The sequence below is a fragment of the Cataglyphis hispanica genome, chromosome 5 (assembly GCF_021464435.1).
Source record: "Cataglyphis hispanica isolate Lineage 1 chromosome 5, ULB_Chis1_1.0, whole genome shotgun sequence".
Lineage (NCBI taxonomy): Eukaryota > Metazoa > Arthropoda > Insecta > Hymenoptera > Formicidae > Cataglyphis > Cataglyphis hispanica.
Window position 1 is genome coordinate 1,366,512 of NC_065958.1, and position 1,153,433 is coordinate 2,519,944.

General features: G+C 34.4%; 57 protein-coding genes, 2 long non-coding RNA genes and 1 pseudogene across 112 annotated transcripts in view; 37 read left to right on the forward strand and 23 right to left on the reverse strand.

Moving 5' to 3' along the window:
• Positions 1 to 7,118: 7,118 nt before the first annotated feature.
• On the reverse strand, positions 7,119 to 597,971 carry LOC126849779 (RNA-binding protein Musashi homolog Rbp6). Of its 3 annotated transcripts, XM_050592006.1 has the most exons (16): positions 596,994 to 597,971; positions 593,044 to 593,084; positions 366,971 to 367,052; positions 249,506 to 249,590; positions 228,253 to 228,294; positions 177,919 to 178,011; positions 116,635 to 116,683; positions 49,525 to 49,607; positions 48,734 to 48,818; positions 42,455 to 42,487; positions 41,337 to 41,420; positions 14,483 to 14,587; positions 13,389 to 13,454; positions 9,317 to 9,594; positions 8,061 to 8,125; positions 7,119 to 7,662 (listed from the first exon to the last, which is right to left on the reverse strand). In XM_050592006.1, exons 1-15 carry the CDS (start codon positions 597,056 to 597,058, stop codon positions 8,084 to 8,086), a joined length of 1,233 nt encoding a protein of 410 aa, XP_050447963.1. In that variant the 5' UTR covers positions 597,059 to 597,971; the 3' UTR covers positions 7,119 to 7,662; positions 8,061 to 8,083. The 3 variants fall into 3 exon arrangements, with proteins under 3 accessions (XP_050447963.1, XP_050447964.1, XP_050447965.1); XM_050592007.1 differs by lacking the exon at positions 14,483 to 14,587; XM_050592008.1 differs by lacking the exons at positions 228,253 to 228,294; positions 249,506 to 249,590; positions 366,971 to 367,052; positions 593,044 to 593,084; positions 596,994 to 597,971 and adding an exon at positions 194,458 to 195,363.
• A 28,551-nt stretch (positions 597,972 to 626,522) lies between these two features.
• On the reverse strand, positions 626,523 to 636,221 carry LOC126849750 (mediator of RNA polymerase II transcription subunit 12). Its single transcript, XM_050591928.1, has 12 exons — positions 635,264 to 636,221; positions 634,312 to 635,039; positions 633,414 to 634,194; positions 632,750 to 633,075; positions 632,028 to 632,559; positions 631,359 to 631,952; positions 629,536 to 631,250; positions 629,004 to 629,432; positions 628,445 to 628,925; positions 627,953 to 628,230; positions 627,659 to 627,811; positions 626,523 to 627,583 (listed from the first exon to the last, which is right to left on the reverse strand). Exons 1-12 carry the CDS (start codon positions 635,805 to 635,807, stop codon positions 627,368 to 627,370), a joined length of 6,777 nt encoding a protein of 2,258 aa, XP_050447885.1. The 5' UTR covers positions 635,808 to 636,221; the 3' UTR covers positions 626,523 to 627,367.
• Positions 636,222 to 636,611: 390 nt separating this feature from the next.
• Positions 636,612 to 641,813, forward strand: LOC126849768 (transmembrane 9 superfamily member 2). Of its 2 annotated transcripts, none has more exons than XM_050591979.1 (15): positions 636,612 to 637,033; positions 637,437 to 637,504; positions 637,613 to 637,706; positions 637,789 to 637,924; positions 638,466 to 638,587; positions 638,663 to 638,786; positions 638,876 to 639,015; positions 639,166 to 639,342; positions 640,166 to 640,322; positions 640,476 to 640,653; positions 640,778 to 640,937; positions 641,007 to 641,158; positions 641,282 to 641,393; positions 641,465 to 641,636; positions 641,713 to 641,813. In XM_050591979.1, exons 1-15 carry the CDS (start codon positions 636,899 to 636,901, stop codon positions 641,778 to 641,780), a joined length of 1,995 nt encoding a protein of 664 aa, XP_050447936.1. In that variant the 5' UTR covers positions 636,612 to 636,898; the 3' UTR covers positions 641,781 to 641,813. The 2 variants fall into 2 exon arrangements, with proteins under 2 accessions (XP_050447936.1, XP_050447938.1); XM_050591981.1 differs by having other exon boundaries at positions 640,178 to 640,322.
• A 1,057-nt stretch (positions 641,814 to 642,870) lies between these two features.
• LOC126849764 (apoptotic chromatin condensation inducer in the nucleus) lies at positions 642,871 to 648,511 on the reverse strand. Of its 2 annotated transcripts, none has more exons than XM_050591975.1 (9): positions 648,319 to 648,511; positions 646,392 to 647,772; positions 645,977 to 646,064; positions 645,783 to 645,893; positions 645,510 to 645,711; positions 645,219 to 645,424; positions 644,885 to 645,109; positions 644,519 to 644,779; positions 642,871 to 644,235 (listed from the first exon to the last, which is right to left on the reverse strand). In XM_050591975.1, exons 2-9 carry the CDS (start codon positions 647,768 to 647,770, stop codon positions 644,116 to 644,118), a joined length of 2,592 nt encoding a protein of 863 aa, XP_050447932.1. In that variant the 5' UTR covers positions 647,771 to 647,772; positions 648,319 to 648,511; the 3' UTR covers positions 642,871 to 644,115. The 2 variants fall into 2 exon arrangements, with proteins under 2 accessions (XP_050447932.1, XP_050447931.1); XM_050591974.1 differs by having other exon boundaries at positions 645,219 to 645,427.
• Positions 648,512 to 650,607: 2,096 nt separating this feature from the next.
• Positions 650,608 to 651,412, forward strand: LOC126849542 (NADH dehydrogenase [ubiquinone] 1 beta subcomplex subunit 11, mitochondrial). Its single transcript, XM_050591485.1, has one exon. It carries the CDS (start codon positions 650,837 to 650,839, stop codon positions 651,266 to 651,268), a length of 432 nt encoding a protein of 143 aa, XP_050447442.1. The 5' UTR covers positions 650,608 to 650,836; the 3' UTR covers positions 651,269 to 651,412.
• Positions 651,413 to 651,541: 129 nt separating this feature from the next.
• On the reverse strand, positions 651,542 to 654,998 carry LOC126849522 (Golgi reassembly-stacking protein 2). 3 transcript variants are annotated; one of them, XM_050591448.1, is made up of 7 exons: positions 654,786 to 654,998; positions 653,931 to 654,011; positions 653,612 to 653,815; positions 653,313 to 653,530; positions 653,132 to 653,213; positions 652,679 to 653,003; positions 651,542 to 652,332 (listed from the first exon to the last, which is right to left on the reverse strand). In XM_050591448.1, the coding sequence occupies exons 1-7, from the start codon at positions 654,846 to 654,848 to the stop codon at positions 651,911 to 651,913; spliced, it is 1,395 nt and encodes a 464-aa protein (XP_050447405.1). In that variant the 5' UTR covers positions 654,849 to 654,998; the 3' UTR covers positions 651,542 to 651,910. The 3 variants fall into 3 exon arrangements, with proteins under 3 accessions (XP_050447405.1, XP_050447404.1, XP_050447406.1); XM_050591447.1 differs by having other exon boundaries at positions 653,129 to 653,213; XM_050591449.1 differs by having other exon boundaries at positions 653,129 to 653,213; positions 654,803 to 654,995.
• Positions 654,999 to 655,299: 301 nt separating this feature from the next.
• On the forward strand, positions 655,300 to 658,973 carry LOC126849524 (golgin subfamily A member 4-like). 3 transcript variants are annotated; one of them, XM_050591453.1, is made up of 10 exons: positions 655,300 to 655,318; positions 655,786 to 655,913; positions 656,127 to 656,313; positions 656,513 to 656,654; positions 656,794 to 657,002; positions 657,100 to 657,246; positions 657,351 to 657,586; positions 657,702 to 657,884; positions 658,495 to 658,657; positions 658,837 to 658,973. In XM_050591453.1, exons 3-10 carry the CDS (start codon positions 656,152 to 656,154, stop codon positions 658,855 to 658,857), a joined length of 1,263 nt encoding a protein of 420 aa, XP_050447410.1. In that variant the 5' UTR covers positions 655,300 to 655,318; positions 655,786 to 655,913; positions 656,127 to 656,151; the 3' UTR covers positions 658,858 to 658,973. The 3 variants fall into 3 exon arrangements, with proteins under 3 accessions (XP_050447410.1, XP_050447408.1, XP_050447409.1); XM_050591451.1 differs by having other exon boundaries at positions 655,306 to 655,322; positions 655,772 to 655,913; XM_050591452.1 differs by lacking the exon at positions 655,300 to 655,318 and having other exon boundaries at positions 655,588 to 655,913.
• A 317-nt stretch (positions 658,974 to 659,290) lies between these two features.
• LOC126849539 (conserved oligomeric Golgi complex subunit 3-like) lies at positions 659,291 to 662,055 on the forward strand. Of its 2 annotated transcripts, XR_007687415.1 has the most exons (4): positions 659,291 to 659,426; positions 660,290 to 660,442; positions 660,665 to 661,703; positions 661,762 to 662,055. XR_007687415.1 is itself a non-coding variant. In XM_050591483.1 (3 exons), exons 1-3 carry the CDS (start codon positions 659,412 to 659,414, stop codon positions 661,049 to 661,051), a joined length of 555 nt encoding a protein of 184 aa, XP_050447440.1. In that variant the 5' UTR covers positions 659,291 to 659,411; the 3' UTR covers positions 661,052 to 662,055. The 2 variants fall into 2 exon arrangements, 1 of the variants encoding a protein (XP_050447440.1); XM_050591483.1 differs by having other exon boundaries at positions 660,665 to 662,055.
• Positions 662,056 to 662,406: 351 nt separating this feature from the next.
• LOC126849535 (uncharacterized) lies at positions 662,407 to 672,988 on the forward strand. Of its 2 annotated transcripts, XM_050591472.1 has the most exons (8): positions 662,407 to 662,589; positions 662,737 to 662,955; positions 670,863 to 670,939; positions 671,019 to 671,219; positions 671,678 to 671,886; positions 672,141 to 672,281; positions 672,450 to 672,549; positions 672,736 to 672,988. In XM_050591472.1, exons 2-8 carry the CDS (start codon positions 662,933 to 662,935, stop codon positions 672,825 to 672,827), a joined length of 843 nt encoding a protein of 280 aa, XP_050447429.1. In that variant the 5' UTR covers positions 662,407 to 662,589; positions 662,737 to 662,932; the 3' UTR covers positions 672,828 to 672,988. The 2 variants fall into 2 exon arrangements, with proteins under 2 accessions (XP_050447429.1, XP_050447427.1); XM_050591470.1 differs by having other exon boundaries at positions 662,407 to 662,955.
• LOC126849518 (uncharacterized) lies at positions 662,983 to 666,154 on the reverse strand. Of its 2 annotated transcripts, none has more exons than XM_050591440.1 (4): positions 665,263 to 666,154; positions 664,797 to 664,931; positions 664,404 to 664,604; positions 662,983 to 663,710 (listed from the first exon to the last, which is right to left on the reverse strand). In XM_050591440.1, exons 1-4 carry the CDS (start codon positions 666,100 to 666,102, stop codon positions 663,219 to 663,221), a joined length of 1,668 nt encoding a protein of 555 aa, XP_050447397.1. In that variant the 5' UTR covers positions 666,103 to 666,154; the 3' UTR covers positions 662,983 to 663,218. The 2 variants fall into 2 exon arrangements, with proteins under 2 accessions (XP_050447397.1, XP_050447398.1); XM_050591441.1 differs by lacking the exon at positions 662,983 to 663,710 and adding an exon at positions 663,951 to 664,126 and having other exon boundaries at positions 665,263 to 666,152.
• LOC126849515 (uncharacterized) lies at positions 668,129 to 670,745 on the reverse strand. Its single transcript, XM_050591437.1, has 2 exons — positions 670,489 to 670,745; positions 668,129 to 670,199 (listed from the first exon to the last, which is right to left on the reverse strand). Exons 1-2 carry the CDS (start codon positions 670,638 to 670,640, stop codon positions 668,423 to 668,425), a joined length of 1,929 nt encoding a protein of 642 aa, XP_050447394.1. The 5' UTR covers positions 670,641 to 670,745; the 3' UTR covers positions 668,129 to 668,422.
• A 692-nt stretch (positions 672,989 to 673,680) lies between the features above and the next one.
• On the reverse strand, positions 673,681 to 676,057 carry LOC126849534 (cytoplasmic phosphatidylinositol transfer protein 1). The gene is made up of 8 exons (XM_050591469.1): positions 675,853 to 676,057; positions 675,526 to 675,674; positions 675,318 to 675,406; positions 675,066 to 675,073; positions 674,926 to 674,997; positions 674,709 to 674,807; positions 674,446 to 674,601; positions 673,681 to 674,247 (listed from the first exon to the last, which is right to left on the reverse strand). The coding sequence occupies exons 1-8, from the start codon at positions 675,901 to 675,903 to the stop codon at positions 673,987 to 673,989; spliced, it is 885 nt and encodes a 294-aa protein (XP_050447426.1). The 5' UTR covers positions 675,904 to 676,057; the 3' UTR covers positions 673,681 to 673,986.
• Positions 676,058 to 676,177: 120 nt separating this feature from the next.
• Positions 676,178 to 678,934, forward strand: LOC126849536 (derlin-2). Its single transcript, XM_050591473.1, has 6 exons — positions 676,178 to 676,447; positions 676,965 to 677,030; positions 677,279 to 677,446; positions 677,561 to 677,683; positions 677,866 to 678,029; positions 678,245 to 678,934. The coding sequence occupies exons 1-6, from the start codon at positions 676,349 to 676,351 to the stop codon at positions 678,345 to 678,347; spliced, it is 723 nt and encodes a 240-aa protein (XP_050447430.1). The 5' UTR covers positions 676,178 to 676,348; the 3' UTR covers positions 678,348 to 678,934.
• A 1,840-nt stretch (positions 678,935 to 680,774) lies between these two features.
• Positions 680,775 to 683,508, reverse strand: LOC126849533 (protein phosphatase PTC7 homolog). The gene is made up of 5 exons (XM_050591468.1): positions 682,885 to 683,508; positions 681,931 to 682,110; positions 681,628 to 681,826; positions 681,241 to 681,497; positions 680,775 to 681,053 (listed from the first exon to the last, which is right to left on the reverse strand). Exons 1-5 carry the CDS (start codon positions 683,138 to 683,140, stop codon positions 681,004 to 681,006), a joined length of 942 nt encoding a protein of 313 aa, XP_050447425.1. The 5' UTR covers positions 683,141 to 683,508; the 3' UTR covers positions 680,775 to 681,003.
• A 461-nt stretch (positions 683,509 to 683,969) lies between these two features.
• LOC126849527 (GTP-binding protein 128up) lies at positions 683,970 to 686,171 on the forward strand. The gene is made up of 8 exons (XM_050591457.1): positions 683,970 to 684,223; positions 684,303 to 684,468; positions 684,650 to 684,780; positions 684,940 to 685,179; positions 685,268 to 685,436; positions 685,510 to 685,639; positions 685,726 to 685,848; positions 685,954 to 686,171. Exons 1-8 carry the CDS (start codon positions 684,182 to 684,184, stop codon positions 686,054 to 686,056), a joined length of 1,104 nt encoding a protein of 367 aa, XP_050447414.1. The 5' UTR covers positions 683,970 to 684,181; the 3' UTR covers positions 686,057 to 686,171.
• A 146-nt stretch (positions 686,172 to 686,317) lies between these two features.
• LOC126849516 (centrosomal protein of 131 kDa) lies at positions 686,318 to 689,698 on the reverse strand. The gene is made up of 10 exons (XM_050591438.1): positions 689,477 to 689,698; positions 689,198 to 689,291; positions 689,025 to 689,088; positions 688,500 to 688,941; positions 688,043 to 688,260; positions 687,765 to 687,924; positions 687,437 to 687,693; positions 687,192 to 687,363; positions 686,936 to 687,099; positions 686,318 to 686,761 (listed from the first exon to the last, which is right to left on the reverse strand). The coding sequence occupies exons 1-10, from the start codon at positions 689,696 to 689,698 to the stop codon at positions 686,623 to 686,625; spliced, it is 1,932 nt and encodes a 643-aa protein (XP_050447395.1). The 3' UTR covers positions 686,318 to 686,622.
• Positions 689,699 to 690,638: 940 nt separating this feature from the next.
• LOC126849520 (uncharacterized) lies at positions 690,639 to 700,870 on the forward strand. 2 transcript variants are annotated; one of them, XM_050591442.1, is made up of 5 exons: positions 690,639 to 691,495; positions 696,750 to 696,846; positions 697,683 to 697,856; positions 698,637 to 699,001; positions 699,530 to 700,870. In XM_050591442.1, the coding sequence occupies exons 1-5, from the start codon at positions 691,484 to 691,486 to the stop codon at positions 700,385 to 700,387; spliced, it is 1,506 nt and encodes a 501-aa protein (XP_050447399.1). In that variant the 5' UTR covers positions 690,639 to 691,483; the 3' UTR covers positions 700,388 to 700,870. The 2 variants fall into 2 exon arrangements, with proteins under 2 accessions (XP_050447399.1, XP_050447400.1); XM_050591443.1 differs by lacking the exons at positions 690,639 to 691,495; positions 696,750 to 696,846 and adding an exon at positions 698,196 to 698,380 and having other exon boundaries at positions 697,164 to 697,856.
• Positions 700,871 to 712,537: 11,667 nt separating this feature from the next.
• On the forward strand, positions 712,538 to 751,817 carry LOC126849513 (disintegrin and metalloproteinase domain-containing protein 11). Of its 20 annotated transcripts, none has more exons than XM_050591418.1 (26): positions 712,539 to 713,416; positions 726,653 to 726,706; positions 728,785 to 728,933; positions 729,199 to 729,255; positions 729,375 to 729,454; positions 729,619 to 729,685; positions 730,157 to 730,303; positions 730,806 to 731,009; positions 731,109 to 731,183; positions 731,258 to 731,430; positions 731,589 to 731,758; positions 731,873 to 732,036; positions 732,146 to 732,313; positions 732,599 to 732,900; positions 733,140 to 733,259; positions 733,379 to 733,463; positions 733,601 to 733,699; positions 734,055 to 734,211; positions 738,916 to 739,054; positions 741,329 to 741,481; positions 743,817 to 743,888; positions 745,628 to 745,776; positions 746,848 to 747,193; positions 747,438 to 747,554; positions 749,056 to 749,259; positions 750,988 to 751,817. In XM_050591418.1, the coding sequence occupies exons 1-26, from the start codon at positions 713,329 to 713,331 to the stop codon at positions 751,469 to 751,471; spliced, it is 4,023 nt and encodes a 1,340-aa protein (XP_050447375.1). In that variant the 5' UTR covers positions 712,539 to 713,328; the 3' UTR covers positions 751,472 to 751,817. The 20 variants fall into 20 exon arrangements, with proteins under 20 accessions (XP_050447391.1, XP_050447375.1, XP_050447374.1 ...); XM_050591417.1 differs by having other exon boundaries at positions 746,854 to 747,193; positions 749,050 to 749,259; XM_050591420.1 differs by having other exon boundaries at positions 745,628 to 745,767; positions 746,854 to 747,193; positions 749,050 to 749,259.
• Positions 751,818 to 752,488: 671 nt separating this feature from the next.
• Positions 752,489 to 754,608, forward strand: LOC126849530 (sin3 histone deacetylase corepressor complex component SDS3). 2 transcript variants are annotated; one of them, XM_050591462.1, is made up of 8 exons: positions 752,489 to 752,688; positions 752,851 to 752,920; positions 753,001 to 753,114; positions 753,202 to 753,403; positions 753,473 to 753,653; positions 754,113 to 754,227; positions 754,326 to 754,410; positions 754,470 to 754,608. In XM_050591462.1, the coding sequence occupies exons 1-8, from the start codon at positions 752,556 to 752,558 to the stop codon at positions 754,563 to 754,565; spliced, it is 996 nt and encodes a 331-aa protein (XP_050447419.1). In that variant the 5' UTR covers positions 752,489 to 752,555; the 3' UTR covers positions 754,566 to 754,608. The 2 variants fall into 2 exon arrangements, with proteins under 2 accessions (XP_050447419.1, XP_050447418.1); XM_050591461.1 differs by having other exon boundaries at positions 752,492 to 752,688; positions 754,110 to 754,227.
• Positions 754,596 to 755,598, reverse strand: LOC126849543 (E3 ubiquitin-protein ligase MARCHF3-like). Its single transcript, XM_050591486.1, has 2 exons — positions 755,356 to 755,598; positions 754,596 to 755,102 (listed from the first exon to the last, which is right to left on the reverse strand). The coding sequence occupies exons 1-2, from the start codon at positions 755,596 to 755,598 to the stop codon at positions 754,596 to 754,598; spliced, it is 750 nt and encodes a 249-aa protein (XP_050447443.1).
• Positions 755,599 to 755,676: 78 nt separating this feature from the next.
• Positions 755,677 to 757,493, reverse strand: LOC126849537 (uncharacterized). 2 transcript variants are annotated; one of them, XM_050591475.1, is made up of 6 exons: positions 757,381 to 757,493; positions 756,888 to 757,047; positions 756,624 to 756,805; positions 756,282 to 756,408; positions 756,025 to 756,197; positions 755,677 to 755,932 (listed from the first exon to the last, which is right to left on the reverse strand). In XM_050591475.1, exons 2-6 carry the CDS (start codon positions 757,032 to 757,034, stop codon positions 755,848 to 755,850), a joined length of 714 nt encoding a protein of 237 aa, XP_050447432.1. In that variant the 5' UTR covers positions 757,035 to 757,047; positions 757,381 to 757,493; the 3' UTR covers positions 755,677 to 755,847. The 2 variants fall into 2 exon arrangements, with proteins under 2 accessions (XP_050447432.1, XP_050447431.1); XM_050591474.1 differs by having other exon boundaries at positions 757,246 to 757,492.
• Positions 757,494 to 758,445: 952 nt separating this feature from the next.
• Positions 758,446 to 761,299, forward strand: LOC126849528 (popeye domain-containing protein 3-like). Its single transcript, XM_050591458.1, has 7 exons — positions 758,446 to 758,613; positions 758,914 to 759,048; positions 759,246 to 759,427; positions 759,513 to 759,752; positions 759,820 to 759,972; positions 760,157 to 760,301; positions 760,464 to 761,299. The coding sequence occupies exons 1-7, from the start codon at positions 758,559 to 758,561 to the stop codon at positions 760,634 to 760,636; spliced, it is 1,083 nt and encodes a 360-aa protein (XP_050447415.1). The 5' UTR covers positions 758,446 to 758,558; the 3' UTR covers positions 760,637 to 761,299.
• Positions 761,300 to 762,112: 813 nt separating this feature from the next.
• On the forward strand, positions 762,113 to 776,824 carry LOC126849521 (blood vessel epicardial substance-like). Of its 2 annotated transcripts, none has more exons than XM_050591444.1 (7): positions 762,113 to 762,519; positions 763,996 to 764,311; positions 770,830 to 771,177; positions 771,404 to 771,801; positions 772,158 to 772,579; positions 772,849 to 773,117; positions 774,683 to 776,824. In XM_050591444.1, the coding sequence occupies exons 3-7, from the start codon at positions 770,836 to 770,838 to the stop codon at positions 774,704 to 774,706; spliced, it is 1,455 nt and encodes a 484-aa protein (XP_050447401.1). In that variant the 5' UTR covers positions 762,113 to 762,519; positions 763,996 to 764,311; positions 770,830 to 770,835; the 3' UTR covers positions 774,707 to 776,824. The 2 variants fall into 2 exon arrangements, with proteins under 2 accessions (XP_050447401.1, XP_050447403.1); XM_050591446.1 differs by lacking the exon at positions 762,113 to 762,519 and adding an exon at positions 762,619 to 762,743.
• A 44-nt stretch (positions 776,825 to 776,868) lies between these two features.
• LOC126849541 (uncharacterized) lies at positions 776,869 to 778,342 on the reverse strand. Its single transcript, XM_050591484.1, has 3 exons — positions 777,917 to 778,342; positions 777,602 to 777,807; positions 776,869 to 777,490 (listed from the first exon to the last, which is right to left on the reverse strand). Exons 1-3 carry the CDS (start codon positions 777,926 to 777,928, stop codon positions 777,259 to 777,261), a joined length of 450 nt encoding a protein of 149 aa, XP_050447441.1. The 5' UTR covers positions 777,929 to 778,342; the 3' UTR covers positions 776,869 to 777,258.
• A 1,051-nt stretch (positions 778,343 to 779,393) lies between these two features.
• Positions 779,394 to 786,442, reverse strand: LOC126849538 (uncharacterized). 6 transcript variants are annotated; one of them, XM_050591477.1, is made up of 5 exons: positions 786,323 to 786,442; positions 782,320 to 782,498; positions 781,679 to 781,958; positions 780,618 to 780,887; positions 779,394 to 780,360 (listed from the first exon to the last, which is right to left on the reverse strand). In XM_050591477.1, the coding sequence occupies exons 1-4, from the start codon at positions 786,323 to 786,325 to the stop codon at positions 780,642 to 780,644; spliced, it is 708 nt and encodes a 235-aa protein (XP_050447434.1). In that variant the 5' UTR covers positions 786,326 to 786,442; the 3' UTR covers positions 779,394 to 780,360; positions 780,618 to 780,641. The 6 variants fall into 6 exon arrangements, with proteins under 6 accessions (XP_050447434.1, XP_050447433.1, XP_050447435.1 ...); XM_050591476.1 differs by having other exon boundaries at positions 779,394 to 780,887; XM_050591478.1 differs by lacking the exon at positions 786,323 to 786,442 and adding an exon at positions 783,162 to 783,327 and having other exon boundaries at positions 779,394 to 780,887.
• Positions 786,443 to 801,086: 14,644 nt separating this feature from the next.
• On the reverse strand, positions 801,087 to 847,404 carry LOC126849529 (protein vestigial-like). 2 transcript variants are annotated; one of them, XM_050591460.1, is made up of 6 exons: positions 844,718 to 847,404; positions 814,109 to 814,319; positions 813,862 to 814,020; positions 810,864 to 810,981; positions 809,366 to 809,592; positions 801,087 to 801,828 (listed from the first exon to the last, which is right to left on the reverse strand). In XM_050591460.1, exons 1-6 carry the CDS (start codon positions 844,916 to 844,918, stop codon positions 801,782 to 801,784), a joined length of 963 nt encoding a protein of 320 aa, XP_050447417.1. In that variant the 5' UTR covers positions 844,919 to 847,404; the 3' UTR covers positions 801,087 to 801,781. The 2 variants fall into 2 exon arrangements, with proteins under 2 accessions (XP_050447417.1, XP_050447416.1); XM_050591459.1 differs by having other exon boundaries at positions 809,362 to 809,592.
• On the forward strand, positions 830,085 to 830,941 carry LOC126849540 (uncharacterized; annotated as a pseudogene).
• Positions 847,405 to 849,607: 2,203 nt separating the features above from the next.
• Positions 849,608 to 851,859, forward strand: LOC126849526 (uncharacterized). The gene is made up of 2 exons (XM_050591456.1): positions 849,608 to 849,796; positions 850,578 to 851,859. Exons 1-2 carry the CDS (start codon positions 849,686 to 849,688, stop codon positions 851,619 to 851,621), a joined length of 1,155 nt encoding a protein of 384 aa, XP_050447413.1. The 5' UTR covers positions 849,608 to 849,685; the 3' UTR covers positions 851,622 to 851,859.
• A 1,693-nt stretch (positions 851,860 to 853,552) lies between these two features.
• On the reverse strand, positions 853,553 to 875,507 carry LOC126849523 (HIV Tat-specific factor 1 homolog). The gene is made up of 6 exons (XM_050591450.1): positions 875,336 to 875,507; positions 874,160 to 874,914; positions 857,956 to 858,122; positions 855,951 to 856,137; positions 854,461 to 854,597; positions 853,553 to 854,019 (listed from the first exon to the last, which is right to left on the reverse strand). The coding sequence occupies exons 2-6, from the start codon at positions 874,874 to 874,876 to the stop codon at positions 853,887 to 853,889; spliced, it is 1,341 nt and encodes a 446-aa protein (XP_050447407.1). The 5' UTR covers positions 874,877 to 874,914; positions 875,336 to 875,507; the 3' UTR covers positions 853,553 to 853,886.
• On the forward strand, positions 866,338 to 874,064 carry LOC126849531 (limulus clotting factor C). 3 transcript variants are annotated; one of them, XM_050591465.1, is made up of 5 exons: positions 866,338 to 866,769; positions 871,913 to 872,188; positions 872,270 to 872,503; positions 872,618 to 872,822; positions 872,955 to 874,064. In XM_050591465.1, exons 1-5 carry the CDS (start codon positions 866,733 to 866,735, stop codon positions 873,172 to 873,174), a joined length of 972 nt encoding a protein of 323 aa, XP_050447422.1. In that variant the 5' UTR covers positions 866,338 to 866,732; the 3' UTR covers positions 873,175 to 874,064. The 3 variants fall into 3 exon arrangements, with proteins under 3 accessions (XP_050447422.1, XP_050447421.1, XP_050447423.1); XM_050591464.1 differs by having other exon boundaries at positions 866,408 to 866,769; positions 872,952 to 874,064; XM_050591466.1 differs by lacking the exon at positions 866,338 to 866,769 and adding an exon at positions 871,590 to 871,657 and having other exon boundaries at positions 872,952 to 874,064.
• Positions 875,508 to 875,548: 41 nt separating the features above from the next.
• On the forward strand, positions 875,549 to 876,344 carry LOC126849544 (uncharacterized). Its single transcript, XR_007687416.1, has 3 exons — positions 875,549 to 875,697; positions 876,001 to 876,093; positions 876,172 to 876,344. It is a non-coding gene; the product is annotated as an uncharacterized LOC126849544 (long non-coding RNA).
• A 1,878-nt stretch (positions 876,345 to 878,222) lies between these two features.
• Positions 878,223 to 887,564, forward strand: LOC126849514 (X-linked retinitis pigmentosa GTPase regulator). Its single transcript, XM_050591436.1, has 12 exons — positions 878,223 to 878,293; positions 881,142 to 881,267; positions 882,940 to 883,032; positions 883,230 to 883,292; positions 883,958 to 884,281; positions 884,638 to 884,790; positions 884,945 to 885,109; positions 885,185 to 885,306; positions 885,382 to 885,459; positions 885,584 to 886,877; positions 887,069 to 887,154; positions 887,270 to 887,564. The coding sequence occupies exons 1-12, from the start codon at positions 878,263 to 878,265 to the stop codon at positions 887,291 to 887,293; spliced, it is 2,559 nt and encodes an 852-aa protein (XP_050447393.1). The 5' UTR covers positions 878,223 to 878,262; the 3' UTR covers positions 887,294 to 887,564.
• Positions 887,565 to 887,696: 132 nt separating this feature from the next.
• Positions 887,697 to 925,470, reverse strand: LOC126849517 (scavenger receptor class B member 1). Its single transcript, XM_050591439.1, has 10 exons — positions 924,506 to 925,470; positions 914,512 to 915,393; positions 893,926 to 894,017; positions 892,041 to 892,201; positions 891,641 to 891,779; positions 891,158 to 891,361; positions 890,852 to 890,996; positions 890,491 to 890,733; positions 890,276 to 890,394; positions 887,697 to 890,061 (listed from the first exon to the last, which is right to left on the reverse strand). The coding sequence occupies exons 2-10, from the start codon at positions 914,690 to 914,692 to the stop codon at positions 889,627 to 889,629; spliced, it is 1,719 nt and encodes a 572-aa protein (XP_050447396.1). The 5' UTR covers positions 914,693 to 915,393; positions 924,506 to 925,470; the 3' UTR covers positions 887,697 to 889,626.
• A 4,223-nt stretch (positions 925,471 to 929,693) lies between these two features.
• LOC126849525 (uncharacterized) lies at positions 929,694 to 935,338 on the reverse strand. The gene is given in 10 exon segments (XM_050591455.1): positions 929,694 to 931,557; positions 931,560 to 931,668; positions 932,203 to 932,498; positions 932,821 to 932,951; positions 933,286 to 933,391; positions 933,492 to 933,577; positions 933,966 to 934,119; positions 934,199 to 934,401; positions 934,870 to 934,953; positions 935,172 to 935,338. Coding segments are annotated over 9 exon segments (1,191 nt in total). The 5' UTR covers positions 934,946 to 934,953; positions 935,172 to 935,338; the 3' UTR covers positions 929,694 to 931,527.
• A 4,803-nt stretch (positions 935,339 to 940,141) lies between these two features.
• On the reverse strand, positions 940,142 to 970,538 carry LOC126849532 (transcription factor SUM-1). Its single transcript, XM_050591467.1, has 5 exons — positions 969,196 to 970,538; positions 965,326 to 965,626; positions 964,248 to 964,418; positions 956,338 to 956,416; positions 940,142 to 941,660 (listed from the first exon to the last, which is right to left on the reverse strand). Exons 1-5 carry the CDS (start codon positions 969,468 to 969,470, stop codon positions 941,527 to 941,529), a joined length of 960 nt encoding a protein of 319 aa, XP_050447424.1. The 5' UTR covers positions 969,471 to 970,538; the 3' UTR covers positions 940,142 to 941,526.
• Positions 970,539 to 978,142: 7,604 nt separating this feature from the next.
• On the forward strand, positions 978,143 to 978,799 carry LOC126849558 (growth/differentiation factor 7-like). Its single transcript, XM_050591504.1, has one exon. The coding sequence runs from the start codon at positions 978,143 to 978,145 to the stop codon at positions 978,797 to 978,799; it is 657 nt and encodes a 218-aa protein (XP_050447461.1).
• A 1,614-nt stretch (positions 978,800 to 980,413) lies between these two features.
• On the forward strand, positions 980,414 to 994,077 carry LOC126850090 (43 kDa receptor-associated protein of the synapse homolog). The gene is given in 11 exon segments (XM_050592720.1): positions 980,414 to 981,261; positions 985,467 to 985,686; positions 988,409 to 988,560; positions 989,305 to 989,451; positions 989,779 to 989,938; positions 990,489 to 990,553; positions 990,555 to 990,687; positions 991,096 to 991,194; positions 992,449 to 992,640; positions 993,338 to 993,537; positions 993,705 to 994,077. Coding segments are annotated over 11 exon segments (1,614 nt in total). The 5' UTR covers positions 980,414 to 981,223; the 3' UTR covers positions 993,913 to 994,077.
• Positions 994,078 to 995,008: 931 nt separating this feature from the next.
• On the forward strand, positions 995,009 to 1,003,431 carry LOC126850108 (protein PAT1 homolog 1). The gene is made up of 9 exons (XM_050592789.1): positions 995,009 to 995,143; positions 995,707 to 995,895; positions 996,499 to 996,922; positions 997,362 to 997,459; positions 997,553 to 998,037; positions 998,295 to 998,508; positions 998,577 to 998,777; positions 998,921 to 999,184; positions 999,346 to 1,003,431. Exons 1-9 carry the CDS (start codon positions 995,105 to 995,107, stop codon positions 999,601 to 999,603), a joined length of 2,172 nt encoding a protein of 723 aa, XP_050448746.1. The 5' UTR covers positions 995,009 to 995,104; the 3' UTR covers positions 999,604 to 1,003,431.
• Positions 1,003,432 to 1,005,035: 1,604 nt separating this feature from the next.
• Positions 1,005,036 to 1,057,374, forward strand: LOC126849739 (RING-box protein 2). 2 transcript variants are annotated; one of them, XM_050591895.1, is made up of 3 exons: positions 1,005,036 to 1,005,188; positions 1,005,696 to 1,006,024; positions 1,054,292 to 1,057,374. In XM_050591895.1, the coding sequence occupies exons 2-3, from the start codon at positions 1,005,871 to 1,005,873 to the stop codon at positions 1,054,471 to 1,054,473; spliced, it is 336 nt and encodes a 111-aa protein (XP_050447852.1). In that variant the 5' UTR covers positions 1,005,036 to 1,005,188; positions 1,005,696 to 1,005,870; the 3' UTR covers positions 1,054,474 to 1,057,374. The 2 variants fall into 2 exon arrangements, with proteins under 2 accessions (XP_050447852.1, XP_050447853.1); XM_050591896.1 differs by having other exon boundaries at positions 1,005,046 to 1,005,188; positions 1,005,701 to 1,006,024.
• LOC126849738 (facilitated trehalose transporter Tret1-like) lies at positions 1,007,169 to 1,013,009 on the reverse strand. The gene is made up of 7 exons (XM_050591894.1): positions 1,012,897 to 1,013,009; positions 1,012,393 to 1,012,607; positions 1,011,658 to 1,011,783; positions 1,009,411 to 1,009,534; positions 1,009,093 to 1,009,266; positions 1,008,288 to 1,008,673; positions 1,007,169 to 1,008,098 (listed from the first exon to the last, which is right to left on the reverse strand). Exons 2-7 carry the CDS (start codon positions 1,012,474 to 1,012,476, stop codon positions 1,007,517 to 1,007,519), a joined length of 1,476 nt encoding a protein of 491 aa, XP_050447851.1. The 5' UTR covers positions 1,012,477 to 1,012,607; positions 1,012,897 to 1,013,009; the 3' UTR covers positions 1,007,169 to 1,007,516.
• LOC126849737 (facilitated trehalose transporter Tret1) lies at positions 1,013,935 to 1,044,334 on the reverse strand. 7 transcript variants are annotated; one of them, XM_050591888.1, is made up of 7 exons: positions 1,044,311 to 1,044,334; positions 1,025,912 to 1,026,367; positions 1,020,912 to 1,021,040; positions 1,018,546 to 1,018,669; positions 1,018,212 to 1,018,385; positions 1,017,387 to 1,017,775; positions 1,013,935 to 1,017,261 (listed from the first exon to the last, which is right to left on the reverse strand). In XM_050591888.1, exons 1-7 carry the CDS (start codon positions 1,044,311 to 1,044,313, stop codon positions 1,016,680 to 1,016,682), a joined length of 1,857 nt encoding a protein of 618 aa, XP_050447845.1. In that variant the 5' UTR covers positions 1,044,314 to 1,044,334; the 3' UTR covers positions 1,013,935 to 1,016,679. The 7 variants fall into 7 exon arrangements, with proteins under 7 accessions (XP_050447845.1, XP_050447844.1, XP_050447848.1 ...); XM_050591887.1 differs by lacking the exon at positions 1,044,311 to 1,044,334 and adding an exon at positions 1,038,443 to 1,038,681; XM_050591891.1 differs by lacking the exons at positions 1,025,912 to 1,026,367; positions 1,044,311 to 1,044,334 and adding exons at positions 1,022,098 to 1,022,220; positions 1,022,651 to 1,022,796.
• LOC126849741 (uncharacterized) lies at positions 1,039,797 to 1,041,969 on the forward strand. The gene is made up of 3 exons (XR_007687446.1): positions 1,039,797 to 1,040,216; positions 1,041,253 to 1,041,364; positions 1,041,450 to 1,041,969. It is a non-coding gene; the product is annotated as an uncharacterized LOC126849741 (long non-coding RNA).
• A 9,351-nt stretch (positions 1,057,375 to 1,066,725) lies between the features above and the next one.
• Positions 1,066,726 to 1,071,046, reverse strand: LOC126850095 (serine/threonine-protein kinase PAK mbt). 4 transcript variants are annotated; one of them, XM_050592727.1, is made up of 7 exons: positions 1,070,812 to 1,071,046; positions 1,070,104 to 1,070,476; positions 1,069,513 to 1,069,903; positions 1,068,741 to 1,069,151; positions 1,067,953 to 1,068,485; positions 1,067,479 to 1,067,632; positions 1,066,726 to 1,067,379 (listed from the first exon to the last, which is right to left on the reverse strand). In XM_050592727.1, the coding sequence occupies exons 2-7, from the start codon at positions 1,070,469 to 1,070,471 to the stop codon at positions 1,067,218 to 1,067,220; spliced, it is 2,019 nt and encodes a 672-aa protein (XP_050448684.1). In that variant the 5' UTR covers positions 1,070,472 to 1,070,476; positions 1,070,812 to 1,071,046; the 3' UTR covers positions 1,066,726 to 1,067,217. The 4 variants fall into 4 exon arrangements, with proteins under 4 accessions (XP_050448684.1, XP_050448687.1, XP_050448685.1 ...); XM_050592730.1 differs by lacking the exon at positions 1,070,812 to 1,071,046 and adding an exon at positions 1,070,552 to 1,070,805; XM_050592728.1 differs by lacking the exon at positions 1,070,812 to 1,071,046 and adding an exon at positions 1,070,552 to 1,070,805 and having other exon boundaries at positions 1,070,104 to 1,070,479.
• Positions 1,071,047 to 1,075,109: 4,063 nt separating this feature from the next.
• LOC126849863 (odorant receptor 22c-like) lies at positions 1,075,110 to 1,077,820 on the forward strand. The gene is made up of 7 exons (XM_050592167.1): positions 1,075,110 to 1,075,140; positions 1,075,355 to 1,075,624; positions 1,075,883 to 1,076,351; positions 1,076,763 to 1,076,862; positions 1,076,954 to 1,077,079; positions 1,077,321 to 1,077,476; positions 1,077,767 to 1,077,820. The coding sequence occupies exons 1-7, from the start codon at positions 1,075,110 to 1,075,112 to the stop codon at positions 1,077,818 to 1,077,820; spliced, it is 1,206 nt and encodes a 401-aa protein (XP_050448124.1).
• Positions 1,077,821 to 1,078,916: 1,096 nt separating this feature from the next.
• Positions 1,078,917 to 1,081,974, forward strand: LOC126849841 (odorant receptor 13a-like). The gene is made up of 7 exons (XM_050592124.1): positions 1,078,917 to 1,078,980; positions 1,079,410 to 1,079,679; positions 1,079,937 to 1,080,405; positions 1,080,784 to 1,080,883; positions 1,081,072 to 1,081,194; positions 1,081,636 to 1,081,791; positions 1,081,914 to 1,081,974. Exons 1-7 carry the CDS (start codon positions 1,078,947 to 1,078,949, stop codon positions 1,081,965 to 1,081,967), a joined length of 1,206 nt encoding a protein of 401 aa, XP_050448081.1. The 5' UTR covers positions 1,078,917 to 1,078,946; the 3' UTR covers positions 1,081,968 to 1,081,974.
• Positions 1,081,975 to 1,084,871: 2,897 nt separating this feature from the next.
• Positions 1,084,872 to 1,087,323, forward strand: LOC126849854 (chymotrypsin-2-like). Its single transcript, XM_050592144.1, has 4 exons — positions 1,084,872 to 1,084,953; positions 1,085,254 to 1,085,570; positions 1,086,055 to 1,086,303; positions 1,086,767 to 1,087,323. The coding sequence occupies exons 1-4, from the start codon at positions 1,084,911 to 1,084,913 to the stop codon at positions 1,086,914 to 1,086,916; spliced, it is 759 nt and encodes a 252-aa protein (XP_050448101.1). The 5' UTR covers positions 1,084,872 to 1,084,910; the 3' UTR covers positions 1,086,917 to 1,087,323.
• Positions 1,087,324 to 1,089,399: 2,076 nt separating this feature from the next.
• Positions 1,089,400 to 1,091,723, forward strand: LOC126850100 (odorant receptor coreceptor-like). Its single transcript, XM_050592738.1, has 5 exons — positions 1,089,400 to 1,089,757; positions 1,090,104 to 1,090,203; positions 1,090,814 to 1,090,933; positions 1,091,081 to 1,091,236; positions 1,091,670 to 1,091,723. Exons 1-5 carry the CDS (start codon positions 1,089,414 to 1,089,416, stop codon positions 1,091,721 to 1,091,723), a joined length of 774 nt encoding a protein of 257 aa, XP_050448695.1. The 5' UTR covers positions 1,089,400 to 1,089,413.
• Positions 1,091,724 to 1,093,802: 2,079 nt separating this feature from the next.
• On the forward strand, positions 1,093,803 to 1,101,645 carry LOC126850098 (odorant receptor 43a-like). 2 transcript variants are annotated; one of them, XM_050592735.1, is made up of 6 exons: positions 1,093,803 to 1,093,897; positions 1,094,019 to 1,094,487; positions 1,094,837 to 1,094,936; positions 1,095,553 to 1,095,672; positions 1,095,809 to 1,095,964; positions 1,101,585 to 1,101,645. In XM_050592735.1, exons 1-6 carry the CDS (start codon positions 1,093,819 to 1,093,821, stop codon positions 1,101,636 to 1,101,638), a joined length of 978 nt encoding a protein of 325 aa, XP_050448692.1. In that variant the 5' UTR covers positions 1,093,803 to 1,093,818; the 3' UTR covers positions 1,101,639 to 1,101,645. The 2 variants fall into 2 exon arrangements, with proteins under 2 accessions (XP_050448692.1, XP_050448691.1); XM_050592734.1 differs by lacking the exon at positions 1,101,585 to 1,101,645 and adding an exon at positions 1,096,415 to 1,096,530.
• Positions 1,101,646 to 1,103,465: 1,820 nt separating this feature from the next.
• Positions 1,103,466 to 1,106,197, forward strand: LOC126849559 (uncharacterized). Its single transcript, XM_050591505.1, has 7 exons — positions 1,103,466 to 1,103,520; positions 1,103,719 to 1,103,988; positions 1,104,117 to 1,104,585; positions 1,104,932 to 1,105,031; positions 1,105,304 to 1,105,444; positions 1,105,593 to 1,105,748; positions 1,106,144 to 1,106,197. Exons 1-7 carry the CDS (start codon positions 1,103,490 to 1,103,492, stop codon positions 1,106,195 to 1,106,197), a joined length of 1,221 nt encoding a protein of 406 aa, XP_050447462.1. The 5' UTR covers positions 1,103,466 to 1,103,489.
• Positions 1,106,198 to 1,108,680: 2,483 nt separating this feature from the next.
• On the forward strand, positions 1,108,681 to 1,109,518 carry LOC126849560 (uncharacterized). The gene is made up of 2 exons (XM_050591506.1): positions 1,108,681 to 1,108,909; positions 1,109,025 to 1,109,518. Exons 1-2 carry the CDS (start codon positions 1,108,681 to 1,108,683, stop codon positions 1,109,516 to 1,109,518), a joined length of 723 nt encoding a protein of 240 aa, XP_050447463.1.
• LOC126850101 (uncharacterized) lies at positions 1,109,379 to 1,111,591 on the forward strand. Its single transcript, XM_050592739.1, has 5 exons — positions 1,109,379 to 1,109,493; positions 1,109,859 to 1,109,958; positions 1,110,616 to 1,110,735; positions 1,110,937 to 1,111,092; positions 1,111,526 to 1,111,591. The coding sequence occupies exons 2-5, from the start codon at positions 1,109,893 to 1,109,895 to the stop codon at positions 1,111,577 to 1,111,579; spliced, it is 396 nt and encodes a 131-aa protein (XP_050448696.1). The 5' UTR covers positions 1,109,379 to 1,109,493; positions 1,109,859 to 1,109,892; the 3' UTR covers positions 1,111,580 to 1,111,591.
• A 1,686-nt stretch (positions 1,111,592 to 1,113,277) lies between these two features.
• LOC126849561 (odorant receptor 63a-like) lies at positions 1,113,278 to 1,116,744 on the forward strand. Its single transcript, XM_050591507.1, has 7 exons — positions 1,113,278 to 1,113,287; positions 1,113,968 to 1,114,237; positions 1,114,357 to 1,114,825; positions 1,115,140 to 1,115,239; positions 1,115,825 to 1,115,944; positions 1,116,155 to 1,116,310; positions 1,116,691 to 1,116,744. Exons 1-7 carry the CDS (start codon positions 1,113,278 to 1,113,280, stop codon positions 1,116,742 to 1,116,744), a joined length of 1,179 nt encoding a protein of 392 aa, XP_050447464.1.
• A 957-nt stretch (positions 1,116,745 to 1,117,701) lies between these two features.
• LOC126850102 (chymotrypsin-1-like) lies at positions 1,117,702 to 1,119,829 on the forward strand. The gene is made up of 4 exons (XM_050592740.1): positions 1,117,702 to 1,117,756; positions 1,118,162 to 1,118,487; positions 1,118,641 to 1,118,895; positions 1,119,460 to 1,119,829. Exons 1-4 carry the CDS (start codon positions 1,117,717 to 1,117,719, stop codon positions 1,119,610 to 1,119,612), a joined length of 774 nt encoding a protein of 257 aa, XP_050448697.1. The 5' UTR covers positions 1,117,702 to 1,117,716; the 3' UTR covers positions 1,119,613 to 1,119,829.
• Positions 1,119,830 to 1,121,678: 1,849 nt separating this feature from the next.
• On the forward strand, positions 1,121,679 to 1,124,050 carry LOC126850099 (chymotrypsin-1-like). Its single transcript, XM_050592736.1, has 4 exons — positions 1,121,679 to 1,121,754; positions 1,122,130 to 1,122,446; positions 1,122,596 to 1,122,847; positions 1,123,722 to 1,124,050. The coding sequence occupies exons 1-4, from the start codon at positions 1,121,709 to 1,121,711 to the stop codon at positions 1,123,869 to 1,123,871; spliced, it is 765 nt and encodes a 254-aa protein (XP_050448693.1). The 5' UTR covers positions 1,121,679 to 1,121,708; the 3' UTR covers positions 1,123,872 to 1,124,050.
• A 2,009-nt stretch (positions 1,124,051 to 1,126,059) lies between these two features.
• LOC126849562 (odorant receptor Or2-like) lies at positions 1,126,060 to 1,129,083 on the forward strand. Its single transcript, XM_050591509.1, has 7 exons — positions 1,126,060 to 1,126,065; positions 1,126,248 to 1,126,521; positions 1,126,841 to 1,127,309; positions 1,127,429 to 1,127,528; positions 1,127,897 to 1,128,016; positions 1,128,139 to 1,128,294; positions 1,129,027 to 1,129,083. Exons 1-7 carry the CDS (start codon positions 1,126,060 to 1,126,062, stop codon positions 1,129,081 to 1,129,083), a joined length of 1,182 nt encoding a protein of 393 aa, XP_050447466.1.
• Positions 1,129,084 to 1,131,783: 2,700 nt separating this feature from the next.
• LOC126849563 (uncharacterized) lies at positions 1,131,784 to 1,140,056 on the forward strand. Its single transcript, XM_050591510.1, has 12 exons — positions 1,131,784 to 1,131,859; positions 1,132,176 to 1,132,644; positions 1,132,785 to 1,132,884; positions 1,133,701 to 1,133,820; positions 1,133,947 to 1,134,102; positions 1,135,033 to 1,135,081; positions 1,136,887 to 1,137,156; positions 1,137,479 to 1,137,944; positions 1,138,053 to 1,138,152; positions 1,138,658 to 1,138,777; positions 1,138,882 to 1,139,037; positions 1,140,000 to 1,140,056. Exons 1-12 carry the CDS (start codon positions 1,131,817 to 1,131,819, stop codon positions 1,140,054 to 1,140,056), a joined length of 2,106 nt encoding a protein of 701 aa, XP_050447467.1. The 5' UTR covers positions 1,131,784 to 1,131,816.
• A 1,103-nt stretch (positions 1,140,057 to 1,141,159) lies between these two features.
• Positions 1,141,160 to 1,142,993, reverse strand: LOC126849857 (uncharacterized). Its single transcript, XM_050592154.1, has 2 exons — positions 1,141,561 to 1,142,993; positions 1,141,160 to 1,141,451 (listed from the first exon to the last, which is right to left on the reverse strand). The coding sequence occupies exon 1, from the start codon at positions 1,142,991 to 1,142,993 to the stop codon at positions 1,141,965 to 1,141,967; it is 1,029 nt and encodes a 342-aa protein (XP_050448111.1). The 3' UTR covers positions 1,141,160 to 1,141,451; positions 1,141,561 to 1,141,964.
• Positions 1,142,994 to 1,143,366: 373 nt separating this feature from the next.
• LOC126849564 (odorant receptor 43a-like) lies at positions 1,143,367 to 1,146,318 on the forward strand. The gene is made up of 7 exons (XM_050591511.1): positions 1,143,367 to 1,143,370; positions 1,143,468 to 1,143,737; positions 1,143,889 to 1,144,360; positions 1,144,489 to 1,144,588; positions 1,145,167 to 1,145,286; positions 1,145,415 to 1,145,570; positions 1,146,193 to 1,146,318. Exons 1-7 carry the CDS (start codon positions 1,143,367 to 1,143,369, stop codon positions 1,146,247 to 1,146,249), a joined length of 1,179 nt encoding a protein of 392 aa, XP_050447468.1. The 3' UTR covers positions 1,146,250 to 1,146,318.
• Positions 1,146,319 to 1,147,353: 1,035 nt separating this feature from the next.
• On the forward strand, positions 1,147,354 to 1,149,420 carry LOC126849565 (odorant receptor 43a-like). Its single transcript, XM_050591512.1, has 5 exons — positions 1,147,354 to 1,147,658; positions 1,147,787 to 1,147,886; positions 1,148,305 to 1,148,424; positions 1,148,544 to 1,148,699; positions 1,149,188 to 1,149,420. The coding sequence occupies exons 1-5, from the start codon at positions 1,147,354 to 1,147,356 to the stop codon at positions 1,149,239 to 1,149,241; spliced, it is 735 nt and encodes a 244-aa protein (XP_050447469.1). The 3' UTR covers positions 1,149,242 to 1,149,420.
• Positions 1,149,421 to 1,150,352: 932 nt separating this feature from the next.
• LOC126849844 (chymotrypsin-2-like) overlaps positions 1,150,353 to 1,153,433 on the reverse strand; it is a 3,696-nt gene continuing 615 nt past the window's right edge. Inside the window, exons 2-5 of the mRNA XM_050592130.1 lie at positions 1,152,403 to 1,152,476; positions 1,151,935 to 1,152,248; positions 1,151,081 to 1,151,335; positions 1,150,353 to 1,150,591 (exon numbers count right to left, since the gene is read on the reverse strand). Of these exons, the coding sequence (XP_050448087.1) occupies positions 1,150,400 to 1,150,591; positions 1,151,081 to 1,151,335; positions 1,151,935 to 1,152,248; positions 1,152,403 to 1,152,466 (825 nt within the window). The 5' untranslated portion in view covers positions 1,152,467 to 1,152,476 and the 3' untranslated portion in view covers positions 1,150,353 to 1,150,399. The remainder of the gene's footprint in view (positions 1,150,592 to 1,151,080; positions 1,151,336 to 1,151,934; positions 1,152,249 to 1,152,402; positions 1,152,477 to 1,153,433) is intronic.

The following is a 1,153,433-nucleotide window of genomic DNA, read 5'->3' on the forward strand; positions in this document are numbered from 1 at the left end:
TTATATATTTTTCCCCTCACTCTTCCTCATTCGTTTACTTTCCCTTTCTCTCTCTCTCTCTCTCTCTCTCTCTCTCTCTCTCTCTCACTTTCTTTCATTCTCACTCATTTATCAACTTATTTGTATATTACGATCGCGTCTTTTTCTAATTAATAATTGATCGTAGATTTTTTTCGAATATGTATACATTTATATATATATTCTTTTTCTCTTCTTTTCAGGAAAGGTTGCCGGAAGAACTCCAATTATCTCAGAGCTATTATGTTTTTGGTGAGTGCTCTTTTGCGTTTTGATATATTGATCTCATAAAATATTATGTGAATTGTGATTTAAAGGCGTAAACCGATATAAAGCGAGAAAGATGTGAAATGAAAAGGAATTTAAATAAACTATTGTTCAAGGAAACTAGAATACTATGAAGAAATTGATAAATCCATAGATTTTAATAATGATATTATATAAAAAGATCTAAAAGAGTGGACACACTGCATGTGTTTCGTAATAAATGATTGCCTTTTCACAAATGACGTATACATGTGTGGAAGAAGAGATTTAATATGTATAATATAATATTTAATAAGAATATTTAATTTTCTTCGTAGTACTCTGTTTTCATTAAACAGTTAGTATTTTTTTTTAGATAAAATGTTTTATCAGAAAATGCATGTTTTTTTTCTGAAACTGCTAACACTACATTTTTTTTGCGAGAATATTTCCTCTTGAGTTTGATTGGCAGTAGTAAATAATTCAATAATCTTGTTCACAAAGTTAATGTTTCAAAAAACAAATTTATGAAATTTTAATTTAAGAGAATATAAATTTTATATATATATATATAATTCTATATAATAATAAAATAAATTAATTTATATTTTATATAGTTTATATATATAATAATATATAATAATATTTATATATATAAACTGTGTATGCGCGAATAAAATTCAAAACTGTAAAAGATTCTCTCTTTCTCTTCTCATCTATCTCAATGAAGTATCAAAAATAAAGTTATTAATTTTTAATCTGACTGCAAAGATATGAATAAAATTTATTTATATTTATCTGCCTGTAATTTATTATCTCATAATAAATATCATAGTTCGTGATAATATTATACATAATAATAAATTAAACAATAATGATTTATGAATTTTATTTTTTTTATTTAAGTTTTATAAAATAATATACTATATATGTAAACACATACATACATTGCAAAATATGTATGTATATGTATGTGTAATAATTAGAAGAGTGTATATATAATACAATAGATTTATAATATACTTAGCGCGCGCGTTAAAATATTTAATTAAGCGTTTCCTTTGTCTGATTGCAATCTTATAATTTTTCGAATCCATAATAAAATATTAAAAATCTTGAATTGTTGCATTGTTAACTTTTTGAACTAGATCATCGAATTGATAATTTATTGTTTAATCTCTATTCATCATAGTCATTTACAGCCACATTTCTGAATTATTCGGTATTTTTGCGAAGAGAAAAGCGTTATAAAAAATTTAATAAAATTTTTGTACAATTTTTTGCAAAAAGATTTGAACAATCGGAAACAAAACTTAGTAATTTGTCTTTGAATCAAGAATAAGATATAATAAATTTTTTTTTTCGGAGTCCGTCCAGAAAATTAAACTGTTGTCTCTCGCGGATAGATGGATATAAACAATTCCGGAATTCTCTCGGCTTTCTCTTCCTAATCGCGAAAAATTACGACTTGTATGCTTAATTGCGATCTTTTTCTCTGTTTTGCTTTTGTTTCTTTTTCCCTATTTCTTAAATATTTTTTTATCTTCTCTCTTCACGGCGCTCTCGCGCATCTTTTCTTAAGCCTATATACGACAAATTTCGCGTTTACGTTCTACATTCTGTTGAGCTGGTGTTATGTCCTTGTTTATATGTATGTGTATGTGAATGTACTTGTATTTTAATCCTTACGGCTTTCTTACAAAGCTCACCCATGTAATTTTATATTTTTATTTGTTACTGTTACGTAAAGTATGTTGTTTCGGTCAATACGGTTGTATCATATTCTTACGATTCATCTCCGCTAATCAAACAAAAGAAAAAGTAAAACAAAAATTAAATATAAATTCAAACGTATGATGAATTAAAACAACGCGAAAACTCCAGCCTGGAGACTTTTATTCAGTAATATATTTATAATTAAATTTATAATTAATTTATATTTTTAACATTATTGCGCAGCAATAAAATTAAATTAAAAACAAAGTAAAATTACTAAAATAAAACATGAAGAACGAGCAAACAAGAACGCGCGAATATACTTTTTTTTAATTTTAAAGCGAGGATATTTTGTGACTGCAAGATTGCAAAAAACATTAATAAAAGATATATGCGTATATAATATATAATAAAAAGATTCTGATGTAAATGTATAAATTAATTAATTAAAATTAATAATTTTTAACATTAATTATATGAATATAATTCAGAAATATATAGTAATCGATATATATATTAATAATTACTCAGAATTAAGTAGATACAAAAAAATCATAATATATTAATAAACAAAATATATTCAACGATTGTTATATTATGATAAATTTAACATAATTTTTGAATCATTTATTTATATGTTAACTCAATTTCAATGCAATTGAGCTATTAAAAGCCGATTAAATTTTATTTATGAACATGATATTGTGAACACATTATTCTTTTGTCTCTAATGTATATGTATAACAAGCGTATTATATTCAATTGTAAGTTTATTAACCGCATGCTTTCGTTTTTATCGGCTTTCAAAGTCAGAATGATATTGTAGTCACAAATTATCTCTACTTTATAGTATATTTAATCACATTTATATTTAGCCAAATTATTTTTTTTCCCAACAATCAACATTTTAATCTTCTATTTTTGTAAATGAAAAAAAAAAAAAAAATGTTTCGAATCTATTTTGATATTTGATTCATCACTTCCAATGCATTTAAAATATATGTTAATTTTTGTTTTTGTCATACACACAATATCAATTTTTATCAAATAATAGTTTCCAAAATAAAAAAATTATTTATACTTTTGATTAAAAAAGGCAATCGTCTGGATAAGATTAATCACTTTTTTATATCTTATGCAATATGTTTATTTTGAATATTTGAGGATATCACGCTTCTCTCTTTCACGCTTTATCAATCTCTGGGTTATAATGAGACATTTAATCATTTTGTTTTGTTCACAAGGGAATGGGCGGTATACAAAATGTGGGTGACACATGCGATAGTTCGTCCACTCCGTTCCTCTTTCCTCTTTCCTCTCTCGATGCATTGCTCCTCTCAAATCGAGTTTATACATATCGCATACATAATTTAGGAACTTAAGAATACTGTGACTTTTTGTCAATACGCCCTAGTCTCCACTATTCTGTCACTGTACGTCTCTTTGTGGTCATGAAAAAGTATTGCTAACGTTCGTTAAGAATTGACTCGTTTTGCACGCATATTATATTCTCTCTCTCTTTTTCCTCTGTTGCGTGCACATTCATCGAGAAAAAAACAAAGTGGCTGCCGTTCCACGTGACGCACGTATCTAATTTAAAGTTATTCTCTTTTTTTTGTTTACCCTGTTGTTTAATGCAATAATAATAATAACAGCACGTAATAATCGCGCGTTTATTCATCGTTTATATAATTATAATTAATCGACTGATGACTCGATTTTCTTGCGCGAATTATACTCAATTATAGTAATGATAATAAGGAACTATATTTATTTAGCGATATTAACGAAACGCGAATGTTCCAGTTATATATATATTACGCGCATAATTTATTAAGGGTGCTGTGATCTTTGTCACTAGAAAGAAGGGAGGAATCTTTCACAAATTCCTCTGTCAACATGTGGCAAGATATTTCGCGCATTCATGTACTATATATTTTAAATGCGCTATTATTTTACCACAACCATCCCACGATTGCTTTCTTTATGTCTTAAAAATCGAGAAGTTTTATAATACGATTTGTAGACGAGATGTAGACGAGATGTGTACAAAAAGAATTTAGTATCATCCATTTTTAGAATGCAATATCGTGATATGTAGAAAAAAAATACATGCGTAATAAAAATGCAAATAATTGTTCTAATGTCAGTTAATATATTAATAATTAAAATAATAAATTAAAATCAAAATTAATACAAAATTTGCATTTCTTTTGTTCATATTAGAGTTAGAATTTTAATCTAAAAACAGAGATATCAAACCAATAATTAATTGAGCATGATAGTTGATGCAATTTTAACAATGATAATTTACAAATAATAATTATGGCTCATGCTTGATAATTCATTATGATATATATACGTTAAACTTTTACAGAATTAGATTGTTCGGTTATTCAAAGAAGTATTACTAAATATCGATCACCTCTTCGTCTGAGAAGTTCGTTCTTTAAAAAGTCAATTTCATTTTTTATGTTAATTGAAAAATTCCTCTCATCTTTCCGCGTAATATTATAAGATCACGAGAAATTTAAACCTAAACCAATCACGAGTAGACCATTAAAATCTCTCAATCTTCACCTCATTCACTCGTCAATTGGACCGCATTATACAACTTAGAATGAATGATACTCTCTGAAAAAAAAAAAAGGAGTGATCAAACAGCGTTGGCTGAGAATGCAAGAAAACGACCACAGAATTCGACATTTGAATTAAAAACGTCGTTTGTTTCTGCATTGTATAGCATAGTCCAATTGAGATTTCGGGTTTCAAAAGGGGCCCACCCCTCATTTTCGTCGAGCGAATTTTGGGCCCATTTTAACATTCACAATTGTATTACTGGAAGCGCGAATGAACGCAACATCCGATGATGTCCAGCCATATTTTTGCGATATATAGATTATAATATAATATTCACTCTCACGTTTATGTCTTTCCTCGCTAGCCCGTTTAGTCCCTAGATCTAATCGCGACGCTAATTAGCGACCGCAACATTTTAATTCTAAAGTGTAACGCTTTTTTCGCACTCTCACGCACGCTCTTATCGTCTTTCTCCCTATTCCTTTCTCTCAATCTTTCTCTCGCATAATTTTAGGTTTTCTGTTTCTTTTTTTGTTTTTCTTTTTTAATACCTCCACGTCCTCCTCCTGTTAAGTTAGCATTTAAAATGTATCGTCGACCGATGCTCTGTACATCGCAGACGAAGATTACGCGATATCTCTATGTATACATTTGCTAGCTTTTTTCTTCAGCTCGATCTTTTTCTAATCGTTTGATCTCCCTCTGTATGAATTTTAAGTTTGCACCTACATTGGTTGACACCGACGCTGATTAACTTTCTCGGTCTGTCTTGTGTTATATATAAGAAGGATTAGAATCTAATAAAGGTCAAATTGCTAGACTCATACGCTAACCAGAATTAGTTAATCCAGTTTGTCGGTGTAACTCAGCCTTAGACGATTAGACGCCGGGGATGTGTTTCGTAGTTCTCGTGTGTGCGCGTGTGCGTGTGTGTTTGTGTAAAGTGTGTTGCGGTTGTTTGCCGCTGAAAAAACTCTCGTATCTTCTTCTTATTTTATCGCGTTGACTCGTCTATAGGGTCATGCATATACAGCATTATTTTAAATTAATTATAGGGTAATTCGCGTAATATATGTGTATATATAACGGGGGTTACTGCACGTAATCGGTTTTAAAGCTATACAGTGGCCGATTAGATTCATAACAGTCATCGTCCGGCGCCTCCGAAAGCGGAAGCTCCGAGCGGAACTTTTGAAGCGAGCATTCAATGTCAATTAGAATTACAAAATAGCATAAAATGCTTATTTTCATCCTTGTCATTTTGCTATTTTTTTCTTTTTCTTTTTTTCTGAAAGTAAGGACATCGTTGTCGCCGTAATATAAGTTAGTTACAATCAATATAGTAATAAAAAAATGATGAATGATGGCTTGAAAATGATTTCGATTACCACAAAATATCTTATATAATGTCGTAGATCATTGTATTTTTTTCTATAAAGTTTATTAATCATGAATCCATAATAAATTATATTCGTGCATTAAGCACATTCCTTTTGCGACATAAACAATGTAATATGGATAAAAAGCTATTTTGTAATTCTAACGATATCATCTAGTACTGTTCCTTCCTTCTTCCGAATGTCTTCCGATATTACGTCTCTCATTGTTTCGGACTTACCTCGACGGCCCGATAAATTCAACGCAGCTTTCTTGCATGTCTCTCCTTCTATCCGCAAATAATGCTAACAGCGTGACGTCAAATATATAACACGCCTACGTATGTAACTCCCTCACTCACTTGCCGCTATATCCTTCTGTTATTTCGTTGCGCACCCGGGAAAGTAAAGCTGCGACAGGATAGGAGAGAAGCACCGTTCCGCCATTTAACCAGCGAAAAGGCACGTTGGGAGAGAAGAAGGGGCTTGAATATCTGCACGCGCAGAAAGAGCAGCAAAAAGGATCTCTTGATTTATCCACTCTACTTTTTCGTCAGCCTTTATCCCTCTTCTCCTTTTCTCTCTCTTCCTTCCCCGCGCCGTCGTTTTTCTCGGCCGCCATTAAATTCCTCAGCCTTTCCCGCGCGCATACGATTAAAACTTGAAAGCCCAGAAACAAGGTCTTTCCCAGGTGTGAACGCGCATGTGTCTATTTATTATGTAATGTATTTATACGCGGACACGCGCAGTGCGCAGGGCGCTCGTTAATAATTGCAATCGCCATAATAATATCATGTAATATGTAATTAATAGTTATAATATATATTCGTGAGAGTTGGTATATATGTATTTATCTCTTCCGTTTCTTTATTTGCCTTAAATATTAAAGATTATCGTCTAATAATTATCAATTATTTATATATTTATATATATATATATATGTATATATATATTTATATCTTTATATATATATATACTATTTATATATTCTAGACTTAAATGTTTAAATATTTAGCAATTAATAATATTAATTTAATTTATTATATTATATATATGTGTATATATAGATATATATACATATATATATATATATATATATATATATATATATGTATATATATATATATATATATATATATATGTATATAATATTATATTATTATTTCTTTTATTAATGTGTCGGAGAACGGGCTGGCGTCAATACGCAGTTTCGGCCATAGTTACCTTATATTGCAGCGCGCGTTGTTCCTTCTTCCTGTTTTCGTCTGACGGTCAATCTTCCTGTCGCTTTTCTGTCATCTTTTTTTTCTATGATCTTCTCTGGACGTTTTCCCCGTTGCTTCAGCTTTCTTCTCTTGCTTTAGCAGTACTTCAGTAATTTTCCCCCTTCTATCTACAGTTGCGTCCAACTGTACTAAATTATATAACTGAACTAATGCTCTAAATTCTTTTTTAATGCGTTGTTATATATATTCGCGTAATATTTTGTCCGGTTGTTTATACACAATCTGGACTTTGAAGTTGCGATCGATTAAATCCTACTTGAACGTTCCCTCCTGTTATGCATGTTTGAATGTATCGCAACCATCGATCATCATTTAGCAGTAGACGTGTGTATATGTTTTCTTTTTCGTCCAGAGATCATTTACTATGTTTAGCTGCCTCAAGTCGTCCATGTTGCTTATTATATCAGGCGACCGTGCTGCGTTCTGCCGTCTCGTCCATTCTGTTGGAAAAGATATTAAAAATTCAACAAGTTAGATGTTTATCTTGCAACACGTCATTTTAATTAATTCAGAATTCATTTATATAGCTAACAAAAAATGTATGTATGTGAATGCAAAATCCACTTTTTAAAACATATTCGGTTTAGGTCATATAATTATCTTTTGAATACGTAAAATAAAATTTGTTTTATTTTATTGCTGTTATTAATATTTTATTATTGTCACATAGAAAAAGTCGTTTCTCATAAATTTTCGTAGCTATATTAAGTGCTATATCAAAAATTATAAAATTGAAAAAAGAAACCTAACTATTTCATACATTAGACTTGGCGAATATCTAATAATTTTACTTCAAAATAAAATCTATATTCCATTGAAATATTGATGGCTCACGTACCTGTTATTAGGTCTTAACAAGGCTCAATGGTAGCCATTAGTGAACGCCGCTGGTATTAAAGGGCCCTGAAACAGCACAAGATATCGGTCTCATCAACCTTTCCATAAAAATAATGATTATTATACAAGGGTAAGCGCCAAAGATTAACCCTTATATTTGCCTGCATATCCAAAAATTGCACCGTGCAATTGCGGTACTTGGCCTTTAAGGTTGTAGTCTCTTTCTTGTGCTACTTTTTTTTTTGCTCGAAAATATTGCACATAATATAAAGATAATAATAAATGACGATATATATGCGCGAAAGATATAATGTTACATGAAAAGTTTCAAGTAATATTGTTAAACATGTTAAAATTGTAGAGAATAGTAGATTAGAAAAATTTATAAATTTAAAAAGAGTTAAGGGTAAGGGTTAACGTATGTTTTCGATACAAGTCAGGATAATAATTATATTAAATCATACTATACCTGATTAAAGACCTATACAGACCAGAGGCACATTTATAAAATGTAGAATCAAAATATATAGGATGTATAAAGCGTAATGATATATGTACATGGAAGCAATTTGATTATAAAATTGAGAGAGATAAACCGATCGCATTAAACATAATTTACTTTTTGCAAGAGGGTATTATTTATTCATATCTTCTTATCAGATCCATGAGATGCATAAAACTGGTGAAATTGCAGTATGGAACGAAACGATAAAGAGCTTAGTCGATAGTCAAACAATTCTTTCATTTCGCAATACTTTGTCAGCGTAAAATGCATTACTCACATTCTTGCATGCGAATCTTTAAATATAAAAATGCGAATATTTTGGAATATCATTGATTTTACTAGAATAATTTATTTTATCAATCATAAAAAAAATTATTAAATTAATTAGCAAACTCCTCCATTCATCATAAAACACTGTGTAAAAGCTTCCTTTAATTATTTTTTTTTTTTCATAATTGTTTGTTTAATTTATTTAGCCTCTACTTTCTCTGATCTCTTCACTTATCTTCCTGTCAGCTACGAAATTTTATTTATTGTTAATAGCACAAAATTACATTTACGAAACGAAAGGCAACCAGATTGTTTTTTACAGAGTATAAAAAACTTTGCAGCTTATGACGTTGAACAATGAACTAGATATAAATTGATAGTAAGATAGTGCCAAATATATTGACGCTCTTCATGCTTTCGTTCCATTTATTTCGGGAAGGGCCCGATCCGATGAAGAAAGGGGGAGCATTAAGTGGACTTACGGGACTGTAGTTGAGCGGGGCACGGGATACGGCGATCGCGGGGAACGCGGTCGTGGGGGGCTGCGGGCTAGCTGCGGCCTGGACGTAGCTTGCGACTGCGGAATCCGCGGCTGCGGCTGCTGCTGCGGCGGCGGCGCTCGAGCTGTACATGTCAATCGGGCCCGGCGAATTGGCCGCCGGGAAAGACCGTCCCTGCGGCCCACCGTGTCCGCCGGCCGCGTGCGGCGACGCCGGCGGGAATCCGGCCTGCGCTGCGGCCGCCTGGTAGTTGTTCATCACTGCAATGAACCCGCGTCAATGTTCATCCTCTTAACCCGATCGCAACGGAGGTCGTCGTCATGACGAGGACGAGCCTCGGTGAGGCTCGACCTCGTCTTTCGCGGAGTGTGCGCGTTAAGAAATATCAAGGAACAATTTACGATGAAATCCTCAATTACTGTGGCAAAATTTTGATGTTATAACTGCTATAATCGATTCAACTAATGATAATTACATCATTTTATATATTAGATCATTATTATACTAAATGTCTGATGATAAATGAAACAGCTGATCACTAAAAACTTGCATATACTTTTTCACTACAATTCTTATTACAAAGCGAACGCTCGTCGGAGCTTCGATTACATCATAGTATATAGTTGAGGATTTAAAAAGATTTAAGAGGCTTTTTTTATATAAGCGTTATACAAATGATATTAAGTGAAAGATTTAAGAGACCTTCTTTACATAAGCGTTATAAATGATATTAAATCGCGTTTAACTTTCGTAATTTTTTTGTAGCTTATGACATTTCACGACAATTATAAATCTAAGTGACAATTATTGAAGGTGAATATTTTGATTAATTCATTCTACCCGTGATAGCGATATGAGCCTTTTGCATGCCTTATCCGTTTTAGGAATCTTCCATGCAAGTACCTGAGGCACGTTGTTCCGTTGGCGTTCCCCGAGTTTTTAGCTTTTTCGCCTCTTTCCGCTTACTCATATCAAACTCATTGCAGTTGTGTAACGGTATGCTTTAGCTAAATCTCATTAGAGATAAGATTCTTTAACTCATATACTATATGTAGTGTGACTGTTATAACGAGCTCACGCACATTCGTGCATAAATGAACGATGAATATCTCTGGTCTACACTTTACTTCGCGAGCTGTGTATGTGTTTCCCGCGTTTAACGATCGCGTAATTGCGTTTACATCACGATACATACACATTGAATACAAAGAAAAGGATAGAGTCTATTTAACGAATTTTCTCGCAATGCATTTCATTAACGTAAAAAAAAAAAAAGGAAGGAATAAAAGAAGACACTCATGAAGCGTATTGCAAGGCAGCCTTTACGTACGACCATAGAGACAATAAAAAAAGCGCCTTGCACATATATATATATATATATATATATATATATATATATATATTTATATGTATATGTGTGTACATATGACATACAACAGGTCACTGGGACAAGCAACGCAATCGCACGAGGCAGTGATGGCGATCGATTTGAGAAGTTTACGAGATACAACAGACTTTCGACTACGGTTACCGTTCTTGCGTTTGATCCGTACATGGATCTCACGAGAAATGCGCTAATTTTCCTTCGTGCTGTTAAATTAAAGCGGAATAAAGATTGACAAGGTTGATTCGATTAAGTAAGCCAAGCGACACAAACTAAACTTACCCAATTTCGCATTCTCATCAGCTGTCGAAGTAAAAGATCTCGCGTGAGAATATATAAATAAGGTAAGCAAGGGAAATTATTGTGATGCGGTCAATTGCGGAATTTAATGCAATAGAAAATAAATTCAAAATCAAGTGTTTGTGCCTAAATATTTTCAGAAAGCACATGTTTTTCTTTCTCTGTCTATCTGCCTTTTGATATTGAATGAATTTATTGAGAAAACTAAGAGGGTTAGAAATTTAATTAATAAGTTATTTTACTCTTCGTGCTGATTGCAATGCAAACAAGAAATTTGATAATCGATTTTCCATCTGTCATGAAGAATTTCGTAAGATAATCTTATCTTTTCTCTTGCATCAAATTCAATTATTAACAGAAGAAATTGCTAAAAATAATTTTAAACTCAAAATCTAAACTTTTTTGGATTCAAATAAATGACCATCGAATGATGCTTTCTAATATTTTTAAATTTTTTGATACTTTGATAGCAAACAATTACATACTTTACTTTCCGTAAACAATGTTAAAGAAAATACGTGTGTTAGCTTTACAAATATTTACCGCAACACTACTACTAACACTTGATTAATATTTAATATACACAATGTAATGCACAATGATACGGATTAACTACTAATGCAATTGCTGTTTATAAAAAAATTATTCTCAAACGTCTTTTTCTAAATCCTGCCAATGCAATTGTCCTGTTTCGTACAGTTTCGAATAAAAGTAACAAGGAGCGAAATCTCTTTCTCGTAGTAAAACTATTTCGTGTTACGCTCAAAGCTGTATCGCACGCGGGACAGTATCTCTGCGCGTCGTTCGCATTGCGGAACTTTAGCACTCGTAAAAACTCTGACAGATAGCCAATAAGAAGCGGCGGAGATTAATGCATCTGACTTGAACGATCCCGTATATCGCGTTCGCACGAAAGCTCGCGTAAATGTCATATGGTACGTACTTTTGGATTAACGGCGGCCACAGAAAGCAGAGATAGGAGTTAAAAGTCGACCAGAACAAGAATGAAGAAGAAGAAGAAGAAGAAGAAGAAGAAAAAGAAGAAAGAGGAAGACGTGGAGCGTGGGGGATGGGATCGTAAGCGGGCGGTACGCGAAGAATTTGAAACTCTCGACGTCGGGATGAAGGAAGAGTGGGTCCGATGGCTACGGGAAACCGAAAGCGCTCCGGCGTACAATCTAAAAACCCATTCAGCTTTTAAACTCTTGACAATGGCGGCAGGTTACAAAGTTTTGTGCCGGTGCCATGGCATAGAGAGGGCGGCGGCGCGTGGGAGGACGAGCGCGATTCAAAAGTTTGATTTATTTGAGAGGAGATTGCGGACGGCACGACGACGCGACGGCGGGCAGATCGGGGGCAGATTCTCGAGATGGGGAAAAAAGAAGGGAATAAAAGTACGAGGCGTATTTCGCTGCCGGCATCTCGGCGCCCTCGCATGTGCGACACTTCTCTTGAGGGACGCCGTCATCCCCTTCGCCTCTCTTTTACCGTTCTCCTTTTTTCCTTCCGTTTTCTCTCTCCTTGCGTGTCTTCGGCGAAGGAAGCGATCACGCGAAAATGAAGAGATGCGAAGCAACGAGAAAGTATCTTAGTTAGGATCGAAGACAATGTTTCTCCTCGCGAAGGAATATTTTAGCGAGAGAAAAATTATCGCGAAATAAAGGTGGTTTTCAACGGAAAATTATCTGACAGAATTTTAAGCAACATACATTTACTTTGTTCGCATTTCATAGATAATATTGCGAGTATAGCGACTATCGTTGATTATCAGTGACATATTTTTTGTAAATTAGTTAGAGATTTATTATATAATTAGATATTATTGTCAAAAATGATTCTACATAAAATAGTGTCATGCGAAATAATCGTGCTTACTAATAAATCAGTCATGCTTTCCGTTGCTCGCCTTAATGGTCCTCCGAAATGATGGATTTAACTGACTAAAATCTTACTGTCCGACTGTCATTGTTCCAGTAAATGAAGATTGATTCGTGAAAACTAACTACTAAGCAGCCCATTAAATAGTAAAATTGGAAACATTAAAAGAACAATTCTTCAAAATTGTCCATCTTACAAGCAGAATCCAATTTGCAAAAATACCACCGTAAAATGATATTAAAATGAGATGGCAAAAGCTGATACGAACGTAATATTGTTTTCAACATTTTATCGCAGTATTTCGTTCAAGCAATCGCAATTATTAATTGCGAACAATAGCGCACGATCTTTATTACTCGCGACCTCGCGTGACTATTTAATGAAAAAGTTATCATAGTCGAAATTGTTTGCATTTCCGGGTAAATCGATCGCAGCGCGACGAAGCGAGTAGAAAGAGCGCAGCCAAGGAGAAGAAAGATTTTTAAGACGTACCAGAAAGCGCTTGTGTAAGTAAGGGCGTGTTGTTGTTTGGGGTGAGCTGTCCATTGGTTAGATCCACTGAAACATAAAACTTCAGTCACAACTGCACTACTCTTGCAATGCATATATATGCTTTCGCTATATTCATTTCCGTCGACTATCACTCGACAATATAGTCTGGAAATATCTAATATATTGAGAAAAAAAAGATGAATAAATGAAAAAATAGAAGGAGAACAGAAATGTGATGATGGCGCGCCGTGACGATGGATGACTGAAAGGACAACAGACGTAAAGAACAGTGATTTTTCCCGAATGTGTTGCTTTGTCAATCGTCTCTCTTGTTTTCTCGAGTTTCGTCCGAGGATATCGACGGTCCTCGAGTATGCGTACCTTCTGCCACTCGTCTTCGATACTAAAGTGTGAAAAATAGCTCTTAAACACTCATGTTCTCTTCTATCGCGGAAAAATTACATTCGATGGATGAGTTCGCGCGTGTTGAAACGCGTTGAAAGGAAACACATCGAAAACGTATAACGGAAGCGCTATACGTCGCCGAAAAGTGTGTGACAGGTGTTTCCTCTAAGGCACTTAGAAAGCTTTCGCTCGTATCGACGGTATCAGCTTTCTCCATCGAGCGAGGATGCTCGAAACCGCGTTGGCGTTTACTGCCACGACTACGGTTTCGATTCGGATGCATCGACTGGCTGTGGCAATAATGGAAGTACCTACGAGTATCGATCGCCGTCGAAACTACGGCACGGGATTCCCTAGAGTAGCACTCGATGCATCGAAATGCACTTTGGTATTAATATGCATTTTCCGTACGCAACAGACGAAGGCAGAAACGTACAAAACGCGATAAACGAGGCGGGACGATTTGAGAAGAATCCTCGAGGAATGGTTATACTTCGATAGCTCGCGAAGATGGGATTTCTGTTTTAGATAGAGAAAAAAAGAATGAGAAAGGGCGAGAGAAAGAGAAAGATCGATGATGGCGGAAAAAAGTACGCGAGCATGTGTGTGCGTGCGCGTGTGAGAGATAGACAGCGAAGAAAGAGATATTTCGGTGTGTGTTTCGAGCAAAGTGAATGTCGACTTCATACATTTCTTCCGGAGTGCATTGCGTTGGACGTGTTGCATCGGCGCCTCCGTATACGCGCGGCCTGCATTCTCACTTCCTGTTCCGTGGTAGTACACCGCCGGCACTCCTGACATTAATAAAGAACAACAAGATGGCTGAGAATGATGAGAAAGAAAAACGGGGACGGGGAGTATGATCTGTAATGCGAACTGTTACCGGGGCAAAAAGGAGACGTGGATTTATATGTTAATGTGCTGCGTGAATTAATACACTCTAAGATATGTGCAGATATGTACTTCATAATCTTCTATCTCAACGCGCTTAATCTTGTGTAAATGCTATATCGTGACGTGATATAGTTAATATAGTTAACATTTCAAATTCAAATAATGCCGTACGTAAATTATTATTTAAATATAATTTAGGAAATTTATTCTTACATTATTTTCGAACTCTCTAACGTCACATTATTTTTATCTTGATCATAATAGTTACAGTTTTACCTTTATTTTCTATTTCATTGATAATTTTATTTATTAGTTTATTCTGTACATACACAAATATATTTTAATTAATTATTAGAAAAATTAACTAAACCTTATTTGCTTTTTCATGCGATTATCTGCATCTTTTTCGCTACAAATTGTTACTTGCACATTACTAAATGCTACTCCTTTTTGTTTGCATTGTTAATAGTTTAACTAGGTTATAATCTTTAAAATGAATCGTCATATCGTCACGCATTACATGAACATTTTGAGAAAAATTAAAAAAGAAAATTATATTAAATAACGTGTTTAATATCAACATATGAGTGAAAATAATCTCGCAATTTGGTAGATATTATATATGATATGTACATCATAACATATTATATATGTGGGGAGAGAAACTGGAATGCAAATAAAATGCAATGACTAGCAATAAAAGCGGAATAAAAGCTTATATGTTTTCATGTCTATGGGCGGTCATGAAATGTTAAAGATTAATTTCTCAGCGTAATAAAGCATTTTTTCCCTAGTAGCAAGACATAAGATATCCGAAAAGTCGTGAATTTTACATGAATCACACATATTAAGTCCAAAATAAGAATAACCGCGATTATGGGCAGTATTGGTAAGAAATGCAAAGCGCAAAATGTAATCGCAATATTCCGCAGTTCTAAATTAAAAAATAACGGCTTTCATATATTAGTAATTTTTGAGAATCTTCATGAATATATTTGCAAATATTATTTATGTAAAAATTTTTCATTTAAATCAGATTTTTTTTAAGCACTCAAAAATGTTGACACTTCTTGGATAGATATTCTGTAATCTAGTTAAACTATATAAATTATAGACCGAATTAAATCGTGGGTGTATTTTTATTCCTAAGCAATTTAAAATATTTAAATATTTAGAATAACATTGAGTTAAAAAAAAGATAGAAAGAGAGAAAGTGCTGGGCAATTTCTGTTTTGAAAAAATTGTATATACTTATGAATCTCGAAATAATTTTTATATATATTGTAACTACACATTAAACACTCTTGACATCTATAATCATAAGATGCAAATAAATCAAAATTTGTAAAAAATGAAGAGTAAAGTATGCATTTCCACTTATCGATAGTATACACAATCATTATATTCAATAAAATTTTGATGTTTTTAATTAAGTCACATAAAAATAAAGTTAAGTCATATAAATATAAAAAAAAAAAAAAAAAACAGAATTTTACCTTTACACGAAGCAATTCAACAAATTTTAGTACGAGTATAATCTTAATATATTTTAATTGAATTGCATATTATACTTAAGCGAATGTGCGAATTGTACTTACAATATACGTGAATAATTTGAGAATGTAATCGGCAATATATTGTTAAAGATCGAAACGCGTTTTTGATGTACCGTTAATAGGAGAGAACGGAATGTCTATACTGTCGCTTCTATACTGTCACAACAGCGTGTTTTCATGGAGAAGCCTCGTTTTGGCCACGCAATCGGTACTGATAACGCGATTGCGAGAGAGGGTGAATGGACCATAAATCGTGGATCGACGTGATTTGTATGGGGTATCAGGGAGCTTAATGGTGTGGCTTGTCTATATCGACGTGTTCTGACCGGAAGTTCCGAACTGCTATAGTTAAAGGGGAAGCACTCTATAGATCTGTCCGCCCTTACTTGACGATTTACATTGTGTTATATGAATGAATGAATGGTGTCTAGTGGGAATTGCCTAAATAAAGAAGCTGAATATGGACGCTTTTATTAAATAGTAATAAAAGAGAAATGAGATAGTAATATGGAAGAATTGTATTCCATTGGATTTCAACTTGAATATTGAATTGGAATAACGAAAATTATCTACGTATTTCCAAGCGTACACAATTCCAATTTAATAATTATTTTTATATTAAAATATTCTCTTTCGTAATTACACACACACACACACACACACCATGATTCGCATTTTTTGATTAAAAACGTAATGACGAGAAAGAGAAAAAAAATATAATAATAATACTTCTTTTTATATAAGAGAAAGAAAAAGAGAGTGTGTCGCGCATGGCCTCGGATTGGACAGGTTGACGAATGAAACGGAAATCCTTGCCAGCGGGCGTTTATCGGAAGTTTCATAAAAAGAAAGGGGCCGCACGTCCAGCCATCGAAACGGGTGCGGCTTCCGGATTTTGCGACAACCGACGGCTGTACCGATAGCTCTTGGGGTCGTATCTCGATCCGGCCAAAAATAGCGATACGTACAAACACACAGATGTGGTCCCATATGTACAGTTGAGCCAGGTATGTATATACAAGGTGCTTCCAAAGTCGCGATTTCTGATTTATAGATGTGATATATTAACCAAATAAAAAAGATATTACAAGAATACTCCATATGTAATATTATAAATTAGACAAGTGCTAATGTATGTGTGTGTGTGTATGTGTCATTTTAAAATATATTCAGAATATTATATACTTGTATAAATAATTGAACATATTAAAAATGGCAATTTAAATTGTTGTAGATAAAATTTTATTTTGCAAGTAAACTTTAAGTAAACTGCAACTTAAAACAAGAAAAAAATCGTAAAAAAAATAAACAAGTTCCAACAATTTTTCAAAAATTTTCTAACCGTGATAAAAACGTGATAAAAACTTCCACAGTATCTTATATATATATATATATATATATATATATATATATATATATATATATATATAATGTACACACACTAATGTAAGTCTGTCCGTAGAAATCCTTATTGCCCGGGTTTGGCCGTTCATCGAAACGACCGACGCGTAGGGATCTAGGCCAAGAGTTCATCTATTTCGAGTGTATCTCCAGCTGACGTAAACGCGATCGAGACTTTAGATAAGGGTTTTGCACCGCGCGAAATCTACCCAGGGGACTCCGAATAGTGTGAGTTTTGAGTCCCAAATCCTGACATAGAATCACTCGCTCAACTTAGAATTTAGTTCGTCCGAGGGCGAGGGATGAATCAAAGATTACCAAGAAGAATTATCCGACACGTAAAGGACATGCCAATACGTCTATTTCGCGATAATTCCGTCCGTTGCTTCGAAATCAAAATCTGGATCTCTCTCGAGATAATTTATCTCGATATAAGTCCCTTTCTAATTTGAAGGACTCTAGCGAGAAATTACACATAAAACTCTGCGAATGTAGAAATTATTAACAAGTTCTTGTTATCTTTAAAAAATATATTCCATATATTTCATATATCCGTACACTTTTTCTTTCTCTCTTTCTCTCTCTCTCTCTCTCTCTCTCTCTCTCTCTCTCTCTCTCACTCTCTTGAGAAAATAATATTGATCGTCTTGTAAAGTTCGTATTGCTGTAAGAATTTTATTATTAGAAATTTTTTTTCTTTCGATTTCTTTCTACCAAATTTACCGATAATTGCAAAATATAAGAACAAAAATATCTTCCTTCTATTGTGTCACCACTTTTTCGTCTAATCAAGAAAAGAATCGAGAAATACCTTATAATTAATTAAATAAATGCTATTCGAGTCATCTCTATAAATGCAAACTTTATTCCAAAATTCCTTATTAAAAATAGATGGTATGTGTGTATAGAAAGAAGTAGTTAAGTGAATATATTTAAGTATTCAACATTATTTTATAATGCAGATATCTAATATAACGGATAGGATTAGCGGAATGCAAAAATAAACATTAGTATTCTTCAGTAAATTACGACGAAAATTTGTGGAATGTCATAGTTCCTGAAAACATTTTATTCATATCCCGGTTCGTATGCGTCAAAAACGCAAGTATAGAAGAGACTGCTGTGTAAGAAGAGTCTTATAAATGATTTCCGTATGCTTAATAGTGTCGATTTGCATCATAACAGCCACATATTGAAGCGCATAGATCTTGATCACTCTCATGACGAGAAGCTGCTATTTTTCCCATAACGAAAGAGAGCGAAATGCATAGATACTTTTGACGAAGCAACACATTGAACGAGTCATGTTTGTTAATAAGTCTTGTTGTTAATAAGCATCGTACAGTTAAAGATGGTTGTCAGTGAGTCGTTAATTCGCGCATCCATGCTCGGCAACGACGGAATTGTTCAATAATATTGTGAGTAAAATAAATTATAATAAATATTTTCAGGGCGGCAGAGAATCGTTAGCATGTCCTAAACTACACACATGTGTTAAGGCTATATGTGGGCAATAATCGTAATTTATATATATATATATACATATATGTTATAAATCAGATATATAAACATATACAGATATCATTGTGACAGATCAAAGTTTCTAAACTACGTACTCATCAGTATATATCACGCTGCTAACTCTAATTAGCACTTTAATACTAGCGGTTAAATAAACGACAGAAGAAATAATGATGTTGGGGCAGTAAATTTTATGATCGGCTCTAATTCGGATACTAGTCGCGAATATAGAACGGGAGCTTGTACAATTGTACAAGGAAATATCGGAAGAGATAATGAAATTGACAGACGGACACACAACACACAGAAGAAGATAATCACTCTTATTCTATCTACATGTCTAATTTTCTATCTACTGTTCTATGAATTCTAAGTAGAAACTGTAGACGAAGCATCGCAGCAAATCGCCTTACCGCTTCTAACAATTTCTTCGAAAGAAACTACTTTATCTATAGATGTAATTTCTTTAATAAACTCAAACAACACTCAAAAAACTTTTGTCATACACGAAGATACTTGTTACGGTCGCTCGAGATACACTATTTTATAACTCGGATCTGTAACTATAGCCTATGAACATCAGCCAAAATTGCCAACTACATTTTTCTACGATAAATAAATTGACAGAGTAATATAAACAATGTCTTTTGTCTTGCGCTTAATAATGTTATCATATTAAAGTATTTGCATATAACGTCTAAACGTCGATATAGAAATAATGTATTTTCGTATCTGTAAAAATTAGCATCGAAAATTACGTGGGCAATCTTAGCGTTATCTAGATTATTTACTATCAATGTTAATTACGAAGATTAGTCAACAACGACTTATTTTATACTACAAGACTGCTTCTAACCAGAGACTATATATATAATCATTTAATTCGATTTATCTAAATCGTCTACACTCTTGTACCACTGCGGGAAGATCTGGATCTAATTTTAATCACTATTTTCTTCGTTCAATAACATCTCGCCACCGTTTCAATAAATAAATGTACCATTTTAAGTTTCTTCTTATAATCCATCAAATAAACAATCGACCCGTTGTGGTTAAACTAGACGTTTTTTACTATGAACAATATAACAATATATAATATAATTAAAATCATTTTATATATATGACGATATTTTCTATAAGATAATAAATGTAGGTAGATGATAGATTACTCGCCCCTAGGTAACTGCATCTTCAACGAAGTCTTCCTCATCGATCTCGGCAATGATTTTGTTCCGAAATTGCCTTCCCTCCTTTTTTTGCTCGAAAATACTCGAAATACTCAATTCGAATTCGTTTATTTCACGGAAAAAATGATCCATAGCCGCATAATGTAATGAGCAATTTCAAGCGTGTCGCAATATTAGAAACATAATAATAGAAAGCCCGAAAATAAAGATACTTCAGAGATTATAAAGAAAAATATATATGTATAAATCATATAATATTTGAGAAAATCCAAACAAATATTTCGTTTTTTATTTTAGATAATTCCCTTTAGAGTGCTTTTTGACACTCTCGACACGGGCTATGGATCCGCGCGGAAATACTTTCACGAAACTGATTTAAGTTTTCACTAGAACTACGTACAACCAGTCTGAATACATGCAGACGTCGCTCTGACCAACGCGCAAAATAACAATCAAAGATAAATATTAATGTAAAGAGATACTTAAAAAAAAAAAAGAATCAATATATCCATGTACTTTTTTTAATTAGGGTAGAAGTTCACATTCTCATTTCTGTGTTGCATTACCTATAATAGTAAATCTAATTATATTCATTTATATAATCACCTTTAATATTTCAGCGAGAGATGAAAATCTCATGACCTCAATTAGCTCTAAACACGATGAGAATGCGAGCCAAGTATGAGGTATCGATAGTTCTAAAACAAGCTCTGTAAATTGAGATTTTCCGGCGTTTCATGACTGGCCGTGGCTTTGCCTCGATTTTAACGAGAATCCTTTCCGTGGAAAAGATCTAACAATTCTCTTGTCATGCGACGTAATGTACACATAAATGTTTCGTATTTTTTTTTTTTTTAAACAGACCTATAGACATCAGGCTAAGTTCTAGTGAAAACTAATGTTAGAGGCTCGAGTACTCATACGGATAGTATAAAACGATAGAAATTCTGGATATAACTATGTACTATGAGCTAGGCAGTCATCCAACATCAGTACGAGATACAGGATTTAAATGTGTGTGTATATATACCCACATTGGGAACCAAATATGGTTCTTATTACGATTACTTGTAAACTATTCTAGATACTATGAAGTAAAATGACATACGATTTATTTATATGTATATGTATAGATATAGACTCCTAGACCGATCAGAGGTTATCTATATATCCATATAATTTTATGCGCTAAAAATACGAGAATTTCATAATGCACCGTAAAACATCTCGTATTTACCATATGAAACACCCAGGCGTCTCTAGCCTCTAATGGATTGAGCAATGTGTGCACCGATTCCATTTTTAGAACACAGAATTGCAATCCGCTGCTTGTTTATACGATAGATTATATATGCAGGACGCTCCGGGAAATGTGTATACCAAACAGTACGATATTATTATATCGAATAACTCTATCAATACTCCGTTGAATAACTTGACATATTTCAGAAAATAGGTTCAATACTTATGATAAGGGTATAAGTGACTCACGCGTACGGATATCACAAAAGACTTTTATCAAAAATACGTGTGAAAGTCTATCTCAGCGGATTGTTCTTCATTCGATAATAATCTGGCGGTTTATGAACGAACACAACAATCTGAGAAAAAGAAATTTGAAAATCATGATTAAACGTCTCCCCCGTGTACCCACAATCGTCAGAATTGTTTCGGGCAGGAGAATTATCGAAGAAGCGAATTAGGTTTTAAAGATCAACTTCGTAGCGTGTTAAATGGCAATAGAAAGGGCTTTGAAGTAGATTAGAAAAGGTAGATACGGTGTAACAAATGTGCAGAAAACGAATCAACTGGAGATAGAGCTAAGAAAGTAATACAAACTTTTAGTGCTGCAGCGAAATCGTACAAGGCTGCGACTTATATCGCTTCTTCGATATACCTACTCTTCGCCAATCGCATTATCCGATTGAAGAGCTAATTATTCCCGTAATTAAATTGTAATGTAATAAAATATCTCAGGTCGTTGTAATGAAATAACGCGGTTATTTTTTTATAATAATGAAACTCGGACAATCAATTAATTCATTTTAATCGCCTGTTGAAAGCATCGATTATCCGATTCCCAATTTAATGAAAGATATAATGTTAACGTAAAAAAAAACGATATATATTATTTTATATACAATCTATGCTCAACCTACACGCAAATTCATTTTAATATGACAGAACAGATCTAAAATGATGAAATTAAGAAACTGTTGATTGCCGTAAATTTTTATACTAGTTATAGAATTAATAAGATTCTTTAATTTTTATGTAAACATTTTTATAAAATTGCAGAAAAACTATAACACTTAAAACGTCGTTTTTTACGTACAAGTTACACTAAACTGTTATAAAAAAAGTGGCATTTTACGCGGATATTTTAATAATGCACATTCTATTTCCGCCACAAATATAAGCGAGTGCATTTTTCTTATGTAAATCGATGTATTTAAAAGGTAGACGAGAAAAATACAAATCGCGTAGGCGGTACAACGAACAACGGATGCACAACTAACATACGGTTCTCTGTTTCCTAAGCATTCCATAAGAATATATACGTATAAAATATATATGTGTGTATATATCTGTATACGAAAAGTTCAACCAATCCAATAATAAATACTATCGATGACAATACTTGAACTAGTGGATACCTAAAGTAACTAGATAGTAACAGAGTGACAGAGATGTTTGATATGTCAATTAAAATTAAGTAATGTAAAAAGTGTAAGAAAATGAGAGAGTAGTATATAACAAGATATCAATTCTTATTTAATATAAAAATAATTGATTTTAATTATTATGCATACAGGTATATGAAAAGAATTTATTGTAATAGCTTTAATTCCACAAATGAAATTATTGTATCATATAATGGCATTTGTCGATAAATAATGAATACGGTATGTAACAATTTTAATAAGAAAAAACTTTTAATTTCACATTTTGATATTATAATAAAAAAATTTAAGTGCTATAACAATTATATCGATTAAGAAAACAATAACTAAAATATTAGAAATATATTTAAAAAAGTGCTTTTTTTATAATCTAAATAATAATTTCACGTACATAATGCCAATTTAAAATATCAAGTTTTTCAATTAAAGGACATCAAATTATTTTTAATTATTTTTAAAGTATGGAAAATCAAAACTAGTGAGATACAATACGGCTCAGACTCGTCATCGATTTTATATAATCTAGAAAAAAATTGTTGATTTATATATAATCTTAATAATATAATTGATAATCTTAATTGGTGTTTGTTGTAAATTGAATATGTGTAATGTTTGTGTAATGTATGAGTGTGGGTATGGAATCTGGGTATGTACTACGTACTACGGATTACGGTTACCGTCAACACGAGCGAGAACACGAGAACTTGGTGGAACAACCTGGCACTTTGGGGTTGAAGCTTACCGGTGCAACCCCCGCTGGGGCTCACGGACACTCGGCCTACCCTTGGCCCCACTGCGCGGTACACGACCGCTCCTACCCAACAAGAGACATCACCGATCTTATATGATGTAGAAATTTCTGTCGAGAACGCGATAATTAAATATACGCGATAATTTTATCATCTATCGATTTGGATAACTTGGTGCTGGATTAACTTTCATGCGGTTGTGTAGTTAAATATGAATAAATTCATAAATAAATTATTAATAAATTTAAATTGTTTTCTTCTTTTATTATAATAGAATTACTCATATTTTTTATATGTATACGATAAATATGTAAAATGTAATAATTATTCATATATCTCTGTATTTATAGTTTTTTTTTGCTACTTTAAAGAAAAGTCAAGTTTTAAAATTTCCGAACTAATTATAAACATAATAACGACATATTTAATTCAGCACCGTGCATTCTATACATATCGCATTTATAAATAAAGAGTTGTTTTCTACTTCATGTTCATTTTGCGCGTTAATAAAATTGCAATTTCTGTAATCCCCTATTGGTTAAGGCATGTGGTTTCCATAGATTAAATCTTTTTATAATTACAAGTTCACAATTAAATTCAAATTATATATACATATATACATAATTTAAATTTTTAATTTTAAATTGTGTTGAAAAATATATGTGTTTGTATCAGTATATCGTTTCAAACATGAATTTAAATGTATAATATTTATAAGTATAATTTCAATGTAAATACAAATAATAATTATATATAATTTCCAAAATTTTAGAATTTTTAAATGTATGCTTTCTCCATCAATCGTTCTTTATAAAATGGCAGATCAAATTGTACTGATCGTATGAGGTGACACCTAGCTCATAGCAGAAACTCAAACATGTTACACCACTATGTCGTGCTGCAAGAAGGGCAAACAGAATATTCTCTCAAGCCTCGATAAAAGGGAACTTGGTTTACTTCGTCTTTCTTCTATCCCTTCTTCCAACACACAGTATCGAGAAAGTTTATCTACTTTTTCGTTCATTGCGTGGTACTTTTTATTTGTTACAGACATTTATTATTTATAATCCTTAATCATTATAATAATAGAGCTTTAGAGAATCGTTATATGGCGGCGTTAATACGTATACGCGCGTGCGTGCGTGAGTGAGTGAGTGAACTCTGTCATTGAGTTCCAGAGCGATCTCTGACGGGCATTAAGTGTTACGTTACTCAGTACCCATGAGACATTTACAAAACTTTAGTGGTTGCAAGTTCTCTCTTCATCGCGTCTTATCGTTGGTAGCTTAATAAATCGTCCGAGCCCTCATCGATCGCCTGATAAATTAATTACTTTCACGAGTATGTTATTGTTAAGGCGCGTATAGTAGCGCAAGCCGAGGAAAGGAGCAACGTCGGAAGCATGATTCTATACCGTACGAAATCTTACGCATTAAGAAAGAGTGGCGATTGTCGAATAAGACGATTTCGCGTGCAAGAAAACTTGAAGAGATTCTCTCAGCAAGTCGTAAAAATCTCATTTATACGATAACTTTAATTTAAAAAAAGCTTGTCTGCTTGAATTTAAGAAATATAAATATTCTAAGTGTGCGATATATTGGAATACAAAAAGATGATCATTAAATTGCCAGGCATTATCAATCTATAAGTACCATGATTGCATGCAATTTCAAACAATTTATTTATTCCACCAGATTATTCCCTCTTTTGCTAGATTAATGTATCTGAAATTATTGTAGATTTTTTTAAATAATTTTTCTTTTAAATTGAAAAATGATATAGAAATTATTTATAAATTGATTTTCGATAATTTAATTAAAAAAAAGTATGTTGCGGAAATTATTATTATATATTAAATATTGGTATATTAGAATTTTTCACCATGGTACTTAGGGATTAATAAATATATTAGAGAAGTTCCTGTTTACTTCGAAATCAATATTAAATCTCTCTCATTTTTATTCCTAATCCCTAATTGACGTTTTAATTCAATCCCAAGCATAACCCGCGAGTCAATCGGCTTCAAAATTGCGCCATATATTGCTCTCACAAACGTTGTATTATCTTGGACGGTATATTTCCTTATATTTTTTTAACGTTGTCCAATTGCTTTTTAATTTCATAATATTTTATTCATAGCGATGTTCTTCAAGTAATCTTGCGTGGCATGCGGTTCAGCATCATCAGATCATCTCTGTGAGTGCAAATGGCATTGTGAGAGTCATTCTCGGGATCAGGCCAAAGTATTATTTTTATCCACGCGCGATCATAGTGATTTAACAACAATCTTACGAATAGCAACAATCGGACCATAGCTCGATAACGTTAACCGCGCCGTTCTGGGAAAATGCAAAGAAAATTTTCACGGTTTTGTCTTAATCTTTACGCGAGAATATATCACGGTATCAGCGGATCAAGTGAAATTTGCCAAGTAAATAAGGAAGAATATATTTATATCGCGAAATTTTGTTTCCAGATAGGACGTTAACGCGAGCGAACTACAGCCGCGCATAAAAGTATCAATAATATTATTTAAGCATCCTGTCGTTAACAAATGTATAAGCTCAGGACATAAGTGTCTCCTCTTGGGTTTGGCTCACTTCCGCCACTCAATTGTCCCGCTCGCAAACTCTCAAGCTTGCATTCATATCGCGCATTTAGCGCTAAATATAACTGCCTGACATTTAGTAGATAACTGCAGGTAATGCATATTTCCTGTATAATTAAGCAAACAAATTTTAAAATTAGACGAACACAATGAAGGATTATTTAATTTTCAATTCTCGAAATAACATTAAATGCAAACTTTCTTATAAGTCATGGATTCACATCGATAAAAACACCGGTATATATTCATAACGTTAAATGTTACGGTTCATGCTAATGTTGTTAGATGCAATTTTTATATGAGGCAAAAATAACTGAAAATTAGGCAGCTACATTTACGCCTAAACGCGGCACTAAACTAAAACGTGAATGCAAACCTTTAACAATTTATGTTATCGGCCATAGTTTCAGCGAGACAATTGGCGGGAACGAGCGTAAATCTGGCTGCTCTCTTCATGAATCTCCATAACGCCTTAGGGGGACGAGGACGGACAATTCGCTCGTCGCCTTTCTGTCTCTCTTCTATGCGCGCGAGACTTATCGTAACATATATTTCGTACACACGTCTTATCTTTTTTTCATTTTCTCGCCCTGCGATCGTGCGGATACCCCCATACGTGCGGTATGGGTTCGTAGGATCTTCATTAACGACAAACTCGAGAACACACAACGGAATCCAAACTCGATCACAGCTCTCGAACGTATTATACGTTGCGGTACGGGTGGAATAATGCCAGAGGGATGCGGGCCAGCAAGGGGGTGGCAAGGGGTGGGAAACCGAGAAAGCAAGGCGAAGGAATTAGCGCGGCGACATTACCGCACACTCGCGCGTCTCCCCTATTTACCGTTAATAAATCCGCGCTATAATTAATTAATCTTAATCTTCATTACGTTGGAAGGTAAATGTATGCGTGCAATGTGCAGCAACATGAAAGCACAAAGTGTCATTGCGATTTTCGCGCGTGCATTATAATCCACTCTTCTTCTTTTTAAAGATACCTTTAATGTCCTTAAAATTAATCTCTCTTATCTTCCGTATGCGAGCGCGCGCAGTTTAAAATGTTACTTTAATTAAATAAAAGTGTTTAAAAAATGCAACGTGTAATGAGAGAGTATAATTAATACACAGAGATTTTAATGTAAATCCCCGATTATACCCGACTGTTTCTATCGCATTAAATGTATTAAACCTATTTAATTGCGTTTCGTGTCGTCCTTGCTTCCGGGCTTCCCTGACACTTTATCGAGGGACGGAAATGCGGAACTTCGGAAAGGCCTGGAATGAGTTTAACGGTGTAATAATAACAAGAAGCACAAAATGGCCAACGGTCCTTGTGCGGCTTATTTCGATGCTAATCTCTCTCCTACGAGGGTCGGTACTCTTTTTTTTTTTTTCCTGACGTTTCACTTTCGCCTAACTCGACTTATGCCTTATTCTACATTTAGCAATATGTAACTTTTTTTTTTTTCTGGTTAATAGTCACGTGCCACGACAACGGCACCTTGTTCGCGATGCATTTGAGCGATGCATTTTAATCCTCCTGTGTAATAACTTTATAGTCGACAAATATACGACGTGTGTTGTGTGGAACGTGCAAATCATTTATTTGAAATTCACTTCTCTTTCCAGTTTATTTCAACTGATTCTTCTTCTTTATCATTGCCTTAATAATTTATGTCATGATAAGCTATCTCTTGGTAAAAATTTAATTTCCTGCTGCCAAGATATTTAATCTTGAAATAGAAAAATTCATGATAAATGTCCTTGTCCCGTTTCTCTACCCGCACGTCGTTATATTTTAGCTAAAGAAAGATCGTCTGCAAGATTTGGTAACGAATCTGCGATAAAAAATATATTTGCTAGTGGCAGGATATTACTTCGCATATTAAAATACTGCGAAATTATTATTTGGAGAGAGAAAACTGTTTTAGACTACAGTGAAATATGTGTTATTTCATTTTGTTTGGTACTACTGACAATTTAATTTGTATGCAATTCAACTTTAGACGATTATTGCAACTTTAGCATCGTTACGAATCACGCGTACAATCCTTCGTTGAATAATATCGATTATAATGGTTGGCGACGAATTTCGGGGTTATTATCAAATATTGTGGTATAACTTTGACGCGCGTCGCTTCGACAAGGCGCCGTAATCGAAGCACTCGGAAACGTCTATATCGTTATACCTACGTATATATGTCCTACGCTAAGTGTTTTCGATTAAAGTGTTTAGCTTAGAGATTACATAGAACGTGGCTACATCTTGAATCGCTACGTGAGATCAACATCTACGTGAGAGAAACGCGTTAAGTTTAATGCGAATGGAAAAGAATGATGACCGACAAAGGATAGGAATATGGAAAGAAGATTGCAGGAAGGGGGGCCTTCTAAGGAAGCACGGGAGTAAAACAGACCGTGGTCTTTAATAATCGTTAATTTTCTACGAAGAGCCATAATCTGACTTGCGTTCTTATTATGGCTCATTAAAACTTCGCATTAAGACATCTTCCTTGGATATCATCAATTTATTGTTGTACCGCGTGTTTTGTGTAAGTTTAATATAGCTGCTACATCCCCTCCCCCTACACACGCACTGTGATGAAGGGGTAAGAATTATCTCGGCATGACCTCTGTGTCTAATCATATCTACGTTTTCACCACAGGCGATAGTTGTTGATGACAAGGCTACCTCACGATACGTCAATTTGACATTTGCGACAATTCCATTTTTGAAACGGTTTAGTGAAAACTTGAATTTTTATATATTATAATCGATTGTTATAATAATCATGTAAAATATTAATTAATTTATCGTTATTTCAATATATTTATTTTCGTTATATTTCCTTAATTCGATAATGCATCTATCAATGCATGGCTTTGCGCATTGATTCATTTCACAGGAATTGAATTTTACAATATTCGTTAAATTTTGCGATGCAAGTAGCCTTGCCGTTGAGCATCATCACATAGATTCGGATGAACGCTCATCTTCATTCTCAGGCGCTTTTCAAATTAACGACGAAGGAATCTGTCTACTTCTACGCGAACGAGAAGAAGAAGACAAAGTGGAGGAACAGAAAGAGAGAGAGAGAGAGAGAGAGAGAGAGAGAGAGAGAGAGAGAGAAGTTGGATAGCACTCGATTTCTATCGAAGAACCATTAAATCTTGTCGCTTGACTTCCATGTCTTTTTTTTTTTCTTCTGCATGCCCTATTTTTTTCTCTCTCTTTCCTCTTGCCTCGGCATTTACGCGTTTACCCGTTTCTTTCCTTGCCATTCCTTCATTCCTGTTTGCTTGAGAGTGAATGCTTTTGCAGGAGGGCGAGCACTTTTTCGCGCGAGATATTTCTGTCGATGGTATTCGTGTATATCGATATACGATGCGTATGTGCGTGCGTGCGTGTGTGTGTGTGTGTGTGTGTGTGTGTGTGTGTGTGTGTGTGTGTGTGTGTGTGTCGTGTTCTCTTTTCGTTTTAAAATCTTGTGTTTCGCAGTACCTAATGGAATGGGGGTAGAGGCAGGCGACGCTTTGCTTGACGAAGGACCACAGAGTTTGCCAGCCATGCGTCTGTGAACATTTTTTAATTTCCGGTCAAGCGATTCACGTGAGAACAGACTATTTCAGTGGCAAAATTCAGAATCGGCTCTCGACGGTTATCGATAATAAAAATATTTTGCTCGTTGCACACAATATCACACAGATACAGTCTCGGATTAACCTTTCGATGATAACCTTGCGGTGATGTCTCACTCTGACGTGACGTATATAAGGTGGCAAAACTTGTGCGGTTTATGTTAACAACGAAGGGTTATTCCAAGCGACAAAATTATCATCAGGCGATTTTAACAAGAATTATTCATTATGAGATAATTCAAAATACTTTCAACATATAGCAATAAATAATCAAAGAAAATACAATTAAATATTAATTTCAAGGATTTTTTAAAATGCATAAAAATGTGTTAGTTTACGCAAATATTATTTTATACAGCAATTTTTTCATTTCAATAAAAAAAACGGATATGATAGCGTGCAAATTTTTATTTCACATAAATACTCTGAGCATTATAACTCAGAATATTAGAATAAATAAAGTTTAATTTTATCACGTGATTGTAAAAATCGGAATGTATTTGCGCGTGAAAATGTCGGTTCATAATATGTCGAATTATAAATTTGTCATATACGCGCATTGAATCGTTTAGATTTAGAACGATATCGGAGAAAAATTTGTATTGAAATTGGGATTTTGCATTTAAAATTTTCAAGATGCAAACTCTTTGTTTATCGCAACTACGCAATATTTGTCGAGCCAGGTTTAGCATTTCGTGTCTATAAAGATGCTGCAAATGCATTTACAAATATTGTGAGATCCAATGGTGGTTCTAATAACGAACAATAAAAATTGACCCGACAAATAGCGCCGCGTATTATATTAATCGTAGCGATTCCATATTTATCACGAATGATCATTATACATCGTAGAAATAAATGATATTCCATTAATAATTCACAAGACAATTCTCGTATTTCAACAAATATGAGCAACATTAATTTACATCACCCGTTCCTGTATATATTATCTCTCCGCACTTTGTATACATATATATTTATATTTATTTATATTGTTTGTTTTTCTTTTTATTTATATCATGTATACATAATATGCGATGTGAATAAATGACTGTACAATTGCGCGTATTTACAAGATGTTGCCGAGAGTATTGAGATATGGAATAAAATAAATTTATACGTGAAACGGGGGATTTTCTTGCGGAAAAAAAGGAAGAAAAAAAATTAAAAAATATTAAAGAATAATAAAAAGTTATTAAATATATTATTTATACGGGAGAGGAAATATTTCCAAAAATATACAAAACTAACGTGAGATAATAATAGAATAAAGATGCTAGTTTCCACACCATTATTTTAAATATCTATTTATGTCTATTAAATTTAATGTATTTTATAAAAAATAATAAATTCACAAGAATTTAATAGAAAATACTCATAAATACATTTGCAAGAGAGAAAAATATATATTTACACAAAATATAAAATATAAAATAATTATATATGTGTAGAGTTTATCGATAAAAGATTGACGGGAGAGCATTAACGATATTTTGCTATATTTAATTTCATATATTTCTTCGTTCAATGCATTTATCTCCGAGGTTCGATTTTGTTCCTAGTGAAACATGGATACTTTTCCAAAAATGCAGGACCTTACATCAGTTCTGACACTTTCTTCAAGTTTCCTCGGATGTACGTAGACTTTCGTGACCCAGTGCATTTGCGGAGCGAAATTTCTCGTGCGCTTTTGTGTGCGCGCACATGTTTGTACGCAACTCTCGTTGCGAGAGGGCGAGTTTGCATTTGTGTTAACCCGGGCGCGAGCAGGTGCCGCCGTATATATACTGCATGTGTCTCTCTCGCATGACGGCGATATCGTAAATTTCCCGAAACGGCACGCCGTTACATATAAGCTTCGGATATTTGGGATTCTTAGCGCGGAGTTGAGGTTTTCCTTAAACTATAACGTATTACCTTAGCCTTGCCTCGCGGAACGATATGTACAACGGTTTACGTGTATATATATATTTATACTTATATATATAATACAGCGAGAGATACACGATCCGTAGAAAATAATATATCTCTCGTCGGCGCGCGAATGTAGGAGAAAGAGCAATTGGCGCCCGATATCGCGCGCTCGAAAAGACTCGGCATTAATCCTACGTTCCATAGAATCATTCCGACCACTTTTAGCAATATATTTTTTTCGTGCAAAGTTTTTGTGTTCGCAACATTCAAAATTTATGCATTCTGCGAACGGCATTGGAATAAATAACAATAAGAAGATTAAAATATAATATTTAAGTCGTTGACAATACAATATTTTCCCCTGTCGTTTTATCCAGTTATAAATATTTTTATAATTAGCATTTGTCGCACATAATCATACATGTTAATATAAAATATTAAAAAGAAAGTAGATGATTGTATATTAGAGAATTTTTTATAGATGCGAAAATATTTGCGGTAATAAACCATGCACACCACGTAGATTCACATTTAAATACACATCTACTTTCTTCTCGTTATTTCCTGTCAGCTGTTGCAAACTGTAATCGTTGTATCGGATCTGTGACTCTTTTTCGTCGTACTCGTTAAGATTTAAGACAAACCAAATCAATTCACGCGCATCCGCGAAGAAACTGTAGTATCTCGCTCGCAAGAATAATTGAAATTCAAATCATTCCCACCCTTTTACTCCCACCCGTTCGGCAGGTTTTATTTCCGGCGGTATCTACTCGCGGCTTGAATTCGCCAATGGAAGCGAGGCTGTTCGCATTGAATAAAGACCGAAACGATGGAAGAGAGCGGAAAGCGGAAAGTGTACGAGAGTTATGTGCATTGCCCGTCGATGGAACGAAACAAAGGCCAGAAGCACAAAAACGGAAATAAAAAGGGAGAAAAAAAAAAAAGAAAAATCCGTCACGGTTTCGCGATGAAATGTAACGACGCGCTCTCCAAAGTAACGCGAATCGAGATTCTCGCGGAATTAATATTATGTGAGTATTTGAGCAATCATGCAATTGCCCATACATTGCATCACAATGTTCTTAGATATACAATATATAGTGTTGAGACAAAATAAAAAAATTAGTCGATGAACGCAGATCGTAGAGAGATCTGGTCATTCTAAATAAAATATTATGGTACCATACTTATATTTCATGTGATATTTATTTAAAAAAACAATGCATATATATATATATATATATATTTTATTCAATTAATATATATACTTTTTAAATATATATTATAAGCATCTCTATATTTTAAAAATTATAAATGTTTTAAATAATTTATAAAAAATAAACATGAATAAAATTATGAAATAATATTTCCTCTATAATTGCTACACGAAAAGAAACTATTTTAATCAAAACGCGATGTGCGCGCAAGTATATTTCATTATTTGCCTTTAAATTTTAAAGAGTGACATAATTATTTTGAGCCTTTGTTATTTTAAAACAATTGTAGAGAAAATTGTGATAGAAATGTATTAATTAAATATTAAAAAAATTAAATATTAAAAGTCGTATAATTAAATATATGTATATAAACGAAAATGATTACCATCTGCAACGAAAAAAAAAGTATTCTAATGCCTCATGAATAATTACTCGGAATTTAAGAATGAAATTAGCTTGCGTTTATAAAAAGAATGGAAAAGGCAGGAAAGATTCAAGCGCAAAAAGAGTCGGAAGGAGATCGCGATTGTTGCGAGCGGTTAGTAGAAACGGCGGCAGGTTGAGGTGCCACAATAACCCCTCCCCCTCGTGTTCATCTCCCTTACCCTTCACACCCCTCACCATCACCCCCGCCCGCCCGCCCCCTACTCCTTCCATCCACTGGTATAGTAACGGTAACCGACGATTTATTGCGTGGCGCAACGAGCGCGCACGGTAACACGTTACGGTAATGACTGTGAAATACGACGGTGCGCCTCTGCTACCACCCCCTTTCTACCCACGCAACCCTTCCGCTTCGCCGCAGCTGCCCGGCCAACCCTCCCCCCTCCCCCTCCCGACTCTGAAAGGACTGAGTTTCGATTCGCGTGTATATACATACGCGAATCGCGAGCGTGTAAAACTCTCGTGTCTCTCTTTTCTCTCCTATTTTCATTCTCCCTCCCTCTAATCGAATCGAATACGAATAGAAATATTCCGCGTTTAGAGGAATGTTTTCGGAGGAGTGCCATCGATTGTCCTCGGCACTCGATATTGCTATCTAAAGTGCGCGTTGCGATACTGGGGGTAATAAATAATAAATAACGCGACGCGATGTGAATTGGAGCTCGTTGAAAATTATATAAGCTACAGTTGCAGTGAAACTGAGTTAATACTGCACTTCTATAAATTATTGTTAGATATACGCCAGTATTCATTGAAATCGAAATCTCGCGAAATAATTATAAATATTTACTATATAAATAATTTAATATATAAATTTTTACGCACTTTCTTAGAAAAATGCAAGCCGTTGGATATCTAATTTATAAAGTACTCGCAATATAGATACTTCTCGTAATACTTCTCTATACTGTTCTTTGTAGCCGGTTTCAACCTTGACACAAATTTTTCTCAACCAAAAATTGATAATTGAATAAGACCTTTAGGCCTTCTAATATGTAGCACAATCCCTACTAAGGATCTCGCACTAATACTATTTGTTTACTCAATTTATGATTCATCGGCGAGTGGTCATCAAACACTGGAGCGAGAGTTGCATTGTAATCATACACACAAGAAGGCTTGTAATTTTATTCATTTAGTTTTCAACCTTTAACCGAGAAAGATGTGTGAAAATTGAAGCAATACTACAGAGTATATACCTTGATATGATAAAGAACAGCATAATATGAGAGATACATTGTACTTCACAACACGGTTACTTGTGCCTGATTCGATATTATTCTCTTTTTTAAAAATGTATTATTTTTATTTTGTAAAAAAAATATTCTGATTATCGTATGATTAAAAGATGGACGTTGATTAGCGATGGACAGGAATGTATGATTGCTTAACATGTAGTTTAAAGCGATCATTATCATTAAATATTATCAACAAAAAATGGTCATTAGCACGTTTAAAATTACGTATTACCTAAAACAGATAAGTCTAATCTTTCATTGTATCTGCATAAACGGCGTATTGAAGTAAAAGTTTGGATGGTTTTAATTGACAATAATAAGTTTTAAGTCCCTATTCATTCTCGTTTATCGACCGTAACCCATACTCTACAAATGGCGCGCGTTGTTCGCACAATCCGGTGTGTTGAAAGGAAGAGGAAAAAAAAAAAAAAAAACAACAGGAATCTAAAAGAACAATCGCATTGATAACACATTGGCCGTCAATCGGACAATAAATGGATAACAAATATTCTCGTTAACAGCACGCGCGCCAGTTTTATCCTTTACGAGATTGTCCTCTTTCCTCTCTCCGATATTCCGCTATTCGTATAATCCAACCGGACAGAGTCGCATGAACTCAAATCGGTTCTTGTACAAGAAAATTGATCCTCGTATGATAGATTCGTTACGCGTCGAGAAAGAGCGATATGGAAAAGGAGGAGGAGGAGGAGGAGGAGGAGGAGAGCTCGATATTCTCGCAAAGTCCGTGCACGCAGACGGAGGGTGTAAGCCGACAAAAAGAAAAGGAAAAGTATCCTTTCGAGTTCCTCTGAAAAACCGACTGATGTTCAATGAGGCGTCCAGGACTACCGTCCTTCTTCAAGCAAGTAAGAGGAGAGAAGCTCGTTATATCGCGTTTGCATTCTAAGAGGAAATCGTCGTCGTTGTCGTTGCCGTCATCGTTACATTGTCTACTCAAGCGGCGTTATCCCGGGAAAAATATGGAGACGTTGCAGCTCGTTATTTTCTCGTAGAAAAAACGGGTCACAAGGCTTAAAAAAAGATTCGGCCTTTTACCTTCCTTCTCCCGAACCGAGAGAATCTAACCGACCGGCAAGTTATTTTAGCGCGTATCACAAGAACGACAGGTCGAGTACGTTCGCGAGAAATTGCTCCCCCATCGTCTCCCTCTTTCCTCGTTTTTCTTCCTTTTCTCGCATCATACGAGGATTAAGTTTTACTCTTTTTTAACATCAAACTTTTTGCGCCATCTCCATCTCATTTCTCGCACTCATTACTCGAGAATGATTCTGTATCTTCGCGTGCAACGGGCTCTCTCCTACTGATAGCAAGAGAGAAGGAAATGATAACCCCAAAGCACCTAAAACTGCTATCAACCCCCTTGTTTCTAATCTTTTTTCTTTATTAATTTTCTTTAAATTACTATTGTACAATTTCGTGATGCGCCGCTATTATCCTTTCCCGTTTTTTATCAATTTCACGATCAAATACGTCGCAGAAAACGTGACTTTGATTACTTTGACTGCTACAAAGCAATGCCACGCAAGGATAAGAAATTGGATTTAACTGCGAGATGTTTAACGTGTCATCGGACAAACTGCGAAAGCGATGCCTCTCGTTTATCGCATTTATTCAAATTTTTCATTACGAGATATCATACAATGTTTATCAAAATTATTTATCGTATCGAGAAACAAATAGAAATAACAATTCGCAACAATGTGAAATTTATGTGTGTATAAAAGAAAGAGGCTGATTGTTTTCTACGTTACATATTCTCGAATTTATATCGAAATAAAATCAACTAATTTTATGCTCGTTGATAATGTTTTATATAAATATTATCTTTTTTAGTCAATTAACTTGTGAACAGCAGTGTAGTTCCCACAATGTGTAATTGAGACACGCCAATCTCATGTCAATATTTAACAAATAAATTACCGACGGAAACTACTTTGCTCTCAGAAAACTTGCGGCGTAATTAGAGCGAATTTGTTGTATAATGTCGCGCTGACGTCCTAAATATCCCATCTTAAAATATGATTCAAATAAGAGAATCAAATCTGTTTGTGTAAATTTTGTATTATTTGAAATTTGATTGATAATCACAATAATATAGGTCGATGCCTGTGAAAATGTTATTATCCATTTATATATCTCAAGATGATTTGCATATTTTTTTTCTAAAACGCAGATAGGGAGTTGTGATAAAGTGTAAGATGTCAAAAGCACATTCAGATAAATAACAAAGTATTATTTTTCAATTAATGGGACTTCTGTAGCGAGACATTTAACTCTCAAAAATTGAAATATAAGTTTCCGCGAAAGAGAATACGAAGATCCAATGACATAATAGAAATCAATTATTTATCGGTGGAAATGCGTGACTTGACTTTCCGCGACAACAACTTTTGCGCGCGCCTCTTCATTTTTATAAGTTTCCTAAAGAATATTTATCAATATATGTAACACGAGGCCGATTCTCGAATTCAGTTCGCGTCTGTCGGCGTCTTTCGTTTCGTGACGCGAAGGTGAATGTCTAGCTACGATCGTTAAATCACGACTGCCATTTGCCTGCTCTCGGAATATTTGCAGTTCGGGAACATTCGAGCAAAAGACTTTCCCTAAAGAGAAGTTCTCCCGCGAAGCGAATATATATTCCCGAATATACATCGCCGCTCCCTCCCCCTCCTCCCCCCACCTCCTCCCCTACTCAGAAATATCTTTCCAACCCCATGTCGGATTCGTTCCTGGAAGATCGCTCCCGTTCCCGTGTTTGCGTAGAGGGTGACTTAACAGACGAATGTTTTTCGGACATTGGGAATACATTGAAGGAGACGGTCGGGAGGGGAGGGGAGGGGTGGGGAGGAAGGAGGGACGGGGGGAATACTCCTCTATAGCGATCAATCATCGGATGATATCCACTTTCCCTTCTACCACCATGCCTCGTGAACTGTACGCAATAAGACAAGTCGGGAGGAAAGGGAGGATCAAAGATATGGACGAGGAGGTTGGGAAAGGTGGCCGCGCGGAAGGGAAAGGAGTTTCCGAAAAGTTATTCAAATGCTTTAAGTAGCGGTTGCCGAAGGAAATTGGAAACGATTCTGAAAGCATCGAGCACATCCCTGGAGGAGAGCGAGGATCGATTCGAGAAAGGCCATGACGGAGGGAAGGAGGGAAACCAGGCTTTTTGAGGGATGGGTCAATGTCCGAAAAACATTATACATTATTTATGAGTTCCCTTCCCATTCGCGTGTATTGTTCTAAGAGTTGGTGTACTTGGTTGCGTAGGTCCCGGATTCCTCGACAAGAGGAACCTACGTGCGTTTCGCTCGTTCTCGAAGCGTTCTTCTCCGCGAGTATGACGCGATATCGTTATGAGCGATACTATCTCCCGCACTAATTAATCTCGATCGTGACGAGGGGCACCGGTCGCAGTTTGTCCGACGCTAACGACGTGACGCGTTATTACCGCTTTACATGCTTGACACAGAGGAGCGGTAAACCGTGGACGAGGGTTAGAATTATGGGGGAGTGCGTAACTTCGATCGCAATCACCTTTCGCGGAACACGCGGAACAAAACGTGCGTATATTTACCAGACGGGAAGTGATGATAGAGACAAGCAAGCGTAACACATGAGAGCGATAGCGTGTATATAACGTGCTGGCAGGCGTCAAGAAAGATAAAAAAGCCTTTAGAGTGCGTCCTATACGAAGTCTGCGCAACGATTTGCAACTGAAAAGTTAAAATAAACCAAGAAAACTCTTAAAAAGTTGTTTATATTTATTTGTCAAAAATCTTTAAATAAGTAATGATAATAATACTTTTTAATCAAGTTTAAATCAACTTAGAATTCAATTTTTTCGACGAAACCGTAATTTTTAAAAATAAATCTTTTGTAAATATTTATTTCAATTTAAAAAAAAAATGAATAATAATTTATTTCCTTGCTTTAAATTTCTTAAAATGAAATTCACAGACGTAATGCACTTAGATAAGTTCAAAGAAAATGTATCTTTCTTCTAATTTTTATTTGCTATTGATTAAAAAATGTTTATTTAGTTTTATTATAAAATAAAAACTTACGAAATAATAATAAATAGCAAGAAAACCTTTAATAATTAAACATCATTGGAAAAAAATAATTACAAAAATGCGGAATGAAACGAAATACACGAATAGATAGAAAGTTTGATAATCCGAGAAAACACAAGCTAATAACTTATTATTTCCGTAAAATATAAATATTTCATTATGTCAATAATATGTAGTAAAAGAGAGATGCATTCTCCTTTTCAACTTATTCAAGTGCAATGCATCTGTGATTTCCATTTTGCGAACGCAATGTGAAGAAGGCTTGACTTCGAAAGGTTCGCCAGCGAGCTCTATCACCCATTCCGATTTCAATAGATCGATATTGAAAGATGGACGTGCTCATTTTCCTTGGATACCCTATTAATCGCAGTGGCCGTACGTGCATATATGTCAATAGCTGTATGAATGTGTGTGCCAGAGTGGACCGCGATGCGGTTCCCTCGCGTATCATTGTCAATCGATATGTACTCGTTACCCCTGCCAGATATCAACAATGACATTTTACTCTGCTCCTGCCGCACATTTTATATCGCGATCGATTTCACAATCCGTTAACCAAGCCAAACAGCTTTGAACAGCTCGAACTCAATATCATTGACAATCATATTTACAAAATATATCAATGCGTATTCGCAATTATATATATATATATATATATATATATATATATATATATATATATATATATATATATATATTGGTTTTACCCACGCGCTGTACAGTTTTGGCTAATAAATGCTTTAAAAGCAAAAGTATTTTCTAATAACTTTTATCGGCTATTTCAATATTCAGTGGTATTCGCTGATGTATTCAAACATTGATTGGATATTTGCTTTTATTGAGATTGTTATTGCGATGCATTCGTTATTGGAAGGAATGATTGATTTCACATAGAGTGGCTTACCGAAACATTTTCGAACGATAATATATCAATAAATTGAATAAAATCTCGTTTGAATTGCGAGTCATTTTACACTTGGCGTAATATATTCACGCGCATTTCTTTCTCCACTTATATTCTCTGCTTTGTCATTCGTATATACAATGCGATTTTTTTGAGATTTTAAATTCTTTAAAAATTATAGCCTCAACACAAGAGAGAGAGAGAGAGAGAGAGAGAGAGAGAGAGAGAGAGAGAGAGTCAATAGTACACCGCGGCTATAACAGCTCAATAAATTCCAGATCCACGGGTAGCGCCACTTTTTCGCAAACACCCGCTGATTTATTGTCTATCGCAAAACGAGAAAGAGAATAGATTACTTATATCCTATGAAATCCATTGTTCTCTCTTTTAAAAAAAAAAAGGTCATTTAAAAATATAGTAGAAAAATAAAGTATAACAAAGTCGTACAAGATTCATTTAGCTAATTAATACGCGCAAATAAATGTAGACTAAAATATATCAAAGTAACCAATATTTCTTTAATGTTCTTAGATTAATGTGGTGGAGAAACTTTGATATAGTAAGTTTTATCGATTTGTACGATTTTCACCGCTGGCTGCTGCCCCGACGGTATGCTCGTTTTGTAAGAAAATATGCGAAGCCAACATCGCGCGCGACGAGTATCGAATAAGCACTCCAATATAATGTACAAACTTTTTCATAGAGAAGCAAGGCCGATATCGCAGCCGGAGCGAGCAGTCGTGTCGGCAAGCCGACATCCCGCTCGATATTAATAATTTATCCCCGAATATCTTGTAACAGCAGACAAAGTTTCTCACGACGCAGCATTTTTCGCGTACCCGTTCCCTTCTCGCCTGTCCTATCCCGACTTTCGCGCTGTCGAGAGTGGCGTGAAACTTTGTGAAATCGGAGCTGTCTCTGCTTTAAAGAGGAATCCTCTTCCCGCGTTTTAAGGAATTTTATCGTTCTTTTTTTTTCTTTTTCTTTTTTTGCACGAAGAGGAACAGCGCATTCAGCGGAACCTGCTAGCGTTCCGGGCTGTCGTCCTGCTCGCAGCTCCCAACGCGAAGGACCACTTGTCGTACAGTTTCCACGCGCGCATCGCGTGGTTCTGCCACGCTCTCGAATCGCTCTCGAGTCTCCTCTCGATAACACGGAGCCTATCTCCCGCCCGGCATATTAATCGCATCGCGACACGCTCTCTCATCGCGATGGGATTTGGATGGACGAAGCGACAGCATAGTCAATTAGCGTGTAGCGATGGGTTAGAGTGCGCGCACACAGCTCGGGTCGGTACCGTTAGTTCGGCGAGTTAGTTCACAGAGGCATGGCGTTGTAGAGGTCCAGATTAGGATGGTAAAAGAGCGGTGTCGGGGTGGGCGGATTATGGTGGGGCGCGGGCTGCGCCTGTATGAGGTTCAAGTTCAAGTTCAGGGGCGCGATGTGGGCCGCATTGTGGTGGTTAAGATGGTTAAGACTAAGATGGTTACCTGTCGGGTAGGGTAATCCGAAACTAGGGTACCCAGAATAGCCGCGGCCCGCCGCGTATGCCGCGTATGCTGCCGCTGGGAAACCTGCAAATATAACGAAGATTTCATTATATTCTCTTTCTCTCATTCCGAAATCATTAGATGATTTGCGCTTTCGAATGGTGTTGCAATGCTGTCAAACACCAACAGTCGTTTAATTCTTTTACATTTTTAGTGACACTATTTATTATAATTATATATATTTCGATTTTTGTAATATTCAAAAATATATTCATATATATATATATATAATTTTATCTTCAAATTCTGCTATATAAATTTTATTTTATTTTATTTCTTTCGTGTACATATATGTTTTTAGTCATGGTTTCTTAAATTTTTTAATACATTATTATTGAATTTATATTTTGAGAAGTATAATATTTAAAAAATAATGATAATATTAGGATAAAAAAAGGATAATATTTAAAAAATTTAAAAACAAACATAAAAATATAAAAACATTTTTATCCTATTTCCTAAGCCACAAATCACTAATAAAAAAAAAAAAAAATACAATGTATAATGCCATATTCAACTATCATTGTTTTTATAATAAATGGTTTAAAAAATTATTATTTTATTTTTATGAGAGAGAGAGGCAAAGAAATTACAAATTCTCAAAGATTTTCTTAGCACAATTTTGTAAGTTATTGTATAGAATGTATTAATAATAATAAGAAAATTGTAAAAAATGTATAAAAGACGCAATAAAATTTATCTAGTCTGATTCAATGGCTAAATTAAATCTATTAAGTTACGTCTATTATATAATCATATTTTTATATATAATTAATTAATAATCAAGCTAAATTTCCATTAATATAGAAGCTAATAGTTAACAGCTAATCTGGTAAATTCTAACATTTATATAATATAATTATATCAATCTGTTAAAAGATATGTTACAGTTAAAATACAACGTTAAAGCAATGAAATAGGTGATTATGTATAATATCAAGGTTGTCAAGTCGTATGATATCGCTATTATTTCAGTTATGTCCGTCAGTTATAATAATAGCAGCGGTCAGTAAGTATCGAGTTTACTAGATATAAGCTTATATATATTTCATACTTACCATCAGGTAATGCTCCCAGAGACCACATAAAATCTATAAGGAAAAATAGATTCGATTAAAATGTAGATTCGAGATAGATCAATGTGTTGCGTGAGTACAACACATTTTGTTTTCTCTTTTTTTCTTTTTTCATTCTTTTTTTTTTTTTTTTTTTTTTTCAATTCTTTTCCCTTCATTCATATTGCGTGTTCGTTAGTGCAACGATTTCTCCATCAAAATTTCTGCAACTACGTACGAAGAAAGATATTGATCGCTTGAAAACTTTAAAAGTGACTTTAACGTCGGAAATCAAGTTTTCACGTGTCAATTCAGTTAAAATTATATAGCACACAGGACCAATATTTTTCCTCGAGCAGGCGAAAGATAGGCATAGACATTTAAGAATATGTACATGGAGATAAGTTAAATATATGAAGCAAAGCGTTGCAGAAATTCGTCGGGATCAACGATTTAAGTGTAACGGATGACTAGGTCCAAACGATAAAGAGAACGTAAAAAGAAAAGAAGAGAAGAAACAGGATTAGAAGCTTTCTAGGTTAATCAGAGAATAAGAAAATATTTTTGAGAGTGAGAAAGAGAGAAAGAGAGAAAGAGAGAGAGAGAGAGAGAGAGAGAGAGAGAGAGAGAGAGAGAGAGAGAGAGAGAAAGGGAAAGAAAGATATAGAAAAAGAGTAAGAAAGAGAATGATAGAGAGATCAAGGCATTCATGAAATTTCATAATTCGATACTAATCCAAAAGACCACACAACTAAGATTCTCACTATGTATATATGTATATCGCATCGACTATATAGCGCATCGACTAAACTGTGTGACAAGGTACTAGTAACTACGCGCGGCCGAGGTGTCTCCAATCTACGACAAAATAAACCCTCCTATAAACTATGGTTATTGTAGCCTCCAAAGGTATATTGGTTAATTATTTACCGTTAAGTAATATTTGCTAGGCTGTCTATATAGCTTATTAGATATCGACTAAGGGTCGGTAGTATGTCACGCCATTCGATTGTTGCTCCGCAAACTCTAACAAATTGTTTGCGGAATAATTTGAGCAAAACACACGTGGATAGAACGTTCCAATTATTGTTCCTACCCGGCAGGTGCGTGGCATATTACCGACACCACTACCACATTTATATTGACGATACAATATTGAAAAAAAAACACCGACCACAATACTACACTACTGACTCACTATGCTAGTGTCCATATCGACGTTGCTCTCACAATATACGCAGATGGAAAAAGTATATAAGAGCGTTTATTCTAGCCATTAATAATATACACTGATACATATTAATAGTATTATTAGTAATTCCGTACCTAAAGTCTTTCTACCGGGCTGATTTTGATTACGTCAAGCGCGCTCAATGGCATTTTACTATCGTTTTGCTCTCTTTTTTTTTTTTTTTCTCTGTGTCTTAATATTGGCTTTCTAAATTCTTCCGAGCTACAATAAAATTTGCAATATATACGTCGAGTACTATCTCGCATTTATTTCAATGGAATCATTTGCAGCATAATATATATATATATATATATATATATATATATATATATATATATATGTATGTATCTTTATCACTTCATCGAAACACACGTGAATAGATCTCGACGATACTACGTTAAAATATTCTTGCGCGAATTACGCGCATGCTTTCTATATCGGCATCTACGTAATACACCCTGTGTACTTTCTCAGATGCAACATATCGATCTCACGTAGAGCAGACGTTTACGTACGACATTAACATTAACAGTCTCTCGCAGTTCCGAGGAGCGCATAAAGCCTGTCTCAGCTCGAGTTTACGATCGAGTTGCCGGTCGATTAACATTTACGTCACATCGATGGGGCTTCGGCAACGTGGAATTCATTGAGCTACTCTTACTAGAATTTTATGTTTCCCCCTTTGATGCGTTCCACTTGGGAAGGATGACAACATTCGCGAGGCCGTGTATCGGGGGTGCATTCCGTCTTGAGTCGTTCTGCGCCCCCGTTACAAATCATATGACGGATGCTCTATAATCCCGTGAAACCAAAATCCGGCCCCAGCCAAGCATCACAAAGGCCAACGAAACGAAGGCGCGTTTCGTTCAAACAAATCTCTTCAAGGTCTGGTCTACTTACGAAACTGACAGTGTTGCGCCTCTCGGGCTAAGTACGTATTGTCTAGGACACACACGACTCACGCATTATCATCAAGATAAACGATACTATGTAGTTTAAGAAGAGTTAAATACTATGTAACAAGTAGTATATATATGATTAGGTATACTGGGAGACTGAGGCATAAGTATAGACAGGTATACGCACAATATATATTTAGTATGTATCCTATATAGAGAGGTATAATATTACGTGTAACGTAATATAAATGTACTATGTAACGTAGCTCGTTAAGTAAGTAGGTACAATGTAATAGGTCTCTTTTGAAGCCGCTGTTAAAATGCGTGTTCTTTGCGGAAGACGCTCAGGCTGCTCGCTTTATATTTCATTTTTTTTTGAAAAAAAAAAGACTCATTGTGAATAAGCTTTTATAAAGCGAATGTGAGTATATACGAAAATATATACGACAGAGAAAGAGAAATTCTAGTCTCTTTCTGAGCAATTCTCTGTCGATAATCGAGCAAGCGAGCCTTCACACACGATCTTCCGCGAAGAAGTGCCTAAAGTATAATCTAAGCTAACGATATTATAATGACTTCCCAAAAGCTATAGTCCACTAGTAGTCTCAACGGTAGGAACGTGTACATAGTATATTAATTCGCTCAAAACTGATTCGCTCTAACTAATCGAACCTAGAGCGCCTAGAGTTTCAATAATATCTAAGGTCTGGTAACAACACAAATGTTTACCTAATTACCTAGATATATATAGATAGATAGATAGATATATATATATATATATATATATATAGCTTCGAGATATGTATATCTGTTTGATCTATTACAAAAAACTATAAGGTGTAATATGCGGCTCTCACAAAATATATCGATATCAATATCAAATGCTATAGTATTACCAAATAGGTAAGATGTACAAAACAATATAACTTATCGTCTGGCGTAATCTATAATGGATCGTTAGGTACATATCTATACGGGATGTCCAAAAATCACTGGCGCATATTACTCGGAATCTATTTTTTCAAGCAATAGTAAATTCAAGCAATAAATAATAATGAGGTTTTAAATGATAATTTTTTGTTCACATCTATTTAAGATTAATTTTATTAATATTTATATTCTAGAATGTCTCCTCTCATCAAATTAATTTTTTTATTTTCCGAATTCGATTTCATATGTCTATCCATAAAACACGTTACCGCTAATTTTGAGACACCCCATACAAAGTATATAGAATATAAATATATTATATATGTATACGCGGATATGTATATAGATTCACGTATGCATGTATATACATATAGATAGTGTCGAAAGTTTGTGTTTCTTTTCTTCTGAATATCTTAATATCGTTCAGAGAACACTCAAGTTCCTTTTTGCTTCGAAATTATGAAATTTCATGAAGTCACTTGCGAAAAATATTCCGGAAGGCGCGCGACAAAAAATGTGAGAATTGCACCGACCATTTGCTGCGAGCTCTCGTCGCGCTAACCGCCCCCTCGTCGCGATCGCCGACAATCTTTGTCGGCGCGTCGCCGCTAATTGATTTCCTTCAATTATCGCTCGTGTATCGCGGCGCACACGCGGCACGCCGCTACCTGGGAATGTGTGTGTGTCTTTTTTTTCCTTTTTATTTTATATCTCTGTTTTCTCATAAAATATTCGTAATCAACGGCCTCGACGAAGAGCGCGCTCGCCGATCGAGCGAACGATTGTTTTTGCCCTGATAAATATCCCGCCGTTTTTTTTATTGACGACGCTCGAAAAGATGCCACGAAAAACGCGAAACTGTTTTCTTTTCCCCGCATCTTCCACATCGCGGCTTTTAATTATCATCCGGTCTCGTCGCGCGTAACCTCGGCAGACGGCCATTTCTACGTTTAGAGATCTCTTTGTTCGCGTCGCTAAAATTTCAACTAAGTTCTATCAACGAATTGACAGCCACCGGGCCGAACATACGATCTCTCCATCGGGAAATTGTCGTTTCGTTTTCCCATCGGGGTGACCTGAAAATCGTCGCACGACAGGAGCTGCTCACCTGTCCTTCGTTTCCTGTTCTATCGTTTCTCTTTCGTTGAAGGCTCGATGTCGGCGTTAAGTTCTACAACGTTTTAATTGAAATGCTTTTAACGCCGGCCAAGCGTGATGGACGCCGAGAACTTAATTATCGATGTTGGCAGATGATCGAAACTTGATTAGACATGACTTATCTTTTCTTCGTACATTTTGCCTATCCTTTATCCTTTATTAATTAAAATATATTTTATAATTATATTTAATCTGTCAAAGTGTATATATACTTTTGAGTATATACATATATACTTTTTGATTAAACACCAGCACACCAAATACTAAATATTTTAAATCATTATTATAGCCTGAATTTTTTTATAAGCTTCTGACATGTATTATGTATTAATTTTGAATTAAAAATATTATAATGACCGTGAAATGTGTTTCACATCTAGATACATCAGAATAAACAATCTTCTAAAGGTCAAAAAGTTCCACAAATTTTGTTCTTATTCATTTATTTTGAAAAGCAATAAATTTTTAGATTTTTATATACCATAGATGAATTAATTGTTTTTGCATACTATGCATTTCATTAAATATTGCAAATTTATAAATTGAAAGACAATCCCCGAAGGAGATACGTTCAACGCGACGGCGATCTACTATTGAGCAACATTGGATCATTTCGGTCCGTTTTTTTTTCTCTACACTTTGAACACTTCGTTTTATTGTCCTACTACCTGCGTCTACTAAATTTATCTACGAAATAACTACCAGTCTTTTTTATGTGATACGTTCGTCTCGTTGTCTAAATTTTTCGCTACAAGAAAATGAGGCCACATAGGTAACTACTATACGCGTCGAGTAATTCTGCAATTTGCTACGCGTTCTGTTTTCTAAAGATCACAGTTTTGCCAAACATTGTAAACCGCGAACAGTATCGCGTCCTCGATATGTATCTCAAACCGGCAAACAAGAACGAGCTGTCTTTCTAATCTACGATATTGCACTTTTCGATTACGATATCTATCACATCCGGTCGTTCGATCACACCCCCTAATCGACATATATTAATTAATACTTTCCATTTTCTTCGTTGACTATCTACTTCAAAACGAAGTCCTAAAAAACAGTCTCAATTGAGGAATGTACAAAATATCGTTTAAAATCTAGTGTAATATTTCGTTGAATAAAATAACTCATATGCTACGAGAGAGACTAGTTCTTTATTGAAATCTATAATCTTAACAAGAAGTAAAAATCTTGAACAATATATTGGCCAATTGAGTCTTACATTAGGTAGACTCGATAAAATACTGATTTCTTTTATAAAAATATAGTCAACTTATCGAACTGTATAATTTATGCTATTCATTCTGAAGAATCTAATTTTTTTTTGGCACATATCAAAATACAATCTCTGAAGAAAATTAGAGAGACTATCGCGTTTGCATTTTGAAATCACTACTCACTATATCTTTCTTCGACACGCGCGGATTGTTAAACTTATCCGTGTTACAACGAGACCGAGAAAAAGCCTTGTTGTCGGGAGTAAGAAAGAAATCGCAGAGAAAGAAACGAGTACGGACCGATCGGAATCAAACGAAACAAACAACACAGGTCGGAACGCGCAAGGATACGAGCCCCCGGGAAAATCGCGCGGCGCGATTTATTGCGGCCGCGAAAGGGGCGTGAGTATCGTAGGTCATAGGCCGATGGTCGGTATCGGATGGTAAACGGCGCCCATGTCGAGGCCCTGCACGCCGAGCAGATCGCTCATGGAGTAGGTGAGGGCGGCGGCGCGGGACGCGGCCGCGACCGGATGCGGGCGGTAAGAGGCCGCGGCGGCGGCCGCGGCCGCGGCTGCGATCGCGCGCTTCACGTCATAGACCGCCGCCGCAGTGGTGGCTGCCGCGGCGGCCGTAGGTGCGGCGGCCGCGCCGGCCGCATATTGGTAAGTAGCGGCCGCGCTTGGTGCAGCAGCGGTAGCGACTATCGGAGTCAGCAAGTGGTGGTGAGGGGGTCCAGCGGTAGCCGCCGCGGCCGCGTGTGCAGCGGCGGCGGCCGCCGTTGGCAGGGGGTACGGCGCGTAGCGATAAGTGGCGGGGGGGGGTGTCGCGACCATCACCAACTCACCGTATGCGCCTCTGCTGGCCGCTCGCGTCTTCGCCAGATTCGCTGGGAGCATCACTTCCTTCGGCTGTGCCTTCTTGCACTCGACCTTGAAATGTCAGATAGAGATAGGTGAGGAGAGATGGGTGGAGCGCGTCCGATAGAACGAGATTTGACAGGAAGCTGATGATTGAGATAGATCTTCTAGGGAGGTATTTCGTTACGGTTTCGAATTATTAGAGTTCTAAAATGGTGTATGTATGTCGTTCATTGTGGTAAACCATCCTTGGCAATAAATTGAAAGAGAAATTATAATAGGAATTCTATTTGTATTCGGAAAGGTTTCTTCTCCGTTAATTTATCGAATAATCGTTAGCTCCTGATAAATACTAAAAGTACTTTTGCTAAAAATTTTCTAAAGAAATAAGTGATTGCTGAGGATGAGATTTGAAGAAACTTTGAACTGGATCAGAGCGCGCGAGTTTACTTTGGAATTATTACAAGATGGCATCAAGAAAATACTTAACCGACGCGTGAAAGAGCTTTTCGTTGTAATAGAAGGTAAACAGAGATTTCTCTCACTAGAGAATCCATAGCCAATTCTTTCACATCTTTTATAAGTACATAACTACTTTTGCATGTATATTCACATGCGTTATCAAATGCATATAACGAGAAGACGATGCTCGGTTATATGGAAAATTAATTCTGCTCGATGCTGCAAGCAAATATCTTTTGACGCGACTTCTGTGGACATTTAAAGTAAAGGAAACATTCTTAATTTTATGAACAGACCAACTTGACTAACGACTTACCATTTTGTTATTGATTTCATGGAAATGGATCTCGCAGACTTTGTCGACGACATCCTCGCTTTGAAACGTGACAAATCCAAAGCCTGGAAGAAAACACATAAAATCTCGTTAGAGTTATAATAAAATTTTTATATTCGATTTAGAATATAAAACATTTAAATAGAGTATAAAACATGCTAATTTAATTTTCTCTCATAGTTTTCCAATTTTATAGTAATTTCTGCCATATATCAATATCTCGTGCGTTAAATTATAAAAAAAATTATTTTATTTATCATATATTATGAGATACTTGACATTCAACCGGATCTCAGTTCGCATTAATAAATATATCTACATAATTTTGAATTGGAGCAACCGGTATTGGCGGAGAATGCGAGCTCTCCACAAGGTTCTCCTGCATATTCGCGGAAATAAGAAACCATCCAGATTTCCATTAATTTAGCTGACGGAGCAAACGAGCCTCGCTTCTTCCCTCGTACCGCTCGAACGCCGCGGTCTAAGCGAAATCTCCGCGAAATTTATCTCGGTAGCTCAAGACGAACTGCGGGAAGGAGAGACAGCGAGCCGGCGAAGAGAGAGCCGTAACTTAATCAAGCATCAAGGGTTATTAAAAACTTTGCATTGCTCTCCGGGCGATTTTAATCTCGCTCTTTCCTCGCGCCGGCGCTCCTCTCCTAGCTAGTAATTCAGACTCGAAATATCCGGCGAGCGCGAATTATACGAATTCAGCGCGCGATGTTGCTCGAGATAAGGAGTTAGTGAGTTTAGTGTTTCCATACTGAAGTAGCTGCTGAAGCTACGCTAGGTGTCCCGTAATTAAAAGGCACCCGATAGTCATTCCGGACGAATATAAGCCGTATGTATGATTCTACTTCATTTCCATGAAGTTATGTCAAAGACTACCGGGATAATTAATTTCCATATAACTAATATTTTTCCTAATACTTTCAAAACTTTTATCTCTCGTTGTGAGTTTAGAGAGAGAAAATTTTAATGCTTAATGAAACCTTCAAATATGTACTTATGTATAGGAAATAATGAAATTAGGGGAAAAAAATAAATAAATAAATAAAAGCTCTATACATTTTTTATACGGTTTTTTTTTTTTATACAATTACTTAAAAGTCCATTCACATTTATTTGAATTAGAAATTCAATTATAGGATATGTAGTCGATCAAAAGATAAATAAATGATTGAGAAAATAATTAATTATTAAGGTACATCCTTATTTATATATATCAGCTTTAAAACAAGCAGGTCGCGGAGAAAAAGAAAGACTTGCTAGTGTTGAAATATGTCCGCGACACATTCAATTATTCAACACTGACATCATTAATCGTTCGGCTCGTTCTCTGCCGGATTCTTTCTCTCTTACATCCTCTACCCTATCTGTCTCTGGCATACCCGCTCCCATCTCGAACGTTTCGTTGCGTCTCTCGCATTCTCTCATCCACCTAAGCTTCTCCTCTTGCTACGAGGTAGCACGAGTGATTAAGTTATAAACTTGGCAAGACGTCCGTTTGAGCGCGGAAGGGGCTTACTTCATTTATGTAATTTATAGTACTCTGCCAGTCTCTCTAGCCCAACTCCATGGAGCCCAAGCACTCCCCTAACACAAAGGCCATGTCCTGACACCGGTAACATTTAACTACCCTGCTTCGCGGCCCCCTGCTCCCCATCACTTTGACTGCTCTCTCCCTTACGAGCGTAATGTGGCATCGTCGACTACCATTGACATTCCTTGATAGCGTTTGTCTTTTCAAGCGGTATGAAACAAGATATCAAGAAATTGCTTTTCTTTAAACGTCAAGAATCATGATTTATTCTGTGAGAGAATAAACTTATTTTTTGAACGATATTTTAATGAATAATATTTCAAAATGTTTCTAATGTAAAATTAAGTCTTTAATCGTTCCGAAGATAAAATGCTTGTCATCTTCAAGACGCGCTTCTTTTACATCGTTGAAAACGACAGAGAATGACCGAGAGATGATGTAAGAGCACGGTCAGCGATTCACAAAAACCCCAATAAATTGCGAATAACGGGGCATCTCTTCCCCGATCGAATTCGAATTTTCATAAGGAAATTTATCTCCGTAACCAGACCTCCCTAGCCTTTCCGCAAAGCTCCATTTTCACGCCGTGGTCGTCATACAGAGGGATGTAACCGCTTTCAGCGACCAACCAACCGCCATGGAGTTGAACGAGGTGAGGAAAAAAATGCGTGCTCAGCTGGCCGAGCCATCGCTGGTCGCCGCAGATGCGCTCATTTCAATAAAAAAACTTGAGATATCCCTCGCCCGTTCTCGTGGACCATCCTCTTGACCCTCGAGAGCTCCTTAAATAATCCATAAGCTGTTTCAATGGCATGGAATTACCGTCGCGGTCTACCAGGTCGAGCGATTACAGAGTATCCTTCCCTCGTTCAACGAGGATGCAAATCGAACGGGAATATCTTACGGTTTCATAAAAGCCGCGCGAATGGGCGAATGGAGTGGTTATGGCAAAAACGATTATTTACGATCTTGCAAACACTCACTTAAATACATTATGCCGGATCGATGAGGCAAAAGCTGGTGCGCGTCTCTCATTATTAAGGATTGCTATCATTACTATGTTAAATCTTCAAACTTAAGCTAGCGCTAATTAATAATTCTCAAAGCATTTATTGATAATTGATTTTGACAAAATATATATTCCACTTATATATATAAAAATTTTGCAATTTAATCAAATGAGATAAAAATTGCGCTAATATACAAATAAATGTGCATTACACGAAATAAGATTTTTATTCCTGTCGGTGCAGCTCTATTTCGTTTTGTGCAAAGAAATCAAAGTGGCAAACGACGACGACGAGAGAACCGTTCTCTCACCGCCGTCTTCTTTCCACTTAGTAGCACGGCACTCTTCTTCGCCCCTTCGTCACCACTCGTTGACCTCTTGTTTCTTCCTATATCACTTGTTCTCCCTCCGATTCTCGAGTATAATGCGACCTCGCCGCCATTGTACCAAGCAAGCGCGTGTTAACGTTTAAAAGCTGCGCGGCTGGCGAACGCGCATTTCAGAATTTTATCGTGCATTGAGAATAAAGGTAAAAGGTTTCTTTCAAAAGGCACGCCGGCGGAACGATTTAAAACTTGTAAATGGATACGAGGAGTTAGACCTCCGCCCTCTTTCCGTCTTCTCCCTCGGTCGCACCCCCTTCCCACCTTTGCCCCAGTCGGCGCATAAAACTTCTATGAACTTTTGTTTGTTTCCCGCGACGTATTTACGATGCGGAATCTCGCTGATCGATACCGAAAGAGCTGCCAGGGAACGAGAAGCGACTATTTTATTTTTAATGTCGTTGAATTTTGATGGTCCGTTTTACGAGGAACATCGATGATAACGATAACGTTACTTCTACATCGATTTAACACTTTGTAAAGTTCCTTTTGCTTGCACTTTTTTTTTTGTTGCGATTCTGCTTCTAACGCTAAAAAGTTTTGTAATTAGTTTTTGACACATTTTTTCTAACTGAATAATTAATAATATTACAATAATTTTGATATTTTGTAATATCATTAAATATATCTTTAATAAATTCATAAATCGAGCATCGAATCGATAATAATAATAGTAGGTGCAATAATATATTACGAATCGGATTATTTTACATTGCATATATCATTATATCATAAATCATATAATTAATGCATTGATTGTACACATATTCGTTAAAAATTATATTCGATAAGTAATATCATTTGATTTTTAATTTAAACTCGTTTTAGTGATATCGATCTATAAAGACAATGATTCTTTTAACGTGATTCTAATATTATAAAAGAGATTTTGTCTCTGTTGATATTTAGAGTTAAAGCTTTATGTAATTAATTTTCTTTCATCGTAACATAATTTGCTACTTGTAATTATTCCCAACATTATTATTCGGTTTTCTGTCTAAAATTATTTCAATTTATTTACTATGACATATTTATTATAATTAAATTCTGACAAACAGATGTCTCTCTTTCTGCCATCTGTTTGTTATCAGATAAGTATATTATTTCTGTAGAGAATGTATCTTATTCGTCGACAAATGAACAAAAATAATATGATATTTATGGACAAATATATGTAACGTTATATAACGATTATTAATAATAATTGTCCTCAATATTCACTACTAAATTCGTATCAGCTCCCTCATTTCCTCCAATGTTCTATTCTGAATCGCTAGTTAGTCACCCGCGATCTCAATTCATTCGAAGGCTATCATTATAATAGATATATCATTATTCTCGGTTATCGATTAGGCATTGTACGTACAGTACAATCACTAGTTGTAACAATAAGTGGCAAGACGATGGTATACAAGCGTTGGAATTAATTTGAATCTTCTCATTTTGCCATGACCTTAATCATTTCTCTTTGAGGTGGTAATATTCTAAGTCTCAAAGTAATAAAGACGATTATAGGTATTCCTTTGTATCGCTTATTAATTCTGTCATGAAAGTTTCTCGAATACAAAATTTATGTACGCAATCAATCGTCAAGCACCATTATATCATCAGCAATACTGGATGATATCGTGTGCGTTATCTCCTCGATATCGATACCGATATCAAGCTCGAACCAACAAAGGTGGTTATCAGCTAACGCCTTACTGTGTAATTAGCTGTATATTACGTAGCGATACGGGGAAGGGAGGGGGAGTTGTCGATTGAAACAACAATAAATCAAGCAAACCACCCAAGAACCAATTTGCGCCCCACCGTACCATGAACTAATCGCTTTCTGCGAGACGACCATAATCTAAGTTTCCGAAACAACGATCAACGCGCGCCTAGATAACCACTCCAGTTCTCGAAGTGCGATTTCTCGTGCGATTCGTCGCCCAAGTCGCGATTTCACATCGCGATTATCGCGGATCGCCTTATTGACTTTTCCTTTAAGGTATAGTAATTCCTTTAACGATAAGTATTCTTATCAATACTCGTATCAGTACTCTTCGCACTCCTACGATAAATCGATCGCGTGCTCGCTTATTCCGTCACTATCAAAATCAAGAATTGAGATTTTAAAAATGATACACACATAATCCGTATTTTTAAAAAAATTATGTTGTTATAATTCCGATAATATTGCTAAAACTGTAACCAAAGAATTTCAAGAAAAATAAATTGCAAATAATAAACAGAATAAAACAATCTTATTAAATTTTATCACCAAATTGCACATGAAATATAAACCGAGATATGTTTTTAAAGCAATGCAATTTCATGCGCATTGCGAATAGTGCGTAAATAATTCGTTTATTGCTTTCATTTATATTTTATGCTTGCAGCAGTATAATAATCCCGATATAATTTTTTCAATTTTTAATTTAAAAAATTTAATTCAACTCAGAGTTAATAAAATGATAAAACGGGGACAATGAACGACGAATAATGCCATCAACCATCGTTAAATATAACGAACTTTTAAGTCTTTCCTAAAAAGATGGGGGGATCAGCAATAACGATTATTACTGATCGGTCCAGATCTATTCCGGACAGGAAGTTGGGCAGTAAATGTCTGCGGCACGCATTACTATTAGTCGTAGACCCGAGTTAGCGCGCTTTCATTACGATCTCGAACGTACTCCTCCATAATCGATTAATATGTTATCAGGTATAGGCTGTACACAGTCTATAGACTCTCCCCTTATTGACCGTTATACCGATAACTGTTCCTAAAGTTTCTCCTTGACAAACTCTAAATATCTACTACTCTTCAGTTTCTCGCGCGACATTTTCATTTGTAATGATTGTTGAATGAGGGATGTAAAGCTGATGTAAGTCTAAATGCTTGATTATTGTTCTAAAAATTTGTTACTGATTTGTTAGAATGCAATAAATAAAATCATCTTCCATTTCTTTTTTAAGGTACAATATTAAAAATGATGACTATGTATATAAATCTCGGAAAAATCTCGATTATTTTCTCAATCATCTTATAACTATAGTTTTTTTATTAACTTTAAAAAAAAAAAACCTCTTGAAATTTTCCCGTACAAATATACATATATGTATATACACACATACATATGCATATACGTACATACATATATGATGATTTAAAATCTCTCATCATATGTATGTGCATCATATATATTATGTGTGTGTGTGTGTGTATGTAAATAATATATAATCTAAAAGATAAAAAAAAAGTTGATATAATTCGCTCTCTGAATATTACATTAAACATATTAAAGTTTGGAATTATAAAAATATTTTTCCCAAAAGAAATATTTCAATAATCGCGTAACTTAGAATTCAGTAGAGAGATTATCAAGTATCGATTTGCCACGCGCGTGTATGAGTAGGCGTGTGGAGCCTATATAATTTAAAATATCTTACCGCGTCATGAGAGAACCCCTCGAGACATCAACGTCTCCAAGTTTATTAACAATTCCGAGCTGCTTGTAAAATTTGCTAGAGTAAGTTTGCTCCCAATGGATGACGCTTTTTCGACGTTGCGATTCTAAGTTATATACTATTTATATTTCGCAGATACTCTCTCTCTCTCTCTCTCTCTCTCTCTCTGTAGGAAATCGCGCCACCGGATGCGTCTTGAGAGTTAACGTGTTTGCAATATTGAACATTTATGTACTACATTATGCACTTTCAAGTCGGTTTTATCGTTTGGTATAATCATTGTGTCTAACATTTCAAATTCTTTCTCTCTCTCTCTCTCTCTCTCTCTCTCTCTCCCCGTCTTCCTGTCTCTTTAACTCTATATCTCTGTCTCTCTGGCTTTCTCATTCTCTGATGTGGTCTCAGTTGGGCCGAGTAACGGATATCAACTTGTTGATTTACCGTGCCAACCGCGAAACTGCGGTTTCGAGGCGTCCGAACTCTCTTGGCAAGCCATCACTTTCTAATAGCCGCCCTAAAACTCGAATATAGCTACACCGATCCGTTACTCCTTGACATCGATCAGCGCTACAGTCCTGCCGCATTTGAGCCACCTGGGTATTCGTCGTTATTAATCCCTGAATTATTCACGGACGGGTATTATCACACACATTTCATATGACATCCCTACATTGGGGGAATACGAGCATGCATTAGAAATACATATTCCGAGATATTCTATGTACAAAGTGTCCCGAAAGAGCTGTTTCTATATATACGAAGCATATCGTACTTTATCATAATTAAAAATTAGAGAGTAGCGAATATTTGGAGTTTATTTACTTTTCTCAAGACCATAAAATTTTTTTATCTTTAATATTCCTAATTAAACACCCACATTATTTGTTATCCTTCTTTTAAAGAAATGTCACTTAAACGTGATTGAAAAATAAGATTTCATTATTTTTATTTACACATTATATCTACAGCATACACGATTTGTCATTTTTTTTTCAATTTTTTAAATCCTTTCATTGTTAACTATAATTGGACATATATACATATAATTTTAAAAAATTAAAATTCGGTTTAAGTATTTTTCTAAAGAAAAAAATTTTAAAAATTCTGAACTTAACAAAATATATAATATTCTTGAAATTTGTTTTATGAAATCCTTTACTCTAATAACAAAGTTGATTGTTTTTATATACATAAAATTACCATATATAATTATTCACAAGCACGTTTATTATTTATCGTCAATAACGTTAAAACGCAATGATGCGGCTGTTAGGAATCTGTCAAAGTCAATGCATTAATGTACGCGCGTGCGTGAATGATGACAGGCATAGATTATCAGTCTGTATACCAAACAAAACATTTGAAATACGTTTTTGTCTCTCGCGTTTGTATGGCCGTCTCTCGCGGAGTTATGTCGCCATAAATTTTCGGAGATGTCGCGAATAAGTGCCTATATAACCGTGGGTTGTCGGAGTAAAAAGACACAGGAGAGATGTTTCGTCTGCATTTACTACTATGTTGACGAAGTTAATAATTTCAACTCAATGTAATATGTACTCTTCTTTATCACTTTATTATGAAAATTATTTCCATTCTTGCATGCTCTTTCACAATTGACTATGATTCATGCATCATAAGATATACATATATAAATAGTAATTGATGAAATCTCGAGGATTAAAAATGAAATGGAAATTTAGAAGTAACGTATTTAAAAAAAAAAATATAATAAATTATTTAAATGTTATATTTTTTTTAATTTTTCAAATAAAAAATTAGTTTTCGACATTGTTGCTTTATTCTCGCAAAAATTTCAATAAATATTTTATATTATTATTGTATTTTTAAATCATCTTTCTTGATTTATAATTACGCGTCAGAAAAAAAAGAATTTTTACGACGTCACAGTGATTTGCAAGAGAATCGCGCAAAGTACGGTAATATCTGACATACGAGAGCGCAATGGTATCTTACTGAACAGAACGATGGCAGAAACGTGGAGCGCGGTACGTTAATTAATCACTGTTAATTAGATGTAAGTTTCTTAGATGCGAGTCAGCCGCTTTTTGCGCGTCGTTGGCTGACAGGCTTCATCGGGGACGAACGGAACTGCAAACTGCACTTTACCGCATCTCGCATTTTGCTTAGCACGCAGCTGTGCTGGCGTCAGACGTCGGCCTCGTTCTATCTTCCCGCCATCTTCCCTTACTTTGTTACCCCTCTTCGAGTCTCTTGGGAAGGGGATTAAGCGAATGTACCAAATTGAGGTGCTTAAGTCGTCAAGAAGCAGAGGGAAAGGGGGTGAGAGGTTGAGAGAGTGGGCGCGACGAAGAGAGAGAGAGAGAGAGAGAGAGAGAGAGAGAGAGAGAGGGAGAGCGAGATAAAAGGAAAGAGAGCAAGGAAGTGAAGCGAGATGCAGGAAGATTAGATGAAACTGTGCTTCTCTCTCCGAGCTGGGCTGCTTTATGGATATACGTTCACTCGACCACGAAACTCCGATATCTCTTCACCGACGATCAAACCAAGCGGTAGAAAGAACTTGTGGATTTCCGCGACACACCGTAGAAGTTGAAAATTCGTTTTCTATGCGCGTCATTTTCGAGACTTGAAGAACTGTCGGAAAACTAAGTTGAAGGCTCCGCTAGAATATGGTGAATAATCTCAAGAGACTGTAGTATTCAAAGTTAAAATTACAATAACAAGATGATTCAGCGGAGATTTTTATTGAAGAAAATAGGAAATCCCAAACGATATGTATATATATTAAATAGTGTTATATTCTCGCGTACTAAAATATCACAAAAATTAAATTTAGCCATTTTCAAACTAAGTGACTCGTACTGCAACGATTAATAATATCAATACTATATTATCTCTCGGTTGATAATATCGTTGTAATCGCACGGTATACGCGACTGAAACTGCATAATGTGCTCTCTATGATTTTCCCGTTTGAAATTTAGCACCCGAGTCGGATTAAATTGCCCATACAAATTTCGATCATCCATCCTATGCATTTTCCACTTTTCATCTCTATTTTGAAAATATCTCCCATTCTCTCTTGGATGAATCTTATTGGCCATTGAAAATCACGGCGAATTGCGGGTAAAATGGAGCCATAATTGAACGAAATCCCTCTCTATTAGGAGCGCCCGTCATCCGACGAGGCTTGGTGTTTTCGGCGTTCATTTGTCGGACGATGGGAAGAGGAAGAGGCAGAGTCTCTTCGTCCTTTCGCCTCGATTTGCTTTTCGCCTCTCTTGCGTACTTTCTCCTCGGTATTTGGGTCGCACTCGAAAAGCTCTACCTACGTATCGTATTTGTCAGGTGCCTAGAAAGGAAAGTGGAGCACCATTTGGTATGTAAGTCGCACCGCGGGTTCCTTCCCGCGAAATTGTGGCGATTTATTATCGCCTGCCCTCGCTAAGAAATGCCAGCGACGTGAAACGCACCCTCGTATAGCTTTGAGAACTTGATGCGTAACGGCGTCTTCTATATTGCCTTCGGCAATCTTTTCTGAGAATCCTAAAGATACGTTTGCTGCTCACCGCGAATATTTTTGTTGTAAAATTGTTATAAAATACAATTATGTATTGCATCATTATATCACATATGTATATACGAAAATTAACAAAAGTTTATTATAATGTTAGGATGACTAAAAGAAAATATATTATGCCTTATTTTATGTGTAAGAAAAAATTAAAATATATTATATATAATAATATGTATATATATATATATACAATGTTTCTGTTAAATGTTAATTATTAATTAAAACTCGAAAAAATATACAATTTGTAAGTGTGCTTATAGAAATATTATATATCAAATAAATCGTTTCAGTTATTTCAGCGTTGTTATTTCAATTTGTTGTCAAAACATTGTCAAATCTTGCTATCATTTTTTCACGAAAAATCAGATACAATCGGATAACATCATTAAAGATGTAAATAAGATGTAAATTTCAAAAAATATCGTGAAATCATTCTCGGTATAGTTGAAGGAAATATGTAACAGATATTTGCTAGCCTTCGATACAACGCTTCCGTTTTTCTAAAAATTTGATACGGCGGTACCCAGTTAAGTGCTAAAAATAGAATATAAATTTCATGGTACAGATAAATGAATCAGTTCGTACGCAGGCTGAATATGAATATTTTGAATAGGATATTTTGAATACGCGCGAAATTTCGGTGCACGATTCTGATGGCGCTTCGTATTCTCCAAATACGTTGCATTTTCCACGTTCAATACAGTCGAAGGGAGATGAAGGAGCTAGTTTTACGAATGAACCGCCAACTCCTTAATCATAGAATGTCCCGTTTATTTTCGTATTCATTTCTTAGACGGCAAAATCTACGCCGAGGTAACTATAGTTGTCATAAAAGGATCGAGTCTTTACGTCTGGCAGATGAGAAATAGGGGCGCGGATGCTGTCGTGGCGGAACATCTTCCCGCTCGGTGACCTCTCCTTATTGTAGCGTCTTGATTATGAGCAATAATGAGAGCATCCCCTCGCCTTAATCAAGGCTGGTGGAACGGCTCGTTGGCAATGTCTTAGAGTCGTCGAATGTCGAGCGCGATTCTCGATTCGTAGCCTCGCCGAAATAATGAGTCTCGCAATCAGCGCCTGGGAAAATGTTTACGCTGCAATTACCAGCGCCCACGCTGATCCGCCTCCGAATTTACAGACGCGTCGCGCGTCGACAAAAAAAAAATATATATATATACAATATAAGTGTGTGCGTATACACATACACATCATGTATTATAGTTGATCATGTATAGTTTAAAAGAATCGCAGTAAGATTATGTTTTAGTATATTAATATTTTAAGAAACATTTAAAGAAACTAATTTTTCTTTCATTAATAATAAAATATACTTTTGTTATTGAAAAATTATTTTTAAATTCTTAAAAGAACGCATTTTAAAAAAGTTAAAAAAGCTTATCTTTTGTGCTTATAAATTTTTAAAGGATTTCCAATAGTTGTATAATTTTTAATTATTATATTTTTATTATAAAATTATAATGTATAATACATTCTTTTTATACATGATTTTTTCTTGTATTCTATATTGTATTAATAATTCCATTTGCAAGGTGAAAAAATAATCTTAAAGCAGGCTGTTTTGAAGTCACAACAGTACCTCGAGAAGAATATAATCTCAATTCAGTCTGCCATATGAAAATCCAAGGAGGAATGCTTCATCGAACTTTTCCTCTTTTCCGCCGCGAGAGATGGTGCCCATAAAGGAGCTGAATAGGGACAAAAATCGGCAGAGTATCTCCCCGTCAGATTTGTAAGATCGTAAAGCCTCCGCGCCACGTTGTTATATCTTACCCTTCTCGTTTTCCTTCGTATCGAAACTGCGCAAAGTTTTCTTATGAAATAATAAAATATGTGAAAATCAGAGCCTGTATAGGAGCTTTGATTTACAGTCCAAGTTTTATCGTATCGAGTCGGAGAAAGTGCGCGAGAAAGAAAAGGAAAGAAGGAGATGAGAGAAAGAGATGCGAATAACTGTGATCTTATCCGGTAGCATTGCGCCTTGCATTTTACATTAGAAAGTTCAAGCCATTTCCTGACTTGTCGTAAGTCGACATGAACGGAAGAGGATAGAGGGGGAAGGAGAGAGATGATGGTTTAGAAGAGAAACAATAGCACAAGACGATATCGAAGGTGTAAGGAAGCCATATTCCCTCGTTCTACTATCTTCTCGAAATCCCTCCGGCCTGACACGAGGGTCAGGTTTACACGCACCAAATTCAAGATTCGAACTCTCATGGCGATAAAAGCGAACTATGCCAGATGCGACATTTCCTCTCAAGGATCTCGATGTTACGGTATAAACGTGATAACTCGCTAGTAAAATATGAAATATTATGGTTTCTGCTCTTCGTTCTTTTTGTCTTTTTTAGACTAGACAAATCATCTCTCTCCATTCTAATAATAGTTACGTGGAGCAATTAAAATAAAATAACGCTTCCCTTCAGAATAAAAAATTAGAATTATATAGTTTGAAAATGCTACCTAGCATAATTTTCGATGTATTTATGCTAATCAAAATCTAGAGAAATTGCATTTTCCAAATAGCTTCAATAATACTAAAAATATTTATTTCTTTATTTTTAAATTCGATGCAATACATGTATAATTTAAATAATTCTTTTAAAACTTTCAGTATGCTGGTGTGTTTTTTCTAATATCAATATTTTTAATACTTTATTTGTAAATATAAAAACGAATCAATATTGATATATATATATATATTCTATGTATATATAAAAGCGCAAATCAAATGCAGAAGTTGTGTATCTTGTGATTTGAAAATAGTTTTTTCCCCCGTTATAAAAGTAATTCCCTTATTTCCTTTGATCGAATTTTCCTTCACTTTGTGGAAAGTCCCACAATATGCGCGAGTTCCAACAGTATCGCGAAGTTACACTATCTCTTTCTTTCTCTTTCTTTGTCTTTCATTGTGTCGAATCTTGTTTCCTCTTCGTTTCTTCCGAACAAGACTTTATCGTCAGGACATTACGGCTTAGCAGTGTCTTGAAAAACTTTCCAGTTTTCACCAAGCGAATGGCGAGTCGAATGCAACCCCATATAACTCGATTAGAAGACAGAGAAAGAAATGTAAGGGGAAAGATGAGGTGGGGGTATAAAGCATCAGAGTGAAGAAGAGCAAGAAGAGTATACCTAGTTCAATTATCGGTACGCGGTAGTAGTTACTTTATTTTTCTTATTTATGTGTCTCTTTTAAGTCTTCCTTGCAATTTCGCAAAAAGGATATACATATATATAAACACGCGCTTCTCCACTTTTCTTTAAATATTATATTCAACGATGTCGCAACATGATTAATATTTCTTCGTGATATATTTTGCGGCTAAGATTATTAAAATCTAAAATGAATAGCTAAGCAAAGCACGCGAAGAAATTAATTACTCTAACGACTTTACCAATCCTTATACAAAAAGATTTCCATAGCTTGGACGGTTAACCTGGATGGTTAACCAAATCACTCGGTAGGAATTAATTGTTCCATAACGTTTCTATTTTATCGCGAGAAAATATCTTTATACAGCTAAATGAAATAACCGGCAAAGATTAAAGACTGGCACAATATTACTAATTTGAAAAACGCTGTTCTTCTCAACTATTTCACGCTGCAATAATAATTGCCTCTAAATATTGCAGAAAATTGGGGATGTGTACACGTATAATAATTATTAATTACAATTAATAATCAAGAGATTCAGAAATGTGTAGCATAAATTTAATTCCACGTTCTTGGATTTCGAAGATGTGGTAACATAAAAAATTATATAAACAACTGAATGACAGATCCTCATTATTAATTTTGACTAAAGAGAAATCCGTTCCAGATTGCTGGTGGCTAGAATCTGTGTGACTAATGGAATAACCCCTACTATATACACGCATCGTCTAAGTGAAACGCGCGCGAAAGGATAGGCATGAGAAAGGAAAAATGTAACGCGCGTGGGCACGACAGGACGAGGGGATGAGAGCAAGTCCATGGGGGATTTCAAACGTAATAGAGGCGGATACTCTAGCGGCACGCATTATTCTCGTTATGGGGCTGAGGCTGAGGTTTATGGCGCGGATGGTTATAGTCCGTGATAGCGGTTTATGCTCGTCGTTGCTGGCTCCTTCCAGAGTTGACGGGTGCCGCGAGCTATTGCCTCTCTCCCGCCCGCCCCCTCCCCACCTCCATCCATCTGCCGTTTCTTTCCGTTTTTCCCTCGTCTAACTGTCCATTGTCATTTTTCTGTATTATCGCGGGACAGCTGGAGGCAATTCTTAATTTCGGGATGCATTGACAGACTCGATTAATTAATACTGCTACGATGTCTAAAGCTTTTCAGATTGTAATTCTCTCATCATAGTAATTAATATTCCCTTTTAGGAGATTTATATTAAGCTTTGCTATAAAATTCTGTATAATTTTAGCTTTAGTTTATATAATTTTTTATTATTTCTTCTTCTTAAAAAAAGCTTCTTAAAAATCCAACAAATAAGTCAATTTAAATAAAATTGATAAATATCCTCAATTTTCTCTATCTCTCTAATATAACATGCAGTGAAAATCCGCTTAGTATTTACCTTTAAACAATTCTGTAGATTTAATTACAGGCGTATTTAGTAGGCAAAGCTAATACCTTTTAACAGAAATTTCAATTAACAGGAGCGCAGCTGGAACTGGTTGTATGGTACTCCGAACTGAAGCGCTCGCAAACTGCACTATCGCGTAATAAAAGTTAATTCGCTTTATTTATTAACGCGCGCGCGCGCATCGCGATACGTCCGCCTGTGCTTGATCACCGACAATAATAATCACTATCGACCGCACTGTTACAATAGTTAATTGCTCCCCCGTTCGATGAGGCGAGCGCAGATAATAACGAATTACTATAGGAATATCGAATGAAGTGTATTCCCAAGCGCCGCTTAAGCACCGCAAATTATTAATTACCTTCGTTATAATCGGGCCGCGGGTGGATCGCGGCGCATCTATAAATCAGGGTGTTTCGCCCCGCGGCCAGTGTTTTTCCTCCCTTCGAAAACGATTAAAATGGGCAGCGATGGGTGAGGGCGAGGAAGGGATCGGCGGTGGAGGAACAAAGAGTGGTGCGATTGGTGCCTGAAATAAACTGCTCGTATAATTTCCGTACTTAACCGGAGATTCTCTCGTTTTCGAAAATATTATATCCCAAGCCGGGATGGAGGAGAAGCAGGGGATGGGGAGGCTAGAATGCCATTGCAGGGACCGATAGAACGGGTTGTTCCGCGATTGTCTACCAGCGTCTCTCACACCTCGCTGAACGTTTGAACATCCTCGACCCATCCCAAGTCCTCGCTTCCTCTCTTGATCTCACTTGTAAGCATCTTCCTGGCTGCGTCGTTGTAACGGCTACGTAGGACGGCATTACATTAGGCCATAGTGGCCGCAGTAATCTCAGCTATGTGTATCCATTTAGCCCCGGGGCACACAGTACGGCCTATCCAGTGTAATCCGAGCTTAATTGCCGGCCGAATCAATGCCGTTCGCCGTACATCCTCCCGACAACCCTCTTCTCCCGTCTTCGAAGTCGATACTTATTACGCAAGGTAGAGCGTATTGATGAAGAATTGTTGCGACGAAAAGAAAAGAATAAAAAATCGAATGATTCTGTGAAATATTTGTCTCTCTGTTTTAAAAAAGCATTCGCTGTCACACAAGTTTTGTATAAATCACTCATCCTACAATACAATAGAATGTAATTGATCAAAGTTTATTATAGATATAAAGTAACTCACTTATACGCATTTTCAACATAAAAAATTGATACTTGATAGAAATTCATACTAAAAAAAAACATGCAAATCAGAAATCATATTTTTCGTACATTAATCAAAGTCACAGTATAATGAATAATTTTCACAGAAGAAAAATTTCTTTCTCTATCTTTCTCTGTGTGAAGTAATTAATTTTCTTGATTTAATCTTAGATATAAGAGCAGGATACTTAACATGACATGTACAAGCATAGCGCGACGGTATTAAGGGCGAAAACGATCGTTGATTAAAAAGACGGTTTAAGACGACGTTAGAGACGGTCGTTAACGTCTTCCCGCAGTGCCCAAGAGAGAGACGGTTCGATGGCTTGAAGATGGTAACAACCCCTTTGGGTGATACGATCCTTTAAGCACGATAATACCCGACGATGAGCTTTCGACGTACCTGAGGGAAATTATCGAGTAGCTAGCATAAAACGAGATAATAAGGTTCGCGCGATCGCACAAAGTGCATTTTTTCGAATAGTCGAAACGTTCGAGAAAATGGAGTTACACTGCGATTGCGAACGCCATTAATAGCCTTGTCGTTTGCCTAAACCAGATTATAATGGCGTCGTTCCCGTCAAATGGTAAAGAGCGTGCGCGATAAGAAGAAAGAAAGAGGTGACTACTCTCCGCAGTTTAAATTTAGACGTGGTTTAAGGTTTTTTTTTTTTGCGGCATTTCGCAGCGTTATGGGTTCCGCCGGTTTTATCGCTCGTAAAGCGGTGGAAATGAATGAAAGTGTCAGTAAAGACGCGACCTCCACTCAACGCTACTGTGCTCTTTATCGCTTCTGGTTTGTCGCCACGATCCTGCGAACACTTACTGAGGAAACCCGCAACAGTTTCCGATCGCTAAAAATGCGGACGGATATAAGTGGTTGCGTAAAAACAACTCACGTATATTGCAACTCGCTAGATAGAGCTTGCACAATAAATGCTAACAGTACATGTCAACACATACACTGACCAAAATACAGTGGAAATAAAGCTTTTGTGGAAATAACTTTTTATTTTTTTAATCATATAAATTTTTTATAAACACGAAAAAATAACAGTTTTTTGGAATATTATTATCATATTAACTATTGTGTGTACGCGTTGAAAAAGTGAGAAAAGTTTGTAAATGTTTAAGGCCATTTATCACAAGCACGCAAAAAGCGTTGTTATAAATATTAATATTTTAATTATCAGCAATTATTTTTTCATTTGCAATGTATAAACGCGTAATCACTTCTTTTGTGACATAAAAAATAAACAAATTACATATACGAGGATCAAAGCGTAGGAGCTTTCATAATAAAATCTCACTCTCGCAATCAGTCATATAAAGTTTTATAACAACGCAAATGACGTAACTTTTTTCCCCCCTTTCTATCGTTTGTGAATTGGAAAGAATTTAAAGGCAGAGAAGCGTGAGATAAAAATTTATATCTTCATTATTCAACATGCTCTTTGTCATACACAGTGTTAATCAATGTACAATAATCTCAACAAATAATTAATATCATTCAGATACATCACGGAATTAAATATCATTTAATATATTCCGCTATATAAATCGTATTTATAATTTTCTTCTTCGTTTTTTCGCCGAGCATAAATTTCAAAGCTACATTCCTTGATGGTATTTAACAGGAAATAAAAATAAATGCCAGCTTGTATCTCGATTACGGCGCTTTTTATCATGCGACCGATATACGATAATCTAAGCACACAATTAATACATCTCGGGCATAATGCATTGTAATTTATCGTTCGTCACCACTACATTTCGCAACATTAAATATCAACCATTTTCAGTTGATATCATGTACACCAGCTTCTCTGCCATTTAATCCTCTTTGGTACGGGTAATGTGTCGAGATCGATCGGCGGAGCTTGCGAAGCGAAGGCTGGCGCACCGCGAACGCATTCAATTAATGGCACCGGCCGGCCGGTGACGAACGGGCCGAAATTCCACCCGTTTCTTGCCGCATCTTGACAAATGAGCTTTTCGTCGATCCGCTTTCGAGATGCGTTCGGCGCGTACACAACATACGGTTAATTCCTATAGCGGAGATCCAGGGATTTTCCGACGTGCCTCGTTTAGATTCGAATGAAAATTCTCGTCCACAAACGGTGTCGAAGACTTTCCATACTCGCGCAAGGATAAACCGAATAGATAATTTCATTTTTCACATAAATAAAATAATATTTGCATTACGATAAACGTACTATTCATGATTATGATAGAAAAGATTCAGTTAAATAGATTAATTTCGTGAAAAATTCACATATATATTTGCAAAGCACACAATACTTTTTTAACAAAATATCGATTATTATTGTTTATTCCTTTTATTTGCACAGTCAGATCTATAAATTGGCAAGTTCGTTTACAAATCATTGATAATTGTAATCACATCTCATAAGATTTGGCCCATTTGTTTAAAAGCTGCGTGATTAGCAAATCAATCACATCTTTTTAATTTAATTTTCTACAAAAAGCAACCAATTTAATTGTAATAGATTCTGCACAAGAGAATAAGTTATCGATTGATTTTCATTTATAATTAACAAGACGTATCAGCAATTATGTCATATCTCATAACAGGACTTGTGCCGCGTTTGAATTCTGTTCCGTCCCAAGACGCAGGAATTATTCATGCTTTCCTTACGAGGAAACAGTTTCGGAGTAGACGGAGATGACTGAAATGCTCAGCCAAATTGAAATTCGGTGAGCTAGTTTCGAATCTGGAGCATATGTCGGCGTATTTTACATCGGGTATCCCGAAGTATTCTTCTTAGAATTCTTTTACCAATTTAAAGTCGATTATTCTTTAATAGAAATGTCGAAGCATCAATCGTCTTTTGATAATCTATAAAACATGAAATAAATTTCTGAAGGAAAAATAGGTATCAAAACTTTACTCTTCGATATGAAATGTTCTATTGAAATTTTTTTATTTCTAAAGCTTGGTTATTAAAGTATTTAATCTGAAAAATAAGTTTTGAAATGATGAATTTCACAATTAATCGTGTTTTTATCAAAAAAATTCCATGACAAATGTGTCAAGGAATTTATAAGAAGAACTATTAGTTTGGAGAAATGTCAGTAGATCTAACACGCATATAACTGAAATCTTCTGCGTATTTGCATGTACATGCATCCTAGCGTTCATTCAGTATACGTAGAAATGTCAACGGCTAAATATCAGACACACCTGAATCGCGCATCCTTCTCCCGCAAGGTACATTCGGTTGCCTAGGTAAAATCCGAGATACCAACATATTCCGCGTTTTCAAAGGTGACCTCTCGTTGTACGAAGAATGTCTGACCTGAATCTGACAAGGAAAGTATCTCGGCCGGAAGAAGGCGCTTTTAAATCTTGAAAAGGTATTGCTTCGTCGCGTGGAACTCGTTAAGTTCGTACGGCTTTACAGAGAACTCGATTTCTAACGTGCTTTATACGTGCTCGAATCGTTCTACAGTAAACCTCTTATATCCAAGATCAAACAATATACGAGAAACTTTTCAATAGAAAATACTGATTCATTAGATAGATAAATCAATATATATATAGATAAAAATAGTTCTGAATAATCAATAATAAATTATTATTTTAAGCTGAAAGAATTTTAAGTGATGCCATGATAATAGAGCAACCATGTATAATAAATAATAACAGCTTGTATGTACGTCGGAAAATTCTGTGTTCGCTTTTTGCGACCTTTAGCGCTTTGTTATTTATACACAGTATGGCGGTGTTATTTGTACGATTTGTTATCATTCCTGCGGCGAGACTCGAATGGGAAGGTAACGAGGCGAGGTGCTGCGTGTGTCATTTTATTAGTTGTCGAAATATAATCGCAACAAGTATAAAAGAGATCTCTAGAATACGTGATGAAAGATTCTACAAATAATATTAAATATTATTAGTTCGCACAATTAATAAATTCTTGTGATTAACGACTCGTAAAAGTACCGAGATGACAACTACTTGTCAAAACATAATTCATGTGATATATTTATTTTAAATAAGAATCAAAAACAATCAAAATTGTAAATGATTGTTTATATTATATAAATATAAATTATATAAATTATATAAATTATTATAATATTTTATCATAAATATTTTTTTTACTTTAGATGAGCTAGGATTCAAATATATTTGACCCTCGTTTTGAATTTTTCATTAATTGCACATAATAATTATTTATGATATATTAATTATTTTACAGACCACTTTATAATTTAAATATTTGTGTTTTACAGATCAATTTGCCGCTACATATCGTATCGGTTAACAAAATAATCTCCAAAAGCGCATATCTTATATGCTTAAATTTAAATTTAAAACTTTAAAAAATATATTTGAGGTAAGCATTAAATTATTAATATAACCAAAAGTCCGAAAAAAAGTTTCTGAAAACATTAAACATCAATCAGTATATAAATGTATAGTCCACACATGTTTCTAGAATTGAAAACTCATACATCCATGTGTGCTACAAAAATTATATTTTAGTTGAAAAGATTACAAAGATATATATATATATATATATATATATATATATATATATATTTCTTGCAAATGTTATGGTTACACGTCAATAACCAATTACATCGTTGCGAGTGCGATGTTACAAAATTATATCTGACGTAATAATTGTTCCACGCGGTATTCACCTTTTTTGCTTTCATTTTTACGTTAAAATTATTTATTCGTGTTTCGCATCTCTTATATCGGGATTTCATTTTTATCCCCTGTAGCTAACGTCCGGAAAAATTACGCAAGCGGATAAATTTAAGTAACGCGTATACCATTTTTGTGTTTGGAAAAGGAAGAGAGAGAAAATGAAGGGAGAAAACAAGAAATAAATATTGACTTTTGAACAATGTTTTGTCGTCCGTTTTCCAGCGGCGATGGGAATTAATAATTCGGTTTTACATTGACGCTTATTATTTATCGCTTTGTTTCGCCGGACGATTGCGAAATTCACGTTTCGACTGATGAAATATTCACTCCATTACGTGCCAATGTAATTACGGAATTTGCGCAAGGAATTGTTTGCGTCGAAGATGACCAACGTTTATTTGGAAAACGCGCTTTCATGTATAATTTATTTCATTTCATATCGAAACCAAATCTGTCCGCGCGTCTCCGATAATAATGTCGACCCATTAAATAGCGCGAAAGTTAAATTGTTTTAATTGCATTAAAAAGTTAGAAAAGCGTACCACGCGTTAAATTCGCCGGTTATCGCGGATGTGTTTGAATTAAATGTTTGGAGCGATTATATTATTAGAGTATGCTCAACGAGTTAAATTATATCGCCAAAAACGTAACATAGTTTTCCTAAGCTACTCTCAATAAATTGAAATACGTTTTAAGCGTTGTATAATATTTTCCATATTATAAGTAGAGAAATATTCGAAATATATCACATATAAATAATTTTAAATAAACAAAAAAATTTGTAATTTAAAACCTTTGATAACATATTGCAGAAACTTTAAGGCTTACTTCTTTCTCGCTTATTTACAAGTTATTCTATGTATTTTGTAATTATTTACTCTAAGTAACATATGATCAGATTTCTTGCAAAATATAACATTATTATGATTAATATATGAAAGACTTAAAATTTTTCCGTAAATCTAAATAAAAATTTCTCCTCTTTATTTGCCTAGGTTCGATTATGTATATGAACCAAATCAAACTAGGAAACTGGATTCCTTTTAATTTCTTATAAATATAATGTGGTTAATGAGTGCGAAAGAGAAAGAGAAAAAAATTAAAAAATTGTATATCAAATCATATATTTCTATTCAATCTGAAATGAGTGATCCTAAATCAACCATCATGTCGGATGATTAAAAGGATATTTCAAATATTGTATCTAAAAGCGAGCAAAGTTTAAACGGATCTCGTAAAATCTGACAGGCCGGGATGTCTATGTCTAAATTGTAAGAGTAGTATGTAGAGATATCGAGCAAAGAGCACTTCTCTCTCTGCCCTTTACGCGTTCCCTCTCGTACGAAGGAATTGGTCGATTCGATCGTGTTTCCTGACCATGGCGTCTTCCAGATCCCGGGATTATGCCGAGCTGACACGAGACGTTACTATACGTCCGACGGCATACGTAGAACGGACACGAAGAACACTTCGACGGACAGTGCAGAGCGCTAAATCCCGGGATCACGACACTGTTCCCGAAAACCTCCGGATTCCCACCCAAGACCGCGGAAAGGACTCCCGTCGACCGTACAGGACCGACGTTGTCTCTCACTACTGGCTTTACACTAAGTACTGCCAAAAATTCTGCTCGTCCTTACTTAGTGCTTTGTCGATCACTCCCAGACGAAAGTAAAAACACCCAAGTCTGACAATTAAAAGATATGTAGAATGTGCCAAAGCCTGTAGCTATCAGATATTAAATTGAAGAGTTTTATATATGATATATGATATTTCTGCTTTCTCTTTTATCACACAAAAAAAATTTTCATCGAGAGAAGTTCAAATAATCACACGAATTGTGCATCGTATTTCATTAACTTTACGGTACGTTGCACTTCGTTTTTTTTTTTGTATAAAGATAACTTTCATTTTAATTATGTAAATCATAAAATAAATGTTGAAAATAATTTTGATAAAGATGAGAGAAAGAGAGAGAAAATATTATACTTCGAAAATAATTGTTAACAATTCAAGATATAAGATACAAAATGTGTGTCTTATCGTGAAAATGCAAATTTTCCATTCGTAACCATGAGCTGCCTACATTTTCGTGGAAATCGCGGATGTACGTATAATTTTTTTTAGCAACGAGATACTTTAGAATTTTTGAGGGATTTCTGTCTCGAAGACAGAATGGAAACCGGGTTAAGGATGCTCGACTTTGACACGGTGTGAAGAGACATCTTGTTACGCCTTCACGATATCCGAGCGAACAAAGACGGCGAAACGCGCGGCGAAGTAAGTGAATTCTACGTGGGAGGCATTTGGAAACGCGTGTAGACCTACGAGATGCCGTCTCGATATCCTCGAGAGAGAAGGGTTTGACACTGACGTATCCGCCGGAGCGTGATTGAAAGATCTGTAGCTCTATATCCCCGTAAAATTTCTAGGGTAGCGATTGCAACCCCTTATCAATCCTCCTTGCATGAAAACGTCTTATGTTGGAGGCATAACAGAATATTCTGATCACGGAAAACATGAAATAATAGAAAAATAGAAAAAGTAGTTTATATCATATATATATATACACAGACAACATTTCATTTATATAAATATAATATCTTATTGTTAGTATTTAATTATACTTTCATTAAAAATATATTGATTATAAAAAATTTTTTAATTAGAGCATCATTAAAAAAAATCAAGATCTATTATAATAAGACTTTGAATATCTCTCTCAATAATAATCTTTTTTTCCTTTGAATGCAATGACAAATATAAAAAAATGTAAAAGGTATTAATTATATATAGAATCATTTAATTACATACAATCACATGACAAATCATTTATCTATCGAGATAAAATAAACAATCGCTTTTTGCTTTCGCAGTAACGTTTTCGGGCTGATTACAGAAAAAACATGAAATAATAGAAAAATAGAAAAAATACTTTATATCATATATACACACAGACAACTTATATAAAAATATTTTTATTGTTATATAATTATACTTTCATTAAAAATATATTGACTATAAAGAACTTTTAAATTAGGATATTAAAAAAAAAAAGAAAAGATCGAAACCTATTACAATAAGACTTTGAATATCCCTTTCAAAAATAATCTTTTTTTTCCTTTGAATGCAATGACAAATATAAAAATATGTAAAAGATATTGATTATAAAGCATTGAATCAATATATAATCACGTGGCAAAGCATTTATCCATCGAGATAAGATAAACAATCGCTTTTTGCTTTCGCGTTTTCGGGCTTCTTCTCACGCCGGTGTTCGTTACCCGAATTCCAACACCGGGGTTTGTTTCAACCGCTTTGTGTGTGAGTCAGTCACGTTGCACGACGGTACCGTTTCGCTTCATGCAAATTGCTGAACTCGGCGAGATGCATACGAGCGTCAGAGTCGGGGATTCGCGCTCGTTCGTCTCTGTCAAGTCTGTGCGCGCTCTCCGGCCATGAGGTTCCGGAGAACTCCCGAAGATTGAATGTCGCGCGAATTTAACGTCAGTTTGACACTTGTCATTGCAGCGGGGATCACTTTTGATGATGGCATTAATAATCAAACCGCTCAGCGGCTTTCCGTCGTTTAAACATTTAAAGTGTTCCATTAATTAAATAACCTTAATGTTCTTTGCTCGTACATATATATATATATATATATATATATATATATATATATATATATCGATTCGCAATTAAATATTTAAACATTCTCTTGCATATAAATTTCAACGTGAATAATTATAATAGTCGAAAATCTAGAGCAATATTTAAAAGAGGAGAATTTGTTAAAAGAATTAAAAATGTAAATAAAAATTTTACTTTTGAATGCATGCCTAACAGCTATAAAGAGAAAGAGATCTTACATTTTTCAATATATATATTCTTCTGATCTATTATTATAGTATTATAGTAGATTATATGCTATTGAAACGCCAACATTTTACGGAGCATTAAACAAATCATTTTAGATCTGCTTCTGACATCAAATAATTTATATCCCGACCGACTGAAAGCGAACTGGAAAGAGGATCAGAGCGGGGAAATTAATCAATTCTAATTAACGCAGCCAATCCAAACGACTAACTTTGCGCAAAGCATTGCCTTTTTTTTATTCTGATACTTTTCAGAAAAGTTCGCGCAAATTATTTTTAACTTGCCCTCCCATTACACTTTTTTTTTGCGTGAGAATCATAAAAGAATAGTTAAAAGTTTGAATCAGATTATTTTTAATTTTTTTTAAATTTCTAAATTTTGTTTAAGTTTATATTACAAAGAAGAACTTTAGGAAAACATACACCATAATATATTAATGACTGTAAAGTTCTCGTATGCTATTTGTGCTATTTATTATGTATGCTATTTGTAATATAAAAGTTAAATTTACGAAACAATTAAGAAGAATATGGCATGTAAATTCGCATTTTATTCGAAACCGTAGATTCGTCGATTCCAGGATTACCTAGAATTATTAACCATTAAACAAGACAATGTCTGCGTTATTCGAAGCGAAAGAGACAGAGGAAGCAAGGGGTAGTAATCGGTCCCAACGTCGCAGGACAATCTGACGTCATTTAATATTGTTTGTGTCGTATAGGGTAGGCGAATACAGCGGTAACCTCGGTTATGGTTTGTATGCGAATTACAGTTAGGGGATAACGCGGGCAGTCAGCTGTTATGTCATCCCCCGGCATTATTGTACAAAGGATAGGGGATGCATGCTTCGTGATAAGACAAACGGCACCCACGAGCACGATCGAAGCATCTCCCTTGATAAGCAACCTCGCGATAAAGATTGATTGCGACTTTTTGCCGGAAAACGCGCGCCGGATTTTCCCTGCCTTTATACGAGATTATGGAGAAAAATAGTCATCAGAACGCCCCATTTCTCTTTTTATGCGCTCTGAAAATATTTCCACTAATATCCGACAAGCGGAATATACGCCGAATTGCCACGTGATCGCGCATTATTAAAACTGTTCCAGTTATTATAATGTGTTTTATATATGTTTTGTACGAGACAAAACAAAGTTGATATGTTCTAAAATATTGAAAAAATAACAAGTAACATTGCAAAAAAAGAAATTATATTAGCTAATTTATTATATAATTTTTCCATATTATTAGAACGGTTTTGATAAGTAATAAAAAAAAAAAATTATATATAAAGGTTTTAAAATCTTTATATATAAGAAAGTCTTAGAGTTTATTAAAATCTGAATGTTTTCTAATAAATCGCAGAAGCAAAAAAAGTGAATATACGTCATGTCGAAAATAAGGAGTTTCACGATGAACATTTCCAGAATCGCAGAAACGGCGATAGACAGAAAGGAAAAGAGAGAATGAAACTGCTGAAGTGAGAATTGAAAGTGTCGACGCAACTGGCGGTTTTTTTTCTCTCCGTCGACTGAAAGTGACGAGGGTAACAAGGGTGCGTTTCGAAGAATGTGTGTTCTTCCCCATGAGCTCCTTTTTCAGGATCACTACCGCTCGACTGTTTTCGGAAATTGGACGAATGTTAAAAACGTCCCCCGTGACTTGCTATCATCACGCACGAACTCGCTCGCTTTTGCGGCGAATCTGAAAAATCTGCGTGCCATAGATTTTTTTGAGGAAACCAAAAACTCGTAGATATAGCGACCGTATAAATTCAGCCAATTTGCTTTAGCGTACAACGTATTTCAATCTCGATCAAAATAATACAAACCTCATTATAAAATGATGAGGGAGAGAAACATCCACAACATAATTAAACCACATTTAAATAAGATATAATTTTAATTTTAACAAAATATAAATTATATAAATAAAAAATATCAAAAATTCACGGAAATTAAGAACTATCCGATGCTTCCATTTCTACTTGTTTCTACATGACATATCTCTGCACTAGCGATTATCGTCACGAACGACAAAACTTTTAGTAAACGATCAGTGTAGATGAATTGTACAAAAAGAAATTATTAAATACCACGTTACTACTTATTCATCAAATCTAAGATAAAAATGTCGTAATTTACAAATATGAAAAATTAATCGTACTTTTTATCGGTGAAACATTAAACGTCTGTGTCTCCTTTAACACCAAGCAAAAAAATACGATTTATTTTGCTTATCTGTGAGACATGACACATTAATTTACGCTTTTTCAGCATATCTCGTATCTCTCTCCTATGCGTAGTTGTCATTCATAATATATTTGAAAAAATGCCTCTATTACTGTAATTTTTTAATCGTTAATTTTCAATTATAATTAATTATAATTTTTTAAAGCAACAGAGGTATCTCTTCAAAAATTTATACATGGAAAACAAATATGTAAAGAGATCATAACACGTTTTATAGAGAAGCAAAATTCGATTTTTTTTTAATCGCTTAAAAAGTTTTCCTAATTATTTACATTTTCCACTTTCACATATTTCATAGAAAAAAAAATTAAATAAATTTTTCAAACAATTATTCAATATTTTTGATACTCCGTATTTTAAATAATCATAAATATATTAAATTTCACATTAATTAAATGCCATTAATATATCAAATTAATAATCATAAACATATTATTTGAATTTTGTGAAAGTTTCCGCGCGTTTTCCATTGTTTTGTGAAAAAATAGAAGAAAGCTGTAACATGGTCGAGTGGCTATAATTCAAAATTTCACGATTCTTCTCAGCTTGAAGGTGAAACTAGACGAGCGGCCGCTTTTAAGCACGGAAAAAAGTTCTCTTTCTGAGCCACTTAGAAAACGACGGCGGTCTCGTCCTCTCTCGTTTCCTTTTAAGACGCGCGAATGGCATTATCTAGGCTCTTCGGTAGAAGCCGCTCCTATCAGCGAGGCGCGTTATACCACTTTTTACCGGCGCGGATTTATCTGATCCAACCTCTGTTGAGTTCGTCTTTCTGAGAGAGAGAGAGAGAGAGAGAGAGAGAGAGAGGAGGGATTCGTGACGGCAGAGAAAATAAGCTTCACGAATACAGATTATAGCGGAAACTTTGATTAAGATTGCACAGCGTTATTGTTTTTCGCGACGAGTTCGCGGCATCCTTAATTAAGTCGTTAAAGCAAGCGAGGAGAGGAATAATGTCGTTCTTTTTTTTCTCGTTCTACCGACACGTTTCGATTTGCTTTAATTGGACACCACTGTCACTTCGGAACGATTACGATAGAAAATACTATAGCAGATTCTTTTCCAATAATTATATTCCGCAAATATCGCTGCTAATGAATCTACTTTATATATCGAGAGAATACCCCCAATTGCTTTAGTCATAAATATTGAAGGAGATGTATCAAGAGGAAAAAAAAAATTAATCTATATATCAGATATAAAAATTATTGTATTAATATAGTTTGCAATAATAATTCGTTTTAATCTTCAATATAAACAATATAAATATTATTAAACGAAATTCTCTCTATTCAAATAATATGGCTGAAATTTTAAATAGTATTTTGTTATAGTATTGATATTAAAGGTGCAATATCATGTATAATCCGATTCGCGAGTGACTGTGTTATCATCTTGAATATTTTGTCAACGAAAATTCCAATTTTTGTATGATATTGTAATTACAACGAATTAACAACAAATATTCGCGGAAATTCTTTATTTCGCAGCTAGAGTAAAATGTTGCAAAATGTTTCACGTGGGATATGACATCTTGGAATTCGACGATGAGCAATGTATTAACCGCGTATCGCGAAGAGACCCGTCCAAGATGCTCCGGAAAAAGTGTGTAATAACTCAGTGGACCCGGTATACTGCTGCAATTTTTCTCTGTCGCGCCTTCGCTCGTTCTTTTTTTTTTTTTGCGTTTGTGATACAATATCGTCTAGATAGCACGTCGTGTCTACAATAACGGAAGATATTAGATCGATAAAAGGGCGCCATATCCAGATGCAATAAAAACGTATAAACGCCTACGTAACGCATAGCAATAAAAATACAAACCCTCCCTTTTTTACCGTATTTGTTCCACATATGTGCTGGGAGAAATCTGATTTATCTTTATGGAAAACCGATTTTTACAATATTTGTAAGCAATGTGGGGTCATCTGAAGTGGTTGTGAAATATAAATCGTTCTATTTATCAAACGATAAAATTTATGATCACTGAAAAATCGTAAATAAGTCTTGACTATCCAGTTTATAATTTTTATGATGAAGAAAATGTGATTATTATTATTATTATTGATTTACATTTATTAAAGTTACCTTATTTCTTACAAAGAAAACATACTCAGATGTAAAAAAAAAATATATGCTGACACATCACATACAGTGATACAAAGATAAAGTATAATACTAAAAAAACATATTGCTATAGAAAATGTCTAGCAATTATACGATAAATTTTCCATGTTTTATTCGAAGAATAATGATTTAGTGACGCAACTTCCGTTTTAAATACGATGTCAGGATCTACATTTTTTTTTTATAAAAAAAAAGTCGGATAGTGGATGAAGCAATAAACAGGAAATTTCAAAGCATCAGCAGACACGGGAGTCAGGTCGGCCCAGATTATCGCCATTTCCGAATCGATTTTGATAATTGAATAATCAATCGAACCTCGGGATAGGACCCAGTGCCCTCGAGTAATCTCTGCCAATCAAGATTCAATTAAAAATTGATGGCCTTCGCCCTTTCCCCGTGGCTGTTACAATTTACATAGCGGCTATGTGGTGCGTGCAAAGCCGGTTGCGTACACGCGACTTTCTATCACGTGAGTAATGGCATTCGGCAGGAAATGAAGACGGATGGTTTCTACCGATTGCTGGCGTTGCCATTAAAGCGCGCAACCAAATCCCTCGTTCGATTCGCGTCTGTGATATCACCACCACGGGTTCTTCGTCAACCCTTATAAAATATACCCGACGCCGATTCAAATCTATTCGAGATACGCGCGCGCGTGCGCACAATAATCTTACAAAAATCTGTCGGATTTTAATCGAATCGATCTCTCATCGCGCTCGCCGCTTCGCCATATCTTTTTGCCTTATCTTTTTTATCTCGGATATTCTGCTCCCTATCTCTTCTATAATATCCTACCGTCCCACGTACTTTGTGATTTATTTCTACATCACTAGAGATTTGAGCCTTGTACTTGAATACACTTTTTTCTCTGTTTCAGAGAGAAAAGATATCAGAGCGATTCGCTGTTTTGAATATTTCCTTTCTTCGGTTCTTTCCTCTTTTTTAGAAGGACTCTTAACTTCGTTACTAAGAAACTCTTGTTATAACTTACTATTATCGTCTTCTAATTATATCAATATTTCACTGTAGTATCATGTGGAAATTGTATACTTATAGTATAACATTGACGTCCGCTTCTCATAAACTAACTTTCATTGCGTAACTTTCGCTCTAGTATACTCTAGGATACCTTAACAACAGGTAGTTAGCTAAATAAACTCGTTTGACTTCAACTTTTTTTCAGAAGATGAGGTACTATTATTCACAATAGAAAATTATTGTATATAATTACTAATATTAAATTAAAAAGTTAATTTATTATTCACATAATTATGCATTAAATTATGCTTTTCGACGATCTTTTTTCCATACATACATATTTAATATTTTAATAAAAATTATTTAAAAAATGTCGATTGTAGAAATTTTTCATTGCAATAAGGAGTTGCCTGTAATAATTCTTTATATTAATTCAATTTATTTGATCGTTTAATCTCTTCTCTTTCTATCTCTCTCTTTTATTCAAAATACCTTATATTATAAATATTTATTAAAATTATTTTACAATTTTTTTCTTTCATTTGCATTACAATCTTCCTTCTTTTAATATTTTATAAACATTTATTAGAGAATAATGTATACTAATGTTCGGTAAAAAAAAAGAAATAATATAAATTTTGTTATAAAAAAATAGATATAAATATAGCGGAATAATTCTCTCTCTCTCTCTCTCTCTCTCTAAAACAAAAGTCTTTTCAATTCTTTTCAAATTAAATTTACAATATAAAAGTCGGATAAATACATAAAAGCCTGCTTTAATCAAGACTAGAATTTAAAAAGAAAATCCGTTAAGACGACTTTAGAAATACACGACCTTAACCCTGTCAGCTTCCGAGTTGTTAACGAAATTACGTTATAAAACAGAGGCGAAGCGAGAGCGAAGGTTGACCTACTCGTTTGTGCTTTGAGGGTTGTGACGCGGAAAACGTTATCAACGCGCGTCGATTAACGTCGGATGATACTCTAATTGAGTTAAAGCGAAGATAATAGAAAAACCTTTGTTGTCTTGATTATCGATTCGTCTAGCAAATATACGAGCGGGCAGGACAATTGTAAAATCGATAAAACGGAATAATAAGTAAAGTGAATACAAAGTAACTTTACGAGATTTTCAACGCGCACTCGCATTTTTTTTTTTTTTGCGTTTCACGCACATGTTTACCAATTAGTTAATTTTATTGTCGATAGGATTAATTGACACAATGTCGTGTTCTGTTTTTTTATCAAGTTATCGTTTAAGCCAAAGTTTAACATCGTCACATCTTAATGTAGTCAATCTCTCGTATCTTAATGTAGCTACTTATCAAATGATTAATTAATTGATTATGTCAATTAGGCACATAGCAATTTCTTTTTAAATAGAATTCTTTAAATAGAAATCTTAGTATTAAGACTTTTTTTCCACTAAATGCAAACGTAATTAAAGCAGTTAATTGCGCTGCAATATAAGTTTTATTCATAATTTTTCAAAGACGCCTGAATCGTATTTTTTAAATGAAATATCGTGGCTATAAATTCATTTTATATGGACGAGGCAATATTCGCAATGAAGATGATTTTTATAGTATACTCTCTCTCTCTCTCTCTCTCTCTCTCTCTCTCTCTCTCTCTCTCTTCATTATCGTTACTCCCGTTAATTAGCGGCGTCTATGCACGAAGGATGTCACCGAGGTAATTGTGTTCGGATCAACTATTCCGGCGAATAGCATCTCTCCCCTCGAATAACAGCTATAGGAGATAATCGAAGGCCACAGAATTTCGTAATTAGCCTTCGGCCTCCATAAAGGAAGGTGTTGAACGATCGCGTCCACTTATCTTGTCATCACATTGTTTGATTTTATCAAGTCTTTTATATATTCGTCGTAACGAGCGAGAGTCTCATTTGGGCATATTGTAACAGCAGCCTATTAAAGTTCCTTCATTATACGATTCATACACTGAGTCTATGTGAAATCGTAGAGGGGAAAAGGTCGTCGAATTATGTTATAAAATGCGATTGGTCGGCTGGCTTCGGTGCACTAAAAGGATTGATCTGTTTCTTTGAAAGTACACATGCAATTATCGCATTATTATAAAGACGGAATGCATAAATCATTGAACCGTAATACTGACATGGAGTGGAAATGAGAGAAAATAAATTAATCTTGTGTTTCTAAATGAGCTGGAGTAATTAACTTCATTTGAAAGAGATTTATTAGATAATTTAATGCAAGAACAAAAGTTATATATTACACATAATTAAAATTTTACAGTAACAATTTCGCATAAAGCTAAAGGCAAACATTATTATCTACAAAATAAATGTCAACTTATTAAAAAATTATTAAATTTGCTAAGAGAAATTAAATTTCAATCTAATTTTAATTAATTATAATTTCATACTAGAGTAACATTATTTTGACAGCATGTACAATTTATAATTTCATAATTTTTAAAAGAACTTTAATTAATTTTAATTAAAAAAAAATTCTTAGAATTAAATTGAATAATAATTACATGATCCAAATTGTGTTGAGCACAATACATTATTGTAACTTGGCATAATAAGTTTATATGTAAAAAATATATATATATATATATATATATATATATATATTTGAAAAGTTACTTATGCATAGCATCCTCTAATTTATAATCTTCCGACGGGAGAATTTCGAAGCATTCGTCAGAATCCGGACGTTCCACGGCAAATAGCAACATTGCTAATTCTCCGATCCGACTCATCCCTGTACGCAGCGGAGAATTCGCTCCTCAAACTCGTAATTCGATTTTTCAATCGTACGAAATTTGGCTAATCCGAGATATCTCGGAATGCAAACGAATCTAGCCAGTCATGTAAACCAGGATGCGCAACTGTGTTGCCCGAAAGGATTTCGCCGCCGACTCTAATCGGGAATGAAATATCCAGAAATATACTCGGTGCTCTGCGAATCACGGTTGACCGGTATATTCAGTTTTAATCGTGGTTTAATAAGGATTAAGCAACGCATCAAGCGCAATCATCAATTACGCGCTGTGCTCTTTTCGCGCGCCGGTTAAATTTAATTTAAATCGCCGAGTTCAGTTTTAATCGAACGATCGCGCTATCGTAAATTCGGGCGCGATTGGAATCGCTCGCGCGAAATTATTTTTGTCACGCCCGTTTGAAATTATTTCCCATTTCTCGCACGGCCAGATCCGTGTTCGCCGCGTACGCTATATACATACTATCGATCGTAACGGCAAAGTGATGAGTGTACGGTATCGCATTATCGGAGAAAATATCAGGACAACATATTTATACACGTACAAGTGTAGTGTTCACGGGAGCTTGACCTATATATACTTAAGCGTTACAATATAACGCCGAAATGCTTCACTATCACAACGTACGTAACACGTGCTCTTAATCTCTCAGTATATCAGCAATAATGGGCCCCGAAACTGAACGGGGTACAGTGGCTCGGTAAATCTCTCCCGAAATCCGGTATAAACGACCAAGGCGCTCTATCCCTAGCCCTGTTTACTCGCACCGAATCGGTTATCCGACTCGCTGCTTGATGGTTTAATGACTTAGAAATACTTCCACTCGCTACCGCGGGTTACCGAGATTTTCTTCACTCGCGCTCTCGAGCTTGTAGAACACGTACGTCTAAAGCCACCAACACACAATCGTCCCGGTCTTCGTTCGTGAAATTATGTCGTTCCTTCAGAACGTTTAAATGGAACGAAATTAGCGATAGTGTACATATTTCTTTCTTTTTAGATTAATTATAAAGAAGAAATATTGAAAAACCTTATAAAGTTTTCTAAGCATAGTGAAATAATATTGCGAGGAAAAAGAAAAATCGAGCAATGTTATAAAGGAGATTTACGACTAGTAAAACTGTTGATGGATGATGTAATATGAAAATTAATGGAAACTTGAAGTAAAAAAAAAAAAGTATAAATATATCTTTACTGTGTCAGCAGTTATATTTCAGCAAATGTATTGATAGAATCAATAAGGATAGACGTGCGTTGACGTATTACGGTTTATACGTGAACAAGTCAAATACAAACCAGACTCTTTCCAAAATATTTTATTCGATCAAAATATTTCCAACATTTTGAAATCATTTTCTATTTTCCTGTGATAAAAGGTAGTGACACGTATTTAAAGTTAATTGCGTACGGAAGAATTCGCGCGCAATCGGCTTTGGACACGTTCCACTACTTTTTATTACACGAAAATAAAAAACTGCCAATCCGGCGGCAAAAAATGCTTAGATTTTAGTGGAAACTGTGTAGAAAAATAACTTGGATGTGCGTTAAAAATATTTTGATCGATTAAAATGTTTTGGAAAAAGTCAAGTTTATATTTGACTTGCTCACTGCTATACCAATATTTCTTTTGTGATGTCTCGGGAAACATATATTCTATTGTAGAAGTTATTGAACATGCAATAAAAAAATTGGCTAAAGGATGATATATACACATAATATTTAATACACTTACAAATTAAAATCGTATCTTCATTACCGTCGCAAATAAAAGAGCGCCGTTAAAAAAAGTCGCAAGCAAAAAAGATCGAAGAATAAATAGTGTTTATTCAATTATCCGACGACGTTCATTGAAGTCGCGATACCTGCGATTAATTGTGACACGCTATCGCGCGGGAATTATGACACTGTATTCGTCCTTAGGCGCGATTAAACTTGACAGAGACAAAGACGCGTATACGCGGGGACGAGAGAGAGAGAGAGAGAGACTTGAGCGGAGAGACGCACGCGATACCTCGAATGAAGTGATATATTATCGATGGCGAAGATAACCCAGATAAGCGTCCAAACGTCCCTGTATTAATCGCCAGGTGGCACGTGATGGATGCGATAGCGCTGCGGAAGGTTCGCGCGGGCCACAGACGCGCCGTGTAGCCCGGCCTTAATTACAATACCGATGGCCCCCACCCGTCTTACGTTATACCAATATTCGGCGAGGCGTGTTATTAATCGCCAATTATTCACCCTTCCAATCTAGGACGACCGAAACTGCGAAAGTCATTGGCTCAATGCTCGAGTCGCGATGAAATATAATAATAAGTACTTTCAATTTTTTCTCTTAGAAATATGATCAGCCAATATTATAGCTTCCGTAAAGTTCGAATATCTTGCCTTGTACTAGTATAGGACTGTACTCCTCGATCAAGACAGATTGACAGAACAGGCTCTAGCAACGATGATCGACATGCTCGGTCACGTTTGCTATCGGTTGTACGATTACGCTTCGATGATCACACAATTCGTCCACGTGAGCGGATAAAGCCATCCGGATTAATCGATTCGCACTCTGGAAGACGGTCGAATTCGTCAATGTGGCCGGATGAGATGGGAGAACGCAGGGGAGAGAAGAGAGATGGTTAGCGGGTCTGCTTGGCAGCGAACTGCCCTTAGCACCCCGACTAACGGGCGAGCACCGATGCACCGTCGCTGATTGGTGGCAGTAATTAACGTCCGGTCCTGATCTAGCCGGCTCTGTGCAGCGCACCAAACACGTCGACCGCCTCGTCGTGCTACATAGATCATTGTTGCGCGAGCTGCCGTGGTTAGAGGAACTCTGGCCAGAAACAGCACGAGGAGGCTGCGGTTTCAATAGATGCCCGAACGTTGTAGCGGATTAGCATACTGGCCCCAACCGCAATGGAAACTGGGTTAGGTTTTAGCAAGTGCTCTTCCTCTCTCTCTCTCTCTCTCTCTCTCTCTCTCACTATCTAATGTGGAAAGGGACCGCTCTACCACATTATTGGTTAACGAAAAGCCTTTCGTCGAAACTTCCCTTCGGATGAGTCCTACGAAATCTATCCTCGCGTTTCAACGCAGCAATTTGATTTTTGTGAAAGCTATAGGAAAATCCTCCAACAAACACGCTCCTACAGTTGCTATTTAATAAAAGTCAATTCTACGCCCTTGGCCTTTTCCATACCGCGTGTAAGAGCAAAGTTACATTACACGCTGTTCGTGGTTATCGCTAGTGAGCAATCACTTCAATTTACGTTTCACTTGTGATCACTTGTTTCGGAAAATATCATTTTTATAATACGATTTTTCATACAGAATTAAATTATTCAATCTTTCATTCTTTAAAAAATTTTCAGATAAACCGATAATTTACGTTACCTTAAATAGACAACAGAAAATTCTAATTTCATTAATTCGAATTAAATGTAAATTTTATCGCTTTCAGTCATCGTTAAATAATGCATATTAAAAAATTCGATCAACAAGGAAAGCAATTAAAAACTTAAATGTGTCAACAGTTAAACATTGCGTGGTCCGCTTGCATTCGTAAGAGACATATCGTTCATTCGAAAGAATGGAAAACTATGCGACCGACGAGCTAACAGAATGCGCCCCAGAACGATTTAACACCGTCGTTTACAACGCGGATGGTGATTCTCGTCGTTCGAGAGTCAACCTCGCCGTCGGAAAAACAGCCGTTTTCGAGTCGCGATCACGGGGGGATTCAAGCAGTCTCGCACTAACGAGCAAACACAGCTTCTCTCGTTGGTATGCAATTGCCCGATTCACCGACAAGCGACGGGGATGGTCGTGGACGGGTGTTGGTGCAGTGGGTTGCACGGCAGATTGCAGGCGAGTGGCGGTTGAGGAGGGGGGAAAGGGGAGATTGGAAGGGTGCTGCGCTTCGCAGTAATGACGGCAGTACTTAGGGAAGCGGGCTTAAACCAGTACCCCCTGATATCGAACGAGTTAGCGATACGTTAACGATTCCCGACCCCGGTTGTCACACATCCGCGCCACGGTAGCACCGGAACGAGAAACGGAGATGGCGTGTGCGCTGCGACTGATAACGACGTACGTGAGGATTAGCGCCCTTTCGATGTAATCAACTAGAACAGATGACATCGTGCCATGTTTCACAGTACTTGAATTTTTTAATGACACTCAAATACGTTCATAGAATTTTCAAAATAAAAAGAGCAATGTATATTTTTGCGATTTATGAAATCTGACAATAAACGTTCGATTTCTTTAAAGTGAGATAAATGTAATTATTTGATTTTTAATGTATTACATATAAAATTTAACAATTATTTAATTACAGAATTTAATAATAAATATAATAAATATATACAATTATAATATAATAAATATAAACAATTTAAAATATTGAAACTTTAATTATATTAACTTTAAAAAATGATTATTTGAGATTTTTAATTTAGAGATCAAATTAAATAGCTTATGTTCGAAAAACTTTTAAGATATTGTATAAATAGTTAAGAAATATTTTACGTATTTATTTGAATATTAAATATGTTTAACGTAATTTTTCTTTCACTCTCTCCTTTTTTTTCTCTTTCTCTCTCTCTCTCTCTCTAGAAAATAGTTTTGAATGCATGTTGGTAACATGAATATTTAACTCGCATCAAGGTTTGATGAATAGTTTTGCAACGGAGAGAGTTTCATTTCGGTAAGTAAAACTTTGAATTTATCTCACTGTATGTCTCTCCTCAAAAATTCGTTTACTGTTTGAAGGATTAAACTCTCCCGCGCGAGAAATATATCACTCCATTCTCCTTTCAGATACTCATTAATTTTATTTAACACATTATCTGGTGTTATTACAATTTCCACTACAGAGCATATTTGTTTTGAAAAATATAATGAATAAGAACAGAGAAAGAGAGAGAGAGAGAGAGAGAGAGAGAGAGAGAGAGAGAGAGAGAATCTCGGAAAACTCGGTAATTATCAAAGAATTCTTCAATTTTATTTCATTCGCTCAACACATAATGACAGAATATTTCAAATATCGTGCCTCACTAGCTCGCGTGGAAGAACGTATGTGAGAGGAGAATGTGCGTAGGTGTAATCCTTCGGCTTGGCGGGTGAGGTCAAAGCGGATCTCGTAGAGGACACAGGGTGGCCTCTTATAGATAATCGAAACAACAATCACCGATGCTACCAATTTCATCCACCAAATGTTAACGGTTGATTCTTTACACCGCAAAGCATTCCCATAACTTTCGGTTTTCTCCATCCTTTTCTGATCGTTCTCGGGATATACCACTGATGTATATTGATCTATGCTGCGCGTTAAATCGTCCGTGAAAACAAGATTTTTCCCAATCGATAAGCTGGATTTATGGTTTCATGTGCCAAGCAGAACTGATTTTATCATTGCCGTGTTGCTATCACATAGTCATTATTATTTATATAATTAAAATTGATTTAATCAATTTGAAAGTAATATGTCTGATAATAATTTACAATAAACAGTTTCGTAAGCAGTAGAGAAAATTAATATTTAACACTTCGTTTTTTTCTTTTGATATGCAAAGAAAAAAAGAATCTTAAAAATATATTCTTATCTAATTTAATAATCCCACGAATAAATTTAATAACACTATTAAATTTTGCCTGAAAAATGTTTTGATTCAAGCTCGTTTTCATACTCGTTCCCAAAAATAATAAATGTCATTCTTGTTGTGATTGTCGCAGAAAAATTTAAATATCTTTTTTTTCGGGGTTAGAGCCGTTACACAAACGGCTTTAAATTGTTGAAATCGCGCAAAGCGCGGAAAACAAAGTCAACCAACAAGAGATTGATACGATCGGTTGAATCAATGGTCGAGGAATTGTCCGCCGATCGGATCACGCCGTGTACGATTAAGCACGATATTCCGCGAGGCAGAGTGGGACGCCAGGTGCGTACATAGGCTTAATACCGCGTTTCCAAGCAATAGGAACCGATCAATAGCGTTTAACCGCCCTTCGGACTGGTTAAACCGATTCCGTTTTCGACGGATTCGACGTTTGCGCTCGGCAACGCCGAAATTCGATTATGGTCGCACCCTTTTACGTTACAATCGTATTACACGTGAATGTATAAAACGCGCGTTTTTTGTCACAATTCCGTCGATTTTTTTTTGTCGCCGCTTCTGTATGTGTGCGATAGTTAGTGTTACGCGGAATACGACGAATTGCACAGGCAGAATAAATGGTAATTAAATCAGCGATATCTGTGGAATAGAGAGAGACGGCGGTTTCAACTGAACTTTCGCCGAATGCCCACTGCGACAGAGGGATGAGAAACAGCCGGAAGTCACGACCCCATTGTTGGGTCGGCATTAACATATAAATAAACTCGGTCGTCGAGCTCCACTCGGTGTTAGACAGCTTTGCAACTTTTTTAATAAAAGAAAGCTCCTCAACGTCCGGTTGCTCGAACTGTCCGAATGGCGATTAATTATACGTTATGCAGGTCGCATATCTTATTATTAATTAAAATTGCCGAACGTAAGCGCGTTTCTCTTAACTCTTTGCTTCTCAAGTGCCATGCCGATGCTGTTTCGCATATACTTTTAAAAAGTCTAAGTTGCTCCTGTACAATTACTATAAAAAATAATTATATATATATATATATATATATATATATATATATATATATATAATTTGCGATAATTTAATAATTTACTGTTCTGTCTTAAAAACATAAAATTTGTTTTAATAAAAATTTATAAAATTTTAGATACACATTTGCTTTTCATTGTAAAATAAATTAAAACGTGTTTCGGAAATGTATTTGCGAAATGTTTAAATATCAAACCGCTTTCAATAGATCGTACATAGCACACTATGTATCACATCAGCTTCTCCACTATCTAATCCTCTTTGAGCCACATCTACCTCGCTACACGAGACGGCAGCATCCCTTATCGCGATAGATGCGCCTGAACATGCACATTTAGCTTAGTGCTGCTCGCGAACGTAATGCGTGCAACACGTGCGAAAGTGACACGTACGCGGCTGCGATCAGATGCACGCACACGTGACACGCACTAGCAAGCTGCTAATTATTTTATCAGCGTTTCTCTTTGATAAATCCTTCCTTACATTTATACTAGAAATAAAATTGCTGTGCGAGATATCGCAAGAGTAGATTGTTAGTCGATCTTAAGCTGTTTAAAGTTTCTTCGTAAATTATAAAGCATACGGATGTAGAGAATAAACAGTTTTCGCGAATTTAACATCCATCGTTATAATCCTTCAAAAATTGTTACATGATATTTAATTTCGTCATTAATTTTGATTATTAATTTCTATTGCAAATAAGATTTAACTTATCGATAATAGATTAGTAACAAATATTGATGCATTAATCTAAAATTTAAAGCGAAATAATGAAAAGATTTCTTTTTAAATAACTATCTATATATATAATGCGCTATAAAATAAACGAGATTGTTTAATATAATATATTGCAACAATAGCAGGAGTGTATTAAGGACATTTATCCGATTAACAATGGCGCTTCGATTGATACAACAGTTAATATAATATTTCCGCGTGGAGAAATTACCAATGGATATTTTTAAAGTTTTTACTGTCGAGAAAATTGGAGCGAGAATGAATTAGTTTCGCCGTCATTTAGTGCTTTTGGCCTTTGATTAAAAGCTCCTTTCTCTTTGTCTCTGTTCCGCTTTTCGTAAATTTCGCCAACCACCGCAATTTTTAATCGTCCTCCGGCAACGGCGAAAGGACGGAAAGAACACGAAGGGGAGGGTACGTCGAGGACAATTTGTGTTACAAATAGACGGAGGACAGCGTAATAGGTAACAAGAAGAAAACTAAGCGATCGCATTAATTGTGTCCGAGGGAAGAAGTTCTCCCGCATGTCCCCTTCGTCTCTCTGACGATTCTCGGAAGGGCGGCAATAGAAAAAGAGTTATTTCGGTCGGCTGCTGATTCCGCTAAAATCCGCCGTAACACAAAACGAGCTAAATGCGAAGAAAATAACCGCGCTCCAGTAAGTCGTAAAGAAGCTTATAAAATACGTGTGTTCTCCAAACTGTCCTTTTTAAGATCTACCAATCATTTTCGCGATGCGTCACATCTATCTTTTTATAAAATTTAAAACTGTTATTTTAATTTATTTTAATGTATTACTACATACTAGAAGTTATAATAATCTATTAATTAGCAAAATTCAACTCACTATCAATTAAGTACAAACATGATACCAATAGTAAAGTACTAGTCTTTATTGATTAAGACTCTTTGCCAAATGTGCTAATTAGCGTTGATATATGGCGTATTTCGCCCACGATAACATGGCCAGACTCATATCTGAAAAGCAGAATGATATCAAGTTTCAATCCGCATCTGGGCAAATCGATACGCGTTTCGTATTCAATCAGGCAATTAACGTACACGCAGCCTCGCATTGGCGGCTTCTAGGAATGGACGAGCGCCTCCATTCGCTCAGGTTTAGGCATTACTGTTGGGCTATTTCCTACTAAAATATTAATTGCAACGCGATAGGATAGCCAACGTCCATCGCGATATACATCGCGTGATTGCTATGACGAATTACGAACGAGTTCTTGCGTAACGATCGATTCACATTAAAACGTGATCCGCGTCCGATTTTGCCGTTACAATAGAGACATCGATTTGTCATAGACTATTCAAATAGAGAAAGAAATAATTGATTAACAAGGCAAATGCGATCTGATAAGACAGCATACACGTACGTTTATTTTCATAAATTATTTATTAAAAGAGAATGCACGCGATTCTATACGAGATGTGTGTTAAATATATTCAACATGATTATTATAATATTAATATTAATAAAAATAATGTCATTACTTCAATAATATATTATTAGCAAAATTAAATTTATTGTACAAATTATATAAATGTATGCGAAAAGTATGATCGAAAGCTCATCTAAATAAAATATTATTCCATTTTATATTATAAAATTTTATTTTTAATCTAATGAAAATAAAAATAGTCTTAAAATTTTGTAAAAGATTTAATACTATAGAATTTGTAGAATTTATCTGAATTATCAATAAAAAGAATAGATATTATTCGTTCAAACTGCCTGATAAAATATTAATTTAAGTGTAAATCGATATGTCATATGTCAGTTAACTATAAAAAAAATATACAATACACTGAGTTTTAAGTCGACAAGAATGATGCTATGACATTGAGAGAAATTTCTACCTACGAGTCGTTTACCCCGGGACCATAACCCTTTTATGACGACCATTGTTACGAGCAACAGTTTCGTTCTCCTCGACTCTCGAGTTCCATCGCGATAATAATCCAAGGCGCCGCGAGGAAGTCGATGATGGAAGCGAAGGGGAAAGGGAAGACGGAGGAGTCGTGCAGCAGCCCGTGCTCTCGCGCGGTGCTGCCGCTAGGGAGGGTGGTGGCGTGGGAGGATGAGATCGGGCGAATTGTTTTAATAAAGCGGCCGCGGAACGTAGGACGGTGGTTGAATCCGGTAATTGGCTTGGAAGCTCGTGCGCCGGGGGAGTGGCGCGCGAGGGAAATATTCAAATTCCTTCATTACTCGCTTAAAGAATCACTAATGCTAGACGGAATGGCGTGGAATATTATTATTCTACTATTTTAGCAACTCTTTCACCGACCGTTGTGACGTTTGTCGGGATCGAAGAGATGATTGGGAATAGAGCTAGCAAGAGATAAAAAGTACATCCTTCTGTTATTTTTTTCTTTAATTGCCTGCAATGTTAATAATCAATTAATAATCAATTAATTTTTAGTCTTCTATTATAAAATATGTTTCTCCTCTCTCTCTAAAAAAAAAAATTAATTTTTTCTTGTATATTTATATATACTATACACACACATTTTTTATATATAATATACGTTATATTTTTTTAAATTTATATTTATTTTTATAACTATTTTTACTTATACATATGGTGTAATTTCGTTTCTAGGAAACTTTTTTTAGCATATAGTAAATTCTTAATCTCTGCTCTTTTCTCTTCTTTTCTCTCTCTCTTTATCTGTCTCTCTAATTCTTCCTGTTCTTTTATTTCTACTTCTGTCTCTGTTGCTTTTCTTTCTCCTTACTCGTGAGAAGTTTCGGTGGGATGATGACGCTTGAAATGCTCGACAAAACTAGGTTATTGTAAGCACCAGCACTCGAGCATCTTACACTCGTCTTCGAGCAAAGGCAAATTGTTGGCGTTAATTGAATACGAAATAAATCTGTCCTCTTTATCTCTCTCTCTCTCTCTCTCTCTTTCCTCGTTTTCCTTGGCACTATTATATCACTGACGATTCTCGAAGGGCAAGAGGCTTTTGAAAGGTCGCTTCGAACGTATACGCTTCAAGGAGAGATCGGACTTTTCCGCCCGCAGACAATCCACGCGACAATCTTATTATCCCTGCAAATATCCGTATGAGTGCCACTCGTGAAAACTCTGAGAAACCTCAAGCCGAATAACACTCTGGAAGAGAATTCGACATTGCCTGGTGTTTCCGGGAAAGAAGAACCTTTTGACCTATAGACTCGTTCAGGTATTGCGACATAATCTTTAATTCCTTTTTTCCTCGCGTATTAATTCGCAAATGAAAAAGCACGCAACAAGAATAATTTGATAAATTGCGTTGCTCTTATAACCATCGCAATATTGATGTAATGAAGTGCTGTTTAACTGAATCAATCTGCTGCTGTACATTTTCAACAAATATGAATAAATGGCACTTCTGTTTACAAATTTGCCAAACTGCCGCTAAAAGTTTAGAAATTATTGACCATTTCTCAGCACTACATATCATGCGCCATAATCAATGTTTGTTGTATTATGTTGTTTGCAATATTTCGGGGCAATAACGTTGTTATTAATTTAGCGTAAAATGTGTACGTCTACTCATACCTTAACACGCATGATGCGTATAAAATCAAATTTCCGCTTGCAACCTACAGAGTAGATTGGATTTTATGAAAATAATTGTGATATTGTGGCAAAAAAATATTATGTTTCAAGATTTATATCAAAATTTTCATTTTTTAACGTAGAGAAAAGTTATATTTGAGTAAAAAATTATATTCGTGTAAAATAATACTTTACGTGTAACTGCGTGCGTGATAAAACGGACTATTAAACTAAACATGCTAGTATTCTCGAATTCCCAATTTTATTTTTTTCCAACAGAAATCTGTTGGATATTGAAGAGACAGATGCATGAATGTTTTATATTTAATAATGTATTATCAACAATGAATGATTATTATATAATATGATATAAATTAATTGTTATTAATACTAAACTACTTGATACTACACTCATCAAACTTATATTTTGCATGTATATACTCTTTCTCTTTATTCTTTATCTATAAAATAAAAATATTTCTCGTATAAAATTGATAAAAAATAAATAATGACGAAAATAAATAAGAAACAATAAAAACTAGTACTATAAAAAATAGAACAGATATATATAATACAAAATTAATATATAAAAAAAAGAAAATATAGACAAGAAAAAAATAATATATGCTTAACATAACACATATTTGCAATACAAAATTAAGTAAGTCGTATAATAAATAGAAAAAGTTCAAATTCATATGTGCATTTTAATTTTGCTAAATATTAGTTGTATATCTAAAATTAAAAAATATATATATATATATATATATATATATATATATATATATATAGAGTTTATAATTATATTATATTTAATATATATATATATATATATATATATATATATATATTATATTTTTATATTTAATATAGTATATATTAATACATTATATTTAATATGAAAACATTGATGCATTATATTTAATATAGTATATATTATATTTAATATATTATCTATTACATTATTCGTGAGAAAATAAAAAAAAAAAAAAAGAGAAAAAATAAAAATTACTACATATGTAATAAATTATCGCGCGTTCGCCTTTTAATCAAACTCGCGAAATCATAACAGGGAGTTTTCGTTACAGTATGCGGCTAATCGAGAATTGTATCGTGGTTACGTGTATTTGGTAGCGCAGAGAAAATAATTATTATGACGCACGAGAAAATTGAGCAAACGGTACGCGGTCATGGTTGAGCGAAAAGAGGGAGAGAGAAGTAGTAGTAAAGCTCGGGCAGGAACGGGTTGTAACGATCGATGAAAATCTATTACCGACGAAATCCGACGTGAGCGCGACAAATTAGAGAATTAATTGTATAAATCCCTCGGCCTGCAAAGCACAGTAGGGGGAGAGGCTTTGAAAATAGGAGAGCGGTGGGTGGGGAGAGGGGAGGGGAAGGAAAAGCGGAAGGCGAGAGACGAATTGGGGTAGAACCGCGGGGACAGGGGCTGATGTTGGTTAATCCCTTTTCGAATTTCCACGGACGCTCTCTCGGCCGCAAATTGCCGTACAAACCGTCGGAAATCGTTCGCGAAGCGTTAATAATGCAATTTAATTTTAATAACGAGCGATATCGGAACGTCGGCTAGCCGGAAAGACGAGTCGCGCATCACTTCGACAAGAAAGCGCTGAATCGCGTCCCTTTGTGACATTACGTTGCATGCGTCAATCAACACACACACACACCAGCATAAAATTAATATTATTTTAGTAAGCCAAATAGTAACGTTCTCCTATCGATTTCTCTAATTAATGCAAAAATTCCTCCTTTTTCATTAATCATTTACTGATAAATAAATTGATTTATGCTATCAACATATACTTTTTCTTGCCATTCTCTTATTATTCAGCTTATTTATTACATTTTCTCTGCTCATTATATCATTCTCTTTGCTATATTTCTCCTAATTATTATTAATTGTCGGTTCTCATTACAATATTTATTGTCTTTATTTCATTTATTTATGTTGTATACTATACCTTCTAAATCTCTTGCAAGGAAATTCTTTCTCGTATATAAACAAATAAGATAGAAGCAGAATTATGGGACAAAATTGTAAAATTGGAACACTATCGCGCCATTTCAATGTAATCACAATTTCTCATCTGTGTGATTTCCAGTAATGTAAATTAATCATCTGTATAGACCCTACAGTGGTAAACAGAAGCGAGAATTAACGTGACACACCTTCAAAGGCTGGCGTTTCGACTTTCAGTTTGCGGTAAGCGCAGGGAGGTCTCACCAATCTTCGGTAATCAGTGCGCGTCGCGTCCGAATTAACAAGGGGTTTCAAACCGGAATGGAGCCAGGTCAAACGAACCACGGAGTTAATTCGCGTTAATTTATATAATTAGTTCGCATAATTAAAGTCCATGTTTTCATATGGAGAGAGAAATGTACATATATAAAGAGAGAAAAAAAAGAGAAAAGTTAATTCAATCAACATTTTGTATACTCCAGTCAGAGACGGTCTTCAGTTTCATATTTCTTTCTATCAAGAATTCTTTCAATAAATTGTCCTCAATGATCGATGAATTTGTCAAATTAATTTTTTCAGTAAACAAAATTTTTTTTTTAATCTTATTTATAAACATTATAAACAATTTTACAAAATTCAAGAATTAAAAAGTAGATATACATTCCTTTATGATTTTTAAGCGTAGACATATAATTCAAAAATTATTAATTAAATGCGCTTTTGTAAGAAATTATTAAAAATAACTTGATATATATAATAAAATGCAAAAGTATCAACCTTAAAAAAATGTTTTAAAAGTTAAATTATATTTCGTACAGATAAAAATTAATTAAGATAATAATCGCCTTAGAATAATGTTATTCTACGCTTCTCATTAAGAGCAAAAATTTTATTATCATCTTAATTCTTCATTTTGTTGAACAGTGTGTATTTCTACTTTTTTTTTATTATAATAAAAGTCCAAAGATCAACACTGTCGATGGAAGCCTCGAAATTTGCTGGCTCGACGAATAATCCTCTCACTTTCGGATTTCCTTCGCTCTCGACACGGCAAGATAGAAAGAAATGTTATTGAGATGCTAAGAATTGCTCCTTTTGAGTAATATACTTTCCTTAGCGCGAATTTCGTTCTTAATACAAGCACACCGAGTCGTGCAGACGCTCGTAAAGCGGCATTATGAGTTACGAGCCAGTAAGATTAAGGCCGATCAAGCTTTCGTAATTCTATCGGCGGCGCGTACCGTGCTTTATAACCTCCCGTCGTACGCTATCAGAATTTTTCATTGTCACTTGAAATGTATTTGGCAGATATTTGCGGTATGAAAGTATACAGCTGACTGACATAAAAGAAAATTTCATTTTAGATAAAGCCTCAAAAAAATAAGATCTGTTACAATCCCTCGTCTATCTGATAGACATATACTTTAATTTTTCCCATTTAAGTAATAAATTAATAAAATTGAATAAGAGAGATAAATACCAAATTTAAAAAATTAAAAAGCCTACATTTTTGCATATATGCCAACGCATTTTATTTTAAGACAATTTTAACACACACACACACACACACACACACACATATATATATATATATATATATATATATATATATATATATATATATTTCAATTGCCAATATTTCTAATGTTAAAAATTATAATACAAGATTCTATAATAAATTGCATCATTCTAATAATAATATTATGATTAAAAAAAAAACTGATGCAATTAAAATGTTGAATATTATAATCCTATAATGTCGCTTCAAAATTATCGTGAAAAATAAAGCATGTATATCGGAATAATAGCATGTGATGCAGGATTAACAACATCGCCTACGGTAATTGAGTTTGTACATATAAATCGTAAGTCGGATCGCCGTTTTCATGATTTTAATAAATTATCGAAAACATAATAACAACAACAAAAATACGATCTCTTTCTACAGAATAATTTGCAATTGTAAAATATATATGTAATTATGACAGTATCTTATTTTTAATTATATTTATTTTTTTTTAATCAAACAAATAGAAACAAATTATTTACAATTAATTTACAGACATTATTAGGATTTTATATGGATATTAGATTCGGAGATATGATTTATAATGTGATACACTTAAAAAAGTTTACATTTAAATTAGCTACAAAAAAAAATGTTTGCCTTGTATAACTGATTTATCATTAAGTCAGACATTGTCAACATAATCTTATATTTTTGAATAAACTACAGTATCGCATATAAAAAAAAAAAAAATTTTATTTGTGCAATAAACTTTGAATCGAAAATTATTTTTCATCAAATAATTTAGCATTGTCGCAAGAAATTTTTAGAGTCTTTTCAACCTCGGATTAATATAAAACTCATAACTGTTAGAGATGTGATTTTCTTGCAGTGTTTCCTTTTTTCTAAGAAATATCTCCTTTGCTCAAGCACATGGCGCAGGTGAGCAGCAGGCGAGATCAAAAGATTTCGGCGGCAGTGGGGGATAGAATCAGAAAGGTGGAAGGAAAACGTTGGACGGATAAGGGTTGAACAGTGAAGCGGAATGAATTGCTTCCGTGCAGACGGCGTTCTGTAACTGATAGCTCTGTCTTCATTTCTTTCTGACACGACAGACTCGTTTCCTCCTCTCTTATTGTCTCCTTTGATTCTTGCCAGTACTCCATATCGTCTGCTCGCGTTTCGCGTTTCTGGAAGCAGTCGAGCAGAGAGTGGAAAGAGAACGCAAAAGAGACGGCACAGGATTGTGCACGCGCGAAGGGTCAAAACCTATTCAATCGCATGTGAGTGATTTTATCTAAGAATCGATTATTGATGAATATTTTACGGTACGTTTCTTTGTAAAATCTTTTGATATTTGGCCCGCCGTATCAAGAGATTTTATAAAAAAATCGTATCGTAGAATATTATATAATATGATTACCATCTATTAATTATTATTAATATTTTACGCCTATCATATAAGAAGAATAAGCTGATAAAATTATAAAATGCTCACAAATGGATATGAAATAAATATTTAAAAAAAAAACTGTAAAATTTTTATTATTTTTATTATATCTTTAGTAAAAAAATCAGCATGGAATGAATATATTCGTGGAATAAATATCTCAATTTAAGTTCTCCCGTGACATTTTTTTAGTTTCATCAAATAGCAATAAGCATAAATCTAAATATAAATTATTTCAAATCTATGTCATACTTATTTTATGTTAAAGACCAAATTAAAAGCACAGCGTTTTATACTATACGGTTATTAACTAAAGCAACGCATATATAATTACAATGTAATCACACCAAGCGGGTCGCACGAACGCAAAGCCGAGGATCATCCGACGTAATGAACAATTTTCTTGTTTAACGAATTCTCCGGTGAGAACCTGAATTTTTTGTTCTTTCCGCTCTTGTATGTTCGCGCGAATACTATATGTGAAAGTGAGCTCATAGAATCCAGGATGAATCCACGGATACATATACAATAAATATGTGTCGAGGGGTTTAAAGGGAGGATGGCGAGGAGAGAAATAGAGAAAGAGAGAGAGAGAGAGAGAGAGAGAATGGGGGCTCGAATTTGTATTTAATATGCAAATTAAAGAAATGGGATTATGCCATGCGGAATGTGGCGTGTGATATTTCGAAGCTGGCCGCCCCTGAGGATTATATCCTTGCGGTCCACCTGTATCGGTATTATGTAAATCTATGCGCGCGCGCGTGATAACTTTAAGATACATTTCCAATTGTGTTGATGTCCAATTTTTTTTAGTTGTATATCAGATAAATTTTTGACTGTAAATCTTTCAAAAAAATATATGCCTAAGCTATTTGAAATCCTTATTCAATGTCTAATGATTTAAGAAATTTTTAAGAAGCTCTAATCACTTTATAGTATTTTTGCTAAAATCGATTAACATTATCCTGCCGCATTTTTATAAGAATATCATATATTTATTCGCAGCAAGCAATATATAGATTGCCCCTACCATTAAGTTCGTTCGTTATAGTTTGACTTCGATGATAAGCGATAAAATTTAACTGAAAATGGCAGTTGATAAGCTCGAGATGCGTGTTAGCTCACAAGTTAGCGATGAATTTGTTTATAATAATGGATTTTAATAACACGTGAAAACGCATAATGTTCATTAGGAATCGTAAACGAAATGGGCGTGATGGTCGTTGAGCTGGGCTGAATTATGCACTTTAGATTTACGACCTCTAAGTAAAGCGTGTGAAAGCGTCCTTTTAACAGTAGTAAAGCCTGTGACTCTAAATCGCCGCAAATGCAACGTTTTATCTTGATTCGCGGAGGATCGAGAGCCAAATACGGTGGTCGATGCTTGCTTGAAATTCGTTCTGGAATCAATTCGCGTTTTTCTGTAATCGTTTATGTCGAACACGAAAATGGCCGAAAAAAGTTTCAACACACGTGGAATAAAGCTGTCTGTTTTGCGAAATGTTATGAATTTAGAGTGCGAAAAATGAATAAAACATATCATCGCTCGTCGAACGCGACGGTATTCCGCGAACATCCGGCAGCGGTGGAAATGCGGCGAGCGTCGAAATCGCATATCGATTTCGCGGGGAGATATACACGTGTCGAGAGCGTGGAAGCCGGGCGATAAATTCTTTCTACTCAAAACACTTATTTGCGATATACGTTCTCTCATGCGAACATCGCGAAAATCTATTCGCCGTTCAACGATGGAAATTTAGGAACTTTATTCAATGAATCCTTTCCAATACATTTTCTCCCTCTATCGAACTCGGATCGAACGCGATCGGCGCGTGACAGAATCGCATGATTTATGCTCGTGATTTCCATCGGCCGTGACAAATGGAGGGCGCATGGCAATAACGATCAAGAACCATTTAGAAACGTATCGAGAAAAATTTATTTTCATGTTCAAACGCATAAAATGTACATAATAACAATTTATTAGAGATCTAAAATATCAATTGAAATAAGTAAAACACGATTTTTAGCGTGAATTAAAAAAAAAAAAAAACATATCTCAAATATAAAATACAGCAATAAAACAGTGGTTGTACAGAAAAATTGTTTTTCATTCTTTGTAAGAGAAAATAATTTCTTTCATCGTTAAATTCATCATTTAATTATTATTAAATTTAATCATTAAATTATTATTAAATTTTAGTCGTTAAATTATATAGAATATTATTTTTACGCATATTTTACTACTTGTTTCGTTTCTTGCTTTATAACATTTAGCCAATGCTAAATTATCTTTTATTTCCGGTGAATCTGGCTCGTAATTGCTATGTACTGTTTAAATATTGTTGGACGTATAGAAAGACGAAATGGCTGTCTTATTAGTAGGAGAAACCTAATCCGTGAGGATCCGTCTTTGTCACGAGGCGGTTTATTTCGGAGCACGCAGGCGACGAGGCGAATCACGCACGCGAGAGCGCTGTGCTGACTTATGCCGAAATTACGCACGATATCATTTATATTCGACGATTCGAGGCGAGGCAATTCGAGCATCAGAGGTAAATGGGATTATTCCATGTCCCTGGAAATTATGGCAACCCTTACCTACGCTTTGTAGGACGTTGATTATTTATACGGCATTATTCCACTTCCCATTAAAGTGAACTAGGATGTTAAGCTTAGACGACATGTAAATATATAATAGAGATAAAAATATATAATAGAGATACACTATATATGTTTTACTAGCCAAATTATTCAAATTACTCAAAAAAATATAAATTATCATACAAAAAAATTCTAACATAATATATTTTTAATATAACATTTTATCATACAATGAATATTTATTGTACAAAACGATTAATTAATGAGATATATAATGTAAACATATTTATAGGATTTTATATATTAAATAAAACATTAAAAAGTGACAGAAGGGTTAGGAAGTCTCTATGTTTTATTTTAGGGTGAGCAAAATATCTCATAAATCTTGTGTCTTTGAACGCTCTAATTGCTATCGTAATTTCTGTTGTACGCTTCATTATGTTCTTACGGGAGGGAATGTTTGTGCGGCGAATCGCACTCTGGGGAATAATTAGACGTGCGTGACAAAGACCCTCTTCTACCCGTTAAATGATCTTGATAAATACCGGCCGCGTGTGCGCGTGGTTAAAAGTTGACGCTTGTCGCCACTTGTCCCGGACGCGATTTGCTGGCGACTGTACTATAGTGGAAAACCACGACGAGACAGTTAATGAGACGATAACGCAAACTTTCGAGAGAGAGAGAGAGAGAAAGAAAGACTGCTTACATAAAATATTCGCCAGAAAACAATTATTTTGATCTTTCTCAGCAGTTGCTATTGAAAACAGAATTGCATTTCTCACTGCTATTATTATTATCATTATTGTTAATGAGACGACAACACAAATTTCCGTTGTTTGTGCAAATGTTGCCAGAAAATTATGTGCTGCAATTACTATGATAATAAAATTATATCTCTCATTGAAGCTACCACTATTATCATTGTTAATGAGACAACAGTGCAAATTTCAGTCGTATGGCAGGTATCATTATCATTGTTAATAGAATATAATACAGTGAGTAATTACATCGGACCATCACGCGCGGAAAAAATCGAAACAGTAATTACATTAATCGTAATCGCGATCATTGTGGAAATGCGGTTTGTATTTCATTATGTTATTATTGTCGCTATATTATAATTATATTGTCGTCGCGGCGAGTACGTCAAGAAAACGCTCTCCGTCTAAAATTACTCGTTATTGGTCGTTGCATCGCGGAAAGCGCCGTTCACTTAACCCGAACACGAAGAAGAAGGTCCGCCGCCACTTGCGCCGCTACGACGAAGACAGGCTGCACTTGTAAACTTAATTACTCGCGAGAGCCAGGCAGCACTTGAGGGAGGCCATCAACCAGGATGCGCAACGCGAGCCGACTGCTCGTAAAACTCGTAATCAAGCCTTATTAAAACCGTAGGGGCGTGAAGAGTAGAAGGGGAACGAAAAGGGCTGTTGCAACTAGATTTAACCCTTTTAAGACTCTAGGAACATATTATGCTTCAAAGAATGTTTAATGCGAAAAGTAATGCTTTCCTACATATTTCATTCTGCTTCAATGAAATCATCAAATGTTATTTACAAAATAAAAATTTCCGAAAGAAATATATCTTGAAATTTATAAAAAAATGCAGATAAAAGATATTTCATCAAAGATAAAAGTTTTATTAGAAAGAAAAAGAAAAAGAGAGAAGAGAGAAAGTATTAAACCGAAATTATTTATTATTAGTATAAATATAAACAATATTTGCTTATTATATTTGCAAAATCATCATATACCGGTATACTACATTATGAAAATACCGAAAGACGATATATTATAATTTCAATACAAAAAAAATTTTCAGGAAAATACACGCACATTTTAATCATCTTCATTATTCTCATCTAATAATAAGAATCTCATCTAACCGTACAAAAAACAATGTTCGACATCATATATATGTATGTAGCACATATAATGTGAAAAGTATGACTATCTTTTTCAAATAAATACGATAACAAATTCTCGTAATATCGCAGATATTTTATAAAGTGTTGACTTAATTCTATTACAAGTCGTGCGTGCTTACTACAGTTTTAATATTCATCCTTCGTGGAACAATTTTCTAAGTTTGTCGTATAAGTCCTTTTACGTTCACGCCAAGTGTAAGAAATGTAATACATCGATAAGAGATGTGTTTTCGCGAATGTTACGATCATCCACAGAGACTCATAATCCCGGAAGATCATAAAGCGGAATCAAGCGTAATTAAATCGTAACGTTCTGCTCGCGTTTAGCTTCCGGATACTCAACTCCCGCGAGTATTAAGTGTTCAGTCGAGGAAGGTAAAGTGCAATGTTTTTTTATGGACTCTCGTAAAATTCCTTCTATCGATAAACGTTCTTCGATCCGTTCAAACAGGTTGCGAAGACGAATAGTAGAAAGAGCCGCGATCGAAGAGATCAGAAAGACGAATTAAGATGCGTTTGTGGTTTTTAATGATCATTAAAGCAAAGTGCTCAAGTTGTAAAACAAATACTACACCATCATGTGCCTTTGTGTTGCACGTGTACGTTTGCTCTTAATTTTACGAAATATTTGGTTGATTCGATCGCATTGTTATCATCATTAATTCCATATAACTATCATCCTTACTATCATTATTATTATTATCGATTATTATTCAATCTTTATTTTTTTCACACAAAATTTTTTTTCTAATATTTTCCATTTAATTTAATGTTTAATTTGAATTTATATATAAATCTTTTTCCCTAAAATCTTAATCTTATTCATCAAGTGCCATTTCTTCTCTTTGCACTAGAAACAATAGCGTTTTAATTCTCTCTTGTTAGTATAATCCATACATATAATGACGCAATTAATTCCATTTGCATAATACTATCTATTTTAATTTCTGTTTAATTCGATACTTTAAATTGTATCCGCGTTATATATAAATAAAATAATATAAGTGCGTGTATATACGCTTGTAAAACTGGAACAACAATTTTTCATGTCGTGTGTACTGATATTTGTAAACGCGAAAAAAAGCTCTTAACCGAAAAAAATCTCGCAGCCCACGAAGTGCAGAAATGAAATGTCGGGTTTGCAGTTGGTAGTTGTTGAACAAACATTGAAAATAACGAGCGGTGTCTGAACGATACGCGATATGTGTATAAAAAAAACGACGAATCCCGAAAACCGGACATAACGATTGATCGACGAGTATCGTTATGGAATATCTTATCGTTATTTGCTTGCGCAGAAATAAACTTGGTAATAAATCAATTTTTTTAACAAATCTGCATTTTATATAATTTTCTATATAAAATAAAAATAAAATATATATATATATATATATATATATATATATATATATATATATGTATATGTATATGACGCAACATTCTATCGAGTAGACTAGCCGAGAATTTCAATGTTTCGAGCTGAAGGTTTCTCGTCTTTCTTCTTCTCACTCGTCCCATTCAACAACGTCCGTCTTCTTTCTCCCTCCATTCTTCTTGCATTCGCTTCAACCCTCGCCTTTCTCTCCATCCGTCTCGCTTCCACTCTCGTGCGCCAGTCTGGTAATCCAGGAATAATGAACAGCCAGCTGTCACTCGCAATACCCGCCCTTCCAGCAAATACGACCCTCCACGAGTTTGCGCAACTTCTGGCCTGGCTGTTTTCTGATGGAAAGTGTGCGTGGGAGAGAGAAGGAGAGAGGAAAATAAAAATGAGAGAAAGGGCGTGAGTTAGAAGAGCTATATCAGGAAAAAATGCTGACTCGGCACATTACACATGCGGAAATATGATTTGCCTCGTATAGACTCATCAAGCATCTGCGATGGCGCAGTTATTCCATCGCGATGATAACTTACATTCTACACGCGACAACGAGAGTTGTCCGACATGATCGCGCGCGGGAGTTTCTAAAAGCCTTGTCGTTAATTATGCCCGGGGAATCGATACGGTAGCAGAAACAAACGTGAATAATAAATCACCCGCAAATCCGGCTTAATCGTACGCGACGTATGGCAATTCGATAATAAATGGAAATAGCATGCGTAGTTGTGGGCCACAACGCTCCGACCTTCTATTGCAAAATATCAAGTATCGGGAAAATCCAATCTCGCGGGGATGCAGTCCTATAAGCTGGGAATGATTGAACAGCGGTCGTATATTGCTTTCATTTCGAGCGAGGACGCACTGTCACAGACAGTTAGACATTGCTCCGAACTATTCGTGAAATTCATCGTAATGAAACGATGATGTGCGGTAGAATGATGACGAAAGATGTTCTATCCTGCGGGATGAAAAGAAAACCAGGATGCATTGTTAGTCGCGTATTTTTCTCAACGTTGCAAATTTTTCGATAACTCCGAGATCAATCTCCTCTCATTTGAGCAATATTTGATTTCAATGTCTTGATGATGCATAAATTGTATCTTTTTTTTTTTTTTTTTTGTACGTTTGATATAAAATCTATAAAAATCTGTCATTTTTTTTATAAAAGTAGCAAAGACAAAAAATCGGTCTTGCCAAAAAATTCGGTATTTTCACGCCCGATCCAATGGACCAATAATAGATTTACTTTGAACAATAGATAAATCCCGTCAGTTGATCGGTATACACAGCGTGCCGGAAATTGTTCCGCTGGATTCGCGAGTTAAACGAATTACGTTGGAATAACTACACGCCGAAAAGAGCCGGTAATTATTTCAGCGGAAGAACCAATCGGACGAAAAGCGAGATAAATCACGTGGCGTCGCGAGCTAAAGGGCTCGGATGCGCAACGACAAAAAGAACGCGCGCGTGCATAGACGCATTCCGCTTGTTTACTCGTCCCCCCCCCCATCCCACCATCCCACCATCCCTCATCGTCATTCCTTTTCATTCGCGCTACCGTGGTCGCTTCGATATCCCGACGACGGATGACTCTGCCCTTTCTGCGCTTGACACAGATGCGAGCGACCGACACACTTTTAATTCTCTTTTAATCCCCCGGTTATTGCTACTCCCCTTTCCCGGCGCGCCACGCCGGCGGCTGCCCCCGCCATTCATCTTCCCTGTATTCCGAACACTCGACTCGTGAGGGAACACATGACTCTGCGAGGGATGAATAATGGCCGGCGCGCTAGACGAGCACCGGCGCATAATAGAGTCATCGGTTGCCATCGATTGCTACAGGTGCTCGCACCTCTGCTCTCTTATTCATAATACCCAGTAACGAGTATTGTCCCGGTTCGTGTCACCTATTACGCGAAGGCATTCAAGTTTTCAACCCAAATACCGAAACGCAGATGCTGGAAGCTAAACTGAGAATAATGACGGTTGTTACTACGCATAGAGGACTGTAATGGCATTTTAGTTTCATACTAGTCATTGAAAATTAGAGGATTAAATGAAGATCTGGAAAAGCAAACAAGCGTGTCATTTTATTAATTTCAATTGAAATTAAGTTTAATTTTTGTATACACGAGATATATTAGGCAGAAGGCACTTTATATGCGTAGAAGTAACAATAATTGGACTTTCTCAATATTAAAATATTTTCATATATTGTTAGCTTGAAATTATTTTTATAAATTACGATTTACAAGTTCCACTGAAAAATTGTAAAAATTTGAAAATTTAATACCGGATATGTATATTTTAACAAAAATGATCAAAATAAATTCAATAATAATGTATGAAATTTATTGCAATAATAAAAATTTATTTTTAAAATAATATTTCCACAAAGATTTGTAGATTTTTTTATGATATACAGTTTTACACATGTCAGTCATCTAACAAAAATATAAAAGACTATTCTCTCTTGCAAATAAAAAAAATAAATCGATTTCCAATTCGCTGAAAAATTTAGAATGAAAAATGCGCTACATCCGAGTCATTGCGTAATCATTATCAACCTGCATTACGACTTTTCCACTCAACGGAATTAAACGCATTGCATTTGGTGTGGTCGCGTGCAATTCATCCTCAGAACAGCTAGCAAGAATTAGGCCGTAGGGTGATTCACAGATTTGACAGAACGAGGTGTTTAAATGGGAAATGCGATCGGTCAAGTACACCAATCAAATCAGGACGCTAGATAGAATATGCGAGGGAGTTTATAAATTCGCCTGCCACTTCATCAGGACGTTATTAGTGATGATAATCTGAAAAATAGAGAGGGAGAGATATCGGACAAGGCGGAGTCTTGTTTGATTTTCGCACATAAAATTTTCCATTTTTATCGCTGCACCATCTTTGGCGAATTGGTCGTTATATTTGTTGTTCTCCTGTTCTCGAGCAAATAGCATTTTGTCGAGTGCATCGGTGATGTTATTTAAATTTATGAAACGCGTTTTAGTATACGGCGTCACTGCAAATCCTGTCTATAGAAGAATAATGCGACGATGTTCTTCAGCTTACTAACGGAAATATTTCGAATATCGCAACTTTCGTTTTCCTTAAAATTCACGTTTTTCCATGTTTTTTTTTTTTTTTTGTAAATTTAGTGATTCTTCATTGCAAACATTTTTTTGAAGTTCTTTTATTTGAATCATCATTGCGTCAAAAGCTTGGATAAAAAAGTAACAAATAGTAGATGAAAAAGCTTTTAGATTAACTATAATATAACTCTTTCAAAAGATACCATAATATATATGTATATATCTGTACAACCATTTTATCATATGCTTAAAAATACCGTTCATTGATTATATGAAAATATTTCTGTAAAGAACATCAAAATCTGTACTTATTATAAACCTCATATTTACACTATGTCGTTAATTAATCCAATTATATCGAGCTTGACTTTTCGCTAAATGCTGGAAAACATTTTTTCCTTTATCGATCACTCGCGGATATTGCGAATCATCAGAGATTTATTCCGGAGCCGCGAGTATTACTTGCGGCTCTTAAATTAGCTATTGGAGAAACGTTAGCGTGGAGAAGAGGAAGGGGAGATGCAAACGCGAACGACATTCCCGATAACGACGCCTCTGTCGACGCGCGGAAATCCCGATGTAGCTGCGCCGGAAGCGCATTCGCGCTCTCGCAACCGCGGTGTCCCGGAGATTAATGAATATTCATTGTTTCGTAACTCAAACTTGACGAGAGACGCATCCAGCGGCAACCCGGATCTGGAATGCGACGTTTGTACGGCATTTCTCTCTCTCTCTCTCTCTCTCTCTCTCTTCTTCCTCTCTCTCCCTTCCTTTATTTCCTGCAAATTACTAAAAACTATTCGAACCAAAAGATTAATAGAATATTATTATAATTTCATATTTTTATTTCAAAACATTTTTATTTTCGTTTGTTAAAGATATTTATTATACAATGACTTCTCAAATTTTAAAGTTAAGAATTACTTTGTAATTACGCAAATATTTAATACATATCGTATATTAAGACAAATATATAATAATAGATGTGAATAAATCATTTTAGTTTGTTATTCTTGAAAAGTGAATTGCTGAACAATCTGCAACGGTACAATGTTTGAAATTAATATACAAAAGAACATGTGTGTATAGAGTGAGTTACTTTAAAGTCACAAAGGGTAACCTGACAACTCCCTCCTCCTATTACAAGCGCATTTCTATCCACTTTGATAATGTACAACCGCGTTTCGCCCGTCGATCATTCTCCTTCTGTTCGAGCGCTCGCTTCGTGCAAGCCACGCCAGGGAGTTACAGCTCGAAATTCATGCATCTGGAACGACCGCGCCTCGAGGGTGTACAAGGTTGCAAGAGAAGAGAGACAGGGAGAGGAAGAGAGACAGAGAGAGAGAGAGAGATAAGAGAAGAGAGACGCGCGTGATGCGGAACGATGGCGTCGACATCGACAACGACGACAACGACGACGACTCGAAAGAGAGCCACTTACGTTTGAATTTTAAATTTTCCCCTTCGAACGAAAGATTCTCCGATGATGGCAAATGAGAGACGGAAGTGCGCGGGATTGAGAAGATAGGAACACCTAAGCGAGAGAAATTAAATTCGTCGAAGCACGAACGAGTCGAAAGGGTCAAGTTGTCTCTGATAAGATCAGCATTTTGCAGACCAGGGTACACAAATAAAAAAAGGAAAATGTAGAAGGAAAGAGCGAAGAAAAAGTGATGAGAAACGAGAGGCACGAGACACTTTGAGTATTTCATGCTTGGATGATGAACCGCTCTACTCATCCTTCTCCTTCTCTCTAACTGCGGGATATCGCGAGTTTCCGTCCCAAAAGATGAATTTACCTTCTTCTTAACGCGCAATTACCATTCGCATTCTTATCTTTACGAAGTTCTGTGCGATAAGGAGAGTCTTGTCTTGACAAATGGTTTGTATATGAAAGACCTTTCGTTTGGAATTGCCTCAAACTTCGTGATGTTGTTCTTTGACAAATGTCGAGGCAGAGAATTCGGACAAATTAAACTTTAGAGATGTAGATAGGCAACAGCATCTTGTTTATTTTCACCCAAGTGAGCTTTATTTCAACAGAATTTTAATTAAAAATTTAGTTATCAAGCAATATTCTCTCAATGTTAAAAGGTGAAATGATTTTTTTGGATGTTTCTCGAGGTATCCTTTCGTTCTATCTTTCTTCTCACTATTGGGATCTTTTTTCCTCTTTTCAGCTTTGGCAGCGCATCAGCGGAGGTCGATTCTCGATTCAAAACGGATCCATAAAATCGCAGGGCCCAGTTCAATCGCTCGCAGAAGCTGGATCTGAACGAACCATAGGAAAGAAAGTAGAAGGAAAACGCCGACAGAATGGCGGCAAACGAGCGCGGGACGAAAAGCGCTTCCTTGCCCATGGAATCCGGGATTATCCGCGAGACGAAGCAGATTCGATAATAAGTATATGCGCCTATATGAGACCATTGTGCACCGCGTTCGAAATCGACTCTATATGTTGTATAGAAGAAAGCATAAAAGAGAAAATAAAAAAACCGCTGAATGCCGTATCGATATGTCCAATCGAGCGCGATATCGATTCCTCTAAACGAGAGAGATTGATAAAAGTAAGTATAAAGAGAAATAAAAAATAGGATTATAAAAGGTTCAGGTAGTTTTCAAAAATATCATCAGGATATATGATATTTACAACATGGTAATAAATGATATAATATTTAATTAAAAATCTAAAAATGTGTTAAAAAAAGTATCAATTTCGTAATCGTTAAATATTTCTTGTAATCTGGACAGTATAAAAGATATATGTATATCTGATTTCAAAATATATTTCTTCTCTATTTTATTTTTATTTTGACATTATGAGCCAACTATGTAAGATGCAAATCATATATTGTTTTGAATAAAAAGTCACATCTCGAAAAGTTAAAAAATGAAGGTATTTAAAAAAAGTTTTTAGCTATAAAAATAATAAAATAAAAAAATTCAAAATCGGAATATATATTTCTTTTTGATTACATAAATATATTGTATTCTATGTTTTTAATATATTTTTTAAAAATATGTTACGAGTATCGTTTTACTTGAGATCCGAAAAAATTCCATTTACAGACGCGAGGGAAAGATCGAAAATGCATTCAAGAATAAAAATTGGACAAACATGACGAAATGTCGAAATAGGACATTTCTTCACGACTGCCAACTCAGTGGAGATGCGGTTGTTTAAGTTTAAGCGAAGTCTGAATGAAGGAAGAACGAAAGACGTGGCGAAAGAGCAAGGCCGAAGATGAAACGCGGTTAAGAACGAAAAGCAAAGTACCGGGAACAACCGCCCGCATTTCAATATTTTAGAGTCTCCGCCACCGTTGCCGCCGCGAAGGATTCTCCACTCGGAGTGTAGCATCGTAATGCAGGTGACAATTGGAGCGTGTCGATACCGCCGCACCCCGAGATTCCTATAATGGAATGGATAGAACGTCTCTCCCTATCCTCCGGATTCCGGTTTCCTTTTATACCGAGATTTGCCCGGAGAACTTTACGCGCCGCGACGGAACCGTACCGGAAAATCGCTCGCCATCTCCTCGATAAAGATCAGCAACCGTGATCTTAACCCTTCCGCTACGTATAGCGATATTGTAGTCACCAGCCGTCGAGAGCGTGTTCCTAACTATAATGCGACTGGTTGAACAGTCCACGATAGTAAAGTATTATGGAGACCATATACAAAATAAAAAAGAAAAATCTGTTAAAAAACAAATACATATTAAATGCTATATTCTTTTTACAATAATATATCAATGTTGAAGATAATAATATCGATAGTAAAGAAAAGATAATAATAATTTATAAATATGTAAATACATATATTAATATGTAGGTAAGGAAAAAAATATAAATATATTAATAATAAAAAAATTAAACTATTTCCCCTCCCCAATATAAATATCAAAATTTAAATAAAATATTTATATATATATATATATTAAAATTATGTAAAAAATATGTTTAGGCTGCTGTAACGAATTTGATACATTAAAGTATTTTTAAACCTAAAATAATAATGTGATAGATAATATAAGCATTATTTCTGTATGACGTAGAAAATAATGATAGTTATAAGCTTGTAGGTCAATAAAAGTGAAACACGCAACGAAGTAAACAGAAAATACAGGTTTTTTAAGTAGGTAAATGTAAAATTGTATAAAATAAAATATTTCTAAGCGTAATATAATAGTAAATTATATAGTAATATTTTAGATACTGAATATAGAGAAAAAGATTATATACGCGATACACATCGGCAGTAGGGATAGAACGGAACGAGTCAGACGCGCGATACACCTTATACCTTGACGATCGGATCTAGCAATCAATGACGAGGAAGAATGTTGGATCCGTGACAAATCGATCGTTTACGGTAATCCCAGGATGAGAAAGACCTGATAAGACCGGGTCGGCCAAAACCGATGGCACATTCAAGCGTACTCGACGTTCTACCACGAGCGCGTTTGTGATCCTTTACGTAACTTCCCCGAACCATCCATCGTTCAGAAGTTTCCAGGCCGCGGCTGGATGAGTTTTCCTCCAAAGAACTTTTCGAAACTCGCAACGACGCGCGAAACCTTCCAATATGCCGTCGGCAAGCGTAGAAGATACCCGGACGCCATTGCTAGCCGTTCCCAAAAGACGCCCACCGTCGGAGTTTCTTTACTCGACTGAGATCCATTCGAGAGGAAAAAATTCTTGTCGAGATATTTCCGAAAGGATAGCGATATGTATCTCTTTTCAAAATTAAATATTAATTTCACTACGATTGAGTAGAAATTATTAAGAAAAAAGATCCCACTAAAAGAATAAATTGTTTAACATGCAAGCTATTAGTATTAAAATTAATTCACGATATTCGATAAACGTACGCCATCTTTAATTGACTACGCTTTTAATTTGCAGAAAATTACCTTTATTGTATTTTAAAATAACAATAATCAATAAGAGAATTGCTTATAAATTCCAGGGAATTTGATCTCGTTATATTCGAATAGCATTATATAAATATATAATGATTTCCTTAATCAATAACGAGAGAATATGCAAAATATCTGTTAAATGTCAGATTATAATAATACAAACTTCGATTCTCGCTTCGTGACAAATATTCATTACATGGAAATTCTAATTCGGTACATCGAGAATTAGGCACGCGCGTTATTACGCGCGCGTTTTGCCCGTCTAATCAGAGAGCGACAGAACATCCATCGCGAAATCAATCCGGCTTCTCCGCACGAGCGATCGCTTCTGAAGACTCATATGAATGGCGCGCCGTAATCTTGCGAATTCCCCGTACGTATTCTGTTGCGCTCTTCGGATGGAAGCGCCAGAAATGGTAGAAGGGAAACTATCTCGGACCGGTGTGGAACTTTCCGCGGAGGCGCAGCAACTATTCGAAGCGGGATGAGTCGGAACGGGATTCATACACACGCACCTGGAAGTTGGTCAGATTCGTCGCGCGCCTGTCATGCGAATCGCTTCGTGCCCCCCCCCGAGAAACGCGCGAGATTCGCGCGCGCGCGAGCAGGACACGAGAAAGAGATGGGGGGGGGTTGGGGGGGGGAAAGGAGTGAAGGGGAGAATCTTACTGGCTGGGTTCCGGGCGCCGTCTGATGCGCCGGATTACATCAAACTGGCAAACACACACACATCCGCCTCGGCTAGCTGACTGGCGAACTTGCCGCTCTTGAGACTTCACCCGGAAATTCTCCTCGCTCGCTCGAGAGGAAACGTGGCTAGGGTAATTGCATCTATCCAAGCATGCCGTCGGAGACGGCAGATTGCGACTTGGTCAACTTCGGACCACGATGACGCGAGACTCGTTCGTTGTTTCTCTCTCTTTATTTTTTTTTTTGTTACCAAAGATAATGCTAAGTGTGTAATCGGGATTAGTCGCAATTCTCATGTTAATTCAATAGAAAATCAGAAACGGTTCATTACACGATTGCGAGAGAAAGACAGTAGGCTTTTAGCGTACATGAATAGAAAAACAGTCTCCACAAAAACAAATCGTTGAGCAAATTTAATTTGTAAACATTTAATCTATTTTTCTGGTTAATCAATGAAAATGTCGCATCTATATTATTTTACATATTTTTAGAAAACTGTTATGTATTGAGATTACTTTCTGCTTGAGAATAATCGAAGGTGCAAATCTTCTGTGAGTTAAAGTCAGTTATAAGATTAAGCGAGGGATAAGTCGACGAGAATCGTACGAGCAATCGACCGTTTCTTGACGGAAGGACAGTCTCTTTCTCGACATGTTCCGAGTCTTCCTTCTACTTCGTGGAAGACATTCCGATTTCCATAAGCGACGTCCGGCGGAGACGTTAAACGATGCCAGGCCAAACGCGGGTAATCCACCGTCAAAGCGCACGCGAGCATACGATCCAATAAACGATCGACAGTAGAGCTGTCCCTTTGACGTGTCTTCATACATGGCTAGGCGAAGTCCTCCTTTTGGAGCCGGGTCGCCGAGAAGACCGACTTGTCGTCGGACAAGTAAGAACACACAGGTCAGTGTATAATACATACGCGTCATGAAACGCACACACACACACACATACACGCACAGCCACGTTGAACCGAAGAACGCACACTCTCGCCAGGAGCAATGTGGTCGCAACTTATGAGCATTCCCGCCGTACATTCACCATCGTGACGAGCTCACATGTGCAAGCCACGTGTACAAACACACGCGCTATGAGCTCTCCTTCCTCCTTATCATCCCACACAAACGTAGACTTTGCGCAGGGAGGGAAAATCCTTTGGCCAGCGAAGCTTGGATAATCGCGCTCCGAGCTATAGACGCCTCTTCTCTCCGTCGCGATAAGAACGCCGACAAGGAGGGAAAAGAGGATGGAAAGATGAGAGGGAGAAAATGGGAAAGTAGGGGGGAGGAAAAGCTCGCTTTGCTGCAATCGCAGCCTGCCCATCCACGTGGAAATCATAGCTCGCTGCGGGAGCCATCGGCACTGGAAATTGTCCGGAAACGTTTGCCGGGCTGTTCTCGGTGGAGTCTTCTTTCCTCCCTCCGTAGCGAGGAGGGATAAGAGGCGACAGCCAGCCGACTGCCTCTTCGGGGATTTGGGCCTCCCGGAAGATTGTCTGAGGATCTCTTTATAATTCGATGGCAACGCTCGAGAAGACGTGTAATGTCAATCGAACGCAAATCGAAAGCGGACGTGTTTAAAAGAAGTGTTACGATCACGGAGGAAGAAGTTTGAGATTGTATTGGTATTAAAAAAAATTGATAATGTTAAAAATACGTTTCAACGATTTAATCACAATTGATTCTGGAACTCAGAAAAATGTAAATAATTATATATAATAGCTATAGATTTTTTCAAAGAACGCAATAGAACAAAAAAATTTTTAATAAAAGGTTCGTGAAAAAATATTATATTAATTATTGAAATTAATCAAACTTATTTAAATAATATCTATAAAGTTATGATACAATATTTAAAACATAATGAAAAGAAGATTTATCTTGAAAAACACAAAGATAATCAAAGAACAATTAAATAATAGTTTCTTCAATTAAATCTGAAAAGGTATAAGCTGTATGACATTAGAGAAAAATAAATTATATTTGTTTACTTAAAAAATTAATATTTAAAAAATACATCTGTATATCATTTTCAATATATTAACGAGTTTATAAAACTAGCAGCATATGATTATAATTTTATATTTTTTAAAATAAGGCTACATAAATGTAACAAAATTTATTATTCGAAATCGAAAATAGCAGACATACCTAGAAGGAAGGCATTTTCAAAATGTGTTTTAAAGAACGTAAAGATTTATATATGTGTAAGTTCTCGATCGATGAACGCGTAGCCGGCCCGAATGAGAAATATCAAATGCGCCGCAATAAATATCCTCGTCGCTTCCGCGCGTATTTCGTCTGAAATTTCTCACGGTATGTCTACGGGAGGATCCGAGAATGATCCCCTTAGGGGTCAGGAACCCTGCGTGGAAGTGCCATATCGCGGAATCTGCCGGCAAGCAGCAGCAGCAACAGCCGAGCGCGAGGTTTGAGGTTCGCAGACTCGCGTCGTACGAGGATGTCGGTATTGGATGTCATCACGAGAGAGATTACGGGCTTTGAAAGAGCCCTCTATCTCACTTGCACTTCCAGTCATTCTTCCTTCTCCATCCACCATCGTCATCCCGTGCGCGTCGCTATTTCAGTTACTCCTACAACCCCTTCGTTCGTTGTACGATGTGCGACGCACATTCGAAGCGTCTCTCTGTTCCTCCCCTTCCAACAACTCTCACGGGATGGAAAGAACCTAACCCCCCGTGGTACTAAAGGGAGAGCCAGCTCTCATATCCCATTTGCCCCTATTTTTCATAAGCGATATTAGAATCTATCATCGAGGAGGCCCGGGCACAGGCGCTCGCCTTCGCTCTAGGATCGAGAGCTATAGAAAAGGTGGTAGGTACCGATAAAAAAGATAGAGGGACTCTGTCCCGATTATGGGAGGGGTGGGATACCGCGATCGCTGACGATTATCGACCCTATTGAAAGAGCGATGTGAATGGATCCGGCGAGATCGCAAGGTACCGGCTATGTGCTCCCGACGAGCGGAGCGGAAGAGAGCACAGAAGGCTAAGGGAGTCGAGAGACCTGCCCTATATATTATCGCGGCCGCGCGATATTTCATTCATCGCCACCACCTCTCGATCTCCACCGCCCTTCTCTCAGTTCAGTCGATTTTCAATTGGGCATGCGCGCTCCTCGCGCGATCTCAATAACGTTTTCATCCCGTTCCTCTCCTTCTCGTCGTTATGGCTAGCAAAGTGCCGTCAGTAAAAATTTCTTGGTCACGCACGTCTTGTCGAGGATCGAGGGCTTTTAATCCCAATAACTTTCTAATTCTACAATATATCAAGTTATAGCAAGAGAATATAAAAAATGTAAAATAAAGAGAAGATGATTGAGCAAAGGTGAAGTATATTTTCTACTGCAAGCATTTAAAATTCTTTGATACTTTTATAAGTTTACATTATCATGACGAAATAATTTTGAGCGATTGAATGGACATTGGCACATTGAGCTACTAGAACACTTTTATAGATAAATCAATGAGAAATATAAAAATGTAAGAAATTTTTTGCAAAGAGATTAATTTTTAATCACTCGTAATATTTATCTTACAAGTAATTAAAAATTAATCTCTGCAAAAAATTGCTTACATTTTTATATTTTTTATTAATTTATCTGAAAAAATGTTCTATTATATATTATTATCAAGTTGCCAAGTTTTATGCAAAACAGGATAAATAAACAATAAAAAAGGCTAACAATAAGATATAATGCCTACCATCATTTTTCAAATATTGGTAACATTTATAAATATTGTACAAAAATTCCTAAATCACACGATGTTTTGTTCTCTTCAAGTTTCAAGGGCAAACAGAATAATTTTTTTAATGATGATCTCTTGTTATTCTGTGCTTTGTACTTCGCGATAATTTCTCCTTCGTAATTATCATCCTGTGAGCCGTAAATTCCAAATGCCGTGACGATTTGCGTACGCAGCATATTCCGAATTTTGTTTTATTTATCTTTCCTCGTATTTATCGCGGCTTTACCGTGATTACTAATTACAGCCTTTCAGCTCGGGTCGTTAATTACCTCATCGGCGAGCATTATTGACTCGTTAAATAGAATAGCTCAAATTTTCGGCGTGTTTATACGCAACAAAGTTGTAATAAGTCCTCCGCAATATTTTCGAAAAAACAAAATAATAAATATACTCACCTCTATGCCTATTAGTTTGCTTATCGAACATCAGCATAGCATCCTCGATCTGAAATATAAAAAGAATGACATCGTTATAAAAAGATTATTTCATTTCAATATAAAACTTAATCTAATTAAGTTAATTAAAATTATTAAAATAGTTTTTTATTATAAAAATATCATTTTTTTATTATTTTATCAATACTACTTTTTTATTAAATTATGTTATTAATTCTTTTTAATTTAAATGTTATTTACTATAGCACGCGCACACATATACATACATATAATATTTTTAACACGTGATTATTATATCTTCACTATTAATGATTCATAAGCGTATTAGAGCAATTATTTATAATATTTGAAATATATCGCGCGATTTATTTATTTAAAGTAGAAATTACAAAAATAAAAAAAAGAATAAAAATTAATATTTATTATATCGTGGCATTTATGTGGCCAATAATTATTTCTTTCAATATTTATTGATATATTATGCTCGAATATATTTCGTATCATGCTTTAGATTTTTCACCAATATATAGTTTATTACCATTACATTTTTAAACTAAAAGAAGAAGCATATACGAATCAAATAATTAAGACGATTAAAAACCGTTGTGTCTCTCAATCCGTTCATTATCAATCAAAAATTTAGAAGAAAAAGAATAGAATATTCAGCGAAAAATTATTTTATAAAGCATTAAATATTTGATATAATGTAATGTATCGCGGGATGACAACAAATCAATGTTTATTTACGCAACGTACAGCACGCGTCGCTGCGTATACTTATACCTATACAAGGTTGGTATGTTGTCATTCGCGCGGCAAGTCTCGAGTTGATAAGTAATAATTTAAGTCGCTCTGTGTGCCTCGCGAGCATTTTCTACAAACAAATAACAATTATCACAGTCATATAACTGCACAATTAAAAATTCGCGTGACAAGCAGTTGTTAACCAAAACAAGTACTCGTCATAATTAATTTAGTCGAAGTAAAAATCGAAGCAATAAAAGATGCAAACATTCCGTTATGACATATGTATACATACACACATCCAATAATTAGTTTCTTAATAATTCGTATATATACAATTCCTATATTCCAAATAAGTCTCACTTCAAAATTAACAATCAATCGAATGATCGAAATAACAGAGAGCCATTATGTATAAACCGTTTATAAATATTTATTAATACTGCGATACATTGAACAAAATATTCAGCATATTTATATTATATAATTTATATTATATATTATATTTATATTATATAATTTTATATAATTATATTATATAAAATGCGATATTTTTTATGCTCTTATAATTTGTTTTTATTAAAAAATATTTTTTAAAGACAAAGCAAATATTAGCCGGCGTTTGATATTCTTGGTATTCTTTTGAAACATATGCTTATATTGCATCACCAATTTTTTATCGACAAAATCCTCCCTGGAAGTACACTTTGACGTTGATGGGAGGGCTCCGTATCTGGAGGGTTTATCTTGAAAGGGAAACTAAGTACTCAAAACATAGCATTGCCACGAATCATAAATGACTCCTATGCGTGAACATCAATGCATCGATTTTCACTACGAATGATTGGCCGCGTTTTCGCGTGATATCCCGATTTCATTATTGTCATCAAAGATTGTACTTATTTTTAATCGCGGAATTCGGAAGTGCTGTCTAAAGTTTCGTGCATTTAAGTGCGGGAGTGTCATTAAAAGTGTCGTACATGTGAGTCAACAGATTCTGATGACCCCGACAATCTGAGAGGATGAAGAGGCTTAAGAAAAGCATCAAGCGCCAGCAGAGAAACCGTGAGGTATTTATTATTTATATATTACTTGATATAAATCGCGCACGTGCATTAATTAACTGTTCGATTCATTTATTTGAAAAGAATTAGAGAAAAAAACTTTTATATAAATCTTTTAAAAGTTCCTATTAAAAAACATGGCCTTTTTAGAAATAAATTTTTCTAAATTCAACGATTTTTTATATTGTATACATCGGATATAAAAATCGGCGCGCTATAATATTTTTTTTGAAATATTAATTAATTTTTGAATGCTGTTATATAATTTGGGTTTTATATTTATATATTACAATTCAACATAGTTTCAATATCATCAACTCCGCTGTTGAGCAACGGGATCGATGAGTCATAAACTTTAATTTATCTGTTACTTTGAAAAGAAGAAGCTAGAACACATTAAGTCGAATAATCTTTAATAAATTCTTTCAATATACATCTATTGCAAAAATAAATTGAAATATAAATTAAAGAAAAAGAAGATTATATATATATATTAGGTTGGGGAAAAAGAAATCCATTATTTTTTCGGTAGATGGCACGCAAAAATAATGGATTTCTTTCTCAACCTATATATATATATATATATATATATATATATATATATATATATATATATACATTTTTTCAATTAGAAAATTTTATCCAATTTATTTAAAAACACTAATAATTTTATTAATTGTATGATAATAACTTATTTTTATAACACGCGCCGATCTTATCTTAATTTTTTATAACCCATCCGTCTATGTAGAACTTGGTTTAGTAACTTGTTACTTGTTTTGTTTGCTTTAACTGTTGTAAAACCAAACGATCAATCAATTGAATTACTTGTAATGTGATAATAAGTAATACATAAATGTCGAATTAATTTTATTTTATTATAAATTAAATTTTATTATAAATTATATATTATTACAAAAATTTCAATCAATCAATTTTTGATTGATAACTTTATCTCAGTTAAAATAAAGTATATAAAAGTATATAAAATGAACAAACAATTAAGTAAAGTTCGCACGATTATCAGCATACATGAAATATATACGCTCCGGTAATTAACCAGCAATAGAAAAATAAATTTTCGTATGAACGACAGACAGCTAGTATCTCCGTAAACAGAATCTATATAGCTACATAGCGTGATGTATAAGTAGCTACATAAAGTAATATTCGTTTTCAATATAAAATCTTTTACAGTTGACATCACTCTTTTTTTACAAATTAAAAAAGTAAAGCTTTCAAAATAAATTTTCCTCGAAATAATTCTATTCATCTGATACATTCATGATGTTATACGATCAATTCGCATAATGTATAATCATCATACATTCATCATATATTCAATGCGATTGTACTATAAATAAATAAATTATTAACTGTATATGCAACTAAAATTAATTATGGGACTATAGTACATGATTATTATATAATATAATTATATAAAATAATTATATATATATATATACAGTCAACCCTCCTATAACGCGGTACTCTCAGAACGCGGTTTCCATATAACGCGGAGCTGAAAATGCGACAGCCCTCCTATAACGCGGTACTCTCAGAACGCAGTTTCCATATAACGCGAAGCTGAAAATTCGAAGCCCTCCTATAACACGATACTCTTACAGCGCGATTTCCGTCAACAGCATCCCATAAGTTCCTTCCGCGTAGCCTAAGAATGTTTAGCCTATGTTTAGTTCGTTAGGGCCTATTTGAATTATAAGGGAAAAGATGGCGCCAGTTTCATGTAGGTCCAGGCAGTCGGAAGCTACAATCGAAAACCAATGTGAAGATGAGCCAAGTGAGGAAGACATTTTGCCTATTAAAAGAAGACGAGTTAGGCGACTCATATTATCTGACAGCGAGGATGAGTGTTGAAAGATTAAATTTTACAAAAGTCTTTCTTGTTTTTGTTGGAAAACAGTTTTTCAGTTTAGTTTTGGTATCATTTCTTTATATAAACTCTTCAATTCAATAAAAATAATTTATAATTTATCTTGTCCTTATTGGTCTCCATATAACGCGGTACGAATAATGTGATTTGTACTAATTCTGCGTTTCTTATAGCGCGGTTTCCATACAACGCGGTAGACGGTTTCCATAGAACGCGCTACGAATTAGCCTGGTTTGTACGGTTAAATCCGAGTTTCTTATAGCGCGGTTTCCATACAACGCGGTACGCACTCACCGCGTTATAGGAGGGTTGACTGTATATATATATATATATATATATATATATATATATATATATAATATAATTGCGCGCACATCATAAATTATTAACATACTTCAATTAACAGTCCAATCTAAAAAAATTGTCTACTTCAAACTGCGTTAAAAATAAAAATATAGATAAATAAATTTAGCAGTACAATATGAAATAATATCTGAATCAATTAAAAAGAGTCAGAATCGTCCTTGGAATAACAAGTAAGTTTCAACAATGTTACAAACTGATCTTACATAAAGATAAAATTTGCTCATGTGAAAGGAGAAGGGTGATTGATTTTTAAGCGATTTCCAAGAATCGAATGACGAATAAAATCCTTTGTATCCTTATGAGGACTAGTACGTGTCGTAAAGCACAGCTGGCCAGAGATTTACGGAGCATGTTGTTGAGAAAGGTGAAGAAGGGATGGCGGGAGTAACTCTGTATATGACCAAAGCGCGAACGGAGCTCGGAAGAGGCGTAGGAAGAGCTAGTAGGATTTATGGGACAAGAGAAACAATAGAGGATTACCCTTATCTTCTTCATTCCTTCTCGTTTTCTCGCACAGTTCAGTAACTATCGATAGTCTTTAACGCTAAAATTGCGAGCCATATTCTTTTCGTGACATTTGAGCAATTGAGCATGTAAACTGTCTTATATTGAATAGATGTTTTATTTATTATATACATGTATATACATATATTATTCGCGTAAAGTATATGTTATTGTTTTAAATGTTGCAAAAATTAAATTTGACAAGACCAAAAAGAAAACAAACAAATACAAACAGCAACACATACATACACAAAGTAAAATAAAGCAAACTAAGGATGATAGGGAAATCTGTACCTTTTACATCGATAGAAATTAATTTCGTTATCATCTATAATTTTGAAACATTTTTTTGATATACATGAAAAAAAAAATATAAAATATATGAAGCAGAAAAATTAAATACAAAGCAAAAAACAAACAACTGTATTTAAATATAACAATTAATATTCTTTAATGATGGAAGCCAACTTGGTCAACTCCAGTTTTTTTGTAAATTTATTAATTTTACAAGCGCACTAATCATGTATTTTAGTATTAAGATTAAGAGATTATAAAAAATGGCATTAATCAGATGGTGTCTGAAAGGCTCGATTACTAGTAAATATGAATGTCCAAATATTTTAAAATACACGCAGCAACAACAGTCGTCACGTTCTCATTTTATTTTCTCGTCAGACAATGTAATAAAATTTTAATGAATTTCGTGTGACGATCGTGCCATTGCGGCGAGGAAGTCGCGGAAAAATGCCAAGGGAATCGGATGTCTTAGCTGACATTTGTTGCGACTTTTATTTTTCGAGAGGTGATATGCCTTTTACGAGGGGGTTGACGGCAACGGACAAAACGAAGGGACGGACGGGCTTTTAATGAAAACGCAAGAAGCGTCACGGCGTAAGACAAGACTGCCACCGGAAAAGCCATCGTTGCTTATGCTTTTCCATCCTCCCTTCTCATAAAGTACATGTAAAGTACATCCTTTCATTATTCCTTAATGCTGCAGCCTTTGTTGCGGCTGTTATACCGATGCACTCCCGGCGGTTGAATCAGTCTGACAATGAGTCTGTCGATGTTTCTAACGTTTCTCGTATCAGTGACAATGGCTTCGATCAAGAACGTGATTTTTTTTTTTAATCCAATAAGTACATGAGATTTCTATTTTGTTAGAATTATGCTTTATGACATCTCCCTGAATCTTTATTTCAATCAATATCGTAAGCTTTCTTTACTAATGCAATAATAAATTTAATAATAAATATAATAATCAATTTAATAATAAATTAATTATCCTTAAGCCAAAATGTAAATAAAATTATTTTTTTTTCAGTAAAAACAATAAATTTATTTCAGTCATCAAAATGTATTCGATGTTTGACAATGGTGCCCTTCTTTTTTTTTTGGCGCGGGATTCTTCGCAAACAGGCAATCGTGTATTTCCCTCATTATCTCGAATAATTATCGCGAATCGCAATGCATTTTTGCGGGTTTCATGTATATCGTTGCAATGCGAGTATCTATTTCCTGCGATATGTAATATTCAGTGCTCGACGCATTATGCATCCACGTATTTACTTCATTAAAAATACATTGCCTGGATATGTTTAATATTGATTCGATATAAATTAATATAATTATCGTACGCAGTGCATTACCAGTAACATCGTGCACGAGAGATAACCGAATATTATAGGAAACGCTTGTTATTCTACTGACGTTTACGTGCGAGCTAATTTTATGCACGATAAATATCTTTCCTCCAATAATTTTCTGTATGCTCTTTTAAATAAAAAGTAATCTGAAATACAGTAATAATATGTCAAAATAAATAACGATAATGTGGATTTATGTATTAAAAGACTAACAGTAAATTTAACCGTATTAAAAATTATTGCGTTTAGCCATTTCAATTATTACAATCTTATTTTATAAGCAAACTTAAAAGAAGAATTGTTATGTAAAGAATTTTTTTCTATCATAAATAATAAACATTGGAAGCTTTCAAAAAAAAAAAAAAAAATTATGCAAATAATTCTTTTGAAAATTTATAGCTATGCAGTTTCGATACTTTTCGAATTAATATTGATTTATGCTCATATTAAAATTTTCCAAAATATCTAAATTCGCGCAAGTAAGTACATTTCCTGGATATCAATTCACTTTTGTAAAGTAAAATCAGCACTCTGTTCCAAACAGAGAATAATTTCGCCGAGAACGAGAGAATTTTAGTTCGCACGCAAATTGAAATTCTGAAGACACGTCGGTGTAGCCTTAAGGCGATAACGGAAAAAGAATGTAACGCGAATTGGCCTTGTAACTTGCCAAAAATTTCTTCCCTTTACGTGAGCTCGGAAAATACGTAGCAAAGGTTATCGAAGACGAGAGGAGGAGGAGGAGGAAGCGAAGGGAAGACAGGAGTCGGCGTCGTCGTCTCCAGAGAGCAATCGAGTTCTGGTGAGTGGGCGAGACGTACCTTATTACAAGTTCGATTCCACCGGTGTTACAGCTCTCGGTGGACCGAGCTGTAGATTGCTGTCTTACTGCCCTCGCCCTTTATATCGCGAGTCCCTCCCCTCCGAGGCAAGGCCGTGTCATTTTCTCGGCACCCTTCTACTAGATTCATACTGTGTGTGTGTGTTCGTATGCGTGTGTGTGTACGTGACACTCGCTTCAGCCTTTCCGTTTGATCAACTACTTTAAAGAGGACGCGTAAAAGTGGGACAAGAGGACATCTTTACGAGCCACTTTTTATACCCGATTTTCCGCGATTTTCTTGCGGACAAAGTGTTCCGACTTGCTTAAAATAGCATTTCGTTCAAAAAATATGATGTAAAAAAAAACACATTTATTTATCAATTATCGTGCGTTTAAATTATTATTGTCACAATTCGCTTCATTGATATTGCATATTGTAAAATAACAGCCACGAATGTGCAGCCGGTTCGAATTTCCGATGCGCGCAATTACGTGCAATAAAGAGATAGCCAAAATAACGTTCTGAAAATGCTCATTTTTCCGCGCTAATAATTATTATTAATAAGCATTGTCGAGAAGGAAATGCAGCTGACTCTTTGCAATAAACGCAATACAAATAAAATTGCATTGCACAAATATAAGGATAAATCGTTGGAACGTCGAAATGATAAATTAATATATCACATTTGTTCACATGCATAAATATTTTCGTTTCTGTTCTCTCAGGAGAATATTTTTAAGCTTTTATTTATCTCCGAAATATTGTAAGAAGTGCCCCTCCCCATAAAAAAAAAAAAAAAAACACTCGCTGCTGTTGCCAATAACGCCGCACAACAAACTTTACAGTCTCTATTTGCAATTCATCTGTTGATTTTATCCTGCGTTTTCTATTGGATTTCGCTTTGCAACATTTTTCGGTTTGCTTTTACATTTTGCGATAATCCCTGGAGATGCAGAATAAAAAATTGTCATCGTTACATATTTGCATTAAGAAGAGAGCCATCAGAGAGCTTGTTAAGACAACTATTACAATTTTTTATAGTTATAACTCTAATTTGCCTTGTTAAAATTTAAAATTTAAATAAGTATTTCACCGCTTAATTTGGAACAATCGCTGAATATTTATAAAAAGAGAATGTAAATCATTTTTTATTTTTTTTCTCATTATAAAGATATCTATGTAATAACTATCATGAAACTCTAAGGAGTTTTAAATTTACAAATCTTAAAAAAAAAGAATTAACGTCTGAGAATATATATATTTAAAAATTTGTAATTTACAAATTTTTCTCTCTTTTCTGGTGATGTATAAATCAAAATATCTGAAAATATGAGAGAGATATTCGTAACAAATACGATTTATAAAGAAGCTCAAGTTTTGAATCGGAAAAAGCGAACGATCCGTTTCGAAGTGAGTACACTCTCTCTCTCCTCAATCAATTTATCATATTACAATACTCCACAATTCATATATTCTGAACTCGTATACTGTGCGACTAAACTGCGAATCTGCGCGTGAAAGCTAGAAGTTATCTCAATCGATCGCGACATCGAATCGAATGCAACGAGCCGAAACGGTGATTCCCACTTGAATTTGTTTCCGATTCGCGTTGCAATACAATACGCATTTCGAGTGCGCAAACGTGCATCCACGTACCGCCATCCCAAGTGCACTTCATGAAACTTATCACCAAAGTTCACAGAACCGGATACTTTGGCAACACACGGGCTTCGACGTGCTTAAATTCATTTTCGAACGCGGGGCATCGAGTTTCCACAGCCCCGTCCTGCGTATGACTCGCATTGTGTACGCGTGTGGGTGCGTACGTGTGCGTGCGCGTGTGCATGTGATGTTCGCGTGGGCGCGCGCACCCTTTTCATTTTGTTTCGCTTCTCCGTTCCTCGCTTGTCCCGAGCTCCCTTTTCGAAGATAAACGAGAACGAAACGCGCTCTCCGCTTCGAGAACGCTCTCCATCGAGATTTTATTTTTCTTTTTTTTCCCGAGTTGATTAAAGGCCGCGCCGCGCGCGTCCCCCAAGCGCGAGAGTTACAAAGTCGGATTCTATTACTTGTATATGCGGTAAAACAATTTACGGTTGCGGCTCATTTGCGGCGAAATTGCGCGGTTCGTGACATCGTTGACGCACATTTTGAATTAATGCACTCTCGTTGCGAAAATATATGTAAGTGTGTGAAAAACGTGGCTCAAGTTACTTTAAAAAAATGTGTCATTGTCATGTAAAAATATATTAATATAATATAAAGTTTCTGTCATAAAGTGGAATATCAAATCTTGTCTCTCTCATTCTCTCTCATTCTTATTAATAGCTGAAAAGATTAATGATGCCATCTGAATGTCATACTAAAGTCGCCGCCGCCAAGTCCATTACATTTTACCACGTTACTCATTCAGAGTTAATATCCTAATCCTAGTGTGAGAGGGAGCAGGGAAGCTATTTTGTTGCAATGTCACCAACTTAATCAAGGTGTTTTCGACCGCTTCAATTTCACCGTCGTGTTCCTCCGTGACTCATGCGATTTCGCCTCGTCGGTCGCCCCGGGGGCTGAATAATGATCCGAGAAGGGCGAGATAGAGGGCGAGGAACTTGAGTAGCTCGCGAGCGGACACGCGGCGAGGGTCGATCCGGTTATTCGACAACACGTAAGTCGACTCCGCCTATGTCGGTGTTCCCGGGACGAAGGAGGGAAAACTTGCCGGGAAAACTCCGGAGCGCATCCGACAAACAAATCGGCTGTCGTTTGCTCTGCTCGATACTCGATCGATATCGGGAGCCGGCCTGTACTCCGGAGGGATGCACGGAGTAGGTCGAGACTCGCAAGTAGAAAGGGCGGTTGTGTTCCCGCGGGGATAACTTTCGCGAAAAAAAAAAAAAAAAGGAGAACTCTCCTCTTTTTGGATCTTCGCTAACGGAGGCTTCTTCCTCCCTCTTCCTTCAACGCGGATGGATATATAACACTTCTCTCAGGGATAATGATAGTTCTCAGCCCGACATCTGCTTGTTATTTTCAGATAAAACCGAGCCGCATTTACACACATCATATCGTTGGAAAAATATCAATAACACACGCTGCAGGCATATTAATATCGCCGAGAGAGAGTCTCGTTCTCGCAAGAGCATCAAATAAGTATCAGCGTATCGGATAAATGTTTGGTATCGGAATCGCGATGTGTTCTCACACGATCAAACCACTCGATACGACCATAAGTAATTGCGCGTTCGATATTCCTTTTTACATATGTGGCACATGTGAATATAGCGTACGACTTATGAATAACTGACGAACGTTCATGTTACATACTCGTCGCTAAATATGACCGAGATCATATTCAGCTCTAGATAAAACCCACGAGCAAACTCTGTATGTAGCCTTAAATGTCAAATGTGAATGCGATCCCATTTAGCACGCTAATTGTACGAATATGGGCCATAGACATATGGGCGACATTTTTTTTTTTTTTTTCCGATACAACTCTCTTAATATTCGACGTATCCTATTCGATATTTAATATTTTACAAACTCAATTTTAATTTATATAGGTTTAATGTTTTGATATAAAATTTTCTATATAATTTTTTTAAGCTTGCTACATAATTGATATCTCAAAGAATCGATGTCTCGATCATTCAAACAATTATAGAGAATGACGATAACTTGTAAAATAGAAGATTACTACAAGTGTCTGATATTTCGCGCGAGAATGGCAGCGTCATATCATTCCTAAGACTATTTGCGTAATTATTCAAATATAATTCTGAAAGTTTATACAAATGTTCAAAGCTGCGAGAGTTCACGCTTGAAAAAACTGTTTGATTATTTTCTTCGTCTTCTAAGTTTGTCAAATATATTTTCGGCGTTCATGCCATTCGAACAAGCATCGATTGCCTGCCAATGGTTGCTCCCAAAGAAAGTCTACTTAAGTCCACCATCTACCTAATCTCCGACCAAAGTAAGTTTGCCTTTTGCCCTCCGGTTACATCTTACCGACCTCTTTCTTACGTGCGTCATTTGTAACTTCCAACCCTTTTCCTTTCAAATGCCATAACGTCCCGAGGGTCGTTTTGCTCCTCAAACACATTCAAATAAAAAAACGGCAAAAATTACCTTCTGGTACATTAATAAGATAAGAAAATACAAAAATTTCAATAAATAAAAATATTTTTGTAAAGAATAATATAATTTCTGCATACACATATATACATATCTTTTTCATTAATATCGTTATTGGATAAAATATGATATCCTTCATTTCAATGGAAACTTGAAGATTTTCTTGCACAAGACATTTCTTATATAATTGCGTGCAAAAGAGATGTCCTTACGTAATCAAAAAAAGTTTATATTCCAAAAATTATAAATCTGTTGTAACATCGCATGAAAGGCATGAAATAAATGCACGAGGTTGTAGTGCAATAAGATTTTAATATCGTAGCTTTTAGAACTCATTGTTAAGGAAAGAAACGAGATGAAAACAATCTGCTCTCATCGTATGTATGTAAATAATAACAAGCCAATTTTTTTGCCTAATAGCAGCTGATATAGCGTGAAACCTTATCATATTTTGACATATAGTAGAATCGTCATTCGACAACTATCGTTTAATATCAAGCTTTTGCGAAGGAATATAGTAAGATTTAAATCGCCATTTATTATTGCTAAAACGAAATAAATTTCAAATTGAAATAAAGTAATTCTATTCGTAAATCCTTAAATATTTAAATGTTTGGCATTAAAGTAAATTTTAATTTAGAAATGTGCGATAATCAATATTTGTCAGCTACACATATCTGTGTGATTCAGAAGTGCATTATTTTTAAAATCCTTGAAGACACGTGTGCTCTTAATTAATGCACGCTATCAATTTCTCCAAACCCATTAAGTACGATGAAAAGCATTTTTTGTATTAAAGGTAAAAATTGTTTGGTGTCAATTTTCCGATTGCAAATTGAATGAAATATATACGCCAATTTTTTTTTCTGGTTCGACTAAACCCCGGTTTGAAGCGTCGAAACGTGCAATACGAGTAACGCGATCGTCCATGGTCGCATTGTAAACATCAAAGATCAATGTTACTCCGACGATGACTGGCGATGAATAGTTCCGGGCTTAATCCGTTTAGTCTCGCACAAAATTCATATTTCGCCGATCAATTTTTGCGCGCGTGATGCATGCCTATATACGCTCCGTTCAGATATTTATACGTCACGCTGATGAAACCGGATGGGCGATCCGCGAATTCTCGCGTCGGTAATGAAAAGCATTGTAAACGCGAAACTTCCGTATGTGAGTTGGACGAGATAGAGCTCACAAATCGTGATCGATCGCGATTCGAGCCGTGAACGGGCAAACATAACATGGTACTTCCGATCGCTGGACGAAATAACGGCCGACCGGAAGCTGCTCGTGCAAACAAATCGTTTACAGTTGGTACACTGAGACGCGCGTTTATCGATGGACGATGTGAAAAAACAAGCGGCCACCTCCCCGACCCGTCCCTATTATTCTTTGACTCTCTCGTGCTTGTCGCGGCGTCGCTTTGCGTAATTTCCAACGCGAGCGTTCCCATCAATCGCGACGCACTAACGCTTGCTGTATATTCGCATGTATATCGTGGCGCGAGCAAATAAAAACCGAATCGGGAAGGGGATACGGAAAATAGTTTCATTCGTCCGGGAAAATGATCGGAGGTCCATTTACAAAACGCGATGCGGCCTCTTTCCGCGTCCGCCATCAAGCCTTTTGGCATCACCCCGGATTGCTCGACCAGGTAGATAGGTAGGCAGGTACCGGTTCGTGACCCGCGATGTGCCAGGCACGGCTGAAGCCATCGCGGCCCGGCGGTATCAACGTTGGTATCTTATGTATTTCTCCGCGCCTTTCGCCTCCGCACGATAATTCATCGCGCTGCATGTTCCGACCGTGACGTTGGAAGTGATACAGGGTGGTCATAGAATGATAATCAAGCTTTACTGGAGAGAAGCTTTAGGATTTAGAACATCTGCAATACTTACAATACTAAATGTAGGCTAACTGTATAAATCATTATAAAGAGAAGATACATTATACTAAAAAAAAATATTATATTAAAAAAATTTTTTAAGATTATAATACAAAAAGTTTATATATATGTATATATATAAAATTACATGTTTATTATTAAACGTTGCTTTTTTCATAAATGTTTTCTAAAAAAAATAATGATTTATGAATTAACACATGAGAGATGATATCATGATTGATCTCGCTTATATACAATGGCATGAAAAAAAAGAAAAGTAATACGCATCTGTAATTTGAACTAATCCATTGTTTTTTTGGATTATTTTTGTCAAAAAATATTGCAGGAAAGAGAGAAGAGTAACGGATTTTTAAAAAAATGCATGTGGGTATCCGGCCAGCCAAACAAAATAATGCAGGCGCTATAACGTTTTTATTCGTTCGTAAAATGCATGTCCGACTATACCATTGTTTAAAAAATATGTGGCTGCACTGTATTCATGGTGCTCTGTACTGATGTCAAAATTGGCGCCGGATCATCACTCATAGTATTCAGAATAACTTTAGCAAGAACTGTTTTTTCGTTGTTAATTAATTTTTTATCGTTATTATAAATCAAATTACAATTATATAGAAACCGTAAAAAAATTCTACAACTTTTTATCTTGAAGATTTATTTCGTGTATTACATAATAAAATATTAAAAATATTAAAAATATGAAAGAATACAACACATACATTTTTTTATTAAAGTTAGTAATAAAATATTGTCTGAATAGAATAAAGTATCATAGATATTCGATCTCTATGCATTAAGTGAATAGTCATGCTCGATTTGATTTAGTAATGATTCAATTATCTGTCATATAAAAAGCTCATGTCTCGTAATCTTATTTCAAATGTAAGAATTACAAGATGTAATTTGAAACAATCGCTGGATTTTGTCTGCCGATTAATTAGTTATGCGAAAAGTTTCGCTACGGTTTTGCAGGATTAGTTATGGACTTTGGAATATATGGTGCGCATAGTGGACCGACGAAGCAGCGCGAGCACCGCACACAAACTTCGGTAAACAGTTTAGCCAATGTATATTAAGACGCTAACTTTACCACCAATTTGCACAAAGTGCTCGTAAACTGAACTGGCGTACCACGTGCTGCGCGGCCCCCGAAACTATCGCGGCTGATTTCGTCGTGAGAGCTTCGACAAGATGCTGAGATGAGAACCATACGAGAACTCTCTTAGCTTAAACCGTGATTAAAATTTTCACGTCTCGGCATTTTCTCGCAAGATAATCTCATAATAAAATAGTAACTAATATTTTAATTATCATAAATTAATATTGTTTTTTCTTTGTTTAGGAAAATCTTGTTATGCCTATATTCGCATTTAAAGAGAAAAAAAAGAGAGAGAAAGAAACAGAAATGATTGATTTGATTGAAATTGTTTACATAATAGTATGAATGTGTTTTCAATATTTGTACATTTTTCACTAATTTCTCTTTTATCAAATTGAATTTTTTTGTCTTTATACAATATAATTTTTTTTATAATATTTAAATATAATTTTTACAGAAAATATGAGATTACAGAAACTTTCTCTTCTCTTTCTTTGTGTGTCCTTCTTTTTCTCTATTTTTAATGGAAAATCTCTTTAAAAAACTACAAAAATCGTAAATTTTTGGCAAATTAATATAAAATTATCACATAAAAAAAAAATATTAGAAGAGAGAATCCCCTCTTTATGTATATTTTGTAGTAATTTTATATTAATAAAAATTCATAAGAAAATTTAACACATATGAGTGAATAAAGTTTATTTAATCTGATATAATATAATTTTCATTTTTTTAATGCTAGCTATTATTTAATTAGCACAAACATATCTGACAAATTTTCAAGTCTATAATAATTATATCGATCACATAAACATTACAACAAAAATGTTATTTTAAATTCTCATAAAAAGTTGCTTTAAAAAATGCTCCCACGATCTTTAGATAAAGGGGTGTTGAATCTGGTTAGGATAAAGTCAGTAATGCTATAGCGTGATTGTCTTCATTGTTACCGCGAGAGGTAGCGCGATCAGATATGGAAGCGACAGTTAGGGGGCTGCGTTCCATAACTTTCAAGGGCTTCTTAATGCCATTACTTCTGTCTGATTTTGTCTCATTGTCAGTAGAAATAGTGATAGCTTTAGTTAGCTCACGTCTCTATTAAATACATAGTATATATGTATGAACGTAATATATTTATCCAAATATTCCAATTCTTCTATAAAAATAATGATACAGTGATGCGTTAGCAATTAATGAACAAAATAATTACGAAATCGAAATAATCGCATCGTTTATCGAATTTACTATGTAATAGCTTTAAACCATTGTTATCCCGACAATGAGTATTTCGTAAAAGGAGGGTATGCATTTGCCTCAAACTTGGGGAATATTATTCTCTGATGAATATGTAGGCGATTTCCGCTTAACGAAGAATCGATCGGATGCCATTTCTCTCTCTCTTTGTCTGTACAACTTTTTAATTATAAAGTTTAAATATCCTGCTAATTAAGTCTCGCATTAAACTTCTTAAAGTAAAATCCTCTTAAAGCTGCCTAAAGAATAAGATTTTATCATACATTTGCAGGATTGAAGCTTAATTTCTATAGGAGGCTTTTTAATTTTCAAGGCTAATCAACGCTCTCTAATTATGCCGCAATTTCAATTTAAAAAAAAAAAAAAGGGATACCAGGATGTGTCTTTTCGTCGTCATCCTCGCGGACCCCACAGGGAAATACCCGGTGTACTCGTTACATTCTAATCGATCGACGCCGAAGTTGAGACAATCCGGACAGGTCGTTTCTTCCGCGTTTTCATTTCCGCGCCAGAATGGTTTATTCAGTATACGTCAACCTCGTTTCGCGTCGGCCGTAAAAGGATAATCGCGTCCTTCCAGACCGATCCGCGCAGATACGGGGTGGACTCGAGCGCGCATTCTTCGGAGTGACATGAAGTATTCAACGTGCGACGGAGCCGTATGTCGGCCGGAGCATCGTCGCTTAAGTAAAGAGTATTACAGACACAAGGGCGTCTCGTGAGAGAAAATGTAAAAAAATGCACCTGCATCTTTTTAAATCTTCAAGAGAAGAACGCTTAATCGAAAACCATTGTTTTATTTACTTAAACCGCAACATCGTAAATTGTTTATCGTAAATTTCCCAACATTTTTTTTATTGTAATTATAATAAGAAACTGTAAATTTTTAAATGATCTAAACTTTCTTTGCGTTTGATTTAATATTCGTATATCGAATTATTTTCATAGATCTTCGAATTCTATTTTTGTCCAGATTTCTTTCTTTCTTTCTCTTCTGTTTCTTATAAGCATCATTATTTCTATTTTTCAAATTTATCTTTATTCTTCTTTTTATTACGTATAAATGTGACTAAATTTTATCACAATAATATCGGCTTTGGGTGTTAAGTTCGAAGACAATCACTAAAGTCAGCAGCCTAAAGTCGCGACAGGTCAATAATTTGTAGCGCACGCGTTTCCCGACTTGTGCGTATGTATGTATGTATGTGTGTCTGCTACCGTGACTTTGCATTAAACACCAAGCTCAACCTGACCGAGCGGGAACCCAGCAGCGCTAATAATGATAGCGATAGCAGCCGGTCCTATATGATCGTAGGTGTATAATTGAATGCGTGTACACACGTGCACGAGCATATTTGTACTCTACCTCGTCTAACTGTAAGACTAGTGTATTACCTTGCTAGGCAATCTCTATGAATATTTCTGACCATTCTGATGATAAACGCCATCATAGCAGTCAACATGATCAATCATTCTTAATTTATCAGAAAAAATTAAAATAATTGCTTACAATGATGCATCACGTAATAAAGACAAAGAGAAAACTTTATAAAAAATATATAATCTGTTGTGCATATAAAAGAGATATATTTAGATTTTTATAGCAAAATATAGTGTAATGTTTTTTATATTAAATTATTAATAAAAGTTTGAAAAAATTCAAAGAAACTATTTTTCGTCTTTCTTTATAGTTTTTTATGTCAAAATAAATATAAAGCAACAAACATGTGGAGAAAGCATTAAAAATCATATATTATTTTTCCATTATAAATTCTCTGGGGCATATTTGAAATTAATTTCGTCCTATTAGGGAATAAATGAAAAAACTAATAATGAAAATATTAAACATTAACATTCAAGAAATTTTGAATTAATTTTTAGAAGATTAAGTAGAGAGAAAAAACAGAAAACAGATAATAGAATTTGTCAGATTTAATCACCGCTTACTGTTTATTTTAATTTACGGAATATTTAATGGCAAAAATAAAAAAATTGCGAGTTTTATGAAGATTTTTGTAACTAATAAAATATTTCTACATACAAAAAGTCTCATTTTATTCAATCAAAAGTGTAAACGCCAATTAAATATTATTACGTATAAAAAGATTATAATTCGAAGAACAAGAAAATTAGGAAAAACGTGATTTGGGCCAAGATAACAGATCGGAATGTTTTACGAAAATAATTTCTTCGATATTCCAGCGAGTGCGATATATATCGACCTTCGCGAAGAATCGTAAGAACGCGATATTCGAATTCCGCTGAGGTAACGGAAATAAGGGCAGCAAAAATTTAGAAAGGATAGATTATGGCGCAGGGTAAACGATCGGCCTATATAGGGGAACAGTCGAGTATAAGTGGACTCCGGGGGATGGTACAAACGGGAATTTGGTCTGGCTCTACACCTCATAAATTTGAGTTATTCTCACAGCCTCGTTTTCCTTCTCCCCTCCCCTTCTCCAAGCTTCGTTCCACCTTAGTCCCTTCCCAATCCGACTTTACCGTCGCGTTCTTAAGGATTCTCTAGGAAGTGAGTTATTGTCGCCCTTAGCACCGATCTCGCAAAGGGCTCGCTTTTACTAGGGAAAAATATTAGCAATGATACCGATATTTCATTCGCGGCTTCCGAGACATTCTGCGCGTTTTCGACGCATGAACGTCACTCTCTCGTAAACAACGAGAAACGTGACTGGAATATTTCCAAAAAGAAGAGGAAGAGAAAGTAATTTTGTGTGTGTGTGTGTGTGTGTATTGTGAAAAATCCCTCAGAGACATAAACATATATAAAGATTCCAGAGCAATGTACAAACATATGACAGATATCAAGATACGAAATTAATTAAATAAAGATTCAAAATTATGCAAAATTTTAATATATACTGATAAACTTTTTACGTGAATATTGAACAATGATTATAAATTTGATAAAACAAGATATTAGTTAAAATTATATCGTGTTCCATATTTAATAGATGACAGTTTAATATGACACTGAACATCTTTGGACGTTAAAGACAAGAAAATGATAATACAATTATAGTAACTTTTTAAAATAATATAAAATATGTTATTTATTAGGCTAAAACTGATAAATTCAAAATAATTATTTTTCTTATATTATAGTTCTTATTCTTCTTATTTAAAAGTTTTTTTTTCTTTATCTTAATAATAATAATCATAATAATAATATTAGTTAATAATTAATAATAAAATTTTTTTACAACAGCTAGTTAAGACAGGCTAAAACGAGTTAACACGTTAACTATTAATGAACCAATATGTAGAGCAAGTAAGTTATCTACTTGATCTAAGTAAATAGCACCTTGGGCTAATCGCCTTGATCGAGGCGATCAAGCTATAGATGATCGAAGAGAAATTGATCGATTTATAACTGATAATTTGGCCTAATTATTCAGCAAAATTCAGGTCGGATTAAAAATATCTAAACGTAATACAATTCTTTACATCAAAATATCTAAGTTCACAATTCGTCTCTCAAAATTCTCGCAAATGCATAAAAAAGAAAAGAAACAAACGAAAGAGAGCGAGAGAGGAAATTTTCCTCGATCCGCGAGACAAACAAACCACTGGAAAAGGATTGCAATATTGAAAGCATAAGAAGGCGCTTGCTGAAAAAGTCCCTACGATATAGGATTCTATTCGAGTGTTCTGTTCACCGATTGGTGGACAAACAGTTGCCGTTGACGAGGTAAGCGTAAGACGACAACGACGAGAACACGACGACGATGACGACTAAGAAGTACCTTCTCTTTTTTCTTCTTCTCTTCCTCTTTTTCTCAATCGGCGGAAAAGGCTAACTTCGTGCGAGTAGCAGTTCTCGCGAGTGCCACGGACTTTCTTTGGCAATCTTTTTAATTGTATTGTCGCGAAAGTCGGTGATAGAAAAGTTCGTCCGGCTGCTCGCTCGTGGAGAATCCGTTCTCGCCGATTCCTTCTCTCCACGTCTTCCTCTTTGAGTACTCTTCCATCGCGGCTTTTTCCGCTTTTCTCTTTACTTAGTTTTTACTTCTTATCCGGACCCGCACTAACTAAAGTAAACAGAGATATGTCGCGCTAATTTTCTGAGTGCATCCCGTGAGATCCGATTTGTTGGTCGTTGTCATTATGAACTGTAGATTAGATACATTCCCATTGACTTTGCAAATGGTGTGATAAATACTACTGTAATGAACTATTCAACATTGTTTCATCATGCATAAAAATTATTACATAAATCATTATTAAAATAATATAGGTGTATTTGTATGTAAATCTAGATAAATTATTTTAAAATAAAAATAAATGATATGTGCACCATATGTATAAAAGTCTTATTTTAAATAAACAATTATCTTACAGAAAAATATATGGATATTTTTGAATTGATATTTTCTATCAAAATTGATTTATATTAAATTAGATAAAAAGAATACATTATATCTATCAAGGCATTCATAAAAACGGGATATGCTAATAATTTTAATTAATTTCAATCTTACTTAACATTCTATGCAATTTGTCGATAGTTTCGAGTCACCATATGTAAGTTAGTTTTATGGTATCTACTTAAATGAGAGTAGCGCGTTCACCCTATATGCATTCCGAGGTTAATTCAGTTTATGTTCTCTACCTCGAAGTCTTTTCGAAGCTTTGCAATCTGCAAAAGTTTCGCTCGTGAAGCCGCGCGGGGATGATGGCAACGAAGTACAGAGTGTCGGCTCGAAGAAGATGCAGAAGCGAAACTGAGAAGAAACGAGAGAGAAGGAGAATAGGTGGAGGGGGGGAGGGAGGGGAGGAGGAGGGCAAAGAGTTAGGCGAGGATGCTTTTATCCTCCCCACGGGGCAACAATCCCCCTAACAACACCTGTATCTCGTCGACACCTGTAGCGCACCGACTCTCTTCGAAAGGAACGAGGAAAGGGAGTTGTCGAGCAAGAGCGAGCGAAGCCAGAGGGATGAAGAGGGATGGGCAAAGGAAGGAGAGAGGTATAATAAATTACGCGGCCACGAGTGCAGAAACAACGGGATAATAGGAATCGATGGATTATGTGATACATCGGAGAGGCAAAGCGAAAAGCCATTCTTACACCTTTTTCGATATCGCGTTCTTCTCGCGGTACACGCGTCCTCAATCTCCTTCCTCTCTTCTCTTCTCGCACGTGTATTTCCGACCTGAACGATAAGCACGTCACATGACGTAACATTCTCGCGTGTGCTATGAAATTACATTTATAGAGAACTCACTAGATTAAACCGATAAATCGTTATTGGGTTTCGCTAAAACGCAATAAACGCAAATTCGCGGATTGCTTCGAGACTTCATTTATGAGAAACTCACTTTGGCAATTTTCTATACAGGTACGACTGACTCCACGAAATCAAATGGTGAATCGAATTTTTGCAATCGAGATATCGCTCTCTGAATTGCTCCCATTCGCTTTGTAATTTATTCTTGTCATTTTCCCTGGGAGCAGCAATTCTTATATTGATGTCTAACCCCTGTACTTCTTGTTTGAATTTCTGATTTTGATCTGATTCAGCCTTCAATTTTGTTCAATCAAATTTATTAATGATTGATAGGTACTTGAGATTATGTTTTGACAACTGCTTCTGCTTTAAATATTTAAATATTTTTGCATTATTTTCAAAAATAAATTACATCACTATATTACTGTTACGCAACAATATTTTTTTCAACTTTTAAGAACAATTTGCAGAGCAATCTCACATTAGTTACACATAAGATCATCTTTGAATCATTACTAGTTCCCTTCGAAAAGTAACAAGTAGACATCGATTCTCCGAAAAGTATCAATAGAGATAATACTCAATGGGCGCGAACGATAAAGCGTGCAAGAGCGATGCACGAGGGATATTGAAAGAAATTGGAGAGAGAGAGAGAGAGAGAGAGAGACGGCGAGAAAAAATGAGCAAAAGAGAGAAAGAGACGAGGAGGAGAGAATACATCGGACGGTCGCCGCAACATACGTCGAAAACAGAGTAACAAATCATAAGCGGGTATAGCCGGCGATGCCAGTGACCATTGGCCGCAACGAATAATAGACGGGTATAGCCGATGTCGAGTATCGATACATCGGACAATCGAAATGAAGGGCTGCACACGGACCATGAAAGCGGAGCTGGTAACCATCCCCCCGACGAGCGGAGCGGCAGGGCCGGGATTGCTGTCCCCCTCGATACCAACCAATCCTCCTTCGCCCCCTCCTCCCTCCCCCGCCTCTTCCCATCCCCGTCCCTTTACCTCGCTATCGACCCCCGTGCTCCCCCTCCATGTCTCACCCACATGGGACGCGATTCGATTGCGAAGCGCTATCCGTACCGACCGACCTTCTCTATCAGTTAGTAACCACCTCTTGCCAACTCCCCCGCTCGCTCGTATTTCGCTTTTTTTACCCTCTTCCTCACGAATGTGTTCTCTATAGGGTGTTCCGGACTTATCGCGTAACCTTTATCGTAGATAGTAAGAACCGAGCTGAGTAGAAGTACGTTTCATAGTCGAGATGTCGATACTCCTTGAGTTATATCACTTTCGGATAAGGTAAAGGTCGTGTCTCCCAATTATATCTTAAAGTCTATAATCTTGGTCTTAATTTCGTCGTAACTTATATGTTAAACTTGTATTCATACACACACACACACACACACACACAACTTATTGATCTTTCATTCTTTAAAGTTTCCTTAATCCTTATCCGCGTGAAATAATAATCGGTACGATATCACATGATAAATGATATTAAGATAAACGATCTGCCCGACACGAGTGGACTATAAAGTGAACACCCGCGGATATTCGCATATTTTACTGCGGTATGAAATACCGTATTCCGGTAGCGTGATAAAAATCATTTCGAGTGCAAGGAGTTAATATCGCATCACACGTGCTCATATGCGCGCACCGGAATATGCAGATGCTGCACATGGGGCGGGAATTGCGAGCATAACCTTGGTCGGTTACGTCGACGGCGGAGAGTCTAGCGGGAGCGATTTCCCGCGGAACCGGTTATATACATGTCATTCGTTGCATGATTAATCGTTTAATTAGCGGCAGTGTTATGGCAGCACGGTTCCAGTCAGCTACTCCCTCTCCTCCTCACCTCACCCACCCCCCCACCCTCTCCCCCCGTGCCCTTCCGCTAGTCTACCGGGTTGCAGAGCGCAGCCACCGTGTCACCAACGAAGCATCCCCCCCCTTGCCGCTGCTACCGCGCCGGAGGGCTGAGCTTGGGTTGGCTTGGGTTCGGGTTCTCGAACTGACTATTAATCGTACCGCGACGGCTATAGTCGCTTCCGGGCCGGAAGTTTCGCCCGCGTGAACGTAGGCAACGAACTTTCCAGAGAGAGGAAACGCCTCGCGCCGAGGAAGCCGATGAGCGGAGGACGGGATTTATAGTCACCCTGTGTGTAGAGTATATAGCGTTAGGTGCTTTCTTTCTACGCTAGAATGTGGGGGACCGTTATCGGTAATATACTTCGTCTCGCGTACTTTTGTTCCCTATAGTGGCAACGGGAATCATAACTCCTAACAATAGATTCTAGTTGTACTTTGGAACGTTAAACATAAATGTCATTTATTGTGTAATATCTACATACAAATTACAATATATTAAATCTAATTTCCCTTCCTAATTCTAATTTTTATGAATTTTCTTTTAAAAAACAACACGTTATGCATCTAGTACTTCAGAAATTATGTAGAAAAAAGAACTCATGAATAAAGCTTTCCTCTGGAAATAGCACTGAACACGAAAATAATCCACGAGACACTTTACTAACTTCCAAGAACAACATAATTCTTTACGCAAGCTTTAACAGCTCGCTGCGATGAAAATTATCGCGCGCGACGACGAGATAGAAGAAGATTTCGAAACTAGAAGCGCATATAAAACGAGACGTGGGGAAAGAGAGCGCGAGAGGTGCCGAGATATTTAGCGGCTGTAAAAATGCGCGCAAACGCTCGGTCCGCTGTCGCATAAAAGTTTAATCTACTTAACGTTTTACCTTAACCGTCGAATCACGCGAGCGTCGAACGGCGTAATTTTCGCGCGGGTTCGCGATAATAACCGCGGGCGCGATTACGCTCCCCGCTATGGCACACACCAATCGACCGACCGCCCGTAAAAATGTCGAGGGTGCGGTCATTCGCAGTTAGGCAATCCGTCGAAAGCGATATTAATGAAAAAGTGTCTGCTACTCCGAATGAGTAATTTCTCGCTCACTATTATGTTGATACGCAAGCTCACGCATCTTTTCCTGCAGCTGCATATCGATTTCTGAAACGATATTATCGAATATCTCGCTCTCTTTTCGTTCCGTATAGTTTCTTTGAAGTCTCAATCTTTTCATAACGAAAATGTCATTATTTTTTTTGTTTCTATTTTTCAGCAATATTTAATTTCTTTTAATATTATTTTCTGATGTAATAATTTTAAAAGATCGTGTAATCCATCTAGTTTATATTAACAGATAAGAAAAAAATATATATGTATAAAGAGTAAATCAAAGACCAGCAGAAGAGCAGTGAACGTTATTTGGAATTTTTTAAAGAAATATAAAATTGTCAAATTTTCTTTATTTGTAGAGCATCAAAATTTAGGCACACATACAGTTGCAACTGTAACTGAAACCTTTGCCGCAATTTCACCGTTAAATAGCACTTTGCATTTCGCGGAGTCATGCGAATTGATGTTACGGCAGAATGGTCGTAATTCATGCATGCATCCCCCTGCCGTATGGCAAACCAAATCGCCATTTTTGCTCCCATCCCTCTCCGACTAATTGCCGACGTTTTAATTAATATGCTACAAGTGCGTCCCGCACGCGAGCATTTCTATTTGACGTATCGATTTTTGATTGGCAAAGGGTGGCGAATCAACGCTCTCATAGGGAGTGAAGCTCGGTGACGCCAAATTTTTTTGTCGCGGGATACGATCGCGTTCAAAGGATATCACACGCCGCAACTGCCGCGGAATTTTGTAATTAATATCGTTTTTCTATGGTGTAAAATAACGACGTGGGAAGCGATGCGGAAACGCGCAACGATGCGTCGTTTTCGTTCATTTTGATATTCGGAACGTCTGAATCCTATTACATTGACTTGTGTCAATATGGCACATTCAAATAAACGGATCTCAAATAAAATTTTCTACAGCAAAGGCGCACACATAAGTTCATTTATTCAATATGAAAATATAATATATTTTAAAGAAGGAAAAATTTTTGGAATTTGTGTGTGTGTGTGTGTGTGTGTGTATCACTTATATATCAATAAAAATAATCTATAATCATTTTTTTATATTTTTTATTTTATATTTTCATTTAGAAAGATTCTTAGAAATTATATATCGACAAATATATTTCTATAATTGTGAAAAATTTATGTAAACGAGAATCTGTAGATAAAATTTATAATATAAAATATTTATTTTCATTATTCATGTAATGAGATGTATTGAAATGGTATTCTATTGCAAGAGAAAAGTAATTTTATCAATAAAAAGTTTGATCAAATAAATTAAAATAAGCCAAAAATGAATATTTCAATAACTTTTAAATTTAAGAAAAAAATACGTTGGAAATAGATCAGCTTCGTTGTTAGAATTTATCTAGTTAAGAATTTATATAGTTAATAAATATACATATATAACCTTTCTCAAAAAAATACTAGATAATTCATGGAAAGTTGAATACTCACACACGTTAAATTGACCGAAATCAGCAAAACGTTTTTAGATCTCTTCTAAATTTAATTTAAATTTTATTTTTTTTCCATCTGAATAACGCATTATAAATCTTAAATATAAAAAAGTGTTTATTACAATCACATTTGACTCTGTCACGAGTAAAACGTAGAAAATTATACGAGAGTATATATTTCACGTCGACGTTGCAGAGTGTTGAAAAACCAACTACGGGGTTGTTTGGCGGTAGCTTCGTGGTTTGGCCAACCGGAAATTCAATCGACTTTAAAATTTGTCTACGAGAGAAAGCGAGCGGGCAAAAAGGAGGGGAGTCGGACGAGGGTGGCGGGAAAAGAGCGGAAAACTTTCCGAGGGCGACGATCGATGCACCATAGAGAGGGGTAGAAGATGGCGGGCGAGTACGGCTTCGAAAACGTGCGGGCCATTTTTCCGGCACAAGTCCATCGTGTCCGACGACAATAATGAGAATCGCGGCACAATCGCGATCGCCGTAGCCATTGTGCCCGTCGTTTCGCATTCGCGGAATCGTCCAATTTTTGTGCTTCGCTCAATTTCCCAGCATTCTCTCTATTTAGGAAAAGTAAATTCCCACTCAACACTTTACACCGCCGATGTTCACACTGACGTAATGTCGCGTTGATGAAATATGGATTCGAGGTAGATGCGAGTACGAATGATTATGACGGAAAAAATAAAAAATATAAAAATTAAGATTTTAAATTGTTTTTACAAAAGCTCATTCTGTCAATTCCTGAAATTTCTACCTCTATGCAAGCCAATAATTCACAATGTGTTTTTGTAATAGAATCTATGCGCGCGTGTTCAGATATTTTCTAAAAGTTATATATATTTTTTCTATCAAATCTTTATTTTTCATTATGAAAGAGCTGCTTGCGTTCACAAAATGGATTAAAATAGCCTTGAATCGTCCTTGACTCATATCGTGGCTTCCTGCCATTACTCAAATTAACAGTCACTCATTACGCGTGACATGTCACGTTATCACCCACGATCTAATCTCACAGGCGCATATTGATACGGATGCGAAATTCCCGCGAGTGAGATATTTGCGAGGTGAACTTTTATCGTTTGTCCGACGGGATTCCCCTCGAGGAAGCAAAGGCGACTGTGACAAAAACAGAATGTGAATCCTAGAGGAAAATGGTCACGACCAGTTGATAAAAGATTAAAAAAAAAAATAAAGAAGTAAAATAAAGTAGAATTTATATCCTGTTCACTATATTTGCTTCGGATATATATGGAATACATGATAGTAAACCAGAGCGATGATAGACAAATAAAAAGCATGTAACAAGAGAAATGTTTAAGCATTATAAGTCGGAAAAGAATAAAAGAAAAGATAAAAAAATAAACTGCAAGTATTAATAGTATAAAAATAAATTATTAAAAGTGCATTATGTAATAATATATTACATTTATTATTATACCACTGTTTAGTGAAGTGGAAAATGTTATTACTTGATTATAAGCAACCATATAAAGAATATAAAATTATATAAAGATTATTGGTATATTCAATTTTAAACAAATTGCAATCGATAAAATTTTAATTCCATGTGTCGAGAAAAACATATGTGATCCACAATTTTTGCTAATAAAAAATATATTGCTTTTAAATTTCAAAAAGTCTAGAGTCGGCAGTGTTTGGACACTGCACACTTTATCCTGTCGTCCGATTAAGCTTCTGAATTCGAAACAAATAATGGAAATGGAAGAAAGTTGCTGTTTTTTTAGCAAAGTAAAAACAAAACAAAACAAAAAACAGATGCACCCCGTACGTATTGCTATGCGCTTCTCTCGCGAACCAATAAGCGCATCCATGCGAGTTGCCTGCAATTTATGTCGAGAGCCGTACGAGCCGAACTAATTTCAGTAACAACCGCGGCGGGTCAGATCGGATGTAACGCCGGTCTCCCGCGGGATTCCCCGTCGCTGTCCCGGCACGCATAACCGGAAACGGTACGTTTCCAATGCACTACGGCCGTCCCCCTTTCGCCCCCTTCCTCCCTCCACCCCGGCCGCTCTCTTTCTCCCTCGACGTCCATCGCTTTTTTAAACTCTTGCGCGCTCGCAGTCAGTCGAACACGGACATGGCGGCAGACACAGTCCAATTTTCCGCCCTTTATTGTATTTTATCGGCAGCAGCGGATATCTTTAATCCGGTTACCGCGCGAATTTTTATTCTTCCGCAAAAAATATTTGGTTTTAGAAACATAAAACCGGTATAAAATCGTGAAGCCTGATTATATAATACGAGTATATGCATAGATAATGTAACTTTATGCTATGAAAATCGTAACATTAATTGAATTATCTCTATCAGAGAATTTAAAAAATAAGATTTTTTTAGCTTTTTTAGCTTTAAAAACCGAAAAATTATGACTAGTGAGACGATATCGTCAAATGTTAAAGAGAAATCGACTTCAAATTAATTAAAATGGCTAGAAAATCATGCGAATATGATATTTATGTGATCCATGATGCGCCATTCGTCCATTCCCAACTGAAATCGACTCGATCGAGCGAGAAATATTTTCGGAAACGAAACGATATCAAAGCGACGATATTGCAGCGCGCTGTTTTCGATGGAGTTGACTGCTGGTGAATCCGTCGGGGAATTTTCATCCGGGTAAAAAATACTTTTTTACTTTATTACCACGATGCAGCCGCGATGAACTTTGGGCGTTTAATCTCGAAGGGCCGGACTCGAACAAACAAGCGAACGTATATATACGTTCGCGCTTTTATTTACGAGTGTGCCAATCGCGCGTAATCGAGCTCGCACAATCATCGTCCGATTGGTTCGTTAGGTGTGTATTTATGTAAAATCGCTTATCATAATTTACACCATTGGGCGTTAATATTCAGCCGGCGCTGTGTCCGTAATTCGCAGTTTTCAACCGGGATTTATATTTAATTATGCGCATCTCTTTCCCTAAAAGCGCTCGCGATCGGAGTAACAATTAGACTGAATATCAAACTATCATACATATAACTTACGGAAAATAATTGTACACACAGTATGAGTATATATGAACTTCTCTCTTTAATGTCAATTTTCTAAAATCTTAAAAGAATAAAAAAAAAACTAAGTTCTAACTTTAATTAATAATAAAATGAATATTGTTTCATAAATTTAATTTCAGATATATCGGTTTCGTACTACTTCCGTAAGTATCAAAATGTCCGAGTGATTTCTCTTGGCGTGCTTAATAAAATTACGTCAGAGCCGAGCGGCATTATCTTTAAGCCGCGTATGCATTTATGAGGGAATAAATAAAGAGAGCAGTGCTATCGGGGGCGCCCCTCGGAAGGTGCATACTGCTTGAGATTTAATTACAAGCGCTCCGAAGGCTGCGCTGAGCAAAAGGAGTTTGTAAGAACTCATGAATATACGAGGGCTTTTACGAGACGACGTTAACAGAAAGGTTCCTGCCGACCCGCAAAAACGCAGCTAAGCTGCGCCCTGTTCGCTTGCAGTTTACCAAACTCCCCCTCCCTCCCCTCCTCCCTCCAGCCCTCCTCCCTCCCCGCCAGCCCCTCCCCCGGGCCTTTCGAAGTATCGAACGACCAAGTTCAATCGGGAGCGCGATATTAATATGCGCAAAGCGCCCTTTGGCGAAGCCTTCTCATACTTGACCTCGAAACGAATAATTCCATTTGCCAAGCACGGAAACTATCGTACCAGAGGCAGTTAGACTTTGGTAGAATATTACCGCGCGTTCCACGTGCTTGTGTATGCGTGTGCATGAGTATTATGATAATACAACGGCGAACTAATTCTATTAATCGGAGAGCACATAAAGCGTTACTAAATTTGCTTTACATTTATTTTATCTTTTAATATATACAACAAACTCGGAATAAATTAATATCAAGCTTATATGTACTCAAAGGAGCATAAAAAAATGTTTTTTAATTATAAGAATTAATAATGTCATGCGCGAAAAATTTTTATATAATTATCGTACATCATGGATGAGTCAGCTAATCAAGCTTTTTCATTAAATCTCCCGATGAAAATGGCCAGATTTTTTTCTATAAATACCTAATAAAATCGAAAGCTTTTTTTATCATGTTAACCTTTTTACAGGCTATATTGTAAAAAATTTATATTCAATGATAATGAAAAACTGCGTTATAAAATTCTAATAAATGCCATTTAACCGAATTCATTTCTTCTCTTCTCTCGAAAAAAAAATCCACTACATTCTTACGCGCTTCTGACGTGGTCAAAACTCGAAATGTCGCGAACGGGACACTCGCGAAGGGGTGGAGGCCGAGAATTAATAGCCGGCGGCACAAATTGGACGAGGAGAGGGATGGTGGGGGCATCCAACGCCGCGGAACGACTACGTGATTACGGGTTAATCAGAATTAATTAAGTACCGTGGCATGCGCGTCACTACTTCGTTACTGTGCCGTGTCAAGTGCCACCCTCCGTCCTCCCTCTGTCCTCCCTCTCCACCCACCCCGTTGTACGTTGGTTCGGTCCCCACCGACGCTACCGGCGAACCTAATGTGCAGGTGTGCGCGTCTGTGTGATCCTAATGAATGATATGCGCCCGCATACGCCCGCATATTGTAAACCCTCCGGGATTTAAGCGCGACAAACCTCCGACAGAACAAGGAGTTAAATCAGACGCGAGATGCAACCGAGAATGTTAAGCGAACGATGCTCGCGTTTCACATCTTAACCCTCTGAAACCTGCGCGCATATCTAACGAGACATGAAAGAGCTGGTTTATCTATGGCAGCTATCATTTCTCAATAAGAAGTAAAGGAATATCAAACTATTAAGAAGAATTCATTCTCGAATCAGCTAAAAATTAGAAGAAACGGTATCATAAATAGCATTCAAAATTTTATATTTATTAGTATTTAAATTTTTTTAATTAGCATAAAGTATGACTTGTATTGAATCCAATGTCAATAAATGTTCATTAATCAATTTAATGTTAAATGTAACATAATGATCTATAAATGTAACACAAAAGGAATTTAATTGCATATACATATATATATATATATATATATATATATATATATATATATATATAGAGAGAGAGAGAGAGAGAAGATTAATTTAAATTAGGTATACATAAATTAGTAATTAATTTATAAATTTTAGAAATACAAAAAAAAAATTTTTTTTAATTATTATCAACTGGCAATTAATAAAGCTTGTTCTTTCTGGACAAAGCACACCGTTTAATTATTCGCAGCGTTTACCACGAAAGCAGATTGTTCCCAAGTGTTGCATAAGGAGCCACAAATTTGCGGCGTTGAACTTTGTTGCGTGTATCGGCGCGAATAAATGTTACCGCAACGAGATAAACTCGGCGGTTTATATACGCGAGCGTGCGCACGCGGCTTTTCTGCCGCAGCATGCGGCCGTCGCCGCAGAAGTTCGTCTGATATTCGCCAACTCGAAAGTATGCCGGGGACGAGTGTACGCGGACGAGGAAACGCAATGAACGCGCGCGAGAATATCCCCATGTAACGGAAATTCCTGAGCGGCGAAGTTGGTCCGAAGGAGGGCGGCGGCGCTAAATGCATCGTGGTACTGCACTCTTGGAGGATGATGATCGGCCGCAGCATCTCGTGAACTTGCGGCAAACAAGTTCCTTACATCTCTGTGCTACGTGTTACTAGCCTACGTGCTAATAACACGTGACGTAGAAACGTCTAGTGGTGAACAAAATTCCAATCGGTTATTATAGTTTCGAAATTAACGCGTAATCAATCATTTAATTACAATCGATCATTTGATCATTGCCGATGATAAACCTAAAAGTCAATGATGATAAGAAAGTGTAAGCAAAAAAGGAAATAAAAGAGATGGATATTTTATTTTTAAAAAAATCTCTAATATACACTCTAAGAACATTTTTATTTTGCAGCACTAATATTATATTTCAATATTAAATTAAAAAAGCATTATGTATACACATATCACTTTATTCTCTTAATATTTCTTCTATGAGAGTGCAATATAGCGTTAGCAGAATTTTGTAAAATTATTAAATTAACAGTAAACTTCTTTAAGTATAGCATTATGGATGCACGAGGCGCTAAACTGGTTTGTATGATTCCCTGTTTTGAATACATATATATGTAGAAAACCGTAATATTCAATAAGCCTTAGAGAACCTGTAATAAACTAGGATGCAAAGCTTCTTGCTAAAGAAATATTACACGACACTCTTTCATTATTTCCTACTTCTTCGTTTTCGCAACATTCTCTCCAGCAATTCCACTAAAACATCCATGCTTAGCGATCGATAATTCGGATCGGATACGGAAGAGAGGGGTTGGGATTTGAGGCTGAAGTCTTTTTAGAAGCTTTGATTCCTCCGACACTCGTAACAACGTTGCGCGAGAGTCCATTTTCCCTTCGCGTGGACGGAGATTTTCTTCGAATCCACGAGTGCAATAAAAGCGCGAGTGAGCGGAAAGTACCTGATCGACGCTGAATAGACGGAAGAAAAGAAAGGGGAAGGCGGAGGAAAAAGAGCGTAGGGGGACGACGGGGGGATGACGCGGGAGAATCTTGAAGAGAACCGTAATTTCGAGCGGTTCGCTGGCCGTAGGCCAACTTGAACACGTACACAGACAGCGACACGGTAATGCCCTGCGCCTAACAATGCCGTCGAAAGGCGTCTAATTAAATAAGACGTCGCGAGACACATGCGCGGGATACATCGCGGCGCTAACAAGCTCCGGGAAAATACGCGTCCGTGGTATCGTCATCATCGTTGTTGACGAAAGAGAAAGCTCGAGTACCATCCAGGAGGGAAACCAGCAACCACGTATAATTGTAGTGCTTTCTACATACACATATCACGTCACTTCAGAATTACACAAGATGTTGCAAGAAAAAAAGAAATCTGATATAAATCTAAATAGTAAGATTTTACATTCTAGGCTTTCGGATTTATTAATTTCAATCTCAATTTTCTCCCTAATCCTTTGAATCGAAGATAATTGAAAACAATTCTGTATAAAATATTTTCCTCTATTTGTTTTAGACGACTATGCATAAGACAGAAAAAGAATCATTATTCGAGCTTGATAAGTTGAATTGTGACAAAATGCGATAATCAGCGCGGTATGATGATGTTGGCATGCGCGAGCGTATTTCGCCTTTAATAACACCATCATCACGTTGATGTTGAGAGAGCCGAGGGGGCAATACAATCCTCCAGGGGGTAGTTCGTCTTGCACGATGCGATATTCTTACCCTTCGCTTGCTACTGTAAGCACCGCGCCATTTACTTCACATTACGTGCCGTGACACTAGCCGTGCACGCGATCACACACATACACGCATACACGTGCGATTGGCGTGTTCGTTGGAAGTAAAATCACGGTCATGTGGAAAATTTAGTTGCGCACGAGAATACATTTTCCATTGTTCGTTGTCACACATTTTCCCATTTTTCTCAGGGCGAGATATTATCCCGGAAAACGTATACAACTATACATTTTCAAAGCAAATGGGAATGACTATTTCGCAAGAGTGGTTTATAATCCACATGTAAAAATGTATCTATCAAATAAATCTAGACATTTCTGCTTCCTCAAAATGTTTACTTGCATTTTTCTATTTTTAAAGTTTTGTATTCTGAAATAAAAAGTGCTGAAAAAAGTCCGTTCCAAAATAATCATATCATGCGTAAATTAACTGAATATCGTTGCTACTCTAGTGATACATTTAATGCGATTAACTAGTCAGAATCTCCTTTTAGAAAGACATTTTTAAAATGTACAATGTGCCACAAGATAACGGGAAACTGCTATCCAATCTCTTAATAGATATGTCAGAATTTTTCAGAGAGAGTTGAGTAAGAATCTTAAAGAGACGCTCGCTACTTTTGAAAGGCAGTGCTGCGTGATGGCTCACTTCGGATGCTGAAAAAGCGGGAATATTACGGGCATTTCGCGGCATCTAATTCCGCAGAGTGACGACTAAGCCTGCTATATGCAGTGGCAAAGCCGAAACTCGATACCGTCCAAGCGAAAAGAGGAAGAAAATGGTTGCGGAAAAACGTTTTGTCTCTTCGATAATTTAAACGATAGTACGTCAACATTGAAAATATCTTTTACAGAAAATTCCTTGGGATAAGATGTTGAATAAACTTCAATCGCAATATCAAATTTTCATCAAATATTTTTCAACTGCATGTAAACATTCTATATAAACTATGTATTTTAAAAATTGACTCTTAGACTAATATTAACTTTTACTTAATTTCCGGAAATATAAATCAAGATATATTATAAAAATTTGTATTTTTTTATTTCTCTGTTACACATTTAAGGCTAAATATAATTCTATGCTTCCAAAAATTATCTTTAAAATCATAAATCAAATATAAAATAAAAAATAATCATACTCAATAATTCGAATCAAACTGGAATGGAAAAGAGAGAGAGAGAGAGAGAGAGAGAGAGAGAGAGAGAAATTGATAATAATTAAAAAGGATAAACTAGTGAATAAAATAAGCATAAATAAATAACAATAAAATATAAATGAAAATAATTAAGAATATCAAATTGACGACAAGAAAATTACTGTACAAAAAGTATGTCCTTTTAATATCTTTCAACGTCAAATGGAAAATTCATCAGCGCACAACATCGATTCATTATCTGCGTTAACAGCGCTTCCTTTGAACGCCGACAATAATAAAGCGACGATAAAGTAATCCGAATAAATTCCTCGCGGCGCGATGAAAAACGGCGTCGGGAAAGAGCGGAGGGAATCAAAGCTCCCCAAGAGGCCGTGAAACGAAACTGTCCCTCGCGGCGAGGAATTCCTTCGCGCCCCCGTCGAAATTCCGTGCATCCGGTAAATACGCGGAAGGCGCCACGCTGGAATTCAATCATTATGCGAGCCGGCCTGCCGCCCGACGCTCCGCGCACGCCGCTATACTTCCCGCATCACCCCGCATCTCGCCGCATTGTTGGTCAGCTTGTGACACACAACTGCAGAATATTCCTACGAGCCTTCTCTCCAAACCATCTGTCCCGTGTCCCTTTCGGCATTCGCCTTACATTGTCGTATGAAATGCGTTCGATAGAGGGGCAACGTATCTTTTGTTGTAATTCGTTACAATGTGTGGGGAAGATCAACGTTCAGTATAATTTTGTGCTTTCAAGGAATCAATTTTAAACCATAAATCAAATATGAAATAATGAATAATCACATTAAGCTTAATAAACCGAATCAAATTGGAAGAGAAAGAAATTGCAAATAATTAAAAAAGACGAAGTAGTATATAAAATAGGCATAAATAAATAAAATAGATAAATAGAAATAATTAAGAAGGACAGATTAATGATAGGAAAATTACTATACGAAAGACTAACACGCTTAGCGAATGCAGTCCAAATGTGAGATTAATTTATGTGCGCATAAAGAAAGAAACTGTGTAAGAAAAGAGAAATACAGTTTTTAAGATGCTTTAGCACTGATGCGCTTCTCGCACATTTCGATGTATGTCACGCAATACATCATTCTACGCTAAGAACGTCAAGATTATGGATTGGTCTATAAATCAAGTAGAAAGAAGGCGTGCGCGACTCTATTTCACATTCGAAATGAAATTTCCGCAAGATGGTATCCATCCGTTTCATACGAAACTGATTAAGCCTGAAATTACGTTTAAATCTGGAATACGTAATTTGAATGAATTTCATTAATAATAAATGATAAATAATGATATAACATAATATTTTATATCGATAAACTTCTTAACGTGAAGCAAATTCAAATTTTACTTTTATTCTTTAATTTTTAAAATGTATATGTGAAAAACTTTATACAGATTTTAGCATTATATCTTATTGATGAGATGATAGAAATAAATTGCAAAAATTATAAATTTCTGATATGCATTGGATTATCAGAAAGTCATCTCCATTCAAATTTTATACCGACATAATAATCGAGTCTTGATAGCGGTTATGGCGCTTAATTTCAATTACAAACGTAATTTTTTTTTTTTTTTTGCACATCTCATTAGTATGCTAACAAGAATACAATGATTGCGCCTATACAAAGGCCTTGTTAAAGTGCCGATTATCCGAGTTCTGCCAGATGTTTCAGTTTCCTTTTTTTTTTCCTGACCTACCGCGGATGGGATATTTTCAAACGAAATTCAGCAGAGAGCGGCGCGAAAATTATAGTAACATACACTGATATCGCGCTATAAAGCGGCAGCTATATGGAAAATTTATTTTTACGAGGCGATAAATAAGTCGCCAAGTTTGCGGCACCAACGGGAACGTTTTCGGCGTTCGCCGCTGTAGATCTCGCATTATCCCCCGGCGCGACATTTATGTTCTTGAAGAACGGTGGACCGCCGACTTCCAAACTTGAATCTCTAACTGAACTAAACTTTGTTAATTTCGGTATGATTTTACGATCATATAAGGAGACAATGTTATACTGTCTCGAGGAACGCACACAAGTTAGTATCTTATATGAAGCCCGTAAAAATATATTTCTCTTTTTTTATATGTCATAACAATCTTTCTCAATATATAGCTCTTTGATTATTTTAGCATCAGCTGATGTAATATTGCAACTGTCATATAATACGTATAAAAAAAGTGTGTTTGTTTAAATGCGCATATTTAATAGATGTACGCCTACAGTTGAACCGAACCGAAGCCGAGAATACGCAAGATTGACGAGTACGTGGAACAGTAGCGACGATATCAGTCTCTAGGGGTGTTAGGCCGTTCCCCTAGGAAGCAGTCGATATCTCGCTATCGAAGCACCGATGTGTACAAGGGTAAATCATGGCACCGTCCGCCTCTATTGGTGCTGATGGGGTGACGAGCGAGCGTGATAGCAAGCGAGCAACCTGTCTCCGTCATCGTCGTAGACGACGTCGTCGTAGGTAGTATTAGTAGTAGTGGTTAACGGGGATAAGGGAGGAAATGGAGGGTGTTGCCGAGTCCCGACATGCCTCGCTTCGATTAATCAATGGGAATGGCATTTCGGAGAGGTGCTAGGCGTAGGTGATGGCGGAGATGGTGCGGGTGTGTGTGCCCTTCGAGGATGCCAACAGAAGTGAGTACCGTCACGCGGATTGAAGGCCGGGGAGCAGAAACGGGAAAGAGAAGAGGTGATGGCAGGGTGGACACTTTTGATGAATGGTGCCCACGAACGGAGCCAGTAGACTTCCGGTTTGCTGACTCTCGGCTCTCTCTCTCTCTCTTTCCCTCCTTTGCTCTATCTCTGTCTCTTCCTTCTATTCACAGTCAAGTGGCGAAACCACCGAGACGTCGAGAGGCTAAGAAGGCATGACGTGAATTATCGTTCCGCTCCTCGCGCGCGTCGACAAACAGCAGGATCGGCTTGGCAAGAGGCGCCGACGGAAAATTATAATGCCGCATGAGAGAGAAAGAGAGAAGAGGTACCGCTTATGCCGATATGTATGACGTCAAGTTTCGACGACGCAACCACAAAGCTTGCGAAAATTTTCAAAGCATACCCAACGACATTTAAAAGACAAAGTATTAAAGATTATAATACTTCATTTATACCTTTAATTTTCATTTAATAAAAGGTATTTGATAAAAGGTAAGTATATTTTAGTACTTTAGGACTTCTGAATTGTCATTTCTACTGACTTTGTCATTTCGACTGACAGATGCTTATATTATACATTATTTATTTAAATATTTATATAATTTATATTTATTCATATAAATCGTTAGAATTTCAAAAGCGTCATTCTTGATTCCATTAAATGAATGAAAGCACAAGGTATTTTTATAAAAATCATTAAAATTATGTTTTACCTTATATTCTCTATTTACATGAAATATGTCGATACTCGACGTTCTTGTAAAATTACTGATTGGTTTTTTCGTTGCGCTCCACTCTCGCGGGAACGATTCTAATTCCACGTTAATTAATGGAACGACGGTCGTCGGACGTCGTCCGAAAGTACGTAAGAAAGGAGAAGGGTACTTTGCTGCGAGAGAGTTCGCTGAAAGCCGTCCTCCATCCGTCACTGTCTAGGACAGAAGTAGACGGTGGGAGAATCGATCCCCCTGCGTGTCATCCTCCTCTCCTTTCCCGTCACTCCTGTCTTAGCGAGACCAAAGACGAGAAACTGTCACGCATCGATACGCATCATATCCCATAATATTACTCCAACGTAATGATAATTATGCTTCTTTTACTTTCGATTACTATTTCGATTCGATCATTTTTCTATATCAAATATATTCGCACATTTTAGATTTCAGTTTATTTCTTATAAGATTATTGAAAGATTTTCAGAGTCTTTAAATCTTCCTAAAGATTTAAAGAAATAAATCTGAAGCTTTTAACACAGTTATGTAAACAAATATAAGTTTATATAAATATATATATTATATACATATATGTGTGTGTTATGCAAATATAAATTTATATAAAATCATGTTTTTTATTCATTCATTAATAACTTTCCAAATTAGGAATATATTATTAATTAATTAACTGCTTAGATGTTGATAAAAATCAATTTATGAATTTTTTTACGTTATATATAAGTTAAAAGAAATTTAACAATGATTATATAAAAATCTTTTCTCACATTTCTCCAAAATTATAAAATTCTTCTCTATTAAAATTTAATTTCGCTCACTTTCAATGTAAGTTGCGATATATCACACTCAATGGAAATGATGTGCGTTGTATGGCATGCAGGTATATACAGGAAAGGTTAAACTGATATTTTCGAGCAGCAAAATGCTCCAAATAACAATAATAAACTTGACTTCCGACGCTCACTTGGAAGGGGAAGTTTTGCCTATATATTGTATAGATAACTACTCACGCGCACTCATTTCTCGATTTTCCCCCCATTTTTCATAAATACGTGCACTCGTGAGAGCAAAATGTGCGAAAGAGGTAGCTAGATCCTAAAGTCCATTTTCTGCTGAATACAACTCGCGGTTACGAATTATGTCGGCTAACCGAGCGGCGGCGGCGGCAGGCTGATAGAACAAGCGGATAGAGAGAAGAAGAGATCGTAAAACGAGGAGAGGAGATATATAGAGAAAGAGAGAGAGGGATGAGAGCGAAAGCACGTGGGAAAGCAGTCGGAGAACGCTATCGCGCGTTTTCCTACTAGTTTTCCAGGAGTTACTCGAGCGGAGAGGGTAGGAGGGAGGGAGAGGGAAGGTGGAGTGTTAATTACCAGCTGGCTCTGAGCATGGGGTAACAGCACCCCGCAAGCCACCGCCGCCGCCATGCGGCGCGGCAGGGTGCACAACCGGCAGATAGGAGAGGGAACGGGGGCAGCCGGGTGCGAGATAACGTTTTCAATTACCTGCAGGATGTGACGTAGTTATGAGTTAGCTACCCGGGGAGAGAGAGAGAGAGAGAGAGAGAGAGAGAGAGAGCGGAGTTACACCTATAGCGCGCGCTCGCCGACCTATCCAACTGCTTCCAGAAGATGATGAGCCAAGATGGTCGGTGCGACGGGCGGTCTGCGGTAGAAACACGGGAGAGAGACAGAGAGGGGAAGGGACAGGAGCGATGGGAACGGATGCAGGTATCTAATACTTGTACAGCGCGTGTCTTCGCGAGATAAACTAAACCCGATTAGAGTCTCCCGGCTGCATCATGGTGGTGCGCGCTCGTGTCGCGGACGATTATGGATCGCGTTTTTCGTCCCCCCGTCTCCGCGAAAGCCGCACCCTCGCTCTGCCATGGGAAAACTCTTTCCATCCCTCATCCCTCACGCCGGGAAGAAAAGGACCGAATGGTTCGAGGAACGGCGTGCGGATTGGAAGCGGGAATCGAGGAGAAGTCGGAAGAAAAATGAGAGGGAAGGAAACGGGAACCGATCCAATTAGCGGACGACTTTAATGCACGAAGGGCAGATGTGGGTGGGCCAGCAGCTTCTAATAATCCCTCGGAACTCTTATCCCCCAGCGCTCGCGTTTTATCCCTTCCATACGAATCTCATTCAAGTTTCCTCGCTATGAAAATCCGATATCGAGAGTCATTTTTTTTTAACGGAGACTTTTCGCGTTGACTAAGCTTTCAAACCCTTTCTTTCACGCGACACACGTGTTATTAATAGATGTTTTTCGCGTACAACAACAAGAAACAACTGCGAACAAGAACGCTTTGAACAATTCGACAACTTAAATATTCTTGTAATTAACGTATGCGCATATTTAATCCTTTTAATACACGCTTCCTTAAATTGCTTTTTACTCGAGCATCCTTTTAATATTTTTCGTCTTCCTACCTCGTGCAGTGTCGTTATTTGTACCTTCTAGCGTGGCTAGAAACTCGCAGCCGCTGGGTAAACAGCGGCTTAGTGGGCGCGAAAGATATACTTTTTCCTAATGTGCGCACCACATTGCTGGCTTCTGCCACTGACGTCATATTTATCTCCTTAACTGTGTGATTATGGCGTAAAAACTGGCGGGAGAAGAACCGCGCGGCTCCACTCTGCTCCCGCCCGCATAATATATTATAATGCATGCGATAGGAAGTTGCGGTTATTTATAAAACCGCGAACCAAAATGACGTGCAACGACAACGCCGTAAATCTTATTAATGTATTCGTCTAACGCGAATGTATTAAGGAATCGTTTAGCATTCTTTTATCCGCGTAACGACCACCGAGTTAAGCTCAACTGAATACATACTGAATACATACTGAACGTTCCATCACTTTTTACATTTTCCTCGCTCAAAGCGAAAAATCATTACAACCACGCACTGCGATGTTTTTCAGAACTTCCGAAAGTCGACATTTAACACATTACGCATATAATGTTGACAACAAAACATTTATGACATTTAATAATGATGTACAAAATTTAAGATATTATATATTTGCCATTAAAAAAAAAAAAATAACGCGCTCCCTAAGAGGATAAATTGTCAGAGATGAAACAAATATTTATTTATTTTCAGGAAAGTTAATCGAAGAGATTCGTCGTAAACAAACGAGAACTGAATAAATGGCATTAGCAAAACTATTTTTTTTTTTTTAAAGCAGCCCAAAGCCCGTTAAGACCCTTACGAAAATTCAGACGCAAAGAACCGCAAGCAAACTCTGCGAAACGCGCGCTACTACTGCTATTCGCGTTTCGTGAAACTCCTCGCATCACCTTAATCAGAGAAAAAGCGGCTGGACTACGGGACGGAGGGTAGGAGGGGACGGAGGAAGCTGATGTACGAGGGTGCTCTTTTCCGTTTTCCGGAGCCGCGCGAGTTTCGAGTTACTAGCGGAGCGCCAACGGAAAACTTTCCTCCGCCCTTTCCTCCGACTTTGGTGCTCGCAGGCACTCGTAATTTATAACCTGTCTAACTGAATCCAACGTCGCGAGCTGCGTTCTCAATTTTGCCGTACGCGTCCGGTGCTTCTGACCTTCCGACACAGAGTTCGAAGATCAAAATAACCATACTGCAGATTTTTCTCATTGTATATTTATTAATATTTCTCTGCCCAAAAAATGTAGATGGTCGAAATTTATGCTCTGATGCATATTAAAAAAAAAATTCTAATTATATAATAATTAACAATTGTTGGATATTTTCGATAGCAATGGAAATCATTGATTAACGATTGATATATATCTGTAAAATATTTTAAAATATAATATTTTAAAAAACCTAATGAGATATTTATTCTCATTATATTTATCGGCTTGTATTACAAAAATCTCTCTGATTATTATTCCAAATCACGTTTGTTTCAAAATAATTCAACATATAATTGTCTGTAAAAACTCACCGCCTTCGGATAACGTAATATAAACAAACTTCTGAATTTACAGTAATCATTTTTGTTGAATGTTACAAATTACTCTGCCAACACATCGCGTAGAATCTCGACTTTGTTCACCTTTCGTCACCAGCATATTTCGCCCACCGCATCCTGTTACGGCGATGCGCGTAAATGCGCTTCCGCTGGTCCGTCGGACGTGCATTAAAGTCGGGACGGACTCTGCGAAGGAGTTCGCGCACGTAGATGTGTTTCGCCGCGTTAAAGAGCTCCAGGATTTAGGGAAGGATGAATCGCGAAAGGGAAAGGAAGAGCGAGAGAGAGAGAGAGAGAGAGAGAGAGAGAGAGAGAGAGAGAGAGACGATGATGACAACGGTGAACGCGAAGGAGAACTCGCGAGCTCTTCGCATCTGCATAGCCAAGGCAATTGGAATTGCAAAATCGCAAATTGGACTTGTTCGCGGCTAACCACCATCGCTCTTCCATGCACTCGTGACAGCGCTGTACCCCCGTCAAACTTTTCGAATTAAGTCGCGATAGTATAATCTACGCCGCGATCGTATAACCTTTATAGGCAGGTCAATTCAAGAGAGAGAGAGAGAGAGATTGCTTAAAGCAAGTTAATCATTTTTATCCCTCTTAATTTTTGCAGTGCAAGCTCAATGTATTCCAGAAAAAAAAAAGAGGATGAACAGCGATTTTGCTTCAAATTTTTATAATAAAAAAATATAGAAAAGATCTCGTACATATTCCTTTCGCTAATATCCTTTGTGAGAGCCATACATAGCCGCGAGGTGCATCGCAAGGGGGTCGTCAACACTTCTGCCAGGATTTATTGAAAACTTTCTAGCGGAAAGACGGCCCTCACCCCACGGAGAAACGGAAGTGCGCGCTCCGCGAGGCGAACGAAGTTACGTATCGACTCCGAACAAAAACTCGTTTGATATACAAATAGCATCAGCCTTCTTTCGCCGACTCGTCTTTGTTCAAGAGGATTGCGCTGATTTTGCATCGTGTGGATTGTCTCAAAGAGAGGAGAATCTATAAACGAATCAAGAACACTACCTTGAAGAAGAAATGCGAGGTAATACGATTCTGTGTATTGTTATAGAAAACCACGATGGTTAATTATATTTTAATAAGAACTTACTTTTGGTAATTTAAATTTCCTAAATTCAGTATAAGAGATTGAAGAAGAGATTAATTTTAAATTATAGAAATAATGTTTGAAAATTAATATTTTAAAATCTTTAATTGTAAAAATTCCTAATATGTCATATGATATAAAAATAAATGTGCGAAAAAAAAACTAGAAATAAAAGATGCAAAATTATGCAGAATACCAAGAGTTAATTAATTCTATACCTAGATTTATTTTTGAACAATATTTATCGCCTGGCATATTTCAAATATTTAAAAATATTGATTAAAACATCGAAAATCTTATATCTCCACTTCAACGGTGCGAAGCGAGTTTGCAAAAGTAAATTAAAAACCGACCACGTAAGCGAGAGGAAAATTTTCCCGCCAATATATTGATCTCTACCACATATACTATAACATGTCAGTTATTGAAGTTAAATGATACTGCATATCGAATCAATCGTATCTGAAGTAACGTCGGTATCGAGCGAGTAGTGCGCACTCACCGGTACAAGCCCAGGCACGTCATTCGTCTTTATTTTCACACACAAAAATCGAATCCAATTCCCGATGAAGGCGAACGGTGATCGAGTGGGCGCGCACACGCGAACGAACGTAGCACGGTAAGCTTCTCGCTTTTCCTCTTTCGAAACCTAGCAGGCAAGAGGCTTTAGCTCTCTTGAGGCGGACCTCTCGATTTAATATACCACAATATCTCCGGAGCCTTCCCCGAGAGCCGCCGGCGTGGAGTATCAAAATATCTCGATATTATGCAACATATGTCGACATTTACCGACCCCGCGATCTGGACGCGGGTAGGACAGCTCGCTCGTCGAAAAGGCGGTTACAGGCAAAAGAAAAAAAAAAGGAAGGAGGAGGTGAGGAGAGAGGGCGAGAGAGGGAGGTTACGAAAAGCGCGAAAGGTCGACCGGGAATTGGGCAGAGCGCATGCAAATGGAAAGTTATGTCGCGCAGGAACGAATATTGAATCAGCAGCTGGTTCGATAGAGACCCCCCGAAGTCGATGCGCGGCGTTCGCTTTTCGTCCTCGCCGCTGCGAAAACGATTCCTGCATGCCGGGATACGCTTCGCGACTTCCATCCACGACGCCGCGCGACCATCCATCCTCCCTCGGGGCAAAGTGAGTGAGTGAGTGCAGCCTCGCCACGAGACGCCCAAGTTGGCGACGTTCCCTCCGACAAGCGACGACGGACGGTTGGTCGTCGGTCGGTCGGTCGGACGAGGAAGAGATTGGAAAACGTGGCCGCCGGCGAATTGTAGTCTTTCTTACTCGGAATGAAAATCGAACTAAGCTCCCTCGAGACCGCCCGAGTCGACGACTTTCTCGACTAGGTGCGCCGTGAAGGGCGTCAAAGAGACGCGTTTGCAGCCTCAACTTTAATTTTTAGGATCAAAGTCTGGGAAGAAAACAATGTCTGATACATTACTCGTTAGAACTACTCAAACCGTTGTACAATTTCCTTCTCCGAGACTAATGTTCTCTAAGCTTAATTAATAGTTTTTGTTTTTTTATATTGATCGCTTATATTTATGTATCATATATTTATTAGAATATATGAGATATATTATAAGAAATATATTAGAGCCAGTATACAATTTTATTTCAACCGTACTTTTCTCTTCTTTCTCTCTCCTTCTCATATAATTTTATTAAAGCTTGATTATTATTGATCAATTAAATCTTAATTCTATCGCGTCGTTATTGATCAAATATTCATTTGTTCACTTTATTATTTTTGTCTGCATGATTTTGATTTGTAAATTTAGAGCTGAATTATGTATTAGAATGTTCCATATGGATTCGCGTTCCTGGGACACGAAATAAATTCTATTCTATTCTATCCTATTCACTCTCGAGCGACGAGGGTGAAGATAAGAAAAGCGAAGCATGAAAAATGAGAAAGAAATGTACGAGAGCAATGATAGAGCGCACACGTGCAAGGAATGAAGGGAAAAGGGAGGGAGGGAGGGAGGGAGGAAGGGAGAGGGAGAGGGAGAGAGAGAGATATGGTCATTCCGTGAAAAACAATAGTCGTAACTACTCTCGTCCGTTCGATCGATCGAAAGATCGAACAAACGTGCATAAGCCAACCACACGAGCGGATGAGTATTGTAAAACCAGGCCGAGTTTCGCAAACGCGTGAATAATGGACACCCGTTTGATAAAGGAAGAAGCGCTCGCGTGAGTCCGCTCGATTCATCCATTGGGCGGCGAGTATGATAAAGGAAGAAGTGGAAGAGTGGGGGAGAGAGAGAGAGAGAGAGAGGGAGGATTCGCGGAGAGTCGAATTATTTATTGGCGAGAAGGTCGAAGCTAAATAAACGTCGGATTTTCCACGGAGCTTATCCGCCGCATTGGCGATGCGCGGTCGCAATTCCTCGACCCATGAATCACCATTATCGCTAGCCTTCAAAGCGTTATAGTCGCAGCGCGATGCTTCCTCAAGATGAAGAAGCTAATCCGTTTGGCCAATATTAATGGACTCATCACGCCGCATTGTAATAATTTTTTGGAAATTTTAAAATAATAAAATATTATTATTATTAATAATAATTTAATCAATTGATTAACAAATAAATTATTTCAGCACATACTTATTTTTTTATTAATTTTTTATATAATTGAAAAATTTCTATCATGTTTCTTTTATGTAAAATAATGTAAAATGGATGTAATATAAAATTAATAATCGAGATTACACGCATGGCAAAAAATCTTTATTAAATTCAGATTTATTTTTAGGACCTTTATGCAGTTTGTTTAAATATATATGCTAATCTTGACATTTATTGACAGGAAAAGAAAAGAAAGAGTTAGTAGCTAGATTACTTCTACTTTGCATTCCCCAATTTTATTATATATTTTATATCGCGTACGCATACCATTTGTACCACAACATAAGTTTTACTTTCTATAGAATATTTATCTGGACACGTCGTGGGTCGAGCAAGCTGGTGTTTGTTGCATGGCAAACATTAACGAGACACGCTACCGTGTCCGTGAAATGTTACCAGCGTAGTCTAACCAAAATATATGACGTTTTAAAAATGCATTGCATGTGTTTGCAACGACGATGCAACACCGACCTTTTCGCCGCATTCTGTCTGCGAATCAACTCTCACGAGATCCACTAACGTTATTTGAAATGCCCCTCTCTCGCTTTCATGTATTTATACTTCAATATATAAATCTCTTTAATGTAAGAGATTTGATCAAAATTAATAGCTACATGATTGTTAAGAGGCACAATAATTATTGCTTTCTATCATTTTCTACGAATAACATATCTTTATAATACATAGACACGCTATTTTAAATTTTATACTCTTGTTACAAATATTATATGCCTAATATTCTCATTGCACATTCAATAAGCTGTCTATATTAACCCAAATTCACATTAAAAAAAAAATAAAATAATATTATACAATCAAATGACAAATTTATGTCTGAACAATTCATCTTTTAGAAGAGCGGACATTTTCTTCTGACATTTTAATCTTCTTTAAGATGGTCTGATTTCTTCTCCCATAAAAATACTCTATCCGCTTGTTTCTGCCTCTCTTCTCGTTCTTCATAAAATTTTCATCGTTAGCAATGCTGTATGCATTTCGCGCGATGAAGCACGAGGTGTCAAGATGAATGTAGAGCCTACGACCATGTGGATGCTCACTTCAGGCGGAACAAAAGTATGGCTGGCAAGGCGTCCAGCCGCGACTGATATTGGTGCCATCAGAGAATTGAGGAAGAGGGGAAAAAGATTTTCCGAAATTTCCCGGGAGCCCAGTATCCGCGTCCCTCTATCCCCCCTCCCCAGGGCTCCCCCTCGGTACCAGCTTTTCCGCTAATATTTCATCACGGCTGCGTCGGCGCCGGCCATCTTGCTTCCGGACCCGGGCGCACCGGAAGCGGCCGGATGTGCCGCGACAAAGCGCCGTTGCGGAAAAATCCCGGGACTATGAAGCGTGGATAAATAGAGAAGAAACAGGCTGCCGTTCGTTCGTTTCGAAACTATGGGCACTGAAAGATTAACGTTTGCCCGACTGTGTTCAAATCTAAAGAAGGAGATGGGAGCTTTTCTAATTCTAATATAGCGACGTATAAATTTTTCCATATATATTGTATTTTCTCTCAATTTCTCTCAATAAATAGCAAAAAATTTTGTATAGAATAAATGATCCAAATTATATCTTTCAATAAATTCTGTTTTAAGCTACTACAAATTAATACGTTTAATTACACATCTGTTATATTTGATTCATATATTCGATAAAATATAAATTTGAAAGATAATTTCTCGATTGAAAGATAATTTCGAAAAACACAATCAGCAAGTAAGAGACTTAATTGATGCAGTATTTTGCTGTGCTGAATAAATAAAATCGCGCATCGAGCAGTGGTGGAGTGGTTAAATAATTTAACTGTTTATTGTTTTTCCGTTTGTTTACTGCAGCTTTTATATACGTAATGCGCGGAAACAAGTAATGACTGTACAGATATTTTTGTTGATAATTAATGTGTTGAATCTAAAAGCTGAGTAGCAAGTGACAATTTCTCGATTTTACTCAAATCTTTGACAGAAAAGTTATTAATAAAGACAGATAAATGGATTTCTCAAATTAATCTTACGTAGCAAAAAAGATATACAAATGTTTTCTTTTATCAATTATTATACATAGTTATTTAATAATGCAAAAATAATTATTTTTACCTTTTCAAGAAATGTGATTAAATATGAAGTAAAGATGTATATGCAATTTGAAGTATTTGTCGTACAAATTAGCATATTTTGCGCTATGTAATTACGCATGTAATGTAATTTGTGCATTTATAATATGCATCTTCCAAGATATAAGTCCTATAAATATTCTCTGCCGACAGTTATTTACGCTAAACAAGTAAAACACTTTAATCAACGACAAGTACGGAAGACCGCTTTGTTTGTAGGCTGAAACTTAACCCACCAAACAACTAATCTTAAGAAGATCCTGCTGCGGGCTCGTACTCAAAGGATTTCGGCATCAGAAGCCCGTACAGATCCCCGAGAGACAAAATTGCAGACTGCAAGACGCCCATATATATCCTTAATACAGCCAACCTAACGTCAGCTAAATTAAATGACATTTCTGTGTCAGCATCGCGAATAGAGAAAATAATTATTAATATCTTATTACTGCAGTATGTTATTTTCACAATATCTTTCAAAAAAACATCACATTATCTTTTAGTTCAACATTTCTTCACAATCTAATATCTATTTTTTGAATAAAATAAAAATATTAATATTTTTGGAATTATAATTTTTTGAAGGAAAATAAGAATTTTAGTTTTAACAGTAATTAATTTTCAGAAAATTGGAAACAGATAGTCAAACTCATTCTTCATTAAATTTAGCCAAATTTTGTTTTTAAAAAGACTCTCTTTTATACATATAATATAATGTATTATATTGTAATATATATTATATTATATTGTATAATATTATATAATAATATTATGTTGTATAATATTTGGGACACTAAAGCTTTGGTAGTTAAATATAATTACGTGCAAAATTACTCCATCATGTTTTATTAATTATATAATATTCTTTAGTTTATACATTTGCTTTACACATAAAAGATTAAATATGTTGTGTAAATATTCGTATTATTTCGTATTTCAGTGCAAAATCATTGTTGACGGAATCGTTAAATCTTTCAAAACGATAAAATTCTTCGACATTACAGTTACGCTAAAAGACCGAAAACAGTAAAAGAAAGGCCGCGTGGAAAGCAATGAAAGAAGTAAGAGATTTCGTAGAGAAACATTTTCTCGTACATTCCCTGCACGAAATTGAGGGAAGGAGTTAGTCAGCGACGAGATAGTCAGCGAAGGGTCGCAAGGGTCGCCTTGTCGTGGTTTAAAATCAAATAAACGGATGAAGCGTGGCGGAGCGAGGGCAAGAAAATCAAAATTTCGTCATCCGCTCATAATTCGAAGGGTGCCGCCTCGCGTACAAACCCCTGCGCTGAACCCCTGTCACCTTGATCGCCCCCTGAGGGCTACGCCGGACTATTGGATTTTAACCTCATCTTCCGACGATGGCTTCGATTTCGATCAACGAATGTCGCTACATTTCGAATGAAAACACTTATTTGCCGAGGGATGTCTCTCGAACGCAAACTTGCGTGCACTCTCGTCAAGAAATATCACGGAATATTTTTTGTAGCTTTCATGGCGAGTTTGTATCATTGATTCTTCCTATTGAAAATATTGATATTTCATGTTTCTTTAAAATTTCTTTAATTTTTATCATAAAATCTTCGTGTCTTCTCTAATTCATATAAAACTATTTCTCTATTCAAATAAGACTTTTGAAACTAATTCGTAAGTAAGGTCTAACATTTATGCACGTTGAAACAAATCATGTGTTTTACAAAAAAAAAAAAAAGATAAAATTTTTTATATAATAGAACTAATTTTATCAAAAAAAAATTTATTTTAATTATTTACTCAATAAAATCTTTTCTAAAAATTAAAATTTTTCTCAAACTATTTTTTTTCTCATTCTCGTTTCCCATTTTAATAGCATTTTTATTTGCAGATTACATTCAATTAATAATAATAACAATTTGCTATTATATATAATATAGCCAGAGACACAAGAATTTCTCAGAAATTCTCCCGTCCGAAGAGAGATTTATCCGAAAACACAATTTTTTCCTGTCACAAAACCATAAACATCCCGTGGCTCAGCTAGGGCTGCTCGTCCTATAATCGCCACTCTAGCGTGATTGCCGTGTTTTAGGGAGATCATTTAGATAAACTCGTAATCTAGACGCCGTTTTCCTTGCTGAAATATTCCCCCGTGGGCGCTACGAAAGATCTCAGTCAGTTGAATCTGGATTACGTAGGGTGCGAAAACACTTTCACGCCGTGTTGGTCCGTATCAAATTTGAAATCGATCTTAACTCAAAACAACAAGAGCGGAAAATATTAACGTTCGAAGAATGCCGCGCAAATGTACGAAGGCCAAAAATGCGATGTTTTTGTAAAACTAACATCTAAGAAGAATAAGTGTCACGTAATATAATGAAATAAAATTAAAGAAAAACTAATTTCAAACAACAATCATTAAATTAAATATTTTTTATGCAATTAGGAAAATATTAATCAAAATATTCTATTAGCGTGATAAAGTCAGTAGAAAAATGAAAATGTATTATATCATTAACATATTATATCAAGATGTATCAGCATCAATTATCTTAATTTTAATCTTCTTGGGCATCGTGCTTCGCGTAACAATATAATTCGTTTTGGGTAACTTTGTGATTGGAAAACAGAAGAAAGTTATACTTGCACTCGTGTATAAGACATTTGTCTTTCGATTTCCATATTGTAAAATAATATTGATTATTTCAAAATATTGATACAATTCTGGGCATTGCATTTTTTAAATAAAACTACACAGAATACTGATTTATTTTCTAAAAAATCATTATTTCGAGATAATGCTGTCAGTTTCAAATAACCGAGACACTTCAGCTCGGCAATGTAAGAGATGGACGAAGAAAGTCAGATTATAAAAGCAGCTGTACTACTTGAAATACAGAAATAAACGACGAGTGAGAACGGAAGGAAAAGGAGAGCAGTGCTACAGCTTTGACGGTTCTCCATAACTGTAGCGAATTATTTGCATAAACAAATTTCAGCAGAAGTGAATCCAACATGCCGGTAACGCTACGCGTCGCTCTATCTGTCTCTATATATGCAGAGTAGCCTCGCTTATATTCCTCTCTCGCAACTATATTTCTCTCCCGTTCTCGCTTCTGCGCCATCGCGATTTTCGACTAATTAAATTAATTCGAGTGGATTATTTTCGACGAATATGCAAATCCGCAACGGGCGCGTGTAGAATTTGACGCAGAGTAGATGCAAGAAAAGCGACTGATTGCAAGCGGAACAATTCAATTAATCTTTTATTTCATCTATTCCATTTACATTCGCAATTACCGCTAATCCGATAATAATTATTGATGCAATTAATATAACTTTGCCAAGTTCTTTATATCCTAAATTCTCTCTTTTTCTCTCACAATAAGAGTGGCAATTCTGGTAAATATAATGAGGTCCAAAAAGAAAGGGGGAAACGTTTGACAGATCTAGAATAATTTTTTTTTTTTTTTTCAACGAGGGTGTGTGAGCTATTAAAATTAGATTAGGAAACATTACGATGTATGGACGATGTATTGTAGATCGTACAGCGGAATTTTGGTACGGAAGCTCATAGTTATATCCCTTTTCGGAGGGTTGTGGGGGAGGAGGGAGAGGGGAAACGATGTCGGGGCGGTCAAACGCAGCGAGTGTCCGGGCCAGACGGCCGAATGGGCAATCAACGATCGAATGCCTCATGCGGACGAACCATTATTCTCGTCCAATCGGCATTGCAACATGAAACACCGGCAATTGCCCGATAAAATCATTATACGCCTCATTACTTGTCAGCTGCAAATGCTCGTTGTCTGCCTTTTAATTTACAACTCACCGCGATGATTGCAATTTCAGCGATGCTATGTCCTTCTTTGCTCAGCCGCGAAACGCATCCTTGCGAAAATAGTTTGCATACGATAAAAAATGCGATTCGATGACGCTCGTTTTTAAGAGACTCGCGTTACTCGCGAATAATTGTCAAACCATTGACATTGATAGGAAACTTATGGAGAAAATTAAACGGCCGTAAACGAAATTTGAGGACGCTCTTTTGCTTCATATCCACGATATAAAAGTTATTTAACAGTGATAATTGGTTTCGCGCAAAAGTCTAATCGACGCATTAGCACCATTAGCGATTCGGCATGCAGAACAATGCGGATACTATGCCGCGGACAATAAAATAGTAGCTGATGGCCACCATCCGAGACGATGGCTCCGAGGTGTTTCGAGCGCCGATAAAGCGCGGGTTAAACAGCAGTTAAAGCTTCGAGTCTTGAGTAATTATAAGAAGTTATAAGATGCCTCCTGTATTCCAACCTTTCCTCTTCCTCCCTCCATACCTCCTCCTTTCCTCTAACGTCCTTCTCCCCTACCACCTTCTTGCGCGCTCTCCTTCATCAACCCGTTCTACCCTCCCACGCGCAACCCTCGTCCTATCCTGACTCTCTCTCTTAAACGTACTATCCCCGGGGGCCGTTAGCTGCAATCAAAGTTAACCTGGAGTTATAGGGGAAAACTGCAGAACGGCAGTTAATGTTTAACGGGACTGTTAACTGCAGCCTCCCCTCTCGCTTTTCAGCGCTTTCTCCCTCATGCGTCTGATCTTTAATGTAGGTCCTGTTATCACTACGTGGATTTAGTGATAAATAACAACGAGACAAATACATTGTCTACCATGAATTTAATGACGAATAACATGGATAAATGTAAGAGGAATCTATAGTTGATACAATGTTTCTCTTTATTTCATCAATTTCAATCTTGTTGATATAATCTTGAATGCGAGCTTATTATATTTATATAAAATATCTAATGTATGAAAAGGAGAAATATAATATTAATATTAATATAAATTAAATATTTAATATCAACTTGATGTAATATGTGCGTTTTCACAAATTTGTAAATGTTGATAGAGAAAATATATGACTAAATAAATATTAAAATCCCCAAAATAATATATCTTTTAACTTGTATAAAGGGTTTAAATCCTTGATATTTGTTTCATGTAAATTTCGTTTTATTGGTCTCTCCACAATGCATACATTTGCAACATGAATATTTTCGAGCTCGAATAATTGCAACAAAAGAAGCAAACGTTCATGAAACGTTACTGTGCTCGCTGTAGTAGAGCACATTGAAAATCTTCCTCCGTGCATTACTTCGACAACTTTCGCTTGACGACAATAATTACGATAATTACGAGAACACTGACAAACGAGCGGCCTCGTCTCTCGCTTGTAGTTAACGCCGAAATAAGGGAACAAAACATGCGGGTTTAAAATGGTATGAGTTCGACATTAAAGCAGCACTTTGCCTGGAATTGTTCGTGTCTGTTTCACGTTACGAAACGGCCAGGCAAATACTTGCGCAACACGAACCGCGTTGTCTGAGAATGTAAATGGCCGCTGGTTTACACTCCATTCAAATCTGCTGCGAAAATTAGGCTCAGATTTAAATCAATTCTAAACAGATTTTCCAAAATCGCCGAGTAAAACGAAATGTAACAGTTCGTTTCAAATCTATGATAAACATATAGTGTGTGTGTGCATGTATAATTCCGCAATTAATAATCTTCTTAAATCAAAGGTGTTTATCGAATGAGCAAAACATATGCACGAAAGCAGCATTAATTTTAAAAATTCCAAATGCGATATATAATATAACTTCTAATATTGCTTTTCGTTCAATTTCAATTCGTTTAGTCCGTACAAATTGCTGATACAAAATTCAATTTCCAATAGCAGACTAGCAGAAAACGATGAAAAACGAATAGAATAGTTTCAGTAATAAAATAGGTATCTGAAAGTTCTGAAACATTTTTTTCTCACTTTCGATATGTTTACATTTGTCGCAATCAACAATCTGAGATAACATCAAATAATGAGAATCGACAATGAGAGTTATATGTCTAATATAGAATGAGATTTCAAGATAAATGATTCTAGATAAGGATTGTGCACAAATTAATTATAATAATCAACGTAGTTAAATGAATAGTGGCGTATTTACATTTACGTAATTACCGAAATAATTAATGCCTTATTTAACGTGACTAATGAATTAAATCCTAAAGCTCTCTTTCTCCCTTTCTCTCTCTCTCTCTCTCTCTCTCTTTCTCTTGAAACAGATGCAATTGTAAATCGGAATCGCGATAATTAGGCAGCACTCAATCTCCTTCCGAACAAAGAGAATCGATAAATCAGTGAAACAATATTCGTTATATAATGATCGTTATATCAATGCTCTTCTGAGTAATGCATACCCACCTATATTGATGTTATCAATACCTTATATTTCTTCACATATAACAATTGTTGTACATAACATGCATACATAATCTTGAATTGTAAAACATACAGCTTTATAATTCGATGTTGCGTGTGATAGTGAAATTTAAAATAACTCATTCATTCTCTAATAATTATGTTTATTTTCTTAAATAACTCTTTCTTATATTATCCTTTCAATCTCTTTGTTGTTTTGTTCTTTGGTTTCCCTCTTTATTATTAAAGTTAAAATAATTAAAGTATGATATAAATAATAAAAATAAGCCAATAATAATAATAATTATCGTACATACATTTTATGAACTTTTTGTAAAATTTTAACAGTTAAAAAGATTTATAGAAAGCAATTCTATTTCTCCCTCATACGCACAAACACACACGCATAAAACACGCGTATATTTCGAATGCACGTTCGTTCTAGCTTCTACACGTGTTCCACCATGTAGTTCTTTTTTTTTCTCTCTCCAGGATGCTCCAGTACACAGCGCGCGCGCACAGTCTGCTGATGATTAGCGTGCTCGTTATGCTCGCTAATGATGCTTGCATCGCTAGACAAAAACTACGTGTAGCAATCATGCAACGGGCTTACAGGAGAAGAAGGAAAGCGTCTCCTAACAGATATATATATATATATATATATATATATATATATATATATATATATGTCTCCTCGACAAATATATACAAAATGAAACATGACAACTAAATTGGCACAATTGCCATCAAGTGAATGACATAACAACTTGGCTTATTGCAATAAGAAAAATCAGAATTTACAAAACAGAATTTACTAGTTTAACAAACTTAAAATTAATAAAATACTAGAATGTGCGTTATCAAAATAGTGATATACCAAATTCTGCGCCAAAGTATGACGTCATCTATCTAAATGCAAATTAGATTGCTCTAAATACTGAATAAATGCGCATGCGCGTGATGATAAGTTCCGAATGTAATTAATATTAATTATTGTAAATGTTAATTTAATACGAAAGTAGCATCGCTATCGTGATACGATATCATAAAAGAGAATGACGCAACAAAATAATAAATTATCATCTGCCCGAAAAGGGGACTTGAGAATTTCTCGACTAGGAGGAGCATAAAAATGCGCGCGGTACGATTTGTGGGCGACGTTAAACTTCTTCTCGTGACACGCGCGTGATGTACGATTTGCCCATGAAACGGTCTTGAGGAAAGAGGCGCGCATTCGAGACGGGGGTGGGGGGGGGAGGGGGAGAGGAAGAGCGTGATCTCTTTTTCAAGGGGCGGAACACGAGACGCGTCGTCCGTGCCGAAATACGGGGAAATTAATAAATTGCTCAAACTTAAGTCGAGGCTTCTGCCTCCCTCCCTCCCTCCCTTCTTCCCTTTAAGTGCCGGAATAAAGGACCCTCATAAATTTCATTCCGCACGCCCGAGCGAGAACGGGAACGGCGATGATTCCCTTCATCCCCGAAAAAGGAATGTTCTCTCGCGCGCGAGAGCGGCATCGCGTCGAGCTGGCTCCCGCCATTCGAGCCTGAGAAATTTCGAACGAAGAAGCGAGGAATTACGCTTTCTCCTCTCTCTCTCTCTCTCTCCTTCTCTCTTCCGATCCCTTCCTTCCCCGTTCTCTCGTCGCCACGGCGAAATGCTCGAGATATACGCCCGTCTGATAAGCGCCATAACGTGATATACGGCGGTTACGTCGCGACGACGGGAAAAAAGCGCCCGCGAGGTGCTGTTACGCGACTATTTTGCCCGTTTTCCCTCTCTCGAAACGGGCGCGCGACTAATCCTCGGGCATTTGCGCGAGCTTGAAAATCTGTTCCGCGAAAATCGAGTCAAACTTTACGCGACTTTTTTTTCGGTCGAATGTCCGTAAAAAAGAAAATAACTGCTTTTGGAATCTGGTAACGGTGAATATTGGGTTAAGCGCGTTAGACAGACACCATTTCATCTCGACGTGTACTCTATTCAAATGATCTTAATAAAAATGTATACGTATATATGTTAATAAAAGATAACGTTACATAAGAGATATGTATATTTGTTTGGGGAAAAATTTATACATGTAAATAATAAATTACTTAAAATGTTACTCAATTTTTCTATAAACTTCTTTTATCAATAAATGCATACACATATAATATTCTCTTTGATATATAATAAAAAATGCCAAATTTAACTATCGTAAAAATAACAAGAATGATAATGAGATATATTTCTCTATTATATTCCTTATTATTATTAAAAAAAAAAAAAAAGATTTTTGAAGCTGGAGAGAAAATATAATCAAATCTAGAAATAAATAAAAATAAATATCCCTATATGATTCATCAATGACATATTCGGATAGAATTCGCATCTGAAGAGGTCGTTGACATTTTACGGTAAGCGATCTTTCCGTGCAAATAATGAGCGCTGCATTTCCAACCGGTCAGGATGAATGGGATCGGGATATATAAGGTTGAGAAAGGGGTACAATGGGCACGACTCGAGCCTTATCAAAGAGCCTTAATTGCATTTTTATCGGGGATAAAAAATGAAGCATGAATCCGACAGCGCGATCCGCGCTATCAACGTGCCGGCGCGGCTTTCCTGGTTCGCGGATTGGTCGAACGATGGTGACGTCGGCGGATATAGAATAGGTGACGCTGGCAGTGGTGGCGCGAGAGGCACGGTACGGGGGTTCGCAGGGGAATGAATAGCAACGTGAAACAAAAGCACCGGGTTACAAATGGCGTGTATTCGCGACGGCATTGTTTTAAATGGCTGTCAGACGCCCGGAATTTATCCCGTTTTGCTACGTGACAAGCGCCATTAAATTTATTTATTCAGCCACGCAGCCGCGCAGGGTCGCAGACGCAGGAGAACTCCCAGAAGTCCCCGGAGCCCACCGCCTCCTCCTCCTCCTCCTCCCCCCCCTTCTCTCCCCCCCTCCCTCCCTCCATCATCCTCTCCCCCTCTTCCTGTATCCGCGTGTTCTACAGGTGAAAACGAAACGGCGAACGAATATTGGGAAGCGTGGGCGCGATGGCAAGTGATGTATTGTAGACCGCGGTAATATTCTACGCGAAAAGAAACAAAACGGGAATGTGCTCGAACGCTGGAAATATTATTTACCGACGAATATATAGAAATCGGCGTGAGAAATGTGCGAGCGGGCCCAACGCAAAACTGTTTACTTTCGCTTCGATCATATCGATGTGCTCTCGAACATCATTGCAATTGGATTTGACGTAAAAAAACACAAAGGACTATAAAATATTGTTCTTACATTGAGGGCACTTTAAAAAAGTATTGATCGGTTTGAAGATGCAATCTCAAAATTCTCTTGCTTTCATTAAAAATAAAATATTCAACTTTTGAAACGTACGCATTAATGAGGAAAACAAATATCTCTTTTATTTTATTATACATGTAATGCTTATACCTTCATTATCCTATCTTCAAAAAAATTATTTTTAGATAATTATTAAATGTTAAATTTTTTTATACAAGTATGCAAAAAAAACTGATGACTTTTTAGTTCGCATAAGCCTTAGGTACAACAGCGTAAAATTTTGCCCGAGCAACAAAATTAGTAACAAATGACTATGTAAAAATTCGTTCGACGCTTTCGAAATAGAACAATCATCAAGGCCCTCGAAGCTGTCACTCGCGATCACAAGAGCGCAGTGATTACCGAGCACTCCTCGATATCTGAACGAGCAAACTTCATCGGCGGCGGATCAATGGACCGTTCCTGTGAAAAATTCGTTTCCCGATGTGAGAATCAAATTCAGCGACCGACGGTGAAAGACGAATCAAACGGTTCTCCAAGATTTGTATTAATTCTTAATTTTTTAATTTCAAGTCGACCGTTAAGCACAGCGTCAAAAAGCCCTTCCATCGACAACCACCGTTTCCTCTCCCTTATCTTCCTGCCGCTTCATCCATCCTCGTTTCCGACTGTCGAAGGAGGCAGGGCCGGAAAGGAGGAAGAGGAGAAGGTCTGAGAGCAAGAACAATTAAGCTCTCGCTCTCTTCGCAGATCCATTCATTTTTCAGGTAACGTCGCCAGACGGCCTCATCTAAGTTTTAAATCGCGTGCTGGCGGCGATCTGCGATATACGACCGTCCCAACGAGAGGGACGGAGGGAAGGTACGGCAGAGTTCGCAACCCATGTATATCGAAATTTGCATTCACACGCTAACTATTACACTCGATTCTTTGTAAATTTTAATGACAGCAGGAAGTCCCTGTTATGTAACTAGATATTTACTAAAGTGGTATGTGTAATCGCGTCTATAATAGTGTGTGTAGAAACTTTTATATTTTGGTTAAACATATCTCACATAATTATATGTGTTGGAGATGTCAGATTGAAAGCCAAGATTGAAACAATGAAAATTGTCAAACAATCTTCCTCGCAGAACATTTGAGTTATTCTAAAAGCATCAAGACTATGTTTTGAAATCATTACTCTACTACGTTTAAGTCTATGTCACTTAATGGTCCAAAAATTCCTCACGTTGACTTTACAAAGCTCACAAAAAAAAAAAGTTTTACCAAAAAGAAAAAAGATTAAAAGAATTATCCTTCTCTTTTTAAAATAAATAATCGATAGCTTCAATATTTATCCTCGGACAAAACGCTCTCTCTTTTGAATATAATCTAATTAAATTTAAATCGCTTCATTGGAATCGGGAAAATTCACGCATGCTCAACTCATGAAATATGTAAAGCGAAATTAAAATATTTGAGTAGCGCGTTATTTAAACAGGAATTGTATGTATGCAGGAAATATGTCCGAATCCTTCGGCCATGAATACGCATGGAAATGTTTGTGAGAACGAAATGGTCGTTCCTGAAAAGTTTCATAAGCCGGAACGCAATGAGTATAACGCATTTCCCGGCAATGCCATTAGCTTTATCAGCTACCTCGTCTAGCTATTTCGTCGACAGAGATCTCCCACTTGCACGCTTCCTTTTTCCCTCGTGTTTCCGTGGAGCAAAAGTGGGATCAGATACGTATCAGCGAGATGGAACATCGGATTGAGTGAGCCGCAAAGACCAGCGAGCGATAGAAATTTACGGCGGGACTCGCCTCTCACACTTGTATCTTCACATTCCAAACATGAGTTATCTCGTAGCAGACATTTATGATCGCACAAAGCACATCAGAACGTTAATATCTTATTTTATATTACAATGTCGTTGATAGTCGTACCAAAAACGGAAGCTTTTTTATGCGGTTATCGAATTTAAAAATACGTAGACGACAATGTTTCGCGTAATAACGTCATATGTTACACGCGGACATATGCGTGTCAAATATATTACCAACGTGAAGGTGTAAGTGAAATAAAAATAAAGCCCGTAATAAAATAGCCGTAAAATAGCCAGATGTACGTACATAAGAAAACAGATTCTGATTACTTTACAAATGGCATGGCTCCAAATTTCCGCCCTTCACTTTTATTCAACCCGTTAGTCATCTGGTGTGAATACGGAGCGCCGATCGTGCATGCTCGCCGTTAGTAGTACGTGGGCGTAGACACAAACTTGTGTATACTCATGTGTGTGTGTGTGTTTACGTACCTATGTGTGTGTGTGTCATCATACGTAGGAGTCGAATTCTGAAATGGCGTCGGGTACGTTCGCCAACGCGCGCGCACGTCCGATCGTATCTCCGATGTGGGTCACACACATATAGACGAAGTCGAGCCGCTACGAGCCGGAAACTCTGCATTCAAAGCCGGACGAGGGACTTTCGGCGGAGAACGGGAGTATGTAAGGGAGAAAGAGAGAGATGGAGGGAGGGATAAGGGAGAGAGTTAGGCCGACGGAGATAGCGGCAGACTCTCTGATATCTCGAGTCCATTTCTGGCTCGTGCCGCGACAAACGTCGTCGTGCTCGCCCCAACTTTCCTTGCTCCTTCCTTTTCTTCCTCTTCCCCTTTCCCTCCCCCTCCCCTTTCACCCCCTTTCTCCGGTCATATTCCACTACTATCCTCGACCCTTCGAAACTACATCGTGTCACCTGAGAGCCGAGCATATATCCTCCGCCGCGGCTGGAATCGACCAAGTTTTCCAATAAATTTCTATATCCGCCGGCTGTGCATCTGCAACGGACGACCCGGGGACTGCCTTATTATGCGGCCGTTCGGCGCTGCCGAATTCCCTCCGTATCTCGATTCCCGTTCGTCGATGATAAGCGGCGTCGGTTCTTCCGAGCGATCCGCTGCACAGCCAGGAGAGCTCTAACCGTTTCGATGCATGGTATGCATGTCTGACCGTGACAAGGAATCTGATTCACTACAACGGAAGAACGCTATCGCGATTTTCGTGCATGATATACTGTGTGACTTTTTATTGTGACCTAAGAATGACAGATCGATGCGTCGAGTCTAAAATATGCTCGTTACACGCAATTCAAATTCACTTTTCAAAAAATGACGAAATAATTATCGTATTTGTTATTCTCATATTCCTGATTTGATTATTATTAGAGACGTCGAAACTTATTTACGTCGAAAAGAAAAGCAATTTTGAAGATTGCCATTGATATTTTATAAAATATAAATATATACGTTCATTAAGAATCATAATGATAACGTTGAAGGAGTATAAGCAAAATAATTGACACACATACAAATACATATATACATTTTCGGCTCGTTTGCCCCCTGAAAATGATGCTCTCGTAAATGTTAAATAATAATAATAATAATACTCAACCGGGACGCTTTAACTTTAACAATTCTACTAATTTTATGATATCGTTCGAAAACGGAAACGAGATAGCCGAAAACTTTTCACATAATAATTATTCTAGTCTGCCCATTAGAATCGTTTATTATTACTGCCTCGTGGAAAGCCATTTAGAGCATTTTCGTGCTGGAATTGGAATTGGGTTGAAGATCGCGCGTGCGTTCAATTCGATCGCAATCGAACTCGATGAATAGCCGAATAAGTCCGCACAATAACGTATTCTAAAGATATTCCGTGGATCGATAGACGCTAATTAGCTAAACTTTTTCCCCCAACTAGTAGTGCCTAATCACTCGATCTGTTACCTCACAGATTCTCTCAGCAGCATTCCTTTTTAAACAGATCTTCTGATAAGTACAATGCTCTTAATTGCCAAAATAAATTAAATTATTGATCAATATTATAATTTTACTGAACGGATTGCTTATAATTATATCGAAAATCATGTTTATTATCCAATGTCTCAGATTTTGACATTGATTATAAAAACAAAATCAGTTCATATAAAGTATTAAATTTTATGACAACTTTGATTTTTCGATAGATACTTCTTTTGCGCGAGTCAATTTCTTTTTAGCAGAAATAATTTTTTTCTCTAATCGTTTGAACATATAAAACTTTTCGAAATAATTTTCAGTTCATGAAGAACAATCTAAATATGAATAAGCAAAACATATACAATTTTCTGATAACGTTAAAGTTAATTTCTCTGTAATCCATGAACAAGTTAGGCCGCTAGATTAAATGAGATCATTCGCACGCGAATAATATTGTATTATATTGCGCATTTTGAAACAATCCAAATAAAGCGATATACCTCGATATCACCGTTATGAGACATAACGATCAAAATTCATGGGAGCTCACAGCGAGGCAGAATTGTCGTCGCGCGCCGTTGACGTCGTGTAAATGGAAATGAGTGCACTTGTTCGTCCAAAAATCAATAGCGTTCCGCGCGAAATGGCCAATAAAATATGCAAAAGTACTAAACAATGTAAATCCCATGAATCACAGTCGTCGACAGTGCCGCTCGATTTTGCGACGCGAGAGGAAATGGTGAGGATGTGCGATACATCGATAATGTAACCAACCGAAATGATAGTCAATGATATCGCGTTCATGATTCCAGCGAATAGCAATGTAACAATATGTTGCATAATATTTGCCAGTTTTATAAAAATTCGAAATGATATAAAATTTTATAAAAAGATATTGAAAACTTATTTTATAATAAGATCTTAATCCTACATTATAAATATGACATTTATTTAAAAAAATAAAGATGACCAAATATATTAATAATAAAGAAAATCGATTATCTCTCTTTCTAAATTTGCGCGCAAGATTTGCAATTTTGTTGAAACAAAGTTCATCGAATTGGACAGTTTTAGCTCCACTATGCAGACCAACGTAATAATGTTGTAAATTTGATATTGATATTTATACTTACCGGACCAAATTGTTCGAAGTAGTTTTTGACGTCCTCCAGCGTCGTTGGCGCCGATAATCCCCCGACGAATATCTTCTTTGTCCTTGTCACCATCTAGAAAAAAAAAAGAAAAAACAAATATTAAATTCAAGACTTTCAACTAAAATAAAATATAATTTTCTTTTGAAAAAAAAAAGCATTTCTAAAATAAATTTTTTACTAATTCAAAAATAAATGTTTTACTAATTAAAATAATATTAACTAAAATATGACTCCTGTCTTTCTTTACAGACATAATAAAAACATGAAAAGCGAAACTAATAATGTTCGAAGAAAAGGAAATAAAGTTTCCAGTATACGACTGTGCCAGCGAAATTGATAAAGAATTTATTAAATATGAATACGGTTTGTGTCTGGATGTGCTACGACATTTCCAGGGAGAGTCTATTGGCGGTTTTTGCCGTTGCTTCTAGCCTTTCATACTGCCCTATCTACCTGGGTTATCGACGGCAAGTTGTAAATAATCGATACGCAGGTACATTATTAATAGCCAAACTTACTTCGATATAACGTATCAATATGTAAACACGGAGAAAACACTCGCACGATATTCAATTTTCTATGAAATTTGAAAAACACCTCCGAAAATAAAACGTACACGATTTTTTCTTCCACGTGAAATATCCATAAAAAAAAAAGAAGCAGAAGAGTGAAAAAGGACAGCTGTTGCCAGAGAATGTTACCAGATAATGCTTTAAAGAATGGAATTTTAGAACGATGCGACAAAAGGTCACGGTCGAAATCGTAAGAAATGCTATTGGATGTGCATTCGTTGTAGATACGTCGCAAATGTGCGGATCGCGAATTGAAAGGAACGCGAAGAAGCATAGCGATGTCGGAACAAGCAGCACGGCATCGTTTCTTAAGATTGTTCATTGGCGAATCCGAAGCGCGACATCGAATCTTGTATCGGATGCGGCTACATACGAATACTAGATCAATTCGACGTCTCCCATCTCCGATATTCCCCTCGCGTCTTCCGTAGATAGCGGATGTTATCCAGACATTGCCCAGACATCGAGAGCTACATCAAGTTTGCGGATATCTCAGTATGGTATGATAATGTAATCGAGATGAATTATAGAAATAGAAATCGCGAAAAAATCTGTCAGTATTTAAGAATCATTTAATCGATGGCATAAAGATGAAAAACCACGAAACATATCAAAAAATTTAATTTAATTTCAACAAGTATATAACAAAAAACTCTCATCCCTTATTTTTTAATGAATTAAGATAAGTTTACATGATTGTATTTTACAATTATTTGTATAATAAATAAGAATTAAAGATACACAATTTAAATAGCATTTAAATTCGGACAGAGTAAGCAAACAATAATGACAGTAATAACAGTTGTATAAACACTGCAAAATAATTTGATAAAGAAGACTCATCGATCTCCCCGTAAAATCAGCCACTTCGCCACTGGCAAGGTAGATTAATGAAGAGCTTAAAGAAGCTGAGAGATGTCGGAGAAAAACCGATACTTCTAGTCTTGAAATCTTGATAATACAATCGCATTGTAATAAAGCCATGGGCGGGCAAGCTGGAGAGAATGAAAGGCAAGAGTCGAATATTTTATACGGGCGGAAACTCCATGCTGAGAAAACGAAAGCTCGATCGGGATAGAAGAAGTGGTAGAGGAGGGAGGGTATGCGGCGAAAAGGGCGGAAGAGGTAAACTCTGGCAATTTCAGTGATGGCTGGGCTTAGACATCTCTATATCCGGTGAGTAACGCTAGCCCCTTCCATCCTCCTACGCTCCTGAATTCAACTCCCTCTCTTTCTTCGTGTCCCTAACTCTTCTCCAACCCCATGCAAACTCGCAGTGCGCGTTTCTTCGTTTCGATGTTCTCCATTGAAGGGGAATGAGGGAGGTAAGGTTTCTCGCGAGGTGGGTTAATCAGCGAAGTGTATAAAGTCTCGGGGATAAAAATAAAATGGCAGGGGATCTCGAAAATTAAATAAACGGACTCACCCCGGTTTCGTCGGCGAGAAGTTCATCGTAAGAAAATAACAAAGAGAAGGAGACACACTCGGGGATAAAGAAGGATGATATCATGGATGGATAGGATGAAGAGGAAGGAAACAATGGAAGAAGGCGAATCTAAACTAAGGAGGCCACTTATTCGAATAAAGCCGCTGCAGCTTCTACTTCTTCCCTTGAGTGTCGAAAGCGGGAATTCAACTACTTTCATGTTCTTCATCGATAAACGAGAATTTCAGTCTGAAATCTTTTTACATTTTGCTATTGCCGATCGCGTAATGAGCACATTATCGTACAAACTAGAAAGAAATTTTTGCAGCGTTTCCCATAGCGACGCTCGTGACCAAAAGTTTTTGTTCAGAGATGGAAAGGGAACATGGGAAAAAAATGGAATATGTAAGATAAAGTATAACATCTATACCAAAAAAATAACTTTTTTGTATAAATTGTTTGTTAAAGTGTTTTTTACCGCTTAGTAAAATATTACTTTAAACCAATTCACAAGATAAATCTCAAAAGTTTCATTTGTATACGAGTGTCATAAATGCAAATTTATTTTTCGTGTAAAATGTAAAAAAGAATAAAACTCCAAAAAAAAAATATTCGCCATAGAATATAGCTGAAAAGATACTTGATTTGTCAATTACTATATCTCTTTTTATGGCAAAATAAAATCCGCGCTTTAAAGGGCTTGACGAAAAGAGGAGAAAATCAACTAACAAAATAAATGGTCGAATTTTCGTCGTAAAGACGCAACACGAACAAAAGATGAGGTTTGGGGTTTGGATCGCGGTTTTCGTCACGGTTAACCCGGCGAAGAATAAGGTGGAAAAATATAAGTCACGAGAGAAACAAGGAGGCGAGCGGGGCCCCTCGGGTCGTTAGCGGAGATAAGAGCGGATAGCGGCAGGATGGTAATGGAAACTCGCCGAGTTCCACTTATTACGCCGTAGCATTATGTAAATACCGGAAAGCTATTACAATTTTACAACTTACTAGGAGTGGCTTTATAGTTTCATCGCTTGAGGGGGAAGGGGTGGGGAGAGGGCCGCCTCATCCCTCTTTACCAAACTCGTGCTTTTCCCACCCGATATGACCGCGTACATATTTCTGGCTCGCCTTTAACGCTTTCACATCTACGAAAATGAAATCGCCCCGGAGAAAGGAGGAAGGAAGATGTAGAAGCAACTTCTCTATTTACGGAAATTTAATATTCATCTATAATATATATTAAAACGCTCTGTAGTTTAATATAAGTTCATAATATGACGTAAGTTATTTTATATTAATTTAAATATTGCGCTCTTTGCGCTTCTAAGGGTATTGCAATTTGTTTTGATAAACGCGAAAATTGCGCAAATAAAATAAAAAAAATAAAAGCGTATTAGCTACTATTGTAGCGCACAGTGTAGAGTCTTTATATTTTATTACAACGATTGGCTTGTGATTGTGGAATAAAAATTTCATTCCCAAACAAATCAAAATTATTGTGTAACGCAAATGACGAGCGGGAACGCAAAGTTCGTAATAAAAGGCGCGCGTTTAATGACAAAGCGCAATTTCATAAAGAATGAAAAAAAAAGGACAAAGAAAAACAAGGACAATAGTCAGCGTGTCTTTTATGACTATCGGGCATTATCGTTCCACATTATTGCGATGTATTCGTAAATGTCATAATCAGTCCCGCGTTTTCATCGTTCCTACCTCTTCGATGAATGCACGAAGGGTGGGAACGGCAAGAAAAATATTGGAATAAACGTTAATCGGCGGTCTCGCGTTAGCGCTTTGCTACGGCAAATTTGCTTTTACCTCCGTTCGCGATCATTTTGCGAGTTTAATCGTGCGTTTTGCCGATTCTACGCGAATGTACGCAACTGAGAGAAACATCCGAGATCACGCAATTCGCTGAGAGTGTAGAGGATTTTTGAACGAGTAAATCCGTGTCATTAAATAACAGATATGAGATGTAAGTCGCAATTACTTTGCTTTATATAAAAAGTAACGCCGTAATTGCCTGTCCTAAACTATAAAAAAAAATTTCATGTTTTTGTCAAAGAACATTAACGCGCTTTGCGACAACACAGAAAGACACAATGTGGTGTGCAAGGTGCGTTATCTATCGTAACGAATAAATTATCGTTTTCCATTGTATCATGTATACTATCAATTTAGCGACGCAATAGCTTTTGGTAACGTGTGTCCATGGTTGAATGGGCCATCTGTATTATTATATCGCAATACCCTGTGCCAATCAACTCAACTTTAAAATCGATAACCTCAACGCATTGCGAATATCACTCTGTCCACTCTGTCCCTTTAGCGATCATATAGAATGTATCGATAATATTACATTGACAGGAATGCGTAAACATGATAAGATAAAATATGAATTTTAACCTATTTCATAAAAATATTAGCTTTTTTAACTTGATTTTTTAAAATACGTTTGCTCACAACTTTAACTGATTTTTGAGACATTGCGAATATACTTGTGAGTATCTCTTAATACTTGTAAATTGATCATTATTTTCACAATTTTTAATATATGTCAAGTCATAGTAAGCATCTTCAAATCGGGACAAAAGTAATCAAAATTGCGTAGATAATTGCGCATTGTCGCGAATCCAGGTCATAGGGACAAATAGGGCGAGGATAAGGTCGGGAGAGAAGGATATAGAGGAGATAGAGGAGAAAAAAAATGGGAGAGAGGAAAGAAAGAAAAAGCGACGATGGAATCCCGGGACGAAGCTCGCAACCCTCGGGATGATAACCGATTCGCCCGTTCTGTCCCTCGCCCTTTCGCCCTACTTTTTCTCCAGCTAGCCCAGTGCCGCAGAATCCATAGTCTTTCTTCCAACCCTTCTGTCTTTCCGAGCAATCCATCCCGGCGTCCTGAACCTCGCTCGGAAAGAATTAATCCTGGCCTGGCTCTGACGACTCTAGCCCCCATCCGTCGCGGATAATGTCACTCGCTTTTGTTCTTTGACGTTTCTCCTCTTCTTTTAACGAGCCATCTTGGTTTTGCCTTGTCTTAACGAAATCATTTAGACGCAAAATATAAAGCAAAGAGAAACATTTATTGCTAACTAAGATAAGATAAAGTAATGTATACAGTTCACCCGATATATAAACCGCAACGTCGATCGTATAATTGTTCAGTATCCAACATTTTGTAAACCTTTTCTTACTTTAGAATAGAGAAGCTATCTATCGCTTTTTATCTATCGCGGATGGCATGGCAGCCATGCTGCAACAATCTCTCACGATCGCGACGTCCCACGATTTAAGTTACCGGTCATAAATAGCAAAAGAGGTTACGGGGCGGTGGTGGTGCAGGAAGGAAGAAGGGAGGTTATCAGTAACCGAGCGGTAGGATAGGTAAGGCGCTCAACGTCGCTCGGAACATCGCTATCGCGCTGTCCAGCCCTGACCCTACCTTGCTCTAACTCCGTTCTCGCTCTAGCTTCACGCGCTATAGCACGATTCGAGGTGCTCGCCACAGAACGTGCCCTCACGTAAATTATACGCGCATGCCTCATCCTACGTTTACCGCAGTCGGGGAATATTCCGAAAATTCCACCTCGCCTGTATCAACCTTCGTACGCGTCGATTTTGCGAATTTAAAGGAAGCGAATGAGAGGCTTTCATGACTGAAATTTGTAATTTTTTTTTTTTTAACGTGTAAAAAAAGCCTGTAAAATATAGCGGCGCGGTAAAAGCAGCTATAATTTATTCGATTCTTTAATTACTACTTCAAAAAATATTCACAAATTTTTAGAATTAAGATTCTTACAAAAAAAAAATAATCTAGAAAAATATATTGATGCGTGCCCATGATTATGCATGCAACTATTATTAAAGAATATATCGATTGACAATCGTTAAAAATGGAAGGTCAAACCGATAAATTGCTAGACCGAACGTTACATACACTTGCACTCGTAATCCTAAATCCCACCCATTACACCCTCTGAACGACCGCAACCTACCACCCTTCGGCCACTATTCTGACTTAAACTGTTTGAGTTGCGACTTTACCGGATTACCACGGAATCTGCCAAACCCCTTCGTCGTTCGAGAAGTTCCAACCCTAGGTGATTATTTCGAGATCTCCGTGTCTTCGTGCGACAATATTCAAGATAATGCCCGGAATATCGAACGCTTAAATGTGATGTTAATAAAAGAATATATCGTAAATATCAGAATACGTAAATAACTAATAAAAAATTAATTAAGATCAAAAAATGTCACAACCATGTCAAAAATTCTTTTTGCAGGAAATATACAAGAAATGTATAGATCAATATTAATAGATCCTTTTGAGTGCACAAACAATAATTAGTTGATAATAGAACTTATGTAGGTAATTATTCAAATAAATATTAACATTATTCAATTCTTTAAACTGATCATTTCATTACAAATTTAATTATAATTTGCTAAATATCAAATAATAGTGAAGTAATAAAGGTGATAAAAAACATTATTTCTTATAAATGTTTATTAAGAATTAGTCAAGATAAAAATCATATATAAGATTTTAGTAAGAAGTTAACAGCTTTTTCCACAACCATTTGCGCCGTCAGCAAATTCAAGCGGAATCTTGAAGAAAGCAAGTGCTGTAAAAAAATTCGAACGAGAGCAAACTCCCATAAAAGAGTTTCCATAGTAGCCACTCGAATTTCTTTACAACGTTTCCAAGCTTCGCGGTAAATCCGGTGCTTTCGTTATGCATTTCGTTATAGGCCACATAATATTTTACACATTATTTTAACTAAGTATATACGTCTAACATATTTGTAAAAAAAAGTTGATTTATTAAAAAAGTTACTTTGTCTGTAAAAAAGCAGAAAAAAATTGTCAAACTCAAAGACCTTATAACTTCAAACGTAAAAGTATGTTTGCTTGAAATATGTATACCTCAGTAAGATAGATGATTGAAGCAAAAAATCTAGTAAAATTGATGTTTTATTTAGAGTATTTACTCAAATCTTGTAAAAAAGTTCTCTAAAAATTCCTTGAGCTTTCAAATATTTTTATTCAAAATTCCAAAAAACAAGAATATTTCAAAGAATTTTTTTTTTTATGCAACTTTTTAAAATAAGTTTTTATCGTATGCGTTTTCTAATGCTTTTCACAAAGAAAAAATAGAACCACAATTCAAGTATTATATTTGCAAATGTACTGTGAAAAACTGAACTTTGAAGAAGTTAAAGATGTTTATTTTGAAATATTTAATATTTTCAATATATTCAATATTTTGTTAAAATATTTTAACAAAATATTGAATATGTGAAAAGATATAGGATATATATTTGTAATATATTTTAAACATATATGTAATTTACAATTTGGCTTATCGACGAATTGCCGATTACTTACAATATAAGAATAAAATTATCAAAGTGAGAATTTTATAAAAAATTCTCAATAAAATTTCATAAAAATTCCCTGATTTTTTCCAGGTACAAAAAATCTCTGAGAATTCAAGGTTTTTCATATTTTCCCAATAGACACTCCGTATTTCTCTTTTTCATGATATCGTGACTGCGTTTCATCATTCTCGTGGTTTCCCGCGGAAAGCAGAGACGCGAAAAACAGGCGGAGATTTCATTCTTCCGATGAAAGCCGATGCTGATGTGCATTGGTCCGCGCATGATACATTTATTGATCCTGTGGCATCAAACGTTTACGAGTTGCTCTTTGAGAGCGAAGATGAAAGCGCTGACGCTCGACAAGTGCATGCCGGCTTAAGCGCTTCTCTATTTCTGCCCGTGCCTTTGATGCGCATTATCAGGCCTTCTTGTTTTATTCGGGCGCCCGATATATCCACAATCCTTTTAGATTCAACGGCATGCCGATGCTACGGTTGGTGCCACCCGCATTTTTAATCTGTTTCATAACTGTTTGCGACACATTGTTGTGTTACGCCTCACGGAATCTCGACGGCAAGATTCGATAAATTAAATATTTAGACGCGTACACTCACAGCAGGTTTTGAACAAAGTAATTCCCGTTTTATTCTATTCTTTCTAACTGGGAAATTATTATAACAAAATAATGCATGTTTTACAGCAAAAAGATGAAGTGAAATATTATATTTTTGATTATATATAATTTTTTTTTTTATTTTTAAAAGCTAAACACGTTGTTAAAATTATTTGACATATTCTATATTTGACAAATTTCAATAATTTTCAATATCTATCTTAATTTCTAAATAGAATGGCTCTCACATTTATTGGTTTACTAATACGGATATATAACGTCATCACATTTTTTTCTGGTATTTTGATTCTAGTGGTTTGGTATATATCGGGAAATTCTCGTGAAATTCGCCAAAGTCAAAATCCGAATCGAGGAAAATGGAATGGATCCTGCGATATCCCCGTGACCGATTCTGTCACACGAGCATAGGAACGATAAAAGGGGGGGGACCGGCTTCTGCGGGTCCCGCAGGGTGCTTTTTATCGAGTCATGCCCGAGATTTCGGGGACGCTCGTAAACCTCATCCTCCGGGACATCATTCCCTTCCGGTAGAGCTTTGCGAAATAACCGGCATTCAACGGCACGACGTTGAACTCGTCCGCGTAATGCAGTTTCGTCGACACGCTGACTATGAACATTGGCTGTGGGCGCGCGCAAACCGGTGACCATAAATTGTGCACCGAAACGGCCCGACCACCCTCGTGGGATCGTATTTAGAACTAAGCGGCTTACGGGCTTTCTTCCGTTTTGATTTAACGATGGAAAAATGGTTTAAACTCCATTCGTACTTTCGAGCTGTGAAAAATTGTGGCAAGACCCGATAACCAACTTAGTTTGCAGCCCAATAAAATTTCAAACTTATCTATCTCGTCGCAACATATTGCGAGGCAGGCATCTTTTCGCGTTCGACGTTGCTAGAGAGAATACGATGAAAAGAATATTTTTGATCTCTCCAAAAAATAGCGATCACAAGCAATAATTTTGTCAAAGCAAAAAATTCAATAAAGTGTAAATTATAATAGCAAAATATTAAATATACATTCGGCAAATTTATATATAATATACAATACATATTTTGTAATAATCTATCTATTATTATTTATAAATATAATATGGACAAATTATATTATCATTAAAATGCAAATCATGAAGATTTTAATTTGGCAAATTCTTATAAAAAAAGAATCAACGGTGAATACAGCGATAAAGTCCTTTCAAGAATAATATTATACGCAACTATTCTTTAATCTTCATTTCTTTTATGATTCTATTCTTTCTAAAAATTTTCGAAATGATCGCGCATCTCTTTGAAGAAGCTCTCTCTTTGAAGAAGGAGCAGGGATGTAAAAGGACATAATCACGCATCTAAGCCGTCCGAGCACGTAGAAATTCAATAGCGATCTAAACTCAATCGCCACGGCCACGAGTTAGCACATTCATAGTAGTTTACCCTCCAGCTCCGCCCGTCCATGCTATCCTCGCGGAAGGGCTGAATAGGACATAAAGGCGGCTATTGTGAGACGCTATTCAATCGCCGACAACAGAAACACCATTAGGGGCAATGTACGGCGCTGCCAATTAAAATGTAGAGCGACAGCCGGAACGACCTTGTCGTTCGATTCACGTCACTCGGTCGTTGAATGTCTATGGATCCAAGCGCTAAATCAGCTGATAACGCGATTCTTACAAGAATATATGCTAGTAAAATACGCGCGAAAATTATTTAATATCTTCTTTTTTTATTATTGTGCTCTTGTCTTTGATTTAAAAGAGAAATCTTCAAAAATTATTAGCAAGCCTAATAATAGTACTAAATATACAGTATTATAAAATTTAACAAACAATTATAATTACAATATAAAAAAATAGAAATTCATAAAAAAAATAAATAGCTTTTATAATTTAATAATTTATACTCTTCTTTGACGCTCTGAAAAAATATTTTTTATTAATCCTTATTATCCGTTATAAATTCCTAATCTTTATTTTTACGAAGAAATTGGTCGAATCGAGTTTTCTTGTTTTTTTTTTTTTTCTGGAATCATTATTGTTTCCCGAATCGTTCGAGTTTCAACAAATTCCGGTATGGACATGTTCGAGCAAAATGAAAATTGCATTATGAACAACTGCGGTGCGCGGGATGAGACTCAGCGAGGCATAGCGAATCCGGTTGGCCGCGAACGGTTAAATCACTGTCGTAAACCGCAATTCGCGTATTATGCGAACGCGATTCAACGGTCGAATGAGGTCGGAGGTCTCTTAGTGCGGATCTTGGGTGTACCGCACGTGCGCCGACGAGGGATTAATTAACGAATCGCGTACCGTGCGCGGTCACGATGCATGTTGAGCGATGTCTACGCCCGTCGAAGCGGAAGCCTCAATTCTCGTCGGATTCATTCCGGTATAATATACATACACGCGCATGTATGTACATACGCGGTAGGTATTACTTTCCTATTCGACTCTGTATAACGCAATAAATTCCTCCCGGCATAATTTCCCGCGCAAAAGAGATCGATATTTTGATAGCCGTCTCATAACAATAATTCAGTTCTGTAATCTTTGCGCATGATTCATCTCGGCATAAGACAGTCCAATTATTCTATAGTCCCTTCAATTTATCTTGCTTAGTGTTAAATTCCTACAATTTCACAAAAGAAATTTCAACAACACATTAGTCGCGGTTACCTGTTATCAAATATCATTAGCATAAATCTGTCTGTTCGCGTCTGTCAACATTATTAGTCAAATTCTTTGAAAATGTTTTATAATTTAAAAAAAAAAAACTCAGTTTGAAAAGAAGTTAGAGAAGTTAAAGAATAAATATAGATATCGATATAATAATAGCAGAGACGATATTTCCATGCACGGATAAATCTAAATTACATGAACAATATTGACATAAACATTGTCCCTATATGCTGAGAGAGAGAGAGAGAGAGAGAGAGAGAAAGACAGAGGGAGAAAGAAAGAGAAATTAATAACAGTTAAATTTATTAAAAATGTAATAATAATAACATATGTGTATATGTGTTTAGCTTATATACACTTGTTTCTCTCATCAAAATTTATTCGATTTAAGTAATTCTGATAATATATTAAAATTATTTTCAATTTTTCTCAAATAAAATTTTATCAAGTAATTTGAATCTCTCTCTTACATTTCATCGAAATCTCATGAGAGAAACTTTGAGAATCTCCGACCGATACAATTTTCCAGATTGCAATCAAGGTTAGCATGTGAAAGTGCATACTTCATAACGGTGCGCCCGCAAGAGGGTGAGTATTAATTAATAACGCCAATATATTTACGAGCGTGTTAAATATCGAATACGTGCGTGAGTAGAATCATTCCGAAGCGTGCGCAGGTGCAAATTGGCAAAACGCTCGCAAAGAAATTAAAAAAAAAAATAAAAAAAAACGAAGATCGATTGAAAGGACGAGAGATGAAACGAGCTAGAAAAAAAAAAAAAGAGAAAATAGCTGAGGCAAAAAAATGTGATGCAGTTTGCACAAACGCAAAATATACATGTTGCGCGCAAACATTCACACATACGAATACGCGTGTGCACAGCGTGATGATAAAGTAATCTGCTATCGTTATTGTTCGACTTCTATCTCTCTACGCAGACCGCTCTGCTCTCTCCAGTCCAGACCACTTCCGGATTACATTGTTAATAATTACCGCGAGATTCGCGTAACCGCGGAATGCGCGCCGCAACCATTCCCTTCTAACGCATCGCTACGTGTTGTTGATTCCATTATTTATCGCATAACTCGCGGCGAAACACGACTTTTTAAATTCTCACTGAAACATAATTGCAATCATATACAATTAAAGTATCGCAACATTGTCGACGATCGAATTGCTTTACGTCAAATGGAACTTAACGTAAAATAAACGTCCAAATTAAGCAAAAATAAAAAGTAAAATATATTTAAATTAAATTATTATGTATGTGTGACAGTATGTGCAAAAGTATAATTATAATTTATATATTTTCAATATATTACGATATTATTTAAAAGATATAAAAAATATGAATAATGTCTATGACAAAAATCAATTGTCGAGAAATCGAAATTTTAAATTTAACGTTTTTGTTTTTCTTTTATTTATTTGAATACGTTGCACTAACATCTGACTAATTCTGCATTTTCTCTCTCTCTCTCTCTTATTTGCACATAGAAGCATAAAGTGTTCGGAAATACAGATACGTGGACATTAGCACTTCATGGCATATATCGAAAGTAGTTTAAAGCAGTTCGGCGAGTCACCTATTGTATTTTTACATCTCGGCCGTTTGTTGGCGGCAGGAGAGAGGGATTGTGGCCATGCATTTGTATAGAAAATCCTGAGAATCGCGAGGGCTGTTTGCTTGTGCTGCCATCCCGGATTTAAAAGCATTTCGATGTAAACAACCGTGCCTTTCGCGGCAACCATTTAATTTTTTCTTCATCGATGCACTTATCTTCCATTCTCTTTTTACTGTATACTTTTATTCCAAACTAGTTTGCGAAAAATATATTTTTACAATAGGTCACGTATTCTGTTATGTTACTTGCAATACAATATTACAAAAAATTGCAATTTCTTTAAGAATGTGTGCTAAAATAATAAAAATATATAGGCATAATTTTTTTCTGTTTTCATAAAATTACCACGTTTTTCCACAATTTTTAAATTAAATATCTCCTGTAAGAGTTCTTGTCTAAGGTTTTTCATTGTCTTCTTCTTCTCCTCGTCGCTTCATGTTTTCAAAAATGAAATCAGAGCGACTATCAAATCCGCTTACTTCCTTTGCCATTCACGAAACGAGTAACTCGGACTTTCCTCGGGAAGCGATGCTGCTGGACAATATAAAGAGTGCATCGTCATAGTCGTCAAACCGGAAACTTTGGCATTTTGCTATATATCTCGAAGAAGAAGAAGACTCTACATCGTCTTCAAGAAAAGGCGAAGAGCAATCAAATCCTGTCTCCGAAGAAGCGCATCGCTATGGGGTGCTCAACGGAAAATGACCCTCTGCCATCCTAACGCGTCAAACTTTAAAGGGGCGCAGTTTAGGCTTTCGTTCGCGTAATAACGCGTTTCGTTATTGCCGCTTTAAATCCAAAATCTCTTCCATATGAAACGCTAGCGTTTGTCAACTGCACAACATTTACGCGGAAAAATGAAAACACATCGTTCTATCTCTCAAAGATACGTTATGTCATTTTTCACACGTTAAAAACTGCAAAACAATTAAAAATAACAGAGGAGAGGGAATATCGATATTCCAAAAATATGAATAATTGATACAAAAGAGTTGCATTTGTGATGATGGTTGTTTTTCCGAAACATTATCGATTTTTATCATCCATCTTGTCAAAACTCACATTTTTATTAGAAAATATCGGTTCCTCGTCAAAGAGATGGAAATGTAATAACTATGTTTAACAAAAAAAAAAAATATATACATATATATAATTGACTGCTATAAAATATATTTATCTTTCCTGTTTCGCGAGTCTCACGTTGCAGATCTACGCCCACGATATTAAAAAGATATTAGACGTCTCGAGTGAGGTTGTAAAATCGCGCCACACACATTTTGAAGTGGAGATTGTATTTCAGATAACGATGAATTTTACAACGCAATGCGATATATGGGTCAGCGAAAGGGGAGAGTGTGAAGGCGGTGGAGATAAGGGTAGAACTGGGTAGATGGATCGTCCGTGTGACGATTATCTCGCGTGACAATGTGTTGCCGCAATTTCCGTCTACGTGGCAGGAAGTTTTAAGAACTCTATTTAAATGCCTGGCTATAATCGAATAGGAAAAGATAAGCTCAAATAGAATTTATCCTGTGCATTCCACAACACAATTTTTTATAGAACATAATATCATACAATATAATATAATATCAGGAAGTTAACTGGAAAAACTCTGACTTGACAATTTACATAATAGAAAGTATATAATTATAGGATGTACTACTGCTTTCTAGATAATTGAAAAAATCAGAATTAGTATAAGTAGCATAAATAGAAGTAAGTAAAGTGAAACAAATAGTAGTACTAACTTTAATTTAAAATTTAATGCTTCTTCCGATTCCATTTATTCGCAATTACGATACTTGTTGCAAATCTTGTATCTATACAACTAAATTAAATACGAGACGTATTTATGAAAAAACGATGATTCATAAAAATAATGATTACAAAGAGGAAGAAAAGAAAATATAAAGGACAAAAGAACCTAGTTCGAAAGTAATACAGATATTTGATAATATCAATTTGTGGATGTATGCGATTGATATCGAATAATCATAAAGAGACATTTCGAAACTAGGAATGACAGAAGGATCAATGCGAATAGCTATAGAGATGAACACAGATAAATGACAGACGGCAAGAAAGAGAGAAAGAGAGAGAAAGAGAGAGAGAGAGAGAGAGAGAGAGAGAGAGAAGAAGAGAAGAAAAAAAAGAGACGAAGGCAAGTCCTGCTGGACGGTTGCCACAAGGCGCTTCGAAAGTAACGATCTCGTTATCGTTCTGCCTCGAGAAGCGAAGGACTTAAGATAATAAGTTTGTATGGGAGGGTGGAGAGTCCTTAATAAGAAACCGGAGCGCTCGCGCGCGCAAGAGGGAAATAGCGCTCGCTTACCTTTCCCCCCCCCTCTCTCTCTCTCTCTAGTTCTCTCTCTTACCATCATCCGCGTTAGACTACTCAACTTATTAATTCCATTAATATTTCTTTCATGCGATTTGACGCACCGACGCGGCGAGATTATTAAAAGCGCGCGAAGAAGCCGTAATACCCTCGGAAACTTCATCTTTATTACTACGCGCGCTACTTATTTAAAGAATTAACCGACCCTTTCGGATATCGCTCGAAATGCCACTAGCAGTCAAGCATAAAAGAGCTTGTTCATTTATTTCGCAACATTATTCTTAGAAATATCGCTTTCGAATAAATAATATTCTTCATTGGAAAAGTTTCATTACAATCATCTTACTAGCATGACATTATTTATGATTATTTTCTACGAGGCAGTTTCTCTGCTTTTCATACGGAATATTTCTCTTAATCATCAACAGAAAAAACAAATTCTTATATTCTCTTACCATTTAATATTAAATGTTAAAAATTAAAAAATTAAAATATTTTTAATAAAATGGGGATAATGTTCGATAGCTTCATTTCTAATAATAAAAAAAAAGAAATAATTTCTTTCAGATTTAACGTAGTTGTGATCCATATGCAAGAATCCCAAGACAGCAATTAAATTTGACGAGTTTGAATGATATAAATCAAAAATTAATTTTGCAAAAATAATATATTCCTGAGTCAATATAAATAAAAATTAATATGAACGAAAATTTGGTTCACTTTCGGTGAAGACATTGAATATATTATTTAAAGTGACAGAAAAATGTGTACTATATATATAAAGGTGGCTTTTGTAAAAGATTATTCGTATCAAATATTCAAGAAAATTAATTGTTCTATTTTTTTTTTTTTTTTTTTTGCACCGAACATTCAAGTTAGCCAGCTAAACATGAAAATAAAAATTGTATTTTTTCCCGCAAAGATCTTAAAGTAAGAAGTTGGTTGACTATGTGATTTTCGAGTGATAAAAGCTTCGTACTTCATTAATCTTGTGACATTTTAAAAAGTCAATGAAAAGAACGATTTGAATTGCATTTAGTAGTGGACAGGTAACGATGTATCTAAATGGAAACCCAATTCGTCCATACGAGCCGTCTGTACGAGTGAACCGTGGAAATTTGTCTCGAGTATCGTAGGAGTACATATATATCCGCGAGGAAAAATAAACGTCATCTACGTATCGCCGTGGATAGAACGGAAGTCGACAAAGATTTCGAGAACAACGCGGCCGAATCGCAAGAGAGGCGAAGTTGCTCGCTGTCATCTCCGTGAAATATTTCGGTCACTGCACATTGTTGCGAGAAATGCACACAGGAACCAGGAGAGATGAAGTGTGAGAAAGGGGTAAAAGGAAGAAGAGGCGGAAGGGGAAGTGGAAGACAGAGAGAGAGAGAGAGAGAGAGAGAGAGAGAGAGAAGGGTGGGTGGGGGGAGGGAGAGAAAATATCCGACACCCCGGTTGGTTGGTCCGCCTCTGTCCGACGGATGACGTCCACGATCAAGCTCCACCCACACACATGCCCCCAGCCAACGCACACACGTACTTACACACACACACACACACACACACACACACACACACACACACACACACTCATATATATCATACACACATTCGTACTTGCGCCTACGCATAACACACGTATACGCACAATGAGACGGTTCTGTACCATCCGGCGTAGTATACACACATACACGCACATAACACATTAAAAGCCGACACACAAATACACACACGCGCGCGCGCGATATCCGCGACACTTGCATGAGCTCCGCGAGCCCTTCAACGGGGCTCGACGAGGAGAAGATAGGCTGCTTTGCGCTCGAAATTGACGAGAAGGATTTGCGAAATATAGTTGCGCATCGTACCTTCTCGGGGGTGATGAGCGGCGTGATGTACGTGGTGACCGCCGTCGTGTACACCTTGCGATGATCACCGGGTGAAAGGAAGCTTGCAGGTCACTCAGTACCACCGTGTACTGGTGTACCGAGTGCCGTGCGATCGGCGCGGTGCTCTTCCTCCGCGAAAGAGGAACGAAGATGAAACGTTTCGATCAAATCGTTTGATCGAACCAGCTGACAGCGATGATTTCGCGCCTCTGTCGAGCACAACACGCGCGTGTACCTGTTGTCCGTGTTGCGAGAGGTCGATCGTGCAACACGTACGAGGTTGATTTCACACTTTCGTGGATCTTGCTATATTCTCACTAATTAGAATGTATCCTGAAGAATCTGCCGAACGAATGTCTCACGATGATGCTTTTTACAACGGACTAGATGAGTAGACGGTTCAGTAGACCATTGATCCGGAAGATCTAATCTCGATTCTCTCTCTCGGTGGCTTTCACAAATCTTTCTCACACTGAAAATTGGACTTGACAGATAATCCAGACGTATGATCGGTACTCGCGCCAAACGTACACTTTTTTCGCGATGCGGAAGACACTAGAAACGATCGTCGAATCTTCGGCGTTACGCGCGAACGTGACGGGACCACTGGAGTAAAATCGAATGTTTTCCCTCTGCTGACAGATTTTTCCTCAATCAGCGATCGACTTCTGTCTGCTCGAAATGCTACCGGTAATCTTGTTTCAGACGAATCGTGTACTCTTCGCTCTGCTACCACGTCACGAGGAGGATACGGTGTGAGACGGATGGATAAACACCCAGGACAGACAGAGAGAAAGAGAGAAAAAGAGGGAGAGAGATTGACTTGCGAGCACACAGGCAGGTGGTCGTCGTCGCGCTCTTCGTCGCCGTACGTCGGATTTAACGCTGCACGCTATGACGCCGAGAACAGAATGGGGCGATCGTGGAGGCCCGGGCGAGTGAAGCCGTAGCGAGGGGAGGTGGAGAGAAGCCGCGCGGGTGGCAGCGTAGTGGGGCGTCTTCATAGAGGGGGCGAGTGAGTATTCCGGGAAGGGGCCCCTTCATCCCGCTCTTTCGCGTCCTCCGCCCTCGAGCGACCGCTACCCCTCCGAGGCGCGCAGGCGCCCCCGGGGTGCTACCGTCGCTCGAGGGGAGTACGTTTTCAGAGGAAGACGAAGGGAGAGCTATCTGAAGAGAAGAGAGAGAGAGAGAGAGAGAGAGAGAAGGACGGAGGAGCGCGAGAGTAAGAGAAAGAGAGAGGAAAGAGCTTCCCTTTTCCCCCTCCGAGCTCCTCTCCTTCTCGTTCGCTTCCTTCCTTCCTTCACCAGCAAGCACACCCCAGCATCGACCGACGCGCCACGCTGCTCCGAGCCGCTTTCGTTCCCTCTCCCCTCCCGCAATCCTCCCCCTCTGCCCACAAAACCTTCTCGCCACGCCGACCCAACGGGAATACTTAATGCCAGGAGGAGAGGCTGACTGTCTGACTGCCTGCGCCAAGCCACGCTCGCTTGACGGCGGGATGGTAGGCGAGGGAGATCAGCAATACGGAAGTTGAAGAGGCTCGCACGAGCCGCCGGATGTTGCTTGCGAACCTTGCGACTACTTGTTACGCGTCCGCGAGTTGACTCCCTGCTAATGACGAGACTTTCTATACAAACTATAATATCATGGATGATATTTTATCGTGCGTCATTTCTATTTATTCCTACTAAATTGTGTGTCACTGTCAATTTTTATCTACTTTTTCTTCGTTTCTTAAAAGTCATATATATTAAATTTTTATTAATTATACCCATTGGCCAGTAGATTTCGTTATATCATTACATATAATATATATTATATATATATATTTAATTTGAAGCATAAAAACTTTTCCAATTACAGTACGGAATTTGAATTGAGATGGAGAGACAGAAATTCTGATAGAAAATTATTTAAAAATTCGACAACGAGCTGACACAGCCGCAATGAAGGTGCAAGGGGCATTCCGTCCGTTCGATATTCTATCGACAGCTGCCAAGATAACGCAACAGCGATGACCCGTCGTCCAAGTAGTTCGAGACCTCGCTCGAGAACGCGGGAGCCCGGTCCGGCCAATATTGACCACTACTACTACTCCCGTCGGATACCAAAGTCAACTGTTTCCTCGGCTCCGCTGCATGGCTGGCCGGAAGCCAGGACCGCCTCTCTCGCACGTCTAACGTCTCGGTGTGAACGTATCCTACGCTTAACGCGGAAGGAAGGAACTAACCTAACCCAGAAAGATTTCATTGAGCCGCAACGTGACTTGGCCGACTGCCAGTACTATGGTCTCTCTACGCGGACTCTCGCAATGATCGGCGCTCGCGCTGAGAAAAGCTGCCATAAGAATCGCCATTTTTTTAGAGAAATATCGCCACTATGGAATGTGCCGTCGAAGCTCCTCGGATATGGTCGAATGGTTCCCGTTATCGCACGAGAGGACCGTTTGATCGTAAGAACCTGGGTGAAGGGAAGTGGCTTCTAGGGAAGTACGTGTACCGATATCGATATTACGGTTTTTTTTTTTCGTTATCACCGGGGAAGATAAGAATGTTTTGTTTGGTTTGTTTGTCTGTCATGCCGGGAGAGAGAGACGTCGAAAACACTAGCGAGAACGGGATATCCTAATACTTGGATGGCGGCGCTTCCAGAGAGAGTCGAAGGGGAAAGGGAAAAGGCGGGCGTTGCTTGCTCGCGTGCATTTGGCTTGCATCCAAAGCGAGACGCTGAATGAACTTGGCGGGAAAACCGCATTGGCGCGTGTTTCCTTCTGTCGTACGACAGACGCGACTACAATGGCTGGCAATATCCTTGCACCGGCTGCGTACAGACGTCTCTATGTTGGAAGATAACGCTGAAGATAACCTCGGAATTTATCGACTTTGTCACGTTAGTATATAAATTTATATTGTCTCAGTATCTTATTTTACGTAATATATATATATATATATATATATATAGTTGAAAAAGTTATTCAATATTATTATGTCACGTAAATACATGTAAAAAAAAATCGGTTTCATCGACATTAATTATCATCAACAATAATTTTATTCACATTCTTATTTTCTTTCCACATTTATCTACGAATATGACAGAAAAATGCATTATTTATTTTTGAAATAATATAACTCAAATGTTAAAACATTTAATCAATTATATTATAGTATAATTGATTAAATGTTTTAACACGCGCGTGTGTGTATGTGAGTATGTTGACACAGATATATTGATTTCAATTACATAATTATAAACTTGTCACTTTTAAATATGATAATTTTCGATACAAAGAATTACAAAAATTAATTTCGAAACTTGGGACTACAATGAATAGCAAATTAATAAATAATCACGTTAATAATTTTCAATTGAAAATTTGAAATTTATTTCTAACTCCATTATCATATCATTGCGGTCCATATTTATGATGTAATAACAGTGCATTACCGCGAAAACGGTTAGCAGTGGGCGAATGACGGATTATTCACTGGCCTCGAGATTTCGGCCAGTCAATGTGATCCCGTAACCGCTTCGATGATCCCACAATAATCATTACTCTAGAGGCTGTCGACTGCCAAGGATGACATGTAATCATGATATTGGCACGTAACTGAGTTATCGCGCCACACGGGAGGGTCCGCCCTTTCCTGGGGTGCTATACGGTCAATGTATATTCCTCTCGGTGACCAGATCGACGAGATGTTAACGCAATTGAATGTACGAGTTGCGTGAATCTCTCTAAGTGAAATGCTTCTCGCTCTTATCACGATGAGAAATGAAAAGTCTGCTTCATATGGTTAATTTCAAACTTTCAAATAACATACGTAATTATTGACATTTAATATTGATGACAAAAATATTGATATTTTCATAATATATCTTAACAAATATTATCTTAGCATATACTATGAATATTTCTTTTAACAAATTTAACCAAATTTTTTTTTTATATTGTATACAACATTTTTAATATAAAATATTTAGTTAACAATTTTTTCATATTTAAATTCTATAATAAATATTTGTAACAATTATTTTACGTTGATTCTTTTATAATATTTGCAGTATCTTTTAAATGTCTATTTCTTTAATCGTTTGTGTTATATAAAAATAATTTGCCTTTCCATTTTGCAAATAAATTTTCAAATCTAATTAACTAAATGATCAAGTAAAAAATAAAATTGCTAAAAAAAATTTAGTTTCATTGTCTACACTTTAGTTCAAAATTCTCAGATATTCAGGATTGCAACATTGAAACTGATTAAATAAAAAAGTACCATTAATTCGATCGCGGAATCGATGAGTGAATTCGTATTCTCGATATCGAAGAAAGAAAATGCCGATGCAGCCTTCAATCCCTTTTAACCCGCCTCTCACAATCGGTATTTGTTTCGGTGACAGTACAAGGGCAACGTGTTTTCGAACAGCAGCCGAGTTTCAGAGACTCGCATGCAAGATGCGCACTGTGGAGGGAAAGGGAGTCGGAAGAGAGAGGAGGGGATCGCTCGATTACGCCGTTCGACCGCAGTAGGAACTCTTCCACGACCCAGTTCGCTCTTTCCCGCATGACGTCGCCGGGATTTTTGGTCGCGATTCTCGGGAGCTCGATATACTTATTCCCCGCAATATGGCTCATCCCGGACGACCCACCTCGCCTGTCTATCTCAAAACCGCTTCTCGATATTCTCTCGACGCATCCTCCTCCATCTCCTTCCTCACCTCCGCAAAACCTGAGAAGCCGAGAATGAGGAACTCAAAACTTTTCTAAAATATTAGACGTTCGACGTGTTCGAAGGGCGTGAGGACTTTTATCCCTTCTCCGCTCGTAGGTCTTTTCCTCGTCTCAATTTTTCTCCCCGTCCCCCCTATTAAATACTTATTCACTCCGAACTCACATCAGTTGCTCACAATTCGTTCAAAGAATTTTCCAAAGTCAGACATAGAGAATGAGAGAAAAAGAGAGAAAAAAAGATGAAGAAGAAGAATCGAAGGGAGAAGAAACGCGAATGGCTGGGATCAAGAAAGCCAGGGGTGGATGGGCAAATAGCTCGAATCACGCGAGCCGTTGCCTCGTAATTAATAGGGCGCACGAAAACGAGCTACTGCGCCATCAGCGACCCTCAAGATCCTCCCAGCGGCTACACATCACCGAGAAGAGCTTGTCCGCCGTAGAGTCTTAGAGTCTCCAGAGATAAGTCTTAATCGATATTGACAATGTTTTACGCGCCCTCCTTTTTCTTAAGGCGATGATAAAATCTGTGGATGTGACCTTAACCACTTACAAAATAATAAATAGTCACAATTACATTACAATCAAAATAAACTTTAATTAGAAGTAAATACTCTGGGCAGTCTGATTAGGAAAAAAAAAATGATAGAACATATGATCGTAAAAGTTGTGAAAAATGAGAGAAAGCAAAAAAGAAAAAGAGAAAGAGAGAGAGAGAGAGAAAATGTTCCACGTAAAAAATATATATGTGCCTACAAAATATCACATCACAATAAAATAAAAATCTATATTTTATTTCTTTACTTTTCAAGTTTGCAAACTATGTGTATTAAACAATTTATTTTTAATTTACTAATTTCAAAAGTATTAAAACCATTTTTTTAATTAATTTTCTTACGTAATCTTAATAAATAATTATAAAAAAAGGATGTAGTGTTAATTAAAAATAATACTAATAGAAAACTACATATAACGATGAAAAAAGAATACAATATTCTTCCAAAATTATCTTTATCGTTTCCAAAAAGTTATTATTTTTTTCAATAATAATAACAGATTTTCGACTAAGCCTGCTTACTGTTTGTTGAGTCTTATTCTTGGCGACTTCGCATTTCGTCAAGATTTCATGCCCTAGAAAATTCAGCTTGTAAGACTGAAATCGCCTTTCGCCAAAATCTTACTCGCAAATCTCGCGCAAAAATTTATATCCTCGTATTAGGTCGTAAGAACGTCTCGCGTTTCCCAAGCATTTATCTCATTCACTTCACGAGGACGACGAGAAGAAAGTGAAGGCAAGGACGAGAGGGAAAGGGCCGCGTCTTGCAAAATTGGCCGAGGTACTTGGCGTAAATCAAAGGAAGGAAATGAATTTTTATCGAGGACAGAAGGCCCCGGATTCGCTTCGGTAGCAGCGCTAGTTCCTTGCTCGATCGTGAGAACCGAGTAAAATCTGCAAAAAAATCGCCGAGAAACTGCGGCGAAACGATACGATGCGATGCTCAGTAGCGTTTTACTCTCGCCTTCGCGAAAAAGTACTCGGAAAAATTCGCCAGCGCGATAAATTTACGAGATTCTCCTCCCTTTTTCCAGCGCGCCCTTATTTTTCTCTTCCCGATGGTCGGTTTTTCATCCAGTGATTAATGACATTAATAAGACAGAGTTACCATCTTCATACCAATACCAAGATGTAAGACTTCTTATCGATAAAAATTATGCTTAGCGGTTTCATTGAATGAGAAGGCATTTAGCGACTATGTGAAAAACTATTTTAATGTAGAATTAACATAAATGAAGCCTTCTTTTATTTTATAAAAAAATAATAAATATTAGGATTTATGAAAAATAGCATATTTACATAACTTATATAATAAACATAATAAAGGTTATTTAATAATATTTCTATTCATTTCTATTTTAATTCATTTTACGATATTCCAGAGAAAAATTACTAGAAAAACTCTATTATACAGTTTTGTATTGAATTAACACGAAATTCATTATGCACTAGTCAATTTAATAGAGAAGTAAATTTTCCTAATAAATTTGACATAATTATCTATATGATTATCATCGATAATAATCTTAATCACTAGGCTATTAAACAATTCATATTTATGTATATAATACCCATATAATATGATTCTTGTTGATGAATTAGTGTTTATTAAAACTAAATAATTCTATCGCTCTGGTGTATAAATATAGAATTTGAAATTGAAATAATGCGTATATATATTTAGCAGTAAAATGTATTTATAAATTTATCCAAAAATATTATGTATTTATTCTTTCATTTTCATGAACTTGTTTACAATTTTTTTTAAACTTTCTTTTACTTTGCAAAAATTGCACAAAGCGAGATCCTCTTTCTCGGCAAAGAGGAAGGAATTACGACCGATCCATCGCATCCGAATGCTGGAGAAATAGCGAATGATTGTAGTTGGCAAACACGTGATTAGTAGAACGCGTCAGAAGCATTTATGTAGGACAGAGTTTAGCAACGTCGCTCGCGCGTTTGCTTAAAGACAGGATGAGAAGGAGGAGGTGTCGTTGAAGGGAGGAAGGGTGGAGAAGGTAACTCTGCGCAAATGTACACGCAGGTGTGTGCCCATAGTATCTCGGTTCTCTGAAGCTCGGTAATGACTCTCGGTCGTTAGATTGGTTTGCGCGTAATATGCCCACCGATGCGACGCTATGTGCTCGATTAATCCGACGACGTCGCTTACTCGCGTGATATTAAGATCCACGTGTACGGAAGAAAATTATCCAGAATATGTAAACAGTTGTAGCATTCGTCTGCGCAAATTAATCTGCATTTTGCAGCGTGTATTTAATAGTGTTTAGAAGGAAACGTAACGTTTTATATTAACTAATAAAATATTTTATATTAATTAATAAAATATATACTTTTCTTAAGTATTTAATTATATTAGATTATATAACGTATTAATTAAAATTAGTATATTTATAATAAAATCTAATAAATGTAGAATTTACGTACTTCATTATATGACATAACGCGATATGACATATTTTAGTTGTCAAGATTTGCAAAGTTTGGATTATTACGCTGCGCGGTGAGAATCCAAAAAGAAAAAAAATCTATTACAGAAATGTTACGCTCGTGCAGATACTGTTGCAAGAAAGCGAAATTCCTTCTATTCGTGTAAACCTTTAAGAAGTGGATATTGCTCGTTTCGCACCTCTTATGACGTTGATCGTAAGAGGATCAGACTCGGGGGATTTACGGTTCTTTCGACAAAAGTACGACAGAGTATAAAATAGCGCACTCTCGGAATAGTCGTGGAACGTAGGTACAAAATGCAATCTTTGTCATCAGATTCCATTCTAAGTACACTTACTCGCGTTTGACCAAGAGAACAATTTTTTTTTGTATGATTATTTACGTAGGAACGTATAAAATATTTCACTTACATCTTGATAATAAATCATGTGAAATCGACACTTTACATAAACTTTCAAAATTGCATCGCTCGCTACATCTATCTTGCAACAAAATATTATATATTGCAAATCTAGTCTTCGACGCGATATACAAAGTATCTTATAAATGCTTTCAATAATGCATCAAACGCGAATAATTAAAAGCGCCGATCAATAAAGACAAATTGAAACCGTTCATCACATTAAAATAACATAACATCAATAATGAAAATACACAAATAGAGTCCGTCATATACGTATTGATAGCGCGAACTGTGTATATCTTTCGCTCGGAAGCAATCAAATTCAAGACATGTGATTACACGTACAATTTTCAGCTATCCCGTCAATCAAGAATGAAATTCGATCGTAGATGGAAATCTGATTGGTCAGATGTATTTTGATGCGTAAGCAATCTCAAAAAAAAAAAAAAGAAGAGGAAAGTAACACGCGTGCGATAGAATCCCGCGTTCGTTACACGGTATCGACTCTATTTCACGCTCATCAGCCGCGCGAGCGTCTAGAAAACTTCAGAGGGTGAAGAGAGGAAATCTCGTCTCGGTTCTTCGCCGGGTGCTCTCGTCTCCGGTCTTGATGTCGACTATGGTCGCGAGCTCTCGAGGGCCTCTCCGCGCGACACAAAGACGAAAGAGACCGTGAATACGGAGATGGAGCGGGATCGACGTCAAGTCGAAGAGAGGGGTGGGAGGGGAGGGAGAGTAAAAAAAGGGGATACCACGATGATACACGGAGGAAACGGCACGGCATGGCACGGCACGGTGACTTTTCGTAAACATAATGAAACTGCCTGGTAATCTTAGAAGCGCCGCTCGTCTCGCGCTAGTCGGCCGACTTAAATATCTCGAAATGGATCTTGCCTTCACTCTGGTAGCAGAGGCGCTGGATTTGGCGGCCGACAACATGCGCGTGGTTGCGGTTTCAGATATTACATCGCAGCCGCGCGCGCGTCTGAGGCCCCCGCGTGAATTTCCTGACACGAAAGAGCCTCACAGCCGCTGCGTATGATGGTTTTCACATTCGAGAAGATCAGGACTTTGAGCGCGATTTCTCTCAATCTCCCAGCGACGATAGGGAGGGAATTTAATATTCTCATCTCAATTGTAGAAATAGCGAATCGGACTTTTTGCAAAATGTGCACCGCGGAATATATTATGAGAAATGTACAGTGTATTATTAATACTTTCAAAAATATCAATTAGTAACTAAGTCTACGATTATGTATACATTGTGTAACATTATACTCGCACTGTTGCACCAATTTCATATTTCGATGTGTAACTCGATATTATAATACGCGCTTAGTAGTATAATAATGACAAAACATTGGTTGCTATAATGGCACCGATATATTATGTATTTCGGTGCCAATTAAAAGAAAAACGCAAAGAGAACGCATCGTCTGATTGCACTACTTATGACAGCGCGCAGATTGGCGCTTTTTTACTTTTGAGATTAAGAATTATTAATTGATGTTATATTTTCTTTTCAGAATATATCGCTGATCGTCAACAAAGAGAAAACGCGAAGAAAGATAAAATCGTCACGCAAAACATTAGTCCGTATTGTCAGTTTCATTTAGCGTCACTTATATCAAGTGAAGTTTATATCAAATGCAGTTGAAATTTATTAAAGATCGCATCCAATTTCTAACTTGATATTAAATTCACGCTGAAAATACGAACATGAATAATAGATATTATATATAATGTACGAATTATAATGTCGAATAATACTAAAATATGATTTCCAGAAATTTAATTTTAATTTTCTAATTACATTAAGGTGATCATTATTTGTGTATACATTTTTTAAACTCGTTGCTGTACTTAAAGAAGAAAGATATCGATTGCTTTAAATTCCTCTTCGCGAAAGCTCCGTCATGCAAAGTTAAAATTTAATGTAATAATGTCTAGCTGGTGACATTTTTCAGATTTGATATCGACTCTCGCCATCGTGATATCAGAACTGCTGATTTCCCAACCTCTCGCGTATTTTCAAACGATAATTTTTAGGTCGGGCGCAACCTCGATCGACGCGTTGTAATCAACCGCTCTGTAATTAAGAGCGTCTCCCTCGAAACGCGACTTCGCGATCGGCAATGAGCGAGATAAATACGAGAGCGAGACAGTTGCTTTAATTTAGAATTTCTCCTTGCTGCTTTCTCACGGGAGAGACTCACCGATTAAATGCGCGATACGAGCCGCCGACAGAAAATGCCTCTTCGATTCTTACCTGCAACAAAAAGGCAACGAGCATTTTAATCAAACTGTCGTCGGGTGAGATAAGAATAGGGAGCGTCTTGCGTTGGCATTTAGAAAGCGATTTCTTTCATTCTATCTCGTCCTTCGAGCCCCTCCCTCTTTCATGTTTCAGCGATATAAGTCTTGTAAAGAAAATGTGTAAAATAATTCAATTATAAAATAAACCAATATGTATTAATCACATTCTTTCGCATAAATTCTACTCAAACGATTAAAAGTATTGCGGGGCATGTCGGAATAGAGGGTTAAATTTGGAACGGTCGACGATCATGATGAACTTAACTAAGTTTATATTCGGTGCAACAACGGTGAAAGAGCGCACTGGATCGTAGCCAGTCTCGCCAAAGCGTCCTGTACACAATCAATCTGTTAAACGCACTTATTTATCCTTGCCCGTCGGGACGACGAGGCAACGTTGGAACGTCGGGACGTCGATGTAGCTATTAACCACGGAGATATATTTGGCGATGGTCGAGCGAGCGTCTGTAAAACTTATTTTATCGGAATTAATTAAGGTACATCCGCTAAATAATCGAATAATCTATTTGGATCGTTCATCGATAAAAAATTATAAATTATCGAACATAAATTATCGTAATTATCTTTTTCTTTTTATTTACGTGTTTTATGTTTTAAAAGCATAATGGAAATTTTCTCCATTTCCTGGACAAATGACTTGTCGACAAATTGACAAAGCGAACGTCTCGGCTCAACGAATCAGTTAGTCAGTTCTGACGCTGCCTATCCGCCGAGTGGACACAAAGCGTGTCAGGGGTGGCTATAAATCTCAACGGGCTCTTGATCAAACGATCAACTAATACCGGATCGTGAGAGGCTCGCTCTTTCCCCCGGAGTCGTGTCAGTGCTCCTTGCCCCTTCGTCAGGAACCTACTCGGTTACGGGATAATCCCAGCTGCATTACCTTGATGAGCTCCGGAACTCCGCCTCCTTCCTGCCTCCTCTCCCAATCTCTCTTTCTATCTCACCAAGAGATTCCGGCTTATTCTCGGCGTTAGGCAAACGCGTGATTAAAGATCGCGAGTTGCATTGCTACAACCTCTATTCGCACGTGCGTAAATATATACTTATACAGACGCGAATTACAGGCACGTGCCGTAATTCCGTATCGGCGTAGAGTGGATGGATATTCATTCGATGGATTGTTGCCGCTTAAAGACGTAGCCTGGTGGCAAAGCTAGAGGACGTTGCGATACATCGCGTGAGGTGGAAAGAGATCCCCGGGAGAGGCACCTTCCATTCAGAGACCGAAGGGAAAGATCGCCTGAGCCGGATCTCGCGGAGAATTTCTGACGTAGCTAATATATCCTACATCACTCTACTCAGCTCGGGCTATCCAGATCTCGGTATCGCGAGAGCTGATTTCCGGTCGGACAACCTCCCCCGAGAATTCCCCACACAAGATTGCTCACGGTCAGATAACGCGACTAATTTACTCGTAGTATTTTTCGTCGAGATAAGAGTGTAATGGCGGGTCGAAGAAATTCCCGCGGGATATCAAGAATAAAACATTCATTGTGTATTATACAGCGAAAAATTAATAAAATAAGCTTTTTAAAAAGGATAGAAATGAAAATCACAACAAACGAGTTTTTAATTTTAATTCAACCCTTAATCCCCCGTCCAATTGCTCTCCCGCGTTTAAAACACTTGGGATAAAATGAAACGCGATAGCAACAAACCGACGGAAGTCAACCGCGGCATTTCGCAAATTTCATCACAAGAACGCAGCCGTCGAAGTTCTGAGCGCGAGACTTCTAATCTCGACGAAGAAGGAGAATAAGATGGCAGTGAGCGGGAGGGGGTGCGAGATTAAAGCAGGGGAGATTGTTCGGAGGCACCGAGCTCATCTTAGTTGCTCGTCTAAATCTCTCCCTGAACGGACTAAACAGACTCCAGTGGCAATACGTAACAACTATTAGCGAACCGACATTCATCTCGTTTAACTCGAGTTAGCGGCCGCGTTATAAACCAGGAGCCCGTGTTAGCAAACCATGTTGCTTAATACAAATGTTGATAGCGAAAATCGTTTCGCTAATTTATACAAAATGATACAGCCTATTCAAACGCATTAATCAATATTAATTTATTTGTCGCGTATTATCTTCTTTCGAAAAGATACAAACAAATTTTTATGCTAACTCAATCTTTCTTTTTCTCTCTCTCTCTCTCTCTCTTTCTCTTCGAGATAAAATTTAAAGATAAAATTATTTACAACAAAATTTAATTAATGTAATAATTAAAGATAATAAAGTTCTCATATCATTACTAATACTAGTAACAATTTTGCTATAATAAATTTTAGAAAATTTTAAGAACGCACACAACTGAATTTTTGTTCTGAAAAAAAAAAAAAAAATAAACATCCAAATACTTTTTCGCATACAAAGACAGAGAGAAATGAGGAAAAGGCTAATTTAACCTGAAATGTTTCGCTTTAGCAGACGAGATGTCAAAGGCCAACAATATCGCGGTTTACACATTCCAAGAGTATTCGGCATTCATTCCAAACACGTCCGCGACATATTATGTTATTAGCCAAGTCAACGAGCGTAAAGCGGTGAGAAGCGGTTAGGAAGCACACCTGGAGAAACTGTCCCGAGGACCGAGTACAGAAAAGCCGGAGGGCATAGGGGACGTAAGCTTGTTAACGAATATGCGGGATGCGGGGCGACTCGCGGGACAAACCCCGCGCAAAATGAACGAGTAAACGTCAAACGACTTTTCACACATTAATCATCCGAAAGCACGCCTCTTGATAAGCGAACTTCCCTCGGCAATTAACGCTAACGGCATTAATTCCTTTCGACAAAGCGATCGCTTAACCAAATACGGAAAATGCGGTTTTTGTACCGGGTCCCTATTAAATTTTTCCTCATTAAAGTGACCGTTACCGCTAACGTAACTGAATAAGCGGAGATGATGAAAATTAAGTTTTTTCTACCCATTCCCTTTATTATCGTCTTTTTCTTCGGTCTTTATCGATTCTTTTACGCAAAAACATAGCGTGAGGAATTCGATGAGAAAAAGATTCTCATCTAGGCGTTTCTCTTTATTTGTCTCGCTGTATAAATCTCTCACCTCCGCTCACAAGCCTCTTCTCCAGTCCCTCAATCCTTTTCCATTTCGCTCTTCTGACAGAAACTCCGTCGATCCCCAAAGGAGACACAAGTAATGCCGGGATTATGTAAACGTCATTCCAGCGAAACACGCATCTGTTCGGACGTATTCAAATTATTCGACTGACATACAATTGTAAACGTCTCTCGTATAGCTCGTGAATATCTCTGATTAATGCAAGCATATCTCTAAATGATATTGTTATGAAAAAATTGTTTCATCAGCTTTGATCTAGCCCTAAAGCTATAATTAATTATATAACATTTTTTTATATTTTGATTGATTTCACATGCTCTTCACTCGATTATTCCAATCAAATTTATAGATTATTTAAATCATTTACAGATTTTGTTTTTACACAGATATATTTATCTTTATATCTGATTTTATATTCCATCATGTCAGTCACAAATACTTGAGAACTTCTCAACTTTCAGCACGTTGTTACGCGCATTCAATCAGCGTAACGATGTTACATGAAAAGGCGCTAATTTACGCTACTTAGCGATTCCGTTTCGCACAAGTGCGTTGCAAATCTTTTACAAGCCTGTACTAACAAACTACTATTAACTAACCGCTCTCATTGGCGTAAAATAATATAACATGAATATATGATATCCCTGCGGCATATCTTTATGCTCTCCCGAATCTCTTCTAATCCATTTCTTGTTCACGTTCACGCCGGAAAGTCGAAGTCTATTCAAGTCCTTGTAATTGGTATCCACTATCCTCGCCGTCTTCGCTGATGCACCATACACTTGGTGTCCCAATTTAATATGACTTATGCATATTCAACGGTTTTCCGTCTACATCTATACAGGAGAACGGTGCGCGCACTACCTATCGTAAAATGAGGAACAAAAGCTAGTCAAATTTTGTGATTTTCCAGTTCTTACCTAACACGTGCTAAAATTAAGTGATTAAGAAAATTCTGGAATAAAGATAGAAAAAAAGATTCTCAATCTTGACATATATAAATGCAAATTTGAAAAAAGAGATTTTTTTCTTTTGATTGGGCTATACTATTATCTTTGATAATTTTCAATTTGTATATGATTGTAATTTGTAATAACAAACGATAAAATAACGAGGAAAAATCAAGTTACAAGTTATTAAAATTATAAATTAAAAAAAGAGCAATATTAAAACGTCTTATTTCTATAAAAACATTAATTTGTCTCTCTCTCTCTTATTGAGTAAAAATTGTATAACAGATAATTGCGTGTCATCAAAGAAGATCTCGCGATGTCATAAAAGATTGCGACGCTATCGACTTCCGCGAGGTTACACGCGGCGAAATAATATTCCGCGAATCCGAATGACGTAGGGAAGAGGAGCGGGACGAAGAGACAGACAGATATAGCGCGTTCCGTAACTTTTCCCTTTATCCGCTCATCCCGACGTCGTCTGCCGGGACCCGACAATGAATGGATGTCAAAAACGCAGCAATTAATTCAGCCCTGCGGGGAACAAAGGCGTAAGAATACCGTCGACCGTCGTCTCGTACTCCAGAGAAGTTCTTCCTCGACCGGGGGGACTCGCCTCGCCGAGGAGAGATGAGATGAGAAGAGGATGAGAAAGAGAGAGGGGGAGGAGGAGTAAGAAGGACGGATAAGAGGGATGGGAAAGGGAGAGGAGGAGGGGAGGGGAGTATAACTGGCAGTGAGGTAGCAACGAGCGGCGGTGCACAATAGTCGGATCATCCAACTTTACTTTGCTTATTGTAATTCAATTTCACGGGGCGTCCGCCTGTTCCTCTCCCGGCGTACTCGCTTGCTCGCGACCTCTTCCTTATTTCTCTCTCTTTCCGTCCCTGACGTCTTCCTCACCGCGTGATTCTCGTCGGATTATAGCGAGAGGGATAGGGAGGGGGAGGGGGAGGGAAGAGAGTGGAAGCCGAGCGTCTACCAACTGACGCGAGAGATGGACTTGACAACTGTTTAACATCCTTGCTTACAATGCCGATCTCGCAAGACGGTCGTGATCGCATCGCATCGCTAGTACCTAGGTGCGCTACTCTCGACAGAGTTTCGCGGTTTAACTCGGTTTCCCCACATTCTATAATTTACGACGGCGTGTAACGCGCGCGAGGCGTTTCTTCCGCCTCTCTTCCATTGTCGCGAGCGTTTTACTTGTCCGACGTGATTTTCAACGAGACTATTCAGAACGTAACTGTTAAATATATGGTTTAATTTAGTTTATTGTCTTTGTAAATTACGCTAACATAACTCAACGTAACTACCAATCTCTTCCACCGTTTTGGTTTTCTCGCAAAGTAGCGCGTGTTTTCCTGGAATGCCTCCAACTACCAATCGATTATACGATGTAAATTGATATAAATTTATTCTCCGGTTTGAAGAATATAATCTCCGCAAGCCTCTCTGTCAAGATTAGTGAACGTACCAGTAGTGATCCTGCTCGATTAAGATAGCTAGAATCAAAAACAGACGCATGAATCCCTCGCGGTGGTGCTGTCAAGCATACAAGGTAAACATCGGTAACTGCTTGGGCGGTGAAGAGTAAGAGGGTTGCATTCCCGAGCAATATCTTGCACCAAATTGTGCACGGCACGAGACACTCCCTCCTTTCCTCTTCCAACCTCTTCCACTCACGTCCGCCGTTCCTCGCGTTCTCCGTCCGTCTCTTTCTCCCATAGCTCCTCGTCTTCATCTCCCTCTCTCTCTCTCTTTCTCCTTTACCTGATTCACCGGCTGTGCTTCAACCGGATGGCTTCCTAGCAATGCCACGGCAAATACGTGAATGTTGACTTAGCCAGCTATCAGACCTGGTACCGGCGCGCTTTATTCGAGCTGACTAAACATGCCAACTTAGATTGCCATAACACTGCGCGAGCTACCCGTCACCAAGATTTCCCATTTCCACCCCGGTAATGCACGCGACTTCGATCTCTCGATCCGCGAAGACTCGAACGATAATATCCCGATCATCGTAATACAGAAATTACGCATGCAACATCATGTCAACATTCATCGAGATAATCTTTGTTTGCGAATAACGATTCTAAGAGACTCTAGAGTGTAAATTATTTTATATCTTTTCAAACAAGATCGACGGCATTTCAAGATCATTCTGAATCTCTCTCTCTATTCAATGTCAATTAAATATAAAAATTCTAAATCTTATTTATAAATGTTATAATTAATTTAAAATTCATATAATGATAACAATACAATTCTCACGTACAATAACCATTGAAAAATAAATATTATTCACTAAAATGTCACTTCTACATAAAATTAAAACAATTTAACAAATGAGACAAATATTTGCGCATTGAGTGAATTGCAGAGCCTTATCTTAAAATTGTAATTAACTCAGGTTTTAATGCAGGCAACGAGCGATCCATGCTACGCGAACAAAAGAGAGATTAACATTAAATTAGCTGATATAAATGGCGCGCGCGCACTCGTTCCTGATTTATTCTCTCGCACTTATCAGGCGCGACTTTGATCGAGCGCGACGCAAACGGTTATCGCCATCGGACACGGTTGGCTGGACTCCAGCGCGAGCGCGGCGGCTATTACGTAAACAAAGGCAAGACGAGGAGCCCGATGTAAATCACGTGGCGAGCATTATATCAGGAATTAGCCGGGCGCGGCACGTGGCCACGCCGGAAGATCGAACCGGTCCAGCGACGGCGGACCGGTTCCAACGGAGCCGGTGATCCTTTTTGAGTTACCGCCTAACTCCATTACACGCCCTTTCGCTAATCTCTGCCCGTCTGCACTCGCGCGAGCAGGTGCATCCGCGCTCCGTTACCCACAACTCCAGTTATCTCCGTTACACTTCAATCAACATCGAGAGCGATCTGCGCATTCAGGACTACGTGCAGGTTCCATTTTGACGCGGTACGCGACGTATCTCTTAATTGCGTTCTCCTTATCCGTTGCGCTTACCGCCAAAAGCCACTTCGTGGCGTACAACACGTACAACGTAAATAAGCGTACGAGAATACAGCATCCCCGGTCGATCGCATCTTCTTCTAATGAAAGATAATATAGTATTGAGTAGAAGCTTAGTAATATTGCGACGTGTAACATTGCGAAAACTGAGATATTAGAGACAACTATTGCAAAATGTTTTTATTATAACAATGTGAAATGTAATATAGCTGGGAAAATGTCAAAAGCGATTGCAGCAAAAAATGCGTGACAGAAGCAAAGAAATTAAATTTTATATACAAAAATTGTATTTATTCATATGATAATATTTTAATCCTATTTCGAAAATTATCTTATTTCTATATATTAATGCATTAAACTATGATTCTCTAAAAGTTATTTTTCGTCACGTCAAAAAATGTCAATTATTTAAAAAATGTCACTTTTTAAATTTATTCATAAAAACTATATATACTATCAATAATAAAATAAAGAAAAAAATATATCGTATAAAATATGCCATTCTCTCTGAAAATACATTTTTGTATAATTCTCTCTATAGTTATTGAATATGATTTTACAATTCATATAAAAACATGATTTGTCTTCTTCGAATTGTTTACGATGCGAAGCGAGGCATCGCCCATTTTTTTCACTGACTGTCTGCCTCCTGGGATACCTTAAATAAACGCGCTTCTGTATTCTTTCTGTATTCTTTTTACGGGCTTTATTCGCGTCGCGAGGGTGTCAATGCCATCCGGGTGGTTTATAACGGCAAAATTGTGGTCATTCGTCGTCATGATTCTGGTCGTGATACGTGCCTCGCGATCGAAAGACACGGGACGGAAGGCGATATACACGCGAACATACGTGCGAGCGATGCGGACCAGTTATGGTCGGATGTAAGTACGCGATATAAGATGTCGTACGGGCAGTCGTAAACCTGACGGACACGAGAGCGGACATTTACCTTACTTTATTATCTGCTTTACTACTTTAATATAATAAAAGCCGAACCGCGCGCGCGGTGACGGACTCGTCGTCTTCGGAAATCTCGACCTTATCGGACAAAGATCTAAATTCCGACATGCCCCCGTTAAAGCCTTCCTTTGTTTCGCTTGATATCTCGCTTAATTCTTATCCTTTACACCATGAATATATTATACAAAGTGGTCTATCATACCACCGAAAATTACTTTAATGATAGGGATTAGCGGCCAGAAGATAAGGAGAATGACCGTTTCTATTCTGAAATATAAATTATTGTCAAAATATTCATAAGAACAAAGATTGAAATCTTTTAGTGAATTAAATTCTGTAAAAATAACATAAATAGATAAGAAAGTCTTATTTAGTCAGTTAATAAGATAATAGTTTTTTTTTTTTCATGAATCCGTATATCTTGCTTAAGACAGGAATATAAGTTAAATTACTTTAGACTTTATATCCTTTGCAAATTTCGATTCCGATACCGCGGATTCCGTAGAAATATCTACGTACAAGCTGACATTTCACGTCGAATGTCTTTGTCATAGGATGCGGTGACACGAGGTCGTAGTCAGTTAATTGCGGTATCCCACGGACGAAACGTGCTCTGGATCCTGCAAGGACAATACGGAACAAGCTCTATATATATATATATATATATATATATATATATATATATATATATATATATTCCTAGAGTCCCATTTTTAAAAATCGCGTATATCGTTCTTGATCTTCTAATCTCATTTTTATGAATGTAATGCTGTTTGCGAAATCCCAGAGCATAAAATAAAAAAATGACGTTTTGATAAATTTGAAATGCATGATGATATCTAGTATATATCAATAATATGTCATCCTATTAATATTATTATTAAAAATTAATGTTGTAAGCTTTATAAAAACTAAGATCATTGCGCGGTTTTTTTTATTTTACTTTATCACAAATTTCTTCTTTTACTTTCCATAACAATGCATAACAATGTTGTATAAGTTTTGTAAAATGTATATGTATCATGTTCATTAATTAAAATATCAACAGCTTGTTCCATTTCAATACTTGTTGCAAACATAACTATATGTCGTTGATGAATGATAATTCTATGATCGTATATTTACATGGTCATCATTTCGCACAATACGGAGAGTTTATTCTACGTTTCCGGCGATACATTTGACGTTTTACCCATTACACAACAAAATTATTCTCTTCCGACGATAAATTTGGCGTTTTCCTCCCCCCCCCCTTCTCCTCCTTCTCCCTTCCCCCGATTACACGACGAAATTATACAATGTACGACTTATATCTCTTAACACGCGAGGCTGATTCAATGCGAATTTCATATACGCGACCAAGTCGAGAAGAGAAGAAGGGTGTAAGAATGTAGGAGGGACACTTTCGCGAAAGGGCTCTCTCCCCCAACTATTTCTCTCTCTCTCTCTCTCTCTCTCACTTTTCTGCTTCTTTTTATTGTTTCCTTCCTTCCTTCCTTCCTTTCGCGATATGAAAACCAGACGGTGTATATTTCCTCTGGTTATTACATGCACATTCTATTATCTTGTATTCGTTTCTTCACTTTACCGCGGATCTCTTCTACTTCCCCCGCCAACCTCCTCTCCCCCAATATCCCGTGCCTATGCCATATTACATGGCGCGCATGCAAGTTTAACTTCTCCGCTCCATTCCTCCCCCTCCCCCCTCACCCCCTTGCTCGCCATCACTTTCTCCGTCCCCACCTCCTTCCATTTCTGCCGGTTTGAAATCCAAACTCCTGGAGATTGGTAGTGGAAGGCACCGTTCCTTGCCTATCCCACAGGGAAATACATAGCCGGGCTCAATTAATGCCCTCGGAATCGAAATCTTATTTCGTGCACTCGCATTCCGACTTCCGACGGATCTTTCACTATTCTCGCTCTTTCTCTTCTGTATATATATATATATATATATATATATATATATTTTTTTTTTCTTTCTCCATCTCATTCTCTTTTCTTCTCTTTCCGTGCTCGTACTAAAGACAATCACAAATGAATACGTAATACACGTCTCCGCGTCCAACGGCCGTGACAGAAAGAGTCAGCCCAGTTGGTTTCCCCGTGCTGCATTTTATTTTAGCGCACATACAAACATCTTACTTCTTTATTTAGCAAATATGTCTGCGCGAAAAAAAAGCTACAAAGTATGAAATCTCGATTATTCTACATATAACGCATTCCAGTGATGCATTCGATGAACGAAGATTCTACGCCAAAATCAATCACGAATCTATGCACTCACACGTGCAAAGATTGTAATGACATATTGATTATTATAAATATATTGATTAAAAAGAGATATGATATTTGTATAATTAAAATTATTGGTTATAATAATTCATAATAAAAATTTCTCCTCTTGTTCTCTCTGTAGCTCAAAGCGATATATTTTTTTATTTTTTATCATCATATCATCATTTATGTTTAACTTATATTAATTCCAAAATTCCTTTCTGTTAAAATAATATTTTCTTAGTTGATTATTATTATTATTATGATATTTCATGTGCGCAAATTTATACATATAATAACATAAGCATTATAATATATATAATAATATTAATAAAAAAGTTTCCTTCTCAAAAATGTTAGTCCACGATCATGTAGGCTAGTTTATCGGTATGTGTCCTAACAGAGAACTCCGATTCCCTGACCCAGTTAGAGCTCCGCACGTTCGAAAGTGGAAAAATATTGTGACACTTTGATCAATAAAGTTCAAGATATGATATACTGTAGGTGGGTAGATTTGATTGTTCTTTTTTCGCTGTTATTCGAAAATTTATAGATATAACGAATGAAGAAAGTGGAATATTGGACTTTTACATCATAAATATCGCTGGAAGAATTATGTCACGCGATTAAAGTCATTAGCAGACAAAAACAACGTCATCAATTATCTCGACCCATCAATATCGAGAATAGCCAGACGCTAAAATAAAATAAAACTCACACGTTCAAAGTGTTGGTCAAAGCATCGAAAGAAACTATGGTAATTCTGGAACGTAGCGCACGGAAACGGGAGTTAGCTTTGCAAAAGGACTTGGCAAAGTTACTCGCAAAGTACGAAGAAACGCTGCGACATTACAACGTCGAAACGGTTGGAAGCCCGCGTCACTGATACCGTGTACGCGAGCGATTCGCATAATGTCCGAGGTACTTGCCGGCCAAAGAGAACGCGAGAAGGTAGCGCCCTTTACCGCCGCTTACTTTGGAAGTCTTCGTAACCGTTCGTGCATAAATAAAGAATATCCTCAGTCGCCCACGACCGTTCCTATCGCGATCCCTTTCCATCTTCAACTTCACACTGCTTTCCCTCCTCTCTTTATTCCTCTTTATTCCTCCTCGACGCCTTAAACTCTCTCGGGTCTCAAGTTTCTACCCTCCGGACACCTCCTCGCCCCCGCTCTTAGAAACAATGAAGCTCCCAATCGCATTTGCTATTCTCCAGTTCCATCGTACGAGCCGAGCCCACATCCTACTCCTTACTTCACCTCCCCTAAGTTCACGAAAACGGTTCGCGCTCCCGAATCCTTTTACATTTTTATAAAGCAGCTTAATTCGCTGCCAGACGAAACGGCGTATTCGGCGCTCGCGCATAGAACCGTGTCGAGTGAAATGGGACAAGGAAATTGGGAAGGAATGAGGAAAGAGAGTCTTCTTGCGAATCTGTGACTTCGATAAGAGATTTCGCAGTACTGATGGTTTGCATCGTGTTGTCCTGCGCCGTCAACAATGCTGACAATGAGTAAATATAATAAAATACATAATTACGTAACAAGATTTAATATTTATTAAAAAATCACTATTAAATCTGTATATAATTCAATATAAAATCAACGTTAGAATCAATTTTAGCAGACAGTTTTGCCAGAATGTAATTAAAAAATAAAAATAAGTACAAAAATTATTTTATTTTCTGCTGCGAACTGTCGTATACTTTTTTATCAAATTTTTATCGAATCTCCAAATTCCTATATTTCTGTGAAATTTTGGATGGTTAAGCGTGAACTTCATCGCTGTCAGAAAGAGAAAAGCGCGAATAGCGTTCGTAATTTAAGAGAAGTGTGAACGTGGATATGATAAATCGTGGTCGATTAGATACGTTAGTTACATATGGCGATGCAAATTATCATTGGAGAATTATTTCATGGCAAAGAAATTATTATCGCTATTAAATCGGCGAACGAACATGTATTTTAGCTGACCCACTGTTAGGTATTCATTCGTGTCGCAGTGAGAATTATTGATACAATTATAGCTGTGAAATATTTTGCAAGATCCAACATACGGGATTTTTCGTTCAGAGAATCTGAAATTGGTCGTCAATCATATTTGCAATTTACAATTTTTCAATACTAAGCAGCTTTAATTCTGAGTTTTATATTATATTATTTTCTTTCGTATTAATTTAATATTTACTTGAAGCCGCCGAAGACACGAAAGACCTTTCTTATTTACTCGCATCTCTGAAATTTAGTCTGCCATTATTACATTCAATTTTCAATATCATCATAATTATAGCTTCGATGTGCTATCAGCGTTAGATAATTATATCCTTCAATATTAAACATCATCTACCTTTCGTCTCCTCGTGTAGTTCGCCGCGCCTGTACTAAAATGCTGATTAATATTAACCGCGTTACTCTCGCTGTTGTGATTAATACGACGTATCGATCGGCATTATCTCAGCACGTAATTAATTCGAGAGCGTACATGGGCTTACCGTAAGAGTTATTATAGTTAGAGAGACTCATGTGTCTAGGTCATTTCTGATCGATTCATCGTTTCTACACATTTTATGATCACGATAGTTATTACGATCGTCAAAAATTAAAATATATATTTTAAGAAGATATTATTAAAATTTCAAAAGCAATAAACGTTATTCCAATCCTCCATAAATCATCTTATACAAGACAATTATCATGAATTTAGCGCGCACGTGTATAAGGATTAATTTCTCTCGTACAAGAGATTATTTGATTTTTTAACAAAAAGTTGTTATTATTAATAAATCTTCTCATCTAAGCTAGTTCATCCAATATTAGGAGAGGAGGCAGGGGAAAAGAAACGTATGTCATTTTTGAAATTCAAATTTTTCCATACGTTATATGTATCCCTGATTACAGGAACCGTGAAAGTGCACCCGGTAGGTTCTTGGACCGACGGTTGCTGGCTTACGTCATCATGTCGGCTCGCAAGGGCGGCGGTAACGCGCCGCGCCGGTTCGGTTCGGCAGTCGCGGTTTTTGAAAGCCCTCTCGACGCAAAACAGACGGCGAGGTTGCACACGAGGTCCGGGCTATCCGCAACCGACAGCGCAGTAGAGACTGCGGTTACCAGACCGCAAGCTACTACCGCTCCAACAGTGGCGAGGGGATCGCCGGGGGAGGACCAGTGGCCGACAGGGGCCGGGGCGCGCACCGGCGATGCTGTAAACCCTCTAACGAGCTTACTTCCCCGTAATATCTGAAGCGTTTTAGTTCAACCCCGGAGCGCGCCAAAGATAAATTCGTTTACGATTAATTCCTGGCCCCGACGCGCCGCGGCTACGAATTTTTGGGATGTCGAGAGCGCGCATTTTCACAACGAATTTGTAAATCCCTGCTCCTTTTTCTACGCAGTCGTTTTTTTTTGCATTCCTATATTTGCATCTCTTCAATATATATTGTAATCCAATTGGGATTACGAATACGAATGTAAATATGCACTGTATTTTCGTTTGCCTAACATTTCTAGAAAATTAACAAAAGGCCATGTCGTGTCATGTAGAGATGCGTGAATTTTGAAACATTTAATAATCATGTGGTATATGGAAACTCGATTGTAACACAATAACGGATATCGGGCCCTTTAGAAATCAATAAATTCGAGAACAACTGATTTCGCTCCGATTCATTTAAACACTTTGATTTATATTCTCTTTCAGCAAAAAATTAATCGTGGAATATTTACGAGATGGTTTCACCTCTTCCCCATTTTTTCTCGCACGATATTCATCCGAGACTGCGTCAATTTGTCGAGCCTATCGAGCTACTCAGAGATGCGTGTGTTCGTGAGTGCGTAGGATATACAGAACCGACGAGCTCGCGACTTCTCGAAGGAAAAAAAAGAGCCCCTTCAGCCTCCGCATACTTACGTGTCTGTCGTTCTCGGTTGTAATAAAGGGGAAAAGGTGGCCGCGGGGTAGTGGAGGGTGCGAAACTGAAAGGGCGGAAGGAGAGCGAGGGGTGCGGGCCGAGGTTGCCGGGCAAGGAACGCAATCGAGCGGGATTAAACCTTCTCGATTGCTTCCAACTTCGCGCGAGTTTTCTCCCTTTTCCGCTTCCAACCCCCGACCCCTCCCTCCTCGCGCTTCGTTGCGGTGAAAAGACGGCCGACGATAGTGTGCGGGGTCGAGCCGATTCTAGTCGATTCCATCTATCCTCGATGCTCCTCGGGGTTAATTGGACATTTTTTATTGTCAATTTGTGATTGAGATCACCGGAGTCTTTGTCGCCTCAAGATGGGAATAACGGTGGGGAAGGTGGAGAAGAGAGTAGAAGCGATCCTGAAATGGCGCTTTGTCGGCAAGCTCGCATTAGGCCACTCTTTGTACCTTATCGAGGTACCACGAGTATAGTCAGTCGTCTTCAAAAAGCCGTTCTCAGCCGATTGTTCGGACAAAGTGCGAAACGAAATTTTCTACGATAGTATTGTTGATTAGGATAATTAATTTTTTGATTGATCCGTGGTGTATATAATATCCTAATAGCAACTCAGATAATCAATAAGAAAAAATTGCAATATATTTTTTAACAAGTACAAGTTGTAAAAAAATGTGAAATGTCAATCAACATAAAAATTAATAGATAAAAAAAATAAGAAAAGACTAAATCATCCTGTTTACATGTTTTTCGATCGTTTTTGAAGCTCGATACAAGCGTTCAAACAAAAATCGCGGCAAGCGAGACGAGACAGAGCATGTGTGCTTGAGGGACGAGGAAAAACGACGAGGGTGATGGGAGATAGAAGGGTCGAAGCGAGAGATGCACGAGTGCACGCGCTTTGCTACTTTCGACCGGCGCATCGCAAACAGACGGCAAGCACAAGACGAAAGATGAGCGATGAAAGGCGACGGACAGGACCTCCCCCCCCTTTCGTTAAATCGCGCACTGTGCCGCGAAAAAAGCTCTGAAATATTAAACGCGCAATTACCGAGCCTATTCAGGAAGATGTGCATCACGCGACGCGACACGCGCTCACGATGCATATATACGAAAGAGGAACGAAGAACGGACGGACAAAGGCAGGAGAAAGAGATGCTGGGACGCGTGCAGAGACAGGCTGCATTCCTTCTCTGTTGCCGCGTGTCGATTCAACGCGTTGATAAAAAGCGCGCCGAGTAGAGAGCTTTCGAGCCAGACATAGAACTTGCGAAAAAGCAACGCACAGCGTCGAGTTGTCAATCTCCCTCTCTCTCTCCCTCTCTCTATCTCTTCTCTCTCTCTCTCTCTCTCTCTCTCTCTCTCTCTCTCTCTCTCTCTCTCTCTCTCGCTGTCTGTGTCGAGTCGCGTCATTGTTTCCGCTTCTCGATTCACCGGAGCCCATTGCGAATCGTCATTAAAATCGGTGCTGTTAAGTATATTAGACTGCGCTGCTACGTCCATGTACCACGTGACGTCGAAGAATTCTTGAAAATTGCAACAACGTTTCGCTCACTCCTCAAATTGCTCTTTTGTTGGGAGATTTTAATTGCAATGTGCTATGTAATATACATGCATTTTACGCTAACGTCTTGATATCTATCAAATATTCATGCTTTCGTATAAAATTATTCTTTATATCTGTGCATAGAATAATGCATAAAGACAATGCACTCTCTCTCTTTTAGTAAAAAGTTTCTGTGTGTAATAATAATTATTAAATTTAAATTTTATTTTAATAATTTTTATTTTCTATCTATAAATGCAGAGTTTCACACATTTACAAAAAAAAAAAAAATAATCAAAATAATAATTATAAAATTAAATTATATCAGCAAAGAACTAAGAAAATATACAACTAGAACAGTTAGTATTCTATAATCTAAAGAAAGAGAAATTTAAAATTAAAAAATTGCATGATCGTAAAAAAAAATATCTTTTCTTCAAAGAGAAAAAAAAAAAAAATAGAAAATGAAGATTACAAAGTTCATTCATGACAAGATAAGAATCAAATTATGTAAAAATCTCTATTCTTTGTTTCGCAACTCAATCGGAAATCCAACTTCCATTGTGGAAATCAAATATCTATAGATTTCAAGATACGTCGTATTCCCTAGATTACGTAGTTTCTGGGAACACCCGTTATGTACATACGCGCGTATGCATACGCGCATAAGACAGAGGAGCGTGAGGTCGACGCGCATCACGTATAGCTGTACATTATGTAGCAGCCATTTCGGTGGCATCATGGCGTGGCCGTCGGAGTTTACGGGGTGCTCCATCACGCGGAGCTTAGCTTATCTCAATGCGACACAACATATCTGAGGCTTCCGTCTCCTGTCGGCGGGAAAACTACTGTCAACTGCGACAGGTGGTGGCTTCGCAGCGATTCGCGGTCAAAGTATACGCGGGCGTAGCTGGCCGCTCATTTTAGAAAGTTCCTTCGAAGATTAACTCGGCGATTTATCACGAAAGGAAGATAGGTATGTTGGTAGGTAGATTCGGAAGCGGCTGATCATTACCGTGGCTATCGCTGCCATTTTGCTTGACAGTTGTAGTAAAACAATGACTTATTTATCTAGGGAAGATATAAAAAAAAGCTAATACTAACTCTAATATTTTTTAATGCTAATATCCGAAAAAAATATTAGCGCTAGCCACACTAAATCGCAATGTTAAACAAATATTAATAATAAACATACTATGCACATACTATGACTATGCTATGAAAATTGCATCGTCAATAGCAGGGTTGGCAAAGTTACTTTATAAAACTCTTTACATAACTCGTTATCGCGTTACCGTTCTTTTTCTTAAAAAATATGTTTTTTTTTATTTTTTAAGAAAACATTCCTCGTTATCAATTTTATAAAGTAGCTCGTTACCGTTATCGCTACTCAAAAAGTAAGAAGTTGTTATAATTTTCGTTACTTTTTTTTTATATATTTTTATGTATGTAAATTTTAAGTACAATTTTTTTAAATACAAGATCAAATTAAACTACAAAATTTACACTAAATACTAAAAATATTTAAAATTATTTTACATTAAAATAACAAAAACAATATAATTTTGATAATGATATCGCTTGATAATGCTGCATTCCAGCACTCTTATCTTTGTATGAAAATTATACTAATAAGTTCATAGTAAATTCAAATAAATTCGAAAAAAGTAACTTAAATTTATTACTTGTTACTGAAAAAATAACATAATAAAGTTACTTTTTCTGTTAAAACAAAATTTCTAATGCCATTATCACACATATAGTTATCAAAAAAAAAAAAAAAATAATAATAATAATAATAATTGTAAACAGCATCATAAATAACGCGTTACTTGCCAATCCTGGTCAATAGTAATATTTTATATTTTTTTATTATAATATTTCATATTATATTTTAATAATGATTATATATTGTACATAAATACACTAATTAAGTATAATGATGTTATACAAATATACTCAAGAATATCATATAAAACATCAAAAAGATTTTTTTCGATATCCCGAATGTGATTGTGAAGTGCCGTACTTTTTCTAGCAACATCTCCCCGGCAATCGTAAACGCCCTCAAATAGCGCGAACAATCCCTGCACGAGGGACGCCTCGGACGGATCTTCGGGGACGAGGAAACGAGGAACGACATTGCACGGGGAATAAAGAGACGCCACTTACGCCGCGCAAACATACCACCTCCGGTCGTCCCCTTTTTCTGTGTTTCTCATCCGTATAGCCGGAAGACTCGTGAGCGAGGAGGGAAAATAAGCGCGTCAAATCGACGGAAGGAGAGAACTCCGACGGACGGGAGAGTTGCGTGGGAGGACGGGGGAGAGCTCCTCGGGGTCGAGCTGTGTCCACAAGTGTGACGCGGCGAACAGGGTCGTCGTAGAGTACACAGCCGCCATAACCAACGAGTCGTCGCGCTGAATGATCCGGGCGCGTATAAAATGCATGGGATTTCGCTCTAATGCCGACCGTGGAGTTTGCCCGGCAGCGTATTTAGCCTCTCCTCCCCCTCCCACCCACCCATCCCTCTTACCACCCTCCCCCTCCCGCCCGGCAGATGTATGTAACAGGTCCCTTTTGAGCCGAACCGGCGCGCGGGACGAGACGGAGCCAGGGATCGGCCAAAGGATGTGCACAACACATCCGTAATCCTTGCTCCGGTCGGAATTACGAATAGGCCTCGTGGGAGAGCGATAACGTAGGTAGATCCTTAACGCTCAACCCCGATGGTTTTTATATCATTTTTACGTATGACGCGTTCATGGGACGAATCGCTAAACTTTAAGCGAAAATAATGCTCGCGATTATCGCCTCTCGTTTCTTTCAAAGCATCATTCAAGTTTTTTTTTTTTTTGATGCGCCGATTATTTGAACTTGAATCAATCTCTCATCTTCCCTTTCACTATATTCCGAAGATTCCGTTCCTTTTTGTTAGCATTCCGTGTTTCTTCATTCATCTTTTCATCATCTCAAACTGATTAAGTTTTCTCGACTGAGCCTTTGTAAAATAGTTATTATACAATCTACATGGAAATTGTAATGATTGCAGAAATGTAACAAAGAATTTTCTTTGCAGTTAACGTTAAATTGAAAATGATATTACTCTAGTAAAATTAACTTCGTGAGAAAAAGTATAAGGAAAAAAGTATTAGAATTATCTCGAGAAAGTAACATAAGCTTTAATTTAAATATTCATGAAATTTCCATGGGTTGTGCTGATTACTATATTATATGCTAAATGTATTTTTTTACATCCTTTTTCATATTATGTCGCATAGTTAAATTTTAACTAGTTAAACTTATAGCTATAAAAAAGTCGCTTAAATATTATTTCAACAAATCTTCACTGTCTAAAGTTAAATTAAAATTAAAAATTATTCATAGTAAAACTTCATTCCAATATAAGCATTCTTGCTCTATCCTCCCAAACTACTAACTATTATCTTATTATCCTTATATTGTAATATAATTGAACAGTTGTCGATAATTAAGAAAGAAGGATATAATTTTGCAGAGAGTGAATCCCAAAAACTCCAAATTACATTGGCGTGCTCGCCCGAAAATAAGGTAAAAAATAGCACGGAGGACTTGTCGCCGAGGGCTCCGCGAGAGACAAAGTCAAACAAATCATATAAGATAACATTAAGGCGCGGTGGCAGCGGCGAAGAATGTCGCGTGATCGGGGGCTGCTGGATATCGACGATATATTTGGCGCCCCGCTTGAGTCGAGTAGGTAGATATCTCTCACACGACGGAGAGGAAACAAAACGAGTTCTCGTGAAAGGCGGAGTAACGGGACGGCGCTGCGAGGGCACATAGGTAGAGACGTTGCTGTGGTGGACGAAGAGAGCCGGAGGACATGAGAGAGAGAGAGAGAGAGAGAGAGAGACGGGCGAAGGGAAGCTTGAACACCCTGGGGAGCCGACAGCTCGTTACGCGAGACATGGTGCAACTATCCCAGCTCTCACCCTCTCTTCCTGGGTTTTCCCTTCCCTCCGCCAATCTCCCTTTTTCTCGCTCTCTTTTTTTCCCTCTGACCCGTCCCATCTCCCTTGCCGCATCCTCTCTCTTTTTCTCGCGCGTCATTCAAAGATACATCTTTTCTCGCTTTCTCCTGTCCCTTCCTCCCCCTTTTTTTTCTCTTTTCGCATCTTTATTTTCTCTATCTTCCGCGCGCCTTTCGAGCTTGCGCGGCGCGGTTGGAGTAATATCCTCCCGCTGTATAACGTCTGTGTATCTTGCGTGTACGTATTACTACTGTGTACTACTCAGTAACAAGTGGGTATTATACCGGGGTTGGCGATGCCATTATCGTCCAGGCAGCCGTCCGTTCCGACTAAGGGGAGACCGCGCGCCATCGATGGCTAGCAAGGTTTATGCGTCGCGCTAGTTCCGTCTCGTATCCCTCGTTTCGCCATAGTTTTCCAGATCGTGGTTACGACGCGAGTTATCGCGTCGTACTATTGCCAAACAGCGGCTTTTCTATCCTAACTAAATTACGCAAAAGTGCCCCTTCGCGGTCAGATGCACTCACGATGCTGATATATTTATCAATGAAATGAAATACACAATTAAACAGACTCCAAGACTTGTATTTAAAAAAAAATATATTTTTAACTATTCGATTATACACACACAGACTGTTTAGAAACTTTGTCACTATGTGACAAATTTCCTTATATTTTCAGAATAAATACAATACTTGAGAAAAAATGTATAATTTTACCGATATTTTTTCAGAAATCAGAGAGCGATATTTACATCATTTAAACAATAAATATCTTTTTTTGGATAGATCGTTAAAGATGAGTATACTCTTTAATTAAAAATGGATCTCTAGTTACTGCGAGTATTCATTTCTTCGACTACAAAACTTCCCGACAATTATCTGAAGTACGTCTTGCATTTTCCTCGAAAAGTGGATAAAAATCTTTGCCGTAGCCTTTTTTTCGCGCATTCGCCGCAAAGGGACGGTATAAAGCGAGAAAGAGAGAGAGCTCGGTAATGACTGTCGCTACTTTTCCGCCGTGTCGGAAGCGCATTGCGCCATTTCCGTTAGACCGGAAGTGCGGTAACAAAGCGCTTCCGGCGTGCGGTCTCAAGAAGGTTGTTACGACGAGCGCGGGAGCACCCGGTGACATTTCAATGAACTTTGCGGCGGGTACGGTTCTCTTCCTAAAGTTCAGCGGGTCTAACGGGTGCGTTTCGGGTGTTGACGAACCAGCGTTATTAATTTATGTTCCATTGTGTGTCCTCGCGAGCGAGCGATATTATTAATTTGACTCTCGCAGCCATCGAAACAGAATCGCGTCGTGTGCAGTCAAGCAAAATAATGGACCATTCTTATATCGCATCATCATAAAAAAGACATTGGAAGTTAGTCGAATAGGTTCGTTATCGCGCCATGCGTTGCGTCTTATTCTATTACAGATCATCTCATCTTTATTTTAGATTTTATATAGAATAATAAACACACATGTTCCATTCTGTCCCTTTTACACAGATATAAAAAAATATGCGTACACGACATCAATACAATCTGAGGATGTAAAATGACCCATATTTTTTCCATTTGCGGCAAGTATTGCAAATCGAGCGAAAGGATTTCCTGATATTGTTTCTGATCTCAAAGCGTGCATTGTACACAACTTATTCAAACCTTTGCAGTACGAAGGCGCGAAATAAAAGTGGGGCCGGCGAGAAGCCGACGCGCGTTATTTTATGAAAATTACATTTCCCACGTTTCATATCCGTTTGCCAAAACGGTAGACTCGTGTATGTTACATATATTACATGCATCGCACCGGTTGTGTTATTTCGAACACCATGTATTCGCGCATTAGTTTGCGAGACGGCTTGCGATATAAATTTCGTATTCCTGAGTTTTCCAGAAATTCCCATTATAGAGTCGTCAAATTAAATCATATTGTGCAATACGAGATTTAATTATTTGATCAATACTAATAAATATTTGATGTGCATTTTATTATTTTGTTAAATATTAAAACATTCTGTAACGTCTTGTTTGGGTTTGGTGAAAAGTTATCTCCATGTCTTATATTTATTTGAAGAATATTTTATCTCTCACAGCTAAAGTTCTAAAGTCGAGATTCGAAATTTTGGCACTGCGAAATATTCTGCGTTTGTGATAGATGAGGTTTAGTCGGAACTTCCAAACACAAGATTGTCATATGCAACATAAAAGTGACATTTGTTCCGATTTCAAGTCTACGGGCCAAAAGGAGTGTTCTATTTCTCTCGTGATTCGAAAAATTTATTTTTCTCGACAAATGTTTCATTCACTTTCAGGTCGCCTGACACTTTCCGATTGGCGAGACGCGTGATTATCGGCGGCACTCGCTGGGGTCGTGATTTCGGCCACACGCGCGTCGTAAATTATGTCCCTTCGGATTCTGCCATCGAAATAAAAGGCTGGAAGGGTGCGAGCGAGCGAGGGGTCGAGCTGGAAAGAGGGATGGCCGCGCGCGCACGCGCGTCGTAAAAACGTAAAAACATGCGACGATGGACAAAGGTAGGAGAATAGCCGCGGCAGAAAAAAAAGAGCGGCTCGCATCGGGAGAGGAGGGGAAAGAGTACAATTAAAATTAGCGCAATTCAGTCATTCACTCGCCGGTAATTCGCGTCCGTGGCATTTATATTATTAAGTCGCGCAAATTTCTCTCGCCACTTTACCGTTGGCGCGCACTTCTCTGTATGCGTGCACTCAATGTACAATTCCCCTCTATCTCGCTCGCTCTATCGGCTACTATATTTCTCTCGTCTCGCTTTACATAGTTTCGTTCGCGCGTTTCCTCGACGCGACCGAACGTCGCTTCGTTGCCGCGATTATCTAGCCAACAAGGAAGTAATTCCGGGTTTCGAAATGAATTACGTTTAATTGCTCTTATTGCGTAGAGAGACGGCTTTATTATTCCCTCTTCAATCACGCCCTTCGAACGCGCCATCATTCGACTTTTTAAACTCGTACCTTCCCGGTTGCCTCTCTCACCCCTTTGCCACTGTTATACTGCTACTGCCATCGTCGCTTTTCAACATCCGTGCTTTTTCTACGCACGGCAAAAATAGCCGAGTTCCAAATGAACCTAGTGGCGAGCCCGAGTAATTCTCGTTAACCCACTATTTTACTCTACCACGCCGTTGGGGACTGGTATGATAAACGTCAGCGTTCGCAAATGGGCGAAACCATTTCGATTTCTCGCGTTAGAATTGCTTCCGATAAAGTTTGCATCCGTAATGGCAATCTTTAGCACTTTGGCGTTTACGAGATTAAACTATCGATAGTATCAGAGATGATACTTTGACATTTAGCTGTATGCTCTCTTTAATTACTTTTGATGCTATTATACATATATTATTTTGGTGATATTTTTAATAATATGTAATTTCTACTCTCTCTCTCTCTCTCTCTCTCTCATAATATATTCGTTTTTAATTTTTGTAAGTGCAATTGAATATTAAATCGCAAACACGATGAATAAAGAGAGAGGCTCGAGTTAATAACGACATATAACTTGAAATATTGATATAATAAATTTTCTTACCTTTGGATGTGTTCTCCTAGGAAATGCTACCTTTGGGTCGATCTGAAACAGAGAAAAAGCAAAGAAATTAAATAAAATATCTAAAATTTAATTAATACATAAAAAAATGCTTAATATTATAGAATAAATAAAAATTTGCGTTTAGCAACTTATTTAAATTTCTCAATAATAAATCTCAAACAAGCTGCCTCATAATCCTAGAGTTTCCCTACAGCGATATAATCTGGAAAAGAACATTACGCGCCACATGCGAATTCAAACTCGGGGGGACAAATCTTATTCGCCTGCGAGTTTGCGAGGGCAAAGAGAAGAAACAAATATGAAAATACGTATTATGCGCGAGCGCAGTGGGAAAACGCGGAGAAAAGGGAGGAAACAAGAATGAACGAACGTACAAAAGGGGAAGCTCTCTCGCCGGACTGTTTTCCCAGTTGAAATCCCCATTACAATTAATTACATAGTAATAAAGAGTAGATGCTCTCGAGAACTCCGAGTCGACTAAACCGAACTCTGGGTTACCTCCGCCGCCGCCGCCGCCGCCTCTTTTCACTTCGCGGACCATCCCGTGGGAGATGAAACACACCGACTAAATCAAACGTATAAGCGCGCCTTATGTTCCGCGCTCCACTAAAAAAGCGAAGCTTGGGGAAATTGCCCTATATGCCACAAAACCAAGGAACTTCCGACGCGACAGCCACGTAAATTTGTGACGCGGCGAACCGACTCACTCTTTTTCTTTGCCAGTTCTTTCACAAAAATCGTTTTCCGTCATTAAAAATTTGCAGAAGAATATATTTATGGATTATATAATAAAATGTATATTCAATAGTGGATTAAGAGATACTTGAAAATTTAGCAAAACATTGAAATTTGGCATTTAAAAATTTTTGCATACTTTCAGATAAGCAATTCGAGCGCGATAATCTCTATTTTCAAAATACTATAACAGTAAATTTTGCAAAGATGAAAAGTTTAAAAAATTTACAAGTACAAGTAGAATATTTTCAATGCGTTTATATATACATATATAAATATTGACCTTTTAAAAAATAAAGAGAATAGATTTGTTTATAATAATATTTCATAGTATATAATTTAAAAGGATATATATTTTTTAATAGCATATATATTTAGTATAGTATTTTTGAGAGATAGCGCGTAAATTGTGTTGCAAAATTCGGTTAAAACTTTCTTATACGAAATGATATTTTCGCGAATGTATGGCAATCTACGCTCAATTCCCGCATCGACCGCAAAACGATGTGAGTAGCTTCTATGTCACAGATTCAAATTCAAAGCCGTTATTCCTCGCCAATATCCATATAGTGTATTTCCGAACGCTTTGGCCAAATCCCGAAGACCTAATCTCGAATTCCCCAACTGGTTGCCGATTTTGATCAATGAATAGAGCTATGTTGATTAGTCTTGCTTTTGTATTGCATGATTTCAGTATTACGTGACTACATTTCGATTACTCTTCACATACGTTATTACATTTTCCTTTTCACCATACAAATCATTTTGATTATCAATGGTTTTATCTCAATCCTTTTAATTTACTATATATGTATATGTTGTATGATCAATATCTATGAAACAATTTTTTCCACTATCAATTTATTATAAAACAAATAAATCTAAAAATTCTTGTAAAGCAAAATCATCATATCAGTTCCAAGAAAGAATTTTTATCAGAATATCGATTAATATAAATTATATTAACGACAAAGATTTTTTATTAAGAATGAGTGAATCTATTACAAAATCTACAATTTAAACTTAATTATGTGCGCGCGCGAGAATTATTAAATAAAAGTATAAGTTTAATTACTTATGTATATGAAGTAAATAGAAACGATATTATAAATTAGTTTGTCAAAGTTACACATTATTGTAAGTCATCCTGTATATTAGACTTATATACCGTGAGATAAATAATAACATCATGAACATTAAGCTCGTGGAAAAATCCACAAGAGTATTTATTGTTAACACTAGCATTTACTGAAAATATCACCCTATTATAATTTAAACATCATGAAGGGATCAGTCGATCAGTTCATCAGTTGTTCTAATGCTAAATGAAACAACATCTGCATTCTCGGCGCGCATTCAGTGCTAAACGTGACTACCCAGTTTCTGAGTTTCGCTATGTCATATTACCACCGTTCTGCTAACTATTGCAAATCATAACGATAATTCTTTACAAACTATAACATATATTTATGACAGAAAATAGAGTGTCTTAGTAAATGCATATCGCAACACTATGAAAAAGATTAAGATAAATTACTGCTGGAAAGGAAAGGAAGGAAGGGAGGATTTTAACTTATCTATACATTATTAACGCAAATAGGTTTCTACTCTCTTATCTAAGATTTACCTACTCTACTGCCTGAGATTTTATTTTCCGGAAAGATAAATTGAAATTATACGCTACGATAACATTATGAATATCCTCGAAATGGCGCTGTCGCTGCCGTTTCACAAATTATAAAATCCCGATTTTCTCATTTGCCTCACTTGGCGCACTTTCGCGATCTCGAATTATTTTATATCAGGTGGATGCGAGGCTTCGAGCGAACGCTTGTATAATTAGCTTTGAGAGCGTCATCGGAGCGCCACTTAAAAAAGAAAGTAGAAAGAGAGAAAACAAAAGAGAATGTATTCTCGTGCGCAAACCGAGAAGGGGGCGAGTTTTACTACTCCCAAGCTTTCTCGTAACAGAGAGCGACCGGCACCCCGGGCGATGGAAGCCACGAACGTGGTAATGACAAGCAAGAGAACCTCCTCCTCCCCCCTCCTCCACCCCATCGCCCGCCGTCACCGTCATCATCCACCCCGACGACGCGGTTTTCTCTATCTCTCTCTCTCTCTCTCTCCTCCCCCGATCTCGGGAACCATTCCCGTTTGCATAATCCCCTACGGCGAAGTTCACACCGGTCGCTCGCACGCTCCCGGACGAGTAGCGTCTCGACATCGTCAACCATGATGACGACGACGACGACGACGAGAAAGTCTTCCCTTCGTTCTTTCGCTTCGGTAATACCTCTTCTTCTGATCTCGCCTGCCGATACGACGAAAAGGTAGGGCGGGGATGAAGGAAGAGTACGTTTCAAACTTCGCTACTGCACCCGCAGGAGCTATTTGCAACGGATTTCGCTGTACATGTCGTACGTCGGATACGAAGTTGCATGCTATAACTATGATACGGGTATATACATATATATATATATATATATATATATATATATATATATATATATATATATATACTGAGAAACTGGAACAACCAATGATACTTCTAGTTTATAGACGCGAGGATAAACAAAATGGAAAAAATTTGGATGCTATTAGTCATATTCTAAAGACATATTCTCTTGCAAAATTAAATTAAAAAAATAATTAATATATTTATATTTTTCAGATACTATCCTACCTTTTATCCTTATACCTATATAGCTCTAATATTTCATTCGATTGTTTTAGTTTGATAGCAATTCCCATTTTAGTAATACTCGTAATCAATATATGCTACTAGAATTCGAACTTTTAATTCAGGATTCTCCCTGAGATTTAAATTGTATCGTATAGTGTGATAAATATCAAGAAGACGATGCTATCTGTCGTCATCACTTTTGTCTATCTGATGCAATAAACGTTTGTCAACGAGACACAATTCGCGGCCGTGCGATCGATCAACGTGAGAGCATTCATTTGATTCGCCTCATCGAACGATAGTTTTGCGGGGGACAGAGCAGAGAGTTGGTAACGAGGAGATGGAAAGAATGAATCCCGTAGAGAGAAAAGATAGACGAAAGAGAATGTAGGCGCGTGAAGACCGGGAGGAAAGAAGGAGAACATTATCGGGAACGGAGAGAGTAGCATTACCGAGAAAAATCGAGAGGCTCGAAGCCATTTTCGCAAACATAACCCAGTTACCCGATATCTCGCGAAATGATCGGCCGCCAACCGTCGTCGTCGTCGTCGTCGTTGTCGTCGACGACGATAGAAATTCAATCTGGTTGGCACGCCTGGAAATTGGAAGAGCCACCTACCCTTGAATGCTTCTACCCTGAAGGGGCGCGGTAGAAAGGAGAGCCTCGAGTCGGATCGGGAGCATTTGGAAAAGTAATTCACGACGCCATTCTTCGCAAACCCTCCGCACCTCTCTCCCTCTTCCGCTGCGTGCCCCGTCGCTACCACCATCGCGACCGTAAGCGGTCTCCCTCCGAAACCTCAATTCTCTCCTCTCTTACGGATCCTCTCTCTCTCTCTCTCTCTCTCTCGTTGCTTCTCCCACGGCGAACTGCATCCGCGGATAACGCGAACGAGAAATTTCACAGGCGAACTCGCGCTAATTCTGTAGGAATTCGAATGCTGGTTAAACTGTTATACGAAGTATGTGGCGGCGCGTTCGTACCAAAGACGGAAGAGACATGGAAATAGCCGGGAAGGCCGTATAACGTTAAAGTTTCTATTATAACGTCGAGGGAACAAACGATTTGCGGCTCGAATTACGACGGCCGAATTCCAAAGCTGCGTACACGTGAGTCATTCGTCATTAGAGCGACGAAATTTATTTTTAAAAATAATCTTGAATCCGTCAATATTGATACCAAAACATTTACATTGTCGAAGAGCGATACCATTATTCCATATGTTCTATTTTTCTAATATCTTCAGAATTCTCTCTTGTTTTGATTATTTTAAGGAAATGAAAAATAGCGCAAATTTTTTAGCATAATAGAAACAAGCAATGATTTCAAGAAATGGATCAATTTTTTCTATTCTTTCAATTTCTTTTTTTCAAATTTGCCAATTGTCAAATGCTTTTACAAAGCTGAAATACTGTATAGCAGGTCTATTCAACCTTTATTAAAGTGTGATCGACTTTTATGACTGACAGATACACATCCATCGATCATCGCATTTCCTATTTTTTAGATTTAGAAGACGGAGAGCTCATTACAGAGAAAACAAATAATTATTTATGTTGTACAAATTATTGATATTATACTATACAGTTTATTTCTTTTAAATTTACAAAAATATTTTTTAAATTCCTGTTCAATATGATGGCTATGTTTGCACTTCCATTACATCCATTAAAAGTTGAAAATTTGGTGAATAATATGTAAGAATTAGTCTCTCTCTCTCTCTCTCTCTCATTGAATTTTCACATGCTTATTTATCCAGCAGTTTTGAAAGGTTTTAGTCAGTGTTTAAATAAAAAAAGACCGCTTCACACAAATATATAGAAGCAAAACAGGAGCATTTTAGTGCATGTTCTTAAGCTAAGAATCATGCCCGTATTCGACTAAGAATCATTTGGCGATCGGCGAGTTGTACAGGCCTATATAGCCTATTTATTCGGGTTTCTATTTCGACAGAACGGTTTTCCGTCGGCTCGTTAACTATTTAAACAAAGAGAGTGCTTATAATTTATTTCTATCCCGAGTAGTCTCCGTTCGGACAACATCGAACTCGCGTAGCGAGGCGGCGATAGAGGCGGCGGGAATTCATCGACGATGTCATATTTGGCGATGTGGGGATTTGGAAACGAGAGAATTATTATTAAATTTCAGACACTGTCGATTCGTTTCCATCCCCAACCTCAATGGTACGGGGTATAGCGTTTGCCCGTCTCAAATATTCGGTTAATTCGCTCGGCAAATTAAAGGCAAATACGCGACTACGATTTTGCAACTGATCATTTCTGCCGTGCCGAACGGTCGGTCCTTTTTTCCTCCCTTTCCTCCCCATTATTTTGTCGTCGACGTCATCGTTTCCGTGTAAAAACGGAGACATTACTTAAGAGTTAGAAAAGAAATACTTAATTCCTTTTAGATTTATCAATCTGCAGAAATGTTTATTAAAAGAGAATTATTTTTGCAATTCCAATAAGATTTCTAATTTACTTTTAGTGAAAATTAATGCCAACTTTTTCTTAGAAGACAGTTTCAAGACAATCACCTTCATTTATACTCGTATTTTGACAAAAATCTGTTAATTTATAAAAATTATATGAAAAATGTACATATAATTCCGCTTTACTTATGTTAGTTTATTTTACTTTGCCGAACTTTAATCTATCTAGGCGCTCTTGTCAGTAATGTCGTGGATATTCGTCTCGTGTAATTCAGGTCTCTGAGTGAAATACTGCCTTTGTCATTCGTGAGCTTTTTTTCTAGTTTTACGATGACGGAATATCATTGTTTCATTTCTCGTGCATCTTATCCTCGCCTAGTTTTATACATCCGCTATTATATCGATGAAAAAAAAAAAAATTCTCTGCGAGTAATTATACAGATGTGTCATCCTTAATGTCAGATTTGTATTTAAATAATTGTATTTAAATTAACAAGTACCCGATAAAATAACAAACATTAAATTTTCATTATTTTTTATATTATATTAATTTTTATATTATTTTATATTATTGAAACATAATTTAATTTTTTTCTTTAAGTATTCTTCGTGTATTTAAAAAATTTTCAATGCCTAGAGTTTGAAGTATTTTAAACGTGTTAGTTTTGCTATTGTTAGAAGTTTTATGTATATATATATATATATATAAAACTGTGCACGTCATATAAAACATGGCAAACTAAATAAATAAAGGAAGAAATTCACAGCGACGACTATTATTCTATTCGCACAAATGCGGATTGCAAAGTGCGGGTAAGTACAACTGCAAGCACAACTATATACTATCGGGCGGTCAGTTATTACGCGGGACTGAGAGCGATTGCTTTTAATATTCGCGCCAGCTGCGTACCAAGAGACCATTCTGCGTCTTGTTCACGGTTCCACCGCGACTGCCGTCAAGATGTATAGGTCGATAAAAATGGACTCCCGTTTCGATTCGGCGCACATTATTTTTCCCGCGCAACGAATATGTCGTTATTGCAAAATCGATCGATATTGCAAAGGTGTCGAAGCGACACCTCGGATAATTTCTATGAAAATTCGACAGATTCATCATAAAAGAGGCTCGCTCAAGCTGTTCCATTTAAAATATTTAACAAAATATCACATTAAAAAGAGCTGATAAACAAAAATTAATTCAAATACGTTGCCGCTCCATAATCAGAAAAAAATAAATTTATGCTACTACTGACTTTATTCTGTACTGATCAGGCGGCTGAGCTATACCGAGTTAAGCTTGCTTTTTATTACTCTAAAAAAAGAAAACCTGAAAAACTCACCGAGTTTGTCATTCGAACAATGCAATTCATCCAGAATGCATGAACTAATGTTTTGCCTTTTTGAAAATAAAATATTCTACTTTAAATATCGAATATACAGATAACTTATTTCACAAACTCTCTCAGACGGCGGATGCTTGTTTCGTTTCTAGAGCATCGAGCTCACGGTTCTTCAGATTTTTAATAATAACGCTTGTCAGAAGTCTCTTCGACAGCGTCACCGACATTCGGCGCCAGCCAATATCATGGTATGATGTATCCTTTTAACGGTTGCCATCTGGTTGGCTCTTTACAACGACTGCAATTGAGCAGGAAGAAATATAAAAACAAATAGATAACGATTAAAAGTATGTTACAAGAAGAGTTATAAATATATATAATTAAATATATATTAACGAGAATTATAATACAATTATAAAAAATCGTGCAGATATCAAGTTATGTCAATGAAAGATACAAATGCATTATTACACAAATTATAAATTAAAATTATTTATAATCTCACATTGTTTAATAATAAAAAAGAAATTTAAACGACGAAAAATATAATATTTGAAATATTCCTAGAGATACCGCGCATCTGCTGACTAATATAAATAATAAAACAAAATTGCTCTAAAATATTGTAATTAAATTATAAAATGAAAAACCTGTGAAACTGCTATTTTTATTCTGCTATTTATTTTATATATTAGTTTATTAAGGAATAATCTTTAAAAAATAAAAATCTATTGTACAATGGAAAGCATAATGCATATGTCTCAATGTTTATCAAAGATAATCAAAATTGAATTATTTTAGACAAATTGCGCCGTCAATTCGCTGCTGGTCCGCTATGATTATTGCAAACTTTATCTTCAGCGAACAATGCAATCGTCCCTGGCAATTTTGCGCAAAATCAGAATCTCGTGCGCGCGGTCCAAGTTATTGAGGGGTCAAGTCATGGCTATCCCGGGGAAACGTTTTCGAGAAACTCTCGCCGCGGCTTAGACAAACGACAGCGACGACAACGAGAACGTTGCCGCCGCGACGAGGTCGGGACGAACAGTGACAAAACAATTAAGCAACTCATAACTGCCTGGCACAGGCGCTCTCCGGACACCGTTCTCTGCTCCGAGCTTGCGTCAAAGTGTCACAGGCAACGAGGTCTACCAGACCGAACCGAAATTGCAACTCGCGAGGGCGTGTGCAGCGGGCATAATAATATCCCTTCGCAAACTCACGCCATCGTCGCGGAAGAAGGTATCGTGGAAACTTTAGGAGAGTTTACCGAATGCTTTCGAAGCATCGACACGTTGCGTCGAAATTTCGCACGGATATGACAAACGTGATCTGAAGAAATTGAGATGAAAAAGGATTGGGACATACCATGCAGTAACCTATTCTTCCGAATAGTGAAATTTTTGTTGCTACGAATATTCTTATTAAAATATATATTTTAATATAAATATATATATTTCTAGATTTTTTTAGTTTTATATATTTTTATTTTTTAATATAAATATACATATATATATATATATATATATATATATATATATATATTTATATTAAAATTTATATATTAAAATAAATCATAAAAATATTTAAAAAAAAAAAAAGAACAAATTTTTAGCAAACATTCAATTTGAGATTCGATTGATAAAGGAATTGTAATCATATCCATGAGTACATCTAGTCGAAATAGATATCCGACGGTATCGTCTCGCGGATGAAATGATGCCAACAAATGCCGCACAAAGAGCAGCAAATGTTAGAAAGGAAAGAGAAAAAAAAAAAAAGAGAGAAAGAGTGAGCGCGCGCTGATGTTTCCCATTTCTATCGGGATATCTCAAGAGGAGCTTTTGTGCGGGACGAAGGAATTCGACGGGGTTAAATCGGGAGCGTGGTTGGCGGCGATGAAACGGTGGAGAAAACGGCGAGCCTTAGAGGAATTACCGAAAGCGTTTCATGCTCTTTCCTGCCGGCGACGTCGCTCGCTCGGCGCGTCAATGCTCTCGGGCGATAAAGTGCTTCTCTTTACGAAACCACCATCCGTCGCACAAGCGCGGCCAATCAGGCGACAATGGCTCGTAAATTCGAGCCAATCAGTGGGGAAGCCGAGACGTGACCGCGACCCACGGCGCGATATTGCTTATGAATTATTTAAGCGACCGGAACAACAACGCGTTCCCGTCTCGTCCACTTGTATTTTGATTCTGCAACGGAATATCTCGCGCCACGATAAGAATCCCGATTCAGTAGACGCGTCAAGATTTCTCAAGCACGATGAATGACCGTATATCAGACAACGTGCAATTAGTGCAATAGTAGCTTCTAATATAAATACATCAAATATTTTTTCGCAGTTATATGTACAAATTTTATTTAAAATGCGTGTTTTATAATTATTATTATTTATATCATAATCAATTGCGTAAACTTCGCGCGAGTATCAAATGAGATATTTTTAAGTCTTCAATTAAATGTGTTTTAATTTTAATATATTCCGAAATTTGAAACTAATATATATTTCTCTCTAACTATTGTCTGTAATATCTCAAAAATATTATTTCATATTGAAATAACTGTTTCCAGTTTTGTTTTTAGTATTGCTGTTTCAAGGATTACACAACTTCTTGTATACTAAATAACACACGGGCCGTATATTTACAAAATATAATCGCACAAAGTGTGAACTCGTAGAAAATACTAAAGATTGAAAAAGGAAAGCTTAAGTTCGAGCCAAGTATTCGTAACGATTTGGATGTTTGCAGGCAAGAAGGCGAACTATGCAATTAGCCGACAACTTGCAACTTCGATGATGGAGGATACACTTCCCCGTTTCCAACACGTTCCCCATTTCTCGACTGCCTAACCGCTTATTTCGTGGGAAAGCCTGCAGCCTCCTCTCGACTCTCGACCGTGGATTATTGCACATTGTCCGTGAGACACCGCCTGAGAACTCGCCATTGATTTTCTAACGATTACTTAAGACTTTCCGTCGCTCTTCGTTCTCCAACTTGTACAATGGATTATAATGTTTCTCTTTGGAAACTGTCGCCCTTCTATTTTCTGTACGCTATTAAATCCAACATTCCGACATTGGGGACCCAAGTCACTCGGCATCATTATATTAACTGTCAAAAGTAAGAGAGAACTTTACTTTTTCGACAATGGAATTGTGTCAAGTGGCACTTATTTCGAAGGCATAATAATGTTTGATAATAATTCTATACATCTTTTTGCCTCGCAACTTTGATATTTTTCCAGAAATTATACCGTTTTTTAATACACTACTTAAAAATATCTTACATTTGTTAATATCTACATTTGTATTATTCAACATTGTTCTGCTTTTAATGAGTCTCAGTCTCATTACACAAATTGGCGTAGCGAGATATCGTAGCGTGAAAATCCCTGGCAAAACCTTCCCTTCACTTCCGTGCGCCACTCTTCGTGCTGGAACTTTTATTCCACCCTCGCAGAGAAAGATCTTTCATCTACGTCGCGCGAGTCCGCTCCTCCTCGGCAGAGGAAGAGGCGGCCAACCGAGAGGTGAAAGCAAAACGCGCGATTCAGGAAGCTCGCGCGCATCGCTGATTACATTCGTAATTATTATGACGTGTTAATATGCGCGCGGCACAGCCGCACGACGAGCTCAATAGATCTCACCCCCCTGTATCTCCCATTTTGCGTACCTTCCGCGAGTCGAGCCGTGCCGTTGTTACACCCTTCCAGCAAAACATTCCCATCATCTCGACAGAGCTTTGTGCTCGGAATGCCTCGCACGCGTCTCGTCCTCCCCCTTCGTCGAGCGGTTCTCCCTTCGTACTTTCCATTTCGACGTCACGTTCCATCTTAAGCGATAACGCTTGCCTCGTAGTACCTTCGTCCGCGCCAGCATCCAGCACGCCTCGTTAACATCGTTCTCATCGATCTCGGCTGACCCTGACCTCACTTCGAACATGCCCGATAACCGGAAATTGATACGTTAAGGAAACAGACGTTGCCAATAACTTTAGTAAGATCGCGTGACGGAAATATCTTTAAGACATTTATTACTTATGCCTTATATATATCTTGGTGTATTCATTAATATTAATACTTATAAAATATTAGTATTAATATTAATGGATGTTTAACGTAATTTTATAAAGAATTTAATTGTCAGAAATATATATTACTTAAAAATATATTCTGTTATCTCCTCATACACAACATTAATTCATTTTAATAATAAAATGCATAATGCTTTATGCAATTGGTACACTTTAAAAATGTTTAATGCTTTTTGATATTACGAATCAGCTTCCTCGAGATATCGTCCGATTAAGCAAACATTTCCAGTTTGTCAGAAACCAAGGAATTCGCTTTTACAAAGGTTTTAAATGATAACACGCGAGTCTTTTCCCCTGTCATCTACTTTCCGGGGTGTGGAGCGAAGGGGATGTTCGAGATCCCTATATACGTTCGAAGGGGAGAGAAGACATGAAAGCAGAGAGGAACGGGGAGGGAGAAGAAAGCAAGGGAGAGGAGCATAGTTCTTGTGTGTACCGCATGAGAGTGGAGTTTTACGCGTGTTTAATCTGGAAATGGATCGCCTGAGAATGCGCCTCTATGAGGCGAGTTGAAGAGGCTGGGAGGGGAAACGGATGAAGAACGAGAGATAGATAGATAGAGAGAGAGAGAGAGAGAGAGAAAGAGAGCAAGAGAAACAGGTGAAATGGACTGTTTCGTCGTCTCTTCCTTTCCCTGCTGCCCTTATCCTCGTTTTTCCTCATCTTCGTGCTCTCCCTTTTGCCAAGTCGCATGACGCGAACTGGCCAGCAAACTCCTAGAAGCCACGAGGATTACTTCTTGCGATCGCGGTTCATTACGCAAATTACACATTTGTGCAGAATGTTGAAGAGAGGAGACAAAAATTTGAGGATGTGCACGCTGTGCAGTTCTCGAGATGAAAAGAAAAATAAGATCTCAATTAGTATATATTGTATATACTTTAGTTGCGATAATTTTTCATACTAAAAATTATCACAACTAAAGTTTTCTCAAATTTAAATCCATTTGAAAGTCGAGAAATGCTATCTTGCTAATTATTTACGTTCTTAAAGTTCCATACAAAGTCAAAAATCTCTTCAACTTGTAACATTTCTGCAATATCTTTTATTATATAATTTTTGCTAAACATACATTTAAGATTTTGCCAAGAGTTCATTACAAAAAATATGAAATATAGATTTCTCGTCAAACTTTTATCTTTGTTATATAACTGATCTTTATATGCATAAGTAATGTACGTCAACAATACCTAGTAATATATATTGAACAAATATATTGTCGAAAGATTACATAATTTAGGATGCGCAGTCAAGAATATAATTTCCAAAATGAGCAAGATTTATTCCTCGTAAAGTTCATAAATAGTGCAGCTTTCCGGAAAATAAATGATGAAACACATTATAATGTATACATATAGTAGTGCGCGTTATCATAAAAATTCCTTGTCCTCCTCTTGCTTTTTCTCTTTCTCTTTTAATCGCTTGTTATCGCAAATGAAAATTTTGCGCGTCATCACTAGCTCAAGTTGCGTTAAGAGATCGGCCAGAGAAACGCTTTTAGGGCATCGTCTTTGGCATTAAGAAACATGACACCGTCCTCTCTTAGGGTTGCGGAGAATGGACCATCATACGCATCTCGCTTTTCTTTCACGCAGCATCTCCGCCGCGGCCATTATTTTCGTAGATAGTCTTAAATTCTGTAGGCAAAGCTTTAGGCCAGATTGCTTTCAATAAATTGATATAACGCGTTTATTCCGTTCGTTTAACACATATCATCGTCCTTTATCTCGCTATTTTAATGTTGATTTAATAAGATCAAACATTGACAATCTCTGATGATATGTTTTATTTCAAACATCATCCTGCATCTGTTTCCGTTTGCGCTTAATCGCATCAGAATGATCTATCTCTACAATGGTTTTCTCAAAACGAGTGACAAATCGCGGACAGTGCGCGCTAATTTAACGGATAAAATGTGGCCGTCCTCGAAAGCCGTGGGTCACGTCGATAAACCGCGCACGGCCGCACAGAAGGCTTATATATTATACTAATTATTTATACTTCATGCACACCGGGGCAAAGAGGTACCTACGGCCTACAACGCGGTTTTACATTTACGATGTATCGTCGCATACAGCGTACACATCCTACAGACTCCCTCCATACGATTCAAGAGCGAAGGGAATATCGTGCTAACTTGGACCCTCAGAGTTATTTCACAATTCATTAATAATAAATAATAAAATAAAAATTTTAGAAACAGGAAGCAATAGAATAAAATATTTATTTGCATCTATAAATAATAATATCATCTAACTCTTTATTCAATAATATATTTAATATGATATGATTTTTTTACTAGACGCCATATTTTTCGTATTTATAATAAATATAACAAAATATAAAATAAATATATTGATAAAAGCAAATGATTTATTATCAAACTAATTATATATTATATGTGCATTTATGATTAAAGCTGATTCTTATTTAAAAATAATTTCTTAATACTTTTTTTATAACACCTCCATGACCTAAGAAAAAAATTATCTCAAATTTGATCAAACAAGCACTTAACTTTCGGCTCATCAATTGCCTCAAAATCTCGTTAAAGACATTGACGATCCATCAATCTTCACCAACGAGACAGATAACATCCGTTGAATCTTTAATGATCTCTCAAATGCAATTTTTCTTGCCTCATTGACGTTTGTTGGCGTTGATGCTTGTAAATTATAACAAGCCATTAAAAATTGATGGATTATGTCAGCCTCAATATCATATATTAAAACGAATTATGTAGATAAGGTCAATGAGATAGATTCGACATAAATATAACAACTAAATCACACAGAGAACATACAATATAAATGTGATCCTTATTGATTAAAATTAGAAACAAAAAAATAACAAATATATCTATGAAAACGCTAAATTGTAAAATTTCCATTTGTCTCTATTTTTTTGTAGAAAACTAGTATATCAAATCAAAATCTTTTTTGGTATACAGGAAGCGTAATGGACATTCTGTTTGTGTCACATACAAATTTGATAACCAGCTTCTAGTTAAACGCTGTACTCAATAAACATGACACATACAGCTGTAGTATAAAATGTTTGCTGTTAACGAAAGATATAGTATACCCCTTTTTTTTACATTTGTAATCCCCAGCAAGCTCGTTAAGGCTGTGAACGTGTGCGTAATATAAATTTGGCAGTTTTACATGAGTAAAGATAGATTCAATATTTCTATGACAATTATAAAGAATAACAGCTATATTAGCACAAATATATATATATATATATATAATTTTTCTGCCAAAAATGTTTTTCGTTTGAACAGCTGTTTGATTGAAAATTAAACTTACTGTTCCTTTGTGATTTATAACTACACTTTTTCTACAGATCTCTAATGCTGATTGTTCGACTGACAGCGATAGTTTATTTCTTGACAGGAAGAAGAAATTGAACGGAAAAGTTCTGCTGATGTTATGCGTCATTAACGAGATCACATTTCTTTGAAGCCGGAAATCAAAGGGCGAGGCATTGAAAGCCGCAAGGGTAGGCTTCTCGGTTATATTTGCGTCAGTTTGAGAAGGGAAACCTTCGAAAACGTTCCTAAAGCTCCCTTAAAGACATGAATACACAAACCGTGACAAATAATCGATCTACTTAAACTCGCCGCCATGCTGTGATACTTATAGGCATAATTACCTTTTATCGACATACTTCAGTAATTAAAATATATTCTATTGACATATTAATTGTATTATAGGTGTTAAAAAATATATAAGATTGTAACTTCATATTTTTAAAGTTTGATGAATATATTAATATATCAGTAATTCTTTTAATTATCAACAAAAATTCCCGAAATATATCCTATATATTAAATGTAGTTCAACAGTAAATTTTGTAATAGAAATGATATAATTAATCAAACTTTCTTTCGATTATTTATTTTTAGTGTATTAAAAATTTTATATTTTCATGAAAGTGTATCGTGTAAATTAAAAAAAAAAAAAACATGATTACATTTATGTACACACCTATTATAAATTTCGCAATAACAAAAGATAGGAATCGTTACAATAAATTACGTGAGAAAACATCTTTTATTTTTGCAGTCTTTCAACTCTTTTCGTAGATAGTTCAGCTACATGAATTCACTATCCCGCTCCTTGATTTCTCTGTCTGTGATATATGGGATTTTTTTTTATTTCCCGTTCCTTCCGCAACTGTCTGATGTAGGTGCCCCAGTTTCGACTTATATTCATGCCGGCTGTACTCCGTATATCCAACGCAAAGGGCGAGTGAGTTAAGCCGTTAGTAACAGATGCCGCAACCCGGCTGTATCGGTTTAATTCGTTAGCGCGATAACCAGAACTTTCCCGGCGACTCGACGGGATGCGTCTTCATAAACCGCGGGCCATAAACTTTCCCGAATTACGATTACAAAGTGACTAATCCCCTTTCCGCTTCCCTGCCTTCTAATTACATTTGTGTTTCCCAAGGAATCCCGAGTCTTCTTAGGAGATGTGAATCAACACTCTCGAGCGAAATCTTAATAAGCCACATAATACTAACATTGCAAACTCTTTAAACTGCAACTTTTTTTTTTGCGTGTTTAAATTCATATAACAGATTGACTTAATGTGCTAATGATGAACAATCTGAAAAAGTATTTGGAGTAATACAACTTGGATTGTAGTTTAATGATTTCTGTTAAACTTCAAAATCTATCATTTTAAAAGTTATAATAAATAAATGACGTTTTTTTGGACATTATAAATGTTCCAAGCAAATAAATACATTGAAAACTGTTTACATTATAAAGATATCAAATAAATCAAAGTAATATAAAATGAGTAATAAAAAAAGATATATATTCCTGTTAGCACAAAAGATGATATAAGAAAAAAATGCAAATGAAAAATTTTTTCAGATATTATGCATGTACGATGACATGGATAACTCGAGAGAGTGAATAGAGAGACGAGATAAGAAGCGATAAGATGGACGGTTTGTATTTCAAATTTAAAAGCATTCGACAATGGACGCTTCTCATATTGTTGATTCACCCGAGAAAGAGAGAGAGAGAGAGAGAGAGAGAGAAAAGTGTGCAGAAAGGAGTTAGCCGAAGAGAACAGTAACTGAGAACAAGGAAAGAGATAGCACAGAGTTTTGTGAGGGACTGCAGACAATTTCCGCAGGGCTTAGTGGCTTCGGGCTGTCAAAATAAATTATTCCGTGGATGAGCGACGCTGCTTATTTTTCAGCGTTTTTCGAACTACCGGTTGAAGCGCACACGAGACATTTAAGAAGTATCGATTCAGAAAGAAAATGTAAAGGGATAAAAAAAGTCAGAGAAAGAAAAAGAAGAGAGAGAAACTGAAAATCAAATTTTATTATATTTTAGGTAAGACTCTTTTAGGAACCCAATATTAAAAAGAAATACCGGTCTCTGTGCTATAAAATATATAGAATATAATAAATTATATATATGTATATAGTAAGTTAAAAATCTATAAAAAAACCTGCAAGAAAAAATTGCAAAAACCTGTCTAAACACAAGCTAACGTAATACTCGATATTTAATCGCTTCCAATCTTTTATATATTTGAAATAAAAAAAGAAGACTGATTTTACTCTATCGTGCTCCATTCCAATCTAAGTCATTAAAAAAATTGATATTATTGTGAACATGTAATTATGATATTAAAAAATATCGATTTCTGATATCTTTATGAAAAAGCTTAACTACATTACGACTACATTGCAATCAGGATTTGTGAGAATTTCAATTTCTATAAGTATAATAAACTACATTCCCAGATAAATATCGGAAAACCACATTTCAAAATTATATAGATTTTAGTTAATTCTCGACAGAATGTATATATTTTAATACATATAGTTTCGCCAGAATTTTATTTCCCCGATAACTTTTCAATAAAAATATATGCTTTTACTTTCTTGTCACTTGATCTAATGTAATATTTCTTCGAAATTGATAACAAATCAGCGCGTTTTATTAGAAATGTATAAATAAAATATTTGAATAACAAAAATTGAAAAATATTAAATATGATGTGTGTCCAGATGAAAGAAAAATCGACTTCACATTTATTGGAGAAATTATAGTCGAAAGAAAATAAACTATCGTTTAGTATATTTTATATCAAAAATGTTCTTGATATAATAAAATCGATATCTTTTCAAAAGAGTTAAAACGCATTCTTCTTTAAACAGGAAAGGAAGTAGGAGGATGAGGGAAAGGACAGATTCGTCTGCCACGTGCTCTCATACGATACATCTCTAAAGCCGTCGAGAGGTCTGAAGGTATCCAGGAATGCGGGCCATGCCGAGCTCTAAAGAGCTTCAAAAATTTTGCATGCATCTATCCTTAAAGATTTCTTCCTTCTCACGATTTCCTTCTTAGATCTCATCACTCGCATCCGTATTCTTCGTATTATTTCAAAAATCATTTTTATATATATCATGTACATACATATCTCTCTCTCTCTCTCTCTCTCTCTCTCTCTCTCTCTCTCTCTCTCTCTGCACTTATATCATAAGATAGAATCTCATTAAATACTTAGAATTTATATTCAAAAGTGTATTTCTTGATATAAGAAATTCGAAATGTATATTTTTTTAGTCTTCATATAAAATATTTTTCCTGCAATATAATACTTCTAATTAAAAACTATATTTTCATATATAAATTATTTGATGAATTATTATGAGTTTTTCTTAAAAATTCTCATTAGTCTTTTTATTTTTGATAATTTGTTAATTTAAATAAAATATTTTGGCAAAGACAAAATAAATTTTCTAATCTCATCTAAAAATTACAAACTTATTATATAAAGAAGACTTGCTTGAAATATATCAAAGAATAAAATATCGTTATTTATATGCATTTTTAAAATGTAAATTTCTGATTCTCACTTTTAATTCATACTGTATTGTAATAATAATTAAATTTTCCTCTAAAAAAATTCGTGCTGTATACAGTTTTATATAGCAAAGAAAATCTGCGCTCTACTGATCTGTGAGAGAATGGAGAATAGCTCTGGACCCCGTATATTACGTGCGCCAGAATTATGGACGAAACATGCGCGAGTACAGCCGATTTAGCTACTTCCGCTACGCCTGTCAAGATCAAACGGTACGCAAACGAGGACGCGCACGTTCGGCCTGCGCATTTTTTTAATCAGCATCCGGCCCGATTAAGCGGAATCTGCTGGCTATTCTCATGGTCGATCAGCATTGTGCCGTAGCAAGTGCTTACGCGGCACGTTGCAAAATCATTGTCCATGTCAGGCGGAGAGAAACGTCTGGCATATCGACCCGCAAAATTGCTCTCGTGTGAGCTAGCCTGCGCTGATTTTCCATAATGTTATATAATCGCAATGACGTCCGACTCGCGTTCGTGGAAACATTTCTCCTCGCTGATTTCGTCGGAATATTTTCATCTTTCAATCCGTACATATTTAATAAACTATGTCATTTTAAGATATTTGTATCTCTTCTCTGCGCACAAATATATTCATATATAATTTATAAAAAATTTAACATAATTTAATTAAAATTATGTGTCTTATGTGTCATCTCCGATTAACGAGACGAGTATTATTACTATTCGCTTATAGATATATCATAATTACAATTCCGATTCAGATTTCAAGTAATATTTCTGTTCTATTCTCTGGGAAATTTTATACACATAAAATGAGAAGCACAAAGCAAGAGAAACTATATTCTCGTGACAACTACACTTACCGGTAGAATATACCGCGTGTTTCGCTCTTGTCCCACTTTATTTATATTCGCGTGTTAGCGCAAGTTAAGAGTCCCCCGGTTCGTTAACGAGGGCGGGGGCGAAGGCCGCGCTAATTAATGCGGCGAAACTTGTCAGCGAATCAAAGCAACGGGCGCGCTTCCGCGCGTTTGCATTCCTTGTACGTTCTCACTTCTCCCTTTTTCCTCAGAGAAAGAGAGCGAGAGAGCGAGAGAGAAAGAGAGAGGAAGGAAGGAAGGAAGGCAGATAGAGTGCTAGAGGGTGAGGACATCTCATCCCTTAAGAGGGAGCCTTAATAGGATGCGCCGGCGGTTGCCCTATACGCGCGATATTCTCTTCCCGCTATCGGGAAGGTGTTAGCTTCCGGATCCGTGCATTCGCAATTTGCATTAGCCGGAGCGAATTACGCAAAATTTATGCGAGCCGAGGATACGGACGGAGTTGCCTCTCGCTTAAGCGTATTCGGGGCCACTTAGGCGGCTGCCCTGGCGCGCTCGAGTCGTTCTACTTATGGCACAGTGGACAGCTAATGTCCGCAACTATTTCTCTCGCCATACAGCCCGCTCGCCGTCTTACGATATTATTCTACGAGTATTGTCTTGCTTTGTCGAGGGAGAGAGAGAGAGAGAGAGAGAGAGATAATAAGAGGCGCGTTTGCCAAACGACTACGTCGACCTACGATTAATCGCCGCACCGTCGGCATTGTTCTGTGCTCGCTACTGTTGTAAGGTATCCCTTAGCAAAAGATGAAAATCGATAGAGAGAGATATATTTTCGATGAACAGGAGGAAAAAAAAATTTTATATGTAGATAGAAAGTCAATCTCAGTAGCGCAGTTTTAAAAATTGCTTAATATTGGAAATTTTTACGGCGTTGTGTAATTATCACTTTTAAATATGAGACATGAAAGATTTATAACAGAATTGGAATTAGTCATTATTTTAGCGCAATTTATATCTCTTGAATTACAATAGATTTAATCGAATTTAATAATAAACGAGCATCGCGTTTTGAATATATAACTACAATTTATTAGAGCAGAAAATGATTTTATTGTAATATCGGCAGATTTTCGATATTGATAAACTTAAAAATGTAAATCTCTTTATTATCATATTTGATTTGTCTTGTTACAATTAAATAGTTTCAAAAATTAAATATCAAAACTACTATATCAGGCAAACAGTCAGAAGAATTTTCAACTTAGTCCGCGTAATAAGTTTCTTTGCACTAAAAATATAATTTAAATCTTAAATATAAATTAAAACGATAAAAAATAATATGATAAAAAAATTATGATTTATTTGAATTTTATTTTAAATCCTTCGTGTCTCACATAAGCGACATTGCAGTGAAATGAAATTGTTTCAAAAATTTAAAATTAAAAATATTTAAATTAATAAATGACAATGACAAATTAATAAATCACGGCAAAATATAATATTACAAAACAGATTTATTATTTTGAAAAAATAATAAATTAATTTCTATTATTTACTCCTTTTTCGGATCACTCATTAAAGACAACATTTCGTTAATAGCCAAACTAACTATTTATACAATTATAAAATACAGATGATGAATGTGATATGCTCAGGCTGTAGCGAACGAGACGAAACAACGTTTGACGCTAAATTAATGAAGTTTCAAACGCGAATAAAATTTTGCTGCCGGAATCGATGTTGGGGATACATCCCGGTCCGAAATATACCTATGAACTGCAGTTACCAATCGGTTTGATCGACTCGTGGCATGCTCTTTCAATTACCTCGGAATGGCAGCTCCGACCGGACGTGAAAATTAATTGCTCGCGTGACGCATATTCGATCAAAGCACGCACAATTCGTATTTTTTTTTTTTCTTTTAACCATACTTTTTCACAGAACGAGACGATTCTTGCACCTTTCGCGGTAAGTATTGCGCTTGTGATCGTCGAGAATCTCGCAACGAAGAGAAATTGCTTTTTCTAGTATCAAGGCGAACTATATAACCGATATTCTCGGCACGTCTCATATATAGGATAATAAATAATTTTATATGTTTCAAAAATCATTAAATATTATAAAAGTACTACAAAAGAATTGCTAGATAATTTTGAATACAGTTTAAATTCACATTTAATAGTAGAAAAGTAAAAAATCTTAATTTTAGATTTGATGACACTATTAAAATTAATCTAGTAAATTGCTACTTACTTTCTTGCCGTCCAGCTCGTGATTGCCTTGTGCCAGCACTTTGTCTACGCTGGCAGGATCTGCGAATGTGATGAACCCAAAACCCCTGTAAACAAACAAAAAGGAAATGTTTAAATGTGCTTATCGAGTATAAATGTGTGCTCGTCGCTCGATATTAATGAAGCAAGCAGGTGCTCATAGTAATGGTATTTCCATCATGAATGCGTACAAAGGTAGAAACTGCATGCTGCAATTGAATAAATTGCGAGATACATATCTCAATGTAGCACATACATCAAAGCGCACGATTGTAAAAAAAAAAAAAAATATAAGTCAAAAGCGTAATACATTTCCGTATTAATTAATTCTCGTAAATTGCGAGATACGATAGTATTAATTCTCTGAATAAGGCAATTTTCGCTTTTTTTTATATCCGTGATTAAAAGTAGTCATTAACGTAATTCATCAATGTCGGTTTTTTAGTCCGTAAAATTGAAAATTATCCGAAACGATTGGAACTTTGAAATATTTCACGAAATGCATCAATTTTATTTATTACAAACTTATTCATAACAAAAAAAAAATTAACATTGAGTTAATCTTTCGCTTTATTGTTGACAGTGAAATAAACATTTAATATATTGAAACTTATTATTTATTTATATAGTTGTACGATAAATAAAAATTTTTTAATTTAACAAAAATTTTATAATGACATTTCTTATATAAATAAAAATATTAGACACAAGAGTAGCTAATAATTTTTCAGAGACCTATGCAAATTCGAAAGAGCCGTCGGCGACACTGGAAACTGAAAGATTAAAGGGAAACGAATATCGGGCCCCGCTACGGCCCGTTATAACATAAATTTCACGCGGGACACGGTGTACACACGGATATATTAAAAGACAGTTCGACGCCGTGAGCTAAGGGGGTGGCTGCCGTCGGCTGATCCACGAACAGGGGATGAGTGATACGACGATACGAGGGAATGCAACGCGTCGAGGGCCGGACGCAAAGCGGTTTGCATTTTTCATGCCGGGGCCACCCCGGCAGTTATTGAAAATATTTACATGTTATTTATGGGGCACACATGCTTCAAGAACCAAACGCGCCACCGTGCTACCCGCTTTCACCCACCCTCTCTCCCCTTCGCCAGCCCATACTCTCTTCCACCTTTCGCGCAAACCCCTTTTCCGCTTCTTTTCCTCTTCGACTGCCTCCCTTTTTCTGTTTTGAGGAATGGCACGTTACACCGTTGCTCCTTTTCTCTCTTTCTCTTTCTCTCTTACTCATCTCCTTCATCCGCTCACGAATCTCCTCCGAAACCTGCCGGCAACGTCTCGAGAATTTTACAAAACGTTTCACGCCTCTCTCACTGCTTCCGCTTCCTTCTCACAGACAAAACAACACGAATACTCGTATGGATTGAATTTTTGATGGAGCCGACCCCTCCGGGCCCTCGACCCATACCCTTCAATCCAGCCATCACCTCTTTCCTTCGCGTCTATGATGCTCGGCAATACTACTCGTGCATCTATCTAGTGCGAACTGCGTGAAAGCGTCGCGATGACTTCCTCTTTCTATATCGATTTCTTCAAAAAGCACGCGATACGATTTCCAACAAAGTTGAAAAGGGTGCACGTAAGAAGAATGGAGAAGTAACGATGCATGCATTACATACATATACAAAATTGAAAGGTAAAAATCTCAGCGCGGTTGTTATTCCGCATCGGTGAAGTTCAAAAAAATGTACAATACAAAGCTATATATTTCTAGCGTAACATTGAGTAAACCTAATTTCACTCCTTGTTCACTTTATAAGAGAGAATCTTGCAGCGATATTATATAATTAACAGAAGAAAAAGAGTGAATAAAAATGTACACAATTTTTTATTAAAAAAAAAATTATTAAACGCTATACTTTTAACAGCTTCTTCATTTTCAGCTTTAATTTTATAAATACAAATTTTCTAATAAAGTTATTACAAATTTACAACCCTGTTACAAACCAAAATTTGCAAGCAATCTTTCATTTAAGAATCGCCTTGACAATTTAAGGTTTATTAATTTTTCCTTAATATTAAACATCGAGAGAGATTGTGATTCCACTTTTGTATTTCCTAATATTAAATATATCTTTTTTAAACAATTGTTTAAAATTGTTTAAACAATTAAATATAAATGACAAAGCACTGTATGCGACTCACTCAGAATGTCCATGAAGCCAGTGTTACTGAGCTCGTGGATTCGCTCATGCGGCTACAACAATATACCGAATTTTGGGAGATTTTCGCGCAACGCACAATCGCGGCAAACGAACAGCCGCTGAATCGGCAGTCGTCCAATCAGCATTAAAACGCCAAACAACACGAGCGAGAACACCGCGGGCGGCTCGCATTTACATACAACGAAACGACGAGGCTGTCCGCACGTTCTCTCACTCCCACTCTCTTTTTGTCTCTATCACGCTCTTCTCTTTTACGACATCGCGTTTATGACGGTGTACACGAAAATCATGAACACCGGCCTCGGAAAATCACGCGAATAATTCATTCGTTTTCCACCCAACATCGCACCGGAATTTAATTAGAACTCGCGGATCGCCAATTATCATTGGGATAGTATAGATTGATCAATTGAACAATGATAACATAATCTATTGTGTGCAGCAAAAACAAGATGTTTACGCTTTTTTATCAAAATTCTCCATCATAAACAATATTTTTGTTTTTATCTATTTTTATACGAAATAAAAAAATTTATAAAGAAACATATATTTATCGTAGCATTTTATACATTTATTTTCAAATATATTTTATTGTTAGATAAACTAAAAAATAATGATTTTACATCAAGAGATTTAAATTGTCAAATTTTTCCCAGAAATTCATCAAACAGGAATATTGTTGAAATCTACAATATTAAAAAAAAAAATTAATTGATAGATATTTCTCTTAATATAACGCTGCAATATAATATTCATTTCCAAACTCTAAGAGATCCGTTTTTTATTTACGACAATGATTTGCCTGAATGATGAAAGAAATCGTATCACGGCGAATCACGAATCTTATGACGATATATCAGAAAAGTCGAGAACCACTCCAGAGTTATCTCTAGGATAAAGGAAGGGATCCATCTGGCGGACCCATCGCACCATCGAAACCCCGTGCACCGCGCCACTTGTCACCCCCCTCGGCCATTGTACGTGAATAATCTATAAAAGGCTGAGTAGAGAAGGATGGCGGCTGACGTGTCCCTTGTCTACTTGAGCACGGCTTCCACGATCCTCTACTTTTCATCCTGCTCCTCATCCTCCACCTCCTACTCGCCCTCTGCCGCTCGACCATCGTCTCTTCTCTCTTCTCATCCTTACTCTATCTTCTCCCCCTCCTCCCTCACCCCTCGCCGACGCTCTCGTCGCCCTTTTCGCCTACCTTCCCATCCCGTCGTTCCAGCTACGGAAGAGTGTCACGCCGGGCTGACGCGGTGCATTTGTTTGTCACGGCTTCTCTTGCTCCACCGCAGCAGAGGAGAGAAGAGAGCCTTTCCGGCCATACGCGGGAGTATCCCAGACACGTGTTGCGAGAAAAAATCCCGGCCGAAATCAGTTCAAAATAACGCAGCGCATCGCAAAGTTCTTTACTTGTAATTTAAGAATTTTCGACAAAGTAAAAGTTTAAGCATAAGAGACAGTTTATCGATTATTCACAGCTCCTTTTCTCGGGAATTGAAGGCTTCGATATAATAAAGAGATAACTCCAAGATGTAATTTCAAAGACTAATTGTAAGTCTACAATTTGTAAAGATAATTATCTATTATTTTCCGTATTCACAAATGTAACATAAGTCAAATTACAAATGTAAAATATATATTATGAATATTTTAGATGTAAAATAAATTATTAAAACGAAGTTCCCCGAAGCAATTTAAAGGTTTTTTTTTTCAATTTTTTCACGTTAGAGTAAAAATACTCTAATTTTATTAGAGTAAAAATACTCCAATTTCATTAGAGTATTTTTTAATCAATTGTTTTTCCTTAAACATTCTAATAAAAGAATTATTTACCTTAAAACTCAAAATAGATTCATAATAAACCTTTTTAGAAGAAATATGTATAATAAATTATTTTCTCTACTAAAATATATGTACATATAAATAAATACATTAAAAAAAAAATAAAATCATTAACTTGATTAAATGCGCTTCGTTGCTTATAATTTCTTTAGTTACAAACACTTAAATATTCAAGTTAATTAAAAATAAGTTAAATCCAACGTATTTGACTTATAAATATTTAAATATTTCAATTAAGAAATTGTAACCAACTAAATACATTTTTAAAATCAAATTAACAACTTTTCACCAATGTAATTATAAAATTATAGTATATTCAAAACAATAATCGTAGTTGCACGAGCAATAGTAACTTGTCATAAAACTTAAAGAAAATATAAACTTGTCAAGAAATGTATCATCACATTTTTAATTGATCCTACAAACTAAATATTTTTTTTTTTTTTACATAGAGAGAAGTCGCAGCATTAATTTTAATAATATCCCTGCGTGCCTGTATATACACACAGCGCAGCTATTGTAATACAACGAGCACGATTCTACCATGCACTGCGAATAAGATGTGTCAGGCATAAGAGGGAAAATAATAAAATGCAAAGTAAATCAGCTCAACACAGCACGCGCACGCATACCTTTACCCTCGTATCGCGACGAAAGGCCACACTTGCAGTACGAGAATTTACCGCAAGGTAAAGGATAAGGGTACGACCTGCCGGGGAGGAGGACGCCAGTGTATTAGGTGTATTTATGTAGGCGGTCTCATTGCGCGCAAACTTACTGTAAGTACCGGCAGTTACTTAGCCCGACAGTTTCTGCTATTGCAGTCGGCTGCGATATACCTGGCTCGGGCCGGTGTAGCTTCGTAGCTGAAGCCAGTTACAGACCCGGTTTCGGAGGGATAAGAGCGAGCGCGCTATCCCACGCGCATTCCACCATCGCCAAGATGAGAGTCTAGAGTCTAGAAAACGGCTCCTTTTCTCCGCCGGTGCGTTTCTTCCTGCCCCTCGTTCCCGCTCGCGCCCCCTCCTCGCTACGTCTCTCGCCACCTCGAAACTTTCATCCACCTCGCTGCTTTGTCGTACCGACTGTATGGTAACTGCTCTTTAACTAACCGCCTTAATCCGCTTGCCTCCCACCGAGGTGTAGACAATCAAGCTCCCACCGTCGAGGCGAGAAACATGCGAAACTTGCCGCGAAGCTCGCCGATCTTCCGACTCGCTTCCGAGTTGCTCTCCTCCCCGCTTTATCCCCCTTTTACATGAGATGTTGTGTTGCTAAACAATCTCCTCTTCCTCGTTTTGTTTTGTATAAACTACTGTACAAACTGTACAAAGATGAAGGAAAAGGAAAACAGAACAAGAGTTTCGTTTATTTGTGTATTTGTTTTAAATATTAAATAAAAATAATTGTTGAGATTCTCTCTCCAACATAATTCTTTTAATAACAAAAAAAATTATACTTAATAAAACATTATTTAAGACGATGTACAGAGAAAGAAAGAAAAATTGATTGTGATGGAATAATTAGACAAAAAATTGATATATATATGTCATGTACGACTGTGTCATTTCTACTTTATCAATCACAATATGCGTAAAAAAGAAATAATAAATTTAATTAAACAATATTTAATAAAACACTATTACACATAATTTAATAAAACACTATTTAAGATGATGTACAGAGAGAGGAAGAAGATTGATTGTGATGGAATAATTAAATCAAAATATTGATAAATATGTCATGTATGACTGTGATGACATTTCTACTTCATTAATCACAACGTGTGGAAAAAAGAAATAATAAATTTAATTAAACAATATTATGTCATTCGAAAACTTTGAATCTCAAACTTTTTACGTCAATAGTTTTCCCCTTCAATTCTCCAGCAGGACAATAGCTTTTCATTTTGCGCTCATAAAACTGCTCTCGCAGGACTTCCGTCGCAGCGTGGATTGAAATGTTTCCGCGGGATCAACTTAACCGCGAAATAATTCCGGTTACAAGCTGTGCGGCTGCATTAAAAGCTAGCACACTATACACACTCATCGCCATTACAGCGGTATATCGAATAGCATTACAACGAGCGGGCACAAGAACGCGTCAAGCTGCGGATGACTCTTTTACATTTTTCTTTTTTTTTTAATCTCCTTTTACCTTTAGTCTTTTCTCTCTATCTATCTTCCTATCTCTTGCTATCTTCTCTCTCCGCTTCTCGCCCCTCTCTCTCTCTCTCTCTCTCTCTCTCTCTCTCTCTCTCTCTCTCTCTCTCTCTCTCTCTCTCTCTCTCTGCCTCTTCACTTCTCTCTATCCTCGCCGCTTTAATGACCGGCTGAATATTTATAAAGCTGACATCGTCTAGGTGGCCAGTAGCAAGGCCGTGAAAGCCGCCGCCGCCGCGTCCCATGGAGTCTCATTGTAATTGCCCTGTTCTTCTTGACTTTTCCTTGAAACGGGATCCCGTTGAATTGCATTATGCAAATCGCAATCTCCCTAAGTCAGCCCGCCCGGCCGCCGCGGGCTGCGACCAAGGGAGACGTTTAAGTCTCGAGCAGGAAAAACGCGAAGAAAAATCTGCTCGATAGCTCGCTCGGTGTGGCCGACGCGATAACGATATCCGTAGCTGCAGTCGCTCACCGCTAATGATAAGGTGGCAAGTTTTTATACGTGCGAAAGTATGAGATTACGCTATACCTAAGAACAAATTCGTATTTCTATTTTATGAAATTATTTTTACTCTGTATATCTCGGCAAACTTCTCTCCTTCTTCTGTAAGTATATATTACAAATTAAAAATTGACTAAACCAGTACAAATAATTTTCTGATAAGTGGCTTATAAAACTGCAACAAAAATATTTTCCTCTATTCACGGAAGATTCGTGCTTGTTAATAATAATTTTCAAATTTTTTTATGATGTAGAAATTATGACATTGCAATTTAAAAGTAAAATACTAATTAATTATAAAAGACAAAATATATATTGCATAATAAAGTGTTAGCTTTTAGGATTATTTATTTTCACGATACACATAACATAATCATATCTTGAAAAAGGTTTGTCAATTTATTATTCTCAAGAAATATGTATAATCTCTAATCATGAAAGAGTTAAGATTATATACAGGAAGTGTGGAAATAATAAAAATTCGTAACATTCCTACCAAATTACGAGCAAACGCGATTTTCTAATTTTACTGAGTTTTTAATTCACGACAACTTTTTTCTTTCCACAGCGGCGCCAACGAGAAATGCAAGGTGCTACAGGAAAGGATATGAATATTCATCGGGCATTTAGGCCGCGACGTAACTCAATTAGTAACGGAATTATTGTTCTCCGCACGACGGAAGTACAGTAACAAGCCAGGACGAGGAGAAACCTAATCCGTTTCTGTCTGATTTGTCGGTGAACTTCTTGGGTCATTCTCGCGTGAACGTGATTTTTTAATTCTTTTGAGAACAAAAACTCAGTTCTCATTTTTTATTTGAAAAGAAATAATCTTTTCATATAATAGAAAGAGAGAAATATAATAATATTATATTTCGTATGATGCACACACAGGATCAAAAATGTTAAAAATATTTAATCGCAATTAAGAGTATCTTTTCCTCAAAAAATTTATTCATCCATAAAATCGAGTCCTGATTTTTAAAATCTTTTTTTACTTAGTTATCCGTTGCCAAAGAAATGCTTGGTATTGCCTTTTATCCTCTCGATGGATAATTTATGTTGGATGAGGCATCATAGAGAGAATGGCTTGTCGCGGAGCTGGAAAATTAATTTCATTCGCGGATTGTCACGCACACACTGCAGTCCACAGTTCGTCCCTTTCAAGTCTTGTCCATCCTACCGCGCTGGAATTCGTTAATATTCATGACCGTGGGGGATAACGCTTATCTCACAACGCTGAAATAACTCGATAGCGCGCGCGCGATCCTGACTTGCCGTTTTCTAGCATCGCTTTTTCGGCTCTTCCTCTCATAAAAGCTTTCAACTTTAGTTTATTCTTTATTAATATAAACTGTCGACTATCATAATTTAATTCCATCCGATGAAAATGAAATCAGCTTTAACAATGCTGTTATATTTTAAGCGTGGAAAATCATTTTAAACATATTGTATATTGAGAATTAATTCCAGCTTTCAGTTTTCAATATATATATTGTTGACCTACAAAAATAGATTTGCTCTCATATAATATAATATTTAATATTTGTTTTATCTACATTATTACATCTAATAATTGAGGATTAATTTAAAATAATACAAAAGATGAAATCACACGGAAAATTCACAGCTCAATTAATTAAGAAAAACACGGAAATTCAGATTCTGCGATGATTCATAAACTGCACGCAATCTATCTCGGGAAAACATGCTTGAAAATATTAACTGGTCAGTTGGCGGTAAAAAGTTATTTACGAATTAAACGATTCGCGTGTGCTAACTGAACACCGGATACACCAAGACCGAGGAAGAAACAAGAAGGAAAAAAAAAAGTAGCAGATGGCCACCTGTTGATATCATCCTAAATATTCGTCACGCGTCTTGCTGACTGATTATTACAAATATTTGATTATAACTCGTCAAAAAGTTCTAAACAACTAAAATCATCTCTCTAATCATTGCGTTGTTTTAAATTAATGCTATCTCAAAATGTGCATACCGATTTGAGATTTATATGATATTAACACGTTTAATTTATATATATTTTTCGTATATCTTATTGTAATACTTATTTTTTCGCGTGTCTCTTCACTATGTTTTTAATAATATATTTGTTCTTCAATTCTAAAAAATTATAGATATAAACAAATAAAATCAAAATATTTTAAATTAAAAAAGAAATATTTTATAATCCTTGTATATTTTTTGTTTCGTTATTACTAATATAAGTATTATAAGTAATAACTATTTTGAAGTATATTTATTATTTTAAGCTAATAAATTATACAATTAATTCTGATATTAATTTAACAAAAAATATGTATTGAATACGATCATAAATCTGCGATTGCTTTATAGCAGCTAAAAATTTGTTCACTGAATTGAAATTAAGCTTGCGTATGCATTTGTAAATACGATTGTTATTTGAACTTGCACTATTATGAACCATAAATCCATTTTATAAATTTTTTCTATCAAGAATGTATCTCTCTATTCATAGACAATAAAATATAATGTGTGTATGTATAAAACAGTATAAAAAAAAAACATTCTCCGTATCAAATATATACTTTCATGTTTTTATGTTCTCGATGCATATTCCCAAACACACCGATCAAAACCAGAGCGATAAATTGATAGCAACATTGCACGCTTGCAAGAGTTGCATCGTTCGTTTTTTTTTTATTCATCAAAAATTCCGTCAATAGATAGAAAGAACTGCGAGAGACGGAATCATGGAACGCAGCAGTTTAGGACGACGTTTGAGAATCTGACCAACGGAGCGAGGAGACGACGCGTAACGAGACGGCGAAAAAACACAGGGGAAAAGTACGAGAAGAAAAAAAAGAAAGAGTATCCGTGAGAGGTAAAAGCCGCAGGACGCGATGCAACAGAATCATTTGACGCAAAGAGGGCGAGAGACGGCGGACCGACGGCTTGCATCCGGGGAAATAGAAGGGTAGGTGTTGGCTTCCGTCTGTCTGTTGCCATAGCGACCTCGGCCGCCCTTTGGCTCGGCGAAAGGGCCACGGACGGTAAATCTCTTGTACGTACAATAATCTCGCGGGTTGCCATTTTCAACAATCCGGCCCGTCGAGAAGCGGCGCCTTGCACACGCATCGAGACGTCGCGACACATCCACGTTGCGGATTTCCTTTTCGTTTGTCCCTACGTCACGTATGTTGCTTGTTCGTACCGTCGCGTCTTGTGACGTCCCTTCTTGCGTGCTGAAGCATTTCTTATTGTATCGTCGATGTTTGACATAACAACATATAAAAAGAGAGAGAGAGCTTACTTCTAACATTTTTTTGAGAGAGATGGCCTGAATCGTTATGAAATTTTTGAGATGTTTATCATTTAATTAAGCAATAAAAAAATAGAATAAGTTCGTGAATGTTCATCGTATTAGCAAGATTAAAAATCCTTTATCATTTTTTATTTATTTTATTCAACTATTTTTAGCATAAGTTATAGTTAATTTTTTGTTTAATATTAATAATAAATGTTCTTTAAAGAAATTTTATTTATATCAACTTTTCTTCTAAAACTAGTTAAATACGTAGAGATAAATATATCTCTCACTTCCGTCGGTCTGAAAAAACTTATTTACGTATTTTTCTTGCGCTCTCAATCGCGCGATATGAGGAATCAGGATTTTCGCGAGCGGCGACTTACCGTTCGTCTTTGTAATCCGCTTTCCGACAATCGCGACATTTCCGATGGAAAATTTTCATTCATTCATTCCTTTTCCTTCGCATTATTATCTATTCGTTCATATTTCACTTGCGCTTCGGCATCAACATGCCTGTCCAGCCGGTCCAGCTTTTGTTCAAGAAACGCGTTTCAATTCAACAAAATTGAGAATAAGCCATTCTCCTATAATTGTAACAATATTGACATGTTTTGTCAACTATAAAATATTTCCATTCCATAAAGAACGTGGAGATTTTGAACGATTCGCATATATAAGTGAAAATTCTCGCACGCTAATGTCATCATTAATATAATATTGTGTTAATAATTCATTTACGGGGCAACAATTGAGTAATCTTTTTCATTTACATAGTTAAATAGAAAATATTAAAAAAAAAATTTGTTTGTAAAAAATTAATTAATTAAATTTTTAATTCAGTATTGTAATTAATCGCCTTAATTTTTTCTAGTTTATCTTCATATCGCTAAATGCCTAAGTGATGATGATTTATTTCTAAATTGCGCTTTGTCACGCTGTCTGCCAAGCCGTAAAAACTGAATTTACATCTAACATGTTGAATCTCCACAATAATCTCGCAATTCCCGTCAGGTCTTCTCATGTATATTACACATGCACACAAAGTAAGTGACAAGATGCATGGCATTGCTCTGAGTAGATAAAGGAAAGAGAGAGAGAGAAAGACAGAGAGAGAGGGAAAGGAAGGAGAGAGCCTGTAGAGCTTTGCCTCATTCCGCAGCCTAAATTCGTTTCACGGATGGGATGAATTTCTAAGCCGCAGCAGGGATTCGAAAACGAAGCGCCTGTGCGGGCCCGCAGCTTCGACGATGCAACCTAATTCCGAAAGTTGGTTTCGTCGCATATCCTCTCCATTGCGGCACTCGTGGAAAACAGAGAGGGAAGAGGTAGATAAAAGGAAGAAAGAGAAATGGAAAAGCGTTATTTTATTTGTGCTTTGCGATGAAATGATTGTATAGAATATTCTAACACATGAATAAACATTCTCTTTATCTTCTAAGCAAGAATGCTCTCATCATAACAAGAATATTTTGCATATCAACTAATATATATATATATATATATTTTTCTTTCTACATAAACAGTAATATTTTATATATAATAAGTTTGTTTTTAATTTGCTTTAAATTTTTGAGATAAATAAAGTATGATGAAATAAAGTAATAAGTTCTCACTCGCAAGGGATAAAACCAGAGCTTATCATCTGTTTAGCCTGATGACAAATTCTTCAATTATTTGCTTATTGCAAATACAATAACTATTACTAACAGTAATACTATACGAACACACTATTAATACTCAATCATTCCTTGTTTTATTCTCTATGTGCGATTAAGAAAAATGTGGTGATAAAAACTAATAAGATATGATGTATATTAATAATACGCAAATATTGTTTGTGACGGAAGGGGGAAAGTAGAAACGCGGAATGGGCATACGGAGAAACGGGCGCCGTTTACCAGACGAGTGCCAGGAATGCAATTTTCGGATTCTCGAATGTGCGCGACGAGTCACCCACTGCATAAACGTTCGCATAGATTCGGATAAGGACCGCGCATTCTAAGTGTCACTAGAGGCCATAGCAAACTCCTATCCCGCGAGAGCTACGAGCTACATTAGCGAATACTTGCGACGTCCCGCGCCTTCCTCCCTTGTGTCAGCATTCTAAGACGGCATCTCAGACGACGAACAATTTCGGCCATATTATCTGACCACCCTTCTTCCTCTCCCAAGAAGATACCAACAAAAGTGTCAAATAATCTTTCTCTCTTATCGATATTTTGCTTTAGTAAAAACTTCTTTTTACATTTGATTAAAAATTTTAAAGAGAAAATGTGAGATCTACGTATATATAAAACAGAAATAAAATTTAAAAATTTTAATCCTTTTGAAAATTCAAAGTTGTAATCATAACTTTCGAAAATAAAATGCCATTATAACATGAAATTTAAAATAAAAAATAGTAATTATAAGAAAATTGTTTGGAAATGAACGTCTTTTTAGAGATATATTATATTACATTTGAATCAGAAGGAGAAGGTCAATCATGAAAAAATCATAAAAATGCATAATGTAACCTGATAAAGAGTTATTATATCAGTTTGTCGAAGTTACAGAACCTCTTTTCTGAATAAAATTCCTGTCCTATCCGCTGGCGTCTCTTTATTCAAGTACAAGACGCAGAGATGTCTGAGTGAATTCTATATTGCGTAACAAGCTACGAAGTGCGGCGGTCTAAGCCATAAATAGGCCAGAGCTACCGTTCGACTTCATATTCCGCGAGTATCCTCGGAAATATGGATCGCATAAAGGATCGGACGGCCACCGGATCTTCGCGTGGTTCTCCTAGAGATCCGCGGTATGAAACGCATTCGAAGGCGGTGCCTTTCCTGGGGGTAAAACATTCGATTCATGCGACACGTGACGATAACGTGACAGGACTGTCGGCGACACGTGCGCGTTTCCGTTACCGTAGCTTATTCCTGTCCTTCGTATGGAAACATTATTCGGTGGATCTTATTTCTCTTATACAAAAAAGATAAAGTAATTGTAACTTTTTATGTAATTTCTCTTCAAGAAAAATGTTTGTGTAAGCTATGAATGGAGTTAATACAAGATCAATGCAAAAATAAATCAGAAAGATTATGCGCATATAAATGTATATGCAATAAAATTAACTGTTAAATACGATACATAATTAAATTCAAGAAAGTAATAAAAAAATTATTTTGGATAATGTAAAAAATATAATATTTAAAATATAAATTAAAAATATAATATTTCATATCACTAGCAAAGTTTTACTCTTCATTAATTACTTATCCTTATAACAAGCGGAAGAAATTATTATCGTAAAATACAAGAAGATTATAAAAGAGAAGAAAGACGAGATATAAGTTGAAATAAAAAATGTAGTCTTTCTATCTCTCTTTCTATAACACTTCTTACAAAATATTTACTCAATAATTTTTAATGATCAGATCTGACTTCGACACACAATAGCTCGGGCATTAATGTGGGAAAAATGTTTCAGAAAAGCCATAGCCGAATGAAGAAGGAACACGAATTAAAGTTGGCTGAAATGAACGAACAATTCGTCTCGCGTGCACCAAGTGCATTTATAACGACGTACTTTACCGAACTCGCTTCAACCCCAACCCTTGCATTCCCAGCCCTCTCCCTACCTCCCCTCGCCCCTTCCCCCCACCCTCGATCGTCCTTCTCCCTCTCGACTTTCGCCCTCTCGGCCGCCGCGCCGCTGGAATTTATTCCCCGCTGAAATCATTTACATTTTATTTATCGTCCGGAGAAGCTCGCGTTGTCCGCGGGAACTTCCGAGGTAATTGCGCAGTACCAGCGTTTTTAATGCCGGGGGAGGAGCGATGTTCCAGATGGTGGCAATGAAAAAGACGCGCTCTAAAATACTGCTGACTGGCCACGCGAAAGAAGTACGCGAAGAGCATTAAAATAGAGCAAGCTCTCCGAGACGCATCTCTACGAGACCAGTTACACGAATATTTCGCTGGAAAAATGAAGCTGCGAGCTTCATAATAATTGAAGTTATCAGCTACATTCAACGTAAGTTTGAATTCTGACCAATTTAAATATTTCGTGATATCTCACTTTATACACTTCGCATAAACATTATATTATATTACGATATTTTGTTTTTATAATAATTTTTAAGTACATATATTTCAGTTGCGTGCGTAAAAAAGATTAAATTATCATGAAAAAGTCTAGATAAGAGAGATTTTAATTTAATCGTAATATATATATATATATATTGCTCATACAATTTTTAATCTACAAATTTCATTTGCGTTATTACTTGCTAAAATTTATTACATATATATTTAAAGCAATTATAATTATATTATTATTTTCGCGTGATTACATTTTGCGGATAAAAATTTGTGAAACATTTATTTACGAATGTACATCGTAAAATTTCACGCAAATGCGAAATTGTTTTTTTTTAATGCAAATTTGAATTACATTCTGCCCGTCTTGCACTGCGTAGAATGCAAAAGTTGCAATTTGCGCAAGGGCCACAATGTAATATTTACTACGGTTTTTCAAAAGCAGTGCAACAAAAGTACGCCGTTAATCAAGACAGGAACAAATAATAGCCGCTGAACAATAGTCTATAGAACGGCGGGTTTCCTTGAACGGGCCGCAATAGGATTTGCCATGTGGAGGAGATAAGCCGCCCAGTCGCCACCTTTATTGGTCACTTCGAGTGATTTTTTAATTACGTCCTCTCGGGCTCAGCTTGGACCAACTCTTGTTGCTCCCGACGAGCTCTCTAACCAACCACGTCTCCACGGCAAACTCAATTGTACGACGGTTCTCCGTCGCTACACACACGGTGACCCGGAGAACTATCACCGTTCCTTTAGCTCGCCAATTCTTTGAACTATTTAGAGCCGATTTCTCCTTAACAGAAACTCTATCGAACACATTACATCTTTTTCTCTCTTAGTTTCCGATAATAAAAATATCTTTGTAAATAAAGCTAACCGAAAATTGCGTTAAAAGACTTAATAACAAATATATTTTTACGTCAAATTTTTTAACAAATTTAATGTCAATTGTTTCTTACAATTTCTAAAAGTACCGATGCCATTATTCATTAAATATAATTTATATTCAAATAATATTTGAAATAGAGAAATAAACTTTTGTCATGCACATTTGTATATTTAAAACTTATTCGCGGAAAATATTTTCCGGTATAAAAAGTCTTCGCACATAATCAGATCTTCCGACCGAGGAAATTTTCACATTTGTTGCAAAATTTGTTTCTAGAATTTTTCGAGAAAGCTAAAACACCCTGTATACATGGCATGCGAAATGCAGCAAAGGTTGGACTGCATGCAACCCGAGTAGCAACGAGACCGCCGCCTCACGCGGTATAAAGCATTCTATTTGCATTTTATTGTTTAATATAAGTTTATGCCACCCTCAGCTGAGTACCGACGTCACGTTACACATCGCCACCACGGAAAATCGCGCGCGGGAGCAGCAACGTGTCGCTTATTCAACAGTAGCCGTCACTATTCTTTCCGCTCGTAAATAACAAAACGAAATGATAATTTCGTATAGAAATAAGAATCAAGATATCATATATGATATGCCGATTTGCTAAACGGATGGCATGAGAAAAGAGATTCCACGATTTAAAATGACAAAAGCGCGATAAAATATTCATTGCATTGTGATATGAATGGCTTTTGTCTAAGAAAAAAATAAATATCATTTTCATAATTCTCAATGCAAGATGTTTTTTTTTTAAACTTTTACATTTTGTTATTATTGATATTATTATTACAATAATTTAAATGCAATTTATCTTTTACAATAGTTTAGAAATGTAGAAAAAAAAGACATACCGTTAAACATTCTCTCTCTGTTCCTCTTTGATATATAAATTGAATATATATGTACCTATTTAGTGCAATTTTATTAATGTGTCATATAATGACAACTTTATTAAAATGAAATACATTCTTAAAATATTGCGACAGATCACAAGAGTTGAAAGCAGTTTGAAGAGATGATAGATGCTTCATTGAAAAATGTAAAAAGGGGAAAAATCGCTCGCGAGCTTTACTCCTTTTTCGCAGGAAGAATCGTACGCGTTGTGCGTACGAAGGAATGTTCGACGGGTGATCCCCGATGCGCGCAAACAGCGACCCGGATTATTGCCACGACTGAAGATTGGTGGGTTTAGCGCGCCCCCCTCGCCATCTAAATCTGCCAATTTCCAATTGATACGACCGCGTCATTGGTAGCCTCGGCTGTTTACACGGCGCTACCGGGTGAAAAGCGAATACGGACGAGACCGGCGAAGCTGCTCGGCAGGCGCGCGCGGTGAACGCGAGGATGAAGAAAGAGGAGAAAGCGGATTCGAATCTTTACCAACCACTCGACGAGACACCTGCGGGAGGGAAAATCTCCTCCGTCTTTGAAAAGCGAGGAAGTGGAGAGAGGTTTATTGAGTCCTGGGACACGTAGTCTCTCGAGGACACGCCGGAAAGTGCGAGCGAAACCTCTTCTCGCATCTCCTTTCTCCGTTCCTTTTCGCGAACCGCCACGCATCCCTTCTCGTCGATGGGGGATGTTAGGGTAGAGTGTATTTATTGCTCGTTGCTAAGATAGGACGACGTGAGGAGAAAATACACTTTATTCGTGAGAGCGCGATTTAAAAAATAACAAGTGTGTATGAGCGCAATCAAATGTCAAAATTCTATGAAATTCATTGACACATTCTCTAAAATACGCAATTTTACGATGAATTTTGTTCCCAAAATTTATAAAAAAAAAAATAAAGTACAATATAATAAAAAATTGCCTAATTAAATAACAATTATATGGAATAAAAATATAAAGAAATTATTATATAAATTCGATTAAATTATGTAATTTTGATTAATAACAAAGAGAAAGATAAATAAGATTAAGATATAAGATAAATTTAAACGAATACTTTATTCGTTGGTTAGTTATAATAGTTACTGATCTTCCTAAAAGATTCACAAGAAGATTAAAAAGAAAATCAAATTAAGCTTTTCTCAGAATTCTCTTCTTGCAAATCTCTTCGGAACGTAAGTGAAGAATACTTCTTACTGATTTTAAAGTTGAACGTTGAGATCTATCGATTAGCTGAACCTCGTTACGGAAAATGTGAACACAGTTTGCAACAGTTAGTCCCGGCTTCTCGTAGACCGCTTGTTACTGCAAACGAGAATCGTCCTTACTAAGAATGCAAATGCGTGTCTTATCGCGTTTCAGCCCCATTTCTGTTCCTTACGCTCAAATCTTTTCAACGCCTGCGACGCCAGACCATCGTCGACATTTGTCGAATTGGAAGGCACCGTAAAGATCAACGGCGTGGAAGACAATGGCCGGTCATCTATGCCAAAAGAAATAAAAAGATAAAGAAATTTCGGATAGCCTGAGCGATTAAACGAGATTTTGTGATCTTTTCACATTTTCCTGCAGTTTTCATTTCGCCCCATGTGTTTTCATGTAGACAGTCTTCGATTTGCTGTAAATATCTATTAAACTTCACCTTTTTTTTACTCACATATTGTACTTTGAAATTTTTAATTATTGTAGCTAAACAGAATTTTTCATTTTATTAGTTTTAACGCAATTAATAAATATTTTTGGCGCAAAACGGCAGGATCACTACCAATGACCGAGACACTCGTGAACGAAAAGCTTCGCGAGACGCAAGGTAAAAAGTCCCATAGAGACGAGGTGGTAAACACGACGAGTTGAGGGATGGAAGTTGCAACGCTTCTCTGGTAGGGCCACGGGAGCGTAATTGGATATAATTTTTGCGGGCCGGCTAATCGAATTAGACGGCGGTGTGTTTGCGTTACTAGCGCGGCGCGGGTGGCGCGAGAGCGGAAGGGCGGCAAGGGGGATGGAAAGCCCGCAGGGTAACAACTGCTGCGAATTATTAACAGGCGCCGCTGTACGCGCCCTACGAGTCACGCCGACTGATGAAATAAATCGGCCCGCGGCGATCGCTGGTGAAAGAGGACAGACGATTACGCTCGAACCTTTTGCAAATTGGCGTAATAAAGATGTTTATGGATTTTAAATTAACGGACGAAAGTAAATAAGCAGAGATCCAGAAAACTTGCATAAAGTCGCTCTTGTCACTTTTATCTACATATCATTATGAAATTATTTTTTTGTCTATTTCTAGTTTGAATAATAATCCATAAACTCTCTTTAACGACACGCGTGATAAATAATATTCAAAGAAAAGCTTAACATCGATCACGCATATCGTATTCCTTTTTCGTCTCAAAATTCGAAAATTGCTCTCTCACCAATCAAGTATTTTCCACATGCAATTCCAATTTCCAACTCTCGCTTCGGGCTTTCCGACTTCATAAAATTGGCAACTAATCTCGCGAGAATAAATTTATCGAGCAACGATGTCGGATTATTCTCGCTACGCGCCGCCATACATCAGTTCGGAATTTATACCAGCAACTCGCTGCAATTTTTAAGTTGCTTTATTCGCGAGGTATCCGTGGTTTTACAGTTCCTGAGGGAAAGTTCCCTCGTGCCGTTAATTCCCGGCGTAAATTGCACCACGCCCGGAATAATGCCAGCGACCGCGTTGTGAAACAGCACGTGCCATGTAAAAGAGCGCAGGTGAACGAAGGAGGAACGGAAGTAAGTTAACGCGAGCTGTGCCACGGGATGTCTCCAATCGGGAGGAAAAACGCGAGCATATAAAATCGGGCGAGTTTATGGTTGAAATAAAATGCGCACCGGGGTAAAACTAAGTCACTCGCGAGAAATTATTACACTCTCGGAATATAAATGATCGATGAAAAGAGAAATTATTTTCGCGCTTTCCCTAAACTTTATTAACTTTATTAATGTTTGTACGAAGGAACTCGATATTTTATCAACACACATGTATAATATACTTGAGAAGTATTTATATCTAGAGCTAAAAATTAAATCTTAATATGCATACAATAATTTACTTGTAATAATTTTAGTTAGTTTTTAAAGTATAGCTTCTAATTTTTTGGATAATTTGATTATAATAAAATCAAATTAGATTGTAAAATAAATTGAGAAAAAGAGAGAGAGAGAGAGAGAGAGAGAGAGAGAGAGAGAGACACTGTATATACACAAGGAAAAATTATTTTGTATGTAAAGAAGACTTTATCATTATTTATAAATACAAGTCTTTGTGAAGGTTTGTACGACATAAAAGACAAGAATTTTTACGCAAGCATTTCTCGAGAAACACTGCACTATGAAGAGACGTTCTCGGAGTATCGGCGAGACCGACTACGTAACACGAGTGCATTCTCCATAATCTAAGCACATCGTAGCCGGCAGTTACGACCTCGGTAGTGTAGAATTATACAAAGGAATGGTGTTACGTTACCTCCGGCTCGCGATCCTCGTAACTTTAGGACATTTCATTTGTTATGTCCCTCTGCTACTTAATATAATAGGCTCCTCGCGAAACATTATACGCGCGAGGGCAGTCAATTCTAAGCACAGAGTGAGTCAATATCGTCGTGCCTTACTTAAAATTTCAGCTATCAAACGTACAGTTTCTTTATCAAATTTTTGTTAACGCGATAATGCGATCGTAAAATATAATACAATGTAAAAATAATATAGAAATAATTTTATATTCCGATTTCATAACGATTCTTTATGTCATAATTCGCCTCTAATTCACGGAAATGCAACAAAGATACTAGTGTAACAAACATGCGGTGTCCAAAATCTCTTTCTGCTTCGCGTAGCGAAGGTTGACTTGTCGATACATGGTACGAGTATATTAACGTGGAAACGCGACCGCAATCCAGGCGATATTGTTGTTGCGGTATCAATTTTAGATCGCCATAAATGATCACTATGTCGGCTAAGTAAACCTTATTAACATCATATTGCGCATAACGGAGAGAGATGAGATTTCACTGCTTGGCAAACATAGTACAGCTTAAAATATTTCAGCATTTTTCAGTTATATGTACTGGTTCTTATACATTTAAAAAATAGATGAATTATTAAATAAATTATTATAAATACTTTTGCAGCTTACAACTCGTTGTTCATAAAACTGTATATTTAAATAATGTGTGCAACGAAACTGATCAGATAACAATGTTATTTTATAATTTTCAAGAAATGCCATTACTAAAATAAAATGTTATCTACAAGTGCAAAAGTGCAATCTGTGTGCAAAAATAACAAGTTTATATAGTATACCATTCCAATATAATACCATTATCTATAGATACTCTGCTCGAAAATAAAAGTTAGTTTTCAAAACTAGTGCAACTTTTATCGTTTCCCAAGTTCTCGTTGTTAAATTTATTTTACTATTTTCGAACAGATCAATTTTTATATAATTGTTTATTTTCTTCACTGAACTGTATATAATCAAACGAGAGTAAACTGAAGTATTTCCTCATGTTTTTGTTATCATTTGATCTTATCCAGTAAAACAAATGTATTTAATTTAATTTAATTTAGATTTTGCTGAAAAAATTTCACACTTTTTTATATCGTCGCATGTGTGTGTGATTGTGTAAAAGCTTGTGCATGAGTATAATAAAAATTAAGCTTATCTATACACTAACAAGTAAAGTACCTCTGACAGTAAATAATAATAATGGAGAAAGACTATTACCATAACTGTGTCCAAAGTGCTGCTCTGACAATAAATACGACAATATCACAATAAAATACTTCCGAACGTAGTAAAGTCGCGAAACTGTTATACAAAATAGTAAATGACATTTTTCTGATTGATATAAAAAAATTGTTATATTTATATATTTTTTAATTATATGTATATATATCATAAAAATCTTTTACTTTGCATTTATTAAATCTTGTCCCGCTTACATTACGCTGTTATTCTATATTCAAAATTATCTTTCATATTTGTATAGTAATATAGAATAATATCAGATTATTTATATAATATTACCTCAATATATATCTCATATATCTGTAGATATAACATGATTAATAAATGATAATAAAAGTGATTCGTCATAATAATAGTACTACATTCTCTATATTATATATATATATATATATATATATATATATATATATATATATATATATATGCAATACATAAGCCTTATTTTAAAGTAAAACTAGATAAAAAACATAGAAAATGTAGTATTATTATTAGGACAAATCACTATTTTATTATCATTTATTAATCATGTTATATTTACAGATGGAGCAGCACTTTAAAGAAAACTATCACAGAGAACATTTATGTATAATACACTAAAATATCTTATCAAACGGAAGAAAAATTTACTTTCAAAAGAATTTAACAATGCGCTAGAACATGAATCATAAAAGCGATCTTCTAAGATATTGTTAATGAATGTTCGCTTTCTCCATCCCCTTTCTTCCCACTCATCGCTTCTCTCGAAAAGAGGGCAGCTTGGTCAGCAGAAATCTAATTAAGAAGCACGAACACGTGGGTTCACCCCTTCTCGCGCGGTCGCTGCCTTTCATTCTCTTTTCATTTGTCAGAACTCTGGCTCCTGGGGGTGCGATCCGTTGATTAGGAACGCTACCCACCATCGGAGTAGTATCACTATCGAGCTCCCAGAGGTTGCTGTACAACGGTCGGCTGCTGAGACGATCCTGGGCTTAGGTTTGCCGAGGACGCTGCAGGACATCCGTCACCATTAATCATGCAAGAATAATTAACAGAGGACAAGCCTCTAATTAGAGAGCTATCGTTGCCGATGCGCGACATCGTTTAGAGCCGCGCTACGATTCCTCGTGGGACAGCGAACATCACAGCGTTGGCAAATGGATTTCCGGATTTCCACGTGAGTTAGAATTTCAATCATCTCTCGCAAAACAATGTGAATGTAGTGAATCATCGCTTTAAAATATATATGTGCAGCATTTGTTTACGAATTTTTAAAGAAAATCCTTAAACTGTGAAACTGAATTTGCGATTCAAAACTCTTCTGATTTTGATCTCGATAAAAGCTTTATTTATTTCATGTACGTCTCGTAAGAATTTACATAAATTCATTAAACAAAATTTTGTCTTTTAACCATTTTTAAATTTTAATTCTCTTCCTGTTTTCTGGTAAAGTTTTATATTCATTAATATATTTCAATTATAAATTTTTTCTTATTAATATATAGATAAGTTTTAATTTTTAATTTTTAATCGATAAATTCTAATTTTTATGTTATACTCATTTTATTTTCTGAACAAATCGATAAAAAAATAGCAGTGTTTCCTTATTCTTCGGAAAAGAATACTTTTGGTATACATATTTCCAAATCATGAAAATCTTTTAATTTATACTCATGAGATTCCATTGTCATCAAGAAGTGTTTAATACAAAAAAGAAATAAGATATATTTTCCTAAATAAAATCAGCAGTTTATCCAATATTTCGCTTGGCGAGCAAATAACCGGAGAAAGGATAACATGATGAGAAACCTGATTGGTAACCACTATTAAAGCAGCGATCGCGACGATAGAGACAGAAATACCAAGATTCTGGCTAAGTGAATCTAGAATGGTCTTTCGGGGTAATTAGCGAGGCGCCTAAATCACCGGAGTAGCATCAGTGGCTGGCAGATAGGCTACGGTGCCTGCGGGTATCATGATGATGCTGCCGCTTCAGCAACGAGGAGATGCGGGCGTGGAGACGATGGGAGGTAGGAAGAAGAGACAGGGAAGATGAGAAAGCTACCCTCCCTTCCTCTTCCACCTCTATCTTCTCGTCTCAATGTCGCATTGATTGGACAATGCTCAGCGCATTTGGCGCACTGTCCTTCTGTTTCTACTGTTATGCCATGTATTATCTTCACTCTCCTCCATCCCTGCTTTTCATCCGAAGAATCTCTTTCAACTTCTACCACGCTAATGCCGGTAGTGAAATTACTTAACCGTGATAACTGTGCCTTCCCAGTCACTTTCTCTAGCGAGACTCGGAAGATTTCAAAACTGGTTCGAAAGAACGGCCGTGAGATTCTTATTTTGTATATTATAATAATTAATAATTATCGATTTAAAGTATTCGATATTTTTATTTTATTATTAATATATTTTTATGTTTTTTTACCTAAGACCAATGACGGCAATTTAAAATAAAACAATTTTATAAAATGATAAAGGATAATGTGTTTTGATAAAATTATGTATTTTTAGAATAAAGAATCTTTTGATTACTTGTGCATTAAAGGTATTAATGGTATTAAAGAAATAATGCTCAAAATATGATGGTTAAAATTTAAGTTATTTTAAAGGAGAGCTAATTGTTGGCGCTTCAAAGCGATTAGAGATGTAGGGCTACTGTTCGGATCGCATTACTCTCAATGAATTCGTAATGAAATGGCGTCTAATGGGATGCACGCGAGAGAGGCTTCGATCTCTGTATACACTTTGTTTCCCCGGGTACGAAACGCTCTATAAATTCGCGAAGTGCCGGGGGCCGAGCGGCTGTGAGAGGATGCATCTATCGCGAACAACAATATATAGATTCGTATCGGCGGCGGTATATCAGGTTTTATGGGCGCGGTAGTTATTTACGCGAGAGCTAAAAATGCGCGCGGAAACGGCGGTAAACGCGCGCCGAAAACAAAGAAGGGTTTGGGATCGCGCGAGCAGAGAGAGACTTCCCCCTCTAGGGTCGTCGTGAGTCGGAGAGAGAGAGAGAGAGAGAGAGAGAGAGAAAAGACGCATCCCGCGCCTCCCGAGTATCCGTGCGATTTCGCGGGTAACAAATTTATACGGGATCGTCTGATTTATCGGCCACAAGTTTAACAACGGCCGGCCGAACAACCCTCGGGAAAAAGAGGGTGAGAGGAACCACTGCCAGGAGAAGGAGAGGGATATATGAGAGGAGAGAGGATGGTAAAATTTATGATGCGTACGTATGAATTTCCGCATCTCGAGCAAAGTCACTCTCGACGATCTTCCAGCGAGATATTCGATGCACCAATCGTCAATTCATGATACGCATTCGCGCACTCGAGCATTCTCGGCTAGAAGAATGAGATTGGCAAAAAAAAAAAAGAAAATCTTTTTTAATAAATGAGACTAAAGCAGAAAAAAAATTTAACACTGCACTGCGTGTAGCAATGTTTATAATAAAATTTAACGCATTAATGATTACTTGTTTTCAAAGAAGTAATTATAAAATTTGAAAAAATAAAGGTCAAAACTTCGTAAAGATAATCGCAATCAACTTTTATTTTACATGTTGTATAATGAAAAAGTAACGCGCGAAAATTTATATATCACAAATTACTGCTATATGAATGTGTAGATAAAATCGCACTGTTCTGCGCCGTTTATTTTTTAATTTTCCTGAATCGAATAACGTATGAAAAGGGAAGAGAGGAAGAACGATTCAATTCAGCCCGTGTCAGTATCGTCATTAAATTAACGTTAATGCGACGATAATGGTATTCAGTTTAGAATTGGGGCAGTACGAAGCGGAATCGATCCGCTGTCAGATTATGCTTACGGCGACAGTGATCGATAACTGTATAATTTCAATGAGCCCAATATCAGCCGGCGCACAAATACCGTCGAATCTAACTTTCAGCGCATCGGATCCGCAACTTCTTCATGCTTCATTTAGCGTCATAAATCTCGCCGATTCTACGCTCCTCCTCCCCTTTTCAGCCGCGTAATTTATATCGATCATGAATAACATTATTTAAAAATAGTCGCTTATGGAGAATATTGACTATAATTTACTAAAATATATTTCGTAATGTGCAGCATGTATGTTATTGGCACGACGTATACGTAAAGTTATGAAAAACATGTTATTCTATTTCGTTCGACAATAGTTGATGGAAAACCGCAAGTTTTCGCTTAACAAAAGTAAAAATATACATTAAATTTACTTTTCAAGTCAGAATTGGCTTTTTTCATATTACATATTTTCCATTTATTACATATTTTTCATTTTCATATTTTTCATAATACATATATCCCAAAGTCTGCGATAAATTTTAAAAGATGGATAGAATTATAACAGTGTAAATATATGATGCTTTGCTTTACCTATTTGTGTGAAATCTTATTTTTAGATGATGTTAAGAAGTTCTATAACTTTTTAATAAAAAAACTATTTGCGCGATAGACTGCGAAATTATTATTATATTAATAATAATTCTAAGATTCTAAAAATAATATGTTTGAAATAGCTTATCAGCTTTAAAATTGTACATATGTATTATTATGCTCTATACATATATTAGCTGCGTGATTATCATGTGTACTATCTTCATAATTAAAATTTAAAAACAATACGTAAAAGTCATGCACATATAAGTCAATTGAAAATATACATCAAATATATACAGCGTTCTCTAAATTTTCAACTATGAACAAATCTCTCTCAAATTTCTCAAATTAGAAATAATTAAAGGAGAAAAATTGATATCTAGCCAAATTAAATGACTGGTTCAATAGCTGAATGAATAAAATAAACGAGAATAAGACTAAAAAAAAATAATCTCTCCGGTTTAGAGATTTGTGAAGGAGATACGGAGTGAAGAGAACTGAGATCCGGGGATGAGAGTTGTTATTTCAGACTTCGAGACGACGCCGAGATTCCCAGTTAAGAATTAGCGAAGTAATTAAGAGTCCGGAAATGGAGCAAAATAAGGGCGAGGAGCTTATATCCAGAAACTTATACCGAACTTGCTGAGAAAATAGTCTAACTTGTTTCAACCGAGAAATGCTACGGCTCTTTTCCGTTTAGAAAGTCCGATGATATTCTTCTCTTCGTCCTCTCGTGTCTTATCGATGTTACTAAAACTATCGTTTATATTACATTTATACAAGTACATCGGCATTCTTTACAACACAAAGTCATTCATCTCTTTTTGTTATAATCCTTCGATATAATTTTTTAGTGTTTAATGTCAAATATGTTGGCGCTTTTAAGATTTAAACACAAGAACTTGTCAAAGAAGTTTATTTCAAATTGATTGCATAAAGTTTTGTTTAAACTTTACACTTTACTAGAAGCTAATTCGACAAAATCTTTTTATGCCATATTTAATTTATTATTTTTGTTGCGCATAATTGAGAAATTTTTAATGCCTTGGTTTATTAGCTTGGTTTATTAGCTGCCTTGGTTTATTAAGCTTTATTAGATAAATATCGAATTCATTAAAAGATATATAAATAAAAAGAATATAATAGAATATAATAGAATAATACAATAATAGAACATTAAAATATTTCATTTTTATCCGATAGTGAAGATGCAATTACTTTTCCGTTTCATATAAATAAATTTTTAACTGAAAAGGACATAGAATTTCTTTCAAATTCTAAAAAAATGACAACAAATATATAAAAAGATTAACAAATAAATGACAATATTGTAACTATCGCATCTTCTACGCTCTCTCTTTCTTCTACGTATTAATAAGCCATACTCGCTCGACCCATGCATTACACGTTTACATAAAGAGTTGAAACTCTTTTAAAGTACTCGCTTTGTAAAAATAATATCTCACTGATCTAGAGTCAAGTAAGATACCGAAGCGAATAAAGTCGCAAAATTTATGTTCTCTTTGTGGAACAATCTCTTTTACTTTCATAAAATAAGCTATAAAAAAATTACAGATTTTTTGCACATATATATAATAATTTGCATATATATAATCTCTTTTATCGTATATATAATCACAATTATATTCAAATTGATTCAAATAAAATCATTATGTTTTTATTGCATCTTCATTAATATAAAAATTAATAAGTTACTATTTATATAATACCTATTGCGTTATATATTTTTATATAATATTTACTTTAATAAAATAAAATAAAGAATTGATGCCGCGCATATAGATGCACATTTCGTCAGATTTAATGCTAAAAAAACATTACGTATCTCTGTAAATTTATTTTATCAGCAAATTTTTCACATATTGTATGTTTAGCAAGGATAAAATTGAATTATGATTTCACGCGATTAATGCAGGATTTAATAAATCGAGACAGTTTATAATTTGATTAAAAGTAATCGCATATTGACAAGAAGCTATAAAAAAAGATTCACAAGTTTATCAGAGATTTATAGAATCCAAAAAGGAAACTGTCCCATTATATCACCTCGTATAACATGTACTTGAAATGAACAGGTCAGCTTCAGATTCAACGCTCTTACGACGACGACGACGACAGAAAAGTCTGCAAAATCTTAACGATCCGAACGTTCGAGGAGGAGAGGCGCGGATAAAAAGTAAAAAATATAAGCGACAGGGACGAGACGAGGGTAAAGGATAATCGGAAGGATGGTAGGACGTCAGGGACATCTGGCTGCTTTGTCTCCGGGCCAGGACACGCCTTCTCTACGAGTCAGCTTAGCCCCATAAACGCTTTTCTTAGGGGCAATCGAGTCCCTTCTGCGATTTACCGGCCATCGAGGGCGATCTTTGCGCCAGACAACTATCCGGAGAACCACCCACCCGTACCGGGACGTCCACATAATAACTTGGCGAATATGCGATGTTCGCCTAAGTTGGCGTATCGCCGAACTTCATGTATCGGCAATGTACAGGAAAAGTAACGGTCTTGTAATATTCAATTAACTTTAAAAAATCTGACTGACAAGATCTGAGGAAATACTCTTAAATTCATATAAATAATTGCCCAGATTATTTTAATTATTTTTTTGTCAGTACTATGAGTTGGTAAAAATATAAAATATAACAGTAATTTCTTAATTGATCTTAGCATAAATTTCTTATAAACTTTCAATTGTATAAAAATAAAATTTCGATCGAAATACGTCATTTTTTATTATATAATTATAAAAATATAATTAAACTCTCTAACATTGAATGAACGCAACTCGGAAGAAAAGAAAGAACGAATGGTATGCAGAGAAAAAGGAACATCAGCGCGCAGAGCGAAATCTGATTTTCTTATGACTGTTACGGCCGTTATGACTGTTTGCTCGTCGTGACGCTAGGTAGGCGGGTGTATACTTTGAGCGGCAACGGGCAAACTCACTGACGAGATGTACGCAAACGGCAAAACTCGGCGATGAAGCTGACAGCAAATTCACGAGCCACGTAGCGAAGGCGTGTGCTTATGTTTTATTTTTCTTTTTTTTTTGCCAAATATAATTGTATCAAAATTCAAACTAGTAAAATGCGCGATAACAACGGTAAAATATATACAGAAATATAATAAATGGATCATTGACAAATCATTCGTATTTGATAGAAGTATTTCCAACTTATTAAAAAATTATTTGTAAATTTTATTTTTGAGGATACATATTTCAATTTAATTTATTAACTATCATGCACATTTCAATTTTTCTATAAAATGTCTAATGTGTGAAAAAAGAAATACTAGTATAACAGATAATCATACTTTTTCTATAATTTTTGTTGGAAATCTGAAATATGGCGCATCATATTAAATAATTTTATTTACTCACTCGATAATAGTGATAATTTATGATGATGCAAGCAAAAAGAAATGTTTTATAGAATGTAAGATTTTATAATTTAAATTCTGGAAATGTAGGTAATAAAATGGATTATGTATACTATTTGCATGCATATGACATATTGTAAACAAATTGCGTGGGATATACAATATATTAAAATATTATTTCTAATAGATAAAAATAAAAAAAAAAAAATAGAAAAAGACCACTCATAACCAACTGTGTGATATTGAAGGAGAAATAAACTGCTCGTAACCAGTCGTAGCGTCAAAGAAGGAAGCAGAAAGAGGCCGTTCATAACTGGCCGCAAGATGGACGCTTAGGGGAGACAGATCATCTAAAAGCGGCTGCAATATCGGAAAGAGAGAGGGCGAAAAAGAGAAGGGTCGCCCGAATGAGCGAGATGATGTGTCGTATCGCCATTCGTCGACCGGAAGCCCTGAAATTCGGCCAAATTTGATTGAAATTTGGCACCGGCATCGCTCGCGCGGTTTGCTCGCGGCCGAAGAAGAATAAGGAACGAGCGAGGGTGAAGAATCGCTGTCGTAAAAAAGATCGTTATTACGAGCACAAACGCGAGAAAAGAACGCGTCGGCGAGAAGATTCTCCGATGTCGTTCTGCTCCAACGCACCAGGTAGTCGTTTCGCGCAATAAGGTGGAGAGGGACGCCGCGAAACAGGACGGGGGGAGAGGAAAATCGAGATGCTCTTGAGTGCAACCGGAAGGGAAGGAGAGTAAACTTACGAGTGTCGCACAAAGAGACGACAGCGGAAATGCAGCGACGACGGTGGCAACGACGACGACGACGACGACGACGACGACGACGACGATGGCGACGACGGCGTGGCGAATGGCTCTCGGGATTTGAAAACGAGCTGCTCAAAAATTCGATTACCGTTACGAAGTAGGGAGAAGGGGAGAAAGGAGAGAGGGGCCGTAGGGAAGTACGAAGAGAGAGAGAGAGAGAGAGAGATGGTCCCAGCTCCGGAAATGGGGGCGCGTCTTCTGATTGGTCGGGTCGGGAGGAAATCGCCTCGAGATTGGTTATTATTACCCCGTTAACGCAGTTACCGTCGCCACCAATCGAGCTCCCAATCATCTTCGTTATTGAACCCTTCGGTGCTCACGCGACGAAATCGCCTTCCTCCGGGTCTCTCTGGCTCCTTCGACCCCTCGGCGAATATTGGTCCCTCTGGTCTTCCCACTTCCCGCGGCAATCCGACAACGGTTCTCGTACGCGGGATCGACTCTCGCATATGTTCGCGATCGACTCGTACGCGAATTGCGAATTTATGCGTGCCATTTGCCGGCGACTATGCTTTAGTCATTCTTATTACATACATATCAATAGAATTGAAACTTTTGAAATCGGTTAATCATTGAGATAATAAAATTATTTTGTATATATACTAATTTTTTATCGACCTTCCATTCCTATAACACAGAATGTAATCACAATTTTTTCTTGTTGGTATCACCATAAATATCAAATAACTCGTTAATAAATATGATACATGATATTTATCTGTTCCAAGTACTCGATCAAACTCTTTCCAAGAAATCGTGTCAAATTATAGAAAAAATTATGATTCTGTTATACAATGGTATTTATTTCTCAGAACATCTTGTAAAGTACAATAAATTGAAACATGTATATCTCCGAAGACAAATATCCCCGTCGTCGTGGCGTGCCAACATGTAGCTGGAGAACGCAGATAAGCAACGACGCGGTAATCCTGGGACACAATGTATAACTTAGCGTGGGTAGACATCGCATATTACATTAACGTTCAACTACAAGAAGAGTAAAAGAACAAAAAAAAAAAAAATACAGAATAAATTCAAGATAAATTTGAACAGCTCTTTAAAGAAACCTTAAAATGTTAAAACATTCAAATTTATATGAAAAGGCAAGAAAGTGCTTAAACACGCAATTAGAGAAAATATTGTGTAAATAGTCCAAAATCTAAATTCTTATCAGTTCAGTTCATGAATATGAACTTAACTGGAAATCTTCTAAAATACATATTTATTTTCATTATCATAACTTATTATATTCAATAAATAAATTTATAAAAATAAAGACTAAATTATTTTGGACATATATCCCTCAACGAAGCGTAATAATAAAATTAATTTACATAATCATTGTATATAATATTTAGAGAAATTCTAACGGTAAACTTTCTTATATTAAATAAATTTTCAACTATGCCTTTTTGCGTTATGCGCTATTATTAACGCTTCATTCGCAACATTTCGACATTACGATCGAATATTAGGAAGAATTTCATAATACATCCGAATTAAAAAAAAAAATTCTGCAAGGAAAAAGGAATTTTTCAAAGCGTTTCACCTCTCACGCGTTCCGCGGACGCACCACAATGTCTATTATATCCCAGCAGAAAATGTCGATACTAATAATATCCGGCAGAAATTGGATATGCCGCGGCAGAAAAAGGAAAATGAGAGGAAGGATACTCGTTATAACGAAACAAAACGCCGCCACGATTGGAAGAGCGTGGCGCGAGTGAAGGACCACTGTGACTGATGGTAACGAAATCCGTACGGGCAAATTGAATTATAATTAGCACATTCGTGCACGGTGGCTGGAGGGCGGAGGGTCGGGCATACCTTTTGTCTCCAGTAACGAACCAACCGTCTCGGATCATGGATGAAACAAGATTTTAACGCAACTACAACTAAAATTTTATTACTCGTAGTAAATGTAAAAAATCAAATATAATCTATTCTCTCTAAAACATAAATTATAATTTAAAAATATACTTTATAGAATTTTCTCGCGCGGATTTTTGTATTTGCTCACTGAACAATTATTGAACCTCTTTTGTTAATTTTAAATAGATATTTAAATTTCTCTAAGAGCTTACATATTTTTTAATTAACAAAATTCGCTTTAAAATATCTACTGACTTATTAAGATTTATGCGTGATATATCGTACTATATCGCGGTATCACAACCGATCATCATTTGCGAACGGCTTCAATAAAGATATATGGCAATATTGCATTTTTCTCGCATTCTAAAAATTGTTCTGAGAAATATGTACTATATATAAGAAACAATTAATCATCCAGGGAGCTCACTTTATACATTGTGCATTTAATAAATGCACAAAAGACACAAGAATGTGAGAAGTCGCAGTACCACAATGATCCGATTCCGGAAGGGTTGACAATTAAAATGACATCGCGCATTCTTATTTATGATTCTTATTAATTAATTTTTATTCCATTTCATTTTAACTGGCTATAGTTACTAAAAAATCGAATCGATAATAAGAATTTTTTTTTTTACAACAGGTTGATCTAACATACATTCGTGATTAATGCAAATTGATGACGATTGAGCACGCGTGATAATGATTTTTATGTAAAGTTATATCCTCTAAATAAGTGATTGAATAAGTTTTCAATAAAATTTGTAACTTGTTTTAATTAAACCATTCTTTCATAGATATTTAAACGCAACATGTCTTCTTTAGTGAATATTTATTCTTCTTTATTATATGCAGATATTTAAAATATGAAAAAAAAGAGAAGTAGGACGAGCAAAGTCGTTTTATTATGTTTGTGTCATATGTCTAATTTCCCGTCTTCTATCGCACAGAAACAAACGATCAGTTATGTTAGCGAGATAACGTTACGATCGGAGATAAGGGGGATTATATTTTGTGCTTAACAAATGCCACAATGATTTACGACATGCATATATAATGGTTATTCGCAAAAAATTCACGACAACGGAGACATCATTCAAGGTATTAAGAATATCGAGACATTGACATGCGATAGTAGATAAATTTATGGTGTTAATTATCATGCGATAAAAATGTTATCTCACACGATTGAGAGATTATCTCGGAAAATAAAATTTTTTAGTAATATTCAAGACGCGCAAAGAGACTACAATCTCATCTAATCAATCTATCAAGCTGAGTCACGCTCGTAGGCAACATCCTAGTCGTATTTCTGGTGTATAATTTTTTTACAACATTATCAAGAATAAGTAAAATGCTAACCAAATTATATTCAAGTAAAACGAAGAGACTGCTGCAATATCTTAAAATGACAATCAAAATAACGGAAATGTCAAAATCAAGAATATTTCACATATTCATGTTTTAATTTTTAGATCTGTAACAATACTTGATCTCTCGTAATATGTTTCAATATAATCAGATAATAAATATAAACAGAAGTATTGATCTAATATCTAATGGTTTCAGCCAGGAAATACAATAATCGAGAATAACCCTGCAGGGCTATGAATTAGTTCTACGTAGATAATTCTCTATTGCTTAGCTTACAAAGCGATACTTCGATCGAACAGTGAAACCAGATCGCGCAATTAGAAAGCTCGAGTTATGGAAGTTACTGGAAGCTCAGTAAATACGCAATGAGATTTCATGCATCCAATTCGGTAGACCAATGCATTTAATAATATGTAATACACAATAATATGTAATACACAATTATTATACACACACATACATATATCTATTTGTGGATATTATTTTTAGATATAGAAATATAATGCAATCTCAACTTTTTGAGAATATGAATATTTAATAAGTGGAGAACGTTGAAGTAAAATAAAATTTTGATTCAACATATTGTAAATGTTTTTATCTTCTGCATCAAATTTCGAGTTTAAAGAGAAATGAGCTCCATAAAACTTTTACGAAATATAGCAAACTAAACAATAATTTTCAATCACATGATTTTTTATGTCAGGATGTAATCATAATGTTTAATTGATGAATAAGATATTCAATTTTCTTATTTCTACATTCTCTCAATCCATTATCGAGCTTACAAACTAAGTTCGGGGTAAAGGCAAACGGCATAATCAAATAATTTAATAAAAAGAATCTGATATAAATAAATAATAAAAATAAACGTATATAGTTTTATTTCTCTCTTCTTTGCTTGTTTTGCTTGCTACTGAAAATTCGTTAGATAACAGTGTTGCGATTTTCCGGATCTACGCTCAAACTAATATATCTATTAAAATGAAACTTCAAAAGATTCTGTCGGGATTGCCTTCGAGCGCACAAGATGGAAATCGACTCGATAATCGCGCGGTCGAGTACGAGAATTTGACGGGACCCCCGAGATAAATCTCAGAATTTAATATCCTTCGAGAAAGTATGTAATATTCTCTAAAAGCCTGCCTCTTTCCCGATCCCTGCGCGTACCTAAGAGGAATACGTTTTTGTCTAGAACCACGAAAAGAGCATTGCGCCTCGTAACGGTTGCATATCGGAAAAAGGCGCTTACGTGCCAGTGGAATGAGAAGACGGACAGCACAAGGTGGAGAAGGACGAGAAGGAGGGATTATTGATGGGCCCCGATAGATAAGACGCGAGGGCGAACGAATCGCTGCTGGTGTAATTACGAAATGGCTGTTAGGAACGCCGGCGGTTACTCCAGCGTGAACCGATCCATCATCCTTCGTCGCTCTTCGCGGGCTGGTGCGCAACTCCCCTTCCCCTCGCAGCACTTTTTCTCGAGCTGTCGGCTGATTTCATTTGCGCTTTAACGCCTTCCAGATGATCAGGGGATCGCCCGGCGTAATTACCATGAAGTGGCTTTCACCGAGCTGTGCCCGTCGTTTTATGCCCTCCGCGCCAAAGTCATTGTTCGTAGATCGTCTCTCCTTCCCTCCCTTTCTCGGCACAGATTGATCGTAGATCATCGGTGACATTATCGTGTCGCGGTGTGGCAATGACTGACGGAAGTTGTAGAGAATATCAAAAGGGCATCGCGATTTCGAAAATTAAAGATAGATGAAAGATACATGATAATGCCAGAGAGAATGATATTCGTCTTTCAACATATCTACCATATAATTTCCTCCTCGAAAATTTCAATTATAAATTTCGAATAGCAGTGTGTATAAGTAGAATGAATGACACTGTTACAATTATGTACTCATATGTTAATAAGCATAATTTTACGCTATTCAAATTTTATGTATGACACCACATATGAACTTTGTTATTGTTGTTTTTCCTGTTGCATCCTTAGATTTTAAAAATCAACAATTATACATTTTATTTTTATATTTGTTTTCTATTTTATATGTATGTTGGTTTTCCTATTTTTATTAATTTTATCATTACTTCTCAAGTATTCCAATTTTACGTAGAAAAAAAAAAAAAATTCATATCATACCTCTAGCAAATTTTCTTTTCGAACGCATGTCCTACGGGTTTAATTATTGAAATCTTTAATTAAGTCTCGTCTTTCCTGTCGATACGATTTACACCGTCGGCCTTTTTTCCTCCTCGCAGCTGACGTTCGTCGACGAGTTACGTCTCGTTCCTTTCTCCGCAAGCGCCGCCGACGGCGGCGCAAAGTAAACGGAGTGGCGAGTGACGTGTTATTTACCGCCTTGCTGCAATCTCAGCTCGTCGCCTATCCGGCAACCTCTCACCGCGCGCCCCGCCGCCAAGTTCCGCCAACCCTCTTTCGCTATTCCGCGATCCCTGCTTCCATCGAGGTTCATCCACTTCTCCGTCCGTCGTACGGTTAAAAGTCAGCCGCTTGCTACTTCGGCGGAAGTTCCTCTCTCACGCGTCCTACCGTCCTCTCGACATCCCATCATCCCGCTTTTTTTTTCCCCGCCACTGTTCCTCCGCTTCCGTCTTGTCCTCGTTTCTCCCGCGTGCTTTTTTTTCTCCTCGGGTGTAAACTCGCACTTTGCGAAAAATCGCGAACAAGGATGAAGGAGGTCGACGATGGAGGAGAGTTCAGATTGAAAACGCAGAAGAGACGCCGACCGGGAGAAACTTCGCGATTCGCAGAGCAAACAATCCGTGAGCAGACGTCGTCATCCTTGCCACGGTTCCTTGCCATCTCCTTCGCTTATTTGTCTTCGTATCCGAAGGCACCGTTATCTTTTTTCGGGAACGAAATGGCCGCTCGATGTCGAACGAGATGCACTCGGTCCGACACGATATTATTTCCGTTAATGCGATCGACAAAATTAACGCCGTCGCGTTGAGATAACTTCCGATTCAAAAATCAGCGTTATTTAAACAATGAACAAAAGCTGACCTTGTTGCGTGAATAAAATGAAGATAAAAGCAATAAATGAGGATAGACGAATGCGTTAATGCGTTTTGATCTATATACATATAAATGAATAATAAATATTCTCTAAACGAATATAAAAAATACTGAACGTCAATCAATTTTTATGAAAATAAATAAAAATTACTAAGTAGCATCAAAGAGAGAGCGAGAGAGAGAGAGAGTTTAGTGTGTTTTGTTAAATATTAATATAATGTATTTCAGCCAGAAGTAGAATGTAGCTAAAATATGAGAATATTTGAAAATATGTCATAAAATAGAAATATAATAACGTAATAATATGGCTTAAAAAATGTCTATTATAGTAGATAAAATATACGATAACACTGACTAATACACGCCTCATATATTCAGGCCAATTATTCTCAGACATTCTCACATTAATTTTCTCATGTCTGTTTACATGTTCCAACAATAGCAAGATTTACAATCCCTAAATCAAAGTAGCTAAGAAAAAGGGAAGAAGGTAGAGCGAAAGAGAGAGAGAGAGAGAGAGAGATAGTGCAACTAAAGAGAACACCAAAAACTAAAATGTGTACGTGCATCAACTTGCTCGTAACGATCTCTCGACTACCACTAGCTACCATTCGTGCGATGAGATTCCGTTTTTAGGCCATATACAGTACCAAATATTAATTCCGAGCATCGCGCAAGCCCTTTTCTAGCTTTCCTCCTCCTCCGAACATGCTCTCTCTCTCTCTCTCTCTCTCTCTCTCTCTCTCTTTCTCTGTCGGAGCATCGGGCGTTTATCACCGTCGCTTGTTCCAGGCGATGCCGGCACATAAGTCAGAATGATTAACACGCGAGACGTGCGTGACTGGTTCCGACTCGAGCGACTCGAATTTTATTCACCTCTCGCTCCCTCACTCTCTTTCGCGATCTTTTTGCCTTGCCATCCTTCTCTCTCTCTCTCTCTCTCTGTCTTGATCAGTCTATTCGCCATTGGCGGACCGCGCCAGCAGTTAAGGTCGTGAAGTTTAAATTGCCACGTGCTTGCCGCCTCGACGGATAATTAAGGCCCTCCTCCTGGAACTTGTCGAACGTCCATATCGCGTACTTTTCCCGAGATCGCCCCGCTGAAAACCCCTAAGTGGGTACGAGCGATCGAGATTTATTTTACGTGCGGTCAATGCGCGAGGGACACATTGACGCGATGAACCGCGTAGATAATCCTGGAACCTGGGACAAACCGCGGAATATTAATAGCGACCTTTCAGAGTGACAAGCAGAACTGAATTTCTCTCCATTTCACCAACTTGTCTCCTAATTATTCGATGATATCACTTCACTTTGACTCGTTTTGTCACGAGAATTAAATTTTGCGACGTTACATAAAGAATTCAAAAGAAAATTCCGGATTAATGTATGTGCGTGTCACTCTACTATAAATATAATGACGAAGCTGTATAATATATTTATATGTAATATCATATGATATTCAAAATAATATAAAGTAATACACGCATCACAATAAAATGTAACAAAAATAATGCGAAAGAGAGAAAAACCATATATACGATATATAAAACACACACGTGTAGAAACAAGAAAAAAATAAAAAAATATGAAATTATTCATAAAATCATTTTTTTTTTTTTCTTCGAATAATCAGAGTGAATTGCGTTACACGCAACTACTCTACTTATTAGAGTATTATCCATAAGTTGAATGAAAACATATCTCAGCGAGGTAATAAAGATTCTTGCCTTAGCAATTTCTTAGGCTTGAGAGGCTCCTTAACCGAGAACTCTGGAAATCGAGTGGTTTCAAACTCCCTTTAACAACACTCGGCTAATGTATACTAACGTATAGACATAACGCCAAATATTGCGGTATACCGTACGTAGAGCACGATCTCACTATTGTTCGACAAGTATCTACAGCAATAAGCTGTAAGAAAATATGGTTTTGTCAGGCTATCCGAAGAAGCGCATCCGCAGCTATGGAATATATAATACAAGTATATTTCTACACTCTATTAGACATTATAATATAATTATACAACATAAATTCACGACACATCCTCACACTATTGTTACATCATTTATGTTAAGCATTAACATATATTACAAGAAGATTTTATTCCACATAATTGTAAAAAATATAATTCATCCAAAAAGATGACAAATAAATGAAATATATCTTAAAAGGCAATACACGATTGAGATTCTACAGATATTTAAAATGTGATAAAAAAAAATGATTTTTTTGCATCGCGTTTTAATTTGTCTTCCTTCTCCCTCCCCCCATTTCTTCTCTTTTGTATCTGCTAAATGCATAAGCAATTTCCGCGTCATAGACGTCACAGACAGTTTCCTATAATAACCTACTTACAATAATCCGATGATGAACTATTGTCGTGATTCGGCCAATTCCACCCGGAATTGGCCGACCGCCGTACAATCGTGAGACACCTCGAGGCATCTTGACCTAGAAACCGAGGCGCGTCCTCTCGTACATGACGAAGACAAACGAAACAAAGGAGGGAGATGCAAACGGAAACGAGAGACTACTTTCATAGACGGTTGAAGACGCGATATCTTCGGACACCGTTATAGTCCCGGAGGACAATATATATCCTGTTCAACAGATATATCATACGACGGAAATGGAAGATATTAGGTGACGTGTGTCGGTTGCTGTAATAATCCTAAGGAGGTTTAATAATCCTAAATCGATGCTAAATAGTTTATATATATATATATCTGATTTGAAACAATGATAAATGATAAAAAAGTATAACTGATAAGTGTTGCAAATATTACAATCGTTAAATTTATCATCCTTTTCTCTCTTTTTTCCACGCTCTTCAAGATTAGAATCATTTATTTCAGATATTGAGTCGTAAATTATATATCATTTATTTCCATCGTTCATTGTCATTTTGATCTCGATCTTTCGCAAACAGACAATGGTAGCGGAAAAAAGAAAGAGACTTGATAAATAGATAGTTCGACATTTCTGTCAACGATACAGATATAGAAACTTTATAAATTTATATACGTTAGACGCATATCGGGCGAGGAAAAGAGAACGAGATAGAATCGAGAAGAACCCTCCGACCGAACGACAGCAGTTTCGCTATATCCTATCAAAGATCGCTTTTACGGGTCGTTGCGTTTCACAAATCGGCCGTCGGTTTCATTGGCTCCGCACCCGTGGCGACACGTGGTCACGCGTCGCTGCGTTTCGCCTCGCGGAAACGGTGGTTTTATGCATTTCACGGTGAAAGGGTAGGGAGGAGGGCACGCGGTAAGAGGGGAGTGAAAAAAAGAGATAGAGAGAGAGGGAGGAGATGGAAAAAACGAACGGGATTTTGCGAAGCGAGGGTCATGGAATATCGCGATGAGCGTAATCAACGGCGTATTAAACTCTTTGCACGTCAAACTTGGCTGAACATCCCTACCTCCCCTTACCCTTTCTCCTGGATTCATAACGCAACTCATCAGGCAAATGCACGATCGATATCGCCATAGCAAAAGCGGGGAACTGCCGCTACCGCCGTCTAATAACCGTGCAAATATCGTATCTTAACCTCCCTCTTGCTCCTGCCGTCGTTCCCCTTGTGCAGTCTCCACCCCGTTCCGATCGAACGAACGCGGCTATCATGTTTGTTCGGTCAATGTGACGGGCGTATAGAGCCACTTCGGATGGACGACCGGTATCCCCCAATCAATAATCGACATGCATGCGGAGGATATTCCAGTATTGGAGGAAAATATTTTAATGGTAGATTTCTTCGGTGAATCCGAAATCGATTCTGCTTTTATAAAAAGTTTCTCTCGAGAGAATAAAGCACGGTATAGTTTGAGCAAACATTTGAGACTTCCATGCCATGTATACATATGAAGAAAGTCCCTATGTTTATCGATAAACATGAAAACAATTGATGTTGTATTGAAGAAAAAAATAAATAAAAAAAACTCATTGAAATTTTACGTCATCGAAATTTGACGCCTCGAATTTAAATCCTACAGTCGCGATAATAACGTCATCGGGATACGTAATGCGCGGGCAAAAACGCAATTAGCGAATTCATAAGACACTAATGCCGTGAATCGCACGTGGCGAACGATGGACGATGTGAATAGCGCTAATCGCTCGTCATAATAACAGCCGTGTCACCCTGTTACTCGCGCCAGGTATTATCCGACGATAATCAACGGCCCCATAATTGCGGGCTACTCCCATTTGCGAGGTTAATTGTTCTGCTACGATGATTATCGCGATGCTGTTACTCGTGTATTTTATACGCCCTTAACGCTCAGCCCGCACGGGAACGTCACGCGCCTGTTTTCTTACGATGATCGCGATACATTAATTGCTATTATGAACGATGCCATTATCACAATGCGCATCGCGTAATCCAATCACTACGATCTCGCAGCTGATGGTGTTTAATAACTCCAGTTGTCAAACTCCATATCTTATATACACATTTACGTTAATATCTTGCGATTATTAATAAAAATGTATATAAAATGTGAATTATGAGATGCGATAAATACCTAAATTTACGAAAGTTAATTTTCAATCAGGAATAAATAACTCCTGAAACTTCAACGTATGTCATTAACTCGAATTTTAATACTAATGTATTTCGTAAAAAATGCTTTAAAATTTAACGATGTAAATTTCTAAACTCATTTCAGAAAATTTATTAATTATTTAAAGTATGTTGAAGATGGTTAAGGATGTTAAACATTTTGTGTGAAAAAAGAAGATAATATAGAACATACCGTCAAGAGAGAACAATTTTTTAGATAATATACTTTACACATGTTGTAAAATAAAGGGTTGAACATGCAAATCGAGAGCTCGCGATAGCAAGACGGCGCCAAGTGAGCGATATGTGGCGTGTCCGATTTGTTATTTATTAGGAATCTTGTCGCCCAGTAGAGCGGACGTAACTGTCCGAGCTTGTTCCGTTTCAGGGTTGGCGACGTCCGAGTTCATTACGGCGGTCGCTGTAACCGCTTCGCATATGTTCCAGCATCACCGAGAATCGGATCCCCAGGGAGTCTGCACTCGCTGCTACTCGCCTGACCAGCCATCCTCCGGCAATCCCCCTTCACCCCCCACCGGTTATCCCGCCAACGATCGCCGCAGCCAACACATTTCCCGGTACGCGCGTTATGATATTGCTATATTATGCTAATTACGCAGTGGCCGCTCACGGTCAATGGTGCATACTAATGGCCATAGTCGCGCAACGAGGTGCCATTGCGATTGATCAAAGCTGCTCTGGTTATGCTAATTCGAGCTCAACCTGGCGAACGCGCAAAGCGCGGAGAGTGAAACGCGAGGAGGGGGGAGAGAGGTTGATGGAAGATGAGATAGAAATGTGGAAATGGATAATGACAAGGACAAAACAATTTTGCAATATCACCGAAATCAATATATAAACAATAGTATAATCATTTATTGCTCGACTTATTAAATATAGATATCACCGATATCGAGTTAGCCATGCTAGACACATTTAGCTCTCATGCGTCATTCACGTGTTGTTACACGATTGCAAAATTCTTTTACTAATTTATATTTTCTTTGAAAAATTGGTTATAAGCCGAGATAAAGCTAGCATATTTAATGCATTCAAAAACTAGAAATAGTCTATAATCTTGATATTATAAAATAATGTTTTGATCTAAAAATTTAATTGATGAAATTAAATTGATTTAGTTTATTATTATTTAGTTATTATTATTATAAAATTCATGATTTGCAATCTTAAAGAAGTATATAAAGGGGTGTAAAAAAAGGAGTATAATAAAATTACGATACTGATTTTTATGAAAACTGCAACGAATCATACAACTATATACTATATAAACTTTTCTAGCTGAATCACGGAAAAAAATATTATATCAACTATAAAGTTATAAAAGCTGCTTTAAAAGATGTGCGGGATGATAAACAATCCCTATTTCTTCATCTGTCAAGAAAAAGAGGATATATATATATATAAATGCAGGAGAGAAGTGCGAGAGGGAAGTAGAAGGTTGAAGCCTGACAGGAGAAATCGGAGGAAAAGCGAAGTAAATGGAGAAGTATGTTAGGATGAATGGAAGAAGTTGCTTTGTGCGGCGTTATTCGAGAATGTTTAATTAATACGTAAAGTAACTTAATAACTAATAAGTTGCTCTTGACGGGGACGCCATCATCCCCTCGCTTTCGCGTACGTTCAACGAGCACAGTGTCATCCAGTAATTACGAATACTAATTGAAAATGATGATGGCAATGCAAAAGCAGCATTCTATTCAAAACGACAAAGTTTCACATTTTGCAAGCATAATGAGATAGTAAATTTCAATATTATATGAGAAAAGAGCACACAGAAATAAATAAATCAAATTAAAAAATCTGAAAATAAAAATTTAATCCCTTATTCTTTAACAAAGACAAAATTAAAAAATTTTTTTTATCAATTTTTAGTATTTTTGAATTATTATTCATGATGTCTAATCTTATAAAAGAAGTCTCTGAAAATTCTCTGATTTTTCAGGTAAAGAGAATATTTTAAAGATTTTTGCTTTGTGCAATTTCCTAAAGCAAGTTTTTTTTTTAATCGTACGCGTTTTTTAACGCTTTTTATTCATACTAGAATACTATAAACGCACGCTACGCGCGCGCCATTTATTTTATGTGTATGTGTGTATATAATTACTTACATATTAATTCTAGTTTTCTACTTTTTCAAAATAAATTAAATAAAAATTACACACCCACTTAATATTTAGACTATCAAATGTGTCGCTCATTGTCAGTTATGACAAGCTTTTATTAATATAAAGTAATGTTCAGTGCATCGTCGAGATAACCAATCAGCATCGCGAAAAAGAGGTAACAATATTGCCAGTATATAATAAACTCCGAGATATATTAATTGATATATAATTTAAAATACATGTATAATTTAATATTCCGTTTGTATATACGTCATAGGACGGAAAATATTTCGGCAATGAATAATCAAAACATAACATGGTATACGGCCTTGACGATGTAAACATTAGCGCGCTAGTGCTAGGCTTACGGCTTTATTATTCTCACGGCGACACTCGAACAGTAAGGAACGCGAAACACTCCACAAAAATTCTCCACTCAACGCGATCGTGACAAGTATCGGGAAATAATTTGATATCATAAATAATTAATTATCTTTCATATACTTTAAATTTTGAATAATTATATACGTAATTATATCATAATGGATAAATTTCGAAGCGCGTATTTTGCGTGACATTTTAATCAAGAATCAAAATGATTAGAATCAAAATTATAAATTATTGTTTTATCGCGATCTTTCTCTCTCTCTCTCTCTCTCTGTCTCTTTTTCTCTCTTTATAAACAATAATTATTTCTTTAAAAATACTTGATTTATAATTATATTTCATCCGATATTTTATCGTTATTCGATTTTTTGATAATTTAAATATGATTCGGCTTGACAACGCGTAATAAAATAGTCAAATTGCAGGTTCGAATAATGATTAACATAATAATAAACTCCATGATACATTAACCGTTTATTAAATAATTAATCTATAATTTCAAATACTTGTTTAATATTCGACACCGTATATATGTCATAGTAACATATTTTCGGCCGCGGAAACAATAACATTGTATTCGGCCTTGACGATGTAAACATTAGCGCTATTGTTAACGTCTTACGACTTAAAGCCTATCATTCATACAGCACACTCGAGCAAGAAAGTAATACTTGTCGACTCGCAGTACAATTTTCATGTAAAACGGGGTTCGATCATGCCGAAAGTGCGGGAGTGTCGTTCAAAGTATCGCGCGTACACAAGTGCGGAAGTATCTTTTAATAAAAGTGCGGGAGTGCCGTTTAAAATTGCGCGTGTGTTCATCGATCAAACTGAGAGGAGGAGGAGGAGGCCTAGGAGAGGCATCCTGCATCGGCGGAGCAACCCAAGGGTGAGTATTATTATTCTTATATTAATTATTACAAGTCCCGTACACGCATTAATTCGATTCGATCATTGTTTGAATAGTTTAAACAAGAGAGACTCATACTATAAAAGTTTTTATTTAAAATAGTCTTCTTTTTTAGAATTTATAAAATTATTTCATATTTATATATCTTCTTATTATTATACGCATCGCATATAAAATTCGATGCGCACAATAATAATTTTTTTTAAATATTAATGATTATTTTAAACGTTGTTATAATTTGGATTTTATATTTGTGTGTTGCAGACAACGTAGCCTCAAGATCAAATCTCCGCTGTTGCGCATCAGTGCCGGTGAGTGATGAATTTTATTTTATTTTGAGGTGACGGATCCGTAGATATTGTAGATGCAAATGTAGATTGTAGATTGTAAATAAATCCGTTGCCCCAAAATGGATGGGCTAGAATAAATGCAATCAAATAACTTTTTAAATATATATTAAAACACATTAGAAATATAATTTAAAATATAAATTAAAACAAAAAATTGAAAAAAATATTTTATATTTTTTTCACTAGAAATTTTATTTAATTTATTTAATATAGAAGACGCTAATAACTTTATTTCTTATATAAAATATTGATAATTATTGTGATATTGCGCTAATTTTTCATAGCCCATCCATCTTTATTATCATAGCAATGAAAGTTTAGACAGTTTGTCACGCATCGTTTTAATATAATTTTACTTTAGTCAATCTAATTGTCAAGTTATCAATCAAATTTAATCATTGTTTAAAGTAATAATCTTATTTAATCTTATAATAATATATAATATTTATAATATGTAATTTATATTAAAATAAATAATAAAACATTTATGTGTCGTATAATTTGAATAATTTGACTGAAAGTTAAATTATCAATCAAATTATTTATATGTCAAATTTTGCAATTTATTGAAACGATGCATGAAAAAACTGTCATGCCCTGGCGACAATAATTAGTCGGCAACGGAAGGAATTTTTTTTTCCTTCATTTCGACCTCTGATAAGGGGTCGAAGCTACATCTCTGGCTAGACGTAGCCAGAATTAATAATTTATGGCCAGGATCAACGATAGGTAAGTCCAACTGGCCCAACGGAAACAGCCTACGGTGCATTATATTAGGGCATTCTATTAGGGCACGCGGTTAGGGCACGCGATTAGAGCACTCATCTATTATAAAATACATATAACTATTATAAAATTAGTTATATGTAATATAATAATATGTACAACTAATATGTATTATCTGGTTTTTCCAAAATCAATTAAATCAAAATTATATATTTATAATATTTGAATTGTCAAATACGCAACCATGACAGATTATTATTAATATTAAGATTATATTAATATATAAACAAAGATAGATGTATATATTTATAATATTTTTTAAAGATATAATTCTCAACTTGTCTTATTAGCAAATTGTCTACTATAAAATTATCAAAAATCTAAAAATTCCAAGTTTTTCAAAGAGAGTGGACACCTTGTTATTATATATACACTAGATACATTAGTAAATAATGTTATGTGCAACTTATACATATATTCCTTGTTTAAGTCTCCATGTGTAATTCCATTTCCTACAACTATCTAATTTTTCTCTTTTCCATTCCGTATTCTCTTTCCTTACTTTTAATAATTTAAAACATAATAAATATTCATATTCGTTCGTTCTTCAATGCATCATAACATATTAAAAATATTGTTAATATAGAAATAATCGCGCATTTCTAATACCGTAGTAAAATTTTATTTTCGAGTTTCTGTACGTATGGATTAGCAATTTCCATCCATAGTTTTGCCTCGTACGCAGTACCGTATCTTTCACGATTTCCAACTTTTCCCTATCATGAGGGAAAAGTAAGCAACGCGCAACGTGAAAGAGCCGCAGAGAAAATTGAAATTTTATGCGACCACATCCACATGTTAAGTAAGCATGTTCTTTACAATAATTTCCATCGTTTCGGATAAATTTTTGGCAAACGATCCTACGAGCATATTTCAAATTGAGAAAAAAAAACAGAAATAAAAATTTGCTCGCGTGTATATATTTTTTTTTTAATATTTGATATTTCCATTTTTACAAATCAATCTTACATAATTTTAATAATAACTTAAATTCTTATAGACATAAACATGTATATTGTAAAAAAGATAGAAGAAGAGAGGATATAAACGTTACATGAGACAATAATATGTTAATGAAAAGAAGTATAAATTTACCCGTTAATTTATACGGAATAAAGAACTAATCACACGAAGAAGAAACTAGAGTTTCAAATTGAAACTATGAACCGGGCCTGTGAATGAGCACAGCTGCACTCTGCACGAACTATCCAATCGCCCCCTTTCCTACGACTTTTATAATGAGTCCTCAGGCTGATGCATGAATAAGGCATTAGGAATAAATTCGCCGTAAAGACCGGCGGATTATATCGCTCTGGATATTGCGTTCGGGGACATTCTAGCTGATCCGCCGACCGCGTAATTTGAGCAGATTCATGAGAGACGGAAGCCGATCGATCGCGCTTACCTTCCATAAGAGCTAGCTTTTCCCTCCGCGGAGTAGACGTCCGTGCATATCGTGCGACCGGCTGTAATCGCGTTTACGGCGGCACCGCTCGGATTTCGCACGCGGAATCGGGCGGTAAATATTTGAAACGACCCGTCATTAAGCATTAGCCGAACTCCGCCGGCAAGCCGCTCTTAAGCTTCCGGTCCCGAGAAGGAAATCCCGGGCCTCGAGACTCCCAACGACCGACGCTCGTGCAAGAGCGGATACGCGCGCGACGTTAACGTCTATACCACGGGTCATTTCAGGGGACAGGGAAACAGAAAGGACGGGAGAGAGGAAAGTCGACGAGTTACAACGCAACTAACCCGTTACGGGAATCGCCGCTAAAACCGCGGATCTCGAAACGGTATTAAGCGACCAACGCGTGATCGATGCTATCTTCTTTAGCTACAATATTCTGTGTGTATAGAATCCGTTTTGTATTTGTGTAATATTTTTGGGTACAATAGTAGAATCTGAAGAACAAAAGCCGTCTAATTTATGAACTATATAATTATAATAAAACTAAGCTTATTTTATTTATTTTTTTTTTAAATTTTATTTTAGTTAAACTAAATCGTGTATGTCTGTATATATTACTATATATAAATCTTTCTTAAAGATTAAAGATTTAAAATTTAAGTCAACATTATTTGTGCTTTCAAAATTATTAATTGTAATTTTATAACAAGTATCTATTATTTGAGTAAAAATAATTTATAGTTTTACGTCATTTAAGTAAATTTTCTGCAGCTTTAATTGCGTCTCCGTTCGATTATTTCGTGGATTCAAGCTACACTTTCAATAATATTTATAGATAAGTCAAGAAAAAGAAAGAGAAAAAGAGGGGAGAGAAAAAGAGAGAGAGAAAAAAAGAGAAAACCGTTAAAATAATTCAAACTTCTCGTTAGTCTAATAAATTTGTAAAGATTCTTTACAAAAAATATCGTGCCGATAGAGGCATTAGATTTCGCTACGATCGCAATGACAATAACCAATCGTGCCGTGGCAAGAAAGCAGCAGGTTTCCACGGCTCGGTGAATCCCACGATGTTTCGTGCGAGAAAAGTTTGATTCGTTTTTCCGAGCCGGGCCAGATGCTGGCGTGTGAGAGGAGACACCTACGTCACCGATGTATTTTACGCAAAGTTTCCGGAGCAGCGGCAACAACTTCTATTATCTCGGAATACTTGGTATCGAAAGTCGTGAAAAGAAGAATGGCGAGAACGGAACGGAGGAGGCTCGAGCTGCGGAATATACCGTGGAAGACAGCAGTCGAGAGCGGCGGAGGTCGAGGGTTAGACAGTTCTTGTACTGTCAATAACACTCCCCCGGGGCGTGATAGATTGGCCCACCCTCGCCATCCGGCTACCATTTATCTACTTTTTGTCCGCGCACTTTCGTGGCCACCGTTACCACCGCGGTGGTGCCGCGGGGGTGTTTACCGCCGAGGAAACTAGAGGAGAAAGACTACCGGCCAAACCCTCCGCGCGCGCTTCTTTCTCGTGGTTCATTCACATTCGTCAAGTAGTATCTCCGTCAAACGCTCGCTGGGGAATATCAAGAGTTTTGGCCGAATTAGACGAGAAAGAGAGGTCTAATTAATGAATTCGAATTAATTGTTATGCAATCATAAAAAAAGAAAAGAGATGGAGAAAAAAAGAGAAGAATAATATTTTATATATTTTTTTTTCATGATTGTGTAAGCGCCTACTTTTTATATCCAGACTTGAATATATGTAAATTTATGCGATAAATGTATAATTAATATTATAACTGCAACATAGTAAAATTAATATAATTCTTTTTAATAATCAAGTTTGTTTGCTTCTCTTGTATTATATAAAGATATCTTAATTTTTGATTTGATTGGAATCCTATTTCTGAGCGTAACAAAATTATATTCTTAATAAAAGAAATTTTCTTCACAAAATCTTTCCTGCAAAAGTTTGCGAAAGAAATGAAATCTTTCGGCTAAGTTGGGCGAAAATGTAATTATCGGATTCGCAAATTAATTAATGTGATTGTTCTACTGTTTCAATTGAGCCAATGATTAAAGATGCGGTTGTAATTGAATATCACCACCTTGATATTACACTTGAAGGCATCTTCTATAAGAAGAGTCAATCGAGATATAATAATTGTAACAGTGCGACGAATGTGGCACCTGATAAAATATCAACGTATCAAATTACAAGACATAGAGATGAGAAGTCGATCAAGTTACAATCAGAGATAACCATTGTACAACGAAGAACATTCACCGAAATTAAGATTCGATATGTCGAGCGATATTATTGCGACCAATTCCGCGATATAGCCGCAGCAATCCGATCTCATTCGCGTGGACATTGTAAGGGGATATCCGCGAGATAACTTCGCCGACTTCGATCCTTCCCGATAAGAAAAACGAAAGAGATCTCCTGAAAAGCCTGAAATTCATTGGCGAATAGTTACAGGATACCCGACATTCCCGACGACGACGGCGCGGTCGAATCGGGAGAGGGACGCCGATTGAAAAAGTTTCCACATCCCTGTCCCTTTCTCCCTTTCTCCATGCCTTTCTCCTCTCATCGAGAACGGGGAGCTCGCGCGAGATAGATATCTCTCGAAATATCGAGGGCCGTCGACTGTAAACTACAGAGTTCCGGCAACTTCAGAGTTCCGGTAACTCGAAAATTAGACGCTCACCTCGAAAAAAAAAAAACGAACTCTAGCACTGCCAATCTGACCTCCCTAATGATATTTAATTGCGAAAGATTAACGATAGAATCTCTATTTATCAACTTCTTCATTCGCGTTCCTAGCTTTCTATTTATTTTACCGTGCTTCATCATTTTCCGAGATTCTTATGATATTCAAAGTCCTAGACACATTACATTTCGCATCAAATTAAAACTTAAGGAGCTGAGCTTGGCAAAAATATTTCGCTCAATTACGTTATTTACTTGGAATGTGTCTTCATCTCTCATTTTTTGTCTTCTATGCAAAAATTTCTTGAATGAAAAATGATGCTCGTATTATAAATATATCAAAAGCAATTAGTATTATAATAATCATTATTGCTTGATTCCTAGGAGAATTGTATATATAATTCTCATTTTTTAAAACAATTATAAATTGTAATAAAATATGTTATTTATGTATTTAAATCTCACATTCCTCATAACATCAAAATACGTTTTCATACGCGTTAATTTTAATAACCAAGATTTAATAATTACGACAAATCAACGTTTATAAACGCTGAGAAAGTAGTTTATATTCACGAATGATCGGAATGATTACTTTCCCAGCGAAACAGTGCGAATCGACGAGAGGAGAGACGGCAGAATTCATGGCGTAGACAGAGGAAATGGTAGGTCGTCGTCGTCGGTGGAACGCCAAGTTGATAATTGGAAATTCATGAGATTCCCAAACTAAGTTGTTCTAATCTGTTTCATTCCCGCGCGATCATCTGACCTTACTGCGTAGCCGCAAACTGCGAAAGATTAGAAAATGTTGTGTCTTCTAATATCCTATATTTCTGATATCCTCCATCCTATACTCACCATCCTAAAAAAGCAAATCCTTGCTCAGTGAACGGTCTCAATTAAATTATAAATATTCCGCGTAGAATTTCTTGCAATATTAATTCATAAAATAACACAAAAACTGGTTTAAAAAATAAATATTGATTAAATCGAGACAATTATTTATTTTTAATTAATTTACAAATCTCGCATTGATTTAACAAAAATGTATCTCTTCGAGCAGAAAAACTGACACAAAAATATATGGGATCGAAGTATCATCTTGAGATGATAAAATCTTATTTATGAATTTATTAAATCTATATTTTTTTTTAACCATTTAAAATGCGTTACGCTTAATATGACAGATTTTCTATGCAATAATCTTTCAGAATGCAATAATCGTCAAATAATCGTGATTATAACGATTTAAAAGGCCGCATCAAGCTATTCATTTTCGAGATTAAAGCAAACGACGCAGCTCAAAGTTCAGCTCTTTCGCGAATACCTTCGATCTCATCGAAGTTAAGAACTTGGAGCAGTCAACGGTAATTTCGGAAAGATAATGGGTGATCCCAGAGTGTATTGTACGCGTCTTAGCCAATTCGCAAACGAGAACAATGGTTCGGGCGTAGGTTAATGACCAATAGAAGGCGGATGAAATTCCGACGCTAGGTGCGAATCGAGCCGGCGAGCTCCAAAAGAACTTCCATTGGCTAACAAAGGCTCTTCGAGAGCACTCAGAACTTTCAAGACAAAGTTTTTATTAATGTTGCATCATGAGAGAAATTTTTCAAAATACTTTCATGAGTATTGTTATATATTTTAAATTACTTTATGCATCAGCAACACATTTATTATTTCTTTTAATTATAAATTTTCAATCAATGCAATATCGAGAGAAATGCTCTTAGTAACAATTAGCGAACAAAAAAGATTGTATCGATAAACCTTATAAAGAGGGAAATATTATATATATATATATATTTTTTAATTAATTTTATGTAAACACATATATTTTTTTTTTAATTTTGAAAATAAGTTATCAAAGTACACATTGTTTTAATGACTTTCTTAACTTAGCACAATTATTATTATATAATTTTCTAGTGACATTTCTAATTTATTTAGTCAATTTCTAAAAAATTGAAAGAAATTCTCATCAGAATATTACATGGAAAAAGTTCTTTATTCGCATATCATGAATAAAAAAATTTACAGTCTAAAGTTTCCAAGTTTCCATTGTGAGAAATATTAAAAAAGCCTTGGAACTCTCGGATTCTTTCAATCGGAGTTACAACCTACATAAGAAAATCTAGCCCCTAATCGTCCAGCAGATGTGTGCTGAAATTAACTTTCGATCTAAGTTAAATGATTAGACTTTCCTCGGGAGGGCTCCGCGGCTCAGCCGATTCGAGAAAGACTTAATTAAGATCTTTAAAGGACTCGAAGGAGAAGGGCCATCTCTCGATCAAACGCGGTCGAATTACGCGCGGTAATCGCAGCATCTAGAACGGTGGGACAGAGTGTGATCGGTCGCCGTAAAGGAGGAATCTTGGTCGAAAGAGATAGCGGCGGTGCAATTAAGCGTTTAATCTGAGAAGTTCTTGGACAGAGATCGGGACCAAGAGTCCGGGGAGACGCGCGGCGTTCGGACGCAATTACAGCGAGGTTATCGTCGCGCGGAGCTTCGACAGCCGAGATCTCCGTAAAGCAGAAACTCCTGTGTTCAGGCGGAGTCTCCTTCATTCGACCGGCAGCGGATCCTCGGGACAGGAACGTTCCATTGTGCGCGGGAAACTTCGGGAATGAAACTGGACAGTGGCTGAGACTAAGGATTTAATCGAAGTACACCGGACACGGGACGACCTAATTTTCTGACGGCCGCGAGATCCGTAACGCGCTCAAGGAGCGGTCAGCGTTTCATGGACCGCACCACTATCTCGCGTCTGATGTTCCGGTAGCGGACGCCCGAGAAACTTTCGAAAGCACAGTTGCAATCGCCGGCTTTTAGTAAGTTGCGGATCAGAAAGAGGCATTTTGGATTTGGTGCGAGAAGCTCGTTAAAGAGTCGCTGAAACTCGTTTAAGCTGCGCGCAAAGAAACTTTTAATCTGCGCGGGTGTTTCAGCTATGAAGAATCTCGTGAAGATTTCGTTTGCGTGAAGACTTGATTAGGAAATTAATTAAATTAAATTAAAGTAACATTAATAATAAAGAATTAGTATTCTAATTATTTTATTAAAGTTTAGTATCTAAATTATTTAATGTTATATAAATTAATTATTGTTTTATTATTATATACATAATTATTTTTATATAAAAATGGAGATGTTAATTAATATTTTGTTTAATTTTTTCCAAACTTACAAATGACCTTTTCTTTCAATATACATATACATATTGTAACCACTCGTCATACAACGAGTGGTTACAATGGAAACTCATTGACGGATTCTGATGATGTCGCAATTGTATTGTTCGCAACGACGCATTCACCGATGAATCCCATGTGCACTATTGAACTTAAGAAGACAGCCAATAAGAAAGCCATTTTCTGCTTTCGCGCACCACGAACGATCATCAAGAGTGAATCGTATAGGTGCGCTCTTAGCTCCCGATTCTCCTCTATTTCGAGACAATCGACGAACGAGGAAGCAAAAAGGGACGAAACGAAAACGTCACCCTCGACGACGCCCGCAATCGTCGTCTTATTGGTTCATCGGAATCACAGAGCGCCCCGGTCCGACCCGGCCCGGCCCGGGATCGCGTGTTGCAACGTCGATTTCGAAGGGATGGAGGAAGCGGGCCTCGGTGCCAGCCGGTGTTCCTGGGACGGGGTCCCTCCCCAGGTCATTGGTTATTCATGAAGCCCCGCTCGAAATTGAGAGACACAACGAAACGTTACCAGGGACAGTCGTCGAGCTATCGATTGTCTGGCAGTTACTTCAACGAATACGCGCGTTTATCCGTTTTCCTCGTCTCACGACTTCATCCGCGACCGAAGTAAAATAGAGAAACTTCACTGATACGAATCGTTTATAAGCTCCTCAAATGTGGAAAATGGATACCATTTGCCGATAGTTGAAACGTGGTTATAAAATCAATTTCAGAAATCTCAATTCTCATCTAATTGTAAGAGCTATTTTTGAGTTAATAGAGTAAAACACAAAAAGCAAAGAGGAAAGTACAGACAGCTCTGTGTGTGTGTGTGTGTGTGTGTGTGACTTTAAGTCGTGTGCTTTTGTAATTCAATTTCTTGAACAGATTGAATTATATGCTATAAAAATATTATATAACATGAATATGTATAATTAAATAATTTAAACAATGTATTTTTTAAATTTATTTTTACTTAAAATTCTAATTCTTTTTCATTTTTCAAATTTAAAGATATTGGATATATATATGGCAAAAATAATAATAATAATATGGGTACTCTTTAAAACATAAAACTTTTATAACATTTATCTTGTCAAAATTATATGCCAAATAGAGATATTCTTTTATATATATAATAGTTTATATAAAAATGTCACAAAAAGCAATTTTGAAAGAATAAATAAATAAGAATATAATTGAATGTTTTCTCTCTTACATAACCCGTATAATTCTTCTATAAGAAGATTGCAGAACTAACGAATATTCCGGTCGTATATCGTCCTAAATGTATTGCGAGACATTCTAATGCGGGGGAAGTAATTTCCTGAATAATGCAAGTCTTCCGTGAAATACATTCTTAGCTTTGCCGTTCCAGGTGCACGGAATGGTAAAAAATCCATGGATCGCGTGGACCTCGATAAAGAAATCAGGTTGAGGACACGAAAAAAGAAATTTCGTAAAAATACTTTTTCCTTTTTTAAGGATAACAAATTTGATATTTTGCCGAGATCTCAGACTTAGATTATCTAATATTCGTCGCAATGGGAATAACCAACGCGAATAGTTGTGCCATTAGAAGTAATCTCGTGACGCTCTCATTGCCACCTGAACTTTGCTCTATATTAGCGGTTTATAAATAAGTTAACCGATTTCGCCAGTGTAAGAGCACTTACGTCATGCAAGAGGAAAGGTCAAAAGTATTGGCACAGGCTGATTAAAATTTTAATGTTTATAAGTGCCAATAAATCTCGTCAAATAATAGATTTGTTGAATCAGATGTTTAAAATTAGATACGCATCGATAAACTTATTTGATCAAGTCATCCATCTCTTATTGATTAGCTGGCAAAAGAAAGCTTAAGATCGTATCATATTGTACTTTTTACCATTTCTTACTTTTACTTTGCGATATCATTCACATCTTCGATTATAATCTGAGCACGAACGCAATTCAGAAATATATCGAACGGTAATAGATTCGCTTCATGTTGTGAATTATGTGTATAATATTGACTTATTGATATGTATGAATAATTTTTCATCAAACAATCAATAATTTATACTAGATTAACAATAATACACAAACTTTTTGAATAAGTTCAAAGTATAAAAATTCATATTACGATTTTTCGTCTAGATTAAGGAGCAAAAAGAAATTCGTTTATATAAAGAAATTCTATCTTTCAAATTACTATTATAATATGATAATAGAAATAATGCACTCGTATCTAATTCGAAATGATTTTTACGAGATGGAAATTTTGCGAAATACACTTTAGGACGCTTCATGCCGACGAATTATTTTGCGGTGGGTATTCCGACTTCTACAGGAATATCAATGTCACGGAATTACGACCGTCAACGTGAGGCCAATGTGAGGTGCATTCGTGTCCTACCAAGTGAGCAACTAAGTGATTGCCGTCAGTGGGGGATTTCCCACAGGAGCGCGTTCTTATTCTGCAATCCGGATGTGACATTTACTATCAATTTACGACGTCGCGGGCTGTTAACCACGACCCGCGACTCATACATACATGTACACTTGGCTTTATGTACTAACATAGAAAACATATATGTATACCACTTGTAAAGGTTACGCCGCTAACTCACCTTTTCGCGATACTTTGATTTCTTTTCGGGATAGCATCTTTTATTTCTTATTACTTTCATAGTAAAATAAAGATGAATATTGAGGAATATAGAGAGGCTAATAAAGAACGATATGTACGTTGAAAATTACTTTTTTTTAACTTCATAAATACGAAAATATTTATTATATACTGACTTCTTTTTTTTATAATGCAAACCGATGCATCATAAATGACGTATACGCTTATATATACTTCAATAATAAATATTGTATGTTTTTCAAAAAAGAGAACTTTCATAAAAATTGTACACATTTTTTAAGGATTGATATATTTTGTATCAGTATTAGAAAGAAAAAAAGAAAATAAAATTTCCACTATGACTACGTGTATTCTAATTCTACTATTTAAAAAAATATATATTTATAAAACTTGAAATGAATTGTCGAGAAATACATTTGCTCAGAAACTGCAATCAGTAACAATTTAGCGTCGCATTGAATAAATCTGTTTTCTTCTTATAGAAAAAAAAAAAAAGATAAGAGAGCAGTGTTGGAAAATATAAAAATTATAGCTACATAATATAAATTATAATTTATTATTGATAATTCTACTAATCTAATTTGCTGTTGGTTTAATATGTTTTACAGCCTTACATAATCAATTACATAATTTGTTAAATGTTTCCAAAAATGTATAAAAAATTTTAAGAACAGATACACATTTGTAGAACATGTAATTTGCGTTTTAATGCTTGTAATAAATATTGAAGTTATATTGAAGTAGTAAATAAAAAGATTTTGTTTACATATTTTGACCTATATCTATAAATGTTTCAAGAATATTTCGCTGTTTCAATGTTTTGACATTGCAAAAATATTTAAAAAAAGTTTTATTATTTTTGTAAATTTTTCGATGTTTAACCGATAATGTATAATTTTTGCATGTACTAAAAATTTATATATGCTGAATTAAAAAAACTTTTTATTATCCATCAACTTCATTTCAATTACGCTTACACATATGTGTGTGTGTGTGTGTGTAATCAATATTTAACAATATTTTTAATCATAAAACAAATTTGTCTTTGTAACAAAAATATGTATGATACTGATTTTAAAAATTAATCTTATATTAATAAAAAGTAAACGTAAAATATTTATATATTATAACTGCAATATTATAATTCATTAATAATTCGTATTATTAATTAAAAATTAATTTTAATATGCCAATTTAGCAATATTCATATTGTACATTTTCGTAAATGCAATTAAAAAAATCATATTACGGCGTATTATAAAATTGTTGACATGACATATTATAAAACTATTGACGCATTTATATACATTTCTATACGAGTTCTGATATTCGAAAAATTATGAAATTATAATGACAATGCCTCTCGCAATAAAATTCAGATCTATGTAAATTTGATTACCTTTCTTATGTTATTTATGAGATAAAGCAAGTTTGGCGCTCGCAAATATTCCGCACGTGACCTACCCACGCGAAAACGATATATCGCGTGATACGTATAACACGATTACAAATCCTATAATACTATTACTGATCCTCGATTAGGCAAATCGTACATAATTAAGTACTCGGCGAAGCATGCGCGTCAACGGAGAGTTTCGATGAATCGTTCGGCGAACGTCGCGCGGCGCAACAGCCGGGGCTATGGTAAATGAGGACATTATTGCGATTAATAATTTTTTGGAATTAATTATCGCCGCGGAGTTCGGGCGGCGCGCGCGTAACCGGCAGCGATGATTGATGGGGGCGCTCCATTATGAATCACGCTGTGAAATTAATCGCTTCCTCCAATCCTCTCCCCGTACACGACGCTACCACCCTACTCCGCACATCCACCCCTTCTCCCTTCCTTGACCGCGCGACGGATTACGAATGGACCGATGATGAATACGCGATTTCCAGGTTCACCCATGGGGCCTACCCATATCGTTGGCACGCACCTGCCTTCCGGTGCAGACGCGGTTTTTTCTTCGCTCATTAAATATTCATTATATCCGCGCCGCGCGGTTCGCCGCTGTAGTTTTTACCCCAACGCCCTAATTCCCGAGGTATTATTCTCGAATTTCAATACGCACACGTATTCGTATTTCAATGTATCGCTTGTTTTCTTCTGGAAAATCACACGATATTCTTTAGTTAAACTATCTTCATTTATTATATAAAATCAGAAAGAAGTGATAATGTCGATAATGTTCGTTAGCATTTTACTTATTTGCTACCATATCATAAAATAAATAAATTCATTAAATATATATACGTATGGGAAAAGAAACTGCCAGCTTAATTTTTGTTATAAAAAGATTGGCCGAGAATTAACGTATCTATAATTCAAAAATTGCGTGTAAAAGCTTGGAATAGTCTATATAAAAGGTAGAAGATAGAAGTGAAAGAATTGCTATGCAAGAAGGTTGGTGGAGTTCATTCAAAAGCGTCAAGAGATGCACGGGGCGGTTAGGCAATTTTACGCTCTCCCAGTTACAAAAACCATTTACGCTTAAATGCCCTCGCGTTCCCCAAAGTCCCACATTGCCTCCCTCATCGGCCCCCGCGACCACCCCGTCCCCTTCACCACCATCCCTCGCCGAAAATTCTGCCTCGCCCGGCTAGACGTGACACACGACGGACTGGCACCCCCTCCGGGGGTTTCAGTGTCCTGCAAACGTCCAGCCAGGGGGTTGCATAGTTCACGAGTGTGTATCGCGATCGAGAGCTATCTATACCGAAACGAGATGTCAGTAATCCGTCGAGTTCTTTGCGCACGTCGAGCTGGCGAAATTGGAAATGTCGGGACTGTACGATTTACAATCCGCTGTATGTTGCAACGATTAAGCCTCCAATAGGCACGTAATTTCTGTTCACATGCTGAATGAATAGGACAGACCGGGTGATACATATGCATCCACGCGTCAGCTGGAAGAGTCAATCAAATGTCTCTCTCATGCCGCGAATTTACCAATAAAATTTACCAACTTAAACGAGATGACTTCAACAATGGCATGTGCATATAATTGCTCCCGTGCATTTTGTTTTTATTATTAAAAGCGTACAAATAAAAAGGAATAAATCGATTTGAAAAATTTGTAATATAAAAAGAACTTTGGTGCTCTCTGAGATATTTTAATAGATCACCCCGATATACAGAATAATAAAATTTCCATTCCAGAAAGAACTCCCGCAACGAAGAAAAATACCGAAAAATTCCTTCGCAATGCAATCGTTATTTTTAAAGCGCGCGTATTCAGATCGAGATGAAGAACAATAGCCCTTTTCAATATGCATCGCGCAATTCAAACGGCCATAAAGTTTCCACTGTCTCATTCTCTACCTTCAAGCTCTATCGCGAATCTCCATCGCGCGTTCTCCTACGAGGATGGGAAACGCATCGGCGGACAAATTTCGATCCCGATCGTCGTACATAGCGTATGTACGAGATTGCGAAAGACGCCATTTCGCGAAACAACTGCTGCACGCTCAAGAGCATTACGGATTGCGTCATCGTTCTAGTTCACTCTATCTCTCTCTCTCTCTCTCTCTCTCTCTCTCTCTCTATCTTCCTCTCTTTTTCCCCTCTTTTTCCCCTCTTTCTCTCTCACACTCACATCTCTACCATATCACTGTCTCGCTCGCTCGCTCGCTCGGGATAATCCGACCGATTACGTTATGCTTAAATATTTATCGGGCTGCATTAGGGAAACATGAGCCCTCTCTATGCATGGGAGCGCAGCACGTGGGATAGCCATCCCTTTTGCGCCTTCCCCCTTTCCGCCCCCTCTTCTGCATCCACCAGCCTCATCTCTAGCACTTCAGCTCTCTCTCTGTGCTTTTCCTACCGTCTCTTTTAACCCTCTCTTCCCTTACCAGTACCCCTGCCCCTTCGGTCATCATGTCGGTGGCATAGGTATCCCTTCTCTTTCTTTCCCCCTTTCCCCCTTTCCCTCTTTCTTCCTCATTGCTATCCCACGCGCCGCCGACACGCGTACACGTAGACCGGGCATTCCGCGAACCGGAAACTAAATTCTCGGCAACGAGCCCGCCGAGCATGCTTCCAATTACGCGGTGCTCGCGAGACGAAATTGAACGACCGTGACGTTTTTCGGCTCCTGCGGCGACGATCCTACGGTAGATATGAAAGGATAAAATAGAACAGGTCAAAGGATAGAGAGAGAGAATGAGACGTAGAGAGAAGTAACGATATTACTCGTATCTAATCAAACGTTTATACAAACAAAGATGATATCTGAAAATTCATGTATGATGAATAGAATGCCAATTCTAGTGACAATTAAGTGCATCTCCGTGACAATGTAAATTTCCGAAATTTCGTATTTCCAATAATTAATAATTCATAAATGTTTCATACTTCCAATTTAATGTAATAATTTGATATAAAATATGAATTAATAATAATCTATTAATTTCGATTTATAAGATTATCTAAATATAGCACACAAAAATTTATGTTAATATAAATACGCAAATTTAATTTTAAATCCAAATTCTGATAACGAGGTAAGGAATGTATGTCCTGAATAAATTGCTTTATATAATAAGGATAATGTAATACAATATAAGAAGGAAGATTAAAGAATGCGGTGTTTTTAATAAATAATTTAGCCTCATAATTTATATTTCATATTTTCGATTTATTATGATAATTCGATATAAAATGAATTAATAATACTGTATTAATTTCGATTTATAAAATTATCCAAATATAACAAAAATTCACGTTAATATAAATACGGAAATTTAATTTTAAATCCGAATTCTGATAACGAGATAAGGAATATAGCCCGAATAAATTGCTTTATATAATAAGGATAATACAAAATATAAGAAGAAAGATTAAAGAATGCGACGTTTTTTTCCCTCTCTCTCTCTCTCTCTCTTTCTTTTTCTCTCTCTTTTGGTGGTGAAAAATACAATTCTTATGAATTTTTGATAATAATTATGTAATATACTTTCTGTATTAATTACAAGCTTACACAAATATTAAGTAGACCAAACTCACAGAAACGTGCACGCAATTATTAGATACGGCCGTAAACATCTTCACTACATAACGGAATATATATAACGGGAGGGTTATTCCACGCGCTTAGAATGGTTTAAGGACGGGTAATATTTAACAGGTACGCTAAAGTCGAACCGGACGCAGATACGATCGCGTTATTCTAAGTGCGGTCGCGATAATTTTGCGTGTAGGCGAGAACGGAAGCGGCGGGTCGGTAGGGTATAAAGGGTGAGAAGGGAGTTTAAGGGCAAGAGCCACTCCTGACTTATCGTTGCTCGTAAAGGAGCATAGAGAACGGTGTGGCACAAATTCGAGACACAAAGCACCTCCATTTCTCCCGAGGCCTTTCTTACTACTTCTCTATCTCGCGGGGAGAAAAGGGAAAGGAAACGAGTCAACTATAGAGAGAAATTCTCTCGTGAACGCAAAATAGGTAGTTGTAAATGATAAGTGAGAGAAAATATATAAAAAACGAAGAAAAGGCGAGAAACTAAAAAACAAATAATTAAAGATACCCCTGTGTTCTAGATATATTGTAAGATTTTTATTGATTATGAATTTCTCGATAAAAGGCATAAACATTAGTTTATCACGAATATATTAATCGAAAAGATATTAATCGAAGCTATTTCATTATTGCCTTATAAAAATTTAAATATTTAAATTTTGTAAAAGGTATCCTTATATATATATATATACGACTTGTTAAATTCAAAATATATATATGAAAAAATTCTCTGCTACATAAAATACACGCGTAAAATATATTGTATAAATGTAGTCAAATATTTGTGTGTAAATCCATATTATCCTCAAATTATAATAAAAAGAATTTGATAAAACTAACGCAATGATCAACAATGAAGTTGTAATATACAATGTTAATTTATATATATGTAAAAAACAAATATATTGAAATTATAAAGCCAAAAAATATAAATTTAATACTTAAAAAAAATTATTGCATGTAATTAAATTTTTTATTCCTTTAAATAAATAGAAAAATTATTTAATTTTTTCCTTCTTTCCCTTTCCAAAAAAACTTTTTTAGATAATTATAAATGATTTGAATACATGTTAAAATATATCATATACGTATTTCTATGAAAGTATTAATTATAAAAATTTTTTATTATATATATTTGTCATATATTTCAACATAAAATTTATAAAATATTTTACATGCACTATGAATGACACCATATAAAAAAAACTGTATCGCAATCGCAGAAATAAATAAATAATTAATTTCACGCGCAAGAAATAGAAAAATAAATAAATTGTAAATTGCTTATCTCACAGTCACTCCGCTATCAAAGCCACACACTTCGCCATTCGAAGTCTCTCTCTTTTTTTTCCTCTCTTATTCATTTTTTGCTATTCCTTCATGGCACTTCCAATATCTACTCGCAAAAACAGAATTAATTACGCGCGTACTAATTAACAAAATACAAATTGCGCGATACTCTGCACGACACTCTCAATGTTAATCGTGACACTTTATTGTATTTCAAGAACAATGGAGAAATGAAGAACAACACAAAAATTATGATAGAAAGCTTATACGATCTATCAAATATATGAAAATTGCGAGAAGAAATTTACATGCCATTCACTTCAACGCGATGCTATATCTGTTATTAATTCATATAATACTTTTGTTTTAGTACGAATATTATTTTATAACATAAGAGTATGAATTAATATACGATATTACAATTAAAATGATACATTATCGATATTCTTACGTGTTGTTTATCGCAAAAATTATATAATCGCGCGTATTAATGACTTGTAATTGTTCGTAAAGAATAATTGCATTCGATTTCATATCTTCTATTTACTGTGATCATATTCGAGAGATAATACAACGATATATGGAGCATCTCGCACTATTATTGTCTTGCTCGGGCGAATCATCGTGCGAATGATAACAAGGACGCAAAATATTTAATGTACTATGTTGTTTGCGCGCGAATATCTTATTTCTTAAATCTTACAATTTAATTTGTGATTCAATTGAATTCACATGCCACACGTCGCGGCGACATTATATCTGTTATTAATAAATAATACACTTTTATTTTAGTACAATTACTACCTTGTATTATATCTGTGACTATAAATAAATTCACGAGTTAAAATTAAAATTCAAAGGCATATTATCACGATGCTCTTACATGTTACTTATCGCGAGTGTTAATTAATTGTGCAAGTTATTAATCTGTAATTCGTAAAGAATTTTTACGTTTAATATTTCTTACTTATCATGATTATATGAGATCGTATAGAAAGATAATATGACGATATATACGAAGTCTTCACATCGCGCGAATGTCAAGGCTACGACACCTAAACAGCGGTACGTTATAGCACCGCGAAGCCTGAATATCGTGTGATAATTGTTTCGTTTCAAAATATATAATAACGACGAAATAAATGTTTACAAAAATAATATTTTTTTTTATTTCTGAAATCTCAAATTTAAATTATTAGTAAAAAATTACTGCGTCCCGTCTTTTCTTTACTTGATCGTTTGATATTGCAATTCGCAAATGAAGATATAAGATTTAAGGAATAAGATATGTCGCGTACGTGCACACAAGTTATTTCGTAGTATATTAAATATTTCGTGTCGACGACATAAATTGTTTATAATCCCGTGGTATGCAGTCTTCGCGACGTACAGCGCTATTGTTTACATACCGTGGCCTTGTTATCATTTGCACCATGACATTCAAGCAACCGGTGCGAGATGCTCCGCATATCGTCGTATTATCTCTTGAATATAATTGCAGCAAGTATAGAAGATACAAAATCGAATGCAATTATTCTTTACGAGCAATTACAAATCATTAACCCGCGCAATTGATTATATATTATCTCATTTCTACAACATGTAAAAATATCGTGATAATATATCATTTTAATTGTAGTATCATTCATTAAATCGTACTTTTATGTTATATAATAATAATCGTATTAAAGCAAGAGCATTCTTTGTTAACAACAGATATATTTCATTGAGCTAAATGGCATGTAAATTTGTTCGCGCAATTTTCATACACTTAACAGATCGTGTAAGCTTTCTACGAGCGTCGTTTTCGTGTTCTTCGTTTCTCCGTTGTTCTCGTAAAACAATAAAGTGCGTGTCGTGATTAACATCGGGAATGCCGTGCAGAGTTGCCGCACAATTGTCGTATTTTGTTGATTAGAGTGCGCGCGCAATCGTAATTAATCGTGTTTTCGCGAGCGGGCATTGCAAGTGCCATGAAGAGACAAGAAGAGCAAAGAAGAATGAACAAGAGAGGAGAAAGAGACGCGGGCAGGTATCGGGTGGTAGCAACTGTGAGGTAAACGATTTACAATTTAATTTATTATTTGTTACTTGAGAGATTAATTGCTCATCAATCACCGCGATTGCGATCCAGTTTTTACATGGTCATTTAATATAGCGTATGTGAAATATTCTAGATTCTATATTTAAAAATATATAGTATTTGAAATATTTTTGTAATAAAATATTTTAATAATAATTGATATTTTTATATAGATATGCATATAAAATATTTCAACATATGTTTAAGCAATTTATAATTGTTTAAAAAAATGTTTTTTCAAGAAAGAAAAAATTCCATAATTTTCGTATTAATTATTTATTTCAAAATCAAGGAAAAATTTAATCTCAAGCACTATATTTTTTAATATAAATTATATATTTTAAATATTTAAACACTTGATAAATTAAATATATATGTTTTTTAATAGATTGATAAAATATGCTACTACAGTTGCGTATTCCGCCGTTGTGTATCCTATCGGTGAGTTAAATCATTTTTTTATTTTGATATATAAATAATATAAATTTTATATGAGAGAATAATATATAAAATAAAAATATAAAATAAAACAAAATATTATTTGAAAACATCTCAAAGTATTAATGGCCGCTAATCTAATAATTATATAAAACAATCACAAATTGTACTATTATAACTAACAATTACATACAATTTTCTAATTATTTTATAAAAATGCGTTAATAAGTAGTTATGTCTATTTAATAATTAGTAATTATGTCTATTTTATAATGCGTCGGTTATATTCCAATTTCTCGTAGCGTATGCACTTATTTTTATCTTACTTGAACGATAATAAATTGATATAATGTTCAATGAATTTGACATTTAAATATTAGAGCATAACCACCATTCTGTCCAATTTATCACCTACCATTTGCGGTTGAGAGAAAGTGCGAAAGTTTTGAAACAGCGTGTATACAAAATGAGGGAGCGAGAGAGCTGGTAAAAATAGTGGCAGAGAACGAGAAGAGACGAAGAGGGGAAAGACGGTAAGGCGCGCTTTGACCATAGGTATTCATGAGCGCAGGCCTGCCTGGTAGATTAGCATGTGAAAGAACGCTTTGCCCGTCGCTTTCCACCCCGTGCATTCCCTCTCTCTGTAGTTCCCATGGTTCTCTTTGCCTGGGCAGCTTTTCCGTCTCATATTTTTGAAGGGGGGGGGGGCACCGTGACCGGAACCCCCTCGATATATATATATATATATATATATATATATATTCGGCTGTCGGGAAATGTTCAGTATGTTAATCGAATACTCGCTGAATACGCGTAGAAAGAAAATGCGCCGCGTAAGAAAAAGCTCGCAAATATTCTTTGAAGCTTCCAAAGTTCTCAGTTCTCCGTCAAGCGTGCATTGTCGAGACTCTTTCGATATCCATCGCGTTGTTTATTCTCACAGAAACGTAAAACATTTCTAAAGAAGTCTCAAAAATTTCGATAAAAACATAATATAAGGTATATTTAATAAATAAATAACAATAATAAATGATAAATATGCAAATCTTTTCATTCGGAGACACGCGAAAGGACGTTCGCGGAAGAACGTCGACGATTATGTGTTCGGCAATAGCTTTACGCGGAAATATGACTTGGTCCGTGGAAAGGCACTCGACATTGATGGCTACAAGCTCTATCGGAGTTTTAATCACATTACTCGGCTACAACGAGCGAGCGTGTCACCAAGCTTTTGCTTCGCTTTAATCGAATAAGAGGGATCTTACGCCAGCGCACCAGCCCCATAGTCCCGCGTTCCCCGCTCCCTCACCCCTCTCGCGCATCCATTACCGGCCGGATGTATAAATGCGAGCAGTGATACGTCTACGTCTTCCGCCTTACAAGCGCTCTCGACGGTGTGCGAACGCATGCATGTGCGTATGTGAGGGGGTCCTTTGAGGATATTCATGAGAGGATTACCATGTGAAACGCCTAGCCGAAGCTCCTTCTCTTTTCGTCGCACCTTGCACCTTCCCTCTCCCCTTCCTCCCTCTCCTCCTCCACCGCTCCTCCACTCTCTGATCCTTCCCTTATACTATCGTCTTTTCTCTCGATTCTTTCTGGCCCTAAGCGACCTCGAAGAGTAACTCGTTCAGTTACCGGAATAACTCACGGTTTCTCGACTCGCGCGAGTCTTGCGAACGAACGAAAATGGCTGACTTTAGTGCTACGGAGGAATATGTCCATTTCACGTTTTTCAGAAAAGATATGAAAGGGAGGTCTTTTTATTACGTTTATGTCACAGAGAAGCAATTTAAATCGCTTATATAACCCACATTTTTCAGAATTCAGAAGAAAATTATGAATGCGTAAAAAGATCGAGTTTATAGGGTGAAGTTGGGAATTTCCCCTGGGCGGAAATGGCGACGACATGCTAATAAAGACGAAAAATATGATGAAATGAGAGAAGAACAGAAATGTGCGAAGGTGAATGTATGGTGAGGATCTTCCGGAAATTTGAAACGGATTTCCGAAGAGAAAAATGAAAGTGCTGGAGTATTTCAGGTTTAAATGAATAACACTGAAAATTGACGGCAAATGAATTCAGATGTGGCGAGAAGATTTAATTTATGATGGATTTGTCGGTTGAAAATAAACAACAACGCATTTGGGGTAGCATGCGAATAAATCCGTTTTGCCAAATTTGCGATTTTTAAATATGCAGCACTCCTGTTCTAATAGAATGTATATGTATACATATAAATATCAATTAAAAATATATATATAAATCTCAGAATATAAAACATATATATACATATAAACCTTTCAAAAAAAACTAAACTAATCAATTTCGCTTTTATTAAATGTCTTAATTATAGTCTCAGAATATATATATATATATATATATATATATATATATATATATATATATAAATAATTAGTGCTGTAGTGCCAAAATTAATAAGTTTATAAAAAATGAATCATGATAACGTACTATCTCTCTTTCGTTTTTGACACTATAATAATTTGTAATGATAAAAATGATAACGATATTATAAAGCCATTAAACAAAGAAATTATTAATATTAATCAAGATAATGATATATTTTCACCATTAAATTTTCTCAGCTAATATTAATTTAATCTATAATACAGTTCACCTATATTCAACTATCAAAAAATTTCTGTTAACAAAAGAAATTTTTAATGCAATTTTAATATTTTTTAAGTGCAGTAAAAAACATAGATAATTTCTTCGGTAATTCATGCATAGAAAGCTATTACGTAAAGGCGTAGATTACATGAGCATTCCAAAGGAAGACGTAATAAGAGGAGGGGAATTTAAAGGAGTATACACTATATTTATGAAAGATTTATGTAGGATTATAGACAGAGAAGGGAAAGGATATGATATTTCTCGTAGTAAGACGGTTTAAAAAGAACACCTACGGAACTTGACTGGAAAATGAGGGAGGGGTTGCCAGGAAGGACGCTGTTGATCTAAAAGAAGGGGCGATCAACAAGAAAATAAAAGCGAGTATGAGATGATCGAAGAAAGGGGAGGAGTGAGAGATCGGTTTTGTAGCGCGAGCAATAATCCGAAGGAAGTACATCCGTCAAGGGAACGAATGTAATTTCCGAATAAACCCAGCATTGCCGCCTGCGCGCGTTCGACATTGGAATAAAATCAAGGAAGTATATCCAATATCGAGAGAAAGAAATATACCCAATTCAAGAGATAAGAACGATCGCGGCCGATTGTACGTGTCGAGTGCATCGTCGCGAAAATCAGTCTTCCATCTCGTTCGGTATTATAATGTAATAAGACACACGATTATTTCACACACCCATCACTCTTTCTTTTTCTCTGATGTTTTTTCTTTTTATATAATTATATAGAAAAATATGCTTCAAAATTTTATATTACAATAATTTAAAATCGTAACATATAAACGCATGTAATAATTGATAACAATTCGAAAGATTTTTTTCACATTCTCTTTCTCACAAATCACATAATCTCAAATAATTAATTAACTTATTAACTGACATGACATAATGAGCAAAGTAATATAAATTTCCATAAAATATTTGAGATTGATGTACAATAAAAAACTACTCTGCAATATAATTTTATTATATTCTTTGATAATAAAAGATTTCAAACAATTTACATACACAACGCAGATTTTTATCAAGTCTTAATTTCGCGCGTTAAGTGGTAGCATATTTACTATCCAAAACAAGACATTTTTTTATTATTTCGTATGATCGACACCGATAAAGAGTGTCTAAAAAGCTATTTCGAGCAGTCAGTCGATCCGAGTGCCGCGTGTGACGAACGAGAGCCACGCTCTGCCTTATCAGCATGCATTAGGCAGTCCTACCCGACTTACCCGACTTACCTAGTGTTCGTCGGGTTCTCCCGCAGACCCTCTCTCGAATCACGCCTCGCCCTAGCTCGCACGAAATGTCACGGCACGACGCCCTTATGGCACCACGGTGCTCTCCCTCGAAAAGCACGACAGATTCTTAAACGCGTCCCAATTTGCCGGCAACGAGATTCGCTCGCTAACGCTGCAAAAGCTACGCCCGACACTTTGCATATTTAATACAGAATACACAAGATGCTCCATGACTTTATATCGCAGCTTCAAGATTCTAAAGCAATTTGAAGATAAAATTGTTATAGAATATTATTAATTTTCGCGACTAAACTAGCAGAATACCATATGGTATGGACAAAAACAAAGTCAAAGAGACCAACCTATGTGTTTATTTATCAAATAAATCATTCCCGAATAGATGTAATAAATATATATTAAAAGGAACGATTTTCTTAATGATACATTTATTATATTAACGATTTCTAACGACAGAGCTGATACTGATTAAAATCAGCCACGTCCGGCCATTTTAGGGAAAACATTTGCGCGAAATCACCGACATCGAAACGTAAGCTGAGTTTTGCGGACACTCTAGCTCTCATTAATATGTATTAGACAACTCAGGCCGACTTACTCTTTCATTGTCTGCACGCTTTGCCGACCAATCGACTGCCTCGGAGATTTCGATTTGCCCCTTATCACTCGAGCACCCTATATCCATCTGCCGTTAAATTTACGTTTTCGTTTCTCTCTCTTTCTCTCTCTCTCTCTCTCTCTCTCTTTCTTTTGTTCTCTATCGTGCTTTTGCACGGCAGCCGACTACTTCGCGCAATTTGCGTGGAGAAAAAGTTTGATTACTTTCCCGAGCGCGCGCGCGCGTGGGAGAGAAAGTGGGCTAGTGTTACGAGAGGGGAAAAATTCGATAAAAAAAGAAAAAGAAAGAAAAATGAAGAAAAAGTGCGAAATTTTAGCCCGCTCATGCCGTCATTCTTATCAAGAATAAGACATTCCATTTTCGTAGCATAGCACTGTTAATAAATTGTACGATAAAAAAAACCAAGAAATATCTCATTTTTCAAACTTTAAGGTACAAACTCAGGTGCGTTATATATTTGTATTATATACATCGCTATATTTATATTATAAAAATAAATGGATAGCGCCGCGCACACAATTATTTAATTACACCAATAAAAAAATTATAATAGCTTCACAGAGCATTATCTTAAACACTCTGTACACAGATCTATGTAGATAATTACATTTTATCGTTCTATCTTGACGGCGCTTAAAGTAAAAAGATCTCGACCTTTCCCTTTAACGAATTCCTCTCTTCCGATCGCTTTCCCGTCCCCTCGCTCTTCGGTCGTCATCATCGTGTCGCGTTTTATAAAAGAACCGCGCTCGATCGTATCCTCTCCATCTTCCTCTAACTTTATCCCACTTGTACCTCGTCCCGCTAATCCCGTGCGTTTATCTGGCACTTTTGAAAAACCGGACGGATTAACTATCGAAGATTCTCTCCTCGCGACTACTTCGCTGTTTACTTCGCATATCAAATCTTTCCTCGAGATTCCCCTCTTGCTCTTTCCACGAATTTTTATTTCATCTCCGCATTATGATAATTGCTTTTTTTTTTCTTGTATTTAAATTATCTTCTACGCGTATTATTGTCAGATTTATTTCTGAGATAATAGTTTATGAAACATCTTATATATAAATATTATTTTATTTTTTTATATATAAATATTATTTTATTTTCTCTCGTCTTGTCCATGTTATCAGATTGTCTAACTTATCACCTCTTATTCCGTAAACGTGATATTAGTAAATTTCTTTTTAATTTTATTGGAAATTTCGAAGAAACGATAATCGTAAGAAGGAATACAGACGGTGCGATGTGCGACTAGATATTATGTACGCGAGAAGTTGGCATATTTGCGCACGCTCTCGCGCGCGTACACGTGTACACGAATCCGTGGCGAATGACGACGGGGATGCAAGGTGGCACACGTAAGGTCAATCCTGGCAAATAGCTTGAGCAATTTTCACTTCGCCCGGGTTATGTTCGTACGCTCCACTCGTACACCTTCTCTCCCTCATATAATACATACCGGCAAGCGCAACAAAGAGTGTAATCGAGAAAAAGAGAAGCGGTGATGAAAAGAGGGCAGACGGCGAACGCGTAAGAAAGAGAAATGCGAAAGAGGCAAGGCGAGCAAGGCGATGAGAGAATTTACTGACTCGAGGAATCGTCCTGATTTTTCTCCCTCGCAAGATTACCCTCGGTCGCGCATCTTTTCAACAATTGACAAGGCCACCTTTGCTCCCATTCTGTCCCTATCCTCTCTTCTCGGGCGCTCTCGATGCCCTCGTCTCTTCCTCTCGTCGCTTCAAAATTGGACGATTCGAGAAAATTTGCCGTCCTATCCTCCGGTTACGTTCTCGGAAGCGGGTCCTCGGGATCGAGGAAGGCTCGCCATTCGAAATTTTGGGGCGCGCGCACAGCCGGCGATATTGTTTCACGTTGTGTGACCTCGCGCTCCTCTTAGGGGTGTAACTTATGAAAAGCGTCGCAATCCTCCCGCGCGTAAAACGTTTATTAACTTCCTGTGAAATGAACTCGAGAGACGCTTACTGGTCTTACGACGTACGTGCGTTTATATATACGAGGTGTCCCGAAAGAATTCCACGATCGAGCTTCTGGGACTGCGTTGCGCGAAAGCACTTGCTGTGAGAGCAAGGATGAAAATGTGTTATATAAAGCAATAATATCGCGGAGTTAGAACAGCTAATTTAATTCCGGCTGCTCGGAAGTGAACTAAGGAAATGTCACGGGTTCACAGAGCCTCTCAACGCGCACGCCGCGCAATGACATTGACTGATCTAGTTTCGAGATATTAATATGACCTTAAAAAAGCTGCCTTTCCATGCTAACATTTTCCTTCTTTAGATTGACATTATAGGAAAATTCAATGTGACTTGAAATTTTTCTTCTAGCATATTCGCAATCAAATATACTAAATATTTCGAACATTTAAAACAAAATATACACGTAACTTTATATATGCAATAATTCTAAATCAATGATAAAAAATATTATAAAAATCCATAGGATACTCGAATTCTTCAATTTCTACGATATAATTTATATCACTACATATATTGTTAAACTCTGATTGCGCTTTAAAATAAACACCCCGTGCATTCAATAGTAGCAGGTGCCTGACTCCGAGACGATATCTGCGACTTTACCGATTCGAGAAAGTTTCGGGGCACCAGTGACGCACGATCGGGACAAAAGTTATCGAGCAATTTGTGTGTGCCTTCCACGGCAAAGCCGAAAAGAATCGCGAGGGAGGACACAAACTAAATCGCCGTCATTCGAAATGTACCGATTCCTAATGTACGTGTACAGTTTCGAGTTCCCAGAATTTCTATCGAATTGTCGCAAATGCGACTTTCGGTACCCTTTGAATTTTAAGCGGCAAGCAATTCGTAGCCTCTGCGAGCGATTTTAGCTACCCTTGTTTTATTCCCTTAATGCTGAAACCCGATTCCGATTGCATGGCAAGTCGTCTTACCGATTCTTCCCCGTTTGTGTAAGCATACCTTAATCGAGCGAAATGTTCCTATGTATTTGTTTTTCCTATTTTTATCTCTTTTTCTTTTGTTCCATTTTTTTATTTAAAGTTACTTGATATTAGAATTATTAAATTCAAACGATTAATTCGATATTATGGGAAATATAGTGCTTATAAAGTTTCGAAAATTACACATTCAGATTAGATATCTACGTTCTTTATCTCAAAATGGCATTTCTTCTTTACGAACTCTTAGTATTATCATATCTTAATCTCTTTAATTGCTATCGTGTAATCACTATTTGCAGAGATTAAGTTAAAATATGTATAATACTAAGATTTTACAAAGTGAGACATTGTGATTGAAATGAGCAAGAAAATTAATGACATTTGCATGCAAATTATCTGAGGTAATATTGTGTTTGTTGACGTGTGCGTCGTGAGCCAGTTCATGCATAGTTTATATAATCTCTCTCTCAACTATCACTTTATACGTAATTTAGGTAAGACAAACAATAAACACCTATAACTTTATTATGCGTAAACTAGTACTTTAAATAGTACACATCTAGATTGCTGTCGTATATATGCAAAAGCATCTTACATTGATATTTCCCTCGTATTGTTCAGCTCATTGCTTGATATATCACTTTTAGCAAAAAAAAAAAAAAAGAGTTTCCGATCGTGAACATAATCGAACCGGTAAATAAACATAAGTCTGGGGCAGCTTTCCGCTGTACGACTTAGCATGTTATTGCACCGGGTCGTTCATTTCCCCCCATCACAAAGGAAGCCGCCGTTAGAGCAGCAACAAACGCGAACAGACGGTACAACCGATAGTGGAATAGGTCCGACCTGCTTTGCATCGGAAAAGGACTTGTCGCGGAACGCGCGCGTATAGTTTCCCTTCATTGCCATGAATAATCCACGTGTTTTCTATTCGACGCGCGCCAAGATTCCATAAGAAAGAGAGAAAAGGAGGACGAATTTTTCCAGCGATGACAGCACGAACGAAACGTGCGAGACGGTACGGTTGGTGGACTTCGAGAGACGGTGGAAAGTGTCGTATAACGATGCGAGTCTGCGAGAGTCTCCGACTACAATCGGCCTCCAGGAGAGCGGGGGAGGAGGAAGAGGGGGGGGGGGAGACAAGTGGTAGGAAAAGGAACTGTATTACCAAGTGGACGTCGTCGATCCGTCGTGTCCTGGGCGTCCCTCGGGAGACACCCGGGAGGTCCGTTCGGGATACAGGACGGTAATGGTGTCGCGGCTGTGCGAATGCGCCAAGAGCCTGGCACTGTGCCCGGACATACAAGGGGCCCTTCCTTCCTTCGTGACGAGCTTGTTAAATTTATCGAAAGCGCCAAATTATAGGAAGGAAGCGAACGTTCTCTCCTTTCGAGCCTCTCTCCAGCCGTTATCGTTTCTCTTCCCCTTCCTACCCCTCTGACGATTCTCCATAAATTTCGGATCTAGCCGCAATTTTGCAAACGATAACCGCGCATGCACATGTCGTTTTCCGATGATAAACCAAAAGTAAGAAATTAAATTCTAAAACTTACTACGCGAGATATCTCGATAAATGTTTCTCTTTAATTGTCGTCATATTTTTTAAAGTTTTGAAAGAATATTTGTTGCGTTTTTACCCCGATAATTTAAATGCGATGCAAAGATGGATACGATCTCACGTATTCTATCTTAACCACGACGAATATGGCAAAACCAAACTTGGGAGAGACTCATATCGAAGCGATATTCTCAGCTTCTTCGCGAATTATGATTATCGCCGTGCCAGCTGACGGCGGAAGTGTATGAAGTAGCCTCTTCGTCCGAGAACCATGAATGATCTGAAACTTGGAGGAAACTGTGCTCTCGTGGACGGCTTTCGAACGGGACGCTCGTCGAATCCGAATCGCAACGATTATTGCGGTACCAGCTGACGACGACGAGATTCCTGAACTAGTCGCGAACTTAACCTCCCCTCATCGTTCCTGCGAGAGATATAATAGCGCGATCTTAGGGTTAAATCGTGCGCAAATCACTCTGCGCAAATCCTTGGCAATAATAACAAATAATAAAAAAAACTGCTTTTACGTTGAAAAGGATTGCAAAGCGAGGAGAAAATCCGAGTTTCATGTTTCAGCGCAGTTTACTTGAAATAAAGTGTCGCTGCATCCCGCCGTAATTCTCTAAAAATTTCCCACGCTATCTTGAGAAAGAGGACAATTCTATTGTTGTTTTGTGCAAGCATTGTAATTGTTCCAAGTAGAATTAACAATGTAATTCACTTAATGTACAATAACTAGAGAAAATAAGATAATAATATTAAATAATTACGAGATACTTGAAGTAAAATTTGGTGCAAATGCAAATAATTATATATTACATTTTTAATTATAAATTATTTTTTTTCTAAATAAATACTACTTTTTAATTACGCATGCCAACAAAAAAAAATTTTTGTGTTATTAACATATTTACAAATATAAAACAAAACAATAAAAATATTATTCAAACTAAATTAAATAAATCATATGTAGCGATGCCTTTTAAGCGACGCCTCGTATAAATCAAAAACATATTTCCACCAAGTTGCCATCATTATACATAGTAGTTCATAGCAGCTAATAATTCTCTCTGTCACAAGAAAAAAAGAAACGTGAAAGAAATACGAGTTTCCACGGAAAACGTCGCGTCTCGTTTCTCCCCTCCCCTCTTTTCCTCCTCCACCGCATATAACGACGCATAAAAACGACGCGCTGCATATTCAAATTCCTAATTGCCCTTCGGCAAATAAATTTTGGCACCGTCGCGAGGTCGCGGGCGACGCGCATAAGCCACCCCGTGTGCGACCGTCTCTTTCTCCTAGTGATTTATAATTATAATTACAGGTAGTATGTGTGTGTGTGTGTGTGTGTGTTTGTGTGTGCGCGCGCGGCTCGTCCATCAATTTCGGCGGGCGGCGCGCGGTCGCGTATTTTTAATGCGGATGACCTCGTTCCAGGTAGCTGCGCGCGCACGGTCTCTCGTATATCACCGACAATTTTGTGCAAGCTGTTACGCGAGACAGCACCGCGCGAAATAAAATTTTTTCCCCTCTCCTCCCACCCCTCCCCCCTCCCTATTCCGAATCGCAGTGTTTCCTACTCGTGTAATCCCTGTAGAGCGTACGCGCTCGTCAGAATTGCGCGGCACTTTTAGCGGGCACTTTTACGTGGCCTCTACTCGGATATTCTTCAATATATACCAACGGTGAAAATATAATTTCGACAACAGGTTAAGAAGGTTGAGAATACGTATATGACAACAAGTTAAGAAGGTTGAATACGTACACGACAAATCTGGACGGATTACTTGAAGCTTCGTCGATGTATCTCGAGACCAAAAATCCATTCCGCCGCTGGCAAATATATCGAGTGTTTATCCTGCGCTTAGCTTGCTTCGATGGTTGAATCACACATACATACGCACACATATATGGTACTGGATATATACACGATACACACGCGACAAGGATGTTTAATGATAACGAAAAATAGCGTGAAAGACTTCGTATAATGCTCACATTTCGCTACACTTTGTAAACGCTAACTTTACAATTTGATTGCGACAAAAAGCACGGATATGGCTATATCGAGTTGAATTGTAAAAGATTATATTTGTTTTAACAAGTGTAGATATTATATGACATATTTTATTATCATTAAATATCCTTGTACTTATCGCGCGCATATATCAAGTGTCATGTACGTGGGTTAGATGCATTTCATCTGATGAATCGAGCTACTTGAAGAAGAAACACTTGATACATCCGAGGACAACAAAATAAATCTTTGATTTAAAGATTCAACAAGAAAGAAATAATTTGTTCAAATTTGTCGATGTATACAATCTTTTTATTATCGTAACGTAAAATTATATTTTAACCAGTAATATACACAGAGACATGCTGATAGAAGCAGTCCATTAAAAATGCCGCGCAATTCTGACATTTTACAGGGCTCTCGTTGTGGGATATAACGCGTATTTTTTACGTTGCAACTTTATTGCGAAATTAAAAAGCGCGCTGTCAAAATTCACGCGACAAACGCAATATTTCCGTCGAGATTTAACAGTAGCCACGTTACGGACGTGCAATACCAGCTAAACTCATGAAGTGATAAAATCTTTTAACTCTATTGCCTTTTTCAAAATTAATTATAAAAATTCTATTTAGCTGCAATTGTGATATAGCAAAAACTTAACGAATCCGTGGATAACGATATGTAAACAAAACTGCGTCAGATCAATTAAATCTCAACGATCTCTCCATCCGAGTTTCTAATCCTCACTTATCTCAAAGTCTGCTTTTTTGCAAAAGCTCTCGTGGAATTTTCGCTATAATAACTGAACGATTTAGCTTAGGTCTCGTTCGAGAACAACAGAGAACGAACAGATTCCTTGTCGTTCTCCAAAGAAGAAACGGAGATTAACGCTTTAGCTGGCACCTCCCAGCCGTCATTGTCTGCTCGTTAAGAAGGCGACACATGGCGCAGATTAATTATGAACGATTGCTTCAGGATTAAACGATCTCCTGGCCGGGGGAATTTGCCGCATACCGACCGGAAATGCTTGATGTTACGAGACGAACGGCGCTTAATACCAATCCCGGTTGCTCGATCCTAATGAAATTCACGGCATCGTAAACGCGTCGATGTTGCGGAGAGAGAATTGCCTAATAAGCGCTATTCGTGACAAATTGCCGGCTCGTGATGCAATGGTATTTTGAGACGGCGCAACGCCTCGACCGTGATAAAGGTAGACGCAGAAAGAGAAAGACGAAGAGAGAGAGAAGCATGAGGGTAGATAGGCCGTAACCTGGTGTGAATAACAGATTGTTGTGTTACATTCATCAGGACGTCAGCATATATCAGTGACTGGAATGACAATAATTGATTTCGTCGGCATTCCCTCTTTCTTTTACCTTCTCTATTCTTCCCTTCCTGTTGTCTCCCCCTTTTCCCCTTTCCTTTTCTACCTTTCCTTTATTGCAACTTACAATTAGTCTGATTAGCTCATTCATTTACTTATCGAAGCTTTTTGTTACTCAATATAAATACTCAATAAACAACGCGAACAACGAACGATAAATGACTCTCGCTTGAAATCTCGATTTGAAATCTCTCGCATGACATGATCAATAGCAATACTTCAATTTTCATCCATCTAATGAAAGAAATTATCTTAAATTATTTTTAAAATATTGTATAAATTGATGTATATGAAGAAAACATATTTAGTATTTTTTCACTTATAACTGGCAGTAATCCATTTTAGATATATCTTGATACTAGCAAAGTGCTCTTTAATTCAAAGTCATGTGGGCGATTCTGTAGAATGGAACATACTTCACGTTATACCAAGTCTTTCGCGCTATTACTCATATCGTGATATAAGTTAATAAATTACATCTCCTTTCTCTCTCTCTCTCTCTCTACTTGTTTCGTTTCGCTCGACTTTTCCTCTTTCGTAGTCTTTCTCTTTTCATCTTTCCCGCTTACACGATGATTCTATCCATTTTCTCCTTCTTTCGCATATTCCTCTCTTCCTTCCTTAGCACCCATCCCGCCCAACGAAAGACTCCAATCCCTCTATCCCGTTTATCCATCCCGCGGCATCTCAGCGCAAGCAACCACTCGCGCCTCAGTCGGCCCGGTAATTTCATGCTCGAACTGACGGGGTCGATGGAAGGTACCAGTCAGAGAGATCCTCACCCGGGGCGACGGCCCGTCATCTTTCATCATCTTCATTTCCGTGCAACACCTGCCGCCTAGCAGCCGCTAGCGCCGATTTCGCCGAGAAATTATTGGCATCGCGAGAAGTTCGGAGAAAGACAAGCCGACGCGCACGGCAGTGAAACACATAGACGCCATAGTAATCCGATCTAACTCTTATCAATCTGGAGATTGGAGGAGACGCGACAGATACAGTGATCACTCGCGAAGATTCTGCCGGATCAGGATTGTTCAATCGCCGAGATACCGCCGCTATTGACCCGGGAATACCCGGGAAAAACTCCTAGACACGCCTCGTTACACGGATAACAGAATTGTCTACTTTTTAGTCAGCATTAATGCACCCTGGGAGGTATACCTCGAGACCTGCAAACTGCTCTTAAACTCGAAGTCACGTGAACGATTCCGTGGGACGGTTCGGAGATCAAAGAGCAAGGAAGCAGCTAGAGAGGAACGATTCTCCCATGGGAGAATCTGCCGCGTATATAAGCAAGTATATTCACGGAATATTCTTGATACATGAACACAACGATGTTATATGCTTAATCGGATTTGCTAATTACGAAAATTTTTGGTTATATTTAAAATTTACTAATTTGCGCAAATACAACCATTTTCTATATATAGGAAAATTTCTTATATTTCAGAAAAATTTTATGTCATGGAAATAATTGACGAAAAAATAATTATTTGTTGATATATATAATAATTAAGGATTTATAAAAAAAAGATATGTGAATCTTTATTTTTTTCCTTATCGTTTTTGCTCGATTTAAAAACAATGAGAGTTATTGATCTTTTTAAAAGGAAATATCTTTTTCTTTTGTTTTAGAAAATATAATAACTCGAGTTTTCAATGTTTAAATTTATATCGCGAAAAAACATGTTTTTAAGCGTCGATATTAATAACTGCAGTTACACAATCTCCGCATAATATATAACAAGACAGATATCTCAATAATAATCAACTCTGATGTATTTACGTCGCAATTGCTATAATAACTCTAATAATTCTCATAAAATCTTTCTCGCAATATATCTAAATCGGTCATTGCGTCGATAAAAAAGTAATCGCAAACGAGAATCTTCCAATAATAAATAAAAACTTACTTAAATAACTAAAAATTCTCTAATAATATACAAACAATAATATAAAATTTTGATAAGAATCATATTAAATTGCGCTGTTAAAAGATGGAATATAAACTGCTCTAACAATAATCAAATAATAATAATAGCAATTACCATTATTAAATAATATAAATTTGAAACCAAAATAAAATTAATAAATAACAAAAGGGTAAAAATAGCGAGTTTAACAAACGTATGACGCACACACGTCAAAGAATTAAAGTTTTTTATATGTTATAACTATTTGACCACAACACAGTTTATTGCAATAATTTTTCACTAATCTTGAAATTTTCCAACATGAATATTCTAACAAAAAACTCTCGATAAAATATTTAATTTTACCGTGTGACGCACTGCACTATAAATATACATTAGTCTGATAACCTCGTTATCGTCCGTCCGCAAAGTTGTTGGAAACCATTTAGATCGAAGCATCTGGAAGTCAAATAACTCGGTCAGCTATGTGAGAAAGTTTTTCAAAGTCGCGACGCGAGATGCGTTTTTAATCCGGATCAGATCGACGGACAAGCTTTAGAACGTTCGTAATAAAATATGACCGAGATATAACTCCGAGAATCTCGCAATGACTATAAGATCGGCGATAGACGATGAACGAAAATAGCTTTATCGGCGAATTCGTGGGGGTTAATCTCGTGTCATCTCGAAGCCGCGACATTGGCGGCAAGTCTCGGTTGTCTCACACGAGCGCAATTTATATTGACGCGATCGATAAGAATACGCGGAGCGTGTCCCCTTCCGAGTAAGTGGCATCATTATTACAGGATAGCCACGAGAGTTCCATTTAACGCGCGTAATACGTCAAGATACGTTCGTGAACACTAGAGCCCCGGCATCGTTCTTTCCCGGCTCTCATCCCGCTTCCGGACCAATACCTTAAAAGCACCACCCACTCCTATCGCGTAACCGTAGCTTTTGAGAGAAGCTCGCCCGGTTCTTCCGGAACCTCCCCCTCCTCTCCTCCGTCCAGCAGAGCACTCGCTATCAGATTCGAAACCCGACGCGAGATAATCCTTCTCTTACATCTGGCTCGGAAATCTTTCTCCCTCGTCCTTTTTTCTCGTCGTCCTTTCTGACCTCATCGCCGAGTGTGAATCGAGACGTTCCGCGCTATCATCCCCTGGCTTACGATGTGAGAAAAGGAAAAGGCTCAGTCCTTTCTCTCCCTTTTCCCATTCCGTACGGGTATGTATCACGCAATTTTTCTACTCGCCATTCAATGAACGCTCACTCCTCGATGTACGCTTGCTTTCGAACCTCTCTTCCTTTCATCTTTCTCGCAAAAATGTCTAGAGACATATTGTTACGCACTGGCTCGAGTTCATGCTTTGTCACGGTATGTCATATCATATCACGTCACATCGTATCACAAAAAGCGACATGACAGTATTGATCTCAGTATGCATTAATAAGCTAAGATATTTTTTAACATCATATTAGACAAGTTTTTGTGTGAAAAAAACACATTAATCTTTTGGTTTACCAAAAAGTAAAAAATTATAATAAAAGTATTATTAACCAAAAAACTAATTAAATCAAGTTAACGTCGCATCCACGTAAAAAAGAGAAAAATAATCTTTTAAATTAAGAGTATTTTCATTACAAAAATTATATTGTGTAAACATTTTTTACAGTTAAATGCGATGTATATTGTCAACCTGATTTTTGATAGCATATACAGAATAGTCAATAAAACTAAAAAATAAATAATACTCTGAAAATATTTTTTTTATAAATTATATATGAATCAATAAACTTTATTTTATACGTTGTCTTTTAATTTTATCGCGTTTAATAAAACACTTTTGTAAGGATGCCACGTGCGAATCTAAAGATGCGTTACTCACTCTCAGGGAGTAATTGTGTAATTAACTATCGTTCGCTCAACTCCGTAATTAGGTACGACGTAGCGAAATGGCGTTCCTCTCAATAGAAGCGGGGCCCGTTAAAAAAATTAAAAAAAAAAAATAAAAAAAAAAGGAAAGAAAAGAGATCCAGACGAGAAGCGGTATGTGACGGCGGAATGGATTCAATTAATTCTCGCAAAGTGTCGCGATGTCGTATTAAAATGAAATTCCGCTTTATATCGTATCAACGCTCGCATTTCTCCTGCCTCGTTGAGATTATCGCGTCGCCCGGTTAAAGCTTTAAAGCTTTCGCAACGTCGACCGAGCCAGGAGCGAATAAATTTATCATGACCCAATGATCAATGTAGAAATAAATAATCTTTCGTGGCCATGCTTTAGTATCAGCGTTACGTACTTTTCCCAAATAAACTGTTTCGCATTTTTTTTTTTTTTTTTTTACTTAATTTTAGATTAAAAGAGGCAATTATTTCGAAATTAATAGACAATAATTTGCGCTCGTTTCATGTCGCTCTTGCTGTCGATGATTGAATCACATACATTTCAATTAATTATTACTTTTAGTTTTATTTTCACTGATCGCGATCGCTTCTTTCGAAAATCTAAAAAAATTATCGTACTTGATTTCTCTTTGGAGTTGCGTGACTCAGTCGTAAGTAAGGCGTAAAGTATCCCGTACACGATCGATGATTCGAGCTACTCACCTGCAACAAAGAAAATTGAAAGATAACGACGAGTTATCAAATAATCACACAATAATCGCTTATATAAACACATTACATGTAAACACATTATAAAAGCTAGAGAAGTTAACTGAGTTTTCGAAAGAGTTCAATTATACGTGAATACGTCTATATCGATTCATTGTGAAGAAACGTTGCTATGCTCGATAAATTGATCGTCAAAGTACAATACGATACCGAGAATAACGTAAGAAATCGCACTTTGTCGTTCGTGAATACACACTTACGCATAACAATAGCGAAAGGCTTTCCTTCGCTCTTAGAGCGAAGCAACTCTTCCAGTTGCTCTCGTCGAGGTTGCAACGACGAGAGAATGTTGCGAACGATAAATCATTGGAAAGTTCCACCCTTGTGAGGCGGCATCGTTTGCCGACGCGAAATAACGAGTGCCTTTCATTGGCCGCGAGCGTTGCGAAAAAGGTGACGACAATTTTTCACCGTTAGCAACACCTGTGCGCTAAATGAATACGAATTGATTCGAGGCCGTCTTCCGATTCGGCCAGCTTTATTTTCATCTGTTAGGAACGATTCTATCCCTCTCTATGCTGTCGCTGTCCTTAACGTTCAAGTGGTCGCATCGGTTTTTGCGAATTTATTCGTTTCAAAGATTTTTTTTTATAAATAGGAGCGTCTTTACTGATTTTTACATAAAAACTGAGAAATAGTTATTTAAAGTTACTTCTAATAAAAGAATATTATATTTTGTTTCGTAAAAATAATTTAAAATAATATAGAATATAAAATGAACAGATTTTAAGAGATATTAATAATTAATAGTTTAATAATATATTAACATATAATGTAAATATATTTACATATAAAAAATATATAAAAAATAAATATATACACATATTTGCAATAAAGAATATGTGTGCAATATAGGTTGAATATTTCTTCACTCCCAAATTTTATAAAGATATATAGACAGCGCAATATATATTTTTTTATATAATAAAATTATATACTATTTTCATAATATATGTCTACTTTACAAATCTTGTGGGAGTACATATCTCATGAATTTTAAAATTTCTCTTTTATAATTTCCGTTCTGAAATTTGATGACATTTAAAACAAACGCGAGATATTTTCTTTTATTAGCAATTTCAAAAAAGATTTTCGAATCAAACTTTTTCTTCGGAATAGTCAGCTTTCGTTAGAAATAATCACAAAATTGGTTTTTTCTCAATATTTGCAAAGAAGCTTTTATTATTTTTGTACAGTATATTTTTTTCCGTATCTGTTTACCTTCAATCTGCATAACATTAAATAATTCGCGAGTCGAGTTTGAATATCGCGTGAATAACATAAATGTATGAAAATTGCTTGAGAATTGCGCGAAACGTCCTTTCGTATTTCCCGAGAAACACTCATCGCGTAAACTTTTATCGCCGAAGTAAAACACAACGCGCAAAGAACTGTGTATCGCGATTTTCTTTCCTCGAGCAATTTTCAAATTACACGAAAAAGTGCGACTCCCATCTCGTAATTCGCCGCGGAATATGTTTCAAATTCGCGCCGAGAGAAAGACGCAGGGCGTCTGTCTCTCTCTCTCTCTCTCTCTCTCCTTTCGGGGATAAAATTTCGAGGATACCTTTTAGGTTTCGGAACAGGGCGCGCGTTTTATAGGGAACGGACTCTTTTTTTTTATCAGAAACATCAGCCGACGGAAGGTGTCGAGTCAGCGAGTTTGCCGTCCATTCCCGATGCCGCTGGATCACGACGCACCACCGTCCTGCGAGAGATCGCAGACGAAAGAAGGGTTGCAGGTTCCGAAGGCGGACAATTGTCTCCCTTTATCCGAAGGTCATCCCTTTATGTCCGTCGTAAACGTTAGAGTCGAGAGCGCTACTTCCTTTCTTCGTTGTAATAGAAAGAAAGATTCGAAGAGACGATCTCCGAGATCCCCGATCATTACAACGCACCGTGACTTTTATAATTTGGAAGAGTCATTGAGCCACGGCTCTACACTACTCGCGTATTCTACGTCATCGAGTTTACTTTTACGATGATAAAATCGAGCGAGATGAATCTATGGTACCATAAAAGCGCTGTTCGCATATATCGCTGGAAAATATGAAACGTGTAGCCGCCGTTCGCAACATCGGTTTCATTGTAATGCGCGCTGTGTTTGGAAACCATTAAAATTGCTCGCTTTGCTTTAGAATAGCGTTTGACAAAAATGTAGTTTATCTTCTAAAATACCTTTCTTTTGAAAGAAAAAAAGTTAGGCTACTTATATTTTTTTTCTATAATATTGTTTCTATACAATCTAAAATATGAAAGATGCTTTGTGTATTATTGCTCCATCGCAACAGAAAACATATCATTAAAAATTCGATGAATTTAACTTGACATGAAAAACAATTCGAATTTCTTATAATCCTTTGCAATTAAAATATTACTTTTATAAATATATAACTGATTTACATTTAATAATTATATTTAGCGTGAATTACAATCGAATTCGCAATACGCCATCTCATTCTCGATATATTTTTCATTAAGCAATATATAAGACAAAGCTAAAACTTTGTGCCATTTAATATGTATATAATTATAAAAAAAAAAAAAAAATAAAGTTACATACAAATTCTTAATTTTTGCGCACATTAATATGTTGTTGTTTTAAGATTTCTATTACTTATATGTTTGAAGGAATTTCAAAAACAGAGATATCGTTAGCTTTATCTGTAGCTATCCCTCTTCCTTCTTCACTGATTATTGCGTTCGAGTTACACATAAGGAATCCCACATATACACACGGTGAGCAAGCGGCCCATAAATCATCGTGACACGCGCATAAACGTTTCTTACCGTCCACACCCGGGAAACGTAATAATTTGGAAACTAATGGCCAGTAGATTGCTCGGACCATCGGACGGATGTATGCGCGTAGGATCACTACGGTGGATTTTCATCCCCAATGCGCAAAGGATATACCGAGAAAGGAACGGGGATCCATCAATCTGGGACGGCGCACTGCGAATTCGGTTGTCATCCATGTGAATGTAAAGATGACTGATGGGGATCAGTCAGAGACGCGCTAATGACACGGACTTGCCGCTCGCTGACTGCAAAACATCCGCGATAATGGATATCGTGTTACTAGCGCTCGAACTGTTCAACTGATTATGAGAGTGAAATGTTCTTGGCGAAATTGTAAAATTCTTACTGAGATTCTCCAAGATTATATTATACGCGACAAATATTACAGTTATGACAAAATATGTCCCATCTGTTACATAAATGTGTTTCTTTTCTTTCCATCTGTTACATAAATGTGTTTCTTAGAAATTCACGAGCAATAGAATTCAAATTGAAGAAAAATTATATAAAATTAGAATAAAATTATCATATTTTGAACTTGTACAGTCATATTATTTCAATATTATCTAATAATTTAACGTTTAATATTTTACTTCGAAAAATATTAACCTAATTCTCTTTTAAATTAACTCTTCTTCTCTCTTTCTTTCATACTTGAGCTTTCTTTCTATACATATATAGTTTCCATTTTTTTATATAATAAAATGAATATTTTTCTTTAAGAATATACGATATAATAATTAATAAGAAAAACTATGGTGTAGACAACATAATACATATTACATGGTATTATTGAAAGATAAATAAGGTATTTTATAATATTAGCATTATTATCATAATAAATAGAACCCATTCATTGCATACACATATTGACATGCTCACAGCAGATTTCGTTATATAATTTAATTCTGAAATAATAGAGAAATGTATAACAAAAACATATAAAATACAATTAATATACGTTATCGATTATTATTAATTTATATAATAATAATTATGAAACACATCTCACACACACACACACACACACACACACACACACACATATATATATATATATATATATATATATATATATATATATACACGTATATTCACAAACAATAGCTCTCGTTTGAGTTTTTGTTGAACCTTTCGGTCGAGCAATCGGTTAAAGTATCAGAATTGAGGTTGCTTTTTGACAAGGGTTACGAACAAAAAATCAACCTCGGCAGAAATTTATCAGAAAATTTATCAGAAAATTATGAGAGAGTAGTCGAGAGTACATCCGTGAAACCATGACGTCGGCCGAGTTTCGGAGACACAGAGAGCGAGCAAAAGCAAAGACTTCCCGTAAGAGTCCATTAGGACGGGAATTCCGATAAAGGTGCGCGCGCTCAAAGGGCCCTCCCCGGGTTAGGCAAACTTGCCGGGATGGCGGGCGATCAAAGTCGAGCGAAGCCAGGCAAAACAGCTATTGTTTCCTGATAACGCGATCAAAGAGCGACCCGCAGCGCGACTTGTTCCTTCTTGGCGAGGTAGAAGGCGTCTTTCGTGAACCGTTCCTTCCAACCCGCGCGCTGGAAAACCCGCAAAAACAAATATCTCTATAGCGATGGCTTTGATACCCCGTCACCTGTGTAATGATAACTCTGATGCGAGCTATCGAATATACGCAGCGAATTTTTACAGGTTACGAGATCGATCCGAGATGACATTTCAGGCGAAATGGCAGTCTTATCTAGCAACGCCTATCGATTTGCGTTCGAAATAAATTATTAATTAAACAAAGTAAGAAATAAAAAGTTTTATCATATACATATATAATATATACAATATTTTTTTCATGCAATGCACTTAATAATGAGACTAATATATTTTTAGTATAATGTAGTATAGCTTTCTATATAGCACACATAATCTTTTTTTGAAGAAACAGAAAATCGCATCAACACATTTTCCAATAACGGATTATTCTGCGCAGAGAGTAGAAATGTAACTTCATAAACACTAGAAAATAATATATCTTCCGCATATAAAAGAATATCTAAGAAACTGTTGATAATAATCTTGATTTTTACGGGGTATACCAATACTTTCTCGTCCGGGTATCGATTTGTAGAGCCACCGCCAGCGCTCTGTCTACTTTGCACATTCATGAAGCGCCGTGCTATCAAAGACCGTCAAGATCGCTTTCCCAAGAGGAATCGAAGCGGAGCGGTATCTATGTGTTTGCGGTAACCCCGAAGCGCGATCGATCGATCACCGCCAAGGGCTCGCGACGACACGGTGACCCGGGGTCGACTGAGGATCCGCGCTGACGTGATCCTACACGTGTATCGCCACCAACGCCTGTCCCTAAGTCGCGTTGCCGTTTTGATTAATTGCACTTCAATAAGCGCCTGTCTTCGTAGCCCGCATCCTTCCGATCCGTCTCGAGGCTAGGCGATCAGGTTTACACGTCCAGCTGTCGTCTCTTGGTGATTATGCGATATACGCGAAGTACGAAAACACGATCCCATAACATGATTGGCATATGCAAGTATTTGAATTTTGAAACTATAGCGCGCTCGACATGTGTTTGAGAAAGTTTAATATTGAAATGTGCGTGTAGATATGTTCGTAGAAATAAAACCTAATCCTTTCAATATTTCAAAAAATATATATTATGTATTAATATGTGTAATACGCATACTATATATTTTATTTATAAAAGTAAAAAAAATTTAAGAATTAAAATCTTTTTCATATAATTTTAAGAAGAGCATAATTATTACATGAGAAATAAATAATGTGTTGATATGAGAATTAGTATTAATAAAAGACACAGTCTCTCTCTCTCTCTCTTTCTCTCTCAAAAAATTTCAGTCATAACATATATTTTAGTTAAAAAATATGTGCTCTTTTAATGTTTGCAAGCATTATCTCTATTTCTATATTTAGCATAAACTCATAAATTTGCACGTTGAAAATTAGAATCGGATAAGCAGAAGTTTGACATAGAACGTTCGTGTTAGCAAACAATTCGACGGATATACTAATAGCGTTACGTCAAATCGGCTATTCGGGTCGATCACGAATCTTTCGAAAGCCACACCTCGACACGACCGCTCCTAGATTTCATTTATCTTCCTGCTCAGTTCGTTCCGCGCGTGTACGCACGCGAATGGATTTATCCTTAAAAAATCTGGTGGTATCTAAACCGAAAGTTATCATACGCAATAAAAAAAAAATTATTAACGAATGTTTAAACCTTTATTTTATATTTTTGATTGCTTTTCATTTTCCTTATTATTTCAAAAGACCTCGTGCATACATGTACGAGTATGTAACTGTTTTTCCCTAGAATCTGGAATTTTTATTTAAAGAATTTCCGATATTACATATTATTTATTGACAAGCCAATTGCAGTTCTCTTCGTACTTTATAAATTTTACGCCGATAAACCTTTACGAGTTGAAAAGCTCATATTTCGCAAGTAAAGCAATCGGGCAATGCTATCCTTCACGTCACTTCTATTAACCGCTAACGGAAACCATGACGAAGAAACGGAAAATGCGTCGCAAGACGTTTCCTCGACTTCTCGAGGAAGTAATAGAAGTCAATAAAAAAGAGGAAGTAAGAGAGAAAGTTATTTCGAAAAGGTCACTGAAGAATGGTAAGCAAAGTGCCAGGTGCCAAGGTTCGTAATGAAAAAGTCACTTCTTTCTGCTGGTTTGAGCGGCATTAAAAATGCAAACTTTTTCCGACATTTTCTGAATGCACCATTTAATACATCAACCTATCTTAATAAAAACTGAATAAGAAAAATATGTCATATATTTTTACAAAGCATGAGGAAGAAATAATATAAATACGCTCTTTTTCGCTCAACTAAATCTTTTCACATAGAAACATGATGCTCTACTTTAGAATGATAATTTAAATCATTTGTAATTTTCAATTGTTAAGAATTTTCATCATTATTTTTTCCATATTAAAAAAAGAAAAAATCCAAAAGCATCTGATAGTAGGTCTCTTATTGTCCTTCAATGGCCTTCAACTTGCTACGAGATGAGCTCGAAATTGCAATCGGGCTTAGAACACTAGGAGGCAGTCAGCAAAAACAAAGGCATTTCGGTGCTGAAGAGAAGCAAAAAACGAAAGAAAGATAAACAGAAACGGAGATAGCGACAGAAGGAGAGAGAAAACGTCACAAAGAGAGACAGAAAATATAGAGAAGGGCTTGTCAGAAGGGTTTGCTGGCTTTAGAAATGAAAGCCGGTGACAAGGGATGCCGGTACTAGTAATGGTGGTGGTAGTCCTGGCCGGAGGATACCAGAATTGGCGAACGAATGTGCAGATAAATGGACACAAAAATTCGGACAAAGCAAACCAGATACCGCATACCGCAAATGCCGCGAGCTCCTCCCATCTGGCCTTTTCCGACGCACCGAACCATCTCCAATTTTTTATCAAAAAAAACCGAAGGCAGGAAGAATCCCTCGGAACGCACATCTCGCTTATTATTGTTAATACCAACACATGACATATATTAAGAAGACGAAAAAAAGAAAAAGAGAAAGAAAGCAAGGAAGGAAAAAGGATCACACAAATATTTCTATTATTGTGTGCAATCATCTCATAATTATTTTCCATAATTTTCCTAAATGCGAAGGCGGTCATATGTTTATATATACATATACTAATGTGAAAAGCAATCAGCAAGGATGGACAGCCATTTGCGAAACTGCCCGATACGGTTATGGAAAACGCATAAAACAATTTCGCGGAGCAGATCGCATAAAGTCTTGCCGAACTGTCATAAATTTCTTTCAAGGTGCACGCGCCACGCGTGCAATACTCTTCCAACTTTCAACCGTTTCTGCTAAAACCTTCGAGTTCCCTCGAGTATCGTGAGCTTCTTCGCGATGCTCTCTTCGAAGATCGATCCTTGGGAATATTCAAACAAAAATTATTTTCCGCTGTATCGCTATAATTACTGCCGGAGAAGCGGCTTTAAGTATCTTCTATGGTATTCTTCATATAATCGCATAATCTATGTAACAGTTACTTATCGATCTATTTCTTAGCTGATATTCTCGAAGGAATCCTTCTCTCCATAATAAGATTCGTTGTGTAAAATTAGAGTAGACATCTTTTTAAGGAATATTTCGTTACAAGAATTTTTTTGCAATACGTTTACTTTGAATTTTAAATACATCGTTATTTAAAGATTCTTTTCACTAAGATTCGTTTAAAATTAATTAAAAGATTAAGCCGCCTTATATATGTTTTGAGAGCTTAATTTATCAAAATGCCGGTTATTTTATATCTTTCATCTTTTGCTGTCTTTTAACATGAAATGAATTCATGAACGCTATACGAAAGAAATACTTTTGTTCTTTGCGTTAGGTAATAGTTTGAAAAAAATAACATTAAAATATTTAAAAAACGTATTAATCTTCTGATTTTTTGGAAAACATAGTTGACAAAGCAAAGGAAAGAAATATCTAACATTCAAACTTTCACGAAAGCAATTTCGCTTATTTACACTACAGCGTAGCACAGCAAATATGAAGTTTCGCGCGTGAAATTATTGGCGCTGGCGAAAGAAATTCTAGTGCGAATTTTGACCCTATAAATTTCGAGAAAAGCTCAGATCGCACACGCGCGCGATAAATCTCGAATTTCCCTTCTGCATCCGAGGGAAACGTAAACTGGGTCTTCGCGCCGAAGTTTTGCGGTAAACACATTTGTATGGGATCGTTTAGTAGTCGCGTTATCGTTCGTAAGCCAAATAAGAATTGCTAAAGCGAAGCCAATTTTTTCCAACTCAGCGGATACTTACGATCTCGATTTATTGCATAAAAACAACGTACTACATCTTGGTACGAATATGTTAAATAAAACGCGCTAGTTGAAAAATAATAAAATAATAATAATAATAATAATTGCACCATTATTTTATAAATTCAACTTTTGAGCTTTATTTCTGATATAAAAAAAAGAGTAGAGAAAAAATAGCTCTGTACAAGTGATAAATAATTATGTACATATTTCATTTTTATATTATTTTATCATATCTCTAATTTAAACTCTATTACTATTATAAAACACGTTCAAATTGCTCAACAAAGCAAATATTTTTATAGGTTTAAAATTAAAAGATAAAAAATGAGAAGGTTTTTTTATATAGAATATAATTTCGGAAATTATATATTTGTCAAAAAAGTGAAAGAATAAATCCTGCTGGAAAGTTTTCATTTTTTGATAAAATAGTGTCAGAATATATATGAGATACTTTATAATCTGCGCGGTACTTTATTTCGGATGATCTTTAAGCTGTAGAAATGGAATTTTTTCTCGGCTCAGAGAAAGAGAAAGCTATCAAGTTTGTGAAAGATACAAAAATTGCGCGTATAGAGGCTCGCATGCCATTTACATAATTAAAAGCGTCAAAAGAAATATCAAATGGAAAATCCCAAGCAAAAACCGTTAACGTAAACCGATGTAAATCTCGTTACGTTCGTTAAAACGCTTTCGCATTCGATGATGCAGTTATTTATGTACCAAATCGATACAAATGTTGTCCTGCTTCGTCATCCTCCACATAGGCATTTCCGACAGCAGCGTATTACGAAAAATTCACATTTACCCAATCAGTAAACAAATATTTCTTCAGCAAGCTTACTTCCACCTTTCGCATTCCCGAGCTTTCGCTTGTTCTCTCATAAGGGCGAACATAATTGTCGTGCGCGACAGTTGTGTACATCTCTTAAGTATTGAGATCCACTTTAACCATCTGACAATGCATTTTCATTCTCTCTCTCTCTCTCTCTCTCTCTCTCTCTCTCTCTCTCTCTCTCTCTTATCGTATAAAATAATAAATTCTGTTCAGCATACATGAATCATTTTATATTACATTATTCCATTTATTCTTCTTTTTATAAATTAGACAAGGAGACAATATATCATATAATATATACTGACACGTCAAGTGTCATTTTGGCCTATCTCGCGATTTTGTGTATTTATTTTCTCTCTAATGAAAGCTCGTGCGCAGAATAAATTCCTCTCATTCTCCTCTCTCCCTGTCTCTCACTTACTAGCAAGACAGAATTTTTCATCCCCCATTTACCGCGGCAGTCATCCGGGATAACATAGTGAAGAGCAGGACGTCGTCAGCGGGGAGATAGCGCTATCGTCGTTCAACGTTATCGGTGCACTTACGATCTCTCTCTCTTTTTCTCGCAAGAATGAAGTCAACGTCGTCGTTGTGGCATTACCGGCTGTTGCCGTTCACAGTCATGTCGTTGACAACGATGGCGGAACGATGGAAAGCGAGGGAAAGAAAGAGAGAGACGGACACGATAACCCGAGTGAGAGGCTGGCACTCTCGCAGCTGGGTTGAATATTCATTCGTGTTACATATGGATCAGTCCTGAGCGGCGGTAGCGGCTAAGAGGAAGAGAGTGCGCGCTGCCCCGCGGATTTCAGGGTAAGGGCTCGAATATTGCGCCGATCGTGAGCCGCGCGACGAGAATCTCTGGAGAGAACCATCCTGACCATCGTTGTCGTAGCCCGGAGGTGTGCGCTCCGATAAGAGCGCAGCCCTCGACTCTTTCCCGTTCTATCGCTCGCGCCTTTCACGCTGATTATCTCGAATTTTTTGCGGACGATCATCGGAAATTAATGCAACTCGCTCGTCGTTCGCGCCTTTAATTTTACGCAGATCTCTTCCACCGTTTCTGCATTTAAATTAACCATCAAGATTACTGGTGTTCATCTTGAGAAGTAAGCGGAGAGAATCATTAACAAAAAGTATTTTTTTTTTTTTTAATAAGTTATTTCAGCAGATATTTAAAATATAAAATATAAAATATATATTATGTTCTTTAATTATCTGTAATTGCTACAACCGGAGAAATCAACCTTTTATCTAATGATAAATCAACCCATAACAACCATTACGTATCATATATTCGTGTTAAACGAATAAAATATTCAGCATTAAACATATCTAATCACAATAAATATCGAGTATAAAAATACGTTCATTTATCTCAAAGTTAATATTAAAAGAGCAATATTCTCGCATTTTTTATCGTTGCTATAATTTAAGCAAAAGTCTGATATGCGCGTATATTCGAATGCTGATGTGCTCATACGATTAACTACCGCGATTTTCCACTTTTTTCTCCATTTACCTGCGCTTTTACATCCGCAACATAATCAAGAGGAAGTGGCGATAAGAGATGTTACTATTGCAGCCGGATGCGGTCTATTCGCTGCGATACGAGGATGATGTCAGGCGATACGATTCGATGTAAGCTCGAACCGAGTAAATGTAACATCGTAAACGTGATTTTTCCAGGACGAACGTGAGGATGTGTTTGACTCGGAGGGGAGGGGAGGGGAGCAAATCTCCATTTCATTCTCGCGTTGCCGGTGTTGTATACAGTGATGACCGTGTGACTGCGCCGCCGATAACGATCGGGAAAGTTAACCGGGATATCAGGACGCGCGGCTAAGTCTCGCATGGTCGTAAAAGCGTCTCTCGGCTTGGCGTCCCGATTGGCCCTGTGGCGATAAAGTTACCACGTTTAACGCCTTATAGACACGCGGAATGTTTAGGGCCCGCCGCGGTTTGATGCCCATCGTGGGCGCCACGAGGCGTAAGGTTTATTGCTTACGAGCAGTTGCTCCGAGCGTGTCTCCCTCCTCCCACCCCCTCCAATCCCCATTCATCGTCTTCATCATAGCCTCCGTCCGTCATCCGCGTCGTCGTTCCTTTTTACGCGAGATACAGTCGACTAATACCGTTGTATGTGACGTTGTATGCGTATGTATGAACCCTTTCTTGTCGCGTGTACGATATAGTTGGCGCACATAAGAATAACTTGTGTTCTGCATTGGCTGCTTTCTCTCGCAACTCTTTTATGCGATGCTCGTACGATATATTATGTATTTTCGAGAACCGTCTTATATAGTGACCGTCTTATAGTATTGTAAAATTATTGTAATACGTAAAGATGCTTGTATAGCGCAGAATATATAATATATTATTGTATTACGTTCGCCAAGCGTACGTAATATAAATTTTATAACGGAAACTTCATAATTCGAAGTATGAATTATTCATAAAGTAATTCTCCTGAATTGGTAAATTTGTGTGTTAAAGCGTCGTACTAATGGAAGATCTATATAAATTCGGGATTTTATTGATCGGAGGATATTGAATACTATACGTATATACGTCACAGCGAATAATGCATTTCCTCCTATGGAATTCAGATTGCATTTGCAAAATTACTCATAGGTACGATGGGTTATTTACGTATGTTAATGGTACGGAAAGTTTAATAGAACACGGGGATGAACGGTGGAGTAGGATAGAACGGCGGTTGCGAGCTGAAGGGTGGGCCGCTGTCATTAACAGCCATCTATTGACAAATATGCCTGCCAACGTACTCGACACTAATGCCGCATCATCTCCCAAACTTATTGTAATGATCTCACTCTCTCGCCGTTCAAAACGAAGCAGGGGTGTTCCCGGCAATGATAAAAGTGAGATATTGGCCCTTCTGAGTGTCAAGTTCACTGACGGGACATAAAAGTAGATAACGTAAAATAAAAAGTTATACGGATCTTAAATCATAATCGCATGCACAATTTGTTTTTTATTACATATGATGATAATATATTAATTATACGCTGCGTTCATTTTGTCTATAATGTCATATCTTATGACAATTTTCGATAATTTTTTATAGACAAAAAATTGGCGAGATTATATAGCGAGAAAAAAAATCGATCCTCTTCGACCAGTTATGAACGAATCATCGTCCATTTCTAGATGGTTTCGATGGCTTAAAGAAGGGAAGCTTTTTCGCTTAACGGCCATTTCGTTCATTTCCGTTTTCGAAGCATAGCGAAGGGGGATCCATTTGCTATCCCCCAATTCCTCCTACCATCCTTCTTCGAAGGCTTTGTATGCTCAACTCCTTTTCTGTCTCTTCTCCTTCAACGAAGTCCTTCTCTATCCTTCTCTCTCATCCGTCAGTCAGTTTATATTAGTTGCCGCGGTATCCGACGTAAGGGAGATTGTCGGGGACGCTAAAAAGGAGAACGCTCGGCCTGTATTTAAGGCGGCCATTATGACGGTGTAATTATCGCTTTTCGATTCCAATTTCATTCATAAGAGCCGACGACGAGCAACGGGACTCTCGCGAGCGAAATCCGGAAAGTTGAGAAAGTCGAGATGATGAGATGACGTCGAAGGCACACCGAGAAGCCGGAAAATTGCGAAACGAATTCATTAAATTCGACCCCGCCACCGATTAAATCTGGCAGTCGAAGCGCGTCGATTATCGCACGAAAACTTCGGTCCGTCATAATTATTGGTGCCGTTTTCTTCGAAAGAGTGATGTACAGATTCCTCGAGAACGTAGAGGCGAAGGAGAAGATTTCTGAAAAGTTGCTCAATTACGAGATGGTTTCATTAAATTCGACTCGTCTAAATAAATCTATCATCCAAGACGCAAGGATCATCGCACTTTTTTGCGGAAATTTTAATTTATTGCAACTGTTTTATATTATTTATTTCGAAAATGATACACAAGTAGATAACACAAAGATTAAACAAAAATAGAAAAAGAGAGAAGTAAGAAGAAAAATAATTAGCATCAAATATGTAACAATAAAAAATAATTCTACATTACATAAGAGCTCATAAATAAATATAAAAGAAAAGTAAGCCCCCTCACAATAGAAATTCCTCGAATAGAATCGTAACATGAGAAATAGAAAAATTCTTGTACGCAAAATATTTCTTGTAGAGCAAGAATGAGTGGAAGATGACAGACCTTCCAAGATATTAGGCGCTTGTCGTTACAAATTTATCGAAGTTTATGCTCGCGGCTGTCAGTGTATACAGGGCGTGCAAATATGCGGTCTGTGAAAAATAGATACGTCTCCCGACCTTCTGAATTGTCTGTATTCTCCGCAAGATGGTGGTACCTGCATCAGGTAGCTTCGTTTTATTTATCCACTCTTGTCTATAACCGATATATATTGAATTTTTATTATCTTCATTTATTCTGTCGTTGCTTTTCCTCATATATATACGCATCCTTTCTTTCTTCCGCGCCTTGGAGTTCTTTTACCCGCAGCGAAAATCATCAAATAGGTCATTCTCCGTTCCCTCGCACTCCCTTTTCTCTTTCGTCTCCTTCTTTCTCACGCGGCTCCTTTCGTCGCTTCAGCAACTCCGGGCCAAGCTTTCCGTAAAATTGTGCATGGCTGCGCGTTTTTCCTCGGTTCGCGACGCAGAGTGAAGGGTTGAGGTGAGAAGAACGGCCTTTTAAAGGGTACCGGTGCACAATTTAAATGTCCTCGTGCGAGAAGGCAAAACAGCCTCAGACCGGCTCTCGTCGAGAGGATGAAGCGAGAGAGCTCGGTACGAGAGCTCGCTTTTTGCGACCCGAACGTCGAAGGAAATGCGCGGACGCGCGAGGCAAGGGATGGAAATCGACCTGTGGGTTGAGAAAGCCTAGAATGACGGTGGTGGTGGTGTCGCAATTTTCTCGAGGTGCGTCGAGACGCGCGAAAAACACGGCGAAACGGCTCGTCGTTTCAGTCGGCGCGTATATAATTTTGTAATATACAGAACGACTCGCGAAAAAAATATATGACGAGAGCACATTTTATGTGCAATTCGCGTACAACTAATGAATGCAGCGTGTTATCTAAAGGTCAAGTAAAAATATGAATGTATAAAAAGATTTGTATATATCGAATTATTTTAAATGCATTTCCTTTAATTAATGATTTCTTTTGAAACGCAAATGCAATTCGAATAACTGCGACCAATATACAAAAATCGTATTACCATGATAATAATTAAATTATAATAAATTAAATTAGTATTGTTAATTAATTTAATGTCGATACAACTCATTCTAAAATGTAAATACACTGTTTGCAAGCGATAGCGAACGATATTGTATGATCTGTGGGCGAATGAAAATTATATTTGGAATTATCTCCAGCCTCGCACGAATCATTCGCACGAACGTCGCGAGAATAATATGTTACAACAATAGCTATACACAAATTACAAAATTGTGCAAATTATTTTATTTTTATTATTAATTTATTTATTATTAATTATTAAGTATCGCACGATAATCATTACGTTAGTTTTTGTTATGTATTATCGATATGTATTACGATCAATACAAGTCCGGACGATAATTTCCCACGAGTAAAAACCGCTGATGCTGAGAATTAAACAGCCTCGCTCTTTCGCAATATAATATTTTTTTTTTCGATAAAAACAAGATTTTTTAATACAAGTAAAATTAGAGCAAAATATTCTCTTCAACGTTTAAAAATAATTTGACAATGATATGAATGAAATTATATAACGCGTGTTCCTGCGTTTTGAGAAAATGGAATAAAACGAATTGAATCGCCGTGGCACGCCGGGAATGTTTTCGGGCCTTTGTTCGCAATGCGATTCCCTTCCTCCTGAGTCGCCTAAACAAAGTCGCCAGTCGGTCGTGGTGGCGCAAGCGACTCCGTTTCGGCCGTTAAACGCATTCCGAATGCATTATCCGCGACCATAAATCGCCGCTACAGCTATAGATCAATAATTCCATATCCACGAGCAAGCAAGGGCATGCACGCTCGTTTATTTACCGCACCGCACCGCACCGCCCCGCACCGCCCCGCACCGCCCCGCACCGCACCGCACTGTACCAGTCGTCACATCGCGACCATAGTCGATTTTCTCGAAATTCCGGACTCCGCCGTCCTTCCCCATCATCGCGCGGGAACGACGATTTATCGCAGTTTGTCGGTTAACAGAGATACGCGAACGTAGAAGTTACGAGAGAGAGAGATATCCCTTGGAGGATTTGCTCGACGCTAACAATAAGCCCAATTATATCGTATAATAGTGTTTGCGCAAATTAGATAAAAAAAAAGATAAAAATGCTATAAAAGAAATATAAAAAAAGAAATATGAAAAAGGAAATTAGGAAAAACATATAGAAAAGTTTGAGAAGAAAAGCAATAAATATTGGTATATTTGAATTATCGTCCAAATTATGGTTTTTATGTATATTTTTTTCATCAATTAAACACAATTATTCATATTTATAAAATATTAATAATCCTAATTGCTGAAAAAACATATGCACATTTTATATATATAAAATTGGCAATTTAATTTACATTTAATTTATTCAATGCTTTGTTTGAAAATGTATATAAATGGACAGATTATTTATATGAATGTAACATTTCTCTCTTATACACTTTTCAATATTTATACATATATATATATACACAATACATAATACAATTGAGAGAATAAGAATTAAATTTAACAGTGTTGCTTTCATTGTTATTTAAACAAACAATACAAAACGAAAGGGAAAGATATATTAATAAAATGTAATCTGTGGAGCAGTATGTGTGCTGTTCGAAATTTATATGCAATGTAGAATGTCAATTTAACACCTAAAGTGCATCGGCAAATTGGCTGCGCAAAATGTTAGGAAAGGGGACGAAAGAATTCCAGAACATATAAAATTAAATTATTCCTTATGTAGCCGCGCATGGCTGCTCTCGATGAAAGCGAATCTCTCCTTTAATTTTCCAGCAAAAGTCGGATCCGACGTAATGCTCGCATTCGTCGAGGCTGACGCGCGTGCCCTTCGTTATTATTCAAAAGTACTTAAGCCGATTTCGTCCGGACGTTATACCGCACTGGGTATTGTAATATCAAAGGAACAGTCGCTGGTCAGTTTCATGGACTTTGGTTGTCGCGCATTTATTCAACTTCCAACTTTTGCGCTTCGGACTTTGTATTTCGTGCCTTCAACTTCCCTTGCCACTCATAAATGCGGACATAAAAATTAAATATTCTTTGTTAATTCTATATTATATACTTCTTACTTTTATCTAAATTAAAAAATATATTTATCGAAAAATTACAAACTTTATAAATATATCAAATTTAACTTATATTTTTTAAAAGCAATATATAATAAAATATTTTGATTTTTATGTTAACTACATATTTCAGAAATATACATATTACTAAAATAAAAAAAAGTGTAAACTAACTATATATACTATTTCATTAACATTTTATTAGCATTTTATTTATATTGTATGAAAGACAAAAAATATTTTGTGCACGGCAATGAGCCTACTTTTAACAACTTTAACAAGGCTTGAGGGCAGCAGGGCGTGGGAAGCGTGTAAGAATCCGCTACAATCAATTTTTCCGCGGAAGCCACCCCTCGTGATCCGTACTTTAGACCCTTTACATGAAATATTAAGCTTCTATACTAGTACACGCACGGCCTGCTTTCATCCATTACAGGTGTGTGTGTCTTACTAGCGTGAGCTAAAATCGCCCAGTGTAAACTTGTCTCTTTTTTTGCATGACCTAGATTACGCTTACACGTGTGCGAGTATCTGCGTGGTCGTATAAAAATCAAGGGTGGATATATCGAATAAACCGATGCCAGCGACAATGTGAATGGTCAGTCACATCGGCCGAATAAAGAATTATCAAATAATTTTTTCTATTTTAAAAAACGAGATATTTTTTCTATATTCCAAACTATAAATCTTCCTTGCGCGATTATATCGTATAGAATACATACATACATGTCGCAAATAAATATATATTAGATTGTAAATTAATTGTTATTTTCTATTGAGTTATACTCATCTAAATCGTGAAATACTGTTAAAATAATAAACTAACAATTTTTAAATGTATAGCTATAAACGTGACTTAAATTATTAATAAACAATAATGTTAATTGAGGATCACATTTTCACGAAAAGTAATTAAATAGTGATATTCTTTCTTTTTATAAAACTTAATTCAATTTTAAATTATAGTCTACTTGTTTTTCTCTTACTTGGACGGACAAAAAACTCGATTATCTGAAAAAGCTCCTAGCTTCTCGAGCAGAAGCGCTGCTTTTTGCAATCTTATTCCGATCTGAATCTGCACTCTTATTTCTCTTATCTATTTCCTATATTTCTCCCCTGTCATGTTGTGTTCGTTTAAATAGAATAGCATTTCTAAATCGCTCCGGTTGAGCGACGCCACAGCTGCATTATTGATAATAACCACGCATAATTACTCGTTGCATCGCACGCAATTTTCAGTTGACGAACCGAATGAAAAGCACAATGTAGAGAATGCGCTCATGAATATGATACTGGTTAACAATTAGCGTAGGTGTAGCGTAGGCGGTCGCGTAACAAAAGATTGATACGCTACGTGGGTGATGTGTTGTGGGAATGGTCAATAGGATTGAGAAATGAAATGCCTAAACACTTAATAGTTCGTGCAAATACCGATCTCATCACCCATTGTGTGCTGCGAACAAAAATTGACAAAAGAAGGATAAATATATATACAGGATAAAAACCCCAAGATATAAAGAAAATGAATTATAACTGAAACACCAAAAGAATAAATAAATAAATTATTCTCTCTTTAATTAAATCACATTCAGAAATAATTTAGACAAAAAAAAAAAAGAATTATCACTTTTTTTTTAACATGTGTAATTACTTTACCTTTAATATCCACTTTACTTGAATTACTTCAAACAGAAACATCTACTTGGATAAAGTAATAATGTAGGATACTCTACACGTGGCTTTCATATTGTTTGCATTGTTGATGCAACGTTGGACCGGCAGAAAAACTTGGCCGCTCGGTCGGTGCAACCACTCGAGGATAGCTAGCCGGCCGAGACGCGCGGGAGGTATAAATCACTGGAAATTCTGCTGCGGCGGTAAACAAACATACCCAAGGATACAGGGGGACAAAGTGGGCAGAGGGGGAAGCACGGGACCCAGGGTGCTGTCGCGCGCATCGCCGGGGGTGGATGCTGCTGATACGCGCAAGGCGTCGCGCAAGAAGTCTGTATATGTAGATGTGCATCAACGTGTATTGCACGAAAATGGAAAGAGCCGCTGGAGAGCGGCTGAATGAATATGAAAAGTAGGAAGCAGAGAAAGATAGAAAGCGACGAACAAACTGCAGGAGGATAAGAGAGAAAAAGAGAGAGAGAGAGAGAGAGAGAGATGATGGTGAGAGGAGGAAGAGAGGGTTAGAACACAGCGCAGCGTATCCAACGCCGTGGCAATAAATAATGTCAGGCCGAAACGACGTGACGCGTAGCGGAACATGTGGGACAACCTGTATATTAGATGACGTCCACTATTCAATTCGCTCTCTGCGCACCCAGCCGGCCCGGGCTTGGATGGCGCTGGGAACGACTCCGTCGTTGTGCTATAGTGCGCTATATAAGGGCGCCTATATATATATATATATATATATATATATATATATATATATATACATATACTGGCGTGGACCACCATGCACTATTCATGACCAGTTTGCCCAAGATTCACCAGCAGCGCGGAACCACGCTCGCAGGAGGGAGGGAGTACGTATGAGGTGGTTGAGTGTGTGTTGTGAGCTTCATGATTTCCGAGAGCGGTATGTAACGTTGAATTGCCGTATCGTACAGTAAACAGATTATCTTAGCTAATGAAAATGCTAGCTTGCCTGCGCCGGCGAACGTTTACGAGGACTCGTATGTAAAAGGTGGCTGCTGCCATTTGTCCCGATCGGAAGCTTGGCAATATCACTGAAATTACCTGTGCAACCTCAAGTGAAATTAGTTGAAATATCTCTGTATTAAAAATATCTTTCGTAATAACAAATTATATAAAGACCGAATTAATTAAGCGAATTCAGAGGTTAAAAAGATTCATCCTTGCGATATTCATAATAGCTTAAAGTAATTTAATTCGAGATATTATTTATTTTAGTTCCAATGCGTTATCATAAATCTCATTCAAATAACTAACTGCTGAAAATATTGCTATTGTATCCATCGCGAGTATTCGATACTTGGCTCAAGGATATCAGAGCCACCGCTAGCATTATAATAAATTGTAGCTTTACCGTTATGCACCAATGGCGGCAGCAACGCGACAAAGCTCTCTAAAGAAATTCAAATCGTATCTGATATGAAAGTTGCTGGAATAAAATCAGTGGGTGGGCAAACGACAGCGACGACGCTTGTCGTCATCGTCGTCTAACCTGAAGCGCAGAAAAGAATCAAAGCAACAAAGAAGCAAACGAAGAAGCTGACGCGGCTGATTCGCGGAGCCAATCGGATAAGTGCATTCCTATAAAGCCGGGACTTGCCTCCCAATCAGATATACCGCAGCCTTTGACGTTTCTCATGCCCTATCGCGCAATCTACCCCTCGTCTTCTTCTCGCCGCGCTAGCTTCTTTCCCCTCTTGTAGCGAACAAATCGTCTCGCATCCATCCGTAGATTTTCCGATGTAAAATGAGAAACTGTGGAAAATGAATCAAACGTCCTCGACATTTCAATTATTTCTTACAAGCGTCTCCTACGCTTTGCCGTCCCCCGCCGGGTTGTCGCCCGGCGACAAGCGGTGACGACGAGACATCCCCAATCTCGGTGCATTTAAATAGAGACGTGACTTTTATTCGTGGCTGATTTATTGCTCGTATAAACATTTCAGAAAAATGCATCGGTAATTAAAATACTCAGCAATGGACGCCAACGAGATTTTTCTCAGAGACTACTGAGTAAAAATTCTTTTAGCTATTTATTCTGAAAAAAACATGAAAATTATATAATTATACACTTAGATTCTCTTTTCTTTCAATAATGGCGATGACGTCATTTTATATATTTATCGAGGAATTCATGACGTGATAGATACAGATTATTTTTTATCTTTTACGGAAAAAAAGGCTAAGAAACAAATTTTTAAATATCATAAATTATGTAAATATGTAGCATGTATCTTGCTTGATCAAATCTTTGTAAGATTTAATAAATTCCGTACCAAGTCGCTCCGTTAAGTTATACTCGAGGAAACAGAAGAGATCTTTTACTCAAATCTATTTCACTTCTCTAAAAAATCAAGAAACACAAATGCATGCCCTTGTGCTCTTCTCGCAACGCCAATGCGACAAGAAAGAAAGGTATTGAAAAGGAAGGCGAACGTGAGCAGAAAGATAATGCTTCGATACCGCGAGAATGTTTTCGATATTTCGCTGCAAATTGGACGATGCGAAATTCGAAGCTAAGGTGCGGCTAATAAAAGGCTTAACTGATTCTGTTCCCGTAAAATGTCAAATACAAAAGTGCCATTGGAATTAGTGGAAGTACGTTGGAAATATTAGAAAATATATTTCCGACTCTTTGCAAAGAAGTGAAATTTTTTCAGCAAAAATTTAGAAAAAAAAATACAGAAATTACTAGATTTTCAATCACATTATTATGCTCTCTTAGATCTTTAAAAAAACATAATTCGTAGAAATTTAATTATATAAAATATAATTATATAAAATAAGACGAAAGAATAAAATATAGATGTCTGATAATATCAGAAAGATTTAATAAATTCGGTGTACGCAAAAATTCGAGGAAAAATGGATAGAAGAGTCAAGGTTTAATCCCTCGAGAGAGAGAGAGAGAGAGAGAGAGAGAGAGAGAGAGAGAGAGAGAAAGAGAGTCCGAGCGACTAATCGGATAATCAAACGCTGCGAGATAGGAGGCCATCGACGGCAAGCGCGTATCGCAAAAGCCCTCGTCCGAGCCTACGCATCATTTTGCCATTGTCTAATTAAGGTCGGTAATCAGAATCGGGAAGGTAACGCGATTATCCCTGGTCGGGTTAGTACGATTCTCTGATGTATCGGGCTCGAATTGTGGATTGACTGAGTCCGGGATGGCCCGAGACTGCAACCGGCCCGCGATCATGCGACGTGCCGCATGCGTGAGCGCGGCGGATCGTTAATGCAAATAGCTATTATCACGCCGCGCGCATACCGCCGCGATACGCAACGTAATCGTATCTCCGAGTTCCGCGCGTCTCGCTTTGTTCCTCGAACGAGCGCTTAATATAATCGTACGCAGAATGCTGCGCGTACGAAGCCGCCCGCAATCGCTTTTCCGGTCGTTCGACAATTCGGAGTATCGTCAATTTCCTTGTGTGACGAGCGTTTTAATTCCTAACACGAAATATCTCGGCAATTAATCTTAAACTAAATTTCCGTTCAACGCGTATCACTGATATGCTGAATTGACTCAAGTAGCTAATGCAGTAGCAAAATTAGATATATGATCGCAAAATGGAATTACTAATAGAAGGCAATAAATTAATTTTCAAAATTAAGACATAATCATAAATAGTAGCGTCAAAATTTACGGGTTTTTTTTATATTTTGTAAAATATTAATGTTTGGGTCAGATTTGACGTCATTACACTCTCAAATTACAAAAAAAATAAGCAAAATGTAGTTACAAAAAATAAGTAAAATATATTGCTACATATAATAAATTGATGCAATCTTCGCTTGATAATATTTTCTACTTTATAAATTCCAAAATTCTCAAAGAATTTAACTCATTTCAATATAAATTTTAATTGAATATATTCAGCGATTGTCATATTTTGTTCATTTATATAAATCATAATTTATTTAATTAATTATTATTTGTGACAAAAATATTAATTGCTATCTCCGCAATAACGGTATAAATAATTTTGCATCATTATATAATACAATGCATATAAAATATTTCAATATTGTTAGGATCGCTCAAAACAGATCAAGTTCTTTAATTAACTCAAATTCCAGACGAAAATGGTACTGCATCTGCTCATTTATTATTCAACGGCAACTATAAACATTAATTCTAATTAGAAGCTACAAATACATTAACTACTAAGTCTTCGAACACTTCGAAATGTTTCCTTCTGAATCACGATCCGTTGCAACCGCGCAACGGTTTGTAATGCTAACGTGTTATTGTCTCTCTCCTTTTCTCCGCTCGCGACTTTACTCGCATTCCTCTACTCAACGGAAGTGTAAGATATAAATTCGACGATCATAGGAAAACCGGGGAAACCGAGCGATGGAATGTGCCACGAATTTTTCAAACGTCGTTTAACAATTTTGACGTAAATTCGAGGTGGTATAGTAAGAGATGACAGGCAAATCGGAAAAAAAAAATAAAGAAAAAGACAAAATACAGAAAGATTCGCTTGTACGTTCAAAATTATTTGTTCGTATAGCTACAATTTTTCCTAAACATCTGGCTAACGAGCTTTTTATTGGAAATTAATCTAGAATTTTCATTGTTTTTATTAATATTGAATAGCGTGAATTTTAAATCACGATTCGTGCACTGTATCGGGAGATCCCTCTGCAAATGAAATTTGCATTGTGTGATATTTGTTTATGGCTTAATATAGTATATTCCTCCCTACATTTGTTATATTATATCTTAATGCAATTTAAACGATACTGTGTACAATGTCAACGCAAATATGCACGAATTATGATATAACATGTGTTACATATATGATTATATAATCAAGTCAATTCTACTGATTCTAATGATTATCTAAATTTGCGAATTAATTATTATTTGTAGAATTTGGCGATTCTTGTTTCGCGGCTCGGTAAATATAACAATGTATGCGACGCATGCGTTTAACTTGCGCGGATTTCTGCAAGCAAACACGGCGCACGCAAACGTGCGCGAATCCGTACTTTCCTGGATATGTATATCACGTAGGTCGACAATTTCCAGACGCATAGGTGAAAGCGAGAAAGAGAGAGAGAGCAAGAGAGAGAGGGAGAGTCAACGCCTGAGGGGACGAGCCAAGGATCAAGGGTTGGTCGGGGTTGGATCGAATGTTATGACGTATTACGCCGTGTCGTAGCTACGAAAACAATGCGATTAGTTACTGTAATTGTGCGCAGCGTGCGTTTACGCGCGGTAACCAACCGCGTCGTTTCCACTCTCCGTTTCAACCCCCTCGTCGTTTCCCAACCCTTCTCTCTTCCGTCCGTTGCTTCTTCCGCCTCGTGTAATGAAACGCTCGTTCGTTCTCGTGTTACTTTTTACCCCCGCTACAAACTACGCAAACACTGTTTTTCCTTTTTCGAACCAGTAGCCGCGAAAACAATGTTGCACCCCCGAATGTTGTGAATTTATGATATACATTCGGTCGACTTCGCGCACGCGAGATTTATGCCGGGAATAAATGCAAACAAAAATTTATCGAAACCGAAGTGCTCGGTGAGTTGTATAAAAGCGGTGTTACTACTTTAATATCATTAAGCAATGCTCTCAAATTCATTTATTATTTGAAATCGACGCGATTTATTTACAAAATAATATTCGAATAAATCCGAAAGTAACTAACTCTTCAAGAAATTTTTTCTCCAATTTTAAATGGACACTTCCGCAAAAAAACAAAATAGTCATTTCATTCTTTTTCTACAAGTTATTAATACAACATATTAGATGTTTTCCATTAAATATAATAATAAAATAATTCAAATAAATATAATAATAAAATAATAAAATCAACTTGAAAGAGAGAGAAAACTAAATTAAATAATAATTAGATATTTATATTCTTGAAAATATAAATTTATAAAATTTGTTTATTTCCTCTTATCGATTTATAATTCCATAGAAATTATTATTAACTTGATATTTATCTCCAGAGAAAATTTTAATTAAAATTGATCGATAAATCCATAGAGATGGGAAGAATATATTACGATATATAATTCTGAAATATATATTTAATGTATTCTAAAAATTCTATAAATTTACACAATTTTGATTTAAAAATAACACAAGAATCTGTAATAAATAACTAATAATAAAATACATCAAAATGCAATATAAATTTAATTTAATTGATCTCAAATAAAAACACATTTCAAAATAATTATTGAAATACGCAAACAATAAAATCGATTGTAAATATATGTATCGAGAGAAGAGGAATCAAAAACAATGGAAATCTCCAATGTTCCTAATTCTTCCGAAAACTTCGTAACGAAAAATCAAGCGCATTTCTACGTCCCGTTATCAAATTAGTGACAAACTTAAGTTAATCAAGCGAACACCGTGCCAAAGTTTTTACTCGATTTCTAGAAAAATGAAGTAGATCGAAAATGCGCGATCGAAATAATGAAGAAAAGTAGAAACTGCACACGTCGACATTTTTCTCTTTCCTCAGTTCGAGACGGAAAATCAAACGCGCCACCAGATCCACTTATCGAATTAAAGACGGGCTCAAATTGAATAAGCATGCTCGAAGTTTTCACCCGAAGTCGCGAAGTGAGCCCAATACAAAACGAATGCGCGATACGACAAAAATATCGCGGTCGGCAAACATCTTTTTCTCTCGATTCCCTTGGGACTTCAGAGGGAAAAGTCAAGCTTTTTCTAGATTCGGTTGTCAAGTTAAGAACGCGAGCTTATATTGAACCAGCATACTCCGAGTTTCCATCGAATCTTTGCGAAATGAACTCGAACGAGTTGACGATAAAAGAACGCGCAAGACAGACAAAAATAATAGAAAAAAATCTAAATAGTAATTTTAAAAAAGAAAATTCAGGCATGTTACACGATTTGATTTAATCTTGCATATAATTAACGTAAATCTCAAATTTATTTGGCATTCGTTTTCATAATATGGGGCATGCCTTTCTCCTCACAGATTCCATTAAATAACTTTGTAAATTTGCACTCTGAATATGATGGTTGAAAAGATTCTTGAACTAATTATTTTGCAAGCAATTAATATAAGAATTTCTCTTTGAAGACTTTTTAAAAATTCCATAAAATTCTAGATGTTTTACAAAAACAAACCTCTTATTAAACCTCTCTCTTAAAGAGATTTTAACAAATTTAATATTAATGGTGAGTTTATACATAATAGTATAATAAGTGAATATATATATATATATATATATATATATATATATATATATATATATATATAGATGTGACGTGAAAACTGCATTCACGACAGAGTGGCCTGAAATCAAAACTCAACTATGAATACTAATGGGTAACGTTACTCTTAATAACGTTCACTCATCCCGAAATCTAAGGGTAATGTTTAAATGGGTATAAATTCAAAAGTTTGCCAATGGCTGTCCGTCAGTAGTTTTCCTGGTGACCCAGTGCCGTGACAACGTCGCCTCGTTGAGCGTACCACTATTTTTCATCGCTCTCACATGCCAATCGCGCGGCGCCAATTTAATTAGCAGAACTACTCCCCCGACAGAGCGACACGAAGCACGGCGAACTAACTTAACAACGGGTCAGCGGCAATCCGTCCCGCATGTGAGCTCGCATGCACGTGCACGCACACGGAGATATGCTGCGAATGCATTGCATTGGTAAGTTTGTTTGCAAACGCCGGTGTGAAGGATGGAGCACTACGTATAGCTACGTCGAGTCACAACCGACTCACCATACCGTATGTTCCGTATACTGAAGTCCAAAGATATCTGCGTATTTGAAATGACAGCTCACACAATTTCACAAATGCACAAAAATAACATCTTTGATTGTGTTGTTCCAATGCAATTTTTCTAAATCGTGGGAATAAAAGGAGTCACGAAATCGAAATCTAATTAATATATAGCGTAACAATCTTTTATGTGATATAATAGATTAAGAAAATCACATAGAGAGAAGTAATTTCACGATCAATTGCGCTTAACCCTATGTAAAGTAATTAAACTATCTGTTATCTAATAACAGATTTACATCCATTACGTGGTTTAATTTAGGTTTAGTAAATGACAGTAGGATACAATACGGTTTGTTCCATTCGGTTAGTGTATAATGCAGTAGAGAATATAGTTCTCCCTCTTCCCTCTTCTCTCCGACAATAATGGTTTGGCCGCGTATGCACCATCGTGTACAATGAGCATTAAACTAGTCGATGCCTAGCAATGTCCCGCTTTTAGATCGATCGCAATTGAAATTGTTCCAAAGTTTTTTCAGTATTTCATCAAGAGAATCGCAATTGGTCAATTCAAATAGATCAGAACACTATAAAATTTATTGATAAATATTTTAATGTATAAATAATTATGAAAAAATTAACAGAGATTTTTATATTGCTTTTACATAGATTGCAATGAAAAAAATTAAGAGGATAATTGTGTTCAATTATATATTATCGATAAAATCTTTATTTAAAAATAATCATTTTATTATACAAATTAATACATAGTGTTTCAAAGATATATTTTATAATTAAATCGATATAATCAAAGTGCAATTTGGCAAATTTTAAGATAATATAAAAATATACTTTTTACATCTCTCTCTCTCACTGAAATTTTTAATTAGTTTTCTTACGTCATAAACATATATCCAATTAATATTATATCAAAAGCAATTATTATACGCGACATCTGTATAAAATTATCATCTTTTTATTAAAGAATTCGACATGGAAACATAATAAAAGAATTTCTAAGAGCTGTTTTTTTTAAATGATTTTTACGTTTTTACGATTTTACGTTTTATTAAACTATCTCCCGTAACAAATATGGGAACTGAGGAAAAGTGTGTAAATAAAATGTCGGTATTAAGCCGTATAACGAAATGATAAGAAGGAATTAGGATAAAACAAGAGGAAAGTTCCTGAACAGAGGGAGATAATCGAAAGATCGCTACGCGAGATATGTCGGTTGTGTCTTAAGTGTAATCTCGACATCGTGCATCGTCTTCATCGCGCGTGCAACATACGCGGGAAATGCTATTCGAGATACGCTATCAAGAATACGGCCGTAAACAGCGGACTGTCAGTCGTTCCCCGCAATTTTCCATAGCGCTAGTCGTGCGACGGACACTCTGTGAAAATATATATTATAAAACGAATAAAAATAGTTTTACGATCGTGAATCTATATTGTCGCTTCAATCATCCACAGAAAACGTATCGTTCGAATGTTGTCCAAATAGATCAAATCTTTCGGAATAGCTGTTCATGAAGTTTTATTACTACTATTTCATTTTATATCTCGTCAGAGAGAGTTCTGTAACATTTTATCTTTCGATAAGTCTATTTTAGAAAAAAAAAAAAAATGTTTTTGGAACAAAATCCATAATATACGTAAATACATGAGACATTTGCAATTTTTCATTACAACAAAATCATGTACTTTGTGTAGAAAATTAGTATTAAAAAAAAAAAAAAAATTCAAGATACAAAAAAAAGAAAAAAATACTATGTAAAAATAAAAAAGAAAAAACAGAAATATTTTTTACTTTAAGTATAATAATAATACTAATAGTTTTTTTTTTATCATTATTCTATATCGTATTAATCTTATGGTTCTCGTAAAAAAAAATTGACTTATCTTGCCAATTCTAATTTCAAGATAATAATTCGATACACACTTTTTTTCATTAGATGAAAAATAAGTGCCAACAGAATTGAAGGATTAAATATGCAATCTATCTATAAAAAACAAAGTTTTTCAATGTCACTTTTTGAGAGATTGACGTACAAACTTTTGACTCTTTATTACAAAATTAATACAGATACAAAATGTATAATGGAGAACAGACGCAGTCTGGCATATTTGATAAAAGCGAACAACCGTTAAATCCGAGACAGATCAGTCAACACACATGTAATTTGCTTAATGACGTTGCTGGCTACATTCACGCATCTCGACGCCAAGTCACATAACATCTACGCGACGCGACGCGATGCGTCGCGACACGTGCCGTGGCTTTTCGCGAACGCCGAGTTCGCGGTCGCTTGAGAGATGCTAATAAATCACGATGTGTCAGTAACAGACGATTTTTACAGACGAATCTCTCGTTTTCCCGCTCAAAAGCCCAGGCAACGGTGACTTTTAGATACGTCTATCTTCGCGGAGACGCTCTCTCTCTCTCTCTCTCTCTCTCTCTCTCTCTCTCTCTCTCTCTCTCTCTCTCTCTCTCTCTCTCTCTCTCTCTCTCCTCCCTCCCCCCTCCCCTCCCTCCTCCCGCCCTTCCAATGTCGCTTATTAATATCACGTATCTAAATAGAAATTCGCACTGCAACTGTGCACTAACGAAATGCGGTCATAGAGGTTGGATATATAGATAAATATACACACACATACATACACACATATTCACAGATGTATATGATGATTGCTGCTTTGGAACTTCGCTCTCGCAAATTGAGTTATAAAATATTATTTATATACTGTTATCTTTTCTGATAATATTCAAATAATTAAGTATATACAATTGACATATTTTTTTAATTATTTATAAATCTCTGCCAATTAAAAATCTAAAGCATTGTTATTTTATTACATTAAAATTTATAAATGTGAGGATGATACGCTGATGTTATTGTGATAACGTGTGATTTTATATTTACGTGCGTCTTTTTCCCGTCACGGACCCGCGTTTATGGCGATGCGATGACCATATCCGTAATACGGAAGCGGAAACTATAACAGTTACTGAGCTGGTGTTCAAAAGTTGTCAAGCGAAAAACAAATCATCGTTACTGTAGCAGCGGCCACTCCCCAGTGTAAGAGTTTACTTTACGGTGTTGTAAGACATCTCCGCGCGCATCATATGATGCTGACGTTACAGAACACGCGCGCCATAAAAGCGCATATGAAAGGGCCGAAACGATGTCCATATGCAACGGATGTCCATAAAAGTACCCTTCGCATGTTTCGCGGCAGCGCATCTTAAAGCGCGGATATTACCGCGATTATTAACGTATCGTAACGCGGATTTATAGAAATGCGCATGAGAACGTATGCGCTACGTATGTAAAGTGTATAAACGTTCAAAAAATTACCATAGAAGATGTTAAAGTTTTGACGACACTTTGACGTAGAGTCAAATTTTTGAGTTGTTAAATTTTTTAACAAAATTAGTTGCATCCATGGCACAATAGTTATAATTATTTTCTTGTTTTATTAATTATGTGTTACGTATTTTAGTTTATTAATTATTAATTAAATATTCAAAAACAATGATATTACTGCATATAATTCATAGAATTGCTAAAATAAATCTTTAAAATTATAAAGATTAATGAAAAATTAACATAATATCAAATAATATTAACTACACTATAGTTATAATGTTTTGTTAAATTTTTTTTCTATCTTAGTAACATTTCTCTTTATTTATATTAAACTCAAGGAATTGCTAGGACAAAATCTCAAACGATCGCGACGTGTCATCACATAATCGACATATTTTTTCCTTTCGTACAAGCACAAACGGAAAAATAATCGGCAAAAAATTCTTATTCCTTTCTCTTTTTCCCCTCTATTTATCCCGCTTTATTCCAGCCGTCTTTCTCCCTTGCGTTCTTCGGCGTTCCGTGTTTCATAGGGAGAGCACGCGATTCCCGCGTTAACTCCCGCAGGGCGCAGCGGGTGTCCTTACGCGGACTCACATTAACCCACCTCTGCATCCTCCACATTTCGCGTTCCTCCCCTCCTCCCGCAACTCCCATCCAAATGATCTACCGACATACGTACATACTTTGCCGCTATCTCGATCGCCTTAACACTTCGCTCTTTATTACTTTTTCTATCTTCTACCTCGAGCGATTATTTTCATCCTGAGATAGATGATTATATTAAAATTGCAAAATTATTTTCTATCGTTAATAAGACAAGAAAAAAATTTATATAATATATTAATATTTATCGTAATTTTAATACGTGATGCTAAGTTAAAAATTTGAGATATAGATAATAATTAAAATAAGTTCAATAATGATAGTCATTTTGTTTTATACTAAAAATAATAAAAAAAAGTTTAAATATACAAAAGTAATCAAGGAATAATAATTTAGAAAAAAATGGCATCCGCGGTACAATATAAGAAAAAATTTTCTATTAAATAATAAATTAAATCTCAAAGCAAGCTTCAAAAAAATATATTTCTTAATAAAAACTCGCATTTTATATTTATAAATTCAATAAATAAAAATCAAAATATTTTACTGTTTTCTTTAAAATTTGCAAACATTATCTCTTGCGAATGTTTAATATATTATTTTATTTCGCGAGCATGTTTAAGATCATAGGAGAACTAGATTCGAGCCGACCGAGTTACGTATACGTCGCGGCTGTGACGTTTCTGTGCCACGACGAGAACTAAGATCGCTAACATCGCTAACTAACGGCGAGTAGTAGATGAGCACCCTCGTGCGCTCGCCCGCTGAGCAGATAAGACTTCGCGCCACGGCGCCGGTCACGGATCCTCGCGCTTGCCGCGCGCATCACCTGCGCCCATCGCCACCCACGCCCTTCAGGCACCCTGATAAATTACTCAAGACCTCTATCGTCCATCCTGAGCGTGCGGTCATGTGTGCGGCTATCAGCCGGAGTGCGCCTTATAACCTCCGGGAAACGATCGGTACGCGTGACCCGATAACCGTCGAGACCTAAGTCGTACGCCTAGAAAACATTCGAGACTTCTATCTGAAGAAATAATCGCCATTATCTCATACCAAAATGCGTAAATTTCGAAATTGCTTAAGAAAAATTCTTGAATGTTTAGAACAAGATATCATACATTATATATATATATATATTTTTTCTTGTCTGTTCCTTATAAAATTTTTATATTATTATACATAATCTTGACGTTATGTGCATATTTTTTATACAACCATAAGTTCTCTATATAAAATTAAAAAGAAAAATTCGATAAACAACTAAAATAGATCTGTCGTATTATCAAAATACGAAAACAAATATCATTATCAAAATTCGAAATTGAGGATCAAACAAAATTTATTTCATTAAAAAAATTGAGCTTGGAAACGATAATTACGTTCCAAAAGTTGCTTTACCGAAATTGGTTTTGAATGCCAGTAGCGCGCGCGACTGCTATCTCAACGAGATACACGAAGACGGAGGATCGGGAGTTCTCTACGGCGACGTTTCCATTTGGTGATGCGGAGAAAGGAAGGTGGGGAAGATCTATGATCTAAGAAAGACCTTAATAATCCCGATTCATAAAGCCTAGTCTATCCTGGTGCGCCGATACGCCGCGCTGTCGGCCACGAGTGGGCTGATAAAGAATGACGATCGTAAGGGACGAAAGTTGCACGGCGCTTATCGCCCAATAAATTCTACTTCAGCCAGCATCTGCCTGTCTCTCTCTTTCTCTCTCTCTCTCCTTTTCTTCTTCTTCGAGTTTTCTCGCCTTTCGTGGCATCGCGTCCCACTCCCGCCGCTCCACTACGTGCCGCAAAACCCGTGTAATTATCGCCGGCAAGTACCAACTAAATTCTCTCTTAACGACGAGTTACGATCGAATTAACAGATTGCCCCGCCGGATAGATTTCGAATTCTTCGCGATCTCCTTCGCATTCTATATACGCTATGATCTTATCTGACTGAACTTATTGATCCTAACTTTTACGCTTTTATATTTACGTTATAGTATAATATTGGAAAAAGAAAAAAATCTCAAATTAATTAATGTTAAACTTAGATTAAAAATTAGATTTAATTAAAATAATATTTGTAATTTCAATTTATTTAATAAAAAATTTTATATTTTATTATCAGGACAAAATTTAAAAACAAAGCTGCTTTCCATATTTATGAAATTATTATACTCTTTTTTTTTATAATAATCATAATGTAAATAATAGATAGTAAGAAACCACGTGTAATATCAACACTTCAGCTCTCCTTTCAACTCTCGACAAGATCTGGCAACATTCTTTGTGTGATTTAGTAAGTGTGAACGCCATACCACAATTGTTCAGGAGAAAGGAAAAAAAGGCGAAAAGGAAGACCCTCGATAAAATCTCGAGATTGCGTAACAGATATATCGTGGCAAAATTGAGATTGGTTATCGAAGACGCTGCAACCTCCTCGCGAGGCGAGGATCGACGCTTGAGAAGAAGGCGTGTCGAGATGGTCGAGAGCACGGGCTCAAATCGGATAGTTTGTTCATTAGAGATATTTTCCGATGGATGGACGGCGAGAGCTTGCAAGTCGAGAGAGCGTGCTCTCTCGGCGTATATTTGTCTTGATAAGTTCGAGGCAGGAAATGAGACTGTCGATAGAAGAGCCCGCGTGCTTGCTTCCCTCGAAAGAGGCAGAATCGCCAGAAATGAGGATTTCGATTCGTTTAACGAGGAATAACGATCCTAGTACCTCAGACAGTCTAAAGGCGATCGTGTACAAATGTAAATTCCTCAAGAAAGGTGCTTATTGACTTAGCCTTTTGCCTATTTAAGAAGATTATAATTAAATATTACTGTAAATATTTCTAAATTTAATTCATTCTCACAAAAGTTGATCAAAATAAAAAGATTGTCAAAATCATCAGAAAAGATATACATATTGTAATGAAAATATAAATTTTTAAAGACTAAGACTTACAGAAATCCACAAAATATAATCGAGTAGTAGGAAGTACGTTTAATTTGTGTAGCTCAAATATTTTATTAGAAATGGTCGATAATAAAAGAAGGAAAGATAAGAAGTAAGAGATTATCGATTTTCCAACGCACATTACTGGCTCTTTTCAAAGCACGACTCCGAAGAATATTAAAGTTAATTGCGTTCAAATAACTGCCATTACACATTGATCGCAACTGGAATCTCATTGTTATTACAACTCCAGAAACTCGTAGAGGAGCGATTGGCTCAGCTGCATCACACTACTTTTCTATTCTAAATATATATATATATTATATGATGTTAATGCAAAAACGACCGTGAATTTAATATAAACACTGATTAATAATTCGACCAAAAAGAAATATATTTTATAATTAGCATAATTCACCTATTGTAAATCTTGTGGAAATGGAGACATAGCATTATTATATGTTCAAATATTCCGACTGTAAGACCATGAAATAATATTGGACGTTCTAGTGTGAAAGCAATTACTAATTACTTTGTAATCGAAACAGTGATTCTGAATTTGAAAGTAGAAAGAAAAAAAAAGAATCTCTCGAAAATATATAAAATTATAATCAATCAATTTTAAAATAAATTAATCATGAGTTAATAGATATATGTAATATTAATGTCAAAGATCATATCAATAATCGAATTTTATTTTAAGCATTCTCTTATATTCACCGATAAATTTGTTCCTATCTATATCGAGTAGCCTTATCAAAACAGTTATCGATTTTACATTCCACCGCAACCAGAAGAAAGAGGATGACAAAGTAAGAGCAAGTAGAGAAGGAGCAAGGCTAGAAGGAGAGAGAGAGAGAGAGAGAGAGAGAGAGATTCTCTTGCTCCCGTATCAGTGGGCAAGGCCCGTTTGACCTGGCACACATGCCACCCATAGATCAACCAGAACCCTTAGGCCGAACCCCACCATGCCACGGGCTAACCATTAATTTACAACCCGCAGAGTAACCCCATGCCTCAACCCCTGCATACAGGATCCGCGCGTCCCTTGCGGCAGATATGAGCTACGACGTGGCGCTGAGGGATTCAACCACCCCGACTCTCTCCCGGACGATCCCCCTCCCTTTCTATCTCTCCATTCTGTCTCCTTCGTTCGCCGTCTCCCTTGCCTCCCAAGTCTTAAGCGACCTCCACCTACCCGAGAAACTTCTCGTTATACCACGGCGAAAGAAATTTAAATCTATCGACGGCACATCTCGGTTAATCCGCAACGATAACCCGCGGATGTATTCGAAATCTCGCAGCGTAGATTGCTTTCGCTTGTAAATTATTATCAGCGTTCTTACATTTCTATTACAGTAGACTTCAGATGGATAAATAAATAAATAATTTATATATCTAGAGAGAAATATTTTTTTCTCCCACAAAAGAAATTTCTATATTGGATGCTGCAACATTTCATTATATTAGAATACAATAGAGAAACAATAAAATAATTTTTATTAATTATTCTGCATTGTTTAATTCTACATTTCTAACTGAAGAACTGCTTTTGTTCAACTTTAGACGCTGCAATCTCGATTTTTTCTCATCGGCGAAACAGATTTACCCGTTTCGCCATATTTTCATAAGCGCACTCACTGGTGGATAAAGAGTAAAGAACAAAACTCTTAATTGACAGTGGACTTCGAACTATTCAGAAGACGAAAGAGAGAAGAGATGAGAAAGGGGCAAATTTAAGAAAATTGAGAGAAAATAAGAAAGAGAAAGAAAGTCGCGAATGAATGCCAGAGGATCTGGCAAAAGGGAGTGGGAAATACTCTTTGATTTTGCGGGCTTTATCTTCGCTTAATAAGCGGGTGCGAATAGGCCCGCTGTTGCTTGTGCTTTGTAACTCGACGGAAGTAAGTTGTCCTCTGTTTCGTTTTGTTGTCCAGCAATTCCTTCTCTCCTCCGTGTCCCGACCTCCCTTTCCGCTCCTCCCGCCAGAATGAAAGGAACGAATAATTAGAGAAGGTTGGCGGGCACGGCCCGAAAGTTTCTGGCCAATTAATTAGACGGAGAAATGCACGGTACGAGAGGTAACCGGCGCATAAACGCCAGAGATGGCAATTTAAACAGCGACAATTCGACTGCGATTATCGTTCCTTAAACGGCGCTTGACGGCGAGCTTTTATAATATGAAAGCTTCAGTTGATAATGGCGAATATTAGAAACTTGAATATTATAATGGAAAAAATCTGCGCACTATGAATCTAAAATTAAAAGAAATGAATAGATAAAATATAAAGTGTTAAAATAAAAATAATGAAAATATACATTAAATATTAATACATTAATAAAAAGTTTATAAATCAAGGTTAGAGAAGTGGCGAATATAAATGTATTTCAGAGAACAAAGTTAAAGACATATAATTAAAAGGCAAAAAAATCTTTTGCAACATTTTTTTCAACTTTACGCTTTGACAATTATGATCGTATGATGAAAAAATCTATTTAAAAATATAATTAAAGCAAATAATAATAATAATAATAATTTTTATTTAATTAATACATCTGTAACTATATAACTATGTAACTATATACAGCGGTTTTTTTTTTTTTGCTATATTTCTCAAACAGTAAATATATACAAATTTTATGTGTCTGCATTTAATCCTGTAATAAATTCATTCGTGTCTAAATCGAAATCGATAAAGAATGAAGTAATAAGAGAAAAAAATAAAAAAGCTCGTACCGAATAACTGCAAGATAGGACACAATATACATAAATATTTACATGTTTCTCTTTTTTTCCTCTGTCTCTTTTTAGAACAACCCTATAGCATTTCGATAATAATATCGCTACGCATTGATGCGAGTCACATTCTCTTTATTATCTTCGTTGAGCTTACAATAATAAAGCATCGTCCGCTTTACATTCGATGGGCGATAAGACGCGCTTCCCTTTCATACTAGAGTGACACTGTATATAGCTGTTGGACGCATCCCTCCGACCCTCCCTATCGGTCCCTTTTCTTTCGACCCTCGTCGTCGGATTCGCCCCTCGTTTCCTCCACTTAAAAACCGGTAATTACTCCGATGCTGGTGCGCTCTGGCATTTACCATCCGCTTTAGCGTTACTCTGTTTTCTGCTTAACAGCGACTCGACGCGAAACTCGATTCTCGCAACACGCTGTATATCATTATATTATACCGCGCATTAGTTCTCGTGACGCGGACAGCGCAGTGAATTAATTCTGCAGCGAGTATAAAAAACACCGCCGCAAGCATCTTGCGGCGCATTTTTTAACTTGTACTACGTTTTATAGTTTGCATAATTTTTCTTTAATCCCACACATTCCTTTCAAGAATTTTATTATAACTTTGGCTATTTACTGTTATTATACACCATTATTTTGACAATCACATAATAGCATAATTCTGATTGCTATCATCTCACCATAACTTCAAATATTGCAATATTGCAGCCATATTCTCTGTGTTATGTTTTGTTATAATTTTCTTATAAAGGAAATTGAAAATATAAAGTGAGGGAAATATAAGGTTCACATTATTTGCGAATTATTTATTTTTAACAAAGTCAACTTTGATGCGTCAATTATAAGTGCGTTCAATAATATAAAAAATCTAATGAACCTTTCCAAAAGACTAATATATTATAAAATTATAAAAATTCTAAAAACAAAATAAAATTATAAAAACAAGAATATTCAAATTTATATCAGTTTTTATGTATAAATATGCATCTGATGTATATTTTCTTTAAAGAGAATTGAAGAATTTAAAACAATGAAAAATATATATTCACATACAAATATTATTAATAAAATATAATATAAAATAATATATTTATATAGAAAAAAAAAAAAAACAGAAAACATGAAGAAGTGCTCACCTTGATCGTCGCGTGGTGGGATCTTTCATGACCATGACCTCTGTGATGTCTCCATACTTGGTGAAATACTCCCTCAGGCTCTCTGAAACAAAATAACATTTTGATTACTTTTTATAATGACATCAAGTATCATATAAATTTTTAAGTGGCTATTTAAGATTTATTACGTTGTTATAACATCTCATATGTTGCATGTTTTTTATTGTAAAACACCGCATTTATCCTCATTCGCACGAAACGTCGCCTTTACTATGACACATTTTCTCTATTTTTCTCAAAAGTGCTCTTTTACAAAAAATTAAATGAAAATCTTTGGTTTACGGCGACGAAAATCCAAATTATTTTCCTTCGCGCAGACAATCAAAGTTAAAATTGGCAACGCAGAAGATCATTGATGCTAATTGAAATTAATAGATAACAATGCGGCGAGCCTTCAAAACGTAATCTTTGTAGCCTGATAAACACGCGTGCGTGCGTTCAAACTTTAGCTTAACACGACCTATCTTTGATGACAAGTAATTCGACATATTGTGCATCTGCTATGATAAATATGTTCAATGATCATTTCATGTTTATGTAAAAATAGATATTAATAAAATTAATTTCATAAATTAAAAAAATAAAAATAACGACAGGTGTAAAAATTACTTCCAAATATAATTAATAATGACACAATGGTATAATCAAAATATAGCCGATAATACGGAAAAGCAAATGCTCTTCAATCAACTTTTATAATTTTTATTTATTAGAAAAATAACTTTGAAATGTTCAAATTAAAAAGCATCAAAAAAGATCCATACGTCACACATACAATGAAATCTGCAAATTAACTACAGTTTTCAGAGTCGAAAATATTAATATCCTTTGCATACTGAACGTGGCAATGAAAAAGCACGCGGAAATCACAATGTCCGTTTTCTTTTTATTTTTTAGTTGGCCGAGAAATTATCCAATCGCACATGTGCCGCGCGATCAATGCGACCGATGTAACCAATAGAGCTTTCTCGCTCTTTTCCGCCAGGGACACCCCCTTGACCCTTTTCGTAGGCTTAATAGCAAAAGGCTGAATACTGGCGGCGGGCCAGCATGGCTGCGCTCCAAATACGTCTTACACCTTATCTAATTATACGCTGTTTCATCCAGTCTGCTCTAAGACTTTGTAATGTTCAGCGGTTACTTGTCTCTTCGGTCGCGAATGAGTTTCAATAAATCCATAACATGGCTTTACAATACGCCGCAAAGCTAAATATGTACATCTTTGCTATCCTAAATTAGTACTCTCCCAATGAATTATATGTATAATAAAATATATTCGTAAAAAGAAATAAAGAGAATTAATAATAATATGCATATTCTAAAAAATATATTTTCTTTAAAAAGCAATGAGAAATATGATGATATTTAGGATATTATAAATATTAAAAAAATGCATTTAATAATATATTTTACATACAACTATTGCTTTTTAAAAATTACATAAACATAATTTATTTTAGTTAAATAAAAATTTTTTTACTTTTTGATTTTTTAATGCATTTACATAAATACATAATAATTATTTTAATTATTTTAATATTATTTAATAAGACATAAATCTAGAAATATGTTTTTAATTAAACGAAAGAGAGAGAGAGAGAAAGAGAAATTTAAGAATTACTTTAAAAAGCATTCAACATTGATATGTATAAGATATACAATACGACATATAAAATTATATATTTTTTAATAAAAATTTTTAATAAAAATCTAATAAAAAATGTTTCATTTAAAGAATATATAAACAAAAAGAAAAGTAATATAATAAAAAGTGTATTGAGAATAGCTAGTCTATTAAATATAATTATTGTATGCATTTTTCATATCAAACACACGAACGGATGACTGTTATCGTGAAAACTTGAAGTGTTTGATAATTGTTATTTCCGAGGCGCGGAAAATACGGGATAACTGGACTTGCAAATTCAACGCGCGGCATTAATCAATGAATTATTGGTATCCCCAGGTCATTAGCCGGCACCTGTTTGGTAACGAGCCTCGCGCATAAATTACGCCCAGCCCCTCCACTGTTAATTAGTAACACCAAGTCAGAATTCTTAAGGAGGCGATACAGCGAGAATCTGTTATCAACCACACCGGCTAATGTTCGTTTCATGACGAAACATTTAAAAGACAATTAAGCTAGACCAGAGATATCGACGTCACCGTTTATTACGCCATCATCCTCCTCGTGGAAAATAAGATTTTGTTAATAAAAAAGAGCATTATCGAAGCGTGTCGTTGAATTACTTCTTAATGGATTTGTAATTTGCATTTAATTCGTGAAACTTTTTCGGCGAATCAAAAGAGCGGATTCTTCAGAGATGTATTGCTGCGAAAATCTTGAAAATTCGTCCGCAAACAACGATGAAGCGACAATGACGATTATATTCTATTTGAAACCCAAGTTTGTTTCATTTTTATGTAAATATTTATTGTGCGCCCATAATTTTTCAAAAAATTACAATTTAGAAAATCTTTTTAATTGTAATACTCTCTTAAATTTTTCCTTGAATTGCTAATACACCAAAAATATAATTAAACTATAGAAAAGCCTTTCCTGATTTCTTTAATACATTTCATCCTTGAATAATTCACAAAGTTTTTCGTAACGCAATTCTCTTAAATTCGCGACAGTCCCTTGATAATTTTCTAGATTCACTTCTGTAACGTCAGCCTACTATGAAAATGTCGTTAAAATAAGAGAAATGTACCCCATTCCACGGGGCTGACTTGCCAATGCTTCCTTAATTTGTCCTGGCGGATTGATGGAAGCAATTTCGTCGTTCTTGCGAGAAGACGCTCTTAAAACGTGTCCGCGATCCGCCGAAATTTACGGCTGTCATTTCCTTAATTGTTCTCCAGCACAACTTATTTTTCACGCGCGCCCACCCCCACCCGGCATTCTCATTTCAGCCGTTGCAGTCGCTCGAAAGGTACGCTCGTGCCTTGGCCCTTTGCCGGTGACGCGACTAGCTTACTCAGCCCAGAACTCCTTCCTTGCCCCGAATGGCAACAAACGGAAGCAAGAGCGATACGTCGCCGACTCCGAATGAAGTATTGTTCGGAGGAAATGGAATGTTTACTTGTAACTTTCTTTAACTCTTCTCTCAAGAATGTAGTAATTTATAACGTTGTGAATCAAGAGAATTGCAGTTGTTACAGTAGTAACTAATTGAGTATACATACACATACACAAAATTTCGTTAGAAATAAAAAATATTTCACCAATCAATTGTTTTAATGAATAAGCTAAACCAGATTAATTAAAATATTTTATTCTAAATAGAATGTTTTATTGCATAAGAGAGTATTAATTACATTGCTTAAATATAAATTTAACATTTTTAATTAAAAATTTAATGAATATTTTTTATCTTTTGTTTGACCTGAACGAGGCATATGTCTAGTGAACGATTGACTGTCTCACAATCCTAAACAAACGTGTAGTACAAATTTTATAATTCCTTGTTAATGCTCTGTTAACGCCAGGACAAATTCAGAAAAAATTGATAATCAGTCAATAAAAGAAGTTTATCTGCTTCCTGAATCTTTAGCTAAAGGTCGAGTCAGAATTCGGCCAAAAATAATGAAAGGTAAATCCAATAATCAGAAATTATGCATATCATCATTATTGGTTAAAAACATGTTGGAAGATAAATTTGCGTTGCAAGATAAAGGACATTACAGAGAATATCATGATATATAAAATTTATTAGATCAACCAATAGCACATTTATATAAATCAGTCACACGATTTTCATTGTATATGAATGTATGGTAATATCGATGAAATACAAAGATGAACAGAATAATAAATATTCATATCGGGATAAGAACGCGTGCCATTAAAATCATATTATTACCTATAATGGGGAATTTTTGCACAAAAGAGTTGTATTTCATAGCGTTCATATAAAATGTGACGATATATCTGCAGGATTAATTAATGATATCGGCAATTTAAATTAGGGTTCTAGATGTATTGAAATAACATTACAGAAAACCCACACACCCATTTAAGCTATTAGAATTTCTCGTAAAATATATCATAAATAAAAGATCCAAAAAATTTGTTGATAAGCATGATACATTATCTTTTATTGATTTTTTTTTTTCGATAGCAATAGTAATGTTAAACGCTTTGCAATACTCATTCCGTAAAATATATATTTTGTTTAATTATGAATATTAAATCCAACACAGAAAATTAGATATTCTATATCACTCTGTGACATATGTTGGAACCTCTATAAATATTGTATTATTGTATATAATCCTCAATTCTCCATCTTTAATTACATATATCTTTAAGAATAAAAAAAAATTAAGTAAAAATATTATATGTCGTAGAAACATTACCTTAAAATAGGCGAAACGTGCTGATCCTATTTTAATATTTTTTTAGCTTTATAATTTTAAATCTTCTAATCGTATATGTATGAGATAGAGAAACTGAAGTCTATACAGCGAAGAAAGTTACGGAGTTAAGAAGTTTACGAGTAGTGAATTTTCTGAAATGGCATGCATTGTATTGCTTTTTGCATTGGTAATGTGCCCTGCCTTCGACAAACGAATGCTGCATTTCGGTCGAGTTTGCAAATGTATATTTTATATATCTTAATGCAAAACATAGTGGTTAGTAAAAAGCATATTTATTCCACATTCTTTCAAATACAAATAATGTATAGATATATTTAAGACATTATCACGTTTAAATTGCGAAAAAATTATCGCTGCAAAATTGCTTCTTAAAAATTATCTTTTGCGAATAAAATCATATATAAAATCTATGAAAACATAACTAAAAGAAATTGCCGTAAATTTAATTCATTGCATCAATCAGATCTGTGGCATTTTAATTCATTGATATTCTCACTGATAAAATAAAAATCTTACATATGGTTATAAGTTATCCTCTAAGAAACGGTTGATTGAACTCTCTAAATATACATATAGAAATGACTATAAATTATTGAGTATAACTAAGAAATGTAAAAGTTTTAAAGTTAATATTAAGAAGTAATAGTCTACTAAAATTTTCATTATACCGATACGTACAACCCTGAAGAAATTGAGGCGCTAGACATTGCAGTAGCTCCTGAAAAATAGCTAAGAGAACGAAACAAATCCAGAAGTTTTTTCGTATTTTTTTTCTCCGAATTCACGGATGTAACCCTTGAATAAAAAAAAAGACTTGTCCTTCAGATCTCTTTTTATCCTCTCTTGAGGGAGCAGCTCGCGTCTCGCATTACGCCGCACTTGGAGCATATTGGTCGCCGTGCCATGAGAAAGCTCTAGAACCGACTATCCACGCGGTAGTCAATGGCGGAAGTGGAGACGGCGAGGTGGCGAGCTCCATTCAAATGAGATTCAACGCTAGGAAAGAATCGGAAGAGATGCCAAGAAGCTGAAGAGGGGACAGAAGAAGGGAGGCGGAAGCGAGCACGGTGCACGCTGGCCTCTGCTCGAGTGTTTTTCTATTCAGAGAAGGCTCGCGTAAAGTCCTATATACCGAGTTCTATCCTATCCTATCTCCCGGATTCCCCAGGAGCCTGGGAGGATACGGGATAAGAGAGGCGAAGGGGGCGGTTGCCCCATTCCAGAGGACCGTTCATTGAAACGAATGGCCTTGTCTGCCTCTTTCTCCTCGTCCCTTCGTCTTCCCTGTGCTTTTGCTTCACCCTTCTCACTCTTCGCGGCCTTCCAGTTTCTGTCACTCTCCCTCGCTCTCTTTCTCTCTCTCTCTCTCTCTCTCTCTCTCTCTCTCTCCCTTTCTCACTGCCTCTCTATCCCTCGAACGTGCTTCTCCTCCCCTCCCTTTCCGATTTCCAGCCGCGCTTCTTTCTTCGCTTCTTCCTCGAGTTACGCCTCCCGCGAATCCGCCAGGATTACTTATCTTCCGCCAAAGGACGCTCAAGGCTCAACCTAAAGCATCATTTGAATAAACGCGAAGTTACTGCGCGCCTGTTCCCGGCAGGCAAGAGCGAGCGGGAGAGAGAAGACAGAGACTCTCTAGCGCGCGTTCCACAACTATATTAATGGCGTCGTGATACCTTTCGAGCACAAAAAGAGAACCTCTTCGCTCTCTATTACCTGCGGGATAAGATTCCTGTCAACAAGCACGCCGCGTCTTCAACAACGGGTCACGATACTCGTGCATCGTTATAGTGGCGCGTCGAGGCGAAGAGAATTCTAATTTAGTTTACGATGATCACGGAATTCTTGTTATTTCTTGGAATATGGCCAGTAAATGATAATAATAGCAGTTAATAATAATAGCACGCAATCTTGATAATTTATCGCACGACATTATTATTAGCGAGGGTAAAATGTAAAAGTTACAGAGATAAATAGAACGAAGAAGCTCTGAAAGCGATGGCAACTTATTCGAAATTCAATGTTGGAAATTAGAGAAGTTACTAATTCATATTTAAGTAATTAACAAATTAATAAGAAAAATATGCTAACACAAGATATTAATATAGTAATGACTACTTGCAAAAATATCAAAATCACGATGCATCCTCTCTCTAAAGATAAATAAAATAAAAAAAAGCTTGTTACTTGAACCATGCAAATGATATATCTCATTTCGAAATTTCCGTAAATTTTGTCATACAATTTCGATCCTTCATTTCACATCAATTGAAAAACACAAGAACTAAGAAAGATTAATCGTTTATCTCGATTTAATATCTCACACGAAATTTTCCAAATAAATTAGTTAATGCAATCCATTACGTTTCACGTGAAATTTTTTAAAAATTCGTTGGACGGTTTGACATTGATGATTGATTCAGATATTTCTTCTATTTTTAATCGCATAAAGAAAGAAAGTGATAAATAGCCCATCTCCGCTATTATTTTCATCTCTCATGCTCAAGTCGTAAGTCAACTTTGAAAAAACATTCTGAAATCTATGCTGTACGTTAATAATAAGCCTCTATTTCTGTACCTGAGCGTACCAGAATTAGCGACGTATACTCAGCGACCCATCCGCAAATACGATGCTCACGCGCTCCATCGATAAATGTGAAACAGCGGTGCTGTCAAAGATGTTACGCGGATGCATAAATACATTCTTGCATGAATTATCGGATAAATATTGCAAATGATGGTTAAAATTCCGTAACTTGTGATACGGCGCGCGTCCGTCCTCCATTATTGAATATTATTATTGGCATTAATATGTGATTAACACGTGTTATTCATGCGACCAGTTTATTATCGTGGTTTCCTGCAATTAATATTATTAGCAGTATCTATAATTTAGATTAGATAATTAGAGTATTATTTATTCTTCTCGTGGTATCAATTTAATAATCTAAAATCAGATTTTGTTACATATAATATTCAAAATTGGTAAAATTTAATTCCTGATTTTAGAAATTTTTATGATACTTTATATCATCAATATTATTAATTGTATTGTCAACGTAATTTTTGATATTATCTATGCAGTAGTATGATAATAATAGCAACAGACTTAGAATACAGACAATATTAAATGAGGAAACTGGTAAATAAGAGTTATCAAAACTCAGTTATTGTAGCGCAAACTTTTTTTGGTTAAATCTCAGTATTAGATATGCGTTAAAACTATATGTTTTGAATCATCTTTTGGCCTATCTTCAACACAGAATTATATAAAAATTAAAATGGTGTTTTAAAACTTCGAGCAATCAAAATTCAAATTGAAATCGACAATCAGAAAGAAAAACTCGCGTAGAGTTTATACAAATTAGTGGGCAGCGTTGAAACGTCACCGTCGTCACATGTATATCCGTCGGTGGTTTAAAATGTAATGGTATTTTAAACTACTGATGGATATACATGTGACACTGGCGTTTCGACGTTGTTCACTAATTTGCACAGATTCTATTCGGATTTTGTTAAATCTTTCTCTCTGATTATCGATTTCAATTTGAATTTCGTTTGCTCGAAGTTTTAAAATATCACTTTAATCTTTATATATTTCTATCTAAAGCTTTCTGTTAAAGAATAAAAAAACGGTCCGAAACGTACATTCTTAATGCATATTTAATACTAAAATTTAATAATAAAAAATTCGCGCATCAATAATCGCGCCTTGGCTCTTATTTGTTAATTTTCTCACTTAGTATTGAAATTATTTCATATCATAAAATGAATAAAATATTCATATAATCGATCAAAGCCCCGTTAGCGAGCCAACAAAATGAATTCTTTATTGTCATTCATCAAATAATCCTTAAACTGTCATTAATATTGTTAAACCCCAAAATACCGCAATTACCGATCAATACTGTCATCAGTGTATCCTGTGTATCAGGATGACGAATTTCTCATTCGTCCATTAATGGGACTATTAATATTCAACATACTATTAATTATTGCGTGCGAGAGAAGACCAATAGACGGCCGTACATACGATAGCCCAATTACTGCCGCATGACCTTCCGGGATCAGGTTCGACAAATTTCTTCGGCCATCCAAATAGTAGAGCAGCAATCATCCGATGACATGGTTGCGTTATGTACATCGAGTAAATAAATAAACATTGACGAAATGGAAATTCATTCCCTGTTCTCGCGTGTCCCGTGGGAAGAGACGCTGCGGACACTGCAACTGTCTCTCTTACTTCGAGCCGCTCTTCGCGTGCCGGCGTCTATTTTGGCGAACGTACAGCATCCCAAAAAGATCGTGCCGTCTATATCCCGTCGTGACTGTCTTCTTGCGCAGCGACGAGCCATTAACGGCAACGTAAGCGTACACTTGAGCCCAGCTGGAATCGTGGCGTACCGATCGAACTACAAGTCGCGAGGGAATCTAACGGCAGAGAACCAATTCCAAATCGCTGTAGTTTTTTTTAGATTCTGGGAATGCTTTTCCTTTTTTTTTTTTTTTTTGTTTTCTTTATCGGGTTCTGGACCAATCGATCTTGTATATATATTGAAACCACAACTCAAAATATCATATACAAATATTATATAAAGATATCAAATTGTGTACAAGAATATCATACGAGAATCAGTATAATATATATTTCTGCAAAGAATATTATATAATTCACGAGAAGTTTAATCACATCAATTTTAATTTTTATTATTGCAACAATAAAATCCTTAACTCCACCAGATATAAAAATAATGATATTTAGCAAATAATATTTATAACGAGTTATAACAAATTAACGCAAATTGGCGCCGCAGCGAAAACGCTATGAGAAAAATCGTAATAGATGGGAGGGGTGGCGGGAGGGCCATCACGGGGCGAGTTGTAGGGGGAACGACAGAATCTGGAGCCTACCTGGCCGCGAGCCAACTCCACTTTCAGGATTCGCGATAGTGCCGCGGTTGATGCATAGTGAGGAAGAGAGAGATAGAGAGAGTGCATAGTAGGCATCCGGTCGGCGCACACCACCCTGCCCCCCCTCCCCCCCCCCTTCTCCTTCATTCGATTGCATGGGCGCCCGCATTGCAGCTATGGCCCACCATTCTAATGATGGCAACCACACAGGTACTACCCTTGTCGTTCCTCTTTGAGCCACCCTTTCTGTAGTTCTTTCCCTCCTTCCCCCCTTCATCCCCTTCTTCCCTCCTCGACGAGACCCACGGGTTCTTTGTCGCTGGTGCCCGCTTTTCTGCTGACACTTTGCTGCGAAGCATCGCTGCTTTCGCTGACCGCAACTGATTTTCTTGATGGCACTCCCTTGTTCTCGAGAGCTCCGCTCTCTTCCGCCTCTCTTGATCTTTATTTCGCGTCGCTTAGGGTTGATCGGAGCCGGCGACAAGCTTATACGTGGCCGACGGCGATTAACTTAACAAATAACACCCGCAGCATTCAGAACGAAATAGAGCACTTTCAAAGGGAATATCAGATTTACGGTTAAAGATAGTTTAGCGATATCTAGCAATTCAAATAAAATATTAAAATGTCTTTTATATAAACTCGTTTTAATTTTATATATCATATATATCAATTTTATGTGTCATTCTTTATAGAAAAAATTCAATACTTATAAAAGATATGCAAAAAAATATAAATAAAATTATTATATTATATTTTAATAAATTTTAAGATAATTAATAGATAAATAGGCTTATTTTTTATTGTTTTATATATTTCTGTGTTTCTGTCTTTTAAAATTTACTGCTTAATGTATTTAATATAAAAAAATTAAATAATTATAACAAACACCTTTATACAACAATAAAAATATAATATATTATATAAAATTAAAAAATATAAGACAAGATAATGCGCATTCTCTTGCTAAATGCCTTCTTTTTCTAAAAAAAAAAACTTCCGATATGTTGAAGACTTCAGGTTCAATAATATCTTATCGCGGCCAAGATAGCGGAGATTAATCTCATTCGTAATAAAACGGATAAGCGCTCGGACGACTCGAAGGAGTCGCCGGGAGTGCAGGAAGAGGAGAAGCAGCGGAGAACGAAACGGAGCTCCATTCTTGTTACTCCCGGCGACATCTTTAATTCATCGAATGCGGATTGCGGGCTGAATCCCTGATGAGCTTTATTCCACATCCGCGCGCTCGAACTATCGGACCCGATGAGAGATTCTCATACGATAATACTCACCGTTAAGCCACTGTTCCACGTCTTCCTTATATCTCCCGTACCTCTACTTTATCTCATCCTTCGCTGTCCAACTTCTCCCTTTCCCCGTCCCTTCCCCCAAGATTCTCCTCGTGTATCTGCACCTTCGCAACTAGTGCTGGCCATTTAAGAAGCTCTCGCGAGAGGCTTTCTCGTTTTCGGCTCTGTCTCGTCTCGAATCTCCGATCCACTTCGGCTTCCACTTTCGCGTCGCTCAACTCCTTCCAATCTCGGACCCTTAATCCTTTCTCGGGTTTCTCGCGGTAAATCGCGCGGAAAACTAGCCAGTGAAGATTCTCCCCTCTCTTCCCGTCTCCAATCTCTTCCTTCTCTCCGATCGCCTGCACAGTGTGTCTCACAATTGGACGCTATCAAGAATCGCGTCCACTCTCCGATGGGAACTTCAACTCACATCGATTTATTTTATATCAAGATCACCACGCTTGGATACCTCTCGGTAATTTCCGATTTGTGCCATTAATTTTTTTTCTATAAAAAAAATCTCAAATGGCTTATATAACGATATATATCGAGGAATGATTTGTAGCACCAAATTGTAATTAATTTATTTCGTGAATAAAATGGATAGATATAAATAAAAGAAAAAACTTTTTAAATATATATCGATCTTGAATTAAATACAAGTTGCAGAACATGAGACGCGAACGATTACGATTAGGAAATTACAGTGATAACCTTTGAATTATAAACGGCTAAAACTCGGAGATTTCTTGCGAATTAAATTTCATTCATAGATGTTAATAAATATCCAAAGTTTTTTCATCACTTAGGTCTATGCAGATTATATTTTAATAAGATTTTATCTCGAGGGATAGTTACACGAATATCTAAAGTTAAATGTCAAAAAGTTATCTGATCTATTAAATGCTGTCTCATTTAGCAGCTTCTCTATTTTCGTGATTAAATATCTTGATGAACTAAAGCTTAAATTCCCTCAAGATGAAGTCACTTGAATCTAGCTAAAGAATAAACTCTCCTTGTTTGCATCTTGAATCTCTCGGTTACGACGGGTAACTGAGAATACAAGCGAAGAAATTGAAATTTCCAATCTGCCCCTAACGGGAACGTTATCCAAAGAGACGAAATTTTCATTGAAGGTATCTGACATTGCATTTATTCCCTCGTGCAACCTCATCGCATATAATAGGGATATATAAAGCATTCCCCTTCTTTTAAAAGATTCCTGGCCGGATTAATCGGCAAACGGCGAAACGACCGAACGCGTCCCGATAATCGCGTCAGACCTTCTAAATTTTTGAGTCGTCGGTCGCCGACTCGTGAGCTGTCATATTTCGTATCAAATTACGATTTTGTTCTCGACAGTACAATACATCGAATAAAGCTATTTTAAGAATCGCCAAAGTAAGAAATGAAAGAGAAGTTAAGGGGACTGTCAAGCCAGTTCAAAGAAAAACAAGTGTATAACAAACGAAGAAAAAATAAAAAGAAATATTAAAAATAATATTTTTGTATAACTTATAAAATTAAATCAGAATTATAAAGCTACGTAAATAAAACAATGCGAATAAATAGTATCTATTTTAAATTAAATTTCTAAATATTTAAAATAAACCAAACAATATTACAATAAGCAAGAGAAGTTTACGCGATTACAAAGTGTTATATTCTGTTTCCTCTGAAGTTGCAAGAAGCAAAATAAAAAAGAAAAAGAAGAAAAAGAGGAAGATAGACGGTCGCGATTGCAAAGAGTCTTCGTGCCAAGGCCGCCTTAATAATTCAAATCTCTCAGTACTCGAAAAATTGAATTTAATAATTCAGCTCAATAGGAAACCCCGGTCGGTTACGAACCCGGCGGAACCCGATCAAAAATGCAATATCCAGCTCGATTTCTTAATCCGATTTCAGTGGCGTGTGCCTCGCTCTCAATCGACGGCGCATACAACCCTTTCTTCCACCATAAAATATCTGTTTCGTTCCACCAAAGAAACGCGTGAAAATACGATGTAACGATCACAGAATATCGACAAAGATATCGGAAAGCATGCTCTCCTGTACAGTCACGCGTCATGTCTAGAAAATCGCACTTAGATCTTACGGAGACGATTTCAGTCGGTTTGCTTTGGCCTCCCGTTTGTTAGCGCGGAATGTAGGACGATCTAATAAATATCGTGGGTACTTAATGGAGAAGCGCACGCGGTGATCACGTTCATTTATCTAGTTGAGAGATATAATACTTCTCCATCTCTCTCTCTCTCTCTCTCTCTCTCTCTCTCTCTTCTCTAATTCTCTTACTTATCCATTCACATGTTTATTTTATTTTTCTAGCTTCTCCCTATATATATATATATTTCTGCTTACTTATTATTAGTATTAATTATATTAAAATCTTAATATTTTTTTCATTTAACTCTGATTATTATAAAAGAGACAAAGAGAGAAAAAGAGAGAGAGAGAGAGAGAGAGCGTTTTTTTTTGTCAGCTACAAATTTCTGGATGCATTGAAATAAAATTGGCTGATTGAGCTGTTTGCTTTCAAAGTGACGTAAATAAAACTTTGAAATGCGATAAATTCAAGTAGCATACAAGCACAAATCGATGTAAGCATTTTCCAAACTTGACTCACGCTACTTTAAAACTAAACGGCTCAATACGATCCTGCCTTTCGCTTCCATTTCTATAGCGATACACATCGAAAAAGTTCGACGCCGATCGACTTTCTGCGCGTTTACGCTTCCATCCAGTTTAAAATAAGAAAATTCGAATAAAAAGGAAACTGAAACTCCACCTCGCATTAAGAACTTTCCATAAAGACAATCGATAGTTTGCCTTAGGTGAAAATTATATATGCGTGTTACAATTCATTCCGTTCGTTCGAAGAAAGCCCTACTTGATACTCTATCATGTAGAGACAGAGGACTTTATGGACATCCCGTATACATTCGTATGCATATAATTCATCTATCTGCTGACAAATAATGGAAACTGCGCTTTTGAGTTACGACGAGCAGACGAGCTAGACGCACAATGCAATAGATGACGATTTATTATCGAAGTCTGAGAGCGAAATTGCGATGTTGTTACAAGGAGGAAGAGTAGAAAGCAGAAGAATGGGAATTCATGCGTAGATGTGCGAGTTAACCTCCGTTAACCCCGGTCTCTTGAATTCAATATATTGATGACGTCAAACTGTATCATATCGTAACAGCAACGAGCCTAAAGCGGACCGTGCGAAAGTGTACAAGATATTCAGAATGACTAGGATTTTAATTTATCATATTCCAAGATATTATTTCTTCTCTCACTTTTCAAGACACATAACGTAACGAGGGTATTATTATTTATTATCCTTTCCCTTTCCGTACAAAGCACGAAATTCTGAAATTTTCTCTAATTGTAAAATTGAAATTTATGACAATTGTTTTAGTTTCTCGTAGCAAGGATATTACACCGATTAATTAATAATTTAAGAGAATCTCGATGTGAGAGAGATATAAAACAATCGTATCTATGTTCAATGCCAGAAAGTATCGGTAAGACGCATCCAAACATAGATCGCGCTTATAATTAGTAGCTTAGGGGCGGTCTTAACTTAGTACGTCAGAAGCACGAAGGACTCGCCTTGCACACTAGTCGCAAATACAGATCATGCCAAGCATACTTGGGTAACGAAATTTCGAGATCTTTTACAATTTACTAAGATAGAACGTAACTGCTCTTCGACCGGTTTAGTTCATTCTTTGCTCTAAGATTATACAAGAGATTGTGAATTACTTGTTATTAAAATACTTCTCTCTAGAAAAGATAAAATAAATATTCTTATCGCAATAATTAATAAAAATAATTATAAGTAAAATATTATATTTTTAATTAATGGGATATATTATTAATTATCTATAAATATGGGATATAAATTGTAAATATGAATGTATAAAATCATGAATATCAATATTTAAATATATCTTGCATCTTTCATATTTTAAATATCTCTCTCAACTTCTTCCGCTATCTTATATTTTCATAATGTAAACGATACTTTGGAGATCTTTTTCAATTCTCGTTAGCAAAAATTTAATAATAAATAGTAAAAAATATTCATAACATTTCGAATAATTTTTTCGGTGACTATCTAAAAGTGATAACCGATTAATAATTTTCATAGCAATAATAATAAGCGTTTCTTTATATTTTGTAGGATATATCAAACATGTCTTTCATTATTGATGATAGGATTCGCCAATTAAGATTCGTGATTAGTATTTATTTCGGTCCTGTTAGAGCCGGATTCCGCGAGCAGTTAAACTTGGCGTGGCTTGGCGCCCTCATGCAATTTGCTCCATTAGCCCCGATATCCCTTTTCCAATGTGATGATGAAAGCTTAAAGGTATTGCGCGGATTTGTGTTGTCCAAATCGACAAATATTTTACACACCTTAACTTGCTATAAAGGTCGGAATAACCAATCATGCGCGATAGTCAGGAAAAATATCATATTAGTAACATCGGAAAAAGCTACTAAATTTTTTTAGAATTTTAATATCGTTAATAGCATTGTGTAAATTTTTTTTATACGACAACCATATTTATCCTAAGATTCTAAAATTATCAAAAATTCTAATTTTCTCAACAAGACATTTGATAAAAATATAAATAGTTCATATATATAACACTTTTAAATTTAAAATTCAATAAAAAAATCATTAGTTACCAAGAAAATAAAGTTTCTCTGTATTTCAGCTGCTCACATCAGAATTCTTATAATATGTGGATATAAAAAAATAAGGATGTAAATCCACCTCTATGAGAGTACGTTGTACGTAAAAAATGATTAAATGCGGCGAATGAATTAACCCCGTTCCTTGAAACATTATGTACTTCCCGGGCAGCTCGTTGCGGAGAAATTGTCAGTGGAAAAAGGCGAAAAGAGAATAACTCCGCCGGCTATTACGTTTGCGTACGTAAGGGGCCTTAATTCCTAACGTATATTTAAACTCTTTGAGCTGCTAGCTATTCTTTTTTATCGCGCACCATCGTCGTCGTTCATTTTCTCCTACTCCTCCTTTTTTTGCTTTCTCCTTCCTATTTGTTCACTTCACGAGAGACAAACCCTGCGTCGCATAGAGAGAGAAACTTCCGTCCAATCGACGGAAATGAAACGTCGAGGCCGTGGAAGTTGCGGCATAAACCCGAGAGTGTCCGTCCCTGCCTCGTTCACCAAGAAAAGCCAGCGCGCCCCGAAGCGCTTCCACTTCCGTCATTTCGATTTTCCAGAGGCGAAATATCGTACTCGCTCAAGTGTGTTAAAAAGGAGACCATAACGTGCGAGAACAGTCACTTGTTAGTGAAACTATGACGAGTGTGTATAATTTTCACAATTACCAATAAAATAAACTTCTTCTCACAAAAATGTTAAACATACTTGTCTCTATTCTATGCGCGTTCAAGTGAACGTTTCAACAAAAACACAAAAATTTCAGAAAATTGTTAATTTTAAAAAAAGAAATTTTATTTTTCAAATTAGCAATCGCGCTTTTGTATATGAAGATTATCTAATAAATATTTTAATTATATTGTTGCAACCATGCAAAGTATAAGAAAGCAATACACAGCTTTTGTTTAATGTTTTAAAGATTATTATCATATTTATAATTTTTACTACGAGTATATTAATAGTTAAAAAAACTGAAACTTTTTTTTTATATATACATTAAATTTATTTTCTATAATTCATTTATTTAAATAATCGTAATATAGAAACATATGCCGACACGAAATCCCCAAGGAGAAAAGAGCGTTCTCAAATATCCTCAACACAAAGTAAGATAATTAAAATTGGCGCTACGTTTCTTTAAGAGAAAACCTTGTTTAACCAGACGCAATATTAACTTCCGAGAAAGATTATTTCGCCTTTTGAGCTGCTGAAGACAGAACTGCAAAGAGGAAAATATCGTAAGAGAATATCAAGCTGGGGGAAAAGGAAAAAACGCGCAATACCAGAAAGCCAGGATCGGCCGCGCTGCATTCGAGAGATTAATTCTTTCGTCGCGACTATGTAGCTTGCGAAGGTAAGGTCGCAAGCTCCGCCACAAGTTCGAAAGCCGCGGCCCCCGAATAATGCAACAATCGTGTACCAGCGGCCTGTATCTCGCGTTGGTGACCTAACCGCTATCCGTCTCTCCCGTTATATACCGTCCGGAAACAAGCAAATGCAGTCAGAGGCGTGCATCCCAATGTAACCGCCTTTATGTAGCTTTGAGCCAGCTCTGATCCAACCTTGTGATCTCGTCTTATGTACCACCTCCTCGATCTCCACGTGTACCCATATAGATCGAAAGTTTAAGCTTCCCTGATTTTGTTTTCCTTTTCTTTAATCAGTTGTAAGTCGTTTGCCGATATATTAATCTTGAAAATTGCCAAAATTCTTTTTTAATAATTAGTTTTATCCGATAATTAATAATTAATTTTATCTGATAATAAATAATTAATTTTATATGATTTAAAATAAACTGTTTTGTTGAACACTTCTTCTCATTATAATTTAACTATTTTTGTTTTTAAATTGTGAATGCTTGAACATGCATAATATTTCTAGTTTCCGTAAATTTTTTTCAATATTGAAAATAGATTTTATATACTAATCTTTAATCAACTGTCTCTCTCTCTCTCTCTCTCTCTCTCTCTCTCTCTCTCTCTTTCCTCTCTCTAATCTTTTTTCTTAGAAAGTCGACACATACGCTTTCGTCAGTATGACATGCAATCAAATGGTAGCGACATCCGCTTTCCGATTGGCATGAAAATGCCCTCGGAAGTATATTACGTTTTGTCCTTCCTACTTTTGCTGTTTCCTTTCCATACCCACAAAGTCACGGTCCACCGCGGACTTAAGCTGGTCAATGTTGACCTCGTCCGGTTGGTTCGGCACAGGAAACATACGAAACATTTTCTCGCGACCTAGCCCTCAAATTGCCTCTTTTCCCTTTGCCTACTTCTACATTACTCCGTACTTTTTACCGACCATGAAAACCTCAAATGTACAAAGGCCGCAGTCGAGCGAGAAGAAGCGGGGGTGGCTTTGACCTATGCAAACCACAATCCTATGACTATACCGTTCGACCAACCTTTGAAAACGTGAAATGTGGCGTAGTAGGAATGGAATTATAATACTTCGGAATTTCATTAGAATATATCAAGAGATAAAAATAAATAATAAAATTTTGCCGAGAAGATAATCCTTAGCCGTAAATTATTCCTATGTTTCATCCGGATATTCTAAGTCAATTTTAACAAAAATTTGATTAGATATTGTACTCTTGTCTCCTTTTTTTTTTTTCTACCGCATTTGGAAAACTCCTGCACCGATAATTCTAGTGAAGCTGCATTTCGAGCATCGCTCCGGTAGAAAGTTTATCCTGAAACTTTCACGCGCGTCACCGATGCGGAAAAAGTCCACGGGCTCGTCAATGAGCTCTCAAAAGTCCGAACCACCCCATTGCTGTGCTCTGGCACAGAATATATATTGAACGGTAGAATTTTTTAAAACGTCATGGATTATTCGCTTTCGGACGGAGAAATTCAAATTAATCATTCATTTCAATTTCGAAACTTTTATGCAATAACTTTTGATAATGCAAAATACAACTGGTAAAATAAAGCATTATAAAATATATTTAATAAAATAATTAATATATTTATGAGATATGATAGATTATATCTTTTATCGGATTTAGAAATAAATCCGATTTTTAAATAAAATTTGATAAAATAATTATCAACATATTTTTTGGATACAAAATGTAAAAATGTAGACTTTATAGATTATGTTCAAAAATAAATTTAAACTATATTCTACTAAAAAATGATTTCATTCTATCAATTTTTTTATTAACTCATAACATCGCTTGTTCGCATTTTAGCATTGCATCTAATACTAAAAATTTATTGTTAGATTCTAAATTAATTAAGCTTGTATTAAATTGTAAAAACATAAATCTATTATTCGCTTCATACATAATTCGTTCGACTTGAGATAAATAATTCTCCCATGAAAATATACGCCTTATATTTAGCAAAAGTTTTAAATTATCAACATAAAGTATCTTTGTAATTAAGCTTTCAATTAAAATTCTGCTAAAGTTCACTTAAAATTAATTAAAAAAGTGTGTAGATCGCGTTAGCGGAATACGGAAAAGGGCAAGAAAAATTATGTCTCCGAACTCGTTCGTAACGTTTTAATTATCCGGGGCTTGGCCGGCGTAACACTCGCGCGAATTTATCAAACGCCATTTTTAATCGGATCAAGCGCTATTCCCCTTTCGAACGTTTTTATCTCCCTACCCTCTCGACCGCGAATGAAGAACAAAAGTCGAGCGGCCGGTTTGGTTTCTCCCTGTACTATCCCCCTCCTCCTCCTCCTCCTCCTCCTCCTCCCCTTTCCCCCCGCTCTCTATACAGCCTTCTCTTCCCATCTCGCCTCTATCTCGATTCACCTTTTCTTTCGCGCGGCATTCATTGTCGCTTAAACGTCACTCCATGCGCCTCGCATTCCAATATTGTATCGACCATTGTCGCGATATCGAACTCGACGATCCGTACGATGTAAACGGTGCGATGAAAAAGAGATGGATAAAATGGAGAGGAGAATAAAATCGCAGTGAGATAAAGCGTGTCGCACAAAACATTCGCAAACATAAAATGAAACATATATCTTTATAATTTATCCTTTACAATATCGTATCTCTATAAGCGTAATCTATACCATTTTTCACGGATATTACACACCATCATTGTCATATTAATCCATGTATTTTGCCGAAAATTTTCGGTGTGACTGCTACAACCAAAAATATCACAATGTTTGTTGCCTGAATGTATTTATTAAGCAAAAAGAGTCATGCAATTAAATGTTAACAAGAAATAATTATTTTAAAAAATTCTTCAGCAAATTTAGATTTCACTTTTTGTTAACATCAAAATACGTCTATAATACAATTATTTGGTTATAAGTGATTTATAATAAAAAACTTTACAAACATAAAGCTTCAAAAACACAAAATATATTTGTAACAAAAAATTATCTTTTATAAAATTTTAATAAAGCTATTTTTTTAATTAAATAAAATGCTAATTTCTTTTTAATTCTCAAAAAAAGTTTTGAAAAATATAATAAAAAGATTTCGTTGCAATGACACATATAGTAAAGGGGATAGCACTTTGAAAATAGCGGATTTCTTTTTTGATATCGCGCACATAAATCGATGCAGCTAAAACTTTATAACGATAATGCCGCATATTCTGAAGGAATGCCGTCAAATCGGAAAGGATTTGGGAAAGATCCGGGAATTTCTTCAACGCAATGAAAAACGAAATCATCTTCACGTCGCATAGCGCGCGAACTTGCGCAACTTTCCAAAAGTCTTCGCGACAGTCCCTGTCCGACAGCACGCGCGCCAGAGAACAAGCCCGCGGTAGCAGTGCAGGGAATAGCGGCGCGTGCCGAGAATACTACGGGACGAAGAAGCATATCTTAGACTTTCCGTCGTAAGAGCCGGCGCACGGGATGAGTTCGAGAGAAATTTATAAAGGCCTACGTGCTCGCCTCCCTATGCTCACCCCTATATCCGGACAGTTCCGTCCGTGATACTTTACGGCGGTGTTTTGTTTCCGAGAGATAGAGGTCCCCGAGAGGATGAGGGGTTCTAAACCGTCGCTCGCAGTCGGTTTACAGGGTTCATAAGACGCGACGTGAATTCGTTGGTGCACTCTTTGCGTGAGATAGAGAGAGAGAGAGAGAGAGAGAGAGAGAGAATGTTTATTGCACGTGCAAGATTCTCGCTCGCATTCGCAAGAGACGCTCGTTTACGTCTCTTGTGAAGAAAAGCGTATTGCATTCCTCAGAGAAGCTGCATACACCTGTAGTTAAGAAAATGCTTTCTTGATTTTAAACTGTATAGATTAAAAATTATGCAGAGAGATATCTGAATAACAAAATTTAGTGTTCATCGTAATATTGGCTAAACTTGACATCTCGTTATTAACTTGATATTCTCTTTATTTTTAATATTATTATTTTTTTTATTTTATGCTGACTTATATAAAAAGAGGCTCTTTAATACATTCATTGTTCACATATAAAAATATATATTATAACCGTGCAAAATGATTACTGCTGTTGCATAGACAATAAATGTGTTCTCTCAATAAGTTAATAATAGCTTCTCTCAATAAGTTCATTAAAAGATAGTTAACTGCAAAGACTTGATCACGATTAATGCTTCGATTCATTGCAACGCGAAATCTAAGATATGTTCAATTTAATCATCAACACTCCGTGGGTGCTATGCCAGTTACGCATCTTGGCGTTCCAATTAATAAACGTGTCTCATAAATCGCTGACTTCGTAACGAAACAAAATTATAGCGGTCGGTGAGCAAAAGTGAGAGAGAGGCGCATTAATCGTCGAGGCGCATCGGAGCAAAGCGGATCAGCGCGATGTCGAATGAGAGAGGAAGAGAGAGAGAGAGAGATATCTTTTTTCTGGTTGTCTCTCTTAAAGTCGATGGCATTCACAGCTCGTCCGAGGCGAACTTAATACAGGCTATAAATCTCCTGCTCTTTCTCATGTAAATACGAATTTAACCAAGAGCTAGTCCGAAACTCTTCCTCCTGCTTGGCAAACTACCCTTCGAATATCTTTCTTCCTAGTTCTCGCTGTCTTGCTTTATTCCCCCTCTCCCCCTCCCCCCCCCCCCCGATCCTCCTTTTTCTCTTTATTTCCTTCTCTCCCTACCTGGTTCGCCACTCGCAATCACGCAATTTAACCAAGCATTAAAATGATCCGCAATTCCCCGATCTACTTAACCACTCTCGCTCACGGCCATTACATGGAATACACTTGCGCACTTTTGTTCGTTCGCTTGTAGTAACGCGTCCGCTGCGTATATTCCTTTTTATTTCAACGGAATCGTTATACAAGTCGGATGCAAAAAAAGAACCATAAACGAGAACCAAACCATAGAAGCGAGATGCGATAATCAACGCGGAAAAGAAAAAGAAGAAATCGAAACTGCACAACGATTGCACAACGCAAAATTTGAATTATCCATACAAATAATTTCACGTATGAACAAATGTTGCACCAGTATTATAAAGGATATTTTCAATGTTGAAATAAAGTGACATAATAGAAAAAAAAAATATTGTTATATATCATTACGAAATAAATCGGGAGAGATCAAATATCTTTTAACTTACAATATCTGTACAATATTTATTCAAAATTTTATTCGATGATATTTTATACATATATTTTATGCTACCAAAAGTATCATAAAAAGGTTAAAATAAAAAATCAAATGTAATCTCTCTACATTTATATTTTAAATAAAAAAAAACAGGAAATATATATATTTACACGGTCACATGTATAATATAATTTAACGGAAATGAGAAGGTATGCGGATAATATTGACATGGGGTAACATTGAACCTCGGATATACATATAACGTATATATGGAAACCGTAACCGTAATTAATACACTAATCTGAGAGTGAATCGTGCGATTTTCCCGTTATCGCGCCGACCAGAATGGAAGTCCCCAACGACGATATATCGAGTTTTCGCCGCAAAATATAATATCAGCGCAGTCCATTAACATTCACGCGTTATTAAGAGCATCACGTTGCATTGACAACGCCACGCGATATTATGCAGATTTATTACATGTTACCGAAAATGTAATCAAAGAGAATTCAATGATACCGATAATGCCCAGAAAATATTGGTTGAATCAAACATAATATATATATTTATTATTTAAAACAAAAAGAAAACTCGACAAAAGTATTACATTTTACCATTTAAGTACGTAAGTTTTATTTTCTCAAAAACACAAAAACAAAAAACATTTCACGAGAAATACCTCTTTTCTTTTTACTATTCAAGTGAGAAAAGAAACTTGGACGAATACAAGCAGTAAGCTCTTGCCAGACTTTTATTTTCTAAATATCCGTTTGTTTATATTGCTTTCTCTCTTATACTGTTTCTAAAAACGCGATGGATTCGTTTATAAGCCAAACTAAAATGTATGTTGATGAAAATGGAGATTGTCGGCATAATACATCGCGCGAAGGCTTGTTTATTTTTTACCAGTGTGTCGACGAAGATGGATCTTGACAAGATGGATTTTTACTTTTTTATCTTCTTAGACGGGACGTGTCAAGTTTATGCCGTAACGATTTCTTACACTCGCGTGGCAAGTAATCCCATAAATACGCATCGCTCTCGAAGTCTCCTCTCCTCCCCTATCGCGGCGCGAACATTTCTCCGCGATTTCGCCGGCAATCCGGAGCGCGCAACGAAAATTCGCAGCTATCTGTCATACTCATCACCGCCCACGTGCTAAGGGCGCCGATGCTCGCAAAAAGTCGCCTTTCGTCTGGCGTCGACTCACTCGCGTCCGATGTCAGAGCGGACAAGTCCAGTTGTTGCCACAAACAACGTCCAAAATATCAGATCTCAAAAATGGAAGGAGCAAAAAGACACTTTTATGCATTTCCCTTGTAAACTCCGCACGGCTCTTTTCGACAGACAAAGGTGCCTTGATAGCTTCCAAGAAAAATGAGAACAGTATGTTTTGAAAAATGGGGACAGTAACGCGAAAAAGTAGTCCTGGAATATATCTGTTCTCTTATTTTTACACAAGTTTTATACTTGCGTCATATAAAGAATAACAATACCTCGTCCATGTTTTCATTCGTATTTGTTTGAATCAATGCTTAAATCATTTGCTCCCAATTCTAGAAATGCCAGTTTTTTCATCATTACGTAAAATTGGGTGGAAAAGATATTTTGCTCTTATAATTCGCTATTATAATATATATATATATATATATATATATGACAAGACCTTTCATTAGTGCATTTTCATTTCTCAGATTAAATCTCACATTTTAATAAAAAGGCGCGTTATCGATCGCGTAGATTGTTTATTAGAATAATCAATCCACGCGTATAAAAATCAAAATAATTTTCTTTTTTATTGTAAGCTTCTACTTTTAATATCACATAAAAAACTGTAAAGAAAATTTTGGCATCTCCGATGAAGAATCCAGAACTGCCGAGGACGATGCTCGTGTAATGAGCTACAGGATCTCTAACATGTTGGACGTCATAATTAGAAATCGCGGCGTCGCGCGAATATTAACGACGCAGCCTACATTTTAGCGGCGGGCTCTCTTTGAAAAATGGGTAGTAATATCTCACGCCGCCCAGAATGCACAACGAGTGTGAGCGGCGATTCGCGTGACGCGTGATCTCGTGCGGACAAAAAAAAAAAAGTTTGATAACATCTCCATAAAGCAAAAGTTAAGAAAAATTATAACATCCGGAAAATTGGCATGTTGTATAAAGAAAGAAGAGGAGATTTAGTTGATTTTATCAAAAAATAAAGTTACAAAATATTTTTTTGCCGTCATATAAAAATCGTGCAAATCAGGATACATTTTTCTCGGCTTGAGAATTCAAATAGCTAAACATAATGATTAATACGTAAGCTGAGATTTATATGATATCAAACATGTTGTACATTAATATTGAAGAATTTTATAAATATCTTGTATTTTGCAAAAAACATTTCATAAAGGGTAGAATATGTACAGCGCTGAAGTCAAGCTTATCCGTATATCAGTTATTCGAAAGATGTCTCAAGATATCTTTTCCTATATTTTCATGAAATTCTTGAAATAGATGGGCATTAAAAAGTATAGCATACTTGGCATAAACTTTACGTAAATGCGATCGAAATAGTAGCTGGACGGTTTAATCATAGAACATGACCCAGTCGAGACGAGACACGCTTTATTTCCGGCCGATCGACGGACGCGGGTCATTAAGATCCAGGGCGAGGCTTACACATTGTAGATGTTGAAGTTTCTAATTATGACGACCAGCTGGTTAGACACTCGCATCGTTGAATCCGAATTTCCCGGCATCGTCGCCATTCGGTCACGCCCCATGTGAGAAACTTTGCGTTTCCTCATCCTGTCAAATGCGTCTCATGAGCGCGGCAGATGAGGGAAACTCGCTTTTCGAGAACACGCTCGAGGACGTGAGCGGGTAGATAAATTATCGTCGACTCGTTGGAACTCGACTCTGCGAATGTTTTCTTACCGTTGGACTAGTAAGATTCATTATTTCAAAAAAAGAAATTTATTACGGCAAAATCATCAGGACTATCTTTTGGAAACTCTTCCCTTCTTGTTTCAAAAAAGCTCTTATAAACTAATGTCCTTATATTCTCAACAGAGAATAGAGAAAAAGAGAGAGGATTTGCACTAAAACTTTAGACTCTATAAAACTCCGTGCACTCCTCGCAACGTTTTTACAGTGCAAGCAATACACAATGTAAAATATCTTCAATTTAGATTTGTTTTCTTTTTAAGATTCAGAGAACCAAAGTTTTGAACAATTTTTTTTTTTAATACTTAGACCTATATATATTTATATTATTTTACAAAAGTTTTCTTAGCGCTTAAATCCTTTTTATAAGTTCTATATATCATATATACGTCTCGTGAATCACTTTATATAAAGAGATGAAAATTTTCTAAGAGTCCAAACAATTCAAATGAATTTCAATGATAACAATCTCGAATAATTACATGAAAAATACATAATTAAATGAACACATCAAGACAACTAATATCAAACTAAGATTCTACACGTTATTGTTCTCAACGAGGCGACTGCTTAAATTAGCGGTTTTTGCACTCGCAATGTCTGCGCTTAGCGGAGCGTAGCTCCACGTCCACGGCTACTTGTTGACCGTGTTCCTGGACAGGGTACCGCCACTGCCACAACGACGTTCGGTCCCGGCCGGGCAGTGAATTATCGTCTGGAGATCTCCCGTTATCTCGCGCGCGAATCTGCGAAATTTATTGCCCGTAGCCGCGAATGATACGTAATTATGCCTCTTTACGTACGTATATCTACCTACGTCCAGCTCTCCCGCAATCGCGACAAAATTACCGGTGGATCTCCCTTTTGTGTTGTCCATGTTTCCCCGCCGCTCAACACCTCGCACCGTCTGCCATCGCCTCGCAACTTTTTGCTGGCGAGAGATATTTATCTCTTTTTATTCCCTCTTGTGCAGCTCTTACTACGGATACGAAGAAATGCTTCGTCTCTCGAAAAGATCAGATTACGTACAAAAATTATAATATATTCGCGAGAGAAAAATTTATCGGCTGACATGATTAAAAGTAGCAAGTAGATTATAAATCATAAACGATTGAAAAAGTAGGAAACAAACAGATAAATGCTTTTGATTCGAGAGACATTTTAAAGGAAATTTGATCTATCGATTCAACGCCTATTTAATGCCAAAAGCTAAAAACACAATGATCTTTATTGTTTACGACGATTAATATGCATATTACAAGTCAACATGAGAACGTTCATAATCACTGGGAAGAAAGCCCCAGAAGGGACACGGCGGTAATCGATACCGTTTAAAGTACAGCACCTCCACAAATTGCACTCTTGAGAAGTTTAAGAGCGCGTTCGTTCTCTTATAAAATTTATGCGAGCCGGCCAATGCGAGCGGATCGCATCCGGTGTAATTCTGGCGGCGATTTTAAGAACGGTTCGAGCTTCCTGAGTTTAGCCGGGATTAAATCGACGCGGGGACTCATTGTACGTTCCTTATCGCGCCAGGAGCAGGCATGGCGGAACTCGCTCGACTAAAGTGCAATAAAACCAATTAGGCGCGGCGCGAGAAACGGGAGCCATCTCCCTCCGAGTGTGTGAAAGAAGTCCAGGAAGACATGAGCGCGGTATAAGAAAGTCGTTTGCTACTGGCAAGACGCCAAATCAATTTAAAAGTTCATGCTCGTATTCTGACGCGCTTGGTTGAAGAAGCACGCACACATATAGAGTATCCTGAAAGAAGCGCAGAACTTCATTTACTGCAATCTGTTTGCGGTAAAAGTTTAAACAGAGGTTGATTAACGAGCTATCTAGGCGAGGGCTTCTTTAATTTCTGGGAATTCAAATATGCGTTCTACTGTATATATATAGAATTTTATATTTCTGAATTTCTATGAGAGAGATATTATATTTTATAATATGTTTAATTTTATTATTATTACAAAACTTTTAAATTGCGCTTTTAAGAGGTTGAGAATAAAATAATTGCCTTGTATAATTTTTTAAATATATGAATTGAGAAAAATTAAAATTGAAAAAATAAATTTACAAGATTATAAATAATAATACATATATTCCGTTCAACAAAATATCATAAAAAAAAAAAATCAAACTCGAATATTTCTTTCGCAATATGCTTATATCGCCTCTTTCCAGACAAATCATGTATATTTGCACCACCGTTAAGATTCGTGATTCATCGGTGAGTCGTTATCGCCGATCGAGCGGCATAATGACAAGCGGGAAGAGCCAGTGCCAGAAACGATAGGCGTAAGTACCGACCAAGCCGGGAAGGTACGGGAGCCGGAACAATTAAACTCACTTCATAATTTCTCAGCGGCGGGTGCTCGAGCTTAATGAGAAATGCGCGTTCACCGTGAAACGGATCGATTCGCGAAACTCCGTTCGCCGCGAAAACGCTCGCTCGCGTGCAAAACGAAAGCGAAAGAGATAGATCGCTCGAGCACGGACAGTCTTTCTCTCTCAGGTAGCGGAGACAAGCCTGTAACGGCCGATCGCCGACTGTCAAAAGTTGCCGGATGTGGCTTTCGCAACAGCATCGAGCGTTCCCCGATCGGAAAAGTTTCGTACCGTGCCGGGCGAAACAATTTCGCCGTTCGACATCGTCGGGCTAAATAGCCAGCTTGTTTTCGTCTTTTAATGAGAGAACGCGTGGGGAGTTGGAAACGCGACGTCACGCTCGCGATCCTCTCTCATTAATTTCGCCGAACGAGTTGCCGAGATCGAACAGAGTGATCGGATTTGTACAATGTGGAAGGATAATTAGTGAGAATAATATCGTGAAAGTTTCTGTAAAGATAAAAAGTGAAAATCTCTTCTCGCGGTACAAAGTCAATAATTCCTTAACTAAAGATTTCCTTTTGAAAAATACAGACTCTTCCAATTGCTGAACAAATTTCGTTAATGATAAATACATTCGCCTTAATTACAATACCGTTTTGTCGATCGATATGAGAATCAGTAAGAAGAGCTCGTTGAAGAAAGTTTGAAATTAGCATCAATATCTCAATCGAACATTGCTCGGCTTACTGTCGCTAAGACCGTAATTACGTAAAAACGTTAATGACGAATAATTCTCTCTCGGTTCTTCTTTCGAAGAACCGAGACGCGGAGCGAGATAAAAGCTTCGTTAACCGATGTTCCAAGCTCAATCGTACTCCCGAACTTTCCGAGAAATAGGACTTCGCCAACATGCCGAGGAGAGTTCCGCGTCATCGATCGTCACGGAAGCAGCAAAGTTTCGAGCATCAAGTTTTAAATAGCCGCATCGGCTAGTAGACGGCGATCGTGCAACTCCTGGCTACATCTTCGAGGAAAAGAGGAATCGCAAGGAGTTGCAGAGTGGCCATTGTTCTTGAAGGTAATTTACATGACCATTTTTTTGGCTCAGTTACCGCGACGGTCTTCAGCCAAGCGGGAAGAAGGCATGCAAGGAAGAACAGAACGAAATTGGGAGAAACTGAAGAAGAAATAGAGAAAAACGGACAAAGTTGAAGACAGAGAGAGAGAGAGAGAGAGAGAGAGAGAGAGAGAGAGATGCACTGAGATACGAGAAGAGAGATTACCGAAGGGAACAAAGTTGGAACAAGTCCACCGTGCCAGCCAACAAACCAGCCGTGCAGCCAACCAGACAGCCTCCCTGCCACCTAGTTGATTCGCTAACCGTGCTGCTTGCACAGGGCTAAGTTTACCTTGCAAAACTTTTGCGTGTCACGAGGAGCTTGCTCGCTGCGAAATTCGAATTCGATGTTCCATTATGGCAAATATAGCTCTTGGCATGGATGCTGGACATGGTACCACGCGCTACTTGTCACTTACGTTGTGACAGTTATTGATAAGCAACAATAACATCAAGAATTTGTGACATTATGAAATCCAGAAATAAACTTATATAATGACATTAAACTCTTCTTATGAATAAATATAAATTTAGTGGCAACTATTTTAATATAATTTTTATAATTTAATAATAATAATTGAATTTATTAATTATTGTAATTAAATTTATTATGTACAATTTCAGTCTTTAAATTAAATTCATTAAAAGCTCTGCTATTATTACTTGATACGCGATAGAAGTTAAACATCCTGTGCAAATAATTAATCGCGATTAAGATCGGCCAACGCGAACGCCATCGAACTCCAAAGCGAATCTCGGGCAACGCATCCACAATAGCAACGATAAGGGAGGACTATCACGAAGGGTTGTTTCCATTGGCGCGCAACATCCGCGATAACATCAGCTTACAAGTTCCGGTAAAGACTAAGACAGCACCCACCCACATCGCGAGTAGACGCATACGTCGGTGTTGTTGAAGTTCGCGGTGCATAAGGAGCAGCACAGCCACGCAAGCAACACGCTAATAAAGTTTATTGCGAGAATGCATTAGATCGGAATACGTTACACATCCAGCGTGCGCCCTCCCTGCGCTAAAGAAGGGGTGCGAGGAAAAGGAGGAGTACTCAGGGCCCAATAAACTCAACTGCGGCTATATACTCGGAAGTTAAACCGGCTTCAGCTCTAAGCACACGCCAAGCCGCGTGTCTCGTAGCAATCCCACTTTCTTCATCTACTTCCTCCTTCTTTGTTTGGTAGCCTCTTTGAGAGTTTTCGCTTTCTTATTTCGATATTCGTTTATAAAGACCGCACACGTGTTTTGTTTTTTTCGTATAATGTGTGTGAATAATTACAAATTGCAAGAACAAAAAAAATATAAGATCAATTCTGAGTTAAAGAATTGTCAATGATAATGCTCCTTCTTAATTATAATAAATTGAAAACTTCCACCATATTTTATACTCATATGAATTATTGAATAATTTTATAACTTTTATCGCATTGAAAGATAATGCGCGCGCGCGCACTTAAGTTTTATAAAAAAAAAGGAAAGAACTATTACAAATTACTTTTTTTTTTTTTTTCAAATTATTATATATATAAGAAATATACCTCTTGCCACAGTTATATTTAAGAAAATGTAATTTCAAAAATCAATATAAAAATCAAAAATAAAAAATCACAGTGACAGTAAATATTACAACAGTCATCTGCATTTTCAACGCAATACTACAAGCCAGTCTTGAGAATTTCGAGAAACATATCGTTGACAAATCGCCGCGAGTCGTGAGTGGAAGCCGCGGTCGCGAATAAGTGAGAGCGGCGTCTATTTCCAAATATAGCGATAACCTCCTGGAAGGAGGTACAACCTTCTGTGTGTGACGGTGGATCGGGCGCGACAGCGAATATATCGAGCAGGATACCCACGACACGTGAATTTGAAAGACGGAATCCGCGAGGCGGCAGAGTTCGCGGTGGAAAAAGGAATGGGAAACGCGGACACATGTGTGCGCGTTTATGTGTGAGAAGCACGAATCGCTCGGCGGCGTCGGGGTAGATGTAGTTAGGTACTATGTCGAGGCATAATAGAATAGATAGCGGATAGGCGGAAAGCCGGGGCCCGCTGGTGCTTCGGGAATACTTTACCGAGCGTATAAACGCTATTTATGGCTGCATAAACCAACGATAGGGGATATATAATACAGTCACACACCTACGTTTCAACCCTCTCTCAGAGTCTTCTCTCTCTCTCTCTCTCTCTCTCTCTCTCTCTCTCTCCTTCGTTCCTGTTCTCCGCATCGCGTAGCGTATCTACGTGTATCTACAAAGAACGATCGACAACATCTCCCTCCCCCATTTCCCCGCAGCCCCACATCCCCGTCGGCCTGCATTGATTTGCATGAGATTTCGACCTGAGTTCCTTCTTATAAATCTACCTCTCCCACCATCGCCAACCGCGCCGAAAGGAAAGATATTGACTGCCTCTTCTCGTGGCCCTTCCCTCTCCTTCTCTTCCTCCCCCCGCCGCGAAGACGATGCATGCAGAAAATTCGCGTGCCAAGAGGAAATTCGCGAGTTCTTCGGGGGCTGAATCGAGAAACGATCGAGCAATTTTTCGCGCCGCAAAAGAAAGCAATTAGTTAGAAATATAAACGAGTCGGATATTTCATTTTTCGCAGATAAAAAAGAATAATATAGTATCGTGGGCAAGAAGTTGAATATAAGATCAATAGAATTTAAAATTTGTGGTGAATACTATGAGAGCTGGAATTTGTGAAAACATAAAGTCTGAACGTAGAATTTATGAGACATAGAACTTGTGAGATATAGGCTCTGTAGGAATATAAAATTTGTAAAAGGTAGAATCTCTATGGATTCGAAAATTGTAAGACGTAAGATACGGAACATAAATATGTGTAAAATATGAAAAATAGATTTCCTAAATACAATACAGCATATAGCATTTATAATGCAATTGAAAATTTACGAAATATATAAATCACGAGTCAAAAAATTATGAAGAATGAATATATTAAAGTTTTTGTGCCCATATATTTGTAGACTTTTAATCTTTAATTATTTATCGCAAATAAGAATTTCTATCTGTCAGCTCTAATAACTTAATTATTTTTATACTTAATCAAGTTAAAGACAAATCTATTATTAATATGATACGTTAATTTATTATAATTATTTGGCTGATAATCACCAAACAAACTTTATTAATTTGGCATTTGACGCGCGTTTGTGTAAACATCCGGTTTAGATTATTCCTTGAGCGAAATTATTCAAAACCACGACTCATTGTCAGTGCCGATTCAGCGTCATTATAATACCTAATTAGCCACTCGCAAGACTTGAAGCGCTGATCGACGATTCGGGGGAACCGGGCGCTCTCCGGCTTGGCAAACTTGCCCGGCACTGCCCCGGCTCGTTCGCTTTGGCGAATTAATTATTTCGCGTCACGCCTCGCTACGGTGTTTATAAAGCGTTAGACGCCATCTTGTCGAGGCAGCCCTCCGCTCTTAAATATGCGATTACGTGATGTACGGCGAATCGCTTGTCTCCTCTTTGCGATTCTATCGTCATCGTTAAATTTATCTTGAAAGATCCAATTATTATTAATTAAGTTTTACAACTAAAAGAAGGCAAAGATACTCTTAAACTTACATACACAAACTTGGGTGTATCTCCAAGTTTTGCTTTCCTCACTTACCTAAAACAGAAATTGTAACACATCGATATATAATAAAAGAAAAAACCTTATTAATCTTTATAATATAATATATGATTAAATGTATAAAATCATACAATAACAATATGTATGCGTAACAAATACATTTCAATATACTTTATAATAAATTAATCTTTAAAAGAGAAGTATCTCTAAAAATGTAAGATTATTTTATTTTAATGAGTAATATCGCGTTATGGAAAAAATGGCAATGGCAATATCCCTCTCATTCTTTACCCATGAAATACATCATTTTACAGTAAACAGGTGGATCTATTTTTTTCTCAAGAAGATTCTCGCGGTAACTGCGGTATGATGACAAAGTCACGGCCGTTGTTCGTTCACACTGTAGCTGCTGCGAGATAAAGGGACGGCGAAGTATAGTCGCCGGAATACCTTTTAATTACATCGCCGCCATCGCGAGATCTTGCGGAAATATGCGGCGGTGGACGTTTTAATCTCGCGGTCACTTAAAAACTCTTCGCATAGATCCCGCCGCTATCTCGACCGGCGCATCGGGAGAGAGCCGCGTCCGGGAAGCGGAATAAAACCGCCCTGTGAAATTTAATAAGTTTCCTTCGACGAGGGTCGTAAGTTCCTTGCGAGGGCGGTGGAAACGAGTCCTTCGAGAATCGAGGGGTCGCTAAATTTAAGGGCGACTCTCTTTATGTTTGCGTTAGACTGCAATTCACCGCCAGATTGCAGCTTGCCGCACTAACTGATAAATCTCGAGAATTGATATTTCTCGCAAATGTCAAGCCGCTAGTCAATCAATAAAAGAGTTTCATTAAAAATCGTCTCTTTAAATGCAATAAATAGCATAAATCACTATGTTATATCAATAAAATAATTAAATAAAATATATCAATTAATTATGCAAATGTCAATTGCATTAAATTATCAAGAATGGAGCACGCACAGTGCTAAAAAGTACTCTAATTTAATCACGTATATAAAAATATGTTGTCTTTTCTTGTGGAAAATGATTACAGTGTAGTTAGACAATAGTTGAGATAGTTTTCGCAAGTTTACCCGTTTTTAATAACACGAAGATCAAAAGCTTGGACAACAACGTATATTGTTTTTACCAACATCTTACTTTCGCGCAATATAAGATGAATAGTTTAGTAGATTTATTTGTCTCCCTTCGTAAGAAATTTCCCCCGAAAAAACTTTCGCGAAGGCGCATTTCTTTCGAATTCTTTAAAACTCCTAAAACTTGATGGATTTTGACCATCGCGTAAAAGGGCTTTCACCAAAGAGTATAAAAGCTGAATAAAATTATGAATATAGTAACAATATATACAGTACATTGAGAATATACCACGGAGATAAAATCACTATCTTGCCCTTCTATAACGGCTGAGCATTGTGTTTAATCGCTTCTCTCTGACTCTGAATTCCTTCCTAAGCCACGGCGATCGTTCCATTACGAGAATCCGCTTTTAAAACAATTGCCGACGCAATGAATGTCAGGAAAAGGAGCGGGAAGTAACTTTGGATTTCGGTATCGTCGCGCGAAAGAATCGCACGGTGTAAATTCTGAATTCGAGACAAAACGCGGTGGCCATTTCGCGAAAGCGGAACCTAATCCTACGAAGATACGTGACCAGAATTACTCTTTGACCTTGCCGTAGTGATCCAAACGGGACCAGCAGCTTAGCATTTTCTCTTCCTCCAACCGTTTTGTGTCCTCTATTTGCATTGTGGAACGTCCGGAATATTTTTCTGTCGTTGGACGACCAATAAGAACATTATTATCACATGTTTCTTTATATCCTACAACAATATAAGAATTCTAAAAGAATATATTATTATATTCTATACATATTGTATACATTTCATGCAAAATGAGAAATTCATTTTTCTGTTAAGGTTTCTGATCTTTTACTGATGCGTCATATTGAGTTATGACAACAAAATCGAGAAATTATTAAGATTAAATTAATTTTTTTCTTGCAAAATACTTTTTTTTTATAATCAAAATACTATCATTTGATATAAATTCTAGAGTATACCTAAGACTCTTTTCGATTCGTAGATTGATAAATAATAATAAATCTTGATCATAAATTGTCAAAAAATCTATTTTCGCTAAAAATGTAAGGCACATGCAAATAAATTATACATGTATTTATTAATACAGGTTAACAAAAAAAAAAAGAGTTTTCGATATGTTTTACTAATTCATACCATCAAACATAAATAGTGACATATAAAAAAATCATTCAGTTCGATATATTTCGCACGAAAAAAATTCATATAATTTCTCACTTTTGATATCATTATTCAATATGGCTACAGTGAAGAAACAAGAGTTTCAATATTCGTAACGTTAATATGATAAAATACTTATTTACTAGGTTTCTATTACTAACACTGTTTTTAAATGTTTTATCTATCCAATAATTCAGGAAATTCCGAGCTTTCCAGATTTATTTATAATAATATGAATCGTAAAAGTTTAACAAAACATTTTACATTCGACCGCTATACTTCTTTGTAATTTAATTTCGTGTTAATAATATTCTTTTTTTCTCTCATCAATTAAATATTATCCCTCGAAATTCTCTCTTACTTATCTAGAGAAGAGATGCTCCAGTTACCCAGTTTGAAAACAATATCTATACTTTGAAAAGTCAAAAATGTCTCTTCATATCCTGACTTCCGTTTAATCCATTTCCGCCTTTCAAAACTTAAAACGAGGTTCAAAGCACAAAGACACTGAGCGATGTTTGCAAAATAATTTGAAAACATAACTTGACGCGCTAAAATTCGAATGACTTCCAGCGATGTTACCGAAACTGACAGCAATGTTCAGTTAAATTTATTCCTCACATAATGTGGTCATCTTAAAAGGGAAGTCACTAATGAAGAAGAATGTCGTAAATGACTTTGTTACAGCAAAAATCTCATAAATAATCTAAACTTAAAATTGCGCATTATTATTTATAACTTGTTGTAAATGTCACTCTCATTCTTGTTGCAATTACACATATTTTATAATAAATATTGCATATTTTTTGTGATTTATTTTTATTTAGGTAAAATAAGCGTCCGGACAAGAATTAATTAATAAAATGCATAAATTATAAGTTATAATGATAAGAAGCTGTATAATATCCGCGCAATAATTGCAAGCTTAACGAAGCTGCGCACATCGCGTTTTCTGCTATCCTCCACCCACTGATAAATGTATTTTAAATGGGCGTTCGGGTTTCATTAATGTTACACGCTAGCTATATATAAGCTGCGCGCCAAAGTCAAGCGGACTAGAGATACTTTCGAGAAATCTTACGATAGTAGTGCAAATCCAGCATAATTCGCTGCTCGGGCGTTAATAGCGTTAGACCTGTCGGGACGGTAAGAGCCGTTCTCTGCTTCCTTCACTTAACTTTGCTCAACAGCTATTCCCATTCATGCCAGTTCCATTAACTTACTATCGAAGGAAGTAATGCCAGTTAAAAATACGTGAAGATTACACTTTTTTTCGATAGTATATAATTTTATATTTTGTCTGCATTAAATTTATATTAAAATTTTGATTTAAAGATATATATACATATAATTATTGAATCTCTAGAAATATTTAGTATCTTTTTGCATATCAAAAAAGTATAAAAATAATATCAATATAGCAAAATTTTCTCTTTTATTGTAGATATATTTTTAAATACAAAAAATTTTCGTTTTAATATTTCAATATAAATTTTTAAAAAATGCAAATTCTTGAGCTTTATATGTTTACATATGGTCACATTTTTCTATTTTTTCTTATTATATTATTTCTATCTTTTCTTTATCTTTTTTATTTTTCAAAAATTTCTTTTATTTTTTTTTTTTTATTATTCTTATTCTTCAAATTATTCTTTATTCTATTGTAGTATTTAAAATCTCTTAGTATAGTTTTATAAAATTTAAATATATTTTGCTTTATAAAAATAAAGTTATTCGCTGGAAACAATTCTAATATTCTCGGCAAAATTATTTCAATTAAGTATATTTCGCAAATGACCCGCAGTTAATCTCAACATTCCACCACAGGCAACAACTTAATATTATATAAAATCTATTCGCAGTACAACTTACATTAATCTCATATTCGTCGGTGGATATCATCGCGAGAAATAAAAGTGGGTAATCTAGTGGAGAATCTGGTGAAACATTTAGAGTATTAATTTTCGGTATGTTCCGACATTAAGTTTCCCTCGTTCCCCATCTGGATATATACCTCCGCCGAGAGGTCGTCGTTCTTGGCTCTAGACCAATCGTCATGTCGTTGCTGCTCGAATCGCGATAAGATTTCTGGCGATGAACGCGCACCGAAACGTTGCCTGGAGTTATTCTGAACCGTCATTTCTCACTTCCGGGTGATGTCGGTAGACGAATTACACCTGTCAGTCCACAATCGTCTCTTTTTGTATTGAACTTTAAATAAAAGAAGACATGAAAAGATATTGGTAATTGTAAATTTTCGAAGCTACTGTTATTGCATTTACAAGAAAAAAAAAGAACAGAAATTATAAAAAAGAAATTTAGAAAAGATATCTTATAAATGAAAAAATAAATTTCTCTTTCTCTTGCTATTTTGGAGAAAAATCCTTTTCTTTCGACTGATTTCTTCGAAATCCTTTCCAATTTTTTCAAATTTAAAATCATTCTTGCAATAAAAATTCAATTAGGTATCGTATTTTTTTCACTTCTAATATTAAATCTCTCGAGAATTGAGAGAGAAATTTAAAATAGAAATTATTTAAAACTAACTAGAGATAAAAGATCCTTGATAAAATTGAACTTTAATAAATAGCCGATATCTTTCGATTTTGTCTAATTTTCAAGACGTATTAAATTAACTTGGAAAATTCTGATGGCGCATTTGGCAAAATTCCATGTCGCGAATACATCAGTAAAAATAATTCCTTACTCCTCGACACATCTTTGCACTTGTTCTTCCTATTCGCTCATTCCATTCCCTTCCTCAGCGGTCTTCTAGCTAGGCGAACACTCTAACTTAGCACTCTGATAAGTGCGCGACTTAATTGCAGTGAACCTGCTGCAACGCTTGAACTCGGTTTCACTTAATACGCGAATTCCAACTTGATTTATTGATAGCCTCCGCCATGAGTATTCTAGTAGTACCGAGAGGAGATGGAACTCCGTTTATCACATTGCACTCTCCTATCTCGCTTGAAATACGCTTCTCAGAATAGTTCAATACAAATATGGTACGCGCAAATTTTATTTAATCAATTTTTATTTCTAACAAATCCATACACAAACCTGTTTCCTCTTTCATCTCGATAATAGATTCTTTAAAATTTCTATTCAAACTTTTCATAACTAATACATCAAAATAACAACACTCCTCTGTCACACATTCATATTGTATTTCTTTTTTCTATAAACTAAGACTTTGGATTGCAATTAAATAAGAAAATTGCATTGTTTTTTATTTAATAAAATATGTCAAATATATTCTTATGAAAATTAAAATGAGAAGAGACTTCAAAATATTATCATATATTTAATGCTCTAAATAAAATTTGATAGAAACCTTTCACAATTTTTTTTCAATTTTGCAACTTAACGTTTTTTTCTATCTTTTAAGAATAGAAATTTTCAGAGAACAAGATTTCTCTATCTCTCTCTCTCTCTCTTTCTTAAGAATATTTCCTTAGCCTTGAAAAATATCATTATCCAGCCAGTTGGGAGAATAACAATGAATTTCAATTAATAGCGGAGGAGCTCGCGCTAATCCTCGAACAATCGCTCCTCGGGCGCCGATCGCTTCGCGAACGATATCGCAGACTCACCGAGTTCGGGCTAATTAAATTCCCGCAATATCATATCTGCCTTCCGCACACATGGCTCTCGCGGAAACTTCGATATGCGAAAATATCGGGTGAGTAGCGGCTTTCCGGAGATCGAGAGCGGGTCGAGCATTCGCGGAAGTGTCCGCTGAAAGTACTCAATTGTATGGGCGAAACATATTGCCAATTTCGGACGAGCTTGTAGACAGTGTCGACCGCGGCAGATCTACGACAATGTAACTCGTCGGAAATTCGACGGTACCATCTGCGTGTGCCCGAATGGAAATCGCAAACTATACGATCGATGTCTAAGCTATTTCGCGCCACGGCGGCCACATCATTAAAGAATGTGTCACTGAACGGCCGTAAATATAGCGATCGGAGGGCTGATGTAGCTTCGTAATTTTTATCGTATACGTTTTCATGTATACATTCGTTTCTATAAAACGCATGAAATAGGAATTGAATAATTTAGAAAATGAAAATGGAAAAAAAAATATTAATAATATGCACAAATCATTCTGATTATAGATAACTCTGTCTTGTTTATTATCTTTTATATTTATTATTCTTTTCGCGTAATCATATTTATAAAAAATTGTAATTTTGATAAAAAAAAAAAAAAAAAATTAATGCGATTTTCTTATGTAGAGCGCTTTCAAGCTATTATAAAAATCAAATAAAGTTTGCAAGTGTACTTAAGACAAAGAAAAGTTTGAGCTCTCTGAAGATTCATAGCGGTGTCCGGTATCCAGACAACGATTCCTTGTCGCCGTCGGTCGTTCATCCATCCACGAGGTCGTCGTTGACCTCGGTGGCTCGTCGATTCCCCCCGTACATTATTCTCTCGAGTTATAAATAAGATGGTTCGAACGACGGTAACGAGCTCGCGGCGGATCAACGGCGGAAATAGACAAGGTGCATAGAGAGCAAATAACAGAGATGGAGAAAGGGGGATCTGAAAGGAGAATGAAAAGGTCACACCTGCCGCTGCCGCTCATCTCATTGAGATCCTCATAACAGCTGCACCACCGGTCAATGGGTAGAGATTGTGCCGCCGGATCGAGCAATTGTGCGGAAGGCTTAAAATTAGCGACGGACGATGTTGGGTTCGTGCTCGCAAGCGAGAATTCTCCCGTGTGTTTGGCAAACGTAGATGAGAGAGAAAGAGATAAATTCGAGAGAGAACTGTTTCTCTCCTCGGCAAAATTGATCGGCCGGAATTGCAACGGCGGCCAACAAAGCAGTCCGCGAACTCGCCTAACGACAGCCCGGGGCTCGTAACTCCTCGCCGGAACGGGGATTACATCGCGCCGTGCCGAATCACGCGAGTCGACCCCTCCCCGGAATAACGCCGGTGATACATATTAAGCACCCAAATAAATCAATAACGAGGCGAGTTTATCGAGATGCTTCTCTCCCGCGCGACGATCGACGAGTACTTGCGCGAGCGAGACGGGAATTTTAAGCGGGCTTATCGCGCCGAAAGATCGCCGGCGATAATCGCGTGCGAGGCTCTAACGTCCTAGGGTTGCACTAGATAAAAAGGATATAAATCATAGTGCATGAAAATGGTAATAAATTACATTTATGAAGGTCCGAGACTCTTAAATTTATCTTATTGTTAGTATGTTATTAATTGATGAATTTAATAACATATATAATAATATCAAAAGTGGAGGCACAATAAGAATTAATAAACACAAATTGAAAAGATAAATATATGACGATGATTGCAGAAAAACCTGTACTTCCTTACAAATAAATCAAACTACTAATGAAAAATTTAAAAATATTTTCAAAACTTTTTGCGACCTTGTACATGTTGAACTTTTCAATTTATCATTCTTGGGAATTTCTCTCGATAATGATAATGTACGTAGCGAATTCAGTCATATATTCGCGGTAGCGTTAATGTAACAGATATTTCAGATAGTCTAGAGAGGATACATGAGTCCGCAACGAAGCGGGATGCGAAGCGAGACGCGAGCGGAGCGTGACGAACGGCGCTGTATAAATGCAGCGTTGCTAATGTTAAATCGCCGACGCGGTAATTACATGCAAATAGCGCCGGCCACTGTTTAAACAGCGCCCCGTGCACGAGGCGAGGCGAGGCGAGGCGAAGCGCGCCTCGTCCATATTTTTCGAAATACTCGCCCCCTCACGTGCCTCGCCCGCGCATCTAAAGCCCCGGCGCATTATTAAGCGCCGTTGAATGCACTCCGGCTATATCTCCTCGCATAAGCGAGGAAACGGGATCCATTAAAAAAATTTGCGAAGGTACTTCGCAAAGGAAATGCGATAGAAAAAGCTCGAATTACGGCAGCGTTCAAGAGCTTTAACCTGGCTTCTGCGAACTGAAATTAACATGTAAACGTGTGTAATACCTTTTTTACCTTTTAGATTAGAGAAATGTAAATATAGACAATAAAATTTGATTTCCTAGATAATTAAATTTGAACGAATTTTGAGAGAGATACAAATTATCACGCGATTTAAATGATGAAAATTAAACAATAATCACACATTAATTATTACTGACAAATGATTGATTTAAATTCGCGAACAATTTTAGCTGAGCAGAAGAAGATGAATTGAAAACAACGCGTATATATACGTATATGTTGTATCATTTATTACACTTGCAAAACAAAAATAATCGAGATGAAACTATTTTCATTCCAATGCACCTAACGAAGGATATTTATACTTTGTGTGCGTATATAAATACGCTCTTACGTAGTCTGTTACGTAGGCGCATTAAACATTCGCATAGCAAATTTACGATTCTGATGAATGTGTCGGCGGTCTATCTCTCACGGCTTCGTCGATGAGAGCCAGCGGCTACAGCAAAACAGCCGTGAGTAATTAACACGCTGTACGCCAGATCTAAATTTCGACACCACCTAGTGCCCAGTGCCAAGAGTATTTCGAGAGATCCTAATTGACTTTATTTTAATTAACGAAGTCCATAGGCGACTTAAGATAAGAGTAACAAAACTGGAACTGTTTGGTGACACAAAAATGTTTGGTGACTCTAAATCTCAATATTTTTTTAGAATAATTTTTTTTATACTAAAAATATGCGTTTTTCAAAATAAACCATATATTCCAATTTATATAATTTTTCATATCTTCGTTAATTATTACATTTTATTATTAAGCATGTGTATGTTTCAGATATTAATTTGGCAGAGTTTTAAAAGATGAAAGTTTCCTAAATTCAATATTTGTTATTTATATAGCTTACGTGATTAGCTTATCTTATGCCGACAAATCATTATCAATTAAATAATGCATAATTTACACATTTTATTAAGGTTAATCGATTAAATACAGTTGACTCTTGGATGTATTTTAGACACAAATCAAGCGTCGTTCCTGTCGCTTGCGCGATTCTCCTCGTGGTTAATAAACGTTTCCTTGTAATTTCCTAATCCACGCCCACACTTCCACCGTAATTATTTCTGTCGGCTTCTTACACTGCCTTTTGTGCCATGCCGACTTTCATTTAGATAAGCAATCTTACGATTATTACAAGACCATAAATCTATGGATTGGTCATTAATTGTTTAACTTTCTTCTCTAGCTTTATGCAAAATTTTGTGACGTAATATTATTTTGTTAACATTAGTTTTTGATATTTTCTCTGTCGCTTTCAAAAGTTTGTTCCCGAAAACAAATAAAAACGTAATGATCTATAATTATCCAAGTCCATGATTTAAAAAAAGAAACAACGTTTTATTTTTCTCCTTTTTTAGAAACTTAGAAAATCTAGAGAATCAAAATTAGTTTATCAAAGTTAATAATAATAGTAGTACGATTTTCATAAAACGTGTAAAGCAATAGACGCTAAAAGCTTTGGCTCCAAAGGTCAAAAGCTTGTAACAGCCTTCCTCGAACATAATCCTGATTAGCATTATCACGATTGCTATTAAAAGTAAATTCCTTTGAATAACATTACCCCTTTCCTTCACGGTTTAATATTTCTTAGCAACTGTTACCTTTCTTTCTCGCTCAAATAAGATTTAATGATTATTGTTCTGTTTATTCTCCTCTTATTAATCATAGAGAAAATTATGAGTCGGCGAAAGAGCGCTCCGCGTGTATCCGAAACATGGAGGGGAAAATCATGGCAATAGAGTCGTCGCGGTACTGCAGGAAATAACGGGAAATTTATACGATCGTTACCGTCGCGGGTTAACACGGACGGTCGTATCGGTAGCAAAGCGCCGCGACGCGCCAAGCTCCGCTAAATAAATGGACAATATCATCCTCGTCGTAAAAATAATTGCCCGCCGCTCGCGGCGGCGCGCGGCCGATTATTGCCAACCGCGGCAATTAGCTGCCGCGGCTTGATGCGCTTTATTGCCGTTTGCTGCGAATTTTTATCGCGAGCTTCCCTCTGTAGAGATTGCGGTCTGATTGCAGCAGAATTTTTGGACCAAGAAAAATAGCAAGATTCAGATAAATCGATATTACAATAAAAACGAATAATAAACTTATTATGAAAGAGTTGAGATAAATAAATCATAAATTTATTTGTTAATCGTATATATATATATATATATATATATATATATATATATATATATATATATTAATATCGTTTATATAAATTCAAAGTTCTGTTATTAAAATATCTAATATTAAATATTAAAAGATTCTCAGATGATAATGATTCTTTTTCACAATCAAATCTTTGCTCAAATAAGTCTGATATAAAAATTAGCGGAATATCTTATCGTAATGAAACATTAAAAAATACTTTATCTAGTTATGAGATTAATTTAGAATCATAATATAACACACTTTTTGCCGATCTATCTAAAGCTTTTAAAGGAAAATTACACCAACGGCCGATTGAAGAAGGTCGAGCGAAGTCTCGGGGTGTGTGTCGCACGGGATTATACAACGCGGAGGAAATAATGACGCAGATATTGCGGAGAGGATATGGTAGGAGGATATGGAGGTCGGTCGGCGGGGTACGGAGAAATATAATGGGTTAAGTTTCGCCGTCGTGCTCCAGCGAATTTCCGGGTCGAGCTCGCGAGCGCGTGGCACTTTCAAGGGACTACCGGCAGAGCTCTTCTTAGGTAACCAAGTTAAGCTGTTAATTTCCACGTACATGGTTCACGGTCGGCTTAAATTTCTTGCCTGGCCCCGGGGTAACCCGGAAAAAGTACTTCGCGCTCTTTTGTCCGGGCCTTGAATCGCCCGCACGGATTAAACTAGCAATACGATATTATCACGTTGTATGACTTTACGTTTTGCCACGTCATATTGTATTAAAGAACAATGACGCGCGTCTACTTCAGTGGATTTATACAATCAATATAAAGAAAGGAATTAGCTTGGAGCAGGAACATATAAATTGCAATTTAATTGTATTACAATATTAAATTCGCGTATATCACATGTATAGAAAATCATAAAAATTTATATTATCCTTAACATGATGCTATAATATGTATAGTTTTGTAAGAATACTTATTCCATTATACGTACTTATTTCATTACGGTAATAAATAAACATGAACACGTATATTAAATGTTACGTACATTTTTTCAAATTGCAAACATCGGAAACAAAACAAAAACATAAAAAAGAAAGAGATTGTAGCGACGACATCTGAACAGATTGAAAACAGGTTTTTCTCATTCCCCTCTGTAGGAAGACGCGCGATGTGATGGCGTTTTACATGTACACTTTTTTTCTTCACACCCATGTTTGGTTCCTCCTCATCGGTGCCACGAGCCGCTCGTGTCAGCGCAGCGGGCGGCTGTTAGAGGTATAGTTATGGCCAGTATTTGTCACGTCTTATCGCCGACGCGCATCTTAAGCGCGGGGAATTAAACGCGTAATCGCACGGTTATTATCTCGTTAAAGGCGAACGCGAGTCAGAGTCGAGGGAAGATGCCCTTTCGGCTTCCCATTTAATAAATGATCCATGTTTAACATGCGCTTGATTCCTATCAAAATTACTAGCTATAAAAAAATATTGTGTTATAATTTTATTTATTTTATTTATGAAAAGAGAGAGAAATCTCATAAGACATGTAAGAAAACAGATTTGCTTACTTTCATAATTTTCTGAAGGATAGATGATATTTATTTAATAATATTACACGCAGTGATAAATAATTTTTAAATTTTGGCAAATAATAATAAAAAATTATTACTAAAATTATAAAATAGAATATTTCATGTATTTATAGCCGGCTTCCATCTTCAAAAAGATATTTTAGCTCAATTCGGTGAAAATGAAAAAGAATCAGCCTCCATATCCCCTATTAATGAAAAAAGGAATCGTTTACATGAGAATCTAATCTTTTCACATTCGCCTCTTTACACAAGAACGAAAATTCCGCGTCGCGAACAGGCATTACGGCGCCATTTTCCATTCTTCTGAAAGCTCGACGAGTGGATCCGCTCTAGCGTCCCAAATACTCCGCTCTCTTCTTCAGGGTAGACAACGTGATCCGGTCGCGGCGGTAACGGTAATTGGAAGGCAGAAAAACGGAGAGAATTAATTTGTCGTGCGCGGTAGCCGACGGAGAGTGAGGGAAACGAGGAACAGAAGGGTGGGAAGAGTCCGGGGTGGAGCCTGGGGAGATGCCCGAGAGATGCCCGAGAGAACCGCCGTCGGGGCTCTCCCATTGATTATGAGGCAAGGCGAGCGTCGTTAATGGCCGACGGCGACATTTATCGCGTCAATGGACGCCGCGCGTCCATTCCCACGTGACGATCTCCGTCACTCGCTATAAATACGCGTCCTGATCCGCTCCTCTCCCCGCTTCTCTTCTCGGCAGCGATGCGAAACATTTTCGGAAACCGCCTCTTCCGAGTCTCCTGCACACCGTCCTGCCATCCATTAAAGACTCGACATCTTTGCTCGTTCCTCGAGGCAAATCGAAGCTTAAACGATTACACCATACCACGGCTGACTTTGTGATTTCTTTAATATAATATAAATCACTAATACGAGCTAGTAATACCAAAATCGTTTAGAGAATTTAAAAGATTTTTTTTTTTAAATTTTATTATAAATGTTTGGATCCTCTTCAGATCATCTTCAGTAAGACTGTTGACATAAATATTAAAAAAGGAGAAAAAACAAACGAAATACGTTGCGTATGCATGAAGCGGAAGAAAAATAAAATAAATAATAACAATAAAATATATGCTTGCTTAAAATATATACATTAATTTTTTCTTTATTATATTTATTTTATTAATTTTTTATTTAACTCTTATTAACCTATATTAATAATTTAAGTTATATCGTTATTTAGAGCCTTATTTATTTATTAATTTCTTTCTCTATTTCTCTCTCTCTCTACGGTCTCCTCTCTAGGAGACGCGTATTGACAATACTTTATTTACAGCATCAAATCGAATTATTTCAAGATTTCAGAATAATTTCATATTTATATGTATGATATAAATACACGAAAAGTTTTAATTTTTCTTTTATGCATTTAATGTACTATCTAATTAATAAAGAATAAAAGTTTATACATTACACATTGCTAAATAAGTTCGAGATTCGCACACATGTAATTTTTGATACAATTAAACTTTTAATATAATTAAATAACTAAATAATAAATTAAAATATAAAAATCATTAGTAAAATTAACCATGCGTATGTATCGTGCAAAGAGAAATATTTTATATATTACCTATACTTGTATTTTACCAATAAAGTTTATTTCAACACGACGGAGCAATAAAGAGCGAGCGGTTAACAAAAGTTTGTATACTCAATTAAAATCTATTAAAATTCTAGGGAAGAGAACCATTTCATGTGTCTTCATTCGCGATCTTTAATCTAATTAAAAACTACGCTGCGTGTAAAAAATATAGCGAGCAACACGCGCTTTCCACCTAATTTCTGCAGATTCTTCTCCCTCCCATGTTACTACTCCGGGCTCGCCGAGAGATTCGCTCGCAGCTGCCGTCGGAATTTTTCTAGCCGGATCTTATATAGAAACGGCCCATGCGTTACGACGCCGCAGTAATTAAAAGTACCTTTCTCCCCTCTTGCCCCTGACCATCGCCCACGCTGCTCGGTGGACAGTGCCCGCCGACGGTTTTTAATTGAAAAAATTTCACGTTCAACTTTTTCTCGTCAACTGCGACTCGCGCCACTCTCTCGATGCTTTCGCGCAGCAATCTCTCGATTAAAAGATCATATTCTATCTGTGAGCAATTGCATAGTCCCTTCTCTGTAGCAATAGGTATATTATATAAACGACGAATAAAAGAATACACTGTGTCCAATAATATATGATAAATATAATCGTTCATTAATAAAAAAAAAGTATTAAACAATGCGCCAATACGTTGCGTTGTTTGACTGCACATATTTCATTTCTAATTCATTTTCCAGTTTCGTACGCATTATTACTTGCTTTAATTATTTATCTCATTAATTTAATATTTTTTATTATATTATTATATATTTTATCTCTCCCATTTCCCTTACCATTTTTCTGCTTTCGAATTGCACTGACATTATATTAAAGCTTAATATATTTGAAAAATGATTTCTGCTGGAATAATGCATTCAATATTCAAATATTTTACACTTCTTCCATAAATCTTAGAGCAGTCAAAAGGAGCTTTCTTTTGAAACAGTTAAAAATAAGACAAACCGGTTCGAAGCACAGATGTGGTTGAGTAATCTCGCTCAAAAAGACAATAATTGACATAACGAGGGACACATTAAACTTAACCGCAGCACGGAGAGTATCGATTGCGCGGTGTCGCGTTCGCGTATTCCGGTTTCTCTCCCATACAACTCGGCACATAAGGTGACTCGTATTTCAAGGTAGAAACGAAGCACGGCGTTCCGCGCAACGTGCGCGATAAAATCGCGCCATAACGACGAGACTCATTTCCCTCCGTATCAATTCCGCGGACGAACAACGAGAACGCGGCGACGCGAGAACTCGCAAAACACACGTCCGACAATCGACACGATCGACATCGACGTGGTTTTAATGCCCCGTCGCTAGCAATGTTCACCGCAGAGCGCGCGCGATAACGCATCAAGATTTTCGCCTGAAAGCCATAGCATTTTCGCTTTTTATAAACGCCCATAATATGTATATGTCTAACGTCAAATTCAGAGATCTCCAAATTTCCTTTTCTCACGTCCCTTCAAGTTTCCATATCTCCAAATTTTCGAATTTTCCTTTTCTCACGTCCCTTCAAGTTTCATATCTCCAAATTTTTCGAGTTTTCACATTTTTAAACTTCTATATATTTCTATTTATTTCATATTTTTAAACTTCTGTTTCTGCTTCTATTCATATTTTTAAATATTTAAAAGCCTGTAACTTTTCAAAAGACATATATTTTCAACGAAAGATGATATGATCAAAGAATGCATATATTATGTTATTATCATTATAAAATATAAATATTATTATAAGATATTAATTTTTTATCTCGTACTTATGCATAATTATCAAGCAAAATCGGTTAATTTTAATTACATACTATATAATGGTTACATATATATGTAGCCACTTCATTAAAAGTTATAATAATAATGTCAAAATCCATCGTGAATTTCATTCATACGATGGATAAGACGAGTATTATTTTTCACAGACAGCTCGATCTTCGAGGCCATCGTGGAAATGGCGCGTCGTGTTTTACGAAGATAAGGCTTTAAGGTCTTAATCCTCGCCGAGATGAAAGCGAAGAAGAGACGAGAGCGGCGTTCCGATAATCTAGCGCGTTACTTCCGACGATTACGGGGCGCGGATTAGCGACCGAAAGAGACGGCGGAATCGAGAGAAAAACCAGGCAGATCCGCGAAATTAAGCGATCAAGCTTGCCATGACGCAGCCGTAACGTTTTATCGACGTTCCGCGATTACGCGTTTTGGCAAATGTACTCTACAAAACTTTATTCGCGTATTAAAACCGCACACAATTCCACTAAAGCTGACGAGCCAATTGTGCGTGTGCCCTAGAAAAGCGTGATTTCCAAAATTTTAAAATAATGTTTCTAAAGTCGATAAACACGCGAATTTTAGAATCATCGAATACTCGCATTCACTGATTTCCAATATATATCATTATTCTGCGATTAAATATAAATTTCGCATTTATGATTATATCGCGCGCATGTCTCGTTTTCCAAATACTCTGCGTAAATAATTTGCTGGTTTTTGCGATGGCCCACACAATTCGCTCGTTAAATAAATTATCATCAAAACGCCAAACAAACGCCATTTATCATAACGCGATTACGTCACGACTTATAATGATCGTTGCGGTGCCGCAAAAAGCGTGGAAAATTCATGTTGGATCATCTTGCCGAATGCCACCCTTCGCGCATTCCCCGAGGGGATGATTCGGTTCTCGGAAATCGCTGGTTACGACATCAGAATGACATTATTTCCATCAATTATTTCCTCGATTATGACACATTAAATACTCGTAAGTATGCAGCTCAAATTTGTCAAAATTTTATCGATTTTTATTAAATATGTGTAAAAAAAAGGTTTAACATCAAAAAAAAGTTGTAAGATATATTTAAAAAGTCAAATTTTTTCCTTGAAAATATGATTTTGTTTTTATATGCTCAATTAAACTGTTATAAAGAACATTTTGTGAGTGAGTAATATCGCAAATAACAAAACTAAAAAAAGTGATAGAAAATTAAACTGTGAAAACTAAATTTTAGAGAAACGTGAGAAAATATGAAAAAAGGTACGATTTTCGAGTGAAAAATTAGTGCTAATTGGGAAAGATTTATTATTTTAAAAATTATTTTAAATATTTCACAAAATAAAAAACAATGTTAATTCAATCGTGTAATTTTAAAAAAGAATAACCATTAAACTTGTATAAAAGAAAAAAAAAACAACTAAATTCACGTACAGCGCTTTAAAATTGCGTAGTTTCATCAGTATTTGTTGTTGATTTTCACCATGTTTACACTTTTAAATATATTTCATCCAAATAACGGAATTGAAAGATGATACAATAAACGGCGATCGATCCGAAAACACTTGGAAATAAAGCGATGATATAGATTTTCTATAGGAAAAATGTTAAACAAGGGAGAGGAGTGGCGCTGTTACAGTTTCATTTCCTGAAATCGTTCCCTCGAACCGCGCTCATGACCCAGGATGGAACAGTGCCAGGAAAAAAAAAAATCTGCCCTAAAGCCTACCCTACTCCGCTTTCACGCCTAAGCCTTGGAAACTGTAATTTGTGAATTTCGCTCGTGTCAGCCGACGCGCGACAAATGTCGGCCTTGCCCTGCCGGGGATTGAAATATTTATGCCGCGTAGAGTGCTCGGTTAAATGTGCGTTCGCGAATATCGTTTGATTTATGACGGCTATGTCGGTCAGGTTTTGTTTTAGTTTCGGTCTTTATACATATATGCTATTTATTTGAAAAACTTTTCTGCGATAGAGAGTAATTTTGCGTGACATAAATGCAATTTCTCTCTGTCGACACCTGTGCAAATATATATATGTATATATATAATAAAAATAAATTTAATTGATATTTAATTATATACAATTAATTGTATGATAGATTCAACATATGTATATATATATATATATATATATCGTGATTTGTTCTAAAATCTATTTGTACTTTTTAAGGTTATTGCACAAAATTATAGAGTGCATAAAAATTATGAGTAAATAACATTAAAAATAACTAATAAAAATCTATAATCTTGCAGGGAAGAAAAGTCGATTGCGATATAAAATCAAATATTTGTACAGTTAATAATTTATATTTTCGTTATAAAAAGCTTTTTTAACATATGTATTATGTAATTTACACTCTTGGATTACTTTATTTATACTTTTCGGTTTACCATTCTCGATTAAAGGCTATTTTCACGGAGGTGAGATTGCCGTGCACGTCAACGCGAGACATTTCATTGCACTTTTCATTCCAGCTATTTCCGGTTGTGAGCTCGCGTTTCACATTCAGCGAAGCGCCGTATCCAAATTCGCTGTATAAATATTTAATTCCCGCGGGATTTTCACGGGCAAAATCGATACGTGCGGGCCGCCGGAAGAGCCCCAATATACAATTCTCACACCACGTTGAAAAATCTACGTGGCTCTCGTTACGCAAATACTTGAAATACTGAGTTGAGAACCAAAGTGATACGTACCGTTTGAACAGAATAATTCAAGATAACGAAAAAAGCAAAAATTAATTATATCGCGTAAATTATACAATCATAAAATTATTACATTTAAATAATTATACATAAAAATGATACGTGATTAAAATTATAAACAAGATGTGTGTAATCATTTTTTGTAAAATGTTATGCACCAAAAATGGATGTTTTGTCTTACAGATCTTTATATGGTTTGACAATAAGAGTAATATATGTAACGTAATACGTATATCTTATTGTCAATATCATCTATTTTTGGCAATCTGTACAAATATTTTTCTGAGACAGAACCTTTTTTTTAAATTTCTGATTATAATAAAATTAATTCACACTAAGATTCAAATTTTTACCGCACAGTATGGTTATTAATATTGACCAAATTTTTCACGTTGTCTTTAATAACATAAATGATAAAAATATAGCAAATTGAACATTTTTAACAAATCAACATCCCTCTTGAATCCTTGAATTGGTCACAAAATTGATCATATTTACAATTTTCATCGCCAAATGACATTTTTAATTGACACGAACTTAATCCGAGCGATTCAACTTGCTCTGATTTCTGTGCGGCGCGTTTCGATTGTTACGAGGCCGCGTACGAAATTCATTCGACGAGTCGCGGACTCTCGAGAATCGAATCGAAGAGAGTCTGCACAACTCGCGGCGGTAACGACCCCGCCACCGTCGAAATAGAACGGAACGAGAGGGTAGAAAAGGGGACGAGGGCGAAAAAAAGCCGAAGAGGGATAGCGCGGAGCGAGACGAGAGCATGAAAGCCAGCGGTTTCGTAGGGGAGGTTGAAGGAGGAGGGTGAGGACGGGTTCGAGTGGATGCGGATATTGCAGTCGGCCAGGTTCGATTTTGCCTTAACGGCGAGAGTGGATATCGAATGATCCACATAGTCCGGGCACCTTTCGAGCCCCCTTCTCACCCTTTCCCGCCACCGCGTGCCCTCTCGCGAGTGTAGGACTAATCTGGATGGGAAGGGAGAGGCGGAGAGAGAGAGAGAGAGAGGGGGGGGAAGAGGGGGAGGGAGGGGTTAAGCCTGAGCTGTCAGAGGGGGTGAAGAAGAGACTCCGTGAAAGCAGAGGGCGGAGGGTCGAATTAAGCCCGGACGCGCCGGACTCTTCGTCGGTAACCTAACTCAACGGGGGTAGTATGCGTGCCAAGGGTCGGGCCGCTAGCCTAACTCCACTTAAATTAAAGCAATCTATCCTGCGGAACTCTCGCGCTAAGCCGACAGGTTAAGCGAGAGAAGCAACCGAAGCACTCCTCCTCCTCTCTCTCTCTCTCTCTCTCTCTCTCTCTCTCTCTCTCTCTCTCTCTCTCTCTCTCGCCGATGCGCGCTTTCCTTTGCTTTCCAGGTGAACACGTTGTCGAGTGAATACCCTGGATTTGGTCATGTGAGCCATCCTTTTGCTCCTCCGTCGTTTATCCTTCGTGTGTTTATCTGGTTATAAGCATTTTGCGTAAATACCTTTGATATACTACATGATTGCCAAATTATGATTCTTAGGTAAATCATACTTTAAGCAAGCTTAAGAGAGAAAGAGAGAATACTCTAGTGCTAATATTATATTATCATTATTTAATATTATATATCATTAATATTTGTGATATCAGTGATTAAAGAGATACTTGGAATTAAAAATTGTCATCTGCTATTCATTCTCGATTTCTTTCGAGAATAAAATTCATAAATGATTTTTATAGAATATACAAATATAAATTTTGATATGGTGTAATATCTTTAGAATATAAACTTTATACAGATTTTACGATTATAGTATTAATACGAGACGAGAGGTATACGGTCTCTGTTTAAGTTATATTTATCTCGCTGCATGTTTCCATAGCTATTGTTGCGATAGCTTTTATAGATATCTCCGGCCCCGAAATGACGAGCGCTATTTCACTGGTCTTTCCATTCTATCCCGTTCCTTCTCCTTATCGTTCGTCCTCATTCCCCCTTCTCTGCCACGGAAACGTGTTGCACGCTCGTTCCCTGGCCGGCTAGTTTGGCGATCAAAGCGTGAGTGGAGCACGTACCGTCGTTTAATCCGCTTCCCTCATGGATGCTCCGGTTACTATCCGCTTCAGCATCCATCCAGTGTAAGTCATGGAATTGCGCGCGCGCGCGCGCGCGGAAATGCCCAAGATTTATCCAGCTAATCCGTCGGGGCAGAGCGACGCGGATTAACAACGACGATGTCCGCGATTTATTTTTTACGAGAACCACGACACTCGCGTTCCCCCTACACAGTTTCACGTATACACGACGATATCATTTAAAAAAATTCATAATTTATCAATAGCTTTATTTTCAATATAGCTTTATAATTCTTGATGAAACATGATGATCCAGAAGTAACCTTCCAAACTAATTATGTGTGTGTGTGTGTAAATATATATTTGTAATACACTTAAATTACTTACTTACACATATGTGTGTTGTGTGACGTAAAAGAATGCTCAAGTAAAAATTTAATTCTTTCATTTACGTGAATATATTAGCATGTAATGTTAATTAGGAAAATTATATTATCAGAACATCGCAAAATGCAACAGCGTGCATAAGGATTTTGTAACGGCGCTCTGCGTGCGCCGTTGTAAAGCATAACAGTTTTTCATAATTATACAGCATAAAAAAATAATCTGCGACGTAACGAGCCACGTAACCATCGCGCGCGCAGAAACGAGGTAGTAGTCGGTAGCCCCCGTGGACGTGTTTCACATGCTTACACGTACCGCCTCGTAATTGGACGCACGCTGTAATAAAGTGTCACGAGACAAAACATCGATTACATTCGGGTCCTATTTTTCTTGCACCATATCGTAAAAGAATCTTGAATAATCAAATGCACATAATATTCGTATATACTTAATGGAGATGTAGAAAAAAATTACGCAGCAGTTTTTCTTTTTTTTTTTTTCTTATTCTACAAATGTTATTTTTTATATTCGTTATAATATAATGAGGGCCTCAAATGTTGTGAAAAAACTTTCTGAAAAAATTCCTTCGATCTTTCGACTATTATTGTTCAAAATTCCAGAGGTAAAGAGAATATTTTTAAAATATTTTCTGGTGCACTTTCTTCTGGTCAACTTTCTAAAATAAACATTTTTATTAAATTGCGTTTTCTATAATGCCAAGTTCTAATGATTAAAAATTATGATAAAAAATATGCATAATATATCACATATTCAATGTTTTGAAATATTGAATATATATAAACAAAGAGAGATGTATATGTATTTATAATATATTTTAAATACATAATTCACTTGACCTGCCGATTATAATATCGGAACAAAATTATCAAAGAAAGAATTTTAAAAAGAATTCCCTTAGTTTCAATAAAATTCTATGAAAATTCTCTGATTTCTTCGGGTACAAAAGAAATTTTTGAAATTCCAAGTTTTCCAAGTTTTTCCAGAGTAGATACTCTGATAATGTTTTTTGAAAATCTGACGCTACCAAAAATAAAAGAATCTTTTTGTTATATCAAATAGTGTTACACTTTTGCAAAAAGGAGATATATTCAAAGCGTATTTCAAAGTCTTTTCTTCTTTCTCTTTCCATGAATATTTCTGAAGCGTTTTGATCGACGACGGTAATCCGATTACGGATTTCATTAGCATCGAGAGGAGCACATCGTGGGCTAAATTCAGGCAAATCGGGTCTAATAGCAACCACATGTCTATATATAATCGCGTCTACGCGATTGCGTCGTATCGGGCTAATTCGCAAGGAACGCACGAGCAGCTGATGAGCGCGACGTCGAGGCGCGATTAAATCGCGAGCGAATGCCGATCTGAAATTACAACCGGCGCTGGCATTACCGGATCGTGTCGCTTCGGATTACAGCTGCGTTTCTGTCTTGTCTTACTCGCGACAAGAATGTAATACAGCAGGGAACAGGACACCGGAGGGGTAGCACGCGGACACACGGACGAACACTGTCGCGGCGAACGCGCGCGTCCTTCCCTCGAGAATCCCACGACGACACCTCGACGCGCAACGTGAGAGCGATAACGTTCGAGAAAAAAATCGCTTTTTTTATTTATTACGCTCCGACTACCTTACGCATTACGATCGTTTCGTAACGAAGATTTGACGTATTGCAATAAAGCTATGCAATAATGCTATATGTCATATACGGACTCGAAATAGTTCCAAGTTTTTAAGATTTTAAACCTATGATAGGGTTTTTCAAATCTTATGAAAAAGTTCCTTGAAATTTCTCTGATCTTTCAAGTATTTTTATTTAAAATTTCAGGTAAAAAATATATTTTAAAAATCTTTTTAGTGCAATTTTCTAAAATAGGTTTTTTATAATATTACGCGTTTTCGAATGCTTTTCATAAATATGAACAAAAAATACAAAAACTGAATAGCTTTTGTTAAGATAAAAATTTTTAATTTGCATATAATATTTTCATTCTTTATCACTAAAAATTTAAGAATATGTACTGCATATTCAATATTTTGTCAAAATAATAAATAGACATATAAATAGATAGTATACAAGTATATATTTGTAATATATTTTAAACATATGATTCACAACTTGGCTTATACTGTATGAAGAAAATTATTAAAAAGAGAATTTGTCTACTATCTATTTTCAAAATTTCCCGAGTTCCTATAAAATTCGATGACAAGTCCCGATTTTTACAAATCCCCTAATAATTTCAGGTTTTTCAAGCTTTTTCTAGGAAATAAACATTCTGCACAATCTTTTTAAACTTTACACGCAAGATTGTAAAATAATTTTTTTTGCTTTTTAAAATATTTTACAACAAACTTTTTACAATATTATTATAGAAACGTTCGACATTTGCGCCCATTTGAAAACTATTTTTTATATATTGTACGATGTTATATTAAAACAACGTTTTGTGCAATACGCTTTCGTCGAGTATGTAACGTAGGTATAGCTGTCTCTTTTTTTCCATTCAAAATGCAAACCGGGAACGTTACAGTCGTGAAATTAAACGCATATGCATTTTGCATTCTATGAAGCGGCTAATTCCTAATGGAAACAAGAGTATCACCTAGGAACTAAAAGCCGGAGGAGCTTTAGGGCAATCAATCATGCAAATTGCGATCGCGGCAAAATCTCTGGGACTCCGTTCACGATTCCATATGGTAATGCTGCTAATGCACCGATCGCGTATCAACGGACATATAGGGTGTCCCTAAAATTACACGTTTTCATTTTATCGAATTTACAGTTACAAATCACGCTTAAAATTGTAGAAAGAATTATTTTACATTTGATATATATAATATTTAATATATTAAAAAATATAAATAATTATATTTAATTTTTGGTAATTAAGAGTGTAAATAAATAATAACATCTTGTTTTTCAGATAAATTCAAATAAATATTATTTTTTAATTTAAAGTTTTGTTACAAATTAACCCAAAAGTTATTATCAACATAAAAATGTATAATAATCTCATATTTATGTATGGAAAGCTCCAAAGTCAACATCATATATATATATATATATATAGTGCATCGTACATATTGTTATATCTAGCGCAATTTTACTCGATGCTCAAAGAGAGCTGATTATTTATTAACTATTAATTGTTTCATATTTACGCCTACTCATTTTTTTCCATCTAGTTAATAGCACAATGCGGATTTACCCATTTTGCGAATAAAAGCGCTATATTTAAAGAATTGCTATAGATAGCCCTTCAATTCTGTAAATGTAATCATTATTATTTTACACAAATGCAACAATATAAATGTGGAAATATTTATTCGCAGCATTAGCTCGCTCATTTTATATATAAAGGAAACTGCATTAAATATCTACGTAAAATACGCTTCGGAAAAAGTGAAGTTATACATATTGTACTCTGTATAGATACTTTATCGACTCATCGGCCACAGTTATAATTGATAAGGTTCATTATCGAGATGGCATCGATTTCCTGCAAATGCAGTACGCAGCTGTTAATTAAATATTACACGAAATAGCCAAACGAATAATTTTCCAATTCACTCTCTACCTCGCATTCTTTTCTCTCTGTGATTTCTCTTATTTACTACTACAGTCATATATATAAAATAGTGTTTGGAACTAAATATTTCTTGTACAATTTCAGTTTATATTCTCTTTTTCTCTCTTTTTCTACTCCTGATTTCTGGTTATCAGAATTTTCTTATCATTCTTTTCACTTATATAAATTTTCGTTTTAAATATTTTCTTTCCACGTGTATTTAAATGTAAATGTTCCCAAAACTGTCACTTGTTAACTGTCATTATTTCCTTTATTTATTTACTAAATAAATTTATTAAATAAACTGAACTTGACGAATCGAGTTTTCTTCAAATAAGATTTGACTAGATTTGAAATTCCCTTGAAAGATTTTATAATTTCCATATACATTTAATATTCCCATCAATACACACATACGCGCAACTCAGTTCTATTTTTTATTGATATTTTATTGATAATATGATCAAGCTCAACATTATTATTAAGAAATAGACGATAATTCTCAAACATTTCGAATTAAAATGTGTGTAAAAAAAATTCCCATTCTAAAATCTATTTTCTTTTTTTATATCCTCTGATTTGTGGTTTTAATTGAGAGAGCCGTCCAAAGTTTAACGGAATTTTACAGCAGCGCGATCAAATGGCCGGGGCCGTTTATTATTTCATCGGGGACCTCAACGTACCGCGCGATTATCGCGCATTTTAATATCACGATATTAAGCCCTTTTTGAAAGGCTACTCAAAGAGAGGCCACGGAGAGAGGGCGAGTGGCGTTATAAGCCGGGATTGTCGACACGACGCGTATATATCCACTCGCTCGCGCCCCTCGTCGCCGTTGGCGAAATGCTGTTGAATCGGTAGCGCGGGGGGCGAGATCCAATCGAATTAATTATCGTTCGTTGTTAATTACCGCGGCCCGACCGATAAAACGCGCAGTAATCCGGCGATCCACGGAAAAACGGGGGGAGACGAGAAAACGCGCGGCGTGAAAAAACCGATCGGTTTTTCACGAGAGAAGGGAGAGAACGCACGCGCGCGTTTCAGGCCCCGTAAATGTTGTGCGAGACAATGAATTTCAATTATCGCCGTCGCGAAACGCGCGAAACTGTTTAAATCGTTAATCGTGAAGCGTGCCAGCGTGATATAATACGGTGGTACGAAAATCGACATGGACGTTTCTAAATTTGAATTATTATGCGATCATGCGATGCGATAGTTTGTCAGATCCAGACGATTATTCTCTCCTTGCAAAACATCTAGATAACGATAGAAACATTCCATGTATCTATGCAAATATTTACATATAATTTTGCACGTACAAGAAAATACAATTATGATAATGCGAGTCTGTTTTGCATTTCTTACAATAAGAGATAAAAAATGTTGGATAAGAATAAGATAAAAATATGGAAAGAAGAAATATAAAATAATGTTACTAGCTTGTACAACACAATAACAAGAATCGAATAAGATTTGAGAACGTTAAAAATAAGAAAATATATTTTATATATGAAATTCATTACTTTTTTAATACTTTCTATATTTCCTTTCGATTCTCTAGCGAGCAAAAAAGGTTTGCTTATATTTTTATTCTCCGCTTTTTACTTTATAGAACTGCATTGCAGCCGGCTTTGTTCTCACAAACGTAGGAGCCGATGGAGGATTAGGAAGTTGCGGATACTTCTTATCCGGATTTGGTGCCCTCAGGATTAAGCGACGAAATCGGCCAATCGATGTCATGCCCGGTCGAAATTTCGTACAGAGATTTTAAATCCGAAAGCGCATTCTACCGCCATCTACGCGCTCACGTAGAGAACTGTAATCCGCCCGAGCGACAACTTTGACGTGCAAACACTTTGTGAGGAAATGTTTCTTCATTTGCGTATCCGAAAAAAACATTTCAAACGCATCGCCAAACCGTTAGATCGAATTTACGGCCATGTGTTTCGATGAAGAAGTGTGGAGACGACGTGCGGAAAATTTTCGTTTACACGATGATTTGCTTGAGCGATCACTCATCTTGACAATCATTCTACAGACTGATGTATTGAAATACGAGATTACACGTTACGCTTGACTACTTTCAGATACAGATATAAATAACGATCATTAATGTCAAAAAGTTAGAGGAATAGCCGCTGTTGAAATAATTGATAACTTTAACGATAGGATGGAAATGCATCACGATATATATATACTAGAAAAATTTTATTTTTATGATAAAATAAGTATTTTCATACATCATAGTATTTATAGTTCTCATATATATGTTGAGAACGTGTATTTTTTACTTACCATCTCTAATCTCTGGTAAATTTTATCCATCATAAAAATGCAACGTAATCTTACCTGAAACATAAAGCAAAAAAGACTCATGTTATTACTTATTTCAAGAATTTCTGTGTAATAAAGATCAATGAAAGATCAATGAGATAAATAAAATAATTGCATCAATTAAAGATGTAATAACAAGTTATTAGGAAAATCATTTGCAATCGAAAGATATTTTAATCGCTCAATAATCATGAAAATTCATAAAAACAATTTCATGGCAATCTTGTTCGTCAGTCATTACGAAAATCGATACATGGTTTCGTAACATGAGAAATAATTTATATACTTTATAAAATTATTAATAGGAATATCGTTTTTGCACTCGAAAGAAAATAACTGTTTACTTATAAATCTACTGCTCTATCATCAATCAACATAGAGTAATAGACTTCTGAGAAAAGAAGTGAACTTTGCAGCTGAAATAATAGAAAATGACGGGAGATTATTGTTTACTCGTCAGAAGACAAGTTGATCTATCATCAATCAAAATGAAACGATAGACTTCTAAGCGAAGAAAACTATTGTAAAATATATTCTAAGAGTAATTTTAAAAAAGGGAGAGGATGTTTTAAACAATTATCGAAAAACTTCAATGTCAATAATTATGCTCCAGCAAAATTCTTGAAAATCGTTCAGTAAATATCAATATCAAACTATTAAAAAAAAAAAAAAAAAATACGTCAGAAAGGAACGAAGGCGACGAATAATCTTTACATAGAATACAAAATTAATTGACGTCGGGGAGTTAATTATCTATATCGTGCGGCATAGTTCGAAACGGCGAAAATGAAGCGAAGCGAGGTGTGTTCCTCATCGTGTTCCTATTCTCGCCTCCGTAATTTGCGCGCATCGAAATAATCTCGAGACACACAAGAACGATCGGCGTGACGGCGCCCATCGTAAATCACCGGTCGATCCGATCGCGGCGAGCGCGCCGCGGCGTCATCCGTCTCTGACAAAGTGCGAGCTCGCCGAGGGATCTTCCGCCGCGCCCCGGCAACTTCCGGCGGTCGTTATTTACGGGGCTAGATTGGCGGGACTTGGGGAGCTCGAGTTCCAGTGCGAGAGGCGTGAGGTCGGGATCGCAAATTGATCTCGGAGCTGGAGAAGCGAAGGCGGCAGCGGCGGTGGAGGCGTCGCCTTTTATCGCCCGCCGATGCACTTCCTCGGCGACGAAAGTAATTTTCTTAGACCGCTATCGGCTCGCCCGACGTCTCTCCGCGCGACGCGACGGGTCGCTTAAAAAATGCATCCCCGAGAAATCGATGTGTTATCGGGAGAAATGTTACGTGCATGCAATTTGTGAAATAGCACTCTGAGTGATGTATGGTATTCGTGTAACTCTTCAAGTCCGGACTGAGTCGGCTTGACTTCGAAAATGGCGTAACGATAAACGAAAGATGCCGTTCAAGTGTATCACGTTCTTCCCAAACTATATAAAAAAAAATTTAGAAAAATATAATTCCATTTGTTGCAAAAGTTAAATTGACTGTACATCGCGCTGGTTACACAAACCTAATTCTAGCAGTTAAAGTTAATTTTATCCTCTTGGAAGATGATTTAAAAAAGCTGCTTCTCAAACAGAAACAGAACTCCACGAAACGCGAAACAAAATTCTATAAAAATATCCTTTTCTAAGAGATTTCTCGAAACATGAAAACTTTAAGCATCTTGATGAGAAAAACATTTTTCTCAGTGTATCAGTGATAAGTAACACGTAAACTTAAAGCAATTATTAATCACGGAAAGAATAAGATACACGACAGTGCGATTTAGATTCGTAACTCGAGGATGAACCTGGTCCCGTAGATCAGATATGAATTCTTGATATTCGGAATCTGGACTCGACCGCAGACAGCGGAAACCCACTGCGCTGACAACCACTGCTGCCTTCCTCTGACAATCCCGCGGTATGTTAACGTCCACTGCGTACGGGAGTGAAAATGAATTTCTGCGGTTCGTTCTTGATGATTATTCCAATGTGACCTCGTGGAATAAATGTGATTTTTACAAAAGACGGATGATGGAAACATTGCTCACACGTACGCGAGATTAAGTATCCCATAGATATTGATAATTTCTTTACTGAAATCTCTATTTTTTTTTCTTTACCTTAGAGCCATATTAAAATACAATAGCATCATCTAGAGCTACTATTGTAATTCTAAATTTCTTGTAAGGCATAATAAAAAATATTTCATATTGCAAATAGATTATTTTCTATTTTCTAAAATGTTAATTATGCAAATTAGTCCTGTCTCGGATATTCTCTTCCAGATAAGTTTAAATTTCAAGATAATCAGTGTAAACTCATCTTTAGAGACTCATGTCGCAAAATTAGCCCAGGTTCTCTGAAATACGCACAAATCTCTACCGCCTGTACTGGATTGAATCTTTGATAAAGAAAACCGACGACAATGTTCTACTATGTTCTCGTGGCACGGGTCAAATGTTCGCAGAAACCGCGAACATTTACCGCTTTAGTCATATATATATATGTCAATCGTGTAATTGCTGACGTTACAAGAAATAATTAACAGATGGGATAATTAACAGACAACACTAATTGAGCCGAGTTATGCAATATAAAAGTGATGCTTCCTAAAATTTTGCGTAAAAACCCAGATTAAAATTATACGTCTTTTAATTCGTGCTCTAGATATTTTTCTGAGAAACAATCACAAGAATAATTAGATCTAATTACAATAATAAAATAGGCACGACAGATTAATGATAGAATTATCAAGTATCATAAAATGATAAAAAAAGAAGCAATAATCGATTTGTTATAGAATCACAAAAATTAATGGCTTCCTAATTCATTATTTCAGACTTACGCCATAATTGTAGTTTTTTTCCATCGTCATTCGCGGTTCGATCTTATGTAACCACTATTAATAATTGATAATTATTCTTGATTGTAACAAATGTAAAGGCCGCGTGCATATAAGCGTCAGCAAATGGACGCGATTTGGCGTATCGCCGAAACTCGAGGGGAGATCGGCAGCGATGATCACGTCGCTGGAATTATCCCCGAGACCGGAAGATCCAGTTTCCAATAATCCGCGGCACGCGCATTTACATCCGGGAACGAGGCAATAAATATGGCGTTTACACGGGGCGGCTGCCACCTGCACAGACGCGGCCTGCTCGTTCTCCACGGGAAGGGATCGGGATAAATTCCTGGCCACCGGCCAGTATCTCGAGTTCTCGAAGCCCGTTTCGCCCGATACAAATGGACGCCACCGACAAGCCGGGCAACTGCGAAACTACGAAACTACGGTACTAAATGGATCTACTGCCGCCGCCGTTTGCCGTCGCCGCCAATGCAATGGCGGGAAAGAACGCGAACACGTGGACGAAGAGGTGACGATTAATGAACTCGTCGTACCGTTGCACGCAGTCGTGCCAGGTTCATCGTTTGTGTTGCTATTGGCAGATACTAAGAGATCGGCTTTTAACATCGTGACGTTAATGAATGATTTTGGCGGGCTTCGACTTTAAAATTCCTAACAAAAGCGCATTCTTCGGCCAAATTCGAGTGAACTTTGCGCTTTCATCACAATTTTAATTTTAGATTCTATTACATCGAGATACTTAATAAAAAAAACATTTATATGCGTTTATAGCGTTTAAAGATTTGATAAAAATTTTGAAAAAAATCTATAAAAAAATAAAGTTTTTAATTTTAAAATTTCATATAATCCGTACAAAACGCAGTAATAACAATGAAATAAAAAAAAAAAAACTACAATATAATCCATCAGCTTTAAAACAATATATGTAAAATTTAACATAATGTTGTCAAACAAAAATAAATAATAATTATCCGCTCTATATAAAAAAAAAAAAAAACACACAATACGCTTAAAAAAGAAGCAGCAAAAATGATAAGATAAAATAACGAAAGAAAAAGGGAGAAAAGAAGAGAGGAAGAGATGAAGATAGGAATCTCGAACGAACATCTCTCGATAGAATGAGAGCGGAAAATAACATGACAAATAATTTGAGAGATTATAGAGGCTCGTTCTAGTTTTCAATCGGTCGAATCTGCCGCATACCCTCCCCCCCCCCTCCCCCCTCTTCTGCCTCTCCCTCAACTCAGTCTTCCTCTTGTCCCTGAAGGTCTCGTCTTCTCTAGGCAAGTCCACTGGCATTTTGCATTCTCTAGTTTGCCACGTGCGTTCGTTTCGCGCATGTCGTCGTGCAAATTTAGCGTAAATAATTCGGGCATTCGCGTTTTGCTGTTTCTTTACTGCGACCACTGCGCAAAACCACTCTCCTACTCTTCGTCGTGTTCACAGACACGTGGATAGTACATGTGACTACGTGCGCGCGTTTGTATATACGTACATACATGCAATTTGTAAATGTGTATATGTATATATGTGACCGATATGTAAAATGTATTTCGATAGCAATAAATGTACACAAATTTCTCAGATCTGGAAATAAATCAAAAATTCTTTTCACCTTATCAAACATTTAAGGAATAAGAAAAAAATCTGCGTGGCCTTCACACATTTAGCATTAAATGCAGTTAATTGACATGTAATTCATGCTTAACTATAGTCGTATTTGATATCGTAAATTTATATGAAAAGTCCGTTTTGTTTCGATCCTGAGAGGCGTAAAAAATTTTGCAAAAGGTTTTAACAGTAAAAATGCCGCCGTCGAAGCAACGAAGATATAGTATTATGCTGTTACGTCATCATAAGCTATTGTATTTACGTCATTGCGCGAGAGATAAACGAGAAATCGATCGCCACGTGACATTCGCGTTATTCCAGCAGCCACCGCGAGGATATCGGTGCTGTTAGTTTAGCGCTTGACAAACCGGCACGAAGCCAACTTTGACATTTGAAAAGTTCACTACGTCCCATGTGTAAATATCCAAACAAAGTATAGACCGAGTTAGATGTCTATTATTGTCCATTTTTATATTCAAAAAAAAAAAACTAGCCGACTTCTCTTTTTCGAACCTAATTTTACATTTAAAAAATTACAAGAATTTTTTATTAAAAAAAATTTATACATGTATATATGTGCATTCGAGAAAATAGAATTCTATGTAAAAAACAAATTATTTTCCGCAAAAGATCATTATCTCTAAAGACATATCATGAAGAATAAAATTGCTATCTTTAGAAATTCTCGCTGGAACAATTTCACAGAAGAACTTGTTTTTCTTTTTAATTCTCCAAATCCGAAAATGCTACTTTAATGTTATATTCAAAGAATCAAATTAGATTACTATCCTTTCTTACATACAGCAAATTAAGGGATTAATCTCATGATTTAAAAGACCGCTGCTCCCTGATCTCTCCACTCGCGTTTGCAGAGTTAAATCCTAACTTTGAAAATAGGAAATCCTTTCGCGGAGAATAAGATCGTTATCCCCGAGGAGTTCCCGTGCGACAAGTGAATCACTGTCCCGAGAACAACTCTATCCCGCGGAACAACTCCGTGGATATTCCCGTTAAGTAAATATGCACATCGAAGCAGACAATCCGGCTATCGTCGGGAGAATACGAGAATATTTCGTCAACATGGCTGCCGGCAAGTCTCTCGCGTGATTTCCATCCGGCACCGTGAGAGGAGCGGAAAGGGCGGCAGAGGCGCGAGCAAAAGCGAGTAAGCGGGGACAGAAGAGGGAAAGCGAGGAGGAGCGGTGACGTAAGGGGATGAAGACACGTTTTCCAGCATCCGGTGTAGCGCGCGTCTCGGCAAAGTGAGACGTCTTAGCCGTTGACGACGTTTGGTCGTCAGCGTGGAAGACGCGAGCGAGTCCTGTGGGGAAGAAAAGGGGATGAGAGCACGTTGAGGGAAGAGGGGAGAAGGCAGAGAAGGTAGAGAAAGTGACGAAGAATTTCGAAACGAGGGGGACGTAAAGTAGCGAAGACAAGGGTAGAGAATCGCAAGCTTTGCGAGAAGGCGTCGTCTTATTTGGACGCTGATTTGAAGCGAGCGCTCGAGAATTTGACATTTCCGCCAACTTTCCGAGACTTACATAACCCTCGCACCTCTATCCCTTCCTCTTTCCTATATGCCGCCTTACCGGAGGCTATCTCCTTCCCTCGAGCTTCGTATTCGTGGAAAAGAAACACAGAATCTCGAAATATCCAGGCGAGATTTGATATTAGAACAGCAGAGTTTAGAACGCGTTTATATAAGTTACGGATCTGTTTTCATGTCCCATATTTAATACTAAACGTAGCCATTTAATTCCGTTCTAATATGATAAGATATCTGAAAATAAGATGTCACATTTGATGATATAATATAAGAGTATCTTAATCTTGCCTAAAGACAATTTTTTTCTCTTAACTTTCAATGGAGATGCTAGCCAATTTTCTATTTATTTATTATATATTTCATTTCAATAAGTCAAATATGATTAAACGCGTGACAATAATTATAGAAAGCATTTATAAAAAATAGTTTGAATTTTATACATTTCTATAAAAAGTTAACATTTGAAATGTGATGAATATTAGGAAAATTAAAACAGATTATATTGCAAAAACCTGTATGATGCTTTAAGCATTTTTGTAAACAAGCAAACAAAATCAATTGAATCGTTATCAAAATTGGAACAAAAACTCTTATATCAATGATTTTGGCTTTGCCACTGGGTCAACTCATTAATGAATTGACACTCATGGTTGCGCCAGATTCGGTTCAGATAAAAGTATTATCAACACTCGCCCATTTCATTCGGCAAAAACGATCGACCGGTGCAGTTTTAATTTCTGGGTATAAATACAGAGATATATGCTTTTTACATAGATATATAAATATCATGTTCTCTAAAAGCATGACAGAAAAATAATGATATTTCGATTGGGAATATTTCCCATACTTTTAAACGATTATTTTTAGTTTGCCAAACACAATCATTAAAATGTGTCTCTAAAATCTTAAATGTTATTTTCCAACATGTGGATGGGTCATAGAGAAAAAAAAGAGAGAGATGGTTTATTCAGTCATAATAAAATAGCAAAAAATTTAATTTATTATTAAACATGGTTTTTTTCAAGTGCCGATCGGAATTTAAACCATTTATGCAGAACATCGAAGCGTTCTTCCGGAATGACAACAGAGACAAAGTCAAGATACATCCCTTTCACGCAATAAGAAGAGGGCGACAGCCGGGCATCGACAAGGGGATGGAAAGCGTGCTTTGGCAAAACAATCAATTATCCGAGAAACTTTTGAAAGAGAGAGAGAGAGAGAGAGCGATGGGATCGGCGCGGCTTTTTCTTTAGCCGAAAGCCGATTCCTACGATCAGTTTCGAAAGGGGGACGGCTAAAAAAGGCTGACAGGAGAGTGCGATGGGGACAAGAAAAAGGAAAAAGAAAGTGAGGGAGCAAGAGAGGTGAACGCAAGAGATCGGCTACTTTAACCCGAGTCTTGAAAAGTTCCTCGTACGGACAACCCCAGTCCCTTCGCTTCTTCGCCCCCTCGACCAGCTTGCCACCTCCTACCTCTCCCCTTCCCCCACATTCTCCAAGTTCTTAAGAGTGAGGGAATTGATTCGTGTTCCGTACTTTTCACGATTACAACGATTGCCGAATATAAATCGACGGAAGCGACAAGGAGGGGAAGGAAAGAGGAAAAGGACAAGTTTCTTCCCAATGCACCCTCCGCGCAACCTCCCAGTAAGATTTAATTGCGGTGTACGAGAATTCATCGACGCAATTTTTCTTCGTGTTATTGTGATTTGCAAAAAGATAAAATATGGTCAAATTTTAATTTTCTATTTTCAATTTAGATAAATATTTTTCATATTTTTTAAAATAAAGATATTTTCTTTTAATATTATTTCAAGCAATAATTAATTAATTACAGTTCACACGCCAAATTTTTTAGACTATATAAAAACATTTTAAACATAGAAATAGACATTTTGTATTATATTAATATTCATTCAAAAATTATAAAGAAAGACATATTCTAAACGAAAAATAATGTAAAAATAAAAAATATAAATATATTGTAACTTGATCTTAAAAGCGCAACTATTGAGGAAGCACTTCGAAAAAGGAGCGTTTGGCGGTCAAGAAATGCATAAGCTAAAGTTTGCTTATGTATCCGACAAAAGGAACGGAACTTATACAAGGGCGATCACTAAAAATCTATAAACCGGCTAAAAAGAAATTGAAGAAATAAGATAAACTTTCCGATATATGTTCTTGATCATGCTTCGGATGTGAATATTTATTTGATATTTAAATCATTGTATTTTGAAAGGCAAAATTATTCAAATCACAGCCTAGTGCCTATTGGTACGAATTTACTCTAATTGGTGCCCTTCGAAAGGACAGAGTTCGCCGAATCACTGCAGAGATACAAGATGAGGCGCGCTTAATATGCGCGTCACGAAGTCGGAATGCCTCAGTCTAATTTATGCGGTTGTGGGTCCGGTCTCGCGTTTCTCGCTATTGTTTCCCGTACAATAAATCCCGTGGTTAGGCGTCATCCCCCTTTCGATTTACTCTTCGGTGAACACAAACTCCAAGATTCTCCACCGATTCAGAGAATTTCCACTATTATGAAAAGATCATAGCTGCGTATATATATGTGTGTGTGTGTGTGTGTGTGTGTGTGTATTTTCATAGAAATTATATTGGATATATAATATATTATATTAGATATGTAATTCGATGGAAGAAATTTTAAAAAGTTAATGTCTGAATAGAGATATTTTCGCGGAGAAAAATTATTCGTCGTCGAGGTCAACGAGAAGAGAGCGGATGCTAAGCGAACAAAGTAATCTCGGCTCGCTCGGGAATCTGGAGAGAGTCTTGAGCTGAGACGGGAAAGATGACCAAAAGTGCGATCTTCCCAAAGTGCAGACTCGCATCAATTAATGCCAAAACTCTGAAGAGGTCTTCAAAGGAAAGACGGTCGGTTCATTTCGCGCAGCACTTTCGCCGCTTTCAAGGCGAATTTATTCAATCGAGCAGTATCCATTCTAACGAGAGGATCTTAGCAGGCAATGATTCAAATAACTCCAACTTATACTCGATTCTAATTGGAAAAGTCAAATCAAAGATTCATAATAATCTCTATCACATTAAAAATAAGCTTTAATTTTTATCACTTAAGAATATAAATATAATCCAATTTGTAATTACACTAGATATAAAAGATAAAGAATTTAAAAAAAGTACAACATAATCTCTAGCACAAATTAAAAATAAGCTTGTTTAATTTTTATTACACTTAAGAATATGACTATAATCCAATTTACAATTACACTAGGTATAAAAGATAAAGAATTTGAAAAAGTACAAAATCTTAAAAAAATTAATCGAGTTTTCTTTTTAATTAATTCTACAAAAGATTTCGGAAATAAATGAGACACAAAGAAAGAGGCCACGAGTAATAAGACCGAACACAGCTGGACATAAAACTCACTTTAGTTAATCTACTTTACATTAAACAAAAAATAAGAATCGAGTATTAATCGAGTATTAATCGTCAAAACATGATTCACCGATTTCATTTATAAATTTTTAACATTAAAAGTTTTAATTCTTAATTAATAAAATAATGCTTTGACAATATAGTGTATAAAGAAAAGTTTTATGTTTTCATTGAAAACACTTGCTGAAAATAGACGATAGAAAAGTAGGAAACTTTGATTTGCAAGACTAATCAGTTTCGTTGCAGTGAAAAGAGATCGCTGATACGATATTCCGCCTCGTTTTGGCTAAAAGATCGAGTAACTATGGATTATATACGATATCGGCCTAGCAAAAATAAGCTTAATCTTGCTGAGTGAATTCGCTGCCAAATGTAATGCATCTTCTGTCGACGGCAAACGAGAGAATTTTTTCCCGTATCGATGGATTCACAAACGCAAAGTGTTATCGAACACGGGAAGGAAAAAAAAAAAGAACAGACGAGATGTAAAGATTAGAAAGAACGAGAGGAGAGGAAAGGCAAAAGGAGGCCCGTAGCGAAAAGAAAAAGGACGACGAATATACGCGAGAGCCAGAATTCGCGCGCATGTTTCAAATATTTTATTTCTACTTGCGTTGGCAAAGCTCATAGAACGAGACGACGTCCTCCCCCCCTCCCCCCAAATCTCCTCCGCACTCCTTCCACTTTTTTCCCCCTTTTCTCTTCGGCGTCGTCAATAAAACTTGGGACGTATGAAAGAGGAGGAGGCTCGACCGCTGGCCGTCGAGTTAAGATCGGGAGAAATCTCGCCAAAGAGGGTCGCGAACCGCATCGCAAAGTCCATTTATGTCCATTCTGTTTCATTCTGGGCACGGATACTTCGACAAAGAAGATATCGGGCTGTCGTACGTGCCGCGGACGATTGTACCGTGCTGTCTAATAACTAAACTCTAATGGAATTTAATGCGCCTATGTTCATTACAATTTTTCAGAAATAAATTAAAATTTAAGAACAAGTGTTTACACTTTTTAGAAATAGGAGATATATCATGATTTTCCTGAATAGTATCAGTATTTTTTATACAATGTTTTTATGACAGTTCTGCTATCATTAAGAAATTTAATGCACTGAATGATGAAAAGAAATCAAGAAATTCGAAATATCACGTTATAAATCTTGTCCAACTAATTTATATTAAATTTTTAACTGACATTGCAACTTGACATTGCAATATAATGTAAAAGAAAAAAGATGAAAGAAAGAAAGAAACAAGGTAAAAAAATGTAAAAGACATATCCCATTTACAATTATCTAATCGATCATTATAGTTTAATTACTCTGTGTGTGTGTGTAAATAGTATTAATCTTATGCACATATTTTACCCCATCCATAATATATTAAAGTTAAATAAACAAGTGTATAAAGCAACTATGATCTATTTAAAGTTACCTTACGCTTATCGACTTTAAAGTTAAATTGATGGTCATAACATACGTACGACCTAATATTGCAAATTTACCTTTAATCGATAGTGCAACTTTACTATGAACATTATCTGTACTACTATTAAAGTGATAATACATATAAGTATTATAGGATAGAAAGAGTAATTTAATTAGGTAGAGATAACTCAAATTCTAACATTTACAATATTAATAATTATTATTGCAATATTTGTGCAAAATTAGACTTCAAGTATGCAAGTCTAAAATAAAAGTCGTAATCAAGTGTTAACTTAAGTTCTAACAAAGAAGGCATCAACCATATTCTTATTAAAAAAGAAAATTATAAAAAAATTTATAACATATTCCAAGAAAACTTAACATAATTCAATTTTCATAATTCCGAATATGTAGTTCGCACACCTTCTTCCCTCCCCTCCCCCCATCAAAATGCAGATGAAATAGTTCAACTATACGAAATACTTCTGTTGTTCGAGTATGACTCAGACAACGCAGTTTGCAGCTCGTCTCGTGTCTATATGATGTCCCTCGTGTTGCGCTACGAATCGGCAACACCTGACCGCTCGACCGACATTCGTGAGCGGCATAGATACCTACCAGGAAACGGCGGACTTGCAACATTTATGCGTTTACGTCGATCGCTGATATAAATACTGCACGACCTCGCTGTAGAGTCGAGAAGCCGCTATTTACAGCCGCATGCTGTCGCGGACGTCGCGAGACAGGGGTATCATTTCCTACGAACTTTTCCCGCGACCTCCATGCACACTTATATGCATCGACGATCCCCAGTTATGCAATGGAATATGTGACAACCTGTAAGGGACACGTTCGTTGGCCCTAACTATCGCATTGTCCTTCTTTATCCGCCCTTTTTCCCCTATATAACGCGCGATCAATATATAAGCATTTAAATGATAATAATTAGCTTGTTCATCGTGCAAGAAATTTAATTTCAAATTTAATTGGCAAAATGTTTAATATCGTGCGTTAAATGGCTACACGCCATACAGACGCTAATGGGAAAAAGAATCTTATTATTTACACATACAATAATTTACTTCTCATAAAGTATACGGTAATATTAAACTACGTAAATTCAGACATACAAATTTTATAGCTAATGAATGCCAATTGTTAGTTCATTTTCATCATATGCAAAATTTAATATCAGAATTAATTGGCAAAATATTTAATATGAAGAATATCGAAAACGATTACGGGCATGATTACATGCGGAACGATGTAATTTTTAATGAAGAAGAGTTTTATTGAAATATTTATATAGCTTTTAATAAAAAAAAAAAAAAAAAAATTCGTTTAAATTTTTTATTAGTTTGAAAGTCACAGTAGCAAATAAGCGAACAATTTTTTATTAGTCTGTATAACTCAATTTTCGTACAATGTACGATAATATGACAATGTGCGTACACATAAGCTCGTTAAATATAATTTTATATCTAATAAATGCAAATGTGTATCGTTATCCTTAATTGTCCGTTATTAGAGAAGTGAATAGTTTAATTCACATATCCAAAGTGTTTCATTTCCTCCCACACTTTACACAGGCCATTTACATATAAAAAAATTATTATTATTGGTTAAAAACTTTTTTAACAATTTAACGCATAATAATAGAAATAAAAAAAGATTTGTCGTATGTGCAATATGCTTAAATGCCAGTTAAAAGCTATCCAATGCAAAAATTAATAATGATTTCCGCGTAACAACAAAATGTCAACTTGCTACATATGCGATAATATTTAATTTATCTCGATCGAGAATTATGTATGCAAAAAAAATTATTAAATATCGAATTATAAAATATTATTAAATATTGATGAAAAAAATCAATTTAATACACTTTTTAATTACAAAAATTAATAAATTTAATTTTAATTGTACGAAGGTGTTTATAATTAAGTTTATGAGCTATTTTGTTAAACATCTTATTATCATTCTGCCAAACTAATAATATAAAAAAATCATAATTTAGTCTCCATTTATATACACTTTCAGTCAGAAGGTAGAATAAGTATGAATTGCTCTGAAATATTAACACTTTTGACATATGTGTATAACGATATTTTTCCTTCTTTAAATGTCTAACGTGGTGATGTTATGAAGAGTTATAGTCTAAAAATAAATGGATAAACGCCGACAAGTGATAGCAAGCAATCGCATAGAGGGAATAATTGGACCGCGGTGAAGTCGCTTAATTATTTAGTAGCGAAATCGAAGCGCATTTAGCATGCAAATGACTATCGAACCGTGCGGACCCGGGTTTTACACCATCATTGAATCTCGACATTCCCCGGCTTATATACCGACGCATTCACCATTTCTCGCTCGATCCAATTTTTCCCATCTTTTATCTTCTTAGTAATAATAATAATAATAACTACGCCAGCATAAATTTCCATTACATAAAACATTTTGGGGAATCAAAATTCGAAAACTTGAATGACATGCCGATATCATTGTTATCATATTAATGAAAAATATCCCGAGACAGAAAACATAAAGAATTAAGTAATATTTGTTAAATTTAACAACTACACTGTCAACATCGCATCCGAAGATAATGTATGAAGCGACAATGTGTGTGACGATATAACTGTATTGATATCTCGCTTTACATCGATATAATAATTAACGTTGTATTACAATTGTCATCCTGTTTGCCTTGCGTATCGAGAGATTGCATTACTCGGCTTCTTCGAACGACGTGCATGCATTCTTTTTCGCTCTCTCTTGCCTTCTGTCTCTCTCTCTTTCCCCGGCTCTTTCCCATTCACTGCACTACTAATACCATCGCTTTCAGCCTCTTACATCTACCAGCCGCGTACTCGCATCCGAGAAAATCCGATAATTCCTGCCGCACGACGACGCGACGGAGAGCGGTGTGATAAGAGAGAGAGAGAGAGAGAGAGAAAGGAGAAGGAAGTAACGGAAGAAAAGGAGAAACGGAACAAAACAGAGCGGCTAAAGCCAGGTCGTTTCCGCAACGAGGTTGGTGCTTTTGCTCGCGGTTCTATGCATATAAACCCACATACCGTCCCATTGTAACACGCCTGCTCGCAATAACCTCGCGAATAACGTATATCCTCCTCGGCAATGAACAATTTTCCCAGTGTGAGCTGATAGAATACATCGAGAGCATGCGTTAACGAGTCCGCGCAATGTATCTTCATCGTTAACGAACGTTAGAAGGAAGGAAACATTGTGGAAAATGTTCTTCTTTATGAAACCCCTTGAAACACGCGTCTTTTATGTCACTTACGTGTGTGTAAGCGACGATATATTGACATCCAGTTGGAAGAATCGAAAATGCATCTTGGATCAATTCAAGATAATTATTAAAATAATTATATATTATTAAAAATATAAATATCTCTTGCTTTTTTTAAATTCAGAGTTATATTACTTAATGTCGACACAAGCTAAAAATAAAATGATTTAGCGTTGAATATGAATTGTACGTGCTAAATAATTTTATCTCTCTAAGAGCGCCTTCATTTCCATTTACAAAAGTTATCCATGTAATCTTCGAGACAATTATAAAACATTAATATTTGTTAAAAAAGATGATACTCCGCAATGTCGGGATGCTCCAACATTACACGAGATAATCTCACAATCTCGGAAAATGACCTCAATATCTGCATCGTCCCTATTTTTCTCTAATCCGCGTAGAGGATGCAGACGCTTAATAATCGCTGGCGTCGATCCCTAAGTCCGTGCATAATTATGGCTCCACCGACAGTCGACGGCGCTGATGGTGTTAACCAACCACGAGCAGAAACCCGCGCACACCTCGTCACGCTCATATGACGGAGAACACATACGGGCGCACGTACACACGCATCCACCATAGACCGCAGGCACTTGACCCTTCGACGTCGTGAAACACACACTGCGGAAGGGATGAAAACAGCCGTCGTATACGGGACACTATCTCCAGTAGCAGACGTCGCTGAAGATGCGACGGGGGGTGGTTGTTGCACGAGAGTTACCGCCGGTTCATTTACCGGTATTGTTGCCCGCCCCCCTGTGATCCCTCGCCCCCTCGTCTTTGGGCCCCGCGAGCTCCTACACTCTGGATCCGAACACCCCGCGCTCCCCTTTTATCCACGCGTTTCAACTCCTTGCGATATACTTCTCCTCCAATTCCTTCGCATTTCTAAACACTTGGCGGTTGTTTTCAACCAATACATGTATGATTCGGATATTTGAAAACTCTTGTAGAGAATTGATTATTTAAGTTTCAATTTTATAAAAAATATTTCAAGAAAATGGATTATAGATTTCTTTATATTTCTGTCTCGTTATTAATCTTAAATTCTTGATTCGTCCACAAATAGTTCAAAATTTATACGCATGAATCAGTGCTTTCTAAATTATAACAATTAGATTAAGAAAATTAAACTTGAAAGAAATTGTCTTAATTCATTTACTATTCAAATTATAGGCACGTAAAGCTCGCTGGTCTATCAGAGTCGTATGGTTTCCTTCTAACACATATGCCATACAAATGCATGTTATCTATGCATTATCTGATGACATGGTACGCGAGGATGTACAGGTGGTTCGTGTTTTATTAGCTTACGGCCGTCAATTACAATTTGCGATGCCAAGTTTATTCCACCGATGACATTGCGGGTGCGATGAAATGATCGATTTCCTCGCATAACTCAAAATGAAAATGATTATCATCACGATAAAATTCTGGCGTGGCTCATGTTCATGAAATTATGTGCAGTCGCGAAAATCAAATTTTATTCATCTACATTGCCGTGGCGAGAGGTCGAAAAGAGTCTCCGTGTTAGAGAGATATCGCATAACTCGATCGAAGGGATGACGTCGCGTTATTAGCATATGGGAAATTAAGCGCGTCATTAATACGGCTATTTTACGCGATTGCCCGTAGTACCGTAAACTACCCTTCAACACGTCCGCACGCCCTTTACATATCCGTCAACCAAAATCAATACTACATTAACGAATACCGATATGTGTCCGTCGCAGCGTGGGGTCATCCTATGACGTGTATTATAGACATTACGCGCGTACGCCGTTATACAACGCGACAATATCGATGCATTATCCGCGCAGCGGCAAATACGTCCTGCCAATTAACGTAAAACAATCCCTGATTAAATTGTAACGACGACGAAATTATATCGCATGGAGAGAAAATTATGGCGCCAATGTCGTTAACACGTTTGAATCATTTCCCTTCCCTTCCTCGATAAAATAGAATTTTAATTTAGTCAAATTACATATGTATATTTATCTGTTAGACGCGTAGCTCATAAGCAATTTATTTATCGTGCTTAAATGCGTGACAGTATAAAAATTCAATGACACGTAAACAGAGAAAAGAAATAATAAAAAAGGATGTAATTATTAAAGCTGGAGAGCTGTACAATTTTGTAGATATAAAACACAGATTATAGAATGAGGCAAGAAAAACTTGCACAAAGCGTAATTGAAAGAGATTTCTTTTGCTTTTTGAAAGAGGCTTGTTCTCTTTTACTATAGTTGCTGATTCTTTTCAGCATTTGATAAAATTCTTTTATAAATTTAATTTTTATTCTCTCACATTTTTACTAAATATTTAACAAGCGTACTCTTAAAGAAATTATACAGATTTAAATTTTTAATTATAAATTTACAAAGCCACAAATTTTTTAATTGTCATCTTCTGATATTTTCAACGTTTGATGTAACATATTTTTAATTGATATTCCTTCTATCATAATATTTTATTAAGATGCTTTTTCATACCTGATGTAGATATACAAAAATATGTGTTATATTATATTACTTTCTCTCTCTTCTAGTTTTTTTTTTTTCCAAATATATCAGCAGAAGTAGTCTGAGAGATAAAAAGAGATAGAGAGAAAGACTTCTTCAAAATTGCCGTTTTTGATGCGTGCTTAGAATGAAACTTGCTTTCAAGATCGTTTCAAGGAAGCTTTAAAGTCAAATGTCGCCATTCTCATTATGAACTTATCGTTACTTGCTCTAGTTATCATCAAAACCATTTCAATAAAAAGAGACATCTCTTGGTCTTACACGTGATATCCTTAGTTTCCAGTTATAAAAGAGAAACAAATTTATTTATTTATAAGAGTTATAACTACATATGTGCAAAGATTATATGCGACAAAGATTTTTCTGACTTTTAAATATATAAAATATACATTATAACTCTCCATACATTATTCGTATCAAACATTTTTCAAGAACATATTTTTTTCTCTCTCTTTTTGTTAAATAAAAATTTAAATAAATATCACTATTTCTGTAACTATATTTCTAATATTGTGTGACTACAAATATTCATCGTATTAAAAAACACAAGGTTAAACTTCTAAAATTAATTGAAATTTATTTGTTATATACATTTATATATTATTATTTACATATTATTATACACTCTGATGAAATTTAAGTTTCATTATATCCCTCGTTGTCATTTCTCCAATTCTCACTATTATTTAATCAATTTAATTGTAAATTTAAATTTATCAAAAAATACTCTCCAGAAAAACAATGACAATTTTGAATATCCTATACATAACGTATGTAAATCAATATCGTGAGAATAGAAATCCTTACTTACATTCTTCAAGAGAATTTCTCGAGCGTAGATAAGTATATGTAAAAAAAACGATCGTGTCGAGCTACGCCATGCACGAAATAACAGCGATTACTAGCATTAATTAAGTTATCTGACAAGAGCGATTGCCAAACGGCATTTGGATGCGGACGATATGTTTGGATACTATTCTTCGCAGGCATTTATAAAGGAATGCTGCCGTGAAACTCGCCGATCGTTTAACTTCGCATAAAACCGCACAAGTATCTCTCAAATTTGTTATTGTTCTTAATAGCCATCATTAAATAAGAACGATCCTATTAAACGATATCGTTGTAAAATATACAGGTGGGATCCAAAGAAACCATTTTAAAAAGAAGAAGACCAGAGAGAAAGGAGAGAGACGGAGAGAGAGAGAGAGAGAGAGAGAGAGAGAGAGTCGGGTTTTTCGGGAACTTTATTATAAAATCAAAAGAAAATATTTTATAAAATTCAAAAGCGTGCGTATTTATTAGAGATGTATCTGCTTTTCTATAATTTCAAAAGAACGTTATATCTTGTTCAAATATATATTCATTTCGAACATTTATTACGTACGTCACAAATACTCAATATTATTCTCACTCTATTTTGACATTCCTTCGATACGAAATAAATCACGCATTCAATCTCTTGGACGAGGATCCTGCGCTGATCGCAAACAATTTTCTTCCGCAATAAATTCGCGAGAGAGACCTGGCAAACTTCGAAAAGTTTCAAGTCTGGGGGTTACGCGAACGCACCCTCTATAACGCTCTGTAATCCGGTATCGAGAAGGAATGTGAGGAGGGGGAGAGGAGCCGGGAGCGACGAAGGATGATCTCGGAACAAGTCGGAGTTACAGCCCACGGCGGATAACATGGGCTAACTAATATTACATTAGTTACGAGTCCTTATGAAATTAACCCTACTCCGACCTGTGTTTCGCGTAGACCATCAACCCGATTCGTTATTATGTTTATGTTATTATGTTTAGACGCACACAAGGTAATCGAGAACCGCACAACTTATCGTTAGCTTAATTATAGATTCTTAATAAATTTAGAGTCGACCTTTTCCGAAAAAAAAATTTAACTTTTGACATTAAACATCTGGTTTCTAAATTCCGAAAGAAAATTCACCTAAAATAAATCATTATTGATATTGATAGAGAAAAAGAATTTTATATACAGGATGTCCCGAAATTAATTGTCAAACTTCGGAAGCGTGTAGAAAACTCGATAAAGAAAAAAAGTCCTTAGAGATTTTACTTCGTTTTGAAGAAAATTGCAAAAAAAAATTAGCCACAAAATTATATATTTAATTAAGGATTTAAATAAAGAGATATCAAAACATGTACGAGCAGTAATAATAGCAAAATATTATATAATTTAATTTAATTTTAATATTAACATTTGAAGTATATTAAAAGACTCTTGTTTCGTGCTTATAGATAATATCATTTACATAAAAATATATAAAATATGTAAAATAGATAATATAAAATAGATAATGTCATTGACATAAAAATTATATCTTCCTCTTCTCTCGTTTCCCTAAAAAAAAAAAAAATCTTAGATCACTCAAATTTTAAATCGTATAATTCAAAGCTTGTTAATGCAAAGCTGTTGACATTTTTGTTCGAGGATTTTAACTAATGTAAAAAAAAGTATAATAATAATTGGAAAATATTCCATATAATAGGTGGTAAGTACAGATAATGAAAGGGAAAGATAGAGAAAGGGAATGACAAGAACAAGCTTAGATGAAGTTAGAGGGGTTTCCGCAAGTAAAACCAGAATCAGGGATCAAAGTTGTTGAATCTCCTACCAAGGCAGCTCTTGAGAAAGATGGCGGCGAGAGCAGTGTACGAGAGTGCGAAATGAAGAAGGGAAAGGGAAACAGAGAGAGAGGGTGGGGGGTGGGGGGGAGGGGAGGATAGAGAGAGAGAGTAACTCCTCACCCTCTAACTGTAACTCGATGCGAAGGAACTTGACGGGTCTTGCCGCTGATTAGAAGCACTCCAGCGAGTTTCTCAGTACCAGCATCGGGGATTAGACGGAATGGAGTAGAGGAGAGTTGACGGAAGGGGGAGGGGGTGGTGGTAAAATCTGGGAGAGAGACGTTGGCTGGTAAAGACGGCTTCACCGTCGGGCGAGTACTCGCGAGTGAATGCGTGCTCGATCGTCCGCGTTTCTCAAATCGTGAAATACCATTGCTAATCTGTCTCCGCAAAAATTAATATGTAGAAATAAACCTTCTTTTTGAGATACATTGTCTTAAGATGCCCTATATCTATCTTTCACATAATCAAGTTGAATATTGCAAAAGCGAAATTTTATTTATCCCGCGAAATATATGATATTGTATCAAAAATAAATATATTTAAAAAATCTGTACATATAAAATAAGTCTTTGCAAAAAAATAAAAAATTTATTAAAAAACTTTTAGTAATAATTAAACAAAATATTTATTAAAATCCATTTTAATAAATTCTAAATTTAAATGTTAAATCTTATATTTGGTCTCCTAGTTCAATTTATTGGAGTATCATAGTTTTCCAAACGAAACCAGATTATTTCACAATAATTATGTACAAAAAAAACTTTCATTTTTATTTCATTGATAGATTAAAATTTCAAAGATCACAGATCTTTCGATGTAACGTGAACAAAACTCGTCAAATGATATCGCGACATTCTCGAACAAACATTCGACTTCGCGGATAATTTGACATCTTCACCGTTATCGTGAACGTACACTATCGCATATCTCGAGCGACGTGGCGCATTCTTTCACGTCATGGAGCGCAGCAGCTAAAGCGTCAAGAATCCATTAAGAAATGCCGGTTCTGAAAGAAAAGAGAGAAACCAACGCTGGTCTAATTTGTCGTCGCAAAAGACCCCGAGCAAGCACAGCTTGGCACCGCGTGCAGTTATCGCGAAATTCCCTGATGCGGACAATTCCCGCCTCAATAGGTCACGAGATTTTATCCTGGACATTCCAGTTAGCCAGTACTCCGTTTTCCTGCACGTTGTTTCAAAATCCACTTTATACTAATCCGGAAATTTATCGGTACAGATTTCTAAATACGAATTAAAAAACCGATATTGTCATATTCAATCGTATGTATCTCATAATGTAAAAGATAGTTTTTAATAACTTTTATAAACGCGCAAGACGCAACTTACTTTTAATTCATCTGCTTAATGTATTAGCAAAGACAAAAAATATTATAAAGGAAGACAAAAGAAGATTTGACAAAAAATTCTATGATATCAATAGATAATATATATTTTATTTTAATTATTAAAATGACGTATTAGAAAAGTTAGGCTATTGTTCGTATAATATATCAAAATATAATTATAATTTATTAAAGTACTTGCATATTTCAATATTGAAAATATACAAAAATGTTTCGTGACAACGAGAATATAATAACTGACATACAATATATCTATTTGCATATGCATATATTTATATAATTGAAAGTTAAATTCACCCAAGTTATATTACAGTCATGAAATATTTCTGAGTAATGCAAGGAAGTCAAAAGTTCATCGAAATAGTGTCAGCGGTGAGAATTCGCGAGAGTATACTTGACTTGGTCTCTTCGACTTCGAATTTATTTCCACCTTCGATAGAAGCTCATTCGGTTGGTGCAGAGCAGGAGAGGTTTTATCCCGCCCGACGATAGAAGGAATGGACGAAGGACGGAGATGAGACGGAAAGAGTGTGTCCGAGATCGGATTGGGAAGCGTATCGAGGTCTCAATTTCGTTTCAATTTCAAATAAAAGCAAGACTAAACGCCGACACGCTCCATGATCGAGAGTGGATATCTTGGCGTGGAAAATTACGGCAGGGCGAGAGGGTACGTAGAAGATTCAGAAGAAGACGAAGAAGAAGGGAAAGAGCATGAGAGGCGAACGCCAGGGAAAAAAGAAAGAGGAGAAAAAGGAGGCGTTCGATAAGGATTCGACTGTGACAGAAAGAAACCGCAAGCAGGACACACAATTCTCACTTTATATCATTCCCTTTCGATCCTGTGTCTGCCACCTTACCTCCCTTTTTTATCTTTTTTTTTTGTGCGCGGGTGGCGCGCGATCTATCGCGTGATATATATGTTGGAATATATATATATATATATATTGTATTTGTATGTATATATATATATATTTGTATATATGTATACTATACGCAAAAAGATAAAAAACGTCAAAGTTGATGTATCGATGGAGAGGTCGACATTCTGTCAAAGGTTCCCAAATGACATCAATATTCCACGCTATTATCCTTCGATATACTTCCTACTATTACATCCTTTAAAATTCCTGGTTGTTACTTCACTATCATTTCTAAGGCCAATGAAGATAAAATATTATCATACAATATATTTTTTTTTTTTTTTGGAAATATTTATTTATTTTTCGGTACAAAATTGTTATTTTACTCTTCAGAAATTAAAGGTTTTCAATTGCACATCGTTCGAATTTTTCATCGGACAAATTTTTACATTCGAAACATTAATCATCTTCAAACTCGCACGAAAATATCGATATCGAAATTACTCAGATGATCATTTACTCATTAATCATCGTCGTGATACTGTTTCATAGCCCATTCGTGTTAATTGGAGCTGCTATCGTCCTGAATTTTTCGTGGAAATCAACAGGTTCGCGGTAAAAGAGTCGCGTCATTTTTCGCTTCTATTCTCTCTGGATCTGATTTCAGAAAGATACGAAAAGGAAGAGAACAGACGAATGGCGAAGAAAGAAGAATAGAAAGAAAGAAACAAATAGGAAAGAAAGCGCAGCCGAGATCACGTACGATAATAAGCGAGAGCTGTGGCTAACTATAACTCGTAGCTTTCGGTAGTCGTGGCCATTAAAATTTGCATAAGGGATGCCGCGGAAACTGCAATAACAAAGAAAAAGAGAAGAATAGGGAGAAAAATGCAAATACAGGAAAAGAAGAGAAAGTGAACAAATGTGTAAGTGAATAAGCAAATAAAAAAAAAAAAGAAAAAAGAGAAAAAAATTGTGGTCTGGCAAATTGAATTATGAGAGAATTAAGTACATAAGATAATAGAATAAAAAATAATATTAGAAATTAGAGTATATAGTATACGATAAAAGTAAAACCTAAAATAAAACATATAAATAAAAATGTTAAAATCATATGATCAATGATATATAAAATTAAATATAATAAAATAAAGAAAATTATACCTGACATAAACACTAAAAAGAACTACATACTAAATAAAAAAAAATAAAAAAATTCAATACTCGCTTAAATATTCTTGGCTCTCCATTTTTCTGAAAAATGTATATTTAAAAGAAGACATAAAAAGACACATACATGTAAGCGCGTGCATTAATAATTTAAAAAATGTATATATATATATATATATACATATATAAGTTCTTAAACGTTAAAAATATATGCATATAATAATCCCAAAAATTATAACAATACGTATAAGAGCAATGAAGGAAGAATAAAATTGCGTAATGCAAGTGAATGCATGGAAGAAAGAGAAAGAAATGTATCACACTATCGGGAAGAGGATGGATTTGTTCGCACGTGCATGCTCTCTCATTACGGCAAAATCACAATGCCAGAGACGCGTTGCATAAAAACGTGATCTGCACGCAAATCGCCGCCTTCGCGTGCGGTCTGTTCTCTTCTTCATCTTTTTTTCTCGCTCTCTTCGAAGACGTTTCTTCGTTTTCAGTCCTTTCGTTTAGTCTCGTCAAATCGAGGATTACGTCTCTAAATTCCACAATCAATTCATCATTGAGACGTCTGCGAATATCGATGGTCGACTTTTTTTTTATTTCAAATAATTTATACTACTTATTATATATTATTATGCGCATATTGTAAAAAATATATAGTCGATTAAAAAATTATCTTGCAAATTTTGTTGTTTCAATAAATTCAGATTTTTCGAACGATTATGCTAAATATATCGTTTTATATTTAAAATACTGTCTTTTCTTTAGATTCTATATTGAGTTTGTGCAAAGTATCAATCTATTCTTGTCAAAAATTATTCTACCTGATATTAAAATTAAAATTTTGTTACCTATTCAAACCTCTCTAAAATTCAATTTTCGTCAAAGCTCCTTAATTTTCCTTGAAATATTATCAATAATCTCAATAAAAAGCCATTGTATTATTCAATAATAATTAACATAATTCTATATATACTTGAAAATAATAACAAAATACGATATAACCAATCAATTATAAAAATATGGAATCTTATTCATACAAATTGTAGAATAAATTCGCTATCATCGTCACAATTATGAGTAGGTCAAATCCGCATTGCATTAGATAAGCGAGGATGCAATGTAATTCTGATGGAGTATCTACGAAATGAATAAGAACGGAGCGGACTTTCTAAACTTTTAAGAGCGACTCTTCTCCTATTTATCTCGGTTTATCTATCGTCGTGCCCGTCAAGCCGCCGCGATCCGAAAGGAAGTCTTCCGACTTCCAGTACGACGCAGAGCCAAGTGGCTGGCGACTGCTGGCGAAGAAGAAATCATGAAGCAGATTGCTCCGTAAGAAACGTGGAACAGTCGACCCTTGGGAACGCTGGATTACCAAGGTCGATTTCCCACTCTGCCGAAAGAATAAGTTCGTCGTCCCATATCCCTCTTGGAATCCTCCGCTGGGAGGGAATATCCTCCTCCCTCTACCATCTTCGTCGCCGTCCCTCTTCCTTTCCCACTCGTTTTCTACGACGTTTCGCCTCGAAGATCTCGGCGAGCGGGATGATTATCGTCGCGAAAATCTCGAAAGAGAGCCAAGGTACCAATCCTCATCGACAGAATCTATCCTAAGCTCTTCTTTTCCTTAACATTTCCACCCGCAAGTCTCACTACTATTCTTTCGAAGAACCAGTTTAGTCCTGCTTTTCTCTTTTCCCTTCCTCTACGTGTCTCATTCTTTCTTTCTAATTCCGTTTACTTTCTTGTGGCTCAAAAACCGATAGAACTTGTTGAAAGAGCCGTTAAAAGAGCGGTTAAAAGGGAAAAAAAATTAGCGATAACCAAGTGAGTAAAAAAATTCGATAAGAAGATAAATTCGCTCGAATAAAATCAACTGAGGTAATGAATAAGAAATAACATTTGATACGAGCATGAAGAAAAATGTCATAAAGAGAAGAGAAATTATATTATATTTCAAGACATTAAAAATATCTTGAAAGTTCCATTCGGATTTCTATTCCGTTAAAATTCATTTCTATATTTCTTCCTGTTCGTCGCGAAGGGATATCGGGAATCCATACGACTTGACCCGCGCAAGTTGGCGATTCTCGAAAGAATGGCGGTTCCGCAGGAGAAATTTCGACACGCCATTGTGCGGTAGCTGAAGAGCAATCGAAAGAGAGGAATAGGTCGGTCCAGATAATAGCATCGGACGGGCTTATTAGTTCCCGGGACGCGAGCAAGGCTCGCTATAAATTACAGTACACGTTGATAGAGCAATATCGCGGCTGACATTAATACTTACAACGGGGGATGAGAGATCTGAGATTGTGCCAGAGGTCGAATCATTAACGATGATTTATTGGCCGCGAGGGCTTCTTCCGGCGACGCGAGCGCGTCTCTGGGAAAAGAATCGGGTTTTGCACCATAACTTCTCGCGAGAACCGCAATTGAAAACTTACCGTCGCGATAAATAACGTTGTTGATCGTCGCGGGGATGCGTCGCCGGTCAGACTCGCTCCTTGTTGAAGAATCGCAAGGACGATAATTTCTCATATGATGAACGTGCCAATATTAATATCAATTCGGTGCACAAGCTTTTCGTTGCATCTTTCTCTTGATCTGTCACATGGGCTTTGTGAAATGTATCTAATTAACATGCTATCTTCATAATCTCATGAAGAGAGAACATGAGAAAAATAGTTTATATTTAAGAGAATCTAGATGACATTCTGAAAAAGCATTCTTATTAGCTGCGCGAAACGATATATATTAAAAGATTTACAAATTTATTATTAATATATTATTAAATATATTATATTATAAATATATTATTAAATTTTTCGTATATTCAAGTTTCATCTTTAAATGTGTTTTAATTTTCCCGCCTCTTACACTTTGACAATCGCAGCATATATCATTTATCATTACGATAAGAAATTTAATCTTGACGAATCATGATTCGGTATAAAAAAGGTTCTACATTTCTAAACATTGCTTATACAGTCTTTTCGTTTCACGGAGAGAAACTTTCATTTGTGAAATTAGTCTTACATTACGCTCAATTATTTCTCCGGAAGAATTTCATGAATAATGCGAACGAGCAAGAACTCGCTTATATTTCAATAAGAGCAACGAGCCCAGTTCTGTTTCTTATGGAACGGTTTTGTGCACGCAGGTGGCACGACGGTGGAGAAGGAAAGTAAAAGGACGAGGAGAGTAAACGGGGAGGAGAGGAAAGGCAAAGGAGAAAACGCGAGGCGACGGGGCTCGCTTCGGGAGAAGCGAAGCTTATATTATGCAAAGCATGTGTTCGCCCCGGGATTTATGGCGGCCGTTTCGCTACCGACTACTACTATACGACCGCCTGGCGTACCCTCGAGTCGCTTTTTGCGCGGATTCGCTTGCTTCGCGAGCGACAGGATAATCCAGAATCCTCACGTCGAAGTGCATTTCCTGGGACCGGAAGTAATCGGGATCCTAATATAAGAACGTGTGTAAGAACGTGTGTATGCGTGTTGATCCATGATGCGCAGTTGCAAAACTAAGAGATCTAGCTATTCGAATTATTACGTATAAACTAATATCTTAGATTTCTGATCATCTGTTAGATCAATATAAAACTTATATATTTCTGAATCGTGATGTTCCAAAATTTTTTATTTGCCTTTTCAGCAATTACATGCTTGACATATCGATTTTAAGATCCTATAAAAGAATCGATTCAAATATAAAATTAATTAACATTCGACATATTAAATTTTTAATTGTCATAAAATTCTCTTGTTTTATTTCATTATACCTTTTCGCTAGTTACATTGGTAATACGATTTACCTGTATTTATACTATACCGTGTTGCATGTTTTCTCTCTCTCTCTCTCTCTCTCTCTCTCTCTCTCTCTCCCTCGTTCAAATGAAATTCGATTTTGGCGCATAATAACTCATCATAATATCACGTTATTATTTGCCTCATAATGTTGTTTCTCTGATTGCTGTCATTGCAGCGAGCGGCAACCGCGTTTCGTTATTCAATTGCAAATTTCTCTACATCCATACGCGAGGAATATTGTTCACGCTGGAAAAAAGGGCTGGAACGATGTGACGGGAAATTAATCAATCCAAGTCCGGTCACGCCGATTTTTGCTTTCGCGCTCAATGGCGTTGCGCGAACGCGCCCTCTTCTCCCCTCCCGACATAGATTTATAATAAATTCGCGCGTTTATGCGGTCGAGCGGACTGGCGGCGGTCCAAACGGGCAGTCTGATTGTTTCGAATGGCGGTCGGCGTGCGTAATCTATTTCGCCCAGTTAAAATATCTCATTAATCGCCGTCGCGCGAACCGTTAAACATTTTGTCGACGTGACTCGCGAATATTATTCACCTGATAAACGCTTCGTACCGAATGGCGAGCGGCGTGGATATTTTAACGCGACGCTGTACAACAAAATGACTAGCTGTCGCGCACACTGTGCGACGAGTGCAGGCGTATTTTCAGAGTCACTTGCACCGACAGCCTCGCTCAATTAACTCTAGTTAGCAATTCACTGTCCTTTTGCAGTTTGCAGTTCTATGGTCTACGCTGTAACGAAGCGTGCGTGAACATTTAGAAATTTCTCCCAATAAATTTAAAGAAAAAGTTTCGTTTTATATTGCAAACTTTTGCCAATCATTTCTCTGTGCTTTGTGATAATCTTAATAATATACGTTATTATTAAATGGTATAAATCTTTAATTCTGCTCTTAAAACAGAATAATTGATCTTTAATATAGATACCAATGAATAAAATCGGTTCTTTATAATCAAAAGTCATAATGAGTATGCCTTGAGCTGTCATGAGTTGGAAAAAATTTAATTTTAAAGAAATTTAAAGTTAAAAAGAATATAGATAACGGAGATGGAAATAGAAAATAAAAATTTACTTATTACTAATAAAATCCGCCACGTAGATGTATAAAGTGTAACAGAAAAAGCATTTTTGCAATAAAAGATTCGACGAAATAAATATACGTAAATATTATTATGATATCTCGACTGCGATGTTTTTCTACAAACGAACGCTTTCTGCCTCATCGGAAACGACAAATTTTTCAAATATTTCATTCAGCGCGGTATTATTTTGCGAGAGAAACGCGCGCGCGATGTGAAATAAGCGTATATTATTTTTCAGCTCGTTTCTGAAAATAACGCAAAGAGCGATGTCGGCCCGTGCGCTACAACTCTCAGCGAATTCGTTAATCGCGCGGTTAAATTTCTCCCGTTACGCAGCGCGTCCAAACTGGCCGCGATAACGCGTTAATTATCGCCCAGTGATATTTCGTCGCGGCGTCAAGCCACATTTGTTTCAAAAAGGGCTGTCCTGTGAAAAGCGCCATTCAGCCTAATTGCGGACCGCGGGCGACAATGCTCGCTTTTCTTTTCCACCTGCTCTGCTGTCTCTTAGCCTCATATATCTATATATATCTTTTTCTCTTTCTCACAATATCTTTCGTTTCTTCATTCGTTTGTTTCGCAACATTCCTTGTGCCTCGATATGTAATTTGCAACAAAATATAATAATTTTGCAATGAATAAAATATTTGGTTTTAATTATCTGCTTGTTTAAATTATACAAAATTACTATAATTTTTACAAATTCCAAATTAGTTTATTAATTTAGAATCAATCTTTATTTAGTATATAAGTTTTTATGAATATATATATACAATCGAAAATATTTAATATGAGAGAAAGAAAATATATACTTTGTAATTATTAATCAAATTAGAAAAAATTGTTAAAGCTTATTTGAAATTTTTGAAACTTATTTCAAATTAAATATATGAATTAAGCTTTCGTACATTCTTATTTAAAACTTTAAAAAATATGAAATCAAATATGTAAAAAGCAATTACAAATCAATAATAATATAATTTTATTTATTTACAGCAAAATATGACAAGTGAAATGAACCTATTTGACAATCAATAATAGCTTTGCTATCTCAAATGTACATACATCTAATTGCGAATTACGTATATATGCTACTTTCATTATGACAAAGCTTTTTTCGGAGCGCAATGTCAAATCATCTACAAATTCGCGGAAATATCGTATGAAGGAAGTCGTTGGCAATCCCGGCCGCATTGTCGGCTGCGATATTGAGACGGATCGTTAAAAGAAATTTTCGCAGAAAGAAAGAGAAGAAGAAAAGAACGAGAATGCACGTTATTGCCTCGTTCTAGGTGCTGGATTTAACGACGTTCGCGTGAATGCGCTTGTTAGACCGCGTCGTCTTCGATGGCAATCGAGCGAAGCGGTCCTTTATCCACGAATAAAGCCACGAAAAAAACCTGAATCCCCGAAGGATATTATTACGCAGCACCGGTGTTTGATTAAAATTGCTACTTAATCTTAATCTCTTCGATATTATCGTTAACATATAGGGATTCTGCGGATTCCACAATGCCTGATTACCTCTAATTTCTTCCACTATCTTTTCTATTAAACCTAGAATAACGTAGAAAGAAAGAAAGCTGAATCGCATATTCCAGGATTAACTCGCATATACGCGCGTTTAATTCTTTTAATTAATTATTAATATGTATTAAATATAATCACGACACAATAATATAATATATCACACTGTTTTCTCATTAAAAATAAAATAGCCGATAATACGTGACGTGTTGATATGGCAATCAACATATTGCGATTTGAAGCTAAGCAAGATAACAAAAAATTACAAATTCATCGTAATTTGACAAAAGTGAAAAGAAGCTCATTAACGATATCGGTGAATACGTTATCGGATACAATACTTCGGACTAGAAAAAAAAGCAATAACGAAATATCGAACTGATACAATAGCCTCAAAGTAATTTACGAGCCGACGTATTCCCGCCGCAAAAATGGCAGCGCTCCAGATGGCGATGTTTCCTATCCTATGGTCATCCGCTTGCCAAAGCGGGAGGATGACAGAGGGAGGGGGGGGAGAAGCGGAAGCGGGCCGTCATTTAAAGCGTAAAACGCGGATACGCGGCGTGTTTGGTGAAGGGGACGAAGAGAAGGACGGTAGAGACGGACGGGAAGAAAAGGGGAGGGAAAAGTCCGACCGATGCGAAATTTCTCGTGCAATTTTCCGCGGCGCCTCCTTCCTTCTCCGGGGGCCCACAAACATTTTCTTTCTCGCGGCAACGGTGCCCCTCTACCTTTTCTCCTCTCCTTTCCCCTCTTTCTCCTCCCTCCCCTCCTCTCAAGCTCTCTCCCGCATGTTCTCCGAGGGTAGCCATTTATATCGTCGGCGGACAGCGAGGCGGTGAGGCGGAATAAATCGCGGACTCCTTTACAAGTGCTGCCAACGGGAATAGAGATATCGCCTTCGCCTATCAATTATTTGTCGTGCAATTTACGAGGCTACATTGGCGGGAAGGAGCAAAGGGGAAAGCGGGAGCGGAAGGGGGGGAGAGAGGGCGACGAGGAAGGACTGAAAGGAACGCGCGGCTCTGAGGCAGGCGATGCACCCATTGCAAATAAACCCGCGAGCTCGGCGGCGAGATGACATCTTTACTACGGACCTTTGCGACTTCCTGCCACCGTGCACTCCGCATCCCTAGTTCCGCCCCCCCCCTCTCCCCCTCCTCGGTTCTATCCGTGGTTCTTGCTCGCTTCGACGTGCCCAAATCCAAATATCTCCGCGTCCCCATATTTTAAAGATGAGCGCGCCGATTTATAGCTCGGACGAAACCGAGCGCTTCCGACTGCCGCGGATACAAATTGTTCTGTTTTTCGATGGTTTTTCCAGTCCGGAAAACCGAGTTGCCTGCGCATATTCCTTCCTGAGAGTGCAAACAAACATCACGGCCTGGCGCAACGAGAATGTCGCATCGAGAGAGAGAGAGAGAGAGAGAGAGAGAGAGAGAGAGAGAGAGGGGAGGGGGATTTGTCCAGAAAAAGGTAGATGCGGAAGAGAATTTGAGTAAAGACTTATTTATTACGTGCTACTTTATGATGATTTAATATCGTTAAAATATACACTACAAACTAATCAGTCCAAGTAAAAAAAAAAAATCATTTTGAAGACATACATAAATAAACATTGAATGAAGAATGTTCTACAATATTAATATAAAAACAGATCGAATATCACAAAATATAAAATAATCAAAATATTAATAAATAAAATATGCGAAGAATGATGGAAAGCGATGTATTAATATATGTATATCTAAATAAAAAAGTTTGAACTTAAAATTTTACTTTTACTTAAATTTTGTCAAACTGATATTGCATTGCATGTAAACTTATTTTTTCATTTATAAAATTAACTTAATCATTATGAAAATTAATTAGAAAATGTTAAGTCTTATCTGTTTAAATCAATCGCTTACGAAACTTTTAATCAATAGAGTAAACCGTAATAAGAAGATAGAGTGAGGCAAATAAATAAAAAAAGATAGAAACTCACGAAACAAAGAAAGATAGAAAGTTGCGAAATGTAATGTAAAGAAAGAGAGACAGAGAAGATACCTCAAAAGGGACAATACCTTCCTGCTCAAACAGACGAATGTTACGAGCGGAGCACGTGTGCGATGCGCGGTTTATTTGACTTACATCTGCAAATATGTGCGGTAACGCGTGTCCACCGAATGCTAATACATGCTGAATGAAACTACAAGGAAAAAAAGGGATGACATTGGATGGAGAACGTGAAAGACTGAGAGTAAAAGAGATTGAAAAAAAGGAAAGAAACAAATTAATTTTCTGTGGGGACAAGAGAAGGATAGTAATAGGGAAGAGAAACGGAAGATTAAAAGAACGAGAGGAAGGACGCAATATACAAAAAAAAAAAAAAAATTGAATAAAATTGGAATATATTTATATGTATATGCTATAGATTTATATATATTCTCGAATGTTTAGATGTATAAGTAAACAACATACATAAACAACAATTAAGAATAAATAACATAAATCTCGAAAATATAAAAAGAAAATAAACACTTTTTCTATGATACATCCATAAAAATGGAGAAAGAAATGAAAGTGTTGAGAACCGAAAGGAGAGGAAAGATTTGCAAGTATACGAATATTCGTGTGTGTAGTCGCGCGTAGTCGAAAGTGCACCTGCAGCCGCACGTCGTAATTGCACGCACACGCGTGTTCTGTACGTGCCAATGAGTGTTTCCCTGTAGCTTATCCTCCTCCACGCGCGCGCTTCCTCTACGCCATCTTACAATTAGCGGCGACCTCGTTCCCGGTGCACATTACCCACGATAACTTATGTAACGTCACATTTCGTACGTAAAATTGCATTCCGCGAGCGCACTGCGTTCAGCAAGTTCGCTAACCGGTCGTCGCAACGGCGCGAATTCATCCGCGAATAACCGTCCTGTTAAAATCTCATTCTAACGTAAATGGAATATTACATCATCAACGTTTCACGCGGTAGAAAGATAGATAGAAAAAAGAGAAGTAAAAAGAAAAAGAGATAATGATATTATAGATAGAGATAAAGAGAGACGAACAGAAAGAGAGAGATAATGATATTATAAATATTATCTTCGAATAATGTGATTATACGCGCGTAGATTGTATCTAAATGGGATATTATCATGATGCTATATATATTGCAGATGAAAAAATATGTATATATATATAACATAATGTAATTAAATTTTAAATTACTACAATATATTATAATAACAAAATAATAGAATTATGTACATCAAATTATATATTTAAAGAATCATATTATATTAGTCGTACTTTCGAATTTCAAAATGGAAAATCAAATCAAGTAAAATTATTGCTCTGTTTTATTTTTATTATATATTCCTTTTTGTTTAAAAAAATTTTTAATTCTTTTTCTAAAAATAAGATTTTAATATTTTTTATTTAAAAATAAGATTTAAAAAAAGAAGAATAAATTTTTCGCATAAATCCATTAATAGAAAAACAATGTTTTTACCCTACACATTTTATTCAGCCCTATATATTTTTTATATGAACATAATGTAAAACTAAAATATGACAGTGCGCGTCAAAGAATTATTCTAAACAACCGCCTATTCACGATCGCTCTAACAAGTTGAGCCGCCACATGTGGCTTTCTCGTAAAAGAGCTAAATAACGTGACAACCACAGTGAGAAGTCGGAAGCTCTTGCTGAGAAAGTCGCAACGAACGGAAGGAGTGGAACGGAGAAGTGATAGCGGGACAGGGAAAGAAGAACGAGCGCAAAGGGCTAACTGGATTTATGTATACGATCGTGTGGCCAACACGGGAACGCGGTATCAGTAAATAAACGCGGCCGGATAACACCACGAGCAGAAACAGTGTGGGTGGTGAAAACGAATGAGAGGAGATGGAAAGGGAAAAATAGAGAAGTAGAGAGAGAGACAGAGAAAGAGAAAGAGATAGCGGCGCTGGCCCTTCTTCAGGAAAGACTTGTCCAGCTCCTAATCGACCGGAAGAGACCCACTCGCCGACAGTTTTAAATTAAACGCACGGTAGGTCGATATTCGTTAGCCGACTCGACGCATCGTCGCTGTGTGAAACCATAAATTCGCACGAGAACGAATGGCTCGGGTTGCGCGAAACTGATATATCGCTAACTTTAATAAGCATCAAAAAAATATTCCGAAAATAAAACGTTGTTGTTATGTGAAATAATGTTTGTAAATACTTTGTCATTTCTCTTTCTCCTCTCTCCTCTTTTTCTCTCTCCTTCTTCATATTATAAAATAGAGATGTTGATATTGTAAAAGTGTAACCTAGTACTATAAAGCATCTTCTCTCAGATATATATATATAAAAATATTTTATTATAAATGTGAAGTCTACTAATAAATTAATAGTATCAAAAAGCTTGTATGTCAGAAATAAATTCTATTAAAATTTATACAGATAAATTTGCAAAGAGCAAACAAAAAATGATAAGATAAAGGTGTAAATTGTTTTTTCAAAACAGAAACATAATTGAATCACTGCATATATATTGCGATAATTTTTGTCACAAAGCAATACGCATCTATTAATCCGACGGCAATGAAAAAAATGAAATCTTCAGAGAAGCGAAAAGATGGCATCGTCGAAATATCTGATCCGAATACGTCCCCATTCGCTGCATCGGGAAATTTTAATGCTGAATCGCGCGCGATGCAAAACTTTGCATCATAACAACATTTGCAACACCGGGAACGATCGCGTATCCGGATGCAAACAAGCGTAATCCCTCATCGCACAATTGCAATCGCGCGAGCGCAATAACGCTGCGAGAAAGAGGAAATCCGTAAGACGCTCGAGGGCCGCGCGAATCAGCATAAAAAATTGGAGCGGATCCAATTATTAGGATTAAAACGTTCGTCCTGGGACGTTCTGCGAATGGGCGCGCGCGATTATCCGCTCCGTCGCGCTCGCGTGGTAATAGGATTGCTACAGCTTGATGTATAAAGTCGTATCAAAAGTACAGGATAAAGGGTAATAACGTCATGAACCGGGAGCGAAATGAAAAATGCAGTCGGTGGTGGGTCAGAAGGGACGGGGTAAGGGACGCAGGCGGTGAATGTGATGCGCCAATCTGGGTAACGCGCGAGAAAACGTACGTTGCAGCTTATGAAGGCTGTGCGCACTTTGGAGGATGCAGTTGGGTATGAAAGGAGGAGAATGAAATATCGTAAGAGAAACAAGAAAAGAGTGAGAGAGAGAGAGAGAGAGAGAGAGAGAGAGAGAGAGAGACAGAGACAGAGAGGTAAATTTTATGATACCTTGGGGTGAAACCTCTTTAGACCCATGTAGTATTGTTGATATGCATGTAAGCTTTAGAATATACATGAGAAAGTACAAATGTGTGCGTACAACGTTTCATGTTAGAAATGGCGAGTTAAATGTGCACAACTACGTTTTGTAAAATTATGTACGAAAGAGAGAGATTAGATTAGGTTAAATTTGTTGTACATTTCCAGACTAAATCCCATGCGAAGCACTTAAATACATGAGTATACGTAACAAGAGAATTAATGCGAAATAAATGATACAAAATATAAACATATAAAAATATATAAACATATAAAATATTTATAATATGTTGCAATATACGTGTTGTCTCAAACTAGTTTTGTAATATTATAATATTATTAACACTAATAATTTTAGTATTAAAGCATTCTAAAAATTCATTGTCTTCTCAGGTTTAGCTAACTCTAATTTAATTTTCAATTTATCAAGAAATCATGATATAATAATGCTTTTAAATTAAAGATATATTGACAAAATTACAGCAATCAATACGTAATAAATATTAATAAAGTATTAGTAAAGTTACATTTAAAAAGTATAAAGCAATTGCAAACAAATCACACATACAAAGAAGAGAAAAAAATAAAAAAACAATTATAATGAATAAATCGAAAAAAATTTTTCTTTTGAAGCAAACTGATCTTAAAACAAAAAATTTATTAATAATAAAAAAAAAATAGAAATACCATATGTACCTAAATATTTTATGTACTCAAAAATCTAAAAATTTTTTTAAATGTAATAATTGAAAATACATACAAGACAATTAGACTACTAGCTTATAATAAAAAGAAAAAAGAAAACGCTGCAAAAAGTCAATGCAGAAAGGTATCTAGGACGCCATTTTCGGCACATGTTATCATCACGTCAGATAATTTTAAGCGAGCTTATTATTCGGTATCAATGGCGCTCATCTGGCGAATTCACATGCGTTTCACCCTTGTTCTCGTCCCGCTCAGTGGGGTGCAAAATAACGAGACATAAAATCTAATTTCTCGGTCCTAATTAACCGCTAATTTCTCAGCTTCGTGTTTGTAAAATTGTGAGCGTTCTATCTATGTTGACGGATATACACGGAGCTATCGCAAAATGAATAAAATACTATAATAATTTTTAATAATTCAATAAACAAACACAAGAATAAAAATCAACAAATACCGTAAACCTGTATACTTTCTTAGTGTATAAATCAGAGATGTATTTCTTATGCACATATATAAAAATTAATAAAAAATAATAAAAGTTCGCGTACAATTGAGCGGATGCGTTAGTCATGCGTGTCAAGAATTGAATAGCTATTATCTATGTAAACTTTGCAATATTAATTATTCACAACGCGCTGACATATCGTATTAATTATTTTCAATGCTATACAATGTTATGCAGATTCACGAGAAAATTTTTATTCGCTGAAAAATGTTTTTCTCGGTCGGTTGCGTAGCGCGAGTCGACAGCACCAGATCGTTCGTCTTAATTAAAATGTTATTTCCTGATTAGCGGAGAATACTTTATTAGATTTATTACCGTTCCCAAACGCCCACATGTTACATACATATATTACTAATACCGCTTATTATATGGAATAAAACAGGCATTTTTAACAAGAACGAAAGTAAGAAAGAGAGAGGAAATTTATCATGCTTTTTACTCCATTTTCTAGATAAATTTTTTGAAGTAAATAAGAATCGACAATAAGATATAAGAAAATATAGCAATAAAAATAGTGACAAATTATGAAAAAGAAAGAGTGTCTTTCATACGTCAAACTCCACACTAAACAGAGTAAAGTTGAGGATACAATTTTTATTGATTATTACATTACTATTTTTCTTCATATGATCAAGCTGTCATTCCTGTCAATTTTATAATTATAATCTATCGCTTTCATTCTTCAATTTTTCTAACTTCTTACCCAACATTCTGGAAATAATACTTTTTTTTTTCACTTTCGTGCGGCAAGACAATGAAAGTCAAATTCACGGGACATTTTAAAAATCCTGCAAGAACGTCTGAAAGCGAAGAGGCCGAATTTACACGCCGGCAGCGTCGCATTCGAGGGAGGATACTCCAGTCCCAACTGGATCGGATCCAACCACGCCTCCATTTTGGTCGTAAAGCACGAGAGATCCCGCGCGGCTGACGGTGCATCGAAAAAGCGCAATTTAATAAAGATAATAATGTTAAAAATATTTGTACGTTCTTCGCTTGAGTGTATATGTAGATCGGAAACATGTCAATACTACACAATACATGTAATGGCACGAGATGGGTGAAAAATGGAACGAGAGATAGATGCACAATTTCCAAAAGAGATATTTCAATGCGAGATATTTCTATGATTTTTTATTCTCAATTTCTTATCCTTTTCATCCTTAAATCTGTAAGTAACCTTCGTTGATTCAATATATGCTACAAGAATGATGCTGTAAGGAGATGTGAGAAGAACTGTATGAGAAAGATAGAGTTGTTGTATTCTCTTATTTCAATTAAGAAGTTAGTTATTATTAAAATAAATCATAAATTTTATCATGTACATATTGCTCAAAATGAAATAAAATGATTATGATGAATGTTATGGATTTTCCAAGAGCAAAGATTACTCTTATAAGATTTCGCGCGACATTTGACGGAAAAGTCTACTGATGCTCATACAGAGTTAAAGAGGATTAGAAGAATTGCATAGTAAAGCACCCAAGAAGCGAATAGTTACAAGTGGATGAGGCCAGGACGGGGGAAGTGATAGGAAGTGGAGGCCGATATAGGAATATGTGGCAGCGATTGGGCGGCTATCCAAAAGCCATCGTCGAGCGGATCCATCCGGAGCAAAGCGGGATGACAAGAGGGGAAATCCATCTTTAAAACGTGGGAAAAGGGTAGAGGCGGAGGGAGAAAAGAATCGCCACGCCAACATCCCCTTGCCTCTCTTCCCCCCCCCTCCCCCTACAATCCCCCTCTTTCCCCTCGAGGAGGCTTCAGGGGCTGGCAGCCCAATCGGTGGGCGAACTTTTTTGCAGCGCAGTTTAACGAAGCGTCCCTAAATTCTCTCCCTGGTGCAGCAGATCGATCCAGGGGCACGAAGGGTGGCGGGATGCGGGGGTTGGAAGGGATGAGAACGAAGGAAGGGAAGAAGGGAGGAAGGGAGGAAAGGGGGGAACTTCGCATCGACGACGATTCGTAAATCGTCCCTTGGCTACGCTGCAATGCGGGCGAAAGGTAAGAGAGAGAGAGAGAGGCGCTTTCATTGGCCGGCGTGTTCGCGCCCTTGCGCTTAAACGCGCCGGCGAATGAGCATTTAGCGAGAACTTTAATCGAGGAAGAGATTTAACAGAGATCATGATCATAATCGGAAAAATCTCCTATTTTATAAACTTATAAATCTTTCTTTATCTACAGTTTTATATTGTATAAAATTTAAAAATAAATATTATATTTATTTCCTCCAATTCTTGCTTTTGAACCATGGAGATAAAATGATGCATAATAGATTTTTTTAAGTAAAGTTTAAGCAAAAAAAGAGAAGAAGCAAAAGATGCATAATTAAAGATATTTTTTATCTGACATGTATATATTTATTTTTTTTTAATTTGATGATATATTCAATTACAGAATTAAAAAAAAAAAATAAATATTAGCTACTAATGTGTTTAAAATATTAGTAAAAAATTAGAAAAAATGAAAACAGTTATATTAATTAAATTAATCAAATTAATTGGAGATGATTATTGGATTATTATTATTGGTTTGTCAAATTACTATGTTTTTTTTTATCATTTAGTCAATAAGATATTTCTATTAACGTATATAATATATAACTTTACCTAAAATATTCAAATTTAGCAAATCTACAAAAATTTTAGCAAACATCTTTGGCATAATTTTTGTCACACTGTAAGCAATGTCATTTGTATTCTAAAAAATAAAAAAGAATGCGCGCAGAAATATAAAGATATTCTACTTTAGATTTAAATTGATATTAAAATTGAGATTGCCTAATATTCTGACATCAATCATCTATTTAATGAACACCGAAAATTTGTCTCTTGAAAAATTCCTGAATTTTTCAGTCTTTTATTTTTCGCAAAAGTCAATGCTATTCCTCGAGAGGAAGGCTGGAGTCGCTTTTAGTTGTCTTAAGGATTACGATGGATTATAGGGTCGGGGTTATGAGGCCGCAGCTTTAGAACCATGAAAGGCATCGCCAAGAGGGACGAGACGAGGCAAGGCAAAAGAGAGAGCTAATATAAATCCGGGATTAAAAGTGGCCGAAAACATCGCGGAGAACCGCGGCGCAATATCTTGAAAGCATTGACGAGCGAGTCGAGGGGAGGAATTATACGCTCGACAGATCCTTCTTGAAAGACGCTCGGTTTCCTCCCCCCCCTCAACCTTCTTTCTGTCATTATCCGCAAATTAAATACCACCATGCTTACTGATGACATCGTAATATGTATTGTGTTAAAAAAAATTCCACTAAATTAAAATTATTCCTTTTATTTTTATCATATTTTAAATATTAATTATTTATAACTTTATCGTTTGGTTATACGTTAGTGAATTATTGTTTTTTTTTTCGATATACACATATCTATTTGATAGACTTAGAGAATTTTGTTTATTATTATTCAAACCTGCATGTTCTAAAAATAATATAGTTCTAATATTAATAATCGTCATCAAAATTTTTCTCGAGAATGCTATCACACACAAAGCGCGTCCGAAAAATTCTACCATTGACGTAATACTATGTAACATCGGCTCATCGGGATGTCGAGTGAGACGAATATCTACCTCTGGTGGATATTCCAGGATTAATATCGGAACACACACACGTTGAACATCGAAACGTACAGGCTGCAATTGCCAAGCTATCTCCTTCCGCCATGATGCACTCCCTACGAAGATACGAAGCATCCGACTCGACTCCGAGAAACAACACGACCGGTAAGTCGGAAGGATTGGCGTACGAGTGCCTTTTACCTCCTTCGCGGTAGAAACGCTTTGTTGGGAGCCGAGGGCAAGACGGGAGTAAGGGGGGTGGAAAGGCGCGGCAAAGAGAGAGAGGGAGAAAGAGAGAGAAGAGAATAAGGTGAAAACAACAGGATAGATAATCTCCGTGTTTCAGCGCAGGAAGGGATTTCCGTTTGCCTCTGTGGAAAGACCGGAACAGGAAGCATCTGGAGTGTCGGGGACGTGGAAAAGTGCGAGGCGAGCGTGGAAATAACGGCGTTGGTGGAAACCGCTTTAAAGCGGCTGTCAGCGCGGAAAATGACTAATGCCCGTTTCCCAGGGAGCGCGAAGCGTTGCTTAGAATAACACCGTAAGTTGTAAGCCGATGCCGGACGTGTATGTTAACGCTGTTACGGACGAAGCGAAGCCGGGTCACGAAGAATATGAAGAACACACTCGTGTCTATACTGGGTGTCCTGAGAAGGATACATACGGATGACAAAACTTTGAATCAGTGCGATTGTTAAATTCTCAGATTTTTAGTTCCTTCTTAATTATATGGATAGTTTTACATTCTCTAGATATTAAAAACTTAAATTATTCTTAGATTTTCTTTATATTCTTAAGTCGGGATTTTCGATCTTCAGACACACAATGAGAGAGTCTTTAATTCTTAATCTTTTTTTATTAGATTTTTAAATTTATTGAATCTTTGATATAAATTTCTTAATAATTGATTAAGATTGAGATTAAAATATAATAATTATTTTAATAACAGTTTGGCTTTAACTTCATAGGATTTAATTATTAAAATAGTCAACAACTTTTGCATTAAATGTTGCATTGTGCCAGACCAAATTAGAATTTTAATTAGCGGGAAAATCAGCTAGAATTTGTCCCTTGCATCTTTTATAATATATCTCATTTACGAGCGTTAATAAATTAATACGTTAATACGCCTATGTATTCTATTAATAGATATAACTGGCGCATTTGCTCCTCTTAATTACATGAAAATAACAACTTAATGAACAACTTTTATTATGACGCCTCAATTTTAAGCGATTCGGTTTATCCAACAAAAATGTCAATCTCTCTGGTGACCCTTCATCAATCGATAATTAAATTAAAAAAAATAAATAAATAAAGATACAATTTATACAATTATTAAAAAAAATAATTTAACAAAACTTAGTAGACTTTTCTTAATCTCTTATACGCTTATATTATATGCTTATGTTATACTTTATACTTTATACACTAATATTTATAGATTCGATACTTGATATTCTTGTATATCGCATATATATATCAATTTCATTTTAATATTTATTACGCAGCTACTCCTTCAATCGCAACAATTAGGTTTGCAAATTCAAATTTTTCGACAAGAAATGATAAGAGCTTCAATATCGATACATCAATACAACCGCATCGCCGACATTAAATTTCTGATTACGCAGTGAACTTTTCACAACGAATGCAACAAGAACGATATTCATCGCGGCGCAACGAAATGCATATAAATCACTTTTTATAAAGTACAGCGGGAAGCGTGGCTGCGAACGAAAGCTCGGTAGACGAGCTTTTCGCACGCCGTGAGCCTTAATAAAAATATCCACTGGTATCACACGCGTGCGTGCGCTCACAAGGTAACTCCCGCGTAGCTTTATTGCATTAAGTTTTAAGCGCCGCCGTGTACATCTCTGACACGACCGTAGTGAAAACTGCATTGACGTTACTACGAGAAAAGTTGTAAAACCATAAACCGTTTCGGATGTTTGTACGCGTGCAAACTATGCAGTTTGGACGTTTGGAAAAGAGCAACAAAATAGCTTTCGACCGCTGGCATCTCACGCGGCTTTTATCGCATTAATTTTTAAGTGCCGTCCTATGTAGCAAAACGGCCGCAAACATACGAGCCGAATTGACGTTGCGCGAAAAAGTTGTAAAAGCGTAATTTCGACGAAACACACATAGTCATTGTGAGTGGGCAACGGTAAAGAGTTCTTGAAAAATTTACAAAGAGAAAAGTCAAGTGTCATTCACTTTCGCGTATCTGTACAGGACATAAAAAGTGAGGTACACTGAACGTCTGAACGTCTGACGATTTATACGGTAAGAATAGAATTGAAAACTGCACGAAATAAAACAAATTTGTTGGGTCATTTGCGATAAAAAAAATCAAGAATTTCTCATCATTATATAGCTCATGTCTAATAATATCCAATTTTCCCGTGAAAAGAATTATTTCGGAAAGAAAGCGATGGAAACGCAATATATATTAACGGAAAATATGGATCCACATTAATTTCTAAATGCATTTCGCAGAATCACGATAAACTGATTTCTCTCAAATATTCATTGATAAATTAATATCCATGTCAAAAGCGTAATGGTCGACCATTATTTATCGTAAATTCTCATTTTCAACAAAATAACCATTATAGTAATTAAAATATAAATTACTCAGTTAGTTAAGATAAGGATAAAATTAATTAAAATTATTGCACAGCCACACTATTTGATCCCTATAATCTCTCTCAATTATTTAAAGAGAGAGAGAGGGAGAAAGAACTCTATTAACTATTGATGTTCGGATATCAAAACAATCGATACACGTTTCTCTTAGTCGAACTTGTAGTATCTATAGTTTAACGGATATTGATCGAATGTGGAGCAACCGGTACATGTATAAAGCGTTTATCTGTTCAGTCTCAAAATCATAAATTATTCTTTTTGAGAAAGCAGCGGGGAAAGGAGACGCAGACGGAAGTCGAACGTACAAAAGCCAAACTTTATCGGTCGCCATTGAATCGCGACGCGAGCGGCGAGAGAGACCGCTTTTAAGTCACGATAAAAGCGGTCGGTGCATAGAGAAACGCGCGCGCGTGTAAATCACTCTTTATTAAATAGGGCGGGAAACGCGCGGGCTGCGGACGACGCAGTCGACCACCACCAAGTGAGGGAGGCGAGGACGGACGCGGCGGGTCCAGCAGGAGACAGCAGGACAGACGCAAGCTTTTCGCGCGGATACACAAAGCTCGTTTCTGGGCCTGACACGAGCTACAGTGCGCGCTCGTCATAAAAGCGCGCGGCACGCGGACGAGTTTATGCGCCATAAATTTCGGACAGTCTTCGCCGTCATTTCGCGAAGGGATGCGAGACTGAGACTGAGGGGTGAGGGGAGGAAAGGAAGGAAAACAATGCGTGACCGAATGGAGGCGCGGTAGATCCCTCGGCCCAGAAGACCTCCGAGCTGGGTCAAAATGCAGGAAATTATTTCGCGTTCATGTAATTTTCTTCACCTACAAACATCTACAAATGATATATATATATATATACATCATATATGTATGTATACGAAATTCCCTCACTGTAAGCCTGTAAGCGGCGCGGAGAAAACGGACAAATCGATGTATACGAAAAAAATCGACGATGCAAAATTGATGTTCGTGAATAATCTTAATCGCATCGATCGACTTTGAAATTAGTGTTTTAAATCGTGAATTTTACATATCTTCGTTCAGAATGTAATAATTGCTCCAAAAATGAAGAGGTCAATTTTTTTAAGCTAGTAATTATGCAACAATGATTGCGGGAACGCAATTTGGGAAGTTCCCATATTTCTCGCTGATTATTAAATCAATCATTTTTCTGATTGATTGCGAAATCAATCCTAGAAATGTCGCGTAACAGCTAAATAACGTAAGTCTAAAACTATATTAAATTGCGCATTAAATTGCGATACGGCGATAAGTAACTCAATTATGTATTCATCTTATGACTCCTCTACGTCATTTTCCGCGTTATAAATTTTAATTATGATAAAACTCTACCAAGAAATATTGACAATTAAGACATAATCGAAGTTCCGAAGACAAAAAGGTTCACCTTTTCCACTAAATGAGTTATTTGCCACTTAGCCTGAAATTGAATAATGATTCATCGATTGATGTAAGAGAGGTATATTACATTCATTTTAAAATTGTCCATTTAAAATGTTAAATTTATAGCTATAAAAATATCACATGTAAACTACATATAAACCGATCCTTTTTATTATCATCAAATAAATGATATATATGCGATAAAAGATAATTTATCTACATTTTTTTTTTTTAATTTTGATAAAATCTTTTTACGTATAAATATATTTATAAAATCACAACACTTTTATAATTCATTTCTGTTAAATGAAATAAAGCATCACGTTTAACGACATTTCTACAAATCTCTTTCGCGTAATTTAACTGTGTAATATTTGTTAAATACATAGTCCAATACCAATTTTTTAGTACTCGTCGTAGTCGTCGACTTGCGAATCATCGCCAAGCTTTCCGGCGTGGACGAGGCGCATAAATATCAAAAGAAGAGAAGCTGAAGGAGGAAGAAAAGTCCCGCGTTCTAGACAAACAAATGAATAACATCGACGACCGGAAAGGGTGAGGCGAAACGACAAGCCTTCGTTCCCGAGTTCCGGCGCATTACGGATAATTAGATTGGATCCCCGTTTGTTCGCTTTTCCCCCCCTTCATCCCTCCCGACGTCCTTACTTCTCTCTTTCGCCTTCCTACATTGCGCGAATCATTCTAAAGCGATTGTTCCTTTACTTTAAAAGAACGAGCTGTGAGAAATCGGATATTTTCTAAGAAGTTCATAATAATGCAGTTGAGAAGCTATCACTGTAGCTTGATACTGCATTTCTTTGAAATCACATAATGGTGAATCGAGATATACTTATTGTTACAGGCCTTAGATAGGCTGCTTTTAAGACTCCTTTGCTTTAGGTAGAAAAAATAAAAAACATGAGATCTTTAAACAATTATTCACGCATTTATATTTAAATAAACATTTAACATTGATTAAATTCTCTTTTTACTATCGTTATGTGGTACTTGGATTAAGAGAACAGTTTCGCACAAAGAGGTCACAAGCACAGAGACGTAAGAACAATTTTCATAATTCCTCTTTGAATACACTTTCATTGTGCTTGAGAGAGTTTTGCGATTCAAACGCACAAACCGTCGATCAATCTTTACTCTACCCATTCGCGTGTTTCGCCGGTTTTTCTCGTTTTTCGTTAATGCGGCAGTTACACGCGAGCGATAAATACCCTCCTGTTACAATGCAAGTTACACGATCGCATAAATCGTAAACGAAGCTGCAGTAGCTTTTCCGAGTTTCAATTTGCGCGAGCCCAATAGCAGAGCGCGCGCCCATATGCATTACGCGTTTACACGAGTCGCAGGCGCGGCCGCCGCGCCAGCCAGGTGATTCCGAATTCCAATTTGCGAGAGGTCAATAACGTACCAGCATCCTATGTAAACCACGAAAATGCATCGCCAATAGCGCGCGCCGTTCGATACAAATCTTGATGATTCTTCGCAGATATTGACTTCGCTGGTGCACCTGCAAATACGTCGCGTTGACCAAAATTGTTCGCGCTCCGCGCGCATTTATTTGTCAATGTAGCTAAATGCTATTCGAATGAGAAGATCGTATTCTGCATAAAAAATATTAAATTTTTATCTGCGTGATACGATAAAAAAAATAATATCAATTCTTTTGGAAAGTTAAATAAATCTAAACATTCGTATCGGTTTATCAGAATATAATAAAATGCATTTAATACTCCCTACAAAAAAAAACTAATAATAACCATATATATAATACAGTTTCTTTTTTGTTCTATAGCGAACAGTTTAGAATAATATATCCCCAATATTATTTCTTTAACGTGTCATGGAAAAATTGATAGTATAACAGAATTAATATCGAGATAATTCCACGCATATATTCATGAATTCCTTATGACTTGCTCGTACTAGACTTTTTCAAAAGATAACTATCTAGTGATAGCATCTGTTTCTAGAACGACGTTTATCTATTCAATCATGAAGGCGCATGTACGACTTTCTTATACAATACTTTGAAAAAACTTTCGCTTTGCGTAAAACCGATTTCCGGATAAAGCGACTGGTATGTGCAAGTGTTTTTCCATAAGATTTCAAGCGGGAGACTTGAATTGTAAAAATACCGGGCGACACGCCGATTAGTAAGTCTTGTGCTTGTCATAGTGGCAAGGATAAACGACTTTGTGATCGATCGTTTACGCGAATCACGCACTTATTCGCGAGTCTACCCGCGGTGAATCGAGTGACTCGATTGATCTCAAACGCACGCAGTCGCGTGTGCAATCGTGCTGCAATACTGCATACGCGTAGCACGTGTAGATCTGGATTAAAGTTTTACGACGCTCTCCACAATCTGTTTACCGCGATCTCAAATGGAATCACATGCGCTTCGAATTAAGACGCTGTGAATCTTGAAAATAGATGATTACGCGCGATCGTGATTTCTATAACGCTTTTCAATTATTCATAAGAGATAGTATATATATATAAGTTATGTTGCTATACAGCAATGATCATTTGAAAATTACAAGATGAATTTTAAAAGCAAATATAGATGTATTCCATTTATATTATTTTTTAATATAATTATATTTTTTTATAAGAAAGAATTATTTGATTTTCAATTTAAAGAAAAAAAAGATCATTAAATTAATAATAAAGGATATAAATAAAAATTTATTAAATTTATTAAATTTAAAGTTAACTTGTTCATTAGAAATTAATCTAGAAAAATAAAGGAAAATAATTAATAAACCACTAGTTATAATTAAAAATAATATAATGGAATATAGTGTGATTTTCATATTGATAAATTTAAACAATAAAAATAATCAATTAGATTTTATTTTTTGTTCCGTAAATAAAATGAAACACAATCTATTTGACTGGAACAATAAAATTATGAAGTATTTAAACTGCTTATAATAGAAACAATAATATATATGAAACATTCTCACTTAAATAAATTCAAAATGTATATCATATTAATATTAATAATTTAAAATGTTGAACAGTTTAAAAATCGCAGTACTAAATGCATTAATAATTTTTTAAACACTGATAATGCTTATAAAATTCATCGATAATAAAACTCTATTTAAAATGCGAGTTACAAGCTGATGTGATATGAAGAGTGCTTGTGTCATGAGAATTGCGAATGTAAATCTCGTTACTTCACTTTTCAGAGTGATGATCAGTGATATAATAGCTCATCGCTGCACTCGATACATTGCAGCGGCAGCGTAAGCATGATTCGCCATCGAGAACGCAGCAACGCAGTATCCGATGTGATTATCCGTTTATCGCATCGCTAGCATATCTCCTGCTTTGCGTAGAATCAATCTGTGTCCATGTACGATGATTAAATTCTGTGATAAGATTTTTTAATCTCTAGCTACAAAATAATTATTGTATCGCAAAACTATTGAAGAGCTAGACTAATAGTAATGAAATCAATTGGAAAAATTCGACAGATTAAACAATACATAGTGAAGAATGTATGACACTGCACAATATATTATTCAAAGGTAAAATTAATATTCACGAAGAAATTAAATTATCAGAGAGCCATTAATAAATTAAAGTTGTTATATAAAGAGTGTTAATTATTAATTTTATCAATCAAAAATATGGCATTATATAACACATCTATTTTACTTGCTCCACAAAGATTTATGATGTTGTACATATATATTAAGAAATGCTATGTTAATAATCTACATGTCTATAAATTCACAATACTCGTGTATAATATGTAGATCAATATATACATATAACTTTACCCATATAACCTTTATAACCGATTGAAATGCAGAATGCAGTTTAATGTATGTTTCTATAAAAATAGTCCCATAATTCTCTATAACGCTATAGATATCTTCAATCTATATATCCATTAACTACAAATTATTGGATCATGGTGTATTCATGAATAGCTGTATTCATAAATTTATGATCTATGTACCTACCTCTCCACTAAATTTCTAGATCTATAGATAGATCGTTAAATCACATTGCATTTATAAATTATTATAACTTTATTAATTTCTATATCCACAGTTCCTAAAATCTGCCAATTTCCGTTTTTAAGTTACTTTTATGTGCAATAATCTGGAATTAGATCAATGACATATGTGCTCTCTCCTTCTCCTTCTCTCTCTCTCTCTCTCTCTCTTTCTCTCCATATTCTTCGTGCCTGGCAAACAAACAGACAGATCTGTCCGAATTATATATAGCGAGATTAATTCGAGCAGTGTGGAGTTAAAGATGTTTCCTGTTTGTTGCGTAACCGTGAGTCGATTGAATTTCAATATATGAACTCTGTCGTTATATATTTTCCCGAAAGATCTTCATTTAATATGATGTTTTTCTGCGTCAAAATTATTGCTCATTTAAAATTCCGAATCTCTATTTAACACTTACAGTTACGTATGTGTACTATTAATTTGCACGTATATTTTTCTTCTTTACTTTTTAAAACATGATCGATAATTTTATGTAAGAGATATTTTTTCACAGATAATCATAAATAATAAACATGTGCGCGCAATAAGTGCTATAAATAATAAAAACAATAAGTACTACAAATAGCCATATATTTTCTTCCTACAATATAAAATCCAATTTGAAAGATTAACAAGCTTCGCTTACACTTCATGCTTCCTATGCGAAACTAGCAATAAAGTAGAATTACAATTGTGTACTCATACATTATCTTTAACGAGAAAGCTATCGATCTTTTCGCAACAAAGAGCAAATATTCCTTAAGTGGTCAATAACTGTGTCGTTTACCCTATCTACTTGCTCAGACCCCGTATAATAGTATTGCTGGTACGTTTGCGTTTACATGAATTACGAGCGGTAGTAGATGGCTTCTAGTAGCGATCGACGTGGACCAATCGCGTTCGTCGGAACATGTAAATCACGTAATTGCGTAGCGAACGCGACGGTTTCAGATGTAAATCTCGATGATTTGTCCATCGGCTGTTTATCATGACAATGCGGCCGCGCATCGAGCAATCCCGACGTGACAACGAGAGGGTGTTATCGATACTAATATAACCGATACTGTAATAGAACAACGGTATTCGCGTGAGCATGCAAGGAGAGACGTAGTCGAAGCTGTCTGCGATGCTGTACATATATAATTTGTAAAACTGTTTACTCTTTTTTAATAATAAATCTCATGTGTTATACATATTAAATATTCATATTGCGATAAATTGCTTTTTCATAATACAATGAATATCGGAAAATGTAGAAATTAAATACGCGCGGTATACATATATTTTTATCGTTTTCGCATCAGCCGATGGACGAAAAGTTTCAGATACAAATCGAATATGTGCGTGCTCGTTTTTATCTCAAATCTATTTAATTTATCTAAGAGCCAGAGATTTTTTTATAATAATTATTTTAGCACAAAATCATGCAGATTCATTAATTTGATTATTAATTTAAATTAATCGATATTAAAAGATCAATAATATATCAATATTTCAAAGCTAACTTCTTTTCCTTTAATTTAGAGAAAATTCTATTCTTTCGTAAAGAAAAACATAGGTCGATTAAAAGACAGATCGAAGATATAATTCACTTGGACGACATTAATTCGATACGACTTCGCGATTAAACGTCACGAGAAAATATGCGAAAAATTCGGAGTTTTCGTGGGAAGTTCAAGAATGGGAATTGCAATTTTGTTATTAGAAGCGCCGAGACGGCAGAGTTTTATCAAACGATACAAACGTCGCGAAAATTTACGCGATGCATTCTTGCAGATGGGGTATCGCGCGTATATCACCCGCCGGTGGCGGATTTAACGGCCCGATGTAGTGCCCATAGGGACGCTCGATTTCACGCTTTACAGGAACTCCGCCGTAATTGAGACGATTATCGACGTAAGAGGATTGTCCGTCGCGTCCTCTCATCGAGACACCGAATTATACCAATACCGTCGGCCACTTCGGCACGGTGTGCTAATAGCGATGCCGACCGAAGATATCTGATGTCTCAAGATATCCACCATCCAGATCTAGTATCCAGATCTCCGTACCCTGCCACGATTAAACAATTAAGTGGATAAGTAGCTCCCATTTGCCCTGGTACAATCAATTTCTTTTTTGCATAATTACCTGATGAAGAAATGCGCGCAAACGAGAGAGGTAAAGAGATAATCAGTCAAGAAATTTTATTCAAATATTATAGAATGATAATTTAATGTCAATCTGTTATGTAAACAAAGAAAAATTTGATCAAAAGTGCAAACCGTATCTCGTTAAAATATATTTAAAGTGATGAAAAAATTTGTAAGAAAATTTAGTGGCAATATACTATGAAATAACTAGCGAGAAACATATATTATTAAAAGATTTGCGAAGAAGTAGGTCACTAGCAAAATATTATCTTCTGTAAGAACACATTCGTACGATCCCCTTCCCCCCCCCCGCCCCGCCACCGTTTGTACGCGGGGCGAACGACGACCTGAAATTCCTATGTCGGTTAGAGGCTCGTTATCATTATCGTTCTAGCAAGACGTCTTAATTGCATTCCTGGCCGATCTCGCGTCGCCTCTCAAGGAGAGGGGCTGGAGCTGGCTTATATTTCTCTCTTCACGGACGAAAAGCTGAACGCTTGATGCGAGATTAAAACTGAAAGAGCGAATGGCAAAACGAGCCGATACGACAGTTTCGTTCAATTTAAATCTCCAATAATATAATTTTTTTTCTTTTACATTAAAGCAGTCGCGTGAATATCAGAGATAATGTCGTCAAAGCTCTGATATTTTTGTCTTCGTGACTTTTTGACTAATTACATCTTAATTTTAAAAACTTTGGAGACTGGATATAAAAAATTAATTAGCATGATTTCGATCTTAGTAAATCCATGTAGACGCGCAAAGTCACCACGCTGACGCTACATAGAAACGGGTCGAATTTATGCCGAGAAACAAACCTATCCAGATTGACTAGATTAACGATCTCATTTCCCGCGATCACATTTTGCGAAATTTAATCGACAATTGAAATTGAATCGCCGCCAATCGGATGCCATTTCGTCGAAAAGGAAGAAGAGGCAAAAGGGGAAAAAGAAAAACCCAAAAAAAGTAAATACTCCCTTCCAGCCGGTCGTACGACACGTAGCTCGTAGATCAGAACTAAGTATCCTTCGGGAATGCTCTCGGCGAGATTAATCACTAGAAGCGGCGCACGTGGCGCGGAGTGGAGGGTTAAGGGGGGAGGGGGGGGGGAGGATAAGAAGAAAAGAGATCAAAAGGAAGGAGAGCGAAAGAGAGAGAGAGAGAGAGAGACTCGGCGCATAACTCAGAGCGATAGAACGCGGCTTTCGAAAACACGAAGATCACCTCCTTCTCTCCCACCCCTTCCTTGACGACCAGAGCTTCCGTTTAAAAGTTAGGAAGTAGCTAACCGGCAAAAGTGACTAACTAGAGATAGACACGCGTGCGCGAAGAAGCGGTTAGACGGAGAACGAACACACAGAGGGGTGTGAGAGGGAAAGAGCGGGAGGAGGGGGCTTCATTTGGAACACGAAGAGCCCGAAGGAGGAAGGGGAATGGGAACGCGGTGCATGCTCCCGTACGTGCATTCCGCAATCCGGAATACCGCTCTGCTGCTCTGTCGCATACATATTTATGCCGCGTCTCTCGGCGATAATTCAGCGATCATGCGACGTGCTCGTGCACATCTAAGTCCCGGCGCACTGCCTTCCCCGCCTTCTTCCTACATTTCGACTCTTTCCCTCTATTTCTTTTTCTCCCACTTCATTGTACCTCTTCGCGTTTATATTCGCGTAATCACGTATTAAATGTACGTATAATAAATATCTAGTTGTAAGGAGTAAATTATATCGAAATATAATGTTTGTAAGTGTTGGAATTATTGAGAAATATGCTATAGCAAAAACGCTCATTTTTTTCGAATATACAAGGTAATTGACAAATAACCAACAAACGAATAAATGCGTTTTATATAAAATGCTAAATTAGATAAAATATAATATAAAAAATAATAATTTTATTAAATAAAAGTATAGAATAAATATAAATTAAAATAATTATATATTATTTCTTTCTTTACATATATGTATATAGAAAAATGTTCGCGGGACAATAAAATTTCAGCGACGATTTTTTTCATTATTGCTCATTCGCTGAAGCTGAATATGAGCAGATATCTACACGGCTCGATTTCGTAACCATTTCGTGAGAAAGCAGCCGATGCCCTGATTCTCGGGTCAAAGGCCACCCGATGCTTACCTCCCGCAACACAGAACTTGAGACTGGTTCTGGATTCTGGTTCTGATCACACAATGATATTTAAGGTATCACAGATCGAATCTCAATAGATTTCTCGTATTGTTTCTTATAAACATAATAATGTTGAGTAATGATCTTATAAACATAATAATCTCTGAGATTATTTCAAAAAAGAATTATCAGTCTTAATGTTAGCCAAATATTTCATTATCATTTCTTACATTAAGAATTACATCAAATATAATCTATTTTGCGATAATTTATCTTATCTGATATTGAAAAATTTAAATTAAAAAAATTATATTTTAGAAGCTACAAATTTTACATAAGGATATTTTACTCTCGATACATCAACAAAATCATCTTACCATTTTCGTGAATTTATCTTTAAAAATTGCACAAAATTGCAAAAACAAACCGCAATGCAGTAGCTATTTCATTAACTTCAGGTGCGAGACGTCGTGCACACGGCGATGCCTCGATATTTCACGTCGAGTAAAATCTCTCTTTCTCCCAACTAGTCCGTAATCCTCGAGTAAAGAGAAAGAGAGAAAGATAGAAAGGAAAAAATGACGTTTACGGTTGAGAAGCTACCGTTACCCGATCGACACTGCTAGCGCCCGATGGAGGAAATTGGTTAGTCGAGTTCGATCAGGAAATTAAGCTAGTCACGTGCTCATAATTATAAGCACTTCGTGAGGAGAACCTCTTGTTCCAGATTGCTCATTTTTTTTTAAACATATCAAAAATAATAATGTAGAAAAAAAAATCATAATTGTTTAAATAAAATCATGTGTGTGTCAGACTTTATACAAAATTCCTACTCATTCATGAGTTATATTTTGAATTATATCAAGCTTCGTAAATTATTTATTTCGTATCGATATAGTCTGAAATAAGAGTCTTTCAACTTTCATGGATATTAATGCTATTTATGATTGCATGCGGATAATTTTGTCATTATTATTAAACAATTTTGATTAACAAATCGAATTAAGATAAATCGAATTACGATCAAACTTACGAACGTATATAAACGTTCGAGATGATAAAAACCAATTTCTCATAATAAAAAGTATTTTTCCAATGGCCATTCGATTCATAGTCGAGAATCTACGCGTGAGCGAACTATTTGGCTGAACAAATGGAGAGGAAATGCATTATGTCAAAGACGATTAAAGGAAATGGAGAAAGGGAAAGAGGAATACAGAACAGAAAAAATAAAATTGAAAAATTTGCACGCTGACGAATAGTAATAATTGTTACCTCGCCTGACGAAAACGTGAGACGAATGTTGGAATGCAGACCCGCGAAACCGCAAAGGCTAATTCATAGCGAAAGGGCGAGCCCTTCTCTTAACAGCCGTCCCTTCGGTTTCGCCGCTTCACCGCGCTGAATGCCCTCTCATTAGCGCCTCTATTAAGATTTGATTAGTCTTAGGCACCATGAAACGCGCGCATCCCTCCATTCACGAAATAACATTCTTCGCTCAGACAGACATTCGCGCACAGATATACATAATCCATTCGTGTGATTCATCTTCTCTCTCTCTCTCTCTCTCTCTCTCTCTCTCTCTCTCTCTCTTTTTGAGTTTCTGCTAAGATGGTTATGTTACCGCAAGATATTTTATAATATCTACTATATGTCACATATATCTATAACAAATATATTTTTCTCGATTGTTTTTTTTTTATTAAAATAATCTTATATTTAAAATAACTGTTTTTTTTCAGTTTATAATTAGTCATCTTAAAAAATAATTTATTTAAAAAAAAAAATAATTTTATTCGTCAACATTTAAAACATAAATGTACTGTAATAACATAATGGAGTTTATATATATATATATGTAATACATTTTTGCATTAGTGCAAATCTTATCCTAATATCAATAGTCGTTTGAGAAAAAAGCTATACATTTTATATATTTCAAGGATATAGAGCGTCACAAAGGTACAAATGCGAGTGATTTTTTGTTAAATAGATATAATTCTGTTTGAAAACTTATGTCGTAAAAAAATACATATATTATATATTATGCTTTTGACCGTCTATAAATATAATAAGTGTGTTATTATTTAAAGATTAAACTTTAAAGGAAGAAATCGATTTGTGGAAAATAAATTTTCCGAATTCTTTTGCCATTCGCGAAACTAAAGCATTCATGAAATGGGAGATTAAATATCTAGTATACTCGGGTCTCGCGATATATATCCTATCCGGTCTTTGCGAAGAGACGTTAAGTAAATATATGTGGAGCGAGACGGCAGCGTAGCGGATCAACCGAAGCGATGTTTTACCGCTTAGGGAAATTTCCGCGCCGTTTCCGCCCGACCGTGAACCTTTCCAAGTCCTTTATATGCGACTGTAACGCGCGATCGGGAATAGAAAGAGCGAATTCTCCCTCCTTACCCCTCTCTTTTTACGATACGATGTCGAGTGCAACGAATCACCGGTGACTGCAGGACGCACGTATACCTAAGTATCGTTCTTTACGATTCCGAATAATAAAATAGCAAATCCAGTGCAGCGTCTCGTTTGATCTCTCAACTTGGGAACTACATTCCTCGAGATCTGGCTACTCGTTGGATTTTCTAGAAGTAACGATGCTACTTCTGAATTACAGATATAAAATTAATGTAAAAAACAAAATATCACATTCGCGCATATATTTAATTTTCATGTATTTAAATCATTATGTATTTAACTCATCTTTATATTTTTAAATAATTAAAAATAATTTGCGCCAAAAAATAATCTTCCTCTGATCTCTTCAGCAATTGCCGATTTAATTATTCGAAAAAACGTTAATCGATCTTTGGTGGTCCACGAGTGTCGAAATCATCGTCGAGTTTCGAATTTATCGGATTCGTGACGCGTTCGACGATCGGACAATGGCGTTTATTGTACCGAAACAACAATCGGACGCGCGGATAGTGGATAGCAATTCGGACGGGAGATAGGATCGGCCATCTCTTTCGCGATTTGTCGTTAGAATCGAAACGATTGTGCCATACGGCATTTATGGCAACCCTTTTTTTGTCGATCATGTCCGGCTTGAAGTGTAGCTACTGCCTAATGGAACTGTAAAGAACTGTTGAACGAGTGAAAATAAAGAAATCGACTAAACTATAGTTTGTTACTCTCGTCATGATCATTGTCTTCTCGGAGATTATTTTTCAAGTCAAACGTAAAGTGTGTGTAAGTAGTTTTTTTCGAAAGTGCATTTTCGAATAAATGCACATTTATTGAGATTGAATTGTAGTATGTATGTGTGCGATTCTTTGAATTTTTTTTAATCCATTAAATATTTTAGTAATTAAAATTCAACTTGAGATTGCTATTTAAATAAGACTTAAAGCAAATAAAGATTAGCTGGTTGCTTACATCGATAAATATAAATCTTCTTTAAAAATTACTTAGAAACTTTTAATCGTACTTTAATAAATTTTTATAGAATTAATCAAATAAAAACATCAAAAATTATGAAACTTAATATAAAAATCTTTCATAAAATTGACGAAACTATAATGTTACGTTGTAAAATATTAAATTTGATCAAAATGTTTGTTGATTCCCGGGTTTCCATTTAAATCAAACAATGAAGTAGACACATATAATACAAATCAATTTTCTCCAATCAATTTTATTACAACTTTAAATTGTGATGATGATTTCTGAGAAGCTGGTGTCAAAAGTTTACGTATCTACATAATCACGAACAAGTCGAACGTGGACGGTAGGAAGAAAAAACAGAGAGCGGGGGAGGGGGAGGGGGAGGGGAGGGCAAGAGAAATCAAGAGGCGAAAAAAGAGGAGGAAAAAAATACGCGAGGCCGTAACGCGCGTCCGAGATTCCAGTCACGGAATATCCCACAATGCATCGAGGTCGCTTCGTCGCACCGCATGCAGCAGCGGGACCCGATATCGTGCCCCCCTGCCCTACGCTCGTGCTCGCTCTCCTGGAGCGCCTCTCCTCCCTTCCCCCTTCATGTCGTTCTCATCGGTTCTATACATCGTCGTTGGTGGGTACAGTCGTCTTCCTGATTTATATACCTGCCTTTAGCCACAACCGACTGGACAGAGAATAAGAGAAGGGGAATACACGCAATACGCGCACACATAGAGGGGGAGGGACGAGCAAATATACAAGGGTACTTTAGAAATTAAATTTAAAAAAAAGACAATTATATTTAATGACTTGCATACGTATGAGTATATTTAATAATTTAAATATATACGTAATTTATATATTTATTATCTAAATTTTTAATATAAAATACGCATAAAATCTTATAATAGAAAATAGCACTTTTTAATCGGATGTTCTTATATAGATACATCAAAGACGCAAGTGTACTCCACAATATCTTCCTAGCTGCGAACATATCAGTGTTATTGCCAAGCTGACAGAGAGATTTCGAGCCAAGACGAAGAAGAAGGAGAAACGCGTTTCCACTTCGCTCCATCACTCCGTCCCTCCCTGTCGTTCCTTCCCCCTGTCGTTTTGCCGTCTCTGCTCTCCCCTTTAGCTTAGCGGCCAAGGGGGAAAACCACGACGGACCTGTTGCGAGGAGCACATCGTAACTCTTGCGGCGAATATCCATACATACACACGTATACGTAAAATCACGTTCACCTAATACACGAGTATAGTGACAGAGGAACAAGGGGAGGAGAGAATAAAGGAGAGAAAATAATGGCAGGAAAGAAGAAATTATTGTGTTCTGGAAAAATTTTCCTAAGAACAAACACATAATCATGAAGGCGAACAAGTAAAAGTCTCGTGATATTAAATATATCATGTTAATAGGAAAATAATCCTTTTTTTTTTCAAATGATTTATCGACAAGCTATTAATGCGGAATCGTTTGATATATTAGAGAAGAATATGGCGAATATCCAAGAGGAAGTTACTACAATAAAGGATTTTTCATACGTGCCTTATTGAATTGCAGAATTCAATCAAAAACTCATCAGAGACAAAATTATAAAGAAAACGTGAAATGCAAATGTAAAACATATTTATATAATATATAATACATATATATGGCAGCATGATAGTTGCAATCCATTACATTCATATCTCGAACGAGTCTAGAGAGAACTAGTGGTTGCTCCATAAAGAGAGAAAGGAAGATATAGAGGTGGAAGAAAGATAAAGATGAGGGGACAATTCAATTGCAGGAAGGAACGCGTATCTATACGTACCTAGGTGTGCGTTCCTGCTTAGGTACCGGTCGGAGAATCCTGAAGACAAAGGGATGTGCGAATAACAGTACTAGCAGTTAGCATTGATAATTACGCTGGTGCGTTCTCCATGAGAGTGGAGAACAGCGACGGAATAGTCATGGTATAGTGAATTTGCAGGAAGGGAGCGGCCGAGAAAGGACCAGACGACCATCAAGCCTTTGATCGGCCGAATAAATTTCACGCGTGGAGATGGCAAACCTTGTGCACGATATAAGTGTAAAGCACGAGAAGTGATTCGGAAAGAAATCAATTAACAGGAATGCAGTTTCGTAACTCTTTATTACTCTTTATTACCATATGGAGTTCTTTTATTATTTATAAAACTCGTATAATGCAAAATATCTTTTCGAACGATAAATTAAATTAAATGGATAGCAAATGGGTAGGAAAAATTAAAATAATGATGTAAAATATTAATTTAAAATATCATTTTCAAGTCAGAAAGAAACTATTGCATATCTCTCAAGAGTATTCAATAATCTTCAGAATCGAAAATTACGATAGATAACAAGTTTTAAAGAGAGAGAGAGAGAGAGGCAAATGGCAGAAAAGAAGGAATGTCAGTTCGGTAACCGTTCGAGCGAAAAAGCGGATTTCCGGCGACGTTAAACGGTGTCTCGACACGACGGTTAGCGGCACCTTGATCCAGGTAACTTCTTACCCAGGTGCGAGACCGCCAGACGCATTTACCGGCGTTTCGTTTCGCTTCGCTCCCCTCTCCCCTCCCCTCCCCGTTCTTTTTTGCGCGTCTTCGAGAGCGTATCGCGAGTTCTCATCATCACTGGAGGCCTCCCTTTTTTTTTTGCTCGCCTCTTCGTGATGATCGGTTACCAACGAAATCACGTGCTCACGATAACATCCGGATCGAAGAACGGAATTCCGACGAGTCACCTAATGATAATGTACGCATTCACTGCGCGTAATGTGAATTGCCATCTGAGATCTTTATTTGATGAAAAAGCAATTTTGCGCAATTCAAACTGAGTTTTATCTTGGCATTAGATGTTAGATCTATTGGAATGAATATCGAAAGATTGTAGTGATGTCACTATGAGATTAAATGTAGACGAATAAGAGAATAAAATAAAATAAAGAATCAATTTTTGAGAATATTTATCCAAAATAGTAGAATAGTATTTAATGAATATCTAGAAATATTATAAAAAACACATGAGATATTTAAATAGGAACAAAGATAAATTTTATCACATGAAAAATTCGATTAATGAAATATTCTACACGTATTCTAAGAAAATTTCTATTCTCTCTGTTTAATTATTTGTAGTTAAAATTTAACAGTTAAGTATTAATAATAATTTAATACTTACTTTCGAACGTATTGTAAATAAATAAGTTATGGATGCAAATTATTTTATATATATATATATATATATATATATATATATATATATATATATATACGTATACTAAATATAACTGACGCTATAATTTTTTTATATATTGTATAACATAATACACAATTAAAAAATAGAATAAAAAAACCCTCTTCTCCGAACATTTGCAAATATTTCACGCAAATTGATTTTTATATATTCTTGCGTGCTCGGATTAATCTGACAAAGGACTTGTTAATCATCTACATTAATCGCCCACGCAATACGTAACCACGAGTCTCATTTTCGAAGGAAATCTCTTCATATCCGTGAATATCCGCGTAACGATCGAGGCGAGCTGGTTCCAAGCCCCACTAGAAGCTTACCAAGCCACGCACAGGATGTCGCCCCATTAAACAGTTCCGGGGATGGGATCAAGAAGTCATTAGCGATTAACAGTGAGTCGCATAATGACATCGTAATTGCGCGCAGCGGTCGATGATTACGCTCGTCGCGTTCAACGCCTGCGTTTAAAACCCACGCGGTAATTTATTTATTTATGCTACAAGACATTACCGTCACACGAGACAAACTGCTAATTATCTTCACTCACACGCAGGGTGTTCAGAAATAATTTAAGAGAAATCAGAAGAAAAAGAAAAAAAAAAAACGTCACACCTTGGTGTCTTTCAATATCGAGAAAGTTACTCTCTTGCTCGATGGTCGCGTTTTAGTCATAATGATGACGCATGCTGTATTTATTCAAGTGACACAATATTTCGTCACATGACCCAATCTAAAGAGAGCGTTTAATCGCGAATAAACAATCTCGAGAGATTGACTTCGGATTGTTATCGGATATAAATTTAATGGTCATGTTCAACAAGAGTCTCGTATCGCTTACATTTATTATAAATGCTTACTTCCCCCTCTTACTTCGTTTGAGATTTTAGCTTATAAAAGTTTGCGTCGTCATAAGCGAGATCAACGCTGATGGAGTCGAACCGCGACGATAATTCACTTTTACAGAGTTTCCGCATAACTCGCCGCGGCTCGCATACAGCCACCCAATTGGCATTTACTGTCCCACTTACGTTCGTACGACAATCGAACGGTATAGTATTATATCTTGCGAATGCGCTCCCTAACAAGCCGCGGCGTTACATACAGACGATCCATGTGCACTACAGTTGCCTTTCCTAGGAGAATTACACGCCGTAAAAACTTTGCGCTGCGTTGCGTTTCAATCGCAGCAGCGGGCAAAAGTTAAGGCCGCACTGTAACTAAAAGTCGCCAGAACACGCACATTTACATAATAGAAAATTCTTTCCGTTCTTTCCTTTTGCATTTCGTTGTTAGCTTTTATACATGCGTAAAAATGACCGATTAATTCAATGGAAAACAAAGAAATTCGCATTTTCTCTTTAATCTTTTTGTCAAAAATATTTTATATAAAATCGTATTTTTTTTTATCAATCATTCGCTGAGCATGTTCTTATATATACATGTTTGATTTTTTTATAGCATGGAATGTTTGTGTAAACATTATTAAAATAAATACATAAAATAGATTAATTCATTAATAAAATAAAAATTATTTAAATAAAATAATATATGTATAAATATAGAAATTAAAATTTTTTTCTCGCAAAAATTTTTTATAATTACGATAATTATTTATATAAAATATTGATTTCTAAATATCTTAAGGGATTTATATCTAAAAATATAATGAGTTCGTGAATGAGACATGGATGATAAGTCATAAATGAAAAGTTAAAAATCTCAAAAAATGAGATATAATCTCTCTCCTAATTTCAATATTAATACTAAATGTACCGAGGAAATTGCATGCAACATTACTCGCGTGTTTATGCGAATAATCTCTCTCTCTCTCTCTCTCTCTCTCTCTCTCTCTACAAGTACCTGATCTAAATTCAGATGGAAAATCATCGCGCTCGCGTCGATATACGCGAGCTTAGGAAGAAAAAAAATCGGCCGGGATCTGCGCGACTCCGCCGAGTTTCATTATGTAATCGGCGAGGATGTAGGGTAAATGTGCATTTGAGTCAATTGCCGCGAGCGCGCCTAGTTACGCTTCGTGTGTCGAGTACGGCGTTCGCGGACGCCGTATGTATGTGTGCGGGTATGTATACGTGTCTAAAGCTCTGCGTCACAGGCTGGCGCACCACGTGCTACTGCGCGCCCGTTCGTTGCGCAACCTTGGCCACAAGGCTGCTCTGCCGCTGGCCAGAACGAACGAACGAGCGAGCGAGCGAGGACGTGTGCACGCGCGCGCGCACGCGATCCGGTGACGCGTGTGCGTGCGCGAGTTTGCCGCAGCAGCATCCACGGAGTGTTTCGTAAGATTTGCGTCAAATAACCCAGGAACGTATTCCCCGAGCCGTTTCGCGGATATTCTTCTTTACATGAGATGACTTCGAGAAATTTTTTTCGAACCACAACAATTTTATAAGTCGCTTAATTAATTATTATCACTCACGAGAGAGAATATGATTTATTATCCGTTCAATTTTATTTAAGATAAATAAACATGATGATCGTATTCAATGAAGTGTAAATTATTATGACACGACGTGTCTCGCTTTTTCGAAACACGTGGTGGGGAAAAAATATCTCTCGTTGTTTAACAATTTTTCCGTCCGAAAGGGGCTTAATTCTACGTGCTTCCGATCGCGGTAAGTGACGAACAATAACTTGACGACGCGCGTACTATGCAACGTGGAATACGCGCGCGTACGCATATCGCAGATTCGCTGCATCACACGGGATGACTCGTGAGAGTACGTACTTCATCTCCGAGCGCATCAGCAGCGTCATCGTGCCGTTTAATAAACATAAATATCCATCATTTTGTCACCTCGTTTAATCTGATATCTCGATGCCGTTCCAACAAGTAATGCAGAGACTTTCGCGAATGCAAATCTGATATGCATGTGCAACATTAAATATATCACGAACAGATATGACTTCCAAACATATGAATTCATCTCGCGTATAATGTCAGAAGCTGGAACGTGATGCGTGATGGGAATAGTGGCGTAACGCTAGCACGGAAGAACAATAGTTCAATTAGTACATTAAATAACTAGTTAGTACATACTGATAAAATTGCTGATATCATGTGGAAATATGTCAATAGTACAAATTTTAATAATACAGCGATATTGATCTCATAACATTTCTTGTAAAAAAAAACGATATTTATAATATATTACTAATTAAATAAATCGAACGAGATCAACGATAATACAATCAAAATATATTACGTATGACAAAAAAAATTTTGCTGATTCAATTTTTAAGATAAATTTGTATTTTCTGTAACAATATTCAATTGGTTGCTAATACAATTGATTGTTTATATTTATCACATTGGTCATATCTTTCTGGTTTAAAGTTACGCCACTGGCACACACCCCCCACACACACACACACACGTGTGTAGATGATATACTATAAAATACGTGCGATGATAAACAATGCAAGCATGGCACCTTGTTTTATCCCATGCTAGTCTGACATTCGTCATTACAAATTGTACGGTTGATAAAACAATGTGATATGTAACGGTAGTCGTGACAACGGGTCAAGAGCAATCTTGTCACCGTCATGTTCGCGCTCACGCAATGTTGTACACTCACGTGTGTCCCAAAATGGCAGTCGAAATGTACACAAATTGGGCAGTGCTCGTGGGAAAGCGTAGCAAAGTGCAGTGATGTCCCAAGGGATGACTCTAAGTTTGCAATGATAGTTTGCAACATTGGACAATATCGCATCGATCAGCTACCATGGGATGCTCGTGAATAATTATGCACAATTTTACGACACGTTCGCATCATTAAAATAGTTGGGTACATTATTGTTTAATCTAATATTCACTGAATATACGTTCACGAGCCTTTGATAATAAAATTTAAAATTTAACGAACTTAATAATAGATATTATATATATATAATTATACGAGATGAAAGCTGCTTGATCAAAATGATAATGATTGTCTGTGATAATTTAAATAATAATTTATTTACAAGCGAGTAAATAAAATTATAAAATTAAGATTCGTTTAAAAAAAAACATGAAAGAAGATTTTATTATTGTCATAAAATAAAATGCAAATTGACGACAATATATATTTCTCTTCATTCGCTTTAATGTTATTTTAAAGAAAGCATCCTTACATAGATTGATCGTTCACAAAGTTAAGCGGTGTATTGTATAAGATTATAAAATCTGACTTCATTTCGAATCACGTTTTAACAACTTCCTCCCGCAAAACGCAAGCATCCGAACCGTTTTGCGACGTAATAAGTCATTTCGCCTTGATGGCGGGACAACTTGTAATGGCCGTTGACCGATTGCCTCTCCATTCCTCTCTCTCTCTCCCCCCCTCCCCACCTCCTTTCTTCCGTCTCACCGAAAGTTACCTAATCACTTTATCGAGTGACTTCTGCGGAAAGTTTTGGAGAGCCTCCTCTGGAATATCGACCCTGCCTCTCGCCGCCCATACTCGCGCATTATTTCATCCGCGCTGTCACAACCGGCTGCTTTTCTTCGGGGACGGAATACAAAGGGGACCCCGGCTCTCCTTCCCGAAAGAGGAAGAAACGGCGCTCGCCGCACTGGAAATTTAGCGCTTTAACGTCGCTCGTGCGTCATTTAACGTTCGCTGATTCAACAATGGCGGAGTCAATTGAGAAAAAAAAAACTGACATGAGAATTAATTCTGCGAATGCTGCTGGCACTCCCATCACGAGGTAATAATCACGTGGAATGTCTCTAATTCGCCAGTTAATAATTTCTGGTACTTGAAGTAAAAATTTTATTTCAGACATACTTGAAGTATAAAATATGTAATATTTGTAGCATAATGTGATCAGTGATATAAAAGAAAATTAAATTTTTAATTAAATAGTTTTGATACATTTAAAATATACAATTATATTTAATATCTCTTGTAGTACATGTTAATAAAAATATTTAAAATGTACTTAAACTGAATATAAAAGTTTTAAAAATTTTTAGTCATGACATCATTTTTTTCGTAAAACTACTTTATTTTTTATATATTAAAAAAAATGTTTACAAAAAAAATAAAAAAAGTTTATATTAAAAAAATTTCTAAATGGCCTTTTTACATCTAAATGTGCTATGCAATTACAACTTTTCCATTTTTCCATATATAATATAATATAATCGCGCAAATAAAATAGCATTGTTATTATACATCGGCTCCCGTGATTTATCATTCAACAATTGACTCGATAATAATTTGTTTACTCAAACAGATGTGCAATCTCTACGTCCGCCAGATTAAACATATCCAATCAGATACGATTTAACCTTCTTTGCGATTTATTTCGTATAATGGGCCAAAGGAAACTTTGAACAAGTTAGGAATTATTTCCTGAAAACTGATAACGAACGCGTCCGCGTCTGCGGACGAGAGGTCGGCGGCGGAGAAAACTCGGTCAAGGAACACAGCGATGGTTAATGCCAATGAAAGGAAACGAAAACAGAAGGGTAGCTATTCGACTTGGCAAGACGGGTATAGCTGAGCACGCACAGGCGGCATTAAAGCATGGCTCATTTGAATCTGGCATGGTCGAGCACCTCGTAAAAAGCGAGCTCGGCAGAGATCATCCCCTCTCTCTCTCTCTTCACCTCCTTCTCCGCCCTTGTCAAACACGTGGAAGAGTTAATTCTGTACGAGACGCACTCTACCGTTTTATTGCATTACATTGCGATGTAAATTGATACCAGTGGCAAATTCTCATTAAGCTGGAGTTATATTTCTAGCACTAGGATTAGCAGTCTCTCTAATTTCACTAACAAGTTGAACTCCGCATTGATAATCTCTAAGTTCATAGTTCGTAAGTTTAGTGATAAGTTGAGACTGCACTAGCACTCCTTGAATAAGTAGTCTCTAAGTTTAGTCTCTAGTTTCACCCCAAGTCAGAATTGCACTAATAGTACAAGGAGATTTCCTTCGTAGTAAATCTACGCTTGACATTACTATCATTTTACAACTTTAGTAGAGGGTATAAGAGTATCGCGTTACCGTTATTATTAATACTTGATTTAAATTTACTCGCTAGTACCCGAGACTGCTACTCTCTTGTCAGTCGTAATGATAGCGCATCGTCTGTTACGCGGAATCCGCATTCAATCATGATGAGCTATTTCCGGAAGCTAGAGATCGGCCGCTCGTTAGCGACGATCGACCGCGACACGCTCGCGTTTCGATACAGCGTGCGCCGTTTCGACAAACCGAAATTCCGCCATAACCGAAATTCCCCATCGGCCCCGGCCGGTAGCGGCTGGTAGCGACGTACTTTATTGGCCGTCATATCTGTCGCTGGCAGGGACAGGCTTTCGAACGATTAATTATAAACAACCAGCCGCAACAATGGCTCTGCGTAATTAAAGCGACCGGGTTCGCTTCCTTCCCCCCCCCCTCCCCCTCTGACCTCGCCCCAAACGCGTTCATCCGCCCCTGTGACCCTGGCAGTATCAAAGCAGGGCCTCTCTCCACTGTTTCGTGAATATATGTCAGGATCAATCTCACCTCTTGCTGAATTAATTATGCTCCTTCTTCACTAACGGAATCACTATTGACTTATCCAGAATTTTAGCGATAATTATTCCCATATGTATATATGCATCGATATAAATATAAATAATCACTTCTTGTATCATAAACTATTCTATAAAAAATTTTATATGTTTTTTATGTAAGCAACACACTCTTATTGTGTGTGTCTGTGTGTATATATGTATTAGAAAATATATATTCAGACTTTTGGAGATATAAGTATATAAAAGCGGCTTGTACATAATTGTAAATAATTTTATGCTAATTTAGAATCTCAATGATGTAATTAATATGAAAAGAATAATCGATTTTGTTATAAAAACTTAAGATGTATAAATCATACACACAATAAAAATTTAGAAAATAGGTACATATATATATATATATATATATTATAAATGTTTAATGTTGCTTTAATGTGAAAGTGTTGAATGCTTGCTTATATTCTTGTCACATAAAATTAAAAAAAAAAAAAGAATTACTAAAAAAAATATACAATTGACTGAAATTTATTTTGCTACACTTTCAGAATCATTTACTCATCTATTAAAAAAATATATATATTTATACTTATCGAAATGTGCTATGTGAAATTATTATTTTGGAATCACTCAAAGTTTACTCTTGATTTAAACGCGAAAGCAAAATCGCTTTCCCTATTATTAACCGTGAAATAATTAACGCGGAATCAAATAATTAATTCTAAGAAAAGCAAGGGAGGCGCGAGAAACGAGGAATAGCGGGCATGTGTAAGACACGTCGCGATAACGATTAGCACGATTTTCAGAGCAGATAGCTCGGCTTCCCCTCATTTCGTCGAGAATTTACGGTCGCCGTGAGAGAGGCGGCCCCCTTGTATATGTGATGTGCTGATTATCGAACAAGACGGCGGGGGTGTATACTCACTTTGTGGACCACGGGTGACGATTAACATACGCGAGCGTAACACACTTTCCGCCCGTTCGACTCGGACGTCTGCTTACCTAAAACAGAAATAAAAAATGCTCGTTACCATCCCATCGATCATTAGCAACGTCGACGTTAATAAAGAGCATGACAGAAGTGGCACTGAGTGACGACGAGGGTTACTTACTAAATCTGGAGACTTAGATTTTAACGATTTTAAAGAGACGCGCAAGAGTTTCCAAAATAGAAATAATGTGATTTAAAGTAATCGATATGTTGATGGATATTTTGAACCCCCTATATTCTATAAATAACAGTAAATAACAAACAATAGAAGAGCAGTAATTCAGGCAAAATAAAGGAACAACAAGAGAGAAATTATTTTATTTCAGCAAAAATCAGAATAACGTATGTAACTGATTGCCTCCTCTCTTTAAAAGTAATTTTGCTTTCATGAATATCGAAATATTTTGTCACCCGTATATTAGGTAAAATGAAAGCTGTAATTATTTCCGTACGTATAGTATGTTATTTCAATGTGAAATTTCATTCCTAACTACCGACAGATATAAATATTAACATAAAAATATATATTACATATTAGCATAAAGTAATGTTAATACATATTAACGTACACTTTATCGTATAGTTTGATTTGAAATATTACACGTATTTCACAAGTATGTGTGCTAAAAACTGCGACGGTTATGTAACATATTTTTCTTGAAATTGTTATGTATAGCTAAATTGGCGGTTTGCTCAGAAAATGCAGAGTCGCGTCGTAACTCGTTAAGTAAGTTTCTTCATTAGCTTAAGGTCCGACTAATTTTTACATGCGCGTAGTCGTTTTAATTGCATTATACGACGCAACATGGTAAACGCGCGAGCCACCGACTTTTAACTTAAACTTGTTTTCTCATCAAATTGTTTCTCTCTCCCGACTAGCAAACATTAATGAATAATACATAAATAAAAAAAATTGCGTGCTTAAAATAACTTCTTTTCTCGTGCACGAAATAATTTCAGTTTATCCACGAACGTAGAATATAATAGATAAAAAGCAAATCTTGAAATACAATGATTGATTACTTGATACCTCTCTTTGTTTCAAAGAAAAGTTATCAAACGAAAAATTATCAAACAATTTTTCTCAAATCCTTCTAGCGTGATTATTACGGTTGTGTCGGTCAATTTTAGTATAAAACATCCGCTATAAATGTACATATATGCAAATAAGACAGAGCGTGATCTCAGGCACATCAGGTAGCAGTCTTGGTTTTGCATATCACGTACGCAACACACATACAAACGCACATATATGGAGAGAGAGAGAGAGAGAGAGGCGCGCACGCGTCGTACGGTATGGGCGATCTGATAAATTGCAACGTCATTACTACCAATTTGTTTACACGCCGCCGGATAGTCGGTAACACGAGATTGGAACTCTGGAACGAGCCTCCTCGAGGATTCCATGTATTTATCAGGTGGAGCCTGATAAGTGAAGCAGGCAAAGCGCGCCTAGCATACATGCCGAATGATCGGAACGTATACTGTCTACTGATACGCTAATGCTAATATGGCTAAAGCCTCCGCGTTATTAAAATTTATATTATTACATACGTTTTTATCCAAATGTACACATTACTGCTGTCCTTCTTTCTTTAATAGATAAAGATAGACGAACATCTGTCAAATGATTAATGTATTAAAAAAATCCTTGTGATTATATATGCATAAAACAATATCGCTGATATAATAAAATTCTTCTCTAACATAGTTTAACTTTTGTAAAATGCGTGAGTATTCTTCTCCCAAAGATATAGATTTATTTTCCATTAAAAAAATACAACGTTTGCAGATGCACGATCAAGATTATTTTAAAAGGATAAGAGAAGTATTTTATCTTGCTTTTTTATTATTCTTTTTCCCTCGATATCCATTTCGCGTGAAACGCGAAGAGTCTACTTCTATCTGTGAATACCGGGGTCTTAGTGGTAGCTATTCTGGAAGACTTATCGTTAAACGTAGAAGCTGGAATGAGAGAGCTATAGACGTATATCTGCTTTCACGCGCGCAGATATGTGAGATTGTATGAGTACGTTTTACACACTAACGAGCGGATTTCGCCGAGTGTAAAGGGGAATTACGTTGAGCTGAAGTTTTCCATCTGGAATCGTTAATCGTGCCACCGAGCGAGGGTGGACGTTGATCACTTTATAATTGAATGAGGAGGAAAAAGGGACGGACGGGTGAGGCGCGACTATGGCGGACATACCATCTTCCTCCGTCGTCTTCAAAATTTCGATTCGAGTGCTTTTCCCTTACTTGCTTATCTCAAAACTGAGAATCTCACAACATTGGAAATAAGAATAAATATTTTTTCATAAAATTTAATATCATATATGTGGTGAAATAAAAATTAAATGCAAAACGTAATATGTATGTGTGTGTGTGTGTGTGTGTGTTGAAAATTTTTTTTACATTTAATTATTAAACTCTCTTTAATGATTAAGTAACTAATTAAATTTTAAATATATTCGACCTGAATAACATATAGTATTGACAAATAATGGAGATGATAAATATTTTAATCATTATTTGTCAAAATTGCACTTTAGCACAGAACATTTCTCTCTCTCTCTCTCTCTCATTTTCGCGATTCCTGAATTCAGCGGAAAAGTATGTCACATCCTTTAATAATGCAATACGAAGTGAGATGATGTAGCGATGCGCTGCTAAGCGGTAAAGGAAGCTACGATGGGACGAAGGGGGAGAGTAAAAGAAGAGCGTCGCGATTTAGCATCCTCCCGGTTAACAAACTGCAAATAACTGAACTGCGGCTGCAGGATGACGTTAATTAATATTGCCAACGGTACGGAGTGTCGACGGAGGGATGAAGAAGTCTACCCGAGTGCGAGAGTGTCGGGCAGGATTGGAAGAAGACAGTGATAGGTTACACAGGAGTGGCGAGAGAGGAGAGGAAGAGGAAAAGGAGGGCGCTCTGAGTTTTTATCATCTCTCTCTCTCCCGCGACTCGATTCAGTTAAACTTTGAAATAACCCCTTAATGAGTCCGCCGTGCCGAGTAGACCGGATGCCGACGAAGTTCTGGATTTTTCTCTCATTTGCTCTCTCTCTCTCTCTCTCTCTCTCGCTCTCTCTTTCCCTGTGTCTCTCGTTTTCTCGTTGCTCTAGTCGCTTCCTTTCATTTTCCCATCGCGTTCCTACGCCTCCTTTCATCTTTCTGGTATGAGCTTCTTCGTGCACAAGTCTACTCCTTTTTTTCTCTCTCTCTCTCTCTCTCTCTCTCTCTCTTTCTGTCTCTCTTTCTCTTTCTCTCACCACTAGAAAGCTTGACCGACGTTACGATCTTGATTATTGCAAGACTGGTGTCGCTCTGTGACTTTGCTTTAAGCGTATCGCATGGTTGATTCCGTCAGTATAGAAATTAATGAAGTCGTGGAAGTTCATTCCGTTACTTTCAATGTTTATCTAGCCTTGAAACAATTAAAAACTTTCAGGTTGAGAAAATTCAATTTGCAATCCACAACAACCGATGGGAATTGATACACGAGATAAGATCTATTGTGAAAATTTAATTCCTTTGCAAAAACTTATATCGATTTGTATATTTGTGTTTTCGATTGATTAAATAATATTCAAATAGCAGTATTCCCCGTGTGTTATGTCAGTCGATTGTTACCCGCGGTGTGTTGTGTGAGCTCGTATTATTATTACTTCTCGTGTCAACTTTGAAACCCTTAAACTTCGCTATGTATTCGACGACAAATGGCAACGAATTTTGTGGAGTGTACCGTTTTGTCGTTGTAAACTTCCAGGAGGAGGAAAGGTTCCTAACAGGAGGAAGGGTATCGCGGGGACGTGTGTTTGTCCAGCAAAAGTGCCGCATTGTTGCAAAGCTGGGCATTGAGCATACGAGTTCGTTCTTAATGGGCTTTCTGTGTCCGACATGCGGTGGACGTTACGATCCTCGTATTTGCCACCATAATTTCGTTCGCTTCGCATTCAGTTCGCCTCGCATTCTGGAATTTGCGCAAAAAGAATTTTATACATTTTATGCGAGCGTCTTGCAACGTAAGTGTGTGTCTTGCTAATTGTAAATCTGGATAAAATATAAAAATGTAATTTAAAAAAAGTAAAATGTATGTTATTTTATTATTAATTTTACGAAAAATAATTTCAAAAAACAATATATTGCAATATAAAGCAATATATTTCAATTTTATTTGTATCTTAAATTTGCTTTTTGTTTGTTCTTTTTGTCCTCCTTTCATTTTCTATCTATATATTTGCAAAAAAAAATAATATAAACTTTCAACAAATATATTATATAGACAAATATTAAAACATTATATTTTTTAAACACATGTTTATTTTAGGAGCAATTTAATATAATAAAATTGTAACCTTATTTCTCATGAAAAATTATAATCTTATACATCAAATATTAAAATCAATATTAAAATTTAAATATTAAAATTAATATTAATATTTATATATTAATACCAAAATTCTTACAGATCTTATATATCAAATGTTTCTCTGTGTGCGTGTGTATATGTAAAAATTAAGATAAATATTCTAGTTCTAATCCATAACTTAAAAATGATATAGAGAATATTAATTGTCTGCGCTATGCATATATTATATGCTTTTCAATAATATGTATTTGCAATAACTTTTCTTACTCATCTCTACTCGAGGACTCTACTTTGTTTAGTTGACTCTTAATATTATCGTCAAAATCATTTGTGATTTCGTTTGAAGCATTCATTGGTCGAATCACGTTTCGTATTAATTAAACAGGATTCGTGATGACCCAAACGTGAATCCACGCTAACGAGTCGTTGATTTCGTTTCATGGAAAGAGAAAAGAAAAAACAGAACGAGAAAGAGGAACCTGCAACGCGAGACAGATGTCGATCGTCCTCGCGAATAATGAACCACTCGTAAAATAAAAATAAAGAAACTGTGCAAAGGAATAGATTAAGATAAGCATTAAAGATTTATTTTACACGATATTGAATGTATTTACGATCGTGACATATAATAATGATATTAATTTTCAAATTTATCATATTATTTTACCAAGTTTTATAGAGAAATTATACAAGAAAATAGCTATATCATTATATCTATATCTTATTATTATATTACATCTTATATTTAAATATATATATTTTATTATTTTTTTTTTAATAACATTTTTTTATTTCGCATCTTCTTTTATGTCGTCAATTTAGGTCAAGCATATTTAAAATGTGTTATATATTAAAATATTTACATAGACTAACAAAGAATATATAAAATTCAATTTTTATAAAGATAATTAATGTCTGTGCGTATGTATGTGTTTGTGATATTTCAGATAAATATGATTCAAATCCACAGTTTAGAAAATGATATAGAGAATATTAATTTTAGAACATTAATTTCAAACTATGAATTAAAACCATATTTATCTGAAATATTACAAACACATACACACACACACACACACACACACACACACACACAGAAATATTTAATATATAAGATACAAGACATATAAGATATGTAAGAATTTCGATATTAAATTAATTTTATAAATAAAAATTCAATCGAGTACAAAACAACATCGAGAAATAATAGTTAAAATAGAGACATATTCTTTTACTATACACGAATCACATTTCATTACAGAAAACATAGATAAAAAATTAAATATGAATATAATGCATAAACAGTTACGTGTAATATTAGCATAATAACAATCTATTTTCCTTAATATTAATAGAAAATGCGTTATAGTAATTGCATGCATAACTGCATTATAGTAAAATACGCGCATTCAGTGTGTGGATTAATAAATTCATAAAAAGTTACTCGCAGCAAGAAATATGCGGAAAGAAAAGTTGCGAGACAAGCATTAAGAACCCCTTTTACATGATGTTAAACACCATAACGTTTATAAGCACGACATGATATCGCATGTATCTATGCCGTAATCGTTTTCGCAGAGCAATTAGGATTTTTTTTATCGTTATTAACATTGAAATGCTAATCATATTTTACTCGAAACATGTATCGTTTTTTTCCACGCAAGAGTCTTTCATTTGCAAGTTCTTAATCCATTTTTTTTCCCAAAGTACAAGCTCATTAGTAACTTTGCTTACTCTGCAATTTTTTTCTTTTTCATTGCGTGCAGACGACAGCTGTGTTTTAATTGTCACTTTCAACGTTTTCATTTTCAACATTTTCATATCCGAAAAAGCTCATTGAGACAGAATTATGTCAAATAATTCATAGCAAAATAAATGCATTCAAAGCGTTTTATGATAAAGGATAATATAGTGTGTTACTCAAAAATAATAATTGAAATATACAATAAATCAAAACTCGAAATTCTCACTCTGCATAATTTGTTTGTCCTACAACGCAACACGATAGCAAATGTGACAGGACGTCATGCAAATTACATGCAACTTTTGCGGAAGTTCCATTGACACCCCGACAGTAGGTTTATGTCTCGCGATTCGAATCGATTTGCATACCAAACTACCGACTTCTGGTCGTTAACGAAGGTAATGAAGCTGACGACATAAAAGGCTCGTTAAAACGCCGCTGCCGCAACCGTTGAGGTGTCTTCAAATCTCCAGGTGGGCTTCAGCCGATTTTCCCCTCCCTTATCCCTTTTCTCCATCTCTTTCTCTTTGAGCTCCTTCTCGATGGTCGAGCGAAAGTGGAACGATTTTACTGCACGTTAAAGTTAACGTTAGCAACATTAACCGGAAGTTTCTCCATTCCCGAACTGGGACGGTGCATCGAATTAGGAGTGCAGCAAGCGAAAATTCCATTTTCGCTAATCTCCGGATGATGATCGGGACCGCCAACTTTAATTGCTAACGTCGTCGTAGTTAACGATGAAGAAACGACAGGAACGGAAGCTTCTAAAACGCTCTACCTTTCCACCATGCTAAACTGATATATCAAAAGTTCTGAGTATTCGAATTAAACTATGTTACGTTTCTGTTCAAGACATTTTGAAAATTCATTCATAAATATTTTCTTTTGCTTCATTAACAAATGCATAATAAAATTGTTGTAATTTTGTATTTGTCATATGTCAAATTTTCATTGAATTGCACGTTTTGTTCCTTTTGTATGTTAAAGTGAAATTTGAAGTATTGAAATACATTTGATGTTTACGTAATGATATAAGTTTAATAGGTCACTGTTTATCGAATTGCTGTATCGAGTGTTGTATTGAATTGATAAGTGATGTATTTATAGAAAAAAAAAAACTAAATTTAAAATAAAAATCTGCAAGCAAATTGCTTTTGTATAAAATTTAAATCCGAATACAAAGAAGAAACAAAAAAAATTTTAAAGTGGAGTGCTAACTTCTCAGAAATTACGACGCTGTAATCTGTATAAATCACGTAATTTAAACTTCTCCTCTCTTGAGATTTCTTAAAATATCCCTCCATTTCGTTAATTTTCGAAAGCCAGCGATGGTATCAAATCTGAAGTTTTCAAGCACAAGAGCATAAAATCAAAAAAGGGTTATATATCTGTCGCGAAGACCTTTCGCAGGCACTCTAAGCGCGAAATCATAAGGGACTTCGCCTAAGACGCCGCGATTGCCGAAACGGCGTCCGAAATGGCGTCGAAACGACTGCCAAGAGGCGACTTTTACGACTACTTGGATTTTCTTTCACCCGATGGTAGGCATCGCGAGGAGTCGGCTAAGACCAGGGCAGTGCCCCCCAGCCGGAAATTTAAGTCTCCTAATTCAGCGACGGTTTTTCCTCCTCGAGATCGGACACCAACTTACTGGCTGGCACCGCGAAGCCAATGCCACGGTTATGTTTATCTTGTCTTTCTCTCCATTCCATCCAACTGCTCTCTCCCACCCCCTCCCCCCTTCCATCTTCTCTACAACTACAACTTTTTTCTCTTCTTACCTTTTACTCCTCCTTTTTAGATTCTAGTTTTTTTTTTTTCCCCTCCCCACATCTTTGTTCATTCTTTACGGTGCGGTTCATTACGTGGTCGAGATACAGAAGAAAGAAGTCTTTTTACTGTGCTTATTTCCGCCTTCCTCTTCCTCGACCCCATCCTCTTCTTCCCTCGATCCGGCGCTTACAGTATTGGTTCACGAGATTATGTTCTGCTTATTGCGAAATGATTCTCTTTATTGATCATAAAACGTATTACAAGTACCATTTTCATTATTATTGTCACCTCAATCTTTAATATCATTATTATTATTACTATTGTTAATATATACTTGCAACTTTTTGTTTATGGTTCTCTTTTCTTCGACTTAGCATTTATATTTATTGTCATTTCGTTAACATATTCGAAACTTTAAAGTTATTAATACTTCTTGTATCTTCTATATTAATGGCAATGACTGTTAATAGAAATTTATTCTATTAAATTTGTTCTATTAAAAAAAAATATTTTTGAAATTTATTTTATTAAAAGAGTGTTAATTATCCTAGATAATTCTGCGTTATATATTTTTGAAATCCATTCCCTCCCCTCCCTACACACACACACACACACACACTCACACTCTGCTTTTCCTCTTCCTCTTTCTTCCTTTTTCTCTTCTTAAATAAATCTAGACCTCTCATCTCGTCACTCTTCCCTCTTTCTTTCTCATTCTCCTTGCTACGACTGCCTTTATTTGCACGTGGTTTTTTGTTTTATCTTTGCAATTACACTGGAAAACGAGTATAACAACCACGACGACGATGGCTCTGGCAGCCATCGTTGACGGTGCATTGCTTTTCCCCCGAGGCGCGCTTCATTTCGGTTTTTGGCAACGCGCGAGGCCGTTTCTTCTCATCTCTCTCTATTTTTTTTTTCTTTTACTGTCGCACCCGAGGGACGGCAAGACGGGCATAGGAAAAGTCCGCGAGATTTTGGGTATGCGTGCCAACGCGATACCCGCCGATTCGCTCTAACGAGATGCTCCGGAAGAGGATACGCTAAGTAGTGATGCTGCGTCGCGAAATGCTGTAGCTGCAACGAGAACATGGGAATGCACATGGGAATATGTTTGCGATACTTCTCAACGCAGTGAAAAGAAGCAAATTATATTGTCTGAATCTGAAAAATGAAGATAATCATTCTCTAATCGTTATACGATAGATAATCAATAGTTTATATATACATACACACATACATATACATGTATACAGTATCAGCCAAAAGCCATTGCATCACTTTTATAGAAATAGGAAAGTCCTTACTTTAATGAACGAAAATATTAATATTACTGAATTATATTTTATTACTGTTATTTTATATTTTAAAATATCGTAAAAATTATGACAAATAATAACAAAAAATATTAGATTTTTGTTTCTTTAAAATAGCCAAAATTTCTTTGCTTTCAATACTGTCGCACATTCTTGGCATTCTTACAACAACAATTTGCTATTTTGAAGAATCAAAAATTTAATATTTGTTATTATTTTTATTTTTTATAATATTAAAGCATAAAGTAATATTAATAAAATATAAATTAATAATATTTACGTTTTTTTTCCAAAGTAATGATTTTCCTATAAATGATGCAATACTTTTGACTGGTGTTGTATATAATATATATAAAACATATATGTAAAACACACACACACACATAATATATTGGATAGATATATTAAAGTTGTATAAAATAATATATCATGTTTTTGACAGTTTTATAATGATCTTCCTTGCATTGTTGCGTCTATCTGAAAAGCAACTAAAATATGTTGCGAATTATTATCCACAAGCTGCTAAGTCCGTGTGTCCTATATCACTGAAGATGTGATATGAAAACGTGTTCGGAATCGCTTTCACGCTACATGTCTCACTTGACCTTGAGGAATGACACGAAGAGTGATCTCTTTAACGAGTGTCCGTCGATCCCTTCGTGTTATCATTGTCGATCACCGCCCCCGTGGCGAGCGTCAAAATCGAAAAACCCGCGACAATGGACGCGGTCGAGTCCACGTGCGATTAATCTTCGTTTCGCGTGACATTTCGCGAACGAGATCGATCCATCTGCGCGAATTCAATACGCGTATCGTACGCGCACGCACCTGCGACGCCAAAGGGTTTGCCGGATAGATGAGGAGAACCAATGGTATAGGAAGGAAAAGAGAGAAGAAACGGAAGGCCATGACGTATAATCAAACTCAAGGAGCGGTCCGGGGCAGAAGCGAGAGAGGAAAGTGCATCAAGAATCGTATTCGTGACTTTGCTCGGCTTCGATGGTGCTCAACTTCTATCCCGCAGATAGATGCGAGAGGAACATAGATACCAAGACAGCCGCCAGAAACAGAATAAATGATTTCATAAAAGAAATAGAGAAATATATATCGTATATTAGAGATAAATTTATTCAGAGATAGATTTATTTAGAGATGTGAATGTGTATCTATACACATATCCAACTGAAAAGAGATTTTGCACCAATAATATTATCTTAAATAACATCTTTAAAAATCTCATATACACACACTATGTTTTATAAAAAATAAAAAATATCTAAGCAATGTTATAAATATATTTATCTACTAAAAATAATAAAAAATTATTGTAAAATTAACTCTTATATAATCGCTTAAATGATGATAATTATCCGAACATTTTTCCAATCTTCTTTTTTATATTAAGATTATTCTCCGCTGAGGAAATTTATTTCGCAAAAAAAAAGCGTTATGCAATAAGAAGTCAATGCGGAATAAAATATTTACATTTCAATTAGGTAAGAAAGTTTGCAATTTGCAAAAGTAAAGTAATTATCCAGCGAGCCGGTAAGTTGGGATCGCTTAAATATTGCAGACGTTCACGAGCGGCAGGAGCGAAAGGGTTAAACGCAAAAGTAAACCATCTCGAACGTAGAAGGGTTTAAGCCGGCTCTCGTCGACCTCAGCGTGTTTCCTCGAAGCTCGGAATGGCTTTTCCCGTCTCGTTCGTCGTGTAATTAATATTCTCGGAAAGACAGTAATAGTGCACCGACTGCGCTCGTTGCTGCTGGCTCACCACGAAGAGAGAACGCCCGTTGCCGTTAACCGAGGTCGGCCGTGATATCCTCGAGAATCGCGCGAGAGAACCGTACGAGAAAGCGCATACTACGTTTCTGCCCCGTGACCGTGGGCCAGAAATCAATTACGCAGCAACGAGACGAAACGATCCTTTTTGTCGTCATTTTTTTTTCTCTTTTTTCGCAACGCAACAATGCGAGGAGCGATCATAATCGCTTTCTACTACTTCAACAGCTTAACTATTCACTCGACACACTTTTTACAAGATCGATCGGCGACGTAATTTTGCACAAAGTCAATTGATGCTAACAGATTTTAAATATATTAAATGATAAGAGAATCTTCTTTTATTTATTTCATCTTTTATATTCACAATGTGTTATTTCATATTTTATTTTTTTAATATTTATTATTTTTATGTAGCAATCTAAGGAAATAATATGAAAATGATATGTTGATATGAATGACAAAAGTGCGAGAGCACCGACTGCCCAATTCGTCAAAAAAAAAAAAAGTGCAAGTTTAGTAGACAGGATTGTTGAAAACTTTAAGCGCATCGCTACGAAAAGCGGAAAAAGAAGAACAGAAGAGAGAAACAGGAGAAAAGCATAGGAAAGAGAAGCCGAGATGGAAGAGCCGGTTCGGGTCGTCCATGGCCGTTATAGATGCAAATCCGCGTACGAAACGTATAAAAGATTTGCAAGAACAAATACACGCCCGGGAGTTCGGCCTCGGAGATGAGGAGGGCGCGAAGAACGGATGGGAGAAAAGGACGCGGGAAAGGATGAGGCCGAAACTCAGTCCCCGATGGATTCAAATGAGGATAAATATTTATAAAAGAGTGCGCCGATGGAGAAGAGTTCCCTTCTCAATTCCTCCCGAGTCTGCGAACATTGCAAGGAAATATTAGTTTTCTCGCACTCTTCTCGTCTCGCGAAATGAAGGAGTACGAAGAGGAAGGACGAAGAGAAAGGAGAGATAGGAGAATCGAAAGATGCGAATGAAATAATCACGATAAAGTTCGTCGCGAGCAGATTCGATCGGTTCGAAATTTAATGAATGATGGATATGTTAGCCGTTATAACTCTAAAAGTATAACTCGACAAGTCTCAGTGATTCCTGTATTGTGTGCTTTGTTGTTCGTCATGAAAAATCGTGGAAATCTTTTCGATTGTCATATAAAAAAAAATATGTTTACATTAAAATTGACATTTAATCTTTTTACAAATATTTTCAAAACATTGCAATATAACGTGTAGATATTCCTAAAATGATTAACTCGAGTTAATAATTTCGTCGTTAAAAAACTGACGTTTCGATTTTTTTTTTTTACACCGCCGAATAAGTGATCAATGTCAAACGAAATTGTACGCCGGAACGTTAATGGCTTAACATTCGGTAAAGCAAATTGCCGGGGGCGTATTTTTTCCCCCATTTAGACGGCGAATTCTCGACGCTTCTGGGAAACTAATGTACAGGCTCGAGCACGCGGGGCTTATATCTGCAGCGTATATAAGGCACTTTGGGTTAACTAGCGTAAGCGTTTAGGTCGTTAGCGCAAGTAGCCGCGTTATTATTAGAGTTACGAGAATAACATAATATTATCCTTCTCCCGCGAAACGAATGAAATCAAATCCGCCGTTCCCCCGTCATGGAGCGCGAGGAGGTTAAATAACGAGATACGGTGGGTTTCCGACGTCGACGTTACCAAAAGAGAAAGCAGAAACAGGAGAGGAAACCGAAGCTGCAAAAGAAAGAGAGAAGGTAAAGATGAGAAGAGAGAGAGAGAGAGAGAGAGAGAGAGAGAGAGAGAGAGACGAACTTTAAGTGAAAATGAGAAAACGGCAGAAAGACGAAAGGAATACATCCGGACGAGTAAATGCGACTGACATTAATGGCGGCTAAATAATTTTCCTCCTTTCCCTCCTCCTTGCTCCTTGATCCCTTGGTCGGTTTGAAATACGCACGCGTCCGTAGGAAATTTTTCACTCGAAGGGTTGGGGAGAGGGAGGTTATCTACGCGATTTTCCGGATAATAAGAAACGTTTTCTTCCGAGCGAAGACGCAGCGAATATTAAAAAAGTTACGCCGAAGTCTCAGCGCACACACTCGCGGAATAACTTTAATAAAATAAAAAAGGAACTGGAGGAAAAAAACTACTCAGGGCCAGCGGCAAGGTTCGATATCGAAGAGCGCACATACGTCTCGCGCGAGAATCGGAATTCTTTCGAGATTACTTGCGATTTATATGACAGCGCGAGGAAAAATGAGTCGATCGCCTCCAGAAACTCTAATCGTTTTTTTTTCTTTTTTTTATTATTTTTCAAGTTCGCGCGAGAGTTGTCGGATAAAATGCACTCCCTTCTATCATCAAGTTTTACGGTTATCTTTCTTCCTCGTATCATAGCTAATCAAGAACATAAATACGAATCGCGTAATATGCGATGACGTTCACGTATTTGTCTTATGATTTTTGGCGAACTATTTCGAAAAATAGCGCGTACTATTCTTTTAGCAAGGAACGAAAACTCGTTTTCGCCCTCGGCCCTCCGCGAAAAATTCCGACAGCGTCCACGGTCACGTCCCGAAAGATTACACACGTCGCGCACACAAAAAAAAAGAAGACAATACAGATGAAAGAAGACCGAGAGAATCGTAAACGGCGCGATCTCTCTCGGTGTCGCAAATCCTCCGGCGTTCCCCTGTAATTTCTCTCGACGCCGTATGTTCTCTTCGATGCGAGGCCTAGATCGATTGCAGACACTTAGGCCCACTTTAATGCTCTCCCGTCTGATTAAACAGACGTAATCCAAATCATTTTTCTTTTATTAATGGCGAATTTGAGATTTTTATCTCATTTACATAACATGCTCGATAAATTGTTGCAAAAACATTCTATTGTTTATATTCTATAGTGTATATACATATAACTGCGTAAGATAATGTGAGATAAATGATGTGTGTATTCACATATATATATATATATATATATATATATATATATATATATATATACACATACATATATATATATACGACTACCATGAACGATTTTGATGATGAATTGAACACAATATACAGTGTTATGAAAAATATATCAAAACGACACGATTTTATTATACTTTCGATCACTTATACAATTGATTGAAATCGGATTCTGAATTTTCGTTCATCTTCACTCTATTCTCTCCGCTCTTGTGAGCGCGACTCATGCTCGAAGGACGCGCGAGCGCGAACCGCATCGGAGCGACGAGAGAGACGTGCAGGGGAAATGCCGGCGCCCGAGTTCAAAGGGACGCACGACATCGTATAATGCCTGAACGGACACGGCGGCCGGGAGCGAGAGGAGCGACGGGAATAACAAGATCATTTGTCACCAACCATTTGCATACGTCGCGCGGTGTTTCATGCGCTAGCGTGTAAGGATGAATTGAATGAACCTTTGTTGAATATTGGATGAAAAGTGAAGAGAGAGAGAGAGAGAGAGAAAGCCTGCCGCATCCTCCCCTCCTCCCTTTTCCTCCCCCCTGTCTCCTGTCTCTTTTCCTCCTTCGTCTACGTCTCTTTATTCGCGGTCCTCCTCCTCCTCCTCCTCCTCCTCCTCCTCCTCTTCCTCTCGCATCTCTTTATTCGCGATCCTACCTTGTCTCTCTTCATCCACCTACTCTCCACAATCATACCGTTCGCACATTCTTTTTTTTGCAGCTTTCATCTTTCTGCGTTGCACTTTCTGGCGCGGCGCTACAAAAGACCAACCGACCGACCGATTCCATCGCGGATCGTGCTATGGAAAATATTTCGCTGGCCGAACCGATTTTTAATTATTACGCTGTGCCCCGGAGAACTCGAGCTTCAGAACGCGAAAGTGGAGGTAATCTCGGCCGAGAGTGTTGACTTATACCAACTCACCCGTTCAAACGAACGTGGTATTGCGTTCCTATGTGTCGTGCCAACACATGCTCGCGCCAGGAGTTCATTCATAAATTTCAAAACAATCACTATTCATTAGTTTGGGTTAAACTTAATTATTGGAGACACTCTATTGTAATTTAGATTTAACTTTAATTAAAATAAATAATTCTCATATATTATGCGCATAATATTTTATTTATTGAAAACTTTATTGGCCACAATGGTATTATTTTGAACAGAAATTTATTTAATTTTAAAATTAATTTTAAGATTATAATATTAAAATTGTATTTTCTCAAATTTTATATGTCATCAAATAGTTTTTCGATTGTTATACAAAATTTTCAGATACGAAAGAAAAGATAAAGCATTTCCGAATATTAAATAATATTCGAATAGATCAAAGTTATATATGTCAAGTTTCAAATATTGGGAGCGTCAAATTATGAGACAAAGGTAAATCTTTAAACGTGTTAGTCATGGTGCATGCGTCACATCTAATTGTTTCTTTAGCGCATACAGCACATTGCTAATTTCGATTAATCATCGGCAAAGTGTATCAATTGTTCTGAATCCACAATCGAATCGACTAAGTCAGAACATTCTCTGGACGAGCAATAAGCTCGTTTCACGTATGCGCATTGCCATTTCCATTTTTGAATAATTAATAATCAATCTCTTCTTTGTTCTTGCCGAACAAAACGTATCGCAGAGAGATTATTTAATAACCAATTATCCTTAGTTATACGCCGCTCTTTCGATTATGCGCATGTTAAGACTATAATACTACGTCTTTACGTGTCTATTTTTTATAATGTATTTGTATCTGTACATTCATTAAAAATCATAGAGATCTTAAAATCCATCAAATCCATTTATAAATGAACTTTCATCATTCAAATTTTGAAGGTATTAATTTTGGGGAGATTTAATCGCTTATCGCTTAAAACTTAATATGATACTTGGCCGTTGAAAAAAAAAATTATTTCCCTAAAATGCATAGAGAAAATGTAGTGTTTTTAAATGCAAATATAGTTTACGTACATTTTTGTATAAAATACATTCATAAGTATTCATTGTTAAATTTAAATGACACGAGCCGCGAGTATTTTTATTTGCAATCGAATTACGTTTACAAATTACGTTTTATATATTGCAAAATGCATCGCGTTTAATACATTAGGACGTTTCTCAATATTATATCCTCCAATGACGTTGATCGTCAGGCAGTTCGGGGGAGCTAATAAGCGCAACATTTCCCGCGGTGGCCACCGCCAGGTATCCAACTAGTCCGGCGAACAATGGCCGACTGTGGTTACTGACACGCTGTTTCGGTCTGACTGCGCATTGACAGAGATATAATTAATGCGACATATATTTGTCGCTTGAATAGAATGCACGCCGAAGATTGGCTTACGTACATAGCGTACAATACTATCGTCGATTCCTTCTCCTACGCATTTTTCATCGAATTTGTACAGATTGTTTAAAAAAAAAAAATATTGATAAGGTATAAAAATAAAATGTTTATTTTATTGCATGATAATAATTAATTATTCTCTTTCACTATTGCAATTTTTTATTGAATATTATTATGATTGCAATTTCTATAATTTTTTTTCAGCATAACCTTCGGGATTGAAGATCCCCAAATCTATAAACAAATTTAGTTAATCAATATCTGTGTAAATCATTTTTACGTATTATTCTTAATGTCCGTGATTGTATGAGTTTTTCATTTGAAAGAACGCGGGAAAGAGAACGTTGACAGTTAAATTGCTCGTTGCCTTTTCCATGAATATCTTCCTCTTTCACCGCCGCTGCGCGATCTACAATTACAATATTTTTCCTTAACACAGAGAGATGCGGTATATCCCCGCAAAAGGTTAATCAACGTTCCAACGGCACGTTATCGGAACGGCATGCAACTGCAGATGCTCATTCATAAAGCGCTTCTTTGTATGCGACGACAGCAGAAGCTCGTTTCTGCCAGGCAACACCATTGTGAAGAGGCCGATCCTTATCTATAGGGACGTATCCGTGTCGAGGCTGTCCATAGGTTCAGCTGCGGTATCTTAATAAGAAATCAAGCCGGGCGCAAAATCACACGGGAACGCGACGCCATGCGTCGATACCCATTGGTTTTTATCGCTACGCAACGCTACGTCACACACCAACCGTAAATGAAGGCATAACTGTCGGCGTAAGTGATACATATGTATTATGTATGCCAGGTAGAAATATATAGCGATATAGTCGCGATCAGTCGTAAACGTCGGCCTGCTAGCTTTTATTATCGAATCCGCTGGCCGCATGAAACTCCGCTCAACTGAAGTTTCGAGCTTAACGGGCAGAAATAAAGTCGATATCGTTAGCGGTTCGACCGTCAATTTTCGTACATACACCACGCGTCAATCTTTATGCGCGCTTCGATTTTTTTTTCTCTTTTTTTTTTTATTCGAAGCACTATATCCGCGTTCTTGTCGCAAAAAGTATCCACGTGTGTTTTATCGAGCTATTCCAAGGGAATAAGTTTAATTAAATACTTCAACTGTGTACTATTTTTTGCCTACAAAGAGATGCAGGATTAAAAACAAATTTGTCGTTAAATCATCACTTTTTACGTATATTTCTCTCTTCTATTGTATCAACAATTATTTAATATTACTCCATTCCAATTTGTATGAAAAAAAGCTAACATTAAATTTATTAGGAAATAGACTCTGAGAGCTTTTATGCAATGCTTAGTTGCCTTTTAAGTGTTATTAATCATGTATCAAATTTTTTTTAAAAGCATATTTGTTGCTTACAAAATTAAAAACGCAAACTTATAGAAATATATAATCCAAAGCAATGAGAGAAGTACGTTCTCATTTCTATCCGCAACACGATCGTTTTTATTTTTACATTCCTCGATTAAAAAACGCCGTACATACCTGCGGATACGAGATCGACAATCACTCTTAACACGTGTTTTTACGTCAAGAATTCTTTAATATTAAACTACTCCATTCAAATTTTTACGAAAAAAGAGCCAGCGTCAAATTTGTCAGGAAATATACTTTGAAAGCTTTTTAATCCTATGTAATGTTTAGTACTCGCTTTTTAAACATTATTAATCATATTTTTAATCATATTATATACAAGTTTTTTTTTTTTTTTTTAAAGCATATCTGCTGTTTAAAAAATTGAGAACGCTAACTTATCGAAATACATATTCCAATACAATGAGAAATAATTCTCCTTTCTATCCGCAACACGATCGTTTTACGTTTCTCAATTAAAAAAAAAAAAAAGAAAAAACGCCGTACACACCTGCGGATACGAGGTCGTCAACCGTAGGTTTCATTAACGTGCACGTGCTAGTGCAGTGCAAGGTCCTCTCGCCTGTTCTCGGCCAGGCAATAAACTAGCGGCACGTTATACGAGGCACCTTAGCGCCGTCGTCGTCGTCGTCGTCGTCGCGATATATCCCGTAAGCGGATATGTCGTGCGCAAACCCGAGAGATCCTGGACGATGGATGGTCGCGCCGATATGTACGCCGACCGGCAATAAAGAGCGCCAAATCGTGTCCCAGCCGCGTTATTAATGCGGCGAACTATCGCGCTCGAGCCTCGTTCTATCTCCCCTTCTCTGTCCTCCCTCCGGGGCCCTTTTCCTGGCCGTGCGATTTATTGACTCTTTAAATCGGACCACGAGAGCCTCTAGGGGCGTTCGTAACCCTTTCCTTCCCAAGTAACTAATAGGAGCACAGTTATCATGTAACGGCGGAATTAAGGGAAGCCAGGAAATTCACCCAGAGACGCGAAATATATTTCCATGCGCGTAAACTTTATTTATGCATTTTATCATCTTACATTATCTGCACAATTAAATTTTGGCATAAATAGTTCGATATTGAACATTCAACAGAAAGGATCAAAACTTTTTCATCATTTATTTTAATAACTATTTTCTAGAGCAGCTTTTTTAACTTTTGCTTAGATTGTAAAGACGATAAATAATTGTCAAATTAAAAATAAAATACTTTTCTCACAAAAAGAGATTAAATTTCCCTGAGATAAGGTTAAATAATATATAAACTATTATTATTTACTTAAAAATACAAACGTGTTTCTTTTAACCTTTGTGAAAAACTTCTGAAAAAAGATCAAAAATATTGAGATATCTTGTGTTTATATTCCTATAGAAGTATGTATGTATGTATGTAAGAAGAGAGAGAGAGAGAGAGAGAGATAGAGAGCGTTTCAACAAATTGCTGCATCCGGATATTATGAAAAGTACAGAAATGTCAGTTTCTGTAAAAGTAGCGCTCCTACAAAGTGAATACTTTGCGACTATGACCCACCTATTGCTAACGAAAGGGTTAAATGACAACTCGAAACTCTCTCATAGAATTTCTCTCTCTGGACTCGCTCATTACACAGTGTCCCAGTTGCCGATTTTCCAGTGTGATTACAGAACAGCGGTTGAGTTAATTAATGAAAATAAAGTTCCAGCTTTCGAGCGTGATATTGTTGTCATTTAAAACCCATATTTACAATAATGACGCTTAATAATCGCGGCATTATTAATTCATGTTCTTATTTTCTCTGTCTAATTTTTATTTTCTAATGTTTCCATTCGTAATGACTTCTATCGTAACACTTTGCAAAGATATTATAAAAACAAATTCGATCTTCCCTCTTTCTATTCTATCTCGAGCAATTTATCACATTTTATTAATTATCAAAAATATGAAAATTTAATACGCTCCTTAATTTTATTTAAATATTATCTTAGAAGATATATATATATATATATATATATATACATACAAAATTTACACCTGTAAGCCTGTAAGCATTATATTATAATCCGCCATTAGTACGTAACATCAACTTTTTAAATTATCTCTGACACTTATTGTGAGAATTTACTGTCACTGTCACGACAGTGAACATCGAGATATCGTGTCATATGATAATAGACCTTAAAGAACGCGTAGCCCAGCGCCCAGCGTTCTCATTCTCGTCGGTCTTATTAAAATCCGATTTACACTTCGCCGCGAAAGTATGAAAGCGCTTTTGTTTCCGGCGACAGAAAGCGACCGAAAGAGAGAGAGAAAGAGCGATGGAGAATGCGTTCTTTTGTTCATTCGCTTTGTTTCTCTGTTCTTTCGTTTTCAGGTCGGTGGCGATGACTCGTCCCGTTTCGCGCTACGACAACGTTGCGCGAAAAAAGTACGGAGATTTCGACGGCTTATGAGAAGTTTATGGCACAGTCGCGCGCGCTATCGTCGCTTCTCATGTATATTCAAAAATTACATCATCAATAAAAAAGCCGAGAAACCACAAAGATTTACGAAATACGCCGCACCTTATCTTGCGCGCGTAAATAAACTACAATCGATCGGAAGGGAGATGTCACAATCACTTTCTTGTAGCGATAAAAATATCTAGCTATTTTTTTATCTTATCTATTTATATATAATATATAAACAATTTAAAGAATTTAATATTTAAAAATCTTAATCATATATATATATATATATATATATATATATATATATATATATCTTAAGTTTTTAACTTGAAATTAAACACATCTTAATAATTAGTAATATTTTTTGTGCGCTAAATTTCTTAAGTGTCTCTATATATGTATATCTTTATCTATCAATTTATTTATTGTATTTAATAAAAATAATAAAAATTATTCTTTTTTTTGCGTGAGATTAACATATTAGCCTTTCTCTGAAATGCAATTAAAATATAGTCAGATAAGATATCCAATTAATCTCTAATTAAATGCAATCTCTAAATCTCTAAAAATCAATAAAGTCTCTACAAATCCGCGATAATAAAATTATAAACATAACATTCATTCACAGTTTCCTGATCTAATCAGAATATAATATGTATTTAAAAATATCTGATTTATTTTAATATCTGCTCAAAATATTTTATAAAAATATTTTCACACACACACACACACAATAATTACTTTTAAAGAAATAAAATTTAATTATATAAACAAAATCTCATCATAAAATAATAACAATGTAGAATAGATAAATAACAAGTAAATTCTAGAAAGAACTATGATGATATAAGAGCTAAAGCATAACGGTATCTTTATCTTGAGATGGGGGAAATGTAATCAATCGCTGAACATCACTATCAGCAAATAACAGGATCACGATCTAGATCACAGGATCTCTCACGCTCAACAGGATGTCCATTGCTAGTTAGCGGTCTGCCCTAACTTTCGATTGCGACGCTGTTGCTATGGAATCCTCCCTCGATTCAATCAGACACGAATCAAACAGCATCATTGCGTGTCGTTGGAGATAGAATGGAAAAAAAAAATACTGGCTAATTAGTGGTCTCGACCACAACGATACAATACGTGGAATAATACATTTATCATTAATTAATCTTACCGCCGATAAAATAAATTTTGGTAATATGTTAGTATTTTGCAAAGCAGGAGTAACTTTTCGCGTCTCGTTTTGCTAAAATGATAAATACGATAATTAAATCGTATATTTAACAAATACATTTTTATTTATTTTTATATTAAACATTCATTCAATTTTAGTTGAGAAATTGATTATTGTATGTTAAAAATAAAAATAAAAATATCGATAAAAGAGACAGGCAGACAGAGAAAGAGAGAAACGAAACTGTGAAGTGTGAACTGTGAATGAAGCTGTCCAAATTATACAACAATATGATAATTATGTATTCAATTTTACGTTTTATTATTAAATTATTTTGATAATCCGACACACTTCATGTTGTTAATTAAAGCGAATTTATATTCGTGCCGTAATTGAAATTCCCTAAACAGTTAGATTTAATATTCAGCATTCGCTATTATATTGATCGCGTTAGGAAAACGAATATCGGCTTAATTGCGGTGCGCTAAAATACGGAATTGCGAAACAATGTTACTTGTGTTACGCGTTAAAATAAATAACGTGTTGCCGCTGCTGCACACGGAAGAACTAATTCCCAGCAAGATAAAGTTTGCCTATATAACGCGAAGCGCGCGAGGCGAGTGTAGCTGCTAAACGTTCACAAAGTTTGAGAACGGCAGTGACGAGACGCTACTAATTTGTTGGTTAATTAGTTGACGCGTCTGTAAACCACGACTGTCCAATTCCACGTCGCGTCGTTGCATAGCAGAATGCAATGCGACGCGATAGTGGTACGAATGGCAGTTCCATGCAATACAAATTGTAAATATGTAATATCCGTTTCATTGCTCGCATTAGTTCTTCAACACAGACAAATATAATATATACATAATATATATATATATATATATATATATATATATATATACATAACAAATATATATAATATAAAAAATACATATGTATAATAAAAATTTCAGAAAGCAATTAATAATCTATTTTTAGAATATATTTTATGTATTAATATTCTATTTATTTAAAATCGTATCATTTAATATTGTTAACTTCAAGTTTTGCAATTTTGTCCAATTTTACTTACATTTAATTTAATATATTTTCTTTCCAGAATGCTTTTCTTAGAATGTTTTTACTTGCTCAAAGTTTACGTTATCACGTCTCTATGAATACATTTATATAGATTGATTCATTTATCATTTAAAATATCTTTTCATGCAAATTCGCGAAAAGAAAATATTTTGATAAAGAGTTTTAAATATGTTTTCCGCCCTCGCGTGTGCATTGCATAAAGCTTAAAAGTTAAAAAAAAAAAAAAAGAAAAAAATTTCACGCAGTAACATATTAGAGATGCATCATTCTGTGCGCATTACCAGTTGAAATGTATACTTTGATTCGCATGCTACCCTAAGCAAAACTGGGCAATCGGATTGCGCACGCCGGCAGTACGGGCGTGAGAAATATTCGTTTCGCGCGGCATTTGTGGCGGGCAAAGTCATAAATTTTTACGGCACAGCAACGTCAGTGGCCAGAAGGAATCGCTGTTTCGGCGGAGGCTAAAATATATATTCCAGCACGCTCGCGTTTTGCATTCCATAAAACTCGCGTGTCGAAAATTTGCATGGTTCGATGCGATATCGCGCCGGCCGCCGGATTTACACCGAGTGTATCTCAGAGCGCGCGTTCCCCAAGCGTTCATTATTAAAAATCAGTCGTTATACGCGAAAATTTCGCGGAAAAATATCGACGCGGGATTCGCGAATTTTAAAGTAACCCACGATGAAATTATTAGATAAGATCGTAGTGATTCTAGTTTGCCGTGTATTAAAATTTCAGTTATTCTCGTTGTGTGCGTGAGTTTCGAATTAGCATTGTTATCGATGTTAAAATAATTAATCAATCTCAATTTCATTTTATTCCTTTGCAACCTGATGTCATATAAAAAAAAAAAAAAAAAACACATCGTGATGTAATAAAGTACGGCCATTCGAAAAAAGATGCAGAATAATTAAATTTTAATCAAAATTCACAAAGTTATTAAACTCACAAGAAATTTAAAACAACACGTTACATATTTCAGAATTGATTGTAATTTTAAAAGTGTTTTAAACGATTTAATATTTTTTCAGTAATTTTAATTTAAGTTTTTTATTACGATTTCATGAATTGAAAGCTTTTAATCTTTTTGTGATAACTTTTTTACATCATTAATTTTTTTTTGAAACGACTTTATTATAAGATTATTCTTTCTATTGATTCTCATAATTTCCAGAAAATATCTTATATACACATGTACATACATAAACTATTTATTTTTCAAAACCATTAAATTTTTTTCAATTTGAGATTGCATTTCTAAAGTTTATTACGTATATATTTTATATTTCCAACTTTAAATATTTCATCATTTAAATTTCATTTAAAAAATTTATTTAAAATTATAATCCGTATAAAATGAATTAAAGAAAAAAACATTTTAGTATCTGCCAAACATTTTTAAAAATATCCATAACTTAAAAGCTGTTTGTATCAGGATATGTAACATTTCCCATTCATCCTAAATCTATATAATCTACAATTGAGATAAAACACTTCAAGTCGAGAGACACACTCATCACCGAATACAGATCCATCGCTCTTTCGGCAGACTCCTTCGATATATTGAAAAATCGGATTTGCGAACGTCGGTCACAATGTGCGATTAAAAGATTCAGTTATCCGCTTCGCTTCGGCTAACGAACGTGATATCTTCCCATCCCCTCTCTTTATCTAGCTTTCTGTGAAAGCTGCATTATAAGATCGAGTACGGATGAATCTCTGTAGTAATCTAAAATCCGAGGAAAAATTAGATTCGTTAACCGGCCGGGAAGGAAAGTCGCGGCTGGGAAGAAGAGTGCCTTTAATTAAATCGAAGCGCTCCCCTTCCCCCCCCCCTCCCAAAATCCCCCGAACCGCAAATTTTCGCCGCGAAAGAGCCGCAGATTTTCCTCTTTCACCATCCTCCACCCCTCTTTCCCATCCTCTTTCCTCATTCGTCCTTTTCCACCGTCGTGGTATCGGCGCGTTCTTAACGACTCTCCCAATGATCTTGCCGTCTTATTTCATCTTATTATTGCCGTTATTAATTTGTTTTAATTACACGGCGCGCCAAAGTTCGCCGCTAATCATCAATTATCGCGAACAACTCATCGCTATATTGCGTTCATCGCGTTAAGTGTTGTTACTATCTGTCAATATATTACACATACATACATATTGCATATGAACACACACACACACACACACACACACAAATGGATACTTCTAGCTATCAACACTTTTTTGTGCCCACTAGCATCGTTATTTTTCTCTTATTAATATATAATTAACTATAATATATTTTTTAATATATATATGCATATAAAAAATAAAAAGGTCAAACAAAAAATTCATTAAGTGATATCGTGATTTCTTTTCTCATAAAAAATATAATAGTTACTATAAATAGTACTTTTATTTATTTATTTAATATTTATTAAAAATTCATTAAGAGAAAATCGCATCGTTATTACATTGTTTTTTTCGCTGAAGACAATTGCATTCTCACGAAAATAAGAAAAGAAATTGGAGACACGAGTGTTTCAACATGCGTGACATCCCATGGTAAAACAAATCGTTAAGCGCACTAGCTGCCAACGTGTCTCCGTCTGTCACCATCGTTTCTAGAATAAATTTATGTTTTTTCAGAATCACTGAGATCATCAGTGAAACATGAGCTTGGAGACCCGCCGCGTGAGATCGGTCGACCCATGCAAGCACTGGAAAAGCCCACGTGTGGGACTCGAAACTGTCAACATGATCGTTAACAAGATGCTGTCGAGTAGTTTCACAATTTTCATTATTTTTTTCATAGTAATGTCCGATAATATTTTTTATCTCCAATTAACTTGTATTTAAACACTAAAAAAATCGACTGTAAATATTTTAAACTCTCCTTTAAAAATACAATATATATATAAATTAAAAGTAAAGTAAAAGTAAAAATTTTATTTATCTTACTTATATTTATCTATTATCAACAACTAAAAAATAATTTAAAAAATAACATCAAACCAATTAATGATTAAAAAAAAATCAGCTTAGTTAGCCCAAATAAATAATTAATGAAACTATGGCATGTTTACTTTAAGAAACAAGCACATTCAATATATATTTTGTATATAAAACTCTAACTCTGCATCTTACAAATAATCCATAAATACATTGATTGTTAATACTATATGTGCTGCTATGAATTGTAACGATATTTTTTGCGGACACTTTTGTTTTTTTCTGGTTATTTACCGTGCACTGCACGTCGCTACGTGTGTTACGTGCGAAATAAAATAGTAATTAATACACCACAAGTGTTCCATCCGCTTCACGTAACGACGTAACTGGTGATGTGGCCGAGAGCTTTTAAAAGGACGCGGAATTAAATTTAAATTCTGCGTGAAATTGCATTTTAATTTTGAAATGCAATTTGAATTTTTAGTGGAGAACAAAAATTTCAGACTTCAAATTAAATTCTAATTAAAATTGCAAACAATACGCTCTGACGAAAAAAACTTTATAAAAAATAAACAGAATTGTCTCCGTGTATATATAAGTGCTTAATATATAATATAACAAAAAACACATTTTATCCATTAAGGATTAATTATTTCGAGACAATATATAATTTAAAAGAAAAATAATAATTAATATTAAAAATTTAGAATTGTATTATAAAGTCAAAGAGCATCATGAGCGAATAAATATGTACTGGTACAAGTTTCAAGAAATAAAAAAGAATCGACTTGGAAGAAAACAAATGGATGGAGCCCAGTTTCTAACAATTAAAATCTCACGAGTCCAATTCTAATCTTATCCGTTTCACGTAATTATGTTCGTGTCTATGCCGCATAATCTGCTCTGCATAATCTGGCAATTAATTTCAACCGATCGCCCGTTCCTGAGGGCATTAGATCACGACATATGGACAGTGCGATCAACGGGACGGCAGGATGCACATTCAACATATTACGACTACGAATCAGAATACAGGATATTAAGAGCAAATGTGCGCCCTCGAAGTAATATATGAAGTATAACTAGAACACAAATAATATCGAGATTATTTATAATTATTTTTTGATGATCAATTATACTGATTTAGTAATTAGCCAATTACTTTTGAAAAGTCCTGTTAAGCGAGACAAACTTCCTATTATTATACAGCGAGCTTGGAACCATCTGTATATGATCTGTACAAGCCATTCAAAAGATTTAGCAATATTTTTTTCTTCAGAACTAAACATTATAAATTAAAATAAATATTTTTTATCACGAAATTTTTTTTACTTGTACAAATGAAAAGTGAAATAATTTTTTAATAATATATGAAATTTTCATCGTTAGAAATCACATTCGAAAATTTATATTAACTATTTATTTCGACTCTCTTTGTAGAAATTTAGTAGCAGCTTGTTTTTTAATAATGCTCCAAAATTGGTACAGTAAAATCGAAAAGTTTTTTATAGTATAAGAGATCTCCTTTCGGCAGGATCGAGCTAAAAATGAGATCTTGTTAAGCGAATTGGGCGATTGAAACGCGATAGTCGAGAGTTAAAGCCCGAAGCACACTAAATCAGTAATAAACCTAACTTAAGCTTCGAGCATCACGCGGCAGCATCGACGTCGAGTTCCCGAAGCGGTCGACAAGCGGCTACCAACCAAGTGTACGGCCATTAATCGCGCGAGAAGGAACGAAGGCAAGAGGGGAAAGAGAGAGAGAGAGAGAGAGAGAGAGAGAGAGAGAGAAATGCGACGCACAAAAGGCGAATTAATTTGGAAAAATTTATCGCTTCGCATCGAGAGTAGACGCTACGTTACCGATAGTGATGGCGACGATACCTACACGCGAGATATTGGACGTCCTGTTGCACATGCGTCCATTTTTCGCGAGATGTCGGACAGTCTTACGCGAGATATCGATTCCTCTTGACCGAGCATCGATGTGTCACAAGCCTGAGAGAATTGATAAAGTATATTGAACGAAATAGCAAAAATGAGAAAAAGTGCACATAGAGATTTATGTTCGTGTATGTCATACGTATACCTTGCGCTATCCTACTCTCACATCCCTCCTCCGCTGTCTCTATCTCTTTCAATGACCCGTTGAATTAAAGTGCAAAAGATGAAGAATGTTAGCCTAAACTATATAAATTTAATACGTCTCTTATTTAATTAAATCTTGAGTTCTATGTATATTTACAATACAATGTGCACATCAAATGTATATCTAAAATAACTTATTTAAATTTTTTTTTGCATTGATTTTCATAGAATCCACATTCGTTCTGTATTAACAACGTTAATGAAAACAAATATGAGGGGGAAAAAAAAACAAGAATAAAATTTAATCAATTTTACCTTCCATAAACGCATATGCAAAACTCATTAATTTATTACAATAACGTGTGTTAAATAACATATAAAAAGTGTAGTTTAAAATAGTTGTGATATTTGGTTTGTCACACTAGAATGTTGATAACCAATGCAATGCAATATATGCAATGTATCGATATCTTGCGGACGAACATCTGCGTTGTTCGGTTGCAACGCAGCCAAAATAGATATTGGTTTCGAAACTATTGATAGAGAGAGAAAGAGAGAGAGAGAGAGAGAGAGAGAGAGAGAGAGAGAGAGAGAGGAAATGAGCTCTCTCGCGCAGGGATTTGACATAACAAGACTTACATAGTGACCGACGTAAACGAACAAAGGTGATTTATGATAATTACGCGCGCGCAAATGCCATCGCTATTTGAAGAGTGTCCACAACCATTCGCAATCAACCGACCATAAGAGCGTACTCGGTCTCGTAGCCTAATGATTCGAGGAATCACGTCAGGCGCATCGACATTCGTCATTTCGTCGCATATGCACTATGTATATACGCACTGTCCTAGCAACGAATATGACCGAAAGTATTATTGGAGAGAAGAATTTCTTTCGATTTTCGATTAGAACACTTGATCAATATCTATTTTATAAAGCGAAATTATTAGATTATATGACAAAAGGAAAATAATATAATTTTTAGTTTCCCATAATAAAATAAATAAAAGTTTTTTAATATGTGTAATAAAATTATTTTATAAAATTAATGCGCATCACAATTTTTCAAACATTAAGAATAAATTAATATAAATTAATTTATTATTCAGAAATCTTTAATGACACTAGTATTTCATGTAGTAACATTCTTACAATTTGTTTATTACTAAAAATAAATCATTTAATATATTTTAAGCGTGTTATAGTATTAGATTTAATGACTTTGTGCTCTTCCCAAAATGATAAAAGCATTTAATTATGAATACATGATGTGATTATTGAAATTAAATCATATTTATTACAAAGATAATAAATATGTAAATGCATACATGTCGCAGATAGCAAACGAAGTAAAGGTAAACAATTAATAACGCCAAGAGAAAGCATTATTTTCTCAACGTTCTTAACGTGTCAAATATAACGACCATAAGTTGAATCGACGATTGTTTGCCCACGTAATGTCGAGTCGTTAACAATTCCCAGAAGTTCGTGGTGAATTCTCTGTTTGATCCGTCCACCCTTCGACTGTTGCAAAACGAGCAGCGAAATCGACTGATTTACGCCCGACATTCGCCTCGTTGTCGAGCCAGTTTCACGAAACAAACAGTTGTTTGTTAATTGACAGTTTTACAAGTTTCACAGACGGCATGCAAATGGGTGCAATAATCACACTTCTACGATAGCTTAGAGATAGTGATACTGTAATAAAAATAAGTAGCATTTCATGAAACTCATGACAGACGCATGCAGGAAATAGCGCGAATATGAATACGTAAAATAGAGATTTACATTTATCTTGGAGCAGGTTATGCAAAAACAGGGAATTCGATTTCAAAAAGGCATGTGGAATACGATATTATTTGTATTCATTTAAATAGTTAAAGACAGACGAGAATGCTTAGAATTAATGATTAGAAAAAATACTTTTCATATTTATAGAGCATGAATGTTTTTATATGTTAAAACTTAAGCGGTGCAATTTAATATACAGAGCATACTGTACTGTAATTTTTGTTTTTTGTAATAAATCTTCTCATATCGCATATTGTTTGAGAATATTGTACATACTAATTTTTAAGATTTTAAAATTAATTATATACACATATTTTCCGATTGTTTATTTCTTTAAATTTTCATTGCTATAAAACAAAGCAATGCTCGATGAATTAAACAACAAATGTTATGAATTGAAGAAATGTTATAAAAAGAAAAGAGAGATCTAATTGTAAGAATTTATGTAAGTCGGAAACTAGTGGAGACTGATCTCTTAACAAGCGTAGAGGCCACGTCCTCGGCCTCGCGCGAGTAGAAAGACCAGTTTTTGTGACAATCGTTCACGGGGGTCTTCATTGTAAGAAGCAGGCCATACGCCCATCAACGACAGATTACGCGTACAGGCTGTCCTAAATAAACTCGAGGGTCGTCGACGTAAAGTGATTTTTGCCACTGGACAAAAAGAAAAAAGAATTCCACTTTCGCTGTAAGAATTAATATCGATGCACTTTCGGAAGAATTTTTAAGCGTTATATTTATATATCGTAATAAATCGGCGCAGATTTTATTTCTAACGTATATTTTCAGGTATCCTGTCAAAGTATAAAATGTCTTTATCTTAATATAATAAAATTATATTTAATATAATAATATAATAAAAATATAATATAAAATCATATTTATACATATAGAATTAAAAAATTCGGAAAAAGCAATTGTGTAATAATGTCTACAAATGACATCATTTCTATGAGTATCAGCCGATAAAGACTGTTATCGAATTATCAATGTGCTTCGCGTGCGCCCGAATGGGTTTCCGCGTGTTATGACTTAATGAAATATGACTTTATCTTGCGATCGTAAATTCAATTTATGACGAACATTTCAAAGATTTCAAACTTGACGATTATTATCGCTAAAAACGGTGAACAAACGATAAGATTAAGTCCTGATTTCCAAACGATTTGAAAATTTCATCGTTCTCTTTATGTATCCATATTTTTCCAAACTCTTTTTCATCAATCTTGACGGACAATTTACGATTTAGAAACGAAAGAAAACAAGCTCCCATGCTTATATAATCGTATAGAAATAAGCTGAAAATATTAAATTGCATTTTTCAATTTATAATCCTATTTGAAGGTTACATATAACTCACGCGTTCTCAGATGAGGAGACAGATCTACTTAGTAAGAGATTGTCAAAGATCTAACAGGTATTAACCGTAACAAGGAAAACCTGCAAAATGATCTATGATGGTCCATGATGCTCTGCAAAGATTTACTGCTAGCCTGAGGTACACACGTATATACCTACAATGGCTTATCTCGACGCTGAAGCGACGTCATAGAGAGGCTCGCCACCGTCCAGAGATTGTACGTGACGATACCTCCTCGACGAGTACACGGCGATACCAGTTACACAATGAGGCCCGAACACCAATTATCGTCGAGGAAGAGCTCTGCACACCGTGAGGGGTCCATGGGCCCTCTCTTATCCTGCTTGAAACCCTGCTCCATGTTGCTCATGGGCGTCGTAAGAATTTTATAATCAATTTCCAATGGAGTTGCACAATTGCATTTGCACTCTCTTAGCTTGTCAAAATAGAAAAAAAAACAATCTATTCAAAGCGCTCTATTTAATGAATTTTTTTGCACAACGTGTGATGTATTTCGTTTCATGAGATAGAATAAATTTTTATGAAACATTTCAATCGACTATCGGATTTTCCATATGGGATATGGACATTGTAATACATTTTTCGAGATAAATAAAGTAAATGTGGTAAAAAGATTTCTTCAATATTTTGCACAAAAAATTCTGGCGGCGCCAATGCTTAGTTTCTCGTGTTTCTTTTTCGCAGCATGGGTGGTGAATAACCCGATGAAAGCAAAGAGCGCGATCGAGCGTAGGCGCACAACTTTCGATATCTCGGATCTCAAACGGAAGCTGGATGCTGCGAGCAAAATGCGCGTTGCAAAACGAAACTCCCTTCTTTCGCGTAATGAGCACGTTTTGTAAATCCTTTTTATTTTTCATGCTTATTTAGGCTATACGATCCTTTGCGTATAAAACTTTACATTCTTAGTCCTCAAAAAACACTGGACCAAAAACTGTGAAAATCTAACATTATAATTATATATATAAAAAATTCACGAATTACTTTGCGTATCCTAAAGTTTTTTATAAGTTTTTAAATAAAAAACAATATAAAGATATAAATAAAAAAAGATTTATATTTTTCCAACATTTTATTGTCTCTCAAAAAAGAATAAATAAAATAAAATATTTCACTTTCTATTAAATTTTATCATTTAAGCTGCTTTTCCTTTCAATAATGATATGCCAGCTATTAAATTAAAATTAAAAATTTTTATTTTATTTTTTAATATACAATTATTACGTCGTTTAATAAAAAAAAAAGTAATATAAGCGTGCACTTATCATAATGCCAAATAAACGTTATTTTAATATTTGTTTTCAAAAATAATTTTATGGAAGATAAGTAACGAATGTTATTTGAATATTGCGTAACTCAAAACTCGTGTTTTGTAACGTTATTAAATTCTATTTTAATTTAATGAAATACAGAAACACGTGCCGTCCTTAACCCGATGACAAAATATTGCTGGCGATATCGCCAGCATAGATATGAAAAAAAAAGAAAAAAAAAAAACGTGATTACCATCAAGGATATCGAGTTCATCTGGAATATGACAAATCGAATATAACGTGGATGAATAAAAAAAAGGATTAATCGAACTGTGTAAAAGCAAAAAATTACAAACGAGTCGGAATTAAAGCTATTCGAATGTGTTTTCGCGCGTGTATCGTGCCTACTAGTGTCGAGAGATTATCCCAGCGACAAGTGCAAACAGCACGAATTCAAACGCACAAAACCGAGGGCGAGCTACGGCGAACAATAGCGTCGGCCTTGGTCCGATAATTAAATTGACGCGGGCTTTTGCACACGCGGCAAGTGACAAAATCGCTCGTTAATTCGCGCATGCTGGCGCAACCGTCCGAATCACTCTGGTGGTGATCGCGCGATCGAAAGTATGTCAATTACATTACAATTTCGTTACTCGGAGAGCCAAAACATTTAATATAAATTTCCTTCAATTAACATTCCGATGGTTACTATTCCGTGAAATTATTTGCGAGATTTTTAAATGCAAAGCGACACAACACCGTCGCGTAATTACATTTCACGAGCTCCACAGTTCACCTCGGAGAGATCCGGAGAATTCGTTGATTGATGGAAGGATTTCACGGAAAAAAAAAAGGAAAATTAAAGATCAAAAACGCAGATCTCTCTATACGTACCGGAATTGCGAGTAGAAAGATGATGAGACTACAACGCGAATCGACGCGAATTATGTCGCGCCAAGTAAAATCCAGCTCACAGCGGTCGCTTCGTTCACGCGTTAATAGAAACGTAATCTTTCGCTCCCGCGGCGAGAGCGACGGACTTGCGTTAATTCACCGCCGTGCTACACATTACGCGCACACCCGGAAGACTCGAATTAATCTCAATTTCAAGCATCGTCCGAGGGAGACGGGTCGCGCGGACGAAACAGAGAGAGAGAGAGAGAGAGAGAGAGAGAGAGAGAGAGAGAGAGAGAGAGAGAGAACGCAAGCGTCGCGTCATTCCGCAGCGAAATCGCGATATTCGCCGACTCGTTCGTTCTCCCACGTAAACATTACGATCGTGTCAGTCTGAGAATCACTCACGTGATCCCGCGTTAAGATACGACGAGCCGATTTAACGCCCGGGATAATGGAAACATTGCACACGTGCGAAGAAACGCGGCAGTGACGTGTTGCGTTTGCCGCAGATTATTAAGGTCAGGAATAAAGGTAGAAAATTGCAAATCGACGATAATAATGGCCGCGTCATGGTGACAATGTAGGTAATGATATATCGCGTTGTCGGCCAAGCCGCGATTTCTCCCAGCTCGGCCAATGCTGGATGAAGTTCGGTAAATTAACTTTCCAGATAGAGACTAAGATTAGCCCACTTAGATTCTAATCTAATCGTTACTAATTTATAATGCAAAAGTCATCACCTCTTTTCAACTTGCAGTATTTATGGCTTGAATAAAATGCATATAGTCTATTTGATATATAATCATCTGAGATTCCAATATCAAGTCACCCGTCAATCGAAGCTGCACGCGATCGACAGAAATTAAATCCCGATCGATCGCGTGAACGCAAAGTGGTTTAATATTCAATTCAGTATAACATTCATCATGAATCGCCATGGTAATTTACGATAATCGGATACATGAATATGCAAGATATACAAGAAATAAATGTATACGAATATATGTATACGAATATATGAAAAATCGAATAAGAAATATAGAAATGAAAAAAAAAAATAATGTTTTAAGCAATTAAAATTTCAGAATGCAAATATGGAGAAATCAAAACTAGTTTTCGTTCGACTTCGAGTATGACACTTACTTTAAATATTAAATTAAAAATTATGATTATACATAGTTGGCTAAACACTTAATGTTACATATTATAAAATAAAACTGCAATTAATAAAATATTAGGATAATCACATATTTCTGCATTCAGACAAAATTAACAAAAAGAAAAGACAATGTCTGCAACATCTCGTATATTCGAGTCAAACGGAATGAGACAAATCGAATCCGTCTGCCCGCAGATTAAAACCGCGGAACGATTGCGTACAGTTTTACGCACGCAAAAAAAAGTATCGATACTCTGCATTTCGATACGTGTAAACCGCGTCGTTGATCGAATAACCGATGGACGTCGTGGATTTGTGGCATTTTAATTGCTGATTTAATTAAATGCGACACAGTCCAACGTCGATGTAGAGGGCAATTAAGACGCTATCGGCAAAGTGTTATTAATTAATGTATCGTAACCACACCCCGATACCGATGTACCGATTGCACGAACTTCAATAATCGATTTTCTACTTTCTTCGGGAGTCCTATGCATAAATAACAAATAAAGAATGAGATTTCTCATAAATTCCTGCATTTGTAAAATTTTTAATTTTTATATATTTTTTAAATAATATTGACTGCGCGCTTGGATTCCCACTCTTTGGAGCAATTCTTAAAAATTTCGATTTTTCATGAGTTTTTCTTTCTTTTGAAATTATTCTATATATGTGTCCTAAATAAAACATTTTAATTTAAACAAGTACAACATTTATGTGAAAAAGTTATATGGCTTCTTATTAAACTCATCATCGTTCAATTCCAAAGAAGCTTGTAAACTTTTCCGATGTCAATGATTCTCTTACAAAAAGAGACAACTCGAAGAGAGCTCAACAAGATAATTCGCGTAAGTCGCTCATATCTACGAGGATCGCGTACGTAGAAGAAAAAGAAGCGGTAGGTAGGAAGTGCTCAAGGTTAATCGCATCGTGGCGACGGAAGGCCATCGCCGTGGTGGAAAGTCGAGGAGGGATGGAACGCTTAGGAAGGCCCAAGCCATTTATTCGATTCACGGTAGAACGAATACGGACTCGTGTCTAGACGCACAAACGGTCCCTGTGTCTCCCTGATGCCAGCCGCCCTTATGGCTCTCCTCTCTCTCTTTTTCTCTCCCTCTCCCTCTCTTTCTTCTTCTTTCTCTCCCTCTCTCCTGCGCTTCTTTTTACACCGGATCGTCTCGTCGCGGATGCGCCGCGCGAAGCCGCCGTTTGCCGCTGGACTGAACGTCCAAGATATAGCCCGGATGTAGAAGCGTGTTCCGGATCACCGGGCCCGCGCGCTTCCGCCTCGTCAAGGCTCAATCGACGTTGGGTCTGGTCGGGAATTATTGTCCGACCTTCTCGAGGGTTGCTATCGTCACGCTCGACCTGAGACCCTACGCCTGGGATCATCCAGCTACGATCCCTTTTGCCTTTCGTACCACGCGATATGGATAAGACTTGTATGAATTCGCATGGACTCGAGATCGTTCTGCGAAGACAATTTCTCTCCCTCTTAACAAATAATTAATGCGGAAGGAAAGAGAGTTTTCCCAAGATTGAAAAAAATATAATAAATCGAAAAATACATTATTATAATTTCGCAAAAGAAAACCTTAATTTTAAGTCGATAATTCCGTCATAATTGTGAGATCATATGAATCATATATTCAATCCATATATTATATCCAATAAAAAGATTTCAATAGAAATGTAAACATTTTATTATAAAATCTTCTGCATTAAATAAAATCTAATATAAATACAAAATCGATAAATGATTCTAAATGACTAACATGAAAAATGATTCTATTAATATTCCATAAGAGGCAACCTGTTTTCTCTATTAATTAAATAATTCTGCATGCGTAGCGTTTCCTTTGTCTTCGCAGAAGGACGGATGAGAAGCGGCGTGTTTGCGCAACCGACTCGTCGCGCGAAAGCCGACCGCGACGTAAACGTCACGACGCCTAATTTACAGCTATTTTTGCTCGGCCGTCAGCAACCAAGCAGACCGAGCAAACCAACCCGCCGGAGAAGAAGAGCCGATGCGGTGGTACCCCCACTTTCAAGAGGCTCGTAAATAAGATGGACCGCGATTCGTAACGGCCGCGCGCGCGGTTTCCGCGCGCCGATATACGAGATAGACCGAGAGGCGAGAGCTCTGCCTCCTCTCGCCCGAGGAAATCTTTCCCACGGAAAGATCTTCCTCCGGTGAATAACGATAGAGATGAATTCGCGCTGCTAACTATTATATCCTGGATTCGTCCAAAGTGCAGAAAAGTATAAAATTCTGCGTATAATTACGAAAATTTATAATTTAAGCAAAATTTTTAAATGAAATTAATTACCAATAATAAAATTGATAGCTGTAAATTTTAATATAAACCTTTTGATAATTATTAAATAAATATATTTATCATTTTGTAGTAATTTTGTTATAATAACTAACTGATGAATTAATCTTATCTTCGAAAATACTATGACATTGTTTCATTTAGGAAGAATAGAGGTGTGGAATTCCTCCTTTTATCTAACACTAATCTACAAAAGAAATGATTCAAGATAAGAACGTTAATATCTTCAATTCTTCGAATCAGTTGGACATATAATTCATTTAAAACAATAAAAAATATCTCACCGACTCTAAAATATGTAACAGATAAGAACTATATAAGAGTTAAGATGGATAAGTACATGTTGTTGTTTCATCGCGTTCCTAGAGTAGTTCTGATAGATAACGCTGCCGCTAAAGGATTCGTTGTTAATGGCATGGGGCCCGAGGGGCACGAGCCGACGTCCATCGAGCGAACTTCTCTAACAGAGATGAAGCGAGATGGACGAGGAGACACGAAGAGGGAACATACAGAGGCAACACTAGATGGATGAGAAGAAGGGAGGAAGGGAGAGGAGAGGGTATAGCCATCGTTGACTGGAAAAAGCTGGCGCAGCTCTACTTTGACGAAAGGCATTTTGTTGTCGGAGTCACTCCTCCCGCCTGACGGACAGAAAAGCGAGCGAGCACGATGCAATTACCGGGCACGACGCGAGTCGTCACTCGCGGCGCTGGATAGTCACGGCGAGGCTTCGCGGCTCGAAAAGGATCAGCAGAAAGCTCCGATCAGCGCTCGTTGACATGCCTCTCTCAAAGACTTAGACACGATGCGCGCGCACACGCACGAAAAGAAGTTCTTTCATACCATTTTATTATCCTGCCCGCATTGAAATCGATCTAATCCCCGTCTCGATCGATTTCTTTCTTTTCCACTCAATCGAAATCTGTGCTGAATAAACTGCGTTTCGCAGAAAAAGTCACCGGAAAATGAATTTTAAATGATTTTCAATATACTCGATACAATAAATATTTCTGCGGATATCAGGTTCAGAATAAAAATTTCCTCTCTCCGATATAAATAAATATTAATTCTGCACATGCGATCATCATCACTAATAAATTATTTTTATCAAGAATCAAATAAGATATGTAATATATCTTTCTTTAGTTAAACTTTCAAATATCGTTACATTATCGTATTTTTTTTTCCAAATCAAATAAGTGGTATTTGACGAGAGCACATGTGATAATAAAAAATCCGAATTATCTGTCATTAATGACATATGTATACTTAAAATATATAATATGCAGATATTCAAAAAATATAATAAAATATATATAATAATTTATATCTATAATCTTTATCACAGCCAATCAAACATATGTGTGTATATTTGCATTAAATATTACGCGATATATACGAGTAATTTCTGGTGAGTTCATCAAATATAAATATGATTGTAACATCGGCACTCGAGAAAATGCGCTCCGAGTGATGCATCCTGCAATTTAACTTTCATGCAGCTAAAATAGCAGGGCGCTCGTCGTACATACCGTACACCTCGATTCCTTGCCTCTCCGTCCCGTTTGCGAGCCGTTTCGACCGCTGGCTCGAGTTTAATCTCTTCGTGCAATTACTGGAATAACGCGGTGGGAATAATAGATTCGACTTGGATTTCGCGGAGTGCTCGCGCGAGACTCGCGTCGAGAAACCGAATAGCTTGGCTTTTAACGTAATATTATGTTTCAGAAGTCTGGCACGCCGAAGATATTAGTACACCGAGAGAGTATAGCGCGAATAATTATAACGACTGGTTACACGCGTACAACGCGCGGGACATAAGTGATCAAATATAGGACAAGCTTTACATCTTGTGAGGGTGATTGGTGTAACACCGACCGACACACCGTTGAAAGTTGAGCCAGATTAGATTTACAGTCTCATAGATCTCACTCTAATACGATCATTCGTAGAAATATAAATCCATAGTCGAGAGAGAAGCGGTAATAAAATATTACAAATGTTTCAACTGACATATAAATGGATAGCAAGCCGACGTTGTTGAAAATTATATTCATTGTCAATGTTATAATCATGGGTAAATCGAGAGTTCGAAAGACGATAAACAATTCTTTGTTGCGCAGAAACGCGATGTGTATTTATGTATTACATACATACTTTAATAATCGATATCACACTGACGTTGTTGAAACTTAGCCTCGTGCTCTATAAACAGTGATACTGAGGATGACATATCATGTGTACTAAAATGTATACTTATTAGATTAAAATCGAGATAAAGATAAGAATATATATATATATATATATATATATATATATATATATATATAGTGTTCAGTGTAATTTACTAATTTAAATAATAAACTCTATTTTAAATAAAATACACATATATATTGTTCATTTTTTTAGAATTTTGCTTTGCTCTTCTATTGCAACAGTAGAATGATTTAATGATTTAATTCAGCCAATGTTCTAAATTTAGAATATAAAACATGTATAAGATGATAAATATAACAAATAACACCTGCCACAGCGATAAAATAATAATTACAAATATCAACTATAAATTACATCCAATTAATATAATATAATAAATTAGAAATACATGTAATGTCACATTTGCATTCTGTCAAATAGCACGTGTCCAACAATGTCATTAACTGTAGACAAGTAAAAAGCAAATGTTATAAATAAATTAATAATATCATTAAATACGATTGTTCGCGTATCTGCATTCCATCATCGTTTGCTGTGATTCAGGAACACTGTATTTATCTGTTTTATCTATTGTTCTTCGTAGGTCATGAATAATTTTAATGCACAAACACGATTATTCACACTTTCAGTGTGCGATATCTTATTAAACTGACTTAGCTTGGAAGCCTTATGAATCCATAAACATACGTATGTGTACATACATACATATATATATATATATATATATATATATATATATATAACATATGTATTAATAAAAAAACCTCTTTCTTGTCCCTTTAATCCCTATCCTTTACAGAGTTCACCATACTTCGACCTCCGCGATCCGATGGGGCGCACGCGCCGCGCACATCGCTCTCCTCCTCGAGATTTATCGACTGTCATCGTCGCGTAAGCATAATCAATCATTTACATTGTAATCGGACGGCACCGCGATCGGACACTGAGGCGCCCGGCCGATTCTCGGCGTCGGCGTATAACTCACGAACCGCCAAGTCGTTTCAATCTACAACGCCATGGCGACAATGGAAATGTGTCGTACTCCAAAGTGCTGCCATTTATCCTATCCGGCAAACGGTATTCGCACGGCGGGATCCGCCGACGCGAGAGACACACGAGATTACGGAGGCGGATTGGCGTTGCATCGCGTTGCATCATACGCTCTATCAAATTGGGAAGATGTGTTCGTCGAATAATCGGGAATGATTTTAATGATATGCGTGTATATCTCGCGCGACTTTGCTAAAAAAAAATGAGAAACGGAAAGTACGGATATCAAAAGAGATGAAAATAAGATATAACGAAATGAAATGGAAACAATCGAGAAGAAAACAAAAAAGAGAAGAGTTAAAAAAAATTCAATAATTATTTAAATGGAAAAGGGACATAAATAAGCAGTAAGCTAAATTTATTCTTTAAATAAATCTGCGCAAATATATATAAGTATATTAATATATATAAATTTATATATAAGGAGAGAAATTTAGAAAGAGAGAAAATATGTATTCTACATACATATATACATACATGCATGTATAAAATATGTATTCTACATATTTAAAATTAAGCAATCTCTCTCGGCATTTTTGTGCAAGATAATAAAGCTATAAAAACGAGTAATTCTATTCGGTCATGATTTTAATATGATAACCTACCAGCATGCCCCTTTTGACAAGGATCTCAGAAACTATTGTTGATCATTGCGTTCTTGTACGTTACGAAATCTATATTCATTTCAACGTTGAAATGTTATCTGTAAAACCGAATATGCTCGCATAGACACGCGATATCATAATGCACTCGATAAAAGCATTTTTGTTTGTTTTCCTTTTGATTTCTTTTCATATTTTTTATTCTCAGAAAGAGAATGGATAAATACTAAGACTATAACCGCATGAATTGCCACATCTATTTAACTTCGGATAAATTTTCGTTTACAAAAAATCGATATTGAAACAAATCATAAGTTTAATTGCAATTTTTTATGCGAAATCGATAATATGATGATCCATTAATATCCTGACAATTGGAAAGATAAAAAGATTAAAAAAATAATTCTCTCATTACACAAAGTCATTGATATGCATTGATTGTATAATCGACACACTTAATATATTTCAATGAACACTGTTTCAATCGGGCAATACAATAAAGCATAAAAAAGAGAAAAAAGAATATTATAAATCATTTGTATATATATTCAAAAGAAAAATACGGTGCAGATTTGTATCTGTATACATTTCGCGTTAATTTAGAATAGAATAATAATCTATCACGTGAAAATCGTGACATGGAAAAAGAATACAAGAGATAGAGACGACTTCCGCGTCTTTGATTCGGTGGGAAAACTAGTCGCGTACTCTCTCCTCGTCCAGGGTTCATCACACTCTCTCGGTTACCCACGGCCAGTTTTCTCGCATGTATACTCGAGCACCGTGTATTATCTGCGTCCTCGGTTGTATATATGTACACACGAGTGCGAGAGCGCCCAGACGGGCGAGCAAGGTCTCACGGCCGATGGATTAGGTACACGGTTTGCTCGCGCTCAGCTTCGGCTCGGCAAACATCCTCAGCATTCTTTGAACGCGAGAATCGTCTGTGTATACTGCGGTCGAGGCCGGGGCAAGTGCATCGGTAGAGGTACACACCGTACTTGCAATTCTCCGCGGATCAATGCTGAAATCGCGTCGCGACGTCGAAGAAACGAATCGTGCTACTTCTTTGACAATTTTTATTACTTGTGTATTTTGTTAAATTTGTGTGAGATTTTTTTAACTTGGTTGTATACTATTTATTAAACAAGCAACAAATTTTATACGCGCTTGGATTTGTTTTTAAATCGTTCCACATAGCCGTAAATGATAAAGATACATGGAATCAAGAAGATAACGGAAAGATCTCATCGAGAAAGATTTCAAGCATGAAAATTTTGGTATCTCATACATTCAAGGTTAAAAACTTCATTTTTGCAAATCTTGAAAATCGCGAATGCAGAAAAGAAAAATATAAAAATATAATATATAAAAAATTTAAGATTCATGAAAAAAATACATAATGGGGAAATGGAAAAAAGCATTCTTTATTTTCATCCAAAAAAAATTTATTAAATCGAGCAATACGAAAAACTGGTTACAAATATCAAAGTACAAGAATATATGAGATAAAAAGCGCAGAAATAGAAATTGCGCTATACACAGCTTATTCATAATTGTAAATGTTTCATAATTTTACGCCACATTGTTCCCCATTTTCATTTTATTTTATTTTTATATTTATTATTTTATTAAAAAGTAGATAAATTAAAGTTCTCGGTTAAATTTCCATGATGAAAAGTCGAGGAGCATATTTTAATAAAAAATTCGAGATCACTTATAATCAAACTTCTTCAGAATATGATTATTTAATTATTTTATATCCCAGATAACCACCGATCCAACGTCTGTCCATTTATTTATTTGCAGAGCAACGTGCAAAGCGTCATATTTAAATCTTGACTGTGCAACATGCCCTCTCAGAAATCATAGCGGCAGATGTAAAATAAACATTTATTCCAGAAACATTTCAGGCCAACTGGCAGCTGGACCTAAGCGCGGAAAAGTGGATTTTAACGCGCGAGATGCACGGCGGAAGCACTTTATGCGGAAATCCCCGAAAATACTAGCTCTAACCGTGAATCCCTCGCGTAAACGCGAGGAGAAACGGTTATCGCGCGTGTTTTCCACGTGGAAACATTTTACAGCGCGTGGACGTGCGCCGGTTAAATAAATCGACGTTGGGGTGCTGCGTGTCCCGAGGTCAGGACCGGTCTCGTCGGCGAGATAGGAAATCGATAGGGGGTTAACGGCTATACTTTCGTCACTTCCGAGCACGAAGCCTCTCGCCTTTTCGTCCGTAGTTAATAAACTGGCGAACGACGAGGAAATGCGCGAGCGCCGCAGTCAAAGGATGCTTTTGATCCGCTTATTGGTCAAGCAGAGTAGTGGAGAGACTAGTGGAGAGAGGCAATCTCGGAGGAAAAAGAGAGAGGAAGAATAAAACTATTTCAACATCACATTATTCACATCTCTGCGAATGGTTTATTTAAAAGGCGTATCATTGAGATCAAATTTTGTAAGATACGTGAAATTGAGTCGATATATTTTAGATTAAAATCCTGCAATTTGTGAAATATGTATTTATTAGATAGATATTAAGATTTTAAAATACAACTTATTAATTTTTATTTTTATTATTATTAATATAGTTATATTTGGAGATGGAGAAAAATTGAATTGTATATGATATAAAAATTTATTTATAAAAAAAAAAAAAAAATAGAATGTTTACTTTCGAATAAAATGAAAAATTGGATAGTGCGTCAAAATATTAAAGAAAATATGTAAATCAATGAAATTAACATGTTATAAATAGTAATGAATATGCAAAGTCCGCATAAGTATCCGGAACTAGCTACACGAAAGTAAATGGATTAAGAAATATTAAGTAGTACATATTGTAATATTTTTTTAATCTCTTATGAAAATTAAACATATTCAAAAATTTCAAGAACATATTCATGAGTGGGGAAAAACGGGGACAGAAGGAGAAAGAGAGATGGCATAGAAAAAGAGTTGAACGTGTTAACATTCAGTCAGAGCTCGAGTTCTGACGTGTTAAACTTTCATAACTTCTCAAAGAACGGTATCTTTCAGTACGCAGCATTCATTATGGAAACCTCTTGATGAAACTATGCCCTGGTAATAGTCCAAAGGTCCTTGTATATCCAAAGTTTATAACCGTTCGCTATTTCGTCTACTTCCTGCGATATAAATTATGATTCTCGATTTTTTAAATTCGACGTGAAATCGACTTTGCTTTCAGATAACATATTAAAATAATATCTTAGTTTTATATTTTATTCAGATTAAAGGCATATATATATATATATATATATATATATATATATATATATATATGTATGTATATATATTTTAATTTCGCGAAAAATAATCTAAATATTATCAATTTGTTAATCTCATTACGTCATCTTTACATACCATGTGAGATAAATTTTCAAAATTAAATATCTTCATAATTAAAATTCGCATAAAATTCCTGTTAAAAATAAATAAGTTCATATATACACACATATATATTATACATGCATATATTTGATGATAAAATATTATATTGAAGAAAATTTTATATATATCCTTAAATTTTTTAAAAGGATTTATATTAAAATATAAAAATTTTCTCTCTCTTTCTCTCTCTAATATATTTAAACACCCAATATTATTATCATTATTTTATCCAATATTGTCGTTATTCTTGATAGTATATATATTTCTTAAGAAAACATATTTATACATATAAACATTTTAAAATCGGTAATGAATAGCTCATAAAGATAACTTCTTAATTAAACCCTAACATCTAATATTAATAAGCACAATGGAAATTGCTTACGTGTTACAAGAGCTGTGAGATCTAGAAAGGGAAAGGAGATCGCTAATAGGATGATTGAACAACAAAACCTGTCTTTGCAGCTGACTAGCCGAAACAAACTCGCCGCGAATGCAAGACACGGATAATTGGGGCAATGACAACTGGATCGACTATATAGAGACGCCGTTCGCATCGATTTAATCGTCAGGCACCGCCCGCAGGGCGTGTCGGTAAGCACCGTCGGACATCGTTATTAAGCGCATATAAATTAGCATATAAATTGTCCCTCGCGTCCGAGGCTCCTCTACGGCGAATCTGTTATATATCGAATCTCTTCTGCAATGCGCGAATGACGCTATGATATCCCTGACTGCGATTATGCGGATAAACTGTCGTCGCTTTTCGTTGTACTCAAGAGAGAAGTCAGAGAGAGATGGAGAATAAGAATATTAAAATCGTATCGCGTTATAATGTGTGTGTGTATATATATATGTATATATGTACATTTAAAGAAAGTTAAGTAAGTAGAAAAAACTTGAGTTAAATGAAAAAAATCGACGTTATCACAAATTATACATTGCACTAAGAAATACAATAAAATTTTTTATATCTTTGGAAATAATTTCATCTTCTAGATTTAAAACGATATTTAGATAACTACAAAAATATACACAAATTATTTCTAATTTCTGAAGCATAATGTATTATAAAGTGTCTCGTTTTTATATTAAATTTTTAAATATTTTTAATAAAAGTTGTATATAATGTATGCGACAAGTATTTTTATAAACAATTTTTTTGCGATAAAATTACTGCCAATGCTTTTTATTTTTTTTAATGTGACACAAAATTGCCTGTTAACTTCCTAACTATATTGAGAAATAGTATAATATTTTCTTATCGCGCTTATACATTCAAGAAATAAGATAAACTAAATTTATGATCATATATAATACTCAAGGATTACCGTAAATACGATATGAAAACGATTACCTCTCTATATACTTCTCATCATGCGGACAAATTTATCAAATCTTCCAGACGAATATTTCAAAATCGAGCCTCTCGTCTCCACTGCCTGCTCCGTCTCTCTATTCCTCGCGCGACTGCGTGTACACAAGTGCATACGGGATCCGTTCTCTGTGTCTCCTCTTTTCCCCATCCCCCGGGGCTCTGCATAATCCGGGAGTTACCTACTACTATACGCCGATAGCGGACCCCGAAATACGCGCCGAATGGCGAACGATAGGACGAACACGAGGACGACAACTCGCATCCACCCACAATGGCCGCCATTACCGATGCAACGATTTATCCTCTCCCAGCCAGTTTCCCGACAAATTCGATGTGTCCTGACTGGAAGATCATTGCTAAGATGCCTGCATTATTGTTCCTACCAACGTCCTGCTATTCAAATGGCCGAAAAGCTAATCTTGAAATGCACGCTTTAATGGATCACAGGAATATAATGAATTGTTATTAATGTGTATAAATTAATTTAATATTTTTATAATAATATTTTGGCAATTTATTAGAAAGCTTTTAAACAGTCTTTTTAATTTCTCTATTTATTTCTTATATATTTAAATAATATTTTTAAAAATGTCGAAAAACATTAATAGAGTAAGGAAATTATTTCTCTTCTGAGATTAAAATTATTTAAATTTTCATTTTAGAAAAGTTACAAAAACTTTCAGAACAAAACAAAGAGACCAATAGCAATTCACATTTTATTTCTTTTAATTTTATTAGAATATGATAGATATATGATTATTAATCTCTCATATAAATTTTTATAATTACAAAATGTATATAATTCATATATCAGCTGTCACACAAGAATGAGCATATAATAAAATATCATTGTATGAGTTAAAGTTATTAATATAAAAAAAAAATCAATCTTCATGATACTTTGAAGAATGTTTATCCCCTTTTGCCTCCAGAAAAAAGAAAAAGTAGCTATTTTGATACGATTTTAAATTCCGAGCATCAGCAGAAAATTCAAAACTTATGGTCATCATACGTAAGGTGCACCAAAACGATGGCAGCTCGAGGCCAAGCGAACCCAGGTCGTTCGCCTCTGTCAGGAACCGAAAATCCACACGCGGCTCGGCTCGGATTCCCGGTCACGAAGCTCGATGATAGCGGTTCGTAAAGCTCGAGGGGAGACCAGAGGTGCGGTATGGATACGACAGCGAATATCGCCGACGTCGACATGGGACGTATGGTGCAACGATTTCCACCGTCCTTCTGTGCCCTCCACTAACTCCGTACGGATCAGCCGTGAGGGGGTTCGAAAGTTTGACGGTGAGGTTGAAGAAAAAAAAAAGCAGATAAAATAGTGGAGGGATGAAGAGGGGACGAGTGGAACCGAGGTCCGGAGGAAAGCAAGAGAAAAGGCAGAGTAAAAGAGAGAGAGAGAGAGAGAAAAGTTGGATAAGGTACGGAAGGATGTGATAGTAGAAGGGGAGGGGGAGATAGTAGGATGGGGAGGCGGCACGAAACTGTTGGAGTAACTCAAAAGTTACGTCGGAGCTCGCGATGGGCTCGCGGATAATTATTTATCGCCTTATCAAACTTTCATAATCCCGATGCGGGACGGGAAAGGGAAGAGGAGGGAGGGGGAGGGAGGGGGGCAAAGAAGGAGTATAGCTGCTTTAAACGCCGACGGATCTCTATGCTCGCATCAGCCAAGTTTTTAACGAGTTTTTAAACGTCGTAAATGACGCTGCCGCAGTGGAGAAGGCTAACGGCGGGAATAGTGTGTCCCCCTTCTCCCTCCCTCCCTTTTTCTCACTACTGCTAATCTCTCCTATGCAACATGGGGTGAATTTTTATCGCTTTAGCGCTTTATGTCATTCCGAGCAGTCCTCGCTTACCGATAAGAATTAACTGCGAAGATAACAGAGAGAGAGCGAGAGAGAGAGAGAGAGAGAGAGAAAATGTTCTCAGATAAATATTTCTACACTCAAAGCAGAAAGCAAAAAAGAGAATATATATATATATATATATAACATGATTTAATTATGCGTCTAGACTGCAATGATAGAAGAGATATTTCTGTGTAACAATATATAAAAATAATGTTATGTAATTTAAATTTCATTTTTTTATTAGTATGAGAAAAGAAATAAAAATATTTATATTTTTAATTAATTAAGATAGATTTAGATTTAACAAAAGTATAAATTTATCGGTCACATAAACTTTATATGCCCAGCACTAAAAGTAAAGTAAAAATAAAAATAATGATTTTTTGAATAAGATATAATCTCAATATGTAAAAATGTGCGGATTTTACATCATCTCAAAAACAAAATGTTAAATGTCGCCATTTGCATATTTATATGTTTAAAATATTTTTTTTACTCTTATTGTGATTATCACTATTATTGATTTTAATAAACTGGAACTTCTTAAAAATCATATTTTATATATATTAATTATATATATATGTCAAGTTATATATCTATCTTCTGTTATTGGAATTTATTGAGTATAGCAGCGTATAGTTCCAAGAAACGAGTTGGTACCTGGCCGGATCGATACCATCTCAAGCGAGAAGCGATCAGCATTACGATATCGGAACGGATTGGAACTCGCGCGGTTATCGAATATGGATTATCCGCTCAAAAATGGAAATTATTACAAGAACCGTGTACCGTGTAATTGCCATGCATCGATCGCAATACGGCCCTTCCTTCGCAATGTTCAACTTCGTCGTCGAAAAAAAAGCAATGCAGTTATACATATTTCCCAAGAAATGCCACGTACAAAAATGTTATCAACGATATTATCACTAATAAGTCACTAAGATTGTACTATAATACAATAATATAATATGCCGTCACGATAGCACAATGTAATAAATCAGGATATTATTAATTTATAATTAATATTAGTAATAATTAATAATAATTATTTTTCCAGGTATTCAAAATCAATTGCTTCTTTCAATAGTCTACATATTTTTTTTTCCGGATATGTTGTCAGAGACAATATCGCGATTATATACGTTTAACGAGGGATGAATATTAATCACAGAATATTAATCATACATAGCGTACTATCGATTATTATATGTAGCGCGCGGTCGTCAGTATGTTAAACAATAGCGAATAGCGGCGACGAAAAGAGCGATTTAATCTCGCCGCTCGTCCGGAAAGATAAAATTCGACGGATTACGCCGATTCATTTTCCAGCGGTGAATAAATAATCGAGGATGTTATTGTCGTTGAAAACAATTCCAACGCGCGCACCGCGATACGTTTGCACGCGCGGTCGGTCAGCCACGCAAACGCTGATTTACGGAGAATTTGCTTTGCGAAGCTCTGATTCGTAAATGCCGTCGCGCGAATCGCCCATCGAACAAATGCAGCAAATTCGCGGAAACGTAAACGACAAAACGGCAGCTGAATTGAACAGGTATCGGATCGATAATGTCAATTACAATGCTAAATAACGCTAGATACTACCTGGATTACGTAAAGGTGTTAAATCAACTGATACAGATTGATAGCGGGAAAATCTCTGTACATATTGTAATAACACATATTGTAATATTCATTTAGATTATATTATGCTCTACTTTCTTCAATTTATTACTTTTATACTGACATACAGAGCGCGCATGCGCATATACACACATTGTATATGTATATAAAATTATATATAATTTATGTATAAAGTATATATAATGTATATAATTTAAATTAATCATAAAATAGCATTTTGAAAAATCATGCGGCGAACTTGAAACTTATATAGGGGCTATATTTATCGTTATTATAATACGATCTAATTATTTAAATTCACGACTTCCTACAATGGTGGGAACAGTCGTTATTCGAATGAGAATTATGGCCCAAGTATGCAACATCTGCGGCGACTATAATTTAATAGACGTTCCGTGGCAAGTTACGATGCTTCCTGAATAAGATATGTACTTGAGTATGCTCGCTGTTCTTCAGATCGACGTCGAACTCGTATTCGAGTGACTACGCTTTCATAACTCGAGCTATTAAGTTAATTTATCGATCCCGCTGACGTAGCATTGTCGATGCTTGTTGTACTTTACTTTTATATTTAATCCGTATTCTCAAACCGTTATTGAATATTTAAGAACAATGCTAAGCTTCATCAATAAAAAAATATCGGATTTACACTTTTTTCTTTTATTTTTTGGAAGATACTTAATTATATTTAGCAAAATGTGTTCTTAAAAATTTGTAATTTAAAGATTTTTTTTAAAAAAAAGTCTCTGATAAAATTCTCTAATTTTTTAAATTAATTTTGTATTACTTTTCTGCTTTACATTTTTTTTATTAAAGAAAATATGTATATATAAAGCTATATATAAGATATATATAAAATTCTTTTATATTTATAAAATAATTCAGTTCAAAATATGCAGTTCACGCGAGAGAGTAACATAGATTTCTCCGTAAAAAGAATTAATTCGCTTTAGCTCGGAAATTTCCCTGGATTTTATCGAAATAGGATTATACAATTAATTTCTGATTGCAAAGAGAATATAACACATATATTATTTCAATAAAATACATTAATTTTCTTGAAATTAAATATCGATTTTACATCAATGGGTCTCGAGAGAAATTGGAAAAGATTATTGATATAATATTGACACATTTCATAAGCACACAGCAACCTAATAATCTAAAACATGTTTTTCGCAATCAAAAAAAATCCCCTTTTTTATATCGACATATGATAATTCTATTCTAGATTTCAATTAAAAAAAAAAAAAAAAAGAAGAAGAAAACGATAATATATATAAAGATCTGAAAGTGAATTGCGTGGGAAAAAGATTCACGAACGAAGGGCAATTCTCATATTTGCTCCGTTGTATTCTGACGAAGAATAATTCGCCGAAGAAAACACAGTGACTGGGCAAGATCGGGCAAGATGATCATTGCGAAAACACCCGCGCACTTCCTTTGATTCGCCGCTGTAACGAGTTATTTAGTGGTATTCCCCGTAGCAGCTCCGCGGTTCATCGCGCTATAATGGCTACCGAGTGCATCACGTTTCCCCCGAGGTCAACGTGATGCATCCCGAGCCGCGTTCCCAATGTGCTCCTCGCGTTTGTTTTCCAGTCAAGGAGCAACGCGCATGGGCGGCTTTGTTGATTACTGATAACAGCTTTGTTTCGCGGTATCGTATAGTCAGATTTTATTTCTGTAAAATCTGTGCATCTCTTGACAAATCTCTTTAATTTGATTTAATTTACACATATATATATATATATATATATATATATATATATATATATATATATATATATATATATATTAATTAGTTTAATTTAAGTATATATATGTCCAAAGCATAATGTGTCAAAAAATATTTGTCTAAATTTATTTGCTTTCCTCCAATTTTAATCCATTAAATTCTGTCAAAAAATTTGATTGAAAAATTTTTTTTTTTTACTAACAAACTTGTTTCCGAAAAAAAAAAAAAAAAAAAAATTTCACGACAAAATCTCAACGCATTTTGAGCTTTAATGATTTAATTCTCTGATGTATTATTTTGTATCCAAAAAAATTATATTACATAATTTAGAATATTGTATAACTTTGATGTAATATAAATATAAATTTTATATTCGAATTTTCGATAAAAGCTTAAAATAAATAAAATATGAATGTGAGCTGATGCGTTGAAAATTTTTCACGTGCAGTAAAAAGGAATATACACGATCATTTCGAAATTCAAAGCGCATCAGAGGGTCAATTCAGACAGGCCGGCGACAAGGAAGACCGACAGAATGCATTTGGATGCATGCTGCCGTTCCGTATGATCAGATATGCACGCAACTGCCGTGCGCCCGTAGGCGTGCACGTGGGCGCGTCGTGTGCACTGTCCGTGATGCGCCCCGCGCGTGACCATCGTCGGTACACGAGAGCATACCTATCTATATACGATGGCCACGCATATTGCTATGAAGCGAAGACTGAAAATTGCACGATTTCAGTATACGATCGATTTTCGATGCTATAAAAAAAAAGTAAAAAAAAAAAATATAGATAATTTTCTCCTCTCGCGCATTCCCTCTCATTGTTATGCGTTTTCATTGTCCCGAATAATTACGGTGATCATTTTCGTGTGGCCACACCGAAATCTGATATCTGATAAATTATATCAGTTTTAATCTTTGGAATGAAATATGTAATGTGCATCGCGAACGTAATGTATATTGAAATTCAAAAGCATTCAGACGGATATCAAATATTTAGACATAATTTTTACTTGTTATTTGTAATCAATCGAAATTGTTTTATACAATCATTATTTTCTGTTTTACTCGATACGTTAATTAAAAATTTAATGATTTGTGAATTCCATCGTGAATAATCGTCAAGATATATAAAAGATATTTTTCACAGTGTGATAGACAAAACTTTTTTTTACGATACAATGCAAGATAATATTTTGATAACAAACATATACACTTTAAAATTGTCGTCGGTATCGTGAATTGTATTTCGAGGTTTCTTGTTTTGAGCGAAAACCATGTATCCTGTAAGCCAGAAACCCGACCTCTCATAAAACAGTTTCATGATATGGCGATTGTTGAAACATGATTTCAAGCGAGATTTTAAGTTATGACGCGAGCATCGTGTTTCTCACCCAGAACGAGACACTGAAATATAACTCACGATACAGATGCAAGTTCCAACATTGTGAACTTGGGTTTTGCATCACAAAGATAGGCGGCACAGAGAGAGGCACGAACGCGTTAAAATGATGAATTTCATATCGCGAAAGTTTTACCACTAGACGCACCACTTTTATATATTCTTTTGAATATTAACTTGAAATAAAATTAAATTTTCCTGAAATTTAATTGAATACAATTGAGAAATTTTATAAATATAATTATGATTTAAATCTTAAACATTTATTGACACAATAAGATTAAATGCTTAAGATTAGCTATCGTATATAAAGGAAGAGAGAGACAGAGGGACTAATCTTTCGAACATAACTATAACATTCCCTATAGGGGGTGATGAAAAGACTCGATCCCAGAGAATCCTCGTTCGCGAATAGCCGTGTAAATAATGATACACGCAACGTGCTGCCGATCGCGTGGCTTCCGATACGATAAATTGGGGAACTCCATTATCGTCCTCGAACGAGTCGAGGGTGATGCGAAAGAACAACGGAGTTCCTCCGATCAAGGGTCTCCAGAGGAATCTCTGTCCTTTCGAGAAGAGAATTTCCTCCCCCCATCTCTTCCGCGCTTCTCTTATTTTCTCTATCTCTTTATATCTTTATCCCTCGCTTCAGCGTCTAGTGAAGATCTTTCCTTGTCGTGATCACGCCTCTTACATGACAAACAAGTAGGTGTATATCGGACTGCGAATTGTGACGGCGACTTTATCGCGTTTCTCGCGGAACGATTTTTGCCCCATTTAACTTTGATTATGAGTCGTCTCGCGTTACACGAGTTTCAGTCCGCGACGGTGGTTTGAGGGCAGCGGCAATCGCCGGCGGAAATCTACGGAATTCGCCACCGGTATACCGGTATCTTTGCTGTGCGCACGTGCAGGAGTTAAAGACTTATGGATGTCTTATATATGTATGTATATTCTCAATACGCATCATTTTTTCATTATATGTGTATACATGTACGTATAATTTATCTAATATTGAAATTGTTTTTAAAACAAAGATATCAAATGATATAGATTCATATTATTTTATCCCACTTTTATATTTTTGTCATCATTCCGATACTTTTATTATTTTCATGAGATGAAAAATGGCTTAATTATTGATATATATGTATATATATATATATATATATATATATATATATATATATATGATTTCTTAAATATTTCTTTAAATTATATTTATAAATCATTCCAAAAAATCTGTATATTTCCTAGTCTATCCCAAAAATACTAGATTTCATTTTCAAATGCGACATTCATAATTCTACATATATACTTCCTAAAAGTCATATATCAGAAATCACATGTGACTATATTTATCAAACTACAAAATATAGATGAAGGAATTTCAGTCATTTCAAATTTCTTTACATTCGTCTACTTATATCGATAATATATTATTATCGGCTAAATTGATCCTTATTGGGGATAAATCTGGATTCTCATTTTGACAATATTATTTGCACGATATTCGCGTGTCACAGTCTTAGAAATGCAAACTTGGCGCATCAGTAGATTTAAATTTTAACCAGCTAATAACGAATAATTAAGACTTAACACAATCATCGACTTAAAATACATTTTAATTAATTATTTCTTCTCTTTCTCACTCTTTCGATAGACTACGCAAAACAACCTCAAGATTTCCAGTCCGCTTGCTTTTTCGTATTTCGCGAGAATTTTTTTCCCCTTTCTTTCTCCTATATATTCTTTCTTAACTTTTCTCTTATTTCTATACTTCTTTAACATTGGTTGAATTACAATGATGTTATATTTTGAGTAAAAAGATCGAAAAAAAACTCACCGAAGTTACATTGCTTTCCCGGCTTCGCAGTCATTTACAAAAATGATCACTCACCTGCAACAGAAAGAAAAAAACACAAGTTAATATGATAAAGCACAATTAGAATTCTGTTAATCTATCTTAATTTCTTGATTATTAGGAATGTTAGAGCGTCTTGAATCATTCTGCGCTTTCATGCTACGCAGCAATTTAATCTTTACTCAGTCATTGTTTATACTCAACGAGCTGACTCATCTGATTCATCAGCATTATGCCTTCTACAAAGAGTGATTAGAATATCTCATTTTATTTTGATAACAGTTACTTTACTCCATCATGTTTAGTTAAAAATTTCGATAAACTTTATTAATAATTCTTAAAATTGCGACACTACATAGCCTCGTTATTTTTATATTACTTTATCCAGCAAATTTATTCTTCAATTTTTTCATACTGCGAAAAAACAAAAAAATATTAAGCAATTTTCATCATAGAAAAAAAAATGAATAAAAAAGAATTATTGAATAAAAGAAGAATAGAAAATAAAGAAAGAAAAACAGAGAAAAATACCAAATTTGTTATTTTACAGAATTGAATCATACGCACAATCTATAGTCTTATATTACACTCTTCTTCTAATACATATACTTTGTTATCAACATTATCTTATTATGATGATATGAAAAGATAACAAGCAGAATATCAAAATCGATGTTAAAATAAAAAATAATTGCCTAAACATGTAAAAGTTTGAAGTATTAAGATGAGGTCATCAGCGGGATTTAGCGACACAATTACATAATCCATAGATGTTTGCAGACGCTAATTAGATAATGCGGTCGCTTTGACAGATGTTGGCTGAGAGCCGCTGCTACGTCGAAGCAACTACTTTCGAGGGAAAGAGAGAAAGAGAAAGAGAGGAAGAGAGAGAAAGCACGTATGTTCCACAATACAAGACCACGACCCATATACAAGTCTCGCGCCCAACGCACGAAGTGGGTGGTCGTCGAGATCCGCGCTGCAAGTTGAGCGCCACTGCGGCCGCACAAATGAATGAGTGTGGGCGAACACGTGACTGGAGAGGCAAGAGCGCGCTCGCTCCGAACCTCCGTTTCCCACTCCATCCTTCACTCTCCTCTATCCCCTACTCTACAGCGTCTCCTCTCTTTTCCTCCCGCGCTTTTCCTCTCCCGCGCAACACAAATGACTCGTGGCTCCGCGGAGGCATAAACTGTGCTTCAATAAAATTGACCTCAAATGACGAAGACAATTTTCAAAAATGTTTTTATAAAAAATGAGAGGAATAAAAGCGAAAAATTGTGTCGCTTATAATACAGCGTATTTAATTTGCACTTTTTATTTGGAAATTTTAAAGAACATAATTAGATTTAATCTTCATAAATTGTCGTGCTCAAAATATCTTTATAACAAAATAGAAATTTTATATTAATATTTAAAAATAATATTAATTAAAAAGTCATAAAATATATTCAGTTTCCTGTTTGTATGAATTAGATGTTTTTATCTAAAGACGAGTTCAAACGAAAATATAAAGCGCTTCAATTTCAATCAAGATTCAAATATAAATCCAAAACGCATAACGATGATAAATGCATTACTTCTTTTGCAATCATAAAACGCCAAAATTTCTATTAAAACAAGTTGTCTTTAATTAGCTTGTTGTGTCATAGAAATTACGAAATTATATTTTTTTTCTGCTATTGAATAATATAATCTAAATATATATATATATATATATCTAAAAAGTATACCTAAAAAGCGAAAGAGATTTTTCAATAATAAATTTCAATTATTAACAACTAGACATTAATGACCTTCAGTAAATCTAACATTAAGAGCATAAACAAGAATTATATATAACATACATAGCGTCCAATTAATTTTACTTTTATGATTACCGCCGTAAAACTCAAGGTAAAACATATATACTGTGTCTTCTGTACAACTCGTGAAACCGTTAGAAGGCTTCATCTCATTCGTGAAAGAATATATATAGTATGAGATTTGTAAATTCTCAACTCAATCCTTTTCACTTATAATCTTATTAGTGTTTATAATCGCATCAAAAATATCAAGACAATCATCCTTGTATTAAGTGATTTAAATTTCTAGATAGTTTCGCGTATTACAATTTTATATAGTAAAAATAGAAAACATTTTTTAGTTTAATTTCAACTGGCATTTAATATTTTAATAGATTTTTCATTTAAGCATTATTAAAATAATGAAAATTGTGATAAAGATATATATGTAATATATATAACTAAAAATTTTATATCATATATTAAATATTTAAACGTATATTTTTTTCAAAAGTTGTATATTAAAATAACAAACACACACACACACACACACACACACACACCCACACACACACACACACACACACAACATCAAACAATAAATTTGCTGAAGAGAAATCTTTTCCAGACTGGAAAAAAAAAATCCGTTAGCTATTAAATTGAAATGATATTGTTTGCATATAATTGCATATAGTTCATACACAATGAAGATCTCTTATATGTCTCTCGTGTTATTTTATTTGAACAAAACGTATATGTTTACTTCTAATGTGATAAAAAATATTTTTAGATACATAGTTTTCGATTATTCAAGACGATTATTAAGAATGAGTCGCGTAAATCCGCGACATCGAGTCGTGGCGGTGGCTCGTTTAACTCCGGAAGATGTTAACTTTCACGACCGAACAGTTTTTCTTCTCCCTCTGCCCCCATCCCTCCTAAGTACCGCAACGTAATCTTGTAAACGCACTGCGTTCTCTTCCGCACTCCTTCCTTTTTGCAGAGACTTTTTGCGCTCGGCAGAGCGCCGTTTTACTCGAGAAGCCGCCTTTTACGCCGCGATGCGGCCGGAAAATTGCAGCGAGATAAAAGTTTAAAGTCGCTCAGTCGACGTTTACAAAATGCTAGCTGATGCGATAGCGCGTAGAAGAGAAGTTTGTCCCTCTTTTTGAAGAATAGAAGAGGTCCTTTAAGGAACAGGCGTGTACAGGCGCGAAGCATGAACGTCGGAAATTAAGAATTATGATAAACGATCGTATCCGATAATATTATCGCGGAAAAGGATCGACATTAAAATCTTTAGAGTATATTGAAATACGTAATAATATCACCATATATATTACATTGTATTTTAATACATTAAAACAAGTTAATTAATCTCTTTTTTTAACGAAATATTCCTTAATGAGAACTTCCCTTTATTCCGGATATTAACATTAAAGAATCTCCTGAACTAATAATGGCCTAAAAATTATAAAATGAATGATTTACATTACATATCAGATTTTTTCCTAATCAATTTTAAACTCTTTAAAAACAATATAAAAATACTAGTCTTTATTATATTCCGTTTTCTCTATTATTTTCTCTACTTATTCGATAACCCCGAATGTACGGAAATCAGGAATTGTTTCTCAGCAGAAAGAAATTTGTTTTGCAAAGACTAACGAAGTTTAGTTTGATTTTATGCCACTTCCGAAAGAAATCGTTTGTAGTGTAAATATTTCGCGAGTTAAAGGACCGCGGCGACGCCGAGAATGCGCCGTGACTCAAGTTACGTAATCGCACGTACTTATGTCGTGTATGCATATCGCGTGCACGCGTGTTTCCCCGTCGTCGTGTGTCGTGCTTGCGTGCGCACGTCCGACGGCACGGTCCCTGTTTGTGCAATGACTAATACACCTAATATTGCCTCGGCACACACATTACACAGCGTCTTCCGTCCGCGTTTTGACGCACGACCATGCGAGGATATGCGCATTAGTGCGTCGCTTATACTGGGTGTTCGCCAAGTTCATCCCGCGTTTCATCCTCGTTTGTTTCTCGGATTTTTTCTTCAAAAATCCGACAAAGAATTTCACCTACCATTAAATATTATACAATAATAGAACATAATTTCCATTTCAAGTTCTACTTGAAATAAATAAAAAAAAAATACAATTTATCTATTTATGTATCCCAAAGCAGATTTATTGTAGACACATGCAATTTCTGTGAATCGTAAAAATTTAATAATCGCTATAAGAAGATAACGTCGATGATAAAGTATCGATGTATTGTTTATGACTCAGGCATTGGAAAATAAGAGACTTCAGTATGTATGTGTGGAATGCAGGGCTCTATGCATATGCGCCTATACATATTGTCTGTATGCATGAGAGTGTCTGCAATCTCCGCGAATACTGCCGAGGATGGAGAATAATGAATATGAGAAACCGGAAGATCCAATATTCAGCGGCTATATTCCATTTTCAGGCAATTATCGGTTTATTTAATTGAACTATTAATTGGATCGTCCGACGTAACGCACACGTCGCGCCACCGTACTTGCGATCAAATTGAATAAACGTCGTGCAGGATTACTTGGGTAAACGTCGATCGATTCTAGCTTTCGTTGGAAGAATGAGGGTATCAGGGATATGCGAGTATTCGATATTTTGGAATATTAGATATTCGATTTAAAAGTAACTGCAATGTAGCCAAGTCCGATCCGATCATTTCGAGTCACTCGAAACAAAAAAATGAGTTTTCATTCTTCGCATAACGAAAATTCGCCTTTTATGATTATCTGTACATCTTCGAAAAAATATTCTCTTATCTTTATTTAACAGAATTAATTAAAGAAGAATTATAAAACAGCAACAAAATTGAGAAATTTCGAATAATGATCGATACACTTAATTAAATATAATAATTATTATAAATTTATCACAATTTTTTTAATCATGAATTCTTCTAGTAGATGTAACTTATTGCAAATAATAATCATATATATTTGAATTATAAATTTATAGTTTGCAAATATAATCTGATTCTAAGATAAAATAATAATTAAAAAAAGATTACTTTAATTTTTTTCTACTTTAGCGATATTTGTCTCACGACCAAATAAAAATTCCGCGATAATTTTTATTATATATAACGCAATAACTAAATAAATACGAAAACATTTATATAATCAGAAATAATAAAGACTTATCTCATATGCGACACGACATAATTAAAACATTTTTCGTTCGCCAATTAAATTCATTGTTTCCGCTTTAAAAACTTCAATACTGGACCCCCACGTCGGGCATGCGTTTTTTTTCAACACCACTCCGCAAACAAATTGCGCGCAGACCAGCAACGTACGCAATGTTCGTTGATCTCGCCGAAGGTAGTTAAAACATTTTATAACAGCATGAAAGGGAGTACGCGCGCACTCTCGCCGACTCAATTATTTTTACACAACCGACGACATCCCCGAAAATCATTTCTCGTTGAATTTTGTCGCGCAAGAGCTCAAAAGATTCCCCAGGCAAAAATTCCAGCGTGAATTTCTTTATATTTTCCGGAACATCGGTTTCGGAATGGAACGAACGATGAGCTCTCGCCTCGTGAAGACTCAGATCTGATTTATTTTGCAGAAATGGTCATGTCTCAGTGACGCTGCAGTCGCGCTTCACCAGAGTATTATTTATGAAATATAAGAGTACTCAAAAGTTTTAGAATGCATAGATGCTGAGAATATGTGTATATATATATATATATATGCAGCTTGTTTTTAAAAAAGAGCGCAAATAATATAAGTATTATAATATCATAAAATACAATTTGCATATTTATTTTATTAATATTTAAGATATATGCCGATATATGTGTAATGTCGATGGTATGTGTATAATTTTGTGTGGAGCTCTTTTTATCAGTTTATCCACAAAAATGCCTTTTTCAACGTTTGTAATGCTTTTGCATTTCCAATATACAAATAATACGCTTCGGGATCCATACGTTTCAGAATGCTAATCGAAAGTGGGTAGCACACGTCCGGATTCCCGCGCGAAGTGCCGTTTCCCCACTTTTTATTCTTTTTACTTTTTTTATATCGCCCCAGCAATTGGAATTGAGTCGTGACGAGTCCCGTCGGTGGTTTCAGTCGGCAGATCCCTGAAAATCCCCATCGGGATCGTTGACCCCCGCCCCTTCCCTTCCTCTCGAGCATCCCGCGAGTTCCGAAGTGGTAAAAGGAAGAGCGGCGAATTGCGATGGTGAAAGGGAGGGGGGAGGAGGAGGAGGGGAGGGGGCAAAAAGAGCGAGAGGACGAGAGAACGTGGCACGGAGAGAAAGAGAGGATGGAGGTGTGTATTCCATATCGATACTCTCCTATACTCGAGCTATCCTCTCGCAATATCGTTCGGTATATCACCATCACGTCTGATCGAACTGCTAGTTTATACCTATAGGACTCGTAACGATTCTCGAACGTGGGAAAGAAAGAAGCCTCTGCTTCGCTCTTTCATTTTCTTTCTTCCTCCCTCTGTCTTTATCTCTCCTCACACCCCTTTCTCTCTATCGCTGTCTAAATATCATAGAGAGATCGAACTTGAGAATATTAGGTGATATGAGGTTAAACAAGGTGATCTCGCCAGTAATCCTCCCAAGTCGAATAAAACTTCTTCCCCCTTCGAAACGGGAAATCTAAATTACTGATAACAAAAAGATGCCAGAGAATTTCTCGATAACTAGTTATAATTAACGTGAATTCATCCTTGTTGTATCACATCTTTAAAATTTTTGTTATTATTAAGATCTATTTAAATAATTAAAAATCTATAAAAATAATTTGTAAAAAAAACATTTCTGTCGTCTATTTATATTATTATCAATATCTATTGATCATAAAGTCGCATACAAATTAAATATTTCATTTATAAAATTTATATTAATTATTACAAAACAATGACTTTCAATTATTCTCACTTCATATATTCTTAGTATCTTAAATGGAATGCCTTAAAATCGGATTGATCTTAAAGTACTTTATAATCATTTACGGATTCCAAAACTTAATTACAATTCTTTAATTTTGATTATTCAATTCTCGCATTCTTTATATCATCAAACTACTATCATACTCTTTGATTTCTTTACTATTGTTTTCAGTAGTAAAAAAATCAAAGGGTATGATAGTGACAGTACTCGACTTTCTATATGTATAATATTTAATTTCTTCTATTTCGATGGCACGACGTCGGTCGCGCGTTCTATGTTGAAAATATCAATTTATCATAATGACTTAGAAAAATCTTCTCCAACAGATTGCATGGCCTCCTCGAGCGACGATGAGGAATCTGTTACGCGGATCGGCTTCGTAGGGATTTTAATCCCATAATGGATCTGACAAGAGTGATTATCTGCGCGCGTCCTTCGGCCAGTATAATCACGCCTGCCATTCCAGCGCCGGAAATCAATCATGCGAGTTAATAACGTTACGAATCGGCGGGCTGTTATAAATCATTCGGTGCAATGCGCGAAAATGAGCCCGTGTCATCTCAGATAGGTATAAACATTGCAGTGACGTATCGAAAAAGATTTAATAAAATCATACAATGAAATATACGCAAGAGAAATCTTATTGCAATCACTTGTTTTAAAACGGATTGCTTTTAAAACATCATAAATTTTAATGAAATACAAATGTAAAGTGAGTGCGCTATATCGAATTAATATTTTCAAAATATTGTTCGAATAATAAATGGTTAGTATATTATGATTTCATTTGATATTTATCATATTACATATTATATGTCTCATCTTTATAAATATGATATGACATAATAATATTTGCATATTTGTAGCTATTATACGTATATCACAAAATATACTTCAACCGATTTTAAAGAATCAAACCGACAAATGAACGCTATTACAGAGAAGAGCACGTGCTTCGTGAAAGCGTCATTGACGCGGTAACAGGTTCCCAATCTGGATCGATTGCGCGTTCTTGTATGTGAACAAAAATATTACTAGCTGCGAATACGTCACAATCGAAACGAATGGAAACGTCGGCGAATGCTGAATGAAGCCCAAAATAAAAACGACGACGCAATCGCCGCGGTGTAATTAATGAAAATATTTCCTCGCAGCTATCTCTTTTTTATAAAACTAACTAGTTGTATGAGGATTCAATATGTTTGCGTCAACTCGCGCGAGAGCAACAGCAACGATTATCAAATTAATTTTATCTCGTTGGATTATCGATAAAATGGAAACAATTTAAAGAAAAATGTGCATGACTATATAAAGACGATCTTCTCTATCACATATTTAATCAAATTACAATGTCAACTTGCTTCTTACGAAGTTTCCGATAAAATAAAGTCGGCCAGATGTCATTATTTCCAAGAACATATTTTCTCGTTTCTTTTTCTTGAAATATCTTCAAATGTACTCGCGCACTTAAAAATTTGTCTTAGTTTGTCCCAGTTTTTCATTTAAAAAACATGAAAAAGTTATATGTATTTTATTTCTTACATTTCTCTTCCATGCTATTTTATTAAAATTAAAAAAATACCAAACAGGATATCGTCCATTTCTTATTGCAATTTACTTAAACAATATTTATACATAAATGTGCACATAATATGTACACATCATGTGTACACATGATATGTATACATCAATGTATATACATCAAATTATTATAAATAATTAATAAAATGCAATAATTTTGATTATAAGAATTATGAAAAATTAATGTTCTAATTTCATTTTTTTTTTCTAAAAATTACAGAATCCTAGTTTATTCTCACTATTATTTTACAAAATCATTTACGAAATATTTATCTCTTGTAACAAAATTATTTGAGAATTCTCGAAGATTAAGAAATTATTCAATAATAATTTTACAAAATGTTATATATAAAATAAATCTAATAATAAATACTCATATCTTATACGTGAAAGCTTCAAAAGCGAGGTTCAATTCAAAAAGAGATGTTCAATTATAAATAAATTTATTTTTTAACTGTTTTTAATTTATAATTTTTACTTATTAGAACATTCATTACTAATAATAAAGATGTAGAAATCTGATAGCAGCATAATACCTTATCAGATTTTCATGAAAAGAGCAAAAATTTATTTCAAATTTAATATGTATACTTAGATCAATTCTAACAGTCTGAAAAGAAATGGATAGTAAATTTGATATGGGAATATCAACTGTTTGATGCATACACAAAAGACACCCTGTAGATGCCTGCGGCATGATAAAATGATGTCAAAAAGAAATCGCATCCCGCGGAATTCGAACATGCCGCGGAAAAATGACGCAACGGAATTCCCAACAAGTGCACCAGTTTTACGAGGGCTCTCTGTGAATCATCCGCAGCCTTTCCTATATCCCACTTTGTTTACCTTATTCAACTGCTGAATCTCACATCTTATATAGATGTGCACAAAAAAAATAATGCTGATTCTAGCAAAAGCAAAATTTACCTAAATGAGCAATATATATTTTAGTGTTATCGAAGTAAATATCTATCTAGCTTCAATTATTCAACTGATTTTACCAGCATAAAATTTTTTTCTTTTTATAGATTTAGTAAACGATAGAAGCAGTGGAGTCTATTTTTCTTTTTTGTGCCGATTTTCAAATGATGTCAAATGCAATTTTTGAAATCATAAAGTGAATGAAATGATACAATAACTCTTAATATGTACGTGTCTGTAATAAAATTAATAAATGTTACAAAATTATTACCAAAATTGATTATCGTAAGTAAAACTCCAAAAAAAAAATGATTTGCCTAGATTTGAAAATTGTTTTCTGCACACCATGTATATTGGCACTCTCCCCGTATCTCTGCCCTTCGCAGAGCGTCGTCAATCTTCGGCTGCAGCTCCTTCGAATTCCGCTTACTGTCATCGTTCGCATTTCTCACGACCCACGCACGACGCGAACTAGATTTGGCAAACGTCGCAAAAGGAAACTTTATTCTCAGACTGTTAACGCTGCCGCGATTCGAACGAGGCGATTCATCTTTCTTGCGTATGTGTGCATATGTGTTGTTTCACGTCTCTTATTCTTTATTTATCATCAAAACCCAAAATCTACCAAAATCATAGTAACGTGATAAAATATGATAAAAAAATACGTCTTCACACATTCGCCATATAATGCAAAATTTTATACATTTTAAATAAATTTATTATCTTATATTAATCTTTCTTATATACAAATAAATCATTTTTTATTTAAATCAAAAAAATTTATAAATTCTATTTTTTTTTATTTTTACAGATAAAATAAATAAAGTTTAAAAAAATGAATGATATAAAATAATATTTTTAAGTCAAGATAAATTGAATAGAAAGAAAATGAAAATTGGATGGAAAGAAAAAGAAAAGAAAAAGTGCACGTATGTATATGTGTAATATAAGACAAAAGAAAACTAATTGACGTTTAGGAATATTTTATTCGGTTTTCTGATTTTCCGAAAAATATGAATTTTTACAAGCGGTAAATGTTGAGATTAAATGATCCGTTCAATACTTAAGTTGCGAATGAAATACGCCAAGTTTACGCGTTTCCCATCTCGAAATCGTTTCGTGAGATGGAAAAGATCGATCGCAACGTGCAGCATGGCGATTACCCGACGCTGTTTTCGTATTCTCCTCGGAAACAAGCGGCCGCAAGTGTACGTTATATCGTCTACCAATTTGCTACTCAATCAAGCAGATCACTGGAATGCAGTTTAAAGTTGTTCCATCCCAATCTCGTCTTCACGAGTTTCGCGCAATTTCGCACGGAGGCATACACATGCATATATTCATACGTGTGTGTATATACATATACATCCACGTTTCCAATTTCTCTTTTCCGAAAGAGTCCGCTTTTATCCATCTCGCAAGGAAAACGCGGTTGCCGCGCAACCGAGATTCGTCGTCTGCGCGGTTTCATCCGCGGTGAGATGCAGAATACAAGCATATGCGAATGAAACTGAGATGGAAGAAAAAGGTATATACCTCATCCCACTGTCCCTTATTACCGAGATAATCATGCGAAGAAATCGGAGATCATTTCCAAATCACGCTGGTAATTTGTTCGTTGTGTATAGATGAAAAAGACGTAAACAAATAACTTATCTTGGAAAACAAAATAACACTTCAAAAATAAAATGAACAAACGTGAAAAAAACTAACACTTGTAAAAAAATTCATATGTGTTTCATAATAATAAAAATATATATCAATGTACAATTTGTAAAAAAAAAATAACATATTCCACTCTCCATGCAAATTCTCGTATAAACGGTATACATGAATAAGACATGCGTGTCAAAGTTGAAAGATGCGATAAAAATAATACACTACGTGTAAAATTAATCAGTATCGTAAAATTAATAGAAATAAAATGTTTAACTGATAAATATTTTGACAGCCATCCATATCGCGAAACTAACATAAAGAAAAATCTTTATTCTGCTAATATTTTATTAGAAAATTCCGTACAACATGATAGAATCTGTTTGTTATCGGAGCCCACTTATTACACGCAATTGACGGATTGCCATAGTATGAAAATATTTGGCGCGCATTATTCGCCTCCTAAAAGGGCGCCTACGTAATTAATCATGTCGTATCTTTATGCATCTCCGGCCGAGCAACAAGATTATGTTTCCTATTCGCATGCATACCGTCCCAGATCCATAATCGTCGCCGTCGAAAGACTCGCTTTTACGATAGATCTTTTTTTTTCGCTTTTTCGAGCAGGAAACGCAAATTGTTTATGTATGAGAACGTTCTCGTACGCGGGCTCATGGAAATTACTCCCGAAGCATAGTCATGAACAGTATAGGCAACATGGTACTCCTCCGAATCTAGGAGGAAAATGTCGCAACGGTGGACACATTTCAGCAGTTAGTAATTTATAATCATAGAAGCGTCCTTTTTGAGTTTTATACCTCCCAAGTGTTGTTTTTATTTAATTCGAGGGAGAAACACAGATTAAATAATTAGTGTTAATTTTCTATAAAAATATTTTTTTCGCAGATTTGTTGGATTTTTAACATTTTGTGTAACAAAATTTTCAATTTTCTAAATGACATTTCGTCGATATATTGATATAGATTAAATACTTGAAAAGTATTTTGCAATATTTCTGCAATATAGGATATCCTAAAACTTATATGTATAGTTACATATATATATATATACATACGTACATATATATAACATGGTCTCTCTGCAGAAAAATATAAAGACAATAAATTTAAAAAATCATTATTTATCAACATTATATTATTATCAATTTTCGTGTATTTAATATAATATAAATTTTTTATTTTTAATAATAAATAAATTTTTTTATGATAAAACGTGTAATAATAATCTATTTTTGAACAAGAAAATTGCTCTTCTGAGAAAAAACCTTTTTTCTAAACAAAATGTTATTTTTTTTAAGAATAACTTTTTAGGGGAAGATTATCACACGAGAGATGAAAATATTCAGATCATGAGATTGAATTTACGTAAACACAAGTACGACGCAGGCAAAACCTGTCACTCTATTTTACGAGGTAACGAAGGCAGACGGAGAGCGAATTTTTCGCAGGCTTTCCTCTATCTTTTTTCCATCTCTGTCTCTTTCTCTCTCTCTCTCTCTCTCTCTCTTTCTCTCCTTATGTCGAAGAAGGCCAAGGAAGTCGATAAACGGTCTAGACCCGATACGATTAGCCTACAGATAGGTCGAAGGTGATAAACTTTGATGATGACGCCCTGACCCAGCGCAAACTTATAAACGAAATAGAAATGTCGAACTGTCATTAAAACTCACTGATATCTTCAAGATTCATCGAACGCGTTATGTTTTATAAAGTCTATTACTCTCTTTCATATGTTTTTTATATAAATAAAATAATTTATGTTTATAAATAATACTGTTTATAAATAATGTTTATAAATATACATTACAATAAAAAAAGAAGAGAAAAAGAGAGAGAGAGAGAGAGAGAGAAATATATGATGCTTTATTAAATTGACATTGCTTTCGTGTTGATTCTCATATAATCAATTTTTGATTAATAGTATTTTGTATTACGAAATTATGTAACTAAAATTTATAAAAGCGCGAAAATTATATTACGTAAATTCCGCGCGTTGAAATTTTATTCATAGTATTTCAATCATACGGTTTTACATTGCATGAGAAGTCCTCAAAATATTTTCACATGTCAAATAAATTACGCATGTGTTTTATATCAGTTTTCAAAAATAGAGATATATATATATTTTCACAGCATTTTTCTACTATACATTCAAAATTATACACATACATACATACATACATACATTTATATATATTTACATATATGTATGTATAAAATATTTTATCTCTTTATTGTAAGCATTTAAATAAAAGAGTTTAATATTTTACGAATAATCAGTATATTTTAAACATAATAGATGAGAATCTACTTGAAATTACTAGGTCGGAAAGAGTTAAGGATTATCAATCTCACTGCCTGCATGAACGCAATTTCCGCCTTCGATCGAAGAGGAAGTAGCAGATACAAAATTGATATAGTTTAATCGGTTTTGAAACTAGATCGCAGACATCTATATATGTATATACATAGATATAAGTATATATAACGCTGGAGATACTCATAGGGCCGTTTTACGGAGATCGTGAAAACTTTTACGAGAGTACTAGCGATCGAGATATGGAAATACGCACGATTGGTATAACTACTATAAGAAAACATTGTTGCAAGACGGCAGGATGCCCGGACAATCTCGAAGAGCACGTTCGTAAAATGTATAACAGATAAAATACCATCAAATACGAACGAGGAAAGAATAGCTTCAATTGCGATTAATGACGTTAATCCCATTTTAAGGTCTTATAAATTGTTCTTTAAAATAGACTTCGTGCAATAACGTATTCCAGATACGATAGCTAACGTTATATCGCTTATACATCAAATAATATAACATGAGTCTAAATAAGAATTGCCATGACAATTTATTGCAGTATAATATTAAATCTAGAACATCGACATGCTTATCGTGTATAAACTACGTTATTGCACAAAAATATTTTAATAACTTTCTCTTTTAACAAAGTTAATAAAGGAATAATTTACTAAGAAGACTTTTTTGCTGTGTCGAAGAAAATAATTATCTGCTGTAAGGTAAATTAATATAATAAAAGCCCCACTCATTAACCTAACTGTCTACCTTTTAATCTACTCAAGAACCTGAAATTCCGCTAATTAATCAGAAACGTAACTTTGTGACGGTGAGAGCTGATGATCGGCACCATTCTTAAGTTTCTGCGGTGTTTGAAAAATGACAAATGGAAAGCGGGACGACCGGAAGCCTGTTTTACGTATGCAAGAATCTAGATCATCAATTGATGATTAAGCAGACCTTTTGTTAGCAACGTATATGTGCAATTTACATTTAATCGCTCGTATTGAGATAGATTCATATGTACATGCAAAGCATCTCCGGTAATGGGAAAGAGAAAAGTCAAATGAATGGCAACTCGAGCAAGAGAAAGAGAACAGAAGAAAAAGGTAGCGGAAAAGGAAGAATAAAATAAAGGAACAAGAGTAGATTACAGAGAGTAGAATAGAATAGAGATAATTACATATCCTGGAACTTATGCAAGTCGCTTCAAGGCATGAAAATTATTTGCGAAAAATGTGAAAACTATAAAAGTAATGAACAAATCAAAAATGAAGACAATAAGAAATATTACAAAGTATTGCAAAAAAGGGATAGACGATCAAAGATCAGAATCATAAGAATCATCAGAGTCGAGCAAAGAGCGTCGGATCGAAGGGCGGTCAGATCACGGGACGGGACGCCGGGAAAGAGGGAAAGAGGGAATGAGAGAGAAACGTAGGAGAGAGGGGCGGGGGAGTAGGAGAACGAGGACCAAGAGCGGAACGAAGAGGCCGCGAGTCTGACGGGAAAAATCAATAGCGGCGAGCCGGCGAATCCAACCCGTCCAACCCTCTCTCGCCTCTCTCACCTCTCCTCTCTTCTCATCTCCTATCCTCTCTACCCGTAGCCGCCTTCCTGCGCAACCCCCTGCTTCCCACCGCGTGCCCTCTATCTCCGTCTCGCTTTTGGGGTCGAACCCGAGCCCACGCATCCACACGACCGCCCTGGCGTACCAAGCCTCTTCCTCCTCCTCCCCCCCCCCTCTGCCCCCTTGTCCTCTCTGTGCCCTCCCGCGACGTCGATAGACCCCTCGAGCCTCCGCGGAAATCGCATACCGCGGAGGCTGTACGAACGGCAAAACAAGAGTACTCGCCTTATTCCGGGACCCTTCGTCCCAATCTTTCCCCCGCCCTTCACCTTCAATTTCTCCCTTCTGCTCGCAGATAACGAGATCGAAGGTCAGGGCTAACACGATCCTCCGGGACGTCCGTGACGAAGCTGAGAGCTTCAAGGAAGGATACGAGCATTGTTTAAAAGTGGCGCAGATATAGCATATAAATGAGTGTTACTTTTTTAAGACTAATAATAAGCGAGTTCTTTAAATAAACAAAAAAGAGGAATGTATATGTGCGAGATATTCTTTATAAATATTATTTGACAAATATTATGACAGCATAAATCTATTATAACACTAAATTCTACGTTAGAGTTTTGCTAACACATTAAGCAAAAGTCGTTACAATAACAAAAATAATGTCGCACGTATATGTTTTCATCTTATATACTCATACAATACAATACATATGCAATACAATGCATATTACATTCAGCACTCTATGATTTAAAATGCATATTCAACTTCAGTGTCATAAAATTTGATATTAATAATGACAATCAATCACACAAATTTGAATGTCAATGGAAATACCTTGAAAACAAAGAGATATTAATGACTGACATTGATAACGATAACAATGAAGACACAGCACCGTCGATTAATTATTCGATACTTCGAGATAATAAGTTTTGATATTAAAAATGAAACCGACTAAAGTTTCAAAAGGCGAAACTGCGAAAGGTAAAAAAAAAACACTGAACTTATTGTTAGATCCGAAACGGTTAAGCCTGCACACGAAATCACGGCCGTGATGTCGTCGCGCTCCTTTTTACACGCTCGTTTTACAAGTGTACCTGGACGAGAATACCAGCCGGCGAGGTTGCCACGCAGGAATTTGAATACAATGGGCCGGTCTGAATTTTTATCGGCGCGCCAATGTAAGCTCGCGAATGGAACAACGAACGAATGCAAATCCCGACGTCAATTAAACTTTAGTCACACCATTGGCTATCTCCATTGTCGGGATCGACTCGACCATATTATTGGCGACCATAAATACTCCATAGAAATCAAATGTTTAATTTTAATTTCGCGAATTTCTAATATATGATGTCGCGAACAGAAATAATTGACAAAATTTTGAAGTAAATTTAAAACATAATAAATAATTAATATATACGTCAAAAACAAATATAATTAGTTTAATATCTACTTGATTTTATATATATATATATATATATATATATATATATATATATATATATATTGACAAGCATAAAATTAACAACAGATCTTATTCGTCCAAAGTTTGTCTTTCGTTTAATAAATTCTGTCATATTGACAATTGACATTTACAAATAAAGACACAGTGAAGCACTCGAGTGTAGTTGATAGTACTGCACCTTATCATATTAATCATAAAAATTTAATTCCTTTAATTCGCGTGCACGTTGTTTAATTTAAGCTTATTGTAATTCCTCAAAGTGTCGTGCCTCTTAAGTTAAGCACCCGGTACTACTATTTTTACAATACATCAATTCTCCAATAGGATTTTTGAAATATGAGCTGCGTCGTTTTTAAAATAGACATTTTATTTATGGAGGATCGTCGACAGACAGGCAACTGCTAACTGTCGCGATCAACGGGTCTTCCTTTCAAAAACGCCAACGTCAACGTGACTAGCGCCGACGATTTGTCTCCGGTCGCGGAAGCGTCTCGAAGATTTCGCGAAGTAAAGGCGTTCTAAATATACGAGCCTCTCTAGTGTCGCCCGCGGGGAAACGGCCGGTCATTCCGCATCAGTTTTCGTTAACCTGGTGGCGCGGCGACACGCCGTGACGTCCCCGCCGTCACGCTTTCAGATCTTCGCGCTCCCGACACGCTGATATCAGCGACGGATGTTGGCAGAAATACTGTGTAATGTTCGCGCGAGGATAAAAAAGTATATAAATAAATTCCCGTAAATAGTAACAGTCGTGTGTTATATGATTATTATTGATATACAACTTTTATATATATATATATATATATATATATATATATATATATATGTAAAATAGATGAAAGTAAGCGAAATATATAGAGCATAAATAACGAACGTATATAAATGTATGCAGACGTATATATGTATGTCAATCTGCATTTTGAATTCTTTGTCACGCTCTGAAACAATATATAATCTTCCCGTGCAAAAAACCTTTCTTTTAAAAACATTTATTATTTTATTATTAGGAATTTTCATAGGTTGAACAACTTTTATGAATATACAGCTAAATATAGCGTACTAGACGATATAATATGCATAAATGTAAACAATGTTATGTAGTACAGTAGGGCAGAAAATATTCTATGAACATCTGTGGCGGTTTTGTTTGTGGATTACCGTGTATTTCAATGAAAGCGGATATTCTCTATATACCTTCGGGCATATTACATTCTCTACAGTAAAAAGCGGAATCCGACGAAACTGACATATCATTCAAAATGAGAATTATGAGGCAAAAAGAATTACAGAATTGTTATCTTTATTTACGTCTATTTTAAGATTATATTAAATACATATGGATGGTTTTAAATATTTAATTATATTATATATATATATATATATATATAATATTTCGAATTAAATTTTATCTTTAATACTTACACAATTGATAATAAACGTGCGATTACATCCGCACATTTATATAGTGCAAGTGTAATCGTTCAATAGCATTATTTAATATGCGCTGCACAATATCGCATTGATACTATCGGTTTCAAAAGAGTTAATCAAAATCCTAATCTACGGCATTTTGAATATGATATTGCAAGCAGCATTCTGACTTTGTAAAGATCTTTATACGTTATCCTCAGGTGATTTATCTTGCGTCGTTATTAAGCGCAACGACCTTGTCCTAAGCCAGGGAAACACGTGTAAGCCCGACGATATTACGCAACTGCTTCCGCGGTCTTTCGTGGAAGCTGATTTTGCAGCCGCGGTAATTTCGGCATGTCTCCCTTTATTGCACATATCAAGTATATAAGTGCACCTTTGCCTGTGATCGCGATTAATTCGCGAATTTACGCTATGAATTCAGATGCGGAATTGCTACCTTACGTGATTTATGAATACCTTTGTTTTACATGCGGAGCATTTTTCATACAAAAACAGGATCAACGACTTGAATACATTTTCAACGATTGTTGAAGAAAAAAAAAAATAAAGAAAAATATACGAAGAGAAATGTTTCTTTAAAGAAAACATTAATTTATAATGATGAAGTACTACACCACGGTTATTTGCTCGTAGCAAACGTGTTTCATAACGCGTGCAATTCGATAACTGGGAATCATAATAGCGATAAAAGTATAGAGAGAAATCGAGAGAAGCAAACGACTTGTTCACTTGCAACTTCAATTATGCACAATGGCGTTTTTAACATGCAAATGCTATATGCTCTATTAGTACTTAGTCGTGCATTAATGTTATTAAAGTAATATCGTTGCCTCCGCAATCCCGACGTAACGATTGTCATTTACTGCTCCTTCCTACCGATTTCTTTGATTTGAATTAATTCTAATTTCTTGAATCTTAATTTATGTTTATATTATTTCAGAATAAATGTATGTACATACGTGAAAATACTTTGCTAAAATTTTCCTCATAAAATTTACCTTACGTAATTTTTAAAATAAACAAATAATGTAACTTTGTGTGTGTGTGTCTCTCTCTCTCTCAGTAATTATAAAATTTTCCATTGAAATCAAGCAAAAGACTAAAAGAAAAGCGCAATGTAAAAAGAAAATTTCAACAAGCTTCATAAAGTAAGATAATACAATAATTCTTTTTTATGTTTTCAGATAATTTATTTTTAAAATTTTATCCAAAATTCATTTTTTTTTTTATATTCGCACCTCTCTCTCTTGGATTTTATACTTCTACATATAACAAGAAATAATCTTCTCTACAATACTTTCCATGTCCCGAAGAGTTACATATATAGAAAACTCTGGCGTGTCCGAGCGTCATTCTTCTCTCGACGTAACGCGAAAGGATCAAAGGTCGATGCGAGTTTCATTTTCCGATTTCATGTCGCGCGCTTACGTAAAGGCTTCTACCCTCTCGAGGGTCCGTCCATTCTCCGTTAAAATATCGATCGAGAGAGAGCGAAGCAGAATGGTTTCCTCTTTACTCTCCCACGGTCGGAAACGGATCTTCGCCGCGAAGGAGGCGAGAGAGCAAAAAAAGAGCAAAAATAAAATCGTCTTACTATTGGACCAACGGAGTATGGGACGCGAGGAGCGTAAACACTTGCAAAAACCTGTGATAAAACCGCCGCCGGAAATTTCATCGAATCTGATAACTTACAGTCCGTTCCACGGAAATAGGTTTGCACAAAGATATTCGCGTTTCATTCGTTATTCCAGAATGGAAGCATAAATGAAACAGAATAAAATGCGAATCGTATCAATGAAGTAATTATTATTTTCATATATGGATATTACACGTCACGATCAGTGTCGCGATATCGAAATGTCAATTCTAAAATGCATGATTCAATTCAATTCAGTCATAAAATACGTTTCATTTTGAACTTTACAATCTGAGAATGTCTGCAGTTCCAATATTTTAAAATCTAAAACTTCAAAGTCTCAAGATTCCCTAGAAAAAAATATTTTCAATTATAAATTAACTCTCTTTATGAAAATATGAGAAATTTGGAATTCGAACATTAAAGAATCTAAAAACACGGATTGTGTAAAATTTTAATATTTTGAATTCTGAATATTTTGGTTGATTGCGATCTTGAAAATGTTGAAACCTTAACATCTCTTGGAACTTTGGAATCTTAAAACACATACATAGTTAACTTTATCAAAGATCAAGAATTTTAATTAGAAGACAGACTAACTAATGATGAATTTACATTGCAAGCCGAGCGTTGTTGCTGCCATTTAATCGCGAGATTTTGCTTGCGAGGGGAATTAATAACTTTAGCGCGACGAGCCCCATTTCGAACCCTCTCCGAACGTCTAATCGATATTCAATTTTACGCCATGCGCTGTCTAGCGTGACTGGCGTCGCCGTTTCGATGGCATCAATTATCCTAGGCATCGGTATTTTGATGGATGGCATAATTCTCTCTCCGCGTCGAATATAATATTCTGGCTGCCGCGACTTTGCGCAGAAATAATGCCGCACCGATTCGCGCTAACTAGATGTCCTACATTGCGGATTGTGTTTAGATGGATAGCTAGTCTTTCCTCGGCTCATGAGAGCCCCCTCGTAGCTGCACTGCGACACAAAGTACAATGCAGCGAACACACGATACAATTTGCCTATATTATTTAAATACTTCTATAGCCGTAGTAGATATAGTTACAATATTTTTACTATTTATATCAAATCTAATCATTAAAACATTCTTTCTCGCTGTCTCTCTCTCTCTCTCTCTCTCTCTCTTTCTGCCTCCTGTCTCTTATTGAAACATAATTTCGAAGATTGATGTTTTGGAATTTTTTAAATAAGTCTGGAAGTTTCAATAAACAAATATTTTCAAATTTATAAATATTAAGCTTTTTTTTTTAATATGCTGTAATATTCAAAAATATCTAAAAATTCTAAAAAATTGAAATGTAACGATTTAAGATTTATTTCAAATTTTGACATCACAAAGTAAATAATTTAGTCCAAATTCTGCAGTTTCAGAACAAAGTTCGAAAATTTCCAAATCAATTTTCTACCGCACACTCACTTTTCGTACTCAAAGAAGAATCTTGCTTCGATACGCTGTAGCTCCTTATTGTTGATTATTTTTAACATATATTATATATGTAACTGCTATTAATGAATAACCATTCACATGAAACTGACACTAAACTGCTGGAAGAATAATAAATAATTTTATCTACACCTCCAAGCAAAAGAAAAAACGAGATAGCTCCAACGTTTTAACAAGATTTCTCGATACGGTAAAGATTCAGTTCGTCAAGTTCATCACTAAGCCTCGACGTCGATAGTCGAAGGCGGTAAGCGTCGAGTACTCTATTCAATGTCATGGCATCGCACAGAAAGCAGCTTCTTCACGCTTCGCCAATAATCGCAGTGACAAGATTTTAGCGCGTAATAGGTTGCGGATAATTATCCATAATCGGTCTTCCAAGACAGAATTGTGGTCGACAAGGGACGAGAGGAGCGAAGGGCCTATAGCTTTAGAGTGGTAGCCTTTCATCCAGATTCCTTCTGGAAAGGATAGAGAGAGAGAGAGAGAGAGAGAGAGAGAGAGAGAGAGAGAGAAGGAGAGGAAAGGAAAAGGGGACAACCATCGTTTTCAGCGACCCTCATAGACAGAAATTACTCTACTCCGGCTATATCTGCTCGCAGTCCGTATTCACCCACGACCCCTGAAGGGAACCGGTCGAGCCGGAGGTAACTACCAACCAGCCCTCAAACGATATTCAACGGTGCAACCTGTTACGTTGACATTTGACTACAGTGATTGACCGATCGGCCGAACATCAGCGATATGATAGACGAGAAACCAATGCATGTATCGATATTACAATCCGTTCTCGCGAAATTTCAATACTCGCCTTTGTAGATATGTTTTCAGTATTTACCTTTCGATGTCAAGGAAACGGGTGCGTCCAAACAAAAAAAAAAAACGAAGGTTTTAAAAAAGATTTCAAAATCAATACAATAATTTGATATATTAATAATTTTTGTAATTAATAAAACTTTTCCAGAATTTCAATCTAAAAAATTTAAGAATTATAATCACTTTTTCGGATATTTTTACTTGTCACACCTAAATATATACTCCTTAATCATTATCAATAAAATTTTAGCTTCTCAGCTCGTAATTCGCAACCTAAATCGCTTATGAATAGCGGTTATGGCGATACTTTCTCTTCGTTCTCTTTCCTCCCGGTATAAAGCGACGCGCGCGGCACTAAGGACGTTTAATTAGTGGCGGCGGTACATTCATTAAGGCCGGTGAAGAGTCCTTTAATTCCACGGTACAGTTTCGTCTGATTTACGTCCTCGGTGTCGCTGCCGCACCCTCGACATTTCTTGAAGCGAATTCGCACGAATTTCACTCTTGATCATCGTCCCGCATAAATCGTCCAGAATAATAGAGAAAATACAAGCTTAATTAATCAATTAAATTTAAGAATTTAAACAAATACTTATAATGTGTGTATCAAGAATCCAAATATATAAAAATATGCCGATACTCAAAGATTCAACTCTATGTATAATTACATATATTTATAGCCTGCACTAAATTTGAATACTTTTATATTAATTACGACTTCTTTTCTCTCTCTCTCTCTCTCTCTCTCTCTTTCAGCACGTAAACTGATTCCATTATAATTTATAAATAATGCTAACAATTAAATCGCGAATATAATCTAAATTAACTTTAGAGAAACAAACCAAAAACGCATATATATTTCTTGTCTTTCTCGCAAGTTTTTAAGAAACATCCAATTCTAAGATACAAAACTCGCGACAAAAATCGCTTACATCCTCCTCCGATTAATCGAACGAGTAAGTTCCAGTATTTTGATAAAGTGATTATCGATCGATGCGTCCGCATCTACGTAAAAACATCTTCGAATGCTTTGTGTAACCGAGGTTCGTTTATTTATCGATCGCAGAGCTTGTGGTATTAATGTGTATATGTGAATAGTGGAAGCGAGTGGTAAAGGTGTAATCGAATGGGGTTGATCGACAAAAACCACCCACGGGGTTTGTGACAATATCTATCTATACTAAACTATACTCGCCTCGTGCACGATAAAATAAATGTACAATAAATTAAGATGACAAATTCCTCTCATAATAGAAAATATATATATATATATATATATATATATATATATATTTCTAATATTATTAAAAATTTAATTAATAAAACTAGAAAACATTATAAATAGTTTGAAAAGTAATTTAATATTTGATGTAAATATAGAATTAATATTATTAACTAATGCACAACTATGTAATAATTATTTATTTAGCTTATAAATATTAATATTAATGACGAGATAAATATATAAATTACTCGAGCACGTTTCCCGCTTTAGATTTATTCCATCTTCCTCCAATTCTTTATGATACAAAGACTTGTTCCATGACATGTCGAAAGAAGAATATCCCTCAAAAATTATAATAATCGAATTTTCAATCTCTCGAACGATACTAATGCGATTTACAAAATAGAATAATAGACGTTTTCCCATTTCGGAGAAGGATAAACCCGTAGCAATTGGTCAAAAGCGAAGGAGGTCAAACTCAACGGGAAAGTGCGGCAATGATTTCGAGCCGTGAATATCGTAAGATGTGATTTAACATAGTTCGCCAAATGCGTTCGCGCGGATGTAAGCCATTTGAGCGAATGCAAACGTAATCACGGAATAATCGGGCGAAACGAGCTTTACAAACTTACGTATCGAGCAAGCGTTTCCGTGAAACGGCGATCAGACAACTTTTCTTACCATCTACGAAAAGGAACTGCATGATTAAAATATGATAAGAGAAATTGTACGATAAAAGATAAATTCAAAGAAATAATAAAGAACAATTTTTCTTGCAAATAACTTGCGTGAAACAAATTATATACGAGCCGTTTTAAAAGATATATATAATTCAAGAAAAATAAATTTATTTCGCGTTAATTAATAAAGATTAAATTATATTATCTATTACTATGCAACTTTGAGTCTCTAATTTAATGTTAAAAAATCAGATAATTAAGAGTTAAGCATATTCCTCCGAGACACGAAGTTTATACGCTTTGCTGATAACGGGATATTTTCTTCAGTTATTATCGAGGCATTATACACGAGAACTTATGTACAATGTGTGCTAACGCGTGTCGCGTTCCGTACACATGTTAAATACATATCTAACTCACGTTCGATCCCGTATGATTCTTGAAAGTTTTCTTATGACGTCGTCATTTTCTCCTCGTGACAGAGCACGTGACCGCGCACGCGGCGCGACGCAGCAACACGCGACCGATCGCGATCACGCATGCATGCACGCGTGACGCGCTTACTGCTCGAAGGATGAGACGCAAGACGTAAGGAAAGATGTTTCTTTTTCACCTGCTAACGTGTTCGCAGGCAGGTATGTAGCGTAGTTCTACCCGCCACATTAATTTCTACCGCGCGACACGTTCACGCGAACAAACTCTTGTTGCGTTGCCACGACTTCGACAAATTGACGACGTGAATGGAAGAAAGGCGCAAACTGAACAGTTACATGATATTCATAAGAACAGAATACATGATTTCCTATTTCATTCATCTGACAGTGACAGTTTGAAGTAATCTAAAAGTGTAATTATATGAAACTGCGTATATCAAAGATCTTGTTTTTATAATATACGGAAGAAGGACGTAACTTGATTTATAGAGCACTTTTTGCATCCACATCACCAATCATTTTATGTTCGCACGTAATTAAAGTTCTCGCGTTTAATAAACCATATCTTATCTACCCATTAAAAGAAACATCAAATTGAAATTGACATTCGTGTCTTTGATGTTTATCAGTTCTAAGAAAAACATGTCTACTCTTTTATCGCACTAAGCATCGTAAGAGAAGTTTTTAATAGCGTCATAAGTAATAGTCTATTAAAAAAATTAAGTAATTAAAAATAAATATTAACAGAGATAAATGCTGAGAGACAGCTAAGTCTATCGATTTCGATTATAATGCATTTATTATAGGTTTTGTTAACACACAGAAATGACAAATGTGATATAGAATCTGTCATATTTTTTCAGTGACGGTAGAATTTCAATAAAAATCGAACAGCCTGTCAACAGAATGTAATAGGTAATAAAAATCGAGTCAATTTTCGTTTCGAAAAGGATATATAAAATCTGTGGATTTTGATTTTGTTTTACTAGAAACTATTGTTTATAATATAAAAAAAAAATATAAAAAAAAAATTTCAATATTTAACCTTTATTTGGTTACATTATAATAACTGTTATTCGAACATATGCTGCTCTATGGAGGAAAAAAAGATTCTAGAATCGCCTACGCGCATACTGCCGTGTAAGGATTCGTGTGCGTATGCTACTCGTGAATTTAAAAATCCGATGGGAATCAGCTGATCGTCTCCGTGGGCGTTTTAAACCAGGGAAACTTGTTCCTCGCTATGTCGCATGACAATCATGTGCGTAAGCCGCAGCACGTGATCGAGCACGCAATCCTGCGCAACGCAACACGAAGAGACCTACTTTGCGGTAATGGTAATCAGCGACTGGCCCACAGACTTCCATATACACAGTGTCCCGCAACTGTTATTGTGCTACCGCGTACTCCTCGATCAATTTCGAATTCACATTTTCTCGATACATTTCAGAATAATAATATTTAAGTTGAAAAAAATATTAAAGTTTTTCACAAACTATAAAAGCAACTCAATTAATTTGCAGCAATCTTTAAAGATTCGCATTAACAAAGTTTTAAAATTTCTGAGATAGAGCATTATAGATAACATTCAATATGTTCAGTTCAATATTATAAATGCGTTCTTCAAAATAATGCATATTGAAAATTGTTAAATATGTTTGTAAATTTATTATAAATTGTCAATTAATTATTGAATTATTTTTAAGTTAATAATTAATTCATATAGACATGCACGATTTTATCCTCACTTTAGTTATGGCTCTGGACATGACAGCGAAATGTCGTGACACCTCGTCACGTAGAAACGGGCCCTAACACGCAATGATCGATTGCGCAACCATGCGATCGTTCCCCCTCGACCTGTCCACCAATGCGCATGGTCGTGCAGCGGTGCATACCGTTGCATCCTGCCGCGACTGTCACTTCGTTGTACCGGACATGCCTCGTTTGCAATTATTTCTGCATTTCCTCAAAGGCTTTCCTTGCAATCGTTGCCATGTACCGAATTACGACTTTCGATTCCAGTCACGAATCACTTCTTGTCTTTTTATTTTCATACGCAATTTTTGCAAATTTAAATCACCGTAAATTTTGACGCATAAAACGGTAATTTTTTTCCATTCCGGTGCTCGATGTAATCTCAACACGGTATATACGTAGCGATAAATTTTCGATTTAATACTAATTAAATAAGAGCTAAGAATTAAACAATATAATAAAATAAGAATTTAATCCAATTCAAAGAATTTATAAAATAAAAATATCACGAAAATATTATTCTCAGGAAGAGAAAAAGACCTCTTTTTGCGTATTCTCGAGATATTCGAACGTTATTTTACAGTGATAACGGATCGGGACGATGCATTTTCCGTGGGAATCGTTCGCGATTCAATATTTCGATCTCGAAATTTCTTCTCGCAGAAGAACTTTACATATCGAATCTTATAAATCTCGACTACCGGAATCGACCGTATATCGAGAACCGACGAGTCTCCGTCGCACGTGGACACTCGGATGCGACACTCACGTTGCCCGATGCAATAACGCGCGGGGAGACATGACGTACATCGGAGTGCACACAATGTCTGCCATATTGATTGGCTTGCTCGCTATTACGTAATGTCATTAACACGTCGCTTACACACCCGCCGTCCCCACCCCCTCACCCCGCAACGTGCAACCCTTCAGTTTCTACAGTGCAGCAACAGCGCTTCGCTACTCATTTTCCTCCCCCCACCACGGGAATTTGCACGCATAATGTCGCAGCGAGAGACACGCGGGCGTTTAAACAAGTAGGAAGGAAAGAGCGATCGGGGAAGCGAGTATGCGCACCTATACATGCGTCGAGGTCAGAGTGGGGATGGATGCACAAATGAATGCGACGTGACGCATAAACCATCGCGGAATAATGCGTATGACGAGTGCAGGATGCACGCGTAATGATGTACGTGCGCGCGTGCGTTACATTTCCACCTGCAGCGGTAATTGACGATCACCGGTCAAGGAAGGTTCCCAAGTAAGAAACAAATACAATATACAGGCAGTATCTTATATAAATTCAATTTAAATTAACAATTTTTTTGCATAAAAAAATTATCTATTTATAAGCTCATATGTTTCATCAAATATACTTGAAATATCGATATTAATATAAATCACGGTTTTAATAAATTCATGTCTGCAATATTTTTATCCAACTGATTTATTCGTCGTCGTTTTGCCTAAATGGGTTTAATTTTCTGACATTTTCATTAACATACTAATACATAAGCTTTAAAAACGTCATATCTATAAATAAAATTTAATTAAAAATTTCATTCATCAATGTATATTTATAATAATTTCAAGACACCATTTAGGTATAAAAACATTTAATATCATAGCCTTTATTACGTAATGCAAATTAACGGAATCGATGACATTCTTTAAACTATTGCAACTCTCATCTACATAAAAGTACTTGGCCTAAAATATTTTGTACATCGAAGAGAATGTGTGTGTGTGTGTGTGTTTCCAAATAGAATCTATGATATTTTTTATGCATATCCCACAATATATCCGCTTTTGACAATTCCATCTTTTTTAATCGATCTGCGTGGGCATAATTACACGTGCGTACGTATTTGCATTCGAGTGCCTGAATAACCGCGTCTCGAAATAAGTTTGCATATTTTATTTTTAACGGTGGCTTAATAAAAGTGCATTCAAATATTAGTCCTACATCAATTTATCGAGCGAATAATTTAACTCGCTAAATAACTTTATATTATTTCTGGAAGATTGAATGCATATCTAATTAAAATAAAATTTTACTTTAATCTTTTTTATTATTTTTTTCAGCAAAAAACATATTGCTTAATTAAATCTCAAGATTTTAGAAGCGGAAGCAAAAATTATATATTACATTATAATATTCAATAATTATTATTGATAAAAAAATGATTTCTCTTAATTTTGATATTAAAACTTAGATGTCAATTGCAAAATAAAAATAAAATATTATATAATTATAAAAATATAGTAAATATAAAAATGTTCAACAACAAGAATATAATGACAAATTTTATTATATTTACGATAATACTATTTATATAAATTTTCAAAATATTTAACTACTAAAAAAAAAGGCAATAGCACATAACTGTTTTTTTAATGAGTTGGCATAAATACCCATTTGTATATTTACAGTAAAAAAAGTTTTCGAAATATTGTGTTTATTCAATATATCTGCTTTTTACTTGTCAATAAACTCTATCATCTCCTCATAATAACAATTTATAGTTTGATTCTGCTTCTTTCGAAAGATTATAACGATGATGTTGCAAATGTTGGCGGCGACTGTACCGGAAGAAATCTCACGGCAAAAAGGCGCGCAAGGCCATCAGTACCTTCAACTTAATACCTTCGACTACGGCGGCCTCGAAGGTTCGTAGGGTGTTTAGTCGATGGAAGAGAATAAAGGATGAAAAGAGATGGAAAGAGAGGTAAAGACAAAGGGAACTAAGACGAAACATTGTGGGAGGAACGAGAAGAAAAGAGCAAGCAGGAGAAAAAAGAAGCAATAAGGAGCCCGGCGAGTTCGTCGCGGTTGAAAGGAACCGAGAAACCGAAGAAAGATGAAAAAAGAAAGAGATTGGAGTTTCAGAAAGTAGTATAACGTGATATAAGGATAACAAGTGCAGTAATGTGTATAATGACGAGATGATAAATTGGAAATCCGTCTGAAATACAAGCTGGAAATCCAATGGATGAAAAATGTAATATGGGAGGAAGCGCGGACTGAACTGCGCGATTTATTCCTCCCTTCCCTCACCTCTCTTATAAGAATTCAGTTAACTGATTGTCTCCAATGTCGCGCAATGTTCACAATTGCGTAAACAATTATGTCTTTGTTCCCCCATAAATTGAACAAGTTATTGTTTACAAAGAAATATATTGTTCAATAATTAATTTATGAAAAAGAACATAAAATTCATCGTTTGTATTATTTGTATATTATTTTGTATTATTCGCTTTGACAGAGATTAGATTCAATTTAATATAAGAAATATCTTACTAACGTCGCAAATTTTCTGACAGATTTTCGAATCGAATTTCGCTCGTCCTATATTGAAACGTATGTACTTCGTCCATCTGCGGCATTTAATATTCTTACATCATGGTATCATTCCCTGATGACATTTCGCGTCTGTCTCTGCGTCTATAAGACCGATAATGCAGTCTACCTAGTTTGCGGCAAACCCCTCGACTGAAAGAAATCGTTACCGTTTGCAGTCGGTGATATGTAATATTCATGACGAAACTTCCTCCCCGCGTTTGCGACTGTTAGACCACCACGATGTATAGAATGATTTCTACTAACCTACTTGATCGAATCTATATATACAGGTGCGTTTCCCGCGCGTTTTTTCCCGCTGACCGAATTTCAGAAATAATAAATTTGGAAAATTCAGCGATCAAATTTATTGTCTTCAATAAATGAATTAATCATCAAGTAATATTGAGAAAATAGTAGCGCATTGATTAAACAATATTTAAGCAATAATATTAAGCATGCATCGATCTCTTTTTCTCTCTCTCTCTCCTTAGAACAACATATATTAATATATAATATATAATTATAAAATAAAATTAGAGAAAATAAAAGATTATGATTTAAATTATTTTTAATTACTGAATTCTTCAAAATATTTTCGCCATTATATAATTAAATCTTAAAGTTACATAAAATTATTAATTTACATCGTTTTCGTGTTGATTTAATATCGCTAGTAGAATGAACTAATTAAATACATGAATGCTCAAAGTTCGACGACTGTTCGATTTACATCACGGAGTGACGGAAAACGTTCGGCGTTAAAACTGTGGCGGTCGGTGACCGTGCAGCAAGGTTTGGCAGCCACTTGTTGAGTAATCTACTTAGTTCGACGGACGAGTAGCGTAGGAAAGGATCGGGAATGACGCGACGAAAAAGAGAGAAAGACGAAGAGAGGCTGCGAAAGTGTTACTTAACGCAAGCGTCTTCATTCGGTTAACTCTTTGCAAGCTAACGCTTCTTGTACAACAAACTTATTCGCATTATATTCCCAAAAGGTTCTTTGCAAATATATATAAAAAATATTCTATAATTAATCCGGATTTTTTTCAACTGTCAGTTCATTAATTTTTTATTTTTCTCGAGAAATCGTTCAGTCACTATTTTTATTTCTTATAATATTAAACATTTTTTATTTGATCTCACATAATTAATCAATAAAAAAGATTGATTATTACACTCTGTTAAAGCAAAGTCCAATTGCAGTTAATTAGAAAATATTTAAAAAAAAACTCTATTTATATTTTAGAAGTATTATAAAAAGATCTTTTACTGTCCACTAACTCAACAATAATTTCGATACAAAAATCTCAATTCTACAATAAATTAATCAAATAAATAAACTATGAATAAAAAGAATAAAGATAGTGTTAGAGTATTTGATATATCATCACATGAATTGTTTTATGATAAAAATATTATTTTATATAATGTATATAAAAAGTCAATATATATTGTATATATGTATATAAAAAAAAAGAAATATAAATTTAAAAAATACGCGTTAATTTAAATCTTGGCAAATTTTCAATGTGTGTGTGTGTGTGTGTGTGTGTGTGTGTAATCAAAATTTTGGCATAAATCGAATTTAACGCTAAACACAGTAGATTCATTTGCTTTTCGAAACAATATTTTTGCAGAGAGATATGTTCTCATTCGTTACTTACAAAGCAATCTAACTTTTTTTGAGATATAAAAACTAACTACGAAAAAAAAATATGCCTCAAGAATAACACTTTATTTCTTAATGTGGCGCGTAAAATGCTCTACGTGAGCGGGTGTGTCGTGCAAGCCGCGCTAACAACCGAGGATTAAAGTTGTCGTATTCCTTCCGCTTTCTCTCACGCTTCCGCGAACGCATTCCCAGGGGTCCGCATAAATTTCTGCTCCGTGGTTCATGAAAGCGCCCGAAAATATCAGCCGCCCACGTGGTTAGCCGCAAATTTGCGAGAACCGCGTGACGGATTCCGCACGCACGCTGAGCTTCGTGCCGGATTATGTAAACGCCGCACAGTGGCATTTTTTCAGAAAGACTTGGCAGAGTACAGTGAGTTGTAGTCAAAGAGGGAAGTGTGATATAATAGACTTTAGAGTGCGATAAATTAATTTATAAAATTGAGATATATATATAACTATGAATTTATTCCAACATCTCATTATTAATAGTTCTAGTATCTCAAATTAAATTCTAAGTATGTAATAATAAGATTCTGAAATCCAAGCGACATTGAACTTTAAATGCAAATAATAGAATCTATCAACATTGTCGATTTAAATTCGTACAGAAAATTATAAAATCTAAGCAACAGAGATATTTAACAATTTTATAATAATAATTAGAGAAATAATAATTAGAGACATCGCGCGTTCGTATCCAGGATTAAATATGCAGACAAATATAGCTCGCAAAATCGTAACGATATATTTTATAGTAAACGCGAATATAGATCCGAGTCTAAAGAGCCAAACGTTCCGTTATATTTCCACCGATTTTCTCGCGTTAGAGCCGCACGTCGGAATAAAGGATCGCGTTTGTCAACGAGAGCTCGCGCGAGTTAGTTACAACCACGTGACAATGGTGTCACGTATGCCTTGTATAACTATTGCGTGCGTGTGCACGTCGAGGGGGATACAAGCGTGTCAGCCTAGGGTAATGGACGAGCATGGTGAGTCCATTAAGAAGTAACCGTTGTTCGTCTAACTGGTTCGATACGGCAAACGGAATGATCTATTCATTCGTATATACGCGCTTGTGCGTTTATATCGTACTTATAGCATCCCTATCTAAAGACCTGACCTAGCATGTAACACACAAACACATAAAGTAAACGGCACAATTCCAATGAGAGAAATATTCCTATCTACGCCAGCGATAAAAACAAAAAGCATCACGCAAAAAAAAAAAAAAAAACGAGTTGTCTGCGTATATTTACATTCTCTCTTCATTTAATGTATTCAGCAAGTTCTCTAATCGATGAATCTTCAATGATTTTTATATCATAAAATTTTAAAATTACAGACACAAAAGTTCAAGTATATTAAGTGATAACACTTTTTATTTTAATATAAGAAAGATATGATTCGTTCATTTTTTGTGATAATATTATTATTAAAAAACTTTAAAAATTGATCTGATTAGCGTTATGAGTTATGCGCTATATCTTATCGTAAAAAAAAATTTTTTACACGCATCCCACACTTATTAATAAAACATTAAATTTTTACGAAAAATATAATGTGTACTATACAACGAAAGTTTACATAAATTACTCACCTTATAGATGCTTTACCATCGCCCACTATTTCCTCCTGATTTGTTGCTTTTTGGCACTCACATAACACTCATTCGCGAAAATATGGTTAATTAACGATCGCCTGGAACTTCACGTATACTCCTGACATAACGCGCACTTTATTTTGCGACGAAAGAACGCGAACATCATGGTTACAAGAAGCAATGATTCGAACGGTAATAAAAAATCACGCGGCCGAATATACACAATGCTATCTCTTTTATGAATATTATTAATAAATATTATATATACACGCACTTTAAAAATAGTTTTAATTATCAGATAATAAGACGACAGAAGAGCGTCCTGCGACGCTTCCTACTCACTCGAGTCCCACTACGCGAATACCTTACGTATGTATACGTCTATCGCATGTAAACAATAGCGCGCTATTTATACGTCATCAAAAATATTCGGCGTACGTTACTGTTTATGTACAGTAACGTACAGTATTGTTTATGTGACTTTGTCATCCGCACAGTGAGCTCGCAAAACGTCTATATGTTTGTCATTATATTATCCGATATATAAAATTGCTGTAAAATGCATATTAATATTCGTTAGTAAGAAAATAATATTACATAAATTCGGCAGCGTGATTTTCAATTACTGATTGCATCGTAGCTTTGTTTAACCATTATTTCCACGTGTTTTGCTTAAAAATTTATAAAATAAAGTGCGCGTGTAGAATTAACGTTGAAAATGCTATGTAATGTGCCGCGCGATCGTAATTACCGTGTTTTTACGAGTGAGTGCTATAAAAGAGCAGCAAACGACAAACAAGAGAAAAGGAAAACATGAGGAAAACGGCGAGGCAACATGAAGTGAGCAAATTATAATTTTGTTAACATAGTTAGCTTGAGAAATGTACAAGGCAGTATGTAAAAAATTAATTGCTTTTTCGATATTAGATTTCCTTAATTTATGCTAAAGAGTCACTATCGTGAAAATAAGCGAGTAATTAATTTTTATAAATAAAATTTTTATAAATAACAAATAATAAATATATAAGCTAGTATATAGTCACTTTGTGTGTTCTTCTGACATAAGTTATATACTATGAGAAATAAATTCGGTACATCTCAAAAACAAATAAAAATTCGGGAAAAATTTACAATATTAAACATTTTAAGGAAAAACAATTAATTGTTCAATATAGTTTACTTTTGCAGTAATATATAAGTTAAAGCACGATTTTTCTATTATTTCTTAACTTAACTTTTCTGTAAACAATAAATTCGAAACTAAAATATTTGAATAACACTTAATTCGGGAAATAATTTGATATCAAGCTAATATTGTTAACCACTAACTTTTGATAACCTTACTGTTTTCTGATTATAGTATTTCGTGTTGTACACACATGGGTTGGTACACACATCTATAAAAATTTAATATGTTTTGAGAAATATTCTGAGAAATATAACAATTAATTAACCATCATTTAATAATATTGATTTCTTATTTATGATTCGTTAAGTAATGCAAGTATAATGTTAAATCAATACTTTTAATTTTAATACAAACTTTTTATTGATTAATAGACGCAATAAATTCGGAATTAAAAGAATCAATTAGCATAAATTTAATTATGCTATCAGAATCAAGGTAGTAGGTGTCAAATTAATGAAGTTAAATTATTAGTAGAAACAAATTATCTGATTTTATTATATGTATTATATAATAAAAAAATTATATAAAAATTTTATTCACAATTTTTTTCATAAATGAGTCAAGCGTTTATTTCTATAATAGAGTGTTAAAATAGAAAACATGAATATCTCCTCATTTTTTAATGACAACACTTGCGTTGAGGAAAATAACACTTCAATTAAAGGGTTAAATAAACTTCCGGAAAGCGCTACGCGCCACTTTCAAGACGATACATCATCGGCGACTACTACTAAACATTAATCGATCGTTAGAAATTTCTGATGAATGTATCGGGGACATAAGATATTACTGTTCGCAGTTACCTGCACGGGATGGCGCATTCACATGTTAAAATGTTAAACTGGGTAAAATGATACCGTGCCTAGTAGGAAAGAACTTTCCTCCCCACGGTGTTTTGCAATTTCACTATCTGTTACTTCCCCATCTTTTTCTATTGCACATTGTTAACTTTTATCCATATATGTCAGCTATACGTTAGATATATAAATTATTACATAAATTATTAAAGTTAGAAATATTTATTCTATTGTATTATTACCTAATTTATATCATAAAAAAAATCATTTAAATTAGTCGTTAAAGAATGAAAAAAATCTAATTTCTTCAATTTATTTTTAATAAAATTGAGAAAAAAACATATTTTCCTTACAAAATTAAAGCAATAAAAATATAGTAATTAAAATTTTATTTGTACTCCATTTTATTACTCTATTAATTCATCTGTAAAGCATATATAACAAAAAATAAATTTATTTTTGACGCAATAAAAGGGAATATATGCGCCGGATAAAAGCGAGATTAATCTGTTTATGATAATACATAGTAAAATTTTGCCATTGGATATATCTGAATCATAATATATATACAATTTTACAATAGGCATTCGAAACGTTTTTACTGAGAATATTATGTGTATACCCAGGCCAACATTTGACGTTTATTTAGCTATGTAAGCTAAAGATGACTTATATTCGAGATGCATCACGTTTACTCCATGACATTTTCTGAGCGTCGAAGCATGCTGTTCCCTTCCGACGATCATCTCACCACCGCGACGTAACCCAAACCACTTCGTGTCAGCGACGAGTCAGCGCAAAAACCTATCACCTTACTCGCTTCTATCTACATCCGTCCGCCTTTTATCATGCCACAGAAAGCTCTCGTAAGTTCCACGAAGATGATCTATATAAGACGAGTTCTTATTTTGAATTGGAGTATCATGTGCAAGTGACAAAGATAATCGGAAGATAAATAATGAAAAAATAAAATTATTTTCTCGTTCCAGCTGTTCTTGGGTGCTAAAATATTAAAATTATACAGAATTAAAATAAGTATTTTTTTCAATATATATATATATATATATATATATATATATATATATATTAATATATATTTTTTGTTAGTATATATATTGACATCAAGAAGCCATGAATAATTATATTGTTATAAAATATACAGAAATTCGTTTATTCAACACGCTCGTTTTATACGTTTCGTTCGGGATATCGTCGAGAGTAAGCCGTGTGAATTCGCCTTTACTTTCTTCGCATGTAAGCCGCTTCGCGAAAGTTTTTCACTCTGCGTAAAAACCACGGACGTAAGAGGCGACGTAAAAGTTGGCCGCAAACGCCGACGCGCCAAGTATGAGGGAGGCCGATGCGTCGTCAACACCGATTCTAATTTAGATAGTCACGGTTAACCACGTGCTGACAATGGCTCGTTTCGGATGATCTCGATAAGCTTATGCGCACCGTGTCGCTCCCATTGCAAAAGAGGCCCTCGACCTCGATATTTTTCGCGATCTTCGTATATGTTAACGAACGAAATTCGCTATTTTTATGCCACATATCTTGATCATATATCGAAAAATTTGCTTGAATTTTTTTTTGCTTTTATCGTAAAAAAGAATTGCCGATATTTAAAACTATATACCAATTGAGTTCTTTCACAGATTTAGTGTGATATTTTAAATAATAATATTGCTTAGATAAAGATAACAAATTAAAAACTTCAAAAAAAAATCAAGAATGACATATTTGTTATCTTATTTCATATAATTCAAATATTTGTTTGTTTTTTTTTTTTTAATTTGTATAATGACATAAAATTACATATAAATGTATAAACATATATAGTGATATTTTATAAATATATTTGCGCAAGCATAAGTTACACATATGTATTTACACATTTATATTGCATTAACATATTCATAAAAGAAAATTTTAATATTCATATTATAAAACAAACAATAAAGAATTGCTACTTTTCAAATCCTTCTGCTGTCTATTGTATTGAAGTTAATGTAATGAATATTACATTTGAATGAATATGTTAGATACATGATACTCAATCTATTCATCACTATGTGTTTCGTGCCACTGTAGATAAAACAACGCTTTGAAAATTAATCCGTAGTGTACAATTTTGACAACCGTATACATATTAATTAATATCAGTTTTGAAAGAGATAAATACTGATTAAAGTTAACGATGCATGGAATGATGAACGGTCACGGTAGTAATCGCCGGCTGATTGGAGGCAATAGTCTCTCTCCCCTCTCTCTCTCTCTAATCCATATGTAAACAAGAATTCATTTCAATAGATTGACCTGTTACGTGACAAAAACGAATAAAATTTACATGATTTAATGATTATATTGATTATACATAACTATAATGTGTGCTGTCTCCAATATCTTAATGCGTGCTTTAATATATATTACATACATCTTTTTGCACATTAAAAAACGAAAGATATTTACAGAAAAAAGTTATACGTATTTTAAAATAAAAGAATTTTAAAAGTAGAGAAATTTAAAAATTTTTAAATCATTAAAGAAATTCTAAAGAAACTTAGATGTTAAAGAGCCTTCAGTTCAAAGTTTTCAAGATGTCAAATTTTCAAAAAAACATTAAAATTAGTAGAACATATTGAGATCTGTGTACATCATTGCTGCTTCTCGAATGCTAAAATGCATTGATATATAAGAGTGTTAGAACTCGCGAATACAATAAAATCATTAAATTCTTAAAGTCGAGATTTATAAAATTCTTGGTTACTTTTTAAACTAAAAGATTCTTATTTTTTTTTTTTTTTTAAATCTATACGTCAAACGTTTGGTCGCGTGTAATCGCGCAGCTTTAATGATGAGCGTTTCGGTCGAATAAAGTTCTAGAATATGCGAGAACGGCGCGCATTCGCGACACAAAGTCACACCTCACTGCCGACGCAAAGTGGACTAACCCCTTAATTGGAAACGTTGAATGAATTTGAGTGCGGTGTGGGAAAGGATCGAGCGCGCAAAAGGGGCGGAGGGAGGGAGGAAAATGCGGGGCAGGGCAATATGACTGCCATTGTTGGAAACTAAAACGCTCCGATGCCGTATAGGAAATTCTCGCGATGCGCGGCCACCCGCGCTCCAACATCGACCCCGTTCACGTGTTCGACAATGATTTTTTTTTCTTTTTTTTTTTTTTGATCCCGCGCAGTTTTGCCAATTACAACTATCATACTCCCCTCGCCCGGCATCCCGAAATTCCCAAAAACTCTCTCCTGTCAAATCCCAAAGAATTTGAATTTGAACAATGCGCGCTATAAAAATGTGAAATTGAAAAATGCGTTCTAAGTCATTAATATTAGGACCAACATTTGCACTAATATTTAGAATTATAATACAATTTGTGAAAAGTAAAACAATTTGTATTTAGTCGCTATCATATTCTTCTAAATAGTAAGCAAAATTTACTAGAACAAGAGATAGTGACAATGATATATAATTTTAATTTTTGAAACATATAACTTGCTCTATTTTTAAAATAATTTTTTTATTTAGGGATAAAAATTAATCATGTAATATTTGTAATCAGAAGAAAAAACAATCAATCAGAGAAAATCGTTTATTAATCCCGTTTATTGACTAACGTTGTGCACCATTTCGTTTTTTGTACGCTAATTAGCACTGACTAATTTCATTTCTTATTCACATCGTCGAGTCATTTAATTGAATCTCTTAGTCGCCGCAAATACGATACGCGATTCGAATCTTAATTCGGTACTTTGACTTTCGCCGCTTGTGGCTTGATATACTTAATGATGTTATTTGAAGCAGTTTAAACATGGAGCCTATCAAATCAATGGATTATAAAACAAAAGAATAATAATGATGTTAAAAATATCTTCAAATATAATTATACCGTGTTTGATATGCATCAATTGCAACATCTTTTAAAATGTTAAAAATTCTCTAAATCTTAAAAATATCGAAATATTTATATCGAATTTTTTTAATTCAAACAATTTTCATATTCTGAACAATACAATATACAATAAATTAGTAATAAATATACAATTAATTTAATTATAATTTTTTTCTATCCGTTTATCCTTTATGTGTATCTATTATCCCTCAAAAACCAATTTTTCACGATTTCTTTGAGATCATTAAAAATTATAAAGCATATGCGTATTATCGAGATATAATGAGAGCCGTCCCGATTAAGACAATCGGTTCTATTTTAATGTGACTGCTCTCTCTCTCTCTCTCTCTCTCTCTCTCTCTCTCCTTTCTAAAAAAAAAAGAGATTTATGACGCTTCGTTCGCATCTTTGCGGTTCGAATCAAATGCATCCAGACTCGGCGAGCTGCACGACACACGGAACTCCAAAGAGTGCCGATAACGAACGTTATCGAGCGACACGAAGCATAAACATTTATGCTCGCATCGACGCGATCCTCTCGCTTCTCCTCCTCCATCTCGTACAATCTCCGAACGACCGGTGCCCGAACGAACGGACGATACGAGCAGCACGTGCGCCCGACAGGAGAAAACGACGAAGCATCTGGCGCGAACGACCGCTGGCGGGAGAGGTAGCGGAGGAGGGAAGGAGGGAGGGAGGAGGGAGGGAGGGAGGAAGCAGTGGGAACGATGCGCTGGGATGCACTCCCCGATGCACTTACTCCGCGTCCATCGTCGTCGCGGAACGGATTCCACAGCAATTCGTAACATGTGAGACATTGGATGCAGCTGTTTTATGTAAACGCCACAGTATCGTAAAACGGAAATGTTGACGGTAATAATCCTGGTGGTTCTATTAAGAGATATAGCATAGTCGGCCATTATTATCAATCGTTACGGAACAGTGACAAATCTCTCTCTCTCTCTCTCTCTCTTTTTTCTCTTATGCAATAATTCATGCTTAATCGAGTTCTATTGATGTGAAGTAGTGCATTTCTGCTTTTTATTATTATTTATATTGTCGGTGATTTCGAACAATACAAGGAGAAATTCTACGACGTAGCAGAGCTAAAAAAAATTGCGAGAGAACATAATGTCAAATCTTCCATCAATATAAAAATCGACTGTTACTTTCTTTTACGTAAGATAAGAAATTATTCTATCAATAATCGATCTCTGTTGTGTGAGCCACAAATGGCCTTAGCATGGAAAAAGATTAATATAAATCTTTTGAACTTTTGTACGTGAGCATTCCTCATTAATAAGACGAAAACATCGTAATGCAATCTGGGAAAAATTCACAATTGTGCTAACATAAATAAAGTCGGATATGTAACCGTAATGCAATTTAAGCGCTATATGCGCACGGCAAATGTATATCATAGAAAATTGGAGCATGCGAAACAATGACAATGCAAGTGTTTCAATCTTCTCTTTTTTCGCAAAACAAAAATATTACTAATAAAGATTATCGTGCGTTAATTGAGAGATATTATGATATTATTGCGCGGCATCAATAGCAATGTAGACGTATGTATAATATTGTACAAGCGATGCATTCAATGCAGTGTGTTACCGCAATGTGTTACATTAATCCCACAGTCTGGAAAGTGTCATATATATATATATATATATACATATATACATATACATATATATATATATACATATGTACATATATACGTATAAATGAAAACGTGAATTCATGTGCGTATATAATGGCAGAATTACAGTAATATAAAATTTAAAAAAAACTATATCAATGATTAAAAATTACATCAATTAAAATATAATAATAATGAAGGTTAAGTTAAAAGAAAGAAGTATTTTTTTTTTCATCTTATTGCATAATTTATGTTATTCTAGTAGAGTAAATTTTCTTTTAAGCTTTATGATACAGCGTTTTTCTCGCTATTCTTCTTCTAAATTTTCATTTTCCATGTTCGATCGAAATGGCCAACAATAAATCAAAGAATCGCTCATAAATCGTAACCCAGGTCAAGTCCTTGACTTGTCCTACTTTTCTTATCGTCGTTTGTTAGTTTTAAACGAGAATTCATTGATATTTAAGACAAATAAGAAAAACTGTTATGCAATATTACCGATCAATAAATTTATGTACATCTCAAAATAAAATAAAAAAGATCTGTCAATCACATTTATTATTTTTTTTTATTAAGGCATTAATATTTCAATTACCTAACATTTAAGTAATTAGCAATAATTTTCTTCCAGACTCTTAACTTGCTCCAAGTTGAGAAGCACGTGGCATAAAGATACTTGCGCTATACTTTGATCGCATACGTCATATACACATCATATTATGCATTACAATGTTCAGCACCAATTATTAGTATCCATAAAGGATATAGTAAGCGTAATATCGAAAACTCAAAATTCCAGATTTCTATACCGATTTTCGTCAAATATTTAACATCTTTTTTAACGTCAACCTTATAAAAAAAAAAAAAAAAAATTGTCCAATGTCGTATATCTCATTTATTTAAGTGTCTTTTTGCAACTTCCGATTGCATGCAATATTTTCTTTTTATCTCTGGCAAACTTTGGCTTATCTTTTGCGACGCATAAGACTGAAAGGGAGGGAGGAAGACGGGAGAAAAAAGAACCACGATCGTGACGACGTTTTGCCCGATAAGGAAAGAAGCAGCGACTTATGAGATTTTTTCTAACGTACGCGCATCGGTACAAGGCGCTTCTTGTTCGAAATCTGCGAGCCGGCAAAACGAGATGCTCACGGATAAGAGTGTTCGTCGACCGTGTGAAAGACTGCCGATGCATACATATATACATCCATATATTCAAAACCACGTTCACTGTCGTCGATAGATTCCGTTCCTTTCGAAAAGAGAACTAGGCGCAAATGTGTTGCAGGATATACCGGAATCACCGTCATTTCTCTCGATCGCTGTTCTAAAAGTCGAGCTAAGCAGAACTTGTTTCCATGTTGAGGCATCGATAATTTTCAAACTTTGAAAGATACAAAGTGAGAATTATAATATGTTCTAGTAAAGAAAATAAAGCTTTAAAAGTTTTTAAAATACTCAGATTCTATTTGAATCTTTTTGTAAACCTTTCAATCAAAGTCAATCCTTAAATCCACAGATGTATAGATTTACACGTTTATGAATTTCCGCAATAATTCCGTAAATAATTTTTTAATTTCTTTATCGAACTGTACTTTTTTTCCATAAAACGATAGTGTAACAGTTTTAGGATAGTAATAAAAAATAGTTAAAAAAAATAATAAATAAAAATTTATACATTACTGGAAAAATACTAAATAATTTAATATTTTTTTTAATCTTTCTTTAAAATATTATATCACAATTATATGATAGGAGAAAAGAGATCCATAAAATTTTGAAGAAATTTGAATATATATATATATATATAATAAATATCAAATTAAAAAAGGTACCTCTTTTTAGGAAATAATTCTACTTAAATAATTTAATTTAATTGTTATTACATTTTAATTCGTGTAATTTTCAATCATTGATATAATTTTCTTTCACTTTATTATTATTTTGTCTAATACACATTTTAATTCACTTCTTCTCTATTACAATTTATTATTATATAAAATATATAAAGTTTTAAAACAATATATTAACACTCTATAAAAGGAGATATATTCTTCAGGTATATACTTGTACATATTATATTATTAATATGCATTTTTTTCATAAGAAAAGCATTTATTGGTTATTCAATAACAAACACGTGACAATAAAATGCTGCGAGGCGAAAAATGTTTATTGAAACACTCGTTAAATTGTAAACGACATCCATCTGCGAATAATATTTCTGATGCCACGACAGGTCGCGTATTCGACGGATATACATTCTACTGGTCGAAATTTGCCATACCGCACCGTGCTGCATGTTTTCAGTGAAATATAGCGGGAATAACGTTTGCCCACCCCTGATCAAAACAAGTCACGATTTGCGTTAATATTTCAGGAAAATAAAAGAGAGGGTATTTATTTTGATCATCGATATTTAAAACATCCAGTTATAGAACAATGCAAAAATCTTCACACATGTTGTTGACAGCAATCATATGAAATAAATATACTATTAATGCAATATAAAATTTTGTTCAATATACATATTTATAAACCATAAAAATAAATGTAATATAAATAAATGAGAAATATGAAACATATTAATTATACCGAATAGATAAATATAAATTATAATAAATTTTTCTTTTTGCAGAAGAAATATGTCCTCGTAATAGAAATCTTTCTTATATAGTGCTATCAATTTATTAAATAATACGCTTGTAATCACATATAAATATATGTTGCTAATTTCCTCGTTCTCTATATAAATTAATTAAATACCCTCACTCCCTTTACTTTCTCTGTATATTTAAATTAATTATTATCAAACCTTACTTAAATTAAAATTAGATAAATAATTTAATTAAATTTTGATCTGTGCATATATTATAAAATTACAACTATATCATCCAGAAACGATCAAATATGGTGGTAATATATTGTGTAGTATTGTGCTAGTGTAATTGAATTATTATTTACTAATTGTTGAAATTAGCCTAAAAATATATCTAATGCCACACATTCATATGAAATGTGTCATCCGCGTTAATACACGATTTAAAGCTCGTCCAATTCAACCCAGACCTATCTAACGTACTATTTATAATCCATTCTAGAGTGGTACTAATTGGCGTTGTTTAGGGATGACGACGGCGGTGTTCTGTGACTAATCGACTGACGTTTCTCGTTTCGCTCCACATTAAGCTGGGGCGGGCGCGTGACAAACTTCGTCATTGTGATCTTATCGCAAAGTGCATAATTCATGGTAATTAAAAATCGATCTGGTCGCCTTCAAACATCGAGAAAGCGCGATCGACATTCGCTAAACCAAACGAAAGTATCGTGATCAAATATTTAAACTGCAATATCGGTATGAGTACATTTTTCAAGTTGTGATATTTTTTGCGAGAATTCCATACAATGAATCGTAAATATATTCGAGATTATTATCAAATATGGATCTTTACAAATTTACAATCACACTTACAAAGCTTTTTCTCTATCTTAAATTATTAAGCATTATTTTCCTAGGCAACGATCAAATATTAATACCTTCTTATCCGAGTTAATGTACTCGGAAAATGAAATTTGTCGACAAATTTTTGCCGTTATTTCTCCATGTCGTGGCTCTATCTCCGTCACTGGTCGCCCATTAAAATGGCCGGGTGCAATTACGTTTAAAAATAGCGAGAGTCGAGAGTAGAGTCTGTTGCGCTCGATTGCATCAGACACTACCACGACAACGACGACGACGACGACGACGACGACGACAACGACGACGACGAAACGGATGGTAGCGGAGGAAGCAACCACAACGACGACGACAAGGACAAAGAGGCCAACAACGACAACGACGACAGGGAAACGTCAAAGGTTTCGCCCGTCTGCACTTTGCGATCAACTTGCTGCAGCTGTGAGAGTCAATAGTACGCTCGTTCATGTTTTGTTTATCATACATTATTCTGCAAAAAGGCTAATACTAATCTCTAACTTTGCGGTCGTTATCTTTATTCTTCGTTTAAAAATTGTTAAAAAAAAAAATTATTATAAATAGATCAGAGTAAAAGCGTAATTATATAATAAATAAAGAAATATAAGGAAGATATAAAAATAAAAAAAGAAACAAATCAAAGTAGTCTAAATTTCACGGATTTGCATCTATAAGAATCTTTTAAGCGAATATAAAATAATGATTTTAACAATCATTCAAGTAAACATTTTTTACTATCTTTTAATATACATCTTCAAAATACATTTGTAATCTTAATTTCGTAATTGGAAGAATGCTACAAAGTCCAATTGAAATTAAATAAAAAATAAGATTTTATTATTTGTATCCCTAATTCGTTACAATTGCGTGTTGTCATGTTTTTTATGTTTGAAAAAAGTCATACCAATTTTATTTTTAAATATACTAGATAAATGCGGATATATAGTATTCATATTGCTTCAATCAAATAGCTAGCAAAATAATTCCAAAAATGAACAAGATATATTATGAAAATGTTCTATCGAGAGCAATTACGCGAAGCACGTTTGTATTTGAGTCACAATTTCTCAGCTGTTGTGAACCTCGTACATTAACTCTCGAGGAGAGTGACGAAAATCGGGCGTAAACTGACGCATGCTTGTAAGCTCCGAGTAGGGTGCATTGTTTCCACAACCTCTGGACTGGTCCCAAAGCGTTAGTCTAATGTTTGAATCACCAAAGATGTCGTGGCGCTTGTTAGGAAACACGCATGTAGAAGCCGTGGAATTGCGGAATACATTTTCAATTAAAAGTTATATAATAACTTAACATTCAATGAAAATAAATGAACCCGAATTAGACAAATATATATCGCATTAATAGTTAAATTATTCTAATAATAATCACATTGACGCTGTATAATTAATTAATCGCGGTATTATTTCCGATTTACCTATGAATGAATATCTCTGATAATTTGATATAAAATCAATCATATTGAGGAGAGGTATCGTATTATAAATCAAGAGATTACATTATAAATGTAGATAGGATAATCTGAATTATTTAGAATCATTTGTGAATTAATCTATCGCATAATAGTAGACTTCATATCATATTCCCACATATCCCAGTATAAATTCGATAATATATTAATGCAAAAAATGTTTTTTATTTAATAAGAAAAACTTTCCGTTAATAAAAATAAATTAATTAAGAACACAGATTCATATATTTAAAAAAATGTTATCCACGGTTAAATTAAGCTATTATCATGATTAATATACTTTACAAGAATATCCAATGTTATTGAACGCTTCAAACAATTTGATCGACAATTATTCATATCGAATAATATCAACAGTATGCAGTCAAGTCAGTATCACTCAAATACACTAAGAAAAATATTATTTCAGCAATTATTGCTTTTCTAGATCGAGTATCATATCATCATTTCAATGTAAAAGAGGAAAAAACGTGCACATTTTATTAATGCACTTTCGCTTATTATGTATTAAATTTCTCTTATTATTATATTGTATAAATCAAGAGAAGGCTCATGATTTATTAAAGTTTCACTTATATAAAATCGCAATAATTGTTAAAAGCGCTGAGAAACATTTATGCCTCTCGCGTTTTAAAAAATTTGTTTGAGAAAAATATAAAATTTTTAAATAAGCATCATAAAATTTGTGACTTTTAAATATGTTTAAATGAAATATATTATTTATATATTTATACTTAGATTGAGTTCATTAAAGATACTAAACAAGATATACACTTTGTGTATTAATACAAAAAAAAAAAGAAGTATGCAAATAGAATTTCAACCACGTGCATCTTCCATTTATGTAGGATGTAAATAAATAAGATAATTTACAAAAGTTCGTGAATGCGTAGATAATATAATGCACAAGCAACTTAATCTCTGATTTAGAAGCAACTTTGAAAAAGTAACACAGATTTTACATAAACTCTATTTTGCGTTCGCAAGTCTGGTGAAAGAATATTGATTACCAACTTCATTTTCATGCAATTTAGTAATAACCCATCTAAAACATGATAACAAGAATGTAAATCCAACGGAAATTAATTTACAGATTCATGTTACATGATAGCTTTTATCGTCCTAGAATGTCGACAGGGATTTCGCGGACCCTACGTTTTGCTCGAAAAGTTACACGTACCGCCGTTCTACACGCTTGCGAAGTTTATAAAAGTTATTTGTCTACATTCTGTAAATGGCTTGCGAAGAAAGTGAATTGTGATGCGAAAAGCGAAGCGAGAAACGAGCGAGATGGCAAGAAACATGCGAGATAGAGGCACACCTTATGCAACAACGGCAAATAACGCTAATGAGTTCGCTCCTCGTATTTTTTTAGCTATACTTGAAAAGAACTCATTGCTGAAGAATATTAGAACAAAAACTAGCGGCACGTAATTGCGAGGCAAAATTTCATCCTACATATTATATAGATAATTCTACGATATACGATGATTTCTTCAAATAGCACATAATTGTATTATATTATTAATTATTTATAATAATACAATAATGTAATTATAATATAATATATAATATTTTTATATATCACTTTCTCTTTAGTATAAATTATTAATAATATAATAAATATTTATCCTTCTTCCTTTGGTATACACAATATTAATAATGTACCCTATATACGTATAACACGATTATAATATAAACATATTTTTGTTATAAAACAATTATCTTCAAATGCTTACAGATTAATTTAATTCGATAAACTCGCAGATATAAAAAAAAAACGTTTAAATATTATATCATGACAAAATATAATAAATTTTACCGAGAGAGATCGTCGGTAACACTTTTAATGAACGCGAATAAGATTAGCACGCGGGCATCATTAAACCGATCTGATTAGATATCGCGAAAAAAATCGACGCTAATACATGACCGTCATAAGTATTCTGTAAAATACGACCGCGCGAGTATCTCTGTTCGTTCATTTCGTAACATGTTTCCTCTGCGTGGTATTATTAAGTGGCGTATCATTATTGTGCCAATGTAATAAAGTTTAATCGCATATTACAGAACAGACGTGGAGAAGGGGAAATTGGAATATATTCTGGTTTCCTCATTATTTTTATATGGTTCTCCCAAAATATATGAAAATATATTTTCTACCATTTGCTTTCAGTCGCAATAAGAGTATAGTCGAAGAAGCAAAGCAAGCTAGAAGATGACAGTTCGTATTTATATAGAGCTGTCTATACTTTGAAACATCGAAATGTGTCAACAAGAGATAGTCGCATCATCTTTAGTGTTTGAAATAGACTTGATAAATTTTCAAAAATATAAATGACATTATGTAATAAAAATTGACATTAATTTCCATAGTTTTTCATATACATATTTTTCATTTCTTTAGAGATACATCAGGACAGGATCGAGTTATATTATTCGAGTTTTCTCGTTATTCTTTATCCTTAAGCGTCAAAGAAACATTTCTTTTAAAACTGTTTTGCATCGTAGAAAGATAAGGCAGTATATAATACAAAGCTATGTATCATTGTTTAAGGTCAAAGTTATATCTATGTATTAACATAGGTAAACTTTTAGCCTTTACAAAATTGTGTAAAAATATAGATGTCATTATGTAACGCACGAAACTTGGCAATAAATTCTACCATTTTTCGTATATATATATATATATATATTTTTTTTTTTTAAACTAAAAGATACTTTTTAGAGCAATGTGTAGCACAAAACACTTTATGACACAAAATAAAGAAATACGTCATGTTGTAAAACAGTAAAAAATAATATAAAAATTTGATATTTCCTGAAGTTTCAAAAAGCATATTTTTTCAATTTTTTGATGACATTTTTCAACAATATTATCCACCACGGAATAAAGAAGGACGTGCCAGATTATAAAATAATCAGTGTAATAATGTTTAAATCACTGTCAAAATTTACCGCAAGTGACACATCCGCCACTATTTCTTAAAAATTTTTTCTTCTTTACAAATAATACAAATTCTTTTAATATTTTTTTTAAGCTTCCTAGAAATATTTCAAAATAATATTTCGCGATGCGATAATGCTGCTATAAATATATTTTTCAGAGACATATATAAGACAGATCGTTGATCCTTGTTACAAAATAGAGGTATTTTACAATCTTTGATATTTTCTTGGTAAAAATTTAATGAAAAATTTAATTATAAATTATTTTATAAATGTTTCAGTTTATTTAAACATAAACAAATATTTTGTTAATCAATTGATGTAAAATTGCTTTTACTTCTTTTAATATAATATTAAATTCTATCAGCCCAATTGCTGAATAATGAATAATAACAATAAGAATAAACGCTGCAACACATAACGGACTCAAACTCTTAAAGAAAAATTCAGTCATCAAAGTCCGTTAGTCAAGTTCCCGTTAATGATGGCATCCTCATAAAAAAGCCGCTTGTCAACTCGTCAATAACGATATTCCTCGATGATGCTCAGCACATTGAGCGAGAAAAACGCGTGTCGATGTACAAGCCGATAAATAATGACCGCGAAGACGCGTAGAAGGAAATAATATTAGCAACGATCAAACTCGCGCTCTTGTAAAACGGGACTCGTTCTCGACCGGATGATGGATGCCATTGCCACCACATCCATCGTACAGAATTGTCAAATCGACATGATTCGATCGCTATTAAGTGTCTGTCACATACCTGGACTGGTCTGCCAAGACAGGCCGCCGATGAACATTTTCCTAGAAAAGAAAGACGATTCCATCAGGCTCGCCATCCGGTCGCGGGTCATCGGCGGAAGAGGAAGCGGACGCGGGGGAGACTGCCAGCAGAGGGTAACTTCCGGTACTACTTTGCGACCCCCTGCGCAATCTCCCGCCCTTAGCAGCAGGTGTCACCACACATCAACCAACAATCGAACAACACCCGTCTCGTCTTTCCTCGCGAACACGCGTTTCGGTCACGGCGCGCCCGAAGACCGGATCTTCCGATCGCATAACGCATCTCTCTTCTCCTCGGACCAGCACCTTCGTTTCATATTTTCTTTTTCTTTCATACACGGTTCCCCTCACATGTTTACCAATGGATCAAACCATCAACCAAATATTTGCTATTTTATTTTTTTGTACAACAAAATTTCCGTCCACAAAATTTCCTCGACTTTGTGCCGGATGTGCGCGCCGCGCGCAATTTATCTTATTCTTTCAAAATAGATTATCAAAATAAACGAATATAAATGACGCGTGGGATTAGATCTAAGCAACATATAATATTCTAAGTGAAACCTTTACAAATTCACTTAATTTTTTATCGCTGCTACAAAGTAGAAATAATTATTAGAGAATCCAATTAAAGAATCCAATTTAAAGCTTAGAATTCTCGCATTTTTCTTTAAATTTTTTAAGTATTAAAAACATTTAGATTCGTAAAGCTGTGAATATAACAAAAAATTATAAAATTGATGGCTATATTAATTCCTTTAAAATTTCTTTAATGAAAAAAAAAAGAGAGAGCCTAAGATGTTGCTTATCAATTACTATTCCTATATTAAATCTAACGAGAACTGATATCATCATAAAAGATCGATGTATAATATATATTATTATTAACTAATAATTACGACTAAACAATGTGCCAAACTTTACGATAATTCTAGCGTCACAGAGAATTTTACATAAAAACCCTTCGCTATCAAGGTCATCGAACGATAAAAAAAAAAAACCGATGGATTTGAACTCTTTAGATAAGTCGCATAAGATAAGAACGCGGCACGAATCGGTCCGTAAATAAACTAGCCGATCAGAAAAGATCGTCACCGGAGATAATCGCCGATCTCCTCCGACGAAGCGAATCGCACTTCCCGTATAAGTGGGGAAGTTCTCGGTAGTGACCATAATCGATTCACGTACGCGTCATTAATTAGCCGGCTTAAGTATCCGTCAGCGCGCGTCGATAAGGAAACGACCACCCATCCTTTTCATTCATGATCCCCTCCCTCTTCCATCTCACCGACAAGGAGCCCGCCCCCCTCTCCCCCCTCCCTGCTCCCTTTCCCCTCCTCATTCCTGTTCGCTCTTCATCATCGTCGTCGTAAATAATCGCGCCTTGCATTATTACACGGTGAGATAACGCTCCCGCTTTGTGGACGTAATCACGTGGTGGTGCATTTGAACATCGATTTTCCGAGGCCGCGATATAGTCATCTTCCTCCCACGCGGACTCTCCTCTCCTCCTCCCTCCTGCTACCTCTTCTCCCCCTCCCTCCCCTTGCCTTCTGTCTATAGTTCTATCGCCATTCGGCTATCCCTCTAAATCTTCCGAATTGAAGGAATCAAAGTAGGCTACTGTTTTCTAGCTTCTAATCATCGCGAGAGTTAAATCTGGAACTGGTTATAACGTCAGGGATTGTTTCGATGTGAGAACTATTCATGAAACTTTATATACATTCATATCATTCAATATTATTATTTTTCTATAAAAGCAGCGTATCTCTTTGGATAAAAATAAATTATCAATATCTCGATTGTGTAATTTTATGTTGATTGTATATTTGGTTTTGTGTTTATCGACAAAATAAATGAATCAAGATAAATCACATTTAATTCTAATATTGAATTCTATTTCAAGCATCAGATCAAATATTAAAAAATTCAACTGGATATTTATAATCAGACATTATAATCAGACATTAAATCATAAATATGTTTATGCATTTTCATTAAAAAAAAAAAATAAGTATAAAAATTCTAATATTCCGACTTTCTTTGTAAAATTTAAATTAACAGCAGATTAAGACTTTTCGATATCATACAATTTTCATTGGAATCATTTCATGGATATATTCATATTTCAGAATACATATCGATTCTAAAAACAATATGTTCAATTTTATTCAAAATTTTTATTAACTAGTGCAACTGACATTACGTCATGACTTTTAAAAGCTACATAAATTAACAATTTTGACTTTCTTATCAAAATAATCAGTTCCAGAATTAATCTATAATTTAGAAAATTGAAACACTATATCTGAATATTGCTTTTGATCTTAAACGTGTCAAATATTAAAATATAACTTAAAGAAGTTTAAAAATAATAAAACAAAAAATTATATATTTATAATTTTCTTCTTGCAAATATATTTCTATATATTGAATATGTAAAAAGCAATTCAATGGGTAACAGCAATGAGACAATTTCCGGAGAAAAAAATCTGAACTGTTTACTATTTCACAATCCTCCCAGCGGGTAGATAAAAATTATTATTCAATCAAATTGTCAACCAATCAAAAATATAACCGTGCCACCGAATAAATATTAAATACATGCGAACACTGATCGATGCCTCGCGGTAATAATAATAACATGATTTAATCAATTCATTAATTATGAACGAAACTAGGTGAAACTTATCAAACTTTCAAGATATCATAGAATTAAAACCATAATACAATCTAAGCAATACCAGTCAACTTGTTATTTCACAAACGTTCTAATCAAAAGTATGATCTTATCAGTTCGCCAATCACAACTAAAATTGAATGAATTACGTTGCCGGAGATATCAGAAAATGTTAAATCGGAGACGAATAAACTAACGAATAGAATTTCGATACTGTACTATCTCTCTCTCGACAAGAGAATAATATAATTAATTAATTACAATTGAATCTAAGCAAAATCACGTATTTTCAAATATATATCAGATTTACATTAAATTGATCTAGTTATTAATTAAAATGACAATTTTTTAAAATCAATTCAAGATCACTGCACATTGCTCAGGAGGGAAGTGGAGCATCTGTCGCGCCCTGTTTCGGGGCAATCACGTGACAGAAACACGCGTGATTTTGTTGAAAGTATCGACTTCACCACGTGGCCATTAGAAGACGGAGTGTCTTCACGTGTGGTGTATTCCAGAATTTCACGTTCTTTCGAGCTTGCGAAGTGTGCCGGCTGGCAGCAGATTCGAAGGTGGCGGCATCTCCTCTACCTCTCTCCTTCTTCTTTCCCATTCATCTGACCCTCTTCCCCACCCTCACAACCGCCCCAATCGGTATCGCGGGGGAGGGGGAACACCAAACATTGAAAGAAGGCGCCACCGGTCCGAGGAGAGATACGCATATTCATGCGCTCGGCAAACATAAACACCATGCGTGATCCACGGCGGCATCCGCGTCGTCGACGGTGACCGGTCAGGTCGAAAACCATGGCAATAGTACCGATCCGTTTTAGGAAGCGACCGACGACGTCAACCGGCACTAACACGAAACAGGATAACAGAAAACACAAGCTTTTCCCCGAGAACGAACGAAACGACGCGCGGCATCATATCAACGCACTGAGAACGAATGTGCTCCATTTTTCCCCCCTCTCGCCCCATCCTCTTTCTCCTTTCACACTCCCCCACGCATTCACGCATACATACATCTTCTCTTGCACCCGCTCTTTCTCTCTCATTCTCTCACACTCTCTCTTTCTCTCTCTCTCCCTCCCTCTCTATCCGTTCTCTCTCGTGTGGTCGATCGTTGATGGTCGATGTAGTGAAATGTTTCGGGGTTGCCTGGGAGTTTTAAACGGAGGCCGTGCCGTTCACGTGGTGGACGGTGACAACCTCCCGCATTCTCTTGTGTTTTCCCTCTTTCTCCGTACCCTGGATCGTTCGGCACCTCGGCGGGTGAGCCACTCGCTACGATCTCCTGATTCTGGGACTCCATAGCGACGCGCGGCGCACGATTACTCGCTGTCGTCGTCGTCGTCGTCGTCGCGAGACTCTCGCGTGCCCGGTGTGGATGCGACGGCGCTTGTCGGAGTTTGCTCGCGTATCCGTGCGGAGCGGTGCTGCCTGTTGTTGTTGCGCTAGTTGCTGTTGATGTTGTTGCCGCAGTCGCGTACGGTGTCCTCGTCGCCGACGGCAGCGGCGAGCGTCGTCGCGGTGATGATGCTCGTGACGTGAAGGGTTGCTGTCACGACGCGCACACGACTTTTTTCGGAATTTTGCTCGGCGCCGGTGATGCTCCCGCTGCGTTTCGTAACTCTTCCTCTTGCGGAACTACTACGTCTTGCCTTCCGTCTTCCCTTCTCTCGCCTCTATTTATCTTTCGTTCACTCCGCGGATCAGGTGTGAGTGATTGATAATCGCGCGCGGCACTACAATGATAGCGCGATTATTGACGGCGAAAAGGAGATTGTTGCGAACGGATTTTTGCGGGTCAGAGAATACCCGCGCTCGTCGCGCCGAATAACGACGATGACGACACGACGGTGAAAGATGATGACAACAACGACGAGGATGACGAGGATGATGACGACGACGACTAATAGAGTATACACGAGGAAAAAAGGCTGTCGACCTCTCGCTCGCTCTCTTGATTCCGATTATTACTTCTTCTCTTGTCTCTTCGTCGATTGCTTTCTCCTTCTATCTCGCTCTTTCTCTCTCTCTCTCTCTCTCTCTCTCTTTCTCTTTCTTTCTCCGCACTCTCCCCACACTACCGACTACTAAAAACTAAGGAGAAGATGAGAGGTTACGTGGCTGCGCGGTACGGCGACTACTGATGACGGGCGGCGGCCGGTACTCGGACGTGCGACGCGCTCTGCGAGAGGTTCGACGCGACACTGCGCTCTCGGCGCGGGGCGGGGGGAAGGGGCGCCGCGGGGAGAGGGGCATGCGGTGGCGGTGGCGTTGACGGCGGCGGCAGCAGCAGCGGCGGCGGCGGCGGCGGCGGCGGCGGTGGTGGCGGCGGTGGCGGTGGCGGCGGCGGTGGTGGTGGCGGCAACAGCAGCAGCAGCAGCAGCAGCAGCAGCGACAGCGACGACGGTGGTGGGTGATGGTAGTCGGTCGTGGCGGCGGGGAACAGAGTGAATATTGCGCTTGCGCCATCCCCACATCGCGTGCTAGTCGCGAAGCGGAGAAGGGAACGCCACGACCGCGTACCCGCCTCCGATCGCGGCCTGCTCGCCTGCTCGCCCGCTCGCTCCCGGTAGCGCTAACATTAACATTCGCGAACTAGCGCGAACACAAGCGAGTGAGAAAAACTGAGCGTGATCCTCACGCGAGAAAGGCCGACCACCCGCGCTCCTTCACTACTTGTGCTCCACTTCCTCGACTCCGTGTGATCCGCTACCGAAAGCTCAACCCTCGTGCGAGCAACGAATGGCTATTGTGAAAAATTTATTTATTTTTTTAATTTTATTTTTTTTTTTTCATATAGTTTCCTTCCTTTTGTAATCAAATCTTTTTTTTGTATTGTATGTAGGAAGATGTTTAAAAGATGCATATGAATATGGAATCAAAAATTAGAGAAAAAAATACTGACTAAATAATGTTATGTGTCAGTATACAATACGATAGAGATTTTATATTCATTTGTGATATTCATAAGATGATTAAAATCACGATGATTTATCATCTTATTAAAGAATAGTCACGGAATTGTGTCATATGAAGCATGCAGAGTCTCTCATTTCAACACTCGAATCCCATTATATAAATACTATCATATACACTGAATGACTAATAATTAAAATTTAAAATTTTATTAAATTTTTCCTTACATCCAATTAACTTTAAAATTTATGGAAATATTGCTCGTTTTAATTCTGTCATCCCATAAGTATTTCTCACCAAATATAACAAATGTTTAATATTGTATTCTCTTTCGATTACATATACTGATTTATGCAGACTTTCATACATGCATCATGTTTTATCGTTCAACCCAATTACGCGAAAAAAACAAGCGGAAGTGACTGTCGACCTACTGCCAGTATGGAAAGCAAGGGGTTAATAGTTGCCCGTTTCCCTCGTTCGTGCACATCTCACTCCCTGTCGACTATTAATTTGCCTTTCAATGCAGTGCCGGTGATTATCGATTTGATCGGTCGAAACCTCCGGCAGAATTTTTGCTTGCTTCTAAAGTTTATCGGACCGCGCGTTTCCACTAGTTTTAATAGAACCGTCGAATGAGCGGTTCGTTTGTGCAACAAATCATTCCCAGTCGTTTGCCTTTCGATTTGACGTCAACCTAATCGAATTTTCTACGCGATCGTATGATTTACCCAACGCTTGTGATAACGCGATTTCTCGCGATAATTTGCAATCGGCAGTCTTTTGGCAAAATACTGAACAGTGCCTTAATTAAGTCGATATTGAACGTAAAAACGTTTCAGCGGATTAAATATTGGAAATATAAATTGTTAATGGAACCTTATCCATTTAATTTTAAACAGCTACTTCGAAAAAAACTTAAAACTGAAAATGTTAATAGTAAAAAAGATTTTAGCGACATGTCGAAATTGAACATTGATTGTGTATAATCGCTTTACTAGATATATTTAAGATTTACGTAGCATATTTGGAATCTTTTTAGAGATACTTAAAACACATATATGCTTCATTTCATTTATGAAAAAGATCCTCATCCCAATTTTTGTTGCCTTTAAAACAATAAAAAAAAATTTAATTAAAAAAGAATATATAAATCACAGATTAAACAGTGAATTTAATACAATGTACGCAAAAATTTATATATAAATATTTTAAATGTGTTAATAATATGTCACGTCAAATATCACGTGGCAATTGTCATGTTTGCAGGACTAATTAAATTAACACAACTGCTATAAACGATTTTTGCGACTTGTATATATCTATTATTATATTCAGTAGCTCGTGAGAGGATGAAATATATGCATCGCGATATGTCGAAGTGATAATTTAACACACGATATTGATACGTGTCACAGTATGTACTTCGCGTATATTTTTATTACATATTTATTACGCTTCTTAAAATCTTATATTTAATGACCATGATTAATTAATTATACAATTATTCACATATGATTTTTCATGACATAAATTCTATATAACGATATGTGTATTGTCGATGGTCAATTTAACAGCCAAAACTTCATATATATCAGATGCTATTTGAAAAATGATCAATCAAGATTAATTATTTTAAAGAACAAAAATAATTTATAAAAATCCAAATAAATTATTCAAAATATTTTGTCTAACACTTAAAAATTATAATTGAATATATATATATTGATATATATATATATATATATATATATATATATATATATATTTACACACACTATATGATAAATGGTCTAAAGAATGTGTCACCAATATTAAAATAATTGTACAATTACCAAATATATTGCTTGGATTATTATTATTATTATTATTTTTTATTATATAATCCCTCCATTGCATTATCGAGGATTATATCTGTTGGAACAGTCTGGCGTGGAAAATAGACTATATGTGCACACATGTTCTTTTAAGATAGCAGGTTGTCAGTTGCGTTACACTATTCTAGCGCAATATTTCTTCCCACAATCTCATCCGCGGAACAATAACTGATGATCGCATGAGATCCTCACACGCACGAAGAAATATTCTTTTTCTTCTTACTCTTTTCTATCAAAATGTTGGACAAGAATAGAAATCAAAATGAACGAAATATAATTGGACAGCATTACCTCGATAACAATTAATTGCAAGTGGAATTGCGTATTACAAAAGGATTTATTTTACCATTTCGTGCATTATTATAGATATGTTTGAAAATTATATAATCCCTTTATATAAGAATATTAACATATTTGAAATTTTAATATATTTTTCAGCGGTACTAAAGAGATTGGATTCATAAAATAGATTAATAAATTTTTATAATTTTCACAATTCCCTCTATTCCAATTTTTTAAATCAATAAGAATTTCAATTTCCTCAAATATACATACATCTAAAATTCGCCATTTTTTGTGAATAGCAAGCAATTCACAAGAAATCGGTATTCACAATAAGTAGCCTCGAAGAAAAGACTTCCCACACTGAAACTGTCGCAGTCGTGACCGTCTGCGTCTGATGATATATCCCATGAGATCGTCGGGAACTTGCCAATCACTATTCGGGGATTTACGTCCCAGAAGTGACCCCTCACGCTAGCTCATACAGAATCGTCCTAAGCTATGACATCGTCTGACTGTAGTGCATTCTTTAGTCAAAGGTTCGTGATCGCCCTCACCATGACAGATTTGCATAATACGGGAGTGAGAAAGTAAAAGAAAAAGAGAAAAGAGAAATTCCGTGGTACATACAATATACATGTCACATGATGCGTTTATAAGACGCAAATATAAATTCACAAATAAGAATAAAACTAAAAAATAATTTTATGAAAAATTAATCTAAAATTTGCAAATTTAAATTTTTTTCCTATCTGTAAAATTTTAAAATAAATCTGTGCATAATCGTAAAAAAAAATTATGTACTACATTTTTTATCATCTCTTTATTATAGAGCTTATTTCGTAATCTTTGCGATAAATTTCAATAAAATATATTTAAACTTTTATTTTAATTTGCCTTTCGGAAAAAATTTAGTCATAATTATAAAGTTATTTTTAATGTTAAAAATTGAGGAACTTCAAAAAATTAAATTTCAAGGATGTCCTCATCATCGTCATAGACGCGTTATTTATTCGAGATAAAATCATATTTCTCCAGTGCTGACAAGAGCTTTATGTCGCCCCGAGCCAAAAAATGATTTTGAGATATTCACGTGTTCGTGAGTACGAAATAAAGGATGCCATGAAGATGATAGTGCCGTAAGAGGAACGTAAGAACGTCGATCAAATTTTTATCGACTTTCTGCGCCTCGTCATACTTTACTTTGCACATAGTCTCCTGTTATATGGATAGATACTACAACACTATTGACAAATCTATTTCAAATTGTTTTCAAAATCTGTTATGGAACTAATAATATCCGCATTATGAAAAATACAATAATTGAAAAAAATTGAAACAATAACGTTCAGTCGTTAAATATAAAATAGAGATAAAAAAATTAAGATTAAAATATGTAGAGTACAAAAATATTATTATTCTTTTTCTCGATGAATTCATTAATTTAGAATTAATGATAATAATATTTGCATGACAAAGATTTGATTAGCTATTGTTTCTGCATTCACATATTCAGATTTGTATTCGTTTGTTTTAAAGCCCTAATTAGTTAAGTCGTTAAATCTGTCAAAAAATTTATTATATATTTATATTTCCCCAAAAATAAAAAAAAAAATTTTTGATAAAAAAAGTGAAATCCCGTAATTTCACAAATAAATTTCTCACACGGCATAATAATTTAATTAATAAAATTAATATTTTATCCTCTGAGAATTCTTTGCCGCAAAATATACATTCTAAAGAAGAAGTTTATGATTTTTTATCGATTTTTCTCATTTCACAATATTTCCGCAATAGTACTTTCGCCACACATTGTATATCCGCACTGTAACGCGCCAGAAATAATCGAGCAGTGAAACATGTAACGAATGTATAAGCAAACAAAACGAGCTTCAATCCGTCGCTTTTCATATCCGCCCCGGAATAACATATTGGAGAAGGTTCGTCGATGCGAATCACTGTTGACCAATAAACTCCGCTGTCAACTGACAGTCATGGTATTTTTTGAGCTCGGCAAGGCGCGATCGAAGCGAAAAACGCGGCGTAAGAGAGCGCGTGACAAAATTCGACGGAATTCACCTGGCTTCCTCCGGAATGACTGCGAATAAGGGAGAGTAGGGATGAGGAGGGAATAACGCGGGAGGGAATAAAGCGGGAGAGCCGCGGGGCAATTAGTTAATTGAGTTGATCGATGTGGATTTCGTTCACGCGACACGCGCCCCAATTCAACGTCTGATTGAGAGACTTCCTCCTCACTCGCTCTAATTCTCTCTCTGTCTCTCCCTTCCCCCATCCTCCTCTCTTCTCTCCTCTCGCTTTCTCTATTGTATATATACACGTGGTTCAACAGGCCCCAGGCGTTTCTATGTCGACAAAGGACCGCGCGCGGTAACGGTGCGTGTTTCGGAACGCGAAATACCAGGGAGACACGAGAGACGTGGTTTTCGCGGGTAATTAATCCCCTCGTGCTCATAGGTGAGTTAGATCTCGCGATCTAATTAGTATTTTGTGAGATACAACTTGCAATGCAATATCGTGGATTTATCACATTAGACGTGATATTTCGACATTGCATGATCGACATTCCTCCTTCGAAAAACGATCGAGAATTGTCTATTGCGATTTATAATTTATACACAAACATTTATGCATTCGCATAATGTGATCAAGAATTAATAAAAAATAATTATTAAAAACTATCCTGCATATAGGTAAACAAGATTCTGTCTAGTTTCAAGAAACACATAAATAGCAAATTAAAAAAAAAAATAATAATAATAATAATGATAAGAATCAAACAATCGAGTCTGATATCTGACTAATTAGAAGGAGACGTTAAACTTGAACACGCTTGCCTAATCTGTCTTGTAATTCTAAGCAAGTCTGCTTTCTTTCGTGATTTTCATCCAAATGAAGGCAAATTTGCCGATTTCGTTACGGAGGACTTACTTGATGAATAGTGTTCCAGAAGAAAGACCACATCGGGCGACGCGGGTAAAGGTGCAGAGCGCAGTTAATCCAGTTTTAAAATGCGCCGCAGACACTCTAATAAGTCGAAACCGGTCAATTAGCGAACTCGCGCCGCCGTTCGTCCTGAGCAAATACCCGCAGGTGTTTAAACGACGTGGCTGGCGATGCCAGAGGGTCACATCGATGGACGAGACTAAAACACAAGCAAGAATTCATTTCGTGAATAATCGTAGAAACGAAAGACCAAAGCGGCATTTCGTAATTTCTTATTCATTTTCGAACATAATTGATTTGTATACGTATAATTTGTGTACGTATGAATAAAGTAATATTATTTCATAATGCAATAATCATCATTTTTTAACCACAAAGAGTAAGTAGTCATATTTTTTTAGATAATTTTAATAACTTCACAATAACTGTTAAACGAGAACAGTAACTTTCTGTTTATCTTTCTGTAATTTTTTTGTAATAGCTATGTTTTATGAATATTAAAAAAATTGCATTTTATATTTATATTAAATATACATTGCGTCGACTCTATTATATAATAAGTCATTTTTGACTAATTTGTCACCGTGGATATTATTTTTTTTTTAAATCTGCATCATCTAATATAATAGAGAAGATACAATTAAATAAACACAGTAACAAGATAAAAGAGTCGTACATCGCTTAAATTTACTTATAAATATTTCACCTGCCCTTTTCTCGCAAGAAAAATTCTTGACAAAAGAGAAATAACAAGAATCTCGACAATTTATCGACAGGAAGAAAACGCATTCCAATCTTACATACGATCGCTATTCTCCATGCAAGAGTAACATCGAAACTTTAAAGAATAGTCACACCTTTTCTATTTACAATATAATCTTATCGTAAAGTTTGAAATATAATTGTTTACGTATTATATTAAATTAAAATATGATAATATTTCAACACATATATTTTAAAACTTTACAATAGCATTTACAATTTATTGAAAATTTTTTATTAATAAATATATTTTATTAATAAATATATTATTAATAATTCTATAATATATTTGTATTCTATGATATATTTTTTTATGACAAATTATATTAATAGAAAAAATAAAACAATTATGTCGTCTTATTTTAATTATAAAATTATGTTTTTTTATTTAAATATCTTTTTTTAACTTTAATCAATATCAAACTTTGACTATTCTGTATTATAACGAAATTTTTTCATAGACTGTCTAATTATTAATATATTTACATTAATATTAGCATTAATTATATTATTAATTATTATATGCATATATATGCCTGTATATAAGCAATCTAAAAATATTTTTAAATACTGATCCTGTATGAATCAATTGTGTCCTTGTGCTGTATAAAACTAATTATATAAAAAAGCTTCGATTATCAAAGAATTGAATATAAAATCTCTCCCATATATTTTGTAAAATTTTAGTAAGCTTTATATTAAAACGATTTAAAAAATATGTATATGCATGAAATCAGTAAAGTAGAAAAAATATGTAATACATATACAAAAGTATTATTATAAATTTACAGAAAATTGTTGAAAGCGTTTGAATTTCACATCAATGAAAATTCAATTGCAAATTAAATTTCCTACTACAACGAAATTCCGTATGAGAAATTTCCGTAGATTGTGGGCTGCTTGTGTATAATAATCGATGCCACTCATTCTCAATCTTCGCAGCAGTTTCTTACGGGCGTCACTCGGTCTGCTGACTTTCGGCAAAACTTTCAGGCAAACTTCGCAACTCTCACGCGGTAGCGAGTGAATAGCTGAGAGTGACAGCGAACGTTGTTTCGAGCACAAAGACCGCGCTTCTTCTTAAGATAGAAGTGCAGGGGAAGACATAATGTATCTCTTCATTCCGCGAGCACCCGTGATGACTGTATGGTGTAAAGCCGCTTGTAACAATATCGGTTAATAATCACTTAACCCTTACGTCTTTTCATAAACTTGTATTTCCTGTTCCGTCAATTTGAAATAATAGCGAGAACGCCATAATTTTTAGATTTTCTTTCATTACATTTTTATCGAGATTATATTTTTTGCGTAGAAAAATCGCTGTTATCAATTTGCTCTATTTTATTTTCCATGTTATAATTCTGGCGTTATTAAAAATGCTAAACGGAATCGTAATTAATTAGATTCAAAAAATTAATCAAGACAATATTATACTTTAACATACTATTTTTTTTTTATTCTTTTTATATTTTTTTCTTTATTTATGTTCCCGCTATACAGCTTGAAAAGAACAACCAAGTTTAGAATACGGAAAATAAGATATTGTGCTAATGAAAAAGAACCTTAGAACCGTTTGAAAAAGATTTTTCTTTGTCCTTTCAAGAGACTCGAAAAATCGTCAGTTAAGCGAATCGATTTTTTGCGAGCAACGCTTCATTCGGAAGAGCGTATCAATTAGTCTTATCGTCGTCTGTGGAAAACCGCATTTCGAGACTGAACTTTAATTCCATTAACCGTCGCAAAGAGAGTGTCTCCGAGCACCACGAAGGCGCGAAAAGTAGATTAGAAACGGTTATCGCGCGGAACACAGCCACTTCGCGGACCTTAAAACCACGAAGGATCTTGCAAAGTTCCTGTGATTCTACCTCCGCTAGCATCCTTCATCATAGGCGGCACATTCCTTGTTGATAAAGTTAAAATAAATCTTACAATGATAAAGCTTGATGCATAATAACCGTAATTTCATCGATTAAAAAAGTATGAATTTAAAAATAGATAAAATTATGTGAGATACCAAAATAATTGATATGAACTATAAATTTCTATTTTTGTAATAAAATTATAAATCAAAAATATCTTTACATGTCGAAGATCATGAAAAAAACTCCACAAATCTATAAAATCTGTAAAATCCTTCGAGAATGATTTAACCTATTGTTTTTACGACTGGTTTATCATTGTCGTACAATAGTTTATAAAAATATAAATTTTATGTGTCACATTTAAGAGATAAATGTATAACAATAATTTTTAGTCAAAAAATGAATTGTCTGAATATTGTTTTGTTAATTTATTCACTAAATTTGTGTCTTTTTTAAAATTATTTTATTTAATATTAAATTTCTGCTAAAAAGAAGTGCATACAAATTATATATCTTTTATGAATGCATATCTACATGAGGAATTTTACGTAGCTAATAGAAACTTTCGCGAACATGTGCTACCATCTCTGAATACGAGAAAGAACTATACGTCTTAGATGCTATTATATATTCGCGTTTATCAATAAATATCATCTACGTTTCGCGAAATTAGAATGATATTATAAATTTCTCAATTTTCTAAATTCTAATTAATTAAGCATAAAGAAAAATCTTTTTTTCTCCAGTTTTTATTCGAATATTTTCTAAATTCTAAAATATATTACAGATTCATTGATTACGTTAATTACTTAATTTTTTTTTATGTTATGTTTTATTAATAATGCTCAATTTTTTGTCAAATCAAATATCAAATTGTTTGTAAATAATAAATTGTTAAAGGTTTATTCAAGAAAAATGTTGGAGAAATAATTAATTACAAATAAATAATAATAAAATATTATGGAGTTTTTTAGATGCTAATGCACTATATTCTATATTACATATAAAAAATGATATGTTAAAACATAACAAACAATAAAATTCTTATATAAAACAATTTTTTCTCCGCATTAATAGCACGTTCCGTAAAGAAATAAAATTCAATCTCGATAAGATGAAGCCGCTTCTCGTCGCTTCGCGCCGCAATTTCTCTCGACGTTGAGACGACGAAGGGGCGGCAAGACGCGAAGCTCGTGGAAGAAGTTTCGCGCAAATTCATCCTTAAAATGAGGCGCGGCGTAAAGAATCGGGAGCTGCTCAAAGCTGCAAAAAGGGAGCTGGGCTGCTCTCCGAAAGGAGAGAGCGTCGGGCGAGCTCGTCGAAACGGCTGGCTTATAAATCGTTCTCGAGGGGCGACGACGATCCCACGGACGTTCCGGAGCTCTTCCTCGCGATCTTCGCGGCAACATCCAGGCGATATATTTTTTGGTACTTCAACGAATTTCGACCCACTTCTCTAAAGAACGACTCCGGGGATTCGGTTTTCTGACACACCGCCGTACGAATTTTCCGTAAAGACGATGCTCCATTTTTTCCAAATAATAAAGTATAGACATAATAAACAGTGTTTTAAATTATCGATAACGCGAGTCAATAATTTGTCAAATTGGTAGATGTGCTTTTAAAAGAATTTTTGTGATTTTATAATATAATCTTAAAAAATTTCTTATTTCTTAATGTTATTACAAAGGATTAATTTTTTAATATGGATATTATTACGCTAAAAAAAATGTCGTATAATTTTCGTATTATTCCTCTCATTTCTTGACAATACTTTTGTAAAAAATAATGCTTAAATCCATTTCATCTCGAGAAGCACCAAGAGAAGCATTCTTTTTAGTGTCCATTCGTATCTATTTACATTTTCTTTTATCAGAAAGATATTTATTTCAGACTTTGAAGAACTTATATTGCTTATACAGATTACAGAATTTATATTGACTCACATTACTATGCTGTCTCTCTCTCTTCTCTCTCTTGATGCAATTATTCTTCCATATTTATTTATATATTATACACATCTTCATTAATTCTAGTTAAACAATTGACTTGAGTAAACGCTATCTATAACGACGGTTGAGTTAAATGAAACTCAACTAAAGCAAGTAACACAAGTTAATTAGTCGTATCAACCAACAATAGAATCTCTGCAAGCTGTGACAGATAATTAACTCATATAGCTCCCGTAACTCAAATTAAATGGTTGAATTAAGTAAAGTCAGCAAAAGAAGAGAACTAAATCACAAAAGACATCAAAGTACTGTTATAAAAATTTTATCCAACTACAGAGAGAAAAAAATCTGTTATTTTAGTTTCATAATTTTTTCTCTCGTTGTATAACTAACTTAAAATTTATGCCTTATTTAAAGCCTATTATCTCAGATATCTTCTTGTCAAATTTTTCACAGACATGGAAAAATTTGAAACTTTCTATATCCTTCAATAAAACTATCATATTATATAATGTATTTTTAAATTTTAACATAATAAATAAATGTATGTTTTAATAATAAAAAATTTCTTTGTATTTCCTTAGAATTGTTAACATTGGTCAACAACAGGCCTAAATCTGAATCTATTTATTTCCGAATTCATATGTCAACTTCATCACACGTAGTCGCTATCGCAAGAAATAGCTATCTTCACCAGATCTCAACCCTTTCACCGCCCACTCCCGTTCTTTGGCAGCCACGCATTCTTCCCCCCGGAAGTGGTGGAATCCCAATCGAAGTGAACGAGCGATTGAGCCACCCCGCGGCGTATTCGGAATTGTGCCGAGGCATCAGTCGATTCTCTCTCGACGCCTACTGTCGTTGAAATATGTTCGACGAGGGTGAAAAAGAGCTGACGATATTCATACCCGTTGCCAGCGGGACGGTGGGTGCGAGGCGAAGTGGCGTTTTCCAAAGTCGTCAACGGCGACGGGATAAAAAGGGAGAGGCGAAAAGGGTGATGCGAGGAGGGGGAGGGGCGGGGGGGAGGCTAAAGGAACGGGGGCGAAAGGCGAAAGCATATCCTGCTGTACTTCACGCTACGGCGAACTCGCGAAGCGACTGCAACGTCAGGCGTTTCGTCGACTTCGATGGTGCTTGAATTCGCCGATGTGAAGCGTCTCTCTGTCGAGATCGCCGCGGCCCTCTCTGTTATGTATGTATGGTATTATATTATGTTTTAACATAATATATTACACATTTTTAACTTTCTTCTGACTGCATTAAATTGTCCGATCTCTTTTATTTGTTCTCTCTAATTTATTTGAATTAAATTGTTTTATAATAAAAATTTTGACACATATCGATAACATTTTTACATCTTTTTATTAAGAATTGAATTTTAAGAATTTAAATAAACAAAAGTGCAAAGAGTTATAACAAATGTTCATCTGATTTTAAGAATATTATTCTTTAACAGCAGCATGATTAAATTGTTGAGTCAATTTATAATAAAGATTCGATTGTTCGAGCAATTTAAATATAAAAAAAATTTTGAAAAAATTTCAATAATTTTTGTTGCAGACAGAAAACTGCTCTCAAGATATCATCTAACTTTATTATTTTACCTGAATTAAATTTGAATATATTTTACTTTTAAATCTGAAAAATTCGCACGATTTCAAATACGAGATCAATATTCTCAAGATTCAAATTTTTTAATTATTAAAAAAAAAATCTAAGAACAAATACAAGTTGGCACTCTTTTAGGTGGTTTATGTCTGCATTTATTTTAATATGATAAACAAATGGCCATATAAATTTGTAGTTTTGTTCGCAATCTAAATGATTGTTGCAATTGCTACTTCATATCGAATTTATTTCAAAGTCCTATTCAGATTAATTGGACCGCGGATTTTCTATGATCCGGATAATCCCCATAATCCGACGAGTGTGAAGGCTTCAGGACTAATTTATACGAAGCAGGGGCTTAAGAAGATCCTACGCTGTCTTCCTGCATCTTTAATTTTCAAGATCACGCTATCAGGCGGTCAAATCAATTTCTTTGCGCAGAAATTTGACTCCGCCATCTTCAATTACTGATCCTTACTTGTCAACGATAAAAAGCCTTTTCTTCTCGCGGAGAACAAGGTTTCAGTTAAATAATATTAAAATTTCAAACGAAGATATCGAGGGGATCGGAAATTTAATTTAATGCTGACGTAAATATAACAGCAACAGACTTAGAGGATCATTAACTCGACATTATTATACAAGTTGCTCCAAGAACAGTAAAATAAATTGCACGACTGTATTTTACCAGCAATAATTTCAATACATTTTCGTATCCTTTTGCACACATATATAAAAAATTGATGATATAATTTCATTAACAAACATTTAATTTTATATATTTTTTTTAGAATAAAATATTTTATAATGGATGTCACTTATGTAACATACAATATATCTCTTAAATATTATTACCAACATTGCCCGTCTGTTATTTCATTCTGGATAAATACACGTGTTTTCTTTCTCTAAATAATTAACATTTCCAGAATTCTCTCGCTTAAAAACGCATGTCAGAAAGCATAAAGTTGCGAAAGACCATATAATAATGTCGTTGAAACAGATTATCCTGGTTTATAATTTTTGAAGGGGACTTTGGGATTTTGGTCGGAATTAGTTTGCGGAAGCTAGAAGAAAGAAAAAACAGAGGAAAGGAGAATAAGAGAGAGCGAGTGCACTCGTTATACCAGAAGCGATATTCGCGCGCGTGTTTTCCCTCTCCATTTTCCGCACGTGCTCGCGTTCTTTCTCTCGTTTCGCCCTGCCGGTCCCTCGCGTCTACTCGTCTACTCCCTCTATTACGCATTTCCGGCTCGCTGGACCGGAAACGCTAAGATAAGACAGGTCTGCGGAGCGCACACACGCACATACAAACAACGACGAAGAAGAAAGTGACGGAGGGTTAGAACGGTCTTATCCGAAAAATGTTACGACCTCGTAGATGCCATCGATCTTTCGTATAATGAACTGATAAAACGTACGCGAATATATCTCTAAGCAGAATCCACGAACAGTTATATAAATCAATTCTAATTTGGTCTTTTTCAATCTTTGATGGAAAAGTAGCATTTAGTTGAAAACATTTATAGTCTTAAATTAACCAGCAAGAACTGTTATTTATAAGCGTGAAAGAGAGGTGATCGTAACACAAAAATGCTCTTGTTTATCATAATATTTTATATAAGATGCGAACCAAATCGATAATATTAAATATCAATCACTTACTAAACATCGCTCTATTTTAAAATTATTTAATCTATAATTTTGTCGAAAGCTTTTCCCTCTTTTAAACCTCAAACAATAAGTGAAAAACTGTTTGTTTACTGTCTATTTGAGATATAAAATAAAAAATCGATACAATACAATTCCTATGCATGAAACTTATCAAAATCCTCCAGAATCCATAAATGCGAAAAAAATAAAAATTGGGAAAGTAGAAGCAAAATTTCGATTCCAATTCCTATTAATCGATTCGACAAAGCTTAGGCTACATATACTAGATATTTTGTCATTTCCGCAGCATCTTTCCAGAGACGAAGATATCATCGACTGGAGGTGGCGGCCGATGCAGTTGGAGAGTGCTGCATAAGCTTGTTAAGGCAAGACAAGGCGAGACAAGCTAAAGACAGGACAAGCCTGTCTCTTCGTGTCTACAGCCTCCGCTCACGACTCTCCTCAAGCTCGTGCGACGCAAAAACGGGGACCTACCGTACCGACGTCGTATCCCGAGAGGGTTGCTCGTCGGATCGAGCGGACAATTTCAAAGAAAAGGGGACGGCGAGTGTGCAGGAGGATGCAGAGAGAGGCAAGGGAATTGCAAAGGCGCAAGCGGAACAAGCCGCGAGGACGAGAAGGGACACTAAGAAATGGCTAGGGGTGCTGTGGGGAAAGGATGAAGCTGAAGGAGACCCTCGAGAGACAATGAGGCCGCTCACGAGTGTCGCAGCGAGTGGGTGCTCTTCACTATTGCTAACTCAGGCCCTTCAGGCCTCTCTCAGGCCTGCATCTCGCGCGCCGGCTAATACACGTTGCGTCGCAGCAACCACCGTGTACAACAACGGTAGGACACGGTTTGTAGCGAGCCGGAGGCTTTCACAGAAACATCGTCTCACCCACCAATGTATCCTGACTTTTAATTTGCTCGTCGAATCCGTGACAAACTTTCGCTTCTATCTAACATAAACTCACGGATCGAGTAGTACTGAAGAAAGATTGTGATATTCGATTGATAAATTTATTAAAAGTAAATTGATTGACTAGTTAATTAATTTGCACGTGATGTTCAGGTATAAGGATGAAAGAGCGAAAAGGACATGAAGAATATTTCAAAAAAATCAATCTCGAAACAGTTTGAAAGAAAGTAAAGAAATTAATTGAGCATTTGACGAGATATTTTGTAATTTAGAAAAAATAATTGACAAAGTAAGTTTGATTTTTAAATACAGGAGATAAAATGATTCTCCTATTTTCTCTTTTACTTTGAAAATTTCTATTCTTTAGCACATATTAGCAAACAAAACATCAAAAATTAATAAGTTTCATTTATTATTCATTAGATTTTAAAAGATTTCAATAAATCTGCACGAAATTAGGTATCTGCACTAAATTAGATATCGAAGTTCAACCTAAAAACTTAAAGCATCCAATAAAGAATTAAGCAGAATGTGATATCAATAAACAAATACGATTTAATGATATAAAAATATGTGTTATCGTAAAATGAATAAAGCGAATTGAATCAAAGTAGTACTATATATATGTACGCGAGTTCGTTTCGATACAATATCCAGTTAAATAATTTGAGAATAGGGATAATGAAACGTGACGTTTATCCTTTTCCGGAAACAAAGACGCAATCTCATTGCCCGGCGCTTATAATTCTAGTGTAACTTACACGTCAGAGTTTTCATGAATAACATCCGAAAATGGAATATGGCTTTCGTTTAACTCGTTTAAAGCTATTGTTCTATTTTTAAAACTAAATGAAACGGCTGAATTAAAAAAGAGATTACTTCATTCTAACATATATATATATATGTTGATACTAAATATGCACATTTACAATAAAAGTAAAATCCACATTTGCAATAATTTAAATATTCTTTGTTTGAGTTAAAATGACTATTTGTCAGAACGATTGTTCGTGCATAAAATTTCTTTGATGTCCGAGAAAAAGAGTATAACTTCAGTTTTTTATATAAAGAAATACATGCCCCTTTATAAACACCACAACATTTATAACCGTAATTGTCAAAAAGATAAGCTTGTTTACTTTTTATTATCATATTTTAATATCCGAATAAAATTTTATATTTTAATAATTTTATAAATACAGAAGAGTATTATATAAACACGAGGAAGAGAATATTTAATTCGATCATAATGAATAAAGGCGGAAACAGCAAAGGCAATCAGCCGGAAATTCAAGAGAAAGCGCGATGACAACGAGACGGAAGGAAATCCCTCGGAATCATCGCTGCACAAAGAAATCGCAAAACTCGTTTCGCTTCCTCTCAGTTTTCCGGACAGCACCAAATCTCCCTTCAATTTAGTGGCGTCCACCGCCAGCGAAGGACGCACCCGGGTAATGCATCTTCATCTCGCTCGTATTTAACTTGTACGAAAGTTTATCGTCAACTCGGCAAGAAGCAGCCGGATTCCTCCCCGCGATCCACCCGATATATCCACCCTATTCGCGCATCCTCTCCATCTTTCAGTCTTCCCCGACGTAGACGAGGAAGACGAGTGTCTTCGTGGGTAAACCGAGAACGCGAGAGACGCGCCATAAAACAACCCCGACGCCGGGCGTCGTCGATACATAATCGCGCGGTCGGGAAAAGTTGCGTTCTCATGCCAGAAATGTCGCGGCAACGCGATATTCCGAGGTCCCTTTAAGTAAAGGTCCTATCGCGTTAATGTCAAACCGACGATTCTATATTCCGAGCAGGAAATACCGGAAGATATCGCAAAGTAGTTCCATATTCTAAGCAGAAGCGAAAATAGCGACGGGTATCGAGGTAGTCGTAGTCGATGGATCAAAATTCGCTTAAGTTTATTTTCTACGTGATATCTTCTATATATATTATTTATTATAATTTATTTAATAACTTATTTAATTTATTAAATCTGCACATTTCCTTGAATTCCAAACAAATATATGTTACATATTGTTTTATCACACGTGCATAAATTTAAAGATATACATATAATGAGATACTAAGAGTTTATTTCGTTATATATTTTATTCAATAGAAAAAGTAACTGAATTTTGTTGCAATCCATAAATAAAAATTTTAGCAATTATTTAAATTATAAATATATTTAGATAATTTTGAGTACATAATTTTACATAATGCTTAAATCCATATAATGAATCCATTAAAAAAAATTATAATGAATCCACACAAAAAGAATATGCTTTTATATAGCTAGCTATTAATATTATTTGGATATAAATAAAATTCATCCCCCATTAAATTCCTCCCATTAAGAGAAAATGATAGAGAGAGAGCAGGGAAAAAAGAGGGAAAATGTTTATGATATAAGTATACTATATAATAATAATAAATACATATATACTTTAATAATAAATACACATTATATAATAAAATAAAATAAAATAAAATTTTAAGTTATCATTTTTAAAACAGATTATTTGTTCTTATACATATATTTTTCTCAGTGTCATCAATTACAACATTATTGAATACGTTACTTAAAATCAAAGATATAGTTTATATCTTCAATATCATAATGAGAGAGCAATCGACACGGAAAGATTGAGTCCTCCGATACGGATTAAAAAAAAAGATAGAGAAAAAAGGGAAAAAAGAACGAAAACTGATGCAGCTCGCGGCGCGTATGAGTAATTTCGTGCCTGGACGGAAGAGCCTGTTTTGCGAGGATACGCGGGATAAAGGAGAAATATGACGACACGGGAACGCGCGCGGTTATACGATAGTGCGTTCAAACGGTCGACGTAACGGGAGCGTGGAGACGATAAACGATTTGGATGGCGAAAATGGCCGGTGGCGGGGAGAGATTACGCGCGGCCGCCGAGAGATACCCTAATCCGTCGACTGACTGGCGGATCCTGGCTAAGCCACTATCAGAAGCTTTCGAGTTTGGCCGGAGCTACGGGACGGAACGGGACTGCGCTCGCCAAAAACGTGGCTTTATTAGGTATCGCGGATTTGCTTCGGGATCTCGAATCAAAGCAACGCCCTAGGAAATGCAATGCCTGCAACGATGCATTTTTTTTTTTTTTTTACATCACTCCGTTTCATTTAATACGTGAAGTATTTAGAATTTACAGCTATTAATTGTCAAAGACAGATTTTTCTATAAAATTGGCTCATTTAACTTGGATTTATAAGAATCAGTGAATATCAATAGAATTAAAAATATTTTATAAGTATTTACAATAGTTGAATATGGTTACAGGACATAATTTTTATATTTTGTATTTGAAATAACGCTTAAAAAATTTCCGAAAATCTGTTCAGTTCTTTAATCTCTTTTTGTCTAAAAAAAAGAAATGTATATTTAGTAATTAATTATAATTTTAATTATAATTAATTGTAGTTTTTTAATTATAATTTTTTCTAATTATAATTTTTCACTAATATATCAAACATTATCTACGTAGATTTTATTTCCTTCTACAACAACAAACATTAATAAAATCCATAATAATAACACATTTATATTGTACATGATATATAACGAAAAGCAAATTCAATTAAAGAATATTATCGCATTTATAAGACTGATATTCTTGATAACAAGGCGATATATACAATACGATATATGTCGGAAAAGCGCTTGTTTTGTACAATGCGTTATACGTCGTCTTGTCATTCATATAGCGAGACTTGAGCAAAAGATAGTAACACAAGCCGCTCCGCGTATTGTCACATTTATCTTTCGAGAAATATGATCGTGACAAGTACTACGAGATACCAAAATCCCTCGAGCAAGCAACCAGCGACTATCATTCTGTATGAGCAATTAGAGATCAATCTGCGCGATTAAATTAACGATTGATGATTAAAACGTAAATTGTGCCGAGACGACGGCTATTTATCAATACAACTCTTCTACATATTTCTCTGGATATATTCGTTTGAGGTAGTAATCAAATGCGAATTTTGAATTATTGTTTCATTGTCATATTGACAACCTGATCCTTTCTAAAGATATTTAAAATTAAATACATTTAACCAAACATTTTTAAAATTTTTCGCCAATTAAGTATATTTTTCCTAACAATTTTGAATTGAAAACGCGAAATGATATAAATTGCCGGACCGAGAATTAAAGTAATAAAAATGTTAAATTAATAAATATTAATAATTAACTTACAATTAAAAAAAGAACAGGATATACCTATTATTTAATATATCAAATATTTCGACAATGAATAATACAGTATTCGACAGTGTTTTGCTTTTGCGGCGTATAGCGTTAACTATTTTTTATACACACCATCACTTTGTTGTCATTCGCGCGCGGTGACTCATTCATCATATATTGTTATCTAAGCCAAATTATCAGAACATAATAAATTATATATGGAATGAATTTAATATTTTGCTATCTTTTTGCTTACAAAAGTAATCTTTTTGCTCCAATTATTAAAAAATTACAAAGGGCTAGATAGCTTAAGATTGAATTACCAAGCCATTATAAAAAAATAGCATATACATATAAATCAAAGCAAAAAATTAATAAAATTATTTGTTACTTTTATTAACTTATATTTATATAACTTATTTTATAACTTATATTTAATTTATATTTATATGACTTGAAACAAAATTAAAGATCCAATAATATTGAATAATTCCGACAAAGATCAATAAAGATAAAGCCAATAAAGGCACTTTATCAAAACAATTTTTGTAGGATTTTAAGCACTCAAAATTATATATGTATATGCGTATATCATTATTAATCATTTATTCTTGAAAATAATATGAACGGCAATTGTGCGCGAATGGCTTAAAATAAACCAAGTTTTTTGAAACGTAAACAAAATAAATTTACCGTGAAAATAAACTTCTCAATTAAACCCGTAATCGCCAGATAATAGCATTTAACTCGTTCTTTTATCTAATTTTGAAAATTAATCCACTTTCGCAAGAGCATTGAAAGGGTTGAGCGCGGCGAAACATCGTTCTTGTCCAACCCTCCTCGGCGATAATGTCGAATTGGAACGATTATGCCGCAATGTGAGCGCGGTAAAAAAGCAGTTTGAAAGAAAGTTTCCTCGACGAGCGTGGAGCGGAAACGGGCGACTGCCACTGTCGTTTGTTTAACTTTTGCGACGATTCCCGGCGTTTTTGCATCGGTTAGAAGGGCTTTTCCTCCTTCTCTCCTTCCCTTTCCTCTTCTCTTCCTCCTTCCGCCCTTCATGCCGATTCCTTGTCGGTTCCTCTTTCTAACTTCGGTCTGTTCCCGTACTGTCGCAAACAAACAAGCTACAGGCCGAACTTTAGTCTCGAATGCGCTTGGCGAGACTTGACGGAACCTTCGACAACTTTCAAATGCAATTTTCGAATTCGTTTCACCGCAGTTTTCGGGGTTCGCGACTTTCGAGCTAGCCCGTAACATAACTTCAGCCGCGTAAAATATTCGCGAATCTAAATCACACCTTGAACAGGTAACCCTTTCAATTCTTTCGATGATGCAAAAATCATTGTGACAGTTAGAGCTTTTTAATATTTAATAAACTCTTATTTTAAATTCTCAATGAATTCTCTTCATACTTTTAATAGCAACGACAACTTTCACAGTATTTAAAAAATTTTAATTATTTTTTTATTATATTAATATATTTTATATCACATTTTTATTTTCACTCTACATTATCAATCTGCTTTTGATCTACTTTTACGATGTATGTATATATTTCAACTATCCTTTTTCGACGCTAATTTTATTCTATATCCTATTCCAATATTTCTGTGGGATTATCATCCTCTGTGGATCTACATCTATGATCTACTTCAACGAGCCGTTCAATATCAGTTTTATTCACTATGTATTCCCTATTCCTATTTCAGAAATCCGCGTATTCCACATTGTCGGCACACTTGGTAACGATTTCGACCATCTTCACAATCTTCCGACGATCTTTTCAATTTCTTTTCGTCGTGCCGTTCGTCCGTATTAAACTTCATAAATGCAACCTATAGCGTGTCAGGGAAACGCCGGGTAAGAATGAGAATACCGTGATCTGATCGAGAGAGCACTACCATTCCAAACTCCGAGGAATCTCTCGCGCACGTTATTTATGGAGGCGGCCGATAGCGATAAGAACAGCAAATCGAGCGAACTCACAATCGGACCAAGCTGTATTCAATTCCGGCTCATAATTGTTAAAGTGGAAAAGTTTCAAAGCGCCGCATCGGGCCATCTTCGCGACATCCCTCCTCGTCTCATCCCCTCCCTCCCTCGTCTCACGACCGATATACCCCGAGAGAGCGAGTGCTCCCTTTTCTTCTATCGTGTCCCGTTTCCGCATTCGTTTCTACGAGTTCCGGACTGTCGCACGATCCTTTCGCAAGTTTATGATTTCCGTCTACACTTTCTATACCGCAAGGTTTCTTCGTTCTATTTCAACAATCGGCGAATGATCCAAAGACGAAGGCATGTTCCTTATATATTGTTTGTCTCTTTCAGAAGAAGAAAAAATATTTTTTCTATCTCTTTCGCTTAAAAAAAAAAAAATGTATAAAGCCGTTTTCGTTACAATGTCATGCGTCATCGTGTCGTTTTGCAATTTTTTTTTATCAATAATTTTGATATCGTAATATATTATTAAATCCATAATCTATTTAAAAAATTGTATTTTTTCCATTATTTAAATAATGGAAAAATTAATATTAAAATGTTCTAAATATTAAAGTGTTTCAAAAGTAAATCAATTTTACTAAAATGTCGTTTTATAATTTTTTTTATCAATACTTTTAATATCGTAATATATTATTAAATCTATTTAAAAAATTTCCATTAATTAAATATTAAATAATGGAAATTAATATTAAAATGTTCTTAATGTTAGTGTTCCGAAAGTCAATCATTTTACTAAAATTCCGCTAGATTTAATAATACCTTTAATAAAATTCACTATTGAAATTTCCGAAAGAATTCTCTCTTCTCTTCTTTTCAATTCTATTATTGAATCTCCTATATGCTCGTCAAAACGAGCCGAAGAGTTTATAACAATTTCGAAATCAAGCGTTAGATAATTCAATAGAACAGTGCATACATATTTCATATCATAATGCTGTAGCTTTTTCAAATAAAAAATTATTAATTATTATTGTATAAATGTTATTCTCAAGAGCTATTTAATTTGCGTGCTATTTAAAAGAGAATATATATATATATATATATATATATATATATATATATGTATTATGCTTAAAGGAATATTATATATATTTCTCCATAAATTGATTTATTATAAATGCTGATTCATAAGTGATTACAAATATATATTTACTGCTAAAGTAATAAAATTATTATTATAACAAAAATGCTGAATCCTCTGACAAAAGTGAAACATTTAATAATTAAATAAAAGACATCATTATCTCTTCAAAAAAGAATCAAAAATTTATCAGCCGTAGAATTATAGAAATATATTAAATATTTCAAACTTGCGAGCATTTAACGACGCGTTTCAATAAAAATATTTCTCCCACGACAGAGGCATGGCGACGGCGGTCGTGTAAAAAAAAAAAAAAATATCAATATCAATTTCAATTGCGGCGAAACTCGATCATCTCCGTCGAAGAAATACTTGCGCGTTTTCGGTTGCCGGCCGCAACGGGCCTCCACATCCATTTCGCGGCTGTGGAAAAAGCGGTGGGTACATCGGGTTATTGACCCCCTCGCTTTCTATCGGGGGCTCTATCGGCGACCTCCGTCGCGCTACCGGGCGTTTCAAATCGACGCGGCCGGATTTACGAGTCGCGGACTACACATGACGCGTTAAAAGCGAGCGCTTTCACGCCCGGGGACATTTTCCGTTAAACCCGCGCGCGACCGCGAAAACAATTCTGGCATGGCGTGAAAATATTTTTTCACATTGCGCGAACAAAACGCGAGCATTGCCCCTGCAAAATGCATTTGCTTTTCTCCCGGAAAACAGGATCTTTCATGCTTGGAATCGTCGGAATCCGGCAAACGTGACACGTGACTTATTCTCCGTTATTATAATTAATTTCGCTGTAAATAAATTCTCAAAAAAAATATCTCATTTTTTTTGCTGCGGAGATATAAGAGGTACGAGTTTACTCTCTTGCCCTTAATTTATTGGTATATTAAGATAATCTCGAAATACCGTATCTAAGAATTGATATTGTAATTGAAAACACTTTTTAAATCTAATACGATCCGCACACCGGTCAATCTTGTCATGCAAAAAATAAATTTTTATTATTATTTTTGTATTTTTGCACATTTAGAAATAAAAAAAAAACACGCCGATTGCGACACAAGGAGGCGAAACTTGGCGCGTTACCAATGACTCGCTTTCCTCTTTTGCCCATCAACCGCTCTCCACCTCGCGATCCCCTTATTTTTCCGCATAAATGCAGTCGGGACGATTCCCTTCCAATTATCCTTAAGGATTAATCCGCTTTTCGACGTTAGCCGGTTGTTGGCGATTAAATGCGCCAATGGGACGCGATAGAGGGTGGCGCCGTGCGACGAGTGCGAGTGTGACGGCTGAGGGTGGTTGCACAAACAACAAGATGGCCGCCGGCGGGGCTCCTTCGGCGCCCTCCCGCATCCTCTCCCACCCCCAACCCTCTCGATTCTGGGGGTGCGCCGTGACGCCAGCCTGGTCCGCGGAGGAAAGGGTTGTTTTGCGAAAGGAGAGAACGCGCGCGTACCTTGTCAATTCTTTCCGAATGTCTGGCCGTTTGAAATATTGGCCGGGCAGGGTCGGGCCGGGCTGCAAAGTCAACCACCCCTTTCTACGTCCAGATACCGATCCCTCCCCTCCCCCCCCCTGCTCTCTCCTCGCCTCCTGGCGATCTTGCGGGGGGAATCCGCAATTGTTAGAAACAACAAATATCCACAACCCGCGAATGTCTTCGCGACTGCCGCGTGTGTCACGAAGTGGCACATACAGGATTTCACGTCGTCCGCGTCGCGTCAAATTTTTATCTTCGTCGCACAATGATTTCCGATAGTACAAATTTATTTTTCTTATGATAGAATCTTTTCTATATGAGCTTAGATACACGCGTTAAAAGAAAAAAAAAATGATAAAATATATATGGCGCGATTGCATGCACTGATATCGAAGCTAGAGAATTTTCTTTTAGATATTAGATGATTCTAATATATCCTCTATTACGCTGTTTTTAATGTATCTAAAGTATCGTAATCTTGGTAGCTTTTTATCTTCCTACAAAGTGCTAAAGTAATTGGGAACTCAATGCTCGATCATGCGGACGATGGAAAGATTTGTCCAATTAGTGAAGCCGTCTCCAATGACGAAGATAAGACATGTCTCGTCTACATCGCCGATAAGCATCACAAATAATTAATATACTCGGCCTGAATATTAAAGGGACATCGCGCATGCTCCCCACAAATACCTCAATTTTTTGCCAATAAAAATAATAGTAAAAGGCTAAAAGATAACTTTCGAAATTTATTTTGCGATCAAACACAAAAGACGAGAATCATTAAGTATAACGTCTCTATATGTAACTCTCTATCTCATTCAATAAATAATTGAAGAGAACAGCACTCTTCTCTTTAAGGAACAAACAAGTCTGCATCAAAAGTTAAAACGTGAATATTAAAATCGTTTGTTATAATATTTATATCTATGAATATTTATTATATCTATAATGAACAAAAAAAAATATTAAGAGAAGCTTGAGTAATACCATATATTTTTTAATAACACTATTATTTTATAAATATTTAAATTGTTGATTAAACTATAAATATTCTCTATATATTGTTCATTCTATAATGTTATTAAATACTATGCATGAACATTATATGCCCAGTGATAATTATAATCACACGTATCAGTTTTTTGCTAGACTTGTTTTTGACCTCATTGTTTGACAGATGATCAATAATTTTGATAATATTTTATCATCAATTACCAAAAACTCCGTATATACAAATAATCTAAGAATGATAGAAAAATTCAATGTCACATATAAGATAGTCTCGTAGAAAAATTCGCTTGTTTCAGTTTTCCTGTTTCATGTCAAACTATTTTTTTCTTTTTAACTCGTGAAGCAAATCGCTGAGCGGTGCTGGCAAGCGATCGCAGGAGATGGCAAGACGAGGAAAGGGTCCGGGAAGATGTCGAATAACTCGATTACTCGTCGGAGGAGTGTCACTTTGCTAGGCCGTGCATCCAAGTGCGAGCGGAATTTCGTTAAGACGCTTCTCGTAACCACCTCCACCGTCGCTTATCCGCCGCTTTTCTCATGACGTCTTTTTTCCGAAATATTCGACAGAACGTTTTTGCGATAATGCCGCGACAGAAGCGAGCACTCGGGGGAAATGTCGGAAAATGTGGCACGTAACCGCGAAGAACGGTATCGAACTGTTTCGAAGAACATCATATATATCTCGATTTCAATTATTCAACAGTCTCATTATAGTATAGAGTATATTAGTATTATAGTATATTAATAAATATTACGTACTATGATAAACTGATTTCTTAGATATCAATTGAAGAGTTACCTTAAGTATAAAAGATAAAGTTGTTGTAAATTTATGTTAAAAATTATGTGTTGACTACATATATTTTTGCCATATAAATTTGACAAAAAAAAAAAAAAAAAAAGAAAAATTATATCAGAAAGATAAACACGCGATTTTAGTATTGATTAATTATGGGCGTAACTTGATAAAATCAAATTTACGATTGTTCTCATAAACGTATGCCAAACCGGTTCGGATATTAAGAATGCTTAGTCGACCTGAAAGTTGATAATTATCGATTTCTTGATTTATCCGCCTTCTGCCGCGCGTAATCATCAAGAAGCGTAGCGTAGAAATACATAAGATTACGGGAATATATAAATCATTTATAATTCTCAAATATAATATTAATTGAAAGCTTCTTTCAGATGACTTTCTCGAAATTTTATTGAACAATCGAACTAAGTAAGTCATAACCACGGACATTTCAATGTATAACACTAACTATACATTTCTGAAAACTACTCAATTTAATTGGCAAAAGACTCTCGTTAATATCAAGCAAAATAAATAAAAAATTTTTTGTAAATAAATCTAATTTTCTACGCACCAAACTTTTCATTTTGGTTATCTTGTTAATATTAATTACAGCAAATAATGTATCTCGAGATATTTTTTAAGTTAATATAATTGATATTAATAGAAAATTATTATATATATATATATATATATATATATATATATATATATATATATATATATAATATATACAGATACGAAATGTAAAGTTGAAGACAGTAGACTTATTAAATAGCATATCTAATATATATTCCCTGCCGAGTCATATTCCATCGCACAAAATATAAAAATCGGAGCGCCGAGGCAGAAATAAGATTCCAAGTCATATGAGTTCTAGATGCATCTAGGAAAAATATTGCACCGGCTTATCAGGTTTCGCGAGCAGGCTCCAAATTCGCCCGATGTTTCGTGCTCTGTGAATTTAGTCCGCGATTTTCGAAGCGTCCGCAGAAACTTGGGATGAGAGCTACGAGCCCGACTCTAATCAGATACCGTCTAGGTCGGGTTGGCATCAACGGCCAATCGCATTTACGAGATTGCCGCTCGCGGTTTTTGGCATAAAGGCTCGTGCTTATTTCGCGTATCATAAGTAGCAAGCACGGTAAAACGAAGGCAGTACGGCTTACAATTAAATTCATCTTTTAACGGTCTCGTCTTTATTCGATACGTAAAATATCGGGAAATTGCGAAAAATATCTTTAACATAGAATCCAAAACAGTGCGTCCCCTTCATATATTACTGCAATATATATTTACATGAAACTGCATAATGTGCTTATCGAGCAGTTATTGAAAACATTATGACATGTATAAACTTTTATGATATTTTTATGAAAGATATTGTTCTCTTCGTATGCCAAAAACAATAGCATGTTAGATATATTCAGATCACTGGTATAAGTCTTTCAAGATTTTGGATTTTTTATTTGTTATGGCTATTTTAATTTTGTATGCAAACTTATCAGAAAAAGATGAAAAAGAAAATAATTGCTTAAAAATTAAATATTAAAACAATAGTCATTAGAAAATATTTAAAATATATTTGCACAATTCAAATAAGATGGTAATATATATCAATATTAATTCCGAGATCGCTAAATAACTTTTAAAATATAATTATCCGTAAACTTATTATTAATAAAGTTCATCAAGTAAATTATAAAAAATAATGTTCTAGTCCTAGTTTCTTTTATTTACAATATTTTATAATAAATTACTATTACTATTAAAGCAATTTATTTTTTAATTTTTGATATTATATAATTCTCTGCATAATAAAATATAATATTAACTTTTTTAAATAAAAAGCTTCATTGATAATTAATCAAAAATAGATCCTGCTTTTAATCGATGTTTTATATATATATATAGTTTAATTCAATATAAAAAATAAGAGAGTAACATATATCTAATATATTTAAATTATAAAAACATTATGTAAATTGTATAATAATTGTATAAATAATAATCTCTCTTGATAAAATGACGTTTTATACATATACATAAAATACATGCTCTTTGCAGTAAAGTGATAATCAAAAGCTCGGTTTATTATATAATAACAAAATATAGTTATTATATAATAACAAACATAGTTCATTACCTATTAAAGTAACAAAGACTTGAATAATATTTCTTGGAATAAAAAGTTAATGTTATCTCCATCTCTCATGAAAAGGTAAAGAACTGCTGTTTCATATTGATAAAACATATCGCGTGCAATCGATAATTTCTTTGAAATTAGTATTACCATCAATTTTCTTAGTTATCAACTATGATCTAGGAAAATAATTTAAAAATCTTAACATGACCGATTGTCGATAAGAGATGAAGATCATATATCGGCTAAATTTAACCTGCTCGTGATATTATCTTCTCTTACAATTTTCTCATTGTAGGCATTTACCCTCATAGGGTAACCGTTGAGAACAGCAATGGCGTAAACTCGATTAATTATTACCGAGAATAGGATGTTGAATATGTATATTGAGGATGATCGAGGCATAGCCAGTATCAACGACATTGCTATTCTCAGCGCTCAACTATTAAAGTAGGCGCATAGAATGAAAAAGCCGGCTGTAAAAGATGATAATTTCCAAGCATTATAACGATTACATTTATATAACAATAAACATAAAAATAATATTATATATGTATATATAAGTATACATACCCGACGACGATTGCCCGCCCAATTGCATCTTTATTTCGATAAATCGTATTTCGGAGAGAAACTGATGCGAAATACGAAAAGGCTTTTCTTCGAACTCGAGCGTACAAAGCAAGTTGCCCGGCATTTCTTGATTTCTCGCGATATCAACGTTTATTGAGAAATACATACGACGTATTCATATTATGACGAAACTTTGAAATACTCCAGAGTGAATCGCGCGCGAAATTCACTTTTCGATATTACTAATCGCGATAAATATTCGGAGCGGTACGAATGTACGACTCTACGCGACGCGACCGTTACTGACTGCAATTCAACATTCGAGAATCGCAAGATTTCTCTCGATAGGATCGATCGAAGCAACGGACCAATCACAGTTGAGAATCATACAATCGACTCTCAACGATTTATATATATATATACATATTTATAAATCATCGATATTCGAATCGCGATACAATAATAATAATACAAGGTACTTAATAAATATTAATACATTTTATAAAATTCATTCAAAAATTGCACATGAAACTCGTTTTTAAACAGTAATAATAGAAAAAAAATATTAATTTTTATGCAATTCCAATTATGTGTTTATTCTAATAGTAATTTCTAATTCTAAAAGCAATTTTGAAATAAAATTCACTTCTGTTAAATACGTTTATTTTTATTACTAGTATATATATGATTAATATTATAATATACAATTCTATGTAAAAAATATGATATATAAGTATCACTTAAATAATCATATAACAGTAACAATAAATCTACTTTGTGAGATACACAAGTTATAATACACATGATCTTATACTTTATCTTATATTATTCTAATCTTATGATATTGATCACCTTATATTCGTTAATATATGCTTTGGGCTTTTTACATTTTATTTTAATAACAATAATAATAATAATACTTTACGAGAATTTATATAAAAGAAAAAGTTTTTTTACAACTTTTTTATATAATTACAGAGTATTAAGTCAATATATAATATATCGAATAATTATTTAAACATAATTTTTTATTTGTTAAAAAATTCTCTATATATATTGTAGAATATAAAGAGAAGTGTGATTTTTCTCCTTAATTTCTCAATTTAAAAAATATAATTTGTGTGATCAAAACTATTGCAATAATTGTAGAAATATTCAATTAGTAAAAATAATCATGACATTTGACTTGATATGAGATTCAATTTCGTGATTTCTCTATGTCAAGAAACTATTATATCAAAAAACATAATAGCATCTCTATATATTCAGTATGTAAAAAATATTGACCGATAAAAAAGATAATAGCAAGTCTAATCAAAACATTTTTTTAGAACTTGCTTTTTGTTTTGTTGCAAACTTGTTCATTCAGCTTGCAATGTGAAATTCGGAATATGATTTATTCCGGAAAATGATTTATTTCAATTAATTATACATGTTTTTCATTGATGTCTAATTAGAAATCTAAATAAATAGAATTCTTCTTCTATATTTTCAATAAGGTGGCGGTTGATGTTGATAGGAATGTTGTGGTGGTTGACTCAAGTGCCTTTGCAAATGCGTCACCAGTTGAGGAGTTGGTTGTTGGCCACCAGCACCACCTTGTTGCTGCTGCTGCTGCTGTTGAGCGACCTGCTGCTGTTGTTGCGCTTGCTGCTGCTGCATAGCCAACATTTGTTGCCTTAAGCGTTGTTGATTAATCGCTTGTTGCTATGTAAAAATAATTAATAACAATAATTCACAAAAATCTTTAGAGATAGTATGTCGATGTCTTAATTTGCATACCTGCTGGAATTGTTGATTTTGTTGCAAGCTTACGTTGGTTGTTCCTACCCCAACTGTACCTGGTTTGCCAGCAGATTGTCGATAAGGAGGAGCAGGTTGATTCTGAACACCTCCACCCATTGGTCCCATTGAATTCATTGTAACGTTTGGCGCCTAATTGAATAATGAGATATCTTTCTTACCATTTTTATATTATTAATTTAAAAACTTACAAATAAATAACGAATAGATCATATGTGAGCTAGTTATTTTTTATCTTAATATTGCATAACATAAATGTATTCTTGAACATACTTGTAAATAGGGCGGCCTCGCAGCACCAGGTTGCATTCTCTGTTGTGGCATATATTCTTGTCCTCTCTGCGGAGCCATCATTTGCTGCTGTTGATTAAACATCATATTTTGTTGTTGATTTAGAATGCCTTGTTGTTGCTGTTGCTGCTGCTGTTGGAGCAACTGCTGCTGCTGCTGCTGCTGCTGTGCTTGCTGTGGCGTTTGCTGCTGTTGTTGCTGTTGCTGTTGTTGCTGTATCATTTGCTGTCCACCATATCCTGCATAATTCTGATTCATACCTGTAAAAAAATTGTTCTTGAACTATGCTCGACTAGAAGATCACTTGTTTTTTATTAAATCATATTATAGGCTAAAAATGCAAATTATAATTTTTCATAACATGTCGCGATTATTTAATTTATTGAGCGGATTTTAATACGTTAAAAAATTACTATTTGTTAATCCAACATATCAAATTAATAGGCTTGCAAATCATATTTTTTTTATATATACCTTGTTGAATTCCAGCATATATTCCTTGTTGCTGCTGTTGTTGTTGTTGTTGCTGCTGTGCCGCGAACATTCCCTGTTGGGGATTTATACCCGGCGCCCCGTGTTGCGCTCTCAACTGTTGTCTGATAAACTGTTGTCTCTGCATTCCTTGGAATGCGCCTGGTCCGGCGACCGGCGTGGCATTTGGTGGCTGCTGTTGTGAGCCCATGAATTGAGTGGACGGTAATCGCAAGCGCAGCATGTTGGATAAAGCTTGCTTGGACTGATTATTCATTCCTGGTCTCTCATAACGCGGACCACTGACCGGTGTAGGCGGCAACTGTTGTCCATATGCATACTGTTGTGCCGGAGTATGAGTCTGTTGATTGCCGTACCATTGCTGCTGAGGCTGCGGTGGTTGGCCAGTAAACATTCCGGGCTGTTGCGTAACGGGAGCCTGTTGATTGGCGAATGCCATTTGTTGCAATTGAGACGGTGGTTGCTATTAATTATAAAAGAAAAAAATATTAAATTTAATATCTTATATATCTTATATATCAACGTGTATAGCTAAACTCACCTGCATCTGCTGTGATATGGGCGTTGTGGGTGTAGCAGCGCCTTTCGTACGTCTATTATGTCGTTTATTTTTCATAGCTTTTCCTTTACCATTAGTGCTAGTATTACCCACTCCGGCGTTACCCACGCTACCGCCAATTCGTCCTGGTGAATCGATGCTCATTGGAGTATCTGCTTTGCCAGGTTCTGATTCCTTCTTATCCGGCTCTAGATCTTCTGGGGGTAATGGCGGCGGATCCAGATAATGGCTAGGTTGACGAATTTGACTGTGTGTGTGATATCGCAATAATTTGTGCGCGTTTTGATATGTGAGAGGTTTACGTTCCAACCGAACAGCTCTGAACCAAGCCCAGGAAAGCGGAGCTGGATTCTTATGACCTTCTAAAAGTTCCCATGCCGATACTCTTTGAGAATCGCATACTTGCAATCCCTAATTTCAAAAATATAACACATTATATACTTCAAAAAAGAACATAATGTTTTTATGTAATAAGAAATATTTTTATTTAAAAATATCAATTAAATAAATGTACCTGTTTTTTATCGATGCTATCGAATCCAGCAATCTTGTTGCCTTTAGTATCGGTCAAACATCCGACCGGTTCGCATGTGATGACTTCCATAGCCAATTTCGGTAACGGTAAAAGTTGTCTAACAAAACGAATGCTCGGAGAATTTCTATCACCCAATTCTTTCTTCAATTTTTTCATTAAATTCTGGTAGTGCTTTTTATTTTCGTCTTTTTCAGACTGCGAATCTGATACTAAAGTAGAGTGGATTAGCGTTGCTAGCATATCTATAACGGTTGTGAAAAGTTCTGCATTATTATTTAAATCTATAACACCATAGCTGACCAATTGAACTAATAAAATTGCCCAGTCCGTCGTAGCAGTCGTATTCCTCTGTATCGTATCAAACACACCTCCGACGAGACTGAATCTTAATTGCAGTGCATCTTGCAGTACTTCTCTGGTTTTAGGATCTTCAGCGCCAATATGCTTCTCCTCCTTACTAGTATTCAAAAACTGTGATAGCTGTGAATGTAGTGATGTCAATAAGCCTTCTCTCTGATCATCTTGACCTTTCAGACATGTTAATACCAATGATAAAAACGGTTGATGATTGAACAAAGAGGGTGATTTGGATCTACCTCTCTCGCGACCAGCTGTTTTCGACCAATTACCAGATTCTAATACCTGTCCTGCTACTTTGAGAACTCTGCCTTGTACCGCACTCGGTAATTTAGAAACCAATGGAGCAACTAGCCATATAGAACCCGATCTTTTATCAGGTTTGCTATTCAAAGTATTATTCAACTGAAAAACGTCAATTGCAGCTTTTGCAACTGTATCCAACCACTGAGAAAGATCATTGCAGCCTGGCGCGAATTGTTTATACATAAGCTGTAAATCCAACCACGACATTCTCAAGCTCCACTGTTCCAGATTTTCCAAAATATTCGTAATATGAGTTTTCTGATCGATAAAAGCTTCAGTCGGAGTATCAGGATAACAAATCATATGTAATAATTTTTGCGCCTGTCGTGGTATTAACATATTATCCAGCAGCATGTCTTGATGACAAAGCTCTTCCGGATTTTGCAAACATCTCTCTAGCACCCATTCTTGACTGCAGATCTGACGTAAAACATGATGAGCAAAATCGGAAAATCCTTTAACGTTTTCCGTTGTTATGCCGGCACTACTGCTGGACGAAGACATAGCTAGATCGAGACCGAGATCATCGCCACCACCTAAAATATCACTAGTTCCTAGAATGTGGCTGATAGATAATTCGCCAGGTCCACTACCACTCACTCCGACTCCAACTCCCACGCTAGCCGGGCCGCCTCCCTTACTGGAATGGCTCAGGGGTATATCAATTTTCTTTGGGGGCTGCTTAGTGGCCGTAGCATCCCCTACTACTAATATAGCTTTGAGCACCGCCAATACTGGTCCTACTCTTATATTATTATGTGCTGCTGCTAATAAGTGCCTGTCACAGCTTAATTTTATGCTGTAACCTCTTGTATTTCCACTTGGAAGTGGATGAGGGCTCGTGCTAACCGAATATAAAGCTGGCTGTGGACATTCGACAGTTTTGAAGAGTCTCAACAATAAATGACAGGTTAAACGCGCACCTGCTTCTGCTTCAATATCGATGTCGCCACGATCGTCATTACAAGTTTTCACCAATGATGGTAATGCTATATGCACAACAAAATCTTCTAAAGAGAAACAGTGCCTTGCTGTAAATATAATAAATCACTGGATTATAAAATACACTAGATATTATATAAGTACTGTTACATCTCACATTTAATAATCACAAAATGTAATATCTTATTACACCTTACCGATTAAAATTGATGTGAATATAGCCAGAGAATTGTGTATACTCAAGTCTTGTACATCGACTTGGTTTAACACATCGATATAAAAAGCAGAACTATTAGAGGAACAACAAAGTGCCATAAGTACTCCCAACCATTCAGCATTGAGAGCATTGCAACATGCAGTTAGTTCCGCGCAAGTTATAGCAATGTCATTGAGTTTATCGTTGTCCGTTTCACTACAGACCGCAACAATCGCATTGCAAACAAAACTGTAACGATTGGCCGGTGTTTCATTTAACTGTCTGGCCCATTGCGGCTCAATTTTTCCACCTCTTCGTGGACTAGTGAAAACATCTACCATAAATTGCGAATTATAAACGTGACTTGAAGGTGTTGGTTGCAATGTGCTATAGAGAGCAGCACGAATTTTCGGATAAGCATTACTAAATGCCTCCACTCCGTGTGATTTCGTTTTCAAAAGGGAACATGTCGAATATAAGTCATACAAATGCGCTAATACGCATCGTTCGGCGGAGCTACAATCACTTGGATTTGAGACATGCTTCACTACTTTGCACAGTAAATCAAACACTGCTGTCGTCTGTTCAGGTGATACTGTAACAATCATTTAAATATAAAACAAATGTAAACATATAATTTAATATATATGCAAGATAAAAATATACTTACATAACAAACAACAGTGATATCTTCTTAATACACCAACTACATATAAACTTAGATTTGTGGTATAACTTCGAATTAATTGACTATTTCTAGTTGTTAATTGGGCCTCTACTTCTGGTAGTTCTTTCAGGATTTGTATACAAACATCAATTAGGCCATATATATTCAATGCCAGTTCCATCAAATCAAAAAGAAACGCTACATGTTCATGAACTGGTAAGTAGGATGAACCAGATAATGCAAATGTATTGAGCATTTCTATAACTTGTGTTGCACACTGCCATGTCACAACGTGTTGATCAAAATAACTTAGATTTTGAAACTTCATAGTGACAGCTTCAAAGTTAAATTCGCTTCGAGAATGTTTCTTCACTTTACCACCTTCTGCGACATCAATACTAAATTTTTTACCAAATAGTTTACATACTTCTTTTGTCATTTTCTTCACGATATGTCTGGCCTCGTCTCTGACACGTCCAACACCATAAAGTAATACATGTCGTTGATTACAGTCGTGTTGACTACATGTTTCGTCCTGTATCAATAAATGTTTATAAATTATATTATAATATTAAGAACAATATATTAAAAATATTTATACATATAATCTATATCTAAACATGTTCAATAAATATGTGAGAGATACCAAAGATATGAGGCCGTAATTTGATCTAACAATTTTCTGAAATTATTTAATGAGGAAAATATTTAAAAAAAAAAATTACTTGTGGCAGAGGGAAATGAGTAGTATACAATAAATGCCTGCTATGACTTGATGGCATCTTTGAATCGAGACTTTCATGACCTCCATGTCCAGTCAATGCATCTTCTTTGGGACTGTCTGGTGCATCCATACTATTTTGTTGATCTTCTTTAATATGCTGTAATATTTTGTCTAAATCGTCATCAATTTTACTGTCATCATAGTCCATAGTACGCCCATGATCTGGTACTTCCAATTTAGTCGGTTTTAAATCTATACCCGGGAAGAGACTATCTTCATCGATTGGTTCTCTATTACTGGGTGTTCCAGGTTTGCTAGCTGCTGGACCTTAATATGATAATTTTATAATTGATTAAGTATTTTAACAATTTCTGAAAGAATATTTTATAAAGAATAAGATAGAAAAAATACCTATTGCTTAATGCTTGTGTCTAAAAAATATCTTTAAAATATACTTTGAATATATTAATATGTGTTCTAGCATTTTTTTTGTTTTATTGTTATGTTAAGTACATTTAGCGCGAAAAACGTTATCATAAACGTATATTTCTTGATTTTAAAATCCATATATAATTTAATATTTCTTTATAACAAACTCTCTAAGAATATACAAGACTATACAAACAAATAATTTTTAGATTTAAATAAATATATATTGCCATTACCTTGAATAAGATCACCTCTTGAAATAAGAGTACACATATACGCATCGTGTGAGAAAACGTCATGCCTTATTAATTCTGAGAAGAGATGAACTAAATTTGTAAACTGGGCCTTGGGTTGAGTTGAAGTATTATCCAAGACTGGCGCATCCACATCCAAAAATTTCATGAGCAGGGGTTGAAAGATTGGAAGTACAGGCGGACTTCCATTACTGCATGTACTGTCTTTGTCATCATTATCATTAGTCTCACCAGTAGCCTCACTTTGTCTCTTCTCAAGAAGCTTAGCAACCGCCATTGCTCTATGTTCTCCCCAACGTTCAGCGCTTACAGCCCATTCACATAAAATTTCAACTACTGCTGAATCCTGTTGTGGATTATATTCTGTCTTTGTATCACGTTCATTACAGTTATCTTTCGGGGGTGATGTAAAAATTTTCGCATACAATGTATCGAGTGAATTAGAGGCATCCATTCTATCAAAACTGTGCCGATCGAGAGCGTCTAATGCAGCCAAAACTTTAGTAGTTGTCGTTCTAGCACTACTCTGTTGCCATTTATCGCATGACCATCTACCTTCTGCTGCTTGAGATCGTGCTCTTATATTTTCCTGTGCTATTTTAAGTTGTTTCATTATAGGATTGCCGGAACTTGCTGGTGGACATGGCAATGCTGCAGGAGGACATAGTAAATAATCTAAGGGTGATCCATTCAAAATAGATGGAGCTTTTCCCTCGCCAACGCTATTCCAAACCAATGCTGTTGGACACTCCAATGTTATGACCTAAAATTGAATAAATTTCTTATATATTTCTTATATATATTTCTTTAATACCACAATAAAATTAATTTAATGTATAAATTAATAATATATGTTAGAGAATAGTAACATTTTGTTCACCTGTATTATAGTAGATAAACTGTAAATTATATCTCTGTGATGTGCACAAGTTAAATAATCATTAAAAGCAATTGTCAAAGGATTCAATGGTCCTTGAACAGGAACAGTAGTATCTTTACTGTTATTAACTTCATTCTTAATGACAGAGGGACTCTGAGGATTGTTGTTACTTTCAATATTATTACACATATGTGCTAATTTACGACAGCACAAATATGCCAATCGTCTAGCTAATAATTCAGATTGTATAAATTCTTCTAAATATTGCAGAGCCAATGGTAATAGAAGCTTTAGTATACCATCTTCTGAGGGAGAAGATCTAATCTTGTCTAATAATTCTAGGATCCATTGTAGTAACTCTTGTCTGTCCAGCAAGCCTTCCTCAAACATGTATTTAGCCAACTGTACACAATAGTGCCATTGTTTAAGTGCTAATTTATGTTCTTCATTCATTGTATTGCCTGTTACAGGCTGACTGCTCGATGTTGGTGTAGGTGGTTGATTATTGATAGAATTGTTATTATTGCTCGCATTATTATTAACATTGTTATTGTTACTATTGTTGTTGTTACTGCTATTATTTGTCACGGCAGTCCCATTACTGGTACAAGAATTGTTTGTTGTACTATTATTGTTGCTGGTATTGGCTACATGATTACCCATATGATAATATTCTTGTAGCTTAGATAATTGATCTTTCAAAAATTTTATCAAGGTACCTGTCCATTCTACAAGAGAAAAAAAAACAATGTTTAATATTCTTTATAATAAAAAAAATTTATACAAATTTTTATTAAGTTATGATTTTAAACAATACATCTAAATTAGTTTTGTAAAATTCCATAAAATTCTCAACAAATTATTTAACTAGTTAATTTTTCTTGTATCAATTTTATCAGAGATAGTAATAGCTATATTTCTTGACAACATATAAAATAAAATTGTATTTTACCTGTGGTTGGATCAGGTAGCTGACGCTTCTTTATCTTGGCCTCTGAAACTGCAACAGTATAAGCTGAACTAAGCTTGATAAACCAAGCTGCTCTCAGCATTGGCACTTGATATTCGCAGAGCATCATAAATATCTCTTCCTTTTTATTGAAATTTGGAGCCTTTTTTGCAAGAGCGACTAGTGGCTTGCTGCCCGAAAGATCTTTAAACCATGCTTCAATACCATTTTTAGTTCTAGCTGTTACTGGCCAAAAGTTGTCTTTGGGATTAATCTGCTGTCTCTTCCTACCAGTGTCGGGCATCGTCGCGAGTTCTTCTTTTTTGGCGAGGATCGCGTTAAAATACGCGCCGACTTTGGCGGCAGTGACATTGGAGCTCCTAGCTGTTCCAAATTCATCCGCGAGTTGAGGTAAAGTGGTAAAGCCATGCTTGACATTTGTAAGCGAAAGCTCGTCCTCCTTTTGCTTCGGCTCCTGCGGATAAACGTCTGGAGGGCCCAGTCTCGGCCTTTTTAGTGGCCTTTTCTCGTACAATATGCCCATCATGGTACAATTGTATGCAAAAGATTAAAGCACGTACACGATCGTAAACATCATCGCTGTGCTAACTACGTAAATAAAACTTTGATACTTATCAATTGCAAATACACACACGCGTAACCTCTATTAATCGACCTTGTAAAATTTACATTTGTGCGCATCATCGCGATTTTATCTGAGACTTGCTAGACGACGTACCGACGCCGTTTAGATCACTGTATCACCGTCGCATCATTGACGTTGATCGAAAAACACTGATGTATGAAGGATCAGAGTTCGTCACGAACAAAACTCTAATTGTAGCTTACATTGCATTTATCTTACTATCTTTTCTTCTTGAGATTTATACAATTGCTCACAATTGTAGTTTATATATGTATTGTAAAAAATTTCAGCTATTATCAGCTGGTGTCTGGTATCCGCTGATATGATTCGTTCGTATATTATCCAGTATCATGATAGATATGTGAAGGACTGAATCTAAAAAATAATACATACGAAACTTGATTGCCCATGAAATCTTCTGATTGGTCTATTCAGTAAAAATCCCTAAGCACCGGTCGTTGGGAATGGTGTGCGTCATCGGATGCGTTCCGCTTCACGCATTGCGCCCATAGATCACCTGAAAATCTATAGTTCACGTTACTTATATTATAGATTTCCAAACGACTATGTGCTCTATGCATGAAACGAAACGCAACCATCGTTTCTCGTGTCAATTAAACGGCGCGAAATTCAAAACCAACAATAGCGCAGATTTATCGACGAATGGCGGGGCAGAGGGGACGTGGAGAACTGATCTTATTATTAGTCACCAGGATTATTAGTCACCAGTCACCAGGCAGAGGCAGAGACCAGAGACTCGTCGTCGCGCGCTTCATGCAACTTCATGACGTGTCATGGCAGCGCTCGAGATGTGATACGCGTTTACGTGTGCTCGCGCCGTTTCGCGTAATCCCTCGTAAACGAAAGAAACCTGTGGTGTATGATGCGATCGGACGCTTTCATGTAGGAGAGTATATATTTTATGCAGGAAACGCGAACGCTGGGCGAATAGAAAGTTTCAAGAAAAACAGCCTATTTCGTCGACGACAGCGATGAGGACGACGACGACGAGGGCGACGGCAATCTTTTATACGCTATGCATATTTCACAGTGCCACGGCCTTCTATTTGCCCGGCCTGGCCCCTGTGAATTACTGCAAGGTCGGCGAGACTACTCCAACCTGCAAAGTATGTGTATAAAAAATTGTGGCCGGTTGGTTATGATCGTGACGGATCACATAGATGTTTCGTGTTATCGTGCATTAGTGGTACACCTGCGCGCATACATTATGTTCTTTATCTTTTTTACGCACTAAATTTTATTTATATTTCTTATCTTTTGTTAATTTCATATCAAATATTTCAATATATACATATGTATATATATATATATATATATATATATATATATATATATATATATAATTGTACCAGTATCTTATTTCTTTATGATTACATATCTTCTTTTTATATATATATCGCGACTAAACTTTATGATTTTTTATCTAAATTTTATTTATATATATATATATATATATATATATATATATATAATATAGTAAAATTATATATCTATTTAAATCTGTTTCAGTCTGATATTAAATTGTATGTAAATCGTCTAAACACGGAGAAGTATGTCATCCCATATGAATACAGTCAGTAAGTAATATTATAATATTTGTGATCTCTTTTTTTTATTATATTTTTCTAATATAAAAAATATCACTTTTGTAACCATTTTTAATATTTTACAAAACTTTAATCTAGTTTTGACTTCTGCTTGGGAGATGATGAGCAATCTCCAGTTGAAAACTTGGGACAAGTTGTGTTTGGAGAACGTATACGTCCATCTCCATACAAGGTAGAAGCAATAAGATTCAAAATCAAATTTTTCAAACTTACATTCTGAAGACATCAATTAAAAGATGTTATTGTATTTTTAGTTGACATTCTTGAAAGATGTCAAGTGTGAAATCGCTTGTAGAAAATCATATGAAGGAGGTGATGAAAAATCTGAACAGAACTTGCAGTTATTGAGAAAAGGGATAGCAGTCAATTATCAACATCACTGGATTGTTGGTAAAGTATCGAAAAGTTTTGAACAGTCGAAAATGTATTTAATATCTTTTTATAGTATCAATTTATAGTATCAAATAGAATTATTTTTTTAAAATATATATTTTGAGTCACAATTATTTTTTATAATGCTATTTTTGTTTATATCTCAGAAAGATATTTTTATATTATTCATATAATTATGTATCTATTTAAAAAATTAAAAAGAAGAGAGAGAAATAATAAATGTGAGCAAAGTTATATTGAGTTCTTGTGTTATAATGTTCAGAAATATATTTACTTTAAAAATGTGCATTTAGCTTATATTTATTAAGATTTTATTTTATTAAATCATTACTTATTTAACTTATTATAATTTAACTTTGTATAATTTGATTTTCTGTTATTGATCAACAAATTTTTACAAAAAAGAAAAAGATTATTAAAAAATTATTATATAAATAATTCTCCTGAAAAGCTACAGTTTTGCAATTATTTTTAATTACTATCTGTATCCTTATAAAAACTTGCTAATACTCAATTAATGTGTTCCATTTCTGTTAAGATAACATGCCAGTAACATGGTGTTATCAGTTAGAAGACGAGCGACAATATTGCAGTACAGGCTTCCCTATGGGTTGCTATTCCAAAGAGTCTAGATCTCAACAAGACACTTGTACTATACATGTGAGTATGGAGCAAGATATTGAATTCTTTTAATATTATGAAAACATTAAATTTAATATTTCTTTATGCTGTTAGGGTCCATACAACAAACCGAAAACTTACTATTTGTTCAATCACGTGAATCTTACTATAACTTATCATAGTGGTGCTACAGAAGAATGGGGATCAAACTTTAAGGAAAACGGTGGTCGTATCATATGTGAGTATTTATAAAACTGATCCAGTTTTCAATAGCATTTAATTACACATTAATAAATATTGCATTAATTATGAGTGTATTTTTAACAGCTGCAAAAGTAGTGCCTCACAGTATTAAGCATACTACTGCACTTGATTGTGAAAGTCAAATACCGTTAGAGATACCAGCCAATGAGCTCTCAGGTGGACAAACATTTCATGTGACATATACATATTCCGTTAAATTTGTGGTAAGTTTTCACAAATATGAAATAATATAACACAAGAATATCTAAGTAGTAATTTGCAAAATTTACTTATTCTTCATTTTATATATTATGTATTTTATATATTATTTTATGTGCACATAATTTATTATCATATCTTTGTTATTATTTCAGAAAAATAACACGATCAAGTGGTCGTCCAGATGGGATTACATTTTGGAATCGATGCCACATACGAATATTCAGTGGTTCAGTATTCTTAATTCACTGATAATCGTTCTGTTTCTCTCTGGCATGGTGGCTATGATAATGCTTCGTACATTGCACAAAGATATTGCACGATATAATCAGGTACTTATATATCACAATTTTACATAACTTTGTACTCAAATAGCTTAAGTTTTTTTTATAACTTTATAAATATTTTTAAATAGCTTTAATTTAACATAGCTGCACATAATCTTCCCTATACACATCTTTTTATTTTACTACAATGTGAATATAAAATATTGAAAATACATTTCTGTAAATCTTTCTAATGATAACATTATTTTACTAACTAAATTATTTTAATTTAAAATATCTTAAAAGGACATGATTTTAAAAAATAATGTTTTTTTTTTTATTAAAGATTATATGCATAAACACGCATACATATTGTATATACACGTGCATGCGCGCGCATGTTTATTTATGTTTGAAAACCTTTGTGTAAAATTATTAAAATTTTAAAGATTTGTTCAAAAATATGCTATAGAAAAAGACACTACATTTAACATCAAATACTTTGAAGCATTTGATTAAGCAATCAAAATAAAGAAGAAATTTTTGTTCCATTTGTTTTGATTAATCAAATTCAAACATCAAGTAGAATACCCATAAATTAAAGTGTTCTGGTAGTTTTTGCAAAAACTTTCTATTTATACATATAAGCAAAAATTCATTAAAATTTTCTCAAAATTTAGTTTCATTGAATTATGTCCTTTTAATTCAGTAATTATCAAATTGCATACTAATAATAAAAAATGCTTTGAATAACTTAGCTCGATTGCATAAAATTAAATTTATATTTTATAAAACAATGTAACATATTTTATGAAAAGGTGAAGGTAACCAAACGTTTTCTTCACTTTTACAAAATTGTGATCCGTTTGTCTGTGTTGTGATAACGCAGGCCTACTTCCAGATAGAATCAGGAGAAGATGCGCAAGAGGAGTTTGGATGGAAATTGGTACACGGCGATGTATTCCGCCCTCCGCGTAAAGGAATGTTGCTTTCGGTTCTGCTTGGATCTGGTGTTCAAGTGTTCTTCATGACGTTAGTTACACTAGGTAGATCGTATTTATACAATTATGAATTAAATTTAAGATTATTTTAGAATTACGAAAAATTTCAGTTTAACATATATTAATTTAGATTAAATTCATGCATTAATTATTTTACTTTTATGTCTCTCAAATGATAAATTACAAATATAATTCTAGCATTTGCTTGCTTGGGTTTCCTTTCACCTGCTAATAGAGGCGCACTGATGACTTGTGCGATGGTTTTGTACGTTTGTTTGGGAACTACTGCGGGATACACAGCCGCTCGGATATATAAAAGTTTCGGTGGAGAAAAATGGAAATCCAATGTCTTACTTACATCCATGCTTAGTCCTGGGTAAAACTCACATTATTTACGATATTATTTATTGATTTTATTGCATTTGAAATAAGATAGCCTTTCTTTTATCACTTATATTCGAGACATAGGTATATATTACAAGATTATATGATTTTTTCAGAATCGTGTTTGGCTTATTCTTTATAATGAATTTGATATTTTGGGTGAATGGAAGTTCAGCTGCAGTACCTTTCAGTACTCTAATTGCACTACTAGCATTATGGTTTGGAGTATCAGTACCATTAACATTCATTGGCGCCTATTTTGGCTTTAAAAAAAGAGTAATTATTGATTTATATTATTTTAACATATACAAATAACTATTTATAATATTATGAATAATGCCACAGGCTTTGGAACATCCAGTGCGAACGAATCAGATTCCTCGACAGATACCAGAGCAAAATTTCTACACACAACCAGTACCCGGCGTCATAATGGGTGGCGTCTTACCGTTTGGTTGTATATTTATACAGTTATTCTTCATACTTAATTCTCTTTGGCAAGTATATTTTTACACATACAAAATATATATATATATATATATATATATATATATATATATATATATATATATATGTTTCTTTATTAATAAACATTCTCTCTTATAAATCATTTCTTATAGGTCAAGCCAAGTATATTATATGTTCGGATTTCTATTTTTGGTTTTCCTTATACTCGTTATCACATGTTCCGAGACGACGATTCTACTCTGTTATTTCCATCTTTGCGCGGAGGTAAATATATAACGAGGACAACTGAATTTCTTTTGTTAAATATCGTGTGATGTGAATAAAATTATTTACAGGACTATCATTGGTGGTGGCGCAGCTTTCTTACATCCGGTTTTACTGCTGTCTACTTGTTAATTTATTGTATACACTTCTTTGTCACTAAATTAGATATTGAAGGCGCCATTTCTACGTTCCTGTATTTCGGATATACATTTATCATGGTTTACTTATTCTTCCTTTTGACTGGTAAGTATTATTCATTATATATATAACTACAGTATTTAAAAAAACAAAAACAATTAAAACTTTTTTTCCTTTTTAGGTTCCATTGGTTTCTTCGCCTGTTTTTGGTTTGTACGCAAAATTTATAGTGTTGTGAAGGTTGATTAAATAAAACTGATGGCGAGAACAATGCCTGTTTGATGAATGTGGTAAAATTAATGTGAAATTGATCGAAACGAGAATGAGCGATAGTCGATATTACATAAATTGGCATCAGGACAAAAAAATTTGTTGCGATAACGAGTGAATATTAGTATATTCTTCGCATCGTTACTGTTGAAATATATCTCGTACTTCAAGTATTATCATAATAAATATGATTTATTTTATTAATACAAGAGTTACGATTTTCGGATACACATCGAGCTTGCATTATCGACTATCTGACATTCTTAAAAAACATTTTCCCGAATAAGCGTCTAACGTACATCTTGCATATTGATGTATGTTTCAGGTATTCGCAAAAATTAACTATTGCATGAGCATTTTATTTTACTTATTCGTTTCTGCAACAATTGGAGAAATGTTATACAGTATGCAATCATGACATGTTTCGATTTTAATCTCATAATGTTAAATTTTTGATGATAAAAAATCTGACCAGATTATTTATCATTTATTAATACATTTATCATCGCAAAGAGATGCAAAGATGATTTCTTTAAATTAAAAATTGATAAAAGTATTAATAGTGAAGTACATAAGAGAAAAATCGTAAGTACAATTTAATTGAATGAAACGAGCGTCATATCGTGTTTTTCAAATTATATAGATTTACACAAGTAAATGTACAAATTGAGAACCAATCTAACAATTGAATTTGAATTCTCTCTAAGTCTTTCTTTTTTTTTCTTCGTTGCTATTGCTATTATTATTTGTAGTGATATGTATAGAAATATATATATATATATATATATATATATATATATATATATATATATATAAAATTTATATTTAATAATTGATATGCATACTTTCTGTATTTAGATTTTATAAATTAAAATAACTGTAATGTTAGCGTTGGCATCGACGAGATATTATCTCATCGGTGGTAATGTTATTAAAAAAACAAATTATCAAATAAGTTTATATACTTTACAGAGATGTTTATCCGCCGCGTTTTATTTCGCGAAATATTTCTTTTTTGTTAGGAATTTATTAAATATAATTTTACGAACATAATAGATACAATAGACGATTCTTTGTTTCAAGCATAAATGTATTTACTTGTTCACGTTCTTCTCAATTTTTCGTCTACAGATGAATAACAAAGTTTCTGATAGGTATATTGTAAAAAGTAAACGATAAATGTATTTCTATATATCCTAGTAGTGTGTATTCTCTTTTTTGTTTAAGATTTATTAATAATTTTACATGTGTCACACTATGGAATATCGATTATATTTACATATATGTCTTCGTTCTGCGCTAGTCTATCGCACAATTAAAACACTGACGCGATGTTTCCAAGTGTAGCCACTACCAAAATTGAATGGTAGTTGTTCAGCTCGCAATCGAAATAGATCATGGAGAAGAATACTTAATGCAGAGATAGTTTCTTTTTCGTCCATCAAACGATGTTCGAGACAATATGTTCACAACAATATTCTTCTATAGTTCGAGCGGCAGTATTTCCCAACCAGAATGCGTCATATCCATTCAAATGTACTTGTCAATGTTCCATTTATAAACAAAAAGAAACAAGAAAAAAGAACGAAGAAACGAAAATTATTCAATCATGAATGTCAAGTCTATTCCACATTCGACATGTGTCTCGTCTATTTTCTTCAAAGAGCTTCCCACGTTGTAAAATGTATCATATGAATACTGCGAGCAGATGTATCTCTCACATATGGTTTTAACATGACGTAGAGATTGTAACTCAATATCACCTGCCGTGGTCGATGCAATACACAGTATCACTACACCATGTCTGATTTAATTATTGGCTCTGTGGATAGATAAATGTTGACCTGTAAGAAGTATGGTTTAATTCTGATACATGAGGAAAGGAATTGGATGGATTCTTGATAATCATGCATCAAATGGTATCATTTATAAGAGACTTAAAATCAAATTGAGAAAGGAAAAATATGAAAAAATAAAATAGAAACAGGAGAGAAAAACACAAAGGGAACTATCACGAAACAAATGCTCAAAATTGATGTTCTCACTCTTATTAGAAAATAAATGTTACGAACGTTGAAATATTAATTTATCATTTTGGATGTTCTTGATAAAAGAAAGAAAAAAAAGAAAAGAAAAAAAAAAAAAAATCTGAATAAGTAAAATATCTGAATAACATACAGTAGTAAAAAACAATAGGATTTAGAATTACAAGATTGATTGAGGAGATAGAATGAATTGATTAAAGCTGCATCAAGTTTAGGTTCAAATCGGGTCAAGGAAAAGGTAGATGTATCGTTTCCGATACTTGATTTTTTTATTTTCTTGGACTACGTCGACGCCGGCCATCCCTGTTTCTGTCAGCACGTCTCATCTCTTCTAATCTGCGCGCATGTTCGGCCATGTGTTGCCGTCGCATTTCCTCTTTGACGACTATCTGCACACACAATTGTTCAAAATTTTATAATAATATTTCATCATCAATCCATTTATTTGTTTGAAACTTGTTATAATTTTCCGGAATGGGAAATATTTTCAATCAATCGACAAAATAAAGTGTTAAGTGATAAAATTATAAAACAATTGTCAAAAGCATAGGTTATTTTACTTTATATTTTACTTTATATTTACTTTATTCTATTAAATATTTCATATGAAGAACTTCTACATATCTTATTATTATTTCTTATAGCTTTTTAATGTTCATTGGATTTACCCACTTGCTCATTTGTAAGCGGCAGCCAGTATATGCAAGGTGTCGCCTTCGTCTTTCTGAATAGATCATCTAAGAGCTTGGCTGGCGGTGGATCATCCTCCTTCTTCTTAAATTTACGAGCCGGTGCCGATAAATGCGCGTCTAATGTGGGAGTTCGACTCCTCGCTCGTCGCTTTTTGTCGTGTTCCTTTTTCTCACGTTCCTTCTCCCTAATGTGCTGTTGGCCATCCTCTTTTCCTAAATCCCATTCTCTCACTACAGTCACCTAATATATGAACATGTCTCGTTGAATTGACCCAAAATGCTCTGATGTTTTAAACAATCATGAGCGAGATGTGTAAGTTTTCACCTTATTTGTGAAACTTTTTACCTTAGTTGTGTTGATTTTTTCATCGCGACTCCAATCTTGCTGCCATGGATCAGTCGAGAGTGGCTCGGCTTTGCGAGCGACTGGTTGTTCCTTGGATGATTCTCGTGCAGCCTCCATGTCCTCCTTTGTGGCGTACTCCACATGAAGCTTCTTCGGATTAGACATAGGCCACGAGATTCCGTGAAGTGCTTGCCTCGTCTCAAAAGCTTGATCCTCGTTAGAATACTATTATGTTAAAATAATGATGAAGTATTGAGTTATAGTTCATTGTGATTAAATATTCTACTATAATTTATTGTGATAATTGTAACATTCTATTTTTATATAATCGCACCTCAACAATGCATTTAGACTTAATTCGATCCATCCAGAATCCATTTTCCACGATGGTGCCGGTACGTGAAAGAAGTTCCTTGATCTGATTTAATGTAAAAGGGCGAACTAGATTCTTGATCAGGAGAATATTGGTAGGCTTGGACGTAGGCGGACTCGGTGATTTCACGTGCGGCATTTCTTTCACGATCGATATCTTCCGCCTCGCTGCTATGTAGGAAAAATTGAAACATTGCATATCTCAGATAAACATTTGTCGATTCTAACAAATTACGAAAACTAAATTACATACCAATGTGATTATCCGCTTTTCCATTGCCCTTTTTAGCAGTGCCATTCTTCTGTAAGTTTTCATCTGTTATTTTATTATCATTTGTACTGTCACTGGAATTGTGCCGTTTATCGTTATTTCTATGACGATCTTTATCCTCGTCATCATCCTTCGAGAGACGAACCTCGTTGATAGATAATGGTTTTGCACCCGGTACCAATGCCTATCGATATTATCGTTATTGAATTTCAATATTCAAAAATGAAAATGAAATGTATAATAAAAGGAAGTTACCTTGAGTGAATCAGTCGAGATAGAAAACGAGGGTGCGGTATCTGTAGAAAGCGCAGTTCCCCATCGACGTTTCCTCGGCATACATTTCGGTTCTTGTTCGCTGCCGTTTTCCTGAAATATACACTCGCGTATAATACAATTTAAAAAAAAAAATGTTCTTTCATAACATTAATAAAGCGTTCAACATCATATACCTTATTTTGACTATTAGACTCATTGTCGACGCTTGCATCAGCATCGTCTTTTTTCACTTCGTTTTTTTCAGATAATATCCTTGCCGAACTGAAAAACGGGTAGAAATTATTAGATTTGATATATTAACCTTATGCATTATTGATCATTCAAGTATCTATATAACATTTATTCATATAGGACAAGAATCGAAATAATAAGTTTAAGAACTAATAAATTAAAAATTAAGAAAATTAAGAAATAATAAATTATTTGTTTAATAATTATTAAATAATTAAAAATTTAAATAAAATCTGCAAATAATGATATATTCAAGAACTTTCAGTAATATCTATTATAAATTACACATTTTTTTTTTTTCAGATATAAAATTCCCTTGTTAAGGAGAAATACTGATGTAAGGATAATTATTCTTACAATGATCTCTTCAAGTTGACTTTCACAGGCTTGTGAGCGACCGTCTGAGTGCCGGTTGGTGCAATTTGCTCTAATTTTTCAATTGTATTTTCTTCTGATTTATCCTGCACAGTTTCACACTGCTCAATTTCCATTTTTTCTACATTGTTTGATTGAGAATTTGTTCTTTCTGGCGAAACCGATCGTTCTTTATCATTTCCTTGTGAATACTCTGTACTTGGTTTCTCATCCTCTTCCTCTTCTTCCTCCTCCTCGACGTAAGGTTTTGTGACTTTACTGTCAACAGTTTCATCTTCAGAATCGGGTGTCTCAGAATTTGACGAATCTCTATATTTGTTTCGATGTTTTCTACGAATCGCACGTGGCGACGTTCGGTCGCTACTTCTACTTCTTTTAGGGCGCGACTCATCGTTAGAATCGGACGACGAGTCCACCGGACGATGCGTTTTCGCTTTATCATTTTCCTCATCCTCACTACTAGTGTCTTTATGAGCATTTTCTTCTATATTAGTCTCTTGGTTAAATATTTCTGTTGATTTTTCGCTGACATCTTCCACAGACTTCTCTTCCTGAACGGTGACATTGGCAGCGGGCTTCTCGGAAAGATAATCGCTGTCTGCGCTAGGAGTCAGCGCGGTTGTCGTGCTACCCGGCTTACCAGGTTCATTATCAACGATTTGGGCAGCGCAATTTGCCTCATTTGATTCACCATGCTGATCTATGTTTGGTTTATCGTCAGACAACAAGTTGGCTGAAGTGGTTTCAGGCAGGATCTCCTTGCTATCACTTACCTCTTCGTTGGAGTCCTGACCTGGGTATGAAGAGGAGGGATCGTTCGGCTGTTCAGCGCTACTGAGCGTTCTTGTACAAGAAACCAGTTGCTCGTCTGCCGAGTCAGCCTCCTCTGCAACGCCCTCACCACTTTCTTGCCACTTGCTACTTGACTTAACACTTTTCCTACTCGAAGATGCTGTATCTGATGATGCTTCTGATGTGTTGCGTTGCCTACATAGCTTCAACTTCTGTATCTCGCCAGGTGATGCATCCGCCCTCGCTACTTTCCATACAGAGCCACCATTATCCTCCTCATTTTCTGGTGAATCCACCTTCGTGTCCCTTTCACTAGATGAGACCTTTTCTTCTCGCCCATGTGGTATCTGTTCCAATTCTTTACTTTGTAAGCGCGTCTGTACACTTGTTTCCTTTTCAATTTCTTTGAGTTGAGTGGTGCTTTTAGCCACTTCTTCAACAAAAGCATCTTGCTCAGAAGGCGAAGTGGAAGGCGATTTCTTACGTCTACGCATTGACTTTCTTGTTGGCTTCTCGATTTTCTTCTCTGGAGATCCCTTTGCTTTATTTCTTTCACTCTTGCGCCTCATACCTAAAGAATAACAAAATTGCTACAATCATACATACTTAATTTATCCAGTTATCTGTGAGATTACAACGTATATTCATCTATAAAATGTTTGCAAGTTATATTAATGTTTCCACATGTCATAATATGATTTGATAAATTTTTAATATAGTTTAAAAATAAAATATTCATCTACAGTTGTAAATTTTAAGTTTTTATCAATTGAGGCGTCAAACGAATGAACATATATACATATGCACACATGCACATATCTGCCTCCATATTCATTTCGCGCGTCGTGATCTAATGACGATTGGCGGAAATATGCATTCGAGATTATTAGATGACAATCTATATCACTTGGACCGTCATTTCGATCAACATCAGTCCTTTTTATAGATTAGTGCTCAGAAATTCATACGCATTGCCGTCAATCGCCGCAGCCAAGGTCGAGGTCTTCTTCAAATTCGTCGATCGATCTAACGCATTTCGGTTTGTGGTTATCAGTGTAAATTCGCGCGCGAGCCTCCCTCGGCGGCGGCGATGACTTGGACAGCCACGGTTACTCACTCGATTTTCCTGTGCTGCGTCCGTGTGATTAATTAAAGGCTTCGTGTCCGCCGGCAGCCTCGGTGACACATAAATATGCCGCGCTCTCGACGAGAAATTGTAATTCCAACGACGCTATTCAACAATTCTCTCGTTCGTTCGTGCAAGACCCACCACACAACCGCTCGATCGACCATGAAACACGAATCTCACTAGATAGCGACTCGATGAATATTCTTAGCGATTCCGTATTTGAATTATGTTTATATATATATATATATATATATATATATATATATATATATATATATATACTATACATATATATGGCTAATGTCCGATCCATTTGATCCAATAGAACTCGCTAGATAAAAACAACAAGAAATTCAAAAGATCCACGGTCTTTTAATGATATCAAATGATATCTCGTTGATGTTTGAACGAAAAGATGTATTAATTACGAGAGTATGTATACACGTAATTTTGAATATATAATAAATATAATAAATATAATAAATATAATGAAAAAAGATATTTTTTATTATTTCTATTCTCTCCATGTATCTAATTATATTTTAAATTTATTAAGATTATAAATGTGTTTCTCAGATAATTGTATAGATTTTATATTAGAAAATTTCTATTCTAAGAAATTTTCGAGACAGTCCTTGATCGATAGCCAATCAAAATAATTATGTGTTCGCCATTAGCCAATCGGATTCAATTCACCAAGTGTATAGTTTGCCGGTGAATATCTAACTAGACCATAGATTAATAGACAGATAGCCAAAGGCCCGCATAAAGTTGCGACCGGCATTTCCGTGCAACACACTTTGCCCTTTATCGACTCACTTTGCCCCTGGTTCGAGTCCAGGCTAAATTCCTTTGATTTTATAAACAAACTTTGCCCCTAGAGCGAGTCCAGGCTAATTCATCATGAGACCAATGACATGTGAGAGAGACTTGCCTCTTATTGTCTCGCTCGCTTCTGAGACAATGATAAGAGTGAGCGAGACAATGACAAAAGTGAGCGAGAGGAAAATAGCAACGTGCAAAGAAGATTCGAGGATCAAGATCGAGCTTTTATGAATATTCCTCTTTCGCTCACTTCTGTGATTGTCTCGCTCACTCCTGTGATTGTCTCGCTCACTCTTATTGTCTTATTATCAGAAGCGAACGAGACAATAATAAGAGCGAATGAAAAAAAGGAAAGGCTCGATCTTCGTATTATCTTCTTTGGACGTTGCTATTTTCTTCTTGTTTGCTTCTATGATTGTCTCATTCCTATATTGTCTTACTCGCATTCATATATATTCGTCTTGCTCACTTTCAATGCTCATCGCATATCGCTACAAGCTTGTTGCCGACAAGTGGGCGATGAGAAGTTAGGACAATTTGTAAAAGAGAGATAAATATATTATTAAACAATAAAAATTTATTATTAATAAAATTTTATTATTTTTATTATTTTTAAGTGATATATTTACACATATAAAAGAAATTACACACACACGCATATATAAATATATATATATATACAGGGTATCCCAGATTAATGGGGACAAGACTTTACTCAATAATAATTTTTTTATTAAGCGTTATACAAAAAAAAATGATAAAGAACTTTTCAATTCAATTTGGTCCTCTATCTGCGCACGAATTTTGTCGTTAATATCTGGGAAACCCTGTATTTATATATATATATATATATATATATATATATATATATATATATATATATATATAATTAGATATTAATTTTTATTTTTTTGTGTAAAATAAACTTTAAAAAATATATAATATATCTGATTATGGAACAGATTTTGTATGATAAATATTTCAAATCATGTTTTTTTCTGCATAATTATATTGCATAATTATATTATTTGTTTATTATGAAATTATAAATAAAATAATTAATTATTAAAAAAGCAATTTTCCAAACATTTCTAAAAGGAATATGTCGTTATATAACGAAAAACGTAAATAATACGTCGTTATATAACGAAAAACATTGTTGTACGTAAGTAATACGTCGTTACATCGTCATAAAACTCATATTCCTTGTTGCTTTCCATTTACACATGGATATTGAAGAAAGACGAAGAAATTTTAATATAAATAATTTTTAATGTTTTTGATTAAATGGAAAGTATTACTATCGTATTAGATGCGACTTTTGACTACGAAAATTTATTACCATTGTGTTAACGACGTGACTTTATATTGGGAACGTAATTACTGTTTTGACCACTACTACGGTATGGCGTTGAAACCAATGAAAAATACTGGTCTCGCCTTCATCTAGGCCTTTGGTTATCTGTCTAATCTGTGCCTAAACTATAAAATACAGAATACAACTATCAGCTATATGTATATCGCATGTACGAATTACGTACGCGAGTATATTTGAAGAAATATTATCTAATTTCTGGTCTCCCACTCTCTCAAAACACACAGTTATCATAATATAATAAGCATTGGAATTTTCACGTATTTTTCGTGACAATTGTCACACAGCAGGTGAAAACAAGTGACAATGGCAGCATTATTTCGCATGAATTGCATGCAAAGTTTGCGCAGAGGGTTAGCTCTGATGACACCCAAGGAGACGACGATATATCGTAGGATAGCGACGACACCGAATTATTACGATAATGTCAAGGAGAAAACGCTTGTCAAGAAAAAGTGGGTGAGTTATGGCTTCAGCGTGACAGACGAGGCAGAAGATCGTCATACTATGCATGCGACTATGTTCGTCGTTGTAACTATAGTCTTTGTACTCGGATTTACTATCATGGCTTATCTACCTGATGTCAGAGGCAAGGACTGGGCGCAACGAGAAGCATATCTGCAAATTCGATATAGAGAGGAACATGGTCTTCCTCTCATCGATCCTAATCTAATCGATCCATCTAAAATAACACTGCCAAGCGATGAAGAATTAGGCGATACCGAGATTATTATTTAAAAAGTGTGTTGACGATGCTAAGAATTTTGTTTGGAGTTCAAGTGTCGTTGCTCTGCCTATCTGTGTATCAATTTAGTACTTGTTATAATGTTAATTGAGGATTATATATGTATTTATAATAAATATTGCTTTTACGGATTAAAATTTCTTTAAAAATTGAAAAATAAATCTACAATTATACAATCTCTATCTCTATTGCAGTCCTCAATTAAAATAAAATGTTTTGAATATATAAGTCTATATATATTAATATATTTTATATATCTATATATAATTAAAATTATAGATATTTGGAAAATTGGACATAGTATACATATATAATATTTGTAGAATAAATATCAGAGGAATTTTGTGCTGTAATATATAATTAGGAGCTTAATAATTATTTTATTTATGTACAATATTACAATACTATATTAATTATATTATTTTCTTTAATACACATTAAAAAATTTATTATGCATTCTATATATTCATGATATTTATAAAAGAAATTAAACTTATAATTTTATCAAATTTTAACTGAATTTAGAACGAGTAAATTAATCCGATTTCATTTCATCAATATGTTTAAAAGTATGTGTTTATTAAAGTGAAAATCACATCCTCTTTTTTTAAATTTAATTTTTAAGAATGTGCACTTTACTGCATGGATGTTGACGATGTCAATGTTGGAGCAACAGTAGTAGTGCTGATACTAGGTGAAAATTGGTTTTGTTGTTGAATAACAGATGGATAGAGAGAAGTGTTTTGTGGGAGAGAGGCGCTAACTGTGATAGGTGGCATTCCTGGCAGTGAGATAGGTGTCGTCACAACATGAGACTGAGGCACATTATATCCAGTAGTCACAGTAGCATTATAGACAGGATTTTGTTCTCTTTGCAGTTCTGAAACATTCACTATGCTTGCACCTTGAACAAAATTCTGTTCTCTCTGCTGTTTTAAGATATTAATTGATCCAGCTGCTGCTACTTCATAAGAATTGGTCACATTTGTAGGTAATGCTGTTGGTAATACCGGGATGGTTGGCATACCAGGAATGCTTGGGGTTGCTTGATAAGTGCCTAAATAATGAAATAGATATGTCAATAATAATTTAAATAATTAAATTTCACAAAGATATAAGTTTAAAAATCTCTATCTTTTCCTTTTTTTATTCCTTTCTCCCTTCTCTTTTGAAAATTTTATTTATAAGTTTGACTTTTACAAGAATCTTGGAATGAAATTTAATCAATTTTTTAGCAGAAACTTAGCAATATATTACAAAAAGTTAATGTATTTTAATTTCCATGAAAAGAAACTATAAATGAAAAACTGTTTAATTTTTTAAAATTTAGTTTGATTTTAGTTGTGCAATTCGAAAAATAAAGTATTTACATATTAAGAGAATACAAATTTTGTCATGCTTACCAGATGTGAAACTAACAGGAGGTTGATTCGAAAATGTATGAGGAACTGAACTGACTGGTGTGTAGTTGCTAGCAGCAGCACCAGTGAAATTGAGATGACTTGTTGTTTGTGTTTGTATATTTAAGCCAGATATATTCTCAATTGATCTGACTTCTTGTTCGTTTTTCAAATTTTTTGCAGTTTGTTCAGAGTTATCCAATAAAGCGGTGTAATTTGATGGAATGGATAAGCCGGGTGGTGTGTTAATAATTGGATTAATTTCTGCCACAGTAGTTGTAGTAGTCGTTGACATTGCTGATTGCGTTTGCGTAGTAATCTTGACATTCTGAAATTGATACACACAGTGTAAAATATACAGAAATATATAATAACAATAATATATATAATAAAGTGTTCAGAGAAAGAATTTTTAATAGATAATTTGTAAAAGCTTATAATGGAACTTGTTACCACATATGAATTAGCAGGTTTATGTTCTGGCACACTTCTAACAGGTATTCTGTGCAGATAACCATATCCAATTCCACATCCTAAGCTATTAAATAAGAATACAATAATAATATCTGTACACATTGTGCATTATGATTTTTAATAATTATTATATCTCAAACACTGTAAAAAGACCTTCCTGTACCTTCCCTCTCCACCCCAGGTATTATTAGGTGTAATAGTCACTTCTCTGCAGGAATCATCCTTAGTATTATATACATACAATTTAAGAGGGCGTGATTCGTGTGCCTCTATTAAAGTAAATAAGTCTTCACTTTCATGGAGAATAGAGTCTGCACCAATGATGTAATCACTAAATGGTTGTAAACCAGCCAACTCTGCAGGAGATGATGGATGTACTTCCTACAAATATAGGTATCAACCTTTTTTTACATGAAATGATATGTCGTTATATTAAATTAATATAGAATTTAAAGCACTTACAAGTACATGCCAAACATTTTCGTTGGCACCTTCAAACGAACAAAATCGTATACTAACGCCCAATAAACCCTGTCCACCCCATGTCATACTCGGTACAATTTTTGTTCGTCTTACAGATTGTGTTTTACTGCTATATACTGTAATTGTTAATTCCTTATTTACACCAGCCTTTAGAAGTTCCTTCAAGGTATCATTATCTTGGTCCTATGAGGAGCAAATATACAGCATTTTAAAAGATGCAATATATTCTACTACAATAATTATTGCAACTTTACAACAGGAATGCATCTTTATAAGTAGCAATTATTAGTAAACGTACTAATCGAGTATTTCCAATTGCCACAATAAAATCAAAAAATGCTTCAAGTCCTGCTTGCTGTCCAGGAGAACCTTCCTGAACCTATCAAAAAAAGAAATACAAGTTATCTTATATATATATAATTATATTTATATATATATTAATTATATATATATATATATATATATATATATATATTATATATATATATATATATATACATATATAATTATATTTTTTATGTATTATAAATAAAATTTTATTTTCTTAATTTTATTTTTCTAATGTACGTCTTCACATTAATCAGTAAATTATAGTAAATAATTGTCTATAATTAAAATTGTCTATAACTAAAATATAATATATAAGATGTTCTATATTTATATTTCTTATCTCTAAATTTTTTCATAGCAAAAGCTAAAAACAGAGTTTTATTTAATTTGTGTCATTTACTTTTAAATAGATTTTATTCAGATTATAATTTTAAATTTAATGAGAAAGAAAGTATTTAATATAAAACATTGATACAGCTCATGAAAAATATTGACTTTTCTTAACATCTTAATCAAAGGAAAAATAAATCTTGAATTGTTCAAAAAACTCGTAATATACAGAAGATTAATTAAATTTTCTACAATATATGATATTAAAAAAGGTAAAAATGACAAATGTATATGGATGACATTTCTAGTAGTCAATATGTCAAAATGGATCATGCAGACATGGTCTGAATACACATAAATATATAAGTAAAATAAGTTAATATTTTGTGTTAAGTTCTATTATTGTTCTTTCTCTACAACATTTATATGTAAACAAATTGTAAAAGTGAAGGATATATTTGGAGTAATTAAATGTTCTTGACAGCCACTTTACCCTTAATACATGATAACCTTCTGTACCGCCTCCTGGTATCTCCACGCTATGAGACGACCCCATTTCTGCCGAGAGCTTCTTAAGTCACTTGAGGCAAGCAGTTAAAAAACATTAAATTAATTGTTGATCGCGCGAGACACTTGAAGATACTCAAACAGCAAAATTACGTGGCAAGAATATTAGAACGCAACTACAGTGACGTCACGACCGCCATGCGGCATAATCTGGTGATATTGTGTGTTGTCCAACTTTATCTTTCAAATAATCCTAATAATAATATTCCTTTTTTTTAAATTATTTTCTTTCTTCTTCTTCTTGATTTGGCTGAGAGACTTCCCGAAGGAATTATCTATACACCATTAGCTTGATATATTATAAATGATTGTAGATCTATATGGGTAGATTGTTTTCTTTGGCAAAGTTAAATAAAAGTCGGTATATTTTGATATTGTTGGTAAAAGCCAATTCTGGGATATCCAATGGGATGTTGGGAGTAACTTTTTGCAGCGCAGTGATAAACAACTTGAGTTGTCGTATGTGATTGGGCAGTGAAAGAAAAATTATTTTATTTTTTTTATTATTTTTTTAATTATTTTGATTTTTAAGCATAAATTATATAAGATTTGTTTTCAAAAGACGCGCAGCACAGACAGTGAAGTGAAGCTCTTTCCACTCTTGGCTGTGTTCCGATTCCCTACCCGGTGCATCAGATATTATAGTATACGTGACGTGAACTATAATATTGGATGCCCCCGATGAGAAATAGGAACACAGCCCTTAAGGAAAAGTTACATAAGCTGCAGTCGGGAAGACGCTAGGAATGCTTCGAAGCATTACATTAACCAATCAGAATAAAGAAATCTTTGCTCTTTTTGTCCTGATTGCTCAATCAAATGCTTCGAAGCATTTCTAGCATCTTCCCGACCGCAGCCATAATCGATGACAGAAAAGTACTAGATTCAAACAGATTCAAATATTTTACAGAGTGTTATCGTTACAGAACAAGTCATCACAATCATCACAATATTGTTTGTGTGTAAAAAGTACGGAAGAAATTCCATACTTCTAAGAGAATACTAAATGTAATAACGTGTATTGAAAAGCTAAAACTATTTTTAAAATATATAAGTAAGTTTTTTACTAAAGACCTTTAATAAATTTTTATTTTCATCTTCAACAAGTTGTGTATGTGTGTTTGTACAACCCTATTTAAAGTAATGAAGAAAATTATATATTGATATTATTATTTATATTATTGATAATATTTATTATACACATTATATTTTATAAGAATTTCTTATTATTGTATATTTATTTTATTATATTATTTTTCTTATTAAGAGTAATTAATGTATAATCAATCATCATGGATCAACATTTGTCTATCAATAAGATCCATGATATTTTATTGGATGCTGCATTACCATCAACTATTGAAGATCTCAAAAATCCGACAGAAGATTATATTGTGAATTTGTTAACGACATTCTTATCACGATTTTCTATTGATGTGAACTTAATTAATCAAGTAAGACTTTATAAATCATTTGCATGAATATGTTATGTGTTATTATATAAATATGTTGAAAAATAATAACACATTCATATATATATATATATATATATATATATATATATATATATGTGTGTGTGTGTGTGTGTGTGTGTGTGTGTGTGTGTGGATTTGTTTTTATATATATTTTATGTATTCAACCAATTTTTTCCAGCCAATTCCAGACCAACATATTGTTATGTCATACTACGAGGATTCTGATATAATCAATCTGATAAATTTACACACAGTTTTGACGCAAATATTTGATCAGATATTTCTACATGATTTTTGTTTTACTGATATCACTAATCCTGGTACAAATTTCAATTTACAATTTTTTAAGGGATTTTTATATATATATATATGTATATATATATTTATATATATATATATATATATATATATTTATATGTATGTATATATATAATTAATATTCTATTACAAATTTTATAGGACAAAAACGACTCAAAAAACATGCAAAACTTCTTTCTAATTTTGTATTGTATACAATGCACAAGAAACCAGAATTTAATGATAAGAATGATCAAATTGAAGCTACATTAAGGCTTTTAGAAGACTTAAAAGAAAGGAATGCTCAAGTTATAGAACTGATTAATAACAAAGCTAAGCATAAAACAAGTCAATCATCTATGATAAAAAAAGTAATAAAAAATAATTTTTATTAAAATATATTTTTGCTTTTATTTAATATTTTATTATATGCATGCAATAATATAATTATATATTTTTTTATATTAGTTGGATAGTGATATACAACATATACTATCACAAACAGAAAAAATTAATAAAAAGGTATTGGATCTTGAAGCATTGAAAAATGAAGCAGAAAAAGAAAATCAAATTGCCAAGGAACAATATGGTTCTGTTAAAACAGCAATGGGAAAAGTAAATATCTTTATTTGAATTTTAATATTTCATAATAACGTGATATTTTTATTGCTAAAAATAAATTTGATAAATTTGTAATGCATGTACAATATAATTTTTAGCTGTCCAAGGAAATAGCTGAATTACAGTCGGAAGTTGTATATTCACCAGAAGAACATCAATCTTCTTTAGATGAACTCAAGAAACAAAAAAAATTAAAATTAGAAGAACGTGACATGATACAGGAAGCCATTCAGGAAAAAAAACAATCCATAAAACAAATAGGAGAAAAATTAAGTTTTGTCCCGAAAATGAATGAAATATTTTCTACTTTGACAGATGTAGAGAAAGAATTGATGTATGGTTTTATTTGTGTTTAGATGCTTTATATTATAAATATATATATATATATATATATATATATATATATATATATATATATATATATGTAATCATTTATTTATTTTATATAGAAACAAGAAAACAAAATTAAATAATATTCCAAAACAAATTGAGTCATTGAATAATATATTAAAAGAAAGACAGAATAAATTAGCAATGCATAAAGATCAAATGGTTATAGAAAAGAGCAAATTACAATTACAACATGAAGAAGATATTGCTCCGTTGCTCAATTTGTATAATCAACTATTGAGGTAATATTGCTTAATTTTGACATAAGAGTTAACTTTCTTTACCAGAACTTTTTTAGATATTATATTCTTTAATTTATACAGAGTGGCTGACAATAATCACTCCACCATTATACAGGATGGCTGACAATAATCGCCCATTTATACATGGTGGCTGACAATAATCACTCCACCCGTAATGTGCAGATAGAGGGAATTAAATCAAACAGGAAAGTCCTTTATCATTTTTCTTTTGTATAACACTTAATAAAAGAATTATTATTGAGTAAAGTCTGGCAAATCATCGTCGATTTTTAGCCTGGCGTCCATCAGTGAGCCGTTGAATGCTCATGCACACTCATCCAGGCGCCCGGCTAAAGATCATAATTGGCCAGACTTAACTCAATAATAATTCTTTTATTAAGTGTTATACAAAAAAATGATGAAGGACTTTCCTGCTTGATTTAATTCCCTTTATCTGCACATTATGGGTGGAGCGATTATTGTCAGCCACCCTGTATAAATGGGCGATTATTGTCAGCCATCCTGTATGTGTGTGTGTGTGTGTTTGTGTATGTGTGTCTATATATATATATATATAATAAAAATAATTAAAATTAAATAATATTATTAGTGAGAAAAAGGAACAGAAAGCCAAATTTGATACAAACCAAGCCTACTTCAATGAGAAATGCTTGAAAAAGAATAAGTTACAAGCAGACATTAAGAAAAAAGAGGAAAATATTTCAGTTCTTATCCACAATTGGAACAAAATTTATGATAATGAAATTACTAATGTAAGTATAAAATATTGATCATACTTTGATATATAATAAAATCATACGTTGATATATGATTAAATCATAAGTTAAAATCTTTATGTTATGTATAATTGTGTATATACATATTTTTAATAGTAATATATGGATACATTTTTTAATAACATATAAACTATAATACATTTTTTTTATTTTAGGAACTTGAAGCTTGGACGTAATAATAGGAAACACTTAAAAAAGAAATACTATATATTTAATAAGTAGAATTAAATATAATTAAATATATTAACAATAAAAATTTAAGAATAAATAGATACTTTAGATGATATTTTATGTAATATTCTATATATATTTTGCTGGAAGAGTTTATAATTATTATTGAATTTTCTTAATTTCTTTTATACTATATCAAGATTAAATTCTTATGCATTCTTATAATTTTTTAAAACGATTTATCTTGATTTTTTTTTTTTATATAAATATGACAATGCAATGTGAAGTTGGGCATTTATAATTTGGTCAATTTAGTAAAAATAAGAGTATCATCTATATCACTAGCATGAATAGTATCACCTTTGTGTGACATTGAATGGTAAAAAAAACTTCTTCAAGAGTTTTAAAAAGCTCAATCGTCGTCAAAAGAAATTAAATCAAGAAATGTGGAATGTAAATCATTAAATGCAAGTTGAACTTAAATTTTTGTCAGTAGAATTGCGAGCAGTCTACAATTGAATGAACTGCAAATGTGACTTGTCACAAAGAGACATTAATCATGTGGATCTTTTGTGTAAGAATTATTTTTGATGATTCATAATTGATATCCAGTGTTCTCATATATATGTATGTATGTATGTATGTATGTATGTATGTATGTATGTATGTATGTATGTATGTATGTTGTATGTATGTATGTATGTATGTATGTATGTATGTATGTATGTATGTATGTATGTATGTATGTATGTATGTATGTATGTATGTATGTATGGATGGATGGATGGATGGATGGATGGATGGATGGATGGATGGATGGATGGATGGATGGATGGATGGATGGATGGATGGATGGATGGATGGATGGATGGATGGATGGATGGATGGATGGATGGATGGATGGATGGATGGATGGATGGATGGATGGATGGATGGATGGATGGATGGATGGATGGATGGAATGGATGGATGGATGGATGGATGGATGGATGGATGGATGGATGGATGGATGGATGGATGGATGGATGGATGGATGGATGGATGGATGGATGGATGGATGGATGGATGGATGGATGGATGGATGGATGGATGGATGGATGGATGGATGGATGGATGGATGGATGGATGGATGGATGGATGGATGGATGGATGGATGGATGGATGGATGGATGGATGTATATATGTATGTATGTATGTATGTATATATATATATATATATATATATATATATATATGTATATATATATATATATATGTATGTATGTATGTATGTATGTATGTATGTATGTATATGTGTGGATATCAACACACATATGCACAGTTTTACATATTGTTTTAATATAAAGAAATGAAAAAATTTGTAGATATTTTGATTATAATCACAGAATTTTAAAGAACTTTTTTTTTTTATTTGGTAAATTGGGATATTTTTGTTAGGCATTGATTGGACTCTTTCAACTCGTAATCCTATTGATGTTGTCTGGTTTTCTGTTTTCCGTCGCTGCCGTTTCGCGTTTGATGGAAGTAACAGTTATTTTGGTATATCCTACAACTGTATTTTTATTGAGACAATCTGCAAATTTAATCATTGTGAGTATATATTGAACAATTTCAATCTTTTATTATATATTTTTTATTTTTATATTTTATATATTTCTATGTCTATTTTCAAGGACTTCTTATTTATCTCTAAGACTCTTTATTATCTTATAAGAATTAATAAATATCTTATTAAATCATATGTATAATCAAGACCACACAGGGCCAAATAGCCCCGTGGTCAGTTAATTTTGAACACCTGGTCTTGCACAGCTTCTAACAATCCTGACGGTAAGACTGACATCATCGGCGTTTCAGAAACTGTACGCACTTGTTAAATGTGATCAGTATATAGTTGGAAGAGATCAGTTGGAAGAGATTCCTCAACGAGAAAGAATTTCTCCATTGCCGGAAATGCCTCAGCTTTTCGATACGCAAACTCCTTTCGTGCCTTATAAAAGAACCCTTCTTGAAGATTTACCAGAAGACATTTTGAAAGAAATTTCTCCTACATCATTGGCAGATGAGAGTATTATCGAGCCTCCATTGGATCAATCACATAATAATAACCCGAATAATAACCCAAATAATAACCCGAATAATAACCCGAATAATAACCCTGACATGGAGTTAACAGCATGCAGTGATATATGCAATTGATTGCTAATAAAAAATGGATTATTAATAGAAAGGATATTTGTGTAAAAAAAAAATTTATACAAAAACAATTTTTATATAAATATTAAATATATATATTTATTTATTCTTTATTGCAAAATAAATTTGTATATGTACATGATTATCTAGAATTAAATTCTTTTGAATTTATGAAAAGATGAAAAATACTCAAAATTATTTTAACAGATGCACTGTATATATAAACGAATGCGTATAAACGAACACAGTGAAGTAGTCAATTTATTGCCTTGTCAGTACATCGATTGAAATTGCATCAGTTGATAAAGTTTTATTTCTATTGCAAATCATAAATTAAAATAATTTTTATGTCAAAATGTAGTACCCTATATGTTACATTATAATCGTTTTTTACTAGCATTAAATTGAAAAATTGTTTTTCTTTTATAAATTTATTGCAGAAGAAATGGATGTGAGTCAATGTTCTTAGAATTTATTGTAATATATTATTGAACTTTTATAAATATTTTTAATAATGCAGTTAGAAGCTATGTTGATGGACTTAAGTAATAAAATTCCTTATTTGCAACATATCCTTCGTCCGGAATACATTCCATATTTAATCACAGTTACGATAATATTGATAGGATGGCTTCTTGTGTCTTGGATATTTCATGTGCGTATCTAAAATCTATTCGATTAATTTATAATTAATCATAATTAATTTTTTATAGGTAATTTGGATGTTGCTCACTCCTCTAGCAATAAGCACTATTGTCATAGCGCTGATATGTCCAGCAACAAGCAAATTGTGTTTCCAACAACTAGGAGCAAATTTAGAAGAGATAATAAATAATTTTGTCCATAGATTTCAGGCATCTTAATAATGGCATCAATATATATATATATATATATGAAAAGGTTTAATAATTTAATTTTTAAATTGTATGAGTAAATTGTATTATGCTATATTCATATTTATATTATGGATTGTATAATTTGTTTAATGTTTACTGCAAATCTTCTCAATAAATGAAACAAATACATTTTTTTAATATTTAAGAAAAAAATATATATATATATATATTTTATTATGTTAATATATATAAAATATTTTTATATATTTTACATATATGTATGTGTGCGTATAAAATGTGGATGAAATGTATAATAAAATATATGAAAATATTTTAAATAAAAATATATATATTAAAAAAATTAATGTCATAAAAAATCGTGAACAGTAAATTTTTAAATCATAAAATTCATGTTTATATATATATATATATATATATATATATATATATATAATTTTATTGTTTAAAAATTTATTTTTGACAATTTACTTTATTATATTTAATATTAAAAATTCAGCATATACATAAAATGTTGCGAAAAATTTTAATCTGGAATCGGACAACTCTAAAAATTTTTAAGCGATTTTATGATCAGAAAACAAATCACATGTATAAATAAGTCTTATGTTGAAAAAGAACTACATTTTACGAAAGATATATGTGATAGAGGAAAATCACAAAAATTGGAGTGCAGAGCTCAAAATGGTGAGTGTTTGAATTTATAAACTGTAATATTAATAATATAATTTATAAACTGCAATACTAATAATATAATAAAGAAAAATTTTTTTAAATATATAAAAATACATATGCTGACTTTTTAATTTAATTGCCATATGTAACATTTTGCAGGATAGATTCTTCAATTAACAACATGAACTTGTTCATAAAAACTAATTAAAGCGCTTCGAAAAATTTCAATCTCGAATCCGATAACTCTGAAATTTTAAAGCGTACGATCAGAAAACAAATCACATGTGTAAATATGTCTCATGTTGAAAGAGAACTATACCGGACGAAAGATATATAATAGAGGAAAATCATAAAAATGGGAGTGCAGAATTCGAAACGGTGAGTGTTTGAATTTATAAATTGCAATTGAAAGAGAAGATAATATTTTATTATATTTATTAAAAGAGAGAATTTCCATTTCTTATAAAATTTATGATATATAAAATTTACGATGTAAAAAATTAAAAAAATTATTAGACAAGAACGATTTAATAATATTATATAAAAATAATAAGATATCTAGTGATTAAATATATGTTTACGTTAAGTTAATTAACAAATTATTTAGCCATATCTATGCCTTTAAGATTTGAGAGTTTATTCTATTCTTCTTTTTGTTTCAAAATTTCATCTGCATCGGTTTTTGGAATTATCTGCTTAATGCCACTTTCCTTTTCCACCTGTAGTCCTTCTGCGGTTTCTTTCTGCTTATCATTCCTCAATTGAGTATTAATAACCTCTCGCTTTTGATTGCTGGAGAGATTTGCATTTGAAAGAGTTTCTTGTATATTTTTATTATTCGCCGAAATCTCTTCCGAATTTTGATCTTCTGAATTCCTTTGAAATGGTCCCCCTGTGTTTACGGTGATCAACGGTACGCTACTATAGAGTTGAGAAGAAGAAGAGTCGTAATTTGTCGTAGGGTAAGAGCTGTGGGTTTCATAAGGATATGAAAAGGTATAAGGACTTGTAATATATGTCATAGACTGATACGAGTTAGATTCATATGTAGGAGGATTTTTAGAAGGACTATATACGATGGGTTGTTGCACCGTGAGATGCAAAGGGAGTTTTTTATGATGATGCCTTCCTTCCTGCAAAAAAATAATTTGATACTTTATAAAACATGCTATTTTTTAATTTAAATGTATATTTAAAATTGATTTTTAATTTTTAATATTCCATTTTTAGCCTCAATTAACGCTCGATAAATATGTTTTGCTTCATACGCATCAAAAGATTCCAACGCAGCGGGATATAATTTGGATATTATGCTACATTATGATAGAAGTGGGTATATAAATCGGGGATCAGAGGGAGAACAATCGAGAAGGTTTCATATATGAGAACAATTCTTTTTATTTTATAAACAAATAATACATAAGGCGTTCCGTTGAAGATACACGTTCAATACAACGTCGTAGACGTCGAATTAAAATTTGCTGTTCAATCTTTAAGTCGCTTGGTCCAATTTCCTTAACGAGGTCACCGAGGATATAAAGGGTTAAACCTGTGCGTGAAACCAAACATTATGTACTCAATCAAGGTTTCTCAATTGAACTGGATCTTCTTTAAAGAAGTGAGAATCTCTCTTTATTACAAAAATTTTTCATAGAAGGAAAATAGAATCGTGTAGATAGGAATCTTTTGATGTCGCTTCTTCAAGCTTTCTTTTTTTACTTTTTAAGAATCGCACAGTCACAATATAATAGCTTTCGTTTATTATCCCAAGATTAATGGATATCATGTGTCGGATCATGTTTGATTTTAATCAGTTCGTTACTTACCATTTCTCTGGCCTGTGCGATTATGGGCGATTCTTCACTTTCTCCGATGCTAGGATTGTATTGTAGCATCATCGGAGACCTAAAGGATCTAGACCCGCTGTAAGACCCGGAATGTAACATTACGTGATGCTTAGAAGGCTTGGTCTTCTGCTGGTCGGATCGACAACTGCACTCGTATAATTCTTGTTGTACTGGTACGTACTGTGTGATAATAGAATATGTATTATTAGAACGATAAATAACATTTTTTTTATTGATATATATATTTATTGTGAAATATAATAATCATAAAAAAAAGTTTGCAAAGAAAATTAAAACTTCAAGAGATTTTAAAAAAGCTCAAACATTTAACAATTCGCCAAATTGAAAAATCTTTTATACTACGTCTGGTACCTCAACAAGCCTTGTTGGCTCTTCTTCATGGTAAACAAGTTCCATAGGAGAAGACGGTGCAAGTAACATTTCGGTTTTGCAAGGACGTGCGGCGGGCGTTAAAACACTCAATCCCTGATGCGAAACCGGCAGGACCTAAATAGTAAAGGATATTTATTAATATGTATATCAATAATTAATTACTTCTTTGTTAATTTTAAGCAGATTTTAATCGAATAGTATAATTAATTTAGTTAGGAAAATAATTAATAGTTGGAAAAATAATAATTAATTTTAATTTAAATAATTTTTAAACTAATTTTTTTTCAAGTTTTTAATTATCCAAAATTAAATTTTTAAATATTGATAGTTTTCAAGAGAAATTATCTTTGAATTTATAACATGTACTGGCTTTTAATTTTTATAATATATTCTGTATATATTTCTGTATATATTCTGTATATATTCGAACTTATTCTCTTTTTACCTGTGGCTTTTCTTGTTCCAATTTTGTCGGTCTGGTCTCTTGTTTGGACAACTGTGATATCAGTTGGGTTGGTTGAACGACGTGGACTGTATGAATGTGTTGTGGTGGTAATGGTTGGGGTTGCTGGGGGACTCCCGATTTTTCACAGGGCGCGGAGGCGGGAGCTGGTATGATGTTAATGATTGGCGTTGGAGCAGGGGCTGATGCTGGAGCAGACAATGTGGGTTGTTGCGATTGAACTTGAGAAACTGATGCTGAAGCTGTTTCTTGCGGTTGAGTTTGAACATGAATAACGTGCTGTTGAGTGAGTGGCTGAGGAACTTGCTGTTGAAGAACTTGCTGTTGAGGAACTTGCTGTTGAAGAACTTGCTGTTGAGGAACTTGCTGTTGAGGAACTTGCTGTTGAGGCTGAGTCGAGTGTACAACAAATTGAGAAGGTTGTTGCAACAAACTTAAACTCGGAGAGAGTTGCGATATTTGCGGCTGTTGGACCAGGATATTCGAAACTGGATATTGTACGGATGTGGGAACGGGTTGCATGACGGTTGCCATTGGTTTGTAGTCAAGAGTCTTGAGATTTAGAACTTGTTGCATCTCTTTTACAGGGATCTCCTGCTTACAGGGAACCATCTCTTCCTTTCCTGAGCGGACTTCCACGCAAAAGGTTGTCGATTTTTTTGCTCTATCCTTGTCCGCGCCAGTATCTTCTGGTTTAATGTCTTCTTTGGTGAGCTTAGTCGCCGTCTCGCTGGTTGATTTCTCGATTATCTTGGGCGAGGGTGCGGCCTGGCAGGCGACCAGCGCCAGCAGGAACAACGCGTAGAAACTCTTCGAATACATTGTTGGCAAGTCGAAATCGTAGTCGAAACCAAACTGATGAAGTTCGACGAGCGCGTCCGGTTTTTAAGGAAATCTGCGACCAGCCACGAAATCCGAGTTGACGACGAAATCATACGTTGCTTGCGAAATTATGCGAGCGATTCGATGCATCGACAAATTTCAATGCACGATTAATCAACACACGTCTCCTCTTTATTGCGTGATCATAAAATCACGCGTGACGATTAAGTTATGTAGACAATTAATGGAGAATTATTTTTCAAAATTGTAATATTTTATGCAGGAATTAAATGAATTCTCATATTTTATGATATTGCATACGACGATAATCGAATAGAATAACAAGTGTGAATATTGTGTGAAGCAAAAATCGAGTAGAATAACAAGTATATGAATATTGTTTGAAAAATCTCTAAAATAAAAAAAGAATATAATTTTTTTTTATTAATATATATTTTACATTTTTCAATAATTAGAAATAATCACAAAATCAAACAATATTTTGTTATTTTTTGATAAACATCTTGTTTTTATTTAATTATTTAATCTTATCTCTAATTTTTTTTATTATATACTTGTTTGTTTATTTATTATCTATATATTTTTTTAATATTTATTTATATCTATTTCTTTATTAACTTCAACTGTAGATATTTGAATAATCAAAAATTTGGAATAATATATTTTGGAATTTAAAAATTATTTAAATGTAGATTACTTATTATTTTCTCAACTATTAATAAAATTATCTTTAAATGAATTAAATTAATTATTATGCATATTATTCGATTAAAGTCCGCTCGAAATTAATAGTGAAGTAATTAATTATTGATATATTAATAAATATTTTTCACGATTCCTTTATAGATAAATATTTAATATTAATTAAATATAAAAATTCATGAAATTTTAACATAATAATATTGAAAAAAATAACAAAAAAATCTTATAATTTAGATGTTTATAACAACATTTTTTATAAATTTATTAATTGCATAATTATACATGCTTTGAATTTTTCTTGCAAAGCAAATGAGTAAATACGCGTGTTACAAAAACAGCTTGACAATTTGCTGCATATTATTAAATACTTGCAAAACTGCATCGACTTACAATTGCATTTTCATTTATGTCGCAATGGGATTACACATATATCATCATTCTCATTTCTTTTTACGCACTTCTTTTCGCTTATATGTCAAATTCCATAGGCTTGACGAACAGGCATGATGAGAAGCGCATCGCGTTTGCTTTTTGCGTATAAAAAAATGTATATAGGTCAGCAGATAGCTTATTCATTTAATATATTAACATAGTTACACGAATGTTCGAAAACGTTTCTTTATATATCTGCTCTTTTTATTATATATTTATTAACAATAAGAGCAGAAAATTACATTGAAAAAATAAATGTAATGATTATGATTAAAATGCAAGTTACAATATTTGTTCAAAAGTTTTTGACAAAATTGATTATTTTATAAAATAATAAAATATTTAATATAATTGCCTGGGAAAGAGAAAGAGAGAAAAAAATCATCTACTGCAATTATTTTTAATATTAATATTTATGTTTATATATGTATATATTAATGTTTATATACACATATGTTTTTTATAACTTATATTTGGAACGACAATAATTTACGAGATAAAATAGTGTATAATAAAACCGCAACGAAATAAAACCGCACGAATACTGCTCTTTGGTTTTTTATTAATTTTTGAACGATAATGAGAAAATAAAAGCAATCCGTTTCATTACAGAAAATATACATATGTAAAATTCTTTAAACAAAGCATAACAGAACAACAAATCCTCGGTTAACTATCAATGACAATTTTTATAATGTATTATTTATCACATTATCAAACATATATTGTATACATATATATATATATATATATATATATATATATATATATATATATATGAAACTAATTACACCTTAATTATTATTACTAATATTAAAATATATTTATATATTTATAAAAGAAAAACAAATTAAAATTTTGTGTGCTTTAAATTAAATAATTTTTCTGAAACTCTTTTCTTAAACTCTTTTTCTTAAACTCTAATTTTAAATAAAATTTTATTTTATGATAATGTTAGAAAATTTTATTAATCTTTATACAGTTTTGAAATAGTTATTTTAAATTATTTGTAGTTTTCGTTTTAAAATTATTGATCTTGAGAGAACAAGAGAGAGAGATCCTTTTTTATTAAAAAAAAAAAATTGACTCTATAAAAAGATTTCAGATAAAAGATGGCTCGCTAAATATGACACATGTATAATATGCTATCAACTTTCTATTATTATTATTTGGGTGTGGAAAATTCTGCAAGGGATTCCATTGATGTCGATTCGGTTGGTTCTAGTGGGAGATCTTCAATGTCATCCAACAAATCAGGATCAATTCTCGTCAAAACCTGGGTGTTCCTGGTATTCTTTTTGTCTACATTATGGCTGCTATATTCATCCATATCAAAAATATCCTTAGATAGAATCAAATCTTGGATAGCCGCGTTATTCTGAATAATATCTTCATCCATAAAAAACTTTTCATTATTTTCTTCCATAGGATTTGCACGTAATATGTTGTTTTTAGCTTCTGGAATTTTTTGTATCTCCGAGGAATCGACAGAATACTTCGCATCATTTAAAATATTTAAATGTCGAGGAAGAATATAAGCATTAAGCATGGATGCACGATCATCACTAGCTTGTGTTTTACTTTTAAGAGTTATATCTTTATTTTTCAAATTCTGAAAGAACTTATCATTATTCTCTTCAGAATACATTTCCAATTGATCCGTCTTTGGTGAATTTTTGTGCGTAAAATCCAAATTATCGAAAAATTCTTTATTCTGTATTGTTCTCCAATTATTCATATTTTGACTAAAAGTATAAGGATTATATTTACTTTGTTCAGTCTCGAGGGCATCCTGTACAATCTCATCTTCAAAATATCCCTGATTTATATTTTCTTGCTCCGCGAATTTCTTATCCGTGTCTTTCTCATTTTCAAAGTATTTAATGTTTCTTTCCATCGCGGGAAACACTTGCAACCAATTATTTCCGGTTTCCTTCAATTGATTAATTTTTGTGGATTCCTGCGAATTTTTGTATGCGGCATAATCCCAATCATCGAAATTTTCTCCATCATCTGTCTGTTCCTGGCTATCTAAATTATGAGGGAGTATATAAGACTTATTGATTTGCTCATTATTATCCTCGATGTTAATTTCTTGTTCTTTCGCAGGATACATTTCTAAGAAATTATTTTCAGCTTGCTTTGACTGTTCTACATTTAAAGATTGTGATGAATCTTTTATCTTTTCGTCCCAATTATCGAAGAATCCATCATTTTTTGTCGGCTTCCAAGTATTTATATTTTCAAGAGGATGAACGTAAGGATCATGTTTGATTTCCGGCAGAATGGAATTATATCCTTTTCGGGGATACGCTAGGCTGTATTGCTGATTAATAGGAATTGCGCGCGGAGATTTCCCGATTGCATTTCTTTTTTCATCGAAGATATGAGGAATTGGATCCCGGTGGAATCGGAAAATATTTTCGATCTTCGGGCTGAATCTTTGTGGAGAGATGATGTTTGAAGAAGAAACGTATCTTGAATTCAAAGGCTCTGTGTCTCTATCGGCACGATAAACGTCGAGCATTTTATTTGTAGAATCCTTTTTGTCTTTTATATTATTCTCGAAGCTTCTATCTAACAAAGTGCTGGAATATTTATTACGAGGATTCCTGAAGACATTTTCTGATCTGAAAATTGATGGAAGAACGTGAGCAAGAGGATATCTATTTGCGGATCTGTCCTGAGAAAATATTTCTTGCCTATCTGAAAATTTTGGAAATTTATTAAGAAAATTTTTGAAGAATAAATTTCTGCTTGTTGTTTCTTGTGGAGAGAAGCTCTTGAGGGACACTAAATTTTGACTCGGTAGAATATTATCGTATGTTGTGCCTTGGGAAATTCCTTCTTGTATCAAATTGGAGCGACGAGAATTTCGGAGCGAATTAACGGGAAAATCTCGTAGGACTCTTGGCTGTAGATTTGAATCTTCATCTAGATTCCTGAAACATTTTTCAAATTTTTAAATTCTCTTTAAATTCAGAAAATGGTTTTTAGAATTTTATAAAATTTTGGCTTTTGATCTTTTATAGATTCTAGTATTAAAAAAAAAAAAATGTTGGAATTTAAAGACTCTTTACTCTTTGTAAATCTTTCAAATCTGATATATTTGAATTTTGGAATTCTAATACACATTGAAAATTTAAGCCCTGAAATTTTTTAAAAAGATGTCTATATATATATATATATATATATATATATATATAAATCTTATATTTAAATTATCCTTACCATGGTAGCTGAACAGTCAAAGCTTCTGGACAATCTCGACTGCACGAGGGACAGGACGCACTTCTAGGAATCCTTCGCGACGATCCGCAAAGTAGGATCGCGCTCACAGATACATAAAATAATAAACAACGATGAAAAATTCGTCTCGACATACTTAAAAGATTCAAGCAAAAAAATTATTACAGCTCTTTATAAACTCGTACATGAAGGATGCAGCAAGGGCACATGGTGCTAAGAACAAAAATGTTTTCTACTGTTGCATCAAATAATTTACTCGCTTTTTATATACATCCGTTAACTTTAAAAAAGAATTGCTTATTTGTTTACTGTCTCTCATGATTCACTTCCGTATTCCGTATTCTTTTGATTTTCAGGCAGGATGCAGGTGACGACATAATATCGCAAAAGTCTTTAGATGCAGTGAAAGAACTTATACATTTTTTGAAAGAGCGTAAGAGTTTATTTACACGTTACACAAATTATTTATTATACATATATAACTTAAATTTTTTCAAAATTGTTGATTAAAGATGCTAGAGTGGAAGGACTCTTTCGTCGAGCAGGACGTCGTGAGCTTCGACGGCATATTCTTAATTCTCTAAAGAAAGGTCATAAGCCACACTTCGAAGATTCAAACAATGCAGCTCTGGAATGCGCGGCGGCTTTACAGATTTTTCTCAGCCATCTAAAAAAGCCGATTATGCCACAGCATGTGCAAGAATTGATCCTCGGTAAATAAATAATGACGAATAAAAAATAAAAATTAAAAATGCATTTAAATTATATAAGAAAAAAACGAGAATAATATAAGTGAAAAAATATATTTCTTATAATTAACTTCTTATAATGTAACTTATTCGTCATTGAAAATCGCAAAAACACAATGCTCTTCGACAAACATTTATAAATTCATCGTCAGCGAAATTCCAGTTTTGGTGAATTGCGATATTACGATGTCATACATGAGACATCAAGATTAAAATTTTAATGTCAGAAATAAGAATTTGCAATAGCTAATCTTTTTTCCATCTAAATTTTTGATACATTCTTATTAACGTTTTAATTTTCAATATTAAAATATTTCAATAACTTTTTTGGTATGTTCCATATTATTCTTATGTATTTTTATATTCTTCGAATGTGATAAGTAAGGTAAATAAAGATAAATAAATATTTTATGATTGATTAGCTGACAATCCAGGTGTGGAAGCACAAATTATTGCGCAGGATGCTTTAGGACTTATTAGACAGGATGTCGGTGGTCGTCATGGCGAGCTTCTGATTGACGTCTTAGATCTTTTGAGACACTTGACTTTATCAGGACCTCCGTCTGAGTGCTCTGAACTGCGCGGATCTCCTTTGCCCATCGCTCTTTTGCCAGTGTTTTTTAATCTATCGGTGATAATATATTTATTTGCCTAATATCAAATAGATATTATTTTATTAAATTTAATTTAATTGAGAATTAGGAATTAAAAAATGTATCTATATGTATATGTGTTTTATTCTTTTATATATTAATTTTTAATTATATATAAGTTTGCTTTTTTTACTTTCTTTATATGATTAAGATTATTTGTTTAAATACAGCTTCACAGAACACATTTTTAGAACTTCTTTTGGATTATTTTATTCCAATTTTTATTTTACAGCCTAATGATTTAATAAGATGGAAGGAAGTAGCAGCTAGGTTCAGCGAATTAATTACGGAAGCCGCCGCACAACTTCGTCGGAATGAGCAACGTGGCATTCGTAGTGAAACTATGCTAAATTCCTCGACAAGTTATGCCAATGTAAGAAATTTCTACCGGAGAAGAACAGTTAAAAACCAGTTACAAATTTTTCGTCTTGTATCAACTTTGCTACGAATCGCACTACGTGGTTGTTTTAGTTTTAAAATAATTTTTCATGAATTAAAGAGAAAAAGAACACCATCAATGTTATTTATCATGTATTTTTAGATAGCTTCGACTTCGCTAGAAGAGTCTGAAGAATTAACGAGATTACAAGAACTTTCCTTGTTGTATCCTCTCGTTCGATTGACGGATCATTGTAATGCTTGTAAGATATTTTTTGTGAAGAATTTTGTAAAACAGTAATTTTGATATTTTAATCTTATTAATATAAAAAGCTTGTAGAAGACTTCTTTATTTTAATATATTTTTTATTAATTTAGTAAAAATTTTGATAAGATATTAATGATTTAATAATGGTTATTGATGATTCAATGTAAAATTTTGCTGACAGGTCATGTTGGTGAGATGGCACGTGTTCTCATTACACCATTGCAACATCCGGTCGTCAGTAGGTTACACTCGATAATTATTAATCCTAATTAGATGATAATGGAGTAAATATGCAAATTATTTCTGGATATAAATCATTGTGTCTATATTGTTGCAATTTTATTTATGTTAATTACTGAGTGATTCAATTGTATTTCAATTAAAATATTACATTTGTTCATAAATATTATGTGCTGGCTAATTAAAAATAAAAATAGTTATTGATCTAAAATTAACACAAATGTAATTATATCTATAATAGTGAAGATATGTTTACATTTCAATGAATATAAATTATTTGCAAAGCTATATATTTTTAAGTATTTCTATACATCGAACTGCAAATAAAAATTTAATATACTTAATTAACTATGCTATTATAATTTACAGAATACAACTTTGCACGATAAAATTAATGTTTTGCTAATTCACAAGCGAAACGTAAATGAAACAAAAATAATTACATGTATAAGGTCTGTGGGAAACTTTTCTTTAAATATGTGAAACCTCAAAATTTAAATTATAATGATCAGAAAAGACAAGTATTTCAAAATTTGATTTTACGCTATTTTCGGAATGGTTCAGATCAAATCCTTTATAGGTATTCCTAACTTAAACCATAAAATCTCTAAATAGTATACGATATTTCGAAGTGCATTCGTCGTACATCAGAAATAAAAATAGTTTTACGACAAGCCTACGTACATAGAACTATGCATATGTATATGAGACATTCCAAGAAATGCTGTAATCAGTTACAAAAACATATTCCTTTAAAACACTTAATACAATTCCTATTGACTTCTCCCCTTATTTAGAACTAAAATCATTATTAATAATTATTTTCTATTGACAATTTCTCCTTTTCTTTTATATATATATATATATATATATATATATATATATATATATATATATATATAATACATTCCATTTGTGGAAAAATCACAAATTAATGTGATAAAAATAGAAAATTTATTAGTTATATATATATATATCTTTAAAAAAATGCTTTAAAGTTTCGAACAATCAAACTGTTGAAAGTTGTCAATAAAGTATTCATTGAAAAAATATTCATTGTTACTGATTTATACATTCTCTGAAGTCGGTGTATACATGGACGTGAGAAAAAGAGAATATCACTTGAATGTTAACCAAATCGACAAAGAGCTGTTGCAACATCCGAGATCAATTTGTTACGCTAATCTTGTAGCTATGACCAAGAAAACCACGATCGATTCGATTGTGTGGGCGACTTTGCCGTCGGCGTGGTTGGCGCAGGTAAATTTGATGTGGGTGAAGTTGATGTGTCGGGCTGCCTCTCGTTGAGCTGATTCCTCAATCTGATCTTCTCGTTCGTTTCAGCTTGCATCTTCTCCTCGTACTGCCGCACATCTTCCAAGCTCATGTCGTACCATTCATCGATCCAGGTGAAGGCTTGTCTGTGGCCCAGCAGCAAGATGTCCCTTATACACTAAAATTGGAAAATCAATATATAATAGTGGATATCATACTTTCTTAAATGTTGCAAGCATTATGCATGCAAATTAAACCAAACATTAATGTGTATCATTTGATATCTTTTAAAACAATCATGATCCTATTCATATTCAATGCTATTATATGAAAATAACATCATTAAAATGTAAGGCAATCAAATGGATAAGCTTACTCTATGTATGAAATCCTCTACTCGCGTCTGCATGCCCCAGACCTCGAACGATGCGTGCACTAATTTGTACGAACACATTATTGGTTGTGTCGTATCTCTCCAACCTTCAACCAGAGGACCACGTCCTGTTCGTTTTGATTGGAAAAACTTTGGATCCTAATTATGAATTAAAATAAATATCTCATTTAGAATAAAATGTTAACAATTTAGAATGAAATGTTAAAAATTAAATATAAGTGATTTTATTTTGCATATAAGCTTACTTCTTCTTCTTTGTAATGTTTTGCAGAGATTTCGTCGTATGCAATGTCCACGAAATCAATCTCCCGATGAATCAATTCAATAGGCGACAATCCTAAGCACTGCAATTTAGGAATACAGTAATAGAATTATTATTATTACTAATAACATTAATTACAATCTTAATTAATACATCACAACAAAAAATATAATATGAGAAAGATGCAATATGTTACTTACATTCTCTGTAGAACCATTGTTGTCTTCATATCGAGTGTTTATTGCTATGTGGAATTTTGGTATAAAGGAACACTGAAAAAAAAATTTTAAAATAAAATTAAGGAAATTTTATGACAATTCTTATACCGAATATTACTCACAGTATATTCTGCAGTCATCAAGAACAAATATGCAAAAAAAAAAACAATGTTAATAATATAGCCTATGTTTTTTGATTGATAAAAATATAAAATTTAAATATCAGTATTTTTATCAAGAATATTTTAAATTATATTTTAAATAAAATATATATTTTATAAGATTAATGAGATATTTATTAGAAAAAGTATCTACCATGAAACTTGATAAAAAAATCAATTAATATAGTACATTATATAAATACAACAGCATACCTGTAATAGTGAAAGGATAATAATTCCATGCTTTCTCCGTCACATAAAATATTCGAGGTAAAATGGACTGTATCCAGTAAGGGAGTTTACTATAAAAAAAAGAAAGCATTATTGAGTAACTGTCTTAAGAAAGCAAAGATAAAGCCACTAAAATATTTAAGCTGTCTACATATTTTACTTTTAATATATTATAAAAAAAAAAATTTACCTGGAGAGATGGATCCTTTTTTCAGTGTATTGACCCTTTCCATGGACAGGATCTTCACAGGCGGTATTTTCTATCACTTCTACTCCCTCATCGTTATCAGATTGTTCATGACTATGTCTGGCAATCATATATAACTGACCAATGCGATACTAAAATAAAATTGATTGATTAGTACAAACAGAAATTTTTAAAAAAATTATCTTGCAAGAAAAAAATTAATAGATAAGTGCATTAATATAATAATAATTTTCAGATAAATAAATTTTATTATTTGGATACATTATTAGATAATTAAATAACGTGTAAATGAAGGTGTGGAAAGGCTACCTCTTCCGTGGTGAGCGGCATACAAATGCGATATTCCTTCGTGAGAACCATTCTGAATTATTTAAATACCTAACAATTAATCACAGCAATATTAACTGAGTTTATATTTGCGAATATCTTCGCTGAATGATCGCGCAAAAAATCAACTTTGCGATTTAATCAGCGTCTAATCAGCGTCTGATCGTAAACAATCCGAGGTTATGGATGAAGTTCGCTGCTACGTAAACAGATGATCGATGAACGGTCCGGCAATCTGAGAGAGAAAAAGTTCCTCCTCGACAATTGGCTACAATGTGACCAAGATTGGGCAAATCGGTGACAATTTCACGTGTTACGTGTACAAAAATCGTGCGGACAACAAATTAATACGATGTGCAGATAACATTGTCGCGCTGGTGCAACATGCGATGGTGAAGCGGAAAGAGGATAAGAAGCGGCGAGAGTGCAGCTGCGAGGTATCAAGGAAGGAATACGGGCGTAAGATCGCCGATAATCAATGCCAATGGCCTACGAAGCATTATGGCACGAGTACATGCAGATGCCCGTGGTGACGCGGGCTTACACTACAGCTTGTGTCATTACGACCCTTGCCGTGGTATTTATCTCATTTTTTTTCCTTCTTTCCTCTATTTTCCTTTTTTATTGTGTATAAAGTTTTATGTACCTTTCGTTGTCATTACAAATTTTTGCATGCGTGAGTCTTGTTCTGCGCACATATTTTCAATCCGAAGTTCCTTGAATTTTAAAGTCCTAAATACTTCGTGGCCCTCATTTTTTTCAAATCTTTAATTTCTCGCAATTTTAGATGTCTACGTTTGTAAGATTTATAAATCTCTGATGTCTTTATGAGATCATTAAATCTTATATATTTAATAACTTAATCTATATCAGCGTAATCCCTTTGTTGTTTTTATATTCAGTAATTAAAAAAAAATAGCAAAAAAGATAATAGCTAATGGAAACTTTATAAAAATAAATATAATTTTTATAATATGTACAAATAATTTTAGTTAAACGAATGATAAACTTAATTGTACAATATAGTGCATTAAAATATATATATTTGTATGTGAATGAAATATATTTGAACTTAATTATTCTAAATATTTCAGCAATTGGACTTGGTGTCTCCATTTCAATTATATTTCAACCCAATTCTCATTGTGGAACAGTATCAGGTATGAAAATACCGATATGCAAATAGCTATGCAAAGACTTTATTATATAACATAGTCCAAAAGTCATTATACTGCTAAGGAAAAACTTGTATATATGGACTTATACTTTTCTCTCTATTTTGTTGTATTATATATTGAAACAGTTTATATATAGTATCCAATTATTTAAAAAATTATTGATAGTTGAGAATGGTATAATTATGACTAATACTCAGTCATACTTTAAGAAATGTTACTTATTATTGCAGATATGGCGGTTAATAACAACATTCTTGTTTTTCGGGAATATTGGGTTCAACCTACTGTTCAATATGATATTTACATATCGATATTGCCGTATGTTGGAAGAAGGGTCTTTTCGCAGAAGAACAGCTGATTTTGTAATGATGTTCATTTTTGGTGGAATATGTATGATCGTATCCTTGGAAATATATCACTTATTATAATTAGCAATATTGTTACTCAGACGTTAAGATTGTATTGTTGAAGAGTTTTATCCCTTATTATTGTTATTCCTTAACTATCTGCAGACTTTTGCATTTTTTGTCAATCTGCTATTCCTAGGACATGCATTCACGATAATGTTAGTGTATGTATGGTCGCGACGAAATCCTTTTGTCAGGATGAACTTCTTCGGACTTTTAAATTTTCAAGTAGGTCCTACTTTTTTTTCTAAAGTTGACTTAGATCTTATTATCATTTATCTTTTCATGATTATTGTGTTTTATATTAGATACAATTAGCTATTATACATTATTATTTTATTGTATTAGATAAATAATTTGTCTCTAATGATTATTAATATTATTGCTGATATTATTTTCATATTTTACAGGCTCCATATCTACCATGGGTACTGCTAGGATTCTCCGTATTGCTTGGTAATACAATATGGGTCGATCTTGTTGGAATGGCGGTAGGGCATACTTATTATTTCGCAGAGGATGTATTCCCGCGATTAAGAGGCGGTTTTCGGATTTTGAAAACTCCACAAATACTGTAAGTGTTACAATTTATGCAAAATTAAAGTTAGAATTAAAATAAAAATTGTTAAGATTAAATAAATTACAGTTCTCTCTCCCTCTTTTTGCAAAATTGATTAATAAAATTATCAGTCGAGAAATTGTTCTTATTGAGAAGTGTCATATAAAATTGACTAATAATAGATAACAAAAGAGAAATCATATATATAATCTTTCTTTCCTTTTTCATAGTAAGACTTTGTTTGACGCACATCCTGAAGATCCGGATTACATGCCGCCGCCGGAAGACAGACCAGGTGGCTTCAATTGGGGACAGGAAGCCAATGTGCAGTGATCAAAACATTTAATAATTTTCTTCCTAATGCTATTTCTTATCCAAATTACCCGAGAACATTGCGGAAGTGCGCGTCCCCATCGTTGTTCCTTCATCTTTAGAGTTATTAATAACTTGATGTTTGGATATGTGTATGCAAAGATGCATAATGAAATGATAAGGATAATATACAAGATGTTTATAGAAGAAATGTAAAGCATAATATACAAGATATATATATTAGAAAGACCTCAGCTGTTTTCTTCAATTGAGGAATTGTCCAATAAAAGTTGATAATCTTGTCTATAATCAAATTAATCGTCGAAAAAAAGTTGACTACAAACTTTTCAAGAAATTTATAAACGAGAAAAAGCATACAAATTCTTATACATTCTATATCTAGACGAGCGCTGGAGATATGTACATAAAACATTTATAATCAGTGAGTTATTATTATTTTCTTTATTTTCTGTTACACATTCACATGTTCTTCATTATTCGTTTTTGCATACAAAATCCAATCTATATCGATATTAACTCTTTGGAAGCCAAACATTGCGCTTCTAGCATTATTATAAAAAATATAATTGATTAAATTGATTAAATTGTTTTTTAAAGAATACAAGCAAAATTATATATTTTGTTTTATCTGATAAGATTATTCTGTAATTAATTTGAAATTTGTGAATCCAATTGTAAAAATAGTAATTTTAATTGTTATTATGTAGATATATGATGTGTATAGACTGTTTATATATGATTCTAATGTCGTATATGGTAGCATATTTCATTCTAACATATTAATGATAATGAGTAGTAAAATTTTTGCAGATTTATACCTGAATTCTGCAATTCAATAGAAATAGTGTTTCACATGTACGCAAGTGCAATTGAATTGGCATTCCGAGGGTTAAATTTATCGCGAATATATACTTCCGGTTTATGCATGGAAGTCGTAATTTTTCATACTCGCGAATTAATTAGTTTTACTATATCGAGAGCGTCATTTTTGTAAGAACGATATGTGCGATCGGTGGTAATTTTGTGATACATTCATCGTGCTCATAGTTCTTGCAAGTATCAATGAAAAAGAGAGAGAGAAAGAGAGAAAATGCCATTGTGCAAGGGACTATTTTAAAGTGTATTAAAGCATTTATTTATATTTATTAATATAGTGAAGTGTAATCTAGGCAACATCTACAAAGTACAAATCGTTAAATATAAACTAAAGAAATAATATAATATATACACACCTTCCCACATTTTGTTCATATATGTATATTACATACTATGTGAATACAATGGAGACTTGTATTGATTATAATAATTGTTGCTTCTTCTTTGCATTGTGGGAATAATGGAAAAGTAATGGTTTTTTTGTTCTTTTTTTGTTATAATCAATTTATTGTCTAATGTTAATAAATGTTATAATACATTTTACATATCATTCTTCTCTTAAAAATTCTTTAATGAAAGAAAAAGAAAAATATAACTGTAAAAGGATAAGCATCTTGAATCTTTAAAAGAATACATTCTTCAATTTTAATACAACTTTGTAAGATAAATTTTTTTTTAGTTGGAAAGTAGACATTACTTTACCATATGTAATTAATAACTAACTTTGATATAACTTTTTCTGTGATCCTTGTAAATGTTATGCGCAATGGTATTCTAAGCTAAACAAACATGAATTTTTAATGCAGATTGCCTCTGAATATTAATGTGAATTTATTCTGCAGTACACTGGTTTAGAAAAAAAAGGGAATTCAAACTCCCGATTGTGACCGTTCTAATCGCGATTTCTAAGATTCTTTAAATATTTTATTTTTCGAATTCTAAATTTGAATCATTATAAAATTCGAATTTCTTTTAGATTTGCCTATATTTCTCTTTTCTTATATTTTTGGTTTTCAGGGTCCTAGGATGCTTATTTGCACGATTTATTCCTTTGATTCTTAACTATATGGATCTTCATATCTTTATATTAAATTTTTAACTAGATAAATATTTAGTATATATCTTATATTTTCTCTATTTTTGATATAGGTGTTATGGTTTCGGATTTTTGAATTATTAATCCTGGGATTCCTGACCTCTTATTAGACATTAACATATTGTCATTCCGACAATCGATGTAATTAATAATAATTACATCTTTAATAATTTCTTGTTAGGATGTATTTGTATTAACTCTTTCAGTATTTCATTAAATATACAAAGCTCACAGAATTTTTTCGTTAATCTTGATTTGTCTGATTCTTAAGCATTTTTTTAAGCCAAGGCTTATAATTGATGAAAGCAACAAATTTATTGTAAATGAATATGGGATAAATGACATAAGAATGCTGAAAGGGTAAATCAACAAGTGCATCCACAATCGCCAAAGAGTACATTAATAATATCAAAGAGCTGTAAAGAAATGAATAATAATGAATAGAGAATAAGAAATGATTTTATAAAACCATTTATTTCGATTTAAATAATAAATGATTAAAATTATATATACGTATATACATACACATACATACATATAAAGATATGTATATATATATATATGTATATATATAATATAAAGGATTGATATAATGATGTATAACTAAATACATATACGCAATGACATGGACTATAATACAATGATTATCGGAGCTCTATTGTACACTTGTTGTTTATTGTTTTATCATATCGCCACCGTTGCTAAAAGCACCGTGATGTCGTCTGGTTTACCACCTAAAAATTTTGAAATTTATTTTTGCACGCTTTTTTTCTCATCAAAAATATTGTGCCATATTAAGAATTTAGCTTATAGTTTTCCAGGCTATTTTTATAAAGCAATTTCTCTGTTTATACTGTTAATGCAAAGGTGCTTGAAACGGGATATAAATAAAATATATAATATAGTTTTCTCTTTACATACCTATTGCATCAATTCCATTCTCTCGGGCACTTTGAGCAAACGGAGACATGAAGGCGTCATCAAAGGCCAAACGACGTGCCATCCACGCTATCGTGTTAGCGACACACTGTATCTTTGTCGGGTCCCTTTCGCCCTCGATTTTCTGCATCTCGGTGACTAGCAACTGGTCAGGCACATTATCAAATACTCCGTCGGTTGCCAAAAGGATTACATCGCCATCCTCAACGCCGAAACTCGAAGTGTCAGCAGATTCTGGACTAAAAAAAAAGAAGAAAAGAGAAGATTATTATTCATAATTATTTTTTGTACGGTAATCATGGTATCATATAATGTCAATATTATTGTATGCAATATAGCTAAAACATAACATAAAAATATGAGATGTACCTGTCGCGAAGTACCATATCAGAGTGTCCTGGAGGAGGAAGCGACAATTGGAAGGGAGTGTTAAAGTAATGTTGTTGCTCCGAGGAGCGATGCACCACTTCTCCCCTTCGTACAACTACAAAGCCGCTATCTCCTATATTAGCAGCATAAATGCTGCTTGTCTCTTTATTGAGGACTATTACACATGCTGTGCTGCTACCTAAAATGATATTAACAATCAGAAGTCAATCTTGGAGCAATATTTTCAGTTATTACATTTTGTGAATCAATTTTGACATTCTTTTTTGTAATTTATCTGCTTACCTAGTATTGGTTGTTTATTTTCTAATAATTCATAATAACTACGTGCTAATAAGCCGGCTGGTTCTGTAGGTCTGAATCTACCCATAGAGACCAGCCTCTCACAAGTCCTCATCAGAAAATTAGAAAATTCTCCTGGATCAATTCCATAGTGTCGCCATCCTCCAACACCATCAGCTACACCTGGAAAATTATAATTTAAAATAATTAGAACCAAATGTATGTAATAGCACTCTATGTAACATTATCTAAATAATGCTAATTAATTTTGCTTCTTCATGGAGGGAGCTTTGTTTTTATACTCTCACATAATAAAACGTAATTATAAAGACAAGAGAAAATATAGCCATGTATATAAATAATTATGTGAAAAAGAAGAGCATATGATTTTAAACCAATTTAAAGTTTATTCTAAAAAATATATTCCAAAATATATTTTATATTGAATTCTGAATTATACTCTTTTTAACTGCATTCTTACATTCTTGCTTTCTTACTTTTTCAAGTGCAGCAAATGCAGTTGAAAGAAACAGATCTTATTTGATATTTCTAATGTGAAAATATATTTAAAATTTAGCAATTTAAAAATTCTACATTGTCTCCAAAACCAAAGTGTAAATTCTTCAAAATCAAAGTAATAAATTTGTTCTTTTCGGATGCATTTAACTTTTAATTTTCTATAATTAAAATAAAGCGATATAATCAGGATTTGAAGGAAGATAAAAAAAGAAAACATTTATACAAAAATACATTTACACAAACTAGCCAAAGAGAATAGACTTCTAAAAAAAGATCCTCTCAGTTGGTTTACGTTTTTTTTTGCATTTGAAACAGATACACAGGATTCAAAGAAAGAAAGAGAGAAAAGGGATAAATGTTAAGTGAAAGTCTAAGAAAGAAAAGAATAAACTTTTAGTATGATTAAGAGAGGATATAATCGTGAAACGTTCGCCTCACCTATGACTTCGGCCGTCCTGAATTTGGCGGTGAACCAGGCGTCGTCGCCGAATTGACCCTTGCGTATTCGGCTTCGGGCAAGCTCCTTCGGGAAGCCACACACGGCAGAGATGAACGAGGCCTCGCGGCGTCTGCTGCTGCTGCTCGCGACGATCGCGTTCGGTTGCTGCTCGGTGCCGCACGAGGTGCTACAGCTCGCGATGCCGTTCCAGAGCGCGCGCGACAGCAGTCGTCCAGTCCAATAGATGGATTGCATCGCGCGGAATGATACTAACCGAATGTCGCGCTCACCAAAAGCACGCGACTAGCACCAGAGAGATTGACATTACAGCGCGCATTCTTACTCGTTTTTTTTTTCGTTTCGTTTTCCTCAATTGTCCCACAATAGACGGCTCTTACAGCCGTCTCGATGCCATTCTCTCTCTCTCTCTTTTTCTCTTTTTATACACTCTATCCAGACTCAGACTCGTGACCAAGGAAGTTGTATAATGGAAAATTGACCACGATCGCGATCCTCACACTTATCGTTCATACACCGCACTGAATCTACTGAATTACATGGGATACGCGAAAGGGTTGGCGTTGACGATCGACTTGGTGCGCGGTCACGTGGCGCGCTGGCGTCGAGACCGATTAGACTTTGTGTTTAAGCTCATTTTACGCGGGTGAAATTCATGAGAGAAATCATAAAGGCTTATTCAAACGATCCTATAAATGTTATCGATATTTATTTCAATAGATTTGTATAAAAATCAATAAAAATCACGCATTTAATAAATAAATTTTTTTAATCATATATTTTTTATACGCTCTTATGTGAGTTCGTTCGGAAAATCTTAAAAATTTTAATAATAATAATATTAATTTTAAATACAATGTTATATCAGAGAGAAACCTAAAAGGGGTCATGCTGCTTTTTCATGAGATGCTTTTTCTAGCTGATATAAATAGTGTACACTACTACGGACAGCGATACGTCAAATGTCAAATAAAAAAATTTAGTAAATTTAGGCAATTACGTAAATAGTGTTTAGTATTTTTTTTCTAGAAAGTTCCTAATTTTATCTTCTCAGTTTCTCATCTAGAGATATTACATATAATCTATGGTTGTGACGACCAGTGTTGGCGTTGGCGGAATTAACCACAAATTAACATATGCATGTGTGCACGTGTAATGTGCCCGGTCACATTATTATTTCGACGTTTCTCTAATTTTAATAATGTGACAGGTTCTATCAGCTAGACGATTTGTTTTCGAATTTGAAGCTATTTTCTACAGTTCTTTTCAGGTTCAAGGATGAGCACGATTCTAGAAAAAATCGCCTCCATCGAGGCCGAGGTAACCCATTATTCTTCAAATCGCAACAAATCTCATTGATATCTACGATGTTATTATTCACGATAATTTCCTTTCTCAGATGGCCCGTACCCAGAAGAACAAGGCAACTTCTGGACATTTGGGTCTGCTGAAAGCAAAGCTAGCCAAGCTCAGACGCGAGCTAATTACTCCCAAGGGTGGCGGTGGGGGTGGCGAGCAGGGTTTCGAGGTTGCCAAGACCGGTGATGCTCGTATCGGCTTTGTCGGTGAGTTTTTCATAATTGTATTGATATTTTATGATCCGCATAACAGCTGCATTATAATCTTATGTCAATCTGACAGAGTCATTCATATTCCATAATTACATCTTAGAGAATATGAAACATTTATAGATTACACAATATTTTACATTTTATCACATTTTATATAAGGATTAAATTTTTGTAGGTTTTCCATCTGTTGGGAAATCTACGCTGTTGAGTACGCTTGCTGGCGTATATTCTGAGGTAGCCGAATATGAGTTTACAACACTCACGACTGTTCCTGGTTGCATAAAATACAAAGGAGCAAAGATACAGGTAATCCAAAGCCTTGATTATTATTAAGAAATATTTGGTTTTATGTTCTGTACAATGGTTTATAAATATTTTTGGAATTAATTGGGTTTAGAATTGCGATTCATCATTTGTATACAGAAATAAAATCAAGTTAAGATTGTAACAGAATGCATCTTGCAGCTGTTAGATCTTCCAGGTATTATAGAAGGTGCAAAGGATGGTAAGGGACGTGGACGACAAGTTATTGCTGTAGCACGAACGTGCAGCTTAATATTCATTGTTTTGGATGTGCTCAAACCGCTCGGGCACAAACGGTTAATTGAACACGAACTGGAAGGTTTTGGATTGCGATTGAACAAACAACCACCAAACATAACTTTCAAGAAAAAGGACAAGGGTGGTATCAATCTGCAAACTATGGTAAGAAAATAAATCTGTTGAGAAAATAATCCATTAATATAAATAAATTATATAGCATAAAAAGCTACTATAAGATACTTGTTTGTAGTGTCCACAAACCGAGCTCGATTATGATACAGTAAGGATGATTTTATCAGAATACAAAATCAGCAATGCGGATATCACGTTAAGGTACGACGCTACCTCTGACGATCTGATCGACGTTATAGAAGGGAATCGTGTTTATGTTCCTTGCATTTATCTCTTAAATAAAATAGGTAACTTTGCTAATTGTGATTTATATCGTCTACATATTAAAAAAAATATTTATAAATGGGAATTTTCTGACAGATCAAATAAGTATAGAAGAATTGGATGTTATTTATAAAATTCCACACTGTGTACCGATCTCAGCTCACCACAAATGGAACTTTGATGACCTGCTAGAGAAGATGTGGGATTATTTGCAACTTGTTAGGATGTAAGTTTATGTGATTTAAGTGTTATTTTATAACTTAATTTATGTATCTATTAGAGTTTAATGATTAATTTGAATTTTTACAACAGTTATACCAAGCCAAAAGGACAACTTCCGGATTATAATGCACCCGTAGTATTAAATACCGAAAAGCGAACCGTTGAAGACTTTTGTAATAAACTTCACAGATCGATCGCGAAAGAATTTAAATAGTAAGTTTTTCGTATTTTAAGTTTAAAAAAATATATAACATATATATATATATATATATATATATATATATTGTTATATATTTTAATTAATTCATCATGTTACAGTGCATTAGTGTGGGGTTCATCAGTGAAACACCAGCCACAGAAAGTGGGGAAAGATCATATTCTTTGTGACGAAGACGTTGTGCAAATTGTAAAAAAAGTGTGATTTTTTTTCTTTACGACCATTTTTTGGCAGTGCGCAAATAAAAACTTTACCGATGAGATTAATGATGTCAAATTTGTAAAAAGATTGCATTTTAATAAATTATATATGATTGATATATTACATATAATATATACACACATAATATATTTAAATCTGTTTAAAACTATCATAGTTGACAAATAGAACATGCACAAATACAACTGATGAAAATCTTGTCCTCCTTTTTTAACTACAGCACTATAGATTTTATATGTAAAATAATCTTGAGGCTGTATGTAATATTTGATATTTGTCACTTGAACTTTTTCTTCAACACACATTTTCTTTTCTGATCTATATAATATAAAATGTAAATTTGTTTTCTATTGTATGGTTTTATATATTTACATATATATTGTCAATTCTCTTTTATTTATCTAATATATTTTATAGTATATAATTCATGTTCACAGGAAAACACGCACACAATTTGCATAATGGGGCTATTTTTGTTGTGTATGTGTAAAAATATCAATTCATCCTTTACAGATAGCATATATATATACAGATTTATATGTAAATAAAATTTACAAAGTTTTTAAAATATATTCCTTTCTCTGTTGATCTAATAATTTTACCAAGTGTTCACATCTTGAATGAGCATCATGGAGTTTTTTATTAAGAGTCTTTATAGTTAAAGCTTTTTGAGTGATTACGAGTTTTATCCTGAAATAAAAAAATGTTTCAATGAACGCAAATTATATATATGTATATATATATATATATATATATATATATATATATATATATATATATATGTTGTAATGTATTATTTTTAAACATTGATCCATGTTTAATTTTTTTATTATTTTGTTGCTGGATATTAAATTTTAATTAAACCTGCTATGCAAATGTGCCATAATTTGATCTTTATTAGCATTATTCTGAATTATTTCTTGATAAAGCGATGCAATCTTGTCTTCTAGTTCTCTTTTCTCTATCTCAATTTCCTGTCTTGCTATCTCTTTTGCATTATCTTTTTCTGTAGTCAATTTTACGATTATCTATAAATTAAATTACAAAATTGATTTAAAAAATTATAATTATATGAACACAATCACAATATGTTTATAAAATATGTTTACATAAAATTTACCTCATTCATATTATTTAGATTAGACATGCATTCTTTCAATCTATTTTCTGTCTTCTCAAACTGAGTTTCTGTACATTTAAATCTTTCTTCCAATAATAATAATTTTTTTTTATGAATGCTTTCACTGTTAATTGCAGATTGCAATTTCGCATCGTAATCTTCTTTCATTAGTCTAAAAGTCATTTCGGCAAAATTATTATAATTTTATTTATATTTTTATACACAAAAATTATCGTTAAGCTTACTCTAATTTATTATCAAAACTTTGTTGCAACTTAGCCCGCATCTCGCGAGATTCTTTTTCCAATTTAGCTATAGCGATCTCTATTTGCTTGTCTCTCTCCTTTTGACAATCATTACGAATTGCAGTCTCTGCCTTCATAAAATTTGTGCTTTGTTGTTTTTTATAATCATCTGCCCATGCGAGCCATTCATTTCTCAAGGAGTCCTCAAAATTTCTCTTAGCAATTTCTTGTTGCTCTTTTAATCTTTCTGTTTCTTTCTGCAGAGGAAAGTCATCATGCAAATTATCTCTTACCAATAGTAGAAGAATAGTTTTGTTTTAAAACAAACCTGAAAATGTAACTGCGTTTGTTGCATGATCACGCTTGTTTCCTGGTCGCGTTTTTTTTGCTCTGCAATAAGTATAGACTTCTCTCTTTCAAAATGCTCCATAAATGTTTTTTGTTGTACCTGATAGTGCGCCTCTTGCTCTTCCAGTTTTTCTTTATATCTAATCAAATGCAAAATTTTATTATAATTTATAATACTTGTTAGTTAAAATTTATATAATACTTAGTTAAAAATTATATATTAAAATCAATGTATATATGTGCATGAATTAATCTCACCTTATCATTAATATATCCTTCTCCTTGGCTAACATTTTCTCATGGTTGTCCGTCAATTCGATTCGCAATTGCTCTAACTGCTGATTCGATCTACGCATAGCGCGCAACTCTGTGTCTTGCAATTCCTTAATATGCGCGCGTCTCAACTCCTGTATCTCTCGTTGATGTTGTTCCATCATATTGTGCAGCTCTGGTTCTAATCCTTTCACCGTCATTTCCTGTGATATTAATCTGCGTTATTTATTAGCTATGTAATTATTGTGTAATGTTATAATGTAATACTATGTAATGTTATCTTATAACATTTCTTATAATTATAAAGATATTAGCTACTGGATATCCTTGTACTTTTTCACGAAGGAAATGCGACAGTCTTCTAGAATAAATTAATTTTTTTAATGCTATTATTTTATAGAAATGCTAAAGCGAGTCCTTGAATTAATAATAATAAATCAACCTTAATTTTCGAGGTTTTCATCTCCAGCCATCGCTCGCGTCGGATCTTTTCGGACGCAGCTATGTTTTCTTTCGCGCGTTGCAGCTCGACGGCATGTCTTTCATTAATTACTTTCAAATCTCGGTGAATCTTCTGTTCTGTATCTTTTATCTGTCGCGCCAGAGAATCGCATTTCTGCGCGAGATCCGTCTTCTCGGCGATCAGCTGTTCGATAAACTTCTGGTGACGTTTCACGATCGTCCTATACTTGTTCTCTAGCTCTTTCATCTTGGTAGTGTTACAGCGTTTTTGCGACATTATTTTGTCGCATGCCGCCTTACGCTCGGATTTTAATTGATTTTTCAAACATTCTATCGTCGCGTTCTTTTCCTCGATCTGCAATCTTGCAGTCTCTAAATCGTTCTGCTGGCAGTCGAAAATCCGACTATTTTGTATGTCATTTCTGTCAAAGAAACGATATTTTTTTTATATACATATATACAAGATTCTTTCAATTCTTTCTTAATTAATTCTTAATATCGTCACCTTGGATTTTGACACGACGAGATTATAGTTGTTGCATTTTCCGCAATGTTATTCACTTGCACATCTATAATATTGTAGAAAAATTATTCATTTTATATAATGTAAACAGGATAAGTAGAATTTTAAAATACAATTAGGAAGAAAAAGAAATTTAATCTACTAAATTTTGATACCATTTTCAAGGTTTTCTAAAAAAGACATTATGTCTTCGTAAGTCGTAGCAGCTGAATCACATTTATTTGCGGTGACATCTTTTTCGGGTTCAATCTGCGCTTGATCATACACATTTGATTTACAATGTTAGTAAAATTGCTGCTGTGATAGTAATATAATGCAATGATATAAAATATAAATCAGTCTTTATAATATATATTTATAAAATATTATTAAAATATATTTAATATATATTATAGAAATTAACAAAGGTTTTGACAAGTACAAATTTTGCTTACATGTTCCGAATAATTGCACAATGTTGGCTCTAAATTGACATCGAATTTTATGTCAGTAGCCAATAAATCTATTCGATTGTGTTCCGCAATTTCAATACTGCTATCTTTTTCCAGTTGGTTTATCATGTTGCACAATTGATCGAATGTGTTAGACGGCTCGATTACATTTTGATTGAAATCGTGTTTTTTCTCGCAGAAATTCTTCCTTTCCACGTTTGACATATCTGCTTACAAAGAAAAAGGCGCGTTGCTGAAGCAAGCTGACAAGCTAAGCTAGTCGACAAACTTTCGTACACACAATACATTGCATTGGTGCAGAAGTTTTTATTTATGCGTCGCTCGGCGATCGCTATGGCAATGCACGTGTTACAAACAGGGGGTGATGATACTCTCACATGTCAAGAAAGCACTGTACAGTGCGTATATGCATAATTATTACAAGTGAATTGTAAGGAAGGGATACTAACGCCTTTTTTACAATCATCCTTTTCTACTTGGTATCATATTATTATCATATATATATATATCATATGTATCATATTTACAATACACACGCACATATTGTATATAGCTATAAAAATCTTGTATTATTCTCTTTAAAGAGCATGACTTTAAACAAAGAATTTTTTTTAATTTTAATAATATATATTGATTCTAATAATTGTATCAATTTTCACAGATTCTCGTGCAGGACTCGACTGTCTGACCACTACGATGGGATTATCTACTGGGATATCCACTTTCCATCTGATACCTTTCATTTCAACTCTCGGTCAAAAGAAAAATTTTGTTCTTCGAATAATCTCGATAAAAAAATTAGAATAACATCGTTGTTCCCCAAACTGCATCCATTTACCCTCGGAGACATCTTCTCTCAAGATCACCCTCACTGCACCCTTGGCGGATGGGTGCGAGGGTGACATTTCCCACGTAATAGTTGTGGATGTTGGCTGCCGGTGGCGCTCGCGGGGCGAGGTTTCCTAGGAGTTTCGGGCGGCGGCGGGGTTGGCGAAGCGGGCGACCGAGACGCACGGAGAGGGGTATACGTGCAGAGCGGCCCTTCCGACCCCTCGCGGCGGTACGTAGGAGAATCGATCTAAAACTAGGAGTCGCCGCAGTAACCGCTGGGAGGAAGCCAGTGTTACAATTCGCGACGAGGGCCCCCGTCGTATGCGCCAGTGAAATCTTAAACGCACGCCGGTTAATCGCACGGTCGTCGGGGCCAGGTACATCCACGTCGACGAACGTACAGCGTACGTACGTACGTACGTACAACGCCGCAACCCCTGCTCGTCACGCGCTTCTCCGTACCACTCGCCCTCTCTTTCTCTCTCTCTCTCTCTCTCTCTCTCCCTCTTTCTCCTCCGACTCTCCTGGCGGCACGGTAGCACAGGGGTGGCCGGCCGGGGGCGGCCGTGCTTTAATCGCGGGGGATATAACGGCGAGTGTTGTGCGCTCCTCGCTCTCGTCTACCTCGCGTACGTACGTGCGTGCGAGCGAGCGGGACGGAGCGAGGCGCGGCGCGGCGAGTGCGACAAGGACAGCGACAGCGTCTCGGTGAGGAGCGCCGCGTGAGGAAGGGAAGACGCTACGGTCGTCGACAGCTAGTGAATCCAGCCAGCCGCCAGTCAGCCTATCAGTAGATATAATCCGTCGCTATACGGTCAGTGAATCCAGCCAGAGTGCAACCAGCCAGACGCGGTGTCGCAGCGCGTCACCTCCTCGCGCTTTGAGAGATAGAGGAGAAAGAGAAAGACGGGAAGGGAGAGAGAGAGAGAGAGAGAGACAGACAGAGAGACAGACAAAGAGAGAGAGAGAGAGAGAGACACCTTGCGAGGGTGTACGCGCGAGCAAGCTGGGCGGACAGCAGCGCGACCAGAGAGCAGCATCCACCGATATATAATGCGACGTGCAGCCTTCTTCCTCCTCGCCTTGGTGGTCGTTCCTTCGGAATAAAGCCGCACGCTTGCTGCTGGGACGGTTCCTTATCTGCAGGGCTATGACGTAATGGCAAGAGAGGTACGTATATCCTTCCGGTAGCTCCTTCTCTCCTTTCTCGCGCGCGTACAGCATCCATTCCCGCGGATCCAATTCCCGCAGCGGCCGGGAAAGGGAATTCTCGTGGAAACTCATGCCTATCTGAATTGCGAACAAAGGAATCTGTCGTCGTGGAAATCTTCTTTTAGCGAAGAGGACGCCTCTCGGTGACCTATTTTCACGTGACCTCGTGACACCCGACGGTCGGTCCTCGGCTCGTACCCCCCTAGAGTGCATCACCCTCTCGGCAAGGCCGAACAGCCGAAGGGACGAGCCCTTTGGCCCCATCTTTCTTTCTCGATAAGTTCGCGTTTCTTTAGGAAAAAGATTGATATTTACGCGAATGTTTTAGTTTCCTGCTCGTTAGATTTCTCGGTCTCGTTTCGTTCTTTTGAGTTATTGTACGATTGTGTCTATATGATTGCTTTTTTAGAAATCTCGTTTTACTTTTTTATAGGATCCTATCTAGAATATCTCTCAGAAATAATCATTATTATATAATTTATAATGTTTCATTCTTTTAGGATTTTTGCTTTTTTTTTCATTATTTCGTGTATGTGTTTAAAATCCAATCAGAAGTCTCTTCTTGCTAGAGTTTATCTGTTGAAAATTCTTTTGTAACGTTTTCCGATAATTCCTAAGATTTCTAATCCCTTCGTATCTAGCATCCATTGTGATGAACACACTTTTTCTTCATTTGTAATATGAAAGCACATAGTTGTAGAGATACTCGCTGCTGTTGTCCTAGTTTATGAACATGTTCTGAGTTATGATTCGAGTCGTTTATCACTATCCGCGACTTCTAAGGGGAATAATAAATAGGGAAAAAACATATTCAAATGGATCTCTTGATGTATCTTCGATATATTTAAGATTTTCCTCTTTTATATGATCGTCTCTTTTTACTTAAAAGAATTTTATTAGGATTCTTTCTGACTCTCTCTTTGTCAATTCTCAAAAATTTTTTTTATCAAAATTCTCGTAGGATATTCTTCTCAGTAATCCAATGAATAATTACTTAACGATGATTATTAATTATCTAGCATTAATTAACATTTATTTTCTTAAAAAATTTTGCAATTTTTATACTTGTTTCTTCTAACTTATAATATTTTTTATAATTTTATTTTATGCTTCTCTCGAATATTAAAATGTTTCTTGTTATTTTACATATTTGTTATCAATGTTTCATTGGCAAAGCTTTTAACGATGTTTTTAACATTAGTAACGTTTTTCTCATTTTTTTTTTAATTTTATTTGTGCATAAAACCGTTTTTGATATTTTTTTCATTCGCAAAATCCATCTCGTTGTTTTATTTCTTGATAGAAGCTCCTTCATCGCTTTGCACGTTCATCGAATCTTTGCGTCCGTTTTGTCTACTGGTTAACTTTCTTCACGCTTTTCCCGCTCATATAGACTCGTCCTCAATGTTTTTCGCCTTCTTACAATCTACCTTACTGCTCGCTCGTAAATTTTGCTTCACTGATTTGCAGGATCTTAGAAATCCTCGTATGATCTCGTATCAGTTTGATTTTTAGAATCTTTTTTTGAAGAAAATCAGGGCACAAATTTTTAATTCGATACGATTTTTTCTAGATATTCTGTCTGAGCTTATTTATGTTAAAAATTATACAGAGCAGAACAAAGTCGCGAGAATGTTACTCTTTCATTGCTGGAATGCTTTTCTCGTTCGTAGAACGAGCTCTGTACCTCATTGTATGTTCGTCGCTACTTTGCATGCTCACAAAATTCTTCTCGTCGTTTTGCACGTTCGCAGACTCTTTCATGCAAAATCCTTATCATCGTTTGTCACGTTTCACGGAATTCCTGTAAACCTTTTTGTTTTATTGTAAAAGCTTTTTCGCATATTTGTGGTCTCGTCAGATCTTTTGGAATATTTAAAAAAGATTTTTTCGAGTTTGTTGTGTTTGGTTCTATTTGTACTTTGTGAAATAAGCAAATATGGACGGAATAAAAAAACTAAATAAACCATATGTAAAAGCAAATTTCTCTAGATCATTTATTAAATTAATTTAATGAAAATTGAGAAAAAAGTTTCTTGAGATGGTAAATCCTAGCAGATTTCTTGTTAAAAAATGCACCTGAGTTCATGAATTCTAGTAAAAAATTCTAATTTTTTTGTATATTATCTGCGTATTTAATTTTTCGTGTATGTAAATAAATCAAGGAAAAAATATATATAAAAAAGAAGGAAAAAAAAAATTTTTTAAATTTTTTAAAAGATATTTAAAATGAATATTTAAAGACAGATTTTTAATGTACAAGTATATTGAAAAAAACATTGTTATAAAAGGAAGAATTCCATTAAATATTTATTCAATCATTATTCTTTTATCTGAAATTCTATGACTTTAGAACCCTTCAAGTATGATGAGTTTCATTAAATCAAAAATTCGCAGAGAAATCGTCAGCAGCGGCGGCGGTTCTCAGCGATACTTCGTTAAGGGATGCACCTGGGTACATCCACGTTGCAGAGCCCGTTGCAGCTGCAGGCGGTTCCCTATTTGCTCGTTAGCACGTTGCGATGTTGTTTACTAAGTTCCATCCATAGCGACTTTACGAATGCGAGGAGAGGGGCTTAAATATTGCTCAAATAAACATTTCAATTTTACGTCCTTGGATTTTTCTCACACACAATTTCTGAATTTGTAGATTCTTAGAGATGTTGAGCGGTTTGATACTTAATTCTGAATTCTAAATTATATTGTATCATCTTGTTATCATTTTTCTGTATTTTTATGTAATGTTAATTAGGTTATTATATTGTTATATACATCTGTATATATAACTCGTTAAATTTTGAAATTTTAAATTACATAATTAATTATATCAGATCGTTGTACGCAAAAGAATCCTTTGAAACCTCGCCTCAGTTTAAATCTCCCTGCATATGTCAATTTTCGAAATTAATTTTGGAGAACAATAAGATAATAATATTTGGAGAGTAACAAGGAATAAATGCAATAATTTGTCGTATAAAATAAAAATAAATAGAGTTTCTTTTTACACACACACACACACACACACACATTCAGTTAAATTAAGTATTCGTATCTTTTGACGCATACATTATTTAATAATAATAAATGCAATCACATTGATATAGATGATGAATGATCGGCATATACGACCGCTGCACAGAATAAATAAGCAATATTACAAGTTAAGATCGGTTGAACCAGGTCAGTGCTTTCGAGCATAAACTGCGCACGCGTTCTGTACATCCTTAGCGCCACCCCGATGAAGACTAGGGACAACCCCAAACATAATGCACCCCTTCAGCTCGCATTATTCCGAGATCACTAGCAACGTCGTCGGGATGCAATCTCGCCGATCGAAGAGTGCAAGTGTATCCACAGTGCAAAGTACGATAAAGTATATAAAACAAACTTAACAAATATTCGCGAATAAATTGTGTAAAAAAAAAATACACTTCTAAAATAAACTAATGACATAATAATCTCTCGATAAATATCGTAAAGTTCTCGAGTGAAAAGTTTGTAGAAAAATTTGCCAAATCATTGTAGTAAGTGTCTTTTCTTTATATACGCTTTTAACAAAGATATTATTAAATGTTATCGTTTAAGATTTAATATATATATGTGTGTGTGTGTGTGTGTGTGTGTGTTTAATAAATCTTATACTATTCGATGTATAGATAAATGTAACATAAATACAAAAAAGCTAAGAGTTTTGAATATGGGGAGAATGGAACAGAAAAAGAAAAGGGAAAAAAAGAAAAATTTTGAGGATATTTGAATATTCAGAATCTAAATGAAAAGATCTTTAGATTCTTAGATGCAGAGAATTTAGGATGAAACTAGAACTAGAATCTTTAAGCTTTTCGTAATATGTAGTTGCATTAAAGTGCGATAGTTCTCACTTTACATATATTTAAATGTTAATTCTCATTTTCTCCTATATAGTTAATATTTTCATTGCTTCCATATGTATATATATGTATATATATATATATTTTTTTTTTCTCCTTCTCCTTTTATCAATATGTTAGACGCATGTTAATGGACTTAGGATAATTTTTTTGGTCCTGTATGTCCTGCATGTGTTATCATATATATTATCATCTATTAATTTTCGTTTAAATTTATACAAAATTTATATAAATAATAAATATATATAAGCTGAGTAATATTCTTTAATGTATTATGGCATTATATTAACAATTAAATAAAAAATTTTATTAATTATCAAATAAAATATCATAAATTTGTATTTTAATCTTTTTTCTCTAAAGAACAATAAATGTAAGCGATTCAAATTACTGAAAGTACTGTTCTACTTGGTCAATTTCATGACAACATTTTTGATAGTCCAGAAATGTCGTATTAATTTCGTTCACGACGGAGTGAAAGTTTTATATGAAAAATTTTATTTATCAGCCGTTTTACATGGTCACTATGTGCACGAAGTATGCTAGGAAATTATTTACCCCACTTAACATCTGGGCGACAAGCGTTTCCCGGGGTCACTTCTTCAGGCCTTCACACGGCTTTTTTTGCCGCAAATTATTTTTAATTTACGTGTGAGTCATTGCTCATTTACAAGGTCTCTTAATTTTCTACGAAATGTATGGCAAATTCATTTTTATAAATTATCATTTATTTAAATTTTGGAAACTTTGTGCAAATTTTTCAAGCATATAAGATTGCACAGAGTTACATTCTATGAAAAAATGCAAATAAATGATAAATTGCATATGTTAAACAGTGGCGGCATAAATCTGTTATTTTTATGGTATACCTTTTTTCTAATGTTATATATTTTTATTTTTAAAAAGCGTTTCAACTCGCATGAACTTCCGGAGAGCATTTAAGGTCAATAATAAATTGCAAATGTCAACCATTTTTAACTTTACCGTGTGTTAAAGTCCAGTGCACACTATTATTTTTTCATTATATTAAAATTAATCAATGCCAGATGTCATGCCCTTTCCATCAGAATAAAATCATAGCATCTTTTTCACCATAAAACTCTTGTCTTTTTTTTCTCTCTTGATATTTAATTTTTACTTCGCGAACTATCTATATCCAATACTTTAAATTTCTATTTCATATTTTTGATTACACAAATTATAATTTAATAATTTATTTTTTTTTATTTGACGTATTTTGTTCATATATTTTATATTTTATAGTTATAAATAATGTTATTTAAAAGAAAGTTAAATGTGTGTCTTTTATTTAATTTTTGCAGGAGTTACGGACCAAGAGACCTTTTAAGATATGGGACAGCTGGCGTAACGTAAGAAAAGGGCTGGTCGTTAGCAATTTTGAAGAATTGATTGTCCGGGGTGAGGAATATATTAAGATCTAAAAGATTAGCCTTGGTTATTATATATAACTTATTGAACAATTAGATATCTACGCGATAACACAACTTAGATATTAAAATTGCTTTTTTCCATCATTAAGGCATTTTATTTAAAATCACGTTTCCAAAATATCATATTTATCAAAACAAATACTTTTCAAGTAATTAAGTAATTTATTATTCATCTATTGTTCATATTGCAAATTAATGGCAACGTATAGTATGTAACTCTTATTTCTTTCACGATACTTAAATATTAGATCACTCGTTACAAGATATCGCTTTTTTTATACTAGACAGTTTCTCATGAAAAAGTTATTAAGAAAAAGACGTCAAGATCACACGAGAAAGAATCAGATTCATTTTTTTTAATGAAAAATCAATACATGTCTCGTTCAGGATAATTTTTGCCGAGCATCAGGCGTCATCTTTTCGAGGTACATTTTTTACATGTCCGGTGGCGAAGAAATATTTCCGGTCGGAAATATTTCCGCGCGGCGTATCGCAGCGCGGAATTGCATTATCTGCAAAGTTCCTTTGAAAATGTCGCTCCCGCAACACACATTTCTCGCAACATTTCTCAGAGACAAAGCGCCGTTCGTTCGTTCGAGGACACACCACTATTATTCGCAACTACGCCATTCACACGATTACACGGTACAAGCGACACGTGGCATACGCATACTTATCTAAAGACAGACACGAATACATAATGCACATGAACATGCACACACCCGTTACACGCCCGATGTTGAAGCATTATTGCAATGCTAAACGTCATCTGACACTCAACCCCCGGCCAATCCTTGATTTCAGGCAAGGAAAAACTGGGCGTGCCACAAAACGAGAATGTCTCGCTAGTTTTGGAGTCGGACGGCACGCAAGTCGAGGACGGCGAGTACTTCAAGACACTAGGCAACAACACGATCCTGCTCCTGCTGCGGCATGGTGAACGCTGGTGTCCCACTGGCGTCGACATCATTCGCGCTGGTAGGTGAAAAGGCCTATTGCACCCATCGATCTTAGGGGAAATCGGCAGCTTGGTTGAGGGATTTAAGGTTCAGGCAACACGGACGACAGAAAATTCGAAAGGATGTCTAAAGAAAACGATAATGTCTCTGAAGAATATAAAAGATTGCCAAATTTCAGGAAATATCACGGTGTTTTTTTATAAACGTATATTATTTGAGAAAGTTAGGTCTCATTGAATTAATTTAAAAATAAAAATTGGTTTCTTACACAGACCTTTAAACGATCAACCAAGTAGCTCTTCCTTTTTTACTATCAAATGTCTCGATTTTCTGGATTTTTGAACCCTCGAATATATAGCTGCTTTAGAATCATACGCGCTGCTATGTAAAGGGGATATTACAACGATCAACTTTGGTTGATGGAAATCGGCAACTTGGTTGAGGAAACTAACTTCGAGGCAACTGATAAAATTGATCAAACTGAATTACACGTGGATCAAACTGAATCCTTACACACACACAAGCCTTTAAACGATCAACCAAGTAGGTTTTTTTCTATTCTTAAGCTCTCTTTAGATGTTTTAAATTCTTTTACAATCTTCTTTATACTACCCGAAACCTCTATTTAGACTTTTAAATCTGTAAATTCTTTAGCTCCCTTAAGATCTGTGGATCTCGCACTCTTGCGATGGATCATCGGCACTGATTGTCACGTCTTGCAGCACCAAACACTACCCGTTTCCTTTCTTTCGCATCCATCAATAATAACTGACAATTCGTTCTCTTTCTGTATTCCCAGCAATTTCAGCGATCCCGAAAATAGTCTGCGAGACGATCCACGCGCTGGAGTTGCACGATGAGACGCCATCGTGGAAAATCATGGACAATAAAGGCCGAGTCACAGTGGTGCTGCACTGGGACCAGCGTTCGTCGTCGTCGTCGCAGGTACAGCAGCAGCAATCGAAGGCAGGCCAGGATGCCCAGACTTCCAAGTACTCGCCGACTAAGAAAGTCGACCTGAGCGGCGCTCAACGGCCGTCCTTGGTAATCCAGACCAGCTTGGACAAGCTCGGCTATGATGGCAAGGCGACGCATCTGCCCGGCGAGATCGGCCCGACGCGGTACACCAGCCCGCGAATCACTGTGATAAATCATGACGATATGGTATTGAAACACTATGGTCTTATTGGTCTTATAGTTTAAGCGTTCTCGCTTTTTAGATTTTAACTCGACTATTTTTCTAATTCGCGATTTCCTAAAACTATTGTATCATTTGCAACTGTGCTAATGGAATTAGTGATGGAATAGTGATCTAATTAATTTTTTTAAGATTCCGACAAAATAAGTTCTCGAATATTAAAAAAAAATAAAACTATTGCATTTCAATCTCAATTAGATAGACTTGTTTCACTTGTAATTAAAAAAACACTATTATAACATTTGTTTGATACAACATTCATTAATTTTCTAAGTTAATTTTTTTCTAAGTTAAATTTTTAAAACAATGAGCTAGATATATCACATTATTGCATCGTTGCATCGTCAATCTTTTAATTTTAATTACATTATTTTTCTCTTTTCCTCTCTCTCTCCCTCTTCCTCTCCCTCTTACTCTCTCTCTCTCTTTTTCGCAATTTTTATTTTACACAAACTAAATAACTATTATTAAACTTATTTTCATTCCACCAACAGCAACCAACACAACCGCACATACCGGGCCGCCTAGTGAAACAGGGCACGAATTCGTTCGACAGCACGACCATCCACATTCATACACCGGAATGCTCCAACCACATTCATCAGCCGGTCGCGCGAAACGGCAGCCCGGTGAACGGTGCTGATGGCGGCGCCGTCGGCGAGTGCGATTTCCATTGCTGCGCCCTGCACGAGGAGGGTCGTAGAATCGCTGTGCATAAGTCAGTGGCAACGTCACCGATCCAGGACGCGCAGCATGCACAGTATCAACATCCTCATCATCCGCATCCACAGCAACAACAGCAAACGCAGACGCAGACACCATCGCCGCAGCCGCCATCCTCCCTGTCGGACGGTACTAAGCGACCCGGTCTTAGCAAAGGTCACGTTCGCTTCCGCGACACCGCTGACGAAGAGTCGAGCTCGCGTCTGATCGGCGCCACCAGTTTCCATCTGCATCATAATCATCATCATCATCATCAAGAGCATGACAGCTCCGAGTCTGAAACAGAGAACACGATAATGGAAGATGAGATCGTGACCTCGGAGAAATTTCTGCTTTTGATCGATCAGCTAACGGTTGACCAGAAGCATCATCTTAGCATCAAGGATATCGGCATCATACTAGAACGACTCAGCTCCAAGATCCTTGACGTCGAGCGATTAGATCGCGAAAGCGAGAGCGAGGAGTGTTACAATTGGACGATCAAGGCGATCATCCGGGGCGATGTTCTACGGGAGCTCGGAGTGATTTATAACGGGAACTACTACGCGATTTCGGAGCATCCCGGCTACAAGGAGGAGTCCGAGGAGAATAACGAGGATAATGAGGAGGAGGAGGAGGATAGACTTTAATATGATGCTGTTTTACTAGATAGATAGATAGATAGATTATACACCTATTCCTGGTTATTATTAACTTAGGACACGTTGTAAACGGAAATAAGGGCGGGGAACATTATGTGATCTCACTCTCTTGGATTCGAGGATTTTCAAACTTTTTTGTGATTTTTTTCTGAGAGTCGTAACATTTCTTGATATCTTCCGTAATCCTTTAAGGATTTCCCGAGAGCTTCCTTCCTTAAGTCTTCCTAAGATTGCCAAATATTCTTTTAAGAACAAGAAATGAAATAGCTTCGTCTAATGCCAAATAGATCTATGAAAATTCTTCAGAATTAACGTAAAATTTCTCGATTCTTGAATGATATATAACTATATAGAAATTATCCAAGATTTGGTGAATTAAGAATTCTTTAAATCTAGTCTTCTAGGATTTTTTTCAACTTTTTTTAAGATTTTGGAATTTTCTTCTATCTTTCTCTCTCTCTCTCTCTTTCTCTCTCTTGCAGAGTTCAACAAATTTTCTTTTTTAGAAATTTCGGATGTTACGATCTTGTAGAATTTATAATATTAATCTCATTTATAATATTAATTTTTTTTAAATGCTCAAAATTTCTTAGTTTTAGAAATATTTAAAGAATATATCTATATTTATCTTTATATATCTATAATTCGTAATTTTTTAATATGTTTTTAGAACTTTTGATTTCAAAATTCTTGAAAGAAATTTTCAAATATTATTTTTTTCGGATTCTTGTATTTTTTGAACTAAAAATACTAGTTTTTTGAATTTCGATACTTTATTCGGATAAATTTAAAGTTTAAATCCCTTAAATTTTAAATACGCCGTAGATCTTAAATATTATGAAACAACTTCGTAGATTTCATACTGTAATCCTAGGTGCCTTAGATTTCAGGTACCTTCAATCGCACAGATTTTAGATTCAAACATCTTAGGTTCTAGATGTCTTAAATAGGAGATAAATTCTAAGTTATTTGGATTTAAAATTTTTCATTTATTCACGATTTTGATATGAATTTTAAACTTCTTTAAATCTTGACATGTAATATAATATTTTCGATTTTTTAGGCCCATAAATCATTCCTCAAACTACTGCATAATTTCCTACACAAAGTTCCTTGTATCTTTTTGTATATTCTGGCTGCAAGGAGAAATTATAGAAGAAGAATAAAGAGGATGATAAATAATTTAATGTTATATTTTGCTAAAAGATAGATAATAATTAAAAAATTCTGCACAATCTAATTTCTCCTTTCATTTCTTTGGAATTACAAATATTAATCTTCAAATTTAAAAAATTAAATATAGATCAATTTTCTAAAGCTTTTACCAAAAATGAATAATGTTGTGCCAAATCTTATCAATTATCCGATGAAATTTTGCATCATTTATGACAATTTTGGCATACGTATCTATGAGCCTAATGATTTTCAGTTTCCTTTGTTCACGAAATCCTCGGATCAAAGATAAGATCCACGAAAAAGCGAAAGATGTGCGAATCGCATTTGCGTTGCTGGGAAAAACCTAATTCTAAGATCGAAAGATGACAGAGGGTAGATCGATGAAAAGCGCCATTTCTCCCTTCCGGAGATGTTTCGTAATAAGAAAGAAAGAAGAAAAGAGTAAACAAAACGGAAGGGAAAGAGGAGAGCGTATCATAATGGAATCATGTAATATGATACAACTTTATTAAAAACCTAGTTCTAAAGACGGTTGTTGAGAAATATGTACTTATTAAAACTAGCATGTATACTTGTAGGAAACATTTTTTGGATTACGGACACCGATTCCGTAACCGTCCACAACACTGCCCTGTCTAAAGTGGAGAAACAAAGTAGAAGAGAGTGAGAAATAGAGAAAGAAGGAGGGAGGAAAGAGAATAAAGTAAAAGATGTGAATATATACAATGAGTAATGACTCGACTAAACTCAATGACATAATTCTTTTTCTTCGCTCATAATGCGCCGTTAATTAATCTTTATTGCAGGATTCATAGTTTTTGTAATCTTATCCGTAATCTTCTCTCTGATTAACTTAATTATATCTCAATATTCTAAAATATATAATTTAAATTTATGAATGAAAAGTTCTAAGTAGCCTTTTAAATTTCAATAGTTAAATACTAAATTCTTTAATTTTTTATTGTAGATTACATTTTCTAGATTATGATTTCTTTCACGTTTTTAATTTCCTTGAGCAATATATTTTAAAATTTAACTTATCGAATAATATAGAGCACATTTAAGAATTTATAACTGATAAATAATTAGCATAGTAAAATGGATTTGTGCGTGTTAGATCTGTTTTTCAAATAAAATTCTGAGAGATATCTTGCAATAAAGGATTAATTTACACTTTTAATAGGCGCGATCAAGAATGTGAAATCTCGCGAAGATTTGATCGTCAATGTGTCGGGAACGATCGATGATCTCGAACGGCGAGTGAATAACACATGGCGAGCACGTGTATCGATCCATCAGATCGCCAGAATGCTCACTATCGATATTAAATATGAATAAATGTAATCGCGTGGCTGCCTTTTATTCATCGAACATCGCGGACGATTCACTGCGCAAAGATCGACATCAAAGTTAATGAGAAAGTGACGCGACAATGAATTTGTTGATTTCTCGCCGACGTAAATTCTCGCCGACGTAGACTTGTGAAACATGTTCTTGTAGCCTAAGATCCTTGGATCCTTCGGATTCTCTGATCTTCGATCATCTGGGTACTAGATTCTTTGAATTCCACTTTTTTATATTCTAAATCATTTAAATAATTTTTTGAATAATGGTTTAATTTTAGTTTTTAGATTTTATTTGAATTTTTTATAAATATCTTTTGCGAATTTTATAATAAATTGTCTAAGTCAACAAAATTTTTCAATTTCTCGATTTGCTTATTTCTTAAAATTTGTTTCATCTTCTTTAAATCTGCAATTTTTATATTTTAATATTTTAATATTTTAATATTTTATTAATTTTCATAGAATCCAGTACTCATTTCACTCATTTTGGCTCGTTGCAGCTGCGGTATTTCAGATTAGATCCGCTAATGAAAATCGCATTTCACTCAAAGCGGAGCTCATACACTAAGACAGCAATGTTCAAAGCTTTCTTTTTCAATCTTCCTTTCAAATATTAAATTAGTGCGTTTATACAATTTTATTTCTTGTTTGATAATTGCTAACTATTTAGAAAAGATATCGTCAAATTATTTATTTATTTCCAATATTAGAGATTCTTATTTTTTCTTTAATTTTGTATACATATTTTTAGCTCTCAAATGGCAATAAGACAAAGATATTTGAGAAGTTAAGGAACACATTGTTATTGCCTTCTACTTATGAGCTATTCTGTATACAATAAAAAGTATTCTCGAATTTTTTATATTTAACAATTTATTAACTTTTTTATATACTTATTACTATCAAAGCATTATTAAGCTGTAATTTAATATTTCTTCTAACAAGAAATTAGTATTGATAAGTATTGAGTTTATTTTACAAGAAGAGAGGAAATTGAAAGTTTCGAACGGCGCTTCAAAAACACATATGCATACATATGCGCGCGTATAGATTACGTGTAATGGTATAATTATAGTCGGAATTATTCGGAATTTACGTTAGCGGATGTATTACATGATTATATAAGTGATATATCGATACGTGTCGGGGATACGCTCTATGTGAAACTTTGCAATTTTAATATATTTCTATTGTAAGTATATTCGAGAAACTGTATGTGTGTGTATGTGTGTGAGATAAAAAGAAAAGAAAGAAAGAGAGGGAGAGAAAGGAAGAGGCGATGGCACACGACGCGCGGAAGGTATTCGATAGCGTATATAAATATATACATATATACATACATATATATATATATATATATATATATATATATATATATACATATATAGATATACATATATTATATAATAATACAGCGAACTGTCGTGAGGAAACTACTTTACATATACGGGTCGTTTCGTTAAGGCCGACTCGAGGAACGCTCGAGGGCAAATTTGGGGCGACTCAAGAAAAAAAAAAAAAAAGATGCACCCGCGTATAGAGAAAGGAGTTAAGTTCGTCGTTCCGTTGGCGTTAAGATTTTTCCATGTGTCTTATCTCATCTCATAGTTCGTTCGCGATCATCTAATCTTTGATGCGCTTTATTAAATCTCAAGATTGTTGAAATCTAAGAATATTCTGAGGATCCATCGATCCTGCGGATCTCTCGAATCTTCCACATTCGCCGACTTACTTACTCGAATCCTCGGAATCTAGGATTTTAGTTTCCTCCGATTTTAGATCTCTCGGATTTGAAATTACAAATTCCGCGAAGGATCTTCTCGAAGATAGATTTTTTCCAATTTAAAATTTCGCGATTCTTCTAGATTACTGTAAGATCCTAGGTTTTTTTAGATCTTGTATTTCTTGATATCTAGATTGTTCAAACTCTACTTTGCACTCTGTTATTTTCATAAATCATCGCATCATCAAACTTTCTTCATGGAACTTCGATATCTTCACTTTCTAAGGTCACGTGAAGAAGGAATTTAAGATAATCACAGAAAGATAAGAGAGGGGTGTTGCGAGAGCAAAGGGAGAAGGGAAAACTATAAATAGAATGCTTTCGATTTGTCGAATTGATCATACATTTTTTTCGTTGTAAAAGAACGCATGCTTTTGCAATAAAAAAAATGAGAGAGAGAGAGAGAGAGAGAGAGAAAAGAGAAGAAAAGATTTCTGCTCCCGAGAACTATTTCATGATAAGAAAAAAACCCTTTACAGGTTTCTGGTCTCGTAGTGCCACTTTAAATAATAATGAATAATAATATAATAAAATAAAACAACAACAAATAATATATTAATAATAACAATAAAATAATAATGATAAAAAGAATAAAAAAATTGTTATAAGTTGTAACTGTTGTTTCTGGTACATGCAGATACTATACACATACACCCTAAACTAAGGATATGGCCTCCGGTTGTTTATTTAAACATAACTTCGTCCTATGATCCTTTTGTGCGAAGAAAACAATGTCCTGGAATTATATACAAACAGATAAATTAACCCGTATATTACATATTTCGCTTACATCGCACAAACATAGCAATTATTAGAATGATTTATTTATAATTGTTACAGACTTGTATCTTTTTAGAACAAGAACCATTCATAGATTCTTGAATTTTTTTTTTAAATTTTTCTGCAATTCTAATTTCACATCAGATCTTGGAATGTTGATTTTATAATTCTGATAATATTTATACTATGCATAATTTTTATATATTATCAAGTAATTTCTATTATCTATAATAAACTTTTTCAAATATTTTCAAGCGTATAAAATATTATTAATGTCGGAGGAAGGTTTTACTTTATAAGAATATTTGCAACATTCTTGTTTATTCTCGTTTATGTGATTTGTTGCCTAAAATATTGTTGCAATTCTTGTGTCATTTTACGCATAACGCATAATAACGCGACTTTTCCACGATCTATCGATTGATCGAACTACAGCAAGCAACTGACGATCAACGTAAGGGAGAGATCTAGCGTAAGCAACCTCGCATTATGATTACCTCTATGTATCTGCATGACCACATTACAATAACCTCTAACTACTTTTAAAAGAAGAAAAAACATAGCCACTACTCGATGTAGCAGAAAAGAAACTCTATACAGAGCGTTCCAAAAGTATGTGCCAAACGCGTGTCGAGAGTACTCGGTGCTAGTATTTTATCTTCGCGACGACAATCTCTCCCACTATAAATGCCCTCTTATATAATCCTATATGAATTTTTAAGAATACTTATGTTGAATATATTTCGGCGTTTCTTTTGAACGCTTTTTGAATACGGGATTTTTTAAAATATCTGTCTAAATATTAATTCATGAAGTCACGGATTCCATAAATCTTTTGAACTCAAATAGAATAAAATTCTTTTTTAAAATAAGATATATGTTGCGGGACATTAATTTTTGTCGCGAGAAATTAATTATTGTCGCGCAAAACTTTCGGAGCATTCTGTATAAATATTCGTATCGATCGCAAAGTACATTTAGCATCTCTTGTCGCGTAGCGATTAGCTCGTATTAATGGATAAATGAAGTAATTAATTAATTGCGTTATGGAGGTAAGATACGAAACAATGAAGCAGGGGAGTAAATCAAAAGACGGGGATACCTGCGAGATTTATTCAGGACGAGGTACTTAGGAGGAGTCTTCCCTCGCGAGAGGCACGCGTTGCCCTATATACACATATATAATATGCCAAGAAAGCACTCGCACATCATCATGATTTTTTTTTTTTTTTTTTTTATTACGCAAATATTATATTATACTCTTTTCATCGCGTGTATTTATATTATGTGGCAAACAAAATTATTTATCAGCATAAGTATAAAGATTTATTATAAATATAATTTTATTTCTTTTAAGATCTATGGATCTCTCGAATGATAAAGTTTTTCTTGTAATTCTAAAACTTTTAAATCCTAGATTATTTATTGTTAAAATGTTTACATATTTAAATTAAAATAACTTTAAATTATTTAAATATTTATTTAATTAAATTCTAAACTACTATACTTATGCAACTTTGCATAATACAAATACACTATTACATAATTACAGAACAAATTTACAGAGTTTAATTGAAACTATCTTTTAAGATATAGTATGGCGCGAGTGCTTTCTTCGCATGCCATGCATATTTATACATAATATAAACTATATAATATAAACTAATCATGATTTGCAATCCTACAGTGCACTGTCGAAAACGAAACATAAAACAAGTAGTGCAAATTAAGGTTTTTTAAGCATTAATGATGAAAGAAAAAGAGAGAACTAATGTACTGACGATGACGACTTTTTTAACGTTTTATCGCGTTACGGAGTATAATATGTGTATATATACATAAATGCATAACATATATCCACAGCAAGAACACACGTAGACCACATGTGTCTATGTATATACATATATATACAATTCATATAATCGCGCGTGTGTGAAAGTGTGCGTGTGCGTGTCTGACAAGTGTGCAGAAAGCATGTAAATAATAAAGACCGTATAATACCATAATTATCCACGAGGATCTATAATTGCCAAGTGTATAAGTCACACACAATACATACGTCATATACATATAATATACATACATACATATATATATATATATATATATATATATATATATACATATGTATATAATATGAGTTCGATGCACAATAGCGACAATCGCATTATCCTGTGCGATTTTCCGATGAGCGACTTTTTGCACCACTTTGTTCGTGAATTTTCTTGCAAAATAATGTCTAAACAAATTTGCGACTAATAAAAATACCAACACAATTTTTTATTCTTTGTAAATTCTTTGAATTCTCGCAGACAATTGGATTATTAGATTTATAAATCCACAGTTGTCAATCCCTTCTAGTATTTTTATATCGTTTCCCTTAAATCCTGAAAATATTCTGAGAATTCTTCTGAAAGTTTTATTTTATTTTATTTTATTTTTTTTAAATATGTCCGTTTTATACCCGAGCTATCGTCAATAATCGTTGGTAAAAAAATTCATCAACAAAAAGGCGGTGCAAAATGATTTCTGATGTGGACATCATCAATAATTAGACATTCCTCGTTAACCCTTTCTGGGCATATGTATAATGGCGTTCTTTCTTGGAGACTTGGTATTATGATCAGATTTCACGCCATTTGTAACTTAAGATGTGTAGTCTTATTTTTTTTCACTCAAAAATAGGTAAATCAAGACTACAAAACAAGATGAAAGTGAAATTTTTCATCCTGAAAACGTTTAACGTATACAAATAATTTTGTGGGGTCCGACACGCCCTACTTTGTGCCAGGCGCAGGAAGGGTTAATCCTTCCATCATAACCAATGTATAATCGATGCGTTTGTTAAAAGGATCAGTAGAAAAGTCGCAGGATAATGCCGGGAGAGATTGCTCGATTGTTGAAGAGGAATGTTCCGCGCTGACGTCGAGCTTATAAAGTTACTTAATGTTAGAGAGATGTTTTTACACGACTGCCACTTTACAATGACGTGAGATTACAATTGTTTGTTTCGGTGGCTGACGCGCATGTTTATCGCCGTCGTACAGTATGAAATTCTTGCTCAAACTATCAAAGAGAACAAAGATATTTCACCTATCTGCATTTTCTCTCAGTTCAAGATTATATAATTTAAAGATATATATTAATCTAAAATTTATATATATATTTAAAAAACATACAAAATTTTATATAATATTGAATATAAAAGAAAATGAGTTATGTTTTTTTTTTTTTTCAATGCGAGAACATATAATTTTGTTATATATATGTATATCTCTGAATTAAAATAATGAAATTTTTAATATTAAATTAATTGTTTTTGTGCGTAATTTTTACAATTTATTAAGAGGAATAATTTATCAAGAAGAGTGTTTCCACAAATTAAAATCTCGGGTTGAGATTGATATTGAAGCGTTGATAAAATATAAGAAAAGATAAAATTCTAATTATTTCTGCAATCTAAACTTTAGATTCGTTTCTGTAGATCTAAAATATATATAATAAAATTTTAAATTCTTAGATGCTTTTAAAAAACTCGAAACTATATATACATTATATACGTATCACACTATATATATAATAATTACGAAATCAATATATTTTTTTGTGTCAATATTTAGACGCAGTTAAATAAAGTATTTTTGTTCTCTCAAATTGATAAAATTTCACACTGTACGTTGATGCCGTTTTCCGCTGGCGCAAAAGTGTTTTGCTCCATTATCTTTTTCCCTCTTGCCGCAGAAAACGCGACGGCGAATTCTGTGCGCGGCGAGTGAGTTCCGCTACGAACACAAATTTGTTTCTCTCGACGGATATACAGCCGAAATGTACCTACCATACGTAAATAAATAAATAAACAAATAAACGAATAAATGGAACAAAGTGGAGAGGCGGAGATTAGGCCGTTTGATCTTTTTTATTATTAAAAAATAGTTATTATTTTATGTTCAATATTTATAAAAATATATGTTCTTGTTAGAAATTAATTTGTGTAGATAATTACTTTTGTTGCATAATTATTATTTTTTAATATGTATATATATATATATATACATATATATATATATATACATATATATATATATATATATATATATATATATATATATATATATTACATTAATCTATCATATTTATTTAAATAGTAAAAAAAATTATTTGATACAATCGAGTATCTTTCTATTTAATTTTTAATTGTTTATACTATGCATGTATCTATCTTTACAAAATATAAAAAAAAACAAATCATTTTTTATAGTTAAAATTTAACTATATGTTAGATAATTTTGTTAGATAATTGAGTTTATAGTGTGTATATATATATTAATACATTAAATATATATAAAGAAATTAAATAATTTCTTTATAATAAATTGTTTAAGCAATAATTTTCTTATTTCTATATTTTTTAATTAATTTTTTTTCTTTTAATAGAATTTTTGGCAGAGTTTATGTCAAATCTGAAAAATATAGTGTTGCACTCACGCTGTCTGTTATAAATATAAATAAATGATCGTCAGCCGAATCGTCTGCAGTTCAGCCTACGCGGCGACCTATATTTAGACCAACACGTGAATGAATCTCTCACGTGCCTCGTCATGTTGACTTCCCATTTCTCGTATGAACCAAAATCGATTATTACGCTTGTTACAAAATAGTTTCGGCACGTGTCGCTGTTATTCTACCGACTTTCATAGTGACGCGAATTATATCTATTTTGCTAGTACAAATTATTAAAAAAAATTTTTTTTTCAGGGAGAAAAAATAAAAAATTGTAATAATTTATAATTACTTAATTTTTTTTCTAAAAATTAAAAATTTTCAGTTACTAACTTTACTACAATTATTTTTTCTGAAATTTTTGTAAACTATGCTTTCGTCACATATTGTATATACATTTTTAGATTTCTAAAGACTTCTATTTTTTCGGATTTTGCATTTTTCAGACTTTACAATAATTTATACATTACATCTTGAAACATTTATTGAATTACTTTATCGGAGGTAAAGATAGATAGAATTCGTATTATTTATGATCTTCGAAGAAATTCGTGAACATAAAACACAGCTGGGTCAGCTACAAATGACAGATTGTTTTTGCAAGCTATGCAAGCTGTTATACATTTAAATTTAGAAATGAGACATGAAGACAAAGACACGCGACAGTCTGCTGTAAGATTAATCTACAGGTAAGAAGATTCTGTTGCTGATTAGTCTTCCAGAAATCCAAGTCATGCAAACAACAATAATTGAATCAAATTCTGCAGAAAATAGCAAGCAGTTTATCCTTGCGTGGTAAATGAATAATAAACGAGCAAGCAGCAAACTAATTATTGCAATTAAAAATTATTAAGCTCGAGTAAATTTTAAGTAAATCAGAGATTTTCTAGATCCTAAATTTAGCATGTTCCCTGAATTTATGTTCTAACTTCTTTTTAAATAACAGAGAATTTCTTCAAATATAGATATTTATATTTTTGATATTCCTTAAATATTGGATATATTGTAACTTATAAATATTTCCAGTTTTCTTGAATTTTAGAAGCTCTCGGTTTTATATATTCCTCGCACTCCCCCGTTCTCTAACTCTCATATTTGTTGCAAAGCAACTACCTCGGGATCAGAATTCCTTAAATTCTAGGTTCTACAAATCTTAAATTATTTAGCGTTCGCCTATCTAGCGTCTCACGCTCCAAGAATTTTTGAAACCCTACTCTGGTTCGCAAGTCCCTAATTCTTTTCATTCCAGCTACTTCGTATTTACAGCATTCGCAGATCTCCCCTTACTCAGAGCAATCTCAAACGCTCTTCGCATACCATTACTACTACACTTCAATAATTCCTCTACTCTTCGTTCCACAATCTCCACCTGATCCACCATCTCCAATATCTCATGCTCCATTCCAACTATCGTCACCTAATCCAGCTTTATCCCTCTTTTCTCTCTCTCTCTCTCTCTCTCTCTCGCCCTCTTTCCCTTTCCGTTCCCTTTCTAGTTCACTTGTTTGATTGACGCTAATGATCGCACTATCAATTAGTAGCTTACGTATGCATTTTCTTCATTTCTGCCAAGCGAAATTGGAGATGAAGTTTCTATGATTGATACTTCGGTTATTAATTCGTCTTTGTTTTAATGTATTTGTGCATCTGTAATACTTTTGTATTCGGTCTAATTTTTTTCTATTTTAATTACAATTTTAATTCTCTATATGATATCTCTTAGATGACTAAATTTAAAAGCACTATATTTCTACTGTATTCCATTTTCCTTCTTTTTATTTATCTATTTATCTGTTTATATCTTTCTTTATTTTCCTCCGTTGCTGGGAATTATATAAGTCTAAAAAAAAAAAAATTCAAGCTTTATGCAAAATTTAGAATCCGCGGAATCAAGACACGGAGTAAGCTTCTTAGACCTTCGTTTCCAACTTTGCCTTCCACTGAGTACTTGATTCTGAGATACATCCCAGCTTCGTCCCTTCCATTTCGTCGTGCCCCTTCTCCTATTTCCCCATGTATTCACCATTCATCTGAAACCCTCTCTCTTCGCATCCACGTCAGCACTTTCCGCGACTCTTCGTACTATGGGATACAGTCAACGGTAGGATCACCATCTCCTGGCGGTTGATGCTCCGTGGCAACTCCCGCCACCTGGTCCAGGGTTCGTTCTCTCTCTCCTGCCCTGTGCGCTACCCCAGCCAGAGGGGGTTTTCGTATCTCGATGCCGCTTCTGCCCCCGCGGTCGTAGCGAGGAAGCCGCCGGCGCGGCCAGCGCGAGTTATTGATTTGACAGGAATGACGGCAGGCGGAATGGCGCAGGAATCGATAAGAGGAAGTGGTGGTCCAAAGCTGCCGGTGATGCGCTGCGCGGGGGTGCGCGCGCGCAAGAAGAAGGAAGACCGTTGTTATAGCGAGCACTCTAGAGCGAGCGAACGAGTCGCTTGGAGGGCTGTGTGGGGGTTGTGGAAGCGAGCAGGTAGAGGGAGAGATATGGAAGAGGATCGGAGGGAGAGGTAGAGCGCGAGGAGGAGGAGCGGAGAATATTTTCATACTCCAGACTCCCGGCGTAGGTAGAAGATGGCAGCCGAGGCGTGATTCGGTCCGGGCAGTTTCCTCTCTTCTGGCCGCGCGCGCGCGAGAGTAGCAGGGCCGCAATCCGCTCCGGGTTTGAGAGGAAGAAGTCGGTCGGAAAATAGTGTGCTCTCCCTTCGTGGCTCGGTCTCCTCGTTGTCGGTCGACGGTGCCCGTGGCTCGAAAAATCCCGGAAGGAAGCCCTCGGAAAATGATTTGAGGAGAAATAGAACGAAGGAGAGAGAGAGAGAGAGAGAGAGAGAGAGAGAGACTGATTGACTAACGTTGAAAGAAAGACGGTCAGAGAGAGAGAGAGGGACAGAAAGGAAGAGAGAGAAAGAGAGAAAGAAAGAGAGAGAGAGAGAGAGAGAGAGAAGAGAGATCCGCTCCGATCCGCTTCGCTTCGCTCGGCTACGCTCCGCTCGCGCGACGTGTTTGTCTCGCTGTTTTTCTGTCGTTTTTTTCGTCGCCGTATACATCATAATCGCCCGCGCGGGCGTGCGTATCCCAAAGATCGGCATACGAGATCGGTAGTATATTATCATCGGGAGGATCGTCTCCGTGATACGCTTCGATACCGCTCCGATTACGCTCCGATCCGCTCGGCTCCGCGTGCCGCGTCTGATGAGCAAGAAGGTGGTAGATGTCGGTGACTATGCGCGTAGTAATGAGTAATCCTGTAAAGCCCGTCGGGATCGCAGCAGCCGCCATCGTCGCAGTGTTTCACGAGCGTCATGTAATATGGAATTAAACAATGTTGTTAAGACGTAAACATGTTCTGGCTACACTGTGGACTCTTTGTTCTCGTGATTGCCGTACGTGGATTTATTAGCAGCTTAGCCGACACCACATCCAAGCGAGGTAATGACTGCCTGCTTACCTGCCTGTCTTAGTTTATATCTTCTGTTCGCTTGCTTGTCTAGTGTAATGAATCCGCGATATCGGTCCAGAGAAATCATAATTCGATAAATAAATTTTTTTTTTTATTTTATTGGTTCAAATTTTTAATTAAACCATTATGTCTGTCAAGAATCTAGATGTACCCATTTCGAGAAAGAAATCCGAGACGCCTAGTTTGACATAAGATGGTAGAAATTATTTGTCGAACTAACTCTCTGTACGGATGACTGTTTGAATGAATGGGTGTAAAGCGCTGATCGTTATGGAGGTATTGCACCTGCTTGCGCACCTTGCTTGGCCACCCCACCTGCTTAATAATCTTAAGGAAGTAGCACCCACGAAAGGAGAACTGAATTTAAGGCGTCTACGAGTTCAAGAAATATTTAAGATTTTTTGACTGTCGTTCTATGCAAATAATTAGAATTATCAAATAATAGAATTATCACTTTTTAGAATTATATACAAAAAACGATAACTTTATTGAAATTAATTTAATATTAAGTGACCTATGTGGTCCATATTATTTATTGACTAATCATGTCTGCCTGATAAACTAGAATAATTTTGCTGTAATAATTTCTAGTGTGAACGGTTAACAGTCTGGTTTATAATTAGAAGCGAGCGTAAATTATTCATTGAGTTACCACATTTATCTAATCGAATGCAATCATATCAAGTAGCATATTGTTTGTTTAGTTCTAGAGAACTCATTTTTAGATTATATAATTAAATAATTTTGTTATTTTTGTTTCATTTTTTTCTGAATTTCTAATTTTTTTATTTATAAAATTTACAGATTCAAAACTTTTCTAATTAGTATAAGTTTTTCGGTCGGCAATTTCTTAAACTTTAAGTGTCTAAGAGGTTCTTTTAATGCCGGATACGTAAAGTTTTATATTTCTTGAATCCAAAGAGTTGTTTTGATCTTCGATTCATTAAATTACAGATTCCCCCCGGAATCGAAGAACGTCGTTTGCTTTTAACGTCAAAGAACCTATGATGCCGTGTTGGAAATCTCAGAATTCGAGAAATTCCAGAGAATGTAGGATTCAAATAATTTAATCTAGAGATTAGATTAATCTCCAGTGAAGGAAATCCGTGTGGAATTTACAAACGCCAGGATTTAAAGATTATAAAGCAATTTAAAATTTAATTTAATATTGAAGTACACCAAAGTATTTAAAAATCAAAGATCCAGGATCTAAGCAACTTGATATTCGATGAAGTTATAATTAAAAACGTAAAACATTTTGATCGCGCAAAAAATATAAATTTATAAAATTGCAAAATGTAATAATTTAAAAATTTAGAAATTCGAAGTTTTCAGAATGTTCGAGAATTTTACATTAAAATCTAAGGAACCGAGAGGACCGCTCGATCGAGTCTTCGCCGTTCCCAGGATACTGCAGAAAGAAAGAGAGAGAGAAAGAGAGAGAGAGAGAGAGAGAGGGAGAACTCGCTAGCTCTCTGCATCCTTGAACAAGGATGAGCACCCCATTGGGTTGCAATCCTCGACCTCTTAAATTATCGAGTTAAATTCTTACACCCTCAACTTGTCAAGTTCTTGAATCTTTACGTTCTGGATTTTTTAGATCCTCTAATCTAGAAGAAATTTTCCATTTTTTCCATGAAAAAATACATTTTTTATTTTTTAAATCCTTGAATTTTCACATCTTTAATTTCTTGGATCCATGAATTTTAATATTCTCGAGTCCTTGGATCCTTTGCGTTAAATCTTAATCTCACAGATTTTTCAAAAGCATCAGCGTTCTCATATTTCGGGAATTACATCTCTTATTGTATTTTCTTCCTAAATTCCTTACATCTTTTAATTTTCCTATCAATTATCAATATGTATCTTTGTGTGTGGCACATGTTTGCATAGTGTCAATGATTCCTTATCTCTCTCATACGATTCGTTATACATGCACTCTCTCTTGTTGCACATATAGTACTTTTTTTTACAATTTTTTACAATTTTTTACAATTTTTTTACAAAAATGCAAATAATATTAGCATAAAATATAATGTACGAATAAACAAAAAAAAATAGTTTTTGTTTTAATAAATAAAGCATGTGTCTATGTGCATTTATACTATGCATTTATATCTATGTGCATTATTAATATCTAATTTAAATATATATCTTTTATTTGTTTATAATATATTTAATTTTATAAAAAAATTACTCGAATATAATTCAATATGTAAATCAACATGTGTGAATTGATATAAAATTCAGTATGATAATCCGATACAATATATTCGTCATCAGGCAAGTTACAAGAAGCATCTTATTAATTTCGCTAACTTGCGTAATAAAAACCGCTGACCGCGCGCGTGGCAGCTCCTCGTAAATTTCGCAGATTCGCGCATTCTGGTATTTGCCGGCGGCGGAAAATGCGAATATAGATCAGCGGAACGACGGTGCTTATGACCGTGCATACATACGGCACGCCGCGGATTTTCACGGAGCGGCCACAGGAAAACGCGACGCCGCGCGACGCCGCGCCGCGCCGCGCCGGGCGTCGGAATGCGCGTAATCGTTACGTACATTTCCGTAGAGCTTCAAATCCCGCCGCTGCATTATTCATAATGTTATAGCGTGGAATTACACTCGCTCGCTCACTTTGCATGTCGCCGTCGCCGTTCATCGCCGCGTAAAACCGCGGAGCATGCGAATGTGCGCTTTTCCACATGCATCATCGCATCGCGGCGGCTTATCGCGCCGTCGATTCTCCCAATGACAACGACGACGATGATAACGATGACGAGGTTACTCCTTAATAACCGGATATTTGTGTCGCGCAATGTTAGAAGAGCGCAATTTCGCGAAATGTTTCAAAAATTATTCTCGGAAAATTTTATCACTCTCCCACGGATGGAATTTTCAATAAAAATGATAGATTCTTGGAGTTGCACAGGAGTTGATGTTGAGCGATTCGATTTATTTGTATCGTATATTTGTGAAATGTTTTTGATTTTGTTATTTGCTACTCTCAGGATATCAATTATAGTTATTCCTGCAAAATATCTTTAGGGATCGTGGCATTTTAGCGTGACAGCCATAAAATATCTATAAGCTTCTTAAAGACCACTTTTAAAATATATATATATATATATATATATATATATATATATATATATATAGCTTGTCATGAGTCACCAATAAAGTTTTAACGCTCTTCTTATGAGATTGGAAGAAGAGTAGAATATGGACTAAAAAAATAACGTCTTCACCAACTAGCTTCCTTAGGCTATGTTTAAATTTAGTTAAAATTAAAAAAAATGATAATGAGGAAACGTAATTTTACTTTTAAGTTAATTTCGAGGAAACTTACTTCGATAAAAATTTTCATTTGGAGCTTAGTTATAAAGTCAGCTAACGCGAAAACTGCACAAGTTTGCGTGGCAAGATGGCGCCTAATCATATTTTCGTTAAGGAAAGATCGATATCAAATTGTTCGAAGGAGCCGTAAACGCGAGACACACTTCCGAGAAGATACGCGTTTATGTTTACTAGATATTTCCATAATCGTAAAATGTGTTCAAGCTGTAGCTATAAACTCCGGTATAAGCATTTATGAAACATTCACAAGTAGTTGCATGTTACATGATATTTATCGTTGCAAAATACATTTGTAACTGATATCACATCCTCTAATGCATTCTCTTGTCGCCAGTACTTTGCAGACGTGAAAGCGCGACAGAAATAAATGAGAATATAAAAATAATATAATTGCAATTAAAGCAATTATTCTAAAATATTGTTAGATAATTTAAACAAAAATTGGCTGTTTTTATAATTAATTGTTAAATATATCCATATATTTTTTTTTCTAAAAATCCATCAGAATCTCTCTCTCGAGAGAGAGAAAGACGGAAAATGACATCGGCTGTAACGAAGGGGTTGTAGCCGATGAATATTTTGTTTACCCGTTGATACGCGAAATCAATCAACTTGTATCCTGCAATTAATCAAGGACGTAAAACGGGAAGACGGCTTGTCGACGAGTTTCCTCGAGCAAGACCCACGAGATTGAAATGGCAACGTGCCAGTTCTAACTTATTGGCTTTTAATACGTGAATCCGCGACCGATTTTGCAGCTCGACGAAATAGGACGACAACTCTTCGAAAAATCGAAATAACGCTCACGGATTTAATGCGAAATTTATCGCTAACCGATGATAAGATTTCAAAAGTTGAAGATTAAATGCTTTAGATTCAAGAACTTGATTGTACCTACAGAATATTTCAAACAAACGATTGCATCCTTTTATGACAGAAGAGAAACTTTGTATAATAATCGAAGTGACAATACCTGTAATATGTAATGATGATAAGAGCAATATTAGTAAGTACTGAAAAACTATAAAAGTTCTATGCGAGCCGGTAGTAGATGATTGCATAGTCTCTAGAGCGATTAAACGCCCATTCATTCGAGCACTATGCCTATGTATCTACTCGTTTAACTCATCCCCCTAGTGTGAATATATCTTCCTGTACTGTTAATCTACGATTCACACGCTTGCCTTTGATTTTCTATAACTTGTAACGTTTTAATATTTTTTCTCCAATTATGTGATGTATAATTTAGTAAATCATCTTTTAACATTTGCAAGTTTTCTTTAATATTTTTCTATCAAATATGTAAAACTTATAAAGCAAAGAAAAAAGGACAAAGACAAAAAGAGGAACTTAATTATCAATGTAATGTGACATTTTGCCGATTTGTAAAGAATGCCCTAGATCTATCGAGTCATCTTTCACCTATAAGTTCTTTGACCAATAAAATCAATATTTTTTTTTAAAGATTGAACCTCTTGAAGCATGTGCGTGTATGTTGTATGTGTGTGTGTGTGTGTGTGTGTGTGTGTGTGTGTTATAGATTTTCCATTTATTAAGGAAAAATCAGCTCTACAAATTGATGAAAGAACTTGTAGATAAAAGACGACTTGGTAAGTCTGGGACATTTATTTTTTTCGTGAAATGGTTTCAACCAAAATGAGGATAAATAGGTTTCTCCTACAGAAGATATTAGAACAATTTATTTTTCAAATTTCGTTCTACTGCTACCCTTTCCGATAGACAGAACACGATTAATGGAATCGCAAAAATAGAGTTAATATGCTAAGCTACAAATCGATCTAGATTATCGATTGTTGAGCGTTGCATTTTCACGATAGCGATAAAAGTGTATGATAAAAATCCTGTTCGCACATATGAGCATCTACACAGGTATATAAAAGAACGATCGATTTACACACACGTACAAGCGTGTCCTTCCATTCGTATATATCTATTTGATCGATCTCTCGCGATGTCGTAGAGCGGCGATCAACAGTAAATCGCGAAATAACGAGGCAGTCAACTGCAGAACGCCTGCAGTCTACATTGACGTATGCGTTGGTAGTGATGACGTAATGAGGGTGGAAACGCGATGGGAAGGGGAAGGAGGGGTGGCGGGAGGGTCGGACGGGAAAGGGGATCTTACGCGGTTATCGAGTGACGGAAGAACGATGGATTCACTAAACCCTGGAATGCATGATGTGGGTCAATCTGATCTCAGCTTTTTCCTACCTTTAAACGTAAATTGTATATCGGCTATTTTGCTCGAGCGACTTCGCGGACAATCGACTTCTAGAACGTCTTTGTATTGTGATAATACGAAGAGGAAACGCTGCAGACATTTTGAATAAAATAGGTCGAATGTACCCGGCGTATCCTGTCATGTCGCATCGGTTATTAATGAACGATCGGTTATCAAGGACGACCTACGTTATGTTCATAATTTGATCATGCATCGTGAATTTCGCCGTCTTTTCCGCAAGTTTGTTGTTGCGTCTCTCTTGTTTAAATTTCGTCTTCCGCGTGAATTTTGACGTTTTTTACAGAATTGAAAACTTGGTCACGTAGTGATGAAAATTCAGGGAGGGTAGTAGAGCCGTGGTGAGCGCGGGATGGCGCGCAGGGGGTTGAACGGACGCGGGGCGAAATTAAATTTCTCGCGGAAAGAGGCCAAGACACCTCACCTCACCGTGGTGGCGAGGTGAAAAGGAGATCTCCAATTTTAGCATGATCTCTGAAAGCGGCTACGAAACTGGGACTGCGCGAGCGCTGTATACACGAACGATGCACTTTTATGCGCCTTTGCACACCCTTTACATCGCCTCGAAATCGCATTATTAGATTTGTGCATGCGGGCGCGATATCTGTCTGCTCGGTTAATTTATGCGAATCGAGAAAAAAGAATTTCGACGACTTGGACGAGCGGGAATCTAAAGAATTTCAGTGAGCAGCTCGAACAGATTAGGGAGTTAAAGGAAAAACGAGATATCAATTCATCCCGCAACTGTTACATTCACCCCTTTCTCATGGCGAGAAAGGGGTGTCTCACGTCGTACTGTTTACTCGTGTACAAACAATACCATGGTGGAGCGGGGTGAGTAAATTTCCGGATCGTTTTCCCCACATGTTCCCTAAGACGCTTTGATGCCTAAAAAATTCTATTCAATTTTATATCCAATAATATTTTTATTGGTTGTATTTTATGCAACATATATCTGTCATCTTTATATTATTAAATGTTTTAATGATTGCACTTTAATATTTAGATTGAATAATATTAACGATACAAATATGCAATTCAATACATGTTTAATATATCAAATTATAAGAAAATTTATAAAAATTTTTAGAAAGACAATTGAAACATTTTATCTTAATTGTATAAAAACAATAATATTATTAATAATACTAACAGCAAAAATAATAAACGTTTATATCGCAAATACAATAATCAAGTTTTAAAAAAATTTGTTATTACTTGGAAATGTGTGTTATTATTCAGAATTATTAATTACTGTATGATGCAATAATACATCACTATTTTAGGACAATAATTCTGAATTTCTGAATTTCTGAATTAGTCGCAAATCGTAGCTCGGGATCGAAACTGCTGGACTTGTGTGGACGCATCATTTTTCCCAGATGTTCTCCTTAAATCGTTCTCGACGCCTGAGAAATTCCGCTCGAACCTGGTTGCCGCTTTTCCGGCTGACACCCCCACAATCTCTCTTCCATTTTCCTTTTTCGGGAATGACCGTCATTATTCTCTATCTTGATACGCGGCGAATACTGTGGGAACCGGCAAACGGCAGTGACAGAACGTTACGACAAGAGATAAATATGACGGCACGGAAGGTTTGCCATGGTGGAAATGTCTACTTTGTTAAATTGTAACAATATATAAACTTTTAAGTCGCAAACATAATACAGAAAGAATTTGCTACAATGTTGATTCTTTAGCTAGATATCTTGGATTTATAATTTTTTGATATTTTAGAGAATTCTACAAATCTAATTATATAAATTCTAAAAATAAAAAAAAGGAAAAATTAGGTATCCGAAAAGCAACAATTTAAACGTGCAAAGATCCAAATATTTAACGTCGTCAAGTTTGGTAATTAGAGGATTCGTCTGTTAAATCCGTGATATGGCGAGAGAGGATCGGGATATCGAAGAAAGAAGCGCAGGCCAGGACGAGCGCAAAGCGTGGTATTTGTTTTAGAATTCCTACGCTTTACCGATGTTCGAAGTGGCAAAGCGTTTGAAATCTGAAACGAATGCGCGCAAACCTTCATCTCAGCCAGGTGAGCCATAATCCGTGGAAGAGATGCCATCCGTATACGCATGAGGTCACCGCGTGAAGGGAAAAGTGAGCCACTTGGGCGTAATTAATCATTATCTCCACCCTCTCTGGAATTACGCATCGCTGGTATATCATTTTTGTCCTGCTCCATAGTGTCCTACTGGGCAGGAGAATTTTATATCATGTCGGAACATCATATATGTGGGAAAAAAAGAAGAATGAAGAATTTCGATCTGTATCGTTCGTTAGAGGCCTTTTATTACGCGTGGATTTTGTAGGGTTCTACTTTGATTACGACCTCGCACGCAAATATAATAATACTCATTTATTTTTGAAAGATTCTTTCTCTTTATATTTCCATGTTTCCCTCTGTAACGAATATCATAATATGAGAAACATTAGCGAGATTTGCATTCCTTTTTGTCGAGCTTAAAGTCAATTTTTTTCTTAGAGACAAAAGACATAAATTTAGATCTAGTTATTCTCTAACTTTAACACAGACTGCTTATTGAGATATTTAACATTGTAAACTAAGAAATCTAATATCCGGAGAAAGTTTCGTTGATTTTAAATTGGTCAAAGAATTCGTGGACGAAAGTACTGTCGGTATTTCCGAGATGTCGTATACACAAGTATTTATTTAACCTGCAGCCTGAGATTCGCCAATCTTCCATAAATGCAGGAAATAAACAGTTGCGACAAACACGGAAAAGGAGAGATGTTCCGAGGGAAAACGGTTCAAAGCGAATCTCCGTTCGTGTTTGATTGCATATTTATTCGATTTTAGATCTTTCTCGTACGCGACGAGATGTTGACGGGACAAATCAGAAATCAAAAGTCGAAGCGAAAGAAACTGGCACAACTAGGAAAGATTTAGCTGCAAACGCGAATTTTTATTTTTCATTTTAATACACTTTTATTTTAATATACTTTTCAAGTTAATGCGCGATAATTATGCGGTGCATTCTATCATTTTAAAAATAAATTAAAAATGCATTTCTAAAATGACTGTCGGTTCTCCTCTATAATTTTGAATCTCAAGTTTCTTCTTGTAATATTATACAAAGGATCATTTTCGCTCCTTTTTTTCAATTTTGGAAATCTGCTTTTTTATTTTCGTTCACACTCATAATTTCATGATTATATAAAAAATAATAAAAATTAATAAAAATTAATATAAAAATTTGAGCATTCAGAAATTCGACAATTGAAAATTTATTTTAAGGATCGAATATACATATAATTCTCTAACTCTTAGAATTTCCAAATCTTAATCCGTAAGTCTTGAAGTCATTGGATTTGCGAAGAGTCTCGAGGAATTAAGATAAAAAAGCAAGTAAATAGAAGTGAGCGAAGAGATTGAAGTTGTGTTTCAACCAATCCGCCATTCACGCAGTACTTTCCTCACTCTTATCCTCTTTCTCCTCGCTCATTTCTCGTTCTCCTCGCCACTTCTCATCCCATCGAAAAACGTTTCCATGCCGGTCTTCGGGATAAATAGTTTGCACAGGAAAAGGATTTCTCCGCGCCGGCAATTTATCTCGAACGTACGCGGCTCCATTAAGAGGAGACGCAACCCTTTGAGTCCGAAAAGAGTAGGATGTTGCGGATTTGGGATTGCGCGTAGATTTAAGGCTGTAATCGCGGGATTTTGGGACGCGCGGAACACGACGACAAGGCCGCCGATAATTTCGGAGGAAATTACTTTGCGTGCGGTCGTGTCGAGAATTTCCCTGATTTTTATTTTTATTTTTATATTTAATATTTATGATCTTTCCATTTTATCAGTTCTTTAATTTTTTCAATGGTCAGATTATTTTATCTTTAGAATAAATAAATAAGTAAATAAATAAATAAATAAATAAATAAATAAATAAATAAATAAATATATATATATATAATTTCTTTTCTAAATTATGAAGTACATAAAGACTTATGTAACTAATGATTCTAAATTCGCGGACTTGTTTTTGTTATGAACAAAACGAGTCTTTCCCGGAAATAGTTTACGCGACTGTGAAAAGAAATCAATATGAGCCGGCAGGAAGAGTCTTGGTCACGAAAGAATCGACAGCTGCCTCTTTCTGCGGCAATAAAGTTAAGAGGCCTTAAAGTAAAGAGGCAGTTTAAGCTTAAGGCGTTTGCCAAGTAATGTGGTCTTTGTACAAAATGAATTCAACGGAATGGACAAAGTGAACCTTCATCCTGGAAAGTTATTTTTCGGTAACGAGTCGCGAAGAAATTTTAGGAACTCGGAAGCATGTACCTCCAGAATGTTGCTCTACTGCCCCAAAACCTCCAGTTTCAACTTTTTAAAAATCCTCTGACTTTTTACGAGAATATAAATATAAATATAAATATCTGCTCTTGTAAATATTTGCAAATTGGGAAACAATTTCCCAGCTCAGAAATATTCAATTTGAAATTTAATTAATTCTATAAATTATGTTGGTTTGTCAAAAAAAAGTTTAAAAAGCCGAAAAGATACAATATATCTGAAAAAACATATTTTGGGTTTAGATTTTGAAATAAATAAACTCTTCAATCTTTTTACTTATAATCTACGATATTAACTAGTTTTCACAGCTCTCTCTTATGAATTTCTGCATCCTTGGGCTTTCGTGTGCTTGAACCTTAGAATTTCAATCTGCGGGGCTCTAGGGTCGTAACTTCCGGTATAACGCTGTTCGGTACAGCAAGAGAGGGGGAAGAAGAGAGAGAGAGAGAGAGAGAGAGAGAGAGAGAGAGAGAGAGAGAGAGAGAGAGACAAAGGAACATAGAGAATGAAAAGGAAGTGTAGAAGGTAAGAGACGGAGGGAAAAGCAATCAATCTTTGAGAGGCAGATGAGTGCGGGAACCTAAAATATAGGGCAACACAAATTTAGTCTGGCTGCCGGTCCACGTCCACGTGTCGACGTGAATGCGCAACCGCCCGGGTTTGTAATCGATATTGCCGACAAGGCACCACGCCCTGCACCTGCGAGATGTGCCGGGATATGCAATGCCACCGAACTGAATCTAGTCGAACCTTGTTCAGGACCATCTCATCTTCTCTTTCTCGCTCTCTCTCTCTCTCTCTCTCTCTCTCTCTCTCTCTCTCTCTCTCTCTCTCTCTTTGCTTGTCCTCTCCTTCTCTTTTATGCGTGTCCTTTTGCCCTATCTTCTCGAGCGTGCTTCGAAACTTGGATTCCTTTTGAAGCTCGACCCTTCGAGTCCTAGATAAACCGACTGTTCAGTCCCACACCGCGACAGCCCAATGCTTCCAACCATCCCCAGGGACCTTCTCTATCTTTCTTACATGCTTGTCTCTTTTCTTTCATATATTATTCGTAACTTCAGTCTTTTTCAGAGATTTTCTAAATTTCAATAATAAATAATTCGGTTTGATGTATTTTAATTAAAATTAGATTATTAAATTTTTTATGCAAAGATGCTAATTCGAATCTAATCTCAACCAGAATTCTTACGCATTTTGTGTACTCTTTTCTCGAGTATGCTCCGAAACTTGGGGGATTTTAGGATTTTCTTCTTTGAAGCTCGGCTCTTCTTTGAGTTCTAAATAAACTGATTGTTCAGTTCTATACGCGGCAACATGATGCTTATCTCGAACCTATCTAGTATGGTTTCCTTGGGGACGCTTTATCCCTCTCGCGTGCTTATTTCTCTTCTCAAATGTTGTTCGATTCACTTGGATCTTTTATTCAGAAATTTTTCAAGCTTTTGATTATTTAATTTTAAATTATTGAATTATTAAGTTCCTCGAGTGTACATGCACTAGGTATGAATTTTACGCGAATACAGCTCTGGAGATGCCACCCCTGTTTTGCAGCAAATAATACCGTTGAACTCAAGTGATGTGTCAGAGTTCTTCAAGCTCTTCAAGTTCTAGATAACTCAATTATCAAGTTTGTCAAATGATCGAACTTTCGCCATCTTTCACACTCTTCTGCTCTCATTCATGCAAATTTCAAAAGTTTTAATATTACATATTTTATATAAAAAATATGTACGATTATAAATTATGACAATCTCGGGCAACTATCACAAAATATTTGAAAACTTGTCTCCGCTTCTCGATAAACATTACATTGATGATTGAAAAAAATTTCACCAAGCAGTACTCCGGTTTCGCGCGAAAGGCCCGAAGGGCTTCAGAGGGTTAAGAAACGCCGTTATAGAGCCGTCGCGTCATTGACTCCGATCCATTCGGGAACGACTTCGCCTACGGCTGATTTTTTTGTGCTCCAGTGTCGGAAGTAGGCCAGTGCAAACTGCCGTCTTTTTATCCGGTGTCTTTTTGTACGTCTTATGAATTTTAAGGTGTGAAATTTCGTGCGAAACTGAAAAAGTTTGGCCATCCATTCTTGTCCTTACGCAGGATAAAAGTGCAAATATCGCCGTATATTCATTTTCCTGCTAACCATATGGACGTTCGCAATCTAGATCCAGGATATGATGAATTACACGGTTATTTTGACGGTTTTTATATGAAAGGAACACATAGCATGGCCTTACGATAATCATATAAAAGAATACAAAAGCTTGAGTTAATATATATTCACAAATAGAAGATAACATGTCTGTTATTTAAGTAATATAAATATATATAAATTATTCTGTTTGTACAAATAAAAAAAGATTGGCATTTTTTAAATTAATTTCGTGTAACAGATGAGCGAGGAAGTCAAGTAAATATGTACGACAATAATATGACGAGTAAATGATGCATAATTAATTTATTACGGATGTTTCAATATTGAAATATTTAATATTCGTCGTTAATTCTTTTCACTGTTATAGTATTTGACATTTTAAACAAGGTGCTTTTAAAGTCAATAAATAAATTGATTAGGTAAAGAATATTTTATGCTATTTAATGTCACAAAACTTCAGAATCGATAATAAAAGCTAATTGTAAGTAAAAATTTAATGCAATCCTGTATGTTTTAAACATTTTACTAATAAATATTAAACACTTTTGCAATTAATACTTAATACTCGATTTTTAATTAGAGTTTATTGTAAGCTAAAAAGTAACTGTTTTGAAATGTTTTCTTTTAAGATTCTGACGTTTTGAATATAAGATGTTCAAAGTTCTAAGTTTCTTAGATCCTTTCATCCTCCTTTCTTTTGATCTTCGATTTCTTGAACATGTTCAACAAAGAGTTTACTTTGCTCGGGGAAGTTCATCAAAGTTTGTCTAAAACTCTCGAGTGAACCATTAAAATGTCTAAACACATACCACGTTGATACACATAATTAATTCTTATGTTGTCAGTATCACTTTAAGACATTAAGCTTATTGTACAACGTAGTTTTTGTGTAGTTATGTATATTTGTTTTATATACTAATTGTTTCTTCTTAAAAACTCTTTTTGTTTTTGGATGCCATGACACAGTGTTATATTTAGCGTTACACACACACACACACACACACACACATATATATATATATCATATATCATTTATCATATACATATATGTATTGTATAAAATCAAGATTAAATCTTTATTTAATCTCACATTTTTGTTTCTTTTGTTTTAGAAGCCGACTACACCTTAGATGATTCCTTTTGGAAAGAAGAGGAAACTCCCGTTGGTAAGTAAAATACATATACACATACTATACCCATACAAACACTATATAATACTACGTAATATGTGTATAAGCTTTAATTAGTCCAAACTTATTAACGTTAAGCTTAATTATCGCATTATTAACATTATCATAAATAATAATTACATAGCTTAAAATATATAATCAACTAATTCGTAAAACTTTTGAAATTCAGTGAGCAAAGCTTTAAATTGAGCCTCAAATTGATTTATTCTATAATAATTAATTTCAATTTAACAAAATAATTGAACTTTAGTTCCGTCGTCATTTTATATAATAAATCTATCACAACATAATTAAAACGCTATCGCAAATAATTTGCAAAGATCCGCTACCGCAATTTTTGCGCAATTGCGACAGCTGCGGGATAAAGCTCTGCGTAAACAAACCACCGTAAAGTGGAAGGACCGCAATGCAGCACTTTCGTTAGAAACTTGATCTTCGAGGATACGACAAATCCTCGAGAGCGGTTTATTGTTAAGTCAACACCACTGATTGGTCGGAAACGCGAAACTTAAATTGGATTACATTTTAGACGGGGACAATGCACCGGGACAGAATTCGACTCGGCGCGAATTCCGGCCTAGATATTACGACGATTATATAATGGGAAATCTGTCTTAAGAGAAGAAAAATTTCGAATTATTCCAGCTCTCTATTTTAATCTGGCTTTAAAAGCTGAGAAAATTCTACATAATGTAACGTTGAATGCAGGATTCGTCGGAATTAAGAAGCTTAATTACAGATTAGGATGTGAAGCGGCGTTGAGCGTACACGAGTAAACAGCAATAGCTGTAGCGTAATATAAAATTTAATTTAATTTAACATACCACTTGAATATCTATTATTTATATAGAAATTTAATTTATGATTTAATTATCTTAGATTGGAAGCGTCGGAAAACGCATTATTAAAACACATGCTTTGATAATAGAGAATCTAGAATATAGAGAATTAATTAAAAACTAAAGTTTAAAGAAATATCGATATTGTATCGTACGAATATATAATTTGATTATCTTAAAAAAAAAAAAACTAATTATCTTAGGAGAAATTTCAAGAATTACAAAATCTAAAAATAAATATTAAAATTTTTTGATGAAAAATCAAAACTGTTGCAAAAGAATATTCTGGCGCAACGGATATTATTGCAAAACAAAATATAACAATGATAATCGTGTCGATTAAATTAATTGCAAAGTCTTGCGACAATAATAATAATCCATAGGAGGAAAAAAATGGGATGTGACGAGCAATAAAAAGAGTAAATTAATTGGTGACTAATCTGACATGTTCGGGAGAGTAATTAGACATATTCGAGCGATCCTAAAGATAAAAATTAATTTCGCAAATCCCATGCGGACAGATTTCTCGAAATAAAAACGCAAAATAATTCTTGAATCACGTGAAATAAGCATTATTGGCCCAGAGGAGTTTTCGAATAATCGATGTCACACAATCAATCTGGGTGACAACAATTCTTCATGCAAAGTGTTTTGAAATCTCTCAGATAGAAGATAAACAAAATATGAAATGACAATACAAATGGAAATGACAATAAAGAATGTAAATTGTTTAAAGAATCAAAAATATGAATTAAAGAAATATGGTAATAATTTTAATTTGAAATCATGTCAAGTTATTAATTAAAAATGCAAAATTTCAATATTACAAACAATTCATAAACATTAAACATCAAATATCTCATAATGTTTTAAGAAAAACATGCACTTATTGTCACATGAGAAATTTAGAAGTTGACAAAAAAAGAAATGTTTATCTTTTACATACATAAGAAATCAGATCGATAGAGATTAAGGGGACTAATACGTGAATATAGAGGAAATGAGACAATAAAATTCACTTTATTACCACCGTTATTATTGAGTCATATGGCCTAAAATTTCCATGGTGATGGTTGAGAGGGCAGGTTAATGGCAACAGCGCGATGAATCTCCCCAAAGTCCATTCGGGATAAAATTAGAGATCGTAGGGGGACGTGTGGGAAAGAGTGGGGGGTAAAATTAGGGCGTTCGATTGAACGTGGAAATTGATTTCAGGTGAGGTCGAACGACTACTACGCGAATATCGACAAAACCAGGAGCTAGTACGAAATATCGGTGGCCATTTCTATCAGATCATCTATCCGGTACAGCTACGGCATCACGAGAAAATGGGGATATCCACGAGAGAAGTCGGAATGTCGAAGGTAAAATCACGTCGCTTTCTACACTGTTTTTCACGCGGAGATACTTTTTAAATTCAATAAAAATTATAAACATATTAAAAATTATGGAAAATTATAAATTATGAAAGGAATTATATTAAATATAAATATTTTATATATATATTTTTTATATATACATTGATGTATATATTTTTTAATATTACTTAATACATTTTTTTAAATATTATAATAATATTAAATATCCCATTAATATAATAATTAATTGTATCGTATCAATGTAATTTAGTTTCCTCAAAGAGGTTACGGAGACGGAGGATATCAAAATTCTAGAGGCAGAATGAGAGTAAGTTTTGTAACAGAAATTTTGATAATTTTTTAATTATTAATGTAATTTTGTAGACAAATAATTGTATTTAAAATATTTTTAGCAGCGAAAATTAATTGCAATGTTGGCATTTTCAGACAGGGAGACATTTTCACCGGACGTCCCTTCTGATCAAGGCCTTTAATCACAAATTTCGCCTAGATTTAGAATTAAATACGTAAGTATTTTCGATTACTTGTGATTAAAATATATATATTTTTTAATATATTGCTAGAATTTTACTCACAAATAACTCGAATTATAAAAGAATTAATTAAAACATTTTCATATTTATTAAAAGATTAGTATGTGTTTTTGATGAAAAAAATCTTTTTGTTGCAGGCAACTTCTAGCTCCAAATCTTATACAGAAAGACTTTTTATCCGACGCGGAACAAATGAGTAAACAGGTAAAACATTCCCAGTAAAAATACAATCTTATATGCAATAATCTAATGACACTTAAGTGTTCACGTGATGCGAACCGACACATTTACGATTATTGATAAAAATATATTCTCTTACATAATTGATTATTTCGCTCTACAAGCTGTTATAAAACGAGTTTAATTTAATTAATTGCTTTTGATATAAATGGTCTTATTACCGTGTCAGAGATCTTTCCAGTCATGAGCGCTAAAAAGGACAAGAAAGCTCTCTAAAAAAAGCTCTTTAGATATCGAGTAATGACAGAGTTATTTTAATATCACAAAGAGAAAAAATGTCACATATACAATATTTTAATATATACACTGTATTATATTATTCGTGTTGCTAAAACACAGAAGCAGAATACTATAAATGGGAAGATTTAAAATTCACGTGAGACTTAAGAGAAAGACTTTGGCGATAAATTCAAGGTGATGTTTTAATCTTTACAGGAGATAGAACATTGTTATTATCATGGCACGGTGAGAGATTATCCAGGAGCTAGCGCTGCTTTTCATACGTGTAACGGTGTCAGCGGTGTCATTCATTTAGGCAACGAGACTTTCGTCATTCATCCATTTTACGGCGGCGATTTGTCGGTCAGTGAAATTACATTTTATTAATTATTATAAGAAAATTTTAGGTGTGCATGCGTGGATACACTCGTATAGGAACTATCAACATTTTTTAACGAGTCTTTATTATATAAATAATAATAAAATATTCTTTGGAAATAATATTTTTGTACTAAAAATTATTAACAACAACTGACAAAAGATTAATAACTGCCGCTGTTATTGCCAAGAAATATCAGAATGATTTTAAATCACAATATTTATCACAAGAGAATGAAAGCCTAATTTATGCCAACTCACATACAACAAGAGCGCATTGTGTCAAAATAATATTCGCCAACGCGACTAAATTTTCGCATCAAAAGCTTTGGGTTCGAGCTGGCTAATTTGGCTTGATTTTATTACTAGATTAGACATAACTTCGCGGAAGTTTAGGTCGTGCTATAATTAAATGGAATGTCGAGTGTCGGGAACGAGTGCAAGATGGCCGGCGAGAACATAAACTACATGCAGGCCTCTCTTTTAGCAGAAACATCCTCACATTATATTTGAAGCCCGAACAAAAGTTAACAAAGGCTGCGCTAATTCGGGAAATCTTGAGTGGCGTGTAAAAAATCGCCGGCAGAAGCACACTTACGGACTATCAAAGACCACTTCCGATCGATACAAAAGAGACGTCCGTGAAGCAACCAAATACATCGAAACTGCCATCATTATCGATAAGGCTATGGTACGCATTATTATTAATTTATTATTTATTTTTAAATATATTTACTTTTAATATATATAATCGTAATAACAATACTTGTATTTATTTATGTGCATACAGTTTGACAAAAGAAACGGTAGTACCAGAGCTGAGGTTGTTCACGATGCCATCCAAGTCGCTAATATCGCAGATTTGGTAAGCTCGATACGCGCGTAATTAATTTATTTATCTCGGCAGGATATACGCTAAATTATGGATTTTTTTCACAGTATTTCCGTACGTTAAACACTAGAGTCTCCGTCGTATACATCGAAACTTGGAAAGGTAGCAACCAGGCGCAAATCGATAACGGTATCGACATCGTTCAAGCCTTGTCACATTTTAATGATTATACGACGCGGAGAATGTTTCAAGTTGCTCAGGATACCACCCAATTGCTCACGTGAGTTCATTGTTCGTTCTTCAATTTTTCCGGTAATAATTTTATTTTTAATATTATCAGTTTTCTGAATAAAAATTGAGAATATAATATGCAAGAATAATTGAATAAAATTATTAGACATAAATAATTCATATTTTGATATATTCTCGTGACGGCAGGGGTGAGACATTCTCAGGTGGAGAATCAGGAGTGGCTGTACCCTCGACCGTGTGCAGCCAAAGATCCGTAGGAATTAGCGTCGATTTAAATACTTACGAGCCTCATCTTTTAGCTGGTACCATGGCTCACATGATCGGTCATAATATCGGCATGAGCCACGACGATGGAAGTCAGTATATCATGCATTCATTTATATTAATTCTCTTATAATCGAATCTTTTGTGCAAGCAGAAAAATAATTTTCTTTCCCGGGAGCGATAAAATTTTCTGTTAAAAATTCTAGGAAACGATTGCAATTGCCGCGACTGGCACGGATGCATCATGGCTCAATCCATCGTCGGCTTAGAAAACGTTCAGCCGTACAAGTTTTCAGAGTGTAGTAAAACTGATTATACAGAAGCCTTGAAGACCGGCCACGGTATCTGCCTTTTTAACAAACCAAACGAGGTAAATCGGATATCTGCTTGAGATTAATTAACGTTTCGATCGAATTAGAGAAGGGGCTCGAACGGGACTTCAATTAACATTAATCGATCGAATCTGCCTTGGGTTATAGTTGGAGATTAGAAGATCATGCGGAAACAGGGTAATCGATGACGGGGAACAATGTGATTGCGGATCGATCGAGGAGTGCAAGGAGTACGATCCTTGCTGCGATCCTATCACCTGCAAACTGACGACGGAAGCTGAATGCGCGACCGGTCCTTGTTGCAACAATTGCAAGGCAAGAGAGATAAGATCCGTTCATCCTTTAACGAGCAGCCTCTCGAAGTAATAGGCATAGTGATAAACGCGCATCCTATGCTTAATATTAAATTACATTATTACAACTGGTTCTCAAAGAAATTTTCAAACACATTAAAGCAATTTAAAATATATTAAATTATTTGAAATTCTTTAATACATAGTAATATGAAAAATGAATCAGGAAGAGAATTGCATCTGTTATTTTAATTTAAATTTTAAGTTTTTCCAAAATGTATCAACAATTCAATATATAAAATTGTAGCTCCGTGCCCGCGGTGTCGTCTGCCGCGAATCGATGAACGAGTGCGATTTACCGGAAACATGCACCGGTTATAACGGCCAATGTCCGCCGGATCTCTATAAGAAAAACGGCAGCCCGTGTGCAAACGACGGACGTTGTTTCAACGGGGTGTGTCCAGCTCTTGATTTGCAATGCGAACAAGTCTGGGGTTACGGTGGAACCGTCGCCGATGAGAAGTGTTTCGAGCAGTTCAATTCTAAAGGATCCATCAACGGTCACTGTGGCACCGACGATAGCGGTCATTTTATCAAGTGCGACGTGAAGTGAGTAATTAATGTTTTTATTGCATATATAATAAAAAAATGAAAATTATAAAAAAGATAAAATTAAATGAAGAAAAACAATTCGACATCCATATTGGCAGCATAAATTCTTATATTTAAAAAAAATTTAATTATCATGTTAGTTTATAAAAAAAAAGAATTAATTTTAATCGTAAATTTATAAATTTAGATATAATATTGATTTAAATGTCAAGGCGGAAAATATTTTCCTTCCTCAGAAACGTTCGTTGCGGATCTCTTCAATGTCAGCAAGGAAGCAAGCAGCCAGTAATCGAAGGAATGAAGGATTATTATTCTAGAACTATAATTTCCATCAAGAGTCAGGAGTACGAATGCAAGTAAGTATTTAATCAATCAACTTGCTATTAATATTTAATCAAATCAAATAATAATATCTAATCAATCGTTCGACACAATTTGACATAATATTATTAAATCAATTATTCCGATTTGTAAGAGCTACGACTGGAAAAGTGGAAGGATCCGACGATATACCAGGATTGGGACTGGTTCGTGACGGCACAGTTTGTGGCCCTAATTTGGTAATTATCGTCTAAATAATACTCTATATTCAAATTGTGCACTCAGTGAAAACTATTATACGTAGCTTTGCCTATCTTCAACTAATTTATTGATTCTAATTTCGCGTTTTCCATAAATTCCTAATTATGTATTTTAGATTTGCATAAATCAAACTTGCTTGAACGAGTTTCCGCACATGGATGGAGAGCTTAAGTGTCCTAGTAGTCTCGATAACGTAGAATGTTCGGGAAATGGCGTAAGCATATTTCATGACATATAATCTAGATTATTTATTCCTAATAAACGATAGTGATAAATATAATAATTCTGATATAAAAAATTAAGATAAGAGAATATATTTGTGTGTGAATTACTTGAAATATTCGATTTTTAAAGAGAATGCCCTTATATTCAGTAATAAAACTATATAATAATGTCTAGAATCTTTTTAATTTCATTTTCTCTCTTTTTTTTTTTTTTGATTTCATATATAATTATGTATGAAATTTAAGTTTTAAAGTGGCACATTGAATATGCCATACAATTAATTTATGTTAAATCTTAAATATACATATATGGAATGTTGCTCGATGTTGTTGCTTTGTTTGCAGATATGTACGAATGCTCTCAAGTGTTACTGCAATCTCGGTTGGAGCGGACCGGACTGTTCTTTACCGCAATCTATCCCGGCGCTATTGCCGACGACACCCGAACCCGAAGTAGTCCATAAATCTGATTCTAAACTGGAGAAGAAAGAGACCCCCTACGGTAAGCTACGTTGGCTCTTTACGCCAAATTTTTTCATAATTATTAATTATACATATATTTTTATACATATAGAGGATAAAAGCGGGAAATTGATGCGCCATCGTTCTTGCAGAATTTTTTTAAATGTTATAATTAACTCTCTAGCACGCATGTAAATCAACACACAAGATTTCTATATGACTTTCTATTATACGAATTCGCAGCGTGAATTTGATTTTATTACATGCTTTCTGGAGAGTTGAAAGTTGCCTGAAAGGAGTCGAATAATCGTCTCGATACATTTATTATTGCTATAGGAGTATTTATCATTCTTATATCGATGACTCACTTTAAAAAGACAGCAAATCAAGGAATATGTAATCTGAAATTTAAAGTAATTTATAGATTACGTAAAAAATTTTTAGATTACAATTTTTTGAATATTTAAAAATATGTTATTAAGACTTTACATGTAAAAATGCGAATAAAAATTTACACAGCTGCATTTTGCAGATTAATTTAAACACTTAAAATGCGCTTTGCATGAAATCTGAGATATTATGCTGTTGATATTTGAATTGAGTTTTCGATAGAATACATTTTACATAAAGTACGTTATTTAGTAATTATTATTTATAATATTATAACGATATGAGAGAAAATGAATAGGATATTCCAATATTCCGTATTAATTTTATATCGTAGAATTTAAGCGTTATAAAAATATATAATACTTGTAATTACATTACAGTCGTGGTGCTTGTTTTCATACTTTACCATTATTAATTATCGAGTTATTTAACCATTATTAATTATCATTGAGAGTACAGAGGACTTCCATTAAATCGTTATCAGTCATAATTATATAAGTATTGAATATATGAGTATAGGAGGTAATGAGTGATGCATCCGTTCAGAAAATTGCATAATTATAAAATTTTAATTATTTTCCAGTTTGCGATCGGAATTCTTTAATTTATCATAATTTTTATAAAAGTCTCGTTTAAATTTTAATTTAAAAGATTACATTTATCACAATAATCGTTACATCAATAAAATTGCAATTATGAGCTCTAGATAAGTGTTTGAAACGCAAAAGGAAAATAAACTCTAAATAAAATCTATTAAAAAATAGTATAATCTCGATTAAAGATCGATAGCCAGATAGAAGCTACTATGGTTTTTCGATTTCATATTCGATCACCGATGAACCCCGTCTCTCTGAAAACGATTTGGGCCGAAAGCAATGTCGTTTCCGATAAAAAGGAAGTCTACTGTCTTTTCAATTTTAGCAATATGGGTCCAGTCGATCGTCCTAATCGACTTTAGGCTCGCGATAAGGCTAGAGATAGGATTTTTTAGGGTCATACTATCAGCTGTGCACATAAAATTAGATACGTATGTGATCTCATATATCGTGTGAGAGTGAAAAAGAAGGATCCTTTTGTATCCTGTTATATATCCTTTTAGTATTTTCTCGGTCCTTCCGGATGCGACATCCCCGCTTTTATCCCTCAAGCAATACTTTTAGGCCATTTTACCGTTTATAGAAAAAATGATTATAAATTAGATTAAAAACTTTGGGATCTGAGATCCCTGAGTTTAATAAGTTCCAAAAATTGTATGTTTCTTTTCCGCTTTATATTTCTTTTTGTTGTACCTTCTGACTCTCTGTACCTTCCTTTCTCGTGTTAAGTAGTATATCTTACAATTAGTATAGATATATGTTAAAAATTATATGTGTTATGAAAATCGTCCGAATTGTAGAACCTTCTAACTGCTTGAATCAAATGTATCTTCAAGACTTTCTCAAGAAGAGAAAGATTTCGGAATTTTTGGCGTTACAAAGTTTTACGATTAAAGAGACGATATCTTCATATATTAGGATGTAATCACCACGCAATGCACACAGTCACGTACACAGTCACGTATAAGACACACATATGCACACCGCATGCGCGGGATACAAAATGCTTGATCATTTCAGGGGGTACCAACAACAATCTCTCCACAGGATTGATGGTAGTGATCCTGGTGGGTGTCGTGACGGGCGTCTTCCTTTGTTTTGCACTAATGGCTGTTTGCTACAGGTACAGTAACAGCGGGAACAGATCGCCCGCGATCAAGGCCTGTCGTCTTCGTCGTCGTAATTCGTGGCTAGCTGGATGATGATGATGATGATGATGATGATGATGATGATGATGATGATGATAAGGAGGCATCGCACGCGGCCATAAATGCTCTATCATGATATCGATCACTCTTAGCCTATTCTACTCGGTGTTCACTCTTATTCACATACTCATATAAACGCGAGTTGCAGAAACAAAAGTCGCTGCGTTCAACTTACATGACGACAAAATTATTTATATGTATTGTTTCTTATTTACCTCTTGTTTTTCTTTGCTCTGTTTAGTATTGCTGAATAAGTTACAAGAACCAGTATAGATAATCTCTTGAAACTTTCTCCGATCCTATTACTTGTTTTGCAATTTAGATCGCTTGCGTCTTTAGCGTCATCGATACTTCAGTTTTCAGTTCACTTAGAATCTAGTTATCTCGTTTCTAGTATCCTCTAGATTCCTCGCTAACAATAAGAAGAGCAGAGTTGTTTTAGATGCTGTGAATTCAAGATTGTTTAGTTCGCAACACTTATAATTTCATATGCTTCATGAATCTTACTTTATCCTATAAATATTAAACATATATTTAATTTTTCCCTAAGATCCTTAAGTCATATATATCATTTAGATATTTAAATGTGTTTATCATTAGTTAAAAAACAATTATTGATTATAAATTATTAACAGTCATTGATTAAAAATTCAAATATTGTTTAATGTGTTCTTTTTCTCTCTCTCTCTCTCTCTCTCTCTCTGTCTCTCTTTCTCTCTTTTTCTCAGCTGTATTTAATAATATTTTTTCTATGAAAATAGAATGCAGCTGGTTTTGTGTCTGTATCGCTCGCATACATGACAAGATATATGTACATCTTTTTTTTTATATATTATATATTAATAATACATTGTCACTATGTGGTGTGCTATGGATGTGCTCATGGCATAGTGATTGTAACTATGTTGTTCGAACGAAGACTTCGATCTTAGTTAATTATCGCGTTTCGAGGGACAACAATAATTGAAAAAAACGCTGTACATTAAAAAATAAGAGTATACTCAGTTAAACATAAGAAGAATATGGTAGGAAGAATATGATATAAATATAAGTTTGAAAAATGTCATGTCCTTATAAATTCGTTGACATTTCTTTTAAATAATTTCATATATTACACAAAAGAAGAGAAGTGTCAGATAATTATAATAAATTTTGTCAAATAACAAAAATGTTTATATTTTACATAAATAACTTTGGGCTGTCCCTCAAAAGGCGATGTCGAAAAAATTAAACAATGTGCCAGCTGCTTGTATGCCCTATGAAAGCATGAAAGAAATTGATTAGCGAACCTATTGAACATCGTCATTTTGATTGATGAATTGATAATTGTGTGCAATTTGGAGTTTGGAGGATGCTTGCAACAATCGATTTTTTCGAATCAATGAAATAGACTTTTTGCGAAAAGTCGATATTTTGATGAATTAAGTAATTATTAATCCTTTCGGCAATTGTTTGCTCAAAATATATTTTATATATTCTCTATATTATTTAATTTACTTATAGAGTTAAGTGTATATATATATATTATTATAACTCTGATAAAAGAATATTTATAAAATAAAAGTTAACAAGACAGAGGAGCTGCTTTTTCTCAAAAAGAATATGAAAGCAAGATATCCTTGGGTTCTCTCAAATTTACGGACATCTACATGTCATTGAATCCTTGGATATTGAGATCAGCAGATTTTAATGTTCTTCCTGAATGTTGAATTTTTCGATTTCTGAGATTTTTGAAACCTTACAGATCTATGGATTATTTATAGGATTTTTACATAATTAAGATTTTAAGTCTTTAAATACTAATAATAAGATACATGGATTCTCAGGTCTGAGAATCAAGAAATTCTAAAAATTTATCAAGCATAATCATATTACCCTGATTATATGAAACTTGATAACTTAAAACTTGCAGATTTTTACTTTTATTACTAACGATTGAATTTCAATGCTAAAAATACAACGCTGAATCTGCATTGTTTGAGTTATGAGGTTTGGTAATTACAGTAATGATATATAGAGTGTTCATTTTAAAACGCAACTTAAAAAATATATATATATATATATATATATATATATATATATATATATATATAATTGTACATCGTGTTTTTAAACCTAATAATAATAATAATAATAATAATAATAACATAAATAAAACTTTTTTTGATTGCATTATTTTAAGAATGAATACTCTGTGTGTTAGATCGCAATCGTCTACGTATATATAATAATATACATATATGTGTATGTCTCTCTTCACGTGCTGATATTGGCTTCTCTGTTTCTTGTCTGTTTCTGTCTGCCATCTCTGTCTGTCTGCATGCTGTGGGACACTCGGATACGAAAATACCGAATCGAACCACCCTCCTGCACTGCGTAAACTGCAATGGTGTAAATCCTCGTTTTGCAAAACAAAAAATAAAATGGCTCGCCACATCTGATGATAACGACGATAATGATGATAATGACGATGATGCTGATGATGATGATGCTAATGATGATGATGATGATGTGATGACGACGAATTACATACATACAATACGCATACAGAGAACTACCACGGCTCTAACACTGTATTTTTAGTTGGTATGCTCATGTCGGTGGTAGGGGGTGTTTTCGTAGTATTTGCTCTGATGGCTCTCTGCTACAGGTCAGTCGTAGTACATAAAAACTTCTCCCTCTGTCTCAGGTTAGTGTGCAGAAACATACACAAGTAGAACTTTTCTCTCTGTGTCCTTTTTTTCTCTGTCATTTTTTGTCGTTTTCTCTCTCTCTCTCTCTCTCTCTCTCTCTATCTCTCTTTTCTTCTCCCTTTTCTCTCTGTATGTATGATGGAAGCGCGGGATGGAAAGAGTGTGTTAAGAATGAAATGCTGCTCTTCGGAAAATTTGCAATATCGCTTCTTTTCTTAATCAGTCTTCGATTTTGTTGCTTCATGTCGCTTTCACGCTAGTGTTCATTAATAAAACGCAATGACATAAGTTTTGACATATGTCTATTTTTATTATTACGTATCTAATTCGGTTACATAATTTGTTTTTATTTGATGATCAACGCCTATTTACAATAGTATACTTCTGACAAAACTGAATGTAGTTTCTATTTAATTAATAACAATTTAATACAATTATTTAATATAATTAATACAATTAGATCCTTTAGATTTTTTTTTTAGAATTTTGTAGATTTTAGTAGCACTCATATGTTTTACAAAAAAAAAAAAAATTGTTTTAAGAAATATTTATTTTTTAATTATTAATTAGAAGATTGCAAATAGAAGTTTAAAATATAGAATGCTCGCGTCAAGAAATTCGATTTCAAATTTTTCGAAGAGATGCTTTGCTCGCATACGCTTTTCTCTTTATGCATGTATGTACACATTATATATACTCACATGTGCATATATCTATACATATATGCATATATATTGGGTTGGTGCAAAATTTCATCCCGTTTTTTTTACTAAAAGCAAAAAACGGGACAAACTTTTACACCAATCTACACATGCATATATTCATATTATTAAAATCACGGTACTTATTTCTCTCGTACATTTTTCCATTTTTCCTTTTTTGTCACAATCCTAATTTTAATTTTCTTTGCTAGCAATGAAAGAAGTTACATATTAAAATATTATAACATTTGCCTTTAAAAGCACAATATTTAATGACAAAATTTGTCTCAAATTATCTAAAATATTTACATATTATATTTCCTGATTGATATTACGCACGTTTCAAAAATAAAATATCTTTTTATTTTATAAAAAAAAAAATTGAAATAAATTTTTATTACCCAGAAATAAAATATTACCTTCTTATAAAATACATTATTTATTTTTAAGCTTGATTTATCTTATCTATTTAACCTTAAACAGTATATGTACAATATATTTCTCTTTTCAAAAAAACTACTCTTAATTTTTTAAATAATAATTTTAAAGTTTATAATAATTTCAAAAATTATATAAACTTTAAAATTTATTTCTTTTTTTTACATTTTTTTGTTTATATCTTCCGTATCAAAACAAAATAGCTATAAATTAATCACTTGGTAAATATCTTGTTAACATTTTTTCTTACATTGCTGAACTTAATGCTGTTTACGGTTAAACTGTCATTTGTTTTTTTGCTGATTAGTTAATGGGTACTGCAGTGGGGAGGTGATCCCTGTAAGGGCAGCTGCGGATGTACCAATTGACTGGTTATCTATTTTGCTTCAAAATTATCTTTTGCATGTCAAAAGAATTCGTTGACTTTGAATGTAAATTGACGACGTTGATTGAAACACGAATTTTTGTAATGTAACTTTGTATTATCCATAATAATTTTGATCACAGAATTATGTACGTAGACTCTGATGAGCCTCGTCCGTCAGCTTAAGAGGGATTACAGCGCCAAGTTTGCCGATGGACTCGTTTGTCAGAATAAATCAATACAAGGACAATCATTGTTGAGTATTGAACATTGTTGAATATTAATAATTATGAGATGTATTGCAAAGTGCTGCACATTAATCAATGTCAATTAAAATTCGATCAATTATTATATTAGATTACTATTAAAAATAATATTATTTATTTGTGTATTTGATATGTGTAAGGACTTATGTATATTTAAAAAAGTTCAGAATTAGAATTAGTATCACATCAGCAGAAAATTATTATCTGAATTATCTTTATATTTCAGTTATTTCAGGTAACTTTTTGATATCAATTAATATAACTAACAAAAACTAAGCTTTTTACAATTAACTTAATTTAATTAATTGACAACTATGTTCATAATCAATAACAATATTAATCAGTCCACGCATTTGTCGCATTAATCCCTCTTAACATTATTAAAAACATTGAAAAATTTCTTTGACTTCAAACGAATCTCCCGCTAGTCTGCATGTGCTTTAACACTTTTTCCCGCAATATGAATCGACAAGCTATGCGTAATCGGCGAATTTCTCGCAGAAGGAAGAGCACCGTCCAGAAATATGACCCGCCGTACTCGAAAAAGCCGCAGCAGAAGAGCTACAGCGGAGTTTCCGGTAATCATCATGCGGAAGCCGCGGCGTTGGACACGGTCAACAAGATCCTCACTTTCGGCAGAATGCCTCATTACAGGTACGACGGTCATTTTGTTGCTTATTTTGCTAGTCACTGGCTATTTTGAATTACAGAATATTCTAATAAATTGTATAACCGAAGAACTTATCTAAAAATTAGCAGATTTTGCAAGAAATGGAGTATACAGAGAATATTAAAATTGAGTTTATCAAGTGGGATTTTTAATATTTACTGGCGCATAAAGTAGAGAATAGATTTTAAAAACTATGTCATTTATGACCAAACACATACAAATTAAGTTAATGTTTGTAAATTAAAAAATATTATAAATTTCTAAAATTTAATTACGGTATATATTAGTTAGTTAAATTTTTTATTTCTTATTTAATATTTACATTTTTAGCAAAAAATGTATATATTAATTCTTATGTATATATTAACTCTCTGTTTATTTAAAAAAAATTTGAAAATTTTATATCAATAAATATTTTCAATTTTATTATTTTACTTAAAACTCTGTTTCTTTTTCTCTTAAAACTCTTTTCTGTTTTCTTTTCATACAATTAAAATATCTTGATGTTAATAATGTTGTGTTGATTTAGGTATGGATATAGTCGTCGATATATACTCGAGAGATTAGAAATCTCAAGCAAATTACTAACGGAATAATTTATATAATGCTTATAATATAATTAACTAGCAATGATTTTTTACTAAAAATTTCAAATTAAAGATTTTTATAATAATGGGGACTATACAAATTGCTATATTAACAGAATGCATATTAATATATAAATATTATGTACACATTAATAAGAGCATCTCATTACATCTTACATCCCGTTTCATTTTTCATCATATTTCTCATCATTTCTCGCAATCAGCAAATCTTAATATGCATGTTAAACATATTCTTTTCTTAAACCATTCGCGATATCCCAGAACAACCTACAGATTAATGAGTAACATGCGTTTATCGATGTATAATGTAAGATTGATTGCAGCTCGAAATGCTTCTGTCGTTCGATCGTTTTCGAGGAACATTGTCATTATGTAACGATGAACGCAGTTCGCATCTTCCTAATATAGATAACTACAGAAAAAGCCAAAGGTGATCGATTATTATTATATTTAAAATAATTTTTATAATATTTTACTTTTTCTCTTTTTCTATTTTTTAATTTTTTTTTTTTTAATATAAATCAATTTTTGATTGTACTTTTGGCTCATTCTGTATGACGAGCTTATTATTAAAAATGCATAAGCAGCTTTATAAGAAAGAGGCTAAAAAGTTTGCTTGAATCAATGTGACTTCGCGAGGAGTTCGATACCTTTTTATTTCAGGTAAATCTTGACTCCTCAACTTTATATAAGCTTTTAGTATGCGCTTCGTAATGATCTTCCTGATATTGTTAATTATATTAGATATTTGAATACCGAATTTTTGAAGGATTACACAATAATATGCAGATATAATGAATTATTATGTAGAAAAATGTAAAATTATTATATCTCAGTAAAATATATCTCTATTTCGCAAAGTTTTATTCTGATTCGTAAATATTCTGATAATTTTAATTTTGATCTCAATGTTTTCAAATAATTGTTCGCTCTAAAATTTTAAACTAAAATAATCGAATTTTTTTCCGCGAAATAGTTTATAAATGTTATAAAAAACTATTTATTTATTTAATCTTGTATATCGGTAATAAAATCGAAGCGCGCGAACGACAGAAAATTGCGAGTCTAGTTCGGTAAATTTTTTTCCGCAAATAAAGAAGTGGAGGAAGATGACATTACATATACAAAATTTTATTAATCCTCAATTATTATAGAGTGCAGCGCTAGGTATAGATAATTCTCAGTGTTGATAATTTAAACATGATAAAAAATATTAATTGCAATCTCCAGCAATTTTACTTATCTCTATTAGATATCTATATATACATATCGTCTTCAAATATCTTTTTAAATAATTTAAAAAATTTTAATCAAGATATTTTTTTAATTATTAAATCTTTTAATCATTAAACAATAATATATGATAATTTTTCAATAGTAAGTCTGTAGATTAATATTATACACAAAAATAATTATAACGAACAAATCTATAAAGTCGTAAAAAAATAAGAATTTAAGTAAAATTATTAAAATTATTAAAAAAGTATTAAAATTCCATTACGTTATAATTTTGCGTGCGTGAATATATCACTATTCAATAAATAATGAAGCAATTACATTTTTTAATGTAAAGAATATTTTTATTATTAGAACAAAAAAAAAGAAGCATATTATCGGAATTGGAATGATAAGCAGATTAAATAAACGGTGCACGTAGTAGTTGAGGGTTAATAAGAATAGCCGCGGCATGCCTATATTAGTATATTTCTAGCCGCGGCGAGACCCAGCGCGTGCTGTTTCGACCCCCGAATAACGTCGCCGCCGCCGACGGGCCAAGAGTCAAGTAAGTCTCATGTGTCTCGTCGTCATCTCTCACTATCAATCAGTTGGTCCAATCAAGGAATCATTTTTTACATTGATTTTGATTTTTTTTCAAAATATTTTTCCACGATTTTTTTCCAAAGATTTTTTTTCCAATAATCCGTTAAAAAAGAAATTAAATTTGGTAGACATATCTTGATTGATATAATATATATATATATATATATATATATATATATATATATATATATATAATATGTCATTGTAATATCATCAACAATCATTTATATTTTTTATTAATAAATAAGAAAATTAATAAATCGCCGCTATAACAATCGTTAATTAAAATTTGAAAGAAAGCCAAATTAAATAATATCTTTCTAAAATTTTACATTTGTTCATAGTATATGTAGTGTGTAATTTAGCTTTTGTTCCTTATTTGGACCATAGCATTGTTGCTATGATTCGATCGATTATCAATCGGCAATCCATCTGTGTCTTAATGACACCGGAAATAGCATTTGTCGCGTTGCTGTTGCTGTAATTACAGTTTGGCAAATTTCGACAGAGTCGATTCTTCTCTGCATCTAATTACGTTTGTTAAATAATCCGACCTGGAGTCCTCTTTCATTTCTCTTCTCGTATTTCGCACGAAATCATTTTCTGCACAATCGCAATCTCAATATAATTCAGCTGACTTTGCAACACACACGCTGTGGTCGAACCAAATATGAATGATTCGATCCTCGCACGCTTATTGCTATCAATTGCACCGATATTATTTTATCTCGCTAGAATTCTTAAGTTATTGCATGACGATTAGTGCACTTATATTAAAGGATGTTGCCCCGTTGTCACCAAGATATATTTTTTCTGCACAAGAATTAATGTATCTCGTATACAGATACTAACTAGCATATAATTAGTTTTTAATTATGCGCTATATATGAACGATGCTGTACACGAAATATTCACCAAAAATTAATTTCTCACTTGACATTTCATCGCAAGAACATCAAATATCATTAAATGTGACATTAAATATCACCATTCATTTTCACAATCAGACAGATGCAAGCAGGCAATGATAGGATAATTGCAATAGTAATTGCGATTTATTGACAATTTATTTCAAAATCAATAAAATTGCAGTACATACATTGTAAATTTTCTCAATTATATCACTTTCTGTATAATTTGTTATCATTTCTTAAATCTTTATTTTAAAATAATTTATTTGAATAAAGACAATTGTGATTGTCAATAATTAAATCAAAATTCTATTTCTCTATGTTCAAAGAGATTATTATCATATAATTAAAGAATTATTTTTTTTATAAATCATTGCCAGATTTGAATTCGTCCAAGTGAAAGAAAAAGAAGAAAAACCAGACAGGCAATAATTATATTTAAGAAATCCATAATGAAACAATCCTGGTAATAACATTAGTTACAAAGAATCTACAGATTTCTTTCCGCATATTTTAATTTTAATTTTGCACTTGATATGAGAGAAATAGTACTAAAATTATGTGTAATAACATGTGAGATTATATTATTATAAATATAAGAATTATAATATTATGGGATGGAAACACAAGTAATGAATATTTAAAGATTTTGTTTTTGTGATAAACACTTTTAAAAAATTGATTCGATTGAGTTACTGCACATTTCTTTCGATAACAGAAAACAGTACAAGATATCAAGAAAATAATGATAAAAGTAAATATTTCAATATACATCTGATCGATCTTTCAGGGAGCATAAACCGCAGCCGAAGAGACACGGCATGGAGGAGGAAGATGGAGGTACGGGAGCAGAGGAGGTTGTCTCTTTCATTGATCTTCCACCGAACAATCTCACAAAGTTGCCTGAGAAGGGAATTTTAAAGAAACACGGTGGTTACGGTATTGTAATACCTGATAGTTGTAACACAACAAGTGGGCGTAATGACTCATGATGTCTCGTGAAGAGTAGTTACAAGGAGTTCGAAGTTCGGCGAATCGAAAGATCAAACAGCTAATCGAACTTGTAGCTTAAGTTATGCGAATAATAATTAGTCCCGTATCGACGCAAAAAGAGAATTCTTTAATAAAATATCCTTCTCCATTTATTGAACATTTCAAATAAATTATCAATATTAAATATTTTGATCTTTGTTTGGAAGATATCAATGATAGTTTTGACAAACTTGTGTTTAAAAAAACAATATATAATATTTAAATTATAGTTATCTCTCTCTCTATTTTTTGACACGTATAGAATAAAAAAAATAAATAAAAATATTTACTTCTTAGCATTTTTTTTTTATTAGAAAAATATTTTAATTATAAAATTAATTGTAAATAAATATATTTTCTATTTTATTATCATAGAAAATGTGTTAAATTTGACATTCGTAATTTAGAATCCAAGCAATTAAGCATCTAAAGAAATCTACTCTTGTGCACGCTACACGCTCGGTTATATCTTTCGATTCCTTGCGAAATCGAACTTTTTGCATCGATCCTTTACGAACGTTAACCCTTTATAAATCAGTATTTTCATACACTTCATTTTCATCACCTGATTCATCATAAGAAACAAATTAATTAAATATATATAATTTTAAATACTATACTATATTACTAAAAATTTACTTTAAGATTTAATATTCTCCCAAGATATAAGGGGTTAATACAGAACTATTTTAAAAGAATCTTCCAAAGAACTTTATAATAACTTTATAATAACTCTCTCATGCGATAATTAATCTTAGATGATAAATTTACCTTTTATTATGTGCAAGTAAAATATTAGAATAATTTTTTCCTACATTATATAAAAACTAATAAGATATTAATCTGCAAATACGCACGAGAGAAATTTATAAATCTCCAAAGAAGAAATGGATTGCGCACAAAGAGTTAAAGCAAAAACTGCACCACCGAGAAATTCTCTTTTGATGGAGTGGTAATTCTGAGACATGTGTTCGCCAGGACTAGGTGGAGGCGCAATCGAGCATGTAGAGAGGACCTTGAATCAGCTGAACGGCTATCATGAGGACATAATCGAGGTGTTGAAGAACGCGGCGAGCCGTCGCGATCTCGCGGGCACCCCGTCGGGCAGCAGCAATCTTTTGGATGAAGATACGATACGCAAATCATTGGCCGAGTGCGGTTATCCCGATGTTTACCGCAAGGACACCGATGGTCAGGACAATGGCATCGATAACGGACAGGAGGAGGACGATGACGACGTGGAATTGCAACCGCCATGCGGCACTATTCGTATACGCACTCTCGAGGATCTCATTCGTCAGCTCGAGCATCGAGCAACTACGAGGTGAGGTGATTCTTACATGTAGCAGTGATTCCTTGATGCCGCTTTAGATCGTCAGGTGTTTTGACTCATAGTTCTTTGGTATTCAATTTTAGAGCTTCAGGTCATAAAATTTTGAAGAATTCAGAAATTTTTATTCTTTGATTTGAACACACCTCCGTTAGTCGCTCGATTTTTGTAAAATGTGATAATGATTTAAACTTTTTCTGGAAATTAAAGAGATATTAATACTTAAATCTGTCATCAGACCCTACTTAACTGGCCAGATGAGTCCGAGTGGATCCGAGGAGATTCGAATATCCGAGGGCGAACCGGATCGACACTACAGAATCGATTCTTCTGTCTGCAGCGAGTCATCTCAAGGGTAAGAACTTGCGAGAGAAAAAACACGTGCGCTTATATCAGACAAGCTTTTAAATTCAAAGAGCCTGAATTTTGAAAAAAAAAATGCAGACCATAATTTCAAACTATTCGAAGATGTTTATTACAATACACAAGAAATATTCTTAGATGTTTTAGTAATGATTTGTAAAATAGATATATTTGTTTCGATTCGATTTTCAACAATACGTACTTACCGAAACAATCAACTAAATACATCTGAGCTTTTTCATACTTTGTTAATCACGATTATTGTCAGCAGACATTTCACACGCTGCTATAACTCTCACTGTGAATTGCTTACTATCTTCTCTTTCGCCAATTTATATTATCTTAACCCTCTCATATATTGCAAATTGTTCCAAAAGATATTTTATAAATACTTATAATTTTTATAAATATTTTATAAATATTTTTATTTATATACAAAACTAAATATCTCTAATTATATTTTTATATACATTTTTAATTAATTTCTTCCTCTCAAATAATATATGTAATTTGAAATATAATTTTTATATTCGCGATTAAACAAATATGTTCAATATACACAACACACACACACACATATATATATATATATATATATATATATATATATATATATATATATATATATATATATATATATATATATATATGTATATGTATATGTATATGTATATCTATAATTCATATTAAAAAAAAAAAAATAATAATAATAATAAGGTGCATGAAAAGCAAAAAATAGAGATAAAAAAATATCCAAATTAATTTTTATTAAAATAATGAAAATATGCAAAAAATTATAATAAAATGAGAGGGTTAACTTATCATCTTATTCTGCTTTTTCTATCTTACGCATCAGAAGGCTGTCAAACTCGACGCATTTATTTATGTATATCAGACACTATATTTGATGTTTTGTGAAACCGTAGATTACAATAAAACATGCGCAAGAATAACGGAAAAATGAAGATACACATTTAGTTTATATGAAATTTATATGAAATATATAATAAATATTATATAGAGAAAATTTACTCAAGGTAAAATGCGGAGTCTGTTTATACTAAATAATCGCAACGAGCTTGAACGTAAAAAATTAATTGCGATACAATAAAAATATTAGGCATCGAGTAGCAGTGAAACTATATATGAATTCTTCAACATTAAGCGAAATTGACTTACCGATACCACAGGTGTGAATGTTGCTGTTGCTGCACCCTAGAAAACATAAACAAAGTAATTGTTTATATTATGAATTATATAAGTATACAGAGATGATGAATTAATTACAAGAAAGAGACCAAACAAATAAATAGATAGGCGCCTCCGAGTACTTTTTTTATAAATATCAAATATTAATATCTTTCACTGTTTTTAAATTAATCAAATACCAAAAGGGATAGATGTTATACTTTTAAATAGCAAACAAAAGTCTTATCTCTGCGAAGTCGCGTAGATCTATGTAGGAATTGATTAAATCTCCTACGTAGAAGCAGAAGATGTAGCCGCGGCCGTGACGAGGACGCTAGTAGATTCGTCTACGGTAGATATCGTCAGCCAACGTCCCGAAGTCCTTACGGCAATCATCAGCACACCCATCAACACTCCCATCAAATGCACCCCGAGGACGAGGGTATCTATGAAACTGCCGATCCTGACAGAGGCTCAAATACTAGGGGTGAAACACCCGATTGTGAAAGGTATCGCAAGATTCTTGCATCACGAAAAATCCTACAGCTTCGCTAGTAGCGATTATTCATTGATATTATTTCTCGGCTCACGTGTCTACATCACTTCCACACTATCACGAGTCCCACGATAACTCGCGCATATCTCAGATAAGGATGGTGCATGTATTGTTGTTTGCAAGAAGAAAAAAACGAATCAAAAATATTGACAAGCTGATCATCGAAATATTTGTAAACAATATAAAAATTATGGCGCAATTTGAAAAAAGCAGGATTTTAGATATTTAGACAAAATTATATTTTTAATCTTATCATATATATATATATATATATATATATATATATATATATATATATATATATATATGTATATACATGTGTGTGTGTGTGTGTAATTGTTACGTATACATCGCAAATATTGGAAAAGGATAAAAAATTATTATGTATACTATACTAGTTGGAGAGGATTTGAAACTTACGTAAAGTATAAATGGACTCGGCATACACGATTTAATTTGCAATTCGCAATTGCATATCTTAAACCAAATTAATAAAAAAAAAAATTACATATTGATGTAAGAATATTCATCAATATATATAATGATATAATTTAAAAAATATTGAGAAAAGCAAAATGTATATATACATGAAAGTCTGCACGCTTTTTCTTTCGCTTTTGCATTGTGTGAATGTTACTCTAAACAATAATAACACACGCATCCGGCCAGTGTGCTCGATCAAGTACGTCCCAAGTCAGGTATTTTTTCAAATAGTTTTAATCAAAACGTTGTTAATTTATTATTTTTCAAATAACTAAATTTTTATTCTTTAAGTTTTATTTAATTAAAGTTAGCATATAAACAGATCTGGGACACTTGATAAAGTCTGCAATATGGTCGAATCTCGCACACACATACACACACTCATTTACACACATGCTGCTTCTAGTATTTTGCATTGAATAAGTTGCAGAACAAATTTTTCAATTTCTCAAGCGATTGGAAGAGACATTTCCAATTAATTTTATCAATCAAATGATTTACACTGTGACCGATGTGCACTTATCCTTATCTGAAATTTTTCTTCGTTGGTATGAAGCATCTTCTTCGAAGATAATGTGTATGAGGAATGTTTTGAATTAAATAGAACAATCGTAGTGATGAATCGTAAGGCTTCGCACGCGCGCTTTGAATGTCTTGATTAACTTTTTACTTCTTGTGTATACGTGATGCTTTCTTTTTAGAGCTCAATTCTTGAATTTAATTTAGAGCTCATTAAAATAAAGTTATATGAAAATACTTTATGAAAAAGAAAAGTCAAAACGTCACAGATAAAAACATCATAGATAAAAATGGTAATAAGTCCAATTATCTGCATGGTTAAATTATAAATATAATTTGTCATAATTTATTTATCACAATTATAATTTTTCTAAGAAACTGCTAATTAATTGGAATATTTAAAAATGTTATTGAAAATTGGCCGACGTATCGGTTTAGGCCACATAAGATCCATTTTCCATTTTCTCTCTATAAAATAAATTTTTATTCCTTTTATACATCATTGATTCGACTAATGCAAAAGCTTAGAGAATAATCACGTATGCACCAAGGTTTCTTAGGTCGACTTGGTCTCCCAGTTGGCTTCGTTTACTGAATGTTGTTACGTCCCGCGTTCGAATGCAGCATTAGTGGCGGTGGACTAGATCCAATGGGCTCGTGTAATCTTATTATTTTCTAGTGATGCATTTATTCAAGCTCAACAACAAGTAGCCCGGTGGACTAGTGAGGACAAAGGAGGAGGAGGAGGAGGAGGAGAGGTGCAGCACCGGCCGCCGCAGCAGCCACCCCCGCCACCTGCGATGCCGTTGCCGGTGCAGCAACAACAGCAGCAGCAACAGCAACACCAACTGCCGGTGGAACAACTGCCAATAAAGCAGCGCGGCTATTATCCATCCCCCCCACAAACCGAAAACAGCCCCGACGCTGGCAACAACGCCGAGGTCGAATCTGCTCAATCCCAACAGCAAACGCTAAGCGACGTTCGTGGAATCGATGTTAATCATTTGCCTAATATTAACAAACGCCCACTAGACGATAATTTTAGTCTAGATTGTAACATAATGAATAATGGTTCCCCCAAAGAATTAATTACCAACAACTCTAGTGATAACGAAAATACTGCCCTACTGCCCCCCACGCATTTTCCTGAGTACAAGCATTGATAATTAATTAATCGATGACAGATAGTGTCCGAGGAAAAAAAAAAGAGAAAAGGGAAAAAAGTCGTAATAATAATAATAATAATAATAATAATAATAATAATAATAATAATAATAATAATAATAATAATAATAATAATAATAATAATAAAACAGTATAGTGGTGTGACAATGATGATGACGATGATGACGATGATTTAATCTCGAACTCGCATTTTATACTGAATAGTGTAAATAACGATAAACTGTAATTGCGACGATTATAACAACAACAACAACACACGTATTAAATTATATTAAATTCAAATAATCTATATGAAATGTTTATTAATAAACATTAGTAAAACGATTTACTCAAATCTCATTGTGTCTGTTATTTCATCTCTTTCGCATGCGACGTATTAGCGCGCGCGATTGTGGTTAATGAATAAATTAATTCACGAATATATTTAATCGAATAAAGCAGCTCGAAGAACGCATCTATTGCGTTATCGAATTTTATATAAATGTATGCCTTGTTCTGCAGTCTTATACATATACATTATATATATATATATATATATATATATATATATATATAATGTGTAAACTTGAGAAATTTTTAGAAGCATTTTTTACATACCTGTTTGATCCTTCGGTGCAACAAAATATATTCTTAAAGCGTCGATTTTCTCAGTCATATTTAAAACTTTCATCGAATGCGTCGACCCGTCGTCGCGAAATTAAAGTTAATAGTGACTTTGTATAAGCTAACAATCGATTTATGAGATATCGCAGCATGATTTCTCGATATTCAAAAATCCAAACACGAAACACATTACTACGATATACTTTTCCAATTAATTAGTACTTTTAATTAATACTATTTCTATGTTTATGAAGGAATGCGGTGTGCACGTTTGACGCAATTGAAGCGCGCGCGGCAGCCATATTGAATAAGTTAAACACGTGATTATCATGTGTTCAATTTTGCATCGCTTTGTCGTGCACGGTGCGTTCGTAAAGTAGATTGAACCTAACCCAAATTTAACCTAACATAACCATAAGCAACTTGTCAACGATAGAAGAATGTATTGTACGGATATGAATGGTCATGTCTTATCAAGATTCACAATTTTGTACAATGTATGATCGTCAAGATGATTATGATCTCGACGAAGATAATGAGGAATATATGGAAGAAGACAGAGATGCTGAGGAACAAGATGATAGTGATGAAGGTATCTTTGATAATAAAAAATGATATATGAAGCTAACATAAATTCTGTTATCTCTTGTGTTTTTAAGCTTTTAATTTTAGAATGATCTAGTTTCTCTGTAACATAAACACTTTAAATAATAATGAAATGTTTGTATAAAATTAATAAATGAAAATTTTTTAGATACCGAGGAGGCGAGTGAAACTGATATGGGAGAAAGAAAATCCGAAGAATATACAGAAATTAAAGAACAGTAAGCTTACAAGATAAAACACATTTGTATATCAATGAATTTAGTACTCGATATCTGTATTTATATATTTAATTTTTCAGGATGTATCAAGATAAGTTAGCAAGCTTGAAAAAGCAGCTACAGCAATTGAAAGATGGGACGCATCCTGAATATAATCGCAAATTAAAACGATTAGAAGCACAATATAAAGAACGGTAATTAATTTGTTATTGTTATTAATATATAATAATTATTTATGAAAATCTTAATAAAAATAATAAACTTTTATATATTTTTATCAGATTGAGATTGAATATAATTTACCGAGACTATTTGACAGAATGGGTTGAACGAGATTATATATTAGAGAAGAAAGCAGCGGTGAAAGAATTTGAAGAGAAAAAAATTGATCTGAAGGAAAATCTGCTTACCGATATGGAAGAAAAGAGGAAAATAATTGAGTCAGATCGTCATACAATGGAGCTTACTGGTGATTCTATGGAGGTATTGAGATGATTAATCTTGCTGAAATAATATATATTTTTCAATATTATTATTTTGTTTGTTAATTAGGTAAAACCAGTAATGACGAGAAAATTACGTAGACGTCCCAATGATCCAGTACCTGAAAAAGTAGAAAAGCGGCGAAAACCACCTCCAGCATCAGTAAATTATCTATTAGAAGAGAAAGAGATCGAGTTCGATTTAAAAGCGATTAATCGCGCGAAAACGTCCACCGCTGTTCGTAAACCAGGTGCACATACACAGGGTGTTTCAAAATTCATGAATAATCTCTAGTAAAAAAGTTCTCGAAACACTAAGTAATAAAAATTTATAATTTTTTATTTCAAGCAATTTTTAGTTGGCACTGAATCATAGCTTATTATATATATGTATATGTATGTATGTATGTATATATATGTATGTGTATATACATATGTACATACATACATATATACATATATACATATATATATATATATATATATATATATATATATATATATCTACTTTGTTAAGTTCTTGTACTTTAAAAATTGCTTGGAATAAATCACCGAAAGATTTATCTTATTTAGTTTCTTTTATTATGGTATTCTGTTTCACAAATTTTGAGACATTCTATGTATAAATATAAGAGAACAAATATATAATGTATGTAAAAATAAGAAATAAATTTTTTAATAAATAATATATCTGTTTGTATTTACAGTAGTTTTACCACATTACAATGCGGTAAATATATCATCTCAACATATATCACAACCATCTGAGACTCCATTGGTAGAAACTCGGATAGAGGATGGCAAATTGTCATACGAACGAAGATGGTACTTTTTAATCTATTTTTACTCCTATTTTATATTCAAATCTCATGATTTTTTTACAAATATAAAAGAATACTTTGGTTGAATTTTTTTGTTAATAGGTTTCACCGTGGTCAAGCTGTTTATGTTGAAGGCAAAGATCTTAACAGGTTTGCGGCGCATATTTCGGCAATTGGTACTGAAGCGGTAAGTGTTGGAGACATTGGATAAATTGCACATCATCGTAAAATGTACACTTTTTTCAGATCTGGGTGAAAAAGGTTTCAGATAGCAGCAAAGTACGCATTTATATATCGCAGCTGAGTCGTGGGAAAATTTCTATTAAACGACGAGCCTCTTAATCAATTCCTCGATTAATTCGACATCTATTGTCAGATCTCTGTTATATTGCGTTTTTCATTTCTAATTTCTAAAGCAGCATTTTCCTGCGTCAAATTGATTATTGTCACAATGCTGGACTTTTGCCACCAGTGAAACCATGCTTTTTGATGATATTGTAATGCCATATAAATCCAGACAAAGAAAGACAGGATCAATAATGCCATCATTGACAACAACGAGTAAGTGGTCCATCGCGCGGGTGGGAAATTGTCGTAATTGTTCATAGCATAAAAATCCGCAGCGACTACGCAGATGTAAGAACACGCGATGGTCACAGGAATGACTACGAGACATCTGAATAAATCAGCTTTCACATTGCGAGCGTACATCTGATGTTCATCCTGATTCCGGCACAACCAAATCACGATGGAGCGGAGAACCTTGTAACGAGGTGTTCGTTCTACTTGGAATTTGTAGCCGCACAATTCGCAACTATTCCTATTGCTCTCTTCTAGCCATCGCTCCAAACATTTCAAATGGATTGCACCCATTGTTCCCTAATCCCAGTTGTCAAATTTGTAATTGTATAATTATTGAAACTTTTCCTATATGTTTTTTAATCAATAAAATTAAGTCATTCCATAGGTTTATATATATATGTGTGTGTGTGTGTGTGATTTATTAAAAATGTAATAAAAGAAATATATATATATATATAGGATTATATGATTTTTGACATCCTAGGTCTAGATTTTTAAAATCTTAAAATTCTCAAAATTTTTGGATATTTGAATTGTCATTTTTTCAAACCTTGCATTTGCACGGATATATAATAGGTAATTCTTGATTAGGATCATAACAAATACGACAATTCGTATCTTCCATCGAATCGCATGATGATAATACACTCCTTTTATTTGAAGTTACGGAATTTTCTACTTCTGATTGATTTGTACATAATGATGCCGTCTCTTGTTCTAATTCGATTTCTATTTCTATTTTTGAAATTATGCTATCTAAAATGCTTGTTACTGAATTACTTTTTGCTATCATAGTGAGAAATTTCTGCAAATATATTTATAAACAAACAACTGCTAAAACATAAGACAAATGCATTCTAACTCTCAGATGTTTCTTCTTAAAAAAGGGACTAAGCGAAGAGCATTCTTTATTATTGTGTATAAAAATTTGTATTATGTTTTAGTGGATACAATTGAGTTAGTCGCGTGAATATCTTAAAGAGCCATATAACTCTATGTGCACTTTGTAATAATTAATGAGTAAACTATAAACGAATGTTTGTCACTCTGCCATCATGTCCACACTGAGACAATCTTCTCCCATGTTACTAGGAGATGTTTCAAGTTCTCCAATTTCGTTCGACTCGCTAGAAATTTTTCATTTTAATAATTTCGTTTTTAATTACAAACGTAAAAAGCACAAAAAAATAAGTGATATTTATTGATAATAAAAGACTACCTGTCCAAGGAAGGATCATTACTGAACATTTCTGTTGGAACTGTGGGTGGTGCTTTTTCTGGCACGAGTTCCAGATATGTTTGACGAGATTCCAAATGTCTCTCCACTTCCTCTGGTGTCATGTGTCCATCAGACATTAAAGACATTGGAACTACGTTATTTGAGGATTGTACCTGAGATAAAGATATTTCAGTTTCAGTACTCTTACACTTATATTTGATCTTTAAGTATGTTATGCAGAATACAAGCATACTCACTATAGGTGTGTTGTTTGTTTTAGCAACTTTTGGTGTACTCTTTTTTTTCTTGCTAGTACTGAGTGGTTTTGTGACTATTGATGAATGATGAGAAGTATGATTATTAACACTCATCTCAACCTTTTTCCTAAAAAATGTAAAAATTATGTTTCAATATTTTCTCTATTTATATCATATTTATGACATAAGTTTTTATTGTTATGTGATATAATACATAATTAAAATTAAACAAAATATTAGTTGAATAAGTTTCGACAATTTTTTATTAATTTAAAATAAAATTATATATATATATATATATATATATATATATATATATATATAAATAAAACAATTGCTTACCTTTTAGAATTGTCAAGACGAACAACTTCTTCATCTGATGATTCTGTTTCATCACTTTCACTAAATGATGCATCTACTTTTTCATATTGCAGCAAGCGATCCAATAGGAAACTTTTGTCTCTATTTACCTTGAGCAATTTTCTTTGTGTAGAACGCAGAGCTTCTTGGAAACATTCATTTTCCTGCAACACAATATATAATTTGTCAAAATAAATAGTATAAAGAAGAAAGAAAGCACTAAACACAAAAATATTCCTTGCGTACATAAATCAGGAATTTCAGCTTCCTTTTGAGATTACGGTACTGATCCTTATAGTTAGGCACTTCTTCCTCGGGACTATCTTCATCGTCTTCCTCTTCTGCGTCTGCACTGTTGTTGGCAATGGATCTGCAATACCATCCTTCCAACATTGATCATCTGCAACTGTAAGAAAACAATATTTTTCATAAGTTGTCTTTCTCTTTCATAAATACTATTATACTCAACATTGCAATACAAAAGTTGTATTGCAAAATTGATAAAGTTAACTAAAAGATAAAATTATCCGAAAATAAAGAAATATCTCATCAAAAGAACTGAATAAATGTAATAAGATATACAAAAAGATCTTTAAAAACGCACTTTGAGTTTCTTCTGGGAGGTTAAGTCGCGCAAGAAACGCGAAAACTTATGCGTCAGCTGTTTAATCGTGCGAAGAAACAAATGTCAGGCTTTAATTAGCTCCGATATTAACGACGCATTTTCCTTAGGACTCACTTGAAACCCCAAAATGATTTGTCGCACGTCGCAAGCGCTCGCGGCGGCCGATTATTGCGAAGATAAATAAGCTGTTTATGACTGGCTTCCATTCTGAACTCTTTATCGATTCCGTAGTAACTTCAGCGCCTTGCCGGTCGAACGCAACAGCGCATTATATCTTGTCAGTGTTGCAAATGTCAAAAAATAAAAATATTGTTCCATGGTCAAACATCACTAGCCGTTTAAAAATTTGAATACAATTTGTATTCTGAAAAATATTATTATTAATAGATATAAAGAAAAGAATAGGATATTTTATTACTATAGCAATCAAATTTTATGCATAGAGAAATAAATGATTATTGTTTAATAATTATTATTTTTTAAATTTTCTAATAATCTAATTTTATTTTACGATAGAATAATTTCTTATCTCCGTTTTTATATACATGCACATGCATATGTTTATTATACTATATATTTTAAAATTTAATAAATAATAATTATATGATATATTGATTAAACTATTATGTAAAATTACTTAGGAGTGATATTTCTAGTGAATTAAACAGAATTAAAAAAGTTAAATTTTAATATAAAAATATAAGAATATTTTAATTTTTTTATGTTTTCTCTTTCTCTTTTTCTTTTTCTATTTCTATCTAAGAAATTTTAACTGTACATTTAATTGTGTTGCTGCACAGCTTTACATAAATTGAATTAGAAATTCACTGAGAAAATTGCCACGATAAATAATCTTGAATATAATCTTAAACTATTAAAAATAATCAAAATTATAGAAAGAATTCCAAAGTCTGATAATAAAATTTCGGAGTAATTCTTTTAAGTTTACTTGAACAGTCCACTTTCTGAAAAATTATTGCAATCTCTATTACTTTTTTCATTACAACAATTCATTCTTCTTGCACATTACCTTGTAATTTTCCTTTATCGCGTATCGGTATTGCGAAATTGTCATCTTTAATCCCTTCGGACCGACAGGAAATAATATCGATCCTGTAAAGCTAGCACATGCGCCCTGAAGGATATCCTTCAGCGTCCGCGTGTGCGAGGGGTGAAAACATACCAGGTTCTTATCCGAGAAATATTAGTGAACATGAACAGCCGATTCTGGTATCCTTGTTAATACGTAATATTGCATTAATACGTAATAGTGCATTTTCGTTCTGAGAAAGATGAGTCCTGGCTTAGGGCACGATCCTTTGCCATCGTACAACATCACTGCTCTCGGTGAGTTTGAGAGAAGAATGACCCTTATATATTTTGGAGCAAGATTTATTATCTCTCATGTTATCTATACGAAATATCACAAGATATCAGAATTTTTTATTCGTAAAATTACGAGAGAAAAAAGCAAAAAGTTTTTCTCTCTTTTTTTTTTTTTTATTAAGACACGAGAGTGTAATAATGAGAGTTGTATGAATGAAAAGTCGTCGCCCATAGGGATATTGCCATTATTGTTTATGTGAATAGAAAGTTTTTGAAAAGCAATAAATCAATCTATCAGTTCTTTTTCATTCTTTTTTTAAGGAAACACTGCTCTCTGCTTGTGGCAACAGCCACAACACATTTTGTTCCAGTTAGCAAATTTCTGTTTCGCACTATCGTATTCGGCGCCATCCTCTAAAAAGGGGATTTTGTTTATGCATTCAGTGCTAATCCTAGGTAAGTAATTAATAATATAAAATTTATGTAAATATTTTTGAAGAAATTTGTCCCCAAAAAATAATACATTATATTAAAAGATTGCGAAATTAATTTGCAAATTTTATTGCTACTTTTATTTACTGCTAGTTGCCATTTCAATCTTAACTTGCAACTGTAACTTGCAATTCTTTTCTGATTTCATAATATTTTTTCAGGTTTTATGTTGCTATCAGGATGGGCTTGGCACGTGATATGCGCACCAGATATCTTCTCCTGGAACTTTAGCTTTCTATTGCTCAATATCGGTCAATTAGTCTACATTGTTTATCAGATGAGACCCATCAGATTTGATCCCGAATTAGAAGAAGCTTATCATACGCTCTTTTATCCTTTCAAAGTAAATTTTTTACAATAATGTCGCAAGTTCGTAAATGTCATCTTTGAGAACGTCTTGCAATGCATTCTCTTTTCTTTCAATGCAGGTTTCACGATTGCAATTCAAGCGATTAGTATCGCCAGAATTTGCGACGATAACGTCTCTTCATGCCGGCGAAGCGTACGCGATGCAAAATCTAACGAGAACCGATAGATTAGGTTTACTTCTCACGGGCAAAGTCAATGTTTTGAGCGATACTAATTTTCTGCATCCCATATTGCCCTGCGAATTTCTAGATTCACCGGAATTCGAAAGTTCTCGAGCTTCTGTTGATGATAAATTTAAGGTACGACTTTATTTATTTTTTATCTAATTACTAAAAAACCCGAAATATAAAATTAATAATTCTTTAGGTATCTATCATAGCAGCGAGTTCATGCAGATATCTGTATTGGCAAAGATCAGCTTTGGAGTATCTGCTTGTAAAGGAAACTTATCTTGCAACTGTCTTAACCACTCTAGTGGCAAGAGATATCGCAACGAAGCTGTATGCAATGAATAACAAGGTATTGTCTTTGATAAAAAAATAAAAGTGTAAACTTTTCAAAAATTAAATTGTAATAATAATTTTTATAAATTTGTATAAAATTATATATTTTTTTAATTAATATGTAAGAAAATATTTAATATATATTATTTCTCATTAAATTCTTTATCGAAATTTTGATCGATATCTTATCGATATCTTAGATAGTGACAGATAAGGGATCACACTTGGACATTCGCCTTCCTACGATTAGCGCGGGTTTAGGCATCAATAGCGAGTATAGAAGTCCTCGAGCTTACAGACAGGCACAGATCCGCAAGAAAGAAATTAAATCGACATCTAACAACGGTATTTATTATCTAATACAATAGATTAAATTAAATAATCCGCACAAATTATTCTTTTAAAAATATGAATATTAATAAAAATAAAAATTATTTGTTAAAATATATCATTATATTATATTGTATTAATATTAATTAATTGTTATATTGATTGATTGAATTTTAGTTAGCAGCGTCAAGTCCAAAGAACGCACGGTGAATAATTTATCGAAGAAAGGACCGAATATGGAACCGCTTCCGGAGCTGCCGTCTTGCGATGACCTGGCCTCCAGCGGTGTGGAGAGCTGGTTGGATTCTTCTAGCAAGTATCACAGCTGCGAAATTGTCGACGACGAATAGCATTACGCCTCCTACTCGAATTACGAGAGTTTGATCGGCGATGCCGAGGACGCCGATCACGATATACAGTTCTTCGACTACAAGAACACAGAGTGTTGGAGACCATACGACGATTAACGATAAAAAAAGTGACGGCAATAAAGAGCATACGCTTTTACTTTCGTTCAAAGCGTTACACTGTTGGACTTTAATAAAACTGTCAAGACACTTTAATTTTAAAGTATTTAATACTAAAAATCTCATAATTAGACATTTCATGAATTTCGCTAGTAAATTCATCAACAGCAACAGGATTCATCAAAGAATATATTCCCACTAGTCGTAATATTGTACGATATATTCCGTAGATTTGTTGCCCAGCAACGAAATTTGCAACGAAAGCACCTTTCGAAAAGTGTATGCATGTAATGTAAATTTAATGCTTTGTACATATTTGTAAATATCAAACTTGACGACGAATTTGGAGGATGGAAACTTTAGTCCGAGAAAAAAAGAAACTATGTGCTTACGAAGATATTTTAATTAATTTTTGGAAAAAGCTAAAGTGTTAAGTAAATTTAACATTTATAAGCAAATGCACACAAATGCGCCTATAAAATTTTTATAAATATTAAAATCGATCGAAGGATTGAGCAAAGGAAGAGAAAATCTAGAATTTCTTACTAAAAGAATTTTTACGAAAAATATAAATAAAATACACATAACATATTTAATCAAATTTTAAAGCGCAACTTATTTATAATTAAATAAATAAAAACATATAGTATTTAACAAAAAGCGTCTCGTTAATCTTAACATTCTATCGATGACTTTTATGTTTTTACCTTTCACGATCTTATAATATCCTTCCTCTTCCTAAAAAAAAAAATTAGAAAACAATGTAAAAAGTATTTATAAAAATTATATATATTTGTTATTATTAATTGTATGTTATTGCATTGTTGTATATTATGTTTTTGCATTGTTCTAATTTTATAATTGTAATTAAATTGTCAAATTTTCTAGAAAATATTTTTTTTTATCTTTTTAATAAATTTATATTTTGTTATGTGTTGATCATAAAAAGTATCAGGTTCGAGACAGAGAAGGAATATAGAAATACGTATAGAAAAACCAAAGGAATCTATAAGCAAGAAGAAAAAAGAAAGAGATAGAAAGAAAGAAAGCCCCTACTAAGTAAATAGTAGAAGAAAACCGTTTGAAGGACTCTCCAAGAGATTCACAGCAATCGCTTCGGCTTCCCCATAAAAAGGGTTGACAAGCGGTGGTGCCACCTACGCGGAGGGCGTGGCGCTAGTTCCAAGGGTGGTTTAGTGTCGCGAGAGCCCCCAGAGGCGCATCATCGCACGGAACGCAACCCCCCGGAGTGTACAGTTTCGCGCCCTCAGATCAGGGTGGCTAAGAGCAAGGAGGGACGCGCTTGAGCGATCGAGCGATCGCGAGGGGGTTAAAGGGTGGGCAGGTGGGCAAAGTAAAGAAGGGGCGGCGAAGAAGGGGTGAGAAAAGCTCCGCTTGGGGGTGACCAACGAGAGAGCAAGCGACGTACATACTCCGCGCATACATCGGCGAACGGAGATTTCGCGCGGAGATGAACGTACGAGTGGTCGCCGTTCTGTATGCCTCGTCCTCCCTTCGATGACGTCGCGTCCTTGTTGGACAAGGAGGATTACGTACGGAGAACAGGAGAACGTCACCGCCACCATCGGCAGGACGAAGGATACATCGTCATTGAGGATTGTTTTTCATCGCTCCTGGCGGCAGTGACCATGGCGCCAGTCCTGCTGTGTAAACAGTGCTCCAGCGAAGGATACGATCCGTTTTCCAGATTGATGCCGCTGTGCCCTTGCTGACAAGCGGACGGATCGTTTCTGACGGAACATCCGGTGGGTTGAGAACAAGGGATGCTGGCGAGAGAGAGAGAGAGAGAGAGAGTGAGTGAGAGAAGGAGGAGGAGGGGGGGGGGAAGGGAGGAGAGAAAAAGAGAGAGTGTCAAGCAGCTTCCAACGAAGCTGGAGAGAGAGTGTTGACGATGATCTTATTTTTGGTGGCGAGATATGAGAGCATTGGAGGTTGATGGAGAACGAGACGCGAATGAGAGAATTGATAAGTGAGTGATGTGTGAATGTTATTGATCAATAACATGATGAGAACACGCATCTCTCGAAGACGCACGGTTGTTGACTCGCGTAAGACAGTGGCTTAAATCGGCGATTGTATTTCTTATTCGTGTAAGTTGTTTTGATCTCGATACAGTGGCAAGAATAGTTTTCCAGAAAGCTCCAGAGTTCTAGAGAGAGTGTAAATGAATAATATCTGATTGCTATTGATCCAAAGTGATGCATTTGAGATGTGTGTGTGTGTGTGTGTGTGTGTGTGTGTGTGTATGTGTGGTTGTTGGCTCTTAAATATTATGACAGAAAAAAAATATCTTTTAATTTGATCATTTTAATTAGACAAGTTTAAGAAAATTGATTTCAATTGGTCTATAGCTGATGCAAGAAAACATGTTTTAATTTATGAAACGTTCAAAGGAATAATTTAAAGGGCATTTAAAGGTTTTCAAAGTTACAAGGAATAATAGTTGTTTGAGTTGACAGCATGTCGCAATCAGTAGAACTTAATTGAATTACGAATAAAACACTTCATAAACAATTATTATTAATGAGAATGAAATGTCTATTCGTCTTTCTGCTGCTGCTACGTAGTAAGTTGCTTTGTAATAACGACGAGAATAATGTAACGATTATGTAAAAGATGAGGCTTTGTGATAAATAATAATGATACTTTCTCCCATTTGGCGAAGTTATATTCTGAAATTATTTTAAATTAATAGAAGCTTGAATTGTTTTAAATTCAAATTCAAATTAATTATAATATGCATTTCCTCAAAGCTTTCAATTAATTTTTAGCAGCAATTTTTATTTTTTTTTTTTCAAAAACTTTAGTTTAAATTAAGCAAAAAATAAGATTCTGATAATCTCTTAATTTATTTAAAATACATGATTTAAGAAATTTAAATTTAAATTAATTTAGAAAAAAAATGTGTTTTTGCATGTCCATTTAATAATTTTTTATTGATGTTACGTGAAAGACGATAAAATTTAAAAATTTATTGGAAAGAGATACTTTTGCGGTTTATCAATTAAAAATTCTGATTTAAATTAAGGACAAAGCTGGCGCTTATAATCACTTCGCTTGAGTTCATCATGAAAACTCTATTAACTGACATTAACTCATCTGAACTTTGTAATACCAAGAGAGATAAGGGTGTCATTCTATCTTTTATCTTTTTAATACTTTTTAACGAAGGATTTAATGATGGATTTTCGTTAATTCCCGCAAATTGTGTAATGTTTCAGGCATTTGTGACAAGGCCGCGAAGAAAGCGAGGAAACGTTTCGTTGAGACAAATTACGGCAGACTCACGATAATTATTGTGACTCTATTTGTTGTGAGAACTGCGTGAGATCCTTTCCTTGCGTGGCGAGCTTACCGAGGTCAAAAAGTAATCGGTTGCGATGGTATCGCGCGCAATGATGTTCGTTCGCGTCGCGAATTTCGAAGAGGACAGAGGAAGCCCAGCGTCTTCGTGCTCGCTGTTGTTGTCGCATACCCACAGTAGACTGAGGTGTATCATCCCGCACTTCAAAAGACATATCGCTTATCCACCATAAGGTAAGAAAATATTAGTACATAAATTAAATCAATCGCATAGCATGATAACAATGGAGTCACTCGTTTGAAGTTAAGAGATCGTACTACATGCAATTGAAACATTAGATGTAAGCTGCAAGTAATGAAAGAATACGTCTTTTTGCAAAAATAAAAAGTCGCGTTACAAGAGAAATTAAATACTTCTCAGTCATTAAGATCTCTATCTTTTATGTAATAATCTCTCTAATCGTGGTCGTGTTCGCGTTGTCTCGACGCAAAAAAAAAAAAAAAGAATTAATTGTGACATGCGACGTTAGAGCATTTACCTGTTGCTTTACGTTCGTGCAAAGAGATGACGAGACTTGCAAGTAACGGGCCGCTAACTTCGTAATTCGTATAACAATTCTGTAAACATTATTCTCTAGGTATTCAAGAAAAATCGAGACGAGTAATATTTTATTAAAAGAGAGTGCTTTTAATTCTGAATTTTGTAAAATGACTTAATTGTGAATGTATCAAATATATAATTTGGTTTTCATATAAGTATACATAAATTTATAATCTAATCAAATAAAATATTAATTTATAATTCAATTTCTTCTGCACGCATTTAGAGTTGATTATAAATTATTATTAGTATAATGACGTGTTTTGAATAAATTTAGCATTTTATGTTTATAAAATCTGATCATGTCGTGTGTATATGTACGTGCGCGACACGCTTTCGAATCTCACGATATGACGCAACATTCATATTCTGAAGCTCGCAACTGCATGTAAGCCGTGCATCAATTTTTTCATTCTGGGGAAACACGTAAAAACCAAAGTTACGCCTCGTTACGAGGAATTTGAATCACGTTTCGATCAAACTAGAGGCTATATGATTTGCCGACACGTGTGGCGCAGTGTGTAGCGGCCTTTGAGAAGGAGGGTTGCACGTAGTAGACCGCGTGGTTCCTCCGTCGCCCTCGAAAGGGTCGATAGCCCTCTCTCTCTCTTCGCACAGCGCTCGCGCCAACCCCACGCGTCACATTATAGACAGCTGCTTTCAGCTGTTAGCTGTTTACTGAAGAAAGAGTCTGCCACATCTCGGAGCGTACAAAATCATCGGCATTCGTAATTTGGAAAATTAATTCTCTTCTCTTCGATACCGTACTAATTGATACGCGTTATTCAAAATCGCTTCGATATCAGGTCTCTAAAATTCGAAGATTTCTTTGCATCACCCTGTATTAATTTCTCTTCCCTCGTGTCTTAGGATTAAGATTGCCACTTTATATGATAAGTAGTATCGTGCTTTGCAAGGATAGAATTTTACGTTTAGCTGTGGCAATTGGGTTCTTTTTTTACTACCTGTCTGAGTAGCAAACCCTTCATTGCTCACTTAAGTAGAAAAGGATTTGAGTATGAGATAAAAAGCGATTTACTCAACATCAAGCATTGTTCGCCATTAATGTAGGATACGAATAAAACGATGATTGATGATCTTGCATTTGAGAAAAAGAGTTTTTTTTTTCACAATTAATAACAATGTATAAAAATGAGAAAAGAATAATATTTTCATACGTGATTCCGATTTACTTATGAAGTAATCGCGAATTGCAGACGCGAAGCTCGAGAGAAATCGCATGAAGCAATTTATATGCGATGGACTCGCGCATGATAAACTTAACGGGGCAACAAGTGTTTCCGGCGCAAGTCCAAACGCAAGTCCATATATTCCAGTGAGATCTTCATGACTTGGCAAACGGCATTTTTACAAGAATTAAGATTTGCTTAAATTTTTTACAGATACTGCTATTTTTTAAATTTTGTATCACTATTTTTCATTATTGAATCTAAAATCTATTATATCGATCAATCATTAATTTCCAATAAACTTTCATAGAAATAATAATTTAATATTGTACATATTTTCTAATATTTTAATGAAAAAAATAAAATGGTAAAAAATAATAATGAATGATCCTTTCCATATACATATACTTAATCTGTAATTATTCTTCTAATTTTAATTATCCTTAAATTTTAATTCTTGGCGCGGTTCTTTAAAACTTTAATCAAAGATTATTTATCTGTCAAGTCATATCTATAAATCTCCGACTAATATTATATATGCTGATAAAGATAAATAGATAAAATAAATATTAAAAATATTTATATATCATTATAATAAATATAAATAATATTTAGTGTAAGAAAAGAGAAATCGCGAATTCAATAGCTCATAAGGACTTCCGATATAGTCGGAATATGGCATTTTCATGGAGAGCATAAGAAACAAGTAATTCCATCAGCATAAATTGGATTGATCGATCAAGCGTCACAGTTTCTGTCTTCTCTGACTTGTCGGTTACCATTTGGGATTCGAGGGATAGGAGAGTAAAGGGTTGGCTTTGGACCCCCGATATGTGGCTTTAATCTAATTCGAAAGCTGTCCGACAAGCTACTGCAGTTCATCGTAAAACGAATCGGGAGTGACAGAATGTGTCCGCTCTGCAATTTCAGGGTGATTTCAAAATGGTCACGTAACGTTATCGTTGTTGAATTTCAGTCATTTGTTTCATTTGCATTTTTATTGCCTACTTTAATCTTTTTGATTGACTTTATATCAGATAATAGAATGATAAAGTTAGTTTTTAAGCTAATCTTAGCACATTAAGATTTTCTTTTATAATGTACATATATATATATATATAAAGAAAAAGATATATTTTTTTTGCATGTTTATATCTACAGTATGTGCAATTTAAATATCTATGATTAAACTTGTTCCGGATTTAAACATTTTCGATTTTTTAAAAATATCCTGCAATTAGTGGAAGCGAAATCAACGTTTCCTATATTGCAAGCCGACATCTTCGAGGTCGGAACAAAGTGGCAAACGGAAGTAAAATCTCAAGAAAGCTTGTCGTCACGCAAAGCATATCTTGCCCGTCGACAAGATTATTTTCATATTTTCAGGAGACCTAATTTACATACAGACTCACGGCATAAGCAATAAAAGAGATTATATCGGTTTCTTCGTTTTTTGCCAACATGTTGTGTTATTGATGTTATTAATTTGTTGGCTCCATTCGAGAAAAGTTAATTAGCATAATTCGAATAGAAGGGCAGTTAAAAAAAGTATAAATCAACATATACATATGCATACACCATTGGATCTTCTAAAATACTACGTACTATTCTTCTTAATTATTGATCTTTTACTAATTTTGATTAATTTTTTTTTTAAATAAAATTATTAATTTTTATCACATGGGTTTAATTTTTATCAAAAATTAAATCAATGCAAAAATAAATGTAACATGCAGTGATTCAAAGTAGTCGAGATAAATAAGACACTTAGCGCATATCATGCATAATACACGTATAAGCATGTTTGAATCGCGTGACTCTAAGATTACTATGCATTTCTCTTTATCATCGATCCTTGGTGAAACTTTTTTCCGAAAACTTTTTGCAGAAAAGATCAACCTTTTCAAATCCATGACATCGCACGAATAAAAATTCGAACACGTCATAAATGTGCAAACTGCACGGCGCTGCAAGGCGGCATTTAGAGACTAGCATAAATCACCACACCCTGTTATAATGTCACGTGATTTACCCTGACCCAGCCGAGCCCACATAGAGAACCCGCGAATAAGTCTTCTGGGGCGATAGTGAGCACGGCCAGTCACGAAAGCCTCTCCTCCGCCTTCGTCCTTAATTAGCATACGTGCTAAGTCGATACAGCGGCACGATGACCTTGAAACTTTTCCTCTGTTTGTAAGAGGCATCTTCGACCAATTTGCTCGTTTCGTGTGAATTGCCTCTGTAACGTGAACCGAGTAAATCAATCGATCAACACGAGCTAGAATAGATAACATTGCACGATGGTAGAAAAATCTTAGAATCTGTTATGAAAAATAGATAAAGACAAAATTAAATTTTATAAATTTATAATAATCGCAAGATTTATATATAAAAATCAGTTTATCCTTGTAATATTTTTATACAATTGTGTATGCAGCTACATAAATAAATTAATGCTACATATATGAAGTATTCTAAAATAAATAAACAGTTTTGCCTTCACGCAATTGTTTATAATATCATTTAAAATTTTTAATAGAAAAAGATTATATAATGATAAAATATTTTCTGTTCAATGTTTTTTATGGAATGCATATCAGGATAATTGGAGTTTACACGGTATAGCAACCAGATGCAACAACTGATTAAATCTATAGTTAAAATTTCACCTGTAAAGCCGACTATCTCTCTGGCTACCTCGCGTTTTCGTTTGCGAGAAACGGCTCACGTCACAAAGAGATTTAAACCAAAGGATATCAAGATATGATCAAACTTGTATCGCGGCGCGGTCTAAACCGCGAATTAGGATTTGCATAACGAAACGAACGAGGCGCCCTTGCAGCGGACAGACGTTAACTCTTTAGGGATCGCACGAAAGCGAAATTAAGTTAATACGTTTAGGGAAAACCAGACTGATCATAGAGATAAATCATAGAGATAAATCAAATTTTAACCGTATAATAGTTTGCCCTAGATGTAATTATCTCCAGAATTCGCAACGACCTATATAATCGCTATTTTAAATACAAATCCTACATTGACTATTCGGGGAATCTCGGTCGTCAATTTATAACTCTTTTGCGACGAGAAAAACATCTCACAAAAGAGAGTACTTATATTTGCATGCACTCTTTTACGATATGGCACAAGTGTTGCAAAAGAGATGAAACACTTATTCATAAATCGGAATATTTAATTTAAAATATAATGTTCTCTCTTTTAGACATAGATTCTGGGTATATAATCATTTTTATCTTTTGCAATTAAATATAAGAAATATTTTAAAAAATGATAAAAAAAAATGCAGTCGGAATCCTCTGATTATAGTTATTCACGAATATTCACGTCTCCTATGATCCCTGTGTGATCAGTTTACATCTATTGTACGGTAGTTGAATCAGGCAGGAAAGAGTGTCCTAACGAATTTCCGTTCGATAGAACGTAGTTCTGTTAGATGAAAGCGTGGCATCGGCCCACCTCGGACGGAAATATCGAAAATCGAATAATAATATTGAATCATTTTGAGAGCGGATTCACGCTTATTGGCGCATGCTGTGTCAGCGGAAAGAACTTTAAACGGTATTTCTGGCCGTTTCTAGCTGGTTGCGTAGCTCGCATCGATAACTCGCAATAAGAGATAATTGAAAATTTTTTTGAGCAATTTTATTTTTTTTTTATGACAGTATTTTCGTTGAATCACAATCGATTCGGAATCAACGATATGGATTACTTTTCTTTATGGAAAAAATGAGGAAATACGTGTATTTTAATCTTTCTATGTAATTTTATCAGATTTTGTATAAAGGTATTTTACGATTATGATATCTTATATCTTATATTAAAATATTTTTCTCTCATGTATATATATTTTTTTTGTTTTCCATTTTTCATATAAAGATAGACAGCAATATTCTTTGTCGTTAAATACCTAATTTCTAATTCTGAACAAGAATTGCGTGCATTTATTCTTTTCAATCTAAAAACCTATTTGAACGCAATTTATTAGTTTTAACTTGTACAATAAGACATCATGCGAAATTGTTGGATCATACCGATAGCAAGAAATAGACTTTATGAAAAAGGTTTTTGTATAAAATCTAATATCATATTTTATAGTATAAAAATTATGAAGATTTATCTCTTGGAAGAGATGGAGAGATCTAAAGCCGGTACGTGCCAAGAGGTTTTGTACGATTTCGCGGTTTGGAAGTCGTTCGCGCAATTTCGGGGCACGGCTCAGCTTGAAAGTAGATAAAATCGACTTTTCTGGGCGATGACGTAATCGATCTTTAACTGCATGCTATTTTGAGATTTTCGCCGTTCAGTCAGAAAATATCCCGCGAAATCTTTGGGCCGGCGGCGAAACGAAATGCTAAAGTCACGCAGCCCTTCGGCGCGACCTCGAAGATAATAAAGCTCAGATATTGCATCCCGAATCACGAAAAGCCGAATCGATATTCCACGTTAATCGCACAGTTGCTCGCGGTTTCCATTGTAAATCTGACAGTTAGTGCTTAACTGTAATTTCGATAAATTAAGGGCAAGAATATATACAGCGCTCAGATATGAAAGGTCAGCTCAAGCGTATCGGAAACGACTAACGGATATCGGAAAATAAAGAAAATCTCTCTGACTCAAAATACGACAACTTAATTGGTCGCTAATTGTTCGTTTGTTAAGATTTTAGTTAGAATCGACGAAAGATCTCAAACAGATACACACTTCGTGATATTAAAGCTATCTTCTCGCAAGATCTGCAGTCTTCTTCTTATCGAGAATCTTTTTTTTTCTTCAACAATGGTTTTATAACTATATTCTCTATAAGAGATTCTTGAAAATTACATTAGATATATCTTGACAATCATGAAAACAATTTATAGCTCGCATGTATAATAGAAATTGACGAATACAAATTTTCAAAGATCGATATTTAAAGGGGACCGATGTCCTTGGTGTTGCAGAGGTCAATGGTGATGGCACGTGTCACGCGCCCTCGACAAAAAATGGCGAACACGACTGACTCACCCGCGACGGCCGGCGGCAGCCTCCTTTCGTCCTCGACGACGACGCCGTTCACCACCTCGTCGACATCGGCGGCGACCTACTCGAGTGAGGGTTACACCCTCAATTATAGCGGTCTGCCCAGTCTGGGCGGCTACTCGTTGGACGATCTTAACTACACGGAACTCTGGCTGGACGTCTGGAACGGCACCGAGGTCAATAACATCACTGAAAGGCTGAATGCGACAGTGTTAATACCGGGTGGTTACTGCGACGAATGGGAGGCTGCTCAGCACAAGCTCTTCCAGGTGAGAGTTTGCTTTTGAAGACAACAAAGTGAAATTTAATATTAATAATTAATTTCGTAATAAAGTTTAATTAAATGTAGCCGAGATTAAATTTTATCTCCTTTAATTTTTTTTTTTTTTTGTAATATTGGATTATTAATGTTCCATTTTCTTTTTAGAAATTCTTTTCTGCCTTTTTAGAGAATTTAGAAATTATTAATTCATCAATTAAAAATTTTAATTTCAGGCAGCAAATTTATTTTTTGCGGCTGCGTTTCTGGTGCCGCGCTCGTTCAAAGCTTCCGTCTTAGCTCTTCGCACATTTCTCACGGCGGGCTTTATGTTAGCGGCTCTCTGGGCCGGAATCACTATATGCGCCCTGGACGCTATGTTGTGGTGCTTGGCCCTCGGTCTGCTGAACGGTATTCACTCTCTGATACTCGCCTGTCGATTCCTACCTCCGGCTCTCAGCCCCGAATTAGCCGAGCTCTATCTGAAGCTTTTCAAGCCCTATAAGGTCAGCAAAAAACACTTCCAGGAGCTGGCGAAAGAGGCGAGAATACTCAAACTGGATTCCGATCAGACGTACGCGACGGAAGGAGTCACGCAGGCAGATAAAAGGCTATCCATTCTTTTACGTGGAAAGTAAGTGTCCTTCTTTTTAACTAAAAGTTAATTTTTTCCGAATGTAAAGGCGTTATTTTCTATGAAAGAAGGCTGATCCTAATAAAAGACTAATTAAAGCTGGATTAAAGATTTTAATACATTTTTATATTATTTTTATGAAGTGAAATTAACATCGAAAAGAGCAGAAGCTTATAGTAAGGCTTTTATATATATTTTTTATATTCTTTATTATATTTCTTTAGTTAATCTTTTTATTAACTGCATTAATTCATTATTGTCGACTGAAGAGAAGAGATCCTACTCAACATTTCTTTATTGGGTAGAAAAGTTGCTCGTCGCGTACGGTCTCTATTAAATCCCGCTCTCGATTCCAGACTGAAGGTAACTTGCGACGGAACACACTTGCATTATATCAGAGCTTACCAGTTCGTCGACTCACCCGAATGGGAGGCCATGCACGAAAACGACGCCGACGTCTTCCAGGTGACAATACGAGCCGAGGAGCCTAGCACTTACATATGTTGGACGAGAATGAAGTTGCTCAGGGTGCTCCGGCACAGGCCGCTGCTCAAGGTCGTTCTCAACACCCTCATCGGTAAGGACATTACGTCCAAATTGTACGCCCTTAACGAGCAGCTCGCTGGTGTCGCGACCGCCAGTGAGAACGCCACGTCGAATCCTTACAGGGGGGTCACGAGGAGCGCCAGCGTCGACGCCGTTAACACGGAAACCGCCGGAAAGGTTCGATCGACGACCTGGAAGACGCAGAGGCGGTACAGCAATCCGCGTAATGACAGTGAGTCTCGTAACCTTTTCCTTCATATTAGATAACACTTTCCTTATTCTACATATCTTCTGTCTATTGTAGACCTTGAATTTTGATCTTTTACAAAGGTTTCGATATACGTCATTTCACATTTACTTTATGCAGTTTAGCATGTAATATTCAATAATTCGATTTATATAAGCAGTTATTCGATCCTGACAAGTTAGTTGGATTTTTAAAGTCTAAGACGAAGAGTGACTTGAAGAGATGCTTGCAATTTTTTTGTCCTTTCCCCTCAGGGAATTCCTCAGCTGGGTATTCGCATCAATATTGGGCGCCGGTGGTTGCCAACCACTTTCCGGCGACTTCGCCGTTTATTCAGAGCCAAAATCTCGGCTACTCGTTACTGCCGCAGAGTGTCCAATTCTCGCCGCCGCCTCCGCGAGCAGCCGCGCTATCTCATCCCCCTGTGACGCGACAGCGTAGCGGGGGTGCTGGCGGCGATTACACCCTGCTACCTCAGACACCGAAGCTCGAGAGGAAACGATCGAAAAAAGGGACTAGAGAGGTGGGTCGATGTCATTTCTTGACTTCATTACGTTGATCTTATTATGAAGATAGTGGCTTGAGTGCCTTTCCCATGGCGCAAAAGATGCAGCAACTATTTTTAGATATAGATAAAGCAAAAGGTAGACGTAAATTTTTTAAATGGATTAACAATAACGCAATATTTTATCATATTTATCATTCGAGCGATATATTTGTTAGAGATTTTTAATTAAACGCCACTTAATTTTTTTAAACTAAGTTTAAAATATCTTAATATGAATTAATAATTTTTATTTAAATCTTCACTCTCTCTCTCTCTCTCTCTCTCTCTCTCTCTCTCTCTTGATAATGCACATAAAGGGAGAATGTCACGTACAATAATTTATGATATTATTTGGAAGAGAACAATATCCTTATCACGCGCCATCATTAACGCTTTCCCTCCAAACAATCAAATTATATATATGTATATTGCGCTATTACGGGAGAGTTGCAACAGTTCTGATTGTCATTTCAAGTGTACTTTATACGTTATGTATACCTAGATATATCAAGAGAGATATTTGTGGACTCACCCTTCAAGCAAATACGCCCAACAAATGTGCATGAATTTTCTAGTGTGCTTCAGTGCAATTATAGTTTGTAATTCTACTACTGTAATTATATTGTCTTGTGCGCTTAGTTATGGACGTTTCTCTATATATTGTATATTTGCGTTTGTTAAGGCTTTGACCGATTTAGAGATAACAGACCGTTAATCTATTTCATTACAGCAATGTGATAAATAGATATCTAAATATGCATGCATTAAGGAGGCATATCCGTTTCAACTTTCGAAAAATGAGCACATTTTCTAGATTTTCTGCAGCGCAACGATTCAATAAAAACTTTTTTTTACAATATTATTAAGTATTTAAATAAAAATTTTTTTTTTTAAGTTATACGAATATTTTCAGAGTTCCTTCAATTTTAGATGGCTGCATGATGAAAACGTTCGTTTATTATATCCAAAATAAAAAATACAAGTTTTTTTAATGGCTATCTGTTATCCAAGCGTTTTTTCAAAATTCTAAAAAATAAGAAAATGGTGGCATTTTGGAAAAAAGTTTCGTTTAAAAAAAATCAATTTTTTTTTTGTTTATAACAAAAGAATAGGGAATTAAATTAATAAAAGATTTCGTGAACAGATGCGAAATCATATTAGGAATTCGCATGCGAAATTTGAAGTCAATCTGTCGAATATAATCCGAGTTTTCATGTATACCGTGCATGAAAATATATATCCGCAAATATTCGTATAACTTTAAAAAAAATTTTTTTTAAATAACAATTTTTATTGAAGTACTTAATAATATTGTAATAATAATATATTTGCGTTTCTAATAATATTCTAATAATAATATTGCGTGTATAATAAAATGAGAAATATCTTCTAACATTCTCAAAGAAAAATTGCTACTTTACTGCATTTGACCTGCTGATCTGTCAACACAATATCGCCCTCATTTCAAATAAATAATTCCACGTCGTCTGCTTATCGATATCCAATTTCATAAATTTATAAAATGATGATGTGTTTTGCAGGTGACCTTCGAGACACCGGTATGACGCTCACTTGACGGGGAAGGTCCTGCCAGCGTGCCTCTGCTTTCACTATCGCCGCAACGCTCTGCCTAGCCCCGTCGTGGTCTCGTTGTCACCTTGAAGCACATCGTAAAACTCACTCTTTAAACTTCCGGTCGACGCGCGATATCAACGAATGGCCTACCTCCTCGAATGGGAAGGGAGAATGCGTCGATCACGGTACGAGTATGCTTTGAGATATCATGGAGGTCTCCTTGGTACCGCGTAATCGCAAGAGATCGCGTGAAAACGAAGTTGTTGCGGGTGCAGTTTTGAGGTGTGCCATTGATTTCCATATCCTGCAAGTGCCACGCCTTACACAGACACGCACGCACGTGTGAAATCGAAACCGCGATGACGGCCGTGGAAACAGTTCCGATGTCCCTACGGGATCGGGACATCCGTCGGAGTTTTAAGGTAAATCGAAAGGGGACGTGAATCGTTCGTGAATTAACGTGGAGAGGTGGAGTAAGCGATGAAGAAAATCGTAAACGAAAGACTAAATATAGAATATATTGTATCGATGAGCATCGCCTCTATGTACACACATACACCTTTACATCGACTGTGATTACAACGGATATAATTATTAAGTCTTTCAGAGAAACGCTGATTATATACACATACAAAAAGAGACACGTATACGTTAATTAGCTGCCGCGGTAATCACACACGCATAATCAATCCTAACGCTTGCATAAATTCAGGTGTCCTCCGTTAAAGCGCATAACGATTTTCGAATAATTTTATATTTACAATATTTCTAATTTTACACAGACTTTTATTTGTTTTATACATTTTCGAAGCATTTCCGTTTTTGATGTTGTTGTCCGTAAAATCTTTAAGTTCTTATAATACAAATTATTACTTTATAAATTATTGAATTTTTAGATATCTTTACATTATTATATATACCTGTCATAGAAATAAAATTATATTGGCGAAAGACATCTGAATAGCATAAATTGGGATCGTTGTATAAAATTAGTGCATAAAATGCGCATTCACGATAAATGTGATATGTTGAGAAAACACGCAGCAGATTCTATCCGGCGAACGGAAGAAAATTCCATTTGCACTCCCTTAATCAAATACAAAACGCGTTAAATAAATAAACAAACAAAAAAAAAACAAAAAACAAAAAAAAAACTGGAAAAGTGAAATGGAAAAACATGCCGAATAACCCAGGAGTAAAACAATAAGTGCTTCGTTAAAAAAGCCTGCGCAATAAAGTGCTTCGAAAAAAGTAGTTGATGGCGAGATACAAATTATAAAACAAATTTTAATTATTCACGCAAATTAAACGGAAAAAAATATGCGTTGTGCATAAACGTAGAAGAAAAAAAAAAAAAAACATGTGTGTTTGTATGTTTCTATGTTTATATAATCGCCGCGTGTGAGAGCGAGGCTGTAGAAGATCAACAAAGACGCACAAACGATTAAACAAAACACGTGAAGAAAATAAAATTAATTAAAACGGCTGTGTAGAGTCGAGTGTAAATGTTAAAAAAATGGCTGTAGAGTATTGTAACGTTACGAAGGAGTGTGTGAGCAGTGTGTTCCAAGAGGCGCACGTCGGAAAGGATCGCCGTTGTTCAAGTAGAAGTTACTTTGGTCAAATTAGACGAGACATTATTGTAATATTTCATTATTATGTAGTTGCTTTTGTGATAACTGGACATATATATATATAGCAAAGTGAAAAATCTAATAACTTTATATATTTATAATAATCGAAATTTTTGGAGACTGAGTTGCTGACTGGTATTGTAAGTCTGTTAGTTTTGAATAATATTTGCAGTGATCTCTCTAAATTTGGTGAATATTGTCGCGATATATTTGTCGGATTGTTTTTAGGATTAATTTGAATTTCGAGAGAACTTATTTGCAAAGACTGATCTATTTTCCGACGTAGACACGAGCCTAAAGTACGAATGGATCTATTTGAATGATCTTTGTCGACGTTGCGTCAAGAGAGAATAAACGAAAGCAAAACAAATCGCGCGAGATGGAGACTGCAGCAGCGAAGCATCAACATCACGACATTGTATATTATTATTATTATTTATTACAATATGTTCGTTGACTATTATGTTAGAAATAAAAAATGCATTAAAAAATGTGAGATGTAATATTAAGAATGAGCCAATTTATCCTGATTCTAACTTTCGGTTTTCCTCGCTATTTTAATTTGTCATTCATGATAATATTTAGAAATTACAAATATAAACATAATATAGTTTTGGAAATTAATATTCTAATAAATAGAAAAATTACATGCAATTTTAATAAATAAAACATAATATATATTTAGAAACAATGTTTTCACAGCACAACATAAATTATATAATATATTTAAATAAGTATATATTTTTAAATTAACAATCTTTGAATATGCAAAAGATTAACATATAAAAATATAGCGAACAAATAAAAAGACATAAATATTACAATCAAAAACTTAATTCATTGTTTCGTTAAAATCTGTTAATTAGCTCATCAAATTGCAGCATTTGTTACGAAGCAAGTAACGACGATTAGTGGTTTATTTTTATTTGCACTCCTTTGTCATTCAACTCATATACTTTCAATTCATCATTGTCGTCATCGTCGTCAATATAATCAATATCTCGCGGAGAATCTATAATATGTTGACGCTGATGAGAGCGATGCTTCTTCTTTTCATTTTTTTGTGGAAATTGTATGATTACGACATAAGGTTTGTCATCGTCAAATGTATCTGCTGAATCCTCATGATGCGGTGCATATCTATATAATAATTAAAGTAAGATCGAAAAGAACAATAAATCAAAACTTATTAATCGAATTTTATTAAATAAAAATAAATTTTTTAAAAATAAATATATAACAAGTTTTTACCTGTTATAGTCTGGTTCGTAAGAGTGATATTTAGGCGGTTGTTTTTTTGTGGAATGATAGTGTTTCCGGGGTTTTGGAAGCGGATGCCATCGTGGTGGTCGCCATGGATGGCGATTGTAAAATTTATATGGTCTTATAATTTTATAGGTTTCACTAAATTCCACGAATTCCAATATTAAGGCAAAAAGTACAATAATCAAAGATAGCTGGAAATTATTATTCATCAAATATAATTAACATCAATTTTTGCAATCGAAATTGTTTATTCTTTTTAATATACATTATATTCCTTTTAGTATTAATTAATTAACTTACCTGCATTTTCATATACAATGTGGAATATTCCTTTAATTAATACGAATGAATGCCCCAATGCACTTAATCCACTTTAATTAAATTAATGATTAAATGTTATGCATAGTTAATTTATGTATGTACTGAAACGGAATGACATTTCCTAGAGATTCTTTTTATCATCTTTTTTTTACTAACTGATATTTGTTAATTTATCATTTTTTCTAAAATAATTATTTTTTTTTAATTCCTACTTTAATCACTTTAATAACTTTACAAGCAAAAGTTTCATACCACACATTTGAAAAATGTACGATTTAAAATATAATAATAAAATATAACTTATTAAATATCACCAACAATAATGTTCGTCGATTTTAAATAACTATTAATATATTTTGTCAATTCGTGTTTTTTCTCGAAAAGAAATACGCATTAACCCTTGTAAGTTTTGAATAAAGAGAACTGTTCACGTGTCGCCGGATAAAACTAGAATGGACCGAAATGAGACCGATAACTCGAAAGTCTTAAATGGGCAACTTTCTTTTATATATTCCCTTCCATTTCTTCTATATCGCCTAAGGTAATATATGCATAATGGTTTATACATATCATCGTAACACTCAGATCAAATTTATTGTAAGTTCTTTTAATAAAGCAAAATTGCTAAAAAAGAAAATAGATTTTTAAAATGTGTTTTTTTCTCAAATAAACAAATAAATAAAATAAGAAATTAATTGAAATTGTGTATTATATATACCAAATGGCATATAATTTAATATTGAAAAATCAATGATAATGTCGATATAATAATTCGATAAAAGATTATATTCAAGCAAACAAGTTATATTGCATATTACATATATGTGATTTATGTTGCATTAGTTATTTTCTCAATTTGTAGAATATTAATATTGCTTGTAAATACATCTGCGAGAGATGATCAAATCGTACAAAAATTCTGGATAAAAACAGTTTCTCTTTAGAAAAATATAGCTACCAGTTAAAAATTTTTTTATAAAAAGTTTTAAAAATTTTTATAAATTTAATACATAGTACAAAAAGCTTTTAAAAATTGCAAAATTATGTCTATTTTTCGTCAATATGTATATAAATCGTAGTTTAAAATACATTTTTATATATTTATAGAATGTATTATTTTGTTAAAACGTCACACTTTTCTAGGAAAGTGATAGTGTCGTCGAAAAGAGACGTCGAAAAGTAGTTATAGCTGATGAGCCATGAAACTAGCAGAGAGAAAAGTGAATGAGGACGTCTATAAAAGCACTTTCGAGACACTTTCAAACGTATGGTACATGTATGTATGTTTACTTTCGAAGTGTTTCTTTAGAAAGGGAGTGCTCATTGTTGTTAAAGCTATTGGTCTCCTGTCTATTTCGTCAGTCTAGTCATCGAGAATCTGTTTTCGAGTTTTCTTGAGTACTTTCTATTTTTAATTATACAAGAGAATATTTTGCGTCGTACATAATCACCATGATTAAATTCAAGGACACGTTTTTATGGATTTTTATTCAACTCTTGAAAGAGTTCGGGAAGTAACTATAACATTACAGGATGTATTGTTATAATTACACTCGTAATTAGCACAGATTCGTGAATTTATATCATAAAAGTATAACTCGTACATTTCATTACTGCGTGTTATTGTTCTTGTTATTTTGCGCCAAATAATAATTACAATTGCTATTAAAGTTTATAATAAAAAGTTTACAAGATTGCTTACTTAAATAACAGTTATCTATAATTAATCTTAAACAAAGTACGTCATTTTTAGAAAATACGTCGTCGAGTCTAATTTATAAAAAGCATTGTGGAGAAACATTTAAATAAGTGTATAATTAAGTATATTAAAATTAACAGTGCATATTTTAACTAAAGTTTGCTTTCTTCTTATCATACAGAATATCTACTTTCGCTTTATCTTTATGATTAAATATAATATACTTAGCGCTTCAAAGAATGCACGAATATTATAATTCACATGTATTTAAATCTTCTCAGCACTTTTGGTAGTAAATACGTATTTAAAAATTTCTATATTATAAAGAATTAAAAAATTTTCGAAACCATTGCAAAGATATTAAAAAAAAATCTTAATTAATGTTTGTTGTAAATATAAATTTTCAGCTTATAAAAATTCTTATTTAATTATAAAAATATATCTAAAAAGAGTATGAAAAAATACAAGATATCAAAGTGAAAATGGTAATGATAGAAAAATGTCCGGAATAAAAAACAGGGAATTATGACTTAGTTCTAATTGACACTGCTTATCATTCTAATAATATACATAATCGCTACGATAATTATAGCAGTCAGTCATTACTAATAATATTATTAGTAGATTTTACTTCAACGACACTTGAATACTTTCTATAAGCAATAATCGCGTCGCCACATTAAAGTCACAGATCATACTCACTTACTCTCTCCTCTTTTTTCAACTGAAATTAAATATATAAACAATTAGATAACATTCATATCCCTATCATCCTTATCACATGCATCTCTTTTATTCATCGCGTCTATTTCTAGGAAATATCTAGACTATGATAAAATTTGCCAACTTATTTTCTTTTAATAATTTAAGCTATTTCTCTTTCGACAATGTTTACAAAAAACAATTAAATATAATATTTAGATTCTATTCAGACTTAATTAAATTATAGGAAATGTTATAATTTAACGAAAACGGTATTACACTAGAATTAATTTCTCCCAAGAATTATACATTCGTCTCTTGGGGCTCAGTACAATCAGTGGGCTTGATCTCTAGCCACCAGTCGTTGGGATAATGATACTTTTGTAATTCTATTCCTTCTCGTGGCACCGGCATCAGTCGGTTGCCAAATTGTTTCGCCGGTAAGGGCGGTATTACTAATTGCGGTGGAAAACACTGTAGACTCGGCGAGAACTCGCAATCCGGAGGCAAGACCCTTCTGGTCCAGCCGACCCTTCTCACCATCTGTGTCTGCAAGTGTTTTATAAGTAACTAAATCTTTCCGCAAGTGTGTTGTAACAACTCTTTCTACGATAGATATCTTTTTTCTCTTCTTTTAAATAATTTAAAAAAAAATTATCCCTTAAACCAAATCTTATAAGAGATTTGATCTGAATGAGATTAAATTTATGAACTTCGTAAATCTAAAATTAGGATGGATTTGGCAAGTTAATGGCTTGCTGGAGGCTTCAGGAATTCTGGATCATAAATCTTACAAATAAGGAGCAATAAAATGTCTATCACGTTTATAGATAAATGCATTGCCAAAAGCTATCTTTGTTTGTCCTAAATATATAAAGTGTATAAGAATCGCGGATATTTCTTAGATCTTGCATAGGAATATAAAGGCAATAGAGAGCGCATAAAGTATCAAACTGGCATTGGTGCCACATAAAGCAACTTTACTAAATACCTCTCGACATAAAAGCAAGCAAGAGTCATTAAAGTTACAGCCGGTGATTACAGTGACGATAAAATAGGTTTTAGTATGAAATTAATCAAATAATATTAACCAAACAATAAAATGCCAATAACAAAACAATAAAATGACAATGAATGGATCTAAATGTCAAGCGGATATTAATGAAACAAATGTATTCATCTTCAATTCTAATCTTTAATTTTAGCTAAGAATATATCTTTTTGCATCTTTAAAAGATTGAGTCGTTTATTTAAATCTCAATTTAATGTATATATAATTTTTATTAATATATAATTTATTTTAAATATCTTTTTTCATGCAAAAAGAAAACGCTTCTTACCACTGCGTCTTCCTCGAAAACAACCACTTCGACTTTGGGTGCATCTTCGCCGACCTCGTGCTCCTGTATCCTGTAAATTCCCGCTGCATGAAGATAGGTTGCACTCAGACCGTCCTCTCGAAAGGCCTTCGTGATCAAGACATCGTCGCGGAGAGTATCCACCAAGCATAGCTCCACTTTGCGAGCCCACGGCAATGCACGGCCTATGCGAACTTGACCCCAAAGGCCGCCCAGGCAGAGAAAGTGAACGATGCCCAACTTAGAGAGAACCAAATGAGCCCTGGTAAAATTACATAAAGCCATATTTGCATATGTTCAAACAAATTTTTTTAATTTTAATATTTTATAATTATAAAATTTTCTTTTCTAAGATTTTTAATTGAATATTTTAATGTTTGATATAACATTAATAGTTGCAAGCTATATCTATTACATGGAGATATATATCTTTTAATGTACATTTAATACAAAACTAATTGAGAATAAAATTTTATTAAATATATGTACTGTTGCAATTATTTATCTCTAGTATTTATGATCGAAACAAAGAGTATGAATTCTCCAGACATTTTGCGTATTTCTTATAGTTTTCATTTTTTTTTTTTTCAGGTCTTCTCTCTCTGAGTATCATAAATATGGACCTGTAAGCGAGATCATGTAATTTCTCGGTAAATTCTTCGGGCACGCTACACGGCTGCTGTGGAATCTCTTGCCGACTGAGGTTATACCAGAAGAGCACGACCATTAAAAAGAACGCTGCTAGAGCTCGCATAGGAGTGATGCGAAAGCGTCTCCGTGGGCAGAGACTCATGCTGATATCCTGAAAATCAGAAAATGTCTAATGATTTCAATCGAAAGCATTATCGAATATCTTACAGATCAATCTAAATAGCTACATGTAGTACATAGCTCTATGTAACTAAATTTGAAATCTCAGACATTTAACTTATCGAAAAAATCGATAAGAAAAGTATATCAACACTTTTAGATAGATCTGTAGATTCTTGAAAGAGAGAGAGAGTTTATTTATTAAATTTTTTTTTAACTCTTCAAACATTTCTAAGATACTCATATTCTTGGATATATAATTACATTCTATATTTTTAGATTTTTATACATCCTTGATAATTTTTAAACTTGAAAACCCTGATTCAGTTTAAATTTTAACATTTTTTATTTTTAAGATTATTGAATTTTTAGATTATCTTTTCCTCTTCTTAAATTTCAAAATACTTTTAAACATCTTGATTGTGTGTGTGTGTGTGTGAGAGAGAGATGTAACAATTCAATTACTTATCCATCGACCAATTTCTTTGCCACAGATCGATGTAAATGTAAAAAAAATTACACTTAATACACACGATCTGTGAAGAACATGCGTGACATCACAACAATACGTCTTCCAGACAACAACTCGTCTCACTCGCAACATTGAACACACAGAACGAACCACAAAGAGCCCTACAACGCTCGACCTACGTACTCGCGATGTGCGACGTAGTCATGACCCACGTGTGATCAGACTTCCTTGAATTTCCCCTTTATTTTTTTCTCACCCTCCGCGACGAAAATCGCTTTCTCGTGAAAACTCCGACACTCGACCTTTGACATGTTCAACGCGGCAACGTTGCAGGCTATTGATTTTTCTGCTCTACCGACAGTTTCCTCAGAGATGTCCTCATGTCAAGATGAAGAGGTGAGGAAAATAAGAAGTAAATTATTTTATAAATCAATAAAATATTTGCCTTTTAATTTAATCGTTTCTACAACTCTGTTATAATATCTATATTTTTAATTCTATATTCTCAACTGTTAAACTGAAGGGAGAAGTTATTTGTAAAAATTTTGCAATATTGATTTTTCTATTCTATCAATAAATTCTGCCAAAAGCATATTTTCTTTTGTATAAAACTATTAATAATTTTATTAATTAGAAAATAAAAGATTAGTAAATCTTTTCAGCTTTTTTAAATATTTATTATAAATTCTAGTAATTGAACAACATTTATCACACTACTAATCTTAAAAAAAATTTAATGTGTTTGGCAACATTTACAGAATACCATCTAATAAACTTTACAGATTTCTACGTTATAGACAGATTACACATGAGATATTGATCTTTAGAATATAATACGCTATCCGTATTAATGATAAAATGTTAGCATTTGTCGCCTTATTCTTAATTTTAAAAAAATATTTATTTTTTATGATCTAACAAATATTAATTTCTTGTCATAATGGAAGATTCATAAGAGTCCACATTTATATATACAAGAGAAGCAATCCTATGTTGGTACTAATTCTCATATCGATTTGTGACATAGAAGTAAACCTAGTTGTAGATGTAATCGGTTGTCAGTAATAATCGGGCTGTTCACATGTTGCAAAAATATTTCAAAAGATAGAGAGACCTACCTAGGATGTATTTAATTATGTAAAAATAAAATTGTAAAAATAAAATTGAAATTCTACTATATATTTTTTTTCTATATTGCAATCATATCAAGTTTCTTGCTTCCAATACTGTGATATCATTGATTACATAAAAAAAAAATGATTACAAACTTTTTAATTAATTATGCAGCATTAATGACCTTTCCAATTTCTCTATCACACAGACATTCTTACTTGTCAAAGAATTTTATTTAAGAAAAATTTCGATATCTTCAATAAGTGTGTGTGCTTGCGGTTTCCGCTAAAAATAGATATCACTCTTAGTTTTAATTTAAAATTAAAATAAGCTAATAAAAGCTTAATTTAAAATTTATATTATTAAATTGAAAATACAGATAAGTAATTGTATGATACGAAAAAATGTACATAAGTCAACGTTAATGACGATATTAAATTGACGGAATAATATGCAACATTATTAACAATTCTTGTAAAATCTGCAAATTTTATATTGAAATTTTGCAAAGTTTATATTAAATATTGCAAAATTATCATCATTCTTGATAATGATATCATAAGGCGAAATTTTTATGAGAAACATATAATAAGAACTTGGACATATTTTGTGCGCACTGAATCTTTAGGAAAGATTATTTTCGAAAATGTTCAAGGATTATTTTGCTTGAATTCGAGTAAGTCCAAATCAAAAAAGGGACATGTAGATTATGAAAAGGGCGGCAGATAAACGAGCGACGGAAGCGAGACGTGAAATTAACAAGCAAAAATAAAACGTTTCCTCGATAATCTCGGTTGCTCGCAGAATTCCTGACCGGAGTACGCGCTTCTCTCCGTTTCTCGCTCTATTTACTTTTTCTCAGAGCTGAATGAGTTATCGTGTCGGAGAACCCCCTGGGTTATCCTAATGAGCAGAAACGCCAATAAGCCAGCGCGTCTTCGGTCCTCGGCAGAGGGATGGTGAGTTCTTACGTCTTATTTTTAAACGGAGTGCCTGTTGACGAATTTGCGGACGCGCGTCGCAAATGGAACACTAACAATATCTTTGTCTGTCTCTTCTAAGAATATTTAAATAAGATGCCTCAAATCAATGATATTTTTTTTAAGATATAATATTGATATTTGTAAAAATGTGAATTTTGATAGGTAAATCAATTAGAAAACAACAGGATTATTTTAGTTTCCATAATAGTTGAAAAATTAAATAAAACAATAAAAATATATAAAATTTTTCGAAATACGCTGCAATTTTTATTATTAATATTATTACAGAAAATGACTTATTTAAAAAGAATAAAGGATAAATAAAAGAAAATTTTCTTTACGATTCACCGTATATAGCGCCGTATATTCTGTACTTTATGTCTATGTTTCACGAATAAATCTCAAGGTTCGAAAATATTATCACGGTATCACGAGCAATTACGTCAAGGCGGACATTAATTTTCCGCTACCGGGGTCGGCAACATGCGAGCTCTCTCCGGAATAAAGGAGTCTCGATCGGGCGAGGCTGGGGAAGGAGAAGGAGAATGGATACGAGAAAAAGGAGGAGGATGCGCCAAAAGAGAAAAATTGCGCTCGATGTCGTGGAAACGGGCGAAGCCCGTAAAACAAACGGTCGCGCCTCTCTCTTTCTCCGCTTCTAATTCTGTCTTGTCCTCCCGGCCACTCTCTTTCATCGTATATTTTCGTAGCGCGTGTCACCTAAATCTAAGTGCCTTATCTACGCGCTCTTCGAACGTCAAATCTTGAGGCCCGTCGTCGGACCACGTGTCTCATCATTCTTAAAAAAGTGTATAAATATTAGGATAAATATAAACGCACGCTAGATAAGAGCAATAAAGTGAATTAGAAACTCATTAGATTTATTTGAAAAAATAAAATAAATCCATAGATCAAGTAAGAATGATGCTCCCATTGCGTTAATTCCAAAGACAATCGTGTGTACATATGTATACATATATATATAAACATATTCATTGTTTTGTGCTACATTTTTAATAACCTCTACATAATTTATTTATGCAAAATTTAAATTCTTTATACAAAAATTAAAAATAAATGAAATAAAATATATATATTTGTATAAATATATTGTATAAATATGTACTCACCTAAGTAAACTATTGCTTCTTAATGTAAGCAAAATAAAATTTTTTAAGTAGTAATTTTGCATGAAACGCAAGACTGACTGTCATAAATTTTTTAGAATATATTTAAACAGATGCGAACCATATTAATATTGCGTTGACACCGCACTGATACTATACACTGAACTGATACGATTAATTTTAAGAAATTCAAGAAATAGAATTTGCCGCATGAATTTATTTCGTATTTCGTTAAATATTTCGTAACGACAACACTAACACTGTGCGCGCGACCTTTGTTTTGTGCGATGTATTATGTGTATCATAATACATGACTATCATAGTGTATATATTTACAAGGCTGTGGCCTTGTTATCATTTGCACGGGCGAGAAGGTAGCGTCGTGATGTGCTCCGTGTGTTGCCGTATTCTTATCGAAATACAGACGTGATTAATATTTATTACGAATAGATTATCAGCTCGCGCGATAATTAACTTTTGCTGTTAACGACTAAATATATCGAAGCGATAGCTATTTATATAAATAAATAAATAAATAAATATATATTATATATATATATATATATATATATATATATATATATATATAATGTCAAAACAATTTTTATTTTGCGCAGTCGATATATATTTCCAATAGCAATCGAGGCGATAGAAGATCGTGAATATATATGTTATATTGCAATATTTTCAGACGATATTATCTCTATAAATATATTTTGGAGTCGAATATTTTTGTCTCGCATTGTGAATTTTTTGTTTATTTATAACACTTAATACTAAAATTATCGTATCTTCTTGATAGGTTTTTGGGTTGTTCTCTCGTTGAAATGTAATAAAGTACATACAATATAAATTCACGTGTGATTAACGTTGAGTTGATGCACGAGAGTGCCGTGCAAAGTTTACGCGTGTGTTTTCGCGAGTGAGTGTTAAAAACAACAAAGGCTGAAAAAATGAGAGAGGAAGAGAAATCCCAGATTGACAACGGAGCAATCGCGCAAAGGTGAGTAATTTATACATTTAATTTATAATTTATTTAATAAATTAATTTGTTATCTGTGCAATAAATCACTTGGTTATGATCCACGATAATGATCCATCATTAGCATTATTGTGAGATAAAAAAATACATATAAAAAATATTCTCAACTTCAATTATTAAGATACTTAAAATATTTTTTATTTTATAAAATATTTTTGGTTATTAATATTTTTATATAGAAATATTGGCGAGCATTATTTGAAATGCGTAATTATTTATATTATTTAAATAAAAGAGTATAGAAAGAATTTTTGATAAAATTTATATATAAAAAACATACGCGTGCAAGAAAAAAAAATGTCAAAAGAATTAAAGATTCTTTTCTAATGATCATATAAAAAATTGAATTTGCAATATAATTCCATCATATTCCACATACGATTGATAAACATTTCGTTCAAGAAAACTATAATTTATCTTTTTCCTACTTTGATTACTATGGATAGTGATATAAAATCGTAGCAAATTCTGCATTTCGTAAATTCCGAGCATCGTTAATCCTAGGCATCGTAGATCCGTGCTTCTCTCGAACTTTCCACTTCGAATTTTCCTTCGGAAATCGAAACGTCGGCTCGATGATTCCGGCATTCCACGGAGCTCGCTCGCTATCGCGAAAACACCGACAGACCTTTGAGGCCCTCTTCGCCGACGACCATCGAGGGTTTTTACCCTCGTGGAATCCACGAAACGCTTTTACGTACGCGTTCGACCCATTGAAATGCAATTCGCGTCCTTCGATCTGGTCCATCAGCCTTTCCATCTTCCACCCTCTTTCTCCCCTCACTCTCTCCTCATCCGTAGATCGCCCTTCGATTAACCACTAATCTGCTCCCCAACGCTCTTCTCCGCCGCTTTCTCTCCTTGCGATTAATCTTTGTCGTTTTTCTCAGTTGGATGGCGAATGTAAACGGTGACGAATACTTACCTATATTTGCAGTAATGATTCTATGTCGAAATAGAAAGAATAAGGAAAAAAGAGGTTCAAGTAAGAAATCTCTGAGAAAAAGATAATAAAATGTAGAGACGAAATAAAAGCTTTGTTAGCTTCAAAGTATATCTAGATTCTGTATGATTTAGAAATCAAAATCAAATTAAATCAAAAACGAGATACGTAGACGTAATTTTTAGACGTATTTGAGATATCATTCTGGCACGAACGATCAACAACACTTGTAAAGATATCGCGCCTGTTTTTGGTGACGGGAGGAGAGAAGCGATAACGATTTACCGGCGCGAGCCAGCGTTGACAACGCGAAGACGAACCGTGTGGTCAATATGCATTAAATGTCTGCTGCGTAAAACGTTTAACGTTCCGCTGAAATATATAGACATTCCGCGACATTATTTCGAATACGTTTCGCCGACCGTTTTTACATGTCGACGTAAATCACGTCGTGGTCGACTTGACGCGTTCACTTCGTCTCTCTCTTCGCTTTTCTTTCATCTCATGGGATCCTTCGGATCCTAGATTACGTGTATTTTGAAATATTCCAGAATATTAATCTTCTTTTTATCATTATGCGCTACTAGTCAGGAAATTTATCAGTAATTTATAGTCGAGAAATTGGATTATTTTTGGTAAAAAATGTGAAGATAAAAGTCCGGAGTTTGCAAACTTGTCTGAAATTATTTGAAGTACATACACTGAGAAAAAAAAGTTGTTGATTTGACTAAATGTGCTCAACTGATTATTATTCCTTTAATTGAAATATTTAAATATTTAAATGAAACACGACATATTAAATTTAACATGACGTATTTGACTTAAATACTTAAATTTTTCAATTAAAAAAATAATAATCAGTTGAACACATTTAGTCAAATCAACAACTTTTTTTTCTCAGTGTACAAAACGATCATGCGAGAAAAGAAATATACAGTTTTATATCGATGCCGAAAATATTGACGATCGAAGTGTATCGATGTTTCTTGCGCGGCGAGTAATGGCGTAGTTAAGAAGTTAATTTATGGAGAACGCATTCTGCGCGAGGAATCCGAAGAAGGAGACGGATCGCACTGTGTCCACGTGTCGCCCGTCGCGCAGAAACCGTGACGATATTAGTCGACTTCTTCGACGACCGGTGATCAGCTGTTCGATCAGCGGAGCGTTGCACGTTCGTTGACTGTGGAACTGGAGAACTGTCAGCAAGTATACCGTCGTCGCCGAGACGACGAGTGACGGTAATCTATGCGTACAAATGGCCAGGGACACCTGTTCATTCGGCGACGAGCGCCTCATACTCGATCAACTGATTATGAGCATATCTATACATTTTTGGGATTCTTTTACGCAAAATGTAATTTACGTCAAGACAGATGATTATTTTTTAAATGATTATTTCTTCTGCGAGTAATCGAGCGAGAGACGTTTGCATGGTTTGCGATCTTGTCATTATAGACTAAGTTAAGATAAGAAAAACAAAGTCAGGCGTGTTATCTTTATCGTATTTTAGCAACTGTAATATATACATTTATTTTGCATAAAAGAAATTATTAATTCTCGAAAATAGCACTTGATATTGAAACTGAAATTTAGCTCATAAAAGAATAAAAGAGACTTTCTCCCTTTCCGAGAGTTTGTGTGTTATGGGCTTAGATATTCATGATTCTTTTGTTAGCTTTTACGAGAAATGATACAAAATGTTAAAAAAAAAAAAAATTCTTAGAGATATTCATCTCCTAAAGATTCATCTAATTATCGCGATAGGAAGAGAGGTAGAAGGACAGAAGGAAGGGCGGAACGGAAAGATTCTTAGAAGGAGATGGAAATTTTTATTTGGCATTTACGAGCCGATTCAGGGCTGCGGAAGGACCCTGCCCCAAGGAAGGACGCTTTAATATCCGCTTATGACGGCTATGTTTCACAGTCTGAGACACCCACTCGGCCCCATTCCGCCCCATCAACCCCCATAGTGCGTTTAATTTACGTGTTTTCGCGAGTTATTCGCTCTCCCATCCCCCTGCTCAGCCCTCGTCGAAGAGGGTCGGTTGCCATGGCGATGCCGGGCGTCCCGGCGCCCAATCGTAGGGCGCCTACACCGAGTCGACGTCGGCCCTGCGAGGACGAGAAGGACGATAATAATTGATGGGGAAGGCAGGGTGCTACATCGGGTGGTTGCGCGGGCGGACGGATCGGCGGTTTCAGGAGCGGGGGGACGGGGAGAGGGGGAGGGCGGCGGGTTAAATCGACAATCGAAAAGCGCCGCGCTTTGCTGCTCGCCGCCACTCGGAAGTTCATTGCGGGATAAAAATAAGAGGAAGGATTCGTCGGGAATATCCTCTCTTTCAAGTAAGACGAGGTCGCAAACTCGAGAGCGCAGGAATGCGAAAGAAGGCCGAAGTACTTGAACAATTCCACAAGAAGCAAAAATAAAAAGTGAATTGGAGATTCAAGTAAGTATTTAAAAATTTATGTGTCTCAAAAATTTCAAAGAATTAAAAAATTTATTAAAAACTTTTTTAAAAATTAACAGCTATGTATAATGTTTTAAGTGATTTGAAATATTCAAATATATGCAAAAGAGTATACACGCGAAGCAATATTTAATAAATAATTATATCTGCTCTTATATTTAAAAAAGCAAGAGAAAGTCCGGATTCCAAAAAGTCTTGTTAGATTCGCCGCATCACTTCAGCTTAAATGATTAAGAAAAAGTCCGAGAAATCAGTGATCTCATTTCGAGCCGCTCGCATGAATTTTCGAATTCACGTATCTAAGAATCCATGAGCAGTACGGATTCATCAGAATCCGACACGGAAAGAGGCTCGCGACTCGCGCGGTACCTACGCTATGCGACGCTCAAATTCCGGTGACTTGTGGTGTCACTCGTTGAATTCGGGCCTAACGACGATTTCCTGTCCGCTGTCCCGGGGACGAAGAGTATTTCAGATACGTACGTACGGCGACGTACAACACGGCCGCATCCTGGACCAACGCGCGGTCTGGCATTCGCGGGAGATGAACGTTGAAACGAGACTCACCTCTTCCGCCTCCTCCCTTCTTAGTGATTGATCCCATAAGGGCATACACCGCAAATACGGCTACACCCGATCCATATTTCAGTTACAATCCGATAACAAATATTCCTTTGTTTTGTAATAAGTGTATAAAAAAAGGAGATGTTTATGAATATTAAACGGGCATTTTTTTTTCTTTTAGTATAATTCACTAACAACAATGCACACATCAATTAATGCGAAATATAAAGATGTAACTAATTGCGATCGGCGATCTAATTCGTCGTGCTGAGTGAAGAGATAAACGCGATCGTGTATTGAGATCGTGGTCCAGCGCGAAGACAGCACGGTACAAGCGAAGATTTTATCTCGGGCACAACGCTCGAAGGCAGAAAAAAGGGATTCTCTCAGGCTCCTCTTTTTTTCCTCTTGCTTTCTTTCCGAATCTTCGAGGTGCTACTGCAGATTTGCATGAGATCAGTTACCGATTAACGTCGATAGAATCGCCGACGATTTTGGCACGAATTGACATCACCGATTCCTCGGATTTTTTTCTTAATCTGTAAAAAAATTATACTGCAATAATGGCGATAATTTTCAAGCTTTTTCCTTCTGTCTTATCTTTTTGATCATTCTACATTATAAATCTTAAATAAAAAATTTGTTGAATTTTATTTAAAAAGAGATAGTGTATAAATTTCATTGGTTTCCAGTTGCAAACTTAAACGAAAAAATTAATCAATTTTGTTGATTGTTAATCGTGATTACACGCATTTATTTGCACAGCTGTTGCCATCAGTATATACATTTGTCGAAATTTGAAGGAACGTCAATATTGTTAGTCGCGAACTGAACAAGATTGTTTTAAGAGAAAATCGCAGTAAGTGTTTATCATTAGTCCGATTAATCATCAGTCTGATAACGATATAGTGTTGAGTGTGTCGAACAATTATTCCAGAAGAGAAAATCCTCTTTGTAAGCTTTTATATCAAATTTCTGAGTATACCAATATATTATATATTAATTTTTACATTCATAGATACATTTTATAGAATGTGCTTTTCTTTTCAAATTTAAATTTCTTTCCTAAATTCTAAGATCTTGAAATATCTAAGTCTCCAAATTTTCAAGAAAACTAATATTATTTAAAGATAACTTAGAATATCAGGTTTTTCAATAATAAATATATCCATAAATAAATAAAATAAAATGAGCAAAACAGAATCATTGCGATAGATGAGAGGTGCTAAAATTATGTTATTCTTACGATTGCATTTATTTAGACATTCTGATTTGAATATTGGACCATCATTATTACATACAAAATAAAAATAAATAAAATTACACAATGAGAAAGAAATTTAAATTAAAAAAGTGGATATATACTTAAACTTAATATAAACAATGTCCGGAATTTGTCGAGCGAGCCGCACTTGTCAACAATGACAATACTAATGATATATGATTTGTCGAACATGAAGACAAATAAACATAGTAATGTGATGAATTAAATTTTTGTCAAGTTGTTTATCATTGGTAAATATATTTTGTCTAATTAATTCACGTATTGTTATAGAGATTTAAACTATTTTTTTGTCGTTTAATATAAATCATTTCAGATACTAGCCTTTTCCTTAAAATTGGCTTGTCATCCAAGATATCAATGCTAGTCCAATGAAATTCATGGCTTAATTGTCTGCAGTCTGAAATAATTAATTCTGATTTTTAAAATCTTATGAGTAAAAAAAGTTTTTTCAAACATTTGTTAATCACACGAAGAAAATCAGAGACAAAGGATATTCATTATAAAATAATATTAATTACGAACTGCAATTTTTTTATGATATCTTAAATGAGATAAATGAAATGTTTTATTAATAAGATTAATAATATGTCTTTTTTCTGGCAGAAAGAATGCTGCGATTCAAAATTAAGGTATATCCCAGAAAACATAGGTTTGTGAAACCAGTCAGACTCAACCACATCATTAATCATAATGATAACGTCAAGAAAACTCAGCCGGTTATCGATTACTGCTATCGATTTCTTGGATGACCAGCCGATTTTAGGGAAAAAACTGATATCTGAAATGATTTATTAAATATGACAAAAAAATAGTTTAAATCTCTACAGCGGAGACAATTAGACAAAATATATTTATGATACAATAGACAACTTGAAAAAAATTTAAATCACCATGTTATTATGTATGCTTGTTTATATCTTGACCGTCACCTTCGTGTTCAACAAATCATATATCGTTATATCATCATCGTTGACAAGTGCGGCTCGTTCGACACGCTTCAGATATTATTTATATTATGTCAAAGTACGTATTCATTTCTGTTATTTAAATATCTTTTATATCCCAATTTTATTTATTTTTAATTTGTATGTAGTTACACTAAAAATGGTCCAATATTTGGATCGAAATGTTTAATAAATGCAATCATGTTTATGAAGAATAATATAATTTTGACGTGATGACTCTTATTTGCCCGTAATATTACTTAGACAAATTATAAGGTAAAAAAACTTATAAAAATTTTAAAAGCTGACATTCTTTTTTATATGTATATGTAATAAAAGTTTTTAGATTTGTGAATTGTAACTTGATTTTGAAAAGTATAAGATATCGATATATTTAAAGATATTGCGTAATCTTTTTTTTTTTTTTTTTGATATAATAAGATTATGTCAAAAAGAAAATTATGATATAATAAGATAATGAGATATTAAATATGAGTAAAATAATAATTAAAAATATATTTGCTTTCCTATTAATATTGCAGAAATCTTGGACATTTATTATAATTATTGCTTATGATACTGATGCCGCGAAAGCCATGATTTGAACTCGTATATTTTTAATTTGAATTGAACGACGATCTATTGTCCTCATTTTAATAATATTCCAAAAAACTATAGAAATGCAAAATCCAAAAATCCAAAATCCAATAACTGTACTTAAAAAATTAATATAATTTCAAACAAATTTCATTTATGAAATCTTATATCTGATTTTATATATTCAACAAATATTTTATATATTAATAAATGTTATATTCTTACCATATAGATATTTTACATAAATGTTTTTATCGATACATATCATCAATGTTTTTAAAATGTTTTCAAAAATACATTTCCGAAATAATACTAATAGTTTAGAGTTTTTTGCAAATTTGAGATTTTTAAACAAGCCGATTATCGGACTATCGGAGCACGCAAATCAACGTCAACGCGAACTTCTCCAAAATGTCGCTGAGAGACAGACATACGGCAATCGTGACATTGTATGCATATCAGACAGTTGGGCAACGGGAACTTGCATTTGTATCCAATGACTTATGTACACTTCCGATGCATTTGTTAAACGAATACCTGACCGTGTATGTCGACTTGCTTGGTGCATTATTAGATATGGCCAAATAAGTGGCATACATTTCTCGATATAACTTTGTTTTTTTTTTAGAAAAAAAATGCATTATTTAATTTTATGAAGATGATAATTAGAGTCCCAACTAATGATGTAAAATTCCAACAAGTTGTAACATTATACAAAACTTATACTGACTAGCTTGTAGACTAATGTATCGAGTTTATATTTTATACGTTAATCTTTTTCGCATTATCGTAAAGACGAATAAAGTCTCTCGAAAGATCCGGAAGTCGCTCAAAGATCGCCGCCGACAACTACCTCGGGCTACCGGTTTCCCCGCGAGTTCTAAAATAAAAAGATAGAAAAGCGGAAAGGATAGAGAAGAGAAGGGAGGAACGGAACCAGTGAAATGCGTGAGAGGATCGATAAAGAGGAGAAAAAAATCGACGATATAGACGAGTAGAGGAGAGGACGCCTTGTAACCGCACATTCGGGACATCGTACGTCAAGAGGGGCCCAAGCTCGTGGGAACACGAGATGCCTACAGGCCCCCGACAACGGGGGCCCTGCTCGAGGCCCCCCCGGGCCCGTGCTCCAGGTAGATAACAAGGGTCTGCCTAGGTGAGTCGGACGACGAAGAGAGCTGCGGAGAGAGAGACAGAGCGAGTACACATGAGGACGCGTGAGGGGAAGACAAAAGGGTGGGAGAAGGAATAGCGAGCTCCCCTCCCCCACCTTCTCTGAGGTGACACCGCCGAAAAATGCCCGCCAGCATTCCTAGAGATTTTTTTGGCCTTTGTCGAGCGCGCGATTGTATGACGTCGCATCACGATCGGATCGAGATTTGATCATAGCTCAATGCTAAGTTTTGCGTCGAGTTAGAGCGAATTTTTTTATTAATACAAAAATTACTTTTTTGAAATACGGGAGAAATAATCGAATAAAAGACATAATTATTAAATTTATATTAAACATTAAGAGATCCGCGAAAGAAACTGGGATATAAACGAGATAGACGAGAGAATTTTAATCGGACCCTCGATTTAATAATGCAGTTGATCTTTGGTGATTTTTCGCGAAACACCTGCCTTCTCGCGAGAGTGTTTTAATGGACGGCGAACCCTAACGACACGCTGAATACGCCAAATGAGACGTGACCGGAAAAATGAATAGGGATCGAGCTGCTTGCTCATAGTAGGACTTTTAAAGGGAACCCACGTGCGCCTGACGATGCACCCGCGTAACTATTGTTATGCCGATGCGCTTCGGGAACAATCACGATGAGATAAATCATTTCGCTGTTTAGGATTCTTTTTTTTTTTTTTTTAGTCAAACAAATAAAGGCAACAATCACTTTATCCCCTAGGACTCTTGTTTCTATGACACGTAGAAAATTAATTAACATGCTTTCTTAACTTTTAACATTTAAAATATTATAAAAAAATAATAATAATTAATTAAAAAACGTTAAAATTCCAAATTAATTGTATAATAATTATAGAATTATAGAAAGAATTTAATTTAATTTAATTTTTTTATAATTTATGACAAAAGAGAAAATAAAATGATAAACAGTCTTTTACGAATTTCGAAAATGTGCTATATCCTACATTGTTCAATAAACGAAAGCGTCCGTATCGTTGAAACGACATAAAATAGAATCAAAGGATACCCGCGAATAGAGTGCGAATCTCATTGATGTCTGGTCTTTCGCGAGATGCTCACCTCGTTGCGTTTTTGCTCTGCATAAATGATGAGCCCGAGTATTTTAATGAAGACATTCCGCAGCTGTTTGCCGGCTCCTTGGCGCACGACAACGAGAGACAGAGAAAAGACAGCCCTCTTGACTTATCTCATTGACGTCTCAATGACATATTAAACAATAACAAATTATTAAGAGCAACTTTTACAAATATTAATTAATTTTAATCTTCTGAAAATTAGAAATATAAATATTAAAGAGAGCACATAAACTATGAAAAAAAAATTAAATAATAAAATTAAAAATATATTAAATCAAAGTAAAATAATATTGAAAGGATAAGTCATAAATCCTTTCTGATGATTGCGAATTTCATTGGGTGACGTTTTATGGATGGATAATTTATTATAAATATTTGAGATTGCTTAAATCTTATTAATAGAAAAAAATATATTACTTGTATTCTAGATTTTTAGTTTATTAGTCGCCATATCATATAAGATGTGTACACTTTTACAAAATCATTTCATAAATCGTTGTAAGATAATTCTACCATAACAAGCTTAACGGATATACCAGTGGCTTCCGGACTTCCGTCCTTGGAAAAGATGTCCTCCGTTCGCTGTTGACCGGCTGCATTCCTCGATTCGAGGATCGCGACGCCGTGGAATGCTCGAATCATGCTCCCTAATTCCTCGATGATCCAGGCCGGTTATACGAAGATCTACCGCGATCGTCTACGATCTATGCTTGAAGAGACATCCCGCGCGGCAGGTAGCCTCTTTGCGCGAGAAGGAGGGGGAGATTTCTGTCAGCGTAGCCGATTATATCTATACGTTTATCTACGCCTATGTTAGCCACGAGAGATAGCCGAATGTCCCTGTTCTATGTACGAGAGAACATGCGGCTCGTTTATGTAATAGGGGATTCCTACCGTGGACAGAGTGCTGGTGGCAGGAGGGCAGGAGAGGGACGAGAGAGAGGACAGAGAGAGAGAGAGAGAGATCCTATATATTTCCCTGATCATAAATTTATCTCGGGGGAAGACGCTGGTATCATGTGGGGTCCAAGATGAAGACGAAGGTACATTGTGGCTGATGGTAATTTTGGATAAAATAGGAATTTAAGTAAATCTAGAAGAGAAGCTTCCGATATTTTTTATTTCTTCCTCTTTGCCCTGGCCACGTGCAAACTCTTAGACTTATTAGTTAGAAAAATTAACATCAAACAAAATAGACGCAAAAAGAGCAATAAATATTATTATATTAATTTCTAATTTATATATTAAGTATAATAATATTTATATATTAAATTAATAGAAAAGATTATTTCCATAACTAAAATTGATCGAAAGATTGGAGATATGTAGGTTTTTTAATTCCGTTATCATTAATTGTTTGATTTGTACAGACTGTAAATTTGGACTTTGACAAACGGTCGACAAATTCAAAGAAAATTATTATTCATATTCACGGTTGAGTCATTTATTGTACCGGTGCAATATCGACGATTCTCGATCCCCTTATATATCCCAGTGAGTTACAATAAAGAGGGGAGCTCACATGTATTTGGTATTTAATTACCGCAAAGTTTGAGGGGTGATCCGCGTAAGAGTGTTTGATTATTTATCTCGCAAATATTTTGGTGCTTTCAATGTTCCAATCACACGAAAATTTAACAAATTTTATTTTTTTACCGTGTGTGTGACATTTTCTTTCAAATGTAATTTTTTCAAAATAGTTACAGAGTTTTTAAAGATAAACGAATCGATGAACACAGAGAGCTATTTTTAATTTCTTGCTTTCAATTTTTAACATCAATGTTTGATGTCGTAGAAGAAAATTCAATAGCGCGCTAATAAATTTGCATATGCGATCCTATCGCGGGCGTAATAGGAACAATGAATATAAACTATCGACCAAACAAAAGCCAGTTCGGTAATTACAACAGCATAGTATATTCTAGAGTCTGGCAATAAATCTCGCTTCTACTCTCCTCTCCTCTCTCCATCTTCCTTGAGAGCCTTCTCGTCTTCCGTATATACACGGTGTTTCTACTATTATCTTTATCGTTCATACTAAACTTCTTGAAGAATTTCGAACTCATTTATACTATTTTAAGTTATGTTCCAAATAACATTAAATAAATTATAATTTAATTATTTATAATTAATTCTTTTATTGAATTTTTCCTATAAGAAAATCAATTCCAATTATGTGAAGAGAATTGACACCCCGTATATATCGGTTGTTCTCCTCTTATCCGAGAATCGAGACTAGAACCTCTCTTAGTTGTTGCCCTACGAGGATTTATTTTATTATATGCTAGATTTAGTGGCGGCTACCGTTTATTGAAATCAAATCCCGATCTTAGATCACGAGACAACAACGGAGCAACGTTCGCCGTCATTACGAGGTGCTTAATTATCACTAAAGCGAAACAAACTCAACAAAACCGACACGTTACAAAGGATACTTTTTCGGTAAACACAAAGTTATCTCGCGCGTGATAGACTCAGCAAAATAAATGCATTCCAAAAGTCATGTCTCAAAATTTAATTGTCGTACATAAATCCTGCATACAAAAAGATAATGGGATTATCAATCGCGATAAATCAAGCATCCTATTTAAATTATATAGATGTTTATTAAATTTTCATTTTGTTTCACTAATTTAATGAACAAAATAAGAGAATTGAAACAATAAGATAATATTATTATCAAAAAATTAAATTATATATATTTTCTATGTACAAAAAATGTCTAACTATTTTTCCAAAATTGTTAAAGATTATATTGTATGTAAATATGATATGGATTTTCATGTTGCAATCAATTTTAATATAATTTATATAAACAAATTTATCGTCACACGAAGAAAGGGAATAAAATTATGCTAGTAATATATGTATTTAGAAATATGACAATGAAAACCAGGAAGCATTTCGCCGTTCTTCACGTGGGTCTCACGTGGTTTCCTGTCGGTAGTTTTTCCGCGTCTAGCCACAGCATATGTACGATTGCGTAAGGAAACACGGGGATCATACGAAATGGTAGAAGAAACGGAACAGACTGATTTATGTATGTTGCCGGGGCGATGTCCCGACTAAAGTCGACGATGTTGTAAATTGCCGGATAAAACACGATCCTTTACAGAACATTTATAGCGTATATAAGTTGACATCATTACTATATATGATTCAGTCAACAAAAATCGAATTATTCTTTGCAAAATATTTATGAAATATTTATACACCCGAATGTTAAGATATAATATATTTTTAATACGTCGAAAAAAGCAATGCTAAAATTATTGATTTATTGTACGTTTTTGGATTAGAAAAAAAAAAGAAAAAACTAAATTACGCGTATTCTTGCAACTCAATAGCCGACTCTATTCTTGTATTATGCGTATGTTAAAAAGCAAGAGATTTATTTTCTCTCTGATGAAATTGAGATTGACCAATTTCTTATAACAAAATCGTCCTATAAAGATTCTTGTTTTGTTTGTAATATCGCTGAATCAAATAATGCCCTCTAAAAACTTGAGATAGTAGTGATAATTTATTAAAGGCTATAACACATATATGCATACACCATTTATCTTGAAGCAGACGCGGACTACGAACGGCATATGCTTTACACATGAATACGCGCGCGTCGATCATCTGCGCGTTTCCTCCTCGGCCGAAGTGACGAAGTTAATTGCTCGTTTTCTCATCTCGTTAGCGTTACTTCCGCCTGCGTCGGGAAAACAAATGCGCAAGCCCACGTGTTATGGGCTTAAATTAATATCCTCGAGTTATTAAGCTGCATGTAGAACATCGAGTTTTCTCCTAGAGCAGACAAAACGCCTCTTAGTATCCTCTTTGTTAATCGAAAATAATTTGTTCGAAGAAAATGCAGAGTATATGAGAAAAATTATAGTCCTAATACCGAAGTTTTAATAGTATACTTAATGTTACAATCTGCAATAATTCGCTTATCTGCATTTTTGTCAAGGCGAGATAGAAAGCCGTTGGAGCAGATTAAACTTCCTGTTCTTATTACGTGCTCGATTAACTTTCCGTGCCTGGAGCACCACTAAATCCAACGATGTGTAATTAACCAGGGTGAGCGTAACAAACCGCGAAAAACATAAAATCTTATTTCCCACAGTGGAAAATTGCTTTTAGAAACTAGATGATTAGAACCAATAAAAAGAAATATAAGAAATGTATAAATTAATAAAATAAAATTTTAAATTTTAAAGCATATTTCTAGCCAAAAATGGCAAATATTACTCTTATTGACGCGATATTAATTTACCATAATAATTGAAGAACGCAACAAATTTAAGGATGTAGGTCTCACAAAGATTGAAAAATTGATTTGAAAAATTGATTCTCGTTATTTTGAGAAAAAAAAAAAAAAATATGATATCGACGGTAAGTGAAAAGGAAGCAAATGATGTGATATGTGAATTATTTATTTAACAATTAGGCAGGCGATAACATGAGATGGATACGATGTGCTTAATGTAAGTAATACGATAGTGATTATACCGGACAGATACTAAACGATGAAATAGCGGGTGAGAAAGATTTGAAAGATGAAGAGATAAGATATACGTGGGGTGTAATTAAGGTGCAAAGAATAATAGTTGACTCGTCGGATAATAACTATTTTAATTCGCTAACTCTCTCGAGAAGATTTCATATCTGCAACGCCCATTGTTTATGATACATTAATAATAATGATGATGATGATGATAATAATAATAATAATAATAATAATAATTAATAATAATAATATATTTATATATATGGCAAGATCATTGGTCAATAAATACTTCACTTAAATCGGCAGCTAAATTTGCCAAATAATCATTTGCTAATCTTGAGTAATGTCTCGATTTGAATTGTAAAAGAAAAATCTCTTTCTCTTTCTGATATAGTTTTTAAATTCTTATCTTGCTTTTAATAAATAATTCATTGAATGCTCATAAACATCAATTCTCATTTAGCCATCGCATTCGTAATGAATTAAAAAATCCAAAGATAATATCTTGTAGCAAAATCAAAGACATATTATATTATATAATTATTTGGAAAATTTAGATGTGTCTCGACGGTTTTAGATTGCGCTACGCTATTGTACCAGCTGAAGACGATTCTCGGTCGCATTCTCACGGCCAATCTCTCTTTAATGTCAGACAGCAATCACTATAAAGGTAATAGTGCGCGCAAATATAATTCGTCTAATACTATTCTCTTTATACTAGTAGTAGATCCTTAAAAGACGTAGGTAACATTATGTACAACGATGAACAAACGACAACGCGACGAACGCCCGGTCGTCATTTTTGTTCAACAATGTCCTCGTTCCTCTTACATTTGTATCTTTATATACGATCCAATCGCGTCATTAAATTTTCTCATTAATCGAAACACAATCGTTCAGTCGTCCTCTGAATTTAAGGAAACCGCATGCCTCCTGCCGATCTCCAACGCTCGATCCTAGAACCAGTAGAGATCCTTGGAATCCTGAACTTGAGACTCGAGTCCTGCAACACGGAACAAGAGAGATGTTTTTAAATATACAACTTTTTTAATCTGTCAATATTTCTGATCTGTTCGTATAATAATTAAATTAAAATTTTATTATGTGCTTACAAAAAAATAAAACATTTCTCTACATTTTCCTTCAGATTTTAAATCAGCTGTTAAGATTTTTGTAAATTGTTCAAGAGCAACATTACCAAATAAAAGATCGATCTTATATAAAGAGGCTTCCGGCATTCCAGTGAGAGATTCCTAAACGTTATACAAACGATCAGCTGTTTGAAGCTGCTTTCTGATTTGAAAGGCGTCTCTTGTCGTTGCTTAAAATTATTTATCGGCAGTAATAAAAAGAGAGACAACGTTATGACGGATGCGAAGGTGCAGAACTGGTGATGGCACCCGCTGAGCAACACGGACGAACAAACGGACGGACGGACGAAAGGAATAGACAGATGGGGCCCGATGTCACGAGACCGGTCAGTTAAGATCTCATGTCTCTTGCGACCGAATTTATCTCTTATCTCGATATACCGAAGATTGAAACGACAGATCATCGGCGCCGATACAGCATCCTTATATGTATAGTCCGCATAGAGAATGCTCTACAATCGTTAAATAGTTTCATGCAATAAATATGAAATACTTTGCAAAATACTGTTTTTATTTAGAATTGAGAAGACAGATAATTCTTTATAATTATTTAAAAAAAAAAAAGAAATTGCATTAATTATATAAAAAAAAAAGATATATATTTTTTAAGAATAAAAATGTAATGTAAAAACTCATCATTAATATATATATATATAATAATTAAGTCATCACAAAGATCAAAGCATTAAAATTGCAGATATCTTTTCAATTTCTTCTTTAATATTTCTTGATCGGATCAAGCGAGCTTCGCCTTCGATTATCGTGCAACACATCGACGTTTCGATATCGTGAATTGCCAGCACGTGATACGGGAGATTGAGTTTGTATCCATCGATGCGCACGTGTCGGCACGTGGACGTATCTACCTGCTTCAAAGTCAGCGTGCGACCCATGGAGTGTCACCGTATTGGCGCGCAAACGTATATGCACGGATGCTAGCACAAAAGACGCGAGTATCATATAAGTAATCGTCGCGTGGAACGCGAAGTATTATTTGATCGAGAGTCACTGTGCTGGAAAATAATCGAGAAAAAGGCATTGGTGGATAGAAAGGAAAATAGTCTTCGAAAATTATCGCGACAAATTGACTGTTTATTGCGTTATAGAAATATATGATGACAAATTATATAAATGAAATAAAGTGGAAATAATTATTACTTGAAATTAAATCGAGGATTTATTATACAATTTTATAATTTTAATCTAGCGATTTTAAAAAATATAATTTTATCTCAATACAATAAGATCATGATAACTTCTCTTTCACGTGGACACATGATTATACTGCGCAAATTAAACGCGATATATATACACACAGATATACATCGTGTGATCTTTGATATCATTAATTCGTGTGTATGTGTGTACATGATTTCTCTAAGTAATTTATAAATTATTGTAGCGTTTTTGCATCGGTTAATTTATCTAAAATGTTATTTTCCAAGATTAAATTTTTAGTAAGATAGAGCGAAGAGATTCTTGGCAATTTCCGACAAAACGTTCCTTTCGTCAGTTTCCTTGGAGTTTGTACGCCTCACTTCTTTGTCGGTAGGACTAAAGGGAATTCCTTGGCGCGGGATCTCGCACTGCTCTTTGATATCACGATATTGAATGTTGGAACATTCATAACAGATGCGTCCGTCCGTAACTTTGTATTCCGCTGATTTGTGTGTGCGTTTGAGGTTTCAAACGGAAACATCTCGTTCCGCATTTCTTAAGAATATGATAAAATGCGGTATGTGATTTCTTTGCGAAATATTACTCTAAAGTTTATGCAAAAGTCAATTTGTAGATAAAATTAAGTAACGTTATAAAATATTAATATTTACTGTCTTATTTTACACAATATTAGAATATATATAATTTATATAAATTGTTATTAATAAAATGCGCGATAAAGGAAAGTAAAGATAAGAGGAACGCATCGATAAGAGAAGTTATAAATAATTAAATCAATCAAAATCACAAAATTTCATCGAGATTTTCCGAGTAGAAGAGAGAATCAAATTTCATTCAAAATCATAAATCTTCCTCGATCATTCTATCAATAATGGAAACTCTCCTCGGAAAACGCGATAATCCACAGTGTGGTAAGCAATGTGGTGATCCCTATGACATCGTTAATCCTTCACGAAAGTGCTGAACGGAAAGGCCAGCGTATAATCTTCATGGGAGAATGTCCTAATTCAATACGCCCAGCGATATCGCGAATGCCAAGCATTAATGCGCCATAAGTGTCACCGGCTGGGACGATTTATGCGAACCGAGTATATATACGCGTTTTCGCACATACGAAGCCGATACGACACAGGGAAAATGGCGGTGCAAAGGGTGGTTTGGTAAATGGTGTGTCGAATAACCCGAACAATATTGCCGGGTGTTTGCTATATTATCTTGAAGTCACCCTCCGATGTTTGCGACAAAGAGTCACATGAGAGATCCCTAATTTCGAGGTGAATGTTTAACGGCTAATAGTGACTATCTGTTTTCACGCTTAGCAGGTAGAAAATTTATTGTACATAAAAAAAAAGTCCATGTAAAAATTTTAAAAGCTACCTCTTTCGTTTATGATATTTTAAATTATGATTATATTTAAGTATTAAGAGCCTTAAAACCGATTCTAAGAATCCTCATCAAAACAATAAATCAAACAGATTGCTTTCAAAATTTTCAATTCTTTACAGACTTCTTTATATGTACAATAATTGACCTGACTAAATATGAAAAATGTGTGACAACTGTTTTGAATTCAAGGACTGTTTTGCTTTTAGGAGATGTTTTGTTTATATAAACACAGATAAGCTTTCGTTTTCGTCTGAGAATGATGTGAAAGAAGGTGGATTATTTCGACATGTGCAATATTGCGTCCGACGCATGTCGGTGATCCCGGAGAGATTCGGCAGGTTTAATTTGTAATTAATAGTCGCTCATCGATGCATACGAGCTCGCGAGGGGTGCCGGTCGACCAGGCTTACAACGAGTTCAAGTATATTGGATTCCAGAGACGGCGAGGGGTCTGACCCTTCCGCCCCCATTGATAAGGGTCATCACAATACTCGTCCCGTGTGCGCGCATCTCCCGCCGGTGAAGGGATAGGCAAGGGTCGACTCCTCACTTTTTGCAGAGCGAGGGTGTTCGATTTAATTTAATTTCGATGCCCTTGTTTCTGTACGTTCGAGCGCATTCTTTGCGCGGGGAGAAAAGCTCTCGTTTTACATTCAGTGTAAGGAGAGACGCAAAGAATTCAAAGAACAAGAAGATAACGATCTGAGAAATCAATAAATCAAGATTTCTGGATTGAAGATTTTTAATTACAAAAATTTATCTTTTATTTGAAAATGCGAAGTTAATATCTGTAAACTAGAGATTTCAGGAAATAATCTCTATAAAATCTAGATGAAGAGAAAAAAAATGCAACATGTGTCCATTTTTCGATTTTGCATTTTCAAAATTCTAGATCAGAGAATTAAAAAAGATCTGCGGCGAAAGAGGCACACCATGAATCTCTCTCGTTCGCCAATGCGGCGACCTTTCTGGTTCGCTTCGTTCGTAGCAAAGCAGAGCCGAGTTTGAGAGATCGATAGAACCAGCAACTGCTCGACCACTCCCTCCGTTCGCAGGCTGACCAATCGAGGATGGTCATCCCCGGCTCTGGCCTGAGTCTGGTCTCTCTTTTCCCTTCTTCTCTTGGAACGGTGAATTACGTGACGTCATTGTACGACGCCATTTTCGAGGCGCGTGCCAGAAAGCGTACGAATGATCGGAGCACCCCGACGGATTACGTCGCCCGAGAATGTTCTATAAAGAATGTCATCCTAGACGCGAAAAGAAACTTTATATTCTTAAATCCTAAATTGGGCCTTAAATTTTGGGGGATTTTAGATTTTTATGTAGAGAGATATCCTAAATCTCTTAGTTTCTCCCCAATCCTAGATTTCTTATATTTTGAATTAAAAAATTCTCAATTTCTTCTTTTATTTTATTTTATTTTGTTATTTTCTTCTTTGATTAAGATTATTTAGATTAATTGATTTTCATAGATTAATAGAGCAGCGTTTGAGAGTCCAAATTACATGGCTCCTGATTCGATAAATGCTAAATCCATTCTTTGAACTTGCCTACCTTGGAACCTTAGTTGCTAAATGGTTTAAGCACAGCATCTTTAGATCCTGCCTCGGGTTCGTTGCATTCCGAACACAGTTCATTTATCAGAACAGTAAGAATGTTGAACGTGTTTATCTAAAACCAGACTATATAGATTAGAATCCTACCTGTGTCTGTATTGCAAACAAATAATTTATTTCGCCATATATTTTGAAATCAATCAATTTTAAAGCTCATCGAGCTCTCTTTTTGTATCAAATGTAATTAATCTTTTAGAAAAGTTGCGCTAATTTATTTAAATTTAAATTTAAATTTCAAAGTTATGTACATGTGACAGAACAAATGATTCTCCGCATATCAAATTTGTCAATCTACTCCTAAAAGTAAATTAATGGTAACTTCAAAGAACGTGTTTTAGCACACGGTTGTTTTGATATATTATTTATTCATGTTCTCCAACTGTGTATTTTAAATTCCATGGAAAAATGTAATGCTCTCCGATTCCTTCAAATTTATTTAGACTTGAATGCAAAAGATAATAATTGTCAAAATTAATCATTTCAATTCGAGCGATATACGTTGAATAATAGCTTAAATATCAACTTTATCAAGGAAAAAAATTATTAATAATAAAAATTAAATTTTCAAATCTTGAATATTTCGATGTCGTAGTTTATTTTAACAAAATTTTCAAAACTGAACTTAAATTGTTCTCAAATCAAACAATTCAGTAATTTATTCGATTATTTAAGAATATCGAATCGTTCTCCAATATTGAAGCTAACGTGACGTCTCACGAGACGCAGGTCGCGAAATAAAAGCAGCATGACGGACGTTTCGCCATGTTAAGACGCGGACGCGTCATCCGATAATTGCGATTTATTTCTCTTAATCGCCGCGTAAACGGCAGCCGATTTATGCGATTCGAGTTAATTTCGTGCAATTATATAATTACCGAGCGCGGCGGCCATCGTGCGGGCAGCGAACCTAATCGGTCTGAATCGAGCGAAGCGCCGTAATGGCAGCACTTAAATTTAAAGGCACTTTGACGACTTTGCACTTTGCAACTCATCCCCGAGTGGTTTCAACTCAGCGCTAGTTTCACCCTCTATTATCTTTCGCGAGGCCCTTGATTCTTCGAGAAGACGCGAGTTTTTATTAAGTTCTTATAAAGCTGTGAAAGTTTGTTTTCGCAAATGGCTAATGACGCTTTTCTTTGCAAAATTCTATATTACATATATATATTTTTTTCAATTTATTTATATGTTAATTTTTAAAAACTGACAACTAATAATTAACTTATAATATATTTAATTAAGTTACGTAAAAAAAAAAACTTAATTCGTACTTAAATTTTTGTAGATAATAACATTACTCTTCCTTATACAAAATATTTTTGCTAATTTTCTTTTAAATTATTTTCTCGTTTAAGTTATATATTTCTTTTTTAAACATACAAGACATTATATTTATGACTTTCAGTTTTATTCCATTAAATTTTCCATTGCTCGAAAGAGAGGGTATAGTAAGAGGGTTAGTAGAGGGTTGGGATTCATTTTGCGGCGCGATGCTTGGTCTCGGCGTATAGCAAAGTGAGGGTACAAAATCGATACTAGACCTCCTCTCCCTACTCGGGATGGATGTCACTGCTTCCATGCTTGGCAGCCATGCCTTTCTAAGGAGAAATTCAGACAGTCTTAGATCTTGACAGTTGCATTAAAGTTATATGGGATTCGGAATTTTTGAAAAATGGAAATTATTTTCAGATTTCACCGTGGAATAAAAATCCACGCAATATAAAATTAAACCAAGTATTGAAGAAATTCATAATTCCAGGAAATTATGTGTTAAGGAATGTGCAAAAGCTGTAGAAAGAGAATCTATAAAATAATTAAAACAGTAAGTAAAAAAATACGAGAATTGTTGTATTATCCTTATTGAAAGCACCAGAGAGAGGATTAGATATAGATTATAAATCTATAAAATCATTACAATGCAAAATAATAAAAATTCCAACATGTCGACGTATCGCAGAAATTTCTGAAGACCGCGCAAAATTGTGCGACTGCACCAAGATGAGAAAAAGATATATAAATTGAGAAGAAATATTTTCAATAATCACAATGAGCATGGTTTTTCACGGCTTGTTGCATCTGCATCCCATGTGCGGACAACTGTCACTTTTATCAAGGAATAAATAATTCGGTCCAATTTGATAAAAAAAAAAAAAAAACAAAAAAATCAAATAAATATTTCTTCCCCATTTATGCAGGAATCGCAATATTATCGATCTGTTTTTCTCGGAATATTTCGCATATATAACTATACGAAGAGACGAGATATTTTAATAATATATTAGATTTGTTTCGGCTACGAATACGTCGGCAATTTTTCCTCGCAAAAAATTAGATCGGCGATGTAGAGAAATGCCATTTTTCTATGCCGCATAATTTAACGCTATTTTTCTGCCTCGCATAATTCAGCGACAGAGGAGCGGCGCGTTCAAGGAACGAGGATGCGAACGGCGGGATCCTGGCGGCAACAGGAGCGAAATGTTTTGCAGACGCGTCCGCAGCTTTTTGTCCTGCGGACGATTTCGGTGGGTGAACACCGAGCCGAAGGAGGACGCCGTATGGATCGCGGCTCCCATTAAGCCCTTATTAATTGCGAGCATCTAAAGGACCGACCGATCTTTCTTGCGCTACCTGCGTACCATTCCGTTGACCGCGTAAAGCTCGTCCTGCTGTCGTTCGACACAATCAGGACATGGGAGGATGCTTTGATGTACCGTCGATGTGCCGACGATTCATATGCGAGTATATCAAATGAAGTAATGAGGTTTTCCGATAAATCAAGAATAAATCTGGAATCGCGTAATTATCTCCAAGAATAAAGAGTGCTTAATTTAAAAGTTTTTCGTAAATAATTTAATTAACTATTTAATGACTTATGCAAATTTTGAATAATCAAAGTACTAAAGTAGAAATTATAATATCTACTTTTGTTCGGTTCACACAATTAAATTATCACACTTGCGTCAAGATTTCATCTACCAAGTTTAATTCGCTAGCTCGACAAAGAACTTATTTTTTTACACTAAAATAAATATTAAAAATTCATAAATGCAAACGCGACGATTTCTTCAGTTTCTTTAACGACGAAAGACTGCCACTCATTTAAATAGACAATTACTTTGACGAATCGTAAAGAGATGTGCTCTTGAAACGGAGCGTTACTCTCGGAATCCATTCGCCGTTTGGTGAAACCAAAAGTCTACTTACTTACCGGAGAGGGGTGCGTAGTGACCGTGAGGATAGGGCGGCGCCGACGAAGCGTCGACGAGGGACTGCGACGGCGTCGTCGACGTCCACTCCTTGTAGGACGCTGCAGCGTGCGCGTGATGCGCCGCGTGATGAGACGTGTGGTGGCCGAGGCTGCGTGCACCACCAAGCAGAAGGCCACTGTAACTCGCCGCCGCCGCCATATTGTGGTGGTGATACTCGTGCACAGCTCTGAAAGAAAAAAAAGAGGAGAAAAATACGGGAAAATTCGCGACCTGATTTGCCTGAAATGAGTTACCGTGAATCGATCTGCGATGATGCGAAGAAATAGTCTTCCGAAATGGAGGACATAGAAATTTTCGGGTCAGAGATAATTAAAATTAACCATTCGTGACGTACGGAGATAGAGATGCGTTGCATCAAAGTGACATAAAAATAGTATAGTATCGCATACCTCAGCGTGCCAATATGATTGCCTTAATTAAAGCATAACTAGTATTTAGAATGAGACACAAATTAATATTCGCCATCAGATGCTAATTCTATTTCAAAATAATTGTGAAGTTGTATATAGATATATATAAAAAAATTAAAAAAAAGGATCAATGTAACATTTTGGATGAGAGGCGCCCTAAAGAGGTGAGATGAAAGGTAAAGAAAAAAAAAGAGAGAAAAAGAGATGCAGCGAAGAAGAAGGATAGCGACGCGGTTTAAAAGCAAAAAGAAAGAGCACGAGCATGTGAAAAATACTGAAAACCGTCGGGAGCAGGTAACGCCGAGATCTTTAACACTGATCCGACCACGGCCACTCGTATAAATTACGAGTCTCTGTCACCGTCCCCGTAGGAAGAGGACGGAAGATATTGGCGACTTTCCCCCTCTCATTCAATTTTTCCCTCTTTGCTCTCCTCTTTCCCACGTAACTTTTTGGGGGGAATTTTACATATTACGTATTTTAAAAATATTTTTATCTCGACGAACATTTGCTCCTTAATCACTAAATGTACTAAATATAATCGTCGGATGTTGAATATGATTCTACTAGCGAAAAAATTGCATTCAACTTTCGTTCAATCATGTTTCGAGAATGTAAAATAGAAATATAATTCATAAAAGACGGACAATTTGCAATTATAAAAAAGAAAAAGAAAATAATGAATTATCAAACAATTAATCCGACTGAAGTTTGTATATAGAAAATGCCTCATCTCATTAATTAACTGCGTAGCATTTAGCTCGCTAGAAAAATCTCCAGACTGTGATCCCGGTTTTACGTCATTACGGCGTGGTTGGATGCCGGGGGTCACACGCGATTACTCGTCGCGCGCGTTTAAGAATCAATGAGACGTCACGGAACACGGCGTCGATATTCACGCAACATTGTAAAGAATGCTTATTAAGGGAAAAAGGTTATGCTATTTATGTAAAATGAAGTGGGGAGAGGTGATAGAAAGATAGAGAGAGAAAATAGAAAAAAAGCGACAATGATCGGCAACACTGACCTGTGATGGTACTGCGGGTAGTGCCATGGATCCGTCGGGTACTCGTAGACATCACCGGGATGCTGACTATTCCAAAAGGAAGGGGGGAAATTCCTCATGGACATGGGAGAGATATTTTCTGCAATAAAAAAAGAAAACACAGTTTCAAAGGCGTGCGCTTTTAATGGACTGTGCGAGAAAACGCGTGCCTACGAAAAATCTTCAAGAAAGAGAGAGAGAGAGAGAGAGAGAGAGAGAGAGATAGGGAGATAGAAAGAGGGAGAGAGAAATCTCTCGCCTCTCTTTATTCTCCTCTGGTAGAGATTCCTCGTCCTTCAGAAAATGTCCCAATTAATTAAAAGGTCTTATCGATTGTTTCTGTGTAATCTCTCTTCCCCCTCCCCCCTCCCCACCGTTAAAATCTAATTGAGAAATATGTCACTCGCAGCTATACAAATATATCACATCATTACTATTTTTTTTTTTTTTTTTCGTTTAAAAGTCGATTATATATTGTTAAGGGGAACTTGAATGTCTGAAGCAGGCAGCGTCGTAAATACCGGTAACAAACCGATGATCCTTGAGTGATGAATTCTACCGATAACCCGTTGTGTTTCTTTTCCCCGGGGAGAGGACGATCTTCTCCCGGAAAACGGGTTCTCAAGCAGTCGCGCTTCCACCAGAAACCACTCGTCCTAACCGGCGGAAATAAATAACGTTGCTGGCCGGCTAAATCATCGTAGTTTGTAACGACGGAGTAAATTAGCAGCCGGTATGCCTCTCGTAGCAGATAATCGAAGTGACTTAGCCGGAGATGAAATCGCGCGCGCGCGCGGGGGATGGGGGAGAATTGGAGGGCATAAATCGTGGACCGTCGTACGATTGACCTCGCGTTGGTCCACAACCTTCGGGCGCGCGTTTCGATTGGCCGAGGGGGATGGGTAAAAAAAAAAAAGAGAGAAAAAAAAATAAAGAGGAGAAGAGGAATCCAACGTGAGCGAGGACCGCGCGAGAGGATTGCGGGAGGATACACGACAAGCTTCTGGCTTCAGAGTGGCCGCTTGTAAAACAACCGAGCGGTACCCTTCTGCCTTCCGCCGATTCGATCCCGTGGGATTCTGCTTGCCCGTTTAGCGAGGTCCTCTAAAATCCGTGGGAACAGCGCGGAATATTTTAATAAAACTTCATCAATCGATTAAATTATTATTGTCGTAATTATATTAATTAAATGCATGAAGAGTAATGTATATGATTAATATATGTATATTAAATACATGCAATTAAATTTTAACATATATTTAATTTAATGTTGCTAAATTTTTTTCCTGCAAATCAATTAAAAGGATTATTAGAAAATTGAAGAATTATATAAAGTCAGCGGGAAATGTTCTTTAATAAAATTGAATACAGATATATTTCAGCAATTAATCGCAATTAGATTAACATATATTTAATTTACTTTTAAAGAGTAATTAAATGACAATTCAAAATTCCATGTTGTCACCATAAGTATGATACTTCAATTCTCGAGAGACGGGAACATAGCCGGGAACCTCGTGGGACCGATTGCGACCCCTCTCTCCTCTCCCCTAGTATCTACCTCGGTCCCGCTTCGCTGACTGTCCTTTATTTATTAACGCAATTAAAGAAACAGAGTGTCGACCGTCTGCGGCCGGCTTTATTCTTTGCCGATGCCGCGACCGAAGAGAGAAAGGATATCGTTCTACGTAAGGGGGAACCGGGGGGAGGGAGGGGGAGGGTAGAAAGGGTTGTCGATGCTTGGTTCGCCAATAAGTACCCGCGTGTTCTTTAGAACTTTAGAAAACGCCGACATTTTAATCGATGACTTGCGAATCTCGATATCGCTCTGACAATCACATTCTTAAATAGCGAAATCAATATTGAAGTATTTTCTCACGGAGAATACACAAACGATATAGAAGAAGACAATAATGCACGTATATATTAAATTTATTTAATTATGAATTATGAATTATTTTTTTCTTTCCGTTCATGATTCCAAAAATAACTGTCTTTCAATAGAACAGCTTTTGTTTACTTCAAACCGAAACCCCGCTGTATTTTTTCAAGCCAATTATTCGAATTCCTTTTTAATTCCACAAGAGCAAACCTTTCTCCATCCAGTCATCCTATCCTCCTCCTCTTTCCCTCTTTGTTTTGGCAGTACGCGCGTTTAAGCTTAAAGCCGCTTCAGTCCTTGTACGTACGTTACTCGGCATTCCGCGGCTAAAACTGTCTCCCGCGATGTCATCCCCTCTATCCCTCCTCCTTTTCCCTCACAATGTCTTTCCTCGGCCCTCCACCACCATCCCTCTTTTCCCAACGCAGAAGCTCTTAATTTACCTTTCGTACGAGAGCGGTCGCGGGGAAGTTAACGCGCAGCAGAAGAGAGCGAGAGAGAGAGAGAGAGGACGAAGGGCGAGGAAAAGGGGCGGAAGGGGCAGGGAAGTGGTGAGCTGTAACAATTAGGTCGTGTTGTCTTGAATTCTAAGCAGGCTACTGAACTGATCCTCGTAGCCGGGATAAATGTGGCCTTAAACGACACCGATATAGACGAGCTTGCCGATCGCTTGCCAAACCCGCTCGCGTGCTGACAATCCTCCCTCCTACCCCCTGCCTCCCATCCTCTCTTTTGCGGTCGGGATGCGTTCCCTCTGCTCTTTTCTCCCCTCTTTGCTCCTGCCCTGCCTTGCCCGCGTTTTAAGCTCGACGCGAGTACGACAGGCGAGTTACAATTGTCACGAGGCTTGTTAGCCTTGTCGTCGACTAATGGCGTACTTTATTACCCGTTTCAGAAAACGTTTGCTCGACTTCATCGAGAGATCGAAAAGATGGACTCCGATAAACAATGCGAACTTTAATCCTTTTAGAGCTCCCAAGGTAGCTCCCACATATCCATTTATAATATAAATAAGATACGTATTTTTTAAACCAATTATTTCTCTTTCCTTCAATACAGAAATAGATAATTTTATCTAGATATCATTTATTTACTCACCCTTTAATTTGTCGTGAGCGAGGGCTCTCTGAAAGTGCTCCTCGACTTCCGACGCCGCATCGCCTCGATAATGCGTGAACACGACGCAGTTCGCGTTGACGTATTGCGCCCTGCTCTCACCGTCGTCGGAGTCCTCAGTGGCGGTACCGGCACCTACGCCTGCATTAAAGCAATGATGCATTAAAATAAATAAATATTAAATTGACAAAACGCACTTTAAATTGAGACAATTAACCGTCCGTCTTACCATCCGTCGATCTGTCATCGTCCAGTGTTCGCGAGGGTTGCGAGGTGGTGGTTGCGAGGGATGGTCGCGGTTGCGGCGTTGGCCTTGGGGATGCGGGACTCGGCGCCGACCCTACGGAACCCGCGCTGCTCGGCTGACCTTGAGGGACACTTCCGCCGGTGCCGCAGAGCTCAATACCGGCTGCTTCCAATGACCGTTGATGAACATTCAGCTGCAAGGAAAAGCGATTCATGACATTAATCTCGATGCAACGTTGATCCTTAAAATCTTATTCTTTACTCAAATTTGTTACTCCATTTTTACAACGTACAAAAATTTCTTAATTTTATATGTAAAGATCATAGTAGGTTTGTTAATAAGATTCTGATTTCAGAGTTAATTAATGATATCTATATGTTTCGATTATTTATGTACATATAGCTTGATTATATATCTATATATTTTTATATCTCATTATTAAATTTTTATATTTGCTTTGTTTTAGAAATTTCAAAATTCTTGTGGATGCAATTGTAAAATTCTATCTAAATTTTTATTAATTCTAATTCTCTCTCTCTCTCCCTTTTTTTATTTGATATACTGAATTTCTGAATTTCACGCCATAAAATAGTATAAATTGCCGGTTATTTTTTTAGTAAAATACAAAATAAAAATAAAAAATTTATTATAGACAGAAATCGTCATTGCTTATGATGTGTAATACATGCGATCGGGCTGTTTATCGGTTATTAACGATATCGCTTAACCGGTTAGCCAATCATTAATAATGACTATTCAACCGGTTTAATTAATCAGTTCATACAAATTGCACGATCGTTATGACAAATAGTCCGATGGCAGATTAAAGAGCAATGAAAATTATTGAAAAATCCGCTAAAAATTTTGCGAAAAATTCTGGAATGTAAAAAACTAAAGATTACTTTAAAATAATATCTGGGAAAATTATTTTATAAACCCTTTGACTCTCTAAATTTAACTTTAAATTTGAATCTGAATCTCGAATCTTTACATCTATGAGAAAATGAATGCAATTTTTGACAACACAGCAATGATAAAATAATTTCTGTGTGCACATCGTCTATTCGCACGATAAATGTTCTAAATTTTCGACTTTCTCGGCTTCCTCAATCATTCTGTATTCTCTAGAACGTCAAGATCTTGTCATAGCCGATCGACAAAATTCTCAAACGGCAAATCGTGCGAGCCAAGATGAAACGTGGTCGACGATCGCATTGCTCGCGTGACGCAGTGATCGCGATGATGGGACGACAAGAGAAATACGAGCGCGTAAATACTGGTGCGTTTTAACGGCGATAGCCGGGATTTTCCGCGTGACATCGAGGCCATGCGTTTTCTCGTGCGCTATAAAGAGAATGTCGACGACGGGAACGGCGACGAACGGTGGCCCATTGACTTTCACGTTGTCGGCATGCTCACAATTCGACACCGCAGCGGCCTAATGATTCAACCCTTCCGGTCGTTGCGCGCATTCTTGAAGCGAACATTATTCCTAAAGATTAGACGGTGGCATAGATACCTGACGAAATCTGAAGTCGATAAAGTGATCAGAGGTGCTTTGCATGAGATTAATTTAACAAAAAAATTAAGAAACGTTATAAAAATATTTATTATCGAAAATCATAAATTTAACGGATTAGAAACTCAAATTAAAATTAAATAAATTTCGTTCATCATAAATTAATTTTGATTGATGGGCATATAAATTTACATTACTGATTTTATCGCGCAGATACGTTTTTTAATTAGTTCCCCCGATATATTTTTCTGGAGCAAGAATGCGTATCGATGTCCAACAAATCATTGCGAATCGTGCTTTTCCTGCCCTCCCGGCGGCGAGAACGACGAGCCGAGCGTTTGGTTCGCCACCCCGCCAATTACGTGCATGCATCAGCGGTGTACGGAAATAAGTTGACGCTGATGTATGCGCCGGTCGGCGGAAGGATGCGCGGGTCGAGGGTGGAGGAAGCGATGAAGAAGAGGAAAAAGACGAACGACTACGCCTCCGTGAGTGAGAGATGCTATCGTTATCTACTCCAATAAGCTCGGACTCGACGCGCTTCATGGTGCAGTACATCACCGTCCTGATGCACAAAGTGATGACGAGCGATGACCCGGAGTAGGCGGGTCGTCGAATGAAACTATATTCGCTTGTCGTCTGCGGCCTTTGCCACTGCTGATTGGTAGGCGGTTCGCGATGAAAGGCGGAGTAGCTTTATAAGCTCGGCGCACATAACATCTACGAATATTGTCGGAGGCTAGCGCGATTCGTTGGCGACCGGGTATTCCGCACGATTGCGTCAGAAATAACGAGCACCATATGATTCGCTTGTGCAACTATTAAAGCGGTCGACGACGTCACTCGAATTGACGATTGGCCTTTATCTGATCAGGATCTATCTAATTGCGCAACGGGGATACCCGATTTTCCAGATCATATTTCACCAAATCTAGATTTCGCTTGGCAAAGTTACGGAGTGAAAAACATCTCAAATCGAAAGATTATTTCTTCCATTAATTTATCGGAAGCTTCAAGTATTTTTTATTCACGCTTACGCCTTCAATCGATGCCCGTTCAATCGCGCCGCGCCAAACTCACCGCTCTCGCGAGGACGAGAGCGCGCGTAGGAGATTAAATCAAGGGGAGCTGCGGGTCTTCCATAGATTACCGTGCACGGCGGAACATCCAGCGCCGGTCGTCCGGACGACAATGTGGTAATTAATTGAAGCAAGACCGTCCCCGACAGCCCCTCTTCCTCTTTTGCTTTTTCTCCCTTCTTCGTTCAGCCAACAGGCAGTTCTAGTCAAGAAAGAGAGAGAGAGAGAGAGAGAGCTGCTCGCGGCCTTTCAAAGCATTCCAAAGCGCGAGTCCGCCCGTTCCTCTCCACGGCCTCCGCTCGCTTCTTCTTCTTCTTCTTGCCTCTCTCCTCCCTCCCTCCCTCCCTCCCTTCCTCGTTCCCCTTCCTGCCGGTGTCGAGTCATTTCACGAAAGGCCCGAGAGACCGCATCTTTATTTCTTTCCCTTTTGTCTTATAGATCTCTGATATATATCGTAGGATCTCTTAGCTCTCTCACAGATCGTAGCTCCTGATCCTAGGCTCATTGGTTTCGAGAGTCCTTATATTTGAGGTTCATTGAACCGAATGTCACTTGACTGTCTCCTGACTCACGATTCGTTAATTTCCTCGTTTCACAGATGTTCCACGATTCGTCGTTCAGGAGTTTAAGACGGAGGCTGAGGGGATAGAAGGGTGGGAGGGAGAGAAGCTGCAAGCTGATGCTATTTATCGTCTCGCGCCGGGTAAGACGGGCAACCGAAGGTGGTAACGAGCAGGTAAACCCTTTAGTCAAACCAGGGGCCGCGCGTTTGCATTTATATCGCGAGCCGGCGATATTATTCACGGTTGTGTATCTTTGCGGCGGGGTCGCATTAAGGCGGATACCGGCGCGCTTCTTTCCCGCGGCGGAATACCCTTATCAGCGGGTGGCACACCGTTTACTCATTTGTGGACGTCTGGTAGCACTTAGCTGTTATTATGAGGCGAGGTCCCGCGGCAGATAAAGCGAATAGTACACGTTCAAGCCGGACGATTAGCTGGTATATCGCGAGGCGCGCTGGAATAGCGAACGTGGGAAGTAAAGAAGGAATAGGATGTAAAGGACTCTCTCTCTCTCTCTCTCTCTCTCTCTCTCTCTCCCGGGATCTGGGAAAACCAGGGTCAAGGATATTGGAAATATGAAATATCGAGTGTTCAACGATCACGATTCTAATGATGTGAATCTCTCATCCGGTACGCTGAAGAAGTGTTCAAGAAACTTGAAAGAGTGGAGAGTGTAAAAATCGAGAATAATACAGAATACATGGGATTTAATGTAACAAATAATATAAAATAAATGCAATAATAAAGAATATAAAATATGTAAAAAAAAATATAAATTTTGTTACAATTAATGACGGGATCGAAACAGAATAGATTAATGACTGAAACGATAACGTAGTAAGCTCTCTCGTGACTGAGGGTAGCATCGCGCGCTTATAGGATCGCCAGCACAGTGACGATCGATCAAATCAGAAATCAAATAAGGAATTTCAGGCATCTAGTGACACGATGTTGTTTATCTCCAGACGCATTCGCAATCGCGGAGACCTCGCGTTGACACCGAGGGAAGGCTGTCGAAAATATTGTGGCGAGAAGGCGTTACACGCGTTTCTACGTTATCTTCTTGGATGATCGGCCGAGGTTTTAGCATTCGCGTGAGATGCTAATTGAGACGAGCGATAGCTAGATATCTCCTAGAGGAATCCTTCGATTGACGCGTTCACCATCTTCGAGAACACAACGTTAGGCGATAACTGTCCGCGAGAGTCTGTAAATCGTTCAATTAATTAGCGCGAGGCGCAAGTATGATGGAAATGATGCGCCGTTAAATCCAGGGTGGAATCCGGCTCTATTTATCGACTTTACGATTATGCCACCTTTGCAAAATTCATAGGGTCAGTTTATTCGAACAGCGTCGAAATTCCCGCGAGTACGATACTTTCCGCGCAAACGATAACGCTTACCGTTGCGTTCGCTCTCAATCTAAATTATTGTCACTCCGTTTCATTGCTCATTTTTGCATACAATTTTCCATCAATAACAGTGAACTTGAATAGACCAAGAAGAATTAGATGCGATTCAAGTAGGATAGATAATAAGCTTAAAAAAAAAAATTTTTTAAGTTGAGAAAAAATAAGTAGAGTTTTTTTTTTATCTGGAATAAAGATTTAATTATTGAAGAAATAAATGTATCTAATTTCTTGCTATTAATTTCTCATTTCTTTTGTTAAGTCTCTTAAATAAATGTGTTTTAATGTTGAGAAATTTCTCGAGCTGGTGGAATTGCATCGAATCGACATAGTGACGTCTGGTGCGATTTCGCTGTAATTTGTCGGCGAAATCGCGGCATCGTCCACCTGGCGCAGTCGCTAATGAACTAAATTTAAAAGCGAAGGCAGCCCGGTGGCGTGGCTTATCGATAGTAGCGATCCCCACACTCGGGACGCCTCTCGTCTTCATGGAAGATAGGAGAATCGCGTCGATGAATGGCCGTGTCTGGCAAACAAATTGCAAGATACGCCATGGCAGCTTGTTACCGGCTCCCTACTCCGCACCATCGTCCTTCATCTTCGCATAGAATAATCTCTCTCCAGCCATTTTGGATTATTTTCCGATAAAGAAAGAGAGAAGGAGCTAATGAGATAAAATATCAAGGAGATTAAAAAGAGAAGAAAATATTTCTGCCTTATTTTTTTCAATATTTAATGAACAATTTTGAAAATTATTTCGATTGTCGTTAATATAGTCGCTTTTTGTAAATACTTGACATTGTATATTCATCTTTGATTTTGAAAATATCAAATAATTTATAGAAATTCAAGATAATATAAAATATGAAGATAATATAAATAAAATAATAGATAATAAATAAAATTAAAAGAGATACAAATCTGTGAGGATCTAAAAGTATAAAAATATTGTTGATACTAGAATGCTGGATTTAGGTATAAATATTCAAAATTTTTAACTTTAAAAAAAATTACTAAAATCCTAGAATCGAACGCACTATCAATTTTAGAATATTAAAAAATCTAGAAACGCCGAAGAGTCATAACGGAACGCAGAAGAGCGCGGCAAGTTTCGCGGCAACGGTGAGCACAGCTGGGACGTAAACATCGCGTTTTTATTAGACAACATACTCAACCGCAAACTTTCAATAAGCTGCCGAGGTACATAGTAATAAGCTGGTAATGGTCCTGGTCGACGAGAGTATAACCCACGGACGCTGCGGTAGGTAGCCGTCGTTACTGGTCACCGTATCGGATCAGGTCTGATAAGAGAGCGTTAAAAGCGCCTCGCATTTCGGAACCTTCTCACCGTTTCTGTTCTTTTTTTTTTTTTTATCAGAGATCGACCTTCGACTCAAAGTTCTTCGTTATATTTTTATCTATTCTACGGTCAGAATTTCGAAACTGATGGTTGCTCTTAAATGGAAGCTTTTAAACAATGTTGTTCGAAAGAAAAATCTATCTTAATTATCGGAAAAATTATTAAAATTCAAATTAATGTTCGAATTTGATTCAATTAGAGAATCAAAAATATATTAATCTTGATTTAACGATTTATTTTCGAAGTCATTATTTGTCACCCGGAAATGAACAATGGATGCCGAATATCGTCGAGAAATTGCGAGTACGTGCAAATAATAAACTGCCGGATACTAAGACGTAACCGATCAGATTTCACGAATAATTGTCGTCGATCGTGCCGGCGTTTTTCTCGCGTTTTTCTGATTCATTATAGCGATGAGCGAGCCGACCCGGAGATCGAGGAACGCGATTCACGGCGGCGCGACTCGATTAATATTGAACGCTCGACGACGGCGCGAGGCTACTGCCAATCGATCGAATCTAACTTTTCTCGCATAACTCGGAAACTTCTTCATCGCATGCTGCGGATCAATCATTTTTTTCCGCGCATCCCATTACCCCCGATGCAAGGATATTGAGGACACTCGCTCGACTCGGTCTCTGATGCAGCGAGGACTGTTATTACATCGAAGACAAGAAAACTCGTCTGTCTCCCTTCGTGTTAGGTGCCTTTCTATTAAAATGCAATTGGAAAAATGTTTTAAGAAAATAAATAAAAAGATTCGTTAGACACATTATGAAGGATCTTTATCATTTTTTTTTTTCGATTTTTTCCATAACATCGAGAATAAAAACCAAGTGTCAAAAATGTTCACTAGAGCAAAATATCGATACCTTAATTCATCGTGAATACTTCTAGATGCCCGCGTCTCTCCGTACGGAATGCGTGTTCACTGAGAGCGGGCGCGTGCGTGCGTGCGTGCGTGCGTGCAGAATAGCGGACGCGAAGCGTAGCGATGCGCGTGTCGCAAAGAATGGCGATCCTAGACTAAAAACAGAACAGCTCCAAGGAATGCAACGCATTGCGGCACACCTTGCTGCCGGCGGTTGACAGCGAGTCCAACACTCGCGCGGCGACGGTCTTACGACTCGATCATCACGTGACGCGCGTGAGATATGGCAAAGTCGCGCCAATAATTGTCGCATATCCCGACAATTCCGACGACTATCTTGTCGACCAGCGTGACATGTTACTCTCCGCAGGATTCCAACGACAAACGTTTGATTCGAATTGATAAAGTCCTTCCATATAAAAATTTTATAGAGTTTTCATTTAATTTAATTAATGTAGACTTCATTTCATTTAATTCATGTAGACTAATTTATAAAATATTTAAAATAACGGAATAAATGTGTTTGTTTAATTATATTATAAGATAATACAATGTTTTATACTATTTTCATAATTTAATAGAATTTCCATTTAATTTAATTTACAGGCGAATTTACAAAATATTTAAAATAATGAAATAATGGGTGCGTCTGTTTTTAATTATACTGTGATGTGATGCAATGTTTTACATTCTGTTATAATTTCTTTCTATAAAAATAATATTGTAAAAAATAAATTTAATTATTATTTTTTATTGCGCGATTATATCTATGTGTGATGTGCGAATCGCGTGTTCTTTTCAATTGCCGTTTCAGTTACGTTCCGTGTGCGATACGTCAGTGTTCGACAATGTGGAGGCAACTAGGTTGAGAAATCTGTGCTGGATAATAGCGTCCGGTTGACGATCATAAATAACAACAGGTCGCGTGGCTTCCGCGATTTTGCGAAGCGTCGGCGCCGATTTCGCTACATAAAGGCGCGCGACGTGCGGCGATTAATTTTCGCGGACACAAATCACGCTTTCAAGGATTGCCCATCTGATCGATCGATCTGATCGAAAGTCAATGCGGTGAAACGAAAGTAAGCGGCCATAGATGCAGGCAGTTCAATGAGAATTCCGAACTATTTGCACGAACGTTGCGCGATGTTTGCGATTCTTTTATTAATTTGCCATTATCATCATGTTTAATAACAATTATATTTATAAAAAGATTATGATAAAACGATAAAAATTATGTTGAAACAATTTGCAATAATGGATTATGACTCTTGCAATGATTATATATAAATAAGCATTATATTATTTTTGTATATTTCTAACTTTTAACTTTATTAGCTTAATTTTACTTTATAATAAATTATTCATTATTAAATAATATTAAACATTCGCGTAAAATGCGGATTATATCCATCTCAGCTTCGAGAATTTTATCCGAAGAATTTCTCGCAAAAATGTTTCACGATCGACGCCTATGATCCTGAAGGGAAGGAAAAAAGGCAAAAGGCGTCTCAATGGCGACACGAGCCCGCTCCGTGGAAACTGGCTCTCGAGGAAAACCTCATTCAATTCAATTCTAATGCCGCAGCAGAATCGAGTACTCGATCTCGAGATTGCGGCCTCGAGGCTATTCCGCTCGGCATTTACGACTATTCCGAATGATGAGAGTATTCTCGCTACGTGAAGATTGACGACGAATTGTGATTTTTAAAAGGAATCCGGAAACTAGATTCCTGGAGAAGCTATGAAAGATTTCACCCTCGTAGATAGAGTTCGCGAAATATTATATACAGGGTATCCTCAATTTAAACGTCAAAACTTCGGGAGCGGGTAGGAGACCGATAAAGTAAGAAAAAAAGTCCTTTGGAGATTTGATTGTTTTTGCTTTGTTTTGGAAAAAAAAAAGAAAATAATTTTACCAGAAAACTTAAAACAACACTAAAATTATTAGGCTTATCAAAAAGTATCATAAACACTATCATACGCTCCCGAAGTTTTGACATTTAAATTGGGGACACTCTGTATATATAAAATGTGCAAAGCGAATATAAAATTTAAAGAACTAGAGTACTATAAACGCGCGATACTCGCGCGCCATTTATTTTGTGTGTATGTGTATATAATTACTTACATATTAATTCTAGTTTTTCACTTTTTCAAAAATAAATTAAATAAAAATTACACACTCTTTTAATATTTAAATTATCAAATGTGTCTCTTACAAGCTTTTATTAATATAAAATAATGTTCAGTGCATCGTCGAGGTAATAAATTAGCATCGCGAAAAAGATAACAATATTGTCAGTATCGATTTAATAAATTCCGTAATATATTAATTGATAATTTAATAATTGATTTATAATTTAAAATACATGTATAATTTAATATTCCGTTTGTATATACGTCATAGTACGGAAAATATTTCGGCAACGAATAATCAAAACATGGCCTTGACGACATAAACATTAGCGCGCTATTGTTAACGTGTTATGGCTTATAACTATATTATTCTCACGGCGATACTCGAACAGTAAGGAAGTAAAACGCGAGACACTTCATCAAATTTCTTTACTCAACGCGATCGCGACAAGCATCGGGAAATAATTTAATATTATAAATAATTAATTACCTTTCACAAATTATCTTTAAATTTTGAATAATACGTAATTATATAATAATGGATAAATTCCGAAGCGCGTATTTTGCATGACGTTTTAATCAAGAATCGAAATGATTAGAATGAAAATTGTAAATTATTGTTTTATCGCGATCTTTCTCTCTCTTTCTCTCTTTTATAAACAATAATTATTTCTTTAAAAATACTTGATTTTTAATTATATTTCATATTTTATCGCGTAACAAAATAGTCAAATCGCAGGTTCGAATAATAATTAACATAATAATAAGCTCTATGATATATTAATCGTTTATTAAATAATTAATCTATAATTTAAAATACTTGTATTATTTCATATTCCACACCGTATATACGTCACAGTACGCAACATATTTTCGGCCGCGAAAACAATAACATTGTATTCGGCCTTGGCAATGTAAACATTAGCGCGCTGTTGTTAACGTCTTACGACTTATAGCCTTGTTATCATTCAGACAGTAACGCTCGAGCCATAAAGTAGTACTTGTCGACTCACAGTATGATTTTCGTGTGAAATCGGGGTTTGATCATGCCGAAAGTGCGGGAGTGTCGTTCAAAGTATCGCGCGTACAAGTGCGGAAGTATCTTTTAATAAAAGTGCGGGAGTGCCGTTTAAAATATTGCGTGTGTGAATCAATCTGAGAGGACGAGGAGGCCTAGGAGAGGCATCCTGCATCGGCGGAGCAACCCAAGGGTGAGCGTTACTATTTTTATATTAATTATTATAAATCCCGCACACGCATTAATTCGATTCGATCATGGTTTAAACACGAGAGACTTATACTACAAAAGTTTTTATTTAAAAAGTTAGGAATTTTTTTTTAGAATTTATAAAATTATTTCATATTTATATACCACCTTATTATTATACGCATCGGATATAAAATTCGGTGTAATAATAATTTTTTGAAATATTAATATTTATTTTAAACGTTGCTATAATTTGGATTTTATATTTGTGTGTTGCAGACAACGTAGCCTCAAGACCAAATCTCCGCTGTTGCGCATCAGTGCCGGTGAGTGATAAATTTTATTTTATTTTGAGGTGACGGATCCGTAGATATTGTAGATACAAATGTAGATTGTAGATTGTAAATAAATCCATTGCCTCAAAATGGATGGGCTAGAATAAATGCAATCAAATAACTTTTAATAGACTTTTTAAATATATAATAAAACATATTAGAAATATAATTTAAAATACAAATTAAAACAAAAAATTGAAAAAAATATTTTTTTCAATAGAAATTTTATTTTATTTATTTAATGTAGAAGACATTAATAATTTTATTTCTTATATGAAATATTGATAATTATTGTGATGTTGCGCCAATTTTGTCATTAATTTTTCATAGCCCATCCATCTTTATTATCATAGCAATGAAAGCTTAGACAGTTTGTCACGCATCGTTTTAATACAATTTTACTTTAGTCAATCTAATGCCAAGTTATCAATCAAATTTAATCATTATTTGAAGTAATAATATTTAATCTTATAATAATATATAATATTTATAATATATAATTTATATTAAAATAAATTAATAAAACATTTATGTTATAATTTGAATAATTTGACTTTCAGTCAAATTTTGCAATTTATTGAAACGATGCATGACAAACTGTCATGTCATAAATGAGCATAAAATTATGCTTGTGTATCACGGCGACAATAATTAGCCGACAACGGAAGGAATTTTTTTTCCTTCATTGACCTCTGTTAGGGGGTCGAAGCTACATCTCTGGCTAGAATTAATATGGCCAGGATCAACGATAGGTAAGTCCAACTGGCCCAACGGAAGCAGCCTACGGTACATTATATTAGGGCATTCTATTAGGGCATGCGAATAGGGCACGCGGTTAAGGCACGCATCTATTATAAAATACATATAATTATTATAAAATTAGTTATATGTAATATAATAATATGTATAACTAATATGTATTATCTGTTATGTATATATATATATATATATATATATATATATATATATATATATATATAATATTTGAATTGTTAAATACGCAGCCATGACAGATTTTTATTAATATAAAGTAATGTACAGCGTAATATTGAAATAACCAATCAACATTGAGGAAAGGAAGCAACAATACTTGCGAGTATCGATTTAACATAACATTTTTAAGAGTGAATCTAAGGATCAAAGAAATGTTGAATTTTCAGATGAAGTAGCTTCCGTAAAATACTTGTAATAAATGTTAAGGCATTTGTGACATTTATTATAGCATCGTAATCGTTTTAGATAGCTCGCATCGAAGATCTGGCATTCGGGAAATGCACGGTCGCGCGAGTCTTCCCTTGAGTCGCGTCGGCGCGTCTCATCGCCTTTATTAACATTAACGTATACATTCATTATATTAGCCGCCGCACGCCGACGCGCAACATTGAAGCTCGTCGACGTATTAGCGAATCTTGCGGAATGCTTATGATTTTACGAGCCTCTTTAATGTGCGTTTAGCTTCCGACGGTAGCTCGGGCTCGCGATGCCTCCGGCTTTCTTCTCTCTCGTCGCGATCATCTCTCTTCGACTGCCGCCTCCTCGGCATGCCTCCGTACGACATTTTCTGTTTAACCTTTGAACCCCCTCGAGCCCGGGGCGGCAAGTGCATTCCAGGCAGAGGCGGCGATCGTTGAAAAATCCGATCCACGGGTCCGGAAACATCTATATCGAATTCATGGGGAAAAAAAAGAGCAATCTAATCGTAGTGGCTATATCGGGCATAGTCGCGATCTCGAAAAGAGATTCCTTTTTTTTTGCTTGGAAAATTATATAATATCTTGAAGTTTATTTTATAAATTTTGTTGGTAGATTTTTCTTCGTATTGTTAAATCATTGAATGGTTAAAATACGCGAGAAAACTTTCAGTTCCCTAAATTTCTCGATCTTCGAAGAGGTACGAATCTGCCCGAATATTTCGGGGAAGTAAAATTCGAGATGCAGATATTGAAGCTAAGTAGAAGACGCTCTGTCGTCTCGTTTTCAACAGTACGTAGGCGATCACGGTTCACCAAGGAGGAATTATGGACGAAATGCCGAGACTTTTCGCGGATCATTTTTCAATTCCGTAATCGCTCGTCTCATCTCGGCACTCGTGACATTGCACTAGCTGACAGTGACGAATCGACAGTCCTCGAGTCAATCGGCTTGACTCATCGGGCAGCGCCAGTGTCTTTCTGTCCGTCGCGTCTCGTGACTAATGAAAATGTCCTGCTAGATCGGAAATGAGAAATACGAGGGATCATTCCTATATTGTCTTTCGCGCGATTGCGTAGCGCGATTAATGATTAGTAATACATTAAGATAAGTTTGTGCCGATTCAAACTGGACAAAAGACAAAATAATATATGATATATTAAACTCCATATAATAAATTTAAATTTTTTAAATCCGATATGTGATAACAAAAACGCTTATCAATAAATGTGTCGACATTCTATATTTATTTTTAATTATTTTATTCATTGTGTCTTTGAAAATTAATAAAATAAGTTAAATAAAATATATAAAATAAATAAAATAAAGTTAAAATGCAGCAAATTCTTTCAATTAGCATTCATATAACAGTCGTATTATAAAATGACCTCTGCTTTTCGGAATAAATGATTCTGTCAAAAATGCAAGTCGCGGCTGCCATACTTGTTGAAACGCGCAGACGCGACGCGGTAATTGTGAGACACACAATATAATTGCACAATGTAATTGCCCCTTTGTTTCTTCAATTACACGTCTAGACCGGCGCGTATGTGGCTGAAGAGAAAAAAAAAGGTAATGAAACGCCTCATCGGGAAGAAGAAAAGGCGAGATACGCGGCCGCTAAAAATTTATAATGGTTAAAAAAATTTTATAAAATTATCTTTTCCTTTTTTCTCTCTTTTTTTCATGTAAATATTTGCGTAAAAAAAGTATTATAGAAATAGAAAGAATATTATCTGTTTCTCAAGTCTCAAGCCGATTCTTTTAAATACTCGAATTTCATAATTATAGCAATTTCATTTTCAAGATCTTATATTGTTATTAATTATTTTTCTTGTAAAATATTAGCAAAAGTATACTTAGAATATTAAAAAAGAATTATCTCTCTCTTTCTCTTTCCACAATAAATAATATTTATGTAAATAAATAAAATTTGATTACTAGTTTTTTTATTACAACGACCATCGATATTTGTTAATAATTTTGCAGCTTTGCGCTTAAAGCTCGATTTCTCGAGTTCTTGGAATATTAACCCTTTCGGTCCACGACTTGTTGAAACCTTGAATTCTCGGATCATCGTATCCTAACGTGCGCAGTAACTCAATGAGTTAATCTCCGATCAATTAACAGTGAATTCTGTGTTTGCGCAGGTACTTAGGTAAGAATTTCAATTAGTGGAGGAGAGAGAGATGGAGAGGAAGGGAGGTGGAGAGAGACGATCGAAGACTAAGACAATTAACGGAGAGTTGGCCGAATAAGGTCGCGCTTCCGGATTCTAACGAATCAACTGCGGATTAATCGGATTCGCGATTTTCTTTGCACGCAAACTTTCTTTCTCTCGATCGAGTGTCAAACGAGCGCATAATTGAGCCATCGTCTCTCTAACTGCATTTATCGCGAGATATGTCGAGATACTTCCATACGCTTTCAAGTATGTACCTCATCTTTTTGTATTAACACACTCGAGAGATTTTCTCAGATCTAAATATTTTCCAACGCAATAAAAATTCTTTTACTTTTTATTTTTCTTATTACAAATATTTTGAAAATTTTCGAAAATAGCAGAAAAATACAAATAAAAATTCTTTATTTAATTGTTTGTCAATAAAGAATCGTATCGTCGATAACTGATAAGGTTAATTGAGTTGCCTCGCTCCAGCAGTATTTTTATGCTTCCTACCAAACGATAAGTTGCTTCGTGCGGTAAGGATAAAGAAGACGCAGAGGAAAGGGTGCTTTGTGGTAAGTTTTTCGGCGAAAATGGGGAAATTTGCTAGTTGATGAAGCGAGCGAAGGAAAGTTTATGAGTCTGTCCGGATGGGCGGCTAATTTTTAAACAAAGCCTAATTTCCGCAACTTCATAGCATAGTCGCGGTCGTTATTACTTGGCGGGATAATAAATGATTATTACGCCGTGGCGAAGAAAGGGCAAGATAGGGATGTGGGGGTAAAATAAAGGTGGGTAAAACGCTTTGATGTATTCTCGCTCGAGTGGAGGCAAGCCGAGCGACAAACTCTTCGATATTCGGACGATGAAGAGCACTTTCTCGTCCTAGGGGGAAGTCAGGAGGTGAAAGACTGCGGCGCGGATGCTTAGAGTCCTTCTGCCCCTCCCCTCTTTCACCCTCTAATAACTGATTATCCCTTTCGCAATTCTTCGTGGTAAATATTTTGGAGTGTACGTTGTCAGATTACACTTTCATTGTGCTTTCGCTCTCTTTAATAATCTCGATGTTCCTTCGCGCGATTTCATTCCCAAAATACATTCTGTTTCTCCTCTCAATCTCTCTTTCTCGCTCTTTTCCTCGCCGACAGGTCGTCAATGAAATAGCTGCGAGCGGTGCTGCGAGACACGTGAAATTGATGAAAGTATGCGCTCTGCACGCATTCCGCTCGGGTTTGCCGTCGAGCGGAGCGAAGCGGACTCGCGCGAGCACCTACGACGACGATTCCCCCGTGCTCTCTCTCTCTCCTCCTCTCTCTCTTCTTTATTAATGAAGGAACATTCCCGGCGAGATTCGCGGCTGGATGAGCGAATCGCGCGCGAATGAAGAGGCGAGGAATCTCGCGCGCGGAAATCAACTCGTTCGCGCGAATGAATGAAAAACAGATGGGCACGCGAGGACCAAAAAAAAAAAAAAGAAAAAAAAATCCATCTCTCGCTCCCGTCTTTTGATCCTGAACGGGAACGAAACCAGTCGCATTTTAATGTCGACGGCTTCGGATACATCCAATTACGAAGAGCATTGCGATCTCGCGAGTTATTCGCGTCAGCCAGAATCTGCATCGATCATGTCCCGCTAACAAAAGTCGAACGCCGACCAAGTATTTTGTCAAGGGCCTGACGTGCGCGTCGCGAACATTCGCGTTAATTTCCTCTTGCGTTAATATACGAATAATTTCAGACAAAGATCCTACGATCTAAAAATCTTAACCGAGTTTCTTTTTTCAATCAAAAATATTTAAAAAGACAGAATTTGACAATTAAGGTACATTAAATCTAGTTAGAAGAGATTACGAGTTAAAGATAATTTATTTATCTAAGATAAACGCAACTCTGTTTAAGCAGAGGTTGATGCATTCGCTTCTCTCACTTAACTTCAAAGGTGAAGGGTCAAAATTTCACGGCGAAAGAGTCGACACTTCATCTTTCTGGGACAAACTGGAAAGGAAAGAGACAAAAATCAAAGAGAGAAGGAAAGACAGTGAGAAAGAGAGAAAGAGGGAAGGGCGCAGTTTCGGGCCCCGCGGAAACCCGCTGCGCAAAGATGTACGGATAAGGGGATATAAATGGGTCCTCGCCGCAGTCCGAGGGCAAATATAGACCATAGAAGCATAGGACATCAAGGGGGAAAAGATTCCCGATGCCCGGGCCGAACGGGATCGAATAGCACCGGTATGGAAATGCGATCGGCCTTTAAACATCGAAGCGCGCACAGCTATGTTAATTCCCGTGCGTGTTAGCTAAGGTGTAACTTCTGTTTATCTTCGTATCGGTCCCCCGGCCAGATTTACTGACAGACCTCTTTACTCTTCGAGTAAAGAGAAAATCAGCCGCACCGATCTCGGTAAAATGGCGTAATTCCTTGTCCATTTGTAGTATGAATACATATTATTTCTTTGACGCGAGATGTAAAGTTTGCAGAGAGTATGCCCAATATATTTTACATTTGTTCTTCTCCGTTACATAAATTTAGATTAGAGAGTTGTAGAAAAATTAGAAAGACTATCAATAAATTTTAATAAAAAAATGAAATAATCAACAAAATTAAAGATAAATGTGACTTTTAGATGCTAATAGATATTTAATTAGTTTTTTAATTAGTTTTTAAAATTAATTTTTGTCGGAAAAATAATGACAAGCAACTATTACTAATTGATTAATTTTTTCAAATCTTTCTTATCTGGTTTATGTATTTCAAAATTATATGTATAAAATATTGCACGAAATTGCGAAATATCTCGGAGTCGTGTGTGACACGTGAAAAATGTGAGCTCGTACGATTCTTGAATCCGGATCTTCACGCGCGTACTCATTCATTGTTGCAGGCTCGGTGGATCTCGCCTACCGATCGGATCAGACGTGATGGATTCACTTCGCGTGGAATGGAAACGCGAGTGACGGCTACGAGCGGCAACTAAGAACGGAAAACGAATACACGACAATCGTCCTTTTTCTCGCGTGTCTCCTCAGTACACGGTCCGCAAAGTATAACTTATGGCAAAAGGAGGCAACTCTCCTTGTAAAGCAGATACAACTAAGAACCGACATTAATGGCCCCATTTATATGCCGCGTGGCGAGTACTTTGCGATAACACGAGGTCGTCGAAATAATCTCGCAGAATTGAATTCGGATAATTAATTATTATTCATGCATCATTATTCGTTAACGACAATATCGACAATCTCTCTCTCTCTCTCTCTCTCTCTCTCTCTCTCTCTCTAATCGCTGTGATTTTCATAATATTTTGAGTTTGAAGATTCGAATCTGAAAATGTCAAATTCCACAAACATGATGAATCTAAGCTCTAACGGAGTGAAGAATCTAAAAATCGAATTTACGAAAACGAAAGTCTAAAAGATGTGTAAAAGCAAAAGTCGAGAAATTGGAAATCTCAAGCAACAAGAAATATTGATGTTCCAAGGAATGCAGCATCTGAAGAATTTAAATATATATGTAATTAGGTGGAGGTTTATATATTTTATGGAAATATTTACAAATTGCAAAGTATCGTCTTCCACGTAAGAATTATTATAAAAACAGCATTCCCTCCCTACATAGAAAAGTGATTAAAAGTGATGTACGCTATAATGCTATAATGTTACACGTTGGGTCGGTAACGGATTTATTAAGAGAAGGTAAAAAATGAAAATGCTCCGTGCGTGAAGTAGGCAGCTGCTGCGACTATTTGAAAGGAATTTCGAGATTAGAGGAGATGCCGTTGCGGCCGATGAATCATTCCGGGCACGCGATTTCTGGCATTCAAAGGAGGCGTTAAGTGATTAAACGACCAGTTGTCATCGGTGACATTAACATATTACGTTCTCCGCACGTAGAGTTAATGTCTTGTATCCATCCAAACCGTCACGCGGGGAAAAGAATTATATATGATGGAGATGACAGTTCTCCAAGAAAGCGTCGAAATGATTGTCAACAAAGAGAAAGGGAGGTCTGATCTTGGTAAAAAGCATCGGGCAGCTAGTACACATTCTTAGCAAACCAGATAAATAACTTTCTATAGCTAACATACTCGATTTTATTCGATATAACTTAGCTTCTAAAATGGTCAAAATGAAAAGTTTGTAATCAATAGATAAAGATGCTCAATGTCAGACTGTATAGAAAATATCTATTTTTATATAAAAAAAATTTCAAAGTTATCCAAATAAATTTATCATTCGACACCATACGAAAATATATTATATAATTTTTTTTTCCAGTAATATCCGCTTTCGTAATAATAATAATAATACGTTTTGAATAAACTGCTTCATTATGCGTAGACAACCGATTTATAGAATTGTGACAAAAAAAATTTATAGGATGAATTAATTGCAATTTTTATTTTAAACATTTCAAAATATGCAGTTTAAATTTACGAGCAAATATCGATGAATAAAAAAGAAGCTGCGAATGAAGATTCGATGGGTTACGAGAGTAAGGCTTGCAGCAAGGCCTGGACTTAATTTAATGGAAAGCACGATGTTGGCGTAAAGTGAGTTAATATAGAGGTCCTCCTTCTATGAGGTGCGAACACTCCTCTCTAGTTTCTCGGGATAATACAGACACCGCACGCTACGATGCGTGCAATTAAGGGCACACGCGAGGAGGATCCAAGGAACTTGTAATCACAGAATGTCTAGCGGAAGATGTCTACCTAGTGCAGACCTCATCCAAAATCACATGTACAAGACATCAAGATATAAAAAAATATCACTTATTTGATAAAAAAAATATAATAATAAAAAATTGCTAATAAGTTTTAGGGATCATTAAGTTACTTATGAAATCTGGAACCATGATTACCGATCGCAAATTATTTACGTACGATTTTTAGTTTAAAGTTCAGCGACATTTGTATCTTTTTGCTTCGATCTTGTTCATTTATGAGATTAAAGAAGACTATGAGACACGAGGTGACAGCTTATCTCCTAAAAAGTGATTTATGTCGACATGACTAGTTACCGGCTAACTTATGGTGTTTACCGATTCAATTAGGGATACAACCAGCGGTCCCTTAAAACGAGATACATTTGCTTCGACATTAATTTACGAAAACGACCCGCTGTCATAACAAAACTATAATAGACCTTTGGTCGGTTGGCGTACCGCCAGGCTTTAGTGGTCGCATAAAATGCACCGGAATATTTGCCCCCTACATTGTCCTCGATCGCATCGTATTATAAATTAAATCATCGAACTATTTTTATTCTAAACGTGTTTGTCTTAATCGCAAATATTGTCGCATGAGGAAAAGTAATCAAAATCGTTGCATCTGCAATAAAAATTAGGGACATAATTGCATAAAGGAAATACTTGATAAGCATAACAATAAAATTATTAGTTAACAAGATTTGCATTGTCTTGATGAATCCTTGTGTCAAGTAAATTTTTAATATTAATAAAGCATATATATTAAAGAATGTATGTATTATATATGAACATATATATTCTTTGCTAATATTAATATTGATAATGTTTTAATATTACATGTTGCAGTCAGCTTATCTTGTCACAGCTATGAATATTCTATTGTTCCTTGCTAGCTTCCTAGTTCTTCTGCTTGAAACAAAATGTTGTTTGTTAGTTTAAGAGTCGGAGAACGTCATGAAAAACGAACAAAGTGTCGGCAGGCATGCGGCGTTTTTGTAGCTAAGACAATGTCTGAGTATTCTTCCTTCAGCACGACGACGCCGGGACGTCGAACAACGCGTCGCCTCTATATTTACATGCCCCAAAGTCAGTGGCCCGCTCGAGTGATTCATCACGGAAACAGATGCTGGGATCCTAGACCATTCCAATGTTAAATTTTTAGACCGATCCTGAGTCGCGTAGAGAATCGAGGAAGTTTAATGGGATTCTGAATCGTTCACATCCTAGATTTCTAGGAATGATATCTTGAATTTTAATTTCTTCTCTTCCTTTCTTACATCTTTTTCTTGAAATTTAAATCGATTAAGTTTCTCTTATATATCAAATTGAAGTTCCTCAAGAATAAAAAAAAAAAAGAATTAATAAGCTTCACTGAACAACGAAGCAACGAGAAGAAATGAGAAGCGACTGGACAAAAATATTTTTGCCGGGTTAAACGTTCATCGTTGACGAAAAATCTGCGGCAACACGAGGACGGCAGCTGGTTGGCGATGCGACAAATCATAGCCTATTGGACAGCCTACACGTCGACTGGCGCTCGAGCGTCCCGCGCAAAACCGAGCGAGCACGTGCAATGCAAGACGAACTTAGCAGTGTAACCGGTGGCGGATCTCTAAACTCTCTCCCCTTCTTCCCGCCTCGCGAGTCCTTTGACGGATCGCCCTTAAATTTATGAGGCGCCGTTCTGGTTTTACGCTCATCTACTTAAACAGCCTGAGTGTCTCAGAATTCTCGACGAGTTCTCAAAACGGGCAAAAAACATATAGCTAGTCTATATAGAGTGTCTAAAACAACTGATGGACAATATGGAAACAGAGGATTCTTGGACAAATTTCAAAAACATCTTTGAAGAATTTCCCTCAAGACTCGATCGAGACTAGAATCGTGAACCTTTCGAGGATAAACGGACGCTGATCAGTTGCATTTGGATCCCGCGGAGCGATTAATTAGGAATTGTTTGGTGATATCTAAGCGAGAGATCGGACGAGCGACATTCGTCGGTATCTCTTTGATGCGTCAACTGCCCGACTGGACCAGTTCTCTGCTCGTCGTCCGATCGAAATAATATCTGGCCCGACACACGTGTCACGTGGTAAGTCGGCAGCCAGAAAGAGCCGACGAAATGCCTATCGATGCATTGAGCGATCGAGGATCCAGGGTTCGATCATTCTCTTCGACGTATCCGTATATAGGATATTTTGATGGAGGACTGTGAGTCTTAACATCGCAGAATCTTAGCATAATTCTCATTCTCGTTAACGACAGATGGGCAAAATATTTAATCTCGAGAACGCGAAAGTTGCATATGAGTATACAAAACGTAATCATCTTTATCTTAATCCTAATTATCTTCGTTTCATCTCTAGAGACGTTCAATTTTTATTGAACAAGTATCAGTCCCAGAAAAAAGGAGAATCCTCCTACAGATTCTCATCTTCCTCAGGAACATGCCGTACATTAGTTTCCCAAATGCGATGGGCTAATACAATCACAATCCATTAGTATTCCGTTAACGGAATTGCCTAACTAGAGAAAGAGAGAGAGAGAGAGAGAGGGGGGGGGAGAGCACCGCGAAACGGAGTCCGCATCGGCGAGAGAAAATAGACAACTCGCCGCGCAGAAAGGCGGCATCGGGAGAAGTAAAAGGGAGAAATCCTGAAGAGAGAGGCGAGAGAATTCCACGGGGTTAAACAGCCGGTATTTCAATAATGGAGTCTTATCGCCGGCTACCGCAGGAGTCCGAGTCCCTCGCCGACGACTAAGTCGGCAAGCTGTTGTTGTATTCGAGCCTCCAGTCTCCCGAGTATCTCAAGTCGCGAGTCACCGAGTCTCGACGGTGTTTATTAATTTCCGCCACTTACCGCGCGGCTCGTTTCTTCCGATAGAGATGAGAAAATAAGCTGCGTTTATACATCCCCCTTAAATTACGTAGCCGCGCTAATCCGCGACGAGGTCGTCGTCAAAATTGTCCGTAAATACGTTTGCGATATGATTAACTGTAAGTGCCAGGTGATTGCTTAAATTTTTATCAATTGAAACATTTAATTATCACCATGTACACCCTGCGATGTTTTTGTACGTTTGAAATATTATATTTATCATATATAATTTCTGCCTCTAATAAATATTATTACGTATCTTCAAGGATAATAGATTTCAGATCTCTTTCATGGATCTTTAGAATTAGCAGACATGTAGACGACGATGTCATGATTTCATGCCGAACTGCGAGAAGCGCGTCTCTCATCGCAACGCGTGTTCATCAAGAATCGCGCAAAGTTATAATAACGTACGGGGAGAGATAGCCGAGAAGCCTGGATTCCAGACTTCTCACTTTGTCCCGATGTTTGCGGCAGTTAATCTCGCGGTGGGATGCGCGTTTCGGCGGGATTACCGGACGCGGCCGCTCCCTTGTGCGTAATTGCGTTTAAATATACTCGAGCGTGTGGCCGCGCCGCGAGGAAGAGTTCGAGGCGGACGAGGACACGCGGAGAGAGGATGCAAACGGTGATTTGTGGCTTCGGCTTTTGTAACAAATAGACACGCGGCCATTTTCTCGGACACCGGGTGCGCAAAGTGAACAAAGACAAATGGCCGAGACGCGCGGCGCACGTGACTAACGACGAGCAGGCTGATAGCTGACGCGGGATGTTTTTTTCTCTCCAAAAGATTCGATCGTCATCGAGTCCCCTCAGCCTGATTAGCCGATACTCCGAAGTGATAAGGAATAATTTTAAGCCTTTTTAAGTAACAGGTGGAATCATTGAAAATTCGAACGATTTAGGAAATATGATTAGAGAAACGTCAAATGCGATACAATCTTTTCTTATATATAATATATATAATCTTTTCGCCATTCTTTTCTTTATTCAGGATATCTGGAGATCCTAGAATACGAATGGCCGTGTGGAATCGAGGTTACGAGGATACGATACGGGATCGGCAAGATCGGAAGATTTCCAGGGTCTCTGGTTTTTTTTTCTGCTGTCGCAACAAGCGACCGCGAGTTCGTCCATGGACATGTCCATCTGTCCGCGCGCGATCTGCAATTCAATGCAACCGCCTCGAGCAGAAACGCATCCGCGCTCTTTGACGAGGAGGACACCAATCCGACGGCACAAAAGAAGCGGCTGCCGCTTCCGCGATACTTCCTTCTCCTTGCTCCTTCTTCCGCCTCGTATTCGCCCTTGGATATTATTTCCATTCGCCAGCGAAATTTGTTTATTAATAATTGTTTGGTAATAATTTAATAATTTTATTAATAATTTAATAATTTTATTTTTCTTTTTCTTTACCTAAAGATCTTATATTGCTATCAATTGCGATTATGTTATAATGACAAAGCTCCCCGTTACAAAAATATTATAAAAATATTGCATATAAAAAGTAACTGAACATCATTAAATTGAAGAATTCTAAGAAACGGATTAATAATTTAATCTTTTTTATTAGATAAAAATTTTATATTGCTATCAATTGCGATTGTTATAATGACAGAACTCTCCGTTATAAAAATATTGCATGCAAATATTAAATGGATTATTAATTATTATTTTACGATATGATTTCAAGATCACTTTGTGCCCGCGATTATGCCACGTGGTACGTTAGATTGAAGAATCCCAAGAAACGGATAATATTCGCGAGCGGTTACGACAGAATCATCATCATCATTCCGGTCTTTGGGCAGCCAGATCAGGTCTTATACCAGGAGCGACAAGATCGTTTTTTTTAGCCCGATGAGCAACGGATTGTCCGGCGCGGTATGTTGTCTTTACCTGGCGCGCGCTCGTGGTACCCGATTCCCGATACCTGGACACCGTTTTATCTCAGCCACGCGGTCGCCGATCTCCGTCGCCGCGCTGGGTCACGTATTAATTTTTTCGTTTAAACCGGTAAGGCGAGTTCACCTCGATTTCGCGACGATTCGGTGAAAGTTTTGCGCGTCCCTTCTTAGCGCGCCGTGTCACTGTGCAACTGACCGTTTCTTTTGTGTGCCCCCCAAAAGATAACGTCGATAACTCACGAGTCAAATAAATCATTCGATACTTTTAGTCATGCAATTTGTTCTAAAAGGAATTATATACAGTAAACAGAAAACTATATGTATCCTTCGCATAACTTAAAATGTTATAGTTTTCCTCTTCATATATATAATAAAAGAATTAATATTTTTTTTTGAACATTAATAATTAATAATTCATGAAGTTTATAACTTTTTTATTTCGGATAAAAATTTTTCGTTTTGATTTATTAAAAAGTATTCGAGAAATTTATTTATTCCTGCGAGGTCGATGGGAGAGAGCGTGAAGTGTTTTCTGAAAATAAATAAACAATAGACACATTTAATATTTATTACATAATATATGCACGCGGGGTCAGATGCAGCGAGGTTGGCAAAAACATCATTTTCCCGTTTAACTGGCGATAAAAAAGTCAACGACTCTCGGACTTCCAGATCCTGAATTTATCGAGACCTCGCAACATCCCTACTTACGGCTCTCTTTCTATCCGTACCGCACCGTTTGATCATACCGCGGTCGAGGATGCCGTTGCTGTACCGGGTCTGAAGTATCATCGTCGTCATGGCGAGCGTCTCTCGATATTACCCCTGTCTTTTATTTTCAATTTTTCTTTCTTTTTATCCCTTAACACACATTGGCGTGCAGCGAGGAAAAGTGCACAGATTCTACCAGCTATACCAAGTCTTTTTTTCGATGAATAAATTCTTTAAAGTACCCGCTATTGTCACAAATTATTATCTATTTAATTAGAATCTTGTATCAACTATAAGATAGACTTGTTGTTATATGTAATTAAAGCACGCTCGAAAATATGCGAAATTTAAAATCAAAGGCATCGACGAAATAAAACACCATGCAATTCCTCAAATTGAAGAAACGTCCTTAATTGAAACATCCTTGTATATCTAAATATATATCTAAAAAGCAAAAATATCCAGGAATAACTAGACTTTAGATTCCAAAGAAACCTGAGATCCATGACACCCTTGATTAACTCCCAATAGAATTTGTCTAATAATTCGATAATTTAATTTTACAAATATAATTGTGGTCAATATTTTTTATTTTCTAAATGACTGACCAATGCACCACGTTCATTTTCGCAAATGATACAGCGAGAAGAGTCGCGCGGAAAGCAAAGCTTTTGCCGATGTCGATGCTCCTTGCTCGGCCGAGCACGATGAAAACGGCGATCGTAGCTCATACCCGGTATAGCAACGCCTTCTCGACTTCGACAGGGTCAGCCGGTCGAACGAGCTGACTTTTACGCCGCGTAGATTGATCGTAATTAATTCGTTTTATCTACGCGCTACGTGGTGCATCCGGCGAGATATCGAAATGCCACGCCGGTATCAGATATTCGCGTGATCGCGCCGGCAAATATTGAAGGCGATTCATGGGATGGAAGGGCAGGAAGACTCCCTCCTGTTGATCTCGCATCGGAAAAATGTTGCTGCGCTCATCGTATGGTCAAGGGGTTAAGTAAAGACGTAAGCGTAAAGTCTTGCGTGCTTCTCTCTGGGAACTCCCGTGCGCCCGGGAAGCGTTTAAATGTACCGCTCGCCTCGCTTCTTCTTTCTTTTATGGACGAGCGCGCGGTCGTTCCGCGCGTTTTATGGGCGAATTTTCTGCGTGACTCGCACAGTGGCGTAGATCCCCAAAATTCAAAAAACGTGAGAGGTCGATGATGAAAGAAAGCCACCAAAGTTCGAGTTTGTTTCGCTGAATTAAGCGGATGAAAATATATGATAGTAAAAAACATATGTATATATGATATTTTATTATTATTAAAATTATCCAGATCTGTCACTCGGTATAATCTTAATAATACATATGTTGTTCCGGATATCTGTCTCTCGAGGCCTTGATACAATCCTTGATTAATTATACGTTGACTAATAATACAAAGACATTGTATAAAGAATACAAATTATTGTCAGATGAAAAATCTTCAAGAGATGCCAATGCATCAGGCTGCATAATCGCATACTTTCTTTTCTCATCAGTAAGCGCGATCGTTAATCTTTATTCACGGCTAATTTGAGATGCACGAGATTGTATAATTCCTACTTTCTTGACTGATAATTTTATGGAATTTTAATCGGCTTCCCGCCTCGCGACTTCGCGATCAACAGGTCGAGTTCCATTCGGCTGTCGGGATCGTTTCGCGGTTTTAGAAATCGGCGTCGCATTCTGCGGTGATTTTCCACGACAGGTTGTATAAGCGTTTGCGACAGCGATCTCATAGATGGAATGCATAGACGGCAGGGGAAAGGGCGCGCAGGGCTACGGCACTCTGGCCGAGAAACTAGTCCCGGTGGAAATTTATTCCGGCGAAGCGAGAACAACAAATTACCGGACGGTAGTCGATCTCTCCTAATACAACGCGACAGAAATGCCAGAGCTTGAAACTCGACGCGGTGTCGACACCACGTGAAAGATTGTCAACATATTGACAGTTGGTTGAAAAGCAAATCGATCGCTCCGACGATAATCTCGTTAATTATTAATTACGAGAGTAATAATGGCAAGTGAGTCAAATTACGCGAACGTAATGCATTAAAAATATCTCGAAAATCTAAGAGAAAAGCCTGGATAAAATTTGAGATAATTAAAATTGCCGTTTAAAAATTAAACATGAATTCTGAAGCATACGCTCAGAGAGAATTATTAATGAAATCAATTTTATATATTGAATTAAATAATATACTTCTAATCATTCCTTCACGCATGAAAAATTGATAAAGCAATCCTGCTTATCGTTACTGCTATTATTTTTCCTCACCGAAACAGCACCGCGACTAACATAAGTCAAATTGATGAACATGCAGTTGGCAAAGCGGCGTCCTTCGTTCTTTAATCGCGAGGGCAACGAATAGGAGATACACGTGAGGAAAGGGGGAGAATGAGAAATATAAGAAAAGAAACCGTGGCAGGAGGCTGCTTTAGCCGGGCCAGATCCCGCCGGGACGATAACACGAGGACACATCGCCACCTCGACGCGACGATCGTAAAACTTGGTCAGGTAAAGGCGCGCGGTCCGTTTGAGACCTGCTGCTAGGAGGACGGACAGGAGCTGGTTATAGGATAGGTATTATAGTCTTGGACCGCGCTGGTCGGTCTATCTCTCGCGAGGGATGCGCGTCCCGTACGCGCGTCCTTCGGGGTGGTCCTGGCGACGACATCGGTTCATTAATCGGCCAGATACCCGAGAAAAATGCGCTTTTACGACTACTCTCTCTTCCTCACTCTATCTCGCCTTTGCTCTTCGCTCGCTCTCTCTCTCGCTCCCAATCTCTCCTTCTTGTTTTTTTCGACCGTTGCCACGGTGTGTGCCACGGTGTCTCTACCACTTTCGCGAAGGAGGCGCCCGGTGGCTTATTATCGTTCGCCGAGAAGGGAAACCAGGTAATTATTAGATAGAACTCGATTAACGCGATACTTGACAACGTTGTTTCGGTTTCATTCGCGATCGGCGGTCGTCTCCGAATTACACGAGTTCGTAAAATTCTCTACCCTTAAGTGCCCTAGATTCAAAATATTTTGAATTCTATTAGCTCGGAGTTTCAAATTCCTCAAATCCTCCAGGATATATCTTGGATTCGAGCCTCCGTAGATGACTGAATGCTAGATATCCAATATGCTCTTTAATTTTGGAGTCTTCTCGACTAGATGCTTTGAGTTTGAAATTTTTTTAAATTTCACATGTCGCGAAGACGACGGATAAGGTGTTAAAGTAAAATAAATATTGATAAAATATTCTAAATTCCTTAAATCTCTGAATACTTTTTCAGACAGATACGCACTCGCCGTTCAGTACATTAAATCGCCTTTACATCCACTATATTCATTAACTGACTCGAGTGCAAACCGAATGACATAACTTGCGAGGATGTTGCAAGATCGCCCGTACGAGCGATGCAGTCTCCGCATCTGTGCATTCGCTGCGCGTGGAAGAAACGGCAGTCGAGTAACGAGAGTGCTAATGAAGGATAGCCGGGTTCTTGCGGGCTTCTCCTGCGACCAGCACCTGCCTCTTCCTCGGTGCACGCGTTTCTCCGACGAAACAACCGTGCGCGCTTCGACCTCTGAATTTCTTTCTCTCTATTGCCTAATTCCTCGCCGAACCTTCGCATTATGCGAAGATGATATCAGTTTATGGATTCTACAATTATTCTTAATAAGATTCCATTTCATTTCAAGGAATATAATTATATACTCGTCGAGTTCTCTTAATCAGATCTCCCCTTTTTGTATTTAAATAATGATAATGGCTAATAATAACGGCTACTGATATAATGAATACTCGGGTCCTTTTCCGAAATATTTTTATTTTCTTTTTTAAGGAATTAAGTAATGTCTGCGGTTCTCCAAAGAATCGCGCAGTTTCCGCGACACTCCGTATATCATTCTTCGCGAGTAAAGTCCTCGCCACGAGTTGAATACTCGCCCGTTTACTCGGCCAAGCGAGCGAGAGCGATAAAGCATGGGGGTTTCGGTGCGTCCCATGAGAAAACGACGCGCATTTTTAACGTGCGTCACGTCGGTACGCGCCTTCGTACGCATGCATGCACGTTGCGGCCGACACACTGCGAAAAACACTAGAGCGCGGCTATTAATTCAGAGACCAGGGACACAGAGAGAGAGAGAGAGAGAGAACGGAGGCCGCGCAAAGGAGCAAAATGAGCGGCGTTTCTCGCGGCTCCTCGGGGCCCTAAATAAAAAGAGCAGGAGAGAGATTTAAATAAAAGTAAACTCGTGTCGCGCCGCGTTCGCGTGAACTACCCAAGCCCCGAGGATATGAGCCGGTGTGAGCCCCGGCGCTCCCTCTTCTTCCCTCGGGGGAGCCTCCTTCGTGGAGAACCTGTCCTGTCTGGCTGTCCGGGATCGGCTTTCCCTCCTTTCCTCCTCTTCGCTCGTATCGCTCGCGCTTAACGCTTTTGCCGGATGTTATCTCGCGATCGCGAGGCCACGGGAGAGAAAGAGAAGAGTGGCGAGAACGTCGGGACGTTGGTGTTTCTACAATGTTGCTGGGAGATTGATAGATAAATGGGCCAACGATGCTCATAACTATATATCTTGGGAAAAGAGAAAGAGAGATAGCCAGCTTGCCTTGATTAATTGAACTCTGGTTAATCTAAAATTATATTTTAAATAAATTTCTGAAGAAGGATTTACATGGTTATGTAGACTGGAAAAGTTAAAGATTCCAAACACTCAGGAAAATAAGAAATCTTTATAATTCTGAAATTATAAATAAAACTAAAAAGAAAATTTCATTAATCTAAACGTCCTCTGCCAGGATTAAATTTCTATTTTTTTTTTATGATATAAAAATTTTTAATTTTGCACAGTTTTTAACATATTTTACTTCTGAAAGATGTTCTGTAAAGCCCGCCTTTTCCTTCTTTTTCTTCTTCTTATTCGAGCCATTAAATTTCAAAAGTTTTTATTGAAATTGTAAATATGATATTTTTTTTCTATGAGAGAGATGGAGTCTTCCGTTATACAATTTTTTTATTTTTTGATAACATTTTTAAAGTGCAATATATGTATAATATATATTAATTCTCTCTCTCTCTCTCTCTCTCTGTCAAATAATATTTAAAAAATATTTTAAAAAAATTTTCTCACACATTTTCATTCTTAAAATGTCTTTGTTTTCCGAAAAGCTAAAGCTCGCAAGAATTTCTCGGATTTGTATCATTAATTACAGTTTAATTTTATCTAAGCAAGAGATATGATATTGGAAAAAAAGAAACGTTACTTTCCTACCGAGCCGGAAAAGATAGCGAAACGGTGCTCGACACCCTACGATGCACGCACGGATGCATAAATGCAGATGCAACGCCTGATCTCCCAGCAGACAAATTAAAATGATGCACAGACGATTCCACGCGTTACCCGAGAAAACTTTCTTCTTGTCCTGGTCTCGAAACTATTTCAGGATGAGCGTAGTTGGACGCAATATTAGTCTGACGATAGGGTTCCTCGATTTCTAAGAAAGGCCATTGGGCGATATTCGCGGATACGAAAGATCGAGGATTCGAGAATCGAGTGATTCGAAGGACTACTTGCTATTCGGCAACTGGGGGAACTCGATGATCTGAGAGTCGGCAGATTAAATAAAAACCGAGGGGAAAAAAAAGGACCGAGAATCAGGAGTTCAAGAGAATTTAATGTATCGAAAATTCTCAAAGAGACGTAATATTTTTAGCCATAATTAAGTCATTTGTATGTAAATGATACTTGTTCGATTATGAATCAAACAAGTATTTGTTTTTTTACAATGTATTTTATGTCACTTTCTCTTCATTGTATTATTTCCCATATAACAAGATATATGTAAAAAAATATATATTTCATAAAAATTTCATAAAAAAAAATATTATGCGATTTAAGTTATATCTTGAAGTAAATTGTATCGTAAAGTTATTTCCTTGATTTAATTTATATGGCAGTAAAGAGTGTTTGTTGCCATATATAGAGATATATCGTTTTTTTTTTTTTTATCAAACACGTCAAACTTAATGACTAACGAAGGCGGATCTGTTTTTAATTGCTTTGGGCAGTTTAAGGATATAAGCGTCCTATAGCAAGGTTATAAAACTGTGCTAATAAACCACTTTAAAAATGTGGGCGTTCTGACGTATTCTATTAGCGCCTTCGCACAATTTTCTATCTCGTCTATCAACGGCAGATTTTATCTCGTCTATCAACGGCAGATTTTATCTCGTATCATAGCATCATTAAATAAATTGATCAATCAGCGATCAACCGAGTAATCTACCTTATTTCAGTTATTACATATATATAGAGAGAGAGACTGAATGTAAATGAACTTCGTAATTTTATATAACTTATAATTAATATTTCTTATATTAATATTTTACTGTTAATGATTTTTATACAAATTATTGAGATTGGTAAGGAACTTGCATCTCTCCTCTTTGAAAACCAACGAAGTTTCCGGTAAGAATGTTAAACCAATGATCAAAATAAAAGAGACGTAGACTCACCCTGTCATACTGATGCGTCGCCGTAGCCGCCGGGAAGGGTTGAAAGGGCGCCGGTCTGGCCGGGCTGTGATGGGCCGCGTGAGGATTGGCATGGGGGTGGCTGTGCGGGGCCGCATGGGGATGAGTCGGATGCGGCGGCGGTGGCCGATGGGTCTGGTAAAGATAAGGATAATATTGATACATCACATCGGAGCAGCTCATCACCCCGCCCGGGCCCGGCACCCCAGAGCTGGCCTGCAGACTTGCGTACCCGAACGTCGCACCACCCTTTTGAATAACACCACTCCTTAACTCGTCCTCCAACTGCGTCGATGGCGCACCGCGGTTGGCTCAAGCGTGAAGGATCATTCGAAATCACTAGACTCGACACTAAGGATAACAGTCCGTGTAACACATAGTGCGACAGTGAGGTAGTTTAATATATTGTTGTCAACTGTTTTGAGATATATATGAATAATTTTAGTTTCTTCGATGGCTTGACAGGATGATTTAAATATTTAAAATTATTCACGATCTTTACAGATATATGAAATCAGCGCTGTAATTAATAGCTTGGTGTATCGTTCATAAAAAATTGGATACTGCTGTTAACAGTGTCTTGTCTTCTTTTATATTCTTTTTTCACACCAATTACTTCGATTGTTCAAGATACGTTTATTTAAAAATTTATCGAGTCAGTAAATTAACACACAGGGATAATAATAAATGTATTTGTTTATATAATATAATACTTAATTTCAATATTTATAATTTTAGAATGTGTCTCGCGCACGTTCATATATTAAAATGGCAATTTATTTTTAATAATATTATTATAGAGAAATGTTTAATTTTTCTCAGCGCTATATCACAATCACAAAATGCCTTCATGCATATCGCGGAGAAAACAGAAAAAAATTAGGCATTTGCAAGCTGATCACAGTTTAAAATATGCTCATCAATTTCGTTCAGACACAATTCTTCTCACTTTTATTAAAATACGGCAAAATATTTTTTAGCAAATGACAAACAGTTCCACGCGTTCTTTCTTACTTCTCGAGTACTAATGGACACACGCAGTTAATTCTTCAAGATAGCCGAAGCAATGCAAGTTGCACAAGTCAATCGCTCTCCTTTCTTTTGCCTTGGTAAGTGCGTTGTGCAAATGCGAAAGGACTCAGATAATTGTCATCAGTTAGATATGTCGAATTGCGACATATATACAATATCTCTTACTTACTAAGAATTCTACGAAGATGGATAAGATAAACAAAGGCATATGCTAGGCATATGCCTGATAACAGTCCTCATGAAACTTTTTCTCTTCTATGATCTTGTTTTCAGAAATTTCTCCAAATTTGTTTTATGCCAATAATTAATACTTGTAAAGTTTTTCTTTCTATCCAAATTTTTATTTTTTCTTTCAGGTATCTTTTTGTTTTCGATACAGGTCAATTATCACTGATCTCTACAACTCATATCACCTGTCAGATCACTTGTACTAATACACACAATTTTATCTATGATTTAGAAAAATTTTAACTGTTCTTTCTCAATTGCAGTTTGTCAACAAAGAGTACTATCTAATTGTCACGCTGTCTAATTTTTTTTTCTTTATTAACACTTCATTGTCACTTCACTTAGTAACAAGAACTGTCACCGCCTTCGACACTTCATTTCATATGTCATACGCAGGACCACCTGCAGTCCAAGATGACATGTACAACTAGTCTCACAATTTATTCCATAGATCTTTTTCGCCAATCTAAGACTTTGATCGCGATGTGTTTGAATTCAACGCGGAAGACAAATGGCAAAGAACGATCAGTTGGCGAGCGAAAAACGAGCCCTCACCCTCGCAACGTGAGCGGAGCGTGTCGCCGCTAGTGGTGTGTCTCTCATGGGTGAACACAGACTGAAATCCCCCAGACACGACACCGTGTGTCACCCTCTCTCTCCCTGGAGCTTGTCGCTGTCTTTTTTCGAGCCGTCCCCGTCGCCGTCCTTTTCGAGCGCGCGGCATCGCCGCAACGTGTCCTCTTCCTCTTTTCCGCCACCCCAACACGTCGGGTTCGTGGCGATAGAACCCGCCTCCTGGTAGTGCCGGTGCTGGCCAATCGCCGTGCCCGATTGTTGGAGCCAATCGCACTTGGCCTGCCACTACCACGGACTCTCCCCGTATTGATCCCACAATGAACCCGACTACAGCTGTGGTATTAAGAAGTTCGTACTCGGGTTAAACCCCCCCCGCCTATCATCTCCGCTCCCTGCCACTTTCTACCCCTTCCTCCGGCTTCTTCGTGGTCTTCATCCTCCGCTACGGCTACGGCCACCTTCCTTCCATCCCAGGCAACCATCCCCTGTAACGCGCATAATGAGTCTTAATTAACAGTTTCGTGGTGTTTTGGGAAGCTTAATTTGCCGTGGCGAAAGGGAGAGAAAGGGGGAGGAGAAGATGGCGTCTTCAGGATGGAATTCCTACGGAAATGTTGCTGTCGTAGAAATCGCATTTTCACGTGGCACCAATCGATCGACTTACGGTTTGATTTCAGCTACATCCGGCAGGCTCTTCAAGATGAACTTGAATTTACATAAGGATGAGCGAGAAGGAGGCAAAATGCGTTGAGTTGATCCTTAATGTTACAAGTGGATAATTTATATTTGTAAATAAATGTAAAAATATTAGAGAAGGATACGTCTTTAAATATTAAAATAATTCAGAGAAAATTGGAGCATGCTTCTCATATAAGAATGATATACAAAAATATACAAAAAATATATTTAGTATCATTGTGCTTAATAATCATATTGCACATATTAGAATAACATCACTAGAAAATAAATGCAAGAAAAAAAAATAATTAAATATATTAAACACATTGAGAATGTGTTTGACGAATACTCATTATCAGCTATTTTATTCAATTATTTATACGTTTATGATCATTGATTTTTATCTCTTTGCTCGTCTTTTTACATCCTTAATCTTTTTAATTTCCTTGACTTTCTAAAGGAAATACCAGTAGCACTGAAGAAAAACTGCATTTCATAGTTGCCCTTTGTTAAAAATCTACGATAAAACTGTTGTTGCACAACTGCTTCTTGGCCTCGATACAATTCGACTGAACACATATTGATCGGTTGTCTCTTCTTCAACGGAGCCTATCACCAATTTTAAAATTTTGAACATAGTCACTAACTCGAAAGTATTGTATATCTTGAAATAATCAGTCTCATTAGTTAAAGTTATAGTAGATAGTTATAGTTATTTAATATGCAAATGTGAGTTACAAATAATATTTAATAAAATTGAGTTTATTTTTATGTATTTGAATATTGTCATCAAATAATAATTTTTTCTATAAATTTAAAATAGCGATAAAATTTAATTACAACATTATTGCATTTACATTGCAAAAATGTGCATAATTAATAATATTATAATTTACACATAATGCAGTTGTAACAATAATTAAATTAAATTATCTTATATCTAAATTATTTAGTATTTCATAAGCATTTACAGATTTCGTTTTGTCTACTAATTTTTTCCAGCAGAAAGCAATGATAATTGAGATAAGATCAAAATTAAAGCAAATAGTTTCATTTTGATTATTAATTAAAGAAGCAAATAAAAGAAGGGACTAAAAGAAAATAGTAGATAAGTGAATCCATTGAGCACAGATAAGGCTCTGTATCAAAAAACGGTAAGAGTTGGCAAATAATTAAATGATTTTTAGGATTTTCAGTCTGTAGCCTACGTCATTTCTACGAGATATCACCGGCTCTTTATTTTTTTACAATTACAAAGAGAGTCTTTATCTTGTAGCAGCAAGCGACTGTTGAGGTCGTTGTCTTCGCGATACAGAATGAGGGACATTCCCGATTCGCGGATTACCGAGACATCTCCGTGAACTTTTCCCTCGATTACGTAAAACGTAATCACTCATATTATTTTTCTCAAGCTCTTTATTTTATCTCGCCGCTTCGATAATCTATATTCGATATATGATTAATTGCATATCAACATATATTTGCATTTATGATATGATTTATTTTACACACACACACTGCTGTCTTGCGCAAATTAATTCACAATTTTTCATACGTTATATTTTTTTAAATTAATATAAAGATTGAAACGCACATATATATATATATATATATATATATATATATATATAGGCCTCGAACGTAACTTATGGTTTTCGATTAGATTTTTACACTTTATTTTGAAAATATAAATGTATATGTGTATGCGTGAGAGAGGGAGAGAGAGAGAGAGAGAGAGAGAGAGAGAGAGAGAGAGAACATTATAAGAACATTTACTTAAATCATAAAAATACACGCATTTTTACGAATTAAAAGAAAAGTAGAACATATTTCATTATTCTAAAAGTTTTTCATGATAGTGAGATTTCAAATACAAAAACCAAATATAAATTTGTTTCTTTTTTATATTTTTATTAATAATTATACATATAATTATTTAGAATAACATCTGTTACTTAAAAAAAAATAAGAGAAATGATATGACTTGCACACATGACGACATTCATTATTTATCATTTGTATTTTTGTCAATTCGTATTTGCACGTCAAAATATCGTCAGACGAGATAAAATAAAAGACTATTATTCATATGGTTGGAAAACGCAGGTGCGGTATGTGAATGATTGTTGTAACATTGCACGTGTTGAAAGAAATATGTTCGTGACATGACAGCTTTACATCTGGTTACACTGCGCGAGGGTTTCCCGGCGCGAGCGATGCTTGCGTAAACTCAACTCACAGGCGCACAAAAATCTAATGTTGGGTATTACCCAGAGTGGCAGATAATGCAAACGGAAAAAATCTTGGGAGTACATCCCCGTAGTCAAAAGTTTGTATATAAGCGACCGTGGTAAGGTAGACAGGCATCAGAAGTCGTTTCGCAGTAGAAACGAAAACATTTCTTACTTTCTTAGAAGAACACAATTAATATCAACCATGAAGCTGTTAATTTTTGTGCTGGCCTTATCGTGTGCTATTGTTTATGCGAGCGCTGATTTGTGGAAACCCAAGCCACTTCCATTGCCCACTGGTCCGATTCTTTCATATGTAAGTAATTGTAACTTAAGTAATATACTATTTAAATAAATTAATGTTGAAATCTATAAGTTTATTTTAAATTCGAGTTCGTATAGCTAAACTGATTTTTATACATTTTTTTCTTAATTACTATTTGATTACTTAATTATTTAAATTCAACATAATATATATCGATGTTTCACACATTTAAAATTAAAAAACTCTTCTTATAAATGCAATATTAATTATCGCCTCATTTGATGTAGCATGAAAAATTAGTAATTATACATACATGGTTATGCATATATTATAATACTATATATCACACCGCAATTACTTTGTGTTTCTCACATGACTCACAAAGGCAACTGTCAAATTTGGAATTGTCATTGAACGGAAATTTTCTAGGTTGAAAAGTATCTTTGCACTCTCTCGAATGATTTCTATCTTTCTTGCATACTTATATGTTCTTGCATACTTATAACTTCTAAATACGGTAATAAATAAAAAAAACTGTCTTTGGAAGAATAATTTCTATTGTTTTGATATATTAATGTGTAACTTCACTGTGCCATCAATTTATCATTTAGACAAAACAATATTTATTGTTAATAAAAGAATATTTTCATTTTAAATATAAAGCATTGATATTAAATTTAGATAATTTAATAATCAATGTAAATTAAAATATAATTATTTAAAAATCAATTTAGTTATAAATTCAAATTTAAAATGAATGTGTCAAGAAATAAACATGTATTTATATATACAAAAGAATTATATTTTCAATGTTGTTGATCTTTCTTTATAGAATTCTGACCAAACCGAAAAAGATTTTGATATAACTGGTGACTCTCGCTTCAGGCGGGAGGCAGAACCACAAAAAACTTCAATAAATGTCCAAGCGACGCAGCCTCTAAGTCGCCCCAAGACCCCCAACCAAAGTCGGCAACCTACTTGGGATCTTAACGTCAATCGTAATATTTATAACAATGGTCGCACAACGGCTGATGTCTACGGAGGACTGAATAAAGTTCCTGGACAACGAAGGCAGCCGCACTTTGGCGTCCAGGCTGAAAGAAACTTTGGAAATAAGGGTTTCATTAGAGGTCACACTCAGTTTCAACCACGCCCGGGAGGCCATGGACTCTCTCCCTCGGTTGGCGTAACCGGTGGTTTTCGCTTCAGGCGAGAGGCGGAACCACAAGGAACTTCAATAAACTTCCAGGGAACGCAGCCTCTGAGCGGCCCGAACCGCCAACCTAGCTGGGATCTTAACGCCAATCGTAATATTTATAACAATGGTCGCACAACGGCTGATGTCTACGGAGGACTGAATAAAGTTCCTGGACAACGAGTGCAGCCGCACTTTGGCGTCCAGGCTGAAAGAAACTTTGGAAATAAGGGTTTCATTAGAGGTCACACTCAGTTTCAACCACGCCCGGGAGGCCATGGACTCTCTCCCTCGGTTGGCGTAACCGGTGGTTTTCGCTTCAGGCGAGAGGCTGAACCACAAGGAACTTCAATAAACTTCCAGGGAACGCAGCCTCTGAGCGGCCCGAACCGCCAACCTAACTGGGATCTTAATGCCAATCGTAATATTTATAACAATGGTCGCACAACGGCTGATGTCTACGGAGGACTGAATAAAGTTCCTGGACAACGAGTGCAGCCGCACTTCGGCGTCCAGGCTGAAAGAAACTTTGGCAATAACGGTTTCATCAGAGGTCATACTCAGTTTCAACCACGCCCGGGAGGCCATGGACTGTCTCCCTCGGTTGGTGTAACCGGTGGTTTTCGATTCAGAAGGACAATCGAAGATGCTGATGAAGCAGTATCCGCCGAAGAGTATTAATTTTTAAGTTAATACTTAAATCAATATTATTAATATACATATTTATAAAAATATTATTTTTTTAAACTGATTCTCTTCATATTGTTAAGACTATATCTATCTATGCATAAAATATATAATATTTTATATATTATTTGTAAATTACGATATTTTGAGGCTATTTCATGAAATATTGTATTTCTAATATTCGCATGTTTTTAATATCATTTATTTATATGAATAAAATTTTATAGAAATATTTTTTTCTGTGTATATACATGTATTTAATAATTACTTTATTTTATAAACAAAGTAGTTGCTATTAGCGGCGAGATCTTAGATAAGTTAATGCATTGAATCATTTAAAGGCTGTGTGTCGTGAAAACTTATAACAATTTTATATTAATTATATTCTCATTCTTCAAACATTTCATAATTAATTTTTCATTACAAAGATTAAGAAAAAATTTACTTTCAAAATAAATATAATTTTATTTAATTCTTACTATATGTATTGCAAAATAAATAATAACTACGGCCGAAAACACATAGTGTCTCGACAAACACTTGACTGTATCAAATCGTGTCCAACGTTACACTGGTCGGTGTAATCTCACGTGTAACTTAGCAGGTTCCCAAACGACTTAGCACTTCCGAGCGACGGGCAAATCCAATAACCCTCGACAAGCGTGACAAGGGCGCAGGGTTTTTTTCGCAAGAGGTCTCCGGACAACATGACGATTAAACGTTTTCGCTCGGGCGAGAGGAACAGTAGTCATCCTGCACGTGGCCACTTCGACAATAGGCTGATAGAAGGGGCGAGGTGAACCCCCCCGCTGCCTAATAGCTGGGCATTAAATTTGTCAGTGATATTGCCGGATCGCCTTGCCCTATCTGGATCATGAATGACGCGGGACAACTGAAATATGCCGTCGCTCGTGCTTTCATCCCCATCGCGAGGGGAAAGGCTCGAATATATGCTGGACAATGGGAAGCAAAGACACCGCTCGAATAAACCCCCGCGCTTCAAAGTGTTGTTCTTTTTCGCCACGTGTGCAGATCAAAAAATCGGTTCTAGTTGCTAGATCACCGATAAAAAGAGATATAGGAATTTAAGAAGTATTTAAATATCGAGATCTTAAAATTCATTTCCATTATATCTCATTTAAGAATCGCACGAAATTTAAACATTTAAGATTATTATAATACATAAATATAAGAAAAATTAAGAATCTAAAATCTTGTGTCTTTATATATTATATGTATATTGAAGAATAATTTTACAATATCTCACAAAAGAAATCTTCAGAGAAAAACTCGCGAGCTTAAAGTCTTAAGAAAATAACTTCAAGAAATAAAAGCGATCATTAAGTTCGGTCTTTCAACTGACTCGTTTCAAAGTATCTCCGGTAAATAGCGTTTACTGCTGATCAGGTGATTTCGGCGAGCAATTCGCTCGAGTGTATAATCGCGAGAAAGAACGCCGCGGTCCATAGGATGCTGCAAACCATGTTTTTTGACAGATCGGCAGCGACTGTCTCCCGCTGGTGCAGTCCCACGAAAGGAGATTGTCAGGAATGCCGAAATAGCAAATTAGAGAATTCCAAGGAATTCTTGTCTCTCCGTCTTGTTTTGTTTCTTATTCTTTCTTTATTGTATGCAATTTTTCTCAGACCCAAGGAATTAAGAAATTATAATAAAGCCGTATTAACATATCATTGGCGTTTTGATTATGTTTTTAATTTAATTTTAATAACATATGTGTTTTTGTAATTAAAAATGTATTGCAATAATTTCTATCGCATTATTATGTGTCTTTGATGCATGCATGATCTCATCATATTACGTGCGCTCTTCTTATCTATACAGGTTTGGAATTAAAGAAGGAAAATCAAGAGAATATAGATTAACGTGACAATGACATTTCGGGAAATGGATGCGATGTGAGAAGATAACTCGAAGAGATATCTTTATTGTTGCAACGACTAACAATATATTACTTATACAACAATAGCGCCAATTCAACGACGAAGATTGCGAGCAGCTTATAATTTTCAACCGCGTTGTCGTTGACAGAATCGATTAATCATCGTGTTTTCATTAAGACACCCAAAGAAAAAGCTTTGAGCTTAACCATTTAGCGCAAAGCGAGGACGAGGACTTTTGTATGTGGTGTGTTGTGTGTGTGTGTGTGTGTGTGTGTGTGTGTGTGCGCGTGTGCTGGAAATAAGGAAAATAGAATCCGTTGAAATATGATTACAATTTTATCGGTTGTGGAATGCATTCTTATTGCGATATCTTTTGATCTATGTTACTGCTTTTTGTTTCCTGCTCCTTTTCCTTTCGCTCATCTTCTTGCTCCAGGTATGTATCCCAGTTTTGTAGTCGCGCTTCAATCTCCGCATCAGTTTCCGTAATTCTGTAAGACAAATTTCGATGCATTAACAGCAATATCTTTAATTTCAGGATATGTAATATGAATTAATTGTATGACAACTTTGAAAAATGTTTGCAATCAATACTGTAATTAAACTACAGCTATTGCTAGTCAAATGAAAACAGATCGTATCGGCAATAGATAAATAGTGCGGATATCACAAGAGACACTCGACTTCTCGATTTAAATGAGCGGATTTATTTAGGAGTAGATGCCGATTGAAATATTTCTCGAAAATAGCAATAGCGTATCTCGTCATAATTTATATTTGTTGTACAAATATTCTTTTAAAATAGCAGACAAATATGCAAGAAAATATAGGAATGGTTTAGACTTTTGATCGATCCAGATGTCTGCTCCAGCAACTATCGGTCTTGACTCTAAAGCCGGTATAGTAGGAATCAGCAATGGAATAACACTCACTTGTATTTGGTCTTGCCATCCCAGATTTCCGCTGAGATCTTCCTCTGGCTGAACCAACGGCCGTTCAGAAGCTGTACGCAAGCTTGTGCCTCTGCCGGTTCTCGGAATGTCACTTGCGCTACTCCTTCGGGATGTCTCTGAGAAGAGAAAACAAATACAAAAAATATGGATCAAACACAGATTGTTTTATTTCATAAAATATTTTGACAGCCGATTGCCTATTGGAGTTAATATTATTAAAAATTAAAGAGAATATAAAAAATAATAATTTCAAAAAATTGAAATGTAATTAAAACTTACTACTTTACAAATACTGTTTTGACGAATAGATCTTTTCTATTTTATTAAATGAGAATACACGTAGGAAAATCCATATAGTAATAGTATATATTTGGTATATACATAATAACATTGTACTATATATGTAGATATATAAAATAATATGTATTTAATAAAATCGATTTTTTTGTTTGATAAAGTTTATGCATAAGTTTCCAATTAATTTTTTTTCTTTCTAATATCAGTTGTAATTCCAATTTATAGATTTCAATACCAAATTTCGTATCTTTTTTTCTCATTTACGGAAAAATTAGACGTTATAGAATTCCATAAAACTGTCAGCGGATCTCTTTTGAGCCACTGCTTTAACAAACCGTACGACAAGTACGACAGTAAAAGGCTATAATTCACTCTGGGACGCATTGGCGGTAACACGTGCTCTTAAAATGAGAAAAAAAAATGGCAGCGAGATGCTTCTGGTAAATTAGGTAGCAGAACGTGAAATTCCTCGCATAGTTTTTGAAGTCGATGCTATTTCTCGCCTCGCAGCACCAAAAGAATAACATTCTGATAAAATAAGATTATATAATGTTACGTGGATTTTTGCTTTGCAAAAATAATCAGGACAAGTTGAAATACATATATTCATCCTTCAAATAATATCAAAATAAACAAATACAACGTCCATGTATGCCAATGAACATTTCTAATTGTAAACAAAAATAGAGAAGCAGAAAGAAAGAGATATATATACACGCGGAAAGGAGTGTCGTGCGGATGGAATGTACTTTGACATTGAATAGTTCCGTGGCTGATGTGCGAAGACTGGGAGCATCTCGCTTCCCGCCTCTCGATTTATGGGGCTTAGAGGCATCCCCTTTCGAAGGCGTTTTATTGCCTATTCTTTCTCTAGCCTATTCCATGAAATTCAGTCGCTAAAAATACCCTGAGGAGGGTCGATCACTTGATTCAATTTAAAGGAGAAACGGCGATTTTAAGAAATATTTTAGATATATTAAGAGTTCGTGTTTTAGATTCGCAATATTCATAGTTTTTAACTATTAATATTAAAGAGAATACAATTAGAAAATTTTAATTATTATTTAAATTGTATTTAATAATTATCCAACGATTAAAATTAATAGTGTTTAGCACAAGACTAATATTACAAACGCACAGAAATAATAATAATAAAAAAAAAAGAAACTTACGTCATAAATGACGACTTTTTTGACGTCGCCGCACTTGAGGCACTCGGATCGGATATCCTGCTGGTACTCTAAGAGCAGCTGGACTTCCCTGTCGAAATCCTCCGGTGTGAAAAGATTCTTTATGATGACTACCCTTTCGCACTTTAACGGTTCGCCTCGCATACGCTCTGGTCGCCAGTCAAACAATCTATATGTAAACAAATAATGGCACAAAACCTAATGAAAAGATATGGCAATAAAAATCGTATTAATCATGCATGTTTCTTCTCAAGATTCATTTTATAAATCTTCAAATTCTTATTAGTGGCAATCTTTAAAACCATCACTACCATTAACAAAGGCAAACAGCGAGCGATTAAGATTTTACATCTTTCGATTCTAAACGTTATACAGTATCATGTCGACTCACTGCCATCATTATTAAAGTGACATTTCTCAATGATTAAAGAACACCGACAAATATTGCTGATACAATAGAAATGATCGTTATCGAGCCGCATAATCGAGAACAACTCGTCAGCCGTGAGAATAGTCGCGATGATCGACAGATCGTGGCTCACGACTCTGCTTCTCGGAATGGCTGCGGGGGAGAAATAACGTCGATAGGAAACGTTATAGCGCGCCAACGCTCGTAGATTCACAACGGTTGTCGAAACAGCGTTTTGCTGCAAAGACTACTTCCGGCCGGCAAACGTGGGCCCGCACACGTTCGCCGATAACTGGTTTTCGCAAAGTTCAGGGCGTTGACCCTGCGCGCTCGCGACCTACGCCGGATAACGAGACGATGCAGACGATAAAAATGACAGAGATGCGTCCCGCGATCGGACAATACAATGACATATGACGTGGCGCGGGGAGATCTTCCAATATTAAAGACACACGGAAGCGGTGTAAATGCTGTCAGCGGTAAAGTTATTTCGTTATAATTGCTCCTATATTTCATCATGATCGCATATTAATTCAATCGCAATTGAATCGTTAAATCGGTGTGTTTAATCATTGTAAATTCATCTAAGATCTAAGAATATTTTTTTCTAGATCAAACAAGAAACGATTTCGCTTATATTCGCATCATTATGCAATGACAGATGCGCGCGAGGAAATCAATGTCATTCGGCGCAATCACACGTTTCGATTAACGAATCATGTCTCCGTTGCAATTTTCCTGGAAGTGCACCGCGCCCGTATAATTTTGGGTCCGGCTGTATGCACGGGCCGGCAGACTAAATGCGGGTAATCGACGTGCACAGCTGCCTTTGGCCGGAACCGCCGCCAACGCCAAGCAGTCTGGCGGCTGCGAGCCGATGGCAGCGCAATTATAAAAGCCTTTACGCACACCGCAATTTATACACGCGCGTATATGTGAAAACGTTTCTTTCATATTTTCGTCCACAACCGAGCATCGTGATTCCAAGTCATCGCGATGCTGTTTTAAACGAGCCGCTCGCGACACGTGTGTAACGCGGTGCATAGAGGCCTTAATGAGATACACACACACGCGTGACGGCGGACGCATCGTGGATGAAACGTATCTTGATCCCCCCCCCCCGCCCCCTTCTCTCCGGGGAGGAGCTCTGTGTCTCGCACGGACACGAGCGAAAAGAGAGATGAATGGACCGAGGAGAAACCGAGGAGAAACGCGATCATCCCGATTTCGCAACGCGATTCACCGCACCCGAATTATAAGGAGTGACTCGGCAGGAAGTGACACCACGCTTTAAATAAGGCGCGGCAAGCATTTCCAGTAATGAATATATATTTATAAAATATATAAACTAATTAATATTTATTAAATAATATTTATAAATTAATTATTATTTATTTATTAATATTTTATAGAATATAAATTAATTAAATAAAAAATATAAATAAATATAAAAAATATGGATAAATTTAAATTCTTATTTATATTTTACGAAACACACGTGCGCGTTTATTTAATGTTAATTTTAATCAACATTAATCGTCTTAAAACTCGTGATTCATAAAATTTTTAGAGACTTACTTTTCTTGCATCTTCTTCTGCCGCTCCTTATCCTTTTTTTTCCGCTTCGGTTTCAGCGCGGGATCATATGCGCCCTTCATTTGGAACTTTGCCCTCTGGACCGATAATGTTTTCCCTCGGATTTGCGAGCCGTCCAAAATTTTCAGCGCCAGATCAACCGACTCGACCTAGAGAACAAATATTAAATATTCGATAATAAATCGCGGGTTCATGAAAGTTCATTCGAGATTAAAAAAAAACGGACGTTGCGTTATTTAACAAATTTCTCGTATATTGTATCGATAATAATTAACACAGGACGCAAAAGAGGCGGCCTTAATAGGCTGCGCTTCCTACTTATTGTGCCAAAGTAATTACTATTGTTGCCTGGCAATATAAGGGCGACAAGTCCGTGCGGTAAAAATTCGCGATCGATTTAAATACGTTTCATTATCCGGCTACGCCCACAACACAATCGCTGAAAAAACAAATTCCGGCTTACATACGAAAGGTTTGGCCCTAGATTTATGAAATGGGCGTATTCCCCATTTATTTATAATAGCCATTTAATTAAGCGCATCGGTCCTTTCATTGCGCAATCTCTTTTTCAACCGTAAGTATTTAAATTTTCGCGATCGCGTTAGCCAAGTAAGTGGCAAACAAAATCAAGTTATATTGTGTTCTAATAATTATTTGAAAATACTTTAAAAAATAATTTTTTAAACTTTTTCATCAATTTTAGCAGCGAAAAAAGATTAAGATTATGACGGATGAGAAGGCTAGAGATTAGAAAAAGATGGAAATTAAACATGTATCCCGAACTTAATCCACCAATCAGAGCTCACATCGTCGAAACGAAGTTATGTTTCTGAGCATTTTTAATGGTTTCAAAGAAGTCCCACAGGGTATAGGGAAGCTATAAAAACTTAAATACCTCATCCAAAACATAGACAGTTATATAAACATTCAATTCTGTATTTGTAGTATTTCGAGAATTATTTTCAGCTGTTGCACCATCGTCCGTTCCAAACGTCCGATATGTCAAAAAACTGTTTAAAATATGTATCAGAAATAGCGAAACAGTTCCCGCGGAGTAATGGTGTCACGCTTATTGCTACAAAACTCGTAAAACATAAGCCGCTTAGGGCCATTTTAATCGTGACTTCATGCCACTCATGGACGGATAGCAGAAATAGAGCAGGAAATAAATGAAACAAGAAATAACTCTATTTGCTAATTCCTTCCATTCTTCAAAGAGAGATACGACAAATATTGTGCACCGATAGATGAATGAAAAGTACGTAAGAAAATAAAAATAAAAATTTTTATAATCACGAAAAAATTTTCGGAGAAGAGACAGTGAAAGCACGAATAAAATTTCTGCATTTTTCCGCATACATCTCGCGTATAATAGAACGGCTGACTTTTTTTTTTTTGTTATACATGCATTCGGCATGATAATACACGATGAAGCAACACGTGACGAGAATGGCCAGAGTGTCTAAATATGCACACGACGCGATGCCGGCGATGGATGACGTAATGACCCCGAGACAACTCTCCCTTGTAACGATGACCTAAAAAATAATTTCCTACTATGCTTGATATCTCGAGAAGATCGAGAAACCAAGTGTAGAGAATATTCCGGGAAGTATTCAGAAGCGGTCGCAATAATTTACCGTCGACCCACTTAAACGAAATCCCCTAGATTCGAAGCGATCCGTCGTCTATTCCATTGAAAGATTGAAAGTAAGAATAATTTTTTCACGCGAAATTGTTACAAATCGAAAATTTAAAATCGAGAATTTATGGCGATGTAATTTAAAGGAAATTAGCTGGAGAAAAAGAGACGTAATGCTATAGCTATCGGCGCTGCGTGTTCGTCTGGGCACGCAGAGAGTAAGAATTCTAGACTCAAGGATATCCGCACACGAGAAATAAAGAGTCGCGTAAATACACCTTGAGAACCTGCGGACATAAAGGGTCTCGCTATTCCTTTGACGCATCATCCATTGAAACACCCACGCGCCAGACAGTTTCAAGGCTCCACTCTTTTTTTTTTTTTTTCAACACGTCTCGCTTTCGTTTAACCCTTAACCAGTGGGACGCGAGCGGAAAGCGATGTGATCGCTGACGTCATCATATCCACAGACACCCAAAGTAATTTAAATAGGATCTCCTTTCTCAATTCCTATCGCATGATCAGTTCCTCTCGTGAGACAGCACTATTTCCCATCACGGTTGTTAACGCTGTTAGATCTTGGTACACGGTATGTCGAGGAAGTTATAATCACGCAATATTCATATATATAATTATTTTCTTACATTAAGATCGGGCTCTTGGAAACACGCTTGATTTAAACTCTATTCCGCTAAACAGAATTAAGGTGGAGATAACACACAGAGCTACGTGCACACACGTGCGCTAGATGAAACGACGATCTACATAGTCGACATAGCAAACAGATTATCGTTGTTCACGCGTAAACGCCCAGCAGATGATTAAAATGCTGGTTTTGCTGGGAATGTGATTTCAGTCTTTCCAGATCCAGCTCTCTCTCTCTCTCTCTCGACCAATGAGAAACGGGACTCGACTTATTGTCGAGGATCCTCTTGACCACCCAGACGCAGTTTCCCGCGGTTATCTCGCCGCACACACAGCCTATGTTAGATCACTGCAATTACGATATACCCTCGCATCCAGTTCATGTTAAATTACACGCCTTCTTCCAGCCGATATACACGTAAAGCGTCACAATCGTCAATGACTCGCTCTTAGAGAGAGAAAAAGAAATATATATTGAGAGAGAGGGAGAGAATCTGGAAAATATTTTTCCTTCTTTCAATCAAAAGTACATATTAACATTTTACGAATAACACGATAAAAATAGATTCCGCATTTTTGCATTTCATTTGATTGTCTTCCTACATGCGTAATTAGTTCTCTCGTTCCTCCCATGTAGTCATGGCTATGTACTAAGAATACATAAATTAGACAATTACGTGACTGTTTGCCAAGGTGGTTCTCTGATAAGATAAGCTTCCTCGAACATACACATGGCGGTGCGATTTCCTTAATGACTAATACCTAACGATGTAACCGCGTACGCATAGCAATTTAAAATCTAATTGAATAATTTAATAAAAAAGTCAAGCTGCGTTTATCATGGTGTACAAGATGCTGAATGGATACACGAAACGGTACGTATGTGTAAGACAGCGTCGGAAGTACGCATTTATCTGCGTGTAACGTTGATTAATGACAGACGATGAGATTTCAAGGTACCATGGATCACAGTTATTATGGGATGTCGTGTTTCTAACACGCCTCGAAATGAATCCTGACGTTCCCCCTAAGCAACTATAGTTAGCCGACGTCTATTATCATTACTGTACTGGCGCCAGGCCAAATTTCTCGCGGAGATGCATTAAATACCGTGGTTGCACACGCGACAAGAAAATTCGTTGGAATTCTCAAGAGCGGGAAAGATCTTTCCTCGAAGGACTTAGTTATATCTAATCGATTATGCGAATAGGGACATCAATCCTGAAATAATCCCCCGCAAAACCAACATTTCAATCAATTATTGGGAGTTATAGAATGATTTATGTGAATGATAATTCATAATTTACAAAGAAAGATTGTTTCTTTAAGTTTTACATCGTTAGTGATACTATATCTTGCGCATTTTGCATTCCAGCACTGTCAGTTCTGTAATTCTGAAGAGACAAGTTGAAGTGCAAAGCTAAGAAGAATGCGCAGAAGGTTCGAAGAACACTCGGAAGAGGCTGTCAATGGAAAAAAAAAAATTTCAACGACGATTGAAGATCATTTTCAATCCTGTCTCGACTGGACAGTAGAAATTTCTCAAGTGACACATTGTAAAATCCCTCAGCGCGACACATCTTGTCACCTTTTTAATATATCTTGTCATTTTTGAATAAAGAAGAAATGAGGAATAAATGATGATAGACGCATTGAATAATGATATTAACATCGCGTTGATTTAAAGACAGTATAAATGACGAGAACGTCTGTATATGTGCATATATATCGCGCGTCACGTTGATTCAGCTGAGGAGTCAAAGTAAATTATCATCAGAATGATTGGCGCTACGCCTACACTATTGACATTTAAGATCGCGGTTATTCCATTAATTTGCATCGCGTAAAATACCAGAGATGAGTCAGACAATTGCATTCGATGATCGCGCATGCAAGTTTCATTACATCGTAGCCGATTTACAGTCGCGGCCCAACCGAACGTATGATCGCGCGAAACGCGGGCCGAATTTTTATAGCCCAATTTGCCTCACGACGAGATTACGACGCCAATCAAAAAGTCTTTTCGACTTAAAATGTTATAAGAAAAAAATTGTCATCATATGCAATTCCATGGCTCTTATATTGGAGCAAATTTAAACGGATATAGAGGGTGACAAGTAAACGCAATAAAAAGTAATTCAAGATCGATAAAGTCTCTTTGCTTATAGATGCAATATTCATTAAGAAATGATTTTTATTTTACCTTTTAGATAATAATGTACATCGCTGTGTCGTGCAGCGTGATATCTCAAGTGGTACCAGGCAGCTCCGGTTTCTCTTGAGAAGCATATTTCGGGATGCATTTCACTTTGTAGATAAACGCCGAGGGAAGTTGTAAGATATCTCCCGAACTATGAGTAAAATTTTATTCATCAAGATACGCCCTCAAATTAGAATAAAATAATGTTTTTTAATAATTTTTTAATAACGCTTAGAACATATTGCTACGTTTTATTAAAAGTGACTATTTATATATTTACGTAGATACTAAATCTTCATCAATCTCGCTTTAGTTTAATTTCTGTCTCTTCAAAATATCATGTGGGATAATTCTGAACTGCCTTTGCAAGCTCTGGCGGTCAAATTCATTCGGTGTAAGTATATCTTCTGATTTATGATGAGTGATGCATCCTTTCGCCATTTTGTACGATTGTTCTTTTAAACCGTAGACACTCCGCGATAAAACCCTCCCCATATTAGGCGCAGTGTCTCTCCTAAGAGACGACACCGCGCATCGCGAGCGGATATATACGCGGCACATTTTGCTAAACCGGTTTCCGGAATTCCATAAAGTCCAAAGTGTGCGCGAGCGCGCATGGGAGCGCTCGTAAAAATCGCCGTTTTGTATTTCTCGTTTTTTTTCGTGCCGCAAAAGAGAAACGATGAGCCGTTCTTCGCCGACGGCACAATTAGGAAACTGTCGACACTTCGGTATCTAACTAACGACATCGCCGCAAATTACAGCTTCGCAAATTGCGGATTTTCTCCCGCGGCCAAAAAAAAAAAAGAAAAAAAAAAGACTGGTCGTGAATAAATATAAAGAGAGTCGCCGAGGGCAAGACGCCGATTTTTTCCTTGGCGATTACACGGCCGAGTGAAAGATTAGATTTAACTCTCTCAGGAGCAAATAAGGAAATCGATACGTTTACGAATATTCGGCTAACATATCGGATGTGTCACCTGCATTCGCAGTTTTAATGATGTACGGTGTACCCGGACCTTCCTGTTGCTTCGAAAGAGCCGATCGCTTCCTTTCGCGGCGATTGCACGTGGAAGAACGTGTCCGCTTGTAAATCTATAGTCAGACAGTCTCAGGAAAATCAAGTTCTTCCGATATTTCGATTGCAATGGCAAATGGCAATGCTTGGATGTCTGCGCGGTATGGCTATCATAATTAAACTTAATTTTGGGGAAATGCCAAATTTTTCAGTTCCACTGTTGATCTATCTTTTTACAAAATTTGGTTTTTTTAATATATATTTCTGCATGCTCGTGAGAGAAATTTTTATGAGAGAAATTCAGAAACACGTATGTGTTAAAAATATGTCCGGTAATATGAAGATCTAATGCATTTCTCATACCATTGAATTGAATTAAAAAAATTGAAGTTCAATTTGTAAAGAAAATAAACTATATTTATTCTATTCTAAAAAAATATTTGTTCTCCATTGTATTAGAGAACTCATATACTGAAGTGGGATTATAATTCTTTCTCAAGTGCACGGAAGCTCAAGAAATTTTTTCTGTATGCTAATAAGACTATACAATCTTGAAAACGTGAGCTAACACTTGAAAACGATTGACCTGACGTCACATTATATTGACGTAATCGTACATGGTGATGATGATCGTCAAGCCACATAAACATGACCACTGCATCTACATCTCCATAATGCCTGATGCAATATCTAGAATTATTTGAATCTGTCAATCGCTCCGTTGTGATTTCAGGCACGCAGTCGTCAACCCATCCCAAATTGCAATTCCGTGAATTGCAGCATTCCCAGTGTACCTTTCAAAGCATCAGGAATGCACAAATGAATCGCCGTCATAGTAGTTTGAACGTAGCCTCGACCACGCCATCATCCAAACATAGAGCCTCCTGTTTATAGGTAATGAAAAATCAAATAAAAATCACGCTTCTGTCTTTGAAGCATATAAAACAATCCAATATGAAATGTGCGGTATTTATAGATAATTTGAACGGGCAATATTTAAAAGTTATAGATTATTTTAAATGCGATATTTTTATCACAAGAAAGTACAAGAATGTAATATCACTGTTTATTCATTCGCGTGTACGATATAAATATACGTCTAAAAATAATTTTAAAATAACTAAAAATAACTATGATACAAAAAAAAGAGAAGTATATTAGATATATTTAAAATGCGACATATATTTTATGTATGCAACTGCGATAGCAAGTACGAACATCGTACAGAAATCGTGCATAATTATCACAAATGAGCGTATCAGTACATTTTCAGAGATTAGGTGAACTGTCATAGAGATGACATTTCTAATACACATAATATTATAGTCAAATTTTCAGAGCGCATTTCATATTTTCTACGCGCGCGTGCATTCTTTTTCCTCTCCATTTAATTCTTAATCTCTCTCTATCTCTTTCTAGCTCGTTGACATACTTTTTGCGTGTTATTATCTCGCTACGTCTCTGCGAGTGATAAGGAAGTAGGAATTATTAAAGGTAAGATTCGCGAAATCCGATTCCGACGGTAGCAAATTACGCTCCTATTTTCTAGATATCTCGGACTTGTTTATATGCTAACGTTTCCTGTTATCTCTCTGCTACTACATTTTAATCAATTCGATTTAGACGTTAACTTCCTAAAAGATACTATCGGACAGATAGACGTTAATGCACCCAATTGGCAGCCTGCCATTAAACGGAAACGCTGGTCTGCTGGCGCGATTCTATTTTACCAGTAAGCTCAATTTGAGGTTGTCGCGTTTTGATACAGTCTTATAAACATATATTGTTAATTACATATCAAATTTATCAATAGTGGGACAATTAAATTCTCACATTAACAATTAATAATAATCGATAATAAATAAACATTCATCTGAATATTATTCAATGATTAAATGTAAACATTAAAAATCGAAAATAAATAAAGTTATCGCCGAATAATTCCTCCATATATAATTTGATTATTTCTTTATTAATTCCAAGTTATTATCGTCGTAAATAAGCGACAGCTTTTACATATATTATTTCTCATTTGTTTTTATTTTTATACAAATTTGCATTTTATACGCAAAAAAAATATATTCTATTCTTCTTTAGTTTCGATAGGTTTTCACGAAATTCTGATTTAAATTTTCTCGACACTGGGTAGTTCCTTCTTTCATATTCTGGCGCAGTTATTGATACATTTTAAGCCTGTTTTATGATAGTAATCTTAAGTATGGAGTGCGGACACTTTAGCTTTGTTTACGCGTAGTTTCCTCAAACATTTCGCGAGTTGTTGACGCAGTTACATAGCGTTTGTTGAACAATTCCTATATCAATCGTGCGCAATTAACGTACGTTTTATGCTTGTTAAGTTCGTATATCCTTGAGTCCGAATGACGACGATTGGTGGCGTTATGCAAAACGTGAACAGAAATCATTAAATTGTGTACGCGCTTGCATATGCCACGTGCAATGATAAACTCTACTATTTCGAAACTATCTTAAATATCAAGGCAAACGTCAAGTATGGATGGAATGCAGACTTAAAAATTTGTACCGCTCTAATTACAACACTTTTACATAAAACATTAAAGACAGAAAATTTCTAACGGTACGAAAGACAAAAGTAAATGTTATACATGTGTATCGCTCTGCAGTGTTGCCCAGGAAAAATTTCTTCGCGAAAGCGTCATATAGGTTCTTCGTAAAATAAGCAGGGAACGTATAATCCACACGATGTATCTCCGCGAATATGTGTGCGTAACTGCGCGAAGCGCAATCGCGTTGATTCAAATAGAAATCGGAGTAAGGTAAATAGATTCTCGCTACGGCGGATCTATGGTTCCTTGGATTCAGAAAATGATCGCGGTAACATCTGGGCGTTAGGGGAAGCGCGAGCGAATTTCTCTCGTAAGCTCGCGGAGCGCGCGAAGGTACGCGCCAAGCGGAATGGAAGCGGCGGCTTCAGTCGCGCGCGAACCTCCGTCGAAGAACGGTCTCCACGATCGGCGTAGTCCGGGTCCACCCTATCGATCGCGATACGGTCTGTGATCTCCGAAAGAGAAATCAGTCGAGGGGTGTAAAAGCGAAGGGGTCGATTTTCTTCCTTTTCTTTTTTTTTCCCTCATAGCGCGAATTCGCGAACCGGTGTGATTATGACAATACGCGAAATCGGAAGCGAGGCGAGATTCAAGGAACGAGAATGAGGATCCCTTATCGCGGCCTTCGTATCGAGTACTTCGACGAGTAAACGACCTGTGAAAGTAGACATGTGGAAGTGTTGGATCCTGTTTCTGTGCTTCGCAGGTAATTAATTAATCGTTTAAGGTGCGCGATGTGGATTTAAGCAGATCGCGGATGATTCTAATGAGAGGGAGATGAGTCTGAGGTGTTAACGTCGAGATACGCCCGAAAGTATGAATGAGTGGGTGAACACGCCGAGATTCTAGGAAGTGATTAATTCAAGGAAATAAGTAAAAAAAAGATGATGACTAATTTCTAAGATGCGAATAATCGTAATTAAAAATTTGCGAAATAAAATATAAAGCAACGCAGAAAAAAACATGGTAATTTTTTTTTTATACAATGATTGATGGATGTCAGTACAAATAAGGATCAATTGCATCGAAAATTGTGATAATAAATTTAATGAAAAGCAGATTTGATCTTCTCTTACAATTATATTTCCTCTAGTAAAATAATATGTAATTTAATATTATTGTATAATTGATCAATATTTAATCCCGCATTTAATATTAATGGGGGCTGTGTATTAAAATACCAAATGCAATTCTCTATTTACTACGAAAATATAGATAACATCAATTAAAATCATTTTATTAAAGCAAGTGGGGCATCGGAATTAATTTTATATTTGTTATAATTTCATAAAATTCAATTTCTGCAACTTGTTCGCGCGCGCGTTATTTATTTATTTATTTATCAATATATATTGATAAGAAACTGAAACTCCAGTCTTTGCGAACTTAAAAGTTAGCTAAAATCTTGATGATATTTAAAGTAAATCATGATGTAGAAGAATATAATCGTGAGATGATATCTTTCGATGCTGAAACAGCTGACTTGGTTGTCGTCGTATCTATTAGCAGTTACGCACTTTGCTAATTGGCAACCTAATAGCAACTCTGAGAGCTACGATAACACAACCTATAATTACCTACATGATTTTTGAAATTGCACAATAATACCGTGATGACTGTAATTGATAAGTGTCTATCAAGTTTTGATTAATAAGTATTAAATAATGACAAGTACCAAATAATTGATTCATTTCGGAGTCTGTTGTTTAGAATTATATCGATAAACTATATCTTTAAGAAAAATTATGTAACATCTTTTTTTCCCTGCAAAAACTATTCTGATTATAAATTCTGTCTGTTTATATTTTATCTTTCTTGAATTTAAACACATTTGTTTTTACCAAGGCAGTTGATTTTAATATGCCTTATAAAGAAATTTAATAAAAATTTCAAAGCAAGCCTTAAAAGGGATGCACGTTGCAAGATGCATACTTTATATCAGACTCACGTGAAATTTCTGCATATAAGATTAACCAGTCTGCAAGTGGAACGAGTACATTGGACGGACAGTTTCGGCACGCGCATATTTTACCAAGCATTTTCTAATGGAAACCGCAAATAAATTAACGATCGAAGCGCATGTCCTCATACAGACAGACAGTTTCTGAGAGCAGACGTAGCAATCTGTTTTCGCAAGATCGGATCTGGCGAGAATGATACCAACGAAATGATACCATCAAATCGAATCTGCGACAAGAATAGCTTCGATCGTGACAATCGTAAATTTGCTTGCGACTATTGAAAAGAAACTTAGAATTAAAATATAAAAAATTTCTCAATATTATTTGAGAAAATTTTCTTTCATTGACTTAATGACTACCAATTACAATTGAGCGATTGCAGTCATTACGTTGAACAAACTCTTTGACCTGAATTAATTAATTTTCTTTGATAATATAATATATATATATATGTACATAAATTAAAGGTTAATTGACCAATTACTAATAATGCCAGCATTATCGCGAAAGTGGCGGTAAATTCTGGAAATATGAGAAGAATGTTCATCCAAGCCACCGAAGTTAGCCTTGTCCCATAAATGAATGAAAGTGCAAGTTGTGAGTAGACATATTCCATAGATATAATTCTTTGTCATGTCTGCCGATATGTCGGTCGATTAGACGAGCTTGAAAATATCGGACTTTTTCTTGAAGCGTATATCATGATCAAACGACGCTACATAAGTGAAGTAAACTTATTAACTTTATAGTTTTGATTTTAATTAGCCAACGACCTTAACTTCAACGCACATCAAATATTTATGCAAATTTATTGACTATGTTTTGCAACATTTGCAACACACATTTCCTAGATTGATATGCGACAATATTTGCATACCCGAGGAAATATCGCTTCAATAAGCAAAAGAAATGTATTTATGTATTTTTTTTTATATTTTTTACAATTTTCTTAAATAGAAATAACAAACTTGGAAGTTTAATATCAATAATTATCTAGTATTAATAATTATCTATAATTGCCTATTTATGCTTCTAGAAATAGGAAAAAATAAGTTTTGCGTGGCCTCATGCGTGACTGAATATTTAAGTAGAATACGTAGTCGCCACGATATTTTCTGCCGTTAGTGTAAAAAGATATTTCAGGATCAGACAACAGTTTGCACACCTGTGATAAGAAAAAAATACGATTAAATGATTACACGAAGAAGATACGTACGTACGAACTTGACATGAAAAAATAATTTATTATTCTCATTCTCTTACACACATAAATGTGACATTTCTAAGAAATAAAAGCTCTATATGACTCATCGATTTTAAAATTTTTAAATATGTGAAATATTGTAGAATAGAAATCTATTTTTTTCATCATCAATATTTGTATTAAGTAATGCTTTGTATACTTGGAAACTAGGAAACTGGGTGAATTTTCATGTTAAAGCTTTAGATATGGCCTCTCGGAACCTGAGAATTTCGAGTGAAAATGAAATATGCATCATACGCGCTGGCCATCTCGTTTGTTATGTCTCGCATTTTAAAGCAAGTCGTATATCGCGGTATCTAAAGCTGCAACAAATTTCAACATAGTTTGCAAATTCGGTTGAAAGCAACGGCACGTAAAAAAAAAATTCAAACAAAAACATTTTATAATTTCGTGATAGTTTTGCGAACAAAGTTATTTTTTTAACAAAGGCAATTGTGGAATTCCTAAGTTAGCTTTATTTCTACAACAAGTTTGTTTTGCGCTCAGTTATCATTATTTCAGAGGAAGATTGATATGTGCATAATACTACTTTGAGCTGATAACTAACTATGTAAGTTCGATTGCATATAATTAAGAGGCGGTGAAATTGTGGTCGGCAGCTACTGGTTTTTACGCTTTTATTATTCGTAGAAACTAGTTTTCGCATAATTTTGTTATGTAAATGTTTATTTAAATGTCCGAGAGATTTTGAGTACAATCACTACACTTTAATATGTGTTCCGAGTACTGACGAACTGAAAATATTGATCCGATCCATTTAAATATGAGCCATTTAGATCTGCGATCTACTTGTGCATATTTATCGTAGCTTAAAATCAAAATTCCACGAATAGTAATGAAATGTTCATTTAGAGAGTGCTACGTAATACAAATATAAACTATACTTAGCATAAAAGCATAAAATGGCATATGTTCTTTATGCTTCCTACTAGCAATTTGAATAATGATGCTGTCAAAGTAAAGTGCATAAAATGACAACATAAAAAAAAAAAAATCACATTCGAACTCAAATAAAACGCAATTTTAGTTCATCGTTTTTCTATATTTCATCTTATTTTCTTGTAATTATTCCTTTAATGATTTGCTATCCAATTCTTAATCTCATATCGTTTATCATAGAGATCAAAATTGATATTATAATATTAGAGCGATTACATTATTTCGATTAGAGTTGCTTTATATTATAATAAGGTCTTTTTTTAATTTATTCAATTCGTTTATCTCATCACATGTTCATTGTTAGAGACATTACTGTGAATTGGATACGTGCTACAATAAAATATAATAAATGTAATAATCGGTTTTATCGCGCGTAATTATCGTGCGAACAAGAATATTTTTTCTATACTAGAAGCCTGCGGGCCTCCCATAAAGGTTAAATCTCTGGTATTTATTAATAGTCATACGATACTAGTTGTGTATCATAAATGAAATTTGTGACAGTGTGCCACGAGTGTGTCTGCTACGCGACAATGACTCATAGAGACGGCTATTTGAGTAATTAATTGGATATGTATGGCAATCATTATCAATGTGTGTCTGCTGCACTGCCTATATATACTTTCGTAACAGCTATACTAATTTACAATAAATGTCGATATGTGTCAGGCAAATTCTCCTATGATCTTCCATAAAATCTTTAATACATAAGTTGTTTTTTTTCTTTCAACACTTTCGAAGATTGTACAATCTTTGAAAAGCGTTGAATCATTTATATTTTGAGATACTCATTAACTGGCGTCTTAAACTGGCAGTTAAAATGTGAATACCTATTGTATGCGCATACAGGACGGTGCTGTCATAAAAATTGCTTTATCTTTACCGGTTCCACCCGAAGGAGTTGTCACGCCCTAAAAAGTTTCAATCAATAGAATTACTTAATCCTCCGCAGGCAGATTATGTAAAATTATAATGGACAAAAATTTTTTACTTTCCCCTCAAAAACGAATCGACGAATCGCATTTTTTCTGTTGCTTTTTTTTTTTTTTTTAATAAAATCTTTAAGACTATATAAACATATATTTTTGAAGAAGAAATATGTGAGTACATAGATAGATAAAATTATGATTTAATACATATTCACTTAAGTGAATTAGACTACAATCACAAACAAGCGTTCCATCAAAATAAGATATTTACGTCCCAATGATAAAATTGAAAACATTGCAAATTTACTATCATACGAGAGATGGGAAAGAATCTATTTTAAGAAATAATATTTGATAATTTAATGCTCGATATTACATCTTAGCTATGCAATGATGTGGCGCCTAGTCACGCATGAACTACAGACGGCATTACATAATGTTTAAAATCCGTTCAAGGCCATGGAATAAAAATGTATTCACTCGGAACGAAACGCGCATCAGGTATGCGCATAAATTATTTCACTAAAAGGGGAAATTATGAATTCTAAAATATCGAGATTTATCAGACAAAAAATTCCTGCCAAACTGCTGGAAATTATTGCTGCTGAAAGAACGAGTTTAATGAGCGACAAATATCGGAATAATCTACATTCTCCCTTCCTCTAAGATTTCATACGTGTTATAAAATATTTAAAAAATTTATCAAAGTCTCTATTGCAATGCGATCAAACTAACGTATGTGATTTTCCTTTCCAGGCTTATCCTCGGCTGTTTCGGACTTGTCAAATCTTAACGTCAATTCTTTGACGTCTAATCAATCGATAACAGTGCGACAACACGAATCCGTGAGACGATTCGCGTGTCCCATAGGATTCTTTCGACTGAAACGATTCTGTTATTACCTGAGCGCCGGCATAGCGCCATGGAGAGACGCGTACTTCCATTGCAAGGACAGAAATGCCACCCTGGCTATATTGGACAGAAATGGAAAGGACAGGATGTTGAGAAGGTACTTGATGGGGGATCAGTTCAGTGAGTATAAGCTATTCTCGTCTCGTCTCTGACTATAACGCCTCGCAACTCCGTCTAAATCTGGCGAAATTCTCTCGACAGCGAAATTGGAGCGGTGGATCGGCGGAATTTTCAACTGGCAACAGATGGCCTGGGAATGGGGTGTGACGGGTGAGAAGATGGTTTTCCAGAGTTTCGGGAAAATAGAACCCGGGAAATCTGAGAAGTACGCGTGGCATTGTATCATAATGGATCCCGCATTGAAATACAAGTGGAGCGCGAGAAGCTGCGTCGAACGGAAGCATTATATATGCGAAGTGCCCGCCGGTCGTTTATGTGAGAAATGCTTTCAAAACACGAAAAACACATTCAGCAGAAAACGTTGGCATATGTAAATGTCGATACAGTTTATCATTAAGTTTAACCATATGATATTTTTGTCCTGTTTAGCAAGAAGACGCAAGAAGTCGGATCCTTTTGCGCCGCAAAACCAAAGATTAAAACCCAGAAAAAAGGGTAAGAAATATTTAAACGAACAGAGGAAGCTACAGGGAAAAAAGAAGAATCGCACAAACTGGCGAAGAAATTGGACGGACCAAAGAGAGAATGAACAATGGGCTCATGGTGTCAAACTGGGATCGCGGCCACCTTCCAAGTATGCTAATTCGATTACGCTAAATAAATTTTAAGATGTAAAAATCACAAAAAAAAATTTTGAAAAATCCTAATTTATAGTAATTAAGATCTGTTATAATTAATAATATTTCAAAATTTTTTTTGACAGTAGACCCAGAGAGCGCATGCGACATCGTTCGAATAGGACCCGTTTGCAGCCAGCTGAGCCAAGAGTTGCCCAAGTATTGCCTCAAGGGCGAGAATACGGCGCTTTTCTGGGTGGTAGACTCAATAGCCATCAGTCACAAAATTTGGACATGAATAATGTTCTTTCGCAATTTCACAATAAAATAAACGATTTCGCGCGGGAAGAGATTTTGTTGAAGCCATAAAGAAGAAACGTAAATTATTGATAATTATAATTACGGTTGCAACTTTAATTTTCTTACTCTATTATATAATGTATACGCAACTAAAAAAAAAAAAAAAACTTGCATGTGAGATTTTTGTTATAATGATACTATCGAACTGCCAATATGCTGACACAACCATATGCAACATATACAACCAATTGCAAAAATAAATTTTGCAAAACTGCGAAGAAATATTGCAAGATTAATCTCAGATTCCTTAATGTTGCTGAATATTCGTGACAATTTCAAAAATCTACTGATTGATTAATAGATCAATCATATATGGATAAATAATGATAAGTAATGATCACATAATATTTATGTAACTCAATTGCGTTCGATGTTATTAAAGACACGCTTGTCTATTTAAATATTATCTCTCTCTACTTATTTATATATTGTAATACTATTACAAAAAATTATTCAAATTATCTTTCTCTATCTCGCGATTATTTTGCTAAACATCTTGTGCAATTAATTAATTATAACGCGTAAATAATTCATGTATCGATTAAAAATTTAAAGCTGCCGATTATCACTGCTATCCGCGACGGATTGTACGAATTAAATATGCTGTTATAATTGTTAATCAATTATCTCACAATATCTGTTTATGCTAATGATAATTTTTATAAATCAATTATTTAATCAGATAGTGAATCAAAAAAGTAAGATAACGCTCGTATCTTCATATTTCAATCCACCCTTGTGTTTGTTATTTTTTCACTGCTTCGTTTGTAAATATATCAACATAGGTTCATCGATATATATATATATATATATATATATATATATATATATATATATATATATATAGTATATAGCCCCTATGTATTTAATGATGTACAATAAAATATTGATATACAAATTCTTATAGTGCATTATTGCAAGTGATGTTAAGAAAAAATCGAAGATGAATCATATTAAATAATGTACATATAATTCGTAAAACATATATTCCTACCTTGATGTAAGTACAGAGAGCATCTCCCTTTGGTTCACCATTGCCATCTTTGTACAGCTTGATTTTATCCTTTCCCCTTTCATCCCTAGCTATGAGGCCGCATTTGGAGAAGAGTTCTGTAAGCTCATCCATGGTAATGTCCAGAGGTAGGCCAGATACATAAATAGCGGTATTATGCGCCTCGTCGACCTCGAACCAAGTCGGCGGTTCCTGAGCTTTCCGCTTCGCTTCCAGTTTCCTTTGCTCCTTTTCTTCTTTAGCCTTCTGAGGAGATGTAAGCTCTTTTGGCTCTGGTGGATTTGACTGTGGCGCACTAGTGTCCGCAAAACCATAACTCATTTGATACCTAGCCATGAAATCTTGATCAACTTTTGGAAACCAAGCATTTTTTTCTTTGTCCCAGAAGTATACACTGCCATCATTTGGATCTGTATAAGTATGCGTATCATTCTCAAAACCAAAAGTACCGGCTGCACTAACTTCAGGACCAGAATTTTCTTCCTTTTCCTTCCTATCGGAACTTTCCTTGTTATCGGAGTTGACTTTGTCATCTTCCTTTACCACCCATTTATTATTTTCTTGATCAAATCTATAGGTAATGTTTGTTGCTTTATCGGTATAGATATAAGTTTGCCCATCAAATTCATAGTTCTTCATAGGATCATCTTGTTTCTCAGACTCGTCCGTGTTTTCTGTGACTGATTGAGTATCAGCCATCTTCAATAGTTCATTAAGTCAGCTTTCAAACAATAAATCTGCAATACAAAAAAATAGAAATTATTATAAATAAATTTTGATTTATTTTGTAAAAATCTAATAATGCCATTTAACACAGATACCTGTGCCTAATGACTCATATTAACTTAAGTAGCATTACTTATTGTTAGTTATTATTGACTTGTCATAACAAAGAAATGCAATACAAACAAAAAAAATATAAGAAGGTTATACGAATATTTTTACAAGATACGTGAATAATGTAATATCTTTTAATGTAATATCTTTCGCTCATACCTTGATATACAGTTTATTAACTTTTAATATTACAGTTTTTAAATTAATTGCGAGAATATGATTTAAAGTACGAAACAGTTTATATAGTAATTTGGTAAAATAAGGTTAGAAACATGACGAAAACCGACACTAGAATACTAGAAGAATTTCTACATTACTTACCAGTATTTATGCCACCGACAAATTCCGCAGGAACCGTTATGCTTATTAATGCATAATTCGTGCATTTATAACAATCACAGTACAGACAATAATTACATTCTAATTGTGCAATTGATAGAAAACCAGGCTACGTGACCGACGCGCGATATATGTCAGACTACAGCTGAGCTGACTACTGACTACAGCAGGTGCGCGGTGCGCTACGTATTATCTACCAAAGTGCATATACAGATAAGATTATGGAATCTGCCAGAAATTTCCTTGGTCTCGTGTCTGAAAACACGGACGAGGATTGTCAAAAAGGATTAAGACGGCCGACTTTATGGAAGTTTTGAAAAAATTCACCGCTCGCTATACTGTAGGTAAGCAAATCTCTTCATTGTCGATAATTAATTTGATACATATTAATACAATAAACGTTTATTTTTTACTTTTGAAACAATTAATATACATCAAAGATCCATATATTTCTGATAATAAAATAATAGCTGGATAAGATAAAATATTATACAATATTGATTAAAATAACTCGTGCAATTATCCAATGCTTTTTTTTTTACGTAAATATGAAAGATTTCTCTAATAAGACTGAAATGTTAGATTCTTGTATAATTTCTCAGGAGCGAAATTCGATATTTTCAATAATTTTATATGCATATTTGCAGACGGAAACTTGGCAGCTATCCAAACTGCAAGAACTTTTCTTAGCATTGATTCTAATCGTTTATCTTGTGTCTTCACAAATCTGTAACAATGATGTAAGTATAAGGATATAAAAATGTTCAACATTGTAAATTAGAAGAAATTCTTTTAATGAATTTATGTTTATTTTGCAGGTAATTTGTTGCAAGGTATTAGCAGATGTTATGGTGGATTTATTTAGTATACAAGAACACTTAGGAGAAACTTGATGCATGTAGAAGTTTCATTGAAATGTTGTAGCGCTTTCCATGTACATCTTATTACGCTATCATATAAGTAAACATTTTTTTAAATATTATTAATGCATTAATGTTATGTTTATAAATATGCATATATGCATGTACATATATATCAATGTGTGTGTGCATACATATATATACGATTTTAAAGTATAATACCCTCTTAATTATTATTCGTGATTTTACACACAGTTATATAATCAAAATTTTTGCTTACAATTTGCTTAGATGTTTTATTAAGACACATTATAAAGGATAAATAAGCATTTTAATTATATTCTGTAAAATCACGAATAATAATTAAAAGGGTATTATACTTTAAAATCGTATATATATGTATGCACACACACATTGATATATATGTACATGCATATGTGCATATTTATAGACATAACATAGTATTTATTATACATGCATTAGCTCATAAAGACATAATCATATCATTATAATTTATTTTTGTAAGATTATATTAAAGTCATATTGAAAAATGTTGCTTGATACTCATGTGTACAGATATAGATTTTATTATTTCTGAGAGAATCATGTACAGAAATGACATTTAGTCTGTATTTGTGTATCTAAAATATGTAATAGCAGAAAATTGTAAATATTATAAAGAGTACTCTTAATAATTATTACGATACGATTATGAAGTATATAACTGAATCAACAAGCAAAATATAATTGTAAATGATTATACTACAATCGTCATAGAATTATGTATTGACGCTAGATGCACATACGTCCACGTATGTTTGCCTCTAAGAAAAAGCAACCGTTTTTTTATTTACACTTACATTTTGAGTGTGTATAATGCAATGCGTAAATAAAGAGTGATTGGAGCGAATATGAGGTGACATTCTATAACGTTTTTGCTAACTTTTAGAATTGATATGTTGTTATATTAATCTTTAGATCTTACGTTTCGTGTTATTGTGCATACCATACATAATTTAACGATAGAAAAGATAGCTGTGACGCATGACTGTGGTCTCGAGTAAATATCGAGCACATAAATCGTATTTCTTACGTTGTTCTCTTATATAATATCATTATAAAGTGCGTATCTCGTGCGATCCATGATGAAAAGTTTTGCGATCGTCATGCATTTGATTAATCACAATTAACTATTTTTGAGTGAATATGAATACCACGAGAAAACAACAAAAGATGTATAAGAGAGAGAAAGAGTATTTTCGAGTGAAGCAAATTTGATCACTTTGAGAGAGATTAATGACGTCATAAACACCATTTTGTAATTAATTAGGAATATATTTATTTATATTAATCAAAACTTATTTTTGGTTGATTATATATGTTTATAAAAAATTGGATTTATCAGTCTCAGAACAATCAACTCTATTTATTCGAAAACGCTAAAAGAGGAATTTCGGAAAAGCGATGAACGAAGCAACAATGTGCAATGATGACAACGTAATTTATATATATTGACGAATTATTTGTTATACACAAATTATTTACTATTTATATTTACAAAATACACATTGTTCATTAATTTTTTATTTCCTCGATAGGTGATTCATTCTGAATCATATAATATCATCATATAATATGACGCATATATATAAAATATTCCAGGTTTTATTTTAAAATACTTAAAATATTCATAATAAAATATTTTTGTATGATTTAATATATTTCACAATAAAATAATATATTAAAGTTGCATAATAAGTTACATATATTTTATATACAAAAATTAGATTTTTCTATTTTTTATGATAAAAATACAAAGAGAACGGCAGAGTGAGCGAAGCCGATCATTTTCCACTAGATTGGAGAACCACACCGCTGATTGCTCCTATTCCTTATAAGAAAAACAGCGATGCGTGTTGTGTCATTAGAAATTGATTTCCAGTTGCTAGGATACATGGTGGTCGCCTTCGAAAGCGCCAGCACCGGCGAGCATGCCCGCTTACCTGGCGGTCAGTCGGCTACAAGTTGCGCGGCGCAAGGTATACGAGCATGGGCCTGCCAGACATAGAGACCATACCCGGTAAAACGAAAGGAAAACACAAGAGATTGTGTGACGCACGCACCTGGAGACTGTATTGCACGCACAAATTCGACGCACGCACCGCAAGAATTGATCAACCGGAATTATCCTAGATCGCGTATAACGCCGAGTGCGATCGATTCTTGAAACGGACGCGCGGGCACGTCCCCCCGACATTATTAAAACTCTCGCACAACGTACCCCTGCTTCAGCCTGTGCCGGTTGTCGGCATGAAGTAACGAGAATCGATATATGTCGCTGTTATCAAACACGATCACGGGCACGTACGCGCGGCACATAAAGTACAAGTGGAATTTAGAGTCATTTATTTATAGTCACTCGATGACAAATGGGTTTTATTGTAATTAGGTCGCGAAAGGCTCGCAAAAGTTGAAGAAACATACTCTCGGATATTTTATTAAATATATTATGCGCACTCTTATAATATGCGCGCTTTGTAAAACGGAAATATATTTTTACATTACATATTTCCGAATAATCAATATTTATTTGTAATTTATTCGTAAAATAAGTTTGTAAGATAGATTATATGCTTTAATCTGCATGACGTTGTGAATGTGCTCAATAGCGGATAGTAGTGAATTGTTTAGGAGCATGCTGCTACCAGCACAATCCGACCATTAATCGGCTAATGCCACCGTGGTCACATGCGAGTCATGTATGTGCATTCGTATCATTAACTATTGGCGTTATCACGCGATATTATTGCAAGTTGGGACAAAAAGCATCTCGCCCTTTCATTCGTTTAATAAACTTATATGTTTATTTATATGTTTGTTTATTATTATGTTATTTATTTATATTATTTATATTATTTATATGTTTGTTTATTATTAATAATGCACGTTGTAAACATCAGTTGGCGCAACACGCAACAAGAACCAATTAAAGAATATCGATTTTTATACATATAAATTGAGAAACATATTATTTTCTTTTTTCCAACGATATTTGTTATAACTATATTTATACATGTGTGTGTGTGTGTGTGTGTGTGTGTTGTTTATAAATTTATTTATTTTTATTTGTTTACAAAATGTGTGAACTCTGTATTTCTTTCACATACTTGAAATTATGTGATGTATATTTTTTTACGCACACTCTTTCTACGATGCTTTCGTCATATTTATTTTTGATATTTTAATCTTAATATTTTTCAAGATTGGTTCGCTTGTATTTTATAAATGTTTTACATATGATTGGATTATTATTCACGCGCACGAACAATCGCTATCGACTATTAGATTATGTAATACACATATATTTTGCGGAGCAATTTGATGGCTATTAACCGATAGGTCAACCTACAGGTCAACAACCTTTGAAAATATGCGAATGGATACTATTAATATTTCATAAAGCCGCGCCATATATTTGCTTTCATTTTTTCACAATCAGTATTTTATAATTTCTCTTACAAATCTTTGATTATTAATAAAATTCCTTATTACTAATAAAAATAATAATTCAAGTGATTTGTAAACTAAAAAAAATCTAGAATAAATTACAATAAATAATTAAGATAAACATAAGATAATTATAAATTTAAAAAAAATCTGTTAAAATTCAAAGACATAAGGATATTTAAAAACTAAAACTTCTCAACTTTGAAAATCGTGAAATTTGAAAATTAATAATATGAGAAATCAAAAAAAAAAAAAAAAAAACAGAGAAGTTAATAATCTAAATAAGTATTAAATAAATAAAAATCTGAGAAAAAGTTTTGAAACTCTAGAGATCTATAGTTCTGACAATGAGTATTGTAATTTTTTTGCATATATATATATAATATTTTGCACGAAGTGTTTCTAATGAGATAATTCACATTGAGATAGATTGCGTTGCTTTCCGACGAAGGACAGATGCGTAATGAATTATGCATGAGGCCGCTGTTTGAACTTTTGATAAGAGAGACGCAGGCGTAAATCTCAAAGGATTTATCGCCAGTTTTGCGTTATTGACCTTTGCGCGAAGGATGACCGAAATACCGCTGTTAATCTCGTGTTGAGACTTCATTCGTTGTCTTAACGCCTTTCCGCTTCTTTTTCTTTGCGCTGGCTTTAAACTTAATTTATGCTAAGGTTATGCAACGATAAAATTTACCCTCAAGCTATCCATAATGTGCCACCAACGGTGCACAGAAGTAGAAAAATCTTTGAGGAATGTCTACAATTAAATTTAATTAAAAAATCAAATTAAATTAAATTTCTTTGAAAAATTATTTCTATTTACTTTTGTTAATATACATAATTTAGCATAATTAAACAACAATGTTTATCTTCTATATTATTCTATAACGATCCATTTTTTTTCTAAAAATTGATGGCAAAATATAAACAGCTACATGTGTGGAATATTTTAGAGAAAGCCGTTATCTATATAATTATACTTCCTATTACTATACATGTTACGTCTAAAGTCATTATATGTACTTTGCTTGAGTCAAAGATTAAAGATCGCTACAAGTGGTTCTACGTGCAATATAGATGATGTATCCTTGTGTAATATGTATATTTATAACTTTGTATCAGAATAATATCCAACGATTACAATCTTGCATGCTGCAAATAATAATAACGTTCTTAACGGATTCTCCGCTACACGCAGGTTGTAATTCACGAAGATACTGCATAATTTCAAGTATAAACTTTTGAGTAGAAGAGAGATTTTTTTTTTTAAATAAAAAAGAATTCAATCTCGTTATTTCTCAAAGCACAGATCTTTGAATGCAAGATCGGTCAATCGAGGAAATTCGTTGGAAGATAGAAAACCTTAATTCATCTCGTCTTCAATATTTAACGATTGTATCGATCTTTGTACATTGTAGAGACTGGGGCAGTCTTCACGATCGGCCGTAGCAGATTTGCGGACAATGTTGCGTCACATTTCTTCATACGTAAGGATCCGGTCGTCGCCATTGAATGCGGGGACGAGCATTCTGCCGTTATTTGTCGTAAGTTTTACGAAGTATTTATTTTATAGTGTAATTTAGAATCCAGTTAAAAGAGTAGTTATTGTCCCTTTGAACCCAGGATGGAATCAGGCTAGATCCAGCCTGAACTGTTGAAGGTATTCTCTTATAGAATCAGTATTATCACTGACAAGCAGTGCTTTTAGATATAAATATATATAGTATTGCAAACAGTGAAATCGTACTAAAAGAATCAGTAGTGGCTATTTTAAAACGGATCTTATATTATAATATTATGAGGTAAATTTTAGCAACAAATATTTTGTTAAAGAAATATTATTTGATCAAGAGTCTTTCATTTTTTGTGAGTCATAAAGAAGTATATGTACATATTAGTTATACGAAATCTTATTGCTTTAATCAGTGAAACATAAAAGGGAGGAGCAAAATATGATTGTTTTCACTGAAAAACAATAAAATTCAATAAAATCGTGACATTGTTTTAAGCAGTGATATTTTCACTGATTCAGTTTAAGGAAGTATCAATGCATAATGAGTCCAGATTAGATCTAAATTTGGTTCAGATTGGACACAATTAAATCAAGAATTATGGGTATTATAATTTATTTTTATCCCAGGCAAATTGGATTCAGCTCGAATCATTGAAATAACAGCGAAATTGGCTCAGATTAATCTGAATTAATTTTGAGATGCATCTAGCTTAAATTGTCAAGATAAAAAAAGGAGTTGACGAATATCATTAATCAATGTCGTGAAATGTAAAATTGACAGTAAATTACATATTCATGATAAGCAATGCTTACAAAAAAAAAAAAAAAGAAAAAAAATAACTTTAATCGACAAAATTGTTTCTATCAAGGGAGTTATCTCTCTTCTTATCTTCTATAAATTTATTTCAAAATATTGTTTTATTCTTGCTTGGATATTTACATCGTATAGTATAATTTTCATCGATAAGGCACGTTTTAAAGTCTTGAATTTTGATTGCTATGCTATAAACTTTACAGACTATAATACGAAGATATATAATTCGGGTTCATATGATTTACAGCTTCTGTAGCATGCGACGTAAGGAATATATATAGTCAAAGCTAACATAGGACTATCCACTGTCTCAGTAAATCGATATTGAACACGCAATGGTCAGTCTAGCCGACATTGTTGGCGTTATTAGTTCAACGCGTCTTTAAAAAATTTATTGTATTATTACTTTGTATACAAAAAAATGTTACAATTACAAATCGAAAAAAACAATTATAAATAATGATTACTGTGCTATTACTATTATCGCAGCTACATTAACATTAATTTCTCATCCATTTCGTCCATTTACGGTATAAATTTTATTTTGCACGTTTTAATTATTAATTTAAATATCATTAATGTTAGGAGATTTCGTAAATATATTTATGCAATTTGTACAAGTTTTTCTCTGAAGATCTCAGAATATATTTTATTTTTGCGTAAAATTTATAGCTATTTTTATCGCCATTTTTAGTACAGTAATTAAACTTACGTAATTATATTTATTGTTAGTAAATAATATTTCTGATGCTTTAAAACTCTAGATTTTTTAAATATTCTTCATATTATACAAGTAAAGATATCAACTTTAGGAATAGTTTCTGCGGAATTATAATTAACCGAATGTATCTTTCATGCTTGCTTGGAACGCCTTTGCTTGCTTTTTCAGAGAGTGGCAGACTTTTCGTCTTTGGCAGTAACGATTGGGGTCAACTGGGTTTAGGTCACAAGAATCACATCAGCAAACCTTCGTGTGTAAAAAGTTTGTAATTATTTTATCGTAATGTAGTAAATATAAATAGAGCATGCATTCAATTACATGCACTTAAATGTCACACGTTTATTATTTTTGCGTTGACAAATTATTAAATATAGTTTCCGAAAATATATTAATAGTATCTTGCCGTTTGTTTAATTAAGTGCTGCTGGTGATTTTAATGAAAATCGCATTTGTTATAGTCTTGAAACCGGAAAAAGTCACACACGTCGCATGCGGAAGAGCGCACACTTTAATATGTACAGGTGAGCAGAGAATACTTAATGCATATACAAATATTTCAAGCGTGCTTTCTCTCAATTATATATATATATATATATATATATATATATATATATATATATATATATATATCAAAATTGACTACGTCATTTGTTTCAATAATTTGTTTTGTAAATTGTGAGAGATAAAAAATTAGCTCGATAAAATAGTCAGCTCCAAAATAATAAATAAATCTAACGCGCAATATTTGAAATATTTCTTCTATATATAAGCATATATACAATTGTCATTAAAAGACGCGAGGTATTAAGCGAGCATGCCGTTTCTATATGTGGCTTTGCGTGTTCACAAACTTCGACGAATATCTGCCGAGTCATTCAACTTCAAACTTGTTCTTGTTTGAAGGGATCAATGTGATAAGGATTCCTAAATGGCACGTCACTTTGCTAACTTTCTAGATAGAAGTGCGAGATGTTAATTTGCCAACAGATTAAAACCGCTTCGGGCAAATAGTTTGTGAATATGTATTCGCAATCAATTTTGTCAACTTAATTATTTTAATTAGTTAATTTAAAAGCTAAATTATTTTTTATTAGTTTGCTAAAAATAAAATCTTAATGGATAATTAAATCACATGGAATATTTATAAGTTTTATATCTTGAATATTGTTTTTTTTTTTTTCTTTAGGAGCTCAAAAAATCTTTGCGTGCGGCAGTAATCAAGAAGGTCAACTGGGCCGGGAAAATTCCGCGATAGGCGATAGCTCTAGTTCTCCAATCTTGGTCTACGATTGCGGACTCGCTGGATCCAGGATCGTTCAAATTGCAGCAGGATCGCATCATTCAATGGTTCTGACCAGCGACGGAGAAGTTGTCGCCTGGGGAAGTAATCTGGAAGGACAGTTAGGATTACCGGGTGTTTCCGGTCTTGTTAACAAGCCTACAAAGGTCTCTATTCCTGAGCCGGTGAAAGAAATCAGCGCGGGATATTATCATTCAGCTTTTTTGACCGGTAATCAATGATTTTTTTTCTTATTTAAAGTAATAAGTCAGTATAATAGTCTTGAAATAGTTTACATAAAAGTAAACAATAACATGCTTATATTTTCAACGAAACAACATACATATATTTTTTTATATTCTTACGCTTTTATTATGGAAAAAAAATTAAACATTTTATTTCAAGTTGATCCAATAACCCTAAAATCCCATTCCAAGAATTTGTACGAGGATTCTGAGACGTAGCATACTTTTTGCGAGATAAAATCGCTTCCGCTGCGGCGCGCTTAGAACGATTCGCACGAACACGACAAATTGTAAAATATATTAGCGTGTATGCAATTCAGTCATCACACAGTTTATTTTCAGAAAGCGGTCTCATTTATGTCTGCGGCGAATCGGAAAGCGGTAAACTCGGGATCGATGTCAACTTCTCTACACAAGTTGCACCCAAGCAGATGCAATTACCGGCACCGGCAGTTCATGTCGCCTGCGGCGGTCATCACACACTCGTGTTAGCAGGTTGAGATTGATAGATTTTGACACCGATATATTTTCGACCCATATTTGTAAATTTTTTAATTAACACATTCGTATTTCTTTATTTTCTCTCTAAAATACAACAATAACATAGTTGAGGGTTTACAAATTGCTGAGTAATTGTTTGAATTGTTAGAAAATGGCAACATTTACTGCTCCGGCAGTAATGCCAGTGGGCAGCTTGGAATGGGCAGGAACGTTAACGAAATATATATGCCAAAGCATCTTGCACGCGGGTCTCTTCAAGATGAAAAAATCGTCAAGATTGCTTGCGGTGAAAGTCACAGTGCTATACTTACTGGTAATTAAAATTCTACTATTAAATTCCAGTGAATTCTTAAATAATTTTTTTAACAATCTTGTTAATTATTAATAGAACGTGGCAAACTCTTCACTTGTGGTGATGGGCGACATGGTAAATTAGGTCTGGAAGAAAATGAGAATAATGTTCACGAAGTAACATTTGCTGCCAAATATCAGGAACTCTTCATTACGAATGTAATTTTACTTGCTTTGTTTAAATGAATATTTATTGTTTTTTTATTTAATTCTAATTATTTTCTTATTTTATAGGTCGCATGCGGAGGATGTCATACGATACTGGTTGGTCGAAGACACAAAATAGATTCTCAATCGCAATCGGATTCCACTGTAAGTGCGATTAAATCCGACATAAATTTTTAACAAAATATTAATCTTTTAAATTAAATTTATTATTAATTATTTTTTAAGTTAAATTAATATAAATTGTTTATGAGCTGTTCGGTAATTTCAGGAGTCAGCCACGCAGAACAAAAGTTCTCTACCTCCTTTAAAGCTTCCTGTAAATATACATAATGAACATTCCGTAGCGTCCACAACAGTAGACGCTACAGAAAAATCGACACATGAGAAAGATGATTCACATCATGTTGACAAAATCAATAAAACACGAAAACATAATAATACTGAAACAAACTCTTCAAAAGATTCGTCAAAGGAAAATTCGGATATTGTCAATAAGGAAAAAAATTCGTCTTCGACGAGTAACGAAAAAATCGCGAGTCCTAAAAAATCAAAAAGTCCTTCAAAAACTAGTCCATCGAAAAGTCCAAAAAAAAAGAATCATATTCCAAGTACAAATGCCAAAGTCGCAGAATCACAACCGACTGACAAAGATGAGTCAAAAAGCAAAGAAAGCGCGCAGAATGGCAAAAATACTGAAGACAAAACAGATAATAAAAATAAAGATGTACAGGAAAATAATGAAAAACAAAAAAATAATAAGAACGTGGAAATGACAGCGACAGCAGCGAAGGATGCCGAGGAGTCAACAGAAGCAACAGCTTCGAGAATACACGAAGAAAAGAAACAAGAAATGTCGAAGAATCCCACACCACCGCCGAAACCACCAAGACTAAAATCCGCAAGTATCGAAAATTCAAGCAACGAGAACGATTCTTCACAAGAGAGCAAAAAGAATGAGCAGAAGAAGGAAGGGCGCGAAAAGGATGAGAGCAAGGAGGATGAGCACGAAAAGGACAAACGTGAAAATGATGAATGCAAAAAAGATGAACGTGAAAAAAATGAACATGAAAAAGAAGAGCACGAAAAGAATGAGCACGAAAAAGAAGAGCACGAAAAGAATGAGCACGAAAAAGATGAGCACGAAAAAGATGAGCACAAAAAGGTTGAGCACAAAAAGGATGAATGTGAGAAAGATAAGCGCGAAAAAAATGAACACGAGAACAATGAATGCGAAAAGAATGAGCTCGAAAAAAATCAGCACGAAAAGAATAAACACGAAAAGGAGGAGGACGAAAAAAATGAGCACGAAAAGGATAAACGTGAAAAGGAAAAAGGCGAGGAAGAGACGAAGACGAGCGACGAGCCCGCAGATTCAAGCCCAAAGTCGCTTGAAAAATCGAAATCCGTAGTTTCAGAAACTATCACGGAGAAGATTGTAGATACTATTGAGAATACGATAGAAAAGGTCAAAGAGGAAGTACATGGTGAAGAATCAGAGAAAGTGGAGACCGATGGCGCACAAGACGATGCTGATGTGGTGCAATCTCCGCCACCGCGAACAGGTTGGTGAAACAAGCGTTTTTTAGTCTCTTCCTTATTTCTTGTAAAAAGTAAGAGTAGGTCAACAAGAAGTATCGATTAGAATTTATTCTGCGAAATAGTATTTCTAACATTTAAGAGAGAAATCAGACATCAATTTAAATAGAATATTTAAACTCGCAAATATATTACACAATCGATTATTGTTTTCTAGCTAAGGTGACGAAGTTGTTTAAAGGAAAGAGACAAGAGATAGAGAACGGGAATAAAAAGAGCAGCGCAGCAAATCCAAAAGCAAAGGTATGCTGATAAATGTATTAGATATATATTTTATAGAAAAGATAAATCTCTTCTCCCATATAATTTTATATAAAAATATTATATTAAATATAAATTTTTTTTTTTCATTTTTCAGTCAAAGACATGCACCGTTCTGTGATCGAAAAGACTTCAAAGAAAAAAAAACTATAATCCATTATATTTTTTATAAAATACTATGATAAATTTTCGTCGCTGGGACCAATATGTGTGGAACCGGAAAAATCTTCTTCAATAATCAACAGCTCGATTTAATAAGAGTTTGCCTTCAATCATATTTATAGAATTAATTTAGATTTCTCCTGCATTAAATATTGTATTAATTTTTATTTCTTGTTACGGCGACGAAGAGTTTAAATAAGAGCAATAATTCACTGACTGTATTTAAGCACTCTAAAAATAAGTTATAACATAGACATTGATTCCGTTTTTAATATAAATTTCAGAAGAAAATATAAATCTAATAGCTATAGCGGATGAAGAGTAGGTGAGTGACAATTGAATGTGAAAAATGTACAATGATATTTGGATAAAGTTATTTTATTAAATTTCGGTTAGAAAATTCCGTTCGTACTAGAACAAGCTTACCCTCTAATTTTTTTTCCACACATTCTTGGGATATATTAAAAGTACTTAAAACCGATACACATAATTGCATTACATTTTCAATGTATCACTCATTTGATTAATCGTCAAGCCGTTTTTAATTCATATCGATATCGATATCGATTAATAATAATTACGATTAAACTAAATTGATGTCTTTCCAATGTTCTACAGAACTGGAAGCGCGCTCCAAATCGTTAACCGGATATTTAGATTTGCGTAGCAATGTAAGCGCTAAAATTGTCGGCGCAACTGACCTTACTTATTTATTGTTCGACGTTATTTCGCCGCACGATTGCTGGCAATGATAGTATACTTAACACATACGATCGCTAATATTGCACTAGATTATGGCCGAGTACGAGTGGAACACGTTGAGAAGAAGCATTGTCGCGATTGTCACAAGTGAAAGTTTCGTCCATTCACTTAATTGCCAATGAAGCTTCTCCTCGTTGTTCTCCATTCAAACGCGAATTGCATATTACATATAAATAAAAATGGAATCACAGACATGATAATGTATTCAATATAATCTAAGGATCTCTCGCGAAGGTTACCAGGTAATCCCTGATTGATTACGTTCACAAGCGTCCGTCGGATCCCAAAAGTTTTCTTTCATAATTAAGAAAAAAAAAACGCTAATACATATTACGTTTTATTATAGCTATACGAATATTATAATGGTCGTATCGGTTTACTTTCACGCATTGTGAAAGATCGTGAAAAATTCTTTGGCGAATTTCGATTCCATTTAAACAAATAAAACTTTTCCAGATAAAAACCCTTTCGCGAATTTCGTCCAAATAAAAACTCGCGTAAAATAAAAGGAAGCCTTTCTCCGTGTGAAATTCATATACAAATACCAATTTGGCTCCGCATGTAGTTATAGTTAATTAGTTATCCATCAACAGTGAGACTTTGGTGTACGCAGTTAAAGAAGATGCATTATGCCACATATCGTATCGCAGGTACCAATATTGTTTTAACGACGATATTATTACTAATTAATGACGCCTAGATTTAATTTTTAGCTCGATTCTTTTTTTTTGACAATAATAAATCGATTATCATTTATTTGATGAAATATATATACACATATTATAATTCTTACACAATCAACCCTTGGAAAAAAATCTTTAGAATTTTTAATACTTGGATTGTGAGATTCAATTTAGATGATATGTGGCTCCCAGAATCCTAAGCCTAAAAATTAATGCCAAGATTACTTAAATCCTAATTACAATCTAATTATACACTAATGTGTGTGCAGTTTATGGTTATATTTGGTAAAATAATAAAAAAAAAATCAAATATAATCCTACATTAATTAAAAGACTCGTAGCCTTTCGGCAAGTTTCATGATAGAGTCGTATCGTAAGAGCTCTTAGCATATACATTTTGTTGACAATTAAAATCTCGATGAAGAAGATCTTCTTGTGTCATGTAAGTCTTCATAATTCCTATATTTTTTTAACTCTATAAATCATCTTAAATGATATGTTAATCAAAATCCAAGTTAATTAAATCGTAGATTATTTAAATTTGTTGGATCCTAAATCATACCTTGAGACATAGATAAGCTTTAAATTCCTAAACGCCTTAAATTCTAGTTATTTTAATTCCCGTGAGATTCTTAAATTCTTCTATCTAAAATCGCGATTTTCTAATTACTTTTATATACCATCACTATTTAACAAATTTTTTTATAAATGTCACAACTAAATTAATTTACGTGGAATCGAGACTAAGCGTCATTAATTATCGTTTACTTGACGATCACTATAATTAATGCGCACACTTACTTAGCATCAGCAAACATTAGAATTCATGCACGGAGTATATTCATCATCAGGTCTCTATCACGTCCTGCTTTTCGTCGAGGTCGACATTATTCAACAAGACGTAAGAGTCTCGACCGACCAACAAACGATGCTGGCCGGTTATCAGGAAGGACGAGCCTCTCCTGATGGTCTTCTTGCCGAGCTCGATCGCCTCGTGCGCCAATACTGGACTGTTGTACGCCTTCACGAACACTGTAATGATTGTCGTCAATCCGACTAAAATCATACCATATGTGATGCAGGGTACAGCGTTGTCGGCGAACGTGGTCGCAAAATAGATCCAGCGTCTGATGGGAGGTGTGAGCTCTTCTATGCCTTCCTCAAGCCACATGATAGGGAAAACTATGTCAGAGAAATTCGCGACTGTTGCAATATTACGCTGTTGTTCTACTTTTAGATTCAACTGAAGGCGAACTTTAGCTTCTATTGGCACACCGAGTTTCTAAGGGCAGAAGAAAAAATATTTTAAATCCAAATTTTATCTTAGATCCTAAAAATCATAATGTTTTTAATTGATTCAAACATATATAAAGCGTTCTATTTTAATATATGCTACCATTTATTCTTACGATCAGTCTAAGCTTGATGCGTAAATTCACACAATTTTGTTGTTGATATAAACAAATTTTTAAGAATTTTCTTCGTGTTTTGCTTACCGGTTGAATTTTAAAGTATGATTCGTGTAGTTTTTTTGTCGGATTGAGTCCGTCAATGGCATTTAACAATTTAGGGTCTGCTTTGTAAAAGTGTGGAAACGAGAGGTAAACTGGCGCACCTAAAGTAAGAAAATGCAAATTGCATAAATTTCATCTTTTATCACGCATCCAAGAGTCTCATTAACTTTTCAAAATATTTGTTATACGACACTCACTGTACTGGCACGGACTAATGTTTTGCAAGCCTTGCGCGGGGCAACTGGTGATGCTGTCGGAGCAAAAGCATTCATTCTCCGTAGATTTACCGAAAACTTCATCCGGCGGGGTATATAAATCCGCCTTGATACCCGTTTTTTCTACCGGTCCGCGATATTGCAACGGCAATGTTCTGCAAAGATCCTTGTCCCATACGTGAATGATATCAGCACCGGTTTGATCCCGCGGCGGAAAGAAGGACCCTGTCCAAAGATCATTTGAAACTTAATCGTGACGAAATATACTAATTCGACGTTTCATTGAAACGAAAACGAATTTAATAAACTATTATATATTTTTTAGATGCCCAAAGAAACTTACCTTCCGAAGCTGTAATGGAGTTACAGGGTGCCGTTGGCCAATATGGCAAATGATCAAGGCCGTTCAATCGATTTATCAGACCAAATTGCTTCATATCCGTATGTCCGGTGAATATTGTGGATATTTCGCTCAACGTACCGTTTCTCTACAATTGGTGTTTGATTATAAAAGATATATATATTAAAATATATATTGGCTTGCACGTGTAAAGAATATTAAAAGGTAATTATTTTTTACAAAAACATATAGCGCAAAAATTAAAATACTAAATTACGATAATGTAATAATTATCATATTGGTACTTACTCCGATAAGAAGGCCCATTCTACTCATGGGCCGTCTTGCTTTGGGAAGAAATCGATATCCGAGACTAACTAGTGGATCATCGTAACCAAAGACAAGTTCCTGCGCTGTTACAGGAACGAAGGGTTTCATGTGCATCCCGCTCAAGAAAATTGATAATCCCATTGTGATGAAACGTGGAAGACTCTTGCTTTGCGTCGAAAGTGTCTACAGAAGAAAAAAAAATATTTGTTTACATATATATATATATATATATATATATATATATATATATATATATATATATATATATCTTTAAATTCTTGTCGAAAATAAAAAGAAAAAAATCGCATAAACTTTTTTTATAGATTGTAATAATATTTACATATATACATATATATATATATATATATATATATACACATATACATTCTTATACATTGTAATAATATATACATATTAGTTTGTACAATATTAGTATAAAATTAGTTTATGCTATAAACTCACTAGCAAAGGTATATTCGGCACTATCAGTTTGGTGTTCCCGTCTTTGGACATTTCAGGTACAAAATTCAGAATTTTCTTATGCTGATAACTGATGGTTCCGTTATTGTGAAATACGATGTTAACCTTTTCCATATCCTCTCTGCAAAAAGATGCATATTTATTATATCGATTGCGAAGCCATCGTCGTGCTGTCTAATAAAGCTTAGCCCACATAAATTCGCAAGCCGAATGAAGCATCGTTCGGCCGGTTTGCATGTTAACAAGCGCATCGGGATGGAAAGTATTGTTAAGAAACTACAGTTAACACACAAAGATATCTGATAATTGTTCGTAGAAAAATATGTTTTAGTGCTAATTTTATGATCATGCAAATTTGCAATACGAGTAAGCGCATATTTACCGATAAACGAATGGGCCGATTTCCTGGAGCTTTGGCTTCTCGTTAAACTGCAGGAAGTTCTCCGTGTTGGTTACATTAAATATGTAGACTTTGGTTAATCGAGCTACGCCTGGCTTTTGCCAATATTGAAAGGAGAGCGAGCCGTTCCATAGTCGCAGTTGCTGAAAAAACACGAATTGCCGATATTATTACCGGCGATTTCTCTCAAGTTAAAACTACGATCTGTACACATGCACGTTCGTGTTTCATTTTGAATTGTAAATTTTTTATACGTATATGAAACTATCGTTAATCATCTTGAATAAAAAACGAATAGAAAAAAGACAATAAAATTGCTTTTCATAATTAGTCTTTTAAATTGGTTAATTTATCGATTGAATACGCAATGTTATTTATTATGTTGAATTGATTGTAAGAAAAAAGATCACGTGAGGAGCATTATTATATAATTAAATTGGACATACTCTAAATATCTATCTTATAATTATCTTAATGATTCAGATAATTTCGGAGGAAATTAAAATAAAAAAAATATAATAAAACGAGTTAATGAAAACTCATTCTAAACAGATGAAAATAGACTCTTAACATTGAAAAGTTTCAAGATTTTCTCTTATACTCTTTTTGTAGAAAAAAAAAGTTGTTTTCGTTTTTCTTCTGGATAGAAAAGAAACATCGTGAAAAGAAAAAACAATGGAAATAAATTTCTATTCATGTTGCAAAAACTTGTAGTAATTATAACGGGCAACAACTTTAAAACAACTTTAAATTATTTCTATGAAGATTAATCTAATTGCGAATAATTAATTAAAGAGCTACAAGTCACGAAATAGCATTATCATAAAGAAATCGTGTAGAGTTTGCATAGCAGATTCAATTTCTCCTCTCTTACAAATTAGAAATATAAAAATTATAAATAAAAATAATTATAAATATAATACTCAATTACAATATAATTACAATGAGAGCGTTGCCTCGAAAATGTTTGATTAATACGTGACAGATTGCAGTAATACAAAACTAATTAATTGATATTTCTCAAGAATAATGTACATATAATCATATCAGACTTACAATTTAAGTTGTGCAAGTAACGCTATTAATAAAAAGTGCACAATACAATAATATGTTCAAATCATGACTGACAATCATAAATTATTTGCAGACAGTCTATTCTGCGTACGTTAAGCTGACCTTAGATGATAAAAGACATTCGCGAAGATATTTACTGCGAATGCAAATTACTCGACGGCAAGTATGGGCGATAAAAAATATTAATTATTCATTGCGTGAGACATACTTTGTCCAAATACACACATATAATCTTAATCTTCACGGGATTTGAAAGTGAAACAAAAATCGAAAGGCATGAACGCGTCAAAGAAATGATTATACATGCCTCATTGATGATGTATTGTTTACGCGACGATCTTGTCGTCTAAACATATCAACAAAATGTTTTCAATTGTGTTAATTATAATTAATGAGATCATATTATCACATTATACATGATTTTATAGTTTGTTTCTCTATAAATTACATTTTATAAATTATATTTATATTTACTATTAAGTATTACATTCATTACTTCTATCTAAAATTTAAAAACATACATAAATACATATACATATAATATGTAACATATGTATATATAATACGTACACATAATTTGCAAAATACATTAACAGTATATAAATAATATTTTATTATATATTTCATAGATAATTTTATTTATATTATTTTAATAAGATATAAAAATAAAAAAGCATACAAGATACAATATTTAAAATCTCGCAATAATATAATTACATATAACATAATATATTACATATTTCTTAAATGTATCAAATGCAAAATGTGTATATGCGAAATATTTAATACTTACTCTTAAAATGAGATAATCAACCCATGGTATGCTACTGAGCACTATGCCGATCACTAGTGCAAGGAAACCTAAACAGATTGCTGCTATCCTACCTGTAAAAATAATAACAGTAAGTTAATAGTACAAGTATCAAAACGTAAAATATTAAATATATATATATATATATATATATATATATATATATATATATATATAGTGCATACTTAATGCGCGTTTGCGCAAATAATTTTTTTTTATGGATAGTTGTCGACATTATATATGTATATATATATATATATATATATATATATATATATATATATAACTACCCACTACTTTTCATAGAGCAAGCATTGACCTACATTTGAAAATTAGACTCGAGTATCGAGAATTGCGTGCATTGAATAACTCATATTCTATAATTATTGGCAACACTTCTCGGAGAAATATATTGTAAAAATTTCGAGCAAACAAAAATGATTAAAATAAAATTTATTATTTACTTTATCGTGCACTATATATCGTAAAATTTTTGTTTATGAAATTGCCATTCTAGAAATATATATCAAAGAATAACTTAATTGAAATGTTGTATGAGGGTGTGTATGTATACATGTATGTCATATATATATATATATATATATATATATATATATATATATAATAATATACTTTACATTCATGTTGAATAAATTATTAATACAAAGTAGAAACGCTTAGTTCGTAGAATAGTGCGTAAATAACCTGGAAAATATATTGCGAAACACACTTTCCATAGCGATAGCTTAGGATCTTAGATTCAAGATTAAGCAAGACTCTTTGCTACCAAACTGGTAGTCCTTGTTATTTGTTGAGAATTTGCAAATCCTTAGAAGACTTTAAACGAGAAGCTCGTGTAGATAAAAACTTACATATATTATCTTTAATTGCTACTGCAAACAAAGAGATTTGCATAAATTAATAAATTAATTTGTATGAGAAAATTAATATTTTTGACAACGATTAATCTTCGATTTGACTTGCACTTATACATCTGTTATATAAATGTGTATATAACATATATATATATATATATATATATATATATATATGTATATACATATGTTGTATACATGTTGTAACTATAATTTTTAGAAAATTTTATAATTTTGATCTTAGAAGACTTCTAGAAGTTTATGTAATAATTAGGCAATTAGTTTTGACATGAGATGACATGAAATACATATTACTAGTAAATGACGTCAATATTTTTTGTGACAAATTGCGTTTTGTGCTCAATAAAAACCAATAATTTATTATTAATTGTAATTTAAATGCATAATTTAAATAAGCGTTACAATGCTGTATTCGTTATCAATAATAATTATTAGTAAAGCTGAACATTCGCAAGTATTACATATATATATATCTGAAAATCATTATGCAAAACTATCTATGATTGACATTGAGCAATTGACATTTGTATGTTTTTCTGCTTAGGGAGCATTAATTAGAAAATGTCCCGAGGTGTAATGTCTTTATGGCGGATATATAATTACACGATAATTCGAGCGTTTTTGTTATATAATTGTTACGAGATCCCAGCATCATTGGAAATTCTTCATTGCATATAAGTCGGTCAACATGCTTTCACTCCCGAATTAAATGTAGGACGCTAATGATGCAATTTTAAAATTACCATCCAAAGCCCCGATGCATCGATGTAATGCATCATGTTGCACATTAAAGTGCGCTCGCAATTATGGAAAATATTCTAGCAATTATTTACGGTAGAGAAAATAAGAATACATATACGTTGTTTGATTCACTTTTCTTCGTCAAATGTTATGTTCGCAAGCAAATCTACATTTACATTGCTAAATTGACGCTAATTGCGGTTGTAATTATCAGTTCGATAATCAGTAAATGCAATCTTTATAGAAAAAACGTGAATAGCGGACTGTGAACAAAAGATGAAAATACTGATGCTGCCGAAAAAGAAAGGTACTTTGATGATTTGGCCTTTTAATCTTCTCAATGAAACTACCAAGAATTTCGTTGGTCAAGGAATTCACCTGTGGCTATTCAACGACCTTGAGTTGCATAATATGTGAACAAATACTGGATGACGGTTGCAGACGTTTTTTAATATCCCTCGATAATCTATATATCAAAGATATTTTAATTTAAAAACAGATTAGAGCAAGATTACTCTTCTCAACGACTATGCTTCTCCCAATTTTCATTTAGCTATATATAATAATATATAACAATTTCATTTAGCTACATATAATAGTTTGCTGTCAAATAAATGCTGTCAAAATTTGTTACTCTATTTATTTGTTATTTCTGGATTTTATTTTGAAATATTATGACTCGTCATTATTCTCAATTATATGGAATGTTTTTTGTTTAATTTGGCAGAAAAATATTTTTTTGCTATATCCCAGTTACATTCCCAGCTTCTAATTGGATCTACTAATATATTCATATATAAATGCAGATAATTATTAATTTCGTTTGGTCTCTAGTACTGAATAATATTATAAATTTATATTTTCTTGATTGATATTTATATATTAAAGTCTTAAATAGCACATTTTCTCCTTTCTCATTCTTGTTATTTTCGTTGAGCATTCGATTGCTTAAACTATATCCGCATTCTACATTATATTTACATGATTTTCTCCCAGGTGGTTTGATTCAGTTTTAATGAATATTGCTAGCAACATTATCTCTCTATGATCGTAGTTTTTATTTCATACAGCTTTGCAATAGTTTCTCTCTATAAGAGACGGTTTAATTCTTTTTACAAGAGAGACCTTTCTACGACATCGTTAATATATAACTGAAGATTTATATTAATTATAACTAACACAACATAAATGAAGATTTCGAATTTATTGACAATCTTTGTTAAAAAAAAGCAAATGGAATATAAAATAGTAACAAATAGAGTTTAATTTATATCATAAAATTAACTGTATGTACTGTAAATGAATTATACCTAAATAAATAATTGATGTTAAGAAATGTAAGATTGTGATGTTCTAAAACAATTTCGTTAAAGGGAACAAGCAAATTATCACTTTTATCACACAGCATCAATTACAGATATAATGGGAATTGATTGTTCGTGATAGTATCTCGGTATGTAAGGATCGCGGTAGCGCGAATAAATCTTACAATTAGTATATGAAAGTAATAAAGCGCGATTGAAAGGATCAATATAGCGAATGCAACGTTTATTCGGCAATTTATAGTTCGCATACCACAGAGAGAGTGCAAAATAACTCGCGCGCTACTCACACAAAGCTATACGGTATATTTGTGCGTGGTATTTGTTAACCATGAGTGGTATAAATTATCCGGAGGACGGTTGCGCAACGCACCTTGCGATCTCTCCTTTCTCAAATGCCGGCCACCGGCCAGACGTGCCCGAAGTTCGATTTCTTAATCTGACCTCGAGAAGATGCGTGCTGTCGAAGAAACGCGATCTCGTTCGAATTGCTCGATCATTTTCAATATTTTGCGAGCGCCCGATAATCCGAGTAATGACTCACAATCATCACGGTCATTAACTCGTTTTAGTTTCGCTTATTGACATTTGTCGGCGTATTCGTAGAAGAAGCTATAAAGTTAATAGAATAATACAGATAATTATTAAAATTATTAAGAAGCAAGAAAAATTATTAAAATTTTTAAGAATTTTTCCACAAGTTCGAAAAACTTTTCAATTAAAAAAAAAAAAAAGTGAATAATTCTCTTGTTATTGTTAGAGATTAATCGTTGCCTTAAAAACAATGCTATTGTACTATTTATAAATTATCTTAATTATTTTGTCAGAGAGAAGTAAATCATCTATTATCGGTTGTGGTTGCGATGAAAGAGCGAGCAGCGCGCGTTCGAGCAGCTCGTTAAGTGAGATTAATTTGCAGGTTCTTTAGAACATAAAATGAAGCAATGCGAATATAGTTGATGATCCTTTAATCACGGTGGTGTGATAAAAGCCGCTGGATATCACTTAACGCGGTCTAAGTATCGGTAATTGTACAAGCGATACTTAATAGCTCATTGTTTCCCTCTTATTGAGTTTAAGGAGCTGCTCAGTTATAAGTTGCCCATTACGTAACTCGCGGTTAACTTACATCGTAATCTCTGCGGACTCTTGGCATTACACTGCATACCATTATTTTGCATAATAGTTTCACGCGCCGGAAATACAATATGAGTGATAAACACGATTTTTATCGCGGCTTTTATATCGCGAAAGAGAAATTAGAGAAATGGTAAAAGAAATTTTACTTTTGATCTTTTAAGAATTAAGAGCTTCTGAAGATTCAAGAATCGGAAAATGGAAAAATAAATATCAAGGATGGTCAAGAATTAAAAAAAAAAAAAAAAAAATTTAAATACAACCGGTTTTTTTTCTTTATCCGAAGAACGAAGCATCTTTCTCTCTCTCTACGAGAGAGATTCTGAGAAATGTCCCTTCGACCTTTTCGCTGAATTCCATAGTCCTATTGCATACATTAGACGATGATACATCAACCCGATGTGTCATCGGGTACGTAATACGCTAAAGCTGCTTCCGACCTGTGAGAGACCAGTTTAAAAAATTCCGAGGAACGGATGCAGAACACATTCGCGAGAATCATCTGTTCATCACTTGCACCGACCGTTCGTCTCGCGCGCGATGTAACCATCATAATAGAGATTACGTGATTGCTTCTTACGACTTGGAAGCCGAAAGAAAGTTTTTCCTATATCGCCTTGTACAAATTATTTGCGGAGACGTTAAATCAAAGTACACACGTGGGCAAAAAAAAAAAAAAATAAATTTGTTAAAACATCATAATGTACAATTGCGATTAATTTCTTAATTAATATATCTCTCTTAAGATAATTAATTCTTAAAAGATATATAAATCGTTTTGACTCTATTAATATTTTTGCAATAGAATATCCCGAAAGCATTAATCAATAAAAAAAATGTTAAAAAGCTTATTTCTTAATTTTTGTTGTACATGATCATGTCCTACAAATATCAAAAAAAAAAAAATATATATATATAAATTTTTGTACATTTTTTTCAAGCATTTTGAGCTTAAAACTGTGACAAGACTTGTATGTGACATATATTGCGACATTGTGACCTATATTAAAAACAGAACGAAAGAAATGTGTAATCTATGAGGATTAAAATTCAAATAAAAAACTTTTAATAAATAAGCATAATATTGGCAATGAAATTTAAATCAGATAATTCGTTCCCACGTGACACTTAGAAAATGAATAGAGAAATCCTCTCCTCGGAGAGATATCCGAAACGCCCGGAAGGTATTGCGTGTCTAACGATACCCAGGCATCAACGTATTTTAAATAGCCACAGATTCACGTCCGCGTTCCTATGTTGTTACAAGCAAGCGGTTGTTCGTTACATGCGGTAATATCTCCGCCGCGATTTCGGAGCTGCAGCATCCGCGGGTACGATGCGTGCGTACAGTTTCTCTCGATATTGCACGCACACCTATCCAGGTAGCACCGAGTCTGCCTCACCATCCCCTCTCTCCCTCTCCCCCCCCCTCCTCCTCCTCTTCACCTTCCTCTCCCTCGACCCTCTATCCTCCTCCCGTAAAAACGTAAGAGCGAAAATACTCATCCCGACGAAGTGCAATCACGATTTTGCAACGTCTTTCGCGCGCTGAACTCGTCGTCTGCGTGAAGCACGCGGTACAAACGCAGCTGCGTGCTTGTATGCGAGAAACTGTGCGTCGCGGCTAAAAAGTTTACAGTTTGCGGAAGAAGCGGATACCCGCGGTGTCCCGATACGGGAAAGCTTCCTGTAATGCGTCTACAGGATGTCCCTGATTAATTTCTCTTTAATCCCTATACTGTGAGGCGATGAATTTCTATTGACTATCCCCATATGCGAGAAATCGATGTCACACACATTGTGTGCGCTATAATGATCTCTCGCGCTAAAATGATAAACTTTCTTACGTTCAGTCTTGAAACTTTTTATTTGTAGGTCAGGATTGTATCGGATAAGAAGATTTTTTGACGGCTTTCTCATACAGACAACGCATACGTACCCTACTTGATGCTATTAGAGCATAATACTGATGATCGCGTCGTAAACATCAATCAGTAGCCGCGACGTAGCCTACATAGTCTTATCGTTCATGTGCATGTCTCAGTTTTCTCGACGAAAGTGTTAGAGATCTTCTTGAAATGGGAGATGAATAATCGTGTAAATGAGAAAATCCCTGCCACAAGAGCTTTTGTTGAATTTCTAGTACGTTATATTTCTCAATGCACATGAATCTTTTGATTGTCGCGTAAAGAGTCTACATAGTTGAAATTTTTTCAGATAATAATAAAGTAACTTGACAGTAATACGCCACTTTATTAAATGGCGGAGAAATCCGAAGCGAAACGGAATATTACACGTATTATATTTCCAGCCTGAGCCACCACATTCTTGTTGACAATTCACCGTGAGAGAGAAAGAGAAACATAAATAGTGATAATATTTTCCGAAACAAGACAGACAGAAGATAAAATTCTGCTCTAAAAATTAATTATTATTAATCTAATTTAAAAAATAATTACATAGTTTGAACATTATTTTATATTATAATAGTTTTAATTCAGTTTGAACCATTTAATTTAATATACATATATTTGTTATGATCTATTTCTTTTAGTTTAAAATATAAAAAGGGGTGGACTTTCGGTAAGAGATCCTACATATGTTATATAATATTTATTCAAATTTTTGGCTATATATATATATATATATATATATATATATATTTTTTTTTGTATACATATAAAATTATTTAGGAAACAAAAGGATTTTTAAATTTTATTATGCAAAAGTCAATTGGCTCATAAAAAGTTGTTAATAAAATAATAATATAAAAAATCAAATTTATCGCAGGTGACTCTAACTATAATATTGCACTTTTCCTATTTATAACACTCGCTAATGTCACTTTCCTTCGTTTCAACATCAAAGTTTTCGCATTTGAAGCAAATCAACTCGCCCAATAAGAGTCCTAGAGCGCGAGAGGCTTTCCTCGGTGTATAATTTTACGCAATCTTACTAATGTCACAATAAGAAAAGAAATGGAGTTATTTATGTGCACGCGTTTCACGTGCACACTTGACATCGAATTTTTCCTCCGTAATTCCTAAGTACGTTTAAAAACGATTCTTTGCTTGACTATCACGCACGATGCGAAAATCATAGCATTTTGCAAATGAAAGTACAATAGTAAACCACAACATCAGTATGAATTATTCCTCAATGCATTTTTACGATCTATGTCATTAATGAAGATGATTTTTTTTTAGCTATTATTTTCCGATGTAAATTTTTGTTTATGTAAAAATTGCTTATATTATTTTTGTTATAGCTGCTTTAATATCAGCCAGAAATAACTTAAGATAAAAAATTTGAACTTGGAAATAATAAATTGTGTATGATATCATTATTGGATAATACTGTAATGTAATAGAAAAAGATACCTGAAATGATTAAAAATATATATATATAAATCTGTATAGCAATAGGCGATATCCTTGTAATATGAAAAAAAATCTTTTTTTTTTTTACGTCGCAAAAGAAAAACGCTGTCGGGTAAGTTAATGAATAAATTCTTAACAAGCATATAATATTTTATTCTTTCATCTGTTTTCTTTTATTTGTTTTCTTTATAAACCTGCAAAATCTAATCTATCCGGCTTCCCATAAATTTATAAAAAGTCGTATAGCAGGAATTCCCACAACTCTCCCCGTTATACAAAGAATAAAAAGAATGTTTTCCATTAATGTTATTATATTTTAACGTTTATTAATTTCTTAAATAAATAATTTTTAAAAATCACACTCACATATTCTGTAAATAAATAACATTATTGTACAAATAAATAAATAAAAAACAAATTACAAATAAAAAAAATGTATCCATGTAATTAATTGAAAATAAATTATTGATTATTGTAATTAATTAAAAACAAATTACAAATAAAATAATATATCCATTTAATTAACTAAACCGAGAAAACACATGCATACACGCATCTTTTTTTAGCTCTAAACGATTCTTATAAATTATATTGCTAAGTTAATGTTTTGATACAAAAGTTTTTTGCTTAACTACCAATTAACTACAATATAAAATAATACAGTAAAAAATAATATTTTTAATTAAATCATTATTTAAGTGATTTTCGCATTTTTGATACAGCGAGAAATCGCTCAACTCAGTGAGATAAGTTAAAATTAATCAATGGTAGTCTCAAGTACACGATAGAGTAATATATGTGAAAACATCAATTCCAATTTCAAAGGTCATATATGCAAATTTATGGATTTATCATAGCAGATACGGATATTTAAGAAATTAAGCGAATTTATATGCTTTGACCATGGAACGCGGATTCGTCTGCTTTTATGTTTAATGTATTACCATATATAGCGACTTTAATGAAAAATGTAAGATGAACTTTGTACTGATATAGATGTCCATAAAAAAATATCAATTTTATCAGATAATTAATAAAAAATAGAAGTAATAAAATAGAAAATAAATAAATAAATATTTATCACAATCTGCATCGTAAGGTAATATAGGTGTCGCATAGAATGCTCTTTCAATGCTTGCATATGTTAAAGATCAAGGCGCAACTATATGATTTAACAAATCTGGAATGCAAATCATTTAACATCGAAAAAAACCTTGTAATTCTTATTGAATACTCTTCTTAGAGTATAATACTTATCGCAACTTTATGTAAAATAGTTTATGACAATTCAAGAGAAGGAAAGAGAGACAGATTAGCGTGAAGATAGCTCGAGATAAGATCGCAAAAACTTAAACGGCATGTAAAAACACAGTCCTCTCCATCTTGTTAAGTTTTAACTGTGCTTCAGCTTTTTATGATTCTGTCGGTGATATATTTTAATGCGCGAAAGAGATGTTTATTCAAATAATTTCTTGATTTAAAAAGAGAAAAAAAGAAGAAGGAGAGGGGATACTAAAATACAACTGCTATTTCGCTCAAGAAGATGATAAAAATGCAATTACACGCATTCTGCGAGAAACGCAATCTCGGCTCTAAAACCTTTCACATTTTTCTCTAATGACACTTTAATCTAGACAGTCCCAGACCTTCGCTTTGATCCAGCTCAAGAATGCCACTAAACGACCGTGCAACTTTTCGAAATCTCCCTAATCATTAGAGTGTCTAATGCATCAAACTTACAACATCTGGTCCAGCTATACTGATTATACATCGATTCGCAGTCACGCAAGTAATATGACTATGAATATCGTCTATAAGACGATTGCAATGTTGCAATTGAAATAAAAAGAGCATGAAAAACAGATATATTTTGAAAGATAAATTTTCACAAGAGACACTTTTCAAGTTTGTTTCACAATTTAATTTTTTTTAATGATTTGTAAAATAGGTGTATATATATATATATATATATATATATATATATATATATTTAAAATATGTAATAACGTTAAAATAATAATGCTAAAATAATAACGGATTATTATAGATTTTCAGCACATTATATTGTCGATACTATGCATTATATTCATAACAAAATAAGAACATCAAAGTAGCTTAAAAATTTTACAAGATATTAGGTTGTCCGAAAAGATTTTCGAATTGTTTATATTTTTATATTTTATATATATTTCACGTATATTTTATTTAAAAATAGAGAGTATATACATACAGAAAACTTTTTTTCGAACAAATCAATACTATTAATAAAATGTATCTTTATTTCATTAAACAGTAACAGATATATTTGTTGCCCTTAATTTATTTATATTTATATATATAAAACAAATTAAGCGCAACAAATATATCTGTTACTATTTAATGAAATAAAGATACATTCGTATTTTGATTTGTTAGGAAAAAAGTTTTCTATATGTATATTCTCTTTATTTTTAAATAAAAAAAAATATAAATAAAATATATATAAAATATAAAAATATAAACAATTCGGAAATCTTTTCGGACAACCTAATATCTTGTAAAACTCTTAAATTATTTTGATGTTCTTATTTTGTGGAATATATGCACAGTATCGACAATATAATGTACTGAAAAATAATCCGTCTAACGTTATTATTTTCTATTTATGTTTCAAGAAAACAAATAATGAGTTGCCAATAAAAAAAGAATTAAAAAGCATCTTGAGACGGCAATCAGATGTTATAACTTGCTCTTTTTATTATAAACTATTATTTGCTTATAACGAATATTAGCTTTGTTGTCTTCTCGGAATCGCTTCTATTTTTACCCGTTGTTGTTCGTCGCAATTTTAAGCTAACGAATTTCTTGCTGACGTAAGGAAATAATTAAAGTAGCGAAGTTCGAGGATTGAGTGTGCGACTTACTTTTTTTTAATGTGTCAAGGAGGCTAATCTGATTTAAATTAATTTATTTATGAGTTACGATCTCTATTCTCATTAATATTCGTCTGATGACGTTTCGATTCGTCATAATTGCGTCGAGTGTGTATACTTTTACAATCTTTCTTCTTTTTTAACAAACAATAAAGCAATTGATTAATTTTAAATAGTTATGCTCATCAACTAAAAAAAATATTTATCAATATTGTAATGATAAAATGAAATTATTATAAATTATTATAAATTAAAATTAAATTAAATTAAAATAAAATAAAAATTATTATTAATTATTATAAATTAAAATTATTTTCATGAATAAGTATCTCTATTTTGTACATGTGTTTGTGTGTACATATATATATATATATATATAGACACACATTATAGACTGAAAATTATTTTCTTCTTATAGAATTATTATTCTATCTTTTTTAAGATAAATTTAATTTCTGGACTTGTTGATTTTTAGATTATTACTTGTATCGCATCACTCGAATTGTTACAGATTTTCTAATCTAAATATACTATACTTGAAATTAGTTGATCTCAGTTTTCCAATAAATTATATTTTCTATTTAATTACATTATTAATTTCTAAACCTTACATTATCTAGAATTAAAGATCTTTACATCTAGATAACGTATTCGAATTATTTAAACACGTGGAAGAATTGATGAACGGAATTTCCATGAAATATGCCGACCTCGTCCTTACGATATCTCCATCAATATCGATGGCACATCAAAGACTGTCTCTGACGTAACATACTTATTTTTGGCAGCTCTTCCACTTATTATCTCATGGTTTCGCAGTTGCTTAACGATTGTACGTAACACATCGCGAGGATGCGAGGACATTCATGGTGTCGATTCGTAAAGTATGCGTTTACATACCGAGAGAGTCGGTCGGGCATCTGCCAGTAATGGACCGTGAACAGGGTCGGTTTCACTACATTTATGCAATCATTGAACCCTAACACAAACCTAATCATCAATCACTATATACATATATTATGGGCAATACTATTTTATAAGAGCTACTTGAATTTCTCCACTCTTCCTTTATATAAGTTATAGTCTTACGTGAATCTAAACATGCTACTTGATAAAGTTAAACGATTTCTTTACAAAATAAAAGAGAGAAAAAAGAAGAGATTATAAAGATCAATTTCGAAGATAAATATCGAATCTTAATGTTTAAATTCTACTATATTGCTCCAAGGCATCTCTTTACACAGTATTACATTCGACAAGTTTTTTTTTAATTTTTTTGTACATTATGTTCTCTTTTAGATTACACAGTTCCGTGATTATTAAATTTAAATATCAAGAGGAAACGTAGAGGCATTATAATATGATCTATCAATTTTTTTGATCAAGATTAGAACAGAATAATTTGTAAGCGTTTCTTCTTGACTTGTTGATTGACAAGAAGACTGCCTCTTGGACCAACGCCTGAAGCCAGCCCTGGCCATGGGTGAAAGTGATCTCAAAATTGTCGAAGTGACCAAACCTATCGTGTTCGCACTAGTTATACTTCATGAATAATATACACTGGCGTTTTAAAACGGTCGCGTAAAAAGCACGCGATAATATTGCGTATTTATGTTGTTTGGACAGCCACGATTTTGTAACTCCGACTGTACATTCCGAAGAAAGGGATTGTCTGGATCGTAATGGAGCGTAAAACCGCGAGTGAGGCGAGCCTTTTCGCGGCAAGCTGAGAATATACACGTGTTACATTCAAAGTGTGAAGGTCCAAAGGATCTTATTTCATGACTCTGCAGTTATTCTAGTGGCGAAGATCACACCGCAGAGAGCATAAGATTTAGACCTTAAGGCACTTTAAGGTCAAAGTAATCCACAATCTAGGCGCTAAAGAGCATGAAATATGACGATGCTAAGTAAATACAATGTCTTTGTTGGTATGATGCATTAACTCGCGGATTTGACTGTCACGGACTCCACGAGAGGCGGAATTGTTCTATAGGATTTTAATACAAGTTATGCGACAACAGGTCGCGCAACCGCAAGATTGCGCAAAACAGTTGGGTCTGCTTGTTGTTTCCGGCTGGTTTCTTATTGCAGTGCACCTGGAGATTTCTTAATCTTAAGCGTTGTGTTTTTTTTTTCTTACAAGATACGAGTCATTCAACGTCACGGTCAACTATCACCGTCCAGTACATCATAAAAATCTTCGATACGTAAGTACTTTCCGTTTCAAATCACCTTTGCCTTACATTCACAGCAATTTTCTGTTTAACAACTCTTCGACGTATTAGCCTTTTCTACAATGTCTCTTTTTTTAACTAAATAACAGAATTTGAATTTTTTTAGTTTTAACCTTTTGTATGTTGTGATGTCTCCACTATTATTCCATTATTCGATTATTCACTGTGCGCTATCAATCGGCGCGACAATGACTTGCTATCTTTTGACAGACTTCATCGACAATGTTTTGCTCTATGACAATGATTCAAGGAATTTACTGGCACACAAACTTCCTTTTATATAATTTATCGTTAAAATAAAAAAATTAACGCTAAACGGATTTCAAAGAGCAATGGATAAACTTTGTTCGTCGGGGTGTTGTTAAAACTTCGTCTGACTCGTCGAGCAGAAACGTAAATTGAAATGTTATTTGCTTACTCGGGAATTTCCCGCATATGCAAAATAATCATACAGTTAAGGACGCGATATTGATTTATACTGACTCATAGCAAACTGTACGAATTAGCATAGTAGAAGTGACAACTTTAAAAGTTCCAGATGTCTCAAATTTTACACTATTTGACTTTTATATATTTGCGAAAAATTCGGCTTCCCCTTGATGTCTTTGCAAAAGATCTTAATCTCACAATATTAAATCATTTTTCAACCTAAGCGTTGATTCTGCATTTTATTTTATCTTGAATATATCTCTATTATATCTGAAAATTAATTGTCATAATACAATTAAAATAAATAAAATTAATTTGCATCTTACAGATCACAAGATCATCGAATTTGTCATTGTAATTGTTCCGAGCACCAGTAGTGAATAAAGAGCACACGATCTTGACCGTGCAAGAATACATCTCTTGTTCTATGACCTTCGATCTTTTGTCACTGAATTCATGCCATTCAAACCATGCGATTTCTCAAGTGAGTACAATGACCTAACGAAATCATCGACTTTGGGTTGCCATGCAAGTGATTGACAAGTAGGGATACTACGTTTTACACGAAAGTCTACTAATATGAAGTAGCCCGATATTGTAAAAAAATAATTAAAAAAAAAAGAGAAAAATTGGAAATCCTGCAATAGAATTAAACTTTATTGGCATTTAAAATTTTTAATTGCTAGATTATTCTGCTGAAAAAAAAGAGGAATGCGTGTTCTGTTTTAGAAAATTAACACGCACTTGAAAGTATTCTTTTAATCTTTTAAGGTCAATGTTGATCATATTACGTTGACTTTGCAAAGTTAATTTAACTCGTTAATTGTAGTTTTCTACAGCCGTATAAAAGCTGGCTGGATGTTTTATTAAAAGCAGTTAAACTATCAATTATATTATCTCGTTCATAGTGTTTAGTCGTATTTATGTGAGATTGTTATTATATAGGACTATAGGAAAAAAAAATTTACAAGTTTCACGTGTGGAAGGCAGTAACTTCAATATATATCTATATGGAAAAACTTGCCGCCGCTGACTTCAATAAGAATGATAATTTTTTGAATGTTAGAATTATGTAAAAAATTGTTACTTACGGTTGTACAAACATACGATTATTTTATGCTGAAGCTGGTGCTCGCTATAATTCTAAAAAAGATATTTATTTTCTATAAAAAGATATTTAAAAGCATATTAAAGGATATTAGAAAACTAAATTGCTAATATTTAATGAGATTATAAGATAGAATATAAACTATAGCTGCAAAAAGATTTGATCTTAATTGCATTCTATTCCAAATAAAGTTACGCGTTTCCAATAGATAGAAGATGTAAATCAATTTCTTTATACACAGAACTGAAAGCTTATCTTCTTTATCTTATTTCAAACCACGTGATGACCGCCAAGTAATTTTATCATTAATGTAATGTTGCACGACAGAAACCAAACAGGCTTGAATAATCGATAGTCATTGCAACAGTATCTTAATCCTTCTCTTTCTTTTTCGCAAAACGTCAACGTAAAAGATATAAAATAAAGTGTTTGTGCATATAGGTTTTTTCTAGATAATCTTGCATATACGCAATGACTTAATACAAGTTGCGACCTTCTTCGTTACATTGAAACTTTCATTATGAGAAAATTGATGTAATATTATTGACATTGTAAGTGTGTTAATAACTTCCTTAATCGGCAAAATAGCGCGATTTTCTATTATCAGTAATTTAAGTATAAACTTGAAATAAAGTAGACACACCGACCGTTTCTTACATATCTGTTTCTTATATTGCATATGAATATATACTGAGATTCTAGATCGCTAATGCACGAACATTTTTTGAAAAAAAAAAACCAGAAGGTAATTTTAATTTTGTTCAGAAAGAATATAAAAGTGTTGAGTGCTTCTTATCAATAAAGCATCATTTTCTATCGTAATTTGTTAACTGCCGATATTAAATATGAGATTCACTCATTGTTTTCATTCTTGTTTGAAAATTAGTGCCGTAAAACTTTCAATTTTCACTCATTCATAACGCGTTTCGTCTAAATTAGCTTCCAATGACTCAAAGAAAGTATACGACTTTAAAGATATTCTGCATACAAATACACTCTTTACGTCATATAGAGTCATATGTATAATCAGACTCCGGTTATTCTAGTTTTGTCACGTTTTGTCGAAGCAGAAGCAGGTGAGACAAATTAAGCAGAATATATATCAGGTAATATATATCGTATATATGCTTGTGTGCGACCCCCATAAGAAGAAATGATAGGAAAATAATGACAGCACGCTTCTTCACGTGATGCGACAGAACGCGGTCAAACTCGAGCTCACGTGATACAATAATGATGCATACACGAATATCTCGCTTGTCTGCAATCGCCAACCTGTATATCATAATGCTATGTAATGACAAGACATGGCCCCGTCCCATTGCAGGATAAGCGTGTTAGAAAGTCGCGATAGCGCGGATCTATGAATGTGGCATAGTAATGTCAATGCGCTTCGCTACGATGTATAATAGATAAATGATTTGCGCGGTGCATTGAACGATTTATCATGCTTCTTCAATCAAAACCTTATTCAAGCCTTCGTTCTCGATCGCTAAGCGTCCTAGCGGTATTTTGTTCGAGTGTTTTGGCGGCGGTTTTGTTTTGTTTTTCGAGCATACTCTCGTAGTGTAATAATAAGCATTATTATTAATTCATAACCGACTGCGAAGATTTCGCAAGATCGTCGATTTAATCACTCTTAATGGCACGCAACCGGTTTTATTCCGTTGTTTCTATTCCTTCATACGCCATAATTTTTTTTTTTTATTTATTAGTTTGAGTATCTTATACTTGAATAAAATGATTGCAAAATTATCAAGGTTTAAATAAAGATTTGTATCACAGATTCTTATTCATAAATGACTTAGCGAGATTTTATCATGCATGACCTCGTCATTAATGCGAAAATTAAGATGTTAAATGATATTAGTATTAATCTCTTTTTTGCGGTAATGCGAGAGAAAGCAAGAGGAGGAAGGAGAAAAGAGGAAGGAGCTATTCCAAAATTACGCCGAATTCCGGTAATGATAATAAAATCATTTGCGTGGGGAAAAGTTGAAAGAAAGATTTTGAGGACGACAACGAGATTTCGAATTACGTAAGCGTGTCTATTCCACGTGATGCAAAGCGTGAGGGAAAATCGTGCCGCGCTTGCCATTAACACTGCATACGGTAAAAACAAGACGAGCAGGAACTCGTATTTTCTCGCGGAACTTAACGGTATCGCATAGTGAAGGATACGGACGCAGGATGAGGATGTTTGCTCGGAAGACAGAACGGCATAGAAATGGCAGAGATAAGTTTCCTTTCCTTTTCCTTTTCATCGATTTCAACGGTCTTTAAACGGATGTGTGCGTTTTAGTGTTGCAATGTTGCAATTATATTCTTATTAGAAATACAGCGATATTTAAAAACTCTGGAATATATATGAAATCTAGCACATGAATAATGTATAGATATTTTAATGCTGTAAGGAATGCCTTCTCTCTTTCTATCGCTCTCAAAGATTTCAACGCCGAATAGAATATTAGCAGAGACTTTAACGCTGGATTAACTAGTAGCTGCATTTTATACTTGCTTCATATATTTTTCTCTCTTTCTTTTTTCTTTAATGCTTCAAAAATTAAATAGAGATTAATAAAAAGAATTAGGTGAAGAAACCAGCATCGTATGGGGTACAAAATATGTTTATTAGATCATAAAACTTTGCGAACGTTTCGTTGTAATCCTCATAATTGACGGATGGATTACATCCATATCTCTACTGTTTTGAAACAATGAAAAGACGCAGCCTATGGACGACGTATAGACATCTTACTTTATCACTGACTTCCGTTTTATTTAATTTATTTATTTACTTTTTTGACTTTCGCTTTATTTAATATATTTTTTTAACTAAGTTTTTTTTTACATGTCTTAAAATATTGTTACCATTTATTATCTATGTTCTTTTAAGCGTTACCGTGCATATGTAGACCATCATCTATTCTAATCGTTTTATATAAATTGTGCGGTTTATTTGTTTATTTATTTTTTGTCTGCGCTGAGGATGGTCCAAAAGAAGGGACCGAAACGTTCGCAAAGTTTTATGATCTAATAAACATATTTTGCATCCCATACACGGTGCTGGTTCCTTCGCCTAATTCTTTTTATTAATTTTGTTAATATTTGGAACCTTTAAATATTTATATTATATCAAATTAAAAAAGAAAGTTTTTTTATGTATAGACCGTTTCTATGTATGGTATTATATACATATATCGTATATAATATTAGTCCATGATGTATGTATATTTTATCATATAACTACTTTCTGTTAAAATATTCTTAGCAATTAAAAATTTCTATTATTTCTCGAAAAAAAAGAAACTTTTATGACAGAATGTCAGCGTGAAACGAGTCGGATAGTGAAGCGTAATCGAAGTGATAGCGTAACATATAACTGTGCTGTGCAACCTGTCCTCTATCACTAGCGTTCCACTGACCCACTGCACTCCGGCCTTAGGTATGTTGCACAGAGTAGTTAATATTGCCTGCATGTATGTTGTACAAGATTTACCGCAATCAGTTCTCTTGTTAACGACAGATTCTTCCGTGACGACTTCTCCGTAGAAAAGATTTTTAAAAAACTTTTATCTGTGTGCGACTTAATCCGATAAAAAACTAAACGACAATTTAATCTAAGATTTCTTTGTCAGCTTATTTAATCATTAATGTCTCAATCATTATAATCATTATTGTTCTGTATAATCAACTAAGGACAAAATTGCTACTGATTATGTTACATTGCTAAACGTATTAGTTTTTGCAATTTACATTGATTCTATTATAATATCACATTACAAAATGCAAATTTGTTAACGCGCAAAAATCGCTAATATTATAGAACGTTAACGTATTATCTATCTTTTTCAATGTTTAAAGTAATATCGAGTATTCCTTCTATTTACGAGGCGGAAAGGAGCAATGCATTGTTCGGCGCATTGAATTTCATGCATTCCAATGTTTATGGATAATGATCTAATTAAGATGATTTGTTAATTTGTAATTATTTTGCAATTATTGCAAAATAGTTACATCGAAGTACTGGAAATCTTTAATCAACAACATCCTGAATCTATTTCAATTAGAAATTGCACGCTTAGAAACTAAAATTATCAACACATCCTGCTTATAAAGTATAGTGTTACTATACCATTACATATTTAAATTTGCGATAACTAACAGTACTTAACATATTTTACAGTTAGAGCTTCCGGAAAATATGAAAAGTGATAGATACTATCATTTCTTTCACGAAAGCAAAAGTTATAATAAAAGAAAATGTAATATTGAAAATAAAAGTGTACAAAATATGTTCGAAAGTGTTTTCTCACGCTACTCATACATATGTTTCATATCTTTAATTAAGAATAAAAATACGAGAAAAGAAGATGATTAAATTTTCATGAAGAGAAAAAGTGAATGCAACATTAATTGATCAAAAGATTTACAGATCTAGATTAAACAAACGGTGATAAATCAAGAAACGTACCGCGATGCAGTTTCGAAATTTTCACTAACCGCATCTTACAATGTAATAGTCGTAAGTCAGAGTAGAGATAGTCTAGATAGCTGCACGAAATGTTCCAAACTTTCTCCCAATTAAAAGTTTTGCCGAAAAATCTGGAGCGCGTTTTGTAGCGAAGACATCAACCTTTAATTTTAAACATACATTATTTTCAATTAAATTAATTTATTTTCTACTCAAAAAGTGATATTTTTCTTAAACATTTTTAATTAATATCCAAAAGACAATTGTAAAAATTTCAATGAAATCATAGTAAAAAGATAGAATTTAAGTATGTACTTCTTGTCGGCGCAAAGATTTAACGTGAAATACGGTATCGCAGCTCTAATCGGTTACACGGCACGAACTACCGTGAGTGTAACGATCAACGATAATTTTGCGGGTAAGCTTGCTTGTTGTTTATCCAGATAACAAGAGGATACATCGACTACATAACAAGAATTAACTACCCGACCTTGGTCGCAATGTTAATTATGCACGCTCCTTGAACGTGACGAGAGTTATGGTGCGATACGATAGCTCTCACTTTAATATGATTTAAGCGTAAACAATAATCATTAATATAAAATCTGTAGTATTTTAACCATAGTACTGGAAACCACCGAGAAGATAAAGGTTGTTGTAATGCAGACATTAAATTTTTAACATAAAAAATTTTTGGCTATGTAATCTTCAAAATAATTAACTTAATTAATTAAAATTAATAATTAACAATATAGTATTTGGTAATATATTTTATCCAGATTTTACGTCAATAAAAATATACTCTATGTTCAAAATTATTAATATTTTTACTAAAAAACGACCTTTGTTTCAGATTTATTTATATATATAATTCATAATTAGAAGAAAATATGTGATTAATATTGCCAAGATTAAGTGTTAAAAGATTAAAGTCTTGTTTTTTTCAATTTTTTTTCTACAAATCCTCTCTTAATATATTATATTATATAGAATTGATAGATGAATAAAGTACATTTCTAAAACAATTTATATATAACATTAAAAATTCAATTACTTTATATTTAATTAATATCCTAAACGCTGATAGGCGCACGATCAGTTTCGCCAACAACATATAAATTATTCGCAGAATTAATTTAATAATTTTCTCTTTACAATTGTAAAGAAAGGCAAAAGGGAATTTATTTCACCAATAAGTCATCTATTGTTAATGAAACTAATTATAAGTGTTACCCAATAATTTATAACGTATAATTTGAAATGCACTTTAAACATTCACTGAATTATCGTATATTACTTGTGAAATAACGAAGGAATTGATATTCAAATATATTTTTAGCGCGCACATAGTTTTTCCTTGGAGAAACCATCTTGTATAAATTATACTTTGTTTTATATAAATTATACCATCATTTTTCTTTACCGATTAATGTGACTTATTAGCTATATAAATATTTCATGATCAACTGACGCTAAATTGATTATCTTTAGAGAATAATAAGTAATTAAGAAAGTTGATGAGTGAACAATTTATGATTCATTTTGCAATTTTGTTTCGGTCTGATTGTCGGCATATATCCCGCGTGTATCTAATAACAAGTTAGTCGTTAGTCGCGGTTAAAAATTACGATTTATAATAAATTAACTAGATTATCCGAGAGAGTTACATAAGAGCTTGTTGCTGCTTAATATTTTCAAGATTAATAAAATTATTGTAGCACTCTAAAGTTTTTAAATGACTAACGTAACAAAAACGAGAACATAATAAAAAAATCAAGATAATAATATATTATAAAATACATTATAAAACACATTATATAACATATTATAAAAGAACTGATCTCGAAATTTTTAAGTGCGGTAGATTTCTAGTTTTCAATGTCAAACTTATCGGAATTATCATTAACGTATTATATAAAGAATGTAACTCACCATGCCTGAGTTTTCCCTTCTTAGATATTAGCAAGGATAATGGCCTCGGCACTTTTTCGGTACAAATATTGTCAATATTGTCAGTCCTCACGCCAAAAAGGGCGTTTCTGCCGACCTTCATGTACTGCCTGCCCATCGCTTTCGGGGACCCCGTCCCAAACAAAGATGCAATAAACTTCATCTTCGATTTTTGATTGATTCACAAATCGGGCAGAAGACTTTCCTCTTGAGCTCGTTGATCGATAAAAAAATCAATTTCACCCAAAAAGACACTGATAAGATGCTTCTACACCAATAAGTCCAAACTAATCACGTCACTTTTATTGAACTTAATTTTCAATAGCTGTCTGCAATTTATTAAATTAATAATGTTTCTTGAAAATAATATTAAACAATGTTTATTCGTACTCTTATTTGGACCGGCTCTCAATGATCTTCGAACGGTCGATCTCTTTCGAATGATATGTAACTATCAGTCTTATTCGAATAAGAGTGAATTATATAATTCAAAGACATCTAATTAATCACTTTACGTTCTGATTGGCGATTGAGAGCGCGTTCCAGAGTTCCGTTATAATCCAGAGTTACGTTAGAGGGGATCAGCATCAGCATCATCATCATCATCATCATCTGGCGTTACTGCGCCGAGCATTGTTCTCCTTGTGAGTGCGTACCTGCGTCGTCATTATCGCTGTCGTTATCATCAATATCGCCTCGTCGTTGTGTCGAGCGCAGTTTCGACAGGTACCACCGCACCACGTGTCTCTCGCATTCGTATTACGCACTGGACTTTCTTGCCTGGTCCAGGTGGGTCGCGCGTTACTTCGGCTTCACTTTCACTTGTCGTGATTTCGTCGTTGGTCCTTTATTCTTGACTTTTGCCTGAAATGCGAAACCAATGCGAGATTAAAAAGAGAAGGTAGAAGCGAAAAAGAAATCGGCCAGTTTAATCGCGACATACCGCAAAAATAATAAAGAAGAGCAATGATATACACATTTCGCGACGTAATTGACTGTTTGCCATCGAACATGCATTACGTAACTGCAAAATATGCATTTATATAAAAATTCTTTTCATCGCAACTTTGTTGTGTCATAATTAAAGTCGTTTGATCAATATTATATCGCCGAATTGATATAATAATCTGTCAGCCGCATTTTCCTTACAAATATTATAAAGTAAAAATCGATACCGCACGTAAAAATGGAATATTGTATCAAGTTATGTGTGCAAAAATATTGTTTACTTATAATCGTAAATTATATTTAATGTTTCCTATTAGAGATTTATTTTCAATTTTGTATGACTATTAATCAATGTCAATATTGCAAACAATGATTGTCATTTTAAGCATTTATTATATAGCATAAAAGTGCAATGAGGTTAGCATGAGAGAGAGAGAAGATTTTTTATGTATCACTAACTGAATATTAATAAAGAAAAAAAGTTTAGTTTCCTTGAAAATCTGTGTTGCAAAAAAGTCGATCGACTATAGCAAAGATCACGGAATAAAGTGCAGCCCTGCAGGAATAATACATGCAAATAAGTAATACGTACACTAAAAAATATCACGTACAAGAAAAATAGAATAATTATTATTACACGATGACAGTTCGTAGAATATATATTTAAATGCAAATATATTTAATATATTTATATTCACAAATGTTTAACATAGCTTTTAGACATATCTCATTACACTAGCAAAATAGATTTTGTTTTTCTGCTTCAAGCACATATCAATAAAATATTATATAATTGTATCTAATTTTTAAAGAAATTAGTTAAACGCTCTTTTAAATTAAACTTTAAAAGAAAATGATCTCTATTTTTTGAGAAATATAATTAAATAATATAGTTTCATTTTTCGATTATTTTTAAGTAACTAAAAATTATAATAAAATTATATCAAAATTTAATTATAAAATAAATAAAATATAATGTTCAAAATTTGTTCAAAAACAACAAATCTTTTTAAATGTAATTAAAACTACACAAATATTATTAATCTCTAAGACGCTATGTATAAATAATTTATTTCTTAGAACAAAGATCTGATAGATATAAACTAATTTAAACTCTTTTATATATCGTGTAGAAGAGGTGCTAATCGCTTTGTGGAATATAAATGCTACGTCACATTAAATGATACCTGAAACAGTCAATTAAGCAATTATATTTGCTGACGCACAAAATTGTTATAAATATCAAGGTTTTATACTTGTTATGATTTTATTTACAAATAACACTCGCCGTTAATTGTTGCGATTACAGTAACAACATAAAATTAAAAAAATTTACATCAATATTATAAAAAAAAGTTACATGTCAGACGAATCGTAGCTTAATCTTTAAACGTAAATGAGATCTTAGATATTATAGATAAATATAATATTTCAGTAGAATATCTTCCTCCTTAATTGTTTTTATACTTGACACGTTACATAACTGAATTCAATTTTAAAAGAATTTAAGTCTATCATAAAAATAATTATTTAAAAAAATTCTCTAACTTTTCGCGTTTAAATTAAATTTATTGCACGACGAAACATAAAAATATCTCTTCAGACTTTTATATGATCTAAGATCGCTGACACGTACTTTGAACGGACGAATCGTTAATGAGCGGCATTAACTACGAAAACGGCCACGTTTAAAAATGCAAAGTTTATTCCTTCGCGTTTATCCAGCTTTTTTCGCACGATTTTGAAAAATACCGGTGAGAGCAGATCGATTAATACAAAATGTGCGTATCTTTGTCTTTAGACTACATATGCTCGACGCTCATTAATACTTTGATATATCAGTTACAACAAGAAGCATTTATTATGGTCTTGTATTTTCTACACGAAATATTCTGTTATTTTTCTCTTTATAACTTTATTAATTTATTGTAGGTTTTTTAAGAGACAAACTAATATAACGATTATATTAAAAGAGAAAGGTAGAGTTAATCCAGAAGTCTCGTTATGTCTCCTCGCTTTACATCAAAAAGATAAATAATCTATAATATTTTACAAAGCCAAGATTAAAATACGTCGAACAAAATGCAAAGCAGATTAATTTTTCAATCATTAAAATCTGTAAAAGTTGCTTGTGTCATTAGCGTTTCATAATATTTTAAATTTAAAACTAATATTAGAATTTTTATTATCAATTTTTTGCAAATTAGAAAAAAATATTAATAAACAAGTGCGAGCGTGTTGCAAAATTAAAGAGCATTTCTTGCGGGCATGGAATGTTATGTTAGCTTTAAATATCACACAACCTGTATCGGAACTCGCATACTTTCTCTCAATTATAAATTGTTCGGCGAATTTTAAGTCAGTTTTTCGCCAGCAGAAAAAAAAGTTGAATAAACATTCTCTTTTTTTTATAAGCTTTCAACATTTATGTGCGGAATTATTATTCAAATATATAAAGAAAGAATAATTAAAGAGTCACCGAAATGACAAATTTCACGTCAATTTATTAGCGCGTCTGTCTTAAATTTCTTTGAGTGTTTCTTGTAAATACGATGACACAAGTGTAATCGTTATTGTAAATCGATGACTGAAGCAACTTCCAAGAACATAGGCAATGGTTTCTCAAAATGCGTGAAAACAGGATTTAAACGACGCGACGTTACGTTTTTTTTTTTTTTACCTACTTTACATTTAAAAGATATTAAAAAGAATCGAAGAATGACACAAATTTTTTGTTAGTCATGGTCAGGATAAGTCATGATAATTTAACATTTAATTATGTTGTTTGAGCAAATCTTTCATACAGAATGGTCTGCAATGCCGTTCATATACAAAATTCGATAATTGAATTGCTCTTCAAGACCTCTAGACAAGTGATTAATGACCGCATATATATACGCGTCTGCTACAAAAATACGTCTGCTACAAAAATGCATTGAAGCGTTTCGGATATACCTCGCATAAAATTATTTGCCATTTTTTTTCTCTTTCGCTTTATGACGTATACATCTCTATAAGACAAGTACATATATACATATTTATATGTGCTTGGAAAATGATATGCGCTAAGACAAATCTTGCGACTTTCTGCCTCGTTTGTAAGGGCGATCGCTAACGATACTTTCGGTACTTTTACTCGCCACTATCTCTTATTGCTTAATACGCCGTTATAACAACACGCGCATTGTTCATTTTTCCCGCTTTCGCAGCTCGACGATAGTAAGCCAGATAGTCTGATATCTGCCTCGATTATCTGCGCAAGTTTATGCGGTATACCGTAATTTTTTATTTCTATTATAATCACTTTGTGTCGCAGATGTAAGGAATATCGTTAAGAACGTGATAAAATGTACGCTACTTTGCACTCGGAGGACTTGTTATTTTAGATAAAGACACACAGGTAAGAAGAGTGATTTCACACGAACTATGCAAGAAATTGTAAGTTTCGTTTCAATAAATTCATGCGTACAAAATGCGTCTTTATCCCTGCTTAACATACCGTCACGACTGTCATGGATAATCGACGCTCATACGGCAAAACGCATGATATTTTGCGATGATAGCGTGCGGTTCAGGCTGATTAAGCTTGTATTTCCGCCTATTAACAATAATACATAGCTATACATATAGCGTTAGCGTTAATTGCTGATCCTATTATCTAAATCATAGCTGATAGTCAATAATGACGTTGATGGTGTTTTCAATGCAACTTTCAATCAAGGATCAAGAAACAAGATAACCTCTTATTAATTGTTACGTGGAAAAATGTTAATATCTGTTGGTAGAGAGTAAAGAATTCTACTATTAGCAAATTCATTAAATATTTACGAGAAACGCCCTAAGGCGTATATTCCTTAATCTTTGGCGAATTTTTCCTTTAAAATGAAGGATTTATTCTTCGTCATAAATCTGGCGAATGTGTTATATATTATACAAGTTTATTTTTTACATAAGTCTTCTATATGAACCGAATATAATTAATATATCTGTGGCTCTCTCTGTAAAAAGAACTCTATTATTATATTATAATAGGCAAGCACACATATTACGAAAGTTTGCTTTTTGCAAGTTTGATTGATATATCTCTCTATGTAATTATGGAGATCTTATATAAAAATAGAATATGTTTTTTAGAAAAGTTTGCTTTTCCTACAAGTATTCTGTATAATGAATCACGCGAGTATGTGATTAATACATCTGCGATTGAAGATCTATTATCGTCTTCCTATCATCTCCATTTTTGCTTCATTAATCTTCTCAGTTAGATTAAATAAAGATTTTTATTTATTTTGTAACCTTCTCCATGATCATTAAAAAATTTTCCTTTCCTATCGTCACCTTTGTCTTTTCTCTTTCTCTTTGTCAGATTGATCTCAACTCTCTTTGCAGCTAAGTAATGGTAATGACCTTAAATACGATGGTCGTTCCAACTCGCGATAGCGAAAAGGAAGTCTGATAGCTGTCTTCCCATTCGCGAATACAAACAGAAGTAGAAACACGCATGACGCTTCCGTCTGTTATTGCGCGCACGGATGTTAAAACTAGATCAAACTTTCACGATCTCCCGACATTATCGAAAGAAGTGAAACCACCCTGGATGATGTCGTACCGCTCCGCCAAATCGTTACGCTAAACTTGCCTGACCGAGTACGCAATGAGACGCACAATCGGTGACTCCTCGACGAGACGCATCGTCGAAACTTTCGCCGAGAGATCGAGTATGAAGGAAACGCAAACTGACATCCGTAAATTATTATTCTGACAAACGTCCTTGCCGGATTTGATTCCAGTATTACATAACACGTGCTCTTTTATGCTACACGCTGTTTATACGCGATCCCTCACTCCTTTGCGATTTCAAGAGCACTCTTTCTAGCAAAAATCTGACAGAATGTATGCCCGATTTCTTACTTCATTTTACAATATTATCTTTATTTTCTTTTTACTTACAAATTTTATGTTTTTGCTTTATTTCACTTGTACTCAATTTTCGAGATTAATAAGTTTACGCAACTTATCTCTTGCTCTCAGTTTATTAATTATACATTGTTATATATGTATATTACGTTAAATTATTGATGTAGGATAATTAGAAATGTGTTTTTGACGGAATATTCCGCACACTTAAGTATGACACTTCTTTTTTGCTAGATGGATAAATACATGAATATAAAACACAATTTAATCTTATTTCTTGATCAATTTTTCTCTGCATAATTAATTGCCTTTGCTGTGTATCAGTAACAATATTGATATAAATTGCTTTATTAATATTAATAAAGCATTAGCAGCACAATTTTTTAATTTCTAGCAAATTACACATCTGATATTTACGTATGAGGCTTAGGTAGAACGTAAAATGAATCAGAAAATAATTTCCAATATACTTATACATTATGCAAAAACTTTTGGAAAATTACTAAAATTATAAAAAGTAAATATTTTATGTTTTAAAATCAAGTTATTTATTGTTTCAGTTTTGCAGACAATAATAAGAATCTTTGTCTCTTCAATCATGGATTACTTCTTAATTATATGCAATCATAATTGGCTTACTTTAATTAGATCATCTTCCACGAAGAACCGCAACCGCGCATTTAATTGCTATCAATAATCAGTCACTTCAGAAAATCAAAAAATCTTTCGATTTATTAATTAATAAGCATGCTAATTAATTGCAAATATTTATTTCATGTATAATTAGATCATTCAAATTTTAATAAAAAAATTATAATTACAGGACTTTATAAATATATACAATGTTAATATATATATAATATATACTGTTTTATATAAACGAAAAAATATTGATCTTTTTAAATAATTGCAATTTTTTAAATATATCAACATTGTAAATATATTTATTTTTATTTCAGGTATATCTATGTTTATTTTGTACATAGTTTTAATATTATCTGTTGTAAACGACAAATATTGTATATTATCAAAATAAATTTTATCCGATATAATACTCTTATCAAAATCACAATAAATCTTTTTTCAATATTGATATTTACTTATTCCATTGACTCTTTTCGACATATTCTCGTCTTGAATGCCAGCAAATATATCTATTGACTATCTATATACTTTGTAAAGAGGTTATCATGCTTTAAAGAAATAAAAAAAAAAAAAAATACGATAAGAACATCTTATTTTTTTTTCTTAAAAAAAAATATTTTTTTTTCTATTTGTTGAAATTTTTGAATATTAACAAGCACAGAAATGTCTCATATATTAATGCATTTTATTTTAAATTTGCCTTGGATTAAAATACTGTTGTAGTAATATCAACAATATTCGCTTGGCGCATGTGTCTTTTTAGTTTTACGCACAACGGGAATTGGAATAGTTTAGAGTGACCTCGAAAAATTGAGCAAAAATTATTACACACGCGCACGTAATCGCGTTTGAAATGTTCCCGTATCCTCTCTACCGACATTAAGCTGCTTTCTCGGGGTTTCTTCAAATTTCGAAATGATCCGTGCCGGCCGTATTAACTTGAGTAATACTCGTGAAAAGAGGCGATCGCTAAGGAGGGACTTTCCATTTTTTTCTTGGTGTGAAAAGCATCGCGCAATTCCGGTAATTAAATTTTAAAGTAATCTGCTCGCGAACCGAAACTCTCGATAGGGAAACCGTTATTGCAATAGTTATCGCATAAGTGCAAGTGCACTCAGACTACGTGTCCAAAAATCGTGGACGGGAGTATACATAGATATTGCAATGATTTAAGCACCAAGTTGTCAGACGTCAATTCTGTTTTTATGCGATAATCGATGAATTTTTTGCTCATGTTATTCAATCATGCAATAACAATTACATTAACGAATGTCATTCGCTGCCTAACAGTCCCTTTTTTCGGAAATTCCTGAAATTATCCTGCGACAAGTCGTTTGCCGCGCGGATAATGACACAACAATACGACACGTATGAGCAATACAAAATAAAACGGTAAATAATGATGACTTCTTCCGCATTGTCGAACAATCTAAGAAGAGAAGAGTGCTTCACCGCAAAATGAGCCGAACACGATGAAAGAATTTTTTCAAAAAATTTAATATATTATTCAGAAATCCCGGAATAACATGCACATTTGAAATTATTCGTTAAATTATATTTGAATTATAACCGTAGAAAATTTAAAAAAAAAATTCTAAGAAAATCGTTATTTATTGACATGCTTTGAAACTTTGAGCTGTTGATGTAGAATTTTTACAGCTGGGTTTATATGTGTATTGTATCCATTACCGTTTCCGCAACGGCAATAAAAGATAGCGATAAAAATTTTATCCACATCCATAATTTTTCGGTAATATCGTCCTGATAATGTGTTTTTGACAGAGTTGAGTCGTAGATAATAATAATATTGCAGCGAAACAAAAGAAAAAAAAAAAAAAATATCACTAATGTGAAGTATCAGTAGGCGACAGAGATACCATTAAAAAGATAAACTCGGTGAAATGTCGTCTCGTATGAATGATCATCGAAAAGTCATCGCAGGCAGGCGTTAGTTGATGAATACAAAAAAGATAAATTATCTTGTCCCACCTATGTTAAAAAATATACTTTATGAATTATATGCATTATCAATATTTAAGAACTATCACGCGTAAACAATTTATTATCATAAAAAAACTGCAAATCCCTCTGTCAGTCAATTTTAAATTAAATCATTAAATAACAAGAATTGTAGATTTTTATATTATATCCATAAAAAAGCTCGATAAATTCGAGAAATTATGGCAGCTCAATTTTCTGCAAATCAAAAAATCGCAGAAAAGTCTAGAAAAATCTAGAAAGATTTTTAAAAGTTTCTTCTACTTTTGAACGACGCGACGTATGACGGATCATTGATCTTACTAAACTCGAACACTTGAAACCGACGAAATATCCACTCCTCAAGGATTCGTATCCGATTGCGCCTAAGTAGTGCACGAGAAATCAGTCGGTGTAAGCTCCGCGTTTGCATCCGTTAATGTAAGGTAATACGTTTATTTTTAATGTGCATGTTAATATAATCAATCTTCTACGGTCGATAAATTACACCTTTTTGCAAGGAAAATTTCTCGATGTATTACGCGTAATTGTTGTGTGGCTAATTTATTCTCCATGAATTTAAGTGTGTCAAGACACATATATCTAGGTCAGAAATTGGCCGCTATTTCATATATTATAATCCGAAGATTTGCAACGTCTCTTATTGAAGCAATAACTTATATGTACGATTGCATGTAGAATATAATATTAATAATTTTTTATACCTGTTAATACATTTCCACAAAAATCTTTTATTATTATATTTTTCTGCAGATTTTATTTTCAAAATTTTATTTTCACTTTTTTTTTATAGATGTGTTTCTTTATTATAGATTTATTTTATGTATATCTTAGAATATCTTTAATTTTTAATTAGAAACTTTAATTCTCTTAAAACGCATGTAAAAAACACTCAAATTTTATAGCTCACAATAGACTAACAGAAAGAAGATTTTTAAAATATTACTGAAATGATGTGAGGCTCGCTAAAATATAATATAGGTCGGTAGAAATCGGCCGATTTAATCATAAATATGCGATTGCATGCAGTGTATAATACCGAGATTTGCACGCACGAATGATACCGATAATTGTCAAGAAAAAACACGCTCGATAAATGTCAGCATGCGTAAATAATCTTATCAATTTTAAAAAATATTATTCAATGAAACTCTGATTTAAAAGTAAAAGTTTATTATTTACTTATTCCTATTCGTTTTATTTTATTTCAATAATTTAAAGATTTATTAACGGTTATTCCTCTCTCCCTTTTTTACTATCTTTTTATTAACATTTTCAAAATTAAAAAAAAAAAAATTGAAATCCGTAGATGTATAAAATAAATGTCCATTTATGCCTCTTTCCATGCACTTGTTTCTTGCAGGTCACTTTTCTCCCGATGCATTTTCCGATGCGTGCATTACGCGACCGTGTTCTTGGGCTACATTCTTTGCCGCTTTCAGATGACAAATTATTCATATTTACTTACGTAATGCCGACTCAGCCGTCGTCCTCGTCGTTTTCGTCGTCGTCGTCGGCGTCGTTGGACGTTTCTTGCGTGAGCGCACAGCCGGGTTCATTAACTGACCAGTAAAATCCCTCTTTATGTAACTTACAACAAGCTCTCTGAAAAAGAGAGTGGGAAGAGCGGCAAAAGAGACACCGGACAAGTTTCTCTATCTCGCTGTCGGGTGTGACTTATGCGTTCTGATCTCGTCAAAATCCGGACCTGTGATATCTTCGATCTTCGCCGAATCTCATGGCCAATCCAAATCAAAAGCCGCCGAACATTGAGTCGCCACACATTTGTATCTCTCTCTGTCTTCCTCAACACGATAATCACCTTGTCAGATCGCGGGATTGATCGATTAATATATCTGTCGATTTGCCGAAGCACAATTCGACGGCGATTATAATACTTCGTTAAGTCATTTTCCGTAGACGATCACAAGCTTCATCTTCTTTGGACAAAAAACGAAGCATTCATTAAGAGACAGTATCGGTCACAGTAAGAAATCGCGATCCGGTCACACTCGAAGCTCGAAGATCACTCGCTGCGTCCCCGTGAATAATTCCTGGTGAACGGTCGCGAGCCCCCTTTTTAATTCGCGAAACATCGATGGATATAGGGAAGAGAGAGGAGAATAAGAGAGAGAAAAGGAGAGAATAGTTTGTTGAAGAAAGAAAATGATAGAAACAGAAGGAGGGAGGATGTGAAATGGAAAAAGGATAAACGAAGGAAAAGAGATCGAGAGAGGAGACAGACCGACGTAACGTTCGGATGCACGCGCGCGGTCCACGATCTGTCGAATAGCGAGCGAGGAGATAGTGTGATATGGTGCCGCCACTAGCAGAGACCACCAGGTGCCCACCAGGTACCCACCGAGTGTCCATCGAATGTCGATGGTGGAGGGAAAGAGCGCCGAGCGTAAGCTCGGACAAGTGAGCGCGTGCGAATTGTCGATATTAGCCGATTTGACGAAAACACGGCTTCGCCATTCAACGATGTATTTAATACGTTTTTGTCGAGATGACTCGATGCCATTTTTATGACTACTCTCCGCAAGAAATTTTTCAACATTTTTATTGCACATTAAAGTGAGCTGTCAAATTTCTATCATGTCGCTCACTCGTTAATTTGCGCATTAATCAAAATTAGTGTAGACTAAACAGTATTTATTCCATGTTAATAATTAAAATTATTTTTATTTATAATATATCTTTATTAACTTAGATTAAACGCTCCCTTGTAAATATATATATATATATATATATATATATATATATATATATATATATATATATTGATTTAAATATATGATATATAATAGCTCGTTTAAAAAAAGATTGAATTTCGTCAAATTGTTAATATGTTAATTTAAAAAAAATTAACGTACAATAATACAATAAATACAATAAATATAATATATTATAGATATAATATAATTATAATATAGATATTATAAATGTATAAATAAATTCTCGTGAAAGAACGTACACCAACTTTTAATAAAAAAAAAAGAATTATGAATAAAAAAAAATATTTTAATTATTAAAACAAAACTGTAATATGCAATATATATATTGTATATATTGCATGCAAAAATGAAGAATTCTAACTACTATGCGTGACGTAAAGTTAACTTATATTACATAGAAGAGACATTTTGTTCCCGGTTTTTTTTTGCAGACTATCGTGTTACTATGCATGCTTCATCGGTCGTTGCAGTAGCGACTTTTGATGTTTCGTCTTCAGTGATGGATCCGGCGCTGTTCGCCATGTGCGTGAATACTCTATTGCATGCGATTCAAAGTAAACGAATCGATAGTAATAATTTATATTTTAATTCTTCCTTTCGCTGCACTATATATCCTCGTGTAATGAAATCAATCAATTTTCTTTCTTCACAGCGATTCCTACAAGATGATAATCGCTATCAGTTGCAAGTGTACAAGAAAGCGAAACATGCTTCGTACACTACGAATCTTAGGGAAATATCATTTTAATGATTTTCAGAAAAGGAACAACTTATTATCGCCGCGCGATTCTTCATCATCCTAGGACTCCCGTCCGATCCCTAGGATAATTGCGATCCGCCGAGCGGAAACCGCAAAAATGAACAGCGAACTGAAAATAGACAAGTCATTTTACAAACATCGGATTCTTGCAATCACATTAAATGTTACGTTACAGATTGAGAATTATACGTATCACGTTCAACGTCAAACGAGCGTAGTAATGGATCAAAGTCTTATTCGAATGGAGCTGTAATGAAGCCTCGAAGAAAAAAAGGAGAAACAATTTATTATTAGATGGATATGTACTAGCTAGACGAAGAACGTGTGCAAACGTCAACAATGCGCAACAAATCTACGCACGCAGTGATGAATCAATAATTTTTTCATAAGATATATCATATTATATTTCCTCGTACTGAATCTATAAAACAGTTTACAAAAAGCTTATACTAAAATGCTATAGCTCAATTATCAATAATTATGCTTTCTTGCGACTGATAGCATTTATATTCAATAATATTTTCTGTGCGAAAGATTATTAAGTTATTGATTAAAAACATTTGTAAATTGATATTTGACGTCATAACTGTTATACTATTAACTTTTTGTAATGACAATTTATAGCACATACAGATTCATTATCAGTTGCAAAAGAAGAGCAAAATCAAATTCATCCATAATTTCATCAATAATTTGCAAAGAATGCGTCGATTGTTGTTAAAAATAAAGTAATAGTTATCTGTATAATAATTAATTACGCTTAAGTAATTTAATAATATTTTAATAATATTTAGCTATATTGGAATATCACGAAGCTACACTTTCTACTCCGTCTTTCTTAAATTATCTAAAATGAATATATGTCAAATCTTTTTTTGAAGATAAAAGTCATAAATTAGTTAATTGAAATTTAAATCAACGAAAATAGCGCTACACACTAAATAATAATGTAGTTCATAAATATTTCTCTCTCTCTCTCTCTCTCTCTCTCTCTCTCTCTCTCTCTCTCTTTCTTACATACTTGCTTGATATATAAATCATTTAACTTTATCACGTAAAACACTGCATATCTTATCACATAAATAAAAAACATGGATCTATATAATTGCAGAAACAGTATATAAAATTATTTTGTTGACATATAATTTTACATAAATAACAAAAAGAATTGTTAACATGCCAATTAAATTTTCAAATTTACATTTTTTTTATGCTGACATATCAGATTTTGCTAACATTATATAAATCTTAATTGTCAACATTTGCATAAATAATCGCATAATTTGTATATATATCAGTAAGAAAATTCCAGATGACTTATATCACACTTTAATAATTCAAGTGCTAATTTACAGATTGAACTACGTATAATACTAAGAAATAAATGTTTGAAAAGCTTTTATATATATTCAAATAAAAAAAAAAGTAAAATTAGCTAAAGCATGCAATTAAAGCAGTGTAATCATATTTAATGTTGCATTACTTTTTCAATTTTTCTTGAGCGCGCAAGCAAACAATATATTAAATATAATTATTTATAATTATATTTAAATATGTTTATAAAACTGATTATATGTTACCTGTGTATGCTAATTAGTTTTTAAAGACAGAATCATTAGGTATTATTGAATCCTCTGTATATATATATATAATATATATACAAAGTGAATCACTAAAGATGTTGCAGATTAATATTTCTGAAACTAAACAAGATATGAAATTCTTATTAATTTCGCATGTTAGGTGCAATAAAGTTCTATTTTTGCATCAAATGTCCACTTCAATATCAAAGTAAGTATTAGTCGTTGGAAAGTAAGGATTTCATATTTTGTTCAATTTCCGAAATATTGACGAGTATTATTTTTAATAATTTACTTTATATATATTTATATGAATATATGAATATATTATCTCTATCTATTTATACAGTTTTTCCTTCAAATGGCTCAGCATTCTTATTTCGTCTACTCCGTCTTTTTTTAATACTTAAAAACATACATTTAATCTAGGATATCAACAATATTGAACGCAATCAATTATATTAGTCAAACCAAATCGGAATTATATAATTTTCAAAATTTTAATTGATTATATACATTTATATTAAAAAAGTATTCCAATAATAGTATGCCATTTTTCATTTTCATTAATTCATTTTCATTAATGCATTTGTTAATATGATTTATAAAAATAAAATAAAAACAGAGTTTAGTTAATTCATCAAAAATTATCTATTTTCAATTTGCAAAAGTAGTTTGTTATTTCCACTTTTTAAACAATTATCAAGAAGAAGAGGTATAATATAAAAAAAGTCATCGTTAAACACTATTATTTTGATAACTTTGCTATTTCTTCTTTTAAATTAATAATGAAATATTAATACTGAGCGTAATAATAATATAACAAGTATAACTCATACAATCTTTTTCTATTTTAATTCTCTCTTGACGAGTCTATTTCTTAAGATCAAAAGATCAAAGTCACTAAATCTTACAGTTAATAATTAATATAATAATTAATATAAGGCGTTTTTATTTAATGGGACTATTTCAGTAGCGCTTTAATTAAAGAGTGATAACGAAGCTTTACTACAATTTCTCTTTTGATCACCAATCGATAACTAATCATGATGTTTGAAATTCTTGGAAGAAGTGCACACAACTTGTTGCAGGAAGTCGATTTATCCGCTAATGATAAATCTTATTATTTGTTAAAATACACGATTTAAAAATTCGAATACCTTAAATCGATGAATTTGAAGATGATTGGAGAATATCAACGTGTTGATATTAGATATATTGTTTTCAATATTAATAATAAAATTATTAACTCACATTAATTGCATTGATTTTATAACACGCTTCTCCATTTTCGATTTGACCATCTTTTACTCGAGTATATCGTATCTAGATATTCATACATCGTGATGTATATATGTGTGTTTGTATGTGTGACAAATTTTATTAATCTTGTCATTTTTTGCGTATTAAATAATATATATAGAATAGAAATTGAAAAAGAGAAAAGCTCGTGCAAAGTTTATCTTGAAAAAGGAACCTGCTATTTATATAAATAAATATTTTTTGCAACTCTATTACAACTTATATAATATTTTTATCTTCCTGCATATGTGTTTTAAGGGAGAAAAAGTTAATAAGTATGTGTATTGATGATTTATTGATCACAATACGCGCAATACTTTATAATTACAAATTCGACACGTCCCTATATTTCTATATTTATACATATGTCTATGATTTATGTTATATTTATTATTTTTATTATTAATATTACACTGCTGGCCATTAAAATTGCAACACAGTATATATAAATATAGATATATAGTGTTGTAATTTTAATAACCAGCAGTGTATTATTATTGTTATTAATGGCCCTTAATATCTTAAAGAGAATGTACATTGCTATCATATCTTATTATTATTTATAACATTTATCGCAATTATTATCACAATTGTTCTAATTGCACGTCTTAATATATTAATAAGCCCTCCGCATTGTTTCCGTTAAAAAATACTTCTCGCATTCATTCCTAATGTTTAAGATTAATTTGAAAACTCTACATTTTCGTTTTTTGAACCATAAACTCTGAATTAGCAATATTTATAAATTATAGAGAATATTTTTAAACTTTAATAAAAAAAAAAGATTGATTTTAAAAATCAATTATTTTGCTTATTCTAACAATTTTCTTCGCAATTTAGACTTACAAAAACTGTAATAATAATTACACAACATTAAATAATTTAATTTTACTGTTTAAAATTAATAATTTAAATTATTATAATAATTAAATAATTTAAATACACATGCTAAGAGATTACGCACACACTTAACTTTTTATAACACTTATAAATATTTAATTTTTTTTCATAACTTAATCTCTCTGGAGAAGTTTCTATTAAACACAATTATATTTAATTATATTTAATTATAAAATTTTGTTTGATCGTGTTTCATGAAATACGGTTGTTAGTTTATTCACATTAAAAACGGATAAATTTTCTCAAATTTAATAATAATTTTTAAATATATTTCGAGAAATACTCTATAACTAATAAATTAGTTAAATAAATAAATTTATCTAACTATATTTTATGTTATTAATTAATATAAATTTTTGAATCTTTTATATCATTAATTGATATTAAAAGTTAAGTTTATAGAAAAAGAGCTTTTTTAATAATTACTATCAAATATGTCGATAACAAATTAAATGTATGTGTAAAAAATTATTTAAAAAAAAATTAATTTTTCGCACAGCATGGAAAGTTGTTAAAGTTCGCCCGTACAATTCTCAAAAAAAGTATGCGTGCCATTTTTTAATTACCCGCATTTAATTAAAAAATGCACTATACTTTTCTGATATACTTAAATACGAGCTTGTTGTGTATCTTCTATTTAAACCTTCCGCATACCGTGAAGCGGACGTTTACAATTCAAAATAATTTAATCCTTTAATAATTAAACAAATAAGAGATTTGTATCCGCATTTGTTTTCTCGAAACGCGAACAAGCAAAATTATATAATGACCGATAATATCAAAATGCATTGAAAGATAAAGCTTTTTAAATTACATATATATTCCTGAAAAACTTGTATAGAGTCTGAAACTGCTTTGCTCTGCTGCTTTACACTAATCTTTGAAATAAAGTAAAGCCTGCTTTCTTTTTCTTAAATTAGTCTCTTACACAGAAGTCGTTTAACTGAACGCGATAAAGCGATTTAACCTGTGTTTACATGTATGTCGACAGTGCGGAAATTTTTCTGCGTTCTATGTACAATACATTATTAATATATAAACATAAATTGGATTTAGCACGCGTATTTACGAAGAAAGCAGGAGGATACACCCCGGAGAGGATCCTCGAAACAGCTGTCGTCATGAAAGACGAATAAGGTCTTCCGCAGTGTATCGTCCTGCTTTTTTCATTATACGCGATCCGCACACAATGGAAGTTCCCTATTTATTCTCATTGCATCTGCAATGAGTTGGGACTTCTGTGGAGCGTTCCGTACCTTCCTTTTTGCAGATGAGGCTCATCGCTTGCTTACGTCCTTTATTGTTCCACAGTACATAGGAATGTTTGGTTCCAGACACTCTGCGTGCTTGCCTAAGAATGATCAATAATATTAAATACACTCTATATATACATAAAGTATTAAAATAGGAAATTAATTATCGCAGATTTTAAACATTTATTTATTATTTTATTTTATGCAAGATTTTAGACATTTAAAATTTATTTCTTTTAATAACCGCATTAACTTTCTGCTGTTTCTTTTTTTCAATATATTCTTTTCTTAATTTTTAACATTAAAAATCTTAATAATCAAATCTTAAAAATTAAAGTTTTGCAACATGATGTTTATTTAAAATATAATAATAATTATATAAAATATTTATAAATAATAACAAATTTATAATTGAACAAGTTTTATTCGAATTTCTTATTTATTTTTAATTTCAAAGGATTTAAATTGTAAAGAATGACATTTTTAAATATTTATAATTTATAATTAAATAATTAAAAACACTTGATATGCATCAGAGCAAATATTCTTGTTGACGAAGGCAATTTTATATCGACGAGGATATTTGTACGACAGAATTTGTGGCAAGTTCAAAACTAGATTATTTCACTTACGTTTGAAACCAATCGTATTCCGTGACATACGTTTCGTTGCAGAAGCTTTCGAACAGATCTATTATCGGATAGCTTTCGAAAGTGCCGCCTCTTCTACATGCATCGTCAGCCAGAGATCTGATCCAATTATTGAAGCAAAATAACGCCAAGCTTTGTTTCTTATAAGCATAAATGCCGAGATTGGCCAGGGGTGGAATTGTGCAGATGGTGATAGCCGAGTTTGAGAGATGAAATTTGGACCGGAGAACTTGCAAGAGTTCCGTCATATCGTATATCATTTCCTCGCAAGTGGCGCTCTGTCAAAATAATTGAATATTATTTAAATAAATTATTATTTTCACAAAAAATTGATTTTATATTGTGAAGAATTATGAATAATATTATAATAAAATATTATGCATTGAATTATGAATAAGATCATATTAAAAAAAAAAAGAATTTGCGCTTCATTTATCGCGCCTGACAGTCTCATTTAGATCCCGATTCCCTGTCTGACATTTATATTATATATATGTGTATATTTCGTATGTAAATAAATACACTTAAGTTTCTTCAAAGACTGTTTACGTAGTATTATCTTTGCTTGAAGGCACGCAAGCTAGAGGCAAATTAACTTACGTTGTAGACATCGACTGAACCAAGCAAAATCACGACACGATTGGAAATGGTGTTAATATTCCTCAAAGCCCGAGTACAATCGCTTATAGTTTGGCCAGAGATGCACAAACCACAGTTTAAGGCTAAATTATCTGCAAAATGTGATAATTAAATCAATATAAAAACTGTAACGCGCTTCATATTTTAAAATATATAATCTGTCTTGCGAGAGAATTTAACTTTTCCATTATTATTATATTATACGATTGTTTTGCGCTTGTGTATGGCTTTAATAGAAGGCAATAATAATTTTAATCAAAACAAAATTGTTCAAAAATATTTATTAAACAAATAACAATTATAAAATGGCAAATTTTTGCGCGCGTCAGATTTTAATTTAGTCAAAAAATATAATTATAAGAATATAATGTAAATTTTTGCAAAAATAGAACTTGCTGGAAATTTTAGAAGAATAAAATTTTGTACCTTTATATCTCCAAATAGGAAGATGAAGATTTCGTATTGCGAGTTGCAGGAAAAAATCATCGCCAAGTAATTGTTGGCCGTTTGCAATAGGTTCATGTATGCTATTCTGGAATATTGAATAATAATTCGGAATATTACTTTTGAGAAAGATCGCCGAGGATTTTGCTTGACGCGTTTCAAATGTAAATACTATTATGTATACTCACAGTTTGCTTCGTTTCATTCATTTTTATTACCATCGGACGATGATTCTCTTCTTCGTATGAGAAACTGTTATTTTCATTAAAGCTACCTAAAATATAAACAAGTATTATGACTTGTCTTGAAAATCTTTTTTTCTTATTAAGAAAAGATTCTTCGATTAAATTAGATTAAATTATTTCAAGTGATTTGCATTAATGAAAATATCAAAATAAAATAAAATTTGAAAGAAAATATAAAGATACATATAAAAAAAAGATACATATAAAAAAAAACGATAGAAAATATAAAGATACATATAAAGATAAATAAATCTGTAATTATACAATAAAATGTAAGAAACTTTTGAGAAAGAACAAAAAAGTAAATAAATTAAAATATTATATAGTACATAATTATATATAATAAAATATTTAATAAAATTATTTCCTGAGCAATAATAGTTCCAAAACAGATATGGTGAATGAGAAATATCTTACTGGTTTTTAACAAGTGCAAATCACGACGACAACCGAGATCTTGAATCCATCTATTGGCACGATTAGCATTATACGCTGTTCTGTTTCTTTGCCTAAGCTCATCATTATATTCAGCATTGTTCTTGCGATGTGCAAAATGTTTATAGTATTTATTCTAAAACAAAATTTACAATTTCTTTATTTTCCGGATCTTTGTATATAATTATTACGTGCTATAACATTATCGAACGTACTCTTGTTTTCGAATAGTCGACCTTTTGATAGCGTATGAGTCTATCGATATGAGCAATCTTAGAATCGTTTATCTTTAACACCTGTTCGCCAAATTCGTTCCTAGTTGTCTCCAAGCCATCTATGGTTCGTAAAAATGCACGGAGATTCGAAAATCCCAATCTACGATAAGGAATGAATTCTCCGACCAGATTTTGAAACTCATCTGCAAAACAGCATCTTTTTTTGATAGTTAAATTTATAACGCTAAATTATACAAGAAGTCTCTTTAATTTAAATAATATTTAAAAAAAAAAAAAAATCTGAGTATGACAGAGTATTTTCTTGTTTAAATGATATAAATAGATAAATGTATACATATATAATTTTAATCTTAAAGAAATAAGTTTTGCTCTGTTATAAATAAGTTTAAAAAATTTATAAAACTAATAAATGCGTAGTCCTTATTTAAACAAAAAAAAAAAGATATGAAAGATATTAACTTCTAAATTTTTAATCTCTAATTTAAATCTGTTAACATTTTTTAAAATACTAACATTTAGAAGAAAAATTGATAGATATTTTTAATCATTTTCATTTACTATAAAGGTTACGCAGATATGAATAGCAAATTTACACACAATAATCTACATAAAAATATTAAATAAGATTCTCGAAGAATAATGAAACTCACCGTTTAAATCATTCATCGGTATACCTCCTTTCTTCGAAATTATGCATGATTTGATCAATGCCGCCGTTTCTTCCATTGTTATATCTGATATAAATTAAAGATATACCCACTTGTTTATATAAAATTCATAACTTTCTATATTTCTTTATTTGATTCTATTATTAATCTTAAAGAGATAAGATTATAATTTGAAGATTATTTCTCTAACATATATAATAAAATATTACTTGTGTACGTGGACGCGAAAAAAAATGTAAGAATTTTAGATTCTAGATTTTATAAACGAGTGGGCATATACTTACATTATTGTATTATTATAAAATATCACTTATATAATTTCACCACAGTTTGATACTTATAAAAATTCTGCAGTCCTGCTGCTGTGATTAATTCGAGTTTATGATAACGGACGTCCGTACACACGATAAGTGTATGGAAGAATGAACAGATTCAAGACGATACGGCTCTATCCCCCATTCGTACGACTTAGCAATGTTCCAGAATATTCCATCAGATCGTAAACTCAGCTCGATCCGATATACGTCTGTGTAGAAAAAGTACTAATACGAGAGAGAAGAATGTGTGTATGTACATATTTGAATAAGGGCGTATCGTGAAGTTTATAACAACGTATAGAAAAAGTACTAATACGAGAGAGAGAATATGTATACATCTTAAAGTTATAACGTTATTAATTTCTTGCTTCGAACATTTCAAGTATCCTTTAGAATAACCTAATTATAAATAAACGTACATTCTGTTTTCTTTTTAAAATTATTAATATTAAATTATTAATATATAAAATTATAAAATTATTAATATATTAAGTTATACATAATTTTATATATAAGCAAATCTATTTTTGGGAATCAAGAAAATAATAATAAAGATTAAAAATATATATTAAATACGTGTATAGTATAAATATATATTAAATATATATAATAAATAAAATAAAAAGTTATTAAAGAATTAATAAAGAATTAATAAAGAATTGTAATAATTATTATAATTATATACAACAGTCTCGTGTTATATTATTTCATACAGGATATTTTTTTCTAAATTATAATAGCATGTTCCACGTATGGCACATGCAAAAAAGCAGCGAGCATAATTTGGGTACATAAATATTCATATATATTGTATTAAAAAATATCATTTACAAAAAAAAAAAAAAAAAAATAAAAGATTACTTGCATTACGGGGATATTATATTAGGATATGCTAAAGGGTAATGCTAAAGGGTAATAAGGATATGTAAAATTACACGCACAATGTCATAATAAAATCAAAGCTGGAGTATATTTTTTCCCGAGTTGCGTGAGAGATGCCGATACTCGGATCTGCGCTACAAAGTTGTAGTAAGTTTTGACGGGTCAGTAACTCCGAAAATATTTATGTCGTTCCAAACTATTCTTACACCCGCGACATGGATATTTTCGTCTAATGTTGGGTAACCCCCTCCCCCTCCCCCGTATACGTTTTATTGCTTTTCTCCTAATTACGACTATTCGCTGTCCTCTAAAAATATCGTTTTGAAAATCGCAAGAATATTTACCCGACTTGTCATCGTCGGTGATAAGATTTTTGCGAAAAATCGCAGAATAGTTTTACATCTTCTCAAACTTATCGTTTCATTGATAAACATCGAATTCTCACTTGCATGTATTTTTCTTCTCGTTGAAAAAATATTGTATCTTTTTCCAAAAATTGTAAACTCTTATTACTCGATAAATTTATTGCGAAAAATCTTGACTATCGAGGAAAAATATCTTTCTTGAGTAGGTTTACTTGAAGCAGCAGAGTCAACATGGAAGGAGAATTCAATTTATTTTTTTCTACTTTATTTTCAAAAAAAATTCTTCAACTTTCACGTATGGCAATATCAATTTCGTGTAAAAAGATAAATAGATTGATGTACATCAGAACGAATAAAAAAGTACTAAAAAAAATACAGTCTTGGCTAATTGCATCGATTCGTTAGATGTTAGATACACATAAGTTCAACTTTTTTAATTTTATGAGCTTCATGCATTTCTTTTTCAATCTTTATTTTACAAAGAGATCTTATAGTGTAATTTCTTTTTTTACTATATATATTAAGAATAAAAATCTGATGTTTGTTAGGTGAAGCGTTTATACTTTGCTCAATAATCTTCCATAAACACCGACAATTCTCCTTCATTCTTTTTGCATTGAGGCTTCCGATACGTGATGTAACATCGGTTCATCTTCACATCGGGTGGTGGTGGTGGCGGTGGTGAAGTGGCGCACTTGTTACCGAGGATAGCAAACGAAGGGACTCTCGAGACATCGAAGTTCCCGATGAGTCTAAAGGGTCGAGCGGGGAGGTCAACAGATGTTGCCACGGAGGCCAAAGGACTTGGCGTATCGTAGCTGCGTGTATATGTGCCTGTACGTGTCACGGTGAAATGACTTGACTATCTGCATATTCCGTGCAGTATCAGAACATTCGCTACCCGAATGCCGGGAAACTTTACCTCTCAGGAAATTCGGACAGATCGTATCACGTGAAAACGATTGTATAACACCTTCAGCTGTCATCGCAATGAATCGTAAGCTCTTAATCTTAATGCTGCCTTTTTTTTTATTAATAAATCAGACAATAATCTACAAAGAATTTCTTTTATTTTTCTTTCTCCTTTCTATTATTAATTTAATAAATCGCTAAATTTAATTACTTCAACTTGATTACTAACTTTGATTATACTTTTTCATCGAAATTAAGTATTATTTCCAAAAAGATTTTAATACAAAAATTTGTTTGTATTAATATTAACGCAAATTGGCGATATATAATTATCTAAATATAATGATTATCTAAAATTTCATAAGTTTTATAGATTAAAAATTCATATATATAATTTTAAGAAATATATTTCCATCAATTCTGTTTAATTCGCCTAATATTTGCGGATCAGTCTCAAGAGAAGATGTAGCGGATATGAATTCCCTCAGAAAGGACCACAATCTCGTGGAGAGAGATGCGCGCAGGCAGAGAACTCCCTCAAGCCAGATATATTCCGTCGACGTAAACGTAGCAGTTCCATTCCAAGGATTAAATAAGTAATTACACGCTCGCTCTACTGTGCATTACGGGAACGGAACGTTTATCGCAAGCGAGAGACACGTCGCGCGGACAAACGATGCGTCAGTCGTGTTTCAATGCTTTACGAGGGAGAGCATCTGGAAAACGCTTCCCGACGTATTAAACGCACGGCGAAAGCTTCCGCGATTACTCGGCGCGTTGGGAAAACAGGGAGAGGAAGCGCTTTGAAATTCGACGCGGATCTGCTTCGGGAAATGTATGCGCCTTGAAGAAACAGCCGTGCGAACAAACAGTCACACGACCGGTCGGTCAATAGCTCTGTGACCGATTTGGAGGAGAATAATTTGTTACAGATTCTGTTTACGAGTCCCCATAAACACGTGCCACAAAATGCGATATATATGTAATATCAAAACGTCGTCTCCAAATTGGTTAAATAATCTGTTATTAAAAAGACATCCAGTAGTTTAGAGTTCCGTTGGTGTTTCACTAATCTCAGTTTTTAAGAAAAATAATATTATCTTTTATTTTTAAATTTTATCAAACATAAAGAACTCTCTCTCTCTTTTTCTCTCTCTTTTATATTATATAATCTAATAAAAGGGATAAAAGAAGAGCAATCGCAAAAATTTTAAAATTTTGAATAAGCTAATTAAATTCCTATATATTTTTAAAATATAGACTCATTAATCCGAATATTTTTTATCGGGAATATTTTTATTAATAACGCATTCATAGACAGTTACAGAGACTTGAAATATTGTAACGTTACAGTATCTTTTGGAAGCCCTCAGTGACATCGAGTAACGATCTATCGCGCCAAAACATCGGCGATATATCAGGCTACTTACACGGGAAAAACAAGGAGAAAGAGAGAGAGAGGAATCCCCATAAGAATCCCCGATTCTAAATTTGCCGTTAATAGCGCGACGTGACGAATGAGCACAGATGCATTCGACGTGCCTCCGGGGACGTACCCTGTTTTGAAAACGTGCCGATATGCCGTGCGACGATTCCAGACAAGCTTTCGGATTCACTATATAACTAGGTATGTCCGGTGTCCGATCCCTCTGCTCCGATTTCCGTGTCGCTTGTACGAGCTCCTCTCTTCGAGAGAGAAAGAGACAGAGAAAGAGAGAGTGTGCCTTTTTCTCTCATAAGTCGGCGACGATCTCACGTCAGCTGCCTTTGGTGACCCTGTCAAAGGGCGAGCGATGTTGTTAAGCGATAATGGATCGTAGAGAAATAAGAATAGTGCACAAACATGGAAAATAGAAGCGGAAGCATCTATTTTCCGTGATCTAAAATTTAATTGTTTATTTAAAAAAATTATATATATTTGCACGATTAATTTCTATTTTTTCTTTGGTATATGAATTATTTGTCTCGTGACGTAGATATTTGCTTGTAAACATTTTGTTTCTTTGTCGATCGTTTTTATCATCGATAATGAGATAGAGAGATTGTTGTATCTTCTCTCGCATATATTTGACGTGATCAGGAAATCGCAACGATCGAATCTACACGATCGACAATTCATCGTTATTTACAGAAGATTGGAGTTTTATTCGCATCGAAAGTTTACAGTGTTCAATGTAAATATTTATCGATTTAGCTCGTCGCGATGCAGCGTGCACTGAATAGAGAGTCAGTTTTTTACGAGGCACTCGAGGCACTCGAGATTTCCATTTTAAGTAAGAATGCTGAGGAAGCGACACTCTTCGAGTGGAAGCGATGGCGACGCGACAGCTGACATTTTATTTCACTTTCCTCGGGCGGCGGAGTCTAAAGTAACGATGTATCATGAAAATGTAGACGCGATAGTTCCAACAACAAGTCTTTGAAACTTTTCGAAGATATTTTAAACGGTTTCTAGGATTTCCCTTCTTCTTAGGATTCACAAGAATCGTCAAAATCAGAAGATCAACGTTTTTGGACGTTTAGACACGCGTTAAATGTCCGCAAACGTGCCGATACGTCATTAATCACGTATGACGAGCTCGTAATATGTAGTACGAAACATAGCGTTAAAATATGCAGCCCTTAATAACACGAAACATGGTTAGCCGACTGATTAATCATCCGCCGTTTGATGAATGACTCGCGGCCGCTATCCGAGGAAAGCTCGTTAAGGGGAATGCGAACGAACGATTCAAAAATTAGATGCGGCAAGTGACACCAGCAGAAAAAGAACATCTCTCCGTCCTTCGTTCCTCTTTATTGTTTCGTAATTCCGCATATTTACATCATTGCGGATTCGATGACAAGTTCGGTTACACAGACACTCCACGCGATCGATATCATATATCTCGCAGGCACTTGAGAAGTTCGACGACTTGTTCCAACGATTTTGTTGATGTGTCAAGGCACAAACGCCTCGCCTAAAATTGTATACTAAGACAGAGATTTTCCGCCAAAATATCACGTATTTAAATCCTTAATTTTCAAATTGAAATGCAAAACAACGCATATATACGCAAAGAAAAAGAACTTTATACATTTAATGAGAAAGAAGTTCTATATCGCGAGAAGAAATATATTTTTTGATGATAATTACAATTATGAAGATAAAAACTAATTTTGAAAATAACGATAGTAGACTTCATCTATGCAGGTGTTGCAGAGGTAGCAAGGAAAGTACGAAAAGTATGAAAGCGCAAAAAATATTTTTGGCAATTAAATTGTACATTTCTCGCGTTTGTTCTAAATTAATATTTGGCAATTACATCGCTCTGAATCCTCGCACTTGTTTTAAATTAATATCGTTCAAAGTCAGAGACGAGGAAAAAAAAAAAAGAAATTAATCTTTTAAAAATCTATAAATCCTATTGGAAACAAAACGCGAATTTTTTTGTTTTTATTGCAAATATTTAAATAATGGCCTCTTACTTCGCTATATAAACTGTCATCATCCACTCTTTATATAATAGTAGCTATAATTAACATTAAGCTAAGTTCTTTCGCAAAGGGGAAAGAAAATCTCTAGAATTGATCTTTTAAAATATTTTCTCTTTGGTATACATATGGATAAAGTATTTTTTTTTTTCTATTTCTCACGTTTCCAATATCTCGCATAGATTTGATGACGGATGATCGGAAATCTATACTACTTTGTCCGGATGCCTCCATCGAATATCAATTTAATCGCTCATGATATCCGTAATTTTCGCTTCGATAAAAAAAAAGACCATTGCGAATTTGTCAGACCGATTAAAATGTACACGATATTTCAGAAATCATGTACATACTTCTTCTCGACTAGAAATTCCTTTAGTTTAAAGACACGCTTTCTCCTTTTTATTTATTTTTTTTTTTAATTAGATAATTTTTTTTTTAAATTAGATAAATCTAATTTATTATTGACGGATCTCAGCATCTTTATCTTCATTTTGCAAATCGATAAAAGTACACTTTCAATGATTTTTGAAACATCCTGCACAATGCAAAATGTTTCGAAAAAGATAGTCGGATTTTTACGTATATACATGCACATTCAATTGAAAACTCGAGTGACATGCATTTCAAAAGTTAAGAAGGAAGGCTTGATCCAAAGAGGGATCAACAAGACTCGATATTGTACAACTTCAGTGATGAGGTGAATAATGATTCTCGGATGACGGTTGTAACGGTCCATTAATGCTTTGCACAATCATACTGAGACAATCCAAGCTGCTGCCGTTATTCTGGGAAGACAATGCTTGCTCGGTTTGCTCGAAACCTGAAACACACAAGAATACAAATATTAAAATATATTGTATAATATCATAATATGTCAAAACAAACATATTTGTATATTTTATTCATCTGTTATTTGAACAACAACTCTCTGTTTAATGATGTTTGCCAGATGAGATTACGTTCTTGAAATCCCAAACAAAACTCGAAACTCCAAGCTCAAAAATTAAACTCCGTTTTCATGCCGCGTTTAACGTAAAAGAAGCTTCGCGATCGCCAGTCATACGCAAGTGCAACGCAAAACTGCGTTTAAGCAAAACCTCAGATGCTCTTTAACCGCAGTGTGTATCTAGATACGGATGAATTATGAGCGAATTGGGAGCCGACGAGGTCGGCTCCTTTTTCCTTCACTTTTCGTTGTCCTTCGCTGGTCGCGGCAAAAGCACTTGCATAAGTTATGCACCCCGCTGTGTAAGAGCTTTGAGACCGTTATTCTTGGCACTGGTCTTTCCGTTTTAAATTTGACTCGTATTTTTCAACAGCAAGGTATGTATATCCACGTGCACATTAAAGGGATCACGTAAGTTTCGTAAAGGGATCACGTTTGTATGTTGTTATTATGTAATTTATCAAGTAATTTTTGCTCGCTTAAAAGAAATATATTATTACAAAGCAAAATTTTATGATGCGCAAGATTTAGAATTAAATTCGTATATTACTCTTTATTTTTATCAATTATAACGAAGAAAGTGTTTGCTCTTAAATAAAAAAGAATTTTGATTAAGTGATTTATTTGTATATTCGTACAGTATTTTTATATCGCAATGCTCATCAATTGTCGCTAAGCAAAAATAATCATCAAAATTGGAACTCCTAAAATTCAAACAGTAAAGTTTATTAAGTTATAAAAGCATTAAAAAAAAATTCTTTAAATAATACTTTTAAACACTTGAATATTTAAAGGTGTTAAAATTTAATGATTAGAACATAGCAAACGTAGAAACTGTCGCGGCAAATCATCAAATGCATCGATGATCTAATTAACCACCCACATTTGCTAGCATCTTGAATATATTGCTGGCACGAAAGTTCGGATAAAGATACTGCAAAGCGTATAACTGAGAGAACGAGGGAAACATGCGAAACTAATAATATTAGTTGGAACGCGAACGAATAGGTCGACATGATAAATACAAGATGACAGTTAGATTAAATGTTGTTTCTTTTTTTCATCTTTCTATTCGTTTTATATATAGAGGATGGCAGTAGCTTTAATTTTCGACATTTTACGACAAATTACGTGAACTTTTCATCTATAACCGATTTATTTGTTTAAAATGTAATAACAATAGATGATAAGAATTTAAAAACAAATTTTTCGTAAAATAATCTCTTCGCAAAAATCGATAAAGACTTTCATCTTTATTTAATTCCGAGTGAATATCATTTTAATAGAATTTTAATTGGAAGCTCTTAATTATCAAGAGACATTCGGAAATAAAAGACTTATGAAGAGAGATGGGATTTAATCAAACTTTTTAAAAAAAAAATCGATTGCATATCGAAGAAGATTGCGTAAAAGTTTTCTAGAAGCTACTTACTTTTCAAATCCGTACAAATTGTACAAGAGTTAATATACCCGCGCCGAGACAGTTAAAATTCTTCGTAATTATTGTGCGAAAATTTTATGTGACTCAACCACTGTAATCTCCATAAAATTAAAAACTGTGTAGAAACAAGAAATCATAAATATTCATGAGCTTGAGGTAGTAGAAGATAATGAGAAATGCTGAAAGAATTTTTATATAACTTGCTCGGTACTTGATAACATAAAAACTGCGATAATCACAAAATAAAAGTGATGATAGCGATAATTACGATTTAATGTATTTTGATAAAATATTGCATTACGCCTATAAAATATTGTGTTCAATTTGAGTAAATCCTTATCTCTTTCTGTTCTTTCATTCTAATAATAATAAACTGCGTAATAAACTGAGAAATCGCTTTATACTGATGTAAACATAAACAAGAAACATAAAAATAAAAAATATCAATAATAAATAATATTTGAATATTAATGTCTTTATAACGCAATAAAAATTATATTTTATCATGATATAATTGATCATACAAAATGCGTTTTCTCCGATTTGTTTGAACGCAAACTGAAAACATATAGCTCCCATATTTTCCCATCGTTAAAATCAAAACAAAACAATATTATTTTAAGATTATAAATTTTAAGATTACTTTTAATTATTTAATAAAATGTAATTTTTTTTTTTTAATTATTTGATTAATTATTCTAATAATGTTTTTTGTTAATAATTTTGATTTTAATATTATTTTATTTTTTTTTATTTAAAAATTAAGATTAATTCAAATATTTATTATTATTATTTATAATTATTATTTATGGAAATATTTATAAATATATATATATATATATATATATATATATATATATATATAATAAATGTAATGTATATAAATATATAATTTTTAGCGCGCATAAAAGTTTTTGAATGTATAGTATTGTAGTAATTGGGATAAAATTTGTTTAATTTAGAATTTTCTAGAAATACTTGCACTAAACAATTAATCCCGATCAAATCGATTGTTTGGCAAGACGCACGAGTATTTATTTATAAATTATTATCTACGATACTGGCTGTCATACTGCTGCAGATGATGAATTACCTAGTTTGCTCGCCAGATTTGTTTGATATACCGCGCGACACCGAGCAGTTTTCGCGATGGTGACGTGAATTATTTATCACAGAACTGTTGGCCGTAATTTTCGACGTAATTCTCGATACATATATACATACATACATACGTACAGACAAACGAGTGAACATTTTTGCACTTCTAACGAAGAATGGAATGCGCCGATCAAATATAAACGCTATTTAAATATATAAAAAATTAATTTTCAATTAATTTATAAAAAAAAATTAATTACTTTATATATTCCGTTTCAGTTCCATGCATCAAGCTGGTACCAAAATGATATTTGAATTAGTTTGATGATAAAATGCAAGGATTTTTTAAAACAATTTAAATTGATGCATTTGAATCTATTTACACAAAAACTTGTTATACATAAGTTTATAAAACAAAATTGTTGATGTGCAATTCTCTGCTTGATGATTCTTTTTTTAGTTGACACATTGACATCACGCGAATTATTGAAAGACATGAATTTGAGAAAAATAAACGAGATTGAATCGATAGGTATCCAATACTTTTCAATTACTCTCATATATCAGAGATATCCGTTCTCTATATCGTATCTTGTCACTCTAATCGATTCGATAAATCAGTAAATTAATTTGAAAATGCTTCATAACTTCAGATAAGAGCGGCAAAAATAAGCGGTCAGCTTACGAAAGACGAAGAGAAACGTGCAAGGGATATGTTTGAAAAACTGCGTCTATAAATATAGATAGGCATAAAAAGCAACATTGAATCGGAGAAATCCTCACCAAACTGACATTGTGTATATTTAACACGTACAAGTTCTCGAGTATCAGTCAACATGATTTACCGCAATATATGTGACAAGAGCTAGAAAAAAAAATGCAACCTTGCATGAAGTATTAATTAAAAAATAAGAGGGCTTTCATCGTCGATTTTAAACGCCGTGAAAAAAAAAAAAGGAATTCGAAAGAACTCTTCCTCCTGAGAGAAGGGGAGAAAGGGAAGGAGGGAGAAAGAAACTTAACATATAAGATGTGTGATTTATATGTATAATAAACAGTCCTTTTCCCGAACCGGTACAAGATTTCAATTCTAATTATTAATTAAACATTGTTTTCATTGACAATCGCTGCTTATATCATTAAAATAGATCGCACTTTGTGCTTCGCGTGAAATAATTTCGGGTGCGAAAGCTCAATACGTTCTCACGACACGAACTTTCCGTTGCGAAGAAAAGGATCCGGGGGGAGAATAACGCTGCGACAGAGAATGCGCAGTTAGAGCGCCTCTTGTACCGAGGAGTTCAGAGCCACCGATGCGTTTCGCGCTAATGAGAAGGAATCAAGGGTCCGTTGTGCCAAGGTCCGCGCGGATTCAGCAAATTGTCTAGGACATATCTTTGAAGATGGAAACGCAATTAAGTCGCCTCAATTCAGTCGCTGTCCTAATCGCATCCGGTGCTCCAAATGAATCGCGACTTCTTTAAGGGAAGGTCCACGCAGAATCAGTTTGCGACTCGACGATTGCGCGAATATTAAAGACATTGACATACTTTTTGCAATTGGAGTTTGTAATTGCGACGATAATGCGCAATTAATTTACAAATCGCTCTGTACGCCACTTTATTTATATGTATTTGTTATATTTTAATATTGCAGAATATATTGTAACATTTATCATCAACGATTTATGCGAATAATTATAGCTGTTTTTTTTTGTATTAATTTATAGTAATATATGTCGTGACTGTATGACGCTTGTGATGCTACAATTTTAAATTTATTCATATGGAGAATCTGACAAGCGTTATGCAAATGCAAAATAGCGACTTTTTTTTTTTAGTATGAGTTAATCAGAGTTATGCTTGTAAAATTATGCAAAATGGCGCTCGCTCCTTCACAAATCGAAGTACGAGCTTTTATCGCAAGATCGAATTTAAAATTTAATAGTATCCGATTTAAGACTTAAATCATTCACATTAAAATTCGCTTACGTCGAATGAATAAATCAATAACGATTATAGAACGAATAACTGTAATTAATTTTTCAAACCCGACAAGTTCTGGCGGTGTATATTTAAATCCACAAATTAATGTCGATCGATCGTATAATCTCTCGCAATTCATATTACATTTGTCAAATTATTTAAGGTTTATAATCAGTAAACAATTGTATAACACCTTGTCTCTAAATTTAATTACACTGTATGTAAATGTCAAAAAATCATTAGTAATCAATAAAAAAATATCAATTTCATCTGGATGAAACGTTAAATTGGCTAGTCGTAAACAATTTATCCTATATTTTTCTTTATATTCGATCCGTTTCTTTTCTCCCTTTGTCGCGTTATAAGCAAGAAAAAAATAAGGTTTTTCCGGATAACATTAGCGGATTCCAACGGAATATGTACCTTGGCTGCCGTTTCGTCCGCGCTTAAATTCGCGTTCCGCCGAGCTGAGGAGGACTCCGGACAACGATGCGTCATACTAATGTACCGTGGCAATATATGGCACTCCGGTGTGTGCCGGTTAGCTTGAATTTTCTTATCCTCCTGACGAAAGTCCGGATATTTTTCGAGATAACTTCTCGCACGTGTACTCATCGCCGCGAATTCACGCCGGGTTTCCAAGTAGAATTTTAAGAACGAATCTCGAATAAACTTATACTCATGTATATTAATAACAGTTTTGCAAAAAAAAAAAAAATATTACGCAAGGAAAAGAATAATCGTTTCCTGTAGTTTTTTTTGGCACGAAATACGATTCTCCAGCTCCTAAATTGCTCCATCACGTCTGTTTAAATGTATCTTGTCATATTATCACAGATGACGTGCTAGAGAAGTTTCGTTACAATCATAGTTAAGATATTCAACCGTTAATTTATTATTGAATATGGCTAATTATGGTTAAATATTCATGTTTTAATATGGGATTTATTGAAGAGTTGCGAATTAGATTATCGAGGATCTATCAAACATTTTTCAAGAATACCAACGATCCTATCAATCCGATATTTTTTTCTTTTTAATAAAAAAAAAAGGAAACTTCCACTTAAAAAAAAAAGAGCATTAATAGATAGATATAAGAATGAACAGAGGCAAGTATCTCTTTAATTAACAGAAAAAGGTGCATCGAGTTTAAATATTTTTTAAACAAGGTTTTGAAGAAATATATTTTTTATTTCATTTTATCAAAAAGAGAAACAAAAAAGGAATGTACGATCGCTTATAGTACCTCAAAGCTATCAATGCTGCGAATCAACATGTATATTAATTGCAATAAGCAGCAATCGCTAATTACATTTAGAACGATGTAATTTACGTACGCAATCGCGTACATTTCTTTGAATACCTCGACGAGTCGTTTGATCATCTCCGAGCGGAGAGAGAGAGAGAGAGAGAGAGAGAGAGAAAGAGAGAGAGAGAGAGAGAGAGTAAACATCTACACTTCGCATACCGCGCTTCCAAATCAAACGACAAGTATACGTTGTAAGGGAAACACATTAGAGACACGTCAGCCACCACCATCGCGGTTCGCACCGCAGCTTTACGAGCGCTCATGATCGCGATGATCAAAAGAGCGATAATTTGCGGCGGTTAAACGACTTATACATTGTATACATTAGAGAGAACTGACATTAGTCTGGATGCGGCGTCAACGATCGCGTCATCTTACGATTTAGATGTAACGTGAAACGAATTTTACGTTAATATTATATTTTTCACACGTTTTCTCCCCCTTCTTGTCAATTATATTTCTTTTTTTTTTTTTCTTTCTCTCTCTCTCTCTCTCTCTCATCATAAATTTCAATATATTTGTAAAAAAAAAACAGCCTCTGTACTACTTAGTATAAACTTATTAAGCTACAATTCTTTTTGTTGCAAAGCAAGATTAATGATTACATGCATTATATACATAATGTAGAAAATCTGCAAATTATTTCTGATTTGATTTAATGAATAACAATGTAATCCTCGAAGATAATGGAAAAAGAAAATATATTTTAAAAATATATAATTAAAAAAGAAAACATTTTTCCGCAGACTCAAAGTGTCTCATCGGTAAAAACTATTCCTCTCATCATCCCGTCCTCTGTATTCATTTCTTGTCCATCCCCGCGACCGCGAGTACGCAATGTTTTTTTCCCGACGCGAGAACTATTTACGAATAACGGCTGTTAAATGGACCGTAACGTCGGCGCATCGGTGAAAATAATCAGGCGCGCTAGGACACGCTTCGGTAAAGTCGCCTGGCAGCTCGCGTATAGATTACGATTCGCGCGCGAATCTGCGCGACACGTGCTAGAGCGCGATCGTGAATTATGGCTCGCGCCGCGTTTGCGGTAACGAGGGAGAATATCCTCTCCCCCGCGCGTCCCATGGACCATATAAATCCGACCAATTCCGATGCGCATCCGAGAAGAGAGAAGCGGAGAAGAGACTTTCGCGCCCACGCGATTTATCGGCGGTCATCATATCAGGCTCCGCTCTGATGATGCGCGCGACGACAACGACGACGACGACGACGACGACGACGATGAAGGAAGAGGAGAAGGAGAAGCGCATTTGTCTTGATCAGCGCGGATTAGCGGACCCTGCTGTTTACGTAATCGAGCGTTCGCACTTTACGCTCGCTCGACCGGCACGCCGAGGCGTGACGTTCGCGATCCTCTCTCTAATTGACGATTTTGTCCCTCTCTCTGTCTTTCTTCTCGATGAAAAATTAGATTTAATAAAGCTGACGGAAATAGGACAGTCGAAAGGTACCTTCTATCCTTCGATACTATCGTTTATCGAGAAATAATGATATGCAATATATGTGGATGTTTAGATTCGTTCAAGCTTAATATATGTATATATACAATTTTAATTTAATCTGATTTTTTAATTGAGAAACGTGATCATTTAAATTTCTCTCGTGAAGCACCTAAAATGGATGATGATTAATGAAAAAGATTAGAAAGAAAAGTATACGCAAAAAATAAATAATATTGAACAAATATAAAGTTATAATTTAATCACAATATAAAAAAAATTTCTCGTTGCATAAAAGCATTGTCTTGTCTAAGAAAAAAGATAGACTCTTTTATTGATGGATGACTTGAGAGTATTACACGAAAGTATAGACGCGGAAGAAACCTGACATTGAGTGTCAGTGAAGGAACGCGCGAGATGTATATTTAAAATATCCTCCACGCTCGCCGATAGCTAGGTATTCATTAACGCTAATTAATACCGAGTTATTTTAACTGCCGACCGTACGTCGCGACGGTTTTAACGTCGCATTGTTATCGGGCTCGTTTTGCGGACGTCTATGAGCGCGTCGCAACGCCGAGATTTCGTCTCTCGCGATTCATCAAGCGCAACGATCGCTGGCGTATCTTTCGCGTTATTTCTCCCATCCCCTTCCTCTGCCTCCCTTACAAAAGTTTCACTAACCAGTACTAATTATCCCGCCGACAGCTCCAGGCTTTATGTTTCACGAGTGCTGAAAAGATTTCAGTCGCGTGTCATATAATTAAAATAACGTATATATGTATATATATGTGTGTGTGTATGTATGTATGTATGTATGTGATGATCCACTAATTCTGTTTACCCAAAATATTTCTATTTTAAACAATAGAAAAAAAATATTTAAGCTAAGAGGGTTTCGCCATTTGAAATGATAATTTTTTCATGCTTTCTGATTTTACGGCATTCTATAAACTCTGTAGAATTCTATAATTCCAGATGTTCGCTCAGCTTCCATCTCGTATTCTCGCTTCGTCTTCTCTCTGTCATTCCGCGCGATCGCGCTCTCTTATCGAGCATTAGGCGGACGTTGAATCCCGAACTTGGCCGGCATCCACGAGCTGTATTATTGGTATATACGTTTGCGTGACGGAGAGACGCAAATTCGCGTATTCCTCCCTATATATCCGCCCTTCCGTGTATCGCGAACGAGATACACCTACTTATCTAGCTACTACTTCGTCGTGACATCGCAGCGCGCTGCAAATGAAGCTTGTTTTGGAACCGATCCACGATACTTGTGTGCCCGTGTATAGCTCCGTCGCGTTCTTGGCAGCGTGAAACGCTTTTGCGAGGATTCGCTGAGTCGCGTGCACATCGGCCAACGATAAGCGCGACGAGTTACGAACCGAAGAAAGTGAACCGCGAAATGAAGTATATGGATTTGCTCTATGAAAAGTGTCAATTTCTTTTCAAGTGCAATAAAAGTATTGGATAAAGTTGGAAAGAAATAATTCAAAAATTCTTTTTAAGCAATCTTTAAATGTATGTAGAAAGTCATGTTTTTTTATTATCTGAATAAAAGTATCCAGATAACTGTATAATATCATATTTTAAGAGCTATTGCTTTTCCTATCTTTAGCTAGATTATCAAAACATATATTATCTCCATCTTTATCGTTGAAAAAAAATATGGTTTTTTTTTTTTCAAATTGTTTCAGATAAGTATTCGCGTAAATATATAAGATTTTAAAGAACCGAACAATAGATAAAATAATTAAAATTTAATAATTAAAATATAATAATTAAAATTTCGAAGATTGCAAAGATGAGAGAGAGAGAGAGAAAAAGAAAAAGAATAACACAATATACAATTGATTTTTTTTAATACAAGTTTTATCGTTGTCACAAATTAGGTACATGCACGTGTCAACGTTGAGAGGAGAATGTATCTTTTCGCGAACTATTAGAAGCCGACGTAGTACGCAACGCACGTGACACGAGTTGGCGTGTCCGATGCTCTCGCACGCTCGAAGTAACCATACTGTGACAGCGTGTCGACAATGATAAAATTTTAATGTTGCGTAGACGAAAACCAAGCAGTAGAACGACGAGAAATCATCTCGTGCAATTAGTAAAAATCGATACTTTCACATACAACCGTAAAACTTGCATCTTTGTATTAATTTTTTTATCGATATTGCAAAAAGGAAATATATTTCCCTTAAGATTACTTTACTTTAAAGAATCAAAAAAAAAAAAATTAAATATTTAGGATCTAAAAATATTGACGTACCGTTTAAACATCAATAAAGACATATGTAAAACGTCAAAAAAAATTCTTTGGTAATTATCAATTTTTCACACCGCTAGAGAAGAGTGGGCTCTTAATTACAGTCCTCGCATCGAAACGAACGAGGGATACTCCTGGGACGGGAAAGGAGGGGAATGCAGAAACTGTTTCTCTCGCGACATTATTAAACACTAGAAACTCACAAGTCCCGGGAGAAGAAAAGCGATCGGCAATCGCGATCTTTTGACGAATGTTACTGCAACGTTACTCACGCGCTGACTCGCGCGCGCGTCCCGCGGTGCTCGTCTATTTTCAGAATGTAGGCCAATTAATCCCGTCGCATTTTCGGCACGGGGGAAAAACGAAAACATTACAAGTGTCTCACGGAAATAGACGTGGGGATAAATGTCCAAGTACCCGGTCGCGGGCTCTCTCTCTCTCTCTCTCTCTCTCTCTTTTTCTCCCTCGTGCGCTCTTCCTGTTCTTCCCTAACGTGCGAGGGTAGTCGCGCGCGTATAAACGCAATAATTTAATAGTGAACATATGTAAGTCCGCTAGAGTTACTTGGACGTGCCGCCACCCTGATAGTCGGCCACACGCGAGTAGATGGATGTTTATGTGTCTATGACGCGGTATATCCCGTTACGTGCTGCTGCTGCATATCATATTTTCATTATATCCCTTATCAGATCTGGATCTCATCTTTCCATTAACGAGCATTCTATCCGACGATATAGTCTCTCGTAATTTCTTAATTTTGAAAATGGAGAACTTTAATTTAGCGGATGTTAAAAGAAAGAAAGAATAAAATTAAAGCGTCAATCGTAAAAAAATTAACGACCGGCTAAACACATAACAATATTTTTGAGTCAAATGTAGGCGAGATGCATGAAGAAGCTCTTGATCTCGTTGGCTTTAATGACGAGCAATCTCAAGCGTTTACAAGCGGATAGAAGCGAGAATCTTTTGGGGACAAGTGTCGAGAAGCACGATGTAAAACAAATTTGTTAAATTGTTGATGACATAAATAACAAAATTGTGTCGACGACATAAATAACAAGTATCATTATTGTGACATTTTATAACCGAGATTAAAAGTAAATTGAATTAATTGTGCAATCTCGACATTAAACGAATAAAACTCGGAATTAAACTCGGTATTCAAAACTAACGCTACGGTAAAATGAAAGCGCAAATATAAATCAACGCACGCAAGTCGAATTTAATTATATAAAAACATTTTTTATATAATTAAGTGATTTTGTATATTTTTCTCGCTCTTTTGAAACAAGCTCTATTTCAAGAAAGTGAATAAAATACACTGGATATACTTGATATTTCGCGCATCTTTCATTTATTATAGAATTTGACGAATTTCCATCTCGCGATCAACATCAGAATGCTTGTGATGTGCGCAAACTCACTTACGAAAAAGAAAATCGATCGCGAAGATCAAGCCTGCATCGTAACGAGCTCTCTTGGCGCACAAGCGATCGAAATTGTGCAGGCGGTCGACCGGAAAATAGGACCGCGCCCTCCCGAATAATTTATCCCGAAACGCGTCGCGTCGCATCGTCTTCGAAGCATCGTCGTCGTTAGATAGAAGTTGGCGGGAAAAATGATGGCACATAGTTTCGCTTCTCATTTGTATGCCTGGTCTTTTAAAAATCGATCGTCGGAGAATGAGTTATTGACAGAAAGATCACGTGGTTGACAAGTGTCAAAGAGTAAGTCGTAGAAAATAAATATTGTCAATCATTTTAATTATCTCAGTGAATATATTATTTGAGTGCATAGATTTGACAGGAATAGAGAGATCAGAATCTTCAAAAATTTTTCTTTCACCGTGAAAAATATGGATAAATTGAGAGAGTGAATATTCAATACAATAATATATCTCGAGTAAATGCGAGTTTACTAGTATATCTAAAAAAGCCGAATCAAACACGACCGGATAATCGAAGATATTGGATTTATTACCTCTTTCGAAGCGCATATCGGATATCAAGTATTCGCCCGAATCCATTAATCGAATGCACTCATTGAATTTTCAAATGCCTTTATGTTTTGTTCATCTAAAAGCTCTTCATAATCCATTCTCCGAAATAAAAACATATCGACATATTACGTGCGTTAAACACAAGAAAATAAATGGAAATTCCTATTTTTCACATAAAGTGTCTCTGTGAATAGAGATTCGGTTATATCGGCTATATACCGGTTCTTTGATGACAGGTTATTGTTGCCTCCATAGTCAAGGCTTATACACTTTCACACATTTTATTACCTGACACGAAAAGGGCGGGTAAAGCGGACGCGACAAAGCGATTTTTAACCCTTTCGCGTTCAGAGGACGTCGCGCAAACTTTTAATAGAGAATTTGAAGCGCGCGAATAATTAAAGCCGGGATAAAGTTTTTGGAAGTCAAAAAATACAAAAGAGAAAAAATACAAATCTTTTGCCTTACAAAAATGAGATACAAATTTCCTAGTATAATATGTAAAATTCAATTATTATATACTAGAGTATTGATTGAAACGAAAAGAGAGAATCTTTGAAATTATGAAAAAATTAATTCAACAAGCACTAAAGATCTCTGAATATTAAAAGCGAGACTCTGAAACCGCGAATACTTTTTCTATCGCGTTTTAAATTTTACTACAATTCTTTTAAATTACTACAATTGCAATTTCTCTTCTGCGAGACTGTTAAAGAAAAATTCGTGAATTCTCAAATAAGTGCACATAATATCCGGCTTCATCCAAAAGATTTTCTTTGACTCGCCGCTACATTCGATGTCAACGAGACGGTGCTCTGTCCGATTACCCGGATTCTACGCTCCGCCAACAAAACTCGCTCTGCTCTTTTAGCCAGACGGACCCGCAAATGCGAGCGCGCGCGTCGGATAATCTCGTCAGTTTCCACATATATGTATACAACCGAAGATTTTCGTAGGCGCGATATATTTCCGTGGGGGAAATGTACGCAAAAAAGAGAAAGAGAGAGAAGCGCGCGCGCACGGGTGGGCTATCTATAGCGGCCGAGTGTAACCGAACGGCGACCGAGTGTCACTCAAGGGTGACAAAACTCATTAATACCGATCTGCTTAATGCGCCGTCGCGTGTCCGACATTAATCTACTTAAAAATACCTGTACAGAGAGAGAGAGAGAGCGTCGTTTCAGATCATTCGTATCGTGGTTTACTTTGTTAATACATATATGCATCGGACGATCTCACGGCACGCACAAGATGCGATCCTGTTAATATCCGCGGGTTCTTCTTTTCCCTTTCTATCCGAAGAAACTTCTCGCACAAGAACAAAGTGGAAAAGAAGAAATTGGCAAAAGTTTTGATTCTCAACTCTTCCTCCGATTTTATCTCACGTTGTTTGGCCACCGTTAAACTATTTTAGATGATTCCGACCAAAGCACGATCAATCGCATGACTCATATATATATATATATATATATATATACACAGACAAAATGAGATATTATTTTTGTATCTAATCTACAGCCACAGACGACCTTCGTATGCATATACATTAATTCATTATTTTTATACAGATGGTTTTTATCGCTTTAGTAATAAAAAAATTTAGAAATTAAAATAATTTGAATATCAGTGATCGACAAGAAAGAGAAGTATTCGAAATAAAAACAAAGATATTGATGCAAGATATTTTTTCTACTACAAATTATAAATAATTAATATAAATTAATTATTTTCATATATTAATTATAATTCTGTTTAGTAAATTTCAAGAATCGTGTAATACATATTTCAACGATCACATATATGTATATTTCACATTATATATATATATATATATATATATATATATATATATATATATATATTTGTAATTTACACAAAATTTATATATAATTTGTCAAATACTTTGATTAATATTTTTATATAATAAAAAAATTAAGAAGTTTGTAACATATAAATATCATTAAATTTTCTCATCCAGAAAAAGAACACAAACTGTCATGGAATCTGTTAAGAGCACATCCGGCAATTTTGGGAGGAGCATACTGTGTACGCGTGTATCAGAAAAATACATTTACCCGCCTATTTTTACTCGACGCGTGCAACGAACGCGAATTTAATCTTACGGGCTTTAGAATCGCAGCGAGCGCCTAACGATCGCGCGCTGATGCTGCCTTATGCGATGCAGATGTTGATGATTTTTTGCGTGACAAGACGACTCATGAGAGACGAGAATCCTCGGGGTTGCAAGCCGCGAAGGGAATACGCGCCATAGATTCTTGCCTCTAACGACTTTTCCGCACCGCGCGCACTCCGGAATAATGACATTCGCGATAATCGTGACTAGGATGCACGTGAGTATTACAATTAAGGGCGGAATTGGGTGGGCGGAAATTGCAGCACGCAAAGGCAAATTCCTTTTGATTTATGATAACTTTCAATAATAGTTTGATAACAAATAATTTTTGTTTCAGAAAAAGAATAATTTTCGTTAAAAGTGTAATATTAATTAAGAATGTTATTAACATTTTTTTCATTACAATTAAGCTTATTATAATAAACAAGAATATTACATTAATAAAGCAAAGAAAAGAAAAATTTAATTTACGAACGCTATAATTTCCGAAGCAAATAATAAATTTTTTTATTGAACTTTGCCAAAAAATGCCGAAAAAGCGCAGACAATACAATTTTTATTTTATTTTTATTTACTACCATACTTATTTTGCAGTATCCAAATCTCTGAACTACCGTGAATATCCTTAGCATTGCGCTATTGCAACGTTATTAAAATTAACAATAAAAAAAATATCATCGCGGTAATAGTTTTCGCGTTCTGATGCATACGTACAATGTCTTTTTATTATTATGTAACTCCAATTAAATAATCGCTAAGAGTGAGATACGTCAGATGGAACTAAAGCGTTAAGTATTCTCCGCCGAGAATCTAAATTTGCATAAGCAACCGTATGCGTGGAGTAATATTCACTCACCGTTAATTGGTTGAAACCTCGCCAAAGGATCCGAGAATTGCCGAAGTCTGTCCGTCACGTACTGCGACGACTCTCCATTCTGTAAATAAGAGAGAGAGAGAAAACGAATAAGTATGTAGAGCCGAACAAGTGTATAGTTGTTACGCGATGCAAATGAAACGAACATAGTTCGCGGATTATTCGCGAGATTGAACGAGCGTGCTCGGGGATATAATAGATTCTCAACAGAGACGAGGAATGAGGTGGGGAGGATTTGGGAAGATGATGGAGATTCGAATTAAATCATAGCGATCAAATATATCGCGCAAGTATCTTTCGTTGGGAAGACATCGATCGAGATATAGTTGAGAATATTAATTCGACAGACAGTGAATTGACGAGATAGACAATCGAAGAGCATGAGATATATATTTTTGCAAACATACACACAGATCGATCGACATTTTATCCTTTTTTTTTTTTTTCTTCAAACTGTTTTTTCCAGCTGTTTTTGCCACTCGAACAACGAGGCGAAACAAACGTCCAAATCTCTCGACTTTGTAAATGTAACGAATTAATCGGCAAAAGTCAAGTTGCAGCGGATTTTGATCGTAAACTCGAAACCGTTAACTCGGTCGAGTCTCACTCAGAGTTTATCCGGTCGAGGATCATCCGGAAGGTATTCCGGAGCGTGACGGCGATGATAGGTGGGAAGCAACGATGGGAGGAATCGCTGGAATTATCGTTACCCAATTTGCTTCTCTCCGCCGCGGCCCGAACTATCTCTAAGCTCGAGAGAAATTGGGTCATATCGGCCCGGCAGGAAGCGCATCGGGGCGGATGCGCGAATCGAACGCGTTGTACGTTTATTTGCTTTTAATTCTCCTTATTGTTTGCATTAATAGTGAGATAACAGAAAACGATCGAGAAAAGGCGCCGAATGACTGTTTGAACTGCCATTATGACAGCCGACGCATTATTCTTGATTGTCATTAGTAGCGCCAAGTTTTTTTGCATTAAATTTTTTTACGTTTGATTAATCTTATCAGTCTTATTAATATACGTTTCTTATAAGTAATTTCTTATAAAAATATGAGGACCGGAACAAAAGAAAACTAGGACATTAAAATACTTATGAAAACATTGTTTTGTAATTATAATAATGCACTTGTAGGAACTTCTCGCCATCATGATATTTCGGCCTCGTCCCAAAAGTGCGAAATGTAATTCAACCTCTCTAAATAATGAGGATATACACTATGACAAGCGGACCGAAGCAGTGTCTAGCCTTGTCGTCCAAGTACTTCAATTACCAGCATACTATATGCCAGGAGAGACATATACAGGATGATTCACGACATGATGCAGCACAAATTTAGGATTTGAATTCTGACGTAATTTCAAGAGCGGAAGAAAATTTATTTAAAGAACAGCTCCGATTTTGGAGATGATAAAATTACGGCTTACGCTTTTTATAAAGATTACGTGCGACATCAAATAAAAGAAAACATATAAACATTGATTGATAAGATAAATGTATATTGAAAGTTGTACTCTCTCTTTGAAAAGTATATACTTCAATAAATTTGCATCAATTTCAATACTTCTTATACAATCGCATATACAATATTTTGTCATCCGATGCGGAATTACCGATGCCACATCGCGTTCAATTAATCCGGCCACGTATGAGAGCCCTTTCGAACAGCCCCCGTGATATCGCGCCATAGGATTGTAATACAACCCCACGTAATCATGACATAATTGTGGTGACGCGCGTGACTATAAGCGGTGTGCAAATTTGGCTCTAATTAGACTGTAATAAAATCGTGTAACGTGAATAATACATCATTAAAGAAACAATGAAAAATGGTAAAGAAGAGACAAGGAAGAAATTTATCATTTAAAACAGAAATAAATTATTTTCTATTGAGAGAAACTTTTGTAATAATCGAGAAAATCATAAATTAAATAAATAATTATAATTATATTAATTTTTTTATAAAAACTGTATCATGCACGTTAATATCACAATGTAAAGAAAAAGAAATGTAAGAATAAAAATAATTATCCTTATAATTTTTTTACATCTAATGTGAATTTGATTTGAGAAATGGGATACGTCAAAATTTTTAGAAAATTGAAATTGTAAAGCGACTAATTTAATGTTATTGTAGCCTATATGTGCCTGAAGGATTTTATTTTATTTTAACTTTCAATTTTATTGTAATTTTCACAACAAAATTTTCTTTTAAGAATTAAAATTTCCAAATAAATGCATTTAATTTTTAATAAAAAAAATTTCTTTTAATATATTATTTTTTACTCATTTATATTGTAAAGTTATAACTTGATAAAAGTACATTAAAATACCTTTTTTTTTAACAATTTTAAATTTTTCTAGATTGATGCGGGCAATAAAACAATTTACAATCGCCGTAAAAAGAAAACTACGAGAAATAACATTACCATTTTTTTTTTAATTTAAGAAAAAAACATGCTTGTTGGATATATGTAATTAATTGAACATATATATTTTTTACGCGAATTTTCTTAAATACAGAAATGTCTTCGGGGATTGTTCCGGTAACGGGAAAGTGAATTGAGCATCGTCTTGTGTATCGTGCAATGAATATTTATATGCGCCGGGGCACACGTGGCGTAGAACAATTTTTCCTCAGTCTTATGCCAGCGAGCGTCGTAAACCCCGAAGGATACATCGTCTTGCTTCGCGCACGGGCGATTTAGGACGGCGCGGTTACAAACTGAAAGAAAAAGAGAAAGGGAGAGAAAGAGAAAGAGGAGCGTTTAACCAAAACGAAATGTCCCGGATTGTTATTCACGAATCGTAGATTCTGATGGAGATGCGCGCGCGCGAGCGCATCTATATGGGGGATATATAAGCGTCGCTAATGTATCCGCCGACAGGCGCGATAATGCACCCCGTAGATTGCGAGGACTGAATAAATTCCGAATAATCGCGCGGCCGGGAATACGAGGCGCGCTTAAGAGATATTCTCGCGCGCGCGTGACTTTCAAATCGCTCGCTCGCGTTACAGGAAATCTCCAAAGACGTATGAGCGGCAGGAATCTTCGAGATAACGACTTTGACGTGGCATATAAATCTCTTATATATTTCTCTCCTTCTTCTCTTGCCATTCTCTTTTTTTCTTTCCACTCGTCAAAGCGTATAATCAACTATACTTAACGCGATTTATCGATTGTGCGAGATAACGGGAATAATCTTTGCAAACAATTGAAATCAATTTTATCTTATTGCTAGTTAATAATTTTTATACTAACATCTTGCTTCCTCACGGTTGAAAATCATAACGTAAAGATAATAAATTTTTACAACGATATGTTAACTTACAATTCTATGATAAATGTAGAGGTAGTTTGGAAATAATTTTTTTTATCAATTATCTTCCAAAAATAATCTTTCATTTATATCAGATAATAAATAATTCTTTTAAAAAAACCTAAACCTGGAAATCAGCCTTTACTTAAAATTTATCTTGTTAATATTAAAAAGATATTTAAAAATTTTCCTTTCATATATATATATATATATATATATATATATATATATATATATATATTTCGTATAATATCTATACAATTTCAAATAGCAAACATTTCACCAAACAGGAGAGTTTAATTTGATTAATGACGAAACTAATAGTGAGTCAGAGAGACAGATCTGGATTGTCACTGTGTTATCGTCTACACGAAGAATCAAATCCCGACAACGCTTATGTCAGCTCTGTCATCATTTTACAATGTAATCTCGAAGAAGCAAGTCAAAGTTTTTCGCGACTATATTTTATATTTTCACATAAATATATATTAATTTTTTAATCGTCTGATTTTAGTTGTCGATAAAATTATCACATAGTACATCGAAAAATTGGAAATTTCATCTCCATCTCGCCTTCCCGACCATATCCCCTTTTCAGATTATTCACGAAAACATAAAGAGGCAAGTGACAACGTATATAAAAAATGTAGAGACTATATTAAGAATAAAAAACGGGAAGGAATTGAAGATGCAGGGGAGGAAGCTAGATAAATGAATGCAACCAGGCGGCTAGAAATCAGAGCTTAACAGGAAGGCGATCGTTTCGATCGGCATTGAAAGCTCGTTTTCCCCGTCAGTGGCTACCATCGGAGCACGGTCGGCGAGAGTGCACCGATGCATTCCGGGGATGCGAGGCAAGTCTGCGGAATCAAGTTCGTGATTGGAAATCACTTCTCCACGAGAATCGGCCGCATTCTCTCTCACTCTCACTCTCTCTCTCTCTCTCTCTCTTTCCTTTTCAATCGATCAGCGCGACGCGTCACTGAATACCGATTGCATCTCTCTATTCGCGGAATTCGTTTCTTTTCTCCCTCTTTCCCTCATTCATTCCCTTCGCATCCACAGGCGGCACAACACACCCGTTAAGCATTTTATTCGGTCCCATATCATCTATTTGTCCCTAAGACATGCATCTATATGTGGCGAACTATTCTCGGAGTGAAAGAGAAACTCTCCTCGTACTGTCCGCGTATTTCATGAAACACATCTCTGCGACACATCCAGCGATATATCCTCACGACAAGCGCGAGATAACGCGCTTAGGGTATAAATAGTGTTATCGACCGTAAGCCGAAGGGGAAACGGTCGTTTTACAATAACAGCGACAGAGAAACTATCAAAATTGACATACGTATTATTTCGTGTTTTTCTGGCCTCTCTATAGCCGGGAGTTCAAAAGGTTTATACACACACAGGTATTTACTGTTTTCTATCAGACTCCTATCACCGTTGGTTTTGCAAATTCTTTTTTCTTTTATTTTTTGAAAAGCGAACAAAAATATTCAGATCTGGAAAATTGCTCGATTGACCTATTGAAAATTAGAGAAATATCATTCAAATCACGGTTAAGACTAAAAAGTTTATTTTGAAAACATGTTTTACATCTGACATTTGTTAAATAAAAAATTAATATTTCTTAACATCATCTTAAATATTTTAATTCCCTAAAAATTTTCTTGTTTTAATAATAATGCAATTTACTCCACCCGCGCCGTATATTATCGCACACATCCGGGTGTATATCGGCTCCATCTGCTGCGAGTCTTTCGGTCAATCAATCGCGACCGGCTATCAATTACGTCTTACGTATGTATCCCAAGGTGCGAACACCCATGGTGTATCCCCCGCGAGTATTAATATCGAACGAAAATCCCTCGGCGACGTTTTGCGCATTCTCTCTCTCTCTCTCTCTCTCTCGTCGCGCTTAAAGGGTTACAGCGAATCCGTCGCGGCGGAGGAGAGGTAGGGTCGACGAAAGCGCGAGACAAATTACAGAACCCCGGGGGGGCTTTGTAAGACGCGGAACGCCCAGACCGCGGAACGTCATCCCGAGAGGAGCGGAAAAGGGATTCCTCAGAGAGCGAGCGAGCGAGCGAGCGCAGGAATTTCGCGACGCGACTCTCGCCACCATCCACGGGAGTCAACTCTCTCTCCCCTTCCTCCATTCCCCCTCCGCCCCCACTCGCTCGTCCGAGAGGATTACACAATGAAATATATATTTCCCCGTTTCTCTCTGTATCTTCGCTAAATATAAGCTCCGCGCGAGACCCAACAAATCTCAATCTCGAAAAAACAACGCAATCGAAAGAGATCTCTCGCGTCGGATCCCATTAGGTCAATCCCGACTCCCTCCTTTTGTCCGCTTTTTTTTTTTTTTACCTTGCCGGAGGAGAGTGTTAGTGATCGAGGGTATCGTTCGATAATGTTATTTAAAAGCACTTTAAGCGCCGGACGGATAAGCGAGCTCGCTATTTTCCCAAGGAAAGCTGAGCTCGCCTGGTGTTCAATTGGATTCCGCTCTCGTCGGCGATCGCGGATCTATTTCTCTCTCTCTCTCTCTCTCCCCGGCTACGAAGGCCGGATAATTTATGTGATCCTCCGAATCTCCGGAGTCATTCAAACCCTTCTGCCCTTCGACCTGAACCGGAATGTCAACCGCGATCCAACATTAAAGAGCAGATTGTATTCAAAGCGTACAAAATTCTTGAAATTTGAGATCGCCTTTGCGATACGCGATAAAAGAATTTTTATCGTTGAGTTGGTATCCGCTTTGAAATTAGATCTATTACATTGATAATACTTTGTTTAAGCAAGAAGAATTTCGTATTTAAATTTCGCATTTACAAGTTGGCTTTGTTAAATATCATTTATTAATTAAAATTAATTGTCTGATTTAGTAATTGCTGACGAGATTTGCCGAGTATATTTCTCTAATTTTTTATATTAAATATCTTGTGATTAGATAAAAGAAATTTTTGAATTAAGTGAAGTCATGCAAATTATCTTATTGTAATTTAAATATCTTATAGTAATTGACGATATTGCAAATATGATATTGTATACAATATTGTGCGTTGTAATAAAAATAATAATCCTTATAAAATTTATAAAGAACAATTCAGAAATTACGATTATGCCATATTTATTCCGCAATTATTTAAAAGAATGAAAACACATTGTACTTCTGCAACGAGATGCATTTAAGAGTTCACTTGACGCACATGTCCGACACATGCATCGCACACAAACGACCAGCTCTAATGGTTTTTGACCCGCGACACCATTAGCTCAGATCATCGTTTTTTTTTTTCTCCAGTGGCTATAAAAGAAGTTGCGCTCGAGTTTCTCACTCTCAAAAGAACGCGCTATCGTTTATGATAATTGCCATAACGAAAACACTATCTGGCAAGTGCAATTTGCGTGCATACATGGAAATATTTAGAATAAAGTATTTTTTTAAATACATAATTATATACAAAACTGTCCCTAAAATAGACTTTATATATTTAAAACCAACAAAATTTTGTTTGCAAAAAGTTCTTTTTTTTTAATCACTTATAATTCGAAAATTATGTTGATGCGTCAACATTTTTGCTAAGAAAAAATTGTCTCCAAATTGGCCCGAGAATTTGCTCTTAAAAAAAATCCCGGTGATTTTAGGACACTTTATTATATATATTATATTACACATAACTTTGTCGATTAAAATGTGGCAGTTGCGGTCAAAGAATATCGTAATTAAGTTATATTTTATATCTATCAGTGACATGATTATAACGTTAAAAACCTATAATTTCACAACATGTAATATGATATCGTATTCTTGTCAAAATTCAGAATTTACGCGGGTATATCCGAACGATAAAATCGCGAATGAAAGTTTCCAATTTGCTGGGTTCGTTAATTTTCGTGTCCAGCGACCGTCAGCGATACATCGCGGAGAGATGGACATCTCGGAGCCATTTCGATTCCAGACATTAATTGGAATGTAATTGTGTTTTTTTCTCTTTCGTCAAACTCGTTATCTCGAACGCATTACATCCTACCAGGCTTTATAAAACATTGTTACAAAAAATCTATCGACATTGCACGTATGCGACTCGCGTTTATTTAAATTAAAATTTTCATTATTTTTGTAAATATGTGTGTACATATGTATATATATTATTGAAAAATATAAGAATAAAAAAAAGAGGTATCCAGTTTATAAATATTATACAAAAATCGTTAATTTTATTACAGCATAATATTATGTACAATATCATGTTTGCAATATCATATTGTCAATTACTATAAGATACTTAATATTTACATGACACTTTACTTAATTAAAAAATCTCTTTTATTAAATCACAAGATATTTAATATAAAAAATCAGAGAAAATATACGCAGCAATTCTTGTCAACAATTACCCCATAAATCAGAGAGCTAATTAATGAAAGATATTTAACAAGATCGATTGGAATGCGAAATTTCAATCTGGAGTATGAAATTCTCTCCCTGCTGAGCCTAATCCCGATGTGTATGCTAATCTTATTAATTCGTGCTATCGCACGTCTTACTACGTACCATATTCTCGACGGAAGGGTGGTCCTGATGTCCGGAGGGTCGATTTCCCTGCAGCAGCGCCTCGAGACTCTCGATGTACTCGATAGCATTCCGTAATATCTCCACTTTCGGTAAACGCTGATTAGGGTTGTTGCTCGTTCTCCTCTTAAGCACTTCGAAGGCCTCGTTAACCTACGGTAGAAATTGCAATTAAGCATTAACACACCGATTTCCTAAATATATATATAGTGATGCACGACACGCGTATGTTTTTTTTAATTATTCCCTTAAGTTAGTGTATTTTTACTGAAAAATAATAAATAATCATGAGTATAAAAAAGTAGTGGAAGTTTCATATTTAAAAAAAATTCCTCTTATATTATAATATTATATTGATATATAAAATTTATACAGAAATATATAATTATTTATCAGTTTTATTTATCAATTTTTTTTTTTTTTTTAATATCAAACAAATTTCTAGATCTAGATTTATATATAATAAAGTTACTTTTCTACTGGTGCGTATATAAAGGAATAAAAATTCTCTTAAAATTCCTTCTCGTGTAAACACCGCGAGTGTCGAATTTCAAATGACTTCGTGAGATTTAATATCCTCGGGCCCATTCTCCCTCGAAACATCATTCATCATTTGAATCGTCCAAAGCGGCGCTTAGTCGCGACCGATCCACTACTTCGCAGATGTTTTCCTTCCGTCAGCCCGCTCTCTTTGAGGTTGTTTACTTCAAAAACACGATTCGCACGCGGCATGTTTTAAGTAATTACAGACGGGCCAAAACAGCAACGTACGTATATTCAAGTGAGAAATATGGTACGCAACATCTCTCTCTCTCTCTCTCTCTCTCTCTCGCATATTACAATCGATTCTGTCATTTTAAAACTTATTTAATTTTTAAAAGAATCGAGATATTTAATTTACCATAAGCTTTTCACAAATTTTAACAACTATATATGTACAGATTTTTTTAATTTGTACAAAAATAGAAAGAAAGAGAATGATAGATATAAATGGCATATATACATGGGATAAAAAGCGCGTACAATGTTTTGAGAAGAAAAAATTGTCACGCAAACTGACCTTTCTCAAGCGTCGTCTCTCGCGCAAAGTAGCGGCCTTCCTCCGGTCGACGGTGACAGTCTTCTTTTTGCAAGCTTTACAGGCCCACAGAAGGCATCTTCGCGGTCCATGCGGCGAACCAGCGTCCAAAACGTGCGGATGCGGCACGTGCTCGATCGACTCGCTCTCGTTCGTTTCATTGGTCTCGCTAGTCTCGTTGGTCTCATCAGCGTCCGCGGAGCCGGACTCGAGGTCTGCCGAAGCGTCCGCCGATATCACTGACGAGGCATCGTCCGAATCGAGGGCGTAGCGGGACTGCGATCTGAAAGTATCGTCGATCGTTTTATATTCATCGGATCAAAGAAATTGAATCTTTGAAAAAAATAATAATTTTTATCTCTTGCGAAATGTAGCATTCATAATTTGACATTACTGCTGTTTTTTAAAGAGATTAGTATAGTGCGCATCTTTAAATTTCTCTGGCGAATTATATAATCTAAATAAATAAAAAATAAATAGCTATCCGCCACACAGACGCACGCAAGTATTTTTTTCGATAATATTATTCTACAAGCTTGAAGTTTTCAATTTTTTTTATCTTTATCTCAATAAAGAAACAAATTACATTAGAATGTTTTCTGTAGACCGACGTATTTTGTGATATGTACGTCAATGTAATTTAACATTCTGCTTTGAAATGTCAATTTAAAGAATATAAGTAAATACGATTGACTGATTTGATTTGTAATTATTTATAAAGACAAGACAAAAAAATTTCTTGTTCTTTTAAAAATTTTAATTTTAAAAAATAAAACAAAGACGTGCATTTAAAAATAATTATTTTTATAAGCAATTTTTCAAAAAATGCAATTTTTTAATTTAAATTCAATATATATTATACAATTCATATTACACTTTGTCATATTTCATTATGTTTCTATAGTTTTCAATAAGCATATCAATTTTTAATTCCACAGATCTCAACTTCCATCCGTTTGTAAAAATATCTGCTAAAAAAATTTTAAATAAAATATTATCATCAAAACTGTAATACGATCAGAGGGCACATTCTGCAATAAATCTGTGAATTTTTATTTTTATTTTCAAACTATAGAATCAGTATCACTAATGGTATCTTTTATCTGTGAAAATATTTATTTTTCAAGATAATATAGTGCAATGTAATGTTATGCTTTTATCCGCGAATATACATATATACACATGTACGAATTTATATCGCGATATAAATTCTCCATGCATATATCATCGTTCATCACAGAAGACAAACTGTTACATCGCCGAGCGGTGTAAGAACCGCGTGACGTAAACGGAACTGCTGAAAGGTTCGGCATAGGCATTTAGCGAGCGAACGAATTCTTGCCTTAATCATCCTTTAGTTATCGCGACGGCAGTTAATAATGGACGCAGGCGCGTAGGTCCGTCATGAGGCGATTTCCGCGATTGGACACGTTCCAGGTGATCCCGCGACAAGGGTATTTTCTTCGCATCGCGAGGAAGAGACGTTGCCCCCTTCTCCCCATTTCCTTTCCTCGGGGGTAAAGGCGAAACGCGATGAACGAAGTGAAAATGGTTTAATACGCGGTAAAGCCGTCATCGGATACACACGCACACATTGAAAGATACCAGACTAGTAGTCTGGTTCTCTCGACACAAACGCGTGATTAGGCAAGTTTCTGAAGAAAAGAAAAAAGAGAGAGACCGATTCATACAGAGAAAAAGAAGAAATGTTATATAAAAATGTAAATAATGATATAATTTCCTTTTATGTAATAAAAGATACTCTTATATATTTTTGTATAGTATTTTAATAATTTAAAACAATTAATTGATTTCATTGAATTTTTAATAAAAATAATTTTTAACGCGGCAAGAGAGATAGATAAAGAAATAAAGGATACTTTTAAAAATAATATAGTTCTATATCAAAAATAATTACAAAATAAAAATATACATACAAAATTGATTGTACGATTTATATATAATCACTATTTGTATTATATTATTAGATTAAAGCTATTACACTGATACAAGAAGATATACCGTGATTTTGCATTTAAATAGTAGTACAGTTTGTGTCAAATAAATCTGATTTGCCAAAGAAATCGATACTATAAGAATATAAAATTTAAAAAAAAATGTATGGAAGTTTCGGAGAGGTTGATCTTAATCTTATTGTTAACACATCGTATACAATACAATTTACATCATACAAAATGTAGTGATGTGAAAAAAATCTTTATAAGTAGATAAAGTTTTATAAGTAGATAACGCAAATAGACAATGACAGAGTACGAGTCATATTTGAAAGCATTATCATGATAATTTGAAAGGAGTTTGAAAAAGCCTCGTATCTCTCTGTTATCTTATATTCTTTATTGAACGAAGCATTTTTCGTAGTTTTATATCATAGGATCATGGAATAGTAGATAGTGGGATGATAGCAGATTAAGTGGGTATTGTAATTCACACTCGATCGCATGGATTTCAATTTCACGCGACATTTGTCGTGAAGGAAAAAGACAAAAAAAGTGGAAAAAAAGAGAATCCCTCGAAGAGACGATCAATCTTGTCACGTGGTATCTCGCGAATGAAGTGCAATTAGTCATATTTTAGAGGGTGTATCCATCAGAAGCTGAAGCTTCTGAAAGCATTAATTCATCAAATGTCACACGTTTCTCTTGTGAAAACCCGCTGTATTTCAAACCGAATAAAGGCATCAAATTCTTTTCGATAGTATATATCAAATGCGTCAATTTCTTATTCCAGATATCTACTTTTTTAAACTAAATCTGTGAAAATGTCACTGATAAAACCAATGCCATAAGATTTAAACGTTTTTATTGAAGATCAATAATTTTCAGTGAAAACGTTCACATTTTATTCTTCTTATGTACCACTAATAATGATAGCAAGATTTCATTGAAAAATCAGTATTAATCACATTTGCAAGACGCAGCTCTTAAAACATTTTTTTATTTATTTTGAATAGCTACTTTTTGAAAGACATTTTCATACATATTTGAAACAATGTATTCGAAAGAGAGAGAGAAAATATATCGATTGCTATATAGATAATAAAATAATTTTCTCATTTCACGATGAGCCATGTATTTTGCGGACCAATGCAGAGTTCAAATGGCTCTTCGCAGAATGTACATGCGGATTTACGGGATGTCTCGTCGGAATATCTTTCATTATTTCCGTGTGCTAAATTTGCTTCTAAAGTTACACCCACTTCATGAAATAGCTTATATACAATGTGTACACCTACGGACGAATACAAGCGAAACATTGTAAAGTTGCGATGCACTGATGGAAATGGAAACCGTTACAAAGGAATAAGCTGACTTAAATCGTTAACCGCTATAATAGAGTCTCAATGAAATTTTATACACTATTGTAGATTTGCATATTGTACTTGTATAACCAGGAAAAGAGTTTGGTAGAAAAAAAGGATTTGTAGAATAAGATGATAATTTTAAATGCATTTTTCTCAATTGATTGAATATTTCAGAAGAGAAAAACACAAATTATATGTACATTTGTTTTTCATTTTTAATAATTTCTATTTAATTATAATTTAATATTTTATTAATTTTAATAGAGGTGTAAAGTATATAAATTTTATTAATAATCAATTATGTTTTATTTAGTTAAAAATTCTACTTTATTAGTTTAATTATAATAATATTTTAATATTTTAGTTTTGATTATTATCCCGTCAATAATGTAATACAATACATATTGAAAGAATGCGCTGCAGGATTTATCGAGTCTTTCATTATTTCTCTTCAATTTCTTTTATTAATAATATAGATTAGCGCTCAAATACATCAAACACGATGCGATCCGGATAAAGTGAACGCTCACCTGATTCGATCGTTGCGATAATTCAAGGAGCCGGTTGACGTCGGGGCATTATTGCCGATAAGCCTCGCGCGATCATCCGTGTCCACCCGAGTGGCGATGAATCCCTCCTGCAGATACTCGGACTCCGTCGGCGCGTAAACACGCCGATACCGGTGGGGATGAGGATGATGATGATGGTGATGGTGATGATGCAAGTGATGACGGTAACCGTCGTAGGGCGATCTCGCGGTAGCTTCGTAGGCGTAGGGCACCGCGTCCGTCACGAGGGTCATCATTTCACGGATTTTCGTCGAGAGGAAGAAGAGTTGTCACTGCACTCGATCGCTCAAAGCCAAAGCGCACCGATCGTCCACGTGTTCGATCTCCCGCGACCTCATCACGCGCGAAATTGTCTTCGGCGGCGATTTAATTAAATTTCTCTCTCGCGTGACGTGGATACATACATATGATTATCAGCATCATCAGATTCTCCATCAAACAATCGCTTGTGTCCGTTAAATATCAATCAATATTCATGCAGAAGATACGACCTTTCGAGATAATGCAGCAGCAATATAGATGAAGAGATTATACAGCCGCAATATAGATGAAGAAATTGATCAAAAGTGAAGTTGATCGAGGCCAAAGATACTCGCTGTAAAATCGCGACAGCGCTCTTTTCTCTATCCCATTTAGCTGTCGCCTCTTTTCGGGAAAAGATAATAAATCACTGGTCTCAGCGAGGACATAGCGTTTCCAATATATATTCGATATAGTTAACTCCTCTTCCTTCTTGTTAACTTTGTCCGAGTCGCTCCCGGCCGGTTTCGTCCCGAGGCGCGGAGTTTTCCGCTCCGATTCGCTAAAACCACTGGACAGATTCCTCCCTTGTCACTCGTAAGTTTACTCAATTCACTTTATCGTTGCCCAATTTTCCGCAAATCTTCGTACATCAGATGACCGCGTGCGCACGGTTCGAACAATGTCGATCATAAACTGCAAGATAAAAGATTCATTTTTTTGACAGCTATGTGAAATTTTACAGAGAACGAAATGCTTCGCGTCAATCGACTCGATGATTGCGCATTATAACGCACTCTTCCCAAAAAGATTGCGGAAATGAACAAAAAAAAAAAAAAGAAGATAAATCCCGCACTCGAAAGAGATTCCAAATCGGCGCTCCAGCGAAACTCGATAGCGTGGGAGGAAGGAGGTCGATCTTGGACCGGCGACGCGACAGATTCCTTCCCTACGAATCCGGCGTGACTAACCGAGCCGGTCGTCGGAGCAGACGCGACAGATCCGAAAATCTTGTAGCCGGAGATCACGGAGCGAAGATGTGCCTTCCCGTGTATCGGTCCCACCGCCACATGGCATCTCTTCTTAGGCGCGCGTCACGCACACGCTCGCGTCGCGGCGACAGACAGACGCGAGTAGGAATATTTTACACGCGTTTACACATGTGTGTGCCGTCGACAGTCACACCCCGAGATGACTATTTTTAAGAACATCCAGCCAATAGCGACCGGTGAAAATCGTCTTCAGGTCCGCCTCCCGGACTGTCATAGATGCGTGAGTTTGGCAGGAACTCATCACGGGGTGTGGTTTAATCATTAATAAGAGTTAGATTCTCGTCCAGCCGGAGCGACTCGCCGAGAAGCTTTTCGGGGATTTAAATCAACGCCGGTTTGAAATCATAATAAAGTGCCGAATAAAGTGCCAATCGATTAAAGTGTATTATCGCGATGATTGGTTGAGATTTCTCTTTCTTTTCCTCCAGAGAAAGACAGGCGATCATCGTGCTAACGTGTTGCTTTTATTTAGTAACAACATCCGCAAAATTATGTTAGGTAAACATATATACATATAATTTTTTCAAACTATTCTAAATATTATCGTTCAAGAGTTAAAAAAAAAAAAAACATTCCGGCTAAATTTCTTCCATCAAGTTGCGAGAAATTGTTAAAAGAACTAAGATGTAATTAAGATGTATTTGAGATTGTACCTTTTTTTAAGAGAGTCTTGAAATTCGAAAAAAATTATCGACGGTAAAAAAGTTCAAATCCAAAAGAAATTTCTTTCATTTAAGATTTCTTTTATATTTTCGATAAATTATCCTACATAAGTTTTTCGTCTAATCATTATTAGCTCCGAAGTTCGATTTAATTACTCTTTGATTGAATTGCGTCGATCGTATTTTATCCAGCGATCATATGTTTCTGCGGCTCGCCACAATAGAATCGGTTATTCGAGAATACTTAACTGAAATGTACTGGTTTACAGTCGAACACGCTAACAAAAAGAGACGTTCATTACGGCGGGTCGTGGTTTTTGACAGATATTCCAATACGCGTTCGATAGACGATCCGATTTGCGGTCTGATTGGAGAGAGCAGGAGCTATTGTATACATATAGAGTGTTTCACATATACATAGTTAAACTTCAGGATCATATAGGATACTTCAAAACTATGTCGCTTTAAAGGCAGATTTTTTTTTCTCAATATATCGAAGAAACTCATCATTTATTGTAAGTTTCCATTTTTTTTCCATCATATATCTTTATAATCATATATCTTTTTAATCAAATTTAAAATTAAAATTCTATTAAAATAAATTCAGCCTGTAATTAATCGAAAAAGTTGTCTCTTCGGCTTCTCAGAATTTACCTTGGGCCACATATTCATTTTTTTCTATATCGATCAAATATCAAAAATCATTGATGCCTCGACATTTTCGCTGAAGAAAAATCAATTTTAAATTAGCCGAGGGATCCGCCATCGAAGGGGCCACGCAATGATTTTTGGAACGCCTTATATATATAGAGGGAGATACGCTTATAGAGAGAGAGAGAGAGAGAGAGAGAGAGAGACACTGCTACTGGTTCTTGCCGTGGGTTACGCGGATACGTAAACTTTATGTAAATCCAGCGCCGTCTGTCACATTTTATGCTCCGCTTTCACGGGAATTAAAATAGACTATTGAGCGTCGAATAAAAGCTAAAATTACCCCCTGGCAGCGATCCAGACGTATGGAGATAGAAAACGGGGTAAAGTTTTAGCCTACAGACACGTTTTCGCCGAAATACCGATCGTCGTATAGTAATAATCTGCTCTCGCGCTCTACGAGACTACGCAGAAATAGCGGTGGTGTTCTCCGTTAAGGGAGGATCATCTCCGCTCTCTCTCGGCGGAGCAATCGAACGTCTAATCAAGTAAGCCACAACGCTCCTTCACGTTGAGAATCCCGCATACTATCGCAATTATGGTAATTACAGCAGAAGAAGCAGGTAATCGCGGTATTCTAAAAATTCAAAATTTTTTAATCAAATCTAAAAGCAAGAAAGAGATAAGAAAATCTGTGATAAGAATATATTATATGTATATGTATTTTTTGGATTATACAATTGTCGCCGTAGTTATTCGTCTTCCAATCTTTCTGTCATTCTAGAATTGAATGAAACCATCTCGTTCTTCTAAACGATCGAATCACGAAGCCTTACCTATCCAAACACACTTGTTCGGAATCATTCAACGATTGATACTATACTAGAAATCCAATGATTAATATACCGTATTGAAAGTGACTATCGATTAATACACTATTGAAAGTTCCAGTCCATTTCTCCTCGCAATTGCCCTATATACTATATATAAGGTTTCATTTTCTATCTGCATGCATATAGCTTTATTTCGAAAGTTTCCTCCACTTCGATTGCTCATATTGAATCAGTGTGCGTCAATCAATTCACGGTTATGAAATTTCGTTGAATGATGCTAAGCAAGGGATTAAATCGCGTACGAAAGTGTTCGCGGTATGTGTATTCTCCGTGAAAACTCTCGCGTTTGAAAAAACTATACAAAGGCACGTCAAAGTGCACATCAATATATAATGGAGATCGCTCGTAAAGAAAACTAACACAACCCGACACACGAGATAGCCTGCACACATTCATGCGCGCGCGCGACACAGCTTCTATTAAAATCCCAGTCCCGGTACCTGTCAGAAGAGACAAGGCCAATTATCGTTAAAAGCGGTTATTATCGGACGACATTAGAGAAATCCGCGAGATGAGAGAGCGCCGGTTTCCATCCCTCTCTTTTCCCTTCCGTCGCCTTCCACCCCTTCCCCCGCCTCCTCCATCTATCTCTCCGTCCTACGTTTCGAACGACGTCTATACATACATCTCGGATATAAAGAAGTGCCCTTCGCGCGATCTCTCCACCCTCTCCCTCCCCCTCCCGCCTCCCTCCCGCAAGCAACCGCGTGAAAAGTCCGGAGGCACCGGACTTCATTTTTCATTCGCCGTCCAGTGGTACAAACCCCGAAGACCTACATGAGAGAAGCTCGCGCATTCCCGCAGATGCATACACACACACACACACACACACACACACACACACACACACACACACACACACACACACACACACACACATATATATATATATATATATATATATATATGTTTATCTACATATATGCAGCCGCTGACACGCGCGCGCATTCGCAAACACGAAGGGTAGTTCTCCCTTTCGCACCCTTTCATCGTGGAAGCTCGGCACGGCTCGGATGTGCTCGTCTCGCGCCGAGGTCGAGAGAATGAGGAAGAGGAGAAGGAGGGGTAGGGAGAGCGGGAGGATTGTGAGATCGCAAAGAGTACAACCCTGAGGAGCGAGACGCAAAACGGGTCACTCTCGCCTCCTTTCAGGATTCGGCGGCTGGCTGGGATACCTACATCTGCCAAAGTTCACGGGAGGGCAATGCCTCGCCCACTTTTACGGGGGCATCATCGCGAAGCGATGTCTTTGTCCGTCTTGTCTTTTTGCTCGCGCGGATTTTTGTTTTTCGAACCAATTTCCCAGCATCTTTGAAAGCTCGCGAAAGCGTAGTAGATGAGTGAAAAATGTCGGTAAATTTTTATTAGCGAGTGAAAAGTCAGTAGAAGAAGGACGAAGATTTAAAAGCGTCGTGAAAATTTTTTTCACTCGCAAAAAGCGAATAAATATTTTTTTTTATGTTATTCATAATAAAAACACAATCGTCAAAATTTGAAGATATATCTAAAAGTCTTCTGAGGAATATCGCCCTATTATTAATATTTAAAAATTATCAAATAATAATCAATTATTCTTGTCTTGAGATTTTTTTCACAATCAACTATTGTCAATGGATAGTCAATTATTTTTCTTTTATTATCTTCCAATATCTCGTTATTTATAATTAATATAAAATAATTCCGAATTTTCTTTTGTATTCAAAATTTGAGGTCCCGGAAAAAATCTGGAGAATGATACGCGTAAAAATATATAAGGGATGAAGGGGGAGCTGTTAACAGGCCGCCTCGCGTTGGCAAGGAGACGTCTTTTCGCGCCGCCGCGGCGCGTAGTTTCCTATGTAATCCGATGTGACTTGGAGCCGTCTTGAATTCTCTTCGAAGTGTATCGCGGCCGGAGACTAGATGCCTTGGATGATTCCGAGCGTTGGCCAAAGCCTTGAGGACGTTGCGGCGCGACGTCGCATAAGCCTCTCTCCAAGCTCTTTCCCTTCTCCCACCCCCTCCCCCACCATATCTCATCCTTCCCTCCATCGAGATAATCTCGTTGTAATCACGCAAGCGCCCGTTCACCGTCGATCAGGATAACTGGCGACGTTGACTCGACTCTCATTGAATAATTGTTCTTATACAGGATAATGCTTTATCCTTTAAGGGGAATGACAAGAAAACTCAGGCGATCGAAATAAATGAGTGAGAAAGGGAAGCTTCACGTTTCCAAAATCGACAAATAAGAAATTTAATTCTGATGGAAATTATAGTATTTTTTCGCAAGCTAATTTTTGTACACATATGTATGTACAGGCATATCGCATAGATTAGAATATTTTTATATGAAAATTTCATATGATCTGATACATCTCTAGGTAATTTTGCTCTCACATTTTATTTCCAGGACAGAAGATACGCCAAGTCCCTCAAGTTGTGTGATTACAGGAACGTATTCGAGGGTTAATCTTATTTGCCTTTGCCAAGGTTTCTCATATTTATGATGACGAAATTACTTAGTGTTATACGATTAAATGTATTTGTAGCGGTATTCCAAAGACGGCTCTAAATAGAATTCTCTACAATTAATCTCGTCGTGATTATGCAAAATCTCTAATTGGATTTCAACGTTGACTCTAGACAAGTTGTATGCATGTCTTTATAAATTTGTATCGTACAAGATTTTCTTTATACGTGGAATTTATTGCCGACATGATACACGATGATTTTTTTGATAAAATTTTTGAGCAAAGTAAATTGCAAAATTTCACCATCCAGATTAAGAGATATAACATTGAAATAATATAATTTTGTATTAGAAACATTCTCTGAAGCATTATCATTATTAAATATATGTAAAAAGAATCTTGGTATAGAATTTTATAAATAATCCATATCCCCAGAAAACTTCTAGTTTATTTTCAATAAAGTTAATTTTTACATTCGCATAAAATTTGTATGATAACATTAGAATATATATCGCGCGATAAGACTCTCCGATGCTCGCTTAAAGTTTCGTTTAATTAGGTTTCAGATACCCCCATACGGATCGTCATTAATGCCTAGATAATCTTCTCCTGTCTTTCCCTCTCTATCTTCTGCTACTTAAACGAGCTTAATCTATCACGCATACGTGTCGCGCGTGTTGTATATATTTAGACATCCCTATACGCTTTTAAAATGAACATGTTAAATCCACTAGTTTTAACTTCTAGGTTTTATGTCTCCGCTCTCGATATATTTGTCTCTTTATAATAAGATTTCTTTAAAAAAATCTTTTAATTTATAAAACCAGGCATTTAACAAGTCTTGTGAGAAAGACTTACAGGGTATCTTTTATTAAGACAGGATTTTTCCGGAAATAATTAATCATATCTTTCAAATAAAAGATTATTTTCTCAAAAGACTTTTATATGATATTGTATACTATATATATATATATATATATATATATATATATATATATATATATAATCGTATCAATTTTTCAATCTTTTTAATTTATCAGTCGTTTAATTTAATTTATCAATCATTTTAATTTATCTAATCCTTATTTAAATATTATATATTATCCTTATGTACGTGTAATTATCGTTTAAAATACCTATTCAACAACATATGTATTTGACAATATTCAATCTCGACGTATTGTACAATATTTACATCGCATTCTGTATCGGATTTATTATAAAATGATTAATGTTCTATCATTATTTAAACATTTCTTTCCTTGCGTAATATATCGAATCGAACTGTCATACTCTGTTATACTCTGTTTCTTTTCTTGAGCTTCTACTATATAGAAGCCTTATCGGATCAATAGAAAATTTTTCGTAAAAGAAAATTGAAAAGAATCATCACTTGTGCCGAATTACAACCGGCAAGAATTATCCGCGTATATTTTTCCTGGCAACTTGCTCGCGCCACATGGTTCACATGGTAATGTGGGCAGGTAGGAATCGAAAGCTTTCGCAGAATAATATATAATTTACGAGCAACGAGAGAATCACTTTCTTCGGCGAGTTATCCGAGACTATGGCAGACCGCGCATGCAATTTGTCCTCGTCTCGTTTGCGCGAGGAGGTTGAGCTACTTTTCCGGCAAGAAGAACTTTTATTGTCGCTTGTACTTAAACGCCGACATCGATGTAGCGTGTGCCGCTAAACGTACCCGCGGCATTCCATTAGGCTTTACAACCTTCGAGCGGTAAAACGCTGAGAAAATGCCGCTCGTGTCGCTTGGGAAAGAGACGAGACAGCTGACGCGTCTTGTCGGGGCGTGTCACCGCTCTCTCTTCATCGACTCCCCGAAGTGCATCCGGAGAGAGAACATCCGCGCGTTTAATCCTACCGGAGATATCGAGAATATCGTCCCTCGGGGAATGAGAAAGATTCCTCCCTCCCCCTCACCCTCCTCACCGCTCCGCCGTACGTGTCTCGACGCCCTCATGAAAACGGTTTGCGTAAAACGGAAGACGTTCCAGGGGAGCAAAGTTCATGTTCCAGGACGAACTGTCGACTAACATCATCTAACAACAAATTCTCTGAACTCGATATTACGATCATCCTCGTTTATATCTCGTTACTTTATCCTTTCGTTGAAATTCCGAATAGACGCATTTTCAAACGCACGTGCCTTCCGTGATAACTGATAGATATTAAAAAATAACAAAAATCGAAATCGCAATTTAGCTTTTTTAATTTACGGCTTAAAACTAATTAAACTTTCACATGATGGAGAACTAAAGTTTTAATCAATCTCAGGGCAAATAAGTTGCTTGAACACAAAAATTTAATTTGCAGGACGAGTCATTAAATATTTTCCGAGACGTGGAAGATTTAATCAGCGTCAAAAATTCACGATTACAATTTGATACACCGAAAGATACAACGAAGAAACGTAGTATATATTTAATTTTATTGCTACGTACAATACTATATAATTGAAAATATTTGAAAATTTACTGGTCCAGAATTATTGCCCGCAGATTTCAATCGTGTCAGCGCGGCGAGAAAGCCGCGTATATCAACACACCGAGTTTCTCCAAGAGGGACTGCTTTATCGAGATGTAGGTAAAATTTGCCTGTCCGACGAGATCGAAATGATAAGGGTAGAAGGACGAAGATGAAAAGCGAAATGAAGCCGATGGAAACACAGAGCGAGAGAGAGAGAGAGAGAGAGAGCGACAGGAAGATCAGTGGAAGGGGGAAAAGAAAGACTTTCGTCGGGGAATTCGTTCGTCGGGAAACGATTCGCTCGTGATAGAAAGAACAGGAGGGGTTGCGGTGGAGGATGCGGGGGATGCTATGCAGAAAGAACGGGAGAGAGAAGGATGGAACCCGAGAGTTGCGGGACGCTGTGGCGCTGATAGACAGAGAGAGAGAGAGAGAGAGAGAGAGAGAGAGACGGACGTAGCGCGCGGAGAATGGAGGAGAGCAGCGGAAACAGGGGTGGAACACGGGTGAGAGGGAAAGCCTCCCCCGGAGAGGGTGGCGGAGAGGATCGGTCGGGTCGTGTGTTGCGGGCTGCTGCGGCTCGGGCGCGACAGTTCTGCTCCGGCCACCGGCGGTGGATTTTCGCGGGAGCGGCGCGGCGTACCTCCTCCGCGAGAGGACCAACCCCGTACGGCCCCGTACGAGAGAGGGTAAGGAGGACGGGGAGAAGAAAGGCTCTCTCGATCCGCGCTCTGGTAACCTTCTCGAGTGCGTCGCGGCCTCGGTTGTCCTCGTTGCGAGCAGCGAGCGGCCACGGAAACGTGTTTCCGCGCGCCAAGAGAGACGACGACGGCGACGACGACGGTGGTGGTGGAGGTGGTGGTGGTAGTGGTGGTAGTCGTGGTCGTGGTGGTGGTGCTAGTAAACGGCGCCGAAGGACGAGGGACAACGACGGAGGGAGGGGGAGAGGGACAAGGCCGGAACGCGGCTCGAAACGACCACCGGACCAGGGGATCAATCGGCGACGGCATGAGGAAACGCCTAGAGGCGCGCACGGCTGCTGCTATTGTTTCATCATTAACGAGGCCGGACCGGTCGCGTCATTATCGAAGAACGCGAGCGTGATGAGCGCCGAATTCGAACGTTGACCGCCTCTTTCGGGATTCCGATTGTATCTTCGTCGCGCCGCGCGAAACACGTAGATAAGATAAGAGGCTTAAACACGCTATCCCGTCGTAAACGTATTATACAGACAAAGAGATTCTAAAGAGCTCTTTCTAAGAAAAAAAATAACAAAAAAGTATACGCGCCAAATATATATATATATAAAAAAAAATATTTATGAGCAACAAATAGTAGTTGAAAAAAAAAATTAAAATACTGTTGATGAAATTAATTAGTCAAGATAGATGAGTAAAAGGAATAACGACGACCTGACGACTTGGCGAGACAATTACTAGAGAAGGAATAAGGAAGAATAGCGGCGACGATTTGCAGAATTGAGAGAAAACATTCTGCCTGCAATCTCGCGAACGCAAATTCGCGCTCTCGTTAAGTTTTCGTCGGTAGAGGGGCGGATTTACCACCCTCTCCTGCCCTCCCTCCCTCCCTCCCCCCTGTAGAGGGGAAGAAAAAGCGCGCCGAGGGGTCACCGACGGTAACTGGGACACCGCGGGTCGACGCGATCCTAGTTTCGGGGACTGCGCGTCCCTTAACCTTTGCGGCTGCTGAACACGCGCGTCGAACATCCAGGTTGGGAGATTCATCCCTTAAGAGATCACAAGAGAGGAGGTCGAAGTCGCCTTTCATCGGCATCGACTTCGTAAACGTCAACGTCACTTCGCGCTGGCTTTTACGTAAACATCGATAAACAGTGGTACTGAATATATAACGGGTGATAATCGTACACGGTGAACTCTTCCATCCCCATCGTTAAATCTCGGAGGTGCGGAGAGGATCAAGCGTGTTTAAGCTAAACGCATCGCGTTTCAGCACCGTCCGACACGCCGGAATATAATTCGGGGCAGCCAAAATCGTTGTCTCCAAGAGTACATAAAGATATTAATGCGTTCGATAATTAATGAAAAAGATGCGTACGCGCGCGCACGTACATACGGGTACACACACAGACACGCACACAGGCGCGGAACAACGCGCGGATCTCTATATTAGATGTATATACATGTTGCAGATTTATTTAAATACATCATAGATGTATATATAAATATTATATATGTGTGTTGAACCTTCATAGGTCTAAATCACAACGTTGAAGCGTTACATAGTATATCACGTTACGCGATTCTCTCGATAATTAAATAATTCGAGACTACATAGAAAGAAAGAAAGAGAAGGAGAGAAAGGAAAAGAAAATTATACATTTTAAAGAAGCAACACTCGAGAAACAAGTTAAAATTGTACAATTAAAGAAGAAAAAAAAAAAGAAAAAAAACGAAGCGAGAAGAAAAGTTATTTATGATTACAAAGCAGTGAGAGTGAAAGAGACGAAAATAAAGTACCGTGCGACTCGAGCAATCGTCTCTGTCAACCAGTCGGGAATACGAACCAATATTTATCGATCCGACGATCGAAGAAACTGCCACGAAACATTTGCCAATTACACATAACAAAGAAAAAGATAGAGAAAGAGAAAGGAGGGAAAAAGAAAAAATAATTTACAAGATTTTCTCGTCAATGCGCGCGAATACTCGCGCGAGTCCACGGTGCTCAATTAGGCGTAATAAGTACAAAGACACGCGGGCCTGCAGAATTATTTTTTTTTTCGATCGAGGTGTGTGTGTGTGTCATCCCTCTCAACATTAGCGAATAAGCGTATCGAGTCTGTCCAAATTCCCCATTGGGCGAGGAGCCCAATCCTATAAAGACGATCCTATAAAATCTACCTCAACGACTATCGGCACGCGAGATCAAGTCCCACTTTCGAGCATATAATTATCTTGGACAAGAAATAATCGACGAACACAATCACTCTTGCAAAATCACTCGTCCAACTGAAAGTCCTTAGAACTTAAAAATCCTCCCTTCGAGATTCTTGCTACTTTTCGCATTCTATCTCTTTATACGCGCGAGTCGCGTCGCATAAATCGCAACTTTGTCGCCGTTTCGTCGTCGTTTTACTCTCCGTAATTTTCGCGTCCTTCATATTCCTTTCGCGGAGAGGCATGAGGGAAGAGGCGCCGGATAAATTCCTAAGATAATCGTTACAAGCGTCCTCCAGCGTGCAGAATCGTTTCCTTTGATCATAAATTCGGTAAAGTACGCGCGATAAAGACAATCGTAACATCGCAGTATCAAAGTATCTGGTCCTCGGGATCGATTGAATGCGGACGGGGTGTCAAATCGGGCTGTCAAGTCGGCGCACGTTGTACCGTCGTCGTGCCGTCATCCGTAAAGCAAGGTGGTGATATGCTCCATCTCACGCGGGTGCGCGTAAGGGATAATGCTGGCGGCGAGAGATGAGATGATAGACCGTCAAGAAGAGAAAGAGAGAAGAAACAGTTGCACCGCGGGACGGAGAGGAGAAGCCACCGCGCCAAGAAAGACGCACAGCCATGTCATGGGAGTCTATCTCGTCCAGGGATTACCTCGGGTAAGTAACTGTTGTTCATCCCGAAATGTAACAGCGAATTTTAAATTAGGAAAATATGTAATAATTAATTGAGGTAATTAATTTAGCTGTATCGAATGTAGATTCGAATTGAAAATTAATTAATGACTAAAATAGTAATACACAGTTTAAAAGATTAGTATTTATATAATTTTTATTTGTATATTTTATTGTAATAGGATTATATTCTGCTCTTTTTTATCTGCCTATTCAATGTGCATAGAAACAGACAAAGATATGTGTGTCTATCTTCGTTATTATATGGATATCTTCTTTTTTTTGCTTTCTCTTTCAAAGATTTGGATTTTTAAATGAGTTTGCACAAACGCATGCAATTACTGGACATGTTTGCTTGAAACGTTAAAAGAGTTACCATATTTTTTCCAAAAGAAATAAAGAATAAATTGTTGACTTTTCATGTATACATTTACATATTTAAAACAAAAATGAGAAAAATAAGAAAATGCTAAAAGCTTTCACTCAAAATTATAATCCATTAAGAGTGTTTCTGCTTTTTCCAGCCTTAAAGAATTTTTCATACAAAATATAAAAATAAAAAATAATATGTAATAACAAAAAGTAACATAAGTTTATTATTACATTTTCTAACGTTAGTAATATATCTTAAAATATTTTATAGAATAACGTTTTTAATTTTCTAACACATAATATCGATGTAAAAATGTGTATGAAGAAAATCTTTTGATGAATCAAAAATATTATTATTAAGATCTAACAAAATAGATTATTGTATCTAATGAACATAACAAAGGAGTAATTAAGAAAACTACTAATTTCTCTATTTTCGAAAAATTATTTTTGATATTTCAAGATCTACTATAGCATAGTAATTATGTGTGGGTAATTACTTATGGTATATATAGGTACAGCTATATATGTATGTATATTAGGAGGTAATAATGCCCTATATTTCGATAATGATCGCAACAATGAAGTATAATAATATTATATAATTACGAACTACCGCGGATAGGTAGGTCATAATGGGCGATAATTACCGTGCAGCTTATGAATATAGTTATATGAATATAGTTATATAATGTAAAACCAATCCTAAAACATTATTTTTTTTCGTAAAAATATAAGTTTTATAAAAATGTTATAATTCAGACTCTACTCTAATATATTTCATAAAACAATAGTTTTATTGCTGAATTGTAATTTACTGTAGTAAATATCTACTGGATTTTTTTAAAATTAATGTAGATATTTTAGATAATGCACCTCACAAGAATAAATTCTGCGACATTTGATCAAAATTGAGGGAAAAATTCCGTTTCATTATTACGACATAAATATCCTAAGAGTATATATAATTATATTTGCTCTATATACATATTTTTTTTTTTCACCCATGTGCTATTCTTCGATCGACGTAACGTTATTACGACATTAAGGAAAGATGCTTAAGAAAAGCGAAAGATGTACGATAAGGGGGTAGTTTGCGAGAGCAGATACGCCGTGTGTACGTATTTCGTTGATCGACCTCGACGCGCGAAAGAGCCAGGGGATGGTTCGATTTTCCACTTAGAATCGCAACGCCGTATCGTATCTCGTAGCTCGTAAATGGGTCAGCAAAAGAGGTCGCAGGTGCCTCGCCCACCTAGCGAACGTGGTGGGAAAGCGATAGAGTGTCGTATACTCTTCGCTTTACACGATACGCGGACTTGTATACATACACACAGAGAAAGGGGGAAAAAGCCACACGCAAGCATGTACGCGTGTGCGCGCGCACAGGCACGCGACTCTGTTTTGGGGAAAACTTTAACTAGGACGGGGAGTGTGTAATTTGCGACGAGGCGCGACTCTTTCCCACGGGGCTTCTATCAAGCGTCAAAGATAGTTTTCTTTCGCAATCGTCTATCTTAATTAATCCTAACGTCTCGAACGTGATAAGCAATTAAATCTTCCTAATGCAATGCTTCTCGGCAGGAGGAAGTATAAACATTTGACAGATTCTTGACACACAGAATTTTTTTAAATTTAATTTGTCAAACAAATTATTAATACCATATAATGTTAATGACGCGTTCATTAATAAGAAAAAGGATCTGTTTGTAGAATAAATTGGAAGAATGGACGAAGTGCAATAACGTTGATTAATGTTCTCATTGAAACAATGCTATCTAAAACAATGTAAAAAATATTTCGCACGATATTCTAATTTACAAAAGAGGAACGACATAGTTGATGGAAAGGGCGAGCCAGTCTTCTGTTAGAGAGTTTCGCGATATCTCGGAGCGCGGGATCGAAAAAAAGGAATATAAGTGAATTTCAGTTTTCTCGAATGTAGAGCAACGGTCGCATTGCGGTACGACAAGAGTAGATAGGTAAGAATTCATGATTTTATACAGGGTGTCCCAGATATCTCATCACTTTTCATTGAGAAAACCTTCAACATGCCATAGATTTTTTTTATAAAAAAAATAATCAAAAAGTTAGTAATTCCTGTATTTATAAGTAGTGTGAAAAATGATTGACTTTATGAATTATTCAATTGTAGCTACGCAAATAGATAATAAAAGCTTTATTCTTATTTAATTTCTGGTAAATGCATCTGTGACAAGATTGATTTTTCAAAGCTTATTAGATATATTAGGACAATTGATAAGAGTTTGCTTAAAATATAGCGTGTCCATAAAAAATTGTTCATCAAGCAAGAAATAAAAAAAATTCAATTTAAAATTGCTGCGATAGATACGGGATACCCGCTGTATATACCAAGTAACTTCTATAATGCGCAGTTTGCAAACTCAACCTCCGGGATGGCAGCCAAAAGCGGTTTATCTCTCGGCGCGCTCTCCTTCCGTTCGTCCTAGAAATAAATTAAGAGTCTGCGCATGGAACCTGCGGGAGGTCAGTTGCCCGCATCTATCATCTAACATAGACGTTTGACGTGAGCTTGCAAGCTATTGACCAGGATGGGAAGGCTTTCCATCTAGAACTATGATTTAATCATTATGCCGAATAGAATAGGAAACGTTAGATCATAAAATGTTAGTATTTTTGGGGAAAAAATTTTTGAATACCATTTTAAAGATTACTAATAATAATAATTACATTAATCGTATGAATCGTTAATTTGATGCTAACATCTTTTAGTTTGAGTTGCTAAAAAATAATATTTTAATTTGAATGTATACAATAAATAAATATAATATTAATTATATAATAAAATTATAAATTATAAAAATATAAATTATAATTATAAAAAAATAAATAAATAATCACTATATTTTTGCAAGAAATTTCTAAGAAATATTAAAGAAAGCATATCGTACACATGTATATTTGAAATTTTCTTTCCATCACGAGATAATATAACAGATCCTTTTTATTTTATATTTGTGACGTAATTTTACATAACATATTAATTTACTTTATAAGCTTGTACTTTTGCGCGAGTATCGAGAAGAGATTACTGTTCCACTTTGTTATATATCGCAGTGTTATAAATCACACTCAAGCAAGAGAACAATTTTGGAATTTCTATAGAACTTAAGCGATCAATGTGTGAAAATATCGCACCGCGCTCGATTACGTCTTCTTTAAATTCCTTTCATCGGATTTCACGGCGGGTATGAAATTCCACGAATGTTCGAATCGAGCATCCTTAAATAGGTAGCGGTAATAATATCGTTCGATATTCAAACATAAATAAAAAGTTGCACATGCATTTGTACACGTGTATGTAGATTTGAAAAAATAACTTCTTCTCTATTATTAAAACCTGTACAAATTAGAAATTATACCAATTAAAATAATTATAATACCGGAGTATAAATCACGATCATTATAATATTATTCAATGATATAAATTGTGTACATGATACCAGATTTCCATTTCTTACTTTTTACTAATATTTTTTACTAAATCATTTTATAATATTTATGAAACAAATAGTTAATATTTTTAAGAGAATTTGAAGCAAATATTAGCTGTACAATCAAATTTATTTCCCTGGTCAAACACGGATCATCATCATGATTGATGATCAAATGATTAAAATGTCAATTAGTTAATATAATTGTACAGTTTATCTCACATAAAGGATTAATATATATATATATATATATATATATATATATATATATATACATATGTATATATGTACGTTATGTCAATATATACATTCAATGATGTGGAGATTATCGAATGTTTGCAGCGGATCAGCGAGCCATCAGCTCTCGGCGACCGCGCTGCTGGGTAGCCCTGATGGATCGAGACATCCACTCGACGTCTGCGAGTTCACCGAAGAGGATTACCGGCACCAAAATGGCAATGGTAGTAACAGCCATTACCAAAATGGTAGATCGGGCGTTGGTATATGGGAGTGTCTCATAAGTTGCAGAAGACGGCTTGATCAACAATTAGCTCGAAGGAGGGTAAGTATCCTACAATATACATCTATCCGCTTTTCCTAAGCCTCTTGAGAGAAATCAAAATGAGTTGATTTGAATTTAGCAAAGATAATACAGTCGATATTTAAGAGAAGAGATTTTTTATACAATTTTATTATAAAATTGTATAAGAAATTATATTAATTTATTATATTAATTATTTATTATATTAATTATATTATATTATATTAATTATTTATTATATTATTATATTAATTATATTAAACAATAAATAATTAAGCTAGATATGTTAGTTTATCAATATAATATTTATTTCGTAAATATTATATAGAGTTAGAAAACAGATAGGAATACAGATAGAAATAGTCAAATGTAAAAATGTGTAATGTCGGAATTTTCTTTTTTTTTTGTTAATTCAAACGTGATGGATTAAAGTATTACAGAAATGAAAGGAATGTAATATTTCAATAACTTATTGCGTTCCAAAAAATTTGACTACGTTTCTCTTTCACTCTTCTTCGGCTATTAATTTATTAATAAAGTTCTCTTACTTCGAAATGCGCGTGCCAAATATTATCTCGAAATCGCAATCGTAATTTTAGAAAATATCGCGCTTAGAAGCAAAATTGGCTGTGCGCCATGATAACACTTACTACGTAATATATATTAATGATCTTACAAATTAATTTAATCAACCAATTCTTTAAACTGTTCCTCTCGAACGCCGCCTCTCCAATCGATTTAACGTTCTCAAAGCATCGGAGAAACGTATTATGTATGTCAAATGAACTAACGATAAGGCATGACGACTGCATAACTAAGCATATTTCGTGGACGAGCAGCACGTTTTATCGGTCACTGTCAAGTTCACGATGTGCATGCGGTAGCTACGCTACCCATCACTAAAACCAAAATACCGACTGTACGAGATGTTTATCGTTTCGGGTGCGAAACTTATGATTTCGCGTTACGCATCTGACAGTTTATCCCCACGATATCCTCTTCAAACAGTGACAGATACAATTTGCGTTCCTGTCTTCATCGAAACTACACGATAATTCAATCGAGTTTCGATTTTGGCGAGATAGTTTGAAGAAACATAAAACTTGCGTCGCTGATTTGCAAAAGAATCGTCAAAATATATTTTTTTTCTTTTTAATTTTTTAAAATATGATATTTTTTTAAATATGACAACATACGAGAAAGATCGATTTGTCGTATTTATTTATTTTTCAATTATTAAAAAAATCGTTCCTATTATAATGAATTTTAAATCTCTTAACATGAAAAAAATAATCGTCTCGAGGCTAAGAGTGTTCTATTTCCTCTCGTATTATATTAATCATAAAGTCTGAGGTCTATTTACACGCAATCTCGTATATAACGTTCAGTTTTCATTGACATAATACTGCTAATATTATTATTCTCAAGAGAATAATATTTCTTGATGCTTCTCTTCTGCAAAACATCGTTTTACTTTGTTATGATAAGTGTGATAAGCAGGCAGTATCACAAACATCTACGGTTCATTAAAATTCTAACGTGGGTAGAAATGATTTCGCGCATATGCATCCTGTATGAATATACTTTGACAATTTTTACCTTAAGAGATTATTTATATTTTATCATAGAGTTTAATCTACTGCACGCACATGTACACAATAGGGACAAAGTTCATGGTCAAATCGATATGACCTTCTACCTTCTACCTTTGCATCGTATTATCTACGCCAAGACTTAATGCTGCGTGATAAAGACCACAACATATCATAACTTCTTCCTGGTTAAATCATCTATCACCTAAAGCCTGTTTCACAAGACATATAATATCAAACGTTTCGGTAACATAAATTTATCCAGCACACGAGCGATAATTTTAAGTAAATCAATTTAAAATGCAGTTTTATATATATATATATATATATATATATATATATATATATATATATATGTTGCTGTATCTCAGTCATATAAATAATTTATTGCTTTTCAATTTTACGAATTATTACGCAATGTCATCTGATTAAACCGTTAAATCAAATAGTGATTTAAAAACACAAAGAGAAAGTTTGTGAAGTTTAATCACTTATTTTCGTAACCTATTTAACTTCCGCTTAATTTGTATTATTTTTTGACTTTGTGAAAAATGTAAAATTAATTATTTTATCTTGAAAAAATAATTATGCACGAAAACGAAATTGAATTTCGTAAAATTGCATACAATGAGCTCTAACGCATGTACATATAACTATCGTTTTTCCAATTATTGTCTATTAAAATATTGTTATACTATATTAATAGCGCGCGTGATTTCCTCTTTGACTCGCACACGCGCTTCTGAACATTGCATTTTCGCTCGAAAGGGCTGGCAACTCAATTTCAAGGTTGATTGTGTCGTAAATTTCACGGTTGATTACGAAGAAGTACACGGGATATCGAATAATAAATAGTCCGAGATGCAAGGACGTGTGCGATCGGCGGAAATTCAAGGACTCGCGACGATAACGAGATGTCAAATCACGTAACGTGAATTTCATGCATGAATAATTTAAAGAAAAGCGATAAATAAAATGTGGTTAATAAAATTTATAATATATATATCTTGTTTCTGTCTCTTTAATGTCGTTGCGCGTCCTCTTATCTTACTTAAAATTTATATCATGTCGTCCCGTTGTAGTGCAGATACGCGCGATAAATTGGACATAGTAAAGTGTGCGCACAAATAGTGTTATTTCGTATGTCCCAGGTGGAGCAAGGTTTGAAATTGTACCGGGCTCATAAACAGCAGGCCGCGGTCAGGAAATGGAGGGGCGCCCTGAAGAGCATCAGACATCGCGAAGATAAATTCGCTCTCCTCGGATATCTGTATCAGGCGTATATGGATTGGGGCAAATACAGGTGGACTATATATAATTTACAAGCTATAATATACGTATAGTAGGTATGTGCTTTTTTTCTTGGTCGCAATTGCTCGCGTGTATTTAAAGTGAAAGAAGTTACTCTGTGCGGGTTATTAAAAGTAATTTAGAGGAAAGTAAGACGGAAAGTACGAGGTAAAGGGGTCAAGTCATGGGTACTTGTTTAACTTCGCTAAAGAAATATTATACGAGTATATATTATACAAAATGTTCGATAATAACTGTACAATATATTTTATTAAAGATTAATATCTATATTAAGAACAGCATCACGAATGATATACAAGCGAATCCTCTTGTTGAAATTTTTTAAACATTTGGATTTCATATAAGAATTTAGGTTTTTCCGAATATTATTTTTCGACAGGAGCAACTTTTGAAAAAAAATCTTTGAACATTTAAATGTCTTGAATATCTAGAAAATCTTTTCTCATACATATGTATGAGTAATATTAAATATAAATATATTAAATATGTGTTTTTGAAATGTTCAAAATTCTAGAAAATAAAATCATCATCAAGAGAAAAAACAAATTTTGTTTCTGCAAAAGGATTTTAAATTTTAGATCTTTAAGTTTATTAAAGTTTAGTTGTATCTCTCTTTTTTTTACGAATTATATTTTTCTAAGACAATTAAATGCTAGTTTTACACATTCTTTTAAAAAATATTATTCTCTTCGATAATAATAGCGTGATTTTTGCATCATCGTTTCTCTCTTTTTAGGGATAGCATTGAATTCGGGAACAAGCAATTATGCATCTCGGAGGAGCTGGATTCACCGAACATGCGGGCAGAAGCATATTTGAATTTGGCCAGGGCACACGAGAGATTGGGCGCTCTTGACAGAGCGTTAGATTACGCCCGGCACAGGTTTGAGAGTCTCCTTCATTTGTTACACAGTCTTATCTATGTAAATGACGTAATACAAATCTTCGAAGGTAATTCAAAAATATATATGTAACACATATGCGCGACTAATATTTTTCCATTTTAAAACACATTATTAGTTATTTAATAGATTGTATATACAAATCGTATCTCTCTGAGATCCACTCCGTGCGAAAATCACGGGTTTGAAGAAGATTAATCAAGTTGATCGATAGATAAATATAACGTCCTGCTGTGGTGGCGATAATTTTATCGACACCCTGTGTATACGTATCGTGCATTAATATCCATAATTTTGCATTCTCGCAGCTTGTATAACGAGTGCGATCAGTGCGCTACTGCTGGATTAGTTCACTTAACCGTAGGCAGAGTCCACTTGGAGCTAGCGGGATTCTGTAAAGCCCTGGAAGCGTTTCAAAGAGCCCACAAAATCGCCCACTCCATTCAAGATCCCTCCTTAGAGCTCCAGGTAATTAGGTCCCTTTGTCCGTTGCTTTTCTTTCTCGCAACGGGTATAACATAAGCGCGCGTATTATTACCGTGATGCTTTGTTAATTACCAGACGGACCGCACGTGGAGAGATTAAGACAAGCGATGTTGTGTCTCTGCGAGATAACCATATTTTTCGTTTCGCCTTGTATCTCATCTTTGGAATGGATAATTAATCCCAAATTTATTTGTGCACCTGACACTGTCTGGAAATACTCGAAAAAACATCTTTTTCTCCGCGGTTATTGATATTCCAAGAATTACAAAATCACGTATGAAATAAAATTATTTTTTTCGACAAAATAAATTTTTATTTTCTTTTTTTTGCGACCTCTTTTCTTCCTTTTTTTTTTTTGTTTATTTAGAGATTCTCTTTCTATTGAGTACTAAAGCAATGGCAATGAGATTAAAAAAGAAATAATATCGAATCGATTTAGCTTCCTTTTTTCTATCTGATCTAAAAGTTTCATTTATCTTTCCGCCTACTTTTACATATCACTTACTCCGATTAAGTTTCTTTTCATTTTCAGGTGTACGTCGGCCTGTCAGAACTCTTTTGCAGATTACAGGACGCGGACAAGAGCGCGAGATACGCCGCGAGCTTACGATCTCTCGAGAAGTTTACAGCTGGGAGATCTGAATTCGCGTCATCACCGAGCAGCATTATTACAAATGGCCGCGGCGCTTAGAAAAAAAGGAGAGTTGGGCGACGCTCATGATTACTGCTCGGTAAAGTTTCGGTTAAAAGATTTTTCTATGGGAAAACTTGGTCGGTCTGGTCAAAGATAGGGAATCATCGCAAATCACCGTGGTCTCTTCAAAGTGAAACTTTAAGCGAAATGTCTGCGTGACACTTTTCTTTTTCTCTTTTCATAAATGATTGCCACACTTTCCTCCAACGTACATCTTTAATGTCTCGCGATTCTTTTCCCTCTTAACTGCGCGACTTTATTTTCGCTTCTATCGAACATCTCTTCAAAGATTTCCGCGAGAGAAAATGCTCCTAATATAACCGTGTAAGAGAGTCGTAATTGCGTTATTTATCAAAGATGTTTCACGGAGAAAGTTGTAATGACCAATCGATATCACAATAGTATGATTTAATAGATTATATGAACTTTTATCACGTTTACACAGGAAGCGACGAGGCTGTCGTTAGTTTCTGGCGATCAAGCCAGTTACGCCCGCAGCATCCGTATTATGGGAGACATTTACAGAAAGAAATCCGATATAAATGTAAGTAAAAAATTCACGATAATATTTGAATTGCCTTGCGCCTTTTTCATAACTTTTGTATATTGTTTTCTACAATCTTTCATATCTTCACACCATTAATATCGCGTACATTAATCATAAATACAATTTGTGTGTATATATCAATGTAATTCTCATACATTCATGTATATTTATTCTGAAAGCGCGATTGATGAGAGAAAAACCTTTTCTCTCTTTCTCTCTCTCTCTCTCTCTCTCTCTCTCTCTCTCTCTCTCTCTCTCACTTTTTAATGTATTCATAAAGCGATTTAAAAACGCACGCGATCGCATAATAAAAAATAAAGCCAATATATTTACTTTTATATTGTGCATGTCATATTTATATAGATAAATCTTTTTTATCGGGCTTTCGCGGCAAGTATTACGATGCTATCAAAACCATTCGCAGCCTCATTGTACGTTCTAATATTGTTACGGGCATTGTCATCGGCGATGGAAAAAAAAAACGCCATAACTGGAACATTCCTTTGCATGTCACGCATGTTACAAAAGTGATTTTTAGCGTTGTGTCACGCTTGCAACGCACATCGCTTTCATTTTATTTCGTCGCCGCGAAATCCTTTGCGAACCTAGTTAAAAAGCGAGCGATAACATCTTTTTTGTAAAATCCATTTGCACATCCATTTAAAAATGGAGCAAAATATTAAAAGATGATATTTCCTTTATTATATTAAAATTTTTAAATGCGTTTCTAAAAAAAAAAAAGAAGAATATGTGTAATATCGTATAACTTTGATGAGTTTTAAATTCACATGTATTCTCGTTTACGCAAATGGTATTAACGATACATATTCAATTTATAATTTCACATTTATTACAGAGATTTACGATTTATAAATTTAGATATATTATAAGGTAATGTATTCTTTTACAAACAGAAATAAAATCAATAGTAGACAGCAAAAATGTATAGATAAAGATTATAATCTGAAACTCTGTAATTATATTTTGTTGCGCTGCATTTGAGACTATACATTTTATTCAAATTTAACTAGCAACATCCTCATTTACTGCCTGCGCGGATGCACGGATGCACGTGTGATTGCATTTCCGTAGGGCGCGATAGAAAAAAAATTACGCTTGTCAAATTTAAATCTGTCTTTTAGTTGGCGATGGCGCGATGCACACATAATTAGCCTTTAGTTCATGCATCGCGCACGCCGGCCCATATGTCAGAGCGATAACATCGGTGAGATAAAGATGGACATATTGCAGAAAGCATTCCGACAATACGAGAGCGCGATGGGTTCGGCGGCAGCGACTGGCGATCGGCTGTGCCAAATGGAAGCGATGGACGGTGCGGCGAGATGCCTAGAGGCTCTCAGGCTTCAACACAAGATATGCAACTGCCGGCCCCTCGAGTTCAATACCAGACTCCTGGAAGTGGCAGGATCAGTCGGCGCCAAGGTAAACTGCCAATATAAATTCGCCGCTCATCGTTCGTATCGTTTCCGAGAGAAAGAGAAAGAGAGATAGGAAGGAGAATAAGATGAAGAAGAGAATGAGCCAGAGAAGCGCGATATACTGTGAAATCAATTTTCTTTCTCCTGTCAGATGTAAAAACTTGGAAATTTCTTCCTTTCCCTAGTCTAGTCGGAGATCGTAACGAAACTTGAAATAAATGCGAAAAAGTTTTTCGTTCGTCGAGAACGAACTGGAACGTGAAAGGGCAAAGCTGATCTCTTTGATTTTATCATTTTAGAATTGTCTTGGATATAACATGCAGATACATACATATATCTGCTATTGGCTCGTTATCAGATTTTATCCGAATGAAAAAAAAAAAAAAAAATTGTTGTCTAAAGAATTGTGGAAATTGTAGTATTTCGATTAAAACAGTAATACTGCTCATAGTTTATTAGTCTTATCATGTTCTGTATACATTAAATTGAGAATGGTTTTAAAAAAAGTTTAAATGTTAAGTTAAAATGTTTGTCTAAAAAAAGCTACAGAAAAAAAGAAAAGCGAGGTCTAATATATGTATATTCTACTGTAATATTAATATATTATATTCTAATATTATTGATAATATTTTACACGTTGAACATAAATCTTCGTGTGGAATATATACAGAATAAGATTACAAAAATCCGCTCACTTACAGCTCTTGGTACGAACAGTCAGATCCAGATTATCGCGTATTTACGGGTCTTTGGGAGATGAAGAACAGAAAGGGCATCACGAGAGATTAGCGATCGCGATGGAGGAAGATCTGGAGTTGCGATGCGGAAGTTGTAACGAGCCCTTTGGTTTGGAAGCCGATTCCCTGGAGGCATTACCCTGCTCTCATATATTACACGCTCGGTAGGAAATTTCGGAGATTCTCGGAAACGATTTTTTTTTTCCTAACAATAATAGATGAAATAAAACGCACAAGAGTAGTGTGAATCAAACAATGTAGTGTTAAGTAAACTACCGCGATTCTTTTAGAATATTTCTCCTGCCCTTATTTTTCCTCGCAACGTTTGCAGATGCGCGTACGACATTCTGAAGAGACGCGACAAGAAGAAAAAGCGTTTATGTCCCGACTGCCACAAATCTGTCAGTTCACGGCTGTACCTGCATTGCGAGGATCCACACGGCATGAATACGTTAAATCATAGTTCCTTGAGCCTGGCGTCGTTGAGGGCCAGCAGCCTAGCAACACTTGAGGACTGTCACGCGACGAGTAGCGTTTAAAAAAAAAAAAAAAAACACAATGGGATTTTTCATTTATTTTAATGCGTTGGTATCCGCATGCGATTAGAAATAATTTTAAGAATTATAATTCGGCAGGTAAAAAAAGTCAACGGAAAGTAGTACGATGCAAAAAGATTTAATGGCAATAAAAAGTGCACGCCTCGATCCATACTGTCGAATATTAATATAATACATTCCCTTCTTCCCAGTGCGAATATCTGCATGGAATAATAATTGAAAAAATTGGAAGTAATATTGTTTTATTAATACTTTTGATATTTGTTATTATTTTACAAGACGATTTGTTACTAGTCTTTTATTATTAGTTTTGTTATTAGTTATTAATTTATAATTATTTATTATTACAAGCATCTATGTGAAATGCCATTATAAAATTGTAGGAGTAAATTTTTATGTTTTTAAACAAATAAATACAAAAAGAGAAACGATCATATATAGAATATAGAGAGTTCATATGATAGATCATCGGTGTGTTATATTTTTTCTTTTTTTTTAATTGAGAAATTCTAGCTATTACAATAAAGATTATCTTCAAAATCTTCAATTGCTTCAATTGCAAACGGCTATTCGAATGTTGAACGATTTAAAGAGAGATCATCTTAAAATACTACATATTATAATATAATAATAAAATATTATTAAAATAATTATTTTTTTATTATTGTAAAAAAAATTATTTTTATTAAACTATACTACAAAAGATGCTACTTTTACTGATGATATAAATATTTACGTTATATTTTTATTAATAAGCTGAAAAGAAAATGTTTAACGTTAAAAAAACAATATAATGTAATTGGTAAAGGGGAACGAGAAATAAACGAGATTATCGTTGATAACATAATGACGTAACACTGCGTGTGCGTGCACGTGAGAGTAAGACCACGTGTAGACTCGTAGCGAACACGTGGTGGGGATGGAACCGTTCCCTTTCATATGTCAAATCTGTTCGTGAATGTGAATTGAATCAGCTCTTGTGTACGTATAAATATAAGGCATGTTATACACATCTCGTTCCCGAACAACACGATTCGCCCAGTGTATACCCACCTTAAGCCTCGACTGACGTTAGCCGCCAGGAGTTACGGCATGGCCGCCATGGAAGCTGATGCTCGTCGCAGCACTTGACGTTTAATCAGAACATGTCATTTTGCAGATTTCATTTTCACAAATGGCAGACTCTTTTTTCGGTTTCGATACCACGCTCGGAGTAAGTATGCTTCTTCTGATCTTGCGCGCGGACGCAAAACCCATATTTAGCACGATTATTTGAATTCTAACGAGATACACGAGCATGAATCTCCTTCCCGATAAACAGTCCGCGTCGCGGTATATCTGTATCCTTGCGAGACATAAAAGTTTCGATCTACAAAATCCGTAATATCCCGCGACATCGCAATTTCTGTTCGAGACGACGCAAATTCGCTTTCGATCGCGTCGATAATCGTCCCTGAAAATAACGAAATTATGTGCCAAGCGGGGTTACGTCGGGTTAACCTCATTCCTATTTCCCTCGCCCTAAAGGTCATTAACATCGAGCATGGTGAATCTCAAGCGAGTCCGCTAAATGAACGTACGCCGTTTTAATTGCCGAGTCTAATTTAGCTAAGTCTCTCGGATATTATGGAGGAAATATCGTTTCGAACGTGACTGCAACTTTTATACACTTGCAATTTTTTTTCAATAATATTTCCTATTATTTCGTTTCTTATTTGATAGAATTGATCATGTTTGTGTTTTCTGTAATAATTATTGTTTATTTGGTATAATCAGGATAACAATTTAGAGGATGGACTAGATTGTCCATTGGAAGAAGATGAATTTGAAGAAGAATATGACGCTTTGAATGATGAAACATTTGGCCCTGATGCAGCTATTGGCGATTGGGAGGAAGATCATGAGAAGCTTGCTGAAATTACAGAATCAAATCGTCCACAGAATCAGAATGCAACAAACAAAAAGGTACGTTGTGAATGTTCAAGATATTTTCTATAATATATACAGAATTTTAATATACAGAGTTGTGAGAATATGAAGATTATGTGAAAGAGTTTGAGAAGTGACTACAAACTTAATTTTACAATATTATTAAAGCAGATTAGCAGATACAATGGAAGAAGCAATTTAATACATTATAAGATTTTTTATAAAGGAATTAGTCCTTGTTACTACTACTTTGTATTAAAAATATTATTTTAAACTCTATATAAATATATATTATATGTGCTATATAATATATTTTTGCAAATTAATATTCACATAGATATCAATCTGAAGAGAAATGTTTTGCATATATTTTAAGTATTGTCACATGTGATACCTATATTAGAAATATTAAAAATCCAATATATCAAACATTAAAATTGTACTTTTTATCTTTATTAGGGAACATATGAATAATGTTTGCTTATAAGATATAATTTAACAAATAATTTTATAGCATATCAAAAGGATATCTAATTGTACCTTATTCTTCTATATTGTTATATTATATATTATGTATTTTTTTAAAGACAAATAGATGGTTTCATATATCTTATATACCTTATATATATTTCTTTGCAGAATCTTTCTAATATAGATATCGAGGATAACTTATCACATTTGGTACTGGATAAAGAAGGAATAGTTCCACGACCTGATGTATGGGGCAGTCCTTTGAATCTATCCCCTCCGAAGGCTCAACCACGGTTGTCTTTACCAACTTTGAAAAATGCCTGTACTGTGGAAGAACTGGAAAGGGGGCTTGTTGCAAATAGGCCACCTCCAGGTCTCAGTAAACCACAAACGCAACAACAGCAGAGAAAGTCTGAAGGTTCACTTCTCTTTGAGGCCCTATCTTTGAACGAAAAATTTCAGGTCAATGGCCTACCTCCGACACGTTTCCCACCGGGGTTAGGTCTACCTGGGGCTCATCCCATAGTTTTGCCCAACATAAGAGTTCCGCATCCTCAATTGATGCAACCTCCTAGATTATTAGGCTTAATTAGTAAGTATATTATTTATTCTCTACATGATATATATTAACACATATGTGTGTATTATATTTATGCAAAGTATGAGTCAATAAATATTTGATAAATCTGAGTAATTTGAGAATATTTTAGAATTAAATGTCTTTAATTATATATTCTTTTAGAAAGATTGCATTATTTTCCAAATTATATTATTCTACCAATAGGGAATTATACATTTTACACATTTCTATTATCTCTATATATTTGCTTCTATTTTTTATCTGTATAATTGTCTGCATCAATATTATATATTACATTATGTTACAATATTTTGCACAAGTATAATACACACATATATAATGTGTTAGTATATATATTAATGAATGTCATAATGAATGATAATTAACTATCAAATTTTTGAAAACTATTGATGTGGGATATTTTTTTAATAACAATATTTTCATTCATTAGATCAAACAGGCAACATGTTACGTTATCCTCTACCGCCGCATTTAATGTTATCACAACCAGTACCGAGGCAACCCCTTCATAGCTCCTATAATTTTCCTGTAAGTTTCTCTTCTCCAATAAATATACAAATACATTATTACAATTAAATTATTTTCACATTAAAATGTATTTTATAAACAATTATATTACAGCAACCACCACATCCTAACTTAGGAGGTCCGCAGTTTCTCCGGCCAGATCACATGATGTCTGCATTTCCTAATAATCAAGCCAATCATCATCCACAACACCAACATTCTTATTTAGGAAATCAGAGAAATCAAAGACCTTACTATCATAATGATCAACAAGCCGGACATCAACCATTTTTTAAGAATAATCAATATCCTCAACGCAGTCATGACAGAACTAATCAGAGACACTATCATCAACATTATTCTCATGGCATTAATGGTAATGCTTCGGGAGAGTATGAACTCTCAGGAAAACTTGCTATAAAAGCTCACGAGAAACAATGGCTAATCAATATACAATTGTTACAACTTAATACAATTCAACCATATGTTGATGACCACTATTATATTGTATTCTGCGATAAACGGAACAAGCGACATGTGAATCAAGAACAGAAAGATAAAAAACACCATAATAACAATGGGTATCACAGGGATCATAGGTATGTTTTTCTTTTTTCCCTCGTTTAATTATATTACATGATTTAAAATAAATATAATAAAGCTTATATTTCTTATATAGATTTTCCATATGTTTATATATATCTTAGAAATTATTTACACATTTTTGTGATAGTATAACTACAAATGTATTTTGATCTAAAGAATTTGCGCGCGTCAGATTTTGTTTAGATATTGTTTATTCTTCATTATAATTATATTTATTTATAATTGTTAAACTTCTTTTACGTTTTTACAGAGATTGGGAGCCAACATCCCAAGCTCCCTCAAGATCAGCATATACACCAGCTCAATTTGAGAATTCATTAGGCAAACTTCATTGCAGTAGTGTTACGGCACCGCGCAAACTTATCGATATGGATGTCGTGTCAAATAGCGAATCTCAGTCTAATTCTCAATCACAACAAAAAGATACTAAAAAAACACGCCAATTGCTCCTTGAAATCGAAAGGGTATAAAACTGTGATTAAAATAAATATTTTATTAAAATATTCTTTAATAAAGAAATATTATTCTTTAGCTATATACACTGCTATTCAAACTCGAGGATCTGAGCAATCCTCTTGCTTCAATTCCGGAGCCGCAACAGCAGCAGGAAGGAGAAGTTGAGACAAATACAATTAAAACGGAACCAGAATTAATTAGCATGACACTATCATGTCTGCAACAATTAATACAAGATGATAAATTAGCTAGTATGCTAAGTATTCGAAAAGGAAAGGTAAATTGATAAACAGAAGAGAGATTGGAATCTTAATAATCATTGTCAATTATAGCTCATATAAACATCTGTATATTATATGTGTCTGTATACATATACACACGTTTTATATATATATATGTATATATATCTGTATGTTACAGACATTATTACTGCGTTTTTTACCTCATCTGAATGTGACAGAATATAATAAGCAGTTAAGAGAATTGTGGACTGCAATATTTAAAGGATTAGCCGTGATAGGACGTAGAGATTGTCATTTATTAACGGATTTTTATTCCGAATTTCGGAGATGGCTTAATACTGTGAAAGATTTTGATACAGTATTGCGATTAGCAAGAGCATTATCGGACTCGGCTACTCATCCCGTCAAAAACAACAGTTTAAGTTTTGCTCTTATGAATAAGGTTAGTTAAGAATAATTATTATGTATAATGATGAATCTTTCTTGATAAATTCGATGCATATTTGCGCATAATACATAAATACATTTATTGCATACATACGCATATAAATTTCTAGAAAAATTCTATTATTATTCTATTATTTTACTATTGGTTTCTTTTAGTTTGGTGTATCTGCAATAGCAACAATGCTCGAGCAAGCAGAACAATTATGCGCCACAAACGATTCCCTGCCTTCTGAATGGTCAACTTTTATAGAAACGATAGTTGATATAATTGGTGCTTCGTCACCCTGCATTATACCTTGTCAACCGATTGCTGCAAATACGCTCAATAAACATCTGAATCGGATTTCCAGTTTAAAGATAGAAAGGTATACAACGCTAGTGCGCTTGTTGACTGATACCAATCCTTTACGATAGTCTAACATTACAAAAGTTACATTTGGCAGACTTTTTTTTTTAATTTCTCTTTTCTTTCAACATATGAAAAATATATATATATAAATTATGCTAAAAAAAATAATACATACAGACAAATATTTTAATATAATTACTAATGTTATCGCAAAATATCCACTATGTATCATAATATTTCTAATAGATGCCATGATTTTACAAAGTAGATTAAGTATTTGACGAGAGATATTAAAAAAAAAAATTTATATATATAAATAGAAATTCTGAGCATCCTGGTGCACAATGAAGTTTCTTACTCGTATATATGTGTATAATATATATCATCTTTTACTTGTATATTTTGTACACATTAATCAGTCTTTGAACTGATAATCAGTAGCATAAAGAAGCCATTATATATATCAGACAAAAATAAACGTGCATCAGAGAGATATAGTAGAGTTGCATGCCAATAATCTTTTTAGGATGATTTTTTAAATTATAGTATTCTTGATTCTACTCTGTGTAAAATTGGTATCTAATATACGATATAAGGGACAATTGAAATAATCACCTTGATTTATTTCATCAATGCATTGATTCATTTTTCATCATAAACCACACAGCCAAATCAAGATGATAATTTCAAATGCGTTTACTATATTAAACTATATTAAACTACACATCCTATTTTCCTATGTTACATTTTATATTTCTCTCTTTTTAATTATCATATTAAAGCATTTTATATAATATATATTATATACATCTAAAAGAGCAAAGAGTATAAGTTCTTCTACCATTTAAATTATTGGTTATATAATATATAGCTCTTTAAATTTACTTGGACATGTATTCGTACGACTTCTTTTTTTTAATGAAAACTTTGAATTTTCTATTTAGACATATATGTTGATAGTTTTATATGCATGAAAAATAACTGTTTTTCTTTATTTTTTTAAAAATAAATTTCTAAGCGAATTCAGTTGGATGCATTAGTGCATACTGGTGTATATAAAAGTTGTACAAAATTATGATGACAAAAATAATTAAAAAAGTAAAATTATTAAAACTAAAAGCTATTATTATTTTTATTAAAGAACGAATAATGATAAAACTCAATATTAATATTAATGTTTTCATTACTTATGATTATTGTAAATTTGTGTATAACATTTAAAAATGTGTGCATCCAACCAAATTAGCTATACATTTTTTTTCAATTACTTATTTTATTCCATATGTAAAAGAATAGAACATTAGTATTTATATTAACAGCTTTGAATAAAACTTATGCTATTAAATGTATTTTTTAAAGTTTAGTTTTATGTTTATTCTGCAATTAATAAATATACGTATATATACGTATATATATTGATGTATATTATATTCACGGAAGATGAGGCATAGGATGTGTACGTTTTTACTATTGTTTATATAAAAAGCAAAATGTACGTTATTATACGCATCGTTATGAACGAAATTAATAGTGCTAAAAAGAAAAAAAAGTTGCTATCAGTGTACAGATGACATATTTTGGAAATAATGACAGATAATCATTTACATCGCACTGTTAAGATGTAATTACAAAGACGGGAGACGGAGACAACAATTGCATAAGTTAGTTATCAGCAGTAAAACTGTAATAGTCTTTTTATAAAACTTTGTATTATATAAGTACCAAAATTAAATTTCTATCGGTTTCGACATCAGAAGCATGTGATAACATAAACTTTAATCTAGTTATAAAAGACGTTATAGTCCCATCAGTTTAGGAAGTGTGATCTTTTTTTCCTCTTGGATACGATAGCTATTGTTAAGTCAGTGGCATCTTTGTGATTGTATAATGAGAGGAAGAGAAAAAAGAAGCGACGATTTGTAATTGCAATGTGTGTTTTCTGGCAGTACCGTAAGAATTTTAAAAATAATCTGAAATGTATGACATGGCCTTTAGAGTACTAAATAAGATAATTACTTTTTATCGCAATTTAACTATGATCTTATTTATGTACTTCTAGCTTGTACATAGAGCGATATTGATGCGTGAATGACTGGATACATTTTGTAATCAAAGTGCAGAAATGCAAAAATATTTAGGTTTCTGCGATGTCGCATGACATATTAATATTATAATATTTTGTGAAAACAATTTTTAAAACTAGCGTTCTTGTTATTACTTTGTAGTTTTAACGAGTATAATAGTGATAATTCATCCGAACGATATTTTTGAGTTGCATTGATATTTTGTAAAGAAGAAATTATTGAAATCCATAAATAAAAAATTGCACATAACAGTTTTAATTTTGCACACATGTAAAAACATAATTCGTATTATTATTCACAAATATTTTGTCATATCAGTTTTTTTACTGTAAAATAAATTGTTTTAATCTATTCGGCCACTACAATTGAATATTAAGATATATTCCAATTTTATTACATTTACACAAATTAAGTTATGTTATCACATATGAATAGCTGTTTATATATAACAGCTTTATAGATAACAGCAATTATTTCAATGCGATTAGCTGTATGATTTAACTGATATACATAATAAACAATGTTATGATTTTTTCTATTGCTATTATTAATTACATTAGACAAATAGAACTTTTACAATTATGAATTGTACGATATTGAACAAAAAGTAAATTGAACCAGATACTCGTTAATATATAATTCAAAAAGTTTTGCTCTAACTTTTTCATTACTTTATTAAGCTGATAAAGAGAAATAAAGTTTATGTTTTTACATAAGCAATGCTAAGAATCTAAGGGATACATGATTGATCCCATTAGTTTATAGAAAATGATGCATGTCTGAAAAGTCCAAGAGTTGCATTACATTCTTCTTACTACGTAACTGGGCTTACAGCTTCGGAGAATAGACTTAGTTGTAGATGCAACATGTTTATCAGTTATTTTGTAATTTCGAGTTACTTCGAATTTTTAAATAATTTTAAGATTGATAGAAAAACATGTGTTTTAGATTTATTTTATGACTTCTTAAATTTCACTCCACCGATTATACTATTTTCTTAAGGGCTATTAAAAATATATATATTTGGTAAAGCAATGCGCCCGTTCAAACTACAATAGTTATAAAATTTTATTTTTTTTTTTTACCATTGTCATGTTTATTATAATAACTAACTGAACTGTATTGCCTTTATAGTTTTTTCATTATTGCCTCAGCGCCAATTGTTGCAAAAGTTCGATATTATGTTGCTAATGCAATAAATGTATCAAAAATTCATACTACACAGCATAACAATATAGAATGAATATATTAAAATTATGTAGCGACAAAATAATTTTGTTGTTTATAAGTACCGTATGCTTTAGTACTAATCAGATACATATTTGTTTCTCTTTTCTCAATATATATACAGATATGAGAGAATATTACAATATTGTAACAAGCGATGTTTCATATTTTTTGTTTGTCTCATGGAAATCGAAACTTTTGCCAATGGAAAAGAACATGCAAATATGTCTTCTTGTAAAATAGATAAAATAATTAAAAAATTGCGAGGTTTAATTTTGGATTAAAGATATATTTTTATAGACACGTTACGTTTATTATGTTCAAACGAAATATATGTAATGGAGTACTACAAAATCGAGGTCGTTAAATTAACTTAAAAAAAAATCCTACAAGTTTATTATCTATATTATCTATATATTATGTACCCGTGATACGCGCCTGTACATTAAAAGAAAAAAAATTGATTGTAAATTTATAACACAATCTGTGAGGATATAATTGTAGCTGTTGTGTATGTACAGAATTGATCTAATTTGAAATCAAAGTCTTAAATAAATGTTTTGCATCCTACGTATATATAAATATTTTTTGTATTTCATTTATAATCAAAATTATAATCTCATCTATATTATTTCTATAGATCAAATTTTTCTACTCTTTTAAGATTTGTAGATAAAATATTTTTAATGCATTCAATTTTTTACTCGCAAAATATATGAACTATGCGGATTTCGAAAAAGTTAGTGAAGATGTCCTATATTGAATATTTATTTATGAAATTACGGTTGTGCGAAATTCACTTATCGAAATTGTCGCATCTTCCTATTACCAATGAAATATATTATATTTCCGCATAATACAATTGCTATCCTATATTTTCTTGACATTCATATTATATACTTACTTACTAGCAATGCTTATTGTCGATAATTAAATTTTTTAGTAAGTTTATTAATATGTTCACAATACCTGGAGATATGGTCGCGCGGAGCTTACTTGACGGACCTGTCGCACATTCTCCAAAAAATGAAAAACTGTAGTAACGGGTAATGAGGCCATCACTTAGTGGTTTTCTCAGCATTCTCGACAGTTTTCTCCACACTTTTCTCGGCACGCCCGACACTTCTCGGCATTCCCGATACTTTTTTCGGCACTCCCGATGATACTTTTTTCGGCACTCCCAATATGACACGATCACCCGATATTTTTTTCGGCACCTCTCGATATTACACCTGAAAATAATATGTAAGTAAATATTATTGCTTACCTGAAAATAATATTTATTTATCAGTAACGTAAAATCATAACTTGAATGTGATAAGACAAGTAATTCTCATCATCGTAATATCGATCGTACTACAATTATGATTGTAATGGTCACGAGACTATATAACATAAAATTATAACTGTAGCGATCACAATATTGATTATAACTGTAGAATATTATGTACCTTTGACATTGGCAATGCTGGATCGCGATTAAACCTGCATTACAAATATTCCGACGTTAAATAATACATTAAATAATACGATAATGATACGCACGTAATACACCGTACGCGAGCGCGGAGACGTGTGAACTTTTCTACTGTATTATGCGCGCCAGATTTTTCGCGCATGCGCGGAGATTATAAAACGCGATATGTGAATAATGTATTATAATCTTGAGTTTAATAAAAAATAAAAGATTAGATACACAGACTTCTTATATAAAAACTAATATATATATATATATATATATATATATATATATATATAATTTATATAATACATATACATAATAAATCGTAGTGTTGCTGAGAATCAAAGATATATATAATCGACTACACTCTCTTCGCGCCAAAAGCCCGGTTTATTTATCCACTGTTTCCATGGATACCATGATCGAGAATTGGCGCGAATTAAAACTCTCAACATATATAAACGCGCTGTTATTTTCATCAAATATAATTGAGATTTATCATTCTTGATAGTATTATAAAGAGCGTAAGTAAATAATGTATCTGTGTATGTGTGTGTGTGTGTGTGTGTGTGTGTGTGCCGCGAATCGTCTAAAAACAATAACATCAACGTCAACAAGTTTCGGAAAATACGAGAAGATGCGAAGGGAATGGAGAAGAGAGTGGGGGGGGGGAGACATTCCAACGACTCGTCCGGCCACTTTGTTTACAATACGCGGTAGCGCGAGTCACTTGTGCGTGCGTGGTACGTGTGTGTATATATTGATAGTTGTTTAGACGAAATATTACATTATTTTAAATTCTTACAGTATTAGGTGAAATATTACATATCAAATACAGTGAAAATAAGACAAACATAAGACGGGAAGCTTTAAAGAGGTAGGAGCAAAGATGAATCTAGCATTATAATCACGGCCGGATTTTTACTCGACTATCATCAAGAGAGTATATATATGTTTCGGGAATCGCAATATCGTTTTTTGATAGATCTCGAAGACGCGAATCAGTCGAGAAACGCGGATTCATGAAGACGCGTTCGAATTTTATTTTCTTTGTCTTTCTCTCGCGATTATCAAAGAATGTATTTCCCGCGTCGAGAATATCTGAAAATTGTCTGTATATAAACAGATACATCGTATATTATGCTCGCGATTTGTACGAGCATTTAAACGACGCAAGCCGACATAATTCGACTGCTCATTTCAAGTAAGCTCCGATTAATTTGTAGAATGATCAACGACAACATTTCTAACGCGATATAATTATCGTATAATAATAGAAATATTGTCGGTCTTCATGCAAGAATTATAAGTCGAGTCAACTTGTGTCATTGAATAAAAAACATCCGTGATATCGACTGTATCAAGATTTCGCGATTATCCCCAGAATAGTTACGAAACTGTCCACGCTGAGCTGCGGGTCTCTGACAGCACTTGACAGTCTGTCTGACTGATCCTTGGCTGATGATTATACGATCTTGCGTTTTGCTGTGAGATATGTGTTGATCGTGCCGGGCTAACCTCCGCGAGTGTATTCCACTGTTGTGTTTCTAACCTCAAACATGGCTGACTCCGAACAAGACCCGGGTGATCGACTTGATAGCGATAACCAGAAGAATGATAAAATGTTCACCCTGAAAAAGTGGAACGCCGTAGCTATGTGGAGCTGGGACGTGGAGTGCGACACTTGTGCCATTTGCAGAGTCCAGGTTATGGGTGAGTCTTAATTAATTCAGAATTTTCCTAATTAATTCTCCTTTCTCTCGCTTTTCCACAGATTGTGTACATTTTCATTAAAAGAAATGTGTTATATATCATCAAATGTTACACAATGACAGTGCATTTGTGGTACTACCTAAAAGAACGTTCGAAATTTGAATGTATCATGCTTATATAATTTGTGTAAATTTGAATTTATTAATTTATAACACAAAGTGTGACTCAATTTATATCATTTTGCGTGTGTTTCGATATAGATTAGTCATTAACGCAGAGTACAAGGAGAACATTAGCAAATATAATTTTATTTATCTAACAGTTTCATTATAACTTATTCAAAATTGATATTGTATCATTATTAAAAGATTATTAAAAATCTCGCACACACATCACACCGATAAAAAATTTAAATGAATTAAAATGATGAGGATTAAAAATTTGAACATCTTTTTATTATTTTTTCATATTCATATTGTGCTCTTCATAAAAATCAAAACACGTGGTGATAATCGATCTGTAAATTGCGAATTGCGTTAAAAAAAAGGCGCAAAAAAAAAGGAAAACGAAAAAACCGCAAGACTCATGTTGAGATATGTCTGATTAGCATAATATCAGCCTGACGTAAGTTCTTTAAGATTGTTGTGTAACAAAAATTACAATTGTAACTACAAATTAGTTAACAGCTGATAGCCGCGCATACCGCATGTCATTTTCCTCGGCCGAAAAAACAGAATATCCATTAATTTAAAGCTATTAACTATAATAATAGTCTGGAAATTTGTATTAAGATCGATAACTATCACTCTCGCGAACTTGGATGGAATAATATAGTGGCACTATCGTTAGTTCCAATCATACATCTCGGATATATATATATATATATATTTTGAAACGAAATCCGCCAGAATCGCGTTTTACGAGGACAGATTGAAGAAGCAAATTAACGAAAATCATATCGTGTGTTTTCTTGATATCGTAAAAATTTTGAAAATTTATTGGAGGATCATTTTGACTAAATATCTTAAGATTAATTTTTTCAAGCTTTTAAGAGATTGTACAGCTTTGACTCTTTAAATTGATAGAACTCTTCGCTCAATTTTTGTAATTAATGTTTTACGAGAAAAATGCTTGTTTTTGCATATTTTTTATTTTTTTTATTTTTATTTTTTATTTTTTTTTTTATTTATTATTTCTTCGAATATTGTATGTTCGTTTCTGCGCAAATTCATCGTGATAGACAAGTCATGCAAAAAATCTCGAAAGTAAAAGCAAGATAAGAAAAACCGAGAGAGAAAGAGAGAGGATAGTTACGCCTCCTTTTAATACAGAAGAGTAGAAGCATACTTTCAAACTTAAAGCTTTCCTTTAAACCTAAGGGAAAGGGCATGTCCTTATAAGAAAATTTTTCTCTTAGAAAGATGTAAGAAGTTTTTTCACGCGAACGAGCTTGCTCGTTTTTGGCGAATTTTGAATTTTTGGCGGCTAGCGGCTAAGTCGTCATCGGCAACGGTTTTATATTAGCGATCGCGCTCAACCTCCTAGCTGGACCAGTGAACCTTCTTTCAATCTCTTCGAGGGTCTTGCCGCGCGTCTCTGGCACACAGAAGAACACGAAGAAGAGAGCAATCACAACGAAGGAGGCAAACACCCAGAAGGCACCGTGCGTGCCCAACAAGTCTATGAGGTCCTGGAAGGTCTTTGTCACAATGAACGTGAACATCCAATTGAAAACGGTTGCAATGCTTGCGGCTGTTCCTCGAATCTGGGCGGGTAGAATCTCGCCCATCATCAACCAGGGTATCGGTCCGAAACCGGTCGAGAAGCCTATCACGTACACGATTAGACAGAGCAACGGCAACCATCCGATGACCACCACGTTTACGCCCAATGATTTAGCGTAGAAATATCCACCGAGAACGGTGAGAGTCACGATCATTGACACGGCGCTTATATACAGTAGCACCTTTCTGCCCAGTCTGTCGATCAGGACTGCAGCGATGAAGGTGGCGATCAAGTTCACCAGGCCGATGATCATGGTGGAAAGGTTCTCGTCGATTGTGCTACCAGCGTCCTGAGAACATTGTTCATTCATTATTCGTTATTTATTGATTTCGTGTATCTACATATTTTCCAAACTTGAGAGATCATTCATCAGCACTCTCACGTGGATTAATCGCGTTATTTTGTCTACTCGATTAAAAATTACACAATTGAGAAATTACTGCAATACAATTTATTAATTAAAAAGATGGATACCTACCAGGAAGATTTGTACAGTGTAGAATATCACTGCATTGATACCGGACATTTGTTGGAAAAACATCAGTCCGAGGGAAATGAGAACCGGTACGCGATGACCTTCCTTCGTCAGCAACGTGAATGTGCTCTCCACTATAACCCGTTCTCTCTCGACGGCTTCTTGATGTATTTGCTCAATGTTGCTCAATTCCTCAGTTATATCCATACTATCACGCAGCCATTGAAGAGATTTTTGTGCCTTTTCTATTTTCCCCTTCGAGATAAAATATCTTGGCGTCTCCGGAATTAGGTACATCAGAATCACAAACGGTATCGGAAAAATCGCACCTAACAGTGCCAGGTTTCTCCAAGACAGAAACATGCCCGCCGTGTAGCATACTAATATTCCTGTGCATTATAATTGTCTAAAAAATTTCTCGTGGAATAATAATTTGATACGAAGAGTAAAATATAATATTGTTACAATTAAAAAGCAGTCAACAGATCGTAACTATCGCGTCAATTTTGCTATTCAATTAATTTTTTACTATTATTCGTGGAGGATAAACAATAAAATAGAAATAATTAAAATATGTTTAATTTATATGTTATATTTATGTAACTATTAAATATATTTAATATATTTATTAATATATTTATTAAATATATTTATCGGGATATTCTTGATATTTTTTATAATAAACGCATGTAAAATGATAAATTAATACGTTGATTTCTACACATATAAGGAGATCGATCAATTAACGAATATTTTAATCGATTAAATTATGTTTTTAAATTTAATTTATATTATTAACTTTACTTACCGCCATTACCGAAGACAGTGGGCATTAAACCGAGTCCACCGCGCACTTCCGCGTGTATCGTTTCACCCAAGTACACGGGAAACGCCAAGGAAGCGATCCCTACGACGAATCCGCATATCGCTCGCCCAACCAGCACCATCGGGATATTCATAGCCAGCCAAATTAAGACCCACGCTGTAATATTTGAATAATAGATTTAAATAATTTTAAGACGCGAGGAAGTGAGAAAAAGCTGTCACTTTATAACGTTATATTGTTTACATTGACTCGCGTTTTTATTATATCGTGTTGTGTGAAATTCTGTTTCGATGATCTTACCTATGAAGAACGGTAACGCCGTGCACATTATTGTGGTTCTTCTTCCGAACGCTTCGATGGACGGTCCCCCGGTGATGCCACCGAGAAGCGCGCTCAACGGCATAATTGATCCAATCCACATACCCTGCACATGAAAATGAAATTCAATATATATCGTATTTCATATAGTATAGTTGTCATTCTAAATATCAAATAATTAAAATTATACATCTTTTTTTGTTTTTGTTTAGAGTGAAGAGTTAGTTAAAATTAATTGCAAACAATGAAATAAAATTTAAAATTTTTTTTTGAACGTAAAATATTTTCTATATATTTTGTTATCATATCGATAATTGTCAACATACATTCATAAATATATACATAGAAAAAAGATAGTCTCTCTTTTAATAAAAGATGGAGAAAGTCGATTGTATATGTCATGTAGCGGGAATCTTGGATCGTATAAATTCATCTTTTGAATTACGATCGCGTATGCTAGAATATCTAAATATCCTGACATAATTTTATTTGTATGTTCCACAAATAAAGCTGATAAGCCGAATAATATCAAGGAAAATGATCGCGAAGGGCGAGCAATGATTTTGGTTGCTTACTCGGCCGATTGTATGTTTTAATTAAATTTCAACGCAACGCGCAGAAAACGAAATTTGTATTTTACGTTCGATTAGGTCATTAAATGCGGAGTAATATTATTGCAATAATTATTAGTAAAAAATAATCGGACGGAATTTAATGAAATATTTTTTCAAACATGATTGATGAAAGTGTCTTATACATTTCAATCATTTAATTGAAATTTAATGTTAGATATATTTAAAAATATATTACTTTTGATGTTGCAAAAATAAATTTTTGTAATCAATAATTATACTATTCGCTATATATATCTTTATTATAAAGTAGATAAAAAAAACAACATACATATTCAATGTAAAAAATAAATTTTAATAAAATAATTGGAATGTGTATAGAATATATTACTGCATATATAGAAAATTAATTAAAATGCTTTATTTAGGATAATTTTCATTCAAATTTATGTTTCTTTCGACAAGAATATCTCAATATATTTGAGAGATAAAAAGAATCATCTTAAATATATATATATATATATATATATATATATATATATATATATATTAATTCTAGATATTTATTTTAAATATTTATTTATACTTTCATTTTTGAATATACAATTAAGGATCGATATAGCTACATTTTTTTACCGCGACTTGTTTAAACTTTAAATACGCTTTTTTAGAACGCGGAAGTGCACTTGACTATTCGTGCTTGTTTACATGCTTAATTTCCGGCGTCACGAGATCTTACAAAAGAGCGGCGTACTCAATCGCTTTCGCGATTATTAGGACATAATGATTCCATAACCAATATGATAATCAGCTCATCGTGCCCCTGATCACATAACGATGACGCATTTCAGAGGTTAAACCTTTCAATTACCCATTGACCTTTTGGATGTGACGCGAAGGTCGTACCTTTTCATTCCCTCACGAAGAGATCGCGATATAATTTGAACCCATTATGCTTTATCAATCGTATCATCTTTTAGTTTCTTCCATTTTGCACTTGATATCATACAATGTGTTGCCGATAAATAATTCTCTTAATTTTTTTCCCTTGGCACCATAATTTTAATTGAATTGCAATGAAATGCGATACACTATACGTACTTTAGGACATGTGCGATATTTGTGATTTAGATGTAAAAGAAGAGGATGTTACGTGTACACATATCTTTAGTTTTAAACTTTACGGATTCTATAGAATAGTAAGATCAACTTTATAAAGATAGAGAATATCGCAGTAAATTCATCGCAAGTGAATATTAAGCATGCAATAAATCCAATTTTGTAAAAAAGTTTTGCAGATTTTAATTTTAAAATTCCTCGAAAAGATACGAGAATCGCTATCGTTAAATAAACCCGCGTATGATCGTCAGGATATTGAAACAAATACGAAATTACATCACAATATTCACGCTCCGCATTCGGCAAGATTCGAATTCTTATGCCAGAATATTTGAGACACGATGTTATTGCACGTTTATAAAGAAGAGATTCGCCAATGATTTTCGCAGACTTGATTAAAGACGCTAAAGACATGCGAACGCGCAGGATGATAAGTGATTGATAAACAGCGATTTTGCGTGCGATAATTTTTTTTTTGACACGGATTTTGGATGAATTAAGAGTTCGAGCTGAAAACCTCGAAATATATCATACTCACCATTTGTGGAGTAACTTCGAAGCCCGTTATGGCGAAGTCACGCATGGATACTAGCGCTGGTGATGTGTACGAAAGTGAATAACCGATTTGCATAGAACCCACCGATACTGCGAATGCAGCCAATACCTGAGAACAAATATAAAAAACATTATGAAAATTACGAAGGATTTGACGTGAAATTTTACTCTAGATATATATCTTTTTTCTTATAAATCGTAATTGAGAATCTAAAATATAAATTTGGTGTGATAAGGTAGACTCTGTCAAAAACAGGCATCGGTAAATCCAATTGAAAATTCTGTCACATAGAAAAAAAGTGACTGTTTGATCGTAATTCTTTTGGTCAAAAAAAAATATATTTATAATTTTTTATATTTATGCGTATAATTTTTTATATAATTATGTATACACACACACACACACACATATGAATTATTTGTTGAATATGTATTTTTCCCGTGCGATTTTATGTATTGTCTCTGTTTATCTAATTTATCTTGAGGCATCCGAGAATCGAGATCAGTTGTAGTAATTTAATCGATATTCGAAGCCGCACCAATGAAAGTTTTCGGTAATTTACAATTACGTGGAAAATACTATCTTATTTTCTTTTAAAAAATAACCTTCAAAAAATAGAAAAAAAGATCACATCTTTAAAAAATCTCCAGAATTTAAAGAAAATGTAAAAGAATAAATGAGGGAAAGAGAATAATCTCGATATAATGAATCTTTTACCTGAGAGTACGTCCATTTCGCTATCGGTGCATCTTCCGGAACCTCGGTTGGTACATGGGTATCCGCTCGCGAGAAAAACTTCATAATTGATGATACGTTGGAGATTCGAGGCAACAAGGGGGACTTAAATAAGGAGAACCTTACATGTCCGATCCAAAATTCGTTTTTTTTTTATCTTGATTAACGAAGTTCGGCTTTACACTACGAATCTATAACTTTTAATGATAATACATTGACATGTCAAAATAAATGCGCAACGATCTCACGATAACATCGTTGTTAAAAATTGTAAAATCGCAGTAGTGTAGTCATTAACGCGAAACAAACGATCCTCTCAATTATCCGCAAAACTATTGGCAATCAATCGTAATTAGCTTTTCTATTCGCTTGCGAAGAAATTTTCAAATGCGATCACGCGTAAAAAATCGAGTGATTAAATCTGATTTTTCCGAGGATCAAGATGATGGTCGATCGACTATGAATCAACCGATCCTGGATACTCACAGACTTCTATATTATATCTAGACTGTTAACGTTGTCACGTTGTGACATGCAGTCATTTAAAATTGGACGGAATATAACCAGCTACTACAGTCCAAGCTACAGTCAATACTTATTTTTTAAGGGAAATTGCAATATTAATTTAAAAGTTTTATATTTAATATAAATTTAATATATTAAATATTGCAGCTTTCCCTTCAAAAATAAATATTGCTTGACAGCCTGTTATATTCTGCCCAATTGTAAATGGCTGCCCTGACTTCACTTAACACATTACTGTTAGTAGTCTCATATATATCACCTATATATATATATACATAGAAGTCTGTGGCGACACCTGTTCTATTTGCAAAGTCCAGGTTATGGATGAGTCTTAATTAATTCGTAGTAAATTAGTTTATTTTTCTCGCTTTTTCACGGATTGCGTACGTTTCCATATTGATGATATATAATATTTCCGTTCATGTTATATTGTAACGTAATAAATTGTTACATTGATAATGCACATTTGTATCTATCTGAAAAAGGTTTGAAATTTAAACATATTATTTATACTTATATGTTTTGTGCCAAGTTGAATTTATTAATTTATAAGACAAAAACTGACTTAATTTATATCGTTTTGTATGTGATTAATGTGTAATACACATTAATCATTAACACAAGTGCAAAGAGAATATTAGCGTACTTTCATTTATTTATGAGATAGTATTCATAATAATTTATTCTAGATTAATATTGTTGCAGAATTATTAAGATATCATTAAAAATTAAAAATTTTACACACTTCACATCAATAGAAAATTAAAATGAATTAAGAATATGATGATTTTTTTCTCACAATAAAAAGATGTAGTGGATTTTCTATTTAAAATAGCTTTGTATTTTTTTAAATATAATAATATTACATAGCATTTTTTTACAGAATTTCAGATTTTATATACTCTTATTGATATCCATATTTACTATGCATATTAAAATTTAATCTTAAAATTATCATATAATAACTTATAAGTTACATGTGTAAACTTAACATGAGTATTAAATTATCAAAAATATTTCATCTTTATTTTGCTTTGGCAAGTATCTTATAAATAAGCAAGATATATCGCTTATTTATAGCAACAAAGAAATATAAAGGGGAAATACGAGAAACAAAAAAATACAATGATTGGTCATTGGTGCGAAGACGAGGAAGAGCAATATAATGTAACTCAATTTGCATATCAAGACAAGGCATCACGCACTTATTGCTTTTATACAATATTAGGCTGAATTATACATTAAATCGCACAGTAGGAATGATGCTTTGTTCGATCGATGCTTTTAAAACGTGGCAGCACTCTGTAAAAACAACACTTATTTTAACATGCTATTTAACATGCGGGCAAAGAAAACAATTAAAAAAAACGCTTCTATCTATATATACACTAAATGAGATTCGCTATTAATGGAATTCTTCGTCCTCAATTCGGACGCGCACAGCTACAAGCACGCTTATGATCACACATTTAACATTTCTTAATAACGTTTACGTCAATCGTCGATTATGATATGCTGAGATTTATGTTACCCTGCATCAAAACATACAGTGAGTGTATCCAGTCGAATGTAATAAGGCAAGATATATACATATAGCACACTAGATATAGTTTATCAAAATAGTTTTATTGACTATTTTATCCAGATAAGACAAAAGTTTAAAAGATTAATTTCTTTAAATGTCTTAAATTCTTTAAAAAATCCTTTAGAGTGAGATTTCTCAAAACCATATTTCTTTTACTTTAGTTTTTAAAACTCATAATTTCTCATAATTTCATTTCATAATTTTTTTTCGGATAATACTTTTGCGACTTGTTGCAATTTTTCCTTTATACAATCAAGCGATAAATTAATAATAGAAATTTATATTAATAATTTAGACAATACATACAAATTCATTGCTATTAATATTTTTTATGTAAAAATTCGCCACAGCGTATTTTTTTCTCCGATTACATTATTTGACCGGAAACACTCGCTAGCTATCGAGGCACAGTTTTACATCTTTTGAATATTGGCAATTCGACGGATGTTTTACGACCGTCTTAGGCTCTGCTCTTACGCTTACATTTTACATATTTTACATAATTTCCTTAAGAATTTTATCACAACTACACTTACGCACGCCTACTTTCTTCTAATCCCCTGTTTTAGAGAATATAAAATATATATCTGCTATTAAAATGCTTATCTCATAATACATACGTACATTTAAAATCGTGTTCGCACATTGTTACAGCGATCAGGTTCCGAGTATCATTTGTTTAATATAAAGATTACAATAATACGCGATCATGAAGAGAATCACTTAGGATCAATCCCTCTTCAATATTGATCAATTTCAATCATACTTTGATTGTCTCTCTCTTTCTCTCTCTCTCTCTCTCTCCCTATTTTGTAAAAATTTTTGCGTCGCAAAAAGAGCAATGAAAGAAAGATACGCGAATCGAGTCACGATCAAAATTAACGATGACGATTTTCGTACATGGATACATAACAGTATTATTTAATGGCGCAAAAAAAAGACTTCCGGTTATTTATTTTAATCATCTTGAAGAGGGACGAGCGAGGAAAAAGATGCATAGGAACGCGATTGATCTTGTAATCAAAATTTATATTTTACGCGATAAATTCGTACTTCCTAACTCGAAGAATTATCGATTTTTCTCGATCGACATATAATAACTGTATATAATACATATAAGTACATATTATGCGTATGCTGTTCGTAAAAATCAAAGTACATGTGGCGGCAATCGATCGAACTGCGTTGCGCAAAAAAAAAAAGGAAAGAGAAAAAAGCGCGGGACTCGCGTTGAGACATATCCGCGCACATCCGACCGTAGCATAATATTAACCTGAGGTAGGTCCTTTAGGACTGTCAAGTAACAAAAAATACAATTACAACTACATACTAGTCAACATCTGATAGTCGCGCATATCGCGTGTCATTTTCCTCAGCGGGGAAAGCAACACTCGTTTACACCCCCGCGAGGTTAATTTAAAGCTAATTATAATATATAATAGCCTAGAAATTTGTATTAAGATCGATAACTCGCACTCTCGCGAATTTGGATTGGATAATGTATTGGCATCTATCGCTAGTTCCGATCACACATCTCGAATATAAATCGAATATCGAAACGAAATCCGCCAAAGTCGCGTTTTACGAGGACAGATTGAAGAAGCAAATGAACGAAGTCGATCATATCGCTTTCTTGATATTGTAAAGATTATCATTTCGAAAATTCATCAAAGGATTATTTTGATTAACTATCTTAAGATTAATTTTTTCAAGCTCTTAAGAGATCGTTACTGCCTTGAATCTTTAGAATTCTTCGCTCAATTGTCTTCGCTTCAACTCTTGTAATTAAAGGAGTCTTATGAGAAAAATGCTTTGTTCCTGCATATTTCGTTTTTCTTCTTATTTTCAATATTATCGATTATCTCTTTGAAAAGATTATCTCTTCGTTCAAATTCGTCGATAGGCCTTGCAATAACGAACTGAAAATCTCGAAAGTAAGAGCAAGATAAGAAGAGCCAAAGAGGAGAGAGCAGATATGCTTCCTTTTTCCACAGAAAAATAGAAGCGTACCTTCGAACCTAAAACTTCCCTTTAAGGGAAAGCATATGTCCTTAAAGGGAATCTTTCCCTTAGAAGAAGAACGCCGTAAGAGGCTCTTCGAACGAGCCTGCTCGTCCTCGACAGGACGTGTTGCGATTTTTTTTTTGAATTTTTGGCGGCTAGCACGACATCGGCATCGGTTTCATATTAGCGATCGAGCTCATCCTCCTAGTTCGGCCGGTGAATCTCTTCTCAATCTCTTCGAGCGACTTGCCGCGCGTCTCCGGCACGCTGAGGATCACGAAGATGAATCCCGCCGCAACGATAATGCCAAAGAGCCAGAAGGTACCGTGCGCGCCGATCAATTCTATGACGTCCTGGAAGGTCTTTGTCACGATGAACGTGCACGACCAGTTGAAACCAGTTGCAATACTTGCAGCCGAGCCGCGGATCTTGGCAGGCAGGATCTCGCCCATCATCAACCAGGGTATCGGTCCGAGGCCCAGCGAGAAACCTATCACGTACACGATTAGACTGACCAGCGGCAGCCAGCCGAAGGCATCTACGTTTATTCCCTGTGATTTGACGTAGAAAAATCCACCGAGGGCGAAGAGAGTCAGGGCCATCGACACGGCGCTTATGTACAGCAGCATCTTCCTGCCCAGCCTGTCGATCACGGCCGCGGCGACAAAGGTGGCGATGAAGTTCACTATGCCGATGATTATGGTGGATAGGTTCTCGTCGATCGTGCTACCAGCATCCTGAAAACATTATTCATTATTCGTCGATTTTGTATATCTACGTATTTTTCAAAATTGAAAGATTTAAGTTAAAAATTACGCAGTTAAAAAATTACTTAGATACAACTTAAATAGAGATGACGTACCTTGAAGATCTGCACCGTGTAGAATATTACTGCATTGATACCGGACATTTGTTGGAAGAACATCAGTCCGAGGGAGATGAGAAGCGGCTTAAGATTGTTTTTCTTCATCAGCTCCGAGAATAAGCTCTGCGCATTGGTCCGTTCCATCTCGAGATACTCTTGATGCATTTTCTCGGTGATGTTCAATTCCTCGGTTATATCCGCTTGCTTGCCACGCAGCCATTGAAGAGATTTTCGTGCCATTTTTGTTTTCCCCTTCGAGATATACCATCTTGGCGTCTCCGGAATCATGAACATCAGAATCAAAAACGGTATCGGCAAACTCGCACCTAACACCGCCAGGCTTTTCCAATCCAGATACATGCCCGCCATAAAGCATAGCAATATTCCTGCGCATCGAAATCGTAATAAGAAATTCTCGTGGGATAATAATTTGTACGAAGAATAAAATATAACGCTGTTACGATTGAATAGTTTTCAATAGATCGAGTAAATATCGCATCAATTTCATTATTCAGTTACTTTTTTATTATTGTTCGAGAGATAAACAAGAAACAAATATTTAAAATAATAATTAAAATATGTTTAATTTATATATTACTCATTAACTATTAAATATATATTTAATATATATAATATTAATCGATATTTTCTTGATATTTTCTTTAATAAACGCGTGTAAAATTGTAAAATTGATAATTGATTTCTATATACATATATAAGGAGATCAATCAATTGACAAATGTTTAAATCGGTTAACTATATCGATTAATTATATATTCAAGTTAACTTTTTAACTGAAGTTACATCATTAATTTCACTTACCGGTGTTACCAAAGGCGGTGGGCATTAAGCCAAGGGTACCGCGCACTTCCGGCTGTATTGTTTCACCCAAGTACACGGGTAACGCCAAAGATCCGACTCCAACACCGAAACCGCATAACGAGCGTCCAACCAACACCATCGGGATATTCGTAGCCATCGAAATTAAGATCCATGCTGTAATAAATTTGGGTATTGATGTAATAAAAAAAAAAAAACAACTCTGCAATAAATTTTAATACGTGTCGGGGTGAGAAAACTTTCGCTTATATTATTTACATTGCTCGCGTTCTGACTGTATCTTGTTATGTAAAATTCTGTATCTCGATGATCTTACCTCCGAGGAACGGGAACGCCGTCGCGAGTATCGTGTTTCTCCTTCCGAGGTATTCGATGAACGGTCCACCGGTGACGCCGCCAACGAGCGCGCTCAGCGGCATAATTGATCCAATCCACATACTCTGCAACACATGAATTTGAAATTCAATATAGTTTCCATATAGTAAGTTTTTTTCTTTTTTTTTTAGATTTTACAGTCATTTATCGGACCAAATTTTTAATTGTCAATTAAATATCAAATAACTAAATAATATATTCTTTTTAGAATGAAGAGTTAGTTAAAATTAATTACAAACAATGTTGATAAGAAATTAAATTTTTTTTTTTTTTTTTTGAAAGAATAAAATATTTCATACATTATATACGATAATTGTCGACTTATATGTTCATACATATGTATAGGGACAGAAAAGTGAGTATCTCTCTCTCTCTCTCTCTCTCTCGTGTGAATAAAAGACTGAAGAAGGTCGATTGTATGTTATGTAGAGCGGATAACGCGGTGATCTTGAATCATTTAAATTCATCTTTTGAATTACAATCGCGTACGCTGGAATAATCCTGACATACTTTTATTCATCGCAGGTCCTTCGAATATAAATAAGGTCGGGAAGCCGGATAATGTCAAGGAAAACAATCGCGAAGGGCGAGCAATGATTATTTTGGTCGCTCATTCGAACGATTGTGCGCCGTGTTTTTTAATTACATTTCTGCGCAACGCGCAGAAACGAGTTACGAAATTTTTGCCTCGCGCTTAATTAGGTCGTCAAATGCAAAGTAATATTATTGCAATAATTGCTAATGCAAAATAGACGGATGGATTTTAATGAAATATTTTTTTTTAAACAATTGATGAGAGTGTCTTGAACATTTGAATCATTTAATTGAAATTTAATGTTAGATATATTTAAAAATATATTACTTTCGATGTTGCAAAAATAAATTCATGTGATCAGTAATTATATTCTTCGTTATCTCTCTCTATCATAATCCAGATAAAAAAAATATATGTACATATATTTAACGCGAATAAAAAATAAATTTCAGCTGTAGAATACTTGTGGAAAGTGTATAGAATATATTACTACTTAGAAAATACATTAATTGCAATGCTAATTAATTAAAATGCTTCATTGAAGATTATCTTGGCATATAAATATATCTCTCCCGACAAGATTATCTCAACATATTTGAGAGATAAAAAAAAATCGTTTCAATTGTATATTAATATTTTATATTGTTATATATATTAATATGTTTGTTTATATTTTTATTTTCGATAACGAATACGCGATTGCGCATCGATTTACATTTTTTTCGCGACTCCTTTAAAGCTTTAAATGCGCTTTTCTAGCACGCGGAAGCGCACTTACCATTCACGCTCGCTTACATATCTGGGATCAATTTCCGGCGTCATCGTCATGAGGTCTTACGAAGGAGAGTTGGCGGCGTGTCCGACGAGCTGGCCAATCGCTTTCGCGATCATTAGGGCATAACGGTTCCATAACCAATACGATCGTAATCAGGTCATCGTGCCCCTGACCACGCTCTGATGACGCACTTCAAAGCTTGAACCTTTCAATTGCCCATTGACCCTTCGAATGTGACGCGAAGGTCGCGTACCTTTTCATTCGCTCGCGAAGAGGTCGCGATATAATTTACAACGTGACGCATTACGCTTTATCATTCGCGTCATTCTTTATAGTTTCTTTCACTTTGCATTTGATATCATGCAATGTGTCATCGATAAACAATTCTTTTAATTTTTTTTTCTTGACACGGTAAATTTAATCAATCGATTTGCAATGAAATGCGACACTATATGTACTTTGAGACATGTGCGATATTTGTGATGTAACGGAAGAGAATGTTACGTGTACACGTATCTTTAATTGATAATTTTATGAATTTTTATAGATAGAATAATAAGATATCAACCTTATAAAGATAGAGAATATCGCTATACTCATCGTTAGTGAATATTAAGCATGCAGTAAGAATTCAGTTTTGAAAAAAATGTTTTGCAGATTTTAAAATTCCTCGAAAAGATAATGGCGAATACGCTATCGTTAAATAAGCCCGCGTACAATCGACAGTGGATGTTGAAACAAACGTGCCCGAAATCCCGTAATCTCCACGCTCCGGCAAGATTCTTATTCGCCAGAATATTCGAGACACGATGTTATTATCCGAGCACGTTTCTTGAGACCATTCCCCGGAGATACGTACATAGTCTTCGCAACTTGATTAAAGATCTTATAGACACACGAACGCAGAACGCATGATTGATAAACGTGCGATAAATTTTTCGACGCGGATTTTGGGCCCGAGTTAAGACTTTTGGACTTCAAAATATGTTGTACTCACCATTTGTGGGGTAACTTCGAAGTCCGTATTCGTGTTATTGTCGCGCATGGATACTAACGCTGGTGATGTATAGGAACTCGCATAACCGATCTGCAGTGAACCCACCGATACCGCAAACGCAGCCAATATCTGAGAACAAATATAGGGAACATTGTGAAAATTACGAAGGATTAGACATGAAATTTTATTCTTTAGATGTACTTTTTTTTATAAATCGCAATTGGAGATCGTACTAAATTTAATTGATGTGATAAGGAAGAATCTGTCAAAAACAGGCGTAAATCCAGTTGAAAATTCTATTATATAGAAAAGACGCGACTGCTCGATCGTGAAATTCTCGCGGTTAAAAAAAAGCATATTTATATATAATTCTCTATATAATTATATAAACATGCACGAATTACATACATGTATTGCATTTGTTGAATATATATATCTTTCCCGTGCAATTTTATAAACCATCTCTATTTATTGACAGTCTATCTTGAAGCATTCAAAAATAGAAATCGGATGCAGTAATTTCATAAAAAATGTTCAGTAAAATATAGTACAATCGGGCAGAAAATAATTTCTCTTGAAAAAAAAAAGATATCGTGTAAATAATCTTTTTTATTGATCTGCGTATTTCCCAAGAAAAATAGTTTTAAAAACATAATAATCTTAACATAATAATAAAATTAAAGGTAATCTGTAATTAATTATGTTGATTATGATTACAGTTTTTTATAACAATTAACTTCAAGAGTTCTCGCCAGAAAGATATCAATCTATTAAAAAATTGCTGTAATTTGATATGTTTGTAGAGATCAATTAAGACTATTATAACATCAGTGGCTGATCTCACATAATGAATTAATTGTTATACAAACAAATCCTAGGATCAGATATAATTAATGTTTAATTAGTGCATCAACCTGATACACACGCATACTACGATATTCAAAATAATTTTTATCTGCAAACAAAGCAATTTTCAAACTTTACATTTTTCTACAATATATATATATATATATATATATATATATATATATATATATATATACATGCCCTGGTAAAAACTTTTATAAAATAACCAAGTAAAGAAAAATAGATCGCGCTTTAAAAAACCTCGAGAATCTGAAGACAATCGAAAGGAATAAATGTCAGAAAGAGAAAGAATAATCTCGCGATGTAATGAGTCTTTTACCTGAGAGATTGTGCATTTTGCTACCGGCGTGCTTTCCGGTATTTCGATGTTTACATGGGTATCCGCTCGCAAGAGGATCTTCATGATCGCGGATAGATCGAAGATCAAGGCAACAAGGGGAACCTATTAAGAAACTGTTTACACGTCCGACTTTTTTTTATCTCGATCAACGAGATTCGACTCTGTACTGTGATTCTGTGACTTTTAATGATGATAGTATCGTTACATTATCGTTGACATATCAAAATAAATGCGCAACAATACGTCATGATAATCGTTGTTAAAAGTTACAGAACCGCAGTGTCGTCGTTATGCGAAATAAATGATAACGATTCTCTTCTTATGGCGCGAAAACTATCGGCAATCGATCGTACTAGCTTTTCTATTCACTTGTGAAGAAATTTTTAAACGCGATAAAAAAAATTCGAGTGACTAAGAAGTCTGATTTTTGGAGGATCAGCATGAGAGACGAGAAGTTTACTTTCTATTCGCGCGAAGGAAACTTCGCGATTGGGGATCGCGCGACTCCGATATCGATTTAATCCAAACGAACCGGGTTATTATTGATCCGCGCACTGACACGACAATGGAAGTTTTTTAGATGTCACGATATAATATAGCTATTGACACTTGTAGACGGATTCGCCGGGTCGGTTTCTGTCTTATATAGAGAACGATGCTGGGGGGCTGGCTATCCCTTCCTCTCGCGATCCGTCTCCTTCGTAGATCCCTATACTACTCCGGCGTAATATAATGATCGTATCAACTTTGCTCTTCGAAGTGATACGTGGCTTCAATTTGAAATAGACAAAGAAAAAAAGAGGGAGGAGGAAAAAGAGAGCCATCATATATATCTGTGTCTAATTATATTTTTCATACATTTCGCGTAACATGAAAAGTATGATAAAAAAAGAATTTTCTTGTTTTTATAAGACAGTTTTATATATTGCCTAACTAAACTTTTTATAGCAATTTCGAAGAACTCAAGAGAATAATCGGTCGTGCATTTCGTGCAACACGAAAAGTACGATAAAAAAAGAATTGATCGTCTGGTTTCTTTTTTAAATAACATTAAATTATATTTAGGAAGAAATTATTTTATATGTAATTTCTCGAGACATTTATATCATTTTACTTTAATCAAAATCAATATATATTGCTTGTAAATATTGCAAGAGTATCAAAGTATTTATCCTTTAATGATTTAGAATGTTAATATATTAACAATGAAAAAAGAGCAATAATTATAGTGGATGCATATAAAATATATTAGAAATAATAAAAGAAAACACAATAATAAAACAAAATTATATATATACTGTATATTTTCGTATATCAATAATGACTCGAATATCTTATTATTCGTTTAATGCGATGACAAGAACATTATCCTATCCTTAGCAAGAACGTTAGCTCCTTAGCCATTTAATTATTCTTTTTTATTTTTATCCGTTTTTCGCGTGATGCAAATTAGTCTGTAGTCAATTTTTAAAATTCAAAAATCATATATAATTATCATTTATATTAAGATGCATGATGGGTTCTAGCAAGCTTATACAAAACTTTTTAAAATATACAAGTCTTTCTAGATACAAAATATATTTCATAAATAACTTCCTCCCAATTTTTATGCACGTCTAAATGTTGAGTGCCGGAAATTTTTTGTCATCGTTGCTCCATGAATTTAAATACATGACGCCGTTTTATTTTATCTCGATTATTCGTTTAATTAAGCGTAATACGTAATATTCGCGTTGATCGTGGCTCATTATTCTTTTTAAAAGAACCTGACGGATGCAGCGGTATATTATAACCACACGTGCCTTTAATATCTGAGAATACAATTGCACCTTCGTTAACAAAAGGATAATTTCTTACGTAAATGTTTCGCGGCGTAGAACACATTATTTTATTGGAGTAATTTTTTTTATTATTATTTTAAATACCTTTTTTCGCAGAAAAAATATAAATATAGAATTTTATTTTTATAATCTACGAGATAAAAAAACTTTTCACGATGTTTTTATATTTGAAAATTTTATCTCTTGCAGAGAATAGCTGAATATGATATAAAACTCTCTGGCAATCTGAATATTTTATAGTTGAAATCGAATACAATAAGAATTTCTCGTTAAAGAGATTATTATCTTTTTAATGAATATCTAGTGTTTTGATTAGATGTGCAATAGGCGGTAAGTTTTTTTTTATTTCGTCGCAATATCTTCTTACAATATATGAGAAGATCTCTATTTCTTTTATCTGTGGCGGTTGATATAAATTGAAAGTTGCGTTCGCGTAATTTGATAATTCGATAATAATGCAATTGAGAAATTCTGGCGGCGCCCATGGAACTGCTGGCCATGAATGTCGCGTGCAAACACATAACAAAAATAGTCTCTAGTTTGTTACGTTATGCAACACCGTGCAATATTGTAGGGCTGCGTCTGTTCTCAATTTATAAGTCTCTTGTTCTCGCGCGCGATTGTTCATGTTTCGTGTTCACGTAATATGCTGGTCGGATACATATTAATAAAACAAGCTTGTTTAATGCGAAAATGAGCTGTTATTTTCATTCGTAAATGTATCAAAATTTTGAATATTCTGTCTTATTGGAAGTTTTATTCCAGAATTTGTTTCCTTTATTATATGAATTATTTATAAATATTTCTGAAAGTGCTTGCTTTTTGAAAAAAAATATATTAAAAAGCTTTGTTTAATACAAAATTATTCACTTTTGCAACGCGATTAAATACGCAATTCCAGCAAACGAATAAAAATCTATTTTGTATATTTATAATGTGAATATAACGAGCAATATTTTGCTTACTTATTTATTACTTAATAAATCGTAATTTTAGGAGTCATTTAATGTTATAATTCAATAATAATTTTTTCAATCTAAATAGAATTATTTTGAAAGCGCCTTGCTTACTACAATTTAGTAAAATAAAGGGGATTGATTACCATAGTAATCCTTTCGGATAGTATAGATGTTAATTTTTGATCTGTTGAAATTCTCGAGGCTTTTTTAAGTAAAATTTTAACCGAAGATTATAATTGCCATAAACAAATAATATAGCGTATTATATATCACAATATAATGCGATTTTCGTAAAACGAATGTCGTGGGATATCCACGTTAGGTCATCTGGCAGACTGCACGCATAGTCATACTACTGTAGGACTCGTGCATCCTTAAATACGCACCAGTTAATATGTTACTTTCGAAATTATCAAAAGGAAGACAAAGAAATCTTTTGATAAGCAAACACGATAATTTTATTCAAATTGTATTCAATTGTATGTGAAAGAAATAAATATTTGAAATATTATTAATTTATCAATATCACATATGAAAACATATATATATATATATATGATTATGATGTGCTAAGAACATACACGTGCGAAATTCTTTCACGTATTATTAATTTCCATCTATAATTAATCACAGCTTGAAATTATCCATCTCCAAATTATGTAATTTTTATAATGTAAATCAACTTTGATAAAATCCTGATTTAAATTCCAATTAAAAATTGTTATAAATCAGAAATTTATCAAAAGCTTGATTTACATTATAAAAATTATATAATTTTGATATATATATATATATATATGTGTGTGTGTGTGTGTGTGTGTGTGTGTGTGTGTGTGTGTGTGTGTGTGTGTGTGTGTATGTGTGTGTGTGTGTGTGTGTGTGTGTGTGTGTGTGTTGTGTGTCGAAACGTATTAATCAAAGAATTGATCCCTGAAAAATGGGAATTCCACTTAAAATGTATGTAAAAAAAAAAACATAGTAGATAGAACTTACTTGACTGAGGTACCGCATGTAGCATGATGACTTGGTACTCTTCGGGAATTCCTTGGACGGTATAGGCTCCTGCGCGTCCTTCGGCGGTTTCACCATCTCCTGGGAATCCATGAAGATCTTGGCGCTTGAACTCTGCTCACTCGATAGCAGCGGATCGAGCTGCTTGTAATCGACGTCCTGATTTTTATCGAGCGGATTGTAGATCCGCGACCTACTTAAGCCCTTCTGATGATTATTTCTCAGGTTCTCGGCATAGTAGTGGTTTGTAGATGATTTGCCGGTTTCGCCGGGGAAGTATTTCCTTTCGGCGATGAGGGCGGTTTGGCTGTTGAAGGGACTGCTGTTTGTCGCAAGAGTGCTGTTGGACGAGCAGTCCAGAGCAGATCCAGGATTGGATGGTGTGGGTCTGATAACCGGGGACACTCTTGTGTTGTACTTGGGTAGAACGCTGTGCTCCTGCAACCAGAATTACCGTTTTCTCAATAAGACGTAAAAAAAATCTGATATTTTCAAAAATCGACAAAAATGTTCAAAATATCGTGTATTCACAATTGAAAGAAGAAATTATGATCGTGCGATAATAAAAATTTAATTATAGATACCTTCATCATTTTTGTGAGAAAATGATGTCCGCGAAATTGATGTGCCATTGATCGCGGTCAGGAGAGGATGATACATTTTTATTATTATTATTTTTTTTAAGTTTTAACGAAATATATGATTGGAAAGTAGTTTGTAAGAATGGATATGCGAGTTAGAACTGGAAAGAACCGGAAGGGGCTGAACCGGATGCAACTGGTTTTGAACTGTTCACTGCTCTTTGCGATAAGATCCTGTGCATAGTAAACAGTCTACTGACAAAGACGATAATTAAGAACATTACGTGCTATAAAAATAATTACAAACAACTGTAAAATGTATGTACAAATGTAATTCAAGCTATTTTTGCAAACAAAAACGCACTTTTTTATGAAAATAATATCAAAAAAAATTTTTCTTTAATATATTACGTCTTAAAATATATATTCTGTAAAATATGTCACGCGCCAAGAAAATATTTAGAGATTATATTCTATTGATTACAATTTTCACCAAAAAGAGAACCTAATATTAAAAATTTGCTAATATTAAAGAATTTCTTCGAACTTTAAGAAGTCGCATCTTTCTCGACACGTTTACGCTTTGTCGTCGCTTTTCACTGAAATCACTTAGAAATTTCTAAAATCACTAAATACTTTCACGAAAGAAAGATCTTATCGTAGTTATCAAAGATCAGCGGAAGAAGTCATTCGATGGAACATTGATGAAAACCGTACACTTAAAAGACACCGGATGCAAAAAAAAGAGGATACGAGAGCCATCAAAAAGGGATGCGAAAAATGAAGGCAAATATAAATAAGGCGAATAAAATCGCGTTACCAATCGCCAAAGAAGAAAACGTCCGCTTGTTTGCTTCTTCACTATTCACTCAAAGGGATGAAACATCAAATCCGCCTATTTATACCGTTTTCAATTATCGGGAATTGCGTTGGAAATATGTTAGAGAGGGAGCAAAAATCGCTCGCGGGAGGAAGAAAAACAGAGGGCGATTAACGCGCGAGTAAACAGACAGAGCGAGAAAGAAGCGAAAAGAACGTTATAATAATTATATATACATCGAATGGACCAACGAGACAAAAAGCAAATGACATAGCGAGCGGTGTGACGTTCGCTCGGAGATTAGATGACTTTTTTACCCCTGAGAACTGATAACCCTTGAACCTAAGTTAGCTACGATGCTTTCGCGAACGTGTTTTCTCTCCTTCCATTTTACCCAAAGCTGCTGACAAAAAAGGCCATCTTGATCGAAATGACTATTTCAAGATAATGTGTAATCAAATGATGCGGCAAATGAATTTTACGTATTCTTAAAAAAATCTTAAAAAAGTCTTTTATATTTTATACAAAATTTCTTTTATTCATCTTTCTCTGTTTCTACACATTCTCTTTCTAATGACATTCTAATTCTTTTTGTTTCTAATATAAAAGCTTTCTAATATAAAGATTGTCTTCAATTCAAGTAAGAGTGAGTTCTATGGAGGTCTTATCTAAATTGTATCGATCTAGCGATAGTTAAATTTTAAGTCATGGTTTACCATCATTTATTTACGAAAGCGACTTAAAGGAATCAAGACACGTTTAGGAACTAAATAGCTGATAAATCAAAAGGAGTTTGTCTACTGATTTATATAACTTTCATAAAGTTTTTTTTAATTTTAGGTCACGCAGAAAAAAAAAATCCATTAGAGATAATCATATGTCATTTCTTCACTTATAGTTTTCTTAAAAAAGAAGACTATTTTTGATCTTTCTCTACATCCATAATTGTACTCATATCGAGTGATTGCAAGTTGTCTTGTTTTAAACTGCGATATCCATTTTCAACTCAACTTCATTCTCATTAATGCATTAAAAATTTAATCGACGCGTTGAACAAAGATACTTGAAGCTTTCATTTGTGCCATTAAATTTTATGGCGTTTATTATCGTTAATGCATTACATTGAAAAAACGCGATCGAATAAATACATATAAAAACTTAAATTTTTTATTCAGTCACTTGATTTGATTTAATGAAAATTATGAAACTAAAATAACTAAATTGATTTTGATTTAAAACATAGTATGGGCGCACAACACGACATGGCGCTTTATGCTGGCTGGCGCAACTATTGTACCGAAAAATCATCTCTTTATCCCGCTATTATCACGTGTCTTCTACATGCGAGATAAAGTTCATGCACGATGTTACGATATGAACTCTGACGTATCGGATGAAAACTGGACTGTTTGACGTAATGTTGCCAATTTGCTCTTGTACACGCTGACTTTTGTTCCGCGCGCTCTCTTACGGGGAAAAAAAATTCTGATATACATATTTAACGATTTACGAAAAAACCATTAACGAATCGTATCGTCCGTAATTGCATAATACCGATAATTCTGTTAATAAAGTGATACTGCAAAATCTTTTTAGACTCAAGATGACGATGACGAACTCTCCGATAAACATTCGACATTTTTTATATAAAACAGTTGCGACTATGAAATTGTTATTTTTCTGTGACAGATATCTGACGATTTTAATAATGGACATTGTTAGTTTGAAAAAATGATATAAAAACTATATATCGCATCATATATTAAACGTAAAAAATCTATAATTCTTTTAACGGAACGTTCAATAATTTTTTTTTCCCTCATCAGATGAAGAGGAGATAAAAAGTATCTGAGGAAGAACTTTAAAATTATAAATTTGGAGATTGATGGTTTGTATAATCCAATTATTACATTATTACATTGACGTGTTTAATTTAATGTAGTGTTCTTGATCTTGGACGCAGAATTATAATTTTTTTTTTTTCATAATCGATTAGGCATAATTATTCGCGGAAGTATGCCTTGAGAGACTTTCATTCCGTGATAATGGGAATATCCAAGATGATTTCCGCGTTTGTCCGGAATTTCTGTCTTTTGCTGTTTGTGTCAAAGGTCACTTGTATCAGAGAATTTTAAATAATATAGTGCTATTAAATCTATTAAATTTATTCAGATTAGAGTCAGGAAATAATTGTGTTATCTAATTAAAATATCCGGTGCACACCAAATTGTCATAAAGTTTTCTAAATAAATAGCGATATATAAGAAATAATAAAAACAAATTTTTGTTATGAATATTACTCACATAATAAGATAGATATTAATTACTAATCGATATCGAAACCTAACGGCAAATAATAGAATCATATGCAAAAAATTAGCAGCTATTCTTGATAGACAAAATTTCGGAGCAAAAAAACTTGTACAATTAATCTTCCATCTGAAATTGAACGCTTACTATAAGTCTCAAAAAAATTTATATTACATCGCATATCTGATAAAAAAAAATTATTGATAGGACATCTATATAATAATAGTGTTATCTTAATTAGAAATTTTGTTGACTTAAAATTTACTTGACAAAAATAAAATATGCATTTTCATATCTCATTTATCATTCAGATATTGATCTTTTTGTTGAAGACGAAAGGTAGTTTGCTAATAACGACTAGTAATGAATATATGATCTTTCTAAGTACACGTTTTAATGTCTTACGCATTTACACGTATATTCAGTCGCCATACGATCGATCGATTGAGTCAACTGCAACGAAGCACTCGACTTTGACGATTGTTGATCAAGGGATAATTCCATCAGCTGTTTTCGTGTCAAATATTGGCTAAGATTTCTTCACCTAGTAATGATTTCGCAAAGTCTAATTAGATTTTCAGATCGATTAATGTGTTCTTAAGAAACTTAATGCTTTTAAGGTGAACAAACTCCAGCAACGTATTATATTGGAGAAAATGAATTATTTTTGCATAAATTAAGATCGAGGAATAATCATTAAATTATTTAATATTATCAATTATCAATTATTTATCAGTTAAATGTGCTCTATATGTACCGATACATGCAAAGTCTTAATCTTCGATTCTAACTCTATTATATGTCAACAGAAAATATCTAGTTATCTATATATTCCTTTCATTCATTTATTTTTACAGGAGATTTAGTAAAAGTTTTGCAGCAGATTCTTTCAGTGTATCATAATGTTTTTTTATATTTTCTAAAAACGCTGAAAAATTCTCTTTTTTTTAGAAAAGAGTCTATAAACGATTATCGATATTATTTTTTATAACATTATTCAAATTTTCTATCGTACTCTTCTTCGAAAAGAAAAATAATAAGAAAAAAAAATATATATTTATGTGAAATATAATAACTTTTATAATACATTACGAAGAGGAACATTTAATTTCAATCTGTAACAAGTTTTATAAATCCATTCTTTAGCAACCAATGAAAATAAAATGTGTTTTGTCCTGACCGTATAATTCTATCAAGCGATTGTCTGCGTTACAAAGCAGACCGAACAAATTTCGCAACGTATCGAAATGTATTGTTACGTAATATAATTGAATCGCGAGCATGGTAATTGAATTGCAAAAATTGATCGTTGCCAGATCGTGAAATTCCTACGCATTGAAAACGTACGTATATTCGCGACCGATTATATCAAGAATTTATAAATATATACAGGTTTTGTTCCATCTCTAGCTAATTGATTTTTGTTCAGCAATTACATTCAATTGTATATTTCTTGTTATATGTATATGTTTGTGCGAGATTGCGAATATTAAAAATTTTAAATCAAATTAATATAACTAGAATCCAGAAATAATTCCATCAAAGCATACACAATTAAAAAATTCCGTATGGAAAAATTAATTTTACCAGACATTAACATGCAAAAACTGTTCAGGCAACGCAAATGTTCTTAGGATGTCGTAAAATAGTCTGTAAAAAAGACGATATTATCTTTGAGACTTTCATTAGACGTCTCTCTTGATGATTGTCGCGCATTGTCAAGTTCGCTATCAAGGATTTTCTAGATAATTATGGCGGAACATTTTCCGAATAACCTTGAACGCGAGTCTTCAACTATGTTGTGCAAGTCTCCGTGGACAGTATGCGAAATTAGATTTCTTATTTCTTTCTAAATCAGTTTCGCGGCCCACGCGAAATATTCTTAGTGCTTCCCAAGTGGTGTCTCTCGTCCGAATGATGCTATTTTTGTGATACGTGGAAGCCTGCCAAACTTGCGTACATTTTCGTTCTTAGTGAATGCTTCGTCATTTTGTTCCCGGTGTAATGAATGTGCATTCTTCCCCTTGGCGCAGAGTAATGTTGAGCGATTTCTTCGCGACGCTTCTTATCGTAATATAGGAGATATAGGAGTCATTGCGACGCTTACAATTAATTGCAACAATAATATCCGATAACATTTTCCAGTTAATGGAAATTATTATTATTATAAAATCATACGAATTCTAGATTGATTTTAACATCTCTGTAAATCTATAAACGATGTTATTTTATTATTAGTTTTGCTTTCGGAGATAAAAAATGTTTATAGGTAATTCCACTATGAACAGATTACGATTACAAAGCTATGCTAAATTTTTAGAATAAATTCTTAAAATAATATCTTTCTTTTAAAGGAAGATAAAATTTGTAGTCACAGCGTATATTTTCAAAGATAAACAAATTTATGTTAAATCTATAAAAAAAACGCTGCAAATGTTAATTTAATTTTTAGTAAATAAAAATGAGATTTATATATATATCAATATTATTAGATTTATATATATATATATAATTTTGTGTCTTACATCGCGTATATCATATATGTGTTGTCAGATTTACGATTGCTTTACGGAGATTGTGATCTCGCGATTCTTTAATCTTCTAATACGCAAATAACAGCCGCGACGCGAGCATGTGCCGCGTGAATAGTAAAGCGTGGGAGCAAAAATACGCAGCATGCTTTATGAAATTACGCATTGTATAAATAAGATACATCACGCTACCTCGTTGAGTCGAAACACACATGTATGTTCCGAAGCTTAATGTTCAAGCATTAATATATATGATAATTGTATACGATAATTATTTATTTTTTTTTTCTGATAAAACTGTCTGTTAACAAAAAGAAAAGTTATTACGAAGAATTTTTAAATAATTGTTTGATGATAGAAAAATCTGATAATATATATATGCGAATATATCTGATTATTAATATTGAATAATTTTTAAAACTCCTTTGATACGATTTGCTTAGTCAAGTATACGCTTAAACGTGTTGTGAACTTGATTAAATACATTTTTATCCCGATGATTTTAATTTAGAATTTCGCGTAAAGATCATGATTTGCATTAAACACCCGAGATTCGTTCATAGTCACTATTCGGACTAAGCAAAAGGTGTTTCGACCCGACGACGTTCTCTCTCTCTTAAAATAGCTCGTTAAAGAAGATCGAAGGAAAACGAATGTAGCGAGCAACAAGTGTCGAGATATCGCATTGCGTGAACGAAATCTCTTCTCTCTCATCTCATACCCCTTGCCAAAAATCGCAATCCAAATTGCATTTTAATTTAATATAACAATAAGAAACTATAGTATTAAAAGAAACTATAATAGAGAAAAAACTATAATATTAAATCAATAAAATATTTTAGACAATATTCGTTGATTGGATATATCATATCAAGCAAATCGTTAAATTACTTATTTCATTAAATGATTATCTATTTTCTCCCTCGATCTCCTCGTCCGCACGTCGCGATTATTCTTAATAATGGCCCTTCTCTCCTCTCTTTTCGCAATGTGAGTGTTGATTAGCATTCCAAACAAAAAAGGTCGTCTTCAATGATTTTAGAGCAATGATAGACGTACCGGCAGCGTGGGCATCCGCGGTGATTCCTGCTGATGCATTTTAGCGCTGCGTCCGAGACAATTAACGTGAAGATAAGTCGATTTCCGCGTCTTCCTGGCCAAAATATATTATTTCGCGCGACATACGGCGAGAGAATGAGAACAGCGATGATAGTGGCAATAGTGCATCGTGATATCTCTCACCTGTCATTTATTCGACGATATACGATCGGCTTTATCTAGACGCGACCAAATCCCATTTATACCTGTTATTTCCTATTACTCGGAAATTATTTATCCGCAAACGCGAAATCGCGGCCGTTGCACGTGAGATCATAGTGCGATGCATCCGTATACCGAATGTCCCCGTGCAAAATGATCCAAACGTGAGCATCGGGATTCCATCCGTGTCGGCAATAGTCCATAAAAGCGTTCGTGTATCTCGAGTATTAAAATCATCTACGTCAAACGCTGTTTTACAATATTTGCAGAGAATAAGCGATGATTCTTGGATTATTTTATGTGCAAAATCCCTTACACCACGCAAAATGGAAACTAAAATATCTTATGAGTTATCTATTTCGTGGATTATTTAATATTCTTTCTCTCTCTCTCTCTCTCTCTCTCTCTCTCTCTCTCTCTCTCTCTCTCGCTCTTCTTGATATTATTCGTTTTTAAAAATGATTATAACCGTTGCATCATTATCGATTTTCTTCTATTTATTATTTGAATGATTCGACCATAGACGAAGCATTCTTGTATGCAAAATATCTAAAATATTCAGAAAAAACATAGCAATGGAATTTTTTTTGGGGGGAGAAATTTAATTGCATTTAAATCAATTTTTTAACTGTAACATAAATTATCATTATTTAATGAAATGTTGAAATTGTTGCTATTTTTATCACGCATTGCAGAAGACAGCGTCAATTAACCAATTTGCTAATTTCACTTTATGCAGGAATTATTTCGAATTGTATGACAGTTTCATTCAGCACATACGAGATATCAATTATTTTATTGCCATTTTTATTAAGCAAATGTCAATATTCTTTACAACGCGTATCTGAATTCGCGTATGCCTCTTCCTTATGAAGCAACCCGTCTTGCATTCGAGCAAAACACTCAACGTTTCGTGCCGATAGATGGACAAGGAAGAACAAATATGAATATACATTCGCGCGTAGTATAAGTCGGTAATAATGCGAATTTTACTTGACTAACTATCCATCGGTATTCAATGTGCCTAATTAATAGCGAGTTTTGTAACATGATTGCATGCTTTCTCACTTATAAATTCCGCTCATTCGACTAAAGAAAAATGCACATTGCTTCGAAGACGTCGTGTTAAAAAAAAAAAAAAAAATTTAAATACGATTAATTATAATCTGCCATCAGGGAGAAAAATTTTATCGAGTAAAATTGGTCTTTTGATCAAGAAATTAAGATCTTCAAACGTGATATATAATTTTTTAAAGAACACTATAAATGTGTCATACTTCCTGCGTTTTTTTGCTTGCTCTTTCGATGTAAAGTGTGCATCGGACTTTCACTCATGACAATGAGTAATTTTTCAAATAGAACAACAAATGCTTATGCGAATGAGAAATTTTGTGTCCATAAATTTTATCACATTCACGGCGCGATATGGATTTTCCGGTCGTCCTTGGTATTTCAGACATAGATGTGTGGTATAGAAATAAAATTTGCGATTTATATTTTATCTTCATTCTCGTCCACCTTGAGACCCGCCAAGAATACATATTATCGGTCGATAGTATAGTTGTAGCAATTGGATGCAATGTATTTGAAAGTCGATATGTTTTATAACCGTGCCACGCGTGACACGGGAACGGGATCCGAGCAATTTCGAGAGTTAATGACAAAGTCGGATTTTCATCGTTAAAAATGGTTTATTCATGCTTTCTATCAGCGTTACAAAAGTATGAGATGAGGAAGATGAAAGAGATTCGGAGAGAAAGAGAGTATCGATGTTTTATTAATATACTTTCTGTTCAGTTTTATTTGACACTTTATTGTGTAATTGATGATATTATATCGAAACTGATACAGACGAAATAAAATGTGAATAATAAAGGAATCTCATATATTTACATTCTGTTTTTAAAGAACGTTGTTCTTTAAATTCAAATTTCCTCGCGTTAATCACACAAAATTCATGATTACAAATATTTTATATTTCAATAATTTTTAATTATTATAATTTAATTATTATTATATTAAGCATAAGAAACTTATTATTATTTATGATTCTGTTTGTTATGAAGAAGTTGATACAATAATGACCAGAAAAATGAAAAATATAATTTTTGCAAATGCTTCTTGATAATGCTTTTTTTTTTCTCTCGCTTGTTACTATCGATACTTCTTTTCTGATATAAGTGCGATACGTTTCTTCCGATAAGTCAGGTATCGATATTTTTCTTTCGATACTGTATCCTTAGGTAGATAAACACCGAGCCATCTGGAAGGTGATCTATGAACATAATGACTGGTTATCCAATCCTAAAAAAGAGTTCGAGGTGAACGGCGATCGGAATATAATCTTGATGATGCTACAACAAGAATCTGGGCAATTATTATTATTATTATTTGCAATAGGAAAAATAAGAAATATATTTCAATTTTCTTTATTATTTTAATTACGAAAGCAAAAAGTGATGCAATTAATCTGATTTATTTTCATATTTCAATAAGTTACTCTAAAGACAATTCCTTATGATTTCAATAATTAAATTTTAATTAAATTATTAAATCATCTAATTTATTAATTATATATAAAAATATATATCGGTTAAAAAAATATATAATTATTTGTTATATTAGATATATTTGACAATAGATTAATTAAAATGTTATTTGATGTTATTTGATTAGAAATCAAAAAGAATGAAATACTTTAAAAATATATTATTTGTGCCTGTTTATATAAGTTTACATAAAAACTAGATATAAATAGGAAATAAGATGAAATGAAAGCTAAGTAAAAAATCAATAAATATTTTTAGTTACGTATAAAGCCCAGGACTGGTCGACAATTTTCATCAAAGATTCATTCTAAATTGGTTACTCCGTGGCAACACACAAAATTCTCGAAAATCATTCGAATTTTAATTTAGCAAATCCGCGTGTTTGATCTTTCTCAATGAAACGTGACGGGTCTCGTGACACGGAGCACCTACTTAAAATCGTGTCATCTATTTTCAAACCATGTGTACAGAAAGTCCAAGTAAAACTAGATTGTCGTTATGCGAAATAACGCCTTTCCACGATTTTGCGTGAGCTTGATAAAGACAACCTATAAAAAAAGTTTCCTACTCAGTCTAAAAGCGTAGAAAAACATCTTTTTCTTCCATACTTTTCCTTGTCTCTTTTATCTTAAAATCAAAAATATTCGCATCGTCACTCAACACTTTCGGAAATTTCCTTCGTCGTGTGCATTACGTAACTCCAGACGGAGTGCATATCACGCGCCCTTGTGTAAATACCTCGGGAATGACTCCCGTCATGATTTTTTCTCCGATATTTTCCTACACAGAAAATCAACAACTTTTATTTCTTTGTTTTTTTTTTTTTCTTTTTAATTCTTTTTTAAGTCGTATATCGTACAATCGTTCCCACATACGATCCGAATAAACAGCGATTTACGTTGTTTTTTAAATAATTTATTATCGTTCCACCTGACTCTGGGTATGTGCATCGGCTTTACCTATATTATGCGCGCGCATACCGATCGATATTTCCGCAAAGAGAGCTGCACAACTCATATGCCAAGAGAGGCACGTTGTTCGGTCATCTTTCGCGATTACCGGTGAAAATCGCCGCGAAATAGCCGGTGGATTGCGGATTGAAATGGCGAAGTCTCACGATCAGGTATCGAAAAGTAGCGTAACCTTTAATCCGAAATCGGTATAATTTCAGTGAGTCTAGATTCGCGTTTCAGAGTTTACTTTTCGTTATGTCGAGTGGCACAGTTCGAGTAGCACGTTGGATGTTTGCATAATTATCGAAAATTCTCGGATTCGGCAAAATTAGACTGATTTTTTTTCCACAACAATTTATATATCTATCCGTGTATTTTGTCGCCGATTTTGCAAACGGAGAGATACGGCGAGTTCGACGAATAATAATCAATATCTTTCTCGAGAGAGCCTTCATATGGCTTTAAAATCGATGCGAGTGATAACGTAAAACATCGGGCAATTTTCCATGCGAAAGCACGTAATATCGTAACGCGATTTCGTGATTGAGAGAATCGTTAGACCGTGACATTCTCAACATGCCATTATGCGATTCTCGTTAAATATAGATTCTTCCAAATGATAATTAGGAATTACAGGCACGAAATAAAAATAACAGCAAAAAAAATCAGCAAGAGGGATAAGAATCGCGAATCGTTGAACGGAAAATAAATTATGAGATAAATTAATCGTACTGTATACATGTTTCATTTCACTCTGTCGCAACTTTTATGAATTAATTATATTGGGATAGAAAAATTTTATAGATTGTAAAGATTCAATTAATTAATTATTTGTGTGTGATGGAACAATTTGAAAACACATTTTGAATTAAAAATATTTCTTATAAATTTAATAAATTTATATATTAATTTAATGTAGCAATATATTTCCTATATTAGAGTTTTGTATAAACTAACTTTATATTTTTTTAAATTGAAGAAAAAAAATAAGATTTATTTCTTTTCTCTCTCCCTTATTTATTATTCGTGATCTAACGGTTTAAATTTTGCGAATCGCGATCTTGATGATAAAGAGAGACGAAGAAGCCAAAATCCGTAGATAACGATGCAACTTGGGCATAAGAAAGGGAAGAGAGAGGGAGAAAGAAGGGGGACCGGGAAAAGAGAGTTCGCGACCGGAAAGCCGCAAAAAAAAAAAAAAGAAAAGACATGCCATCGAGTCGGCAGACGCCTGCCCGCCGCCAGTGCAGTGGAAATTTCCAGAGGCTTAAGGGTGGGGAAGACGGAGAATGGGAAAGAGAGAGAGAGAGAAATAGAGTGATTGTATGTGTGTGTACATGTACCCGATGGTTCAATGAGTGAGCGAGCGAGGGTGACTGTCGTCGAACGGGAGGTGGAAAACCGGCAGCCGGCTTCTGAAAATCAGACAGCGACCGCGGAGAGAAAACGAACTCGCGGAGCTCGTGTACGCGGATTTATCTTGTGCCCGGGGGATGATGGTGATCTTACCTTCGTTCTGGCGAAGGGCGCCAGGCATAGGGGCCATGGCTGCATCATCTGCCTCTTCTTTTGGGAGCCGGGCATCTTGTCGGCGCGTAGATAACGAGAAGGGGTAGATTGACGATGATGACAGAGAACGGATGGTCGTTCACGTTCTCACACTTTCTCGTGGATACCGTGTGTGTCGGCCTTATTTCTGTACAATCGTGATTGTCTGGGAACCTTGGCGTCCGTAAATCATCGGCCGCTTTCGCCGACGAGTCGAGTTTACTTCCGCTTGTGCCCCTCGCGGGCGACGCCGATGCAACGCGGAGAGGTCGCGCGCCGACTCTCTCACTTCGTCGATGAACGGCTGATGAACAGCCGGTGCGTGCAGTGCGCGTCGATCGCTCGGCGAATGCGTGTGTAGGTGATGTACGCAGGTGCGTGCGAGCGCGCGCGTACGTGCGTGCGATATGTACAGTCAGACACGCTCACACGTGGCTCTGTTTTGACAGCGGATAGGATACTAGCTCTAGCTGCGCTGTGACGGAACGAACGTGACGTTTGACAAAGCGATGCGTCGTCGTTGCGCTTTCTCTCCCACGTAAACGCTTTCGATCGATCGCATTCGATACTATATATCTATCGTCGGCGTACGTGCGTGCGTGCAAGAGAGCCTTGCGCCGGTGTACGCGGGACCCTGTATTACGCACCCTCGAAAGACGTGCGATGCGAGGAGACGGTGTCTGAAAATGTGACGTGTTTCTTGTCTCGAAAATTTTCCGTATTTTCACGCCGTGCACTGCTATCTATATCGCACCACTATACCGACTTCGAAATATGATGTAATTTTCGTTTACGGGAAAAAGGGGGTCCCGCAGATCCCTCTTTGCGAGGATGATCGAGAGATCGAATTTCTCTCTCTCTCTCTCTCTCTCTGTCTCGTAATTGCAAGATGTTATCCGTTTGTATGTCACTGCCTTATCTCGACGACGTATGTGATGCCCTCCGTCTGTGCTTAGCTTGCGACTTGATGTTGTGATGACAGATGACGTCAAATTCCTGATGATGATCCGGCTGTTGTTCGAGAACTGGGTTCAAAGATATCGGTTTATCCTCGCTTGTAGTTTTCACAACGGATGCAGATTTGTTATTATTTGCACCTCGTGTGATCGATTCTCGCGTGTCGATCGTCTCACGAAAACGTGGTCGGCATGGAAAAGTATGGTGTGTTACGTGTGTTTTGGGGAACTTTGCTAATCGGTTCGGGGGGTTTGTCTCTTTTATATACACGTCGCTGCGGATATAAGCGCCGCCTTCTCGCGCTCCGGTGCGTCTGGGGATGGACGCGCCGCATCGCGGCGCGGCGGGATCAAAGGGGTTAAGAGAGGGAGGAGAGACGCGCGACTGCGCCGGGAAATTATTACAGATCGGTGAGACATAACGCCGACATACGGTACAAGTTACACCGGAGAACGCAATACCAGAGGCACGTTTCGTCTGTAGAACGAAGCGCCGGGTTGCGTCAGCATTTGACACAAAATCTTGGGAGGGGAAGAGTTTGACATTAAATCAGTTTGCACTCGCTCAAAAGTTTTTTCATTAACGCTCATCAGCGCGAAACTAAAATGTTTTCTTTTATCTCTACGATGAAAATGAAAAGCAACTTTTGCGAAACTACTCGAAAAGAGAGATACATGTATTCTTTTTAATCAGCGCGAATGAAGAAATCTTGATGCGATTTTCACCGGCTCTGGCTTGTTTCAAGTTCTCAACAAAGTTCTTAAACAAATCTACTTCTGTTAGTAAAACTGCAAAAACATTTGGAATGATGTTCCTTTCATCTTGCCGGCATGATAAGAACAAAAATAAAATCGCGTATTATGACAATTATTAAATAATGTAAATGTATTTATTGTTGGCGATTTCGTATAAAAGATAGAACATTTTAATTTTTTGATCACATATAAAATTAGTTTCGTTATATTTATATTATTACTAGAAATAATTTGGAAAATACATGATGCAATATCACGAGTGTCCGCAAAGGGGAGGAGGGAAAGAGACAAGGACTGGCACATGCCTCCCTTGGAAAATGAAAAAAAAAAAGAATTATAATTCTATTATACATTAATACTAAAAGATATATAAATATTAAAGCATATGTTTCAATCGATCCGAGTGACATTTTATGTTTTGCCCCTTCCACCCTCCCCTGAAAAAATCTTGCGGACGCCCTTGGATGCAACGTGAATTTATTTTGAATTACTATGAATTTTCCGCGTTTCGAATCTTGAATTTGTCACTAAAATAATACGTTTTTAATTCCGATAATATCTCAATGGAACAGATTTTCTAAAATAAGTATTCTTTATCATCTTTCGTGCGAACATCTGTGTTTATATTAGCCGCGTTACACATAAAGTTTATTTCAAAATATTACTTTTGGAGTGTTATATTTTAACTTTTTTATATTTTTTGAGATACTAACAAAAAGTACTCATATTGTATTAACGATTGTACCGTTATATATATACATATATCATTATACAATAATATTTCACGCGATAATTTGCGAAATATGCCACACTCTTTGTCTTTCTCATTTAGAGGTTTATTTTGTAATTTTTAATGATGTTATCATTGCGCAGCTTATTTTCCATTACGTTTTAGCTTATCGGAAACTTATCTTTAGCTAATCTACTTCTATTCAGAACATGAATTAATAGATATTTATTGTTTTTTTAAATATACGTACAAAACGCATGCATGCATTTTTTTAGGATAATCGAAAAATGTATTAAATTTCAAAATAAATTTAAAATAAATATTTACAGATTGCCTCTAATATCTAAAATTCGTAACGATATTTTCTTCTGAAGATCAAGTATCTTATTTGATGTTGCTAAGGCAATTTTGAAAATATATAAAGGCTTGGCGGTAAACTCGGTAAGGAAATTGTGCTCGGATAATTAGCTGAAGCGTCTTCGTTTCTATCGAGTAATTATGCACGTAAAAAAATTTCTGTTTTCAGAGGATGATGCGAAATTATTTGCAATGGATATGAAATATGAATTGTTTGCGCATAATTCTCCGCATAATTACTGATTAGAGGATTGCGTCACGAAACGCGTGGTGAGGGCCCGAGCGACATTCGTCGTCTTTCGTCCCGGAATGCTCATCGAGGTAGATAGGTAGGTTTCAGAGACGGCGCAGTCTCGGTCGAAGCTTCGAGACGTTCGACCTCGTTCGGCCATGTATGCAGTAGCCAGTCCTGTCTTCTCCGTCTCTTCGTTTCACATCCAGAGCCGTAGAAGTCTCAAATCATTCCTTCCTCCTACATCTCTGGTTCTTTTTACGCTCGTACTTACAATTAATGTCTATTTAAAGTCCTACGATTGAAATAGACGATTTTTGGCTTGACGTATAAGTCATCATTAGTGTATAAACTTTATGTCTTTCTTTTTATCCCAGTTATTTGATTTCATATGATGTATAAGAGTAAAAAGAAGATCTCCCAAAAGAAGAAGAATAAACGAATTTTTTTTTTTTTTTTTATATGCTTGAATACGAAGTATTCTATTTCGTCACAATTTTAGAAGATTTAAAATTAAAATTATAAGAAAGAATTGTGGTTTATAATGTCATGGTTGCCATATATTACAGCTGTTCTGTGCTAGAAAGATTTTATTCTGTTTAGAATGAAATATATTGTTAGAACTTTTAAACCCTTTAAAAGAAATATATTGTAAAAGTTGATGAAGGGATGACTATGCGAAGAAGCTATTGATTATTTTTTAAATTTTTAATAAGATTAGATTAGAATTTTTCACAAAGATTAGATAAAAATTACTAAATGCAAATCCGATATTAAAATTAATATTATAATTTATTATAATTTATTATAATATATATTCTAATTATATATTATAATATATACTATAATATATATATATATATATATATTCTAATTTATTATAACTTATTATAATATATAAATAATTGAAATAACGATAATAAATTTAAAATAATGGACTGTCTCTCTGTCTCTTCTTTTTTAATATGACAAATAATAGAAATAATTGAAAATATAAATAAATTATTTGATAGCAGTTCGGTGATTCCTTTTACCGTTGTAAGTACAATTAAGTGAGAATACTGGCAGACAAGAGCTAAGGCGCGGGTATTTCTACTTAATTGTTTATACTCTGACAATGATAACTAATAAAAATATAACATCTATTTTTTATTAGTTATTATTATATCTGATTTTATATATAAATTTCACGATTCTTAGCATGCGTCGGGCTCATCTTCGTCATTTCATCTTCTGTCATTGAAGAAGAATTGAAATTCTTTTTCGTAAAAATACCATAAATTACCGAGTATTTTCAGTGCACTTGTTTACGCTAACATTGAAACTTTCTACGACGAATTGTCGGGCTAATGAGCGATTTCAAAAGATTTCCTCTGTTTCTAACGAGAGGAAGTATAAAAATTCGCTTGTGATCAGCGGTAAAGGCTTCCACGACCGCGAACTGATTGGTAAAAGCAGAAGAAGACAAGTCTATGATTTTCTTTTTGCAGCTGTTTTAAATTTCACGTACGATATGCTAATAATGGTTTAGTAATTTATTAAAAATGATTGAGCAATCTGTTTTTATCGACAATATTATACATTTATATTTATTGTCGACCAAGAATACACAGTCACTACTAGCAATTATTTGAAGGAACTTTATGACCTGTACAAATTCTTTGAAGGAAGAAAGTAATTGGCTTAGAGGCGATGTATGTATAAGTCATTTATACGTTGTCTGCGTGCAAGCTAGTAGTAACTTTAATTAGTTATTCATAGCTTCGCGATTCGCATCATTATTTGTATCACTAGACGAAAAAGCGAGTATTTTTATTATACCTTATTACGATAAAAAAAAAAAGGAATATATTAGAGAATATTTATCTTGTAAAATATTTAAAAATAAGGGCACAAACTCTATCAAAATTTTCGCGAAGAGAAATCAAATTAGCTCTTGTTTTATCAAAAGATATTAATGCTTCATATAATCTCGAATATCTCGCATATCGAATGCATCCGCTAATTTTATTATTTAAAATATTTTGTCGATACAAACACGCATGTGAGCGATTCGAAGTGTTTATTCTGATGACGTTTTATATTAAGAAGGACGAGGACTCTCAAGTGTGAGAGTCAAAGGTCTTCAAACGACACCCGCAACCCCACCAGCTGAACTTGGAACGATTCCATTCAAAGAATACGTCTCGCTTTAATCAATTCTGTATTTACGATTTGCCACTGTACACCGCGAAACATTGCACATTGAATGCAATACGCTTTATAGAACATGCAGATCGAATGGCTGCATTCTATTAACAATAAGATATTCACAGACGGAGCGATTTGTCGCGTCAGATTTATCAAGTCTCTAAATTTGATAATAGCAAAATATATATATTGTATTTAAAGAGTTCTGGCATTTAAAATACCACTTTACGGTATGAGTCTTATCCGATATTCAATGTTAATTTGCATAAACATTTTTTTTAAATTGAATTTAAAAACGTCATTTTAATTTGTAAAATGTATTATGTAAATGTATTTGTAAATGTGATTCAGCTCATTTATAAATCAATTTATCGCGACATAATAAAAGTTTAAATGAAAATACTAAATCGAAAATATGATTGCATATGAATAATGCAAAAGGCAATTTTGCATGTAATTACTGTTTTTTAAAAACAACTTTTTATGAAAAGTTAAAAAATTACATATGAAACAAATAGATAAGCAATTATGTGCGTATATAAATAGTTATAAGCGTGGACAACTTAATATACGCGAATATTTGTCAAGATATTTAGGAAAAATCTTACCATTTTTACTTTGAGATAATCAGTTCCAGAGGAAGCGAAACTTGTGCCTGTCAAGGATCGATATACTGCGGCTGTGAAATTGGAAAAATATCGATGATCGTGTGAAAAAGTTCCTTATCATCGAGGAATGAACATGCACAGTCTGTCTCACGATCATTACTGCCATGTAAAGCACACTTCTAAAGTAACTACGACACAACACGCAAAAAGCTATTCATATTCATTCGTTTTTCCATTTCCCGCTTTTAAAGCGCATTAACATCAGCGTAATGTAATCTGAATAAAGCGTGAAGTTTTCGAGAAAATCCAAAAATTATAATTATACTTTGACAAGCGTGCATTATATTTGGGTGCATCAAAAACTGATGCACTTTTATCTTATGATAAATTCGCACGGTATTGTATCGGAAAAATTGACATAAATAACACAGAATCTTTTATCTTTGTTACATTTTTCCTATCAAATTTTTTTATAATTATTGTAGCACAATTTATATATAAAATTTATATATAAAAATTACACATTATATATAATAATAAAATAGATATAATAATAAAAGATTCCTTTATAAATGAGTCAAATTTTCCGATCACGCGTGATTTTGCGCCCCTTTGAGCACAATGGAATATTTTACTCTTTATCTATTTGAAGTAGTTGAAGCGAAAACACTTGCTAATCTTTTCTAACAACTTTAAACGGAGTCTTCTGCCGGTACCTTTCCTATGTTGTTGTCGCAAGGGGCGAAGGTCAAAAATAAGCGCGTGCATGAACCCGGAAATGCATAGAAATATTTAAAGTTGACATTGACAAAGAGCCACAAACACATTCCTTTCTACATTAATGTGATTATCTATGGATTATTCATCAAATCTGATTAACTTGATTTGACGTAAATAATACTACGCCTTGTGTTTACGGTGAAAAAATACAAACATCTGTCTAATTTATGTCATTTGTAAGTAAAATTCGAATGCAAAATATAAACGTGACCGGTATCCAGCTTCATTTGTTTAATATGTTTAATGGAAATCTATCTAAGCGTATATCTAAGTGCAGTCTATCTATCTATATATCTAAGAAAATTAAGCGTGATAAAAATCTTGCTAATCGAGATTGGAAAAAAATATTGTTGTTCAAGAATTACATATATCAAGCCGCAAAAAAAATATATTAAGAATATAAAAATAAATAGTCAAAATTGTGAACCGATTTGTCTTTGGCAAACGATTAATCAAAAGTTTTGGTTCTCGTTATCAATATCAAATATTTTGGTAATTCGATATAAAATCAAAAATACATAGGATGTAACGTGCAGTCGAAAAAGGAGGAATTTCTGCAAAAAATAAATAAAAGACGTTAAATAAAAATATTAATTCAATATTTTAAGAGACTCGTAGACATCTCTGTAAAAGATCATAAATTTCGCGAAACATACGTAACGAAACGCAACCTAACATGTGCATATGTATACTTAACAAGTGTATCTTTCGTACGCAATTTGTCATTCGCAAATGTATTCGCGCATGTATTTATCATTGCCATAAAACGTTAGAACCTCGCCTGCATATTGAGCAGAATTATTATTGAACAAACGTAAAACATTATTGAATATGCGCAGTCTGCACGATGCTGAGTAACGTGAGTTAGTTGAATATTAATTGCGCGCGAACTATTATCTTCTTATTCTGCCTCTCTCTCTCTCTCTATTCGCTATCGCGGCGGTGAGACGTTCTACAATAATGATTGCCACATGATGAGTTTTGATTCATTATTCAAGATATATCACAAAGTAGCACGGCTTTTGACAAGTCGCAGTTGGAAGAGAATAATTCTCTTATTGTATAAGACGAAAAGTTCCTTCTTCTCTATTGTAAAGAATAAAGTTGGAATTCATCGTGCATATTGTGTCAAACAAATGGTCTCGTGTGAAAAAATCTTTTTCTAGAAAATAATTGGCACTCTTTGTCATCTCTTTCTCTCTCGTTCGCTGTATCTGTACATGGTCGCTATCTACTGCTAAATATAGTCGCTCCTCATTTTACAATATGCTATGATTATTGTGCATTTTGCTTTAGCAAGAATCAGGAAATGTAGTACAATCGTGTAAATATGAAATTTTTTATATAATAAATGTTATTAATTTTTGAAATTTTTTCGAGCTTTAAAAATTTTGTTCGAAAACGAAGTACGAAAACATTCCATTGTACTTTTATTTTTGAAAGAGGAATCACCTCGATTGTATCAAGATTCCCTATCTCGTATTCTTCAGTTTATTCTTTATCGAATGTGAAAATTTGATGCAGCTGCATTTTTTACATAATTTATTAAGTTTTAATATTAAATATCTCGTTAATGAAGTATATCCTCCTTAATCAAGTTAAAATTCTCTTACTCAAAGTCTACTCGATATTACAATTTTTCGACAAGAGACGTGATTGCTTTAAACATTATTTATTATTAGAATAATTAATTTTTATACATCTTTGTATTTAATAATTATCGATACAATCGCTCAAATAGATCTATATCACGATGCACGCCTGCCCGCGTTTACTTTATTCTTATGTAATGCGAAGATACAGTATCGTCCCGCGTTATCATTGTGCTAACCGTGAACTTGACCTATTCCGTTCCTCCGACGAGAAAAGGCCGCGGTTTTACGGACGGCTCGCACGTGTCGCTCGTGCAATCGAGCATGCATCGATTCGCGCGGTTACGAGCCTTTTTTCCTTCCGATCGTTTCCATTCTCCCCCCATCCCTCTTAGTCATTGTATAATATCACGGGCGAATTGATCAGGATTAACGGACGGCTAATGTTTTTGTTAATAACAAGAAAAAGTATCCGTCAAGATTTCAACAGGTCTGCATGTAAATCACGATAGAGATTTCGGAAACAGAACTAAAATTAGCTCGAGGAAGATGAAATAATTCCATCAGTAGTTCATTACGTTTCTAATCAAAATAAATAAGAAAGTCGCCAGTTAAGACAATTTTTTTTGAATTTTTTGTACATGTTGTGCAATCGATTTCGTAACTCGTAATAGGATTTTCCGCGAGAATTAAAGCAATTTTTGCCCTCGTTCGTGCCTGGTCGATACTGCGACGAATCGACGAAACAAAGACGGTAATTGTATGTTCGCGGAAAAGGTCATATGACTAGATTATTAACACAATTAGGGTCCAATTGGCTATTTCTCCTTCTGCTTAAAAATTTAAACTGTCAAGAATAATAACCACTTGTGAAATAATATTTCGTGAATAAATAATCACGCGCATTAGATATTGTATTATATACTTTAGATACTTTTTCATTTTTTTTTTATTTTGTTGCGACATCATAAAATTTAATTGCTATTTAATTGCTTTTTAATTGCTATTAAATGGCTATTCTGATAATGACAATTTGGATATGACCATCTTTCAAGAGTTGCCGTTTTTTTTTTGTTTGTTTTTTTTTATGATATAAGTCATATTCAGAAATTCACTATCAGTACTGGAAATCTATAATTCACTCTTCTCGAACGTATATTATAGATTTCTAGTACTAGCAGTGAATTTTTGAACACGGTATAGCCGTATTGAAAAAGCATATGCAAATGAAGTTTCCGCGCTTCTCGTATTGATCAATCGATTCGAGTCGTAGTTGGACCGCCACGCGCGAGCACGATCTATCGCTTAAAAGGCTAATCTGACTCTCCACGAATCTATTAATAACCCAAGGCAATTAATTAAGGAACCGAACCAGGAGTCTCAATGCTTCTCTCGAACGCTCAGACAATTAATGCACACAATGCTCTCATTGCACGCGATCATTATAAGTATCGCCATTCCGTAATTGCGTGGTTAGAAATACGCGCGTATTTCTCCGTAATTGGAATACCTTATCCCATCCGTTTCAATGAGTTATTCTAAGAGAGAAGCCCTCGATTTATATCTCAATCTCGAATCTATTTGCGATCGTCCGTGAACGAAACACTTATCATCGCCGTGAAAATATTATGTACCTTCTGTGAGAAATGGCATCGGACTATCGATGTACGTAGCAAAAGTTTTACTTCTACTTTGCACGTCGGAAAATTTATTTTCTGGTGAACTTGAAAATATCGCGAGTTGGCGATAACGCGACTACGCTCTTCCTGGGAGCCGCGTTTGCGATAATAATTAAACTAAATAGTAATAGTTAAAAAATATACAAGAGAAAAATTATTTCCCGTAGTTTTTTTACACTAAATACTGAATTTTAAATTGCTTCATCAAATTTTGAGAAACTGTGTGATCAAAGTTGTGAAAAAAAATGAATATACTATATAATATTTTTAATATTTTAGTATAATATTTAGATAATATTTTTTATGTTATAACGGTATATAACATACAGGAAAAATTCTGTTGTAATCCAAATTATCAGAATCAAGAAACTACGAAAAATGATTACTTTTTTCTCATATTTGGAAAAAATTATTTTTTCTCAAACTGTAATTGAATATGTCATATTATAAATAATAACGTATCCCGTCAAAAGATTTTCGCGCGATATATATTTGCGATTCAGTCTTTGACATTGAAATATCAGACCGCAATTTGTTCGGCCATCGTCCCACCAGGGACGAAATCATGCGGATTAAAGGATCACGCAACAATGAGCGCTTAATGAACGGAATCATACAACGATGTTGTGTCGCGAGCGGCGCTGCCACTAACAATTGTATTATTATATTATATGCAGTATAATTGATAGTGGGGAAATACCGTAAAATCTGAATGTCGACTGTATGCGACATTAAACTTTGGCTTTCCACAATTGTTAATCGCGGTGAATTGATTATAATTGTTTAATGCTGATGTAACGTCCGTGAATATATGTTAATCGAATGTGTATGCAAAATATTTTGTTTCTTCCATGTACTCTGTAATTTGGACTTTGCCCAATATTAGTTAACATGACATTTTACTGAAAAAGATAGAGACAGAAAAAATGTATATATGATGAAGTACCTTGTGTGATACATTAGTAATCTCTCTTGAGAATTTATATATATATATATATTGCGCACGAATTGTTTGATAAAATTGATATAAGAGGTAAGAGGCCTCGCACACTAATAGAGGGCCAAAAAGATTGTCGATAAAACGAAACGCGGCGTATGCAACCTGATTTAATGAAAATATATTGGCACGCGTTACGTCATGTGTGTAACGCGATTGAAATAGATTATTCATCATGACGCAACACGATACTTATAAGCAACACAATGTAAAATTTAATAATGTCGATAAGGACGGAAAATTTTCCACACTAGGGTACATAAATTATTCGATGTAACAAGACGAAAAATTATATAGGAACTCTTAACTATATATAATATAATCGTTAAAAGTAACGCGATTGTACGAAATCTCAAGAATATGAATCCTTTTTAAAGTCGGTTCGTTTTTTTTTTAATTTTAAAATTTAATTGGAAAGATATAAAATGTATGAAATTATACTCAATATATTTTCAACATTCTAAGACTATAATCTTCTTTAATAGTATAAATTTAATCTCTTTTAATAATATATATTCTAAGAATATAATATAAATCTAAGAAAAATTTCTGGAATTTAGTGTTTTTTTTTTTTTTTATCCAAAGAATCATAGATTCCAATTGAAAAATTTATAAAGATACAGATCAGAAGTATCAAATAAAATTGGAATTTTTGCATCAGTTTTTGTTTCGATTCTAAATCAAAAAAACATTCTTTTTAGCATCAATATCTATTATAACGTGGAAATTCTAATCGAAATCTGCTGTTCCTGGGAAAATCTTGAAAATTTTCTGTGCTTAATTAGAAAGAGCCTTTTTTTAAACAAATCTATAAATTTATCGATCGAATTCCGGTGATTTGAATAATTAGAAAATTGTACGTTTATATTGCAAATTAAAATAAGATGGAACGAGATCGAAATATTTAGATAAATTATTTTAAAGAGGATCCCTCTTATTGTCCGATATAATATGAAAAGCTGCAAAAAATAATGACTCGCGGAATTTTGTCTGACATCTGCAAATTATTTGTCAAGATTAAAATCTATTTCAGCACCTTTCTCGTGCACTTTACTTTATCTAAAATCTCAGAACACGCATCCGCGTATGAGAGATTCTAATCTAAAAATCTACCACGCGACGAAATTCTTTTCGAATCAAATCGAACGATCGCGGCGCTTATCGCGGTGATCGTCCTCGTCGCGATGACGGCATCTTCGTCGCACTTAATTGGCCCAATGGCTCGACTGAGTCCGGGGGCACGTCCAAGGCATGCATGCCCCGATCCCCCAGAGGGGGTCAACGAGAAACTGACACCCATCGCCCTTCTCTCTTGCACCCCCTTCCCCACAAGCAGAACTCGTCGAGAATTAATCGACGATGCGTCGACAGATAACGATGGAAATTTCTTCCTTGTCAATCGACGCTTTGATTGAGTCGTATCGACGTAAGTGCGCTACCGGGATATGCTCGGCACGGATGCAGGCGAGAGGGCAGATCAGCGCCAAGTTAGAGGCAGGTCGTGGTTTTTTTCCTTTCTTCAAAGGAATTCCTTCTGTTCACCTTCCCGTGTCATTTTTTAAAAAAAAAGATAATTTTTTTGATGCAAGAAACGATGAATATTTTTATAATCGAACAATTTGTAGAGATAAAAAGAACGGCGTTGTGTTTTTGTTACACAGAAAATAATGATAGAATATAAAAAAAAAAAAATGATATTGATATTAAGATTGATGTAGCAGACATCAATCTTAATATCAATAATGTATGTTAAATTGCGTACACATTCACATGCGTTAAAAATTGACGAATGTTAGATGTCCAGACGGAAGAAAGGAGACGGCCCTTATGATGTGTTTTATTTATCATTAACGCGAGTTGTTCAGAGAACGATGGGTGTGTTCCTCTATATACACTGGACGCATATCAGATGGTTAATGCAGTCGGATCCGTTAGATAAGCCTATGGAATTCTACTGGACACTTACAGTCGCGTGAGCACATTCAAGCGATACTTGATACCCGCTTTGGCGGCAGGTACGACAGGAGAGACGGACGGTTTATATTTTTCGCTATGCGAGCGATGGAGCGAGAAAAAAAATAAATAGAAAATATTTGCAGTTTATATACATAATACATATATATATAATACAATTATATTTCTCTGAAAATGTATATATTAATTCGGCTCTATTTTTGCCCCCTTTTTATTTATGCGATAATATGCTCTTGTACTCGCGAGTTTTAATATGTATCTTTAAATTTTATATGCTTTAATTTATATTTTTAATAGATAATTTAAATAAAATATGTATGGAAAAATTAGATACACACACATATATGATTTTAATATCGTATGGAATAATATGTTTGTTAAACTCTCGAATTTGTTTTATGTGCGAGAAACTATTTTTTAATAATATTAATATTACAATACATTCTACAATTGAGAATGAGTTAATACAAAAAAAAATTGTTAGGATTTTTTAAATATATTAAAATAACATTTTGATGTTCGTTACAAATACGAATTTGTTTTTTATGATTGCACTGAGTGCAATGACAATAATTGTTGGAATAATTTATTCTGCCGAGATAAAATGATATTTCACATTTCCGTACAAGAAAACAAAAAATTAGCCGAACAAATTGTCCAGATTCATTCTATCTCAATTTTAAATTTAATGATACAATATAACGATCTAATTAATAATTTGATCACAACTATAAAAATATAATCGAAATATTTCTTTTTAAAAGTAATTCCTCGCTAAGTATCATGAATTTTCATTATAGTAGAGATGTAGAGTCTCCCTTTCTCTCTCTTTCTTTTTCCATCTCTTTCTATTTCTCTCTATCAACCTATTATTACATTGCATTCTATAAGAACCTGAGATGAGTTAATTCTAGAATTATCTACAATAATATTTATTTTATATAGAATTATCTAATGTTTATTTAGCATTATATATATATATATATATATATATATATATATATATATATAATGATGAGAGATAAATAAAGCAACGTAATGTTCTGTGCTATTTCCGTCACGCAAGTTATCGGCGTTTCATGTTTCACATTGCATCTGTTTATCCGTACACGTTCATATATACTTATAGTCGAATAATCAATGCAAAATAGAGAGCTAGAAATAAATTTTCCGCGATCGTGAAGCGTATAATACATAAATTGCCTTCGAGTTATATGTCATTTTCGTACGATTGGCTACCGCGTGCCAAAAAGATTAAAAATCGCGCACGTGCAATCGTCTCCTCGACGCCTGTCTTACGCGATGCACGTCCCTTTAATTCTAAAGATTTCCATGAGAGGAATCTCTTCCCCATGTATGTTTTCTCCAGTATTCTTCCGTTGGTCGCGGAATGTCTGGCTTGTGCGCGATTATGCTGCGCTTTTGCTGAGCGAGCACGTTTACGTCTCACGGAAATGATTTTGATAAGGGATGAACGTGACACCGTCAGGCGAAAACACGTAGACGTAATAAAGTCAAATCACGAGGATCGGCACGTAATTATCCGGCGAACGCAAATCCGAATGCGTTTGCAGAACACTTGTGTACTTGTTCTTTTATTTTGTTTCGTGTACAATGGCCTTTGTACATTTTCAAGATGGAAGGAAAAGAATTTCTTAAAAGAGACGCTCGTGCAAAATATTATACACGTGCGAATACAAGTAATAAGATAGTGTTTTTCTTCTGAAATTTCAAACATCTCTCCGTCTATATTCGTGACAGAATATGCTTTCGTGTAAAAAGAAGAGATGATACTCTTTTTCGAGAGGGAGAGAGAGGAGAGAATAAAAATATACATGACTTAAATCGGGTTAAGTTATGCATATTGAATTACACGCGTTACAGCTGCATTTAGTCAACCTAAAATATTTATGATAGCGTGAATCTGCATTTTTATCTTTTACGATTTTTGTAAAGATGAATAATTGAGTTTTGAAAGGAAATTTTTTTACAATTGCAATTCTCTCTTTCTCAGTCGCCAGCATAAAGCGAGTTTAAGCGTACGTGACGTACGTGATAACACAATTAAATAGACTTAACATTATCGTCGCACTTTTGGTCCCGTTTATCGTGTTTGCCGTTTATAAACCGTTTTAATCGCGTTAATCCGCGGATTCGTTTTTTACGAAACTTATCTCACGAATCTTATCTCCATGTAACACGTGCAGAGAGAAAATTTTTTAACAGCTGATATATACTTTCTCTTTTCCTTTTTTTATTTATTATTGCTAACTAATATTTCAATCCTCAATTATTGTCTCGATACGCGAGATTGCGATATATCATTCTTAAATATCAATTAAAATTCAAGGATCAATTTCGAGAATTATTCAATATTATTCGGACGGTTATATGCTTCCGCAATTTTATTACTTTATTGTAATTATAATTTTATTAGATGATTCTGAATTATGATTTTTTTTGACAAAGATAAAGCTAATTTTTCCCTAATGAAATGATCTTCTTCCGCTCATTATATTATTAAAAACAATTATATTATGAATCTATTGCGCATGCTATTTGCGAATTTGATAGCCAAACTATAGCCATCTGTAGCCTTCTATATATCTTGCTGCTCTTGGAAAGTTTTCTGGTATTTTTCCAGTAAAATTTTTATGAGACAAAAATATCAAGAAAAATAAGATACAAGGAGCAATTTCCTTATTTAAAAAAAAAACGTAAATAAATAGAAAAACTTTTCAAATATAATCTATACTATATATTTAAACTTTTTAGAATTATAAATCGAATATCAACATAAAGTCGTGAAAGATAAAAGAAAGAGGGACGAATTGTTCTCTTTCTAATTAGTTTTTTTTTTTTTTCGCCGACAAAAAAACTTTTGCCCCGAGAGATCACGTTGAACTTTCCTATTCTATACGCGAACGCTAATCGTCACCATGTATTCTTCGATTTTCAGACGCCTGTCTGCGATGCCAGGCGGAGAGCAAGAAGGAGGTTTACGGCCGACAGGACTGCGTGGTCGTCTGGGGCGAGTGCAACCACTCGTTTCATTACTGTTGCATGTCACTCTGGGTCAAACAGAACAATCGTTGCCCGCTGTGCCAGCAGGAGTGGTCTATCCAACGAATGGGGAAGTAATCCTCACGGCGGGATCTCGCATTCACGATTATCTTACCATCATCAGTCGTTGTCGTCGAGAAACTGCACATTCTGTATCAGTCTTGGATTCGTTTCAATACTTCAAAAATCTTCGAAGGGACTTTGGTAACGATATATAGACGACATATGAGAGACATCAGTCGAGATCATATTTTATATAGACGGGGATATTATTTTATAGTAATACACTTACGTAAAAGAATGATTAATAATTTGTGTGGAAAATATGTAATTGTTTTTGAAAACTTGTAGATTATATATGAAAAACTTTATCGTTATCTAATTTATGCAATTATGACAAATAATTATCAAATAATAGTTACCAGATAATAATTATAAACTATAAAATTTATTAGCTTCGTGTGTTAACGAATGGGCTTTTGGAAAAGTCTTATTCAATTCTTTCTGATTAATGAAATATAAAACTGGATCTTTGGAAATCATTTAACATAACTTTAAATTCCAAATAAAAATTTAAAACATTCAAATTAATAAAAGTCATACAAAACAATCTTACGTTTAGTTCAGTTTTTTGTCTCGTGCAATCTATTTATATTCCTTTTGATTAATATAGAACGCAATTAAACGCTGAAAATATAATAGAAGAAAAATTTTACATTGTATCAACTATTAATATTATTAATAATATACTAATATAATAGTATTAATATTGTTGAAATAAATAAAAAAAATCGTAATGATAATTAAATTATCAGAATAATAACAGAATAATTAATTAACAGGCTTTGTTTTATTTTAATATATATAAATTCATAATTTATTTTTAAAAATTATATAGCCTTCAAATTATATATAGAAGCGGTTTTCATATAATGCAAAATTGTCTGGAAGACAGAGATATGATTCTTATCGATCGCGAAATATTCAAAAGTATTAAAGTATTAAATACAAAAGTATTAAATACAAATATTTAGACTGCATGACGTGATAGATCAAAGATTATATTCGGTGTCGAAGTACAAAGTACGCATTGCCATGCGATTTTAAAGATCAACGTAATTATCTTGAGATGATTGTTATCAAAAACGTGTCATGAATTACGTGTCTAAGATATTTATGTAGGCGTAATGAAAAACGCGAACTGCTTATTATCGAGACGGATGCTAACATCGAGTCATTCTAAACACGCAATTAGATTTAAGTTTCCAAAATCAAAATTTCTTCAAAGCGCTTATCGATATTGATAAATTTATAATATCAAGTTTTCAAACTAACTTCATGTCCCATTTTTTCCCTTACTCTTCACAGAATTAAAAAGGTTAAAAAAACAAGAATTAAAATGGAGGAAACATTAAGGTAAACTATGGGTAAAAGCTATCAAGTTTTGATAAGTAATTTGTTAATTGATAATTGATGACATCTCTTCTTAAATGTTTGAAAAATACACTAATGGCATTTGTATGTTGCCTTTACCAGCTTCAAGTATAATATGTAATTTACTTATTCGAGATATTTATTTTTTGTTTTTAAATTCAATTGGTTGAAAGTTCAAAATAAGAGTTTATTAGAGATTTTTATTATTCTATATTTTGTCCCTTCTTATCGTATTTGTAAACATTCATACGAGAAGTAGAAGGAAAATATTTATAAAGTATAAGAAAAGCTTTAAACTTGCTACATCTTGCAAACATGTACTTGTACATTATTATTGATTTTTCAGTGAAATCTTATGGCCATAATCAGTGAGACATAAGACGGAGGAACAAAGTATTTTCACTGACGATCAATGAAATACTCACTTTGGTGAAATCTTATGACGCTACTTTAAATCAGTGACATTTTCATTGATTCAGTTTAAGACAATGTAGTACTAATTGAATTAACGGTAACGAAGGCTTGCTAAGTGCGTGGCTTTTCAATTTATAGGATCAACCACAGAAGAGAACAATGATCGTTTATATTAACCAGCGTATTGTAACTAGACATCCTTGACGACGCAATTTATCGTTGATTTTATCTGATAATAAAAATTTATGGTTCCAGCGTCGAAGCGCTGACGTCTCTTGATAGAAAGCAACGGGGGTCAACAAGCTAGAAGCACCATTGCGACCTCCCTTTTCATTTCAATTCCGAATGTAGAATCGATTCTTGCGCGGCTCGCAATTGTCTGAGTAGATTCTTTAGATCATAGATTTATGCTGAATTATTTCACCATTAAAGTAGTCATAAAAGATATTTTATTGCTTTGAATAATGCTTGAAAAGATATTTATATTAGAATACATCTTACTTGCTTCAAAATTTCTGTATTTACAAATGCAAATTGGGATTATATTTTAAAAAGAAAAAATAATACTTCTAAGTTACATTTACTTAGCTAATGTACATTTAGTTTGCATGATAATAAGCTGTAGATAATAAAATTTTATGATTTTTTTCTTTGATTATAATGTATAGAATTTAAAATCAGCTATCTTTTGATTTTAGAAGGCGTGCTATCCTTTTTTAAAAATGTCCTTTTCAAATATTGTTTTTGTGGACCATAACTAAAAATTTAAACCATCATTTATCTTGATATTTACTTCTTATTTTACATTCTAATTTTTTTATTCTTTTTTAAAAACGCCATAATCAATGGATACATAGAAGGATATGATCATCTTACGCTGCTTTGCGTGAAATAAATTTCGTCTAATCTTGAAATCGAATACAATAATATCTTGAGATCTTTGCCATCACGTGAAACTTTTGTTTTTAGATTCTGCGAAAGCTGAGACATCGCACGAGGAACATTCTCGTGCTACGGAAAACGGCAAACGTCCGTGTGCGAGATGACGTGTCTGCCAATTTTTTTCTCATCGTAATCGCATTTATTAATCACGCGAATAAAAATCTCGCGAAGCGAATGTCAAAATCTGCACGTGAGTCCTTTTCCTTCTCTTCTGAGAAACTTTTTATAATTCAACTAAATTTAGATTTTAATGTTACATACTGTGGTACGTAGCTGATGTAATCTTCCAAGAAACGATAGTGAAATAAGCGACGTGCCGTATGTGTGTGTGTATGGGCGCCGTCTTGCCTTTCTGCGATGCGATTGGTCCAGCCCCCGGACGAGCCCCCACACGACACACATCACGCGAGTGACGATGACCTTCAAACGATGCCGCCGCGAATAGCGTTACGTGCGGCATAACGCGCACGAGTTGATTAGCGTGTTGCACAAGGATAATTTTTGTGCCGATAAATCAAATTTTTAACGCTTACTCACTTGGAGGCACGTACAGGTACAGTCGGAGTAAGCAAAGTCGTCCGTATATAATGACCGATTTTTTAAAAAAATAATGGCAAATAATTTCTAATTTTCATCATTAAAATCCCATCTCATAAACAGCTGATCAAGTTATTAACTCAAATTATAAATTTATCCTCGATAAATCGCACGACATATCGGGTCCAAAATATATTCCTATCCAAAATATATATTCAAGATTTCACGTTCTTGTTAAATTATTCGTAAATGCTTCCCCTCAAAATAATTCTAGTTATGACTAAAAAATGAACACGTATAGAGAAATGACATTTAAATGGTATTTCGGAACACATATTCACAAGATATTCATGTTAATATTTCTTTCTCTGACGATGCCCCCATTCGAGCAGAATTTTTTTTGATAAAAATACACAATTGAATTGAACCTTTGAACATTTTCTGAGCGCGAAATCTACACTTATTCCTAAAGACACATATTATAACGAATATATATATATATATATATATGCAACATTGTTACCCGTGAACAATACTGGAGAACAGACGTTTCGCGTGATTCCGCTCCAGCGCGCGAGCAGGCCGATTTGAAGCGATTTTCGCAATAAAGTGACTGCAAAGGTTGGAAGCGCGATTACGCTACTTATATATTTTTTTCCGAAGCTCGCCGTTTTCTTCTCGTATCCGCGGGAATAAAGATTAAGTATTATTGTACGGGGCAACACGTATCGATTTACATCTTACATAAAACCTTCCGTATGTTATACCCGTTCGTTATTGATGTTTTTCTTCTTCCGGACAATCCAAGGTCGCTTATGCAAACGGCGAACAGTTCGATCGATCCGGGTCGATATCGTCGCTGACACGATATACTTTAATCACGATTCATTTCAGTCGTCACGCGACTAGGGGTCAAGAATGTGTAACATCGAGCCTTTTGAATAAATATGCACTTGGTCTCGTGTCTTCGAGTTTATCAACTTTTAGTTGGTTCTTTAGCCGGATGAGTATCTCTCGATGTTGCCGATTCTTAGCTAAGTATAATTTTTTCGATCCTTAACATAAATCTTTAAATTAAAAAGCGCGACATTGCTCTCTTAAATTGAATATTGGTGAGGATGTCACTGATTAAAGCAATGATATAAGAATGATTCATTCTGATTTTTAGTGATAATATTCACACTTTGCTCCTCCGTCTTGCTGATTATGGCAATAAGATTTCACTGAAATATTAATAAGCATATTTGTAATATGTGGTTTTTAAAGTTTTTTCTATTTATTTTTGATTCCTATTTTAAGAAAGAAGTTCCCACACACACTTGCAATGACATACATATAACAATATAAATTCAGAATTATTATTTTATTTGCAAAATGTAATGAATGTCCACAAAAAATGAACAACACTCTTCGTTAAATTCAGGTATTTTTTTAACAAAATATATTATTATAAATTTATCTCATATGTGACATTATAATAATACAAGATGTAGTTTGAAATATTATTGATTGAAACAGCCACTATCATTAATTGATTCTTTCAATGAAATTTTACTGATTTACAGTTATAATTATAACTGACAATAAGACAACTTACTACTTTTCAATGAATAATACACTGATTTCAATCAAGAGAATGCATCGATATAACTGCAAAAAAAAACCTGCTTATATGTCAACAAAAGTCGATTCACCTGTATTGCACAGGATAAAAAGTAGATTAGATTCCAGATAAAATTTTTTTGCTAGGATATTGTTGTTTATCTCGCTCATATTCTCGATTGACAGATAGATAGCCTTTGAATGAATCGTTTACTTTGCAGATCGATAGCAAACGCATACGTCAAACCGTGATGTTTCCTCAGCACGAAAATATTGCCACATGCTATATCTGTACAGCTGCACACCGTGTTTAGGGGGACCGGTTTCACATCAATGTCGGTTAACTATATAACCCGGTTTGTAGCTAAATCTCTCTCCTGTCGCTGCTCCAAGACAAACTTAGGCATTTAATCAACATTGCTGAAAAACCGGTCCTATATAATGCGAGGTAACTTTCGCGAATAAGAAGAACGTTTCAAAGGTAAGAGCTTTGCTATGAATTGCGCCTCTCAGGATTGCATGAATAGATAACAATCTTAGTCCTCGGTTAATTCCGAATGGATATTTTGCCTTAACAGATTATTTTGTAACGATAATTACTTACAATCTCGGTACATAACGGTATAATGCAAAAGTAATTACAGTTATTGCTATGTGCGATAATTGCACGTAAACTTGTCTCGTATTGACAAGCTGCTGATCATTATCAATTTACAGTCGCAGATTTCGTAAAATTTTCGCGTGACTTTAATGTCGGTTGCTAATAATTTTAGCGCGTCTACTTATTAATACCAGAGACGCATATTCCTATAATAACAAGATCTCGCGCTTATATTCGTGCTATCGAGAAAGGCAGACATGGCGGCGAACACCATGGAGGGAAAGAGACATGGGCGAGGCTCTCCGACGAAAGGCGTTAAACGACGCTGACGCAAATGCTTGAAAACTTTCCGTACGCACGTAGGTAGGAGAAAGGTCCTTTGTCTCTACGTTCATTCGTGTCGAACGATTCGCAGAGAAGAAGGCGGAGCGAAATTTGTTAAATGCGTTTCAAGTTCACATCTGTCATTGATATTTTTGCGAGAAATATGAACGTCCGTTCCTTTTCTGTCGCGAATATATACGTACATATTATAAATAGCTTGAAACTTCCTAAAGATACAGATAGCCGGGTTCAGATCGAGCGAAAGAGTACAATCACGAATGACTATCAAAAAATATGATAGAGAAAAACATTTTTCATTTAATTAATAATTTTATAAAAATTATTTTATGTCAAATTATATATATGTGTATTTATATATATATATATATATATATATATATATATAATTATTTAAAAAAATAAAACAGATTCATAATTAACGTCTTTTCACGCTCTCACAAATATGTGCATAAAGTTCATAAAGAAAAGTTTATTTTACCTACTAGGCATTGTGATATTTATTTTAATATTTATATAATCTGTGTTGATATATCTTATTCTTTTGTAATTTTCTATATAATGCAAATAGATAAAAGATAAAACGCGATAAAAACTACTGCTTATATGTTTATCTATCTTGGTTACGTAAGAGAGATCTACGTGATATTCTGCACAATTTTATAATTTATTTGCATAATTCATTCGCATCTTTTACAATTTTTCCCTCACGAGAAACTTTAAAAAAGATATATTTTTTTTATTTATCTTTTAATTAATATGCTATTGAATATATAATTTCTGATTAATATTGGATGCATGCATATAGATGTAAATCTACTTGAGAAAAATTGGAATTTCTTTAATAAAATAAGGTAATAATGTTTTTTCTATTTTAATATCTAACGGAAAGTCGAGCGGCGTGAACGTATAATGATTGCGCATTAATAAACATTTATGTAACTAGAAGTACGTCTCGCCATATCATTAAATGATAAGATTGAACAATCGTATGCTGAATCGTTTTTACGGCGTTTTATATTTAGATGTTCAATATTTCGTTATCTCTATGTGCAATAACGTAATATTCGCCAGCGAGGCGAGATAAACGGCTGACTTTATCAACTAACAGCCGGGCGTACAACTTTCCCAACTTGGTTCTCCTTGAAAGAACGGCTGGTCACACCACAAGGATCTCTCTCGACACATTATGAAGTCGAGCCGGTCGAGCCTCCGCGGAAGCGACGTTCCTATTGGTCGTCGCCCTCCGCTCGTATCCTGTTAATAATTCAATATTATTGCGTCATGCATACAGATTTTATTACCGTCATTGTGAATTTTTTTACTTCACCGTCTATGTAAGAAGGACGCGCGCATACATACACTTATAAACAGATAACGTTCGACGCAAAAAAAAAACTGTGATAATCATGACTCGTCGAACGCATTACAGTTCACGATCAAAGTCCACATTGATAAAAAAAGGAAAAAAAAAGAAAAAATGTCAGATACAGGAAATTCATTGTAAAATTTTTTTTATCGAGAATAAATGAAATTATATTTAAACGCGGCTACTCGCGGATCACCAGAAAAGCTTCGAATTATTGACGAATGTAATAGAAATATTCGCGATAATATTCATTTGGAAAGTCTTATCTGTGGGTTTATCGGGGCTTTTATGCGTGGCCGACGCATGACGAAATGGTCGAAATCGCGTCATTTCCGATCGCGTGGCGACTATCTTTCCGGCCGCCAACTTTCGTCTGCGTGACGAGACTTTTGTCACGTGGTCACGTGCAGGTGCCCTGCGGGTTCAATCCTCTGCGTCATTATCTCTCTCAAGGGCTTGATCGCAAAAAATTCCCACTCATCTCATGGATCTCTCGTAATGAACGTCATCTCGTATCTTTGTTCAAGTTCTTCATATATCGCTGAATTGTGTCGCGGATAGTAGAGCAGACGAGCGTCCTGTTACCATGTAGCGTTACATTGGCGTGGCGATTGGATCTAATGCGGAATATAGAAATTAAAAATACTGAGAATGATGATTGAAGTAATTAAAATAATTTCAATGTCGCGAGGAATATTTATTAAAACGCCAATGGTCAGGATGCTGTATGAACACGATAAGGCAATTTTATAAAGGGCAATTATTTATCATTTCTTGATAAATAATTACGCTTTCAATTATTTATCAGTCCTTTATCACATGATTTTGCAGTCGTTATACTATATTCTTAAAATAACAAAATAATTTGATGAAATCTATACTTCGATACAAATAATATATTATTAAAGATAATAATTTTCTAATAATAAATTCATACATATAAAAAGCATAAAAAAGATAATTGTATCAGATGATATCAGGTAATGTGTCAGATAACATCAATTTTTCAGGATCGAGAAATAATAATCGGCATTTCATTGAAACTTTAGTTACATAATCGAAAGACAAGATAGAAACTTTAAGATTGCTGCGTAAAAAATAGCTTTGCAAAAAAGAGAACGCGATACGAATTATACTATACATATACGTATATAGTATTCCGATTGAAAAATATATTATTCGATGTGACAGAACTTGAAATTTACAAAATCACTTGCAAATATTCGCTTAAATATTCAGCATCATAAACGACGACCTTGAATATTGCGCAAACGATTCGACTTTTGCATATCGTTTGTGCGATGAACAATAAATCAACAGAAACAAATAGAAATACGGATTTCGACTTGACATTTCATCAATTTCGATGAAAATTTATTACATGCGTCGGTCTTATCTCATGGATCTTTCTCCGTCTCTAGTTTTACGGCCAATAGGGCATCCTCAGCATATCTATATATATTTTCACTCTTACTTCCTTTTATACTGCGCACTAGATTTAGAAGCGAGGTATAGAAAAAAAAAAAAGAAACAAGTCTCTTCAATTAAAGCAAGCTATTAAATAGAGCCGCTCCTGCATCACGTTCATCAATCTGCGAGAGGATCATAAGTGGCGCCAATGGATCGGACCAGTATGCGAAGGTCATTCCGGTCAGGCAGGGGCTCGTCGTGTTGGACCAATCGACGATGGCCGTTCTAGAACGCCTTTCAGCCAGGAATGTGCCGCATGGTAACAGCAAATCGTATCCACGACCACCGTCATGGAGGGAGAGCCGAGCAACGACGACTTTCTCGCGATGTGAATTCCTTTGACATCGGATTACGTCAAGAGACACCTCTGAAATCTCGGTCGAAGATCACGCGAGAGAAACCGCGTGACCGTGACATCGGTCAAAAAATAGAACAATAGAAATTCATCCTAGAGATATATACTTCGATATCGAAAAATCGACTAAAATTTTTTGTAAAAATTCTGCGAGTTTTCTCTTTTCGACAGATATCTCGAATTTCTCAATTCCTGCAAATTAACGATTTAATTAAAATATTTAATTTCTCACAGGAGAGATGAAGATGAATAAGTAACTTTAAACTTAAATAATATCCAAACTGTTACGAGAATTGTACTCATATTTTGAACAGATATTCAGAAGAAATAATAGAATAGTCTACGATATTTTCATGTTTTTGTCAATGTTTCGACATATGACACATACATTCTTAAATAAAGAAAAAAAAAACAGTGGAGTTGCCTGCAGTTGTTGATAGTCAATATTTTCCCGAGAATTTAATTTTTTATAAATCGATTTTTATAGCTGACATAAAGTTTCGTAATCTAATTTCTTTCTACATGTTTACTGCATACAAGATTGTTACATTCATTGTTTTTATTTGCGAGAGAAGAATCCCGTTTTATACTTTCGCAATAATTTTTTTCTCTTTTTTTCATATTTTAGCGCTTGTGCCAAGTAGTGATAATTTTAAATTTTTAGATAAATTTCACTATAATAAATGTTCTTTATATTATTCTCATATCAATTATAGAATAATAATACATATATTTTATTGCACAATTGATAGCATATGTCGATAAAACAAATAATGTAATAACCATAAAATATTTATATGAAATCAAATTATGTGCAAAGACATGATAAAATGGCAATTACATTTTAGAGAGAAAAACAATCTCATTCTCGTTTTTTAATCGTCATACTAATTAATTGAAATAAAGATTATAATACTATAGAATACTGTAAGAGGACAGTTGATATAACATACGTTCGGGATTTATCAGATAACATTGAATATATTCATTAAAGTTCTCCATATAGGTATGTTTTTGTAAATAAATTCTTTATTATGTAATAAATGTACAACATGTTTAAAATCCTGCATATATGCAATGAACAATTTTTAGGCACTGTAGCACATTTAAAATTTGCCAATATGGTTCTTTAGTCAAATCACGCTGGTATTTCAATTTCTATTATATACATATACAAAATAAGTAAAAACAAAAAAGTCTTTGATGTATCGAATATAAAAAAAATTGGAAGAAATAAGACTAATAAGAACAGAGCACAATAAATAAAGGCACTTCACATTAAATAAGGACACTTATACTATCGTAAAAATTTAAGAATTCTCTTTAATAATAATAATAAACGTTTTGGTCCTTCCTTTGGACTATCTTCAACATGAAAAAGTAAATAACACACTTTATTTTTTTTTATTTATAATAATTTAAAAAATTATAATAATTTATAAATAAAACAATAGAAATATAAAAAAAGGAGTATGTTATTTACTCTTATATGAAGATGATCTAAAGGAAGAACCGAAACATTCATTATTAAAAAGAATTTTTAATATAAGTACATTTCTATACTGCACTCGGCTCTTATATATTCTTTCTCTTCCAGGTTTTTTATATTTTATACATAGAATAATTTCTAATCTGTAATTATAGAAATATATGTAAGGAGTACGCGGTGATGTTTTATTGGTTTGATTATAATTTTTATATAAAAGTATTAGCTTAAATATATGGCGAGTATAGTCGAACAGATCTATTTTTGATATGATTGCAGGTTTATTTTATTTTATATACTGTTTAACAAACATATTTTCATACTTTCAAGAAACTGTTGACTATCATTGCTCTCGTAGTCCATAGATTAGAATCATAATCATGTATCCATTTCAATAAACGATAATTTCAATTAAAAAATTGCATGATTAAAAATACAATATCAATAGCCAAAATATACAAGCGACAGATATATAATAGACTGTTCTCTATATGTAATTCCTAAATTAATCTGCACTAGAGAAATTATAAAATTCACAAATTTCTAATTAAAATTACAGTACATAATAATCTCAATCGTACAAAATACAACTTGATTTAAAAAATATATCTTACATGTACATATACAATTCATTACTCGTCAGAGGATCACGGTTTTCTGCCTTCTATATATGTCAGTACACAACATCCCTATTTTTTTTTATACATACTAAGGATATCGGAAAATGATAAATTTTCTTATCAAGAATATTTCCATATGGATCTACATACAATATTTTCCATATTTATTCAGACTATTTATTTTAAATAATATATATCATAACCCTGTTCTCAAATATACAAAATGGTTGTTTAAGCAAATAATTTAATTATGTGCAACAGTTGAATAAAAGATAATAATCAAATATTCTAATCTTTAAAGCTTTCCATCTGATCGACTGTTTACACTTTCTACGAGATAATGAAAGTAAAATATTACAAAAGTTCACGATTGATGCATATATAATGATACAATGTAAATTAGAAAAATGGAACAAAATTACTGTCCAATTTTAACTGCAGATCACATTCTATAAATTTAGCAAGAAAATAATAAGAGAAAAAGAAATGATTATTTTACTGTGAATACTTTGTACAAATACTATTACTTTTTTGCAGCAGGAAATTAATTGTTGCAACAGTGCTTCAGGCGCTTAGGTGAAAGTTAATTTTGTAAATATCTCCAAACCACTATTTGTCATAACATTAAAATAACTGCGGATTAAACGGGCAGTGCCAATACTTGGAATGATATCTGACATATGTCTCATATTCTTAAATGCATAATTAAAATAATACATATGCATAAAACAATGCAGGAATGTAATAGCTTATTTTCAAAATAATACTTACAAGTACAAGCTCAGACCCAAGTGGAATGTAAAATTCGAAAATAATCATGATTTTCTCGAAGTTTTCCTTTTTTAGAATACTTTTAAAAAAATATAGCTATATAAATTTATTACATACATATATAAGGCACGATCAAAGGAATTGATTTATATTAAAGCCTTAAGTTTTACATACAAAAATCAAAGAGAAACTAAGCTGCATATTAGGCTTTGGCTTTAAAGTAATATCAGTTTTTAAACATTTCTCTGATATTTAAAATCAATTTCAAATTCGAAGTGTATTTTTAATTTTTTTACTTAAATTTTATACTGTTTTATATATATATATATATATATATATATATATATATATATATATATATATATACATATACATGTACATATTTTTTGTAATTATATTTAATACTTTCTAATACGCAATATAAAGAAATTTTAAAAATTTTTCCATTATTATAAAAATTAACTTTATTATTTACGTGTGCAAGATTTAACAAAAACTTTTGATCAGAAATTCAATATTCTAAAATTGTAATATTTTAAATTTACACACATCTAGATTGAAATTAAAAGTATAAAATCAGAAGCACAGAAATTAATGTTTAAACTACAGGTTTATATATTCAATTTTTTGTAACTGTGTAAATATTATTCTTGATCGATCGTGCCTATCGTAGAAAAAAAAAAATAAAAAAAGGACTTTGAAGTCTTACGTATGAGGGTTCAGAATGCTAAACTGCTTAAACCAACTCATAAAATGTCAAAAACTTTAACACGAGCTGCAATAAGATAACGATGATATCTCGTTGAAGATATGATTACTCTTATAATCACAATAGCTATCTTGACTAATATTCTAGCTTACAAAATTATTGTAACCTTGTCAACAATTTGTATGCCTGGCACCTCTCATTAATGGAATCAAGATACTAGGACTTTGAGCTTGCCTGAGGAATGGATGTTGCAATAGTTCAGCTGCCGTGGCCCGTTGCGCTGGATCGCGCACAAGCATTCGTTCGAGAAAACCTTGAAGACGTGGACTAACCTGCAAGTGAACAGAAAATATTGTTCATATTTCGAATTTGTAGTTATGTTTTAATGCTAACCACATGTATATGTTTAATTTGAAAAGAGAGATGATTACTTTGTGAAAATTCTTTAGTTTTGGTGGCGGCATATCCCTAATACGTCTCATAGCTTGTAGAGGTGGTTCATTGAAAAATGGTGGCTCGCCATCAATCATCTCAATGATCATTATTCCTAATGACCAAATATCCACTTCAGGTCCATATGGCAACCTGTAAATGAAGATACAAGAAATATTTTTGATTATATATATTCGTCTAATAATTAGAATAACTAAAATATTTAGAGCATGTATTAATAGAAATGCTATGAGTATCTTTTACTTTGGTTTTTTGCAAAATTTGCAAAAAATTGCAAAATTTTATAAAGAGAAAATTATATAATGAAAAATATTACTCACATATTATAATAATATGCATTTACATTATTTGCAAGATTTAATCATAATTCAATATGATAAGAATAAGTATAAAATTTACATTATAAATTTACATTATAGTCTTTTGTGAAAGTATATATAAATTCAAGATACCTTGAAATGACTTCTGGACTCATCCAGTATGGGGTTCCTACAAGAGATTTTCGCTTTGGTAATTCTTGAGAGACTTGAGCACAGAAACCAAAATCTGATAGTTTTACTCTGCCATCTGCCGTAAGTAATATCGAGTCCGACTTAATATCCCTGTGTATAACACCTTGTGAGTGTAAGTACGCTAATGGTTTCAGGCACTGAGAACACACTGTGGCTATTTGACTTTCGTCCATCCTTGAGTGTGTTACGATGTCAGTTAGTGCACCTCCCTCAAGATATTCCATAACGACCCACAATTCATCGTCTACTAGAAAACTATCATACATCTCGACTATATTTGGATGATGATAGTCTCTCATAATGACAACCTCATTGAAAAGTAATTCGCGTCTTTGTTGTTTTCTCAAGTCCATTTTTTTAACTGCAACTTGACGATTTGTACTCTTATCTGTAGCTATGCATACAGTTCCCGTGCTGCCTTCACCAATTTTCAAGAAATTCTCTAAATTTTCTCTCGGGTCACCTTGGCTTACCTAAATGCATATATATATATATATATATATATATATATATATATATATATATATATATACATATATATATATGTATAGAATATATAAATATTACAAATTAAAGTTAATTTCAAAAGTGCAAAATTTATTTGAATGCGTTTAAGAGATAAAAATATAAAGTTTAAATGTAAAAAGTTTTGTTTTATAAAAATATGTTTAATATACATTTATATAATGTAATAGATAAATTCTTTCAAATAAAAATTTTTTACATACCACCATCTGTAAAGCAGCCCTAAACTGTTCATGTGTAAGTCTCTGATCTGCCTGCTTGTTGGTATTGTTTGTGCTTGTACCAACTGCCAAACTTCCTGAAGAGACAGCACTCTTCATATTTTGATTTTGATCCGGAGTAGAACCGCTACCTGATACCGTGGGCGGCATGTTTGGTTTTGATAAATTATGCATCGATTGAGAAGTTTCCATTGGTTTCTTCAGATGTGATTGAAGATTGGACGGATTTTCAGGCATATATGCGTGAGGATATTTATTAATGTTATGTGAACTCAATTGACTCAATGGTCTTTGTGAGGCTATTGAACCTACTGGCGAGATTTTTGGCTGTAGCTTGTGTAATAACGTATTTTGATTCCCTTGATGTTCTCTCGATGCCTCTATAGATGAACCCTATAAATTAAGTAATATTACTACTACATCAACTATGTTACACATTTGTTAAGCATATATTCTACTATTCTTAAAATACAAGAGAATACTAATGTTACAACTCGCGTTTTAATTTCCAAAATATAATTTGTTCAGGTTGTCTCTTTTTACGTAAATTAAGCTTATTAGCTGATATAACTTAATATATATGTAACTACAGCTTAAGAGGAATAATATTATTTTTTATTATTAAATTAATTTATGGAAAGAAATTCTAAATGTGCTTCAATTGTGCACAATTGCTAAGTTTTAATTGTATACATATAAAAATATTCTTTTTAAGATTACAACTATGCAAAATATATTATATACAACTAATTACCTGTGCATTGCCATTATATTGAGCTGATGTTATAGCCATTTGGGAATTTAGTCTATGAAATTCTGGATCTGGAAATTGTGGGTTATTTGGATTTTGTACTGGAACTTGTGAATTAATAATAGGACTTAGGTTTTGGAAATTAATTGATAGATTTGGTACATTTGATCCGGAATGAGTTAAGTTTGGTGATGATTGCATATTAGGATTAAGATTCTGAAGGTTTGGTATCATGTTCTGCATGCTGGAGCTTAGTCCACTGCCAACATTTGGGGAATTCTGTCTCAGTTTATCGATATAGTTATGTGGCTTGTTAAAATTTACAAAGCCTTGATTAATATTTGAAGGTACCTCCTGTCCTTCGGGGACGGATGGTGGAAGATTGCTTGCATGCCTGCAAATAAAAAATGTGTATCATTATATTATATTCTTATTAATTTCATCGAAAATGATACAGGATATTCAAAGATTATCCATGATAAAGTTGAAGCTGCTTTTTTTCTTTATTTTTTTTCTTTATATTTATATGTATCAACTGTAACTATTGATAATGCTAATCTTTAATAAGTTATTGATCTATATTAATAACAATACCTATAATCTCTCCTGAGTCGTGGTGGACTCGAAGAGCGTAGAGAATTGGAGCGAGAAACTGTACTTGTCTTAGGCAAACCATTCTCCACAGGCTTCTCATTAGTAAGTGGTTTGTTCGGTTTAAGATCATTGTGTCCTCTCACAATAGTCTTCAAGTCAAGGATCTCAGTAGGCGTGATCTCGCTTGGATCGACCAACGGCAGTGGTCTATTGGTTGATTTTAGAATCTGATTATTCCCAACTATCGAAGCCCATTGCAGTGGTAATCCGACAAACTTGCCCTCGCGTTTGTCAAATCCAGTATGCACCCTGTGCTCAAAGTTAGTTGGTGTGGAGATCTGTGGTTTCTTCTTCTTCTTAGTAAACATTGTCCCTACTTCAAGAAAACAATCAACATTAGCGTACCGCCTAATTCAAACAAATGTAAATAATATGTAATAATTTTCACCATCTATGATCTATATTATATAGCATTTATCTACATAAAAATAGGAGATAAAAGCACACAATTCTACAGCTGTTAGATTGCATACGCCTATTCCATCATCACAGCATCCCCCGCGAGCATTTTTCGCCGATTCCAAAGATGAACGATTCACGTTATGAAGGTAAAGGTATATCACGCGTGTAACGTGCGGGAGTGGCGTGAAATTTATAAAAAAATAGCGCATGGCGATGAGGAAGCCAAATGACAGCAGCAACGCCTACCGAACAACGATGCGATTCTTGCGATGCGGCTCCACCGAGGCCCGCCCGCTTGGCTTGATTGTCACGTGTTAGGGTTTCTTTCTTCGTGGAAACTCTCAGAACGGAAACGTGATGCGTGAATAGGCGAGACAACGGCAAAACATAGGCGATGTTGCGCGTTAAAACACGTAAATACGCCATTCATCCATCTCGACAGGTCGCACACCGGCGCACCGTGCGGTAAGCTTACGAATCTTTCGTGGCATTTAGTTCAATTTGCTGAATTTGCTGAAAGTGTGTGTGCGCGCGCGCAGCACACGTGATCGAGGTAATATAGTACATGGCACCTGCGCGGATCAAACGATGCGGACCGGAAACGCTAGATGGAGAGAGTACGAGAGAAAGCGATTTGATGAGAGATTGAGAAAAAAGAGTGATCGCGCGAAAATTCTTCGATCAAGTGTTTTAACGCGTGATGTTCCACTTCGATAAATTTGTATGCCTAGAGAGAGTCGCATTTGTATCTATTCATTTTCAAGGAGATACTTTTGCTTATAGTCTCAATGAGCAAACAGTGAATTAATAACGATTAAAGATTAAATTAAGAATAATTTGTATTAAAAGGAGGTTCCGTTTTGTAATATATATATATATATATTTTCTATAAAAATAATAGAAAAGTAAAATTTAAAAATTAAGAAAAAATATATTCTATTAAAAAATTTTCTTTAAACTTTTTTAATTTAAGATATTTATTTATCTGAAAATAAAAGAATATTCTATAAATATTTAATAAAAATTATGTTTTGATTTTACTTTCAAATTTATTATTAAATAAAAGAAAATTAATTAAATATGTATATAAATATAATATATATATATATATATATATATATATATATATATATATATATATATGTTTGATATTCCTTCAAGAAAAATTTTTAACACTGTGGAATATAATGTGGTCCAAATTACTTTTAAATTATATTTGTTCTATAAAATATGCAGCATGACCTCTCAAACAAAAAAAAGTCGAATAAGGAAACATTGACATCGAATCAAATAAAGAATACACCTGCGAAATTCGACGAGTTACCGCATAGGTTGCGAAAATTAATTAACTAATAGCAAAAATGTCTGCCATAAATATTCGTGCACGAGATTTTTTTTTATTAGAACACTATAAACATGCGCTACGCGCGCGCCATTTATTTTATGTATATGTGTGTATATGTATGTGTGTAATTATTTACACACACACACACACACACACACACACACACACACACACACACTTTAATTCTAGTTCTTCGGTTTTTTCAAAATAAATTAAATAAAAATTACACATACACATACACTTAATATTTAAACTGCCTTAATATTTGAAATGTTTTGCTCAATTATGATAGGCTTTTTTTTTTTAAATTAATGTAACACAGCGTGGAGATAATTAATCAGCATCGCGGAAAAAAGTAACAACTACTTGAACAGAAAAGTAGTGATGTGAGACGTTCCATCAAATTCCTTTTCCACATGTGATCGCGCCAACTATAGAAAATAATTTTTATATGATTAATAATTAATTATCCTTTACATATATTTTACAGATTATAATTAATTACATTGCAACGATAAATTTATATATATATATATATATATATATATATATATATATATATATATGTCATAATACATAAAATATTTCGGCAATGAATTATAAATAACGTGGCCTTGGTGGCGTAAACATTAGCGCGCTGTTGTTTACATGTTACGGCCTTGTTATCATTCGCGCAGCGATACTTGAACAATACTGTAAGGGGGGAGTGACGCTATCTCACAAATTTCTTTCTTACTTTATTATTGTTATTTTCATTCGCGCGACGACACTTGAACAGAAAAGTAGTGATGTGAGACGTTCCGTCAAATTCCTTTTCCACATGTGATCGCGCCAACTGTAGAAAATAATTTTTATATGATTAATAATTAATTATCCTTTACATATATTAGATTGTAATTACATTGCAACGATAAATTTCGAAGTGCGTATTTTGCGTAATTTATTTTTTTAATTTCAATTATATTTTATCTAATTTATTCAAATAAGAGAAACGTAATTACAGAATGCCCAAATAATAAATTAATGTTGCTATGTCTTTATGAGCAATAAATATTTCATTAATTATATTTAGTAATATATTTAACTTTATATCAATATTGATCAAAATGCGTAACAAGAGATATGATTATTACGGTATGTGATTAAGGCACGCGATTAAGGATTTCAACGTTCTTCAAATCTCGGATTTTTGCTGATTCAGTCTCAGCAAGTAGGATTGTTAAGACATTTAAAAAAAAATTAGAAATAAAATTACAATACATAATAATCCAACTTAAATTTATTCTCAGAAAAATTAAAAAAAATAAATTACAGTAACATTAAATATTATAATAAAATATAATAATAAAATATTTTAATATATTATAATATATATTTTATGTTAAAAATGTTATAAAAATATTGTGTAACTAATAATATAAAAATGTATAATATGTGTAATAAAAAAATATGTATAAATTATGTACAATTGTATTTATATGAAATTTATTATAATTGTATGTAAATTATATGAAATATGCATTCTTTTGTAAATTACACGAAAAATTACCACAGTATAATGACAATACACGTATTAATGACAATTAGTCATTAATACAGTAAAATTTGACGATTTTAAATTGAAGTTATAAATTAACTAATTTTAGAAAGGAATGATCTAACTGCTCAAAATATCAAAGTAGACATTTGATTTAAAATTGAGGTCGAAAGTCGGAGAAAAATTTCACGCGATTCGAATAAAAATAAAGTATATTTTATTCGTTTCTTACTATTTATTCTGCAATCTTGCTCGCATAAACGCGACTAGTTCTCCTTGAATTATTAATGCTGCGCTGAAATTAATTGTAATATATGTGTGTTGTAATTAACTGATATTTTAATTAACTGTGTTAACTATGATAATATTGCACCTTCATTCGCAATATCGCATTCAAGAAAATATGTTTTTAAAAAATTTCAAGTTATTATATTATTAAATTATGTGTATGCTGCTAATTTATGCGATATCTTACACATTTTTCGTGGTACACAATACGCTTTTTTGTACAATATATTCTTTTTTATTTTTTTTTTGTTTTCTCCCCATGGACTCATCACAAATGCATTATCTTTCGATAAGATAATGCATAGGTAAGGCATTATAAAGTGCAGAAAACAAGTTTCGAGTTATGAGCTCGAAAATTGAGATACAACACATGTTATTGTCATTGTCATGTTATTACTAATGCTTCTATTCTAAGGTTTTTTTTTTCTCTCTATTCATACTCGAAAAGTTGATTTTTAATATTGTTAATCTGTCTCTCTCTCTCTCTCTCTCTCTCTCTCTCTCTCTCTCTTTTTTTCTCATTGTATTTGCTATATTTATAATAATTTATATTATAATGTATTGTAACAGCTTGTATTATGCGTCACAAGAACAGAATTCGATATTGACGTATCGCATTAGATCACATTAATCATTTTATAAAATAATTGGCGCATTCTAAATTTACGACAAATATGTCATATAAAGTCGCAATTTTAATTTCTCTGAAGCGAGACAGAATTTCATTGAGAAAAATGAATGGCAACGCGCGAAGAGAATATACAATATAATATAATAATAGATTATGAGAAATCTTTTATTATAGTAATAATACAAACCTAAGAATCTTTTTATATTACTGCAGAAAAAATTATTTGCTGTTGCACTTAATGTGTGTTGCATCAATATATGTCTCTTGGAACAAGCAGAAAAAATATATAAAACTACTGCACAACATACTATACCTTTTTTTTTATTGTTACTGTTTCTTTCTTCTTTTGTTACCATTTTTTGCTGTACAGAAAATTTTTTCCATGCACACAACGTGCAATTATCTGCCACTATTTTCAAAGTTAACGCACGATGAAGCCTTTTTTTTCGTACAAAGTACAAAAAAGCTTTTAATATAAGTTCGACGATATATAGAGGCACAATGTACTTGCAGCCTTGTTAAAAACAGGCGTCCGTAATTATTCTTATGCCTATAAAGTTTTGTTATGAAGCAGGCACAACTGTAAGCCACTACAAGCAGCATCTTTAATATTTAATGCGCCTTCGACGAAACAATCAGGTTGTCGTACTCACCTCACGAACGTGCGTACTAATCATTTTATTATAGGATGGAAAGCATACGACAATCAACAACTCTTCAGCATATTCGCGTTAGTCTCCAATATGGATATATCGGAGTCTTCAGGTTACAAAGGTACTAAGCCGATGTTATATATTTTATAATATTTTTACTATTATTTTATAATATATTTAATATCTCTAAGAAAATTTTAAATTAGTATTGCATTAATATGTCACATTGCAGTTTTATCACTTTCCATCAAAACTTTATAATTTAATATATGCATTTATAATTATTGCATTCAAGAGTTCTTTATTTTTTTTTTTTTTTTAATGAATCTTTTCAGATTTCGTATGGGCAATTGAATTAAATCGTCTGAGTTTAAATTTGATCGGTTTATGGCCTAACGCCGATAAAGTAGGCACGAGAAAATTCGGATCTGACATTCGCATGGTTTTTACTTTCATTATGATAACATTTGTCACTGGTATTCCACTTGTTTGTGCGCTTATGCGAGTTTGGGGTGACATGATACTGATGCTAGACAATATGCGAATTACGTTGCCTTTAATAGTGTTTTCGTCGAATCTTGTTATTATGCGGTGGAAGCAGACAGGTGTGTCTATAACTCTATTTAAAACGTTCACATTTTATTTTTTTCAAAAAATTCTTTTTATAGCTCTTAACTTATTACTACAACTTATTATTACAAATTGTATATAATTTATTATCACAATGTATTGTATTGTTGGAATAAATTATGATACGTACGATGATTTTTTTTTTCTTTTTCGATAAACGTTAACATGTAATTGCAAATGTAATTCTATATCTTTGCCACGTTATCGATATCGTGATTTTTCACACTTTCAAGTTCTCTCATCCATCGTAAACATGATAGAGGAGGATTGGTTAGCGCCAAAGCTAAACGCTGAGAGAGATATAATGACAAAGCGCGCTCGGACTGCCCGATTAATTATAATTTGTGAATTCGTTATAATAATGTTGGCAGCCATTTCGGTCATCGTTCTTCCTTATTTCGGCTTACCGCTCAGACATTTAACAAATCTCACCGATCGGAACAAGCCATTACCGCTGCATACTTATTATTTTTATGACACTGATAAGAGTCCCCAATTTGAGTTGACGTGTCTCTCTCAAGTCATAACGATCTTTTTGGTAGTAATAATTTACGTTGCGGTAAATGCCTTGTTTGAATCTGTAATCTTCCACATCTGCGGTCAATTGGAAAACTTTAAAGGCCGTTTAAACAATTTGGTCTTGTGCAAAGATTTCAACAGAACTTTGAGTAGCAGCATAGTGACTCATTTACGTCTTATCAGGTGGGTTTTGATTGTAACAATCCAATAAAATTTCAGCAAAATCTGTAAGAAAATTTAAATTCTGAATGAAAATGTTATTTTTAAATATTAAATTTATCTCTTAAATAAATTGTCTCTCATGTGTGTATGTATCACATATTTTTCTTCTTCTTTTTTTTATTCAACTTAAAATTGATTTTTTTTTTTATAAAAATTACACTTTTAAGGTTCCTTGTCAAAATTTTTGTTTCTATTGTTAATGAATTACAGGATTCGAGGAATATTTATGTTTATGCTTATTATTAAAAAATGCCGAAATACAAATTTAATAGATAATTTAATATTGAATGGAAAAGATACCTTATATACAATTATTATTGTGTACATTTTGATAATTTTAATAAAATATCTTCTTTAAATATGTTTATGTAGATTCGACAATAATACTGAAGATGTATTTACATTAATATTGTTTATATGGATATTCCAGTTTGGTATTGCATTTTGTCTATGGGGATTTATATTGCTTAATGTAAGTTTTAGTAAGACATATTTTGTTGGAGTAACAATCTGCTTAATTTATATCGATCTGTTTTTATTAATTAACGAGATTTACTTTTTAGATGATTACGGACGAAAACTTAAATGTTTCAAATTTCTCACAAATAAGTTACATGATAATTACTGTCATCTCTCTACTTACGCAAACGTTTCTTTACTGCTTTGGCGGAGATTTAATAACTGAAAAAGTAAGTCGCATATTCATGTAAATAGCATAATTAGCGTTATACATTGTAATATTAATTTTATGATGTATGGATTTTATGATATATTCTTAATTTTATATAATTTTATGAATTCTTGCTGAGATAAAAATTTTTTATATGTATATAGTTGCGTTTGTCATTTTTTATTAATACAAATATATGTGCACATATATATATATATATATATATATATATATATATATAAATGTTTTTTTTTATTAAGTGCGATGCAATATATCGTGCTATTTGCGATCTTGAGTGGTATACATTGGACTCGCGCAAGGCGAAAAATATTATTCTATTAACGTTACTAGCCAAGGAACCCTTACGTATTACTGCAGGAAAAATTCTACCGCTAACAATGACCACTTTTTGCAGCGTAAGATTATTAATAAAATTTGTAATTCAATATATCTTCCTTTCTTTGTTAAGTTTTTAATAAATATTTAATGAGGATACTTTTTAAATGTTACAATTTTTTTGGTGTAAAATGTTTACAAGAAAGATTATTCTCTTCTTTATTTATGTAAAATATATTATAATATATTATATATTATTTATGTAATATATATAAAAAATTATTGTTACAAATATAAATGAAAAAGCGCATAAAAAATATAATCATATATTTCCAATAAACATTAATTTAAAGATTTATATTATTTTCAGCTATTAAAAACATTGGCTGGCTACGTATCTTTTCTACTAGCAATGTGGGATTAAGAGTTATATAATAATATATTAGTTATTCAAGAAAATGAGAATTGAATTAGTATTGTTGCAGAAATAAAATTTATAAATTGTTTACACCTCAATGTGTGATATTTATTGCAAAATGTATTATTATGTGACACGAGATAGTGTCAATGGTAGGAACACTCTGATAAGGATTTGAGATTCATGTGTTGCCTGTATTTCGATCTGAAGAAAGCGAATCTATTGTTCAAATTTTTTTTTTTTTATTATTCATGCATTTCCGGTGTACGTGAGTATATTTAGAAAAATAATTACAGATATTTGCTTATACCTTACCAAATCTCAATTTGATGAGATGGATTCATGAGATAAATTATGTGGATATTACGATTGGAGTTTTAGCAGTGCCGTTTTCACAGCAGAAACGCAACTTTTGATATGCAGAAAACAGGTCGCATTATTTTGTACTTGATGATGATGTGTCCAAACAATCCTTATTATGCTGCAATAAAATTGCGATTATATAGTCTTTTGGCAGATCTTACTAAGCAAAAAACATGCACGAAATATCGAAGGAGATGAGAATGGAACTCGGAATGAGAGGACTTATTCGAAAAAACTTCAATATATATTTATAAGTATGTATACTTTATTGAGGCTAAAGACAACTACATGATACGTAGTCTACTCGATTCGATACGTATATCATATCAACCTATATGCTTTTATAATAAATATTCAAATAATACGCGTAAAAATCTGTAATGCGATGTCTTTTTTCCTGTTAACTGCTGTTCTCTGTGTTCTCGCATGTGCTACATAAAAATTCATTAAAAATGCATTTACACATATGCGTGCATAGCAAGGTATGAAAAAACTCTTCGAAAAAAAAGTTCAACGAATATTGTGACATATAATATTTCTTATATTTTTCCATCGCATTAGACGTTAACGCTTTTTACGACATATTCTTATACCTGTAAAGTTTTACGAAACCGACGGCTGTAATCATCTGTGAGGGAGAGCAGTTTTAATATTTAATGCATCGATGAGAAGCAACAGGTTGTTATACTCACTTAATGAGCATGCGTGATAAGAATTTTTTGCCATAGATCGGAGAATTGGAATAGAATTCCGCGCATTAGTCTTCGCCATGGACACTTCCGAATATTATTCCCGCTACAGAGGTATCAAGTTTTTTATCATGTGTTTTTCGCGCTCATTTTGAGATTTATTTTGTAAGAATTCTTGGTATTATTTTATGGCTACATTAAAACAATAATTAATGCATAGGATCAGCTTGTATATACATATATGTATTATATTTTTCTATTAATTTTTCTACTTTTACACATATAATACATGAATCTTTCTTTTACGTTAAACTTCTTAAATTTTAAATTCATCTAGTTTTCAAATCATGATTTTTTATATATATTCATATTTTATATTATTCATATTAATAAATAGATATTTTATTATATTAATAAATAAATTTATGGAATTATTGAAAAAGTTTTAAATCTCTTTGGATTTTTAAATCGTTGAGCTTTTTTTTAGATTTTTGATGTGTCTTTATATATCGTTTTTGCTTTCTAATGCTAAAATTTTATTAGATTTTGAGTGGGCCGTGGAATTAAATCGATTCGGTCTGGAACTGGTCGGTTTATGGCCTAAAATGAACGAAATAGCAAAGAATAACTACGCGTCCGATCTTCGCGTAGGCATCATTTTTATTATAATAATGTTCGTCTCCGGTATTCCCCTCATATGCTTTCTTATACAAGTTTGCACCGATATGATACTAGTGATAGACAACTTACAGATTACGTTACCCCTGATAGTGGTCTCGTTGAAACTTGTCATCATTAGATGGAAACAAACAGGTATGTGTTTAGAATTATTTTAATTGTGAAGCGTTTAATTTCAGAATTTTGTGGAATTTTATGGAAGAACGGGCTTAGTCCAAATTTCACTTAAACATACCTTATATATTATATTAAAAATTGACGAATTTATGCAAAAAATATTATAAATAAATAGGAAAAATATTACAAATATATAGAAAAAAGTCGTCTAAATTGCAAATCATAAATTTATCTTTGATACTTAAATAAATAAATTATAATAATTTTTTTCAAAGCTGTCTCATCCATGGTGAAGATGATGGCAGAAGACTGGATGGCGCTGAAAATAGATGCGGAGAGGGACGTGATGATGAAGCGTGCGCGGACCGCACGATTGATCGTGATCTGCGGATACGTTCTAATGATATTCGCATTCACCATGATCATCGTTCTTCCTTCCTTTGGTCTGCCTTTCAGGCGCTTAACAAATCTCACGGATCGGGATAGACCGTTGCCGCTGCCGACGTATTATTTTTACGATACGGATAAGAGTCCGCAATTTGAGTTGACACTTCTTATTCAAGCCGCGACGATCTTCTTGGCGGCTGTAACTTACACGTCGGTGGACGCTTTCCTCGGACTCGTGATCCTCCACATTTGCGGTCAGCTAGAGAACTTTAAACACCGATTAGACAGCTTGTCTTCGAGCAAAGACTTCGACTGCGCTCTACGCAACAACGTGATCGCTCATTTGCGGCTTATCAGGTTTTAATTATAATAGTATGGCAATGAGAAAAATGTTGAATGAAAAAGTTTAGCTTTACACAAAAATTTATATTATATAATTGTAATTATAAATAAGATTTATATAAAAATATTATGTAATTATAATTATAAATAAAATTTATATTATACATATAATTATAATTATAAATAAAATTTATATTATATAACTTCTATTCTTAAATATTAAGCTGTACATATATTACAAGTATTTATGTAGAGATTTTGATATAATTGTGTAGAATATTTCGCAGATTTTCAACCATTTCTTTTATTTTTGCGGAATTCTTCGTCGCTTATTCGAATATATTTCGTTGTTTTGAGTATCTTCTTTAAACACGTTGGTTTATATTTTTGTAGATTTGCCGATAAAATGGAGAATATATTTACCTTAATGATGTTGAGTCTAGTGTTCTATTTTGGTATCGTATTTTGCCTATATGGATTTTTGTTGCTCAGTGTAAGTTTAGTAAGACATGAATTAAAATTGTTGTCTATTCTTTACGCTTTCTTTAAGATACATAAAATTTTTTAGAATACATAAAATTATACATATCTTATTTGTGATTATAATACTTTTATTTATATCCCGATAAATTAATATTTATATTAATCTATCTTTGAATAAACATGTGTTGTATTTTTCAGGTGATCACCAATGCAGAGAGCAATGTCTCTCTCTCGCGAGTAGGCTACGTAGTAGTCGGTGTCATTACTCTACTAGCCCATACGTTTCTCTATTGCGGTGCCGGCGAAATTATAACAGAACAAGTAAGTGATACATGCTATTCAAAATACATTAAACAAGTTTAATCAATTAATTTAGCGTCATGTGCTATCGCAATCAACCAGTGATATTCAATCATATTTAGAGTTTATATTTAGAAATATACATTTTTGAATCAATAAACAGATATGGACATTATCTCACGTTCCTTAATTTAATGTGATTTGTAAACTTAATTGCCAAAAGAAAGCACATACATTTAGAAAATTATTAACTTATATTTATATCTAATTTATATTTCATATACATATGTTTATAATTAATGTTATAAACACTAATTATTTTTAGCTTAATATTTTTTTTTTTTTGATAAAGAAAGATTAAAATCTCATGTATTATATAAGTAACAATTAAGATTAAGTTAAGTTCGTGAAAACGATTGATAGATCGGGATATCCCATGTCATTATGTATGTAAATGTTTAGTGCGAAGCAATATGTTATGCCCTATATGATCTTGATTGGTACAAATTGGAATCGAGAGAAGCAAGAAACCTATTATTATTAATGATACGTGCCAGTGAACCTTTTCGCATTACTGCTGGAAAGATCATTCCGCTGACGATGACTACGTTTTGTACTGTGAGATTATATTAATGGATCGTCACGTTAAAATATTTTCTTGCACACACATTGCAATCTTGTTCGTCTCTATCTAACAATAAATAGAGATTATTTGTTGATGTATGTATGTTGTTTTTTAGCTGCTAAAAACATCGGCTAGTTATATATCGTTTTTACTGGCCAAGCGAGGTTGAAGCAAAAAAAATTATTATTGTAGTGTATATCATTATTGATATATTTTAAGGGAAAAGAAGGGAGAAATGTTGTTAAATTGATAATTATGAATAAAAATCGATAATTCTGTGTTGATAAAATAAAATATTTGTGTTATTTATTTCGCTGTTTGTTATTTATCATTGATTTTATTATTGTGAAAATTTATGTTTTGTTGAATATTTTGATATACATATTGGAATCTGTTTTTTGAAATTTATCATATCTATTTTTTTATTATTTTGTAAAAATAATTTTGATATACTCGATATAATCATTTTGATATACATGTCAGAATCTGCTTTTTGAAATTTATCATATCTACTTTTTTATCATTTTGTAAAAATAAATTTATTAAAAAAATAAGATATATACATATTTCACTCGTCATGTCTCGTGTTAAAAAAATATATTAAAGACTAAAATGTGACATGAATGAATTAATATTGTGCAACGTAAGTTCAAATTAGAAATTTAAAAGCTTGTAACAGAAGACAGATAATTATAAAATTTATATTACTTCGTCACTTTGCACATACTGTAATTATCCAGTGTATCATACTAAAGAATATAAGTGATATAATATAGAAATATAGCTTATGGAACGTCGTATATTTCTCATATGGATAAAAAATACAAGTATGTTTTGCAGTTATTAAAAACGTCGGCCGGTTATATATCGTTTCTACTAGCAAATCGTAAAATTGAAGTGCGAAAAAAATTACATTGTTTAGAAACTAAAAAAGGATAAATAATAATATATTTCCAATGAAAAATTATTAAATGTAATATTATAAAATATTATATGTAAAATTATGTCGAAAAAATAATAATCATATTGATTAGAGAGAAACAGAGAGAGGAAATGTAGAATTAATTTATAATTTACATAAATTATATTATTGTAAATGTAATATTTTTTAATGTTTATATATATTTAGCATTTCTACCCACGAAAAACTGAGATGTTTCACTCTATACATCATGTAAGTGGAACTAATCAATAATATCAGAGACAAAGATGTTTTATGTATATTAAGATTAATAAAATAAAAAGGATTATAATTGTAACACAATTTGCACGTTCAAATTTAAAAAAATTGTTAAAGTATATAAATATAATAATTTAATAATAATGTTCTTATATTATGTTTATCGAAGAGCAACATTTACATCTACTTTTGAAGAGATATAATCTATGTAACAAATAACACATTTCAATTTTTATTTCATTTATATAGAAAGGAAGAAATCTACGATAATACTTAATAATTTCGAAACAATTTTCCCTGCAAAATCGAAAATGAATGTCCAAGATCGTGCGTGAGAATATAACGGGTGTACATATCGCATATTGTGTATTGTATTCGCCCCTACGATCAGGACGATCACCCACCTGTTATTACACCCACGTTCTTTTTCACACACATATTATATCGTCGGGTATATCGTGTCCCGCCGAAGAGACATAAACGAGGAATATTTAAAAAAGCTTACATTACCTGTTCACCTCTTGAGATGCAAAAAATTTTATGCGTATTGCCAAATAGAGATGACGTTCCACGATAGAATCATAATAAAAACTACAGTTTTTTAATAATATGCAACATGAATATTTCAAAAAATATGATACACGAAGACGGTTTTTGAGTTTCTTGTATATATCATACGAGCATAAAATGTACATACAATAAAACTCTGTGTTGTATCTTTTAATGCACTTTAATCCACCTTAGCTTCATTGGTCTCTGCCTGAAAGAAGCTGTCAATGAGAAATTGAATATGTTGATGATAGCTTTTTTTACAAAAATATCGACAATTTTCTTAAACTGTTTATCTTTTATATATTTTTACATTTGTTCTAGTCACTAATATAATAAAGATAGTGATTCTTTTTATTAGAAGAATTATAAAAACAGATTGTGGCGTTTCACCGCAAATAACTGGATCCATTGTATAACGGTTGCACGTAATCAAAGACTTTACCGCGACTCTAAGAATCAATGTCACGAACACTGTACACGGCTTATCGAATCTCGTATCGTATCATATCGATATCGTATCATATTGCCCCATGTGCAATTAGTGTATTTGCGTATCGATACGTTAATCACATCAGTCACTCAAGAATCGAACGGTGTTATTCCTAATAAGTTATCAAGAGCAAAATTTACGCAAACATTATGTTATCGCCAATTTTTTTATAATTCGCATTTTTCTTTGAAATGCCACAACGCATTTTCTTTGAAATGTCAAAATGCCACATTTTTAATAAAAAAATTACCTTTATTACATTAGTGATTAGAATAAATGCTAAATATATGTAAATTAAGATATATGAGTAAATATTATTATATGTCATAGTCAACATTATTATAATGTCATAGTCTTAGTTTAAACTTTTATATTACAATTGGATTGATTTTAGTTCGCGTCCATGATTTTACATATGTTGAATTTCCGAGAATACTGATTTTTTCAAATCTCTTTTTTTATAAATAATATATTTCTTATATATAATATAATATAATATAACATAATATAATATAATATAATATAATATAATATAATGTCTAATATAATATATAATATAACATAACAAACGGCGGCTGTTCTCACTTTTGGAAGAGTACCTCGTAGTCAAAATAATGCATATAATTCCAAAAACATTTATAATTTATGATCTTATATCGCGCAAGAGGATATCTCTCTCATGAATCATCTTGAAAATCGAAAAAAAGAACTGTCACATTATCATTTGTGCTCTTAATGACGTACATATTGAGCATCTCAAATTGTGTAAATAATTAATCATTAATAATCACAACTGCGTAAACATACTCGATCGTATATATAAACTGTGATGAAAGTGTTGCGTAGGATCTTTGAAATTTTCTCCAGACCACGTTTTTACGGTGCTCGCAATGTTACGACTCACATGGATTCTGATTTTCATCGCCGCTAGCGGTGAGTGATATTTTATTGATGTATCACTATATATATATATATATATTACATATAATTTAATAATTAAAAAAGCAAATTAATTGCACGTATTTGAAAATTAAACTTTTTAATTTATATCGCGTGTAAAATAAAATAAAATTGTTAACACGCACACACTCTCTCTCTCTCTCTCTCTCTCTCTCTCTCTTTCTCTTTCCCTTTTTCTTTTTTCTCTCTCTTTCTCTTTCTTTATCTAACAATAAGAAACAATAATGTTCATCTTGACGAGAGAAAAAAATGGCTAATCAATATTCGTACCAGGTATCAATGCTGAGGAAGCCCAAGATAATGATGGCGATGTTGATATCAGCAAATATCCATATCTCGCGTTGATTAGAAGGAACGGCAAACCCGTTTGTAGCGGTGTGATACTCGACGAATATCACATCCTCACGTCAGATAGATGCGTTCCTCCATTCGAACATGTTTGGAACGTTATGAACTCTATATACGTGACCTGCGGTACGAGCAGCCTTAAACCCAGCGGCAAAAGTATTTTTGTAAAGGAAATGTTCTCGCAAAATCATTTCGTTAATCCAGTTGAGAATCCCTTCACGAGCGGCCTTGGTGTGCTTAAGGTACATTTATGCTTTAATTAGTTTACATTTATTTTAATTAAAATATATAAATAAAATATATATTTATATATCTTAATAGATTTTTACACACTTAATAGATTTTTTGTTTCTGATACTTAAGTATATATATTTGTTCTGATACATGATATTAATTAAATATGCCAAAAGTATTTAATTTATAAAATATTTAATATTTAAATAAGTTATATAAGAATATATATATATATATATATATATATATATATATATATATATTCTTTCTCTCTTTTGTTTCAAGTAAAATACTAAAAATTATTGATTGACATTTTAATAACATTTAGTTGCTCAAATGTATGAAACATTTAAATGTAAAAAATTTTTCGATATTCTAGATCCGCTTGTAAACTCAAAAATTTTTACCTCTACTGCTCCTGAAAATCTTATATGTCTTTCGAGATATACGTATATCACAGATTATAATAATTGAATTGATGGTCTTTTGTAGCTCTCGGAACCGCTCCAGTTCGGAGAAAATGTGCAGCCGGTTGAACTATCTGAAACGGAAGTACCACTTGACGCGAAACTGCAAATGGTTGGGTGGATGGTGTCTGATCGTCAAGGGAAAAAGACGGCGCATCTCAAGAAAGTTACGTTAAATACTATAAAATCTCAAGAGTGCCAGCCTTTCCACAAGAAGAATCTTAGTAAGTCTGAATTCTGCACTCAGCCGGAACCCGAAGGCGAATTTTGCAAGGTAAGCGATTTGTAACGAAATATATATTGTTAAACATGAAATCGAAAATCTTTATATATCTTATATTTTTATTTTATAGAATTTAATTGCATCTTGTAGATATATTGTTCAAATATCGTGTTGTGTGTTGTTAATATCGATAAAGATCGGGCAATTGTGTATACGTTTAAAAAAAAGCATTTCACACAGTATTTTAGTACAATTTCTTTTTAATTAACTAAATTTATATTAATTAATGTTTATAATAATAATTAATATTAAATTAAAATAATAATTATAAAAGATAATTCTATTAAAATGTGTAATAAGAATCATAATATTATTTAATAGTCATGTATACATAATTTCAAAGTTTAAATGTGTGTGTATGTGCATTTATATGTAGGTGTGTGTGAAAGTTTAGCAAAGTAGGATTATCGGAATTAAATAATATTGATATTTAACATTAATAATTATTATCTAGGGTTTCAGCGGCAGTCCTTTAATTTACAAAGATAAACTTGTCGCTGTGACTACTTACGGTATTTCATGCAATAATACTCCGGTTCCGGATGTTCATGCCAGAATAGACGAAAATAATCGCGAATACCTGCGTGAGATTCTAGAAGGGTAAAGATTTTTCATCCTTTCCACATCGTTATTAATTCTTATTTTAAATACAAATTTTTGAAGACGAATGATAATTGCGAAGAATATTAAGAGAGAAATGATAAATTACAAACAACGCTGTACACTACGTTTGTATATATATGATAATAATTTCTAATAATATATTAAAAATGATGTTATTGATAAAAATTAATATATTCAAAAATATATATTTTATAAAAATTAAATTGCAAATTATATATTAAATATTGTCTAATTATGTAATATAATAAGATTACAATGATCGATATGTTACATAATTGTGTAACATATGATGATGCTTGATTTTTGTTTCTTTTATTTTACGTCAATTTTGAATAAATCACGCAAATTATATTATGTAAATACTTGCAATATTAAATAAAGATTATCTCTGTGCTATCAAAATGTCTGCTGCAAAATGATAAAAATGTAGTTTGTTCCTACTGTTATCATATCATGTTTCTTCGAACCAATCTCGTCCTTAACAATAGTCTGATAAATTCAAAAACAACAGAAATATTTAAATGTATTCTTTTAAACATCTTATAATAGTTACGTTATTTAAATCTAACTTATGATATGTATTAGATATGAAAATTTCGATTACGGGTCTTTACAAGAAATAATCCAAAAGTGATATTCACATTTGAATATATACGTAATCTATGATAGCATAATCATCTCCGATGAAAGACTCAAGCACTGGTAATATTCCTTATAGTATAGTCATCACTGGTAACATACACACACTGATAATCGTGCTCATTCACAGCTACAATCGAGTAATCTATAGTCTATTGTCTATAGACGAATGTGCAATTTTGTCGAGACGTGATGAAAAAACAATTGTTTATAGAAGTTAGAAGAGGATCGGCTCGGAAAACTTTCACGTCCCTTGTTGCATCACGCAGTTTTAATAAATCATTAACAAGAGGCGCACAACAGGATCGGTTTTACAATTCTTAGAAATGAAAGTGCAAGGACTGAGAGAGATAGGAAAAGAGAAAGAAAGAAGAGATTTTGTCTTTATCAAAGAAAGTCATTTCACGGATACAAGCAACGTACAAAATAAAACTGCTGTAAAGCGCTACTAAATAATTATCGATATAATAAATTAAATCTTTAAATTTTTATGATTCTATTTTTATGATTCTATATATATATTTAAATATATATAATTTTTTAAAATGAATCCTTCACGATCTATATATAATAAACAAAAACATAACAATTTAGTGTAACTTTAAATTTATTTTCCAATAATAATATTTTACTCAACGATTACAAATTTTATTTCCGCGGCCCTGTGTCTGTACTTTTCGTTCACATTGGTGCTAGTAATTTTCTCATAAACATCGTCCACCTTCTTATTACGGGCATTGTATTATTGATGTGCGACATGTACATCTGTAGAACACGGTATTAAGCGGAGTGAATTTTGTCGCACGCAACGATCTATCTCCCTAAAGAAGGATGAGAAAACTCTCAATCCTTTCACAGATCCCGATATGGATACATCAAAGCAAGCAGCATACGCAGGTGTTCTTTCTTCTTCGATTCATTTGATTAGATTAGATAAGTTCATCTTCTCATACAACAGATATATATATATATATATATATATATATATATATATATATATATATGTATATATTTTGAATTATAATGAGAAATTATTCCAAATACAAACTGAAATCAAGTGAGAACGTATCTTTGGAAGAATGAGTTGCTATACTTATCTTTCTAAAGTTTACATAGAATAATGCGATTTTTAGTATATACTTTGATCTAACGAGATTTGATATCTATATTCTGAAAATAGAAATACATAAATATAAATATTACGAGAAAAAAACTATATAAAAAAAAGTTGTACAAAGAAATTTTAATATATTATATATAGAATAAAATAATTTGATTTTAATAAAATTTTTTATTCCATCTTTTCTAAATATAATTGTAGATTATGAATGGGCCATCAAATTAAATCGGACCTGCTTAAGAATGTTGGGCATTTGGCCGGAAAATAATGAAACTAAATGGGAGAAATTAATGTTAAACGTACGCGTAATCGTTTTGCTAAATATAGGATTCTGGTTCTGTATTATTCCGAGTGTGCATTCTCTGCTTAGAATATGGGGCAATATGATGTCGATGATCGATAATTTGCAATACACTTTACCATGTACGATGGCAACGATAAAGTTTTTCATTATGTGGCAGAAAAAGGAAGGTATAAGTGAACGTATATCTCTGTGGATTATTATACTGAAAACACGATACGTATTTTATCTTAAACAATTAACAATGCAATTGTGCAACTGTGACGCATCCTTACATACTTATTATTCCTAGATATTCTATTGCTCCTAAACATGATTAAGCATGACTGGTTAAAGCAAAAAACTGTGCAGGAGAGGAACATTATGATAAAACGTGCGCGGCTCGCATGCATGCTCACGATATTCGGATATTTTATAATGTTTATGTCCTTTCTTTTGTTTACTGTTTTTCCTGTCTTCGGCATTTCAGTGAGATATTTGACGAATATAACGGATCCGGGTAGATTAATGCCATTACAAACATATTACGTTTATAATCAAGATAAAAGCCCGCTTTATGAAATAACTTACGCTCTGCAAATTATCGGTACATATATGATTGCGACTTCGTATACCGGTACTGATTGTTTTTTAAGTTTGCTGGTGTTTCATGTGTGTGGTCAGCTAGAGAATCTTAAAACGCGGATCATGGATCTCGATAAATTTCACAATTTCGAAAGCATTCTATCTCACAGCGTGCAGGAACATATACGTCTCATCAGGTTATTCATGATGTTTAAGCATCGATAATATTAAAGAAATTTTTTTTACTTTGCCTATAATGTAATATTACAGAATTTTGAAATGTTTTAATGTGACTAAATTTTTTTGCCACGCAATTAAAGAATATAAAGTTAATTTTTGGAAACTTATAATTAATGAATTATTTTTTGAAATACTTTTTATTAATAGAATAAAATATTGAAATTCTTTTTTAATTTCTAGAGTTATAAAAATTTTTTTATATAATCTCTTTGTCTCACGTTCATAAATATAATATAATAATATGATTAAAATATGATTAAAATACTCATTGATATTTTTTTGCTTGATAACTTTGTCTTACAGATCGATCAATATCATTGACAATATTTTTGCTTTGATGCTACTTGGAGCGCTCATTTATTTTGGCATATTATTTGCTTTTCAAGGTTTTTTAATTGTCAGTGTAAGTATTCTTCTTTAATTTGATTTGTGTATGTTTCTATTTTTTGCTAAAAAGAGAAAAAAAAAGGAAGAGAGAAAAAAGAAAGAAAGAAAAAAAAACTTTTTATGCGTTTTATGCATAATGGCATTCTCAAATATTTTATAAATCCTAGTTTTTAAATTATTTTAATATACATTTTAAAAAATATATTTTTTATACTTTTATTTTATCTTTTAAATATTAAGTATTAATTTTCATAATTTCAAAAATAATGTAAATATCAATTTTCAATTTTTAATATTTAATTTTATTATAATATTTTATTTAAAAATTATATACATATAAAAATTTTGATTTTCAATATTATTTTTAACATTATATTAATCTATTTTATAAATAAACAATGACTATGTATATATTCCTTATTTTAATATTGTATAAAATTGTTTTAACAATATTAATAATATAACATAAATTATATATAATTAATATAATTATAATTTATAACATTATATTAGTATAGAAAAGATAATTTCTTTTAAAAATTTAAATTTAAAATTGTGTTTAACAAACAATCTTTTTCACATTAGAAATAAAATAAAAATTAATTACATATACATCGTTCGTTTAGATGATAACTCAGCGTGGCGATATCTCTTTAGTACGTTTAATTTTTATGGTGACAGTATTTGTTAATGCGTTTGTCCATACATGCCTCTACTGCACTGTGGGAGAAATTTTGGTCGTTCAAGTAAGTATGATAGATTGTTGTTGGCTTATTACAAACATGGCAGAATACGAATTGTGCTATACGGGTAATTAAGATTTTTCGCCCAATATAGAATTTCGATTCATTTATCATGCAATTTTATGGCGTATAACCGCTTTGTTTATTAAGAGCAAAGGAATTTACGAGGCTGCATGCGAATGCAAGTGGTACACATTGGAGCCAAAAAAAGCTAAAAAACTATTGATTATAATGATTTACGCCAATAAACCGCTGTATCTTACCGCGGGAAAATTGTTCCCTATGACAATGGCCACTTTTTGTAATGTAAGTGAATTAAAATAACTTTATATTTAACATGTTATAAAAGAAATAGTGCAACAAAAATAAAATATATAAATCCAATATTTTAAATGACAAAATATTACTTTGACAAAATATGACTAAATTTATAATAATCTTATTTTTATGTTCTAAAAATTATGCATTCCTAAAAGATAACATATTTAAAAAAACATAATCAAAATAGCAAAGAGTAGAATTAAAATAAATTGTATATACTAATACTATCTAAATCAGCATTATGAAGAAAATATGAGAAACATTGAATTATTGAATTATTGAAATATTAAAATATTTAAATGTGTAGTAAAAGTTAAATTATATATCTTTAAAAATAAAAAAACAGAAATAATATTAATTATCATTATTGATTAAAATATGATTTCAATATTAATCATTTATATTATATGTGTTTTAGTTATTAAAGACATCGGGTGGTTATATATCGATCTTGCTGGCATATCAGGAATAAAAACAAGAAAGCTTTAATAATGTCTGATTTTGAAGTATTATAAAATATGACAAGAGTGATATGTTTATGTAATCAATATTTACATTAATGATAAATATTAATTTTACTTATAATGTTGTATATGCATTTTTGTAAACTCATCAATATACATTTACATGTTGTTGTATGATTTAAACATAATAGTTTAATTTTCTTTTTTTTTATAGAACATACGTATAGTGAACTCATCTTAATTTATTCCTCACAAATTAGTAAATTCATTGATTTATAGTAAACAGACAAAAATTATATAAAAAAGATAAATATACAATATATATATATATATATATATATATATATATATATATATATATATACATGTAGGATGTTCGATTTAATTTATTTTTGCCGATCTCGGAAACTATCAAAGCAAGACGAAAAATTCAAAAAGCCCCTTCATTGATCACTGCTCACTATGTATAATTGTCGCATTGTTTAATTCTAATTTATAATGTATACATCAAAATATATTTGCCTGTATAAAAAACGATCGAAGCATGAGATCCACATTTAGATATAATTTATGATAGTATGGTTATCTACGATGACGCGCACTGGTAATGGTATACATCAACTCGTCTATAGGCAAATGTGCAATTTTATCGAGACATGATAAAAAGAATAACTGTTTATAGAAGTTGGAAGAGGATCAGTTCGGAAAAGCTTTACATTCGTTGTTGCGCTTCGCAGTTTCAATGAATCATTAACGAGGAGCGCATAGCAGGATCGGTTTCATAAATTTCTAGCTAAAAATGAGCAAAAGTGCAAGAAGATCTCGTCCTTATCAAAGAAAGTTATTCCACGCACACAATTAATGTTCAAAATGAAACTGCGATAAAGCACGATTATCGATTTAATGAATTGAATTTTAATTTTATAATTATATGTGTATATATATATATATATATATATATATATATATATATATACATATTTTTTTTTAAATCTCTATTTTACGATCTGTATATAATAAGCAAAAACACACTAAATACTTAATTTTAACATGTTTTATTTTCATGCCGGCGTGCGGCCCTATGCCTATACTTTTTATACGCATTCGTGCTTTTAATTTTCTCATTACGAAAACCATGTAGCTATAAACATCGCCTACCTTCTTATTATGGTTATTGCATTATTGATGTGCGACATGTACATCTATAGAACACGGTTTTAAGCGAATTTTGTCGCACGCAACTATCTATCGTCACCCTAAGTGAAAGGGAGGAAGTTCTCAGTTCTGTCGCAGATGTCGATATGGATACATTAAAGCAAGCATACGAAGGTGTTCATTCTTCCTTGATTAAATTAGACCAATTCATCATCCGATATGGCAGATATATCCATACTTTGAGTTATTTTCCATACCACGAGATTATTGTAAATGCAAGTTGAAATTAAATGAAAACGTGTCTTTGGAAGAACGATTAACTATATATATATTTTTTTTAATTTACATAAAATGATGATGTTCTTTTATATATATATATATATATATATATATATATATATATATATAATTAATAATAACAATAATAATAATATCTGATTTTAAACGATATATACATATATATATATATATATATATATATATATATATATATATATGCCATTTTTTTATATTGAATATGTTTTATAATAACGTTATCTTTTAATGTAACAAGATATGTATCTAATCTCTGACAATGTAAATACTTAAAATAAATATAAATATTACGGAAAAAAAAACAAAGAAAAGAAAATACATGTATAAAAAAACGTATATAAAAAAATTTTAATCTTATATTGAAGATAATTTGATTTTAATAAAATTTTTTTATTCCATCTTTTTTTAAATATAATGTAGAATATTTTAAAAATATATGTAGATTATGAATGGGCCATCAAATTAAATCGGCCCTGCTTAAGAATATTGGGCATTTGGCCGGAAAATAATGAAACCAAATGGGAGAAATTAATGATAAACGTACGCGTAATCGTTTTGCTGAATATAGGATTCTGGTTTTGTATCATTCCGAGTGTACATTCTTTACTCAGAATATGGGGTAATATATTGTCGATGGTCGATAATCTGGAATACACTTTACCATCTATGATGGCAATGGTAAAGCTTTTCATTATGTGGCAGAAAAAGAAAGGTATAAGCGAATATAGATATATCTCTATAGATTATGTATACCGAAAACACGATATCTACTTTACCTAAAAAATAAGTACGTATCTGTGATGTACATATTCTTATACACTTATTGTTTCTAGATATTCTACCGCTTCTAAATATGATTAAGCATGACTGGTTGAAGCCAAAAAGTGTGCAGGAAAGGAACATTATGATAAAACGCGCGCGACTTGCGTGCATGATCACAATGTTCGGATATTTTATAATGTTTATCTCCGGTTTTTTTGTTATTATTTTACCTGTCTTCGGCATTTCAGTGAGATATTTGACGAATATAACGGATCCGGATAGATTAGTGCCATTACAAACATATTATTTTTATGATAGAGATAAAAGCCCGTTTTACGAAATAACTTACGCTCTGCAAATTGTCGGTATATATATAATTGCGACTTCGTATACTGGTACTGATTGTTTTTTAAGTCTGCTGGTGTTTCATGTGTGTGGTCAGCTAGAGAATCTTAAAACGCGGATCATGGATCTCGATAAATTTCACAATTTCGAAAGCATTCTATCTCACAGCGTGCAGGAACATATACGTCTCATCAGGTTATTCATGATGTTTAAGCATCGATAATATTAAAAAAATTTTTTTTTACTTTGTCTATAATGTAATATTACAGAATTTTGAAATGTTTTAATGTGACTAAATTTTTTTTTGCCACGCAATTAAAGAATATAAAGTTAATTTTTGAAAACTTATAATTAATAAATTATTTTTTGAAATGCTTTTTATTAATAGAATAAAATATTGAAATTCTTTTTTAATTTCTAGAGTTATAAAAATTTTTTTATATAATCTCTTTGTCTCACGTTCATAAATATAATATAATAATATGATTAAAATATAATTAAAATACTCATTGATATTTTTTTGCTTGATAACTTTGTCTTACAGATCGATCAATATCATTGACAATATTTTTGCTTTGATGCTACTTGGAGCGCTCATTTATTTTGGCATATTATTTGCTTTTCAAGGTTTTTTAATCGTTAGTGTAAGTGTTCTTCTTTAATTTGATTTGTTTCTATTTTTTGCTAAAAAGAGAAAAAAAAAGAAAAAAAGAGAAAGAGAGAAAAAAGAAAAAAAGACACAAAAAAACTTTTTATGCGTTTTATGCATAATGGCATACTCAAATATTTTATAAATTCTTGTTTTTAAATTATTTTAATATACATTTTTAAAAACATATTTTTTATATTTTTATTTTATCTTTTAAACATTAAATATTAATCTTCATAAATTCAAAAATAATGCAAATATCAATTTTTAATTATTAATATTTAATTTTATTGTAATATTTTATTTAAAAATTATATACATATATAAATTTTGATTTTCAATATTATTTTTAATATTATATTAATCAATTTTATAAATAAACAATGACTATGTATATATTCCTTATTTTAATATTGTATAAAATTGTTTTAACAATATTAATAATATAACATAAATTATATTTAATTAATATAATTATAATTTATAACGTTATATTAGTATAGGAAAGGTAATTTCTTTTAAAAATTTAAATTTAAAATTGTGTTTAAGAAACAATCTTTTTCACATTAGGAATAAATTAAAAATTAATTACATATACATCGTTCGTTTAGATGATAACTCAGCGTGGCGATATCTCTGTAGTACGTTTAATTTTTATGCTGACAGTGTTTGTTAATACGTTTGTCCATACATGCCTCTACTGCACTGTGGGAGAAATTTTGGTCGCTCAAGTAAGTATGATATAGGTTGTTGGCTTATTACAAACAGAATACGAATGGTGCTATATAATTAAGATTTTTCGCCCAATATAGAATTTCGATTGATTTAACATGCAATTTTATGGCGTATATCGCTTTGTTTGTCAAGTGCGAGGGAGTTTACAAGGCCGTATATGAGTGTAAGTGGTACACGTTGGAGCCGAAAAAAGCGAGCAACCTATTGATTATAATGATTTCCGCCAACAAACCGCTGTATCTTTCCGCGGGAAAGCTATTTCCTATGACAATGGCTACGTTTTGTAATGTAAGTAAGCTAAAACAACTTTATACGTATCTAACTTATTGTTAGTATAAAAAAATGCGATAAATATAAAATTATTATAAATTCAATATTCTCTTTGACATATGAATGAATCTATGACAATCTTATCTTTACTTTCTTAAAATTGTGCTTTCTTATAAGACAATACTTAAAGAATTATTCAATTAAATTAATTAATAATAAATTAATAATAAAATAATAATAAATTAATTAAATAATAAATTTTATATATTAATACTATATAAATTAAAAATATGGGAAACATTAAATATTGAATATTTAATTGTATAAATGAATATAAAAAATGGATTCTTTATCTTTATGAATATACAATATATTTATGAATATACAATCAAATAAAAATAAAATTAATTATCATTATTGTAAAAAATATTCTTTTAATATTTGTCACATATATTATATGTGTTTCAGTTGTTAAAGACATCGGGCGGTTATATATCTGTCTTACTGGCATATCGAGATTAAAAATGAAAAACTCCAACAATGTCTAAAATATTGCACGTGACAAAAGCAATATGCTTAATCGGTATTCATATTTGTTATGAGTACCGTTTACTTTTACTTATAATACTGTATGTGTACTTTTTTGTAAACGTGTCATTATGCATATACTAATGTCGTTATAATATTTATGATTTAAACAAAATAATTTTTTTTTTTTTTACATAAAACATATTTTCGATGAGTTTAATTTATTCCTAATTAGTAAAGTCATTGTGATTTATAATAAATGTACTTACTCTTAAAAAAACATGTTATATATTATCAATTAATTTACGAAATAATTTAAAGTAATTATCTAAAATATATGTTGTTATTTAAGTGGAAAAACAAAGAGCCAAAGCGCGGATATAGTGCGCTTATTATTGTTATTTAATAAATAAATGTGTATTTTTTTTAATGTATGTTTTGGATCATTTTCTGGATCTTTAGTGTGGATATAAATATATAAAGATTACATTAGAATTTTAAAATTCGATATATACAATATTTGTGATTGCAGTCAAATTTTAAATTAAAAACGATAATCAAAAAGGAAGACTTATTAAAATTCGCGTGGAGTTCGTAGAAATTAGTGAACAACATCCAAACGCCATCATGTATCTGTCGATACGTCGTTAATTCACAATATAATAAAAATATTTTTATTTTTCATACGTATTAAAGACAAGTTTGATATAAAAATTTATATCTGAATAAAATTATGTAAAATTATTTCTTAATATTCGAGTTTTCAACATACGCAATTTCTGCATGTCGACCACCGTTTAACATCTCAGAAATTCGAATATTATTATCTCATTTGAAAACAAGAAATTTGAGAATCTTAAAATGTCGAGAAGAGACCAATAGTTTTTTTTTTTTATTGTTTATCATATCATGTTTCCTCGAATCAACTTCGTCTTTTAAAATAATTTCGTAAATTCAAAAATGAGAAATATTTAAATGTATTTTTTAGACATTTCACTGCATATAATTGTTTTTAATTTTAATTTATGTTACCAAATACATCGAAAGATATTTACCTATATAAAAAATAATCAAAACGTGACATTCATACTTAAATATAATTTATGATAATATAATCATCTATGAAAGACCCACGTACTGATAATAATCTATGATAATATATATAGTCATCATCTCTGATAATAGAAGCGCACTGGTAATCGTACATATTCACAGTTATAGTCGAGGAGTCTATAGCCTATAATCTATAGTCAAACGTGCAATTTTCCTAAGACACGATGAAAGGACAACTGTTTATAGAAATTGAAGGAGAGTCAGCTCGAAAAACTTTTACATCCCTTGTTGCTCCACGCAGTTTCAATGAATCATTAATAAGAGGCGCACAGCAGGATCGGTTTAACAAATAGCTAGAAATAAGAAAAAGTGCAAGGAGAAAATGAATAGAAAAAGATCCCGCCTTTATCAAAGAAAGTCATTTCACGCACATAAGCAATGCTCAAGATAAAACTATGATGAAGCGCAACTAAACAATATAATAAATTAAAGAATTAAACGGTTAAATTTTCATGATTCTATTATATGTATATATTTAAATATATATAATTTTTAAAAATTAATCTTTTACTATCTACATATTGAACAAAAGCATAGCGTAACTTTATAAGATTCTTCGTAAGATTCTTAAATTTATTTTTCAGTAATAATTTTTTATTCCTCGATTACAAATTTTATATTGCGACCCTGCGTCTATACTTCGCGTTCGTATTACTAATTTCCTCATAAACATCGCCCACCTTCTTGTTATGAGCACTGCATTATTGATGTGCGACGTGTACATCTGTAGAACACGGTATTAAGCGTAAAGAATTTTGTCACACGCAACGATCTATCGCCTCCTTAAACGAGGAAAAAGCTCTCAATTTTTTCGCAGACGTTGATATGGATACATTAAAGCACACGGCATATGCAGGTGTTCATTCGTTCTCGATAATCTGATTCGAATAGATCAATTCGTCATACAGAATTTTATCAAGTTTTACAGAATTTAATACAAATTGAAATAAGGCGAAAACGTATCTTTAAAAAAACGATTCGCTATATTTATCTTTCTAAAGTTTGCATAGAATGATGATATTCTTTTACTCTTTTATATACATACGATTAATAATAATAATAATATCTGATTTTAATAAAATTTTTTTATCCCATTTTTTTTTTTTAATATAAACGCAGATTACAAATGGGCCATCAAATTAAATCGGACATGCTTAAGAATGCTGGGCATTTGGCCAAAGAATAATGAAACTAAATGGGAGAAACTAAGAACAAATGTACGCGTAATTGTTATGTTAAATATAGGACTCTGGTTTTGTATCATTCCGAGTGTGCATTCTCTACTCAGAATATGGGGCAATATAATGTCGATGGTCGATAATCTTGAATACACTTTACCATCTATAATGGCAACAATAAAATTTTTCATTATGTGGCAGAAAAAGAAAGGTATGAGAGAATATATATCTTTGTAAATTATGTATACCGAAAATGATATCTATTTTATCTCAAGAATAAGCACGCAACTGTGACGCACGTATACTTACATATACTTACTGTTTCTAGATATTCTACCGCTTCTAAACATGATTAAGCATGACTGGTTGAAGCCAAAAGCTATGCAAGAGAGAAATATTATGATAAAACGAGCGCGACTTGCGTGCGTGCTCACGATAATCGGATATTTTATAATGTTTATCTCTTTTCTTTTGTTTACTATTCTTCCTGTCTTCGGCATTTCAATGAGATATCTCTCGAATAAAACGGATCCGGGTAGATTGGTGCCGTTACAAACATATTACTTTTATGATCGAGATAAAAGTCCGTTTTATGAAATAACATATACCCTACAAGCTATCGGCATATTTATGTTTGGCGCTGTATATACCGGTACAGATTGTTTTTTAAGTCTGTTGGTCTTTCACGTTTGTGGTCAGCTGGAGAATCTCAAGGCGCGCATCATCGATCTCGCTAAATTTAACAATTTCGAAAATGTTTTATCTCACAGCGTACAGGATCATATACGTCTCATCAGGTTATTTATTAGTTTAAGCAGTGATAATATTAAAGAATTTTTATTCCTTTTTATTTTTCCTATAATATAGTATTGTAAAATTTTGAAATATTTTAATGTCACTAATTTCTTTTGTCATACAAAATTAAAGAATATATAAAGTTAATTTACAAAAAATTGAAACAATTAATAAATTTTTTTTAAATGCCTTATATTAGTAGAATAAAATAATGAAATTCTTTTTTAATTTAACAGTTATAAAAACTTTTATATTCCACTTTTATACTTCCTCTTTTTTGCATAAAAATAATAATGTAATAATATGATTAAAATACTCTTTGATATTATATTTTTTGCTTGATAACTTTCTCTTACAGATCGATCAATATCATTGATAATATATTTGCTTTGATGTTACTTGGGGCGCTTTTTTATTTTGGCATATTATTTGCTTTTCAAGGTTTTTTAATTGTTAGTGTAAGTATTCTTTTTTAACTTGATTTGCTTTCTTCTTATTTTCGATAGAGAGAAAAGATTCAGAAAGAAAAAGAAGGAAAAAAATTATTATATGTTTTATATATACATAATAGCATTGTTATATAATTAATTCTAATTTTTAAAGATACGTTTTTAACAATTATATTTAAAAACATATTTTTTATACTTTTATTTTATCTTTTAAAAATAAATATTTATTTTTAAAAATTTAAAAATAATATATTAAATTTTGATTTTAAATATTTAATTTAATTTTTTTTCAAAAAACAACCATATATATATATATATATATATATATATATATATATAATAAAGAAAAATATGTACATAGTACACGCAAACTCATATAAATTTTAAGATTTTTAATATTATTCTTAATAAAAATTACATTGATCTATTTTATAAATAAACAATAACTATGTACATATTTTTCTTTATTTTAAAATTATGTAAAGATGTTTTAATAATAATAATAATATAACATATTATATATAATTTATTATAATATATAATTATTATATAATTAATATATTCATATATAATATCCTATTAATAGAAGACACTTTTTTTTTAAGAATTAAAACTCATAATTGTGAAGAGAACAATTTTCTTCACATTGGAAATAAAATAAAAATTAATTACATATATATCGATTTTTATTCATTTGTTTAGATGATAACTCACTATGGTGATATCTCTGAACTACGTTTAATTTTTATCATGCTAGTGTTTATTACCACGTTTGCACACACATGCCTTTATTGCACCGTAGGAGAAATTTTGGTCGCGCAAGTAAGTACGAAATGTCTCGTTATGGCTTATTATAAATGACACAAGACGAAATGAAAAGCTAACTCATATAGCATAGAACATTGCAACAATATTGTTACCGTGCTGCTACAATGTTCTGTACTATATAGGTAATTAAAATTTTTTCGTCCGAATTAAAATCTCGATTGATTTAGAACTTGATTTAACACGTAATTTTATGACATATGATCACTTCGTTTATCAAGTACGAAGGAGTTTACGAAGCTGCATGCGAATGCAAGTGGTACACATTGGAGCCAAAAAAAGTGAAAAAACTATCGATTATAATGATTTATGCCAGCAAATCTCTGCATCTTACCGCGGGAAAATTGTTCCCTATGACAATGGCTACTTTTTGTAATGTAAGCAAGCTAAAACAACTTTATACCAATTTAACTTGTTATAAAAAATTATTACAAGAAAAATAAACTGTATAAATTTAATATTTTCTTCGACAAAGTACGGATGAATCTATAACAATCTTATATCATTTAAAGAACAGAATAATTGAAATAAATTTTATATACTAATATTACATAAATTATGATTAAAAATATAAGAAACATTAAATAATGAGTAGTTAATCGTTGTATTCTTCAATATATATTCTTCAAAATTGCATAAAATATAAAAATAAATAATCTATTAATAATATATAAACATAATGTTAATATATATCATCATCAATATTAATTAATCTTTTAATATTTGTCATAAATATTATATATGTTTTAGTTGTTAAAGACATCGGGCGGTTATATATCAATCTTGCTGGCATATCGGGAATAAAAATGAGAAAACTTCGACAATATCTGAGGTATTGCAAACCTATGATAAGAGTAGTATGTTTACACAGACAATATTCATTTTCGATAAATATTATAGTTTCACTTATATAATACTGTATATGCATATTTTTATAAACATCAGTATGCACTTCGTTGTTGTATTATTTATAATTTAAACGTAATAGTTTTCCTTTTTTTTCATAAAATGTATATAATGGACACATCTTAATTTATTCTTTACAAATTATTAAATTTATTGATTTATAACAAATAAGTATTTATATATCTATATATCTATATCTACAAATAAATATCTATATCTACAAATAAGTATCTATATGCCTATATGTTAGAATTTTCGTTGAATATTTATTTACAGACCCAACGAGAGAGAAAGAAAGAGAAACTTGATAAAAAATGCCATATTTTCACAAGATTATTTTTTTTATCACGAAAAAGAGTCTCTTTACTGCTAAGATTAATAAAAATAAAGATTAATAAAAAATTATACAATTTATAAATTTAACGTAATTTAAAGTGAAGAATAAAATTTATCCTTATTACATTTGTAAAATGAAAATTTCGTAAACTATTATTATTATTTTTCTCTTTTAAGCATTTAAGTATCAAAAGGAATTTATGTAATTTTCATAAATCAAAAAAAAAAAGGATATATATGGCCATATTTTTCGCAAATAAATTTCATTATATTTTTCTATTAAAATGAAAAAAAAATTTAATCCATTAATATATCATATGAGTTTTATTTCTCTTAAAAAATATAAAAATATAACGTCAAGTAATAATACTAAATTAATTTACATTAATACTTTCTTACAAATCTTAAGAATATCTAAAGCTTTCTTTTAGACATCAAACTGTATAAATGTCGCATTATTTAATTCTAACTTATGATATACATATGCATGACGTATCAAAACATACTTGCCCATATAAACAACAATCGAAGCGTGACATTCACATTTAGATATAATCTATAATAATGTAGTCATCTCTATGATGAAAGACCCAAGCACTGGTAATATTCTATAATAGTATAATCATTTCTGGTGATACATACAATGGTAATCGTGCATATTCACAACTATGGTTGACTAGTGTATAGTCTATAGTCTGTCTATAGTCGAAAAATTTCGCCGAGCCATGATGATAGAACAATTGTTTATGAAGTTGGAGAAGGATCAGCTCGAAAAACTTTCATCTCTTGTTGCGCCATGCAGTTTCAATAATTCATTAACAAGGGGCGCACAGCAGGATCGGTTTCATAAATTTCTAGCTAAAAATGAGCGAAAGTACGAAGAGAGAAAGAGAGAAGAGATCTCGTCCTATCAACGAAAGTCATTACGCGGACACAAGCACGTTCAAAATAAAACTGCGGTAAAACTTTAGACAATTATGGATAAAAAAAAATTAAACTTTAAAATTTTTATGATATATTATTTCTATTTTATATACTTATATATATCTTTAAATATCAATATTTTATGATTTATATATAATAAGCATAGTACGCAATTTAGCATAACTATAATAATATAAATTTATTTTCAAGTAATAATTTTTTTTTAGTCCGCGATTACAAATTTTATTTTCGCGTGCGGCCCTGTGTCTATATTTCTCATTCGAATTTCTGCTATTAATTTCCTCTTAAACATCGCCCACCTTCTTGTTACGGACATTGCATTATTGATGTGATTGCATTATTGATGACACATATACATCTGTAGAACAAGGTATTAAGCGTAGCAAATTTTATCGCACGCAACGATCCACAGCTTCTCTAACAATAAACGAGGGTGAGAAAGCTCTTAGTCTCTTCGCAGACACCAATATGAATATATCAAAGCACACAGCATACGCAGGTATACTTTCTTCCTTGATTGATCAGACAAGCTCATCCTCTCATACAACACGTACATGCATACTTTGAGTTATAACAAAAATTATTTTAAATGCAAATTAAAATCAAGCAAAAACATATTTTTGGAAGATAAGTTATATTTATTTGATTTTTAATGAAACTTTTTTATCCCACTTTTCTTTTTTAAATATAAGTGCAGATTATGAATGGGCCATTAAATTAAATCGGACCTGCTTGAGAATGTTGGGCATTTGGCCGAAAAATAATGAAAGTAAATGGGAGAAATTAAGGACAAATATACGCGTAATCGTTATGTTGAATATAGGCTTCTGGTTCTGTATCATACCGAGTGTGCATTCTCTACTGAAAATATGGGGCAATATGATGTCAATGATCGATAATCTACAATACACTTTACCATTTATAATGGCAACAATAAAGTTTTTTATTATGTGGCAAAAAAAGAAAGGTATAAACAAGCATATATCTCTGTACAATATATACGTCAAACATATTTTCTTTCTCGATATCTATTTTATTTCAAAAATAAGCACGTAATTATGACTTATATATAGTTCATATACTTACTAATTCTAGATATTTTACCGCTTTTAAACATGATTAAGTGCGATTGGTTGAAGCCAAAGACTATGCAAGAGAGAGACATTATGATAAAACGAGCGCGACTCGCGTGCATGCTCACGATATTTGGATATTTTGTAATGTTGATATCCGTTCTTTTGTGTACGATTCTTCCTATCTTCGGCATTTCAATAAGATATCTGACTAATAAAACGGATCCGGGTAGATTGGTGCCGATACAAACATATTACTTTTATGATCGAGATAAAAGCCCACTTTATGAGATAACTTACGTTCTGCAAACTGTCGGAATGTCTATATTTGCCACTGTATACACTGGTACTGACTGTTTCTTAAGTGTGCTAGTCTTTCATGTATGTGGTCAGCTGGAGAATCTCAAGGCGCGCGTCATCGATCTCGATAAATTTAACAATTTCGAAAGCGTTCTATCTCATAACATACGGGATCATATACGTCTCATCAGGTTATTCATCATGTTTAAGCATTGATAATATCAAAGAATTTTTTGCTTTCTTTTACTTTGCCTATAATATAGTACCTATTGTAAAATTTTGAAATGTTTCAATGTCACTTAATTTTTTTTTAGCCATATAAAATTAAAGAATAAATATGAAGTTAATTCACAAAAAATTGAAACAATTTATGAATTTTTTTTTTTAATGTCCTATATCCAGTACAGATAAAAAATTATTTTTTAATTTAACAGTTATAAAAATTATAAAATCTCTCTTTTAAACTCGTAAAAATAATATAATGAAATGATTAAATTACTCATTGATATTGTTTTGCTTGATAACTTTCTCTTACAGATCGATCAATATCATCGATAATATATTTGCTTTGATGTTGCTTGGAGCGCTCTTTTACTTTGGCATACTATTTGCTTTTTATGGTTTTTTATTCGGTACTGTATGTATTCTTTTCTAACTTAATTTGTAGATATTTAATAAATCATATATATTTAACAGATATATTTTTAGTTATATTTAATAAAATAATTTTTATATATATTTTTAAATTTTAAATAGTAATTTTTTAAAATATTAAGAGAAAACGTAAAAATAAATTTTAAATTTTAACTTTACTTTTATTTTGAGTTTTGGAGAGAAAATACCTTGTAACACTTTAAAAACATTACACTTGTGAAACATTTTATATACTGATCTTCATTCATCTGTTAGGTAATAACTCAGCATCGCAATGTCTCTACCACATCTCTACCAATATCTGTACCACGTTTAATTTTCATCATAACAACATTTGTTAATATATTTGCACACACGTGTTTCTACTGCATCGTAGGAGAAATGTTGGTTACGCAAGTAAGTAAGATATGACTTAATTTTGGCTTATTACAAATACAGAAAAATAATATAAATTGTGATGCTAATTAAGATTTTCTCACCCAATAAACAGTCTTGATTGATTTAACATGCAATTTCATTGCGTATGATCGCTCTGTTCATTAAGTGCAAGGGAGTTTACGAAGCCACATGCCAGTTCAAGTGGTACACGCTGCAGCCGAAAAAAGCAAGAAATCTATTGATTATAATGATTTGCGCCAACAAACCGCTGTATCTTACCGCGGGAAAGCTATTCCCTATGACAATGGCTACTCTTTGTAATGTAAGCGAGTTAAATAATTTTACACGTATCTAACTTGGTATAAAAAAAATATTGCAACAAATAAATTTATCACAAATTCAATATTTTCTTTGACAAAATATAAATGAATATATGACACTTTTATCTTTACTTTCTTAAAATTGTGCATTCATATAATGTAAAATTTAAAGAATGATAAAATTAAAATAGATTGAACATACTAATATTATATAAATTAGCGTTAAAAATATGGAGGACATTAATATGATGAGTTTATTTAATCATATAAATGAGTATTAAAAGGTAGATTATATATCTTTAAAAATATACAAAAAAAAAACAGAAATAAAATTAATTATCATTATTGATTAAAATATATTTTCAATATTTATCATATATATTAACATGCGTTTCAGTTATTAAAGACATCGGGCGGTTATATATCGGTCTTGCTGGCACATCGGGAATAAAAACGGAAAATTCCAACAATGTCTCAAACATTGTAGAACAAGAGTAATATGTTTATGTAATCAGTATTAATATTTGCGATAAGTATTACTTTTTCTTATAATATTCTACATGCACTTTTTTATAAACCCATCAATATGTATTTTAATGTCATTATAATATTTTATTTAAACAAGAAATAGTGTTTCCTTTTTTATAAAATATATTTACAATGAATGCGTTTTAATTTATTCCTCATATTAATATATATATATATATATATATATATATATATATATATATATATAAAGTTATGATTAGAACAGATATATTTACTCTTTATAAATCGATTCCTCGCAATATTGGAAATAAAAAGTTATAAGGATAAAATAACTAGAAATTGAATGATTTACAAAATATTTTATATTTTAATTTAATATAATATTTTACATAAACTGTAAAATATCTTGTAAAATATTCATTTTTTGATTATGTTGTCTCTTTTAATACTTTTATGTACAAAATAATGAGAGGAATGAATAAAAACAAAAAACGCATTATTATTAATAAGCACATAGTACATCTTCTTCTATAAATTATTATTATAATTATTAAAAACGCTGGTGGTAATATATTATTTATGCGTATCTCGTGTATGAACGAAAGATCTTTAGAAAAGTTCTAGTACAACATTAATATCTTGATATCTATGTTATTTTTTATAATATAAAAATAATTTATCTATGTGTCAGCATATTAGTATTTTGATTATGATAAAGATTTATTCGATAAATATCTTTATCTCAGTATATTTAAATAGAATATAAATATATGTTTCCGGAGAAAGAAGAAAGGAAAAAAAATGTTAAAAATCTCTTTTTCGTACGTAATGAAAATGATTAGCTAATTATTTTTATATATTAGAATATTATTATCTTATTCAAGAATAAGAAATTTGAAAATCTTAAAATATAATGATAGAAAACAGTATATGGGTAGCTCTCTTACTATTTATCATATCATGTCTGAATCAATTTCGTCCTGAACAATAGTAAATTCAAAAATAGATAAGATACAAAAATTTAAATGTATTTTCTTAGATATCTCATTATGTTTATAATAGTAGTTATTTAATTTTAATTTATAGTATGTAGCAGATTTTGAAAAGTACTTGCCCGTATAAGAAAAAATAAAAATATAATACACACAAATATTACACATATTTATTATTAGATATAATCTATGATGGTATAATTATCTCCGGTGGAAGACGTACGAACTAATATTGTATAATAATATAGTCATAGTCAAGGTGACATACACGCACTGGTAACGCACAGCTATAATCTATAGTGTATAGTCGAACGTGCACTTTCGCCGAGACGTGATGAAAGAACAACTGTTCATAAAAGTTTATAGGAGGAGGAGGAGCATCAGTTTGCAAAACTTTCATCGCTTGTTGCGCTAAGGAATGAATTAATAAGGGGCATACAGCAGGACCAGTTTCACAAATTTCTAGTAGGAGATGAAAGAAAGAAGAGAGATATCGTCCTTATGAAAAAAAATTATTTTATGCACACAAGATACAAAATAAAATTACAATAAAAAATTTATTATATAGACAATTATCGATATAATAAATTAAATTTTTAAATTATATGTATATATATGTATAGAAAATTTTCAAAAATCGATCTTTTACGATCTATATATAATAAGCAAAAACATAGTACGCAACTTAATTGTAACTTTAAAGCTTATTTTTCAATAATAATTTTTCAGTTTACTAGTAGTTTTATTTCCTCGTACGGCTCTGTGTCTATACATCTTGTTCGCATTCGTGCTAATAATTTTATTATTGAACCATTTTATCACGTGAACCATGTGCGGGAACCTATAAACATCACTTATTTTTTGTTACGGACATTGCATTATTGATGTGCGACATGTACATCTATAGAACGCGGTATTAAATGTAGCGAATTTTGTCGCACGCAATGATCTACCGCCATCCCAAGCGAGGAGGGAGGAAGCTCTCAGTTTCTTTGCAAACGCCGATATGGATACATTAAAGCAGGCATACAGGTGTTCATTTTATTCTTTTGTATATACACAATTAATAATAATAATAATAATAATAATAATATCTAATTAAAATGATATGCCATTTTTTATATTGATGATTTTTATGATTAAGTATATCCTTTGGCATAAAGATATACATAATCCTAATACGTATATCCTAATATTTTTGGTATAACAAGATCCAATGTGTGATCCAATTTAATCTCTGACAATGTGGTATGATAATACGTAAAGCAAATATAAATATTTGTCCGATAAGAGAAAACTTTAACGAAAAGGAAAAAAATATAAAAAAATCGTACATAAAGAAATGTTTGATGTTGAATAAAAATTTATTTTAATAAAAATTTTTATCTTATTTATTTTAAATATAAGTGCAGATTATGAATGGGCCATCAAATTAAATCGGACCTGTTTGAAAATGTTGGGCATTTGGCCGAAAAATAATGAAACCAAATGCGAGAAATTATTAACAAATGTACGCGTAATCGTGATGCTAAATATAGGCTTCTGGTTCTGTATTATTCCGAGTGTGCATTCCCTGTTCAGAATATGGGGCAATATAATGTCGATGATCGATAATCTGCAATACACCTTACCATTTATAATGGCAACGATTAAGTTTTTCATTATGTGGCAGAAGAAGAAAGGTTAGCGAGCATACGTCTTTGTGTATTATCTATACTGATAACACGATGTGTACTTTATCTCAAGAATAAACACGCAATTGTGACGCACATATTTTTGCATATTTATCATTTCCAGACATTCTACCGCTTCTAAACATGATTAAGCACGATTGGTTGAAGCCAAAAACTATGCAGGAGAGGAATACTATGATAAGACAAGCGCGATTCGCGTGTATGCTCACGATATTCGGATATTTTATAATGTTGGTCTCCTTTTCTTTGGCTACGATTCTTCCTATCTTCGGTATTTCAATAAGATATCTAACGAATAAAACGGACCCGGGTAGATTGGTGCCGATACAAACGTATTACATTTATGATCGAGATAAAAGCCCATTTTATGAAATAACTTACGCTCTACACATTTTCGGTTTATTTATGGCTGCCTGTGCTTATAGCGGTACCGATTGTTTTTTAAGTCTGCTGATCTTTCACGTGTGCGGTCAATTGGAGAATCTCAAGGAGCGCGTCAACGAGCTCGATAAATTTAACAATTTCACAAGCGTTCTAGCTCACAGCATACAAGATCATATACGTCTCATCAGGTTATTCATCATATTTAAGCATTGATAATGTCAAAGAATTTCTTTGCTCTTTTTTTTTGCTTATGTAGTATTGTAAAATTTTAAAATGTTTCAATGTTGCAAAATTTTGCCATACAAAATCAAAGGATATATAAAGTTAATTTACAAAAAATTGAAACAATTAATAATTTTTTTTTTCAAATGCTCTATATTAATAGAATGAGATAATAAAATTCTTTTTTAATTTAACCGTTATAGAAATTGTTTGATAGAATCCCTCATTTTTGCATTCATAAAAATAATATAATGTAATGAATAAATTACTCATTGATATTTTGATTATTGATTGATTATTGATTGTTTTGCTTAATAACTTTTTCTTATAGATCGATCAATATTATTGATAATATATTTGCTTTGATGCTGCTTGGGGCACTCTTTTACTTTGGTATATTATTCGCTTTTCAAGGTTTTTTAATCGTTAGTGTATGTATTCTTTTTAAACATGATTTATATATCTTTTTGCTTTTTATTAAAGAGAAAAGAAAGAGAAAGATTTTTATATATTTTACATAATGGCATTTTAAAATATTTAATAAATTATATTTATTACAAAGTTTTGTTTTGAAAGATTATATCTAAAAAGATTTTTTAAATTTTATCTTTAAAACATTAAATACTTGTATATAGTAGTTTTTAATTTTTTTTAATTTAACAATAATGTAAATATTAATTTTTAATGTTAAATATTTCATTTTATTGTAATATTTTATATACATATATATATATATATATATATATATATATATATATATATACACACACACATAAATCTACATATATACATTAATATTTTTATTTTTATTTTTAATATTATTGTTAATAATATATATATATATATATATATATATATATATATATATATATATAATTTATTTCAATATTATATAATAGATGTTTTAAAAATAATAATAATAATATAACATAAATTATAATTAATATAATTATACATATGTAACGTCATATTAGTATAGAGAAGATACTTTTTTTTAAGAATGTAAACTCATAATTGTGAAACGAACAATCATCTTCACATTAGAAATAAAAAAATTAATATTTATTACATATATATTGTTTATTTAGGTGATAACTCAGCGTGGCGAGGTCTCTGTACTACGTATAGCTTTTATCATGACAGTGTTTATTAATACGTTTGCACACACATGCCTTTACTGCACTGTGGGAGAAATTTTGGTCGCGCAAGTAAGTATGATAGTCCTGTTGTTAGCTTATTACAGGGCACAAAATGAATTGTGGTGCTAATCCATACGGCATGGAACATTGCAATAACTGTCATATTGCTACAATGTTCTATATTGTATAATTAAGATTTTCTCGCTTGATATAAAATCTCGATTGATTTAACATGCAATTTTGTAGCATGTAACCGTTTTGTTTGTCAAGTGCGAAGGAGTTTACAAGGCCGTATGCGAGTGCAAGTGGTATACGTTGGAGCCAAAAAAAGCAAAAAACCTATTGATTATAATGATTTACGCCAACAAACCGCTGTATCTTACCGCGGGAAAACTATTCCCTATGACACTGGCTACTCTTTGTAATGTAAGCAAGCTAAAATAACTTTACTTATCTGATTTGTTATAAAAAAATATTAAAACAAAAAATAAAATATATAAATTCAATATTTTCTTAATAAAATATGAATGAATCCACAAGAGTATTATCTTTATTTTTTTTTAATTGTAAATTCATAGAAGATAACGTTTAAAGAATAGAATAATTAAAATAAATTGCATATATTAATGCTATATAAATTAGCATTAAAAATATAAGAAACATTAAATCATGAGTATTTAATCATTAGATTATGTATTATTGAAAACACACAAAATATAAAAATATATAATTTATTAATAATATGTAAATATAATATATTAATATAAATAAGTAAATTATTATTATATATACAGAAGTTAATTAATTATTAATTAAGAACTACGTTTTTAATATTTATCATGAATATTATATGTTTTAGTTGTTAAAGACATCGGGTGGTTATATATCGATCTTGCTGGCATATCGAGAATAAAACTGAGAAAATTCTGATAAAATCTGATTTTGAGGCATTGAAACATGATAAGAGTAATATGTTTATGTAAACAATATTTACATTGATAAACATTAATTTTAACTTTAACATTAAATATGCATTTTTATAAATTCGTTATATATATATTTTAATGTTGTTATATCATTTATGATTTAAGGATAAGAGTTTTTCTCTGTTTTTTTTTTATAGGACATACTTGTAATGAACTCTCTTAATTTATTCTTCACAAATTAGTAAAATTAGTAAACTTGATTTATAGTAAACAGATAACTATATATATTTATATATATTTATGCAAAAGAGATGTTAGAATTTTTGTTAGATATTTATTTATAGACACAAAGTCTTGGTAATTGATATGCATATGCCCTATTTTTGCAGAAGATTATTTTTTTTACCAAAAATAAAGTTTCTTTGCTGCTAAGATTAACAAAAATATAAAAGATTATACAATTAATGAATTTAACGTTAATCTAAGATTGAAGAATAAAATTTGTCTTTATTTCACATTTGATAAATGAAAATTTCGCAATTTATTATTATTATTTTTTTCTTTTAATCTTTTACGTACCGGAAGGAATTTACATTATTTTCTTAAATCAAAGAAAAAGAATACATATTGTCACATTTTTTAAAAGTAAATTTTATTATATTGTTTTATTAAAATAAAAAAAAAGTTAATCCAATAATATGTCATATGAGTTATTACATATTTATTCCTCTTAAAAAATAAAAATATAACGTCAATAATACTAAATTAATTTATATTAATATTTTCTTAAAAATCTTAGGAATATTTAAAAGCTTTCTTTTAGACATCTAACTGTAGATAAATGTCGCATTATTTAATTCTAACTTATGATGTACAAACAACGAAACATACTTGCCCATATAAAAAACGATCAAAGCATGATATTCACACTTAGATATAATCTGTAATGTCATAATCATCTACGATGAAAGATCCACGCACTAGTAATATTCTATAATAATAGTATAATCATCTCTGGTGATACATACAATGGTAATCGAGCATATTCACAGTTATGATCGAGTAGTCTATAGTCTATAGTCTGTCTATAGTCGAGTGCAATTTTGATGAAAAAATAATTGTTTATAGAAGTTGGAGGAGGATCAGCTCGGGAAATTTTCACATCTCTTGTTGCACCACGCTGTTTCAATAATTCATAAACAAGGGACGCACAGCAGGATCGGTTTCACAAATTTCTAGCTAAAAATGAGCAAAAGTGCAAGGAGACAGAAAGAGAGAAGAGATCTAGTCCTTATCAACGAATGTCATTACAAGCATTGTTCAAAATAAAACTGCGTTTAAATTAAAATTCAACTCGACAATTATAAAAAAAAAAAAAACTTTTATGATATATTATTTCTATTTTATATAGCTATATATATATATATATCTTTAAATGTCAATATTTTGATCTATATCTAATAATAATAAGCAAAAACATAGTATGCAATTAGTGTAACTTTAAGTTTACTTTCAAGTAATAATTTTTTAGTCCGTAAAATAAAATTAGTCCGTAAAATAAAATTACAAATTTTATTTTTACGTACGGCCCTGTGTCTGTATTTCTCGTTCGTATTCGTGTTATTAATTTCCTCATAAACATCGTTCATCTTCTCGTTACGAGCATTGCATTATTGATGTGCGACATGTACATCGGTAGAACATGATATTAAGTGTAGCGAATTTTGTTGCACGCAACGATCTACCGCCACCCTAAACGAGGGTGAGACAGTCCCTTCGCAGTCCCTCGCTCTCAGTCCCTTCGCAGATATCGATATGGATACATTAAAGCAAGCATACGCAGGTGTTCATTCTTCCTCGATTATCTGATTAGATTAGATTAATTCATACAGCATCTCATACAGCAGATATATCCGTATTTTAAGTTATTCTCCATAACGTAATATTATTGTAAATGCAAGTTGAAATTAGGCGAAAATGATTAGCTATATTTATCTTTCTAAAGGTTATTTACATAGAATGATGATGTTCTTTTATTCTTTTATGTACATACACAATTAATAATAATAATAATAATATTTGATTTTAAACAATATATATATGTGCAATTTTTATATATTGGATGTGATATAATATGATTATATACATATATCTTTTGCCTAGATCTGATGTGTATCTAATCTCTGACAATGTGAAAACGTAAAACAAATATCTGTCGGAGAAAAGAAAATTTTAACGAAAGGAAAAAAATATCCTACGTAACTTTTTATGTAGGATATCTTTTTCAAATATCTTTATATTTGACGTGTTGAATAAGATGATTCGATTTTAATAAAATACAATTTTTTATCCCATTTTTTTAAATATAAGTGCAGATTACGAATGGGCCATTAAATTAAATCGATCCTGCTTGAAAATGTTGGGCATTTGGCCGAAAAATAACGAAACTAAATGGGAAAAATTAATGACGAACGTACGCATAATCGTTATGCTAAATATAGGAATCTGGTTTTGTTTGATTCCGAGTGTGCATTCCCTGCTCAAAATATGGGGCGATTTAATGTCAATGATTGATAATTTGCAATATACGTTACCATTTACTATAGCAACGATAAAGTTTTTCATTATGTGGCAGAAAAAAAAAGGTACGCGAACATACATCACTGTAAATTATATACATCAAAATCACATTTTTTCTCAATATCTACTTTATCTTGAAAATAAGCATGCAACGGACATATTCCTGCGTACTTCCTGTTTCTAGATATTCTACCGCTTCTAAATATGATTAAGCATGACTGGTTGAAGCCAAAAATTGTGCAAGAGAGAAATGTTATGATAAAACGAGCGCGACTCGCGTGCATGCTCACGATATTCGGATATTTTATAATGTTCACATCCTTTATTTTGGGTACGACTCTTCCTGTCTTCGGATTTTCAATGAGATATCTGACGAATAAAACAGATCCGGGTAGATTGATGCCATTACAGACGTATTACTTATATGATCGAGATAAGAGCCCGTTTTATGAAATAACGTACGTTCTGCAAACTATCGGCATATTTATGGTTGCCGCAGCGTACACCGGTACAGATTGTTTTCTAAGTCTGCTGGTTTTTCATGTTTGCGGTCAACTGGAGAATCTCAAGGCACGCGTCATGGATCTCGATAAATTTATTAATTTTGAAAGCATCTTATCTCATAGCATACAGGATCATATACGTCTCATCAGGTCAAGCATCATGTTTAAACATGGATAATATTAAAGAATTTTTTTTGGCTTTTTTTTTGTTTTGCCTTTAATATAGTATCGTAAAATTTACGCAAAATTGAAACGATTAATAAAATGTTTTTGTAAATACTCTATACTAGTTTTTGTAAATACTCTATACTAGTAGAATAAGATAATAAAATTCTTTCTTAATTTAACTGTTAATAAAAATCTTTTTATAGAATCCCGATTTTTCTCAGATATAAAAATGATATAATGAAATGATTAAAATGCTTGATATCGTTTTTCTTATTGTTAATAATTTTTTTTCATAGATCAATCAGTATCATTGATAATATATTTACTTTGATGCTACTTGCAGCGCTCTTTTACTTTGGCATACTATTCGCTTTTTACGGTTTTTTTATTGGTGCTGTAAGTATTCCTTCTTGACTTATATATATATATATATATATATATATATATATATATATACATAGAGAGAGAGAGAAATATTCTTCATATATCTTACTTAATAGCATATATATTTTCTAGATATATCATAAATCATATTTTTTTTACAGACAGAGAGAAAGAGAGAGAAAGAGAGAAAGAGAGAAATATTTTTAAATATTAATTTTTAATTTTAAATATATATTTAATATTATTGCAATATATTATTAAAAAATATACATATAAATTTTTATTTCAAATATTACGATGTTATATTAATTCATTTTATAAGTATACATTAATTATGTATACATTTCTTATTTCAATATTATGTTACAAAATATTTTAACAATAATAATACTATAATATAACATAAATTATAATAAATATAATTATATATATATATATATATATATATATATATATATATATGACGTCATATTAGTATGAAGAAGATACTTTATTTTAAGAATTTAAACTCATAATTGTGAAACGAGCAATCTTTTTCATATTAGGAATAAAATTAAATTTAATTACATATATATTGATCTTCATTCATTTGTTTAGATGATAACTCAGCGTAATGATGTCTCTGTACTACGTTTAACTTTTATCGTAATAGTGTTTATTAATACATTTGCACATACATGCCTTTATTGCACCGTGGGAGAAATTTTGGTCGCGCAAGTAAGTAAAATATGTTTTGTTTGGCTTATTATAAACATAGTACAAGACGAATTGTGATGCTAACTCATAGAGTATAGAACATTAAGCTTAACACAGTTGCTTTAATGTTTTATAACTTTATAGATAATTAAGTAATTATTTCCGTCCGATATAGAATCTCGATTGATTTAACATGCAATTTTGTAGCATGTAACCGTTTTGTTTGTCAAGTGCGAAGGAGTTTACAAGGCCGTATGCGAGTGCAAGTGGTATACGTTGGAGCCAAAAAAAGCAAAAAACCTATTGATTATAATGATTTCCGCCAACAAACCGCTGTGTCTTACCGCAGGAAAGCTGTTCCCTATGACAATGTCTACGTTTTGTAATGTAAGAGTTAAAATAACTTTATACGTATCTAATTTGGTATAAAATAATATTGCAATAAAAATAAAATAATTGCAGATTCAAAATTCTTTTCGATAAACTTAATCCATAACAATCTTATTTTTATTTTCTTAAAATTGTATATTTATACAAGATAACATTTTAAGAATAGTACAATTAAAATAAATTATGTATCTTAATATTATATAAGTTAACGTTAAAAATATAAGAAATAAGAAGCATTAAATAATGAACATTTAATCATTGAGGCAGATCTATCTTTAAAAATACACAAAAATATAAATAAAATTAATCATTATTTTTGATTAAAAAGTATGCTTTTAATATTTATCATAAATATTATATATATATATGTGTTTCAGTTGTTGAAAACATCGGGCGGTTATATATCGGTCTTACTGGCACATCGGGAATAAAAAGCTCTGATATTTTTCTGAGCAATGCAAGACATGACAATAGTGATATATTTATGAACTCAATATTCACATTTATAATAAATATTATATAGTAATTATGTAGTAATAATTTATATAGCATTAATATTATATAGTAATAAATATAGTTTTGGTTATAACATTGTGCATGTTTATAAATTCATCAATATGCAGTCTAATGTTGTATTATTTATGATTTATAGTTTAGTGATTTATAGATATATTATTTATAGATATTAATAGTTTGTTTCTTTTTTTATTATAGTACATAACATAATATACACGATATGATAAACGCATCTTAATTTATTTCTGACAAATTAGTAAACTTATTGATTTATAACAAACTGATGTATTCCGTTATAAATATATGTATATTTATAATCATTATATATATAAAGAGAGAAAGAGAGAGAGAGAGAGAGATCTTTTTAAATTAATCTTTTTATTTAATAAAATTGTTCTATTGCATATATTGTGTTGCACAAACAATCTCTTATATGTCTAATTTTTTTCAAAGTAAAATATTTCCAAATTTTCTTTTATTTATGGTGAAATGTCTGATTCTTTCACGCATAAAAAACATAAATCTCTAAAAATAAATTACTTTTATCCTATACCATTAAATTTCAGCATAAAAAGTATAATTTATTTATATATGACTTAAATTATTTCCTCGAGAATTTATCACATTTTGTTCAATGTTGCGACATTATATAACTGCGTTATAATAGTATCTGCAATAATATCATCATTAACGCAATCGCGTATTTTCGCAAAATAATCTTATTATTAACATAAGAATTAATGTTGAATGGCACAATTAATGCCGTTTATGCAGCTGTGTACATATTCTGACATATATATAAATTATATCGCATGTAACAACGGTCGTTGCTGTGCTTCCCAAGCTTTGCTAGACGCGCTATTAAAAGTAAGAAATATATACGCACGATGAGACAGCTTGTGTGTATCCTGATCTTGACGATTCTTGGTAGGTCAAATATCGAATATTTAATAACAATATGTAATTGTTTAAGAATTTCTGAATAATTAATTGAAGTAAGTTCAGAGAGGAAGAAAGAAAAAGAAAAAATGTACGTTTTTATTTTTATAATAAATATGTAATCTATAAAAGTTAATTCTTTTCTATATATATGTCTCGAAAGAAATGGGATTAGATGAATTTGAAATATAAAATTTATCTTTTAGGAGATTTCTGAGTATAACAATAATATATTACTGAAAAAATTTTAATTAAACAGTAATAAGATTCTTGCGTATTACAATTTTGTTTGCACATTAATATCTTGTAAGATTTTTCGAAACAATTATTGATGTTTAAAAATTAATTTGTACATCATACACATTTACAAGATAATAACGTTTTGTTCTTTAGGAGTCCATGCGGAGGAACCGGAAAAACTGGTAAGCGGAGTACCCACCTCCATCGAGCAATACCCTCACGCTGTTTCCATTAGGATCAACAACAATCACTTCTGCGGCGGTAGCATAATTAGTAACTATTTCATCGTCACTGCTGGACATTGCGTAGCGCCTTTACTCCAAAATGCCAATCTAAGAGGAGGCTTAACCGTTGTAACTGGCACAACTTACCTCAGTTCCGGCGGAGAGGCTCACAAAGTGGCAAGAATGTGGTACCACGAAAACTACAATCCAAACACTCCGGGAAGAGATGCCGGTTTTGATATCGGTTTGCTTAAGGTACTTGAGATAAATCTTGTTACATCTGTTCTATTTACGATGTAGCATTCCCGATGCATGTATTCCGTAATATTGCTATAAACAATAACGCTACATAATGACGAAATAAAGATTCAATACTTCGGTTCATTTGTACTTCAAATATATTTTCAGCTCGCCGCGCCCATTACCTTCAACTCCAGACAAAGAGCAATCAGGCTTCCAACGTCAGATGTGGTGAGCAATGAAGGTGTTACGGTCGTAGCTTGGGGCTCTACAGGTTTCAGGCGACCCGTACACGATAATTTGCAAAAATTGGACGCGAGATGCATGCTCTGGGCCGAGTGTCAGAGATATCATCAGAATTTCATGCGCATTCACCCGAACGAATTCTGTACCCTCATCGCCACCGGAATTGGCACTTGCAATGTAATTATATTCCTATAATATGTAAAAGCGTCTCTGATTTTTCTATATTATTTTAATATTCAGTTATTTTTATTATCAATATTTTCTACTTCTAGGATATATTCTGATTAATTATGCTTGCTTGAATATGCACTTAATTAAATCAGGATATTATCTGCTTTAACATACTATTTTCATCTTGCCCAAGATAATATTTGCTCTTTTACTTCTTAAAACAGAGTTCTTGTATATAAATATAATTTATTTTTTAATTCAATTCTCAATGATTTACTATTTACAATTTTTTGGCAAAAGATTCCATATTTGACCATAAATATTTTATTAATCATAACTGACAGAGCAAATTTCTTTTCAAGGCTTAAAGTCCCTCAATATACTTAACTTTAATTGCAACAAAACTTATACAATACATCAAAATACTGTGGTCATAATATCATAAAATTAAACATTAAAATAATTATTCTTTTTCTTTTGACAAAAAAGTTATTCTTTATTAAATTGTATTATCAAATCTGATTACATATAACAAGAAATGAGGAAAGTGTAATCTTTATTTCGTTACAGGGTGACAGCGGTAGCGGAGTTGTCCGCTACAGCGACAAAACGATTATGGGTGTGGTCTCCGGTGGAAAACCATGCGCATTAGGTGACCCAGATGTATACACCAACGTTGCGAAATTTGTCCCTTGGATCAATCAGAAGATGTCATCCTATTAATAATAATCCTCTTCATGTATTGTCATTTCCTTAATATTTAATAAAAATTATTCAGCAAATACATTAACTACAGCTTTTTCGTCAAACATTTACGTACAGTTCAATAAAGTTTAAAGGAAAATATTTCACGTAAATTTTCAATTAAATACGTTATATATTTATGAGTATATTCTGAAGTTATTTCTGCGTACAAAATGACATTGTCGAAATCGATTCGGATTCAATGCAATCTCATTTAGTTTTATTTGTTATTTGAAAGGGTATTAAATTGGGCACAAAGATACGTGAGCACACTGATAAACTCTGATATAATAAAGCACTGATATAATAAATATAAAATTCTCCTTTTTTAAATTTTTATAAAAATAATATAATTAAAATACTTATTCATATCATTTTTCTTCACGATTTTCTTTTATAAATCAATAAGTATTTGTGATAATATATGTACTCTGATAATAAGTGCGGCGCTCTCTTACTTTGGTATACTATTCGTTTGTTAAAATTTTTTATTCGATACTGTATGTGTTCTTTTCTAACGTGATCTTTGTAATTTTTTATTTTAAAGAAAAAAAGAAAGAAAAAAAGAGAAATTTGTTATAAATAATATTTAACAAAATAATTTTTATACTTTCTACCTCTTACATTTTGAATCTTAATTTTAAAAAAATAAAAAAGAAATAAATATAAATATTAATTTTTAATTGTTAATATTTAATTTTCAATATATTATTAAAAATTCAATTTATTATTAAAAACATACATATATAAATTTATATATATTTTAATTTTATAAATATTATTCTCAATATTATATTAATTTATAAATAAGCAATAATTTTTATAAATATATCTCATATCAAATTATATAAAAATGATATAATATCTATAATATAATATAAATAAAATAATTAATATAATTAGAAGAAGATATATTTTTCAAGATCTTAAACTCATAATTATGAAGCAATATATTTTTCACATTCAGAATATAATTGATTAATTATTTATACATCAATCTTCTTTTACCTGTTTAAATTTAGGATCATGATGCAATTCTCTTTATGCCATATATTTAATTTTCATTATAATGGCGTCTGTAAATACATACAAATGCTTTTCTTGTTTAGGAGAAATTTTGATCGCGCAAATAAGTACAATATGGCTTGTTGTTGATTTATCACAACAGAATTGTGTAGCTAATTAATATTATCTCGCCCATTAAATATCTTAACCCATTTATCACGTAATTTTATTTCGTATGACTGCTCTATTTATCAAATATAAAGGAGTTTACAAAGTCGTATGCAAGGTGATACGTGTTAAGAAAGCGAAAAAGCTACTGATCATAATGATTCGTATTAACATATCGTTGTACTGTACCATGGAAAAGCTGGTTCCTATGATAATAAATACATTTTATAACATTAACAAATTAATGCAAATTTGTACGAATTCAAATTCGACATAAAAAGATATTGTAATAATAAAAGATTTCCAGACTTTTATGCTACCCTATATTAGTATGTTGATAATATATCCGAATACAAATGAAAAAACCAACAAATATATATATATATATATATATATATATATATATATATATATAATTTATAGTAATTAAAATTAACGCTTTTAATTTTTTCACACATAAAAAAAATTATTATATGATATCTGAGGTTTAATTACTTATGTTCTACACTATATGACAAACAATTTATTTGTTATTATTTATTGTGTAAAACTTAAATTATATATCTATAAGAATTTATACATTTTTTCAATGATGCAATATTGCTCCAAAAAATATATTGAATAAATATAGAGGCAAATAGAATTTCACATTGACATCTTTAATACAACTTTAATAACTGCAACGATTCACGATAATTTCATTATTGACGCAATCGCGAGCTCCGTAAGATAATCGCATTATTAACGCACAGAATAAAATTAAACGGCATAATTAATGCTTATTTAATGTTCATGCAGTTGTGCACACATTTTGACGTGTATATAAAATGTATTGCAGATAATATTCGTCGTTATTGTGCTTTAAAGTTTGCCAGGTGCAACATCAAGATTAAAATCTAAGCATGATGAGGCAGCTGACATGCATCTTGATCGCCTTAACGATCGTTGGTAAGTTGAATATTAAAAATTTAATAACTTAAAACAATCTTTAAATAAATTAATTGAGGTAAGCTCAGTATACATTTTTTTTTATTTTTATTCTAAATATATAGGAATTGTCTATAAAATTTAATTCTTTCTTATATGTAAGTATCTCGAAAGATATGTTAGATAGATTTGAAATGTAAAATTTATTTTTTAAGATTTCTGAATAATGATATATTACTAAAAAAATGCTAATTAACCAGTAACAAGATTCTTGCAGGTTACAATTTTGTTTGCAAATTGTCAATGTGTTTTAATATTTTTTTCCATACAATTATTAATATTTAAAAATTTTTGTGCATTTTATACATATTTGTGAAATGACATTTTGTGACGTAGGAGTTTATGCGGATGAACCGGAGAGATTAGTAAACGGAATACCCACCACCATCAAAGAGTACCCTCATATTGTCTCCCTCAGGATCAATGGCAATCATATGTGCGGTGGTAATCTAATTAGCCCTCGTCATGTCCTCACAGCTGCGCATTGCGTAGAACCTTTGGTCAAAGATGACAAGCTGAGAAACACTTTTACCGTTGTCAGTGGCACATCTCTGCTCAGCTCGGGCGGACAGATTAACAAGGTGTCAAGAATGTGGTATCACGAAGACTTCAATAAAAATGGAAATATGGATTCCGATATCGGTTTGCTTGAGGTACGATCTTGAGTGAGATACGTCTTGCTGCATCCGCTTTACTTGCGTTGTTACATTCTCGATGCATATGTCCTGTGATTTTGCTATAAATGCTACACAGTGACGAAATAACTAATACTCCGGTTCATTTGTATAAAAAATATTTTTAGTTATCCAGTCCCATTACTGTGAATGAAGTGCAAAAGCCAATCAGCCTTCCAGAGTCAGACGTACAAAAGAATGAAGCTGTTACACTCGTGGCGTGGGGTTCTACAGGTTTTATGCGACCCGTACACGATGATTTGCGGAAATTGAATGCAAAAATCATGCTGGCAGATGAGTGTCAGAAATATCATAGGCTGATGCGCATTAACGACAAAGAATTCTGTACTTTAATCTCCAGAGGAACTGGGGCTTGCAATGTACGTAATTATATTCTTATAATATAAAAATATTTGATATTTATATATACAATTTTATTATACAAGATGATTCGTAATTCGTAGTACAACCGGCGAGAGATTTTTCATGAAAAAATAAGTCAAAATTGCAGAGCAAAATTTTTTCATGGAGCTTTGTTTTTAGATCACTATTTGCTCTTCTGTTTACAGTGTCCACTGCACACTATAACATAGAATATATAAATTAAAATAAGAACATGAAATCTCCTTTAAAAATTCTCTAAAAAAGAATTTTGTTTAATTAAAAAAATTAAATTCAAAAATTTTATTCTGCAATTCTATGCAATTTATTTTTTCATGAAGAATTAGCCTCTTGTCGGTTGTACTCCAAATTCATCCTGTATATGCGATTTATTGTTGAACATTATTCATCTTAAACTATTATTCTCATCTTGTCCAGAATAATATTCCACTTCGCACTCAAAACAGAATTCTTATATATATGTATATATATATATATATATATATATATATATATATATGTATATAAAACCATAAATATAGAATCTTATTAACTAAACAACACAACGATTTTTCGTAAAAATTGAAAATCATAATTTTATTTATAATAAAACATAACATATCAAGTATAATCTTAATATAGTCATAATATAAGAAAATACATTAAAATACTTTTTTTTGCAACTTTAATCGCAAATTTCTCAAATGACGTGATAGAACAATTTAGAAGCCGAAACCAATATAAAAAAATTACTTAAATTATTCTTTTTTTGTGTTAAAAAAATTAAGTTATTTTTTATTGTACTATATTATCAATTTTGTTTACGTCTAACAAGGGTCGAAAAGAAATTGATCTTTGTTTAATTCGTTACAGGGTGACAGCGGTAGCGGAGTTATTAGCGACAGTAACGAAACGCTTGCCGGTGTGGTCTCCCGCGGAATACCTTGTGCCCGGGGATTCCCAGATACCTTCACCAAAGTAAAAAGTTTTCTCTCTTGGATCAATAATAAGATGTCAAGCTAATAATCAAGATAATAATGACCTTTTTCATGTATTGCCATATCCTTAGCATTCAATAAAAATTACACGCAGCAAATATTCTAATTTAGAGATGTTTTCTCATTCTCAAATATTTACGTTTGAGCAAATCAAGCAAACTTTTTCCAAAACATTTTACTTGATCCAAATATTACTAATGCACACTCAAGTCATTTTTCTACATAGTTTCCTTTAAAATCTAAGCATTTTTGCCACCTGATTAGTAGTTTCTTTTTTATTCTTAATGTCATAAAAAATAATAGAACATATCTAAAGCTAATCGCGCACGAAAATGCGATGTTGCTTCCATATGACAACGCTACCTCACGCCGTCACCATAATCCAAGAAATCAACTGCACTGGACCGCTGTTGAACATCCTCCTTGTAATCTCAATTTATCTCAGTGTGATTACCATTTGTTTGCACCATTAAAAGAGGCGTTAGGAGAACAATTTGACAATAATGACGGAAAAATTCGTGCGCAAACGACTTCAAATATGTCCCATTACTTTTTATGACACGAGAATAAAAAAATTACCAATCCGGTGACAAAAGTGTTTTGATTTTAGTGGATGCTATGTAGAAAAATTATTTGGGTATGCGTTGAAAATATTTTGATCGAATAAAAAGTGTTGGTAAAAGTTCGGTTTATATTCGACTTATTCGTACATAATAGCTTAACAAATATTAAAAAAAAAAAAAAGAATATTTCACATAAATTTGTAAATAATCTAAATTACAATTATATGTCACTTTCGCGTATGAAATGACATTATTAAAATCAAACTGGATTCCGATCAGATGACTGATAGAACGATTTCAAGCGATCTCACTTATCACATCTTGCTTATTATTCGAAAAAGTATCACATTGTTGGAAGAGACACACACAAACACACTAGTGCACTTACCTGACACATTGTGAGAGATATAAACAACAAAACCGCACTCATTGTTAATCCAAATAATAAACAGGAATGTATATCTGTAGTAAAGGGTTGCACAAGCTTAGACACACTTGTAGCAATCATCTATCTGTGGCAGAGGCACTGATGTAGAGCTTTTATACACGTTTTCAACTCAACAGATGATAACTAGAAAACAGAATCTAGTAGACTAAAAAAATATACGAAGTGCAAGTAATTGAATCGCACTCGTCTTTTATTTTTCTCTCTCTCATCACTATTCAGATCTCACCCTTATGTCACTTTTAAAACACAGTAATATAATATAAGACTCCAGAGTGATGTTGGAGGTTGCTTAATAAACGCAATGCCGATTGCCACGGAGAAATCCGCGCTACAGATAACTAAAGTATAATTCCAGAGAGATGATAGTCCTATTCTCTCGACGAGACGATGTTCTCATCATCGACACGCACGAAACACTGCCGCGCATATCGATCGTGGCAAGGGTCGAAGATACACTCCCGTAAAGTACGCATGCTTCAACGTTATATCGTCGGATAGAAGGGATGCGGTATGTGTATGTGTGTGTATATGTATATATGAAAAATTCTAGACTGTCTTCGAGAGAGAATTTTTTTGCCTATGAAACATAACTTCATGAATTTTGAATGAAAAGGTCAGGGCAGCGCCTCGTATTCCGCTCCTTAAAAAGTTGCAATTTCTTTTTCAAGACCGAGTCATGAATCGTTGTAATTAATTTTGATAATAACGGCATTTTTTAAGAATCTTGGAGAGAAAAGTAATCATTATAAAAAAAGTCGTTGGGAATTCGTTGGAATGTTTCTTTTCTTTTATTATCGATCAATTCAATTCAATTTTTTTCGTAACAATATTATTTTGTATCGCGCAACGTTGATGGCTTTATCACTATTGTGACCAACATCCTTTGATGAAATTGTTTTATTAAAAGCTTTCGTAAAACAATATAAATATAAATGTTTATAACTGCGGCCCTATCGCTGGTCGTTTACCCTATCTATAGTCTCTCTGAAAGGGTTACACCTATCAATTACGACAATTGTACGCGATATACATGGATCGCTACACATTATAAGATACTTTCATACTTTACGCGAACTGTTGATCAAAGCGCAACAGTTAAAACACCCATATGAGTCTATATCCTTTACACGCGGAAGGAATAGAAGAACGTTAGTCCCGACACAATTTCACACTTCCGAGCATCCATACCAAGTCGACAAAACATGCAGGTGCGATTATTACATTTGATATATAAAAACTGAATTATAAAGATTAAATAAATAAAATATTAATTATACATGCGCTCTGAATAATCGAATTCGTTTGCACGTTTTCCGAAATTAAATGTTCGATTCGTATTTCGTAAAACAAGACATATGTTTTTTAAAGAATATTTTGTTGTTTGCTACAGATAGATTTCGAATGGGCAATTAAACTGAATCGCTTTACGCTGAACATTGTCGGCTTATGGCCAGAAGTTTACGAAAATACTTGCAACAGATTTTCATCAGATTTACGCACGATATTCACCTTTCTTCTGATCGTTTTCGTTGCTATAATTCCTTCGATACATTCGCTGGTGAGAATCTGGAATGACATGATCGCGAAAATTGACAATCTGCAATTCACGTTGCCATTAACGATGACGGTAATAAAATTAGTGGTCATACGATGGAAGAAAACTGGTAATGATTGTTCAGAGATTTAATTAACGCAATCAATATCCAAAAACATTTCTTACGCGCGATATTAATTAAATCGATACGTCAATCAATTGACCTTACGAGAAATAATTCCAAAACTGAAGTATATCGGCGTGAACATTAATCAAAAATATTTCTTGCCGATATTGCCGCTATATTTTTAATTACGCTACAACGAAACGTAAAAAATATAATACGCATAATTTCTAGTATGCAAACAATAGCGTTAATATTAATTTTAGATAAATTTTTTATGAAGCTTTTAAAACTAAAACATGTAACAGCCCCAATTTTGTTAAAGATATTACATTCGCATTGAAGATGATCGCCGATGATTGGCTGAAAGCCAAGAGCGAGAAAGAGAAACGCGTGATGATAAAATTCGCACAGAAGGCACATATCATCCTCATCTTTGGATATATCCTTATGGCCTTAGGAATAAGTTTCCACATTTTTTTACCTTGCTTCGGAATATCGTTAAGATACATGACAAACATCACCGATCCGGAAAAGATTCTGCCGCTACAAACGTATTACTTTTATAATAAAGATCAGACTCCGTATTATGAACTTACATATACTGCGCAAGCTGTATTACTCGTAGTGGCAGCTGCATCTTATACCGGTGTAGATAATCTGCTTGGATTATTGGTATTTCACTTATGTGGTCAGATGGAAAATTTGAAAGAACGATTGATCAACATGAGGCAATATAAAACCTTTTCTGACGGTCTCACATTCATCATCGAGGATCACATACGGCTGATCAAGTTTCGTGTTGAATTTTGGTATCAGCGGAAGTTATGGAATTTATTGTGTTCATCCCCTTACATATTTTTTATACGATTTTAGATTTTTGTACATTCAAGAAACCACATTTTTCTTTCAGATATTTCGACATTGTTGAGAGTACATTCACTCTACTGCTACTCGGATTACTGCTCTATTTCGGCATTCTATTCTGTCTATTCGGATTTTTGATTGTCACGGTAAATCGCAAAAAAAGTCTAACTTGTCTTTCTTAGATAGAATGAATTAGGATACAAAAAGATTTGTATTGTCGTGAGACTTGCAAAATGCAGAATGACAGATAGAGCGATTTTTAACAATGTTGGTTTAGTCGCATGAAAAATAAAATAATATATTTATCATTTTTAAAATGTTTTAATTTTGATAATAATGCTTATAGAATATTTTTATATATTAACTATTTTATTATATATAAATATTATAAGCTCGAAATAATACATCAATATTATAATAATAAAAAAAGCTGTTCAATAAATAATTAAATTTTTGGTCATATTAATAATGTCACATTTCGTGCCATTACTTATGATAATATTGCTTATTCCAGTTACTCACGGAAGGAAATGAAATATCAATAATACGTTTGATATATCTAATATCTGTAGTGTTAAACATTTGTGGTCATATGTGTTTGTATTGTGTAGTAGGCGAGATTCTGGTAGCAAAAGTAAGTAAGCAAGTCAAAATGACAGTAAGAAAAAATGCCATAGAAAAAAGCAAATGAATAAACGCGATAAGTGTGTGATTGCTTCTATTATTTATGAATTATAAATTATTATTTATAAAAAGTGCGAAGGAGTATATCACGCAGCATATAATTACGAATGGTACACGCTGGAACCGAAAAAGGCGAGAACTCTGATCCTGATAATGATACGGGCCAACAAGCCTCTGCATATTACAGCTGGGAAAATGTTTCCTATGACATTGTCGATGTTTTGCAACGTAAGCCTCTTTTATCTGATATTATTTTAATCATGTATATGTATACAATGACGACTGCCAATCTTTTTTTCGGCAAACAGTTTATTGCACACACACATACACACCATTGTATTAAAATATAGATTATGTATATTTTTATATAATTTTTTTAATATTATGCTATTTAAAAAATTTTTTTTATCAAGAATCAATATTATTCTATTCTAATATCGCAAATATTTTAAAAAAATATGAAATTACTATTAAGTTTATTGGATATATTTAAATATACAATCTGCACTTGAAAAAAAAATACAAAAAGATATTTCTAAATAAAAATTAATAATTTAATTTTTGTATTATAATTATTTATAATTTATTATTTTATTTTTTAAATTACTATTTGTAAATTACTATTTTTTGTTTCTTGCAATTGATTTCAGACAGTAATCTCAATTAAAAATTTTTGCCATAAATTAGAAAAAAATGTTAATTACAACTATTTATTTGTATATTCTTTCAATGTGTCGAAACATAAGCGTCGTCTACAATAGGAGTAAAAGTAAGCGTAAGAGAGCTATTTCCGGTTTAAGAAGACTGAAATAAGAGCGTAAGTGAATAAATTATTTTTATTTCCTACTCCTACTCTCTTACTTCTACTCTTAGTCCTTATGCCAGACTTACTCCACGTATTGTAGACGACGCATTACATCATACATAATAAAAAAAAATATATTATTTTGCAAATTTCAGTTAGTAAAAACTTCAGGCGGCTATGTATCAGTTCTACTCGCCAGCCAAGGTTCATAAAATTTCAGAAAGAAGTATCATATTATAATATATTTAATAAACTACAAAAAGAAATGTAATTATATATATATATATATATATATTTTATAAGATTATATTAAAAATCAAAAAAAATATATATATATATTACTCTTATAGCAAAAATTCGTCATTTATATTTTTTAAAATTAAAACATTGTGTAAAGATTTTGCAAACCGTTGCTCATTGTATAATATTAGTGGATATATCATAAATAAATGCAAATTAAACTAACACTAGTTTATAAGATTTTGTGCCAGAGGATTTGAACATTATTTCTAGAGTTGATTTTCAACGCTGAGCACAAATCACCAAAAAATTTCTATCAGTTTTCGAGATATGAGAAAAATCATTTTTTTGACATATAGTAAATTTTTTATTAAATTTAAAAACAAATTAAATGTAATAAACATTAAATTTTTGTTATATATCCGCACAATATTTTCGTGAACAAACAATGATACAATATAATGAAATTGTAAGACAAACTGCAGTGCTATTAACTTGTTATGTCTAAAAAATTTAACTCGATAAAATTTTTCTGACAGCAGATTCAAACTCAGTGCCCTCAAAATACATTAAAAAAATTGATTCCACTTCTGGCACTAAAAAAAGTATTAAATTAACATATTAAATTAAGTAAACCAATGGAATTAACAAATTCATTGTGATACGCGCTGTATCTATTTGCGTCTAACGACACTAGCTTATATTGTATTATTGGCGATCGAAATTATCAATTGCTCAATCGTTATTAATCAAGAAGAAGACATTTATTTTTTATGTAAATTTTTTGTGCTAATAATAGCAAATAATGAAACAAGTTCAACGGTAATTTTGCTAATTTCCAAGATTAAAAATTCTCACCGTATATTCACCGATAAATTTAGCATTTCATTTCGTCCAGAAAAATGTTTTCTTCTCTTCATTGTATCAAAAATATCATAGAACTGTAATTATCCTCTTCAACATTCTTCATCTCATAAGCGTAACAGCACTCCTAACAAAAAAAATTATTATCTTTATTATAAAGATTATAAAGATTTTTATCTTATTACAAGAAAAGTCATTTACAAAACCTTAGCTAAATATATATACTTACGCAACACAATGTAAAACACTTATCATTGATATACGTGCTATAACGCATTATTACAAAAATATCGTTTATACTACACGCATGAAAAGAAAGATCTCCAAGACAGTGCATAGGAAAGTATGGCATAGTCGTATGTAATAAAACGCGCATGCTTCATTATTGTTCGAATAGAAGGGGTAGGGAGTAGGGAGAGAGAATATTATTAAAATTTTAAAGCTTCCACCCTAAAGAAAAACTTTTTTATTACGAGAGCTATATTACATGTGTAAGGTAAAATTCAAAACTTTGTAAACTTGAAATAAGCGAAGAACAGGGACATACATTAATTTCAATAACAAGAAAAAATTGATATAATATATTAAAAATAATATCGCTATATTTTAAAAAACTTAAAAATTTAAAGAAATATTATAATTAAGAATGCTTGGATATTGTCTATAACTAAACCGCTTCTTTCATTAATTAATATAATTAAATTTACATTTATTACACAATAATATATTTGTATAAATTAATAAATCAACTGTATTTATTATGTTGATAAATTTAAACCCATAATATTTAAAAAATAATTTAACACAACATAATTGTAAACAATGTTCACATGCGGCCTTGTTATGTATCTGTCACACGTTGCTTTTCGTTTCAGTTTCCCTTCTTTCACTTTGTTGTGAGAATGTGGCACCTGACCCGTGCAATATTTACAAATTTTTTACATCTTGTAGAACAACTTATAAATTTTACAATTTTGATGCCGAACAGTAACAATTCTTAGAAGTTTATGGAAATACATTTCGTGCGTGAAGAAAATAATCATTAGCATGCACGTGTGTCTCGTGTCAGTATGGACAATATCCTGGCAAAAAGATACGCAGGTCCTTGCATTGATAATAATAATAATAATAACAAATCACAAGCTATAATACATGCTTGCATGTGTTGAAATTATTGAAATATATGTATATACATATACTTATATAAATTCACATAATTATTTTTAATCATTGAAACAAAAACTTCAATTTTTTCTGTAATTGTTTGTTTAAAATAAATCCAAAAGAAACATTCAAATGTTTTCAAAATGTATTATCAAAAAAAAGTTGAATAAAAATTTTCAGTTTATATATCTTATATGTATAAAAAATCAAATAAGAACTATCTTCTTAGAAACGGATATTTCGTTAAAACAACAAAATCAAAAATAATTACGAAACTGTTAAAAATGATTATCCTCTTATTCAATAAACTTCACGAAACAATTAAAAACAATTAACACATATGTATAAAATATATACTTTTCTGATATTATATATTTGTCTTTTTTATTATTTACAAATTTACCGTAATTGGCACGTACAATAAGAAATTAAATGTATTTATCTATATAGATTACGAATGGGCAATTAAGCTGAATCGCCTTGCGCTGAACATAGTCGGGTTATGGCCAAAAGTTTACGAAAACACTTGCGACAGATTTTCATCGGATTTACGCACAATATTCTCCTTTCTTCTGATCGTTTTCGTTGGTATAATTCCTTCGATACACTCGCTGGTGAGAATTTGGAATGACATGATCGCAAAAATCGACAATCTGCAGTTCACTTTGCCGTTACTGATGGCGATAATAAAGCTAGTCATCATACGATGGAAGAAAACTGGTAATAATTGTGCAGAAATCTAATTAACGCAATCAATATCCAAAAACAATTCTTATGCGCGATATCAATTAGCTCGATAAGTGAATTCAACTTATGTAACGTGAAATAGTTTCAAAACTAAAGCATATCAGTAAGAATGTACTCATATCAAAAATATTTCTCGCCGATATTGCTGCTATATTTTTGATTACGCTGCAACAAAACATAAAATAATATAAAACGAGTAATTTTTAGCAAACAAAACCCTTAATGTTTATATTTTAGAATGATTTTTTATGAAACTTTTAAAAGAATATAATTTGCAATTTTGTTAAAGATCTTATACTGGTATTAAATATGATCGCCGACGATTGGATGAAAGCCAAAAGTGAGAAAGAACAGCGCGTGATGATAAGATGCGCACAGAATGCGCGAATCATCCTCATTTTTGGAAACAGCTTCATGATTATAGGATTAAGTTTCGTCGTCTTTCTACCTTGCTTCGGAACATCGCTGAGATACATAACAAACATCACCGATCCTGACAAGATTTTGCCTCTACCAACGTATTACATTTATGATAAAGATCAGACTCCGTACTATGAACTCACATTTATTGCGCAAGTTCTGCTAATGATAATGGCAGCTGCATCTTATACCGGTGTAGATAATCTGCTCGGATTATTGGTATTTCACTTATGTGGTCAGATGGAAAATTTGAAAGAACGATTGATCAACGTGAGGCAAAATAGAACCTTTTCTGACGCTCTCATGTTCATCGTAGAAAATCACATACGTCTAATCAAGTTTCGTGTTGAATTTTGGTATCAGCAAAAGTTATGAAATTTAATGTGTTCATTTCCTTACATAGTTTTTATACGATTTCAGATATTTTATACGATTTTTCTAGACTCGAGAAATCGCTGTAACTACTTTCTTTTTTCAGATATTTCGACATTGTTGAAAGTACATTCACTGTAATGCTACTCGGATTACTACTTTATTTCGGCATTCTATTCTGTCTATTCGGATTTTTAATTGTCATCGTAAGTCACAAAAAATATCTTAGCCTGTCTTTCTTAGATAAAATGAATTAGGACACAAAAGGATATGTACTTGCATTTTCAAAACTGCGTGAAAATTGCAAAATGCAGAATGGCAGAAAGAGAATTTTTCCTTTCTTATAGAGGAAACTATGTTTTCAGAAAAAAATTTTTTCATTTTTTATGTCGATGTATTTTAAAACGTCGAAAAATTATATTTTTACGAAACGTTCTTTTCATTAAATGCGTATGTGTGTATGTATGTGCACAAAAAGAACGTGGTTGCTCTAATTTTTCAAAATTTTGCGATATTGGATTAAATATTTTTACATGAATAGAGTATCATTAAAGGATAATTGATATTGAATTTCATGAGAATTGATATTTGATGAGAAAAGATATTCATTTTTTTATGAAATTTTGAATTTTTCCCCAAAAAAATGTGGTTGCCCTTCCGCAAAGGATGATTATAATTGAGTATTGAATTTGAAATACACGATTACTGATATTATGGAAGAAAAGAAATAAAATTATGAGGAAATTTCTAATTTGCACAATTTTTTAACTTGTTTAACAATTTTGTTTTCGTCGCATTAAAAATAAAATAATGTGTAATGCTCTTTAAATTTTTTTATTTTTGATAATAATGCTTGTAGAATATTTTTATATAGTAACTATTTTTTTATATATCAAATTATAAACTCGAAATAATATATCAGTATTAAAATAATATTTAATAAAAAAAGCAGTGCAATAAATAATCAAGTTTCTAGACAAAACATTCTATGCCGTTACTTATAATAATATTGCTTATTGTAGTTACTCACGGAAGGAAATGAAATATCAATGATACGTTTGATATATTTAATATCTATAATGTTAAACATTAGCGGCCATATGTGCTTGTATTGCGTAGTAGGCGAGATTCTGGTAGCAAAAGTAAGTAACCAAGTCAAAATGACAGTAAGAAAAAATGCCACAAAAAAAGCAAATGATAATGATAAACGCGATAAGTGTGTGCTCTCTTGTATTATTTATTAATTATAAATTATTATTTACATAAAGTGCGAAGGAATATATTATGCAGCATATAATTGCGAATGGTACACACTAGAGCCGGAAAAGGCAAGAACTTTGATCCTGATAATGATACGGGCCAACAAGCTACTTCATATTACAGCTGGCAAAATGTTCCCTATGACACTGTCGATGTTTTGCAATGTAAGCTTTTTTTACTTGTTATTATTTTAATCGTGATGACTGCCATCAATTGCACATACAAACATAGACACACATCATTGTAGTAAAATGTAGATTATGTATATTTTATGTATATTATATATATTTTTATATATAATTTTTCTAATATTATATCATTTAAGAAATTTTCCTAATAGCTTTTTTATTGTTACTTTTTTGTGGAAAACATAAAATTAAATTTACCAGATATATTTAAATATATAAGCTGCATTTGAGAAAACGTATGAGAAAAATATCTTTAAATAAAAAATTTTTATTTAATTGTTTATTAAACTATTTATATTAATATTTAATACTATTAATATTTATTCCGTTATAAAAAATATTAAAAAAGTTTATCATTACAGTCTAAATATTTCTTACTCTAGTATTGATTTTTCTTAGTACGTCATTAACGATGTATGTGTCATGTGTAAAAACATTGTCAAAAACTTTACTATTTCTTTTGGATAGTTGTATAAAACCTGAGCACAATCCTTTCAAAAGTTTAGTAATTATGTAAGCTTAAAGTTCTATATCGATTGTTATAAAAAACTGCGTATTATAGCACTTGACAAATTTGAGAAAAAAAACTTTGTCAGCAAAATACAAATTTTCACATGTATTAAAAAAAAAAATAATAAACATTTGTGCAAAACTTGTTTACATCCACTTACTCATTTAATAGATATTTACTAACAATTATAAAAAAAATCTTTATAGTAACCCAAAATTGTTTTGTAAATTATTTGTTTTCTGTTTTTTGCAATTGATTTTAGAAAATATTCATGATTAAAAATTTTGACCATAAATTAGAAAAAATATTTATTACAATTTTTATTTATTTGTATATTCTTACAATGTGTCGAGACACATAGATTATAAAATAATATATTATTTTGTAAATTTCAGTTAGTAAAAACTTCAGGCGGCTATGTATCAGTTCTACTCGCCAGTCAAAGTTCATAAAACTAATTTTAAAACTAATTTTGGAGTTTACAAGAAAGAGATATCATATAATAATACATTTAGCGGAATACAAAAAAAAAGATACGTAAAAATATATATGTTTTATAATATTATATATATATATATATATATATTCATGTCTAACAGCAGTGATGAATATTATATTATGCTTACATGTGTCATGTAATGATCGAACTTATTGATTGCTCCACCGCTATTGATCACAAAATAAAAAAAATGTCTGTTTTTCACGTGAATTCTTTGTTTATATCAGTAGCAAATAATCAACAAGTTCGATGATAAATCCGCTAATTTTCAAACTTAAAAATTCTTACCGTATATCAAGATTCATTGATAATTTTTCTTTTTCGCTCAGAAATATATACTGTATTCACTTATCTTCATTGTCAATAAATTTATAGAACTGCAGTATTATCCTCTTTAACATTCTTCATCCCACGAATGTAGCACTCTTAACAATAAAAATTATCATCACCATTGTTATAACGATATTTGTGTATAATGTTAATCACTTTCATTTTAATAAAAGAAAACTCATTTACGAAATTTTAGCTACATATATCCCAACGCAATACAATATAAAAAACAATTGTCACCAATAATATGTTGCTGTAATTACTACAAATATTATTGTCCATATTGCACATATGAAAAGTCGAAGGATTTCAAGACACTGCACTAGAAGGTATGACATTATGTAAAACGCGCATGCCTTGTTGTAGTTCGAGTAGAAGGGATATAGTAGAAGGTGTGGAGAGAGAATATCATTAAAAATTTAAAGCTGCCACCCTAACAAAAAACTTTTTTTATTACAACTGCTATATTACATGTGTGAGGGATAATACAATTCAAAACTTTGCGAAGTTGAAATATGCGAAGAACAGGGACGTACATTGATTTCAATAAACGAAAAAAGAATGGAGAGAACTCTCCAAAAATTATATTGAAAATATCGCTAATATTTTAAAGAGTCTATACAATTACTTTGAAAATTCAAACAAGTATTATATAATTAAAAAATCTTCAAATATTTTTCTATAGTTAAAACATCTTATTTCATTAATTAATATAATTAAATTTACTTCTAAACTAATATATTTGTTGTTACAATAAATCAATCATATTCATTATGTTAATTTAAATCAATAATTAAATATATTATCTAACTTGAAATACAACAATTATGAACAATGTTCACTCACTGCGGCCCTGTCATGTGTCATGCGTTACTATTCATTCAGCCTCCCTTTTTTCACTTTGCAGAAAATGCAGTACCTGACAATTACGCGTGCAACATTTATGGATTTTTTACATTTTACAGAACGATCTAGGAAATTTATAAACTTTTATGCAGAATAGTCACTATTCCTTGAAGTCTATGGAATATATCTTTCGTACGAAAAAGATAAATCGTCATTAGTTTCATGTGTGTCTCATTATCAGTATGGATACTATCAAGACTAAAAGATATGCAGGTTCTTGCAATAATAACAAATCGCGAGCTACAATATATGCTTGCGTGTTTTAAAATTATTGAAATATATATATATATATATATATATATATATATATATATATATATATACATTTACATATTCATAATTTATTTATAGACGTATTTTTAAATATTAAAACAAAAATTTGAATTTCTTGTCTGTAATTGTTTGGTTTAAACAAATATAGAAGAAAAATTCAAAGTTATTAAAGTTATTAAAAAAAAATGTAATACATATTATTATAATAAAATACTAAACAAACTCTTATCTATGTATATAGATTTTGAATGGGCAATTAAGCTGAATCGCTTTGCACTCAACATCCCCGGTTTATGGCCAGGCGTTTACAAAAATACCTGCGATAGATTTTTATCAGATTTGCGCACGACACTTTCCTTCCTCTTATTTGTTTGCATCGGTCTGATTCCTACGCTACACTCGCTGGTGAGAACGTGGAATGACATGATCGCGAAAATCGATAATCTGCAATGTACTTTGCCCTTACTGATAACGATAATAAAGCTTGTAATCATACGATGGAAGAAAACTGGTAATGAATTTTCAAAAAATTAATTAATTGATTTATGAAAACAGTTATTATATACAACATCAATTAAATTCATACGTGAATTCAATTGATGTGACAGACAATAATGCCAAAGATAGAAAGCATATCGATAAAAACTTTGTGTATATCATTAAATATTTTTCGCTAATATTGTTACTATATTTTTAATCATGCTGCAACAAAATGTTAAAAAATGTTAAAAAATATAATAGCAATTTCTAATAAAAGATACCATTGTTTATTTCAGAAAGCTTTTTTATAAAGTTTTTAAAATTAAAATATAAAATTTGCAATTTTGTTAAAGATCTTACACTGGTGTTAAAAATGACCGCTGACGATTGGCTGAAGGATAAGAGCGAGAAGGAAGAGCGCGTAATGATAAAATACGCACAGAATGCGCGAACCATTCTCATTTTTGGGTACTTCATCATGATTGTAGGATTAATTTTCGTCATCTTTCTACCTTGCTTCGGAACATCGATGAGATACATAACGAATATCACTGATCCGGGCAGGATCCTGCCGATACAAACGTATTATTTGTATGATAAAGATCAGACTCCATATTATGAACTTACATTCATTGCGCAAGCTCTGCTAATGATAGTAGGAATTATATCTTACACCGGCGTAGATAATCTGCTTGCATTATTGGTATTCCACTTATGTGGTCAAATAGAAAATTTGAGAGAGCGATTGATCAACATAAGACATAAAACTTTTTACAACGATATCGCTTTCATCATCAAGGATCACATACGTCTAATCAAGTTTCGTGTTGAATTTTGGTAGCAGCAAATGTTATGGAATTTGATGTGCTTGCCTTCTTATATATTTTTTATTCGATTTTAAATGTTCTAATTATATTCTTCTTTCAGATATTTCGATACTATTGAGAATACATTTACTTTATTGCTACTTGGATTGCTGCTGTATTTTGCCATTTTATTCTGTCTATACGGATTTTTAATCGTTGTGGTAGGAAAGAAAATTGTAGCTTGTTTTTCTCAGATAAAATAATGAATTAGTACACAAAAAGTGCGGATTTATATTCTCGGAATTCCTTAGAAGTTGCAAAACATAGAATCACAAAAAAACAATTTTATTTTAGTCCCATTAAAAATGAAATAATATATTTAATATTATTTCATTTTTTTATTTTTAGTAATACCCTAATGCTTGTAGAATATTTTTATATTAACTATTTTATTATATATAATATTAAAAATTATAAACGCGAGATAATATGTACATCAATGGCTGTGTTCAGAGAAAACCACTCACCAATCGAATGTGATTGAAGGCTCTTATTTTTAAAACCAACAAATGTCAAATATTGACAAGACGATAACTGAGCACATTCTTTGCCAAACGCGGCTAATAATATTAATATTAAATGAAAAAAACGCTGCAATAAATAATTAAATTTCTAGTCAAAATAATTGCCACATTTCATTATTTATGATAATATTGCTTATCCTAGGTACTCACGGAAGGAAAAGAAATGTCAATGATTCGTTTGATATACCTACTATCTGTAGTGTTAAACGTTGCCGGCCATATGTGCCTATATTGCGTAGTGGGCGAAATTCTCGTAGCGAAAGTAAGTAACCAAATCAATATAAAAGTAAGAAAAAAAAATAAATGATAATAAATAAATGCAATAAGTGAGTGATCACTTGTATTATTTATGTTATTTATGGAAAGTGCGAAGGAGTATATTACGCAGCATATGATTACGAATGGTACATGTTAGCGCCGGAAAGGGCGAAGATTCTGATCCTGATAATGATACGGACCCACAAGCCTCTGCATATTACAGCTGGGAAATTTTTTCCTATGACACTATCGATGTTTTGCAACGTAAGCCTCTTTTATTTGTTATCATCTTAATCATGTATACAATAATAACTGCCAATCTCTCTTTCGGTACACAATTTATCGCACACACATACATACTCGCACACTATTATATTAAAATATAAATTATGTATATTTTACTAATAATTTTTCTAATAGCGTTTGAGAAATTTGTTCTAACAATAAGAATCAATATATTATTCTACTCTAATATTACAAACAATTTGTTTGTAAAAAGGTTTATAGATAAATTTAAATATATAATTTGCATTTGAAAAAAAATGCGAGAAAACGTCTCTAAATAAAAATTATTAATTTTATTTTTCATTAAATTTTTTGTATATTTATTGCATTTTAAAAAAGATATTAAAAAGATTTATCACTACACTCCATATATTTTCTTACTCTAGTATAAATATTTATTAGGTCGTTAGAAATATATGTGTCATATGTCAAAATATTGTCAAAAACATGAAAATTTTGCGCATAGACTATTCTACTATTCTTTCTGAGTATTTGTATAAAACCTGAGCACAATTTTCTTAAAAATTTTAAAATTATTTAAGTTTAAGATTTATATTGATTTTTATAAAAAATCGCGTATTGCAGCACTTGATGACAAATTTGAGAAAAAAAACATTGGCAACAAAATACAAATTTTTACATGTATTAAAAAAAATCTAAACATTTGTGCAAAACTTGTTCACATCCATTTATATGTTTCATAGTTATTTGTACTAAAAATTGTAGCAAAATATTTATAATAATTCAAAATCTCTCTATTTCTATAAATTAATCATCTCTTTTTATGCCTTGCAATTAATTTTAAGGAGTATTCATGATCAAAAATTTTGGCTATAAATTAGAAAAAAATATTAATTACGACTATTAATTTGTATATTCTTATAATGCATCAAGATACATGTCATAATTATAAAATAAATAAATTATTTTATAAATTTCAGTTAGTAAAAACTTCAGGCGGGTATGTATCAGTTCTACTCGCGAGCCAAGGTTCATAAAACTAGTTCTACTCGCGAGCCAAGGTTCATAAAACTAGTTTCAGAGTTTGCGAAACTGAAGTAGATTATAACATATTTAACGGAATACGAAAAAAAATGTGTATTTTATAAGATTATGTCCAAAAATAAAAATATATACATATATATAATATTAGTCTTATTGTAAAAACTATCTGTTTTTCTTATAAAATTAAAACGTTATGTAACAATTTTACAAACTGCTGCTCATAATACAATAGACACAGTAGATGCAGCATATTAAATTAAATTAAATTAATCATTAACAAATTCATTGCAATATATGTCATCGGCGATATATTTATGTTAAACGGAGATGATGAATGATATATTATGCTTATATGTGTCACTTGCGATCGAAATTATTGATTATTCAACCGCTATTGATTTACAAGAAGTAAAGAAGAATTAAAGAAATCTTTGTTTTTTAAAGAATTAAAAAAAATCTGTGAATTCTTTGTTTATATCAATAGCAAATAACAGAATAAATTCAACGATAATCTCGCTAATTTCCGAAATAAAAATTCTCACCGTCAAAATCCTGATAACTTTTGCTTTTACTATTATTTACGAAATTTTAGTTACATATATCCCAATGCGAAAAACAATGTAAAAAACACTTGTCACTGATAATATGTTATTATAATTATTTCAAATATATTGTCCATACTGCATGCATGAAAAGTCGAAGAATCTCAAGACACTGCACTGGAAAATATGGCATATGTAAAACGCGCATGCTTCGTTATAGTTCGAATGGAAGGAATATATAACAAGTGGTATGAAGAGAGAATATTATTAAAATTTTAATACTGCCACCCGAAAAACTTTTTTATTACGACAGCTATATATTACATGTGTGGTGAAGTACAATTCAAAACTTTGTAAACTTGACATACGCGAAAAACAGGGACGCATATTCATTATATGAAAAAGAATCAAGAAAACTCTCAAATAATTATATTCAAAATAATATTGCTAATATGTTGAAGAATCTAAAAATTACTTCAAAACTCAAAAAAATATTATAATTAAGAATGCTTGAATATTATCTATAATTAAAATATCTTTTTTTTCTTTAATTAATATAATTCTTTTAATTAATATAATTAAATTTACATATATTACAAAATAATATATATTTGTTAATTATAAATGAACTCTATTTATTGCATTGATAAACTCAACCTGGCAAAATTAAAAAAATAATTTAACTCAAAATGTAATCTCATTGTAAACAACGCTCATACATGCGGCCCTGTTATGTGTCATGTTGCTTTTATTTCAGCTTCCCTTCTTTCACTTTGCTATGAGAATGTGCACCTGACAATTACAACGCGTGTCACATTTCATATGAATTTCTACACTTTATAGAACCTATAAAATTTATAACTTTAATGCAGAACAGTTACAATTCTCGGAAGTTATTGAGTTTATGAAATATATTTTACGTGCAAAAAGAAAACGTCATTAGTTTCACATGTACCTCATTGTTAGTATGGATAATATCATAGCCAAAAGATACGCAGGTCCTCGTAACAATAATGATAAATCGCGAATTATAATACATGCTTGCGTGTGTTGAAATTATTGAAAAAAAAAAAAATATATATGCATATACATGCACATAATTATTTTTAAAAAACAAGTGTTTATACGACCAAACTGGCAATTTATTGTTTGATTATTATATCACGACGTTTCGACCATATGGTTTTGGTTTCCTTATCAAGTGAAACTAAAATTACAATACAATAAATAATGATAGTCATGTTACAAAGAAAAAAATAAGATTAAGCAACTTACGTTATAATTAAAAAGTAGAAAGAGAAAAATCGAAATGTCAAACTGACATTGTGTCAACCACTATGTTTGGAATACTGAGATCAACTAAACGACCTTTATTAATTTATCGTATATGTTGTTTAAATTCTCTGTATCTTTTTGGGAATTAATAGTGTTGTCAAATTTTTTAATAAAAAACATTTCAGCTATTTCTCTCTTTCTTACATGTTTTTCGTTATGTAGAATATCAGGCGCTGACCAATCGAAGTCATGATCAAATTTTAATTTGTGTTTGCTAATTACGGATAAATTACTTTCGTGCATTTTTATATTATTACAATGTTCCTTGACTCGGGTGCTTAAGTGTCTTTTTGTCTGGCCAATATACGAAGCGCTACAATTCTTACAATTTATTTTGTAAACAACCTCCGTTCTATTGCTAATAGGCAAGCTATCCTTGCCGCGTTTAATCAGTGAATTTAATTTTTTAGGTATATTGTAAACCACTGTCAGTCCCATATTTTTAAGCAACCGACCAACATTGTCACTCAAGCCTTCGACAAACGGTAGTGCGATGTAGGAGGGTTTGTCTGTATCAATTTCCCCATCACCTAGAATGCTACTGCTCCGGTGTTTCAAAAAATTCAGTCTCTTACAAATATAACGATTTACAATGTGTGTCGGAAAACAATTATTAAGTAAGATCTGCTTCACGACATCAATGTTTTTTCCATGAAACTGGTCGTCAGATAGTAAAATAGCATGGTCAACAAGATTAAAAATGGTGTTCAACTTATATTTAAAAGGATGGCTCGAATAAAAATTTATGTATCTATCGGAACACATAGCTTTTCTATACCAGTTTGTTAAAATTTTTCCGTTGGAACGGATAACATTGGTGTTTAAAAAATTGATACATGAATCCGACTCTATTTCATGTGTGAATTTTAAACGTGGATGATAACTATTGAAAATCAAATTAATCTCGTCAACATTTGCACGTGGAACAATAGCAAAAATATCATCTACGTATCTATAATATACAGGAACCGCAAACCCAAGTAGACTCAAACAATGTGTCTCCAAATCATCCATCACAATATCTGCTAAAATAGGTGATAACGGAGAACCCATAGGGCTGCCAAAAATCTGACTTTTTTAAATTTAAACATAATAATTATTTTTATTTTTAATTATTAAAGCAAAAATTCCAATTTTTACTGTAATTGTTTTTGTCTTTATTTATAATGCATATTATAGAAGAAATATTCAAATGTTTTTATTACATAATATCAAAAAAGTTAAATAAAAATTCTCAAATATTATATATATATATATATATATATATATATATATATATATATATATATATAAAATCAGATGTATTGTGTTTTAAAAACGTGAATAATTTGTTAATGCAATAGAATAAAAAATAATTACAAAATTATTAAAAATGATTATCATCTTATTCAACAAATCACGAAACTATTAAGAACAGTTAACACATATGTGTAAAATATAATTTTCTAATATTATATATTTAACTTACTTAAAAATTTACCGCAACTTGCACGTATAAAAAGAAATTAAATGTACTCATCTACATAGATTTCGAATGGGCAACTAAACTGAATCGCTTTACGCTGAACATCATCGGTTTATGGCCAGGAATTTACGAAAATACCCGCGATAGACTTTTATCAGACTTGCGCACGATATTTTGTTTCTTCTTAATTGTTTTCGTCTGTCTAATTCCTTCGATACATTCGTTGGTGAGAACTTGGAGTGACATGATCGCGAAAATCGACAATCTGCAATTCACTTTACCCTTAATGATAGTGGTAATAAAGGTGATAATCATACGATGGAACAAAACTGGTAATGATTTAAAAAAAAAATTAATTAACGCAATTGATTTACGAAAACAGTTCTTATGTACAGCATTCATCAATTAAGATATTGTTTATTTTAGAGAGATTTTTTATGAAGTTTTTTAAATTAGAATATAAAATTCGCAATTTTGTTAAAGATCTTACACTGGTGTTAAAAATGATTGCTGACGATTGGACGAAGGATAAGAGCGAGAAGGAACAGCGTGTAATGATAAAATACGCACAGAATGCGCGAATCATTCTCATCATTGGGTACATCATCATGATTGTAGGATTAAGTTTCGTCGTCTTTCTACCTTGCTTCGGAACATCGCTGAGATACATAACAAATATCACCGATCCGGTCAAGATCTTGCCACTACCAACGTATTACATTTATGATAAAGATCAGACTCCGTACTATGAACTTACATATACTGCGCAAGCTGTAACACTCGTAATGGCAGTTGCATCTTACACCGGCGTAGATAATCTGCTCGGATTATTGATATTCCACTTGTGTGGTCAGATGGAAAATTTAAAAGAGCGATTGATTCTCATCAACATGAGACATAAAACCTTTTCTGAAGGTCTCACTTTCATCGTCGAAGATCACATACGGCTAATCAAGTTTCGTATTACATTTTGATATCAGCGGAAGTTATGGAATTTAATGTGTTCATATCCTTATACAGTTTTTATACAATTTCAAACTTTTCTAGAATCGAGAAATCGCTCTATCTAAAATTTTCTTTCAGATATTTCCACACTGTTGAGAGTACATTCACTGTATTGCTACTCGGATTGCTGCTTTATTTTGGCATTTTATTCTGTCTATACGGATTCTTGATTGTCACGGTAAATCGCAAGAAAGAAAACCCTAGTCTGTCTTTCTCACATAGAATAATGAATTACGACACAAAAATATGCGGATTTATATTCTCGAAATCCCATAGAGCTGCAAAACACAGAATCACAGAAAGTACTATTTTTAACAACTTTATTTTAGTCGCATTAAAAATAATAATAATGTATTCAATGTTATTTCATGTTTTTATTTTAGTAATACCCTAATGTTTGTAGAATATATTTATATTAATTATCTTATTATATATAAATATTAAAAATAAGCGCGAGATAATACATCAATGGATGCGTTCAAAGAAAACCGCTCAGTAGCAATCGAATGTGATTGACTCTTACTTTTAGAATCAACAAATCATTGTCCAGTATTGACGAGATAACTCATTTTCTTTGCCGAACGCGGTCAATATTATATTAATATTTAATGAAAAAAACGGTGCAATAAATAATTAAATTTCTAATCAAAATAATATTACATTTTGTGTCATTATTTATTATGTCATTATTTGTGTCATTATTTATTATGTCATTATTTGTGTCGTTATTTGTGTCATTAATATTGTTTATTCTAGATACTCACGGAAGGAAAAGAAATGTCAATATTTCGTTTGATATATCTAATATCTATAGTGTTAAATGTCTGCGGCCATATGTGCCTATATTGCGTAGTGGGCGAGATTCTCGTAGCACAGGTAAGTAATCAAGTCAACATGAAAGTAAGAAAAAATGCTACAAAAAAAAGCAATTGATAATGAGCAGACGCGATAAGTATATGATCAGTTGTATTATTTATGAATTATAAATTATTATTTACAAAAAGTGCGAAGGAATATATCACGCAGCATATGATTGCGAATGGTACACGCTAGAGCCAGAAAAGACAAGAACTTTGATCCTGATAATGATACGGGCCAATAAGCTCCTTCATATTACAGCTGGGAAAATGTTCCCTATGACACTGTCGATGTTTTGCAACGTAAGTTTCTTTTACCTGTTATTATTTTAATCATGTATAATGATGACTGTCAATCTCTTTTTCGGCACACAATTTATTGTACACACATACATAGACACACACGACATTGTACTATAATAAAAATTACGTACATTTTTATATAATCATTTTAATATTATATCATGTACGAAATTTTTGTCTCTAAAAGAAAATTCTCTAAATAAAAATTATTAATTTAAATGTTTATTAAACTTTTTGTATATTTATTGTGTAACAAAAAATATTTAAAAAGTTTATCACTACACTCCAGATATTTCCTTACTCTAATACTGATATTTCTTAATACGTCGTTAAAAATTGACTCTAACAAACATTTGTGTAAAACTTGTTTACATCCATTTATTCGTTTCATAGTTATTTGCTAAAAATTGTAGCAAAATATTTATAATAACTCAAAATCTGTCTCTGTAAATTACTCGTCTTTTTTGTTTCTTGCAATTAACTTTAGGAAGTATTTATGATCACAATTTTTTAACTATAAATTAGAAAAAATATTAATTATAATAATTATTTATTTGTATATTCTTATAATGTATCAAGACATGTCATAATTATAAAATAAATATATTGTTGTAAATTTCAGTTAGTAAAAACTTCAGGCGGCTACGTATCAGTTTTACTCGCCAGCCAAGGTTCATAAAACTAACTTCAAAGTTGCGAGAAAGAAATATCATACACTTAACAGAAATTATAATATATTTGACAGAACATAAAAAAAATGTTAAGATGTGTACATTTTGTAAAATTATATAAAAAAAAAAAATAAAATATATATATAATATTATTCTTATCGCAAGAACTCGTCATTTAAATTTAAAATATTGTCTCCTAAAATTAAAACGTTATGTAACAATTTTGCAAACCGCTGCAACCACGAATATTAGCAAATATAGCATATATATAAACAAATTAAATTAATAATTAACAAATTCATTGCAACATATGTTACCGGTAATGCGCAATATATTTGTATTTAGCCATAGTAATGATGAACGTTGTATTATGCTTATATGTCACTAGCAATTGAACTTATCGATTGCTATTGATCAAAAACTAAAGAAGATATCTGTTTTTCACGTGAACACTTTGTTTATATCAATAACAAATAACAAAACAAGTTCAATGGTAATCCTGCTAATTCTCGAAATTGAAAATTCTATCATATATCAAGAGTTACCTAGAGATAACTTTATCCCTTTATTTATCCAGAAATGTATAATATTTTCTCGTTTATCTTCATCATAGCAAAAAAATTATAGAACTGCAATATTATAGTTCTCAACTCTTCATTCAACGTATGTAATAGCACTTTTAAAAATAAAGATTATTATTTTTGTTATAATAATATGTGTATAATGTTAAACAATTTCATCTTAATACAAGAAAACGTCATTTACAAAATTTTAGCTACATATATCCCAACGCAACACAATAAAAACACTTGTCACTGATAATATGTTGCTATAATGCGAATTACTACAAATGTATCTATACTACACGCATGAAAAGTCGAAGGATCTCTCCGAGATACTACATTGGAGGATATGGCATATATAAAACGCGCATTATGCTTCGTTATAGTTCGAATAGAAGGGATATGGTAGAAGGTATGGAAAGAGAACATCATTAAAATTTTAAAGCTGCCACCCTAACAAAAAACTTTTTTATTGCGGCAGTTCTATTACATGTGTGACGTGCAATTCAAAACTTTGTAAACTTGATATGCGAAAAATAGGGACGTACAATGATTTCATCGCTAAGATATATGACGAACATCACCGATCCGGAAAAAATCCTGCCGCTACAAACGTATTACTTCTATGATAAAGATCGGACTCCGTATTATGAACTCACATTCACTGTGCAAGCTATGTTAATGATAATAACAGCTATATCTTATACCGGCATCGATAATCTATTCGGATTGCTCGTATTCCACTTGTGCGGTCAGATGGAAATTTTGAAAGAACGATTGATCAACATGAGACAATACAAAACTTTCTACGACGATCTCACTTTCATCGTGGAGAATCACATACGACTAATCAAGTTTGGTGTTCAATTTTGGTAGCAATTAAAGTTGTGAAATTTAATGTGTTCATTTCCTTACATATTTTTCATACGATTTCAGATATTCGCTAGATTGAAAATATTGTTTAATTACATTTTTCTTTCAGATATTACGACATTGTTGAAGGTACATTCACTTTATTGTTACTCGGATTGCTGCTTTATTTTGGTATTTTATTCTGTTTTTATGGGTTTTTGATCGTTGCGGTAAGTGAAAAGAAGAAAAAGAACTGTAACCTGTTTTTTTCAGATGCAATAATGAATTAGAACATAAAAGAGTGCGGACTTGTATTCTCAAACTTCGTATAAGTTGCAAAACACAAAATCTTCTAAAAAGCAATTTTTAATAATTTAATCTCGCAAAAAAAACAACATATTTTACAATTTATTGGTTTTATATTTTTAGTGACACCCTATGCTGAATATTTTTATATAAACTACTTTCTTTATATAAATTTTTATATAAACTACTTTTTATGTAAATATCAAAAATTATAAGCGCGAGATAATACATTAATATTTTCTTAATGTTTAAAGAAAAAAGCGGTGCAATAAATAAGTGAATTTCTGATCAAAATAATATCATACTTCATGCCATTAATTGTAATGATATTGCTTTCTTCAGATACTCACAAAAGGAATGGAAATGTCGGTAATACGTTTGATATACCTAATATCTGCACTGTTAAACGTTTGCGGCCATATGTGCTTGCATTGTGTAGTAGGTGAAATTCTGGTAGCACAAGTAAGTAACCAAGTCAATATGACAGTAAAAAAAAATGCCACAAAAAAAATATATAACAATAGTAGACGCGATAAATATGTGATCGCGTTTATTATCTATAAATTATTGTTTATGAAAAGTGCGAAAAAGTATATTATGCAGCATATGATTACAAATGGTACATGTTAGAGCCGGAAAAGGCAAGGAATATGATTCCGATAATGATACGAGCCAATAAGACCCTACATATGACAGCTGGGAAAATATTTCCTATGACACTATCGATGTTTTGCAACGTAAGCGCGTCTCTTATTTATTATTATTTTGATCATGTATACAATGATGACAATCTCTCTTGGCAAGCAACTTATGCACACACATACACGCATTTTTTTAATACAAAACATAAAATATTTTTCCAGATAAATATATGTATATAATTTGCATTTTGAAAAAATGACAACACTATTGTAACAGTATTATAAGCATCTCATTACAATATTGTTTAAAAAATCATGTAAATAAAATTTCACAAATGTATGATTTTTTGATATAATAAGATATTAGAAAAAAAAATAACAAGAACTAATTTTTTTAATATCAGATTAGGTAATTTAATTAATCAAAAAAATATATTATTCAAGAAAACGCGCGATACATTTTTCTTACAAATTTATTTAAAAAAAATATATTAATAGACATTTTTAATGTATATATTCTCACAACGTGTCTAAACACACACATTATACATTATAAAATAAATATATTATTTTGTAAATTACAGTTAATAAAAACTTCGGGCGGTTATGTATCGATTCTACTCGCCAGGCAAAGTTAATAAAACTAATTTCATAGTTTGTGAAAGAAAGAGATATATTATAATATATTTATCAGGATACAATAAAAGAAACGTCAATATATATATATATATTTACTCGTTGATCAATAACGATCGGGCAATCGATAAGTTCAAACGCCAATGACATATAAGCATAATGTTTATCACTGCCATTAAGCCTTGTGTCCACTATGCTAGGTTTCGGTCCAAATTCTCTGACCGAAAAATGTATAGCCAATCAATTTACAGCTTTTACAGAAAAGCAGCAATTTTTTTGGCTATACGTTTCTCGGACCGAAATCTCGGATCGAGTTCTAGCATCGTGGACACAAGATTTTATATACAAATTTTAATTTTAGGAATAAATATTATATAAATAAATATAAATATCGAGTTTTTCGGATAGGAATAATGTTATCTATATATACGTGTATTTAATATATTACTTAATAAAAAAAAGTACACACTATGTAGACCATAAACATTTTTTATATATAAAATTGTTTACGTCAGTTGTGAAATTTGAGCACATTTGAGATGTGATCGACTACCATGAATACTTCCCTGAGAAATGTCAAACATATATATATAAAGTATGAGTCTACGTTTCATATTTATATAAGAATCGTATTAAATATATGCACTGTCGAGAAATGTTGAAGATATACATAGATCCTTAATTAATTTTCAAATAAATTTTGCAAAATTTTCTTGATACAAATATTCAAATTATATCTTAGTACGCGTACTAATATTGATGTATTTATTATCACAAGTATAATATTGATATCTACAAGTGATAAAATTTAAAATGTCTAGAAATTTTAGATAGATATAATTATTTGTATTTTTTATACAATTTCTTGTCATGTATTTTTCAGATATGTTCTAAATCTATAAAAAAGTAGGAATCTGCCTCTTGAAAATTTTGATTTTGTTTCTTTTAAATAAACAAAATATTAAAAACTTAAATATATATATAAGAACAAATTATTGATTAAGTATTATTAATAAGTAAGTATTATAAATACATACAATACACACGCGTACACACATATATACGTATAAAGAACCGAGGTAGAAAAATAATGTTTTCCTTTAAAAAAGAACATGTTTCTCAAAAATGTTTGTTATATATAATCAGATAATTACATTTTACTACTTTACATAATTATTCTGATCTACTATTGTTTGATTATATTGATCAAGGTCTAGCATCGCTTGCGTAATAAAATCCGTAAAGTGACTAATTCTAGTAAAAACATCAGGGAAACCAATTGCGCATGGTTTCGTCCATGAGAATATACCTATTAATGTGTTGTTATATACTAATGGACTACCACTGTCACCCTGCAAACAATGCAAATAATATTTTCTTTCAATCAAAAACAAAATATATGTCACAGTTTAATAACAAAGAACAAATTTTTACTTAAAAATTCATTCACAAAAAATTGCATAGCATCAAATTTTTATCGAGCTAGATTTAAAAAATACATAAGAATACTATTTTTTTTAAATGAATTTAATTTAAAAAATTACAATATCTATTAAATTTTTCAGATGTAATTTTATTGCAACTTGTACATGACTCGTGAACGATAAGAGGGACATATATATTTTTATTATATTTTAATCTTTCGATGTAACAAGATTTAAAATAAAGAACAAAATAAACATGTTAAAATTACTTGCGCGTTTAAAAATAATACTATTAATAAATGGGTTTCAAGTAAAATATTTGTGAATGACGTAAAAACAATCGAATTTCCGGAGTCCAAAAAAAAAAAACAACTTTCGCACAAAGTTTTCGCAAAAATAATTTCTTCGCACATTTACCTTACACGCGCCGATCCCTTTCCTCTCCAATGTGCAAATTTGCGAGCTAAGGATAGTTATGTTTTTATAATATTCCTGACACGCTTCATTATCAATAATTGACACCGAAAGTTTTCGCAAATTTTGCGACAACCAACTGTGTCGACGAATTCGGCCCCACCCGCTAATAACGGCGCGTTCTCCAATAGTTGTGTTGTAAGTTGCCAAGGCAAGTGGCTCAACATGAGAAAACACCAAGTGAACTTTCTTAGCAAGCTGGAAGCATCAAAATATGTAATATGTAAAATATAATATGTAAAATTAATTATAAATTATAAAAACCGTGTTTCTTAATAAAATAATACGTCAGTAAATACATATATAAAATTTCCAATATAACTCAATCGTACAATTTTGAGATTATAAATAATTAAAATTGAAAAAATAAAGTCAAAATTTTATAAAATAAATGATCAATGATTCCGTTTTTTAATTGAACAATTCAATCCATGAAATAAAATCTGTGCATATAATTGTGACAAAATTATTACGTAATATTGTTATATCATAAATGAAATTGACACAAAATAAAGAGTACTTTTATATTGCAAACATAAAAAATTAAATTAAATTAATACAAAATAAAAAATAATATATTTTTTAAGTGTACATTATTAATGCAATTTATATTCGCGATATTCTTAAGCAAGAATTTCTAAATAAATAGTACCAATATTGTATAAAAAATATCAAGAGAATCTTAAATCAGTTTTAGCAATGTATTTTATAATATAATTGAAAATAAGAAACAAAATTGATACTAAAAATGTATGGTTTTTATTTCCAATTCCAATTTATAAAAAAAAAAATCTCACCATAATTACGACTACATCGGCTATCCAAGAGTTGTCAAGACCATATACATAATCAGGATGGCATTTAACACTCTTGACGGTGTGGATTTCACCCTTTTTTAAATCAACGCTTCCGATGCGTACGCTGAGTTCTTCGGAAGGTTCATCTATCAAATCGCATACGCAATGCGCCGCGCTCAGGATGTATCTGTCACTAATAAGCACACCGCTGCAGATGTGCACGTTATAATACCATAAGGATACTTGATAAGGAAATTCGGATTCAGCGGCAACTATTCCGCCAATTAGACGTCGTACGCGAAGTGTTCCTGCTCCTAAATGATACGCATGTTTGTTGTGATGTATTTTATAAGAAAAATTAAAAATTATTTATTTTTGCCTTTTGTATTGTAAGAATGTTCGCGTTAAAAAAAATATGCACGCATTTTTTTCTCTGCAGATTAATATTAAATACATGTTCTCACTTACCATAGCTGATAACGTCCAATATTAAAGTAATTAATAAACATAGAAGAGTAGGATTCACCATCATTTTTTAGACGCTGTGAAAGAACAAAAAAATGTTATGCTAACATAAAAGTCATTTTTGCAATTTTTATACGATTCTCGGCCTTTTGAATCGCATCTAATTTTTTTCATTGAGGCTAGTTTCATATGCGACATAATGCAATTAATATATTATATTATAACTATGTGCACGTATTATGCTGATGCCGATGTACTTCTATTTTCAGGTATGTTAATATATATAGTGCATTCAATGTTTAATAACTTTTCTGTTATCATCAATTTTCATTTACGCCAAAAATAAATTTATATCGAATTGTATGCATAATTCGCGTATTTCATTCTTTTTCTTTGTTCGAAATTACGTTCGAAATAAAATCCTGTGTATTATAAATAGAAATTTTCCCATTACCTATCATTACCAATCATTATAAATTCGCGTGTTTTGGTTTCATCGCAAACTTGTAACATTACTCATGCCAGCAATCTAATGCATCAAACGGCGGTCTACAATTACATTAATGCGTTTACTTAACTTGGTTACTTAACTTTGAATAGAATAAAAATTCATAAAAACACTTATCACCTAATTCACGAACAATAAGATACAAACGCAATTTAGTTTATAAAATAGATAATGTAATAAAATAATTTTAGTAATTCAAACAAAGAGTAATTCCGCAATCATTAAAAAATCCACGAAAACTTTATCATCTTACATATAATGTTATAAATAAACATTTTTATAATATAATAAAAAGACAATTTAGAATGCAAGCCTATAAGAGAACTTATCATCCGAGTTAAAGTTTGTTATAAAGTCCGAAGAAAACCGAAATATTTGCTTGTAAAAAAGAATGTTCTGTCTAAGATTAATAAATTGTATTACATTTTATTATATTTTTCTGCCCTAATTCATAGTTGCATCATATGATGAAATAATAAAAGATTTTATTTTTTATGTATATAAGATAAATGTTATATAATTATAT

Coding starts and splice junctions, on each gene's coding strand:
- LOC126849779 (XM_050592006.1), bottom strand. CDS start 597,058: ATGGAGTCCCAGAATCAGGAGATCGTAGCGAGTGGCTCACCCGCCGAG. Junction 116,684..177,918: donor ACTTCGAACAATTTGGTCCG/GTAAGTATAAAT, acceptor TTTATATTTCAG/ATCGAGGATGCTATGCTGAT. Junction 48,819..49,524: donor ATGAAATCAATAACAAAATG/GTAAGTCGTTAG, acceptor TGACATTTCAAG/GTCGAGTGCAAGAAGGCACA.
- LOC126849750 (XM_050591928.1), bottom strand. CDS start 635,807: ATGATGGGCATATTGTACGAGAAAAGGCCACTAAAAAGGCCGAGACTG. Junction 631,953..632,027: donor ATATCACTGTTGTTTGTTAT/GTAAGTATATTT, acceptor TGATTGTTACAG/TATCACCTGAACAGACGACA. Junction 631,251..631,358: donor ATTCACATCAATTTTAATCG/GTAAGGTGTAAT, acceptor TTATATTTACAG/CAAGGCACTGTTTCTCTTTA.
- LOC126849768 (XM_050591979.1), top strand. CDS start 636,899: ATGAGGACGACGACGACGAGGGCGACGGCAATCTTTTATACGCTATGC. Junction 637,925..638,465: donor TCAACATCACTGGATTGTTG/GTAAAGTATCGA, acceptor ATTTCTGTTAAG/ATAACATGCCAGTAACATGG. Junction 640,323..640,475: donor CATGACGTTAGTTACACTAG/GTAGATCGTATT, acceptor ATATAATTCTAG/CATTTGCTTGCTTGGGTTTC.
- LOC126849764 (XM_050591974.1), bottom strand. CDS start 647,770: ATGAGGCGCAAGAGTGAAAGAAATAAAGCAAAGGGATCTCCAGAGAAG. Junction 645,894..645,976: donor AGTCTAATAGTCAAAATAAG/GTATATGATGTT, acceptor TGTATATTTCAG/GAAAACGGCAGCGAACAAGA. Junction 645,110..645,218: donor AGTCTAAATGCATTGTTGAG/GTGCGATTATAT, acceptor TTAACATAATAG/TATTCTAACGAGGATCAAGC.
- LOC126849542 (XM_050591485.1), top strand. CDS start 650,837: ATGGCAGCATTATTTCGCATGAATTGCATGCAAAGTTTGCGCAGAGGG.
- LOC126849522 (XM_050591447.1), bottom strand. CDS start 654,848: ATGGGGTCGTCTCATAGCGTGGAGATACCAGGAGGCGGTACAGAAGGT. Junction 653,816..653,930: donor CAATTGGAAATACTCGATTA/GTACGTTTACTA, acceptor TGCTCCTCATAG/GACCAAGATAATGATACCTT. Junction 653,531..653,611: donor AAAATGTTTGGCATGTACTT/GTAAGTGCTTTA, acceptor CTATATTTGTAG/GAAGTACATCCATCATCTCC.
- LOC126849524 (XM_050591453.1), top strand. CDS start 656,152: ATGGATCAACATTTGTCTATCAATAAGATCCATGATATTTTATTGGAT. Junction 656,314..656,512: donor ATGTGAACTTAATTAATCAA/GTAAGACTTTAT, acceptor AATTTTTTCCAG/CCAATTCCAGACCAACATAT. Junction 657,003..657,099: donor AATCATCTATGATAAAAAAA/GTAATAAAAAAT, acceptor TTTTTATATTAG/TTGGATAGTGATATACAACA.
- LOC126849539 (XM_050591483.1), top strand. Junction 660,443..660,664: donor AATCTGCAAATTTAATCATT/GTGAGTATATAT, acceptor GGTCTTGCACAG/CTTCTAACAATCCTGACGGT.
- LOC126849535 (XM_050591470.1), top strand. CDS start 662,933: ATGGGAGTGCAGAATTCGAAACG. Junction 662,956..670,862: donor GGAGTGCAGAATTCGAAACG/GTGAGTGTTTGA, acceptor TTTGATTTTCAG/GCAGGATGCAGGTGACGACA. Junction 671,220..671,677: donor TGTGCAAGAATTGATCCTCG/GTAAATAAATAA, acceptor ATGATTGATTAG/CTGACAATCCAGGTGTGGAA.
- LOC126849518 (XM_050591440.1), bottom strand. CDS start 666,102: ATGTATTCGAAGAGTTTCTACGCGTTGTTCCTGCTGGCGCTGGTCGCC. Junction 664,932..665,262: donor TGGAACAAGAAAAGCCACAG/GTAAAAAGAGAA, acceptor TTTACTATTTAG/GTCCTGCCGGTTTCGCATCA. Junction 664,605..664,796: donor AGCCAACAAGGCTTGTTGAG/GTACCAGACGTA, acceptor ATTATCACACAG/TACGTACCAGTACAACAAGA.
- LOC126849515 (XM_050591437.1), bottom strand. CDS start 670,640: ATGTCGAGACGAATTTTTCATCGTTGTTTATTATTTTATGTATCTGTG. Junction 670,200..670,488: donor TTGACTGTTCAGCTACCATG/GTAAGGATAATT, acceptor AAAATGTTTCAG/GAATCTAGATGAAGATTCAA.
- LOC126849534 (XM_050591469.1), bottom strand. CDS start 675,903: ATGGTTCTCACGAAGGAATATCGCATTTGTATGCCGCTCACCACGGAA. Junction 674,808..674,925: donor ACAATGGTTCTACAGAGAAT/GTAAGTAACATA, acceptor CCTAAATTGCAG/TGCTTAGGATTGTCGCCTAT. Junction 674,248..674,445: donor TAGAGGATTTCATACATAGA/GTAAGCTTATCC, acceptor TTCCAATTTTAG/TGTATAAGGGACATCTTGCT.
- LOC126849536 (XM_050591473.1), top strand. CDS start 676,349: ATGCCAATGGCCTACGAAGCATTATGGCACGAGTACATGCAGATGCCC. Junction 677,684..677,865: donor TCGGACTTTTAAATTTTCAA/GTAGGTCCTACT, acceptor CATATTTTACAG/GCTCCATATCTACCATGGGT. Junction 678,030..678,244: donor TTGAAAACTCCACAAATACT/GTAAGTGTTACA, acceptor CCTTTTTCATAG/TAAGACTTTGTTTGACGCAC.
- LOC126849533 (XM_050591468.1), bottom strand. CDS start 683,140: ATGCAATCCATCTATTGGACTGGACGACTGCTGTCGCGCGCGCTCTGG. Junction 681,827..681,930: donor AAATAAACAACCAATACTAG/GTAAGCAGATAA, acceptor ATATCATTTTAG/GTAGCAGCACAGCATGTGTA. Junction 681,054..681,240: donor GAATGGAATTGATGCAATAG/GTATGTAAAGAG, acceptor CAAAATTTTTAG/GTGGTAAACCAGACGACATC.
- LOC126849527 (XM_050591457.1), top strand. CDS start 684,182: ATGAGCACGATTCTAGAAAAAATCGCCTCCATCGAGGCCGAG. Junction 684,781..684,939: donor ACAAAGGAGCAAAGATACAG/GTAATCCAAAGC, acceptor TGCATCTTGCAG/CTGTTAGATCTTCCAGGTAT. Junction 685,437..685,509: donor TTATCTCTTAAATAAAATAG/GTAACTTTGCTA, acceptor ATTTTCTGACAG/ATCAAATAAGTATAGAAGAA.
- LOC126849516 (XM_050591438.1), bottom strand. CDS start 689,698: ATGTCAAACGTGGAAAGGAAGAATTTCTGCGAGAAAAAACACGATTTC. Junction 689,089..689,197: donor TTTAGAAAACCTTGAAAATG/GTATCAAAATTT, acceptor ACAATATTATAG/ATGTGCAAGTGAATAACATT. Junction 688,942..689,024: donor TCGTCGTGTCAAAATCCAAG/GTGACGATATTA, acceptor TTTCTTTGACAG/AAATGACATACAAAATAGTC.
- LOC126849520 (XM_050591442.1), top strand. Junction 696,847..697,682: donor TGAAGAATTGATTGTCCGGG/GTGAGGAATATA, acceptor CCTTGATTTCAG/GCAAGGAAAAACTGGGCGTG. Junction 697,857..698,636: donor CGTCGACATCATTCGCGCTG/GTAGGTGAAAAG, acceptor CTGTATTCCCAG/CAATTTCAGCGATCCCGAAA.
- LOC126849513 (XM_050591414.1), top strand. CDS start 713,329: ATGTTCTGGCTACACTGTGGACTCTTTGTTCTCGTGATTGCCGTACGT. Junction 729,686..730,156: donor CGGAACAAATGAGTAAACAG/GTAAAACATTCC, acceptor TAATCTTTACAG/GAGATAGAACATTGTTATTA. Junction 747,555..749,049: donor TGCAGCGAGTCATCTCAAGG/GTAAGAACTTGC, acceptor TCTCCTACGTAG/AAGCAGAAGATGTAGCCGCG.
- LOC126849530 (XM_050591461.1), top strand. CDS start 752,556: ATGGTCATGTCTTATCAAGATTCACAATTTTGTACAATGTATGATCGT. Junction 752,689..752,850: donor ACAAGATGATAGTGATGAAG/GTATCTTTGATA, acceptor AAAATTTTTTAG/ATACCGAGGAGGCGAGTGAA. Junction 753,654..754,109: donor CACCGCTGTTCGTAAACCAG/GTGCACATACAC, acceptor TTGTATTTACAG/TAGTTTTACCACATTACAAT.
- LOC126849543 (XM_050591486.1), bottom strand. CDS start 755,598: ATGATAGCAAAAAGTAATTCAGTAACAAGCATTTTAGATAGCATAATT. Junction 755,103..755,355: donor TATATCCGTGCAAATGCAAG/GTTTGAAAAAAT, acceptor AACTGGGATTAG/GGAACAATGGGTGCAATCCA.
- LOC126849537 (XM_050591475.1), bottom strand. CDS start 757,034: ATGTTGGAAGGATGGTATTGCAGATCCATTGCCAACAACAGTGCAGAC. Junction 756,806..756,887: donor AGCTGAAATTCCTGATTTAT/GTACGCAAGGAA, acceptor ATTGTGTTGCAG/GAAAATGAATGTTTCCAAGA. Junction 756,198..756,281: donor AAACAAACAACACACCTATA/GTGAGTATGCTT, acceptor TCTTTATCTCAG/GTACAATCCTCAAATAACGT.
- LOC126849528 (XM_050591458.1), top strand. CDS start 758,559: ATGAGTCCTGGCTTAGGGCACGATCCTTTGCCATCGTACAACATCACT. Junction 759,428..759,512: donor CGCTCTTTTATCCTTTCAAA/GTAAATTTTTTA, acceptor CTTTCAATGCAG/GTTTCACGATTGCAATTCAA. Junction 759,973..760,156: donor TGTATGCAATGAATAACAAG/GTATTGTCTTTG, acceptor TCGATATCTTAG/ATAGTGACAGATAAGGGATC.
- LOC126849521 (XM_050591444.1), top strand. CDS start 770,836: ATGGTGATGGCACGTGTCACGCGCCCTCGACAAAAAATGGCGAACACG. Junction 771,802..772,157: donor TCCATTCTTTTACGTGGAAA/GTAAGTGTCCTT, acceptor TCTCGATTCCAG/ACTGAAGGTAACTTGCGACG. Junction 772,580..772,848: donor CAGCAATCCGCGTAATGACA/GTGAGTCTCGTA, acceptor CTTTCCCCTCAG/GGAATTCCTCAGCTGGGTAT.
- LOC126849541 (XM_050591484.1), bottom strand. Junction 777,491..777,601: donor TACGAACCAGACTATAACAG/GTAAAAACTTGT, acceptor ATTATTATATAG/ATATGCACCGCATCATGAGG.
- LOC126849538 (XM_050591477.1), bottom strand. Junction 781,959..782,319: donor TTACATGATCTCGCTTACAG/GTCCATATTTAT, acceptor TAATTTTACCAG/GGCTCATTTGGTTCTCTCTA. Junction 780,888..781,678: donor TTTTCGAGGAAGACGCAGTG/GTAAGAAGCGTT, acceptor AAACACTTGCAG/ACACAGATGGTGAGAAGGGT.
- LOC126849529 (XM_050591459.1), bottom strand. CDS start 844,918: ATGAGCTGCTCCGATGTGATGTATCAATATTATCCTTATCTTTACCAG. Junction 814,320..844,717: donor CGACGCATCAGTATGACAGG/GTGAGTCTACGT, acceptor TTTTCCTTGCAG/CTGAATGTTCATCAACGGTC. Junction 814,021..814,108: donor CGATGACAGATCGACGGATG/GTAAGACGGACG, acceptor GCTTTAATGCAG/GCGTAGGTGCCGGTACCGCC.
- LOC126849526 (XM_050591456.1), top strand. CDS start 849,686: ATGAAGCTGTTAATTTTTGTGCTGGCCTTATCGTGTGCTATTGTTTAT. Junction 849,797..850,577: donor CTGGTCCGATTCTTTCATAT/GTAAGTAATTGT, acceptor CTTTCTTTATAG/AATTCTGACCAAACCGAAAA.
- LOC126849531 (XM_050591464.1), top strand. CDS start 866,733: ATGTGGAAGTGTTGGATCCTGTTTCTGTGCTTCGCAG. Junction 866,770..871,912: donor CCTGTTTCTGTGCTTCGCAG/GTAATTAATTAA, acceptor TTTCCTTTCCAG/GCTTATCCTCGGCTGTTTCG. Junction 872,189..872,269: donor CTTGATGGGGGATCAGTTCA/GTGAGTATAAGC, acceptor TTCTCTCGACAG/CGAAATTGGAGCGGTGGATC.
- LOC126849523 (XM_050591450.1), bottom strand. CDS start 874,876: ATGGCTGATACTCAATCAGTCACAGAAAACACGGACGAGTCTGAGAAA. Junction 856,138..857,955: donor CAGAAGAAGATGCAAGAAAA/GTAAGTCTCTAA, acceptor GTTTACATATAG/ATTGTTTGACTGGCGACCAG. Junction 854,598..855,950: donor AAAAAGTCGTCATTTATGAC/GTAAGTTTCTTT, acceptor TTCTCTTCTCAG/AGACATCCCGAAGGAGTAGC.
- LOC126849514 (XM_050591436.1), top strand. CDS start 878,263: ATGGGCCTGCCAGACATAGAGACCATACCCG. Junction 883,033..883,229: donor CAAACCTTCGTGTGTAAAAA/GTTTGTAATTAT, acceptor CATTTGTTATAG/TCTTGAAACCGGAAAAAGTC. Junction 885,307..885,381: donor AGGAACTCTTCATTACGAAT/GTAATTTTACTT, acceptor CTTATTTTATAG/GTCGCATGCGGAGGATGTCA.
- LOC126849517 (XM_050591439.1), bottom strand. CDS start 914,692: ATGAAGTTTATTGCATCTTTGTTTGGGACGGGGTCCCCGAAAGCGATG. Junction 891,362..891,640: donor TGCCGAATATACCTTTGCTA/GTGAGTTTATAG, acceptor TTTCTTCTGTAG/ACACTTTCGACGCAAAGCAA. Junction 890,395..890,490: donor CATTAGTCCGTGCCAGTACA/GTGAGTGTCGTA, acceptor TTCTTACTTTAG/GTGCGCCAGTTTACCTCTCG.
- LOC126849532 (XM_050591467.1), bottom strand. CDS start 969,470: ATGATGACCCTCGTGACGGACGCGGTGCCCTACGCCTACGAAGCTACC. Junction 956,417..964,247: donor ACCCTTCCGTCGAGAATATG/GTACGTAGTAAG, acceptor TCTTATTTACAG/AATGGAGAGTCGTCGCAGTA. Junction 941,661..956,337: donor GAGGTTTCAACCAATTAACG/GTGAGTGAATAT, acceptor TGTGTGTTTCAG/GTTTCGAGCAAACCGAGCAA.
- LOC126849558 (XM_050591504.1), top strand. CDS start 978,143: ATGGAGGAGAGCAGCGGAAACAGGGGTGGAACACGGGTGAGAGGGAAA.
- LOC126850108 (XM_050592789.1), top strand. CDS start 995,105: ATGGCAGACTCTTTTTTCGGTTTCGATACCACGCTCGGA. Junction 995,896..996,498: donor AGAATGCAACAAACAAAAAG/GTACGTTGTGAA, acceptor ATTTCTTTGCAG/AATCTTTCTAATATAGATAT. Junction 999,185..999,345: donor GTTTTGCTCTTATGAATAAG/GTTAGTTAAGAA, acceptor GGTTTCTTTTAG/TTTGGTGTATCTGCAATAGC.
- LOC126849739 (XM_050591895.1), top strand. CDS start 1,005,871: ATGGCTGACTCCGAACAAGACCCGGGTGATCGACTTGATAGCGATAAC. Junction 1,006,025..1,054,291: donor TTGCAGAGTCCAGGTTATGG/GTGAGTCTTAAT, acceptor TTCGATTTTCAG/ACGCCTGTCTGCGATGCCAG.
- LOC126849738 (XM_050591894.1), bottom strand. CDS start 1,012,476: ATGAAGTTTTTCTCGCGAGCGGATACCCATGTACCAACCGAGGTTCCG. Junction 1,009,267..1,009,410: donor GGCGTTACCGTTCTTCATAG/GTAAGATCATCG, acceptor CAAATATTACAG/CGTGGGTCTTAATTTGGCTG. Junction 1,008,674..1,009,092: donor CACTGTCTTCGGTAATGGCG/GTAAGTAAAGTT, acceptor TATAATGCACAG/GAATATTAGTATGCTACACG.
- LOC126849737 (XM_050591887.1), bottom strand. CDS start 1,038,517: ATGCCCGGCTCCCAAAAGAAGAGGCAGATGATGCAGCCATGGCCCCTA. Junction 1,021,041..1,025,911: donor ACATGCGGTACCTCAGTCAA/GTAAGTTCTATC, acceptor ATTTGTTCTCAG/ATATTGGCTGCGTTTGCGGT. Junction 1,017,776..1,018,211: donor CACCGCCTTTGGTAACACCG/GTAAGTGAAATT, acceptor TTCGATGCGCAG/GAATATTGCTATGCTTTATG.
- LOC126850095 (XM_050592727.1), bottom strand. CDS start 1,070,471: ATGTTTACTAAGAAGAAGAAGAAACCACAGATCTCCACACCAACTAAC. Junction 1,069,152..1,069,512: donor AATATAATGGCAATGCACAG/GTAATTAGTTGT, acceptor CTTAATTTATAG/GGTTCATCTATAGAGGCATC. Junction 1,067,380..1,067,478: donor AACTAAAGAATTTTCACAAA/GTAATCATCTCT, acceptor GTTCACTTGCAG/GTTAGTCCACGTCTTCAAGG.
- LOC126849863 (XM_050592167.1), top strand. CDS start 1,075,110: ATGGATATATCGGAGTCTTCAGGTTACAAAG. Junction 1,075,141..1,075,354: donor GGAGTCTTCAGGTTACAAAG/GTACTAAGCCGA, acceptor GAATCTTTTCAG/ATTTCGTATGGGCAATTGAA. Junction 1,077,477..1,077,766: donor CAATGACCACTTTTTGCAGC/GTAAGATTATTA, acceptor TATTATTTTCAG/CTATTAAAAACATTGGCTGG.
- LOC126849841 (XM_050592124.1), top strand. CDS start 1,078,947: ATGGACACTTCCGAATATTATTCCCGCTACAGAG. Junction 1,081,195..1,081,635: donor GCGAAATTATAACAGAACAA/GTAAGTGATACA, acceptor GTAAATGTTTAG/TGCGAAGCAATATGTTATGC. Junction 1,081,792..1,081,913: donor CGATGACTACGTTTTGTACT/GTGAGATTATAT, acceptor GTTGTTTTTTAG/CTGCTAAAAACATCGGCTAG.
- LOC126849854 (XM_050592144.1), top strand. CDS start 1,084,911: ATGTTACGACTCACATGGATTCTGATTTTCATCGCCGCTAGCG. Junction 1,085,571..1,086,054: donor GCGGCCTTGGTGTGCTTAAG/GTACATTTATGC, acceptor GGTCTTTTGTAG/CTCTCGGAACCGCTCCAGTT. Junction 1,086,304..1,086,766: donor CCGAAGGCGAATTTTGCAAG/GTAAGCGATTTG, acceptor ATTATTATCTAG/GGTTTCAGCGGCAGTCCTTT.
- LOC126850100 (XM_050592738.1), top strand. CDS start 1,089,414: ATGTTTATGTCCTTTCTTTTGTTTACTGTTTTTCCTGTCTTCGGCATT. Junction 1,090,204..1,090,813: donor AAGGTTTTTTAATTGTCAGT/GTAAGTATTCTT, acceptor TCGTTCGTTTAG/ATGATAACTCAGCGTGGCGA. Junction 1,091,237..1,091,669: donor CAATGGCCACTTTTTGTAAT/GTAAGTGAATTA, acceptor TATGTGTTTTAG/TTATTAAAGACATCGGGTGG.
- LOC126850098 (XM_050592735.1), top strand. CDS start 1,093,819: ATGGTCGATAATCTGGAATACACTTTACCATCTATGATGGCAATGGTA. Junction 1,093,898..1,094,018: donor TATGTGGCAGAAAAAGAAAG/GTATAAGCGAAT, acceptor TATTGTTTCTAG/ATATTCTACCGCTTCTAAAT. Junction 1,095,673..1,095,808: donor GAGAAATTTTGGTCGCTCAA/GTAAGTATGATA, acceptor TTGTTTGTCAAG/TGCGAGGGAGTTTACAAGGC.
- LOC126849559 (XM_050591505.1), top strand. CDS start 1,103,490: ATGAATATATCAAAGCACACAGCATACGCAG. Junction 1,104,586..1,104,931: donor GATCATATACGTCTCATCAG/GTTATTCATCAT, acceptor TTTCTCTTACAG/ATCGATCAATATCATCGATA. Junction 1,105,445..1,105,592: donor GAGAAATGTTGGTTACGCAA/GTAAGTAAGATA, acceptor CTGTTCATTAAG/TGCAAGGGAGTTTACGAAGC.
- LOC126849560 (XM_050591506.1), top strand. CDS start 1,108,681: ATGTTGGGCATTTGGCCGAAAAATAATGAAACCAAATGCGAGAAATTA. Junction 1,108,910..1,109,024: donor TATGTGGCAGAAGAAGAAAG/GTTAGCGAGCAT, acceptor TATCATTTCCAG/ACATTCTACCGCTTCTAAAC.
- LOC126850101 (XM_050592739.1), top strand. CDS start 1,109,893: ATGCTGCTTGGGGCACTCTTTTACTTTGGTATATTATTCGCTTTTCAA. Junction 1,109,959..1,110,615: donor AAGGTTTTTTAATCGTTAGT/GTATGTATTCTT, acceptor TTGTTTATTTAG/GTGATAACTCAGCGTGGCGA. Junction 1,111,093..1,111,525: donor CACTGGCTACTCTTTGTAAT/GTAAGCAAGCTA, acceptor TATATGTTTTAG/TTGTTAAAGACATCGGGTGG.
- LOC126849561 (XM_050591507.1), top strand. Junction 1,115,240..1,115,824: donor ACGGTTTTTTTATTGGTGCT/GTAAGTATTCCT, acceptor TCATTTGTTTAG/ATGATAACTCAGCGTAATGA. Junction 1,115,945..1,116,154: donor GAGAAATTTTGGTCGCGCAA/GTAAGTAAAATA, acceptor TTGTTTGTCAAG/TGCGAAGGAGTTTACAAGGC.
- LOC126850102 (XM_050592740.1), top strand. CDS start 1,117,717: ATGAGACAGCTTGTGTGTATCCTGATCTTGACGATTCTTG. Junction 1,117,757..1,118,161: donor CCTGATCTTGACGATTCTTG/GTAGGTCAAATA, acceptor TTTGTTCTTTAG/GAGTCCATGCGGAGGAACCG. Junction 1,118,896..1,119,459: donor CCGGAATTGGCACTTGCAAT/GTAATTATATTC, acceptor ATTTCGTTACAG/GGTGACAGCGGTAGCGGAGT.
- LOC126850099 (XM_050592736.1), top strand. CDS start 1,121,709: ATGATGAGGCAGCTGACATGCATCTTGATCGCCTTAACGATCGTTG. Junction 1,121,755..1,122,129: donor GATCGCCTTAACGATCGTTG/GTAAGTTGAATA, acceptor TTTGTGACGTAG/GAGTTTATGCGGATGAACCG. Junction 1,122,848..1,123,721: donor GAGGAACTGGGGCTTGCAAT/GTACGTAATTAT, acceptor AATTCGTTACAG/GGTGACAGCGGTAGCGGAGT.
- LOC126849562 (XM_050591509.1), top strand. Junction 1,127,529..1,127,896: donor TCGGATTTTTGATTGTCACG/GTAAATCGCAAA, acceptor TGCTTATTCCAG/TTACTCACGGAAGGAAATGA. Junction 1,128,295..1,129,026: donor CATTGTCGATGTTTTGCAAC/GTAAGCCTCTTT, acceptor TGCAAATTTCAG/TTAGTAAAAACTTCAGGCGG.
- LOC126849563 (XM_050591510.1), top strand. CDS start 1,131,817: ATGGCGATAATAAAGCTAGTCATCATACGATGGAAGAAAACTG. Junction 1,132,645..1,132,784: donor AATCACATACGTCTAATCAA/GTTTCGTGTTGA, acceptor TTCTTTTTTCAG/ATATTTCGACATTGTTGAAA. Junction 1,135,082..1,136,886: donor AGTTCTACTCGCCAGTCAAA/GTTCATAAAACT, acceptor CTATGTATATAG/ATTTTGAATGGGCAATTAAG.
- LOC126849857 (XM_050592154.1), bottom strand. CDS start 1,142,993: ATGGGTTCTCCGTTATCACCTATTTTAGCAGATATTGTGATGGATGAT.
- LOC126849564 (XM_050591511.1), top strand. Junction 1,144,361..1,144,488: donor GATCACATACGGCTAATCAA/GTTTCGTATTAC, acceptor ATTTTCTTTCAG/ATATTTCCACACTGTTGAGA. Junction 1,144,589..1,145,166: donor ACGGATTCTTGATTGTCACG/GTAAATCGCAAG, acceptor TGTTTATTCTAG/ATACTCACGGAAGGAAAAGA.
- LOC126849565 (XM_050591512.1), top strand. CDS start 1,147,354: ATGATTTCATCGCTAAGATATATGACGAACATCACCGATCCGGAAAAA. Junction 1,147,659..1,147,786: donor AATCACATACGACTAATCAA/GTTTGGTGTTCA, acceptor TTTTTCTTTCAG/ATATTACGACATTGTTGAAG. Junction 1,148,700..1,149,187: donor CACTATCGATGTTTTGCAAC/GTAAGCGCGTCT, acceptor TGTAAATTACAG/TTAATAAAAACTTCGGGCGG.